This window comes from Lissotriton helveticus, chromosome 3_1 (genome assembly GCF_964261635.1).
Source record: "Lissotriton helveticus chromosome 3_1, aLisHel1.1, whole genome shotgun sequence".
In the NCBI taxonomy this organism is placed as follows: domain Eukaryota; kingdom Metazoa; phylum Chordata; class Amphibia; order Caudata; family Salamandridae; genus Lissotriton; species Lissotriton helveticus.
This window is the reverse complement of record NC_136061.1, coordinates 979,394,618-980,548,050: the sequence shown is the minus strand read 5'-3', so window position 1 is coordinate 980,548,050 and position 1,153,433 is coordinate 979,394,618. Positions and strand designations below refer to the sequence as shown.

The 1,153,433-nt window shown below is 47.5% G+C and overlaps 2 protein-coding genes, 2 long non-coding RNA genes and 1 pseudogene across 10 annotated transcripts in view; 3 read left to right on the top strand and 2 right to left on the bottom strand.

The window, feature by feature from the left end:
• Positions 1 to 83,752, top strand: part of PCNT (pericentrin) — a 1,333,356-nt gene extending 1,249,604 nt beyond the window's left edge. For all 6 annotated transcript variants that reach the window (XM_078681435.1, XM_078681433.1, XM_078681434.1 and 3 more), the window contains 3 exons: positions 60,605 to 60,746; positions 82,139 to 82,266; positions 83,357 to 83,752. In XM_078681435.1, coding sequence (XP_078537561.1) covers positions 60,605 to 60,746; positions 82,139 to 82,266; positions 83,357 to 83,379 — 293 coding nt within the window. In that variant the 3' untranslated portion in view covers positions 83,380 to 83,752. The remainder of the gene's footprint in view (positions 1 to 60,604; positions 60,747 to 82,138; positions 82,267 to 83,356) is intronic.
• A 222,323-nt stretch (positions 83,753 to 306,075) lies between these two features.
• DIP2A (DIP2 acetate--CoA ligase A) lies at positions 306,076 to 1,091,019 on the top strand. 2 transcript variants are annotated; one of them, XM_078681429.1, is made up of 38 exons: positions 306,076 to 306,251; positions 441,688 to 441,759; positions 566,359 to 566,484; positions 595,294 to 595,413; positions 603,512 to 603,763; positions 615,132 to 615,260; positions 637,965 to 638,084; positions 638,670 to 638,867; positions 639,811 to 639,902; positions 677,924 to 678,034; positions 729,747 to 729,870; positions 731,487 to 731,596; positions 754,686 to 754,788; positions 755,887 to 755,951; positions 789,356 to 789,449; positions 809,473 to 809,592; positions 827,760 to 827,874; positions 848,714 to 848,853; positions 851,034 to 851,170; positions 874,338 to 874,418; positions 876,211 to 876,338; positions 877,457 to 877,571; positions 883,567 to 883,768; positions 884,788 to 884,888; positions 885,733 to 885,813; positions 886,266 to 886,389; positions 890,497 to 890,618; positions 912,382 to 912,493; positions 925,005 to 925,114; positions 969,023 to 969,153; positions 979,129 to 979,297; positions 1,005,788 to 1,005,958; positions 1,028,047 to 1,028,108; positions 1,042,287 to 1,042,344; positions 1,043,180 to 1,043,254; positions 1,057,968 to 1,058,142; positions 1,059,646 to 1,059,769; positions 1,085,033 to 1,091,019. In XM_078681429.1, exons 1-38 carry the CDS (start codon positions 306,161 to 306,163, stop codon positions 1,085,283 to 1,085,285), a joined length of 4,713 nt encoding a protein of 1,570 aa, XP_078537555.1. In that variant the 5' UTR covers positions 306,076 to 306,160; the 3' UTR covers positions 1,085,286 to 1,091,019. The 2 variants fall into 2 exon arrangements, with proteins under 2 accessions (XP_078537555.1, XP_078537556.1); XM_078681430.1 differs by lacking the exon at positions 603,512 to 603,763.
• On the top strand, positions 435,816 to 436,500 carry LOC144825313 (large ribosomal subunit protein uL16-like; annotated as a pseudogene).
• Positions 852,330 to 853,276, bottom strand: LOC144823160 (uncharacterized). Its single transcript, XR_013608746.1, has 5 exons — positions 853,209 to 853,276; positions 853,015 to 853,119; positions 852,859 to 852,935; positions 852,713 to 852,766; positions 852,330 to 852,461 (listed from the first exon to the last, which is right to left on the bottom strand). It is a non-coding gene; the product is annotated as an uncharacterized LOC144823160 (long non-coding RNA).
• Positions 1,091,020 to 1,102,369: 11,350 nt separating the features above from the next.
• On the bottom strand, positions 1,102,370 to 1,132,214 carry LOC144824828 (uncharacterized). The gene is made up of 3 exons (XR_013609141.1): positions 1,131,803 to 1,132,214; positions 1,128,395 to 1,128,469; positions 1,102,370 to 1,102,957 (listed from the first exon to the last, which is right to left on the bottom strand). It is a non-coding gene; the product is annotated as an uncharacterized LOC144824828 (long non-coding RNA).
• Between the last annotated feature and the right edge of the window lie 21,219 nt (positions 1,132,215 to 1,153,433).

Below are 1,153,433 nucleotides of genomic sequence, written 5' to 3'. Positions count from 1 at the left end.
ATGGGAAGATGCTAATACTATGTTGTACCATCCGAAATACTGTGGCTTGATATCATTGCATTGATGTACCATGCTTTCAATATCCAATAAAGATTTTTTTTTTAAAGTAACACGTCACGAGAAAAGGAAAGGCCTAGGGCCTGGAGAATCGCTGGGGCTACACTATCTGAACCTTAGGATAGGAGTAGGAGGCCCACAGGCGGCGCGTGCAGTGTCTTTACACACACACTTGGATAGTCAATACCCTTGGGAGCACCGAAGTACTCGTGTTACCTCACCCACAGGAAGCGGGTGCATAGGTGTGAAGATGTCGGGTTTCGCCGTTGAAGCCTATGGAGACCTTGAGGAAAGATGCTGCAGGCGACCAGGAGGAAGATGTCCGGGTGGATCCAAGGGTGGATCGAGGATGAAGAAGACCTGAAAACAGAGGGGACAGAGTCTGGGTCACTAGCCAGTGACCGGGTGGAACCAGGAAGGAACCAGACGACGTCGAGGATCAATCAGGTGCTGTATTGAAGCTTGTCTCTTCAGCCACGCGGACCAGGAGGCGTCGAGGACGACCAGATGCTGGAGAGGAGCTGTCCCACGAAGGTTCTCTGTGATGGAGGGGTCGACTGCCGGATTGGAGTCAACAAGCCTTGGCAAAGGCAACCCACGCAGGATTCAAAGAATGCTTCTGATGCAGACCCGCAAGGTCTGAGGTACCTCACCTTTGCAGGGAGGCAAGGGCCAGTCTGGAGCAACCAGACCAGCGAGTTGGTTCAAAAGGATTGTCATCACAGAGGCTACTAGCCTACGGGCCAGCAACCGGACAACGCGTCGAGCAGAACACAAGCAGAAGGGCCCCACGCAGAACTCGTGGAGTGTGGAGGGCTGATCTTCGGTGCAGGTGGAGCTCGGATTCAGAGCTTCTCAATCCCCAGTGCACAGCTGCGAGGATACCTGAGGAGCTGCACAGTTAGCAAGTCGTGGACTTTTCAAGATGTCCGGTCCCACATGTCTCGTCGCCTCCACGGATTTCAGCTATGCTGCAGATGTGAAGAGAGGGTCAGAGAGGTCTGGAAGTCTGGGACTTGTCAGGCTCTGTGCTCGGGTCCCGGCGGGAGCGTCGACAAAGCAAGCCGTTGATTTGCTGGATGGTGCCTGGTTGCCCAGGGTGGTCACTTCTTGGCCACAAGGGAGATTCTTCAGTCTTCAGCTTCAGCAGAACGTCGAAGGTCCAGAGTTTCATTTCAAGTTTCAGTTCAGGATCAAATCTAAAGTCCTGGAGTTCAGCTCCTACCTTTATACAACTAAAAGGGGCTGGATTACTTTCTAGGTCCCTCCTATGGGTGGGACCAGGAAGGGCGGTGGTTACACCCCCTTTCCTTTGTCCAGTTTTGCACCAGAGCTGGGGCTGGATTGCTCCAGCAACCGGTTTGAACCGGGGTATGCATGGAGCACCTATGGTGCCCCAGGCAATGTCTCAATCGATTCAGCCCTCCCTGTCCCAATACACAAAGTCCTTTCTGAGGTGGTGCTCGCACCTCTCCAGGCAGGAAACCTATTGTCCAAACCTCCGTGACTGGAAGGACTCCCAGCAGCAGGAGGTCAGACTTGTCTGTGGCAGCGGCGTCCATTTTGTGACGCTGGGGCTCTGGTTAACTTTACCCGGGATAGTCAGCAACAACATGTCCTCTCCCTCTAGACGGGTGGGATGCTACCCCCGTCGCCAGAATTGGCGAGGGGGTAGTATTCCAAAGCGTATGACACCTTACACGACATGTTTAGATAAAGCCAAACCAAAGTTAGCATTAAACACGAGGATTATAATGCTTTTAAGAGTATATGGTATGGCAATATCATAGAACAGCTATAAGGACATGGTTCCGAAAGCTGCAGACAGGCTCAGCTCATGCTAGAGCACCATCTCGCACATAACCAAGCACTCTGCCTCCAGGATTGTTAAGGCCTGCCATAGGAGTGACTTATAGGTTACTGTGTGTCTATATATAAGGGTAGATATAGCAATACTATACCTAAGCAAGGGGTGATTACACGACCTTGCCCCAGCTGAGTGATCAGCCAGTTGTCAGTTTGAGTGGCCATCCAGGGGTGGCATGATACATGCTGCAGCCCCTGGTAGGCCTTGGTTACACCTATGCCCTGAGTACCTAGGGTACACTTCTATAGGGGCTGACAAGGTGAACCAATTCCCAATTGTGGATGTACCGAGAGTACATGGTGTGAATTTAGAGAGAGTGCATCTGGGCTGTGGGTCTGATTAGCAGGCCCACAGCCACGTCTAAGTCGAAAACCAGTAAAGCGAAACCAAAAAGTGGGGGTGACCATAGGAAGCAGACCCTACTCTCTTACAAGATCTATTCGCCACCGAAGAGAACGTGCAATGTCATCAGTTCTGCACGTTGGAATTTCCAAGGCGGCACTCACTCGGCAATGCTTTTCGTCGCGAGTGGAGTTGCGTTCTTTTGTACGCCTTTCCGCCGATACCACTTCTGCCCAGAGTGCTGAAGAAGATTCGGCGCGACCGGGTCCAAGTCATTTTTGTGGCTCCGGATTGGGCACGAAGATTCTGGTTTCCCGAGCTACTCAGCATGGCGATCGATCCCCAGGTCCGACTGCCTCTTCGGGAGGATCTTCTGTCGCAGCAGCAGGGGACGGTCCTCCACCCGAACCGGTCCAGCCTCCACCTCCATGCGTGGATATTGAGCGACAGTTGACAGCTTTCGATCTTCCTTCCAAAGTCTGTGATGTCATTTTGGCAGCCAGGCGTTCCTCCACTAAAACGGTATACACCTGCAGGTGGAACAAGTTTGTGGCATGATGCACAGCGAAGGCTGTGGATCCCCTCTCTGCCCCTCTTTCCGAGGTTCTTTTGTTCCTTCTTTCTTTCTTTGGCCCAGCAGGGCTCTGCTCTGGGCACTATCAAAGGATATCTTTCGGCCATTTCTGCCATTCTGATCAGCCTTCTCTTTTTAAGTCCCCGGTTGGTAACCGTTTTTTGAAAGGCATTACGCACACGTTCAGTCCCTTGCCGTTCATCATGCCTCAATGGGACTTAAACCTTGTCTTGACGTTTCTGATGTGCGCTTCCTTCGAGCCCCTTCATAACTGCCCTTTGTGTCTTCTCACTCTCTAGACGGCTTTCCTGGTAGCTATCACCTCTGCCAGAAGAGTGAGTGAACTCCAGGCTCTTTCGTCTAAACCTCCTTTCCTTTCTGTTAATCCAGACAAGGTGGTTCTGAGGACCCGTCCTTCTTTCTTGCCAAAGGTTGTCACGCCCTTCCACAACGGGCAGACCATCACTTTGACCACCTTCTTTCCGCCTCTGCATCCTTCCAACCGCTCCACCGTCTGGACTTGAAACGTGCGCTCTCGTTCTATCTGAAACACACACAACAGTTCCGGGTGGATGACCAGCTCTTTGTTGGCTACGTGGGCGCCAAAAAAGGTCAGGCCGTGCACAAATGGACCATCTCTCGGTGGGTCGTTCTCAGCATCAAGGCCTGTTGCTCGTTGGCTAAGAAGGAGCCTCCTGTGGGGCTGCGTGCCCATTACACCAGGGCAACAGCAGCCACTACTGCCTTGGGAGCGGCGTTCTCTTGCAGGACATTTGTCAGGTAGGTATGTGGGCCTCGCTGCACACGTTTACCAAGCATTACTGCCTTGACTGTCCAGTTCGGCGAGACTGCTTCTATGGCCTTGACTTTCTGGTGTAATCTTATTCGCAGACCCACCACCAGGGTTGGTATTGCTGGTGTATCTATTCTAAGGTAAGGAATCTATCACTAACGTGTCTCTTTCAGATGCACAAGTTACTACTTGTGTAACAATACATCTGTAAGAGACATTGGTTAGTGATAGATTCCTTACCGCCCCACCCATCCTCCCCGTTCTGTGAACTGATTACTAGGGTTAAGGACATATTTTCAGGGCCCTAGTTTCATGGCACCAGTAGTCTGTTTCCTGCATGGCTCTACCTACCTGGCACGGACAGTCTTGCACAGAACTGACATTAGCTTGCATGGGTGCCGCCTAAGTAATCTCTGTGACGTCATCTCGGCGCATACGACGCCAGCGACAGACACGGAGCCGCACGACTCCACCTGCTGACGCGCAGGGGTACTGCTAGCAAAACTTTCCGGATCCAGTCAGACGCCTGGGGATATTCTAAGCTAAGGAATCTATCCCTAACTAATGTCTCTTACAGATCTATCATTACACAAGTAGTAGCTTGTGCTTTTCGTCTCGAGTGGAGCTCGGGCCTCCTGTACACCTTTCCACCCATACCATTCCTGCCCGGAGTTTTCTAGCAAATCAAACACGGAAAGATCTTCTGTCGCTGCAGCAGGAGAGGGTTCTCCATCGAACCGGCCCACTCTCCCCTGCTTGCTTGGATATTGAGCAGCTACAGTTGACCGCTTTTGACCTTCTTCCTGAAGTCTATAATGTCATCTGGGCAGCCAGATGTCCCTCCACCAAAATGGTGTGTGTCTGCCGTTGGAAGAAATGTCATGGTGTACAGAAAAATCTGTTGATCCCCTTTCTGCCCCTCTTTCTGAAGCTCTGCTTTTGGTTCTTGCCCAGCAGAGCTATCCTCTGGGCACTATCAAAGATTATCAGCGATTTCCGCCTTGTGGTTGCCTGATAAACCCTCTTTTTTCAAATCCCCTATTGTACATAGGTTTCTTCAAGGGTCTTACTCATCTCTTCCCTCCTTCGCTATTCATTATGCCTCAGTGGGACCTTAATTTGGTTTTGACGTTTTTGATATATGCTCCTTTCGAACCTCCATACAATTGCCCCCTCAGGCTTCTCACCTTGAAGACAGCATTCTTTGTTGCAATTGTATCTGCCCGCAGAGTAAGTGAACTGCAGGCCATATCGTCTAAGCTGCTTACTTCTCAGTCTATTCTGACAATGTGGCGCTTCGTCCAACTGCCTCCTTTCTACCAAAGGAGCTAACCCCTTTTCATGTAGTCCCGTCTATCACCTTGCCTACCTTTTATGCTCCTCCAAATCCCTCTGAAGAAGAGGAGAGAGTCCACCTTCTGGACCCAAAAAAGGCGTTGTTGTTCTACCTTGACCGCACTCAAGAGTTCTGGGTGGACGATCAGCTCTTCGTGGTGTATGTTGGTGCAAAGAAAGGTCGAGCAGTGAAAAAGCGGACCATCTCTAGATCGGTCCTGCGCTGCATCAAAATCTGCTACGCACTGGCCAAGAAGCAGCCTCCTAAAGGTTTGCGGGCTCATTTCACTAGAGCTAAAGTGGCCACCACCACTGCTTTAGCACACACATTTCCGGTTCTAGCTATCTGCCAGGCAACATCGTGGTCTTCCCTGCACATGTTCACTAATCATTACTATCTGGACAGTCAGTTTTGCATGAATGGACACTTATCCCATTCAGTCCAGCAGATTTTTCTTTTTGGAAATCAGTTCCCAGACCCTCCTCCAGGGATTGTATTGCTTGGGTATCTATTCAAAGGTAAGGAATCTGCGGCTTTGAGCCCCTATCAGATGAGCAAGTTACTTACCTTTGGCCTCTGGTAGAGACTATATCTAGCTGCCGATTCTTTGCCAACCCACCCATCCTCCCTGCTCTGCAAACAGTCCTTTCAGAGCTCTAGTTTTACATACCAGTGGTCTGTGTTCTGCATGGCTCTGCTCTTTTGGCATGGAAAGTCGTCAAAAGTAACTGACTTCAGCGTGCCTGGGTGGCACCTATATAGGTACCACAACGTCCCTTCCGTTGCGGACAACACCAGGGATGGAGTCAATCAATTCCACCTGCCGGCATGCAGGAGTACTGCTCACAAAAAATCTTCTGATGCCTGGGGAAATTTAAAAGGTAAGAAATCTGCGGCTAGATATAGTCTCTACCAGATAATGTATTACCGAGGGCAAGTAATGTTGTCCTCTGCACCCTGATGAAGTAATTTCTGACTGCTGCACCCAAAAACCTTTGCTTGATCCACTCTCCCTAACCTCCCTAAACATATATTGTGCTTCTGATAGATACATCTGCCAGTGGTTTCCTCACCTTGTGAATATCCCCCTGCGTCAGCAACGTTAGGAAAATTCTTTTGTAGCACGCCGGCGTGGACGACATCATAGGAGCACGGCAACGTGGCCGACTCCGACTGACGTCACTGACTCCTTATTAGGCCTACGTCGGCGTGATGACATCAGTTCCCTTTTTTCCACGTCGTAGACGCTAACGGTTTCGAGGGATCTTCTGTTGAGTTGATAGTAACTTTGTTACTATTGTGAGTTTTCTGTATCTCTTCGGTGTTGCTGTCTTCTGTAGTGATGTCGTCGAAGAAGATTGGGTTGAAGCCGTGTGATTCCTGCGGAAAGATGATGTCCATTACAGATCCGCATGGTGACTGTCTATGGTGTCTGGGTTCGGATCACGACGTCCAGGGTTGTCGATCCTGTTTGAAGATGAACCCACAGGCTCTTCGAGAACGTGAGGCAAAACTTCTTGTTGCCAAATTGAAGGGTAAGGATGTCGAGATCGAGATGTCCGAAGTCGAGGTCCCGGTCGAGGTAGGCTACTTCGGGACATGCTTCCAGATCATCTAAGAAAAAGCATAAGAGAAGGAAGCGTAGTTCAAGGCACCATTAGTCGGATTCGAAAACAAAGTCGTCTTCTAAAAGGCATCGTAAGGACATGGTATCACCCTCTCCAGTTCAGAGTCCTGGAGGTGTGGCCTCGTCTTTGGAGTCACAGGAGCATTCACCGGCTCCGGTGTTGAATCCGTCTCAGTCTTCGGGACATGAGGAAGAAGAACATAAGTTACTTATCTGTAAACTGTGGTTCTCCAGTATTGGTGTCTTTCATAGATTCACATGCTTGAATATTCCCCGTCGTCGAAGTGGGAGTCCAACGGTACATAAAATAGCAGTAATATATGCATATATACATGAAAATTATAATAATTACATATATACACATATAAAATACAGTAAAATATAAATAGTTTAAAAAAGTACCATAGAGCCAAATAGGCCCATAGAAAGCCTAGGGGAGAACTCACTTTAGTAACATATCAGTGTCATTATGTATTAGTCCATATTCTAGCCAATCAGGCTGTAGCTCCCTCTAGAACCTTCTCCTCAGAAGCCCAAGTCCTCAGATTTTCGTAGCACCAAGTAACCCAAAAGTGCCTGAGGAGAAGAGGAGCCTCTGAGGGGAGGAAGGGAGGGTCGCATGTGAATCTATGAAAGACACCAATACTGGAGAACCACAGTTTACAGGTAAGTAACTTATGTTCTTCTCCAGTATTAGGGGTGTCTTTCATAGATTCACATGCTTGAATAAGAGTAGAAAGCAGTAAATCATCACATAAGTCATAAAGGTAACATAAAACTTCAAGTATATACTCTCAAAACATTTAAAAGCAATATAGACAAATTCAAGAGAAAATACCTTTATGACTGGAGGCGGGTAGCAACAGAGGCTCCTCGTCATTGGAAAATATTCCGCAGCACCGCTTGTCCCACTGCCGCATCCGCGGCGTCTGTTGATTGGAGACAATAGTGCTTTGTAAAAGTATGGCTGCTCGACCACGTAGCAGCTCTGCAAATGTGTCGTAGAGGTACCCCCGCAAAGAGGGCAGTAGAGGTTGACACAGCTCTAGTTGAATGAGCTCGTACTGGAGCAGGAAGGGGCTTGCCAGCCCGTTGATGACAAAAAGTAATGGCGGATAAAATCCACCTAGTAATAGTCTGTTAGGTAACAGGTTGTCCTTTGCAGATCGGACCATAGGCAACGAACAGCTGGTCCGATTTCCTGAATGGTGTAGTACGCTGAATGTAAAACTTAAGACAGCGTTTCACATCCAATGAATGTAATGAACGTTCAGCAGGAGTTTGTGGTTGAGGAAAGAAAGTTTTTAGAATGACAGGTTCATTGAGATGAAAGTCACTGGGAACCTTCGGGATAAATTTTGGATTAGTACGGAGCGTAACTGCCTCATTGGAGAACTGGAGAAAAGGAGGCTGAATCGTGAATGCCTGGATGTCACTAACACGCCTAGAAGATGTCAAGGCGAGTAACAGGGCAACTTTCCAAGTGAGGAATTTTAAGGTTGCGGAGTGGATGGGTTCGAAAGGAGGCAGGAGAAGTTGAGACAAAACCAGATTCAGTCGCCAAGCAGGTGGAGGGCGACGAATGGGTGGAAACATCCGGAAGAGGCCTTTGAAAAACTGTTGGATGACTCTAGAGGAATACAGTGATGTGGAACCATCATGTCGGAAACGGGAAAGTGCTGCCAGAAACACTTTGAGGGTGGAGTGAGAAAGTCCTGATTTTGCAAGGGATAGGAAAAATGGCAGGATTTGTTCCGGTTGGGCTGTCATTGGATCCAAGGCTTTGGTGTGGTACCAAACGCAGAAATGCTTCCACTTAAGCTGATAGGTTTTTATGGTGGATGGAGCGCGAGCGTGCGCCAACACTTCCCTGCAATCTGCGTCGATGTTTAAACGTGCAAATTCATTGTGTTCAGGTTCCAGGCATGTAGCTGGAGAGATGCCGGATCTGGGTGGCAAATCTGCCCCTGCTTCATCGTGAGGAGGTGAGGCAGAGGAGGAAGCGATATTGGCTTGCTCTGGGAAAACAACAGAAGGTCCGAGAACCATGGGCGCCGCGGCCACTTGGGCGCGATCAGGATGACATGACAGGGTTGAAGCCTCATCCTGTGCAACAGGCGCGGAATCAGAGGAAGTGGAGGGAAAGCGTAGATGAATTCGTTCGACCAGTTGATCGAAAATGCATTTTCGCTCGATTCTCTGTGGGGATGACGACTTGCAAAGTGTTGGCATTTCCTGTTCGCGGCAGTCGCAAAGAGCTCCATCTGTGGCTGGCCCCACTGATGGAAAATGAACTCGAGAGTTGGTTGGTTGAGTTCCCACTCGTGATTGTCCGAGAGTGATCTGCTGAGTGAGTCTGCCAGAACATTGGAAACACCCGGCACATGGATGGCCGTAAGATGAACTTGGTGATGAATCGCCCAGTTCCATATCTCCTGTGCTTGTCGGGAAAGCAGAAGGGACCTCGTGCCACCCTGCTTGTTGAGGTAGTGCATGCTGGTGGTGTTGTCTGTTCTCACCAACAGACATTGGCCCTGCACTAACCTCTGGAAAGACTTCAGGGCAAGGAAGATCGCAAGAAGCTCCAGGCGGTTTATGTGCCAAGTGCGCTGGACCGCCGTCCACTTTCCTTTTACGGACATGCTGCCGAGGTGCGCTCCCCAACCCTCCAGGGACGCATCGGTTGTAAGCGTCAGAGTCGGAGTCACGTCTCGAAAAGACCGACCGATGGATATGTTCGGAGGGTGAGACCACCAATCCAGAGCTACCTGAATGCGGGGCGTGAGAACGATCCTGTCGTTGAAAGATCCTGAAATCTGTTTCCACGGTTTGTCTAGTTCCTCTTGAACGACTCTCATATGTAGCCTGCAGTTGGGGATCAACTGTATGCACGAGGAAGCCATGCCCAGGAATGATTTTAACATCCGGACTGAAACGCACAGTTTTGACTGCAGGAATCGCACCATCTTGAGTATGCGGTCCTGCCTTTCCTGGGAGACGAAAACTTTTGCTAGCCGAGAATCTAGCGAGGCTCCTAGAAAATCTCGTTGCTGAGACGGGTGAAAGTGTGACTTCTGGCAATTGATGGAAAAGCCCAAATTTTGGAAAAGAGAGACAAACCTGAGTGTGCTGGTTTGCTAGCTGTAGGGTTGGGGCCTTTATAAGACAGTCGTCCAGGTATGGATAAAACTGAATGCCTTGCAGGCGCAGAAAAGCAGCTACCGGGGCCATGATTTTGGTAAAGACCCTCGGTGCTGAGCGTAGGCCAAACGGCAGAACTCTGAATTGAAAATGGAGGTGTCCGACTGTAAAACGGAGGTACTTTCTGTGCTTGGGGTGGATTGGCACGTGAAAGTACGCGTCCTGGAGGTCGATCGTGGAGAAGAACTCTCCGGGGTTGAGATAATGCAAAATTTGGAGAAAGGTCAACATTAGAAAAGTTTTCGAGGTGATGAATTTGTTTATGGCCCGTAAATCCAAAATGGGGCGCCACTCCCCCGACTTCTTTTTGACTAAAAAGAAGCGGGAGTAAAACCCCTTTCCTCGCTGGCCTTGCGGTACTATCTCGATAGCACCCTTCCTGATCATTAATTTGATTTGCGCCAATAGTTCCTTGAAATGGGGAGGGGGCGGACCAGTAGGAGGACGATTTGGAGGAAATTTTGCAAATTCCAGGGTATGTCCTTTTGAAATCACATCTAGAACCCATTGTACTGAGGTGATGTTCGACCAATTCAAGATGTAGTTGGAGATTCGCCCTCCAAGTTTTACAGTCTGTGGAATGCTGACGATGGGATTGTCACTGTTTCTTTGCATTTGAACCACCTCTGTATGTGGTTTTCCTTTGGTATGGTCTGGAGGAGGTCTGTCGATTTTGGTTTTGGTAAGTATTCCTTTGCCGGTTGTCGTTGTATGAGCGATACTGACTTGAGCCACGAAAAGTGGAAGAGTTGCCGCCTCTCCCACGTGCCCCTCGAAATGGCCGCTTTTTGTATTGTAGGGTTGCTAAAGCTTTGGCCGTATCTGTGTCTTTTTTTGATCGATTCGAGGACATCGTCGACATGTTTGCCGAAGAGAGAATCCCCATCGTATGGTAGATCGAGGACCCTAGCCTGAACCTCCGGGCGAAAAGCTGTAGCCTTCAGCCAGCCTTGACGCCTCAAAACTGCAGCTCCAGCCAATTGTCTAAACCCCGTAGAGGAAATGTCAAGGGCGCAGTCAATAATCTCTGAAGAGATCTTTTCTCCCTCCTGGATGATGGCTTGTGCTTCTGCACGGAAGGCATCCGGAAATTGTGGAATATATGCTGCAATTTCGGACCACATTTGGCGGTCATACCGTCCAAGAATAGCCAATGAATTAGCTGCCCTTACAGTAGTGGCTGCCATGGTGGTAAATTTTTTCCCTACAGAGTCCAGCTTGCGGCCTTCCTGATCAGGAGGAGATTTGAGAGGTGTGGCAGGATTGCGGGACCTCTTTTGAGCTGCCTGAGTGATTACGGAATCCGCCTTGGGCTGAGACACTAGGCATGCCGGAGAATTCGGCGGCGCTTTATATTTCTTATCTAGCCTTGGAAAGACAGCAGGTATTGAATTCGGTTTCTCCATCAATTTGAGGCCTTCCTCCCAAACATGGTCGATGATTGGGATAGTGTGAGCTTGCCGCTGAGGTAAGTCCTTAAAATCGTATAGAAAGCAATCAGTCTGTTGCACTTCCAAAGTGAGGTGAAACCTCTTCGCAGCGCGGACCATCAAGTTATGGAAGCTGCCAATGTCCACAGGGGGCGAAGCTAGAGGCGACGTTGGTGGGGTCGAAGGTGTATGAGCCCTGTAATCGTCCCATTCTTGAAGGCCAGCGTCATCATCATCATCATCCTGATCCGGGTTGTGAGGATCCGGATCCTCATTATCCGTATCCTGTTGGGTACGTACTGGTGACCTGGGAGGAGCTGACGCAGGAATTAGAGGTTGCGAAGGAAGTTGCGGCACTGGAGAAACAGGCCTGGACGGCGGGAATCTTCGATTGTAATCGTCCAGCATGTGCTGCAGATTCATTACCAAAGATAATGGTATCTGTGTTTGTTCCGCCATAGGTGCCGCTGAAGTGTCCACAGGAAATAGATCCGTCCCATCTTCGACGTTTTCTTCCTCATCCTCATCATAATCCTGGCACTTGATGTTTAGCTCGGATGGGCTAGACGCTTGTCCGAAGACATTCTCCACCTCCAAACCATCATTGGAGTCCTCTTCCGCAGATTGAAACTATTGGTCAGGAAGAGTAGAACCACTTTTGATAGGACTCAATTGTATAAGAGGCACCTTTTTAAGCGATGAAGCGGTGACCACTATGAAGGTGTTAGCCGTGGCCAAAGAATGGTGTGACGTCGACGAGCCCGTCGACGAAGTGGTAGTGGTGGAAGATCCAAAAGCCGGTTGTGAAACCGTAACTGGAGACGGACGTGTGTCTTCCTTCGTCGACGAATATTTTTTCGACGTCGACGGGTGCAAAGCCTTGCTCGTGGACGAAGATGATGCCGTCGACGAAGGATGGCCCGTCGACGGTGTGGCAACCGTCGACGATGAAGGTCCCGTCGACGAGCGGCGGCTCGTCGACGGAGTGCTTGTCTTGGTCGACGACGAGGAGTGCATCGACGGGAGTCGCGTCGACGGAAGTTTCTTCGTCGACGGTGTTGACTTGACAGTCGTCGACGTGATCTTAACGATCGAAGTAATGGGCCTCACCTCATGGGTCGTCATCGACGAGGTGGTCGTCGTCGACGTAGTCCTCGAAGACATGGAACATGTCGACGTAGAGACAGCATCCACGGATCTCGTCGTCGCCGAAGTCGTTGACGGACGCGTCGACGAGCCCGTCCCCGCTTTGGTGGACGAAGGCATGGCTTTAGACAGTCACGCCAGAGAGCCAGGTCCCGTAGGCGTAATAGGAGGTAAATCCTGTGGGGAGACAGCCCAAGAGGTTCCTACAAGTCTACTTTTCTTGAGAAAAGGAGAAGGCACCTCAGTCTCCGACCCACGCTTCTGAGAGGTCTTAGACTGGAATGAGGAGACACTCTCAACCTCCGAGAGCACCGTATCTGAAGACTTCAACTTCTGTAGCCACAGAAGGAGACGGGCCTCTCTGTCTCCTAAAGTTTTAGGTGGAAAAGTACGGCAGTACTTACAGTTATTCACCTCATGGTCCGGGTAGAGACAGTAAATGCATTTACTGTGTGGATCCTCATGAAAGAGACTCAATTTACCACAAGATGGACATGGTCTGAACAAAGATTTCCTTGAAGATATTTGAGAAGAAAAAACAGCTATGTATGAAGAAAAACTGAGCAGAGCTCAGGGAGACTCCCTTCACACGACGTGCGGTAGAAAATCTGAGGACTTGGGCTTCTGAGGAGAAGGTTCTAGAGGGAGCTACAGCCTGATTGGCTAGAATATGGACTAATACATAATGACACTGATATGTTTCTAAAGTGAGTTCTCCCTTAGGCTTTTTATGGGCCTATTTGGTTCTATGGTACTTTTTTAAACTATTTATATTTTACTGTGTTTTATATATGTATATATGTAATTATTATACTTTTCATGTATATATGCATATATTACTGCTATTTTATGTACCGTGGGACTCCCACTTCGACGACGGAATATTCAAGCATGTGAATCTATGAAAGACACCCCTAATACTGGAGAAGATGAAGTTCCTGTTGCTCAGGGTTCGACGACTCCGGTTGACCAACCCGAGGAACAAGAGGAGTCGGTTCCGGTGCAGCCTCCTCAGGAGCAGCCGGTGGGTACGTACCCTCCTTTTCCGGGTCCAGGACAGGACCCTTCGCATTTTTTAAACGCCAAGTATGGGGTTTAAGCGAGAGTCATGTACCCCTCTGGAGCACCGGCTGGTCCCATGGGTCAGTTGGCATACAATTTGGGGGTTCCCCAAGCCTATGCTCCTGCGCCGTTTATGCCAGCTCCTGCTCCACCTTGGCATCTCTCGGCGCCGCCGAAGTCATCAACGCCGTTTACGGCTTCACCGGCTCCGGAACGACCTCAAGATCCAACTCGAAGTTCGACGCCTGCTCCAGCTCCATGTTCGACACCTGCTCCAGCTCCATGTTCGACGCCTGCTCCAGCTCCATGTTCGACGCCGGCTCCAGCTCCACATTCGACGCCGGCTCCAGCTCCACATTCGACGCCGGCTCCAGCTCCACATTCGACGCCGGCTCCGGCTCCTTCGGAGTCGATACCGAATCCGACGACGTCGGTTCGAATAGAGTGGTCGAGGTGAAAAGCGCAGTGCCTTTTGGAGGAGAAGAGTTATGGGGAAGCTGAAATTGAAGAAGGTGAGCTTCAAGATCAGGAGGATTATTTTGACTATCTACAAGATGCAAGTGGTCTAGAACTGTCTCCTGACTGGGAGTTGGCCACGGTGTCTGATGCTCCTTCTAAAGATGTGGCTCCCTACCATGAGGTAATTAAAAAGGCTGCGGATCTGTTGAATTTGACTTTGCCATCTGGTGAGTATAAGTCGAACATTCTGACTGAAGTCCTCCATTCTCCTTCATCTTTGGTTGAGCCTTTACTTCCTTTTACTAAGGCTCTAACTGATCCCATCTTGGAGGTATGGAATAGACCACTTACGGCTCCTGCAGTTTCTAAGGTCATTGCAAGGCGTTTTAGAGTGGCTCCTGGCGACCCTGAATTTTTGTCTACTCATCCCTTACCAGAGAGTTTGGTAGTACAAGCTGCCTGCTCTAAAAGATCTGCAGGTGCTTTTCCCCAGGTACCTGGTGATAAGATTCCTAAAAGCAGGACCAAAATGCCAAAAAAGTGTTTCCGTCGGGCAGTATGGCCCTAAAATCTACAAATGCCACTTGTTTGCTGGGTCTATATATCCATGCTTTGATGGATACTGTTAAACAGATGTCTCCTAAGCTTCCTGAGGAGGACAGAAAGAATTTTAATGAGGTGGTTTCTGACACGCAGGCTGCTGCTCGGCAGGTCATACAGAGTGGTATGGACACAGCGGATTTGGTGGCTTGAGTCATGGGGTCTTCGATTGCCTCCAGAAGAGCTGCCTGGCTGAAGACTTCCGCGTTCTCTGCGGATGTTCAGGCTGCTTTAATGGATTTGCCCTTTGATGGCTCAGGCCTTATCTGTAAAAAAGCTGATGCTGCATTGGAGAGGTTCAAGGACAGCAGGGCTACAGCCAGATCTTTAGGTTTGCAAACTAGAGGATCTGTGGGCAAAAGATATTGGGGCTTTGGAAGATCTTCTTTTCATCCCTACAAGCAATCACAGCACCAGCAGCAGCAACAAAATTTGCTGTATAAATCTTACAGGGGAAAACAAAGGGGTCTTCCTCGAGGACGTCAGGTCTCCTCCTCCTCTTCCTCTTCCTCTACCCACCCCCCTCCTACTACAGCAAAGCAGCCCTAGATCCGCCATTCCGGATCATACGGGTCCTGTAGGGGGTCGGCTTACCTATTTTCTATGGGATTGGGAATCGGTCACGTCGGACCTTTGGGTTCTCAATCTCGTAGAGAATGGGTATGCACTTCCCTTTCGGGAATTTCCTTCGAATTACCCTCCTTGCCAAGGTTTTTGCTCGGAGGACCACCTGCTACTTCTGCAGGAGGAAGTCCTGGCATTGTTGAGAAAGGGTGCGATAGAGGTGGTTCCGGAGCAAGAAAGGGGCAGGGATGCTACTCCCGGTATTTCCTGATCCCCAAGAAGGATAGCAGACTTCGTCCAAGCCTGGATCTCAGGATCTTGAACCTTTACCTGAAGCAGGAGAAGTTCAAGATGCTCACCCTTGCGCAGGTTCTTCAAGCGCTGCTGGAAGAAGACTGAATGGTGTCGATCGACTTGCAGGATGCATATTTTCACATCCCAGTCCTGAAGTCGCACAGGAAGTATCTCCGTTTTACAGTGGGATCGCAGCATTACCAGTTTGTGGTCCTTCGTTTGGTCTTACTACTGCGCCTCGAGTCTTCACCAAGGTGATAGCTGTGGTGGCAGCACATCTCAGAAGATCAGGGATTCCAGTATTCCCTTATCTGGACGATTGGCTGATCAAGGCGGAATCTCCAGAGAAAGTGCTCCATCATCTGCAAGTCACAACTCAGTTATTGTACAGGTTGGGTTTTTCGATAAATGTACCCAAATCTCACCTGGTGCCCTCCCAGCACAACCTGTTCATTGGTGCCGTACTAGATACAACTGTATGTCGGGCATTCCCTCCTCCACAACGGATTCGCGACATACAGGAAATGATTCCTTTATTTCACAATGGAGTGGTCGTTCCAGTCTTGAAGGTCCTTCGTCCACTAGAGCAAAGTCTTCTACATCTGCTTTGTCTAGGGGTGTACCTGTAGAGGACATTTGTAGAGCAGCGACTTGGGCTTCCCTCCACACTTTCGCGAAGCATTACTGCTTAGATTCCGAAGTGAGGAGGGACGGCCACTTTGCGCGTTCTGTCCTCCAGGATTTTCTGGTATAGGAGAGTGGACACCCTCCTCCAGGAGTGGGGACTGCTGTGGGACTCTATTCACAAGGAGAGGAATCCACTGGCAGATGTATCCATCAGAAGAACAAGTTACTTAACTTCGGTAACGCTTTTTCTAGTGGAAACAGTATCTGCCTGTGGATTCCTCACATGCCCACCCGCCTCCCCGTTGTCCACTCTTCTACACCTGAGTTCATGACATTATTTAAATATATTTATATGTATATATATATTTGTATATATATATTGTGCTTTTCATACATTGTCTACTCACTATGTGTGTAATTTTGGATATTATGTACTGTGTACACTGTATATGTATATATCTACTGTCATTGGTCCGTCCGGGTGCCTCAAAGGCACGGAAAAAAGGGCGGAACTGATGCCATCACGCCGCGTTGGCCTAATAAGGAGTCAGTGATGTCAGTCTGAGTCGCGCGCGATGCCGTGCTCCTATGACATTGTCCACGCCGGCGTGCTACAAAATAATTTTCTGAACGTTGCTAACGCAGGGGGATATTCACAAGGTGAGGAATCCACAGGCAGATACTATATCCACCAGAAAAAGCGTTACCGAAGGAAGGTAAGTAACTTGTTCTTCTCTGCTATCCTGGATCTTTAGCCTCACTTGACCGAGGGTCCACACCGCTCTGCCTGTGAAGGAACACACAGAGCTGGACAGCAACAGAGGGTGAGCATTTTCGGAGTGGTGAGTGAGGGTGGTGGAGAGCAAAAAGGACAGTTGTAGATCTATGTGTACAAATAGCTTTATTTGTGACTTCATCTGACTCAATAGTTGCAGTGGTGTGAGCCTGAATGAGGGGTGGCAATATCATTTAGTACATAACACATGCAACATATGCAAGTAAGAGTATTGAGTGCTGCACACATGTGAACACAATAAAAGTGCGTAGTGCTATTTTGGGAAAGTAGGTAAACAGTAGCAGGGAAAAGTGGGGAAGTGCAATGGAGGCGAGAGCATCCTTGCAGTTTCAATGCTTTATGCACTGTCATCATGGCTCCTCTATAGTAAATGCCTCAATCAGTAACCAGTGATGTCACAAAAGTAAGTTTTGGGGGCTAATCAGAAACTCAGGTTCAAACATAAAATCTATTCACTTTATCACAGTAAAAGGTATACACACAGGCATGAAACTCAAACGAAAGTTTGTACAGGGCTCATGCCACTGTACCCTCACCTGAGGGCTAATGCACCCTGCTAGAGGGGTGCCTTACCTAGGACGCAGGCAGTGGGTTGTAGGCATGGCACACTGGGATGTTTACCATGTCGACTCTTCACTTTTCTCTGCACCAAAACATGCAGCCTGCAAAGTCAGTGTGTGGGTGTTAAGGTACAGGGACTCTAAGGGTGGCCCAATAGGTGCTGCAGCCCTTAGAGGCCTTCTGTGGTCACAATGTCCTTGGTACCCTTGGTACCTTTTACAAGGAGCTTACCCGTGGACAGATATGTGGCAATGGTGGGTACAAAGATACAGTTTTGGGAAAGATCACAGGCCCTGGGAACCAAATTGTCACGTCAAGGTGCATCCGAAATCTGGCAAAAATCAGGGGAGGGGGTTTCACTGCAACAGAAACCCACTTTCCTATACACTGAAACTGATTTAAGGGAAATAAAGGCATAACACACACATTTTTAAATAAAAACAGAGGTGTATAAAGCACCTTCGGTACTGATTGCATCAGAAGCCAGCAGATAAGATGCATAAAATAGGAATAACCGTATTGATCCTAAATATAGACCAAGGATCTAAAAGTTAATGTATCCCCTTGTGAAAACCTGCAAGAAAATATGCTACTTGAGGGACAGAGTATCACTGCTGTTGAAAAAAGATTTCCAACAACCTATAAGCGAGGCTGACTTACTATTTAAGCTATGCTTTGAATCCAACGATCTAAGCAGAGTAGTAGCAGCAGCAAGAGCAGGAAGAAAATGATTCAAACTCGATCAGCCAGAGAATAGATTTACTTCCTCAAACAGTAAAGTTGAAAATGGATAAAAATCATGTTCTAAAACAGAAGCAATGCTGGGATAAGGCAATCTGAAAAGCATCAATCTAGAAACTGAAAAAGGCCTCCGGAGGCAATAATCTGAACAAAATGGCCAATAAAGAAACCCGAGCTGCAAAACAAAATTCAGCCCAAGAACTAGTTATGTCATATTATGAAGTAAATGGAAGAACAAACTAAACTTTTTTTCAATTAGATGGAAATGGAACTAGTGAAAGTCTGAGTGCAATAGAAAACAGGAAATCACCCTAGAAGTTATGCAAAGATAAATAGGCTAAGGTAAAGGGCTGACGGCTTCAATCCTTTCACTAACTCACGAGGTAAAAAAGTTTGAATTGGAAATTCTAAGCTTCCAGTAAAATATCTGCACATTGCAACTGCCAAATTCAGTTCAATTGTCACAAGGAAACCCAATGTAAGGACCAATAGGGAAATAACATCAAAAGATCTGAAGACAGAATTTGTGACAAGTAAAGGTAAAACAAGACACCCTTCAGTAAACTTATAGACGAAACACACAGAAACACAAATAAATAGCTACAATGCTAAAAAAAAGGAGGAATAAGGGAAAAATAATGAGGATGGCATAATCAAAATCGCTTACAAACGAAAAACTCTTGAAGCAAAGAGGCTGTATATTGAACATATTGGGCCTGTTGCACTGGCCGGAAGGAAGGGCAGACACAGCGATAGATGACCTGAGCCTGATAATAGACAATCCACCTCCCTTTCATACAATACAGTGAAAAAATCATAAGCAGCCCAAGAAATGTTGCAATCTGTAATGTCCCCACAAATCAGAAATTATGCTTCAAAATAAAATCCATCAGTAACTGACCGTCACACAAGGACGAGGTACTGGGAAAACTAATGAACTTCAAATTGTCAGATACCTCAGATAAGAGTACAAACTGGGGACTATATCTTAGTAGGCACGGGGCGTTCAAATCTGATTGAATATAGGAGGATATCACAACCACTTACACCCTTTTCTGAGAGCAAATAAATAATCGAGACTAAATATGGAAATACAAAGGCTGACTGAAATCAAGAAAAAGTAACAAGTGGGAAAAATACACAAATCGGCAAGAATACGGAAATACATCCGGATGCTATTACCACAAGTCGGAGCTGATGTTGAAAAACAACCACCGTAAAAAAGATAGCCTGATGCAAATCATTAAAACACAGTCCATGATCTAAATAACGAGGAAAGTGAGTTGGGAAATATTGACAAAGTTACAATTCTGATGGATACTTCTACCTGTGGATTTCTCAACTTTTGAATACCCTAGGCTTCAGTTTGGTTCTGCAAACATTTGCTGTATACATCTCATGCTGGTAGGGGGTGTCTGGTCCGCTTTTTCCCTAGTCATTCATGCATTCCGAAGTTAATTCTCATCAGGAAAAAAAGAGGGGATCATTATTTGACAATTTCTCTTACTTTAATGCCTGTATAGGAGCAATTCTTATTGTGATCTATCTTCCAAAGCATTCTGGTTTCAAGCTGTGCAAAGCTTGTGAGGGCCATAAATCCATTGAGGACCCTAATGAAATCTGTCTTTGGTGCCTATGTTCGGATCACTCGATCAAGGCATGCTTTTCCTGCCAGAAGATGCATCCTAAATTACTAAAAGAAAGACCAGGATATTTGACTGAGGACGTTGTCGTGGAAGTCGCAAATAAGTTCAAGGTCTCCATCTTCTAAGTAATTCCCGAAGGAAACACAAAAAGAAGAGGCGGCATAGGTTTTGAGAAGTAAGTCACCATCTCTAAGACCTGCAACTTCTAGTCCAGAATCGGATGTTGACTGTCTACCGGAAGAAGGTAATCAAGCAGTGCTGACTCTGACTCTACAGGCACCAGCCTTGAAACTGGTTCCTCCTGTGGCTCAATTTCCAAGGCCCCAGTCAGGAATACATTACCCCCACATGGGTTACAAATCAGTCTGCCTTTCTGTGTTGTGTTTAATCTGGCCAATATCACTACTCTTCTGCCTGCTGGCCTCATCGGTCCTCTGACCTACACTCGGCGCCATTTCAACCAATGCCATTCACTACCTTTTACAAAAATCTAACAGGTCTCTTGGGAGAATCCACTCCATACACCAGCATCTGCGGGATCGGTTCCAAGTATGACGTCACCTCCCTTTACCATGCCTAGTGCTGACTCCTTTGGCGCAGGAGCCCATCACCTCGTTGATGATCAAATCTGATAGAGACGTCTAGTCTCAGATTCCTTTACTTAGAATATCCCCTCCAGACGTCAGACTGGATCCGGCAAATTTTGATTTCCTCATCAGCACCTCTGCGCGCCGGAGGACAGCGCAGCATGGCTCGGCCCTGACGTCGTTCACGGACATGACATCAGTGGAGCCGTATAAGTCCCTCCCGGCGCGCTGATGTCCGTTTTCTTTTCCATGTCACAACGCGGATCCGGTATAGCGGTTACCTCTGACCTGTTCAGGCCTTCTCAACGCCTTTCGGCGTCCATTTATTGTGTGCAATGCCTTAGGGCTTCAAAATGTGTGTGACCTGTACGCAGCAGATGTCGGCGACGGATCCACATGCGATCTGTATGTGGTATCTGAAAGAAACAGGTTAGTATTAGATTCCTTACCTTAGAATATCTCCAGGCGTCAGACTGGATCCGGAATTTTTTTGTGTAGCAGTACCCTTGTGCGTCGGTAGGTGTCGTCTGCGGCTCCGCGTCTGTCGTTGGCTTCCCCCCCCCGCGATGCAGCAGGGGGGGGCTCGGGTGACACCACCCACGCGGCTCCGTTCGAGTCGCGGGCGTCGCGTCGGGCCCCACACCCTCCGGTCATGGCCATGAGGTCTCTCACTTCTCCAGCGGGCTCCGCGGCGCCTTCGGGCCCAGCGGACCCGTCTGGGGGCCCAAGCGGGTCGGGGGCTTCGGCCCCAGCGCAGGGACCGGCGCCGCAGGGCCCCACTGGATCCGCTTCTGGATCCGGGTCGTCGCCGGTTGACATGACGACCTCACCGGCGCCGGTCCCTCAGGTGTCACCTCCGGCGCCGTCTTCGGGCGGCGCCGTCCCCGATGCCTCCCTCGATCCGGTTCCGGTGTTGGAGCGGCGCCGCTGGGCGCCGATTTTGATGCCGTTTGGAGAGTTTTACTTCAATGAACCGGCCAAATCCTTTGACACCCCTGAATATCAGGAGATGGGTGATGAGGAGAATTGGGAGGGGTCTGAGGACCCTCTGACATGGGAGTGTCAGTCCCAGAAGGACTGTACAGGTGGACTTGGGGATGCCAGTGGTCTGGATACCTCGCCAGACACTGGTTTTGTCTCACCTCATACCATGGCTACGGAGGAGGGGGCAACCTACAGCGTGGTGCTGACGCGGGCGGCCAAGGCCTTGGGCCTTGAGCTCCCCGTGAGGACCAACCTCCTCAGTGAGGTCCTTAAACCGCAGTCAAGCTCGGCTGAGCCTCTGCTGCCGTTTAATGAGGCCTTGACCGACGTTCTTTTGGGCACTTGGTCCAGGCCCGCTACGGGTTCACCTGTAGATAGGAACGTGGCCAGACGCCACCGCCCGGCCCCGGGCGACCCTTGTTTCCTGTCCACCCACCCCACCCCCGAGAGCCTGGTTATTCAGGCTTCGAATTCCCAGACCGCATTTCCGTCGGCTCCGCCTGACAGGGAATCCAAGAGGTAGGAGCAATATGGCAAAAAGGTATTCTCCTCCCTGAGTCTGGGACTGCGGTCTTCCAACACCGCATGCCTCTTGGGCTGTTACACCCACTCTGTGGGATACGGTCGCGGACGTGCTGCCAGAATGCCCTTTGAAAATACGGGCTAAACTCGGCCAGGCCATCGTGGAAGGCCGAGATGCGGCACGTTATTATATCCGGTGTGGGCTGGATACCACCGACTCACTGGGCAGAGCGATGGCAATGACGGTCGCCACGCTTGGTTGAGGTCCGCCAACTTCTCGGCTGATGTCCAGAATACACTCATGGACATGCCGTTTGATGGCCGTCGCCTTTTTTTTTTTAGAACAGATTTTATTTAGTTGATAAAGCATTACAAATAGGACACCGTCCCCCATGTATCAAGGGTTCAGTGAGCAAAGAAGACAATCAACACATAATAGCATTGCAATCAACATTTTGGGAAGAAAGGATCCCCACCAACTCCCCTCCCCCCACATCCTCCCTGGCCCTTCTCTCCCGGAACCAACCCCCCCCCCCGCCCCCGGCACAGTGTTCATACGATTCAAATTATAAGTTCTTGGAGTCACAAGCAGTGTATAGCCCTTTTCACCCAGGATCAACCTGCAAATGTTCTACATCAGAGTCCCGTTGCACTGGCGGTTCCAGCCAGAGCCCTCTATATTCTGCCCAACGCTTCCATATTTTAAAGTGTTTTCGGGGGCAACCTCTGGCTTCGAAGACCGGACGTTCCAGGCCCATGGTAAAGTCCAACCCTCTCTTCCACACCTCTGGTAAGGGAGCCCTGGGGTCTTTCCAGGCTCGAGCTACATCTCTCTTGGCCACCGTAAGGCCCAGGAGCAGTAGATGGCGTTTATAAATATTCCCACCAACCTGTTCCATTACGTGAAGGAGGCCCAGTTTCGGGGAGCGGGGGAGGTCCCAGCCCAGCACCTCAGACAGGCAATCCCACACACCTGTCCAGAACCGTGTCAGCCTCACACACGACCATACTGTATGTAAAAACGTGCCTACTGTGCTACCACATCGCAGGCACTCAGGGGAGGCAATCAGACCAGCTCGCCATAATCGTTCTCTGGTATAATATGCACGATGCAAATATTTAAACTGAATGAATCGCAAGCGCACTGCAACAGCCGCCCCTCGTGGAGCCTCTAAGGCCTCCCTCCAGTCATCCTCCTCCAAGGCACCTATATCTTCCTCCGACACCTTACGTAGCTTATCTAGTGAAGAAGAACAGTGCGTGACTAGAGTTTGGTATATATTGGAGATTTTCTTATTACCCAATTCCCCCATAAACACCTTGGCTTCAATGGGGCTAAATTCGGGTAGCGTGTCTAAGCCTATCAAAGAGGGGGACAAGGCATGGCGGAACTGTAAATATTTATAAAATTGGGTCTGTGGCATATCATATTCATCTTGCAGAACCTGGAACGATTTGAGGGTCGTACCTTTCATAACGTGGCCCAACGTCGAGATGCCAATGTCATCCCAGCCTCGGAACCCCTGGAGAGCCGCGAGCTCCGGTAAACGTCCATTGTGCCACAATGGCGTTTCTTTTGTTAATACATTCCACCATCCCATACGGCGTAGGGTTCCACGCCACACTCGGAAAACCACTTGGGTAACCATTGGGAGTTTTTTTCCGTTTGCCTGCCGAGTAAAGGATGGTATGGAGCGTGTCCGGGTCCATCAGGTACCTTTCAAGGGCATAAGCCGGGTCACCCCGGTCCCCATACCACCAGTCATTTAGTACAAGAAGGTGGGATGCCTGGTAATAGGATAGGATGTCCGAAGTCGCCAGACCCCCACAAAACGTGGAGAGGAAACCGGTGCGGAGCACCACTCTGGCCGCCCCGCCAGCAACAGAGTTCACTTGCCTAAACCAGTGCGGCGCAATCGGGTACGGATGATTTTGCAACTGGTATAAAAGGCGCGGGAGAGCCACCATCTTAAAAATGGCAGAGCGGCCATATATATTCAGGGGCATCCTGGACCAGATCTTCATATCGGATCGTACCCGGTCCCAAACCGGCACCACATTGCGGGTCCAGGCAATCCCCGGAATGTCCGTAAGGAATACGCCTAGATATTTGATGCCTCCCGCCGCCTCCTGCAGCGTTGACGCCCAAGGTCCATGTCCTCCACGCTCTCCCAGCACCCACAGCGTGGATTTCCGTGGATTCAGGTGCAGGCCAGATACCTCCCCAAAAACTCGCATTATTTCTAGAACTCTGGGTCCAGATTTATTTATGTCTGTGAGGAAGAAAAGGACATCGTCCGCATACAATGCAATACCCCGCATCTGCGCGTCTATTCTCACCCATGCCGCCAGCGGCTCCTTGGCTAGGGCGAATAAGTATGGCGATAGGGGGCAGCCCTGTCGGGTGCCTCGGCCTATGGGGAAGGGGTCTGAAATCGCTCCCGCTATCCTCACCGACGCCGTCAGGTCCGTGTATAGTAAGTGCAGATACGAGAGGAATCGGGGTCCAAAATTCAGGCGAGCTAGAAGCGCACGAAGATAGACCCAGCTGACTGAATCGAAGGCTCTATCAATGTCAGCCAGAAGAAGCGCTGTCGGGATCTCGGCAGCTCGGGCCGCCTCTATCACCATCTGCGCGCGCCGGATGATGTGCCTTGTTGCCCTATGGGGCATAAAGCCGGCCTGGTCCGGGTGAACCAGATCCGTAATATACGGGAGGAGGCGATTGGCCAGGGCCTTCGCCAGTATTTTCGCTTCAACATTCAGGAGCGAAATCGGTCTATACTATGCGTGTTGCTCCGGGGGCCTTCCCGGTTTACAGAAGACTACAATCTCGGCGTGTCGCCAGTCAGCCGGCAGGCAACCACGGTCTCTGGCCGCCTCCAGCGCCTGTCTATAGCGCGCCCCCAGTTGAACATGGAATGTCTTCAGAAATTCACACGGGAACCCATTAGGCCCAGGGGCCTTACCGGTGTTCAGTTCCCCGAGTGCCGCAATCAATTCTTCCAAGGACAGTGGGTGGTCCAGTTGGTCACGGTCCTCATCAGAGAGAGCCCGTGGCGGGAGATCTGCTAGGAATTTATCCATGTCTGCCTCCGGGATGACCTCTCGCGGGGCATATTGGGCTTCATAGTATCTGACAAAGCTGGCCGCCAGTTCCACTGGGGCCGTCATAGGATCCCCTGCCTCATCGCGAAGTCCCGGCAGGGACTGCGCATGGAAAGTTCCCTGACAGAGCCTGTGTAGCATGGCACTGGATTTGTCCCCCCATTGATAAATTCTACTCTGTGTAGCCAGCCACAGTTGGCGTGCCTCATCCATTAGGAGAGAGTTATACGTCTGCTGCATCAGTAACAACCGCCCAACGGTGTCCACAGGCCCCTCGGCAGTGCTCTCTCCCTCAAGGTCTCGGACCCGTTGCGCAGTCTCCTCTATCTCTCCCCTGCGGGTCTTACGCGCCGCTGCGCACCAGGCGATATCTACCCCCCGGAGCACGGGTTTCAGAGCTTCCCAAAGGGTTATAGCGTCCATTTCGGGCTGATCATTGCTGTCCCAGTATCGAGAGATGGCTTCGCGCATGTGCGACCTGTAGTCGTCTTGTTGTAGCTGCCATGTGGACAAGCGCCACATAAAGGGCTGTCGCATCTTACCAAGGTGCACATCCACTGCAACCGGAGAGTGATCCGACAGGCCACGCGGGAGTATAGACGAAGAGGCTACTCTCCCCATCCAGGTATTAGGAACAAACAAGCAATCAAGTCTGGAGAAGGATTTGTGCACTGCAGAGACGTATGTATATTCTCGGCTATGTGGGTGATGGTATCGCCATGCATCGATCCAACCCATCCCCCGTACCATACCATTCAGTTTAGTGGGAACGTGTGTTATAGGCCCCCCATCTGGTCTGTACCTATCCATGCGTCCATCCATGACATCATTCCAATCTCCACCCACTATTGACATCACACTAGGGATGGCAGCCCAGACATCAAACAACTTCTCAATGAGTGCTTCTTGCAGCGGGGGTGGGGCATACACACTGCCAAAGACCATCGGCTCATCTCCCACCATTCCTTTAATAAAAACAAATCTACCTTGAGCATCCACCCATTGCGTCTCATGCGTATATGCGACGATGTATCAGAATCGCCACTCCCCGTGACCCACTCACAAAGCCTGCGTGGAATACTTGTTGGTAGCCATAGCGTTGTAAGCTAAGTGTTTTGTTGCCTAGAAGGTGAGTTTCTTGCAAGAATAACACATCCGCCCTTACTCTCTTCCCCAACCGCAATACCGCACCCCTCTTTATTTTGTCAAGCATTCCACGGACGTTCCAGCTCACCACTCGTAGCGACGGCCGCGGGGGACTAGTCTCATGTGTATCAACCGCCATCTACAGGTGAATAGATCAAAGTCCTGGGCACTCGGGGCCACACAAACTCCAATGATAGCAACCAGACTTGAACGTGCACTGTGCCGAAAGTAACCATCCCACCTCCCTCCAACCCCCCCCACCCTGCCCCCTGGTCCCGTGAACCCCAACCAACTCTCCAACCCCCTCCATGTCCCCAACTTTGTCTCTGGCTTTCCCCCCTCCCTCCCTCCCTATACCTCAGTAACATTGAAGTATCTGTCGCGGTATAGACAGTCTTCAGCCCCCAACGGGAGCCCCCCAACCCTCTATACCAATGGATCCCCACCAACTGCCCACCCAATCCCAACTAACCCGTAACGCGACTAACTACTCTAGGTTTCGGGGTGATGTCCGCCCACTTATGGGCATCCCCCGACCAACAGCTCGTCCCACACCGCTGTCATGCAGCAATCCACGTGGCGGTGTCCATTAGAGAGCTTCAAGGCGTTCTGTATCATCATGGCTCCGGGGCCTCCGCTGCGTCGTCGCCTCCCGTCACGCCATCTTTGGGAGGTCGGTTCTTCTGAGAGTGTGCCCTCCAATTACTTCTGCTACGCGATCTCCTGGGAGTCCTCGGGGGTCCCGTCGCAGAGGAGGAGTCGGAGTTGCGTCTCGGGGGGGTATGCACCTTAACTCTGACCGTCTCATCTGTCCATGCAAAGACCTCCTCCGGAGTGTTTGAAGAACTGTGTCTTGGACTGAAACACTACACGCAGCCGGGCCGGATAGAGCAGGGCGTATTGGATTTTAAGTTCTCGTAGCCGCGCTTTCGCTGCAGTGAAGGACTGTCGTTGTTGCTGTACCAGTTTCGTGTAATCCGTAAAGATCAGGACTCTGTGGTTCTCATACATCAGGGGCTCCTTGGCTCGTGCCTGACGGAGGATAGTGTCACGGTCGTGATAGTTAAGCAGTTTAGCGATGACCGGACGGGGGCGAGCTCCCAACGGTGGTTTCGGGAGAAGCGCGCGGTGCGCCCGTTCAATGACGAAGCATCGTGAAAGGGTGTCCGGGGGTAGCCACCCCTCCAGCCATTGTGTCAGGAATGTCTCCATATTGCCTTTCTCGCAGTCTTCCGGCAGACCCACGAATCGCAGGTTATTTCTTTGGGCCCGTCCTTCCGCGTCCTCAGCCCTGAGCGCAAGGCCCTTCTGTAGCCCCTCCAGAGTATCCACCTTCTTCTTAAGAATTACCACATCGTCCTCCACCTCCGTGATTCTGGTTTCAGTTTCCGTGATTCTGGCCACAGCATTACGTAGGTCCTGGCGGAGCAGCGTAACATCGGCCCCGACAACCCCAATTTTGGCGTCAAGCATGTCCCTTGACTGCGTTATTGCCGCCATTAGGGCCGCATTATCCGGGCTAGGTCCTGGGCCAGGCTGGCCCCCGGACGCTCCTGCTCCACCGCTCGGCCCTGTAAATTTGTCGATGGGGCCCTGCTTCGTAGTACCTCCACTGTTGCCGCCCCGCGTCATGATGAGTAGCGGGTTCGGAGTCCAAGGACCCTCCGGCCACTGGTAGTCGCCCCTCCGGCTAGGAACCCCCGTGAGCTGATCCTCGCCGCGTCTTGACCTCAGGGGGAAAATAGACACGTGTCCAAGAATGTCTGTGTGGCTGTTTGTGGAGCCGTCCTCCTGCAGTGCACCACAACCCCCTTGCAGCAGCCACAGGAGTATGCCCTCAGCACAGATCGCAAGTTCAGGAATAGGAGACCCCCGACGAGGCCCTGCACCACAAGACCGTCAAGGGCCTCGGCCAATAGGGGGGGAATCCGGCCGCTAGAAGGCGACTGAGGTCTGGTTGCAGCTCGACGTCGGCCCCTGTCAGCAGCCCACTCTAGTCCGGGCAGACCCTCGGTCCGTCCACTTCAGTCGCTGTCACGCAGATCATCGCTAGGGGGGGAGGGGAGAGAGGGGGGGGAGTCCGCAAGAAAGGGCGCCCCCGGGAGAAGGGGCGAAGGCAAGAGCCCCCTAGTACTCCGGGGACCCCTGGCCCCCGCGGTCCGACCTGGCCGCCGAGTGGGTTCGGCCTGTGGCGATGAGTGTCTCCCCCCTCCTCAGTGGCGCCCGTCTCCCCCCGACAGCTTACCCCACAATCGTCCGTGGTCCAGCCCCAGGCTGCCTCCGCAGTGTCTCCGGAGCCCTCGAGTCCTCCGACCTCATGGAGGGATCAGTAGGTCCGGGTAGCCAGCCCAGGCCTCGCGGCCGACCCCGTCGCACTTCCGGCCGGACCTCGTGAAACTCGAGGTCCCGGCCTCAGCACGTCGCGCAGGCCCCACTTCGTCAGGCTCCCAGCGTCGGGTTGCGTGCTCTGCGTGTGTCCAAATCGCAACCGTAGCCCGCCCCTCCACCACCGGCAGTAAAGCGTCTGGTCTGGGAGTCCGCGGGTCGGGGAGATGTAGGATAATTGGCGCGGATAATGTACAGGCGGGACGGAGCTCACTCAAGCTGCGTCCGCCATGCTTGCCGCCTTGGCCAAGCCCCCCGGCCGTCGCCTTTTTGGCGACAAGGCAGACCATGTGCTTGAGCGCTTTAAGGACTCCAGGGCTACGGCCAGGTCCTTGGGCCTCTCGGCCCCGCACCAGCAGATAGGGGCTTTTCGCTCCTTTCGTGGCCAAGGAAGGGGCGCCCCCACACGTGCTACCAGCCACGCACTGCAGAGTAATACCCAACGCGGTAGCGGCCGTAGAAACTACCGTGGCGGCGGTCAGGGACAACGGCGAGGACAGTCCACACCTTCCCCCGCAGCATCCGCTTCAAAACCCTCCTAGTCCGTGCTTTCAGGCCCATGTGACGCCAGCGGGGGGCAGGGTTCGCCATCACCTCCTCCACTGGTGCACTGTCACATCGGACAGGTGAGTGCTGCAAATCGTCCGAAGGGGCTACTCCCTCCCCTTCGAGACGACCCCTCCAGCCATGCCACCGCAAAACCACTGCGTATCGGTGGATCATTTGCGACTTCTGCAGGAAGGGGGCCATCGAGCGCGTTCCTGGGCCATAAGTAGGGTGTGGTTGCTACTCCCACTACTTTCTGGTACCCAAGAATGGCAAAGGGGGCCTACGCCCTATCTTGGATATACGGAACGTCAACGGCTTCCTCCGGAAGGAGAAGTTCAAAATGCTGACACTGGCTCAGGTCTTGACTGCCCTGGACCCAGGAGACTGGATGGTAGCGTTGGACTTGCAGGATGCTTATTTCCACATCCCCGTCCTGCCGGCCCACCGGCGCTACCTGCGGTTCACGGTTGGCCATGAGCACTTTCAGTTTACCGTGCTCCCCTTCGGCCTTACCAGCTCCCCACGGGTGTTCACAAAGGCGATGGCGGTGGTCGCAGCTCATCTGCGCAGGTTAGGGGTTTCAGTCTTCCCCTACTTCGACGACTGGTTGTTGAAGGCGGGCTCGCCCCAGACAGTCGTCAGCCACCTCCAGACGACGGCAGACTTCCTGCACCAGCTGGGGTTCTCCATCAATGTGCCGAAGTCACACCTGTGCCCTGTGCTTGGTATAGCATTATCAAAACATGTAGAGTAAGGTGTCATACGAATTGGAATACTACCCCCTCGCCAATTCTGGCGACGGGGGTAGCATTCCACCCTTCTAGAGGGACACGACATGTATGTAACTGTGAACCCCGGTTAAAGTTAACTTCGAGCCTTGGCATCCCAAAATGGATGCTGCCACCACAGACACAAGTCTGACCTCCTGCTGCTGGGAGTCCTTCCAGCGAGGGAGGCTTGGACAAAGGGTTTCCTGCCTTGGGAGGTGCTTGCACCACCCCAGACAGGATTTTGTGTATTGGGTAGGACAGGCCTGAAAGGAATGAGACATGCCTGGGGCACACAAGGTGTCCTGTGCATACACCGGTTCAAACCAGTTGCTGGGGCATCCCTGCCCCAGCTCTGGCGCGAAACCGGACAAAGGATAGGGGGTGTAACCACCCCTCTTCCCGGTCCCACCCAGGGGAGGGACCTAGTCAGTAGTGCAGCCCCCTTTAGGAGAATAAAGGTAGGAGCTGGTCCCATTCCAGATTAGATTATCCTGAACAACTTTACAAGAAGAAACTTTGGACTTCGACGTACTGCTCCACAGAAGACTGAAGATTCTCCCTTGCTGGGCAAGGGCAAGGAGTGTCCACCCTGTAACTGCAGGCACCATCAAGCGTCCAGCGGCTTCACTTTGTCGTTTTCCCTCAAGGATCCAGACTTCAGAGCCCGACGAGACCCGGATTCCCAGACCTCTCCGACCTCAACCCACATCTGCAGCACAGCTGAGACCCGTGGGTGCGACGAGAAACGTGGGACCGGCCATCTTGAAAGAAACTGCACTGCGCTTCCAGCACGACTCCCGAGGTAAACTCGACTAAGTGCTGTGGGGACTGAGAAGCCCCAGCCCCGAGCAGCTCCTGCACCGAAGATCAGCCCTCCAGCCTCCACGAGATCTGCGTGGGGCCCTTCTGCTTGTTTGCTGCTCGACGCGTTGTCTGGTCACTTGCCGGCTGGCTAGTGGCCTCCTAGACGACGAATTTTGAAAACTACACTGCTGGTCTGGTTGCTAAAGACTGGCCCTTGCTCCCTCCCAAAAGAGGAGCCCCCCGGACTCTCCTAGTCCGCACCAGACGCCTTTTGCACTCACCGCGTGGGTTGCTTTTGCCAAGGCCTGTTGACGCCGAATCCGGAACAGACACCGCCGACAGAGAGAGCCTGCGTGGGACAGCTCGTGCCTCCATCCTGGTCGTCGAAGACACCTCCTGGTCCACGTGGCTGCAGAGTCAAGCGTCCACTCTTCACTTGATCGCGACAACGACATCTGGTTCCTTCCTGGTTCCCCTCCAGTCACTGGCTAGTGACTGTGAACATTGTCCCCTCTGCTTTCAGGTCTTCAAGCATCTCTGATCCACCCTTGGATCACACCGGACATCTTCCTCCTGGTCGCCTGCAGCATCTTTTTCTCTAGGCTCCATAGACTTCAACGCCGGAACCTGACACGACTTTGCACCTATGCACCCGCAGCCTGTGGGTGAGGTAACAAGAGCATTTCGGTGCTCAAGGGTAGATTGACTCTCCTAGTGTCCAGTTCCACAGTCGTTTTAGTCCTAACTAGTCAGGATTGTCCGTACTTACCTTTTTCTTGAACTGTACTGTCCATAGACGTTGTTACGCATCTCACGTGTGAGTTCACACTCTGCACCCGTGTCCCGTGGGCCTCCTATTACTTACCCAAAGTTAGCATAGCGTAGTCCCAGCGATCCTACAGCCTCTGGACAGCTCCATTCCTTCTATCGATTTCCTTATACCATTGTAATTTTTTGCAACTTATCATATTTTTCCTAAGAGATTGTCATGTGCTTAACCCTCTGACCTCATAAAGAGTTCAGAGGTGTTTGTTATTAATAAATATATTGTTTATTTTCATAACAACCTGTGTGGTGTCCTTTCATCTGGTATTTAAGGGGTTATATTGTGGTAAAACCGCTGGCTTCACATGCCAAAAGAGTTTAGCCTAAGACTGCTTTGTCCATGCTACCATTAGGATAGCTGGTCTATAAGGTTGACTTACAACCAATCACCATAAGGGTTGTTTGGACTGATACAAGGTGATCACTAGAACTAGTGAGCATCATATATCAGGCCAACTTCTCACAGACGCGTCCCTCCAGGGCTGGGGGGGGCCACATGAGAGAGGCGGAGATCAGAGGACTCTGGCCTCCGGCGGAGTCCCGGCTCCATATCAATCTTTTGGAGCTGCGGGTGATTCGTCTAGCACTGAAGGCATTACTCCCCTCTGTCCGGGGGAGTGTAGTGCAGGTGTTCACGGACAACACCACCGCCATGTGGTACTGCAACAAACAGGGCTGGGTGGGGTCTCTGCGCCTCTGGCAGTGGCTGGCACATCAGGGCGTGACCCTGGTGGTTCAACACCTGGCAGGTTCTCTGAACGCCAGGGCGGACGAGCTCAGCCGTCGGTGCATGATGGATCACAAATGGCATCTGCACTCGGACGTGGCGCAAGGCCTCTTTCAGCAGTGGGGAGAGCCGTGGTTAGATCTATTCGCCACCGAAGAGAACGCGCAATGTCATCAGTTCTGCGCGTTGGAATTTCCAAGGCGGCACTCGCTCGGAGACGCTTTTCGTCACGTGTGGAGTTGCGGTCTGTTGTACGCCTTTCCGCCTATACCACTTCTGCCCAGAGTGCCGAAGAAGATCAAACGCGACCGGGCCCAAGTCATCCTTGTGGCTCCGGACTGGGCACGAAGGTACTGGTATCCCGAGCTACTCAGTATGTCAGTCGATCCCCCGGTCCATCTGCCTCTTCAGGAGGACCTTCTGTCGCAGCAGCAGGGGACGGTCCTCCACCCGAACCTGTCCAGTCTCCACCTCCATGCTTGGAGATTGAGCGGCGACAGTTGAGGCCATTTGACTTGCCTCCTGAAGTCTGTAATGTCATTCTGGCAGCCAGGCGTCCCTCCACAAAATCGGTATACGCCTACAGGTGGAACACATTTGTGGCATGGTGCACAGCAAAGGCTGTGGATCCACTTTCTGCCCCTCTTTCTGAGGTTCTTCTCTTCCTTCTTTCTCTTGCCCAGCAGGGCTCTGCTCTGGGCACTATCAAGGGCTACCGTTCTTCCCTTTCAGCCTTTCAATGGCTGCCTGATCAACCTTCTTTGTTCAAGTCCCCTATTGTAACTCGTTTTCTAAAGGGCATCACACACATGTTCCCTCCTGTTCAGTTTGTGATGCCTCAGTGGGACTTGAACCTTGTTCTCACCTTTCTGATGTGCGCTCCCTTTGAGCCACTTCATAATTGTCCTCTCCTCCTTCTTACTCTGAAAACTGCTTTCCTGGTTGCCTTCACCTCTGCCAGGAGAGTGAGTGAGCTCCAGGCTCTTTCATCTAAACCCCCTTTCCTTTCTGTCTATCCGGACAAGGTTGTGTTGCGGACTAGGCCATCTTTCCTGCCCAAGGTTGTCACGGCTTTCCACATCGTGCAGTCTATCACCTTGCCCACCTTCTTTCCGCCACCGCATCCCTCTAAAGAGGAAGAGCGGCTCCACCGTCTGGACCCAAAACGTGCGATTTCTTTCTATCTAGATCGCACACGCCAATTCCGGGTGGATGACCAACTCTTTGTTGGTTACATGGGCGCTAAGAAGGGACGGGCTGTGTACAAGAGGACCATCTCTCGGTGGGTCGTCTTGTGTATCAAGGCATGTTACTCCTTGGCGAGGAAGGAGCCTCCTGTTGGGCTGAGGGCCCCTTCCACTCGGGCCACGGCGGCTAGCACTGCCCTGGGCCGGGGAGTCCCCTTGCAGGACATCTGTCAGGCAGCTACGTTGGCATCCCTGCACACGTTTGCAAGACACTACTGCCTGGACAGCCAAGTCCGGAGGGATGGCTTCTTTGGTCGTTCCGTCCTTCAGGACTTTCTGGTGTGATTATTGGTTCGCAGACCCTCCACCGGGGTTGGTATTGCTGGGGTATCTATTCTAAGGTAAGGAATCTAATACTAACCTGTTTCTTTCAGATGAACAAGTTACTTACCTTCGGTAACGATATATCTGTAAGAAACAGTAGTTAGTATTAGATTCCTTACCGCCTCACCCATCCTCCCCGTTCTGCGAACTGATATCTAGGGTTAAGGTCATCCCCTTTCAGGGCCCTAGTTTCAATGGCACCAGTGTTGGTTTTTAACATGGCTCTGCGTTTCTGGCGCGGAAAAACTGTCTAAGAACTGACGTCAGCACGCGGAGGCGGCGGCGAAGTACTCCGACGACATCATCACGGCGCCGACGACGGACGCGAAGACGCAGACGACTCCTACCGACGCGCAAGGGTACTGCTACGCAAAAAAATTCCGCATCCAGTCTGACGCCTGGGGATATTCTAAGGTAAGGAATCTAATACTAACTACTGTTTCTTACAGATATATCGTTACCGAAGGTAAGTAACTTGTTCACTTGGGAGAGCACAACGAATCAAAGGGGTGCAATGCCTGCCGGCAGCTGAAGCCAAAGTCCCTGCTGGAATGTTTTATGAAGTTGTTGTCCGCCGGATGTCCCGTTCGAAGTCCTCACGCCGCAAGTCTCCATCTTATGCTGGGACGTCGGGACAGGTCAGAGTAATTCCCGCAGACGTCGCTCACCTGATGCAGGTAAGTACAGGAAAAAGTCACAGAGAATTCGTTGACCTTGCATAAACGTGACAACGGGGTCCGCTGCTCCTGGTCTCTGCCGTACACTGGCCCTCAGGAGTCAAACCTCACCCCTTCCTCCGCCGGACACAGCCCGGAGGGGCATTCCATTCGTACGTCCAAGCCTGCTATGCCGTCTCCACACAGCCCTGTGAGGCTCCCTGCACCAACGCCAGCTGAGAATCTGTGTCTACTCCGATCCTCTCCGCAGGTTTCAATCTCGGTGGACGTAGAGTCGACGCGGTCCTACGCCAGGTGGACGGGACTCCTTCACGGGTCGTTGACATCGATGGACGCCGGTGTCATCCTCGGTTGGTGGTAGATGAGGAGGCCCCTGTAGGTTCGCCACTCTCAGGTTTGATTCGCTGCCCTTTGGGGCAGTTACCCATGCCTTGACCGGGCCATGGTTGCCCTTGGGCTAGGGTTGCCCTCAGGCTATGGAACCCCCACGGTTTGGTGGACGGATTAGCCTCCTGCCTTCACCTATGGATGACTTGGTGTCGCCACCTAGGATGGCCACTATGGCTAGTGCGGCGTTTGCAAGGGTGGTTCGCATGGCTACGGATATTTTACAGATGCAGCCACCCTCGGTCTCTCTGCCCTCTGATCCCTTGTTGGATGTTTTCCACCATGGCCTTGGAGCCCTTGTTGCCTTTTGGCGAGTTGTTATATGACACTCTACTTGGGCGAGGCCCTCTTCGGAGGGCCCGGTGGATCGTGCTATTGCACATCGACATCGCCCGGCTCCAGATGACCCTGCCCGTTTGTCCCTCCATCCTCTGGTTCAAGGGCTGGTGGTCCAGGCAGCCTCAGTCTTGCTGTCTTCTGCCCCGCCTCCATTACTCCCTCCCACTTGGGAGTCCCTCTGGTTGGAGTTGTGTGGCGGCCATATCTTTGCGTCCACCAGTGCTGGCCTTAGATCCCTGAACACGTCTTGCGTGTTTGCACAGGCTACTTCGGCCCTTTGAGACTCGGTCGACGCCTCTTTCCCTCTCTTCCAGAGGGCCCTTGGACTGACCTGGATCGGTTGATTCGTAATGGCCAGTACATGGGCAGTTTTCCATTCGGCTGGCCATGGACACAACAGTTTCTGTGGGTTGGGCTATGGCCAGGTCAGTTGCTTTGCGTCACCATGCCTGGCTGAACGATGGCTGTTTCCCTGCAAATGTTCAGGAGCGTCTTCGGGACTTGCCGTTTGATGGGGTCGCCCTGTTTGACAGACATGCTGACTCAGCAGTTCAGCCTCTCATGACTCATATGGTTTCTAGTCCTTAACGCGGACTTTGTCTTTTAGTTGCAGTATTGTCACTGCTTTTTCCTGATGTTCGTCTTTGGGTTCAAGGCGTTATTTCCCGGACGGACTGCATGGCTATTTCGCCGTCTTTGTCCTTCTTTTACAGCTGGCCAGCTGTTTCTGCATTTCTTTTTGAGTACCTCTGCCTAAGAGCTCGTCTCAAGAGGTGTCCCTTGCTTTTAAAGGGATGTGCCATACCCCATGTGGGTACTCGTTGGCTATTGTATAGCTGCTCTTCCTTTCATGGGAAGTTTTGAACGCTTCAACAGATCTTCTTAGGTTTCTTCTCTTCTGTCCCTCTGGGGACTCGTTCTATGGGCCGTACTTCGGGCCTTCCATTTCGTCCAGTTCTTCCTGCTTTTATAGGACGTACCCTCTGGTGAGATCCACTGGGTTGGGTTTGTTCCTGGAGTTGTGCATTGTAGTCTACAGTTGATCCTTAGCTCTCTCCCACCTCTATGAAGGCAAGCTTCCCCACAGTGGTGTTGGGTTTCTGCCACGCCTGGCTCTCCCTGGCGTGTTCTTTCAGCTTTCGCTGTGCTTTTCCTGCCTACATGGCCTTCCTTAGATGTCGACAGGTGTCCTTTGGAAGGCATGTTGCTCTGTTCCATCCGGAACTGTTTCTTCAATGTTCTTTGTGGGTTCGACATGTAAGTGCACACAGGATATGTTTGCTTTCATAGGGTGCCGGCAGTTTTCCTTGCGCCCCTGTCTTGGCGGTGTTCTATTTTGGTGGTTTCTCTTTCACTTTCTGGTGGGAGGATTTGCTAGCGTCTTCTATTTACGTACGTGCATACTTGTCCGGGAGTACGATCCCTTTTCGCTTCTCGCCGCACAGGTGTTTAGGTACTTCCATTCCTAGCCTCTGCTGTTGTTTTATGACTCACTGTGGCCTTGTGGTTGAGGTATATGACTCTTATTCCAAAGGTTCTGTGTTCAAGTGTTTCACTGGTTGTGTGTCTCCCTCATGACTAATGGCACTTTTGCTTTCTTTTCCCATTATGTTTATGGAGCTAGTATTCTTCCTCTGAATGCTCATTGTCATTATACAGTGTCTGTATCTAGCTATATACATTTTTCTGACAAAGCTATGTCTTTGTATTTCTCACTTCTTCTTTGTGAGTATAGTGGTTAGTGTCCCCGCCTGTCTAGCGTGAGGCCATGGTTCCTTCCCCTTTGGGTGGGGGGATGTTGTCGCCTTTTCGGCGTCCTTGATCTGAAAGAAACAGGTTAGTATTAGATTCCTTACCTTAGAATATCCCCAGGCGTCAGTCTGGATCCGGAAACTTTTGCGTAGCAGTACCCCTGCGCGTCGGTAGGCGTCGTCTGCAGGCGTCCCCTGCGGCTCCGCGTCGTCGGCGTCGTGCGCCGTGATGACGTCGCTGGAGTATATAGACGCCGCCTCCGCGCGCTGACGTCAGTTCTTCTTTTTTCCGCGCCAGTTAGCGCAGATCCGAAGAGCAGTACTCCGGTCTTTTGACCAAGTTTTTTGTTAACTGATTGATCTTTACGGTGCCGGTAGGATGCCCGGTTTCAAGAGTTGTGACGAGTGCGACCGCATGATGTCGGTCACCGACCACCATCGACTCTGCCTCCGGTGTCTGGGCGCGGACCACGACGTGGAGTCCTGCGTCGACTGTCGGGCCTTGACTGGAAAAGCTAGGCGGGAGCGGTCCCGCAAGCTTCTCGAACTCCGGTTGTCGGCCCCGCGTCGAGAGCGGTCCCGGTCCGGTCGGAGGTCGAGGGAGCGGTCGAGGGAGCGGTCGCGGAGCCGCCATGGGCGCTCCGGGAGTCGCCACCATTCCTCCGGCTCGTCAGGTAAGCACAAGAAGTCGGGGCGTCGCCATCGCACCCCCGACTCCCCCCGACGCCCGCGTGCTGCGGCCGGGGGCTCGGGTGACCCCACCCCCGCGGTCCCGCATGGGTCGCCGACGCCGTCTACCCCACACCTGTCGGTCCCTGGGGAAGGCGCGTCGCGTGAGGAGATCGAGGCCTTCCTCATTGCTATGAGGGCGAGGTCTTCTCCGGCGGGGCCTTCGGCGCCTGCGGGCCCGTCGGTTCCGTCTGGGGGCCCGAGCGGTTCGGGTGCTCCTGCCCCGGCGCCGCCGGTGGCTCCGGCCCCGGCGCCGCTGGTTCCCTCTGGTTCGTCGCCGGCTGGTCTCCCGGCCTCTCCGGCGTCGGTTCCTGTGGGCCAGCCCGTGGTACCGCCCCCGCGTGGTGCAGCGACTCCGCCGTCGGCTCCGGCCGGCGTCGGGTCCCCGGCACCGACGCCGCGCGGCGCCACCCCCCTTTCCTCCCCGACTCCGGACTCGGAGCCGGACCGGCGTCGGCCGACGCCGGACCCGACGCCGATGGGGCCCGTTGACCCCGATGTCTATATCGTCGACCCAGAATATGGGTATGACGAGGAGGAGTATGGAGAGGGTTGGGAGGGGTCTGAGGACCCTCTATCCCGTGCCTGCCAGTACGATGTGGACTGGGTAGGTGATCTGGGTGATGCCAGTGGCCTGGACGAGTCGCCCAACCCTGGGTTTGTCTCTCCGTCCCCTGTGGCGTCCGAGGCGGGTGCTGCCTATTCGGTGGTCCTGATGAGGGCTGCCAAGGCCTTACACCTTGAGCTCCCCGTCGCGAAGGTCAAACCGAATATCCTGACGGAAGTTTTTAAACCGCAGTCATGCCCCCAGGAGCCTCTGCTGCCGTTTAATGAGGCCCTGACGGATGTCCTTCTGGGCACCTGGTCCAGGCCCGCCTCTGGTGCGCCGGTTGACCGGAACGTTGCCAGGCGTCACCGTCCCTGCGCGGACGACCCTGCCTTCCTGTCCACCCATCCCTCCCCGGAGAGTCTGGTGATCCAGGCCTCCACTTCGCAGTCCGCATTTCCGTCGGCTCCGCCCGACCGGGAATCAAAGAGGTACGACCAATTTGGAAAGAAAGTGTTTTCCTCTTTGAGTGCTGGGCTGCGGTCTTGTAACACCGCGTGCCTCTTGGGCCGCTACACCCACTCCCTGTGGGATACGGTCGAGGAGTGTTTGCCGCAATGCCCCCAGGAAGTGCGGGACAAGCTCACCCGGGCCTTTGTTGAAGGCCGGGATGCGGCGCGGTACTCGATCCGTTGTGGTCTGGACACCACGGACTCACTGGGACGGGCCATGTCCACTACGGTGGCGATTCGTCGCCATGCCTGGCTGAGATCTGCCAACTTCTCACCAGACGTCCAAAATACGCTTATGGACATGCCATTTGATGGCAGTCGCCTGTTTGGTGACAAAGCGGACCACGCGCTGGAGCGCTTCAAGGACTCCAGGGTCACGGCCAAGTCCTTGGGTCTCTCGACCCAGACCCAGCGCCAGCAGACGGGTTCGTTTCGGCCCTTTCGTGGCCAAGGGAGAGGAGGTCCCACACGTGCTGCCAGCCACGCGGCGCAGAGCGCTCCCCAGCGCGGTGGCGCCCGTGGTTTCCGCCGTGGTGGCGGTAGAGGCCAGCGTCGTGGTCAGTCCACGCCTCCCTCCGCTGCGGCATCCAAGCCTTCCTAGTCCGAGCTTTCGGGCTCACGTGACGCCAGTGGGTGGCAGGGTTCGCCATCACCACTCCCGCTGGCGCGCGATAACATCGGACAGGTGGGTGCTGCAGCTTGTCCGAAGGGGCTATGCCCTCCCCTTCGAGTCCACTCCTCCAGCCATGCCACCGCAGAACCACCGTGTGTCGGGGGACCACTTGACACTTCTGCAGGAGGAAGTTACGGCCCTCTTGGCCAAGGGGGCCATCGAGCGCGTTCCTGGGCCAGAAGTAGGGTGTGGTTGCTACTCCCACTACTTTCTGGTACCCAAGAAGGACAAGGGAGGCCTGCGTCCTATCTTGGATCTACGGAACGTCAACGGCTTCCTCCGGAAGGAGAAGTTCGAGATGTTGACTTTGGCTCAGGTCTTGGCTGCTCTAGACCCACAAGACTGGATGGTAGCGTTGGACTTGCAGGATGCGTACTTTCACATCCCCGTCCTGCCGGCCCACCGGCGTTACCTGCGGTTCACGGTAGGCCACGAGCATTTTCAGTTTATCGTGCTCCCTTTCGGCCTTACCAGCGCCCCACGGGTGTTCACGAAAGTGATGGCGGTGGTCGCAGCTCATCTGCGCCGGTTAGGGGTTTCAGTCTTCCCCTACCTCGACGACTGGCTGTTGAAGGCGGGCTCGCCCCAGACAGTCGTCCACCACCTTCAGATGACGGCAGACCTCCTGCACGAGTTGGGGTTTTCCATCAATGTGCCGAAATCACACCTGTGTCCCTCTCAAAAGCTCCTTTTCATCGGAGCGGTTCTCGACTCGGCGCAGTTTCGGGTTTATCCCCCGGAACGGCGGGTCCGGGATATTCAGGCTCTGATTCCCATCTTTCAGCCGTTATCCCGGGTTTCGGTCAGGTTGACGCTGCGGCTTCTGGGGCTGATGGCCTCCTGCATCCTTCTGGTGCATCACGCCAGATGGCGGATGCGGGCTCTGCAGTGGGACCTGAAGTTTCAGTGGGCCCAGCATCAGGGCAACCTATCCGACCATGTCCTGATCTCGGAGGGCACTGCGAGACAGTTGCAGTGGTGGCTTACAGACCGCGATTGGGTCAGGGGCAGATCCCTCTCCCTTCCCCAGCCGGAGCACGTGGTTGTGACGGACGCGTCCCTCCAAGGCTGGGGTGGCCACTTGGGAGAGGCGGAGATCAGAGGCCTCTGGTCTCCGGCGGAGTCCCGGCTCCATATCAACATGTTGGAGCTGCGGGCGATTCGCCTGGCACTGAAGGCATTCCTCCCCTTTGTCATCGGGAGTGTAGTGCAGGTGTTCACGGACAACACCACCGCCATGTGGTACTGCAACAAACAGGGCGGTGTGGGGTCGTGGACCCTTTGCCAAGAGGCTCTGCGCCTCTGGCAATGGCTGGAACGTCAGGGCGTGACTCTGACGGTTCAACACCTGGCAGGTTCTCTGAACGCCAGGGCGGACGAACTCAGCCGTCGGTGCTCGGTGGATCACGAATGGCGTCTGAACTCGGATGTGGCGAGAGGCCTCTTTCAGCAATGGGGAGAGCCTTGGTTAGATCTATTCGCCACAGAAGAGAACGCGCAATGTCATCAGTTCTGCGCGTTGGAGTTTCCAAGACGGCACTCGCTCGGCGACGCCTTTCGGCGCGAGTGGAGTTGCGGTCTGTTGTACGCCTTTCCGCCTATACCACTTCTGCCCAGAGTGCTGAAGAAGATCAGGCGCGACCGGGCCCAAGTTATCCTTGTGGCTCCGGACTGGGCTCGAAGGTACTGGTATCCCGAGCTACTCAGCATGACAGTCGGTCCCTCGATCCGCCTGCCCCTTCAGGAGGACCTTCTGTCGCAGCAGCAGGGGACGGTCCTCCACCCGAACCTGTCCAGTCTCCACCTCCATGCGTGGAGATTGAGCGGCGACAGTTGAGGCCATTTGACTTGCCTCCTGAAGTCTGTGATGTCATTCTGGCAGCCAGGCGTCCCTCCACAAAGTCGGTATACGCCTGCCGGTGGAACAGATTTGTGGCATGGTGCACAGCAAAGGCTGTGGATCCCCTTTCTGCCCCTCTGTCTGAGGTTCTCCTCTTCCTCCTTTCCCTTGCCCAGCAGGGCTCTGCTCTGGGCACTATCAAGGGCTATCTTTCTGCCCTTTCCGCCTTCTTGAGGCTACCTGATCAGCCATCTTTGTTCAAGTCCCCTATTGTGTTAAGATTCTTAAAGGGCATCACGCACATGTATCCTCCAACTCCGTTCGTGATGCCTCAGTGGGACTTGAACCTGGTTTTGACTTTCCTGATGTGCGCTCCCTTTGAGCCCCTTCATTCCTGTCCTCTCCGTCTTCTCACCTTAAAGACGGCCTTCCTGGTAGCCATCACCTCTGCCAGGAGAGTGAGTGAGCTCCAGGCTCTTTCTATTCAACCTCCTTTCTTGTCTGTTCATCCTGATAAGGTGGTTCTTCGGACTAGACCTTCTTTCCTGCCCAAGGTAGTCTCTGCTTTTCACATTGGGCAGTCCATCACCTTGCCCTCCTTCTTCCCGCCTCCGCATCCTTCAAAGGATGAAGAGCGGCTCCATCGTCTGGACCCAAAACGTGCGCTTTCATTCTATATGGATCGCACACGCCAGTTCCGGGTGGATGACCAACTGTTTGTTGGCTACGTGGGTGAGAAGAAGGGAAGGGCGGTACAGAAACGGACCATCTCTCGGTGGGTCGTCCTGTGCATCAAAGCATGCTACTCTTTGGCTCGGAAGGAGCCTCCTGTTGGGCTGCGGGCCCATTCCACTCGGGCCACGGCGGCTACTACTGCCCTGGGCCGGGGAGTCCCTTTGCAGGACATTTGCCAGGCGGCCACGTGGGCCTCGCTGCACACCTTTGCGAGGCACTACTGCCTGGACAGTCAAGTCCGGAGGGATGGCTTCTTTGGCCGTTCGGTCCTCCAGGACTTTCTGGTGTAGGTTGTATTGGTTCGCAGACCCACCACCGGGGTTGGTATTGCTGGGGTATCTATTCTAAGGTAAGGAATCTAATACTAACCTGTTTCTTTCAGATGAACAAGTTACTTACCTTCGGTAACGATATATCTGTAAGAAACAGTAGTTAGTATTAGATTCCTTACCGCCCCGCCCGTCCTCCCCGTTCTGCGAACTGATACCTAGGGTTAAGGACATCCCTTTCAGGGCCCTAGTTTCAAATGGCACCAGTGTTGGTTCTCACATGGCTCTGCGTGTTCTGGCGCGGAAAAGCTGTGTGCAAAGAACTGACGTCAGCGCGCGGAGGCGGCGTCTATATACTCCAGCGACGTCATCACGGCGCACGACGCCGACGACGCGGAGCCGCAGGGGACGCCTGCAGACGACGCCTACCGACGCGCAGGGGTACTGCTACGCAAAAGTTTCCGGATCCAGACTGACTCCTGGGGATATTCTAAGGTAAGGAATCTAATACTAACTACTGTTTCTTACAGATATATCGTTACCGAAGGTAAGTAACTTGTTCACCAGGTCTTTCACAATTTGTTCATATATATATATATATATATATATATATATATATATATATATATATATATATAACTGTCTTCCTCTGCATGTAAATGTTATGCGATATCCACATGACGAGGGAGCACGCATACTAGGTTTTTCCTTGCCCTAGTAGTGGGGTGTTTTGCCCCTAGTTCTCAGCTCTCTCTCTCTCTCTCTCTCTCTCTCGGGAGTGAGCTCTCTCTCTCATGGGAGTGAGCTCTCTCTCTCTCTCTCTCTCTCTCTCTCTCGCTCTCTCTCTCATGGGAGTGAGCTCTCTCTCTCTCTCTCTCTCTCTCTCTCATGGGAGTGAGCTCTCTCTCTCTCTCTCATGGGAGTGAGCTCTCTCTCTCTCTCTCTCTCTCTCTCTCATGGGAGTGAGCTCTCTCTCTCATGGGAGTGAGCTCTCTCTCTCTCTCATGGGAGTGAGCTCTCTCTCTTTCTCTCTCTCTCATGGGAGTGAGCTCTCTCTCTCTCTCATGGGAGTGAGCTCTCTCTCTCTCTCTCATGGAAGTGAGCTCTCTCTCTCTCTCTCCCATGGGAGTGAGCTCTCTCTCTCCCATGGGAGTGAGCTCTCTCTCTCCCATGGGAGTGAGCTCTCTCTCTCCCATGGGAGTGAGCTCTCTCTCTCTCTCTCTCTCTCCCATGGGAGTGAGCTCTCTCTCTCTCTCTCTCCCATGGGAGTGAGCTCTCTGTGTGCCGGTTTCCCTTAGCCGTTTGTACCTTTACGTACGTTTGGCTGGTTGACTACCTGGTGATGAGTCTGCCTCTCTTGCCACGCATGTGTGCTGTTGAGGTTCCACTTCCTTGGGCTTTGGCATAGGTGTGGTATGGTTCTCAAGGTACACACTGTTGCCTTGTGTGTATCCTGTTATCCACATAGCTGTATCTCCCGGTAGTCATCGTTCTGTATATCTCTGCATAATTGTCGGTCCACTCACCTTTCCTGTTTTTTGGCATCCACTGTGGTGTTGGTTCCATTAGTATGCTCTGATGCTATCTTGTCCCTTTTTGGGGACTGTGTTTCTTGCGGATCCATGGGATCTGGTGCTCAGTTTAACCTTTTTGTGGAAGTTATGTCCTTACTTCCATTATGCACTGACCTTTCTGGTTCTGTGTTCCCTTCGTTCCTGTATGGACGAGGGAGGTCTTGTACCATCCTCTGACGACTTGTGATGCCTTTGCCTCCCCTTGTTCTTTCTCCCTTGTGGAGTTTCATAGGTCTGGTGTCCGACGCGCTGGCATTGCTCTTCCCACTGTGTTTAGTCACTGTTGTTGATGGATGAGTTCTCCAATGGGGTTTGGCTTTGGTATCTATTCTAAGTTCAGGATTCTGCGGCTTGATGTCTCTAGCAGATGAACAAGTTACTTGCCTTCGGTACCGTTGTATCTGGTAGAGACACCGTCTAGCCGCAGATTCCTTAACACCCACCCATTCTTCCACTCTGCAAGGATCTTTTCAGGTGGGTTTTACCCACTCATCTCGTTTCAGGTGGTTTTTGTCTTCCTGTTGGGTGGCCTCTTTCACCCCCCTCTTGGGCAGGATAGCTCATTGTTTATCCATTATTTCTCCTCCCATTATTGGGTGGTAGGTTCATATATCCTTCTACGCTCCTGCACCCTGGTTTTTCCAGTGTGAGGCTTACTGCTGTTTTCCCCGCCCTTTCTACTTTCCCTTTCTTCTCTCCATTACTTGATTCTGTTGCAGTCGATTGGACCAGGGTCTCTTGACTGTGACTCAGTCAATGGGTCTCTTGTAGGGTGTATGGTTGCACATTCTCTTTTGTTGCTGACCTGTGGTGGATTACCGTGAGTCCTATTGCATCGATCATCGAGCAGGCATCATTTCACTGAAACGAGCCAATCGTCTCGTTTCAGTTTCACTGCCTACGTGCTTGTGGGGCTATTGCAGCCCCCGAGCACAGAGGCAGACGGGAGAGGTATCTTTGGAAAGGGTAGAACCTCTGCTTGGGGATTGTCGTAGGAGGGAGATACCCAAGACTTTTGACCCCCCCCACCAGGGCGGCAAAAGTCCACTAGGCGCTAGGGATTTTTTCTTTATACGTAAGGTTAGGGATGTCCAGTATGGATATGTCAATGCCTGCATCCCTCTCCCCCCTACCTCAAACCCCCCCCCCCGACCCCCCTCTCCAACAGGACAGTCTTTCCGCTTTCCCCTGGGGGGACAAGGGGTTATCTCAGATCTGCTCCCCGGGAGGGGCAGAAAGGCCTCTAGACAATAGGGATTTTTTTGGGGGGGGGGGATAAATGATTGGCTATCCAGAATGGGCTTGGCCATTCCACCACCCCACATAAATGGGGTCCGTAATTGTTCTGGGGGAGGTGTCTAATGCAGAGTTCGCTTTAAAACACCTATAAAAATATATATATCGCTTAGAGCTCGCTGTGCTATCCCCTCAATCCCTAGGGTTTTGGCCCTTCCCAGTTGCAGGCTCTTGGCCCACCCACATAAGTGGGGTATCATTTTACTCGGGAGACAAAGGGGAACGCTGGGTGGTAGGGAATTAGCACCGGTGTGGTTATCCCAGCCAGAAATGTGAGAACATTTTTATTTTTTTGAACTACCTTTTAGGTTTGTAAGGGGGATTCTGGGTAAGAAAATGTTGGGGTGTCTATGGAAGCCAAATGTCCCTGGACTCCTCCGGGTGTCTAGTTTTTAGAAATGTCTGCGATTGGTAGGTTTCCCTAGATGGCCACCGAGCCCAGGATCTAAAACACAGGGGACTCCCTCGCAAAGCAAGGTCTTTCTGTAATCAATAATTTTGAAGTCTCCCCAGTACGCTTTGGGCATTTTCCTGTCGCAGGCACTATGCCTACCCACACAAGTGAGGTACCATTTTTATCAGGAGACTTGGGGAAATGCTGGGTGGGTAGAGGTTTGTGGTTCCCTGCAGATTCCAGAACTTTCCATCAAAGATGTGAGGAAAATAGGCTTTTTACAAAGTTTGAGGTTTGCAAGGGATTCTGGATAACAGAAATTGGTGTGAGCCACACAAGTCACCACATCTTGGATTTCCATGGGTGTCTAGTTTTCAAAAATATACAGGATTGCTAGATTTCCCTAGGTGCCGGGTGAGCCAGGGTCCCAAATCTACAGCTAGGCACATTGCAAATAGTCCGTTTTCTGTGTAAAAAAAGTGATATTCCCATGTTGTGTTTTGGGCTGTTTCCTGTCGTGGGCACTAGGCCTACCCACACAAGTGAGACACCATTTTTATTGGGAGACTTGGTGGAATGCTGGGTGGGTGAAGGTTTGTGGTTCCCCTTAGATTACAGAACTTTCCATCACAGAAATGTGAGGAAAATGTGTTTTTTATTTTTACAAACTTTGAGGTTTGCCAGAGATTCTGGGTAACAGATGCTGGTGAGAGGGCACATAAGTCATCCCATCCTGAAGTCCCCTGGGTGTCAAGTTTAACAAGATGTAAAGGTTTGCTAGGTTCCCTAGGTACCGGCTGAGCTAGGGTCCAAAATCCACAGCTAGGCACATTGCAAAAAAGGGTCGTTTTCAGTGTAAAAATGTGATGTCAACTTTGCGTTTGGGCCGTTTCCTGTCTCGGGCACTAGGCCCACCCACCGAAGTGAGGTACCATTTTTATTGGGAGACTTAGGGGAAATAAAGACTAGTAGAACAAGTGTTATTACCAATTGACTTTCTTTGCATTTCTGCCTTCTAAATGTACGACAATGTGTAAAAAAATGTCATTTTGGAAAATGTCCTCTAATTTAAATTCTTGTGTGGGTACTAACAATTTCAGAGATATGCTAATCAGCACTGCTTCTATACTCTATATTTTGTTCCCAATTCGGAAATGTATAGGTTTCCTTGATACCTATTTTTAACTCTTTATATTTTACAAGATGAACTGCTATATACCCCGTACACAATGAAAAATCATTGAAAGATGCAGATGTTACTGGCTTTGGGTACCTCAAGTTATTGGTGAGCCTACATGTCCTATATATCCCCGCAACCAGAAGAGTCAAGCAGTTGTAATGGCAAATTGCTTTAAAAAATGACATACTTAGAAGAAGTTACAGTGTAAAACTTTGGCACAAAAGGCTATATTATTGTTTCCAACCCAATTAAAAAAAAAAATTTTTATATTTGTTTTTATTATTTTCAAAACAGAGAAAGAAAGACATATCAGGTTCCATACATTCAGACATAAAATAAGGCGCACAGGCGTAGTAACAGGATTAATTCTTAGCAACGAAAAATGGTTGAGACGGCTACGTCAGTGTTAGAAAACAGGATATGCAACAATACCATATACAATCCACATTACGCGTAAACCCTCAGAGCCTGCCCACCCATAAATCAGGATCATAAAAGTAGCATGAGCACCAGATACTAGAATACAGTCAGTCAGGATATTCCACCAAATATACTTATAAAAGGAAAGTGAAAGAGTGCGAAGAAAAAGAAACCATAGAAACAATAAAGAAGACAAAATAATAAACCCATCCCCCCACCCTGCACCCCTGCATATGGCTTTCGCCTAACCCCAACTAGCAGCGTGCCTGTCGCCCCAACTAACTAAATACTATAAAATTAGAAAAATGGAGGAGGGCATATTCGTACAAGCTCCCGGTCTCCCCTCCCATACCCCCCCCCCCCCCGCCAGATTCAAGAATCCCCGGACTGAGGTCAAGAAATCTATTAGGCAACTTATACGTATCGGAGCAAGGGAAACTTCAAACACCGCCCAGCCTCCAGGAAGCATCATAGTAGCAAACCCCATGTCCAGCAATAATCGAGGTCGAACCCAGTCACTCAGTCTCATCCTTGACCCATCCGATCAGACGTGTGAGCCCCTTCCGGACAAACTGCAGTTTCCGCAGGATAGTCCAAGCACGATGTAGCCGTAGCAAAGTTCAAATCAATATACAGCAGAGAAATGAAAGTGCTGAGAACTCCGTCAGGTCCAGAGACTCCCCTCACCATTATGAACTCCCAACGATGTTTCGTCCGCCATCTTAGCTGCGCAGATGTATAGGGGAGTGACGCAGTTTCAGACCTATAACCGTTCTCATCAAAAGTCTCCGGAAAGGGAACATCAAATAGTCCTTCCATAGTCGGCAACGATCGTAGGCCTGACAATCCATTTGCGGCATCGAGCTTGCTCTCTTCACCCAAAACACTGGTCAGAGGCTCCAACACTTCCCATAGTACGGGGTCTGCTTCCTCCATCGAAGTGGCCATCTTGGGTATCTCGAGTCGTTTCGTTTCTTGTAGTGGAGTAGGGTCCGGTCCAAGCCGTCCAATTTCAGTCAAGCGCGCTATCATTCCCTGAATGCGGGCTTCGACGTAAACATGAAGCGACCCTATGACTGCCAACACAGTTCGTAGCGACGGGTCACTTTCGGTCCGTTTCACCACTCCTCGCTCGGTGTCGGTCATATTCCTGTCCCCCAGAGAGCCCGGTCTCCCCGCGGGGAACAGGCTGATAGGGAACGGACGACTGCGGAGGGGGAATTATCGGTAGTTACAATAATATCCGAATTTCGCCACCGCAGGCGGAGATCCCAACCCAGCGAACACCAGCGGGGGCCGTGACCGGGCCACCGGGCAGGGACCCCCGTCCACCGCTTCAATTGGGGGGGGGGGGTGAGCAATGTTATTTGTGTACTCTTTGAGGTGGTTGCCTTCAGGTCTGAGGTGGTAGAGGCCTGATGGGATTGCGAGAATAGGCTTTCTGCCTTTTCCATGCGCCTTGCCGCCCTTCTTTCCATTTCGTTCTGGTGCATCAACTGGGCCTAGAAGCAGTCGCATACTTTCTCAAACAAAGACCAATTGGGGAACTCAATCATTCAGCAATGCTTTTAGACATGATACAGACGTGTCTAACAAACAATGTGTTCCTCTTCAACAATGGAATATACTCTCAGAATCGTGGAACTGCTATGGGAGTTTCCTTCTCTCCAAGCTATGCTAATCTCACCATGGGATGGTGGGAGAAACACATAGCTTGGAGAGAAGAAAACGATCCATATACCACTAAAGTGTTCTTATGGTTGAGATTTATCGACGATCTCTTCCTTTTATGGAAGGGTACAAGGGAAGAGTTGCTCCAGTATATAATGATTCCGAACACCAATAATGTGGGACTACAAATTACATTTAACATCCAAGAAAAGGAAATTGACTTTCTTGATACTAAGGTATACATAAAAGAGAACAAAATACATACGACCCTTTTCCGAAAAAAGACCTCTACCAACAGTATCCTCCATGGGACTAGTTTTCACCCTGTGTCTCTAAAGCAAAATGTACCCTATGGGGAGTTTTTACGTATGAAACGTAATTGCTCGGAACCCATTGAAATGGAAGCATAATTTGCAGAAACTGCACAACGGTTCTCACAGAGAGGATATAGTATGAAAACCATCAAACTAGGAGAGAAAAGAGCAAGAAAAAAGACAAGAACGGAAACTTTGATTGAAAAGAAGAAAGATCCAACAAAAGACACGGAGGATAAACCACGTCTCATACTGACATACTCCAAGGAAAGTGTACAAATCAGAAAAATGGTCACCAAATACTGGAGTGTGTTAAAAAAGGATCCGGATATTGGCAACACAATTGGAGATGCACCATTAATTTCGTTTAGAAAAGCGGCATCTCTTGGAGACACCTTAGTCAACAGCCACTTCATAGACAAAAAAGAAGAATCATGGTTACAGAAAAGGCAAAAAGGATTCACCAAATGCATATCATGCAAAGCATGTAAGATCGGAAAAAATTTAAAATCCTTGAATGATCCTAAAGGCCAACCATTTGAAATCAAAAACAAGATAACATGTGAATCTCACTATGTTGTGTACCTACTAGAATGTGACTGTGGCAAACAATATATTGGTTCTACTATATGTGCTCTCAAAAAACGGATGTTGGAGCACATCAGAGCAATACAAAACAAAGATCAAACATATGCAATGGCCAAACATCTGATGATTCATAAAAACAAAACCTGGCAGAATGTCAGATACTCAGGAATTGCGATGGTGCCAGAAAATGAAAGAGGAGGGAATCGTTTACAAAAACTAAGACGGTTGGAATCGAAACTGATAATAAGATTCAAGACCAAGGTACCGATCGGTCTGAACGGGGACGAAGAACTGTATGTACATTTATAAACAAATTTATATACCTAAGGGAAAGACAATGCAATGACAAATATGAACTATGTTTTCACAATATATCTTCTATTTATAAAAAACTGTAGTGTAAAATATCCATAAACAGGCGAATAAGGGAGATTGCATAAAATTGATAGAATGACACATGAAATACTGGATAATAGGACTTTTTTGCTTTGACCTTGCACATTTGGATGTTCTTCGGAATACATTTTGGACTGAATTTACAATGAATGATGGGTCAACATTGAGCTAACGTATGCAATATCAATGTTTGAATTTTGGACTGCCCGTAATTTGAAATGTGTATTTCATTATCAATTTCCTATACTAATATACAAGCCACAGAACAGACATAAGTGATCAGCACTCAGCTATCATAAGTATATATATATATATATACATAGTTTAAAAGAATTTAAACCAATTATTTTATCAAATGGGGCACTTAGCCCATCATTAAAGCCCTATTTATGCTTTAAGAATGTCAAGTACAAACAAAACTTGTGGCCTGATAACATATAGAAGGAAAATGATAAATGGTTTTAATAGAACTAAGCACAAACTACCCCCCCCCCCACAATGCATCCTAATTGTTAAAGTGGGCAGGAGGGTATAAATAACAGAAAGTAAAAACGGACTTGTTACTACCGTGATCGGGAACATTTATTGTTCGAAACGCGTAGGTGAAGGAAGTTTTACTGAGCTGGATTAAATTGCTTTAATCATCCGAGAAGAGTGCGGTGTATTTTTGAATTGCTTGAAAATATATATATATATATATATATATAAAGGCTCGTAGTCCCCTTCACCCTTCAGGAAAGAAGAACTTAAGCACTCCGGGTACGGTAACAGAAAAGTTTATTCCAAGTCTACGGCAAAGATGACAGACGCGTTTCCGACAATAGTCCTTCCTCAGTGTCAGCACCATGCTGCTTGCGACTCGCTTAAGTAAACGCCCTCGTAGAGATTGAGGGCGGACATGATTTCAATGTTTATACATTTTGTGCGAAACGCTGGTAAAACGTGGCGGCCATATTTACATATTTACAAATGCAGTCATTCAAATAACCTCTCGTCATAAAGCAAAATGCATTAAATTCATGACTACATATTATATGAACTACCAGCCACTGCCAGAGAATGAAAAAATACCGCCGTGTATCGGCATTGTACTGGCTAAATTTACCAAAAAGAATCATTATTCTACAAATGTCAAATCCATAACTCTTTGCACCATAAACTTAACCGGAAGTACTATACAATCTAGCCGTGTATCGGCTTAGCTCCGGAAAGACAAAACATTCTGTCTTCCGGAGACAGATTTTCAACAGAAAATTCATACAATCCACTTCTGGAGTGATTCCATTTGAGAAAAAGCATACTCACAATTATATCCCGACATGACATACAATACAAGTTTTCATCATTCTATCTACAGTAAACAGTATTCATACTGTTGATGACATATCAGCATCAAAAATTAATTTATAATGCAAATAAGATCAATAGAAAAATTGAAAAATTGATTGAAAAAACTGGAAGAAAAATTGATTAATTTAGCATGTCATTTCTAGTGAACACAGATTCAGAATCACATTTGGACATTTCATTATATCAGGGACTTTTCGGACATAGGTTATAGGTTATTGCTGAAAGCATGGTCACAGTATTTGATTGAAAGCATGATCAGAATGTATTCAAAATGTATTATTATTGAGTGATCATCTCCCCAAGTGTACTGTTAATTCTTCTCCTATATTGAGTCCAGATGGATTCCTAGTTTGCAAGTCTATTATGAATCTTGACTCTAGTCTACGGAGACTCAACAGTCTGTCTCCCCCTCTTGGATGTAGGGGCACATGATCAATGCCATAGTACCGTAGCAGTTTTCTGTTGCTACCATGTGCTTTGGCAAAATGCCGGGCAACCGGATAGGTTGCATCCTTATTAGTGATTGCCCTTTGGTGTTCCAATATACGGAGCTTTACATTGTTGATTGTGCTACCGATATATTGTAATCCGCAGGGGCAGACCAGACAGTACACAACATAGGGGGTCGTACAAGTTATACATTTATTGATCAATCTAGGTTTGCTGAGACCTGGAACATTGTAATTCAATGTCCGCCTGCTATTCTCACAGGCACGGCATTTCCCGCAGGGAAAGAACCCCCTCATGTCTTTTAGGGTCCCCGTAGATTTAGGGCGTGGTGACATGAGGTGACTTTGTACAAGATTGTCCCTTATTGACTTGCATTTCCTGAACGTCAACAAAGGTTTTTCTGGGACATCGGCCCCTATTTTGGGTCCGTGCGGAGTATATGCCAATTCTTTGTGAGAATTTGTCTTAATTTATATGCTTCATCAGAGTAGGTGGTGATCATTCGAAATTTAGTGTTAGACTCTGGGGCATCATTGGTTTTAGACGCTTGTGCTAGTAAATGTTTCCTAGGAATTCTCAGCACTCTCTTAAAGGTATCATCCAGTAAAGATCGATCATATCCTCTTACTAGAAATCTAGCTATACATTCCTTGGCAGCTAAGATGAAATCAGCTTCCAAAGAACAATTGCGTCTTAACCTCAGTAGTTCCCCGTACGGGATACTACGAATCAGACTGGGGGGATGGCTGCTTCCAGCATGTAGTATGCTGTTGCCAGCTGTTGGCTTTCTGTATAGAGAAGTCTCTAGCCTGCCTTCATGGACAAACACCCTCAGGTCTAGATAGTGCACCTCCCTCTCATTGATGTCAGACGTAAACCTTAGATTTAATTCATTCTGGTTGAGATCCCTGATAAATTCCTCAGCCTGTGTGGAGGAGCCCCTCCACACCAGGAAGAGGTCGTCGATATATCGACGCCAGACAACAATGTACTTTGCCCACCGTTGATTCTTGCCAGCTAGGGCAACCTGCTCCTCCCACCAGCCCACGAAAAGATTCGCGTAGCTGGGGGCGAAGCAGGTTCCCATCGCCGTACCACTGGTTTGTCTAAATAGATCATTTTGGAAAAGAAAGATGTTATTCCTTAGACAGAAATTCAAACATTCTATCAACATCTTCCCATGAACCGCATATTTGGCTGATCTTTTATCCAAAAAATACTTAGTGGCCTCCATACCATCGTTGTGTTGTATACTGGTATAGAGGCTAGCTATGTCCAAAGTGATCAAAATATATGATGGATCCCAAACAATTTGATCGATTTGTCCGATAAAGTCCTTAGTGTCCTTAACATAAGATTTTAAATCAGAAACAAAACCCGAGAGAAAAGAGTCAATGTATATGGACAAGTTTTCCGTTAGACTTCCTTTCGAAGATACGATCGGTCGTCCCGGTGGGTACTGAGGGTCTTTATGGACCTTTGGTAGCTGGTAGAAGGTCGGAGTCACAGGTTCTACATTTCTTAGAAAAAGAAATTCATCCAAATCTAGCATTGATTTATTGCGCCACTTGGTCAGGAGATCATGATAGGCTTTGATACTGTCTATGTATTCTTCTTTCGCAATCTTCTGATAGTTGTTTGAATCTTGTAGCTGTCTCAGCGATTCTTGACAGTATTGGTCACGGGTTAGGAGAACCACATTGCCCCCTTTATCCGAAGGTTTTATAATCATCTCCTTGTTGTTATTGAGATCCAAGAGGGCTTTAGTTTGTGCAGTGATCAAGTTTTTCTTTTTCTGTATTCTCTTATTACTAGAGAGTCTGTGATTTATGAGATCTTGTGTTACAGCCTCTGCGAAGGTATCTATAGCATCGTACGGCATCTGTGGATTAAACTGGGATGGAGCCTTGAAATTTGTTAAAGGCGATTGTTGCTCGATATTGGCTACATTTGGTGTTAAAGCAACTTCAACATTCTCCACTGATTGTTCAGTTCTCATTTCCTCCATTGCTTGTGCTGTACGTAGATCCTTGATAGATAAAATATCTGTAGAGCTTACTGTGATTCTCTTTCTGATTTTCTTAATATCCTCAGTGTGGGGTTTCATCTTATGAAACTTGTGTAATTTGATCTTTCGGGTTAATTTGAACAGATCAAAACGAGTTTGGGTGTATTCAAGTCCTTTGTTTGGGCAGAAGCTTAGCCCCAGTTGCAAAGTACTTTCCTCATCCTGTGTTAACACTTTATCGGTAAGGTTAACAACCGTCAGGTTTGAATCTACCATTTCTTCCCTCTCTTCTTGCGGATGGTTTGAGCTGCTGCTCTGCCCCTTCCTCTTCCTCTGCCAGCCACCTCGTCGAGTTCTCCGTCGTTTTCTGGTGGTTTCAATTTGCCCCCTCTGAGCCACGCTCTGCGGATTAGGTCGAATTCCAAATGAAAAGGTGTCTTTCTTCCTTCATTGCTTGTTGTTGGCCTCTCATCTCCTGATAACTCTTCTTCCGTGGCTGACGATTCGGAAGTGGGGGGTGGTCCCGTAGATCCAATATTTGTCGTTTTGTTGAGGGCTTTGCGAGGACCATCGAATTTCTTTGAATTCTTCCTTGAGCGTGGTCACGCTCATCCCTCTCAAATTTTTCTTGTTTTCGCTGTCGTATCTTAAGTTCATATTTGACTAGACGTTTCTTCATATCCTCTCTAAGTTGTGTTAGTGTTGCTGAATCGGTTTCCTTGGCAATTTCGAGTTCTAGGGAGGCTATCCCATATATATATCTGAAAGAGACACGTTAGTATTAGATTCCTTACCTTAGAAATATCCCCAGGCGTCAGACTGGATCCGGAAATTTTTGCTTAGCAGTACCCTTGCGCGTCGGTAGGCGTCGTCTGCGGCTCCGCGTCCGTCGTGGGCGCCGTGATGACGTCGTCGGAGTACTTAGACGCCGCCTCCGCGTGCTGACGTCAGTTCTTCTTTTTTCCGCGCCAGCAAGCGCAGATCTGGAAAAAGCAGTAACCCTAGTCATTTTTTGACTAACCTTTTTGATCATTTTTGATCCTTTCTCGAGTCTTCGACTCAGACGGTGCCGTAGGGATGCCCGGCTTTAAGCACTGTGAGGATTGCGACCGTCTGATGTCGGTCACGGATCCTCACCGACTGTGTTTAACTTGTCTCGGCGTCGATCACGACGACAAGGCCTGCTCCGACTGCCGGGCCCTCTCTTCGAAAGCCAGGCGGGAGCGGTCTCGCAGGCGACTCGAACTCCGGCAGTCGGTCCCGCGCCGCGAGAGGTCTCGGTCCCATGGGAGGTCGAGGGACAGGTCGCGGGCTCGGAGCCACCACAGCTCCGAGAGTAGGCCGCACTCCTCCGGGTCGAAGTCGTCGTCAGGTAAGAGGCACAAGAAGTCCAAGCGGCGTCACCGCTCTTCGGACTCCCCCCGACGCTCGCGCGATGCGGCCGGGGGTTCGGGTGACACCACCCACGCGGCTCCAACGGAGTCGCAGGCGCCACGTCCAGCCCCATACCCTAGGTCCCTGGGCTTAACGCGACGCCGGAGGAAGTTGAGCGCTTCCTCATGGCCATGAGGAAACTCTCTCCTCCGACAGGCTCCGCGGTGCCTTCGGGCCCAGCGGACCCGTCTGGGAACCCTGGCGGGTCGGGGGGTTCGGCCCTTACGCCGTCGGGTGCATACGGCTCCAACGCCGCCGACGCCTTCGGGCCCGGCGCTGCAGGTTCCCGCTATCCCGGCGCCGAGGGGTTCAGTTGTTCCGGCGCCTTCGGGCCCGGCGCCGCGGGACGCCGCTGGACCTCCTTCGGGATCTGGTTCGTCGCCGGTGGACCTTACGACCTCCCCTGCGTCGGACCCTCAGGTGTCGCCTCCGGCGCCGTCCTCGGGCGGCGCCATCCCCGGTCCTACCTTCGTTCCTGTTCCGGCGTCGGGACGGCCCCGATGGGCGCCGCTCCAGACGCCGTTTGGAGAGTTTAACTTCTATGAACAGGCCCCATTGGTTGAGGACCCTGAGTTTCAGGAGATGGGTGCTGAAGAGGACTGGGAGGGGTCTGAGGATCCTCTGACCAGAGAGTGTCAGTCTCATGAGGACTGGACAGGAGACCTTGGGGAGGCCAGTGGCCTGGACACCTCTCCAGACACTGGTTTTGTCTCCCCCCCCCCCCCCCCCCCCCTACCGTGGCTACGGAGGAGGGGGCAGCCTACAGTGTGGTGCTGATGAGGGCTGCCAAGGCCTTGGGCCTTGAGCTCCCCGTCGCGCCGTGAGGACTAATCTCCTCACTGAGGTCCTTAAACCGCAGTCAAGCTCGGCCGAGCCTCTGCTGCCCTTTAATGAGGCCTTGACCGACGTTCTTCTGGGCACTTGGTCCAAGCCCGCTACGGGTTTTCCCGTAGATAGGAACGTCACCGCCCAGCCCCGGGCGACCCATGTTTCCTGTCCACCCACCCTACCCCCGAGAGCCTGGTCATCCAGGCCTTCAATTCCCAGACCGCATTCCCGTCGGCCCCGCCGGACAGGGAATCCAAGAGGTATGACCAGTATGGGAAAAAATCTTCTCATCCCTTAGTCTGGGCCTGCGGCCTTCCAACACCGCCTGCCTCTTGGGACGTTACACCCACTCTGTGTGGGATAAGGTCGCGGAGGTGCTGCCAGAGTGTCCGTTGGAGGTACGGGCCAAACTCGGCCAAGCCCTTGTGGAGGGCCGAGATGCAGCCAAATATTCCCTCAGGTGTGGGCTGGATACCACCGACTCGCTAGGTAGAGCGATGGCAACGACGGTGGCGGTCAGACGCCACGCCTGGCTGAGGTCCGCCAACTTTTCGGCAGATGTCCAGAACACACTCATGGACATGCCGTTCGATGGCCGTCGCCTCTTTGGCGACAAAGCAGACCATGCGCTTGAGCGCTTTAAGGACTCCAGGGCTACGGCCAAGTCCTTGGGCCTCTCGGGCCCGCGGCAGATATCGGCTGCTTTTCACTCCTTTCGTGGCCACGGAAGGGGTGCGCCCACACGCGCCGCCAGCCACGCTCCGCAGGGCAATACCCAACGCGGTGGCGGCCGTGGGAACCGCCGTCCGGGCGGTCGGGGGCAACGGTGAGGTCAGTCCACACCTTCCCCCGCAGCATCCGCCTCAAAACCCTCCTTGTCCGTGCTTTCAGGCCCATGTGATGCCAGTGGGGGGCAGGGTTCGCCATCACCACCTCCACTGGCGCACTGTCACATCGGACAGGTGGGTGCTGCAAATCGTCCGAAGGGGCTACTCCCTCCCCTTCGAGGCGACTCCTCCAGCCATGCCACCGCAGAACCACCGTGTATCGGGGGATCATTTGCGACTTCTGCAGGAGGAAGTTACGGCCCTCTTGGCCAAGGGGGCCATCAAGCGCGTTCCTGGGCCAGAAGTAGGGTGTGGTTGCTACTCCCACTACTTTCTGGTACCCAAGAAGGGAAAAGGGGGCCTACGCCCTATCTTGGACCTAAGGAACGTCAACGGCTTCCTCCGGAAGGAGAAGTTCAAGATGCTGACACTGGCTCAGGTCCTAGCTGCCCTGGACCCAGGAGACTGGATGGTAGCGTTGGACTTGCAGGACGCTTATTTTCATATCCCCGTCCTGCCTGCCCACCGGCGCTACCTGCGGTTCATGGTTGGCCACTAGCACTTTCAGTTTACTGTGCTCCCCTTCAGCCTTACCAGCGCTCCACGGGTGTTCACGAAGGTGATGGCGGTGGTCGCAGCTCATCTGCGCAGGTTAGGGGTTTCAGTCTTCCCCTACCTCGACGACTGGTTGTTGAAGGCGGGCTCGCCCCAGACAGTCGTCAGCCACCTCCAGACTACGGCAGATCTCCTGCACCAGCTGGGGTTCTCCATCAATGTGCCGAAGTCACACCTGTGCCCCTCTCAGAAGCTCCTCTTCATCGGAGCGGTTCTGGACTGGGCGCGGTTTTGGGTTTCTCCACCCGAACAGCGGGTCCGGGATAGTCAGGCTCTGATTCCCATCTTTCAGCTCTTATCCCGGGTTTCGGTCAGGTTGATGCTGCGGCTTCTGAGGCTGATTGCCTCCTGCATCCTACTGGTGCATCACGCCAGGTGGCGGATGCGGGCTCTGCAGTGGGACCTGAAGTTTCAGTGGGCCCAGCATCAGGAATGGCTGGAACGCCAGGGCGTGACCCTGGTGGCTCAACACCTGGCAGGTTCTCTGAACGCCAGGGCGACGAGCTCAGCCGTCGGTGCATGATGGATCACGAATGGCGTCTGAACTCTGACGTGGCGCAAGGCCTCTTTCAGCGATGGGGAGAGCCTTGGTTAGATCTATTCGCCACCGAAGAGAACGCGCAATGTCATCAGTTCTGCGCGTTGGAATTTCCAAGGCGGCACTCGCTCAAAGGCGCTTTTCGTCGCGAGTGGAGTTGCGGTCTGTTGTACGCCTTTCCGCCTATACCACTTCTGCCCAGAGACTGAAGAAGATCCAGCGCGCCCGGACCCAAGTCATCCTTGTGGCTCCGGACTGGGCAAGAAGGTACTGGTATCCAGAGCTACTCAGTCTGTCAGTCGATCCCCCGGTTCGTTTGCCTCTTCAGGAGGACCTTCTGTCGCAGCAGCAGGGGACGGTCTCCACCCGAACCTGTCCAGTCTCCACCTCCATGCTTGGAGATTGAGCGGCGACAGTTGAGGCCATTTGACTTGCCTCCTGAAGTTTGTAACATCATTCTGGCAGCCAGGCGTCCCTCCACGAAGTCAGTATACGCCTGCAGGTGGAACAGATTTGTGGCATGGTGCACAGCAAAGGCTGTGGATCCCCTCAATGCCCCTCTTTCTGAAGTCCTTCTCTTCCTTCTTTCTCTTGCCCAGCAGGGCTCTGCTCTGGGCACTATCAAGGGCTACCTTTCTGCCTTTTCAGCCTTTCTCAGGCTGCCTGATCAACCTACTTTATTCAAGTCCCCTATTGGAAATAGATTTCTTAAGGGCATCACACACACGTTTCCTCCTGTTCCGTTTGTGATGCCTCAGTGGGACTTGAACCTGGTTCTTACGTTTCTGATGTGCGCTCCCTTTGAGCCACTTCACAACTGTCCTCTTCGCCTTCTGACTTTGAAGACTGCTTTTCTGGTTGCCATCACCTCTGCCAGGAGAGTGAGTGAGCTCCAGGCCCTTTCTTGTACTCCACCTTTCCTTTCTGTCTGTCCGTCCGGACAAAGTGGCGCTGCGTACCAAACCTTCTTTCCTGCCCAAGGTTGTCACGGCCTTCCACATCGGGCAGTCTGTCACCTTGCCAACCGTCTTTCCGCCACCGCATCCCTCTAAAGAGGAAGAGCGCTCCACCGTCTGGACCCAAAACGTGCGCTCTCATTCTACTTGGATCGCACACGCCAGTTCCGGGTGGATGACCAACTCTTTGTTGGTTAGGTGGGCGCTAAGAAGGGGAAAGCGGTGTACAAGAGGACCATCTCCCGGTGGATCATCCTGTGTATCCAGGCATGCTACTCCTTGGCTAGGAAGGAGCCCCCGGTTGGACTGCGGGCTCATTCTACCCGAGCAACGGCGGCTACCACTGCCCTGGGCAGGGGTGTGCCCTTATAAGACATCTGTCAGGCAGCTACGTGGGCATCGCTGCACACGTTTGCAAGACACTACTGCCTGGACAGCCAAGTCCGGAGGGATGGCTTCTTTGGCCGTTCCGTCCTCCAGGACTTTCTGGTGTGATTATTGGTTCGCAGACCCACCACCGGGGTTGGTATTGCTGGGGTATCTATTCCAAGGTAAGGAATCTAATACTAACGTGTCTCTTTCAGATGCACAAGTTACTACTTGTGTAACGATATATCTGTAAGAGACATTAGTTAGTATTAGATTCCTTACCGACCCACCCATCCTCTCCGTTCTGCGAACCAATATCTAGGGTTAGGGTTACCCCCTTTCAGGGCCCTAGTTTCAATGGCACCAGTGTTGGTTTTTAACATGGCTCTGCGTTTCTGGCGCAGAAAAGCTGTGTCTAAGAACTGACGTTAGCACGCGGAGGCGGCGTCTAAGTACTCCGACGACGTCATCACGGCGCCCACGACGCCGACGACGGACGCGGAGCCGCAGACGACCCCTACCGACGCGCAAGGGTACTGCTACGCAAAAATTTCCGGATCCAGTCTGACGCCTTGGGATATTTCTAAGGTAAGGAATCTAATACTAACTAATGTCTCTTACAGATATATCGTTACACAAGTAGTACCTTGTGCATATATCCTGAAACCGGTGTAGTAAAGACAATGAGCATCTCTAAGAGAGAGACTTCTAAGGATAACATCTGGCAGAAGCTATGAGAAGAGCGACCTGAGCCCTTGTCTGGGAAGTGTGTAAAGTACATAAAGTACAGCAATCTTCGTCGCCCTCCACCAAATTACTGTGAACCAACACATGCTTACTGTAGGAGGGCGGTGTCTTTTCTGACGCGCTGCCAGGAGGTTAGGAATCTAAAGGTAAGCAGAGTATGCACCAAAAAGATTGTTGCTAAAGTTATGTGACTTGTTTTTCCTAGTCCACAGATCAGTGTTGATATTATTTTAATTCCTCCCTGTGACATACAGTAGTATGCTGCATATGTAAGGTTTGAGGTTTAAAAACTCAATATCGGATCTAGTAATATAGCTAGCCATTACTCTAGTTTTGAGGTTGCAAAAAGTGCTTCAACTACCTCTTAGCGAGCAGTGTTTGCACTTCTGTTATCGAAGATGAACTGATCAATATAATTTGGTAGATCTTTGTTTAACATTGTAGCGAATTCCATTGATTTTGTGTCTCTCTTGAATGTGTTTTCTTTAGTGTTTGGGATCAGGCCAGAGGTACTGAGACACAGTGTCATTCTAAACTCTCCACCAACCAAGGAAATAGCTTCGTGCCACAGGAGTAACTCTGCCACAATTCTTGGCCATTCTCCAAAGTCCCCGTACTTCTTACACAGCAAGTAAGTATAGAAACCAATTCTGTATGAATAAGAGGTGTAGTAATGAATCATATATTCACTGTGTAACTCCATCATATGCATGTCAGGTGAGTTTGCAAGTGATGTTTTTAATATACAGTTGAACACTGAAGATCATTGATGTAGTTGAAAACTGGATGCAGTTCTCTAGGCATTGCAAGTAGTATATGGCTTTTCCCTGTACTCTTCTAAGCATGGCCTTAAGCCATTCCTGGTAGGCACTGGTTTTGGTGGAAAAGGCTGTTAAAATATGTAATTAAAATGTACAAATAATACAGAAGAAGACTATTATAATTATCCACTAAGATAATAAGTCCTGATTTAAATCTGTTACAAAACCTTGAAAGGACAAATGCAGTTAATATCCAAAGCCAACAACCCTTGAAATTACTTGTATACGATGAGCAATGCTGCTCCCTTCTGTGGACATGGCTGAAACGGGGCATATCCGTGGTGGTTCAACACCTGGCAGGTTACTTTGAATTCCAGGGCGGACAAACTCGGCTATCAATGCCTAGTGGATCGCGAATGGCAACTCCGTCCGAGGTGGCACAAGGTCTGTTTCAGAAGCGGGAGAGCCTTGGTTAGATCTGTTCACCACCACCGAGAACTTGCAATGTCAGCAGTTTTGCACTGGAGTTTCCAAGGCAGCACTCTCTAATGCCGCTTTTCGTCTCAAGTGGAATTCAGGCCTCCTGTACCCCTTTCCACCAATACCACTCCTGTCCAGAGTGCTCCAGAAGATCAGGAGCTTCCGGGCTCAAGTCATTCTTGTGGCTCCAGACTGGGCACCGAGAGTCTGGTATCCCCAGCTTCTCCAACTGAGCATCGATCCTCTGATCAGACTTCTGTCGCAGCAACAGGGGATGGTCCACCACCAAAACAGGTCAACTCTATGCCTTCTTGCATGAGATTGAGCGGTGACAGTTGGCAGCATTCAACCTTCCTCCAGAAGTCTGTGATGTTATTCTGACAGCCAGGTATCCCTCTACCAAGACCATGCACGCCTGTCGGTGGCAGAAATTTGTAAAACATTGTACAGAACATCTTTCTGCTTCCCTCTCTCAAGTCCTTCTCTTTATTTGGACCCTTGCCCAGCAGTGCTCTGCTCTGGGCACCTTTAAAGGGTACCTTGCCTGCCTTTTGAGGCTGCCAGACCAACCCTCTTTATTTAAACCCCCTATTATAAACTGATTTCTTAAGTGGCTTATACATATATTCCCACCTGCTCCATTCATCATGCCTCAGTGGGACTTACATTTGCTTCTCACCTTCCTGATCTCTGCTCCATTCGAACCTCTGCACAACTGCCCCCTCCAGCTGCTTACCATCAAAACAGCCTTTTGTAGTGGCAATAACTTCTGCCGGGAGGGTGAGCAAAATGCAGGCTCTGTCATCCAAGCCTTCTCCCCTGACCATCTTCCCTGATAAGTTAGTGCTTCGCACTAGGGACTCTTTCTTACCGAAAGTGGCAACACCATTCCCCGAGGAGCAATCAGTCACCTTGCCCACTTTCTGTGCTCCTTCATACCCCTCTAAAGAGGAGGAACAACTCCGCTGTCTGGACCCAAAAAGAGCATTGTCGTTCTGCTTTGACCACACTAAAGAGTTCCAGGTGGATGACCAACTCTTCATGAGGTGTGTTGGATCAAAGAAATGTTGTGCGATGCAGAAGAGAACTATCCCAATGGGCTGTACTCTGGCCTAAAAACAGCCTCCTGATGACTTAAGGGCTCATTCCACCAGAGCTAAGGCTGTTGCCACAGCATTGTAACATGGCATTCCAGACCTTGACATTTGTCAGGCAGCAATGTGGGCTTCTCTGCACACGTTCACCAAGCACTATTGTCTGGACAGTCAAGTCTGCAGAGCCTGCCTTTTTGGCCGCTCTGTCCTGCAGGACTTCCTGGTCTAAACTTGTCCACAGTCTATCCTCCGGGGATGGTATTGCTTGGGTATCTATTCGAAGGTATGGAATTAGCAGCTAGATGTCTGTCAGATGGACAAGTTACTGTCCTTCGGCAACCTCTTAACTGGTGAAGACGTAATTTAGCCGCAAATTCCTTACCGACCCACCCATCCTTCCTGCACTTAGGACAGGTTCTTAGACTCAGGGCTGTTCCCTTTCGTGGCACTAGTTCAGAAACACACCACTGTCTGTGCACTTCATGGCTCTGCGCTATTGGCGTGGAAAGCTATGAAAAGTAACTGACGTCAGCGTGCCAAGGTGGTGCCTAGATAGGTGACTTGGACATCACTTCCGGCGTGGACGACGCTTAGTAAATCACCCGAAGCAGACCAACACTACCTACTGGCGTGTAAGGGTATTGCTCGAGCAAAAGTCTTCCGGATCCATTCTGGCGCCTGGGAAATACTACGGTAAGGAATTTGTGGCTAAATTACATCTCTACCAGATAAGGTGTTATCAAAGGTAAGTAACTTGTCCAAACATGCCAAAAGAAACATGCACCTTGGATGAATGCAGAACTAAAAAGGATAATATAAATTGCAAAGCTGCAATGCACCTGGCTCAAAACAAACACTCAAGACCAACTTTGCCTACACAAATACAATAGAACATACAAACCATCTATCAAATAATAATAAAAATAATTTAGAATACAAAATGTGCAAATGAAGAATTTTATAAAATTCTCACACACTTTATAAACCTAAATTCATCGAAAGAAACCATCCCTTTTCTCAAGGTTTTACTGGCAAATCACTATACAACCAAAACAAGCCTGTTGGATTCCTATTTAAAACAAAATAAAAGCACCAGCCCTTTACCAACCGTCCAAACCCCCCCCCCCCCCCCCCCCCCCTCAAAGGGTAGATTAACCCAGCCCCTGCATTCCTTCAAACAACTGTTAGATCAAGCAGGTCAGGTAGCTGCCCCTCTGACCAGTTGCCCACCAGAAACCTTCAAGAACATCCTTTTAACAACCTCTGCTGCCACCCCAGTCATGACAACCAATCATTCCTTGACCACAGTTTTTCCTGAAGACTTAGAAAAGACATACAAATGCCCATTACTAAAGAGAACAAACCTGGACCCCCAAGACACAAACTACAGACCTATTGCAAACGCACCATTCCTCTGCTAACTAATGGAAAGAGCCCAGATGTCTCAATTCATTGAAGATAACTTCATACTTTCTGACTTACAAATAAGATTCCATAAAGGAAGAGGCACAGAAAATGCTGTAATCGCATCTGGGATAACCTTAGAAACACAGTAGACCACAACTGGGTTATTAAAGGCTGACTTTTCTCTTGGACCGTTCAGCTGCTTTCGACACAGTTGATCATGACACTTTCATCCAAAGACTCTGCATAGATGGCATGGGGGGGGCTGCTCTCATTTGGATCATAACCTACCTTCAAACAGAAAAAGAGCAATTCGTACTCCTCCTTTTTCCTCCAACCCCTACATCATAAAAGTAGGGGTGCCCCAAGACTTTATCATCCCACCCATGCTTTTCAGCATCTACGTGAAGTCATTACCTGCAGTGATCGATGAATTTCAGATCACCAGCTATAACTACACAGATAATTCAAAAGACCTTCGAATCTCAAAAATCTTCCTTTGCTTCTGAGTGGTTGATCAGTAGATGGCACTGAGCCATCTCAAATTGAATGTGTGCATACCTGAATTATAGATTAACAACTTTTTAAGGATGCCTCACGTACTTATCACACCAAAATAAAGACTGCACACAGACAACATATTGTTCATAATATAGATCAGGAAGGCAACTCCTCAAAGGAACTATTCAAAATCATAAAAAACTTTGAGAAACCAACAAGCATGTTCCTCTGAAACCCAAGTCTTCCAAACATTCTGCGACATCTTGGCTACACACTTGGAAACCAAAATTGATACCATCTAAAATAGTTTCCAACCCACTACCAACTCATCCATAGCTACACCACATCATCTCAATTCAGCTATACTAGACAGTTTCATGCCTATCTCACTATCACAGATGCTGGACTCACGAGCCAAAATAGAATCTGGATCCCCTGTTGATCTCTGCCCCCCAAAAATAATCACCTTTCTTATCCCATTTCTTGCTCTTACCATCACTGCATTATGCAACAAATCACTGACCCTAGCTACGGTCCTGAAACAATCGAAAGTAGCCCAGGTAACACCCATTTTGAAGAAACCAACTGCAGACCCTAACGATCCGACAAATTACTGTCCCATATCTCTCCTCCCAATGCTGGGAAAGATCCTGTAGACCCATGTTAACAAACCGCTCACAGCGTACCTAGAGTGCAACAGCTTGTGAAACATTTCTCAGTCAGGCTTCAGACCCTCTCATAGTTCTGAGACTGCTCTACTTGCAGTTGTCAATACCATAAGACTATATTTGAGTGATCAACAACCAGCTATGCTGGTCTTGCTGGATCTATCAGCCGCATTCAATACCATCTCACACTCAATTCTGGTACAATTCCTCCAACTGATAGGCATCCAGAATTTTGCCCTTGTTTGGCTGATAGATTTCCTCAATGACATGGTCCAAACAGTCCAAAAGGTACATTCCATTCCGTGACCATTCTCCTGAACAAAGTAGTTCCCCAAGGCTCCTCCGTGAGCTCTACAATGTTTAGTGTCTATGTTGCCCTTACCCACCCAAGCTCAACTAATTAAATCCTTTCAATTGAAGACCTTAATGACACCCAATTGGTCATTTCGTTTTAGTTTGGCAAAGAGTAGAGCCTTTGGATAAAGGAATGGTGGTCAGGGGAGCTAGCCGCTGCTCCACTACCTACCAGATCCACAAAAATGTAAGCATAATTCTAAACAATTGTCTATCTATGCAAGATCAGATCGCCGCCACCTGTGGCACCTGTTTTGGCACTATGCGTCTGCTTAAAAAAAAATCTTCGGATGACTTCCACTAAACTCACGTAAAACTCTCACCCAAGCATTAGTTATCGGTTGCCTTGATTATGGTAACGCCTTATATTTGGCCTCCAATGAATCCCTCTTATCAAAACTACAAGTAGCCCAAAACACCACCGCACGGATGGTAAATAACTTGCTGCCATGATCTTCATCAGTCTGTACTCTCAGAGCACCACACTGGCTCCCAATTCGTAAAAGAACACTGTTTAAACTACTCTGCCTAACACACTAATCGCTCTCAGGGCTAGGCCCAAAGTAACTTGAGCACAGACTTATTCCGTATACGCCAAGCAGGAACCTACACTCTAGGAATCAGTCTCATCTTTGCCCCAGATAGAACCCCACCGCCAAATAGGTGGCTGAGCCGTCTAATGCCTAGCTCTTCTCCACTGGAACACACTCCCTCTGTTCATGCGCGCATGCCCTAGCCTTGTAGAATAAAAAAAAAAAAAAACGTGGATGTTTTAAATACTGACTCTTTCACACCTACCTGCCAACTAAGTGCCGCGATGTCACTCTGGGGATGAGTTGTGCGCTATATCAAAGCCAAAATAACATAACATAACAAAATACTCACCTTTCGTAGTTGGAAAAATTGTGACCCACTCTCCGCCTGGCCTGACGATCTGGGACCACCTCCTGAAGTATGCAAGAAAGTAAGAAACATTGGAATTACTGTGGACTGTAAGCTATCAATGAATGATCAAGTGGATAAGTTAGCAAGATCAAGTTTCATTACTATGAAAACTCTGATATTCATCTTTCCCTCACCTAGGATTTCCACTTCCGGTCCAAACTACTAGCTCTCTTGTACTGTCTAAACTTGATTATGCCAATGGCCTTTGCCATGGATGACCTCTATTAACTATGAAAAGAACTACAACCAGGGCTTTAAGTGGGACAAAAAAACGGGGGGTGGGGCAAAGGTCTCTCAAAGGGGCGTGGTCAATGTAATTAGGGATGTGGCTTAAAATACTTATGCTAAAAATCCGTTTCTTACATTACATCCAGATATATAATGCAACAAGTAACAAGACATCTACAACAAGCCTGGGCTATTGCCTTTGTCAGTGGTTATTTGCATAAGATAAATAAGCAACATCTATGGCTTTGTATATAATATTGAAAATGCTTTAGTTCTCGTTTGAGAGGTTGTGTAATTATGGCTGGCTCTGGAGCTGGGAAAGCAGGTTTGCGTCTTGGTGTCGGCTCAACATCCTGTGATTGTAGGCAAATCAATGAAACACCTGGGGCCTAGCAAAAAAAAAATATGTAATGATTATGTAACTGTTGCTCATGTAAAGTGCTTCCGTAAAGCGACCTTCAACGAGTTTACGCAATCTAAAACTGCAGCAACAAAAAAAAGTTACATCAAAAGCAGTGAACTGCTACACAGTTAAGATGGTGAGGTGAGGTAAAAAATGGAGAGCTCACTTGCCCATCTTGCTTTTTAGAGCTGTCAGTGTGGAAGCCCTGACTACAACAAATGCAAAACTCTGCTTCCAGGCTACTCCTAAATATGAAGACACATGTCCAGACCTCTCCTACCTTAAGGGCCCTACGTTAGTTACGAGTTGCCAGAAGATCCGCCTTCGAGCTGTTTTGTATCACCACAAAAACAAAATGAACAAATGATGGACAGATTGCCCAATAATGCAAACATTTTCCCCCTGTCACAAAGATCTGGGTTTAATCCATCGTTCTTTTGCTCACCATGCTCCCCCAGCCATAGCCATTGACCCTGCTCTATATATGTATGTAGATCAATATATTAGTAAAGTAAATGTAAGGTGAGGAATGTATGTTTATGGGTTTATTTCCCTACAATAACGCATCTGCCAGTGTGTAAATATTATAGCAATTGTATCTATAAGTGCTTCTCTAACAAAATATTGGCTGGCAAATATAATTCTTTTTTTAATTATTAAAGGCTGACTTTTTTTTTAGCAATATATGTGCACATGAGACTTTATCCAGTACAATTAGTCTGAAAGAGACACGTTAGTGATAGATGCCTTACCTGAGAATATCCCCAGGCATCAGGCTGGATTCGGAAAGTGTTTCTGCTTTGCAGTACCTTGTCCCACACTGCTGGCACGCAGTACCTCTGCGTGCCAGTAGGTGGCGTCCTGCGGCTCTGGGTCCGTCACTGGCATCGCAGGCGCAGAGATGACATCACGGAGAGTACTTAGGCGCCACCCATGCGTGCTGACGTCAGTTCTTTCTTTTTCGCGCCAAAAGCGCAGATCCGGATTGAGCACGTACCACGGTCATTTTTTTTACCACTTTTTCGAGACCTTTGTCTCCTTTTCTTGTCTCTTGGTGCACGCAGAGATGCCCGTCTTTAAGTCTTGCAGGTCGTGCCACCGTAATATGTCGGTGGCGGACCCCCATGATGTCTGCCTCTACTGCCTGGAGCATGGCCATGACTCCCGGGATTGTCGGGACTGCCGTGCTATGGCCTCGAAGGCCTTGCAGGAGAAGCGTCGGAAGTTGCTGGAGGTCCGGCATTCCTCTCACCGCCGCTCCGGGTCTAGGGGCCGTTCGCGGGAACGGAACCCTCTCTCCTCGTATTCTAAGTCTTCCCCCTTAAGATTCCGGTAAGCGACGCCATAAAACGAAGCCGAAGAAGCGCATTCGCTCTCCGACGTCCCCCGTTGCTCCCCGGAGGCGGACGTGGGGGACAGGGGCTCCGCCCCTGCGGCTCCTGCAGAACCTGGGAGTCCCGCGGCCTACCCACTATACCCGGGTCCGTCTGCCACTCCCGATAAGGTGCAAGAGTTCCTTGCTGCCTTGGACCGCCTTTACAGGCCCTGGGCTCCCGCCGACGCACCTTAGGGCCCGCGGTCCCGTGTACAGATCCTGTTCACCCGCCGGCACTGCCTCTGGCGCCAGCCCTGGAGCCACTGGATCCAGCGGCCTCTGCTCCGACCCGGCGCCACAAGGTGCAGTGCCGCTGGCTCAAGCCCCGGTGCCGCCCTTGGGCCCGACCCCAGCGCCGCCACAGGCGCCGCCCTGGATGCAGTTTATCCCACCCCGGTTCCCGGACCATTTTGTCCCGACCTGGGATCCACGTTGGGATGCAGCTCCGGCACAGCCCCGGCTGGTGCTGGACCCGGCGCCGCTGACCCAGTCTCCGGGTCTGACCCTGCTGACGCGGCTGGCTCTTTCTACTCCAGAGCTAGACGACGACTGGGACAGCTCGGAGGACCCCCTTGCGCGGCAGTGTGACTCCGAGCAGGACTGGGTGGATGACCTTCAAGATGCGGGTGAACTTGATGTCTTCTGACCTGGGGTGTGCCTCGCCTCCGCCCACTATGGAGGACGGCGCTTCTTATATTATGGTGCTGCAGCGTGCTGCGGAGGCCCTCCATCTCGACCTCCCTACGGTGGCCCTTAAGACCAACCTCCTTACAGAGGTGCTCCAGACGGCGTCTACGTCGTCGCAGCCGCTGCTCCCTTTCAATAAGGCCCTTACTGAAGTCCTCTTGGGCACTTGGTTACGGCTGACCTCGGGGGCACCAGTGAATAAGAACGTCGCTAGGCGTCATCGTCTGGTGCCTGGTGATCCCGCCTTCTTGACCACTCCCCCCCCCACGCCTGAGAGTCTGGTCATTCAGGCCTCGACCTCGGAGTGCTTTTCCCTCAGCTCTGCTGGATAAGGACTCGAGAGGCTGGACCAATATGGCAAGAGGTTGTTCTTCTCAGCCAGTTTGGGGTTGAGATCGGGTAGTACCGCCTGCTTATTGGGCCGTTACTCACACGAAGTGTGGGACAAGGTGGCGGAGGTTCTGCCTCAGTGCTCTGAGGAGGTTCAGGCTGTCCTTTCCCAGGCGATTGCGGAGGGCAAGGATGCGGCGAAGTTTGCCATCAGGTGTGGTTTGGACACCGCTGATTCGTTGGGCAGGGCAATTTCCACGACGGTGGTGTTGCGGCGCTACGCCTGGTTGCGTTCCACTGGGATCTCACCCGATGTCCAGAGCTCGCTCATGGACATGCCCTTTGATGGCTCCCGTCTATTTGGCGACAAGGCAGACAATGCCCTGGAGCGCTTTAAAGGCTTGCGCGCCACGGCCAAGTCTTTGGGTCTTTAAACGAATGTCCCCTGCCACGTCTGGGTTTCGTTACTTTCATGGCCATGGTAAAGGAACGCAAGCACGCTCCTCTGCTAGGCCTGTGCAGAACCAGCCCCAGCTTTCGCAGGGGCGGGTCTGGTAACCAGCGAGCGGATCCGTCCACCCCCGCTGCTTCCGCCTCTAAGCCTTCCTAATCCGAGCTTCAGGGAGCACCTCATGCCGGTGGGTGGCAGGGTACGTCACCACCTCCGCCACTGGCGGGAAATTACCTCGGACAAGTGATTGCTGCAGATAATCTGTCACAGTTACTCACTCCCCTTTCTGTCCTCCCCTTCGGCAATGCCACCTCGGTACCACCGCATGTCGGGTGATCATTTGGCTCTTCTCAGTAAGGAAGTCACGGCCCTCTTGACTGAGGGGGCCATCGAGCGCGTTCCCGGTCAGGAAGTAGGGAGTGGTTGTTATTCCCACTACTTTCTGGTCCCCAAGAAGGACAACGGTGGCCTACACCCCATCTTGGACCTCCGGGACTTCAATCGATTCCTTCGGAAGGAGAAGTTCAAGTTGCAAACTCTGGCTCAGGTCCTGACTGCCCTGGACCCTGGAGACTGGATGGTGGCGTTGAACTTGCAGGACGCCTATTTCCACTTCCTGTCTTACCGGCGCTACCTGCGGTTCACGTTAGCCAGGAGCATTTTCATTTTGCCATGCTCCACTTGAGCCTTACCAGTTCCCCTCGGGTGTTCACGAAGGTGATTGTGGTGGTCGCAGCTCATCTGCGCAGGTCAGGGGTGTCAGTCTTTCCCTACCTCGACGACTGGCTGTTGAAGGCTAGCTCGCCCCAGGCAGTCGTCACCCACCTCAAGACTAAGGCCGACCTCCTGCACTTGCTGGGGTTCTCCATCAATGTGCCAAAGTCGAACCTGAGCTACCCTTCATCGGAGCGGTTCTGGATTCGACGCTGTTTCGGGGTTATCCTCCCGAGCAGCGATTCTGGGATATTCAGGCTGTGATACTGCTCTTACAGCTTCTATCCCAGGTTTCAGTCAGAATGACCCTCCGGCTTCTGGGTCTGATGGCCTTCCACATCCTGCTAGTGATGCAGGCCAGTTGGCGAATGCTCACTCTGCAGTGGGACCTGAAGTTCCAGTGGGCACAGCATCAGGGCAACCTGTCGGATCACGTCCAGATCCCGGAAGGTGCTGCACGATAGTTGCAGTGGTGGCTCACAAATGGCGATTAGGTCAGTGGCAGATCCCTCTCCCTTCCCCCAACCGGAGCACACAGTGGTGACGGATGCATCCCTCCTGGGATGGGGAGGCCACATGGGAGAGGCGGAGATCAGAGGCCTCTGGTCTCCGGCGGAGTCCCGGCTCCGTATCAACCTTCTGGAGCTGCGGGCGATCCGGCTTGCACTGAAGGCATTCCTTCCCTCTGTCCGGGGAAGTGTAGTGCAGGAGTTCACGGACAACACCACCGCCATGTGGTATTGCAACAAACAGGGCAGGTGGGGTTCGGGACCCTTTGTCAGGAGGCTCTGCGCCTCTGGACAGGGCTCGAACATCGAGGCATTACCTTGGTGGTTCAACACCTGGCAGGTTCCCTGAATGCCAGGGCAGACAAACTCAGTCTGAACTCGGACGTGACGCAAGGTCCCTTTCAGCAGTGCGGAGAGCCTTGGTTAGATATATTCGCCACCGAAGAGAACGCGCAATGTCATCAGTTCTGCGCATTGGAATTTCCAAGGCGGCACTCACTCAGAGACGCTTTCGTCGCGAGTGGGGTTGCGGTCTGTTGTATGCCTTTCCGCCTATACCACTTCTGCCCAGAGTGCAGAAGAAGATCAAGCGCGACCAGCCCCAAGTCATTCTTGTGGCTCCGGACTGGGCTCGAAGAGTTTGGTATCCCGAGCCACTCACTATGAGCATCGATCGCCCGATCCGTCTGCCTCTTCGGGAGGATCTTCTGTTGCAGCAGCAGGGGACGGTCCTCCACCCGAACCTGTCCAGCCTCCACCTCCATGCTTGGAGATTGAGCGGTGACAGTTGACACATTTCGATCTTCCTCCCAAAGTCTGTGATGTCATTCTGGCAGCCAGGCGTCCCTCCACCAAAACGGTATACGCCTGCAAGTGGAACAGATTTGTGGCATGGTGCACAGCGGCTGTAGATCCCCTTTCTGCCCCTCTTTCTGAGGTTCTTCTGTTTCTTCTCTTAGTGCCCAGAGCAAAGGTTATCTTTCGGCCATCTCTTCCTTTCTACGGCTTCCAGATCAGCCTTCTCTGTTTAAGTTCCCGGTTGTTAACCGTATTCTTAAAGGCATTACGCATATATTTCTACCGGTACACTTCATAATGTCTCAGTGGGACTTGAATCTTGTCTTGACTTTTCTGATGTGTGCTCCCTTTGAGCCCCTTCATAACTGTCCCTTACGTCTTCTTACTCTCAAGACGGCTTTCCTGGTAGCTATCACCTCTGCCAGAAGAGTGAGTGAGCTCCAGGCTATTTCTTCTAAACCTCCTTTCCGTTCATCCGGACAAGGTGGTTCTCAGGACTCGTCCTTCTTTCTTGCCAAAGGTTATCACGCCCTTCCACATCGGGCAGACCATCACTTTGCCCACCTTCTTTCCGCCTCCTCATCCTTCAAGGAAAGAGGAGAGGCTCCACCGTCTGGACCCAAAATGTGCACTCACATTCTATCTGCTGCGTACACAGCAATTCCAGGGTGGATGATCAACTCTTTATTGGCTACATGGGCGCCAGAAAGGGTCGGGCAGTGCACAAACGGACCATCTCCCGGTGGGACGTTCTGTGCAGCAAAGCATGTTACTCCTTGGCCAAGAAGGAGCCTCCTGTGGGGCTGCGTGCCCATTCCACCAGAGCAACAGCAGCCACTACTGCCTTGGGACGCGTGTCCCCCTGCAGTATTTTTGTCAGGGAGCTACGTGGGCCTCGCAGCGCACGTTTACCAAGCACTGCTGCCTTGACAGTCGGGACCGGAGAGACCGCTTCTTTGGCTGTTCTGTGCTTTGTGACTTTCTGGTGTAATCCTGTTCGCAGAATCTCCACCGGGGTTGGTATTGCTGGGGTATCTATTCTAAGGTAAGGAATCTATCACTAACGTGTCTCTTTCAGATGCACAAGTTACTTACTTGTGTAACGATATATCTGTATGAGACATTAGTTAGTGATAGATTCCTTACCGCCCCACCCATTCTGCCCTTTCTGCGAACTGATTACTAGGGTTAAGATTATCCCCTTTTAGGGCCCTAGTTGTATGCACCAATGGTCAGTCTCTTGCATGGCTCTGTATTTTCGGCGCGGAATAGTTGTGTACAGAACTGACAGCGCGCATGCGTGGCGCCTAAGTAGTCTCCGTGACGTCATCTAGGCGCTTACGACGCCAGTGACGGACGCGGAGCTGCAGGACACCACCTACTGACGCGCATGGGTACTGCTAAGCAAAACTTTCCGGATCCAGCCTAACGCCTTGGGATATTCTAAGGTAAGGAATCTATCACTAACTAATGCCTTTTACAGATATATCGTTACACAAGTAAGTAACTTGTGCTTTAACTCCTGATTATTTTACATATATATGTATCTTGTTAAAACCTCTGTTTACCTTTGTGTGGTTATATATTTTCATCTCACAGCAATTAAAAAGAAATTACAGCAATAATGGAAAGTTTGTTTGTAAATCGTTATCCAAGCTTGTACATATGGGACTTTATCTTGTACATTTCTTTATCTCCTGATTATTCTGCATATGTGTATCATGCTAAAATCTGTCTATATATGTATACCTTTTATGTGTGGTTATACATCTACATATTTATATATTTTACTGCAACTGCAGAGAGAAACCATATTACTATTCTCCTCAAATCTCCCCTAACACCTATTCTGATATTTATACTCTTTCAAAATATCCTTTTAATAAATAATTTATCCCAAACCTCTTTTGCTACTATGAACACCCTTCCCAAAGTCCACCCTAATCTATCTTTAATTCATATTATCCAACTAACAGGCACTCTCATCCCAAACCTCTTTTACTACAGCAGACTCCCTAATAACCCTTCCTAAACTCTTCTCTCCTGTATCCATCAATGATCCTATTCATCCAGCTAACTGGCTCACATGTACACCACTCCCAGTAACAACTTACATTTCCCTCTACTAAACCACCAATCCATTTTGGGTTCTGGAGTAGCATGGTACTTGCCAAAAGCACTTCTCCTCATCATGGGTAGTAAGTACTATATAAATAAAATTACTCTTTCGCTGAAAGCTCTAGCTTATACACTATTATTCCTTGTTTGCCCGGAAGAGTGTGTGGTACTCTATGAAATGAAGTGTGGGGGGAGGGGGCAGGTGGGAAGTGTCCTTTTTTATCTTATTCAAATGAAATGCGCACTTTCATATGTGTGGCCCCTTGAGCTACAGTGTAGTGGGACACAGCCTTAGCACAAAAGGTATCTGGCGAATGCTAAACCTATCTCTGCAGCCAAATCACATATCTTTTTTTTTTCTTAAAGTTATTTTTATTGAGGTTGTATAAATCAATACAGCTCATATAGTTATACATACATACAATACTACATGGTCTGCATATGAGCTCCAACCGTTCATAGGATCAGATATCTATAAGAGAACCAACAGAACAAGGTCCGGTCCAGACCTCCACTCCAGCCATCACAGTGATAACAGAGGAATACAAATTAGAATTAGAAAGCAGTAAAGCAGGTAACGGCAAAGGTCACACACCTTGAGTGATACATCGGACGCTAGCAAATTAAACAATCGAGGCATCAACAATAGTAAGGGTTATATACTCTAAGACAGTTTGCCTCCTCAGGGATGAACAACACAGGCAAATTTTACATCATAGTAGGTATCAATCAAGTATCATACATACAGTAGTGAAGCACAAGCGGAGTACAGACGCAGCGCGTTGGCACAACTACCTGTGCATCTCTTAGCGCCCAATATCGTATCCATACAGATTTTATGGCGGTCCCATAGATCTCACAGTAGTAGGGGAGCCCACCCTGGCTCTTGCCCAAGATAGAAATGGCTCCCAAATATCCCTGGGTCTAGAGGTGGCTGGCATTAGTTCCCAGTATGTTTCTAGTTGTACCTGACCATAAGCCACATCCGCTAGCCACGCTTTAAATGTTGGAGCCTTTTTCTTCCCCCAGCATAATGCTATCTGTCTCTTAGCATACAATAACAGAAGTGCATGTAGCTTCCTCATATTGGGTGCAGTGTCCCACACATAACCTAATAGCCCTTGATGCGGGGCGGGGGTGTCTGCTCTGCCCAGTATCTGATTGGCAGCTTCAAAAATGGCATGCCAGTACTTCTGCAGCTGGGGGCAGTTCCATCCCATGTGTATAAAATTAGCAGGTTCGTACCCACATCGCCAACATCGTGCGTCAGGTCTCAATTTCATGCGGTGTAGACTAGTCGGTGTCCTATAATATCTATGTAAGAACTTGAAATGCACTAGTCGCAATCTATAATTTGGGGATAGCTCACGTAATTGTTTGCAACAGAACTCCCACTGTTTATCCGAAAGCTGGGGGTCTAAATCTACATTCCACAATTGAAACGATCTAGGTGTCACAACTGGAGCCTGCTCTTGCATAGCCGTGTACAATCTAGTGACCAGTTTCCGTGGCGACGCCCTTGCCAGTATGTCTTGCAGTGCAGCTAACGTCGGAGGGGCCTCTGGGAAATTCTCTTACAGTGCAGTACAGGCCAGTTTCAATCTGTGGTACTCAAACCTTTCTGTAAAGGACACTTCACCATCTCCGTCTCCCGCAGGTGGAGGGCGGAATTTCCCTTCTGGATACAAATCCGCAAATGTTTTCAGTTGTGATCCACTCAGTTCCAACACCCCCCCTCATCCCCCCCCACCATCTTCCAAGCAGGCCAGCATTGGGTTTCCCCTCAAGGGGATTGCAGGAGCAAACAACAGTGTCAGATGGGCTCTATTTTGCAACTCTCTCCAAGTCCACCTTAGCATGTCAGCAGTGTCCACATCCGCTCTAGGGCGCTTTGATTTTTTATAAAGGGCGACTTCCAAGGAAGTTGGGGCGACTGAATCTATTTCCACCGCCACATGCGGTTGGTATGGCGTACGGTGTACCCAAAAATGTAAGAATTGAGCCTGTGCACAGAGCGCGTATAGCCGCATGTCCGGGGCACCTAGACCTCCCTGTCGCAATGGCAATGTCAAGAGGGCCCATGACACTCTGGCCGGCCCACCCGACCACACCAAGGTCAGTAGCAGTGTGCAGAGGCATTTAAAAAAATGTTGTGTGAGGGGGATCGGGATATTCACGAACAGATATAAAAATGTTGGTAATACCATCATCTTAGATAGTACCACCCTAGCCGCCACCGAAAGAGGCAGCCGGGACCAGATCTCCACCTTACCTTCAAGCCAGTTCACTGCCCTCCCAAAGTTCATGCCCCAAATGTCCTGTCGATTTCTGCAGATCCATATGCCTAAGTATTTGACCTCTTCTGGCTCCCAACGTAATGGATATTCCGATTTCACCTCAGGTGTGCCTTCTGTCAAGGGAAAAATGACTGATTTCATCCAGTTAATGGATACACCCGATAGTCCTCCGAATTTGATGAATTCCCTGAGAACAGGGTCAAGGTTTTCAGAGGGGTTCGAAATATACAAAGTTACATCGTCAGCATACATTGAAATAAGTTAACTTCTCGAGCTGAATCCTATACCTCTATCAGTGTGGTGCTGGCGAATCCTGGCAGCCAGTGGTTCCATGGCAATGGCAAATAATAGGGGAGAGAGCGGGCACCACTGCCTTGTGCCACGGGTAATGGGAAAGGATTCCGATATCATGCCATTGACTCGTACTCTCGCCTTCGGGGCGGTATAAAGGAGTCGAATCTGGTTGATGAACATGTGGCTGAACCCCATTTGTGCGAGCACCATGAATAGATAGGGCCATTCAAGGGTGTCTAAGGCTTTTGTTGCATCTAGGAAGATGGCGGCAGCTTTTACACTAGGATGGAGATAGTGCAGGACCGCAAATATCGTTCTAATGTTATGCATAGTACATCTACCAGGTATAAATCCGGATTGGTCCGGCAGCGCCACCATTGGGAGAAGCGGTTGTAATCTATTTGCCACCAGTTTTGCATAAATTTTCACGTCTACATTAATAAGTGACAAAGGACGATAAGAATCTAAGAGCATCTCGTCCTTTTCGGGTTTCAATAAAGTGATTATTAGGGCTTCTCTCATGGATTCTGGAAGTACACCGGCTTCCAGCGCCTCGCCATGCACTTCATGCAACCTAGGCGCAAGTTCCTCAGCATACGTTTTGTAGAATGCTGTGGTGAGACCGTCTGGGCCTGGGGCTTTATTTAGCGGGAGGCTCTTGATGACCTGTTTTATGTCCTCAACTGAAACAGAGAGGTCCATATATCTACGGTGAGCATCGTTGAACCACACCAGTGCAATCGTGTCCAAGAAGGCTTGAAGGCCCTCAGGACTCCCTGTGTGTTTGGCTGTGTATATTTGCGCATAGAAGTCCCGAAATTCATTCAGCACTTCAGCCTGACCCACTACTGCGTCTCCATCCTGATTAGTGATCGTGTGTATGAATGGTGGTGATGTAGTCTTGCGAATCATGTTTGCTAGCATTTTCCCTGGCCTATCTCCTTCACCATACAGCTGGGCTTCGGCATGTTTCCCCAAAAATGTTACCTCACGATGGGCTTCTTCCGAATCTTCTATAAGTTTGTCTTTCAGTTCAGCCGCAACTTGGGGGGTCTGGTCGGCACAGAACCATTTCTCCAGTTCTCTAATCTGACCTTCTATGCGGGTGAGGGTGCCTCTCACCGCCTTTAATACCCCGGCCTGTCTAGCTATGCATTTACCTCGGATTACCACCTTAGAGGCATCCCATAAAGTGGCCTCAGTAGAGACCGATCCAGCGTTAAGAGTAAAATAGTCCACAATGTCAGTGCGAATTTCTTCTTTAAATGCCTCATCTAGTAAGGCATGTGGTGGAAGCCTCAAACTAAAGGCCCGGGGTGGTGAGTCAGGAAGAGAGACAACCAACAGAAAGGGTGCATGATCTGACAAGGACCGTGCCATATGATCCACCTCAAGCGTCCATGCAGCAATGGTAGGGGTGACAAGCCAAAAATCTAACCTAGACCAGGCAGCATGCACATTTGATATACATGTCCCCTCTAGCCCACCGGGGTGTCGAATCCGCCAAATATCTAACAGGGCGCCCTCTGACATCAGGTCATGCAATGCTGCACCCGCTCGTGGGTGTAATGGCCTAGCAGTTCCCTTCCTATCTATTGTATCGTTCAGCCCAGCGTTGAAGTCCCCTCCCCATATGATATTGTCGCAATTCATTGTCGCAATCTTTGCCCAAACTTCGCGGAAGAACTCCGGGGAGTCAACATTCAGACCATATAACGCAGCTAAGACCACTTTTTAACTCCCAGCGTCCCCTGTAAGAGGACATAGCGACCCTCCGGGTCTAAATGTACCTCGTTTTCTTTCCAATCCTCTCCGCAGCATTATGGCAACTCCGCGTGCATAGCTGGAGTATATCGCTGAGTGGATGTGTGCCCATCTACTGTGCTTAAGTCTTGGGGAGGGGTTGGTATTCAGGTGCTTTTCCTGAAGAAAGCAGATGTCAATGCTATGCCTCGCTAAGTATGCATGCACCAAACGCGCCTTTCTACAGTCAATCATCCCTCTTACATTCCAAGTAAGGATTTTAATTGCTGCCATGGGGAGGTTTAGTGAGGTGTGCAATGGCTCTCCAGGGTGAACCATGTATCAGTAGTGGTGACCTAAGTATACACCATAATGTGCTAGGACAACAGCGAAGACCGGACCAGTAAAACCAAACATTCCCCTCCCTCCCACCCCCCACCCGCTCCAACCCCCCAATTGGGCGGAGACATACCCTTACGAAAACCACTCCAGAGTGGTGGAACCAAAACATATGGGACTTCCCCGTGGAGGTGTGGAAGCTCCAGCATACACCCCTGTTTCCACAGGGTGGCTGGGGTCAGTGTAGTGGACTCAACTCAGGCACCATGCAATAATGAAACATATTGAAATCGTGCACTGCCATTACATACTGCCAATCGTTCAACTTCGGCAATGACTGTAGCGAGTAACTAAAGTAAAATCGTGCCTGGCCAGTTGTAAGTGACAATGTACACTTCAGCAATTAGTAGTGACAACAAGATAATGTAGCACATGGCCACCACAGTCTAGTCCATGAAGATATCTTTAAGCGACACAGCATCAAGAGTAATACACGTGTGTCCCATCATGGCGGGGTGAGAGCAGTCCATGCACGCGGCCCGTACCCTAGCCAGAGCAGGGAGCTATAAAACCAGCTAATCAAATACTGTAACAAAACATCAACAACGAGGTATATCACGTGATAGTTTTGGTTTCCTGGAGCAAAACACATTAGACAGTCTGCTGAAGGGCAATATGTCAATCATTGTCACTGAGTTGGCCATCAGTATTTTCCCGCCCTGCATTAGATTTCTTATTTTTGGAGCCACAAACATGTTTAGCAAATTTAAGGGCTGATTTGGCATCATTGAAGAAGTGTAACTGGCCATCATATGACACCTTGAGCTTAGCTGGGTACAATAGTGAATAGGGGATTTCAGCTTCCATCAGCAGCTTCTTTGCTGGCAAGAATTCACGTTGTGCAGTTTGCACTGTGGGTGTAAAGTCAGGGTAGAACGAAATATGATTACCTTTATGTGTGATTTTACCTTTCTCCCTTGCCAGCTTCAGCACTGTATCTCGGTCTTGAAAGTTCAGCAGTTTGGCCAAAATCGGCCGAGGTGTACCCCCCACCGGTGGTTTTGGGCCCAGTGCTCGGTGGGCTCGCTCCACGACGAAGACAGGTGAAAGATGAGGGTCAAATAGCTCATGTAGGAGATCTGAGATGTACACCTCCATTTTGCAGTTGTCTCCGGAATGCCCGTAACGCGGACGTTGCTTCTTCGAGAGCGTGCCTCCAAATCGCCGTTTTTCGCTTGTATAACAGCCAGCAGCTTACCCATACTGGAAATATGCGCTCGTGTTTCTTGCTGGAATTCATGTTGCTCCGTATGACGATTTTCCAGGCAATCCAGCCGGGTTTCATGTGCGGAGACCTGGGATTTCACTGTCTCCATTTGCGATGTCAGGTTGTCCAGCTTGGCATCAATGCTTGACAGACTTGAACGCATTTCTAACATCAATTGCCTGAGGTCAGCACCATTATCGCCATCCGTCTGACCCCCACTTGCCTCATCCACGTCCCCCTGCTCTGGCCCGGTCTGCTTCACCCCCTTCCGATTTTCAAAGTTGATCTTGGGCTGTCGAGTGTCTGGCTTTCCCATCTTTGCTGCCAACGCGTGGATCCACCCAGGCAAGTCCCCCACAGCCCGGGCCGCCTGTGAGTAGTAGTAGCGTTCCAGACAAGGCGTGCGTAGCTTGGGTCAAGGCGGGTGAATGTCTCCCAGTCGATTCCCGACAAAGCGTACCAGCCAGTCTTATTGTCGGAGTGCTTAAAATGGATTTTCAGCCGCTCAAAATGGCAGCAGCACCACCAGCAAGGAGCAGGTCTATTCTGGCAGGCAGTCTGGAACGAGGGAGGACCGGGGGGTCAGGCACCGCGCCGCCGCCTGCGGATCTCCCGGTATGCAGCTTGCCAAGGCGGAGAGCGTCCGCAGCAGAGGCACAGCGTATGGCGCAGTTCGCGCCACACCACACAAAATGGTGCCCTTTCACCTCAGATTCTCGGTCTCTGCCAGTGATTGAGTCGGCTCTGCACCCTCTACGTCCGCATCTGCGCCTCCCGCCGCGTCCTCCACGGCGCCTCCACACCGCCTGGCTCGCAACGAGCATGTCTCTCTCTAGGGTAAGGCCTTTTCTAGATTTCCGGCAGCGCGAGACGTTCTTCTGACCTCAGAGATAGGAAGGGGTGCAGTCGATATCTCCCCGCCTCAGCCGCCTCGGCCACCGCCTTGTGCCTGCTCCACGCGGTCCGCCCCCCGGCCTCAGCCTCCACCACCAGCGATCTCCTCCATGTCTTCTCCACTACCACACAGCCCAGGCCTCCACCGCAGTCAATGACAGCACCCCGATCACTTGCCACGTTAACGTCAATCACTCTCCAAATGTGGGCCGTGTAGCTCTAGCGACAAGTCTTAGTGCTGACCTGCGAACGCGAGCGGGCTCCGCATCCCCGTTCTAAAGTGAGGATCTTGGCCGGTCTCTGTGATCACAAGGGCGGGCGCCCGCTTCAGCCAGGTCAGGTCAACTGCTCATCCGGCGGCGGAGTACTTCAGCAGAAATCCCGGCCGCCGGAATTTGGTCTGATGGTGCCGCAGTTCAAGCACACCACAAGGCAGGTATGTTGGTGCCCTGAGGTCCGTCCGATGCAGGATTAGTTTAGGATAAAGGCCACAGCCGGCGGAGCTCGCTCATAGAGCGGCCATTTCGCTGCCTAGCTAGCCACGCCCCCCCCCCCGCCAAATCTCACATCTTCATAGTAGACACAGTATCCCTAAATATTGGAAATGTAAAGTATAGTTCAATGTGATAGGCAGGAGGCAGTTTTTCTCCGCCTTGCCTTGCAATGCCCAGCACCGTACGACTACTAGAGCAAGTGTGCAAAATTCAAGAGGCGGTGTCTTGTTCAAACATACCATTTACACCACTACTAATGGTATATATAAAGGTATATATGGAGGTTAATAATTGGATTATGAGATTTGTTGCATTGTCATTCCTGCTAGCGAAATGTAAGAAGACTGTGCTTTGTCTATAGGAATCCACTCCCACAATACAAGCCTCAGCCTCATCTAATTTATGGTATTGACATGTCGATGACTTATAAATAGCTCTACTCCGCACCCAAACTTAAATATTTGGGAGCCTTGTAGATACTACCTTATGGCAGACATGCCAATGAATAACAAAAAGCCTGGCTAACAATTAGGTACAATAGCATCCATAGAGGATTAGGTTCTTCTAACCCTTTAGACTGCACTTCTATCTCGGTAAGTGTGAAACTAGTAACTGTGTGAAATGTGCTGTCAAATGGAAAGATATTGAAATTACTGCATGGTATGGATGCAAAAACCTTGCATGCCTAGTATATTGGAATATAGATGTGTTTATGCCAGTTTAATTACAGTGTTTATACTTGTTTGAACTAAGGTAATATAGAAATAAAAAATAAATAAAATAATGGTATGTGATGATGAATGTGTTCAGTGTTAAGGACTCTTAAAGTGTGAAGAAAATGTTAAAGGATAACAGTAACTTTGTTTTGCTCCTAGATCACATACGGTATCAACATCATCTCCAAACAGGTCTCGCACGTCCTCAGATGAACCAGAGCACTCCCTTTTGGATTATATTCGTCATTTAGAGGTTGTTCAGCAGAGATTAGGAGGACTGCAACAAGGTGTGTGTTCTTTAATCTCATATTGTTCCTCTCTGGCGCACTAGTGTAAACTGAATTGATCATGTCTAGCCATATACGAGAACTTACCCTTATGCTTCTGACCATGAGCTGACATTTTCCGTCCCTCCCTGAATGGGGATTTCTTGTCTGCACTTGACTATGACCAGGCATTCCATTCTAAGAAGGGATTTTAGTCACTGTGCCTAGACTAGAACAAGTTTTCCACTGCTGCAATTGAGTAGATGTTATTTATTCTGCCTAGTCCTCAGCAGAGATATTCCACCTTTCTGCAATGCTTAAACCTACATCTCCCACCTTGTGTCCTTCCCTCGACAAAAGCTAACTCTGTTGACCTATCTTGCATTGAAGTGCCTCTGTGCAATTGAAACAAAACAGTCATTTGACTTCAACGGAAATACCCAATTGCGCAGGACTGGGAACGGATGCTGCGTGATTTGGAAGAAACGGAGCTGCTGCCGTCACAGGCAGACAATTCGTAGATGCGAATTATATAGAGGAGGGCTGTGAGGGTATCGGATAGGGAATGGGCCCAGAAGGGCGGACAGGTTAGTCAATAAAGTACGAGCGCAATATCCCATGTGAGATAGTTTACGCGCCAGGAAATGTTGCCCTCTAAACAGAGAGACCAGGAGACGTGCAAAATGGGGTGGGGGGAGTTGGGAGGGATGGGAAATTGTTGAGACTTAGCTTTCCTAGGCTCTGCTATACACCGTGAATGTAACGTGTTACGGTACAGTGGAGGGATCACCTCATAACTGATTGTCGCACTTTCTATATGCTGATTGTAATTCAATGATCTTCGAATGTTGCAGAAGCAGTATTGTGAAATAGGTTTCACCTAAGTCTGGTTAAGTCCATTGTGGGAGAAAAGACAAAAGACTGCATCCTGTTGGAAGGCACAATTGTATACTGTGATATATTATGCAGTCGCAAATAAAGAGTTTTAAAAAAAAAGTCATTTGACTTGTATTAACACTTCATGGACACATAGCAGGCTTAAGTATGTTGTTTTACTGCTGCTTGAAGGTCTCATTGGTCATTGTTGTTGCATTTTGTTCCATACCTTTAGGAGCATCCCAAGGACACTTATGAAAGAGTAACATGAAGAAGTAATCTGAAACCCTAGCTATGGACTGATAAACTGAATCTGAGTGGATCTCCCAAATAGAGAAAATCATGTGGCAAAAACCGTCGAAAGAGCACCCAGTGTGCATTTTGAGTACAAGCTATGGAGTTTGTCTCCGTGCAGAGCCAGCTTTCGAGATCCAATTGAATACCTTGGTTGCTTTTGCACATGCACCTTGAAGGATCTATGAAGCATGGTTAGCTGTAGCTTGGGGATGAACTGGAGTCCAGATCTGTGTATAACAAGAAACAGTTTTTTTTTTTACTTGTATTTTTTTTAAAACTGTATAGCTGGATTCTTTGTACAAAGGAAATAAAAATATTTTATGAGTTTCTTTTATTCCTGTTTCAACGTAGTCTCTATATATTAAAGTGACATCAGCTAAGTGCTTGTGAACGCTATAATGTCAGAGGAAAAGCTTTTGATAATCTGAGTGCAGTTATGACATATTAATATGTACTGTGCTAACTGCTCAACTAAAGTCACACGTAACGTGAACTAATTGAGGTGCTGTCAATCTGTGTGTAGAACCACCACGGCGAAAGGTTCAGACCTCTTCTTAGTCCCTTCCATTGTTCTTAGAATGGTTTTATATGTATTTTAGTCTTAATTATTGTCACGTTCATTTTTTTAAACATTATTTTTGCTGTCTTATTTTGTTTATTGCGTTTTTTATTAGTTCTTGGGTCTCAATTGACAGGGCAGCTATCTGCCAGAACTTGTCATGTGTATTGTGATTGTGTGTATGTATATATATAAGTGTGTGTGTGTGTGATCTGAAAGAAACAGGTTAGTATTAGATTCCTTACCTTAGAATATCCCCAGGCGTCAGACTAGATCCGGAAAGTTTTGCGTAGTAGTACCCCTGCGCATCGGTAGGCGTCGTCCGTGGCTCCGCGTTCGGCGTCGTTGGCGCAGTGATAACGTCGTCGGAGTACTTAGACGTCGCCATCGCGCGCTGACGTCAGTTCTTCTTTTTTTCCGCGCCAGCAATCGCCGATCTGGAAAAAGTGGTACCCAAGTGGTACCCATAGTCATTTTTTGACTAAACTTTTTCGATCTGTTTTTGAAGTCGAACGACTCCATCGGTGCCGGTAGGGATGCCCGGGTTCAAGCCCTGTGCCGACTGCGACCGACTGATGTCGGTTACCGACATCGCCGGTGCCTACATTGTTTGGGGTTCAACCACGATGACAAGTCGTGCCCCTACTGCCGGGCCTTGACGTCGAAGGCTAGACAGGAGCGGTCCTGTAAGCCCCTCGAGCTCCGGCAGTCGGCCCCGCGCCGCTCGAGGTATCGGTCCAGGAGGAGGTCGAGGGACCGGTCGCGGGGCCGGAGTCATCACAGTTCGTCGAGTCGACACCACTCGTCCAAGTCCTCAGGTAAGAGGCACAAGAAGTCAAAGCAGCGACACCGCTCTTCTGACTCCCCCCCCCCCCCTCCCCCCGACGCTCGCGTGATGCGGCCGGGGATTCGGGCGAAACCGCCCACGTGGCTCTGCCGGAGCCGCAGGCGTCACAGCCAGCCCCACACCCGCCGGTCCCTGGGCTTAATGCGACGCCGGAGGAGATTCGTGACTTCCTTCGTGGCCATGAGGACTCACTTCCCTCCATCAAGGGTCGTCGGCGCGCCTTCAGGCCCCACAGCCCCGACTGGGGGCCTTAGCAGGCCGGCGGCTTGTGCCCCGGCGCCATCGGCGACTTCGGTCCCGACGCCGCAAGGGCCCCACTGGATCCGGGTCCGGGTCGCCGCTGGTCGACCTCACGACCCCTCCACCAGCGCCGACCCCCAGGGTGTCGCCCCCGACGCCGTCCCCGATCCCTCCCTCGGTCCGAATCCGGCTTTGGACCAGCGTCGCTCCACGCCACATTCGACGCCGGCCGAAGAACTTTTCTTCTTTGATCTGGCTCCATCCTTTGACCCTGAGGAGGGTTGGGAGGAGTCTGAGGACCCTCTGGCACGTGAGTGTCAGTCCTTTCAGCACTGGACAGAGGAGCTAGGGGAGGCCAGTGGTCTAGACACCTCACCTGACACTGATTTTGTCTCCCCTCCTACCGTGGCTACGGAGGAGGGGGCTACTTATAGCGTGGTGCTGACACGGGCAGCCAAGGCCGTTTAATGAGGCTCTCATGGACGTCCTATTGGGCACTTGGTCCAGGACCGCTACAGGTCCCCCTGTAGATAGGCACGTCGCCAGGCGCCACCGCCCAGCTCCGGGCGACCCTAGCTTCCTTTCCTCCTACCCCACCCCCGAGAGTCTAGGCCTCCACTTCCCAATCTGCATTCCCGACTGCACCCCCAGATCTGGAATCCAAGAGGTACGAACAGTTTGGTAAGAAACTGTTCTCGTCCCTTAGGTGCGGACTGCGGTCAGTCAACACCGCTTGCCTCTTGGGCTGTTCTACCCACTCTCTGTGGGATACGGTTGCAGCCGTGCTGCTAAAGTGCCCGGAAGGGGCCAGGGCGAAGCTCGCTCAAGCCCTCGCGGAGAGACGAGACGAGACGCAGCGCGGTATTCTATTCGATGTGGGCTGGATACCATGGACTCACTGGGCAGGGCGATGTCCACGACGGTGGCAGTTCGCCGCTACACCTGGTTGAGGTCCGCCAACTTTTCGGCTGATGTCCAGAGCACCCTCATTGACATGCCGTTTGATGGCAGCCACCTCTTTGGTGGCAAGGCAGATCATGCGCTTGAACACTTCAAGGGCTCCAGGGCTACGGCCAAGTCCTTGGGCCTGTCGGCCCCGCGTTAGCAGCAGTCTGCCTTTCGCTCCTTTCGTGGCCAAGGAAGGGGCACCCCCACACGTCCTGCCAGCCACGGGCGGCAGACTAACATTCAGCGCGCGGTGGCGAACGTGGTTACCATTGCGGCGGGAACCGGGGACAGCGATGCGGCCAGTCCACATCCACCCTCGCAGCATCCGCCTCAAAGCCTTCATAGTCCGAGCTTTCAGTCCCATTTGACGCCAGTGGGGGGCAGGGTTCACCATCACCTCCACTGGCGCTCCATCACATTTGACAGGTTATGTGCTGCAAATCGTCCGAAGGGGCTACTCCCTCCCCTTCGAGGCGACCCCTCCAGCCATGCCACCGCAGTACCACCGCGTGTCGGGGGATCACTTGCAACTTCTGCAAGAGGAAGTTACGGCCCTCTTTGCCAAGGGGGCCATCGAGTGCGTTCCTGGGCCAGAAGTAGGGTGTGGTTGTTACTCCCACTACTTTCTGGTTCCCAAGAAGGGCAAAGGGGGCCTACACCCTATCTTGGTCCTACGGAACGTCAACGGCTTCCTTCGGAAGGAGAAGTTCAAGATGCTCACTTTGGCTTAGGTCTTAGATGCCCTAGACCCAGGAGACTGGATGGTAGCGTTGGACTTGCAGGACACCTATTTCCACATCGCCGTTCTGCCGGCCCACCGGCTCTACCTGCGGTTGACGGTAGGCCACAAGCTTTTTCAGTTTACCGTGCTCCCCTTCGGCCTTACCAGCGCCCCACGGGTGTTCACGAAAGTGATGGCGGTGGTCACAGCTCATCTGCGCAGGTTAGGGGTTTCAGTCTTCCCCTACCTCGATGACTGGTTGTTGAAGGTGGGCTCGCCCCAGACAGTCGTCAGCCACCTCCAGACTACAGCCGACCTCCTGCACCTGCTGGGGTTCTCCATCAATGTGCCGAATTCACACCTGTGTCCCTCTCAGAAGCTCCTCTTCATCATCATGTCTCGTCACCTCCACGGATCTCAGCTATGCTGCAGACGTGAAGAGAGGGTCAGAGAGGTCTGGAAGTCTGGGTCTTGTCGGGCTCTGTGCTCGGGTCCCGGCGGGAGCGTCGACAAAGCAAGCAGTGGATTTGCTGGATGGTGCCTGGTTGCCCAGGGTGGTCACTCCTTGGCCACAAGGGAGATTCTTCCGTCTTCAGCAGAATGTCGAAGGTCCAGAGTTTCGTTTCAAGTTTCAGTTCAGGATCAAATCTAAAGTCCTGGGGCTCAGCTCCTACCTTTATACAACTAAAAGGGGCTGGATTACTTTCTAGGTCCCTCCTATAGGTGGGACCAGGAAGGGGGGTGGTTACACCTCCTCTCCTTTGTCCAGTTTCGCGCCAGAGCTGGGGCTGGAGCACCTAGTGTGCCCCAGGCAATGTCTCAATCTATTCAGCCCTCCCTGTCCCAATACACAAAGTCCTTTCTGGGGTGGTGCTCGCACCTCTCCAGGCAGGAAACCTATTGTCCAAACCTCCGTGACTGGAAGGACTCCCAGCAGCAGGAGGTCAGACTTGTCTGTGGCAGCAGCCCCTGACACAGCGTTTCACTCTAATTAGAGCTCTTCAGAAGAGCTCTCTGAAGAGCTCTAATTAGAGCGAAACACTGTGTCAGGGGTTGCTTTTACTCATTTCAGGTTGGCTTGAGTTGGTATTTTACCAATTCAAAGCTGTAATATTGTGCCTGGAGTGATAAATGGCTTTTGTTATTTTACAGCTCGGCAAGGACTGCAGTGTACTAGTCCTATGCTTAAAGACTTTGCTGTTTAAATGGCAAAAGACTTTGTCATTTTCTATCTCGGCGTGGATAGCACTGTGCTAATCCTATGCTTAAAAACTTTGATAGAAAAACAGACATTTGAGGTGAGCAGATCTAGAGTGTCGCTGGTGTTGAGAGTGCTCTAACAGGAGCTGCTTTCCACCTAAACTGAGACCTACCCAGAGTTCTCTCCTTCTTTTTTGCATATATATATATAGGAAAATGTGGCGCACTCGCAAGCTCTCTTTTCAGTGCTTTATTTAATAACCACCATTGCTGGCAAACACTTTTTGGCCAATGCAGCCTTTGTCAATGTCAGTCTCTTTAATATTCACCATCAATTTAACCTTGCAAAACTTTTTACTTTTGGCGCAGAGTATTTCATACAGTTTGTGAATTTTAAGTTAAAATGATTCCGATACAACTCAGTTATGTATTCTTCCGCATCTTTTTGTGACCCTAGCCAAACAATAAAAATGTTGTCAATATATCTGAAAGAAACCGTTAGTTATAGATTCCTTACCTTAGATTTATCCCCTGCTGTCAAACTGGATCCGGAAACTTTTTCGTCAGCAGTAGCTCTGCGCGTCGGAAGGTGGCGTCGGTCGGCTCAGCATCAATCATTGGCATCGTGGTCACTGGGATGATGTTGCGGTTGTTACTTAGACGACGCCCTCGCGTGCTGACATCTGAAAGAAACAGGTTAGTGTTAGATTCCTTACCTTAGAATATCCCCAGGCGTCAGACTGGATCCGGAAAGCTTTCGTCCACGCCCGTCATTGTCGTGATCACCAGGATGACGTCGTCGGAGTACTTAGACGCCGCCTTGCGCGCTGACATCAGTTCTTTTTTCCGCGCCAGCAAGCGCAGATCCGGGAAGAGCAGTACTCTAACATTTTTTGACTAACTTTTTTGATCACTTTTCGAGTCGATTTCGACTCGCGGTGCAAATAGGGATGCCTGGTTTTAAACCTTGCGATGCCTGTCACCGCCTGATGTCGGTGACGGACCCCCGCCGTCGGTGCCTTTACTGCCTCGGGGTCGACCACGATGACAAGTCGAGCCCCGACTGCCGGGCCTTGACCTCGAAGGCTAGATAGCTGGAGCGGTCCCGTAAGCTGCTCGAGCTCCGGTAGTCTGCTCCGCTTCTCTCGAGGTCCCGGTCGAGGAGGAAGTAGAAGGACCGGTCGCGGAGCCGCAGTCATCACCTCTCGTCGACTCACCATCACTCGTCGGGCTCCAAGTCCTCCGGTAAGTCGAGGCATTCAAAAAAGAAGTCGAAGAGGCGTCATCCCTCTTCTGACTCCCCCCGACGCTCGTGTGATGCGGCTGGGGGTTCGGGTGACACAGCCCGCGTGGCTATATCGGAGCCGCAGGCACCGCGTCTAGCTCCACACCCACCGGTCCCTGGGCTGCACGCGACGCCGGAGGAGATACATGACTTCCTTGTGGCCATGAGGATTCAATTCCCTCCGTCGGAACCCGTCGTGGCGCCTTTGGGCCCCGCGGGTCTGACTGGGAGCCCTAGCGGCCCGGCGGCTCCGGCCCCGGCGCCGTCGTCGACTCCGGTCCCGATGCCCCAGGATCCAGGCCTGGAACCGGGTCGTCTCAAGTCGACCTCACAACTCCGCCGCTGGCGCCGACCCAGAGTGTGACGCTCCCGGTGCCGTCTTCAGACGACACCTTCCCCGGTTTCAGTCTGGGTGCGACGCCGGAGTGGCGCCACTCGGCGCCGTCTCCAACGCCGATGGGTGACCAATTCACCTACGACCCGCCTCCATCATTTTTGCCTGGTTTCCAGGAGATGGATGATGAGGAGGACTGGGAGGTGTCTGAGGACCCTCTGACACAGCAGTGCCAGTAAAGCCAGGACTGGGCAGATGAGCTGGGGGAGGCCAGTGGTCTAGACACTTGGCCTGACACTGGATTCATCTCTCCTCCCTCCATGGCTTCAGAGGAGGGTGCAACTTATAGCGTGGTGTTAAACAGGGTGGCCAAAGCCTTGGCTCTTGAGCTCCCTGTCGTGGCCGTGAGGCCTCACCTCCTCACTGAGGTGCTCAAACCGCAGTCAAGCTCCTTGGAGCCTCTACTACCGTTTAACGAAGCCCTCACCGACGTTCACTCAATCATATCATTTGTAAAGCGCACTACTCACCCGTGAGGGTCTCAAGGCGCTGGGGTGGGGAATGCTGCTGCTGCTCGAAAAGCCAGGTCTTGAGGAGTTTTCTGAAGGTCAGCAGGTCTTGGGTCTGCCGTAGGTGGATGGGGAGGGTGTTCCAGGTCTTGGAGGCGAGGTGGGAGAACGATCTGCCGCCTGAGGTCGCTCTTCTGAAGCGGGGGACTGTAGCGAGGGCGAGGTCGGTGGAACGGAGCTGGCGGGTGGGGGTGTAGAAGCTGAGTCGTTTGTTGAGGTACGTTGGCCCGGTGTTGTGGAGTGCCTTGTGTGCGTGGGTGAGGAGCTTGAAGGTTATCCTCTTGTTGACCGGGAGCCAGTGCAGGTCTTCCAGGTGGGGTGTGATGTGGCTGTGGCGAGGGATGTTGAGGATCAGGCGTGCAGAGGCGTTCTGGATGCGTTGGAGCTGTCTCAGGAGTTTGGCCGAGGCTCCTGCGTAGAGGGCGTTTCCATAGTCCAACCTGCTGCTGACAAGGGCCTGGGTGACTGTGCTTCTCGTTTAAGTGGGGATCCACTTGTAGATCCTACGGAGCATGCGGAGGGTGTTGAAACAGGAGGAGGAGACGGCGTTGACCTGTTTAGTCATGGAGAGGGTGAAGTCGAGGATGACCCCTACGTTGCGTGCGTGGTCGGTGGGTGTTGGAGAGGTTCCCAGTGCGGTCGGCCACCAGGAGTCGTCCCAGGCCGAAGGGTTGGATCCGAGGATGAGGACCTCCGTCTTGTCAGAGTTCAGCTTCAGTCGGCTGTTCCTCATCCATTCAGCAACGGCTTTCATTCCTTCGTGAAGGTTGGTTTTGGCGGTGTGGGGTTCCTTGGTGAGGGAGAGTATCAGCTGGGTGTCATCGGCGTAGGAGAGGATGTTGAGGTCGTGCCGACGGGCGACGTGGGCGAGCGATGCCATGTAGATGTTAAACAGGGTTGAGCTGAGGGATGAGCCCTGGGGTACGCCGCAGATGATCTTGGTGGCTTCGGAGCGGAAGGGGGGAAGGCGGACGCTCTGTTCTGCCGGAGAGGAAGGAGGTGGTCCAGTCCAGGGCCTTCTCTTGGATCCCAGCGTTGTGGAGGCGTGTTCGTAGTGTGTGGTGACAGACCGTGTCGAAGGCGGCTGACGGGTCCAGGAGGATGAGGGCCCCCGTTTCTCCGTTGTCCAGCAGGGACTTGATGTCATCGGTGGCGGCGATGAGGGCAGTCTCGGTGCTGTGGTTGCTGCGGAACCCGAACTGGGAAGGTTCCAGGATGTTGTTCTCCTCGAGGTACCGGGTCAGTTGTTTGTTGACGGTCTTCTCGATGACCTTTGCCGGGAACGTTCTGATGGGCACCTGGTCCAAGCCCTCTACAGACCTCCCTGTGGATCGGAACGTAGCCCGACGCCACCGCCCGGTTCCGGGCGACCCCTGCTTTCTGTCCGTTCACCCCACCCCGAGAGCCTGGTAATTCAGGCCCCTACGTCCCAGACCGCATTCCCGACCGCTCATCCGGATTGGGAATCCAAAAGGTATGATTAGTTTGGGAAGAAACTGTTCTCTCTGAGTTTGGGGCTGCGGTCTGTCAACACCGCCTGCCTTTTGGGCCCTTACACCCACTCTTTGTGGGATACGGTTGCGGAGGTGCTGCCACAGTGTCCGGAGAAGGCCCGGACACGGCTCGCCCAAGCCCTGGCGGAGGGGCGGTATGCAGCACGATACTCGATTCGATGTGGACTTGACACCAAGGACTCGCTGAGCAGAGCGATTGCCACGACGGTGCCGGTTCGCCGCCACGCCTGGCTGAGGTCTGCCAATTTCTTGGGGGATGTCCAGGCCACGCTCATGGACATGCCCTTCGATGGCTGTCGCCTCTTTGGCGACAAAGCGGATAGTGCGCTAGAGCCTTTTAAGGACTCCAGGGCTACGGCCAAATCCTTGGGCCTAGGCCAACGCCAGCAAACTTCCGTTTTTCGCCCCTTTTGAGCACAAGGAAGGGGCGCCCCCACACGTCCTGCCAGCCACAGGCTGCAGAACCTGTCTCAATGCGGTCGAGGACGTGATTACCGCCGTGGCTGTATCGGGGGACTACGGCAGGTTCAGTCCACATCCGCCCTGCAGCATCTGCCTCTAAACCTTCCTAGTCCGACATTTCAGGCCCATTCGACCCCAGTGGGGGGCAGGGTTCGCCATCACCTCCTCCACTGGCGTACCATCACGTCTGACAGATGGGTGCTGCAAATAGTCCGAAGGGGCTACTCCCTCCCCTTCGAGGCAACCCCTCCAGCCATGCCACCGCAGTACCACCGCATATCGGGGGATCACTTGCAACTTCTACAGGAGGAAGTTACGGCCCTCTTGGCCAAGGGGGCCATCGAGCGCGTTCCTGGGGCAGAAGTAGGACGTGGTTGCTATTCCCACTCCTTTCTGGTACCCAAGAAGGGCAAAGGAGGCCTAAGCCCTTTCTTGGACCTACGGAGCGTCAACGGCTTCTTCCAGAAGGAGAAGTTGAAGATGCTAACTTTGGCTCAGGTCCCAGCCGCCTTGGACCCCGGAGACTGGATGCTGGTGTTGGACTTGCAGGACGCATATTTCCACATCCCCATCCTGCCGGCCCACTGGCGCTACCTGCGGTTCACGGTAGGCCACGAGCACTTTCAGTTTACCATGCTCCCCTTCGGCCTTACCAGCGCCCCACGGGTGTTCACAAAAGTGATGGCGGTGGTCGCATCTCATCTGCGCAGATCAAGGGTTTGTCTTCCCCTTTCTCGACGATTATTTGTTGAAGGCGGGCTCGCCCCATACAGTCGTCTCCCACCTCCAGACTACGGCCGACCTCCTGTACTCGCTGGGGTTCTCCATCAGCGTGCCGAAGGCACACCTGTGCCCCTCTCAGAAGCTCCTATTCATCGGAGCGGTTCTGGACTCTGCGTAGTTTCGGGTTTATCTCCCCCCTCCAAACAGCGGATTTGGGCTATTCAGGCTCTGATTCCGATCTTTTAGCCTTTTATCCCGAGTTTCGGTCAGGTTGACGCTGCGGCTCCTGGGGCTGGTGGCGGATGCGGGCTCTGCAGTGGGACCTGAAGTTTCAGTGGGCATAACATCAGGGCAACCTGTCCGACCACGTCCTGATCTCGGAGGGCACTGCGAGTCAGTTGCAGTGGTGGCTCACGAACCGCGATTGGGTCAGCGGCAGATCTCTCTCCCGACGCCAACCGGAGCATGTAGGGGTGACGGATGCGTCCCTCATGGAATGGGTGGGCCACATGGGAGAGAGGGAGATCAGAGGCTTCTGGTCTCCGGCGGAGTCCTGGCTCCATGCCAACCTTCTGGAGCTGCGGGCGATCCGACTTGCACTGAAGGCATTCCTTCCCTCTGTCTGGGGAAAGTGTAGTGCAGGTGTTCATGGACAACACCACCGCCATGTGGTACTGCAACAAACAGGGCGGGGTGCGGTCCTGGACCCTTTGTTAGGAGGCTCTGCGCCTCTGGCAATGGCTGGAACACCAGGGCATCGCCCTGGTGGTTCAACACCTGGCAGGTTCCCTGAACGCCAGGGCCGACGAACTTAGCCGCCTGTGCATGATGGATCAAGAATGGCGTCTGAACTCTGGCGTGGTGCAAGGTCTCTTTCAGTAGTGGGTGAAGACTTGGTTAGATCTATTCGACACCGAAGAGAACAAGCAATGTCATCAGTTTTGCGTGTTGAAATTTCCAAGGCCGCACTCGCTCAGCGACGCTTTTCGGCGCGAGTGGAGCTGCGGTCTGTTGTACGCCTTTCCGCCTATACCACTTCTGCCCAGAGTGCTGAAGAAGATCAGGCGAGACTGGGCCCTAGTGAACCTTGTGGCTCCGGACTGGGCACGAAGATACTGGTGTCCCGAGCTACTCAGCATGTCAGTCGATCCTCTTCCTCTTCAGGAGGACCTTCTGTCACAGCAGCAGAGGATGGTGCTCCACCTGAACCTGTCCAGTCTCCACCTCCATGCGTGGAGATTGAACGGCGACAGTTGAGGCCATTTGACTTGCCTCCTGAAGTCTGTGATGTGATTCAGGTGGAACAAATTTGTGCATGGTGCACAGCAAAGGCTGTGGATCCACTCTCTTCCCTCCTTTCAGAGTTACTCCTCTTCCTTCTTTCTCTTGCCCAGCAGGCCTCTGCTCTGGGCACTATCAAGGGCTGCCTCTCGGCCATTTCAGCCTTTTTAAGGCTTCCTGATCAGCCTTCTCTTTTCAAGTCCCCTGTTGTAAATAGATTCTTGAAAGGCATCACTCACATGTTTCCTCCTGTTCCCTTCGTGATGCCTCAGTGGGACTTGAATCTTTTTCTGACGTACCTGATGTGCGCTCCCTTTGAGGCACTTCATAACTGTCCTCTTTGACTTCTGACTCTTAAAACTGCATTCCTGGTTGCCATCACCTCTGCCAGGAGAGTGAGTGAGCTCCAGGCTCTATCTTCTAAACCTCCTTTCCTCTGTCCATCCAGACATGGTTGTTCTGAGGACTCGGTTGTTAGTTACGTGGACGCTAAGAAGGGACGGGCGGTGCACAAACAGACCATCTCTCGGTGGGTCGTCTTGTGCATCAAGGTTTGCTACTCTTTGGCGAAAAAAGAGCCTCCTGTTGGGCTGCACGCCCATTCCACTCTGGCCACGGCGGCTACTACTGCCCTGGGTCCGGGAGTCCCCTTGTGGAGAAGCGTGGCTCAGTGGTTAGAGGCGGCAGACCCGGAAGCTGAGATCGACCGTGGACCAGGGTTCGATTCCCCGCCTCGGCGGGTCTCGGGCTCAAAAAAATTCCACGGCCTCGATAATTCTCGCCCCGGCGCCTACTCGACTCACGGGGTCACACTCTGCGACTCTGGGCAATAGCTTGCTTAATCTCCACTACGGCCCCTCGCGGTGGGATGCCTGGCTTTCACCTTGTGGACACCCTGCCGGGGTTTCTCACAGGGGAATACCAGGACTAGTTCCCTAAGCAAGCGCTTAGATACCGTGTCGGTGATTTGCGCTATATAAATACATGTACATATATAAATACATGTACAGGACATCTGTCAGGCAGCTACATGGGCCTCGCTGCACAAGTTTGTTCAACACTACTGTCTGGACAGGCAAGTCCGGAGAGATGGCATTTTCGGCCCATCTGTTCTCCAGGACTTTCTGGTGTGATCTTGGTTCGCAGACCCACCACCGGGGTTGGTATTGCTGGGGTATCCATTCTAAGGTAAGGAATCTAACACTAACCTGTTTCTTTCAGATACACAAGTTATTTACCTTCAGTAACAATATATCTGTAAGAAACAGTAGTTAGTGTTAGATTCCTTACCGCCCCACCCATCCTCCACCTTCTGCGAACGATATCAAGGGTTAAGGACATCCTTTTCAGGGCCCTAGTTTCATGGCACCAGTATCGGTTTCTATCATGGCTCTGCGTTCCTGGCTCAGAAAGCTATGTACAGAACTGACGTCCACACGCAAGGGCGGCGTCTAAGTACTCCGACGTCATCCTGGCGATCACAACGGCGGACGCTTAGCCGCAGACGACGCCTACCGACGTGCAGGGGTACTGCTGACTAAAACTTGCGGGATCCAGTCTGACGCCTGGGGATATTCTAAGGTAAGGAATCTAACACTAACTACTGTTTCTTAAAGATATATCGTTACCGAAGGTAAGTAACTTGTGCATCAGTTCTTTCTTTCTCTGCACCTTTCAGCGCAGATCTGGAAATAGCTGTACCTCCAGTCACTTTTTGACTGAACTTTTTGGGCAACTTTTGTCGACGTCTTTTTGAGTCCTAATGACTCCTGGTGTACGTAGGGATGCCCGGCTTCAAGGCTTGTGGTTCCTGTACCCGACTGATGTCAGTGACTGATCCGCACCGCGTGTGCCTTTTCTGCCTGGAGCGCGACCACGACCCCAAGTAGTGCTCCGACTGCATGTCCATGGCTCAGATCTTTCCGGGAGCAGTCCCGAAAGCTTCTTGAGTGCAAGCAGTCTGCTCCACGCCGTTTGATGTCCCGGTTGCGAAGGAGGTCGAGGGACCGTTCGCTGAGCCATCACCACTCGAACTCTTAGTCCTCACACTCGAGGTCAGGTCGAAGTCGAAGCATAAGAAGAAGTTGGAGAAGCATCATCGCTCTTAGACTTCTTCCCGTCTTTCGGCTGACGCGACGAAGGATGTGGGCAGTGCCCCTCCCGTGGCTCCGCATGCGGAGCCTGAAGGGCCGACTCTGACTTTCCCTCCCTTCCCGGGACCCGGAGCAACCCCTGCCCAGCTTCATCAGTTTTACGAGGCAATGCATACCATCTTTGAGCAGCCCGACCTCCTCCGGCGGTTCCAGGCCCGGCGCCCCAGGGCCCCGTGGATTCAGGCCTGGATCCGGAACAGCGCAGGTTGACCTCATTACGCCTTCACCGGTGCCGCTTCCTTCAGCACCGCTCCCGCATTCAACGCTGGTCATGCCCCCGGCCGGCGTCTACCTCTGCCTCCATCCTGATGTGGAGCCGGACCGGCGTTGCCCGTTGCCGGATCCAGCACAGAGTGTTTTTTTTTTTGCCCCTGTTAACTCCTGGGGTCAGCCCCCTGTCTGCAGCAGCCTCCAAACCTTCCTAGTCTGACATTTCAGGCCCATCAAACGCCAGTGGGCAGCAGGATCCACCGTCACCTCCCCTACTGGTGCACCATCACGTTGTACAGGTGGGTACTGCAGATAGTCCGAAGGGGCTACTCACTTCCCTTCGAAGCTACATCTCCAGCCATGCCACCTCAGCACCATCATATGTCGGAGGATCATCTGGGCCTTCTCCAACAGGAAGTCACAGCTCTCTTGGCCAAGGGAGTCATCAAGCGCGTTTCTGCCCCAGAAGTAGGTCATGGTTGTTATTCCCACTACTTTCTGGTACCCAAGAAGGACAAGGGCCTGCGTCCTATCTTTGATCTCAAGAACATCAACCGCTGCCTCCGGAAAGAGAAGCTCAATATGTTGACGCTCGCTCAGGTCTGGTCTGCCCTCGACCCTGGAGACTGGTTCATAGTGTTGGACTTGCAGGACGCTTATTTCCACATCCCAGTCCTGTGGTTCATAGTAGAACATAAGCACTTTGTTTACCGTACTCCCCTTTGGCCTTACCAGCTTCCCTCAGGGGTTCACGAAAGTGATGGCGGTGGTCTCAGCTCATCTGCGCAGATCAGGGGTTCCAGTCTTCCCCTATCTCGATGACTGGCTGTTGAAGATGGGCTCGCCCCAGCCTGTCGTCTCCCACCTCCAGAGTACAGCCGACCTCCTGCATTCACTGGGGTTCTCCATCAACGTGCCTAAGTCACACCTGACCCCTCCGAAGCTCCTTTTCATTGGAGTGGTTCTGGACACAACGTAGTTTCAGGTTTATTCTCCCGAACAGCGAGTCCGGGATATTTGGGCTATTATTCCAATTTTTTAGCCTCTATCCCGGGTTTCGGTCAGGATGACCCTGAGGCTGCTGGGCCTCATGGCCTCCTGCATCCTGCTGGTCGTTCATGCCAGGTGGCATACGCGGGCTCTGCAGTGGGACCTGAAGTTCCAGTGGGTGCAGCATATGGGGAATCTGTCCAATTACGTCCAGATCCTGGAAGGCACAGCACACCAATTGCAGTGGTGGCTCATGAACCAGGATTGGGTCAACGGCAGATCCCTCTCCCTTCTCCAACCAGAACACACAGTGGTGATGGACGCATCCCTTTTGGGTTGGGACGGCCACATGGGAGAGCCGGAGATCAGAGGCTTCTGGTCTCAGGTGGAGTACGGGCTCCACATCAACCTTCCGGCAGCAGGGGATTCGGCTTGCACTGAAAGCATTCCTTCCCTCTGTCCGGGGGAAAAGAAGTGCAGGTGTTCACGGACAACACCACGTGAACCCTATGTCAAGGGGCCTCTGGACATTGCTGGAACATCAGAGCATTTCCCTGGTGGTTCAACACCGGGCAGGTTCTCTGAACGCCAGGGCGGACAAACTCAGCCGCAGGTGCATGGTGGATCACAAATGGCGTCTTCACTCGGAGGTGGTGCAAGGTCTCTTTCAGCAGTGGGGCGAGCCTTGGTTAAATCTATTCACCACTGAAGAGAACGCGCAATGTCAGCAATACCGTGAGCTGGAATTTCCAATATGACACTTGCTAGGCGGCACTTGCTAGGCGACACTTTCGTTGCGAGTGGAGTTGTGGTCTGTTGTACGCCTTTCCACCTATACCACTTCTACCCAGAGTGCTGAAGATCAATTGCAGCCGTGCCCAAGTCATTCTAGTGGCTCCGGATTGGGTGCGAAGAGTCTGGTATCCTGAGCTGCTCAACATGGCCCTCCATCCTCCTATTCGACTGCCTCTTCAGGAGGATCTTCTGTTGCAGCAGCAGGTGACGGTCCTTCACCCGAACCTGTCCACCCTCCACCTCCTTGCGTGGAGATTGAGCGGCGGCACTTGACATCATTCGACTTGCCTCCCGAAGTTTGTGATGTAATCTTGGTAGCCAGGCTTCCCTCCACTAAGATGGTATATGCCTGCCGGTGGAATACATTTGTGGCATGGTGCACAGCAAAGGCTGTGGATCCCCTTTCTGCCCCTCTTTCGGAGGTTCTTTTGTTCCTCCTTTCTTTGGCCCAGCAGGGCTCTGCTCAGGGCACTATCTTTCGACCATTTCTGCATTTCTTCGGCTTCATGATCAGCCTTCTGTCCCCGGTTGTTAATCGTTTCTTAAAAGGCATAGCTCATTTCTTCCCTCCTATCCCCTTCGTTATGCCTCAGTGGTCTTGACCTATTTGATGTGTGCTCCCTTTGAGCCGCTTCACAACTGTCCTTGAAGACTCTTAACTCTTAAGACTGCATTCCTGGTGGCCATCACTTCTGCTAGAAGAGTGAAGTGAGCCCCAGGCTCTTTCATCCAAACCTTTTCTGGCTCTACATCCGGACAAGTTTGTCCTTCACGACTCGTCCTTCCTTTCTTACCAAAGTGGTCACCTCCTTTCACATCGGGCAAACAATCACTTTGCCTACCTTCTTTCCACCTCGGCATCCCTCTAAAGAGGAACAGAGGCTCCACCGTCTGGACCCAAAACATGCTCTTGCCTTTGAACTGGATTGCACCAAACCGTTCCGGGTGAATGACCAACTCTTTGTTGGCTACGTCGGCACCAAGAAAGGTCGGGCCGTACACTAATGGACCATTTCTAGATGTGTCGTTTTGTGTATTAAAGCATGCTATTCTCTGGCTAAAAAGGAGCCTCTAATGGGGCTACTCGTCCATTCCACCAGGGCAACGGCAGCCACTACTTCTTTGGGATGAGGAGTTCTTCTGCATGACATCTGTCAGGCATCTACGTGGGCATCACTGCACACGTTTGCAAAACACTATTGTCTGGACAGTCAAGTCCGGAGAGACTGCTTCTTCGGCCGTTCTGTTCTCCAGGTCTTTTTGGTGTGATCTTGGTTCACAGACACACCTCCGGAGTTGGTATTACTGGGGTATCTATTCCAAGGTAAGGAATCGATAACTAACGTGTTTCTTTCAGATGAATAAGTTACTTGTCTTCGGTAACGATGTATCTGTAAGAAACATAGGTTAGTTATAGATTCCTTACCGCCCCACCAATCCTCCCCGTTCTCCAAACTGATTTCTAGGGTTAAGGACAGCCTTTCAGGGCCCTAGTTTTGTGCACCAGTGGTCAGTGTCTTGCTTGGCTCTGTGTTTCTGGCGCGGAAAGTTGTGTACAGAACTGACGTAAGCACGCGAGGACGACAGACCAGGACGCCAACGACTGACGTGGAGCCAACCGATACCACCTTCTGACGCGGAGAGGTACTTCAGACGAAAAACTTTACCAAATCCAGTTTGACGCCTTGGGGTAATTCCAAGGTAAGGATTCTATAAGTAACCTATGTTCCTTACAGATGTTACCTTAACAAAGGTAAGTATCTGAAAGAAACAGGTTAGTATTAGATTCATTACCTTAGAATATCCCCAGGCGTCAGTCTGGATCCGGAAACTTTTGCGTAGCAGTACCCCTGCGCGTCGGTAGGCGTCGTCTGCAGGCGTCCCCTGCGGCTCCGCGTCTTCGGCGTCGTGCGCCGTGATGACGTCGCTGGAGTATATAGACGCCGCCTCCGCCCGCTCAGTTCTTCTTTTTTCCGCGCCAGTTGGCGCAGATCCGAAGAGCAGTACTCCGGTCTTTTGACCAAAGTTTTTTGATTCTTTCTAACTCTACGGTGCCGATAGGATGCCCGGGTTTAAGAATTGTGACGGGTGTGACCGCACGATGTCGGTCACGGACCACCACCGACTCTGCCTCCGGTGCCTGGGCGCGGACCACGACGTGGAGTCCTGCGTCGACTGCCGGGCCTTGACGAGTAAGACTAGACGGGAGCGGTCCCGCAAGCTGCTCGAGCTCTGGGTGTCGGCCCCGCGTCAGGAGTGGTCCCGGTCCGGCCGGAGGTCGAGGGAGCGGTCGAGGGAGCGGTCGCGGAGCCACCACGAGCGCTCCGGAAGTCGTCACCATTCCTCTGGTTCCTCAGGTAAGAGGCACAAGAAGTCGGGGCGTCGTCATCGTACCCCCGACTCCCCCCGACGCTCGCGCGATGCGGCCGGGGGTTCGGGTGGCCCCAACCCCGCGGCTCCGCGTGGGTCGCCGGCGCTGCCTGCTCCATACCCGACGGTCCCTGGGCAAGGCGCGTCGCGCGAGGAGATAGAGGAGTTCCTCATGGCCATGAGGGCGCTGTCTCCTCCGACGGGGCCTGCGGGCCCGGTGGTCCCGTCCGGGGGCCCGAACGGTTCAGGTGCTCCTGCCCCGACGCCGTCGGGTGCTCCGGCCCCGACGCCGCCGGCGGCTCCGGCCCCGGCGCCGCTGGGCCCTTCAGGGTCGACGCCGGCTGGTCCACCGGCCTCTCCGGCGCCGATTCCATCGGGGCAACCCATGGTGCTGCCTCCGCGCGGCGCTGGGACTCCGACGCCGGCTCCGGCCGGCGTCGGGGCTCCGGCGCCGGCTCCGGGCGGCGCCACCCCCATTCCCTCTCCTACTCCGGACGCGGAGTCGGACCGGCGTCGTCCGGCGCCGATGGGGCCCATTGACCCCGAGGAGCCGGTCTACATCATTGACTCAGAATATGGTGAGGATGCAGATTATGGAGAGGGTTGGGAGGGGTCTGAGGACCCTCTGTCACGCGAGTGTCAGTACGACGTGGACTGGACAGGTGACTTGGGTGATGCCAGTGGTCTGGACGAATCTCCTAACCCTGGTTTTGTCTCGCCTCCCACTGTGGCGTCGGAGGCTGGGGCTGCCTACTCTGTGGTGCTGATGAGGGCTGCCAAGGCCTTGAGCCTTGAGCTCCCCGTCGCAAAAGTGAAGCCTAACATCCTCACCGAGGTCTTCAAACCGCAGTCATGCCCACAGGAGCCTCTGCTGCCGTTTAATGAAGCCTTGACGGACGTTCTGTTGGGCACGTGGTCCAGGCCCGCTTCTGGTTCGCCTGTTGATAGGAACGTTGCCAGGCGCCACCGTCCGTGTCCGGACGACCCTAAGTTCCTGTCCGCCCATCCCACCCCTGAGAGTCTGGTGATCCAGGCCTCAACATCCCAATCCGCATTCCCGTCGGCCCCGCCCGACCGGGAATCTAAGAGGTACGACCAGTATGGCAAGAAGGTCTTCTCGTCCCTGAGTGCGGGACTGCGGTCTTGCAATACCGCATGCCTCTTGGGCCGCTACACCCACTCTCTGTGGGATACGGTCGCGGAGTGTCTGCCGCAATGCCCGCAGGAGGTACGGGACAAGCTCGGCCAGGCTATGGTTGAAGGCCGAGACGCGGCGAGGTATTCCATCAGGTGTGGTCTTGATACGACCGACTCGCTGGGCAGAGCGATGTCCACGACGGTGGCGATTCGTCGCCACGCCTGGCTGAGATCCGCCAATTTTTCGACGGATGTCCAAAATGCCTTGATGGACATGCCGTTCGATGGCAGTCGCCTGTTTGGCGACAAAGCGGACCACGCGCTTGAGCGCTTCAAGGACTCCAGGGTCACGGCCAAGTCCTTGGGTCTCTCGACCCAGCGCCAGCAAACGGGTTCGTTTCGCTCCTTTCGTGGCCACGGAAGGGGCGGTCCCACACGTGCTGCCAGCCACGCACCGCAGAACACTTCTCAACGCGGTGGCGGCCGTGGATTCCGCCGTGGAGGCGGTCGGGGACAACGGCGAGATCAGACCACACCTCCCCCCCGCAGCAGCCTCCAAATCCTCCTAGTCCGAGCTTTCAGGCCCATGTGACGCCAGTGGGTGGCAGGGTTTGCCATCACCACTCCCGCTGGCGCACTATCACATCGGACAGGTGGGTGCTGCAGCTCGTCCGAAGGGGCTACTCCCTCCCCTTCGAGACCACTCCTCCAGCCATGCCACCGCAGAACCACCGTGTGTCGGGGGACCACTTGACACTTCTGCAGGAGGAAGTTACGGCCCTCTTGGCCAAGGGGGCCATTGAGCGCGTTTCTGGGCCAGAAGTAGGGTGTGGTTGCTATTCCCACTACTTTCTGGTACCCAAGAAGGACAAGGGGGGCCTGCGTCCTATCTTGGATCTACGGAACGTCAACGGCTTCCTCCGGAAGGAGAAGTTCAAGATGTTGACTTTGGCTCAGGTCTTGGCTGCTCTAGACCCACTAGACTGGATGGTAGCGTTGGACTTGCAGGATGCGTATTTTCACATCCCCGTCCTGCCGGCCCACCGGCGTTACCTGCGGTTCACGGTAGGCCACGAGCACTTTCAGTTTATCGTGCTCCCATTCGGCCTTACTAGCGCCCCACGGGTGTTCACGAAGGTGATGGCGGTGGTCGCAGCTCATCTGCGCCGGTTAGGGGTTTCAGTCTTCCCCTATCTCGACGACTGGTTGTTGAAGGCGGGCTCGCCCCAGACAGTCGTCCACCACCTCCGGATGACGGCAGACCTCCTGCACGAGCTGGGGTTTTCCATCAACGTGCCGAAATCACACCTGTGCCCCTCTCAAAAGCTCCTTTTCATCGGAGCGGTTCTCGACTCGGCGCAGTTTCGGGTTTATCCTCCGGAACGGCGGGTCCGGGATATTCAGGCTTTGATTCCCATCTTTCAGCCGTTATCCCGGGTCTCGGTCAGGTTGACGCTGCGGCTTCTGGGACTGATGGCCTCCTGCATCCTTCTGGTGCATCACGCCAGGTGGCGGATGCGGGCTCTGCAGTGGGACCTGAAGTTTCAGTGGGCCCAGCATCAGGGCAACCTATCCGACCACGTCCTGATCTCGGAGGGCACTGCGAGACAGTTGCAGTGGTGGCTTACGGACCGCGATTGGGTCAGGGGCAGATCCCTCTCCCTTTCCCGACCGGAGCACGTAGTTGTGACGGACGCGTCCCTCCAGGGCTGGGGAGGCCACTTGGGAGAGGCGGAGATCAGAGGCATCTGGTCTCCGGCGGAGTCCCGGCTCCATATCAACATGTTGGAGCTGCGGGCGATTCGCCTAGCACTGAAGGCATTCCTCCCCCTTTGTCAACGGGAGTGTGGTGCAGGTGTTCACGGACAACACAACCGCCATGTGGTACTGCAACAAGCAGGGCGGAGTGGGGTCGTGGACCCTTTGCCAGGAGGCTCTGCGCCTCTGGCAATGGCTGGAACGTCAGGGCGTGACTCTGACGGTTCAACACCTGGCAGGTTCTCTGAACGCCAGGGCGGACGAACTCAGCCGTCGGTGCTCGGTGGATCACGAATGGCATCTGAACTCGGACGTGGCGAAAGGCCTCTTTCTGCAATGGGGAGAGCCTTGGTTAGATCTATTCGCCACAGAAGAGAACGCGCAATGTCATCAGTTTTGCGCGTTGGAGTTTCCAAGACGGCACTCGCTCGGCGACGCCTTTCGGCGCGAGTGGCGCTGCGGTCTGTTGTACGCCTTTCCGCCTATACCACTTCTGCCCAGAGTGCTGAAGAAGATCAGGCGCGACCGGGCTCAAGTTATCCTTGTGGCTCCGGACTGGGCTCGAAGGTACTGGTATCCCGAGCTACTCAGCATGTCAGTCGGTCCCTCGATCCGCCTGCCCCTTCAGGAGGACCTTCTGTCGCAGCAGCAGGGGACGGTCCTCCACCCGAACCTGTCCAGTCTCCACCTCCATGCTTGGAGATTGAGCGGCGACAGTTGAGGCCATTTGACTTGCCTCCTGAAGTCTGTGATGTGATTCTGGCAGCCAGGCGTCCCTCCACAAAGTCGGTATACGCCTGCCGGTGGAACAGATTTGTGGCATGGTGCACAGCAAAGGCTGTGGATCCCCTTTCTGCCCCTCTCTCCGAGGTTCTCCTCTTTCTTCTCTCTCTTGCCCAGCAGGGCTCTGCTCTGGGCACTATCAAGGGCTACCTTTCTGCCCTTTCCGCCTTCTTACGGCTACCTGATCAGCCATCTTTGTTCAAGTCCCCTATTGTACTGAGATTCTTGAAGGGCATCACGCACATGTATCCTCCTGTTCCGTTCGTGATGCCTCAGTGGGACTTGAACCTGGTTCTGACTTTTTTGATGTGCGCTCCCTTTGAGCCGCTTCATTCCTGTGCTCTCCGTCTTCTCACTTTAAAGACGGCCTTCCTGGTTGCCATCACCTCTGCCAGGAGAGTGAGTGAGCTCCAGGCTCTTTCTGTGAAACCTCCTTTCTTGTCCGTTCATCCTGACAAGGTGGTTCTTAGAACTAGACCTTCTTTCCTGCCCAAAGTAGTTTCTGCTTTTCACATCGGGCAGTCCATCACCTTGCCCTCCTTCTTCCCGCCTCCGCATCCTTCAAAAGATGAAGAGCGGCTCCATCGTCTGGACCCAAAACGTGCGCTTTCATTTTATATGGATCGCACACGCCAGTTCCGGGTGGATGACCAACTATTTGTTGGCTACGTGGGTGAGAAGAAGGGAAGGGCGGTACAGAAACGAACCATCTCTCGGTGGGTCGTCCTGTGCATCAAAGCATGCTACTCTTTGGCTCGGAAGGAGCCTCCTGTTGGGCTGAGGGCCCATTCCACTCGGGCCACGGCGGCTACTACCGCCCTGGGCCGGGGAGTCCCTTTGCAGGACATTTGCCAGGCGGCTACGTGGACCTCGCTGCACACCTTTGCGAGGCATTACTGCCTGGACAGTCAAGTCCGGAGGGACGGCTTCTTTGGCCGTTCGGTCCTCCAGGATTTTCTGGTGTAGGATTGTATTGGTTCGCAGACCCACCACCGGGGTTGGTATTGCTGGGGTATCTATTCTAAGGTAAGGAATCTAATACTAACCTGTTTCTTTCAGATGAACAAGTTACTTACCTTCGGTAACGATATATCTGTAAGAAACAGTAGTTAGTATTAGATTCCTTACCGCCCCACCCATCCTCCCCGTTCTGCGAACTGATACCTAGGATTAAGGACATCCCTTTCAGGGCCCTAGTTTCACATGGCACCAGTGTTAGTTCTCACATGGCTCTGCGTGTTCTGGCGCGGAAAAGCTGTGTGCAAAGAACTGACGTCAGCGCGCGGAGGCGGCGTCTATATACTCCAGCGACGTCATCACGGCGCACGACGCCGACGACGCGGAGCCGCAGGGGACGCCTGCAGACGACGCCTACCGACGCGCAGGGGTACTGCTACGCAAAAGTTTCCGGATCCAGACTGACGCCTTGGGATATTCTAAGGTAAGGAATCTAATACTAACTACTGTTTCTTACAGATATATCGTTACCGAAGGTAAGTAACTTGTTCTACATGTTCATCTTGCCCAACCCAACAGTCATTGTGTTCAGCCCAGGCCACGTGCTTCTCCCACCAGCCCACAAAAAGATTTGCGTAACTGGGGGAAAAGCAATCCCATTGCGATCCCTTGCTTTTGTAAGTATACTTGACCTTCCAAGTAAGAACATTTTGTTATTTAGATAGAATTTTATATGTTGAGAAATCATCATGTTATGTTCTGGGGAAATTGTTGACTGCCTGTAATCCTTGATGTATATAGACTATTCTGAGCAGAAAAGTATCTTCCCATATGATGTTCTGTACATTTCTTATAAAATCTATAGTATCTTTCACATAGGAACTTCTGACAAATGGGGATAAAACTGAGTGTACAAAAATAGATACATTTTCTAGTAGGCTTCCTTTGGAAGATACCATTAGACAGCCTGGTGGTCTTTGACTGGTCCTATATATTTTAGATATGTGGTAGAATGTTGGAATAACTGGATAGTCTACTTTCAAAAATTGATATTCTTCATAGTCCAAGGTCCCTTTATCCCTCCATTTCGTGATCAGATTGAACGCTTCCATTGTATTCCCTTCTCGTAATGCTTTGATAACATTTCTCTTCACATAACTATTTTAATGCCTCTTCTTGATACATTGTCTTATTTTGTAAGACAATATTTTCTCCTTTATTTGCGGGTTTGATTACAAGTGACTGATCTTCCTATAGTGACTGCACTGCTTGCCACTGTTCTTTAGATAGATTGTATTGTCTCTTGATCCCTTATGGCTAAGCTTTTCTAGATCTTTGATTACTTCGTAAGGTAAGCTGTCAAACTGTGTTCTTGGACTGTATCTTGACTTCACTTTAAATTGGCTCTTGTCACTGTTGTTTTATATCGCCTTGTTCTCATAATAATATGGTCCTTTCTGAATCCTCTATTGTTGGTGTAAATCCTTGCAATTCATGCAAGGTATCCAGCACTTCTAGATCCTTTACTGTCAAGATATCTGTAGGTTGCTGAGTATCTTTGAAATCCACCGACTTCTGCTTGGGATTGCTCATATGAATTTTCTTTAGCTTCAATTTTCTGATAAAATGGTATAAATCTATTTGAGTATATGTATATTACCATCCAAATACAGGACAAAGTCGAGCCTTACTGCAATATCTCTATTTCCTTAAATGATAATGATTGATGTGATTGATTATGGCAAGATCTTCCTGTTCTATTTCCTATAGCTCCCTCTCTTTTTCTTGGTTATTCTTTGCTGGACTGGTTGTTTGGCTCCTTTTTGTACCTCGTCTGATCTTTCTTTGCTTATTCTGAAGGTTTGGGCATCTGTGGGAACTTGCGCCACGATTCTTGGATAATCTAATATTCCTGTGGAAAATGTACCCCGCCTGCCATTTCTCTCCTTTAGGATCCACGTGCTCCCTCTGCTTGGTCCATCTCCACTTCAGATTCTGTAGTTTCACTTGTTGTAATTGTTTAATTACTCGGTACCTGTATTGTTTTTCTTGGACCATCGAATTTCCTAGCAAAAGTCAAAACTCGGCCGGACTAATAATCTTGTTGATCCCTGGCAAATTCGTTATGCTTGCGTTGTTTAATTCCCTCTTCATATTTGATGAGGTGTGCCTTCATTTGTTGCCTTAGAACTTCTGCTGATCTGTTGCTGAATCTTGTTCTATCTGAAAGAAACACATAGTGATAGATTCCTTACCTTAGAATTACAACCAGGCGTCAGACTGGATCCGGAAAGTTTTTATCAGCAGTAGCCCTGCACGTCGGAAGGTGGTGTTGTGCGGCTCCGCGTTCGTCCTTTGCGTTGTGGTCGCTGAGATGATGTCGCGCCAGCTACTTAGACGCCGCCCTCGCACGCTGACTACGGTTCTTTCTTTTTCCGTGCCAGCAAGCGCAGATCTGGAGAGAACGGTAACCCTAGTCACTTTTGAAGTCCATTTTCTCTTCCTTTCGAGTCGATCGACTCCTGGTGCCGAAGGGATGCCTGGTTTCAAGTCCTGCGCTGATTATCATCGAATGATGTCGGTGACGGACCTGCACCGCGTGTGTCTCTACTGCCTGGGGTGCAACCACGACCCCAAGTCATGCCCAGACTGCCGGGCCATGGCGCCGAAGACTTTGCAGGAGCGGTGTGAGAAGTTGGCCTGATATATAATGTTCACTACTCTAGTGAACACTTTGTATCAGTCCAAACAACCCTTATTGATGTTTGGTTGTAAGTCAACCTGATAGACCAGCTATCCTAGTAGCATGGACACGTGCAGTCTTTAGGCTAAACTCTAGAGGGCGTGTTAAGCCAGCTGTTTTACCATCACATTTACCCCTTGAACACCAAGTGAAAGGACACCACACAAGTTGTTATGAAAATAAAGTATATTTATTTATAGCAAGACTACCCTGAACTCTTTATGCGTCAGGGAGCTAAGCACAATACAAAACTCTTAAAGAAATACTTAAAGTCGCACAATTTACACAAATGCCCGAGGGGCACGAAAAACCATATACTACAAAAGTGGAATGCGAATTACTAGCAGGTAAGTAACTATTCTCATAGGCTTTGGGATCGCTAGGACTGGACTACTGAACCTTTAGATTACGAGCAGGAGGCCTAGGGACATCGTGTGCAGAGTGGGAACTCTCACGCGTAAGGCGGGAAAAAGTCTATGGAGGCTAGTAAAAGCAAAGTTAGTGTTCTCGGGCGAACCCGACTAGGTAGAGCTGAAACGACAAAGGATCCTGACACTTAGATAGTTAAGCTATGCTGGAGCACCGAAATGCTTAGGTTACCTAGTCCAGGGGCTGCGGCTGCATCGGTCTGAAAAGACGTCGGGAATCCTCGTTGCAGTCTATGGAGCCTGAAAGAAGTTGTTGCTGGCAGGCGACCAGTGAAGAAGTTCGTGGTGATCCAAGCCTGGATCGATGAAGAAGGAGACCTGTAAGCAGAGGGGACCAAGTTCTGAATCACTAGCCAGTGATTAGGTGGGCACCAGGATGGCACCGGACGAAGTCACCTCGACCAGGTGAGTGGGCGACGCTGGGCTCTGCAGTCTCTCGGACCAGGAGGCGTTGTCGGCGACCAGGATGGAGGTGCGAGCTGTCCCACGGTGGTATCTGCTATCGACGTCGCTGGACCCGGGATTGGGGCAACAACTCTTGGCAAATGCAAGCCCACGCTGTGGACTCAAGATAGCGTCTGGAGTGGACCAGGAGCGTCCGGGGTGCTCCTCTGTTGGAGGGGAGCAAGGGCCAGTCTGGAGCAACCAGACCAGCGGTGTTGTCGTCGTAGTTCGTCGTCAGAAGGGTCACTAGCCAACGGGCAAGTGACCTGGACAACGCGGTGAGCATCAAAGAGCAGAAGGGCCCCACGCAGATCTCGTGGATGCAAGGGGGCTGTACTTCGGTGCTGGAGCTGCTCAGGGTTGGGGCTTCTCGGTCCCCAAAGCACTTAGGCGAGGGTCACTCGGTGGTCGTGCTGGGCAAGCGTCGTGCAGTCGTGAAGATGGCCGGTCCCTCGGTCTCGTCACACCCACGAATCTCAGCGTAGCTGACGATGTAGGTAGAGGTCAGAGGTGCCAGGGAAGCCGGTTCTCGTCGAGCTGGGCAGTCTTGATCCGGAGGAGAGACTTACAGCAGACCGCGATGCTTGGATGGTGCCTGCTGCTGCAGGGTGACTACTCCTTAGTCACAAGGGAGAAATCTTGAGAAGAGTCTTGAGTTCCTTTCGTGGAAAGTAGTTTCAGGATTCAAAGATGATCTAGTTTGGAAGGGGGCCTGCTCCTACCTTTATCCTGAGAAAGGGGGCTGGCACGCGACTAAGTCCTGCCCTTTGGGTGGGACTAGGAGGGGGGTGGTTACACCACTCTCCTTTGCCGGGCTTTTCCCCAGATCAGGGGCTGGAGTGCCCCTGGAACTGGTTCAAGCCGGCCTATGCATAGTGAGCACCGGGGTGCCACTTGCAGTCACCTTCCTCTAAAGCCCTGCCTACCTGGGATACACAAAATCCTGTCTGGGATGGTGCTGGCACCGCCCCTGACAGGAAACCCTTTGTCCAGGCCTCCGTTGCTGGAAGGACTCCCAGCAGCAGGAGTTCAGACTTGTGTCTGTGGTGGCAGCATCCATTTTGTGATGCTGAGGCTTGAGTTAACTTTAACCGGGGTTCACAGTTACATACATGTCGTGTCCCTCTAGAAGGGTGGAATGCTAACCCCGTCGCCAGAATTGGCGAGGGGTTAGTATTCCAATTCGTATGACACCTTACTCGACATGTTTTGATAATGTTATACCAAAGTTAGCATTTGACCGCGAGGTACATAATGCACTTAAGAGTATATGGTATAGCGTTATCATGGAACAGCTATTAGGACTTGGTTCCGCAAGCTGCAAACTGGCTCAGCTCATGCCAGAGCACCATTTCACATTATTCCAAGCACTCTGCCTTCAGGATTGATAAGGCCTGTCATAGGAGTGACTGATAGGAATATATGTGTCCATTTTAGGGTTAGATATAGGAATACTATATCTAAAGCAAAGGGTGTGTACACCACCTTGCCCCAGCTGTCAAGCAGCCAGTTGTGTCTGTTTTAGTTAGTCAGCCCAGGGGTGGCATAATACATGCTGCAGCCCCTGGGAGACCTCTGGGTACACCTCTGCCCTGGTTACAGGGACACAAGAGAGGGCCCAGTGCCAATTCAGTACCTGGGTACAATTTGGAATAGAGAGAACAGCTAGGCTGTGGGTCTGATTGGCAGGCCCACAGCCAGGGAAAGTCGTAAACCAGTGAAGCAAAAAGCAAAAATCTGGGTGATCATAGGATTGCAGACCCTACTCTCCTACATGACCCCCCCCCCCCAAAAACTTTGGGACAATAAGCTAACATTGACCAGGTGAGTCTTCTTGCTCTAAGTGGAAATACCTGGAGAGCCCATCAGCATTGCCATGATCAGTACCAGGTCTATGCTCCACTGTAAAATCCATCCCCTGTAGGGAAATGGACCACCTAAGTAGTTTGGGGTTTTCACCCTTCATCTGATTTAGCCATAAGAGGGGCTTATGGTCGGTCTGAATCTTGAAGTGAGTGCCAAACAAGTATGACCTCAGCTTCTTCAGGGCCCAAACCACAGCAAAGGCCTCCCTCTCAATAGCTGACCAATTTTTCTCTCTGGGGGTCAGCCTTCTGCTAATAAAAGCAATGGGCTGGTCGTTACCATAAAAATTCAGCTGAGATAGAACAGCTCCCACACCCAACTCAGAAGCATCTGTTTGGACAATGAATGTTTTGGAGTAGTCTGGACTCTTTAGGATAGGTGCTGTGCACATGGCCTGCTTTAGGTCATCAAATGCTTTCTGACAGCTTGCTGACCACTGAACTTTCTTTGGCATCTTTTTACTTGTCAGGTCATTAAGTGGAGTCACAATGGACCCATAATTCTTGACAAATTTTCTATAGTAACCAGTCAGGCCCAGGAAAGCTCGAACCTGAGTCTGGGTGGTTGGAGGAGCCCAGTCCTGGATGGCCTGTATCTTGCTCTCCAATGGCTGAACCTGGCCTCCACCTACAAGGTGGCCCAGGTATACAACCTGTGTCTGCCCTATCTGGCACTTGGTGGCCTTGATAGTGAGGCATGCCTTTTGCAGAGCCTCTAACACTTTCCTCAGGTGGACCAGGTGATCCTCCCAGGTGGAGCTAAAGACAGCTATATCATCAAGAGATGCTGCACAGAAGTCATCCAACCCAGTGACAACTTGATTCACCAGCCTTTGGAAGGTGGCAGGTGCATTTTTCAAACCAAAGGGCATTACCACAAATTGATAATGCCCACCAGGGGTAGAAAATGCTGTCTTGGGCTTGGCCTCCTCAGCTAACCTGATTTGCCAATACCCAGCTGTCAGGTCAAATGTACTTAAGTAGTTGGCAGAAGCCAATCTATCTATAAGTTCATCTGCTCTTGGTATTGGGTGGGCATCAGTCTTAGTGACTGCATTGAGTCCTCTGTAGTCTACGCAAAACCTCATCTTTTTCTTACCACCCTGGGTGTGAGGCTTTGGCACTAGAACTACTGGGCTAGCCCAAGGGCTATCTGAGGGCTCAATGACTCCCAGCTCCAACATTTTCTGCACTTCTGTCTTGATGCAGTCTCTGACATGATCAGGCTGTCTGTAGATTTTACTCTTGACAGGCAGGCTGTCTCCAGTGTCAACCTCATGGGTACACCAATCAGTTTGACTGGGGGCCAGATGTAGGTAAATCTCATTTACCGATTCTAAAATACCGAGTCATACCGAATCGGTATTTCAGAATCGGAAAATGAGATGTAGATAAAAAATCGGTAACAATTACCGAATCGGAATCAGTCGGTATCCGAAATCGGTATTTTCCGAGTCGGAATATACCTACTCGGTAAAATCCGAATCGGTAAAACCCAAACATACGAACGGTTCCATGGCCCATAGGAATGAATGGGTAGTACCGAATCGGTAAATACCGAGTCGGAAAAATAAATCCAAATCGGATATTTGAAACTGACAAACATGTGAGCCTGTGAACCAATCAGGAACTCCAACCACACCCAAATCCAAAGCCACTGGGGAACTAACCAATCAGATGCAAGCACCCCACCCTTGTACCTGGGACAGGCCACGCCCATGCAGGTGCAGAAACCAACAGTCAGAAGAGCAGGAGGACAGAGTGTGGAGCAGGCTTCCCTGAGCAAACCAACACAGTGCCATGGAGAGTCAGGAGGCACAGAGGGATGCTGCAGAGCGCAAAAGGAAGCAGAAGTTCAGCCAGGAAGAATTGCAGGTGCTAATATCAGAGGTTGTAAGACATTACAGCAAAATATTCGGGAAACAATCTTTGCATGTAGCAGAATCCATCAAACGCAGCACCTGGTTGGAAATACAAGGCAAGGTAAATGACATTGGTGTCACCCACCGTGACCTTGAAGATCTTAAAAAACGGTGGTATGACATCCGCATTATCACCAAGAAAAAACTTGCAGCCCACCGCAAGGAAAGTGCTGCAACAGGGGGAGGAAGAAACCGAGCCCCAAGACTCAGCGACATCGAGGAGATGGTGGCATCCACCCTTGAGCAGGAATGCATCCACGGCATCGGGGACGCTGACAGCTCAGCAAGAGGCGCTAAGAAACAAGGTAAGATGCAAGTACATTGTCATTTACCCATTTACCTATTCCCCTCACACACTCCGTGTGGCCAAATCAGACTCCAGAACAGGTTTAACTAATGTCCTGCCATGCATCCTGGGAAATGTAGTCATGTGTAGATACCTCAGAGCAGTCAGCATGCATTGCAGCAAGGGGAGCAACAGACAACTAGCATAAGCAAATGAGAGGCAGGCAAAAGTGCAATAGAAGTGTGTTTTATCATGACACAGGTGAACAACTCCACTGACACAATGTCCATGTGAGTCAATGCGCAGCACAGCAGATGAAAGAGAGAAGAGGAGGGAAGGAGCAGGACCAAGCACTACACACGGAGGGAAGGACCAAGAGCAGGCAGCCCTTATACCTGAGGAGCCAACAGCACAAAATCCACAGTCCCCTCTCCTATTTGGTAGTCAGGAGACAGGAGCGCCTGAACAATCACCCACCCCCACAACACCATCCCCAGTGCTGGGAAGGGTAAGGTGCCATGATGTGCCCCCTCGCAGAATACTAGAAACATCTGAGGAGGAGGAGGAGGTGGAGGGTGACACACAGGAAACAGGCAACACCGAGCAGCTGCCCACTCCCAGAGTCACGCGGGCCAGTGTCCGAGGGCGAAGGCCACGGGAGGCAGAGGATGTGCGTCAGGTCCAGGGTGTCTTCTGCGGACTGGAGGCCACCATGGTCAAAGTTCAGCGCCTGCAGGCAAAAGCGATGATGGGGGTTCAGAGGCAGGCACGCACAACAAATAAGCTGGATGCAGTAGGCAAGGGCATAGGGGAAATGGCAGAAAGCATGCAGTCTATGGCGTCTGGCATATCGGACATTACACAGTGCATGACTGTCCTGTGTGACAAGTTGGACAGGGACCATTTAGGGAGACGCAAGGCCCGTGTGGATGTACGGCAGCAGACGAAGGCCCTCAACAGGTTTGCCACTGCTACCACCGTGCTGTGCAGACGGTCAGTGACGATGCAGGATGCCATAGTGCAGTGCTGCAACAATTTATCAGAAGGAATGGCCAGGATGACCTCTGCTATGGAGCTCGTGCTCGCTCAACAGACTGGCACTGGAGGCGACACTTGTGTTTTGGAAAGTGAGGGGTCCACCAGCAGGAGTGGTGCAAGCACTCCTGTGCAAGACCTACGTAGGAGTGGCAGGCGTCGGGGAAGTGTGACAGGCCACACTGAGAACATTGATTCACAGCCACTGCAGTCCCGCCCTGTGGTCCGTGGCCACAAACAATGACTTTGCCCTCCACCCGAGGCTGTAGTCACGGCGGTGTTAACCGTGACAACACAGTCATGGTGTGTTTGATATTGTGTGGCCAATGTGTGCTATCAATGCAGAAGCGTAGTGAAAATTAAACTACTTACACAAAGTAACATTCCTGCCTGTGTCTCATTACTCACTCAGAAATATTGCAGTGTAACCTCTTCCCGTCTCAGTCTCCCATCTGTAGCTGCTGCTGCCACCGTACCATGGGGCTCTGCCTCCCCTGTGTCGCCATCAATGTCCTCATGATATGTGATCTCCACCTCTGTGCCTTCCTTGGTGGCGAGATTATGTAACATAGCACAGGTCGCTATTATTTTGCAGCAGATGATTGGGGTGTACTGCCGTGCCCCTCCACTCTTGTGGAGGCAGCGAAACCTGCTCTTAAGGAGTCCAAATGTGCGCTCCACAACGTTTCGTGTAGATCTGTGAGCCACATTGTATCGCCTTTCACTCCTGGTGGATGGGTTGAGGTAGGGAGTGAGCACAAAGGACCGCAGGGCATATGCACTGTCGCCTAGGGGGGAGAAAGATAGACATTAATTGCAAGTACATGAGACGTAGATCTGATGTGAGTGTCATGGTGTGACAATGTGATTTACCTAGCAGGTATCCATTTCCAAATTCTCCGGCAAGTAGGCGTGTGTATATTCCACTATTCTGGAATATATAAGAATCATGGGTGCTTCCGGGGAACTTGGCTACAATGACTGTGATGAGGTTCCCTGCATTACATATGACCTGGACGTTGATGGAGTGCGTCGATTTGCGATTCCTGTAAATGTGCTCTGTGGCTGCAGGTGGGCAGAGTGGGACGTGGGTACCATCGATGCAGCCTATCACGTGAGGTAAGTGTGCCAGTTGATAGAAGTCTGTCTTGGTTTTTGCTAATTCTGCTGGTGTAGCAGGGAATGAAATGTAATGCCCCATCCTCTGCATCATGGCGTCAAGAAACCTCCTGAAGAAGCGGGACAGGCAGCCCTGGGACACAGCACCGACTGCAGCTATCACACTCTAGTAGCTCCCAGAGGCCAGCAGGTGTAAGCTACATAGCACCTGCACATGAGGTGGGATGGCATGGGCCCTGGGTGTTGGGTGGTCCAGGAGTGGGTGTAGGTCCCTGATCAAGTCCTTGATGGTCTCTGGGTGTAGCCTATACCTCTGGAGTATTTCAGGCTCTGGCAGTTGGAACAGTGTTATCCTTTGCCTGTAGACTTGTTCCTCCCTTAGCCATTCTCTCTCTCCTGCTGCCTGTAGTCTTTGCCGTCTTGCTATGAGGTAAAAAGCCGCCATTATGGGTCCAGAGGTGCATTTTGGGACTCTTTTTATAGCCCTCCCCTGGTTACCACCTGCATTCAATCCATGGTAAATACCGACTCATAAATACCGATTTTCTGCAAAATCGGTATTTTTGGGCTTACCTACATCTCCATGGCCTTTTTTTACCGTTTCTTATTTACCGAATCGGAAAATATGAATTCGGTATATATGAAATCGGTAGATTCCGCCACGGTAATTTTACCGTTTCATATTTACCGAGTCGGTAAAAGTCCGACTCATATTTACCGAGTCGGTAAAATTCCGACTCGTGATTTCCGATTCGGAATTTTGTGGCCTCCTACATCTCATTTCATGGATTCCGGTCGGTAACGGCCGATTTTACCGGTAATAGGCGACCTACATCTGGCCCTGGGTGTCAGAGAGAACATATGTCTAAAGGATTGCAGAACCTGTCTACAATCCTGTTGCTGATGTTCAGAGAGGCTGCCACAAAAGACAACACCATCTACTGACCCATCATCAGGATTCTGAGTGAGCAGGTCTGGGAGAGGGTCACTCTCTTCCTTCTGTCCCTCATCTGTGGCCATGAGCAAGCCCATGTCCTTCCTGTCGACATATGCCTTGAGCCTGTTTACATGGAGCACCCTGAGGGGGCTCCTGGGAGTTCCAAGGTCCACCAGGTAGGTGACCTCTCCCTTTTGCTCAATGATTGTGTGGGGCCCAGACCATTTGTCTTTAAGTGCTGCTGGGGCCACTGGCTCCAGCACCCACACATTCTGTCCAGGCTTGTACACAGTCAGGATAGCCTTTTGGTCATGCCAAGCTTTTTGGAGTTCTTGGTATGCCTCAAGGTTTTTAGATGCCTTTTCCATATACTCAGCCATCCTGGAGCGGAGACCAAGTACATAGTCCACAATGTTTGTTCCAGGCTTTTTGAGAGGTCTCTCCCATCCTTCCTTTACCAAACAAAGGGGTCCTCTTACAGGATGCCCAAACAGAAGCTCAAAAGGGCTGTAGCCAACCCCCTTCTGTGGGACCTCTCTGTTATCAAACAAGAGGCAGGGTATCAGGACATCCCATCTCCTCCTGAGAGGTTCAGGTAGTCCATGAATCGTCCCTTTAAGGGTCCTGTTGAATCTCTCAACAAGCCCATTGCACTGTGTGTGATAGGGTGTGGTGAACTTATAGTTGACACCACATTCCTTCCACATTGCAGTCAGATATCCTGACATGAAATTTGCACCTCTGTCAGAGACAACCTCCTTAGGGAAGCCCACTCTGGAGAACACTCCAATTAGGGCTCTTGCCACAACAGGTGCTGTAGTGGTCCTAAGGGGTATAGCTTCAGGATACCTGGTGGCATGATCCACTACCACCAGTATAAACTTGTGCCCTGATGCTGTCTGGGGTTCCATTGGACCAACAATGTCAATCCCCACTCTCTCAAAGGGTACCCCCACCACATGTAGTGGTATGAGGGGGGCCTTTGTTGTGCCACCTGACTTACCACTGGCTTGGCAAGTGACACAGGAGCGACAAAACTCCTTGGTATCTTCATTCATGTGGGGCCAGTGAAAGTGTGTGACAAGCCTGTCCCACGTCTTGTTCTGGCCTAAGTGACCTGCAAGGGGAATTTCATGGGCCAAGGTAAGAAGGAAACCTCTCTGAGACAAGGGGATGACCAGCCTCCTGGTTGCACCAGGCTTGGGGTCTCTTGACTCAGAGTACAGGAGTCCATCATCCCAGTATACCTTGTGGGTACCTGTGGCATTCCCTGCAGCCTCAGCAGCAGCCTGCTGTCTGAGGGGTTCAAGTGAGGGTCAGTCTAACTGTGCCTTCCCCAGGTCTGCTCTGGAGGGTCCCCCTGAGCCCAGAAACTCAACCTGATCAGGTTCAAGCTCTTTAGGCTCAGTTTCCCTCAGTTCCTTGAGATCAGCCTCCTCAGAGACTTGATCCACAACCTGGGGCAAGGGGGAAGGCAATGCCTTAACCCTACTGCTCCTCTTCTTGGGAGGTGTCTGGTCCATTGTTCCAGGATCCAGCACCTGTTCAGTGGGGCATCTTTTGGCCTGTGACCTAGTCACAGCAAGGACATGTGCTGGCAAGCCTAACATTTCCATGTGAGTCCTCTGCTCCACTTCTGACCATAGGGATGTTTCCAAATCATTGCCCAACAGACATTCTACTGGGAGGTCTGAACTAACCACAACCTTCTTTGGGCCACTTACCCCTCCCCAGGAGAAATCAACAATTGCCATACTGTGATTGGTAGTAACATTGCTGGTATTGGCCACCAGGTAATCTGCACCTGGCATGATCTGTCCAGGGAACACAAAGTTAGGTGTCACCATTGTGACACTGGCACAAGTGTCCCTGTAGGCCTGAGCCATCTTTCCATTAATTAAAGGTGTCTGCCTGTATTTGCCCAATGTATTGGGACTGGCATCAGGGGATATATCCACATCCCCTGTACAGACAAGGACAGCCTGAGTGAGTGTGCCAACTAAGTTGTCAGACCTCTCAGTTCCCAAGGTTAACCCAACTATTCCCTTGGGAGGTGCACTCACTGTACTAGGGGGTGCAGTTGCCTTAGGGACTGTAGTGGTAGGAGTTTGCCCTCTTCTTTTGGTGCATTCACTAAACCAGTGAGACTTACTTTTACAGTATTGGCACCACCTTTTTGACTGGCCTTCTTGAGTCTTCTTTTTCTGCTGTGAAGCCTGACCCCCACCCTCTTTGGTTTGTTGGGGACCTGTTGAAGACTTCTGGTCATTTTGTTCACTCTTGTTACTACCCTTTTGGTCTGCTTTCTTCTGACCACCCTGGTTCTGAGTCTGGTTCTGCTTGACCCTTGTTCTGACCCTTCTGTCTGCCTTCTTTCCCAATTCTTGGGGAGAGGTCAGATCTGAATCAACAAGGTGCTGATTCAACAACTGGTTCTGACAGTTATTTAAAATCTGCTCTCTCATGATCAGATTGTACAACCCTGTATAATCAGTAACCTTACTGCCCAGCAACCAGCCTTCCAAAGCCTTAGTGGCACAATCCACAAAGTCAGACCAATCCTGAGACTGAGTTTTCTGGGTGTCCCTGAACAGCAACCTGTACTGCTCAGTGGTTAGGCCAAACCCATCAACCAGTGTATTTTTCAGGACTTGGTAATTGTTAGCATCCTCAACTCTAGTAGTGAGGAGCTTATCTCTACCTTTGCCTTCAAAGGAGAGCCACAGTATAGCTGCCCACTGACTCTGGGGGATGCACTGGACAGTGCAGGCCCTCTCCAAAGCAGCCATCCATTTGTGGATGTCATCCCCTTGTTTAAAGGGGGGCACTATCTTACTCAGGTGTTTAGTATCTAAACTCCTTTCTTTATCTCTAGGGAGATTGCTGCCACCAGTGGGAACTATCCCACTCATCTGCTGTTCTCTTGCAAAGGCAAGCTTCTCTTTGGCCAGGGCAAGTTCTTCCCTTTCAATCCTTAGATTAGCCTGTTTCATCCTTGCTTCATGCTCTCTTCTCTGAGGGGAAGTCAATCTCCTCTGGGGAGAAATCCTTCTCCTCTGAGAAGAGGCATTAGAGTGCAGAGATCTATTGGAGTCCCTAGAAGTAGACCTATCCCTTCTAACTCCAAGGTTAGGCCTTATTAGGGTCAGTACTGGGGGTCCCCCAGATCCTTCCCTAAGTAGGTCTAAGTTGGCCCTAGTAAGTCTGCTGACTAACTCAGACCTGTTGTCTGCCTCATCCCCAGAGAGTTCCTCTTCTTCCTCCTCCTCAACTGCATTTTCAGTGTCAAGGAGGTCTGGATCACCGATGGTACCCTCTAAGGCTGGCATCTTCCCATCTGTATGTGAAGCTTTCTTAGCATCATATGTCTCTAAGAGACCTATCAGAAAGGGAATGGTGGGGTTAGACCCCTGTTTCAGTTTCCTGGTGGTACACACGTGTCTCATCTCCTGGAAACTAGGAGCTGCATATCTTGATTTGACCTGTGGAGGGTCATCAACCACTAGGGGAGTCTCTGAAGACTCTCCATGGGTAGACATGCTTTTCTAGTGAGGTGTAAGTGGTGCACTTACCTACACTATTCGTTTGCCTACTGATCCCTTGCTAAGAGTTGTAGTTTAGGGTGTGCTAAGCCCTAGGAGCTACAACAGCTGGTTCAGTAGAACTCCGAGTATTCTAAGCTAAGTTGTATGTACCTTAGTACTTATGTGATCTTTCAAATGATATTCTTAGGATATGTGTGGTGAAACAACAGCAAGCTCAAATCCCACCGCTGCCACCAATGTGAGAAGTTGGCCTGATATATAATGTTCACTATTCTAGTGAACACTTTGTATCAGTCCAAACAACCCTTATTGACGTTTGGTTGTAAGTCAACCTGATAGACCAGCTATCCTAGTAGCATGGACACGTGCAGTCTTTAGGCTAAACTCTAGAGGGCGTGTTAAGCCAGCTGTTTTACCATCACATTTACCCCTTGAACACCAAGTGAAAGGACACCACACAAGTTATGAAAATAAAGTATATTTATTTATAACAAGACTACCCTGAACTCTTTATGAGTCAGGGAGCTAAGCACAATACAAAACTCTTAAAGAAATACTTAAAGTCGCACTATTTACACAAATGCCCGAGGGGCACGAAAAACCATATACTACAAAAGTGGAATGCGAATTACTAGCAGGTAAGTAACTATTCTCATAGGCTTTGGGATCGCTAGGACTGGACTACTGAACCTTTAGATTACGAGCAGGAGGCCTAGGGACGTCGTGTGCAGAGTGGGAACTCTCACGTGTAAGGCGGGAAAAAGTCTATGGAGGCTAGTAAAAGCAAAGTTAGTGTTCTCGGGCGAACCCGACTAGGTAGAGCTGAAACGACAAAGGATCCTGACACTTAGATAGTTAAGCTATGCCGGAGCACCGAAATGCTTAGGTTACCTAGCCCAGGGGCTGCGGCTGCATAGGTCTGAAAAGACGTCGGGAATCCTCGTTGCAGTCTATGGAGCCTGAAAGAAGAAGTTGCTGGCAGGCGACCAGTGAAGAAGTTCGTGGTGATCCAAGACCTGTAAGCAGAGGGGACCAAGTTCTGAATCACTAGCCAGTGATTAGGTGGGCACCAGGATGGCACCGGACGAAGTCACCTCGACCAGGTGAGTGGGCGACGCTGGGCTCTGCAGTCTCTCGGACCAGGAGGCGTTGTCTGCGACCAGGATGGAGGTGCGAGCTGTCCCTCGGTGGTATCTGCTGTCGACGTCGCTGGACCCGGGATTGGGGCAACAACTCTTGGCAAATGCAAGCCCACGCGGTGGACTCAAGATGGCGTCTGGAGTGGACCAGGAGGGTCCGGGGTGCTCCTCTGTTGGAGGGGAGCAAGGGCCAGTCTGGAGCAACCAGACCAGCGGTGTTGTCGTCGTAGTTCGTCGTCAGAAGGGTCACTAGCCAACGGGCAAGTGACCTGGCCAACGCGGTGAGCAGCAAAGAGCAGAAGGGCCCCACGCAGATCTCGTGGATGCAAGGGGGCTGTACTTCGGTGCTGGAGCTGCTCAGGGTTGGGGCTTCTCGGTCCCCAAAGCACTTAGGCGAGGGTCACTCGGTGGTCGTGCTGGGCAAGCGTCGTGCAGTCGTGAAGATGGCCGGTCCCTCGAGGTCTCGTCACACCCACGAATCTCAGCGTAGCTGACGATGTAGGTAGAGGTCAGAGGTGCCAGGGAAGCCGGTTCTCGTCGAGCTGGGCAGTCTTGATCCAGAGGAGAGACTTACAGCAGACCGCGATGCTTGGATGGTGCCTGCTGCTGCTATTAGGACTTGGTTCCGCAAGCTGCAAACGGGCTCAGCTCATGCCAGAGCACCATTTCACATTATTCCAAGCACTCTGCCTTCAGGATTGATAAGGCCTGCCATAGGAGTGACTGATAGGAATATATGTGTCCATTTTAGGGTTAGATATAGGAATACTATATCTAAAGCAAAGGGTGTGTACACCACCTTGCCCCAGCTGTCAAGCAGCCAGTTGTGTCTGTTTTAGTTAGTCAGCCCAGGGGTGGCATAATACATGCTGCAGCCCCTGGGAGACCTCTGGGTACACCTCTGTCCTGGTTACAGGGACACAAGAGAGGGCCCAGTGCCAATTCAGTACCTGGGTATAATTTGGAATAGAGAGAACAGCTAGGCTGTGGGTCTGATTGGCAGGCCAACAGCCAGGGAAAGTCGTAAACCAGTGAAGCAAAAAGCAAAAATCTGGGTGATCATAGGATTGCAGACCCTACTCTCCTACAAGCGGTCCCGAAAGTTGCTTGAAGTCCGGCAGTACGCTCCGCGCCGCTCAAGGTCCCTGTCCCATGGGAGGTCGAGGAGCCATCACCATCGTTCAAGATTGAAGTCTTCGAAATCTGGGTCAGGTAAGGCGAAGCGTTACAAAAAGTTGAAGAAGCGCCATCGTTCACCGACTTACCCTCACCCGTCGTGGCTGAGCTGAGCCACAATATAACCCCTTGAATACCAGATGAAAAGACACCACACAGGTTGTTATGAAAATAATCAGTATATTTATTAATAACAACTCCTCTGAACTCTTTATGAGGTCAGAGAGCTAAGCACATGACAATCTCTTAAGAAAAATACGATGGAAGGAATGGAGCTGTCCAGAGGCTGTAGGATCGATGGGACCACACTACACTAACTCTAGGTAAGTAATAGGAGGCCCACGGGACGCGTGTGCATGCAGAGTGTGAACTCACACGCGAGATGCGTAACAACGTCTATGGACAGTACAGTTCAAGTTAAAGGTGAGTACGGACAATCCTGACTGGTTAGGATAACAACGACTGTGGAACTGGACACTAGGACAGTTAGACTACCCTTGAGCACCGAAATGCTCTTGTTACCTCACCCACGGGCTGCGGGTGCATAGGTGCCAAAGTGTGTCTGGTTCTCGCGTTGAAGTCAATGGAGCCTGAAAGAAAAAATGCTGCAGGCGACCAGGAGGAAGATGTCCGGTGCGATCCAAGGGTGGATCGGTGAAGAAGAGGACCTGAAAGCAGAGGAGACAGTGTTCAAAGTCACTAGCCAGTGACCGGTGTGGAACCAGGTGCTGTCGTCGCGATCAGGTGAAGAGTGGACGCTTGAATCTGCAGCCACGTGGACCAGGAGGTGTCTTCGACTACCAGGATGGAGGCACGAGCTGTCCCACGCAGGCTCTCGCTGTCGGCGGTGTCGGATCCGGAATTGGAGTCAACAGGCCTTGACAATGGCAACCCACGCGGTGAGTGGAAAAGACGTCTGGTGCGGACTAGGAGAGTCCGAGGTGCCCCTCTTTTGGAAGGAAGCAAGGGCCAGTCTGGAGCAACCAGACCAGCAGCAAAGATTCAAAGGTTCGTCGTCTAGGAGGCCACTAGCCAGCCAGCAAGTGACCAGACAACGCGTCGAGCAGCAGACAAGCAGAAGCGCCCCACGCGGATCTCGTGGATGCTGGAGGGCTGATCTTCGGTGCAGGGGCTGCTCGGGGCTGGGGCTTCTCAGTCCCCAAAGCACTTGGTCGAGTTTACCTCGGGAGTCGTGCTGGAAGCGAAGTGCAGTTTCTTTCAAGATGGCCGGTCCCACGTGTCTCGTCGCACCCACGGATCTCAGCTGTGCTGCAGATGTAGGTTGAGGTCGGAGAGGTCTGGGAATCCGGGTCTCGTCGGGCTCTGAAGTCTGGATCCTCGAGGAAAGACGACAAAGTGAAGCCGCTGGACGCTTGATGGTGCCTGCAGTTGCAGGGTGGACACTCCTTGCCCACAAGGGAGATTTCTTCAGTCTTCTGTGGAGCAGAACGTCAAAGTCCAGAGTTTCTTCTTGTAGAGTAGTTCAGGATTAATCTAATTTGGAATGGGACCAGCTCCTACCTTTATCCTGCTAAAGGGGGCTGCACTACTGACTAGGTCCCTCCCCTGGGTGGGACCAGGAAGGGGGGTGGTTACACCCCCTATCCTTTGTCCGGTTTCCCGCCAGAGCTGGGGCTGGAGTGCCCCAGCAACTGGTTTGAACCGGTGTATGCACAGGGCACCTTGTGTGCCCCAGGCATGTCTCATTCCTTTCAGGCCTCCCTCCCTCAATACACAAAATCCTGTCTGGGGTGGTGCTAGCACCTCCCAAGGCAGGAAACCCTTTGTCCAAGCCTCCCTCGCTGGAAGGACTCCCAGCAGCAGGAGGTCAGACTTGTGTCTGTGGTGGCAGCATCCATTTTGTGATGCCAAGGCTCGAGTCAACTTTAACCGGGGTTCACAGTTACATACATGTCGTGTCCCTCTAGAAGGGTGGAATGCTACCCCCGTCGCCAGAATTGGCGAGGGGGTAGTATTCCAATTCGTATGACACCTTACTCGACATGTTTTGATAATGTTATACCAAAGTTAGCATTTAACCGCGAGGTTGATAATGCACTTAAGAGTATATGGTATAGCGTTATCATGGAACAGCTATTAGGACTCTGTTCCGCAAGCTGCAGACGGGCTCAGCTCATGCCAGAGCACCATCTCACATAATTCCAAGCACTCTGCCTACAGGATTGATAAGGCCTTCCATAGGAGTGACTGATAGGGATATATGTGTCCATTTTAGGGTTAGATATAGGTATACTATATCTACAGCAAAGGGTGTTTACACCACCTTGCCCCAGCTGTCATGCAGACAGTTGTGTCAGTTTTAGATGGCCAGCCAGGGGTGGCATAATACATGCTTCAGCCCCTGGTAGGCCCTGTGTACACCTATGCCCTGTATACCTAAGGTACACTGTTACAGGGACTGATAAGGTGGCCCAGTACCAATTGGTAAATGCACCTAAAGTACATGGTTGCAAATTTAGAGAGAGAACAGCTAGGCTGTGGGTCTGATTAGCAGGCCCACAGCCAGGGAAAGTCGTAAACCAGTGAAGCAAAAAGCAAAAATCTGGGGTGACCATAGGATTGCAGACCCCACTCTCCTACATAACCCCCCCCCAAACTTAGGGACATTAAACTAACCTTGACCAGGTGAGTCTTCCTGTTCTAAGTGGAAATACCTGGAGAGACATCTGCATTGCGATGGTCAGTCCCTGGTCAATGCTCCACTGTAAAGTCCATCCCCTGTAGGGAAATTTACCACCTAAGAAGTTTGGGGTTTTCACCCTTCATCTGATTTAGCCATAAGAGGGGCTTATGGTCAGTCTGAATCTTGAAGTGAGTTCCAAACAAGTGTGGCCTCAACTTCTTCAGAGCCCAAACCACAGCAAAGGCCTCCCTCTCTATAGCTGACCAACGTTTCTCTCTAGGGGTCAGCCTTCTGCTTATAAAAGCAATGGGCTGGTCATGACCATCAATATTCAGTTGAGATAGAACGGCTCCCACGCCCAACTCAGATGCATCGGTTTGGACAATGAAGGTTTTGGAGTAGTCAGGACTCTTTAGGATAGGTGCAGTACACATGGCCTGCTTTAGGTCATCAAATGCCTTCTGACAGCTAACTGTCCACTGAACTTTCTTTGGCATTTTCTTGCTTGTCAAGTCATTAAGTGGTGTCACAATGGACCCATAATTTTGGACAAACTTGCTATAGTAACCAGACAGGCCCAAGAAAGCTCTGACCTGTGTCCGGGTGGTTGGAGGAGCCCAGTCCTTTATGGCCTGTATCTTGCTCTCCAATGGTTGAACCTGGCCTCCACCCACAAGGTGGCCCAGGTACACAACCTGACTCTGCCCTATCTGGCACTTAGTAGCCTTGATAGTGAGGCCTGCCTTTTGCAGGGCCTCCAAAACTTTCCTCAGGTGGATCAGGTGATCCTCCCAGGTGGAGCTAAAGACAGCAATATCATCTAGATATGCTGCACAGAAGTCATCCAACCCAGTGAGAACTTGGTTCACCAACCTTTGAAAAGTGGCAGGTGCATTTTTCAAACCAAAGGGCATCACCACAAACTGGTAATGACCTCCTGGGGCAGAAAATGCTGTTTTGGCCTTGGCATCCTCAGCTAACCTGATCTGCCAATAACCAGCTGTTAGGTCAAATGTACTTAAGAAAGTTGCAGAAGCCAACTTGTCTATCAGTTCATCTGCCCTAGGTATTGGATGGGCATCTGTCTTAGTGACAGCATTGAGACCCCTGTAGTCTACACAAAATCTCATCTCTCTCTTACCATCCTGGGTGTGAGGTTTTGGCACTAGGACTACAGGACTAGCCCAAGGGCTCTCTGAGGGTTCAATGACTCCCAATTCCAACATCTTTTGGACTTCTTTCTATATGCAGTCCCTGACGTGGTCAGGTTGCCTGTAGATTTTACTCTTGACAGGCAGACTATCACCAGTGTCCACCTCATGGGTGCACCAGTTTGTCTGACTGGCGGTCAGTGAGAACATTTGTCTAAAGGATTGAAGAACCTGTTTACAATCCTCTTGTTGATGTTCAGAGAGGCTGTCAGAAAAGACTACACCATCTACTGCCCCATCAGGGTTCTGAGTGAGCAGGTCTGGGAGAGGGTCACTCTCTTCCTCCTGCCCCTCATCTGTGGCCATGAGCAAGCCCATGTCCTCCCTGTTGACAAATGCCTTGAGCCTGTTTACATGAAGCACCCTGTGGGGGCTCCTGGGAGTTCCCATGTCTACCAAGTAGGTGACTTCTCACTTTTGCTCAATGATGGTATGGGGTCCAGACCACTTGCCTTGGAAGGCTGCTGAGGCCACTGGCTCCAACACCCATACCTTCTGTCCTGCATGATACACAGTTAGGACAGCCTTTTGGTCATGCCAAGCTTTTTGGAGTTCTTGGCTGGCCTCAAGGTTTTTGGATGCCTTCTCCATGTACTCTGCCATCCTGGAGCGGAGACCAAGTACATAGTCCACTATGTCAAGATCTGAAAGAAACAGGTTAGTATTAGATTCCTTACCTTAGAATATCCCCAGGCGTCAGTCTGGATCCGGAAACTTTTGCGTAGCAGTACCCCTGCGCGTCGGTAGGCGTCGTCTGCAGGCGTCCCCTGCGGCTCCACGTCCGTCGTCGGCGTCGTGCGCCGTGATGACGTCGCTGGAGTATATAGACGCCGCCTCCGCGCGCTGACGTCAGTTCTTCTTTTTTCCGCGCCAGTTAGCGCAGATCCGAAGAGCAGTACTCCGGTCTTTTGACCAAAGTTTTTTGATTCTTTCTAACTCTAAGGTGCCGATAGGATGCCCGGGTTTAAGAATTGTGATGGGTGTGATCGCACGATGTCGGTCACGGACCACCACCGACTCTGCCTCCGGTGCCTGGGCGTGGACCACGACGTGGAGTCCTGCGTCGACTGCCGGGCCTTGACGAGTAAGGCTAGACGGGAGCGGTCCCGCAAGCTACTCGAGCTCCGGGTGTCGGCCCCGCGTCAGGAGCGGTCCCGGTCCGGCCGGAGGTCGAGGGAGCGGTCGAGGGAGCGGTCGCGGAGCCACCACGAGCGCTCCGGAAGTTGTCACCATTCCTCTGGTTCCTCAGGTAAGAGGCACAAGAAGTCGGGGCGTCGTCATCGTACCCCCGACTCCCCCCGACGCTCGCGCGATGCGGCCGGGGGTTCGGGTGGCCCCACCCGCGCGGCTCCGCATGGGTCGCCGGCGCTGCCTGCTCCATACCCGACGGTCCCTGGGCAAGGCGCGTCGCGCGAGGAGATAGAGGAGTTCCTCATGGCCATGAGGGCGCTGTCTCCTCCGACGGGGCCTACGGCGCCTGCGGGCCCGGTGGTCCCGTCCGGGGGCCCGAGCGGTTCGGGTGCTCCTGCCCCGACGCCGTCGGGTGCTCCGGCCCCGACGCCGCTGGCGGCTCCGGCCCCGGCGCCGCTGGGCCCTTCAGGGTCGACGCCGGCTGGTCCACCGGCCTCTCCGGCGCCGATTCCATCGGGGCAACCCATGGTGCCGCCTCCGCGCGGCGCCGGGACTCCGACGCCGGCTCCGGCCGGCGTCGGGGCTCCGGCGCGGGCTCCGGGCGGCGCCACCCCCATTCCCTCTCCTACTCCGGACGCGGAGTCGGACCGGCATCGTCCGACGCCGAGTCCGGAGCCGATGGGGCCCATTGACCCCGAGGAGCTGGTCTACATCATTGACTCAGAATATGGTGAGGATGCAGATTATGGAGAGGGTTGGGAGGGGTCTGAGGACCCTCTGTCACGCGAGTGTCAGTACGACGTGGACTGGACAGGTGACTTGGGTGATGCCAGTGGTCTGGACGATTCTCCTAACCCTGGTTTTGTCTCGCCTCCTACTGTGGCCTCGGAGGCTGGGGCTGCTTATTCAGTGGTGTTGATGAGGGCTGCCAAGGCCTTGCGCCTTGAGCTCCCCGTCGCGGTCGTGAGGCCTAACATCCTCACTGAGGTCTTCAAACCGCAGTCATGCCCACAGGAGCCTCTGCTGCTGTTCAACGAAGCCTTGACAGACGTTCTTTTGGGCACGTGGTCCAGGCCCGCTTCAGGTTCGCCTGTTGATAGGAACGTGGCCAGACGCCACCGTCCGTGTCCGGATGACCCCAAGTTCCTGTCCACCCATCCCACCCCTGAGAGTCTGGTGATCCAGGCCTCGACTTCCCAAACCGCATTCCCGTCGGCCCCGCCCGACCGGGAATCTAAGAGGTACGACCAGTATGGGAAGAAGGTCTTCTCGTCCCTGAGTCTGGGACTGCGGTCTTGCAACACCGCATGCCTCTTGGGCCGCTACACCCACTCTCTGTGGGATACGGTCGCGGAGTGTCTGCCACAATGCCCGCAGGAGGTACGGGCAAAGCTCGGTCAGGCTATGATTGAAGGCCGAGACGCAGCACGATATTCCATCAGGTGTGGTCTCGATACGGCCGACTCGCTAGGCAGGGCGATGTCCACGACGGTGGCGATTCGTCGCCACGCCTGGCTGAGATCCGCCAACTTTTCGCCGGATGTCCAAAATACTTTGATGGACATGCCGTTCGATGGCAGTCGCCTGTTTGGCGACAAAGCGGACCACGCGCTGGAGCGCTTCAAGGACTCCAGGGTCACGGCCAAGTCCTTGGGTCTCTCGACCCAGCGCCAGCAAACGGGTTCGTTTCGCTCCTTTCGTGGCCACGGAAGGGGCGGTCCCACACGTGCTGCCAGCCACGCACCGCAGAACACTTCTCAACGCGGTGGCGGCCGTGGATTCCGCCGTGGAGGCGGTCGGGGACAGCGGCGAGGTCAGGCCACACCTCCCCCCGCAGCATCAGCCTCCAAATCCTCCTAGTCCGAGCTTTCAGGCCCATGTGACGCCAGTGGGTGGCAGGGTTTGCCATCACCACTCCCGCTGGCGCACCATCACATCGGACAGGTGGGTGCTGCAGCTCGTCCGAAGGGGCTACTCCCTCCCCTTCGAGAGCACTCCTCCAGCCATGCCACCGCAGAACCACCGTGTGTCGGGGGACCACTTGACACTTCTGCAGGAGGAAGTTACGGCCCTCTTGGCCAAGGGGGCCATCGAGCGCGTTCCTGGGCCAGAAGTAGGGTGTGGTTGCTATTCCCACTACTTTCTGGTACCCAAGAAGGACAAGGGGGGGCCTACGTCCTATCTTGGACCTACGGAACGTCAACGGCTTCCTCCGGAAGGAGAAGTTCAAGATGTTGACTTTGGCTCAGGTCTTGGCTGCTCTGGACCCACAAGACTGGATGGTGGCGTTGGACTTGCAGGACGCGTATTTTCACATCCCCGTCCTGCCGGCCCACCGACGTTACCTGCGGTTCACGGTAGGCCACGAGCACTTTCAGTTTATCGTGCTCCCATTCGGCCTTACCAGCGCCCCACGGGTGTTCACGAAAGTGATGGCGGTGGTCGCAGCTCATCTGCGCCGGTTAGGGGTTTCAGTCTTCCCCTACCTCGACGACTGGTTGTTGAAGGCGGGCTCGCCCCAGACAGTCGTCCACCACTTTCAGATGACGGCAGACCTCCTGCACGAGCTGGGGTTTTCCATCAATGTGCCGAAATCACACCTGTGTCCCTCTCAAAAGCTCCTTTTCATCGGAGCGGTTCTCGACTCGGCGCAGTTTCGGGTTTATCCTCCGGAACGGCGGGTCCGGGATATTCAGGCTCTGATTCCAATCTTTCAGCCGTTATCCCGGGTTTCGGTCAGGTTGACGCTGCGGCTGCTGGGGCTGATGGCTTCCTGCATCCTTCTGGTGCATCACGCCCGGCGGCGGATGCGGGCTCTGCAGTGGGACCTGAAGTTTCAGTGGGCCCAGCATCAAGGCAACCTATCTGACCATGTCCTGATCTCGGAGGGCACTGCGAGACAGTTGCAGTGGTGGCTTACGGACCGCGATTGGGTCAGAGGCAGATCCCTCTCCCTTCCCCAACCGGAGCACGTAGTTGTGACGAACGCGTCCCTCCAGGGCTGGGGAGGCCACTTGGGAGAGGCGGAGATCAGAGGCATCTGGTCTCCGGCGGAGTCCCGGCTCCATATCAATATGTTGGAGCTGCGGGCGATTCGCCTAGCACTGAAGGCATTCCTCCCCTTTGTCAACGGGAGTGTAGTGCAGGTGTTCACGGACAACACCACCGCCATGTGGTACTGCAACAAGCAGGGCGGAGTGGGGTCGTGGACCCTTTGCCAGGAGGCTCTGCGCCTCTGGCAATGGCTGGAACGTCAGGGCGTGACTCTGACGGTTCAACACCTGGCAGGTTCTCTGAACGCCAGGGCGGACGAACTCAGCCGTCGGTGCTCGGTGGATCACGAATGGCGTCTGAACTCGGACGTGGCGAAAGGCCTCTTTCTGCAATGGGGAGAGCCTTGGTTAGATCTATTCGCCACAGAAGAGAACGCGCAATGTCATCAGTTCTGCGCGTTGGAGTTTCCAAGACGGCACTCGCTCGGCGACGCCTTTCGGCGCGAGTGGAGATGCGGTCTATTGTACGCCTTTCCGCCTATACCACTTCTGCCCAGAGTGCTGAAGAATGTCAGGCGCGACCGGGCCCAAGTTATCCTTGTGGCTCCGGACTGGGCTCGAAGGTACTGGTATCCCGAGCTACTCAGCATGTCAGTCGGTCCCTCGATCCGCCTGCCCCTTCAGGAGGACCTTCTGTCGCAGCAGCAGGGGACGGTCCTCCACCCGAAGCTGTCCAGTCTCCACCTCCATGCGTGGAGATTGAGCGGCGACAGTTGAGGCCATTTGACTTGCCTCCTGAGGTTTGTGATGTGATTCTGGCAGCCCGGCGTCCCTCCACAAAGTCGGTATACGCCTGCCGGTGGAACAGATTTGTGGCATGGTGCACAGCAAAGGCTGTGGACCCTCTCTCTGCCCCTCTTTCCGAGGTTCTCCTCTTTCTTCTCTCTCTTGCCCAGCAGGGCTCTGCTCTGGGCACTATCAAGGGCTACCTTTCTGCCCTTTCGGCCTTTCTACGGCTGCCTGATCAACCTTCTTTGTTCAGGTCCCCTATTGTAACAAGATTCTTGAAGGGCATCACGCACATGTATCCACCTGTTCCGTTCGTGATGCCTCAGTGGGACTTGAACCTGGTTCTGACTTTCTTGATGTGCGCTCCCTTTGAGCCGCTTCATTCCTGTCCTCTCCGTCTCCTGACTTTAAAGACGGCCTTCCTGGTTGCCATCACCTCTGCCAGGAGGGTGAGTGAGCTCCAGGCTCTTTCTGTCAAACCTCCTTTCCTGTCAATTCATCCAGACAAGGTGGTTCTGAGAACTAGACCTTCTTTCCTGCCCAAAGTAGTCTCTGCTTTTCACATCGGGCAGTCCATCACCTTACCCTCCTTCTTCCCGCTTCCGCACCCTTCAAAGGATGAAGAGCGGCTCCATCGTCTGGACCCAAAACGTGCGCTTTCATTTTATATGGATCGCACACGCCAGTTCCGGGTGGATGACCAACAGTTTGTTGGCTACGTGGGTGCGAAGAAGGGAAGGGTGGTACATAAACGGACCATCTCTCAGTGGGTCGTTCTGTGCATCAAAGCGTGCTACTCTTTGGCTCGGAAGGAGCCTCCGGTTGGGCTGAGGGCCCATTCCACTCGGGCCACGGCGGCTACTACTGCCCTGGGCCGGGGAGTCCCTTTGCAGGACATTTGCCAGGCGGCTACATGGGCCTCGCTGCACACCTTTGCGAGGCACTACTGCCTGGACAGTCAAGTCCGGAGGGATGGCTTCTTTGGCCGTTCGGTCCTCCAGGACTTTCTGGTGTAGGATTGTATTGGTTCGCAGACCCACCACCGTGGTTGGTATTGCTGGGGTATCTATTCTAAGGTAAGGAATCTAATACTAACCTGTTTCTTTCAGATGAACAAGTTACTTACCTTCGGTAACGATATATCTGTAAGAAACAGTAGTTAGTATTAGATTCCTTACCGCCCCACCCATCCTCCCCGTTCTGCGAACTGATACCTAGGGTTAAGGACATCCCTTTCAGGGCCCTAGTTTCAAATGGCACCAGTGTTGGTTCTCACATGGCTCTGCGTGTTCTGGCGCGGAAAAGCTGTGTACAAAGAACTGACGTCAGCGCGCGGAGGCGGCGTCTATATACTCCAGCGACGTCATCACGGCGCACGACGCCGACGACGGACGCGGAGCCGCTGGGGACGCCTGCAGACGACGCCTACCGACGCGCAGGGGTACTGCTACGCAAAGGTTTCCGGATCCAGACTGACGCCTGGGGATATTCTAAGGTAAGGAATCTAATACTAACTACTGTTTCTTACAGATATATCGTTACCGAAGGTAAGTAACTTGTTCTTTAGGCTTTTTGAGAGGTAACTCCCATCCTTCCTTCACAAGACTTAGGGGTCCTCTTACAGGGTGCCCAAACAGAAGCTCAAAAGGGCTGTAACCAACCCCCTTCTGTGGGACCTCTCTGTAAGCAAACAGGAGGCAGGGTAAAAGGATGTCCCATCTTCGCCTAAGCTTTTCAGGTAACCCTTTTATCATCCCTTTGAGGGTCTTGTTGAATCTCTCAACAAGCCCATTGCACTGTGGGTGATAGGGTGTGGTAAATTTGTAATTTACTCCACACTCCTTCCACACTCCTTCCACATTGCAGTCAAGTATCCTGACATGAAGTTTGCACCTCTGTCAGAGACAACCTCCTTAGGAAACCCCACTCTGGAGAAAACTCCAAGTAGGGCCCTGGCCACAACAGGAGCTGTAGTGGTCCTAAGGGGAATCGCTTCTGGATACCTGGTGGCATGATCCACTACCACCAGTATAAATCTGCGCCCAGATGCTGTTGGGGGGTCCATTGGTCCAACAATGTCAATCCCCACTCTTTCAAAGTATACCCCCACCACAGGTAGTGGTATGAGGGGGGGGCCTTTGTTGTGCCACCTGATTTGCCACTGGCTTGGCAGGTGACACATGAGCGACAAAAATCTTTAGTGTCTTCAGACATATGAGGCCAGTGAAAGTGTGGGGCAAGCCTGTCCCAAGTCTTGTTCTGGCCTAAGTGACCTGCAAGGCGAATCTCATGGGCTAAGGTGAGAAGGAAACCTCTAAGAGACAAAGGGATGACCAGCCTCCTGGTAGCACCAGGCTTGGGGTCTCTTGCCTCAGAGTATAGGAGTCCATCTTCCCAATATACTTTATGGGCACCTGTAGCATTCCCTGCAGCCTCAGCAGCAGCCTGCTGCCTGAGGGGTTCAAGAGAGGAACAGTCTAATTGGGCCTGCCTCAAGTCTGCCCTGGAAGGTCCCCCTGTCCCAAGAAACTCAACCTGATCAGGTTCAAGCTCTTCTAGGACAGTTCCTTCTGGGGTCTCTGGGTCAGTCTCCTGAGAGGGCTGATCCTCAACCTGAGGCAGGGGGAAGGCTCTGCCTTAACCCTACCATTCCTTCTCTTGGGTAGTGTCTGGTCCATTCTTCCAGGATCCAGCACTTGTTCAGCTGGGCATTTCTTGGCCTGTGACCTAGTCAGGTAGCGTTCTTGGCATGCCCCTGAACCTGTCAGTAACGCGCTGCGTTACATTGTACTCCAAAACTCCTTGAAAAAGGGCATTGCCCGAAATGCATCGGAGTTGTTAATTTTGATCGTTCCTCATTTGGAAATATATATGAACTTTTTGATATGAACACAATATCAATCCATTTTGATGAATAACTTCATTCAACAAATAAATACATATTGGATGAATAATTTGAAGTATCGCTTCATCTGGTGTGCCGTTTGTGGGGATGTATTAGCATTGCTTATGCATACACGACTCAGGACTAGTCACAGCAAGGACATGTGAGGAGAGACCTAGCATTTCTACATGAGTCATGTTATCCACATCTGACCACAGTGAGGATTCCAAATCATTGCCCAAAAGACAATCTACTGGGAGGTCTGAACTAACTACAACCCTTTTGAGGCCAGTTACCCCTCCTCAGGAGAAATTAACAACTGCCATACTGTGATTGGTAGTGACATTGCTAGCATTGGTCACTAGGTAATCTGAACCTAGCATGATCTGGTCAGGGTCCACAAATGTTGGTGTCACCATGGTGACACTGGCACATGTGTCCCTGTAGGCCTGAGCCATTTTTCCATTGATTAAAGGAGTTTGTCTGTATTTGCCCAGAGTACTAGGACTTACAGTAGGGGTCATATCCATGTCCTCAGTACAAACCAGAACTGCCTGAGTAGGAATTCTGACTAAGTCAGAACCCACCTCAGTTCCCAGGGTTAACCCAACTATAGCCTTGGGAGGTACAGTACCACTACTAACTGTACTAGGGGGTGCAGGTGTCTTAGGGACAGTAGTGGTAGGAGTTTGGCCTTTCTAGGTGCACTCACTAAACCAGTGAGTCTTACTTTTACAGTATTGGCACCATGGTTTCTTAGGACCATCATTTTTCTTCTTTTGGGAATTTTGGGACCCACCCTCCTTAGGTTGTTGGGGCCCTGTTGAAGACTTCTGGTCAGTTTGCTTATTCTCATTACCCTTCTGGTCTGCTTTCTTCTGGCCACCACCCTGGTTCTGGTTCTGCTGCTTGACCCTTGTGCTGACCCATCTGTCTGCCTTCTTTCCCAATTCTTGGGGAGAGGTCAGATCTGAGTCAATCAAGTGCTGATGCAACAGCTGGTTCTTACAATTATTTAAGATTTGCTCTCATAATTAGATTATACAATCCTGTGTAATCAGTAACCTTACTTCCCAGTAACCAGCCTTCCAAAGCCTTAGTGGCACAATCAACAAAGTCAGTCCAATCTTGAGCCTGAGTTTTCTTGTGTATCCCTGAACATTAACCTGTACTGTTCAGTGGTTAAGCCAAACCCATCAATCAGTGCATTTTTCAAGACTTGGTAATCATTAGCATCCTCATCTCTAACAGTGAGAAGCTCATCTCTACCTTTACCTTCAAAGGAGAGCCACAATATAGCTGCCCACTGACTCTGGGGTACCTGCTGTACTTTGCAGGCTCTCTCCAAAGCAGTTATCCACTTGTGGATATCATCTCCTGTCTTATAGGAGGGCACTATTTTACTCAGGTTTCTAGTATCAAAACCCCTTTCTCTATCCCTAGGGATATTGCTGCCACCAGTGGGGACTACCCCACTCAACTGTTGCTCCCTAGCAAAGGCAAGCTTCTCTTTGGCCAGGGCAAGTTCTTCCCTTTGGATCCTCAGATTAGCTTCCTTCATCGTTGCCTCATGCTCTCTCCTCTGAGGGGAAGTCATCCTCCTCTGAAAAGATGCATGAGAGGCACGAGAGTGCACAGATCTATTGGAGTCCCTAGAATGAGACCTATCTCTTCTAACTCCATGGTTAGGCCTGCCTAGGGTCAGCACTGGGGGTCCCCCAGTTCCTTCCCTATGTAGGTCTAAGTTGGCCCTTGTGAGTCTGCTGACTATCACAGAACCTTTGTCTGCCTCATCCCCAGAGAGTTCCTCATCCTCCTCCTCCTCATCTACATCTTCTGTTTCAGGGAGATCTGGATCACCACGAGTACCTTCTAAGGGGGGCCTGCTTCTATCTGGATTAGAGGGGTCTGTGTTAGCAGCCCTTCTGGCATCATATGTCTCTAAGAGACCTAACAGAAAAGGAGTGGTAGGGTTAGAACCCTGTTTCAATTTCCTGGAGGTACACAATTGTCTCATCTCCTGGAAACTGAGAGCTGCATATCTGGAAAGGACCTGTGGAGGGTCACTAACCACTAGGGGAGTCTCTGAAGACTCTCCATGGGTAGACATGCTTTCTAGTGAGGTGTAAGTGATGCACCTACCTACACTATGGGTTTTCCTACTGATCCCTTGCTAAGAGTTTTAGTCAGGGTGTGCTAGGCCCTTTCTACTACAACAGCTGGTTCAGTAGAACTCAGAGTATTTCTAAGCTCGTTATATGTACCTAGAGTACCTCATGTGATCTTTCAAATGATATTTCAAGATTATATGTGGTAAAAACAACAGCAAGCTCAAATCCCAACCGCTGCACACCAATGTGAGAAGTTGGCCTGATATATGATGCTCACTAGTTCTAGTGATCAACTTGTATCAGTCCAAACAACCCTTATGGTGATTGGTTGTAAGTCAACCTTATAGACCAGCTATCCTAATGGTAGCATGGACAAAGCAGTCTTAGGCTAAACTCTTTTGGCATGTGAAGCCAGCTGTTTTACCACAATATAACCCCTTGAATACCAGATGAAAGGACACCACACAGGTTGTTATGAAAATAAACAGTATATTTATTAATAACACCTCTGAACTCTTTATGAGGTCAGAGGGCTAAGCACATGACAAGCTCTTAAGAAAAATACGATAGAAGGAATGGAGCTGTCCAGAGGCTGTAGGATCGATGGGACCACACTACACTAACTCTAGGTAAGTAATAGGAGGCCCACGGGACGCGTGTGCAGAGTGTGAACTCACACGCGAGATGCGTAACAACGTCTATGGACAGTACAGTTCAAGTTAAAGGTGAGTACGGACAATCCTGACTAGTTAGGACAACAACGACTGTGGAAATGGACACTAGGACAGTTAGACTACCCTTGAGCACCGAAATGCTCTCGTTACCACACCCACGGGCTGCGGGTGCATAGGTGCCTAAGTGTGTCGGGTTCTCGCGTTGAAGTCAATGGAGCCTGAAAGAAAAGATGCTGCAGGCGACCAGGAGGAAGATGTCCGGTGCGATCCAAGGGTGGATCAGTGAAGAAGAGGACCTGAAAGCAGAGGGGACAGTGTTCAAAGTCACTAGCCAGTGACTGGTGTGGAACCAGGAAGGAACCAGGTGCTGTCGTCGCGATCAGGTGAAGAGTGGACGCTTGACTCTGCAGCCACGTGAACCAGGAGGTGTCTTCGACGACCAGGATGGAGGCACGAGCTGTCCCACGCATGCTCTCGCTGTCGGCGGTGTCGGATCCAGAATTGTAGTCAACGGGCCTTGGCAAAGGCAACCCACGCGGTGAGTGGAAAAGACGTCTGGTGCGGACTAGGGGAGTCCGTGGTGCCCCTCTTTTGGAAGGGAGCAAGGGCCAGTCTGGAGCAACCAGACCAGCAGCAAAGATTCAAAGGTTCGTCGTCTAGGAGGCCACTAGCCAGCCGGCAAGTGACCAGACAACGCGTCGAGCAGCAGACAAGAAGAAGGGCCCCACGCGGATCTCGTGGATGCTGGAGGGCTGATCTTCGGTGCAGTGGCTGCTCGGGGCTGGGGCTTCTCAGTCCCCAAAGCACTTGGTCGAGTTTACCTCGGGAGTCGTGTTGGAAGCGAAGTGCAGTTTCTTTCAAGATGGCCGGTCCCACGTGTCTCGTCGCACCCACGGATCTCAGCTGTGCTGCAGATGTAGGTTGAGGTCGGAGAGGTCTGGGAATCCGGGTCTCGTCGGGCTCTGAAGTCTGGATCCTCGAGGGAAGACGACAAAGTGAAGCCGCTGGACGCTTGATGGTGCCTGCAGTTGCAGGGTGGACACTCCTTGCCCACAAGGGAGATTTCTTCAGTCTTCTGTGGAGCAGAACGTCGAAGTCCAGAGTTTCTTCTTGTAGAGTAGTTCAGGATTAATCTAATTTGGAATGGGACCAGCTCCTACCTTTATCCTGCTAAAGGGGGCTGCACTACTGACTAGGTGCCTCCCCTGGGTGGGACCAGTAAGGGGGGTGGTTACACCCCCTATCCTTTGTCCGGTTTCCTGCCAGAGCTGGGGCTGGAGTGCCCCAGCAACTGGTTTGAACCGGTGTATGCACAGGGCACCTTGTGTGCCCCAGGCATGTCTCATTCCTTTCAGGCCTCCCTCCCTCAATACACAAAATCCTGTCTGGGGTGGTGCTAGCACCTCCCAAAGCAGGAAACCCTTTGTCCAAGCCTCCCTCGCTGGAAGGACTCCCAGCAGCAGGAGGTCAGACCTGTGTCTGTGGTGGCAGCATCCATTTTGTGATGCCAAGGCTCGAGTTAACTTTAACCGGGGTTCACAATTACATACATGTCGTGTCCCTCTAGAAGGGTGGAATGCTACCCCCGTCGCCAGAATTGGCGAGGGGTTAGTATTCCAATTCGTATGACACCTTACTCGACATGTTTTGATAATGTTATACCAAAGTTAGCATTTAACCGCGAGGTTGATAATGCACTTGAGTATATGGTATAGCGTTATCATGGAACAGCTATTAGGACTTGGTTCCGCAAGCTGCAGACGGGCTCAGCTCATGCCAGAGCACCATCTCACATAATTCCAAGCACTCTGCCTTCAGGATTGATAAGGCCTTCCATAGGAGTGACTGATAGGGATATATGTGTCCATTTTAGGGTTAGATATAGGTATACTATATCTACAGCAAAGGGTGTTTACACCACCTTGCCCCAGCTATCATGCAGCCAGTTGTGTCAGTTTTAGATGGCCAGCCAGGGGTGGCATAATACATGCTTCAGCCCCTGGTAGGCCCTGGGTACACCTATGCCCTGGATACCTAAGGTACACTGTTACAGGGACTGATAAGGTGGCCCAGTACCAATTGGTAAATGCAACTAAAGTACATGGTTGCAAATTTAGAGAGAACAGCTAGGCTGTGGGTCTGATTAGCAGGCCCACAGCCAGGGAAAGTCGTAAACCAGTGAAGCAAAAAGCAAAAATCTGGGGTGACCATAGGATTGCAGACCCCACTCTCCTACAAATGGTGCCTTTCTATCCCTATGTCCATCAGCCACCATATTTTCAGCCTATTCCACAGCCTTCAGAGGAAGGGGAGGACTGGGAGGGGTCTGAGGATCCTCTCATTGCTGGGTTAATGATGTGGGGGGATGCCAGCAGTCTTCACACTTCTCCTGACCTTGGCATGCTAACTCCTCCTACTGTGGCTACGGAGGAGGGTGCGAGTTACGCAGTGGAGTTGCATAGGGTGGCCGAGGCCCTCCACCTTGAACTCCCTACAGTGGCCGTCAGGACTAACCTACTGACAGAAGTGCTTTAGCCGGCGGCTACCTCTGCGGAGCCACTGCTGCCCTTTAATGATGCACTTTCAGACGTTCTTTTGGGCTCCAGGCCCAAAACAGGGGCTCCTGTGGATAGGAACGTGGCCCGACGCCATAGTCTGGCCCCGGGCAAGCCCCTCTTTCTCTCCCAACACCCCACCCCTGAGAGCTTGGTTGTCCAAGCCTCTACATCCCAAAGCGCCTGAATAAGGAATCCAAGACACTGGAACAGTTTGGGAAGAAGATTTTATCTTCTGGCAGTTCAGGGCTGTGGGCTGAGAACACTGCATGCCTCTTGGACCGTTATTCCCACTCTGTGTGGGATACAGTGGCGCAGGTGCTTCTTCAGTGTCCGGACGAGGACCGGGCAGAGCTCTCCAGAGCTATTGCTGAAGGGAGAGATGTTGCAAAGTTCACAATACGATGTGGCCTTGACACCGCCGACTCGCTGGGCAGGGCGATTTTCACAACAGTGGCGTTCCGCCCCTACGCCTCGCTGAGGACTACTGGCTTCTCAGGGGATGTCCAGAACACCCTGATAGACATGCCCTTTGATGGCATTCGCCTTTTTGGCAACAAGGCAGATAGTGCGTTGGAGCATTTTAAGGACTCGCGGGCTACAACCAAGTTCTTGGGCTTTTCGGCCACTCGCCCTCATCCGCCTTCTGCTTTTCGCCCCTTTCGTGGCCACGGAAGGGGCGCCCCAACACGTTCGCTTCAGAGCCACAGGCCGCTGCAGTCTCAGTGCGGTCGATCATGCCAGATGGCCTATGCTGGCTCTGCAGTGGGACCTGAAGTTCCAGAGTCGCAGCATCAGTGGAACCTGTCCGAATCGTCCTGATCTCGGAGGGCACTACAAGACAGTTGCAGTGGTGGCTCACAAACTGGCATTGTGTCAATGGCAGATCTCTCTCCCTTCCCCAACTGGAGCACGCAGAGGCAGGTCAGGGGGCCAGCTGGCATGTCAGTCCACACCCACCCCGGCCGCCACTGCCTCCAAACCTTCCTAGTCTGATTTTTCAGGCCTATCAAACACCAGTGGGCGGCAGGATTCGCCATCACCTCCCCCACTGGTGCATCATCACTACCGACAGGTGGGTTTTACAGATAGTCCGAAGGGTTTACTCCCTCCCCTTCAAAACTACCCCTCCAGCCATGCCACCCCGGTACCACCGCATGTCGGGGATCACTTGGCACTTCTTCAACAGGAAGTTGTGGCCCTCTTGGCCAAGGGGTCCATCGAGCGCGTTTCTGCGCTAGAAGTACGTCGTGGTTGTTAATCCCACTACTTTCTGGTGCCCAAGAAGGACAAAGGCCTGCATCCTATTATTATTATTTATTTATTTATTTTAGTGTTTTATAGAGCGCGAACTTGACCCGTTAGGGTATCAGAGCTCTTTACAGAGTCAGTCATACAAGAGGCATGATATCACAAGAGTATACTGTACATTAGGGATGGGGTGCTGAATGCTGAGAGGGAGTATACAAGGATAGTCAATATTGCAGTTACTGAAGACTGGCCCCCGGTTTCTTGGTGGGGCGAGGTCGAAGGATGAAGGCAATAGTCTCTGAGGTGGTTGTGGGACGGGGTTTAGCAGAGGAATTTACCCATGAGGAAGGATTTAACCTCCTTTTTGAAGCTTGCCAGAGAGGGGATTCTTCTGATGGCGGATGGGAAGGAATTCCATATTCTTGGTGCAGCCCCAGTGAACGCCTGATTATAGTTTTTTCCCGAAAGCGTGCAGGCTGGAGTAGAAGGGCACTGGCCGATCGTGAGTTTCTGCTTCCTCCGGATATCACAAGTCTCTGTGTAAGATACGCAGGGGAGTTTGAGTGTAGGGCCTTGTGCGTGATGCATGCCAGCTTGAGTTGAATTCTGGCCTCAAGAGGAAGCCAGTTCAACGCTTTCAGGTGAGGAGTGATGTGATAAAATGTCCTTGTGCCAGTAAGTAGTCTGGCGGCTGCATTGAGGCAGGCTTTTAAGGGTGCTATGGAGATCTTGGGTAAACAAGAGAGGGTGGAACAGCCATATTCCAGCCTAGAGATGACTAGTGCTTGGACTGCAAGTTTTAGGTCGGGAGTATCAAGAAAGTGTTTCAGTTTCCATAGGTAGCTCAGATGGAATCTGAAAGATTTGACCATTGAGTTGATGTGGACTCTCATGTTTAGGTTGTAATCCAAGGTTATTCCCAGAGATTTGGCAGAGTTCACAATGGTCGGGGGCGGTTTAAGGCTGTGATGACCTTAATTCATGTCTGGATCTCAGAGTTGCTTTTTGGCTGGGAAATTAGAAGGAACTCAGTTTTCTTTGCATTGAGTTTGAGTTGGTTGGAGGACAGCCATTGGACGGTCAGCTTGAGGGCCTCATTCAGGGAGAGAATCTCCTTGAGAGATGAGATTTTTATGTAGATCTGAGTGTCGTCAGCGTGCATATGATAGGAGATATTTGCGGTGCGAAGGACTTCGGTAAGGGGTTCTAAATAAAGGTTGAAAAGGGTGGGGAACAACGTTGATCCTTGAGGGACTCCAACCGTGACCAAGGAAGGAGCGGACAGGTTACCGTTGATTAGGAATCTCTGAGATTGGTTTTGGAGGAAGGATCTAAACCAGTCAAGGACAGGGCCATCTAATCCCATCCTAAGTTTGAGGCGTTCAAGTAGCTTCCCGTGGTTGACAGTGTCGAAGGCGAGGATAGATTTAGGAGGATTAGGAGACAGGTTTTGTTTTCATCAAGGGCTTGTAGGGCATCATCGACGATGTGGAGCATGGTGGTTTCAGATTGGCATTCATCGAGTACGTGTAAGTTGTTGATGTGGTGACTGCAGTTGCACACACTTCTCCAGAACTTTAGCTAAGAGAGGAATGTTGGAAATCGGTCTGAAATTGTCTGGGGAGGCTGGATCCAGCGACTGCTTTTTCAGAATGGGAAGGACTTGGCCCACTTTCAGAGAGTACGGGATTGATCCCTCCCGGAGAGAGGTGTTAATTATCGCAGTCCAGCTAGGAATAATGGATTGGGCGGCAGTCACAAGACAGTTAGAAGGGAGCGGGTCGTTGAAACGGTTGTTTGGGTTTAAGGTGGAAAGGATTTTGGCGACAGAGTCTTCGTCGTAGAGTGAGAAGTCGGTCCAGTGTGCTTGATTCTTAGGTGAGGACTGCAGAGGCAGAGGGGGAGTAGGCGGAAGGTCAGGGGTCGGTAGAGAGAGTGAGGCAGAACTAAGTTCGTCACCTAAGGTTTTGATTTTGTTTGCGGAAAACGAGGAGAATTCCTCAGATGAGATGAGACTTGAGGTTTTCTTTCGATGTTTTGGCCAATTTGTTCAATTGGTGTTTGGCCAGCTCAGAGTTTGCGTGGTCTGTTCTGGGCATTACCTAGTTCATCTCTGAAGAATTTTTTTTTGGATTGAGGATGTTCTTGTTGTATGTATTTCTGGCCTGGAGGAAAAGTTTTAGGTGAGCGGCCGAGGGGTGCTGTCTCCAGATTCTTTCGGCTTGTCGGAGGGATCTCCTCTCATTGTTGAGGGAACAAGTGAACCATGGGTTTCTATCTTTGACTTAAGTTCTTTTTAGTTTAAGTTCCAGAATGTTCGACATAGTTGCAGAGTAGTGATCATTGAGGTCACTGACCGATGTGTTATGTGGGGGGCGAGAGGTCAGATTTGCAGCAGACCTCAAGTTCCTTGCGGTCCAGGTTCTTGATGTCTCTGAGCCAGCGTTTGGGAAGCACCGGTTGTGGTGTCCTTATCTTGTGGGTTCCAGGTAGAAGGAAGGCAATGGCGTGGTGGTCAGACCAGTCACAGGGGTCTACAGAGATAAGCTTGACGGTTGCCTCCTTAGAGATGATCCAGTCAGGAGTGGCCCCTTTCGAATGGGTTGGGAGGGAACAAGCTTGGGTCACGGCTTGATCGGCCAGGAGGTCTTTGATGGCGTTGACATAAGGATCCTTAGGATCGTTCCAGTGCAGGTTGAAATCTCCAAGGAAAATGTTTTTGGCATTGGAGGAACTCTTTGCTGTGAGAATTTCCATGAGGTGATCAGTGAAGGAGTATTTTATGCCTGGGGTGTGGTAAAAGATGTGCCGGTTGCACAGTTGGGTGGTGTTACTGCAAATTGAGAGGGCTAGGTATTCGCAGGAATCAGTAGTATCCGCCAGAAGCTCTGTGACAAGGAGGTTAGAGCGATAGATGCAGGCGATGCCACCACCTTTCTTGTAATGTTGTCTGTCTAGCCTAGCAATGTTATAGTTGGGGGGGACTAAGAGGTCCAAGCATGGGGATAAGGAATCAATAAGCTATGATTCTGTCAGAATAGCCAAGTCTGAGTTATTGATCTGAAAGAAACAGGTTAGTGTAGAAGAGTGGGGTCTGCAATCCTATGGTCACCCCAGATTTTTGCTTTTTGCTTCACTGGTTTACGACTTTCCCTGGCTGTGGGCCTGCTAATCAGACCCACAGCCTAGCTGTTCTCTCTCTAAATTGACATCCATGTACTTTAGGTGCATTTACCAATTGGTACTGGGCCACCTTATCAGTCCTTGTACTGTGTACCTTAGGTACCCAGAGCATAGGTGTACCCAAGGCCTACCAGGGGCTGAAGCATGTATTATGCCACCCCTGGCTGGCCATCTAAACAGACACAACTGGTTGGTAAGACAGCTGGGGCAAGGTGGTGTAACCACCCTTTGCTGTAGATATAGTTACCTATATCTAACCCCAAAATGGACACATATATTCCTATCAGTCACTCCTATGGCAGGCCTTATCAATCCTGAAGGCAGAGTGCTTGGAATTATGTGAGATGGTGCTCTGACATGAGCTGAGCCTGTCTGCAGCTTGCGGAACCAAGTCCTAATAGCTGTTCCATGATAACGCTATACCATATACTCTTAAGTGCATTATCAACCTCGCGGTTAAATGCTAACTCTGGTATAACATTATCAAAACATGTCGAGTAAGGTGTCATACGAATTGGAATACTACCCCTTGCCAATTCTGGCGATGGGGGTAGCATTCCACCCTTCTAGAGGGACACGACATGTATGTAACTGTGAACCCCGGTTAAAGTTAACTCGAGCCTTGGCATCAAAAAATGGATGCTGCCACCACAGACACAAGTCTGACCTCCTGCTGCTGGGAGTCCTTCCAGCGAGGGAGGCTTGGACAAAGGGTTTCCTGCCTTGGGAGGTGCTAGCACCACCCCAGACAGGATTTTGTGTATTGGGTAGGACAGGCCTGAAAGGTATGAGACATGCCCGGGGCACACAAGGTGTCCTGTGCATACACCGGTTCAAACCAGTTGCTGGGGCATCCCTGCCCCAGCTCTGGCGCGAAACTGGACAAAGGATAGGGGGTGTAACCACCCCCCTTCCTGGTCTCACCCATAGGAGGGACCTAGTCGTAGTACAGCCCCCTTTAGCAGGATAAAGGTAGGAGCTGGTCCCATTCCAAATTAGATTAATCCTGAACTGAAACTCTACAAGAAGAAACTCTGGACTTTGACTTTCTACAACAGAAGACTGAAGAAATCTCCCTTGTGGGCAAGGAGTGTCCACCCTGCAACTGCAGGCACCATCAAGCATCCAGCGGCTTCACTTTGTCGTCTTCCCTCGAGGATCCAGACTTCAGAGCCCGACGAGACCAGGATTCCCAGACCTCTCCGACCTCAACTCACATCTGCAGCACAGCTGAGATCCGTGGGTGCGACGAGACGTGGGATCGGCCATCTTGGAGAAACTGCACTTCGCTTCCAGCACGCCTTCTGAGGTAAACTCGACCAAGTGCTTTGGGGATTGAGAAGCCCCAGCCCCGAGCAGCTCCTGCACCGAAGATCAGCCCTCCAGCATCCACGAGATCTGCGTGGGGCCCTTCTGCCTGTTTGCTGCTCGACGCGTTGTCTGGTCACTTGCCGGCTGGCTAGTGACCTCCTAGACGACGATCTTTGAAAGCTACACTACTGGTCTGGTTGCTCCAGACTGGCCCTTGCTCCCTTCCAAAAGAGGAGCACCCTGGACCCTCCTGGTCCACTCCAGACGCCGTTTCCACTCACCGCGTGGGTTACCTTTGCCAAGGCCTGTTGACTCCAACTCCGGATCCGACACCGCCGACAGCGAGAGCCTGCGTGGGACAGCTCGTGCCTCCATCCTGGTCGTCGAAGACACCTCCTAGTCCACGTGGCTGCAGAGACAAGCGTCCACTCTTCACCTGATCGCGACAACGACATCTGGTTCCTTCCTGGTTCCACTCCAGTCACTGGCTAGTGACTTTGAACATTGTCCCCTCTGCTTTCAGGTCTTCAGCATCTCTGATCCACCCTTGGATCACACCGGACATCTTCTTCCTGGTCGCCTGCAGCATCTTTTCTTTCAGGCTCCATAGACTTCAACGCAGAAACCCGACACGACTTCGCACCTATGCATCCGCAGCCCGTGGGTGAGGTAACAAGAGCATTTCGGTGCTCAAGGGTAGCTTGACTCTCCTAGTGTCCAGATTCACAGTCGTTTTAGTCCTAACTAGTCAGGATTGTCCGTACTCACCTTTTTCTTGAACTGTACTGTCCATAGACGTTGTTACGCATCTCGCGTGTGAGTTCACACTCTGCACATGCGTCCCGTGGGCCTCCTATTACTTACCTTAAGTTAGGGTAGTGTAGTCCCAGCGTTCCTACAGCCTCTGGACAGCTCCATTCCTTCTATCGATTTCCTTATACCATTTACTTAGTATATGGTTTGCCGTGCCCCTAGGGCACCATTGTAATTTTGGGCAACTTATCGTATTTTTCCTAAGAGATTGTCATGTGCTTAGCCCTCTGATCTCATAAAGAGTTCAGAGGTGTTTGTTATTAATAAATATATTGTTTATTTTCATAACAACCTGTGTGGTGTCCTTTCATCTGGTATTCAAGGGGTTATATTGTGGTAAAACAGCTGGCTTCACATGCCAAAAGAGTTTAGCATAAGACTGCTTTGTCCATGCTACCATTAGGATAGCTGGTCTATAAGGTTGACTTACAACCAATCACCATAAGGGTTGTTTGGACTGATACAAGGTGATCACTAGAACTAGTGAGCATCATATATCAGGCCAACTTCTCACAGTTAGTGTTAGATTCCTTACCTTAGAATATCCCCAGGAGTCAGACTGGATCCGGAAAGTTTTGCGTAGCAGTACCCCTGCGCGTCGATAGGCGTCGTCTGCGGCTCCGCGTCAGAGGCTACTAGCCAACGGGCCAGCAACCGGACAACGCTTCGAGCAGAACACAAGCAGAAGGGCCCGACGCAGAACTCGTGGGGTGTGGAGGGCTGATCTTCGGTGCAGGTGGAGCTCGGATACGGGGCTTCTCAATCCCCAGTGCACAGCTTCGAGGATACCTCAGGAGCTGCACAGTTAGCAAGTTGTAGACTTTTCAAGATGTCCGGTCCCACGTGTCTCGTCGCCTCCACGAATCTCAGCTATGCTGCAGATGTGAAGAGAGGGTCAGAGAGGTCTGGAAGTCTAGTTCTTGTCAGGCTCTGTGCTCAGGTCCCGACGGGAGCGTCGATAAAGGAAGCCGTTGATTTGCTGGATGGTGCCTGGTTGCCCAGGGTGGTCACTCCTTGGCCACAAGAGAGAGTCTTCAGTCTTCAGCTTCAGCAGAACGTCGAAGGTCCAGAGTTTCGTGTCAAGTTTCGATTCCAGGATTAATCTAAAGTCTCAGGACTCAGCTCCTACCTTTATACAACTAAAAGGGGCTGGATTGCTTTCTAGGTCCCTCCTATTAGTGGGACCATGAGGGGGGTGGTTACACCCCTCTCCTTTGTTCAGTTTTGCGCCAGAGCTGGGGCTGGAGTGCCCCAGCAACCGGTTTGAACTAGGGTATGCATGGAGCACCTAGTGTGCCCCAGGCAGTGTCTCAATCTATTCAGCCCTCCCTGTCCCAATAGACAAAATCCTGTCTGGGGTGGTGCTCGCACCTCTCCAGGCAGGAAACCTATTGTCCAAACCTCCGTGACTGGAAGGACTCCCAGCAGCAGGAGGTTAGACTTGTGTCTGTGGCAGCAGCGTCCATTTTGTGACGCTGGGGCTCTGGTTAACTTTAACCAGCATAGTCAGCAATAACATGTCTTCTCCCTCTAGAAGGGTGGAATGCTACCCTCGTCGCTAGAATTGGCGAGGGGGTAGTATTCCAAAGTGTATGACACCTTACACGACATGTTTGGATAAAGCCAAACCAAAGTTAGCATTCAACCGCGAGGATTATAATGCACTTAGGAGTATATGGTATGACGATATCATAGAACAGCTATAAGGACATGGTTCCGAAAGCTGCAGACAGGCTCAGCTCATGCTAGAGCACCATCTCACACATAACCAAGCACTCTGCCTCCAGGATTGTTAAGGCCTGCCATAGGAGTGACTTATAGGTTACTGTGTGTCTATATATAAGGTTAGATATAGAAATACTATACCTAAGCAAGGGGTGATTACACGACCTTGCCCCAGCTGAGTGATCAGCCAGTTGTGTCTATTTGTGTGGCCAGCCAGGGGTGGCATAATACATGCTGCAGCCCCTGTAGGCCTTGGTTACACCTATGCCCTGAGTACCTAGGGTACACTTCTACAGGGGCTGACAAGGTGAACCAATTCCCAATTGTGGATGTACCTAGAGAACATGGTGTGAATTTAGAGAGAGTGCATCTGGGCTGTGAGTCTGATTAGCAGGCCCACAGCCACATCGAAGTCGAAAACCAGTAAAGCAAAAGCAAAAAGTGGGGGTGACCATAGGAAGCAGACCCTACTCTCCTACAACTTACCTTCGGTAACGATATATCTGTAAGAAACAGTAGTTAGTGTTAGATTCCTTACCGCCCCCACCCATCCTCCCCGTACTGCGAACCGATATCTAGGGTTAAGGACATCCCTTTCAGGGCCCTAGTTTCATGGCACCAGTGTCGGTATTTGGCATGGCTCTGCGTTCCTGGCGCGGAAAGCTATGTACAAGAACTGACGTCAGCACACGAGGGCGACGTCTAAGTACTCCGTCATTCCGGCGATCACGACGCCGACAACGGACGCAGAGCCGCAGACGACGCCTACCGACGCGCAGTGGTACTGCTACGCAAGACTTTCCAGATCCAGTCTGACGCCTGGGGATATTCTAAGGTAAGGAATCTAGCACTAACTACTGTTTCTTACAGATATATCATTACCGAAGGGAAGTAACTTGTGCTTCAGGATGAGAGCAGCGACATCGGCGGCATGCTTTACTGCCAATCTGCAGTTAATTAAGAGACCAGTCAGGGAGGGGAGGGAGGTGGTGTTGGGAGTCGGGGCAGACAGGTGTACAGGCGCTAGATTGCTTCTGATCACCCTTCTGTTACAGAAGGGGCTGATCTGCAGGGGTTGATAGCGACCATGCGGATGGGATGTTCAGCACTCACGTCTGATAGACAAGGAGTGACTGGGGCTGCATTATGATCCTGGAGAATGTCAAGGATTTCCTTTTCAGTGAAGTCTAGGGGATTTGTTGTGACGAGGGAAGGGTTGTAGGAGAGGGCGAGGGCTAGGGTTTCCTCCTCCGATAGTTGGCTAGGGTGCTTACAAGGGTGAAAATGCCTCAAGGATGTCGGTAGTGGGTGTTTGGGGAGCTCTGGGATAGGAGGGGAAGTGGGGTTCAGCTGAGGCTTGAGGCTAACGAAGGAGAGTTCGGCAAGGTGAAGGAGGTTCGTTAGATCTAGGATGGAGAAGTGGATGCTCTGAATTATTTTGGTGGCTCTGGAGTGCAGAGTATCGATATCCGTGTAAGGGGGGGTGCGGTAGAGGTGCTGGGAGGGTTAGGATGGACTGTGTTGGGGGTCATAGAAGGGGTGGATTGTGTGTTAGCGGGGCTAGCTTGACCAGCATCAACAAAAGTCATTGGAGGCGGTACTGGTCTTAGAGTCTGAGTGGGGAGCAAGAAGGGCGGAGACCAAGGGTCTCGGGTCGATTGTGTTGGGGAGGCTGGTATCTTAGACCCCCGGAACGTCAATCGCTTCCTCCGGAAGGCGAAGTTTAATATGTTAAATCTGGCTCAGGTCTGGTCTGCCCTCGACCCTAGAGACTGGATGGTAGCGTTGGATCTGCAGGATGCATTTTCCATATTCCTGTCCTGACAGCCCACATGTGTTACCTGTGGTTTACGATATGCCACAAGCCCTTTCAGTTTACCGTGCTCCCCTTTGGCCTTACTAGCGTCCCTCAGGTGTTCACGAAAGTGATGGCGGTGGTTGCAGCTCATCTGCGCAGATCAGGGTTTTCAGTAGTCCCCTATCTTGACGACTGGCTGTTGAAGGCGGGCCTGCCCCAGACAGTCGTCTCCCACCTCCAGACTACGGCCAACCTCCTGCATTTGCTGGGGTTCTCCATCGATGAGCCGAAGTTGCTCCTGATTCCCTCTCAAAAGCTCCTCTTCATCTGAGTGGTTCTGGATACGACGCTCTTTTGGGTCTATTTTCCTGTTTGATGAGTCGAGGATATTCGGGCTCTGATTCCGATCTTCCGGCCTCTATTCTGGGTTTCGTTCAGGCTGACCCTGAGGCTGCTGGGTCTCATGGCCTCCTGCTGGTCAATCATGCCAGATGGCATATGCAGGCTCTGCAGTGTGACCTGAAGTTCCAGTGGGCGCAGCATCAGGGCAACCTGTCCGAGTCCGTCCAGATCTCGGAGGGCACTGCAAGACAGTATTGTGTCAATGGCAGATCCCTCTCCCTTCCCTAACCGGAACACACAGTGGTGACGGATGCGTCCCTCATGGGATGGGGTGGTCAAATGGGAGAGGCGGAGATCGGAGACCTCTGGTCTCCAGCGGAGTCCCGGCTCCATATCAACCTTCTAGAGCTTCGGGCGATCCATCTTGCACTGAAGGCATTCCTTCCCTCTGTCAAGGGGAGAGTAGTGCAGGTAGCAATGTTGCAGTACCACCGCCATGTGGTACTGCAACAAACAGGGCGGGGTATGGTCATGGACCCTATGTCAGGACGCTCTGCGCCTCTGGACATGGCTAGAACATCAGGGCATTTCCCTGGTGGTTCAACACCTGGCAGGTTCACTGAACGCCAGGGCTGACGAACTCAGCCGCAGGTGCATGATGGATCACGAATTGCGTCTTCACTCGGACGTGGTGCAAGGTCACTTTCAGCAGTGGGGAGAGCCTTGGTTAGATCTATTCGCCACCGAAGAGAACACGCAATGTCAGCAGTTCTGCATGTTGGAATTTCCAAGGCGGCACTCGCTTGGCAATGCTTTTCATCATGAGTGGCATTGCGGTCTGTTGTACGCCTTTCCACCTATACCCATTCTGCCCAGAGTGCTGAAGAAGATCAGGCGCGACCAGGCCCAAGTCATTATTGTGGCTCCGGACTGGGCTCAAAGAATATGGTATCCCGAGCTACTCGGTATGACCATTGATCCCCCGATCAGACTGCCTCTTCGGGAGGAACTTCTGCCGCAGCAGCAGGGGACAGTCTTCCACCTGAACCTGTCGAGTCTCCACCTCCTTGTATGGAGATTGAGCAGCGGCAGTTAATTTCTTCTGACTTGCCTCCTGAAGTTTGTAATGTTATTCTGGCAGCCAGCAGCCCTCCACTAAATTGGTATACACCTGCAGGTGTAACAGATTTGTGGCATGGTGCACAGCAAAGGCTGTGGATCCCCTTTCTGCCCCTCTCTCAGAAGTTCTTTTGTTCCTTCTTTCTTTGGCCCAGCAGGGCTCTGCTCTGGGCACTATCAAGGGCTACCTTTCTGCTATTTCGGCCTTTCTCAGGCTCCCTGATCAGCCCTGTCTCTTCAAGTCCCCTGTTGTAAATAGATTCCTCAAAGGTATTACTCACCTTTTCCCTCCTATTCCTTATGTGATGACACAGTGGGACTTGAATCTGGTTCTTACTTGATGTACACTCCCTTTGAGCCTCTTCACAACTGTCTTGTGACTCTAAAGACCGCTTTCCTGGTTGCCATCACCTCTGCTATGCGAGTGAGTGAGCTCCATGTTCTTTCTTATAAACCTCCTATTCTGTCTGTCCATCCGGACATGGTTGTGCTCAGAACACGTCCATCTTTTCTGCCAAAAGTTGTCACTGCTTTTCACATCGGGCAGACCATCAGTTTGTACACCTCTGCATCCTTCTAGAGAGGAAGAGAGGCTCCATCGTCCGGACCCAAAACGTGCGCTCTCCTTTTACCTCAATCGCACACAACAGTTCCGGGTGGATGACCAACTCTTTGTTGGCGCCAAGAAAGGTCGTGCCGTGCACAAGCGAACTATTTTTCGGTGGGCCGTCTTGTATATTAATGAACAAACAGAATGCCAGTGCTGTCACCACTACTTATTTTTAGTTTGTCAGACCATAAGAATTGTGCAATATGGTCAAATAACACGTAAAAGTTATGAATGAATCCACTATTTTATTTTTGAATTTTTCAAAGCAAGGATATTGGTTATTATTTCACCAATTCATTATACATTAAGCAACCTCTTCTCAATATACATATATTTACAAAATATTCACAAGAAAAACATTTACAATATTCACAATAACATTATTGTTAAAACAATCATACCCTCATACATTCACATCCATACATAACAAAAAGTGTTATCACAAAACCTGGAATCCCAAATATTCACAGTGCGCCATATACAGTAAATTTTCAATATTCAAAAATTTTTGGGAGGATTTTCTTTCTATTACTCCTATGTTTTAGATGGCGAAAAAGATTGTCTACGGGTTTCGAACTCACACAAGTCGCGGAGTTCTCATCAGGACAAATAAGCTGTGGAGAAAGGAGAACAAAAAGGCCTTCCTTTAGGGTCATATCAAAAGATGATGTCAACCTTGCTTACGTCCCCTATTACTCAAGCCACCGTGTCTTACCTCTAAAGTTAAATAGAACGGTCTGCGGTTGCGTAGGTCACCCGTCGAAACACACCAGTAATCCAAATGACACCATCTGTGTTCAAAAAAACACTTCGTCATTCACCCAATTCCATACCAGTTTTCTTTCGTACCAGACAGAGTGGCAGTGCACTTACTTTAGTTTGGAGGTTGCTTGTGAAGCCTGGAGTGTGGCCAATCCTGAAAGGGAAATTTATAGTTTTGGGTGATTTTGCTAAGTGAGCGTTTCAAATGCTGACAGTGCTTACTACCAGGGAGATGGACCGTTGTTACTACCGGACCATTTGGGAGGGAGCGATCATATGTACATTGTGCTCGTGTGTCCAGGTTCTTACCTAGTTCGGGGGATGGGTGGGTGTCCCCGTGCGCTGCAAGGCTCAGCGCTATGGTCAATGTCCGCGCGCTTTCGTGGTGAGGAGTTGCTGTCCCCGTTGCCCGCAGGGTGAGTCACATGGGGTTCGTAGTTCCTGAAATGTTGATGCACGAGCTGTTACTATACAAACTCTTTCTTCCACTTCTAAGGTGCCCCCTCCGTTGTACTAGGATCGCGCTTACCCGTGTGTAGTAGTATCTTAGTGTCAACAGTCGCGCAAACTGGAATCACTCTCGGCCGCACTTCCGGTTCCGGGAAGGAATCCTGGGAGTTGTGGTTCCACTCCAATCCAGCGCTCTTATACTTGAAGTCATGTTATGTTATTACATTTTCGGTGTCTTTTCCAGGCGTTCTGTTGATATGACGTTAGCGGTTATACTATTGACAGTCGCGAGTCAAACCTCATTTTGTGGTGATGTGTTTGACACATTTGGCAATTCTTATCGTGTGCTCGAAAGAAGCTACTGGGGTGGCCATATTGGAGTGGATTTCAAAGTAGCATCCCTGTGGACTCATATATATTGGCAAGACGAATCAAGAAGTTCGAGTTCGGATCCAACAACACAAATCAAGAATCAAGAACAATGTGTTGACTGCCCCATTGGTGAATCACTGGCGCATAAATAATCATAAAGAATCAGACGTGATGTGGACTGTGATCTCTAAGATAGAGAAAGATATAAGAAGAGGGGACCAGGACCTGAAATTATCAAAGCAGGAGGCTATGTTAATTGTGAAATTTAACACCGCCACGCATGGCCTCAATGAGCTCTCTGAAATATATAAATTAGGTTGAAATACAACCCCCGTCATGAGGCACAACGCATGGAAATTAGCTGATCGGTCCAAATCTGGTATCTGGATGCTACTTTGAAATCCACTCCAATATGGCCACCCCAGTAGCTTCTTTCGAGCACACGATAAGAATTGCCAAATGTGTCAAACACATCACCACAAAATGAGGTTTGACTCGCGACTGTTAATAGTATAACCGCTAACGTCATATCAACAGAACGCCCGGAAAAGACACCGAAAATGTAATAACATAACATGACTTCAAGCATAAGAGCGCTGGATTGGAGTGGAACCACAACTCCCAGGATTCCTTCCCGGAACCGGAAGTGCGGCCGAGAGTGATTCCAGTTTGCGCGACTGTTGACACTAAGATACTACTACACACGGGTAAGCGCGATCCTAGTACAACGGAGGGGGCACCTTAGAAGTGGAAGAAAGAGTTTGTATAGTAACAGCTCGTGCATCAACATTTCAGGAACTACGAACCCCATGTGACTCACCCTGCGGGCAACGGGGACAGCAACTCCTCACCACGGAAGCGCGCGGACATTGACCATAGCGCTGAGCCTTGCAGCGCAACGGGGACACCCACCCATCCCCCGAACTAGGTAAGAACCTGGACACACGAGCACAATGTCCATATGATCGCTCCCTCCCAAATGGTCCGGTAGTAACAACGGTCCATTTCCCTGGTAGTAAGCACTGTCAGCATTTGAAACGCTCACTTAGCAAAATCACCCAAAACTATAAATTTCCCTTTCAGGATTGGCCACACTCCAGGCTTCACAAGCAACCTCCAAACTAAAGTAAGTGCACTGCCACTCTGTCTGGTACGAAAGAAAACTGGTATGGAATTGGGTGAATGACGAAGTGTTTTTTTGAACACAGATGTTGTCATTTGGATTACTGGTGTGTTTCGACGGGTGACCTACGCAACCGCAGACCGTTCTATTTAACTTTAGAGGTAAGACACGGTGGCTTGAGTAATAGGGGACGTAAGCAAGGTTGACATCATCTTTTGATATGACCCTAAAGGAAGGCCTTTTTGTTCTCCTTTCTCCACAGCTTATTTGTCCTGATGAGAACTCCGCGACTTGTGTGAGTTCAAAACGCGTAGACCATCTTTTTCGCCATCTAAAACATAGGAGTAATAGAAAGAAAATCCTCCCAAAAATTTTTGAATATTGAAAATTTACTGTATATGGCGCACTGTGAATATTTGGGATTCCAGGTTTTGTGATAACACTTTTTGTTATGTATGGATGTGAATGTATGAGGGTATGATTGTTTTAACAATAATGTTATTGTGAATATTGTAAATGTTTTTCTTGTGAATATTTTGTAAATATATGTATATTGAGAAGAGGTTGCTTAATGTATAATGAATTGGTGAAGTAATAACCAATATCCTTGCTTTGAAAAATTCAAAAATAAAATAGTGGATTCATTCATAACTTTTACGTGTTATTTGACCATATTGCACAATTCTTATGGTCTGACAAACTAAAAATAAGTAGTGGTGACAGCACTGGCATTCTGTTTGTTCATTGATATTTTGTGGCTTAGCCTTGCTGTTGGGGGCCCAGACCCAGTGGTGGTTTTTTGGTCTTGTATATTAAAGCCTGTTACTCTTTGGCTAAAAATGAGACCCTGCTGGGGCTGCGCACCCATTCTACCAGGGCGACGGCTGCCACTACGGCTTAGGGATGTGGTGTCCCCTTACAAGACATCTGTCAGGCAGGTACATGGGCCTTGCTGCACACTTTCACTAAGCATTCCTGCCTGGACAGCCAAGTCCGGAGAGACGGTATTACTATAAAACATGCAACTGGGATTTGATTCACCCGGGGTCTTTTTTTTTTGTTTCAATTTTGTCACAAATCCACCTGTAAATTTGCAGCAAATTAAAAAATAAAATGCTTTTAACCCCTCATGTCGCATGGGGTTCCTAGCCTGCCCCCTTTTTTAAGCAGTCTCACGATGGCTGCCAAGACTGCCTAGTTGAAGTGTTGGCAGCCAATCAAACTTCAGTAGGCTTTTCCTTTCCCAAATATCTATATTAAAAATACCTCTAAAACTACACAATCGATTTACACTAATGCACGCTTTGTGGACTAACATCTAGCTTTCTGCCAGATTCGGTGTCATTCCGTTCAACTGTTCAGGCTGTAGTTGTGTTAAAAAAAATGCTAAATGTTCATAGACGTAAAATGGGGAAAATGCGTTTTGGTACGCCCCCTTTTTTCCCTGTCCCGCTTGACGGATTACCCCAAAACTTTCAACACAACGGCTGAACCAACAAGCATTTACAATGCAATGGTCTCTGCATTATTTAAGGTTGAGCTATTGCCATTGCCCATGACATTTTTTTAAATTTTTTTTAAAAACATAAATAAATGGTATTGTCATTTACAATGGCAATAGGTGAGCATTAGAGAGTAGTAGAGAGTATTCGCGGACACAGAGACACACACAGCGAGCCACACACACACACACAGCGAGCCACACACACAGAGCCACACACACACACACAGAGCCCCACACACACACACACACACACACACAGAGCTCCACACACACACACACACGGAGCCGCACACACACAGAGAACCACACACACACAGCGAGCCACTCGCACACACACAGAGCCCCACACACACACACACAGAGCCCCACACACACACACAGCCCCACACACACACAGAGCCCCACACACACAGAGCCCCACACACACACACACAGAGCCACACACACACACACAGAGCCACACACACACACACAGAGCCACACACACACACAGAGCCACACACACACACACAGAGACCCACACACACACACAGAGACCCACACATACACACAGAGCCCCTCCATACACACAGAGACCCCCGCACACACAGAGCCCCACACACACACACAGCCCCACACACACACAGAGCCCCCCCCACACACACACACAGAGCCCCCCACACACACACACAGAGCCCCCCACACACACACAGAGCCCCCCACACACACACAGAGCCCTCCACACATACACAGAGCCCCACACACACACAGAGCCCCCCCCACACACACACAGAGCACCACCCACACACACACACAGAGCCCCCCACACACACAGAGCCCCCCCACACACACACAGAGCCCCCCACACACACAGAGCCCCCCACACACACACACAGAGCCCCACACACACACACACACAGAGCCCCACACACACACAGCGAGCCGCACACACACACACATAGCGAGCCACACACACACACACATAGCGAGCCACACACACACACAAACACAGCGAGCCGCACACACACACACACACAGAGCCCCCCACACACACACACAGAGCCCCACACACACACACACACAGAGCCCCACACACACACAGCGAGCCGCACACACACACACATAGCGAGCCACACACACACACAAACACAGCGAGCCGCACACACACACACATAGCGAGCCACACACACACACAAACACAGCGAGACACACACACACACACACACACCGGTGGCGACTAGGACAACGCAGGCCCCTGTCACAAATCAGAACCAGATAACAGAAAGCAAATGGCATTGGTTGGTTAGAAGCACAAGTTCAAAGTCAAATTCAAATGTCGGAGTCTAAAGGGTAAAAAACATAGGTCAAAGGTCAGGACAAATGAACATAAACGTATACCACAGATAAAATAGAACGTGGGAGGCCCAAACCGAAAGAATCAAAATCCAAAAATGTTCCCAAACAAAGGTGACTGCTGAAACATTGGTAAAGGCAGCGAGTGTGGTGGGAGAGACATGGGAGGGGCGCGTCTGGGAGCCCGGGAGGGGCCGGCACAGTGCTAAAGTCATGGTCATGTCGGAGCTGCGCGGACAGCCGCTGCCGCCACCTCAGACACCAGGAAGATGTGGAGAGGGCATTATTGGCAACTGCATGCATCTTTTTCTGCATCCATGCCCCAGCCTTCTAGCTGCATGTATCTTTTCCTGCATCCATGCCCCCCTGCCTACTAGCTGCATGTATCTTTTCCTGCATTCATGCCCCCCTGCCTACTAGCTGCATGCATCTTTTCCGTCATCTATGCCTCCCTGCACTCCTAGCTGCATGCATCTTTTCCTGCATCCATGCATCCCTGCACTCCTGCCTTCTTGCATACTGCTTCTTCTCTGTATCCTGACACGGATTCCTGCCTGCTGCATCCGTGCAAGCCTCCCAGCTTCCATCTCTGCGCCCACCCGCGCCTCCATCCTAGCCCTGGTGCCTCGATACATGCCTGTCTGCATCCTCACACTAGTGCCTGCACTATCTCTGCCTGCCAGCAGTGCAGCCTCCCTGCACACATGAACCCTGCATGCTGCTTCCCTGCCTCAGCCCAGCCTGCCTCCGTCCCTTCTCACTGCATGCCTCCGTCCCTTCTCACTGCATGCCCCGGTCCCTTCTCACTGCCTGCCATAGTCCCTTCTCCCTGCCTGCCCCGGTCCCTTCTCCCGGCCTGCCCCGGTCCCTTCTCCCTGCCTGCCCCGGTCCCTTCTCCCTGCCTGCCTGTCCTTCGTTGCCCTCTCCTCACTGTGAACCCAGGAACCCGAAAACTGCTCCTGGTTAGTCCGACAGCAAACTGTGTGATCCGGGGCAAGTCTTTTTATTTCTCACGGCTTTGATCCTCTCGTTTATTGCACTGGGAGCGCCTAGAAGCGGTGCGAGCGCTGTGGAGCTCTCTGGTCGGAGCACAGCGCACAAAGTGAAATTAACCGATATGTCATCATGTTCGGATTTGGGTCAGACGTGGCCCTGCCTACGAGACGACCCCTAAAGGTTGTGGGTGCGCTAGCAGTGATTCCCCACATTTATATCAGAGACATCTTTAGGATTTGGGGGGCCATGGGACGGACGTATTTAGGGGGGCCTGTTCCGAACACCGTTGAATTTAGTATCATATTGTAGCTTTTTCATGCCCTATTTGGACCGGGTCACAGACCGTGGACAGGCACACGTGTTCAAATGTTTACATCTAATATTCAGGGATGGCGACGTGTGTTTTCATTATTGTAACACAGCAGCCGCTCACATATATTACTGCAAATAATGTCTGTGATGCCCTCCCATTTCTCAGAGGTCAATCCCTGTTTTGAGCTTAAAAAAACGGTTTATGGATGTTGCATGAAACATAAACATTCAAAATCAATGAAAGTAAACGGTATTTATAAAACATCTGTTTACGAATTATTCAAGGTCATCAGGGCAAGACTCTGCAGAGCAGAGCTGGCTCTATCAGGGGGCCCCCTGAAATTCTGGGGCCCAGGCATCTGATTTCTATGCATCTTCCATTTCATTATTTAGAAGTCAGCAAAAGAACACACTTTACGTGACAACGAGGAGAAATACATGCCTTTGAAAGGCTTTGTTTATCCGACGCTGGTGTTAACTTACATTTATCATTTAATTTCTATAAGAAAGTACACATTGAACTGCTTCTTGGCGCTGCTTAATAAAATCTGTTAGTATTATCCGACGTAAGGGCTTCCATTATACATCGAAAAGACGAAATACTGACGTGGCCCGGGAGTTCTTCAAACCCGTCACACGTGAGTTACATTCAAACCTCTGCGGTAGTTAGCGCATTATTACACCGAGCTACCTTAGAAACATGATTGCCTAGTCACTGCTGTTGGTATAACTGTCAGAAACGCAGCGGTGAGTTTATGTTCGTTAAAAGGCGGAGTCGAAGCACGCGCTTCGGACCCGCAGCGTGACAGATCCAGGCGCCGCAGCAGGCGCGTTCACTCACTGAGGGTCCCGGGTCTCCACAACCCGCCTGCCGCTTCAGCCCCGCGATCTGTGTTTTCAGGAGGAAGCAGGGCTCGAGTCGGTGTACCACGCGGGTGGACGGCATCCCCCCCACTTATTTTACCGGGTGGACGCCGTCCCCCCTGCCAAACAGCTGGACTTTACTCTTTGGCCTCTCTGGGACGAGATCAGAGCGCACCTTTCGTGACGTCACTTCCTGTCGTGATGTCACTTCCGGTGACAGCGTCCCCCCACTTCTCTTTTTAGGACTCGTGCCCTGGGAGGAAGGGTCGACAAAACACAGCAAAACCACCGCATTTTATAGAAGCGAGCAAAAGGAAATATCTCTTGAATCATACAAAAATACAGAAAATGCAATGAAATAAACGCCAGGATCTGTGGTTGCATCTTTACCTTCGTGGCACACGGAGGTTTCAGTTTCTCATTATATACTCTTATTTTCTCTCGCAGGCTGTGGTTTGTTGCCGCTCTGTATGTGTTTATTTTGTTTTTGATGGCACTTTGTGGCGTTGAAACTGATTATTACACTTGTTGGTGCCTGGGTGAACGCAGTCTAATTCAGCTTGGCTGTTCTGTTTTTTTATTTTTATGTTTTACACTATTGCCCTGTTTATCGACATCTTGCTTTCCCGTGTGCCTCGTTCTCTGTAGCAGGTAACCGCCGTCTTTCGGGGAGGAAGCGCAGTGCAGAGGACATTTTTGTTTCTCAGACTGTCGTTGTCTCCCATCGGAGAGAACCAAATATAATAAAACATAAACTTCCACCTGCCTTTCTTTCCCTGCTCCTACAACCTCCTGGCTGCCATTCGCGATATGTGGCTTCGAACGCAAGGCGATAGATGTACAAGCATCTTCATTCTTATCTTTAGAAAATTAAAAAGAAAAATTCATAAAGGCCGCTCAACAGAAAGAAATATTTGTGGTTACGCCAGCTCAGCGGGTGAATGCGGCTGAAAAACAAACCCGTGTCTAATGTGAAGGGCACGAGGACGGAATGCAAGGAGGGCGGCTCAGCATTTCACCTTTCTGTGGTTGATGAAAAGAGCGCCCTGGTGGTCGGCGTTGTGTAAAATAAACCGCTTGTTATTGGGAGTCTGTGTCTTGCACGTGTCCGCGGGGGCCGAACCAGACCCCCTGGTCCGGCCGAACCCGAGGGAGGGGGTCTCTGAGACTGCCCGAGTGATTGTCCATTCCTCGGCGTCATTTGGACTGAAATATATCCCTGTATGCTCTGTCGGCATTTTATTATCAGAGTACGCACCCACACACACATCGAGGGGCGCACACCCTTTTGTTTTCACGTCGAACCATTTTGCAGTTCAAGATCTATTATGAAACCATCTTCCAGGGGTAGCCGTCAATTTTTTATATAACACGTCACTATTGCATATGATATCCGTTCAGTACAGAAAGAAAATAGGACCCGGGCTGGAAAACGATTGCCCGGGATCACACCTGTTCACAAGTAGAGAAGTGTGGAGTGTGGCTCAATGGTTAGAGCGGCAGACCCTGATGCAGTAGTCTGGCCGGGACCAGGGTTCAATTCCCGCCTCGGCGGGTCTCAGTCTCAATTTCCTCGGACCTTATAATTCTCGCCTCGGTACCTATTCTAATCATGAGTCCCACTCTGCACCTCTGGGCAATAGCTTGCTTAATCTCTACAACGGCCTCAACCACGCTGAGGATGCCTGACTTCAGCTTGGGGGTGCCCAGGAGTGGGCTCCTCACAGGGAAAGGCCAGGAAGGGTTCCTCTGCGGTATTCGTACAAGCGCCGAGATGCCTACGGGTAGTCGTGCGCTATACAAGTGCGTAATCATTTCATTTCATGTTCGCTCGTAGAAGCCGTGACTCGATGTCTGCCGCCTTTGCTGACAAGACACCAGCTCCATCAGATAACTACTGGCGACTTCCGCCCAAAATGGACAGACATGTTCTGTGCACCAGTGATGGAAAAATCTTCATATGGAAACATCATCCGCCAGAGACAAGCACGAGGCGATAATGATGAAATCAGGAGCAGTGGCAGGACGGATGCAAACATCACGAGGCAAGTGATAAAATGCGGGGCAGATTGCGCCCCCACCCCTTCCTGCACGTGACAGTCCGGGCACACTGTTTAGATACATTGGGATGGTAGCGCCTGTCTGCGGGGCTGCAGGTCGCAAGCGCTTCAAACGAAGCTGAGCTTTGCCCCGGATTCGGGGGCGTGTTTTTTGCGTAGTGACGGATGACGTCACAGATAGAACGCAAAAAACACGCCACCGAATCCGAAAAAGATGGGGCTTGAACCGAGTGATGCCCCTCTCCTCCAATGGCTGGCCTCCGTTTAGGAAGCCAGCCAATGGAGAAGAGGGGCGGATTCAAGCCCCCTCAATAAACCACATAAAATCTTCGGCTCCTCCCACTGCTACGCAGTGCGACGGTCCTCGACCTTAAAAGGGGAAGTTCTTGAACAATGTGAAGATTCGTGATGCGGCACCAAAGTTATTGGAAAAATAAAAAATGCTTATCCTATGGAAACTCTGGTCCTAACTATAACTCTACAACTACTTACTGCCTTTCACCAGTAGAATATATATATATATATATATATATATATATATATATATTTATTTATTTATTTAATAGGAGGAGGCTCGCTTAGTATATAGTGCACCTTGCACAAATCCAGACAACCCTTATGGTGATTTTAGTGGTCTTGGACCGCCATAGAAAGCTCTTTAAGTGGTAGCTTTGGAGAGCATCCTTCAGGCTTAGTCCAGAAGGAGTGTTAAGAAGCTTGTTTTACCGGAACTAAGCATATAGTGTAGGTTAAACAAAAAAAGAACCACGCAGTGTCGTTATAAAAATAGTTACTTTTATTATGCACACTCACTAACAGGTAAGAAAGCACAAATTCACAGTGGTATCCAAGGGGAGACCAAATCTTATACTAAGGAAGTGGAATGCGAACTGCGACTGAAGTCGGGCATTGGACCAGAAGACTCAGAAGAGCTGGGGACACAACTAACCACCCAAGGTAAGTACCCAGGAGCCCCACGGAGGATGTGTGCAGAGTGAAAACACAGCCTCATACTCAATGCAAGTCAACGGGAAAGTTGTGTTTGCAGTTTTTACGAAGGACCCAGTGGAACCTGAATAAAACCCTGTGGAAGATGCAAGGTTGGAGAATCACCCCACTCGTGGATACCCTAGGAACCTGGATACCTACACCAGGGAAGCTGTAGACCACAATGGGGGACTTCAGCAAAGATGCTGCTGGCAAAGAAGGTGAAAGAGTCCAGTGGAATCCAAGGATGGATTCTTGAAGAGGAGTACCTGCAGGCAGAGGGGACAGAGTCTATGCCACTCGGAAGTGACTAGAGGCACGGAGGACCAATGACCACCGATGACAAAAGATGCAGGAGAGATGACCGTGACCTTGTCCCTGCAGCTTTGAGGGCTAGGTGGCACTGTGGAAGACCAGGAGCCGTTCATGAGCTGTCCAACGTTGGAAGTCAAGTGCCAGGGGGTCAGTGTGCAGCAGGAGCACCAACAAGCCTTGGCTGACGTGGTAAGCTTAAAAGGTGTAGTGTTTGGCCCAGCAAGGTCAGGGGGACTCACCAAGTGTAGGAGAGTCAGAGCAGGCCCCGAGCAAGCAGGGGAGCCCACTGAAGCCAAAGACGACCCACAGGCCGAAGGCACAGGATTCCCAAGAAGACATCGAGCAGCTCACCAAAGATGCAGGCCCACGGTGCAAAGGATGTGGTGAGGATGAAGATCTTGGCAGGAAGCTGTGCTGGAGCTTCTTGTAGCCCGAAGATCTCTGGAGGATAGTCAACAAGCCTTGGCAACGGCAAGTCAACACAGTGCACAGTGGTTCTGTTCCAGTGTTTCTGACAAGGGATACTGGCATCAAACTTTCTGAGAAGACAGTGCAGGCCTCGAGGGAGTTGCAGAACCACCACCTGTGTTGCTGAACCTTTTGGAGCCTGTAGGGCGTCAGGAGCAGGAGACCGGTCAGCTAGGTTTCGGTGCCTGCAGATGCAGGGGAGTGACTTCTTCACTTCAAGGGAGAGTACTTCAGGTATCTCTGATGCTCGAAGGACGAGTGAAGAACCTGGGTGAAGCACAGGCATGGACAATACAAACGACTGGCAGGATGATGAGACCAGGAGCAGCACTAGTCTTTCTTGATGCAGTCTCTGTTCCAGGCGAACTCCAACAAAGTCCAAGGTGCCCAGACGGTTAAAGCGGTTTTGGATTTGAATCTTGTCACACGACGAATCTGAAGAGCCACCAACAGGTAAGCCCTTAAGTACCCTAGAGAATGGGTTGAGACCATCCAAGGAACCCTCCCAGAGGAGGTACTGGACTAAGGGGACGATACTTCCATATCCTTTGTCCAGTTTCGAACCAGAGTGGGAGCCAACGGATCCCTGAACTGGCTCAAACTTGAGTATGCAAGTGGGGCACCAAATGTACCCTTCAGAACTGTCTGGTGGCTCTGGCAAGAGCTTCCACCCCAGCCCAATACACTAAGTCCTGTCTGGAAGGTGGTCACACCTCCCTGTGACCGGAAATATATTGTTCGAGCACCGCATGCTCGAGCTCCGCAGCAAGAGTGCAGAATAGTGTTTATGGTCGGCAGCAGCATTTGCTTGCTGTAAGACCCTAAAATGCTGGTATCAGGAATACAGGGGACATATGGGATCCTACATCCAACACTGTAATCGGTGTTGGGATAGGATTCCAACATGTTTGGTACCAAACATGCCTGGATTCGGTGCAGCCAGTATGTAGACATCTCATATTTGACTTGATGTTCACTATATGTATTAACTGACTGACTGCTGTCTGGAGAATAGACTCTGAGGTTTGTAAAGTGTGTCCTGCTCATGCAGGGGCACCCTCACACTTGTAATCAAGCACCCTGCCCTCAGGACTGAAGAGCCATCTATAGGAGTGACTTAAAGGTTTCAAGTGTAGTGACCTCAGATATAAGGAAACTTATATCTGTTGTACGTGGTGCTAGCACCAACTTACACAGGCTCCCATGGCAGGTCTGTAGTCACACCTTGAGTGGTCTCTTATGGGTGACATAAAACATGCTGCTGCCCATGGGAGACAACTGGTGTACCTATGCATCGGGCACCTTAGTGCCATATACTAGGGACTTACAGGGAACCACCAGTAGCCAATTGGGAAGGTACCAAAGTGCTTTACTATTGTCAAATGTACGGAGGACGTACAGTGAATTGGGGTCCTGATTAGCAGGATCCTAGTCAGAAAACAGAACACCACCAATAAAAATTGGGGGTAACCATGCTAGAAGGATCCTACCTGCCCACAATGGCTTAGTATATTGTGTACACTCTAAGGAGTGATGGACCTTGCACTAATCTAGGCAACCCTTATGGTGATTTTTGTGCTCTTTGATATCCATAGAAAGCTCTGAAAGCAGTAGCTGTGGAGAGCAGTCTTCAGGCTACTCTTTAAAGTGTGTAAAGCAGTTTGTTTTACCACATTTAATCAAAGGTGTAGATTAGATGAAAAAGTGTCTATTTATTATGCAACACAATCACTAACACATTGGTATATCTCCTACCTGGAGATATCAGTACACACAAGAATTCTTCAAAATAATCCAGTAAGTAGCACAAATATACACTGGCCTCCAGGGGGGAGACCAAACCATATACTAAGAAAGTGTAATGTGAACTGCAAAGGAGAACGGGACTTGGACCAGAAGACTAAGAGGAGCTGGGGACACAAGGAACTATCAGAGGTAAGTTCCCAGGAACCCCATGGAGGCTGTGTTCAGAGTGGAAACACAGCCACATAACCAATACAAGTCGATGGAGAAGTCGCGGTTGCATTTTTAAAGAAAGACCCTTCCCAGAGGACCCCGAAGATACCCTTGGAAGACAAAGTTGGAGAACTACTCTACCCATGGATGCCCCCGGAACCAGGTTACCTACGCCGGGAAAGCTGGGTGCTTAGGGGTGAAGTGATGTCAGAACATGCCGTAGACAACAATAGAAGACTTCAAAGAAGATGCCTCTGGAAAAGCCTGTGAAAGAGTCCGGTGGAATCCAAGGGTAGATTCTTGAAGAGGAGAATGTGCAAGCAGAGAGGACAGTCAATACCACTGAGAGGTGACCAGAAGGCACGGATGCACAATGCCCACCGATGTCGAGAGGTTCAGGAGTGAAGACGGTGACCTTGTTGCTGCAACTGTGAGGACCCGGCGACGCTGAGGAAGATGAGGAGCCATGCACGAGCTGTCCTACGTCGGATGACGGTGTCCAGGTGGTTGGTGTCCAGCAGGAGCACCAACAAGCCTTGGTAGATGCAACTGGTGTAAAGAGAGAAAAGATACAAGCTTTGGGACCAGTAAGGTTCACGGGACTCACTAACAGCTGGAGAGTCAGAGCAGACCCCAAGCAAGCAAGGGAGCCCACTGAAGCAAAGGAAGACCCCTGACCTACAGGCCAAAGGTACAGGAGTCGCAAGAGGACCTCTGGCAGCTCACCCAAGAAGGAGGCCCACGGTGCAAGGGATGCAGTGAAGACGCTGATCTTCGAGGGATGAGTTGCTGGAGGCTGGAGCTTCCTGTTGCCCGAAGATCTCTGGAGTGCAGAGCCAAAAAGCCTAAGCAATGGTAAGTCAACGCAGTGCCCGGGAGTTTGGATCCAGCGACTCAGACGAGGGATACTGTCCACTATATGGCAGCGAAGACAGGTCAGGCCTCCAGGGAGCTGCTGAACCACCACCTGTGTTGCTGGGCCTCAGGAAGCCTGTAGGACAACAATAGCAGCAGACCAGTCAACTTCGTTGGGGTGCCTGCGATGCAGGGGAGTGACTCCTTCACTCCAAGGGAGATCACTTTGGAAGTCCTTGATGCCCACCGACCTTCTAGGGAACCTGGATTAAGCACAAGACTTAAAGAACAGCAAGACCATGAGCAGCAGGAGTCTTCCTTTTTTTAAAATTTAGAACACATTTTACTTGTCATTTCAAATAATATCTTTACAAGCGAATACATTTACATAACTTGGTTGATCACATCAACTGTCACATTTTAGAATGTTTCGCTTATTTTGCGGAATACATTTTTGCATAATCTACAAGGTACATTGTAAGTAGTATCTGTCCACAGTGCAGGTGGCTGCTATTGACCTAGCGATTGATAGTTGGAAAAAACATTTATTAAAACATTGGCAATTGGTAAACCCCCGTCCCCTTGCTGACGGGTGCGTGGATGGTCACAGGGTTGTTAGTGGACCTATTCACTCTGAATGTTCCCTGTGATGAATGATACGGATTTCAATGCGGTTGAAGACCTGAAGCAATGGGTTTTGGGAAAGTGTGACTCCGGCTCAGTGCAGGTATGCATATATCCAAATTTGTTAAGAGGGTAGAGGGATCTATAGCTAGGGTAAGGCTAGTGAAAAGGTCCCGAGTAAGGTGGGCTATGACTGGTGTTATCTGATGAGGTTATCCCAGAGTATTGAATATATCTGATGTTTTGAATGATTCTAGCAGAAATTCCCAGCTCATTCCTATGGGCTTCTTCCGGAGACCCCTATGTTCTTCCCTGTGAATAGCACTGCTCTGAGAGTCCCTATTGCTCGACTTCCTCTTTCCATGACCGTATCCTGGGGGGGAGGGTGTGGATTTCCACCTCCTAGTGGTACATCGCTTAGCTAAAATAAGAGCCAAGTCTGCAAATCTAATCTGAACTTCCTGTCCCAATATGCAAGTTTCTGCTGAATGCCAACCGGTTCCTTCCGCCACCTCCCGGTGGGTTGTTATGACTAGGCCCCAAACGTTTCGCAAACCAGTGTAGGTCCAGATCATGTGGAATAAATCTGCATCCTGCTCAGGACATCTGGTGCAAGCCACCATGGTGTTGGGGAAGATGGAGTGTAATTTGTGCGGTGTTAACTAAGCGTGCTGTGTTATCCTGTTTTGTATCAATTTAAAACGTGTTTCGGGGGTTCTCCTTTAGGGTATTCCAGTATTATCTTCCACTTCTTATTCGTGAGCGCCCGTTTGTCTTTTTCCCCAATTGTGACACACCTGTAGTAAGAGTGATGGCATGTGAATTTGAATGCCTAGGTAAAACCAACAAATCAAGTGTCTTTCTGTTCCCATTAACTACAGTAAGTGCATTAGTTCGTTTGTATCCCGCTCCGTTCCCTGAAGTGCCTAATGTCGTTTGATATAACATACCAGGTTGGGGTGTTTCAGGAAAAGCACCCCTGTGGCTCCCTGCTCATGCATAAAGTCGACATGTTAGTAGCATCCCATCCCTAAACAGTGCCCCCATTTCAGACACTTCCGCCAGTGTCCATGGAGTGAATTTACTTTTTGTAAGAGCTCCCGTGGCGGTTGGTATGCCAAGAAGTGGTAAATTAGGGGCATAAGCGGGAGTATGTGTGGTTTATTTAATTGCCTGTTTCCTGTAAGTGAGTGCGGTCTTGAGCAGCAACAGAGCCGGTAGGATTGTGGCACCCGAGCAGAACAATTTGTGTAATGCGCCCTGGTTGATCATCTGATGCGTATAAGTTGTCTCATGCAGGTTCCGTCCCACCAACCAGTATGAGAGCCATTGTAATTGTCCTGCCAGGCAATAGGCACAAAAGTCAGGTGACCCCATTCCTCCGGCTCTCGAAGGGAGCTGTAGTTTCGCGAGACTGAGGCATTGGCGGCCTGTGCCCCAAATTAAGTCGATCAGTAATGTGTTTAAAGCTTTAAAAATTGATCTGGTAATCACCACAGGTAGATTTATAAAGAAATAAAGATTCCGCAGAAGCATCACTATTTTAGAACTTGCTAGGCGGCCTTCAATTGAGAGGGGGAGGGATGTCCAAAAAGCAACCTGCGTACACAAGGAGCCTCTTGCTTTTTAGATCTCGCCTGAGTTTGTGTGCATGCGCTGCTCTGCGAGGCTTTTGTAAGGGCTTCCAAATGGACTTCCAACTCCCACAGCTTTGTGTGTGTTTTTTTGTTTTTTTTTTAGTGCCAAGCATTTGAATGGGCATTTGCGTAAGGCTCCCATAAAAGAAAGCACCCAAATGGCCAAAGGCTCGGGTATGTCCCACCTTCTCTTTAAATGTTCCCTCCCATCGCCTATGGGTCTCGGGAGCGAGCAGGGTCGCACAGACTGCCAGCTGGGATGCCAGCTGTGTGTCACATGACACTTCTGCGGTCGCTGCTGCTCGCTCGGGCTCCCTAGGACTGCACTCCTCCCCGGTTTTATATGACTAGATCACTAGTTGTTCTGACACCATTTCAGTGTTTCTGTCAAGGACCTTCGTGCCTAGCAATGTAGTGACCAAGAACGCTTCCTAGTTCGTTTTTCCATTGTTAAATATACATACATTTTGAGTCTGGAACACAAACAGGTCCAATTTTCACGTACGAAACAGAATTTCTTTAAAGAGGATCCTATAAAAACTATATGCATCAACAAAACCCATATTTCGGGGAGAGTTCCAACCCGGAGTTTCTTACTGATGGTGTCGCAGAATGCTGTTTCCGTATTTAGGGCAGGGGTGAGTGGGGCAGCACGGTAAAGGGCGCCTGCGCGTCCCTTGCAGCACGCAAGTCACGCCACAGCTCTGCTAGCAGCCTTATCCTCTTATTTATATGTGCCGAGGCTGCTAAAACATCATGCTTCTCACCGCCAACGCTTCCGACCCGGGAGGTGAGTAGGGTGTTAGAGCAAGCTGCAGGTGCAGTATTTCGGATACAAGGGGGTTATGTTCAGGAACCCACAGTGTCAAGTAAGGTTTATTATTCCCCAGCGCCCCGTATCGCCAGTGAGAAGCGGACGTGCAAGGTCCTTTGCTTTGGAATGGACAATGCGGCGCTGCAGGCGAATTTGAGAGCTTGAGTAATGACCGCCAGGCGATGCATATGCAGCCCGAACGTATTATCTGATGGGGACTACTAGCCTCTGTTTCCTTCACATAGAATTATCCCCAGGCGTGAGACTGGATCCTGAAACTTTTTTTGCGACAGCAACCCCTGCGCGCCGGGCGACATCACGCGACTCCGCCCAGGCGTCATCCTCGTAGGTCACATAAGACCTGCCCAGGCACGCCTACGTCAGTTTTTTCCTTTTCGGGCCTGTTTGGGGCCCCCTTTTTTTCCCCATTTCTCTTGGTGGAACAGTGTGCGAATGCCTTCGGGCTTCAAAACTTGCTCTTTTTGTGGGCTTCTTATGTCGGCGACGGACCCTCACCTCATTTGTATGTGGTGTTTGTGGGAGGATCACAGCGCCATTGATTGGCCAGAGTGTCGACAGTTGGAGCTGTAATCGCGGCTGTAGCACCGGATGAAACTTCTCTCGGCGCCCTCCCCTCGGTCTGCTTTGGCGGACGGCTTCAGATACGGCCGTGGTCGTCGTCCTCGCCCTTCTTCAATCTTGTGTGAATGGCGCTCCCCAATGGGTAAGTGTCACAGTTTGTCGTCGGGGTTGGTCTCCGGCCTGCCAGGGGCTTGGACTCTCCGCGGGTGATGCGACCCCGTGTGCCGTCCTATCCACCGTTTCCCTCGCTGGCGTCTCTTCCCCTCCCGGGGGAAGGCGGATCCCGCGCCTTGCGCGGGGAACTCCACGGCGCTGCCGGCGGCTCCGGCCCTGGCTCCGACTGATTCGGATCCAGACTTGGAGGATGTGGTGCTGTTGTGGTGCGGCTCATCTGGGGCACCTCTTTCGCTCCACGGCGTCTCTGCCTCTCCACAAACTCCTGCGGGAGTCCCTGTGGTGTCGTGGTAGGTCGCCGGGGGTTCGGGTCGCATCCCCGAGTCCCTCTCGGTCCTTTGACAAGGTGGTCCTGTCTAAAGCCGAGGTGACGCCGTAGCTGGCAGCAGCTGGTCCGTGCGGAGCCACAGAGGTTGGCGGCCCCTTCTCGTCCCGCTCCAGGTCGAGGCCGGAAGAGGACCCCGCGTCCCTCTCCGGGCCCCTCTGGCACCGCTACATGGATTGCAGACCGATCTCCGCCTCATTTTGGGCCGCGGCTGCCGGGGGTCTCTGTGTCACTCCCGGGGCCGTCTTGTTCCCCCACGCAGTTGTCTGCCTCGGCGGGGGTCGGGTCGGCGTTGTTTCAGGGCCGGTATGACTCCGGTACGGAATGACTTGGTGGACTCTTTCCTGTGATGCCAGATGGTGGCGCCTTGCCTCAGGCAGCGGACTCTACGGATCCTTGCAGGGGTCACACCACGGATTCGTCTTTGGATGCTCCCTCTTCCCCGGAGGCAGGCTGTATTTTGGTGTCATCCTCTCCTTTGACTAGCCGACGTATGGTGTCTTTTTCACCAGTGTTGAAGGGAGGCTCCCCGCCCTTCACGAGGCAAAGGTGTTCATCGGAAGAGCGGAAGGTCCCTCATTCTTTGGTTCCCCCTGGCTTCCAGGTCTGGCCCCTACCTGTGCCGCTTGGCCTCGGGGAGGGCTGCCTTAGTTTGCAGCCGTCGCCCACGGAGGAGCTGCTTTCTCCGCCGTTGAGCCCTACGGAGGCAGGTGCGGCCTTTGCTCATGCGGTGTCCATGGATGTGGGCATCCTCCGCTGGGGCGACCCGCTGGCTCACCTTCTGGGGGACCACCTCTTGGAGATCCTCCACCAGGGCTCTGGTGGGTGGGAGATCTTACTCCCCTTTGAAAGTTCCCTTCTTTCTGCTTTGACGGGGGCTTGGAGGCGTCCTGCCTCAGGGGACCCAGTGCCTCAGCAGCTTCTGCACCAGCACCGCCCGGCGCCGTGTGACCCAGAGTGTCTGTCCCTTCACCCCTCGGCTGCCAGCCCTCTTTTACGGACCGCTTTTCCCTCCCTACCGCCGCTGTTGACTCTGCCATCCCAGGAGGCCCGCTGGCTGGACTTTTGGAGGCGCAACATGTTTGCCTCGACCAGGGCTGCCCTGTGTGCCCTTAACACGTTGTGTGTTCTGGCTAGGGCCTCCTCATGATTGTGGGACTCGGCTGAGTCTCTGGGATCTGCAGCGTCCCAGGAGCCTGGTCAGGTGGACTTCCAGCATCATGCGTCGGATAGCCGGGAGCTTGCAGCATTTATTCTCCACTCTGGACATCTCAGAGGTGCTGGGCTGGGCTATGGCTTCCTCAGTCGCTCTCAGTCACCATGCTTGGCTTCGGGACGGGGTATTCCCTGAGAATATCCGGGAGTGTCTCACTGACCTGCCATTTGACAGTACTGTGTTGTTCCATGCCCCGGCCGACTCAGCCATCTAAAGACTCTTGGCGGGGAGTGGCAGCTGTTATATGGCTTGTGCCTTGCTGGGGGGTCTGGTCGTCTTCGGTTGCCCGTTCTCCATGGCGCTGTGTGGTTGTACTGGCTGCTTGAGGTCATCTGCGCGGCCGCTCGTAGTGGTGTGCCCGGCCTCCTCCTCCTCTCCAGACTCCTCTCTTGAGGTCTGGGATGCTCAGTAGTTCTCCCTTGCCAGGCACTGCCTACTCTGCCTTCGGGGGCCTCCGGCTGCTCCTCTTGCTTCTGGCGGCTTTGGCTGCTGGCTCGGTCCTAGCTGGCAGGTTGATCTCCGTCCGGAGTGAGTTCGCCTTTTGTGCGCTTGGTTCCTCTGTTGTGGGTGTGCAGGGCTCTTCCGCCTACTCCTTCTTATTATTATTATTCTCTCCCTCCTACCTCCCTTGGGTTGGTGGGGTTCTGCTTGTGGGGCTTCCCATTGCCTGGCAGGGGCAAGTTTCTCCATGGTTCTGGTCCCCTGTAAGGCCTCTGGTCGGTATTGGCTGGTGGGGTCCTTTCGCAGTCCCTCCTTCCCAGGGGGTATTGCTAGGGTGTCTGTGAGAAGTTGGCCTGATGTGCAGTGTTCACTATTCTAGTGATCACTATATATCAGTCCAAACAACCCTTATTGATGATTGGTTGTAAGTCAACCTTATAGACCAGCTATCCTAGTAGCATGGATACGAGCAGTCTAAGGCTAAGACTCTAGAGGGCGTGTTAAGCCAGCTGTTTTACCATCACATTACCCCTTGAACACCCAGTGAAAGGACACCACACAAGTGTTATGAAAATAAACAGTGTATTTATTAGAATCACAACAACCCTGTACTCTTTATGAGGACAGGGTGCTAGGCACACAACAAAACTCTTACGAAAATACTTAAGTTAGCACGTTATACACAAATGCCCGAGGGGCACGAAAAACCATATACTCTAAAAGTGGAATGCGAAATTACTAGCAGGTAAGTACAGTACTAGTAGGCTTTGGAATCGCTAGGACTTGACTAGGGAATCGTTAGATTACTTCTAGGAGACCTAGGGGACTCGGGTGCAGAGTGTGCACTCTCACGCGGGATGCGGGACAAAGTCTATGGAGGCTAGTAAAGGCAAAGTTAGTGTTCACGGGCGAACCCGACCTGGTAGGAAGAAAACGACAGTGGATCCTGACCCTAGGATAGTGAGGCTATGCTGGGACACCGAAGTGCCGAAGTTACCTAGCCCAGGGGCTGCAGCTGCATAGGTCTGAAAAGACGTCGGGGATCTCGTTGCCGGACCAGGAGCCTGGAAGGAAGAAGTTGCTGGCAGGCGACCAGTGAAGAAAAGTTCGATGGATCCAAGCCTGGATCAAGGAAGAAGGAAACCTGAAAGCAGAGGGGACCAAGTTCTTGAATCACTAGCCAGTGATTAAGTGGGCACCAGGATGGCACCGGGCGAAGTCACCGCAGTCAGGTGAGTGGGCGCTGCTGGGCTCTGCAGTCTCTCGGACCAGGAGGCGTTGTCGGCGACCAGGATGGAGGTGCGAGCTGTCCCACGAAGGTTCTTGCTGTCGACGTCGCTGGATCCAGGATTGGGCAACAAGTCTTGGCAAATGCAAGGCCCACGCGGTGGACCTAAAATGGCGTCTTGGGCGGACCAGGAGGGTCCAGGGTACTTCTCTGATGGAGGGAAGCAAGGGCCAGTCTGGAGCAACCAGACCAGCAGCAGAAATGTCGTCGGGCGTCGTCAGGAAGGCCACAAGCCAGCGGGCTAGTAGCCAAACAACGCGGTGAGCAGCAAAAAGCAGAAGGGCCCCACGCAGATCGTGGAGATGCTGGGGGGCTGCACTTCGGTGCTGGAGCTGCTCAGGGTGGGGGCTTCTCGGACCCCAAAGCACTCACCAGGAATTCACTCGGCGGGCTTGCTGGAAAGAAGTCGTGCAGTCTTGAAGATGGCCGGTCCCTCGAGGTCTCGTCACACCCACGAATCTCAGCGTGACTGATGATGCAGGTAGAGGTCAGAGGTGCCAGGGAAGCCGGTTCTCGTCGAGCTGGGCAGTCTTGATCCGGAGGAGAGACTTGCAGCAGACCGCAGTGTTCTTAAGATGGTGCCTGCGGATGCAGGGTGACTACTCCTTAGTCACAAGGGAGAAATCTTAGGAAGAAGTCTTGAGTTCCTTTCGTGGAAAGTAGTTTCAGGATTCAAAGATGATCTGATTTGGAAGGGGGCCAGTTCCTACCTTTATCCTGTAAAAAGGGGCTGGCACGCGACTAAGTCCTGCCCTATGGGTGGGACTAGGAGGGGGGTGGTTACACCCACTTCCTTGGCGGGCTTTTCCCCAGCACAGGGTCTGGAGTGACCCTGGAACTGGTTCCAGCCAGCCTATGCACAGTGAGCACCGGGGTGCCACGTGCAGTCACCTTCCTCTAAAGCCCTGCCTACCTACAATACACAAAACCCTGTCTGGGACGGTGCTGGCACCGCCCCTGGCAGGAAACCCTTTGTCCTTATCTCCTGCTCTGGGAGGACTCCCAGCAGCAGGAGGGCAGACTTGTGTCTCGGTGGCAGCATCCATTTTGTGGAGCTGAGGCTCTGTTTGACTTTAACCGGGGTTAGGGGTTACATACATGTCGTGTCCCTCTAGAAGGGTGGAATGCTAACCCCGTCGCCAGAATTGGCGAGGGGTTAGTATTCCAATTCGTATGACACCTTACTCGACATGTTTTGATAAAGCGATACCAGAGTTGGCATATAACCGCGAGGATTATAATGCACTTAAGAGTATATGGTATGCGATATCATGGAAACGGCTAAGGGATGGATCCCGAAAGCCGCAGACAGGCTCAGCTCATGCCAGAGCACCATCTCACACGATTCCAAGCACTCTGCCTTCAGGATTGTTAAGGCCTGCCATAGGAGTGACTGATAGGAGATCTGTGTGTCCATTTTAGGGTTAGATATAGGTATACTATATCTAAAGCAAAGGGTGAGTACACCACCTTGCCCCAGCTGTCGTGCAGCCAGTTGTGTCAGTTTAGTTAGTCAGCCCAGGGGTGGCATAATACATGCTTCAGCCCCTGGGAGACTTCTGGGTACACCTCAGCCCTGGGTACAGGGACTTGGAGAGGGCCCAGTGCCAATTCAGTACCTGAGTACAATTTGGATAGAGAGAACAGCTAGGCTGTGGGTCTGATTAGCAGGCCCACAGCCAGGGAAAGTCGTAAACCAGTGCAGCAAAAAGCAAAAATCTGGGTGATCATAGGATTGCAGACCCTACTCTCCTACATGACCCCCCCCAAACTTTGGGACAATAAACTAACCTTGACCAGGTGAGTCTTCTTGCTCTAAGTGGAAATACCTGGAGAGCCCATCAGCATTGCTGTGATCAGTCCCAGGTCTATGCTCCACTGTAAAATCCATCCCCTGTAGGGAAATGGACCACCTAAGCAGTTTGGGGTTTTCACCCTTCATCTGATTTAGCCACAAGAGGGGCTTATGGTCTGTCTGAATGGTGAAGTGAGTGCCAAACAAGTAGGCCCTCAGCTTCTTCAGGGCCCAGACCACAGCAAAGGCCTCCCTCTCAATAGCTGACCAATTTTTCTCTCTGGGTGTCAACCTCCTACTAATGAAAGCAATAGGCTGATCATTACCATCAAAATTCAGTTGAGACAGAACAGCTCCCACACCCAACTCAGAAGCATCTGTTTGGACAATGAATGGCTTGGAGTAATCTGGACTCTTGAGGATAGGTGCTGTGCACATGGCCTGCTTTAGGTCATTGAATGCTTTCTGACAGCTTGCTGTCCACTGAACTTTCTTTGGCATCTTTTTGCTTGTCAGGTCATTAAGAGGGGTCACTATGGACCCATAATTTCTGACAAACTTCCTATAGTACCCAGTCAGGCCCAAGAAAGCTCGAACCTGAGTCTGGGTGATTGGAGGAGTCCAGTCCTTGATGGCCTGTATCTTACTCTCCAGTGGCTGAACCTGGCCTCCACCTACAAGGTGGCCCAGGTATACAACCTGTGTCTGCCCTATCTGGCACTTTGTGGCCTTGATAGTGAGGCCTGCCTTTTGCAGGGCCTCTAACACTTTCCTCAGGTGGACCAGGTGATCCTCCTAGGTGGAGCTAAAGACAGCAATATCGTCAAGATAAGCTGCACAGAAGTCATCCAGCCCAGTGAGGACTTGATTCACCAACCTTTGGAAGGTGGCAGGTGCATTTTTCAGTCCAAAGGGCATTACCACAAATTGATAATGCCCTCCAGGGGTAGAAAATGCTGTCTTAGGTTTGGCTTCCTCAGCTAACCTGATTTGCCAATACCCAGCTGTCAAATCAAATGTGCTTAAGAAGTTGGCAGAAGCCAATCTATCTATAAGCTCATCTGCTCTTGGTATTGGGTGGGCATCAGTCTTAGTGACTGCATTGAGGCCTCTGTAGTCTACGCAAAATCTCATCTCTCTCTTACCACCCTGGGTGTGAGGCTTTGGCACTAGAACTACTGGGCTAGCCCAAGGGCTATCTGAGGGCTCAATGACTCCCAGCTCCAACATTTTCTGCACTTCAGTTTTGATGCAGTCTCTAACATGATCAGGCTGTCTGTAGATTTTACTCTTGACAGGCAGACTGTCTCCAGTGTCAACATCATGGGTACACCAATCAGTTTGGCTGGGTGTCAGAGAGAACATATGTCTGAAGGATTGCAGAACTTGCCTGCAATCCTGTTGCTGATGTTCAGTGAGGCTGCCACAAAAGACAACACCATCAACTGACTCATCATCAGGATTCTGAGTGAGCAGGTCTGGGAGAGGGTCACTCTCTTCCTCCTGTCCCTCATCTGTGGCCATGAGCAAGCTCATGTCCTTCCTGTCAACATATGCCTTGAGCCTGTTAACATGGAGCACTCTGAGAGGGCTCCTGGGAGTTCCAAGGTCCACCAAGTAGGTAACCTCTCCCTTTTGCTCAATGATGGTGTGGGGCCCAGACCATTTGTCTTTCAGAGCTGCTGGGGCCACTGGCTCCAGCACCCACACCTTCTGTCCTGGCTGGTACACAGTCAGTACAGCCTTTTGGTCATGCCAAGCTTTTTGAAGTTCCTGGCTGGCCTCAAGGTTTTTAGATGCCTTTTCCATATACTCAGCCATCCTGGAGCGGAGACCAAGTACATAGTCCACTATGTTGGTTGCAGGCTTTTTGAGAGGTCTCTCCCATCCTTCCTTCACCAAACACAGGGGTCCTCTTACAGGATGCCCATACAGAAGCTCAAAAGGGCTGTAGCCAACCCCCTTCTGTGGGACCTCTCTGTAAGCAAACAAGAGGCAGGGGATCAGGACATCCCATCTTCTCCTAAGAGTTTCAGGTAGTCCATGAATCATCCCTTTGAGGGTCCTGTTGAATCTCTCAACAAGCCCATTGCATTGTGGGTGGTAGGGTGTGGTGAACTTGTAGTTCACACCACACTCCTTCCACATTGCAGTCAGATATCCTGACATGAAGTTTGTACCTCTGTCAGAAACGACCTCCTTAGGGAAACCCACTCTGGAGAACACTCCAACTAGGGCTCTTGCCACTACAGGGGCTGTAGTGGTCCTAAGGGGAATAGCCTCAGGATACCTGGTGGCATGGTCCACCACCACCAGTATAAACTTGTGTCCTGATGCTGTCTGGGGTTCCATTGGACCAACAATGTCAATCCCCACTCTTTCAAAGGGAACCCCCACCACAGGTAGTGGTATGAGGGGGGCCTTTGTTATGCCACCTGACTTACCACTGGCTTGGCAAGTGACACATGAGCGACAAAACTCCTTGGTATTCTCATTCATATGGGGCCAGTGAAAGTGTGAGACAAGCCTGTCCCAAGTCTTTGTCTGACCTAAATGACCTGCAAGGGGAATCTCATGGGCCAAGGTGAGAAGGAAACCTCTCAGAGACAAGGGGATGACCAGCCTCCTGGTTGCACCAGGCTTGGGGTCTCTTGACTCAGAGTACAGGAGTCCATCTTCCCAGTATACCCTGTGGGCACCTGTGGCATTCCCTGCAGCCTCAGCAGCAGCCTGCTGTCTGAGGGGTTCAAGGGAAGGGCAGCCCAACTGTTCCTTCCCCAGGTCTGCTCTGGAGGGTCCCCCTGAGCCCAGAAACTCAACTTGATGAAGTTCAAGCTCTTTAGGCTCAGTTTCCCTCAGCTCTTCTAGATCAGCCTCCTCAGAGACTTGATCCTCAACCTGGGGCAAGGGGGAAGGCAAAGCCTTACCCTTACTGCTCTTCTTCTTGGAAGGTGTCTGGTCCATACTTTCAGGATCCAGCACCTGTTCAGTGGGGCATTTTCTGGCCTGTGACCTGGTCACAGCAAGCACATGTGCTGGCAAGCCTAACATCTCCATGTGAGTCCTCTGCTCCACTTCTGACCATTGTGATGACTCCAAATCATTGCCCAACAAACAATCAACTGGGAGGTCTGAACTGACTACAACTTTCTTTTGTCCCTTCACTCCACCCCAGGAGAAAGCCACAATTGCCACACTATGACTAGTAGTGACATTGCTGGCATTGGTCACCAGGAAATCAGTACCTGGCATGATCTGTCCAGGGTCCACAAAGTTAGGTGTCACCATGGTGACACTGGCACAAGTGTCCCTATAGGCCTGAGCCATCTTGCCATTAATCAAAGGTGTCTGCCTGTATTTGCCCAAAGTATTGGGACTTATTTCAGGGGACATATCCATATCCCCTGTACAGACAAGGACAGCCTGAGTGAGTGTGCCAACTAAGTTGTCAGACCCCTCAGTACCCAAGGTTAACCCAACTAATGCCTTGGGAGGGACACTACCACTACTGACTGTACTAGGGGGTGCAGTTGCTTTAGGAGCTGTAGTTGCAGGAGTTTGTCCTCCTCTTTTGGTGCACTCACTAAACCAGTGAGATTTACTTTTGCAGTACTGGCACCACCTCTTTGACTGGCCTTCTTGAGTCTTCTTCTTCTGGGAAGCCTGACCCCCACCCTCTTTGGTTTGTTGGGGACCCGGTGAAGACTTCTGGTCATTTTGCTCATTCTTAACATTACCCTTCTGGTCTGCTTTCTACTGACCACCCTGGTTCTGGTTCTGGTTCTGCTTGATCCTTGTCCTGACCCATTTGTCTGCCTTCTTTCCCAATTCTTGGGGAGAGGTCAGATCTGAATCAACAAGGTGCTGGTGCAACAACTGGTTCTGACAATTGTTCAAAATTTGTTCTCTCATCATTAGATTATACAATCCTGTGTAATCTGTAACCTTGCTACCCAGCAACCAGCCCTCCAAAGCCTTAGTGGCACAATCCACAAAATCAGACCAGTCCTGAGACTGAGTTTTCTGGGTGTCTCTGAACAGCAACCTGTACTGCTCAGTGGTTAAACCAAACCCATCAACCAGTGTATTCTTCAGGACCTGGTAATTGTTAGCATCCTCCACTCTTGTAGTGAGGAGCTTATCTCTACCTTTACCATCAAAGGAGAGCCACAGTATAGCTGCCCACTGACTCTGGGGAATGCCCTGCACAGTGCAGGCCCTCTCCAGAGCAGCCATCCATTTCTGGATATCATCCCCTTGCTTAAAGGGGGGCACTATTTTAGTCAGGTGTTTAGTATCTAAACCCTTCTCTCTATCTCTTGGGAGATTGCTGCCACCAGTGGGAGCTAGCCCACTCATCTGCTGCTCTCTTGCCAGGGCAAGCTTCTCTTTGGCCAGGGCAATTTCTTCCCTTTCAATCCTCAGTTCAGCTTGTCTCATCCTAGCTTCATGCTCCCTTCTCTGAGGGGAAGTAAATCTCCTCTGTGGAGGATTCCTTCTCCCCTGAGAAGAGGCATTAGAGTGCAGAGATCTATTGGAGTCCCTAGAAAGAGATCTATCTCTCCTAACTCCAAGGTTAGGCCCACTTCGGGTTAGTACTGGGGGGCCCCCAGATCCTAGCCCAAGTAAGTCTAAGTTGGCCCTGGTTAGCCTTCTGACTACCTCAAGACCTTTGTCTACCTCATCCCCAGAGAGTTCCTCTTGATCCTCCTCCTCAACTGCAGTAGCAATGTTGGGGAGATCTGGATCCCCAGAGGTTCCCTCTAAGGCTGGTATGTTCTCATGTAACTGAGAAAGCTTTCTGGCATCATATGTCTCTAAGAGACCTATCAGAAAGGGAATGGTGGGGTTAGACCCCTGCTTCAGTTTTCTGGAGACACAGATCTGTCTCATCTCCTGGAAACTGAGAGCTGCATATCTTGAAGTGACCTGTGGAGGGTCAACACTGACCAGGGGAGTCTCAGTAGATTCTCCCTAGGTAGACATGCTTTTCTAGTGAGGTAAGTGGTGCACTTACCTACACTATATGTTTGCCTACTGATCCCTTGCTAGAGTTGTAGTTTAGGGTGTGCTAGGCCCTAGGAGCTACAACAGCTGGTTCAGTAGAACTCAGAGTATTCTAAGCTAAGTTATATGTACCTTTAGTACTTATGTGATCTTTCACAAGATATTCTTAGGGCATGTGTGGTAAAACAACAGCAAGCTCAAATCCCAACCGCTGCTCACCAATGTGAGAAGTTGGCCTGATGTGCAGTGTTCACTATTCTAGTGATCACTATATATCAGTCCAAACAACCCTTATTGATGATTGGTTGTAAGTCAACCTTATAGACCAGCTATCCTAGTAGCATGGATACGAGCAGTCTAAGGCTAAGACTCTAGAGGGCGTGTTAAGCCAGCTGTTTTACCATCACATTACCCCTTGAACACCCAGTGAAAGGACACCACACAAGTGTTATGAAAATAAACAGTGTATTTATTAGAATCACAACAACCCTGTACTCTTTATGAGGACAGGGTGCTAGGCACACAACAAAACTCTTACGAAAATACTTAAGTTAGCACGTTATACACAAATGCCCGAGGGGCACGAAAAACCATATACTCTAAAAGTGGAATGCGAAATTACTAGCAGGTAAGTACAGTACTAGTAGGCTTTGGAATCGCTAGGACTTGACTAGGGAATCGTTAGATTACTTCTAGGAGACCTAGGGGACTCGGGTGCAGAGTGTGCACTCTCACGCGGGATGCGGGACAAAGTCTATGGAGGCTAGTAAAGGCAAAGTTAGTGTTCACGGGCGAACCCGACCTGGTAGGAAGAAAACGACAGTGGATCCTGACCCTAGGATAGTGAGGCTATGCTGGGACACCGAAGTGCCGAAGTTACCTAGCCCAGGGGCTGCAGCTGCATAGGTCTGAAAAGACGTCGGGGATCTCGTTGCCGGACCAGGAGCCTGGAAGGAAGAAGTTGCTGGCAGGCGACCAGTGAAGAAAAGTTCGATGGATCCAAGCCTGGATCAAGGAAGAAGGAAACCTGAAAGCAGAGGGGACCAAGTTCTTGAATCACTAGCCAGTGATTAAGTGGGCACCAGGATGGCACCGGGCGAAGTCACCGCAGTCAGGTGAGTGGGCGCTGCTGGGCTCTGCAGTCTCTCGGACCAGGAGGCGTTGTCGGCGACCAGGATGGAGGTGCGAGCTGTCCCACGAAGGTTCTTGCTGTCGACGTCGCTGGACCCAGGATTGGGCAACAAGTCTTGGCAAATGCAAGGCCCACGCGGTGGACCTAAAATGGCGTCTTGGGCGGACCAGGAGGGTCCAGGGTACTTCTCTGATGGAGGGAAGCAAGGGCCAGTCTGGAGCAACCAGACCAGCAGCAGAAATGTCGTCGGGCGTCGTCAGGAAGGCCACAAGCCAGCGGGCTAGTAGCCAAACAACGCGGTGAGCAGCAAAAAGCAGAAGGGCCCCACGCAGATCGTGGAGATGCTGGGGGGCTGCACTTCGGTGCTGGAGCTGCTCAGGGTGGGGGCTTCTCGGACCCCAAAGCACTCACCAGGAATTCACTCGGCGGGCTTGCTGGAAAGAAGTCGTGCAGTCTTGAAGATGGCCGGTCCCGCGAGGTCTCGTCGCACTCACGGTTCTCAGCTTGGCTGTAGAGGTGAGTAGAGGTCGGAGGTGCCAGGGAAGCCGGATCTTGTCGAGCTGGGCAGTCGGATTCCGGAGGAAGGACTTGCAGCAGACCGCAGTGTTCTTGCGTTGGTGCCTGCAGATGCAGGGTGACTACTCCTTAGTCACAAGGGAGAATCTTGAAGAAGAAATCTTGAAGTCCTTTCGCAGAAAGTCGTGTCTTGATTCCAAAGATGATCTAATTTGGAAGGGGGCCTGCTCCTACCTTTATCTGGGAAAAGGGGGCTGGCACGCGACTAAGTCCTGCCCTATGGGTGGGACCAGGAGGGGGATGGTTACACCCACTTCCTTGGCGGGCTTTTCCCCAGCTCAGGGTCTGGAGTGTCCCTGGAACTGGTTCAAGCCGACCTATGCATAGTGAGCACCGGGGTGCCACTTGCAGTCTCCTTCCTCTGAAGCCCTGCCTACCTAGGATACACAAAATCCTGTCTGGGACGGTGCTGGCACCGCCCCTGGCAGGAAACCCTTTGTCCTTATCTCCTGCTCTGGGAGGACTCCCAGCAGCAGGAGGGCAGACTTGTGTCTCGGTGGCAGCATCCATTTTGTGGAGCTGAGGCTCTGTTTGACTTTAACCGGGGTTAGGGGTTACATACATGTCGTGTCCCTCTAGAAGGGTGGAATGCTAACCCCGTCGCCAGAATTGGCGAGGGGTTAGTATTCCAATTCGTATGACACCTTACTCGACATGTTTTGATAAAGCGATACCAGAGTTGGCATATAACCGCGAGGATTATAATGCACTTAAGAGTATATGGTATGCGATATCATGGAAACGGCTAAGGGATTGATCCCGAAAGCCGCAGACAGGCTCAGCTCATGCCAGAGCACCATCTCACACGATTCCAAGCACTCTGCCTTCAGGATTGTTAAGGCCTGCCATAGGAGTGACTGATAGGAGATCTGTGTGTCCATTTTAGGGTTAGATATAGGTATACTATATCTAAAGCAAAGGGTGAGTACACCACCTTGCCCCAGCTGTCGTGCAGCCAGTTGTGTCAGTTTAGTTAGTCAGTCCAGGGGTGGCACAATACATGCTTCAGCCCCTGGGAGACTTCTGGGTGCACCTCAGCCCTGGGTACAGGGACTTGGAGAGGGCCCAGTGCCAATTCAGTACCTGAGTACAATTTGGATAGAGAGAACTGCTAGGCTGTGGGTCTGATTAGCAGGCCCACAGCCAGGGAAAGTGCAGCAAAAAGCAAAAATCTGGGTGATCATAGGATTGCAGACCCTACTCTCCTACAGTGTCTATTCTACATGAAGGAATCTGCGGGTAGTAGTCTATCAGATGTACGAGTTACTTACCTTTGGTAACCATGTATCTGATAGAGATGATTCTAGCGCAGATTCCTTCACGGCCCACCCTTCCTCCCCTGTTCTGCGAGGACCCTTGGGTTTGTCCTCGGTACTCGCCTCCTGTGGGGGGGGGGGGGGGTCTGTGTCTCCTGTGAGTGCATCCTTGTTCTTTCCTGGTTCATTCCTCCTTGGTTCTTGGGTGGATGGTGTTCCGGTGCCTTGATGCCCTGCTGCTCTGGCTCCTCCAGGTCTAGGGGTGATTGCTTCTATCCCTACCCTTCCACCCCCCCTCCTTCCTTCCATTGCTATCCTCTGACCTGACGTGGGTCGCCTGGCCATGTGTTGCCCTTGCCCCTTGGGAGTGTTGCCATCTATATTGGGGTGGCTTGGAGGTTCTTGTCCCTATCTGTCTTAGACCTGGTCCCCTTCCTTGTTCAGGTTGGGGGTGGTGGTTTACTAGGTATACCATGACTTTTACGCATGTTTCCAGATCCAGATCCAGCCTGATGCCTGGGGATATTCTAAGGTAAGGAATCTATCACTAACGTGTCTCTTTCAGATAATACTACTAACCAGCCGCAGCGCAGAGTACGACACCACCTCCACCACTGGCGTGAAATTACCTCGGACAAGTGGGTGCTGCAGATAATCTGCCAAGGTTACTCACTTTCCTTTCTGTCTTCCCCTCCAGCCATGCCACCTCGGTACCGCCGCATGTCAGGGGATCATTTGGATCTTCTCCGTCAGGAAGTCACGGCCCTTCTGGCCAAGGGGGCCATCAAGTGCGTTCCCGGTCAGGAAGTAGGGAGTGGTTGTTATTCCCACTACTTCCTGGTCCCCAAGAAGGACAAGGGGGGGCCTACGCCCCATCTTGGACCTCCTGGACGTAAATCGCTTCCTCCGGAAGGAGAAGTTCAAGATGCTGACTCTGGCTCAGGTCCTGGCTGCCCTGGACCCTGGAGACTGGATGGCAGCGTTGGACTTGCAGGACGCCTATTTTCACATCCCCATCGTGCCGGCCCACCGGTGCTACCTGCGATTCACTGTATGCCAGGAGCATTTTCAGTTTGCCGTGCTCCCCTTCAGCCTTAACAGTGCCCTTCGGGTGTTCACGAAGGTGATGGCGGTTGTCGCAGCTCATCTGCGCAGGTCAGGGGTGTCAGTCTTCCCCTACCTCGACGACTGGCTGTTTAGGACAGGCTCGCCCCAGACAGTCGTTACCCACCTCCAGACTATGGCCGACCTGCATTTGCTGGGTTCTCCATCAACGTGCCGAATGCGCACCTGAGCCCCTCTCAGAAGCTCACTTTCATCAGAGCAGTTCTGGATTCTACACTGTTTCGGGGTTATCCTCCCAAGCAGCGAGTCTGGGATATTCAGGCTATGATTCCACTCTTTAAGCCTCTATCCCGGGTTTCAGTCAGGATGACCCTCCGGCTCATCCTGATGCAAGGTGGCATATGCGGGTGCTGCAGTGGGACCTGAAGTTCCAGTGGGCACAGCATCAGGGCAACCTGTCCGATCACGCCCAGGTCTCAGAGGGCGCTGCACGAGAGTTGCAGTGGTGGCTCACGAATCATGATTGGGTCAGCGGCAGATCCCTCTCCCTTCCCCAACCGGAGCACCCAGTGGTGACGGATGCGTCCCTCCTGGGATGGGGAGGCCACATGGGAGAGGCAGAGATCAGAGCCCCGGCTCCATATCAACCTTCTTGAGCTGTGGGCGATCCGACTTGCACTGAAGGCATTCCTTCCCTCTGTCCGGGGAAGTGTGGTGCCGTTGTTAACGGACATCACCACCACGCCATGTGGTATTGCAACAAGCAGGACGGGGTGGGGTCCTGGACCCTTTGTCAGGAGGCTCTGCGCCTCTGGACATGGCTGGAATGTCAAGGCATTACCTTGGTGGTTCAACACTTGGCAGGTTCCCTGAACGCCAGGGCGGACGAACTCAGCCGCCGGTGCTTGATGTATCACGAATGGCGTCTGAACTCTGAAGTGAATGAAAGGGTAAAGATGCCTTCAAGGGGATTCGTTTAGAAAAACATTTGTGATTTTAAATATGATTTGTGCAAGAATTAATTAATAATCCTCATCGGAATACTATTCCACAAAATTCAATTTAAACCAAACAAACAACATGTATGACAAACATAACCACAAGCCAGGTGTATGAAAAAAGGAATTTATCAAAAAATTATTTTAAAAACAGTTTATCTGATATACAGAAAATAATATAGGACTGCAGGTTGACACTTAGTATATGTACAAACAACTCAACAGAACCTATAAACGCCTATCCCAAAAGTATAATGAAAAAACAAGCAGGATGAAGCGGAGGTCGACGTTTCGGTCTCCTACAGAATACTTGATGAGACCATCTTCAGGACTGGTAATATTTTCAATCTGTATATATACAATGTAATCTGAAACAGAAATATTTTCAATTACAAAAATTATCTAATTATTCTATTTATCAACACCTTGGCATATGTACCTACATTTATCACAACATACAACACCTTACATAAAGGGCTTTACAACACACAAAATTGGACATACAATGAAAAAATGATGTTTGCAAATACATTCTCGTTAAACATTCTCAATTATGATAGCTTGGATCGACCTGTCCATCAATTCATTACTAGGACATTATTCAGGTATGACATCATTTCGAAAACATTCATAGCGTTATTCTCAGGTTCAGTGAAAGAGGTAATTTAACTGGCATTTTTAACAATGTCTGCCCATCGGGACCCATATCATCTAATGGATGTTCCAAAAGGACTCTCAATTATGATGGCCTAGATAGACACTCTATCAGTTCAATACTAAGACATTATTAAGATGTAACGTCCTTACGCCAACAATGATGACGTTCTTCTTAGGTTCAATAGTTCAAGATGGCACACCAACTAACATTTATATCCATGTCTACACATCGAGAACCATCCCATTTAATAGATGTTTCAAAAGAGCCTCTGCAAGAGTAAAATTAGTTCAAAGCACTAGCAGGGGCCAAGTTACATATCAGATAGAAAAATGACTTACATAGAGTATTAAATCTTGTTGTCAATCTAGTTTCAGCAACATAGGACCCGTCACATCATTTAAAGGTGGACAAGGGTACTCAAGAGAAATTGTTTTCAGGTATCCACCAATCTAAGGGAATACAAAACACCCTGTTAATAGCGATAAATAATCTTGCTCTATGACCATTGGTTTAAACCTCAAAAGGATTACCTTTCGTATTGGTGAGCTACGGGAGAGCAAAATATCACTGTCACGCAGTATGTCAGAGAGGCAGTTTCACTTTATACGTCAGTCAGACCAATGAATCTAAACGGTGGCACAAGAATATTTTATTTATTATAATGTGGCCTAAGGAGAGTCTCACTCAAATAAATAGATAGTACAAAGGCGCTTACCAGACAAAATAACGTTGTCTTGCTTCAATTTCAAAAAATGAGCTCACGTCGATACTGAAGAGAAAAATTGTGAATACTCAGTGTTAGAGTTCACAGATCTTACAGCGTAGTCCTAAAAAGGAACGAACTCTCAATGGAATCCTCAAACTTACCAATAAATTAATACCGGAGGTCCCAAGGCAAACGTCCTATTACCTTCAAACGGCGGAGCAAGCTGACAACTGCAGTGCTCGGTGTACTTAGTGCATCAGTCGGCAGTGGTTTAGACGAATCGATCTATATGGTAACATCAGAGTGTTTTAGTTATATTGTGGCCTAAAGGGGTCTCACTCAAATAAATAAATAACGTGAGACGCTTACCTCACAAAATGAATCTGACGTAGCCTGGCTTGAACTTTGAAAGACTCTCTCGCTTTCGGAAAAACTCTCTTCGATACTAAAGAAGAAAATAATGTGTAAACTCAGTTATAGCGCTAAACGCAGATGTTATGTCGTAGTCCTACATAGGGGCAAACCTTCACTAGATTCCTCAACTTACCGATAGCCTGATACCGGAGGTCCACAAGGCGCAAGTCCTGTTATCATACGATAGGCGGAACCGACTGAGGTCTAAGACGCTTTCATTTAAAGGAGCGTTTGGAGCTCGAAATAGGACTACGCAAGCGGGCGCCATGTTAGAATGTGTCAATCCCAAACTGAATGGGTAGTGGCTGAGACTTACACGGTAAAATTAACCTTCAATGGCCACTTCAATAATGTAATCAATTCAAGGTGCCCACAATAAAATTTGCTGTGACTGAATACTTATGAAGAGGTGGAATTGAAACATCTCGTTTTTTATATATACACCTGCTCATTACATTTCGTTTGCGTGGTAAGATGTTACCACAGAATGTCAAACAATATAATTATTTACACAATACTCCAGCAATTTTAATATGAAACAAAATAGAGGGCGCTAAATTCAAGTTTAATATATACATTCCTTAACCTATGGGTACAGCAGTTCTGCACATACTATTGCTACAGAGTTACCCTGAGAGCTATTACAAACAGTTAACCCTATACGCCATTTTAAGGAAGACTGATCAGGATTAATTTCAGAAACTGGCTTTACACTAGACACGCTAATGCATGCCATTCAGTAGCTGAATTCAGTCCTTTTTTGACAGTGTCGGTCAAACAGATAAGTTTGCCTTCCCTTAGAGATAGAACTTTATCGATGTTATTCTGTCTTTTATTGGGTTTAATCACTTCTAGGACCCACCAGATCATGTCTGTTTCTTTATGGCCCATATGCAGATAGTGTTCCACCAATGGCGCATTCTCTTTTTTACACCTGATTCTGGACTGGTGCTGTAGGATCCGTTTTTTGATGGGTTGGATGGTTTTACCCAGGTAGTGTAAAAGACAGGGGCATTGGATACAATATACAACGTTAGACGTGTTGCAGTTGGAAAAAGTTTTGGACTGGAACTCAATGCCATTAATTTTACAGTTCTTGACTGTTTTTGTTGTTGCACATGCCACACAGTTATTACATTTATGATGACCCACCAGTGGAACGATTTGTCTCATATTATCAACGGTATCATTGGATGGAGTATTATCATACGCATGTATTAACCTATTATGGCATTGAGTTTCAGTCCAAAACTTTTTCCAACTGCAACACGTCTAACGTTGTATATTGTATCCAATGCCCCTGTCTTTTACACTACCTGGGTAAAACCATCCAACCCATCAAAAAACGGATCCTACAGCACCAGTCAAGAATCAGGTGTAAAAAAGAGAATGCGCCATTGGTGGAACACTATCTGCATATGGGCCATAAAGAAACAGACATGATCTGGTGGGTCCTAGAAGTGATTAAACCCAATAAAAGACAGAATAACATCGATAAAGTTCTATCTCTAAGGGAAGGCAAACTTATCTGTTTGACCGACACTGTCAAAAAAGGACTGAATTCAGCTACTGAATGGCATGCATTAGCGTGTCTAGTGTAAAGCCAGTTTCTGAAATTAATCCTGATCAGTCTTCCTTAAAATGGCGTATAGGGTTAACTGTTTGTAATAGCTCTCAGGGTAACTCTGTAGCAATAGTATGTGCAGAACTGCTGTACCCATAGGTTAAGGAATGTATATATTAAACTTGAATTTAGCGCCCTCTATTTTGTTTCATATTAAAATTGCTGGAGTATTGTGTAAATAATTATATTGTTTGACATTCTGTGGTAACATCTTACCACGCAAACGAAATGTAATGAGCAGGTGTATATATAAAAAACGAGATGTTTCAATTCCACCTCTTCATAAGTATTCAGTCACAGCAAATTTTATTGTGGGCACCTTGAATTGATTACATTATTGAAGTGGCCATTGAAGGTTAATTTTACCGTGTAAGTCTCAGCCACTACCCATTCAGTTTGGGATTGACACATTCTAACATGGCGCCCGCTTGCGTAGTCCTATTTCGAGCTCCAAACGCTCCTTTAAATGAAAGCGTCTTAGACCTCAGTCGGTTCCGCCTATCGTATGATAACAGGACTTGCGCCTTGTGGACCTCCGGTATCAGGCTATCGGTAAGTTGAGGAATCTAGTGAAGGTTTGCCCCTATGTAGGACTACGACATAACATCTGCGTTTAGCGCTATAACTGAGTTTACACATTATTTTCTTGTTTAGTATCGAAGAGAGTTTTTCTGAAAGCGAGAGAGTCTTTCAAAGTTCAAGCCAGGCTACGTCAGATTCATTTTGTGAGGTAAGCGTCTCACGTTATTTATTTATTTGAGTGAGACCCCTTTAGGCCACAATATAACTAAAACACTCTGATGTTACCATATAGATCGATTCGTCTAAACCACTGCCGACTGATGCACTAAGTACACCGAGCACTGCAGTTGTCAGCTTGCTCCGCCGTTTGAAGGTAATAGGACGTTTGCCTTGGGACCTCCGGTATTAATTTATCGGTAAGTTTGAGGATTCCATTGAGAGTTCGTTCCTTTTTAGGACTACGCTGTAAGATCTGTGAACTCTAACACTGAGTATTCACAATTTTTCTCTTCAGTATCGACGTGAGCTCATTTTTTGAAATTGAAGCAAGACAACGTTTTTTTGTCTGGTAAGCGCCTTTGTACTATCTATTTATTTGAGTGAGACTCTCCTTAGGCCACATTATAATAAATAAAATATTCTTGTGCCGCCGTTTAGATTCATTGGTCTGACTGACGTATAAAGTGAAACTGCCTCTCTGACATACTGCGTGACAGTGATATTTTGCTCTCCCGTAGCTCACCAATACGAAAGGTAATCCTTTTGAGGTTTAAACCAATGGTCATAGAGCAAGATTATTTATCGCTATTAACAGGGTGTTTTGTATTCCCTTAGATTGGTGGATACCTGAAAACAATTTCTCTTGAGTACCCTTGTCCACCTTTAAATGATGTGACGGGTCCTATGTTGCTGAAACTAGATTGACAACAAGATTTAATACTCTATGTAAGTCATTTTTCTATCTGATATGTAACTTGGCCCCTGCTAGTGCTTTGAACTAATTTTACTCTTGCAGAGGCTCTTTTGAAACATCTATTAAATGGGATGGTTCTCGATGTGTAGACATGGATATAAATGTTAGTTGGTTTGCCATCTTGAATTATTGAACCTAAGAAGAACGTCATCATTGTTGGCGTAAGGACGTTACATCTTAATAATGTCTTAGTATTGAACTGATAGAGTGTCTATCTAGGCCATCATAATTGAGAGTCCTTTTGGAACATCCATTAGATGATATGGGTCCCGATGGGCAGACATTGTTAAAAATGCCAGTTAAATTACCTCTTTCACTGAACCTGAGAATAACGCTATGAATGTTTTCGAAATGATGTCATACCTGAATAATGTCCTAGTAATGAATTGATGGACAGGTCGATCCAAGCTATCATAATTGAGAATGTTTAACGAGAATGTATTTGCAAACATCATTTTTTCATTGTATGTCCAATTTTGTGTGTTGTAAAGCCCTTTATGTAAGGTGTTGTATGTTGTGATAAATGTAGGTACATATGCCAAGGTGTTGATAAATAGAATAATTAGATAATTTTTGTAATTGAAAATATTTCTGTTTCAGATTACATTGTATATATACAGATTGAAAATATTACCAGTCCTGAAGATGGTCTCATCAAGTATTCTGTAGGAGACCGAAACGTCGACCTCCGCTTCATCCTGCTTGTTTTTTCATTATACTTTTGGGATAGGCGTTTATAGGTTCTGTTGAGTTGTTTGTACATATACTAAGTGTCAACCTGCAGTCCTATATTATTTTCTGTATATCAGATAAACTGTTTTCAAAATAATTTTTTGATAAATTCCTTTTTTCATACACCTGGCTTGTGGTTATGTTTGTCATACATGTTGTTTGTTTGGTTTAAATTGAATTTTGTGGAATAGTATTCCGATGAGGATTATTAATTAATTCTTGCACAAATCATATTTAAAATCACAAATGTTTTTCTAAACGAATCCCCTTGAAGGCATCTTTACCCTTTCATTTAATTACCCAAGCCCTCAAGGGTAATTTGGGTCGCTCACTTTCTGTATCAATGAACTCTGACGTGGCGCAAGGTCCCTTTCAGCAGTGGGGAGAGCCTTGGTTAGATCTATACGCCACTGAAGAGAACGCGCAATGTCATCAGTTCTGCGCGTTGGAATTTCCAAGGCGCCACTCGCTCGGAGATGCTTTTCGTCGCGAGTGGAGCTGCAGTCTGTTGTATGCCTTTCCGCCTATACCACTTCTGCCCAGAGTGCTGAAGAAGATCAGGCGCGACCGGGCCCAAGTGATTCTTGTGGCTTCGGACTGAGCTCGAAGAGTTTTGTGTCCCGAGCTACTCAGTATGCGCATCGATCCCCCGATCCGTCTGCCTCTTCGGGAGGATCTTCTGTCACAGCAGCAGGGGACGGTCCTCCACCAGAACCTGTCCAGCCTCCACCTCCATGCGTGGAGATTGAGCGGCGACAGTTGACACCTTTCGATCATCCTCCCGAAGTCCGTGATGTCATTCTGGCAGCCAGGCATCCCTCCACCAAAACGGTATACGCCTGTCGGTGGAACAGATTTGTGGCATGGTGTACAGCTAAGACTGTGGATCCCCTTTCTGCCCCTCTTTCTGAGGTCCTTCTGTTCCTTCTATCTTTGGCCCAGCTGGGCTCTGCTCTGGGCACTATCAAAGGTTATCTTTCGACCATCTTTGCCTTTCTACGGATTCCAGATCAGCCTTCTTTTTTTAAGTCCCCGGTTGTTAACCGTTTCTTTAAAGGCATTACGCATACGTTTCCACTCGTGCCCTTCATAGTGCCTCAGTGGGACTGAATCTTGTCTTGACTTTTCTGATGTGCACTCCCTTTGACCCCCTTCATAACTGTCCCTTACACCTTCTTACTCTCAAGACTGATTTCCTGGTAGCTATCACCTCTGCCAGAAGAGTGAGTGAGTTTCAGGCTTTCTACCAAACCTCCTTTCCTTTCAGTTCATCCAGGCAAGATGGTTTTCAGAACCCGTCCTTCGTTCTTGCCAAAGGTTTTCACGCCCTTCCACATCGGGCAGACCATCACTTTGCCAACCTTCTTTCCACCTCTGCATCCTTCAAGGGAAGAGGAGAGGCTCCACCATCTTAACCCAAAAAAAGTGCGCTCGCATTCTATCTGCAGCATACACCACAGTTCCTGGTGGATGATTGTGAGAAAGTGCCATCTTTCTTGCATTGGTATGCCCCCACTTTTTGCTGAATTGCTGATGTGCTTTGACTGAGCGTGCCATGGGCTCCTGCCAACCAGGTGCCCATGGCCTGTGTTACTTCCCTAAAACGGTGTTGAAACTAAAACCTGTGAGAGAGTGGCTCTATATATACTGGGAAGATTGTTATCCTAAGCACTCTGTTACTCTGGAGTTTATCCGTTTTTATGATTCTGAAGGTTGGTGCCTCAGTCGTCGCACGTAGTCAAAAAACGTGCCCAATATAACAAATGAATGTGGAGGTTAGTGGACTAGCCTCGAGACTTGGCTCCAAATTTACAACGAAAACGCTGTTTTCTCATTGATTTAATTCAATTTATTTAATTTATTTATGTTCATTTTGAAACAAATTTCTTGGTGAAATAATCCATGATGTTTATAACAGACATAATAACCTTCTTATGTCGTGCGTACAATCAATGTATAATCCATTTTTCATACACCCAATGCATTTCGGGTCAAACCAACAAACGTGACCCTTCGTCAGGGGTCTGTAAGGGAAAATCAGACAGGACCGGATTAGTCACTCTCTATCGTATAGGACTATACAATGTTCACTGTAAGTCTACCTCACTTTGCTGTGGCTCTATTCCACTACAAACATGGTCTGTGAAATTATATTACCAATCCACTCAAAGACTCTTAATGATCAAGCTTAAATGCACATGAGAACAAGATAGTCCATCACATAAAGCTACTAAACTCTAACTTCATGGCATGTTTCATCAGTTTCAAGGACTTACGTGAAGTAGGACGCCAAACGCGTCTCGAAGGGATTCTGAATGAAATTGACCGCGAACGATCGACGGTCCTGATAGGCAAATGGCTCAGTCACGTGCCCGCGGTCGCATCCAATCATGATGCGGCAAGCAGACCACGTGAGATGAGTAGACTGGCTTCACAACAAAGCGGATCACGGAACCACAATTATATAAAATCCTATGTAGACAACAACATTTATAATTGCTAGAGCATAGTTTAAATACAATGCGAATACGATGAAAAATAAAAGATTACATTTGTGAGTGAAATGAAAAAAACTCAACATTGCAGATATACGTTACCACTTGAATACGGGGTACAGGATGTTGCAAAAGTCAATGCATGAAAATCAGTCCCATTATAGAACCCAAGAATGTTCAATCCTATCGTTCAACCCCCATGGGTGGGCAGAGTTCAGTCTTTTGATCCAATAATATTCCGCTCTCAATCGTTGTTTTATTGGATCCATGTCGGGGCGCTGTTGGATTACCTCGATCACCGTGAATTTTAACTGAGAGATTTGGTGATTCATCTCTTTCCAGTGTGTTGCCACTGATGATTTAAGATTATTGAGTCTGATGTTGCTCTTGTGTTCCGTGATACGGATCTTGACCTTGCGCTCTGTTTGCCCTATGTATATTTTGCCACAAGAAACTGATGAAACATGCCATGAAGTTAGAGTTTAGTAGCTTTATGTGATGGACTATCTTGTTCTCATGTGTATTTAAGCTTGATCATTAAGAGTCTTTGAGTGGATTGGTAATATAATTTCACAGACCATGTTTGTAGTGGAATAGAGCCACAGCAAAGTGAGGTAGACTTACAGTGAACATTGTATAGTCCTATACGATAGAGAGTGACTAATCCGGTCCTGTCTGATTTTCCCTTACAGACCCCTGACGAAGGGTCACGTTTGTTGGTTTGACCCGAAATGCATTGGGTGTATGAAAAATGGATTATACATTGATTGTACGCACGACATAAGAAGGTTATTATGTCTGTTATAAACATCATGGATTATTTCACCAAGAAATTTGTTTCAAAATGAACATAAATAAATTAAATAAATTGAATTAAATCAATGAGAAAACAGCGTTTTCGTTGTAAATTTGGAGCCAAGTCTCGAGGCTAGTCCACTAACCTCCACATTCTATATATACTGGACCAGAATGTAGTTCAGTGTGTATAGAGTCCACAAACCCCAGAGGTATAACAGAGGTTAAAGTCAGGACTGACCTTACTCTCAAAAGTGGTAGCTTGGTCGAGCAGTAAGGCAGTACCAGAGGACAGTGTAAAGCATTTGATGTACACACTCAGTCAGCAAAGGATTTCACACACTCAAGGACTGACCTCCAGGCCAATTGTTTTTATATCAAAATATATAGTTTTATTTTTGGAACCAACAGGTATCAAAATATACTTTTCTCAATACGAGTACTCTCATGTAATTACTTTGCAAGGAAGCAATGAAGTTTGTGAACACAATAGATGCAGTAGGCAACACAATTCTAAACACACTTTAGCATTGAGCTCAATGGATTGTCATCATATAAGTACAGTTGATTATAATACAGATTACTTTAGTAGTTCCAGGACTAGATCCTAGATTCAGTCCTGGGATCTAAGCTGAAACCAGATTAGCAAAAACGTTTTCGTTACTGTAGTGAATTTTCATGAATGTAAAGCTGTTTTAAAAGTTCACACTTAGAAACTTTTCAATTAAAATCTGGCAATGTTATCCAATGGGGCAAAATTCAGGTTGCAGGTAAAGTACGATTGCGTTACTTTTGTAATCCAGTACTGGGCTCCTAGGGCCAGCACTGGGGTCTTAACTCAAAACAGGCAGGTAATTGCGTTTCAGTATTTTGTATGATTTTTAAAGAATATTTCAAGTTTTCAAAAATAGACACTTAGAAGAAATTTCATAGAAAAGCACACAATGGTTTCCTACGGAGCAAATACAGATTACTAGTAAACCCGGTAAGGATTACTTTGGAGGTTCAATACTGGGCTACAAGGTACAGTACTGGCTTCTCCCCTGATCACGGGTGAGTACTTCAGAATTCGGGTGATTTTATATGAATATTTTTAGTTTCCAAAACTTCACACTTAGAAGATTTTTCGAGTCAAACCAGTCAATGTTATCCAATGGCAGGTAAGTGAGTTATCGGTTTCCAGGTGAGTACTTGGCTGGTGAAGTTAGGGTTCTGGGCATAGACTCAGGGGTCCCCCAGGGTCAGGTAAGTACAGTTGGTTCACCCCCAGCGGCTCAGGGGAGGCCAGGTGCAGAGGTAGTTAGGCCCAATGTTATGCAATGAGAGAAAGGGAGCCTCCAGTTGGTGGCTGCTGGCAAGCAGGCCACGCGGCTGTGGGAGCTGGGCTACTGGTCATTTGCGAAGGGCAAATGGGGAAGTAGGATAGGGCACAGGTTGCACTGCCAGGAGCACTAGGGCGGCTGGGTGCTTTTGAGCTGTCGGGCGCTCAATGTTATTCAATGAGGAACTTGAAAAGGGAACAAGGGCTGCAGGCTCGGGGACGAAGAATCTTCTGGAGCGACAAACACTTCGAGGGGTAAGTTGGGATCTTGGAGGATAGGTAGGCTTCGAGGAGTTGGGCACAGGGGGCCGTGGGGCGCCCGGGTGCAGGGTGTCTTTTGAGGTTGGGAAATCTTACCCCCTGCTTGTCGCGGTCGGAGGGGTCCTCTGTCCTGAGGCTGCAGGCGTCGTCGGGGTCGCCGAGGAGGGTCTTTGGGCACTGAACTTCGGGTCCCAGTTGCCGGGGGGACGTCCTCGTGGTCCTGGATCACTCAGGCACGGGCCGGGCTCGGCGGGTGAAGAGTGGGTTGGTCCGGAGTTTCCTGGCTGGCACCAGGGGTGTTGTTGCAGCAGAGCCTGCCTGCCTACCCAGCCTGTTGGTTCTAAAATAAAACAACTATATCTTTTGATATAAAAACAATTGGCCTAAAGTTCAGTTCTTGAGTCTGTGAAACCTTTTGCTGACTGAGTGTGTACAACAAATGCTTTACACTGTCCTCTGATACTGCCTTACTGCCCGACCAAGCTACCACTTTAGAGAGTAAGGTCATATCTGACTTTAACCTCTGTTATACCTCTGGAGATTTGGGACTCTATACACACTTTACCTTGTATATATAGAGCCATTCTTACAATGATCAACTATTTGTTGGTTACGTAGGTGCCAAAAAGGGTGGGGCGGTACACAAACGGACCATCTCCCGGTGGTTCGTTCTGTGCATCAAAGCATGTGACTCCTTGGCTAAGAGGGAGCCTCATGTGGAGCTGCGTGTCCATTCGACCAGGGCAATAGCAGCCACTCCTTGGGAGGCGGTGTCCCCCTGCAGGATATTTGTGAGGCAGCTACGTGGGCCTCGCAGCACACGTTTACCAAGCACTACTGCCTTGACAGTCCAGTCCGGAGAGATGGCTTCTTTGGCAGTTCTGTGCTCCGTGACTTTCTGATGTAATCCTGTTTGCAAACCCACCACCGGGGTTAGTATTGCTGGGCTATCTATTCTAAGGTAAGGAATCTATCACTAACGTATCTCTTTCAGGTGCATAAGTTACTTACATGTGTAATGATATATCTGTAAGAAACATTAGTTAGTGATAGATTCCTTACCACCCCGCCCATCCTCCCCGTTCTGCGAACTGGTTACTAGGGTTAAGGTCGCGCTCTAGCTCTGGCTGTAGTAATAGTAGTTTTGTGTTTGCGCCCACTGTACTTTGACAGCAGTGCTAGTAATTTACAGCGTGCATACTATGGCTGTAAAGTAGACATTGTGTACACTGCTGGGGGGGGAGGGGGTCTGTGTGACCATCCCATGTGCCTGACACCTACATACTAAGCAAAGTGTGTGCACATGACAGAACATGTCCAATCTTCACTTAATGTTTGGAAATAAGGGTGGATGAAACGTTTGAAAGGTGAAACGTGTGCATCTTCAGGGCTCTATAGGAGTCTGTAACAGACACATTATGTATTTGGGGGCATATGGCACGGACATATTTGGGGGTCCACTTTTGGAACATTGTGACTTAATTAGTGTGGACCCTGCTTTAAATGGGGAGGTGCCATCTGGTACTGATATCCTCCACTTCTTTAATGTAAAAACCAGAGTATCTGCACTTCTCAGTAAAGCTGAAATACATTTAATGGAAGAGTACTGGCACTACCCAGGGGCAAACGGGTACTCTAAAGAGTGAGTACCTGCACTTTTAGATTTCCATTTAAAGCACTGGTGTAGAAATGATGAATTTACATAAACTCATAGTCCATCCACACATCGTCTGTGCCATGTAATCTCTGGGAACCCACTAAGATGAACACTTTACTTTCAATCTGTTTACTGACATTTAAGATATGCAACAAGTACAACAAGAATTGGCATAGCCTATAGGTCTCGCATTTGGGACCTTATAAGTATTTAATTATGCAGCACAATATCCTTGGTGCAACAACATCATCTGTTGCATGGCTAAACACTTATAAGATCCCAAAGGCGAGACCTATTGGCTATGCCAATGCTTGTTGCGTATTCCCTTCGATTAGGTCATGTGGATGTCTATATATTTGATTTCCTAGGTAACCGAAAGTATTAGGAGTAACTGTTCTACCTTGTTCTTCAAAGGGTATTGTTTGCATGTTCTTTAAACAGCAGCCAATTTAACAAACAAACTACATTTCCCATGAAACTTTAGGAAAAATGTAGTAAAGAAAATTGTCCAATCAGGAACCGTCTGAGGCCTCCCATCAGGGCTCTCCAACACCAACATAGTTCATCCTCACTGGTCCTTCATCCTCTTTCGTCGCTCAAAGTGAGCCGTAGATCCCTTTTCCAAGAGTCCTGTTTATTTATATCAGAACCTAGGAGGACAAAGGAACATTTCAGGCTTAACAAACTACATTTGTTAAGTGAGAAACAAAACGCAATGAGACAGAATATTCCACACAAGAAATAACATCATCCAATAATCCCACCCTAGGGTTTACAATTCAAGGGACCCTCCCCGTATTGCAGTAAGTCAGTCAGTTTGATCTTCTACACAGTTGAGATTATTGGATGATGATCTTTCTTATGTGGAATATTCTGTCTCACTGCGTTTTGTTTGCAGGCTTAACAAACTACATTCGTTAAGTGACAATGTTCCTTTGTCCTCCTAGGTTCTAATACGAATAAACAGGACTCTTGAAAAGGGATCCACGGCTGACTTTGCGCGACGAAAGAGAATGAAGGGCCAGTGAGGACAGACAATATTGGTGTTGGAGAGCCCTGATTGGTCTTTGGAGTAAAGTGTGATGTCTTCTGCATATAATGACAGTGCGTGTCGTGTATGATTAATAGTGATACCCCAATTTACAGATTTGGCACGGAGTCTGTGCAAGGTGTTCTAGTGCAAGTACAAACAACATGGGTGAGAGGGGGCAATGCTGCCTACTGCCCCTTTGTATCTGATACATCTATGATATCTGTGAACCTGTGCATACACGGGCTGTTTGGGAATGAGATAGTAATTTGACCCACTGTATAAATCCGAGAGGGATCCCAGATCTCTGTTATGTGGTCAACATATGTTCCTAATCCAGTGTGTCAAAGGCTTGGCAGATGTCCAGTGATAAGCACTCCGGTCCAACAACCATGGCCTCTGGTCAGGCCGACATAACATTACATAGTCTGCGTATGTTTAAGGATGTGTTTTGTGCCGGTACAAACCCACATTGGTTGGTATGTATTAGTTTTGTCAAAGAGGCAGGAGACGGCTGGCTAATATGTTACTGTGTATTTTGTATTCTGTGTTTAGTAGAGAAAGTGTTCTATATGAGGAGAGGTTAGTATGGTCCCTCTGTGGTTTAGGCAGTGAAGTTATTAGGGCCTGCACTGTAGTGGGAAGGTAACAATCTAGCTGTGAGTGATTCTTGGTATAGTGTCTTTAGTCTGGGAGCCAGCCAGGGAATAAGAGGCATAAAACTCCTTTGGTATGCCATCTATGCCAGGGGTCTTATTTTTAGGGAGATCTTTAATTGCTGCCCCTATTTCAATAGCAGTTATCTGTGCAGCTAGTGTCTCCTGTGTATCTGCAGTTATTTGAGGTAAGCTAACTGAGTTCAAGAAGTTTTTGATTGCCTGCAAGGCTACTCTCCATGGGGTTGTGTTCAATGACCTATAGTAGTCATTGCAGGACTCTTTATTTCAACTTGGGTAGTGATTCCGGTCAGTTGCAGGGTGATTATCTCTAGTATCGGTATTGGTGGTGGTGGGGGGGGGGCATTCCTAATTAGCTGTGCTAAAAGCGTGCCTGGTCTATCTGCTTCGGTATGGACTTTTTGTGTATATGCTCTGTAATCTATGACCCACAGTTGTTCTAGGAGTTCTGCGTATTTTATGCGGGCTTCTTGGAAATCCTTTGTATTAACTATGCTTTGAGCTGCTTCACGTTCGATTGCCCAAGGTGTCTTCCACCTGTTTTAGCTCCCTATTAACGTTTGAGGAGCACCCACCTCAGTGCTAATTGTAGTGCCGCGTATGATCACTTTAAACGCCCCCTTTCTATCCTCACCGAAGAGGCCGTTCTTTCATTTTCTGTAAAATCAGTATCAATGGTTGATGCCATAGTGGCTTGGGAAACGCCATCCTCGAGTAGGCGAGGGTCTAGCCTCCAAGTGGGCACTGGTGTGGGGACACATCACTAGGAAATGATTGCTTCTAAAGAGTTTTGGTCCGATATTATTTTACCAACATATGTTGTATGGGTGATTTGCATTAAAAGTAACAGGCCGCAGAATATGTGATCTATTTGAGTATGTAACTGGTGGGTAGGTGACTAATAACAGTATTCCCTCATTGTGGCTGCGCCATATGCGTCTCAGTGACCATCCTTGTGACCAGGTCTGTAAGGATTTGGCCTGTTGTATTGACGCTGCTTCTGGGAGTGGGGGGTGTAACTGGTCTAGTGTGATATCTAAGACTGCATTGAAATCTCCCCCCCAATATCCAGGGGAATTGGGTCCAGTCCGCAAGTACCGTTCCCTCCGGAGTATAAAAGGCATCCTGGGGGGTGGCCAAGATGGCGGACTGGTGAGTCGCATTTCCCGGCTGCTCCCTGCTCCTGGCTGTTTCGCCCGGTCATTTTCGCGCTTTGGACCCCGTGAGCGCTTACATTGCTGGCGGAAACGTGAGAGACAGCCGCGGGGTAGCCTCGGAGGTGTTCATTATGGGGCTGGGTGCCCGATTGGCGACTATAGACTAGGAGCAGCAGAGAGAGAAAATGGCGCCGGGATTCAGCAGGGCCTACTTGGTGGCCTGGCCTTGCAAGTCGTTTGCACACCAGGCGGACGCAGAGTGACAGCGGCCGGGCGAGCTGGGGAGCCCGGCGACACCAAAGCGGCTGGCAGGTCAGGCAGAGAGCCTTGAGTGCCTGCGGTCATTGGAGCCGCATTTGCAGCAGGGAGCCCCGAGGTGAGGCAGCGGGAGGCGGAGTCACCTGGCAGAGGCACGGAGGAGCCTTCAAGGGGGGCGCAGAGGGCCATGCTTCACCTTTTAGCCTATAGGTTGTGGGTGAGGGGCTCGTCCCTAGTGGTGGGATCTATCTATGCGCCCAATTCGGGCCAAGAGAGGTGACTGACCACATCTCTCTCCGAGGTCCTGGGCTCACAAGAGAGGCGGCTATTGGGAGGTGGGGATCGGAATCTCATCATGGACGCTGCAATGGCCAGAAGCTCAGGATACCAGCCTTTCTGTGCCTAGTCCGGAGCCACAGAACGACTTGATCTTTTTGAGCACGACGGGCAGGAGTGATATGGGTGCGAAGGCGTATAGGAGGCTTGAGTTCCACTCACAATGAAAAACATCGCTGAGTGAGATCCACCTTGGAAACTTCAAAGCGCAAAACTGCTGACCTTGCGCGTTCTCTTAGAAGGCGCCTGGGAGCATCTGACTGTTTAATTCACCACAGTAGCGTCCCTGACTCCTCCTGAGAGGTGGGTCCCCGCAGGAGTCATCCTACCCTCTTTCTGGGTTACTTAAGGGCTCCCCTGAGGGTGGATATTTCGATTCATCCTGGGCACTGCCAAGATTTGTCAAGAGCTGTCAGAAGACACTTCTGCTGTGGAATACTGGAACTCTGCTGCTGGATCGAGCCAGGAACCAAGGCAAGACTGCTCTAGGTAGGAAGACTCCCACTGCAACTTCATCTGCATGCTCTTCAGAGTGTCTGCAACTCCCTTGCCATGTATCCCCGGAGTCTCCCATGACTCTGCATGCATCCAAGGAAGAAGGAATCTCCCTTGGAGTGAAGGAGTCACTCCCCTGTGTCTGCAGTCACCTCGACGACCGGTCTGCTGTCCTACAGACACCTCCCGGCTCTGCATCACTGACGGTGGTTTGTTGGCTCCCCAGAGGGCTGACCCAGTCTTCCCTACAACTTGGGAGACTGTAATCCCTCTCCAGCCGACTTGGACCTCATCCCTGTGCTCTGCGGCTGATTTTCATAGCCAAGGCTTGTTGACTCTCCTGACTGAAGATCTTCGAGCGCCAAGAAGCCCCAGCCTCAAGCATCACAGAGCTCCAAGAGTGTTGCCCTCCCTGCATCTCCATTGACGTGGGTGTCGATCTTCAGCTGAGGCCTCATTGCTACTCACTGTGCCTGCTGCCAGAGGATCCTCCTGGGGCCATTGATTCCTTCTAGCTCTCCTGTGTGCGGAGGGTTGGCCCTGACTTAACCTTGCTGGGTTAGTCTCACAGACCTTGCTGGTCTGCAACCAAGCATTGTTTCTAGCAACCCGACTTTTGTCTTTGCCAAAGCTTGTCGGTGCCACCGCTAGCCACTGACCCTCCTGTTGTCTAAAAGCATTGTGGGACAGCTTGTGAACTTCTCCTGTGCCCCTGCATCATCGCCTAGGCTCCACTGCTGCTTCATCAATGCTTCATCAAGAACTGCATGCTACAGCAAGCACCTCTGACAAGGGGTGGCATTGTGCTTTTGCTCCTCCTGGACATCTCTGGGTGGTTTGGACTGTGTCCCCTCTGCTTTCAGGTACTTCTTGTGCAGAATCCATGTTTGGTTTCCACCAAACTGCTCAATGAGACGCTGTAGCTGCTGGACTTCCAAGATCCTCCATTGACATCAGCGGGTGGTTCCGACACCACTTCGTATCTATGCACCTGGGCTCCCTAGTGTAGGTATCCTGGTTCCTGGTATACCACAGGTATCCACGGGTGGGGTGGTTCTGCAACCTTCCTTGATCCAACTGGGGTCCTTGGGGTCCTTTGGGAAGGGTCCAGAAACCTTAAAATACCAATTGCGCATTACCCATGTTATTCGATCGACGTTTGACCCAGTTTAACACCTCTGCACCCTGGTGCCAGGGTATCACCGGCTACTTACATTTGGTGGTTCTATGCTTCTATGCTTCCTCTGGTTTCTTCATCATTGTTTATCAGTTCTGGTTTGGTACTCAGCTTGCATTCCATTTTCTAGGTATATGGTTAGCCCTACCACCCCTCCCCACCACCATAGGGGCACATGTATTTTCTATGCTTTACTTACCTTTTTTGAAGGATATTCCTATGTGTATTGATATCTCTGTGTAGGAGATATACCAAGGTTGTGTTAGTGTTGTGTTTAATAAATACAGATGTATTTTTTTAAACTCTGGTGTGGTTCTCTTGCGTGTAATCTTCACTGACTGGCTATGTGGTAGTGTACCCACTTTACAGATCCCTGAATAATCCTTAGTTGCTGTCCACAGCTACCTCTTGAGAGCTTTGGTTATCAGGGACCACTACTACTATCACTAAGCGTTGCCTGGACTCACGGTGCATCAGCAATAGATGTACACCATATTCTGAGCCAGCCTCCTACAGATAGTCTGTAGCAGAAAGTGCATTACTATAGGTAAGGAACTTGTTTTTCTATAAATTCCCAAAAAAGTCATTAACCAGGCACCCTCCATCTGGGCTTCCTACTGTATCCAGCATTGGTTCAGCATTAGAACCACTATCAACTTTCTGTTACTGGTTCTTGAGAAACTTAGTCACCACTTTATTATCAAACCTAAAGGACACTATGGATATGTTGAATCTCAATAAAGACTTCAGATGTGATACCCATACTAAATTGTTGATTGGCTTGGACACTGAATCATAACCTTTCAGGGTATTAAAAACCTCCTCCATAGCAGTGATTAGCAATCTATGACACCAATACAGTTTACTTTCAGCTGTACTTGGATGGCCTTCACTAACAACTATTTTGAATTTAATTTAAATTAAATTAGATTTAAGTTTGATTTACTCGACAGGGAGAATTGGCTGCTCTGATCCTTCTAAACTTCTCTTCACCACACACTCATGATCATGCACAGCTGGCTGTCGTGCCTGGGGACGTGTTTATGTACATCAGGTACAGGCATTAAGATAGAGAATAGGGAGCCCAGTGATGAAGAGACAGAAGTCAGCTACTAGGTAAAAGGTCACCTGTGTAGGACTGTTATGTCATGTGGATGGGGCAAAATGTATGGAATTGGTATGTACATGATGGGACTATCCTAAAGGACATGACACCTATTCCTCATCAAAAGGTCAACATGGTCAGCTAGGTAATGATAGTCTATTCCTAAAAAAGGCATAAAATCATGTGTACTAAAACATACTAAGAAGCACTTTAAAAGTCTTAAAAAATGTACATAAAAGCAAGGTCTATAGTAAAAGCATTCTTCCCTAAAAAAAAAGTGTTCAAAAAAAGGTCTATTATATGTTTGAAAATATTGTCATTATTTTTCTGAGCTCCTTGAAAGCCACTATGTTCAGATAGAGCAGAATAAAATAAAGGCAGTTCGACCTTTAATTTGGTACATGTTTAAAAAAATCACCAAACTGTTCCCTGCACAGCAGAGGCCAGATTGCTTAAGAATCCTGCGCTGAAGACTAAGCATCACTGAACATGGCATCTGCAGGAGGCAGTCCCTCCAGTACTTCCAGTATGATATCAAGTGAGCAGAGGTGGTCATCTCTGGTTCCCAAGGCAGCCGTTGTGGAAGAATTAGATGCCTGTGCGCCTGAGTCTAATGCCTGCACATCCATGGTGTAGCCGATCTCCATTCCGACAGGAGCTGAAGCTTCCCGCGGAGTCTCTAGGAACGTCATCATCAACATCAGAATACACTGTGGACAACTGTGCACATGTGCGCGCAAAGGTGCCAGGAGCATGTCTATGTCTGGCGGAGCAACTGATCAAAGTGTCAGACAGAGGTCCAACATGCTTCCGAATCCGCACAAGAGGCAGCGGAATACTGGCAGGATGAAGTCTAGCCAGGCCGGTCTGAAAGACAGGAAGCAATGCTCACTCAGCTCTCGAAGCCGAGGTATGGCCATGAAGAACACCAATCGCTCATGACAACGTCACTCCAGCAGTGTCCTCTCCATGTCTCGAGTGATGCTGACATCCATTGCGAAGCAATATAATTAAAACCAGGATGCCCGCCACTGAAAGCTCGACCAAAGGAAGCCCTCCAAAAACGCTTCCAAGTACGGAATGTATGAATGATGGAATCACTCCAAAAATGGTTTGAAAGGTGGTTAACAGACCTGATCCCAAGCTCTTAAATAAGTGTACTATCCTTCGCGTATCTGACATGTTAAAGATATGATGGACCGTTTCTTCGAAATGGAGCGGGAAGTTCGTATGAACCAGAGCCAGAGTTGTATCTTTGCTGAAAACCTTGCAACTTGGATCTGCTGAAAACCTTGCAACTTGGAGATCAAAGATCTCTCGGGCTAAAGTTAAGGTCACATTTTGCGGAAACAGCATGGCTTTCAGTCGACTCAGAGAATCAATTACTATATTGGAAACCTTCAGTGAAGGCCACAGTGGTGCCTCCCTAACTGTGCGAGCTGGGGGAAACAATACTTTCTTACAACAAATAACCCTGAAGTTCACAGTCACTAGATAAGTGGTGCCTGCGTCATTCCACAGCAGCCTTGGTCATTCAGCATCAAGTTATTCCCATTGGAACTCAAAAACTGGATGAATTACAGCAGCTGGGGAACCCTTCAGGTAGCAGGACAAGTTCGCTATTGACGCATTACACGCTACGTGAAGCGATACCTCTTTACACACTAAAGACCCACCCAAGGCCTTTTCACTGTTTGAACCACTCAAGAAAACGTCCTTGTCCTTGTTCTTGCACCTACATGTGTATGGCAACTCCCAGGTTTCTCGTATGTACCCTTCGTCCAATGCTTGATACCTGCCTTCTGGGTAATATTTCAGGCAATACTGAAATTGGAATGTCGTGATTGGCAGTATGATATAGCCATGGATTAACCATTTCGTAGATGGTGAGACTGCTACAGTAAAAGGTAACCTCTCTGGTTTTTCAATGAGCAGCATGGTTTACTTCACATCTCTGCGTGCCATGTTTATTTGTCTGTCGGTTAGATTGTAAGCCGAAAACAGATTTGTGTCTTCATTGTATCGCCATGGAACGAGGTCAGAACGCAATGATTGAAGCGTCCAGCTTAAAAGCATAATATCGCGTAGCTGGTTTTGCCCATGTTGTAGAATGGACAAATCTTGTTCCATTATGTCGATAGCTGAGGACACAATGTTGCCCAGTAAATAAATACGAGACAAGTGTGGCCATGCCGTTGTCTACCACAGGTAAAGGCCCTTTCTAAGTTAATTCTATCGATTTCACAAAGTCTCTCAGCAGCTTCCTTTTTGGAGACTTTGCAGACTTCATTGTAGATGGCATATAGGAAGCATGTTCTGCGTAGTTTCTTGGGTTCTAACTAGAAATCCCTAAGATCCATGTTGTCTGACCGAAGGGACAAGTGTTGTTTCACCTGCGATAGTGTTGAGGTCTTTAGCCAATCTAGGCTCAACTTCCCGAAGCTATAGGAAGTCACTACCCCTAGGTCACCTGTGTGTACATAGCGTGGGTCAGACCTATAGATACTAAACCCTTCGGTGGTACCCTTGAATCTTGAGTTACACATATGTGTCTACAGGCCAAACCAACCAACCCTTCCAATCGGGACATGATGAATTGTATGTACTTATACCATTTGTCCCCCCACTTTTTAGTGTGTTATTTGAGATCCCCTTGATAGGTGTGGGTGAGGGGATGCTCGGTGTTCTCAAGACTTTAATTTTAACAAACCTGTAACACGTAGTCTGTTGCACTGTTCTGTTCAGGAAAATCATCTGTAATGGTATAAGGCAAGCTCTGAATAAAGCCTCAATTCCCTGAACCTGCCACTCTTTTGTCCCCCAGATAGATTTTGTGTCTATGGTGTCTTTCCTGTAGTCAAAACCCTGTATAGACAGTTGGGAGATACACATTGCTGAATATATCCACTTAGTATTAGTCAGCATAATCTTATTCGTTGTTGCATTAGTCTGTGCAAGTTTGTAGTAAAACGATTCTGGGTCTGATGTATTGAACCCTGAAAAGTATGCAAATTTCTGTGCAAATGTGGCAGAACTACCCTTTGGTGGTGTCGGGCAATGTTTCCATCGATGGTAACAGTTAGCACTTGCTCTATGCAGAAAATGATGACCATAACGCTGGTAACAAAACATGGTATCGTAATCAGTTGAATCTTCATACAATTCCCTGGAAGAACATGCAGCAGACTGTTCTGAATCTGAAAGCCTAGTATTTACAGTTTCAATGTCCTAATCATCCGAGATTGTACTAGGGGTAATGAAATCATTTAAAGAAATTTAAACACATATGGAATTTTTAAATGCTCGGTGCGGCCAAATACAGCATATGAAACTTCATCTCAAACTATACCATCAGGTACTGGAATTGCTGTAATGTTCACCAGGGACAAGTCTCTTTGTTCACGGTGTGATGAGGTATGTGGTTTCAGGACGAAGTTTACATATTGTTCTGCAGATCATTCTGTCTGGGAGTTCATGTCTGTTCAGAAGCAGAAGAAAAATAGTCACTGTGCCAATCGAAATTAACAGGTATACTACCTCTATTGCAAACCAAATATGCAACCAAGGTGACACTAAGTAAGTCTTTTTGAGCAAAAGATAGAATTGTAGAAATATCTCTTTCTTTTAAATGGGTAGCGTTTGATCAGGTTCACTGGGATCTGAGGAGAAATCATCGGAATTGATGAAGTAGACAGACATAGTTCAATCTATCTTTTGTAGCCCAGTAGGTTTTGTAGATCTGGCAGATGTCATTTGCAGGCACATTAATGTAGACCTCATTATTGGGCCAAATTGCAACTTGCATTGTTGTTTCTTCTTGATGTTTATCAATTTCAACTGGAATGATTTGTGCTCCATTATTTGGTACTCCTTCACTTTGTGTTGTGGAGTCTTGAAAGGTCATTATTCTTTGAATCTGAACTTCCTGTATAGTAGCAAGAGGAGATCTGGGGCTACTCAGGACCCCATGCGGCCTACTGTCAAGAATCAGCCACATGATGCACTTTGATCAGATCAATGGAGACAAATCTTTTCTCTGCGTTTGCCGGCAAGAGGTGGAACAATGACTGTTCTTGTTCCCACAACCGCCAGGACAGGTGCTCTATCAGATGGCCTAAACTGTCTACTGTCCAATATCTTTTTCCTGACCAGGTCCCCAATCTGCAGGACCCAGCAGATCTTGCCAGAACTGTTTTTACTTTCCCAGTGGCGGTGCGTTTGACTTGTACATTGCTCTGTAACACCCCAAATTCATTGAGATCCTGTAAAACAGCCAAACGGTCATTCAGTTCAAATGGTTTTGCATCCACCACTGTGCTGCCACAATCTAGATCAGTTACCCACATTCTTGCTCCAAACAGGATTTCATAAGGGGTACGGCCTACCAAGGATTGCTTAAGGTCCTGTTTTTTTCCTCTCCGCCACCGAATTGCCCTCGGGATGGTAGGGGGAGGAGTACCGCAAGGCCACACTCCTACTTTCCATGGCTTCCTTGTAAGCCCAAGAGGTAAACGCAGGGCCAATGTCGGAATGTAACATGCCAGTTGCGTAGGTCCTGATGAAGACTCGCAAATCCTTTATACAGTTTGAGAGTCAGCCAAGCGCTGGGGCTAAACCCACAAGGATCTAGAGCATGAATCCATTGCCACCAAGATGTACTTGTTAACCCCGTCTGAATTTAAGGGGCCGCAGTGGTCCAAATAGACGCATGCGAGAGGTCTGTCTGAAATCAGTAATGGTGTTTGTGGTGGCCCGTGAATGGTGGAACCCTTCAACTGCTGGCAAATATTGCACTTCAGGACATTGTCCTTCATTTGTTTTGTCCCGGCCACCCGTAACGCTGCTTCAATAATGAAATTGTTGCAGTGACTCCTGCATCTGCAGAGTCCAGACCCTTGTGTGCAGCTAGAATTAAACCTAACCTGCGATCTTTGTTTGGTATTACTCTATCCCCCACTCCTGGAATTTTAGCATACAGTGTGTTTTGTGCATCTAACTTGTAGGAGTACTTCAGTGGAAAGCCTTTCTGCAGTACGGCATAGCCATTCTTTGTGGCATTGATAGCTACTAGTATGTCTCCATCTATTCTCCTGTGTGAACGAATGATTGCATCAACGGCAGCAGTTCACACTGTCGCCTTGGCGGCTTCATCAGCCAGTGAATTTCCTTCCACATGTATGCCAACACGCTGATGGCTCAAGGGTCGAATAACTTGAGTCTGTGGCAGGCATGCTTTCAGCTTGCCACTTGTTCCCATAACAATTTATGTTTTATCATGTCACCCTTGGCATCTTTAAACCCATTCTGGCCCCAGTAGTGAAGATATGCATTGTAAGATTGCACACAGTAAAATCACACACAGTGTGGGGAATTCCTGATCCGTGTACTCAGTTCTGCCAGTTGCGCTGTACAATCTCCCAGAGATTGCGTAGTCGTATTCCTGGGATGGAACTTACTATCCCGCATACGACCTTTCACTATAGCACACGCAGCGCTACATTGCTGTTTAATTCCAATGGCAGGTTGAGCAGAACCGTCAGTGTAAATGATGTATTCATACTGATCTAGAGGCAAGATTTCATTCAGGAGAGGGTATTCTTGTTCGTACTACAGAAATGCTTGTGTTCTGTGTAGGATTGTATCTATATTCTACATCTGTTGCAGGGAGAGAATTAGCCCATTGTATCCGACGTGCAATGCCTTTGCATTTGGAATGCTGGCTTTGGTTACCGCTTCTAGAGTCGGTATCAGGGTTACAACAGTGCTGCGTTTCCCCTTTGCTAGTGCTCTTTCTCTCCCTATAACAGTCTACTGCAGTCAGTATTTTTTTCTGTAGCTGAAAATCGATTTTCAGCATTCATGTACAAATGAGATTTGTCTGCGATTGGAACGGTCTCACCTTCATTGAACGTGATGTAGGTATGTGAGAAAGTGCCATCTTTCTTGCATGGTATGCCCCTACTTTCTGCTGAATTGCTGATGTACTTTGACTGAGTGTGCCCTGGGCTCCTGCCAACCAGGTGCCCAGGGCCTGTGTTCCTTCCCTAAAACTGTATTGAAGCTAAAAACCCAATTGGCATCTCTGGCCACATGTCAGCCCCTGGTAAATGGTACCATAGGTACCTAGGGCATTGTGACCAGAGAAGACCCCTAAGGGCTGCAGCACTTATTGTGCCACACTTAGGGGCCCTGAACCCTGACATACACACACTGCCTTGCAGGCTGAGTGTCCAGGTGCAGAACTAAACAAAGAGTCGACATGGCACACATCCCTGTGTGCCATGCCCACAAACCCACTGCCTGGCATACATCAGCCACCCCTCTAGCTGGGTGCCCTATGCCAGTGGTGTGGGCACAGGTGCATGAGCCCTGTGCCCCTACAGTACCCAGGGCAATTCCTGGGCACTGTAAGTGCAGTGATGCCATTAAGAGTATATGGTGCTGGGAGGTTGTAATTACGAACTCCACAGCACCATAATGGCTACACTGAAGACTGACAAGTTTAATATCAAACTTCTCAGCACATTAAACCCACACTCATGCCAGTGTGGGATTTAATGTAAAATGCACTACAGAGGGCATCTTAGAGATGCCCCCTGAAACCTAACCTACAATCCACGTCTTGTCTGAGAGGCTGCCTCGGCTGCCACACAGAAGACCTGTTGCTGGGCCCCTCGCTGGGCAAGGTGCTAGGTCTCCTCCCCCCAGGATGGGCAGGGGGAAGCTTCAAAGGCATGCCGCCTTTGTGAGCTTCTCCAGGCCACTTGCTGTACTCAGCAACTGGCCCCCACCATTTCTGACCCCACTCTGGCGGGAAGACTGGCGGGAAACCCTACGTCAGGAAAGGGGGTGTGCCAGCCTGTGCCAACTCCACCCCTCTGGTGGGAGAGGAGAGGTGAAGCACGACTCTGGGCTACCACCATCTTGAGGGCGGGGAGCCCTACCCACTCACAGCTAGGCTCCTACCCCCTCCCACAGGAGAGGAGCAGGATAAGGGGTGTACCCACCCCAGGGCAGGGACCCATTGGTTCCTGCTCTCACGCTACCTGTAATGCCCCTAAATTTAGTATTTAGGGTCATCATGAACCTTCCTTCCTCAGATCCCGATTTTGAAACAAGAAAGAAGACCAAGAAGAAGACCTGCCGTGCAGCTGCTCACAAGAGGACAACACCAACTGACTTGGCCCCAGTCCTACAGGCCTTTTGATCCTTGAACCTGCTCCTGCTAAATCCCGGCGTCTACTGCGGACAGCAACTTTGAGAAACCTGGAGGACCTGCCTGCCTTGACCCTCTTAGAGACTGGGACTCCCATGAGCAGTGGTTCTGCTAAAACAACAATACCCCTGGTGCCAGCCAGAAACCGCAAATCCAGCCCACTCTGCACCCGCAAAGCCCGGCCTGTGCCCGAGTGGACAAAGACCCTGAGCACGTCCCACCAGCGATTCTGACCTGGAATCCAGTGCACAAGGACCCTTCTCGGCGACCCAGACGACGCCTGCAACCTCAGAACCAGGGACCCCCCCAACCAGCAGAGGGTAAGGTTTCCCGACACCAAAAGACACCCCTGCACCCGGCGCCCCCCGGCCCCTTGTGCCCAACTCCGGGGTGCCTACCTACACACTAAGATCCCAACTTACCCCTTGAAGTATTGGTCGCTCCAGAAGATCCTCTGCCCCCGAGCTTGCAGCCTTTGTTCCCTTTTCAAGATCTCAATTGAATAACATTGAGCGCCGACGGCTCAAAAGCACCCAGCACCCAGCTGCCCGAGTGCCCTTGGCAGTGCCACCTTTGTCCTATCCTACTTCCCCATTTGCCCTGAGCAAGTGATCAGGAGCCCAGCTCCCACAGCTGCGTGGCCTGCTTGCCAGCAGCCACCAACCGAAGGCCCCCTACCTCTCATTGGATAACATTGGCCCTAACTACCTCTGCACCCGGCTGCCCCTGTGCCACTGGGGGTGTATCAACTGTACCTACCTGACCCTGGGAGACCCCTGAGTCTATGCCCAGAACCTTAACTCTGCCAGTCGAGTACTTACCTAAAAGCCGATAACTCACTTTTCTTCCATAGGCTAACATTGACAGGTTTCACTTGGAAATTCTTCTAAGTGTGGAGTTTTGGAACTTTAAAATATTCATCTAAAATCAGCCGAACTACGAATTCTGATTTACTCACCTGTTATCAGGAGAGACCTCAGTGCTGAATCTTTGAGCCCAGTACTGACCCTGAAAAGTAATTCTAACCGTACTTACCCATAACTTGAATTTCCTTCTATAGGATATAATTGTCTGCTTTTTGCTGAAGAAGTTTCTAATTGTCAATTTTTGAAACTTACAAATATTCTTTAAAAATCGTGCCAATGATAAAAACGTAATTATTTGCCTGTTTTAGATAATGTCCCAGTGCTGAACCTAGGAGCCCAGCACTGGATTACAAAGCTAAAGAAAACATACTTTACCTGCAAATTGAATTTCCTTCCATAGGATAACATCGGTAATTTCACCTGAAAAAGTTTGTCAAGTTTTAAAATACAATAATATTCCTTAAAAATCACTACTGTAACCAAAACACTTTTACTTAACTGTTTACAGCTCATGTCCCGGACTGAATCTAGGATCCAGTCCTGTGGTTAGAAAAGTAATCTACAAAGTAACTAATTTCATTTAACTAAAAATTCCCATTGAGCTCAATATTGCATTGTGTTTGAAATTGTGTTGCCTATTGCAACAAACTGTAACTATTGTATTCAAAGAGTCTATTGCCTATTTGAAAAGTATTTAACTAAAGATATCCATTCTGAGAAAGTATATTTTGACACCTTATTGGTTCTAAAATAAAAAAACGATATCTTTTGATACAAAACAATTGGCCTAGAGTTCAGTTCTTGAGTGTGTGAGACCATTTTCTGACTGAGTGTGTACAACAAATGCTTTACACTGTCCTCCGATACTGCCTTACTGCTCGACCAAGCTACCACTTTAGAGAGTAAGGTTATATCTAACTTTAGCCTCTGCCAAACCTCTGGGGACTGTGGTCTCTGTACACACTGTACCTTACTTTGGTCCAGTATATACAGAGTCAATTTCTTGCAAGGTATACCCTGATAATCCGGGTACGACCCGTATTACCCGGTTGCAGGCGTTTACTCATGTCTGTAAGTGTTTTTTATTTTATTAAAAATTGTTTATTGTGATTTTCAATGACAATTCAGAATGAAGATATATGCACAAAGAATGCCACGACCAGGAGATGTATCCACCCTCCTGCACCCCGTCGCTCTCCCCCTCCCCCAGCTGGTCCAGTTCTCTTAACAAGAGGTCAGCTCTTCTACTGACATGAAGAAAGCATTACCCATGACATCAAAAAACAATTTAATTGCTCACAATGATATCATCATTGCATAGCCCTGTACAACGCAAATCATTATATTTATGAGGACAGAAATGCCCTTCAGTAGACATCCCGACTAGTATCCAGAAAGGAGAATACTCCCTTGAATCCTTCTAATACCATACACAATTTATCTTAAATAACTGCTTTACTTATTGCCTGACTCTTCGCCCTCGCAAGACCATCTTCTCAGATGAGCTCAGATTTCCATCCCTTTTTTCTTTGCTCTGGCACCCTCCTTGCATTGACTGCAGTTTCCAGTTTATACTCCCCCAAGAATTTATCTAGCCAATGTTGACAGGTTGGTGGGACTGGATTTAGCCAATGGGTGGCCCGACAGAGTCTAAATACCCCCGTGGCTATGTAAAGGAATGCCTGCACCTGCCCTGAAAGTAGAGCGCTACCCACCCAGCTGTAGAGACATATCTACTTTCTGCCCCAGTTGAGATTCTAGAATGGTACCTACATTTCTTTTAACTGTATCCAAATCGGGGCAGGAAGTGAACTTATGCACACTGTCAGCAGCTTGAAAGCCGCAGCGCGGGCAGGAGGAGCCTGCCACTCTTCCTCATTTTGCAATCTTAGCTGGGGTGATATAAAAATTAAACCATGTTGTGGCGGTTCAGAAGGAGGGACTCGGACAACAGAGCTGGATAGTTGTAGTTTTATTTTTATGAAGGTTTTCTTCTTTCTTTGAGATTGTCTTTCGCGGGCCAAAGTAGCAGGGTCCAATGTGTCCGCTAGGGCACGGAATCTGCGAGGGCTAGTCCGTCGTCTTCCTTCCTCCTCGGGGACTTCCAGACTTCGGTCTCGGGCCGGGTCCCAACGCCACATGCGGGAGATAAAGAAAGGCTTTTTTTAGCGCTCTGCTTTGTAAGATGTTCTTCCCCTTGGGACCCTTCGGGAAGTGAGGACACCGGTGACTTTGGTGCTCTAATTTAGACTGTGCACGGATAGTGTGGCAAGGAAGTGTCATGCCCCGAGATCCCCGAGGTGCTGTCCCTTTAAGTGAATTCCCTACATAAGCTTCCTGAACCCTTGGAGCGACGCTTTACGTTCTTGCGTCAAGCTCCGTGTTCTCAGTTCCGCCTTGTTTTCGAGTTCCAGGTTTCCTGTTGTTCTTCACCCGCCTGTTACATCGTGAGCGGAGTCCCCTGATCTTTGAGGATCCCGCCATTGAGCAAATCTTCCGCTCTGTTACTTTGCAGGCGCCGTTGCGCCTTCTCCTTCGGCTCCGCCCGCTGGCCGAGATTGTTTTCTCTGCCGGCCGGCCGGGCATTGTGCTTCTGACTCCCGTCCTGTCCTTTGCTCCGCTAGACGGCCGGGATTGGTTCTCCGCCGTCCAGCCGGGCGCTGCCTTCTTTGTACCCCGTTCTGTCCTTTTGCTCCGCTAGACGGCCGGGATTGGTTCTCCGCCGTCCAGCCGGGCGCTACCTTCTTTGTACCCCGTTCTGTCCTTTGCTCCGCTAGACGGCCGGGATTGGTTCTCCGCCGTCCAGCCGGGCAGTGTGGGGCTCCCTTCCTTTTTTTAGGTATTTAGGTTTTTTATTTCTTCTTGGTGTGACACATATCATTGGGCTGATCTTGTTCTCCTCCTTTAACATTAAGCCCATTGCCGCCATTGTTTTTCCCTCAATTGACTTGGCTGTATATCGGCTGGCCCTTTCACCATCCTTTGTTGGGGCCAGTATCCACACGTGTTTGGGGATACTTGCGTGGACGCCATCCAGGGTACAGGATTCCAGTTCCACCACTTGAAGAAATACGGTAACAGCGCTGTGCGCTGTCTATTTGTTTATCTCTTGAAGTGTAAAAAGCATAGATTTCTAATTCATGTGTTTTCGTATTATAGATGTTAATACACAGCATTGGAGTTGGCAATTGAAATACAATCAAGTGTGTTTTGATTTCTACAGTCTATGGAACATCTTGTATAGCTTTCCAAGTAAGAACATTGTGATTAGGTGTTTTCATCACAGGGGTATAGGTGAGGGCGAGCTGTCATTAATCTTGTTCTATCCATCCATTTATAGTTCAAGAAGAATTCCCTACCTCTTATACATCCGTTCAGAAGCTTAGACAAAACATTGATGGTATGTAACAGTAAGACAGGAAGCATAGAGACACATGATTACAAGACACTGTTGTTTCATAACGTGCATCTTTATTTCAGCTCTACATCCACCAAAATAAACCCATACAGCGTGTACAACTACCAAGTGGAAGATTACAAGTCAAGATTTCGTTTTTGTTCCTTCCCAACCTTTCCTTGTTTTGTCTCCCTGTTTTCCCCTGGCGAGCCTTTCGATACTCTAGTGTTTGATAGAGTCGGAAGGCCGCAGGGGAGGACTGTGGAATTATCTTCGGATTCTTGGCGCTCCTGCAGAACCTTCCTGGAAACCATTACAGGAAGGTGAGGGTAGTGGACAGGGGGGAGGGGTATGGAAGGAGAAGGGACGGAAAGGGTGAACGCTTTCTACAGTATTTACACGGCGTTCCTACGCCGACCCAGCCAACCCGATACTCGGTCACGCACCTGTGTGAGCCACACTCCTCCGTGGGTGTGGCTGGGCGGTGCATGGCTACGTTGGCCTCCAGGCACAGCTACTCCCGGTCTCCGCTCCTCCGTGACGTCCTCGCTCGGTACTTCTCTTTCCTCGGCAATCTCTCTCCGAGCTCCCTCCAGGTGTCGAGACACACCTTCCTGTTTTCTTCCGACCTTTTGTTTCTGCCTACAGAGAACACGTCACTCGAGGGCGTGCATACCTCTTCCAATCGGCTTGCTTGGCTGAAGAGTGCGTCATACGGGGGAGTGCTTTCGTCATCCGCCTTGGCTTTCTTAAAGGCCCAGTCTTCCGTGGGCGCTTGTACCTGACTCCACCACGCTTCGGACTCCGTTTCCCAGGTGTCCTGAAGCGACGAAAGAGAAGGGTTACTATTGGCAAAGGTCCACCAGTCTTTCTTAGCCTCGGTCCCCGCCAACCCGCTACACATGTTTTGAAGCACTGCAGTTGGAGGTTAGCCACAATAAATGTCTGGGCCAAATGCAGTGAGTCTTCAACTTCACCCAATCTCACCTGTAATAGTTCCTGCCAGGGATCACAATGTTTGGTTAAGTCATCCGGCATAGTCTCATTCAGTATTTTATACATCCCACCACGTGTGGTTGGCCCCTGGAGCAATACCTCGACAAGCGTCACCCTGGAGAAGCTGCATCTGCCCATGTCTTTCTTGCTATGAAATCTCTTATCTGTAGATATTTGAAATACTGTCTAGTCTCCACCCAAAATTTATTCTTGATCCTATCAAACCGGATTACCCTTGTCTCATCCATAACATCACCAATCATCCTTACGCCTTTCTTGTGCCTGTTTTTCATATGCATGTGTTTGAAAATACAAGGGTGTGACCCATTACTCTATATTGGGGTATACGCACTAATAAGTCCCAGACCAAGGCTTTTCCGGACTGAAGTCCAAACTTTAAATGCACAGGTCAGGGTGTTAAACTTCACCCTTTTGTAGTAATTGAATTCCATATGCCGCAAAAGACACCGCTGACCTTTTCTTCTAATAACAGCACATAAATTGATGTGGGGCCACCACCTGTAAATAAGCACTAAGTTGAACATTACTTAGTGTCCCCCTGTTGCACTCCTATGTGGTTATTAATAATCATTTTCAATTTTGAAAAAATCCACAAAAATTTGTAGTTTCTTTGTATCGATGAGTTGCTGTTTATTGCATTTTCATGACATCATATTGATAATTCTCATAGATGCATGTATTTGATTTACATCAAGTTCTTGATAACTCGGACTGTTCAACAAGTCGTGTCAATCATCCCTTATCCCTCATCCCTATGCATTTCAGCCACCGGTAACATATCTATTTCTCCATTGAGTAAGATGCCCATTTTATATAATATTGAAGCCCAGTGATGTAGCTGGAAATTGCCACAGCCCACCCACCTTTATCTCTTGGCAGCATAACAAATGTAAGCACTCTTTGAGGTAATCAACCCTTATCCCGCATTTTTTATCCCGCATACTATTAGGCCGCATACTTTTAAAACGCAATGTCATTGATCCCGCATACCATTATCCCGCATTTTTTTTAAACGCATGTGCTTTTATCACGCATGCCTTTACAACGAAATACGTTGTAAAGGCATGTCTGGTAAATGCATTTGCGTTGTTAACGAGAGAGGTAAGGGGGTTTGGGTTTATTTTTTAGGGGTGGGGGTCGTGCTGGGGTAGTGTTTGTGTAGTGTAATGTTGTGTTAGTGTAGAGTTGAGGTGGGGGTAGTGATTGTGTAGTGTAGTGTAGTGTTGTGTTAGTGTAGTGTAGAGTTGTGGTGGTTGTTTAGTGTAGGGTCGTGCTGGGGGCAGTGTAATAGGGGTTAGGGTAGTGTTGTAGTGTTTGTGGTAGTTTAGGGTAGTGTTTGTGTAGTGTAGGGTCATGCTGGGGTGTAGTGTTTTATGGTTTAGGGTAGTGTTGTAGTGTTTGTGTAGTGTGGGGTCATGCTGGGGTGTAGTATTTTAGGGTTTATGGTAGTGTTGTAGTGTTTGTGTAGTGTAGGGTCATGCTGGGGTGTAGTGGTTTAGGGTTTTGGGTAGTGTTGTAGTGTAGGGTCATGCTGGGGGTAGTGTTTTAGGGTTTAGGGTAGTGTTGTAGTGTTTGTGTAGTGTAGGGTCATGCTGGGGTGTAGTGTTTTAGGGTTTAGGGTAGTGTTGTAGTGTTTGTGTAGTGTAGGGTCATGCTGGGGTGTAGTATTTTAGGGTTTAGGGTAGTGTTGTAGTGTTTGTGTAGTGTAGGGTCATTCTGGGGTGTAGTGGTTTAGGGTTTTGGGTAGTGTTGTAGTGTAGGGTCATGTTGGGGGTAGTGTTTTAGGGTTTAGGGTAGTGTTGTAGTGTTTGTGTAGTGTAGGGTCATGCTGGGGTGTAGTGTTTTAGGGTTTAGGGTAGTGTTGTAGTGTTTGTGTAGTGTAGGGTCATGCTGGGGTGTAGTGTTTTAGGGTTTAGGGTAGTGTTGTAGTGTTTGTGTAGTGTAGGGTCATGCTGGGGTGTAGTGGTTTAGTGTTGTATTGTAGTGTTGTGTAGGGTCATGCTGGGGGTAGTGTATTAAGGTACTGTTGTAGTGTTTGTGTAGGGAAGTAAAGTGCTTAATGGTAGTGTTGGGGGGGTCGTGCTGGGTAGTGTAAATGTAGTAAAAGGACTGTAGTGTAGGGTAATGTAGGGTAGTGTTTGGTAGTGTATGGTAGGGTAGTGTACTTTCACTTACCTTTAAAACTTTTACAATGAGTATACCTTTAACATGCATGCTTTTACGTTGTAAAGGCATGCGTGGTAAAGGCATATTCGTTCTAAAAGTTTTAGTTCTTTTAGCTTGCGGCCTAATAGTATATGCGGGATGAAAAATGCGGGATGATGGTATGCGGGACGATTGTATGCGGAATAACGTCATATATTCCTCTTAGAGGATGGCAATTAGCCCAAAAGAACCAAGAGAGCATCTGATTCAGGGATTTAAACCACAAACTATTATTAGGAGGCAAGATGGCGCTGTGTAAGGGCTGCGGAAGCCACCCATCTGCTGCTCCATGGCTAATCTATAGTTTTGTTTAAACCCACTTCAATGATCACCCCTCAGAGAACAGACAGCTGGAGGTGGCAGCAAGGAAAGAGAACATAGGCTAAAACCACCGAATTTGCTCACCTGGTGATCCGCGCTGTGCTGACGGCGCTGAATGGCTGGTGTAACGGTGGATGCCAGCTTTGGCTCAACATTATGCCTCCCAAACAACTGAAGCCCCCTCGAGACCGTGCAGAGAGAGGTGCCACAGGAGCTGGGGCTGCAGGGAACCTATGTGGCCCCCTTGCAGCTCAGAAGATACCGGTCGGGAGGAAGGCAGACGACGCTACTCCAGCAGCAGGAAGCAAGGAGGTGGAGGAGGGGAAACCGAAAGTCAAAGACCAGCATCTCAGTGAGGAGGCGGGTCCCACCATGCAGCAAGTAATCCCAGGGATGTACACTGGCCGTGGAAGAACGGATGGGAAGAGAGATGCTGTAGTTGGCAAGACCCCGCTTGTACTGGCTGCCGATAACAGCAACCTTCCCCCTGTGGTCAGTGTGAGTATGGGACTAGCAATTTCGGGTCAAGGGGAGCTAATGCAGGGGAGAGCCAATGGTTTAGATAGCATTACCATGACAGATAAGCAAGGAAATGAGGAGGGGGATCTTAATGGTGGCTTAACAATTGACCCTAAGCTCTTTAAGATTCAGCGTAAGACCGGGGGAGACCCGTGAAGGTGGGGAAAAAATGTTCACCCTTTATGAAGACGCTGAGCTATCCAATGCCAGTGAAGATAAGGCATCAGATCTAGATAACTCAGAGATGGACTCGGACAGTTCATTTTCCAACCCTAATACTCAAAAACGGCTTTCCTCCCAAACAAGAAGAAAGAGAAATAAAGGTGGAGGGAGCTTGAGGCTAGACAATCCGAATCGGACCATATCTTTACTAGCCAACTAAAATGGGATTATTCAACCACTCATTTCTTTACTGAGGATGGGGGACCTGAAGGAGATGGCACCGTGCAGGGGTGTAAATAAGCTGCTTTCTGAGCCAAAGACTACGATGGCGTCACCGCCTTCAATGGGTCTGACATAATCCACTCTCAAGCAAATGCAGGTGTAGCTTGACAGGAGCACAAGAGGGCCCACCTTGCAACGAAGAAGCTGCAGGTAGCTATTAGAAAAGTAAACAAGACGTGCACCAAAATTACAGAAAGAACTACGGCACTGAAAGGGCGAGTGGTAGCATTAGAGGCTGGAGCTGAGACTACTGTTCGGCAAGCCACAGAAAAGCAATAATGAATGATGGACGTCATGTAGAACTTAGAAGACTTTGAAAACCGAAAACAGCATAATATTCTGAGACTTTTGGGTATACCGGAAAATGCAGAAGGAGAGGATCTAGGGGATTCGTGCTGTGCCTGCTGAAAGGCGGTCTTCCCGAACTAGCACACTGGGACTGGGATATAGAGGTCCAGCGTGTGCACCGCTTTCCACTTATGCTAAAAAAGAGGAAGGGGCAGAATGATGTGAATGAAAAGCCTAGAGCAATTTTAATATTTTGGGGGAATTTTCTCCTGAGACAAGCAGTGTTTGATAAGGCGCGGCCCGAAGCAATACATTCTGCCAAGAGGCACACCACCTTTCTCAGGCCGGCATTCTGCCAAACCACTGTGGAAAGAAGGTGGAGGCTCCGGCAAGTAATTATGCCTTTTCAAAAGATAGGGTGCGAGTCTTATCTAGTGAGTCCGACTCAGTTCAAAGTAATTCATAGGGGACCACAGGGGTATTCTCCTCTGAAATATAGGCACAAGACTTCCTATGAGAAATTTCGGAAACCAGGAAGCAGAAAGAACCTAAGCGGTGATGAACTTGGCTAAATTGCATGATCTCGAATTATGATGAATAAGTGGGCTTTTCACATTTTTTTGTGTGGAGCCAGATGGGTGATGGCAGGAAGCAGGATTGCAAGGGTCTTCAGACCTTTTATGCCTAGGAATGGGGGAGGGAGGAGGTTGGAGTTTTGGGGGAGAGGGGTTGGGGTAGATCTGGCAGGGGGGCTGTCCAGCTGGTTGAATCTGATTAGATGGCATCATTAGTGATTAGGCATAACCTGAAATCTCTGAATACCACAAATGGGAATGGGTAAATTAAGAATTGCCTCTGTCAATATTTGTGGACTAAATAACCCACACAAAAAGGATAGGGCAACGAAGATATTCAATATCTGTAGGCAGACATAGTATGTCAGCAAGAGAGACACACAAGCTGTCAGACACGAGATGGCAAAACTGTCAGGATACCAGTTGGTTTCCACTACAACTCAGGGAACACGCACAAGAGGGGTCGCTATTATGGCTCATAAAAAAGCATTTAGATTCCCACGTTCTAAGTCGGATCAATTGGCCAGGTGGGTCATTACTCAATGCTATGCGGATAATTACTCTTTTAAGCTATGCTCAGTGTATGGTCCAGTATTTGATGATCTTGCCTTGTTCAGCTGGCTAAATACGGAGTGAGTTGGCTGCCCGCTGCGTCTAATAGTTTGTGGGGACTTTAATATCAATATGAGTGTTAACAATATTAAGCTAGGGGAAAGTTCTTACCATGGCCGTCAAAACCTAAAGTCTTCAATTCGCTAGCTAATTTACGTATGACACGTGTGATGTCTGATCACAATCCGGTAGTCCTAGAACCTAGAAATTTTAATACATGCAGCGAAGCTCCCGATATCATGTTGGACATTTGATAGAGCACTTCTTTATGATGAAGAGTATATTGTACACATGAGGAATTGGATCCCTTTGTTCATAGCTGAGAATAGGGGCAGTATGCAGTTGGAGGTAGTATGGGATGCTTTAAAAGCTGGGATAAGAGGCAAAACATCAAGGTATGGGTGGACATCTCAGATGAAGGAAAAACATCACATGCAAGAACTTTATAGAAAGGTGCCTGAAACAGAAACTCCGCTGGTGGAAGTGATCACGAATAAAGGCGACGTAGGGCAAGCACGAATAAAAGTGGCTTTAGCAAAGTCTACAATATTGGACGTCTCGGAGAGGAAAGCGGCAGGAAAATATGTCACCTGGCGGTCTAAAATGCATGAATGTAGTGAGAGAGTGGGACACCTGCTTGCGCTGTGCACTAGACAGCGAGCGACACAGGGGGGACTACAGGAAATTGAAGATCCTCTGGCTAGCTTAGTCTTTGAACTCTCAGTCATATGGGCTGCCTTCCAACAATTCTATCAGCAGCTCTATACTGAAGAAAACAACTGTTCGGAAAAAGAAATTGAGGATTAAATAGCTGTGCTATCAGGGGAGAAGCTATCGACAGAAGAAAGGGAGGCGCTGGAGGCACCCTTCACAGTAGAGGAAGTTGGTGGTGCGATTAGATCCCTGGTAAATGGAAAGGCGGTGGGAACAGATTCCATTCCGGGGGAATTTTATAAAATACTTGCTCCCTGCCTACAGGAACTGATGATGGATTTCTTTTTAGAGGCTCAATTCGGCCAGGGGCACCCGATTTTCAGAGATTGGACAATATTGTGGTTTTTCCCAAGAAAGGCAAGCCGGTCAAGGAGCTTGGGTGTTATCTCCCTATTCGTTAATAAATAGTGACGTTAAAATATATGCCACGATCTTGGCTAACCAACTTGCAGAAGTTATAAAGAAATTGGTTCCCCAACCCAACATGGATTTGTTCCCGGCCTTAGCACCATTGACCATGTTCAATGGGCAATTGCTCTTTTCGATGCCGCGGGGATCGCCGGAGACCCTATAGGGGCTAATTCTGCTGGACACAGAGAAAGCCTTAGATAGTGTCTCCTGGCCTTTTTTATTGGCAACCCTAAAGAGTAGAGGGTTAAGGTAAGGCTTTATCAAGGCCATCGCAATAATGTATAGCAACTCTGTGGCCAAAGTAGCCATAATGGGGGAGTTGTCGGATCCACTTTTGATCAGTAGGGGGACTCGCCAGAGCTGTCTGTGCACCCCCCTATTGTTTGCTTTGTATATACATCCGCTAGATATCCCCTTCTATTTGGAGATTAATTTTGTGTAGAGTGTGTAGGACACTCACTCTTGTATTATGTGTTTCCACTGTGATGTATTCATTCAATACTGCTGTCACCAGATATTCCTTCAGGTTCTGGTGAGCTATTGTTACTTCTGCCGCGTTGTCTAGCATCGTCTGAGCCCATTCCCCGTTCAGAAGCCGAGTCCTCAGTAACCTGGACATGTCTGATTTTTAATCCAGCTACTTTCTTTTTTTTTTTAATTGAGCCTTTGCTTTAGGTGGCTCTTCCTGTTTGATAATGAAATCTGAATTGCAATGTGTTTCCCTTTTTCCCTTTGGTCAATCTTGAGTCTTTTGTTTTGACCGTCCTTCCCTCGCCAAGTTTTTTGATGAACCCTGAAAGGAACAAAAGGAACGTGTATCAGTATCCTGATACCTGTCAGGTTTCCTAATGTGATAATGATTCCTAAGGTTATACCTCTTTTCAGAGGACTCCCGTTGGGGAGACCCTCCCCTTGATAATGAAGTGTTTCTTTTACTATTATTTTTTTTGAATGATTACTATCCCATATCTTTTTTAAAGAAGTGGGTGCTTGCTTTGAGTTATTGTAAGAAAGTGGCTCTGTATATACTGGACCAAAGTAAGGTACAGTGTGCACAGAGTCCACAGTCCCCAGAGGTTTGGCAGAGGCTAAAGTTAGATATAACCTTACTCTCTAAAGTGGTAGCTTGGTCGAGCAGTAAGGCTGTATCAGAGGGCAGTGTAAAGCATTTGTTGTACACACTCAGTCAGCAAATGGTCTCACACACTCAAGAACTGAACTGTAGGCCAATTGTTTTATATGAAAATATATAATTGTTTTATTTTAGAACCAGCAAGGTATCAAAATATACTTTCGCAGAATTAATTACTTTAGTTGAATACTTTTCAAATAGGCAATAGACTTTTTGATTACAATAGCTACAGTTGTTGTAATAGGCAACACAATTTCAAACGCAATGCAACATTGAGCTCAATGGGAATTTCTAGTTAAATGCAATTAATTACTTTGTAGATTACTTTTCTAACCACAGGACTGGATCCTAGATTCAGTCCTGTGACATACACTGTGAACAGTTAAGTAAAAGCGTTTTGGTTACAGTAGTGATTTTTAAGGAATATTATTGTATTTTAAAAGTTGACACAAAAACTTTTCTAGGTGAAAGTAGCAATGTTATCCTATGGAAGGAAATTCAGTTTGCAGGTAAAGTATGTTTGCACTACTTTTGTAATCCAGTGCTGGGCTCCTAGGTTCAGCACTGGGACATCTATCTAAAACAGGCAAGTAATTAAGTTTTTATCGTTAGCACGATTTTTAAAGAATATGTGTAAGTTTAAAAATTTAACACTTAGAACCTTTTTCACTAAAAAGCAGGCAATGATATCCTATGGAAGGAAATTCAAGTTACTGGTAAGTACGGTTAAAATTACTTTTCAGGGTCAGTATTGGCCTAAAAGATGCAGCACTTAGGTCTCTCCTGATAACAGGTGAGTAAATCGGAATTTGTTGTTTGGCTGATTTTAGATGAATATTTTAAAGTTCAAAACCTCTACACTTAGAAGAATTTCCAAGTGAAACCAGTCAATGTTAGCCTATGGAACAAAAGTGAGTTATCGGCTTTTAGGTAAGTACTCGACTGGCAGAGTTAAGATTCTTGGCATAGACTCGGGGGTCTCCCAGGGTCGTGTAGGTACAGTCGGTACATTCTCAGCAGCACAGGGGTAGCCGGGTGCAGAGGTAGATAGGCCCAATGTTATCCGATGAGAGGCAGGGGGCCTTCGGTTGGTGGCTGCTGGCAAGCAGGCCACGTGGCTGTGGGAGCTGGGCTCCTGGTCACTTGCTCAGGGCAAATGGGGAAGTAGTTTAAGACAAAGGTTGCACTGCCAGGGGCACTCGGGCGGCTGGGTGCTGGGTGCATTTGAGCCGTGGGGTGCTCAATGTTATTCAATGGAGGTCTTGGAAAGTGAACAATGGCTGCAGGCTAGGGACAGAGGATCTTCTGGAGCGACCAACACTTCGTGGGGTAAGTTGGGATCTTGGAGGATAGGTAGGCACCCAATTCAATTCAATTAGTTTATTTGTTACGGAACTCCAACGGAGGTCCACAAAAATACACCAATACAATAAAAAAAGACATACTTTATAACAAATTAAATTCTAATAAATATCCAGGAATGTTTTAAAAAATTGAAATATTCTATAACAAGTCATTTCATTTGGAGGGGACAACACAAAAGATCGTGCCTCCTGAGCAGAACGAATATTACATTTAATAAATAAGGGTCTCAAAAACATTCGCCTTGCCCTTAGAAGTTCTGGGCACACAAATAACACATGATTAAGATCCTGTATTTGGGAACAACAAAGTTCACAGATTCTCTCCTCTCTAGGAGTATTTTCCCAAATGCCCGTTACTTCTCTCAGGGGCAGCAAGTTAGTTCTTAAAAGTAGTATTAGCCGTCTGATTCCGTGTGGGATATTCCATGAGAGATAGGGCTGGGGTCTGCTCCCCATCGCACTCGCACAGATCACCCCGTTACGGGCTTTAGGGTGACTTAAAGCCATATCTCTTGCCGTACTAATCGTGCTTATTAACTTCTTTAGAAATAACTTCAATACAGGCTTTGGCTTGGGTAAATCACAGTTTAAATTAAGCCCAAATAAATGGTTTGCATTGGCAAATGAACTAAAAAAAGCTGATTTATCTTTTAATTTTGCAAAAATTTCCAGCTTCAAGGCGCCCCTTAGCGTGCCCTCATCCCCCAAAAAAAGGGAGTTCCCCCACCTCAGAACCGCTGCCAAGGACAAAATATAAGAAGAAACTAAATGGAATTCCAGACGAAGAACATGTGGGACAGCCGAAGAATTTAAATTACAAATTTGACGGAAAAAACGGCCTTCAGCCTTATCGAAAGAGAGCCAGTAATTCCTATCCAAAACTTCTGCAGCATAAGTTAATGTCGGGGGGATTTTAACCTTAAATACTGACAGAACATGATTAAAATGACGTCTCCCACAGGTCTTATAAAATCTATTTAGAGCTCCGGCCTGGGAGGCGGCCTTGCCAACACACCTTTTGATGTGCTCTGAGTCACGCCCATTTTTTGAGAAAACCTTCCCCAGATACAGATATGTATTGACCAATTCAAGAATTTCGTGCCCCAACAGCCACTTATACCCTTTCTTTATTGGAAAACCTTTCTTGCGAAAGACTAAAATTTTGCTTTTAGCGATATTGATTTTCAAACATTGGTCCTCCACATATTTAGTTAAAACATCCAGACGACGCTGCAAACCAATGGGAGTTAAATGAAAAATTGCAACGTCATCTGCATATAGTAGGGAGCCAATGGACATTGTACCAATTTTAGGGGCATCCCCCTTCACTGAATTTAATTTCTCGGGGAGGTCAAAAATATAAAGAGAAAACAAAAGGGGGGCCCAACAGGCAACCCTGCTTGAGACCGTTATGTGTATTAATCCTGCAGGAAAGCCCCTGCGAGCCACCCATCGTCACTTGGCACCAAGTGTCTGTGTGTAATTCAATTATAAGGGCCAGAAGATGGTATCGCATACCAAGATGAGAGAGCTTTCTCCACAGCGTCTGACGATCCACTTTGTTAAACGCTGTGGAGAAATCAATAAAAGCTGTATAGGCTGACATATTTTTGGAGAAAACATATTTCTCCACAATGGTCTGGACGACCGCGATGTTATCCAGCGTTCCGTGGTTCTTTCGAAAACCAGCCTGTTCTGGCGGTAAGATGTTCTGGTCTTGGGCCAATTGCTGCACATGCTGAAGTATGCTTTTTGGGAATAATTTGCACGCAGCGTCCAGCAGCGTGATCTGTCTAAAACTAGTAGGTGACCTTTTTGAGCCCTTTTTGTACAGCGGGACTAAAATGCTCCCCTTCCAAGATGAGGGAATACTAATCGATTGAAAGCAGTAGTTGAATAGTGGCACCAGGAGGGCTCCCCATGCAGCTGGATCCTTTTTAATTAGCATAATTGGTATACCATCCGGTCCTTGTGCACCGGAGGTTCTAGCGTTCTTTATATAACCCATCACTTCAGCCCTTGACGGGGACCATACTCAGCACAGACAGCCTCCTCTATTACAGGCATCTGAAAAGGCACTGAGCTGTTAGATTTATATAGTAGTGAAATGTAGTCCACCCACTCCCTTTCTGGGATCGGAATGGGGAGTGCCCTCTGTCTGGAGTCACAATACTCTGCAATCAGGTGCCAATACTTTTTTGTATCTTTAGCTCTCGCTGCTTCTCTCAACCTTATCCATTTTGCATCCATCTCATCTCTCTTTACTCTTAATTTATACCGGCCTCTGACTCGCTTTAGGCGATTAATTTCCCGTTGCACACATATTGAAAATTGTTTATATTGCTTCCGAACTAAATTGTTAATTTCGTAATTTAAAGTCTTTAGGATAGAGGAATCCTGATTTATTCTACGTCGGCCAGAGGGTACTGAGCTTAACTTTTTTATCTCCCTCATTTGTGCCTCAAAGAATTGCATAATATTAGCGGAAAGGCTACCATACAGTTCTGGAAGACTTTTTTTCAATATCGCGCCTACCTCAACGATATTTTTATGTGTCCAAAATGAACGACCATTAGATTTATTAAAAACAATCGAGCCCTGGCACAAGTGCCCTTGATTCAGTGCGGATAGGTTAAAGGCCAAAGTCAAGCATATTACACTGTGATCACTCCATACTGATGGAATAACCTCTAGATTTTCACAGGCCCCAAACATTTGATACGAAATAGCTACATAGTCCAATAGGCTTTTTGTACGGGAAGACTGAAAGGTAAATTGGGCTGTTTATTCAACTGGTATCCTCCCATTTAGGATGACCACGTCTGTACTTCTAATGCTATCGAGCAGGAGGAGTCCCCGCTTGTCCGTTTTTATTTTATCCGGTAAAAACGACTCGGGAATGTGCCAAATTTCTTCCTTATCTGGGTTAGCATATAAAACCTGCGACGAATTAGACATTTTTGCATTTAAATCTCCCACTAATATCACTAGAGGGCATTCTTTCATGGTGGCTATCTCATTGATATATAAAAAAAGTGAACTCAACAGATGGTTTTAATTTTTCCCCGGGGGATATAGAGATTTGCCACCAGGAAGAAGGAGGGCCTATCGGACTCTCCCAGGCATGCCAATTTCAGGCAAATACAGAGATTAGATGGATGGTAAAAAACTTTCTGATTCCAATTAATACTGTTCTTAAGCAAAATGGCGATCCCCCACTAGCATGTCCCCTTTCAGAGTGCTTGGCGTAACAAGAGAGAGTAAAAAACCCATTACAATCGAGATCTTTGCACGCCCAAGTCGCTTGTAGGCATATAATCACAGGGTTTAAAGATTTTAAATAATTCAATTTTTCTTCATCGTGCCCCAGACCAGCCATGTTCCAGGACAGAAGTAGCCCCCCCTGGCTACCTCAGAGGAGCACTTCTTTCTACCTCTGGACGGTTGGTATTCAGGATATTTGCTACCCAACTCCACTGGGCTAAGTCATCTTCTTTATTTGGGGGATGACACGCAACTACAGAATCAGGCACCAAGTTTATTGAACGGCCCTTTTTATTTAATGAGACCATAATATTTTTAGCATTGCCCATAGGAGACTCGAAGTCGGGGCCCATGGCGTTCAACACCACGGGATTACCCGGCCTCAGATCTTGAGGGTGTGTGATTGTTCTACAACTAGTAGAACAATCCTCAAAATTTGCTACAGAAGTTATATCTAACCCTCGTTTTAAAAAGTGCTCGCTGTTCTGTATGGCTAAGTTGGCCACTAACAGGGAACAAAAGGTGACTCTAGAAAAGGTAGGCACCCAGGAGTTGGGCACAGGGGGCCGTGGGGTGCCAGGTGCAGGGGTGTTTTTTGAGGTTAGGAAATCTTATCCCCTGCTGGTCGCGGTTGGAGGGGTCCCTTGTCCTGAGGCTGCAGGCGTCGTTGGGGTCGTTGAGGAGGGTCCTTGGGCACTGGATTCCAGGTCAGAATCACCGGGGGGACGTCCTCAGGGACTTTGCTCACTCAGGCACAGGCTGGGCTCGGCGGGTGCAGAGTGTGCTGGATTCGCCGTTCCTGGCTGACACCAGGGGTATTGTTGTTTGAGCAGAACCACTGCTTGTGGGAGTTGCAGTCTTGGTAGAGTCACAAGGCAGTCAGGTCCTCCGGGGTTTTGGAGGTTGCTGACCACAGAAGGAGCCGGGGTTTTGCAGGAGCAGGTTCAAGGGTCGACAGGCCTGTAGGGCTGGGGCCAAGTCCGTTGGTGTTGTCCTCTTCTTAGCAGCTGCACAGCAGGTCTTCTTGTTTCTTGATCTTCTTGCTTATTTCGGTATCGGGAACTGAGGAAGGAAGGTTTAGGGTGCCCATAAATACTAAATTTAGGGGCGTTACAGATAGTGGAAGGGCAGGGACCAATAGGTCCCTGTCCTGGGGTCCCAATTCCTGCTCCTCTCCTGTGGGAGGGGGCAGGAGCCTATCTCTGATTGGACAGGGCTCTCCATCCTCAAGATGGCCGGAGCCCGGAGTTGTGCTTCACCTCGCCCCTCCCACCTGAGGGGTGGAGTTAGCACAGGCTGGCACACCCCCTTTCCTCGCGTAGGGTTTCCCGCCAGAGTGGGGGTCAGAACCGGTGGGGGCCAGTTGCTGAGTACAGCAAGTGGCTTGGAGAAGCTCACAAAGGCGGCACGCCTTTGAAGCTTCCCCCTGCCCATCCTGGGGAGAAGACCTAGCACCTCGCCCAGGATGTGCATTGTTGCAGGCCCAGTGGAGCGGGCACTCTCCACCCTTGGGTCCAACAACATGTCTGCTGTGTGGCAGCCTAAGCGGTACAAAAGGGGGTGGTGATGGACGGAGCATCTGAACCAATCAAACACTCACACCCAGTCAAAAGATCTGGGTTTGATCCATCACCGTTCTTTAGCCCACTCTGCCACCCCACTTCAGACATGGCTATATGCAAATCAGTCTGACCCTGTGCCTCATGGGAACAGTCCAGCCCGAACTGCCAGCCATGCCTTCCCTGGACCGGAAACAAGCATCCTGGGACCAGTTTTGGATTCATAATCCTCATCGGCCAGGCTATCTTGAATCCAGTGGCCAAGTGAGCAAGGGACTCACGTCTGAGCATACCCTGCCACACTTATGACAAACAAAGCGATACAAAAGGGGATGATGAACGGAGCGTTTGAGCAAATCAAACACTCACCCCCAGTCAACTGATCTGGGTTTAATCCATCACCATTCTTTAGCCCACTCAGCCCCCCTAGTTCAATCATGGCCATATGCAAATTAACATTGTGTTTTTTCTGCGGACCCGTATGGGGAAATACTGCTTCCAACTGTCCTATTTTTTTAGCGATCCAGAATGGTACTTGATCCCTCTTCGATGGGAACGCACCCATTATTGCTTTTAATGTCTGTGGACTAATTGTTGGTATGTGTTTCTGGACTGTTCCAGGTGGAGCAGATCTTGCAGGTTGTAATGTGACTGTTCACATTATGAATTGGACAATATATCTGTATAGCCTGACTACTTCTTTGAAAAGTATATGCACTTCCCCTTCTGGGAGTGTGTCTATCTCAGGATGTGGAATGTAAATCGCTAAGACCGGCCATGTCGCTCTTCCTATGCCGAGCAGACCGAGTCTTAAGACTGAAGTTGTGTGATTTAGGGCGCCTTTAAACCAGTATTTATGCTGCCGGTAAGTTAACAGGACTTCAATGTCCTCGTATGGGATGTATTCTTACGGTTGATCCACTTCAATGTATTCGTGGAATAAATGTGTCTGAGGATCTGCAGGTAGGAATTTCAGCCAGGAATAGAATACCTCTTATCCGAACACCTTATGTGCCTCAATCACAAAAGTAACATGGTCACCTGTTACAGGTACGCCATGTTCAAACAATCTCAGAGTTACTGCCTGTCTGCAGTTCTCTGTGATATTTAGAGCGTTAGCAAATTCGCCTCCTTCCGCACTTCCACTGCTACTCTCAGATTCAGAAATTTTGAAAGGAGGAGAAAGTAAAGGTTTAAGAGGTAGGTTTTAGCACAATATAGGAGCCTTTAATCATTACAAGCTTGTCTAAACCTTTAGCCAATACACAGGGTGTACCTGCTCAGCTGAGGATGATATTCCTTCCTACTTCAGACGTCTCTGAAAAAGTGTGAGTAGGGCTGTCTGAGAAAGCATTACTGAACTACTCAGTCTTTACTGTTTAATATGAGAACCAAACCAACATTGGGCGCCATGCCCTTTATTTGGGCATTAATAAAGGCATGGTGCAACGTCTGCAGTTGGTGCAGAATCCTGCGGCCAGGCTGGTGATGAACTTACCAAAATTTCATTCAGTCACAGCCTCCATTAGGACGCTGCACTGGCTTCCTTTGGACCGTAGGATCCTTTTCAAAACACTGTGCCTGACTCATGATGCCTATTATGGCTCAGGCCCAGATGGGATTAAGGCAATTCTCCATCGTTATGTTCCCACCAGACAGCTCCGGTCCTCAGATAAAAATCTGTTAACAGTACCGAGGATTAAAAAGGCAAAATGGGGAGGTAGAGCCTTCACCACTGCTGCTGCTAAGCTGTGGAACTCTCTCCCGGAAGAGCTCTCTAGTCAGGTGTCCCATTCTCTCTTCCGTAAAGCCTTAAAAACCTGGCTTTTCTCACAGACTTTAGTGTGAGCATGCCATTTTGTCTGCATTTTCAGTTCTGCATTAGCGCCTTGAAGCACTTGGGCTAAGTTTGCGCTCTATAAGTTCGATATTCATTCATTGGAGATATCCTAATGAATTCCCTGGGGAGGTACTAACCCCTTACCTGATGGTTCTGAATGAAGGACCTGTCTCTGCGTCGAGGATGGCACCCTGCAAGGGATGTCAGGTCTCTGTCTGTCAAAGGATAAGCCTGCAGAGCCTCAGTCCAGCCTGGAAGGAATTCTCTTCTTCTTTGTAAGGGGGGGTGAGGGTCTTTTATACTAAAGTGGTCACTCCAGGGTTTCTTTTAGGATCGATATGTTTTGAAAACATTCATTAATCCTTTGCTAATCCTTTTCTAATCAAAAATTATCATGCACAGCTGGCTGTTGGCCATAGGTAGGAAAAAGTGGTGACCCTTATACAAAATAAAGCTGCCGTGCCTGGCATAATGTTTATGTTCATCAGGTACAGGGATTAAGATAGGGTACCTAGAGCCTGGTGTCGAACAGACAGAAGTAGGCTACTAGGTAAACGGTCACCTGTGTAGGACCGTTAAGTTGTGTGGATGGTGCAAAATGTATGTAATTGGTATGTACATGATGGGACTATCCTAAAGGACATAACACTATGTTGGCAGGAAAGGTGCCTGTCCTTGATATCCAGGAATATCCCTCCACAACTTGACAAAGAAGCAGTTCAGTTTCATCCTGGCCCGGACAGCAAATCAACTTCAGCGGCAGCTGAACAAATACGTGGTATTTATGGATTCACTGGGACTCAAAGTCAATATCCAAAAAACATTCACAATGACCATTGGTCCAAAGCACGGACGTTCAAGATCCATGTATATTAACAAAAAGCGACTGGAAAAAACATCGGTATACCCATATTTGGGTATACTTGTGGACGATGCAATGACCTGGCGCAAGGCTATTGAAACTAGAAATCTCAACTTCCGTCGATCAGTTTCAGCACTAAGTGCCTTCTCCAGAAAACTTGGCAAACCAGCTCCATCGGAATTGCTAACAATATATTACGCAAAATGCCATAGTGTGGCCACCTATGGAGCAGGCATCTGGGGCTACGGAAGCATCGACCAGCTCCAGGTAACAGAGAACGCTTTTATCAAATACGTTTTAGCCCTCCCCCAAAGCTCCCCAATCTTTGTGTCCCATCGGGAGTTAGGAATGGACTATGTGACAGACACCATACGTTGCCAGCCCATTATACTCTGGCACCGTATATGGTGCAACTCTGAAAGCCACATCACGCGATCCATCATCACCGAATGCCTTGGCCTAGTCCACTGGAGGAAAATACCCTGGCTCAATTATATTCATAAATTCCTCCAAGACATTGACCGGGAGCAATACTTTCTCGAACCCCCGTCAATAGAGGACATTTCGAAGAAACAATTGAAAAAACTATGTATGGACCATCTAAGAGAACTTCGCAATCAGGCCGAGATTGCCAAAACACAAAATGGAAAAATCTGCTCCTTACAGTCAGGTAGGTCACTGCAGCCCTACCTGACATTCTTTCTCTCGAACCACGAAAAGTTTTTACTGACAAGACTGCGGTTCGACCTCTTTTTCCGATTGGTCTCATTCCCAGAACCGAACAACTGGTCCAGGAGCCTACCACGCTGTCCTTGTGACGGGGTTTCCAACCAATCAACGGTCCATGTTGTTCTGTTCTGTAAGTACTATATAGCAGCCAGGAAAAAATGGATCCTTCTCCTTCTCCGTCTAAGCGGACTTAGATGTACATACCCAGCTCTCGCCTATCTCCAGTCACCGAAGAACCCGCATGAAGCTAAAATGACAGCGATCTTTTTAAAACTAGTAACAAAAGCCCGACATGAAATCGTTTTTTAAACTAACATATGTGTATTAATGTATCAACTTTTGAATTTTTATAAAACTGTACTTTTTATGATTATGTAACATTATAATCGAATAAAAGTTTATGAATGAATGAATAATCCTTTGCTAATCCTTTTCTAATCAAAAATTATCATGCACAGCTGGCTGTTGGCCATAGGTAGGAAAAAGTGGTGACCCTTATACAAAATAAAGCTGCCGTGCCTGGCATAATGTTTATGTTCATCAGGTACAGGGATTAAGATAGGGTACCTAGAGCCTGGTGTCGAACAGACAGAAGTAGGCTACTAGGTAAACGGTCACCTGTGTAGGACCGTTAAGTTGTGTGGATGGTGCAAAATGTATGTAATTGGTATGTACATGATGGGACTATCCTAAAGGACATAACACTATGTTGGCAGGAAAGGTGCCTGTCCTTGATATCCAGGAATATCCCTCCACAACTTGACAAAGAAGCAGTTCTGTCTACGTCAGGGTCAAAAAATAATGAGTTGGTGCCTTTTTTAGAAAGAGGCCAGAGAATAAACGTCAACCAGGAGATCAAAACGTAAGAAATCGAGATTTAACCATAGCAAAATCTACAAGGAGCAAGACAAGTTAGTTATCAACATTTCTCAAAAAATATTGACATCAGAACAGATTCAAACTCTCCAAAAGGGAACATCTTTTGTGCCTTCATATAGAACTAACAAATTGGAAACGAAAGTATGTCTTTTCAAGTTTATGCGACTGGCACGTCTGAAACATTTTTTTACCAATGTTACTGAACCTTCTTCTGGCCAGGTGACAGGTACATTACTGGACTTAAGACCTAAAAGTAAATTCATGGCTCCATGTAGCCATAAAGTTTTGGACACTTTTGAAAGCATGGTAAGCAAAGAAATTAGCGAGCTTTTCAGAACCAAGGAGCATTGCAAATCCAAGTTGTCATTGAAGGAACGAAACATTATCAAACTATTGGCTTCTGATCATGATATAATGTTTTGTAACACAGATAAAGGCGGTGCTCTTGTAGTACTTGGCACAAGTTTTTATGTTGAGAATGTGACCATGCATGTTTCAGATCAAAATGTATATATGAACCTAGATTCTGATCCAAGAGAACAACTCGCTAAAGTTTTGCTGACCATTTGTAATAACCTTTTGCATTTTTCTAGCTTACACCAAAAATAGCTCAAAAAACATTTACCCTATTCACAGTTGTTACGGATCAAACTAATATCATCCACAGAAGAAAAGTATGATGAAAATCGTGTACAGCTGATCAACAAATTCAGACAACGAGCTTATCCCGAGCCCCTCCTACAAGAAGCCGTGAATCATGAACAAGCTAAAAGCAGGATGGATTTTCTTCAACTCAAAGCTAAACCTGATTCTAAGGAAACTAGAATGGTGCTCGTATCCAAGTATTCTCCTTTGCGGTCGCTCTCCGTAGCAACTGATCCTGAGCAATAATCTGGGCCCCCGGTGCTGAAATCCGTGGCGGAATACCTGGTGCCTGTTTTGAGGGACGATTGGGACATTAATGTGAGCGGCCGAGCGGAGGAATGAGGTTTTTCTTCAGAGCAGAAGCCCGCCGAATTGAGACCTAAAATGGCGGCCCCCTTCGGCAGGACAGTCGCCTGACTGAGAGGTCGACTGCTGTGGACTGTGGATATCCTGAGAGCATCCCTGCCTGTAGGTGACTCTGCCTGGACATCTGCGGTGAAGAGGCGTCGAGGGGCAGCGGGAGTGAGCAGATATCTCCTGGCTGACTGGCAGTGGATGCCTGACTTCAAGATGGCGGCGCCCGAGACACGGTCTGCGCCGCAATGAAGCCTGCTACATTTGAATCCTGCCATCAACTGCGCTATATTGGGGTGTGATATTTGGCCTGAGCTGCTGAGCAGGAGACAACCTGTAGTATTGCTGGAGTGGAGTGGAGGGCTGGCCCGGCCAGCGATACGCGGTTGCCTGTGAGTGCCTAAGACCTGGGGCGAAGCAGAAGAGCAAAACGCGCGAAAAGCTGAGGGGCAGTTGAGACGGTCCTGGTTGAAGTGACACTGCCTGGCATCAGATTGGGCGACTGTGGCGTAGACACCCGATGGCTGGAGGTGACCACGGCGAGCTGAGTGGACTACCGTCGGGGGCTGCCCTTAGGGATTGAGCAGGTGGCCCCTGAGCTCATCTGGTCACTGAGTAGAGTGGAGGAGGGGACTGGCGTCGACACGTGGACAGCTATACTGGGGCTGCTGCTGGTGTGGAAGGCCTGCGATTTGGAGTAGGACAGACTGGTACTGAAGGCGTGGGAAGCACATCTCCTAGAAACCTGGGGTGCACCTGGATACTGACGCAGGACATACACCGCACCATCACCAAAGGCAAGGAGAAGTGACTGAGGCTGAGGGGACGAAGCCGACCTTCCTCAGTACTGATTATAACTGGAGATAGGGGCTGTACGGCTGGAGAGTCCACTGCCGAGCCTCAAAATGGCGGCCATGTGTGGCGAAGGAGAGGCCTGACCGGGAGACGGTCGCAGACGCAGGGGGCACCTTGGGAGTGCCCTGATTTTCCCTACAGACGCTGAAGCGTAGGTGGAGGCGCTCCCTGACCATCAGCAGTAAGAAGGCAACGGGAGTGGGCAGTTGTTCCTGGTTTGCTGGTGGGCCGCATTTGCCTGACCCTAAGATGGCGGCGCCCGTGATGTAGGTTGGCGCCATTCCCTCGGTTGTCTGCGCGGATTTCGGCGCAGTTGTTGGAGCAGAGTATCAGACACACGTCCTAGCGGAGCCCTGGGGACTGACCGGAGCGCAGCGCCTCCTGGACGGTGGCCCGAGTGGACGGGGGTGCACTGAGGAATACCCCGAGATTGAAGAGGAGGGCCACAGTGTCGCTTCCCAGGTGGCAAGGTGGGAAGCTCACGCTTGCTTGAGTCAACCCACTTGACCGTGACTCCGCATGGTGGCCCACCAAGAACGATTAGACACCTGGTGAAGGGGACAGTCCTAGGGACAAGTCGAGCAGTCACCGGATCAGCGTGTAGACAAAGCTGCAACTTCCTTGGGCCCCAGATGAGAAGTGAAGGCCAGGGGCGGCACGAAAAGAAGGCACCGCAGGTCGGAAGCGAGGGCAGCCGTCGACTGAACTCCCCCGGGAGGACTTGGCTGCAGAGCACTGCGAGGGCAACGGATCTGGCACGACCCGGGGAGCATTGATGGACGCTCTTCGGTCCCTTCTGAACCTGAACCAAGCTACAGGTCTGCGCGTTGAGCCTGTAGTGGAGACTGCTGCTACAGGTAGCCTAGGAGTGCGGGGCAGCTGCTTACGAGACTGAGGTGCGCGCTGGGTCACTGCGCTGCTTATTTCCTGGCCACGAGGTGCTTGGGGCACACTGCCAGCTGGCACACTTCGACTGCGGTATCGACTGAGCGGAGGTTTGGCGCGAGGTGCGCCCCGCTGACAGGAGAGTCCACTAGGCCAGTAACTCATTGGAATGACCCGTGCGGCCTTGTCCGAGCACGAGGAGAGACACCGAACCCTTGGACGAGGGGGGTGAGAATATAGACTCTGCTGTTCTTACTCACTATTGTAGCCTGCGGGTATCAAGATGGGCAGGGTGACCAAGAGAAAGGGGTTCGAGGTATTGCAGATAGAGGAGATGGACCGGCACATGGATGAAGAGGATGCTTCCACTGTGCGCGGTGCACCCAAACAGCCCAGGGACCCTTCCCTGGGAGAAATCATGCAGGCCATCATAGCCTCGAGGGAGGCACTGGAGAAGAGGATGGATGCCATTGGCTCGGATCTTTCCCTGTTAAAGGACGACCACCGGAAACTCAAAGAGTGGGTGGGGACCAGTGAAACCACCATGAAAGACATTCCTGATATGGTTACTGCCTTGCAAACGTCACTGAATGAGGTGGTACATAGAGTTAAAGTGGTAGAGGTGAGGGGGGAGGACAGTGAAGGGCATTCAAGGCGCAACAACCTCGGCATAGTAGGAGTCCCGGAGCAAGAGGAGGGAGCAGATGCGGTACAGTTCTTGGAGGCATGGTTGAAAGTGGAGGTGGCGCCGGAGGGCCTCTCCCCGTTTTACGCGCTAGAGCAGGCGCACAGGGTCCCAGCTCGCCCCCCTAAACCTGGAGATCCTCCCCGCCCAATGGTGGTGAGACTGTTACACTACCGAGACCGTGATCTCATACTGCAGAGGGCCCGGGAGCAACAGAATTTACGGATTGGGAACAGCAAAGTAATGATATTCCGAGACTATACTAGGGAGGTACAGCGCCAGAGAACCTCCTTCCTGGCTGTCAAGCGGAAGCTGCGCCAACTTCACCTCCCCTATGCCATGCTGTTCCCGGCCCGGCTATGAGTGACTGCAGAGGGGGACACACACTTTTTTCTCACACCGCAGGCCGCTTGGGACTGGTTGGAAGCCCGAGGAGGACCCGGTAAACGTTCGTCACAGAATGCTTTGACGCGGGGACACCTGCTCACCGCATCACCGACACAGAAGCCAGTATCTCCCACGGATTGGCGCCAGGAGTGAGACAGGGTGGTTTTAGCAGTGGCGGCCATCAGCCAGGGAGCTGTTAATCTGACCAGCAGCAACTCAGAGCACGTGAAGAGTGGAACGAAGAGCCCAAGTTTGAGTAGTGCTCAGGGGCACTCGGATGCAGATCTTCCTTTCGTTACTCCGCAAACGGCGCATGGGATGTTTGAGTGATGGAGCAGCGGGGGTGGCGTGAGGAGGTTGATAAGGTCACTGCTCTGACTGTTGGGACTCGAGACTCCTTTGCCAGGTGGTGACGGGCTGCGGTGACTCTCCGCAAGGACAGTGGGGGGCCCGGATGGATGTATTAACTCGAATGGGGGGGTCGGGTGGGGGGGTTCTGGGGGCATCACTGTAGAGTTCTGAGTCGCCTTCTCTTGATAGATCTTTGTATGCACATTTCCATAGTTTGGATGGGGTTGCCTCGTTGGGTGCCTGTCCCGGGGAAGGGGAGTTAAGGATGTTTTACTTCTTTTCTTTTTTTAAGGGGACCTAGGCATGTCACGGGGATGAGTGTTGCTGAACGTCTTAAATGTCACTACTTGCAATGGGACCCTCATTAGATTACGCATGTCTCACATGGAATGTACGGGGCATTCATACTATGGTGAGGCGCCACACGATACATTCATATCTGATCCGTATGGGCATACAAATTGCATTTCTTCAGGAAACCCACCTCCTGGCGAAAGAGGGGAAAGCACTGCAGCGCCGCTGGAGGGGTCAGGTTTATTACACTACATATTCTGCATACACGAGGGGGGTTCTGATTTGGGTAAGGGCCGGAGTTCCATTCCAATGCACAACACAGTTGGTTGACCCAGAGGGCAGATATGTGGTGGTACAGGGGAAGTTAGATGGTAGGGACCTTAGTCTGGGATGTGTATATGCACCTAATGCTGGCCAGCCTGCCATCTCCTCCCTGCTATCGCGTAAGCTAGCGACCACCCTCACGGGACCACTATTACTAGGGGGTGATTTTAATTGTGTCACGGATGTCACCTTGGATCGCTCCCACCCCCCTCTCCCGAATGCGCCGGCACATAAGCTAGCAGAAGTGAGTGGTAGCTGGCAGCAGAAATGGGAATTAGTTGACACCTGGCAGGCCCAACATCCATTGACCAGAGATTACTCCTTTTTCTCTGCCCTACATGAATTGCATATTCGCCTCGACGCCTTCTTGTGCTCCCCGGACGTTCACGGGGGGGGGGGGATCCGCAGTAGCGAATACCTCACTCGGATGATTTCTGACCATAATCCGGTGTTAGCCCAGTTGGGATGGTCGTGAGTGTGCCCCAAAATCCCCACCTGGAGATTGAGGCCGGGAGCACTTGATGATCAGGTTTTCCGCACCCCCATTGCAGCGGCTATTACAGAATACTTCCAGTTTAATGAGGGAACAGCTGGGGCAGTGACTGTGGAGTGGGACGCCTATAAGACGGTTATTAGGGGGAGATGTATTTCTGCTGTAGCTGGGACCAGAAAGGCCCTCTTGCACGACATCCAAAGGGATGACGAGCGGTTGCGCACCCGGGAGAGGGAACGCCCTGAAAATCCGACCAAGCAAGAGGAACTGTTAGAAGCCAGAGTCGCAGTAGCAGCTAATGTACAGCGCCTGCGGTGCTTTGATTATAAAAAATATATCACACTGGCACATTCGGAGTGGGATAAGTTGGGGACCCTCCTAGCTTGGTTGGCCAATCCGGCTCGTCGCGGCTCAGTCATACTGGAGCTGCGGGATCAGATGGGGATCGCCCGCTTTGATCAGCAGGGGATAAATGATATGTTCTTTGATTACTACACGGAGCTTTATCGCAGCTGGGTAGTTCCCTCTGAGGCAGAACTACAGGAGTTCACTGAGGGTGTTACCCTGCTGACGTTGGATGAACAGGAGGCGAAATTGTTGGGACAGAACATTGACGTGCGGGAGGTGCGAGTGGCCATCAAAACCATGGCCCGTAATAAAATTCCGGGCTCGGATAGCTTCCCAGTGGAATTGTATCTCACTTACATTGATCTGCTTGCCCCCCATCTCACGTGCCTATACAATGAGGCTAGAAGGAAAGGCAGATTGCCGGATTCCACTAGGGAGGCAATCATTATTCCCTTACTAAAACCGGGCAAACAACCTTGGGACAGAACGGCATATAGAACATTATACATGCTCAACCTTGATTACAAAATCCTAATATACGAAGGCTCCTACATGTTTTGGAGGCGGATTCCTACAATGTAGACTCCGCCGCGATATTTGCTGTAGACATAGAGAAAGCCTTCGACAGCTTAGAGTGGGAGTACCTATTCCATGTGATGGGACAAATGGGTCTCGGCCCCGATTTTGTAAGATGGACGGCCCTATTGTATACAGACTCGACCGCCAGGATCAAAACAGGAGGGGTGATCTCGGAGGCCTGCAGGGTGGGGAGGGGCACGCAACAAGGGTGTCCCCTCTCCCCATTATTATTTGCTATGGCAGTGGAGCCCCTGGCGGCACACCCTCGTTCGGGGCGGGCATACCGGGGCCTTGACGTCTATGGCCAGATCCACCATATCGCACTATATGGGGATGACCTCTTGTTGTTCCTGGCAGACACAGGCGAAGCATTGCTGGGGGCGAAGTCCCTGCTGCGGGCTCTGAGTACAGTGGCTGGCTTAAAAGTCCATTGGGCGAAATCGTGTCTCTTCCCGGTGAGCAAGGGCAGACTAGGCCCCCAGACCACTGAAGGGGTGAAATGGGAGGAGAGATGTTTGCCCTACTTAGGCACGCTTATTTATCACGAGAAGGAGGATATTCTTGAGGGGAACGTTGGGAAGGCGATCAGGGGGGGCAGGGCTAACTTCGAATTCTGGGGTACCTTGCCTTTATCAGTGGCAGGACATGTGGCGCTTCTTAAAATGGTGACCCTTCTGCGATTACTGTACTTCTTCAGGGCCCTACCGATCTGGGTTCCGACAGCCTATTTTAAACGGCTCAGAGTGATGGTCATCTCTTTTCTGTGGGGTAAGGGCAGACGCAGAGTAGCCCTAAACACACTCATGAGGCCCCGGACGGAGGGCGGGCTAGCGGTCCCGGATTATGAAATGTATTATCTAGCAGCCCAGCTCCAATGGCTCACACAATGAGTGGCGAGGGCCACTAGGGAAGAAGGTGGACCCGGTGAGCTGTTGGGTCCCCTGATGGTCCTATCCCACATAGTGTTACGGCTCCCGCTCGGGACCATACACCTTACCCTTGAATTTGCCACAGCCCGGAAATGCTGGAACAGATACCTGCAGAGACTGACTATAGAGACCCCTTACGCCTCTGACATACCGCTGAAGATGTACAGGGCTCTGCCACATGGGGGCACCTGGAGACCTAGGAACAGCAGGGATTACTGACAATGGTGGAACTTTACGAGGGAGGAGCCCTTCTACCTTTTGAAGATCTACGAGCCCGATATGACCTACCAGGTGGCGACTTTCTGCAATACACTGCACTCACAGCAGCTATTAGAAAACACTAGAAAACGGGCCATACAGAGCTGCCCCTTCCATGGGGTGCCATTCTGTAGTGGTGGCGGCGGGCACCATAAAGGCGGTGACATGTCTATATAGGCGCATGACACTAGAGTCCCTGTCCCCAATGGCTGCCCTGAAGCTTAAGTGGGAAATGGACATAGGGAAGGACATCCCAGAAGCAGCATGGAGTGGGATAGTAGAGAGGGCCTGGAAAATCACAAGAAATGCGCGATTTCAGTTAGTGCACTTTTACATCCTACATAGAGCATACTTAACACCAGCCTGCTTGCATAAATATTTCCGGACCCAGTCAGCGTCCTGTCCGAGGTGCGCTATGGCTGAAGCGGATTTCAAACACATGTTGTGGGACTGTCCATTTCTTGACCTCTTTTGGAGAGAGGTGACGGCTCTGTTGATGGATGTAACCGAGAGAAACGTACAACCCTCCATGGCACACTGTATCCTACATTGGTTTCCCCACACCTCAAAGAACAAAATCACTAGCAAATTCATCGATTTGGGATTCCTATTGGCCAAAAGAACTATAACCTCCCATTGGAAAGCGAAAAAGAGCCCTACTATAGATAATTGGAAGGCGGGATTCCGAAAGGGGGCTGAGTGTGAGGGCACTGTCCAGTTACAAATTGCACGTAGAACCGACAATGAGAAGGCGTTGGAGAGAGCGAGAGCCTGGGAGAGGCTAGTTACGGAACTTACAGCCCCTGAAGATGCAGATGATGGAGCCCGAGCAGATAGCCCCGAGACACACACTGCATAACACACCACAATAGTCGGTAGGGTTCCACTATGAGTTATCGGCGAAGTGCTGCACTCGACCCACATGTGAGACGCTTTATACCACAGTGCCTTCATTGATCCCGTTGCATAGAACGCACATGGTTTTGGCCCATCAGGGCAGCAGCGAATGGTTCACTATGACACGCCTGGGAGGTGAGGAGGGAGGGTGAGAGGTGGTTGGGGATGACTGAGTTGGGATGGGGGTTGGGGGGCAGTTGAGAATGAATACTAGCACGGCACCCTCTCACAAACTGCGCCAGTACCGGAGGGTCGAGGCGTCTGCAGACAAAGCAATAGACTTTGCTCTTTAAATGATTCTGTTTCTTACTACGTGCATTGGGGAATGCTGATATACAAATTTGTTATGACACTCACTAGTACTGCATTGTAAGTTGGCAACAAAACAATCAAAATTATGTTAAAAAAAATGGTGCTAGAACGGATTATTGATAAAGAAGGAAGAGACAATCTGAACTTTTTGCTACAACATGAATTGTTCTGGATTAATCAACTTGATTCTGTGTACCCTAAAGGGTTAAACGAACGGTTAGAATTTAGTTGTTATTTATAACATATTGCATTTTCATACACTAATTTTTAGCTTCTAGTTTCCTTTTTTGCCTGTTTTTGTATCATCATGACACTTCAATACAGAAGGGTTCATTCCATGCTCACTAGAGGATGCACGTATTTCTAGAATAGTTCTGTATTCAAACTATTTGAGCTATATTATCGTGAGTGCTTTGTACACATCGCGCTTGTTTATGTCAGTTTCCATAGTGACACCTGCGTAAACGGAAACACGCATGTGTGTATCACCCAATCACCTCTGTTTCTATTCGAGATTTGGAATCGCTCAGGTTTTTGTTTGTTCAATGGTTTCTTTCAATTGTTTGCCTTCGCTTACACTTTTCGGCAATGAGCACCTGCAATTACATTGGTAGTCTGTCTTTGCCGTCATTTGCGGGATTAGGTACGGCACGAGTTTAGTTCCGGTTTTTACATACTTAACTTCTGTGTCTCTGTACACGAGACACCATTCACCAAATGCATGCCGTATGTTTCATGGTAACAGGTAAGCATTGCTGAGCACTGTAATTTACACGTTTTCTTTCACCACTGAACTATGCCTTTCACTCTTCGTGGGAGCCTTTTGGTTTACTTGTCTTAAGCGGTTACACAATGCATGAGTCCGTTGAGCCGCTCGCGTTCACTTCTATCGTTTCACCATATGACTAGCGAAGAAGCATCCGGTTTTTATGCCTTGAGAACTTGCGAGCACCAGAACACTTTTATGCATCCCCGTAATTCCCAATTATATTAGTTTTACGTTACTAACAGAGCACAATAGTCTTCTGTCTGCATTGCCATAGTTTTAGTTACATGTTTTTTCTTGGATGTGATACAGTGTAATAATTGGGCACATGTGAGTAATTTTATAGTACAGTGGAAACATTCCTAATCAGGAGCAAGTTTACAGTTATCATCATCATGATTTTTCTAGGTACTCTTTGTTGTTTTAAGGTGACTTAGTCACCATGTGTTGCATTGTGTGTGCTCCTGGGTACGGCGTTTTTTCTTTTTTATTTGTAGGAAATTCCCCCTGACAAAGGGCAGGACCCGAAATGCATCGGGGAGATAATGTTACTGGAAGGTATACACGTTAATAAGAAGTTGTTTTTCTCAATATGAGGATGATCATATAAAGGAGCGTCAGTTGTTTGAAGAACTTTACTAAATCTGCTAATGAAAGCCAAATGACAAACGAGTTATTGAACTTCTTTTTGACCCCAAAAATTTTAAAGCGCCATGGGCGCCAACACAGAGTGCTGGCATGAGATTGTCTTTTCCTTGTAGAGGGCGTTTTTGTTACTTGTCCTTGATATCTGCCAGGCTACCAAGTGGACATCAGTGCATTTGCTCACAAAGTACTACTGCCTTGATAGTCGGGTCAGGCAGAAAGGACTCTTTGTCCAATTAGTTCTCCAAGACTTTTTGGTCTAAATCCTCTCCACAGATCCTGCTCTTTGGTTAGAGGAATCTGTATTTAAAAGTACCATCAAAAGAACAAGTTATTTACCTTCTGTAATGCTCTTTATTGTGGATACTCTATATAACTGCAGAGTCTTAACTGCTGTCTTGCCTGCTTGTTCTGTGAAGTGTCCTCTTTTGAACATCTAAAAATATCTACATTTTGTATTCAGTACCCTTTTACCAACAACTATTCATCCTCTGCGTCTGAGTTGAAAGTCGAAAGACATGAAACGGGGGTGCGCTTGACTGCTTCTCTGTTGTGTAATTTCGGGGCAGTATGGTGGAGCCGCACAATGCCAGCTGGTGGCATGCAGGCGCACAGATGGGAAAAATCTCTAAATCTGGTTTGGCACATGGGGCTATTCTAATGTGAGCAATCTGTGGTAAGACAGAGGATCCATCAGAAAGAGTGTTACCAAATGTAAGTAACATTTTTATTAGGTTCAGCAAAATTCTATTCTACCTTCTTTCCAATTATGTAACCTCATGCTGTTTTGTCACTTTGCATTCTGGTGCATTTTTTACTAGCTCCCATGGAGATGACGTTGCGTCTATTTTACTATTCATAAGAGACGCCTGATTGATGATTGTTTCTGTCACAAAGATTCCCAGGTCTGTCTTGCTTTTGAAATAGGTACACACGAGTATCAAATAACATTTGCTTCTGATGGATACTTCTAACGGCAGATTCCTCACTTTGTGAGTATTCCCCAGGTGTCAGACTGGATCCAGAAAATGCAAAGTAGTACTCTAGTGCTCCAGTAGGTGGCATTGTACGATTCTATGCTGATATTGTTCTGCACTGAAAGTGACAAGCAATGCCTCATTTAACTGCCACCCATACGCGCTGTCATAGTTTCTTTCTCATGCGGATCAGGAGGCGACAGGGTTCAAACCACGTATCAAATACTACAAACAGATGTCTGTAACTGGCCCTCACTAGGTATGTTTATGGGGTCTGGAGTTGAAGCTCGACTCAAAGGCATGTAATAACTGAACCCAGAAGAACCCATACTGCACTATGAAGACAAATGTTACTGCGCCAAACACAAGAAATCTCAGCAACATAACCTGCCATAGTAAAAAGAAAGGTCCCGTTCCCGCTCCCAAAGTCGTTTCCCTGGCAGATCTTCATCATGGTTGACATTTTCAGGTAAGCCCAAGAAAAAGCATAATTAGTTGTAGTAGAAAACAGCTCTTTCTTGTCACTCTAGGACTCCAGAGGGGGTGCTTGGGTGTCAACGTGCCTCTCGGTCTCACTCCTAATCCCCATTGGAGCTGATTCTGAGTCTGATCCTGGTGCACCCCAAATTTGAAGGTGTAGCGACTGGATGACTGGGCACAAGGACCCTGCAGGTCATTGAGTGGATACGGGGTAACCGGTCAGGGATGTGGGGAAGGGCATTCTGGCCTGGACTATCAGCATGAGCAGTTGTGTGTGGGCATGGGTGCAACGATATGTAATAAATAAAGGAACAGCAATCACTGCCTGTCTCCTGTCCCTCTCTGATGTAAGGACATGATAGAAGGCCCGTCTGCAACGTTGCAGCTACTAGAGGCTTTCACAGATTCCACGCTGAACACTTTTGGCACTTTATTGGCTCCTTCTGGAGCACCTTTGGGCCCCAAATATCTGCAGAGGCCTCCAATCAGAGATCCATTGGCAAGTCTGCACTCAGCACCTTTTGTGCCTCATGTACCTTTATCAGGTTCAGCACTGACTCTGACTTCATTCCACGCTCCATACCCTGCACTGGTCTATTCGCACTGATGCAAGAGGAGGATCTAAGGCCGCTTGCAACCAAAATCGTGCCTGACTCTGACCTGCACACAACCTAGAAGCAGTCCTTCAGATTCTGATACTTTGCCCTTAACACGTGGGAGGTCCCAAATTTCACACAATCTTTTTGGCTTTGACTCGGACTGTGACAATTATAGGGGAGACTATGATTACCAATATAATGATGAAAACTGGTATGAGGACATTCAAGATGTTGGTGATTTGGATACTTCTCCAGATACAGGCCTTTTCTCCCTAGGTCCTGCCACAGAGGGAAGCACCTCACTTGCAGTTGTGAGGGGCAGCAGATGTTGTAGACTTACAGCTCGCCAATATGGAGATGAAGATTAAAGTCTTAACTGAGGTACTTTAACAAGTCTAGCCCCCTAAAGAGCCCCTGTGGGTATTTAACCCCTTCGCTGCTAGGCCTTTTCCCCTCCTGTGCTAAGCCTTTTTTTGGCGTTTTGGGGTAGTGCGCGCTTAGGCCCTTGTAACTTTTTGACCACATAAGGTATCCACGCCAAATTTGCGTCCTTTTCTTCCAATATCATGTGGATTCTAAAGGCGCCCAGGGTTTGTGGATTCCCTTGGAGGGGCCCCAGAAATTAATCAAAATATAGTGACATTTTTGGTTTTTTTCAGAAACATGGGAAAAATGGGCTGCAAATGAAAGCCTCTGGGTTTTTCCCTGAAAATGTTATCAAAAAAGGGTTTGTGGGGCTGAAATCTCCATTTTCTCAGCTTTTAGGGAATGACAGTCTTTTGTCAGAGAACCGACATTTTTCACACAGTTTTGGCATTTTTCTGGGACATAGCCTATTTTTGCTATTTTTAGAGCTTTCCACCTCCTTCCAGTTAATGGTTGAAATGAGTTTGAAAGCAATAATGGATCCTGGAAAGCTGTACATTTTCGGAAAGTAGACAAAATTCTGAATTCAGGAAGGGGTCATTTGTCTAAATCCATGAAGGTTTCTTTATAGAAACTAACAGTTAAATATTGGAATAATTGAAAAATTGTTGAAAAAAACAGCCTTTTGTCTCAACGTTTTCACCTATAACTTTTTCTAATTTTGACAGCTCTTGGAAAGCAATATACTGTTACATCCGTTAGACCTTCCTGGCTGTGGGGTATATAGGACTTGTAGTTTCACCAAGAACCGACGAACCCAGATCCAAAAACTGAGCAGCAACTTGCAATGGTATTTTTTCATTTACTGGGTATAGAGCACTTTGTCTTGGAAAATGTATACACGGAAAAATCTGTATGAAAGACACCTATGTATTTCTGAATTTGGTACAAATTATAGAGTTCAGAAACAGTATATAATTGCACATTTTCAAAATTGGGAATACTCATACTAGCATGAAAATTATTGGTCATTTTTCAAAAAGATTTTTTTTTACACAATGTCTTTCATTGAAAGGGAGAAATGCATGAAAGCTCAATTGGTAATAACAGTTGATTTACAAATCTGAATTACCCCAAGTCTCCCGATAAAAACGGTACCTCACTTGTGTGGGTCGGCCTTGTGCCTGTGACAGGAAACGGCGCAAAATGCAACGTGGTCACACCTAAATTTTGCAGTTACAAATTGACCCTTTTTTGGCAAAGTGCCTACCTGTAGTTTTTGCACCCTAGCTCTGCCGGCACCTAGGGAAACCTAGCAAAACTATACATTTATGAAAATTAGACACCCAGGGGAATTCAGGATGGGGTGACTCGACTGCCTGCCACCAGGTTTTGTTACCCAGAATCCCTTGCAAAGCTAAGAAATTGTAAAATAAAACACATTTTCCTCACATTTCTGTGGTGGAAAGTTCTGGAATCTGCGTGGATCAACAAATTTCCACCCACCCAGCGTTCCCCCAGGTCTCCCAAAAAAAATGGTACCTCACTTGCGTGGGTAGGCATAGTGGCTGCGACACGAAACAGCGCAAAACGCAACGTGGTCGCACCTCAATTTCCCAGTGAAATCTTGTGCTTTTTGGACAAAGAGACTACCTTTTGTTTCTGAGCCCTAGCTCTGCCAGCACCTAGGGAAACCTAGCAAACCTATACATTTTTGAAAACTAGACACCCAGGGAAATTCAGGATGGGGTGACTCGTCTGCCTACCCCCAGGTTTTGTTACCTAGAATCCCTTGCAAAGCTAAGAATTTGACAAAAAAAACACATTTTCCTCACATTTCTGTGGTGGAAAGTTCTGGAATCTGCGTGGATCAACAAATTTCCACCCACCCATCGTTCCCCCAGGTCTCCTGAAAAAAATGGTACCTCACTTGCGTGGGTAGGCATAGTGGCTGCGACATGAAACAGCGCAAAACGCAACGTGGTCGCACCTCAATTTCCCAGTGAAATCTTGCGCTTTTTGGACAAAGAGACTACCTTTTGTTTTTGAGCCCTAGCTCTGCCAGCACCTAGGGAAACCTAGCAAACCTATACATTTTTTAAAACTAGACACCCAGGGGAATTCAGGATGGGGTGACTCCTCTGCCTACCCCCAGGTTTTGTTACCCAGAATCCCTTGCAAAGCTAAGAATTCGACAACAAAAACAAATTTTCCTCACATTTCTGTGGTGGAAAGTTCTGGAATCTGCGTGGATCAACAAATTTCCACCCACCCAGAGCTCCCCCAGGTCTCCCGAAAGAAATGGTACCTCACTTGCGTGGGTAGGCATAGTGGCTGCGACATGAAACAGCGCAAAACGCAACATGGTCGCACCTCAATTTCCCAGTGAAATCTTGCGCTTTTTGGACAAAGAGACTACTTTTTGTTTCTGAGCCCTAGTTCTGCCAGCACCTAGAGAAACCTAGCAAACCTATACATTTTTTAAAACTAGACACCCAGGGGAAATCAGGATGGGGTGACTCGTCTGCCTACCCCCAGGTTTTGTTACCCAGAATCCCTTGCAAAGCTAAGAATAAAAAAAAAAACACATTTTCCTCACATTTCTGTGGAGGAAAGTTCTGGAATCTGCGTGGATCAACAAATTTCCACCCACCCAGCGTTCCCCCAGGTCTCCCGAAAAAAATGGTACCTCACTTGCGTGGGTAGGCATAGTGGCTGCAACAGGAAACGGTTCAAATCGTACGGTGGTGAATTTACAATACCCTATTGCACAACTACTTCACAAAAGCTGGTGGATTAGACAATGGTGACAATGTCAAGTCCACCAGCTTTTGCAAGAGGGGCTACCTGGGTTTTTGGCCCCGTGCTAGATGGCCATCTAGGGAAACCTACCAAACCCACACATTTCTGAAAAGTAGACACCCGGGGGCTTCCAAGGAGGTATGGCTTGCGTGGATCCTCCAACGTTCCTTTACCCAGAATCCCTTGCAAATCTCGATTATAGCTCAAAAAAATCTGATTTTTCACACATTTTTGTGTGGGAAAGCGTGGCATTACTGGGCTCACACAAATTTCCTCCCACCCAGCGTTACCCAAGGTCTCCCGATAAAAATGGTACCTCACTTGCGAGGGTAGGCATAGTGGCTGCAACAGGAAAAGGTCCAAATCGTACGGTGGTGAATTTAAAATACCCTATAGCTACATAACCTTGATTTTTGGGGGGGGGCACCTGAGTTTTTGGCCCGGGGCTCGGTGGCCATCTTTGGAAACTACCAAACCCGAACAGCCCACCCACACAAGTGAGGTATCATTTTACTCGGGAGAAGAAGGGGAACGCTGGGTGGTAGGACATTTGTGCCGGCAGCGAGATCCCACCCAAAAATGTATGGAAAAGTGGGTTTTTTAACCTAAATTTAGGGTTTGCAGGGATTTCTGGGTAGGAAACATTGGGGGACCCACGCATGCCATACCTCCCTGGACTCCCCCGGGTGTCTAGTTCTTAGAACTGTTTGGGTTTGGTAGTTTCCAAAGATGCCCGCCAATCCCCGGGCCAAAAACTCATGGGATCCCCTTGCAAAACCAAATTGTTTTGAATGAATTAAGTTTTCAGTTGGAGAACGTGCGATTCAGGGGACAATATCGCATGAAAATTGTGACAGACAATTTCAAGTTTGCAAGAGATTGTGGACAAAAAACAACAATAGAATTCACCAGAAAGACATGACCATATACTACCATGAATTACCAATAATATCTAAATTTAGAAAGTTATTTATAGCTATAATATACACCATAACTGAGTAACTCAAAAGACAAAGAATCAAGCACGGCTATCTATTCCTCAAAGACACACGCATACAGGTTGGATTTGGCACGAGGGCGAGTGATGGTTCAGTACATAAAATTTTATTAACATGATATTTCAAAAAAATGAAATGCTCTGTTAATAAATAAATGCATAAAAACCGAACCAGTGACTCGCAACTCGTGAGCTGTAAAGCCACGACAAGGCACCAACCGTTTTACAGGCCATTCACGTACCTTTCATACCTGATACAAACCAGACCACTGACACCATCTGGAAGGAAAAGCAACACATTACAACAATCACAATAAGGGACAAGGTACACCCTACTGCAGAAAGAGAAAAAAACCAAATTTTACTGCACAGCCATCTAATCCGCAAGCACACACACATACTGGTTGGATTTGGCACGAGGGTGAGTGATGATTCAGTACATACAATTGTATTCGCAAGTAATTTCACAAAAAATGAAATACACTGCGTATAATTGAAAGTATGATTAACTGAACCACTGACTCACAGCTCGTGAGCTGTAAAGCCACGTCAAGGCACCAACCTCTTTACAGGCCATTCATACACCTTTCGTACGTGTGACACATTCAAAACATTCACACCGCCAGCCGCGGACTCATCACATTTCAACACTCACACCAGCAAACAGCGCCATTCAAGGGCCCATCACTTTCACACGCCCACATTTCTGACACTACAAATACACAAAATGATGGACTGCGTGGAGTGTCACTCAACTAGCAGTATGTGTAGTGACCAACAGAAAGTAACTACTCACACACCGCCAGCCGAGCGCCAGTCCACCCACACCACCATCCAAGCACCAGACCATGCACACCACCAGCCAAACACCACTCAGCGCACACCGACAGCCAAGCACAACTCCGTGCACAGACAGCCAAGTACCACTCCACACACACCACCAGCCAAGCACCACTCCACACACACCGCCAGCCAAGCACCACTACGTGCACAGACAGCCAAGCACCGCTCCACGCACACCATCCAGCCAAGTACCACTCCACACACACCGCCAGCCAAACACCACTCCACACACACCACCAGCCAAACACCACTCCATGCACAGACAGCCAAGTACCACTCCACGAACACCACCAGCCAAGCGCCACTCCACACACACCGCCAGCCAAGCACCACTCCGTGCACAGACAGCCAAGCACCACTCCACAAACACCACCAGCCAAGCACAACTCCACACACACCGCCAGCCAAGCACCACTCCGTGCACAGACAGCCAAGTACCACTCCACACACACCACCAGCCAAGCGCCACTCCACACACACCGCCAGCCAAGCACCAGCCGGCACACACCACAAACACATTTAGAATTCTTTTTTTCAAAATAACACTAAACAATGGGAAATACCTACAAATCAGCTAACACAAATTCTTAAACTAAACACTTTGCACTAATGCCAAACCTTGAAACAAACTAAACATTTTTACAGAATGCAGACCAGGCAATTCACTTTACAGCTCATTAAAACTCCCAAAACTTCTTTTGCTTGTGGTACGATTTAAAACAAGCTGACAGACACAATCCAGGCTTAGAAGGACAGTCAGGACAGTATATACGAGACTCCTTCCGCACGCCTCTTCGCCAACAGACTCTGCATCTTCTAGTCGGAAAGTCTCTTGCGGTAGTGGAAGGAATAGATTCAGGAAAGTGGCGATCTTTCAATCTAGCCACTTCCTCCACCACTCCAAATCTAGGAACACTTGCCTGCTCCACAAGTACAAGGCTGCCTATTATAGACTCCTGAAACTTAACAAAAGGCATCTTCTTCTCAGGACAAGACTTCTGGTACACAACAAAAGCATTAAAGGATGCCAAGTGGAACAGATGGATAGCCAACTTCTTGTACCAAACGTAAGCCTTTCGAAGAGCAGCATAAGGTTCCAACCTTTGATCTACTCTGTCAACACCACCCATGAACTTATTGTAAGCTAAAATGCACACAGGTTTGCGCACTTCAGCACCCTGACCCCAAACAGGCACAGGTTCTGTATTTTCATCGTGGATAGTAGTCAGCATGTACACATCTCTCTTGTCTGAAAACTTCACAGCTAGAAGCTCCCCACATCGCAATGCCGTAGACTGTCCCCGCACAAGCCTTTTGCAAACAAGTTCCTTTGGGAAACCTTTACGGTTACTGCGCACTGTGCCACAAGCAACAGTGCCCACTTTGGCCAACTCCTTGAACAACCGCACACCAGTATAGAAGTTATCTACATATAAATGATGGCCTTTGTTAAATAATCCTCTACCTAGTTCCCACACAATTTTCTCAGTCACTCCAAAAGTAGAAGGACAACCAGGAGGGTTAATGCTGGACTCCTTACCAGTGTACACCCTGAAATTGTAGACATATCCAGTCTCACTGTCACACAGCATATACAGTTTGATTCCATAGCGTGCCCTCTTACTAGGAATGTATTGCCTAAAAACCAAGCGGCCCTTGAACCACAGCAAAGACTCATCCACTGCAATTTCTTTACCAGGGGCAAAGATCTCAGAAAAACGATCAACAAAGTGATCAAGGACAGGCCGAATTTTAAACAAACGGTCACAATCAGGGTGATCGCGTGACAACGCTAAACTATTATCAACAAAATGCATCATCCGAAGAAGAAGCATATACCGATCACGACTTATGACTGCTGGAAATATAGCTGTTGCCATCAAGGGACTAGTGGACCAATATGAAGTCATTGATGGCTTCCTTAGCAAGCCCATCAAAAAAGTTAATCCCAAAAATTTCTTCATCTCTTCAACATTTGTGGGAGTCCACCGAATTGCTCTAGAATAGGGCTTAAGGCTGCATACAAATTACTTTGATCAACAATCTCTTGCAAAAACACATCGTCAAAAAACAACTGAAAAAGATTTATTGGCAGAAAATTCTCAGTATTCACTCTACATCCAGGAACACCAGTGAACTCTGGCAATGCCGGCTGCACCATGCCAGGGGGAACCCAGAGGCCATCCCTATCAACGGGGGGGAGCAGCCACCCCAGCCTGCAGCCCAGAAGCCTCTTGCTGCTGTTCACCAACGGGAAGCCTAACAGCCACAGATACTTCTGGCTGCACAACACCAACAGAAGACATAGCATCCCCAGAGGGCTCTTCCTACACTACACCAACGGGAAGCCCAGCAGCCTGAGATGCTTCTTACTGCACTACACCACCGGGAAACCAAGCAGGCCCAGATGCCTCTTGCCGCTCTACACCAATGGGAAGCCTAACAGCCCCAGATGCCTCTTGCTGCACTACACCAGCAGGAAGACGAAAAGCACCAGATGCCTCTTGGCGCACCACAGCAATGTGAAACCTTTTGGGTGCAGGCTCCGGCCCACATGCCTCTTGCCGACGTAAAAAGAAAGGAAACCTTGCGGCCCTAGGCAGCAGCACAGATGCCTCTTGGCCCACTACCGGCACATCAATGTCCTCCTCTACCATATGATGATGATTCCATGCGAAGAGAAAACTCACAGCCTGAATCTTCTGCCCCTACCTGGGAGTCCGAATCGGACTCAGTCTCTGAACCATGGTCAGAGGAAGACTCAAAAAGCAAACCAAGAACCTGCTGAGCAGTAATCCTGCGACTAGCCATTATCCTTACAAAGCAAGAAGACTGCACACACAAGTAAACAACAACCTACACTGTGCAAAGTAAGAGGTAAACAAGGTAAGGCTTTCACAAAAAGATAAATACAATCCAAAACAATTTCACTCTTACCAAATATAGCTACACTCACCAGCACCTACTCTGTTGAGACACAGCAAAAAGAAATGATATCCCACTAGAAAGAAAAAAAAGAAATGACAGATTAGAAAACAAAGTGCACATCAAACACTAATGCTGAAAAAAAAAAACCACAGAGCCACACAAACTGCTAGAAGTACAACCTTTTTCAAAAAGACAAACATCAAGGGAAAGTAGTACAAAATACATTCACTTGCCAAGCACAAGCAACTACACAAGCTGCAAACAGACACGCAACATACAACAATCCAAACAGCAAAAGCCTGGAACAAGACAAAAATAGAGCAGAAATAAAAATTACTACCACATTTCACAAACAATATAACAATTAAAAACACAACAAACAAATTTGCCCCCCAAATTTAAATTCGGCCAGATGGGCCATCAAATAGGGCTTAGACCAATTGGGATTAGATGAGGTTTAACATCAAGACACTGGTTAATTTTTTGAATTTTTTTTACTGCCTGACCCCTTTGGTGGCAGTCAGTCTTTTGCTCCTACCAGTACCCCATCACACAGGGGCAGTAAGGACATTCATACACCTTTTGTACGTTTGACACATACAAAACATTCACACCGCCAGCGCCATTCAAGGGCCCATCACTTTTACACGCCCACATATCTGACACAGCAACTACAGAAAATGATGGACTGCGTAGAGTGTCACTCAACTAGCAGTGTGTGTAGTGACCAACAGAAAGTAACTACTCACACACCGCCAGCCGAGTGCCAGTCTACCCACACCACCATCCAAGCACCAGACCATGCACACCGCCAGCCAAACACCACTCAGCGCACACCGACAGCCAAGTACCACTCCACGCACACCATCCAGCTAAGCGCCACTCCACACACACCGCCAGCCAAGCACCACTCCGTGCACAGACAGCCAAGTACCACTCCACGCACACCACCAGCCACGCGCCACTCCACGCACACCGCCAGCCAAGCAGCACTCCGTGCACAGACAGCAAAGTACCACTCCACACACACCACCAGCCAAGCGCCACTCCACACACACCGCCAGCCAAGCACCACTCCGTGCATAGATAGCCAAGTACCCCTCCACGCACACCGCCAGCCAAACACCACTCAGCGCACACCAACAGCCAAGTACCACTCCACACACACCGCCAGGCAAGCACCACTCCACACACACCGCCAGCCAAGCGCCACTCACCGCCAGCCAAGCACCGCTCCACGCACACCATCCAGCCAAGTACCACTCCACACACACCGCCAGCCAAACACCACTCCACACACACCACCAGCCAAACACCACTCCGTGCACAGACAACTAAGTACCACTCCACGCACACCACCAGCCAAGCGCCACTCCACACACACCGCCAGCCAAGCAGCACTCCGTGCACAGACAGCAAAGTACCACTCCACGCACACCACCAGCCAAGCGCCACTCGACACACACCGCCAGCCAAGCACCACTCCGTGCACAGACAGCAAAGTAGCACTCCACGCACACCACCAGCCAAGCGCCACTCCACAAACACTACCAGCCAAGCACCACTCCGTGCACAGACAGCCAAGTACCACTCCACACACACCACCAGCCAAGCACCACTCCACACACACCGCCAGCCAAGCACCACTCCGTGCATAGATAGCCAAGTACCCCTCCACGCACACCGCCAGCCAAACACCACTCAGCGCACACCGACAGCCAAGTACCACTCCACACACACCGCCAGCCAAGCACCACTCCACGCACACCGCAAGCCAAGCGCCACTCACCGCCAGCCAAGCACCGCTCCACGCACACCATCCAGCCAAGTACCACTCCACACACACCGCCAGCCAAACACCCCTCCACACACACCACCAGCCAAACACCACTCCGTGCACAGACAACCAAGTACCACTCCACGCACACCACCAGCCAAGCGCCACTCCACACACACCGCCAGCCAAGCAGCACTCCGTGCACAGACAGCAAAGTACCACTCCACGCACACCACCAGCCAAGCGCCACTCCACACACACCGCCAGCCAAGCACCACTCTCTGCACAGACAGCAAAGTAGCACTCCACGCACACCACCAGCCAAGCGCCACTCCACAAACACCACCAGCCAAGCACCACTCCGTGCACAAACAGCCAAGTACCACTCCACACGTACCACCAGCCAAGCGCCACTCCACACACACCGCCAGCCAAGCACCACTCCGTGCATAGATAGCCAAGTACCCCTCCACGCACACCGCCAGCCAAACACCACTCAGCGCACACCGACAGCCAAGTACCACTCCACACACACCGCCAGCCAAGCACCACTCCACGCACACCGCAAGCCAAGCGCCACTCGACACACACCGCCAGCCAAGCACCACTCCGTGCATAGATAGCCAAGTACCCCTCCACGCACACCGACAGCCAAGTACCACTCCACACACACCACCAGCCAAACGACACTCCGTGCACAGACAACCAAGTACCACTCCACGCACACCATCCAGCCAAGCACCACTCCACACACACCGCCAGCAAAGCAGCACTCCGTGCACAGACAGCCAAGTACCACTGCACGCACACCATCCAGCCAAGCGCCACTCCACACACACCGCCAGCCAAGCACCACTCCACAAACACCGCCAGCCAAGGCAGTAAGGACAAAAAAAGACCAACCGGCACCAAGGGAGGCGGACAGTAAAAACAACCAAAATGAAAACCAACATTGGAACAAAACTCAAATCCTAGGGCCTAGTGGGCCAAAAAACAGGAGGCAAAACGTAAATAAAAATGGGCCGATTTGCCCCAAGGGCGGGCAGAAATTCAAAAACATAATTACTTGTCACCAGGAAGCGACCCTTGCCCAAGGGGTCGCTTCCTAAAAACTAAATTTAAATTCCCTGGTGCTAGTGGGCATTTTCTGCCCCCCCTGGGGGCAAAACGGCAAAAAGAACGGGCCGATTTGCCCCCAGGGTGGACAGAAAAACAAAAACACAATCATGGCCACCTGGAAGCGACCCTTACCCAAGGGGTCGCTTCCCAAAACAAACACATTGCCCCAACAAAAATCCCTGGTGCTAGTGGGAAATTTCTGCCCCCCCTGGGGGCAAAACGGCCGAAAAACGGGCCGATTTGCCCCCAGGGGGGGCAGAAAAACAAAAAGTTACTTGTGAGGCCACCTGGAAGCGACCCTTGCCCAAGGGGTCGCTTCCTAAAAGCTAAAAACAAAATCCCTGGTGCTAGTGGGCATTTTCTGTCCCCCCTGGGGGCAAAACGGCAAAAATAAATGGGCCGATTTGCCCCCAGGGGGGACAGAAAAACGTAAACAAAAAACATGGCCGCCATATTGCCACCAAAAAACAACCCTGGTGCTAGTGGGGAATTTCTGCCCCCCCTGGGGGCAAAACGGCCAAAAAAACAGGCTGATTTGCCCCCGGGGGGTCAGAAAAACGAAAACATTATCAGACCCCGCCTGGAAGCGACCCTTGCCCAAGGGGTCGCTTCCTATAAACTAAAATTAAATCCCTGGTGCTAGTGGGGGCATTTCCGCCGCACAATCGCGACGCTGTGCGCGATCGTGAGGCAGAAATGCCCTGCAAAGAGACATCAGGGGAGAGGAAAATCTCTTTCCTCTCCCCTGATGCCTCTTCGCTGCCCCAAACCCCCGCCAGACACGAGAAACCTACCTTCATCTCCGGCGCTCAGGAAGCAAATGGCTTCCAGAGCGCTGGGAATCCCTGATGATGTCAGCGCGCGCTGACGTCATCAGGTATTCCCATGAGGGGGGGGGCGCGGGGCGGCAGCGGAAACTCTTCTGCTGCCGCCCCCAGCAAAACAACCAAGATCGGAGACCCTCGGGGGGAGCGCCAGCGCTTCCCCCGAGGGTGGGGCTGATGACGAGCTGGCCTTGTCATCAGCGCACGACCGGTGTGCGCCATGACGAGCCCAGCTCGTCATCAGCCCAGAAGGGGTTAATAAAGCTTCTAATGAATATGTGCTCCCCCAGGTAGTTCTCAATTTCGTCAATCAAACACAAACTACTGAACAATCAGTCTGTCATCAACCTCATACATCAACTGCCTGGGTCTTGTGCAAAGACTATACTATTTGCATATATAAAAAAAATGTAATTTATTTTCTATAAAACATTTATTTTAAAAAGCTTTTATAAAAAATAATACATGTATTAATCAACATTACAAAGCCTTAATTATGCAGGTTTGTGGAAGAAATAAACCAGAAAGGTCCATTAGTCTTTAAAACATCAGATCTGACAAATTATGTGTAGGAAAGTAGAATCCGCTTGCATGGTTACCCCCACTTTTTGGTTGGTGTCAATGTGTTTTTTTTATTTCAACATCTGTTTTATTAAACCCCCAGACGGGGATACGCAAAGAAAAAGGTGACACTTACACAGCGATAAGCCTACAACCCCCAAGGGGCCGGCCGCGACACATAACTTGATGCGCAATAGCTTTCCGTTCGTGTATGATCTGCAATTCCTTCAGTCTCATATTCTGTGTTCTGCCTACAACCCAATCGGGCCGGCCATATGAAAGAGCGTTATGTGCAGTCCACCACGCCCAAGTGTCACCACGCATAAGGTCCAGCCCTGAAGGTCGGGCAGCAACTAGTGGGCTAAACGTAAACCAACATCGGACCATAGCGGTCCAACACACAACCAGGGGCCTAGAGGAAGGCAACAAAAAAATATAGACAGTGTCAAGGGAGAGCAGAGAGAAAGGTAGGAAAGAAGCAGTCAGAAAAGGGGGAGTGAGAGGATCCGGAGAGGAGCAGTCGTCGAGGCACACTTCCGCAGCTCCATGCCGGATTCGCGGGCCATTATCTCAGGGTACTACGGGGGGCAAAGGGGATCACAGCATCATCCACTAAATGCAGCGCCCGCAGCTTAGGGGGCATGTGTCTCGCATGTTCACTTTTGCACAGATAAGTCACCAGGGGCTGCCAAACTTTCTCAAAGCGTGTAGTGCGAGACTGTAGTCTCGCTGAAAGCATTTCCATAGTGATGACCTGCCAGAGTCTCCCAAACCATGCAGCAAGGGGGGGAGTCTCCGCCTTCTTCCAATACAGGGCAATAAGTTGTCTGGCAGCACCCAGCATTTGCAACAATATATTCCATTCACTACGGGTCTGGGCAAGTAAATTGGCAGGTTTGATTCCCAGCAATACTGTGCTAGCGGCATCAGGCAAAGGGAACCCCAGAATCCCCCTTATGTGGCTCAGAACCTCCTTCCAAAAGATAGCGATCAGGGGACAGGTCCACCAGATGTGTAGAAAGTCCCCAGGCACATGATGGCACCTCCAACAACCGGGAGAGGAAGAGGAGAACATTCTGTGTAAGCGCTGTGGTGTGTAATACCATTGTGTCATTACTTTGTACGTGTTTTCTTGCTGTGGTATGCTGCGGTATACTTTGGGAATATCTCCCCAGAGGCGGGCCCATTGCGTCGACGCGATATCTGCACCCAGCATCGCATGCCATTTTTGCTGGTACGGCTGCAAGGGGGGAGCTTGGGGGTGTTGCAAAATTCGATATATCTGAGAGATTAGGCCCTTCGTGTCAGTGCAGGAGCGGGCCAGACGCTCAAACGGGGTAAAGGCCCGGGTGGCCCCTGGGTATACCGCGTCCGACAAGGCCCAATGACGCAATTGGAGAAATTGCAACTCAGCTTCAGGCGGAAGACAGAATTCCTCTTTACAATGGGCAAAAGTCTTAAGGGTGCCTCCATCAAAGAGATCTGTAAGGACTCTGCAGTCGCCTTGCGTCCATTTGCAAAAGGCACTAGTGCGGTTAGCCGGTGGAAACTACGGGTTGTCTTCAATAGGGGTGTGCGGGGAGGGGAAGGTCGTGAGGCCTCTCCGTACCGCTATCTTGTCCCACACATTCAGGACTGTCTTCGTGGGCACCGCCAAATATGCACTAGGGGACCGCCCCGCTTTATGAATCCAAGCCAGATTCCAGATGGTGCGGCTCGTGACCGCCCTGTCCATATGGAGCCACCCCTTCTCGCTCCGCCTGGTGCCCCATTCAATCACAAAGAGCAAGTGAGCGGCCCAGTAATAATCCACCAGGTTAGGGCATGCAAGCCCTCCGCGATCTCGCGGGGCCATAAGAAGTGCCTGAGAGAAGCGGGGTCTCCTACCCCCCCATATAAAGTTAGTGCAGTCTTTTTGCAGGGCTCGGATGTTCGGCAAGGGAATAGGTGTAGGAAGGCACTGGAACAGATAAAGGAGTTTAGGCAGGATAGACATTTTAATTGCGTTTAGCCGTCCCAGCCACGAGGGGATAAGTGGTTTCCAGCGTCTCAGGTCCTCAAGGATGGATTTGCGGCAATCCGCCCAGTTGAGTGCCGACCAATCCTCCAGGGCGGGGGTCAGGGATAGGCCGAGGTATCTAATATGGCGAGCAGTCCAGCGATAGGGGCATAACTGTTCCAGCGAGGGGACATCAGCCGGAGGGATCGTAAGGTTAAGTACCCATGATTTATCGTGGTTGATTTTCAGGCCGGAGGCGCCCTCGAAGGAACAGAGCGCTGCATGGAGCGCCGGTAAAGACTGTCGGGGCTCCGTAAGGGTAAGGATAAGGTCGTCCGCGTAAAGCGCTACTTTATGGACTTGTCCACCCATCGTAATGCCGCGGATGCCCGGATCTCGCCTGATCAAATCCGCCAGAGGCTCGATCGCCAAGGCGAACAATAGGGGCGAGAGAGGGCAGCCCTGTCTAGTCCCTCTCCCGATGGCGATCGGGTCTGTCAACCTCCCATTCACGCGGATCCTAGCCTTCGGCGCAGCATAAGGCGCCATGATCCTGGCAACCATCTTTGGACCGAGCCCTACCTTACAAAGGACCGCTCGGAGAAATGACCAGTCCACGCGGTCGAACGCTTTCTCAGCGTCCAACGAGAGGAGGCACGCCGGAATACGCCAATGATGCGCCTTCTCCACCAAATGTGCAACTTTCCGCACATTATCGGCCCCTTGGCGGCCACGAATGAAGCCCACCTGGTCCGGGTCAACGAGGTCAGGCATGTGGGGGTCCAATCGCTTAGCCAGCACCTTGGTGTATATTTTAAAGTCGGTATTGAGCAGCGCAATCGGACGATACGACGAGTAGAGCGCGGGGTCCTTCCCAGGTTTCGGAATTAAGGCTATTTCCGCCATCCCCATGTCCGGGGAAGGGCCCTGACCGCCATCGAAAGAGGCGAAGAGCCGAAGGAGGTATGGACTCAGCTGAGATTGGAATAGACGATAGAAGGAGAGCGGCAAGCCATCAGGGCCTGGCGTTTTCCCCAGATTTAGTTCTTTAATAGCCGAAGTTACCTCATCCAGCGTTATCGACTCTTCCAAACGTTCAGCCGTAAGGGGGTGCAGCTGCGTCCCGCTATATTGCTCCAGAACTGCTTCCGACAGGGCGGGGGCCGGTGGGTCCGCCGTGTAGAGCGAGGCGTAATCGTCCCGGAACGCTCCCAGCTTGTCCCCTGCCGCAGTCGCTCGAGACCCATCAGGAAGCACCACGTTCGCTATATGGGATCTGGCCGCTTTGACCCTCAGCCGTCTCGCCAAGAGTTTCCCCACCTTATCCCCTCCGTCAAAGTGCAGTTGCTTCAGAGCCAAAAGGGAGCCCTCAGCTCTGTTCGCACGCAGCAGTCGCAGCTGGCCCCGAAGATTAGCCAGGCGTTGCCGTGTCCCCAAGGTGGATCCCTCCTGATCCTGCGTCTCCGCCACCCTCAGGTCCCTCACCAGGCCGTCCTCCACCTCCCTCCTCTCTCGTGCCCTCGCGATCGCAAGGGACGTAATGTGGCCCCGTATCGTGGCCTTAAAGGTGTCCCAGACCACCGGAAAAGGCGTCTCCGGCAGGTCATTGAATTCAAAATAGGAGGTAATGGCTGTGCGAATGTCCTCAACAGACGCTGCATCTCTAAGGAGGTACGGTGGTAAATGCCATTTCCGTTCTCTGGGGGGACCGTCCCGCGAGTCCCGGAGAAGCAGCTCCACATGTGCATGGTCCGAGATGGATATGTCCGACATCCCAGCATCCACCACATCTTGAAGTAGGTCATGGGACAGGAAGACATGATCAATGCGAGAATAAGAGCGGTGGGCACTCGAATAAAAAGAGTACTCTCTCTTATCCGGGGAGAAGTATCGCCATGTGTCAAACAAACCTAGGTCGCCGATCTGCTTGCGAAGCGCCAGAGACATCGCCCCCGCCCCGTGAAAGGAGCCCTCACTCCGGTCCATCCTCGGACACCACACCAAATTAAAATCTCCCCCGAGGACAATAGAGGGCCCACCCATAAGTACCTGTTCGCGCAAGAGGTCTCGGAGGAAACGATCCTGTGCCAGATTAGGGGCATACACATTGCACAGTGTAAGACGGCGAAGTCCCACCTCAACAGTCACCTTGAGGAAACGGCCATCACCACTTCGGAAGAGCCTATCGTTCCCTCACCTGATGCCAGCTTTGCACAAAATCGCCACCCCTGCCGTTTTCGTGTCCGCCGCCGCCCAGTATTGGAGAGGGTATCTAGGATGTGCCATGCGCCCAGTATCAGCCTGAAGAAGGTGGGTCTCTTGCATGAAAACGATATCCGGGTCATGCCGCATAAAGTAATGCCATATCTGCTTGCGCTTATTGGGCGAATTAAGGCCCTTAACGTTGAGGGACAAGATCTTGAGGGGTCTATTCACATTACTTGCCATGGCAGGGAACACTAGGATGCGCAATCAGAGCCATCCTCATCAAATCACACACCATCCATACACCCCAGACAAGGGTCCCTCCCTTCCCGACCCCATCCGCCACTCCACCCACCCTCCCAGGTCCCGCACAGAAGGTAAGAGAAGGAAGAACAGAGAAAAAGAGGAAGAGAGAGATAGTCAAGTACAAAAACCAAACATTCATCAGCCGGTGAGGCTGGAGGCATGAACCGTAAAAGTGCGGCCAACAGGGCCAGAGTTCACTGTCCCCAGAATAGGGCATCCTACACCCTCGGGTTCGAATGTCCTTCGGGATGTCACTCCCCAGGGGGCAGTTCCAGAGGGACATGGCTGGCAGAAAGCACTAGGAGGTATGGAGCCCCCACCCGCCCAGGCCCAGCACAGAGGGATCAGGAGCCCATCCGACCCCCCCCTCGTCATTCAACCCCTTGCTTGCTGAGGGAGTTTGTGGGAACAGTACCTCGAGAGGAGTGCAGCAAGTGTGATGCCATCTTCACGGTGTAGGAGGACGCTCCTTGGGAGAGCGCTCCCCAGGGTCGGTCTCCGCTTCCTCCAGAGCTCTAATGTGGGCTATAACATCCTGCCGAGCTTGGCTGTGTGTGGGTACGTCAACAGGTGGTGCGCGCCGCCTCCGTGGCACCGTGGTCCAATCCGGTCCAGTCGGCGTTCTCTTACGGGATGGATGTCTAGAAGGACTCTCCGGGGGGAACACATGATATTGAGGAGCCGCGCCGCCTCGTCGTACGATCGCAAAGCTTTGCGCCTACCCTCCCACTGGAAGATAAGCGCGAAGGGATGGCCCCACTGGTATGGGATGTTCATGCTCCGCAACTTCTCCGTCACTGGGCGGAAAGCACGTCTCCGCTTCAGGGTATTGGGCGCCAAGTCCTGGAAAATTTGGATCTTATGGCCCTTGTATTGTAGATCAGGCTTGTCCCTTGCGCACTTCCAGATCTCCTCCTTCTCTACAAAGAAATGCACCCTTGTGAGAATGTCCGGCAGAAGGCCCGACCTCCTCGCAGGGGCCGCCACCCGGTGCGCCCGGTCAAGAGTGGGGGGTGATACGTCCTCATCACCCCGCACTTCGTGGAGGAGCTGCGCCATGTAGTCCATCACGTCCTTCCCTTCTTCGCCGAGCGGCACGCCGCGAATACGGAGGTTGTTGCGCCGGCCCCGGTTCTCCAAGTCTTCCTGCTTGATCTGGAGCTCAATGTGTTGTTCCTCAAGGGCCGTCAAGCGCTGCCATAGATGTTCCTGGTCCTCCGTGCGCGTGTCCATGGTCCTCTCCAAGCTATCCACGCGATCTCCCAGCTCCGTGACCTCTCGCTTGAGCTCGGTGACGCATGAATGTACCTCAGTTCTCAGGGAGCCGATCTCTGCCTTGAGGTCAGACATAAAGGCGGCCATGAACGCCTGTGGGACCGGCGGGGAGTCCGTCGTCCCTCTGGATGGGCCCTCTCCGGCCGCCGGTGCCCCCGCCTTGCCCCACATGGCTGTCACAGGGTTATACTTAGGGGCCGTCGCTGGTTCGGCCCTGGCGCCCCTATTCGTGCGCGTCATCGTCCGCCTTGGCCAGGGGAGGTTGCTGCAGGCCGCTGAACGTCGCTGTAGCCTGGGGCCCCCACCCGAAATAGCACGTGAGAGCAAGGCCAGGAGGGAGGGGGAGGAACACAGGCGTGGAGCCCCGAGGGTCAGCCCACACCGCGGGTACTCGAGGGCCCAACGTTCCGATCACTCACCCCCTGCAACAGCGGGCCCCAGCACTCCCACCGCAGCAAATCAGGCAGACCGGGACCCACCGGGCAACAGTACCTTGTGGCCGAACACACCGGCGCAGGGTGTTCCTTCCGGTCCAGCCCCTCAGTCCGGGGTCAACACTGTGGGGGTAGCCCTTGCCAACAGTACGCCACTCAAGCAGAGTATCGGGCCCTCCACACCGCCAGGGCCCCGTGCACCGCCTCTTCTTGCCCCTTGCCGGTGACGGCGAGGGGAGCTCGCCGAGGTCCGGTCCGCTCGAGCGCCAGCGGGAGGTTGCAGAGGGAAAGACTGCCCCAGGACGTTACCAAGATCAGCAGTCCACCTCCGCGTTTCTCCGCCGTGCAAATCTGCCGTATCTCTGCACATCCAATGCACCACTGCGCGGGCCGGGAAGATGGCGGGCGCCGTCTGCTCCGAAATGTGCCCCGGGGGCACCGCCCACGCCGGAGCACTGTCCGGTCTCCGTCCGCAGCTCTGCCCCTTCACTTCGGAGTGCGGCGGGGAACGGGATCGCCCAGAAGTCAGTTTCCGGCCCGGACAGCGAGACCTGAGCCTCCGCTTCGGTGCCCCAAAAAGGCGGGCGCCGATCGCGCCAGTCGCTCAAGTCGTCAGGGAGGCGCCGCCAGGGTGTTCCCCCCTACGGCGAGTCCGTGTGTATGTAGACCGGTCAGCCTCACTTGGCCGTATGGGCAAAAAAGGGGTCGGCAGATGTCCGCTGGCGCTCCCTGTGTCCGTCCGGAGCCGGCAGCAAGTCGCCTCCGCAGTGTCCCAAGATGGCGGAGAGGCAGGCTCCGTCCGCGCCAAGCCGTCCGCTCGTACCACGGGTCTCTCAAGGCACTTCCGTGGAGCCACTGCCCGTGGAAACTCGACCACAGCCTGCTAGCACACAGGGGTGTCGTGGGGAGGGCCTGGGTACCCCAAAATCCGCCTTGATAGCTTATGAGTAGGCCAACGGCGGCGGGAGCTCCGCAAGAGCACGTCTGCTCACATCGCCGTTCAAGCCACGCCCCGGTCAATGTGTTTTTGACCTAGTCTGACTGGGATCCTGCTAATCAGGACCCCACTATCTGTGCTTTCTCCCTAAATTGACCATGGTAATTACTTTTGTCCATCCACAGTTGGCTATTGGTGTACCCTTGTAAGTCCCTAGTAGACAGTAATAAGGTACCCACGGCATAGATACACCAGGGGTCTCCCATGGGCTGCAGCATGTATCGTGCTACCCATGGGAGTTCACTCAAACTGTGACTACAGGTCTGCCATTGCAGCTTGTGCGAGTTGATGATTGCACCCCTCATGACAGATATACATTTCCTTAAATCTGGGTTACTAGACTTAAAGCCTCTAAGTCACCACTATTGCAGTCCTGAGGGCAGGGTACTTGGTTATAAATGTGAGGGCGCACCTGCGGGAGCCAAAAATCAACATTAGTTACGAAAAGTAGAAACAAGACTAAGTCGATAGTCGTCAAGATCATCCTACAAAGGCTCATTGTAGGAAGCTTGCTCTGTATATACTATACCAAAGTAAGGTATAGTGTGGACAGAGTCCCGGCAATCCCCAGATGTATAGCAGAGGCAAAATTAGGTAAGTACTAACACCTCTCTTTGTGGTAGTTTCGGCGAGCAGTTAGGCTTATCCAGAGTGTGCTAAGCATTCATTGTATTCACTCGAGCAAGACTGATACACTCAGAGACTGCGCCCAGTCCAATTGGGTAACTATAACAAAGGTATACTTGTATTTTATTTCTAGAACCAAACAGGGCTTGGTACAGGTAGGTAAATATACTTGCAATGGTAAACCTGTTACATGGAAATGGAGTTGAGGATGGATTTGCAGTGGTTACAGGTTTGTTTCACTTTAAATTACAGTTTGAATTACACAGTAATTACTTTCAGATTACTTTTTAGTTACTTTTGGATTCGTTTAAGTACTAGGGGTGGTATGCCTAGATACCAAACCTTAGGACCTCAACATACACGATAAGTAAGACTTTTTATACTTTGCAGGCCCTTCAACTTGCAGGGCCTGTAAAACCTTCCCCATGTGGACCAGGTGATCCTGCCAGGAAGAGCTACACACAGCAGTATCATTAAGATAAGCTGCACTAAAGCCTTCCAACCCAGCAAGGACTTGATGCACCAACCTTTGTAAGGCCATCACACTAAACTGGAAATGCCCATCAGGTGTGGAGAATGCTGTATTTTCTTTTGCCCTAGGGGCCATGGCAATCTGCCAGCACCCTGCAGTTAAGTCAAAGGTGCTTAAGTATTTGGCAGCCCCCAACATATCTATCAATCAAAACATTTATAGAGCGCACTACTCACCCGTGAGGGTCCCAAAGCGCTGGGGGGTGCTGCTACTGCTCGAAGAGAGCCAGGTCTTGAGGTGCCTCCTGAAGCTGAGATGGTCCTGGGTCAGTCGTAGGTGAGTGGGGAGGGAGTTCCAGGTCTTCGCTGCCAGGTAGGAGAATGATCTTCCTCCGGAGGTGGTCCTGCGAATGCGCTGGAGCCTAGTCTGAAGTTTGGCAGTGGTTCCTGCGTATAGGGCGTTCCCGTAGTCCAGTAGGCTGGTGACGAGGGCCTGTGTAACTGTTCTTCTGGTTTCTGTGGAGATCCATCAGAAGATCTTTCGAAGCATTCGCAGGGTGTTGAAGCATGAGGATGAGACGGCGTTGACTTGTTTGGCCATCGTGAGGGAGGAGTCCAGGATGAAACCCAGGTTGCGTGCGTGGTCCGTCGCTGTCGGTGCGGTTCCCAGCACCGACGATGTACGATGTTCTCTTGGTGGTCCGGATCTGCTGATGGTATTCGCGGGTGGTGGCTTTGAGGGCTGTCATGTTTTCTGTCGTCCGTTCTTGGCGCCAGGTCTTTTCGAGTGTTCGGCAGGTTCTCTTTGCGGTTTTGAGGGCGTCTGTGAACCATGAGGGTTTTGTGGTGGTGGTCTTGCTGTGGGGGTTTTTCAGTGGAGCGAGGTCGTTGGCGCAGTTGGTGATCCACTGTGCGAAGTTGAGGGCTGAACCGTTGGTGTCAGGTATGTTGGTGTCGGCAGGTGGGTTCTGGCTCAGTGGCGTGGTAAGCTGGTCAGTGGTGACTTTGCTCCAGCATTTGCGGGGGATCCGATGCGTGTGGTGGTGAGATGTAGTCTTCTTCAATGTGAAATGTATACAGCTGTGGTCGGTCCAGTGTAGTCCTGCGGAGTGGTTGAAGGCGACGTGGTTACTGGCGGAGAAGATGGCGTCAAGGGTGTGGCCAGCAAGGTGGGTGGGGGTGTCCACCAGTTGCTTGAGTCCGAGGTTGGCGAGATTGTCGAGCAGGGTGGTGGTGGTGGTGTTGTTGTTTTCCAGGTGAAAGTTCAGGTCTCCTAGGAGGATGTATTCTGGTGAGGCTAGGGCGTGCGGGCTGATGGCGTCGGCGATGGTTTAGCTGAATTGTGTGCGTGGGCCCGGGGGTCTGTAGATGAGTGTTCCTCTGAGGGTGGTCGGTGTGGATCTGGAAATGTAGGTGTTCGGCGGAGGAGATGGTGTCTTCGGCGTTGGTCGTGACGCTGATGGTGTTCCTGTAGATGATTGCGATCCCTCCTCCTGTTTGGCTGACGCGGTCCTTGCGGGTGATTTTGTAGCCGTCCAGGATGGCTATGGCGATGTCGGGGGCTGAGGAGGCGTTCATCCAGGTTTCCGTGAGGAAGACGACGTCAGGTGCTGTTGTGACGAGGATGTCCCAGAGTTCGATGGCGAGCTTGTCAATGGAGCGTGTGTTGAGGAGGATGCACTTGAGGTGGTTGTTGTTGCTGTTTGCTTTGGCGGGCGGGGTACGGGATCTGAGGCTGGTGAATTTGCAGGCTTGACAGGTGAAGGGTCCGTGGGTGCGTCTAGGGGTGGCTTGATAGCAGGCGGACGCTCGTCCGGTGTTGAGTGCGTTGAGGGTGGCAGTGTCGTATATCATTCGGTTGGTCTGGGTCCGACGAGGTCTAGGGGTTCTGGCGCTGGGCACGATCCAGGCGTGGATGGCGTAGACGGGCTTGCCTTTGGCACGCCTTCGGCGCACAATTGGCACGCCCGCTGCGCATCCGCGTGGTCTCCTCCATATAAGGCGAAGTGGGAGGAAGGAGCAGCTGGGAGGTGGGAGCGGGTCGGCGAATGGGCGTCAGGGAAGTGGGTACAGAAAGCAAAAGTGGCGGGGACGCCGGGGAGCAGCGGCGGGGAGCGGGGGGGCACAAGCGGAAAATAAACAATCACGGGGAGAGCAGAAAAGGAGCAAAGATCAGGCAATACACCAGTGGCACAGGCAAATACACAAGGGCACAGTCAAGGAAAAAAAAACAGATACTCAAGCGCAGGAGCAGCGTCGAACTCGCGGCAGCAGCGGTGAAAGTCCTGGGATCACACGGGGAGCCGCGCGGTGCGTGGAACGACCGGCCCTACGAGCGGGGTCAAGGGTCAATCTATCAATGCATCAGCCCTGGGTATGGGGTGTGCATCTGTCTTGGTGACAGCAGCGAAGCATCTGCAGTCCACACAAAACCTAATTTCTCTCTTTCTACCCTTGGGTGAGGTTTTGGGACTAGGACCACTGGGCTGGCCCAGGGACTCTCAGAAGGCTGAATGACCCTCACTCCAGCATCTTGCTGACTTCAGCTTTGATGCTTCACTTGATTTGGTCAGACTTGTGATAGATTTTTGTTTTTACTGCCAGGCTGGAATCCATAGTCCACATCCTGGATACACCATGGTGTCTGACCAGGGGTCAAGGAAAAGAGCTGTGCATACTGTTGCAGAACCTGTCTGCAATTAGCTTGCTGTTGGGCAGAGAGGGTGTCCGAGTATACCACTCCATCCACTGACCCATCTTAGGGGCTATAAGAGGGGAGGTCAGGGAGAGGTTCAGTCTCTGTTTCCTGATCCTCATCAGTAACCATCAGCATGGTTACATCAGTCCTGTCACAGTAGTCTTTGAGGCGGTTCACATGTATCACCCTTTTGGGAGACCTGCTAGTGCCCAGGTCTACCAAGTAGATGACCGTACTCTTTTTCTCCAGGATAGGGTAGGAGCCACGTCATTTGTCCTTGAGGGCCCTTGGTGCCACTTTTTCCAAAAACCAACACACTGTTGCCCTTGTTGGAATACTACCAGTGCAACTTTCTGGTCATACCAGAGCTTCTAGAGCTCATGGCTGGCCTTAAGGTGTTTGGATGCTTTCTGCATGTACTCGGCCATCCTGGAACGAAGGCCTAGTTCTTAGCCCACCACATCTTGCTTTGGTACATGATGGGGTCTCTCCCATCCTTCCCTTTCAAGTGAGAGTGGTCCCCTTACAGGGTGGCCAAACAGAAGTTCAGAGGGCGAAAGCTCTACTCCCTTCTGAGGCACCTCTCTGTAGACAAAAAGCAGGCACTGTAACAGAACATCCCATCTCCTTTTGAGTTTTTCAGGGAGTCCCATTATCATGCCTTTCAAGGTCTTGTTAAATCTTTGAACAAGGCCATTGGTTTGTGGGCGATTAGGTATTGTGAACTTGTAGATCACTCCGCACTCATCCCACATGTGTTTTAAGTATGCAGACATGAAGTCGCACCCCAGTCTGATACTACCGCCATAGGAAACCCCAACCTGGTGAAGACCACAGGGGCTGCAATCGTCCTAAGGGGAATGGCTTCAGGATACATAGTAGCATGATCTACTACTACTAGTATGTACTTGTTTCCTGAGGCTGTAGGAGGTTCAAGTGGACCCACTATATCCACTTCTACCCTCTGAAAGGATACCCCAACCACAGGTAGTGGAATTAAAGGGGCCTTTAGGTGTACTCCTGTCTTGCCACTGGCTTGACAGTTGACACAAGAGTTTGAAAACTCCTTCCCGTTTTGGGACATATGGGGCTGATAAAAGTGGGTGACCAATCTTTCTCACGTTTTGATCTGGCCCAGATAGGGGGATGTCATGAGTTAAAGTGAATAGAAACTCCCTATACAACTGAGGCACTACCACTCTCCTAGTGGATCCAGGTTTAGGGTCTCTGGCCTCAGTTTACAGGAGTCTTTCCTCCCAATGGACTTTGTGGGAGCAACTGACATCTCCCTGCTCCTGTGCAGCAGCTTGCTGCTTCAGAGGTTCAAGAGTGGGGCAGACCTGCTGCCCAAGGCACAGCTGTTCCCTAGAGGGTCCCCCTGGTCCCAAGAGCTCTACCTCATAAGGTTCAAGCTCCTCGGGCTCAGTTCCCTATGGGGCTGACAAGTCCTCTCCCTGAGGACCTACCATTCCTCTTGGGGGGGATTGGGGCATCATTTCAGGCACCAGTCCTCTCTTTTCACCCTGTGCTAAGGGGATTTGCAGCATGGCTGCATGTGTATATGGCTGCCTGTGTCTTTCTTTCTACCCCAGCCCATGCTGAGGTTTCCAGATCATTTTCAAGCAGACAGGTGGCTGTGAGCTTTGGAGATTCCACTACCTGTTTCATGCCTGCAACCCCCCCATCTAATTTCACCATAGCCATGGCATGGTTAGTGATGACACTGTCAGCGTTGGTAACTGGATAGGTTCTTCCAGTCTGGTATTTCTGTGGATAAACAAGAGTATCTCTCACCATAGTGACACTGGCACCTGTATCCCTCAGGACTTCTATCTTGGTCCCATTCACTAAGGGGTACTGCAGGTATTTCTTTAAAGTAGGGCGCCAGATAGCAAAGTGGCTAACCCTAACTTCCCTTCAGAGACTAAAAGAGTCTGAGTGTTATTCCTGATTTGCTCTGGGCACACTACTGATCCCATCGGCAGATTTGCCATACCAGTAGAAACTGGTAGAGTACTAGGAGCTGGTTTGCTGGGACAGGCAGCATCTCTAGTTCGGTGTCCCCTCTTGTGACAGTGGAAACACCAGGCCTTTGCAGGATCAAAATCTTTCTCCTTGTACCCAACAATGGGCTGGGAAGAGTTCTTATGCCCACCCCCCTGAACAGGATTTTGGGGGCCTTTAGAATACTCTTGTGTCTTATCTTTGGGTTTCTCACCCTCTTTCCCCTGGGAAGACTTAGTGGCCCTTTACTTTTGGTCACCCTCAGTGGTTATCTTGGTTACCCTTGTCTTGACCCAGTGGTCCCCCTTCTTTCCTAATTCTTGGGGTGAATTTAGACCTAGATCTACCAGATGCTGATGCAACTTTTCATTGGTGTAGTTACTTAAAATGTGTTCCTTTATAAACAAATTATAAAGTCTTTTATAATCCTGCACTCTACTTCCACCAGCCACCTAGCATCTTTACTGAGTAGTCTATAAATTCTCCCCAGGACTGACTCTGGGATTTATGATCCCTCCTGAATGTAATTCTATACTCTTCAGTAGTGAGTTTGAATCCCTCAATCAGGGTTCCCTTCATGAGTTCATAGGACTCTGCTTCTGCCCCACTAAGGGTCAGAAGTCTGTCTTCACATACGAGAGACCAGTTCCCAAAGGCATGCTCCCTGTGAGATTTCCTCACTTTTCTGGTTTCACAAGCCCGCTCAAAGGCTATGAACCACTTGGTGATATCATCATCCTCAAATTTAGGGACAATCCGTTTGGAGATTTTAGGATCATAGGATCCTTTTTTTTCTAGACATTTTAAATTGCTGCCACCATTGGCCCATTTCTGCTCTTTCTTTTCTAGAGCTAGGAGCATATGTATCAAGCCCTTTTCCCGTTCGCAAACTGGCCGATTCTCAGAATCGGCCCATTTGCAAACAGGAAAAGGCCTTTGGGATGTATCATCCCAAAAGGGCATCTCAGATTTAAAGAATCGCAAAATTTGCGATTCTCTATTTTGCATTGCATTTAAGGAATCGCAAATTGCGATTCCTTAAATGCGATGTAGAAAGCACCTAAGCTGTGCGAATTTGGCATAAGAAAAAAAATAACTTTTGCTATTTACAAAGTGCCATGTGGCACACATACAATCCCTTAGGGCATGTATGTGTGCCGGATGTGCACACATGCTCATTTTAGGGTTGCGTTCATTCCGCAAAATACTTGTGAATTGTTTTATTACATCTTGTTTTGCGATTCTCAAATAGCAATTTGCAAAAATCGCAATTTGAGAATCGCAAATACTGTATTTGATACATATGCCCTTTAGTCTCTAGGTCTAGTCTTTTGTTCATCCTTACTAACAGGATATCCTCCTCAGTGAAGTTGTCCTCACTATCTGGTATGGCGTTGGCCATACCTCTGTAGGAACGAGACCCTGTACCTCTTGGATGTGGAGGGTAGGACAAAAAGCTCCCTTCCTCTCCAAGTAGTTGAGGTGGTTGGTCTAAGACCTCTTCATCCTCACTACTTTCCCAATTTTCCTGAAGGTCTTCACCTTCTCCTGTGGGGTGGGCCCTCGCATGCCCTACCAGGAACTCCTGGAGTTGTATCCTGGTAGGGTTGGACCCATATCTTTTTCTATTTAGCCTTACAGAGAAGTCTTAACTTTCTAACCTGTTGGTTGGAGTGAGGTCGAGCTCCTCAGCCCTATTCCCTGCGTTGCTCATTAAATTTCTAAAGTGGGGTTATTTTTAGATGACCTACACTTATAGCTCTAGATACTTCCCCCCTAACTTTAGTGACTTTGACTTTTAAAAAAAAAAGGCTACAGGGACTTAACACAAGGCCCTTACAAGACTTTTAGAAATTTGGAAAAAGTCAATTGAAAAGATTTGTTGTCTGAAGACAATTTTTTGATTCTTGTCATGTGATCAGAGGTTGACTAAGTTAGTCCAATAAATGCAAGGCTTTACATGCCACGCTGATCCACCAATGTAGGAAGCTGGCTCTGTATATACTACAACAAAGAAAGGTATAGTGTGCACAGAGTCAAAGGAGTCACCAGAGATATAGCATAGGCTAAATTAGGTAAGCACGAATCAATCAATCAATCAATCAGTGACACTTATAAAGCGCGCTACATACCCGTAGGGTCTCAAGGCGCTGGGGGGGGGGGTGCCGCTACTGCTCGAACAGCCAGGTCTTCAGCTTCTTCCTGAAGGAGAGGTGGTCTTGGGTCAGGCGCAGGTCGGTCGGGAGGGAGTTCCAGGTCTTGGCGGCCAGGTAGGAGAAGGACCTTTCTCCTGTAGTCGCTCTTCGGATGCGGGGGACGGCGGCGAGGGCGTGGTTGGCTGATCGGAGGTGGCGTTTGGGAGCGTAGAAGTTGACTCGGCTGTTGAGGTAGCTCGGGCCTCGATCGTGTAGAGCTTTGTGTGCGTGGGTGAGGAGGCGGAAGGTGATTCTTTTGTTGACGGGGAGCCAGTGAAGGTCTCTCAGATGTCCGGAGATGTGGCTGGTTCGTGGGATGTCGAGGATGAGTCTGGCTGAGGCGTTCTGGATCCGCTGGAGTCTCTTCTGGAGCTTGGCGGTGGTACCGGCGTATAGGGCGTTGCCGTAGTCCAGACGGCTGGTGACGAGGGCCTGGGTGACGGTCTTCCTGGTCTCGGTGGGGATCCACCAGAAGATCTTTCGTAGCATGCGCAGGATGTTGAAGCACGACGAGGAGACGGCGTTGACTTGTCTGGTCATGGAGAGGGAGGAGTCCAGGATGAATCCCAGGTTGCGTGCGTGGTCTGTCGGTTTGGGTGCGGTGCCCAGGGCGGGTGGCCACCAGGAGTCGTCCCAGGCGGAGGGTGAAGAGCCCAGGATGAGGACCTCCGTCTTGTCTGAGTTCAGTTTCAGGCGGCTGGTCGTCATCCACTCGGCTACCTCTTTCATCCCTTCGTGCAGGTTGGCTCTGGCGGCGGCGGGGTCGTTGGTCAGGGAGAGGATCAGCTGGGTGTCGTCGGCGTAGGAGATTATGCTGAGGTTGTGTTTGCGTACGATGGCCGCGAGGGGGCTCATGTAGACGTTGAAGAGGGTGGGGCTCGGAGATGATCCTTGGGGGACGCCGCAGATGACTTCGGAGGCCTCTGACTTGTACGGTGGCAGGCGGACTCTTTGTGTTCTTCCGTCGAGGAAGGAGATGATCTATTCCAGTGCCTTCTCCTGAATTCCGACGTCGCTGAGGCGCTGCACTAGGGTGCGGTGGCAGACAGTGTCGAATGCCGCGGAGAGGTCTAGGAGGATGAGGGCCGCTGTTTCTCCATTGTCCATCAGGGCTCGGATGTCATCGGTGGCGGCGATGAGGGCGGTCTCGGTGCTGTGGTTGGCTCGGAAGCCGGACTGTGAGGGGTCGAGGGATCCGTTCGTCTCGAGGAAGGCGGCCATCTGCTTGTTGACGGTCTTCTCGATGACTTTGGCTGGAAACGGGAGGAGCGAGATGGGGCGGTAATTCTTGAGGTCGGTGGGGTCCGCTGTTGGTTTCTTGAGTAGGGCGCTGAGTTCGGCGTGCTTCCAGCTCTCAGGGAAGGTGGCGGTGTCGAAGGATGTGTTGATGATGTCTCGCAGGTGGGGTGCGATGACAGCGTCGGCCTTGTTGAAGACGTGGTGAGGGCAGGGGTCGGCCGGTGATCCGGAGTGGATGGAGTTCATCGTGCGGATGGTGTCTTCGGTGCTGATCGGGGTCCAGGCGTGGAGGGTGGTGGTGGGGGGTGGTTGTTCGGTCATGGTGTGCGTTGGTTGGTTGTTGAAGCTGCTGTGTATGTCCGTGATCTTGTTGTGGAAGTATGAAGCGAGGGAGTTGCAGAGGTCTTGCGATGGGGTGATGTCGTTGTTTCCTGCGCTGGGGTTGGAAAGCTCTTTCACGATGTTGAAGAGTTCCTTGCAGTTGTGTGCGTTGATGTCCAGCCGGTCCTTGAATGCTGTTTTCTTGGCGGCGCGGATCAGCTGGTGGTGTTTCCGGGTGGCAAGTTTGTAGGAGGTCCTGTTGTTCGGTGTCGGTTCCCTTTTCCAGACTTTCTCCAGGGCTCGGCAGTTCTTCTTGGAGCTCTTGAGTTCGTCTGTGAACCATGGGGCCTTCTTGCTGCCGTGTCTGCTAGGCGGGGTCCTCAGTGGGGCGAGTTCGTCCGCGCAGTTGCTGATCCACTTCGTGAGGTAGTCGGCGGCCTGGCTGGGGTTCGCTGAGCTGGCAGGGGGGTGCTGGCTCAGGGAGGTGGCGAGCTGGTCTGCTGTGATCTTGTTCCAGCTTCTGCGGGCGGCCTGTTGCTGGTGTTGGTGGGTCGTCGTTCTCTTGAAGGTGAAGTGGACGCAGCTGTGGTCCGTCCATTGAAGCTCTGTGGTGTGGCTGAAGTCGATGTCTGTGCTGGATGAGAAGACGGCGTCGAGTGTGTGTCCGGCGCGGTGGGTGGGGGTGGACACCAGTTGCTTGAGTCCCAGGTTGGCGAGGTTGTCGAGCAGGGTGCTGGTGTTGCGGTCGTTGTTGTTCTCCAGATGGAAGTTGAGGTCTCCCAGGAGGATGTAGTCAGCGGAGGGGAGGGCATGCGGGCTGACGAAGTCGGCGATGTCCTCGCTGAATTGCGTGCGTGGTCCAGGGGGTCGGTAGATCAGGGTGCCTCTGAGGGTGGTGTTCGGGTTGGTGTGGATCTGGAAATGCAGGTGTTCGGCGCTGGTCAGGGTGTTGTCGGTGCTGGTCGTGAGACGGATGGTGCTTCTGTGGATGATGGCGATGCCTCCTCCCATCTGGTTGGCGTTTCGGTCCCTCCGGACGATCTTGTAGCCCTCTGGGATGGCGATGGCGATGTCTGGAGCTGAGGAGGCGTTCATCCAGGTCTCCGTGAGGAAGGCAACGTCAGGGGCTGTGGCGTCTAGGAGGTTCCAGAGTTCCACGGCGTGTCTGTGGACGGAGCGGGTGTTGAGCAGGATGCACTTGAGGTGGGTGCTGCTGGTGTTCGACTTGGCGGGTGCTGGTGCGGGGCAGGTCCGGATGCAGGAGAACTTGCAGGCGTGGCAGCTGAAGGGTCCGTGGGTACGTCTTGGGGTGGCTTGATGGCATTCTGGGAGTCGGCCGGAGTTGAGAGCGATGAGGGTGGCGGCGGAGTACGTCAGGCGGGTCGGTCGGGGTCTTCGGGGGCCAGGGGTCCTGGCGCTGGTCGCGATCCGGTCGCGGACGGGCGCAGACGGGCTTACCTTTGGCGCGCCTTCGGCGCACAATCGGCGCGCCCGCTGCGCGTTCGCACGGTCGCCATATAAAGGCGAAGTGCGCGGGTGGGCGGAGCAGCTGGGAGGCGGGAGCGGGGAGGGAACAGAAAGAAAAAAGGGGCGGGGCTTGCGGTGGTGGCGGGAAGCGGGGCGGGAAGACGGAGGGCGGCGAGGGTAGGCGGGCAATCAGGAAGGACACAGGCTGAGAAAAAGAAAAATACAGAAAAAACAGAAGAAAACGCTAACACGGGCAAGGAAACAAGGAAACAATTTAGCAAGCACAAATGACGGTCAAAACAAAAACAAAACAAATGACAACCGAGTCGGCCGGCAGCGAGGCTGGGACGGGCTGAGGGGCACACGCAGCAGCTGGTGGCCGTGCGGCGCAGGGGTGTCCCACAAGTGGGTCACACTCACCTGTGTCGCACGGTCGCCATATAAAGGCCAAATGCGCGGGTGGGCGGAGCAGCTGGGAGGCGGGAGCGGGGAGGGAACAGAAAGAAAAAAGGGGCGGGGCTTGCGGTGGTGGCGGGAAGCGGGGCGGGAAGACGGAGGGCGGCGAGGGTAGGCGGGCAATCAGGAAGGACACAGGCTGAGAAAAAGAAAAATACAGAAAAAACAGAAGAAAACGCTAACACGGGCAAGGAAACAAGGAAACAATTTAGCAAGCACAAATGACGGTCAAAACAAAAACAAAACAAATGACAACCGAGTCGGCTGGCAGCGAGGCAGGCAGCGAGGCTGGGACGGGCTGAGGGGCACACGCAGCAGCTGGTGGCCGTGCGGCGCAGGGGTGTCCCACAAGTGGGTCACACTCACCTGTGTCGCACGGTCGCCATATAAAGGCCAAGTGCGCGGGTGGGCGGAGCAGCTGGGAGGCGGGAGCGGGGAGGGAACAGAAAGAAAAAAGGGGCGGGGCTTGCGGTGGTGGCGGGAAGCGGGGCGGGAAGACGGAGGGCGGCGAGGGTAGGCGGGCAATCAGGAAGGACACAGGCTGAGAAAAAGAAAAATACAGAAAAAACAGAAGAAAACGCTAACACGGGCAAGGAAACAAGGAAACAATTTAGCAAGCACAAATGACGGTCAAAACAAAAACAAAACAAATGACAACCGAGTCGGCCGGCAGCGAGGCAGGCAGCGAGGCTGGGACGGGCTGAGGGGCACACGCAGCAGCTGGTGGCCGTGCGGCGCAGGGGTGTCCCACAAGTGGGTCACACTCACCTGTGTCGCACGGTCGCCATATAAAGGCCAAGTGCGCGGGTGGGCGGAGCAGCTGGGAGGCGGGAGCGGGGAGGGAACAGAAAGAAAAAAGGGGCGGGGCTTGCGGTGGTGGCGGGAAGCGGGGCGGGAAGACGGAGGGCGGCGAGGGTAGGCGGGCAATCAGGAAGGACACAGGCTGAGAAAAAGAAAAATACAGAAAAAACAGAAGAAAACGCTAACACGGGCAAGGAAACAAGGAAACAATTTAGCAAGCACAAATGACGGTCAAAACAAAAACAAAACAAATGACAACCGAGTCGGCCGGCAGCGAGGCAGGCAGCGAGGCTGGGACGGGCTGAGGGGCACACGCAGCAGCTGGTGGCCGTGCGGCGCAGGGGTGTCCCACAAGTGGGACAACTCTCTTTGTGGTAGTGTGGGCAAGCAGTTAGGCATTTATTGTATACACTCAATCAAGACTGACACACACATCCAGGGCCTGAATCCAGATGAATTGGGGAAGTATAAAAAAGGTATACTTGTATTTTATTTCTAGAACCAAACAGGGCTTGGTACTGGCAGATACATATACTTTCAATTGTAAACCTTTACAAAGAAATTGCAATTGAGGATGCATTTGCAGTGGTTTCAGGTTTGTATCACTTAAAGATGCAGTTTAAATTACACAGTAATTACTGTCAGATTACTTTTAAGTTACTTTTGGATTACTTTAAGTACTGGGGTGGTATGCCTAGATACCATACCATAGGATCTCAACACAGACGGTAAGTACGACTTTTTATACTTTGCAGTTTTGTTCTCTTTTCTGCATACAAACACCATACACTTAGAACATTTTAGGCCACAAAAAACTCTTAACATGGGTTCCTATCGGATAAACATTTTAGCGGTTTCTCAGGTAAATACACAACTTATGAGTGGGAGTGTTGGGGGTTAGGACCAAGGTTCCCCAGGGTCTAGATGGGCACTCGAGTAGCACCACCTGCGGCACTGGGGCAGCCGGGTAGTGCAGGGACCCAATGTTATCCAATGGAGCTACGGTGCCTGCTGGTAGGGACTGCTGAGGAGCAGGCCACTCGGGTGTGGGAGCAAAGCTCCTAGGGTTAAAGTCAACACTGCAGGGGCCAAAAACCAGCACAGGAGCTGCACCACCAGCATCACTTGGGCGGCAGGGTGCAAAAAAGACGTTGGGCCCCTGTGCTTTACAATGGAGACACTTGGTTCGGCAAAGTTGCTGCAGGTTAGGGCAGGGAGACTTCCTGAAGGGAACCACCAGCCGGAGAGATAAGTTTGGTTCTTGGGGGATTCCTGGACGCCATCAGTTGTGTCACCCAAGGCCTTGGGGTGTCAGGGGTGTCTTCTGCCATCGGGTTACCTTACCAGCTCTGGTCGCAGTGGTGGGGACCCTTCAGGTTGAGGCTGCAGGCGTCATCTCGAAGCTTGAGGGAGGTTGGGGATCACCAGATCCCAGGTCAGGATCACTGGGGAGAACTCCTTGTGGTGTTGGGCCGCTGGAGTGCGGGCCATGGGCATCGGGTGCAGAGTCGCCAGAATCCGGATTCTGTGGGCGTGTCTTCGCTTGAGCAAATCTGATGATCACAGGATACAGAGTCTGTAAGATGGTTGCAGAGTAGGTCCTCCCGGCTCTGGGGGCTACTGGCTGCTGGACTCACTGGATTTGCTGCTGCAGGCAGGTTGTAGACGGGTCAGGCTGGGTGGGCTAGGGCCAAAGCATTTGATGACCTCGTCTTCCTGGGTCAACACAGCTCTTCTATCCTTCTTCTATCTTCCTTGAATCCTAGGAAGCAAGGTTCAGGGTTAACTCTAAATACTAGATTTAGGATTGTTAAAGGGGTGTGCAGGTAGGGACCAATGGGTCAATTCCTTGGGGTGGGTACACCCCCTATTATGCTATCCTCCAGTGGGAGTTGGTATGATCCTCTCCCTAATTGGCTGAGTCCCCTCATCTTCAAGATTGAGGGGACCGAGATGTGTACTTCACCTCACCTCCCCCACCTGACTAGTGGGTTGGCAAAGGTGGGCACACATCTCTTCCTAGCTCAGTTTTACCACTGTGTCACAATATCCTAGTCCAGGACTGGGAGGAGGAGTAGAATGATGACCTGTTTCCCCCTTACGTTTCTCCTGTACTTTATTTGCAGTCACCCACAGGACTGTCGGTGGAGGACGGTAGCGGTCCCTTTAATTTTCCAAGCTTCCGAGAGGACGGGCCGTTCCATGTGACACTGTCACATGATCCAATGAGCAATGAGGAAGACGAAAAGGAGGACTTCTTAACCACGTATGGGACGAAAGAAGGAGAGTTCCAGGTGTTTGAGGAAGACGAGGGGCCAAGAACAGCACGCGAGGAGCGGAAGGAACCTCCCTCACTCCCCTCCCTCTAAACAATAGTGCCAGAATCCAAGCACTCTGTCTATAAAGAGCATTCTTTTTGTTTTGCTTTCATGCTCCATGAGTGCCTGCTGCCCGAATGGGGACGAGGTCCGTTTCTACAGCCTTCTTCTGGAAGAAAGACGGGAGGAGCCCAGCGTCCTCTTATATTGTCAATACTGCAAAGACAGTGAATAAACTCCTTTGTTTACATCGCATAACCTCTCTGCCTCTCCTTGCCCATTCACCTACCGATTCTCCTGCCCAAAGTGGGGGCCAGAACCAGTGGGAGACAGTTGCTAGGGGCAGCAAAAGGCAGGGTCAGCTTCCAAAGGAAGCAGGCCTTTGAAGCTTCCCCTTTCGTAGACCAAGCCCATACTGGGGAAGGAGGCATGACACCACTGCAAGGATGGGCTTTGTTTTTGGACCAAGTGAGCGGAGGCGCTCTACCCAGGGATCCAGAAACCTGTAAGGTAGTGGCAAATGGTGGGCAGCCATTCACGAACCACAGCAGAGCTGGTCGATTTTCAGGGGGCATCTCTAAGATGCCTTCTGATTGCATTTTGCATTAAATCCAACTCTGGCATCAGTGTAGGTTTAATGTGTTGAGATGTTTGCTACCAAACTTCCCAGTTTTTAGAAAAGCTATTATGGAGCTGTAGAGTTTGTAATGATCAACTACCAGATCATATACTCTTTATGGCTTTACTACACTTACAATGTCTAAGAATGGGCTTAGACACTGTAGGGGTACAGTTCACATGCCACTGTACCCTCACCTTAGGGCCAGTGCACCCTGCTAGAAGGGTGACTTACCTAGGCCTTAGGCAGTGGATTGCAGGCATGGCACACAGGGGTGCGTGAAATGAAAATGAATGGGGCCTCATCAGGTCCCACAACCCAGGGTGCACAGCCAAGGAAGTATCAAACATCCAATTCAATCAGACAATGCAGTCTGGTTTTGCCAGTTTTGTTTCATTAGTGTTCCAAAAGTAATCTAATCTTATTGCAAACTTTCAAGTATTCTGTCTTTTTATAGTTCCAACGTCCGCTTTGCTCATAGACACAAGAATTTCACAGTCCATATATTTCAACATAACCGTGATGGTCCATGTAATTCAACATACAGATTGTATACCCAATAAATTTCAGGCGCATTCGCCCTTCCTCAGGGGTAACTACAGGGAAAAGACATACACATAAGAACCATGTATCATCCAGCCATATCAAGGTCATATATCAACTGCAAAACTATCATCTTTACTTAATGTTAAACTAAAAATATTTAAATAACATAACCAAACCGATTCTAAATTGTGTGACCAATAGGTTTCAATAATACTCCTCAAGTTCAACCAAAAAAATACTACTATAAATAACCCTGCTTATGTACACTAACATGACATCCATGATCAAACAAACCTACTCATTTCAAGAGTGCCATCCCAAACACCACGTGCTCTGACCTAACTCTTTAACAACAGTGCTCAATATCTGTAGTGTATGCCCATTGTTCTTAATCATTCCAGAAACGCCTTCCCAAAAAAACAAAGTGCAATTGGTGTTAAGGTACAGGGCCTCTAAGGGTAGCACAATAGGTGTAGCAGCCCTTAGAGGCCTTTCCTGGTCACAGTGCCCTTGGTATTCAGGGTTCCTTTTACAATGGGCCTACCTGTAGCCAGAAATGTGCCAATGATGGGTACAAAGGTACAGTCTTGGGAACAAACACAGGCCCTGGGAATATGATTGGCAGGGACCCAGGGCACATCAAGTCATGTGACATCAGGTGTCAGGCAAAAAGAGAAGGGTAACCATGCAAATAGAGGCACTTTCCTACACTCATCAATGCCATTATCGAGCGCTAGTGAAGAAGAATATGCAATAATGATATCGACCGAGGAATGACCGGCACAAGTAGACTTGGCTACTTGCAAAGATGAAAAAAAGACAAAGGCGAATCACCACACAAACAACGGAATTCATTTGGATGCTGCCCCAAAATGACATTTAGCATAAATAGCGGTGCATTGATTAACACCATACTGGTTGGAAATTTCAACAGCCTATCTATCACCTGTGCCACACCAACCCGTCAAACAGAAAAGTATATGTGTGGGCTGCTTCTAACCCACTGCAGAGTCCAGCATCATTCATAGAGACAATGAGACATAAAACAGTCTCAATGCAAGCACCAATTCACGTTCTTCTAGGAACTTCGTCCAGTGCATTCCTACTCAGTTTTTCCATCGCTGGGGACATGGGACTGATATCTCTCAATTACAACCTCAACACCCAACTGAAGTTGTGAGTCAATTTCTGTTGTTATTTCATGGTCTAGGCAGCCTCAAAACAATGAAAGTACGACTTCACATTAATGAGGACATTTGACCTGCTGCCCAGCGGTACCGGAGAGTCGCTTTCCCCTTGCAAAAAGCTGTTGAGTAAGAACTAGAAACACTATTGAAGCATGATATCATTGAGCGCTCCACTGGTCCTACGCTATGGGTCTTGCCCATAGTAATGGTGCTAAAAAAGAACAGTGGTGGTACAATGAGCATTTGTGTTGATATGCGTTGGGCCAACAAAGCAATCAAAAGAGAGAGGCGTCCTGGTCCACACATTGCAGAAATGATCATGCAACTGAACAGTGCCAAAGTCTTTGCCCGTCTTGACCTGAATAAGGGATACCATCAGCTCGAGTTGGAAGAAAACTGCAGGTACATTACTACTTTTTTGACTGATGTTGGTTTGTTCAGTAAAAAAAGAGTGCTGTCTGCTGCAGAAATATTTCAGATTATTATACGTCAAATAATTCAACCTGTCACACATGCCTTTAATTACAGTGATGACATACTGGGGCAACGAAAAAGGACCATGACAAGGCTCTTACACAAGTTTGCCAGTTACTTGCTGATGCAGGTCTTACTCTAAATGCAGCAAAGTGTGAGCTTGACTAGTACAAACTCAAATTCTTTGGGCACATGTACTCTGATGAGGGAATTACTACTGACCCAGATAAAGTGCAAGTACTATTGGCAACCTGCCCCCCACAAGATGTCGCAATGCTGCAATCCTTCTTAGGCATGGCCAGTTATTGCTCAAGGTACTTTTTTTTTTTTTAAACCTCTATTAGCGTCAAAAGGATATACAAGTCTAGGCCTACAACCAAGTCGGCCGGCCTCAATACGGAAAGCAATCAGAAGTTCCAAGGCAAACATTACAGAGTCAATCAGCAAGAAGCAGAGGCAATACAGTCGTAAAAAGGGAGAATATACCTAGGAACCAAAGGGCCAAGACACAGGAGCAAAAAAGGTTAATTTTATAATATGGGGATAAGGCGTACGACAGGCTCACTTTCAATATAGAGACGTCCGAAGTCCCAGAACCAGCCTCAGCGACAATAAGGGGGTATGGGGCCGCAATAAAGGAGAGGCAACACAATTCACACAGGAAGATCGGGATAATTTAGACATAATCGACACTTGAACATTATCATCGTTACATGCCCACCACCCAAACCACAGCTAAGCCAGAACAGAGGGATCGGAGAAACATTACATCAAAACTAACCCGTCATAGTGACCTCTAGGAAAAAGGAGGGAGGGGGACGGGGGCGAGGAAAAGAGGGGGAAGAGGGGGGAAAGAGGGGGAGGGGAGGAGGACAAGACGGAACAATGAGAAAAAGAAATGAAATACAAAAACTAAAGAAAGAAGACACGCCGACACAGGCGTCCCGTGGTGGGAGTACAGGAGAAAACAGGAGTATCAGCACCAGTGAGGGTACAGCAATCGAGAAGAAAAGCAACCGAACCATAAAAGGAGGGTTAACGACGCCACACACCCCACCCCGAACACACCACGGGAGGCAGGGACAGACGCGGCATTACTATAAAGAGATACAAAAGGGCCATAGAACCATAAAACAAACAACAAATAGAACCCAACCCACCCATCCCACCCTGCACCCCTGTAGAAGGCTATGGCCTACCCTTCAGACAGCGTGCCTGTCGCCCTAAACCAGAACCCGAAATATAGCAAGAAAGAAAGAGAGAAGAACGAGACAAAAAGAAACAGAAATAAAGAAAACAGGAGGGAGGAGCATAAGAACAGAAATCAATATGGTCGGCCGCCGCCCTCCGCCCAACCAGACAATCGCAACAAAAACAGATCAGGACGACACCCCATCAAGCGCCATAAAACTTACAGAGGAGGGGACCACCCACCGCTCTATGGGAACAAACAACTGCGCCACTAAGTCGTATACCAATAATCAACCAGGAGTCGTGCATATCACCCCCATCCCTTCCGAACCACAAATCCCACCCACCACATGACAGTGTAAAATGAGATACTCAATACATGACCAGCACACAATCGGAAAAAAAGGTGACTACCATGTAGACATGGGGGGTAAATCGGTCCGCAAGTGAGCAAACGTCCGAGCAGAGAGTTTAAATGCAGCAGCAATCGCAGCACGGGTGATGAAGAACAGGAGTTCAGTTTCGCCGCTTGGGAGGGCGAGAGGGTCTCTGTAGTAGATAAAGGCGAAGCCATCGGAGCAGGTGCAGGCGGCAGTCCACCAATATTTCTAGGCATCCGAGCCGAACAGGGCCGCGGCACAATGTCCACGAACCTAAGACCTCGAAAAACAGGGAGCTCCAAAGTCACCGGCACACAAAATGATCTTCGATCAGCGGCAGCAACACTTGCAGCAATCGAGGGGGGCGAGGCAATGGAGTCACTGAAACAAGAGGGCGGCAAGAAGAAACGGCTGCCCAAAATGGCGGCAGATCGTGGCGGACTCACAGGGACATCGGGGGCCAGGGATGTGCGCAGGGATCTCAGAGCTTCCAGGATATCTCTGACCGTAAGCTCACGCTCACCAGACCAGACCCCCGCGCAATTAGGCAACCCAAGCCCGCCGCCACAAGGCGCTTCATGTTTCAGAGGGTCGGCCGCCATTTCGCGAAGTCAGCCCAGTCGCCGCCCTCCGCAACCCCCAAAAAACAGTTCAAAAATGTAGGACTTCACAGAGCTCCGGGGGGTTCCCAGCAATGGCAGCCTTGGTGCCGAAAGGATGTCCGCCCAATGCGGGTCTCCGCCTACACCAACACCGGCGCCCCCAACAAGCAGAGTCCGGGCGCAGAGGTCCAGGGCCGCCGGTCAAAGCAGCGGCGGGAGGAGGACCCCTTCACAGAATCAGTCCCCGGTGCATCTCACCCACATCAGCCGCGCGGTCACCAGGGCAGGCCCGGATCAGGATCGCCGGGATTTTCGCACCACGGCTCTCATCATTGGTTCACTCTCTCGACCGGGGCCGACAGTCGTCGGATCCCACAGGCTAGGTCCCGGTCTAGGTTCCACGGAGGCCCCGGTCTTGCGGAGGGCATAACTTCGGAGCCGCTACACGTCGAAACCTCCGGGCCAAATGGTGAGTACAAGCGAGGTGTTCCGTTTCCGATTCTCCGATAATGTGTCATCTCCGGACAGGATATTATACAGGATACATGATCAGGCCGGAGGGCTGCGGGAGCCGAGCTAAAAGGCGACCATTACGCTCGCGAGCTTGGCTCCTCTCCGCTCAAGGTACTTTTGTGACTTTGCTACTGCAAGTGACCGATTGAGAGACATGACAAAACGAGATGTCCCTTTCCAGTGGTCTGCTGATTGTGATCTAAGCTTCAAAAGAATAAAACATGCGATTGAAAATGGAACCAAAATGGCCTATTTTGACCCACTTTACATACTGCCATCACAGTTGATGTAAGCCTGGCAGGGCTGGGGGCAATCCTTGCGCAACATAATGGTCATCTGAATGCTCAGAGACTCATTGTGGCCTATGCCAGTCAAAGCCTGCCTGACGTAGAATGTGCCTTTTCGCAGCTGCAGTCTGGCTGTGGTGTGGGCCCGCAAACATTTTCATGAGTTTCTATACAGAAAACGTTTAACTTTCATTACAGACCACCAAGTGCTGCTCACTAGTTTTGGAAAGCTGAAAGCCTAGATGCACCCTTGCATTGAGAGGTGAGGGTTTCAACTGCAAGAGTATGATTATGTAATTGTACAAAATTACTGATTACTTTTCAAGAGTACCGTTACAGCGGCACAGTTCAAAATCTAAAACGGCTGAGGATTACATTAACTTCACTGTGAGGCCCAGCATGCCAGCAGCCCTATCCATTGAACAGATCATTGCTGCTACTGATGCTGATCAGAACATGCTTATCCTCAAAGATATAATTTCAACTCAATTGTGGAAAAAAGCATGCATAACCTTTTGCTGACTACGTTGAATTTAAAAAAATGTACAGGATGAACAGCCCTTTACTAAGGAAGGTATTGTATTGTGAGGCTCACAAATCGTCATTTATACACACTATAAGGAGTAGGGAGTGAACGCACGTGGTGTTGTGAAATAGTGTGGAAACGTGCTGTGTACGGAACTGTATACTATTTACCATATTAGGTTTATGAGAGTCAAACATACACCTTACATTCAACCACACGTAACGGAATAACACTCAATCATGGCACAGGATCAGGGATTATCCTATGGAGAAGATATAGTGTCACAGATACTAGAGGGTCCATCATTACTGGGTGATACAGCATTGAACCAGGCCCTTACACAGGGAGAGGGGTGGGATACCCTGTTGGAAATGAAAAGGACACATGTAAAAACTATACTCCACGGGGCAATTCTAACCGAATACTTGCGAGGGAATCCAGCACCACAGGGTCTCCTCGTTACGAATGAGCCTCTGATTTTTCTGTTAGATGCGCTCATCGTGCGGAAATGTACCAGGGATTGGTTAATCTTAATAATCTGCACAGCAAGAAGATTGGCAGACACCTTGGTAATAAAAATTCAAGAAAGCGAGGAAGGTTTGAAAACAGAAGTAGTACTGACTGCTTTTAACCAAAAATGTAATGAGGTCAATTCGGAATTGGGGGAGTACAGGGACTACTCAATTCCACCAACCACAGGTTCCACCTTTTTAAGGCAGAGGCAGGAGCAAAGGTCAAGACAAACAGAAGGGCCAACAGAGTAACCTGGGAAGAAAAAGACCAAGAGTTGAACCAACGGGTGACCCGGAGTATGGCTCAGAGTATGCCACCAGGGACCAGCGGGGATCTTCTTTAGTTGTGAACCTCTCCTCCAAAACCCTGACCCCAGCCCAGGAGAATCTGCTACAGGAAGCATTGGGTTATGTTCCAACGAATCAGCCAGACCATTTCCAACTACGACAGGAACTGGCTACATTTTTCAGAACAGTGAGATTGAGGGTGTTTTTTGAAGACACAGAAACAACCAACACCAGGGAAGGAGATACACCTTTACGCCCTAAATCCACATTCACCCCCAGATCACAATGTTGCCAGGAGAGGTGGGCACATTTGAACAGGCAGTGATTTATGATCTGGAGACTTGAAAATGCGAAAAGGGCGAACATTCTCCAATTTAAGTAACACCGAAAAAGTGGCTCTCCGTGAACAGCAGGAGGACACCTCCATCATCCTGAAACCGGCAGACAAAGGGAAAATAATTGTTATATTGGGCAAAACCACACGCAATGAGGAATGCCTACGCTTCCTATTAGATAGGAGGAATTACGAAGTGCTGAGAATAGACCCAACTCCAGATCTGACAAAGGACATTGCCGCCTTAGTGGAGGAGGGAGTATCCAATGATTGGATCTCTAGACATGTGGTGGAATATCTCACTAACAACCATCCCAAAAGCCGTATTTCTATTTACTGGCAAAAATTCACAAGGAGACCCGGCCACGGCCAGGCAGGCCAGTCATGTCTGGGATCGGTTCGATTTTGTAACCTTTGTCACAATTTTGGGACTTTTATCTGAAACCATTAATACAGAGATTACCATCATACTTACAGGATACCTCGGACATCCTGACCTGCTTGAAAGAAATGCCTTTTGATCCTACAAGAGAATTTCTACTGGGCCTGGATATTGAGGTGTTCTATACCAACATCCCCCAGAGGGAAACCCTCAGGGTGTTGGAGGATATCCTTTTCGAGGAAGACTGGAGATACCAGTCACCTCAAGCCTTCGTGTTGAGTCTAGCAGAACTAGCCCTGACCAGGAACTTCTTTGAATATGAGGGGACACTCTACTTGCAGACCCACGGGACCTCAATGGGCAGTACCTTTGCTTCAAGCCTGGCGGGTCTGTATGTGGGAGCACTGGAGAAGAAGAAGATCTATGACCTAGGATGTATCTGGTCGGGAAACATAAGACTGTGGAGGCACTACATAAACAATGTGTTGGTGATTTGGAAGGGCAATGAGGAGTCAGTGGAGCAATTGCTGGTCTGGCTGAACCAAAGGAATCCTTTGCTCCATTTCACGTCCACCGTGACCAGCATAGGACTCCTGTTTCTGGACCTAGTCATCGAACCCAAGGAGGGAATACTACATACCCGGGTCTTTCATAAACCCACAGATAAGAATGCCCTGCTGGCCTATGACAGCTTTCACACGAGGTACTTGAGGGAGAACCTACCCGTAGGCCAATTTTTCGGTTGCGCCACAACTGCACAGAGAGAACTACCTTCAAAAGAGGAAGCAACTCGTCTCTTAAAGAAGCTGTGCCAACGGGGATACCCGGAACGTACCATCACGAGAGCCCGCAAAAGAGCAATGAATGCCAACAGAGACACCCTTCTGGAAAAAAGATTAAGACCAGAGACAAACAAACCGGTTTGTGTCACCACCTTTAATACAGCCTCCCACCAAATTCGACAGATGATTCTGAAACATTTGAGTATACTCAAATCCCAGGGATTGAATATTGAGAAACCTCTGATTTCTTTCAAAAGGAGCACCAACTTGAAGGACGTACTTGTACACACAAGACCAGGAGGAACACCACAAAGCATAATGTGTGATTCCTCCCTCAAACTGAACGGGTCGAAAACCGAAATCATGTTACTAGGTCACAAGGTGACCTCAATACCCACCACCATCTGGCCTGCTTGTCTGGGGAATCTTCCCAGCCCAAAAAAAGAAATTAAAAGCTTAGGGGTCTGGTTGGAACAGGATCTCTCGTTCAAAACACAAGAAAAAAACCCGCAGAAATCTGTTTTGGGCTGCTTCGGTCTGCCCGGAAAGTCCTTCCCCTCCTCCCGCAGCAATGTAGGAAGCTGCTAGTACAAGGACTGGTTTTGTCCAGATTAGATTATAGCAATGCTATTTTTTGGGGGCCCCTGTAGCCATAATTAATAAACTACAACAGACTCAAATGCCGCAGCTAGGCTATTGATGGGTACCTCAGCTAGGACGTCGGCAAAACCAGCACTCAAATCTCTCCACTGGCTCCCCATACATGAAAGGATTAAGTTTAAATCTTTATGTATCGCCCATAAACTTCTTCATGGTAAGGGACCCTCTATTATGAAGAGTCTAGTTACGCCCTACAAGGCTAATAGGCCCCTGCGCTCCGATAACGAGTGCCTGGCGAGAGTGCCAAGATTTAAGAAGGCACGCACAGGAGGCCGCCACTTCTCCGTGAATTCGGCCTCACTGTGGAACTCCCTCCCCTCAAAACTGCGTGTGGAACCCTGCCATTCGCGTTTCCGGAAGCTCCTGAAAACCTTCCTTTTCCCCAAGTGACCTTCTGTTTTCCTTTCTCCCTCTCGAGCCTGATTCTAGTGCAGCGCTGGGATGCCTCCGGGTAACCATGCGCTTTATAAAACCGGTTACATTACATTACATTACATAACGGGAGGACAAGATCTCCTACCACCAGTACAAGGACATTCTCGCTGCGTATCTTGTAATGTATGGCACCTAACAAACAACACAAGAACTATCGACATAGGATTGACTTACCCCTGTGAACAAAGAACACAGACAAACTGTAATACAGAGAACGTGATCTATCTACTCACCTGTCCCCGTTGAAAACAGTATGTAGAGATGACTTCCAGGAAAGTGAAAACACGCATTATGGAACACCGAAGCACGATAAGATGTATGAGATCCAATACAAAACTAACAACCCACTATCTGGAGAAATACCGTACTCCGGAAGATATGACCTGGACTGTTACAGAGAAACCAACCAAGGTACTATTCCGGAGAGAGCAGAGATGGGCGTACAGGCTCAAAAGTCACTTTTGCCGCAACAAAGAAATACCATGGCACTCTCTGAATAAATAAGAGCCTTAGGGATTTGCACTGAAGTCTGCTCACAGAAACTTTGTTGTAATCTGTTCTCAGAGACTGCATATCCATTAAGTACAGATTGGATACTGAAGAGTGGATATTAGACAAACTCCAGGTCATCTTACTAACAGGGATCTTTTGGGAATACTAGGCCAATGGAGAGAGGAGTTTGGAATTTCTCCCCTACTGTTCGTTGAATTATATGTTCTATCAATAAGGTGGTCTATTCACGTCTATCCCTCATAGAAAGATAAACTGGTTAATCACAGACTCTTTCAATAGAACGGGATTAGTTCCAGTGCATAATCTGCACTCAGAAGTATTCAGCAAGTAAAACACTGTGGCACGTGTTTTCCCTTCTTTTTATCATATTTTTTTTTAAACGATCCTGTGGAAAGCTTGACAGTCTCAATGACAACGGAGAGACTGACGTACATGGAAGGTGCGGGCGCCTCCTCATGCCGACCCACTAGATTTTTTTTGATAAACAATTTTTTTATTGATTTAAAGATTTGACAAAAGACACCAGCCAATCATCACGACACAATAAAAGTTCAGAAGTACAGACGAGGTTTTGTGGGACCCAGTATACAGACATTAATAAGTATAAAGCAGCATGGATTTGGACATTCCCTTTGGGACTAAACCATACCCCCCAACGATTTCCCCCAGACCATACGATATTTCTTGGGACACCCACGTGCCTCATACGTGATTTTTTCTTGCGTGGCACACCAATCCACCCCAGTCCGCCAGCGTCCCACACTCCTGGGTTCGGGGCATTTCCAGGAGGTTGCTATGTCCCTTTTGGATGCCACCATTGCCGTAGTGAAAAACAACTTCTCGTCCTGAGACCCATCCAACCCGTCAGTAATACCCAGGAGCGTGTGTTTTGGTTTGTGAGGAACCTCCCACCCTAGTGTCTCTGTAAGTTCTTCCTCTGTATCCCCCCCAGAACCGCGTCAGGCGGGGGCATGCCCAAAACATGTGGAGAAAATCAGCTGGATCATGACCGCACGTAGGACAAGCAGAGGCCGACCCAAGTGATTATGCACGGACCCACATGATCATGCGCCTGACAGGGACACGCCCTACATGTACCCGGAGGCATTCCATGATGCAGCAACAACAGACACAGTTATAAGGAGCTCGTCGCTCGATCTCCCCGCACTTCTACACGACGGAGGAGGCAAGCACCGACGACAAGGAGGAGCACCACATTTGATGTAGTAAGGAGGAATTTTAAAAAACAATTACTCAAGCCACCGGCAGCTATGGGATATTGATATTGGGCATGACTTTTTAACTTAAGGGGCACAGTTTCGTTCTAGCCCACCCTGCTTATTTTCTAAATGGGCTACTAACACCTGTTCCATACATGATTACAAAGGGGCAAAATTCAGAGTTGACATAGTATCACCACCGCGATTATGGCAGCTAGTCTTGTCTTGAAATACCACCCAGTCCCATTACTTATGTGTAGGGGGGATCGATTAGGATATTATAAGACATAAAAGTAAAAGACCAACTCCACCTAGTAAAGTTAAAATCAACTCGACCTAGCCATGCAAAGAATCACCTATTCTAGTTAAGAGATCAAAGACTGGCAGTACCATAAATACAACGGAATGGGAAATATTAATAATGAGTATGCTGGTTGTTTTTCTCCAGTTTTTCCACTACCCTCCTAGAGTGCGACTACAAGGGGTCTCTCCTGGCCCACCGCAATTTTGAGCTTGCCTTAGGGGTAAACCCAGTGAGTACACCACACCCTATTGGCCCTTCTGAGTGATGAATTCAAGAAGTGTGGTATGCTTGATGAGTGTATGTAACTTGTTTGAAGTCATGCAGAAATACATGGTTTTGTCACCAAAGATAGAAGAAGGAAATACAAATGTTTTAACCTGCTAACGGTAATCCTTGGCGCGCAAGGTTGTTGGGCCTGGCCTTTTGGAGTCTGGAATACGTATGTTAAACACGCTATGGAAGATGTTTGTAATATACAATATTGTAACATATAGAATACCTCAATGTAAATACTTAGCCTAACTTTGGGACTACTTATTTTTTTTTATCTTTGCAGTAAAACACAAGGAATCTCTTGTTGGAAATTCCTTAGAGTAAGACCTAGGGTACACACACCTACGACCTCGATTGGAGAATTGGGTGTGACTACATGTACTGTCACCGTGAGTGTCCTGAAGAAGGCCGACGTGACCATAAGATTGGGCACATTGTAAAGACCGAAACATGTTCACCCCCAGGCAGTAAGGAGGGGTGTAAGGGGCACGTCGTAACTCCCTGGCACCATCAGCCTTCACGTTTTTAATCCGAACGGAGGATCCAGGAATAAAATAATATAATTAACAAGAAAGGGACCCTGAACCTAAGAAAACGATAAAGGGGAACAACTCACCAGGGAGTTCAATATTAATAAGAACATGAACGGGAGGTTCCCAAGATTATTGAGGACTAGAGCATTCAAATAATTACAATTGCCCACAAAAACGCTGTGCAGTATCAACTCATTTTATTTTTTATATATTTCTTAATAAAAAAGCATTCATTTATTCAAATAAATTATTTCAAAAACATAGAAAGTATATTATTATCTTTACCAATACAATATAAGCCCAGCACAAAAGACAGTAAGCCATTAAATACAAAAGACATTCATACTCTCAGACATTCACACATTCAGCCATCATCATATACATCCAAAAAGAAAACTGAAAACACATTAGAGACCAAAAGACAAGGAAAGCGCCCAGGAATAAAATAGACTTAGGGATACCTCAGAGTTAGTTTTAACACACACCACACTGCACCTTCACCTCCATTGTTCCCAGTCACAACTTGGAAATATTGTTTTCTTCTTTTCTGTATATTGTGTTTGTCTTCTCCAACCCTATTTCTCTACCCCAGGCGTTGACTGCGCCGGGTGTTTTGTAAGCAGCCCTAAGATGAAGCATGTCACACTTTGGTGTGTGTGATCACAGTATTAAAACACACAGCACGTTTCCACACTATTTCACAACACCATGTGCGTTCACTCCCTACTCCTTATAGTGTGTATAAGCATTTGATTGGGGGTTCGGAGTAGGTGAGCACTGTACCCTCTCCCCTTTTTTGTGTGTGTGACTAACAAATCGTCATCCCTGGGAACCTAAGACAGCAAGTCACTGAACTAGCCTATGAAGGGCCTTCTGGCACTATAGCCACCCTAAGAGACCGAATGTAGTTTCAGAGCCTAGATGAGCGAGTGGAGAGGGAACTAAAAGAGAGCCATTTTGACTCTGCCTTTCTCCTTAAGTGATGCAGCACCCATTGACAATGTCTGACCTTCCTGCACATGCATAAGAAAGAATAGCAGTTGATTTCTTTGGACCTTTAGAAAACGGACATCACCTTATAGTAGTCATCGATGAGTATTCACGTTTTCAATTAGTAGTAGCAGAGGAGTTCTAGACAACTTCTCATGACAAGATCATCGAACAGCTAGATGATATCCTTGCAGCAAAACACACAAAATGATGGATGGAATGTTGTGCAATGGCAAAACATTCACCCCCAGTCACAGATCTGGGTTTAATCCATTGTTATTTTGCTCACCAAGCCACACCTTGCAGCATTGGGTATCCCTTCCATTCTCAAATCTGACAATACTTCGCTTTTTAATAGCAAAGAATTCAAGTAATTTCTGGTCAGACTAACTCTCAAACATCAAAATAGCACAGCACTGTGGCCCCAAGCTAATGGTGTTGTGGAATGCTTCATCAGTACCATCTAACGGGTAATTCAGCAAGTATTGATGGAGGGAAATAAGGTAAACCAAGCCCTGCGTGCCTATTGTTCAACTTCTTACTCCACAACTGGTGAGTCCTGCTACCTTGATATTTGGGAGAGCCATTGTAACTAAACAGCCCCAGTGGACAGTAGAACGATCCTTGAATGCGGATAATGTTTGTGTCGTGGACACTTCTCGGAAGTGCCAGATGAAAGCATATGCCGATCATTATCGACGAGCTCAGTGAACAGTCTTGAAGGTGACTGGGGTATAGTCAAGCAGAAATTAAAGCGGAAAACAGACACTCCATTTGCAATCGATCGTTTGAGGGTTGTGACGGGCAAAGGACATATGGTGATGGGTATTGTCAGGGCCGGACTGGGAACTGAAAGCAGCCCTGGCAACTTTTGCTAAAGCAGCCCCCATCCGGCGTGTAGCGAGCGAGCGAGCCTGACCGGTAGGGGGGTTTGGGGAAATTTTTGGAAAAAGACAGACCAAAATGGTGAATTTTACAGCACATTTTTCATTACATATTCAATTGTATTAACTTTCAAAGCACAGTAAATAGTGGATGGTGACCTTAAAGAGCACCAGGTTACCCACCCAGACATATGTACCCATAGACATGCTTTCAGAGAGCACCAAAAATAGACACAAGTAGTGAATCAGAAAGAACAAAGTACAAGTGAGACCAGCCCCCACATGGTGTGTAGCGAGCAAGCGCAGTGAGCAACCCCTACTAAGGGGAGTTTGCGGGGTTGTCCCCCCAAGACAATTTTGGAGACAGAAAGGCCAAAACAAAGCATTTTTCGACACATCTTTCATTACATATTAGATTATATTAACTTTTAAAGCATAGTAAGGGTCGCAGTGGTGGGCATAAGGGCATTTACTGTGGCATGGTAAATCTGGTCCCATTGTTGGACATGTAGGAGTACCGTCCTAAACCTTTCAGGAATTTAACAGAAACACTCAAGGGCCGCAAGTGTTAAAACAAATGTGAGGGGGCGGGGTCATTTTTGAAGCTCCCACACCACAATAAAATATGAATGGCGTAGAGGATGTTGATACGTACAAGGAAGGGCGTCTAAGCCTCCCCTTTTGAGGGTTCCCTGTCCAGTCGTCAACAAAACATTTTTTTATCTAGGCCACATAATTAATTACTCAAATGTTACCAAGAAAACATGCCAAACAGAATACCATTAATCAATATGTTCAAACTCAATGTACTCCTTCGGTTTAACACGGTCATAATATAAGGAGACACTGGGTTCAACACATCCTGTGTGTGCTGCTCAAAACACTGCAAAATACAGTAATTAGTGAAAGAGGCCAATTTGAAGACTGCTCAACAAAATACCCTCAAACTGAAACAAGCCGCCCTGTCCCACTCTGCCAGGTCTGCATTCTGCCCAGTACCAGATCTCTGTGCAAACAAACAACTGCGCTAATTGAGTACAAACAGAGCAGCATCATCGGGTCCCACTCCCAGAGCTCTATCAGTGTTAAAAGGCCTCATATGGCACTGGGTCCTTCTTGCTAGAATCTGAGCCACCACCAGAAGGACAACTTTGATATAAAGGAATCAGGCCAACACACTAACACCAGTCATTGAGTACCAGCTACTAAATACGTTGTGAAAGACTCAGTGTATAACATTAAGAGATTTATCGAAACATCACCCTTTTATTAGGCGTTACTAGCTTGTGTCTAAACAATACACTGCTGGCCGCTGCAGGACTGAAGACTACTGATTTCTAAGGTGCACATTTGCTAAAAACACACTTCTGTCTGTGCTGCCAACATATTTATTAGTACAGTGAGTCCTGCCATCGACAACAGCTATGATCTGCAGTGCTCGGGACAAAATTTAGGCCAACTCGCAACTCAAGTCCTAAAAGAAATAGTAGAGGACTAATAAGAAGTGTGCAATGACGTCAAGTGGAGTGACGTCACAGAAAGCAATATAACCGCCTTACAGCTCACATTTCAAGAAAATAGATGTATCTTACATTTAAAAGTAAGAAACAGAGTGGCCAAGTAGGATCTTTTAATGTAAATGTACACACACACATAGAGTACTTGCTAGTTGCATGTAAAAACTGCAGTTTTGTAAACAAAATAAAAAAGTGCAGTGTATTTTCAGAGATGTTTGGTGTTCTTGCATTTCTTTTCCTGCAGTTGTGTTTAACCAACATGAAAGCACAAATACGTCTCCTTTTTACATTATTAAGAAACACATTTGTAAACAGTGGGTAGTTAGCAACTTAAAACAACTTTCTAGGCCAGGCTCATGACTCTGCCGGCGAAGTCACAGCTCAGCTGGTGCAGTGCCAGGACTGGGACTGCAGGGCCTGCTGTGGTGAGGCATAGATCTCCTGGCTAATGTCTTTGTGAACCTGTAAATCATGTCCTACGTGCACCCGAGGGCACAGCTGTACTAGCTAAAACCTATGAAATCTGCTTAGCTAGTAAGACCTGACCTCGTTGACAGCCAGGTAGCAGAGCAAGTCATTTATTAAACATGTTAGCCTGAGTGAGATGTGCCCAGATGGGTCCCAAACTCCCTCCCACTCAAACGAGTCAATTACAACTAATCGGATAACTTAAAAGTGGGTTTAAAATGGGCCACACTTTTAAGAAAGCACTGTGCCATGTTTTTCAACACCTTAGAATTTCTTTTGCACACATAATAATGGCATATATAAAATGTTATTACAAATTATTTGCAATAGTGTCAGAAAGAGAATGGGGTTTAAATTCTATGCATTCGCACTGAGTGAAACTGCATGCCTACTCATGGGGATGATCCCGGGCCACCGCCCGACTAGGCTTGAGTCCTCCCAGTCCTGCTTTCCTGCCCCTGTCATCAAGTGATCATAAAGTACTTTCCATCATTCCATGCACAAGGGTGACCGGGCCAGTGACAGTCACATCCTTTGCATCATTCTAAGTGGTGCAATAGCATCATGTTTCAGAAACAATCAACTCCACTCTGGCGCAGGCAGGGAATGGCTGACCAGGGATATCTGCATTTAGAGCCATCTACGAATAAAAAAGCGCCTTTGCTCAAGTTGGCTGATGCCAGTTCGGCCACCAGCCCAGGAGTCACTCTCCCCCGTGTGTGTGTATCTGTCTCAGCGAGTCAGGGCCGGCCAGGCCCGCAGCGAGGGCAGAGCCGAGATGGAGCGCAACTCAACTCAAGCCAGGCAGGCAGCACCAACACCCACCACCTCGCTCCGGCAGCCGGCTCGGCCTCCCTGGCCCCTGCTCACCAACAGCAGGTCTGCCCTGCTCACAGTGTTACAATTTTAAATCCACACTCAGGGGCCCCAGGGGCGCTGCTTAAACAAAGGTGTAGGCCAAGGCCCTTGCCCCTGGTCCGGGGGATGGGGGCAGGGCTGGCTTTAGCACTGGTGGCGCCCAGTGCAACAATGATTTTTTGGCGCCCCCCATGACCACCTGCGCAATGAATTCCCGCACTACCACCCCCGTAAAAGTCTCCATAACGACTCTCACTCAGATGCATTTAATTTGTTTTATAGTGTAACTCATAAAAGTGAAGGGTGTCAGAGCACTTTACATTGCACACACATTACTCAACCATAGGTGTGTAAATCAATGTACAGGAAAAGTTACATGAGACAGAATGGTAGGATTTATATGTCATCCATTCTGGTAGGCAGTAAAGTTTAGGGGGGCTTGATCTGGAGAAGCACAAACTCAGGATTTAAAACGTAAGACCATGATTGGGGATTATCTTTAATAATTGGAATTGATTTCTACCCAAATCAACACTTTGTACAACATTAGAATATTGAAAGTCTGGGGAAAAAATTAATATGCTCTAAACTATACTTGAAGTCAACATTTCAGTTCTTTGATAACAGTTGATAGCTCACTGATTTGTATAAGTATTTTAACTAATAATCTACAAGTAACAAAACAAAGTCTCTGACACAGCAGTAACCCCCTGACCTATTTACGGTATGTTCACTTCGGGATTTGCATGATGCACATTTTTTGCAGCAGGCATATTGAACCTCTGTGCTAACTTATGATGAATCAAAAAATCTCCAAGTCAAAACTCTAACTAGACAAAACTTCTTTCTCTCTCCATGAACATCATCACATCAATCACCGGAGTAGGCTTGACATTTTTATTGTTGGCTGAAAATTGCTGGAGGTCAAACACTGCTACGGATGTTTTTAAAAACAATATAGTATAGCAAACAGGCGCCCCCATGCAAAGTCAGCACCCGTGGCACGCCCTAGAGCCGGCCCTGGGTGGGGAGGGTCGGAGGGCCGCTACCTTTGTTTAATCCCGTCCCGGTCCACAAACGCCTGGAAGCCGGACACGGTTATTACACGGACAGACAAAAAAGGCACTAATGAGTGACTCATCGGAGGGCGGCACTGCAGTCGGCAGCAGGTAGTGGAACAGGCAGAGGCAGGGGCTAGAAATAATTAAATTATGGGCAGCTCTCTCACCAGGTGTCGACGTCATCTTAGTCTCTGCTGGCTTACTTCAGGAGTGCTCCTCGAGACCTTGACCTGGCCTCACCATCGGTCACCCGCACTTTTTAATGCACATGATCACCACCGGCCGCCCCACCCTAAGTGGGTGAACTGAAGAGACCGCCCGTGTCGCGCAGACGCGGCGGCAGTCGCAGAGACACCTGCGCGCGACCCACCCTCACAGTGCTCCAATGCAAATGCATGCTATTATTTATGCAGATTGCATCTGAATGACTCAGTCAGAGATAGAGTTGTGCCTACTTTTTTTCCCGGAGCGAGGAAAGACTTATGCAGAGTGTGAGTGAGTCATCACTGACTCGTGTGAAGTTCTCTGATTTCTTGTTCTGACTAACGCCGCCGGCCGGACCAAAAATCAGCCTCAGCACCAAAACCGCCCCCCTGCCAAAAAACTGGCCCCACCCAATCCAGCCTACAGGGGGATTGCCCGGCATTGCCAGTCCGGCCCTGCGTGGGCATCCTCAGCACACATAATGTCTCCCGTTTGTGATCATGCACTTCAGCCTCCCACTGGCTCCCCTGTAACCTAGGTGATAAAAGCAGATTTCACCCCATTCATTCTACACCCTGTGTGCCTTCATTCACTGGTATCGAGGTACCACTTCTCCTTTTCTGCCATGCCATCACTGTGCAAAAAGACATTCGACCAGGGGCCACACTCCCCATGCTGCAACAGGTACAGGCTCCCCCTCCCCCAACACCCAGGCCTCAGGGCCATGTGCATCACATGCAGAGCATGACAACAAGTCCTCAAAAGTCATTCCCTACCAAATAATTTCTGAAAACAGAGATGATCAGAAAACAACAAGGAGTAGAGCATCATGTTTTGGGGAAGTAGCAAAGTAAGAAGAAGAGCATGCGCCTGGCCAAGCAGGGCGAGTGATGCCAAACACGCGCCCTGTTCCCAGAATGATCACAAACGCCAAAACCTCTCGGTCTTTATAGACAAGAAATTGGAAAGAAATGCACACATCAAGGCTAAAACACAGTCAGCCCACCATCAGCTCCAAATACTCAGAAAAGGCCAAATTTAAAACCCCAAAATCTGTACAAGTGCTGTACATATGGTGTCTAGAATACAGGCGCATTCATCACAGGCCTTCCAGTCAGACTCCTCGCTCTTCCAACGCCAGGAAAAGTGAACACGTCCCCCCAGGCCCCAGGGCACTTTGCTGACTCCTTTAGCAGCCAGGTCTGTATCAAGCGTCTTGCCTCACATGATGCCTAAAGAATAAATTAATACCAAACAAGTGAAATACGAGACAAAAGTATATCCGACTCGACTCTATGACACGAAACCCTCTCTTAATACTGCTGCACCCTCAATCAATCAATCATATCATTTGTAAAGCGCACTACTCACCCATGAGGGTCTCAAGGCGCTGGGGTGGGGAATGCTGCTACTGCTCGAAAAGCCAGTTCTTGAGGAGTTTTCTGAAGGTCAGCAGGTCTTGGGTCTGCCGTAGGTGGATGGGGAGGGTGTTCCAGGTCTTGGCGGCGAGGTGGGAGAACGATCTGCCCCCTGAGGTCGCTCTTTGGAAGCGGGGGACTGTAGCGAGGGCAAGGTCGGCGGAGCGGAGCTGTCGGGTGGGGGTGTAGAAGCTGAGTCGTCTGTTGAGGTACGTTGGTCCAGTGTTGTGGAGTGCCTTGTGTGCGTGGGTGAGAAGCTTGAAGGTTATCCTCTTGTTGACCGGGAGCCAGTGCAGGTCTCTCAGGTAGGGTGTGATGTGGCTGTGGCGAGGGATGTCGAGGATCAGGCGTGCAGAGGCATTCTGGATGCGTTGGAGCCGTCTCAGGAGTTTGGCAGAGACTCCTGCGTAGAGGGCATTTCCATAGTCCAACCTGCTGCTGACAAGGGCCTGGGTGACTGTTCTTCTTGTTTCAGTGGGGATCCACCTGTAGATCCTACGGAGCATACGGAGGGTGTTGAAGCAGGAGGAGGAGGAGACGGCGTTGACCTGTTTAGTCATGGAGAGGGTGGAGTCGAGGATGACCCCTAGGTTGCGTGCGTGGTCGGTGGGTGTTGGAGCGGTTCCCAGTGCGGTCGGCCACCAGGAGTCGTCCCAGGCCGAAGGGTTGGATTCGAGGATGAGGACCTCCGTCTTGTCGGAGTTCAGCTTCAGTCGGCTGTTCCTCATCCATTCAGCAACTGCCTTTATTCCTTCGTGAAGGTTGGTTTTGGCAGTGTGAGGGTCCTTGGTGAGGGAGAGTATCAGCTGGGTGTCATCGGCGTAGGAGAGGATGTTGAGGTTGTGCCGATGGGCGACGTGGGCGAGCGGTGCCATGTAGATGTTAAACAGAGTTGGGCTGAGGGATGAGCCCTGGGGTACGCAACAGATGATCTCGGTGGCTTCGGAGCAGAAGGGGGGAAGGCGGACGCTCGGTGTTCTGCCGGAGAGGAAAGAGGTGGTCCAGTCCAGGGCCTTCTCTTGGATCCCAGCATTGTGGAGGCGTGTTCGTAGTGTGTGGTGACAGACCGTGTCGAAGGCAGCTGACCGGTCCAGGAGGATCAGGGCCGCTGTTTCTCCGTTGTCCAGCAGGGACTTGATGTCATAGGTGGCGGCGATGAGGGCAGTCTCGGTGCTGTGGTTGCTGCGGAACCCGGACTGGGAAGGGTCCAGGATGTTGTTCTCCTCGAGGTAGAGGGTCAGTTGTTTGTTGACGGTCTTCTCTATGACCTTTGCCGGGAATGGGAGCAGAGAGATGGGCCGCAAGTTCTTGAGGTCCTTAGGGTCTGCCTTGGGTTTCTTGAGTAAGGCGTTGATCTTGGCGTGCTTCCAGCTCTCCGGGAAGGCTGCTGTCTCGAAGGAGGTGTTGATGACTTTCCGGAGATGGGGTGCGATGGATGTGCTGGCTTTGTTGAAGATGTGGTGTGGGCATGGATCTGACGGAGATCCGGAGTGGATGGTGTTCATTATCTTGATGGTGTCATCGTCGTTGATGTTGGTCCAGTAGAGCAGGCGGTTGGTGCGGATTGTGGTCGTGGGGGTGGAAGTCTCAATGGTTGTCGGGGCGGTCGTGGCGTTGAAACTGTTGTGGATGTCTGTGATCTTGCGGTGGAAGAAGGTGGACAGCAAGTCGCACAGGTCTTGCGAGGGTGGGACGTCGGTGTTGGAGCTGGGGTTGGAGAGTTCCTTCACGATGTTCAAGAGCTCTTTGCTGTTGTGCGCGTTGTTGTCTAGGCGGTCTTTGAAGGAGGCCCTTTTGGCTGATCTGATGAGGTGATGGTGTCTGCGGATGGCATTCTTGTGGGCGGCGTGGCTGTCCGATGTTCGTTCACGGAGCCATATCTTCTCCAGCTTTCGGCAGGTTTGCTTGGAGGCCCGGCGGTCTTCAGTGAACTAGCTGGCTTTCTTGTTGGTATGATTGTTGGAGGGTTTCTTGATCGGGGCGAGGGTGTTGGCGCAGTCGTTGATCCACTGTCTGAGGTTGCGGGCGGCGGTGTTGGGGTCGGTATGGTCGGCGGGTGGGCTCTGGGCGAGGGTGGTGGTTAGCTGGTCTTCGGTGACTTTGCTCCAGCAGCGGCGAGGCATCTGTTGGGTGCGGTGGTGCGTGGTGGGTTTCTTGAAGGTGAAGTGGATGCAGCGGTGGTTGGTCCAGTGGAGTTTGGTGGTATGGTTGAAGGAGACGTGGGGGCTTGTGGAGAAGATGGGGTCAAGCGTGCGACTGGCGGAGTGGGTGGGTGTTGTGACGAGTTGTCTGAGTCCGAGGTTGGCTAGGTTGTCGATCAGGGTGGTGGAGTTGGTGTCGTCATTGTTCTCGAGGTGGAAGTTCAGGTCCCCGAGGAGGATGTAGTCCGTGGAGGCGAGGGCATGTGTGCTGACGAAGTCGGCGATGGGGTCGCTGAACTATGGTCGGGGTCCGGGCGGTCTGTAGATGAGGGTTCCTCTGAGGGTGGTGTTGGGGTCGGTGTGGATCTGGAAGTGCCGGTGTTCGGCGGTGCTGAGGGTGTCGTCGGTTTTGGTCGAGACTCTGAGAGTGTTCCTGCGGATGATGGCGATTCCTCCTCCCGCTCTGTTGGTGTGGTCCTTGCGGGTGATCTTGTAGCCTTCCGGAACGGCTATGGCTATGTCGGGTGCCCAGGCGGGGTTCAGCCAGGTCACCGTCAGGAAGGCGACATCTGGGGAGGTTGAGTTGAGTAGGTCCCAGAGTTCAACGGCATGTTTTCGGGCGGAGCGAATGTTGAGAAGGATGCATCTAAGGTGGTTGGGTTCTTTCCTGGTCGGCAGCATGGTGGGGCGGATGCTTGTGAAGCTGCAGTTCCGGCAGGTGAAAGCTCCGTGGGTGCGCTTCGGGGCGGCCAGGAAGCAGGTGTGTGATCGTCCGGTGTTGAGTGCGTGGAGGGTTCTGGCATCGTAGCGGTGTTGGGCGTCGTGGCGTTCGTGGTGTCCAGGGGTCCTGGCGCTGGGCGTGGTCCAGGCACGGACGGGCACAGATGGGCTTGCCGTAGGTGCGTAGCGGCTTCCATATGAGGGGATGTGGGGGGAGGAGCAGCTGGGAGGCGGGAGCGGGCGGCGAATGGGATTGCAGGTGGGCGGGGCCGCAGGGACGCAGCGGCGGGAAAAATGGGCAGGGGCCGCGGGAGAACTGGGCACAGGAAGGAAAAACAAGTTTAGGCAAGAAAACAAGTACAGGCACAGAGGAATAAAAACAAGTCTGAGCAAGAAAGCAAGTTAGGCAAAGGGGAATAAGAACAAGTCTGGGCAAGAAAGCAAGTACAGGCACAGGGGAATAAAAACAAGTCTGGGCAAGAAAGCAAGTACAGGCACAGGGGAATAAAAACAAGTCTGGGCAAGAAAGCAAGTTAGGCACAGGGGAATAAAAACAAGTCTGGGCAAGAAAGCAAGTTAGGCACAGGGGAAAAATACAAGATTAGGCAAAAACAGTGCAGGCAGAGCCGTGCAGCAGCGTGGGGAGCGACCTGCCTGCGAGCAGGGTCATAGGTCGCTCAGGCAGGGTCATCTCAGCCTTCTAAGCCTTCTGCCAGGGCCTCTCACTCTGCAGCTGTCCATTGATCCCCCAACTAACAAACCTCTGCTTTCTTCCTGCTCAGCCTCCCCCTTTCATGCAAGCGCCTTCTCTAATCTCCGTCTATGTAATATCCCGACCCTGCAATGCCATGTAATAATACACTAACCTCTGCTCTGCTATGCAGCAGGATTGCATGCCAACCTTTTTACTCTGCTCAGTCTTTAGATCGATGTCGAAGTCGTCTCAGTCTCTGCTGGCTGCTTACTTCAGGAATGCTCCTCGAGACCTCGACCTGGCCTCACCACCGGTCACACGCACTTTTTAATGCGCATGATCACCACCGCCCGCCCACTCTAAGGTGGGTGAACTGAAGAGACTGCGCGCGCCGCGCAGACGCAGCGGCGGCCACAGAGACATCTGCGCGCTGCCTGCCATTATTTATGCAGATTGAATCTAAATGACTCAGACAGAGATAGAGTTGGAACTTGTGCCTGCTTTTTTTTCACGGACAGAGCGCTGAGCGAGGAGAGACTCATGCAGAGTGTAAGTGAGCTGTCACTGACTCGTGTGAACTTCTCTGATTTCTTTTTGTGATCAACGCCGCCGGCAGGACCAAAAATCGGCCCCACCACCAAAACCGGCCCCCACCCCATCCAGCCCAGCGGGGGATTGCCCGGTGCCCGGCATTGCCAGTCCGGCCCTGGGTATTGTCCCGGAAAATCCATCACACAGGTTTTGTTACACTGTAAGCACCTACCTCGACTACAGTCAGCTCCAGCAATCATGAATGAGATGACCCTGCCTGACAGTCCAGATCAAGCAGCAGAACCTGTGACATTGATGCACAATCAGAATGCATCTCAACCATCTTATACCACTTGATCTGGCCAATTAGTGTGAACGCCTCGATGAAGAAATATGATGTGACTATTGTTTGTACTTTTATTCAACAAGGGGGGGAGATGTAGTGTTGTGAGATTATGTGCGCTAGGACCCTTCCGGTTCTGGGCAGACTAAACAAGGAATTACATAACTTGTGGAGAGGATGTGGTCTGACAGCGAGAGCTGTCGTCTTTGGTGCTGGAAACCAAGGTTCGAGCCTCTGGGTTGCGTCCACATCCTGTCATTCTGGGCAAATCACTTAATCTCCCCGTGCCTACCAAAAAAATAAAAAATAATGAGTTCTTGTGTAACGTAACCGGTGCTCATGTAAAGCGTTCCAATACCCTCAGGTCGAGTTCGCGCTATATCTGCAAAAAAACAAGCATTTGCAATGCAATAAGTCTTGCATTTGTGAGAGTTTAAGCCATTGGCATTGTAAATGACGATGCCTTTTATTTATGTTTTAAAAACCAATACGTAAATAAAAGACATTGTCCTTTACAATGCCAATTGCTCAAATTCTCGCAGATGCAAGACCAATTTCTTTGCTTGTTTTTGCTTCTGGTGACATCAATTTCCAAGCGAATACTTTATTTTCTCCTGCATAACCCCCAGACCACGAAGTTACTTAAACTCACGATGCCTGGCTAACGTTATCTGCGTCACACCCCGTTGCCAATGTCTATAAATACTTTTCCAGCCTGGGATTCTGAGAGGCTAAGTGCAATATTTTCCAGAATGTTCTGGAAAGCCTCCACGTCCAGTGAAATGTTGCGCTTCCATCACTGCATTATATCAGTTTATACATAAGCCATTCAGGGGTCTTCAGAGGTGGTATTTGTGTCATAGCAACTAAATTATCGTTCGTGTCACTGGAGGACTCAAATCCCAATCCCAGCATTCGCACTTGCTTGAGCCGTGTGATCTTCGGCAAAACTTTTCACTTCCAGAGGTTTAGGTAACAAAAAGTAGAAGCGTCAGGCCGTCTACATAACAAAAATGTGGTCAGATATATCGCTTGAACGATAGTTAATCAGAGCACAGAGGCAGCACATGCCATGGTGCACAGAAAGACAGCACAATCCATGGTGCACAGAGAGGCAGCACCATCAGCAGTGCACAGAGAGGCAGCACCACTTACAGAGAGGCAGCATAAGCCACAGTCCACATAGAGGTAGAGTAAGCCGCAGCACACTAAGTTAGTACAAGACACAGTGCAGAATAAACAGTGGCGTTGTGAACCCCCCCACTTTGTCAGCTGGAGCGGGGCAGTGTTACTGGGCTCCACTGGGTCGAGAACAGTGAGCAGCAAAAATGCTAACTTAATGCACTGCTGCATCATGGAGGTTGTTGGCAGTCCACAGCCATTCCTCTCACTGGAGATCGGCCATTTTCGGGATACACCTCCTAGAGAGCATTTCAACAAGCACATGATGCAGGGCCATAACCAATGCCTATCCGCTCGCTGCAGCTGGTCAGCTACTCTAAACCATTTGATAACAAGCGTGTTCCTCGCGCTAAAAGGAGGCAGCAGGGCAAGGGGCGAGTGAAAGCGTTTCACTTGCGAGAGCGAGCAGCACCAGGAGCGATAATTGCTACCATATGGCGCTGCGTGCTCCCGCAAATGAATCGCCACACATACATGCGTTGCCATTGAAGGCAATGGAACGTGTGCACATTTTTGGCTGAAAAGCCAAAGCGATGGAAAAAGGTATTTTTGCGTATGCAGCGCATGCGCACTCTAAAAAACGTGTTGGGAGTTTGTACGGTGTGGTTATCAACAGCTATGACAGGGAAGTGTGTAATAATAATAATAAAGATGGACATTTCACATCTTCATGAGAGCGTAATCATTGTGTATGCACCTGGGGTGCTGAGCCCTAGAGCAGCCACGTGTTCTGCAATACCGCTGTAACCGGTCCTCGCTGTGAAAACCTTGTTTTCACTCATCAGCATACTCCAGAAAACCAGTTTCTTCTGAGTACTAAATTACATATAAACAAAACAGTTCACAGGCAGCCGCCATAGTTAAGGGCGGGCCTTCCGGTTACGGAACAGCCATCTTGACGTCGGACGCGAAAATTACGCGGCGATTCACAATACATATCTGGTGTCGAGGAAACGAGGCCACACTGTGTGCGAAAAAACACAATAACGAGTAGGTAAAGGGGGCGTGTCAGCCGGATTCCGCCCCCCTCAAAAGTGAGTTTTACGGACTCGGCTCGTAGCTTCCGGCTTCATGGGCTGTCCTGAAGCTCCGTTAGGCGTGTCTTGTTAACAGCACCTGGTAGATACAGGATCTCGACGTGCTTCGGCAATCATTGCTCAGACGTTCGGCGTATGCGTGCGTGAAATTCAAATAAAACTTTATTGGCCTGATAATGTATTCTACTGACGTGACGTGACGTTCGGTCGGTCGGTAAGCGTGGCTCTAGCAATGGTGGGCGTTACGTCGCGGTGGGCGTTACGTCGCGGTGGGCGTGACTCTGATGCTACTCTGGGCGTGATGTCAGGCTCTTAGTAGGCGGGCTCTCTGGGTGCCGTGTAGGCGTGACCCGAAAGTGTCTTTGGGCGTGGCTTCCATGCCGCGGTGGGCGTGGCAGGCTCCCAGGATCTGAGGTGCTCAGCCGGGTAGGGGCGTGTCTATCACCAACCCCCTCGTGGGCGTCGTTTTGACGCTACGGGGGCGTGTGGTTCTGGGCTGCAGTGGCCGGTGCTGCTGGAGAGCCGGTGATGGCGGATCGGTGCGGGGGGCCCCTGCAGGGAGCCCTGCCCCCCGAGGTGCGTGAGAGCCTGGCCGAGCTTGAACTGGAGCTGTCCGAGGGTGAGAGCCGAAACGGGGCCGCCTGGCGGGGAAGGATGGATGGGGTTAAGATCACTGACTGGCGGCGGGGAGTCGTGTCTTAGATCCGCACAATCTCTACAGTCAGCTCCTTAAGCGTTGCTTTTTGGAACCTACTCCTCTTTACCCTGTGCCAATATTCCCCATTCAGAAATCTAGCCCTCCGCAATCTCTGCTCTAATCGACCTCTGCAACAGTCGCCACCTGTACCCACGTAACAGTCCTCAGTCCTTTGCTCCTTCCATTTTATGGGTCCCCATCACCATCAACCGTTTGTATCCCCAATCTCCCTCAGTTCAACTGTTTTCCTGTCCACCCTGCACCAACTATATCGATCTGTTCATCCAGGAAGGGCCAAGTCGTCCTGACTTCTATCCTCGTTATTATTTCCACGGAAAGGTCACTGGCCTGCCCATATTGACCTCTCAGAGGGTAGCCATACCACTAGCATTGCGTTTTCAAATGCTACTGATACAGTTCCTTGATTCTAAGCAGTGCGTGACCCGTTATTGTTGATTGCCTTTCTATGTGGCTTGCAATGTAATGCGCGATCACGAATGTTGTCGCAAAAGACGAATGCCATGACCCCTACCCGCTATAGATCCTTGTTGCATGGTTTAGAATTCTCTCTCATTGATTTACTACATGACGTAGTATTGCTGTTTCTTTGGGATATCTCTCAGGGTTAGAGTGTCAAATTTGGGATTTTGTGTGTTTCACTATGCTCCATCAAACATGACAGTATGGCCTATTACATTTAGCCTTTCCATATGGCACAGCGCCCTGTCAGGAATTACTTCTTACTGGCCAGGTTCCCTAGAGTGAGGCACATAGCCTGAAATTGTATGATCAAGGTGTATGCAATGGTCCTTTAATTTTGGGTCGCTAATAATCACCGAGCATGGCCAGGGAATTGTGCATATCATGGAGCAGCAGCATGACCAGTGTTAGAGGTTTTCCGCTTCCAGTAGATGCCACCCAATATAACCCTTCCTCTAAGACTTGAAACATTTACATATATGCCTTGTACAACTATAACATTCTCACGAGTCAATGTGTACCACCACTCCCCACCCACCCAGGTTTCCACTTCTTCTCAGTTGAACTGGGCTGGTTATCTTGGCAGCCGCCAACTTGAAATTGTATTCCCTTTCACGAGTGGCAAGGTCGGTAAGCCCTTATTGTAATGTGTAAGCCGTTTGCCAGCACTCTAATGGAAACTAGCACATACAGACACTGGAGTAATCAGATTTTTTAAGCACGTACATTATGACCTAGTCGTAAACATATAACGAACAACGTCTTTTAGTTGTGTAGCAGAGCTCCTTCTTTAGCAGCAAAATCTTCAGAGTCACATCTTGTGCATAAGGGCATGGGCCAACACATGTTTCACCTCTTCTGGCATCTTCACCTGGGGCTTTCTCAAGGTTAAACCTTCCTTTGGGAATATATTCATGGACACCTTGTGATATTACTTAATCTTCGTTTTTAAAAACCTCTCACATGTAGCAGCTTGGTCTACAGTGAAAAAACGGTGAACACCTAAATAAACTAGCTGTCTTTCAGTTTGGGCAAAAGTGGATAAGTCTCATCTTTTCTGTAAGGGACTGGTCATTGAAGTATTTATACAGAAGTATTTTACAGGAATGCTTGTTTATTGTATACAATATTGCCAGATGAAAAGGAAATAAAGTATTTCTATTAGGCTACGGCATATTGAGAGGCAGCCCGAAGCGTCGAGTAGCCATAAGTCTAGAGGTACTGCAAATCTTTTATGGTAAAAATGGTAACCTTGGACAGGAATTTGAGAAATGTATATAATTCCCAAATTATAAATTAGGTGGTTATTATCAAGGTCCATAGAATGCTAATCTCTTCTGAGAGAGGGTAGTTCTCTTTGGTCAGCCAGGCCTAGTGTGCTTCCTAGTTGTCTGACGTTGTAACCTCATTGGTTAACAGCTAACAAGCAAATCACAGTGCATCTTTTTTTGTCTGATTACATTTTTCATTTAATTTGATTGGCCACGGTAATTGTATTTCTAAAGAATTTACTACTCCTGACGAGGCGTTGAAGCGCTTTATGACTAGCAGCACGCTGCTCTGAAACTCAAGGTTAGTGTAATGTTATTGTCAGTTACTGCTATTAACACAGTGCACTTATGCTGACCATTCAATGCATTTATTCTGGTCTTAGTGGTAGATTAATTTAATATGCGTTTGATGTGATCGTTGGGTGGGGAAGGGTTGGTCTGTGAGTTCATGCATATGTTTTTTTGGCGGATAGGTGAGATAGAAGAGTTTGTATTTTTGAATTGCAGAACTGTGACGTTCAAAGAAGGAACGTTTGCGATATTTGAAATGAGCTGTCAGCAGTTTGCAGAAATACAATAATAGTGATTAGTAAAAACATGCATGCGACCTAAAATAGGTTATGGTCAGAGAGAGGAGACATGCAGAGGATAAAGAGTCATTTGAAGTGGAAAAAAAGAGGCAACAATCAGAAGCTTTAAGTAACGGTCATTGTTTCATGCACAGTTTTCGGGATATAGAGCATGCTGTTTGAGATGGCATGCCACATGAAGATACAAAACTGCAAAAAGAAAATGTATTATTTGCATATGCGTAGTGCCATATTAGTTCATATTTTATTGGTAAATAGACCCCATAATCAGGCGAGTAACGTCCTCTGCTGGACACAACGAGACCTCTGCCCCATCAAGGTCAACTGATCAGCTCAGGATGTTTAGCATGAAGTAATTGCTTGCCTCGGATACAGGAGTTTTACTATGCTCAAAAGACTAGGTAATCCCATATCACAGCACTGTGAGACAATATCTGGGTAAACATTGAAAACTCTAGAGTGGATGTTTTGTGATGTTCATCCTATGGTTTGGCTCACTGTATTAATTACAAAAGCAAAGTGAGATTCATTTGGGCACCCCTTAATTGGTATGGCACAAGGTGGAGGGTGATGACTGCTTACTCAAATAGCAGAACTGGATTGACTGCATTTCTGTGGCTGAGTGGAGATACATACGCTGAGATAAGGAGAATGGTGAATGGGCTCCCCGGTGCCTCTTTTGGAGGCTTGTAGTGTCTGGATGTTTTTAAAGAGACTACCGTAGATGTATTATATAGAGCGTTTTGATTGGAAGGGAGCAGTGTTTTTGGCAGAATAAAAGTGTGTTCCATAAGTGGCACAACAGAGATGCTATGAGCACAAGGGAAATTATGGATTTGCCTCTGCACATCAAAACACCATGGTGCCCTTATTTCCCTCTACCTGGCTCAATGTTGTTTTCCCTCTCATTCTTACCTGTCAACTGACAAGGACTACAGGAGTATCGAAAAGTATTGCAGATTGTCTGGTGGTTCCAGCTTTCTCCTTTCCCATTTCTTTTTCGCTGTGTGCTTCTGCCCCCTCCCAAGCTCTGTGTTGCTCGCTAGCCCGTCCCTTTGCTTCCCGTTGCTTCCCTCCCTTCTATTTCTTCTTTAGCCGCGCGCTTTACAAGTCCAATACATTTACATTTACACAGTGTGATCTGGCTATTTCCCTGAAACCGTTCAGGGGCCCCTGCATGGCATTCGCGTCACCATCAAAAATGCAGGCAAACCAATGGTCGAAATGGGGGGGGGGGGATCTGAGGGGCACGGCGTGCCCTTACATGTAAAATTTTTGGAAAACAGTTCCCCTACTTCTTGTCAAAAGTCGACCGTCCCAGGACGGTTAACTCTGGGAGCTGAAAAGCTTCAGCAAAAGTGTCATTCAGGTAGCCTCCTGAGCTGTGAAATCGAGGGAGGTGAAGATAGCTAAACAAGCCTTCTTGGCAAGTTGGCAGGGTGCCTGATTGCCTGAAAGAAGTGTAAATGTGCCAAATGCTGAATCTGCAAATGTAAAGGGCGCCTGGAAGCCGGTATTGGCTTTAACTGATGGAATCCCTTGAAACTTCCTGGTGATACACATTTATTCAGTTTGAGAGGTACTGTAAGGTAGCTACCTGCTAATGTGATGTGTGTTCTTTTAAAAGACAGTTACCACAAAAAATTGCCTCCTGATGACACACATTTATTCTTTTTGAGGGGTATGGTAAGGGAGTAACACGCTAAGCTGTGAATGTTGTCCTTTTAAAAGACAACTATATATAAAAGAACAAAAATGCACTATGTACACCCTGCAAAAAATCTATATTTTGGAAACACTTTTTATTGTAAACCTTTTTGCGGAGTCTGGAGCAGTCTATCTTATACTATGTGTAAAGTAAGTTGGCAGGGTATGTTCAGACGTGAGTCCCTTGCTCACTTTGCCATTGGAGTCAAGCAAGCCCGGCTGAAGACGGCTGTAATGCCAGAAACCGGTCCTGGGAAGCTTGATTCCGGTCCAGGGAAGACATGGCTTGGCAGTTCGGGCTGGACTGTTCCCATGAGGCACATGGTCAGACTGATTTGCATATGGCCATGTCTGAACTGGGGTGGCGGAGTGAGCTAAAGAACGGTGATGGATTAAACCCAGATCAGTTGACTGGGGGTGAGTGTTTGTATTGTCAACGCTCCGTGCATCACCACCTTTGGTTTTTCTTTGATCGCCCTAAGTTGGCAGGGTATGTTCAGACGTGAGTCCCTTGCTCACTTTGCCACTGGAGTCAAGCAAGCCCGGCTGAAGACGGCTGTAATGCCAGAAACCGGTCCTGGGAAGCTTGATTCCGGTCCAGGGAAGACATGGCTTGGCAGTTCAGGCTGGACTGTTCCCATGAGGCACAGGGTCAGACTGATTTGCATATGGCCATGTCTGAACTGGGGTGGCGGAGTGAGCTAAATAACGGTGATGGATTAAACCCAGATCAGTTGACTGGGGGTGAGTGTTTGTATTGTCAACGCTCCGTCCATCACCACCTTTGGTTTTTCCCCGTCCTGCATATGTCACATTCGGAAATCCAGATAACTCCTGCAGGTGCAGAATAACACCGTCTAAAAATTTAAAAGTTTGAGTTATGTCACAATTAAAAGTGTGCACTATTTATATCTAAGTAGGTTCGATGTATAAAAAAAAATAACGTATCTCTGTGAATTAAGGTTTCGGCTACTCTAAAACTTTTCTTTTTCTGGACTCTAAAAGAGTGGTGCCAGTCAGTCAATGATAACTTTATTTGATCATTTTCAGTAACCTAAAAGTGCGCTACAGATTAGATTAAAAGCATAAATAATAAAAAACAACTCTTCATATATACAAATAGTTTATGAACGGTCTAGAGAATAATCAATTAAGAAACAAACTGATTTCATCAACTCGAATAGCTCATTCTAAAAAATGTTCAGAATAAAAAATTATGTTACGCAATTGTATCGTGCAACAGTTAACATGTAAAGTACTATAGGATAGGATGAGGATTTATAAAGTGCACTAATACCCGTAAGTGCAGAGGCGCTGGGCGGTAGAGAAGAGAGAGGAGAGTGCAGAGCTGATGACTAAAATGAAAAAAGCCAATTTTTCAGTAGCTAATTGAACACCAGGAGCGATTTTGCATGGGAGATTGAAGAAGGTGGGGTATTCCAGAGTTTTGCGTCTACCACAGAGAAGGAGCGACCGCCCCATCTGGCTTTGTGGACTCTAGGGGTGATAAGTTTTTTCTGGGAGGAAGATCTCCAGGCCCTCCCAGGTATATACCATTGAAACATGGTTTTCTGCTTCTGCGAGCCTTTCTTACGTAAAGCCTTGTGAACGTACACAGGACTTTGAAAGAGATTCGCTTCTTAATCGGAAGCCAATTCAGAGTACGAATCCCCTCCTTTGCTGACTGCCGTTTAGGGATATTAAGGATCAGCCTGGCAGCTGCGTTTGGTACAACGTGAAGCCTGTTCAGGGAAGCTGTGCTGATATTCAAATACAATGCATTGCAATAGTCAAGCTAGGAGGTGACTAGTGCAATGATGGTGGGTTGATGCAGTGCTGCTGGAATATACAGGAGCACATTTCTGAGAATTTTGAAATATAGGAGCAAGTGCTGACAGTGCGGCTGACCTGAGACTCGAAGGTCAGACCCACGTCAAAAATGACCCCCAGGTTTTTGATTGTCTTAGCTGTAGCAGGAAAGGGACTGCATTCTACGGCCACCAGGCATTCGACCAGATTGAGGTCTGTGGACCAAAAACGAGGACCTCCGTTTTCTCTGCATTGATCTTAAGGGAGTTATTCTGCATCCATCTGATAATGCTGGCCATACACTGGTTAAATTTCCCTACTACCGACTGCAGATCATGGGAGATAAAAACACTGATCTGCATGTCATCAGCGTAGGCAATCACTTGGAACCTAAAGGATCTAAACAGCTAAAAACCTTAAAAAGGGTAGGGCTCAGAGATGAGCCCTGGAGAATGCCACAGGGTAGGCTGAATGCCTTCAATCTAAAACCCCCACAGCTAACAATATTAGTTCTCTCTGTCAGGAAGGAGTGGAGGATTTGCAAGGCCTTACCCGAAATTCCCACCTCTTGCAGACGTTAGACCATCCGAGTAGAGGAGATGGTGTCAAAAGCAGCAGACAGATTGAGCACAATCAGCACTACCGAGCCACCCTGGTCTTCCTGCATGCAGATGTGATCAGTGGCACAATCAAGGCGGACTCGGTGCTGTGGTCGGCACGTAAACCATTTTGAGACTGATCTAAAATATCATGGAAATCCAAATAGTTAATCAACTCAATGCTGATGAACTTCTCTAGGATTTTTACGGGGGCTGGGAGAAGTGAGATAAGGCGAAGATTCTTCAATTCAGAGGGGTCAGCATTGGGTTTCTTAAGTAGAGGTGTAACAATAGCCTCTTTCCACGTGTCCGGATAGCAGCCGGACCGGAGGATGTTATTAAAAACCTTGCATAGAAAATCTGCAATCGGGTTGGGGACCAGCTTGAGAGTGAGTGGCGTGTAGGGGTACAAGGGAGAGCCAGACTTAAGGCCCCTGAGAAGAACCAGAATTTGTTGAACAGTAATCTGGGGAAAAGTTGCAAGAGTAGCGGGGCACTCCCCATCATTTGGTTCTGAGCAACCTCTTCAACCTTAGTTATGGGGATACCTCCAGTAGGGTTTTCCTTATTTTCAGTACTTGCCATAAGTAAGAAGACATTACACAGCACACGTATGGTATATGTAATTGTTGCAAAAATAAGAGCTGGCCTGCACTGTCAAAAATTAAATGTTTTAAATACGGGTAAAATATATCTCTTCCTAGCAATTTCATAAAATGTACAAAATAAAATGATGTGCAAATTGATGATAGGCGACACACTGTCACACGGGCACAATGCTAGCTCTGAAAAAGTGACAATTATTTGGGAACCCTACCATCAGCTGCAGCATGTTTGCCCTGAATAGAGTCAAAATAAACATTTGCTGGTCATTGTGTACCAATATCAAATATGGTTTCAAGCCCTCTTGGGGGGGCCATTCTGTTATAAGCGAGTATAGATAGTTTTACTTCTTCACCCACCCATTTATTTTAATTTTATTTTATATTCTTATATAGCGCAAGAATCGACCCCTTGCGGGGTATCTCCGCGCTTTGCTCGCACGTGGCATGGCAGGTGTTACCAGAGGTTTTGATTATCAGCTGACAGTTGATTATTTATTCTTCCAGGAATAGGCACGTTTTTAATTTTTTTCTGAAGGAAGAATGGTTAGAGGTTAGTCTTAGGTCAGGAGAAAGGTTGTTCCAGAGATTGGGTCCTACCAGAGAGAAGGCTCTGCCACCTTGTCTGGTTTTTTTAACCAGAGGAGTTTTTATCAGCAGTTGATTGCTTGACCGTAGTGCTCTGTCAGGTTTGTAGAGGGGCAACTTTTGAGTCAGATAGTTGGGGGCTTTCCCGAACAGGCATTTATGAACCATGCAACAGATTTTGAATTTAATACGTTGCCGTATGGGCAACCAGTGAAGTTCTCGCAGCAGAGGCTTGGAGGGGGTTCTAGGGGGGGCATTCAAAACCAGTCTTGCCGCTGTGTTTTGGACTACCTGAAGGCGATTTATGGCACTCTCGTTGGCTTGTATCAGGAGTCCATTGCAATAGTCAATTTTACTTATCACCATAGTCTGCACTAGTGTCTTGCGGTAGTTATCTGATAAGTATGGGAAGACTCGCTTTAGCAAACCAATTGTATAGAAACATGCCCCAGCGACTGTACTCACGTGTTCCATCAAGGTTAGATTTTGATCCAACTTTACCCCCAGATTTTTTACTGTTAGTTTTGGGATTGGTACTGGTCCCAGGTCTAAGGGCCACCAGTCGGGGGACCACAGTATGGACGCTTTTCCGAAGAGCATTAGCTCCGTTTTTCCAACGTTGCATTGGAGACGGTTGATCGCCATCCAGTTGGATATGGCCCTCATACCTTCCGCAAAATTATCCCTAACATTAGTGTTTAGGGAATGGAAAGGGTAGAGAAGTTGGGTGTCGTCAGCGTAGGACACCGGGGTGAATCCATATTTTCTCACAATCTCAGCAAGGGGGGCCACGTACACATTGAATAATGTGGGGCTTAGGCATGAGCCCTGTGGCACCCCCTTCGTGAGCATCCTAGAGGAGGAGTGATATGGTCCCAGGCTGACGGATTGTGAGCGCCCGGACAGAAAGCTCTCCAGCCAAGAAAGGGCCTGTCCTCCTATGCCTACTCCCTGCAAACGGCTCACGAGGATCTTGTGGGACACAGTATCAAAGGCGGCCGACAGGTCTAACAGCACCAGAATCATTGAGCCTCCTCTATCCTGTGACATCTTGATGTTATCAGTCACGGAGAGGAGAGCTGATTCGGTGCTGTAGTTGGGCCTGAACCCAGATTGGGAGTGGTCCAGGCCCCCTGTCTCCTCTATGAAACTGGACAGGTGGGTATTAAGATGCTTCTCGGCCAGTTTACTCAGGAGGGGCAGCAGAGAGATAGGACGAAGGTTGGAGAGCTCTGTCCAAGGGGAGTTTGCATTTTTCCGAATAGGATTCACCACTGCCTCTTTCCATTGCTGTGGAAGTTTACCTTCTTTGTAGGATAGGTTCAAAACTTTTTGGATAGTGGGGCAGAGAGCAGTGCTAAGCATGTTCATCACTCTGGGAGGAAGCAGGTCAAGGGGGGACCCAGTTTTAATTGTGTTTAATAGAGATTGTATATCACCTTCTGAAATTTCGGGGATATCGGTGAAAGTCTCCGAATTAGATTTTAAACAGAGAGTGTCAGCCATCTCTGTGTTGTTGGGATGTTTGGCCAGTATTTTATTGTAGATGATATCAATTTTATCTTCAAAGAATTGTGAGATCTGATCACACAAATCCTGAGAGAAGGTGTCCGGACTTTGACATGCTATGGGATTAGTGAAACATCTTACGATTTTGTATAATTCTCTGGGAGAATTGTCTGCTTCATCTATTTGGGATTGAAGGCTGGTTTTCCTTGCCTTTTTTATGTTTTTATAATAAGAGGAGGCAGCTTGTTGGTAAAGCTCTTTGCTTTTACTAGAGTGGTCCTTCCTCCATTGTTTTTCTAGTTTTCTGCACTTTTGTTTTTCAGTTTTTAAAGCTTCCGTATACCATATTTCCTTTTTGTTGTTGGTCGATGGTAATTTGACCAGTTTTTGAGGGGCTAGAAGGTTAATTGTGTCGAGGAGGGTGGTGTTTAGTTTGATAAGGGCCAAATCAGAGTTGTCAGAGCTGGAAAGAGTAGGTTTCTTCCAGGTTTCTACAAATGCTTCCGGAGTAATCTTATGCCAAGGTCTGCGTTTAATACTCATGGTGGTAGGAGGCTCGGGGGATTTGGTCAGTTGCGTGAAGGAAAATTCCAGCATGCTGTGGTCGGACCAGTGTACTGATTTGGGGGGGAGACAGTTTATTGATGGATCATTAGAGAAGATGAGATCCAGGGTGTGGCCGCCTCTATGGGTAGGACCACTGTTCTGTAAATGTAGGCCTAGGAGGACGAGGTCTGATAGTAGGAGCTTGGTGTTAGGGTCATCTGGTATGTCGGCATGGAAATTAAAATCTCCGAGTAAGATGAAATGCTCTCTTGCTTTCATATGAGGAGCAAGTGTTTCTGTGAGAGTTAAGGAGAAACTTGTGTCGGCGCCAGGGGGCCGGTAGACTAAGGCGCCCTTCCAGTGGTTTTTATTATTCCCGGTGTTTATTTTGAAGATCATTATTTCCATAGAAGGAAGTACGACTTGTTCTAGTACTGTAATGCGGAGACTGTCTTTGTGTATTATGGCAGTACCGCCACCAGTTTTTATTGGTCGGTCTTGTCTCAGGATTTTGTATCCTGTGGGGATTCCTGTCATAACAGATGGAGTAGTGTGGGGTTTTAACCAGGTTTCCGTTAGGAAGCATATTTCCGGTTTGAGGCAGAAAATGGTGTCCCATATTTCAGTACTGTGGCGCGGAAGAGAGCGCACATTAAGCAGGAAACTTTGCCAGCCTTTCTTTACTGACTCGCGAGTGGGTAAGGACCCGGGTATGATAGTGTTAGGGGTGGCTTGGAAGCCACACTGGCAACAGGAGATGAGTCCTTCAGAGTTGGGCCAGCCACTGCCTACACATCGGTAGTGATCCTGGGGGCGGAGGGAGCGTAGGAATTGGGAAGAGTACCTGATGGGAGCATCCTCAGATAAGGCCAGGGCACAGGAGAGGTGGGGGGACATGGGAACAGGGTGGGTGGCCCCTGGTCCCGTCCTGTCGCGGACGGGCGCAGACGGGCCACTCTTTGGCTACTCTTCGGCGTAGCTTCGGCTCCACTGCGCGCGATCGCTGCGCGCTCACGGTCAGGCGAGGGCTAAGTAGCCCCCAGAGACCCAGCTGCTAGAGCGCTAACCGCCCAGCAGTTTGGAGACAGGAAGTGGTGTCCTCCCTCTAGCAATCAGAGGGAAGGCGGATCAGAAGGCGTCTCCTATGACGGCGCTTGCACCAGTCATTAGGGTGTAGTGATGGTGAGTGTGGGCAATGCGAGCAATTTTACTATTTTAAAAGTTCTCTCTCCCATGGCCTTATTCTGGACATACAGTTTACATTTTTCTTTATCTAATAGTTTACAGGAATCTGGGTTAATAAAAAGATGCTCTAGGCCAATCTTCTCGCATACAGATTTGGCATATCTCCGCTATGAGATCTACATCGCATAATCTAAATTCATTACGTCCCTGAGAATTAATTTATTAAATCCCATTGGGGCCAGCTTTAATCTATCAGAGATGTACGGGGTTCCTATTTTAGCGTGGGCTATAAAGTGCGAGCAAATTGAGGGGAGTGATAGAATGTGTTTAATGAATGAATCCTCGACCCTTTGGATACTTTGTGTTGACCATTCCCCAAATCCCTGTGCCCTATGAGGCCACTGCCACTGTCTTACTTGCGTACATGGTGAGGAGTTCACTTATTGCCGTAAAACCCAATTTCTTTGTGAACGTGGAAATCCCATTGATGGATTCCTCCATTCGCGCACACCAGTTAATTATCATTGGGGCCCATGAGTTCTTACTGTCAAGGAGTATCCCTAGATAGCAGAAGGTGGGTGATTCGCTCCGTTTATGCCCTTCAGCATAAAAAAACGGTCTTATCCTGGATTTGGCGCCATAGGTCATGGTGTAGGTTTTGGAGCCATTTACTTTTAGATCCAGGCCCACCATAAAGGCATGTAGTCATCCACTAGACCCTTTAACCTCCCAGTTCTAGCGATTTATTACAGTGTCATCTGCGTAGAGAAGAATTGGAAGGGGGCACAAACCCAACATCACTGTGTCCCTGGTGGATAAACTTAGGGCTGGCTCTATCCGATTAGTGTAGAGGGAGAACAGAAAGGGGGCTAGAACACACCCCTGCCTGACCCCTCTTTTCACGTTAAAGCCAGCCGACTATTCACCATCCCTTCCAAAAAGCACACAGGCGTTTGCGTCCTTGTACAGTTGCCTGCTATAGTTGGTAATTCCTGCCTCGATCCTCCATGATTTTTCACAGCCTTGAGTGCGAAATGCAGTCAAAAGCTGCAGACAAATCCCTGAAGGATAGATATACCTTCCCTTTTTTTCCTACTGTATACATTCCTACAATGGTACTTGGATTCAGGCATTGATAACCTGTGCTCAATCCGTTTTTAAAACCGAATTGGGTGTCCATCATTTTATTATTTGTTGCTGTCCATTCTTCCAGTCTGTTGAGCAGAATGCGCCCCATAACCTTTGCGGTGGCATCCAACAATTATATTGGCCAATAATTTTGGAGCAGGGATGAATCATCTTTTTTATAGATCGAAATGATGATTGAGGTTTTCCATGAAAGGGGAGGGCCTACCACTGTGGTAGCATTATAAACGTTTGTAAGCAGCGGAGCCCAGAATTCTTGCTGCTCTCAAGGCATGTCCAAAGGTGTCCCATCTAGGTCTGGGACCTTCCCTTTACTACTTTCGTCTATGGCTCTTGTGACCTCAGCCAGAGTCACAAGCTCAAGAGGATACTGTAAAGTGTCTCTGCCATGAGTCTCTGGGTTCCGAGGGCTTTTATGTGGCACTTGTTCTACGCTTATGGGGGGATGGTCTTCATATATGGCTGAGACATGATTCACCCAGACATCTTTAGTGATATGCACCTCAGTTGACGGCTCATGGGACCCCTTAAAATAATGATTATTACCTTCCTAAAGGATTTGCTGTCTTTTAGTATGCTCGCCAGTACCAGTTGCTCCCATGCCGGTTCCATAATACGTTTCTTTCTCAGAGCGATGGTCTGTTTGAAGTGCACACAAGCCAGCCTAATTGATGTCGGGTCCTTCGGTTGCTGCTTAGCGCTATATAAAGCTGCTTTCTTGCTAGTGTGCACTCAGTCAAACCAGCCCCTCTCTCTAGCTTTGATTGGCTGTATCCTACGACTCAGTGCTTGTTTGACACAGCGTGTGATAGCAGTAAAGGAAGAGATTGTTTGTACTGGGTCAGCTTCAGGGTCTGAACATCGTTCAATCTCTGGCATGGTATGGCGAATAATAGATGGGAAAAAACTGAATGGTCTACTAGACAACCCATTTGTCGATGCCATTACTGGGTCAAATCCCAACTTTGTTCTACCTTTATTAATCATGGGGAAAGTCACCTTGATCTCTAGCATTGCGTGGTCTCTATAGCCTGTAAAAGTAGCTTCAAAACCTTTGATACCTGGGCCTAGAGCTTTGGAAGTCATAATGAAGTATATAGTAGACTCATCCTTTCTAGAGAAAGTAGTTGCTAAGCTATCACTCTCATTCAACACTCTGTTTTGAATCCTCAGGCTTAACTTCGCCGTAAGACTGTTCAGGGTTAATCCATATGTATCCTGTTTAAAATGGGTGAGGGCCACACCTTGCGTATCTCTGTGTAGCAGGGTCTGAAGGAATGCGTAAAAAGCTATGTCTGGGTAAAGAAGGTTTTATTTTTAAGTAATCACGTCTCCTGTGAGTTGCCAGTTTTGCATCACACTGAACAGAGGTTTGGGGGGAAGAAAGCAAATGTAAATCAAACAGGTAAACAACGAAGAGTCCTCCTCTTCTACCGGGCTGTTGCAGTCCTCTAGGGTTGCTTTTTCTGTCCTCCCTTAATCATCAGGCCGAGGCAAAGGAATGTGCTCCAGAATCCCCAAAAGAAACCAAAAAATAAACACGGGTCAATATCACGTCCGAGGGCTGAGCAGACGAGGAAAGGGGGTGAGAGGAAGCACACTGGTGCACAGGTGATCAAGGCAACAAGAGTGCGAGGTTGTGAGGTGTGGTAGTGAGGGAAGGGTTATTTACAAATATACGGAGGCGGTGAGCGGCAATGCTGTTAACCCTCTGACTTCTCCCGCCTACCGACCCAGCCAGAGAATCTTGCTCGTACCTGGGTCAGCCACGCTTCTCCGGGGGCGTGGCTCGGTGATACGTGATCCCGGTGGCCTCCTGGCTCCAGCTCCCAGTCTCCGCTCTTGTTCTCTTCCTCTGGGCTGGTTGGCTGCTCCGGGCGTCTGGGGTTCTCCTCGGTGTCTCTGCTCCACGATCCTTCGTCCTCCGTCCACTCGAACCTCTCTCCGGTGTCCACACATGCCTCGTTCCGCTTCCTGGGGCTCCATATTGGGCTCCAGTCCACGACGTCACTTGAGGGGGCGGGCCTTCCCAGTTAAAGCGACCTCCATCGTAATCGGACTGATTAGTTTTTGATGACGGCCACGAGTCCTCCTGGTGAGAAGAAAGCATAGGTGTTGAGAGTTCCCGGGCTTCCCACCAGTCACCCCATTGGCCTGCTGCTTCCCTGCTGACCTCGTGACACATTCTGATACTGCAGATTTGTTTAACTATATATGGACAGTAATATATATTAAAACCGCCTATTCAGATGATGCTCCCAGGGTTGTGGTGCAAAACCGAGACTTTCTGGATAGCGGGATCCAGGTCCATTACTACTTGGGTTCTTGAACTATCAAAGCAGTTGTTATAAAAATTAATTAGAAGAATATCCTGGGCCTTGCCCGCTTCACATAATGATAGGTGAAAGTAAGAAGATTCATTAAAAAAATGCAGCATTTTCTGTGGAATAGTATTCCAGATGTAAGTCGCAAGTCTCCCTTTTGCCCTAACCCTCTCTGAGTATTCAGCCAGGGTGAAGAAGCTTAGGTATCTGTCAATATGGTGGCCCATCGTCTCCCATCTTTACTGCAGACAGAGGATATGGGCATCTGATATCAATCTATGCCAATCAGGTATACTAATCTTGCTTTAGAGATCTGAGCCTTTCCATGATCTAAGCCCACCCCTGGGTCTGAGTGCTTGCACGCCTTTAATTTGACCTGCGGTTACCTTCGCCTCTAGGCCAACAACAATCTTCTTTTTTATTTTTGGGTGTAAACTTTTTTTAATTGGATTTCACCAATTCAGTCATGTGATATAATGGAAACATAACAGTAATATAACATTTATTTTACAATATACAATCAAAGTCTGCATATTATAAATTGTGGTCAAAAGCTTGTCCCGACAAGTTCACATTATCCGCTCTTCTAGCATCCATCCGGCATAACTTTATATTTTTGGTATTGCCAGGGCACACTCCTGACCCCTATGTGCATTCCATCTACTCCAGATTTGCTCCTATTTTTGAGGGCAGCCTCTATTCTCATTGATGGTCTTTTCTGCTAACATCGACCAGTCCATGTCTTTTTCACATTCCGACAATGTGGGGGACACACCTACTCCTCATTTCGGTGCTATGTTCCGTTTAGCGATGTAAAAAACTAGTGTTACCCAGATTTGTTCCTTTCTGTTGAGGTCTGCCCGTCCCCATATATTTAGAAGACATAATTTGGGTGAGTGTTGGCGTTCCTTCCTGCTGACCAAGTGAAGTTGTGTTGCCACCACTCCCCAGTATTTCTGAATAGCATGACACTCCCATATTATATGGTAGAATGTTCCCTCTTGTTTACACTGTCTGTTACACATGGAGTCTTCTTCTTTTCTTCATTTTTGTCATAGTGGTACAGGAAAAATACGTTCTGTGGAGGATCTTAAATTGGATTAATCTTAATCTGGAGGTTATGGCCACTTCCCTGGGGGACCCTAACGCTTCCTGCCAATCTTCTTCTTCCAGCTCTCCTCTATTATTTTGTCATTTCTCTTCAAGTTTCTGTAGGATACCTGGCATGTTATTGAGTAATTTCCTATATACCTCATGGAGATCACTTTGCTGTCTATACAATCATTTAGTAGTCTGTCCGACAGGTGTAGATTCTGGGAGATCTGTACCCTGTGGGATGGCCGCTCTTAGAGCATGTTTGATTTGTAGGTATATATATTTCTCTGAATCTGCCATCTCATATTTAGTTTGTATGTTGACAAATGGTTTCACATTGCCTCTTGACCACAGGTTCCCCACTCTTGAGATGCCGATCATATCCCATTTATCAAAACCAGGACGTTTGATCAGTGTACATAACCTCTCAGCATCCCACAATGGCGTGGATTGGATCACTTTATTGCGCCACCCTAGCCTTTTTGTCACTGTGTGTCATAAAGCGACAGTTTGTTGTGTTGGGGCTGTTAGAAGCTGCTTTGCCGGGTTTGTGTACAATGCAGGTCTGTAGCTTCTGGGGCCCATAAGTATTTTTTTCATCTGGTAGGCGAGGTCGGTTTGCGAGCCATATATCCACTGGTTGATTACCACCAGTTGGCTGGTCCAGTAGTACGTTCGGATATTTGGAAGGGCTATTCCTCTGTCATGCCACCCCTTTACCAGTTTGTGTGGAGCAATTTGTGGGGGGTTTCCACCCCACAGTCATGCTCGTATCTCACTTTCAATGTCAATAAAGTAAGTGTCTGGAACCGGGTAAGGTGTATTTGGTTAGACATACAGGAATCTCGATAGTGCCATCAATTTAAAGAGAACTGCACGTTCTAATAGGAATAATGGTAGATTCCTCCAATGTGGAGTGTCCTTTTGCAGTTGTTTCAGGGGGCCTAGCAAATTATGCGTATAGAAAAGGGCGGGTTCGCTTGTGAAGTAGATTCCTAGATAACATAAGCCATCCTCGGCCACCGTTACTGTTTAGCCGGGTGATAGTTTGGGTATAGGTCCATGAAGGATAAACAGTTCCGACTTGGACCAATTGATTATGTATCCGGAGTATTGCTGAAAATGATTGAAAATGTGCATGATCCTGTTTATGAATGAATTTGGTGACATCACATGAAGCAGAATATCATCTGCGCATAATGAGATTCTGTCCTCCCCCTTCCTAGTCTACTGCAATCCCCAGATTAAGGGATCTCCTCTTATCCAGGTAGCCAGCGGCTCTAGCATTAGTGAATAAATCAAGGGTGATAGAGGACATCCCTGCTGTGTTCCTCTTTTGAGGGGAAAGTTATGTGAAGTGTGCCAATTTACTACTACTTGTGCTAATGGGGTAAGCGTATAGCAACTTGACCCACGAGGTGTACTTGATCCAAAACCCAATTATTCCAGTACTGTGCAGAGGTATAGCCATTTGATGGTATCGAACACCATATGTGCATCCGGTAATAGTATCGCTGCCTCTTCCTTGATGGTCTCTCTTCTACCTAGTATGCTGTGTAGGCGTCGTAGGTTTAAGGCCATGTTTCTCCCCGGCATGATGCCAGATTAACCTGGGTATACTAAATTTGTGATGACCGGTAAGAGTCTATTTTCTAGTAGTTTTGCCAGTATTTTAGCTTTCGTGTTAAGCAGCGATATGGGGTGGTATGAGGTGCATAATTCTGACGGTTTCCCCTGTTTGTGAATGACCACGATAGTGGCCAATCTCTGGTCCATAGGAAGGCTCCCCTGTCGTCTGCTGTTCATACATTTGTCGTAGGTAGGGTGCAATTTTCGAAGCTGTGAGTTTGCATAGTTCTATTGGGAGACTACTTGGTTCCATTGCTTTCCCAGATTGTATGCTATTTAGTGCACTAACGATTTCATCGTTGGTGATGTGGCTATTCAGTGCGGCCGCTTCCTCTGTGGTTAGTGATGGGAGGAGCATGTCTGTCAGTAATTCTTTAGAATAATCGGTCATCGTTGTGGCTGAAGGAATGTAGAGACACGTGTAGTGTAGAGCGAATAACTGCTATATCTTGTGGGTCTCTTACTGTCTCTTCGGTCTCAGTCCTAAGAAATGCCACCCATTTATTTGCCTTTTCGCATCTGTCTACCCATGCTAATAGTTTCCCGGCTTTGTCTCCTGTCTAATATATTCTGTGGTGTACTGCTAAACGGCTACTCTTGGCTGCCTTTGTGACTAGATTTTTGCATTCCTGTCACTTGATATCTGGTGTGAGGTTTGTCCCCTCACTCCATTCATCTGTTATCTGTGCTTCTTTCTCCAGGATCTTTTTTTCTATTTTGTGAGTGAGATCTGCTTATCCTTTTTGTATCCCGACACTAATGATAGTGCTTGTCCTTTGATGACTGTCTTATATACTTCCCATAGGGTTTGCGGGGATTTTACGGAACCTTAGGTTTTGTTAAAGTGGTGTTCTGTGGTAGGTGATAGGTCTTCGCATATGTGGGGGATTTTGAGGTATCTAGGATGTAAAGTTATCCTCATCTGGATCAGTGTTGTGTTGCATGTATAGAGGGCTGATAACTGTGAGTGGTCCGATATTCCACGTGCAAGATTTCGGATGTCTTTAAAAAGGGCCCTTGGTCAGTTTGTGGTCCTCAATTGTTCCTGACTAATCTTTGGCTCTGGCATTTCATTCCCTGCCTTTATGGTTGTTTCAATGGACTTGCCTAGATCGGGGTCTAGTGAGTCCTGTTCATTTACCTCAGAGAGAGACTCAAACCTATTGCCCGCTCTCCAGGGCTCCCTTGAAATTCTAAGAGCCTCTAGCTGTGGTCCCTTCTGGATTTTTCTCCTGCTTTTGACTGATTTCCAGGGGTTCTGCGAGTCTATATCTGGCTTTGCAGGTCTATAGAAAAAACTGAGCAGGACAGCGGAGATATTATTAGTCACCAGAGCAGCTGAACTGCATGCATGAAGGACTCTCTTGGGTATGGCGGGGGAGCGAAAGTTCATAATCGCCTGCAATGGTTTCCGATCTTCTGCCCGCCCAGCTCACTTGCCTGACTATTAATATAAACTTTGCTAACCCCCTTCGATCTAACCGTTCCCCCTATCCGGTGTGCACATTTATTTATTTCTTTATTTTAAACAAATTTTATTGCCAATTTGCACTGAAGTCGCAGGGCTCTGTACCTCAGAAGCCAATGCAGCAGCAATGTTACAAGCACAGAAGAGCAATTTACATTTTTGTAAACAACCAAGCAACCAAAATAATTGACCCAAAGGGGCCAGAAGGAATTAGGCCCCACCCACCCCAACTACCCCCCCCCCCCGCGTTGCGCAAAATCCACTGAGTCCAGTTCATACGTGGATTCAAGACCGCTGAAAAGGAAAGGTATAAATGCAAACAGAAAAACAGCCAGCCCTAACCCCCACACAGCCCCAAGTCCCCCCCCCCCCACCAGCTCGCCCCAGACCCGAACAACCAACCCCCACCTTTAGTCCCCAGGGAGATCGTCTGCGGCAAACGGAGGATCTAGCCACAACCCCCCTGTAGTCCGCCCATCGCTTCCATATTTTATAGTGCTTATGTGGGCAACCCCGGGCCACAAATATAGGCTGTTCCAACTCCATACAAAAGTCAAGGCCATTTTTCCAGGCGGCCAGAGGGGGGGGCTGTACATCCTTCCACCTCCTGGCTATATCCCGTTTTGCCAAGGTGTGAGGCCCAGCAGCAGAAGATGGCGTTTGTAGGTATTGCCCCCAATCCCCTCCATCACATGCAATAAGGCGAACTGTGGTGTGCGTGGGAGTGTCCACCCCAAGACCTCCGATAGGCATGAAAACACCCCCCTCCAGAATCGATCCAATGTGGTAAAACACCACACAGTATGCAAGAATGTGCCTTCCTCTCGGCAACACTGGATGCACTCCGGGGAGGCAACCCAACCCGCCCGCCACAGCCGGACCCGGGTAAAGTTGACTTGGTGGAGGTATTTGAATTGGATGAGGCGGAGGCGCATAGCTATGGCCGCCCCTCGTGGAGCGGCCAGGGCCTCCCTCCAGTCCTCCTCCTCCAGGGCACCCACTTCCTCTTCCCACAACCCCACAACTTCTCCAGTGTTGGGGCACTATGGGTGACCAGGGACTGATATATCCTTGAGATCTTCTTGGTGTCCAAATCCCCCATGAAGACTTTCGCTTCCAATGGGCTGAACTCTGGGAGAGAGTCAAGGCCCTCCAGGCTGGGGGACAGCGCATGGCAGAGCTGTAAGTAGCGAAAGAACTGGGACCGAGGCATGGTAAATGCCCTCCGCCAATCCGTGAAGGACTTAAGGGTCCCGTCCCACACGACGTCCCCCAGGGTTGAGATATCGATTGCATCCTATCCCCGAAACCCCTGCAAGGCCGCAAGTTCCAGCAGATGCCCATTGTGCCATAACAGAGTTTCCCCTGTCAGGGTATTCCACCACCCCATGCGTCTAAGGGACTGTGTCCAAATTTGAAATACTAGCTTTGTCACAGGTGGTAACGCACCTCGCAGCGACGCTGAGTACAGGGTTGTGTGGAGTGTGTGAGGCTCCATCAGATGCCGCTCCAGTGCGTAAGCCGGGTCCCCCCTGGCCCCATACCAGCATTCATTAAGGACGGTGTGCGCATTTATTTTTTAATGCACCCCAGGTTTCCTCCTTGTCTTTGAGCATTGGGGACACACCTAAAAGGGCAACCACGTATGGTAGTCAGTCAGACGGCAGGTCTTTAGTCCTTAGGGAAGGTGGGCTACTTCCCGGGCCTTGCTGTTGTTGGGACTAATGCATAATTATTCACTTTATTTGTATTAACAATCTCCTTGTGGCTCTCAGGGTCAGCAATAACTCTGGTGCTGGTGCTCTCCAAGCCATTCTCTAGTTCATTCCCACTTTTAGTCTGTGGGACTGTTCGGTTTAGGTCCATTTTGTAATAGGCAAAACTCTTTATGGACTGATCCAGGACTCCAATATAGGACTGAACTAGTCTCAACCATAATCAGTGATAGGATCAAAGAGGACATTCTCTGTTCCATGGCAATCAGTGTATCCTTAATATCTCTGTGGGTTAGCACAGGTTCATGTCCCCCTTGCACATCTTCACTGGGGAGATTCTTTCTGTCCGTACCACCAGCCTGTCTTTTTTCCACTGTAATGCCCGTTTGCAGGGGAGGGAGCATAGGGGCACATGCATCAAGCATACATTTTGCGATTCTAAAATAGCGATTTTTACCAAATTGTTATTTTGAAAATCGCAAAATGCAATACATGTAGGCTTCGCAAAATATTTTGCGATTTCTTAACATTACCTAATAGCGATTTGGTAAATAGCAAATCGCTATTAGGTAATATGATTCCATTCATTGGAATGAATGGTTTTGCATTTTCTAATTTGCGATTACTAAATTGGTAATCGCAATTAGCGAATGCAAAACCATGGGTGCTTGGGGGCCAAAGGCCCTTCCTGAATCACCCCCCAAAGAAGAAAGTGTGCTCATGTAAAGCACATACATGCCCTAGGGGCATGTATGTGCTACATGGTTCTTTGAAAAATGCATTTATGTGCGTTTTTCAAAGTATGCACATGGTTACCATCAACTTGAAGTTGATGGTTATTAGCATTTCCTAAATGCACAGTTCGCATTCAGGAAAGGCGGTTCCTGCATGTGCATTAGGGAATCGCAAATGCGATTCCCTATTTGAATTCGCAATTTAGGTAATCAAAAAAAATTGCGATTAGCTAAATTGCAAAATGTCAAGCCTTTGATGCATCAGAAATTGCATTTTTTCATTCGCTAAGAGGCTGATTCTGCGAATCGGCCGGTTTGTGAATGGAAAATTGCTTGATACATCTGGCCCTTAGAGTGGCCCATTGTCTGCCTTTTTTATTCAGTTTCTTCTTTGGGGGGATGTTGTACTTATCCCTGGGGATGAAACTTTTGTTTGGGCTGAGTGTGGGGAATCCACTAGTTTTGGAAGTAGAGTAGTGTCTGTTGCTATTGGTGCACCTTTATATGCCATAGGGGCTGGCAGTTATGCTATTATGGCGGATGTTTTTAAAGGAGCTTTTAGAGTTGCCTCCAGTTTAGCCTCAGTGTGTTTTATTTCATTGTTCAAAGCCCCCATTGCGCCCGTTAGAAATGTTTCTAATTGGTCAGTCGTAGCATCCTCTACCACATTAAGTTTCCGTTTCCCCATAATAAATCAGTTTGCCTGTGCTCACCTCTTTCATTCCGTGGGGAGTGAATATAGTTTAACTGCGACGCTGCCTTATTATAGATGGACAAAACCAAAGAGGGGTGGTCCAGCGCAGCCTCTTCCCATCAATGACGGGCAAGGAAGGGCCCTCCCTTAGCCTGGGCGCGTCCTACGTTGTGGGAGAGAGCACAGCACTTTGTAGCGCCCTGGTGACAGCGCTCCTCCCCCTCCACTGGTATCAGTCCTGGTGTGTGTGGTTTTCTGGGACCTGTAGTCCCACTGCGCTGATTTCCAGCCTAATGAGCCATCGCCTGGTGCATTGCTACGTATTCCCTCATGAGTGCAGTTGCTGTGTGGGAGTGTGCACACTTGCTTTTTTTACAGCGAGCGGAAAAGCGGCTGCCGAGCAGTCTGCTAACTTTCTGCTCATCCACCCTCACAAAAGTCTTGGAACCCGCAGTGCCAGTCCTTTCAACGCAGCCTTGTGTTTCTCGAGAATCACATGGGCTCCCAGTTCCAGATGATACATGAGCTATTGGCTTTGGCAATATGTTTTAGCAATGTTGTACACCAGAGAGGCTGCTGTTCAACATGGCTAAACATTAGTAGGTTAAAGAAGAGTGGATTGGAGAGGAGGGTTGGAAAGTGGAGTATTATGGAGTGGCGTGTAGAGGAGTGAAGTGTCACAGAGTAGCATACAGTGTTATGGAGTGGTATGGAGGGAGTAAAATGTTGTGCAGTGGAATGGCGTGGAGCTGAGTGGCATAGAGTAGAGTGTCAGAGTTGAGTAGAGTGAAGTGGCATAGAATGTTGTGGAGTGGTGTAGAGCAGAGTGGAGTGGCGTAGAGGGTGTTGTGTAGAGGGGTGTTGTAGAGGAGAGTGGTATACAGCTGATTATATTGTCATGGAGTAAAGTGGACTAGTGTGTCAGAGTAGAGTGGAGGAGTAGTGTCAGTGGAGCAGAGTTTAATGGAGTAGAGCATCATAGACTGGAGTGTCGTAGAGTGGAGCAGAGTGGCCTAGATTTCAGTGGTACAAAGAACAGTGGTGCGGAGTAGATTGGCGTACAGTGGGGCAGAATGCATTGGTTTTGAGTAGTGGTATATAGTGCTTTGGCACAGAGTAGCGTGCAGTGGCATACAGTAGAGAGGTGCAGAGTAGATTACAGTGGCATAGGGTGGTGCAGGGCCGGAGAGTGGTGCAGAGTGCATTGGTGTAGAGTATAGTGGCGTACAATACAGTTGTGCTGAGTAGATTGGTATAAAGTGCAGTGGAGTAGAGTGTATTGGTTTTGAGTAAAGTGGTATACAGATCTTTAGTGCAGAGGTATAAAATTGTGGTGCAGAGTAGAGTGGCATAGACTGCAGTGGCACAGAGTAAAATGTTTCAGAGCAGAGTGAAGTGGTGTAGAGTGAAGTGGTGTAGAGTGAAGTGGTGTAGAGTGAAGTGGTGTAGAGTGAAGTGGTGTAGAGTGAAGTGGTGTAGAGTGAAGTGGTGTAGAGTGAAGTGGTGTAGAGTGAAGTGGTGTAGAGTGAAGTGGTGTAGAGTGAAGTGTCTTAGAGTGCAGACTAGATTAGATTGGCATAGAGTACAGTTGCGTAGAGTGGAGTGATGCAGAGAAGAGTGACGTAGAGTTCCATGGCTGAGAGAGCAGTGTTGCAGAGTGGAGCGGTGCAGGGTACAGTGCAGTGGCATTGTAGAGTGGTGTAGAGTAGAGTAGCTCAGAGAGCAGTGACATAGAGTACAGTGGTGCAGAGTAGAATAGTGTAGAGTGCAATGGTGTAGAGTGATATAGCGTGTAGTGGCATAGAGCAGAATGTTGTAGAGTATAGTGGCGTAAAGTGCAGTGGTGCCTAAGTAGTTGGCATAGGTACAGTGGAGTAGGGTGCACTGGTTTTGAGTAAAGTGGTGTAGAGTTAATTGGCGTAGAGTGCAGTGGTGTAGAATAGTGTAGATTGCTTCAGAGTGGAGAGCCAAAAGTAAATAAAGCCAGCAAATAGAAAGCCAGAAAATGTGACTTACAAACCATAAAGCTAACGGTTATCACCGGGTGGTATGCATTCCTAGGTCAACTTTCTGAAAGTCCCCAAGAGGTCTTTAGCAAACTAGAGGGCTGTGATGTCTGTTTTAGGTTGCGGGCTAAAAAAGTAGTATTGGCAGGATACAGTAAGCCAGGGATGCTCTTGGGAGGGACAAACTGAGCCTGGAGAGCCTAAAGCAAAGAAAGCCAGCAGATAGAAAGGCGGAAAATGTGAGTTACAAAGCCAATGGTAATCACCAGGTGGAATGCATTCCTGGGTCAACTTTCTGAAAGTCCCCATGATGTCTTTTACATGCGCCCCCTGGCAGATATTGAGCTGAGGTAAATATGAGCCCAGGGGTGCCCTGGACTGCTAGAAGCACAGCTACTAGGCGTTAAGCCTTTAAAAGCTCAAACAAGTGTTTAACCTTATTTCCTCTGCATAAAACATGCAATTTATTGGTCAATAGATAACTTCATCATCAAAAACACATAGTATAAAAGTACATCATTATACATTTATGTTCAGTGTTAGCAAAAGTAGCAGAAAATATTAAATCATCATATTTTCAATTCACTTGCTGTATAGTATCAACAGCATAAGTATTATTGCACCAAATTAATGTCTGAAGTCCCAATGCATTTCGGTTTGCAAAATGAACCCTTCGTCAGGGGATCAATAGTGTGAAATCAAAAGTACAAAATTCGTGGAATGTCGACTTCTTGTAGTGCAGATTCAACAGGATCTATAAAACAGCAACAAAAGAAACTGTATCGAATTCTCACATAAGTACAGCAATGTACTACTAAATACTCGGGAGTGCCACCGAGAGAAAGAACCCTGTGATTAAGAAGAGATACCTCTTAATGTGAATGTAAAGACAGCCTTATCACAGTGGTGTGTCTGCTCAATATCTAAAAGGTGCAAAGTCAAGTGATCGTATGAAAGGTCATGCAGGTGAAAAGTGTCCAAAACGAGAATGTTCACTATGTTATAATTAAAGACTGTCACCAAAATAAAAGTCTGAAAAGAAGACTGCATGCTAAAAAAAAAGAGATTCGTACTGCGGTAAAAAAACGCCCTGATGACGTCACCGAGACCAATACTCCAACGAGGATACTGCTACCAGTCTCAGGTCCTACAAACATACGGACGGGAATTATTTTAGACTAAAGAGTGGGATTAATTACGAAAAAGAACCGAAAGTGCATGATAGACGAAAGCTTACCGCCAATGATGGCCAAAAGTGCCCGATCCGCTAATCTCAGCTTGAGGACAAACTATCTACAATAAAAGTAGAAACGCACATTAAGTAAATAAACCTAAGTACCAAAAGCCTAGTGAAGTTAATCATGTCGGGTTAAATAAATACACCGACCGCCAACGCCGACACCCTGTATGAATCCAGAGATGCGAGTCCGCCCATCTAGTCACGTGGTGCGGAACTCGCCGGATGTAAATAGACATGCTGAACACTAAAAGCGGACTACTGAAAATATCAGTGATTCACTACCTCCATGCACCAAATTCCTAATGCGCGGAGAGTAAAGTATTTTACAAGTTAAAACGTGAAAGAAACGTTGAGGGAAACCTCTAAGTAAGGACTGTTACTGAAGCAAAAATAAACGTGGAAAATAACGAATCGATAAAAATATAATGTAATAAATCCAAGAAATAAAATAAGGCTAGAAAATAAAAGAATCTCAAGAAATCCTACTGAAAAAGGATACATATTTAAAGTATTCGCAAAGGAACAACCAGTGTATGTGCAGAAGAGAAGATATTAGTGTGATTGAAGATATGTGCAGTGAATCTCAGTGTACTCCCTTACAATCTAGTAAGCATACATATGTTATTTAAAGAAAACATAATAATTCGTAATGGTCATTTAAACCTCCCGGGATCACAGTTCCTAAAAACTTTATCCAATGAGTTTCCCTCCTGGTTAGGAGGGTGTTCAGGTCCATTCCTGGAGTATGCACAATGCGTTCTAAAACTGTATACCTAAGCTGGGGGATAGTATGTTTAGCTTCTACCCAATGTTTGGCTAGTGAGGAGTTTGTATTGCGATTCCTAATGCAATGTGATCCTGTCCCGCGTCCAACCCCGCCAGGACTACCCGCCCCTCACGACTCACCGGTATCCAGGGACCCCCACAGCAGTCCGCGCCGCCGAAACCCCGTAACACACCACCATGACAGAGCGGCAACAGTGACTCGAAGTATCCCGCCCCTCTCTTCCATGCAGGAACCAATCCCCGAACGCCGCCAACAGGAAGCACTTGAATGCGACCCCGGAAGTCCCGCCCCTACAACAGTGAAAAGCAACCCCAGCGCCCAGGACCCCGTCGGAGTATCGTGGCAGGATTCTAAGGCAGACGGAGAGGACGACGGAGCAGAGAGAGCGGAAGAAGACGTATGGTCGGAAGATTGGTGGAGTCCCTGAGGAGGTGGCTGAAGAGCGGCCGTAGTCCATCGGAGGGCTACGGCGGACCGCGTGAGTACCTAGTACCCCTTTCTGAACACCCTAGGTGCTCAGTGTACATAGTGTAAAGTCTCTCCTATTTAGGCACGGAGCACGGTAAAGAACCTCTCACTGTATATTTTGTACAGCACGCTCACTGCATTGGCCCTCTCCCCTCACTCACCCTTCGGACACCCTTCCTACTCCCTTCCTCCTCCTCCGCCCTCCTTCCTCCCCTTTTCCGCACTTATCTTCGTTTCTTGGTCCCACACGTATCCGGTGTTGGTGTCGGGTGGACTGCTGTCCCACAGTGCTGGTCTAACGGTCCCTTCTTTCTCTTATTGCCCTCCGAGGTACCTCCCCGACATCTGATCCGACCCGAAGACCAACAAGACGGGATCCGGGACAAAGAAAGAAGGACCGGACGAAGACCCTCCTCACGGAAGGACAAGACCCGACGCCCCGGGAGTCACACCACCTGTTGTTCTCTGACTTTCTTGTGTACTTTAATAAACCAGCATAGCCCACTATATACGGCCTCCTTGCCTGCTATTTCAGCCCGCGACAACCGCCCCTTCACATGCGACTATTATGTTCCACTATTCGTGTCTTTATTTTCCTACTGGTACGGCCTACGTAAACCAGTCCGCAGGGACATTTGATCGCATATATCACTCCTTCCGTGTTACAGTCTGCGTTGTGTCTTAATTTAATACTTACACCCGTGTGTCGATGCATGAATTGATCTCCTGTGATGACATTGCCACATTGTCCACAGTTGTAGCATTTCAACATTCCTTTTTCTTTTTGTCTTACATTATTTTTAGGGGATTTCAAAAATTCCCTTAGATTTTTGGTCCTGGTATGTGCGAATAGTGGACAACCATGAAACACTGTTGCAAAGTCTGGTTCGTTCTCAATAAGTTCCCAACGGTTCCTGATTACAGTCTTAATTTGTGTGGTTTGGATTGAATTTTTGATAACAAATACTTCACGTTTCGTAGGTATCTTTTCTTTCGGTGTCAATAGTTCTTCACGAGATTTTCCTGACAAGGTATGGACCGCTTCTCTAAGTATTTGGTCTGGGTAACCTCGCTCCTTGTATTCTTGAGTCTGTTTTTGAATATCTTCCTTACATTGATCTTCGTCTGATGTAATCCTCTTAATTCGCATCATCTGTGAGATGGGGAGGTGTTTTTTCAGACTGTACGGATGAGCGCTTGTGAAGAGGAGCGCGTTATTAACGTCTGTCGGTTTTCTGTATACAGATGTGGCTAAGCCAGTTGTTGTTTTCCTTATCTCAATATCCAAAAAATGGATTTTCTCCTTATCAATACTGTGTGTAAACCGAATTCTGGGGTTCAGCTCATTCAATTTGGAAATACTATCCTCCAATAGTTCTCTGGTACCTGTCCAGGGGACAAGTATATCATCAATGTACCTCAAAAATACAGCTGCATGATTTTTCCACACCGAATTAGATATTATATGTTGATCCTCAAAGTGAGCCATGTAGGTATTTGCATATGACGGTGCTCCTGGAAATCCCATCGCTGTTCCAGTGCGCTGAATGTAAAACTTGGCCTGCCATGTGAAATAGTTATGGTAAAGTGCAAAGTGTAATAATTCTAGAAGAAAGATTGCCTTATCATGATCAATTCCAGAGTGTAACAGTCGCCATTCTATTGCCTCCAATCCTTCCTTATGTGCAATTGATGTATATAGTGCGACCACGTCAATGGTGCAAAGCCAAATATCTTGGGTAAAAAGATGTTTCTGTGTGTCCAATTTTTTTAGACAGTCAGTTGTGTCTTTGACATATGTGATCCAGGATTGAACCAACGGTTGTAGATAGAAATCAAGATAATATCCCAGTGACTCGTGGATGGATCCGCACCCTGCTACGATAGGTCGAAATGGTGGGTGGGTTCTGTGCTTGTGCACCTTTGGTAGCATATATAGGATAGGTACTTTAGGTGTAGAGTTGAAAAGAAACTTCTTGGTGTTCTCATCTATGATGCCCAATTCAAGAGAACTAGATAGAAAATCCTCTAATAACCTCAATAATTCATTCGTTGGGTCATGTTCCAAGGGAAGATAAGTGTCTGCGTCCTGTATGTGTTCAAGCACACTTTTATTGTAAAAATCGGTGTCAAGTACCACCAAGGCTCCTCCCTTATCTGCCGGATGAAATGTGATCGAGGGGTCCTGTCTCAGCTTATTTAAGATGCGTCGCTCCTTGGGACTGAGATTCTGATGCTGTTTTGATCCATATTTGATTCCTTCCAAATCCTTTTTAACAAGTGTTTCAAAAGTGTCGAGTGTCTTGTGAGAGACTGGTGATAGAAATCTGCTCTTAGGTCTGAATTTTTTTTGTTCTAGTGTTAATTCATCTTTATTGGGATTAATGGTGAAAAACCACCTCAATCTCAACTTGCGCATGAATTTGAAGAGCGCTACCTCTGTCTCTAGTGCATTTGACATGTAGGATGGAACAAAAGACGTTCCTTTATTGAGTACCTTTATCTCTTCCAAGGTTAGATGTTTTGATGAAATATTTATAACCAAGGAATTCACTTCTTCACACTCCTCTGCGGCCTTCCTTGCTCTTTTGTTACTTTGGGTTTTTCCACACCTGATGTTTCGTCTGGGGATACCAATGTTTTGTCGGGTGGGATTCTGGTCAAGGGGCCCTCCCCTAAAAAAGGACCACTACGTGTGGAGGTGGTGGCTATTATATCTGCAGTTGGTGCTGTGACTTGTGTCAGGATAGCAGCTGGCCTCTGTAGTGAAAGGTCCTCATCCGGTACTATACTCTCTTCAGACGACGTGGCTCCGGGTTTCTTAAAAACCCTCCTTTGTGCGTATTTTTCGGCCCATATGTAAACCTCATCCAGTTTGTAATCAATCGTGTCCCGTCGGAACTTGCGGAACATGCACCTCCTTAGCGTGAGTGTCCACGTTTTTATTGATCTTATCTAGGACTTGATTCCAGTCCTCCTGTTCCATACGGTGACTGATTTCATCCTTCAGTTTGTTAATGTCAAACAGTAATTCTCCCAAAAGAGACGATATCTCTTCAATAATAAGCAAAATAAGATATTGAGCTGAGACATGGAGTGAAACTGCTGTCATATGCTGATGACACTCACTTGATTGTTACCCTGGAGCGAAAGGGGGCAGGAACGGCATCTGATGTCAAGGTCTGCTTGGGTGAGATTGCTAAGTGGATGAAGTTCATCTGACTGCAGCTGAATGCAGGAAAGACGAAGGTGATGGTATTTGGCAAGCAGCCCTCTATATGGTCACATTTGTGGTGGCCGAAGGAGTTGGGACCTACTCCGACCCCCAAGGCCAAGGTCAAGAATTAGGGAGTATGGTTCGATGACACCCTCTCTTATTCAGAGCAGATATCAGCTGTGGCAAGAACCTGCTTTGGTATTCTTAAAAAGTTGCAAAAAATCCTGGACCTACTCCCACTAGACGCCAAAAGAACCATTGTATAGGAAGGTTCAGAATACTACAGCTCAGCTAACTCTTAATATCCCTAGGCGGGCCTCTGTGGGGGCGGCCTTGAGGGAATTACACTGACTCCCTATACAGGCTAGAGTCACTTTAAGGCCTTGTGTTTTGGCCATAGGATCCTCATTGAAAAAGGGCCAAGATTTCTGTGCCCCCTTCTCACTGCATACAGACCTGCTCGGAACCTGAGGTCATTGGGCACGGCGAAAATGATTGTGCCTAAGGTGCGGAAGGTACAGGCAGGAGGCAGCTCCTTTGGCTTCCTCGCGGCTAAGGCCTGACCTACCTGTGGATTTGAGGACTTGCCAATTAGAGACATTGTTCTGGGAAAAACTAAAACCCTGGTTCTTCCAGCACCCCCTGGGAAGTTGAAAGTAGGCCTTTTACTTCTTAGGGCCATAGACTAGGGGGATGGGGATGGGTCTGGTCCAGCTGCTGTGGTTTATTGGTGTTCTAGCGCGGGGTCAATCCGTTGGAGTAAGCAGGCGCTCTACAAGCTTAATAATAATAATAATAGCTGTGCTGTCTGGTAGGCTGCTACCTAATAGGGGTAATTCCAACCATGAATTATGGGCAAGAAAGCACACGTTTTCCCACTCCATTACATACTGCGGCAAGGAAAGGAGTTAGGAAAGGGTATTTGCTAACGAACCTTGGATGGGACAGATGGTAGAAACACATGAAATCTTCTATAACACCACTTTCCACTGAAGAGGACTGACAGACTGCAAATACCAGAAATAAAAGATGCAGCCATTTTTGTAATACAAGTTTTTTTTGTAAAAAATGCAAGAGTACACAAATGCTAGGGCTTGTAAGACGTCAGGACAGCTCACTGAGTTAAACACTCACCATTGAAATATGCAGCAAGTCCTACTGTGTGCCCCCTGGCCCTTCAAGTCGTTAAATTCTGTTAAATTAAATTGGCTAGTAGTAATATGTTATTTATAGTGCCACGAAATGGGAGAAGTGCGGAATGACACTATTTACAAAATGTTCCATTATTAAAACAAGCATTGATAAAGTCAATAGGTCTCGCCTGCAAAAGCTGTTTTTTTAAGCTATGTTGTACAGCAGCACGGCTTAGAGTTGGGTAAATAAGCTGCTTATCAGCACTTTTTTTTCTAACTTTGAACCATGGTGCACAGCGGCCACTTTATTGTACAATATGCTAAATATATATTTGGAAAGCCAATAGTTCTTCTATGCGAGACCTATTGACTTTACTAATGCTTGTTGCATAATTTGTTTATATGTGCTTTACTGCTTGGGTGTAAAGGGTCAAGCTACCTCCCCCCCCCCCTTTAATTTGTTACCAAAATGGACCACTTTGGTACTAAAGTGTACTCCAGCTGAAAACCTGGGTTAACACCTTCAGCGCTGATGACAAAGCCAGTTCGTCATGGGCGTTACCTGCGCTACGCGCATGACGAGCTGGCTTTGTCATGAATAATGGGATTCTAGGAGGTCAGCGCCCAGCGGGAATTGCCTTAGCAGGCACGGTGTTAATAAATATTGCACTTTTGCAATTCTGAATATGGTGTTTCCCATACTGTCTTTCACCCACACCCTGCACTTATTCAAAGTGGTAACTTGTATGTCTTCATTGTTTTGTACAATGCTACAAGCGCAACCCTTGAATGAACCCATGGAAACCTGGGTATAAAATCACACTTGTGTAACAATAGTTCTCATGGTATCATTTGAAAAAGAGAATGATCAATTAAGAGGTTAAGTAACCTAATGCAATAAATGTCATATGAAAAAGGAAACTCATCAAATCACCATAATCACAAATGCAAATCGACCTTTATCTCTTATATCTAGAAAGGTCCACAAAGTACATACAAACAAAACACAGTACGATGTGTCCCCAATGCCAAAGCCAAAACAGCATAACTACAAAAAGAGTTCTTTAAAAATGAAGACCATCTAGTGGCTTTGTAACCAGCAAATTCATAGAATAAGTCAAGTTGATATGGATAAAGGTTCAGCAGCCCTTAGTGGCTTAGTAAATACTAAAGGGTTAAATTCCTATGGTTTATGTAAACCTCTCTGAAACTTTAACTGAACAATAATGGGGTTTAGTGTGTTCTATCGCCTGAGCCAGCACATGCGCTGCTCTGGCGAGACATTTAGTTAAGTGGCTTTTCTAAGTGCTACCAAAGCGGCCACAAGCTTGCGGTCATTCGCACAAGCTCCGCCTCTCCAATAACGGCTGCGCGCGCATCTCTCGTGTGCTTTAGAGTGTCCTCACGATCACTTTCGCGGCCGCGCGGCGTTACTTTTATGCCCGCCGGTAGGGACAGTTTACTGGCACCTGAGCGACATGAAACATTAAACCTACTTTCCAGTAGGGAGTTGTTCACACAGCAACATGCCCCTAATTAATACTAATTGTCTTACTAAAGGCTTGTCAATTACACGGACTGCTTGTAAATGGATCCCGGGTCTCTCCCACAGCTCATACTTCTCGTGCTGATAATCCTGCACTCCTCACTCATTTAGACAATGCATTACTCATAACTGTGTCATGAATAAATGAAGAGCGACAACCATGGCGCTCAGTGCAGCATTTCTCATACACACTAAATTCTTTATGCGCACTGCACTTAACAAAAGCAATTGATCTGGACAAATATTTGAAATAAATGGAAAATCGCAGCATGAGTAATCGTCATCCTCGAGAGCTGTGCGTGAGTGATACCATCCGTCGCAGAAAGCGAACTGTTTTAACAGGATTACTGGTATCATGGCAGGCTGGTGTGGCTGAATGGTGCCGGAGTGTGGCGTCCCTCTGCGGCTGCCAAGCCAAATATATTCCGCAAATACCACAATCGGCATGACTCACCCACGCAAGAGTGTAATGACTGAAATGGGTGCCACATCCGCACTCAGCATTCCTGCTCCTCTTAAGAGCGAGGAAATCACTTGTATGAATAATCACTCGTATAAACCTCCCCAATCCATGTTCCTTCGTCTCCTTTGAAATACTCACGCAGAGCTGTGCTTTCGCATTCTCAAGAACCAGTGCGAGGCAGTGTAAACCACAATCTAGAGCGACAGTTCACTTTAGTCAAGTCATTGCTGATTAAAAGTTATTTATTTCATATAAGGTGTTCCTAATAAAATGAGGCTGCAGGGTCAGCCCATGTCTCCTAGCTGCACGGGGGTTCGCATTTTCCTTGCATCTACCTTTCTGGCTTTACTCAGCTGCAGCCAGGAAGGATTGTCAGTGCCACCGTCAATGTTGCCTTTTTTGTCTGTGGTAACCTTCCTCCATTCCTAAAATGTTAATTTATGGGCTGCAGTACGCCTACGGTGCACTGTGCTGCTCCTTCTAATGATGCCCTGTGGCTTTGGTCTGTCGGCCATCCACCTTCAAGAATCCACCGAGCAGTCTAATGGTGGGGACAATGTGGGGAAATCCATTTTTCCCAGACACCGTCATTGGCCTCCCAACCCATCTGGTATCTGGTTGTCTTGGGGTGGGGCACAGGACGCGTCACCTTCCATCAATAACCACAGTCAGCCCTACCAGCTCACCTTTGCACTGCCTTCTTACTTAAGCCTTACAGCCTTCCTTTCTACCATTATTAGTCACCTAGGACCAAACACCATCTTGACAAGGAGCTTAACTTTAAGGGTAGGAGTGCTCTTATGAGGTAGAAATGAACAATGGTCTGTCTTTATATTTGTGGCCTGCAACAGCACCATATAGAGTTGTTGCCTAGTGTATGCCCATCGGGCAAGGAAATAAACATACGTTTTATAGGGTGTTTCTCCACTACTATGTTGTATATTGCTGAATTATATTATTGCTCAAAGTATTTGGCAGAAGTCAGATTGTGTTATATCTACTACTGCAAAAGGCATGTCATGTTCCAACTAGATCTGTTGGCCATCTCACTCTTAAGTACACAGGCGAGGCCCATTCCTTTCCCCTACATTATTTTTTCAAACAGGAGGGTGAGAAACCTTGGACAGACTCTCCGGGAGGCACTTGCATGAGACCTTCTGCCAGGCCCCCTACCCCCGGTGAACTAGCTACCCAGAAAGGAGACTGTAGAAAGCTTCTGCTCACACCAGAGTTCATCCAGATACTTCAAACTATCTGCTACAATGAGAAGTGTTCAAAGTAAGAAAGAGACAGGAAATGCACCTGAGATGCGCGTCCTGAGATCATCCTGTTAGCAACAGGAATCTAAATGTAACAAACACCTTCTAGACTAGAGTCCCTGCTTTATGTATTGGCCAAAATTTCAACAACAAAAAAAAAAAGATTCCAAAAAGTCCATGAAAGGGAAACTAGATTGCTCAGTGATTTAGCACATATACATTGCTTTACATGCAGGCAGGGCTCCGGTGCGAATCTCACCCAAATCGACAATAATTACAATATAATGTCATTTGGTTGTCATCATTACCTACAAATCCTCATTAAATAGGGGCCCTTTTTGGAAGCCTAATTTAAATGGCTAAAGGAAGAAGCAAGGTCAAATGTGGGTTGATCTCCATCGCTCTTCAGCACACATGACGTATAGAGCTTGATCTATGTATTGCCTTGGACTATTGGTGGAAACATGCACTGCTAAAGAAGAAACACCAATCACTTGTGCCTTTGTAGAAACATCTATTTGTTCGTCCATCATGTTCCCTCCATTAAACTTAACATAGTAACTGTGCTGCTTCATATACTTTACAACAAAATGTACCAAAGTTAGAAATAATAAGAAAATGAACATCTCTGCCACGTGTCCTCAGTACCCCCACCCACACACTGTACTGTCAAATCTCAATGACATAATCTATCATGGCCCCGATTTCATGTCTGAATGCACCAGTTTGGACAATGGACTCCTGTAGTCAGGTTCTTTAGGCACAGTGCCTGCAGAGCGAGGCTCTTTCCCGTTTTCAAATGCCTTCTTGCAACTTGTGGTAAAATCAACCACCGATGTTTATTTCCTGAAGATTAGTTTAGTCGATGGTGCCACATTGTTCAATGTAAATGCAGTTCCTATTTACCCAGGGATACCAGTCTTTTTCCGTGATCTGGGTTTTGGAGATTCCTAGTATTCAACACACTTTAAAATGGCCTGAATGGCTTGTATCTTCCCAATAGGCATTTGATCGCCTAGGCAAGCACCAGGTACATGCCCTATCAGACACTCGCCAGCCTAGATACAGTATATATTTTTTTGGAGTGCCTAAGACACTTTCTTGAGGTGTACAAGGAGAGATTTCCATGTGCTACTAAGGACATGACTGGCTTCAAAGTAAGCATTTAGGGATCTGAAACTCAAAGAATGTCCTGGCCTTAGGAATTTTGCACTGACCAGGAACAACATGATTTCGCCCAGGAGCATCTGTGTCTTCAGGATGAGGTTTCATAAATGTGTTAAGCGTTGTACTTTTAAATGGATAGATTAAAATACAATGAGCTTCAACAGGCTTAGAGAAACCAAACAGAAGACGACTGAATAAGAAGGTCCGTCTTTAGAGTATTACATCACCCTGATTTTGGCATCGCCTCTTACCTCTGCTGGTCCGAATTTGGTACAGCTGACCACATACGTTTTTAAACAATCTATGTTAAACTGCTATTCAAATCCTTAATTCTTTGCCTGTTTGTCCCTTTTCATTCCTTTTCGATCTGTTATTTCTATTTTTTCTAACATCTGCCTCCATTTTGCCGAACAGACTGTCTTTCTTCTCCTCTGATTATTCTTTTTATCATCATCTCGGCTCTACGTCACCTATTGCTGCTTCTTTCGTTTTTGTACCCTCACTTTCATCTCTTTCCAAATTTATTTTTCTTTATTCTATCACCAGCCTCGCCTGACCTCCCTCTCGTTCTTCTGCTACTTTGCGTCTTTGTAGCTCTTTCCTCCCAAGCCGGCCTTTCACTTCGAGTGACCACCTTAACTACCACATTTGGTAATGAGTCTAAATGTCTGTCATGTCCTAATAATGTGCGCCCATAATGTGCCAAGTGGAAGGGCCTTTGCTAGTGCATAGAAAAAAACCAAAAATCCCCCAAATTACACTAAATTCAAGCCGAATTGATAATTGTTCTCCCTTTCTTTATCCGAGTTGCAATTAGAGGCCCCGGACAATGAAACACCTTAACATCTTTAACTATCACCGCCATTCATTTTACTAGATTCATATTTTGGAAGATGGGTCAGAATCAATATTGCCCACTCTTTTAACCACTGTTTTAACCGGAGCTGTGCACTGGGTACTTTGGCATTTCACAGCAGGAAACTGGCCAGAGTAGACTGCGAAGGATTACTATTTTGGAAACCTGCTGCCATTTATTTTACAAAAAAACACAACGTAAAGGTAGGGCCGCTTAGAGACGTATATAGTATTTAAATGTAAGTGATCATACGTTGCTGGTCAGGCTTAACAATAATACAACACTTTTTAACGCATAGAAAATAATTGCAGGAAACTGTTGACTGCACTGGTCAATATTTTGGAAGGTTATTGCAGACAATGGAGTATAAAACAAAGAAATCTGAGAGTTGAGTGATTCAACGCCCTTAAAAGGTGATGATAAATCGGTATCCTTGACTGACATGCTGGTGAAACATATTTTTACTATTTATACAAACATATTGTGACAGCAGGAACTGGACTATTAAGAGAGATATAGCACAGGCCTCCATGTTAAAAAATATGCAATCTGGCTGAATAGTTTGTAAGTGCAATAAGAAGGCTGCCAGCTGCTAAGTTATAGAAGAATATTGCACCTTACAATGGAGTCTAAGCTTCTCCCTCGATAGAAGCAGCTCTATTTGTGAGGTAACCTATGAGGACTCTTCTGGATGCAGGTCAGTGCTCTAAATACTGTTTGCACTGAGCAAGCTGCTTGAGACCTCAAAATGTGTCTTTTTTTCGTTCCCTTGATAGACACTTCAGATTAGGGGCCTTTAGCAGAACTCTCCTTGTGGATGCCAGTGCAAGTCGGGCATTCGTCGCACTCTACAAAAATAAAAATAAAATGAAATCAAATGGCTAGCTCCATGGTAAGGTACACCATCTGGTTATTAGGAGTATGGTGGGGAGTGTCCTCATGTTCTCCTTGTTGGGTGCAGACCATCATGAGTGCCCGGGTGAACAGCTTTTCCAGGTCGTCTGTACATGAGAAAAGTGCACTACAGGAGACACATGCCACCTTACACCTCAGCAGCCGACAGTAGCCCAGATATCCCCTTCACCATGGTCACTCTAAGCAACAATAGGTGATCTTATTAAAGGAAACCGTTTGGGGACTCGCATGCTGGGCTCCTTTCCATCTGGCTACCCTTGCCGTTCTCTGCCTGCCTTCAACAATGGACTACCCCATGAGAAATGCTACTCTGACCAAACATTAAAGAAAGCAGCGCTCTGCTGCTGCCTAGCAGCCATTTTTAGCACAACACTTACTCTGCACTGTTACAGTACTTTCAAATGAGGGGCAAATGCCCTCGGAAGGCTTACTAATTTTTAGGTCTTGCCTACACAGCGCGCATGCGCTGCATAGGAGACCTTTATCCGTTGTGCAGCTCTTTTTCAAAGCACATACTTGTACTTGTGGCGGCATACGCCTTGCGGGAGTGCGCAGTGGCGCGCCACAAGCACTAGTATGTGCTTTGAAAAAGAGCACACTGCGCGCGCACGCATACATGCACGCATTGCATTGCTTTTAAATATCAGCCTTATATCCGCGTTGTTTTAAAATATTAGCACCACTCCCATTAACTTTGTTGAATTTTCTTGCTCTGAGTAGTTGTCCCACTGCATGAAAAGCTACGGCAATACTTAGAAACTGGACGTGTTAGTATTTGCTTGTCTAAGTAGTTCAATTTTTTTAATTTTGTGTTCTTGTGATCGCTATTTTTGAAGTACTTAGGCAGTCTGATAGAAGTCTCCTTAAGGAATGAATTTTGACTACTTTTTTTTAAAAAACCATCCAGTCCTTACATCACGAGGTCTGCCTCGATGCGAGACATGATGTGCCAATCCTGTACTACAAAGTGTTCATTTTCGGCACATTGTCCTACTCTTCCTCTGTTCATTCTTCTTCCCTCTATGTCACCCTACACTCCGCCTCTCTTCATTCTCTTAGCCGGTGTTCACCCACTCTGTTTTCAATACCGTGGCTCCTCCATGTATTTTTCATTCTCCCCTGTCTCCTTGGAAACAGTAAGTAGCTCTCCGTCCTGACGCAGAGCACTTACAGACGTCATGATCGCACACAATTTCAGAAACACCATCTTTGTGAATTGATTTCTTCAAGGGGAAACTTGAAGTGAGGCTCACACTCGGTAATCAAAACTGTGGTTTAGATTTTGCATCACGCATCCCGTTAGTGAGGCTGTACCACTTTCCATCGCCTTCCCCATCCCCTCCCTGCTGCCTGCCATCCCTCGTCCCATCGCTTGGGCATGTTGCCCAAACGTAGGTACAGTTTTGCACTGTGCCCACTCCTCGCCTGGCCCCGCCTATAGTTTTAATTCTGACCAAATTCTACTACCGGGCGAAGCATTGCAGGACACAGGGCATTATGTTCGCAAGCACCGCTGCCTTACATTCAGGGGTGTAACGGATTCCGGCATACCCCCCACAGTAGAGTGGGGGCACCCACACAGTACATTTCAGAGGGGATCACGCGGACCCTGCTGCCTGCCTGCAAAGAATTTAATGACAAATGCAACTTAGAAGTTGAAGCCAGCTGGCCAGCCACAGGTCAACTGCGGGTTATTTTAACGCATTTGTGCCCTATGCCCACATAATCACGAACCAGATGATGACGGACGCATTATTGTAATGGTATTTTTTGTTTTTCTGAATCTGCAGCCCAGAAGAAGGTGCTTTGCAGTCACCCTGTGTCCCATGGTACCATGAAAACGTGTTCTTTGCACTTTCGAAGGAAATAGGTTGGAGCAGTTCCCCTCACAGCCGACTCTGCTGTGACAGGCTCCAGGCAGTACACGAACAGTAGCAGTAGTGGCAGCAAAGCGGCATGGACACAGCATTGACATCTGCCTTCTGTGTGGGAGGGATACAACTGCTTGAGTCCACTAACTAGCACCCAGGGCAGAAACGTAATGTCAGACTGGAGTCAACAATTTTCACATTTTATTTAAGTAGATGAGTTGTCTGCTTCTATTTTCATATAGCTTACTTTGATAAGACAGAGGCACAGACCACCTAGGACTGGGTTTGTTTGCGTTATTGGGGGTAGAAAGTCATGGGCCTTGATCGACTGGGAGAAAGTAAAGCAGCAATTTACCTTTTCTTTGCTCTGTCAACAAGCATTGGCATAACCAATAGGTCTCGCCTTTGGGACCTTATAAGTGTTTAGCCATGCAACAGTTGATGTTGTTGCACCAAGGATATTGTGCTGCATAACTAAATACTTATAAGGTCCCAAAAGCGAGACCTATTGGCTATGCCAATGCTTGTTATTCTAACTGCAGATACTTCATTACACCTATTGCTAACACTGGCAGCCATGTTGTGAAGACAAACTGGGACAGTATGAGCAAGGTGCGAACAGTACATTCCATCTTAGTGAGCTTTGACCTACCAATCTGTGGCCTCGCCAGAAGGTAGTACACTACGGGACAGCATCTCCTGCAAGGTAGACCTTGCATCATTCTATTCTAGAGAAGCTTATTATGATTTGGACTCTTTACAGCCCAAAGTGTGTGGAGTAATATTTAGACATGTTAATGCATTTTTCCAAGTCAGAAAATGCCAAAACCCACCCAAATTCCTAAATCCCAGAGTTGTTTTCCCTTGGAGGAACTCTCTAGATTTACATTTAAAACTAAAAATAATTAGGGTTTTTGGTAAAAGATTAATAATCTGATGTGCTTGGCATTATGTTGTTTAGCACTACTAACTTTGTACCACTTTAGTGTCATTTCCGCGCATCTTTAAAGCCCCCATTTGATACCCTGGTTCTACGTATGTTATGATTGTTTTCACTGCATTATTTTCATAGTGGTTTATCATCAACACTATGCCCTACAGTAAACATTGTGATATCGCTTGCATTGCTTTGTGACAGGATGACATACAAAGTTCACTTTTCTCTGGTATTTAGCGAAATTAAAGTGGTACGATATTGTGACTAAATGTACACATTTGATCACACCGGTGCTGTTTTATGTACAAGTCTGGTGGCTATTAGGAACTTTGAGAAAATAGAGGTATGCGCCGTATACGACATACCATTCATTGTAATATTTCCCTAGCAGGGTTCCTCCAAAAACCTTGAAATGTGTAAAATATGTAACCACCTGTTGATTATACATTTGAGTGGGGCAGGGAGTGGTGTGTTTCTTGCCAAAGACAGTAGCGTTTTCTGACCGCTTTTAAAAATGAAAGATAAATGAGCACTTCGGATGCTGAGCAAATCGTCCCTCTGGCGTTGTAAGGGTGCCGTGAACCCCAATGCAAGGACGGCATTGGGTCAAATTATCTGATGGTTTGGGAGTAAAATACACTATAATTGCGGTGCAGAGGTCTCGTTACGCCCTGTGCCGCTGCACCTTCTGAACTATTAAGTTACCTCCCTGGAAGCCACTTCCTTTGTGTGAATGTGACCTAGAGTGAGGCTTTTAATGCGAATTCAAATTCTTTGTCTCTTTAAAATTGGGTTAATAGTGTGAGATATGTGCCCGCTGTGACAGCAGACACCCAGGGTGAAAGTCGCCAGATGGCAATAGACCGTTGGAAGGCAGTTATTTAGGTGACTTCTACAGGCGGACGTCAATAACCCCTCCTCCTCCCCAGCGCCTCAGGCACAGCGCCTTTTAGGCAGTCTGTAGTGTAAATGCATCCTGATCATCATTTGCTTTCCTTGGTGTCAGTTCTCGTTTAGGCTGATCACATAAGGTCAGGGGACAGCTGCTCCGTCAAGTCAGACCTAAAAAAAACAATTTTGGCTGTAATAATGCATGTTGTGATGAAAGCTGAGGCAGAGACTCGCCTCCTGTCCATTCACATGGCCCTTCCCTTAATGACAGGGACTCGCTCTCCCCAGCGTTTTCGACGCTCATTGATATTACAGGCCGTGGCTCTGTTGCCCTGTATGGTTAAAAAAAAAACATTCATTTGAAACCGAACCGTTCATAGAATGCATCAACACCATGTTCGAATAATATATGAAATGTCAGCTTCACTCTCCACGTTGCATTTAGGAAGAAACGCTGTTGTGTTCAATGTCCTGAAAAAGGTAAGCGAAGGATGGCACTGTTATGAATTATGGTATATGAATTAACAACGTGGAACTATTCATTTCTTCAGGAGCGGGATTTGTTTGCTTTTGGTGTTTTGAAGCTCATGTTTGTTTGAGGAAATCAGAGTTTAAAAACGAAAGGCACTAATCTCTTGCTCTTAACGTTCTAAACATAGTCGGTTTTTTATGTTTAAATCACAAGACCTTTTGGCATGCTTGAGATACTGTAAAGAAACATAAGAGTCCAACACAAAAACACATTTTACAATGATATTGAAGGTCCTAGTGGTACCCAGTATGGTGCCCACCTCACTCTGGGTCATTACAGACACTGTCTCCAGTCCGCTGCTGTTGGCCTACAAATCAGTCTACTTGGTTTCGTGAAATCTTTACAGGACTAAAACACCCAGAATGCTTTGGACTAGCACGCAAAAGTCCAGGACTGGAAACAGTGTGTGTAACGACCTCGAGGGAGGTGGTCTGTTCAGTAGCCACACACGGACTCAAGATAGCGTTGAGGGCTATCTATAACACAAGTAAGTTTGACTTGCGTTGGGAGGTTGTTGAGTGATAGTACATAGATTTATGTTATTCTACTGTTAATGTTAAGGTACAACACACGTGATAAAGAGAGGTGTTTTCAGCAGTCCTGTGATAAACCAGCACAAGCTAAAGAGTGTGAACAGGCGGACGGTTGTGTGGAAGTCATAGGGCCAGATATCTGCTTCCCGCTGCATTATTCAAAGGGCTGCCAAATTATTTTCTTGCCCCATCTCTGTAATTTGAACTTGATTAGAAGGATGTGGCCTCATCTTGTGTCATTTTTGGGTAGAAGTGGCTAGTGTGGGATAATGACAAGCAGGGATTCGGAGAGAACAGTCCACCATGGGGATTCCACTGTGGTTTCTGAAGGTTACTGTTGGTGGCTTTAAGCTGAGGGATGAGGTGCAATAAACGATCTCACTGCCTTGCATACCCTTGTGTAAGTGTATATTGTTTGTATGGGACAGGACACTACAGCTAGATCGTGTTTGTTTTACTTGAGGACTAACCTCTGCCATGCAAGTAGTGAGTAATTGACCTTTTCGGTTGGTTGCGAGATCTGTTGTTGACCAATACCCATTTCAACCACAGCTTTACCGGGAGACACCATGGTTGATATTTAGGAGAACTTGACCCAAAGAGATTGGATCTACAAACCACAGCAGAAAAGACTGTGACGGATTCCTCTAGTGCACATGCTCTCCATCACTCACTTGTTAGACCGGGTTGTGGATTTAAAAACAAGTTTTTACTGGAAAGCCCTTGTACTGTGAGGGGAGGGCGTCCAGTAAACAGCAGTGCACAGTGTTTTAGCACGGATGTATGACGTTACAACGCATACTTTTACATAGCATGCCTTTACAACGCGGTTTTTACATCGCATACCATTACAACGCATAATGCTTTTAGGCGCTGGATAGTGATTTATTTAATTTACTATTCCAACTCCAGTCCCCGTGGATAGTAGGGAAGGTGTTGGATAGTATATTAAATACATTCCCTATCCTAGAGCGCCCCCCAGCGCTATGCGTTGTAATGGTTTGCGTTGTAAAAGTTGCGTCGTAATGGTAGTGCGTTGTAAAAGTTTCGTTGTAAAGGATGTTTCCCTTTTAGCACTGGTACTGCTCATGGGTCTGCCTTGGTGGATGAGTGGTGTCCGGGTCTTTCCCGTTTCTTCTGTGCCCTGCATTGCAGCCATCCCTTGAATCCCTAGGAGGGTGCTGACTCAGCTGGCTTCTTATTGTTCGGCCCAAATGCCGCTTGCTCGCTCGGGCGTTTGTCTACACCCTTTGGCAGGGCACACTACTCTCTGCAGTGGGAAAACTGTTTGAAGCTCTGTAGTCGCCGCTTCATACTGAACAAAAAATAGCCAAACACGAAGAGTGATTTGTATTTTGTTTTCTGGGGTGTTGGTCTCATTTAAATGGAGACTGGAGCCTGTGATTAGCTCCTTTCTACTGTGATAGGGTTTATTTTCATGCCTCAGCCACCTTATGTTTTCATGAGAGAGGCATGCGTGCAGTCTCTTCTGTTTGCCAGTGGTAACTTTAAGCAAGTCAGTCGAGGGCAGTCTTGTAGTAAAATGATATTGCAAGTTTCTAATATACTCCAGTGTTTTATAGAAAGCCTAATTAAAAATAGTTAAGTAAATAGGACAGAATTGTACATATAATTTAGAGGTTGAGCACAGGAATAGGGATGTCAAAATGGATTTGTTTTTATTCCGTGAGTTGTGCAGTTTCCATGATTAACTTTGTGCTTTGCTAAGTTTTTTTGGTGTATTGCATTATTCAAACTGTGTGCAGAATATTCTTTGCACGTTTACCTTTTTCAGAGTTTTCCATGTTCAATGCCAAAAGTATGCAGTTTTTTTCTCTGCACGTTTGCCTTTTTTCGTTATAGGCAACTTCTTTTTTATTCTGATGGAAAATGTAGCTAATCATAAAACGTTGCCACCCACACAGACTTGCGTAGAACCTAGTAAAGGTTGGAAAAAACAATGCACACTTGTACGAGATGTCTGAACATATGTATGGAAGAGGAAGTGCTTGCAGTACTCCAAGTGCTACTCTAAAATATAGTACAGAAATACTTAGACTGCACCAGTCTAAAGATTGTTCGAAGTAACCTGAACCAAGAATGGATTCTCATCAAATAATACATTATAAACTCCTGCAAGGGGGGCAAAGGCGACTTTAGTGAAAATAGAAGAGTATCTTTGAAAACCAATTGAAATGTATATAGAGGTTGGTGAGGGTTAGCCCTCACCAACCTCTATATGCTATGGTAGTTGTACAATTCCTGTGAAGGGTTAGAAGCGCCACTTCAAGTAGCTACATGTAGCAAAAACACGAAGGTAACCCCTTAAATCATGGATTATAAAACACCAACTCCACTTTCTCATAAAGATGCCAAACCTCCTTAGGTTAGCCATAGAAAACAGTTTGTAGCTGAGCTCCCTGTGCTAGTAAAGACCCTGCTTGCTAGGACTCTATGTCTGACAGTGCCTACTCCGAAGAATACAAAAAGAACAATTGTTGGACGGAATGCTGAACAATGGCACTCGCCCCAGTACACCCGCCAGTACACCCCCAGTACCGAGATCTGAGCCTAAAACCATCGTTTATTTGCTTGCCATGGCTTTCCTGTTTGGACCCAGCCATATGCAAATCAGTCTTGACCTTGCTCCCCATGGCAACAGTCCAGCTCGAACTGCCAGGCCAGGTCCTCCCTGGGACCGGTTTCAGGGTATCAACTAGGCTAGCTTGTCAAGTGCCATTGCGAGCACTCGGAAGAATCCAGCTGCTATCCTGTTTAAAGCTTTTATGTTTACATCGTTTTTATCAATAACCACAAAGGCCAATTAGAAATTGAAGTTTCCACTAATGCACAAAAATAAAAGAAAGTTAGGTGTACATTCTTGATATGTACCCACCGTATTTTATCGAGATTAACTAAAATGCAGTATGTGAATTGCATCAACCTACACGTCTCGTAAAGCGGAGGGGAGAGGAAGAGAAAAACCGAAGGGAATGGTAAAAAAGAATGAGCATAGACTGGAAGAAGAGGAAAACATGCATTGAAAATGCAATAGGTCTCGCCTTTTATTAACTTAAAGCCATTTGCTTTGCTATACAATACCATTAGCAAAGCAAATGGCTTTAACATAAAGGGGAGACCTATTGCATTTTCAATGCTTGTTCTGAGATACAGCCATTGTCAGCCAGCCAATAGCAACATGAGCAATCCCGCTCATTATTTGTGTGTAAAAATGAGTGCCAATACAAGGCACAGATGCAAGGACGTAAGTAGCACCTCTCGGCTGTTCCAATGTTTTAAACGAACACAGAGTAGCATTCTGGGACTTTTAGTCCCATATCACAGGACCATTAACGTACAAGATCAAAAAGTGACCAAAAAGATGACTGGCTGATGAGGAGCCACGTGACAGAGCCAAATTGTAGAATTTAGAAGGTCAAGGTTGATAGATAATCATGCCAAAAATAAACATAAATAAAATAATTACATGTTGCGCACTTTCTTGCTTAAAGCTTTTGCATCAGTGTGTGAACCTAGGCATGCTTTCGCTGTGTACTGTGAAAACCAACGCTTCGGTATCATTTTTTTTCAGACGTCCCCGTGCACCGTGTGCATTTGCAGCACTGTACTATGCCCAGACACTCTAATTTAAGAGCATACTAGTGACAGCAGCCCCAACCTGCCCCCTGTGAATGCAACTCGACCTCTACACGTTTGTCACATATGTCTGAAGGTGGATGCATTAAATAGACACGACTGTGTTAACTTAACAACTGGAAAGCCGTGGGGATGCTAACATCTGAAGTAATATTTGGCAGCTCATTTCTACGTTTTTACGCCAAAATTGCAGACCAGCGAATGTCTGGGATCTGCTGTTAAACCCACGAATTCTCTGTTACGTCAGTAATCACAATGGTGCCAGGCACACCTGTTGCAGTAATTGGAAGAGATAGTGCGGTTGTACGCATAGAATAGTTTCCATTTGTAGAAGCCGCAAAGAACTATTAAAACTTTGACGTTTTCTTTGAGACATTGCCACAAATTATATTCACCACGGCGATACATAACTCACTTTCCCTATTAAATTAATGTTTTTTTTGTAACACAGGGCGTGTTTTACTGTATGCAGAATGCCAGCCTTACAAACTTTTAGACCAACTTTTGCGATCACACTTTTTCCTGACATCTTCTGACGCTAAACAAGTTGTTATGGTACATGATGACCTATAGAGGACATATAATAAAATAGAACATTGGCGATTATACTGCAGAGACCACCAGTTACATGTCACAGGCACGTTAAAAAGTATCTTCCCCATTACTAGACTCTAAAATAAATCTAAACAACAGAACACTCGGCGTACTTTTGAAGAATTCCAGTCTTTGCATTTATTTTTTATATAGACTTAGGGAAGCATGCAGAAAGAGTGCACCGGGTGTGTAATCGGGTTCTAGAAGGGCAGATTTTCGGTAGAGAATTATCCTATCACTTACCAGCAATGTCCCACAGCTGCAGTCACACCACGGTTTCTGTGTTCCAGTTCCGCACCTTCAAGGCGAAGTCGACCCCGATGGTGGCCAGGTAGTGCGGGGAGAAGTTCTGGTGCACAAAGCGCTTGATGATGCTGGTTTTCCCCACCCCGAGGTCCCCAATCACCAGGATCTTGTAGAGGTGCTCTTTATCCTGGCCCTGCATCTTAGCTCCTGGTCGTTCTGCAGACTGAGTTTGGTGGAATCCTGCCAGGGTCAGAAAGAATTACTGAGGGGGAGGGCAGAGAAGGGTAAAGGGAGAGTATGGCTAAGGAGAGAGCAGACCTGTCAATATTCATAGGAGAAGCAAACACGGGTGGGAGAGAGAGCATCGGGGATGCTTCCGCCTGAGACGGAGGAAGGGAGGTGAGAAAAGCATTAAATCGGTCTCTAGGCGAAATTTGGTTAGGCTGCGAAACTGCTCCAATCTCATCTTTATTACATTTACAGCGATTACAGGACAGGCTGCCGACGAAGATTATCGAGCAGCCCTTCCTCGCGAGCAGCCATGCCTGCACTGGGCAGGGGGAGGGGCTGTGCCGCTCCGCCAGAGACAGCAGTGATACCCCCACTCACCACTGTCCAGCGAATTACCAGCAAAACAACCCAACAGTAGAATGCCCTGCACTAGGCTGCTTCCTCGTTGTACCGCTCCTCTGATAAAGGCAGCCACCCTTCACCGGTAGGGTCTCGTTCTTATCCCTTTGCCATAATTACTTGGTGCCCTCTAAGGCCCATGTAATTTAACCCAACAACCTCAGACAGTGCCTGGTACTCACCTGAACCGGCCCCCGCAGTGCTGGTACTGATCCCCGACCCAGTCGGCCTGGCACTAACATTGCCCGCTCGCCTGCTTACCGGCCCCATTCACGCAGGGCTTGTAGCACTCCTTGGGTAGCAAGGCGCCAAGCACAGCGGCGCTGGATCCAGATCCCCCCGCCGCTGCGGCCCGGGCACCAGGCCCCACAGCCAACAGGAGGCAGAGCAGGAACGCGCAAGGCCACCCAGGGGTCTCCGTGGCACTGAGCCGTTGGAGGCGTCCATGCTGCACCGCTCTGCTACAGCCGCCAAAGGGGATACGTCTCCTTACATGGGCGCCTCGGATTGGAGGGTTGACATGGAGGTGGCAGGTGCGGGCACGAGGGGGCAGCTCCAGTATGCCCATCACCTAAGACTCCATCAGAAGCTTCAAAGTCCACATTATGAAACCGGCACCGCCGCCAGGCCGAGCATGATGACATCACTGTACGTCGGCCACATGCTGAGGTCACTCCACGATGGGTTCTCACTGACGTCGTCACTTACGAGTGGAGAGGGAAACAAGCAATGTTCGCGGGAAACCTCGCACCAGCTCCCTCAGCACTGTCTGGGAAATCGAAAGCACGCCGCCATGCAAGCGTAGGGACATAAAAATGAGCACCCGTGTGCACAAAGATGGCGTTGGGCTGTCCACGTGCGCGTGCATTTTTTAGTCCCTACGCGTGCATGTTTAGCTTTGCGGGCGGCGAGAGCAGCCATGTTTGTCCATCTGGACCCGCGTGCATTCAGCTTTGGCTGAATCGATTACAAAAGGTCCTCTCCATGGTGAGACAGCGTATGCGCTGCTTTCGCCAGGCGAGACCTAAAAAGGAGGGAACTTGAGGAGTGACAAAGTAGAAGCCTAATACCTCCTTAAAACAGCCGACAACGGGGCAAAAATTGGCTTTGCGCCGTTAAATGGCCACTGTATTCAATGGAAACTTGTTTCCTCACAGCTATTATAGCATCTATGAAGGTAACACTCCACATAAAGATGTTGTTCTTGATTAAATGTGGCCATCTTTATCCAATCTGGTCTTCCTCCATGTTTCCTCCCTCAAGGTCCTCACAAGTGGCTCCAAATAACTCCGTTTGTGCTGGTCAAGCATGGCTACCACCAGACGCACAGTATGAGATTTCAAAGCACCTAGCTAGATTGGCAGTGCTCTGGAGCCCACGTTTCATTCTACTCCATGCATCCCCATTTGAATAATGTTCAAAAACCGCCTCAGTAAAAGGTTCTTCAGAGGTTTTTAAAAATGCAATGTTTTTAAATCTGTAAAAACAAGACCATACTTTACCCATAGGAGATAATGACTGAGAAAAACGTTAAAGAAAAACACCCTTAACAAATCGAACTCTTGTTAAAACATGAAGACATCTTATCAAGTTTTAAATGTATTGCTTCAAACACAGGCATAGCTAAATCACTAAATTATATCACTACATAACACAATCGTATACACTTTAGATCTAATAAAGTTACATCCACAGATTTTCCGAGAGGAATAAAAATAGACTTATCTGTTTACAAGCTGCAATAAAGAGATGCGTTTCTTTTCATTTGGCTTATTGCTGCCGTTTAAAGGATAAGCAAAAAAGACAACACACAATAAACGGCTCCAGTCTTGACATTACATTAGTGTTATCATGTACTTTTATTGTTATGTTTCTGTTAACTGACTGTTCTGTTTGTGGGATGTAGATTGCAAAACAGGGCTCTCCTGACTAGTGTTCTTTCTTTGTTACTTTCCTGTGAAAGCTGTTTGTGAAGGTGCTTTGATTGAAGCTGCCAACTATTTGTATAAAGCCAGCTTGTTTATTGCAGCTAGCCTCTTCTCACTGGCGACAGTTCTATCAAACCAGCTCATGGGTAGCAGCTTGTATGCCAACATGGTGCAAGCTGGGAAACCACTTGGTTTACCTGCTTTGCTCACTAAAAGGTACATTCGTGCCTTACGCCTATCCTGTTTGACCTCCATTGTCAAGTTGCAGCACCATCCGCTCCAGCCCGTCCTGCATTGTCAGTTTGCTGCCCCATTCCCTCCTGCGCTCTGTTGTTAGCTTGCTTACACAGCCCCCCCCCTCCCCCGGCCTGCCATTAGAATCTTGTTGCCTTAGGCCCTCACACTCACTCATCATTGTCAGATTGCTGCCCCAGACCCTCTCACCCACCCTCCCGTTGTCTGCTTGCTCCCCATGCCCTCCCACTCGCTGTTCATTATCACTTGCTCCCTGTCAGGGCTGATTTTTGTTATGTTGTTGTGTACAGAGACAATGAATCATACCTATGTATATCAGTCTATAGGAATGTTACAGAAGGCAATGAGCATTACAAGGTGTAAGTATCACCTGCCATCCATACTTGTAAGCAGTATATTTTAAATGTGTTTCGTCTGGAGAAGCACACACTCGGCATCTAAAACGTACCGCAGTGCTTGAGGTTGGCTGTACTAATAATATATTTCTACCCATACAGACCCTTTTTAGGAACATTTGTATAAAGAAAGACAGGGGAAAACACATTAGGTTCTAAGCTATACCATGCAGTTTGCATGCAACTATTTGATTACAGTTCATAGGGCATTGTGCTATATCGGGATTCTGACTCTGATCTCTGTGACAAAAGCAGTAACCTTCTGAGCTTTCCACATAAAATACAATTTGTGATCTGCATGGTACACATTCTTTGCAGCAAGCATAGTAACCTTCCTAGCCACTCCTGTCCATCCTCTCTTGTCCATTTGCATCCCCATGCTGTACAGCATGGCTAAAATCATTATGAAAGTCTAAATCTCTCATGGGCAAGACCTATTGCCTTTGCCAATGCTTGTTGACCCAGTCAACAGCTGCAGTATAATGAGAGACCAGAACAGCAGTCAATCTCTGAAGGGTTTGTTGCTGGAATAAACCTTTACATGAAAGAAGTGGTGTTTAGCAATACAGGAACAGTTGGTTTAATGAAATGCTTTGGCCGGGAAACATCCACAGAAACGGGTCTGATGACTGTCTCATACATACATTTGTTCTGAGTACCATTATATACAGTCTTTGGAGCATAGTAAAACAATTTAGATCTTATTTTAGAGAAAGGAATGCATGCATTGTCATGGCGTTGTAAATCAGGCCACCTGATGGTGAATGCAGGTGGGTCTCGACCTTGCATGGACACAATGAGGGCCAGTGGGTTACGTATCCAGATGTCCGGTATGGGCAGCACGTGATCGCTGCTTCTGCAGTGTGTGCTGTGCTCTGATTGGCTGAGTGTTCCTAACTTCAAGTAGCATCCAACTTTGATGGTGTTTTGGAAACGTGTGCACCCCTCTGGGGTCAATCTCCTGGTACCATTGTGGCGTTACTGCCTATCTGTGGGACTAATGTGGGTTTTTCCTTTTCACGTGTTTGTCCGGCTGGTTACGTGCCACCCCACCTGTGGAACGTCAATCAGTAGCCTCAGGCCCAGGTCTCAGGGCCTGCCTGGCTACGTATTTCTGACTCTGGCTTGATGGAGAGGTAGATTTCAACAACAGTCACTTGATGTCGTTTTTGTTTTTGTCAAACATATTTTTATTAAGATTTTTGACAGAGTACATCGTATTACATTACAGTCGCATTCTTCAAATGAGTGATGTTAAAGGATGTTTACAAAAGTTGATACCATGAAGAGTCATACATATCGCTAGGGCCAGTCCCCAGCCCAAACATAGTGGATGGCAGATTTAAGGGTTACAGCTTCTAACATAACAGGGCTTAGGGTAAGTCCCCGCTCTCTGCACAGTGGGGCAAGTAATGTTAGAAATTTCCCATCGACCTTTGTGGTAGCTCTCTCTGGAGTCCTTCTGAACCGAGGGTGTTATATAGGAAGTACAACAGTGGAATAAAAACGGCTTCTAACCATGGGGCAATGAAAAGAAAGTAAATAACCAACCCTTTTCCACCCCTCACACCCCACCCCTCTCCCGTACTATGGTGGCGGCACATAAAAGAAAAGAAACAACACATAATGCAGATTGCGTGGCAGGTTGCACTTCATATCTGGAAGAGGTGGAGCGCCCTAATGGAGGAAGGACAGACAGCGGATGGGAGACCACTGGAAAGGAAGGTGACCAGGGGGCCCCATTTAAATTCAAAGTTTTTTAAATCATCCCTGAAGATGTCCAACATGCGCTCCTGACTAAGGAGCTTCCATAATCTAGAGTACCAGAGGGAAATTGCCGGGGCTTCTCTCCTTTTCCATGCCACTGCTAATGTAATCTTCGCCGCCCCTATACAGAGCCACATAATCTTTTTGTCCGCCCGAATCTGGTGTTCCAAGGATGGGTCCCGAAGTCACAACAGGGCCTCTGCCATGTTGGTTGGGATAGGTTATCCCAGCATGTCTTTGATATGGGCGAGGATTTCTTCCCATAAAGGCCTTATGCGCGGAAAATCCCACCAGATATGCTGGAAGTCTCCCAGAAGTCCACATCCCCTCCAGCACCTATCAGAAGACCCGGGAAAAATCTGTTGGAGTTTGGAGGGGTGAAGGTACCAGTCCATCATGGTCTTAAGGTGTGCCTTCCTGAGATCGCTGGAGTGGTTGAACTTCGTGATGTCTGACCATAGGTGGGACCACTCCTCGCCTGTAATATCTCGTAAGATACCCTCCCACATTGACATGTAGCGTGGAGAGAGTGTAGTGGTGAGGAGAAACTTGTATATAAAGGAAATCGTGCCTTTCATGGAGTTCGCCTTAGTGAGGAAGGATTCAAATGTTGTCAGGGGACAGATAGCTGCCTCCAGGACTTGTGGTGTGAGGTCCCAGTGTAGTAACTGGTTGTAGCGGTATCTCTCTGTGTTCTGTAGGTTGTACTACCTTTTGCAACTATCAAAGGTAAGGGGGTCAGATTTGGGGAAAAGGTGTGTTAGGGCTAGGCATCCCCCCTCTCGCCAAGCATCAAATGGGCAAGTCTGTAGTCCTTGGGGGAATGCTGGATTAAAGTGTAATGATGTGAAGGGGGAGGGGAAGGAGGTCCATCTCTCGTCACCTGACACCGAGTCCCATACTTTAAGTGTTGCGCGTGTAGGAGTGCTGATATAAGTATTCTTAGGTCTATCTTGTTTGGGGGCGCCAAATCAGATCCCATATGGTCCATCCTGTCACACTTCGATCCATATGCAGCCAGTGTTTGTCTGATTCGTATTTTGTCCATTCTGTCAGTACGCGTAACTGGGCAGCCTTATAATATAAGTGTATCTCTGGAAGTCCAACACCACCCTCCTCTCTGGAGCGGCGAAGTATCGTAAAAGAAAAGCGTCTCCCTTGCCATATAAAGTTCAAGATCATAGTCTTGACACGCTGAAAGAAGTCTTTCTCCAGGTCAGTGGGTATGGCTTGAAATAGGTACAGAAGCTTGGGGAGAGGAGTAATTTTATGGCATAAATGTGACCCATCCAATATAGGAAGAGGGGTTTCCATTGGTTGAGATCTCATTGGATACGCGTGAGCATAGGAGGGAAGTTAGCAGAGTAGAGTCCCCCCACTTTTGATGTAATCTGGACTCCCAAGTACTGAATAGAGGATGTGGTCCACTGGAGGGGTGTGAGAGGTTGGAGACCCTGCATCTCTGCTGGCGGGAGTGTGAGGTTGAGAATAAATGACTTACCTAAATTTACTTTGAAGCCTGCTACTGCCTCAAATCGGGCTTATTCCAATTGTAGGGGTGGGAGTGATGTCGCCGGATCTGCGAGGGATAATAGGACAACATCAGCGAATAGGAAAATTTTATGTTGTTCACCCGTGAAGGGGATCCCTTGGATTGTAGGGTTTGCTCTAATTGCAGCTGCAAGGGGTTTGATACTAAGGGCGAAAAGTAGGGGGGAGAAGGGGGCACCCCTGTCTGGTACCTCTGGAATGGAAGAATGAGGGTGATTGCACACCATTGACCAACACCCGAGAATGGGGTTGAAGGTAGTTAGCTCGGACCATGGTGAGAAATTTGGATGCAAAATCGAAAATCGACAGGGTATTGAACAATAATTCCCAATCCACAATATTGAAAGCCTTCTCCGCGTCTAGACCGACAAGGACGGTGGGAAAATGGCGTCTATGAGCCTTCTCGATTAGGTGCACAATGCGACGGGTGTTGTCATGCGTTTGGCGCCCCTTGATAAAACCTGATTGGTCCGAGTGTATATGGTCAGGCATAAAATCGTTCAACCGTTTAGTTAAGATGGAGGAGTAAAGCTTCGCGTCGAGGTTGAGCAGGGCGATGGGTCTGTAGGAGGCGCAAGCCTCAGGGTCTTTCCCCGGCTTGGGAGTAACAGTGATCACTGCTTCCGATAAAGAGCCGGTGGTGGAACCTTCCTCCGCCATCTTGTTAAAGAGTTGAGTAAGATGTGGGGTGATGTCGGGAGCAAAGGTTTTGTAGAATGGAGCAGTGTACCCATCCGGGCCAGGGGCTTTATGTAGTTTGAGAGCCTTAATAGCCGCAGTAACGTCTTCGTAGGAGATAGGGGCAGTTAGTAGCTCATTCCACTCTGGGGAAACCTGTGAGAGCCGAAGGGAATGCAGATAATCCCGTTGGCCTTCTGGATCTAAGTGATCGCCAGTGTAGAGGGCTTTATAAAAGGACCCAAAGAGTTCTGCTTTTTCCTCGTCGCTATGGGTGAGTTCTCCCTGTGGTCCCCGGATACTGCCAATTTATTCCCGTACCCGTTTATCCTTGAGGTGCCTAGCAAGATGTTTACACTGGGAGTAAGACAGATTGCGTAGTTTCAATAACGTAAATTCTGCCCTATTGTTGTAAATGGCTCGAAGTTTACCCCGCAGAGCTGTTAAACTACAGAGAGTTTGCCTAGTTGGGGTTCAGTTTATGAGCTTGTTCTGTGGAGGCCAGTTCTGACTCCAACATTTCCCTTTCCGTAGTGCGTTGTGAATTTAATGTGGAGTTAAGGGAAATACATTTCCCCTGGAAGACCGACTTAAAGGCATCCCGGGTGGTAAATTCCGATGTATCTTCAGGTTTGTTAATATCACTGAATTCGGTGATAGCCTCCCTTAGTTTAGTGCTGGAGTCCTTATCTCGTGTAAGAGCAGTCTGGAAGACCCACCTAGGAGAGGCAGGATTGCTTACCTCCAGAACAGAGAGATTGCTAGAAGACTGTGATCAGAGATGGAAAGAGGGAATATTTTAGTTTCTTGAAGGTCGCCTAGGAGTGCTTGGCTGGTAAAAATGTAGTCCAGTCACGAGTAAGTGCGGTGCAGGTGGGAGTAGAATGTGAAATCTCGGGAAGTAGGGTATAGAGTATGCCAAGACTGTTGGAGTCTCATGTTGTGGAATCTTTTTCGGATGTCTACGGAGAAGGAACCAGTGTCTGAGCGCTGTGGGTGAGTGCTATTCAAATCCTTATGCCAAGTTAAATTGAAAATCGCCCATGAGAATTAACTGTTCTTCTGAAAAGTCTATTATTTTCCCCAGTAAGGTGTGTAGAAAAGCCGTCTGGCCTGTGTTTGGGGCTACACCGCTACACAAGTACTAAGTTTCCCCATCATACGACCCTTCACCATAACCCAGCGTCCTTCCCTATTGTGCTGGACATCCAGGGGTTGGAATTTGGTGGAGGAACGGAATATAAGCGCAACCCCCCTGTGTTTCATTAATATGGAAGATCTGTAAATCAGTGGGTAGTGTTTGTGGCGAAGCCTTGTGTCCTCGGACCTAGTGAGGTGAGTTTCTTGGAGGGCCACCACATCTAGGTGGTGATCTACAATATACTTCCAAACCTTCTAGCGTTTCTGAAGTGAATTAAGACCCTTGACGTTCCATGTACCTATGGTAAGTGTCATAATGTTAGTAGAAAAAGCAGCATTGCAATAAGAGCCCCGCCAGGCCTGTCAGGACCCAAGCGAACAGTTGGCCATGAAAAGTAGTCCACCCCCCTCTGATGTGATAAAAAGTTATTGTGCAATCCGTAAGTTGTTCTGTACAGAACGTTAAAAAGGCTGCCACCATAACCCACCGACCCTTCCCTACAAACCCCAACAAAAGAACAATATCTGAACCATTGAGAAAACAATATGGAATACCCAATCAATATCCCATTAGGGGTAATAAAACTACACAGGAGAACGGGGAGTCGGAGGACCGAGGTCCCCGTCTGCGCCCATCCCTGCGCGGTGCCTAAGGAATCTGCAGCAAAACGTCTGTGAGGCGTCAGCGGGATATTGCTAAGGTGAGCCCCATTTGTCAGTCTAGTCCTGTTCCCCTCCATCTACCTCGAGACAGTACGGACTGACCTTAGGGAAAAAGAGATATTCGGAGTGTACGTACGGAGCCGAGCACCGCACAGCCCCAGCTGCATCAAGGAGTCACTCCACAATGTCCTGTCGCCGTCGTAAGGCTGGATGCAGGTTACTCTAAGATGTGGTTGCTGACATAGGTTCTAGAAGGACAAGGGGGTGAGTAGAAGTGAAGCCGCTCCATCCTCTCCCATCATGTCAGAGGGGCTTTCAAAGCAGCAACCGAGGGATATGATGCAGCCAGACGCATGGTCCATAAGCCGGAGTGGTGACATCTGTCTATGAGCGCACATTAAGGAGTCACTTGCGGTCCCTACTGGAACTCTCTGACCATGCAGATGCAGTGGACGCAACTTTGAGAAGGTCGTTGTCTTGTGCCGGGTCATTGTCTTCAGTGGAGATGCCAAGGAGAGCCAAGCCTTCCTGTAGATCAGAAATGTGTCGCTGTTTATTATGGAACTCGAAACTCAATCCAAATGGGAAGATCCAACGATATCTGATCTTATCGTCTCTTAACTTGGCTGTGATTGGTCGGAATAGCTGTCTCCCCGCTAGAGTAGCGGGTGCCAGGTCTTGGTAGATCGAACAGGAATGGTTTTGAAATGAGATGGATCCCTTCGACCTGGCTTCCATCAGAACTGCCTCCTTCACTTTAAAGGAGTGACATTTTCCTAATATGTCTCGAGGTCTTCTCTTTTCGCTGTGTTGTAATGCCCCCACTCTGTGTACTCGTTCGAGTTTTATCTTGAGAGTTTGAGGACTCAAGATTTCCGCAGAGAGTCCTTCCAAGAAGGACCCCAGGTCGGGCCCCTCCGCTCCCTCCTCCATGTCGTTGATTTGTATGTTCTCTCTCCGGGCCCTATTTTCAAGGTCTTCTGACTTGAGTTGAGACTGCAGTACTGAGCCCATTGTTCATCATTTTCAGCAGCTCCCACCTGGTTATTTGTAACCAGCGGGCGTTTGCCTTTGTCTGCACGGCGAAAAACGGTACAGACCCTCCTGCATTTAGTTGTGTTTTTTTCCAGAGTGTCCTTGTACTGAACCCAACCAAACTAATAGTCAGTTCTTTTTTCTCTATCCTGATGCAATACCGTTGTTTTCTTCTGTAGCGGATATTGGTACAAATCGGACAGATCATCTCCAGGGATGACCAGGGTCAGGTGTGTATGGTGACAAGGGAGTAAAGGCCACACCGTCATGGGACAAACTGAGCGTATGCAAATCTCCCACACTACCACTACAAATCCATCAGCGTAGAGATGCCCCATTGCATGTCCAGTATGTGCAGTATTGCTCCACAGTTCTCGTTCGTGCTGAGTGGAATCGTTCCTTTGCCTTTGAAACACAAGGAATACAGTGTATGTTCCGTACTGTTGTGGGGCTGCCCCCTTCCATTGTAACCATGCCTACCTATCCATCTCAGTATTCCATATTTCCTGATAGGGGTTATCTATGCTGGAATGTAACCCTCCCCTACACAACTCATTTCCCTTCATACGATCGAGGTAGATGGCCCTACACTGGAACTCCATGTCTGGCATCCTTAATGAAGACTGCACCAGACAGGCTAAGGGCCACCCTGGGACCACAGACGGAAGCGGAAGCAGACGTGTTTGTACACTGGTGTGGTGGCTTTGCTACCTCCAAGAATCTCTATTCGTGAAAGTCTTGGGGCCAACCAGTATTCTCCCCTATGGTGCCCCGCCTGCACATCCTATCTATCTCTGTTTGAATCTCGCTAGGCTCAGTATAAAGGTATAGTGTTATGAGATTGGTCTTGTGTCTAGTCAAGTTTACTACTACTCTATGGGGTTCTACTCTGTTGGGTTGTATCTTGGCTATAAGCCTACATAAGTACTGGTGGAGAAGGCATTTTGCTCTTTCAGGTGCTACCTCTTGAGGTAAATAAAGCCTGTCTGCGCCTACTGCGTGTGATATCAGTGAGCATAGATAACATGACCGGGCGGATGTCTAGGTGCCCACGGCGGTCATGTACTGATACCAGGTGTTGTGTAAGATTGTACGTGTAGAATACAAGCATTCGGTTCAGTGTAATTGTAAGTGGTATGGGAGAGGCCCGTGCGCTAGCGCTGTAGACATTTCTGGATGGCTCCAAATGACTAGGCAGAGATCTGGTTACAGGTGGATGTGGCCCACCCTAAACAGAGGGTATACAACAGTGCTATAATACATAACTTTAGAAACATTGTAGGTCTTGTGATGGTTTCAGGAAGAGACATTTATAGTCTTAAGTTCTGGCGATCAGGGGTTTCTTTTGCTTTGGTGAAAGTGCTAAAAAGAGTTATTTTGCAAATGTCCGTAAAAAAACAGTCTGTGGTCTTTGGCTTGAACACTAGGGCCTGGTTGGGGTTCTCAAAGTAGTCTCTGTAGAGGTTGTGGGCTGCTGTAAAGGTGGTGCACTTGTGGCTCGTCTGTAGACCTGTTGGATAAGAGCTGTTGTTTGTAGGATAGTTTAGAAAAACATGCGCCCTTTTGTTTCCTCCTAAATCAACCTTGGGGTTTCCTTTTTGGGGTTTTGCTCTCTCATTTTATTTGCGCAATTTTAGTGGTGTACCGAAAGGTGGCCCCAATTGTGGTATTTAATTAGAAATTCAGTGGGGAAACATTCATAAGGGGTAACCTGGGTCTTTTACTTATGAGTCATCTCTTTCCCTAGTGAGAAGGAACCCTTCAGTTAGCGGTGATCTTGTCTATTTAGCTGCTATTTATGGGCGTCGTTGGTCTTGCCTCCTACCTTCCATAATATGCGCAGAGGCAATTTTGATGCGAGCGGTGTCTTTTGACCTATGCATTACCTGGGCGATGTAGAAGAGGGAGTGGATCACAATTGGGTGTTTCTTAATGCATGCATCGTGCTCTGAGGTCACATGTCTGTCCCTCTAGCTTTGTCACACGGCGTGCAGTGTGATTCTCCCTAGTGGAGCCAGGTGTCTTGATCACACCTTATTTCTGGAGAAATGTTTTGGTTTCTTCTTTGCAGTTCTTTTGGTGTGTTTCCCTAGGTTCTCATGTGATTTGGTTATTTCCATTGTCGTTTACCGGAGGCGGGTCTGAGAGCTGTCATGGAGCCCCCATGTGATTCTGCTGTGGCGGTGATAGGGATTGGATTTACTTGCTCCCCTACACATTGTGTGGAAGGCCTTGTGTGCTGTCAGTTGGTCGATAGGCCGGGTACAGTGGTGAGCCTATTTCTTCATTCCTCATCCAGAGCTGAGATGGATTTTTGCAGACATTCCCGGTTGCGGCACCCCCTTTGCCATAGATTATGCCACCGGATATTTTTGGACCTGCTATCCTCGGTTGTGGCCAAAACTCCCAATCCTGGAACACGCTCCCTTCGAAGTTTAGGAGGGACATGACCCTATGAGCAGGCTTTGGGTGTTTTGGAGATCTTTGAGGGAAAGGTGGTGGCTGGATGTTGCTCAATGGAGAGTCTGGTGCAGGACCCTTATTTTGTCATATTTCGCCTGATGCGGGTGACTGACTGGGGTGATTGTTCTGATAAGCTCCCTACTGACTCAGCACCATGCAGTGGTTTGTGAATGGTTGGAGTTTTATAGGGGGGTGGGGTGGGCACCATTATCCCAAGTGTGTTGGGAAATCTGCCTCCCGATACTGGAACATCGCCTCGTTTTGGAACCAAAAGGGGACTTTCATTGGCCTGGAAGCAGTTGAAGGATGAGGTCCTTTCAACTTAGGCCCCTTTCTAGTGACTTGGGTGAGGGGACCTGGGTGCCTGTTTTTATGCGCTGGTTGGGGAAGCCACCTTGCCCCCTCACCAGACTGTCCTTCCCCCAGGGCATGGCCAACCAACCCCTTTCCGAGGGATCAGCAGCATAGTGGGGTCTAGGTTCCTGTGGGCACCGAATAGTGGACTCTAGTGTGGCTTTCCAATCAACGTATGGCAGCCCTGAGTTTCTTGAATGCAAGTAAGTAAAGAGTTGACATTTCTAATGTTGTCTTACTAGTCTTTATTCTGAAATGTGTATTGAGGTGTGCATGAAAGTGTATGTTCTGCATTGGGGATTCAAATCTACTGCGTATGTGAGTTTTGTGTTGGTGTGAAGGTACTGCCTCACCAGATAGTTAATCTTCCCTGCTGTGGTTGCGGCCACTATCTTTGTATAGCTGGGTTTCCTGTCAGCTGCTGTGGCCATGTGTTCGGCCAATTACCTGGTCCTTGTTGCGGTGGTGTGGTTGCTAATTGATTTTGCTGCAGCTGTATGTTTGGTGCGTTCGGGTTGGTCTGGGCTTGATTTTGTGGATTGGGATTTTGTGGGAACTGGCCTATGCTTATCAATCTTTACTCATGCTATGTCTTTAACAGGCATTGGTCAGCCATATGGCTCGTTCTGTGGCTATAGAAACATGCTCGGAGGTCTGGCTGCTGCCAGCCCCCCTGACCCCTGCCGTTAGGACTAAGTGGGACCTCTGGGGTTCTGAGGCAGAGCTCCCTTCAAGACTGGTGCCATTTGCAGCCAACGCTGCCCCCTTGAGGGTGGTCTTTTTCAATTTGTGTTTGACCTGCTTAGCGGTGTCTTCGGCTTGTTCTTACCGCTGCCCATTGGGCTGTTGTGTGGGGGTTCCGTGTGACTGACTACCCTTCCCAGGTTCAGAGTCCCTTCCCATGTGCTTAACAGGGACACTTCCTTGGGGTGGTCTCCGTTTGCTCTACATGCTGAATTTCCTAGGGTGGTTATGTGCCTAGGTACGGCATTTGGCAGTAGGAAAGGGGCTCCAGGCGTCTGGAAAGCACAACATAGTGCCAGGCAGCCACGTCTGCACCACCTCTCTACTTATTGAAGGCCGTGGTGTCGATAGGGGCTCCTACTAAGTGATCTCATGGCGCTCTGCCTGTCGCCGCCATTGCCCCCATGCCCCTTGGCCTTGCTTCCCACCCAGTCTTGTGTTACCCAGCAGTCATGTGTGTAGCGGTCCCAGCTCCCTTCCTGCATACCCAGTTGGTTATCAGGTTTCTTGTTCATTTGGCTGCTTCAACTTGGAGGTGGTGTGGTTACATGCCCACTGCCGGGCTGAGCTGCATAGCTCAGAGAAACTTCCTATATATTCAGGGACTGCCTCAGTGAAGGGGTCTGGTTCGCTGTAACTGTCCTTGCCTGTATACATGCAATGCGAGAGTACTTTGTTAGTCTGAGTTCTAGAGAAGGAGCTCCAAGGGAGGAGCAGGTTATGGACATTTGTAGCTTGGTCATTACATCTTGTCATAAGATATTAGTTGGAGTTGAGGGATAGTATGGTACCTGTTCCCTGATCCTATTTTATCCTGTCTCCAACTCGAGGTGTTCTGTGATGGAGACTTCAGGCACTGTCCCTGCGCCTCTCTGTATGGTTGCACTGTACTCTGATAAGGGGACTGCCCCTTCCCGTAGGTACGAGGTTGTCGCCCCTGTCTCTTTTAGGCATTTGTAAGGCTTTTGTTCACTAGCATCATGACCACGGGGTCGCCTGACAAGCTTGGATTAGGTAATATGATGTGCATGTTCTCAGGCGTGTTGGTGGACTCTGGCATAGGTCTTTTATCTCCCCACCCCCCATGGTCTGTTGGGCTGACCCTGTAGCCCCACTTATGCTCTCGGTTCCTGGGGACCTCGCTAGTCGTGTCGCTATCCAGAATCGCCAATGGAGGGGGGGTGATGTGGGGGGGTTTGAACTTTGGGAAATCCTAGCACTGAGCTGGAGTGGGGCTGGAATCGTTTGAACTTTGGGAAATCCTAGCACTGAGCTGGAGTGGGGCTGGAATCGCCTGGGCTTGCCAGTCCGCTAGCCTCCCAGGCCTAGATCTAGAGGCTTTTTGCCTTATTTGGGGGGGGGCGGGCGTGGTGTATTCTATTTCAGGTGCGGCTGGGATGGCATGCATTAAAGAGAGTACCTCTGCTCCAGTATATGGTGGGGAAGGAGCGGATTCCTTACTTACATGCTCTGAGATGGGATTGTCGGTCTGGGCCACCTTGAAGATGGCCCACAGTACTAGCAGTGCTTCTCTTCTAGATTTCTTTTGTCCTACATATTTAGTCTGAATGTGTGTCCTTGTGTGTCCTATTATGTTGGTATTGAATCGCCCCCCACTTCCCCAGGCAGGGGAACACGTATGCCTTAGACTGAGCATTCCATTCACGGCAAAAGGTATCTAGTTTTTTTAGCCGGTGTGGGGAACCTAGTCTGCATGTGGGTTAAAGGCGACTCCATGAAATATGTTTATGGGATTATACCTGCAGTAACTACTTTCCTACAAGCTCTGCTTTAGACAAAGATGCATCGAAAACAGATTTTTCACAAATAGCAAAACAACAATGCAAAGGAAGGGTCACAACCTGAAAAAGTGCAGTGGTTAAATTCAATACACTGAATTTTTAGCAGCAGGAATGGTAACTTCTCCATATGTACATTGTCATTAACAAGGCACAACAACGTTCAATATAAAACACAGTTGCAACAATTTACCAGCACCACAACATCAAGAATATTCAAAACATTGTGAATGTAACATCTGAACACTGCAATGACGAGCGAGAGAGAGAGACCGAGATAAAAAACGGACATAAAAATTGGAGATGCCGTCAAAATAAGCCTTATCTTGCTCCTAGTGCATGCTGCTGATGACTAGGGGATGCTCTGCAAGGTACACAGGACTAAGTGAGCCAGATAGTCTGTTAATTTCGGCTCTGGAACAAAGATAGGAACAATTTACACTGAGAAGAAAGAACAACCTGACAATTGCAGGCCCTTCTTGGCCCAGTACAAGCTACACCTAGTCTGCAAGATCCACATTTTCCCTAACACCCAAATTATACCCTTTGTCACACCCAGGGCTCCCGTGTACCGGCTGTGTCACGCCCAGTGATCCAAGCAAATAACACCTCTCGTTTCTTTCAGAGACTACCAGTGTCAAGAAACCCTTTATACTAAAAAATAAGATTGAGGTGTTGGCCATATATATGACACCTGGGGCCTATGCGTACCGTCTATGTCACGCCCAGTGGTCCAGGGGGTAATGCTTCGCCCCTGTATCACACCAAGGGAACAAGCGTACCGTCTGTGTCATGCACAGTGCTCCAGTTGACTAAGCAACGTTCACCTTTCTAGGGTGCTGACTATTGAAACAAGTATTAGAAATGCAAGAGGTCTTGCATTTTTGTGAGTTGGAGCTATTGGCATAGCTCAACAGCTACCGGACAGAAATTGCCACTTTGCGGGTGCCGAACAGAGCATTGCTCCGTGAATCGGCCTGAAAGCCTAAAACTATGTTGATAACCTACAAATTAAAAAGGCAGATCAGGATGACCAGGAGGAACCGCGAACATATTGGGATGGCCAACGCAAGCAAATAATGAGTGAACGCCTGGGCGTGACCCAAGCACGCAAAGGCGGGAGAATCAGACCCAATGCACCAATAAAAACCCTGTAATTCTACATGGCACAACATCGAACAAATGGCAATTCATGGGCATGCCAAAAGCCAATAGAGGAGATAACCGGTGTTGCAGACAGCGCTGCCTAGGCTCCTCCTAAAATGGTGACCTATTCAGGATCGCCACCGAGGCCGTCTTATGACTACTCAGTTCGGACATATAAAATAGGCAATATGTCAGATTTCTGTTGGTGGCAGGGCGCTCAGGTGGAAATGTTGTGCTTCTTCCTAGTTTTCTGTACGCCAAATGCTGGGACAAAGGATCAGATATAGTCTCTTACCTACTGACAGCAGCTTCAGAATGGACCTCTGCCCCGCGGATTCAGCAGAACTTTCAATGAATGCGGCGTCTGCTCACCTTCCTTGTTGCGATGATGTGAATCTGTTCGGACGAGGTCATTTTCCTTCCGCTGCAGTCATGATTGGAGAACCAGTCTCTCCTGGCTGGCTCCACAAAATGTTGCTGGAATTAGAATTTACCTTGAAAAAATAAAAGGCATGAGGCATTTGGCAAAACAGGGACAGTTGGTTTAATTAAACGCTTTGGCCAGAAACAGCCACAGAAACGTGTCTGAGGACTGTCTCAAAATACATTTGTGCAAAATGCATTATATACATTCTTTGGAGCATCATAAAACGATGATGGTGAATGCAGGTGGGTTTCGACCTCGCGTAGACACATTGAGGGCCAGTGGGTGAAGTGTCCAGATGTTCAGTATGGGAAGCATGTGATCGCTGTGTGTACTGTGTGTTCTGTGCTCTAATTGGCTGAGTGTTCCTAACTCCATGTGGCATCTAACTTTTAACTTTATGGTGCTTTGGGAATGTGTGTACCCCTCTGGCTATATGTGCATTATTAGGGCAATCTTCTGGTACCATTGTGGCGTTGCTGCCTATCTGTGAGACTAATCTGGGATTTTCCTGTTCACATGTTTGGCTGGTTAAGTGCCACTCCACCTGTGTTCTGACGATCAGTAGCCTCAGGTCTAGGTTGCAGGGCCTTCCCCACCACCTATTTCTTACTCGGGGTTGATACAGAGGTCATCGTGGAAGATTTCGACAACAGTGACTTAATCTCGTTTTTGAATATACATGTATTGTTGTGTAAATTGACAACCAATATTAACAGGTTAGTAACCGAGACCGCATGTAATCTCTGAAGGTTTAGTAATAAGCACTTGTTAAAAAGATGTATGAGAACATGTTTTTTTCCCACTATTAACAATAAGTAAAACTATTGTTTCAAAGTTCCTATCTAAACCTTGAGAGCTATTAGGTGAGCTTCTACAGACATACATAAAAAGGGTTTTTTCAAAAGGCTGACAGGTCAGAGAAGAGCTTGACTAAGACTGAACAAAATTATACCTACCAAATTTGTGACATACTACTGTCCTACTAGAAACAATGGAAGCAGTATAGCTCTCCTTTTACCACATTGTCTCGTTTTTACCCTGAAATATCACTAACTACTAATGATGAAGGTGCAAGTTATCTGGAGGAAAATCTAGAAGGTCAGGAAGGATCCCTCCTTATGTAAATTCGAAAGAGTAAGGCTCCAAGAAAAGTACTAGACTTGCATGGAGGGTTGAGGATAGAAGGGTAACATGAGGCAGGGCAATTTGCTCTTTGTCTTTCAGGGCAGCAACTGACCAAGCCCTGTGTCTCTCACACTCCTGTGCAGATTGCCAATCTGGCTAGGGTCGGAGCTACGACCCGGCAACGGTTCACCCGAGGGGCGCTTTTCAGCGTTTTGGAGCCTTTGGGATCTTTGATCGGGATTTCTGGCATGACCCCTTTACTCGAAATGTTGGCTTCCTTCAACATAGCAGGAGTAAGGGAAATCTGGGCCTTTGAAGCATTGTGTAGTTTTTGCTCCCATTCCCAGCCTTGATGGCTTTTCCACCACCTTCCTCTTATATGGAGTGTATTTGAGTCCAGTTCTCGTTGACATAATCTCTGCCTGGTGCGTGTTGCCATAGAGGGGCTTTTTTTGATTCCCCCCTCTTTTTTTGTCTACATACTCTGAGCATCTCTCTGCCCTTATGGCCAGAGTAATGCTGTGTAGTGCATATACGTTTTAGTCCTTATTCCATTTATAATTTGCACATTTACTTCTCACATACCCTCACCCATCACACGCTGATAGACTGTTAGGGAGACTGCATAGGTACCATGATCTATCACTAGCAACTTGTTCAACGACTGGATAGCACTGGCAAAAAGTATTGACAAGTTGACTTTGCCCATGCCTGTTAACTGTTTTCAGCAAAGAAAGCAGCCCCCTCTCTCTAGGACAAAAAAGAAATGCCATGGTTCAATCTATGGTTCAAAAGGTACATTTTTGTTGAGAATTGAAATACTAGCCTACAAGATATTGGAAAGAGATCAACAGTATCAGAAACTATGGGGCCCAGTACATCAATTTTTGGTATAGGACTTCCTTAGCATAACTCCCTCAGAGACTTCAAACATTAAGTTTTGTTGACACTGTGAAGCCAGGGAGACAAGATAAGAATTCAAAGGGCTTTTCGTAATCCTGATGATCCCGAAAACAATTGAATGATGATAATGCACTACAGAAATACATGTGGCAGTTCCATGGGGAGGTGGCTGGGCTTGTCTTATTGTTATCGAGGAAGACATTTGAATTCTAAATATCTATAAAAATGATTGAAACTAAAGTTAGAAATCTTCCTCTTGGTGTATAAGATGGATGGTAGTAACAAGTAACCAGGAGATCATATTGGATCAGCTCCTCAAAAAGATGGGCCTGCTGGTAACCTCCCGGCAGTCCTTTATTAGAGCTACATCCAGAGAGGACACCAGCTGGTCCATGGCTAGATAGATGGGCTTGTGGCATTGTGTGTTTAAGAGTGTTAAAGAACATAGTCATTGCTCTCCAGCCTATGCTCAACTCGCGTGTTCAAAATGAGAAACCATGCTCCCATATTAATGAAAATATGATCATTGTAGCTTTGTGTGTCTCCATTTCAATTAGTACTACTTGCCAGCTTGTCAAGAGCGTGTTTGTTTGATAAGGAAATGAAAGCTGTCCATGCACATTGAGGTTAGTTGTGCCGCCATTCTGGTATTCCTACTCTTTGGAACGTTTGCCTCTTGAATCCCCCAGGTAGCCTCGTCCTCAATGTTTTCATTACTTACCGATGTTTTAAGAGTGCGATGTTGAAGTCGCCGCTCACCATTATAGAGTGTTCATCACTCATGCTAAAATGCTGTCTTAACTGCACTATTTAGCCCTCTAAGAAACCTAGAACACATCCACTTTCTCCACCAGTTTTAGGTTTCCCTTGGAGGATTATGGTTATATACCTTGAAAATATGCAGCAGTGCTTTATTGCTGTTACTTTTTTCAGTGTAGTGTGTGGCAAATTATGACCTGGATATATAAAATATCTATACACAGAGCAGTTGAGATCCACATTGAAAGTCTCCCACTCCCCCCTAGACTTTATCATTTTACTTTTCAGTGCTGGCTTGTGTTGGGGCATATAGCAATCAGCTGTGATTTCGTTGAGGACCCATTTCTCTTCAGTCTGTTCTGTTGTACCTTCAATATTCCAGCTCATAATGCCAATTAGCTTTATCTGTTGGACTGTTAATCCTGAGGGCATAAAGTCTCTGTTCTGCCGCATTAGGGACGCCCCCAGCCTCTGCTGTGAAGTGCGCCTACCACCTTCCAGAGTTGTTGCCATCTAGTCCCATTCCTTCAGATCACCCAGAGCCCTTCTGTATTTGTTGTCCCGGTGGGGGGGTCATCTTTTTTCCTGTTGCACAGTCCATTTCTACTTGCAGATTCCTGCTGTTATCGTAAATGTGTTCAGAGTTAAGAAGGACCCTTCCGATTCCAAAGGCTACTTTGCTGGACCTTTTAGTTACATGCTTAGATTGATGCCTGCTGAGACTAAAATGGCTGGGTTTATAGTCCTCCTGGTGGGAATCACCTCAGCACCCCATTTTTTAAGCACATATGTCCAGCTCAAGCTTTGGTTTGCGGCATAAGGTGATGGCCTGGTTACAAGAGATGGTCAGCCTATTTTTTCCTTGCTTTTTGACGGACTACATGCTGACAATATGTTAAATGAGGAAAGCATTAAAGGGAGTCAGAATGTTACCCATGTTTAAGATCTTGTGTTCATTTCTTGACCTATACATGGATTTCAAGGTAATGTATTTGTTGTGATCATGGTCACCCTTCTGTTTTTGTGTGAGACCTCCTCTAGCATTTGCCTCTTCTTCTCGGCTTCAGATAATGTATTTGTTGCTTGGGGGGGCTTCACCAGATTGTGTGATGCTGGGTAGATGCCATTGTGCATCTTTGGTATTTATTGAGTCCTTGTTGGCAGCATGGGTTATGGTGTCTGTGATGGTGGTTGCCACTGTGCGATATGCTTGTTTCTGGTTTGAGGTAAAGTACTGTTCAAACTCAATAGCTTCAGGTCTCAACAGGCCCCATTGTACAACCAGGGCTTGTGCTTGCCAGTAGCGGATTCAGGGTCGGGATGCTGCACTGCTCCATTTGTTATACATTCACCTTGGTTATTTTTCTTGATCCCATGGTTGGTCACAAAGCCAATTGTCCCCTATTAACACATGACCCTGCAGTGCAGAATCTGTGTTATAATTATCTTACATAGTCTGTGCTGCTTTGGGTAGTTTTCAGTTGCCTGAGTGGAGTTTGCAGGGATCTTATGTGTTTTGCTAAGCAGTGTTAATTTCCCTGAAATCTTTAGTTCTAGTACTTTCTTGCTCATCTTTCTTTTCTTGGATGGATATCCTTGGAATGACTGGCTGCTCAATGTGTTAACCATGGTTTCGTGCAATATTTTTTCTACCGGATCAGAGCTTGATTTCCCCTCCATTTTGAGGTGAGGGGATATCCCTCCATCTGGATCACTTACTGTTACTTTATTGCCTTTAGTCCTAGTGCACTGTCCTGACTCATTAGCTAATATTCTGCAGTTCAAACTGCTGGCCTTAGTCTGCTATCATTGAGTGCTCGACCATGGGACTTTGCTGAGTTTATTTAATACGGCTGAACAATTACACAAGTCCAGTTGAGGCTGTTATTTTGGTAGTGAATTTGTTATAAACTCATCCATAATCTTCAACTTTCTGTCAGTCACTGTAATATTCAACTGAGAAAACATGGAACGCTCCGTTTCAACACACAGCGCTCTGCTGAAAGTCCCGAAGGTTTTCTCTTTAGAATTTCAACATTTTCAGAAACATATACATTACAAGATCAACTCCATACACATTTCAAATATTTTTTTTAATTCTTCATTTGTTATATCATTTGTATTCGTTTTTATGAGACCATGAATAAGTCAACTCAACAGTGTCAAAAGTTCAAAACTGAAACATTTTCAAATGCCTGAGACAATATGCACATTGAACAATAAACTTTTACAGTTTGTTAAAGAGGACCCAATGCATTTCGGGTTTTTAAAACCCTTCGTCAGGGGCAAAACGAGTTCAATTATGAAGATTACGGAGCTGTGGCCTCCTGTCGGAACATGAAAAACATACAACAGAGAATTCACAAAGAAAGATAGAACAAAGAAAAACAACAGTACTGTATCAATTGTGTTTCTTTGTACAATCTTGATACGAAGATTCAAAATATCTGCACTTGCAGGCACTGTGCGCCATTGTGTCCATAAAAAACATGCTGCCCATGAGTAGCGATGTGCGGTAGGTGCACCGAAGGTGAACAAGCGGTTAAAGCTCCCAGATTATGTAACTCCCTCTAATATTAAGACAAGACAGTGCCGCCTGATCTGTGTAAAAAACGTAACCCATTCAACTCGCGGAGTGAAACATGTTGATATGCGGTTTGGTGATGGCGTGTGAAATGATCAAGCATATAAGCGGAGTACGTAACGTGATGCTATTATGTAACGACAAGTGAATTCTGTTACCTACTAATATAAACTGTCACAGTGGAAGAACCAGTAGGGACTTCCAACGTCACTCGTGTCAGAAAAACGAAAACCAAATGTCAAAGGTAAACAAGCATTGGCATAGCCAATAGGTCTCAGGTTTGGGACCTTATAAGTGCTTAATTATCCAGCACAATATCCTTGGTGCAACAACATCAACTGTTGCATGGCTAAACACTTATAAGGTCCCAAAGGCGAGACCTATTGGCTATGCCAATGCTTGTTTTTTTGTTGTTTCTACCACAACCCACAGGATCAGTACACCCACAACAAAACCACATTACAGCAGTTAAGTGGGCGTTTGCTACCATGCTGCACACCAGCCAAGCTCCCAGGATATTTGGATGAACTAAAATGAACTGAATTAAACAACCATAAACGATTAACTAGCTGGCTTAAAACCATTCTCACACACTCATTCAACAGAAACATGCACATATGGTAGCAGTATAGCAAAGTGCGCAATTTAGAAGTAGCATACTAAAGCATGTAAAGGCAGGTTCCATTGTGAGTGCCATTGTTTCCTGCTCAGTGTTATTTGCTGTGTGTTATAGCGCTGCTTTGGCCCCGCTAATAGAGACAACATCGCTCAGGGCAAAACTCTAAAGCAACCTAGCCTGGGCTCGATCACCTGTCCTGCCCGCCCCGGTCCGACTCGGCAACCAGTGCCGTTGAGCGGAGGGCGGGTCAGGCAGAGCCAGGCCACTTCCTGCATCGAGCGGTCAGCGCTCTAGTTGATGCGCGCTGAGGAGTACTTAGCCCCCTCGTCACAGAAAGCGCGCAGCGGTCGCGCGCAGCGAAGCGCCTGAGACGCGCCAGAGAGAAGCCCGTCTGCGCCCGTCCGCGACAGGACGGGACCAGGGGCCATGGCAGACCTTGCTAGTACACATAAGGTAAATAGATTAAGTTATACCTCACGGGCTTTAACAACTGTGCGTGATAACCTATGTGTCTCAATCTGTCCTAATCTCCATTGCTGTAGTCCTGAAGGACCTTTTACATGTAGACATTGCCACCATCAGTTTACGCTATACATAGATACTTCCTCCATACAACATATCACTAAACACCATCCTGTTGTACTCCAAGGAGGAAATAACTTATTATATAATGTACGGTCTTTGGCCAAGCACTACATTGAAGTCTGGGCTCTTATTTCTACTTATAGGCCAGACATGTGTTTTTTAACGGAGACATGGCTCAAACCCCACTCTACTCCGGCTATTACGCTTGGTATACCGGATGGCTATAAAATAGCAAGATTAGATAGACCCTTAAAAACCGGTGGTGGTATAGCAATTGTATTTAAGGACAGTATTTTAGTATCTGTTCTTGATGAAATTTGTAATATAGATTTTGAAATGCTGATTTTTAGGTTCGGCTCATTGGCCAAACACTGTAGGAAAGGTGCTCTGGTCTATCGCCCCCCTGGCCCCATGAAGAACATATCTAAACAGTTAATGGAAGCACTAGCTCCCCATGTATGTTCAGATAAAGATTTTCTGCTGGTTGGAGACTTCAATATTCATAGCGAAGATACCAACAACAGTGAGGTACAATCCTTTTTGGCCGATTTATCCATAATGGGATTAAAACAGTGTAATTCTGGACCGACTCACCAAGCAGGACACACTTTAGACATGATTATATCTAACTTTTCTGGAATCGAATGTCAGCCTCCCTTGCCATGCCTATGGACAGACCATTATTTGCTCGAATTCTTTATGCCTGTGAGGGCTATTTGTTCCATTCCCACGGTGCAGATTCCATCTAAACGGAGGCAATGGCATAAAATTTCTAATACCAATTTTCAAAGGGAATATTGCCCCCCTGTTATTCAGCCCACATATGATATAGATTCTGCTCTCACACAGTGGAACTCAGCCATTAAAACCACAGTACACCTAATAGCCCCGTTAAAAACCTTTAAACAACATTTAGCGAGGAAACAAGAGGTCTGGTTCTCGGAAGAACTACGTAACCTCAAACAGAGGGCTCGAAAGATAGAAAAAACATGGAGGAAGTCCCATCTGGACACTGATAAAATTAATTATCAACAGGCTCTGAGGGCATATCACAAAGCTATAAGATCTGCACGCAAGAATCATGTGACCACCCAGTTAGAGGCAGCTGGTAACGACCCCAAAGTTTTATATCAGATTGTTAATACTTTCTTAAAACCTTCAGCATGTGAGAGCACAGATATGGCGTCCCAACATCTTTGTGACAGTATATCACACTTTTTCACTGAAAAAATTGACGCCATTTATGATAAAATAAAGGCACACACTCTTGTTAGGACTGATCCAGGAAACACAGCCTCGGTGCCTATTACGCCTACCAGATTGCATTCATTTATGGATTTCCCTGAAATTACTCTACAAGAGGTCCTGAAACTGTCCACGGACATCAAAAGTGGGAGTCCGGTAGATCTTCTTCCAGCTAGGCTCATGGGGCTTCTGGGGACAACCCTCGGTTCTGATATCCAGAAACTTGTAAATCTCTCACTTAACACTGCTAAAGTCCCCCAGGAATGGAAAATGGCCTTGGTTAGACCGATCCGGAAAAATACATCACTTCCTTGGACCAATATGTCCAATCTGAGACCAATTTCCTTGTTACCTTTTTTGGGGAAAATTATTGAGAAACATACAAACAAACATCTCTCAACTTATTTGGAACATTCCAACAGCCTCGATCCATCACAGTCAGGTTTCAGGCCAAAATACAGCACTGAAACGGCCTTGCTGTCGATAACGGACGATCTACGTATGTACCAGGACAATGGTTTTTCAGTTGTCCTGGTGCTACTTGATTTATCGGCAGCGTTCGACACTATATCTCATAACATCTTGATCGAACGCCTGTCTGAGAATGGAATTGGTGGTAAGGCACTGGACTGGATCAAAAGCTTCCTCTTGAATCGCACCCAACGTGTCACCATGGGTGATTTTAGATCTGAAGAGGTTAAAATCACCAAGGGGGTTCCACAAGGATCATGCCTAAGTCCGACCCTATTCAACACCTACGTGGCCCCCTTGGCAGAAATAACTAGAGCTTTTGGTTTCAGTCCAGTGTCATATGCTGATGATACGCAGCTACTTTTCCCTTTTAAACATCTTACCCCTGAGATCATACAATCTTTCTCAGATGGGATGAAGGCAGTAGCACGTTGGATGTCCTGTAATTTTCTACAATGTAATGTTGGGAAAACAGAGGTGATGCTCTTTGGGAAAGCCCATTGGTGGCCTCTGGACCTAGGCCCAGTCCCTGAACCCAAATCTATAATTAAGAATTTGGGAGTACGGCTGGAACCTGAGCTGACTATGAAACAGAATATTAATGTAACAGTGGGATCATGTTTCCACATGATAGGTCTCCTCCGTAGGATATTTCCTTTTCTGCCTGATTCTTATAGAAGAACCTTAGTCCAGGCTCTGGTGATCAGTCGTCTAGATTACTGCAACGGTCTTTTAGCAGGAGCTAATGAAGAGGTTCTTGACCGTTTGCAGGTAATACAGAATACTGCAGCCAGATTGGTGCTTAACGCACCCCCAAGATCCCCATCTAAGCCTTTATTATGCAAACTCCATTGGCTGCCCATACGTCTGCGAGTCAAGTTTAAGACTTGTTGTATCATTCATAAAAGTCTCCATGATTTAGGACCTGAATATCTGTCTACCAAATTTGCTCCATATAACCCCATTCGCACCCTCAGATCCAGCCAACAGCTGTTGCTAAAAGTACCTAAAATCAACAAGACCAGACTGGGCGGCAGGGCCTTGTCGGTAGTGGGTCCTACATATTGGAACATGCTCCCACTATCATTAAGGCAATGTTCTGACCATCTGAATTTCAGAAAAAATCTGAAAACTTTCCTGTTTAGTTTAATTAGCTAATTTAGCTTATTGTTCTCTAGATCCACAGTTTTATTCTACTGCTATTGCTATTGCTCCATCAGATTTGACGTCAGAAGCGCGGAGATACTCCTCCGGGAGTCGATTCATAGCGCTATACAAACCTGCAATAAAATAAATAAATAAACGCGAAATGATAGGTTGAAGAGAATTTCTGCCACTTCCATTTTTGGAAAACCGTAAGATGATATCATTCTTTTCTTACATGCGTTTTTAGGTCTCGCCTGACTACACAGATGTCTGAAAGACCAATTCATACCAATTCTGTAAAATATACATAAAGTGGATTTGCCTCAGCCCTGAGCAGAATTGCATTATCACCTTGTGGATTGTCTGTTTTGTTTATCATTTACCTATTACAGAGCGGGTGCACCAATGGACTATTTTACATCTCAAAAGGGCAATGACTCATTAGACATGGCGGTGCAGGGAGGCTGGGAAAACTTTCTTGGTAGTTCTTTATCAGGATATCTAGTTGAACAGGATTAAGATCATAACGTTTTACCATTACTTGTCGCCCAATTTCTGGTAAGGTACAAATCTTATGTTAGTGTATATAAGAAAACAAAAACACATTTAAAAAAAGACATTAAATTGTGCCATACATGTATTGTTTAGAAGAAAACAATCCTTTGCCGTTTTCAGGGTGTTTTTTTCTGCACTGTATCAGTCTTTTAAAAAAATATTTGTGTTAGAACGAGTAGAATGACTGCAGGAGTGTTCAACAGACACTAATAAACGAGCCCCGGCAATGCTAATAGGTCTGGTTTTAATATGCTATCACAGGGATCAAATGCTGTATGTTATATACAGAAATGCTCAACACTGCCCTCACACTTGACAACCATCCTCGCGACTCAAACCGAACAAAGATGGGGACGGGGCATTTTCCAGAGCTGATTGGCTCATGTCCACGTGGGTGACCCGCCTTTAAGAACAAACAGCGCACTGGCACTTGAGGGCCCATTTGGCCTGCAGCTGTGCCTCCGTTAGAATGTTGCGGACACACTGACCCCCGAGGTATGTGCTCTGGTCACGACACTGCCCGGGAAGAGGAACCAGGAAGTGATCATTTCATTACCACATGCATTTCATTACCTCGTGCCTTTCATTACCTCGTGCATTTCATTACCTCGTGCACGCCAAGCACCACGTGGCTCAGTGCCGCAGAACGTAGCATGAGTCCCTATAAGAGGCTCAGATCTTTAAGTAGACTACATGGACTGGGATTTCATAGCTTCACAAGGCGCTCTAATGGTAGCTTACTTGATTCCCATACTAGTTTAGGGCACTAAAATTCACCATCTGCACTGGGCTCAACCAAATCATGAGCCAGCATCATGCTTTGGAATCCTCTCTGGTCCAGAGTATTCCTTAGGTCTTCAGTGCCCTATGCCGATGACCACCACAGTTTAATGGCGGCAGCAGCAGGCCAATAAATCAGCAAGACTTTAAAATAAAGTTAATATTCATGCCGAGTAGTGCGCGACAAAGAAAAAGCGTGTAAAAAGCTATCTTTACTTGACTTCCTCATCTAATCCCACTCTTCTGTTGCCTTTAAAGTGCTGCAGGAGGATTTTGTGCTTAGGTTTTGAAGACGGATGTGGATTATCCCTTGAGTGTGCCTCGCTATTTTACTACAGATGAACCAGATTTCAATATGATGATTTCATGATCTGACAATGCAGAGCTGAAAAGACTGAACTATGACATGCCTCATCTTTGTTAATGGATTAGTACTCTGTTTTTCAATGATTTTATTTTACCAGCACATTTCATTTTTATGGTCGCTCTGGGAGATCGAAATAAACAAACGTCAACTTCACGGATAATGAGTTACAATTAAGATATGACTCATACTCTCTAAAAGAACAAAGAGAAAGATCCCCAGTCTATGGCAAGACAAACAAGATGGCAATCTAATCTTGAGCACTGTGGCAGCGGAGACCTAAAGGAAGGACTCGATGAACCCCTGGCGCCACATAGGTAATGTTAGCATCAGATTTTCTCGCCATGAGTTCAGGTCACCGATATATCTAAGAATTTGAATTAAGGTGCTCAACATGCCACATAATAGAAGTGCAGTGCCACAGATATGACGTGGCACAGAAGTGTCAGTGTGGGTAATATTCCAACATGCTACAAATCAAAATAAAATGGACATACCAAGAGCAAGGGTGAGCAGCTGGGCTCGTGATAGGCTATTGTCCTGGGGGAAGACTTGGCCTGCAACGGAACCTCTCGCTGCTCTAGGGAGAGCATGTTGCTGGGCAGAGGCCGCAGTCAAAGATAACTTTACAAGCGCAGCTGGCTGCTGGCAGCAGAGGGAGGAGAGCGTGCGCCTCACGCGGCAGCAGGGGGGAGGAGGGGGCTGCGCGATTCCCTTGCGAGAGCGAGAATTGCTACGATATGGTGGCTCTCGCTCCTGCAAGGGAATCGCCACACGTGCACGCGTTGCCATTGAAGGCAATGGAACGCGTGCACGTTTTAGCCTGAAAAAGGCAATCGATGGCTACCGGTCTCTTTCCAATGCAGCGCATGTGCGTTGGGTAGGCGAGACCTAAAAACGATTTCGACTGCGAGGGTGTGTTCAGTGCTTTCTGAAACTGCTGTAATCTCAGATTAAACAGTCTTTCGCGGCTTCAACAAATCCATTATTTCAACTGCTACCAGAGGGTCAAGTTTTTTACACCGATCAGACTGCACGGTCTTCTCTTAATATTAAAGGGAGTTACATAATCTTAGCGCTTTAACCGCTTGTTCACTTTTTGTGCACTTACCGCACATCGCTACTCATGGGCAGCATGTTTTTATGGACACAATGGCCCACAGTGCTTGCAAACACAGATATTTAGAATCTTCTTATCAAGATTGTACAAAGAAACACGATTGATACAGTACTGTTGTTTTTTTTCTTTGTTCTGTCTTTCTTTGTGAATTCTCTGTTGTATGTTTTTCATGTTCCGACAGGAAGCCACAGCTCAGGAATCTTCATAATTGAACTCGTTTTACCCCTGACGAAGGGTTTTAAAAACCTGAAATGCATTGGGTCCTCTTTAACAAACTTTTAAAGTTTTTTGTTTAATGAGCATATTGTCTCAGGCATTTGAAAGGGTTTTAGTTTTGAACTTTTGACACTGTTGAGTCGACTATTTCATGGTCTCCTAAAAACGAATACAAATGATATAACAAAAGAAGAAGTTAAAAAAAAATTAAATGTGTACTGTTGATCTTGTAATGTATATGTTTCTGAAAATGTTGAAATTCTAAAGAGAAACCTTCGGGACTTTCAGCAGTGCACTGTGTGTTGAAACAGAGCGTTCTCTGTTTTCTCAGTTGAGTAGTTTTGTCACAGGTCCGTGAGGCGGGTCCCCAAGCGCACAGCTGCACGCATCGGTTCAATGATATTACCTTATTAAACTGTGAATACACGCCCTCAAACAGGTGTGCAGGTTGGAACTTTATAAAGTGACTGTAATATGCCATGCCATTTATTACTCTGTAGTGATCTGATCGTCTAATTTAGGGGATTGCCAGTTTAATTCCCCCACAGGAGCATCCAAGGATCTACTTTTTGTTCGCATCAGGGAGGGGACCAACTTTGTGGATGGTATCTTATAGGGTAGGGTATATTCTCCTTGCTGACGTTTTTGGAAGTGGGCCCCATTGCTGCCCCAGTGGCCTTCCCTATATTCTCTGGATAAATTTGGATAGTGAATGGCAGAATTCAGTTCCAGGCAGTTTTTGGGGTTCAAGGTTTCACAACAAACCTTACTCTGGAAAGTAGCAAGCATTAGAAGAAATAGATGATGGTTACTGGAACAAAAGATCTTATTCCTGGGTCTATTAGTCTGCAGGAAGACGATGCCCAAGACTTATAGGTGGGCGGAAGGGTCTATTGCTTCCTATCACAATGAGAGAAGTCTACGTCAGACCTATGAGTCTTGAACATTGTCCACAACATGTGCAGGATAGAGTTCAATTCCAGTGCACTGGAATCTGGCATCATAGATATGCCCTATCCAAAAATTTCAAAAAAGAGAAAACATTTGATATGAGGAGCAGAAGAACCCTTGGCTACCAAAGAAGTAATAGTTCCTCTCCTGGAAAATGTGATAAGTCAAGAAATGTACTTGATTATGTTCCTGGTACCAAAGTGAATGGGGCCTGTCCGATAGTGATGGACTTGATGAGAAGTGAACAAGTATGTCAAAGATATCCCCTTTTAGATGGGGAACTCTCCAAAGTATTATTTCTTTAATTCCACCGGTGTCTTCCATGTGTACTGTAGACTGAATGGATGCATACTTTCATATTCCTATTGCACTAAGCATCATAAACTCCTGGATTTTTTAATTCAGAACAATCACTGGCAATTTCAAGTACTCCCCTTTAGACTGAAACCGCATGAACAGTATTTATGAAGGTAGTCATTCCTGTGGTTGCTTATTTACATCTACTGGGAATCTCAGCCATCCCATCCCTTGATGATTGGTTGATTTCATCAGCTTCAAAGGGAATTTTACTTTGACTGCTGGAGACGGAGGTCAACTCTGAGCCGGCACAGGTTTCTCCTCCATCTTTATAAATGCCATTTGATATCGTCAAAGGACATAACATTAATTGGAGTGTGGTTCAGGACTGACCTAGATGGTGATTCTTTTAGAGGACTGAGCAGTTTGTCTTTGCAATCATCTAATCAATCTGCTATTGTGCCAGAAAGCTTCAGCAGCACAAAGGTGGTTGCAAGTCTAAGGGTACATGGTGTTGTGTGTCTTTATGGGTCACAGTGCAAAGTAGCATTTCCATCCCATCCTTTGACATCTTCTAGAGAACTGTTCACGGAGGTTTCGGTTAGTGGATGTATTGGTACCAGTGGTAGAGCAGAACAGATCTAAGCTTTAGTGGCAACTGCCTGGAAAACCTCTCCAAATGAATGATAATGGAGACATTTTAGCAGATGCCAGTATGATTAGCAGATGCCAGTATGGTTGTGTGAGGAGCAAGACTAAGTTATCTGACAGTTCAAGCCAAATCAACCAAACCAGTCTTAAAACTGGAGCGGACAGCTGTCCTCAGAGACTTTGTATCATTTTCAACTAAGTCTGTCAAAGTAATGTCCCAGTGAGACTGGACAATACAGTGACAGCGGCCTGAATAAACCATCAGGGCAGCATTCACACAATGCTCCTGGATGAGGTTGCAGAGGCTATGCTGAAGGGAGGAAAGAGTAATTTACTCTGTCTCAGCAGTTGACGTCATGGACCTGAACAATGTGAAAACGGACAGGATGAGTTGGGTTTTTTCTACTTCACAAGAGATGTCTTTGTACAAGGTAATCTTCCTTTAGGTGTGCAAGAGATTTTGTACCTCTTTTCTGGATTTCTTTTCATGCAATAGCAATTCCCTGCTCCCCAATGTTGCTCATGCTTATTAAATGGATGCAGTTGTGATCAGCTTGCCAAGAAAACTTCTAAGCATTTCCTCCATTATTGTTAGTTCCAAAAACGCTTCTAAAAGTTCATAAGGAGAGGGCCCAAGTCATTCTAGTTGTTTTTTATTGGGAGTCTGCCTGTCCTGGATTCTTTGTCTTGATTATTCTCCTCTGGAACCATCTATCCTTCCTCTTCATTTCCGGTTGTGTATGTCAGTTTAGAAGTTGAAAAGTTAAAATTACAAAGGAAACACCTACCTTCTCTCCTAACTGAAGCAGTTCAGAGTTCAAGGAGGCAGTCAACATTGAAGACCCACTATCAAAACTTAATGGTTCGCAATTATGACCTTTCATGAGTTTCATTACACCTTCCAAGAGGTGACTCTTTGGTAGTTTGTCCATTTAAGAGTTTTTCAATTCCTCAGCCACTCTTCTTCTAGAGCACCTCCTTGGGATCTGGGATCCTCTTTTGGTTCTTCAGGCATTATAATTTTCTTTCTTTGAACTATACTTTGTAGATTTGAAATTTCTATCCTATACGGTTGTTTTTGATGGCAATTATTTCTGCTCGTAGGTTGGGCGAGCTTTCTTTTTCCCATGTGCCCTCTTGTTTTTTCTTTTCTTCGATGATGGTGTCATTTTGAAGTCTGTTCCTTATTTTCTTCCCAAAATGTACTTTTTTTATACTTCCCAAGAAATTATTCTGTCTATTTTCCTTTTCCTTCTTCTAATGAGGAAAGGTTGTAGCATTGAATGGATGTTAAATTAGCTTTGTCTATTTAGCTCGACAGATCCAGCTTATACGAAGCGTCAGACTGTTGGTTTTTCATCTGGGAGAGGTAAGAAAGCTTCAAAATTAAGCCTGAGCAGTTAAATCAAAGAGACTATATTGATCTCCTAAACTGTAATAAAGGAGCTGGCCCAAGACAAAATTCAGGGAACATCAACACGTGGAGTGCCTGCTTGGGCAGAGGGACAAGGTAGTCCTCTGAATGAGAGATGTAGAGCTGTAATTTTTTCCACAAAGCACACATTGATTATGTATATTATATCCGGAGTATTAACAATACGAATGAATAATTTGGATCTGGTGTTTCATGTTCCTCAACAATATAATTCAACACTCCAACATTTATCTTGAATTTTTTTCAGATGTTTCACTAATCTTTTATACATCAGATACTTTGGGTGTTGCATTACATGGTATTTGACTTCTTGAGATCAAAGGCCTTCCTGGCTTTGGTATACCTCATTTACTAATATGTGGAATGTAGAGGGAATGGTCTAATTACTTCTCAGTCATCATCATTACTCTTAGTTGTACTTGGCCCAATCATTTTCCTCACCAACCTCCCTTGTTACCATGCCTTTGCTTGGGGATACTGGAAGGATCTGGAAATGCTACTTCTTCATATTGCTTCCATCTGGGGTGGGCAGAGTTTTCAGTTAACCATTCCTGTTTTTAGAGGAGGTGCTCACCATATGAGATCACCACTAAGTAATCTGTTTAATCTGGCACGAAATGTACATGCAACAACAACCTCGAATTTTTAAACCTTTTGTGCCACAGCCTTACAATATACACCAAATAGTCTTCTTGCTACCCACGTAGGTTTTTCACAATAAAAGAATATCACCTTGGCTTTGCAAATGCCTGCTTTTCTTTGTTCATTTACAATAAACAAGGACACTAGATGCCTCAAGGTTTGACAGAATAGTTGATGATGTATACTAGGATGAAATCAAATTTACGTAATTTGGGTGGGCTCTTTTTGTGTGCGCTCCGCTCAATCTTTCCTCTTTTCTGCAGTTTGTATTGCAAGAGTTCCAAGGTTTAAGGGGAGGTAGATGGAATGTATAGTCCCATCATCTGTCCTGCAGTTATCGTTAAGCATAACATAATGTATGTGTTCTTCTAGTTCTTTGGCTTTAATATGTTCCTGATGTTCCTTGGATTCTTTACATTTAGGAGCTCCTGAGATTCTGTAATAAATACTTGTTAAGGGAAGGACTGATTGTTAAAAGAAATGATTAAATGTACATTTGTAAGTTTATGACTTCGCATGGGTGTGGATTTATGCATTTTTGGAATTCAGAATCATTCCCCCATTTATTTCAGGAAATCTTCTGACACTTGTACGGTACCAGGCGGTCTCCTTGGAAAACCTTTGGCAAATTCACAATTGTGGCTATGCAGAAGGATTTTCACATGCACGGCTGTACATAGTGTACCATTGTGCATATGCGTTAAGGCACTACTTTTTTTTTTCTTCACGAGGGTGTGTTATTTCTGCTTGGTTCTGAAACCTCATCCTTTAATGCCCCCCCTTTTTTTCCATGCACACCCTGGAATGGGATTTACTCCTGTTTTTATATCCCACTGTAGGGTAACGTTTCAGGTACAGAGGTATTTAGGGCATGTTTGTAATAAGTGTGGCTTTGTGGTGTAAACAGAGAGCGCCTCCGGTTATCCCTTTCTTCCTACCTTTAAAGTCCGCAATATCCTGTGTTCACGTTAAAAGCCGAGTTGTAATTATTCCTGTGTTTTTCTAGAGGATTTCGATTTCATAGGATCTCTCAGTTGGGTGCTGGGTGGTTCTTTCACTTTTCGGATTTCCACCTGCTCCTTCTGTTTGCCACATCCGTTTTTAAAGCCGTCGGTCCTCGATTGTTTACTTTTGGAAAGTGTTTTGGTTTCCTGCCTATTTTAACAATTGTCTTGGCTGAGAGGGAAATGGTGCCAGAGGCCTGGAGGGCTGCCTGTCGTGGCCTGCATATCCGGGTTCAGTCCTCCGCCGAGCTGTAGAGGTGCCAGGAGACTTTGCCTGGCTTGCATGGCGAACTAGCCTTTTATGGGACCAGGATTGACTGAAACATGCGCCTGTTGTCATGGCATTTTACCAGCCTCGCTATGCTCAGAAACCAATTCTGTTGAGAAAAAGAAGTAACACGATTGACCCCACGTTGAAATGCCACTGTTTGCTGTGAGGTTTCTCCTCAAACCGAATAAATATTTTGCCTTTTGCTAAAGATTTCCTTGAAATGTCAATGTGCTTCGGGGTAGGCTGAACACACGACACGTCCCGGTTTGCTAAAGTTTTGTCCTACCTTTTATATCTACGACTTGAACCGGTTTTTGGTTTTCAAAACCTGGTCACACTTATGGCTCAGCTTGAAGGTGGGGACACTGGCCCTTGGCCAGCCGCTCCCTGTGGTCGTAGGATATGCCCTGGCCAGAAGAAAGGGGCCTTCGGTAGCCCTCACCTTCTGGAATGGTTGCTGTGCCCCTCAGATATGCCGAGGCTGGCCTGCAAGAAGCTTTCCGAAAGGTCACTCTCTCTTAAAATGTCACAGCGCCTCAGGGTCATGCCCTGGTCTATGGAAAGACGCCCCCTGTCTGGATGTGGGGCCTTTCGACCTGATCCAGTGGACTTTCTTATAACGTGACCATCCGGAGCGATAAATATTATTAGCCGGGCGAGGCAGCGTGAGGGTAGGAGGGGCTTCTTCTCCGTGCCTAGCACAAGAGGTCATTGTGTGCGCAGAAGAAAGGCACCTTGTGCACCAGTGACAGCCCTTGACCTCTCCCTGCGACCGCCAGCACCAAACGAGATGACTCAACCTGCACCAGGGCTTGGCAAACCATCTTCAAATGCCGCCGAGGGACACAGTGCGCCTTTTGTAAAGAGACAGCACTTTACTGGATTTTTTTCTCTTTACGTGATGTTTTTTCTTTGCTTTAAAATGTATTGACTGCTGAGACCTCGAATACCTTTCCCGGCAGATGCGTAATGCAGATAATATTTGAATATGCACGGTACAGTAAGTGGCTAGGCTCTTGTGGGAATGAATAGGCGTGAGACCATCGTTTTAACGGGTTCGAATCCCGGCATATCTGTAAAATAAAACGAGTGGATTCCAAAGACTCCCGCTCAATCGGCCACACAACATAAAGAGCACCGTTTTATTCTACTATTTTTCCCAGCCATGAAACCCCCTGGCTCAGCGACGCAAGACCACCTCTGTATCACTCACACAACACTTTCCACTTAAGCACACTACAGCTCGACACCCTTCCAGGCAAACAGAGCCTCAAGGTGTAACTTGGGGTGCTATTGCTATCAATCCGTGACTACACTTGAGCAGCTCGAGATCTGCGCGAAGGTCTTTTGTAAGTGCAGTTACCATACAGTGATTGAGTTTGGTAACAAAAACAAGCTGTTGTCTGGCTCCAAGAAGTCCCATGGGCTAAACATACACTTTAAAGATGCACGTGAGGTGTGGTGTGGCCTACTTGTCTGAGAGGCGACTTTACCATAACCTAATTAGAAAGTCCAAAACAGCATATTATACGTTCAGAATCAGTGAAGCTGGTAACTCAGTGAAAGAGCTGTTTTTGCTTTACAAAACTCTTTCGAGCGGAAAACCTGCAACTATCCCAGATGATTGCTCGTCTGAATCGTGCGATAAGATCGCTGACTTCTTTGCAGAAAAAATATCCAAAATCTACCTGGCTTTTCCAACTCAGCCCATAAATGGGACAGAATTTGTGGAAAGCACAAGGGATTGGGGGGATAGACATAGACTGACCAACTTTGTTACCCCGCCCCCAGAAGATCTCCTAAAAATCTGCAGATCTGTGAGGTCGGGCTCTCCACGGGACCCTACCACACCAAAACGTCTGGCAGATAGTCTGGTGGTATTGGAACCATACATCAGACATCTATTAGACATGTCTTTTACCACCAAGACCGTACCCAAAGATTGGAAAAAGGCGGTGGTTCTACCCCTAAGGAAGAAACCCACTATCAGTTTTGAGAAACTAGAGAACCTCCGTCCAATCTCACTTCTACCTTACCTGGCTAAAGTAGCCGAAAAAACGGTCAATATGCAATTGATGGACTTCGTGGAAAAGGCTGCCTTACTACATGATACCCATTTCGGCTTCCGTCCCCGCCATTCAACGGAGTCTGCGCTCCTAACGGCGGTGGAGACCCTACGTCAGGGGGTGGATGAGGGTCACACCATGGCCCTCATCCTATTGGACCTGAGTGCAGCATTCGACACTGTAGCTCACGCCACCTTGCTACAGTGTCTGAATAACGGAGGAATATCTGAAGCTGCACTCCAATGGATCCAATCCTTCCTGACTGGGAGAAGCTTTCAAGTCCGCCAGGGTGATTACTACTCCAGAGACATAGGACTGGGCCAGGGCGTTCCCCAGGGATCGTCCCTGAGCCCAACCCTGTTTAATCTCTATGTCTCTCCAGTGGCTCCGATTGCCGTGAGCCATGGATTGAACATTGTGTCATACGCCGATGACACGCAGCTGGTTATCTCCCTCTCACGTGCACCCGGACTTGCCATGGACAGCTTCAGGGCTTGCATGCAAGATCTTGCAACCTGGATGTCCATTAACTGCCTTAAATTAAACGGCAACAAGACCGAGGTGCTCGTGGTGGGGAGGAATCCATCTGTCTGGTCGTCGGCGTGGTGGCCCCCATGCCTAGGTGAGGCTCCCGTGCCTCGTCAGGAAGTCAAAAACCTTGGTGTCTGGCTCGATGCTGACCTGTCTTTTGGACCCCAAATAGATCGGGTGGCGGGTGTCTGTTTCAGCGTTTTATAAACCCTACGGAAGGTCCTTGTCCTCCTTCCCATGTCCGCCCGGAGAACGCTGGTACATGCCCTCGTCACATCGCGCCTAGACTACGGCAACCTACTGTACCTCGGAGCAACCTGCAAGGCAATAAACCGCCTCCAGGTATTACAGAATGCGGCAGCCTGCCTCATCTTAAAAATCCCAAAAAGATCGGATTCCAAAGCTGCCCTTCAGACCCTCCATTGGTTGCCAGTGAGAAGCAGAGTGGAATTTAAAGCCCTCTGTACTTGTCACCGTATCCTTGCTAAGAAAGCACCAACACCACTTCAGAGCCTAGTTACTAGGTATGTACCATCACGCGCTCTGCGCTCTTCACACGGAGGCCTATTAAAGGTCCCTAGGGTTAAAAGGGCCCGCATGGGAGGACGCTCTTTTCGCCATTTGGTAGCGAAGAGCTGGAATGCCCTGCCTCCTAATCTCCGCCTGGACTCATCCGAATCCAGCTTTCGGAAGAACTTAAAAACATACCTATTTTCAAGATAATCGAGCTCTCTTCTTGCTTCTGCTCTGAGTTTTTCTTCAGTTGTAGCGCGGGGACACGCTTTCAGCGTAACCAAGCGCTTTACAAGCTTCCCTTATTATTATTATTATTATTATTATGGTAGCTAATCAGCGGCAGTATAATTAATGTAAGCGTCCTATGTATTGCCATTCCTCATTGATTTTATTCAGTTTCTCACGAAAAATGTAGTTTAAATGTTTTCTGTCATTTTGTAACATAAGTTATTATATGTTTTTTGAGGCAGGTATTTACTACCCAGTGACCACTTTGTTCCTTATAAAATGTAAGGGTTTAAAAGAAAATGAGTACTCGCAAAATGTGAAGACTTTTTAAAATGTATTGTTTAATGGGAATGGGAATGGGAATAGGAATTTCATGTACATTACCGATAAAATTGATGGGAGCAATGTTTATTGGTTTTCATAAGTTGTATTTGGAGGACAGTGATCTTCCAGTTTTAAAAATGTTTATGTAGCAAATTCTATATCTGATAGAGACTTCTAGCTGCAGATTACTTACCTTTGAATTTCCCAGGTGTCAGAATGGATCTGGAAACTTTTGCGGGAGCAGTACCCCTACGCGCTCTTGGGTGGCTCCGTTCGGCTCAGCGTGGCATCGTCTGCATCGTTGGCACCCAATGTGATGTCTGGGTCACCTGTATAGGCGCCACCCAGACACGCGGATGTCAGTTCTTTTCTTTCTGCGCCAGTTAGTGCTGATACGGAGAAGAGCTACCCCTCTGCCTCTTTTTGACAGAATTTGTTCGGTGTTTTGTTGAGGATTTTTTTTCATTGTGTGTTGAGGGAAAGTTAGAATTTAAACCGTGTGTCACCTGTCACCATGCCATGTTAGTTACGACCAGCACCTTGTGTGTGATGGTGTCTCCCACATGACTACGACTCGAAGTCATGTTCAGACTGCCAGGCCAGGGCTCCGAAGGCTTTGAGGGAGTCTTCCTTAAACCTGCTTGCGGCCCAGCAGTCGACGACATTGATCATGACTCCTTGGAGGTCCCAATACCGATCGAGGAAGAGAAAGTCGAGGGACCACTGCAGGGGCCCCAATCCTCTTCGTCACACTCAAGGTACTCGGGTAAGAGGCATAAGAAGAAGTAGTCTAAGCAGACTTCGACTTCATCTCGTCCATTGCAGATTGACAAGACGAGTGAGGATCATCGACGTTCCAGGCACAGTTCTGCAGAGGTGGAGCCAGTTTCGACTCCGTGCCTACCCCACCCCCTTTTCGGGAGCCAGAGCGACCCCCTCTCAGATAATAGTTTTACAAGGCCAGACCCTTCTGGTGCGCATTTGGGCCTCGTGGAGTCTGAGGTGGCCCCATCTGTTTCTTTGCCGATGGCTCTGGTGGGGTCTCGTGTATCCGAATCCAGGTCAGTGCCGTTCGTGCCAACATGACCTTCCTCGGCGCTGGTGTTGATGCTCCCGGCCAGTCCAATTCTGATTCGCGATGACTCAAAGTCATATTGGTGTCGTTCGACGCCCATTCCAGTGCTGATGGAGCCCAGAGGCTGTAGGTGGTTACCCGCTTACTTTGAAGAAGTTGTAGATATGGGAGAGGAGTGGGATTGGTCCCTGGACCATTTAGAACAGCGGTTAGACATTTCTGGTGAGATTTTTGGCTAATATGAGGAGCTTGTGGAGGCCAGTGGGCTGGACACCTCTCCAGATGCTGGTATGCTTTTTCCACCTACTGTGGCTACCGAGGAGGGAGCTTCTTATGCTATGATGGTAAAGATGCAAAAAAAACAATTGATCGACAGAATACAGAACAATGTCATAAATTCACCCCAGTACAGCGATCTGGGCCTAAATCCATCGTTTTTTTGCTCACCATCTGAGTTTCTTGGTCTGGAGTCCAGGCTATTCTCTTGACTGAAGTGCTTCAGTCTGGGGCTTCATCATCTGAGCCCCTTTTGCCCTTTAATGAGGCACTAACTGATGTTCTTCTAGGTTCATGGTCCAAGCCAAGCCTAGCACAGGGGCTCCTGTAAACAGGACTACAGCATGCTGCCATTGCCCTGCTCTGGGTGATCCAGTTTTCTCAACCAACATCTTACCCCTGGGTGCTTGGTGGTCCAAGCCTCAATGTCCCATGGCACGTTCCCTTCCGATTCACCAGATAGGGAATCCAAGAGCCTGGACGCAGTTGGAAAGATGATGTTTTCTACTGTCAGCCAGGCATTGCGGTCGGTGAACACTGCATGCCTCTTTGGCCTATTCTCATATACCCTTTTGGAAACAGTTGCGCAAGTGCTGCCACAGGTTCCAGAGGAGGCCCGGGCTGTGCTCTCCCAGGCAGTGAAAGCAGGGAGAGATGCAGCAAAGTTATCCATTAGGTGTGGTCTGGATGCGACTGACTCGCTGGGTAGAGTGATTTTGTCCATAGTGGCCTTGCTGCGCCACGCCTGGCTATGAACATCTGACTTCTCGAGGGTGTTCAGGACAACCAAATGGACATGCCCTTCGATGAGACTTGTCTCTTCGGAGACGAGGCAGACTCGTCGCTGGAGCACTTCAAGGATTTGTGAGCTATGCCAGATCCATCAGCCTCTCATTGGCCCATCATCCCCAATCTGCCTTTCGCCCCTTTTGTGGCAATGGTAGGGGCTTTCAACCACATCAGCCATACCCCTAACCACAGTCCTGCACAGATTTCTCAAGTTTTGTGAGGGTGTGGTGCATTGGAACCTTGTGGGAATGGTAGCTAGAAGTCGTCCGCCACCCACCCTACCGCAGCTGCAGTCTCAAAGACTTCCTAATTTGGTTCTGCAAGACCATGGGTGTCCAGTTGGCAGGAGAATCCAACATAATCTCCTCCACTGGCGGTCCATGACATTGGACAAATGGGTCTTACAGATCATTCAGGATGGTTACTCCCTCCCTTTTCTGTCTTTTCCTCCTCCTTTACGGTCATCCCAAGAACGGCTGGCGGAGGATCATCTTGTTTTCCTCAGAGAGGAGGTTACAGCTCTCCTTGCCTAGGAGGCTATACAGAAGGTTCTGATTTAAGAATAGGTAGTGGTTGTCATTCCTGCTACTTTCTGATACCCAAAAAGAACAAAGGTCTTCATCCTATTCTAGACCTTTGGACTGTCAATCTCTGCCTCAAAAATGAGAAATTCAAGATGCTCAAGTTGGCTTAGGTCTTGTCTGCCCTAGACCAAGGAGTCTGGTCACAACCCCATCTTGCTGGCCCACAGGTGTTACCTGTGGGTCAAGGTAGGCCACAAACACTTTCAGATCACTGTGCTACTCTTTGGCCTTACCAGCACCCTTTGATGTTCACCAAGGTAATTGCGGTGGTCACAGCTCCTCTGCGCAGGTTAGGTTCCCAGTCTTCACCTTCCTCGAAGACTGGCTGTGGAAGATGTCCTTCCCCCCCAGACTGTCATTTTCCACCTCCATACTACGATGGACCTTCTGCATTTACTGGGGTTTACTATAAACATGCCGAAGTCACACCTGACTCCTTCTCAGATGCTCCCTTTTATCGGAGCTGTTCTGGATACAGTGCATTTTCGGGCTTATCCTCCGAGCAGCGAGTCCAGGATATTCAGATTATTTTTAATTTTTTTGTAAACAAACATTATTAGACATTTACGATACATATACCAGTACAGTATAAACTTTGGAATGAGCATGTGAACCAATGCGGATCCTCTGTTAATAGGCATGTAGTTTATCACTACTGTATAGACAGTCATAGTTCTCCAATAGGTTCATTTACAACAAAGTTCACATCTCACTTTGACAAGTAGTGAAAATTAACAACAAAAAACGACCCCCCCCCCCCACTCTCTACCAATTGGCAGCCCCACCCGCTCTATCCTCCTCCCAGGCTCGACATGGATTCCAGGATTTTCAGATTATGATACCGATGTTTTAGCCTATATCCTAGATTTCGGTGAGAGTGACTCTAAGGCTGCTGGGAATCATGGCCTCCTGCAGCCTGTTGGTAAATCATGCAAGATGGTGTATGCGGGCTCTGCAGTGGGATCTGAAGTTCCAATGGGCGCAGCATCAGGGGAATCTCTCCGACGTGGTCCAGATATCCGAGGAAACTGCAAAGGACCTGCAGTGGTGGCTAACGAACCGCGATTGGGTCAGGGGCAGACCCCTTTCCCTTACCCACCTAGATCTAATAGTGGTGGGAGATGTGCTCCTCCTGGGATTTGGCAGCCATCTAGGAGAGGTGGAGATCAGAGGACTCTCCTCTCTGGCAGAGTCAGGCTCCACATCAACTTGTTGGATCTCCGGGCGATCAGATTAACATTAAAAACATTTCTTCTCTCTGTCAAAGGGAAGTTGGTAGAAGTGTTCACGGACAACACAACTGCTATGTGGTACTGCAACAAGCAGGGCATTGGAGATTGTGGGCCCTTTGTCAAGAGACCTTGCACCTCTGTACATGGCTGGAACAGCAGGACATATTCCTGATGGTTCATCACCTGGCATGTTCTCTGGATGCCAGGGTAGACAAACTCCGCCGTCGATGCCTAGCGGAGCACAAATGGTGTCACCGGCTGGAGGTGGAATTAGGTCTCTTTCAACAGTGGGGAGAGCCTTTGTTAGATCTGTTCGCCTCAGAAGAGAATGCATAATGCCAGCAGTTTTGAGTGTTGGAGTTTTTAAGGCGGCTATCGCTCAATGACTTTTTGTCGCGAGTGGAGCTTAGGCCTCCTGTACGCCTTTCTGCTCATGCCACTTCTGCCCAGAGTTCTCAAGAAGATCAAGAACGACTGAGCCCAAATCATTCTTGTGGCTCTGGACTGGGCATGAAGAAAGCGTCTGGTATTCCTAGGTTCTGCGAATGAGTGTTGATCCTCTGATCTGGCTGCCCCTTTGGAGGATCTTCTTTCGCAGCAACAGGAGAGGGTCCTCAATCCGAACCTGTCAACTCTCCACCTACTTGCTTGGAGATTGAGTGGCAACAGTTGATAGCTTTTGATCTTCCTCTCAATGTGTGTACGGTTATCTTGGTGCCCAGGTGGCCCTCCCCCAAGACGGTATAAGCCTGCAGTTGTCAAAATGTTTGTAAAATATTGTACAGAAAAGTCTATCAGCCCCATTTCTGAGCCTCTTTCTGATATTATCTTTATTCTTTTTTTGAAGAACTTACTTTATTAAATTTTTATAACAAATATAGTGTGTATGGGTACAATCAATTTCAACATATAATCAGTACATATGTTTTCCATTTAGAGATATCAGAGACACATGGCATTATCAACTTTTGTTAGTGAGTTTACAGGTTCTGTATTTGTATTCATGCACAAGTAACATTTTCCATATAGGCTCAGTTCCAGCTGTACTCGGGCATCACTCAGGCTATAACATTTGACTTGCTGTCACTTGTGTTAGTTGCGCTAAGCAGGTCTACATCCTCAGTTTGATTGAGTAGTTCCCTACACAGTTCTCTCCATTCACTAACCTCTTCCTCTAACTTTTCATCCTTTCTACTGAAGGAAGTGACCCAATTAGGGCCACTCTGGTAACTCGCGACCATCTCTCAGCCTTCCATAAAAATGAAGAGTAGGTCAGACAGTAGAGAATACAAACCAAGGATATTTTATTCAGGTACACTCAATCTGAGTCCAGTCCGATCAGCCTCCTAGGATTGCTGCAGAGGAACTGACTTTAGCAAACATTTTGTACGGTTCTGAACCAAAAATGTCCCGCCCATAATAGAAATCTACTAGCAGGTGCAGCTAAAACAAAGAAGTACAGTAAGTCGAGTCACGACTCTGAGACCGGGCACACATTACCTTATTGCCAAGGTCATTCTGCTCGCGTCTATTGCTAGGCTAGAGGGAGAAAGCTTATTTTTATGAGTAAGAAATGCGTTAATAAGAAAAGTGTATTCATTAGCGGAGCAAGGCCTAACCTTGGAGAAATTAACATTTCCACAGTCTACTTCTCGAGTCGGGGAATATGTAGCTGACAACATGATTCAAAATGGCAGCTGAACCTAAAATGGTGCAGAGAATGCTAACTTAACACAAGAACAAAGCACAAACGAAATAGCAAAACTTTTTTTTTAATCACTATACATATTCGCTTGATTCTTAACCTTGCCCAGCAGGGCTCTGCTCTAGACACTCTCATGGGTTATCTTTCTGTTCTGTTTGCTTTCCTGCAGCTGCCTGACCAAACCTCCTTTATTTAAGTCTCCTATTGTAAATAGGTTCCTGAAAGGGCTTGTACACAGGTTTCCTCCTACCCCATTCATTTTTCCTCTGTGGTATCCTAACCTAGTTCTCACTTTCCTCATGTGCGCTCCCTTTGAGCTGCTACATAATTGCCCCCTCAGATTGCTCACCGTCAAAACAACATTGCTAGTGGCAATATCATCTCTCCGGAGGATGATTAAGCTGCAGACTTGATCATCCAAACCTCCCTATCTCATGATATTCCCAGACAAGGTGGTGCTCACACCTAAATATACAGTAACACTCTAATCTTTAGCCATGTATTTTAATGTAATCTTCTACACAGCACTACAAATGTAAATCTCAAACAAGCTGTCCATAGCAACAAATATGTATAACTTTATGCTGTTGTAGAATATGACGGAGACCATACAATAATGAATGTATAAAATATATTGGTCCCTCCCTTTTCTCCCCTTTTTTTGGATATATGATTGTCTAATAAAAAGATATGAAACCTAACTGCACCGCACACTTTTTTGTTGATTTAGTGTTCCTTTTCTCTTGTCAGTAATCATCCGCCCTTTTATCTTGTTCCTAATTATTGTATTGACACACGGTGCTCACACCTAAGCCTCTTTCCTTCCTAGGGGGGTGACCCCATTCCATCTGGTGGTGACCCCATTCCATCTGGGTCAGTTGGTCACACTGCCCACCTTTTATGCTCCTCCACATCACTCTAAGGAAGAAGAGTGTCTCCATCATCTGGACTCAAAAAGAGCATTGTCGTTTTATCTTGACTGTACAATAGAGATCTGGGTGGACAACTAACTCTTCGTGGGTTATGTGGGAGCCAAAAAAGGTCCGGCAGTGCAGCAACAAACCATTTTGTGCTGGGTCGTTATATGTAATAAGATCTACTTTGCCTTGGCTAAGAAATTAGCCTTCTGAGGTCTTACGAGCCCACTCCACCGGGGGGAAGGCTGCAACCACAGCATTGGCTCGTGGAGTGCCAGTCTTGGAAATCTGCCAGGCTGCAACGTGGGCTTCACTGCACATGTTTGCTAAACACTACTGCCTGGACAGTCATGGCCGCCGGGATAGGCATTTCACCAGTTCGGTCCTGCAGGACTTTTTAGTCTAGTAATTGGTCAGCAGCCCACCACCAGGATGTATGGCTTGGGTATCTATTCAAAGATCAGCAATCTGGCGCTAGAATACTCTATCGGATGAACAAGTTACTTACCGTCGGTAACTGATTATCTGGTAGAGACAATATCTAGCTGCAGATTACTTACAGACCCACTCATGCCTTCCTGCTCTGCAGACTCATTTATAGGGCTATGGTTGTTACCTTTTCAGGGCCCTATTTGGACAAACACTAGTCAGTTCACTTCATGGCTTGGCGCTTCTGGCGTGGAAAGCGGCTGACGTCCGTTCGCCTGGGTGGCGCCTATATAGGTGACTGCAACGTCACATCCGGCCCCAACAACACCACGCGGAGCCGAATTGAGCCACTCGACTGCGTGCTGGGGTACTGTTCACACAAACGTGTCCGGATCCAGTCTGATGCCTGGGAAATTCAAAGGTAAGGAATCTGCAGCTAGATATTGTCTCTACCAGATATTGCCTTACCGAAGGTAAGTAACTTGTTCATTATTTCCTGGATTTGCTTTTTGATCTTCCTTATGAAATCATGATTGGATTTCAAAATAAATAAAAATTGATCAAAAAAATTGTGATCATACAGGGAGTGGAGAAACTTGGGGAACTACTGTAGAGAACCCCCTATATCTTGTTTGGTGATTGTAGTGCATGAACCCCTTCACAAATATTAGTATAACAGGTAACCATTTAAACAAGCAAGCCGAAATGTATGGCCTAATGTGCTAATAATGATTGCAAGCACCTGCTTCCACAAATTGAGGCCATCTATGCCTTGTCACAGTATAACCTGCTGCGTAGGATCCACACATTGGTGGATTTAAAAAGAGGTCACATACCTAGTAGACACGGCTGGAGGCCTTTTTAAAGAGACACCGCCCACTTAGTCTGGACACATTTGTGGATGCGAGACGTAGTGGCTTTGCCAATATTTGTTTTTCTCAGTTAGACGCCCTAAGTGCAAAACGTATATCCGTTTTATGGTTTCCCATGCTCTGTGTACGATAGGACTTCTTGACCTGTGCATAAGCGACGATGCCCAAAAAGACAGAAACAGTCTGGGGCTGCTTTTTTTCATCTTCAAAAGGGGGGAAACTGGTTGCATTTTTGGTGGGACGGTCCCTGTTGAAGCAGAACCAAGGCTGATTTGCATATACAGGGCTCGAAAAATCCACTCAACCGCTCGCATAGGCGAGCTATATTTAACGAGGGCGAGCTGTTTTTAGGTCCTACTCGCCAGAACTAATTTTTGTCCTCGGTCTGTGTAAATGGAGCAGATGTGACCAGATAACATCATTTAAAGGCATTTTTATTGCTCACAAAGTTAATGAGCAATAAAGAGGCCTTTAAATCTTGATATCTTGTCACATTTGCTTCACTTTCAGAGACGGAGGTCAAGTAGGTTTCAGTTAGGTCGAGGAGATTTTTCTGCAGGACTAGTACCATTTTTTGGCGATTTTTCGAGCCCTGATATAGTTCCCTGTCTGTGGAGTGTGACTCTACAATGAGCGAAAACAATAGGATGGAATGCTGCTCATAGTAATTATAACAGGCTGAAATTGATTTAGGCATTCCACTCCTAACTTTTTGTTGTTTCTCGGTGGTTACAACTGTGGGCATTGTTGTTCGTCGTCTTTTGCAGTCCTTGCTGTGGTGGTAGATTTTGTTGTTGCATTGGTTACAGTAGTTGTAAATGCAGTTGTCCCTGCTTTGATGCCAGACGGTTGTTTCTGTTGTTCCCATCATGTTGCAGGTGAGGTCACTGCAGTTGCGGCGACTTGTTGCTACTGCGGTCCCGAATATGATTCCTGCTGTTTCTCATGCTGTGAAGGACTACGAGGGTCACAGGGCCCATTGGGTAAACCATTTTTTTCAGGAAGGTTCCATAATAGGATTATGGAAAGAGACTACCTTTTAAGCCACCTCACCAATGCAAACACTCTGTGACGGCTTTAAAATTGCTGCTGAGAGACCCTCTCTTCATTCTCGTTTTTGCTATTCCAGGGTCTTGATAGACAAATAAAGCTGCTGTTAGCCAGACCTAAAAATGTGCAAATTGAGGAATTTTGAAGTTCAGGTCTAAAATAGAATTGGAATGCGTTGGATGAAACAGAACAATTCAAGGCAGTGATTGTATACAAAATAGTGCGATTTTACGATAGAGACCGGAAGCTGCGTCATAGAACTACAAACGCTGAGAGTGGTGAGACACTGCACTTGCTTTGAACCCCGTTCAGTACCATTATCTGCTTGTCATCTGTGCTACGCCAGTTCCAAGGCAGGAAAGAACGGCCCTTGGATCAGTGCCGAATCTCCATTGTGTCAGATGCGAATGTCATCCGCCATTCGCTTTTAACCTTGTGATAACTCGAAGAAAAACAAAACATGAAGTTTAACCTTCTTGTGCAGTATTTTAGTTCAGTCGACACTCTTGTTGGTGAACAGCGTGTCTGTCAGAGAGGAGAGAATCAGAGAAAGGGTATGTGCTTAGCAGGCAGACGCTCCCAGTGGACCATTGTCTACTGGAGTGGACTCTGTGATGACAGCATAATGTGGGTGAGATTCTTGCATCTTTTAAAAGCGAGACCTTAACCTAAATGAAAGGTGCCCAAAATATGTAAAAAGACCGAATTACATGGCAGAGTTTTGTGATTAGAACTAGCCTGCTCTAGGTAGTTTAATTTTACGGCTGGTAGGCCGCGCCCCATTGCTTCTTTTGCATAAAGATCCTTCTTCTCCCTCCACATGTGTGTACGACGACTGCATTGTTTGGCGCCTGGTGTTCTCAGTGGAAGGTCCTAGCTCAGGGATGAATATTCAGACTTTAACGCGCTAGTTTTAAAAAGGCTGCAAACATGTACCCTGTAGCTCTACCAGGTGTTGTGGGTCTTTCATGCCTGCCCTGCACTTATGACCAGCAAATGCACCGTTCTTTTTTCAGAACAGAGTGCACCTGCAGCTATCGACAGATTAGTGGTAGTGCAATAAGGTTTGTCACCTTCTTTGATCCTAAAAACAGACCACTGCATTTTTCGTGTAGTACAGGCCACAGATGTATCACTATGGGTTAATTTATCAGCAGGGCCGCTGGAATTATGTGGCAGGGGAGGGCCGAATGATTTGGCTGGGTTGACTAAATTATACGGCAAGAAAAGGCCAATCATGCAGCGTAATGCTAGGCATTTTGTGACAGTAATACTTAGGTATTTTGTCATTGTTACTCAATTCCACTGTCTGCACATGGCCTTCACCTAATTTAGTACCAGTTTAACACCCAAATATAGCAATAAGCAAGAAAAGGATGAACAGTTACCCTTGTAGAGGGCCTTCTACTGCGCACCAAACACGTGTTGCTATGTTTTTAGTAACTTTTGAAACATTTTAACTAGAATCAATTTTTGTTTGTTAAAATCTGCAGATTATGCAGCAGTTGTGGCATTATGTGGGCAATGCGGCAATTCTAGAATTACACGAAAAATGCCACAGCTGTTCGATCCCATAATTCCACTGGCTCTGGTCATAAAGTAGAAAGAGCAAAAGGTGTTGGTTATTCACTCCTATCCTTTTGTCTGCTGTACTCATATTTCCACAACTCTCTATAAACACCACTGCTAACCATCTTCGGCAATGGCAGTAGCTTTGGGGTGTCTTTTGTGTATGTTATAATGTAATGGGTTAAAACTCATTAACATAAAATTCACACAGGGGCACCCAAATAACTGGTCAGGTGACACACTTTGTCAAGCATTGGATTCTAGCTCAAATGTTTAGACCCTGTCCTAAAACATTGGCCACGCCACTTGTAACATAATTACATTGGCCACACCTCTTGTAAAGGATTTCTAGCTACCATTCTTTGCCACTTTCTTTTTAGAGACCCCTACCTTTTCTATTTCCCTAAAATTCTAGACTAACTAAAGCCACTTTTCTAAATGCGGTGTGATTTATTGAGAACGGTGTGTATGCTAAAACTTTATCTCACTGGAGGCAGAGATTGTAGACTGTCTTGGAAACACAGATCTCTTGCTGGTTGAGTTTTTTTTTTGTTTCGTTTGCACCCCGTGCCAATTCTTTAAAAAGGCAACCTGTACTGTTCGTTATCCATCATTCGCAATTGGACATTTTTCGTTGGTTCTATGGCTCCTCACATTTACTCTGTTAAGTCATGCACCCCGAAGAACTTGTTTGATGGAAATGCCTTGTGTGCAGCTTATGTTTTTGTAATCGAATCCGGAATCAAATAACTCGTGGCTTCTCCCGAGTTTCCAGTTGAAGTTGGCGTGGAGTAGAGGAAAAGCACATTATCCACGAGTATGTATGTATGTCTGCTGTGTGTGTGACTGGAGTGAACCCTTCTTGCCTGCCCGTCAACGTCGGGTAATGGGGGGGGAGTTTCTGGCGAGGGGTGTGTGCGATTTGGAAAGCTCGAACAACCCCTCATGATTGGGTGACCAGTATTTGCTCGGATAATGCAGGTTTTTTTTTTCACCATCTGGGCTGTCGATTTTTTTCAAATTTAGCAAATGTTACGTTTTCAGAGAGTAGATAGAGACACATTCTGATGTTTCAGTGCACAATTGCGTGGTAATCCCAATGCAGAACGCAATTTAGTTAACATAGATGGTACTGTGTATAAACGTAACATTTCATTTACTTTAGTGCCACAATGTCTGTGCTTTCTATATTGATGAATGCTGTCAGTTAGGCCATTCTTCGATCCTAGGTCATACAAATTGTAGTCCTACTTCTGTGTTTTTGGAATGTCTCAGGGTTTGTCACCCTTTCTCAAGGCCACGAGGGTTTTTGCCTGTGGGTATTGGGCAGTTAGGAACAATACTTGCTGGCTCGGAGCACCACTTCTCTTGGTACCTCGAATGTGCCCTCCCTGGGCAGTTGAACAAAATTCTTCCTGGAAAATGGTAAGCATGCTGCTAGAATGGATCCTTAGCCAGGAACGTGCTCGCTATGGGCAGCGCGAAGGGATCCTTCTAGTCAGGACTGTGCTTGATTTGTGTGGCAAGGTTTTTTGCATGAGTTGACTGGCAGAAACAATTCCTAGCTTGGAATGCACCCTCTTTTGGCCTGGCCAGGAGTTTTGTTGTGTTTTCTGAGCTCTGCTGAGCTCTGCTGTGGACCCTGGAAGGCACCCTGCCTAGCCTGAATCGCCCCCCACTGTGGGCGGCGGCAGTGAGCCTTTCCTGGCCTCGCAGCGGCCTTCTTCCTGCCAGGAGCGCTCACTTGGCAGTCAAGACCCTCATTTTCCAGGCGCTCGCCTGCCATCAGCTGCAACAATTCATAGAAACAGGATACCGCGGACAGGATGTGCAGAGCAGGCGATAAAGAGCTCGCATTGTGTTGGTGGATGTGCAGAAGGTCTGGACCGCAAACGTGATGGTCCGGGGGAGCACTTAGGGAGTGCCGCATACACTACTCCCAGATAGTACTGGAATCCACCCAGCGCGAGGGCTCATCTGGCCGGTTAGTTCTATGTACATGTATTTTTATTGAAGGGGTTTCTGTTGTACTTGTGAGATCCACATGTATGTCCATTTGGCTTCTGTGCGCTGCTTATACCTCATCCTCTCTCCTCCGTCTTCTCATATCTGCCCCAGTGCTTCCCGCCTTATCCTCTGCGTTACATTTTGCCGTTTTGACACCCCTCTTGTTTCCCCTCGCTCGCCCCTTCCTACCTGCGTGCCACCAGCAGGCGGTAGTTTTTCCCCGTTTCATGGAAACGAAAGGTGGGCAGTAGTGAAGCTCACTTGCTTTCAATGCGGTCCTCTTTCTTCCCTATATCAAATGAAGGCCTGATTGCAAGAAAGCCTTAATTAAAGTACTTCCTTTCTTTCTGTGTCATATAAACCAAAGAAGGACCCTTGCCATCCTATCAGAAACAAAAACAGGACTGTATCAAAGGCAAGGTGCTTTCCTTAATAATCCAGCCTTTGTGTCTGTCTGGCTTTACTGTGCTTGTGCTGCATGCCTTAGATCACACATTAAACCCAGACCTGTTAGTTTTGCCATCGTTTTATAGTATTTATTGTTACCAGTTTTGTATTTTTTTTATTTACTATGTACTTAAAGTTGCCTTTGGTTCCAACCAGAGGATTAGTACAGTGTAACCTCATGCGCTTAGCCGCGTGGTATGTCATTCTGCTTCCTATGGGGTGCTTGCATTAATGTGCACGAGGGACTGTTATGCATATGAAAAATACAGTCACCAAGCGTTCAGCTTTTTATCTCACACATGCATTAAATATGTAAAGCAATCTTTTGTATTAGTTTTTACAGCAGTAGTTTTTTTTACTGTTTTTGTCCAGTCTCAAGTGCAAGCCATTCTCTCACTATCTTTAGTACAATCATCACTTTCATTACCACCTCCATTGCGAACATCACTAGTACCATTAGAGCACAGCATTACCACCACCACAGACAGCATTGTGCAAGTCTGTATTTTCATGTTTTACCACATGAAAGCAAGACCCATGTGCTTTGACAATGCTCCATGTTAACTATGTGTTGTCCCTGGGCCTTTTCTACTTTTGTGGATTGCTTAGCTTTATATTGTATCCTCTATTCTGATGGATAAGTCTATCTGCAGACTCCTTACCTGTAGACAATCACCAGGCGGCAGACTAGGTCCAGAAAACTTCAAAGACACAATGACGCCGGCAGAGGGCGCTGAACTCAATCCGTGCTAGAAGTGATGTTAGGCAAATTCTCCAAAGCCATAAAGCCCCGGCATCAGTTCCCTTTTTTTCAAACCTTTGATGCGGATCTGGAGCTTTGATATCTGAGAATTTCTCACATAAAAAATCAACTGCAGTGGCAAAATGTTTCCTCCCAAAAGATCGTGTTTTAAACCCTGTCACGATTGCGGGGGACAGATTTCCATCACAGACCCCATCCCAGTTTGTTTGTGTTGTTTGGGGTCTGACCATGACTCCAAGACCTGTTACCCATGCCTCAAGTATGAACCCCAAGGCTATAAAGGAGCGGGAGGCCCAAACTCTTTATGGCTAGGTCAAAGGACCTCCGCTGGTGCCAGAAGTGGTTCCAGCGGTACACCGTCTTCCTCATCCACCAAGCAGTGGAAACACTACAAAAAGTCGAAGAAGCATTTACGAGGTAAGTCGTCCAGAAATTCTTCAACTCTCACAGGACGTTTGTCCTTGGAATCAGAGTTAGTCAAAATTCTGTCTGTGGCTCCTCTGTGCAGTCCTGCTCCTCCTTAGAGCCTGGCTATGGATCGATGATACTGGCTATAGCTCCTCCTCCTGAGCCTCAGTTCTCAGAATTCACGGCTCCTGGCTCGGATCTGGTGGCGTTCCTGAGCTCCATGTATGTATATTTGCCAAGACATCAACACCCTATGGTCCCCCTTTGGGCTCATAGCTTGTCCTCCGATCTGCCTACAGTTGAGGCCAGAGCTTCTCTCTGTCAGGGGGAATGATCCTGCAGCCCAATGTCAGAGGCCTCCAACTACATGCCTGGAGATTGAGTGGGGACAACTGACTTCCTTTCAGCTGCTACTCGTGGTGGTAGATGTTAATTCTATCTGCACTTCAGCCTAGTCAGGCACATTGAGCAACTTTGTGGGGAGGTGTGCAGACAATGGTGTGGATCCCGTGCATGCCAATTTATCCCAAGTTCTGCAATTTGTGCTTTCCCTTGCCCAGAGGGAATGTGCCAATTGCACTGTGAAGAGCTATTCAGCGACCATGTCTGCTTTTCTCCAGGACCGGACTGGGAACCAAAACCGGCCCTGGAAAAGTGCTCGGCCGGCCCCCCTCTTCCCCTGGGGCGGGGGGGGGGAGGGTTGGGGATGCGACCGCGCTCTTTGCCAGGGCCGGTTTTCGGCCGATTTTGTTACAGGGCCGTTTTTGCAGCAACACTCCAAAAACGGCCCTGTAACAAAAACGGCCCCCAGGGGCCCAAAACCGGCCTCCACCCTTGCTGGCGCACCGGGGGATTGCCCGGTGCCCGCAACGGCCAGTCCGGGCCTGCTTTTCTCTATCTACCAGATTAGCCAACCCTGTTTAAGTACACTGTTGTTATACATTCCCTTAAGAGCCCAACTAATCTCTCTCCTCCCTCTCCCTTCATGGTGCCTTAGTGGGACCTAACTCTGGTTCTTAGTTTTTTGATGGGGGCTATGCTTAAAGCCTCTACCCAGTTGAAACCTTTGTATGTTGACTCTCAAGACAGTGTTTTAAAGTTGCTATCAAGTCTGCTAAAGGGGTCAATGAGTTGCAAGCCCTTAGCTGTCACTCTCTGTTCATTTCCTTTTTTTCCAGACAAGTTGTTGCTGTGAACCAGGGCTGCTTTCCTTCCTAAGGTGGTCGCTCCCTTACACCATGCACAATCTATTACCACTCTGACATTTTACCCTCTACCTCATCCTACGAAGGAGGAGGAACAGCTGCATCGGTTGGATCCTCGACGGCCGGTTAATTATTACCTGGACCCCCATCAACGAATACCAGTCAGATGATCAGCTCTTCATGGCTATTGATCCAGTAAGGGAAAGGCATTCCAGAAAAGGATCTTATCCTGTTGCATCATCCTCTGATTTAAGACCTGCTACACCCTAGCCCAGAAGGAGCACTTGAAGGGATCAGGACCCATTCCACCAGGGCCAAGTCCACCACTTCTGCTGTAGCTCGGGGTGTCCCTATTACTGGGATTTGTAACCCGTCAATGTAGGCTTCCTTGCATACTTGTGTCCTAAGCATTATTGTCTTGATGCAGAGGTATGCAGGGATCGACTCTTCGCTAGATCCATCTTGCAGATTTTTTTGGGTCTAAAATCATCCATCGACCCTCTTCCTAGTCAGGGTATTGCTGAGAAATTTGTCCTAGAGTTGCAGAATCTGTAAGTAGAAATATCCATCAGAAGAAAATGTTACTTACATTCGGTAACTAACTTTCTGGTAGATACTCTACCTGCCGATTGCTCATCGACCCGACACACCCTCCCCCTGCTTGATGGAAGACTTATAGGGAAAGTTAATTAAGATACCAGTTACAATTATATTGGTGCTGCAATTTCTTGAGATTTTAATCTCCCTCTCGCTTTGATGCCTTGAAAAAAAGGAGAGAAACTGACATCCATGCACCTGAGCGGTGCTTTATGGCCTCTGATACGTCGCCTGATGTCACTTCCGGGGTCGACTGAGTCCAGCGCCCTCTATAGGCGTCATCATGTCTTTGATGTTTTCTGGACCAGTCTAATACATGGGATTGTTCTACAGGTTAAGAATCAGCAGGTAGATGGAGTATCCACCAGAAAGATTGCTACCACCGGTAAGTAGCTTTTTTTTCCAGCATATCTAATTGTATGCATTGGAGGTACATTAGCAAAGGTGAGCGTTCTAGTGACTACTCCAGCTCCTTCGTTCTGTAATAAAATAAAAATAGCAAAACGTCCACGTTTAGAGTGTACTTTGCCCACGTCATTTGTAAAGAAATTGAACAAAATCAGTGCAAGCACACAACCGTGGCTAGCTCCAGTATTTTCCAGAATTCAGGTGTGGCTTCACCTTTTGGACCAAATCTCAGCTTTTTAGGGTTCCAATCAAGTGGGTAAAGGGGACCCTTTGATGTCCCCCATGTTCCCCTTGCAGTCAGGGTGTGCTCACCCTGTCCCTTTGTATTTTTTAAATTCATGTTCAGGAGGCTGGGACCAAGTCCTGAGTCTTCTAATGGCTGCCCCAACTCATTGGTCAGGTTGTGGCCAGCCAATCAGGATTTACTAGTCGCCTTTAAAGTGGCCAATCGAAGCATATCTGGACACTAGTTTTCCAGATAGTAAGCATTTATTGCAAGACCCAACTGTACCAACCCCCCACTGTAAATGGCTGTTGATCGGCCACCCCCCACAACCCCAGAAGACGCTTACCACCCCACCCCTTCCCACCCTCCGCTTTATAATTGTTTTCCCGATCCCACAGGAGTCCTGCAGGAATCCAGGGTGCTGCACTGGCTCCTGTGGCATCACTGTGCACCAGAAAAAACTTTTTTTGTAATTTGACCCTGGCCCATCCACAGGGTTCAGGAAGGCATGGTGTCCCTTGTGTAGGTTGAAGCCTACTAGTCTGATTTGCTAACAACTTCTTGTGGGCAATCTAAAAGCTTCCCCAGGAATGCATTCAGGCCATTGCTTACCATTGGCGTTGTGGTTTGTAACTCACAGTTGCTTACTTTCTATTTGCTAGCTTTATTTGTTTTAGGCTGCTCATCTTGAGTTCCTTTCCGTCCATGGAGCATACCCTGTTAACTATATTCTTTCACAAACTCGCTTTTTATAAACAGTCCTTTAACTCTTGTTCTCATATTGTCACATATACTGTGCTTTTAAAGACAGAGGTCAAAATTCAGGCTCTCTCTTTCAAGTGAGCCTGGCGTTTACTTTTCTTTATCTGACTTCAAAGTGAGAGGATTTATGTGACTATCTTGCTGTGAAAGAAATTATTTTTTATAGCACACAAGAAAACTTAAATATCTGTGCTGATATTTCAATATATATATCCAAATTAGTAAAGTTACAAATGAAGCACTTTTTTGTAGTAATTCTGAAGTGTGCTGGAAACAAATATTTGAATACAATCAAAACACATCAGTACACTGTGTGATGGCATTTCCTCACATTATCGTTTGTGTACAGTAAAACTGTATGTCTGCAAATTTAATGGTAATTTCAATTAACAATGTGTTGTCTGTAATGGCAGTGCGATACCACACCATGCACACTCCTCTCTACACCATGCCACTCTACACCATTCCAAAACACTGTAATCCACTCCCTGCCTCTCCACTCTATTCCTTGCTATGCCATTCTACGACACGGCGCCCTACTCTACAACAAGCCACTCCACTCTAGGCCCCCCCACTCCAATCTACTCCATCCAATATACCCCACTCCACTAAGGTCCACTTCAGTCTACCCCACTTCACCCAACTGCATTCCATTGTACTCCACTCAATTCCAAACTACCCCACTACAGTTTAATACACACCACCCCAGTCGACTGAAATCTACCCCACTTCAGTCTGCCCCGTTGCTCTCCAATCTGCCCTGTTCCACTCCAGTCTACTCCTCTCTTCTCAACTCCACCCCAATCTAATCCTCTTCACTCCAATCTAATCCTCTTCACTCCAATCTAATCCTCTGCACCCCAATCTACCCCACTCAACTGCAATCTACCCCACTCTGCTTCAATCTACCCCAGTCTACTTCAGTTTAATCGTCTCCACACCAATCCTCCACTCAACTGCACTCCAATCTACCCAACTCCAGTCTACTCCAATCCATACCAATCCAGTCTACCCCACTCCACCCCCACTTTTACCCATGCTGAACAGCAACTACACTGGTGTACAACATGGCTAAAGCACATTGCCAAAGCCAATAGCTCTTGCATTGGCGAGGCCTACAGGCTTTGCCAAAGTCTGTTCTTTTCAGGACATATGGACAGGGTCCTGAGTCCTATAATGGTGGCCCCTTACTTTATTTGGGGCGGGGGGGTCGGTCTCTGACTTGCAGTGTTTCTGTATGGTTGGGGTTTTCTCAGCTTTGCCTGGGTTTTATTGGGCTCGTTGGTTCACATTTTTTCCTTTTTGGGTATGGATCTGATGCACCTTCCCATGCTCTCGGTTTCATGGGGGTGGTTGTGCTTCCATTCGTTATCTCGCCCGCATTGTTTAATTGGTTGCTTTGTTTTGCACAAGTCGTTCATGCTGTACGTGGGTCTTTCTGTATGTTCCATAAACTCTACATGTAAAGATCTACCGGCATGTGCACCCTCCAGCCGAAGGCTGATGGCTGTAAGGCCCCCTCCGACATGAGGCCTCGGCCCTGGCAGGGCATCCCCTGCAGCAGTGTGGGACTCGTACCCCCTCCGACCTCCAGAGCTGCTGGACGAGGGGGCGCCAGAATGCTTTTGTGTCTGTAACATTCAGAGGAAAGTCGGGCAGGAGACAGCAGCTGTGACCATGAGCGGGGTGTGGGTCCCTTTGTGGGCGGGAGGGGGAGGGCTATCTCTCACAAAGGGATGGGAGATGAGTAATTGTTCATCCCACTGTGGCTTTGTTAGTGGGAGTTGAGATATGTGCAGAGCCGGTGGATTGTGCACAGGAAATTGAGCCAAGGTTTTCACAGAGGACAAAGCGGCTGGACGTTTGCAGTGTGCGCTGCCCGTCCCTGCTTCAGGGCCCGAACCCGTAGCGCACGTCGGAACCTGCTGGTCGGCGGTCCAGCTCCCTTCGCCCCACAGCAGCTCCGTCGTCAGCGCGCGGCGGTGCGCGTGGAAGCGCGCGTGGCAGCGGGGCTGCTGACGTGCTGACATGGTGACGCAGTATCCCTCGGCGGTCTATTCTGCGGCTCTCGAGGGCGCTCTCAGCTGGTCCTGTGATAGGCTCCTGTGGTGCCGCCGATGCGCCCTGTCGATGGATTGTGCAGGGATTGGGCGACGCAGACGTGTGTTGTGATTGGGTTCGAGTCGGGGTACCACGCAGGTGGACGGCGTCCCCCCACTTATTTTACCTGGAGCTCGATAACTATAAACTGCAACTGAGAGCAAGTCCCCTTTCGTGAAGTCACTTACTGTCGTGAAGTCAGCGTCCCCCCCACTTCTTTTTTTAGGTTTTGCCTAGCGAAAGCTGCGCTCTGCGCAGCTTTTCGCGCAGGCGAAATCCTGTTGAGAACTGTAGGGTGCTTTGGGTCGGCCCTCGTCATTGATTGGCTGGCTCCGTAAACGGAGCCTTGCCATTGGACGAGGGGCCTGTCCGTCAATGCCGGACCAGACACGGGGGCGTTCCTGACATTCTTTGCCTTTTGCCGACGTCACGCGACGCCGGGAACGCCCCCGAGTCTGGTCCGGCATTGCCGGCACCTCCCTTGCTCTACTGTCATCACCACAACACTGCGCCCATTTTATCCCAAGCTAAACACTCGGAGAGGCGCAGTGACCGGGTCTTTGAAGGCCGCTCTCCCAATGAAAACAAGTTTTCTCTCCGAGTCAGCACGAGCAGGAAGACGAGCAGCGCGCCTCCCAGCTGGCCTCTCGCATCAGCATCCAGAGCTGCCCTGCGCGGTGTGTAGCTTCAGTGGAGCTTCAGAGTGCAGAGTGGAGCTTCAGAGTGCAGATTCAGAGTGGAGCTTCAGAGTGGAGCTTCAGAGTGGAGCTTCAGAGTGGAGCTTCAGAGTGGAGCTTCAGAGTGGAGCTTCAGAGTGGAGCTTCAGAGTGGAGCTTCAGAGTGGAGCTTCAGAGTGGAGCTTCAGAGTGGAGCTTCAGAGTGGAGCTTCAGAGTGGAGCTTCAGAGTGCAGAGTGGAGCTTCAGAGTGGAGCTTCAGAGTGCAGAGTGGAGCTTCAGAGTGCAGATTCAGAGTGGAGCTTCAGAGTGCAGAGTGGAGCTTCAGAGTGCAGAGTGGAGCTTCAGAGTGCAGATTCAGAGTGGAGCTTCAGAGTGCAGAGTGGAGCTTCAGAGTGCAGATTCAGAGTGGAGCTTCAGAGTGCAGATTCAGAGTGGAGCTTCAGAGTGGAGCTTCAGAGTGGAGCTTCAGAGTGGAGCTTCAGAGTGGAGCTTCAGAGTGCAGCTTCAGAGTGCAGAGTGGAGCTTCAGAGTGCAGATTCAGAGTGCAGAGTGGAGCTTCAGAGTGCAGATTCAGAGTGGAGCTTCAGAGTGCAGAGTGGAGCTTCAGAGTGCAGAGTGGAGCTTCAGAGTGCAGAGTGGAGCTTCAGAGTGCAGAGTGGAGCTTCAGAGTGCAGAGTGGAGCTTCAGAGTGCAGAGTGGAGCTTCAGAGTGCAGAGTGGAGCTTCAGAGTGCAGAGTGGAGCTTCAGAGTGCAGAGTGGAGCTTCAGAGTGCAGAGTGGAGCTTCAGAGTGCAGAGTGGAGCTTCAGAGTGGAGCTTCAGAGTGGAGCTTCAGAGTGGAGCTTCAGAGTGGAGCTTCAGAGTGGAGGAGTGGAGCTTCAGAGTGGAGCTTCAGAGTGGAGGAGTGGAGCTTCAGAGTGGAGCTTCAGAGTGGAGGAGTGGAGCTTCAGAGTGGAGCTTCAGAGTGGAGCTTCAGAGTGGAGGAGTGGAGCTTCAGAGTGGAGCTTCAGAGTGGAGCTTCAGAGTGGAGCTTCAGAGTGGAGCTTCAGAGTGGAGCTTCAGAGTGGAGCTTCAGAGTGGAGCTTCAGAGTGGAGCTTCAGAGTGCAGAGTGGAGCTTCAGAGTGGAGCTTCAGAGTGGAGCTTCAGAGTGGAGCTTCAGAGTGGAGCTTCAGAGTGGAGCTTCAGAGTGGAGCTTCAGAGTGCAGAGTGGAGCTTCAGAGTGGAGCTTCAGAGTGGAGCTTCAGAGTGGAGCTTCAGAGTGGAGCTTCAGAGTGGAGCTTCAGAGTGCAGAGTGGAGCTTCAGAGTGGAGCTTCAGAGTGGAGCTTCAGAGTGGAGCTTCAGAGTGCAGAGTGGAGCTTCAGAGTGCAGATTCAGAGTGGAGCTTCAGAGTGCAGATTCAGAGTGGAGCTTCAGAGTGCAGAGTGGAGCTTCAGAGTGGAGCTTCAGAGTGGAGCTTCAGAGTGGAGCTTCAGAGTGGAGCTTCAGAGTGGAGCTTCAGAGTGGAGCTTCAGAGTGGAGCTTCAGAGTGGAGCTTCAGAGTGCAGAGTGGAGCTTCAGAGTGCAGAGTGGAGCTTCAGAGTGCAGAGTGGAGCTTCAGAGTGGAGCTTCAGAGTGGAGCTTCAGAGTGGAGCTTCAGAGTGGAGCTTCAGAGTGGAGCTTCAGAGTGCAGCTTCAGAGTGCAGAGTGGAGCTTCAGAGTGCAGATTCAGAGTGGAGCTTCAGAGTGCAGAGTGGAGCTTCAGAGTGCAGAGTGGAGCTTCAGAGTGCAGAGTGGAGCTTCAGAGTGCAGAGTGGAGCTTCAGAGTGCAGAGTGGAGCTTCAGAGTGCAGAGTGGAGCTTCAGAGTGCAGAGTGGAGCTTCAGAGTGCAGAGTGGAGCTTCAGAGTGGAGCTTCAGAGTGGAGCTTCAGAGTGGAGCTTCAGAGTGGAGCTTCAGAGTGGAGCTTCAGAGTGGAGCTTCAGAGTGGAGCTTCAGAGTGGAGCTTCAGAGTGCAGATTCAGAGTGCAGATTCAGAGTGGAGCTTCAGAGTGCAGAGTGGAGCTTCAGAGTGGAGCTTCAGAGTGGAGCTTCAGAGTGGAGCTTCAGAGTGGAGCTTCAGAGTGGAGCTTCAGAGTGGAGCTTCAGAGTGGAGCTTCAGAGTGGAGCTTCAGAGTGGAGCTTCAGAGTGGAGCTTCAGAGTGGAGCTTCAGAGTGGAGCTTCAGAGTGGAGCTTCAGAGTGGAGCTTCAGAGTGGAGCTTCAGAGTGGAGCTTCAGAGTGCAGAGTGGAGCTTCAGAGTGGAGCTTCAGAGTGGAGCTTCAGAGTGGAGCTTCAGAGTGGAGCTTCAGAGTGGAGCTTCAGAGTGGAGCTTCAGAGTGGAGCTTCAGAGTGGAGCTTCAGAGTGGAGCTTCAGAGTGGAGCTTCAGAGTGGAGCTTCAGAGTGGAGCTTCAGAGTGGAGATTCAGAGTGGAGCTTCAGAGTGGAGCTTCAGAGTGGAGCTTCAGAGTGGAGCTTCAGAGTGCAGATTCAGAGTGGAGCTTCAGAGTGCAGATTCAGAGTGGAGATTCAGAGTGGAGATTCAGAGTGGAGCTTCAGAGTGGAGCTTCAGAGTGGAGCTTCAGAGTGCAGATTCAGAGTGGAGATTCAGAGTGGAGCTTCAGAGTGCAGAGTGGAGCTGCAGATTCAGAGTGGAGCTGCAGATTCAGAGTGGAGCTGCAGAGTGCAGATTCAGAGTGCAGAGTGGAGCTTCAGAGTGGAGCTTCAGAGTGGAGCTTCAGAGTGGAGCTTCAGAGTGGAGCTTCAGAGTGGAGCTTCAGAGTGGAGCTTCAGAGTGCAGATTCAGAGTGGAGATTCAGAGTGGAGATTCAGAGTGGAGCTTCAGAGTGCAGATTCAGAGTGGAGATTCAGAGTGGAGCTTCAGAGTGCAGAGTGGAGCTGCAGATTCAGAGTGGAGCTGCAGAGTGCAGATTCAGAGTGCAGAGTGGAGCTTCAGAGTGGAGCTTCAGAGTGGAGCTTCAGAGTGGAGCTTCAGAGTGGAGCTTCAGAGTGGAGCTTCAGAGTGGAGCTTCAGAGTGGAGCTTCAGAGTGGAGCTTCAGAGTGGAGCTTCAGAGTGGAGCTTCAGAGTGGAGCTTCAGAGTGGAGCTTCAGAGTGGAGCTTCAGAGTGGAGCTTCAGAGTGGAGCTTCAGAGTGGAGCTTCAGAGTGGAGCTTCAGAGTGGAGCTTCAGAGTGGAGCTTCAGAGTGGAGCTTCAGAGTGCAGATTCAGAGTGGAGCTTCAGAGTGCAGAGTGGAGCTGCAGATTCAGAGTGGAGCTGCAGATTCAGAGTGGAGCTGCAGAGTGCAGATTCAGAGTGCAGAGTGGAGCTTCAGAGTGGAGCTTCAGAGTGGAGCTTCAGAGTGGAGCTTCAGAGTGGAGCTTCAGAGTGGAGCTTCAGAGTGGAGCTTCAGAGTGGAGCTTCAGAGTGGAGCTTCAGAGTGGAGCTTCAGAGTGGAGCTTCAGAGTGCAGATTCAGAGTGCAGATTCAGAGTGCAGATTCAGAGTGCAGATTCAGAGTGCAGATTCAGAGTGCAGAGTGGAGCTTCAGAGTGGAGCTTCAGAGTGGAGCTTCAGAGTGGAGCTTCAGAGTGGAGCTTCAGAGTGGAGCTTCAGAGTGGAGCTTCAGAGTGGAGCTTCAGAGTGGAGCTTCAGAGTGGAGCTTCAGAGTGGAGCTTCAGAGTGGAGCTTCAGAGTGCAGATTCAGAGTGGAGATTCAGAGTGGAGATTCAGAGTGGAGATTCAGAGTGCAGATTCAGAGTGCAGAGTGGAGCTGCAGATTCAGAGTGGAGCTGCAGATTCAGAGTGGAGCTGCAGAGTGCAGATTCAGAGTGCAGAGTGGAGCTTCAGAGTGCAGATTCAGAGTGGAGCATCAGAGTGCAGATTCAGAGTGGAGCATCAGAGTGCAGATTCAGAGTGGAGCTTCAGAGTGCAGAGTGGAGCTTCAGAGTGGAGCTTCAGAGTGGAGCTTCAGAGTGGAGCTTCAGAGTGGAGCTTCAGAGTGGAGCTTCAGAGTGGAGCTTCAGAGTGGAGCTTCAGAGTGGAGCTTCAGAGTGGAGCTTCAGAGTGGAGCTTCAGAGTGCAGAGTGGAGCTTCAGAGTGCAGAGTGGAGCTTCAGAGTGCAGAGTGGAGCTTCAGAGTGGAGCTTCAGAGTGCAGAGTGGAGCTTCAGAGTGCAGAGTGGAGCTTCAGAGTGCAGATTCAGAGTGGAGCTTCAGAGTGCAGAGTGGAGCTTCAGAGTGCAGATTCAGAGTGGAGCTTCAGAGTGCAGAGTGGAGCTTCAGAGTGGAGCTTCAGAGTGGAGCTTCAGAGTGGAGCTTCAGAGTGGAGCTTCAGAGTGGAGATTCAGAGTGGAGATTCAGAGTGGAGATTCAGAGTGGAGCTTCAGAGTGCAGAGTGGAGCTTCAGAGTGCAGAGTGGAGCTTCAGAGTGCTGATTCAGAGTGGAGCTTCAGAGTGCAGAGTGGAGCTTCAGAGTGCAGATTCAGAGTGCAGAGTGGAGCTTCAGAGTGGAGCTTCAGAGTGGAGCTTCAGAGTGGAGCTTCAGAGTGGAGCTTCAGAGTGGAGCTTCAGAGTGGAGCTTCAGAGTGGAGCTGCAGAGTGCAGATTCAGAGTGCAGAGTGGAGCTTCAGAGTGCAGATTCAGAGTGGAGCATCAGAGTGCAGATTCAGAGTGGAGCTTCAGAGTGCAGAGTGGAGCTTCAGAGTGCAGAGTGGAGCTTCAGAGTGGAGCTTAGTGGAGCTGCAGAGTGCAGATTCAGAGTGCAGAGTGGAGCTTCAGAGTGCAGATTCAGAGTGGAGATTCAGAGTGGAGCTTCAGAGTGCAGAGTGGAGCTGCAGATTCAGAGTGGAGCTGCAGATTCAGAGTGGAGCTGCAGAGTGCAGATTCAGAGTGCAGAGTGGAGCTTCAGAGTGGAGCTTCAGAGTGGAGCTTCAGAGTGGAGCTTCAGAGTGGAGCTTCAGAGTGGAGCTTCAGAGTGGAGCTTCAGAGTGGAGCTTCAGAGTGCAGATTCAGAGTGGAGATTCAGAGTGGAGCTTCAGAGTGCAGAGTGGAGCTGCAGATTCAGAGTGGAGCTGCAGATTCAGAGTGGAGCTGCAGATTCAGAGTGGAGCTGCAGAGTGCAGATTCAGAGTGCAGAGTGGAGCTTCAGAGTGGAGCTTCAGAGTGGAGCTTCAGAGTGGAGCTTCAGAGTGGAGCTTCAGAGTGGAGCTTCAGAGTGGAGCTTCAGAGTGGAGCTTCAGAGTGGAGCTTCAGAGTGGAGCTTCAGAGTGGAGCTTCAGAGTGGAGCTTCAGAGTGGAGCTTCAGAGTGGAGCTTCAGAGTGGAGCTTCAGAGTGGAGCTTCAGAGTGGAGCTTCAGAGTGGAGCTTCAGAGTGCAGAGTGGAGCTTCAGAGTGCAGATTCAGAGTGGAGCTTCAGAGTGCAGAGTGGAGCTTCAGAGTGCAGAGTGGAGCTTCAGAGTGCAGATTCAGAGTGGAGCTTCAGAGTGCAGAGTGGAGCTTCAGAGTGCAGATTCAGAGTGGAGCTTCAGAGTGCAGAGTGGAGCTTCAGAGTGGAGCTTCAGAGTGCAGAGTGGAGCTTCAGAGTGGAGCTTCAGAGTGCAGAGTGGAGCTTCAGAGTGGAGCTTCAGAGTGCAGAGTGGAGCTTCAGAGTGGAGCTTCAGAGTGGAGCTTCAGAGTGGAGCTTCAGAGTGGAGCTTCAGAGTGGAGCTTCAGAGTGGAGCTTCAGAGTGGAGCTTCAGAGTGCAGCTTCAGAGTGCAGAGTGGAGCTTCAGAGTGCAGAGTGGAGCTTCAGAGTGCAGCTTCAGAGTGCAGAGTGCAGCTTCAGAGTGCAGAGTGGAGCTTCAGAGTGCAGAGTGGAGCTTCAGAGTGCAGAGTGGAGCTTCAGAGTGCAGAGTGGAGCTTCAGAGTGCAGAGTGGAGCTTCAGAGTGCAGAGTGGAGCTTCAGAGTGGAGCTTCAGAGTGTCAAGAGCAATGCCAATAGCTCTAACTTTAACAAAGGCAAAACCATTGCATTGTAAATGCTTGTTAGGACTTGTGCCCCGTTTATTTGCAGCACGCAGAGTTTGTGGTAGATCGACCTCTGGGTGTGGAGAAGTTCACTGCAGAGCATCGCTTTTTTTCGAACCTCAGTGGCCCTGGAGAGTCCGCTCAAGGTATGGAACCTTTTCAAATTAGGTCTTACAGAATGTTTCTACTCGTTGGTCTCCTTAGTGGCACAGAAATATTCTTCATATATGCCGTGAGATGCCGAACCTCTGTCCTGGTGCATGTTTTGTCTGAATAGCTTGCTTTTACCACGGAAAGTTACAATTCCCCTATCGCGGCTACCTACCAGTGCAAGGTGATTGCTTTGCACACAGTGGTTAGGTTGCATCTTTAAATGGTAGTTTATTTTTGACTTCTATTGTTTATTCATGTTTCTCGAGTTCCTTAACTTAACTATGATGGTTTACCTGTCAAACTTCCCTTTCGTCATCTCTGGTTATTTTGTCATTGCACATACTAGCACGTTGTCTACTGTACTTTGCAAATGTAAATCGTATTTACGTAGAGCTTATTATCCCTGATGAGGCGTTGAGGCGTTAAAGCGCTTTGCGGTGAGTAGCACTTTATCCATGACCCAAGGTTAGATAGAGGTAAATAGGTTGTTTCATCTACGAATTTTTTCCTTTGCATTTTCACTGGATACTTCGTTTTTCTTTGCTCTGAATAGTTCGTATTTCTCCCTTACTTTAGTTTTGGATGATAATTGTCGTCCCTATGTGACAGATGCTGAAAACTGAACTTCTTAACGATGCTTGAGAATGAAATAATCTGATTAGAAGTAAAGTAACTAGCCTTTATACGTGGCTTGTTTTAGTAGTTGGCCTGTTCTCAATCACTCCTTACTGTGCATCAAGAGCACGTTTTCAGCACGTAGTATTAAAAAGTACAATAGGTTAAGGGTCATATAATGCTTCTTGGAGTGAACAAGCTTAAAATCTAGTTGGATGAGCGGGCACTGGGAATATTCTCATAGGACACGGTAACGTTTCAGAGATGCTTTAAAGGACGCAGGAGCTACATCGCCCAGCTCTAGAAGAACCTGGTGGGGTCTGCACCGCGAGTTCAAATATGGCACAGGACTATTATCTTAAAGCAGGGCAAAGAAGTTGAACAGGAAGATGAGGTGCGTCTGGAGAGGTTTGGAGGTTGGACAACACTTTTGGGCTTAAGGGAAGATTAAGTGGTTGCCAGCTGTAGAAAACTACAAAGGTGAAGCTGTCAGCAAAAAGCAGTGATTGGATCAAGACGGGAAAGCATCCTGGCACCTTAGTTTATTCTGTGCCTTGCAGAATCCCCGGACCAGCGATATAAGAGTTGTCTAAAGCGTCAGTGTTGTATGCGGCTGACTGAATGCTGTGATAAGTTTGCAGTGAATTTGTGCAGCATATTAAAACAATTTTTTCTACTCCTGGAAAGCATGTAATTTTAATACCATTCATTTATCTTGGCTTATTCAGTCAGCAGTTCTTTGGGGATTTGGTCCTCTTTGAAACTGCAAAAAAAAAAATCAAATACTTCACTTAAGGTCGGAAATAATAGAAATTCAGGGAGGATGTGTAATCGTTGGTTCTATAAAAATGTGTAAAAGCTAAATAAATTCCTTGGTCCATTTCTTAATTAGAAATAAGGAACATACTAAAGCAGAAATTACATTGACGAGTTATGCATTTGTAATAGAAGAAAACGTTTTTTATAACGGTGAGTGGCTACAAATGATGCACAGAGCAGAGGGATCATGGTTTTAAGTACAGCTAGGGTTCCCCTAGGTTGCAGAAGAGATAGGGTTTGTGTAGTAATACGCAAACCTAGAAGGTAACTTGTCTTTATTCACCATTCCTCTTCCACCATCAACTCTTTCTCTGCCAGATAGGATCCTCCCGAAATTCTAAGTTGAACCTCCACATTGACTGTAAAGAAGTACTGTTATGCTACAGGGGTGGGGGAAGGGCAGTATGAACTAGGATAGGTGGCATAAACATATTGATAGATACATTTCGTTAGTACATTTAAGAAAAGGGGAATCCTATTACAACAGTTGGCTATAATTGCTAACCATACAACTGAGTGGAAGTCTAGCGTTTTGGTGAATTTAATATTTGCATGCAGAATGGTGCGCTACCAGACCAATGTTCAGAGGAGGGGGGCGGGAATGGTCATGATACATAAACTAGAAATTATGTGGGTGAATTATCAAATCAACTGGGGCAAACAGTTCTGCCCTTTTCTAGAGTGACCACGAGTGTGGCTTTTGCGGAGTAAACTTTAAATGGCTATCAAGTCACTTGAAGTAGCTAGATATATTGGTTGACAGGTGCCTCATGTGAGTAGTTGTAGACTACTTAGAGCTTTTAACGGTTAGAATTACTAATGACTAGACCAGATGTTTTGACTTACACCTCACTCTCTGGGGGCAGAATCAGGTGATAACTTTGGGGTATAACGTCCTTCTGTAATTACCTACTAAGTATTTAACCCTGCCAATCCTGATATATATTGCCCAGGAGGCAGATTAATGAATCAAGTCTGTTATATGGGCCCGAACGAAAGCACAACTTAAACCTCCCAAATTCAACAGGACTACTAAATCAGATGATCTAAAATTGCGGAATATGGAATTGTATCACTTAGCACACACCACTTACAACGGATATGACTGAACCATCACATTTTTCCACTCACTTTGAGCTAAAATTGAGAGTTTCTATCTGGGAAATTCACCTGGCCTAGATGTACTGTATTTTAAGAATATCAAACACACAAAAGGTGATGGGAGGAATCGTTGCACTAAGTGTAACCACTTGGGCAGCATTCCAACTCATTTGTTCTTTTTCCCACTTTCCTATACTGCAAGAAGACCTTGCTCCATAAGGAGTTGTCAGCATTTATATATTTAGAAAGTTTTATATAGCGCAAACATGACCACCGAGGGTATCGGAACACTTTACAGTTTATGCCTCAAGGAGGGTAACAGCAAACAAAACAGAATCAACAAAGCAAAAAATTCACAGTTCTATAATGTCCGACATTCTCGTGCAGCAGGCAGCTGGAGCACCAATTAACGTCTTTGGCCTCTGTGTCCAATAGAGAAGCCTGACTGAGGCATAAATGTCTTGATCAAGAGCCCTTTGACTTATTTTTTGAAGAGGACAGTGGAAGGGTTCATCTTGACTTCGGAAGAGAAGGGAGTTCCCAGATCCTCTGAGCCATATCTGAGAAGGCTCGATTGTAGGTCTTTTTTTCTTGAATTTTTGTGGTTTGAGCAATAGGCTGCTGGTGCTTCTGTAGGCTCTCGAACCACATGAGAGCTCCAGCTTCTGAGCGAGGTAAAGCGGGGTCTTGAAGTGGATGGCTTTGTGTGTCATGCATGCAATTTTTAACTGTATCCGAGCTTCATATGGAAGCCAATTCAGGGCCAGCAAGTCCAGAGAAATATGGTTGTATTTTTTGGTGCCAGTTATAAGCATAGCAGCCGAATTGAGGGCAACCCTAAGAGGAGCTGTCTTCACTCTGGGCAAGCCGCACAGCGTTGCGCTACCATAGTCCAGCTTTGAGATCAGTAATGCTTGCGCTGCAACCTTTAGGTCATGAGCAGGGAGATAGGGTTTGAGTTTTCTTAGGATGCTGATTTGGAAATTCGCTCCTTTGGTGAGGGAACTAATGTGCTTTTGCGTGTTCAGACTTTTGTCTAATATAATACCCAGAGAGTATGCTGAATCAACGAGGTGAGGTCTACAATTAAAAGCAGTATGCTGATTCAACCATTGTTCCATGACCTGCGATTGTTTGAGGGGTGAGATTAGGAGGAATTCCGTTTTTAGAGCATTTAGCTTCAGGTCGTTACGTGTCAGCCAGCTTTGTGTTTCCAGCAGGACTGAGTTGAGGGTCAAAGTCCGAGTCAACAAAAACTTTATTTGGTTTGTTACAACCATGAAAGTATACACTTTACATTTTATAAACCTTTTTAAAAGCACATGACATAATACATTATTAAAAACAGAAGCGGTTCATGGACATAGCACGAGAGATAACTCCTTTAGGTACCAATCGGGTTTCTTCCTAAAATTGTTAAAATCACAATGGATTCATCATATATATACAATCCCTCCAAAATACCTACATTACTATTCACCCTTAAAAATACACTCATATTTTATACTGGGTGAACTGCTACGCCTGTTCCTCTATACACTGGAGAAACATCCTAATTTTGCTAATAAATTTCCCCACACACAGGCTACATCTAACGTTGTCATTTACACTAGAAAATTAGCAGCTTGCATCCTATTCCTATATTTTTTGAATATCGGACATAAAAACTATTGTTGTATATCTAAAATCGACCTACAGTTTAATAAAATATGTACCATATCGCAGGGGGTACCTAACATACAAGTACATTTACCATCGCTATTTATCATGTAATTCTTCACCCTATTATTTACGTAGCAGGGATTTATTCCCATTCTCACTTTTAGTACCTCACGTCTTAGACGGTAGTTCGGTAACCTGTCTAAATAGGGAGACTGTTGTACTTATGATTCCCACACCTGGGTCATGTGGGCCACCGATGTTTTCCGCAGGAGGTACTCCCGGTCACCTATACGGGACATGTCGGCTCCCAGGGACCATAGTTCTTTTTTTACCTAATATTGCATGTCCTAGCTGCGGGCATAACTTTAAACCCAGCATCCCATACACTTCTCTTAAAGAGGCTCTTGTTTCTTTTGTCCATGACAGCTCACTAAAGGCAATTTCACCTCTACCCCACTGGGAGATTTTTTGAAACTCCCCTGACCCTACGCTAGACTGAGTTGAGGGACTGAATGTCCTCGGGGGAGGCGATCGTCTGGTATAGTTGAATATCATCCGCATATATGTGATAGTGAATGCTGGATGATTTCAGAATTTCTGTCAGAGGCTCCATTAACAGGTTAAAGAGCGTGGGGGAAAGTGCTGAACCTCTGAGAACCCCCAGAGTGACCGGTGCAGGATGGGACAGGGCTTGGTTCACCTTGAAGCTTTGGGATCTGTTCTGAAGGAAGAAAGAGAATCAGTTTAGTACAGGCCCAGACAACCTCATTCTGTGTTCCAGGCGGTCAATTTGGTTATCCTGTTTGACAGTATCGGATGCTGACGAAAGGTCAAGGAGGATCAATAGGCATGACTCGTTATGGTCCAACATTCTTAGCGCATCATCGATAATGTGCATTAGCGCAGACTCTGTACTATGGCCCGGGCGGAATCCAGATTGGCATTGGTCCAGGAGTTGGAAATGGTCGATGGGGTTACAGAGTTGGGCGAGCCCCCATTTCTCCGGGAGCTTTGCCAATGTGGGATAAGCAGATGGTTTCTTCAGAATCGGGGTAACTTGACCCGATTTTAGGCAATCCGGAATAGCACCTTGTCAAAGTGATGCATTGACGATCGTAGTCCAAGGTGTTAGTAAGGAGGATCTAACTTCCGGGAAAAGGTAAGATGGCAGAGGGTCGTTGTAGTGATTGGAAGGTTTTAAAGACGACAGCATTTTGCTTATAGTGTATTCATCCACGGTTTGGAACAGACTCCAGGATGCATTGTTTTTGGGGAGGTAGGGCAGCGCAGGGTCAGTGATGTCCTATCCTGGGGGAAGGAGGGTGTTCAGTGGACTGATTGACAGGAGATTAAGGGCAGATCGTAAATCAGTTTTAATCTTAATAGTCTTATCCGTGAAGAAATCAGCAAATTCTTCACAGTTTGGCAATGTCCCTTGACCCAGTGACAAGAGATTAAGATGATTGGTAACTTGGGACATGATGAGTTCGAACTGTTTTTTTGGACATTTTTTTGCTTGCTCCAGTTGAGTTCTGAAAAAGGTGGCCTTCGGGCATCTGATGCGTTTATTATATATGCTTCTCGGGGATCTCAAATGGTAGAGATGTTCCAGGGAGGGATGGGATCCCCACGACCTTTCCGCAAGTCTTGAATTTCTTTTTTTGGAATTAAGACTATCATTGAACCTCTGTTTGGAGAGTTTAGAGGACATTCTTTTAAGCAGTGATATTGATGTCTTGGATATCCAGGCACAAGAAGCTAAGGGTGCCAGGTTTACAAATATGTTGCGCCCGTATGGCATCATGTGGGCTTACAAATTGGCAATGCCCCATTCCACTGTAAATAATAGCACTCCACTGTAATTCCAATGCTGGTAATCCATTTAAGAATTGTAAAAACTTGTAATGCTTTGTGTTCTGAGGTATGTCTCCCACTTACTCATTCATTGCATCCTAGGCAGCAATTAGACTGCAACGAGGGCCCCCTATTCATTCTCACTAAGTCATACGTATATTATATAATAGGGAAAGACAAGGGGACAATAGGTGTCATATTGGCATGTGTGTGTGTGTGTTTCTGGGTGTATGTATTTAGAGATGTTTGTATATATAATATATTTTGTCATTGGAAATATTTTCAAGGCCTTCAGAAATGTATTTGCACTTATATTGGAGTTTGCAACTATCACATGACTATTGCGAGAGTAAATGGTCCTCTCTAGTGTGTACATACCATCAAGGGTATGAGAGAATACAGGCTCAGACTCGCGTATTTGAATGTGCTTTTTATTTGAATTTGGCCCTTCACAAAGCTTAAGACAGCGGATCAGCTCCCTGGCACTTTAGTTGTCTGGTGCCAAACTGCGACCTATTGCATGTACTCTATTCCTTCCCTGCTCTGGCTCAATACTGGTTGGAGATTTCTGACAGTCTCTTATGGTCGTGTCATCTTATCTTGAGCCAGGCCTTAACTTTGACTTGGCATTGCAGACATAAAAGGGCCACCTGGCACTTACATGGATCGCTAGCCACTGCTTTGGTGGTAGTGAAGGTCTGCATTCTGATGCACTAGAGATCCAAGCATATACTTACTCAGGGTGAATGGTTGTCCTAACTTTTCCATAGGACCTTATTCTATCAAATCCTATGGGCACAAAATCAAATGTCAGTTTTCAAACTAGCATGATGGGCTAATTCTGATCCTCTGCATCATCTTGACTCCAAAACCTGAGGTGTGCCCTTAGTTATTGGCATTGCTGCAATTTTTGTTTTTTATTGCCTTCCACGTTATACATTTGGTATATATGCTCAAACCGTTCTGGGCATATTCCTCACCTGATATTTGCTTGAACTGTGCTCATTTTCTCTGTTCAGCTTTTCGATCCCATTCTGTTGAGTTATAATTTGTTTCTAATGCCATTGTCATTTGTAATTAACTTAAAACTGCTTGCTGTGCACTTTGTTGCACCATACCTCATGTTTCCTCACACCCTCCTACTTCTCCCATCCCAGTTCCTGTTTTCCACTTAGTGCCCAAAATTCAAATGTATGTATCTGAGTCTCATTGGCAGTCTTCCTTCTTAATTTCTTTTGAGTTCAGTGCAATGTGTGTTATCCGCTGCGGGTGCGCTGTGCTGATGACGGAGCGGTTCCGTCATGGCCCGCTCGCCGCTCATGCGCGGCGGGCGAATTCCGCACCTGCGCTGAGCGTTCTATTGAGCGGGGCGGGCCAAGACGGAACCACTCCGTCACAAGCACAGCCCAACCGCGGCTGGTGACGGAGCGGTTCCGTCACCAGCATGCGGCGGCCGCCCCGCCCCCTTAGCACTGCGGCGGAATAGCCGCCGCAGTGAAGGGGTTAAACTTTGGTGATGTGTTTGGTTACCTCTATATGGCAATACATTTTATTTCTAAAAACGAACTATTGGTGCAGCAGCAATTATGACTATGATCTTTGGAGCTAAGCGTATTCAGTTAAACTGCAAATGGTCTATAGAGTTCAAATTATTTGGAAAGAGTCCATACGTCTATCTCAGATACCATGTTTGAACTGGAACTTGCATTTGTAGACCCCAAGTGGTTGCTGTGGAACTTTTAAAAATGTTCAGAAATTAATTTGATAGAGCAATTTAAGAGTATGTCCCACAAGACCCGGTATCCCTTACATAGCCAAATTAGTGATGCTAGTGTATTGGGTTTGTGGATGCTTCCCACTTGCGTGTGGGGGCAATCTTTCCCGCAGTAAAGTATGCATGGATAAATGGGATGAAAAACACATCATTACATGTCCTAGATAGTGGGATGGTCCTCTGATCTACCTCTAATTCATTCAAGGAAAGATGAGAGAGTATACCCAAATCTTTTGACCAATGGAACAAGAGTCAACAGTAGCACCATCAATAAGCAGAACCTTTGGTGCATACATCAGTACAGCCCAATGAGATTGTGCATTAAATTCACAAGCCTCATTCTCTTTAATATTTACCTTAGTCACTCAGGCACTCCTTAAAGCCATTTTGTTAATAGTGATAATGTCGTTCAATATTTCTTAAACTGTCCATCTCCAATATTTTTGTAGAATCCTATCTAGCAATAAAGTTACATACAGAGTTAAACAGTAACCAATTTTTATTTCTTTAGTTGTTTTAATCAGGCACTTCCTTCCGACTTTAACTTCACTTTTAAAGACAAACGTCTACAGTAAAGCAAACATTTTATTGGCAATGTTAACTAATAAAATTGTGTCAGGAGCCGGCCTGTAGAGGCAGCTACAATCAGGGCATCGGGGGAAGCTGGCATCAGGCGCCAATTGGCACCATGCACGTGGAAGAGCTGGTGGCACTTCTTGGGCTGTTTTGCATGCTCACATCTGATTCTGCTCAGGAGTATTCCATACATGCAGGGCCGATGACCTTACCAGGGATAGTTAGGAACAATTGACCAGAACTGCCTACAGATGTTATGTTATTAAAATACTTATTGAGCGCGCTATCACCGATTGGTTTCTTGGTGCTAAGACCGACAGTAACATAACGAGGATGAGGAATAGAGGATTATTGCAGTGCTTGTCTGAAGAGCCAGGTCTTCAAGGCTTTCCGGAAAGAAAGGAGGCCTTGGCAGTTCCGAATCTCCAGAGGGAAGGTGTTCCATAAGCAAGGGGCAAGTGTTGCAAACCTACGGCCTCCAGCGCGCTTGAGTTTAAAAGAAGGCGTCTGGAGGAGGCCCTGGTGGAGTGAACGATTGCGGGGTGGTATGTATCTGGTAATTAGTAGGTTGATGAATTTGGGGCTTTTACAGTGTAAGGACTTAAATATCATACACCTGATTTTGAATGCACAGCGCTGGGTGACTGGAAGCCAATGCAATTTCCTAAGTAAGGGAGTAGCTGCCTGTCGCCTCGGTTGATTCAAAATTAGCCGCGCGGCATAGTTCTGTACCATCTGGAGACGTTTAGATAGGTAGTTGGGAAGACCTAGGTAGATGGCATTCGCATAGTCCAGATGTGACAGAACAGTGGCGATCATGACCTGGGTGATTGCCTCGGGCGTGAGTAGACGCCGAACCTTCCGGATTTTTTTTAACTGGAAAACTGGTACTAGTAGCATGAACATGTACATCACATTTGTAAAGGTTTGATTTAATCTTCCATTAATTATTTCCCAAACCAATTTTGTTAAGTATTTGTGTATTCAGCATGTCTGATAAAATGCATTTCTTATCCCTATGCAGGGATTGCTAATTTAGCCTAAAGTGCTTATGTAAATGTAATTACACGATTGGCTGACAAGAAATCTTGGAACGATTGAACCTTTAATATATTCTTTTACACCCTTCATAAAAAAGAGAATTGCATACATGTAGACCAGCTGGTTCCACTTGAACCATTCTTGAAGCAAGCTATGTACGTTTGTAGATCCTTTATTCCTTCTTTGGAAGTCAGACGGCTCCTCATGGGTGATATTCATTTGCTCGAACGTAGCCTTTAATTGTAAATGGAATTCAGTGTATTTGTTCACCCACCAAATAACTAAACAGAAACTAAAGGGTTAAAACATGGTTGACACTTTCAGTTGTATTGCTAACCATAAACCCTGCCCTAGCTCTCGAAAATGGTAAAGTTATGTACATTATATATGTTTTGTAAACGTTTGCTTCATTTAACACCATCTTTCAGATGAGCAAACCTCTTGCCCTGCTGTTGCATATAAGGGTCTGTTTTTCTTCCTTAAGCTTACATTTGGGCCTTAGTTCCAAAAGCTCACCTCCACGATTGCGTGCTCGGCTGCCAATACGAAGATCCATAATCTTGGTATAGGCATTGGAATGCATTTCTGGCTGGCATCTTTTAAACTGTTTTTGTGTTGAGCAAAAGGATCTCATTGGGCAGTCTGAATGAAGATGAGGCTTGTTGAGCAGTCGCTCCCAAGAGTAGCTTTTGTGTTTACCGAGGGAGGCTCTGTTAAAGTCCCTACAGTGGTTTCAAATTGTGTCATCAGTACAGTTTGCCTTTACTATGGACCGTTTTTGGTATAATTTGTTTACTTTAGCCTATGGTAGGTAGTTAGTTTTTGCTGAGACTTGTTGTTAGAAGTTAGCCTGGCATATGATGTCCACTAGTTATAGTGGGCACCTTTTACCAGTCTAATCGACCCTTATTGATGGTGGTTGTAAAGTCAACCTTATAGAAAGCTATCCTAGTGGTAGCATGAACCAACAGTCTTCAGGCTAAGACTTCAGTAGGCGAGTTAAGTTGTTTTACCATATATAATCCCTTGAATACCAAATGAAAGGCCACCACACAAGGTATATATCAAATATATATGTATTTAATCTAAACACAACCCCTCTGCACTCTTTGAGGTCAGAGGTAAAAATACAATGCAAGTCACACAGTTAATATACGATAAGTTGCACAGTATACGTTATGCCCTAGGGGCCTCACAAACCATATACTAAGAAAGTGGTATAAGTACCACGTGAGAGTTAGAAAGCAGCAGGCCTAGGGCCTGTAGAATCGCTGGGGCTACACTAAGCAACCAAAGGGTAGGAAGTAGGAGACCCACGGGAGCCGCGTGCAGTGTCTAAACACAGGCGCGGGTCCCCACTTTGACTTTCTTTGGAGTTCATAAAAGTTACAAAGTTACAGTTTAAGGATACTTCCGGATGGACTAGGACGGAACCTTTTTAGACTTAGACACTAGGAGGGCCAATACCCTCGAGACTACCAGAGTACTCGTGTTACCTCGCCCACGGAAGCCGGGTGCATAGGTGTCTTTTGATGTTGGGTTTCCTCATCATTTTCTATGGAGAGCTGCAAAGAAGTGCTGCAGGCGACCAGAGGAAAAGTGTCCGGGTGGATCGGAGATGTGAAGAACCTGAAAGCAGAGGGGACAGAATCTGGGTCACTAGCCAGTGACCAGGAAGGAACCAGGCGATGTCGGGTGCTTTAAGGTGAAGAAGGTGAGTTTGTCTCTTAAGCCACGAGGTCCAGGAGGCATCGACGATGACCAGGAGCTGGATTTGAGCTGGCTCACGATGGATCTAGATGACTGCAGCGTCGGTATCCGGATTGGACCCAACAAGCCTTGGCAACCGCAACCCACACAGGATGTCAAGATTGGCTCTGTTGCAGACCTGCAAGGTCTGTGTCGCTTCTCCTTTTTAGGGAAGCTGGAGCAAGCCTGGAGCAACCAGGATCGCAAGTTCGATTCAAGATGGCATCTTCAGGGGGCTCACTAGCCAACGGGCAAGGAACTGGGAAGACACTTGAGCTTCGGTTCAAATGATGCTCGGGGCTGGTGCTTCTCGTACCCCAATGCACAACTTACTGAGGCTTCAGGAAAGGAGTGCAGGTAGCAAAATGCAGGATGTCTAAGATGTCCGGTCCCTCCTCTCTCGTGGCCGCCACAGGTCTCAGCTTTGCTGTGGATGTGGATCGGGGTCAGAGAGGTCTGGAAGTCCAGTTTTTGAGTCGCAGAGTCTTCGGGTTCTGACGGGAGCCTTGAAACTGCAGACCTGCGAAGTTGCTGTTGGTGCCTGTTTGCACAGGGTGGTCACTCCTTGACCACAAGGGACATGTCTTCCGTCTTCCAGTCAGAATGGAATGTCGAAGGTCCAAGATATGTCTTACAAAGATTAATCAAGGATAATCTAAAGTCCTGGGGACACAGCTCCTATACTTATACTAAGGATGGGGGCTGGATTACCTGACTAGGTCCCTCCTATGGGTGGACCTGAGAAGGGGGTGGTAACACCCCTTTCCCTTTGTCCAGTTTCGTGCCAGAGCTGGGGCTGGAGTGCCCCAGCAACTGGTTTGAACCGGGCTATGCATGGAGCACCTTGTGTGCCCCAGGCAGTGTCGAGATGCATTCACTGAATGCAGCCCTCCCTGCCCCAATACACAAAACCCATGTCTGCGGAGGTTCTGGCACCTCCCTGGACAGGAAACCTATTGTCCAGGCCGCCCTTGCTGGAGTTTCCCCCAGCCACAGGAGGTCAGACTCCTGTCTGTGGCAGCAGCATCCATTTTGTGATGCTGAGGCTCTGTTTAACTTTAACCAGGTAAAGCAGTAACTTACACGTCTTTTCCCTCTAGAAGGGTGGAATGCTACCCCTGCCACCAGAATTGGCGAGGGGGGGGGGTAGTATTCCAAAGTGTTTGGCACCTTACACGATATGTTTTCATAAAGCCAAACCAAAGTTAGCATTAACCGCGAGGATTATAATGAACTTAATAGTATATGGTATGGCTATCTCATAGAACAGCTATAAGGAGATGGTTCTGAAAGCTGCAGAGGGGCTCAGCTCATGCTAGGGCACCCTCTCACATAAAATCAAGCACTCTGTGTGAGAAAGTGGCTCTATATATACTGGACTAGAATGAAGTACAGTGGGTATAGAGTCCACCAACCCCAGAGGTATAACAGAGGTTAAAGTCAGACCTGACCTTACTCTCCAAAGTGGTAGCTTGGTCGAGCAGTAAGGCAGTACCAGAGGTTAGTGTAAGGCATTTGTTGTACACACTGTCAGCCAAAGGTTTCACACACTCAAGGACTGAACTCCAGGCCAATTGTTTTTATATCCAAAAATATAGGTGTTTTATTTTTAGAACCAATAGTTATAAAGATATACTTTTCTTGTTATGAGTTCTCTCATGTAATTACTTTACAAAGGAGCAGTAAAGTTCGTGCACACAATTAATACAGTATTGACAGTAAGCAACACAATCCTAAAGCACACTATAGCATTGAGCTCAATGGGTTTTCCACATGTAAGTACAGTTGATTACTATATAGATTACTTTAGTAATCCCAGGACTAGATCTTAGATTCAGTCCTGGGGTCTAAGCTGAAACCAGATTAGCAAAAACGTTTTAGTTACTGTAGTGAATTTTCATTAATATAAAGCTGATTTAAAAGTTCACACTTAGAAACTTTTCAATGTAAATCTGACAATGTTATTCAATGGGAGAAAATTCAGGTTGCAGGTAAAGTACGATCTCGTTACTTTTGTAACCCAGCACTGGTCTCCTAGGGCCAGCACTGGGGTCTTAACTCAACACAGGTGGGTAATTGCGTTTCAGTATTTTGTGTGATTTTTAAAGAATATTTCAAGTTTTCAAAAGTAGACACTTAAAAGAAATTTCATAGAAAAGCAGACAATGGGTTCTATCAAGAAAATACAGATTACTAGTAACCCCGCTAGGGATTACTTTTGCGGTTCAGTACTGGGCTGAAGGGTACAGTACTGGCTTCTCCCCTGATCACAGGTGAGTACTTCTGAATTCGGACTTTGGCGGATTTAAAGTGAATATTTTCAGATTTAAAAACTTCACACTTAGAAAATTTTCGAGTCAAAATGAGTCGATGATATCCAATGGCAGGTAAGTAAATTACCGGTTTCCAGGTGAGTACTTGGTTGGTGAAGTTGCGGTTCTGGGCATAGACTCTGTGGTCCCCCAGGGTCAGGTAAGTACAGTTAGTTCACTCCCAGCGGCACAGGGGCAGCCGGGTGCAGAGGTAGGTAGGCGCAATGATATCCAATGAGGGAAGGGGGGGCCTTTGGTTGGTGGCTGCTGGCTAGCAGGCCACGCGGCTGTGGGAGCTGGGCTCCTGGTCACTTGCTCAGGGCAAGGGGGGAAGTAGGATAGGACACAGGGGTCACAGCCAGCGGCACTCGGGCGGCTGGGTGCAGGGTGCTTTTGAGCTGTCGGGCGCTCAATGTTATCCACTGGGAAAGGTCAAAAAGGAACAAAGGCTGCAGGCTCAGGGACGGAGATTCTCCAGGGGTGACCAGCACTTCGAGAGGTAAGTTGGGATCTTGGAGCACAGGTAGGTACCCCAAAGGGAGGCACAGGGGGCTGTAGGGCACCGGGGGGCAGGGGTGTCTTTGGGTGTTGGAAAAGCTTGCCCTCGGCTGGTCGCGGTTGGGGTGGCCCCTGGTTCTGAGTCTGCAGGTGTTGGCTGGTTCGTCGAGGAGGGTCTTGGTTCGGTTAGGCCCGGCCCAGGCTCGGTGGGTGCAGAGTGGGCTGGTCCGGAGCTTCCTGGTTGGCACCAGGTGGGTTGTTGCAGCAGAGCCTCTGCTGATGGGAGTCCCAGTCTTCAAGAGGGTCAAGGCAGGCAGGTCCTCCGGGTGTCCCAAGGTTGCTGTCCGCAGGAGTCGCCGGGATTAAGCAGGAGCAGGTTCCAGGATTGACCGGCCGGTAGGGCTGGGGCCAAGTCAGTTGTTGTCAACCTGTTAGCAGCTGCACGGTGGGTCTTCTTCCTGATCTTCTTTCTTCTTTTTGTATCGGGATCTGAGGAAGGAAGGTTCAGGGAGCCCCTAAATACTGAATTTAGGGGCGTTACAGGTAGGGCAAGGACAGGGACAAATGGGTCCCTGCCCTGGGGTGAGTACACCCCCTAGCCTGCTCCTCTCCTGTGGGAGGGGGGCAGAAGCCTAGCTGTGATTGGGCAGGGCTCCCCATCTTCAAGGTGGCCGGAGCCCGGGGTCGTGCTTCACCTCGTCTCTCCCACCTGAGGGGTGGGGTTGGCACAGGCTGGCACCCCCCTTCCTGACGTAGTTTTTTCCGCCAGTCTTCCTGCCAGAGTGGGGGTCAGGACTGGTGGGGGCTGGTTGCTGGGTACAGCAAATGGTCTGGAGAAGCTCACAGAGGCGGCATGCCTTTGAAGCTTCCCCCTGCCCATCCTGGGGGAGGAGACCTAGCACCTCGCCCAGGATGTGCATTGTTGCAGGCCCAGGAGAGCGGGGGCTCTCCTACCCAGGGGTCCAGCAACATGTCTGTTGTGTGGCAGCCTCTGCAGCCACTCAGCCAGACGTGGATTGTAGGTTAGGTATTAAGGGGGCATCTCTAAGATGCCCTCTGGTGCATTTTACATCAAATCTCACACTGGCATCAGTGCGGGTTTAGTGTGTTGAGAAATTTGGTACCAAACTTGTCAGTCTTCAGTGTAGCCATTATGGTACTGTGGAGTTCGTAATGACAACCTCCCAGCACCATATACTCTTAATGGCATCACAGCACTTACAGTGCCCAGGAATGGCCCTGGGTACTGTAGGGGCACAGGGCTCATGCACCTGGGCCCACACCACTGGCATAGGGCACCCAGCTAGAGGGGTGACTGATGTATGCCAGGGCAGTGGGTTTGTGGGCATGGCATACAGGGATGTGTGCCATGTCGACTTTGTTTAGTTCTGTTCCTAGGCACTCACCCTGCCAAAGGCAGTGTGTGGGTACCCAGGTACAGGGCCCCTAAGGGTGACACAATAAGTGCTGCAGCCCTTAGGGGTCTTCTCTGGTCACCATGCCCTGGGTACCTAGGGTACCATTTACTAGGGGCTGATAGGTGGCCAGAGATGCCAATTGGGTTTTGTTTCAACACAGTTTTTAGGGAAGGAACACAGGCCCTGGGTACCTGGTTGGCAGGAGCCCAGGGCACACTCACTCAAAGCACATCAGCAGTCAGAAAAAAGTGGGGGCATACCAATGCAAGAAAGATGGCACTTTCTCACACTCTGCCTCCAGGATTGTCGATGCCTACCATAGGAGTGGCTTATAGTTGTATATGTGTCTATATATAAAGGTAGATATAGGTATACTGTATCTAAGTATGGGGTGATTACAGCACCTTACCCAGGCTGTGTGAACAGACCTGTGGTGTCAGTTTGGAAGGCAAACCGGGGGTGGCATAATACATGCTGCAGCCCCTGGTAGGCCTAGGGTACACCTCTGCCCTGGGTACCTATGGTACACTATACAGGGGCTCACAAGAGTGACCCAGTAACCAATCTGGTATGTACCTAAAGTACATGGAGTCCATTTTATAGAGAAAGCAGATAGTCTGGGGCCCTGAATAGCAGGGTCCCAGGCCAACTAAGTCGAAAACCAGCAAAACACCAGGAAAAAAAGTTGGGGTAACCATATAGTCAGATTCCACCTTCCTACACTTGTTTTGCGTTTGCCCAAGATGACTAGTTTTGCTTTGTTTATGCACAGGATAGTTAATTTATGTCTACCTAGGACTTATGACTTGTGCTCCTCATGACAGTTTGTTTTTTCCCTGGATACTTTGCGTGTCCATAAGACAATTACCTTTCCTTTTCCATGATAGTGTGCTTACCTGAGGTAGTTAGTGTTTGGCCATAGTAGTCGTTTGCCTAAGATAGTTTGCTTTTTTCCCCTGAACAACAGTATATATATGCTCAATAAAGTTACTTGGCTTTTTCTTAAACCAGCGATTGGGGTTTCCTTATAACAACCGCTTTCATTTTTTTAACCCCCTTTTTTAGGTCGAGCGACCTATCTCAATGCGCATGCGCATTGAGCGGGAGCGAGATATATAGGGGCTTATCGAGAGTTTACCTAACTGGCGATTCCACTGGCGATTTGATGCTGTGCCCGTGCGCTTTTAGGTCAATGCGCAAGCGCATTGACCTAAAATGCGCGTGCACATCATCAAATCGCCAGTCAATCACCAGCAGCACTCCTCCCACACCTTTGAAGTGAAGCTTAGCTTCACTTCAAAGGCCCCTGCTGCTTCACACCCTCATGCCGCTCTCCCCGCTCCGCCCCTCCCCTGCCCGCCGTGTTGCATTTCTCCTCCCCCCTCCCCACAGCAATGCCCTTCGCTGGCCGTACTTTCACTTTGACGGCCGCAGGCCGTCTCTCGTGTTTCTCCTTGTTTCCCTTAGATGCTTACATTGCTGTACGTAAAGTAACTTTGTGGCATGTGTAAGTGTCTCTTTCTTTCCGTGTTTCATTTACACACGAACATCGATTACTTCTGTTCTTATATAGTGGAGAGTCCCAATATCTGCATCACCAGATATTTAGGTTCGACATTAAAAAATCGTCTGCCCTTACTTCATCAGCCGTGCTTTCATAGCAGTTTCCATTTCCCACCTTTTGGATATTTCTTTCCTCTGTAGCTTTTCCAACTGTCTCATTGAATCTTTATCCTCAGCGAGCTGATCACTTCTTCTCCGTGAGGCTTGGTTGCCTGTGCCATCAGGCACCTTCTTTGTGCTGAATACATTTTCAGCGGAAGCCTCCCTTTCTATCAGCTGATCCATGATTCTTGATGCCACAACACCTCAAGCGTTCTCCGTGTCCCGATCTGCAGGACATTTCTGCTCTGCTCTCTCCCCACTGCCTCCACTAATGCGGCACAGTTTCCGTAATTCTGAGCGCTCTCCGACATCCAGCTGATGGCTGCTCAGCTGATCTTTGTGATTTTTTTTTTGCTAGGGGGGCTCTGTGACATGTAACACTGTACACTTCTCAAATGCCAGTGACCGTGGTGCCCCTAATTGAGAGAGCATGCCGGATTCCAGTGCCAGCAATTTGAACAACTATACTACAATGCCTGTCCCATTCATCTGAAATAGGCTCCAGCATTGCATTATTTTTATTATTACTGAGGCTTTTTAAAGCGTGTTCCAGCTCTCCTTCAGCGCCTCCTCTCCGCCTCCTTCCCTGCTGCTATTTTACACCAGGTTTTCACTCTGCCTTCAATTACAGCTTTGTTTCCTTCTCTTCAGACAGCTTCTCACAGCTTTGATGTTCTCAGTGGGCTGTGTCTCGACAATTGGCTAACTCCAGCTTGTTTCTCTTTCTTCTTCATTCTCTGCCATTTGGCGCTTAACATCCAACCGCCCTACCCTTTTAGCCTATGGCGCCTGCACCCGCCCCTGCCTCCCCTGTGCCGAGTGACTGCTAGAGAATTTCTAAGCTCTGGAATCTCGGCAAAAGCTGGAAACACGCAACAAGCATTAAAGAAATATTTTTTTAATCTATCTTTTAGTTTGTTTCCGATGCCTGGAGACATGCAAGTTAGAAGCTGACCAGTTGACTAATTTTGTTTATTTTCCTGCCATGCATAATCCACATGCCTAGCATGACACACAGCTAGCTGTATGATGGGGAACATTATCATGTATCGGAAATGTATGTTGCTATTCAATGGTTATTCATTAACATTAAATCGGCCAACACATTGGTTAAGACTTTGGTTATGAGTGACTTTTATTGACGAGTGCAGAACAGGAGCTAGTCTCAAGGCTTTATTGTTAACTACTGCAATACATTGTTTGTTCTTGTTTGTATGTTCTTTTTCATCCGTACTTCACCCCTATGCCACTGTTTCCCCTCCATCCTTATTTTTTTAGGGGACTTGTTTGCATGTTTTGACGTGGCTGCATTTTCGTCACAATAAAATACACTGCACATATTCTTCACAAAAGTTATTTACAATAGTTTAGGCTATTGCTATTATAAATTACAAGAACTTTTATTTAACTATTAATTATTTAAAAAAATAAAAGCTGTTTGTATTTGTTATATGAATACATGTAAGTCACGTACATACAAAACATGTGGCATTACAAATGCTATAGGTGTCACATTTGAAAAAGTTAAAAGTATTGGCATTGTAAATGACAAAGCAATTAATTTTGCTATTTTCAAGACCAACACATAAAAAAAAAGTTGTCATTTACAAAACCAAAGCTCCAACTTTTCTAATGCGAGACCTATTGCATTTCCAATGCTTGTTTGTTTATCTATTAATGCTAGTTTGTTTGCCATGTTCCCTAAATTTGTCGTCCCCCCCTTCTTTCCCCTCGGCGTGGTGGGCAGCAGCAGCAGTAGCTGCTATGGGTCGCCGCCCCGCGCGATGTTACAGATACTGCAAAAGCAAACCCTACCCCAAATCCTGTTTCTGCAGAGGTGTCCCTGATCCCAAGATTAGGATTTTCGATTTGGGCAGAAAGAAGGCAAAGGTGGACAGGTTCCCACTATGCGGCCACATGGTGTTTGATCAATGTGAGCAGCTGTCCTCTGACGCACTGGAAGCTGCCTGTATTTGTTGCAACAAGTACATGGTGAAGAGCTGTGGCAAGGATGGTTTCCACATTAAAGTGCGCCTGCATCCGTTTCACGTCATGCGCATCAACAAAATGTTGTCCTGTGCCGGTGCTGATAGACTTCGGACTGGAATGCGTAGAGCCTTTGGCAAACCCCAGGGCACTTTAGCCCATCTGAACTTTGGGCAGGCGATTGTTTGTCCGCACCAAGGCTTCCAGCAAGGAACATGTGATTGAAGCTCTGCATAGAGCCAAGTTCAAGTTTCCTGGCCATTAAAAGATTCACATCTCCAATAAATGGGGTTTCACCAAATTCAACGCGGATGAGTTTGAGAACATGTGTGCACAGAAGCGCCTTGTGCCGGATGGCTGTGCTGTGACGTACAGCTCACCAAGGGCTCCTCGAACGGATCGTGTGCCTTTCATGCTGCCTAAATATGAAGTGGGTACACTCCCTCGACAGTGCCGTTGGTAAACCAGAATAAACATCATGAATCTTTAAAAAAAAAAAAAGTTTTTGTTTCCCAATGTGGATTGCCTAAATGGTTAGTTTGTCTTCGCCCTTGCTTAGTTTGTCCGTGCTCAGGGAGGTTAGTTTGTCTCCTCCAACAATAGCTATTATTGTTTGCTCGTTACAGTTTTTATTTTCCCGGGACAGTTGATTTGGGTTTACCCAGAATTATACCAGGGTACTTCGGTGCTGTATTGCCCAAATAGTTTGTTGTATTTGCTCAAGGTATTTGCAAGGTGAATTAACGTGTGGTCCTCATCATAGCCGGTTTGGGTCTGCCAGGGATATTTACTATTGTGTTTGCTAAGGCTTATTTTAATTTACAGAGCATGTATTAGGATGATTACATTGGGTAGTAGGTTAGATATAGTGTGTATGCTGAGACGTTTTTTTTTTTTCAGGATAGTTAATGTTTGCCGTGGCATTCAGTTTGTGTTTGCCTTAACAGTCAATATCTGTTTTCCATGACTGTTTGTCTGCTTTTGTCAGACCCGGTAGTTTTCCTTTGCCAGGACTCTTATTTGTCTTTGCCAGTTTTCTTTGTCTTTACCACTTTTCTTTGTCTTTTCAAGTTTTGTTTGTCGTTGTCCGTTTTCTTTGTCCGTTTTCCTTGTCTTTGCCAGTTTTCCTTGCCTTCGCCAGTTTTCCTTGTCTTCGCCAGTTTTCCTTGTCTTTGCCAGTTATCCTTGTCTTTGCCAGTTATCCTTGTCTTTGCCAGTTATCCTTGTCTTTGCCAGTTATCCTTGTCTTTGCCAGTTATCCTTGTCTTTGCCAGTTTTTTTTGTCTTTGCCAGTTAACTTTTATTTGCCAAGACAGGTGATTTGCGTTTGCCTGGAATGTTGGAGGGCCGTGTTTATCAGAATAGGTAGATTTTGAGTGTGGCCGGATATTTACAGTATGAATTTGTCTAAGATAGTCTGCATTTAAAGAGAACTAAAGGTTTACCCTATATCATAAGTTGTTTTGCCCAAATACATTTGTTGAACTCATTTTTTAAATTTAAATTTGTTGAGAAAAGAAGTACAAAGGGCAACTTTCATACGAAAGCAAAAAAGGGTGGAAAACAGTTTACAGAGCATGTGATGCTGCTTCAAACTTATTGTAAAGGTTATTCTGCCTGACTTCAAATATTAAGCTTTCATCGTGTAGATAATCACCCCTGTCTGACGCTCCTGGGAGTGATCTCAGGCTTGAGAGCAGGGAATTGCTACTGCCTCAAAGTTTTTCTGCATGCATGCCTTTCAGCCTACATTGAGGTGGGAGATGGGATTCAGTTGCAAATAGTCTCCCCAACTAACGGGCCAGAAGAAGACTGCAAGGAGGACCCAACAATGATTTCCTACCACATCTTGCCTCAGCAGACTCAAGGATGTGCTTTGACATCGAGCCGGGCTAGACAGTGCAGCCATCTTGGTCAAGCTGCAAACCAAAATAAGGAAAAGTGTGGTGGGCATGCCCTGGTGAGCTTGAGGAGGCATCAATTAGAGCACAGGGAACTTTTGATGTTGTGCACAATAGGCCTTTATGTAAGACCTCAAAGAAAGCAATTAATCTTATTGATGTACCGGAAAAAGTTTGTTTGTTCAAGGTGGGCCAAACATCACAATGTTAGGCGAGGTACTGGAGAAGTACTAGTCTACCTGGGACTCAGTAAATGGGGCCCCATGTGTATGGAATGGCACGGCACAGACTCTGATTAGAAGTGTCCGGGACTACAAGCACAATGCTAGTTACTTTGGCCATGGAACTAGATCTTGTGGACTTTGAGCGAGGTTATATGGACTCTGCATGGTGCTGAAGGTAGGCAAAGGTGTAGCAGGGAAAATATAGACTCAAATAGGGCAGAGCGATTTGATAGGAAGGCCGGTTGTGTGGTGGCTACATTTCTACTTTCAAAATTGAAAAGAGGCAATAAAAAAAGGGATGTAAAAGACTTGGCACACTTATATTATAAATACTTATTTTGATATTTCTGGAAAATGTCTTTTGCGTTTTGCTTTGTGCTGGCTGACACCAGTTCCGAACACTTTGGAAAGAGACATTTCCTTGCTGTATAAGAAGGGGGAATGTTATTCTGGAGTTTGCTGCTGTAAACTGATTAGACACTTTTAACCGCAAGTGTAACCGCTCCGGACAGTTTTATATTGCATGCTATGTTATTTTATGTTAGCTTACCAATCATGGCCCATCTGTATTCTGTAAAAATGTAAGGAGATACCCTCAAATCCAGTCAGGGACAGGGTGCATACTTAGAAAAAATCCACAAAAGTCCCTCAAACAAGCTACGTATCGGAGAATCACTGATACACTACTCCTGCCTGCCACAGTAACACTATGGGAGGTAAGGAGCTACTTTAGTTCAAGACACAACGTTCTATTCAAAGCCAGTAACTCAACAGTCCCCTTTGGGTCAAAAGTAAAAACAAAAGCATACAATGAAAGAAACGTCATAAGAGCTCTGGTTACACGATACACAATGGAAATGTGAGTTAAAAATGATGACAATTTATTCATAAAAACAAGGTATAGCAATATACATTTAAAATTACACAGGTATACAATTAATACAAAAAAAAACATAAAAAGTCGACGCAGCGTTTCGGTGCTTCTATTGACGATATTACAGACCCCAGGGAGGACATATCCTACGATCCAAGACCTGGAATACAATCGGGTCCCCTATTTTAATTAAATACAGGTGTTGAACCTTGCATGCTCACCAGGTCTTCAACTTCCTAAAGAAACTTAAAGCACGAGTTTGAGAACTTTTAAGTGTTAGATTGCAAATCTCCTTGGCTATATATCCAGCAGGGAGGAGAATTCCACTAATACAGTTTCCAGAATATCCAAGATCATTACTCATAAAGGGATTACAAATATTGACCCACATCGGGAATCAACTACAGCGCAATTGATTAAACGACTGTTGGTTCTTGAAGTACTTATACTAGTTCTTCTGAACTAGAGAAAAAACCGTCCTGATGAAGGTGTAATATCGTCAATGTAAGCACCGAAACGCTGCGTCAACTTTTTATGTTTTTTTTGTATTAATTGTATACTGTTGAGTTACTGGCTTTGAATAGAACACTGTGTCTTGAACTAAAGTAGCTCCTTACCTCCCATAGTGTTACTGTGGCAGGCAGGAGTAGTGTATCAGTGATTCTCCGATACGTAGCTTGTTTGAGGGACTTTTGTGGATCCCATCTGTATTCTGGAAAGCCTTCTTACGTTTCGAAATCTCACAAATGTTTGCTTCCTGGATCATTTTCTCCACACTTGGGTACCTCTCGTCAAAGTGAAAGCCATCAAGTTTTAGTGTCATTCGCCTTTTGCTTCCAACCACCACAGCATGCGTCACAGGATCGGCCCACTTTAGCTAAATTCTGACCTAACTGTGAGTGAGGGCAGTGTGCTCAGGCGCGCGAGCGCACTCCCCCGATAACCCCCCCCCAATACTGTGCGTACAACCCCCCCTACTCTGCGCGCGCACACCTGTGTGTTGTGGAAGCTGCATTGTCAAAAGGTAACAAGCATTGGCATAGCCATTAGGTCTTGCCTTTGGGACCTTACAAGTGTTTAGCCATGTAACAGTTGATGTTGTTGCACCAAGGATATTGTGCTGCATAACTAAATACTTATAAGGTCCCAAAGGCGAGACCTCTTGGCTATGCCAACTGCATTCTTAACCCCTTCAGCGCGGCGCAGATTCCTGCGCTGTGCTGAAGGTTCTAATGAACCTACCGGCTCATGACGGAACCGTTCCGTCATGAGCGTCGAAGGGGTAAAAAGGTAAAAAGGTGGGTGGTCCAGAATGCTGGCGCCTATGTGGGGATTGCCTATGCAGTTATTGAGGCTACAGGTTTATGGCAGACGCTATTGTTGCTATATCGTGGTGTACAGCAGCTGAAGTTGTAGGTGTACTCAGGAATTTAAGTGGGCCTGGTCTCACCCGTGCTGAGCACCGACAGTTTTTTAAAGGAGGCCTCGAAACGGGTCTCTATTTTGTGCCCTGGCACAGGCGGTCCTTTTGTTTCTGGACTGCAGTGACCGCAGACCCATAATGTGCCCATGCTCACCTTTCTCACTAGTGGAGAAGGTACTGCATGACATCATGCCACATGAGTTGTAGGGGAAGGGAAATCATTTAACGAGAGTCCCTTTCTCTCTGGGTTTCCGTTCTCTCTTTGAAACGTAGCACAAGCAACATTGTCATGAACTCACCAGGGCTTTGAGTGGAAGCTTTTTCAATATTATTTTGAAGCCATAGTTGCTGCTTACTTATCTTATGCAACTAATAAACACTGGCAAAGCCAATAGTGCTGACTTGTTGTAGGTATGATGTTACTTGGTGTATCATATATCTGGGTGCATTCGCAGAACCAATAAAATACAAGTCAGGTGGCACACTATGCTAAGTACAGATTTTTCGCTTATGTGTTTTAAAGCCACGCCCTTAATTACATTGGCCACGTTCCTGTTAGAGACCCCCGCAGTTTTTTTTTATCCCACTTAAAGCCCTGGGTGTACTCCTGGGAATCTGGGTCGTTTGCTACCTCTGAAGGTAAAGGTTTGATACCGGCTCTGTAACGGCTGTTTCTCCCAGTGCAGGGCTGAGGCCGCCGGGGCTGCTTGGCAGGTGTAATACCCAGTGCTGCATGCTCTTGGTTGAGGCTGTGAACGTTTGCTGGCACGTGGGTGTGTCTGCAGATCGGTAGCTCTGATTTCACAGCTGAGGATCTCAGAGCTTGCAAGTGCGTGATCAGAGCGTCAGGTGTGCGAGAAGGCGACAGACTCTTCCTGGTTGCAAGAATGCAGGTCAGAAAGCAGGATGGGCTCAGCTGAGCCCGGCAGGTGTGCAGCCTCCTTTCCCTGTCGCGAGTAATTCTGTTCAGCTCCTGTCCCCGCCTTTGCTTTTTAAATTGTGTCGGGACACTGCCTCAATAGGTTCAGATTTGAAGCATGTTTTTGTATTACTAAATGTTCTCATTGTTCAATACTAGACTTGACCTTTATTCACAAAGGCTGCTTATGTATATGTATGCATAATTAAAGAATATGTATATACAGACGTTGCACAATAAATTAACTTCTAATCATTTTGCACCTGTTAGTGTCGTAATGAAACGATTTGTATATTTGTTTTTTTTTAGGAGACATCACACAGAAGGGCTATGAGAAGAAAAGAGCAAAGCTGCTTGCAAGATACATTCCTCTAATTCAAGGTAAGAAAGGCTTAATGCGAGACCGGGCACTAAGCAAGGGCAGTCTCAGCTGAAAATCCTTGCGAGGATGCATTGCATAGCATTGCAGTTTACGGTGTTGGTAAAACGTTTTGAGCTATATAAAAAATCCTTGCACGCGAGAGCGGCCTTATACCTTGACTCGCAGTTGATTTGAGGAAAAGATTCCTACTACTGCCTATTTCTTACGCAGATATGGGGGGGGGGGGGTGTCTATCTAGACCATTGTGCTCTGTACAACCAGAGGTGGTACTGCTGCTGCAGGTTGGAACAGTCGATACCATCACGTGATGCACTTACTCTGAGGAAGCGTGCATGTGGAGCATGGGGCTAGTTAATCATTTCTCTTCTGTGCACAGAGATGACTGTTTTGCCATGCATCTGGGCTGGCCACGCCCACGCACACTTGAATATTCAGCTTTTTGGCGAGTCACCCCACATCTTTACTCTGTTCTCTACCCATTTCCCATTGTTTTTCTTTTGAACTGAGGCTCAGCTTTGCCCTCCTTTTATGGCCCGGAAATGGCCCTAGCTCCATTGGCTGCATGCTCATCCATTTGGCTCTCAGGTCACCATCGTCTTGCCTTCTTTAAAACGTTGAGCTGGTCCATGGTTGAAAGCTATACAGACAATCGGAAGCTGCAACCTATAAAACAACTAAAAGGTTGCATACTTCCCGAAAGACAGCAAAGAGTCCCTCTTTCTCTGTAGCCTATGAAGTGGTGCTTCCTCAAAGGCAACACAATCTCATTTCTTATAGGTAGAGGTGGCCGCAATAAATCCCTTGTTTAACTTAGTTTGGCAAAAGGAGCAAGGCTTTTATCAGAGAAATGTCCATGTGTACAAAAACAGCAATATCAAAATATCACAGTTTTGTAATAAGTAAAATTTCCCAATCCGATTTAGTTAAAAACAACAACACTTATGATCAAAATAACACATAAATTAAGTAAATGTGATCTAGAGTTCAGGAGGTTTGAAGACAAGAATTGAAGTGCTTTTAGAATCAAAAGCAGTGTTTGGAAATATTAAAGTAACACCACCAACAGCTTGGCAGAGGTTCTCAAATGCGCTCTTTAGGGCAGTTTACATTCATTGTTGGCACATGGATAACGCATTGCTCTACGTTTTAATAGTGAAATACAGCCACTTACAACCATCGTTTCACTCACATGTAGGTTTAAATGTTCTTTAAAAATATCTGATGAATAAATGTCCTTGGGACTGATTCTTTAGAACCGAACCCAAAGTTTCCAGTTGTAGGGACCACTTCCTACGTTCCTGGTTCGTCAACGTCTCTGCCTCTTCAGGGTAGCCTTATGTTATACATTGATTCTTCATGTAATATGGTTGTCTTTTGTCTTAGTCCTTTCTTTGTGTTTTCTTGTTCTCTCTCTACCACAATGCCTATGTATGTTCTGACTTCTACCTGGAGAATTCCACTAGTGTCAGTTAGTGGTCTGGTCAGCTAGCGAGACTTGTGCTCGGCTGTGTCCTGCATTAAACCTATTAGTAACCAACACGAAGTATCCTGTCATCTGTTCGCATCATCATTACAACATTTTGGCGACACCTTACCGAACCCAAGCAATACGTTTTTCCTCATTTTCATGTAGGTTTCATTCCAAGGCCAAAAGTCCAGTCCCCACTGCTCTTGATGGATTTCTTCAGGCATAAGCAGCTGGCCCTGGCTGTAGAATCTTTAACAGTTTCCCCATCTTAGGAAAGAGGCACTGCAACGGGTAGGCCTCTTTCAGTCAGGACCTTCAAGTGCCTTCTTTTCTGTTAGGCAGCAAGCGACTACCATCCCTAACCGTCAGAGAAACCTTTCTGAAACAGAAATGTAAGTCAAAGCAGGAGTCCCCACTCATCAGGAAGTGGAACCTATTTCAATGGTTGATTTCTTCTGTCATAATTGCCTGTCGCCTTGAGCCTGGTTGCATGACTTCTTACAGGATGTACTCAGCTGTGATTGGTGAAACACCCTGAGTGATTTCAGCTACAACCCCGGTACATTCTCCTGTCTTTAACAGCACTGTGATCAAAATCCTGTTTCCCCGAAGCTGACTTACTACTAAAGCGAGCCACAATGCTTTGCTCTCAGGTTTTTCTAAAGGGCACAACTGAGCCTTTCATACAGTTTCCTCTCTCTTCCTCCTAACTCCTTGAAAACCCAGCCCACTCCAGCACCCGCAGGGGTTGGGCACATCTGCGCCCACCACCTATGGTCAGTGGCTTATGGTCAGTGGCTTATGGTCAATGCCTTTTCTAGAGTGTGTCTGAGAACCCATTGCCAGGCAAATGTCATCCCAGAGGGGGAACTGAATATGAAAGACCTTGGTCCGGGAAGGCTTTGATCGGTTCTATTTGGTCTTCCCTCACATTAGGGTCAAAGATGTGAATGAATACATTTATTGTACGTTTCTATTTTTATTTATATTGCATATTGCACAGAATTAGAATAACATTTTAGTAGATAAAAAGGATTTAATAAATGTATACAGATGGTAGCGTATATTAACTGAGTTGGGTAAATCAAACAATGCCGTTGCGTCGAACCATGTATCAATAGCATGTTTAAATAACATTGGCATTAAATAGTGCTGATGTGCGACAGATAAATGTGGGCAAATAAACAAAAAATGCACTAAGTCTGGTGGAGGACAGGTACATAAGTTACGTTTAGATGAGAAATTATCAGTGATCCTCCTGTTTAAACATTTATATTACAGTCAATGGCAAAGCCAATAGGTCAGGCTTTCGTTGTTGTGTGATATGTCAGTATGCAATAAAAGAAAACTCACCGAAAGGACCTAAATACTGGTCAGGTGGTACACTGTTTAAAGCGTCAGATGGTATGCTGTGTAAAGCGCAGGAGCTTAGTTCACATGTTTTAAACTGCACCTTTAATTACTTAAGCCATCCCTCTTTAGCAGGATTCCCATTGATTCTTCATTGGCCACACCCCTTTTAAAGGTCCACCTGACCTTTTCCATCCAACTTAACAGCCCTGCTGTACACCATAACAAACAAAGTGGTCATAAACTTGCTACCATCCTGCATTTAGTTCTAGCATTACACATATGTGCAAATTTACAGCTGTGAAGGCAATATAAAACAAACCTCTCAGAAAGGGCTAACGAGGATTATCACAGTGAATGCAGTCTACCACCAAGGTTTGTTAGAGGAGGTGACTAATACCAAAATCCCTGGCCTTCTGTGGTAATATCTGCAATTTCATGTACAAAATACTTGTCTTCAACCAGCAGCACAATGCAAGAACAGTCCTCCCTTGTTGAAGGCCTGTTGTCTTTAAGAAATGCTTCTCACAATAAATCAGCCAGGTCTATTGCCTTTGTCACGACCTGTCATAATAGACAGATCAGAGCCATGGCATCAGACTTAACCTTTTACAATGAAGGAGTCAGGCCTGTAGCCTTTAATGCTGGCATGTCATCAATACCAACTCCAGTTTACTAGATTTAACATAAGCTTTTCCGCAAGGGAACCATCAGGCATATAGTCCTACAACTACAAATGGATGCAAAATTAGAGTGGCAAACAAAAATACTATCTGTCTCAAGAGGGTCTAACCAGGATGATCACAGTGTAAATCTTGTATCTCCACGGTTTGATTGAGAGCGTAACCAGTGTCAAAACCCTTGCCTTCTATGGTGCTGTGTGAAATTCCATGTAACAAAATACATCTCTGCATGCTTTAACCCCTTTGCTGCGGCCGCGATGTTTCTGCTGTGCGGTAAACAAAAGAACAGGGCGGGGCCGTGACGAACCCCACCCGTCATCAGCACATGCCCACCGCAGGGCGTGACGGCTGGGGTTCGTCACCAGCATGGGAGGGGTTAATACAGAGTTATAACATATCACATGTAAATGCCCATTGACCTTAACATATGATTTTGGCAAAAACTCCGTCAGCCCTACTGCCTTTATTATAGCTTTTCCTAATGAACAAATCAGGCCTGTAGCCTTGATCATTGACTTGCCACCAAAATCAACTCAGTAGGTTGTATAAAGCATAAGCTTTCACAGAACTCAAAACGTGCAACACAAGTACTATTTTTCAGAGGAAACACAACTTCTGCCCAATCAAATGCTTTAGTATTCAGTTGATCCACCTTGTGGACTGCGGCTAAGCCCCTTTCGGTAGTACTTCTGATAGTTCTTTTCTGTTGATTGCATGTTTGGCGACTACTGCATTGCCAAGCCAGGCCTAAAAACAAGTACTATACATATCTAGACTGCCTTTAAGATGAAATTGCGTCCCTTCAGCATTCAAATATTTATGTGTCGTATCCAGCCTCTTTATCTTTATACAGTCATTATCAGGATCTGAACGACTCTACTCCAATCATTTTCCTTATCCGGTTCCTCAATACAGTCTTGTACATATAATCTATGCAGTTAAGGTCTGCTGCCAAGTGTTTAATAGCATTCTTTGCACAGACCCCGAGGATACTGTGGCTTGGACTAAGACATTTTGCAGAACATTATTATTTTTCTTGCAGCACCTTATTTTAGTGACATGCCTTAATTATCGTCTAATATATAAGGAGTCTGGAGGGGGAAAAACAGGCGTATGCCCGTCTAATCACAACAGCATAGGGCTCCTCTTCACACAGATAGTTTTTGGGATGACTGTGTTGGGTACAGCCCTCGTGGAAGGGAACTCTTGAGGTATAACATGATTGTAAGACCTATATGAAAAATGGTGTGGGTGTCTAAATAGGTGGAATCTGCAGACGGCCAAAGAAATGGAAACTGCTGTATCTACATCCTTTGTTCTTGTCCGCAGTGGCTGTAAGAGGAACATCCCTATGATGAATCATGCCACTTTTGGGTGGGTGAGGGCTCTAGTCCTTAAAACATAATAAGTCCATACATTTGAGACTAATGTTATGATTTGAGTCAGATTACCTGGAGTATTCTTTGTAGTGCTATTCAGTAGATATGCAACTTTTTAGCTGGTGATTGGTGGAGGACTATGGAGATGATACCTCTAATGTTAACATTTTTTTTATAGCATGGTGAACTGGAAAAATGGGATGGATAGTGATTTCTTGATGGTTGTCTGGGGAGATGGTAGTGCTACATTTGTCCTTTACCAACACTCACTTCCTATTACAAGCTTTTATAACATATAAAATCTATAAGCAGAATGAATGCCAACTAATTAACTTTACCAAAGTATCATGCATTAATATACAATGTATCACAACACTTAGTTCATATTTTTTGTATACTTGCATCCTGTAATAAGCGGTTTTCTTGTGTCTGTACTTTATACAAACAACGTTAACAGATGACGATGCAATCTGGGGCACTGTCTGGTCCAACTGATTCCACTGAAATTGTATTGTAGTTGCAATTACATAGCACTTATTACCACAACAATACAACTCGCACAATGCATTAGGATGTAGTAAAGCCCACCACTGGAAACTGGTGTTCCTGATGACCTGGCGCCATCATGTAATCTCATGAAACATGCATTACACACTTTTTTACTCTAATTTTGTTACTTGGCCCTAAGTATTCTAAGGATGTAGAAATGGTTCAATGTGTCCTATTTTGATAGTGAGGGACCCCCATTGGGATCTTTAACTATGTTCCATTGTTCATATAAAGAAATGCCTATTTTTGAATAAACACTGCTAAGTTTTTAGGTTGATGCTGCTGGTTTTTCGATTCTGAGCGTGCACTAAGGCCTGCTAACCAGACCTCAGTGCCTTTGCCCTTCCCCTTAAAACTGGTATGTTCAATTGGCTCATACTTCAGTGGCTCAGCTAACTTGTCTCCAAGTGCCTAAAAATGGGACTCAAGGCATGAAATTAGAGGGTCACTCCAGGGCAGTAGCGTTGGATGTGCCACCATGGGTGTGACATGAGTAAAATGAGACTCCCAGCCCGTCCTTTGCAGGCTGGGAGAGCAGTTTTAACTGCTGGGCCGACTTTGCTTCTTAAAGCAAAGACAAAGCCAGACTGTCCCTGGGTGTATGTGTAAGCCACCCTATGGCAGGCCTATTGAGCCCTAAGGCAGGGTGCCACATTTCCCACAGGCAGACATGTAATTTTACCTGGTCCGATAGTAAAAACGCGAAACTGATTTTTTTTTACTGTGGAAAAGCTTGGTCACCCAATTGGCGAGTGCAAATTTACATGCTGACCCCTCAGCTGCTCTGTTAACTCTGGAATGGTGCAATCATCCAGGGTATCAAACGACTTGTTACATTAGGCCCGACTTGATTCTCAGGTCGAAAGTAATATAACAAGTTGCAGTGTGCAACTATATTAAAGTTTCTACTTTATTGCCTTTAGTACCCTGTGTTCGTTGCACATGGGTGTCCGGTCTCTGAGTCTGCTTTCTGCCCTCCTGGGGAGACGTGCTAACCGTTCCCAGTAAAGATTACAGTAGGGACATGCTCTGGAAGGAGGTGTTGCCTCCCTTTGGCAAGAACCCACACAGGTTTTGGCCCTAAAGGTGACCCTCAAAGGAGAAGCCACCTTTGAAGGGCAAGTTGGTAAACACTTGGGAGAGGGGCTGTTTCATTGTTCAGGCAGACAGGCTGGCGCTTGGGACAGGAGAGGGGTAACTAGTTGCCAAAACGGTTTTCCAGAGGCGTGTAGCCCACTTGATAGCCACCCCTCTGGGTAGGGGTAGGGCGCTTCACACACTAGGAGAGGGGTCGTACCATATTGGATGTGGGCGGAATGGTGCATCCTGCCCAGCTGCCACACTGAACAGGAAGTGGTCCTCTGGTGCGAGGGAACCTGGTAGCCCATTGGCTGCCACCCGCATCCTACTTTGAAGGCACCTCTGGCACCCAAACTCAGATGTTGACTGTACTGGAAGAAGGACTGAAGGACTGCCCTGTCGCACTGTTGAACCTGTAAAGAGAGTCTGGATTGCACCTTTTGAACCTGGTGGCTAGCAAATGGGAGTGACGATTCCTACTGTGTCCTGCTCTAGGAGAAGTCTTAATAGACCAGCCAAAGCCAGGAAATTGTAAACTGCCTTCCTGTTTACAGGGACACAACAGCTGAAAAGCCTGCTGGGGCACGTTGTTAGCCCAAAGTCTTCAAAGTAGCGCGGTGCAGCACTAGGGAGCAGGACCAAACGCACAAGGTTGCACCTGAGGATGTCATTGAAGTGCACCTTGGACCTCCAGAAGATGAGTTATCGACCCAAGAAGGATTGGCCCCTGACCACAATACTGGGCGACTGGTAATCCAGTAGCGACTGGACTTCTGCCAGCACTGAGAGGACAATTGAAGGATGTAGATCCTGTGACCAGCACCTCCTCACCCCCTTTGTGGACTGAGGAGTGGTCGCAGTGAGAAGCCAGTCTTCTGAGCATCTTCTGCAGCCTTCATCCCTTGCATCGGAACTACTTCCATAGGAAAACCCTGTAAAGAATAAAAGTGCCTGGAACAGCCTTAAGAACGCTTCACCTGCTGAGGTAACTGTTTCCGATGACCTTGCTGGTCCCCCGATTGGCTCCCCACTTTAGTTGATCCCCTAAAGTGACTCCAAGTGATTGCCAGTGCTTTAAATGGGAAACAAATAGTGCAGGTACTCATTTAAATGGGGCGAGTGGGCGTGCCTAAGGGCGGGACTAAGAGCAAGACATATTGACTTAAGTGCTAGTTGTAGCACGTACCAAAACACACGAGAAATGCGTTTCTATAAACAAAATAGGTTAACTCCTAACGAAAGCCAAACGCTGTGATGTTTTAACATTTTCTTCTTTTCTATTTGAAGTTTCCATACTGTTATTTGGTGTTGCTTGGCACAATACTATATGTACTCGAATGTACACACACACACACACACACACACACACACACACACACACACACACACACCACACCACACCACACCACACCACACCACACCACACCACACCACACCACACCACACCACACCACACCACACCACACCACACCACACCACACCACACCACACCACACCACACCACACCACACCACACCACACCACACCACACCACACCACACACCACACCCCCCGTAGGGTCTCAAGGCGCTTGAAAAGGGTGGGGAATTACTTGTCGAATATCCAAGTTTTAAGTTGCTTTCTGAATGCTAGGTGGTTCTGAGTGAGGCGAAGGTGAGTGGGGAGTGAGTTCCAGGTTTTAGCTGCGAGGTAGGAGAAGGATCTACCTCCCATGGTGGTTTTGTTGATGCGAGGTACGGTAGCAAGGGCTTGGTTGGAGGATCGAAGCTGGCGGGAGGGGGTGTAGAAGGAAAGTCGTGTGTTGAGGCATTCGGGTCCAAGTTCGTAAAGTGCTTTGTGTGCGTGGGTTAGGAGGCGGAAAGTGATCCTCTTATTGACGGGAAGCCAGTGAAGGTTTTTCAGGTGACTAGAGATGTGGTCTTTGCGCGGAATGTCTAGAGTGAGTCTGGCTGATGCGTTCTGGATGCGTTGGAGTTTTTTCTGGAGTTTTGCGGTGATACCGGCGTAAAGGGTGTTTCCGTAGTCTAGGCGGCTTGTAACCAGTGCATGGGTGACCGTTTTTCTGGTTTCGGTGGGGATCCAGCGAAATGTTTTTTTGAGCATGCGGAGAACGTTGAAGCAAGATGATGAAACGGCGTTGACTTGTCTGTTCATAGAGAGTGAGGAGTCGAGGATGACGCCCAGGTTCCGTGCGTGGTCCGTCGGGATGGGTGCTTTTCCAAGGGTCTCTGGCCACCAAGAGTCATCCCAGGAGGAGGGGGAGGTACCTAAGATAAGGACTTCTGTTTTGTCTGAGTTTAGTTTCAGACGGCTGTGCTTCATCCACTCGGCCACTTCCTTCATTCCTTCATGTAGGTTGGTTTTGGCGGTGTTAGGATCTTTGGTGAGAGAGAGGATCAGTTGAGTGTCGTCAGCGTAGGAGATGATGTTGAGGTTGTGTTGGCGTGCGATGGTCGCGAGGGGGCTCATGTATACGTTGAAGAGGGTGGGGCTGAGTGAGGATCCTTGTGGTACGCCGCAGATGACTTCTGTGGCCTCTGACTTGAATGGTGGGAGGCGGACTCTCTGGGTTCTTCCGGTGAGGAACGAGGTGATCCATTCCAGTGCTTTTCCTTGGATTCCGATGTTTCTGAGGCGCTGTAGAAGGGTGCTATGGCAGACTGTGTCGAAGGCTGCGGAGAGGTCGAGGAGGATGAAGGCGACTGTGTCTCCATTGTCCAGTAGAGTTCGAATGTCGTCTGTTGCTGCGATGAGGGCGGTCTCCGTGCTGTGTTTTGCTCGGAAGCCGGACTGTGAGGAGTCGAGGGATTTGTTGGTTTCGAGGAAGGCGGCGAGCTGGTTGTTGACAGCTTTCTCGATGACTTTGGCCGGGAATGGAAGGAGCGAGATGGGGCGGTAGTTTTTGAGTTCGGTGGGGTCCGCTGTGGGTTTTTTCAGAAGGGCGCTGAGTTCAGCGTGTTTCCAGCTTTCCGGGAAGGTGGCGGAGTTGAGGGAGCAGTTGATGACGTCTCGGAGGTGCGGTGCTATGATGGAGTCTGCTTTGTTGAAGATGTGGTGAGGGCAGGGGTCTGTGGGGGATCCTGAGTGGATGGAGTTCATCAGGCGGATGGTGTCCTCAGTGGAGATTGGGTTCCAGTCATTAAGGATGTTCAAGGGGGGTGAAGGTCCTGCAGATGGTTGGGTGGGTTGGTCTCCGGGTCGGTTGTCGAAGCTGTTGTGGATGTCTGCGATTTTGTTGTGGAAGAATGAAGCTAGGGAGTCGCAGAGGGCTTGAGAGGGGGTGATGTCGTTGGAGTTGGCTGAGGGGTTGGTAAACTCTTTGACGATGTTGAATAATTCCTTGCTGTTGTGGGCGTTGTTGTCTAGTCGGTCTTTGAGTGCAGCTTTCTTGGCAGACCGGATTAGTTGATGGTGTATGCGGGTGGCGTTTTTGAAGGCGTCTCTGGTGCTGGTGTTTGGGTCTTTTTTCCAGGCCTTCGAGGGTGCGACAGAGTTTTTTCGATTACTTAAGATCATCGTGGAACCAGGAGGCGTTTTTGCTGCCTAGTTTGATTTGATGTTTTTTCAACGGTGCTAGGATATCGGCGCTGTTGGATAGCCATTGGGTGAGGTTGGTAGCTGCTTGGTCAGGGTTTGAGGAGTGGGCAGGGGGGTTTTGAAGAAGCGATGAGGAAATCTGGTCGATGGTGATTTTGTTCCAGTTTCTTCGCAGAGTAGGTTGAGGATGGTTGTGAGTTGTGGTCTTATTGTAGATAAAGTGTACGCAGCTGTGGTCCGTCCAATGGAGAGCTGTGGTGTGGCTGAAGGAGACATGTTTGCTGGAGGTGAAGATGGGGTCGAGTGTGTGACCTGCGATGTGGGTGGGAGTAGTGACAAGTTGTTTGAGTCCGAGGTTGGTGAGATTGTCCAGAAGGGCGGTGGCGTTGCTGTCATTGCTCTTTTCCAGGTGAAAGTTGAGGTCTCCCAGAAGAATGTATTCCTCGGAGGGAAGGGCATGTGGAGTGATAAAGTCCGTGATATCGTCGCTGAATTGTGCACGGGGTCCAGGTGGTCTGTAGAGGAGGGTGCCTCTGAGTGTGGTCTTGGGGTCGGTGTGGATCTGGAAGTGAAGGTGTTCGGCGTTGGCAAGGTTGGCGTCTTGAGCTGGTTGAGATGCGGATGGAATTCTTGTGGACGATAGCGATGCCTCCTCCTGTATGGTCGCGCGGTCCTTACGAATGATCTTGAATCCTTCCGGGATGGCAATGGTGATGTCTGGGGCTGAGGAGGCGTTCATCCATGTTTCTGTTAGGAAGGCGACGTCCGGGGAAATGGTGTCTAGTAAGTTCCAGAGGTCGATGGCGTGTCTGTGGACTGAGCGGGTGTTGAGCAGGATGCATTTTAGGTGGTTGGAGTCAGATATCTGTTTAGTGTTAGTGGATGAGGAGTTTTTCTTGGTGCCGTCGAACTTGCAGGAGTAGCATGTGAAGGGTCCATGGGTGTGTCCAGGAGCGGCTTGGGCGCAGTTGGAGAGTCGGCCGGGGTTGAGTGCTAGGAGGGTGGAGGGGTCATAAGTAATGCGGGGGGGATGGGTGGGACGGGGGCCAGGGGGTCTAGCGCTGGGCGCGGTCCAGGCGCGGACGGGCGTAGACGGGCTTACCTTTGGCGCACCTTCGGCGTGGACGCTGCGCGTTGGGGCATCAGACATAAATGGAGAGTGGAGGGGGCGGAGCGTGGGAGGGGGAGCTGGGAGGCGTGGGCGTAGGGGGAGGGACGGGCTGCAGGCACAACAAAATGGTGTCCAAACAACAACAAGGACAGCACTACGCTATGGGCGCAATCAGGCAGCAATTGACCTCAGGGGGCAGTGCGGGAAAAGCGGACTAGTGGTGTAACACAAGATAAGAATAACAATACTTGAAATCACCAGACAAAGCGATGCGGAGCACTACGCCACCGATCGGGTTCTAATTCTATGTCCTTAAAGCTATGGCAGAGGAGAGGAGCAGCGCTACGCACACAGCCACAATATTAATGGAATATGCAAAGTAAGCAGTGCGGAGCGCTACGTTACAGATCGGATGTAGAAGCAATTTAGATAAAATATAAGGCAATGCGGGGCGCTACGTTACAGCTCGAATGCTAAAGCAATTTAGATAAAATATAAGGCAATGTGGAGCGCTACGTTACAGCTCGAATGCAAAAGCAATTTAGATAAAATATAAAGCAATGTGGAGAAGCAGCGCTACGATACCACAGCAGCGCTATGAGGTCGGGAGGAAGGCTGGAGCGACCGCTTTCCAAGGAGTCAAGCTAGTCACACACCCACCCTTTAATATTCCTCCCAAGAGTGTCTCGAATCTTCCCCCCCTTATCTCACTTTTTTCCTCACACAAAACCGCCCACAGACAAACATAAGCAGACACTCCAGCAAAATAATCAGGAATGATTAAAGCCATTATAACCTCTTTACCTTTTTTGGACTTCTTAATTGCGCCGTCACCGGGCTGCCTCAATCCTGTGTTTGCAACACAGCAGGATGGTGAACATCAGTTATGCAAATGAGCCCACGCTGGATAGTTCATCCGGGGGCTCAGCTCACCAGTCACTGCAACAGAAGTGCTTTGGCTGTCAGACTGGTCACCAGCACTAACAGCCAAGGCGCCTACCGTTTATGAGTACCGGTACTCTCCTAGACAGCAGAGAAGTGCTGGTACTCAGAGTGGTAAAAATACGAAGTGCCGGTACTCAGTACCTGTGAGTACCGGCCCATTTAAAGCACTGTTGGTGATTGCATTACATCTAGCTCGATAGTTTTAGTGGAAAAGTTTTTAAGTTTCAAATTTGTTGAGTTTGCCAATTCTTATTGGTGGTTGAGTGAAAATCTCTTGTAAATTCTAGATCTCTGGAACCCTCTGGTGGATCTTTTACATTGCGGTGCCTAAAAACAAATGAAAATAGTCTATTTTTATAAATTGGTTTCTGATTCCCTTCGTTTCTTGTCGGTTTCTTCAATTGTTTTGCTGCTGCTCAAATGCTATACATATGTTCCTTTGTGTAAGCCTTTCTGCTGTGAGGCACAGCTACCCAGGGTTGAGTTGAAGGTATGACCAACAAAACCAAAGGGTCCTAAATGAATTGGTAAGTGTATTACAGTGAGATCGTACAACCACACCATATAATACACTCAATTTCCTCACAGGTCACAAGGTTTATTGAAAAAAATTCAAGAACACACTGTAGGTGGAATGATCTTGTGAAACATATGGAAACTGTATAGGAAATGTTTAATTGCCCACATGCAGTGCTTAATCCTTATTTTTCGGGACTGGCACTGGCACTTGTTTTTCGCATCAGCTTGTTACAAAGTGCAAGAGAGGGAGAAACACATAGATTAGAAAGACCGAGGAAGAGAAAGACTGCAAAACCGTCCAGGAGGGAGAAAGTAGGGCCCTGCAAGAGTGCGATAAAGGGGCAGGCAGTGTCTGGTAGTGGATAAAAGAAGCATGAGGTGGATTTAAGACTGCAGCTTTGGTATTCCACCTGCCGGCTTTTCTTAGCACCGGCACGGGCTTCTGAGCAGACTTTGGCACCGGCACTCCTACTTTTACAATGTAAGCACTCCGCATATGTTTATATTGTGCTGTAATTGCGTTGATTTAGTGCTTACTGCTGCTGGCGCGAAATTGAAGTGCTTTATGTTTGTTGTTGGTGATTGTTATTAGTCTTGTGCTCGCAGGGAAATCATTCCAGGCGCTTTCTTCAGCTCGGACCGCTATGGGTAACCGTGTCTCTTGCACCCACTAACTATCGCTCTCACTGGAAGCAGAACTGTTCCCTGTAGTTTCTGTGCATGCCGCAGGTGCATTAGTTTAATGGTTCCTCGTACAACCTGTAGGTAGTTGCGTTTTATCATTGTGGAGAGGTGTGGCGCCGCGGCCAGGGCGACTGACGCTGGAATCTCGGGATGAGGGTTCGATCCCCGGCTCCGGCGGCAGGTTAGCCCAGCACCATGTGACTCTGGGCAATAGCCTGCTTAATCTTCCCAACGGCCCCCAGCGCCTAGAGACCCTTACGGGTGATTGTGCGCTTTACAAATGTGGATTAATATTTATTATTATTATCGTATGCATGACTACCCGAGCTGCCCCTGCAGCTCAGACTCACCTGAAGACGTTGTCTAGGGCCTCTCAGCTGTGTAGGTTGTTTCCCTATATAAGGATGTACAGGAGAGCCCTTCCCCACCACGGTGCACAAATGGGGTTTCCCAACTTCCACAGGGCGCGTATCGTGGCCTTATCCTATGTGGCCAGGTTTGTATGCTCATCAGCTCTTCAAAATTGATAGGAGGGCAAAAGCTCTGTGCCTCTGTACACCGACATTACCGTTTCAGTGTGCGAGGAAGCGTCGAGCCATCATCGCCTCTCCCAACAGACGGCAGGGTAAATAACCAAGGAAGGGCTCCACGGTGGCTCTGCAGTATGAGGGACAGCAGAGAGCCACCAGCCAGTGACAGGAAAGAATCAAGGCAATTCATGTGTGTACAGGCAGAGAAAGCAAACGCGTGTCCTTCACTTCCGACCGGGTTTGAAGCTCATAATCCTGCTGCTCCCACAGCCACAGCAGCTGACGGGCCCTAGCCTGGTTCGACGTCACTTACTTTAATGGTCAAAGAGCGGGCAGAGGGATGGGCGAAGAAATCTAGCAGCGCGCGCTGCAGGGGAAAAGCGTGTGCGCGTCTAATGGCAATTCTATTAAGAAAATACAGATCCAGGCCGAGCCTCCTTGGGAGGGAGGGGTGGGGGGGAGTGAGCAGACCAAGAGACCAAGTAGAGTGTGAAAAAGGCCGCTTTAATGAAACAGGTGCACATTTACACAACGAATCCTCGGCAAACGCCTAACAATCTAAAACCTTACCAATTGTTTGAATTGTTTTTCCAACCCCCAAAATACCCACCCCCGCCCCTCACCCTCAGTCAAACCCGCCCCCACCCGTACATACCCCATCACATATTAAAACCATATAACAGCCCCATTACAACATTATAACTTCAACAGGCCCCAAAACCATATCTCCAAACCCCACTTACAGCCAAAGCCCGACCAGATCCCCCAGCCTATGCCTCCAAACCCGAATTCCACCTGTACAACTTCCCCTGACAAAATCCACGTTCCAAAATCTCAACTCCCCTCGTGCCCAAAATTTGGCAAATCAAAATATTCCGCACCGCACCTGTTCCAAGCGACAATAAAAGAACAATAACAAATAACCCCCATGTCCACCTGTACCAAAAAGCTGCGCCAAACAAAAAGAAAAAAGGAAGGGGCAAAATAGCAAGCGTCAGAAAAACCCATGAGATGAAACCAAAGAAAAGGAAGAAAAAACCATGAGGGAGGGAGGGAGGGACAAAAAACTCGCTATGCAACACACCCGGCCACCAGGTCACCTAAGCCTAAAATGGTGGCCGGGAGGAGGAGCCCAAGCCCCTTATAGGCTGGGCTCCTCCACAACCAAAAAATAGCCCAAAACTAGCCCAAACCCCTGGCCTGCTTCAAAATGGCCCCCACCCGACCCTCCCAAACAGCCCGGGGGGGGGGACCTCCCAGGGGTCGGCTGCCCCCCCCCAAGCCCCCCTTGGGAGGGAGGGGTGGGGGGGAGTGAGCAGACCAAGAGACCAAGTAGAGTGTGAAAAAGGCCGCTTTAATGAAACAGGTGCACATTTACACAACGAATCCTCGGCAAACGCCTAACAATCTAAAACCTTACCAATTGTTTGAATTGTTTTTCCAACCCCCAAAATACCCACCCCCGCCCCTCACCCTCAGTCAAACCCGCCCCCACCCGTACATACCCCATCACATATTAAAACCATATAACAGCCCCATTACAACATTATAACTTCAACAGGCCCCAAAACCATATCTCCAAACCCCACTTACAGCCAAAGCCCGACCAGATCCCCCAGCCTATGCCTCCAAACCCGAATTCCACCTGTACAACTTCCCCTGACAAAATCCACGTTCCAAAATCTCAACTCCCCTCGTGCCCAAAATTTGGCAAATCAAAATATTCCGCCACCCAGAAAGCAGTGGGAGAGGACAACGAAAACACCTTTCTGCCCCCCCAAACAGACAACAAATCCCGTGAAAACAAGGGGCAAAAGATTACACTAAACCAACGCATTTCTGACCGTCAAACAGCGGGACAAAACCTCCCGAATCTCCAAAAGATACAAGTCCATCCCCATCCGGGATAAATGAACCCCGTCACTGTGGAAAAACGGCACAGCATCATACCGGATGTCACTATGAACAATCCGGCCAAACCCCAAGTCCCTACAAAACCGAGACACCTCAAGATTAACTTTCCTGCGGGACTTGTCAATAGCTTTAGGCTTTACAGCATTACGCCAGCACCTCCTCGGGATCAATTCAGTCCACAGGACGTGGCACCCAGCCCATTGCTGATGTAACAAAGAAAGATCCTTTTTCATGGTCCGAAGAAGAACAACACCCTTAACTGAACACAGGTCATTCTCACCCAGATGTAAAACCAAAATATCCGGACACACCCCTCCCACCAACCACGAATTAAGAGCTGGAATAAGATCCTTCCACAACATACCCCCCCGACCCTTCCAAACAACATTAAATAGACGTTCATTAAAGCCCAGCATAGCACCAAAGTAACTCAAACGGGCTTGAAGCTGAGCTCTTTTAACGAAGGAGTGGCCCACAATCCATATCGTCAGGACAGCGGAACGAGGACCAGCCACAGAACCTGCAAGAAAAAGAAGTATCAGAAAGGCAAAACAGGAGAAGACGCAGGCGCATCCCCAACCGCACCTCGGACATAGCGCTGAAAGCAGTTTGAAGTCCAGCGCCCCAAATGCATAATGTCCTCCCGTGACCAACCCCTGTGATAGGCCTCAGTGGCAGCCCCAATTCGAAAAGAATGAGTGCCATAACTAGACTCATCCAAGCCAAGATGACGCAGCGCTTTTCGCAACACCATGCGCAGTTGGTATGTAGTGACCACAGAACCATCTAAGTGCTGAAAAACATTATGTTCTAAAACACCACCCGAAAGATCCCACCAGCAGCGCGCCCAGCGCAAAGGGCAAGTCTCCACGGAAGAAACAGCTTCCAGCCAAATACCCTTGCCTTTCTGTCTCTGATCCGTTTTGGAATGAGAAAGCCAAAGATGAACTCCTCTACCAGACAAACGAACATCACCCCACAGAACTCCCTTGGAACACCGATTACCCAACAACTCGGACACCCTAAAGGCGCCAAAAAACATCCAAACCATCAAGGTGGCAAACAGGCAAGCTTCCGCCCTGTCCCTACACACTTCCGGCAAGATCGACACCACACTAGCCAACCTCTGCCATGACAAAGGAGACCTCACCGCCGGAACACCACCCCGCTCCCGAGCCCACCCTTCCAACATTCTCCTGCCCAATTCCCCCGCAGATGGTGAGTAACCCCAAAACAACTTACCCATAAAGGAAACGCCCGCCAACTTCCCAGCAATAGTAACTCTAGATAAACCCCTGTCCATTAAACCCAACATAAACTGAACCACATCCTCTGATCTTTGCCACGACAGGTCCCTTTTGACAGCTCCAGAAGCCAAAAATTCTTTCCACGCCAGCTCATACGCCGTTCTCGTGGAAGTCGCCAAGGACCCTACCACCAGCTGAAAGACCCTGTGTTGCCTACCGTCCACAGATGTTCCGGCATGGGAGTCGGCGTCTCGTCTGCCTCCAAAGCTAGCCCACGGAATCTCTCCCACTGTGAACGAGACAAAGCATCCGCAATGTCATTGTCCACACCAGGAATGTGTAGGGCCCTAAAGCAAATATCAAATCTAAGGCATCCTAACACAAAGACCCTGAGCAGCTTCAGAACTTGGACGTCCTTGGCAGATTGTCTATTGATCACCTGAACCACAGCCAAATTGTCAATCCTGAAAAGAACCTTCTTGTGAGCCAAATCCTGGCCCCACAACGTTACTGCCACAACAACCGGGAACAGTTCCAAAAAGGCAATGCTCCGGCCACCATTCCTCCAAGCCTCGGGCCACCGCTGAGCACACCATTTTCCTTGCCAATACAGGCCAAAACCATCACTACCAGCTGCATCAGAAAAGATCTGCACATCCCACATCCAATCCACTTCCCTATGTAGAGGAACTCCATTGAAAGAATGTAGAAAGGTGACCCACATACGCAAATCCTCTTTGACACCCGCCGACAGCCGAACCCGATGATGTGGCAAGTAACGACCAGACAGAGCCCTGCCTAGTCGCCTACAGAAAGTCCTGCCCGCCCTGACCACCCGACATGCAAAATTAAGGTGACCCAGTAAGACTTGCACTTCCCGCACCATGACTTTCTTTTTAGGCAACATTTGTTCAACCAACTCCAACATGTTCCTTTTCTTATCAAGGGGTAAACGAGCCTGCATGGACTGAGAGTCAAGTTCAATGCCCAAAAAAGACATGGTCGCGCAAGGACCCATGGTCTTCTCCGGAGCCAAAGGAACACCCAAATGAACCATAAGGGACTGGAACTGAACCAAAGCATTCTGGCAGTCTAAAGAATCAGCAGCACCCACAAAAAAGAAATCGTCCAGATAGTGAGTGACCAAAGTGTGACCAGATTGCTGTGTGAAGAACCATTGTAAGAACGTACTGAACGTTTCAAACAACGCACATGACATGGAACAGCCCATTGGCAGTGCTTTGTCCACGTACCACTTCCCAAGGAATTGGATACCCAGAAGAGGCCAATCTTCAGGATGGACTGGAAGCAGTCGAAATGCGGATTTAATATCGCATTTTGCCATTAGAGCCGAAGGGCCTGCAGCCACTACCAAAGACATGGCCACATCGACGGAAGAGTATGAAACAGAAGCTGCTTCATCATCAATAAAGTCATTCACAGAACTACCCTCAGGCCACGACAAGTGTTGGATAAGCCGAAATTGCCCCGGGTCTTTCTTGGGAACCACCCCAATTGGTGAAATAATTAACTCTTCCAGAGGCCAATCATCAAAAGGACCCGCCATTCTGCCTTCACACACCTCCTTGTTCAACTTCTCCTGGACTATATCCTTGTGTTCCTCCGCTGACTTAAGATTCTTTGACCACCTCCTCACACGAGGTCCCACATAACCCAGATGAAAACCATCTCTGAAACCAGACACCAAAAACTCTCTCAACTCAGGAGACCCATACCCGTGTAGCGCCTCAGACAAATGTAGCACATTAACCGGCGTATGAGCCTTTGGGCCCAACACCCGATGAACCTCTCCCTCCCCTGGAAGCCGGAGGTGGCTGTGAAATGGCCTGATGTGTGGAACCCTGCTGTGACCACTGTTGCCCACCCGGAGGTCTGAGTCCCCAACATCTAGAAAGCGGGTGGCTCTTTTTCCCACACTGTGAACATTCGTGTCGGAACTTACAAAACTCTCTAGTGCAAGTCCCTCTATTGAAGTCCCAGCAGGTCCCAACATTAGCCTGTGCTGATGTACCTGACCCCACCCCTCCCCGGGTGGGTCGCGCTTGAAAGGGGCGGTAAAGTAAAGGCAAACCACTGGCCGTAAAGATCGTTTTACCACTAGAAGCCGCTCCCATGGTGTGTTGCCAAAGGTCTGTGTCTAATTCCCCCCATTTCGCCTCAGGATCCCAAGCCATACGGGCCCTAAACTCCTCATCATACTGCGCCCAAGCAAAGTCATTTCTAGTGATTTGAGCTTTACGAATCACATCCATGTATTTGAACAACGAAACGCAGCGCTCAGGAAACTTCTCACAGTAGACACTGGCGTATATTAAAAACGCTGCCGTCCAATTTTCGATGGTCAGGGGGACTTTAGGCCGCTTAGCCAATTCGTATTCCTCTTCCTTGGAACCCTCCTTGGCACGTACTTCCCTATGTAACAACTTTAGGAGTTCCACAAACTCACCATTCCAAATTTTCTCCTTAGTGCTCAACATTAGATGAGCTCCCAATGGTTTAGTGACGCCCATATAGGGCAACTTCTTGATTTTCAACTCCTTACTATGTACAACCTTACCTGTATCCGTTCCGACAGTAGAAGTCCCACTGTCAACCTTAGCCTCCACCCCCTTGTCAACCCCATCGGTACCAACACCCTGATCTTTAACATAGCGACCCTTGTGTAACCTACCCCCAGACCCCGTGGAGACTAAATCTTCCCCAGACCCCACAGACACCATTTTAACCTGAGGCTGCACAGTCTCACCTGGGCGTAACAAAGGAGGCTGGCTTGGCTCCGTTCTCCACTCCACATGGGAAACATCATCCGCCGTCCGAGGAGCCCTCACTGAGGGGCCGAGCGCTCGTGGCCTGGACCGTTCAGCTCTCCCACGCACCACCGGTGCCTGTAAAGAACTAAAAGACACATGAGACTGCCCCCCCTTAGGCACATTATCCCGCACTTCGCCCTCCTCAGGGCTATCCTCATCATAGTCAAGAATTAACGATTCCTCCAACTGAGAGGGGGCAGGCAACACCACTTCCTTCCGGACCCCTTCAAGGGTCAGTGAACGATCACGGGCCTTACCAACCCTGACATGAGAGCGAGGCGGGGAGGCAGACTGTACCCGCCTGTATGCCCCACCATCATTACCACTCCCAACACCTGTCACCGGCAAAAAATCGTGAAGACCTTGCGGAGCAAAAGCAGTCGCGCCGGACCTGCTCTTGGAAACTGCGCTGTAATCCCTCGGTGGAGCCAGTGAGATCGCACGTGACCTGCTAAAACCAGCTGCGCCGACATCCCTCGTTGGGGCCACTGAGGTCGCGCTTAACCTGCTTGTAGTGGCCACGACGGGATCCCTCGTTGTGACGGGACGTGCCGCGCAAGGCTCCACCCTCTTTTCACCTTGGCGCAAATGGGCTGCCTTCCGCCCTACCAAGTCCGCTGCTCCCGACTGCTCCCTATCCTGAAAAGAAAAAGGCCGGACTGATGTGCCAGGGTCCAAACTACCAAAAGAACCAGCAGCTGGGAACACGTCCCCTGTTGCCCTACCAAAAACCTGTCTGCCCCCTTGAAAATCAACTGGAACCGGCCGCTTACTCTTAAGAGCCGCGCTCAAACGAAGCGGAGGGGGAGAAGGGGCACAAACTTCTTCATCACTGCTGCATTCAAACATTGCCAAAATTGTCTCTGACGCCGTACCCTGGACCTGAGAACCCAAAGCCACGCTGTCCTGGTGCACCCCCTCCGAAAAGCCAGACGCCCTATTCTGCCCACCAACCTGTAAACCCGGAAAATGCACCACACCAGACCCCAAACCCACCTCACCTCGAGCTACACTAGAACCAATCTGAGCAGCATCACGCAGCCCCTCAGCCCAAGAAGGGAAAACATCCAGACCCCCAAAAGACCGAACCCTAACCCCCGAGGGAGCCCCACCCAAATCGGCCCCCCCTGTGGAAGATCCCACCATCCCCCTATCTGTAGACACAGAAAAAGAAGAAACCTGAGGAAAAACAAATTCCCCACCACCTACCCTTGATCGCAAATTGGGAGAAACATCATGCCCCCCAGTCTGCGCCCACTCACCTTCCCCTACAGAACCACTACACACAGAAAAAACTTCTCCCCCAACAGATAAAGGAGGGGAAAACAACAGGGGGCTAACAGGCACCTCAGGGGCCACTGCTACACCAACACCCTCTGACCTAGAACCAACCCCATGTACAGATGAAAAGGAAACTCCATGTGGCCGGGAAGGAATGAAAAGACACCCTCCCTTTGCCTCCCCCGGAGCTTGAAAAACATATTGAGCAGGAACATCCTGAAAGGAAACCACAGAAGCATGCCCCTGTTCATCACCCCCGCTCTGAAAGGGCACAGTAGGCAGCGCCTCGCGCTCCAAAAATGCCTCCGCCCCTCCCCCCACAGCGACGTCACCAACCGCCACTGCAGAGGTCGAGGCAGAGCGCCGTGCACCTCCACGCTGAATAGAAGCCCTACGACCTTGCTGCGAAGGGGCCGAAGCGGCCCTCTCCCTAAAAGCCGACACATTCAATTCCTCTGGCGCATCCCGCATTGGTGCACCATCCAACGGCCCACCCACGATGCTCCCGCCCAAACCAACAGCCGACGAGGGCCCAGAACCCCTCCCCCGCTGTGCCTTCACCGCCGGGGCCGCTCTGCGAGAACGAGAGCGGCCCCGCTCACTTACCGCGTCATTTCGCCTCCGCTTCGGCGACAAACAAGCCGCCACCACCGCTGACACTCCCGCCGACGCACGGCGCTGGGGCCTCGACTGTTCGGCCTGCCGGTCCCCAATCACCAAGTCAAGGCGGCCTGCTTCGCTAAGGAGGCGAATCGCCTCTAAAACGCGATAATCCTCAGCTGCCATCTGAGATTAACGACGTCTGACGGAAAACAAGCAATTACTGACAGATTTACTACACAAAAACTCGCTAATCTAACCACACAAAAAACTCGCTATGCAACACACCCGGCCACCAGGTCACCTAAGCCTAAAATGGTGGCCGGGAGGAGGAGCCCAAGCCCCTTATAGGCTGGGCTCCTCCACAACCAAAAAATAGCCCAAAACTAGCCCAAACCCCTGGCCTGCTTCAAAATGGCCCCCACCCGACCCTCCCAAACAGCCCGGGGGGGGGGACCTCCCAGGGGTCGGCTGCCCCCCCCCCCAAGCCCCCCTCGCGCTCTCCACTCCCCGAAGCAGACTCCGTAACGGGGTAGGAAGTGATGCATTATTTGGAGCATGTCTCTGGAGGGTGGGCAGCCGGCAAAAAAAGACGCCATTCTGCCGCCTTTCCATCACGCAGAGGCACGTCATAGGTGCTATATTCAGGGCCTACAGGCTGCATCACAGCAACAAATAAATCATGGAAGCAGCACTTCTGTTTTTTTTTCGCTGCACCCATTCATGAAATTACGGGCTTTGCACACCCCCTGCCAGTTTTGCAGTAAATTCACGATTTGCAAAATCACGAAAAGCTGGTGGGAGGGTCTGTTGAAGGCATGTGTTTACAGCTCAATAAACTGTTGAGTTATGGTGCAACATGGTTAATTCCTTATACACAGGGTGCTTTAATGAGTTCTGATCTCTAGGTTTTTTTAGGCATTGCCACAGCCAGACAATTTTTCCAATACCGTGAAATAGGATACTAACTGTTGGACCCGGGTTCTCCAGTCCACTTAGGGTAGCTTGGCACAAGTGATAAGGCCTAACTCCAAAGCAATATGTTGTGCTTGCTTCACACTCAAACAGTAACCCAACGTATTTCCCACTTAAAAATGACACCACACCATCTTTAGAAAAATATGGAAATGCTTTATCTCTTGTTAATAGTTCAACTTCAGTTCTTAGCAGTGAAAAACTTACATCACAAGCATTTCCATGTATGATTAATTCAACATTAAAGTATCACATTCCTTTGGTTTGCAATTCAATCACCAACATATGTAATGAGTTATGCAGCTCCTTATCTCAGGCAGTTACTTTACAACTTTAATACATCCAGCAGCAAGATACACTTTATAAATAAGAAGAGCAGATAATCTCATAGGTTTGCGAAAGAAGTGTCACATATACCAGGGGGTTGTTGAGCAGATTTTGTATTCCGACTAGGCAGCAATCCAGATCATATCAATTAGGGCTATTGGCATAACTACCCCAGTGGGGAATTATTCTTTTTATTCCACAGTTATTCATCTGCCTCTATGTCTTCAAGTTTTCCCTCAAGTCCTGGAGCACAAACCATGTGAGGATATGAGTCTGAATACCCCCACAGGCCCCACTTCAAAGGGGCTGAGGCGATCAGTCTTTCCTTTCTGTCCCCTACTCCCTATGTCTCTAGACCGCTACCTATTTTGTCTGGATAATTCTGACTCCATCTTTAGCACCTCGATTTATCCCTCATAAGTATACAACAGAGGGGGAACCCTAAAACAACACTTGGAACTGTTGCCTCACTCGTGGCTCTTACCGGCTCTTCAGTCAGACGGAGACGGCAATCCCTTCCAGCCCAGGCCCAATCTTCAGTCTCTACTTGGGGCCAGGAATGGAAGGCAAATGCGGTGAGAATCACCGGACAAATCTCAAGGCCTGTTCCCCCTCACCTTCCCTCACGATTCTGAAGAAAGCGTCCGGCGCCCTTCCAACGCGTCACCTCGTCAACTGAGCCAGCCGCCTCCCAACTCAAGCGCCGGCCCCGAACTTTCAGGTAGGCGGAGCTGAAGACGCCCACACGGGGCGGTTCTTTTCCTATGCCGGACCCGCCCTGATCAGCTTCCACGCCTTTCGCTGGGGAACAGGCCGGCAACTCCGCTTGACAGGAGCTTAGCGGTACCACAGAAAAACAAAGGCTCTCGCTAGAGGAATTTTGGGGAAATCAAGGTATTGATAGAATTCTCCCCCTTCCTCTTCCTTCTTATCTGCGGCAGCAGGGGGTAGGACGCATATCCCTACGTTTATTGAAGGTGTCTCCCTGCCCCCTCCTCACTCTTACTTACACTGCGCAGACATCCAGGGGGGGGGGGGTCTCTCTCTCTTTAGACAGCTGCTAGTCCGACGGCTCCCCCAATACTCTAATGACGTGGGGCTAGTTTCTAAGAAGGTCGTAGGAATCCCACAGTCTGACCTCTCTCCTTTAAGAAGAAAAGCAGCAGCGCAGGTCCCCTCAGGTTTTACACTCACCACCTTTTACTCAGGTGAAATGATGTACCTCTATGACCTGGCGATCTCACGTTCAAGGGGGCGTCGGGGGGGGAATGGAGATCTTTAACCACTCCTTTACATGGATACTGGACCCCCTCGGTCCCTCTCACAGCTGGGTCACTTCACCAGGTATGGAGGCAGATTCACCACACCTGTCAGCAGCTCTTCAGAACCATCAACCAGATGTCCCTCTATGACCTGGCGATCTCACGTTCAAGGGGGGGTTGGGGGGGAATGGAGATCTTTAACCACTCCTTTACATGGATACTGGACCCCCTCGGTCCCTCTCACAGCTGGGTCAGTTCAGCAGGTATGGAGGCAGATTCACCACACCTGTCAGCAGCTCTTCAGAACCATCAACCAGATGTCCCTCTATGACCTGGCGATCTCACGTTCAAGGGGGGGTCGGGGGGGAATGGAGATCTTTAACCACTCCTTTACATGGATACTGGACCCCCTCGGTCCCTCTCACAGCTGGGTCAGTTCAGCAGGTAAGGAGGCAGATTCACCACACCTGTCAGCAGCTCTTCAGAACCATCAACCTGGTCAGGATCACCCTTCCTCATACACAGCAGTCTGCACTCCAGTCAGTTCTTTAGTGTGGACAAAATGGCCGACCAGTGCGCTCACTTATATAACCTAGGCCCAGGTCACTAGAAGGGACCAGAAGGTTCTAGATCCCCCTAATGCTAACCTATGGACCATGGCTCTGAGGTAACTCCTGACAGGGCAACCATTTTGAAGTACTCAATAGGCCACCATTTTGAATAAGGCACACCTGCGCCTCAGCACTGATTAGCAGTGAGGAGACGCCCGGAGGTTTAAAAAGTCAACACCAATAAAAAATTTAGTGGACACACAAAAAAAAAAAATAGAAGGCAAAAAGGGGATAAAAATGATGAGAGACCACCCAAAGGGCTGACAGGTCTAACACGCGCCCCCCCCAGCTGAAAGTGGGGAGAGCTACCCAACCCCTTGGGAGTTCTCGTCACTAAGGCGGAAATACCTTGAGAGACCGTCTGCGTTGGCGTGGTCCACTCCAGGCCGATGTTCCACCCGGAAGTCCATTCCCTGTAGGGAGATGGACCACCTTAGCAGTTTAGGATTCTCGCCCCTCATTTGCATCAGCCAACGAAGGGGCCGGTGGTCAGTCTGAACAAGGAAGTGCGAGCCAAAGAGGTATGGCTGCAACTTCTTCAGAGCCCATACCACCGCAAAAGCTTCCCGCTCAATCGCACTCCACCTCTGTTCCCGGGGAAGCAGTCTCCTTGATAGGAAAACTACAGGTTGGTCCAGACCCTCCTCATTGAGTTGCGATAACACTGCCCCCATGCCATGCTCCGATGCATCAGTTTGGACGATAAAGTCCTTGGAAAAGTCAGGTGCCTTTAAGACAGGAGCCGCACACATTGCTTGCTTTCGGGTGTCAAAAGCTCGCTGACACGCCTCCGTCCAGACTACTCGTCGAGGATGTTTCTTGGATGTAAGCTCAGTCAAGGGGGCACAATTGTGCCATATCCCTTGACAAAGCGACGGTAGTATCCTGTTAGGCCCAGAAAAGCTCGGACCTTGGTTTGGGTCTTGGGGGGGCTCCCAGGCCATGATAGTCTCAATCTTAGCCTGGAGGGGCTGCACCTTCCCCCTGCTTACCAAATGCCTGAGGTACACTACCGACCCCTGCCCGATCTGGCATTTGCTGGCCTTGATTGTCAAGCCAGCCTGCTTCAAGGCTTGAAGGACAGCCTGAAGGTGACACAAATGGTCCTCCCAACTGCTGCTGAAGACAGCGATATCGTCAAGATAGGCAGCATAGAAGGCCTCCATACCAGAGAGGACCTTGTTCACCAGCCGCTAAAAAGTGGCAGGGGCGTTCTTGAGCCCAAAGGGCATCACACAGAACTGGTAGTGGCCCTCAGTAGTGGAGAAGGCTGACCTTTCCTTTGCTCCATCTGTAAGGGAGATCTGCCAGTACCCTGATGTGAGGTCAAAGGTACTTCGGTATTGGGCAGCTCCCAACCGGTCAATGATCTCATCCGCCCTTGGGATCGGGTGGGCATCAGTCTTTGTCACATAATTCAGTCCCCTGTAATCCACACAGAACCTGTGTTCTGGAGTGGTGCCCGGTGGGGCAGCTTTTTGTACCAGAACCACCGTACTGGACATGGGGCTGCTTGAAGGTTCGATCACTCCCAGCTCCAGCATCTTAGTGACTTCACTGTGTATGCTGGCCTTCACCTTGTCTGACAGCCGGTAGGTCCCGGACTTCACAGGTGGGCTGTCCCCTGTGTCCACGTCATGGGTACACAGGTGGGTCCTTCCCGGAATAAGGGAGAACAACAAGGAATACTGCTCCAGAACTTGACGGCAGTCCCTCCGCTGTTCGGGATTTAGGGATGATGAGAGGATCACCCCTTCCACTGACCCATCCTTCTCTTCGGACGCAAATAGATCAGGGAGAGGCTCACTTTCCTCTAACTCTGTCCCATCAGTCACCATCATCAAGATGACTTCGGCCTCTCATAGTGGGGTTTGAGGCGGTTGACATGGAGCACCCGATGGGGCTGCCTGGGTGTCTTAAGATCCACTAAGTAAGTGACCTTGCCCTTCTTCTCAACCACTTCAAAGGGGCCTGTCCAGCGATCCTGGAGGGCATTAAGCTCCCCAGGCTCCATGACCCACACCTTCTGGCCAGGCTCCAACTCCACAGGGTGAGCATTGTGGTCATACCACTCTTTCATGACTGCCTGGCTGGCTTCAAGGTTGTCAGAAGCTTGCTTCCACAACTTGGCCATTTGGCTACGGAAAGCCAGCATGTAACTCACCATATCCTGGGGACACTTCCTGGGAGTCTGTTCCCATCCATCTTTCACCAGGCTGAGGGGTCCTCTGACAGGGTGCCCATACAGAAGTTCAAAGGGGCTGAAGCCAACTCCTCTCTGTGGCACTTCCCTGTATGAGAACAACAGACCGGGCAGGAGGACGTCCCATTTCCTCCGCAGGCTCTCAGGCAGACTTCTGATCATGCCCTTCAACCAGACCATTGGTCTGGGGTGGTAAGGTGTGGAGAACCTATAAGTAACTCCACATTCCTTCCACATGGCCCGCATGTATGCTGACATGAAGTTGCCCCCCCTGTCGGACACAACTTCCTTGGGGAAACCCACCCGGGTAAAAATCCCCATCAGGGCCCGAGCCACCGCAGGTGCAGTAACATTCCTCGAAGGAATAGCCTCAGGGTACCGGGTGGCATGATCCACCAGAACCAGGATAAACCTGTGACCGGCTAAAGTCGGTGGATCCAATGGCCCAACAGTGTCGATGCCCACCCTTTCAAAGGGGGTGCTAACGACAGGTAGTGGTTCCAGGGGAGCCTTCAGCTTAACCCCTGTTTTCCCACTAGCTTGACAGGACACACACGTCCTACAAAAAGTGTAGGACGCAATCCTCATCTGAGGCCAATAGAAATGGGGGACAAGCCGGGCAAAGGTCTTGTCCTGACCCAGTTGTCCTGCCAAGGGAATCTCGTGAGCCAACTCCAAGAGGAAGGCTCGGTAACGCTGGGGAACTACCAAGACCCGTGACGAACCGTGCACCGGAGCCTTGGGTTCACTGTAGAGAAGGCCATCCTCCCAGTAGATGTGAAAGTTCCCTATAATATTACCTGCTGCCTGGGCTTTGGCCTGACGCCTCAGTCCCTCAAGGGTAGGGCACTCCTTCTGCCCCTGACAAAACTCTTCCCTGGTAGGTCCTCCCTCCACATGCCATTCTACAGGGATAGGAAAGTCCTCCAGGGAGACAACATCCCCCTCCGTGGACTCCAGGACCACCACCTCAGGTGTCCCATCCTTCTCACGGGGTGTGGACGCCGAGGCAGGGTCTTCCCCTTTTTGGCAGCTGGCTGTGCCTTTGTTCCAGTCTCCAGCCCTTGCGAACTCCCCCTCTGGGCAGTCGCAGACCGTGTGTTTGCACAGGTCCAATCAGGTGTACCCAGCATCTCTGAATGAGTCCGGAATTCCACCTCTTTCCAAGCATTGTGCTCTAGGTCGTTCCCCAACAGACAATCGACTGGCACGGCAGGGCTCACCGCAACTCGAAGGAGACCTGCGGCCCCTCCCCACTCAAAGGGAACCTCGGCCACAGGATAGTGACCTATTCTGCCGTCAGCCATCGCGGCGGGGTGGAGTACGTTTGGGATCACCTGCTCTTTTGTCCACCTACAGACCAAACGAAATTCCCATACTTCACCAGCTGACTCCTTACCATAGTCATACTGGCACCTGTGTCCCTCAGAGCTTCCCCTCTCTGGCCGTTGATGGTGACCCGCTGCCCATACTTGGTGGTATTTGGGGGCATCTGGATCTTAGGAACCATCTTGCTGTCTCCCAGAGACACTAAGGTTATTCCCGCCCACTCACCTCCCTTATCTAGAGGCAATTCCTCCCCGAGCACTACAGTAGCCACTCCCGGGGTTTTCCCTCCAGTGGGAGGGGGTGGTCTCTTTGGGCACTTGACATCGCCTTTATAGTGCCCAACCCCACCACATTCATAACAGCGGACAACCCTTGGCGAAGCTCAATTCCCAGGTGGCCTGTTTCAAAGTGGCTTTTAATTGATATGGCGATAGGGTGAAAAGTACGGATTCATCCAGTTGTAGGAAGTCAACCGCAGCTCTAAAAATTTTAACAATTAATGACTGCTCATTTAAACCTCCTAATAATTCTTTCCGGATAAAAGATCGTAATGTAACCGGATCACCCTTTACAAGGCTTGTAACCCATCACACTATCCCCGCAAGTCCCTGTATCCAGGTACTTCTTAGACCAAATTCCAACCTTAGTGCAAGCCAAGGGACAAGCAGAGTTAACTGAGGCTAGGCTCCGTAAAATGTTGCCTTCTGTTGTATTTAAAAAGCCCCATTTTCCTAAGTCAAGTAATTCAATACCATACAACAGGGAGGCAGGAATTTTAGCACGAAATACCTCTAATAAAAGTGCAAAATTTCTCCTTCCAGTTGATCTATAGAGGGAACCCAAACTTTTCCCTTGTGTAATTGCTTTATGAATATTATTTTCTATGTGGGCTTTATCACTTAAATTGCTACACACCGTTTTTCCCAAGAAAACATATGATTTTATAAGTTCGTTTTTGTCCACCTACAGACCAAACGAAATTCCCATACTTCAACTTTTTTCTTCCGTGCATGCACATTACTTTACTTTTAGATACATTTATCTTTAAATAGTGGGCCTCTGCATATTCATGTAGCATCTGAAGACGACTATTTAATCCCCTCGGCATCAAATCCAATATTAATATGTTGTCCGCATAAAGTAAACAAACAATCGGTCCCCCCCCCCCCCCAGTAATGATATATATATATATATATATATATATATATATATATATAGTGTAGAGGGGCCAATAAACATCCTTGTTTTAGGCCATTTACAGTGGGGATTGTTTGGGAGAGAACTCTTTCCCCTCCCATTAAGACTCTACACCAAGTATCTGTATAGACAGCACGGACTAACTCCAAGAGGATGGCTGGCATACCCAGGTCCGACAGTTTTCTCCACAGCAAAAGATGATCTACTTCATCAAATGCTGTGGAGAAGTCTATAAACGCCTCTAACTTTAACATATTTTTTGTTTATTACCTGTAGAGCCGTTAGGTTATCGATAGTTCCATGTTTTGACCTAAACCCGGTTTGTTCAAAAGGTAAGATTTTACCCACGTCCACCCAGTCATTTATTTGCATCAAGAGGCATTTAGCAAAAACTTTACCTACTGCGTCTAAACAATTTGACAATAGTTATTTGGGACATCTCGGTCTCCCTTCTTGAATAGAGGGACTAATATACTCCTCTTTCAGGATGGGTGGACCGTTTTATTTGCATAGCAATAATTGAACACTGGATAAAGGATTTTACTCCACATTGTACTGTTTTGTTTTAAAACCGTAATTGGTAGCTCATCCGGGCCCATCGCCCCGGAGGATCGCATCCCCTTGATCGCCATTTCAATATCTTTTTCAGATGGCGAGCCATACGATGAAGGGTCTTCCTTTAGTCCAATACGGACAGGTGCGGTTGCATTACTTGCATATAAGTCCTGAATATAGCGAACCCATTTGTGCTCCTCAATGGCAACTCGGAGTGGTCTTGATCTAGCTCCACATCCCTCCCCGATGAGAGACCAATACGTTCTTACTTGTCTTTTCAACACTGCTTCTCTCCGTTTAATCCAGATGTTATCTTCCCTCTCTTTTCTTAACTTAACCTTTGCCCTAGTCCTCCTCCTCTTTAATAGTAATATTATACGATATCTATCAGAGGAGTAGTACAAGTTTTGTTCTCTAATCAATTTGTTTATTTAAAGATTAAACGGGTGTAGGGATCTGGGGACTACTTTAGTACTTCTTTTTTGATTTGACTTATTTGCAATATCTATCAGCTTAATTATAAAAGCATTAAAACTGGAAATTTCTGATCCATTCCAGTTAGACAAATTCTCTACAGTGACCTCTAAGAAACTGTCCAGGCCCAAGATGGCCTTGGTACCCCAATGACGTTTCCCTGATTTCTTAGCAAAACCAACAGCTTCACCGTTTAGTGCCCATGGATCACTCAAGAGTAAATTTAAATTTACAGTGAGAGTTAATACTTTGTGGTCACTGTAGAGAGAATTGGAAACCTTAAGATCTTTCAATAAGAAGAAGGAGGTACTTCCCACTGCCACATAGTCTAGAATAGATTCTCTGCTAGTAGACTTAAAAGTAAAGTTTGCCGGTGTATTAGAGGGGAATCTTCCATTTACTATAATGCCATCAACTTTCGTTAGTTCATCAAGGAGCGTTTTCCCCCTCTTATTTGTCCTAATATTTGTGGAAAGAGCGCTTGTGGGATCTGTAGGGATTCTTCTTTTTCCTTATTTCGGAATATGTCCAAAGTAAAATGAGAGATTTTACAATTCAGATCCCCTACCAATACTATATGAGGAGAGAGTTCTACTTCATTAACTTTCTTAATGTTTGAGAAAACCTTCTTCAAGAGTACATCGTGACAGGCGTCCGGTGGAATATAAGCGTTTATCCTCGTCAATGGTTTGCATTTTAAATTATTGTCAGGATTATACAATGTTATTGCCAAAAAAAGGTTACTAGGATCTTTATAGTAGTCATAATTCCATTTTATCTTATTTGACAGCAGGCATGCCACCCCTCCCTTTGCATGTCCTCTCCTGGATGGAATTGCTTTACAATCTAAAGTAAAATAATCCTTACATAATAGTTCCTCTGTACACCAGATCTCTTGAAGACAAATCATGTTTGCATCTAGTACACATAAGTATTGTAACTTCTCCCTACTATTCTTTATTCCTACAGCATTCCATGATATTATTTTTAATTCATTGCTAGAAGGATGGCTGTTGTGGAAGTTTATTATTAGATCTGCTCGATAGAACACCAGGTAACCAGTTCCATTTTGGACTCTCTTCTTTGGAGTTCCATTAAAAGGAAAGTGGGATGGAATCTTTAAATTTCACTTGTCTGCCATTTTTTGTAATACAGATTTTTAATTCTTCTGTTTCATACAGACGATCTCTACTGCATGAATCTAAATGTGTTAACAAAGACTTATTATCAAGGGCTCTATTTCGGGGTTTCTCAGAAAATGGGATAACATCAATCCCCCTACTTTGTAGGCCTTCTGGCCCTTGTAATATAGGGTTTGCAATATTTTTGGAATTAAACCTTACCCTCGATTTATAGCCAACTTCTGTTTTTAAGATGGAGACTAAGCTTATGTAACTGCTTTGAATAAGTTTCAAACTTTCAATCTCCAGAAGACATTTGAGAAGCGAAGTCCAATTTAATATTAAATCCGTATCAAACAGAGGCATGAAATCTAACTGGAGTGTGTCTGTACTTTCTCTGATGCGTTCAACATCAGTTATCTCAGACTTGCCTCTAATTTTTACAATGTCAGAGAAGGGGACAGCCAAAGGATTAAGTACTGAAGAAAATAGGCTAACAGACCTTGGCTGCTCCGCTGTTATAAGTGATGGAAACCCCTTAATTGTGGTATTATCAAGAACTGTTATGGGGTATGCAATATTCAAGGGGGGAGCTTCATAGGCCAACATTGGCCCTATTGCTAAATCTTTGATCTCCGGATTCACAAGATCAGCTTCACATTCTGGATCATATCTTGTGATACCTTTTGCGGTGTTTCGGGGGGAAATTCCTTACTAACTGAGGCCTCAATGTTTTCTTTAAAACAAATTCTCCTTTGCTTCTTTTTTGAGAATCTTCGTATTGATTTAATCTTTTTCCCTCTATTCTTTTCATTTTTCCCCTTTCTCTCATTTTTTTCCAAGTGTAAAGCTTCTAAGGCATCTTCTTTCTCGTCACTTAACTGGGTTTTAAAAATAGGGGAATACTTCCCTATCTATCCTTTTTGCTGAGTCCACCCAGTCTTTTAGTTCTTGAGCTGAATCATAATTAACCTGTATAGATTTTGATGAGGGTTCAAAGGTCTTCTCTAACATCACCATTTTATTCATTTGCTTATCAGTTTGAGGATTGCGATCATGATTAATATTGGTTAGATGACTATTAGCATTCTCAACTATATTCTCTATAGCCTCTTCTACTTTTACTTCCGCTTCTACTTGTTTAGTATCAGTTTTTAAACTCACCTTCTTCTCCTGATTACTTTTTAACAATACCTCTAATATTTGAGTTACAGTTTCCAACACGCAGTCTGAACCTCCTACGAATTTTTCAAGTAGCTTTAAATAGAGGATAATAGATGTTCTAGGGATAATAGTGAGTCCGAGACTAATATATCCTTCCTGAGTATTTGACTGGGTTGGGTATCGTTGATATTTAAATCAGGGCTCATAGAGGTGAGGGAATACAAAAAAGAGTTATTTGATTTATTAGATGGAGTACTGCTGAATAATTTTAGTCCTTTAGGAACTGTTATTGCTGGAGTATTTGCTAGTTCTATAATCTTGCTAGTATCACAGGAAACATACCTCCTGCAGAGTTCTAAATCTAGATCCGGGAGAGTAACCTCTTTGCTTTGAACATCCTCAACTGAATAGGGACCAAAGGGCTCTTCTATGATTCCATGGGGAGCGTGTGGGGTTCTGTGTAGAATCACATCTACTGTTTTAAGAGCAGGTCCCAAGGATACTTGGGGGATTGGAGAGCCAATTAGATCCTCAGGACTCCGTGCTGGGTGTCTCTGGGTGTCTCTGGGGTTCTTGGGATTCTCTGGATTCTCGGGATTCTCCTCCTCTATATTTACTACCAGTAGTATGTGATTCTACAGCCTCAACAGTATTTACCATTTCAACATCTTTTCTATTCCCACTCGCATTTTCCCCTCTGTCTCCAGTAATTACGGTATTTGATCCAACTTGGGGATTTTTATCCTTTTCCCTTTCCCATAGACTAAATAGTTGACTTTTTCCTTTCGACAGCATGCCAGAAACATCCTTGTTTCGTAAGGGATTTGATTTAGTTTTTGCACAAGTCCTACCCACCAATAATCGCCCAGACCTTAGTTTTTTTGCTGTCATACAAAGGGGTGTACTAAAGACAAGGACAAGGACAAATATAATAAAGAAACCAAAAAAATCAAGGGTGGACAAAAAGCACTGCAAAGAACGCTGCTGAAATAGGTATACAAGTAAATAATTTTTCCTTTCCTTTCAGACAGTGTTTCAAACAGTTCAATCAGTGGTCAAATAGTGTTCCTCCAAAGAGGTGGCAGCTGCTGTTAGTTACTAGTTTCTAGTCGTGGACCACTGCTGCTACTAACTTTTTCAGGGCATGCATTACAGAGATATTATGGGGTAAACATACAATTCATACAGTTCACACAGTGGCCATAGAGGACATAAGATGGAAAAATATGTCTGGTTGCTTCGACCTCAGATCCCAGGCCTCCAGGTCTCAAGACAGCCTCTATTCAAATAGGAGCTCTTTCACCACTGACACAAGATATAGCCCAGGACCGAGCCCACCTAACTTCTTAAAAGATTTTTTTTTGGGTAATGAATGACTATGAATGACATGGCCGTTTGTATAATCCCTGCGGCACAATTTCTATCTCTGACCCAGCTTTATCGTCACGTAGAAAAGGTGGTAATGCACTAGATGGGTGTGGATTTACCTCTGCTCCTCTTGCATAGGCACACAGCAGGCAGCAATACTCCCCCCTCTAGAACCCCCTGCCTTGACTCAAACATTACCGGGCTAACACTAACACCGGGCTGACATGGAGAGGCAAGGGAGGCAAACGGTGGTAACGAGCTACCTGCAAACGGCTTTTCTGAAACTCTCCTTAAGCACTCTGCACCTCAGGTGGGAGCGGGGGGAGCAACGTTCTCAATCCCAGCCCGTTGTGTGAGTCACGGCACCTGCTCCAGTTCTGCTCCGCTCCGCTGCTCTGCTTTGTGTGGTTCCGCTCAGGGCTCAGGCCCGATTTTACACCTTACTCGCTTGCTCTCGCTCCCGTGCTCTGCTCTATGTCCAAGATATTTCCTGCAGCCACACGCTGACCGCTCATGAAAGCGGGGGTGTAACAAGCCAAGCCGAGCCAGGACAAAACAGGCGCCGATGGCTACTAAGGCGCAGGAACTGTAGCTGTCGGAGCTAAACACGTACTGGATCACCTGGGCTTTCTCCTTCTCTCTCTCTGAACTCAAGTGGCAGTCAAAAAGGGGGAATCAATTGGAGAAAAATTGGAAATTAATTGATTAAAATCCCCCAAATCAATCAAGTCAAAACAAGAGCTTTTACCGGCGCTGAGGCAACTTTTCTGGAATATGCCAATAAACTTTATCAATATGCGGGTCCTACCGCGTTGAGCTCCGCTCCGCTGCGCTGACAAACTGGTGCCAAGTGCCTCGCCCCCTGGTGAGGAGGGGTTCAGTCCCTGTTAATTCCCGCCTCCTGTCTCTGCGGTTATGGTGATTGCGTCGATTATGGCTCGATGGCGGCACCGGTTTCCCCTGCCTGCTCACAACTGCTCCAAACTCCGAGCTCTTTCTCGGCTCTGCTCACGCGAAAACGTGGAGTGGACTCCTCACATCAGTAGTGTGGCCTGTTTTTTACTCTTTTGTGGAGCCCAAGAGGACCTTGACATATGCTTTAATATGTAATTGCTCCAGTTTCAGTAGTAGAACTGGGGAAATATTGCATTGTCGCACTTTAAGCCACAGATTTGCTAGAGCCAAAGTGGAATTAAGATCAATAAATACAACAGATACATTAATTTTCCCATGTAATGTGTATTTTTCTTTTTTGTGTTCAGGGCTAGAAAGGTGTCAATACTTGAACTACCCAAATGAAAAAACAATTGTCAAAGGGGATTAAGCTTGTATCTTCCATTCAGTGTAATAGCCGTACCAGGCGGATTTTCAAAAACAATTTCCATGCAGCATCTAGCAAAGCTGTAGGTTAAAAAAAAAAAAAGCCTTTTTCATTGGTGTTCACAAAAAAAACAACCCCCTGGAAATGGTAGCCATTGTACACTGTATGTCATGAACAACAATGCACAGTTAACAGAGTGTACAATAGTGTGAAGGCCATCATACTGGCCACAGTTTACCCCTTCCAACAAACTCCCCCATCCCACCCCCTTGGTTTCCCTCTAGGTTCAATTGCAGGCGTTCAATACTCTACCCTATGTCATCACAGTTATCCTTTAGGAATTTTTGTGGGCAGCCTCGGGCTTTATATACTGCTTCCCCCTGCCGCATACACCAATCTACCAATTTTGCCCAGTTGACCAGGGTTGGCAGATGTGTGCTACCCCACACCCTGGCTATGTCTTGTTAGGCCACTATTATGGGTGTGTTACAGAAAACAATGAATATGGGCTGAACCTTATCGCACTCAGAGTTACTTGTTTTGGTAAAACAGTGCTAGAAGTGGTTAGGACGGTGCTACCTGAGTTCCTCCTTCTGAGTCTTGGAGGGTGGAGTAATACTTATGATAGCGTCATTCCAGTCGGGAATGACGTCCTCAGATGCACACAGTGTGGAAAAATTTCCTTTGTAGGCTTAATGCTTTCAAAATAAAGTTTTATTGAAACATTCAACTTCTCTGATTGTAATCCTTAATTTTTTACATGATTCATAAGTCAAAATTATATTTGGCCCAATGCATTTCGGGCAATAGTGCCCTTCATCAGGGGCATTGATTATCTTCCAAACTTGTCGGAAGTTTTTGAAAATATGTTTAAATGAGTCAATTCAATTCGCGTAAACCCAAGAAAATTAACCTGGAAGTGTAAAATGCCTCCATCAGGCTAGAAACGTGGACGGTGTCATTCGGGTTCACAGACCGCTTTCTAGTATTTGGTGTTTCGTCGGGCGGTTAAGGGATCTTGCCGTAAGTTCGAAAGGGTGTTTTTACAGAAAAGCAACATATATAATTCGGAACTGTTTGTTTTCCCCAAATGCCCAAGCTCACGACCTGTGGGGGGTAAGAGTAATTTCCTCTCCAGTGATCTCTCTAAGTTTGCTTTGTATGCCCCCCTCTACACAGTTCACAAGTTGCGGGTTCTGTCACAGCATATGAAGCAGGGTGCCTGTCATATTGCGACCCCAGAGACATTTGTTGTTTGCGCTTCTATCCATTATTTATAATCTCTTCCTAGAGAAGTATGGCCTGCAGAGGATTTTAAATTGCACCAGTCGAAATTCCACACCAATGGCCACCTCTCAATGGTATCTGCAGACCCCCCCACCCCAATCATTATCCTCCATGATTCCCAAATCCTCTTTCCACCAATCGTGAGACGTACCAGAGGGCGTCCAAAATTGTTTTGGAGCGTGTGGTAGTTCTGAGATGTGGCATGCTGCCATAGGGGTTCCACCAGCACCTGGTATTCAAGGGAGGACGACTCCTTGTCATCCCATAGAGAATGGGAACAAGCACTCAATGCATGTTTCATTTGCAAGTATTTGAATTGTTGGGCTTTTGTCGGTTGGTATTGTTGTTGCAGGTCAGGAAGGGACAGCAAAACCTCCGGGCCCCACACATCTCCCATTTTGGAGATACCAATGAGATCCCATTGGTGGAATCCCTTAAATGCCCCCACCTCCTTCGGCAGATCGGAGTCCCACAGAGGGGACTCTAGTTTCAGTGTATCCCGCCAGCCTATTGCTTTCGTGGCTGTCCTCCAGATCTGGACCACCATGGTCATTGGTTGGTCCCGGGACCTCACCTGTTGGTTATAGATTGCCCTCATGAAACCCCCTAGATCCATTTCTCTTCTATCTGCTCTTAGAGAAGGTTCTTGCAGTAGCGAAAACACCCAGTCATTCACCACCACCAACTGGTAAGTCCAATATTAGAGCACAGCTATAAGTTGGTACATTTTTTGACATTCTCTTTATTGCCCCTCTTGTATAAAGGTAGATTCTGTATATTAAATATTCTACAAGTGCATTATCAGTTGAGTGAATTACTCTTAATGTAGGAATTGCAGTTTCACGAACATGTGCTCGATTCAAGGCATGGCTGCTGTCACCATCGGGAAATAAGATTTAGGATTTCAGTTGAGTTGTATCAGCTGAATTTGGTAGTCATGTTCTGTTTAATTTGCAGAAGCTAGCCTGATAAGCTGTCTTGAATAGATCAATGTAATCTACGTCCGTCTGTGACATGACAAATTCTTGATCAGTAATTGTTTCCTCAAATGATATGAAGGATGTGGCTAATTCATAAAGATCTTTAGCCTAGGGGTTCACTGGAGAATTATGTAATTGAGCCAGATCCTCATAAAATTTAGAATTTCATCAGAACCTTTTTTGGAGATTCTATGTATTTTGTATCTTTTTAGGAAATATTGATTATAGATTGTATTGATAATGATTTGTTTTATCAACTTTGTTGCTTTATCAGTTTTTCGTCATTTTTTTTTTAGATGACACTGTTGTAACTTTTATTGAACCAGTTAAACTAGCATTATATGAAATATGCCGGTCACAATTAAGGTTTTAATTTTTCACCATTAATTAAATCTTCTGGAATACACTGCAACATTATTGAAGTGACTTAAATCCGACTTAATTGAGTGCTGTATAAAAAAAAAACTATCCTTCGTCTGTTAAACTAATCCTCATATGCTTGTTGATCTGCTTCTAATCCATATGCTTTTTTAAGGAGATAAATCATTAACAATTGAGGTTGGCATTTTAACTCTTGGTTAGTGAGTTGTATTGCCATGAATTTTCCAATGTAAGCTAATACATTTTAAATTGCAAGCATCAAGGTAGAAATGGGAGTGTCGAACATTTCTGTTTGGAGAACATTTGGAGCTGGAGAGCTCAATAGTTCTTCGTTTATTTGTGGATGCAAATATAGAAGCCAATCTGATGCTTAAGTTGGAATCCAATGCTTTAAGGTCTAAATTTTTCCAAGAACTGCTTGATGTATTTGGTTCATCTCGTTTTCATATGATAAAAAGTGTTAATGTACCGCAGGCATTAGACTGGTACCTGAGGACTGCAGTTGTTTTCAAAATCTGGGTTTCTCACTTAAGTCCATCAGGTACTCTTAGCCCATTTACAGAAGGGTAATCCGTATTATTTGGTGTAGTAATTAATTTCACTTAAGAGTTACTACAATTTTTATTTTATTTAATTTTTAGAGGCCACTCGTATGCATAAAGCAGCTGTAGTAGGTTTAGGAACTAGACACAACTCCGATATTTAGCTGGAGCATCATAAATAATTACACTGTGCCTTTATGGTCTTCCTTTATAGGGGCATGTATTCATGATACTATAAAGGACATAGAAGGTGGGGTATTAAAATGTATTCCCCTCTGATCTTCACAAAAGGACAACTCGGGTCTGTACTGGTGGGAGGAAACCCAGGTTCCCAGACACATCAGTAGTCCGCCCTCAACCCCCCCCCCCCCCCCCCCCCCCCCAAAAAAAAAACTGGCCAAATATTGTAGACCACACGAGTGCTTGATAATTTTGGCTCGAGACTCTCAGATGCTGAAAACTGCATGACTGCCTCCTTAGCTGCAGCACTTCTTTCCCTGCTCCTGTGGAAGAGTCCTGGAAACCGATTAAGGGCCCCCAGTTGAAGGTCTCACACACTTCTGTTATTGAAACGTTCCCATAGTGAGTTGTAGACATGAAAACTGTGTCTGCTGCAACTTTGTCTCCACATTGTACCGCTCACTACAACAAAGGTGAAGAAATGAAAAGAATGGTGCAGTTTCTGTGAGGTCAAGGCAAGGGACAGAAATCCACCCTTGCCGGGGTACCTTACATGCCCAAGCATATGAGGATGCTCTCGTCCCGCACCCGACCACCACCACCACCACCTCCTGTACTCTGTACCACCAGTCACAGTATCAGAGACCCGAGGCTTAAAGTTCCCATCTGCTCGATATCTCATGACACGATCACTGAGGATCTTTACAGTGAAATCGACGAGAACAGAGTGGGCCAAGACTGGCTTCTGGAGGTAGGGCCAAAACGAAGCAGATTCCAAAAATGCAGAGAGATCTCCACTGGATTCGAAAATGCATCCAACCAGCAGAAAGAGTGGGTCTGTACCAAAACACACCTAGTCTAGATGGAGCAGGGAAGCACAGAGCATTGGCAGCGACCATCAACGAGCACAGTAGCTCCTAGTGAGGGCAGGAACACTCTGGTCATTTTCCGTGGATTGTTACAGTGGGGAGAACAACCACCTCATTTATTATAGAGTAACTGAAAGCCTTTGCAACAAGGTGAAACTCAGTTTATTCTTAGCTTTTATAACCCATCACACTATCTCTTGCACTTAAAATTGAATATCTTAGAGATATATATTTGATGTCCCTAATATATAAAGAACATTATAGTAAATGTATATATCACATTCATGGGGTATCTATATTGGGTAAATTAACACTGGGAAAGTCAGAAGCAGGATATTGGCTTTATGAAACTGGGGGGGAATAGGGGCACAATAGGATGGACCCTAACAGGCGTTAATAATGTGTTAATGATGCACAAGTGAGTGTCTATAGGGAATTTTGGAAACTGTCAGGATCAGTCTGTCACCTGTAGCAAAAGGACTCAGTGCCGTCACACACTCAAAGTTGACATGCTTCGTTATCTGACCCTCCTCATGAAGAACTCCAGTCCTGACCGACCTATTCAGGTGCTTGAGCCCGGTCTATATGTGATCTAAAGATTCCTCTGTGTCACTGGAGCTATGTAAAATCAATATGTTGTAGTTGGAGGTAAATTCCTAGTATTTTAATACTTTCAGTCAGCAAATTTAAAAGCGATCAGTGAGGGCTGATCAAAGCCACGTTTCTGCCATCATGTCCTGACTCTGGATGTATACAATTGTAGTATGTCCAGCATGATTTCCAGTCCTACAGTGCACTGAGCGAGATTTACACCAAGTCTCTGGATGTTTGCTTGCTTTAATTTACTCACCACACTGATGTAAGAGCTGCTGAAAGGCCCTCACTCAATCTTACATGGCTTGAAACGTTGTTAGCCATTTCATAATGACTATAAGGCATTTTATATTGCGACTACAAAAATAAACTCCTAAAAATGTGTCTTATAGAGTGACCTGCTCTAAAGCTGCATGGCACAACAATGGTGTACTTTGTGCACTTTGTAAGGAAAAGTACACGTTGCCATGACTTCGCTCTGGCGTGTGCTGCCCTTTTGTGTTGGAATTATCCATGCAGAGCTTGCTTCACTCCCTCTGCATGAGCACCCGAGACACAATCTTCACTGCTTTGCTCTTTTCGTCCCTGGCCTAGGCAGACGTACAAGAGTGGGCTTAGAGGCTGTCATAAAGTGCAACGGGAAAGGAAAACACAAGGTTTTCAGCATCATGTCTCTGCAGAATTAACATAAATTTGCCACTCTTATGTTTGTAGTATTTTTGTGCTGGGTTTGTCCAGTCAGAACTCCACACTCTCTGTGGACTGCTCTCTTTACGCATTCTTCACCACCTGGATGTTTAGCTTTATAACATAGGTGAACTTACTGCAAGAGTCTCGGGACAGTGGTAAGGGGCTTAGTGCAACATCGAACATCCGATCTCTTGAGAATTTAGAGAGGTGAACACAGCCCTCTAACTTTGAGCCAAATGGACCCCCTCTCTAGAATCGAATTAAGGTTACCAGTACAGTCAGAAAATACAACTTTTAAGTCCCCCCTAATAGTTTATTTTTTTTAAAAATATGTCCGCTCTGCTATTCAAGAATGAAGTCTCTCTGCATTTTCCAACTGGAGTTAACAAAAAATAGATTTTAGCTAACTGTCCACTATTAAAATTGTGGAGCTGCTCCCTTGTAACAGAGCTTGTGTTGCTGTTTTTAAAGGCATGTGTGATTCAGATTTTTTGGTTCTACGCTCTAGTCTGCTGAACCTCTCCTTTCCAAGGCACATTTACAAAAGTCTTGTATGGTGCTCATGCTGGACTTCTAAATGTTAAACCAGACCTAGCCTTTAGGCAGTATTGTTCTAAAACTCATGTTCCAGGGTTTATTCCAAACGTGAGAAGCAACAGCTTTCTATGGAGACTCACATTTGGATCAGTCATTTGCGGAATCCGTGCCATTTATTCCATTTGATATATTATTATCATGTGAAATCTGAAAATGAAATATAAATGGTTTCTGGGTTTAATTAAGGGCATACTCAGTTTAGATTTTGTGCAGTTAAAAAAAATATATTATTTATTGTATTTTTTCAATAAATGACAAACGAGACAATAAATAAAATACGGGAATAGATGTAAATCAAACAAGCAAAAAGGAACAACGAGGAAGATTAACGGCACAGGGATGAACACAGAGGAAAAGGGTTGTAATGCAATGTCGGCCATTGGTCTTGTGTAGTCTGAAATATCTTCTGAGCACTCCAAAGGGGCTTACAGTATAATCAAAAGGCATTAAGCAGGCAGTAAAAACAGGCAGTCCGAGTCCATAAAGAAGGAGGCACTGAGACAATATCCTCCCATCATAAAGTGTCACACAATCACGCTTCATAGCTGTAAGCCCCATATTTCTGTTTAGTTCAGGCATATGAGTTAACCAGAAGGGTCGGGAATGTTCCAGCTCAGTCAGTCTTCGCAGGGTGGAGTAGTAGAGAGGAGCGGAGTGGTTGCCAAATATTTTTGGGTCTGGAGGAGGGAGGTTGTACTGTCGCATATATGTCACAAGTGGTATCACAATATAATACATCTCTCATCCAGGCCTTTAGTGATGGGGCTGTGGAACTATTCAATGTTTGGATATTTGCCTCTTTGCCAGGAGTAAGGTAATGGCAGGAAATAATCGAACTTCAGGGCTCAGGGTTTTGACATATCCTAACAGTGGGGAGGGGGTTAGGTCTGAACCAACCATTTGAGCAAGGCGCTGAAAGGCTGTCACCCAGTATGTTAAAATTTGGTTGCCAATTCCAGGCTAAGTGTATGAAGCCTGGACGTTCCTCCACTCACCTTTGGCTGGCAGCAAAGGTATTTAGAGGGGTCAATCTTGGCCAGTAACTTTGGAGTAATGTAAGCTCTATGCAGGTATTTAAAGTGGAGGAGTTTGTCTGTAGTTGTAAGATACAAAGCGTGTTTACTCACAACAAAGGGCCCATACCTCGTCAGTTAGAGGGTGGCCCAAGTCTCTTTCCCTTGCCACTCACTCTCCCTGTCCCACAGGTGGACGAAGTGTCTTGCCTAAATGGTACAGACAAGAGACTAAGTGATCGCTAGTGGCAGATGTAATAGGGGAAAGTGCGGTGTATAGAGAGATGCTTGTTCTATGAAGGAGGAATCTGCCCATCGAGGACACGCTGTGTTCACCTGCAAGGTCTGACACGGAGCACAGTTGGGAGCCGTGAAACAAGTCTCCTATTGTAGAAATCTCACAGCGGGAAAGAGTACGTTTAGTCAGTGTTCAGTAGTTCGGGATAACCATGAGTTGTCTAGAAGTTGCAAATGAGGGGAATAAAGGCGTTGTAGTGATACATCACGCAGGAAATTTGGATAATTCTTCTTTATTTCCAAAGTAAAGTTGTACAGAGAAAAATAAGGTGCTGCCAGCTTGAAGAAGAACTCTGGACTGCACATACACTCTAACACATTCACTGTGACATACATACATTCTAATACTGACATGCATTAATTCTGGATGGAACATAACTAGGTCACATACTATAAAATGTAATATGATGCAAGCATCACTACACATCCTCCTCCTTAAATAAAAAACAAAATAAACTAAAGAAAAACTAAAAACTTATTTACACACAAAATCATCTAAAAATTTAGGAGTAACAACATTTCTTCCACTTCTGGTACATGTTTGAGGTTGTACATTTTTTGAAGCAGATGGATTGACTTCGCATGAATTCTGAGGTGTACCAGAACTAATCTCTTTAGGATTATCAGACAGAGATGATGAAGATAAAGAACATGATTCTTCATTAAACAATTCTTCATTATCATTCTGAAACTCTTCAACTAACAATTCAGATCCAACTAGAGGAATTGAAGGTTGGGAGGCACCACTGTGACTGTCAAACGAACTTGTATTGGGATCTGAAGATTCAACTGGAGTTAACCACCAAAAATCACCAACATTACCCATCTCCCTTTCCTTATTTTTTGAAAAACTAGATCCTCTGGCTAAAGCAATCTTGCTCATGTGATGAATGGAACCATCGTCTAGCAACACGGTATTGCGCATCACTTTGGTAATGGTTTTTGGATCAGAGAAGCGAGGTTGTAACTTACCAATTTTCTTGGAAGACTTAACTCTAACTAATTGACCAACCTCAACTTGTGTATCCCTGGTGCCATGTTTTTTATCATAATACACTTTATTTTTGTCTTGAGATTTGCAAATATTATCACTGACACTGACAGCATTCCAAACATATGCTTTACTTCTGCCCAACCATGTGGGATTTAACTTGGAATAAGGGAACCTGCCTCTCATAAGACCAAACGGACTTTCACCATTAGTTTCATGAACCGTGATTCTGTATGACCACAACATCTTGTTAAGTTCAACAAACCAATTCTTCCTGTTCTTATTGGCCAGCTGTAGCGTGCCTTTAATGATTCTGTTAACTCTTTCAACAACTGAATTGCCTTGAGGATGATAAACAGCAGCAAATCTTTGTTTGATACCTGAGGATTCCATAAAGACCTTCATGGCATCAGACTTGAACTGAACACCATTATCCGTCAAAATGGACGCAGGCAGACCTTCTCTGATGAAACATTCATCTAAAAATGCTATAACTGTGTCAGTGCTTATTTTGTCAACCACTTTCAATTCAATCCATCTGGAAAATAGATCTACTACTACTAGTATAAATTTGATGGACTCGTCTTGCCATATGATAGGTCCCATAATATCTAAAGCTAACTCTTCCCATGGTAATTTGGGACACTTAAGTGAGGACATAGGAGGATTGAGGGTTTTTTGGCTCTTATCAGAACATTCACATTGCACACAATCACGTACAGATCTTTCTATCTCTAAATCGATACCGGGCCACCAGTACAAAGCTTTTATTACTCTTTTAGTTCTGGATATACCCGGATGTCCCTCATGTCCTAATGAAATAATTTTTTGACGTACACCAGATGGTGGTATAAGTTTGTCACCACGACATAGGAAATCATCATCCACACTAAGTTCATCCTTAATCTCCCAAAAGGGCTTAAGTTGAGTGTCAGATTTTGCTAAAACAAACCAACCTAGATTGATTTTTTTCTTGATTGCATCCAGTACTCCATCCTTGACAGATGCTGAATTCCACTCATCTTTTGATAATCCATTTGGATCAGAAAATATACCAGCAACACAAAAATCATTCCACGAGTTTTCATCAATTTCCTTCATGGGTAAGGGTAACCTACTTAAAAAATCCGCAACTACATTTTTAGCTCCAGGTACGTATTGTATGGTGTACATATAATCTTGAAGTCTCATGGATAAGCGAGCAATCCTGGCTGAAGCTTTGTACAAACCCTCAGTAGTGAGAAGTTTGGTCAGGGGTTTGTGGTCTGAACGTAATATAAATTGTTTGCCCCATATAAATTTACGAAAATGTTCCATAGACCATACCACAGCCAGAGTTTCGCGCTCAATTACAGAGTATTTCTCTTCACAAGGTGACAAAGAGCGTGAAGCAAAAGCAATAACAACTTCAACACCCTGCTCAGAAATTTGTGAGAGAACACAACCTAAACCAACACCGCTAGCGTCAGTGGTCAAATACGTTATAGCAGAAGGGTCAAAACCTTGTAACATTGGTGCATTAACTATTGCATATTTGATTTCCCTGAAGGCAGCTTTACATTTCTCATCCCAAACAAAAGGTGATTTATTCTTCATGAGAACACGCATGTGAAACGTTTTCTGTGAAAATTGATTGACAAACTTAGAGTAGAACTCAGCTAAACCCAGAAATGATCTGAGTTCGTCCTTTGACTTAGGTTCAGGAGAGTTTACAATAGCTTCCACTAGTTTCGTTTTAGGTTTTATGCCTCCATCACAGATCTCATGACCTAAATAAGTAACGGAATTTTGCGAAAATTTACATTTACTGAGTTCTCCAACTAAACCATTTTTAGCTAGGATACTAAGAACTTTTCTTAAGAGATTGTCATGGTGATCTTTATCTTTCCCCATGATTAGGATATCATCTTGGAAGAAAATTACCCCTTTTACATGTCCAAACAAGTTTGTCATTAATCTCTGAAATACTGCTGCCGCAGATGCTAAGCCAAATGGCATTCTTTTAAATCTAAAGCATCCAAATGGGGTAGCAAAAGATGTCAAGTGTCTGCTTTCAGGATCAAGAACAACTTGATGATAAGCTGCTGATAGGTCAAGAGTAGAAAATACTTTTGCATCTTTGGTCAAAGACAACATTTCATCAATGCGTGGAAGTGGATACTGGTCAACCAAAATTTGACTGTTCAGATACCTCAAATCCACACACAAACGGGCTTTGCCATTGGTCTTGCGTGCGACGACCAATGGCGAAACCCATTCAGCTGCTTCTACAGTCTCAATAATATTAGAGCTCAATAATTTATCTAACTCAGCTTTGACTTCATCCTTGATAATCATAGGAATGTTCCTAGCTTTGTGGATTTTTGGGACTGCATTATCTTTGAGTCTAATTTGGTGTGCAAAACCTTTTAGTTTACCAATGTTACCAGTAAAAACAGAAGGAAACTCATTAATGACCCATTTTTTGGTGTCTTCACTTATACATGAAACCAAGACTTGTTCCTTACTGTTAGGATCTAGAATTATATGTAGGCTTTTTTGGTCCCTCCAACCTAAAACCGAAGGGCCCTCTTTGGAAACATACAGTTTGCAAGTGGCATGCATTCCTTTGAATTTGAAAATTAAAAGCCTGAACCCTAAAATCACAATTGTGTTGTCAGTATAGCTTACAGGTGAAATATCAGAGGGTTCCAACCAATTACCAATTTGGTTAACAAACTTCTGATCCCAAACACTCTTATTTACAATAGTATATGGTGATCCAGAGTCTGCAGCTAGTTGTGTCATGACTCCACCTAACGATACTTGACATAACGGTTTACTGGAATCAATATCAGAAATATTCAAGACTACTTTTTTTTTTACAACATTTTGCACAAGTAATACTTCTTCATCGGACGATGAGGTGCAATCTTGTGCTACTTCTTGGATGCATGCAATTTTACTTTTGGAATTTTTAAATACCTTCCTCTTACACGCATTAGCAAAATGCCCCATAACCCCACAATTCAAACATTTAGTGTTTTTGGCTGGACACTTAGGATAATGGGCAAGGTGAGAATGACTACCACATCTATAACACGCTGGTTCAGAAGTTTTCTTATAGTCAGAGCTCTCTTTTTTAGAATTGCCAGGTCTGTAGTCTTTGTTAGTTTTAATAAAGGATTTCCCTTCAGAAATTTTGTTTACCATATCAGGTTCCTTTTTGTCACTGGAAAGAGAAGCTTTTGCACAACGCTCTGAAAGTTCTGCTTTTTTGACCATAGCAATAATTTCTTTCAAAGTTCCATCACCTTCAACCCATAACTTATTTTGAATGGTTTTAGTTTTGGTATACATGACAATTTGATCACGAATAAAGTCATCATGGAGTTGAGCAAATTTGCACTTAACAGCTAATTTTCTAAGTGCTGAAACGTAGTCCTCTACTGATTCGGATTTTTCTTGCTTGCGTTGGAAAAAAGAATGTCTGGTGACAGCAATGCAAACACATGGAGAGAAATAATCATCAATATCCAATAGCGCCGAATTGAATACATCAATGTCACCTCCAGATCTATCAGTTTTGTCTAATTGATTGAAGATTCTCAATCCTTCAGGACCAAGACCTAATAATAAAATCCTTTTTTTTCTTTCAGGAGTGAAAGGTCCACTTACATCTTCCATGTTTGCAACATAGTTCAAAAAATATTCTTTCCAATCCAACCAAGCAACAGGAGGATCACCTGGAACAACTAAAAATTCCCTTGGAGCATTTAAGTTTAAACCAAGTAAAGGCTTTTCACTAGAAGTTGTAGCACTGTTAGTGTCAGGCATATTGATTGAAGTAAGATAATATATATATTATATTTGTAATTGTTTTTGTTCAAGTAATATATATTATATTTGTAATTGTTTTTTTTTTTTTTAAGTAAAAACAAATTAATTGCAGGCAGCACCTTAAATTAAGTAATCTGTACGTAACGTTCGTAATTGTAATTACTAACAGTGAAAATTAAGATAAAATGTAAATACCAGAAGATTTGTCAGTGTCCGGACCCAAAGCTGACTGAATTGCGGTGAAAATGTAAATAAACACCTGAAAAGCGATTTAAAATGGCCGCCAACGTGACCTTGCGTGGGGTCGTACCCACAATGCACTGCAATGTTTGCTGACGTAGTGAGCAGTGACGGGGCTTCAGAGAGAAGACGCCGCGACGTTTGAATTCGCTGAGCACCAAGCCAAGATGCTGCAGCAGTTAGTCCAACGGCAAGAATCAAAAGATGCACAGCGCTGGTTAAGTCATTTGCCTGAAGTAAGAATCGCTTTCTACTTTCTTATAAATAAAATCTCACCGCAATGCCCTGAAGTAGGTCCGATGAACAATGAGGAGATTTCCTTAAAAAAAAAAACGGGTTTTTCTTGAACACGTAGAAACGCGATGGAAATCACACTGAAGCAGGATCACGAAGCAGGGTCATAGGATCACAGCAATCTTCATTATATTAATAGTTTCCCTCGTCGCCAAATTTGTAGTGATACATCACGCAGGAAATTTGGATAATTCTTCTTTATTTCCAAAGTAAAGTTGTACAGAGAAAAATAAGGTGCTGCCAGCTTGAAGAAGAACTCTGGACTGCACATACACTCTAACACATTCACTGTGACATACATACATTCTAATACTGACATGCATTAATTCTGGATGGAACATAACTAGGTCACATACTATAAAATGTAATATGATGCAAGCATCACTACAGGCGTTCAGCATGCAGATAACAATGCAGTTTCATCCAGGCCCAATATGTGGTATGTTGTGTTTGAATCTCTGTGGGTGACCTCGTAAGGCCGTTGGGGATGATTGTTGGAAGAGAGTAAGGGCAGGCTTGTGACCACTCCGGTATCAGGTGCTGTAGCTCGCATCCGGATGGCACCAATAATAAGCATAGTTTGCCTGTGCGACTAAATAATACATGTAGAAGTCGGGGGCCCAAATCCTTCACAGAGAAAGGGCATTATCATCGTCTGTCTGCTAACACGTGCCTGGCGGCCAGCCCAGATCAGCTTAGTGAGCATGCTCCGAAGCAAAAAAAAATAAATAGTTGTGAGTGGAATGGGGATGTTAAGGAAAAGGTATAAAAAGCAGGGCAATACTACCATTTTACTAATGGCCATCCTACCGGCAAGTGATAGCGGAAATTTTATCCATCTGTCAATTTGGCTTGAGAGCAGATCCATGGCGGGGCCGTAATTGAGGCGGATGACATCTGATGCATTTCGATGTAGAACAAAACCAAGGTAGCGGGGTGGGTCAGCACACCATTGCAAGGGAAAGTCTAGGGTAAAGGGGATTATGGCGTCGTTCAGTGGAAATATTTCGGATTTAGTCCAATTAATAGTCAGTCCAGAGAAGGCTCTGAATTGCACAACTTCCAGACGAGTGGAGGAAGGCTAGAGTCAGGCTTGTGGACAAACAATAGATTATCATCTGCATATAGCGAGGCTAGCAGAGGGCCGCTGTTAAATCTAAGTCCCCGCTGCAAGAGGCGTTCTTGAAGATGGCGCACAAGGGGGACCATGGCAATGATGAACAGTAGAGGTGAGAGGGGACAGCCCTATCTGGTGCCTCGTGATGAGGCAAATTGGTCCGTGAGTTCGCCATTCACTCGGAGCCCAGCCACTGGGTTTGTGTAGAGAAGTGTAGAGGAGGCAGACAATGTCGCAGAAACCCTGAGGAAAGCCTTGCTTTCCCAGTGTAGCATAGAGGAAAGGTCACTCTAGTGAATAAAACGGCTTCTCTGCATCCAGTAGTGTAGCTGCAGCAGAGAGGCTGGGATCTATTTGGTTGAGGACAGTAAATCCTGGGTTATGTTTCATATCGGCTCAGGTAGTAACCAGACCTTTCATCTAGATTTCCCCTGCCATTACACTACATAACGGTTCTTGGGACTGACATTTTGTCTAGTTATGGTACTACTTGCAGGAATTGGGGTTTTCTCCAAAAACAAACCTCATTCATTATGCATGAGGATTCTTGGAATCTCAGCAGGACTACCATCTCCTATATAATAACTATGTATAAGGGTCATCCTAAGGCCGACATGATACAGCAAGGTAGATCCCCTGAGGGTACCACTTTGGGTAAATAAACACCATATATTTGCTGAGGCAGGGAAAGGAGAACAAGCATTGAAAATGCAATAGGTCTCGCAATAGAAGAGTTTGACATTTTTCGTTTTTCAAATGGATGAGTGGCGTTGCGTGGATGAGTGGCGTTGCGTGGATGAGTGGCGTTGCGTGGATGAGTGGCGTTGCGTGTGTGAGTGGCGTTGCGTGTGTGAGTGGCGTTGCGTGTGTGAGTGGCGTTGCGTGTGTGAGTGGCGTTGCGTGTGTGAGTGGCGTTGCGTGTGTGAGTGGCGTTGCGTGTGTGAGTGGCGTTGCGTGTGTGAGTGGCGTTGCGTGTGTGAGTGGCGTTGCGTGTGTGAGATGCGTGTGCGACAGATGTGTGTGTTGGTGTGTGCGGTTGTGTGTGTAGTTGTTTGAGTGGTTGTATGTGTGAGTGGTTGTTGTGTGGGTGGTTTATGTGTGGGTGGTTGTATGTGTGGGTGGTTGTATGTGTGGGTGGTTGTATGTGTGGGTGGTTGTATGTGTGGGTGGTTGTATGTGTGGGTGGTTGTATGTGTGAGTGGTTGTATGTGTGGGTGGTTGTATGTGTGGGTGGTTGTATGTGTGGGTGGTTGTATGTGTGGGTGGTTGTATGTGTGGGTGGTTGTATGTGTGAGTGGTTGTATGTGTGAGTGGTTGTATGTGTGAGTGGTTGTATGTGTGAGTGGTTGTATGTGTGAGTGGTTGTATGCGTGTATGGTGGTGGGGTAGGAAATTAAACAGCAATCGAGTTTTGCATGCGGTGACTGTTGCCATGTTTTCGCCGTGCCCTTGTTTATCCCCTTACCACATTTGCCCTGGAGTTTCGTTGGCTGTGCAATTTAAGGATATCCCTGCCTGTCTTGGCCCCCGGTAGCAGGGAGGAGAGCGCGCCAGACCGGTCGTGTGGCACTGCTATGGACCCCCGTGTTATTCTTCGAGAGCAGCGCTGCTGATTGCCTCAGCAGACGTCCGGGTAATTATCTGCAGGTGGCGTTGCCTAAAGCGCTGCCATTATTATAAAAATATAGACCCATGACAACAGATGAAAAAGCCAACACACAGCACGGTACTAATAAAACATAGTTGAAACGCACTCACATGTGTGCGAGAGGCAGGCGATCATGTGGAGAAGCGTCCTCGGTTACAAACACCTCGTGTAACTAACAGCGGCAGCATTTTAAAACATTGTTTGCACTTTAAAACAAAGAGATTACGACAAACATATGTTTAGTTTAGAAGAAAGTGCCTGTATTTTAGCCCACCTTAACAGTACTACAACAGTGCGTTATAGAAGCCAAAGGAGGGTAGGGCTGGGGGAGAGTCAATGGCTGTAGCGCTACCCAGCATGAACCCAAACATCCCATGTACATTATAAACGCACCAAAGAAGACGCAGCCTTGGTTACAAACACCTCGTTTGACTAAGGCGAGAGGGGGAGGTGGGGGTGCAACTCTGTGTGGCTTGTGCTCTCCTGGCGCCTCTGGTCTGTTTACTGTTAACACATGGAATTCCAAAGCAATCATTAAGCCGGATGGCTCCGTCTATGTTGTGCACCACTGGCGCCTTTTGTCTGTTTCCAGCAGAGAGGAAGGAGCTGGAGAAGCAGGAAACTGAAAGTACGGCCGGCCACCGGCCAGCCATGAATGAACCCCTCGGTTGCCTGCACAAAAATACGGGCATCAGAAGCAAAAAAAAGACGCTGCGAGGCAAAGAGAGAAAGGGACGCGGGCTCATGTTTGTTTGAGGAAATCAGAGTTTAAAAACGAAAGGCACTAATCTCTTGCTCTTTAAGTTCTAGACATGGTCGTTTTTTATGTTTAAATCAAAAGAACTTTTGGCATGCTTGAGATACTGAAAAGAAACATACGGGCATCAGAAGCAAAAAAAAAAGACGCTGCGAGGCAAAGAGAGAAAGGGACGCGGGACAGATAGAGAAAAGAAGAAACGGGTAAAACAAGACGGAGGGCATTGCTGTGGGGAGGGGGGAGGAGAAATGCGACATGGCGGGCAGGGGAGGGGGCGGAGCGGGGAGAGCGGCATGAGGGTGTGAAAGCAGCAGGGGCCTGGAGTGCGGCTAAGGGAACTGAAGAAACGCGACACGGCAGGCAGGGGAGGGGGCGGAGCGGGGGTGTGGGAGGAGTGCGGCTGAGGGAAAATACATGCAAGCAGGCGGCTGGGGGCATGTGCACGCGCTTTTAAGCTCAATGCACATGCGCATTAAGCTTGAATTTCACGGGCACTGCAAGGAATCGCCACGATTCCTTGCAAGTTGGTTAAAGACTGTTTAAGCCCCAATAGTCTCGCAAGCTCGATGCGCATGCGCATCGACAGGCGAGACCTAAAAAGGATATCCATGCTGACACACTGACACGAGATGCTGAGGTTCCTGCTCGCAGACAGTCCAGCTTGCAGTGGTCTGACATTCCTCACTGGGTGCCCATCTAAAGACCAAGACTGGGTCCCACAGTCTTTCACTTCAGGTAATGGGGTTGACTTTATCCTAGAGGGATTATTGGCTCTACACCTACATACATCCTAGGTACACTTAGGTACATCTAGTTAGGGTTGCCTCGTAGGATTACGCATCATTAATGTCATGTGTTTTATATACCTGCCTGTATTAATTGTTTTAGCACTATGATAGGTATCTACCATCCTTTTACTTTGTTTGTGCTTATAATCATCTAGATCTGTTCCTCTCTTATGGTTGTTTCAGCACACCTATTTTACACTAGAATGACGCTGGTTCTGTAAATACTTATTGAAAACGTCTCCACCGTTTATTCTGTGTATCTCTCTGAGACAAACTGAGAACGACTGACTGGGCAAATAGTGCGGCACTGTTTCCACGATCCCTGATGGGACAGAGTTGTCCTGTTCGATAGTTGCCAAGAACTATTTTCTCCTTGGTAAGAGGAGTTTACAGTGGCACTGTGAGCTAGCAGGTATACAGGTGAACATACCCGGTGGGGGTGTCTGGAAACAGTCTGGACACCGATCCCACAGTCTGTTGTCTAAACTACACAACAATAGTACAGAGATTTACAGATGTAGATCAATTCGGGGCAAACCCAGTTTGTAATGGAGATATGATTTGACCTACTAGGAGTGAAATGCATGTTGCAAGGACCTTGGCCAGAATTTTGTAGTTCTGATTCAGCAGAGGAAGGGGCCTATAAGGGACACATCGGTAGGGGGGTTCACCCGGTTTGAGGAGCAGGGAGATAACAGCCTTGCACATTGTGGGAGGATTCAACACGTACTCAAGAGATTCCACGTATACTTCTAGGAGATGTGGCACTAGTGATGTTTTATATATTTTGTAAAATGTGCCAGTAAGGTCATCCATACTGGGGGCACGGGATCCATCAAGGTTGTCTCTAGCCTGTGAGATTTTGTCTGTCGTAATGGGAGAGGCCAGAACTTGTCGTTGACCCTCTTCTATGCAGACCATCACCACTTTGGCCAAGTAGTCAGTGAAAGCGGTATCGGAGGGAGGAAAAAGAGTGGCATATAGGTGAGAGTAGTTAGAGAGAAAGGCGGATGTTATGTCGGAGCTCTGGGTGACTAACGTTTTATCGGCCAGTTGCAACTGGGTAAGGAAGGAGGATTGATATCAGGGGCGCAGTAGTCTGGCCAATGTTCGACCCGGCCTCTTACTCTTCCCCGTAAGTCCTTGCACATGCATATTTACCAAGGTAGTTGGCTTCGCGAGTTGCAAACTGTTGGAACTCTGTGAGGAGTCTCTCCCTTTGATGGAGAGGAGAAGGGGGGCCACTTGTCATGGCTAGTTCCCTCAGTGCCCTCTCGGTCTGTTCAAGCTCCCGGCGTATAGATCAAAGTACTCCCGACTGTTTCGCAATACATATACCTCATATGTAGACTTTTAAAACTTCCCATAAAGTGGCTTAGTGAGATACAGAGTCGGAGCTTTACTGGAAGTAGTCTACTATGGAATATTTAATTTCACTCCTAAACACGCTGTCAGGGAGGGCTTCCGAAGGGAAGCGCCAGGTGTATATGGTTGTTTGATGTTTGGGATAGTGAGGGACAGAAGTACCGTGGAGTGATCTGATAGGGTATGGGCAAGGTATTCCACAGAGTGTATGGATCAGAAGTTTCCGGGATAAGTACCAGTGATCTATGTGGGACCAAGTGCCATCTGGTGCTGAGAAGAAAGAAAACCCTTTATCGCTGGAGTGCTTATGTCGCCAAGCATCTGTCAGTAGAAAAGACTGTAACAGGGCAGTGAGTGCTTTAGTGGAGTGCGGTTTGGTGATCTGTCCCAGGCCCGTTGTATCAAGGGTCGAGTGTAACATGAGATTAAAGTCGCCCCCAGCAGAATAGTGTCAATGGAGAGGTTTGCGATATGTGTGGAGATGCTGGGAAAATAGTCTGGCACATCTATATTAGGGGCATATACACTGACCAGGAGCAATCACTGCGTGCCAAGGGACCCGGCCACTAGTAGATATGGGCCCTCTGGATCCTTAACTACTTTGTGTCTGAAACGAGAGTGTCTTATTAATTAAAATACAAACCCCTCTGGAATAGGGGCTATAATTAGCAAAAAAGTGATTATTCCCTCAGTTGGAGGTAAAACGGTTGTCTGAAATTGGGTCATAATCAGTGGTCGAAGTGGGATAAAAAAAGTAGGGGAACTGTGGGCGGAGAATCAGGGGGGAGTCAGAGGTGTGGCTAGAAACATACCAATTTTTTGTACGTTTGGCATTTCACTGGTTTAATGTAGTAGGTATTTACATTGAAATACATTTACAATGTGGGACTTGTTTCCTATCACAGAATACACTTATAAGTGGAATCATATGCCATTTGTCTCCGAGCCATGCAGTTTCTTTCTTCAGCACTTCTACTCCCTTCTTCTAACAATTTCTGAACAAAAAATGTGGGTTTAAATTCTATGACAGGAGGCCCCACAATGTTATGAACATTATAGAAGACAGACGATTGATTGATATTCTGTTCCACAGTGGTGTGAGCACATCATTCATTACACTCCTCTGGGCACCCGTCTCCAACAGAGGAGGAGGAGAGAGCATGGAGAGAGCATGGTGGGGGGTGCATTCCTCCAGAGGGCTCTTCCGTCAGATTATGCCTTACCTAGTCCTGTAAGTATAATACACTTTTTACCCAACTCTGTGGTGCTCGTTTTATCACCCTAGGAAGGATGAAAGGGTGAGTGGCGCTGTCGGAGATTTGAACCTGTGACTGTGAGGCCCACAAGGGTCCCTGGAAAGGATGCATTAACCCACTGAGCCACCAGACCGCGTTTCAAGTATATTTCTTTAAGAGAACCAATGTTTTAAGCTTCTGCACCCCACCTCCTTCCTTTAGCCAGAGTTTTTACAGCTAATGGTAATTAGCAGAGCTCTCTCTCGTTAACAAAATTCACCTCGGACCGGAGGGAATTGTGGCATGGAAGCCATAGGCAGCCACCAGTTCGCTGCCAGGAACCAAGGGTTTGTTTATTGATGCAAATTAAAGCGTTGCCTCTCTTAGGAGAGATTGGAGCTGATAGAAGCATTTACAGAAAAGTTCTCATGTTAGTATTACACGGATGCAGAACAGGCAATTACTGCTGGACATCCAGATAAGACCTATAGTAAAGATAACTTGTCTTTAGGTAGCACTTCAAACCGCACTTCCGCATTTCTAAGCACTGAATATCACAGGTGTTATTTTTTATGCAATTTTATGTTTGTTCAATTTTCCGCCGCAGAAAAAAACAGAACTTAATAGAAAATACATTTGTTTTCGTTGGCGAGTGTTTAACTTGCTGAGCTATCTGGTCGGATCCAAAGTGATTGTGTATGCATTCATGGCTTGTTGCGCAAAGATTCCTTTCCTTTTTTTTCTATTTTAGTTAATTCATACAGAGCTCGGGATGATGTGAGGACACTTTACCAAAATAAGATTGATTGAGACAAGATACATGATTTGGAGGATAAATGGTCCGGCATTATTATTGAACATTATTATTGTTGTTGTGGGTGTTTCGCTGTTTGCTGCTGCACAGACTGGGTGGGGGGTGTCTCTGGTGTGTTCTGATGGGTGTTAGTATGTGCGTATCATGGGGCGGGTGCTATTGTGCGCACAGATATAGAAAAATAGGGGCCTAATCAAGACTTTCACTGTTATGGTGGGGGGAGGCCAACCCCTCCTGAAATTACAGTTACAGCTTGTATCACCTGTGACTTCTGTGCATATACCGTTTTTTGGCTCACAATGGGGAATAACATACTGAGTTCGAAATTACAGCACTCCTTGCTGCTGTTTTCCCACCATTACTTGGTCAAATGCCTGCTTTTGGCAAGTGGATCTGTGTCTTTTGGCAAGTGGATCTGTCTGGGTTTGACTGTACTCAGTACTAAAACATGTAAAGTAAAATCCTGTGCTCGGCATACTACCACCACACCAGTTTTTTGGTGCTTCTCTTTAAGCTTTTGTCAAGAGCCTATCACGCAGTAACAGACATGCCCCTAAACCAAGCCAAACCTATTGGCTTTGCCAGTGCTTGCAACCAGTATTGGATATTTCATTTTGTTGTGAATAGTCAGAACTGAAAAATTGTTCAGGTTTGAAAATATGAGTGAATTAAACATTTGAAGATCTGCGGACGGGGTGGTAGTCTTCAGAGTGTCTCAAACATTCCCTTTCTTCCAGTCACATTACTTTACTCTGCAGTCTGTCTGCTACACACCTACACCCAGGGCTTTAAGTGGGATGAAAAAATTAGGTGGGGGGGGTCCCTGAAATGTCAGAGCCTAAATGAATTAAGGGCGTTGCTTAAACATATACACTAAAATTCCTCTACAGTACTCCGAACCACTATCCCACACATTTTCATAGAATCACAACGGCAACCGGCATACCGGAATATTGCTCTGTGTGCCTTGCAGCAGCGTTGAAGACTGAACAACCACAATTTCAGAACACCGTTTTGCCCCTTCTAGGAAATGCACACTACCTTCAGCCACAATTCAATGTTGCCCGTTATAAACACTTGGATGCAACTCAGTTCGAATTATGCACTACACAAAAAAGTTTACACAACATCCTTGAACAAGCATTAAAAATGCAATATGTTCGCCTTTTATTAAGTTAAAGCCATTGACTTTGCTGTACATTACCATTAGCAAGGTAAATGGCTTTAACTTAATCAAAGGCGCGAACTATTGCATTTTCAATGCTTGTCTTCTTTTCCAGTAGGCGTCCCTCAGTCTGCGTGAGCCCGAAAATAAAGGGCAGAGGTGTTCAAGGGCGGGGGCCACCAAAGCATCCTGATGTGACCATTGTATTGGTCACAGTGAGGGGAAGGCAGGTAGCCTTGGCAGTAATGAGCTGTAAATCACTGCACAGCAGGGCCATCAGAGGTAGCCATTTTTGCGTGCTAAACCAAGACTGATGGCCCTTTCAGCTTGCTTTGCACATCCCTGCCTCCAGATACAGAGGGGAAGGGGGAGGAGGCCGTGGGCACTGCAGAGGCTTTGCTCGATGTGCACCACTCAGAGGACACGGCTGAATGCTAAAGTTATCATTTTTAATTAGGAACATTCCTGCCGTCCTAGGACGCTTTTTAAAGGACGCTTTTTAAAAATAAAGAAGTAGGGGAATGGACTGTAAAAAAATTTCAAAGTAGGGGCACGCTGTGCCCTGCCGTTCCGGCCCACTTCTACCACTGGTCATAATGGGTCTCTTGCAGAAATGCTACTTGAGTGGCCTGCCTGGTGAGGTAAGATAACAGTTGTCTACCCATGCGGGGGTTAGCAAGGCCTCTCACGTTTCACAACATGCATTTTAATTTCAGTGACCCGGGGTCCCTATTTGATGTTCATCTCTGCCATGCATGGATATATGTGTGTGCATCACTGTACATGAGTATGTAGGGCCGACCATTTGTGTGAACAATACCCTGTACATGACAAACAGTTGAATGAGATATTCAACAACCCACAACCCCCCACCCACATCGGATAGCACCCAACCAGTATTCAGTGAATCTCATTTTTCCGTTCAAACAGTAGAAGAGCTCCTATGTCTAGAAATTTGTGACGTACCTCTTAATCCAGAACCAGAGGGGGGAATCCAGAAAGAAAGAGCAACATGCCCTGATATTGCATGTCCCCTTTGGCATGGGCCATGCGAAGAATAGTATCTCGTTCGTGGTAGTTCAGAAGCAGGGCTATGATCAATCGCGGTGGGGCACCAGGGACTGATCTAGGAGTGACTGTTCTGTAAGCCCGCTCGATAGCAAATGCTTGTGTAAAAGCGTCTTTACCAAAAATTGCCACTTATAGTCGCTCCACATATTTGGCCATTGGGCCTGTGTTGGTGGATTCTGCCACTCTTCCTCCCCCCCCATACAGATGTTGTTGCGGCGCGATCGAGCCTCTAAATCCTCCTCCTTGTCTCCTGTAGTCTTCAGTAGTTTCTCAGTGTGCTCCAGCCTTTTAACAATAGTTCATTGGGTGTCATCTATCTCAGACATGAGTTGTTCAGTGGCATCAATGTGGGTTTTGTGGTGTTTGATGCGGTTCTGAATCTCGTCAAGGTGGGCATCTATTGCATTGAAACGTGCGTCAATGGCTTTGAAACAGATCCTTCATTCTGACATGATGGTCGCAGTTCATCAGTGGGGGGAGGTGCTAGTTCAGGGGGACTGGATGGTCCAGAGGGGTCTTCACGTGCAGGACCCTCACTCTCTTCGTGCCTGGGGTTCTTGGTTGTATCAAAAGAGCTGATGTTATTTAGGGTCCCAACGCCCCATGATGTAGGGAATTAGTAGAGTGGAGGAAGAAAAGGAAGCCAGCACCTCGATTTGTATGGAGAAAAAGGGTTGCAGACGAGAGTCAGGGGCGGAGTCCCCGATATATTGATGAAGTTGTGCTGTACCACTGATAATGATGGCACAGGTTCTTATATGCAACGCAGACCTCTGCTTCCATTCAATATTCAAAGCCGTTCAAAATACTGGTGGAGTCCGATAAGGGAGCTTTGCAGCGGCTCCCAGTAGGCTATGAATGCTCACATTTTGTGCTACCAATGAAGTCCTGGGGGGTGGGGAGAGCGATTTATCGCATAGTGCGCCACTTGTTACAATCCCATATCCCATAGAAAACACAAGACAGACTGCAGGTGCAGCTCAGGCCAGGGCCGACCGGGAACGTCCCGAGTTTGTTGTGCAACCGTATAGTACTGGAGGAGAAGGGGAAGGCACTCCTCGCCAAAGGCGGCCTGCATGTGTTGTTGCGTGATGATGATTTGCGTCCTGTTCCGTTCTGAGCCAGGGAGGCTTCTTGCCAGCGGCCTCGATTCGTGCGCGGCCGTTCAACACGGCTGCATCCCCGCCCTCAGGCTCATCAGAGCCCCCTGTCGCGGGGCCTCAGAGGGCCGCATCAGGCTGCGGGCGATGCGAGTCTGCACGACATCCATGAGTTGCCGAATCTCGCAGCTGAAGACCCAGGTCTTACCGCAGATCAGTGCAGGTCAGCAGGTGTGTCCTCTAGTCCCAGGGGCATCAATAAAATGGTGCATGGCAGCAGCTGATGAGTTGCGGCTCCAGAATTTCACGGACGAGCAGCTATCTTGGTGCGCGGCCAGGCCATGCCCCCTCGATATTGTGTAGTTGACCCAAATTACCCAGAGGTCATAATACCTGCTAACCAGATTCCAAAAACGTTTAAATATTTAAGATAAAACACAATGACAAAATGGATTTTCTACACTCGTCAGGGTGAAAATCTCCACATACACTACTTGGTTTAGCATAGCAGGAAACTTTAAGCATACTAAAGCTCCATCATGATCGCAGCTTCAGCAGAGGTGGCATGATTGTGAGTTTATGGTATTTAAACTGCTTGTATGGCTTTTTGGTCATTGGGAATGATATACCCTCAGACTGATTCTTTTACAATTTCTCCAGTGCTTTCGGATGGTGTGCCACAAATGCAATTTGGTGATAACTCCATCTTAAAACAAAAACCTGCATTCGATTACCGTTAGTGTGCATCATTGCCCTCAAAGCTAGCAGTCTCCAAATGCTGGTGATTATACTCAAGGTAGAAAATGACCAAGTTGCTAAAAATGAAACCTGATCTGAATATTCTACTACACATATTTAAAAACTGGGATGATCTCACTTGAAGTCACCCATAGCCCAACTGTGATTATGGACAATAGTTTCTCAGTAGTAGAAAGAAGAGCAACTAACATGGAGAAGAATATCAGTGCTCAAGACAGCCTTTGTGTGAAGATCTGGAACTAATTAATGGAAATGGACGAACAAAGAGAGAATATGATGAATGAGAAGATGTAGAAAACCATTCAAGGAGGAATGTTGTACTGCTGGGGGGTATCTTAATCAGAAATCATTCTCGCGACCTCAAGCTATAATTCCAAGACCACTTGCAAGAGATCCTCCCCCATCATTCTCCATACAAAAGAAAAAGCCTAGTACATACATGTTCAGTATGAAATAAAATACCTTGTGTATAGCGAGGCAACAAAATGTTAAGTGTTTTCTCTGTACAAAAGAATCCCACAGATGCAAGATGCTTGGTGCAATTCTCCGAAAGCAAAGGGAACTGAGTACGGCCATTGCAAGCTTGACAAAGGAAGGAATTCCCTACAGATATGAATGTCACTTTAAAGTAACCTTCAAACACAATGGTACCTTGATGTCTGTCTACTGAAAGTTGAAGCCATAAACATACTCTACATTAGACTCTTAAACCCAGAGACCGACTGAAATGAAATTCCATACATGTCTTCAACAGTCGATAAAGTGCAAGCAGAGGAAATATAACGCTCAGTTCAGTTATAGGAGGAAACAAAAGAAAATAGGGGACACATGGGACTTCATACAGCTGGAGTAATTGTTATTTATAGAGCGCCTTATCACCTACAGATCTCTAAGCGCTAACCGGAGCACCTATCTAAGCATAGAGGAGATGTCAACAGTTAAATGCTACCCCAGGCTTCCAAGAACAGAATCGTCTTCAGCTTCTTCCTAAATGGGAGCAGGGCTCGTTCCTTGCGAACATTCGCTGACAGAGTGTTCCAGATTTGGGGGATAGATGTTGAAAAGGCTTTGCCTCCGACAGAGGACAGTTTAAAGCGAGGGCAGTCCAGTAGGTTAGCTTTCGCCGACCGAAGCACTCTACTAGGGATGTAGTTAGCTAAACGGTCTTTGATGTATCTCGGAGCTTGGCCATAAATGGCTTTGTGTGCAATACAGAGACCTTTAAACTTGGTTCGTTGCCTGACCGGAAGCCATTGCAACTGACGCAATGGAGAGGTGGCATGAGATCGTCTGGGCACTCTGTAAACGACTATAGGAGTCTATATAATACCTCAAATCCTTTCCCCCGGCTATTGAAGGAGTGATCTTTCCTCAATTATTGAATGGTTAGTTCAAGGAGTGAGCATGCTCATTTTCTCTCTTAAGATTTTTAATAATGAATGGATATTCCTGATTAAGTCTGGCTTCCAGGCTTTGGTCAAAGTTGGGGAAATTGCTGAGAATCTGGGCTGTCCTGGACTGTCTCTGAGGGTATCGCAGAAGCAAAAAACCTCATAAGACAAATATGTGGAAAACAGGAAGGGGAAGAGAAAACATAGGGAGTGCCTTTTGTGCTGCAGCACAGTTGTGAACGTACAGTCTGGATTGGGGACTGGTGCGCTACTTGACTGTCAGGCAGGATGTGATTTGAGTTCTAGGTAGAGATAGTAAGTGCCAGAAAGTGAGTACGAGTACAGTATAAAATAGGATATTATGTAGTGGAACATTTCTTTCCATTAGGGTGAGTGTTTTAACCCAGTCAAGGGTTCGAGACATGTGATAAACAAGACTTCAACCAGGATACCATCTCTTATTTCCAGGAAACCAAAGAGCAGGGAACTTTTCGAACAACTGCTAGATGGTAGACAAACCACCTCTAAACAATAAAGGCACACACAAAAAAGGCGGAATTGAACCTGAAAGGGGAAACGGGAAGGGAAAAAACAAAAAAGCTGCTGGACACCGGTTCTGTTAAACAAAATGAACAGGAGCGCAGTTCGTGAAACTATGAATCACTGCCAGGCAGAGAGTTACGAGCGCAGTATGGTTAAATATGCTTTCCCATTATTGACCCAGAATTGGAATTCTGTGATCGGAAGTTCCCACGTGTGCAGTAGTTAGTTGTCTAGTGGTTCCCAGATGCAGTTGCCCCATCATCCAGAATTTCCAGCCCCTCCCCAGTCTAAATCAGGCGATTGTATGATTCCGTGGGTGGTGATGCTGCAATAGTGATGTTGTTTATGTCCGGTCTGGACCAATCGTACTTTGAGCAGCTGAATTAGTGACCCCATTCCTGATTCACTACTAAATTGAAATATTGGCAATATTCTGTAGCTCACCCACGAAAATAATATTCGTGGGGGAGTTTGCAGGACTGTATTTTTTTTTAATACTCCCTCTACGCCGGAACCACAGCCAAACTTCAGAAAATACTCCAGCGCATTCAGAACGCTTCAGCACGACTCATCCTGGACATCCCCCGACACAGCCACATCTCCGGACATCTGAGAGACCTGCACTGGTTCCCATCAGCAAGAGAATCACGTTCCGACTCCTCACCCACGCACACAAAGCTCTCCACAACCAAGGCCCCAGATACCTCAACGACCGCCTGACCTTCTACACTCCCACCCGCCAGCTACGATCGACCAGCCACGCCCTCGTCGCCGTTCCCCGCATCAGAAGAGCCACAACGGGAGGAAGATCCTTCTCCTACCTGGCAGCCAAGATGTGGAACTCCCTCCCTATCCACCTCCGCCTGACCCAAGACCACCTCTCCTTCAGGAAGCAACTCAAGACCTGGCTGTTCGAGCAGTAGCGGACCCCCCCCCCCCCCCGCCCCCCAAGCGCCTTGAGACCCTCCGGGTGAGTAGCACGCTATACAAATGCTTGATTGATTGATTGATTGATTGAAGTTCTTGAAAGGGGAAAACCAAACTAAGTGCATGCACAAAAGAAGCTGATTCCAATGAACTCTCAGAAATGTAATTTCCTATCCAGCAACCAGGTTTTGCAGCTGCACATTACATACCCTAGACTCTACAATATTTTCAACTTAATACTGGAGTGTACTATCAGTTAATGTAGTAGGTGGAAGATCTTCTCTCAGAAGTGCCAGATTTTATAGGAAACATATGTTCAATAGGGTGTATTTGCCATCTAATTTGCAGTAATATTCTAATGGATGCCGTTCCCACTAATCCTATGATCTTGAAGGGCTACAATTCTGGTTATAAACTTTGAATGTGACCCTGGAATTGTGAGAAATGTAATGGATAGCCACACTTTATTCCCCAGGTGGTAGTCCACACTCTCTCGGTCTGTCCATCAGCGTGGGATGGTAATTGGTTTATTCGAAAAGTAGAGTTCCTAACTTTTTCATTAGTTCAGTACAAAGTGTTATGTGAATTAACAGTCTCTGTCAGTAACCAATAATATCTGGATGGCCGTGTAAATGGAAAATATGATTCATGAAAACTTAAGCCAGTTCACTGTTGTCGGGACTTTCTTTAAAGAAATCAAATGTCCTAAATTAGAAAAGTAGGCGAACTACTAACAGAGATGTGCATCCTTGTGACTTTGGCAGTTCAACAATACAATCCAAATAAATATTCAACTAGGGTTGTTGTGGTATGGCCAGGAGGTTGGAGGTCTGGTATGAGAAGCTTTAGTGTTGCACATATTTCTTGACTGTATGACTTGCTCCTTGCCACCACAAAAGATAACTAACAATAGCATGTGATGTCTGTTGACCTGCAAAACTGGCTGGCGTCATGACACAAACTTAGCACTTCAGCTTGTCACTCTGTGCAAGGGAGATTCAAGACCTCACCCCAAAAAAGCAGGGCCCCTTTTTGCTGCTTCCGAGGTTCATGATGCAATCAGTGTGTCTCATTCACAGTTTTCTGGGTTCCAGCTAGATTCTTCTCAAAATAGATCCCATTTAACCTTTGGTATGACCGTGATTGCTACGATTCTCTGAGGCTGGTGTGACTTTTCTTCTTTAACTCTTCCTTGACAAGACCTCATGTTTTCCCATGCAGCTAAGTAACGTCATAGTGAAAACAATAAAAGAAGAGAGGCCAGTGGGCATAATGACCCCTGACAGACTGCATTAATGCTACATATAATGTATTGATATCTGTCTACACAGTGACCTTCTAGTTGGCTCCTTTCAGCTAATGATGTCAATGTGCGAAGGTTTGCTTGGGTGAACAGTTCCTTGTCGTAGCTAGTGTTATTTAGTTCTTTAATTGTAATAGTCAGGGTAAGGGAATAATAGACCACTGGATGCAGAGCTTCATTCTGAAGATTTTTGTGACAACACTACTTCTAGCACAAAGGAGGAGGCATCAGTTTTGACTTAGAGAGGAAGCAAAGTGTCTGGACGGCACAGAATAGAGCTGTTTTAAAGACGTTAGATACGGCTCAATAGGTTGCTTCTTCTTCAACCCATCCCTTTTTTGTTGTTGATCAAACTAACAACGGGTTAAATAATTATGGCAAGTAGCCTTTAAGGCACTTTGTAAAGCTCACAAATCCTTGCACTACATAGGTCCAGAGTTCCTAAAGTCGAAATTCCTATGGTGCACACCTAAGAGAACTCTTCGATCTGCCTCATCCAAAATGGTCATAATCGCCAAATGTAACAAATTCTCATGGCGTGGCAGAAACTTTATTTTCTCTACTTGTAAACTCTTGAACAAAATGCCTTTGCATCTTAAAAATCTGCCCTATCTGTCCTCTTCCAGGAAACAAGTTAAATCCTGTTTTTTTGCACTTCCCTATTAGTCTCACTCTGCCGTGATTCTTGCATACACTACCGCCAAGACGCCCTTGGGCATTTGTGCGCTTAATAAATGTCATCATCTCCTGACCTGCTGTCTTAGCTACTCTGCAATGGACCACTAGTAGAAATCCTGCAGCCAGTTAATCAAAGCAGTTGCCTCGCTGCATTTGTGATGTTGCTCAGTGCGGTCCCGACAGAACTTACTTTGAGGAATTGGCATAATCAATCAATCAAGAAATTTGTAAAGCGCACTACTCACCCGAGAGGGTCTCAAGGCGCTGGGGGGAGGGGTGCTGCTACTGTTTGAATAGCCAGGTCTTGAGAAGCCTCCTGAAGGTAAGTAGGTCCTAGGTCTGCCATAGGAGGATGGGGAAGGGTGTTCCAGGTCTTGGCGGCGAGGTGGGAGAACGATCTGCCGCCGGTGACATAATGACTTCTTTCCAGCTTGATTTTGGGCTGAACTCCTGACAGTTGCCTAGAGATAGTGTTCGCTGTCTCCTAAACATTTTAAAAATAATACCAAATAAAATAGTTCTTAAAGGGGCTTTTGGTCAGCTCCTTTCAGCCATTACTTAGTTGAAATGTCATATTCTGGATCAGCGTATATAGTAAATAGATGGGTTCGCCCCTTCAGGAATTGCTTTGTTAGCAGTGTTAGGCAGTGTGATAGATGGCAGTCTGCCCCTATTCAACTGACAGTGCATGAGGATAGGATAGCAACAATTAGTTAAATAGTCCTTCTCTAACCACCACTGCTACGTAGTGCATCTCTGGCCTACAGACAGCTTTTCCATGTGCTACAAGGTGAGACTAGAGCCAGTTGCTTTTTTTGGGAACTGCAGCAGCATTTATGGTGCTCAGGCTGGAGCAGCTTCTGGGGTACCTTCTTGTGCTGAGCACCATATAGCTGTAATTGCGTTGCTACAAAATCTAGAATAAGTCTTTTTCATGCTCCAGCTACTCCTGCTTTTCATCCTCTAAGCAGTTGAGTTACAACCCGGCTTCCTTTGACCTGCTCACTCTTCTCTCTCCTTCTTGGTTCCCCCCTCTTTCTGCAACCTAGAATCTTCTTCTCTTCCAATTAGTAGCTCAATTTCGTGGTTACTTGGTACAATGTAGGCTGAGATAGGATTGCACCTTCTTGTAAACCAAGCTGCTGTCTGTTCACTGGCCTTCCCTTGGTAACATTGTCATTTTTCGCTATATCTAGATACTATTTGGTGTGAACAGCGGAAGCATAATTTGGCTACCTAACGGATGACGGTTGAATTGCCATTAGTCATCAATGACATCGCACACAACTCCTGACTTCCGCAATGCCTCAGTATTGATTGTATGCTAACGAATAGTAGGGCACCGTGTCTCCACTCTAGCTGCCATGTGATGCCCCAGTCTGATGTTGCAAAGAATTCTGCAATGAGTACAGGTGCTATTCATCCATTCTGTGGGAATGAGGGGGGAGTGTACCAACACTGGCAGATGTCCAGAGACTGGGAGCCTTGCCCCTTGGCAAGCAAACTGCACCCTGTGGCTACGGTATGCCTGTGCATGCTTGGAATGCTCTTCAGAGGTAAGAGGTTAATGGATGCAGATGCTCTGTGTGCTGCAGTACCTTTGCTTGGATGAGATGTGGCTGTGCTACTTGAAACACTACAACTGTAAAGCCTGCAGTTTCAGGGAAGCTGCATGTGCTGCGTAAAGTGGAGGTCTTTGGCTATAGGAGAGTTTTCTGATGCTTGAGGTCTCGGTTATTCAGGTGACTAGTTCCTACACTGGTGTCTTTGTGCCTGCATATTTTGTAAGCTGCAGGATATATCTGCCTGTGTGTGGAAGACGTTCTCCTTGGTGAATGGCTCATGTGGCTGCAGGGGTTTACACTTCTTGCCCATTTCTAAAATGAGTTTGTTATCTGTAGGTACTTAGCCCTCTACTGCCGGATCCTTTCAGCTGCAGAAGGTATTTAACTGATATGGTTTGTGTCTGTAAATGGTGACTAGCGTCTGAGAGGACAGATTCTTACTTGATTGTTTATGTGCATATAATGGAACATCTCACAAGAGGTGTATATGGCTGGCCTCCTGTGTACCCTCCCTCCAGTGTTCCTCTGCTTTTCTTTCATCGCTCATTCTATTTTCTTTTACACAAAAGCAAATGGATGAAATTATGCTGATGTTATGTTAAGCTTGTCTCTACAGTCGGGTGTTTTTAGGTTGCAGCCTACCAGACAGCACAGTTGTCTGGTTTGCTAAAGATATTTTGGGGGATTTCAGAAAGTTGACCTAGAAATACATCCCACCCGTTGATTACCATTGGCTTTGTGGTTTGTAATTCACAGTTTCTGGCTTTCTATTTGCTGGCTTTATTTGCTTTAGGCTCTCTAGGTTCAGTCGTCCCTCCTGATGCCTAAACCGTGTTTACTATGTTCTTCCACAAACTCCCTTTCTGTAAACAGGCATTTAAATCTTGTTCTTATCTTTTCACATTTGCTGTGCATTCAAAGACCGAGGTCAAGTGTCAGGCACTGTCTTCCTGTTTACTTTTCTTTCTCTGACTTCAAAGTGAGAGGATTTATGTGACATTCTTGCCGGATACTGGGGGTAGAAAACAGGGTTTTTTCTAGCACCCAACATTTCAATAAACAGTGTAAGTATTTCAGATTGTATCCGAATTAGGAACACAAATGAAGCACATTTTGTTATTTCTGAAGTGTGTTGGAGACAAACACTTTAATATGATCAAAACAAATCATTAGAGTAGGTGATGCAATTTCCACACATTTTTTTTGTGCACTGTATAGTTTTATTTGTAAAACTGTGTCTTTGCAATTGTATTGGTCATTTCAGTTGAAAATGTGTTGTCTGTAATGGCAGTGCGCTAATATACCATGCATACTCCGCTCTGTGCCCACTCAGCACTACTGCACTCTACGCCACTACACTCTACGCCACTACACTCTACACCAGTACCCCATATGCCCCTACACTCTATGCCACTATAGTCTAGGCCACACCAATCCAGTCTTCCAACTCCACTCTACGCCACTGTACTCTATGCTACTCTGCAACACTGCACTCTGTGCCAATACACTTTACTCTGTAACATTCAACTATGTGCCTCTGCACTTTACACCAATCTACTGTACGCCACTCTAATCTGCACCACTGCACTCTGCCACTGCACTCTACACTACTTTACTCTATGCCATTATACTCTGTGCCACGCTACGCAACTGCACTCTACCCTGCACCACTCCACTCAGCACCACTCCACTCTGCACGACTCCACTCTATGCCACTTCACTCTACTCTGAAACAATGTACTCTATGCCACTGCACTCTGCCACTCTATTCTGTGCCACTCCATTCTGTGCCACTCCACTGTACTATATGCCACTCTGCTGTTAACCACTGCACTCTACGCCAATTACTCTACACAACTGCTTTCTGTCGCTGCACTCTGCCACTGCACTCTACTCTGCATTACTGTACTCTATGCCAATGCGCCACTGTTCGCCACTGCACTTGAACACTCTACTCTGCAACACTGCACTCTTAGCCACTGAACCCTCTGCTACTCTACTCTGCACTACTCCACTCTACACCACTGCACTTTACTTTCACTATACTTTGCACTACTCTGTGCTACTCTACGCTGCACCACTCCAGGTCACTATACTCTATGCCACTTGACTCAACTCTACGCCCCTCTACTCTGCACCACTCTGCTTACTCTGCACCCCTCCACGCTACTATGCACCACTCTAATCTACGTCACTGCATTCTATGATGCTGCATAGTATGCTGCTGAATTCAGTGCTACTGTGCTCTGTGCCACTATATTCTGCAACACTCTACGACCGTGCATTTTACACCAGTACACTCTACTGCATGCCACTCAGAGTATGCCACGCTATGCAACTCCGCACGATGCCACTCGAATACATGACACTCTGCCATTCTACTGAACACTCTACTCTTCGCTATTCCACTCTGACACTCGGCGCAAGTCTCCTTTACACCACTAACCTTTAGCCATGCTGAACAACAGCCTCACAGGTGTACAACAGGGCTAAAACACGTTGGCAAAGCTAATAGTTCTTGCATAGGCAAGACCTATTGGGTTTGCCAATGCTTGTTTTTTTATGTACTGGCAAGGTAAGCTACTTGATTTTTTGCACAGTTGAAAACTCTCTTCTGAACATGCTTGTCCTTAAGAGGTGACTTTTTCAAGTGTCAAATTTCAGTGTCTTCACGTGTTCCTTTTACTTTAGCATATGACTCTTTTCTGTTGCCAGTGGGAGAGGAAACTCTTCAGACTGCCTATTTCACAAAGTACATTGGCATTCGCTTTCTGCAGAAGGGCTAATTAATGTGTTTTTTGTTGATCTGGATTCTTTTTTTACTTACAATAATGTACTTACGAGCATTTCAGCCAGCCCTTGTCTGTTGTCATTCACTTTTTAGGTCTCGCGCCTGCGATGCATATGGCGAAGCCATATGCATCGCGCCAGGCGCGATACTATAGTTGTGGAGTCTGCTTCCCAGGAGACAGAGACTGGCGCGCGCACGCTCAGGAAAGCGATCGGAGCCGGCCGCGCGCGCGCGTTCCCAATCTCCTGTCTCTCTGGGAAGCACACAAGCAAGCCCAGCAAGCCCCGCCAAGGCATCACGAGCACGTCCCAGCCCGGGGTGCCAGCCAGAGCCAACCCGCGCGAGGACACCCCCTTTTCTTTTCCCAGCTGCCGTCATGGGAGTGGAGATCGAGACCATTTCACCCGGGGACGGTAAGCCGCCAGGCGGGAGGGGGTTACGCGTGCGCATGGGTGCCGAGCAGGGAGGATCCCCGGGGCTGGCTGGTTCCATACAGCGAGGACAAAAGTCATTCGTAACTAGGTTGGTGAGCTGGTTTTTACAGGTCGGAATCGACCTTACACTGAAATTCAAAGTGCATCTTGATGCGTTCATTACCTCTCAATCGGCAAACATTACCCTTTGTTTTTTATCACAGCCTCAGTTGTCTTGGCGCTCCTTATTGCAAGGACAGATCTGGCTGCTGAGCCTTTAAATCTTCTGACCTACAGAACTCGCATCAGTCCTTCATGGATGGCCCACAGTGTCACGCATTTCACCCTCGGGTCGACATAGAATGAGCAGTTTTCTCACGTGACTCTTCAGCGCGTTAGCCAGTGCGGCCGTCAGATGTGTTTCAAGGTTCCCAGGTGTATCAAGGTCAAAGCAGAGCGCTTACATCATTCTCATTAGCTGCAATTATAGCCTATTAAGATGTCTTCTGCTGACTGCAGGCGCACATGATTGATCTGACCGCGCAATCCTGGTGCTTTCCGGAACCTGCGCTCTCAGTCGTACATCTTAAGTGATCTTGATGTGGATGGCTTGAATCCACACCTTCACTCACTCACCCCAGTTCAGCCGCAGCCGCTCGACGGTAGAGTGGCAGCAATCGTTGTGTTTGTCAAAGGGGTGGGGTTTCTATTGCTCCCGTGTCAGTGTCTCAGCCTCTGTGTTCTTTCCTGTGCAGTGTTTTTGGTTCTGCCTACCTCTGTGTGTGGCAGCATGGGGGAGAAGTTACTTCAGCTGCATCGGGGGCCTGGGTCTGCCTCGGCCAGAGGATCCCGATGAAGGGTGCTTTGCATGCTGTGTTCTGGGCAGTACCAGTCCTGTCACAGGCGTCATCGTTTCCTGGGCCCCATGGGCACAGGCGTGCCCTGCAGTCTGTTCCGAGTCTGCTGCAGTGGTCTGCCCCTGTAAATCTGCCACAGTGGAGGTAGATCCTGCTTCCAAACGTCTACTGCACCTCTGCAATAATATATAAAGGGAAGGGCGTGGGCTGCTGCAAGGCTTAAAATAGCCTTAATTCGCACGAGCATTAGCTGTATAATTAATACATTTAAGCCGCTTGCTGGTGTGTATACAGTCTGATCGCTATTACGACTTGACCCCAGGCAATGGACTTGCTTGTCCTAAATTATCCTTGTTCTGTAGTAACACTGGAATTATGCAGTTGATGAATTAGAAATATGCATCTTTTGTCTATGTACTGCACCTTTTAAGGGTTTGTCCCCTCCGAATTGCTAGTTTTGGACCTATTGAAGGGCCACAGCTAAGAGATTTACCACATCCAATGAATGTCAGAGGCATTCAAACATGTTGAGGCTTAGGATTACTTTTGTTCAATGCTTCCCAGATCAAATTTCTCCTTTTACACGGCAGTTGCTCACAAATGTTGAGTGTCTACTCTTCTGCACGCCTGTCTTCCTCCACCCCACCCTTTCTTTGTTTTCTCTACATTTGTCTCTTCCCTCTTTCTCTCTCACCCACCTTTCTGTCTCCCGCCAACATGTTCTGTGTGGCTCCTGTAGTGGCCACGGCAGCAAGACTAATAACATCCAGGGCCGTATTGCCATGCACGGTCGAGGAGTTCAATCAACTTTATTCGGCCGAAAGGCCATAACAGTAAAACGTAAAAACACATACCGGCTTAATAATAAATATATATATATTCAGCAGCTCGATGGGAATGCTACAGAATGCGTTAACGTTGTAATTAAAGCAAGAGCAAAAGGAGCTCCCATATGCATATGCAACATAGCCTCCCGAACAATTAAGTGCAAGCAGTCTAAGACTATACATCGTGAAGTGCATTTTAACTTAGCAAAGGCTTATTGCAGCTAAAATAATTTAAGAGCATGTTGAAAATGGCCTGGAACAGGGATAGATTCTATTACAATACAACAAACAGCTGGCCAAAAAACATTAAGATTAAATAGCCTATAAAAGTGGAGCTCAAAGATGTAAAGAAAAACAAAGCAAAACATAAGAGGACAAAAACCTAATTTAGGTCGTCTTCACCTAGATAAACACTGTTCTATTAATCGAGGTCAGTCAATACAATTACAAAAGATAATTGTCAAGTGCAAAAGCTACAATAAAACATAAGGTCCTCCAAACTCCATGTTCATAGGTAATCAGTCCTAAAAATTAAAAAGGATTTTTTTGACATCTGATACCTTAATGATAAAAAAAACTCTCTGCCGAGGACCCTTTGAGCACGTTGGGTTGCGTGTTCTTGTAAATTGCACCTACTTCTCGCGGAACCCGCTTCGCGGGTCCCGCATCGTTGGCTTGCCTGTTGACCTCACGGACTGCTTGGGAGGTGTGCTGCTGGACGAGCAGGGCTGCGAGCGGAGTGCGAGCGCTGGCAAGGAACACCAGCCACTGCTTCACATGTCGTGGCCAATCCTCGTTTTCTTCTGTTATTAGGAGGAACCATTTGGGCTCTAGTTGGACTTCCATGCCCAGTACTACTGACATTGCCCTAGCACACCCCCTCACCCTCACACCCCCTCACCCTCACACCCCCTCACCCTCACACCCCCTCACCCTCACCCTCACACCCCCTCACCCTCACCCTAACACCCCCTCACCCTCCCACACCCCCACACCCCCTCACCCCCACACCCCCTCACACACCCTCACCCTCACACCCCCTCACCCTCACATCCCCTCACCCCCACATCCCCTCACCCTCACATCCCCTCACCCTCACATCCCCTCACCCTCACATCCCCTCACCCTCACATCCCCTCACCCTCACACAACCTCACACCCCCTCACCCTCTCACCCTCACACCCCCTCACCCCCTCACGCCCTCACACCCCCTCACACACCCTCACGCCCTCACGCCCTCACACACACTCACTCCCTCACACACCCTCACACCCCCTCACCCTCACACCCCCTCACCCTCACCCTCACATCCCCTCACCCTCACACACCCTCACGCCCTCACACCCCCTCACACCCCCTCACCCTCACACACCCTCTCACCCCCTCTCACCCCCTCTCACCCTCACACACCCTCTCACCCACTCTCACCCTCTTGCCCCCTCTCACACACCCTCACCCTCCCACCCTCACACCCCCTCACCCACACTCACCCCCCTCACCCTCACACACTTTCCAACCCTTCTCACATTCACACCCCCTCACCCTCACACCCCCTCACCCACCCTCACCCTCACCCTCACATCTTCTCACCCTCACATCCTCTCACCCTCACAACCCTCTCACCCTCACATACCCTTGCCCTCACACCCACTCACCCTCACTCACCCTCACTCACCCTCACACACACTCACACACCTTCACCAGCATAGCATAGCATAACAAAACACAACAAAACATAGCATAGCATAATAAAAACATAGCATAACAAAGCATAGTATAACAAAACATAGCATAGTATAACAAAACGCAACAAAACATAGCAGAACAAAACATAGCATAACAAAACATAGCATAACATAATCTAAAACAAAGCATAACAAAACATTGTATAACAAAACATAGCAAAATACAAAAAAACATAACAAAACACAACAAAACAGCATACATAACAAAACATAGCATTGCAAAGCATAGCAAAACATAGCATAGCATAGCATAACAAAACACAACAAAACGTGTAGCATAGCATAACAAAACACAACATAGCATAGCATAACAAAACACAACATAGCATGGCATAACAAAACAAAGCTTAGAATAGGATAACAAAGCATAGCATAACAAAGCATAGCATAACAAAACATAGCATAGCAAAACATTGCATAGCATAATAAAACACAACAAAACATAGCATAGCATAACAAAACAGCATAGCATAACATAGCATAGCATAGAAAAGCATAGCATAGAAAAACATAGCATAACAAAACATAGCATAGCATAAAAAAACAGCATAGCATAACAAATCAAATCATAAGATAGTAAAGCATAGCATAGCATAACAGAACAAAACATAGGATAGCAAAACATAGCATAGCATACAGCATCACTCCGCACCTCCACAGCATCACTCAGGGGCAACACAACATCACTATGCGCTACCACAGCATCACTGAACGCCACAACATCACTCGTTCGTCATCACAACATCGCTCAGCGCCACCACAGCTTCAATCTGTGCAACCATTCAACAACACCTGGTTCAAATATGTTCTCTCAATGTTTCAAGGTTTATTACAAATGTAACAAAATGATGTTAATATTTCGCTTCTGTTCTTGGATTTTCATCACAATCAAAAACACTGAACATTCTCTTCACAAAAGTTATTTACAAAACTTTAAGCTATTGCCATTATAAATTACAATAACTTTTATTTAAGTATTAATTACGGAAAAAATTAAAAGCCAATGTTATTTGTAATATCAATACATGTAAATACAACACATATTGCATTACAAATGCTATAGGTGTCACATTGGCGAAAGTTATAACTATTGGCATTGTAAATGACAAAGCTATTCATTTCGCTATTTTCAAAAACAAAACATAAATAAAAAAATTGTCATTTACAATACTAATAGCTCAAACTTTCCTAATGCGAGACCTATTGCATTGCAAATGCTTGTTTTGCTTCTGCTCACCACAGCATAAGCACGAGGCATTTGGATATTGACGGTATTCTGCTAGTCCACAGCAGCCACTAATATAGTCTCCTTAGGCCCCAGGTGCTGTTGTGCATGTTTAACAGTTTATTGTAATTTCTTCATTTTTCGGGGGTCTTTCGTGGAGACGGCTTTAGCTGTTTAATAACCCTCATGTTTCCCCACAAAACCATACTAAAAATACATACATTTTTAGGGGCTTTCCCAGCAGCTCTCTCCAACCATTGGGACATTTAATATGTCATTATCATGTTACTTCCGCCCACCACAGCCCAAAGCATGGAACACTCTGGCAACCCATTTCAGCCATTTATTTTCTTCACTGTCTTGCACATGCGCACATATGCCTAGAAAGTAGTCTCCTTCAGTGTAAGGGTTAACAGGCCAATCTCTGCTTTTATGTCTGCTTTCCTTGAATTTTTGTTTCAATTTAGTTTTAAGATGACACTGGCATTTGTAATGAAAGCAATATTGGACTATATATGACAACATGCACTATGGATTACAATGTACTCAATTGAGGAGAATGATGGCTAATGTGGGTATTTATTGACACCACCTTAGTGATGCTTATGTTTCTCGCAATGCCGTTTGCCCATGATCAAGGATACAAGATATCTGAAACGCGTTGAGCTATTGACTAAACCATGGAACACGCTGAACCTGGTTTGCTGCAATTTCATTTTTGACCTGATAAGAGTGCGCTTTAGTTTGCGGACAAATGTGGAACTTGATACAATATATATATATATATATATATATCTATATATCTATATATCTATATATATATATAGATATATATATATATATATTACGCACACACATATTACACAGTGGGGCTTCGTTGTTACAGTTAGGACATATTTGCTACTGGAATCTTTTGGTTTACTACTAACTTTGACACTGTTTAACTAATCTTCGCAAACCTTAAAAAAAAAGTTCATCAACCTCAGCTCCTTCCTGGAAAGTTTCGGGTGATCTATCCAAAGAGGAGGGTGTGGGTGTTCCCTTAATGCAATTTCGGACAGCGCTACAGCCAAAACGGCTGAGCAGCATTACACTAACTTTGGGAGAAAGCTACATCTTTACCCAGAAAGTGTACTTTTTGTGATCTGGTGTAAATCTGTTAAGTAGTTTTTAGATATTCAGGTTCAAAATGTATACATGTTTGGACAGTTGATATGCCGGAGTCCTACGGGTATACAACTTCAAATAAAGCGATCTGATTTGTTTTTTGTTTAAATCTGTTTTTATTGACTTTTAGCTTACATGTTCATGAAAGGCAACATGCTCCGAGAGCTATCTATACATTGGATCACCTCTCAACAGTGGAAGCATACAGCTGTTACATAAAGTTTGAGCATTTCAAGGATACATATGGTGTCTGTTGCACAAGAACGGGTTTTGTCTCCAGTATTCAGCTAATTTCTTAAATGATACAGGTTACAATTCAGTGATAGCGTGTTTCCATTAGTCCAACGCATAAAGTCTTTCAATTTGAACCGTGTGGACTTCTGAACAGATGTTGTGTAATTAAAAAACAATCAAAGCCAACAACTATAACATATACCGGTGCTATCATAAGTATCCTCACCTCCCCCCGCCCCAGCACCCCCAACAGCCCATCACAGTTCTTCAGTCTGACAGTTGTCCCACGACATTGGCATTGCTTGCGCCCACCCTTGGTGTCAATTAGTATGTTTGTACACTGCGGTTGCATACAAACATAGCCTTCGGCACCTACTCTGGGCCCACATCCCTCCCCTCTGGTTGTCCCCTTGTGTACGTTTCCTCAGTTTGCTGAAGTGCCTGGAGGAGCCCCTTTCACTGAGCAGCCATTGGCTCCTTCCTCAATCCCAGTGTTTCTTCCCGTTGGATGGCAATTCCCTCTGCTCTAGCCCATGTGGAGAGCGAGTGTCTCCATGCTTGTATATGAGGTGGTTCCTGCGCCTTCCACTTCTTGGTGAGAAGTAGCTTGGCGACCCCTAGCCCTAGGTCAAGAGGCCGGGATGTTACTTTTGTGGCTGGGGTTCTACGGAAGTGGTGCAGCAGGTAAACAGTCCAGTCAAAGGGTATGTCGCGGCTTGTGCATGCGTGCAGTAACTCACTGATTGTGTGCCAATATGTATGCAGTCTGTGGCAACTCCACAGCATATGGACTAACCCAGCCCCGGGCTCGGCACATCTAGGGCACACTGCGTCCGTACGGCGGAAATACTTATTGATCATCTCAGGTGTAAGGTATGCCCTGTGTACAATGAACAATTGTATTTGTCGGAATCTCAAGTTTCTGGGTATACCTACTGGGCTCTTCAGTACCCTTTCCCATTCCCTGTCCTCTAGTTGCCTCTCCAGGTCTAGTTCCCATTTGCGTCGAAGGGGGACCTAGAGTAATCGCTGCATGTAAACGGAGTGACGCCGCAAACCAACGGACCAGGTGTCAGCCTCGCCCCATGACGTGGAGGTATTGTATGGTAAGGTGTTGGCTTAGCTCAGTGGACATGTCCCCCCATTTAGCGGTCAGGGTCGCAATCAGTGAGCGGTGCATTAGGATTTGCCCCGGTGGTAGTCCCTCATCTACAACCAGGGATTCATACAAGATAAGTGTGCCATAACGGTATAGATCACCTAGTGTCTGTATATCAGCGTCTCGCCAGCCTGTGAGTTCCGGACCCGGTAGGGGAAGCCTTCCAACGGCATTGCCGGTGCATAGGGAACTAAAGCCCTGGTGAGATATATGCATCTGCGATAGCATTTGTACGCCACCGACAGGGGAAGCGGTGTCGGTGTCGCAGTTTTGGTGGTGGGTGGAAGAGTTGGGGTATCTGTTCCAGGGAGCGTGGGGGCATTGTAGACTCCGTGTCCTCCTGACCTTTATCCGCAAGCTAGCTGGCTATCCACTGCAGTTGTGCAGCTAAATAGCAGTGTTCAAAACAAGGCGCAGCTAGCCCCCCTTGGTCTGTAGGGAGGTAGAGTTTCGTTGGTGCCATCCTGTATAGGCTGCTCCCCCAGAGGAAGTCCCTGAGTAGTTTAGAGAGTGTGGCAGAGAAGGTCGCAGGGACATATATAGGCAAGTTAGCAAAGTAATACAGTAGCCTGGGGAGAATCACCATCTTAGATAGCGTGACCCTGCCAGTGACCGTTAGCGGTAGCGCGTTCCAGAATTGTACTTGCGACTTGAAGGCTGTGAAGGCCCTTCCGAGGTTACCGTCGAAGAGTTCTGCCGGTTGGCGGTATATCTGGATTCCCAGGTATCGGAAGGTTTCCCCTCTCCATTATACCCTTGTACCATTGAGGGTGTATCCCGGATACTGCCTCCCCTCCCCAAATGCATAGACACAGAACTTACTGGTGTTTACCCGAAGTCGCGAGATGGCTGCAAAGTCTTGCAAAGTGCGAGCCAACTGGGCCGGAAAGTCGTCGATGTCTCTCACGTATACCAGCAAGTCATCCGCATATAACGACACTTTGTGTACTGCATCACCTAGCGGTATTCTGTCTCCCAATGTTGCACGCATTGCCGCTGCTAGGGGCTCAATCGCCAACGCGAACAGGAGTGGCTATAGCGGGCACCCCTGTCTGGTACCCCTGCATATTGGTATGACGCCAGATATGTATGGACCCAGCCCTACCCGAATTGTTGGGTTCTTGTATAAGAGGCCCACCATTTGCAGAAATCCCAATCCCAGATCGTATCGCTGCAACAATGCAGACAAGTAACTCCACGCCAAGCAATCAATCAAATGCTTTTTCCAGGTCCAACATTAGGCATCCCGCCCTGGACCACTCCTGTATACTGTCCGCCGCCGCCCTGAAAAACCGCCTCAGGTTCAGTGACGCGCTCCGCTTCGGCACTAATCCATTTTGGTCACTATGGACTAAGTCCGGCACTACTGGCGCCAAGCGTTCAGCTAGCACTTTGGCAAGTATCTTATAATCCATGTTAAGAAGCGCCAGTGGCCTATAAGAACACAAGGCTGTGGGGTCCTGGTCTGGCTTGAGCAGAGACACTAGGCACGCCTCGCACTACGAGGGGGGCAGTGTGTCTTCCTACGTTGTTGTGTAAAGCGTGTGTAAGTGTGGCACCAAAGACTCCCAGGAAGCCTTGTAGAATTCGGTAGGTAGACAGTCTGGGCCTGGCGTTTTCCCAGATGCCATGGATGAAATCGTCTCCCCGATCTCCTCCAACGTGAGGGGACAATTAAGTGCCTCCTGATGCACCTCTGAGGCTATGGGAAGCTGGACCTGCTCTAGAAATCTCTCCAGCTCCTGGCCTAAGCAACGGACCCTTGATTGGTACAACTGTGAATAGTGATCTACCATGACCCTGTGAATCTCGCGCTGTGTACACTAGGTCTCCCTCTTGTGTGCGTATAGCTGCAATTGGGGCATGGTTACTCTCTTGTTTTAGTAGCCAGGCGAGCAGGCTGCCCACCCTATCCGCTGAGGCGTGTGTGCGAGCTGTGTGACCTGTATAGTTGTGACACCGCAAGCGCTCAAGGAGTCCCGCATGCTGTGTCCGAAGGGCTTCCAGACGGTTCGAGTGTCTGCCTCCTCCCTCGCGCTAATATTGTAACGATTGGGATTCAAAGTGGGTGATTGATCCGGCTAGCTGCTTCCTTATGTTCCATGTGGCCGCTAAGCAGTAACCCCGGAGTGTTGATTTGAGGGCATCCCATTCCTCCAGTGCATTACTCGCTGTGCCTTCGTTAAGGTCAAAATATGAGGACAGCTGTCCCTAGTGAGGAGCGGAATTCGGGGTCTTCCAGCGCAGATGGTTGAAGATGCCATGTGGGTATAGGGGGCCGATCAGCTTCCCAACTAAGCTGAAACCACAGGTGGTTCTGATCGGAGAGTGTCCACCCTAGGTATTCCGATTTCTCAACCAATGGTAGCAGAGACTGGGATCCTACCAATCTATCTTGACATACATGCAGGTCATGCGTCGCCGAATAATAGGAGTAAATATGTTCAGTGGGGTTGAGGACCCGCCATATATCTAACAATGCCCAGTGTGAGAGCCAATCTGTGAGCGTCTGCGCATTTAACACAGCAGCTGTTTTGCAGAGAGGAGGGTAGGATCTGTCTACGTCAACTCTAAGTTGAAATTCCTACCCAGCAACCAGGGGAGCCCAGTGTAAGGGGTCAGCACCAGCGACAACCGCGTCAGGAATGATGCCTGGTCTACATTCAGAGCATAGATCAAGGCCAGCAACATGGATTCACCATTAAGTGTCCCACGTCTTAGAGTGTATCTGCCGTCTGGGTCTATTACCACTTTTGTACAAACGAATTGGAACGCCCGCTCTCACCCAGATGAGTGTGCCCTTCGCATGGGCCGAATACACAGTACCATACACCTGCCCTCTCCAGCGCCTGCGCAATCGGTCTAGTTCCAGCTGCGTCATGCGTGTTTCCTGCAATAGGGCGATTCTGACCGAGTGTCTCTGGAGATAAGCGAATATGGAATAGCGTTGTGTGGGAGTGTGCATGCCGCGTATGTTCCATGTGAGTATGTTAACTCGTGCCATTACTAGTGTGGATAGTCACCTGGGAAGCCAGGGGTGGGGTATGTCTTGGTGAGCGCGGAACATGGTCGGGTGTGAGTGCACCGGTCTGCTACAACAATAACAACGCTTGAACTGTGAATAACATAACAACTGTGGCGAACTTTGCTTGATTGTCCGTCCAAACTTCTGTGACCATGTAAAGGTAGAAACTAGGTCAGTGTGTTGCCTGATGGGGTGCGTGCGCAGGTGACATTCTGCCGTGGATGTCCCCTCATTACCCCTAAGTGTGTGGTGTGTAGTTGAGAAACCCCGCTAGTTGAGTCTGCGGGCCAGGTGGATTCAGGGTTAAGAGTTAAGCAATGTCACTCGTATGTTAACTTCCCGTTGTAAGACTCATGAGGTACTTAGCCATAAGCCTAGTAATACCTAGGTAGCATCTAACGGGCATGTATGGTCGTTAGTATTGCTGACCTGCCCACGCGACCGCATAGCATTAACAGAACCATTGTAACAAGCAGTTTACTACTTGCGTGGGTGGTCTGCTATAGATTTCAACACAATAGTGTTCTCATCCTAGGATACCATCAGCAGTCTGTGGAGTTACCACCGGTAGGCAAAGGTCATCAGATATTTCAGTTGATGGTGATGAGCCGCTCGCCACCACCATGAACTGCATGGAAGATTCCTAATTTCTTTAGCGCACAGGATTTCAAGTGTTGTGACCGCTTCCAGAACATTCTGACGCTCCATTTGCATTTTCTCCGGGCTTTGGGCTACTGTTCTTGGTGCATCTTTTATGCGGAGGCTTCTTCATCTGAAACTGTCGGTCTTGTTCCCATCCACAGCCTGGACTTTTCCAGCCATTCCCATGTCTCCGCAGGGGAATCGAAGAAGCGGGTCTTACCCTTCACAACCACTCAGCCTGGCAGGGAACAACAGCGAGTACGGTAGCTGTAGTTACCGGAGCTGTCGTTTAACCACCATGTTGTTGTTTCTACGGTGTTGCACAAGAGCGGTTTAGTCGGGGGGAAAATCATAACTCGGCTGCCGCTTACTGTGAGGTTGTCCAGTGTCTGTGTCTCTCGCAGCACCGCATCTCTATTTCTGTAGTTGAGGAGCTTAAAAAGGAATGGGCGCGGCCTGGCTCCTGGCTGAGGCCTCTGTGCTGACACCTGATGAGCTCTCTCTACTGCAAACGTCTTCGACAGTGTTCCCTGGGGATAAGGTCATGCAGCCAGTTCTCAACATATTGTTCTGGGCTTCTACCGTCCTCTCCTTCTGGCAAGCCCACAGCCTGAATGTTGTTGCATCGGGAATGTACTTCCGCATCTTCTGCTCTATCCTCCAGGGCATTTATACGATCCATCATATCTTGCAGCGCGGCAGCATGACTACGAGTGACCGGCTGGAGTTCTTTAAGCGTTTGACCTTGGGTGGTAACTTTTTCGGCTAGTTTGCGGTGATCCGCATGCAGGAGCGTGAAGTCTGAGGTAACCTTATCAATCGGGTTTCCAGGGATGCCCTGGTATGTTCTAGTGCGTCTCCTATTTTCTCCACTGCTGTGAGGACAGAGTCCATTTTGGCTGCCAGTGCTGTGGACGTCAGCTCTGTCTCTCCCTCGTTTCTCAAACGTGGAGGATCAAGGTTACCTGCGCGCAACGGTCCTTGCTGCATCTTGGCGCGCATACGGCCCATCACAAGTTGTTGCGCCATGGGCATTCGCATCCAGCACCTGGCGGGACAGTTTGTAGGTGGTTAGGAGTGTTAGGAGCCATGGGTAGAGGTCTACTTTTGTCTAGGCTTGTGCTACTTGAATGATGTGTTCAGGTTGAGTCGCTTATTACGGTCCTATCATGCGTGGCTGTCTTTGCTCAGAGGCATGTGTCGCGGTCTTTGGGTCCCACTAGTAGTTTCTGTTCTATCAGTCTCGTGGCAGTTTGGAATATCTGGGCCTCCAACAGATGAGACTGCAGCGACCCTCAGCACCAGGCCCCCAATCATGGCTGCACTTCCGCAAAACGTGTCAGTTGTAGAATGCTCCCCTCCTCAAGATTGACTTGTTCTAGTGGAGGTACCTCCAACGCTTCGCCCGCGTCCGACTTCTCCCAGCTAGCTCGTTATGTGATGAGAGATTATTATCTTCCGGCAGTTGTGGCGTACATGTCAGGTTTGGAGGTTCTACGTGTGTGGCCGTAGCTTGCCCGGACACAATTTAGGAGTTGGAACTTATGGCGCAAGCTGTGCATTCAGGGCGGCGTGTCCTATTGTGTGGTGGCTCACCTTCGAGGATGGGGTTGCGTCTCAACGGCTCTTCATCTGCTGATGAGCAATGGCAAGGCCCACCCAAGCGTTCCGCAGTCTATCAGCCTGTGATGCTTCTCAATGGCAAGGGGGTGCTTCCGTAAAGGGTGTCCGGTTTGTTTGCGGTCTACAGAGGCCTTGTTCCCAATGGGGCACAACGCCCCCGCATATGGGCTCCCCACAAGGTATTGCACTCACCGGGTGACCGCCTATGTGGAGTCGGCGTTACCTAGGCCACAGTACCTGCACCCCCCTGATCGCAGATTACTTTTTAATTTATATTGACCCGCATCCACTGTTAGAACAGTCCCCTTTCCTGTAGTCGTCCACCTCACCAGCTCGGCTGTGCCAGGAGTCTCAGGCTCCGTCACGAGGACACCCGTTTACCAGTTCGTGGCCACCATTTTATATTTCTAACAGGAGGCCTCCGCTTTCATGTACAGCGGGCGTTCCAGCGCTGCCCGGGCCTCCCCAGCACGTGCCGTCCCTCTTCACTCCAGGCCTCCACCCGCACGCAGCCTTCAGCTTCCACAGCTGGTCGCCCTCACTCACCCTCGTTGTAACCTGCGCTGCCGTGTCTCACTCACCGGGAGCCGCAAGCTTTAAGGACCGGTGCCGGTCGCACACACTTCAGGCGCTCCAGGTATTGCGCAACGGTTCCGATGCACAGTGCGGCAGCAACACCACTTTTCCCAGCAGCTACCCGACGCCCCCACTAGGGAGAGCGCTACGGGACACAGCCGGGCAGGTCTCCAGTGCCGCGTAGGCCCGTCTTTTCTGTAGCTGGTAGACCCGCTAACCTCCGTCACACAGCTGGGGTTACGCCATCCCCATCCTCTACAGCCATCTCTTCAGGGTTTGGGTATTTCCCCGCTGTGGCGACCCCCCGTTCCAGCCGCAGCCACCCTCCCAGCACAGGCGGCCACATTCCGTTCGTGGGCTCCTCCACGCGGCCTCACAGCTCGCAGGCCTTGCGACTTCCCATGGCGACCCTCGCTGCCGTGTATGTCGAAACAGTTCGCAGAAGGTCTCCCTGGCTGTCGCTGCTCACAGGCTGCCTGTTAGCATCTATCTCCGGGGTGGATGGCACACTGCAAGGATATTTTTGCCGGATTAGTGGGGTGATCAGCCGTAGTGCTAGAAGTTCGCGTCCGCCATGTTAGCCGGCTAGCCACGCCCCATAAAGCGATCTGATTTGTTGATGGTGCTGTTTTCCCCCTTTGGCCACATTGCTCTTGATGGAGCTCATGCTCTAATTGGCTGGCCACAACAAATATGTTGCGGCGGCGATTATAGGCACATGCTCTGAAAATGAAAAAATAAGCTATAAAGGGACAAGGTTGGGGTAGTAATTTAATCCCCTGGGCCTTGTAGGGATCCCTGGGCCTTGTAGGGATCCCTGGGCCAATTGTTTTGAGATTGCTGCGATCCTCCGGAAGCCAGCTTGAACCCCCCCCCCTACACACACACACACACACACACACACACACACCTGTGAGAGTCCTGTGGGAACGAAAAACAGACCTGTGGAAGGCCGTGCAAGGCTCTGAGTCAGAGTTGAATGCAGGGCCTGGACGCAACCCATGGCAGGAGGTTGGCTGGTCGTAGGTGGTGGGCTCAGGGTGTGGGGGATTGACATAGCTTCGCCTGGTAATAAAATCTTAATTTACTTTAACAAAACCCTAGAAAATCACTGAAAAGAAACAAAGGTTAAAGTGACGTTCTAGTTAGGCATGGTAATAATATGTTACTTTACATAAAAATAATAACAGAAAAAAAATTACAGAAAAGACTGAAGGCTAATGTGAAGTTAAAATTAGGTGAATTGTCCGTTTAATCGTAGCATTTTAAACAAAAAAAATCTGAAATTCACCAGTTATAATTAACTGAAGTAACTATAACTTGCACTCTCTCTCCATACACTTCTTATAACCTGTACTGCTTTCCCCCTCCACACATTCCCCATTACTTCCAATTTCACCCGCTCCTCCATAGTCCTCAATGCCCACTCTCTCTTTAGGTCTCGCCTGTCGTTGCAGTGCATGCGCGCTGCTCGCTCTGCGACTGCTTTTTGGAATCAATTCAGTTTCCGAAGTTGTCTTTCAGCTCCGCCCCTTATTCTGGTTGGTTAGCGTCATAACGTATGCTAAATGGAGTGTGATGATTGTAAGTGAGGCTTTTTAGCTCCTCTTGGTTGCCACTCTGTCCTCTTTTGGCCCGCCCATCCGAACTGGATGTTTTGCTGGCAGCGTTAGACTGTGGCCTTTAATTACTGGGAAAGCACTTTTTGTTTCCCCTTCTCTTCTGTCTCTCTCCAACTGCTGCTTGTTTTTTTGCTGCGCGTGAACTTGCCAGCACATAATCCACTGTGTCTTTTGCTTTATTATTGCCAGTTTATTTGAACTCACCAGCACATAATCTGCCGTATCTTTTGCTTAATTATTGCCATTTTTTTGTTGCATGAACTCGCCAGCATATAAGCCGCTCCTGAATCGGAGCTTGTTCCTTCCTGCGCTTTTTTCCTATAGGCGTTCGATGCTGATGCTTTCTGCTGTGGTTTGTTTTGCATTTCGGATGGGCATGTCTTTCCATTTTTGTGGGTGCGGGAGAGCCGATGGCAGGTCCACTTCCGCAGTTCCAAGATCGGCGCTCTAGATGTTGCCACATCACCTCGCCTCACTGGAACAGTCGCCCTCTTTTTGTTTTGGTCTTATTTTGCACGCCCCATGTGTGCACACGTACTGGCGGTCTGCTTAAGTTTGGTTGCAGGTGGAAGATATTTCAACGGTTTACAGAAGGACGTATTCATCTTGTGTAAGCACACATTTGAGTCACAGGATATTGAGCCAGCTTGCACAAGCGGGTCCGCTTCGGCAGCACTTGTTTATTTATTTAATTACTTAGTTGCACAAGCGCAGTCCGCTTCGCTCTCTTATCTCTTTCCTGCTCTCTCTCTCTCTCTTTCGTGGTTCTGTTTACTATCCGTCTCATTAAGTCTTGCTCCCCCCTCTCTTTCTCGCTTCTTTCAGTCTCTCATCCAGTCTTGCCGTTCTCTCTCTGTCGCTTGCTGTTCTCTCTCTCTTGCTCTCCTCTTTCAGCCTCGCACTTCTCGCTTTCATTTTTGCTCTTCTCTTTTATTCTCGCCCTGCTCTTTCATTCTCACTCTTCTCTCTTTCATTCTCGATTTTCTTTCATTCTCGCTTTTCTTTCTTTCATTCTCGCTTTTCTTTCTTTCATTCTCGCTTTTCTCTTTTCATTCTCGCTTTTCTCTTTTCATTCTCGCTTTTCTCTTTTTCATTCTCGCTCTTCTCTCTTTCATTTTTGCTCTTCTTTCATTTTTGCTCTTCTCTCTCTCTCTTCCGCTCTTTTCTGTCTCTCTCTCTCTCTCTTTCAGCCTCCCTCTTCCGGCACTCACTTTGGTTGCAGGTGGAGGATATTTCAACGGTTTACAGAAGGACGTATTCATCTTGTGTAAGCACACATTTGAGTCACAGGATATTGAGCCAGCTTGCACAAGCGCGGTCCGCTTAGGCAGCGCTTGTTTATTTATTTAATTACTTAGTTGCACAAGTGCAGTCCGCTTCGCTCTCTTATCTCTTTCCTTCTCTCTCTCTCTCTTTCGTGGTTCTGTTTACTATCCGTCTCCTCAAGTCTTGCTCCCTCCTCTCTTTCTCACTTCTTTCAGTCTCTCATCCAGTCTTGCCGTTCTCTCTCTGTCGCTTACTGTTCTCTCTCTCTCTTGCTGTTCTCTCTCTCTCTCTCTTGCTGTTCTCTCTCTCTCTTGCTCTCCTCTTTCATCCTCGCTCTTCTCTCCTTCATTTTTGCTCTTCTCTTGTATTCTCACCCTGCTCTTTCATTCTTGCTCTTCTCTGTCATTCTCGCTCTTCTCTTTCATTCTCGATTTTCTTTCTTTCATTCTCGCTTTTCTTTCTTTCATTCTCGCTTTTCTTTCTTTCATTCTCGCTTTTCTTTCATTCTCGCTTTTCTCTTTTTCATTCTCGCTCTTCTCTCTTTCATTGTTGCTCTTTTCTCTCTCTCTCTCTCTCTCCCGCTCTTTTCTCTCTCTCTCTCTCTCTCTCTCTCTCCCTCTCCCTCTCCCTCTCCCTCTCCCTCTCCCTCTCCCTCTCCCTCTCCCTCTCTCTCTCTCTCTCTCTCTCTCTCTCTCTCTCTCCCGCACTCTTTCAGCCTCCCTCTTCCGGCACTCACTTGATCTCTTAAACACACAGACGAGCGCTGTCTCCAGCCCATGCCTTTAATGGGCGAGTGGGGGGGTGGGGGTGGGGGGGGGGCGACGTGCCCCAGCGGGCTGTAACCACCAGTGCCTCCACCGAGCGGCACCGCCTCCTTAGTAGCGTATATCATCTACGGCCGATGTGATGACTGGTTCATGCTGGCTTTTATTTTACAAAAGCTGAAACTCAGCACAATGACATAATGAGTGAAACATTGAAGTGCATTTGTTTTCAAGTTTAGCCCCCTTTACACTGAGGCAGATTGGCCGAGGCTGCTCATTCAATCATAATTTCTCCTGTGTTCCAGAGCGAGCCCAGCACGCAGGCAGCTGTTCTGCTTATAACCGAAGGGTGTACTTCTGGCACAGGGTAACTAAAACAGTTGCCAATCGCTTGGGCTATCAACTTAATTCAGGATCATCTTGGGTTGAGGTCCCTTCATTTTCCAGAATTAAGGACATGAGCAGGGTGCCTTCTGATAAATTGAAAGTGTAATTTTTGTACAGGTGTGTGCACCAAATTATTAGTAGCCCACTTAGTGGCTTTGTTGTAATGCTGTGATGGTGTGGAAGTGCAGTGAGTTACACAAAATTAGGGGCCTCACTGCAAAATGTGGTTATTTTGTAAACACTGTGGGTTGTATGTTTTCTAAAGCCCTATACCCCACTTGATTTCGACCCTCTCACCCTCCTGGTTGATCTTGTCTGGTATTTTGTATCCATAGAGACAAAGTTCTTTTAAAACCTACATAAGAACTATGCCCTACCATCATCGGCTTTTCATTGTTATTAAGATTGTTGAACCGGTTTAAGAGAGATCGTTGACCGCCACTTTATAAGTAACTGCCTTTAGGTTGAGCCTCTGAATTTATAGTAATCTAAATTGTAGTGACTCCAGAGCCAGGTGTAGGTTGCAACAAGCAGAGCTTTCCATTGTACATCTATAATGCATGGCTGTATGCAACAGTTCAACTTTTAATGTTAGGATGTTTCTGTATCCCGTGTTTAGGTAATCTTACTATGGCTAAAAGGGCAGTTAAATGAAAACACCTGTGGCTGCAGGAATTCACGTATCAATGCCCATTAAACCAGCATCCAGCCTTTATTTATTTTTTCCCTATATGTCTATCACTGTCTACGCCCTTACGCAGCTTGTCATTAATTTTGTGGCCTGGGAGTAGTGGGTCTTTATGCTAAGCTGCCCTTTGGATGCGTTCCTCTGTTGCAGCATCCTTCTTTTGTCATGTTTCTTATTTATGCAGTGTCCTCAACAGCAAATGTGGCTAAACGCATTGAAGTATTTTACACGAGCACATATTACATTACAGAAGGTCAGATCCTGTGTATCTTTTTTATTTACTTATGCTGGAAAGTGCATTGCTAAACACTTATAAGGTCCCAAAGGCCACTGCAAATCAACACACATAGGTAACAAATAAAATTCTGACAACATAAAATCACAACATATCACATACATACACTCAATAATACATAGCTATATTACAATACCATTAGCAAAGCAAATGGCTTTAACTTAAACAAAGGCAAGACCTATTGCATTTCCAATGCTTGTTATCAAAGGAAGGACCAGGCAGCAAATTGCTTCTGCCCTCTCTGCCTAAACAAAAGCATTTTCACACTACTTCCTTTTGTTTTCTGTTTTGTATAAATACATTTACCATCTCAGTAAATAATAAGAAAGTTGGCGCCCCATAATTTTGCAGGCACGCTTGCATAATGTTCCATTGGTTTGCACATGTCATCCTCATGCATGCATGTGCCTACAAAATTATTTGACCTCTTTATTCTTTTTTTGTTGTACTTTTTTGACCATGTTGCAGAACATCGTGTGCTGATGACAAGACATGATGGCTTTACCAGTGCTAGCTTTAATTCGCTTTAATGGGTTGGTTATAAACATTTTAAAATGATTAAGAAGAGTAAGCATTGGCATAGTCAATAGGCCGTCATCCAACAGAACACTAATTGGCCATTTCCAAAACCTGTTTTGCTGTTCATTCCTTTATTTTGTTAAAGCTCCAGAATGGCAAAGTTTATTTTCACAGACCGATTCAAATAATACAAGTTTCACTAAGTCTCCCAGATTGCTAAACTTTGAAGATGAATGAATTCCTTCTTTTTTCCACGTTAATAATAATACCCGTTACTAGGAACTGAAAAGCACAGAGAGGTCAAATGCTATGGGTCTAGAATTTGAGCAAATAATGAATCTAAGATACCTCAGTGCTATGCATCATCTGCGTAGATTTGTTTGACTCGAACACCTTTTGTTAGTTTGGCCTTTCATTTTTAGGTTTCGACTGGCCGAAAGCTGCGCACTGCGCAGCTTTTCGGCGCCGCCGAAATCTTATGTCTACAGTATGTGGCTTGGGAATCCGCCCTCTGTTCCATTGGCTAGCTCCATAAATGGAGGCTAGCCATTGGAACAGAGATCTGTCCGTCAATTGCGGAGCAGATTCGGGGTCGTTCCAGAGAATTTTAGGCTTTCTGCTCACGTCATGCGGCGGTGGGCGGATCTTTTTTTTTTTTCTCGTCCTGTTTTGGTCAGTTTCAAAGTGTCCTTTGCAGGAGTGGGCTGCGAGATTGAAGTTGCCAGGATGCGGTGGGCTGCGCGATTTCTTTCCTTGCAGGTAAGCGGCATTTTAAAATATTTTTTTTATCCAGTTTTCGCCCCCCTCCCGCTGTCCGTGTGCCCGTTCTCGCCCCCCCTCCCGCTGTCCGTGTGCCCGTTATCCCGCCCCCCTCCCGCTGTCCGTGTGCCCGTTAACCCGCCCCCTCCCACTGTCCGTGTGCCCGTGCTTCTTGTTAAACAGAGCCTGAGGCCCATACGCCGTCCTTTCCACTAATCGAATAGCGTCCTTTAAACAGCGCCAACAACATACCTACTTTCGTCCTGCTCCTAATCCTTAGGTGCTTTAATCCCCCATCTCAGTTACGTCATTCTGTATTTTGTTGAATCCTCCGATTGTTATCGTACTCCAGAAGTTTCCAATCCATTAACCTGGTAAAACATCCTTACTGTGCATGTCAAAATCCTTACTGGGGTTTGCTGTCTAGCAACTAGAGGAAGTTTGTTTTGCACTGGGAGCCATGTAAGTGTAATCACTTCCTTTCATCCCCCTTGCATCACTCTCACTGTCTCCAAAGGGGCTCCATTTTCCCCCCAGAAGGGGCCACTTCAGTGCCCCACACGCATCGCTGCCATCTGGTTGGAAGCCTGGGCACGTGCTTCTACTTGGCAGCAGAGTGTGTTCTGGGGTTTGTAGTCCTCGTGCATTTCCAAGCGGAGGGACACACCCGACTGTGTGAAAGGGGTTCCCCGCCATGTTAAAGGGCGCCCTAATACAAGCCTGCGAGTCTAGTTGACGCTTGTGGTCTGGAAGTCCACCCTTCAGAAAAGGAGGGGGCGATGCCGAACCAATCCACAAATGCATCTGTGCATACACAATACACACTGTTGACTGTCTGGGGCGGGTGCTTGTGACTGAGGTGCTGATTGGTAATTCAATAAACTAGGTGGTGAAGTTATCTACACATTTGCATCAGAACCACTTCCAGGCGGGAGGTGGTGTTCAAAGGCTTGGGACGCGCCTCCCCGCTCCTTGACCCCCCTCTCCGCCACCGCATCAGAACACGGAGTCATTTATATAGCACTGATATAGCGCGTACTACCTCCGAGGAGGCATTGCAATCGCAAAACACTAGAAATAACAAATGAAATCTGTTTGCGAAGTCAGATGGGATAAATCGCGTACGTGTTTGTAACACGTGGATATTACAATGGTTTCCTTGAAAGCACAAAACTAATGTGGTAAATAAATAAATAATACCCTATTTTTGAATGCATAAATGAATAACAGATAGCTCAATAAGTAAGAGTCAAGATTCGAGGTAGTAGGAGTTTTGCAGGTTTAATACAGCATAAGGACAGGAACGGGACGACCTGCACGGGAATAGGATGGCAGCTGCCGGGGGCAGGATCTGGACAAGACTAGCTAGCTTTTAATAACAGTACATGAGCATATATACATAACGCAAACACATAGCATTACATTGCAATAGGCGTAGCAGTGGGTGGAGCAGAAAGCGTGACGCGTAGCAGTCGCGAAAGATAAGGGTGAAAGTAGGTGTAACAGGGCGTATACATAGACATGTGATGCAAACGTAACAGAATATGTCATGAATGGGGCGGAACCCATGGAGGGGGCTACCTAAGGAGCCGGGACCTCTAACCTGATGGTGCGCGCAAACTGGCAATGACGTGTTACTAGGAGAAGCTGGGGGCTATGAACTCTGTGCTAGGAGCAGAGACTGAAGTCTAGAGAGTCAGGGCGACATGTACCTAAGCAGTATCTAGTATCTGATGTTTAGAGAACATGTTGATATAAACTAGAAGTCAGGAGGGGAAAGGCTAACAGACTCTAAGACTGGAGCATGCCTTATTCTACATGTAGTGCGTGATGAAGAATATTAAATGACCACTAAATGCAGTATTTCTCTTACATGGAGACGTAGAGGCTAGACAATGACGGAAACTATTGATGCGATTCAGTAGCTTAGGAATGCAGAGAAGGAGGACTGAACTGATAACTGGAATCATAACATACTCTTGGCAGACTCAGAGGCAGAGCCAGCCTGAACCGGGCACTGTGAGGCAGGAAGTAAGTGAAGGGTCGAGGATACAGGTGGGGGCTGTATCGCTCCTCAGCGAGGGCTTCAGGAGACAGGAGCTGAATCTGGTGTCCGGGCCCTTTTGAGGCCTAGAAACGGAGATTTTACAATGCATTAACGTGCACACTGAGAAACGTGGCAACGTAGCTTTACATAGGCCTGATATTCGTATTATTCACGAGAACTGGAAACTGGCATACTAGAGGTGGACACAACTATAATTGCGTCTTTAATCAAACATGGGGAATAACATATGCATATTAATCATGCACAGATAACATATGATGGAGGACGCGTAGGGACACAGAACATAGCAAAATTTACTTTTCCACATTCCCTCCTTGTCACTACGTTTCCTTCAGGAAACATCAATATTCATGATACCATCTATCATTTCATACAGTATCATTTGCTCGTCTCGAATTTTCTTGGAACGGGATTTAGAACGGGGCTTGGGACTAGGAATACAAGAGGTAGCACAAATGCCGCAAATCGCAGGGCCACATTGTATACAGAGGCAGCAGCTGAATATAATCGCTACTGCAATACCTAGAAATGACAAGACTTTCCATCCCCAAGCGGAAATTATACTCCAGAACCAACCGGACCATGTCCAAGTGCCTGGATTTTGGTGTAACAGATGGGCAATTTTATGAAGTCTGGTTATAGCTGAATAAACAGACGGCGCGTTATTTGGAATGAAAATGCAGCAACTAGATCCGATGACTCTACAGGCCCCGCCCCTATCGGCCAGTATGACGTCAAGGACGAGACGATTTTGGAGCACGACAATTCTCATAAAGGATTGTTCTTCCTTTAAATTACTTAGAGCAGAAGTAGTCTCAATTACTACTGCTTCGAGGGTTCTGGTTAATCTACGTATCAGTTTACTATTCACAACTGTACCTAAATAAGGAAAGACACCTTTATTGATATCTATATATTGTTCTAGAGCAGTTTCAGTATAATCGACAATCGGGAGGTTTCTCTTGTGTCTAGTATGTACTAGGTGGGAATTCCTATGGTAATCGGGTGGGGCTAGAAAAACCGGTGGCAGTAGGAAGGCAATGTCACAGGTTCCCTCCCAATCGAGGGGCAGATGAACATATGCGGTCTGACCACAAATAAAATAAAAATGACGTGAAGCTTTGAAAATAGATTTCCTACTGTCACTATACTTGACAATAGTAGTACAATCACTATGTCCTACATGTACGGAACCATTATTTCGGACACATAATTTGCCTTTGACTGGTAGTACTGAAATAGCAGGTAAGTCTGGAGTAGTATCAGACTGAACATTCAGGACCATGAAATTCGAAGAATAATTACCTAAATTATATACTTCATTTTCTAGATCTAAACCTGTTCTGTGGGGAAGACCTTGCTTGTCTGGAAAACATGTACTGTTAAGAAAAGACATATCTGTTGAGGACGACGTTAACGTGGACCATGCTCCACACGAACCATTATGTGAAAACGGATAAGGAAAGAGTGGCAGAACTCCCTTCGGCGTCTGGAAAGGGGGGAGTCGACCACACACCCAACAATTTGTAGCATTGCTGGTCTGGTGTGAATAATGTAACATGCGGATGAAAGAATTATTTCGCATAGCGAGGCGGTAAGAGAGTTCATGAGGAGGCAGATCACTAAACGTGTGCTCCACCGTAACATTAGCAGACTTATTTACATGAGAAACTGGAAAACACAGGTAAAAGGCATAACTGGTGCAGGAAATCATAATGCTGAGAAATAATATGAAACATAGAAAAACGATACATCGGATTGAGTTTTGACTAACTCTCTCACTATGGGGGTCTATTTTATACATGTCAGAAACAGTCTAACCGTTTCACCTAGGGGAGGACTTAGACAATCAAACTGGCTGACTTATTTTACTAGACCGGAGTTTCAACTTATACTCCTGTTGCGGAGTTTTCTCTAACAGGGAGGGTGCAGTAACAGTGTCTTTTGCGGGACAGTCCTTAAGAATAGTACTTTGGCAGTCTTTAGAATCCTGGGAAATGTTCTTTGAGACGGGTTTCAGTCCATAAAACTTCTTCACGTGCGAAAGGTGCACCCAGCCTTTGCGACCCTCCAACTTCACGGCTGTGCGGGTGGCGAGGAGGACCTGTCGGGGCTCCTTCCAGCGTGGCTCCAGCGGACTTGAGCGGTCAAAATTGCGAATTAAGACCATGGATCCGGGAACGATTTCATGCGGTGCCACCTCGGTATTGTCTGGAAATGCGGCGGCAACCTGTGAACGACAAGAGTTGAGGGCAGACATCAAGGAAGCTAGGTAATCTGTCAGCATATTACTTGAAACATCGGTAATACTTCGGGGTCTAGGAGTACCCCACATGTTAGGGGGGCGGCCGAAAACGACCTCATACGGGGACAGACCTGATCTGGAATGTGCGACCATGCGCATATAGAATAAAGCGACTGGCAGAGCTACTAGCCAGTCCACACCTTTCTCTTTACACACTTTGGCGATGCGGATTTTCAGGGTCTGGTTATGTCTCTCTACGAGACCTGCTGCTTCTGGATGGCGTACACAATGGAACTTCCACTGGTATCCTAACAAAAGGGAAACGTGCTTCATTAACTCTGAGGAGAATGGCTGGCCGTTATCAGAATATACGACCCTAGGGAGTCCATAACGGGGGAAGAACTCACGAACCAACTGCTTGGCAGTGGTCGCGGCTGTGTAATCTGGGACTGGATATGCCTCTGTCCACCTGGACAAAGCGCATACAACTACAAGGACATACTTGAAACCTCGACATCGCTCCATCTGAATATAATCCATCTGGAGGACTTCAAAAGGGTGGTCAGGAGGCTGGAATCCCCCTTGTTCCACCGGGACACTTTTACCTGGATTAAACTGACAACATATCATACAGGTACGGACTTTCTGCTTGGCTGCAGCTCGTAAATGCTTGTTGAACCAAATGTTCTGGATACTGTCTAACATAGCTTTTTCTCTTAAATGTGCTGGACTATGTGCGGTATTGATAATGACTTGAACCATAGAGTCGGGGAGAAACCATGTGGCTCTACCCTTCGTCACCCATCCTTGATCTGTCTGGACCCCTCCTTGTTCGGACCATTTCTTGATTTCATCGGGAGTAGCATGTAGCTGGATATCTATGACATCTTGAGTAGGGTCCTTAACTGTCATACATGTAGTCGGATCTGGAATGTGTGTCAGTGTCGTGTTGACTGGAATGTCTGGAGTCTGAGCTGTAAGCTTGGCTGTGCGATCGGCTAGATCGTTACCCTGGGAAATAGTGTCAGTAACTTTCGTATGTGCTTTGCATTTCATGATAGCAATGGATGTCGGTAAATGTATGGCATCTAACAGAGCTTGAATAAGGAGACCATGCTGAATCTTGGTTCCATGAGAAGTCATGAAACCTCTCTCCTGCCAGAGCACTCCAAAGTCGTGTACGACTCCAAATGCGTAGCGTGAATCTGTGTAAACATTAACTTTCCGGTTCTTAGCGTGTATGCAGGCTTGTGTCAGAGCAACTAGCTCTGCTGCTTGAGCGGACAGGGTGTCAATACGGTGTGTCTTAATAACTTCGGTGTCGGTAGTCACTGCATACGCGGCGACTAGTTCTCCTGTACTTGTTCTCATACATGAACCATCCACATAAAGTGTCAGGTCGGGATCTGGTAACGGAATATCTGTCAGATCTTGTCTTGGCTTTGTCGTAATATTAACTACTTCCACACAGTCGTGTGTGTCCGGACTTAAAGTAACTGATGGTAACAGTGTAGCAGGGTTCAGGATGTTGCAGCGTCTGATTTCTATGTGTGGCTGGAACAGTGTCAATTCATAACCTGTTAAACGTGCAATTGTCAAGTGCTGAGTCTGTGTTCGGTTTAAAAGAACTTCCACGGAGTGTGGAACTTGTACTGTCAGGGAGTGTCCTAATACTATGGAATCACTTTGTCTGATAGCTAGTGCTGTGGCTGCAACTGACTTGAGGCACGCAGGCAGAGCCTGGGCTACAGGATCTAATGTGCTCGAAAAATAAGCACAAGGCTTGTGTTGTCCTGCTTGATCTTGTGTGAGAACAGATAATGCTGTACCTTCACGTTCTGTGACGAAAAGTGTAAAAGGCTTACTGTAGTTCGGTGTGGCTAGAACTGGAGCTTGACATAGGGCTTTCTTTAACTCATTGAAACTGAGTGTATGTTCAGATGTCCAAGGGAGGACAGACGATACGGCTGTCTCCTGTGTCGTTAACTGTATCAGTGGCTTGGCTAGAAATGCATACTGAGGAATCCATTGTCGGCAGTAAGAAGTGAGGCCGATAAAAGCACGTACCTCCTTCTGGGTCTTGGGCTGAGGAAGACTCGCTATTAACTGGATACGGTCAGGTGTCAACTGCCTACCCCTCTTGGACAGTAAGTGTCCTAAGTATACCACTTGCTGGACACAGAATTGAAGCTTCGAAGGGGACACCTTGTGCCCCATCTCGGCTAGGAAATACAGAACCGTCAGTGACGCTCGCTCGCAGTCACGTTCAGAACGGGCTGTGATCAGTAGATCATCGACATACTGGAGCAGGGCAGTGTCAGTTGGCATGTGAACATTATCAAGCTGTCTCTTGAGTGCTTGACTGTAAATACTAGGACTTTCTGTGAAACCTTGAGGAGCTCGTGTGAACATATAGCTCCTTCCATTTAAACAAAATCCGAAAAGAAACTGGCTGTCTGGATGAATGGGAACACTGAAAAATGCGTTCTTGAGGTCGATTACAGTAAAGAACGTGGCTTCGGAATCAATGGCTGTCAATAAGGAAGAGATATCTGGGACAACTGGGTACTGAGGAATAATACATTTGTTAAGTTCTCGTAAGTCAATCACTAATCGATATACTGGGGGTGCATTTGGATCAGTACGTTTCATGACTGGAATGATCGGAGAATTGCATACATTGGAGTCAGTTTCTACAACTACTCCTTGAGTCATAAGCTCGTCAATAATTTTGGATAAGGCTGCTACAGCCTCAGGTGGCAATCTGTACTGTCTGATTCGTGGTAACACTACACCTGGCTTGAGAGTCACACGATGGGGTGTGATTTGCATGTAACCTACATCAGTTGGACCTTGCGCCCATAAATGCTGCGGAACATTAGACAATCTCGGATCAAAATCTCGTAATACATAGTGACCCTTAAAGTCACGTAGGAACAGACGTATTCCCTCTGGGGAACAGCATATAACTGCACCTAACTCTTTCAGTGTTTTAATGCCTAATAAATTCTCTGGACATGACTTAGTAAGTAACAGGTCAGTAGTACGGGACAATGGACCTACTTCTAGAGTAACTGGCTTTGATATTTCATTTACGATGGGTTTTCCTGAAAATCCAAGGGAAACATTTCTAGAGCCTGAGAGCGGAGCCCCTGGAACTTCGGCGTGACTAATTGTGGTCCTACTTGCCCCTGTATCAATCAAAAACTTTCTGTCTTTCCCTAATACTTGACTGTGAACATAGGGACCTTCTTGATCTACAGGTATCTCGATGAGAGGCAAGCCTACCTCCCTCTCTAGGCTGTTTCATGAATACTGCTGGTACTCTGGATACTCGGACTGTGCATACTGATACATTTGCTGTGTAACATGCTGTGTTGCAGCGATGGGCTGCGGTGCTGTAACTGTCTGTGGTGCATTCTGTGGCTGAGGAATCTGTAAAACTTGTTCTTGTCTAGGCGGACGTGGTCTTTCTTTAGTCTTACCAGTAGCTATGTTGTGTTTCAGAACTGCACACTCGTTTATAAAATGACCTGGCTGTTTACAATAATTGCAGTTCCCTTTAACGGGAGCTGCAGGATGACTGGCTTGATTCGGACCCCTCTTCTGACTGTCTTGAGGAACAGATTGTGCAACTAGTACTTTCATTTTCGTGTCTTTCATACGCTTCCTTTCGTGGTCCTGTTCTTCTCTGATTCTATTCTGGTGGTATTGGAGCATCTGTAACATCTGGGACGGGGTATTAGCTTGCCAGGTACTTTCGACTTTCAAAACTCGATTCTTAATTGGTGGACTTAAATTCTCGACTAATTTAGTAACAAAAAGGTGAGGGTATGACTCACTACTTGTCTTGAGGCCACTGTTGATGCTAAAACATTTCTCAAATCTAGAATAAAAATCACTAATATCCTCGTCTTGTTTCTGTTTACAGGCTGAGATTGCATCCCAGTCTTCCTTTTTCGTTGTTAACAATCTGGGTAAAACTTGAATCAATAATTCAGGTAATTCTTTACATTTCGCTCCAAGACCGGTACCTGGTACTCGTGCCTTATCTTCAGCTTCTAGAACTGCCCAATCGATCTTTTTCTCTCCCACCTCCCATTCTTTTTCCTTGAGCTTTTCATACACCCCTGCGGGCAACAGAACCTTTAACATTTTAATTATATCTGGATACGTGTATTCTCCCATACGGAGCATGTCTTTTAATTCTCGATGGAACCCTGCTGGATCTTTATCATGACAGGGAATTAATTTTTTCATCTCTAAGAGTTCCATCTTTGTAATCGGAGTGTAAACAAACACTCGTTCTAGTTCGCCACCCGTTCCTCTAACTGGGTGGACTTCTCGTAACGGATTCTGTCTTTCTATGTAAAATGGTTTACTTTCTGGGGGTGAGACATGAACAAAATGCGGGTTCAAAAACGTTCTATATTTGTGACGCTGTTCTAGAATGACACTAATTAAATCGGTACCTAGACCTTTCCATCTATACTGGAGTAACTCGTTCAGGATATCATGTAACGGGCCTGGATCAGAGTGCTGACCCTCATATAATGTAATGAGGTGCTGAATCATATACATACCCGCCAGTCGTTGCTCGGCTGGGGGCAGTTTCAGAAACATTTGTGCCACTATTTCGTCTGGAAAAGTGGTAGAATCAGTAGTCCATCGGACTGCTGATCGGGCTAGTTCTTGTTCATGCATAGTACTTAACTCACTGTAACCGATTCGTGATTTCAGAATGTGATCGGTAGCTTGAAACACTTGTTCTAGAGAACCTTGTTCTGGTGCTGGATGATGGAAAGTAGACTTGTGTTCTAGGCGTAAATGGCGATCTGGAAATCTAGATTTTCCTACATACGCTATTCTGGCGGAATTTTCGTCGTCTACCTCTTCAGTATCAGAGTTACTTTCTTTCTCGCTTACTTGTGCTGCTTTACGCTGTTCGTGTAACTTTATTATTTCTTTACGGATTTTTCTTGTACATACTCTCCATAGCACCGACGGTCTTGTGCTTACCCTCGGCTATATTATCACTCCACCTTGTCAGGATTTTCATTTCGGCCGGATCTTTAGACGGGTAATCTTGTTCTCTTATTAGACAGGTAATCAGAAACTTTAATATCATGAGCTGGATCTCGGCTTTCCTTTGAGACATGGCCTCGCTAATGCTTTCTGGATCATCCCCTGTACGGATGAAACGATATATTCTGTCTAGGTCTTCTTTCATATTCGGTAGGGTGACTAGATACTCGGCCACCTTTCTTACGCGAAATGAATATAAAACCATATTATCCTCGCCTGGGACTGGATCATAGCCGCATTCATTAAGGGCTTTTCTTATTTCTGCTACAGTCTGATGTCTGGGCGTACGCTGTGACGCTTGTGCATGTAATTCGGCTGACGTTAAACGCTTATGTGGCGGCGGGGTCTGAGGAGGACCTCCTCCTGCGGCCCCTAAACTAGAATCGTCGACTGATCCTCTTCGTACTAGTGTGGCAGGAAATTGAAATGCGGGCTGAACTGGTATGGCGGGCTGGACCAGGGGGGCCGTAGCAGGTACTGCAAGGGGTACCCCGGTGTCTGGAGGAACGGGAAGTGCCTGATTTACAGGGACTGGCGGAGCGCGAACAGGATTTGCATATTCTGGGACTGTGTCGTCCAAATAGGACGAAATGAAAATATCAGCTGCGGTCTGTTTGTGACGTAGCTTGGTCGGAACTAATGGTGGCGGAAAGTTACTGGATGCCTCCGGGGTCGCTTTTGGCAGGCCCTCGGCAAGAAGAGGATACATACCCTTAATAAGAGCATGCCTCTGTCTGTCTGACTGTTCGGTTTTAACTTGTTCACCAATCTCGATTAATTCCCTTTCTTGGGCTCGTTCTAAGGATTCTCTACTTAATTCTGACTTTCTGATTTCTTTTTCGGTTCTTTTATGAGCTTCTTTGCGCCATAACTCGATGGCATCTTTCTGTGACTGTCTGGCTTTCTTTTTCCATAATGCCTCTTCTACTCTCATGATGCACTCGGCATCCCATGTGCCTGACACAGGTCATCTATACTTTTCCTCTAACTGTTTGGTATACTCGACCCATAAATCTAGATACAATATGGCGCTTATGCCATGCTTCTGATACATAAAATGACCTGGACTGTCCCTAGGCGGGACTGGAACTGCTGCTTCCAGCAGACCCTTTCTAGTTTTTAACTGACGTAACTTGGAAAACAAGGGCATGACTGAACTGTAATCTAGACACAATACAATACACAATGAACACGATACTTATTCCCCATTCATACCACGACATTAAAATACATGAAGAACATTTAAAATAACAGTTCGAACAGAAATACCACCTGGAATACGGAACACAGAATACATGAATTTTCTCGAGAACAGAACTGACTAGAACAGAAACTAGATGCACTGCTGAAACAGTACGAAACTTACCGGTCTCATCAAGAGACACGTCAGGACCCGCATCCACCGAAGTGGACACTTCGTTTGTGGGCTTGTGTACCACCAACCCACGGACCAGAGTCAATTAAATTGACCCTGTCTAGATACTACCCCAGTAACGGTACTCACCGGGCAGCAAGATCGGAAGGCCTCGGACTGGACTGGACTGCTACGACGACGGACGACGAACTTCGGACTTCAGTTACGGGTGGACCTCCGGATACCTCGGACCTTGGACTCTCGGCTTGGGCTCTGGTCGGGACTCGCCGCGTTCCTCCACCGTCTCGTCTGGATGCTGGACCGCCTCCTCCGTCTCCTCCGTGGGCCTGAGGGATACTTGAAGCAGAAATATCTGCCGGTGCGCAGAAGAGTTCCGTCACGACTGCAGAGGGTCAGGGGGTCGGCGTGGCTTCACCGACGCGTGGGGAAAGGGCAAGTCCCTGTTCGGGCGCCATTATGTGGTAAATAAATAAATAATACCCTATTTTTGAATGCATAAATGAATAACAGATAGCTCAATAAATAAGAGTCAAGATTCGAGGTAGTAGGAGTTTTGCAGGTTTAATACAGCATAAGGACAGGAACGGGACGACCTGCACGGGAATAGGATGGCAGCTGCCGGGGGCAGGATCTGGACAAGACTAGCTAGCTTTTAATAACAGTACATGAGCATATATACATAACGCAAACACATAGCATTACATTGCAATAGGCGTAGCAGTGGGTGGAGCAGAAAGCGTGACGCGTAGCAGTCGCGAAAGATAAGGGTGAAAGTAGGTGTAACAGGGCGTATACATAGACATGTGATGCAAACGTAACAGAATATGTCATGAATGGGGCGGAACCCATGGAGGGGGCTACCTAAGGAGCCGGGACCTCTAACCTGATGGTGCGCGCAAACTGGCAATGACGTGTTACTAGGAGAAGCTGGGGGCTATGAACTCTGTGCTAGGAGCAGAGACTGAAGTCTAGAGAGTCAGGGCGACATGTACCTAAGCAGTATCTAGTATCTGATGTTTAGAGAACATGTTGATATAAACTAGAAGTCAGGAGGGGAAAGGCTAACAGACTCTAAGACTGGAGCATGCCTTATTCTACATGTAGTGCGTGATGAAGAATATTAAATGACCACTAAATGCAGTATTTCTCTTACATGGAGACGTAGAGGCTAGACAATGACGGAAACTATTGATGCGATTCAGTAGCTTAGGAATGCAGAGAAGGAGGACTGAACTGATAACTGGAATCATAACATACTCTTGGCAGACTCAGAGGCAGAGCCAGCCTGAACCGGGCACTGTGAGGCAGGAAGTAAGTGAAGGGTCGAGGATACAGGTGGGGGCTGTATCGCTCCTCAGCGAGGGCTTCAGGAGACAGGAGCTGAATCTGGTGTCCGGGCCCTTTTGAGGCCTAGAAACGGAGATTTTACAATGCATTAACGTGCACACTGAGAAACGTGGCAACGTAGCTTTACATAGGCCTGATATTCGTATTATTCACGAGAACTGGAAACTGGCATACTAGAGGTGGACACAACTATAATTGCGTCTTTAATCAAACATGGGGAATAACATATGCATATTAATCATGCACAGATAACATATGATGGAGGACGCGTAGGGACACAGAACATAGCAAAATTTACTTTTCCACATTAACCTAACTAAAACCACTGGATTACCCACTAACCGTGTGTTCCGGAGCAGCTAAATTATTTAGCGCCTCGTTAGGGTAGAACGCGCTCTACTGATGCAATTACAGTACAATAAATAACTCCACATAGCCAGCTAGCGTAAAAACGTGCTCTGCTAATAGCAGCTCGAATGACTTGGCTGTCATAGGGACCAAGGCACCCGCGGGTTGAACACATGAATTTAATTTTACCAACAAAATATTACTCATGTCATTTTTCTATATATTTCCAAATATCGTTATGTTTTGGAGTTGCAGATTATTTCCCGTAGCTGGAGCTTTTGGAAAGTATCCTTCCAAACGAAAATAGGCAAATGGAAGTGAGCACTCGTTTACTAACCATTTCCTTTCAGAAAGCAGGACTCGGGCCGTCTGCACATCCGCCGCATCCCTGGAGATAATGCGAATAAAGACAGGGGCGCCCCCACCTGCCTCGGGGCGGTTTCAATTTCAATCCATCACCATCGGAAATCTGCTAAAGGGGCCGACCTGTCCCCTCCAGGGTGTGAACACTGTGAGGGGTGGACATAACGTGCTCCTGGGGGTGACGTACTAGGGCTGGGCAAATATCGTCCTAATGGGCGTGACGCACCAGGGCTGGGCATATATCGCCCTCGTGGGTGTGACACACCAGGGCTGGGCAAATATCGTCCTAGTGGGAGAGACTAGGGCTGGACATATATCGTCCGCATGGGTGTGACACAGCAGGGCTGGGCAAATATCGTCCTCGCGGGCGTGACACACCAGGGGTGAACATATATCGTCCTCGTAGGCGTGACACACCAGGGCTGGACATATATCGTCCTCGTAGGCGTGACACACCAGGGCTTGGATATATATCGTCCTCATGGGTGTGACACACCAGGGCTGGACATATATCGGCCTCATGGGTGTAACACACCAGGGCTGGACATATATCGTCCTCGTAGGCGTGACACACCAGGGCTGGACATATATCGTCCTCGTAGGCGTGACACACCAGGGCTGGGCATATATCTTCCTCGTAGGCGTGACGCACCAGGGCTTAGCATATAACGTCCTCCTGTGTGTGACACACTAGGGCTGGGCAAATTTCGTCCGCGTGGGTGTGACACACCAGGGCTGGGCATATATCGTCCTCGTAGGCGTGACACACCAGGGCTGGGCATATATCGCCCTCGTGGGTGTGCTAGGGAGTGCAGAGTGACTAGGGAGTGCAGAGTGACTGCAGAGTGCTAGGGAGTGCTAGGGAGTGCAGAGTGACTGCAGAGTGCTAGGGAGTGCTAGGGAGTGCAGAGTGCTAGGGAGTGCTAGGGAGTGCAGAGTGACTGCAGAGTGGCCAGGGAGTGCAGAGTGGCCAGGGAGTGCAGAGTGGCCAGGGAGTGCAGAGTGGCCAGGGAGTGCAGAGTGGCCAGGGAGTGCAGAGTGGCCAGGGAGTGCAGAGTGGCCAGGGAGTGCAGAGTGGCCAGGGAGTGCAGAGTGGCCAGGGAGTGCAGAGTGGCCAGGGAGTGCAGAGTGGCCAGGGAGTGCAGAGTGGCTAGGGAGTGCAGAGTGGCTAGGGAGTGCAGAGTGCTAGGGAGTGCCGAGTGACTAGGGAGTGCTAGGGAGTGCAGAGTGGCTAGGGAGTACAGAGTGACTAGGGAGTGCTAGGGACAGCAGAGTGGCTAGGGAGTGCTAGGGACTGCAGAGTGACTGCAGAGGCTAATGGCAATGTAAATGACAATGCCATTTATTTATCTGTTTTCAAAACCAACACATAAATACAAATGTTGTCATTTACAATGCCAATAGCTCTAACTTTTCCAAAGGCGAAACCATTGCATTGTAAATGCTTGTTTATATGTCATTCTCGTAATTCTCATTGACTTGACTATTTGTTACGCCTTTGGCTGCTGTGCTTCAAAACTGGAGTAAGACTCCATATAAAAATGCTTTAAACACATGAGTTGTGTTAACATGTTTCACTACATGTTCAAATGGTGGCATATTATAAGCAATTATAATTATAAGAATGAATGAAGGAAGACTAAAATCCAGATGCTTTCTGGTATACATCTTTCTCCTCTCATAGCTCATAAACGGGAGGGCGGTGGGAAGGAAGCGATGTGGGGGAACATTGTTTTAAATTTTTGTGCGATTTAAGGCCGGAAATGTTTGAAACTCTTGGTTCAATAATTGCACTATTCTCAAATAATACGGTGAAAGAGTCACAGGAGAAGTTTTACTTTGAGATTTTACCTCTACCTTTTGAACTCTAGGGGATTTTTTAGATGGTGACCTCTCTGTGACTTGCAATTGTTTGGGGAACACCAATCCTAACTTACTTGTTCTCTTTGAATTCCCCGAATCTTTAGTGCATCTATTAATCTAATAGAAATTTAGCATAATCAGCCTAAATGGTAGAGGGTTTACTCTTTTTACTCAAAGCTCAGAAGACCTATTCTGGAATACTTATCTTCTTTGCATTTAAAACCTGTTTAAAAAAATCTGAATTTGAATTCATAATGCATCCAGGTAATCCCCTGTTTAATTCAAAACACAACCCGACACCACATTTGGTGCCCAAAAGCCACATCACTCTTGGCAGTTTCATAATGCACTTTTGTAAGATTCTGTTTTCTATAAAAAACATTTTAAGCACTGTTTGCTATTGCATCATAGAGAATCTCCAGAAAAGGACCACCAGGAAAACTACATGGAAAGCAGTGAAGTTATCAGGGGTGAAATATTAATGCTGAGCAGTTCTGCTCTTAGCAAAAAGTAGACGAAAACCCTAGATTCAGTCTAGAAAATGAAGCATCAACTCTACCAAATGCAAACAGCGAGACTGGGTTCTACAGAGTGTATCACAAATCGAGAGCCACAGGCGAGCTTGAGTTCCTGCCACATAAAAGAATAGGGAAACTAATTGTCAGAGCCGTACAACTGAATTATGAATGTGAATAAAACTTACAGATTACTAGCTCATAAACTTACATTTAAACAAAACTTGAATTACACCTTGAGCATCAAATCTTCAAAATGATTGTGCTGACCAAAGTTTGATCATTTTAGTCAAATTCATCAAATTGGACCCGGTGCATCAGTAATCCCCATTAATCTGTGGTACTGAGAAAGGGCCATTTGTAAATGAAAGACCACCATCGTCACTATCTCACTATCATTTTGGCAGACTTTGCTTGGACTGCCATAGGTCTCATTTTGTCAGGGATTCACAGATGCAGGTGGTGCTGTTAGTCAGTTGTATAGTAGGATGTGTTCCTAAACCGTAAAGAATGTAAGACAGAAATTAAGGTACCAAACAAAATAGGTATCAGCACATACAAGTTGAGGCTTTGAATTGCACAATACCTGATTAGGCAAAGGGGTTTCCCAAAACACCTGCTCTAGCATCCGTGCATAATTTAAATGCTGTTAATTGACGTCCATAATTGAAGAGTATGGAACAGGTCTCCACTGAGTACTGGGATGGCGGGAGAGTACATTATATTCTCGGTCTCATTCAGTTGACTTGCTGTCTAGGTGCTAGAACAAAGCTGCCACGAATTGGGAAGCTGCTACAGATCTATCTATACATCTTTAGAGGTTGATTTAAGAAGAAATCTGCTATCTGTAGAAGTAGTTTATGTTCGAAATTAATTAAAATTATGTCTTGCTCACAGTATTATTTCACTCTGTTTGTCAACAGGAAAACTAATTACGTATAGGATTTTCATTTCATGTGTTTATAGATACCAGATGCCCTAATAATGGAAACCAGTCTTACTAGTTGACCTTTAGGAGAAATCGCCATTTACCTAAAACTAGGACTCTGAAGGATATTTCAGCTGAAACATGGAAGATTTATGGCAACGAGCCACTAATTTACCCCCTTGTAACCAGACCATGGAAAAAGTTTACGAAACTTGTTTTAGGTGGACTCCATTTAAATTGAACCAGATGTTCTCCATACTTTCTGAGGGGGTGGAACTTTATGTGGAATCTGTTACCTTTTTGTTTAAAATGTTATGAAGAAATTGAGCCAGACTAGAAAATCACCAGACCAACTTCTCATGTTTTTTGGGGACAAGTTTGGAAAATTAAGTTTTACCAGGGGCAGCTGCCTCAGAACAGGGGTGGGTAGGGGGGGGAGTAAAAGGAAATAAACTTACCTGTGAACTCAGTCGCCACCTCTCCTCTGTCCTCTTCGCTTGGCACTGGCAGCACAGAACAGAAGCGCCTAGCCAACCGCAACACTGCTTTTACCAGCATGACAGCAGCATCGTGATTGGTCTGAGTGGCCTGCTTAACTGCTCAGGCAGTGCCTGGGACAGTTCTCCACCCGGCGTGCAACGCTGCTAGGTGGAGAACATTGTAAGTGCGCATGACGGTTTGGCCGACCCAAGAGGACTGGCCACACCGTTATGTGCACTTAGAGAATGCAAACCACTCCTCCTTCTGTTCTGGCCAACCCAGCCCCGCCCTAACCTGGATCCGAGTCCGCACTAAAACAAAATGATAATAATGTCTTGTATTATCATTTTAGTTTGTTTTTTGCACTGCTCAAAGAGCAGTGGGGCGACACTCCTCCGCTTTAATGGAAGAGCTGCAACTGAGGTTTACCCTGAAATTCTTCCATTATTCATCCAATTTCCACATCCTGGTAACTAATTATTGTGGCACAAAAATTACAATTTGTCATTACCTTTCTATAAATACTTGTCACGCGCTGTGGCATAAGGGATAGGGTAAACTTAAATATGAAAGATGAACATAACCAGTTAAATTCTTGGTTGTCCTTTTCCAACATTCAAATTACTGCTGGATCATCCACCCAGCATCCAGTGTTCTTCTGGACTAAAAAAGAATGAATTTTCATCACTGTATCCAACTTACTTAAATTTCAGAGTGGTTCCAATGACAATATCCCAATGTAGCAATGGATGTTACTTGGCTCCTGTAATTAACTTGCAGTTCCTTTTGACATTACAGACAAAGGGTTACATAAAATGGAGATGTAGTGCTTTATTTCTAGAAAAAAAAGAAAAAACAACTTAGTTGCGTTGGAACATGTTTCAGATAGTTCTTCGGTCCACAACTTGACCATCACTAGGTAGAGTTGAGGAAAGGAAGGTAGAAACCCAAGATAGGCTTCTGCCTTTTGAAGGCTTTCCTTCGTAGTTTGAGGGCTAATGCTTTTTCCTATTATTAGGCTGATGAACACAATAATCCTCACAGCCATTGTATTGCATTATATAAATTACTTACAAAAACAATAACATTTGTCTTATGAAGGAACTGGCACTCCCATCTTTCTGGACCTGAAGTGTGTGTCTTAGCACAGCCCTGATTGTTTAATAGAAACTTGGCTTTCATCTGCTGGTGGCATTCTAACCAAATATTTGCTGCTACAATAAATGCATATTTTTGTGTTAAAAAGTATACTGCCTATCTCTGAAAATTGCAAAAGACACAGTTGATGGACAGAATGTAGAACAATGTCATACATTCACCCCAGTACAAGGATCTGGGCCTAAATCCATCGTTTTTTTGCATTCCACACCACCCTGGGTTAGACACTGGCTATATGCAAATCAGCTCCGACCCTGTGCCTCATGGGAACAGTCCAGTCCGAACTACCAAGCCATGTCTTTCCCAGACCGGAATCAAGCACCCAAGGGCCGGTTTCTGGCTATCAGCCTTCATTCAGCCTGGATAGCTTGACTCCAGTGGTGTGGAGAGCCTGGGACTCACGTCTGAGCATCCCCAGCCCACTCAGGGTGAAAATTGCAAAATACACAGTTGATGGACAGAATGTAGAACAATGTCATACATTCACCCCAGTACAAGGATCTGGGCCTAAATCCATCGTTTTTTTGCACTCCACACCACCCTGGGTTAGACACTGGCTATATGCAAATCAGCTCTGACCCTATGCCTCATGGGAACAGTCCAGTCCGAACTACCAAGCCATGTCTTTCCCAGACCGGAATCAAGTACCCAAGGACCGGTTTCTGGCTATCAGCCTTCATTCAGCCTGGATAGCTTGACTCCAGTTGTGTGGAGAGCCTGGGACTCACGTCTGAGCATCCCCAGCCCACTCAGGGTGAAAATTGCAAAATACACAGTTGATGGACAGAATGTAGAACAATGTCATACATTCACCCCAGTACAAGGATCTGGGCCTAAATCCATCGTTTTTTTGCACTCCACACCACCCTGGGTTAGACACTGGCTATATGCAAATCAGCTCTGACCCTGTGCCTCATGGGAACAGTCCAGTCCGAACTACCAAGCCATGTCTTTCCCAGACCGGAATCAAGCACCCAAGGACCGGTTTCTGGCTATCAGCCTTCATTCAGCCTGGATAGCTTCACTCCAGTGGTGTGGAGAGCCTGGGACTCACGTCTGAGCATCCCCAGCCCACTCAGGGTGAAAATTGCAAAAGACACAGTTGATGGACAGAATGTAGAACAATGTCATACATTCACCCCAGGAAAAGGATCTGGGCCTAAATCCATCGTTTTTTTGCACTCCACACCACCCTGGGTTAGACACTGGCTATATGCAAATCAGCTCTGACCCTGTGCCTCATGGGAACAGTCCAGTCCGAACTACCAAGCCATGTCTTTCCCAGACCGGAATCAAGCACCCAAGGGTGTGGATTGCAAAAAAACGATGGATTTAGGCCCAGATCCTTGTACTGGGGTGAATGTATGACATTGTTCTACATTCTGTCCATCAACTGTGTTTTTTGCAATTTTCACCCCGAGTGGGCTGGGTATGCTCAGACGTGAGTCCCAGGCTGTCCACACCACTGGAGTCAAGCTATCCAGGCTGATGAAGGCTGATAGCCAGAAACCTGTCCTTGAATGCTTGATTCCGGTCTGGGAAAGATATGGCTTGGTAGTTCGGACTGGACTGTTCCCATGAGGCACAGGGTCAGAGCTGATTTGCATATAGCCAGTGTCTAGCCCAGGGTTGTGTGGAGTGCAAAAAAACGATGGATTTAGGCCCAGATCCTTGTACTGGGGTGAATGTATGACATTGTTCTACATTCTGTTCATCAAGTGTGTTTTTTGCAATTTTCACCCCGAGTGGTCTGGGTATGCTCAGACGTGAATCCCAGGCTCTCCACACCACTGGAGTCAAGCTATCCAGGCTGATGAAGGCTGATAGCCAGACACCGATCCTTGGATGCTTGATTCCGGTCTGGGAAAGACATGGCTTGGTAGTTCGGACTGGACTGTTCTCATGAGGCACAGGGTCAGAGCTGATTTGCATATAGCAAGTGTCTAACCCAGGGTGGTGTGGAGTGCAAACAAACGATGGATTTAGGCCCAGATCCTTGTACTGGGGTGAATGTATGACATTGTTCTACATTCTGTCCATCAACTGTGTTTTTTGCAATTTTCACCCCGAGTGGGCTGGGTATGCTCAGACGTGAGTCCCAGGCTCTCCACACCACTGGAGTCAAGCTATCCAGGCTGATAAAGGCTGATAGCCAGAAACCGGTCCTTGGATGCTTGTTTCCGGTCTGGGAAAGACATGGCTTGGTAGTTCGGACTGGACTGTTCCCATGAGGCACAGGGTCAGAGCTGATTTGCATATAGCCAGTGTCTAACCCAAGGTGGTGTGGAGTGCAAAAAAACGATGGATTTAGGCCCAGATCCTTGTACTGGGGTGAATGTATGACATCGTTCTACATTCTGTCCATCTGTGTTTTTTGCAATTTTCACCCCGAGTGGGCTGGGTATGCTCAGACGTGAGTCCCAGGCTCTCCACACCACTGGAGTCAAGCTATCCAGGCTGATAGCCAGAAACCGGTCCTTGGATGCTTGATTCCGGTCTGGGAAAGACATGGCTTGGTAGTTCGGACTGGACTGTTCCCATGAGGCACAGGGTCAGAGCTGATTTGCATATAGCCAGTGTCTAACCCAGGGTGGTGTGGAGTGCAAAAAAATGATGGATTTAGGCCCAGATCCTTGTACTGGGGTGAATGTATGACATTGTTCTACATTCTGTCCATCAACTGTGTTTTTTGCAATTTTCACCCCGAGTGGGCTGGGTATGCTCAGACGTGAGTCCCAGGCTCTCCACACCACTGGAGTCAAGCTATCCAGGCTGATGAAGGCTGATAGCCAGAAACCGGTCCTTTGGATGCTTGATTCCGGTCTGGGAAAGACATGGCTTGGTAGTTCGGACTGGACTGTCCCTATGAGGCACAGGGTCAGAGCTGATTTGCATATAGCCAGTGTCTAACCCAGGGTGGTGTGGAGTGCAAAAAAACGATGGATTTAGGCCCAGATCCTTGTACTGGGGTGAATGTATGACATTGTTCTACATTCTGTCCATCAACTGTGTTTTTTGCAATTTTCACCCCGAGTGGGCTGGGTATGCTCAGACGTGAGTCCCAGGCTCTCCACACCACTGGAGTCAAGCTATCCAGGCTGATGAAGGCTGATAGCCAGAAACCGGTCCTTGGATGCTTGATTGCGGTCTGGGAAAGACATGGCTTGGTAGTTCGGACTGGACTGTTCCCATGAGGCACAGGGTCAGAGCTGATTTGCATATAGCCAGTGTCTAACCCAGGGTGGTGTGGAGTGCAAAAAAACGATGGATTTAGGCCCAGATCCTTGTACTGGGGTGAATGTATGACATTGTTCTACATTCTGTCCATCAACTGTGTTTTTCGCCTATCTCTGAAAAGACAGACATTGTCACAGCTTATGAACACAGATGAAACCTATGCTGCTGACCGATCTCAAATTGAATATTGAGAGCAGAAAAGAATATATAACAGCCTCACATATGGTGACTATGCCTTTTCTGTCCCAACCGTCAACCTCTGGAACAACTACATTCTAGCATATACAGCATCGGCTTCCATCTTGCACTCAAGAAGTCAAGAAGGCCCCTATTCACAGCATTGAGGCTATAACCTTGTCTCTAACAAGAAGTCTTTTTGCACTCTAACAAATAAGGAAGGTGCAGTCAGTCAAAGCCAAAAGTAGTTTCCATTTATCTTCTTTTATGCCCAAAAATCGTAAAGAGAACGGCAAACAGCCATCGCGTTTCATCCCTTATTGCCAAGGAACTTCTTCAGGGCTATGAATCAAGTGAGCCGAACAGTATTGAAACGACAAATATACGGTATCCACGATATCCAAAGCTAGATTACTGGAGAGTGTTGAAGACAGATGCACTTTAATGAAACATCGAGGTTCAATCTATAATTTATCCATCATATAAATGTTACTTCCATAATGAGATAAAGGGGAGGAACACAGAATATGGTTCCAACAGTAGATAAGCAACTATTTATATGTACAGTTAAAATCCGGATGTGTGTAATTCAGTTGTGCCCAACAGCATAGTAACTGGCAGCAACTATGCTCTCTCCAGTAATCTAGCTTTGGATATCGTGGATACCGTATATTTGTTGTTTCAATACTGTTCGGCTCACTTGATTCATAGCCCAGAAGAAGTTCCTTTATGATTTTTCGGAATAAAAGAAGATAAATGGAAACTACTTTTGGCTTTGACTGACTTTTGCTGAGTGCACCTTCCTTATTTGTTAAATTCTTTGAACCCTGTAGCATCAAACAACAGCGGATGCTGGAAGTGGTTGCACCTAATCCGACTACATATACTTGGGAATTTAAGTGCTTAAGTTTGGTCTGTCGTTCATGGCTTCTAGTGTTTATGTAAATATTTTTGCACTCTTTTCACTCCCTGTCATCTTCACTCTTTTCCAACTCTCAACAGGCTGCCCCAGGAGTGAATAAAGCTTTTACACTTTATTTTTACATCAAATAAATACAGGTGTGTGTGTGCTTGGCATATGTGATCTCAGCAATGCTTGGGGACCTAATCAGAAGTTTAGAAGCTGTCACAAACCCTTTTGTCCACTTACCCTTAAATGTTAAAGCAATACTGTTTAAGAAACTGTCTATGGTAAAAGCAGGTTTGCCATAACCTTGTTAAAGAATTTTGCAGGCCACATTTGTTGCCATCCGAAATTCTGGGTGATGAGAACGAACCTTGCGTTGCTGTAGCAGGGCGATGTTGATTGATCTTTTGGGCCTATCGCTGAAGTAAAATAACTGAGAGACAGGGACAATTTTTTTAATAGTGCGATGTTCACAATTTACACAGCTTTTTTTGCCTTCAACCCTGGGGCCGGCAGCGTATGACTTGATGATTTTTTCCCCCATAGAACACAGCTCATACACCGACATCCCAGGGGACCGGCAGCGATTTCAGGAGTTGTGACATTTAGATATGATGATGTGAATAGGACAATAGTCCTAAGTCCATACAGTTTGTTGTGGAAATTGTTAATGAAGAACAAATAAACCCCCCCACCATACTCATAAAGTACCAGACCAAGAAGTAACACTATCCTAGTCACCTTACATGTGTTTGCTATACACCTCGCCCACTACTGTTCATACGCATTTGCAACACCATATTGCCCGATGCACCACCGTAGCCATCGCCCACAATACTGTACAATGGAACAGATCTCCAATCCGGAGTCCGACCCAGGATTTTCACTTGCTCCGGTCGCCCCGGAGGTCAGAACCACCCAGTTCCAGCCAGCCCACAAATGGCCCCATATATCAAGATGTCTAGATTCTCAAGGCATCAATTCCCATTATGTTGATAATTGATCTTTACAATACACGGCCACATGTATCCACTCTGCTATTGTAGGAAGATGCTGTTTCTTCCAGTGTATGGCCACCTGACGCGTTGCCAGCAGCAGCAACATAGACGTGAGTTTTCGAGAACCCTTTGGGATGTCTAGCACAAAGCTCAGCAGTGCCATCAGTGGTGTAATCTGTAATTGAGTGTTAGTAATGTCACCAATATGTCTAAATATTTCCAACCAAAACTGTGCTATTGGTGTGCAATACCATGCCAAATGTAGGAAAGTAGTGGTTTGGGCTCCACACCTCCAACACCCCGTGTCTGGCTGTATACCCATGCGATGTAGTTGAAGCGGTGTACGATAAACTCTATGCAGAAAATTAAAATGTATAAGTCGTAACCTATAATTCTGTGAGAGTTGTTCAAGTTGGAACAGCAGAATTGCCATTGTTTATCTGTGATTGGAGTATGAGTCTCTCTCCCAATCCGCTTTCGATGTACTTGAGATAATAGGAAATGTTTCTTGTGTTATGCTATAGATACGTGTTATCAATTTGCGTGGGGATGGATTTGACAATACATTCTCCAATGCAGGCAATGTAGGAGGTGCTTGAGGGAAGTCTGCATATCTTTCCTTACATGCCGGCCTAAGCTGGTAATACAGCAACATATCTGAGGCTGATGGCATTTGTGGATTGCACATCTGCTGAAGAGACGGGAATGTATCGTCAGGGTACAAATCGCCACCTGTTATTAGATTATGAGCCCTCGCCCTTAATATGGTAGCCTTATCCGTTAGTGGACCTATAAGCGGATTTCCCCCCAGTGGCATAGATGGAGCATACATCTCTTTGTGACCTGCCCTCTTTGCTTTATTTCTCCATGCCCATCGTGTTGTTTCTACAGTATCTATTTCCAAGTGAGGTTGTTTATAAGGATGATACACTGCCGTGTTAAGTGGGGTGGGTGCAACTTTATCTATTTCTATCGCTACGCGGGGTTGGTATGGAACTGGGTGCTGCCAGTAGTGTAGGTATTGTGCCTGTGCACTATATGCGTAGAGCTCGAAATCTGGGGCTCCCAGACCACCCTGAATAAACGGAATAGTTGATAAGTTCCACGAAACAAGAGGTTGTCTGCCCGCCCAAACCAACTCAAGGATGCTCGTGCGGAGTCGCTTGAAGAAGTGAGTGTTCAGTGGCATTGGTATGTTTACAAACAAATATAACAGTTTGGGTAGTATCACCATTTTCGTGATTGCAATACGTCCCGTCAGGAAGAGCTGCAGTTGTTTCCATCGCTGTATCTTACTTTCTATCCAGTCAATCACTTTGCCATAGTTGGCGGACCATATTTCTTATGTACACCTACTTATCCATATACCCAGATAACGTATTTCGGCCTCTGCCCACTGGATGGGAAACTAATTCTCATATTGGGTAGCGTTATCTGTACGTGGTAACATCACAGATTTCACCCAGTTAATCTGTATCCCTGTTAATCTGTATCCCTGTTAGCCCTCCATATCGTATCAGTTCCCTCATAACTATGTCAAAATTATCTCTATTATTCACTAAGTAGATTGTCCTGTAATCTGCGTACATTGATATCAGTAGGCCTCTAGATGTAAAACCAATACTCTGCTGTGTATGATGTTGTCGAAGTCTGGCCGCCAGTGGTTCAGTAGCAATTGCAAACAGTAATGGTGACAGAGGACAACCTTGCCTTGTCCCTCTCATGAGGTTAAATGGTTCCGATATCTGCCCGTTCACCCTTACCCTCGCTGTCGGGTTTGTATATATTATTTGTATTTGTTTAATAAATATGGGGCTAAGTCCCATTCGGGACAGTAGTGTGAAAAGGAACTTCCACTCCAGAGAGTCAAATGCTTTTGTAGCGCGGCCCCTGCCTGAAAATGGGGGGCAGATAGTGCAGAAGGCCGAATATCGTTTTTAGATTATGTCCCGTCGACCGACCTGGTATAAACCCAGATTGATCTGGTAGCGCTATCTGCTGGAGCATCGGCTGCAATCTATTGGCAAGTAGTTTGGCATACATTTTGGCGTCCAGATTAACGACAGTGGTCGATAAGAATCTGGTTTAGTGGGGTCCTTGTCCGGTTGTAGTAAGGTAATTATTGTAGCCTCTCTAAGAGTAGGAGGGAGGACGCCCATGTCCATCACCTCCAAATCTACCTGTAACAGACGGGGAGCGATAATATCCATGTATTCCTTATCAGAGGCAGCAGTAAGCCCATCTGCCCCAGGGGACTTGTCAGCTGGCATGCCATTTATCACTTGTCTAACGTCTTCTATTGTGATTGGTAATTCCATATATTCTCTAGCACCTCTCTTAAATCATGCCACGCCACTGTATCAAGGTAGTCAGTAATGTCTAGCTGAGCTGGATTTGTATGAGGGTGTACAGTAATTGATAAAATTGAGTCATTGTTTGTAGTATGTCCCGTGAAGTCCTGGCCACCTCCCCAGCATCTGTGTGTAATTTGGTGATGTAATAAGATCCCATGGGAGACCGGAGCAGACCTGCCAGCGTTTTTCGGGCAAGGTCACGCTCTCCATATTGTCTCACCTGTGTATATTTATGTAGATACTTCATTTCCCTCTCCGCCTCTTTCTGGAATTCTGTCAGTTTTGACCTAAGTTGGGCCGTAGCAGCAGTGGACAGATTTAATAGGATTGATCTTTCTAGTTCCCTGATATCACGTTCCAATTGGTATAGTGTGTTTCGGCTGTCCTTAAGGACACCCTCCCTGAGTGCCATGCAATGTCCCCTAGTTACCACTTTGAATGCCTCCCTTAGCGTCTCCGGTGAATCTACAGTTCCCTCGTTTAACGTAAAATACTCGACATTGTTTCCCTTGGTTCTTCCCGAAAGGCCTGATCCAACAGTGCTCTTGATGGAAATCTCCAACTAAAAGGTTGTATGTATGGCGGTGGGATTTGCAATTGTATCTGAGTGGGCGTGTGATCGGAAAAGGTGCGTGTCTGGCTTCTTTGACCCAGTTGTGTACGTCCCTGGAGACCAACCAATAGTCCAGTCTGGACCAAGCATTACGATGATGTTACGCATGTACCTTCCCTAGCTGTCGGATGTAACGTTCTCCACAAATCTACCAAATGTAGATCCTCTATAATGCACAACAACATCTCAGCCGCCTTCGGGTAGTGATCGCGAGACGTTCCCTGCCTGTCTGCCATAGGTGAAAGAACATTAAAATCACCTCCCCACAATACCGCCTCGTCGCCTAGTGCCTGAATTTTCTGCCAGATGTGCTGAAAGAAGGCCGGACTGTCCGTGTTTGGGCCGTAAATGTATACAATCACCATTGGGGTGTTGTACAGTGTACCTTGTGCAGAATATACCTGCCCTCCCTGTCCCTTATTGTGTGATGTGTTTTCCATTGCAGTCCTCTACGTATTAGGATTGCTACACCCCTTGAGTAATTAGAGTAGCCGGCCTCAACCATCTCCCCCCATCTGTTATGTCTGAGTGTATTTGCAGCACTGGAAGTTCAATGGGTCTCTTGTAGCAAACAGATGTCTACTTCATGTCTCAAGAAATAAGAGTGAATCAGTCTTGCCTTCCTACGGTCATTGAGGCCTGTATGGACAACAACTCTACCTAGTGCGACTGATGTGTGGGCTACAGTGTGCGAAGCAATGTTAGCGCTCAGTGAGACGGTCTCCGTGATATGGTCGGCCAATAAGAATGAGCAGGTGCACACCAGACATGTCTGTCCCGTGAGTTCTGGTACTAGATATGACAGGTCAATTAAACAGAACATATCCCCAACCCACCAACCACCCAATCAGGTTGTGAAACAGCCTCCCCCTTCCCCATTAACTGCAAACATATGGTCTACAGTAGTGAACTCAAGGGAATCATCCCATGGGGGTACTACGTGAGGCCACCGGCAAAACTCCCCTGCACTCTTGGCAGGGTGGCCGAGATTACAACACACATCCATGGACCATGTATTCAGCCATTATTACATCTCTAAATTTACCAGTCCAGATATTCTATTCAACTAACAACTGGGAATCAAGTTTCTCTATTCTAGTCCAGCATAACACCTTCTACAGAAGATCAACAATGTACAGAACTAGATTGATCCGTAGATAACACTTATCTGCTCTTCCAGAGTTCGGTCCCAGGCCATCAATCGTTATCACTCAGATTATTCATAGCCTGTGAGTCACTTGTCGTCGCTTGTTGTTTCTGCTCCTTCGCCATCTGTTTCACGTATGAAAGAGCAGCCTACGCATCAGTGAGGAAGGTGGGTTTACCATGACCTTGAACTCTTAGTTTAGCGGTGTATATAGGCGTATTTGGTACCGATTTGTTGGAATTTTATTTTGCGGGAATAAACTCTCTTTGGGCCGCCTGAAACCATTAGTGTGAAGTCTGGGTATAGAGCGATGTTAGTACCTTTGTACTGTATGTCACCTTTCTCCCTTGCCAGCCGGAGTATCGTGTCTCGATCTCTATAGTTAAGTGCTCTTGCCAAAATTGGTCTCGCCGACGCACCCTGTCTTGGCCGTGGGGCCAGAGTGCGATGTGCTCGCTCAATTAGAAATATTGAGGTCAGGTCCGGTCCGAAAAGGTCTGTCATCATCGTCTCAATGTATTTCTCCATATTTTGGATATCTGTTGTTTCCGCTATCGTATGTTACTTCTCCTTGACCTGGCCTCCAATTCCTCATTCTTCTGTTTTATCACTTGCAGTATTCCATCCATGCCCCGCAGTTTCTTGTCCATATCTGTTTGTCCTTCTTCCGTTTCCGTTACTCTAGTCTCCAGTACGCTCATGCTGCCCTCCTGTTTCTCCACATGCTGCGTTATCCTGTCCATTCTCTCTGACAAGGAGTCCATTTTAGAGTTATTACACTGGAGACTGGATTTCAGATCTTAAACATTGCCCGAATGTCGTCTGCAGGTGGTTGGCTAGAGGCATTGTTCCTGTTGGCCGGTGTCACTATTCGCCCCCTTATTGGCCTTACTGTTGAAGGTTATCTTTGGCTGATGCTTGTCTGGTTTCCCCATTTCAGCCCTCCGCACCGGCTTAAATGTATGTCGCAATGTCAATAGTTCTGTCCAGGCCTCTTCGCACCTGTATCGGGTGCCGGAAACAGTACGTCTCTTACCCAGTTATCGTCACCCAGAAGTACGCCTCCGGTAACTTTCGGAATTTGCTTAAGCGTGACTCTGCTTGTGCACACTAGCAGTACAGGGGGGGGGGGATGCACCACAGCGATTTCCTTCCAGACTCCCGTCCCTCTATCCTTCTAGCGGTAGGATTGTGCGCCTCTTCTCCTTGGCACCGCCCGTGCAGCCACAACCTGCGCTACGACTGCCACCAAATGGCAGGGTTGCACTCCTATAATGGCAATACGCTCCTGTTCTTCGTGGACAAAACAGTGGGTCCCGCTCTAGTTGCCACACCGACCATCTAGTGTGGGCTGCCGTCCACTGCACCCAGTCCTGCTTACACTAATCTGACTCAGTGCCAGTGCGGCAATTATGAAGTAATTCGCAATATTTATAGTCCCATACAGACTGTCCCACACAAGCACGTCTCAATCACCACTGTTCTTCACTGCAAGTGCCCGATCCTGCCTCACAAACCAGGAGGTCATCCTTTCACTTTAGCTTGTCAATGTTCAGTCACAGCACAATTAATTCTCCAAAACAGCGATAAGTACCTTACTTCAGGTCTTCTATGATACGGCCATCTGGCGATCTTCTAAGCCCATGTGGTGTGAGTTTTTGTGATGCCAAAGTCCAGTGTACAGCAGACTTAGTACTCCTCTGTCCTGCTTTCACTCAACTGACACGATGCAAGCTCGGCAGTTACACGGTAATGTCCAGAATATATAGCCCCATATAGGCTGTCCCACACCAGCGAGTTCCAACTCCCACTGTTATTTCCTGCAGGTTCCCGATCTTGCCTCATAAGCCAGGAGGCCGCTTTTTCACTTTAGCTTGACAATGTTCAGCCTCAGCACACTCCGCCCTCCAAATAGGTGGACAATACCTCACATCAGGCCCCTGTGGAGCGGCCATCTGGCGATCTTCGATGTCTGGGTGGTATGAATTTGCATGCTGCCAAAGTCCGATGTTCAGCAGGCAAAGTGCGCCTCTGCTAGGATTCGCAGTTGTGCACCAGCTATTCGGAACAGGTAGCACCCTCCCGTGAGAGTCGGCGTGAGTCCAGATCCCTAGCCGTCCGTCTGCAGAAACCTCCGCCGTAACCCACAAGATGGCGGCCTTGCAGGCGCAATATCCTTTGTGCCCCTACACAGTCAGGGGCCGGGCAACCGTTCACCTTCTTTCACCACACCGGGCAGTGCTAGTGTTTTCCCCTCAGTGCCACCGTTCGCCAGCAGTGTTCCACGCAGCAGCCGGGCCCTTGCACCTCGTCGGATCTCCCTGCTACTCGTCTCCCCACCTCTCCGGCCACCACATGCTCCGTACAGCACCAGGGCACTCCAGCCCCCGTGCTGGCAGATACACACCTTCACTCTGGGGGGTCAGATGATTAGTTTGCCGCCACACCTCCACGCCGCATTTCTTGCCTCCGTCGCTATTCCCCCAGCGACCCTGCTCCGTGCACAGGGGCAGCTCCAAACTTTAGGCCCCGGCGTTACTCAGCGCCCACACGGGTAGGCCTCTCTCCAGCTCAGCACCTTCGCTTGCCTGTATCTCCACCACAGACAACAAAATCGTGTCTTCGGATTCCTGGCTCGATCTGGTACCGGTCTCCTACAAATGGACCACGGTCTTGCGTATTATGTACGGATTTTATGTGGATTAATCGATCTCGGCCGGCGGAGCCACTCTAATGTGCGGCCATTCCGCTGCACAGCAAAGCCACGCCCCCAGAGTCAGGGACAGTTAACTTGTTTTATGCCATTATTATTATAACGTTGAAGTCATGACTCTACTTTCCTGACCACTATTGGTTATAACATGGTGTGACTGCATTAATTTAAGGTGATTCAGACTGGTTTTGATTTGCATAATGGAAAGGCTGGGGCTGTCCACCGCCACATTCCTATCTCCACATTGTTCTAATTGGAAGGCTTTGTTTATTATTTTGCTGCTGTCCTTTATTGGGTAGAACAAGGGATTCTCAGTTCAGTTGCTTAGGTTGCGGGTATCGCCTGTCCCCACAACCTCAGAGGACACGAAGCCCTAGCGGACCTCCTTCTGCCATGCTCCAAATTCAGATTCAGAATGATCTCTGCCCAGTAAACAGTAACTTACTAATGCTACTGAGCAGCTCCCTTTCTGGTAGGTGGACCGAGCACAGAGCTTTTACTGGAAAAAAAAAGAATACATGTAAAAACATCTGTACGTAGAAACATAATATAGGATAGCAATATCATTATAGATTGGAAAAATGTGAGTTTATTAAGCAGCAAGTGCTTGACAAAGACATATGGGCTGCCAGGTTGGGATGGAAGGACACAAATAATAAAGTATTCAAGTACACAGTACATGCAGAGAAAAGTAGTTCTAATTTTCGAAAGATGACAGTTTTTTCTTAAATGAACAATGCAGCCAGTTAGTTTTAGTTTGTCAAACCATGCTCATAAGTGCCACTATGAAAGTCTTAGACTTGAGTATCCCGACCAAAGGAGGTCCCTTGAGAAAGAACAGCTACGGCAGGGTCCTACAGTCAATATCTTTATTTTGAAAGCACCGAAAAAAAAGTGACCGTGGATCTTCTTCCTAGAAAGTCAGAAGATTGTGATCTTTGCTGAAGGTTGGAATTCCTTTTGATATAACAGAAATGGGTTTCACAAAATGGCGTTTCTGTGCTTTGCTGCTACAAAAAAAACCATGGTTGAGCTGTAACACTTTTCAGATAGCTCTTCAGTCCACAGCTTGACCATTGTGCTAAAGATAGAGTTGAGGGAAGAAAGATGGAAGCCCAAGGTGGGTAATTTGTCCTATAATCTGGGTTTAACATTAAATATAATCTACTGCTGCTCTTTGGAAGCCTAAACCCAGTTGCTGCTCAAGGTTAGACTCGAAAGAAGCACAGAGTGTCAATAGGCCGAGTGCTTTCTTGAACTAAGCAGTCTACAGAACCTTCTCAAGGGTGATATACTTCCTTTGGTATCACAGTACTATATTAACAAAGTTACTGAACCACAGTGCCTGCACACAGATGATTTTCTTAATTTGACCTGGGCCACGGCAAATTACTGCTTCAACTAGAGGGCTTTTTTTCAGGGATGTAGTGGGGTAGTACTTTCAGCTTCTTTACACAGCTACACCCACAACCTGTAAAAGGGATAAGTAATTTCTTTCATCCTAGGTCTTTGATAAAATAGAACAACCAGTTCCACCTTTGGGTTTAAAAATGAGAAATTTAACCATATTGCTTTTGTTTTTCCTTTACATGTCAAGTGCAATTTTCTTTCCCTGCATTCAACTGTCTCAGTCTCTTTCCATCCACCCTCCCTTTTGAGTTCCTTAGGTATGAAAAGCTTGCATCATAGAATTGGTAAGGTATGCAAGCAGTTAACTTGGATTTCAATTAGCAGGAAACTACTTGCTCCCCTAGCAATTTTCTTGGAGACATAAAGGAGACGCATTTTATCAGCTTTTCTAGTAAACTGGGGGTATTTAAACAAAATTAAATGGAAAGAAGTGTTCTATTAGGAAACTTTGTATGCTAAACAAAATGGCTTCACAGAGGTTGGTTGAATAGTAAGTAGAACTTGTCGGAGGAAAGGAAAGGGTTCAAACTAGGTATTGTGTCTTTGTGTCCCGAGAGGGATACACAAGTTCTCTGTTATGCACACCCACTTGCACAGATCTCCAATTCTCTAGGTCGTCGTATAATGTGACATAGGTTCTGGGTCGTGTGCATTGTTGCCTTGGCCCATTTTTCCCGTTCCTGAGCACACAGTAGGGAGGTAAATGCTGCAAGGTATGCAGCATTCAGGACACCCATTGTAATTAAATCTAAACCCTGGTTGCCCAGTTGGTTTACTAGCAAGCTAAATAATTAGGAACAGCATAGAAGAGCTGTTGTCTAATTAGACAAATTAAAAATGGATGTACAGAAGCCTAAATATCTGTGTACATGAGAGAAAATGGATTCCTCACAAACATTAACGGTGATAGTTTGATTATTTATTTTGGGTCATCCATGAAAGAATCTCAGGGAGGTCTAGGTCTGTATTGTTATAACAAAAAGGCTTTGATAGTTGGACCCTGCGTTTATGGTTGCCTTGGAAAAGGAGGACTACAGAAAAATGTTAGCACAAGCAGATCACAAAAACGACAGCCTCACATATGGTGGTATCCTAACTTGTCACACTTCTCTACTGTTTCCAGTCGCAGGACTATGGAGATTTTTCTATTTGAGCAGTGTTTTAGGTCTTTGCTGGTCACTGGTTCACGAAAATGGCAAGTAAGAAAGGATCTAGCCCATAGAAATTCACTTAATTTAATTCCAGTCTTTTCTTAGCTAAGGCTTACATATTTATTTATATCTTTTTACCATGATTTGCTAACTAATAATGAGTGCAATATTCTGCAAAGCGTTACTAAGAAACAAGTGTGAGGTAAATCTAGTACCAAAAAGCTAGCGTCCCATGCAATATGCATGAGATATTCATTATCAGCAAATGCATGAACAGGTGTCAGAGGATGGTCTCGCTCAGGTCATACATTAGGCACAGGAGCTCTAAATATATCAACAGTTGATAAGATTTAGGCTGAGGATCCCTGTAACAAAAATCCCTGTATGTGTAGTAATGCAACAACATCATTCCCCCCTCTTTTCTCCAGCAGTTGGGATCTAGGCCTACAAGTAGTGCACCACAAACTGCATGATGTACAGTGAGGCTGAGTGCGAAAGGATAAGGAAGGTGAAGCAGGGAGACAAAAACTAGACTCAATGGCAATAGATCTTGTCCGAAGGAATTGTCACAGGAGAGGCGGAGAGAAATCACCACCATCCAGTATATTACCGTATTCTAAAGGCAACAAATGATAGCGTACTGCCCAATTTATATTAGCAGGGGGTGGGGGGGCATTGCCTCACATTGGCTGTCTCCTACAATCATGAATAATGAGTACGTTTTGAATGCCTGTTGGTTTGCAGGGAATATGTTAGTAGTTGAGCTAAGATCTCCGACTGGAGTGTAATCACCAACTATTCGTGTTAGAGTTGTGTTATGGGCTATAATAGATGACAACTGAGGCTGCAGATAGAGAACTGACAGCGAGACCACTCTTTTGGCAATGATTTCTAATGGGCCAACAGTCAGCCAGGACCTTTTGTCACTTTAAAAATGATAAAACAGAGCAAAGATTTACAATACGTATTCTTTAAAAAAAATTAAAATAAAAAAACTGGTCTTGTGGGGTATCATTTCAGAAATTAAGTGTTCCTTTTAAATTAGAACTATCTTTCATAGCAGCTTTATTGAGTATGAAATTTACATATCAATAAAGCAAGGAAAGTTTGATAAAACGCACGCTAATAAGCGCGCTCCTAATCACCCAATCGATTGGCAGGAGCTATACAGATCCGTACTCTAAGATCACACATATAATGTGCTATACATTGGATGAATACTTAGCTATCAGAGGAGCAGCGGTCAAAAGGGAGTAGGATCGTTTAGCGTTCATGTGAACGTTCGTCACTGGCCTTGGTTTGCATTTTGCTTTGTATTACTAAGTTTGCATTAAAAGTACATGTATATTGCTTGCCTCCCATCTTGACATAAAATGCTTAGTTCAAGTTGATAATGTCCTGTTTAGTTCATACACTGTAAGGCTATTTGGAGAGTGAACTTACAACCATAGACGTCATGGCGCTAGGAATGCTGAAAAGGATATAGGGACGAGAGCAGAGAAAGTAACTAACTAAACTGATGTTTTCAAACTCTCTTTAAATTAGGAACAATTGGACATACATTATCTCGATACTAGGAGAGCACTCCAATGCTCCAGCCAAACACACAAATGTCCCTACCTCCAGACCTCACCTTCTTAACTAACCCACGATACCGTCAGTACAGCGAATTAGCTTATATGTATAAATACTATGGGTGGATGTTAGTGTGACTTAAGTAGTGTTAACGGTTAACTTGTTTAGGTGATGCCTCTCAGTCGCTAGCATTTCTTCATTCGATCGCTAACTGATCTCCATAGTGTCATACTACATTCCCTGCCATTCTATCAGCAACGATTCTTTCTGGAGTTATGATTTTTGCTAATAAAGTTAAACTGTATCTGATGTTCCTCAAAAAAGGATATATATGTAAAAACTGATAAGTTAAGCATTTGGCAAATAATTGACCCTCTCACTAGAGAGCTTGGGCTATCTGACTTTAGAGTGGAAGGTGCCTGCCATGAGACAAGACAAGCTCCATCCGGGCCCCCTGTGGGTTTTTTGGTGATTAGTAACTCCCCTTGCAGGTATGGAAGTTTGTGATGAGGGGACCCTGCTTATTGTGTTGAAAGTCATAGTGATCAGCAGCAGCTCCATTAGGGGAGGTTCAGGGCTAGCAGTGGTGCTTCCTGTTGATGTGTAAAACTTAGCACAGTTTTACAGGGATTGTGTTGAAGATGTGGTGTGCTGTTGTAGAAAAAAAGTGCACAATGATCAGTGTCTCCATCTCCTAATGCGAAGAACACTGAAGCTCAGTGGTTCCTCATAGATGGGTAGCTGGAAGAGTAAAAGTAAAATATATTAATGGGTCCCTTCTTAGGGTATAAAAGGTTGAATGTGGTGAATAGTGCCAATTCCCTATTCCCTTTAAAGGTTACAGTGATCGGCTGATCTTCTTAATGTGTATAGGTCATCATCTGTAGTGCTCCAAGTGGAAGGCTGTGGTAATCACTAGTGAATATAAGGTTGTAGGAAGACCACAGTGATTAGCATTTCCCATGCGATTGTGGATGGTGTATGTTCAGCCCACAAAAACCGCTCTAACCAAAAGCCATGTTTTCTAGAACGTTGCTAATGAAGTGAGTTTTAATCATTGTGCATGCCCTTTCTATTATATAAGTGAGCAAATGGTCTATTAAGACAAAGGAAATATTCTTAATATAAACTGTAGCAAGACTAATAAGACTTACTTCTGTCCGACCAGGACTCATCATTATTCATGGATGGTCCTTGACAAACACAGTTCAACAGATTATTTGTGTGGCCACACTGTGTCAAAGTCTGAGTTTTTCTGTAGCATGGAGAAAAAAAAAATAAACTGAAACAAGTGCCACTTTTTCAAACGTGACTGCAAGTGTTCTGGATCTCTTTGTTTAGGTGTAGATCCTTCCCTGCAAGCTGAGAACAGAATCCCAGGATCGACAGAAGTCACTACCAGCACCGCAGTTTCCAAGCACCAAAAGTCCCGGTCTACCAATTCAAGGGATGAGCGCTTCCGATCAGGTAAGAAACGAACCTAAACTCAAAGCAAAACCCAGTGGTGTGCTGTCTGGCTGTACTTTTGAGGAGTCGAACTAATGGTTCACGTTTACAAAGAAAGATGACCTCAGTGGAACAGCCTCAGGTGGAGTGTGTTAGTTCATCACCGACTTTGTCAAGCTAAATATATATGAGTTAACCTTGTCTCTAGAAATGATATGATTTTTCCAGTGCTGGAAGTCTGTCAGAATACCCAGGTGAAATCAGAAGAGTGGTATGTTTCCAGGCATCACATCGCCATCATTATTTCTAGATTAAAACATGAAAAATCTCTATCTTCATAACATTTTCTAGAACCATTCAGAAAGGTAATTGCAGTGTTCTATATTGAATATCTGGGCTTCTTGTGGGGCACCCCTTGAGAGCTACTGTATGCACACTTTGAGGTGATCGTGTTGCCTAGCAGCTTGACTTCTGGACTTGCTGCTCATGAAGGCCAGAAGTAGTAACCTGGTATTGCTTGTTTCCTCTGTAATAGCTATTCCTCCCTTTTAATTCTGTAAATTATATTTCTAAGTTTCCCCCTTTATACATTTGACCCTCTCAGGTTGAAGAAGTTGGTTTATCTATTTTAAGACAGTTAATTTAAATGGGCTTACTATAAGTCATCAGGTACACCAACATTTTAGTGAGATGGAGACAAAAAGAAAAGGAGGTAAACCCCAAAAACCCTGCTGAATCATCATTTTGAAATGCCTGGCCAAAATATTGACTGATAATAGACGTTTAGAGGGGTAAATAAAGATCCTCTTGTTAAGTCATCAGGCTCTGATCTCATCCAAATTGGGCTTACGGTTGCATTTCAAAAATTGTGTTTTGTGTAAAACTTTGTACATGTTTTCAAGTCTGAATACATTTTCATGCCCTTGTCCATAAACACTGGTCTATTCTAGCTAATCTTGATTTCTATTCCATGGCAACCCAACTCCCACATATATCATGGATGCTTCTGGTTTCCTGTTACATGTTGAAGTTTCAAGATGACATTTCTTCTGAGAAGAAAGATGATAGTTCCAGCCGTATATCTCCTATCCTACTCCTTTTCGTCTCCAATGTGTAACTTGATGTGCACTGTCACTTAGGATGCAGTCAAAATAATGTTTTCATCTGCCATTCATTGGCTCGTGGTGGGAACTTGAAAAGACTAACCATGCCTACTCTAAACTTTACTTGTAGGAAGAGGAGATTAGAAAATTGTTTCCTAGCATTATCTTGATTCCTGATGCATTTCAGTATCCCCAGGTCTTACCAAGCATGTGGGCTTTCCTGATAATGTTACCATTACCTCCACAATTACGTCCACTCATGCACACTCTTGTATACCATTTTAAAAATAAAAGTTCTTAAGTGCGTATATCCAGGGCAACCCTCCATTTGGGTTGAGTCTGTCTTCTAATTTTCTTTTGGTTATGTTCTGTGTAATACGTTGACATCTTTAAATTCTCATAGTTCTGATGGCATCTTTATGTGTATACAAGTTTATTCTTTAACAGTGAGTGCCTCCCTTAGCTCTTTGCACGTGTTCCACATTTGAGCATTAAAGCTCTCTTAATTTCCTTCAGTATTGAATGCAGAAGGGTTGTGCCTTTCATTTCATATTGTCTGAAGTAGGGATCTAAGAGTTTCTTCAGGAGTTCATACCAGCTTCACTTGGCACCTTGATTTTTTTGTGAATCTGTTTTATTGGGTTTTATGATTAGTACAGTACAAGTCATATGAAATAGCAACAATGTTGGGTGTTACAATTAGCATATAAGACACAGCAGTATTACATAGCACTTTTACAGCTCACGCTTGGGGCTATATACAAAGCTGTCTAGCTGTGACTGATAGGTGCATGTACAGCTTACACAGGAAGACAAGCATAGAGAGTGTGGAACCTGACACTGTCAGACCTCAATAGTGATTCTCCACAACATTAATAACACCTAACAAAAGGTTCAGGTATACAGATTCAATAACAATTACAAGTTCATGCGAAAAAATTCGTTAAAGAAAGAGAAAAAGAGAAGCCTGTATTTCCACACTAATTTCGAAAAATACTCATAATTTATTAAACATACAAATTCAGGTAAAACACACTTCAAGTAAAACAAACGCTCAAAGAAAAGGGTTGGCAAAACAAAAACAACCAATTCATATTACCAGACGCGTGGCTAACATACAAACATTACATGTACAGAAAGAACAATAAAAACAAATATAATGTGTCCTTCACAAATTATGGCCACAGAATGCGTCGACGGCGTTTCAACCGCTGGTTAACGGTGCGGTCATCATCAGGACAAACAGTGATTTGAGCGTTTTCAGTAACTGTTTAAAAAGGAAATTGCAATGAATAATTACATTCGGAGGGGTAGGCTTCTTTAGAGGAAAAAACTGAACTAAGAAATGAGAAAGACACCAATAGTGACGTGGGAGAAAGAAATAAAGAGTCAATAGGAAACTAACACCACACCAAGGGTGATAATGTCTTCCCAAGAGTAATAAATTGATAATCACCAGCATTAAAGGCAAACCATTCAGAGTTTGACCGGCAGGTGCAGTACGTTAAAATCTGCAATTAAAAAAAAAATTATTTATCATAATGATAAATAGGTCCGCTCGACTAGCTATATTAAATGGCGAATGGCAATGCATAGATCACATAGGCCAAACGGGTATTTACTTAATAAATAAGTCAAATATCCTCATAGCAAAAGTCGCGGACTGATATAAAGCTTGCATTAGAGTATATCTTCAGCAAGAACAGAAAGTCCGTGGAGAGCATTTAATTATGGCCCAGCATTAGCCCAATCAATCGGCACTGAAAATATAAAGGGAAATGGACAGAGAATGTCAATTTGTACTGATCGTGTGCCAAAAACTCATCAGGTATATAAGCTACAGAATTGTTTACTTCCCCCAAGGCAACAGAATATAAGGGGAAAGAGACAGAGAATATCAATCTGTATTAATCGCCTGCCGAAACTCAACAGACATGGTAGCTCCAAAATTATTTACTTACTCCAGGACTTCCCTAAATTATAGTCCCGCTTGTAGATCAGGCGACAAGCCATTAATCACAACAATTATTTTATAATAGAGTTTCATAAAATAAACCTCACAGATGGTAAACATTCAGCCTTATTGAACAAAGGGAACTAGCAGAAAACAAGTTAGATGGAACCCGGTTTAAAAAGTGATCCATACAGAGACAGCCACCCGCAGTTATTACGCCTGGGTGTAGTCAAAAACTAGATTCTGTTGTGCTGAAGTTTGTGATGTTACGTATAACAGAAGCCGTACGCATATAGCGTTTAGTAAGTGACACGGCCAATACAGGATAAAGTGTGCAAAAACAGCATGCAAGTACTAATTATGATTCAATCCTGTAACTAGACCTTTTTAAAGGAAAAAAATCTGTTTCCTCTGATTTCTTTTCTGTACTTATCCTAATATATTGGGGACTCTTATCTAGATCTATTTAGCCCTTAATATAAATACCACAGTTCCTTAGACAGTTCTACATTATGACGTTTTTTGCTTATCAACGTATGACATGTGTGCTATTAAGAAATGTTTTCTACATTTCCTTTTTTTTCTATGTACTGATTATGTGCACACAATTTCCTTGAATTTCCTATGGTTGAATTATGCCTATTTTATCTCGGCATGACAGAGAGCACCCTTGTTCTTGTGGGTGCCTCCTTTTTGACATTTTTTTCCTTGTTTAAAAACGTGGAATATTATGCCTGAACGTTCTTAGTCACGAAGCTTGATATATCTTACATCCTAAAAGATTGAGGTATTACTCGCTATTTTTTGATAATTTTTGTTTCTTTTAACTAATGATAGCAATGCTAGCGCGCCACGTTTATCGATGGTGCCGTTTTTTGCATTGTTTACCGTTCTAAGATGTCTCCTGACTTTGAGAGGTTTTTCCTCCTTTTTTAGGTCTCGCCTGTCGATGCGCATGCGCATCGAGCAAGCGAGACTATGGGGGCTTATCCACTCTTTGTCCAACTTGCAAGGAATCGTGGCGATTCCTTGCAGTGCCCGTGACTTTTAAGCTCAATGCGCATGCGCATTGAGCTTAAAAGCGCGTGCACATGCCCCCAGCCGCCTGCCTTGCCTACTCTCCCGCCCCCTCACTGCTTGATTGCACGGCCGCTAGGCCGTGCCTCCCCTACTCCTCCTCCTACTCTCCTCCCCTCGCCGTCTGTTCCCGCACTCCTCCCACACCCCCGCTCCGTGTGTCACTTAAACCGCCAGAGTTCCCTTCGAGTTGTGGTTGGTGCAAGCAGTCTTCAAGTCCCTCCTTTTGGAGATTGTTTTTCGGAACAGATACGGTATCATTGGAGGACTTTCTTTTAGGCTTTGTTCTGTCCCCGATAGAGCATTTCCTGTGGCATGTGTTTTTTAACGCGTTTTAGGGTTTGTTTTGTCTTCGATAGCAGAGCATTTCCTGTAGCATGCGTTTTCTAACTCGTTTTAAGCTTTAGTTTGTTTCTGATACTTTTGTGTCCGATAGCAGAGCATTTCTTGTGGCATGTGTTTTCGAATGCATTTTAGGCTTTGGTTTCTCTTTCATAGCAGAGCATTTCCCGTACTAGGTTTTTTTTCTAAAGCGCTAGCCTTTTTTTCATCTCTGATGGCAAAGCATTTCTCCTGTTGTTCGTAAACATATTCTATTCCGTTTTCGTAAGCGCTCGGCTTTCTTTCATTTACGATAGCAGCGCATGTTTTTGCGTGTTTTTAACGAGCACATAATTTCACTGCACAGCAAGCGTTATTTTTTTTTGCTGGAGCGGCTCTTATTTACTGCGCTTATTAATTTACGGACCCAGTACTTGTGCTTTCTAGTTGCCGGCATGTTAGCTTTTTCCCTAACTGGCTCTTTATTGTTACTCCGTGGTAACAGATTTATTAGTGGACGCTGTGTGTGCGTCCTCTTACCGCTTTAGGGATACTTTGCTGCACCTTCTTCTGTTTACTATGGTTATTTTCCTTTTTAACTGTCTCCCCATTGCTTATTTTCACACACAAGTCAGTGCGTCACAGTTTTACCGGAGAGGGCACAGCTCTCTCCAAGACACAGCTCTTCCGCTGCTCTCAACACTTGGGCCCAGTGCGAGGAAGGGGGTAGTGTTATTCCTTAAAAAAACCCTGTCCGTTCTCATAATCAAACTCACTTACTTCACACAGCACTCCAGGCCCCTGCTGCTTTCACACCCCCTCCCCGCTCCGCCCCCTCCCCTGCCCGCCGTCTGTTCCCTCAGCCGTCTGTACCCTGCTGCTTAACACCCTCTCCCCCGCTCCGCCCCCTCCCCGCCATGTCGCATGCAATCGTTTCGTATTTTTGTACCACTTACTCCCAACCGGCTAAAGACACCAACGTCAAAAGAAAAGAAAATGTTCCACAGTGTCTCATCAATAACTTACTGAGTCTGTCATTTCTTACATACTAGATATCCGGAGCAGAAAACATTTAAAAATCAACCCTCTCCCCTGCTCCGCCCCCTCCCCGCCATGTCGCATGCAATCGTTTCGTATTTTTGTACCACTTACTCCCAACCGGCTAAAGACACCAACGTCAAAAGAAAAGAAAATGTTCCACAGTGTCTCATCAATAACTTACTCGGCGGGCGTCTGTATCGAGTAAACCCCACATCGAGAGAGGTACTTTCCCTGTTTTAACGTGTCCCTGCTGCTTTTTTGCCTCAGCCATTCATGCTCACCCCTCTCAGCACTATACAGCTGTACCCCTATCTCTAAGCCTTACCTGTGCTCCGTTTCGTTGATCTTCCGGGTCATCTCATCCTACTATTTTCATTGGCAGTTCATGTTTCATTTATTTCTAGTTCTGTTGGATTCCGCCTGCGGGGACACCTGGTATGTACCCGGTTACTGCGCTCTACTTCCCCTGTAGTTTGTAAGCTCCACCCTTTCTGCAGTTCATGAGTTTCTCTACAGTTCCTAATACTTCCATACGGCTCATTCTTTCCCTTATAGACTGTTTCCCACTCGTGCAGTTGTTACTCATTGCCCCTGCAATTATTGCATTCAGCTCTAAATGTTCTCGTTGAACATTCCTGCTATTTTACTAATTTTATTGTCTTGGGCCGCTCCTGGCCCTCTCTGCGCAACAGTCTTCCGTCACACTGCTGCCTTTCTTGTGTGTTCACAGTTCGTGGTGTCCTAAGAACGCACTCACCTTTGCCAAGTGCGCACCCTATTGCACCTGTGTCTTTGTAATGTCTCGCCCGAGGCCTGGAAACAGCCAAGCCAAGCCTCTGTTCTACGAAGGCGGATTGTGCCACGTCATGATCACCCTCACCCTCACTCACCCTCAACCCCTCACCCTCACTCACCCTCAACCCCTCACTCACCCTCACTCTCACTCATCCTCACCCTCACTCACCCTCAACCCCTCACCCTCACTCACCCTCAACCCCTCACTCTCACCCTCACCCCCCCACCCTCACCCCCTCACCCTCCACCCTTACTCACCCTCAACCCCTCACCCTCACCCTCACACCCTCAACCCTTCACCCTCAACCTCTCACTCACCCTCACTCACCCTCAACACCTCAGCCTCACCCTCACTCAGCCTCACCCTCACCCTCACTCAGCCTCACCCTCACCCTCACTCACCCTCAACCCCTCACACTCACTCACCTCACCCTCAACTCCTCACCCTCACCCTCACTCACCCTCACCCTCACTCACCCTCACTCTCACTCACCCTCACCCTCACTCACCCTCAACCCCTCACCCTCACTCACCCTCAACCCCTCACCCTCACCCTCAAACCTTCACCCTCACCCTCAAACCTTCACCCTCAACCCCTCAAACCTTCACCCTCAACCCCTCACTCACCCTCACTCTCACTCAGCCTCAACTACTCCCCCTCAACCTCACTCACCCTCAACCCCTCACCCTAACTCACCCTCACTCACCCTCAACACCTCACTCGTCCTCACCCTCACTCACCCTCAACACCTCACCCTCAACCTCAACCCCTCACCCTCACTCACCCTCACCCTCACTCACCCTCACTCTCACTCACCCTCAACCCCTCACCCTCACTCACCCTCAACCCCTCACCCTCACTCACCCTCACCCAGTGCAATAGGTCTCAGACCATTTCAGTTAGAGCTTTTAGAAATGTTTATGGCTTTTTTTATTTGTAATTCTTTAGCATTGGCTACAGGAAACAAAAATGCTAAACATTTACAAAAAAAACCCATAACCAATTCTAAAAGCACTAACTCTAATGGTGCGAGACCTATTGCATTTCCAATGCTTGTCTATTTCTACAACTCACGCCGGCTCAAGCGCGAGCAAGGTGTGTCGAGTGTAGCAGTGCCGCGAACTGTCCCGCCTGACCCACGGATTTAGTAAGTACTTGCACGCTGTTTTTGCACACTTTATACTGTGTTGTCCGTGTCACTTACTAAACGCTATATGCGTACAGCTTCTGTTATACGTAACATCAGGCTTCAGCACAACAGAATCTAGTTTTTGACTACACCCAGGCGTAATAACTGCGGGTGGCTGTCTCTGTATGGATCACTTTTTAAACCGTGTTCCATCTAACTTGTTTTCTGCTAGTTCCCTTTGTTCAATAAGGCTGAATTTTTACCATCTGTGAGGTTTATTTTATGAAACTCTATTATAAAATAATTGTTGTGATTCATGGCTTGTCGCCTGATCTACAAGCGGGACTATAATTTAGGGAAGTCCTGGAGTAAGTAAATAATTTTGGAGCTACCATGTCTGTTGAGTTTCGGCAGGCGATTAATACAGATTGATATTCTGTCTTTTTCCCCTTATATTCTCATGGCTTGTTGTTTGAACTATAACCAGGATTATAATTTAAGGAAGCCTTGGGGGAAGTAAATAATTCTGTAGCTAATATACCTGATGAGTTTTTGGCACACGATCAGTACAAATTGACATTCTCTGTCCATTTCCCTTTATATTTTCAGTGCCGATTGATTGGGCTAATGCTGGGCCATAATTAAATGCTCTCCACAGACTTTCTGTTCTTGCTGAAGATATACTCGAATGCAAGCTTTATATCAGTCCACGGCTTTTGCTATGAGGATATTTGACTTATTTATTAAGTAAGTACCCGTTTGGCCTATGTGATGTATGCATTGCCATTCGCCATTTAATATGGCTAGTCGAGCGGACCTATTTATCATTATGATAATTTTTTTTTTAATTGCAGATTTTAACGTACTACACCTGCCGTTCAAACTCTGAATGGTTTGCCTTTAATGCTGGTGATTATCAATTTATTACTCTTGGGAAGACATTATCACCCTTGGTGTGGTGTTAGTTTCCTATTGACTCTTTATTTCTTTCTCCCTCGTCACTATTGGTGTCTTTCTCATTTCTTAGTTCAGTTTTTTCCTCTAAAGAAGCCTACCCCTCCGAATGTAATTATTCATTGCAATTTCCTTTTTAAACAGTTACTGAAAACGCTCAAATCACCGTTTGTCCTGATGATGACTGCATAGTTAACCAGCGGTTGAAACGCCGTCGACGCATTCTGTGGCCATAATTTGTGAAGGACACATTATATTTGTTTTTGTTGTTCTTTCGGTACATGTAATGTTTGTATGTTAGCCACGTGTCTGGTAATATGAATTGGTTGTTTTTGTTTTGCCAACACTTTTCTTTGAGCGTTTGTTTTACTTGAAGTGTGTTTTATCTGAATTTGTATGTTTAATAAATTATGAGTATTTTTCGAAATTAGTGTGGAAATACAGGCTTCTCTTTTTCTCTTTCTTTATTTCTTTTTCTTTAACAAATTTTTTCGCATGAACTTGTAATTGTTATTGAATCTGTGTACCTGAACCTTTTGTTAGGTGTTATTATTAACTGTCCCTGGTTTAGGGGTGTTGGACAGCCTCTGTTGTTGTTAATGATCTCCACAACATTTGCCATAGATGGAAACAATATGAAATAGTGTACCTTTGCTGTCTTTAAATGATATTGCCTAGGGTCTGTTCACCATGCTGCTATGAAATCCCAATTTCATGCATGGATTTTCTTTCTCGTAAATACATAGAAGCAGCAGTTTTGCGGTGCGCACTTCAGAATCAAAATAATCCTAAGCATCATATACTGCTTAGCATCCCAGAGTGGAGCTACGCAGCAGTATGTGCATTTCCTTTTCCTCATATGTAAAGATCTTACCGTATTTACTCTGAACCACTCACTAACTTGGGAGAAGGCTTCTCGAGGTCCGTAAACAAGGTAGCTACAGATCATGGGTTTTTCTGCTGTTCTCTTTTAATCCAACTCTCGGGTATCCAACTCAGGTTTTCATTACTGAGCATGCTAAAGCTGCTTCATGACATAGTACAACTGAAAGGATGTGCCATTATCTCTTTGTCATTGACCGTGATCTACCAGGCCGCCATTTTACATTGCTAACATTTATTCAGAGTTTTGAAAGGAATTAATTTTACAAAGAGTGGTGCAGCTTGAACTGACTGTACCTTAGAATCCTCACTAGTGTGTGGAAATAAACATTGGAAATTCAAAAACATGTCTGCAAAATTTACACTGATCTACATTGTACTTTATTTTCTTTTTACATATATATCTTGTTAAACCTGCTCTTTAGTGCCAGGGTATAAAAAAAAAACACATTTTGGATTACTTGTTTTACATTTCCGTACAATGTGCTTTGCATTTAAAATGTAACTTATAATAATACACTATCATCAGTTCTACAAGTACTTACTTGCACCCACTGGGGTGAACCACTCAAGAACTCCATGTACCAGATTCCGTAGGGGCGACCCGGAGGAGGGGCTAGCGGTGTGCGCTCCATTGCGATTGCTTCTGCAAATTGGCTCCCTTGAGCTTTGAGCCGACGGGCTCCTGGACGACGCACCTGCGTGCCGGTTCTGGCATCGAGGCCTTTGACTGTTGTTTGGCGGCCTTCTCTTCCACCCCTAACTATTTTCTCTACTGATGAGGGAAGTTATCCCGAAACCCGAGCCATGTCTCGGGCGATATCCAAAAACCCGGGACATGTATCGGGTCTAGAGATCATCAGTTCTACAAGTACTTACTTGCACCCACTGGGGTGAACCACTCAAGAACTCCATGTACCAGATTCCCTAGGGGCGACCCGGAGGAGGGCCTAGCGGTGTGCGCTCCATTGCGATTGCTTCTACAAATTGGCTCCCTTAAGCTTTGAGCCGACGGGCTCCTGGACGACGCACCTGCGTGCCGGTTCTGGCATCGAGGCCTTTGACGGTTGTTTGGCGGCCTTCTCTTCCACCCCTAACTATTTTCTCTACTGATGAGGGAAGTTATCCCGAAACCCGAGCCATGTCTCGGGCGATATCCAAAAACCCGGGACATGTATCGGGTCTAGAGATAATCAGTTCTACAAGTACTTATTTGCACCCACTGGGGTGAACCACTCAAGAACTCCATGTACCAGATTCCCTAGGGGCGACCCGGAGGAGGGGCTAGCGGTGTGCGCTCCATTGCGATTGCTTCTACAAATTGGCTCCCTTGAGCTTTGAGCCGACGGGCTCCTGGACGACGCACCTGCGTGCCGGTTCTGGCATCGAGGCCTTTGACGGTTGTTTGGCGGCCTTCTCTTCCACCCCTAACTATTTTCTCTACTGATGAGGGAAGTTATCCCGAAACCCGAGCCATGTCTCGGGCGATATCCAAAAACCCGGGACATGTATCGGGTCTAGAGATCATCAGTTCTACAAGTACTTACTTGCACCCACTGGGGTGAACCACTCAAGAACTCCATGTACCAGATTCCCTAGGGGCGACCCGGAGGAGGGGCTAGCGGTGTGCGCTCCATTGCGATTGCTTCTACAAATTGGCTCCCTTGAGCTTTGAGCCGACGGGCTCCTGGACGACGCACCTGCGTGCCGGTTCTGGCATCGAGGCCGTTGACGGTTGTTTGGCGGCCTTCTCTTCCACCCCTAACTATTTTCTCTACTGATGAGGGAAGTTATCCCGAAACCCGAGCCATGTCTCGGGCGATATCCAAAAACCCGGGACATGTATCGGGTCTAGAGATCATCAGTTCTACAAGTACTTACTTGCACCCACTGGGGTGAACCACTCAAGAACTCCATGTACCAGATTCCCTAGGGGCGACCCGGAGGAGGGGCTAGCGGTGTGCGCTCCATTGCGATTGCTTCTACAAATTGGCTCCCTTGAGCTTTAAGCCGACGGGCTCCTGGACGACGCACCTGCGTGCCGGTTCTGGCATCGAGGCCTTTGACGGTTGTTTGGCGGCCTTCTCTTCCACCCCTAACTATTTTCTCTACTGATGAGGGAAGTTATCCCGAAACCCGAGCCATGTCTCGGGCGATATCCAAAAACCCGGGACATGTATCGGGTCTAGAGATCATCAGTTCTACAAGTACTTACTTGCACCCACTGGGGTGAACCACTCAAGAACTCCATGTACCAGATTCCCTAGGGGCGACCCGGAGGAGGGGCTAGCGGTGTGCGCTCCATTGCGATTGCTTCTACAAATTGGCTCCCTTGAGCTTTGAGCCGACGGGCTCCTGGACAACGCACCTGCGTGCCGGTTCTGGCATCGAGGCCTTTGACGGTTGTTTGGCGGCCTTCTATTCCACCCCTAACTATTTTCTCTACTGATGAGGGAAGTTATCCCGAAACCCGAGCCATGTCTCGGGCGATATCCAAAAACCCGGGACATGTATCGGGTCTAGAGATCATCAGTTCTACAAGTACTTACTTGCACCCACTGGGGTGAACCACTCAAGAACTCCATGTACCAGATTCCCTAGGGGCGACCCGGAGGAGGGGCTAGCGGTGTGCGCTCCATTGCGATTGCTTCTACAAATTGGCTCCCTTGAGCTTTGAGCCGACGGGCTCCTGGACGACGCACCTGCCTGCCGGTTCTGGCATCGAGGCCGTTGACGGTTGTTTGGCGGTCTTCTCTTCCACCCCTAACTATTTTCTCTATTGATGAGGGAAGTTATCCCGAAACCCGAGCCATGTCTCGGGCGATATCCAAAAACCCGGGACATGTATCGGGTCTAGAGATCATCAGTTCTACAAGTACTTACTTGAACCCACTGGGGTGAACCACTCAAGAACTCCATGTACCAGATTCCCTAGGGGCGACCCGGAGGAGGGGCTAAAATATTTGCACATTATCACCAACAAAACAAGCATTGGAAATGCAATAGGTCTCGCAATAACGCGAGTCTGAACTATTAGCATTGTAAATGATAATGCCCTTTATTTTTGCGTTCTGGTTTTTGGAACATAAATAAAAGGCTTTGTCATTTACAAGGCCTATAGCTTAAATTTGCGTTAAAACGAGACTTATTGCATTGCAATGGTGGTGGTGCTGCTGAGTTTTTTCTGAATCTGCACTCTGAATCTGCACTCTGAATCTGCACCCACAATCTGCACCCACAATCTGCACCCACAATCTGCACCCACAATCTGCACCCACAATCTGCACCCACAATCTGCACCCTGAATCTGCACCCTGAATCTGCACCCACAATCTGCACCCACAATCTGCACCCACAATCTGCACCCACAATCTGCACCCACAATCTGCACCCTGAATCTGCACTCACAATCTGCACTCACAATCTGCACTCACAATCTGCACTCACAATCTGCACCCACAATCTGCACCCTGAATCTGCACCCACAATCTGCACCCACAATCTGCACCCACAATCTGCACTCTGAATCTGCACCCACAATCTGCACCCACAATCTGCACCCACAATCTGCACCCACAATCTGCACCCACAATCTGCATCCACAATCTGCACCCTGAATCTGCACCCTGAATCTGCACCCACAATCTGCACCCACAATCTGCACCCACAATCTGCACCCACAATCTGCACCCACAATCTGCACCCACAATCTGCACCCACAATCTGCACCCACAATCTGCACCCATAATGTGTGAGTGGCGTTGCTTGGGTGAGTGGCGTTGCTTGGGTGAGTGGCGTTGCTTGGGTGAGTGGCGTTGCTTGGGTGAGTGGCGTTGCGTGGGTGAGTTGCGTGGCGTTGCGTGGCTGAGTGGCGTTGCGTGGCTGAGTGGCGTTGCGTGGCTGAGTGGCGTTGCGTTGCGTGGCTGAGTGGCGTTGCGTGGCTGAGTGGCGTTGCGTGTGTGAGTGGCGTTGCGCGTGTGAGTGGCGTTGCACTTGTGAGTGGCGTTGCGTGTGTGAGTGGCGTTGCGCGTGTGAGTGGCGTTGCGCGTGTGAGTGGCGTTGCGCGTGTGAGTGGCGTTGCGTGGCTGAGTGGCGTTGCGTGGCTGAGTGGCGTTGCGTGGCTGAGTGGCGTTGCGTGTGTGAGTGGCGTTGCGTGTGTGAGTGGCGTTGCGTGTGTGAGTGGCGTTGCGCGTGTGAGTGGCGTTGCGTGTGTGAGTGGCGTTGCGTGGGTGAGTTGTGTTGCGTGTGTGAGTGGTGTTGCTTGGGTGAGTGGCGTTGCGTGGGTGAGTGGGGTTGCGTGTGTGAGTGGGGTTGCGTGGATGAGTGGCGTTGCGTGGGTGAGTGGTGTTGCTTGGGTGAGTGGCGTTGCGTGGGTGAGTGTGGTGTTGTGTGGATGATAGTGGGCTTGCGTGGGTGTGAGTGGCGTTGCGTGTCTGTAAGTGTTGCTGTGTGGGTGAAAGTGGCACAGAGCCTTTGATGTGGCCTTGCGCAGGAGAAATGCTGCTGCTGCTAATTAAATACAAGAGTGGCCGGGAAACACAAGTACGGCCGGCCACATAATTAGGGGAGGAGAAGCCGCACAGCACACGCTGGGAGAAGCCCTTTGATGTGCTGTGCGGCCGCGATGCGCGCTCTGTGCTGGGGGAGGGCCATTAGCCTGAACTCGCGGCAAGATCAAACGAAGGGTGGGAGGGACATTGAGGAACAGATGTCCATGAAAGTGTATGGGCCAAATGCGCGTGCCTGTACGTGCACTCGAAGAAAACGCCACGGAAAAAAGCGGTGGTTTGACAATCAGTTCGAGCACTTGAATTCTCCCCCATTTTCCATTGCTTCGCAATGGTAAGGGACGAGACCTAAAAACACATTTCTCAAAACATTGAAAAAATCTTTTATAGCCACATTTTATTGTTTTTTTTTAGAAAGGCAGGTATATTAGTAAAACATTCACAGATTTGTCTGCAATCTCTGTCAAAGAATGAATACTAAACTGATGACATTCAAATGGTCCAAACTTTCTAAAGTGTACTAATTCAATTAATCATGTAATATAAAAAATACATGACAAGTAATAGGGCCCTACATTGCCATCTTGGGGTTAAGGTGCCATTTATAAACAAGCCGGCCTTGGACCTTCTCGTTTATAAGTGTCACCAAATCCCCTCGATGAGGATGGGGGGAAAGGAGAACAGGCTCATGAACAATAAGAAAATATTGAAGAACTTAAAATATAATGTAGATTTACATTCTTAAATTGATGGATATAGATAGTGTATTTTTTGATTATGGAATTGAACACTTGTCCCAGTATGAGCACTGGGGCAGATATCCTACAACTTGTTTTTCAGTTGATAACAGAGATTCATGAGTAACTGGTGCTGTTGGGTGAATGATTTGTGCGCCTTTGAACTCTCATTGACTCAAACTTTTGTGGCTTCTGTTGCTGTCCCCTATCATCCCAGCTGTACTTATGACTGTTCTTTCAGCACCAACATTACCTATTCAGAGCTGGAGAGCAGTTGGAGGGGTCCAGCTCCCCCATGTAAGCTGTGTATCTTCCATCCATCCTCATCACTCTGCCCTGGCTTAACATGTGTTGAAAAGTTTAGCGGAACGCACCCTTTCCTCAGCTAGGTGGTCCTTATCTGCCATGTCAGGTTTTTATGGATTTAAATTATTCACTGTAAGACTGGCAAGTCTGCACCCAGCTGCTAACATCAATGCCCACTCTACTCTTAACTTAATTTTAATATTTATACTACAGTACAGAATATTTTGGCAAATCTGTGGGTCAGAGCTGCAGTGTAGCTGGACGTTTGTGATGGAGTCACCGGTAGGAGTCCGGCAAATCAATAAGAAGTCCTAAACAGTGAGGGTGTGGCCATAAAGACCAAGGTGGAGGTCCTTTAAATTTGCTGCTCTGCCACCGATCCTTTTTTAAGAAAAAGAAACTTTATTGTTCGGGGCATATGAGCTGTAGATCATATGCTGTGCATAGATCGCCATCTTGTGCTGGGTCTGGATGTTTGCACTTTGTTTTTGTTCGAAGAAGTCTTTCCAGACACGAGGTAGGTGACTCCTCCTTTTGGTGATAGTGCGCATGGGTATTGACTCCATCTTTAGATTGTTTTTTTTTTTCCGCCATTGGTTTTGGATGTGTATTGCTGCGCTCCGGTTCGGCACTGTGTCCCGGACCCCTACGATGCGCAATCCACTACCCTCGAAGGTATTGTTATCTATCGCGGACCCAAATACAGACAATGACCCTGATTTGTATCCCTCCAGACATTCCCCACCTGATGATAACATTGGGTACAATGAGCTCTTTAACAGGGCTGCTCAATATCATGGGGTGGAGCTCCATAAAGAGCCTTTAGAAGAGGATTTCCTCTTTGAAACACTTCTCAAAGAGCCATGCATACCTTACCAATGCTAAAAGGCTTGTTAAAACACACAAATGAGGTATTTAAAGATCCTGTACGGGCAGGAATAATTACACCTAGGGTGGACAAAAACATGAACCCACACCAACACATTAAAGGCCAGTTGCCCTTAGACTCTCTTGTAGTCACCATGACTCACAAGAGAGCCAACTCTCAAACCACAGATGAGCTTATTGATGCCTCTGGCAAAAGAGTGGCTTCACAGGCAGAAAATCACTGGAGCATTGCCAACGCTTAAGCTCTACTGGCTCGTTATGCTAGGGCTCATTACGATGAGTTAGAAAAACTCATACACTATTTACCTCACAAACACAAATCTAAGGCTACTGACCTTATCCAGGAAGGTAAACTTATCACTAATACATCCATCAGGTGTCCCCTAGAAGCAGCAGACACAGCAGCTCGTGCAGTGAACAGCAGTTTACTCTTACACAGGCATGGTTGGTTGAGAATATCAGGCTTCAAGCCAGAGGTGCAACCTCCACCCTCAACCAACAATTCGACAAGAAGCATCTCTTTGGCCCAGCGGTTGATACCTCGCTGGAAAAAATGAAAAAAGGCATGGAGGTTGCAAAGTCCATGGGGGCTTTGCAGTTACCTGCCACTTGGGGTTCCTTTCGCCGCTCCTTTTACAGGGGTGGTTCCAAAACTGTATCCACCTAAAATTCTCCTCTTACAAGGACAACAACCAATCCCCCACTTCAAGAGGTTATTTCAGAGAAGGTTTTAGAGGAAACAATGGTAAGGTAAGAGGCAGAAGCAAGTCCACACGCACTTCCCCCACAAACAAACAGTGACTTCCTTCCGCTATCCCCCGATCATTCCACCCCTGTCGTGACACGTCTCTCTCAATTCCTACCTGTCTGGAATTCAATCACCTCAGTCAAGTGGGTACTACAAATTATCCAATATGGTTACTGCCTGAACCTTAAAGACACTCGCCCAAATATTCTTCCAAGATCACATGCGATGTCACGAGAGCATCTTACCCTTCTAAGGCAAGAGGTTCTTTCTCTTTTGGACAAACACGCTATAGAGCCAGTCCCATTACAATACCAGGGGACTGGGGTATACTCCCTGTACTTTTTAATTCTCAAAAAGGACGGCTCTCTCAGGCCTATACTAGACCTCAGAGAACTAAATCTGTACATTTGGTCAGGACCACTTAAACATGGTTACACTCCAACAGGTGCTCCCACTCCTTCAACAAGGCGACTTTCTGTCCACTGTGGACCTAAAGGACTCCTACTTTCATATTCCCATTCACCCTGCTCAACGGAAAGTCCTCGGGTTTGTGGTGGAAGGCCAACATTATCAATTCAAAGTTCTCCCATTTGAAGTAACTACTGCACCAGGGTTTTTGCAAAATGTCTGGCAGTAGTTGCGGCTCATCTAAGAAGATAGCACATTCACATCTTCCCTTACTTAGACGACTGGCTAATAAAAGCCAGCAGCAAAGCTGCCTACGCCACACTCAAAAAACAGCCCATCTGCTTTTCAACCTTGGGTTCACTGTAAACCTCACCAAATCTCATCTCCAACCATCCAACACATAAGTTTATCTAGGAGCTACAATAGATACCCAAAGAGTTCTAGCGTGTCCCAACCCAGTCAGAATCCGCAACATGCAGACTCTAATTCTCAGTTTCAGCCTCAACACTCGTTACCAGCTCGAGTGTTCTTGGAATTGCTAGGAATGATGGCGTCTTGCATTTTAATCATTCCTTACGCATGACTACAAATGCTCCCCTACAGGAATGCTTAGCACGTCAGTGGAACCAGGCTCAAGGTCAGCTATCCGGTCTAATGTTAATGGACAGCCACACCCATCACTCTCTGCAATGGTGGAACATACAAAACCTTTCCAAGGGGCGGCCATTCGTCGACCTGGAACCACAGATAGTGTTAAGAGCAGAAGCATCGCTCACTGGTTGGGGAGCTCATCTCCAAAAACATATCATTCAGGGCATGTGGACTCTGCAACAGAAACAACTCCACATAAACCATCTAGAACTGCTAGCAATTTTTCTAGCATTGAAAGCATTTCAACTTCATCTGGTAGGCAAAGCTCTCCTGATTCGCACAGACAACATGACAGCAATGTACTACATACAAAAACAGGGGGGGACACTCTCCAACTCTCACAGCTAGACCATAGCATCTGGAGATGGGCCATACCTCACAAAATATATCTTCTTGCAGAACACATTCCAGGAGTAAACAACCAGATTGCAGATCTGCTCAGTCATCGACAACCGATCCACGAATGGGAACTCCACCCTCAGGTTCTCCAAATGTGGGGCTTTCTAGAGATAGATCTGTTTGCCACCCACCTAAACGCAAAATGCCCAAACTTCACATCCAGGTATCCACACCCATTGTCCAAAGGCAATGCACTATGGATGAACTGGTCAGGGATATTTGCTTACGCTTTTCTGCCTCTCCCACTCATTCCATCAGTGGTTTGGAAGCTCAGACAACAGTCCCTGATACTAATCCTGGTTGCTCCCACATGGGCCCATCAACCCTGGTTCACAGCCCTGTTAGAGCTGTCCGTAGTTCCTCACTAAAAACGTCACCTTACTCCCAGTCTCCTCACTCAAAACCATGGAGGGATAAGACATCCAGATTCCAGTCATCTCAACCTTGCGATCTGGCACCTGAAATCCTAGAGTTTGGCTATCTTAATCTTCCACCAGACTGCATGAATATCATCAAAGAGGCTAGGCGCCCTACCACAAGAGCATGCCATGCAGCAGAGTGGTAGCGGTTTGTGATTTATTGTGACAACAATCTTATCAATCCACTCGACGCTTCAATACAAAACATCATTTGTTATCTATTACATCTATAGTGCTCTAATTTAGCGTACACATCCATATGCTTACATCCTGCTGCAATAGCTGCATATCTGCAAAACAGACAGCATTTGAGTCTTTTTAGAGTGGCTGTTATTAAAGGATTTATGGAAGGACTTAAAAGAGTCATTCTCCCCAGACGTTCACCTGCTCCAGTGTGGACTCTCAACATCGTTCTTACAAGACTAATGGGTCCACCCTTTGAGCCATTGCTCAAATGTGAAGTACAATTTCTCACTTGGAAGGTAGCCTTACTCATAGCCATCACATCTCTGAGAAGAGTGGGCACTAACCATAGAAGAACCATTTTTACAAATACATCAAAACTAAGTGGATCTTAGGACTAACCCCTAATTTTTACCTAAAGTCTTTTCTGCCTTTCAAGTCAACCAATCTGTTGAGTTACCTGTCTTCTTCCCTCAGCGAGATCCTGTGGCAGAACATGCTCTTCACACCTTAGATGTCAAAAGAGCCTTACTATACTACGTTGAAAGGACAGAACCTTTCAGGAAGACCAAGCAACTTTTTGTTGCTTTTGCTTCACCACATAAAGACAATCCAATATCAAAATCAGGTATTGCAAGGTGGATAGTTGAGTGCATTCAAATATGCTATGCAAAAGCAAAACACACAATAACAATTCCCCCTAGAGCGCACTCATAATGGGGGCTTCTATGGCATTCTTAGGAAGTATACCTCTAGATGACATCTGCCAAGTTGCAACATGGTCTACACCACACACATTCACAAAACATTACAGTGTAGATGTGTTAGCAAGACAGCAAGTTAGTGTGGGCCAGGCAGTTTTACGGACACTATTTCAGACCACTGCAACAGCTACAGGTTAGCCACCGCTTTGGAGATAACTGCTTTATAGTCTATGCACAGCATGTGATCTACAGCTCATATGCCTCGAACGGCAAATGGTACTGACCCAGTATGCATCTGTTCTTTGCATATAGAGCTGTAGTCATGCGCCCACCTGCCTCCCCGGGTAACTTTACCTGTTGCAGTAACATCTTACTTAGATACAATATACATGGACATCTCTCTTTAGTACTCTTACTAACTCCATCATCACCATTCTGTGGCAAAACAATCTAAAGATGGAGTCAATGCCCATGCACACTAACACCAAAAGGAGGAGTCACCTACCTCGTGACTGGAAACCTCAGGTCAGCCATCTGTTGAGCCGGGGGTGGGAGTGTGTGCATCAAGTGTATTGCTATGCAGCATTTGGCCAGGACTAGGCTTAGAAGGGCAAACCTATGTCTTAGGTGCACACCTTTTTTCGGTGTTGGGAGTACCCCTAGGAGGCATTGTTTGACTGGCTCTTCAAGCTGTACGCCTGTGGCCGTTCGGAGTCTCTGTATTACTTGCTGCCAGTATGGTTGCAATCTGGCGCAGGTCCCAGTCATGTGGCAGGGTCTGACCCACAGCATGGGCATGCAGGGGATCAGCTTGTTTTGAAGTGTGCCAGTCTTTTTGCTGTTAAGTAGGTGCGGTGTAAGGAGTAAAACTGGTTTAGCTTAAATCCTGCATTACTGGCTACCTCGCGGATCTGTGCAAATGCTCTCTTCAATTCACCATCTGTGAGAGAGGAGGGTAAATCCACCTCCCATCGGTCTTTGATTGTGGAAATTGCAAGTGTGCGGTCTTCTTTCATGACTTTATATATCAGTGAGGTCAGTCCTCTGGTGGACCACTGATACAGCATTGGTCGTAATGTGTGTGACTCTTGTGGTTTGTCTGGATAAACGGGGTAGATCTCGCAGACCGTGTGCATTATTTTGGCATACTGTAGGAAACGCCCTCTCGGCACCTGGTACCATTCCCCTGCTTCTTCCAGAGTCCGGAAGGTCCCATTCATGAATAGGTCTCCCACTGTCTCGCACCCCTTCGTACCAGATGGTGATGTCCATTACCGATTGAATCCGGCGAAATCCCTGCAGATATTGAAGGGGGAGTGTGGCCGCCTATGGGACCCTGCAGACAACCTGCGCGACAGCTTGTTCCCATGCCTCTGTCACCAGTTGTGCTGTATGTGGGCAAGCACTCTGTGCTCGCGAGTCCATCATAAGCCATCTTGGTAGGTCCTCTCCTCTAGCCAAGTCGGCTAGTAGCGCCTTTTCTGTTATGACAGTCAGTGCACCATAGTGCTGCATACTGTAGTAGCCGTGCATAGTAGTAGAGTCTGAAGTCCTAGCCCTCCCTGCTCCTTGTCCAACTTCAACAATTCAAGTTTTACCCTGCTGTGACCCCCGGCCCACATAAGCGACACCAGGAGGCTATACTTCAAAAATAGATGCCGGGATATTGTAGAAGGATTTCTGCATGACATATAGGCATTGGGGCAACATAACCATTCGTGCCATGGCCACCCGTCCAATGACCGATATGGGGAGTTTGTTCCAGAACCGGACCAATTCCTTTAGGCCCGTGATCACCGCCCCCATGTTAAGGGTGTATTGTGCTTCCGGTGAGTGTGCCACGTGTATGCCCAGGTATCGGAAACGGTCCCTCCTCCAGCCAAGCCCCACGTCCAACAGTGCTGTAGGATTACCCCCTGCCAGTGCGGCCAACGGGAATACAACCGTTTTTTGACTATTTATTTGTAGGCCTGATACAGTCCCAAAGGAGGTTAAGGAATCTAGGAGTGCTGGTACAGGCTCCTCCGGCTGCTGGACATAGAGGAGTACATCGTCCGCATACAGGGAGATGACGTGTGCGCGGCCATCGACTGGATGCCCCACCTGTTTAGGTTGTGTGAGTGGAATCACCAGTTGCTCTACTGCCAGGGTGAAAAGAAGCAGAGATAATGGGCATCCCTGCCTCGTGCCACTTTCGATGGATATAATATCTGAGGCTTGGCCTCCACTGCATACCCGGGCACTGGGCTACTAGTAGAACAGTTGGACCCGTTATATATATTCGCCGCTGATCCTTTTATCATGCAGTAACCTGACTCAGTGTAACATCTACCCTTCCTGCAATCCCTTACCTGCTGTAGCGGCTGCCTGGAGCAGTGTTGGCTTACTGTATATTGTGGGTTCTGCTTTCTGCAGGATCTGCGGTGTGTTGCTGCCTTTGCGGACAGGGCATTGCGAATGCCGGTGGGTGGACACGGTTGTGACTCTGACGACCCGCCCTCGACTGCCCCATTACCCTATGAGGGAGAGCCTTATGATGCTTCCTTGCTTGCTGGCCATCCCTGGCACCGCAGTGGCTGCTCGTGACCTGGACGGCGCTCACATTAAACTCACTGGAGAGGGGCTTGCAGCTCCTCACTGGTTAGGAAAGGCGGCACTGGATCATTGACTATCAGAGGAGTCTAACACCTTGCAGGGTGTCCCATTTACTGGGCCTGGATATTGCATAAGTATGCTATATGACTTCCTCAAAAGGGTCTCCTTAACTTGGCTCTTCCACATCTATGCTCCATTCCAAGTGGAGCACACGTGTCAAAGCTATCTGTAGACACGGTTCTTCAGTATCTAATTGTTGTGGGCCGTGAAGGAAGACTCATTAGATGATTGACCAAGGGCCTTGGAAAACACAGCAGGGTTCCTCTGACTGACCTGAGGGAAAAATGGGAGGCAGACTTTAGGAGGGCCCTCAGTGACAAAGAATGTGAGAGATAAATAATGTAACCTGCTATGGTGTCAAACACCAGGTTCAAGCTCATCCAATACTTCCTCTTACATAGAGCATATATCACTCCTTTGAAAATAAAGAACTATTTCTCTGACACAAACTCCTGCTGCCCACAATGTAATTTACTTGATACTCGCATGATCCACAAGCTATGGTCCTGTCCCTCCCTTTGACCATATTGGAGTGTGTGCGTGTGTGTCTGTGGGGGGTCATTTCACATCTCTATCACATCACAGGTTAGTGGCTTGCGCATTAGGGATGTTTGGTGCTCTCCAGAGAACAAACTTTCAACCGTTTTATTGACCTTGATCTGCTGCTTGCATAATGCATAGTGACTTGGCCCTGGAAGGCAAGCACTTCACCACAGCTTTCTATATGGTATCAATCGATGTGGTATGTGCAGAGGCAGAAAATTGTGCATTCTAAAACTAAGAGGCCAGGGGCTTGAGAAAATATCTTCTTTCACTGGGGTAGGAGGTGCTGCTCTGTGCCTTCCAGACTCAAAGCATACATGACCCTCACCTTGAGTACATGCTTCGTGGACAGGTAACTTTGCTGGCCGCTGTGACTGTCCTTGACTGGGGATTGGGAAGGGGGTTGGTCCAGAAACTCATCGAAGACTCACACCACCTGTGTATTGCTCCATTGCCCCTGTATTGTACGTTCCGCACACATACACACTCCGGTTGAATACACCATTCCAACTGTACTTCCTGCCTCCATTGTGCAACTCAACTATTGCTCATGGTACTACATGTGGCCCTTGTCAGTGTTTCACAGGGTTTTGTTTTGTTAATTTTTTTTAATATGTTGTGTAGTGCCTCCCATGTCAGATTTATGTTGGCAAACATTCATAACAAACAGAACTTTTGTCCTCATTGTCTACCCAACTTGCTCCAATCTACCCCGAAGGCATCTGCACACTGACTCAGCATACTGGATATGTAGGCATATGGAAGTGGGGGCTCTTGTCTACCAGTGTTAAAAGATACTTGAGGGCCTATATGGAGCATTCCGGGGTGCCTCTTTACCGGACTTATCAAGCCTAGTCGCACTCCACAATACACTACCACAGGGGCGCAGCCTGATGGCGCCGGGAGTGTCTACAGAGTAGCAGGGCAGCAGAATCATAGGACAATTTCAGAGAAAACAAAAAAAAATCATGCCGCCACTAACTCTGAGTCGTCCCCCACTTCAAAAGATTCCAGAAGGCTCGCTTGTTTTGGCTGCCTGTTCTCATGAGATCTAAGCTAGAGACTTTTAACACCGATGACTGCCAATCCGAGAAGGAGGGAGGTGAGGGTTCAGTTAATTTTTTACAAATTTCTTTTCTGGCCAACAGGATGTCATAAAAAAGAAGTTGTTTAGCGGGGCCCATCACACCGTCCACATGGCCGAAAATAATCTGTGATAGATTGATAGTGATAGGGCACCCAAGGGATATTGTCAGTGTTTTACCAATAGAGTCCCAAAAAATGGTGAGGGCAGGCCATTCAAAAAACATGTGAATGTCAGAGGCAGCTTTCGTCCTACACCTCATGCAGCACACCGGGGGGCCCTTTGAGAGTCTTGATAGTCTCTGGGGTGAAAAATAGGCCCTGTGAATAGTAAACAGGTGATTTCTTTGGAACATGCTGGTTTAACTACCTCCCACAGAGTCTTACAGGTGTTTAGCCACAGATGTTAACTGTCATGATCCAGAAGGAAGGGAACTACCCCAGAGATTGTTGGCCAGTTCAAATTCGTGATCTACCTCTTCCAATATAGCTTGATACCAAAAAGAAGCTTCCTTCCTTTCTGGAACCTTGTTAACAAGCTGATGTTCCAAATAGTTGCCCCCTCGGATTTGGTATTTGCTCTGGGTAGATTTCTGTGACTGAGCCCAACTGTCCATCTGTAAGTATTTAAACCTGGAGAGGCCTATACCCACTCTGACTCTGACTCTAAGTCAGAAACTAAAGTCCCTTCCACAAACAGATCTCCCCAGATCTCAATCCCAGCTTCTCTCAGGGATAGGACCAGCCTATCTTTAAGCCATCCCGGGCCTCTCGGCGTATCCCACAAAGGGCCCATGCTAGAAAAATACCCTAGCGCTTCTGAGCATCTCAACTTAGCCCATGTTTTAGCTAAACCCTGTAAAACCTTTAGCTTGATTTTTTTGTAAAATTTAGGATTTAGGATCGCCAAATTTAAACAAAAATCCCTCCTCTGGTAACCTAGCACCTCTAAGCATAGCCAAGAATATGTCGCCGGCCCCAGTGTTAGTAGGCATTTTCAATAGCATGCGAGAATGAGAGAGTTGGAAAGCCCAGGCGTACATCTGAAGATCTGGAGCAGCTAGGCCTCCCTTTTCCCTCCGCCGCCTTAATTTTTCCAGGCGATCCTAGGCGAGTGATAGGCCCAAATAAATGAATTAATGTCACTCTGCAGCTTAACTGAGGTGTTCTCAAAGTAAAGGGGAATGGTATTGAAAAAAAACTTAATTTTAGGCAAAATTGACATTTTGTCTAAATTCACCCGTCCCAAAATAGACTGGGTTGTAGAGCCCATACTCGCATACGTTTTCGGCACTCCCTCGCCACATCTGAGAAATTGGTTTCAACAATCTTGGTAACAACCTGAAGGATGCTGATTCCAGGATATCTAATTTTAGAGCTAAGCTGCAGCCCTTGCTGAATCTCACCCATATTCCAAGCCATAATATCTGTTTTGGCGGCATTTATTTCATACCTGGAAACCGCTCCGAATTCCTGGGCTAAATTGACAACCGAGGGAAGAGCTGTATGCAGATCAGAAGAAAAAAACAGAATGTCGTCTGCATACAGGGCTACCTTCCTCTCCCACTCCCCATACCTAAAGGGCTTGATGTTAAAATAATTTCTTAAACGTTGGGCAAAGGGCTCGATATGCAAGTCGAATAGGAGAGGGCAGCCATGACGAGTACCCCTTGTAATCTTAAAGGGGTCAGAAAGAGTTCCGTTCACCAGAAGGCTTGTGGAAGGATTCTGATATATCAGCCCAACAGCTCGGCAAAATTTTTCCCCGATCTTGAACTTACCCAGGACCCCCGACAGGTATAACCAATTTACCCTGTTGAAGGCCTTGGTAGCATCAAGAGTCAGTACTGCCAGTGGGAGAGATTGAGTAGATGCAATATCAATAGCACCGATCAAGTCGTACGTTAAGTCTGAAAGCTGTCGACCCCTCACAAAGCCCCTCTGATCCTGATGCAAGATGTCTCCAGCTACTCGCCCCAGTCTTGTGGCCATAACAAAAGCAAAGATTTTATAATCAGCATTCAGGATAGATATTGGCATGTAGGACCCACAACTAGATGCAGCTTTGCCAGGTTTTAAAATCAGAGTTATAGATGCATTGTCCCACGAGGCTTGAGGGGCTACCCCCTCCTGAAGTATCCGATTGAAAAGAGCAGTCAAAATAGGAACAATTTCCTTGCCTAGAATTCTATAAATTTCCGAGGGAATGCCGTCAGGACCTGCCGCCTTCCCCTTTTTACAGCCCACAAAAGCTTTATTGACCTCTTCCTGTGTAATGGGTTGGTTGAGATAACCTTGTTGTTCTGTGGTTAAGGAAGGCAATATGACCTAATTCAGCCAGATCTCAATACTAGAATGGTCAATGCATTTATCCTCATTATAGAGGTCTTGAAAGAAAGACTGAAAAAACCTACTTATATTTTCATCTTGTGTGAAGGTTAGGTTATCTTGCGTGATTGACCCAATATAGTTTCTAGCTTGATCGGACTTTGTTTTTCAGGCGAGGAGCTTGCCTGCCCCTTCGCCATACTCAGAATGAGCAATTTTACTCGCCTCCCACCTGCGAAATAACTGTGTATTTAAAACTGTTTCCAGCTGTCCTTTCAAACTTATCCACTTGTTTTGTTGCTCTTGAGATGTTCCAGAGGAGGTACCATTGGATCGATCTAATTCCGATTGCAACCCTTTTATTCCAGCCTCAATAGTTGAAACCTCTTTTCTGTATCTTTTTTCCCTGTAACTAGCCCTGCTGGTAATTTGGCCACGTAGAAAGGCTTTATAGGTCTCCCATACACACGCTATTGAGGCAGAAGCTATGTTCACTTTCATGAACCATTCTGTCTCCAAAATCAAAGATGAGATCATTTCGTCCTCCAAAAGTAGTGAGTGATCAAAGGACCATGTCCTAGGAAAACAAGGAACTGTGCCCTCCACTTCCAGCCAAACTGCAGAATGATCAGATAAATGAGAGGGGAGATATGAGATGTTCTTGACTATACCTTTCAATGAGTGACTAACCAATATAAAATCGATCTTAGACTGATGCCGATATTTGTAGTTACGAAATGAAAATCCAGATTTTTGGCCTGATCTTAACCTACAAATGTCAGAATAAGCATATTGCCTCATAGCTTCAAGTAAAAAGACCCGGGTTTTAGAGGGGACCAAAGCGCGGCTGTTAGGTGATTTATCTAGGAATGGATCCAAGACAATATTGAAGTCCCCTGCTAGGATAGTAGTTTGTTCTGGAAACTTTAGTAGATGAGAAAAGATAGTTTTAAGAGAAGAAGGGTCATCTTGGTTAGGACCATAGTACCCGACAATGGTAGTCTGCGCCCCCAAAATGTTGAGGTTCCCAATGACCCATCTGCCACCTGGGTCAACCAATTGTGATAGGAGCCGGGCCTTTGCTGTTTTCTTAAAAAGGATCGCGACCCCCCTAATATTCACAGTCTGAGTTGTACTAACTATGAAATCAATCCACCGATTCTTCCTGGAAAGAGAGATCATCTCTGGTTCCAATAAATGGGTCTCCTGGAGGACAATAACCTGCGCACTAGAATCTCGCAAATATTGTAAAATCTTATCTCTTCTAGGTCTAGTACGCAGGCCATTGACGTTCCAGGAGAGAATCTGTAGTCTAGTCATAACCAAAGTAGCCTCCACTCCATCGTATCGAGTTTTGGCTAAGAATCCACATCGGCCTATTCAGTCGAAACAGATTAGAACCATAAGTCATTCTGAAAAAAAAGAAGATTGCTATGAGGAGAATGAGGAATTAAAAAAAAAAAATCCCTGCAACACCCACCCCTGTTCCCCGTTCCCTTGCCTACCCAAGCCCCCCCACCCCCATGTTATTAATGATTCACATTATGTTAAAGTCCTAAACAATTTAGTAATGTTGAAAGGGAGGGGCAGGGTCACATCACTATTAAACATACGTTAGTAAAGGAGAATAGTGTAATATAAAGTGAACTCTGAGAAACCCTACATTATATGATCAACCCAGTACAGTAGGACAAGAATTTCAACTTCTCCATCAACTTGTCCAAAGTGGTATTGTTACATTTTGGGTAGCCATGTATAAAATAGAAGTTAACAGGATGGTAGAGTAGTGGCTGAACGGAAGCCTTGTGAGCATACACTTGTGTTGACTGAATCAGTTGAAGATCTAAGATGTTTCAAAGGTTAGGAATTATTTCAAAAGAGAAATATGCTATCACAAAACTTCTGTTTGGGGTTTGTTTTGTCTTTGGTAACTGTCAGATCTGGATATAGATGGCTTTTGTTTTAACCCTGTAATGAAGTACTTGTGTGCTAGTTCTAGATATTGAAAACAGGATTGCTCAACAAAGCTTCACTGTTTTCTGAATTAGGAGTCTCATATCTCACATCAGATATTTCATAGAGCTTTAAGAGGTTGCAACCTATCGGGAGGCATTTGCCTGCAAAGAGATTAATTATAGTCTTGAAAACTAAGATAGAATCTTCTTTAAAAGTGTAATTGCTTTTCTGTTGATTATATTAGTGCTAAGGATTGCCACAGAGCTTTTGTCTTATTTTGATCCTGTGCGTGCTTTTCCAGAATGATGGAATGATCATTAGAGTAGCACACAATTTACCCTAAAGGTTAACCGATTCCTCCCTTAAAATACTTTATATTTGTCCATTGCTTTCTATAGAAAGAAAGCTCAATGAATTGGATGTCATGAGAGCTTTATTTTTTCTTCGATAATATGAGACCCATAGGGTAAGTTTTTACGGATTTTGGATAGGGTCTCTCACTTAACTCAGTTCTTGCTGCCCTAGAATAGGTGGTTGTTAATTCCTCAAGACTTTTCACATGTATAGACTTCTGTAGGTAGATTCACAGCAGATCTTCCAAAATAAAATCCTTTTGTATGGAAATAAAAAAATGAGGGCTGCTATATTTGTTATAGCCTTCTTTAATGAGGGGAATAGTTTAAAGTATGTATTTTAAGCTACTGTTGCTTCTGTAGTGAGTTTTACCATATAGTCCTGGTAGATTTGAATCATTTGTTTCATTTGTTTTGAGAAAATATTTTTTTCAAGATACTTTTTATAGGACAGCAATTGTGTGTGTGTGTTTTTTAATAGCAATTTTCACCCTGTGGGTGGTGTCTAAGGCTTCCAACATGGTCTCAGGGATGTTCTGTATGTTGTAGTTTGTTGTTGGTCTTGAACTTGTGCTTTGCTGTGCTTTGTTGATGCTCCTGACTGCACTAACACCTTTACATTCTTAATACCTCTTGAATTTATTGATGACTGAAGTTAATATTTCTGTGTAATAAAACATTTGTCCTATCTTCTTGCTCTTCAGATGTCCACACTGAAGCAGTGCAGGCAGCATTGGCCAAATACAAAGAGAGGAAAATGCCCATGCCTTCAAAACGACGAACGACCTCTGGGCATCCTTCAGTAGAAACTTACACACCTCCAGGTTTGTAATCAATGGCCTCCACTGATGTGGTAAAAGAATATGTTCTGCAATGTTATACTTGACTTAACCACCATTGTCAGCATTGCCAAATATGTAATACCTACCTAGAGCTCATGCTGTTATGATATTTGAAAGTGGTTAAGACTGCAAGGCCATTTCAGTCTTCCAATTTCCTACATGTTTGTTGCAAATTGAGCCCAATTGGCCTCCATCTTTACCCCTGCTTCGTCACTAAGGGTGATCCCCTTCTTCAGATCCAGAGGTTTTCTTAAACTAATTTGATGGTTTTGTTCCCATTACGTCATTTCTTACATACTGAGAAAATACTGTTTTATGTTACTCCTGTGTTTTACTTTTGCTGCGTCCCCATCCATCAGTCTTGTGTATTTGCAGTTTGTTTCATCATATCCCCTGTTCCATTTGCCTCTGGTTTGAACATATTTAAATACATCTGACATGCATCCAATAAAGCACTTCCATCCACGTATCCCTGCATAACTGTTGAGAATTGTTGGCAGTCTCATGCAGGACTAAAAAATAATGTTTAAGAGGCCTTGCAGTAAGAGCACCAAGTTACCTTTGTTTAACATGTTGTCATCACACCAAGATGAGCTTCTCTTGGCACTTGCCTTTTTGGGCAGGTATTTTTCTCTGTTTCTCCACCTTTCATGGAGTTTTATTGAATATTTCCCATTGAAGGGAATGCCAAATTTTTTTTTAATTGCATCCTTCCACTGCGCTCGATTGCTAAGAACAGAATTTAACCAATGCATTGGATGCGGAAGACTGTTTTCTTCCGCATCAAACCCACACAAAGCCAGTATTTCATGTCTTGGCATCCATTTTAACCATTCCTTATAGTTTAGTTAAAGGCCATTCGAGTTTAAGGCCCACTCTTTCTACTAATCCTACTTTATCAAACTCCACCAGCTAAACTTGTTGATATGGACTCTCCTTGTTCTTTGTTAAGGATCAGTATTTGTCTACCTGAAACAGGCCACACTGAATACCTTGGCTTTCTAAAGTACTTTACTCAAAATCTGAATAAGCTGTAGCCATGCTATTCTTTCCTGATCACTTAGTGGTAATTTTACGATTGCTTGAGGAAACAGCAAAGGTTACTTCTCTTCACCCTTCCACATCAAAGTGCATAGAAAGGAAGACTTGTTCATCAGTCTTCACAATGTGGATGATTTAAATAGCCCTGATGAATTCCTTCCATTCTATGCAGCTAAAGGATTTCTGTCCCAGCCCCCTAAAGGTAAAGAAGCTGCTTTGCAGAAAATACATGTGTATATCAAAGACATCATGAATAACTCCGTTGGATGGGGATATGGTCAGCTCCCTGTGGAATAGGAATCAATCTCCATTGCTCCAGTCTGGCGTCCCCGAATCCTTCAAATATCTGTTACATTTTAATACAGTTCAGCCTTCACACTTAGGCATTAGAACTCTGGATCCTGAATAGTGTTGGGAGGCACTCAGTTAACAGTGTGATCATGGGGGAAAAAAGTCGGAAAGTTTTACCTGTGACCCTGGTAGGCAAACAGATCCCAGGATCGCAGCTGCGAGTCCCTTTGGACGAGGTGGTGGACTGACACGGGTGCTGCATTTGGAGAGAGAGGTTAATCTGGGATACCCCAGTGGGGTCCCAACCGGGTGGTGAGACACAGAGAGATGCACACTGGGAGCACGTGGCTCAGAAGAGAGCTTGCTTATGGCAAACTCCTTGAGGCAATACCATCTCTGATGCAGGATAAGGATGTGGAGCAACTAGATGATTGTTTTGGGAGCAACCTTGTGAGACCGCCCTGGACTACAAGCCTGTCCCGGGCCTGGGCGTGGAAGCTATAACAGGTGTGTGCACAAGCTGCGGGATTCTGGCCAGGAAAGAAGAACCCTGCCATTTGGTGCTGGGGGACTTCCGGCCACCGAGAATGAACCATATTCACATTAGAGGATTGAGCTGAATCAGCCTAACGTGCCTGGGGTAATGATCTTGGTAGAAACACTACTGCCAGTCTGTGAACTGCAAAACCCCCCACTGGGAGCTATCACCTAAAGGTTTCTTAGTGACATTACTCTAGGGGCGGTTGTGATAGGATCTCAGGACATAGTCGAGTGAATGGTCTTGCAGTAACACTTGTGTTCTGTTGGGCTCCCTGCTTTTCTGTCCCTTATAGCATCAGCACCCCAAATCAGAATTTGCAGGTGACCCACACCCACCATGAAACTAGACTTGGACACAAAAGACTCTACATACTACAAGGGGGCCAGCCTCCAACTCCAGGTCACCGTGTTCCTAAATCAGTATCTAGCAACAATGGAATGGACATCCGACTTCTGGAAGCCCTTCATTAACTGAACAGGGATGTTGTAATCAAAGGGCATGAAGGTTGGGACAGATGAAAGTTGTAAACTGTATGGTATACATTTTCCCGGACTTTTTGCATCTGTTCCCCACAAATCTTAAGGTTGTGCCTGGTGAACAAACTTAGTTCTTCTCTGGATCCTAAGAAATGTGGGGCTGGCTCAAATCCTATGAATAAAATCTAGGTTGCTCGACTAGTTCGCAACTAATGAAACATAGGAATGGAGGAGGGCAAGAATCACAACGTAGTGCCAGGCCATGGTCAGAAGAGCCTCAGCTTTGGAGGCTGCAGGCATCCTCCAGGACTCGGACAATTACACTAATCTGAAACTCTAATTCTTACTCTGATCTCTCCATGAATGGTGAGACGGAACTCCCTGTTGTAATCCCGAGAACAACTGATGACTTGTGAGGATCCTACCTTTCCATGGTGCTTGTCTGGTTGAGACTGTGAATCACCCGTTACCATGGAACTCATAAGCCAATGTTACTGTAATGGGATTAGGGCAGAAGGGAAAGTACTGAGAGTGCCAACGTGGCCCCTCTAGACTTTCTTTTCGGCCTTGAGGATGAACTATTCAGTTTACTATGTTTTAATTGCATGGAGTAAGTTTATTTCTCTGCCTCAAGATGTGAAAGATGGGTGTTAATGCAATTTCTGAGTGATCACGCATCTTAGTCATGCTGGGTGTGCAATGCGGGCTAGAACGGTACCTAGTGGAGTGGCAGTCAGGCCGGAAGGGGGGGGGGGTGAATAATAATTTGTGGTGGCTACTAGACATGGGGCGAGTATCCATAATATGTACAGTTGGCGGAGTTGAGTAGGTGCCACTGTCTTATGTGGAACATTCAGAGTTTCGGTTCTGTGATGCAACATTTTCAGATACACTCATATCTTAATTTCAGGGGAACCCTTTTCCTGCAAGAGATTCTCTTAAAAAAGCAGGACGTTTGTTAGTTGCAACTACAAGTCTAGGCCAAGTATTTGCCACTGGATGCGCTAACATTTTGAGTGATGTCCTACTATGGATGATGCATGGGACACTGTTCACTGCCACAGAAATGCACCTTGATGGGGAGAGGCGTTTTTTCCTTCTAAGAGGCAAATTAGATAGTAAAAAAATATTAGGTATCATTTATGCCTAAATACTTAACAACTTTGTTTCTACACACATTGTCAGGTGGGTTGACACAATAGCTCCAACTTCTCTTGGTACTTTGGGGAGGGTTGGAAGTGGAGGGTGTAGAGGGAAGGCCTTTACAACAGCATACTAGATCTGGATTGATCTCACCCGCCACTTTTAGGTGCACCATTGAGGACAGCTGAAGGATTCGTTTTTTGGATGGGACACAGGGACCTCACTGATGGCTGGAGGCTGTTACATTCCGGGAAAAGGGAATGTTCTTTCTACTCCCTGGTACATGATCTCCATGTCAGGCGCACTCCTATGTTATGCTCATACCCATTACAATCCATGATTAAACACTGAATACTTATGCACAACGCTTTCTGAGGTAAAAAACACATCTAAGTTACCGTTTGTGGATCCATCATGAAGTGCTTTTCAATGGAGAACAGTTTTGACAGACCCACTTTTATGGAAATTGCATATAATGAATGTCTTTTTTTGTCAAAAACTGTTTGTTGCAATTTCAAAGAATTAATAACTTGTGGTACTCAATTCAGCAGTACAGTAAGCCAAGAGTGATAAGTAGCTAAAGTTAGGACACATCTTTCTCACAAGTACTCGTCAAGGTCTAAAGAGTTCACGGATACAAATGTCCTCTTAAACAGTTAGTTCAACGAACCTTCGCCATAATACTGGATGCATCGGCGCTACATTTACACAAGTTCACAGTATAACAGAAAAACGAAATAACCAAATAAAATAAAAACAAAGCTGTGACGTGTATTGTATGTATGCTAAGAAACAGAGGGGTCCAATGGGTATGCAGAGGCGGACCGGGCAGGGAGAAAGGGCAACGGGGCCAACATCCCACACACCCCAGGACCCGGCAGGCGGAGACGCCCAGATAGGGGGCCTGGGTATCTCAAAGGTCCCAGGGCCAACATCATAGGGTATGGGGTTTAAGGTTTGGAAGAAGTGCAGCGCACACAGTCTGGGACTACAGGCAAAAAGCGTAAACCCCTCCGACTGGTAGGCTACCAAGGCACTCCAAATGTAGTCTAACCCTGTAAGGGCATCTGCCGTTATATATACCATGCGTTCGAGTGCCAAAGATCGCCACAACCGGGCATGCCATTGTGAAAGCGAGGGGGCTCCGCCTTCCCCCTTGCCTCTGCCATCGCCATTTTGGATGCCCCTAAGCATAGCCACAAAATGGACTGGTCCCCCTCTCCCCCGTTTGGTGCTTCAGACCGGGATCGCGCACCCCTAAAAGGACATGTTCCAGGGAATCTGAGATTGGGTAGCCTATTATCTTCCTGATCTGGGCATGGATTTCTTTCCAAAAGGGTTGAATGGCAGGGCAACCAGATATGGCTGAATTCGCCCAGTAGCCCACAGCCCCTCCAACACCTCTCTGAAGCATCTGGTAAGAGGGTATGGAGCTTTTAGGGGTATATTATGAATGTATTTTGAAACAAAATGTCTTGATCAGTCATAAAGAATCATGAAGGGTATGTTCCTCAGTAGGTCATGTAGCAGATATTAAGAATCTTAACCAGGATCTATGCACACTGCCCAAAACATGGAGGGGTGATACCTCATGCATATGTGATCCACGGCCAGAAGCGATGCAGCTCATTCTGCAACTGAAATAAGTGCAGAGGTCGGATTGTGGCCTCTTGTTGCTGTTGGGTTGGGTTACCACAGATGAGTTATTTATAGTCTAGACTGCAAAATAAATGTATGCTACACACATTTAAATTTTTAGTTATGTTTCATGATTCTTTGCAACCAAATCGAAAGTTATCTGTAAATACTCAGTACCTGACAATTAGCTTTAACTTCATCCTAGTTGACTTTGTAATATTTCTCTGATGTAAAGCGCACACCTGAAACAGTCAACTTCACTAACCACTTCGAATGAGTACATTGTAAGGAAGGTATTATACTTGTCTCCTAGTCTCCTAGACTAGTCTCCTAGACTTGTCTCCTAGACATTCTATCATGCATCTCTGATCAATATTTACAATTCTATATCTCTTTGTATTTAGATTGTATTACACATTGTTGCCACCTTGTTTCAGTCCATGTCCTGGATTAGTTTCCACTCTTAATTATCACTACATGCATACGTTATTATTTACCTGCATGTCTCACCAGAGTACTAAGGAATAGGTCTGAAAGTCCTTCTTCTTTCAATTGTATGGGACCACACTGAAAAGAACACCACAGGTATATAAATGATCTCTTACTCTCGCCCATTTAAGATACCACTATGCACCAAGAGATATAAAAAATGAACAACCCTTACCATCATCTTATTGCAGTAAGGATCGAGTCATACCCTCAATTGCCACTGATGTGTTGATATTGTATGTTCTCCGAGAGTATCCCCTTTAATTGGAATCAGCTCTGGAACTGATGAAAGTGCAATGCCATTTCTCACTCAAGTTGATCTTAACATAAAGCTATCAATTGAGTTAATTCTCTTGTACCTGAATTATAACCAGTGTCTGCGTGGGTGGGTGAGTAGTGCGCGTTACAAATGTCTTGATTGACTTGTGACTGTATCCCCATTGAATATTAATATGCAAAAATATCTCACCTATGAGGCCACATCTCCCTGTGTTACAAAAAGCTGAAAGAACACATAGATTAATGCTGGCTTCCCATGGTAACCTTGTGAAAACACAAACTGCGATCTCCTGCTTAGGCCTTGCACTGGTTTGATAACTGGATCTTGTCTCCTCTGTATCAGAACAAGCAAACAAAATTCCTCCAGTGCTCTCCGCCCCTATGGGCATACAAACATCTCTCAAAGGAACACCCAGCATTCTTCCTCTCTGACCTTGGCTGTAGTTCAACATCCAGCATCACATCCAACGTGGACTCAGTGATAAAACAGGAAATAGAGAATTCCTCCATCTTACCCCTTTTGTATAATCACAGTTAGTTATTCTCACCTATAATGTGCCTATCCTTTAGTTACCGCACCATTCCATTCCACATTTTCACAATGTTGACACCAAATGACCAAAATCCAATAAGGAGATCTGGAAATAGATTTTAAATGTTATTAGAATTGTTAGAGTTTTGAGTATATTCATAAATTTTGCTATACAAAGTGAATAATTGTGATGTATGAATATTTTATACTTTAATGCACAGCATTTAGAACTTATCTCATAATTAGGAAGTAGTGCGTGACTTGGAATAACTTTATGCTTGTGTACCCAATAGGGCATATTGCCTTTCTCATTGGCTTGTCACGATAACCAGCTCAGACCTGTTGTATTGAGCATAAAGTTTCAAACAAAGCAACCTGCAGGTATACCATCATAAAATTACAATTATATACACAATTGCATTTGGCAAAGCAAAATGCTGTCCTTCCCTAAGAGAGCCTAACCAGGATTATCTCAGTGCAAATCTACTATCTCCACGGTTTGTCAGAGGGCGTAACCAACACCAAAAACGTTGTCTACTACTTTGTTTTGTGAGATTCCTTGTAACAAAATATCTTTTGGCAGACTTTAATATAGAGTAATAACAATACACCAGCAAGTGCCTATTGACTTTAACATATGCTTTTTACAATAAATACGCCAGGCCTACTGTCTTAACTGTAACCTTTCATAATAAACAGGCCTGGCTTGTAGCCATGACAATTGGCTTGCCACCATAGCCAACACAGTCCTACTGTATTGAGCATTACATTTCCCACAAATCAAAAAGTACAAAACAAGCTTTTATTTGTGTGGGAGCACATAACTTCTGCCCAAGCAAATGCTGTACTCAAATCAACCAACATGTGGACAGAGCCTAAGTCTTTCTCTCAGTAATACTTCTGAATGCTCTATTTCTGTTAAGCCTACAATGTCTGTGCTGCCAAGTCTGACCTTAAACGGCATTTGCCCTGGAGGTATCTATGAAATAATAACAGATTACATTTGTAGGCCCAAAAGAGTTTTGATCGTGATCCTAAACAAACCAAGGGTTTCTGTCAGGGACTTGAAACATCTACATGGCTTAGCTAGTTATTTGTCTGGGTGCTTAATTTTTCAGATATTCATATCCGTGGCTTTTTAGTTATTAGTCTAGCTGGTGAATTGGTCATCATTTGAATCAATCAAGCATGTTAAAATTGAAATACAATAGAATGTTAGTTTTGTTGGTATTTCTTATTTCTGATTGTTCACAAAGGTTCTTCTGTCCAAGTGGTTCAAGGTGTTCTCAAAGTGAGAAAACAATTTATGCTTTTGAGAGTGCTCTCGGTCAGAGGGAAAATATGAACTCTGGCCTCCATTTCCTACAGATATGATGACAAGTACAAAACTGTTCAGGCACCAGCCTAGGAAAGTGAATCAGTATATTACAATTGAATACGTTGTTTGTTCTTTCACTGATTTTAAAGAAAAAGTTTTATACAGAAGAGATAACACTGAATTATGTGCATCTAATGCTACATTGCATGCGTGTTTCATGTTCATTCCACATGCTGCATAGGGACAAAGACCTGCTGATGTTCATGGCTTGCTTGCTTTTCGTCACTGATCATTCCTGCATCACATGGCTTTCATCATTATTTTAATCGCAGACACGTCATCCGCATCTGAAGATGAGGGCTCTTTACGTCTCCAAGGAAGGATCACCTCCACTCCCCTGCAGAGCCATTGCAACGTAGATCCTTGGCTTAGCCGCGTAATCCAAGGCTCTTCCACCTCATCTTCTGCATCCTCCACTTCATCTCACCCTGGAGTGAAACCAGCTGCCACCTCTGACATCAGCATCACCACCAACAGTGCAGCTGCTACCATGCTGGCCGATCTCATGGCTCATACTCAGATAGGTTAGTAAAAGCAAAAGAAGCAGAGAACTCCTGTCCAGCTGCTGGGCAGTTGCTTTAAACCTGTTTGAGCATTGACATAGAGTTGGGCAAATGAGATAGTACTGCCCCCTTTTGCACGTGTTTGAACCATTCCATCTGTTTCGTAAAAATTTGGTTAATTTGCACCTATGTTTATAAGGAAGCTTATATTCAGGTAAGGAAAACGGCCCTGACTGTTATGGTAAGTTAAAAATTCATAGATTCAATCTGAGCAGAGAGGAAGCTTGCAGCCAGCCAGAAGTAACATGTCTCTGGTAGTCCCTGCGCAGCTAAGATCCACTCAAGCAGGTGGGTCACGAAAAGCCATTGACTGTCCCCTTCACGGGTATGGTAGCTCTAGTCGTCCCCAAACTGTTGAGCAGCAAACCCCCTTGCAAGACTTTGCATGCAAGCATATATTATTATTTAACTGAAGCCCAGTTGTTCATCTTTAGTCCAATTGACACTTTCTTTCATAGCCATTCAAATTTGTGTATCTCTTTCCATCTTTGCCCCACTTTGACCAATTAGCGCTGTATTTGGAGGGGAAAAAGTATTTTAGTGGAGATCTTAGAGCTTGCCAAATTTGGTGCAGATGGGACAAACGTTTATAATGTACATAAGTGGTCCCTAAACATTTTTCTTAGATGCCAACGGATTTGGTTTTTCCATAAGAAATCTTTGTGTGTTACAGAACTCTGAAACTGATTGACATAGGTACCCAAACGTTTATGGCAAAGCGTCCTCTCTGTTATTTGGATTTGTCTCCCTTCATTGAGTTAGTAAAAATCTGTTAGCCAAAATGTCATTTGGATACTTCGAACCGCAGATATATCACCTTATGAATCTCATCTCACCAGACACCTTACTGGATATAGAAACTCTTGCAATAGCTCATGCAAACCAACATATGGACCATCACTGGTGCGACCGGTGATGGACCAGACATGACACAGAGACACATGAAGGTACCACGTCTCTGCGCCAATATCACTTCCTCTTTATCTGAGACCCAAGATGTAAATCGGAGCTCACGCTACCAATGTAATTTTTTTTCACCAAATTAGTGATTGTGGCAGTGTGCACGAATGTCGCCCTCAAAGATGACAGTTTTCAAGAGGTACCACATGTGTGGGAAGCAGATGCCTGTGATGGCCTTACATGACATCTGTGCTAATGGTGTCTCTGGATCATGCATGAGCCCAAGCTAACCGATAAGTGTTTCTTGACGCATCAGAGGACCAGGAAAAGAGAGACCACCCTCTACGTTGTAGAAAAGAAGGAGTGAATTTGCCTTTGTTTGGTCAATCCAAGTTGAAGTCAAAAGACAAGAAGCCAAAAAAGGTTCACAAGTGGTACACTTAAAGCTTTTCAATGCCGGGATGTCCCCAGTCCAATGGAAGGTCAGGAATTAGACCCTATGCTGAACTTGAAACCGATCTAGCCAGAATTGCCCAGTCTATGGTAGACTCCAAGGCAAGTTGGGACCTTTGGGATGGCCATGCTACACATTTGTACTTTCATTCTGGTCCCCTATGGGGCACCTTTCTGCCTCTTGGACCCGTCAGCCCTACAGTAAAACATAACCGAGCGGGTCATTCCACTGCCCCAACTTGTACCAGATAAAGTCAGCCTGTTCCACCTACAGCACAGGACTGTACATCCACCCATATGCTACAGCTTCCACTTCTTCGTCCCTGGTCAACTCCAACTCCAACAGTGCCGGCTCCAGATCCAATACCGGCCACAGATCGGGACCTGTCTTGAGCTAGAGCCCACACATTGTTGATTTACACGATTGGCAAAGTAAATAGTGATGATGACGAGGGCTACCCTCCAGTTCATCAGTCTCATTAAGGGTTTCCTTAGGATGCAGGACATTTTAGGTCAGATTTGGATGTCATTCAGGATCTCCAACATGTCTCCAATGAAGAACATGTCGATGACGAGGCAGTTAATTTGTTCCAACCATATTATATGCTGACCTTTATCGTCGTTTGCAAAATGCCTCTGATGCACATACCTTTAGGGCCTCTTACAGAGAAAAGAGCCTCCTTTGTTGCAGTGATTTGCAGGGTGGCGGATATCCTGGAATTTCTGGTCCCCTCGAAGAGAATAAGATTAACCTAATCACAGAAATGTTGCAACATTTTGATCTCTGAACCGTTACTGACTCTCAAGTATGCCTTGATTTACTTTGTGATGGCTGCTTAGCTGTAATCCTCCCCCTCCCTCCCCACACCCTGCGAGGTGCTGCAGGCCAGCATCAGGGGATCTGATGCTATGCACCAAAATCCTTTTCTTTTATTAAATTGACATTACACTTCCTGAATGCAGTTTCTCTCTTGTGGGTGTTCAGGCTGAACCAGAAAGTATAGCATAAAGTGCAAGTCTTTCCTCCTTGTACACAGTATGCACATCTATAGTAGACGTAAGATAATAGTTTAGTTAGAAGTAGCGATTTCTGTTTAGAGGTCACTTGTGACCCATCTCCGAAGCCCATAATTCACCAGGATTTAGACTACTGTGGATTGTGTTTTTCTGCCTTTGGGTTCACACTTAAGTTTTGGAGCTCTGGGACCGCCACAGTGCATAAGCAAAGATGTCAACATCTGATAAACAAATAGCCTACCACAGTACTTGAAGACATCTTGTAACCATTGGTGCTTCGGAACTGATTTGGATCAAACAATAGAGGCCAGGTCCTACGAGAATTACTTATTGGGGGATGGGTTATGGAGAATACTCTATTCCAGTTCTACCCTAAGTGCAACAGCATGTTCCCGTGGTCACATCATCATAGGATCTGTAACCTCTGACTTTTGATTCACCACAAGGAATCGAGCTGGTTGGCCTGCCGGGATCAAAAACAATAAAACCATCCATTAGTGAAAGGAACGGCAGGGGGCATGTTACAGAACGCACTGCCAATGTTTTCCAGAGCCAACCACCCTGGTATGCCAGGGTTCAAGTGCAATGTAGATCAGGGTACGTTTCTTTTGTTGACTACTTCAGAGTCCTTTTTCAGGGCATACAGATGAACCCACACCCAGGACAAAGACTATGCCTTGGGTTTCGTGGCCATCATTTGCTGATCTTCTCTTTCGTAGGTTGCCATTGAGCAGAGCCTCCACGTTATGCCAAGACGCCACCTTGAAAGGGCCATGCCTTGAGTGTCAAACCACCACCGAAATGCCTCAACAACCGCAATCACTAGTCCAAAGCCAGCTCAGCACCTAAAGCCAGTTCCAACTCCAAAAAGGCCTGTAAAACATGGCATTGAGCTTTGCCATTGAGAGACTTAATCTCGTCAATAAGAGCATGGCCAACTCACTTGTGAGCTGAGTTCGACCTCCTAACCTGCACCGGGTATGGCTCTGAGCTATCCACAACTGCCAGAAGATCAGCGCAAACAGCCTGATGATAGGTTAAAGAGAATCTGTATAGATCCAGTCACCAAGCATATCATAACTCAAACACAACAAGCTACACCATTGGGACAACCCCAGAATAATAAAATATGCTTCACATTTGAGGAGGTGATTTTAGAGAAGCTTAGAACTTTACCAATTCCCAAATAGATTGGGCATATGGGGCACAGGCAACCACCAGCACAGTCCTCTCCACATTCTATATCCACGTCACACTCTGTCCACACAGATTTAACCCATAATCCTGCTGCAGATCTTCCCGATTCCTATGTAGAGCCCATCCTTGTAGACTATGGAGCTGACCCCTTATTGTAGATCCCAAAGATGACCTATCCTTAGAATATTTGCCACTAAAGTGATTGTCACCTCAATACCCCACCTCATGTCACATAGTAATCCAGCATGTAGTGGACTATCAGAATTACAAATGTTATGAAGGAAGGGGAGGACTTTGTCATCGAAATACTTCACCAAGACTCAAGAAAAAGTACCAGGTGGTGGTGGCACAGGACGCAATATACATCAGGGGAAGTGTGTCACCTGATTCATTCTATTGCATATGGCTCAAAAAAGGCCTTTCGTACAGGGGCCATACACCACCTCCGTCTGACAAAGCACATAAATAGTGCTGGCAAATGAGTAGCTGTGGGTGCTGCTACTCCTTGGTGAGTTGCCAGCTAAGTAGAGCTCCTGTCATGATGCAACAGGTTTCACTGGGAGGAAATAGAGCAGCTGGTTAAAGAAAACACCTTTGGGAGGCTTACAGAAAGTACAACACAGAGCTTGTCCAGGTGGGAAAATCTTGCAAACACTACCATTAGGTGTGCCCTGAATGCAGCTGATACTGCCTCCTGTCAAATGAACACTACTGTTCTTCTTTGTCAATGTGCCAGAGTAAGAGCTTCCAAATTCCGATCAGAAGTCCAGCAATGCCTCCTACATGTACCTTTTGAGGAGAGCACCATGTCTGCCGTCAGGTGAACACAATACTGGGAAAAAATAAAATGAAAGATATGAACACAACTAAAGCTTTGGCACACTACAGATGTAGCCTACTTTAAGGAGTTAACAAACATGAGTTGAAGTCAAGTCAGCCATCTGAACGCCTGAGGCACCAACCACAGCAGTATTGTTAGGAGATTAAGGAAAACAAATTGGAGGCTTCTGGAGGTTGAGGCCCCAAAGGAACAGCACGTTGACCTGCATAGCAGTGACCTTCTGCACATTTCCTCCGATCACAGAACACTTGTGGGTAGATAAATAAGGTTATATTTTCCGTATAAATAGATACTTTCCATTATCACCTACAGTTACTGCCTGGAGCTTCTTATCATTCACCCTTTTTTACCACAACGCCACAGTATCAGTCTAGACTATGTAAGCCTGCTGCAAAAGGAAGTGTAGACATTGATTCAGAAAGGAGAGATAAAACCAGCATGGACAATGCATTTACTCCCTAGATCGTTGAATGCTTAATTGCTACATCATATAAGAGCACTTCAGAATAACCACAACTCAAGATGTCCTTCTGCTGTTCTGCATTAGGGACTACCTGCAGCCCTCGATTTCAAGGACTCCTACTTCTGTATCCCCACCCACTCAGCATACCCCTGGTACCTCAGGTTTGTTGCAAATGGAAATCCTGATCAGTCCAGAATACTACAGTCTGCGGTGATAACAGCCCCAAAGATATTCACACCATGTCTGTCATTGGAAGAAGCACATCTTGGCCACAGCAACATTTATGGATTTCTTTACCTGGGTAACTCACTGCTAAGGAGCAGCACCTGAAAGCAGTGCCTCTCTCCCGCTCAACGAGCAGTGTCTCACATCCACGCATCAAGGTTCACAGTTGGTGGAAAAATATGTCAACCCTCTGTTCAATAAATGTAACCCTTCTTAGTAGGCGTAGTGTTTTTAGCACCAGGCAAAGCCTTCCCCCAACCTCGAAAGAACATTTCAGAGGAGTCTTAACCTTTTCGTAATGTGTCCACACAAAATTATAATAAATATGTCTGGCTGGTGATGTCTTGTATTACAATAGTACCTCATGCTTCTGGCATACGCGCCTTCTGCTTGAGTGCCTAGCCAAAAATTGGTCACAAGTGACTGGTCAGTGGAAGGATCTAGTTCAGCACAAACTGTTATGGTGGAATAACTAGAATTTGTTACTGGGTAGTTTGTTTCCTGCTCCCTAGCTGCGGGTGACCTCAAATCAGGCGCCTCCCTCTCAGGGTGGGGAGCTCATCTTGGCCAACTAACAATCCAGGGCCAATGGTCTCCTCAGCACAAAGTCTATACATCACTGTGCTGGAATTAATAACAGTTCTATTAGCACTTAGAGCATCATTCGAGCAAACAGGCACATGGCCATTCATTCAGCATCATTTGCTTCTTCTGGTGGAACAATTCCCACTAGTAGTTAATGACTTTGCGGACCTGCTCAGCAGGATACGTCAGTAAACACACAATTGAGAGAGAAACAGCCAGGTACTGCAGCGGTACTTCCACTACTGGGGGACACACATCATGGACCTCTTCGTCACTCCCACAAAAGCAAAATGTCAAATCTTATCCTACAGTTATCCACAGTCCATGGACAATGCTTTATGGATGAACTCTTCAGGAATATTTGCGCACTCTTTTCCACCAGTACCACTCAGACCATTCGTAGTAAGAAACATGAGGCAGGCTCCCATGCTGCTTATCCTCTTAACACCCACCTGGGAGAGACAGCTGTTATACTTGATACTTCTAGAAATATTTCTACTTCTACTCAAGAGACTGCATTCACGAGTAGACCTCCTCAAAATCATAGTCCACTGCAAAACCCTAACCTCAGGGTTCTGAATCTTGCAGTTTGTCACCTAAAGTCTAAGAGTTTGGGTATCTTCAGCTCCAAAATGAATACATGTTCATTCTTATGGAGTCACCTAAACCCTGCAACAAAGGCGTGTTCTGCAGCCACATAGAAAACTTTTGTTCACTTCTTTTATACTCTAAATAAGCAGCCCCTACATGCCTTGTTACAAAATATCTGCTATTTGTTGTGCCTACAGGAGGCAGAGTTAGTGTATACTCTGTCAAGGTTCGGTTAGCAACCCGGGCAGCTTACTTAAAAAAACACCACCACCAGTCAGTAATCAAGCTACTGGTTGGCAAAACCTTTGTGGAAGGCCTTAGAAAAGGATGACCCCCTCACCTCCAGAGTTCCACTGTGGCCTGGATGAGACCTCAACGCTGGTTTTATTCTGCACATTGGGCTGCCATTTGAGCTTTTACACTGTAGCACACTTGTCATGGATGGTAGCGATCCTCATTACAATTTCTTCCTTTTGTAGGGTTAACAAACTAGTTCTAACTGTGGACCAGGTCTTTATTAAAGACCACAAAGATGGGGTTGCCCGTAGAATTTATTTTGTTTTATGCCAAACTTCATTTCCCTTTTCAGTGTCCATCATACCATTGATATGCCTAATTTTCTGTTATAGGCCTCTTCTAGGCAGGACGCGCAACATTCCATGAGTGACTCAGGATAAAGGGAGTGAGAGTGAGCCTCTTAGCTGTTTCGGAAGGTCACCTTTCTGATTCTTGTTCCGCACAGCCACTCAGGCAGACTGCAGTCAGCTGGGTACCCAACAGCACTCCTTCTTGCATGGTACCCCAAGCCACCACAGTCAACTCGATTTCCCGCCCAGACATTGGCCACTGCTCCAGGTTTCCCACGTAAATGCAGGGACCCCCAGGTGCCTCAAAAAGCTCGGTACGCCAGTTTCAATGGGTGCCCATACCACACAGGGCATGCCTGAGCCACTGTATGCTTAGGGTGATCTGAGAGGGGTAGGACCCATCAGAGCACTAGCAAAGCAAGGCCTTATTGGTCCGCGTTCAACCCACACTTATTATTTCTTTCTTACACCTCAGTCTTTGCAGTCTGATGTCACCTCTTTCTTCGCAGTCTGATTGTGTCCTGGCTGCAGGAATGCAGACAACCACCAGACATGGTGAGCTTGTCTGCAAGATATGCAGGTGTGTTGGTTGTGATGGCTTCATAAAAGATGGGGCTTGTTTTGAAGGTGCTGAAGCCTGACAAAGGAAGCCAATGTATTTCCATCAGAATGTGGGTGATGTGATCATATTTTTTCATCTTCTGATTGAGACGTTCTGAGGTGTGTAGGATGCCCCTACGTGGTGCCAGTGTGAAGTCTGCTAGCCCACTGAGCAGGGTGTTGCCACCATCCAGGTGGAAAATTACAGGGGCTTCGAGAGTGGTCCTGAAGTTGCTTTCTCAAAGGGACTGTTTCTCTTTCTTTAGAAGAGAGACCTGGTACCAGGCTGTCTTTTCTTTCTGTGGTAGAGAATGAGTATGAGGTTGGTGTCTAGGGTGAATCCAAGTGACTTGGCAGTTGGGGTTCAAAGCTTTCAAGGTTCATGTCATTGAATCTGGATTGTACTTTTTCTTATTTTTCGTAGTTGGCAGATAACAGGAATCCTGTTGTGATAGAGTTAAGCTTCAGGTCAGCACTGGACATCCAGGTCTGGATGTTGTGCATGCAGTGTTTGAGTCATTGGATGTCTGAATCAGAGGAGGTTTTTAAATATAATATTTTTTATCATCTACATTTTGGTGAATCTTATTGCTGTTATCTAGGAGATAAGCACCAAGCGGCTCCATGTAGATGTTGAACATGACAATAGACAGGATGGAATCTAGGCATCTTTTGGGACTAGAGATGTCCTCTCTTGGCTAGCATTCGTTGACAGATTATTCTGTGTTATGCCTATTTTTGTAATCTGCCTGTCCAGTATGTATAGGGTGGTTGATTGCAGAGAGCCGTTCTGACCCTGAAGGTGTTTGTCTCATGCTAATTTATCAGTGCTGGGATTGGGATCCCTGGGATCCCATTGGGAAATGGGATTGGTGCTGGGCAAGTTGTGGCTACAATTGGCTATGAGATCCCATGGTGGAGAAGCGTGGCTCAATGGTTAGAGCGGCAGACCCTGATGCAGAGGCCTGGCCCGGGACCAGGGTTCAAATCTCGCCTCGGCGGCTCTTGACTCAATTTCCCCAGACCTTATAATTCTCGCCTCGGTGCCTAGTCTAATCATGGGTCCCACTCTGTGACTCTGGGCAATAGCTTGCTTAATCTCCACAACGGCCCCAGCAGCGCTTGGATGCCTGGCTTCACCTTGGGGGTGCCCAGGAGTGGACATTTCACATGGAAAAGCCAGGAAGGGTTCCACAGCGGTATGAGTGCAGCGCCGGGACGCCCCGTCGCGTGGGCAGCCGTGCGCTTTACAAATACAACACATTTACATTTAATAAAGCAGCATGCCAGAAATAAAATTAGACGTGCTGGGGTGACCAGCCCATTTTTAGAAAAGATTGGCTGAAGGCTGTAGCCAATAGCAGCTGTTATCTACTGGATTGTGATGTTCCAGGGTGTTTGGTTTTGTGATCTGGAGTGGCTATCCCAAGAACAACCAGGTTTTCACCTCTCTCCTGAAATTTTTATTCTTGGATGCCATGGATCTTGGCCGAAAGAGAGTTCACAATTTTGGCTGCTTGGACTGAAAGAAAATCCTCCTATGGATTTTTTTCATTAAGCTTTCTTTTTAATACTATTGATTCTTTATTGTAACGTGATATGATGATCTGAGGGCTGATCTGAAGTAGAGTCATCTGTTTTGTTTGTACAGTTTACCTTTTATTTGAGGGTATAGTGGCAATTATCCTTGGATGGCTATTAGTACTATGCTTTGAACATTGATGTTTTCACCACCTGTAGCTAGTGGAGTCCTTGTTTGATTGGTATAATGTATTTCTGGAGTGTAAGTAGAGGAGTAGTTTTGCTGCAGCCTTCTGAATTCATGAATTCTTGATAGTTTATATATAATTAATCTGTTGGCTCCAAGGTAGATGCCATTTGCATTGTCAAATATGCATATCTCTAATTTGACCTGCAGCTTTTGTTGGCATGGAAAGTATGGGAAGATCCTGCATAAGGTTTCATGGAATTAATGGTGTTTCTCGCAATCTTAATAATATCGAGGATAGGTTTGAGTCCATGATCACTTCTAAGCTCCTCACATCTCTTGATGTGGTTGGAGGTGCGTCAGGTTTCACAGGCCATATGCCAATAGGTTGATGTTTATGCCATTGTCTGCAGGTAATGATCTCAGGCTTTGAGGCATTAAGCTCCATTGATTTTTCATCATTCCTGTATCTATAGCATCTAGGACTAATCCAGTCCTCCTCCTTGTATGTCATCTAGGCTGTCTGTGGTGATTTGAATATCATCTGTATAGCTATAGCAAGAGAAACTTTCGGATTTGGTTAGGAAGTGAGATGTGTGTTCAATGAGAGACGGGAAGGGATTGATCCTTGGGTAACTCCACATTGTTTTTTGTGAAGAGCTGATGTGAATGGTGGTATAAAAACGAGGCTATTCCTGTCCTTGAGTTATGATGTAATCTATTTTACTTTATTTTCACGTTTTGAAATATGTTTGGAGACTCCCTGCACAAGTTGTTTGAATGATATCTTTAAAGATCTTTGGAAGAACATGGTCTGATGGTGATGGTCTGTTTGTGTTGATGAGGTCATGGAATTCCTTCTCTGAAAAGGTGATGAAAGTTGCTAGGGATGGCAAACTGGCGTCCATCACATGTAAATTCTGTCAGGTATTGGTGGTGTGTTGGCGGGTTCTCTATTGTTGATCTGAATTCAGTGGCAGTTGTGTCAGAGAAGGCTTGTCTCTGAGTTTTGGCACTCACAGTTGTAGGATTCTGCAAGGATCAAGTGAAGTTCCTTTAATGGGCAGTCTTCTCACAGATTGTGAGTAGAGTAGTGATGTCTTTTTGTGGTCCACATGGCTGCTTTGTATCAGTGCAGAAGAATCTTGTCTTTTTTTTATACCTCAGTTTCCCCCATTTGCTTTGTAGAGCACTGAATTGTGTATTCCTTTGTTTAATATTATCACTGCTTAGGTGTTTTTTTCCTTGGTGTTAGTCCAGGAAGGGAGGGGGGTGGCTTAATGGTATCTTGTAGTCCAGTCCTGATCAAATCCATTTGTAATAGTTGGCTGCATCTTATGGACTCATGTTGACTGGAGTTCTGTCGAGATGGTTGTTCAGTGCTAGTATATTCAGTTTCTTCTATTGTCTGTATGTGTTGCTGTCACCTTTGAACTGTTGTGATTAGTATTCAAATTTTGAAAGAGATGGTATGCTGGTCAGTCAAGATAACTGGGGGGTTGTCAGTCACTTATGCCTGTTCCTTAGGGGCAAATATGATATTCAGAGTGTGACCAGTGGTGTGGGTGGGGCCAGCTTGTATTTGCTCAAGGTAAGGACTAGACTAAAAGTAATAGTTGTGGTTGATGCTACATCATTGTCAAACCAGATATTGAGGTATCAAAGGATGTAGAGGTTGGAGTAATTTAGTTGTGACTTGCTCATTGTGTCCAGTTTAGCGACCCTACATTTCCCACAGAGGGATTCACTCTGTAGATCAAGAGGGAAGGAGCAGGCGAAATTTGGGATGAGATAACCTCTCTCTGAGGTATTCACGGTCTGTAATGTTGAGATCGTTGATGCAGGATATTTTATTTATTTATTGTGGTTGCTTGCCCAGTCTGCTTCAGTGTTGCTAGTGCAAATCTTGATGAAAATGCTGTATCCATGTGAGGCGGTATTGTGTCATGTGGGTGTGAAGGTGTTGCTGAGTCGTATGTGTCAGATGAATGTGATGACTGAGAGAAAATCAAATAGTGCTTATATTCATACTGCACAGTTACTTCTGTGCTTCGTCTGAAAAGCAGTTGCGATACAGAGGGCCTACACATTTAGCAATGTTGCCTTTTTAGGATACAAGAGGATGGATGGTCCATTCAATCTTTTTTCCTTTTTTTCTTTAGATGTTCACTCCGCACCCCCTGATGTGACCACAGGCCTTATACAACACTCCTACCATGAGCGTCCACAAGTTGCATCAGTACGGGGAATCCCCAAGGGGTTCAACAGCAGCGTTCTGGAAACTGCAGATGGTGAGAACCAGTGTGCCATTAAGTGAAGCAATCCTAATATCTCAATAAATTGCACTCCATCAAGAGAGAGATGGCCATGTTTCTACATCACTGAGAATTTTGTGTTGCTTCTGTAATCAAGTTCCACAATCCTTACTCAGTGGTTTAATTTTTGCATCCTAAATTTCATTTATAAGCCAGCAGCTGTTTCACATGCCATCCTTTGCTTGGCATCATGAGTTCTCAGCTCTGACAATAGTCTTTAAGTGGTGTATTGACAACTAAAGTTCAGCTATAGATTCCTCAGCGGTTGTTGACTAGAATATAGCCTGTGCCCCTGTCAGGCTACAGCTTGCAAATAAAAAACAAAAGCAACCTTTCTTCTACATCTCCCTGTTGATCAGGAAGGCCGAAGGAGATTAGTTGACTTGAATAGTCTTAGAATCATTATTTTAGACCCAAAACAAGGCTACTATTGTTCAGTGTGAAAGGCTAGAAAGGGAGAATGTTTCAGAACTCTTGAGGTCCAATTGACAATGCTATTTGCACAGCAAAGTAGCATTTAGGTGCACATTAGCTTAATTTTTGAGTGCAGAATACGTTTGTGACTCACAAAACATACATTTACATTCATACATGCATGTTTGCACCACCTGTATTTGATATGCATGTTGTGCTCTCTTCTACAAACTAAATACCATTAGAATATTGCCATGCAACTAACTTTTCTTTGAAGACTTGTTTACGTTTTTAGGTTTGCATCACCCGCCTCATGGTCATTATCCATAAAACCCACAATGCAGAGGGACACAGCCTCCGCTTCACATTTAATATTCCTCCATCAGCTTATGCGTTGGTTAATTGCTTCATAGAAAAACTGAGAGCAGTTGTGGAACAGTAGCAATTCTCAGTGAAAATATTTTTGACACAAACAGATTTAAAGCCTGAGCCTCCATGTTATAAAAGAATGACTAGTGTGGGGTTGGGAGAATGGAAAGTGCAGGCATACCTGCTATCCCTAGAAAAAGACCATTATGAGGTCTGTGTTTACTACAGAATGATGCTGAAAATATTTCAGAAGTGTTTTGGTGCACAAATGCTTTGACTTCGGAAAGAAAGGCTCTTCACATAATACACTATGAAGGCCCCGATGGTCTGTACTGTTTTGCCTTGTGGGATTCTGAGAGTCTGAAAGACAAGTTTGATGAAGGCACCAAAACAGATGGGGAGGAGTTCTATTGAAAGCTTTCCATTCAAATTGATCTGGATGTAGATAATGTGGAAACTGTCCTCCTTCACAGTTGAAGGCTCTGGTTTGACGATGACTTCATTTGGCAAAACAAACAGAAATATATATTGCCTAGGACCGAAAGAGCACCTAAGACTTCTACAAAATAGATAATTCCCACGTTGTCATCTTCGAAGTTCTCAGCACACAGGTTCATTGGGTTATAATTATATGTCAGTAAATGAGTAAATTGGACCAAAATGTGCTTTAGATTAAAAAAAAAACCTTATTCCAAGGGTTTGACTTCAGAGCACAGATTGGCCACAAAAAAAGAATTGATTTTGTGTCCAAGATGCACCTCAAAAAAGCATTCACTTTGAAGCATCTTAAACAAGCATTGGCAGAGCCAATAGGTGTCACTTATGCAAAATGTATTGGCTTTATCAATTTTTTTTTTTACATGTTGCACATCAGTTGGGCTGCTGTGCGACATATCTTAAAGTAAAAAATACAAAAAAAGCTCAGCATTGACCGCGCCATAGTGCTATTTTTTGGTTTAAGCCATACTGCACAGCAGTACAACTGATGTGCAACATGTCGAAAACATCGACAAAGCCAATAGGTATTGCATTTGTGCAAATTGGCTTTGCCAATGCTTGTTATATAAATTGTTTTCGGATTTCTTGAGCGCCGGATCGTTCTTTCCCATTGTTTTGGTACTGTTTAAATGCTTATCACTTGTTACTAATCTAAGGATCCTAGACGGGGTGGTAAGTGTATTATGCAATGAGGTTGCACAAACACACCATATAATACACCCCATTTCCTCACACACCCCCATATGTGCATACATGTAATATCTACATAGCCAGACGACTTAATTAACAAATATATATATTTATACTTAAAAACATAAAACCATTTACTTACATACATGTAAATAGACCCCTCCCCCCACATACACATACATACATATTCTGATCATGTTTTGAGATGTGTACATGTGTGTGTATATATAATACACATATATATATATATATATATATCATAAAATGTAAGGTTTAATAGTCTATAAAATGACTTGCCATACAACAATATATGATAACAATACAGTACACTTTGACATCTTGGGTTCACTCAAGACAGTACACTGGAGGGGGAGGAAATGCAAGTTTATATGTCACATATAACTGTCAATGCTGCTTATAATTTAATGTACTAAAGTGAAACACACGTGAAACAATTATCTTTGTCTCTCTTGTACTTTAACTGCATCATTTACTTTGAGTATTCTGATGCCTTGGCGTGTGGTTTGCCTCTTAGAGGGAATCGAATTTGCCTAGCATAGTAACGATAAGTTTCAATTCTATTAAGGACACGGAGGCGAGGATTATGCTTTTCTTTCTCAGCTTTAATTAATAAACAAATTTCACAGCAGCCAGAAAAGCAATATAAATGACTAACCCAATAACATAGGAAAAAAGTTCATTTAGGTCCAAGAAAACGAACAAAAGTTTGACTCCAGACTGCAAAACCCATAAGTCCATCGGCTATGCTACATTTATTTAATGTATTTTTTATTTTAGAGGTTTTCTATAGCGCTGGCCAGACCCGAGGGTATCTGAGCACTTTACAACATGATGTAGAGAAGACAAATACAGGATAGTGGCAAGGTAGACCGATACAAAAGTGTTCAAAAATTACAATTCTGCTGAACGTCAGAGGTGCGTCGTAGAGGTAGAGAGGTTGAGGGATCCGAGGTGTAACATAGAGGTAGAGGGGTCAAGAGGTAGTCTCAAAGCCTAGGGATAGCAAGTCTTATGCTGGAGTTTTCTCTTAGCGGTGCCGACCCAATAACTGAGAGTGATCGGGGAGAGGGCATGAGGCAGGTAGTGGGTGTGCGTTGTCTGATGGCTGCCGGTGGGATCGCGATGTCAGGTGGCTGCCTGGTGTCCATGCTGGATAGATAGGTCCTCCATTTTGAGTGTCCTTCTTTCTTGGCGCGGGTCAAGCCACATTGCTACTGTTCCTGTTTTGAACCGTCATTCCTTAAAATACAAAGAGACAACGTAAGATTTCCTGAGATCCAATCATCTTAGTCAGAGTTCAAGCATATCATTGCTTATGAGATAACGTAAACACCGCATTTGACCAATGGTATTATCCATTGAGAAATTGAAAAAACTTGCTACTTACTTACATACGGGTGCGTTCGCACGAGAGCGTCCCCTGGGAGGGATAATCCTCGCATCTGTGTCCTTAATAGAATTGAAACTTACATTAACTATGCTAGGCAAATTTCGATTCTATGTCCGGACCGGATGCTTGGAATATGTTAGCTTACTTACCACCAAATGTGCGTCATTCACAACCGGTTTGAAATAAAACCACTTAAAGGTGGAATCCGAGGACCAATCCACGGCGCGCATTAAGTCCTCCAAACGGGCTCCCCGGGAAAAAGCCTTAGAAGCTATTGCACCCCTGTCTGAAAGAGCTCTGAACTGTTTTGTGTCAATGCCCGCCTCTTGCATGACCCATCGCACCCACCTGGCCATAGTAGGTGAGGCGACTGCTTTGTGCGGTTTTCTTAAGGCAATAAGAAGTTGGCGTTCGCTTGGAGGGCGGAATTCTAGAGTCATATCCTTGTATGCCTTGAGACAATTCACAACACATAGCTTGGGGACATCAGAAAAAGCAGGGTACGAAATCGTTCTAGACGAAGACTTAGTACAGCGACCCACCATGAATGTAACACCCTCTGGAGAGAAAACTCTCGCCGAGATGTCCAGTGCGCGAATATCCGAAACTCTGCGGCACAAGAGTATGGCCAATTTGGCTGAGATTTCCTACAAAGAAAGGTACTTATTGGGCTGCCAAGAGAGGAAGAGATTCAAGACTAGATTGATGTCCCACAGGACAGAACAGCGTGGTTCCGGAGGTAAAGAAAGGCGAATACCTCTCGGGAGTCTACAGACGGAGGGTTGCTCCCCAAACGGAGCTCCCTCCACTGGGCAATGAGCCGCCTAAATCGCAGAACGCACCGGGTTAATAGAACGGTACTCTAGGCCATCTGTTGCCAACTCTGCTAGAAATTTCAAAATGGGAACGACGCCTGCGACCATGGGATCCAAACCCTATCGAAGACACAAACGCATCCACTTCATCCAGGCGGAACGATAACGCTTTGAAGTACTGTCTGCCCAGGCTTTGAATAAAAGGACTTCAGCCGATCTGGAAAGTCCTGGGAGCGATCAACGTCGCATGAAAGCCACCATGCCATGAGGCTGAGAGAACCCTGGATGATCAGATGATGCTGCTCCTCATCCGGATTCAGAAGGAGATGAGAAAACAGGGGGAGTAGGATTAGAGAATCCCAAGAAAGTTTCAGAAGAACCGGAAAACAAATTTGGGACCTCCAATACGGCGTCACCACTACCACTTCTGCCTTCTGGCGGCGGACCTGGGCCACCGTCTGCACCACCATCGAGAATGGAGGGAAGGCATAACCCTTCTCCTGACTCCACTCCTGGAGGAACGCATCCGTTGCCACCGCAAGGGGATCTGGTCTCCAGCTGAAAAAGTGCGGGAGCTGGTAATCCTGGCGGGACGTAAAGAGATCTACCGGGAAAGGCCCCCAGAGGGCGGCCAACCTCTTGAAAATGCAAATGTCCAGTTGGAGTCCCTCAGATGCCTGGAGTGCCAATCTGCCACTTGGTTGGCTTGGCACGACAGATACTCTGCTGTCACAGATATGTGAAGGGCTAGGCAATAGTCCCAAAACTCCTTTGCCAGAGTCACCAGGGCTCGTGAACGAGGACCTCCCAAGTGGTTGACGTACCGGACCGCGGAGACGTTGTCCATCTTTAACAGGACAAATGAACTCACTCTGTCCCTGGTCCAGCATCGAACGGTGAAAGACCCCTCTAGGAGCTCCAAACAATTGATGTGTAACGCCTGTTCATCTAACGACCAGGCACCTCCGGTGGAGAACTCCCCGCAGCGGGCGCCCCACCCCGACCTGCTGGCGTCTGATTCTATAACTAGGTCTGGGACCGACCCAAAGATCTCCCGGCCGTTCCATCCCTCCATGTGTGTGAGCCAACATGACATTTCCTCCTTTACCTCCGTCGAGAGGGGAACCGTCTGATCGTGTGACAGGCCTCTTCTGAGATGGCGTTGTAGGCCTCGATAGTGGAGGGACCAGGAAAGATTGCGTGTATGGATGAGGAGAGAAGGCCCACCTCCCTGGCAATCTGACGGAGAGAGGCATGAGTTTTAGAGATAGTCTGCCTCAACTTGTGCCGGATATTTGCCATTTTCCGAGACGGCAGGCTTAAGGAAGAACGAAGTGAATCTACAACAAATCCGATAAACACTATGCTTTGAGCAGGGTTGAGGACTGACTTGTCTCCATTGATGACCAAGCCCAACCCCTGCTGTAACTGCACAGCTATCTTCCTGGGACATTGTGCCATAAGTAGGATGTCGTCCAGGTAAACAATCATACGTATGCCCTGGCTCCGAAGGAACTCCAACGCTGGGCATCTTTGAGGTCCAGACGGAACATCCAATCGCCTGGGAGAAGGACGACCCGGAGGAGATGAATCCCCTCCATTTTGAAATGTTGCTAAATCAAGCACCCATTGAATTCCTTGAGGTTGATTACCTGATGCCACCCCTCCCCCCCTTGGCGCCCCCCCCCCCCCCCATTGGTTTTGTCTACCAAAAAGATGTTGGTGAGAAACCCATGGGGATGCAGAGCTGAGCAAAAAATGGCCCTTTTGGTGAGCAGCTCTGATACCTCCTCATCAACCAGCTGTGCAATGGAGAAGCTGATGGAACGTGGAAAGCCCTCTTGGCGAGGGAGATCAAAAAATTCGATGTGAAACCATTTGATAGTCTGCAACACCCAAGCGTCTGTTGTAATAGCCACCAAAGCACCATGAAAGGCCGCTAGTCGACCCTCGATACGGACCTGCGCTGCAGGCAAGACACTTACCATTGGAACCACTGCCGCTGGCGTTGTTCTTAAAGCTACCACGGCCTCGGAATCGTTGTCCCCTGGTGGGGTAAAAGTTGGTGTAATTTGCGGTGGAGTTATACTGCCCCTGCCCAGAGCTTTGACCCTTGATGGGATTCTGCTGGCCACCGCGGCCGGTCGAGCGACCCCTGCCAACGACCGGCCCTTTGGGGAAAAATGGGGTTGGAATACCCTCTTTATGTTGGACTAGGCCTTATCCAACGAGGCAAATGCGACCACAAATTTGGCCAGCTCTTTGACAAAGGGGTCCCCCAAGAGGCTCCCTTGTGCAACTGCCCCCACCTCCGAGGAGGCTAAGTCACCCAATTAGTGATCCAACTTGATCAGTAGAGATCGACAACGTTCTCTCGATAGGGCACAATTGGCGTTACCCAAAAAGATAACCACCCGTTGCGCCCAATTTGACAGAACCTCGGTGGAGATGGCGGAACTTGTCATTTTCGCCTTTTCCTCCATGTCCAATATTTTCGGAAGGGGCCCTATCGCATCCAGAAGCTTATCTTGACAGGAGCGCCAAGAGCGAACTTTTTCCTAATGGGGGTCTTTCATGTATTTGGCCAAGAAAGTGGCCATTTTGGAGTCCAGCTCTGGGGTGAAGGCTACTTTCCCCTCCAAAGTGGGTCGCGGACACTCCGCTCTCATGCATCCCCTAGCCTCCTTCTCCAGGGCCTTGCGGAGGCGGCCGGCCACGAACTTGGCCTTCTTGTCCCCAAATGTCCAAGCTGCTGACCGAGGATGAATAATTTCATCTGGGTCCAGCATGCCTGCACTATTCTGCGATAACATGGTGGAAGCACTGACCGGGCACCAAGACCGCGAAGACCCCTCATCCTCATCTGTATCTCCTGGTGAGTCCCCGTCATGAGGCGGGAAAGTCTGTGCGGGAGACTCAATGGGCTCCGGGGCAGGAAGAGGCCCTGGGGAAAACAACCGCCTTAGCTAGGACAGCGCTTCTGACGCACTTGAATGCATCTTTATCCACCCCCTGCACCTCTTCAGGATCACCCCCATGCAACACTTCTTAGGTGGCAGGGGACACTCCCCAGGTGTCATGTTACTAGCAGGGACTGGGAGCCCTAAGTGGGCTTGCACCACTTTGGCGAACACCCATACAATGCGGTTCGAAAGGCGCTGCTCCATGGGACCCACAACTTCATTTACACACCTGTAAATGGAGCTGTCCACAGCTTCAAAAAAATCGTCATCATAAGGGCGGTGTTTCTGGACCTCCTCCTCCTCCTCCTCCTCATAAACATCCCCTTGTTCCATGGTGGTAAAACCAATGAATCCAACAACTGAATACTCGTCAGGTCCAGAGGTAACAGTAGGGGACATCACAATATATCTAGAGGTGGCAGCCTCAGGTGTTTGAAAAGTCTGGTAAAACCAGAAGCCAATGTGGGCAGACCAAAAGGCTGCAAGAATTTAATGTGCAGAGTAAAATCTCAATCGAGGCTGCACTTGCCTCAGGAGCACGCAGGCCCTCTGCAGGCTAACTGGGCCCAAACCGCCACCCAGCGCACTCAAAGAAGTAAACGTGCAAAACTCGCCTGAAGGTGATAAACGCGGCTGAGCCGCAATAACGACCCACGCCAGGGCATTAATGAGCATGCAATCGGAAGGATACAGACCCCAAAGGGTGTTTAGGTGTGGCAGCAGGGACAAGGCTCACGGTGGTGCAGCTCACGCAGCGCGGTTCCTCATCTGAGGAGACCGCACTGCGGGGGCAGCGAGACGTGTGAGACCCCCTAGCGAGCTTGTGAAGCACCGCCGGAAAAATGGAGGTGGCCACGTGAGGAGCGCAAACGCTCCCGCGGTCGCAAGGAATCTGCAACGTCAGACAGTAATAAGTCCATAAAATCTCCCTAGGCACTGTTCGTTACAGACATAGTGCTCCTGGATCACAAATAACCGCAATGAGGCAAATACAAGCAAACCCAAGTAAGACATAGGAAAAATTACTTAACTGGCTGCGAAGCAGCGAAGAAAGAGGAGGGACACTCTAAAAATGGAGGACCTATCTATCCAGCATGAACACTGTGGAAGGACTTGTTATGTGGCATACCAGATGGACTTATGGGTTTTGTAGTCTGGGTTCAGACTTTTCTTCGTTTTCTTGGACCTAAATTAACCTTTTTCCTATGTTATTGGGTTAAAGTAATTTATATTGCTTTTCTGGCTGCTGTGAAATTTGTGTACTAATTAAAGCGGAGAAAGAAAAGCATAATCAGAGCCTCTGGTCCTGACATAGAATCCATGTTCCTGGCCGAGTTCTGGGCCAGCTTTCCACATGAAGTTCCTAGTTTGCCCACCTGTTAATATATATTCTTCCCTGAGCAAACGGTGTATATACCCCTTTATAGCTACTGATTTATTAGCGGAGGCCTTCTTGTTGCTACAAAGAGGCCTTGAAATTAACATGTGATAACTTGCAAAACAAGTACTTCCTTAAGATTTTAAGTAATTCTGCTTTGTACCCTTGACATGATTGTATTACTAATTTGTTAATAAATAACACCTTTTACAGCATTATGTGGTTTCTGTATGCTATAAAAACAACCCAATTTAGCATCACTCAATTTACCGACATCCGAAGGGACCTGCAGATTACTGCGTATTTCGTTGGTGAATTCGGAACTATTTTGCCAGCATTGTTCCTTTACATTTTATCCGCAGAATAAATGTAATAAATAGGTCATGTACTTACCTCAGTAGGAGAAAGGGATAACACAGGAGTCCTTCACGCTGCCAGTGCTGTTTGGTGCAAATGTCAAATCTAAAGAAGGAAAACATGCACCAACTGTTATATTGCACTAATCTGCTTAAGAAGGCATGAGCTAGTTAAAAAGGCAGTTTGGTACAATATTTTTAATTCACAACGTTTCTGAAAAATGTGAAGCACGAAAATACTGATCTGCATAAATATATGGTATTATGCAATGTTTTAATGCCTCTGTCTCGTTGACTTCCATGATGAGTTTAGGCAGCCATAGAAAGATGCAAACGCACAGCCAATGGGATGTCGCGCTATTTTACGCTTCCGTTAGACTTCTGAGAACAAAATAAATGCAATGGAACATTGACTGTCATGACTACGCTTAACGTTTTCTGGTCGAACCATGACTAACTCACCTTAAGTCACTCTTTAATGGGATAGAACTTTACCTGCTCTAAACTGCATGTACCTCATCATGGCCATTGACAGTCACCCTTCCAGCCCTGAGCAGGGTCCCACAATGTTTCTATACGACCAGAGGCACGTGTAAACTTCACCACCAATAAGCTCTGTGAATTTTTGCGAAGCGCTCTTAGATTGGCTGAATTACTGCATGTGCTCCAATCTTAGATCACTTTACACAAGTCAAACCAAAACACAACTCATAGGTTATGTGTTGAACCATGGGATTGGCTATCTTGGGACCTGGAAGTACTACCACCACAGACTAAAACATGCAGTTTGTCAAAAGATAAATAACTGTCAACAGACATTAAGCTGAATTTGCAAACTGTCCGTATAAGTAGGGCATTTGTGGTCACCTTACAACGCATTTAAGTAAAGAAAACCTATTATAGGACTTTCTTGCTTATGATTTTCATTGTATCCAGGTCTGCCACGAAACGTCTTTATTGCCTTATCTGGGGCTCACTGGATCTTAAAAGATTTTTTGTTTTTAAAGTGCTATGACATGGCGAGCATTTACCGCTTCATAGCGCTTTTCTGCCTTTTTGGGACAATAAAACAGACCAAAGGGGTTCTAAAGCAGGCACTCACAGCGGGCGGAGAACGGGGGTGGGAAAGCAGCAGCGAAGGGCAGAGGTCAAGGAGCAGGACAAGTTGGGAAAGAAAGAGTACCTGCCAGATCCTGCAGTGGAAGGACGCTGGTCGCTGGAAGTAGTACTTGTTCTAGGCTCCACAGCAGGAAGCAGACTGGAAGACTCGAAACCCAGGAATAAGACAGAGGCGAACAGGTGCTGACCAATAGAAAGCAAGTTAATGAGTGATGTCAGAGCCACGTGGGAGCCAGCCTGTGGTAAGCAAAGTATGTGTATAATGTATAAATTGTTTTATAGCGCGCTCTATTACTTGAGAGTATCCTGGCGCGATGTGATGTGAGAGCCACATGGGAGCCAGCAAACATAAGTAAAAGTGATGTGGGAGCCAGTCAATGGTAAGGAAAGGTAAGTAATGAGTGGGCTCTAAGCCCATTTTAAGATTTAAAAAAAAAAAATCATATGAGATTTTGCAAGCACAGTGCAAGCGAAATCTGACAAAGGTTCAGCCCTGTCTCAAAGATTGAACTTGAAAAGAGGATTTATCCTGGGCTGAATTTAAACCTCAAAGTGGGATTGATTCATAGAAGATGCTCTGTCTGGAAAACCAGTTCAAACTTTAGAAAAGACTCAACTTTGAAAATAGCCTTCAGCTGGGGAACAGCCTCTTGTGCAGACTCCCTTCGCAGATCCAGCCTGAAAGAAAAAGTACAACTGAAAAAAATATATATTTCTTTGGAGCTTCCATCACTCAAAAAAAGAACATGCGAGGCAAGATATGAGGCAGATTAGAATTCTCAAAGACAAACATCTATTTTTCAGGCACAACGGCAAAAGAAACCTAAATAGACTTTTGAAAGATTCATTTGAGATGAGTTTAACAGTTAATCTGTTACAAAAAATAGTAAGAAATTGGTCACAGCTCTATGTTCAGTATTTCTGATGCCTCAGTCACCATAAGGTTCTGCAAACTACATTCAGAAGTGGAGGAGGAAGCTGAGCGTTATTTTCAAACTGAGGGTGAAGAACAAGATGACAGCATATACAATGGATTCCAAATAATATTTAGATACGTATCCTGTTAATGTTTCATCTCCAGAAGAACCACCCTCCTGTCATATGGTTTCTCAAATGGCAGCTTTCTGTGATGGTGTTCCCATGCAAGAGAAAGAGAATTTTGTGATAGAAATGTTTTTTTGACAGAAAAAGAGGAATCTATATCATCCACTGTCAGAAGCTGTCTTAAAATCAGCACAGAAATGTACTGTGACTTTGGGGAAAATGTAGCATTGCTCAGCAAGGCCCTATTCTGTGGTTATATACGTGACGTGGGAGTGGTACATAGATCTTGGAAATGCTCACTCTCCTGACAGTGGGAGTAGCAACATGTGATGCAGTAAATCGTTGTATTGCCAGTTTGTAGGCATTGTTGAGTTAGTACAACAGGCAACAACACCATGGAATGGAGAATGTTCTGCAGTGCATTCCCGACCCACGAAAAAAGTGGGCCTGGTAGTTTATATGGAAAGGAAAAATTATTTCGAATGCGTGAATATGCTACATGGCTCGCTCTAGGTGCAACAAAAGCCAGGGGATTTATATCATCTCCCAGGTATACCTTTTGATGGTGATCATCTTTTTGGGCCAAGATGGATGAGGTGTTTAAAAATATAAAGAAAGACAAGAAATTGGGAAAGTCAATCGGAGCACTGCAACATCACCCAAAATATAAAAGCAATCAGGCAGGCCAAAAACCATCTTTCCAATCCCATCAGACCTTCAAGCAAGAGGGGCAGCAGCCATTTCAAGATCCTCAGCAGTACTTCAGAGGTAAGTTTTCAGTCAGCGCTAGATTTAGAGCCAGGGATGCTCATGGCAGAGCCTCCTTTTCATCCAAATAGTTCCTCCATTTTCTTACTGAATACACAGCCACGGTCAGACAACACCAAAGGTCTCCTCCTCAAAAGTGGGAGGAAATTACCTCTGATCATTGGGTCCACTCCACAATTAGTGGGTGTTAGGGCATCAAGGTTAAATATTATACCACCCACCTAAGAGCTACATAGCCAATAAGGGCCATCTGCCTCTATTTCTGGACGAGGTTGAACTGTTGGGCTTCAGGTGGCAATAGAAAAGGTTCAAAGCTCCAAACCAGGAAAGTGCTGATACATTATCTGAGGCTTTTGAACAGATTATGTACACACAGTACGAAATGACATTAAAGGAAGCCATCTCACTTCTATAAAAAGGGAGACACACAACCACACTAGGGGGCTCATTAGGATCGCGGATTTCCTGCATCCTCCGGGCCGGCGAAAGCCACCGCCGGCCCGGAGGATGCGGGAAAACCGCCGCGGATGCTTTAAAGACCCACCGCCAAATTGGGATGGCTGGTGGGTCTTTGAATCTGTCCGCCGCTTTTCTGCCGCGGTCGCCATCCGACAGCGGCGGAAAAGCATTAACATGGCTGGCGGTGTCTATCAGACACCGCCAGCCATATTATGATAGAGTAAAAAGTATGCTTTTCCACGGCGGCTTTTCCGCCGTGGAAAAGCATACGGACCTTCACTTCAGGGGCCCGTTGCGGGCCCCCTGGGTGAAGGTGGGGTGGGGGGTGCACATGGGGGGTACCTATGGTACCCCCCTGCATTTGCGTGTACAAAGCGGCAGGCACCGCGCGGTGCCTGCTGCTTTGAGCACGCAAATGCCGTGCATGCATTGTTAACATTGCGGCGGGTGCAGCTTGAAGCCTGAAACCTGGCGGTCACATCCTAATCTGCACGGAGGGACCGCCGCTGCCCCTGCGGACGGTCCCTCCTACTCTATGGTGGCGGACGGACTCGGGTCCGTCCGCCATCATAATCGGCCCCTAGGTGTGAAAGATTTATATTTTGACATCTCAGCATCCAGCACATTGCCAATACCTACAGTCTGTGGTGAGTGACAACCACTACAAGTTCAGATGCCATAGTTATGCATAAACTTGGTGCCAGAAGTATGCCAAGTGTGTAGGTAGCTTCTGGCAACAATCTGCATTGTCATTTTTATTCAGTTTATCCTTACTTAGCTTCAGTTACAGGAGCAGACGGAAGGTCTCCACTATTACGGTGAGCGTAATCCCATAATGTGTCATCACATAGCTGCCATCTTCAGTATCTATTTTCCGCCATTGGTTATCCTGTTTCTTTCTACTCCAAATTCAAAACGTTGTGGGATGCACCCTAATTTCAGCAGTAGCCAAAGCTTATTCAACTGCAGAGAGAATTCAGGTGTTTCTGAAACTGATTCCTCTTTACCATACTTCATAACCAATGTCAGTAAGAAAAATTATAAAAAATTGCAAATGATTGCATAATGCGTATTGTTTATTACAAATACAGCTTTACAATTGTATTCTCTACTAGAATGCTTAGCAAGTCAATAATTTCGATAACCTGGGCTTGGGAGGATCTAGTATTGATGTTGCCCAGGGTATAACATTGGCTACTGTGGTTAGTGAACGAACCATTTCCTGGTACTTTCCAGCAAATGGCGATTACAACTGATAGATTCCAGAAGGGATGATGGTACACATGTCTGCATTTTTTAATTTTTTTTATGAACAATATTTTATTGCTTTTATTGACACGACATAAAGCAATACAGACATAGGCATTAGAACATTTGCAGGTTATCCCTTCCACTGTTTCCTGAGTTTCAAAACAGATCTCCTCTACGAATCAATAGAGGCCTGTGGAATCCCAAATTAATCTAATTAACCAGATTGTGTCATACTTCTCTGGGCACCTTTGAGCTTTACAAATGGACACCTCCAGCTAAGTGCACTTATCATGTGGCTCCGGCAGTGAAGGAGGAATTTTATCTAACTAATGCTTGGCTGTGCCCCTCTTTGAAATTATGATGCCCTAATTTACCACCAAGCTTGCACATCTTCTCCTACCAGCCTTTCCAATATTCCCAATAGGACCATTTTTGGAGATCTGTCAAGGGTCTGTTCCGGATCCTGGGAAGGGAATGTTAAGATTAACCCCCAATAGGTCTCTACCACGGGATAGGACCAAACAAGAATCTGTCTCTCCTCATCACACTGAGCACAACAAATATCAAGAAACTTTTCTGCCCATTACAACCTCTTGGGCAGAAGAGAAGTTGTGTGGAGCTAATTAAGTTCTATAAGCCGTAACTTGGAGGAGATTGCAATTTCTCTGGGTGCTCTTCCGACCTTCCTCCAGTCGCTGTTGTCTATTTCTCCCGGAGAGCTGCATATTGGTTGTGGGTGTTTATTACTAGACTATCTGAGATATTTTCCCCTCCCCCTTCCCTATTGGTCCCAGAGCGACTTTTGCCTCCAGTGAGTTGTTTTCACAGACAGGGGGGTCCGTGAGATCTGCCTTTTGGGCAGGCAGCGCATGCTGCATCATTTGGAATTATTTGTAAAAATTGGATTTTTGCAAGTCAAACTCGCATAATACAGCAAAATATTTAATTTGTGCCCCTGGCCAAACATCACCCAGTCTGGATATCCTTATTATGTCTCTCATGCCAAAGTGTAAAAGCAGAGCACTGTGCCAGATTCCACACCGCAAGAGTGTCTACACGAATGATTTACCCTAGCTCCTAATGCATCACAGAGCCCCACTTAAGCCATGCCTGACTACCCTTGTTATCTTAGGTAAGTAATGTGGAACTAGATTCCCATACTTTTAGCCCAGGACATACTTATCTTCTATCAGCTTAAGGTCTATTCTATACCCAGAATCCTTATTTGGGCTTTAGCGCTAGCCATTGAGCACGAGGATCTGTGTGGCTCAATAGTATAGGCCAATGTCTGCCATATCTATGCCCTATCTAAAGGTGGACTGGAAACACTGCTTAAAATACCACGGGTGGCATCTGATTCGTACATTTGAAGCAGTAGGCAGTGCCCCTCCTTTTTTGAAACATGACTGAGGAATTCCTGAGGGAAATGTTTGAGTTTGTAGAGAAGTTTGGGAAGCACCAGCATTTTATGTAGGGCTACCCTACCCAAGATGTTTAAGAGGAGATTCTGCCATTTAGTCTTGTTGTTCCTGAGTTTGGCAGTGAGTGTAGATAGGTTGAGACCCTATGCTACTTGCGGGTATTTGTTAATATGTATCCCACGGTGTTTGAAACTTTGTGACTGAACTTTCAATTTTTGCTTCCAGGATACTGCAGTGAATTGCTCTTTCTCCTGTACCATCAAAGACTTACCCCGTTTACTCACAACCCGGCTGCTTCTCCCTACAACCGGAATATTTGTAGTAATCTGGGTCCAGTCTCTGGGGGCATAAACAGCAGCATATTGTCTACGTTTAATGTGATGTGATCTTCGTGTCCCACGTCCCATTGGAACCCATCTACTTGTGCGCCACCGGTTTTTCAGGCAGCCGGGAGCTTCATTGTCAGATTGCCTCTTACCCTACTCAGTGGAAAAGGGAGCTGAGAGTGCCCTGTTGACACTCACTTGGGTCCGCGGACGGGAGTAAAGGATTTGAACATATGATTGGAAGTGATGCTTACACCCCAGTACCTAGAAGAGGAAGGCTCATTTGTCAAACTCCTTCTGAAAATGTATTAGGAGAAGTGTGCTTGAGTCCCTCACCTGGTCGGCATACACCAGAACAAGCTGGACTTTTCGAATACTATCCCGTGTGACACCGTTCTGCATTTACCTCCAGTGCTATCAAATTTGGCCAGGTACCATACGAGGATGTTTGCAGAAATATTTAATTGCCCTTTAATTAAGGATATAGAGGGTTAGAACGTTCAGCCGTCCATCTAACGTTCATCTTTGGGAAGTACCACAGTCATTGCTAGGTGCAGATCCTTGGGAAGGCCCCCTTGCCCCACAGCCCTCTCATACAGTCCTAGCAGCTACTTCAATAGCAAAGACTTGAATAGTTGGTAACATTCTAGATGATGGCAGTCAGGACCTGGTGTTTTGCTTGATTACATGTTAACACTTCTGCAATCTCCTACACCGAGAAGGGGCTGCCTCACATTTCCCTTTCGTTGTCTTTGATTGTTTGGAGAGGTTTGTTCATTATCAACAAATTGGCTATCTCTCATTCAGTAATATCCCTCGTCATATTGTATATATTTGCCGGTAAAATAGGTCAGATGATGCCGCTATGCCCTCCGCTTTATTTATTTATTCATTAGAGTTTTGTATAGCGCTAGCTGGACCCGAGGGTATCAGAGCGCTTCACAACAAGTACAAATAGGCATCAGAAAGACAGTGAGGACGGAGAACAGGTCAGGGAGCATATGGGCGAAGTAAAAGTCTGTACAATAGCAACAAGAGCGCAAAACAGGGCGGAGAATCGAAAGCAAGTCATCCGGCTCTGGGATCGCAGAGATAATGGTCTTTCAAAGTCAAACGTGGAGTTCTTAATACGATCCAGAACGCTCAAGGAAGAGGGCTTTGAGTAACATCTTGAATTTCGGGAAGGAGGCGGTCATTCTGATATGTGGGGGATGGCGTTCCATATCTTGGGAGCATTACCCGCAAAGGATTTACTGGATGTTTTGTGTTTCTGGGATTTCAGAGGAATGAGTAGAAGTGTGTTGGAGCTTCTGAGGTTCCTTGACTGATCGGCCCTTTTGAGCTTGTTGGCCAGATATTCTGGTTTGCCTGTATGCAGGGCTTTGTGTGTGAGGCAGGCTGTACGGAAGCTGGCTCGTTGGTCAATGGGGAGCTACTTCAGATCCTTAAGAGCCGGGGAGATGTGTTCGTATTTCTTAGTTCCCATGACCATTCTTGCTGCGGCGTTTAGAGTAGAGGTCAGAGGTCCCAGGTGCGATTTGGCTGTTCCAGTCAGAGTAGCAATGCCATAGTCCATTCTGGAGAGTACCAGAGCCTGAGTGGCCTATTTCAGGTCTTTCGTGGGAAGGAAGGGTTTCAGTTTGTAGAGAAGATTCAGGTTAAGGAAAGCACTTTTGGCAGTTTTTGAGATGTGTTCTTTCATGTCCACTTTAGGGTCAAGGGTGATCCCTAGGGATTTTACGGAGTTTGTACGAACAAGAGGAACATTCAGGGCGCTTAAGGCTTTGAGCCATTCTAGTATTTGGGGGTTTTCATCTTTGTTCGAGATGAGGAGCACAGTATGGACATCTGCTAGTACTGGATAGGGAACAAGCCGGTTGGCCACCTGTCTGGTCGCCAGCCTTTTCAACAGTTTAACAGAATTGGCACCTGTGTCTGGGATGCCACCCAAAACCACCAGGATTCATCTAGTTATAACTATTTTAATGTGGTCCTCACTATGTCTAATCAATGCTGCAGGTCATCGTTATACTATGCCTGAAGTCACTTATTAATTTTGAGAATTTTTGCTTTGATGTCAGCTACTGTTCCATCCTTCGCCAGGCGTTTGCCATTCAGGAAGGCCCTAACTCTCCTGCTAATTGCAGGCTTCACAGCCTCCCAGAGTGTTCACTGGAATTACAAGTACAGTATTCTCTTACTTGTGACCCTAAATATTTGGGGGTCTTCTTGTTCATGAGCCACCAGGCATCCCCACCTGTGTGACCACCCCCATTCTTGACACCCCCTCCCCCATTGCAGGCATAAACAAATTATCTATTCTCGATTTCGACTTGTAGGCTGCGGAGAGTTGAAAATAAACTCTGCTGCCGGAGGTTCAGATCCTCCACGCATCGCACAGCCCCATCAAAGTAATCCAGTCTTCCAATATGTGTAGACCTGTAAACCTAGGGCCAGAAGAGTCCATCTCTTTGTTAATGACTATTTTGAAGTCCTCTCCTATATGGTTAACCCATTGGGGAGTTCCTGAATTAAGTGGCCCAGTCAGTCAAGGACCCTCATGGTCAGTTAGGAGGACACATTTTTTCCCCATTAGGTATCCCTTGGAGCATGAACTTGAGTTTTAAACCTCTTCATTTCTATTTCACTTCCTCAAATTATTTCTTCTGTTTCTGGAACTGGTTAGTGTTATCCGGGAAGATGAGTATCGGTGAAGACAGGAACCTTGGGTCTCCCAAGTGTTCTAAATGCATTAAGTATAGCGTCTGTGTCCCTATAATTGAAGACTTTGCTTTGAAGGGCTTGGGACATGCCCCTGGGAGTGGGCACTGGGTTAGGCTTCTGTGCTCTCTTTTCAAGATACAAGAGGGGAAGAAGACTTTCTGCTGGCATCCAGGATGTTCTCCATTCCTCAATATACTTCTCTGGGCATGAGCCCTCCACACCCTTCAGAAGCACTCTGGCCATAGGTTGTTGCGTTTGGCTTTGCCCTCTGAATCTTCTGCCCTGACCTCTGAAGCTTTAGCTTTAGTAGACAAGTGAGAGTGGGGAGAGGATGTGGCATTACGTCCCGAGCTGCCAACTGTGGAACTGGGGAGCCAGGTGTTTGTTTCGTTGCCGGCTAAATTATCTGTGATTTTCTGCAAAATCTATTAATCTTTTGTGTTTAAAATATATAAATATATGTGTACTTGTGTAATATAACTGGTGTTTTTGTAAAGTGCTCCATACGTTCGGGTCAAATTTGCGCTATATAAAACTGCAAAAAATAAAAGTGAGCAACCATGTTCCTGAGGTCCAGGACAGTGTCCTTCAGTTCCCCAGTTCGCACCTTAGCCTCCGACACTATGTCACTGCGTTGCGCACATCCTGTCTGAGCATCTAACATTCATATCCACTTCACCTATCTTAGCCTCTCGGGTAGTCTGGAAGGCTTGCATTGCCTGTAGGATAATGTAGGATAATGTCTGTGTAGAATGCCCTCCCAAGAGGCCTTTGCCCCCCCCCCCTTCCTTGTCTCCAGAAAGTCTTGTTCCCATAGTTGGCTTGGTATACCATGCGTTTGAGGTTGTGACATGGTCACTTCCCCTTATGTCAATTTTTGTGATGTGGGGTGTCCCTCACACGTGGGCGGATTCCCTGCTGTTAACAAGCAGTTTCACATCTCCCCTCAGGGTCAACACCCGACCCCTCCAGGATCCACTCCTACTGAATGAACAAAACAATTCTTCCAGGAGCGCCCTATCCAGTCGTCCACCCCAGATTAGGCATGGGGTCTTCATGCAGGGTCATAAGAAGCTCAACCAATCCTGGATAGAGGTTTTGCATGTCAGACATACACGCTATGTCAAACACCTGAGTAAAGAAAGGTATTACATGCCTAATGGGGTTGGCGGACTCTCATGAGACTTGTAAATGGTGGTGGCCATCTTGATTGCTTAGAGTATACTTTTCTTGTGGCCTATGGCATCTTTGGTAGGCAATCGGGATATGTAATTGCTGTAACTGGGATTTGTTATTCAGAAGTTTGGGATTCTAAAAATCTGTCATTCTTGAAAGTTTACTAAATAAATTACTGAAGTTCGAGAAGTATTCTAACACCACAATCGTGTAAAAAACCCAGACTTTGCTGCTTGACCATTATTTTAAATGTTCTTCGTTAAGGATTATAACCTCTTTTTCACAAGGATTTATCCATTAGGGCTGCAAGCTCTATTTTACAAGACATCATGTATAAGGATTTGAAACTCCTTTGAATTTGAATTATTTCTGTAAGAGGAGTTATAAGACCCTTATTTTTCACAGATTTTATATCCATATTACAACACGTGTGGTATTAAGGTTTAGCTTTGAAATGGCATATTTTGTTGATTGTTTTAGGTGAACTGTGATATTAATTAATGCTTTCATCTTAAATTTATTAACCAATTACTTTGAACGTAATCGGAACCACAGAATCATATCACATAACCTTGAGGGTACATTTCTTTAGCAAACAACTCTTTGTTGCGCAGAGTGTAACTTTTGAATGTTATTCCAACATGGAGGGTTGAAAATAGAGAGATTCTCAGCATATTATATGCAATTTCAGAAGTTGCGTTTAATAACTGGTGCCATAACAATACTAAAAGACGTAGCTATAGATATCAAAATGCTAGCAGTGCAAATTAAGCTCAGGTGTACAAATAGGCAGTCCTGGGATCTTTAGTGGCTGTGTTTCTCTCACTTTTCACCTCCTATGCATCTAATTCAAACCTACTTGATTTAACTTTGTGGTTGAGAGTGGGTCCAGAGAAGTGTGGGAACAAGCATTTTTCCAGTGTAATTTGGATTGAAAGATTTATTACATCTTGACAGACATCAGTTTTGAATGTTAACATTTGAATTATCCAACTAATGGAACCATATTTCAAAACACTACTTTCATGCACACTGCTTTCTACACAAGTTGACCTGGAAGATTGTATTCATAGTATTGATTACTTTATTGTGCAGTGAGTTCAAAGTTTTATCAGTGGAAATGCCTACTTAGAAGTTCATTTTCTGGCTGTGTTGTTTCCTTTCCATATCTATCATTCCACTCAGCCAGCATTTGTCTACTACTGCACGCATGAGCCGGAAAAGATTTTGCCGACACATGATGATAGGATAGAATGTATGTGCTACATAGATCGTACTAAACCCCTCAGAAAATCAAAACGACATTTGTGTTGTTTTTTCACAACTCCATCTGGGCAATTTCTAAAGCTGGAACTATACATGCACTCGCATATGTTATCCATTAGCGAAAAAAACACTTTGAAGGAACACCACATGCACAGTACACTTTAAAAAAAGAACCACAGTGGAGATGTTAGTAAGCATTCCATTGGCTAACATTTGCAAGGTAGCGACATGGATATCACTTTACACATTCATAAGACACTATTGTGTGGATAATGAAGCTAGAATGGAAGCACACGTTGGTCAAACATTTCTTAAGGGCTCTTGTTTGCATTGTCTTTCCATGCAGCACTCCATTAAAGGAAGCCGGTATTGCTTTGAAAGCTAGAGACAGTATGTTTATCCACATGCATATTTTGTAGACTTAAGCCGGTACATAACGGTAAACAGGATTTGGAGCTTTTTTCTTCAGAAAAGCAGGAGAACGCAAAATTAGAAATTTCGACTCACACAGATACCTTTTCAGATGGGGAGAAGTATACATATCTGAGGTACTACCTGTGTCCTTGAGGGCTTCAAGAAGTTCGCTCCCAAATAATTTTAAGAAGGCCTAAACCTGAAACAATTGGAAGAAAAACAAGCTGTAATATTTTTCACCCAAAACTAGATGGTGTTGACTGCACGGCATTTGAATTGAAAACCCAAGGTGCAAATATTCTCATGAAAATCAATAATGTACTTTTGTATATTTATTTTAGACCTCAGTAACTGGGAAAACACAACTCCAGAATAGATCTCTTAGGTGAATGACAAGCCCCTGAAGCAGATCAGAGACAAGAGCCTGTGCCAGTGCCCTAACAGACCCCCAGTACTTACACTGTGCAAAGGACCTGCTTGCCATGCTAAGCTGCCTGTGCGATCTGATGAGAAGATTTAGGTGCACCAAAAGATCACTGCGAGACAAAACCTTTAGTAGAACTCCTAAAAACTGTGTCCACATTACACTTCCTTGTCGATCTGGTCATTATTAATGAGCACCTTTCACCCCATCAATTTGGAGCAAAAACACGTTCTGGAAGCCTCTTGCTCCAAATATTTTGCTTTTTTTTGTGTTGTTTTTTATTTTCTAAACTATTGTTTGTCATTTAACTCAAAACAAACTTAGCCGTAGTGTGGAAAGGGCCTTTGACTTCATAGTGGTAGTGGTAGCGGTAGCTGTAGTGTGTGGATTGCAGGGGCACTGGTGCATTTGTTTATAAGGGCTGCTTCAGACAGCTTACAAAAGATCAGAGTGCCATACTGTAGACCTGTGCGGTAAATTCCGTTCCGCTCACGGAATTTGGATAATTTCACGTTCCGCGGAGAACGCAGAATTGCCAAAAATTCCACTGCTTTGCTGAATTTTTTGCTTGTTGGCGCTTTCAAAATGCGTGTGCGCAAGATATTGCTCCCCGAGCACGCAAACAGCGTTTGCAAACAGGAAAAAAGCATTGCGAATGGGCAGAACAAGCAATTCGGTGTGCTCGTGGAACTCTGCGTGCTCGTGGAGATTTTTTACCGTTTCGCTGAGTTTTGCGTAGCGCGACTACTCAAGTTCCGCCCACCCCTACCATGCTGTGAAGTAGGGTTACAGTATCATATTTTTTAACTTGTTTAATCTTATGTATACTATTGACTTTCTGCCTTATTTTTTTGCATCATGTGAAATGAAATATCTGTCTTTCTCAGCATCATAGATGTGTAAGATTATTAATCTGTGATAAACTAGCCTCTTTGCCTTCATGCTCTTGCCCCATTAGCATTATCATAGGTTTATGTATTGTAGTTTTGTTTAACAACCTCTTTTCAATTCTTCTGTCTGTTTACTTGTGACTTGTGTCTGTCAGTACATTAGGATCAGAGATGCATGGGCTGTGCAGCAAGGAATTACTGCCATTAGAACAACAATGTGTTAAATCATATTTGATATCATATAACTGTGTTAACGTGATGTAATCCCAGATTTCATGTATTAAGCTTTTCTTCCGAGTTTTACAAAGATAATTTATAGACGTTATGTGAAGGGTTTCTAGATGTGGTTGATGATGGTGGTGAAAACTGTAAATGTGGTAGGGGGTTGAAGTTCAGCTGTTCAGAGAGGCTGAGAGAGGTGTGACAGTGATGTTTTTATTGTGAAAGTGATTTTGCTTCTTGATGTTTACATGTGTGCTACTGTATTCTGTGTGTCACTAACAGGGGTTCCCATCAATAGTCGGGTGTCTTCCAAAATCCAGCAGCTTCTGAACACTTTGAAGAGGCCAAAGCGTCCGCCCCTCAAAGAATTCTTTGTGGATGATTTTGAAGAACTGTTAGAAGGTAAAATCTTTGTGCTCCTGAAATAAGCACACATCACGCCTTTTTGATATCTGTCTCCATTTCTTCCCAAAACCTTGTAGGCTGTCTTCCTTCTGAACACTTTGATGCAAACAGTGGCCATTGTGTGCAGCAGTCTTGTTTCAGTGCATCATTTTTCACAGCACAGAACACTGAACTAACTCTGAGTTAGAGTGACAATCACATAGCATGCCCTGCAAGTCTGTTTCCAAGCGTTCCACCTCAAGGTATTTTTTTTTGCAAATAAGGTTGCATTTCTCTGAGTACTAGCAGATTCAAATATAGTAAATGGCCTATGCTGCAGAACGAAGAAATGTATTCACAACCAACATTTGAGAAAGTAGCCCTCTCCATTTTCCCTTTTGAGCTGTCCGGTTCTATCCAGTTCCACAGTTAAAGGGAAACAGCACACAAGTTGGATAGAACAGATGAAAACAGCTGCACCTGGTCTCTGAAGCCTCTGAAATCAATTGAGCTGCAAGAGTGCTGATTTCTATATTCAAGTTTTTGTTCAACAGTGCTTAATTTTGATCGATTTAACAAGTCTTGCACCTGTCTTGTCTTCAGTTCAGCAGCCTGATCCTAACCAGCCCAAAGCAGAGGGGAATGAAACCACCCCGCTAAGAGGTGAGCCACTGGGTGTGGTTACAAACTGGCCCCCCTCTCTCCTGGCGGCACTGCAGCGTTGGGGTACTACGCAGCCGAAAACTCCCTGTTTGACAGCACTGGATACCACAGGAAAAGCCATCTATACCCTGACTTATGGTGAGCTTTATGTAGTTGATATCTATCTTTAACATGCAAATGTTTGAGTTAGCTGCACTCTGAACAGTCAGCTTTACAACACAAAGTTTATATGGTTTACAGAGGTATATGGCCAGAGTAAAACCTACATTCGGCTATCTTGTTAGACTTTCTATATGCAGGCAGTGCTTCTCTGGACAGTTGTTGGATTGTGTTAGTGCTTTCTGTGTGCAGTTGTCAAGTTTTGTCTGTACGTTCATTGGTTGCTTGTATGGAATATGCTTGTATTCTGTTCTTATTCAACTGTGCAGTATTTGATTGCACCTTTGTTTCCCATCTCCTTTTGTGTGTGTATTCCTGTATTCAGTTCTTAGGTACGTGTTACTGGGCTATCTTTGTGTAGCTGCTTGGTCAGCATTGGTTTCCTTTTTGCGTTTGTCTCATTGTGTCTATTGTTGCTGTGTACAAACGTTGCATCACGCATTTACGTCTGTGTTCATTTTTCTGTGCCTGGGCACCCGGAATTTGACTGTCAGAATGTCTTGCATAGGCTTACAACCCACAGTTGTGATGTTGCGCTTGTACTTCCGCTGTTCGTTTGCTGGGTTTGGCTAGGCAGTCTGTTGTTTGTGTGCAGGTTTCCTATTGCTCGAGTTTTTTAATTAGTTACTTTATTTTGCCTGGACTTCTTCTGTACAGTTTCTGGTTGTACTTGTGCTTTCTGTCTGCAGTTGTTTGGGATGAGATATTTTTTCAATCTGTTGATCTGGGCTTAGATTATGCGTTTCTTCCCTGCAGTTGTGAAGTTGTATCTGGATTTTCTGAATTCAGTTATTGGGTTTGATGCCACTCCTTCCTTTCTGCAGTTTTCTAGTTTTGTCTGATCATCTAGGTTCATGTTAGTGATATGTTCTTTCTGATTGCACTTTTTTTGCTTTCTTATTTTTTGTTTCTTACCTTTTAGGCAAGCTGTGGAGTCGGAGCATGAAGTTGGCCTACACCCTACTCAACAAGCTCAGCACTAAGAACGAGCCCTTACTCAAACCAGGAGATCGGGTATGTTGATCTTCCTCATGTGCTCAGATTATGGGGATGTAGTTGGGAGATGAGCGCAAAGGCTTTCATTAATGGGAAATGAGACAAGATAGGGAGGTGCAATTACAGTCAAAGGAAAACCGAAGCAAAGAATAGGAACATTATCACTCCCAATCATAAGACAATGGAAAACCGAAGTAAACAATGGGCACATAGCAATAGTCACATGGGCCTTAATACAAAATGTAAAGATTTCATAAGGTTTTGTGCCTAAGAATACATCTGAGATTCTGGTGTGCGCTTGGAAGCCAACATGGGACTTTGGAACTACAGCTGTTCATCTAGCATGTACTCAATAAAATGTTGTACTTGAACTGTATCTTTAAAACTGAATGCAGCTGAATGCGGTGTCGCTCTGCTGGGAAAACAACGAGGGAGAACTGTTCCTGTCCATCAGGATAGCTGGATTATCGGACCCGTTTTACAAGGATTTTATTGACTTCTCGCGGCCCCCACTTCGCGGGAGCCGCTCGTGTGTGTGGACCTTCAGTGGCGGTCATTGTAGCAGGAGGAACTAACTGACTGGCAAATCGCGGCAGGACTGCGAGGACCAGCCTGCAGTGCGGCGACCAATCTGCCGCAGCTGGTCCTCTTCCCGCCCCCACCTCCTCCTACATAACTTCCTCTACCCACGCGCACACGGAACGCGCGCGGGCGGGCGCCGGGCCAAGCCCAGGCAAAGGGCGGGCCGTCTAGGGCCGTCCCAGGTCGCTCAAGGACGGGCCGGGCTCCCCCTCCTTTATTTGGCATCCTATTCGTTATCTGTAGATATCTGTACTTCCTGAAAAAGTTTTATGGTACACAGGTACGATTGTGATTTATACCTAAAAGTGTGGGTTAGCTCCCCCTCCTTTATTTGGCATACTATTAGTTTTCTGTAGATATCTATACTTCCTGAAAAAGTTTTATGGTACACAGGTACGATTGTGATTTATACCTAAAAGTGTGGATTAGTTGTGGTTAAAGTTATCATGTCTTTGCGGTCTGGAAAAAATCGCAATGCTGCAATTCCTACTTCTGCCGGGGTGGTTACAGGTACCCTAGATCACTTCTTTAAGAGAGCTTCCACCATTCTTGAAAAGGAGATTGCCTTTGCAGAAAAGCATCTCTCTCTGGATTTAATAACGGGAAAACGATCTTCCCTAGGTTGCATAGGGTCGACGCTTTCTCCGGCGCATACTAATGTTGCGGGGGAAGAAATTAGGTTGGTGGATGTTGGGGATGTTTCAGATAGTTCGAGTACAAACTTATTTTCCCCGAGCTTGTCCCCTAGTAGTGGTAACGCTGGTTTGCATAATTCCCCAGGGTTAGTTATTTTATCTTCCCCCACTTTGATCCAGGGGTCCCCAGTTAGGACGAAACCCAACAGTAAGAAAAGAAGGGGTAGCTCTCTGAAGGGCCGTCATGCCAAACAACAAAAGAAGATCTTAAACCCGGCCCGACAGTTGCTGCTCAACTCTCTACTTCTTCAAGGGCAGATACAGAAGTTATTAGCCCCCCTGATTGTCCTTCTTTTGTTGAGGGTGACCTCCTGGGGAAAATCGAATTTTTGATGAAATCTCTGATGCTGCCGCTCCTAGAGAAAACTAGGATGATTAATTCCAAGTTAGATCAGATTGAAAAGCAGGTCTGAGAAAATTCACTTTTATTAGCTGACCTTGCAAAGGGTAATGTCCCTATTAACCCCCCCGGACATCACCATAAAGGAAACGGGTCACAGTACTACTGCTAGGGTGGTTGCTGAGGACTCTAGAAAAAACCCAGAAAATAAACCAAACATATTACCGCCAAAATCCTACCCGAGGAAACAAGTAGGCATACTGAGGCTTGGTGGGAAGGCGACGGACTCGGCATCTGCACCGCAGCCTGTATCGAGTGGCCGACCAGCAGATAGAAGGTCTCATAGGCAATTGCACCAGGATAAGGAGGTTCGTAAAGACCAACTCCTCAGTTTAAACCTTCCCCCAGAGGCAGCACCCTACACAATTGTCTTAGTGGGGGTACGAACCCTAGGGGCAGGAAAAGCAGAATCTTATAGGGAACTGAATAATAAGGTGGTTTTCTGGTTAAATAGGAATAGAACTCTCCCCCCTTCACTGAACACAGAGATTTTGGGTGTTAGAAGGGTCCACTGGGTGGGTAACAACCACAAAGATCTCGAAGAGGACTGTATTCTAGTGAATTTTAGGGACACAAGGGTGGTAGACCATATTCGAAGAGAACCTAGATTTGGCGCCTGGGCCTTGATTATTTTTACCCAGGGGTTATGAATAATGGATGTCATAATTCTCATTCTATCCCCCGACAGAGAGGACTTTGGGGAGCTAATCCATCTCACAGGTTAATGCACCCTTTCCCAGTGTATAATAGGTTTCATCCCCTAACAGATCTGGAGGGTGTAGATTGACTCTCCAAACTAATTGGTGAAACTAATGATGACGACAGTCAAGTAGGAGTATTGGACTGTCCCCCGGATAGCAACAGTGAGGATACTAAACATCTAAGTGGATCTAGTAGCCCAATTACAACCCAGGCACTACCATCTCGAGCTCTAAACGGGGCAAAGAGTAATAGCCAAAGAGTAAATGGAGAACTAGGTCCCCTGTCAATTGTTTCCTGGAATCTGGCAGGGATATTAAATAAACTTGCCTTGCCTGAATGGGGGTCATTTATTGACATGCAAGATGTGTGCCTATTCCAGGAAACTTGGGCCAGGGAGGATTATTGGCGCACTGGTTTTGCCTCATTTTCAATCCAGGCAAAATGGGGCGGGAAGGGACGCCCGTCTGGCGGACTTCTCATTTGGGTGGGTACACACTTAGGATGTTCTGCAAGGACACTTGAGACAAACTCTGCGGATATCCAAAGTGTGGTATTGGAATGGCCAAATGCGGCTAAACTAGTATTAGTCAATGTATATTCAAGACCAACGGGCGTAACTAATGTCTCAGGAACAATTGAGGATTTATCCCTCTTCCTTGGTACCATCCCCTGAGGCACTCCATATCTGGTTACTTTAATTGTCAATTCGAGCCGCTGCCAGCCTTTCTGGAGGGCACCACATTGGAAGAGGATGATCAATGAGATATACCACCTGTAGGGGGCCCAACAGTGAAGTCCTGGACGCCGCTGGCTACCCAAAGTATGGCCCTGACTCTTAATAACTCTATAAGGGCCTGCAATGGCCGGGTCAGTGGGGATATCCCACCGAAACCCACTTTTAACAAACTGGGGCAGGAGTCACGCTTAGATTATATCTTTGTGGAGATGCGTGACTGGGCCAAGGTAAGGAGCTTTCAGGTAACCCCACGTGATGAAAGCGACCACAATGCGCTGACCCTGAAATTCCTGGTGCCCGGCACTATCACTGAGAACCAGACGGCTAATACCTCCCCGGACCCTAGAGCAATCCTGTCTAGCGATAGACGTAGAATTAGATGGGCTAAAGTCATAGGGAATCCAGAAGCCATTTCCCGGCTTTATGCCACAATAGTCCCGGTTTTAGAAAGAGTGGAAGAACTTACTTCACTATGCCCGTCTGTGGAGAAACACAATAAACTCGGGGACCTTCACTTGGAGCTTACCAGTGCATTAGCGGAGGTATTGAACCCGCAAGTATTGAAAAAGAATGCCAAGCCGTTGAAAGCCTCATGGTACAATACAGCCTGTAGGAAGGCCAAAGCCGAACTCCTCGAGGCCATGAAGCAAAGGGGTAACACCGTGCTGATTAGGGCTGAGAGGAATGAATATAAATACGTAATTCAAACCGCCAAGATTGAGTGGGATAATGAAAACTGGTCTGAAATGGTGGGTGCCCTTAACTTTAGAGATGCCCGGAAATTTTGGCAGATCGTTAAAAATGGTTCTGTGGATCCAACACCAGCAGTAGAAGCTAATATTGCTCCTAGTGTCTGGGAGGCTCACTTCCGTACCCTATATTCACAGGCTAGCACAGATCACGTAGAAGACACAGGTAATCCAGTGATAGGCCCTAGCCCTTTAGTGGCCCAAGTAGAATTTACTGTGGCGGAGGTTGGTGCCGCAATTGCCAAACTCGCAGCGGAGAAAGCTCCGGGTTTGGACAAGCTTCCGGGAGACTTGTTCAGACATGAACCAACTGTCTGAGCCCCATATCTACAGGTCGCATTTAACTCAATCTTGGGTGGGATGGAGGTTCCTAGTACTTGGCTGGGGGCAGAGATTGTACCTATCTTCAAGAAGGGCTCTCCTCTGCTCCCAGCCAACTACAGGCCTATCAGCCTCATAGGCGTCCCACAAAAGGTCTTTGCAAGGCTGATCTTGGACCGTTTACTAGAGTGGATGCTTGATCATTCAGTCCTGAGCCCCTATCAAGCAGGGTTCAGGAAGAAAGTCTCTACCATAGATCAAATTTTTCGCTTGGCCCTTTTATATTGGAAAACGGTAAAGTTGGAGGGTGGCAGCCTCTATACTGTTTTCGTAGACCTACGGGCGGCTTTTGATCTCGTACCCCGCAGAAAACTCTGGTCTGTCTTATCTAATATGGGGGTACTGCAACACCTTCTAAATATGATTGTTCGTTTACATACGAATAATTATGCGCAGGTTAGATGCGGCCGGGATGGTTCTCTATCTAATAGATTCCCCGTTGACAGGGGGGTTAGACAGGGCTGTGTGCTGGCACCGACCCTGTTTTGCCTCTATGTCAACGGGGTAATCGCCCATTTAAATGGGGTAGAGGACGGCGATGCCCCCAGACTTGCTGGCAGCAGGGTGCCGGCGATTATGTTCGCGGACGACACCCTGCTGCTGTCTAAATCACCTATGGGGATTCAACGAGTTCTCAAGGGATTCGAGGCATTCTGTGGAAATCTTGGCCTTGAGATTAATACTCTCAAGACCAAATACATGCTTTTTAATCCCCCATCAAAACCACGTCCTAACCCATGTATTGGTGCAAATAGGCTGGAAAGGGTAAAAACCTTTGAATATCTAGGGGTGACTCTAAATGAGAATATGTCTTGGGGTCACCATCAAATAAAGTCTCAGCTTAAACTGGCCCAACTGGCGAGAGGTGTTGTCAGCCTTATAAATAAAAACAAATCTTCTATCAAGGCGATTGGTCCCCCATTAGAGATATATAGAGTACAGGCCAGGGGAGCGGTTATGTACGGTAGTGAACTCTGGGGCCACATGTGCAAACGCGAGTTGGTGGCAACTGAGAACAAATTCATCAGGCAGCTTTTATCACTCCCCCCCTAGTACCCCTCTGTTGCCGATGAGGCTTGATCTGGGATTAAGGCCACTTGATGAAGATCTGGGTGCTAGGCCCCTAACCTTTTGGCGCAGAGTATGGACTAAACCAGAGTTGGCAAATTATATGTCCGAGCTGCAGGAAATCCTGACTACTCGATTGTAGGGAATATCCCCTGGTTTCTATACATAAAAAATGAGCTTGTGCGCCTGGGACTAGCTAATTTATGGTTTGATCCTGCGATTGCTTGCCCCATGGTTTCCCGGAAGCAGTTGCTTTCACTGTACCATGAAAGTAAAATCATGGCATATAGACAGGGCATACAGTCTGGTACTTTGACCGATTCCTTCTTGAAGATCAAGGACACCTATAAATTGGAGGTAATCCTAGATGTCATATTTCCAACTAATACCAGGAAACTGTACCTACAGTGGAGGTACGGAAGTCTACCAATCCGTGCCTTCACTAGTAAATGGACTGAGCCCTCCCTGAGTCATTGCCCTGGGTGCAACCATGAGCAGGAAACTGAACTGCACATATTGTTTTTTTGTCAAACTTATGCGCAGGCAAGAAGGCACTGGATTGTACCGGCCTGTAAAAACCTGGGCTTCACCCACTGTCTCCAGGCATATAGGGTTCTTAAAACTGATCTTTCTGGCATGGTTGTGTTTGCGGTAGCCAAATATCTGGAAACCTTCTGGCAGAAGAGAAGATGTTTACTATCCAGGGCTCCAGAATAAGTGTTTAATTTTAATAAATATCAACATCCAATTAGCTTTTCTATATTTTTATTGCTTTAATGGACTAACCAAGACTGCTTGTATGATGGTATGATGTTATGTATTAGGAATCATGCTGCTGCTTTTATGATCTCTGATTAACTGTCCATGATGTAATTAACCGTTTTATTTGTATAATAGTTGTTGTAGGAAGGTTGATCCCTGACTATGGTTGCCCCCAACTTTTTGCCTGGTGTTTTGCTGGTTTTCTGACTTAGTTGACCTGGGGCCCTGCTATTCAGGACCCCAGGCCTACTGCTCTCTCTGTAAAATGGATTCCATGTACCTTAGGTACATATCTAAATTGGATACTGAGCCACCTTATCAGTCCCTGTACAGTGTACCTTAGGTACCCAGGGCATAGGTGTACCCAGGGCCTACCAGGGGCTGCAGCATGTATTATGCCACCCCTGGCTGGCCATCCAAATCTGACACAACTGGCTGCTTGACAGCTGGGGCAAGGTGGTGTAATCACCCTTTGCTGTAGATATAGTATACCTATATCTAACCCTAAAATGGACACACAGATCTCCTATCAGTCACTCCTATGGCAGGCCTTAACAATCCTGAAGGCAGAGTGCTTGGAATCGTGTGAGATGGTGCTCTGGCATGAGCTGAGCCTGTCTGCGGCTTTCGGGATCCATCCCTTAGCCGTTTCCATGATATCGCATACCATATACTCTTAAGTGCATTATAATCCTCGCGGTTATGTGCCAACTCTGGTATCGCTTTATCAAAACATGTCGAGTAAGGTGTCATACGAATTGGAATACTAACCCCTCGCCAATTCTGGCGACGGGGTTAGCATTCCACCCTTCTAGAGGGACACGACATGCCTGTAACCTATAACCCGGTTAAAAGTCAGACAGAGCCTTAGCATCCACAAAATGGATGCTGCCACCGAGACACAAGTCTGCCCTCCTGCTGCTGGGAGTCCTCCCAGAGCAGGAGATAAGGACAAAGGGTTTCCTGCCAGGGGCGGTGCCAGCACCGTCCCAGACAGGGTTTTGTGTATTGTAGGTAGGCAGGGCTTTAGAGGAAGGTGACTGCAAGTGGCACCCCGGTGCTCACTGTGCATAGGCTGGCTGGAACCAGTTCCAGGGTCACTCCAGACCCTGTGCTGGGGAAAAGCCCGCCAAGGAAGTGGGTGTAACCACCCCCCTCCTAGTCCCACCCATAGGGCAGGACTTAGTCGCGTGCCAGCCCCTTTTTTCAGGATAAAGGTAGAGACTGGCCCCCTTCCAGATCAGATCATCTTTGAATCCTGAAACTACTTTCCACGAAAGGAACTCAAGACTTCTTCCTAAGATTTCTCCCTTGTGACTAAGGAGTAGTCACCCTGCATCCGCAGGCACCATCCAAGAACACTGCGGTCTGCTGTAAGTCCTTCCTCCGGAATCCGACTGCCCAGCTCGACGAGAACCGGCTTCCCTGGCACCTCTGACCTCTACCCACCTCTACAGCCCAGCTGAGAACCGTGGGTGCGACGAGACCTCAAGGGACCGGCCATCTGCAAGACTGCACGACTTCTTTCCAGCAAGCCCGCCGAGTAATCTACTGGTGAGTGCTTTGGGGTCCGAGAAGCCCCGACTCTGAGCAGCTCCAGCTCCGAGGTGCAGCCCCCCAGCATCTCCACGATCTGCGTGGGGCCCTTCTGCTTTCCGCTGCTCACCGCGTTGTTTGGCTACTAGCCCGTTGGCTTGTGGCCTTCCTGACGACGCCCGACGACATTTCTGCTGCTGGTCTGGTTGCTCCAGACTGGCCCTTGCTCCCTTCCAGAAGAGGAGCACCCTGGACCCTCCTGGTCCACTCAAGACGCCATTTTGAGTCCACCGCGTGGGCTTGAATTAGCCAAGGCTTGTTGCCCAATCCTGGGTAACTTCGACGCCAACGACTTCATCCTTCGTGGGACAGCTCGCACCTCCATCCTGGTCGCCGACAACGCCTCCTGGTCCGAGAGACTGCAGAGCCCAGCAGTGCCCACTCACCTGGCTGCGGTGACTTCGCCCGGTGCCATCCTGGTGCCCACTTAATCACTGGCTAGTGATTCAAGAACTTGGTCCCCTCTGCTTTCAGGTTTTCTTCTTCCTTGATCCAGGCTTGGATCCATCGAACTTTTCTTCACTGGTCGCCTGCCAGCAACTTCTTCCTTCCAGGCTCCTGGTCCGGCAACGAGATCCCCGACGTCTTTTCAGACCTATGCAGCTGCAGCCCCTGGGCTAGGTAACTTCGGCACTCCGGTGTCCCAGCATAGCCTCACTATCCAAGGGTCAGGATCCACTGTCGTTTTCTCCCTACCAGGTCGGGTTCGCCCGTGAACACTAACTTTGTGAATTCTAGCTTCCATAGACTTTGTCCCGCATCCCGCGTGAGAGTGCACACTCTGCACCCGAGTCCCCTAGGTCTCCTAGAAGTAATCTAACGATTCCCTAGTCCAGTCCTAGCGATTCCAAAGCCTATTAGAACTGTTACTTACCTGCTAGTAATTCGCATTCCACTTTTAGCGTATATGGTTTTTCGTGCCCCTCGGGCATTTGTGTAACGTGCTAACTTAAAAGTATTTTCGTAAGAGTTTTGTTGTGTGCTTAGCTCCCTGTCTCATAAAGAGCCAGGGTAGTCTTGTTATAAATAAATACACTGTTTATTTTCATAACAACTTGTGTGGTGTCCTTTCACTGGGTGTTCAAGGGGTAATGTGATGGTAAAACAGCTGGCTTAACACGCCCTCTAGAGTCTTAGCCTTAGACTGCTCGTATCCATGCTACTAGGATAGCTGGTCTATAAGGTTGACTTACAACCAATCATCAATAAGGGTTGTTTGGACTGATATATAGTGATCACTAGAATAGTGAGCACTGCACATCAGGCCAACTTCTCACATTGGTGAGCAGCGGTTGGGATTTGAGCTTGCTGTTGTTTTACCACACATGCCCTAAGAATATCTTGTGAAAGATCACATAAGTACTAAAGGTACATATAACTTAGCTTAGAATACTCTGAGTTCTACTGAACCAGCTGTTGTAGCTCCTAGGGCCTAGCACACCCTAAACTACAACTCTAGCAAGGGATCAGTAGGCAAACATATAGTGTAGGTAAGTGCACCACTTACACCTCACTAGAAAAGCATGTCGACTCAGGGGGACTCTACTGAGACTCCCCTGGTCAGTGTTGACCCTCCACAGGTCACTTCAAGATATGCAGCTCTCAGTTTTCAGGAGATGAGACAAATCTGTGTCTCCAGGAAACTGAAGCAGGGGTCTAACCCCACCATTCCCTTTCTGATAGGTCTCTTAGAGACATATGATGCCAGAAAGCTCTCTCAGTTACATGAGAGCATGCCAGCCTTAGAGGGAACCTCTGGGGATCCAGACCTCCCCAACACTGATTCAGCAGTTGAGGAGGAGGATCAGGAGGTACTCTCTGGGGATGAGGTAGACAAGGGTCTTGAGGTAGTCAGAAGGCTAACTAGGACCAACTTAGACTTACTTGGGCTAGGATCTGGGGGCCCCCCAGTACTAACCCGAAGTGGGCCTAACCTTGGAGTTAGGAGAGATAGATCTCTTTCTAGGGACTCCAATAGATCTCTGCACTCTAATGCCTCTTCTCAGGGGAGAAGGAATCCTCCACAGAGGAGATTTACTTCCCCTCAGAGAAAGGCGCATGAGGCTAGGATGAGACAAGCTGAACTGAGGATTGAAAGGGAAGAAATTGCCCTGGCCAAAGAAAAGCTTGCCCTGGCAAGAGAGCAGCAGATAAGTGGGCTAGCTCCCACTGGTGGCAGCAATCTCCCAAGAGATAGAGAGAAGGGTTTAGATACTAAACACCTGACTAAAATAGTGCCCCCCTTTAAGCAAGGGGATGACATCCAGAAATGGATGGCTGCTCTGGAGAGGGCCTGCACTGTGCAGGGCATTCCCCAGAGTCAGTGGGCAGCTATACTGTGGCTCTCCTTTGATGGTAAAGGTAGAGATAAGCTCCTCACTACAAGAGTGGAGGATGCTAACAATTACCAGGTCCTGAAAAATGCACTGGTTGATGGGTTTGGTTTAACCACTGAGCAGTACAGGTTGCTGTTCAGAGACACCCAGAAAACTCAGTCTCAGGACTGGTCAGACTTTGTTGATTGTGCCACTAAGGCTTTGGAAGGCTGGCTACTGGGTAGTAAGGTTACTGATTTCAAAGGATTGTATAATCTAATTATGAGAGAGCAAGTCTTAAATAATTGTCAGAACCAGTTATTACACCAGCACCTGGTAGACTCTGATCTGACCTCTCCACAAGAATTGGGTAAGAGGGCAGACAAATGGGTCAGAACCAGGATTAGGCCCAAGAACCAAGGTGGTGACCAGAAAAAGGAATCAACCAAGCCTCAAGAGAAGGGTGGGAATAAATCTACAGATCAAACCACATCAGGGCCCCAAAAATCCTCTGAGGGGGGTGGGTCCCAGAATCCTTCCAACAACCAGAAGAAACCTTATTGTTATCCCTGTAAACAGGTGGGTCATTTAAAAACTGACAGCAGTTGCCCAAAGAATAACAATAAGGAAAACATACCCCCAAGTAACATTCCCAAACCTCCTGTTACTACTAGTAGTAATCCCCCAGGTGGTGGGAGTGCCCCCAAGAATTTGGGTGCATTTACTTTGGGAGTTCCTGGGGACTCTGGCCTAACCAGGTCCCCAAACTTAGATACTCTTGTCTGTGAGACTGGCATGGGGTTTGCCAACTTCACAACTTGTCCCAACACTTTGGGCAAGTACAGACAGGAGCCCCTCATCAATGGTATAAAAGTTGAGGCCTATAGAGATACAGGGGCTAGCATCACAATGGTGACTGAGAGTCTAGTCCCCTCAAGGCAACTTTTACCTGGTGCCACATACCAGGTGACCAATATTGATGGAGTACAGAGAGATCATCCCATGGCAGTGGTCAATCTCAGCTGGGGAGGTGTCACTGGCCACAAGAGAGTGGCAGTGTCACCAAACTTGCCTGTAGATTGCCTACTGGGGAATGATTTAGAGCTCTCAGCCTGGGCTGAAGTAGAGCAAGAGACCCATTCTAGAATGGTGAACATCCATGGTAAGGTTAGTGGGGCAGTGGTAGCCACAGCCCCAGTCCAAGATATCCTCCCTGAACAGGTCAGGAGGGTTGTGCCAGTCACAACCCAATCTCAGACAACTTCCTTCCCAGAACAGGTTGTCAAGGCTGTGATGGTCACAGCCCACACCCAAACTGAGCCCCCTCCTGAGAAGGTTGGGAGAGTTGTGATGGCCACAGCTCAAACTCAGACAGATGACAGTGTTGTGAAGCCTGAAACTATGGATCACTCCACTCAGACAGAGAGTATTGAGGAGGAAGAGAAATCTCCCTCCCACCAGACTTTAGGAAAGGATCAGCCTCCTCAGGGAACTGATCTGACCCCTTGTGAAGAAACTGCCACAGAGGTAGTCAGGCCTAGCCTGGCAGAACCCCTGATGTCAGTGGACCCTTCCAAGGTGGGACCCAGTCTGGAGCAGGTAACCTGCCCCTCTCTACCCTGCCTCAGTCAGCCCAGGGCTGCTGGGAGTCCTCCCAGAGCAGGAGATAAGGACAAAGGGTTTCCTGCCAGGGGCGGTGCCAGCACCGTCCCAGACAGGGTTTTGTGTATTGTAGGTAGGCAGGGCTTTAGAGGAAGGTGACTGCAAGTGGCACCCCGGTGCTCACTGTGCATAGGCTGGCTGGAACCAGTTCCAGGGTCACTCCAGACCCTGTGCTGGGGAAAAGCCCGCCAAGGAAGTGGGTGTAACCACCCCCCTCCTAGTCCCACCCATAGGGCAGGACTTAGTCGCGTGCCAGCCCCTTTTTTCAGGATAAAGGTAGAGACTGGCCCCCTTCCAGATCAGATCATCTTTGAATCCTGAAACTACTTTCCACGAAAGGAACTCAAGACTTCTTCCTAAGATTTCTCCCTTGTGACTAAGGAGTAGTCACCCTGCATCCGCAGGCACCATCCAAGAACACTGCGGTCTGCTGTAAGTCCTTCCTCCGGAATCCGACTGCCCAGCTCGACGAGAACCGGCTTCCCTGGCACCTCTGACCTCTACCCACCTCTACAGCCCAGCTGAGAACCGTGGGTGCGACGAGACCTCAAGGGACCGGCCATCTGCAAGACTGCACGACTTCTTTCCAGCAAGCCCGCCGAGTAATCTACTGGTGAGTGCTTTGGGGTCCGAGAAGCCCCGACTCTGAGCAGCTCCAGCTCCGAGGTGCAGCCCCCCAGCATCTCCACGATCTGCGTGGGGCCCTTCTGCTTTCCGCTGCTCACCGCGTTGTTTGGCTACTAGCCCGTTGGCTTGTGGCCTTCCTGACGACGCCCGACGACATTTCTGCTGCTGGTCTGGTTGCTCCAGACTGGCCCTTGCTCCCTTCCAGAAGAGGAGCACCCTGGACCCTCCTGGTCCACTCAAGACGCCATTTTGAGTCCACCGCGTGGGCTTGAATTAGCCAAGGCTTGTTGCCCAATCCTGGGTAACTTCGACGCCAACGACTTCATCCTTCGTGGGACAGCTCGCACCTCCATCCTGGTCGCCGACAACGCCTCCTGGTCCGAGAGACTGCAGAGCCCAGCAGTGCCCACTCACCTGGCTGCGGTGACTTCGCCCGGTGCCATCCTGGTGCCCACTTAATCACTGGCTAGTGATTCAAGAACTTGGTCCCCTCTGCTTTCAGGTTTTCTTCTTCCTTGATCCAGGCTTGGATCCATCGAACTTTTCTTCACTGGTCGCCTGCCAGCAACTTCTTCCTTCCAGGCTCCTGGTCCGGCAACGAGATCCCCGACGTCTTTTCAGACCTATGCAGCTGCAGCCCCTGGGCTAGGTAACTTCGGCACTCCGGTGTCCCAGCATAGCCTCACTATCCAAGGGTCAGGATCCACTGTCGTTTTCTCCCTACCAGGTCGGGTTCGCCCGTGAACACTAACTTTGTGAATTCTAGCTTCCATAGACTTTGTCCCGCATCCCGCGTGAGAGTGCACACTCTGCACCCGAGTCCCCTAGGTCTCCTAGAAGTAATCTAACGATTCCCTAGTCCAGTCCTAGCGATTCCAAAGCCTATTAGAACTGTTACTTACCTGCTAGTAATTCGCATTCCACTTTTAGCGTATATGGTTTTTCGTGCCCCTCGGGCATTTGTGTAACGTGCTAACTTAAAAGTATTTTCGTAAGAGTTTTGTTGTGTGCTTAGCTCCCTGTCTCATAAAGAGCCAGGGTAGTCTTGTTATAAATAAATACACTGTTTATTTTCATAACAACTTGTGTGGTGTCCTTTCACTGGGTGTTCAAGGGGTAATGTGATGGTAAAACAGCTGGCTTAACACGCCCTCTAGAGTCTTCGCCTTAGACTGCTCGTATCCATGCTACTAGGATAGCTGGTCTATAAGGTTGACTTACAACCAATCATCAATAAGGGTTGTTTGGACTGATATATAGTGATCACTAGAATAGTGAGCACTGCACATCAGGCCAACTTCTCACAGTTGTGTTTTATCTTTTATGGCAAATGTTGCCGAAATAAAGATGTTGATGATGATGATGATGAATGCAGCTGTATTGTGATGAGAAATAATAAATACTTGTTATTCAGTGACTGGCACAGCTGATGAAACTCCTAGCATAGTGATGGTTTACTAAATGGTTACTGCATGGGGTGATTGGAAACAGCAGTTTCTGTAAAGAAAACAAAATATCACAATAGTTTATTATTGTTTAGAAAGAGGCGCTCAAGTGCAGTAACTAATTCACAATTAAGATAACTTATAAAAGAACAAAAACTATTAAGATGCACAAGTGCAACTGATATTTAGCAGCTTAGAGCAAATTCAAATGTGAACTTTCAGAACCTACAGGGAAAGCTAAAACCCAACTCATTGTGCAGGTGGCTGTAAAGAAGAGCCTGAAGATTCTGGGACTATCTCTAAACTGAATGGTGAACATAGAGCTTATTGATTATATTATGCAACTGAATGCTGAAATGTGCAAAACAGAAGTGCACAAAAATGTATGTTTTTGAGTGTCCCCCAAACCTCTATTTGTTTTAGTAGCTTCTGCTGCCATTTTTGGCTCGGAGAGTACTGGGAGACTACAAGGCATCCTCCCAAGGCCTGTGCTCTAATCCTAAAGTTTGTGAGAGATTGGATAAGCCCAATTGGCTTGCCTCTCATTTAGGCAAGACCACAACGGAAATAGCACCAGTTGCATAAAGAGATGCTATGCATTGGCTGCAGTTTGGATTTACACCATCTTCATTAGCTACTTTTAAGGCAGCTCTGAACGTCTGTGATGAAAGCTGCTACAAAAACATCAAAGGAAACTATTTAACATGTATAAAAGCATGTTTGTAGCATGTGTGGCCATAGTTACACATGCTCTGTATACTCCTTCCATTTAGTGTTGGGCCCAGACATTTGCAACTTGTTTTTCTTTTCTTTGTTCGTCTATTGTAACTCCACCCTAGGTCAACAGTAGACCTGTACTCTGGTTTCACTTCAGTTTGATTTCTTCCATCTTCAGGAGAACGGTGGGAGCAACATAGTAAAACTGGTCCAGCATTCATCTGCGACAAAACCAACGCTACTGCAAGAATCTAGCTATTCTCAATGCTAGTACTTTACGTCTGATGGTCATGGTCCACTATGCTTTGGTGCACTGTGGCTTCGAGCCACCATTCCTGAATAGTTTCAAGTCCTCATCGACAATCTTGGGGAATAAACCTAAGGAAAGGGGATAGAATGAGCACCTTTCCTCTTGTGCCCTAGATGTAAGGCAAAATACTCCTAGAATAATCATTATGAGGTGTGTAACCCCTGTCATTCCCCAGATCACACTGAGTTTTCCTGTGAAGTCTGCCCCTCCTTATGCTGTGAAAAAAACCTTGAAGAAATGGAAGTAGAAGAAGTGGGTGCGTCACAGGATGCAGAGATATGCTTTGTCTGAACCGTCCAACATTGTTGGAATCAAAAACATGCCGTACACATAGGAAGAAGAAGTCAGGCACTCCAGCATTCTGGCAGGTCAAGCAGAGGAGGTCCTAAAGGCTGTCTTCTTCAAAGCCTCTGACATCAAGGAGAAAGGAGGTCGAGATCCTCTAACCAGCCATGCAACACACACCAGCCTCTGATTAACGACCAACTGTACAACTTACAGTTCCAGTCTTCGGGTTTCAGGTCAACACCAGGCAAGGTTCAGATTTGACTTAAACAAAACAAGGGACAAGAGAGTGAGCCTTCCCTAGCTCTCCAAACTCAGACTGAAGATCACACACAAAGAGATGGAGAGAGAACAGCGGTCTATAAGGGACAGCTAACAAAAGGATGTTATACAGATAGGTATAAAACATGTGCATGAGAATGAAGTCACCAAAAAAGAAGAGAAATGATTAAAAACAGCAAAAGCCTTACGGGAAAGCTGCAGGGATTTCTTAAGACTGCCCTCACCCGCTAGATAGTGGCATGCTTCATCATAAGAGAGAACAAAAGGAGAAAGTGCTCCAAAGGAGGGATCCCTTAAGCAGAAGAGTTCTAATATAAAAGTGCCTAAGTTGGTCCTGATATACTTATTTATTAATGGTCCACCTTGACTGGATTAAAAGTAAGTAATGGGTATATAGGAGGAGTTAAATTTCGATTGCTCCATCTGCTTGTACCGACATGTTTCAACCAATCTCACATGCCCCTAGGGGTCACTGGCCTTCTTCAGGATACTGATCCCTCATAGATAATCAAAAATCTAACCGGTTATTTAACCAGAAGTAAAATATTAGGCCTTACTTTATGTTTGTAAGTAACCACACTCTCATTCTGTACCTTAGTAACGTCACAGAGAAAAAGGGAACGGAGGTTATCCAGTATTATGGGTATCTTTCATAGATTCACATGCCTGAATCATTCCCCGTCGTCGGGGTGGGAGTCACCGGTGTATAAAAACAGTAATGTCATATAGACATATACATACTAATCGGCCAGAGGCCTCACATTAGTAACCTATCCAAGTCCTTTTGTAAAAAGGACCAAACTTTGGCCAGGAGCCAATCAGCTACTACCACCCTCTAGAACCTTCCTGGAAGGAGCCCTAGTCCCTCAGATTTTCTACCGCACGTCGTGCTAGGGGAGTCTCCACTGAGCTCTGCTCAGTTGTCTGGTATTTTTGGATTATTTCCATATTTTTCTCTTCAAAATTATTCTTGTGGAGGGGTGCTAGAGCAGCTATGTCTACCACTCCTAAAAAAGGGCTCTTTAGACCCTGTGCCTCGTGTAGTAAGCTGAGACTGCACGTGGATGACAAACATGAAGACTGCCTCTACTGTCTCTATCCTGAACATTCTGCTAAGGATTATAAGGTCTGCCGCACTTTCTCTGTCAAGACTTTAAAAGACAGAGAAGGTCGCCTGCTCCTGTGGCTTCAGAGACTAAAGGACAAGGATCAAACAGTCTCCTCAGGTGAGAGCGAGGGTTCCTTCAGGAGATCACACTCCTCAGCCAAAAGGCCAAGACAGACATCTCCAGGTCTGTCTGATGTGCCACCTCAAAAGAAGACGCCAAAGTCTTCAGAGGGTCCTTCAAGGGCAATGACAGTTAAGACTTCTCTTCAGGAAACCACCTTTAAGAAGCCTGTGCTTGTGTCTTCTGCCTTGCCTGTGACAACGTCGACAGTAACCATCTCTACGACGACAGCTTCAACCTTCACCACCTTGTCGACTACCTCAGCATCGTCGTTGACGGGTAGGTCGATTTCCTCAATAATTCCTGTCAAAAAAGTGTCGACGACGCTTCCGTCGACGGTAGTTTCAGCGTCGACTAAGTCGAAACCATTGTCGTCGACGAAGGTCCCATCAACGTCGACGAAGGTCCCATCGACGTCGACGACAACTTCCTCGATGATGTCATCGTCGACGAAGCCGTCGACGTCGACTCCAGCGTCGACGAAGCCGTCGAGGAAGCGACCGTCGACGAAGCCGTCGCAGAAGCCGTCGACGCCAGCACCAGCGTCGACGAAGCCGTCGACGAAGAAGCCATCGTCGACGACGCTACCGTCGTCGACGAAGACTACAGAGATGTTTGCTGTGGTTGACGGCATCCCACCGGTGATGACCACCCCGTTGACGGGCCCGTCGACCGAAGGATCTCCTAAGCTGAAGTGTATTTATACACACTTCAAGATGTCAACGCTGACGCCAGAGACTACATCTCCTAGCAAGGTCCAGCCACTGCTGCCGGTCCACTTTCTGGAGGCTGAGGATTCTGATGATGGTGCCTTGTTCCACACTGCAACAAGTCCTTCAAAACTCAATGTAAAGGTCCAAGAGATTTCGGACTATGAAGACCTTGGTTAGGCAGAAATGCCATGCCAGGAGGAATAACAACCGCCTCCGCAGCCTATGGTGTGCCTCCCGGCCTCAATAGTCACGGACCTTCAATTCCTCATAACGGACTACAAGCAGCAGTTTCCGCCTACTCCGCCTCCTTCAGTGGTGCCTCAAACTCTTGTGGCACCAGCTCCTCTTCCTCGCCCTAGACCGCCACCACTGGTCATTCGCCAGGACCCTGTGACTTTGCCTCCTCTACCGTCTTCTGATGAAGAGGAGGAGGAAGCAGTAGGAGAAGATGAAGAAGGTCAACAGGAGGAGGGTGAAATACAGGATGACGAGTGGGACGAATATGTCATTGAACGTCCGGCTTCCCCAGACCAAGCTCAGGCGGATTCACCCCCAGAAGATATCGGGGGATTTCATAATGTCGTAGAGAGAGCAGCAGCAACGTTCAAAATAGAGATGACCACACAGCCTCAGGATTGCTTCCTATATGACTTCAAAGAGCCATTCAAGAAGACGGTTCGGTCAATCCCTATTATCGATTACATCTGGGACCAGGGGGTAAAGATAATGAAAAACCCCTCATCTTTGCAACCAGTGCCGATTAGGCTTGATAAAAAGTATAAGGCCCCAGACTCAGCTCCGGCATGCCTTACAGGCCATACCAAACCGGACTCTGTTATCACCCAAGCCGCGCAGCGGAAATCCAACAACCCAGCTGCTACGCTGACTGCGCCTCCGGACAAGGAAGGCCGTAAACTGGATAACATCGGGAAGAGATTCTCGTCGATGTCGGCCCTTACGGTCAGGGCGACAAACTCGCTAGCGCTTCTAGGGCGTTACAATCGCCAGATGTGGGCGGATGTTGCCCCATATCTAGGCACACTGCCAGAAGAGCAGAAAGAAGAGGTAAAGAAGATCCTCCTTGAGGGAGAGTTGTCCGCCTCGGAAATGATTGACGTGGCGATGGATATCGCCTCAACAGGATTTCGGCAGCTAGCGGGGGCAGCGGTCCTTAGACGCCAGGGATGGCTTAAGTCTACATCCTTCCGGCCTGAGGTACAGTCCAAAGTACTGGACATGCCGTTTAACGGACACCTGCTCTTTGGGGAGCATATTGATGAGATGCTACAGGGTATCAAGAAAGATACGGAGACCGCAAAAGCCTTGGGTACCCTCCAGTACAGAAATACTTCCTTTGGGGCTCCAGAGGGAGAGGCCAGCAGACAAGAGGTGGCTATCAGGGATACAAATCCTCCTACGGCTCGTCCCAGCAATACAAGCCTCAATACCAACAGAGGCAGCAACAAGGCCAGTCCTCGTACAATAAGTCTTCCTTTCGAGGGAGAGGAGGAAAGAAGGATACCAGAAGACAATGACTTCTTTCTCCTACAGGCCTCCACTTCTTCTCCACATTACGTAGTTGGAGGAAAGATTTCCAACTTTCTACACAATTGGCAAAAAATAACGACGGATCGTTGGATCCCGCAACTTGTTCGGTTCGGCCATACTTTGGAGTTCGTGGAAACTCCTCCTTCGAACCCCCCAGGTCCCATGCAGCACAAGAATCTGCATCTCCTTCAAGCGGAACTCTCACTAATGCTCCAGAAAAGAGCCATAGAAAGAGTTCCCAGAGGTCAGAGGGGGAAAGGATTCTATTATCGATTCTTCCTAATACGGAAAAAGGAGATGAAATGGAGACCTATATTGGATCTAAGAAACCTCAACGGATACCTCAAGAAACAATCGTTCCGTATGGTTTCCATTCAGGAGGTGTTACAGCTACTCAATTCCAAAGATTTCATGGTGTCCTTAGACCTCCAGGACGCCTATTTTCACATACTCATCCACAAAAGTCACCGCCAATACCTAAGGTTTGTAGTGGCGGGCAGACACTACCAATTCAGAGTGTTACCATTTGGCCTAAAGTCGGCGCCACGCATCTTTACAAAATGCCTGTCTCCAGTGGCAGCGTACCTTCGACAGCACCATCACCAGGTATTCCCTTACCTGGACGATTGGCTCATCAAGTCTCCTACTCTAGAAGGCGTAAGAGGATCTTCCAACGCTTGTCTTCAGCTCTTCGATAGCCTGGGGCTTACGCTCAACCAGGAAAAGTCAGTATTGCAGCCCTCTCAACGCCTCCCTTTCCTGGGAGCAACTCTAGACACGTATCAGGAGAAGACCTTCCCGTCAGAAGAGCGTCGGGTCAAACTAAGGTCTCTTGCAGCCCACATTCAGGTCAAGAAGACCAGCAAGGTGCGACTCTTCAAGTCATTACTAGGAATGATGTCCTCTAATATCCTCCTAATACCACACTGCCGCCTCCGTATGCGTCCCTTACAGGAGGCGTTATCCTCTCAGTGGATCCAGTGTACGGGATCCTTTGACGATCTTATCAGGATCACTCAGTCTATGGTGAAGGCCCTGCACTGGTGGCTTCAAACAAAAAACCTAAACCAGGGCCTTCCATTCTTGCTTCCAATCCCCCCACATGTGATAACAACGGATGCATCATTGGAAGGATGGGGTGCGTTCCTGCAGGAACTTCAAATTCATGGTCAGTGGTCGCTGGCAGAAAAACAGCTCCACATCAACCTGCTAGAGCTGAGGGCAGTATACCTGGCACTTCGAGCATTCCTGCCTCGGATCTGGAACTCCCCAGTGCTTGTGAGGACGGACAACACCACCACAATGCACTATTTAAACAAGCAAGGGGGAACTCGATCCATGACATTATCTCAAGAATCACAGCGAATTTGGGAGTGGCTACTCCAACACAACATTTCGCTGAGAGCGGAGTGTGTCCCAGGAGCGGACAACACCCTGGCGGACTCACTAAGCAGGCAACGCTCCATTTGTCACGAATGGGAGCTCGACCAACATGCTCTCGACACAGTGTTCTCCCGATGGGGCAGACCTCAACTGGATCTATTTGCGACGAAGATCAACGCAAAATGCCAACATTATGCAAGTTGGCATCCCCAGAAAGGATCTCTCGGGGATGCATTTTCGATGGCATGGTGCAACGTCTTTGCTTACGCTTTTCCTCCATTTCCCCTGATCCCCAGGGTCATCCGGAAACTGAAAGCGGAGCGTTGCACCCTGATCCTGGTAGCCCCAGCGTGGCCGCACCAACACTGGTTTACAGAACTAAACATTCTGTCACTGGAGCCACCGATTCCATTCAAGCCTTACCCGCATCTCCTCAGGGGCAAGTCCAACAACCAGATCCAACATCTCTCAGATTATCGGCTTGGCTCCTGAGTTCAGAGAGTTCCAGGACTTAGATATTCCTTAGGACTGCAGAGTTGTCTTAGCCCGGGCCCGGGCTGACAGTACCATCAAAACGTAGTCCCTTAAGTGGAAGAGATTCTGTTTGTGGTGTAAAGCTAACAACCTGCACCCATTCTCGTCATCTCCGGCTCAACTTCTGCCTTACCTGCTTCACCTGGCCAACTCGGGATTGGCCCATGCCTCAATCAAAGTCCACCTGGCAGCCATATCTCGGTTCAGGCGCTCTTCGTCTGGAATTTCCCTATGGTCCAATAGGCTGGTCAAGCAGTTTCTGAAAGCCTTATTCAGGACTTACCCTCCAATAAAACCTTTACCACCTACATGGCAACTCAATGTAGTCTTGGCTCAATTGATGAAACACCCCTTTGAGCCAATGCATAAAGCAGATCTCAAATACTTGTCATGGAAAACAGCTCTTTTGCTGGCTCTCACGTCGGCAAGAAGAGTGAGTGAACTGCAGGCGTTCTCTATTCAAGGCCCGTTTCTTCAGTTCAAACAGGACACGGTCATTCTACGGACTAACCCCAAATTCATACCAAAGGTTCCGTCTACTTTCATGAACCTATTGTCCTGAGATCCTTCTTCCCGAATCCATCTTCAGCAGCGGAGAGATCTCTGCATTCCTTAGATCTGAAAAGATGTCTAAAATTCTACATTCATAGAACGGAACAATTTCGCAAGTCCAACCAATTGTTTATTGCCTTCAGCAGGCCCAGGAAGGGCCTACCACTGTCAAAGCAGAGCATTTCAAGATGGATCTCTGCAGCCATTGCCTTCTGCCATCAGCAGGCGGGACATCCTCTGCCCTCCAAGGTTCGGGCTCATTCCACTAGAGCGGTTTCCACCTCCATGGCGCTCTTTTCTGGGGTGCCCATTGTCGACATTTGCAGAGCGGCCACATGGAAGACACCACATACGTTCACCAAGCACTACTGCTTGGATTCAGAACTTGTGAAGGATGCAGCAGTGGGTCAGGCGGTGCTCCGTCATCTATTTTATTAGAAGTGAGCCTTCTTCCTTTCATCCCACCTTTCCTATTACCTAATTGCACATTTCTATCCTGCTACTGGTTGCAGTTTATTGCTTTGCACTATTGATAAGTTGTTATCAAGTGTCTTACATGCTATATTATGCGAAATGTGCTGCCTATTGCTTGCTACTCTGATTCAGGCATGTGAATCTATGAAAGATACCCATAATACTGGATGAGAAATGCGTTACTTACCTGTAACTGCAGTTATCCAGTATTGGTATCTTTCATAGATTCACATGCAACCCACCCGCCTCCCCTGGAAGGGCTCACCTTAGTTCTCTCAGTAGGTACTACTTAGCACTGTGCTTACGAAAATCTGAGGGACTAGGGCTCCTTCCAGGAAGGTTCTGGAGGGTGGTAGTAGCTGATTGGCTCCTGGCCAAAGTTTGGTCCTTTTTACAAAAGGACTTGGATAGGTTACTAATGTGAGGCCTCTGGCCTATTAGTATGTATATGTCTATATGACATTACTGTTTTTATATACCGGTGACTCCCACCCCGACGACGGGGAATGATTCAGGCATGTGAATCTATGAAAGATACCAATACTGGATAACTGCAGTTACAGGTAAGTAACGCATTTCTTGTTGGACGTGGCATGTCCCGGATTATAACCTGCTTGATCCAGCAGGATCAGTGAATCCATGAGAAGGCTCAGCCGGTTGGACAGCACCTTAGCCAGGATTTTGGCATCGCAATTGATTAAAGAGGGACGTCTGTACGGCTTGCATTTTTTTGCTGGCATTCCAGGTTTGAGCAGGGAGGTAATCACTGCCTCTCTTATGGTTGGGCAGAGAATTGCGGCATCCTCAGCTTCAACGTACACCTTTTTTAGTATGGGGACTAAGTGTTCCACATATGTTTTTATAAAATTCGGCTGGAAGACCATTGGCCCCTGGTGCTCAACCCGATCTCATTTGCATTACCGCTGTTCGGATCTCATCCTGCTCCAATGCAGCAGAAAGAAATTCTCTCTGTGCCTCCCCTAGACACCCAAGGGCTATGTACTCTAGGAATGGGGTCAACCCAATTGGTTGCTGCCTCCATGTGGTGTATAAGTAGGAGTATTATGTCATGAATATTTTGAGCAGGTCGGGTGTCTCTCTTTGGATCTCACCATTGGGCTCCTGGATCTCCTGGATCTCCAAAACTTAGTTGGAGAAGCAAGGTTTGCAGATTTGTTTTGCTAATGCTCTCCCGGTTCTATCACCTTCGTCATGTCTGTGAGCCCTAAAGTACTTGCCCCGAAACACTCTCCCGATCCGCAGTGTCTTTGTATTTGGTCATTTTATCTCGGACGATCGCCTGCGTATCCCCGTAAGAGGGGTGTGGGGGGTGACAAGCTCCTGCTCCAATCGTTTGAGGTCTGTCTCCAGTCGAGCACAGTGCGTTTGTCTCACAGACAGTACTCCACCCCCTTTAGCAATGCAGAGCCTCCTCACAGTAACTTTGAATGCCTCCCATACCGTCGTCACTTGCGTAACTGATCCAATATTACATTGGAAAAAGTCATGTATTTCCTGCCCTATATCCGCTCTGAATCTAGCGTCTATACTGTCATCGAGACAAGTCACCAAGTCCCGTAAGGCATGCTATTGTTCAGAGGAGCTAATACCAGCTTCACCGGGGAGCGGTCAGAGTACGATCACGCAAGATGCTCAACGTGAGTAACCCAGGGGCCCAATCCCTTGGAAACAATCCAATAATCGAACCTCGACCACGTCGAGTGCACTGCCGTATAATGGGTACCTTCCTCCATAGTCAGGTGAAGATGTCTCCATGCGTCTAGGAGACCATGTTCTGGAATAATACTTTGTACTGGATGCTGAGTGGCACTTTAGTGATGTGACTGGGGGGTGTGACTTGTCCTGTAAGGGCTCTAGCGCTGTGTCGAAATCTTACCCCCATATCTCATATGTGGGCCCGATTCTCAGCACCTTTCCCCATAATGTGGCAAAGAACATGGGATCATCGGTGTTAGGACTGTAACAACTCACTAAGGTAACGGAATATGAACATAATGCTGAAGCGGCCCTGCGTGACTTGAAGGGATCCCATGGCTACATATGGTGTGTGTTTCTTAATCCGTATCGCTGTGCTGCTGACGTAGGTGGAATAGGATGCGAAGCAACGATATTCTGCAATAGATCAAACATTGAGCCTGTTTAAGTAGGCAAGGACATGTCTGCATTTGCATTGATTGCCCAGCGCACAGACATTCCAGGTCAAAGAATGAAGTTTTGAGCGTTCCAGAGACCTGTTATGGTATCAGGAAGATGTGCATTAGGATTTCCAAGCAGCAATGTCGTTTTAGTGGTTCTTTGGATATGAGCAACTGCAATCAACTTCAAAATTTAACACATACTATGTACTCTGAACGATACAGCTCCATATCCCCCCTCCCACAGCGACAACTCAAACTTGTCGGATTCAAATCTCACTCCCTCCCTCCCCTAACAACAAGAACAACAAGCATTTGCAATGCAATAGGTCTCGCATTAGGAAAGTTTGAGCCATTGGTATTGTGAATTACATTTTTTTTATTTATGTGTTGGTTGTGAAAATAGCTATAGTAATAGCTAAAGTAATAGCTTTGTCATTTACAATGCCAATAGTTTTAACTTTCACAAATGTGACACCTATAGCATTTGTAATGCAATATGTGTTGTACTTTCACGAAAATCCAAGAACAGAAGTGAAATATTAAAAAAATTTTGTGACATTTATAAGACAGACGTCATTGTTGTTCGAGTACTTTACGCTGGTGTTTGGATTCCTGTAAATCCCCAGTGTTGCAGGGTGCTTAAGAATTTTGTGATCACAGTGGTACTGTATTCCTGGCTGGGGGGAGGGGAGGAGAGAGAGAGAGAGAGGGAAGGGAGGGAGGAGAGAGAGAGCGAGAGAGAGAGAGGGGAGAGAGGGAAGGGAGGGGAGGAGAGAGAGAGAGAGAGAGAGAGACACAGGGGAGGAGAGAGAGAGAGAGGGGAGGAGAGAGAGAGAGAGAGAGAGAGAGAGAGAGGGGAGAAGAGAGAGAGAGAGAGAGAGAAAAGGTGGGGAAGAGAGAGAGAGAGAGAGAGAGAGAGAGAGAGAGAGCGCGCGCGCTTGGGCTATAGTATGCGGCAGCGTTGGGTATAAAAAATAAAAATAAAAAAGAGGCCAAATTATGTGGTAACAAATGTATAAAAATCACAAAGTTGTATAAAACAATTATCAGTTATTGTATGGAAAGGCGAGGTGGGATGGCGCGACTTGAAAGCAGTAAACCTATTGGAAACCAATGAAGAAGAGGTTAATTGGGGCTAGACGGGCCCACGGTGCTACCAGGGACGTACCAATATGCTGGCTTTACTGTAAAGGTCCTTGGTAGGTCTGCGCGGGCCATTCACAATGTTGAAAACCTGCTGCACACACTTGTAGAAAAGGACTGCGAACGCTTCAACACACACCATTCAGCAAGTGAAATGTGACGAGGGGGAGGAAACGATACGAACTGACTCACCCGAGCTAGTTCAGTCAGACCAATTATAGTTAATTATGCGGTCAAAGCGCCAGACAGGCGAGCGGCGTAACTTGAGCTTCAGATGAAATCCTATTAGTCTGTCCCGCTTTTAATTCTAAGCTTTGTGCCATTTAATTGGGTAATAATACATGAAGTGCAATCTTGAAATTACAGGAGCGTGAAGGGAAGTGCTACATAGGCAGCATTTTATTTTAATGTCAAAACGTCACCTATCCGTAAACATTAAGTGGAACAGCAGCTGTCTAAGAACGACTTTATTCTGTGACAGACAGCTGTGCCCACAAATGAACAGTGAGGCATTAACCGCCCTATTTCAAGTCAGTCGAATATAGGTGCAGGAATGAAGGTGTCTCTTTTCAGTCGTCATCTGCATGACGTCACGAGCTGTCAGCAAAACCAAGCGCTGCTGAGTTTCGGAGCAGAGACAGAGGGTCCGAAGCGCTAGAAGCGGGTCCGAGGCGCTAGAAGCGCATCCGAAACCAGACATCCAGGAACACAAACCAACCGGCAGCATCGAAAGAGAAGCTGAACACTCGTCAGAGGTTACAGCTGCCAGTGAACACTGCAGGGCACGGGAGCTCTCCAGAGACACCGGGACCTTCCTGAGACAAGCATTGTGCACCCCGAGGTGTGTACATTTCCATGCATAACCTGTTCTTCAAAAGGGACCTCAAAGTTCTCCTCCTCCAGAGACACCTCCAAAAGTAATTCACGTCCTCTTGCTATTGTGAGGAAGACTTCCCACTACTGATAATTTCTACTTTCCATGACCGTGGAAGTGCCTTCCCAGTGTATGCCTGTGATTGGAGGGTCTGCCTTTTTGCAGTATTTTCCATGTACTGGTGTTCGGTGCCCTTTTGTAACATGCACACACCACTCTGCCCTTGCAACACACGGCTGCTACCTCTCACATGTCTTTACCTTTGATACTTGCACAAGTGCCACCTTGCCCATGTAACGCTTGTTCCTGAGCCTGAGTGTCTAGCACTTATTGCAGGACTATACCTCTAATCATACTCTGTTTTCTCTTATAACTGCACACTTGTCACTTTCATTTCCTCTTGTGCACTTTTGACTACCTCATGTATTTTGGTTGCTCACAATTGTCACTATTACCTTATGTAAGTAACGTATGTTTTTGCAACCTGTTCTTTTGTAATGTTTCTCATTATGTTTCATTTCTATTCCTGTTGTGAAGCCTCCGACGCCTTCGGGTAAAGTCTGCGCTATATAAAAATGCATAAATACATGAATAAATAAATACCGCCTTCGGGTAAAGTCTGCGCTATATAAAAATGCATAAATATATGAATAAATAAATACCGCCTTCGGGTAAAGTCCGCGCTATATAAAAATGCATAAATAACTAAATAAATAAATACCGCAAATCCAACATCCTCGTCACTCTGCCGGCCTGCGACCAGGAAGTCAGGCAGGCCGGCGCGACAACCGGAAACAGGAAGTAGGAGGGCGGGAGCCTACCCCGCCACCCACGGAAGAGCCGCGATTGGAGCCGTGTTGGGAGCACCGGAGCAGGCAGGAGCCTACCCTGCGCCCCGGTGCCGAAGGAGGGAAGAAGAGTCCTGTTGCCGCCTTGCAGCTGAGGAGAGGAAGCCGGTGAGTGCGTTGCTGAGCTGCGGGCGGGCGAAGGGGCGGGGAAGCGTGTGTGTGCGCGCGCGGGCGGCCTGTGTATGTGTGTGTGTGTGCGTGCGTGTGTGTGTGTATGTGTCTTGGAGTGCGTGTGTGTGACTGTGGGGGAGGGGGTGTGTGTGTGTGAGCGAGTGTCTGACAAAAACGAACGAAAGCATTCAGTCTACAAAAACGAAAGAATTCAATTAAAGCGATCGCGCTCGAGAAAACGAAACTGACATCACGCTTACACAGCCAAAGCGCGTGCACGCAGTCAAATCCAGGAGAAGGAAAGCTCGTACACCTTCTCGTCCGTCCTTCCCTCGAGACAGATAACTATAAGTCTCCAACCTGGACGCTTCCTTCGGAAGCTATTCCAGGCGAGACCTAAAAAGCTGTAGATAGATAACTCATTTGTGAGAGCAGCTTGCCTACTAATACTTTGTAATGTAGGGCCATAGGGTTTGGACCACAGAGTCGCTCCTCTAGGGTATTTACCAGGGGTGTTCCCCTTTCACATTCCTAACCCATGGTAGATCAGTTGGGTGAGTGGAAAAGAGAGATACAAATGAATAGTTGTACCAGCTTAAAAGTGAGCTTAGAACAAAGAAAGAGGAAACCAAAGAAAAGTGAGAGGGTTCTCCTTATGTGGCAACACTAGTGGCCACTGCAACTCTCAAGCCCCCCCCCACCCCCCATTAAAAGTAGACAAAGGGGAACTCTCCCCCCCCCCCCTTAAAAGTACAGACAAAGGGGAGGGAGGGGTACAGTAATTACGGCAGTCCCAATGAGCCAGCACAAGTTCTTGTTCTTCAGAAATGTATAATTGATCTGTACGGCTTCACATATAGCATTTTATATCTCCGTGGGAAGCCTGTAAACCAGACCCCCCAGGATATAGCGGCATGGATTAGCAAATTTAGCGGCACAAAAATGGAAATTTAGCGGCACAAAAATGGAAATTTAGCGGCAATTTTGCGGCATTTTATTTGGCCCTGGACCTTGATAAAGCGGCCTCCAGTGACCCCATTTGTCACCCGTCCTTCCTTACACTCTTTCTGCCTCCCATTTCTCCCTCTCTTAGTTGTGTTTTGCCGCTTTTAGCTCCTCTAGCTTCCTTCCTGTTACACTCTTTCCACTGTCCCATTCAGCTTTCTGTTTCTCATGCCCCTTCCTTTCTGTGCCTCATTCACTCATCCTCTCTCACACACACACATCTTTCTCTCCTTATCGATATCTCTCTCATCAGCCCAGTCTCTTATCCCCTGTCCCTCTCTCTTTCCATCTTCGGATCTCTCTAGCACCCTGCCTCTCTAGTTCTCTCTTGTCTCCCTCTCTCCCTTCCTCGCCCTCTCTTCTCTCTCTAACTCTCATACTTTCGTTCTTCCAGACACTGTCTTTCTTCCCCTTCCTCTCTCGCCCTCTTTCTCGCGCATTCACCCTCCCTCTTTCTCTCCTGCTCACTCCTCTCTACTTTTCTCCACCTTTCAGTTTCATTCGCCCAGTTTCTCTCACCCCATACTACCCTTTCCTTCTTTCCCACCTCTATGACTTCTTTGCTCACCCCCCTCTCTTTCACCCCTTCTTTCTCGTCTCACCTGCCCCATACCCTCAGTTTTCATTCTTGCTCCTCCTCTTTACCTTTGCGCTCCACCTTTCACCTTCATCCTCCCAGTTTCTCTCACCCCTACCCTTTCCTTCTTTCTCCATCTCTGTGACCTCTTTTACTCACTCCCCCTTGGACCCCTTCTTTCTCTTCTCACCTGCCCCATACCCTCAGTTTTCATTCTGGCTCACCCTCTTTACCTAGCGCTCCACCTTTCACCTTCATCCTCCCAGTTTCTCTCACCCCTACCCTTTCCTTCTTTCTACATCTCTCTGACCTCTTTTACTCACTCCCCCTCTCTTTCACCCCTTCTTTCTCGTCTCACCTGCCCCATACCCTCAGTTTTCATTCTTGCTCCTCCTCTTTACCTTTGCGCTCCACCTTTCACCTTCATCCTCCCAGTTTCTCTCACCCCTACCCTTTCCTTCTTTCTCCATCTCTGTGACCTCTTTTACTCACTCCCCCTTGGACCCCTTCTTTCTCTTCTCACCTGCCCCATACCCTCAGTTTTCATTCTGGCTCACCCTCTTTACCTAGCGCTCCACCTTTCACCTTCATCCTCCCAGTTTCTCTCACCCCTACCCTTTCCTTCTTTCTCCATCTCTCTGACCTCTTTTACTCACTCCCCCTCTCTTTCACCCCTTCTTTCTCGTCTCACCTGCCCCATACCCTCAGTTTTCATTCTTGCCCCCCTCTTTACCTTTGCGCTCCACCTTTCACCTTTATCCTCCCATTTTCTTTTACCCCTTCCCTTTCCTTCTAAACGCCCCACTCTCCCTTGCTTTCACCCCTTTCCTCACACATGTGCCCCCAGCCACTCCTCCTTTCTTTCACCCCTTTCTTCTCCTCACACGTACCTCCAACCCCTCTTTCTCTCTCCCTCCGGTCTGTGATCCTCCGTGCAGGAAGCCGACTGTCTGATGAAAGCTTGCACCACCGCAATCCCCTGACACCTGCCAGAGCCAACAGGCGGGGGCGTGAAAAACTAAGCCTCATTAACAAGTGAAAGGTCTTTAAATGACCTGTGAAGTACTCGGGTGCGGCTGGCAGTTTTGAACTGCCAGCCGCACCCGAGTACTTCACAGGTCATTTAAAGACCTTTCACTTGTTGATGAGGCTTAGTCTGACTCTCTGTGTGTGTCCCGGGAAGCTGCTGACACACACGAGTGGGGGGGGGGGGGGGGGGGCGGCGTGCACAGCCAGGCATTCTTTGTTTTGCTGTCTCACTTGTTAATATCGCGGCCAATATGGTTTTTATCGCGGCCATCGCGGTAATCTGACAATTTCGCGATTTTTTCGTGAATCGCGAAATCGCGATAAACTGGAGGGTCTGGTAAACTTGTCCATTATGAGTTTACAGCATACGGATGCCATTATGGTCCGCATGGGAGCCAAGACCTCTTCTTTCTCATCAATCCGTTGGCCTTAACTATCCCTGTTCTGACATCAGCGATGGTGGGCGGGTTAACCCTCTTCCAGACATATTACAGTGCGAGCGTTTTAGGAAGTCTTCCACCCGCTGCGGATTAGTAAAGAAATGTTATTTTCCCTAGTGGGTAACTCTAAGGTGTGCTAGGTACTTCATTGCATAGTCAATTTGAGCCTGCTGAAATTTCCTTTTCAATGGTACAAACTTCCTCCTGCACTGCAATGGCGAAGTCTAGGTAGAACGTGATTGCGTTTCCTTCAAATAGAAGTAGTCGCTTCTCCCTGGCTAGGCGGAGGGCCACATCCGGATCGCCATAGTTAAGAAGTCTGGCAATTATGGGTCTGGGATTGGCACCAGAGGGAGGTTGGGCCCCAGTGATCGATGCGCTCTTTCGATCACAATCTGAAAGGAGAAAGCGTCAGCTCCAAAGACTGTTTTTAGCATGCGTTCTACATGTTCTTCCATTCGCCCAGTATTTGCGCTCTCGGGCACACCTAGAATTCGTATATTGTTGCGCCTTGAGCTCGCTTCTAAGTCCTCATTTTCTGCTGTGATAACACTGGATTCAAGTTATTCTGCCTGAGGAGGACCTTTAGCCCGAAACGGTTCCCAGGATGCTTGTTTCCGGTCCAGGGAAGACATGGCTCGGCAGTTCGGGCAGGACTGTTCCCATGAGGCACTGGGTCAAGACTGATTTGCTTATAGCTGTGTCTGAACTGGGGTGGCGGAGTGAGTAAAGAACGATGATGGATTTTACTCAGATCTGTGACTAGGGGTGATTGTTTGAAAAGTTTCAGCACTCCGTCCATCATCTCCTTGTGTTTGCTTTGTTTGCCCTAAGTTGGCAGGGTATGCCCGGACGTGGGTCTCTTGCTCACTTTGCCACTGGATTCAGGCTATTCTGGCTGATGAGGGCTGTTAGCCTGAAACCGGTCCCAGGATGGTTGTTTCCGGTCCAGGAAAGACATGGCTTGGCAGTTGGGGCTGGATCATTCCCATGAGGCAAAGGGTCAAGACTGATTTGCATATAGCTGTGTCTGAACTGGGGTGGCGGAGTGAGCTAAAGAACGATGATGGATTCAACCCAGATCTGTGACTAGGGGTGATTGTTTGAAAAGTTTCAGCACTCCGTCCATCATCTCCTTGTGTTTGCTTTGTGTATTTGTTTTGGTCTTTGCTGCTCTTGTGGTACCCTATGGAAAACAATTCAAGAACTCGCTGCTGAGCACTGATTGGTATCTAGTAAACTCTGGTGTTGTCACATCTGTAGAGTTGCGGCGGAAACCATTCAGTGTCACCTGATTTTGCTGAAGAGATAACTCAGAGGGAAATCTTTTCTAGACCAGTAAGAATAATTCATAAGGTGAGTAATCTGCTGGAGATTATGTATCCATCAGGAGTATTGTTACCAAAGGTTGATATCTTTTTCTTCTGGTCAGGTAGAACAGGCTTTGAAGTTTATAAGTATCAAGTAAGCTTCTGACCTTTTATTCTTTATCACTGTTTTCAAGCATTTGGGAATTAACCCTTTGTGATACATTTTAAATTACTGATGAGTATCAAAGGCAATACTTAAACAGTGGCCACATCTTAGTGGAGATTTGGAGGACTATGTGGTCAGCCACTAGATTGAGCACATTCTCATTTGTGTTCTGTCCAAGGATCTCACTTGCAGCATCCTACTACCTCTCAATCATACACTTTTGGTAGGCTACCACGCATTTTTACCTGGAACAAACAATGGAGGGGGGGCGGGGTCAGGGAAAGTGTTTGTATTTTGTCAGCTTACTGGCTGGTTTCCCTTTGTAAAATAATATAGTATTGCTGAGTGTTGCACAAATGTGTGTTGTTCTTCGATTTCCAGTATATTTTAAGTTGTTGGCTAGAAGCAGGGATGAGATATGCACATGCAGAAGGAAAGTGAATAACTGAAGGATGAATTTTTCTTTAGAGGGGATTCACCCAGTGTTGATGTTTCCTATGTTCGTGGCAAAATATTGTTCAATAATTGAGTTCACTCATTCCAGCAACCCATCAGTTTGCAAGTAAATTCCTTGTTAAATTTGGATGCTCTTCCCTGCTCTGGACATAAACTAGCGTCACTAATCAGAGTAAAGTATTGTTGGAAGTCCTTCTAAACAGACTTTATTGGAAAAAATTCCATTCTGAGGCTATGTCATGTCGTGGTATCATTTTGTGAGAATGGAAAATACTGCCATTAAGCAATCCTGATCATGAGCTTTTGTAAATCAAGGGAAACTGCATGCCATTCTTGTGGAGGCAATGGTAAGGGCATCATCATCAATACCTGTGGTGAAGCATAATGGTTTGTGCCTCAGGTGTCTGGGACAGAAGTCTAAACATACTTACTGTAGGAAAGTAGATAGTTAAGTGATGTAGGTGTACTAATGAGTTCTCACCATGTAATGTCACAATCTATATTGTGTCAAGTTGGGTTTCTTTAATAATAACCCTTAGCTCAGTCCTGGGTATGTGTGGTACTTAGCAGTCATACTTAATCAAAGGAACATATTTAGAAATACCAAAACAGTTAATAAGTTAGAAATATAACACAATAAAAATACAGCACCAATTTATAAAAATAGAGCACATTTTTACCTTTGAGACACCTAAGCCACAAAAATCTATTGAGGAAAACGAGAGATATCTTTCAAAGGTAAGTACATTTTTTGTAAAGGTGCAATAAATTCTTGTAATAAGTTGAGCGGTTCCTCTCCAACACGCTAGTGCGACTACTTCTCTAAGCTTGGATTGGCCACAATGGTGTGAGGGCCAGTCACAGGGACATTTACCTGTCACCTCCGGTAGTCCTAGGGTCCTCAGTGTATTTTACTACTTTTATGTGGTTTAGCCAAGTAGTGGTCCTGATGTCTAGGATTCAGAATGCTGAGCATCCTTAGGTGCTGACGAGATTCAGTGAGTTTTCATGTGGCCACCCAGGCATCCATGAACGTTAGGGGTTGTCTCCGGCCTCAGGACTTGATCTTCCACAATGCATTTAAGGACTAAAGTGAAAGTCCAGTCGCCACTGGTCAACTGATCTCCCAGTTAAAGCAAGTCCTCTCTCTATGGGGCCCAAGCTCAACTTCGACTTCGGTTATGGGCCCCATGGGCTTAGTGACACCTCAGGAAGGTTTAGGATTCTATTGCGCAGCAAGCACTGCTGCATCCAGCGGTGAGTAGCGTTCCTGGGCAGTTGGGCTCTTGAAGTGCAGACTTCTTCAGCTGTTGGTGATCCTGAAGCTTAACAGGTGGCTAGCCAAGTAGCCCTTGAATTCCCTTTTCTGTCCTGGCATAGGTGGAGCTCTTTTTCATGAGTGGGCACACCAGTCCTCTTTGCCGATCTTTTGGGTGCAGTAGGTGCAGGAGTCTTGTGCATCCTTGCTTTACTGGACCCAGGGCTTCTGTCTACTTTCCCGTCCAGTAGTGATCTCAGGACTGTGGGTCTGGAGTGACACTTGTATATCCTCTTCTCATTTGTGGAAGCGGAGGGCTCTCTATTTATTCTATTTCTGAAATTATTTTATTTATTACTTTCAATATTGAACATAAAACTGAAGTTTGTAAGTGCACAGGAAAAAAAGAATAAATAGTTTTTAAAGCTATCAAGCAAATGCGTACAATAAAAAGTTATAAATAATACTTTAAAATGTAGCATTCAAATACATATGATAAGTAATTCATAATATATAAATTAAGCTTTAAATTTGACAAGTGCATAAATACAAATAATAGTTTTGAAAGCTAGTACACACAATAAATACAATCAGACATATTGCAACATCCCTTTAAACAATCTCAGCTTCCAACTAGCAGTCAATAACAACTAATACCGCTACCTAAAGTTATCCCCTGTCAAGCGTCCAAATATAGAATGCTCTAATGACCCAGTACACTGCATAGGTTCAATGTCCCATTCCAGACAACTCATGCAAGATCAGTTATTACCACCCTCTAAATCCTCCTGAGATATCAGGGAGTTAATGGTGTACTTATATCAGCATCCGGTGTCAACAAACAGTCCACAGGGTGTTCCCGTGCTCGTACATTTTCAGTCTTTCTCCGCCCTTTCTTCAATTCCTATTGTTTTTCATGTGAACCCACACAGAGTAGACACAAAAAGCCTCGCAGAGCAGCGCATGCGCGCTGCTAGGCTCGCCATAAAGAATAGTCACGTGTCCCAGGGTGCAATAGTCTCTGTAGGAAGGTGGATATCTGACTATGGTTACCCCCAACTTTTTGCCTAGTGTTTTGCTGGTTTTTGACTTTGTTGGCCTGGGATCCTGCTATTCAGGACCCCAGGCTTCCTGCTCTCTCTGTTAAAATTGACATCCATGTACTTTAGGTGCATTTACCAATTGGTATTGGGACCCCTTATCAGCCCCTGTACAATGTACCTTAGGTACCCAGGGCATGGGTGAACCCAAGGCCGACCAGGGGCTGAAGCATGTATTATGCCACCCCTGGCTGGCCATCTAAACAGACACAACTGGCTGGTAAGACAGCTGGGGCAAGGTGGTGTAATCATCCTTTGCTGTAGATATAGTATACCTATATCTAACCTCAAAATGGACACATATATTCCTATCAGTCACTCCTATGGCAGGCCTTATCAATCCTGAAGGCAGAGTGCTTGGAATTATGTGAGATGGTGCTCTAGCATGAGCTGAGCCTGTCGGCAGCTTGCGGAACCAAGTCCTTATAGCTGTTCCATGATAACGATGTACTATATACTCTTAAGTGCATTATAATCCTCGCGGTTATTGCTAACTTTGGTATAGCATTATCAAAACATGTTGAGTAAGGTGTCATACAAATTGGAATACTACCCCCTCGCCAGTTCTGGCGACGGGGGTAGCATTCCACCCTTTTAGAGGGACACGACATGGATGTAACTGTGAACCCTGGTTAAAGTTAACTCGAGCCTCAGCATCACAAAATGGATGCTGCCACCACAGACACAAGTCTGACCTCCTGCTGCTGGGAGTCCTTCCAGCGAGGGAGGCCTGGACAAAGGGTTTCCTGCCTTGGGAGGTGCTAGCACCACCCCAGACAGGATTTTGTGTATTGAGGTAGGGAGGCCTGAAAGGAATGAGACATGCCTGGGGCACACGAGGTGTCCCTGTGCATACACCGGTTCAAACCAGTTGCTGGGGCACCCCAGCCCCAGCTCTGGCGCGAAACCGGACAAAGGATAGGGGGTGTAACCACCCCCCTTCCTGGTCCCACCCATAGGAGGGACCTAGTCGTAGTACAGCACCCTTTAGCAGGATAAAGGTAGGAGCTGGTCCCATTCCAAATTAGATTATCCTGAACAACTTTACAAGAAGAAACTCTGGACTTCGACGTTCTGCTCCACAGAAGACTGAAGAATCTCCCTTGTGGGCAAGGAGTGTCCACCCTGCAACTGCAGGCACCATCAAGCGTCCTAGCGGTCCACTTTGTCTTCCTTCCTGCCGGATCCAGACTTGAGAGCCCGACGAGACCCGGACTCCCAGACCTCTCCGACCGCTACCTACATCTGCAGCACAGCTGAGACCCGTGGGTGCGACGAGACACGTGGGACCGGCCATCTTGAAGAGACTGCACTTTGCTTTCAGCACGACTTCTGAGGCATCCTCGAGAAAGTGCTTTGGGGATTGAGAAGCCCCAGCCCCGAGCAGCTCCTGCATCAAAGACCAGCCCTCCAGCGTCCACGAGATCTGCGTGGTGCCCTTTTGCTTGATTGCTGCTCGACGCGTTGTCTGGTCACTTGTCGGCTGGCTAGTGACCTCCTAGATGACGATCCAAGAAATCTACACTGCTGATCTGGTTGCTCTAGATTGGCCCTTGCTCCCTTCCAAAAGAGGAGCACCCTGGACCCTCCTGGTCCACTCCAGACGCCGTTTCCACTCACCGCGTGGGTTGCTTTTGCCAAGGCCTGTTGACTCCAAATCCGGATCCGACACCGCCGACAGCGAGAGCCTGCGTGGGACAGCTCGTGCCTCCATCCTGGTCGTCGAAGACACCTCCTGGTCCACGTGGCTGCAGAGACAAGCGTCCACTCTCACCTGATCGCGACGACAGCATCTGGTTCCCTCCTGGTTCCACACCGGTCACTGGCTAGTGACTTTGAACACTGTCCCCTCTGCTTTCAGGTCCTCTTCTTCCTCGATCCACCCGTGGATCGCACCGGACATCTTCCTCCTGGTCGCCTGCAGCATCTTTCTCCAAGGCTCCATTGACTTCGACGCGGAAACCCGACACACTTTCACACCTATGCACCCGCAGCCCGTGTGTGAGGTAACAAGAGCATTTCAGTGCTCAAGGGTAGATTGACTCTCCTAGTGTCCAGGTATCCTGTCGTTTTAGTCGTAACTAGTAGGAACTGTCTTTTACTTCCCTTTTCGTAACTTGTTCTGCCCATTGACTTTGTTCCGCATCCCGCGTTTGAGTTCACACAATGCACACACGTCCCGTGGGCCTCCTTTTACTTACCTAAGGTTAGGATAGGGTAGCCCCAGCGAACCTACAGCCTCTGGGCATCTTCATTTTCTAAATCGTTCTACTTAACCCATTTACTTAGTATATGGTTTGCCGTGCCCCTAGGGCACCATTGTAATTTTGTGCAACTTATCGTATTTTTCCTAAGAGATTGTCATGTGCTTAGCCCTCTGATCTCATAAAGAGTTCAGAGGTGTTTTGTTATTAATAAATATACTGTTTATTTTTATAACAACCTGTGTGGTGTCCTTTCATCTGGTATTCAAGGGGTTATATGTGGTAAAACAGCTGGCTTCACATGCCAAATGAGTTTAGCCTAAGACTGCTTTGTCCATGCTACCATTAGGATAGCTGGTCTATAAGGTTGACTTACAACCAATCACCATAAGGGTTGTTTGGACTGATACAAGGTGATCACTAGAACTAGTGAGCATCATATATCAGGCCAACTTCTCACAGTCTCCACAAATCTACAACCCCCACTCCTGCTGCAATTCAGAAAAAGTACGAGCTGTTTGGGATACCGGGGAATCTCCCGGGGCGGATGTGAACGTTCAAGTGTAGGATTTTCAACACAGTTAAAATCTCTCCCTAGTAATATAGTCTGAGTTAGATAATGTCCCAAAGATTCAGAGAGAAATTATTTTTGATTTACATTAGGTACAAAAATACTGACAGTAGCTAAGTCGTTACCAGCTATCTTGCCAGAGATGGCCACATACCTTCCCTCCAGATCTACAAATTCAGTAGTTTTCTGAAAGGGGAGTGCTCTTTTTTCCCTATTTCTGGGAGCACTTCATGCTTCCTAGCAGGGGGCAGCATGTTGTCTTGGTGACAGCTGCTGCAGATAGAAAGATCACTAGAGGATTAGGCAACAAAGTAGTGACTTTTGAAACTCATCTTACTTTAAAAGTTACCTAAAATCTGATCTCGGCAATAAGTCGAGTTTTAGTGTGATGATTAATGTGATACCTTGGAGTAATATCTTTGGTGGTCCCATATGGAAGTTGGCATTCAGCGTGGTGGCTAGTGAAACTCCAAATCAGCCAAGGGACTGCCGGCCTTGATTCAGTGAAAACAGTAGTTTTGTGTTTTCACGGTCAGGGCATGTTAAATGCAAAAGGGACATGCACTTCTTGTTAATAGTAAGTACCATGCCCGGTGGGCTACCAAGGCCTTTCCTAGGGGTGGTTTATTGAGATTAGAAAAGAAGGACCTGGCTTGGCTAAAAGGTTTATTCTGCCGTGTGCAGTTGGCATTTGTAATGCTCATCAACAGGCTGCAGTGGCAGGCCTAGTCTTGTTGTCACCTTTCACCGTTTCAACAGTCGCTGATTCTTTTACATTGGAAACAAGTCTTTAATTTGAAGAATCACCTTGGTATTATGAGCAGAGAAATAGTCTCTGTTCTTCTGTAAAATGCAGACAGTTGAAGGTTATTGTTGCATGATAGCCCTTTGATCCACTTTATATTTTTTCAGTTATAACTCCAGTTTGAATAGGTGGAATGCAAGAATGTTTTCTGTCCTCTTTTCTCCATCCTAGTGATTTGTCCTGAACACAACTTGCTATTGTCTTAACAGTGATGCTTTGTTTTCTTGTTATTGCAGGTGGCACTTGTGTTCCCAAACAGTGACCCAGTAATGTTTGTGGTGGCGTTTTATGGATGCCTCCTTGCAGATCTAATTCCTGTCCCAATAGAAGTGCCTCTGACTCGGAAGGTAAGGTTCCCCTGAGCCTCCATTGAATTGGCTGTACTTTCTCACACTCCATGCCTTGACATTGGCACTTGTCCCTCAGCGTCTAGATGCATGCTTTTTTTTTGTTGCAAGTCTGTTTGTTTGTTCAAAATAAAAGCTTGTATACACCTAAATAGCTTGACAGCTGTCAGTTGTTGATATCCAATTAAATATTTGATACCATAGTGCTAATAGGCACTCTGAAACATCCAGATAAGGAATTGAGGGCATGCATAGACGATATTGTATAAAAGATAGTGGCACATATGCCTAAAAGGGCAGTGAGGAACTCAAAAAGAAATCCAACATCAAATCATCTGAAACAACTAAGCCTGATATCACTATACGCGCATGCTTCCACCCACCCCGCCATATCAACAGTCACGCAAAAAGCCATTTCCTAGAAGTGCAATGATCCACCAGGATCAGCTTCTTTTGTGTCAGGGACTACCCAAAACACTGACTTTAGGGGCGTTATGGAAATGAAGGGTACTAGCCAATGGGCTACTGACCCTTGAGGTCACTACGCCCCTAGCCCTGTCCCAGAATTCTTAGGTTTGCCATCACAAAGATGGCTACCACTGAAAATTCATGTGTACCTCCCACCATATTGTTACCAGCCTGAGGTGTTACTAGCCTAGGGGTGGCATGCCTGACCTAGCAAATGTTCCCGCTTGTCCTGGTGCCAAGCGGGCCATGGACAGGCAGGGGCAGCTTCCTCTCCAGTGAGGGGAGCCAGATTCGCATTCCAAAGGCGGTGGCTCTTTTGAAGCTCACCAGCCCTGTGGAGGCTAATTAGAAGGTCATCCTGTGGGAGGGGGTGTTACACCCTCTACCCAGACAGGTTTTTGTTCTGACCTCCTGAGAAAAAAAGGCCATCACCCTAGGAGGTCAGAGACCTGTTTCTGGTGGCAGGCTGTCAGAATCCAGTCTGCAAGCACACCAGAGGCTGGTAGGTTTACAGGGGACACATTAAGGTGCCCTGTGAGCGCATGGTTTAATCCATCACTGACATCAATGTAGGTGTGTCAAGACAAGATGTTTGGTACCAAACACCTCTATTTTCAGTGTAGCCATTGTGTATCTGGGGAACTCCATTTCACTAGTGTCCAGTACATGGTCTAAGATGGCTTTCCTCATCAGTTGCACTGGCAACAAAAGGACTGACTCATGCAGATATGTCCTCGCATATAATAGTAAGCAACCTGCCTTAGGGCTGTCAGGCCTACTGGTAAGGGTGATTGACAAATAGCCTATGCAGTGGTAGGGGACATGGCACACAGGGATGTGTGACATGTGTTTTCACTTTTGACTGCACAAAGAAAGGTGTAAAACACGCAAATATCCGCGTGCATAACCAGATGACCACATAAAGGACGGGACGCGGATATTTGCGGTTTAACACTTTTCTTTGTGAAACTTACCTCTGAACTTAAAACGCCACTGGAATACGTAGACTATTGTTCTTTGAAATTAATTGACCTTCATCAATGTGTGAGGATTTTGAGAAAGGGATACTATAAGGAAGTCTAAAAAGCCCTGAAGAAGTCCGGTAACGAACGAAACGTGCTGGCTATCCATTTTTAAAGAACTTTGAATAAAGAATCCATTTTAAACTGAAGAGACCTTACTTGAACTTCTTGGGAAAACAATTGGAACTGTTAATGAGATGAATAATGTTATACATTTTATCAAACATTGTAAAAATATTGGAAGGGTGCAGGGCCATTTTTGTGCATGTTTCTGTTGACAAGGTAGGGTTTCTTACTTCTCTCAACCAATGGGACATAGGGGATTGTGTTCCAGGCCGCTTGCACCTTCAACGTAGCGGATACTCATACTAGGGACTTCAGTACCGGTGCAGGCATATTTGCCTTGATCCCTCTTTGTTACTTTTATACCATATAATACACCCTAAGAAGGATTATGAAACAGTGGCATACAAGGCAGACACCTGATTTGGTCGGGATCATCAGCTAGTCCACGAACCTCACACGCTATATCTATCATTTTCACTCTGAATACATTTTCCACTCCTTTGGAGGTGCCCTAGTCCTCCCTGGGGTTGTATTTACTTGTCCTTCCCTCTTACATCATGATGTTTATAACCCCTTCCATGCTCATGACGAGCTCAGCTCGTCATAAGGCACACTGGAGCTGTGCTAATGACGAGCTGACCTTGTCATGAACAGTGGGAAATCTGGGCATGCAGCACAGGAGGGGAATTGCCTTAGCATTGAAGGTGTTAAAGTGAGATCTGTGACCTCCAAATATCTACCCTAGCCAGAATGTACTTCTCCTGGCATGCTGATTGGCTACCTGCTCAGATTTTATTATTGTCCACTATCTAGTGAACCAAACCTGACTTTATATTGGTGGATGGGTGGTTGTGTGTGTGATTGTGTTTGTTTGTTTTCGAGGCATGTGTGCTGTAGATTACATGCTTTGCACAAGCCTGCCATCTAGTGTTGGGTCCGGATGTTTGCAAGTTGTTTTTCTTCTAAGAAGTCTTTCCTAGTCATGAGGTAAGGTGTCTCCTCCTTTCGGTGATTGTGTGCATGGGCATCAACTCCATTGTTAGATTGTTTTTTTCCGCCATCGGGTTCAAATGTGAATTGCAAAACTCTGGTTCAAAACCGTTCTCTGGGTTCCCCATGGTGCGTAATCCACTCTACCCTGTACGGTATTGTTATAGTACGCGTTTTCCTCTCTCGCCGTATCCATTATATTGTAAAAGTCTCGTCTTTGATCAAAAACATTGTGGACAGCATTTGGGCCTAACTGTCTTGATCCATTCGTCTGCCAATGGAACGGACCCCATTTCAATACTGTCCTCTGTGCCACACCAAATACCCTCACTCCGATCTATACTAAGTCTGCAACTTGTGCCTCTCACCGGAGCACAAGAAAGAAGATTGCGAGGCCTGTCGATCGTGCCGATAGAAAAAGACTCTTCAAGATCGTCGGGCTTGACGACGATAAATGCAGTGCCGAAGCACTCCACATACTCCAGATGTCTTCTGGGAAGGATCAGAACTTGAAGCCAAAGCTGCCTTCTTGGTCGCAGAATCCGATTCTTACCTAGAGATCGATTTAGAGTCCGAAGACTTTCTAGCGACCACTGCGCCTTCGGCCTGGTCGCCCCCACGCTCCTCGCTTCTCCTGCCCTGAGCCTCCTGCTGCCTGCGCCTGAGCCTCCTGCTGCCTGCTCGCCATTCCCGGCGCCCCAGCCGCCGCAGGGGCGCCCGCCAAGCCCGCACAGACTTTCCCGCCGCTACCTGCCTGCGGCCCCGCCCCCGCGAGCCGATTGGCTCACACGCTCCCGCCTCCCAGCGAACCCCCCCTCCCGGCTCCCTTCTTATGACGCCCCCTGAGCGACCGCGCAGCGGGAGCCCAGAATGAGCGCCGAAGGTGCGCCAAAGGTAAGCCCGTCTGCGCCCGTCCGCCCCAGGCCCGCGCCCAGTGCCAGGACCCCTGGCCTTCACCGACGGAAGCCGACCCGACGGACCTACGACGCCACCGAACTCAACGCACTCAACGCCGGTAGAATCCCGGGCTGCTATTGAGCCGCCCCGAGACGCACCCACGGACCCTTCTGCTGCCACTCCTGCAAGTTCACCTGCACTCGGACCTGCACCACACCAGCACCGACCAAGCCGAACCCCTGCAGCAACCACCTCAAGTGCATCCTGCTCAACACCCGCTCCGTCCACAGACACGCCGTCGAGCTCTGGAACCTGCTCGACACCACAGCCCCAGACGTCGCTTTCCTCACGGAAACCTGGATGAACGCCTCCTCAGCGCCCGACATCGCCATCCCAGACGGCTACAAGATTATCCGGAGGGACCGCATCAACCAGACTGGAGGAGGCATCGCCATCAACCACAGGAACACCATCCGCATCACGACCAACACCGACGACACCCTCACACCCGCCGAGCACCTGCACTTCCAGATTCACACCGACCCCAAGACCACCCTCAGAGGCACCCTAATCTACAGACCCCCGGGACCACGCACACAATTCAGCGAGGACATCGCCGACTTCGTCAGCCCGCACTCCCTCTCCTCCGCTGACTACATCCTCCTCGGGGACCTCAACTTCCACCTGGAGAACAACAACGACCGCAACACCACCACCCTGCTGGACAACCTCGCCAACCTCGGACTCAAGCAACTGGTGACCACCCCCACCCACTACGCCGGACATACACTCGACCCGGTCTTCTCATCCAGCAAGGACATCGCCTTCAGCCACGCCACCGGACTCCACTGGACGGACCACAGCTGCTTCCACTTCAGCTTCAGAAGGACCACGATCCACCATCACCAGCAACAGGCTGCACGCAGAAGCTGGAACAAGATCACTGCCGACCGGCTCGCTACTTCCCTGAGCAAGAACCCTCCCACCAGCACAACAAACCCCAGCCAAGCGGCCACCAACCTCACGAAATGGATCAGCGACTGCGCAGACGACCTCACCCCTCTGAAGGCCTCGCCGAGCCGCCCTGGCAGCAAGAAAGCCCCATGGTTTAACGACGAACTCAAGAGCTCCAAGAAGAACTGCAGAGCACTCGAGAAAAACTGGCGCAGAGACCCAACACCGGACAACATGACTGCCCTCAAGCTCGCCACCCGAAAACGCCACCAACTGATCCACGCCACCAAGAAAACCGCATTCAAGGAACGACTGGACAACAACGCACACAATAGCAAGGAGCTCTTCAACATCGTTAAAGAGCTCTCCAACCCCAACGCCGGAAACAACGACATCACCCCTTCGCAAGACCTCTGCAACTCCCTCGCCTCCTACTTCCACAACAAGATCGCGGACATACACAACAGCTTCTGCACTCAACCGGCGCACGCCACGATCGAACCACCGCCCCACACCACCACCCTCCACGCCTGGACCCCGATCAGCACCGAAGAGACCGTCCACACGATGAACTCCATCCACTCCGGATCTCCGACCGACCCCTGCCCTCACCACGTCTTCAACAAGGCCGACGCTGTCATCGCACCCCACCTACGGGACATAATCAACACCTCCTTCGACACCGCCACCTTCCCGGAGAGCTGGAAGCACGCCGAACTCAGCGCTCTACTAAAGAAGCCATCAGCCGACCCCACCGACCTCAAGAATTACCGCCCCATCTCGCTGCTCCCGTTTCCAGCTAAAGTCATCGAGAAGACCGTCAACAAGCAGCTGGCCGCCTTCCTCGAGACGAACGGATCCCTCGACTCATCGCAGTCTGGCTTCCGGGCCAACCACAGCACCGAGACCGCCCTGATCGCAGTGACCGATGACATCCGAGCCCTGCTCGACAACGGAGAAACAGCGGCCCTCATCCTCCTAGACCTCTCCGCGGCCTTCGACACTGTCTGCCACCGCACCCTAGTGCAGCGCCTCAGCAACGTCGGAATCCAGGAGAAGGCACTGGAGTGGATCATCTCCTTCCTCGCTGGAAGGACACAGAGTCCGCCTCCCCCCGTTCAGATCAGTAGCCACCGAAGTCATCTGCGGTGTCCCTCAAGGCTCCTCGCTCAGCCCAACCCTCTTCAACGTCTACATGAGCCCCCTCGCAGCCATCGCACGCCAGCACAACCTCAACATCATCTCCTACGCCGACGACACCCAGCTGATCCTCTCCCTCACCAACGACCCCGCCACCGCCAGAGCCAACCTTCACGAAGGGATGAAAGAGGTAGCCGAATGGATGAAGAACAGCCGCCTGAAACTGAACTCGGACAAGACGGAAGTCCTCATCCTGGGATCTTAACCCTCCGCCTGGGACGACTCCTGGTGGCCCTCCGCCCTAGGCAACGCACCGCAACCAACAGACCACGCACGCAACCTGGGCTTCGTCCTGGACTCCTCCCTCTCCATGACCGGACAAGTCAACGCCGTCTCCTCGTCGTGCTTCAACATCCTGCGTATGCTACGTAAGATCTTCCTGTGGATCCCCACCGAGACAAGGAAGACGTTCACCCAGGCCCTCGTCACCAGCCGTCTGGACTATGGCAACGCCCTCTACGCCGGAACCACCGCCAAACTCCAGAAGAGACTCCAGCGGATCCAGAACGCCTCAGCCCGACTCATCCTGGACATCCCCCGTCGCAACCACATCTCCAGACACCTGAAAGACCTGCACTGGCTCCCGGTCAACAAGAGAATCACCTTCCGCCTCCTCACCCACGCACACAAAGCCCTACACAACGAAGGCCCAGGATACCTCAACAACCGCCTCAACTTCTACGCTCCCAAACGCCAGCTTCGATCGACCGGCCACGCCCTCGCCACAGTCCCCTGCATCCGAAGAGCCACCACAGGGGGAAGGTCCTTCTCCTACCTCGCCGCCAAGGCCTGGAACTCCCTCCCGACCCACCTCCGCCTGACCCAGGACCACCTCGCCTTCAGGAAGCAGCTCAAGACCTGGCTGTTCGAGCAGTAGCGGACCCCCCCCCCTGCCCCCCCCCCCCCCCCCCCCCCTAGCGCCTTGAGACCACCCGGGTGAGTAGTGCGCTATATAAATGCTTTGATTGATTGATTGATTAGCGGGAGAGGTGGTCGTGAGAACTGAAACCCCCGTACCCCATAAGATAACTTCGACTAAACATAAGGCTTCGGCACCACCTCTGCCTTCGGGCCTTGGTCGTTTTGCATTAAAAGCTAATCTCTATTCCGGTCTTCTCATGCAGAACCAAGCAGAAGTCAGACATCTAAATCACAAGGAGCTTAACCTAGCGATTTGGCTCCTGAAGTCATAGAGTTTGGATATCTTAACTTGACACCAGAATGCATGTCCATTCTTAAAGAAGCAAGAAAGCCTACTACCAGAGTATGCTATGCAGCTAAATGGAAACGTTTTGTTATGTATTGTACTAATAACAATATTGATCCTCTAAATGCATTTATTCAAAATATCATCTGTTACCTACTGCATTTACAACTGCTGGGTTGGCCTGCACTTCCATTCGTTTCTATCTTGCAGCAATAGCTGCATATTTGCAAAACAGACAACATCTATCTCTGTTCAAGGTTCCAGTAATTAAATCCTTTATGGAGGGCCTTACGAGAATAATACCACCCAGGGTACCTCCAGCACCAGTTTGAAATCTGAACATTGTGCTTACATGGCTCCATGGGTCCACCTTTAGAGCCATTACACAGCTGTCCGCTACAGTTTCTTTCATGGAAAGTGGCCTTCCTCATTGCGATCACTTCATTGAGGAGAGTTGATGAGACACAGGCTTTAACCATAGAAGAACCCTTCTTTCAACGTCATAGAGACAGGGTAGTTCTTCGCACTATCCGAAAGTGGTTTCTGGTTTCCAAATCAGCCAATCAGTTGACTTGCCTGTGTTCTTTCCTCAGCCTGATTTAGTAGCAGAATGAGCTCTTCATACTCTTGATGTCAGAAGAGCGCTATTGTGCTACATTGAAAGAACAAAAGATTTTCGCAAAACAAAAATGTTCTTTGCATTTGCTGCACCTTACAGAGGCAATCCCATTTCTAAATGTGGTATTGTTAAGTGCATTAGCACGTCAGCAAGCCAATGTAGGCCAAGCAGTGCTAAAAATACTTTTTCAAACAGCTGCAACATCTACTGGTTAGACACCACTTTGGGCGAGTACTGCTATATAGTCTAGGCAAACATGTGTATCTACAGCACACATGCCTCGAACGGATTATGCTACTTACCCATTAAGCATCTGTTCTTGGTATGTGGACCTCCCACATCCCCGGGCACCTGTAGCTGTTTTGCATTATTGAAATTGCATAAGCATGGACATCTCTGTATTTAACTTACTTACTCCATTCTCACCCTCTTACAGGAAAACAATCTAACAATGGAATATGTGCCCATGCGCACTATCACCGAAAGGAGGAGTCACCTTACCTTGTCTCTTACTTCGCCTTTCAGATAATGCAGAATTTCCCACTGAAAGACTGCAAGATTACAAGAAAGAAACCTTTAAGAGAAACTAGGCATATGTAGGACGTCGTACATTCGAACTAGGGTATAATAACACACCAAAGTGAATTAAAATAATGGTAGTCAAAGGTCATCATAGGGTGTCAGACCACAAGAGTGCCGCTAGCACAACATTCCACCCCATTACCTTTGAGTAGCCTAACTTGCATATATCACAAAACTGAACCTCTTAACTCAAAGCACAACTATGATTGAAGCATACACTAAAACTGTAAAATCATGAAAGCATCATTTCAAAGCATTTTAAATAGCTCATGCATATCACAAGAACTCCATCCTATCTGCTAAGGCAGCCTTCTTTTCCGAAAAAATTTCGAACGTCCAAAATAAATCCAGAGAAATTTTCAGGGTTGTGAATGACCTACGTAATGATGTTAGAACTTCCCCCTCTCAAACTTCCACCCAAAAGCTGTGCAATCAGCTTAATAATTTCTTGAAGGACAAGATCACCATTATAAAAGAAAGTATCCCGGTCAGCTCCACCATGGCGGATAAAGAGGTCATCTGCAGAAACTCGTCCGAATTTGAGGTTTTCCCTCCGATTGACCAATCAAGGTTAACAGAACTGATGAATCGTGTGAAGTCCGGTTCTCCCAACGACCCCTGCCCTCCGCATGTACTGAAGGAAGTTTATTCAGTACTTCCGCTAGGCATACTCTCTCTCCTGAATGAGTCCCTAGCGCAGGGAATAGTCCCCAATTCTTTTAAAAACGCAACGTTGGTCCCATTAATAAACAAAACGGGCGCCGACTCATCCAATCTGTCGAACTACCGGCCCATATCCCTCCTCCCTTTTGGTGCAAAGATTCTGGAAGCCCATGTAGCCAGTTGCATTTCTAACTTCATCAAAACATCTGATTACCTGGAGCCCAACCAAGCCGGCTTCCGCCAGGCGCACTCAACCGAGGCAGTGATCCTCGCGGTCCTGGACACCATGAGGTCTAATGCCGATAGGGGCATACACCAGGCCATGGTGCTCCTGGACCTGTCGGCAGCGTTCGACACGGTGGACCATACCATCTTATTACACCGTGTTGAACAAGCCGGACTGCGAGGCCCGGTCCTCGGCTGGGTGAAGTCCTTCCTGAGCGACCGATCCCAAGCAGTTAAGCTCGAGAACTTCACAGCGCCCAAATTGTCTACCTCCTGCGGTGTCCTGCGAGGTTCATCATTGTCCCCCCTCCTGTTTAATCTGTACCTCAAACCCCTATTACACTCCTTAAAAAACAGGAGGGTTACGGTCTATAACTATGTGGACGACCTACAGCTCATTTTCCCACTAGACTTAACAGACTCCGCTGAGGAATTTCAGGCTACCATGCTGCACATTCAAGGGTGGATGGAGCTGAACCATTTAAAACTCAACCCCGGGAAGACCGAGCTGGTACTCCCGGGTAAAAGCTCAATCAGCTGGGGCCCTCACTTCTGGCCGTCATCAATGGGATCCCCTCCGTCTCCATCTCTCTCGGTGAAAAGCCTCGGGATCACCATCAACTCCGATCTCTCTTTGAAAAGCCAGGTGGGAGCGGTGATCTCGTCTAGCTTTCTTCAGCTACGTAAGATCAAGAAGATTGCCCATCTACTCACGCACCCTGCCCTCATTCAGGTGGTTATCGCCTTGGTCCTCTCCCGATTAGATTTTTCTAACTCTATCTATTTAGGTCTCCCCCTGTTTCTGTCCAAGCATTTGCAAATCGTGCATAATCAGGCGGCTAGACTAATCTTCAAAAGCAACGGAAGGAGCTCGGCGAAACCACTGCTGGCCACTCTTCACTGGCTACCCATAGCACAACGGGTAACATTCAAGGTAGGCTGCTTGGCCTTTAAGGCTCTCCACGGGAAAAGCCCTAAGTTCATTAATAACCTTATAACTAAATATGAGCCGACCCGCAATCTCCGCTCTGCCCATCTGTCCCTCCTCTCCCTGCCCTCCTTTAAAAGGAAACGTCTTGGCGGGTGTCGTTTCGCTTATTTGGCTCCAAAGGTCTGGAACTCTTTCCCCGTGTCACTTAGGAGATGCACTGATCTCATGGAATTCAGGGGCACACTGAAGAGCTGGTTATTCAAGCAAGCGTCCGGTTAGGTAACTGTTTTGTCATCCCTCGTCATCATTAGCGCCATGAAACCTCTGGGTGCCCGCGCGCTTAACAAATTTAGAATAACATTAACATTAACATATCTGAATACTCAACAAGAATAAATGTATGATGAATACACAAAATGAATGCACAAATAGAATCAAGCATATGAACTCAGTAATGCTCCTAATGTCACAAATGACTAATTCTGGAACTTCTACTGTTGAAGCGGCCTAACATATATTTTGTGCTTAGAAAATAAAGGCAACATCATCATCTTCTTTTCATCTTTAAACTGAAAAACTTCTTCTCCAGAACAAATAATGTACTTCTATGTCAAAGACACACAGCCTTCTTGCATTTAAAATTATAACTGTGAACATTTTACTTCATGTTTACAATATCAGTTTGTTACTGGTGTGGTAAGTTCATATGGTTTGATCAGCCAAAGGATGTCAGCTTGCTTTGTCCAGTGATCACTCCAGGGTTGGGCGGAGGAGGGGGTAGGGGTCCCACACCCTCACGGGTCCACTCAAAGGCACCCACTCGCAGGACATGGACATCAGGTACACCAACACGTTGCTGTATGATCTGGAAAAGAAACCAGCATCACTCTTCTTGTGAAAAATATTTTTCAAAAAGCGCAAGTTCTCCTTTATCTGTTTAGGGTCTGAAGGCACAATATTATCATTCCAGTCTGCACGGTTCTCTGCTGGCTCTGGGAATTATCTGAGAATTCTACCCACATTATAGCCTCTGAATTGTTGGTATTGGAGTGAAACTCTCCTTCCCCCTGCACAATAAGAAGGGCTGGAGCAGTCTCCTTCATGGCTATTTTTCCATACACTGCTTAATATGTGCACCCTTTATCATTTGGTATGAGCCCAAGGCAATCCATATGCTCTATTTACTCTGGTAGTTTTCCTTTCTTCAACTGTCACCTTCTGTGAGACTGGTCTGCACTGTGCATACTGACACATACAAATCACAGATCTAAGTCTAGGGGGATATGCATCCCTTCATTCTCTGCCCACCTTTTTGTATGATCTTTCTCTCCTAGGTGCTCGCACTTATTCATGCACACCAAATCAGAATCGTGTGTCACCACCTCTGCCTCCAAGATTTGAGCCTTTTCATCTGTAAGGGAATTAAAGGTTCTGTCTAGTGAATGTATAGGACCATGAGCATACACAGTAGCTGTGCTTTGAAGTAAAATGTGCCACTTCAACGGGGAATCCTGGGTTTCATGCACCCCAAACACCACCCCTGGACTTTCTATTGGGACCTGCACCAATTGTTCATGGAAACCTGCAGTTTCTGTCTGTATGTACCACTTGATCACATTTGCTTCATGCCATTCATGCCATTGCATTTGAGAAAATTCAAAAGTCAAAATCATATTATCTCTTATTTTCCTCTGCCCAGTGCCTGTCAGCGTGCAAAAGTACAAAAGCATCTGTATCTGTCCTGTCTGTTACAGCACAAAATCACACAGATAATTGAGTGTCTGTCAGAACACAACTCAAATTCAACAGTGTCTGTCCTGTATTTATCCGTGCACAAGTCAAAATCAGCTTTTTGCCCTGTATCTGTCACGGTGCAAGCAAAATATTCTGTAGCATTTGAAAATGTTTCAGTGCACAAGTCTAAAAGCATTCTCTTCTTTCCTTGTTTTTCACAATTACTAAAAGTAGCACACTGCTCCTGAACTGTCACACAAAATTCAATGTCACCTTTCTGTATTGACCACACGTTTAAAACACATTTCACAGTATCTTTTGCAGATTCAAAAGCACATTGCTGCATTTCTTTTTTCAAAATAGCGTGTATCCATGTAAAGTGTCTGAATTATAACTGTACCAACAATCGCTAATTCTAACAGGCAGGTTTGTTTATCTTCCTGCACGTTTACATTTTCTCGGTTCAAATTAATTCCTGGCGGAGCAACGTCCTCAAAAGAATTAATTACAACCTCTTGTGAAACCTGTCGATAAACGGACAGCATCTCTACGTCCACATTTTTCACGAATGAATCACTGGCTATCTGAACAGCCTGGCAAAAAACACAGCTTTGGAGGCTGGTACATTTTCAACCTTCCTTTCAAGGTTTTATTTCCAAACTGAGTGTCCGCTGTCTTTGTAACTCACCGTTCTTTGTCCAATTGTTCACATTTTCGATGCATGCTAAGCAATGCATTCAAAATGACACCACTATTTCTGTCTGAAATACCAAGGTGTTTTCCCTCTTTAAGAGAGGCAATCTCCCACTCAAATAACTCAGTTGGCATCTTGGACTCTGTAACTGAAAACATAGGCATTTTAGGGAGCATCTACGCTTTTAAAATTGCACTTTGTAGAATCCTGTGTGTGAGACGCAAAATATCTTGCTTCGCCTTTCAGATAATACAGAATCTCCCACTGAAAGACTGCAAGATTACAAGAAAGAAACCTTTAGGAGAAACCAGGCGTAGGCAGGAAGTCATATATTCAGGCTAGGCTATAACAACACACCAAAGTAAATTGTAATAATGGTCGTCAACGGTCATCACAGAGTGTCAGACCACCAGAGTGCCTCTAGTACTACACCTCGTGACTAGGAAAGACTTCTTCGAAAGAAAAACAATTTCAAACATCTGGACACAACGCTAGATGGCAGAAGTATGCAAAGCATGTGAATCTACAGCTCTGCCTAACAAGAACAGATGACGGATGCTTTCTGGTTAAGTAGCATAATATATATATGTGTATATATATATATATATATATACATATATATATATATATATATATATATGTATATATATATATATATATATATATATATATATATATATATATATATATATATATATATATATATATATAGCTTTATTTATTTAGCAGTCCAATAGGAATCTAAAGTTAGGACCTAGTTTCCGTAGGAAAAGCATTTTTTGTTTTGCTAAGAACTTTAGCGCTGTTTGCCGAATCTTCATGACATTTTCAAAACTAGATTGCCACTTGCTTCAACTGCTGTCTGGAAAGTATTGTAAACCGGGGGCCGGGAAAAAGGGGGATCCTAAAGCGATTTCCCCCCCATGCATTTTCACATAACTACAGCCCGAACCTCTGAACGGAATTACACCAGATTTAGCAGGAAGCGAGATCTTGGCCTAGAAAGTGCTTTTTGTAATTTGGTGCAAATCCATTCAGTAGTTTTTAAATAATGAAAATAAACAATAAAAAAAGTATGTATGTATATCTAGGTACGCAAATCCTCTGTGGATCCGATAGATCTCATTGTGAGATCTGATTGGATGCCACCACTTCAACCAGGAAGTGGTGGCAGCTATGTTCCGAGAAAAAACTTGGAATAAAAAGAAAGTGAGGCAGGGTAAGAATACCCTGACCCCTAAGGCCTGGTGGTGGGGTCCGACAGGGGGCCAAACACTTTTTTTATTTTTAAAATGTTGGCAAAAATTCACAGAGGATCCAGGGCAAATTTTGTAAAATAAAAAAAAAACTGTGGTCTTTATTTTTTCTTTTTTTTGCACCTTGGGTGTGCCAGGTCCAGGGTGGGAATTTGAAATGTTATTTTGGGGAATGGGCGCTTGTGGCTCCCTCCCCAGGCTGAATTTGACCGCCACCTCCGAGACCCAGCAGATATTCAGAAGGCGAACCCAACCCCAGTGACCTTTGTAATAGTGAGAGGGATATATGCACCCCCCTTCTGGGCTGATTTCGGCCCGGGGACCTCCATCCCCGGAGCCTGGCCATGAAAAGCGAGGGGGAGCGGGGCCCTTCCCAGGCTAATTTTGATCCGGGGACTCAACCTCTGGGATCCAGCTGTGCCAAAAATAGGGGAGGGGGGCCGCACGTCCTCTCTCCCTGGACCGTTTTTGGCTCTTGGGCCCCCAACACCTAGGGCTCGGCCACGCCGACAAATGAGAGGGGGGAACACATGGCATCACCTTCCCGAGCCAATAATGGCCCTGGGTATCCATCTCCCAGGGCCGGCTCTAGCTATGCCCCCCTCCGGACTTAGTGGTTTTACTGCCCTCACTGGTGTGGGTAGCGAAACTGGTGTTTGCTCTTGCTTAGCATGAGCAATATCAAAGCTCCCGCCAAGCAATAGCAAACACAAAGTCTGCCCCCAGCTGGTGGGAGCTTATAACTGCTCCCATCACCTGGGAGGGGTCCTCAGATCTGTTTCCCTACCCTCAGTGATGTGGGCAGGGAACAGATCTGAAGATTTCACCCACACGCAGGGAGCAGCTTTTTTAGCTGCTCCCTGTGGGCGGGACAATGCCATCTCCCACTGGATGCTGGGAGACAGCTGGGGCCATGGGGTCTTGAGGCGCTCCCCGTAGCCTCAATCGATGTTGCATTGGGTGCTCTGGGTGGGCTCCAGGCCAATCACCATTCTTGGCTGGGCCCAGGGGATGGGGGCTGGGGCCAAATTGGCCTGGGAAGGGGGGCTTTGTGCTCTCTTCCCCCTTTAAACAGTTGAAGGACCTTGGGATATGGGGTCCCCAAGGCCAAAATCGCCCCAGCCAGGCAGGGAGCCTTGTGCCCTGCCTCACCATTTACAATACGGCCAGGCCCCAGGAGATGGGGTCCCTGGGGCCAATAATGGCACTGGGAGGGAGGCTCGTGTGCCCCCCTCCTGGGTTGGCTGCCTTTGGGTTTTGGCCACAGGCCAGGATCTGCGGCCACCCCCATGCCGTGCACGGCCTAACGCCTTGCGTGGCGGTGGTTTGATTAACGTATGATAATTAAATATTACTTTAGATTGAAAAAAAAAATTCACTGAAAAAAACCAAGGTTACAGGAACGTTATAGTTCAGAAATAGCATTAAAAAACCATAACGTTATAGTTCGGGTCAGAAGCCATAGAAATTACGCAGTTATAGTTCGTTATTTCATGTAACTTTTACTTGTCCCCTAAGATAACTAGAACTCGTGCCATTGCCATGCACTACAAGTTAACCCACATATTACATCGCTCATGACCTCTTCTATGACATCATTGATAATATCACTGTAACATTTGCTGTAAAATTATTAACAAGAAAAGTGTGCAGCGTTATGCCCCAATGCGACGTTAATTTGTTTTTAACCTTTTTGATATGTTCACCCTTTGAACCCATTTATAGTTGCACTCTAAGACCATGGACATTTAAGACAGTCTTCTTGGCGGTCATCTCATCAGCCAGGAGGATCAGTGAGCTTTCTGTTCACCCTCTGTACATCAGCTTCTTCCTAGACAAGCTGGTCCTCCGCACCTATGCCTCTTTTTTGACGAAGGTGGTGACTGACACCTTCCCATGTCAGCCAAAGCAGCACACTGCCAACCTTTCCTCTGCCTCACACCTTCAAGGAGTAGTAGAGACTCCATCGCCGCAACCCGAAAAGAGCGTTGTCGTTCTAGATTGATTGCACTAGAGAATACTGGAGGTGCAATCAGCTCTTTGTTGGGTTAGCTGGAACTGAGGGCTTGCAGGCTCACTCAACCAGAGCCAAAGCAGCGATCACTGTGTTAGCTCACGGAGCCCTCATCCTAGACTTTTGTGAGGCTGCTACATGGGCAACCCTGCACAGGTTTCCAAAAAACGACTGCCTTGACAGGTCCATCATGAATGGCATATGCCTGTTCGGTCCTCTTGGATTTTTTGTTCTGAGCCAGTTCGCAGACCTACCTCCGGGGACACATTGCTTTGGTATTTATTCTAAGCCAAGGAATCTGCGGCCAGAAGTATCTATCAGATGAGCAAGTTACTTACCTTCGGTAGCACTTTATCTTGTATGGTGCCACATGTGAGAAAATGGGGTGTGTTATGTGGTGTGGCTTTGCAACCGCACTGTGTAATACACTTACCAACCCCTTTAGGATCAGTAGGTTTGATTTGTTAAACTTTAACTCGAACGTTGGCAGCTGTGGCTCTTGAGCATTCAAGCGTTTAAACAGCACCAAAACGTTTCATAAATAAAGTTTTTAAAAAAACAACACTAAAACAACTGAAGAATTCAACAACACACAAGAAATCTGACACCAATTTATAATTCCAAACATATAAAATTAACAAGGTATAGTAAATCATCTCCAGTGGAGAGTCAGTCAGGAGGACCAGCAAGGTCCTGAGAATCAGTTACCTTTGCTGGTGAAGCAGTCTTCAGGCAGTTCCAGGCACGTTATCCCTTTTCCAATGGATTCTTATGGCAGTGGTCCTGATGCAAGGAATGAAGGATGCTGTAGATGTGATGCAGCCCACAGGGGTCTTCCTATGGCTACTCCTCGGTCCACGAAGGGGAAGAGGCGATCCTGGTCACAGGGTGGACGTCCCTCACAATCCTCTCGGTGCTAGTAGAAGTCCAGTTGCTACCTACTTAGGTGATAACTCAGCTTCTGGGTGACTAATCTGCACTCAGACGACTGTCCTGGGCTCCGCGAACTCAGGTGCATTTTTAAGCATTGGGTCCTGGTCTCTGGTGCTGCATGGCAGTGGTTGATGGTGGTCTGAAGATTTTGGGCTTCCAACTTGCCCAGAACTCTTCCAAGCTGTTGTGTCCCTGTGCTGTGAACACGAGGTCAGCTAACTTACCCTTGGAGTCTCTTTGCTTTGGCTGGGCTCTAGAGATTACTTCTCCTCGAGCAGGACACAACAGGCACAGCCCCTCTCTTTTGCTAGCCATCAGGTTCAGCAATTGCAGTCGATGCCAGTGCAACCTATCTTTGCTGGTTCCACGTTGCAGCAGAACAGTTTTCCTTCGGTTCTTCCAGTCCAGAAGAGTTCTGGAGGCACGGGGTACCCTGTTTATGCTCCAAAAATACCTGCAGGGTAAAATGCTAGTGGTAGCTAAAGGCCTACCAAGCTCCCTCCCTCCTGATAAATCACTTCCTGCAAAGTGTGGCATCTGGCTATCCCAGGATGCACCATTCTGCTCACTTCCAAGATGGCGGAACCCCTCTCTCGGGGTCCGGAGCTCCTTAGCCCAACCCAGAGGTGTTGCTACCACGGGGCTACACAACGGTTTCTTCTCTCCTTTCCTGATGCAAGCTGGTCTCCCTAAACAATGGGGATGCCCCTCTCCCAAGTATTCCCCATTTGGTCTTCAAAGGCGGCTTCAGTTTGAAGCACGCCTTTGTGCCAACACCTATGTGTCTTCCTGCAGGAGGGAGGTAACACTTCTTTCCAGTGCAGGCCCTTATTGTCTTTTTTCCTGGGAGTCGTTAACATATCTCCCTAGGAGGGCAAAAAGATGTCTCTGGTTCAAGCTCCATGTGCAGCCGTTAAGGGTCCAGGAAATTCAAGACAACCAAGTGTGAACTTTGAAAAAGTTGTATACTGTAACTTGTTAAATTAATTTTGACTTGAGAACTTGAATCCGGCTTAATGAAACGAGTTAGTTGATACCTTGGAGTATCGACTTGGGTCACAACGGTCAGGAGTTTAACACAGCTGAACGGTCACCGTGTAACCCTGAACTCGCCAATGAATGCTTTTTTTACAGTTAAAGCATGTAAAATGCATATTCTGCCCATGAAATGCGCTGCTCCCTGCCTTAGGGCTTGAAATGGCTGCCATTGAAGTGACTAATACAGGGTTCAGGGGGACATGTGACTTTGCCATGGCTTTAAATGTAAAAGTCGGATTAGCAGTTTGAAAAACTGCTCTTCCTGTCTGCAGTGGGAGACCGGGAGTCTTGTTTTACTCTAGTCACACAGAGGGTGGCACAACAAGTACTGCAATCCCTGGGGTGACTTTTTAACTTGCAGATCCTTGGTACTGTATAACAGGGACATACTAGTAAATTAGCCTATGCCAATTGGGTTTAGCCAATGTATAGACTATCCTGTTTTAGGTTTAAACCTATAATAACTGATAAAACCCCACCGAAAGAGAAATAGCCCTCACCAGTGTAAACATATAAACACTGAAAAAACACCTGCACAAACACAAACTAAATGGAACTAAAAGAAAGGAAAAGGAGAGTGGACGTCATTTTCTCCATACAATTCAACTTTGTTGTAGAAGGTACTAGCAAGGAAGACTGGGCTAACATTATTCTGCTTGAGTTTTGTTGATTAGGGATGTCACTAAAATATTGTTTCTTCTTCCTTTTCCCAGTTTTGTGGTCTTTGGTCTGAAAATGCATGGTTTAGAAGCATGTTTTAAATCTTATTTAATTATTGTATATAAACTGTAGATAATCAGGAAATATCAAAATCATATTTGATATTTTGGCTATGTTTGATTCTTTCACTGATAGGTAAAATGGCTGGTTTCATACGAATCTTTCCCAACATATACCATTGCATTAACCCACAGAGAATTGGTTAAACCCATTGATACATCAGCCCCCTTTTCTAGTGGGTCAGTATTGATAGAAGGTGGATCGCCAAACACCCCAATCTATAAACATTCAATGCAAGTTTGTAGTGACAGGTATATATGAAAAGAGTGCTGTCACCAGGCATCTGGGATAGTGGTGAGAACATTACTCCAGACTTTTGAAAAACATGTAATGCCGTGTCTCTTGGAATGCTGCAGCAAAAGGTTTTTACTAAGTTCAACAAAGATTGGAGTGATATTGTTTGTGTAAGTAGTAATTCAGCTACATATATGAAAACGTGTGAGGACCTGTCAAAATTGATACCTGAGCTAAAGTGCTTCCTTGTAAGAGATACTTGCCACTTGCTAGATGGTACGCTAAAAGCATCTTTACAAACTTCAGAGTTAATGAAGAATGTCATTGACTTTTTAGTCCATTCTTGTGCACTTTTTTGTTATGCGCGGGAACTCAAACGCAAATATTTCAAATTTCGTGATGTGTGGCATCAAAGAAAGAGTCTTCTTAACTGTGCCATTTAGCTAATGGTTCGCAGCCCTAGAGGCCATGCATGCTAAATTATCCATTTGGCACAGTTTGCAGAAGTTTTGCTGAGTGATGATGCCAAAGGCAGGACATGTGAGGATCTTCGGTCACTTATTGATAGTGATGTGAAAAAGTACACTCTACTGCATTCTTAGATTTTTACAGGAAAACATGACTGCAGTTCTGGACATAATAAAAAAAACTAGAGTCTGAAAACAGCTGTGTCTCCCAAGTTCTCAGCATAATTGGTTTAGATATGAAACATTTCCTTGAGACTATGCTGGGTAACACTTTTAGTGACTTTCGCACTGCAAATGTTCTATGTTAGAGTGCTTGTCACTTGGTGAACAAAGAAATGTTGAGGCGCAATTCAGGAAATTTTATTTTACAATGTATGAGAATTGGCTGACAATGATGCATAGAAATGTCCCTTCAACAACCATGGCATTTAAAGTAATTGAAGCCTCACTGTGGTACACTACACAAGTTCTAGATCCCTTCCTAAAGGGGAATTTTCTCCTGACTTTCAATAGTGCTGCTTCATTTTTGATTGCTTCAATAACTCTAAGGGCATATGTGCCCAGTTCAACTCACTTTTTGCAGAACCTGTCCCAGAGAATCTCAATCTTCAGGTGCGCCAGTATTGGCATGGAAAGCTATGTCAGTAGCTACAGTTAGCAAATTGTGTTCTGACTGTTTTGGCTTTGCCTGTCTCACATGGCAATGTTGAGAGTACCCTTTCACAGATAAAAGTTTACATGAGAAGGAAAGAGTGATTGTGCATGACCAAAGACTCACGTACTACAATACGTTTGAGTTGTAAAAATGTATTTGGACCTCATATACACTACATACACTGTCTATATATCACGCACTATCAGTGCAGAAAGCAAGCAATAAAAGCGAAACATTCCCTAAACACCAGAAAAACACTATTTCTGTTGTTTTTAATGACGCAAAAATGTGTAACCACTGATTACCACTGTTTTTTTAAAGTATTGAAATCACTTGAAAACACTGAAAACCCCCACCAGAATTGACCAAAAATAGAAACTGAAAACAGGAAAGCCTACCAGCGTAATATACACATTTTGTGGTCAGGGCACTGGCACCGAGGTCTGGTTAGCAGGCCTCAGTGCGCTCTGAGTTGAAAAACCAGCAGCTTCAGTCAAGAAACCTGGGGGTGACCATACAAAAGGAGGCATTTCCTTACATGTACCAATTTGCTTTTGGGGCTCTGTGTCTGGGCCCACAGACAGTCTCAGAAGCAACTGACGTCAGTATGCGGGAGTGCTGCCTAAATAGGCCCGCATGTAATTTCCAGAGTGGAACAGTGTTAATGGGAACCGTACAGGGCGCACAGAGGTACTACTAAAAAGTTTATGAATCCATTCTGACACTTGGGGGATATTCAAATGGCGAGGAAACGGGAGATAGATAGGGTTTCTACCAGAAAGAGTGTTACAGAATGTAAGTAACTTTTTCATTCCATTTGTAACATAGTGCTTTTTTGGTTCGTGTTTACTGATTTATAGGATGTCATGACATGATTAAAATGTTTAGGCAAAAAAGACGGTGTTTTTAAATTGATTTATGTTACCACAATTACCTCCTGGATAGACTGTTTTAGCATGAAAATAACATTATTACCAAACCATACCATATAGTGGCAAGCCATGCCATTCTGAACAATGACATGACCATACTCTACAATAACACCCAGTGCCATACCATTCTATACCATACAACGACAGACCATATTATATTGTAGAACGACAGCCCATGCTATACCATTCTATACGTCCGGCCATATAATACTATACAATACTATATACATTGACATACTACACCATACCATACAGTAAGAGACCACACCATGCAATGCTGTATATTAAAAGCCCATACAATAATATACATGCACAGACCATACCATACTGTACAATGACAGGCCATGCAATACCAAACTATACAATAATAGAGCATACCAGACTAGCAAATAAGAGGCCATACAATACCATAAACTGGCATGCCATATATGATATCATATCATACTATACAATGACAGACCATAACCTACTATACATTAACAGGCCATACCACATAATATATGCCGTAATGTACCATAAACAATAGACCATGCCACACTGTACAAGACAGTCCATAATAATATAACCTATCATCCTCTTCCAGGGGATACTCATTAATAGTCATAAGCACTGAATAATCTCCGCCCAAGAGCGGGAACCCGGAACATATAATTATATATATATATATATATATATATATATATATATATATATATATATATATATATATATATATATATATTCAAACAAAGAGTTTAGCCCTCAGTGGAAGAAGCCACAAGAATGGTAAAATTTGGATCCATTTCTTTAAGGAGCAGCTGCAACAGGAGACGCAGAGAGAACAGTCACCATCTGTTCGTGTACAGCCAGACCGGTTTCGGGAGTCTATCCCTTCTTCAATGGCTCCTGCTTGGCAATGATGATGCAGTATGCACTCGTGATATTAAAGCCTGCCTTCAAGGGCGTGGTCAGATGAAATGGCCTTCTGGGTCCTGTAGTGCATACACCATGTACCTCGTGTGAGTTCATCATTGTGGCAGTTAATAAAATTACGATTAAAACCCATGTGGGCTGGTGAGCCTGTGGCTCTGGGTGTCCTCTTGTCTGTGGTCAGCTGCTTCTGGACACCACTCCCCCGTGTAATGATCGCACCGTTGGGCGCAATCACGGGTCCGCAGCAAGCGGCGGGCTTTGCTTCCGCGACTGGGCTCAGCCGCAAAATATTCAAACAAAGAGTTTAGCCCTCAGTGGAAGAAGCCACAAGAATGGTAAAATTTGGATCCATTTCTTTAAGGAGCAGCTGCAACAGGAGACGCAGAGAGAACAGTCACCATCTGTTCGTGTACAGCCAGACCGGTTTCGGGAGTCTATCCCTTCTTCAATGGCTCCTGCTTGGCAATGATGATGCAGTATGCACTCGTGATATTAAAGCCTGCCTTCAAGGGCGTGGTCAGATGAAATGGCCTTCTGGGTCCTGTAGTGCATACACCATGTACCTCGTGTGAGTTCATCATTGTGGCAGTTAATAAAATTACGATTAAAACCCATGTGGGCTGGTGAGCCTGTGGCTCTGGGTGTCCTCTTGTCTGTGGTCAGCTGCTTCTGGACACCACTCCCCCGTGTAATGATCGCACCGTTGGGCGCAATCACGGGTCCGCAGCAAGCGGCGGGCTTTGCTTCCGCGACTGGGCTCAGCCGCAAAATATTCAAACAAAGAGTTTAGCCCTCAGTGGAAGAAGCCACAAGAATGGTAAAATTTGGATCCATTTCTTTAAGGAGCAGCTGCAACAGGAGACGCAGAGAGAACAGTCACCATCTGTTCGTGTACAGCCAGACTGGTTTCGGGAGTCTATCCCTTCTTCAATGGCTCCTGCTTGGCAATGATGATGCAGTATGCACTCGTGATATTAAAGCCTGCCTTCAAGGGCGTGGTCAGATGAAATGGCCTTCTGGGTCCTGTAGTGCATACACCATGTACCTCGTGTGAGTTCATCATTGTGGCAGTTAATAAAATTACGATTAAAACCCATGTGGGCTGGTGAGCCTGTGGCTCTGGGTGTCCTCTTGTCTGTGGTCAGCTGCTTCTGGACACCACTCCCCCGTGTAATGATCGCACCGTTGGGCGCAATCACGGGTCCGCAGCAAGCGGCGGGCTTTGCTTCCGCGACTGGGCTCAGCCGCAAAATATTCAAACAAAGAGTTTAGCCCTCAGTGGAAGAAGCCACAAGAATGGTAAAATTTGGATCCATTTCTTTAAGGAGCAGCTGCAACAGGAGACGCAGAGAGAACAGTCACCATCTGTTCGTGTACAGCCAGACCGGTTTCGGGAGTCTATCCCTTCTTCAATGGCTCCTGCTTGGCAATGATGATGCAGTATGCACTCGTGATATTAAAGCCTGCCTTCAAGGGCGTGGTCAGATGAAATGGCCTTCTGGGTCCTGTAGTGCATACACCATGTACCTCGTGTGAGTTCATCATTGTGGCAGTTAATAAAATTACGATTAAAACCCATGTGGGCTGGTGAGCCTGTGGCTCTGGGTGTCCTCTTGTCTGTGGTCAGCTGCTTCTGGACACCACTCCCCCGTGTAATGATCGCACCGTTGGGCGCAATCACGGGTCCGCAGCAAGCGGCGGGCTTTGCTTCCGCGACTGGGCTCAGCCGCAAAATATTCAAACAAAGAGTTTAGCCCTCAGTGGAAGAAGCCACAAGAATGGTAAAATTTGGATCCATTTCTTTAAGGAGCAGCTGCAACAGGAGACGCAGAGAGAACAGTCACCATCTGTTCGTGTACAGCCAGACCGGTTTCGGGAGTCTATCCCTTCTGTGGTATATAAATAAATAATACCGGATCTAGGTTTGACTAGGCATAGCAATAACAGATAGCTCAATAAATAAGAGTCAAGATTCGAGGTAGTAGGAGTTTGCAGGTTTATTACAGCATAAAGGACAGGAACAGGACAACCTGCATAGGAATAGGATGGCAGGGCCCGGCAGCTGCCGGGGCTGGATCTGGGATGAGCGCGCTCTGGGGAAAGGACTGGCGTAACATTTAATAACAATACACACATATATATATATTAAAACAGTTGCATTACAGTACATATGATAGGCGGAGCGGTGGGTGGAGCAAAGGGTGTGACGCGTAGCAGTCGCGAAAGATAAGGGTGAAAGTAGGTGTAACAGGGCGTATACATAGACATGTGATGCAAACGTAACAGAATATGTCATAAATGGGGCGGAAACATGGAGGGGGCTACCTAAGGAGCCGGGACCTCTAACCTGATGGTGCGCGCAAACTGGCAATGACGTGTTACTAGGAGACGCTGGGGGCTACGAACTCTGTGCTAGGAGCAGAGACTGAAGTCTGGAGAGTCAGGGCGACATGTACCTAAACAGTATCTAGTATCTGATGTTTAGAGAACATGTTGATATAAACTAGAAGTCAGGAGGGGAAAGGCTAACAGAATCTAAGACTGGTGCATGCATTATTCTACATGTAGTGCGTGATGAAGAATATTAAATGACCATAAATACAGTATTTCTCTTACATGGAGACGTAGAGGCTAGACAATGACGGAAACTATTGATGCGGTTCAGTAGCTTAGGAATGCAGAGAAGGAGGGCTGGACTGATAACTAGAATCATAACATACTCTTGGCAGACTCAGAGGCAGAGCCAGGCTGGGCCAGGCACTGCGAGGCAGGAAGTGAGTGAAGGGTCAGGGATACAGGTGGGGGCTGTATCGCTCCTCAGCGAAGCTCAGGAGACAGGAGCTGAATCTGGTGTCCGGGCCCTTTTGAGGCCTAGAAACGGGGACTTTATAATGAAATAACGTGCACACTGAGAAACGTGGCAACGTAGCTTTACATAGGCCTGATATTCGTAGTATTCACGAGAACTGGAAACTGGCATACTAGAGATGGACACAACTGTAATTGCGTCTTTAATCGAACATGGGGAATACATATGCATATTAATCATGCACACATAACATATGATGGAGAACGCGTAGGGACACAGAACATGGCAGAATTTACTTTTCCACATTCCCTCCTTGTCACTACGTTTCCATCAGGAAACATCAATATTCATGATACCATCTATCATTTCATGCAGTATCATTTGCTCGTCTCGAATTTTCTGGGAACGGGTTTTAGAACGGGACTTGGGACTAGGAATACAAGAGGTAGCACAAATGCCGCAAATCGCAGGGCCACATTGTAAACAGAGGCAGCAACTGAATATGATCGCTACTGCAATACCTAGAAAGGACAAGATTTTCCATCCCCAAACGGAAATTATATTCCAGAACCAACCGGACCATGTCCAGGTGCCTGGATCTTGGTGTAACAGATGGGCAATTTTATGGAGTCTGGTTATAGCTGAATAAACAGACGGCGCGTTATTTGGAATGAAAATGCAGCAACTAGATCCGATGACTCTACAGGCCCCGCCCCTATCGGCCAGTATGACGTCAAGGACGAGACGATTCTGGAGCACGACAATTCTCATAAAGGATTGTTCTTCGGTTAAGTTACCTAGAGCAGAAGTAGTCTCAATCACTACTGCTTCAAGTGTTCTGGTTAATCTACGTATCAGTTTACTATTTACAACAGTACCTAAGTAGGGGAAGACACCTTTATTGATATCTATGTATTGTTCTAGAGTAGTTTCAGTATAATCGACAATCGGGAAATTTCTCTTGTGTCTAGTATGTACTAGGTGGGAATTCCTATGATAGTCAGGTGGGGCGAGGAAAACAGGTGGCAGTAGGAAGGCAATGTAACAGGTTCCCTCCCAATCGAGGGGCAGACGAACATATGCGGTTTGACCACAAACAAAATAAGAATGACGTGAAGCTTTGAAAATAGATTTCCTACTGTCACTATACTTGACAATAGTAGTACAATCACTATGGCCTACATGTACGGAACCATTATTTCGGACACATAATTCGCCTTTGACTGGTAGTACTGAAATAGCAGGTAAGTCTGGAGTAGAATCAGACTGAACATTCAGGACCATGAAATTCGAAGAATAATTACCTAAATTGTAAACTTCATTCTCTAGATCTAACCCTGTTCTGTGGGGAAGACCTTGCTTGTCTGGGAAACATGTACTGTTAAGGAAAGACATATCTGTTGAGGATGACGTTAACGTGGACCATGCTCCACACGAACCATTATGTGAAAATGGATAAGGGAAGAGTGGCAGAACTCCCTTCGGTGTCTGGAAAGGGGGGAGTCGACCACACACCCAACAATTAGTGGCATTGCTGGTCTGGTGTGAATAATGTAACATGCGGATAAAAGAATTGTTACGCATAGCGAGGCGGTAAGAGAGTTCATGAGGAGGCAGATCACTAAACGTGTGCTCTACTGTAACATTAGAAGACTTATTTACATGAGAAACTGGAAAATACAGGAAAAATGCATAACTGGTGCAGGAAATCATAATGCTGAGAAATAAAACGAAACTTAGAAAAACGATACATCGGATTGAGTTTTGACTAACTCTCTCACTATGGGGGTCTATTTTATACATGTCAGAAACCGGTCTAACCGTTTCACCTAGGGGAGTACTTAGACAATCAAACTGGCTGACTTATTTTACTAGACCTTAACTTTTTCTTATACTCCTGTTGCGGAGTTGTCTCTAACAGGGAGGGTTCAGTAACAGTGTCTTTTGCGGGACAGTCCTTAAGAATAGTACTTTGGCAGTCCTTTAAATCCTCGGAAATGTTCTTTGAAACTGGTTTCAATCCATAAAATTTCTTGATATGCGAAAGATGCACCCAGCCTTTGCGTCCCTCCAACTTCACGGCTGTACGGGTGGCCAGGAGGACCTGTCGGGGCTCCTTCCAGCGAGGCTCCAGCGGACTTGAACGATCGAAATTTCGCACTAGGACCATGGATCCGGGAACGATTTCATGCGGTGCCACCTCGGTATTGTCTGGAAATGCGGCGGCAACCTGTGAACGACAAGAGTGTAGGGCAGACATCAAGGAAGCTAGGTAATCTGTCAGCATATTACTTGAAACATCTGTAATACTTCGGGGTCTAGGAGTACCCCACATGTTAGGGGGGCGGCCGAAAACGACCTCATACGGGGACAGACCTGATCTGGAATGTGCGACCATGCGCATATAGAACAGGGCAACTGGCAGAGCTACTAGCCAGTCTACACCTTTCTCTTGACATACTTTGGCAATGCGAATTTTCAGGGTCTGATTATGTCTCTCTACGAGACCGGCTGCTTCAGGATGGCGTACACAATGGAACTTCCACTGGTACCCTAACAACAGGGAAACATGTTTCATCAACTCAGATGAGAATGGCTGGCCGTTATCAGAATATACGACTCTAGGGAGTCCGTAACGGGGGAAGAACTCACGAACCAACTGCTTGGCAGTAGTCGTGGCTGTGTAATCTGGGACTGGATATGCTTCTGTCCACCTGGACAAAGCGCATACAACTACAAGGACATACTTGAAACCTCGACATCGCTCCATCTGAATGTAATCCATCTGGAGGACTTCAAAAGGGTGGTCAGGGGGCTGGAATCCACCTTGTTCCACCGGGACACTTTTACCTGGATTAAACTGGCAACATATCATACAGGTACGGACTTTCTGCTTGGCTGCAGCTCGTAAATGCTTGTTAAACCAAATGTTCTGGATACTGTCTAACATAGCTTTTTCTCCTAAATGTGCTGGACTATGTGCGGTATTGATAATGACTTGAACCATGGAGTCGGGGAGAAACCATGTGGTTTTACCCTTCGTTACCCATCCCTGATCTGTCTGGACCCCTCCTTGTTCGGACCATTTCTTGATTTCATCGGGAGTAGCATGTAACTGGATATCTATGACATCTTGAGTAGGGTCCTTAACTGTCATACATGTAGTCGGATCTGGAGTATGTGTCTGTGTTGGCTTAACTGAAATGTCTGGAGCCTGTGCTGTAAGTTTAGCTGTGCGATCCGCTAGATCATTACCCTGGGAAATAATGTCAGTAACCTTCGTATGTGCTTTGCATTTCATGATAGCAATGGATGTCGGTAAGTGTATGGCATCTAACAGAGCTTGAATAAGGAGACCATGCTGAATCTTGGTTCCATGAGAAGTCATGAAACCTCTCTCCTGCCAGAGTACTCCGAAGTCGTGTACGACTCCAAATGCGTAGCGTGAATCTGTGTAAACATTGACTTTCAGGTTCTTGGCGTGTATGCAGGCTTGAGTCAGAGCAACTAGCTCTGCTGCTTGAGCAGACAGGGTGTCAATACGGTGTGTTTCAATAACTTCAGTGTCGGTAGTCACTGCATACGCGGCTACTAGTTCTCCTGTACTTGTTCTCATGCATGAACCATCCACATAAAGTGTCAGGTCGGGATTTGGTAATGGAATATCTGTCAGATCTTGTCTTGGCTTAGTCATAATATTAACTACTTCCACACAGTCGTGTGTGGCAGGATTTGGATTAACTGATGGTAACAGTGTAGCAGGATTTAAAACGTTGCAGCGTCTGATTTCTATGTGTGGCTGGAACAGTGTCAATTCATAACCTGTTAAACGTGCAATTGTCAAGTGCTGAGTCTGTGTTCGGTTTAAAAGAACTTCCACGGAGTGTGGGACTTGTACTGTCAAGGAATGTCCTAATACTATGGAATCACTTTGTCTGATAGCTAGTGCTGTGGCTGCAACTGACTTGAGGCACGCAGGCAGAGCCTGGGCTACAGGATCTAATGTGCTCGAAAAATAAGCACAGGGCTTGTATTGTCCTGCTTGATCTTGTGTGAGAACAGATAATGCTGTACCTTCGCGCTCAGTGACGAAAAGTGTAAAAGGCTTACTGTAGTTCGGTGTTGCTAGAACTGGAGCTTGGCATAGAGCTTTCTTTAACTCATTAAAACTAAATGTATGTTCAGATGTCCAAGGGAGGACAGTCGATACGGCTGCCTCCTGTGTCGTTAACTGTATCAGTGGTTTAGCTAGAAATGCATACTGAGGAATCCATTGTCTGCAGTAAGAAGTGAGGCCAATAAAAGCACGTACCTCCTTCTGGGTCTTGGGCTGAGGAAGACTCGCTATTAACTGGATACGGTCGGGTGTCAACTGCCTACCCCTCTTGGACAGTAAGTGGCCTAAATAGATCACTTGCTGGACACAGAATTGAAGCTTAGAAGGGGACACCTTGTGCCCCATCTCGGCTAGGAAATACAAGACTGTAAGTGATGCTCGTTCGCAAGCATGTTCAGAACGGGCTGTGATCAGTAGATCATCGACATACTGGAGCAGGGCAGTGTCAGTTGGCATGTGAATGTTGTCTAGTTGTCTCTTGAGTGCTTGACTGTAAATACTAGGATTTTCCGTGAAACCTTGAGGAGCGCGTGTGAACATATAGCTCCTTCCATTTAAACAAAATCCGAAAAGAAACTGGCTTTCCGGATGAATGGGGACACTGAAAAACGCGTTCTTGAGGTCTATGACCGTAAAAAAAGAGGCTTCGGAATCAATGGCTGTCAATAGGGAAGAGATATCTGGGACAACTGGATACTGGGGAATAATGCATTTATTAAGTTCTCGAAGGTCAATCACTAATCGATATACTGGGGGTGCATTTGGATCAGTACGTTTCATGACAGGAATAATCGGAGAATTACATACATTGGAGTCAGTTTCTACAACTACTCCTTGAGCGATGAGCTCGTCAATAATTTTGGATAAGGCTGCTACAGCCTCAGGTGGCAATCTGTACTGTCTTATTCGTGGCAGGACTACACCTGGTTTGAGAGTCACACGATGGGGTGTGATTTGCATAAAGCCAACATCAGTTGGACCTTGCGCCCATAGATGCTGCGGAACATTAGACAATCTTGGATCAAAATCTCGTAATACATAGTGACCCTTGAAGTCACGTAGGAACAATCGTATTCCCTCGGGGGAGCAGCATATGACTGCACCTAATTCTTTCAGTGTCTTAATGCCTAACAGATTTTCTGGACATGACTTCGTAAGTAACAGATCAGTAGTGCGGGACAATGGACCTACTTCTAGAGTAACTGGCTGAGATATCTCATTCACAATAGGCTTTCCTGAAAATCCAAGGGAAACATTTCTTGAGCCTGAGAGCGGAGCCCCTGGAACTTCGGCGTGACTGATGGTGGTCCTACTTGCCCCTGTATCAATCAGGAACTTTCTGTCTTTCCCTAGTACTTGACTGTGAACATAGGGACCTTCTTGATCTACAGGTATCTCGATGAGAGGCAAGCCTACCTCCCTCTCTAGGCTGTTTCATGAATATGGCTGATACTCCGGATACTCAGACTGCGCATACTGGTACATCTGTTGTGTAACATGCTGTGTTGCAGCAATAGGCTGCGGTACTGGAACTGTCTGTTGTGCATTCTGTGGCTGAGAAGTCTGTGAAACTTGTTCTTGTCTAGGCGGACGTGGTCTTTCTTTAGTTTTACCGGTAGCTATGTTGTGTTTCAGAACTGCACACTCGTTTATAAAATGACCTGGCTGTTTACAATAATTGCAGTTCCCTTTAACGGGAGCTGCAGGATGACTGGCTTGATTTGGTCCCCTCTTCTGACTGTCTTGAGGAACAGATTGTGCAACTAGTACTTTCATTTTCGTGTCTTTCATACGCTTTCTCTCGTGTTCTTGCTCTTCTCTAATTCTATTCTGGTGGTATTGAAGCATCTGTAACATCTGGGACGGGGTATTAGCTTGCCAGGTACTTTCGACTTTCAAAACTCGATTCTTAACTTGTGGACTTGAATTCTCGACTAATTTAGTAAAAAAAGATGAGGGTATGACTCGCTACTTGTCTTGAGGCCACTGTTTATGGTAAAACATTTCTCAAATCTAGAATAAAAATCACTAATGTCTTCGTCTTGTTTCTGTTTACAGGCTGAGATTGCATCCCAGTCTTCCTTTTTAGTGGTTAATAATCTGGGCAAAACTTGTATTAATAATTCTGGTAATTCTTTACATTTGTCTCCAAGACCGGTACCTGGTACTCGTATCTTGTCTTCAGCTTCTAGAACTGCCCAATCGATCTTTTTCTCTCCCACCTCCCATTCTTTTTCCTTGAGTTTCTCATATACCCCTGCGGGCAACAGGACCTTTAACATTTTAATAATATCTGGATACGTGTATTCTCCCATACGGAGCATGTCTTTTAATTCTCGGTGGAACCCTGCTGGATCTTTATCATGACAGGGAATTAACTTTTTCATCTCTAAGAGTTCCATCTTTGTGATCGGGGTGTAAACAAACACTCGTTGCATTTCACCACCCTCTGTCTTAACTGGATGCACTTCTCGTAACGGATTTTGTCGGTCTATGTAAAAGGGTTTACTTTCTGGGGGTGAGACATGAACAAAATGTGGGTTCAGAAACATACTATATTTGTGGCGCTGTTCTAGAATGACACTAATTAAATCGGTACCTAGACCTTTCCATCTATACTGGAGTAACTCGTTCAGGACATCGTGTAACGGACCTGGATCAGAATGTTGACCCTCATACAAAGTAATGAGGTGCTGGATCATATACATACCCGCCAGTCGTTGCTCGGCTGGGGGCAATTTCAGAAACATTTGTGCCACTATTTCGTCTGGAAAAGTGGTAGAATCAGTAATCCATCGGACTGCTGATCGGGCTAGTTCTTGTTCATGCATAGTACTTAATTCACTGTAACCGATTCGTGATTTCAGAATGTGATCGGTAGCTTGAAATACTAGTTCTAGAGAACCTTGTTCTGGTGCCGGGTGATGGAAAGTTGACTTGTGTTCTAGGCGTAAATGGCGATCTGGAAATCTAGATTTCCTACATACGCAATTCTGGCGGGATTCTCGTCCTCTACCTCTTCCGCAGAGTCATTTTCTTTTTCGCTTACTTGTGCTGCCTTACGTTGATCATGTAACCTTATTATTTCCTTACGAATTTTCTTATACATACTCTCTATACTGCTGATGGTCTTATGCTTACCCTCGGCTATATTATCACTCCACTTTGTCAGGACTTTCATTTCGGCTTGATTTTTGGTCGGATAATCTTGTTCTCTTATTAGACAATTAATCAGAAACTTTAATATCATGAGCTGGACTTCAACTTTTCTTTGGCACATGACGTCACTAATACTTTCTGGATCATCCCCTGTACGGATGAAACGGTATATTCTGTCTAGATCTCCTTTCATATCTGGTAGGGTGACTAGATACTCGGTCACCTTTCTTACGCGTAATGAATATAAAACCATATTATCCTCGCCTGGGACTGGATCATAGCCACATTCGTTAAGGGCTTTTCTTATTTCTGCAACACTGATACCTGGGCGTACGTTGTGACGCTTGTGCATGTAATTCGACTAACGTTAAACGCTTGTGTGGCGGCGGGGTTCCTGGAGGACCTCCCCCTGCGGCCCCTAAACTAGAGTCGTCTACTGATGCTCTTCGTCCTGGCAGAGTGGGAAATGGAAATGCAGGCTGGACTTGTATGGCGGGCTGGACCGGGGGTACCGTAACAGGTACTCCGGTGTCTGGAGGAGCGGGAAATGCCTGATTTACAGGGACTGGCGTAGCAGGAACAGGATTTGCATATTCCGGGACTGTGTCGTCCAAATAGGACGAAATGAAAATATCAGCTGCGGTCGGTTTGTGACGTAGCTTGGTCGGAACTAAGGGTGGCGGAAAATTACTGAATGCCTCCGGGGTCGCTTTCGGCAAGCCCTCGGCAAGAAGAGGATACATACCCTTAATAAGAGCATGCCTCTGTCTGTCTGACTGTTCGGCTTTAACTCGTTCACCTATCTCGATTAATTCTTTTTCTTGTGCTCGCTCTAAGGATTCTCTACTTAATTCAGACTTTCTGATTTCTTTTTCGGTTCTTTTATGAGATTCTTTGCGCCATAACTCAATGGCATCTTTCTGTGACTGTCTGGCTTTCTTTTTCCATAATGCTTCTTCTACTCTCATGATGCACTCGGCATCCCACGTACCTGATACGGGCCATCTATACTTTTCCTCTAACTGTTTGGTATACTCTACCCATAAATCTAGATACAATATGGCGCTTATGCCATGTTTCTGATACATAAAATGACCTGGACTGTCCCTAGGCGGGACAGGAACTGCTTCTTCTAGCAGACCCTTTCTAGTTTTTAACTGACGTAATCTCGAAAAGAGGGACATTGCAAACTTGAATCTGAACACAATACAATACACGAGGAACAATAACAATTAAGAAAACAATTCAGGCATACCACGACATTGAACATACATTGAATAACATTATGAAGCAACAGTTCGGACAGAATACTACCTGGAACACTGAGAACAGAAACACATGAATTTCTCGAGAACGGAACAGGCTAGAATTACTGGATGCGCTGCTGAAACAGCACGGAACATACCGGTCCCATAAAGGGACGCATCAAGACCCGTATCCACCTAGGTGGACACTTCGTTTCAGATCTGCGTACCCAGACCCATCGGACCAGAGACAATTTAGATTGACCCTGTCTAGATACTACCCCAGCAACGGTACTCACCGGGCAGCAAGAACGGAAGGCCTCAGACTGGACGGGACTGCTTCGACGCCGGACGGACGAACTTCGGACTTCTGTTACGGGTGGGCCTCCGGATACCTCGGACCTTGGACTCTCGGCTTGGGCTCTGGTCGGGACTCGCCGCGTTCCTCCACCGCCTCGTCTGGATGCTGGACCGCCACCTCCGTCTCCTCCGTGGGCCTGAGGGATACTTGAAGCAGAAATATCTGCCGGTGCACGGTATGGTTCCGTCACGGCTGCAGAGGGTCAGGGGGCCGGCGTGGCTTCACCGGCGCGTGGGGAAAGGGCAAGTTCCTATTCGGGCGCCATTATGTGGTATATAAATAAATAATACCGGATCTAGGTTTGACTAGGCATAGCAATAACAGATAGCTCAATAAATAAGAGTCAAGATTCGAGGTAGTAGGAGTTTGCAGGTTTATTACAGCATAAAGGACAGGAACAGGACAACCTGCATAGGAATAGGATGGCAGGGCCCGGCAGCTGCCGGGGCTGGATCTGGGATGAGCGCGCTCTGGGGAAAGGACTGGCGTAACATTTAATAACAATATACACATATATATATATTAAAACAGTTGCATTACAGTACATATGATAGGCGGAGCGGTGGGTGGAGCAAAGGGTGTGACGCGTAGCAGTCGCGAAAGATAAGGGTGAAAGTAGGTGTAACAGGGCGTATACATAGACATGTGATGCAAACGTAACAGAATATGTCATAAATGGGGCGGAAACATGGAGGGGGCTACCTAAGGAGCCGGGACCTCTAACCTGATGGTGCGCGCAAACTGGCAATGACGTGTTACTAGGAGACGCTGGGGGCTACGAACTCTGTGCTAGGAGCAGAGACTGAAGTCTGGAGAGTCAGGGCGACATGTACCTAAACAGTATCTAGTATCTGATGTTTAGAGAACATGTTGATATAAACTAGAAGTCAGGAGGGGAAAGGCTAACAGAATCTAAGACTGGTGCATGCATTATTCTACATGTAGTGCGTGATGAAGAATATTAAATGACCATAAATACAGTATTTCTCTTACATGGAGACGTAGAGGCTAGACAATGACGGAAACTATTGATGCGGTTCAGTAGCTTAGGAATGCAGAGAAGGAGGGCTGGACTGATAACTAGAATCATAACATACTCTTGGCAGACTCAGAGGCAGAGCCAGGCTGGGCCAGGCACTGCGAGGCAGGAAGTGAGTGAAGGGTCAGGGATACAGGTGGGGGCTGTATCGCTCCTCAGCGAAGCTCAGGAGACAGGAGCTGAATCTGGTGTCCGGGCCCTTTTGAGGCCTAGAAACGGGGACTTTATAATGAAATAACGTGCACACTGAGAAACGTGGCAACGTAGCTTTACATAGGCCTGATATTCGTAGTATTCACGAGAACTGGAAACTGGCATACTAGAGATGGACACAACTGTAATTGCGTCTTTAATCGAACATGGGGAATACATATGCATATTAATCATGCACACATAACATATGATGGAGAACGCGTAGGGACACAGAACATGGCAGAATTTACTTTTCCACACTTCTTCAATGGCTCCTGCTTGGCAATGATGATGCAGTATGCACTCGTGATATTAAAGCCTGCCTTCAAGGGCGTGGTCAGATGAAATGGCCTTCTGGGTCCTGTAGTGCATACACCATGTTCCTCGTGTGAGTTCATCATTGTGGCAGTTAATAAAATTACGATTAAAACCCATGTGGGCTGGTGAGCCTGTGGCTCTGGGTGTCCTCTTGTCTGTGGTCAGCTGCTTCTGGACACCACTCCCCCGTGTAATGATCGCACAAACAAAGAATTTTACCATTCTTGTGGCTTCTTCCACTGAGGTCAAAACTCTTTGTTTGAATATTTTGCGGCTGAGCCCAGTCACGGAAGCAAAGCCCGCCGCTTGCTGCGGACCCGTGATTGCGCCCAACGGTGCGATCAGTACACGGGGGAGTGGTGTCCAGAAGCAGCTGACCACAGACCAGAGGACACCCAGAGTCACAGGCTCACCAGCCCACATGGGTTTTAATCGTAATTTTATTAACTGCCACAATGATGAACTCACACGAGGAACATGGTGTATGCACTACAGGACCCAGAAGGCCATTTCATCTGACCACGCCCTTGAAGGCAGGCTTTAATATCACGAGTGCATACTGCATCATCATTGCCAAGCAGTAGCCATTGAAGAAGGGATAGACTCCCGAAACAGGTCTGGCTGTACACAAACAGATGGTGACTGTTCTCTCTGCGTCTCCTGTTGCAGCTGCTCCTTAAAGAAATGGATCCAAATTTTACCATTCTTGTGGCTTCTTCCACTGAGGGCAAAACTCTTTGTTTGAATATTTTGCGGCTGAGCCCAGTCGCGGAAGCAAAGCCCGCCGCTTGCTGCGGACCCGTGATTGCGCCCAACGGTGCGATCAGTACACGGGGGAGTGGTGTCCAGAAGCAGCTGACCACAGACCAGAGGACACCCAGAGTCACAGGCTCACCAGCCCACATGGGTTTTAATCGTAATTTTATTAACTGCCACAATGATGAACTCACACGAGGAACATGGTGTATGCACTACAGGACCCAGAAGGCCATTTCATCTGACCACGCCCTTGAAGGCAGGCTTTAATATCACGAGTGCATACTGCATCATCATTGCCAAGCAGTAGCCATTGAAGAAGGGATAGACTCCCGAAACCGGTCACGAACAGATGGTGACTGTTCTCTCTGCGTCTCCTGTTGCAGCTGCTTCTTAAAGAAATGGATCCAAATTTTACCATTCTTGTGGCTTCTTCCACTGAGGGCAAAACTCTTTGTTTGAATATTTTGCGGCTGAGCCCAGTCGCGGAAGCAAAGCCCGCCGCTTGCTGCGGACCCGTGATAGCACCCAACGGTGCGATCAGTACACGGGGGAGTGGTGTCCAGAAGCAGCTGACCACAGACCAGAGGACACCCAGAGTCACAGGCTCACCAGCCCACATGGGTTTTAATCGTAATTTTATTAACTGCCACAATGATGAACTCACACGAGGAACATGGTGTATGCACTACAGGACCCAGAAGGCCATTTCATCTGACCACGCCCTTGAAGGCAGGCTTTAATATCACGAGTGCATACTGCATCATCATTGCCAAGCAGTAGCCATTGAAGAAGGGATAGACTCCCGAAACCGGTCTGGCTGTACACGAACAGATGGTGACTGTTCTCTCTGCGTCTCCTGTTGCAGCTGCTCCTTAAAGAAATGGATCCAAATTTTACCATTCTTGTGGCTTCTTCCACTGAGGGCAAAACTCTTTGTTTGAATATTTTGCGGCTGAGCCCAGTCGCGGAAGCAAAGCCCGCCGCTTGCTGCGGACCCGTGATTGCGCCCAACGGTGCGATCAGTACACGGGGGAGTGGTGTCCAGAAGCAGCTGACCACAGACCAGAGGACACCCAGAGTCACAGGCTCACCAGCCCACATGGGTTTTAATCGTAATTTTATTAACTGCCACAATGATGAACTCACACGAGGAACATGGTGTATGCACTACAGGACCCAGAAGGCCATTTCATCTGACCACGCCCTTGAAGGCAGGCTTTAATATCACAAGTGCATACTGCATCATCATTGCCAAGCAGTAGCCATTGAAGAAGGGATAGACTCCCGAAACCGGTCTGGCTGTACACGAACAGATGGTGACTGTTTTCTCTGCGTCTCCTGTTGCAGCTGCTCCTTAAAGAAATGGATCCAAATTTTACCATTCTTGTGGCTTCTTCCACTGAGGGCAAAACTCTTTGTTTGAATATTTTGCGGTGGTGACTGTTCTCTCTGCGTCTCCTGTTGCAGCTGCTTCTTAAAGAAATGGATCCAAATTTTACCATTCTTGTGGCTTCTTCCACTGAGGGCAAAACTCTTTGTTTGAATATTTTGCGGCTGAGCCCAGTCGCGGAAGCAAAGCCCGCCGCTTGCTGCGGACCCGTGATAGCACCCAACGGTGCGATCAGTACACGGGGGAGTGGTGTCCAGAAGCAGCTGACCACAGACCAGAGGACACCCAGAGTCACAGGCTCACCAGCCCACATGGGTTTTAATCGTAATTTTATTAACTGCCACAATGATGAACTCACACGAGGAACATGGTGTATGCACTACAGGACCCAGAAGGCCATTTCATCTGACCACGCCCTTGAAGGCAGGCTTTAATATCACGATTGCATACTGCATCATCATTGCCAAGCAGTAGCCATTGAAGAAGGGATAGACTCCCGAAACCGGTCTGGCTGTACACGAACAGATGGTGACTGTTCTCTCTGCGTCTCCTGTTGCAGCTGCTCCTTAAAGAAATGGATCCAAATTTTACCATTCTTGTGGCTTCTTCCACTGAGGGCAAAACTCTTTGTTTGAATATTTTGCGGCTGAGCCCAGTCGCGGAAGCAAAGCCCGCCGCTTGCTGCGGACCCGTGATTGCGCCCAACGGTGCGATCAGTACACGGGGGAGTGGTGTCCAGAAGCAGCTGACCACAGACCAGAGGACACCCAGAGTCACAGGCTCACCAGCCCACATGGGTTTTAATCGTAATTTTATTAACTGCCACAATGATGAACTCACACGAGGAACATGGTGTATGCACTACAGGACCCAGAAGGCCATTTCATCTGACCACGCCCTTGAAGGCAGGCTTTAATATCACGAGTGCATACTGCATCATCATTGCCAAGCAGTAGCCATTGAAGAAGGGATAGACTCCCGAAACCGGTCTGGCTGTACACGAACAGATGGTGACTGTTCTCTCTGCGTCTCCTGTTGCAGCTGCTCCTTAAAGAAATGGATCCAAATTTTACCATTCTTGTGGCTTCTTCCACTGAGGGCAAAACTCTTTGTTTGAATATTTTGCGGCTGAGCCCAGTCGCGGAAGCAAAGCCCGCCGCTTGCTGCGGACCCGTGATTGCGCCCAACGGTGCGATCAGTACACGGGGGAGTGGTGTCCAGAAGCAGCTGACCACAGACCAGAGGACACCCAGAGTCACAGGCTCACCAGCCCACATGGGTTTTAATCGTAATTTTATTAACTGCCACAATGATGAACTCACACGTGGAACATGGTGTATGCACTACAGGACCCAGAAGGCCATTTCATCTGACCACGCCCTTGAAGGCAGGCTTTAATATCACGAGTGCATACTGCATCATCATTGCCAAGCAGTAGCCATTGCAGAAGGGATAGACTCCCGAAACCGGTCTGGCTGTACACGAACAGATGGTGACTGTTCTCTCTGCGTCTCCTGTTGCAGCTGCTCCTTAAAGAAATGGATCCAAATTTTACCATTCTTGTGGCTTCTTCCACTGAGGGCAAAACTCTTTGTTTGAATATTTTGCGGCTGAGCCCAGTCACGGAAGCAAAGCCCGCCGCTTGCTGCGGACCCGTGATTGCGCCCAACGGTGCGATCAGTACACGGGGGAGTGGTGTCCAAAAGCAGCTGACCACAGACCAGAGGACACCCAGAGTCACAGGCTCACCAGCCCACATGGGTTTTAATCGTAATTTTATTAACTGCCACAATGATGAACTCACACGAGGAACATGGTGTATGCACTACAGGACCCAGAAGGCCATTTCATCTGACCACGCCCTTGAAGGCAGGCTTTAATATCACGAGTGCATACTGCATCATCATTGCCAAGCAGTAGCCATTGAAGAAGGGATAGACTCCCGAAACCGGTCTGGCTGTACACGAACAGATGGTGACTGTTCTCTCTGCGTCTCCTGTTGCAGCTGCTCCTTAAAGAAATGGATCCAAATTTTACCATTCTTGTGGCTTCTTCCACTGAGGGCAAAACTCTTTGTTTGAATATTTTGCGGCTGAGCCCAGTCGCGGAAGCAAAGCCCGCCGCTTGCTGCGGACCCGTGATTGCGCCCAACGGTGCGATCAGTACACGGGGGAGTGGTGTCCAGAAGCAGCTGACCACAGACCAGAGGACACCCAGAGTCACAGGCTCACCAGCCCACATGGGTTTTAATCGTAATTTTATTAACTGCCACAATGATGAACTCACACGAGGAACATGGTGTATGCACTACAGGACCCAGAAGGCCATTTCATCTGACCACGCCCTTGAAGGCAGGCTTTAATATCACGAGTGCATACTGCATCATCATTGCCAAGCAGTAGCCATTGAAGAAGGGATAGACTCCCGAAACCGGTCTGGCTGTACACGAACAGATGGTGACTGTTCTCTCTGCGTCTCCTGTTGCAGCTGCTCCTTAAAGAAATGGATCCAAATTTTACCATTCTTGTGGCTTCTTCCACTGAGGGCAAAACTCTTTGAATATTTTGCGGCTGAGCCCAGTCGCGGAAGCAAAGCCCGCCGCTTGCTGCGGACCCGTGATTGCGCCCAACGGTGCGATCAGTACACGGGGGAGTGGTGTCCAGAAGCAGCTGACCACAGACCAGAGGACACCCAGAGTCACAGGCTCACCAGCCCACATGGGTTTTAATCGTAATTTTATTAACTGCCACAATGATGAACTCACACGAGGAACATGGTGTATGCACTACAGGACCCAGAAGGCCATTTCATTTGACCACGCCCTTGAAGGCAGGCTTTAATATCACGAGTGCATACTGCATCATCATTGCCAAGCAGTAGCCATTGAAGAAGGGATAGACTCCCGAAACCGGTCTGGCTGTACACGAACAGATGGTGACTGTTCTCTCTGCGTCTCCTGTTGCAGCTGCTCCTTAAAGAAATGGATCCAAATTTTACCATTCTTGTGGCTTCTTCCACTGAGGGCAAAACTCTTTGTTTGAATATTTTGCGGCTGAGCCCAGTCGCGGAAGCAAAGCCCGCCGCTTGCTGCGGACCCGTGATTGCGCCCAACGGTGCGATCAGTACACGGGGGAGTGGTGTCCAGAAGCAGCTGACCACAGACCAGAGGACACCCAGAGTCACAGGCTCACCAGCCCACATGGGTTTTAATCGTAATTTTATTAACTGCCACAATGATGAACTCACACGAGGAACATGGTGTATGCACTACAGGACCCAGAAGGCCATTTCATCTGACCACGCCCTTGAAGGCAGGCTTTAATATCACGAGTGCATACTGCATCATCATTGCCAAGCAGTAGCCATTGAAGAAGGGATAGACTCCCGAAACCGGTCTGGCTGTACACGAACAGATGGTGACTGTTCTCTCTGCGTCTCCTGTTGCAGCTGCTCCTTAAAGAAATGGATCCAAATTTTACCATTCTTGTGGCTTCTTCCACTGAGGGCAAAACTCTTTGTTTGAATATTTTGCGGCTGAGCCCAGTCGCGGAAGCAAAGCCCGCCGCTTGCTGCGGACCCGTGATTGCGCCCAACGGTGCGATCAGTACACGGGGGAGTGGTGTCCAGAAGCAGCTGACCACAGACCAGAGGACACCCAGAGTCACAGGCTCACCAGCCCACATGGGTTTTAATCGTAATTTTATTAACTGCCACAATGATGAACTCACACGAGGAACATGGTGTATGCACTACAGGACCCAGAAGGCCATTTCATCTGACCACGCCCTTGAAGGCAGGCTTTAATATCACGAGTGCATACTGCATCATCATTGCCAAGCAGTAGCCATTGCAGAAGGGATAGACTCCCGAAACCGGTCTGGCTGTACACGAACAGATGGTGACTGTTCTCTCTGCGTCTCCTGTTGCAGCTGCTCCTTAAAGAAATGGATCCAAATTTTACCATTCTTGTGGCTTCTTCCACTGAGGGCAAAACTCTTTGTTTGAATATTTTGCGGCTGAGCCCAGTCACGGAAGCAAAGCCCGCCGCTTGCTGCGGACCCGTGATTGCGCCCAACGGTGCGATCAGTACACGGGGGAGTGGTGTCCAAAAGCAGCTGACCACAGACCAGAGGACACCCAGAGTCACAGGCTCACCAGCCCACATGGGTTTTAATCGTAATTTTATTAACTGCCACAATGATGAACTCACACGAGGAACATGGTGTATGCACTACAGGACCCAGAAGGCCATTTCATCTGACCACGCCCTTGAAGGCAGGCTTTAATATCACGAGTGCATACTGCATCATCATTGCCAAGCAGTAGCCATTGAAGAAGGGATAGACTCCCGAAACCGGTCTGGCTGTACACGAACAGATGGTGACTGTTCTCTCTGCGTCTCCTGTTGCAGCTGCTCCTTAAAGAAATGGATCCAAATTTTACCATTCTTGTGGCTTCTTCCACTGAGGGCAAAACTCTTTGTTTGAATATTTTGCGGCTGAGCCCAGTCGCGGAAGCAAAGCCCGCCGCTTGCTGCGGACCCGTGATTGCGCCCAACGGTGCGATCAGTACACGGGGGAGTGGTGTCCAGAAGCAGCTGACCACAGACCAGAGGACACCCAGAGTCACAGGCTCACCAGCCCACATGGGTTTTAATCGTAATTTTATTAACTGCCACAATGATGAACTCACACGAGGAACATGGTGTATGCACTACAGGACCCAGAAGGCCATTTCATCTGACCACGCCCTTGAAGGCAGGCTTTAATATCACGAGTGCATACTGCATCATCATTGCCAAGCAGTAGCCATTGAAGAAGGGATAGACTCCCGAAACCGGTCTGGCTGTACACGAACAGATGGTGACTGTTCTCTCTGCGTCTCCTGTTGCAGCTGCTCCTTAAAGAAATGGATCCAAATTTTACCATTCTTGTGGCTTCTTCCACTGAGGGCAAAACTCTTTGAATATTTTGCGGCTGAGCCCAGTCGCGGAAGCAAAGCCCGCCGCTTGCTGCGGACCCGTGATTGCGCCCAACGGTGCGATCAGTACACGGGGGAGTGGTGTCCAGAAGCAGCTGACCACAGACCAGAGGACACCCAGAGTCACAGGCTCACCAGCCCACATGGGTTTTAATCGTAATTTTATTAACTGCCACAATGATGAACTCACACGAGGAACATGGTGTATGCACTACAGGACCCAGAAGGCCATTTCATTTGACCACGCCCTTGAAGGCAGGCTTTAATATCACGAGTGCATACTGCATCATCATTGCCAAGCAGTAGCCATTGAAGAAGGGATAGACTCCCGAAACCGGTCTGGCTGTACACGAACAGATGGTGACTGTTCTCTCTGCGTCTCCTGTTGCAGCTGCTCCTTAAAGAAATGGATCCAAATTTTACCATTCTTGTGGCTTCTTCCACTGAGGGCAAAACTCTTTGTTTGAATATTTTGCGGCTGAGCCCAGTCGCGGAAGCAAAGCCCGCCGCTTGCTGCGGACCCGTGATTGCGCCCAACGGTGCGATCAGTACACGGGGGAGTGGTGTCCAGAAGCAGCTGACCACAGACCAGAGGACACCCAGAGTCACAGGCTCACCAGCCCACATGGGTTTTAATCGTAATTATATTAACTGCCACAATGATGAACTCACACGAGGAACATGGTGTATGCACTACAGGACCCAGAAGGCCATTTCATCTGACCACGCCCTTGAAGGCAGGCTTTAATATCACAAGTGCATACTGCATCATCATTGCCAAGCAGTAGCCATTGAAGAAGGGATAGACTCCCGAAACCGGTCTGGCTGTACACGAACAGATGGTGACTGTTTTCTCTGCGTCTCCTGTTGCAGCTGCTCCTTAAAGAAATGGATCCAAATTTTACCATTCTTGTGGCTTCTTCCACTGAGGGCAAAACTCTTTGTTTGAATATTTTGCGGCTGAGCCCAGTCGCGGAAGCAAAGCCCGCCGCTTGCTGCGGACCCGTGATTGCGCCCAACGGTGCGATCAGTACACGGGGGAGTGGTGTCCAAAAGCAGCTGACCACAGACCAGAGGACACCCAGAGTCACAGGCTCACCAGCCCACATGGGTTTTAATCGTAATTTTATTAACTGCCACAATGATGAACTCACACGAGGAACATGGTGTATGCACTACAGGACCCAGAAGGCCATTTCATCTGACCACGCCCTTGAAGGCAGGCTTTAATATCACGAGTGCATACTGCATCATCATTGCCAAGCAGTAGCCATTGAAGAAGGGATAGACTCCCGAAACCGGTCTGGCTGTACACGAACAGATGGTGACTGTTCTCTCTGCGTCTCCTGTTGCAGCTGCTCCTTAAAGAAATGGATCCAAATTTTACCATTCTTGTGGCTTCTTCCACTGAGGGCAAAACTCTTTGTTTGAATATTTTGCGGCTGAGCCCAGTCGCGGAAGCAAAGCCCGCCGCTTGCTGCGGACCCGTGATTGCGCCCAACGGTGCGATCAGTACACGGGGGAGTGGTGTCCAGAAGCAGCTGACCACAGACCAGAGGACACCCAGAGTCACAGGCTCACCAGCCCACATGGGTTTTAATCGTAATTTTATTAACTGCCACAATGATGAACTCACACGAGGAACATGGTGTATGCACTACAGGACCCAGAAGGCCATTTCATCTGACCATACATATAAAAGTAGTACATAGTACTAAATAAATTATACACATATATATGTATAACCAATAAAATGCTGCCCAACATAACCCATAGGCTAATAAAGCCATAATTACATATTTTCTGCAGTATGAAAATAAATCATATCAATAATGCATTAAAAAGGCATGAGCCTCAAAAGCATTCCATAAACAGCAGAAAAACCTTTATTTTTATCAAATAATTTGTAATAAAAGGCAATTAGCCTAAGAAGGCTGCATACAGAAAAACTATCCCTGTATAGAAAATCAGACTGACACCTCGCCTTTAAGGCATCAGTGAATCTGAACACTTTGCCTTTAAGGCCTCCAGGGGAACTCTGTTCCCATCATGCACCACAGGTGACAGTTAGATCAGTTCTTTTTTCTGGCTTGTTCTGTGAGGAACCTGGAACTTGAGCTCGGCTGAATTTGACTGTTTTCAGTCAGAATTTGGTAGTTTATTGTCTTTTTTGACAGAATTGGCTTTTGGTGGTGTTTTTCTACCTTTTCTGACTAAGTCTTTAGAAAAATGTTAGTCAGTTATGCCACCTTTATTCTACAAGTGTTCTTCCTGTGGGAAGAAGATGTCCAAAACAGATCCTCATTCTGTTTGTGTGGTTTGTCTACCTTCCACACATGATGTGGAAATATGTTACCATTGCCTCAATCTTTCTAGCAGAACTTTGAAAGAAAGAGAAAAGGTTCGGCTTTTGGGGCTTATGGAGAGAGATGGACGTCGTGAAAAGGGGGCAAGGAGTGTTTTGTCATCTGGAAAGTCCCCTTCTCACTCAAAACGTCAAAGATCTGCTTCTCCTGTCGGTAAAAGCAAGAAAAAACGACATCAGGAAGCGTCGACGTCGTAGAAAGTAAGTGCGGCGTCGAAATCAAGATCACCGTCGACGTCGAGACCGCAGAAAACTGCATCGACGTCGAAGACATCGCCGGTGAGGCATAAGTTGGCGTCGAAGCGGAGATCGAGGTCGCCGTCGAGAAGTGTATCGACGTCGAGACATCTGGTGTCGATTGCTTGGAAGACAACGTCGAGAGCAATGCGTTCGACGTCGAGAGAGAGAAAACGAGCGATGTCGAGAGGAAGAGTTCGATCGGCGTCGAGAGAGAAGTTCAGATCGGCGCCGAGAGGCGAAGGTACGACGTCGAGACCTGAAAAGAGAAGACGATCCAGATCGCCATTAAGACCTGGTTCGACGTCGAGGCATGCCTCGGGCTCGAGGCTTGAGATCCAGTCGGCGTCGAGAAAATGTCCGACGTCGAGGAAGTCGACGCCGAGATCGCCGTTGCGCATCTCACGGTCGACGTCGAGACATTCTAGATCAGCCTCTCGGACCTCTCATAGGTCTTTGTCGAGGTCTGAATCAGTGTCGAGGGTGTTGGATAACCCTCCAAGGTCTGTTTCACACGACCTGCAGTCAAGAGCATCGGTGAACAGATCTCCTGTGGTCGGAGCTTCTCCACACCAAGGTTCTTCAGTGGTGGCTCATTCTGACTTGAGGTCAAGGAAGTCAGCGTCAGGAGAAAGACAGGTGGTCACCAGAGAGGTGCAGGCTCCAGCTTCTGGGTCTCCACATTCAGTTGGGAGTGCTTCCTCATCTGCTTCTTCTTCTTCGTTGTGAATGCAGATTGTGCAGGTTTCCCCGGAGGGCTCTCAGGTGCGTAAAACACCACCTGCAGGTATGTCTCCAAGATGGCTAGAAAACATCCGTCATTGGGAGATGCAGCCAAGACCTAATCAAAGACCACTGACTATGGGGGCTTCGAGACCAGCGGCTGGTGGTTCTCCAAGGAGATCCAGATCTCCAGTGCAAAGGCGTTCACGCTCTAGGGAACGCAGTAGGCATCTGTCTACTACTCCTGAGAGAAGACATGGATCTCCTGCTTCTTCATATTCAACAAGGTCTTCTTACAGAGACTATTCGCCCACGATCTCATCAACACCGCCCTCCAGGGTTTCGCCTGTAGATGATTTGGGAACCTTCAATGAGGTTTTGTGTTGTGGGGCGAGTAAATTCAATATTACTATGACAGTGCCTCAGGTGAAATCTTCTGTCATTTTTGAGACTCTACATCAAAAGTCCTCTGCTAGGCCTCTTCTTCCACTGGTGCCTGGTTTGTTGGAACCGGCAATGAAGACTTTTTTGACGCCAGCAACTGTTGGATCAGGCCCTTCAAGGATTGCGAAAAAGTATAAGGCACCTGATCAAGACCCCATGTTCCTGCGCACAGATCCGCCACCAGATTCTCTCATAGTGGCTGCAGCCAGGAAGGCCCATTCGGCTACGTCTGTCTTGTCTGCTCCACCTGAGAAAGACAGTAAAAATATGGATTCCTTGGGCCGAAGGATGTGTAACACAGCTGGTTCGGTCATGAGAGTGGCTACTGCTTCGGCTTTGCTGGGTCGCTATGATCGCCTCTTATGGGACTCTATGGGGAGGTTTGCAGACAAACTTCCAAAGGAAGATCAGAAAGATTTCCTGGAGATTGTGGAAGAAGGTGGTTTGGTGGCTGATCTGGCAGCTCACGGTTATGCCCACGGCATTTGCTCCAGAAGATCGGCTTGGCTTCGTCTCACAGGTCTAAAGCCGGATGCCCAAAGAAAGATAGTTAACCTACCTTTCAACGGATCGCCATTGTTTGGATCTCATGCTGGTGATGAGATGACCAAGATGAAATCTGAGCTGGACACTCTGAAGGCAGTGGGCCTGGAGAAGAAGAAAGACTTCCGCCGGCGTAATTTTCGTCCTTATGACAAAAGGTCGTTCCAGCAACGTGGGCAATCGTCAAACTGGTCTTCGCAAAATCAAGGCCAGAACCAACAGAGGTCTCAATTTCAACAGCGCAGACCTGGGTGAGGCAGAGGAGGAAATAGACAGCAGTCTTCTGCTGCAAAACAGCCTCAGAAGCAATGAAAAGAGACTTCCTCCGCAGCTGTTGTCCACTCCGGTAGGAGGAAGCATTGCTTTATACTTGGACAAGTGGAGAAGATTAACAAAGGACAGGTGGGTTATCAGCATTATTCAAAATGGTTACCTTCTAAAGTTCAAGAAACCTCCTCCCATTATCAATCCGAAGGTACTTTTTCATCACAATCTAAAGCTGTTGCAGCAAGAAGCAAACATCCTTCTGTGCAAGAAAGCAATAGAGAAAGTCCCTCGTCTACAGCGAAACCAAGGTCTGTACTCCCGGTTTTTCCTGGTGAAAAAGAGAGGTCCCAAGGCAGAATTCCGGCCCATACTGGATCTGAGACTGTTGAACAGGTTCATTCGAAAAGAAAAGTTTCGAATGTTAGCGCTCCATCAAATATTCCCTCAGTTACATCAAGGGGACTGGATGTGTTCCATCGACCTGAAGGATGCATATTTTCATGTTCCAATCTCCAAAAGGCATCGCAGATTTCTCAGGTTTCGAGTGTCTGTTCATCACTACCAGTATGCAGTACTTCCATTCGGGCTGAAGTCCGCTCCCCGAAAGTTTTCCAAGTGTATGGCGGTGGTTGCTGCCTTCCTTCGAAAGCGGAGAATTTTCATTTATCCTTACTTGGACGACTGGCTCCTGAAGAGTTCGTCCCCGTCTCTGTTGGAAGATCATCCGTCCATATGTCTTCATCTCATGTACAGGTTGGGTCTCCAGGTCAACTTCAAAAAATCAATTCGGAATCCTACTCCGCGGATCCATTACCTGGGAGCTCTTCTGGACACAGAAAGAGAAAACGTGTGTCCTTCGGAGGAGAGGTGGTTATCAATCAGGTCGAAGTGTCAACTGCTTCGTCAATCCACTTATCCAACAGTTCGTCAAGTATCTTCTCTTCTGGGATCCATGGCATCGTGCATCTTCATAGTTCCAAACGCAAGGTTGCACATGCGTCCTCTACAACAGTGTCTAGAAGACCAGTGGAGTCAGAGGACGGGATGTTGGGAGGATCGAGTTCTTCTTCATCAGTCCGCCAAGGATTCCATCAGGTGGTGGATGAAGAGATCACACTTGATGAGAGGTGTTCCGTTTCATCAAGACCCTTCGGTGCAGACTCTGATCACGGACGCTTCACTCCAGGGTTGGGGTGCTCATATGGGCCCTCTGCAAGTACAAGGGCTATGGTCCGACTCAGAGAAGGGCTATCACATCAACCTGCTGGAGCTGCGGGCTGTTCATCTAGCCCTCAAGTCCCTGTTTCCATCATTCCAGTCTCGGTCCCTGCTGGTCCAAACAGACAATACAACGACAATGTATTATTTAAACAAGCAGGGGGGTACTCGGTCCAGGACTCTGTCCATAGAAGCCCAGACCATCTGGAACTGGTTACTGGCGAGAGACTTGTCGATAACAGCTGTACACCTGCCGGGAGTTCTCAATTCTCAGGCGGATTTTCTAAGCAGAGACTTCGTCGAGGCTCACGATTGGGTCCTCAACGAGGAAGTCACAAACCGTATCTTTCAGGCATGGGGAACACCAGATATGATTTGTTCGCAGACGCGGAAAACGCAAAATGCCCCGTCTTCGCGTCCAGGTTTCCCCAGAGCGGGTCTCAGGGGAATGCCCTTTTGATAGACTGGTGTCAGAACTTACTGTACACTTTTCCACCGACCCCGTTGATACCAACAGTAATCAACAGGATGTACAGAGCCAACTCCAGGATGATTTTGATTGCCCCAGAGTGGCCACGCCAATGGTGGTTTCCAGATCTCCTTCAGTTGTCGGAAGTACCACACAGGAGATTGCCGTTTCGCCCGGATCTTCTGTCCAAGCAGAAGGGCAGAGTGTTCCACCCCAATCTGTCCTCCCTGCGCCTGGCAGCATGGCTCCTGAAGTCATCCAGTATGGACACTTGCAGTTGAATCCTGACTGTATGAACATCCTTAAGGAGGCGAAACAGCCTTCTACAAGGAAATCCTTTGGATTTAAGTGGAAACGTTTTTACCTGTGGTGTGAGAGTAATGGGTTTGATCCTATCCATGGTCAGGAACAGGTGATTTTGCCCTACCTCTTGCATTTAGCAAGATCTGGTCTTCAATTTAATTCTATTAAAGTCCATCTTGCTGCGATCACAGCCTACAGAAAACACCTACCCAGGCCTCCTTTTTTAGGATGCCTGTAGTAAAGGATTTTCTGGAAGGTTTGAGAAAGGTGTATCCACCAGTCAGGTCTCCTTCTCCACCGTGGGAGCTGAATGTGGTGTTAACTAAGTTAATGGGTGCTCCTTTTGAACCTATACATAAGTCTTCTTTGCAACACTTAACTTGGAAAGTAGCATTTCTGTTGGCTATTACTTCTGCTCGTAGAGTGAGCGAGATTCAAGCTCTGTGTTGCAAAGAACCGTTTACTGTGTTACATTCCAATAGAGTGGTACTCGGCACGCATCCTTCTTTTCTGCCCGGTAGTGTCAGATTTTCATATTAATCAAGTCATAACCTTGCCTACCTTTTTTCCAGATCCTGCTAGTCCTGCTGAAAGGGCTCTTCATTCCTTAGATCTGAAGAGAGTCCTTAAGTTTTATTTAGATAGAACAAAGACTTTGAGACATTCAGACCGTTTGTTCATTAACTATGGTCCTGTTAATACAAGCTGGGCAGCTTCTAAGAGGTCCATTGCTAGATGGATTGTGTCTTGTATTCTTCTAACTTATCAGTTGTCAAATAGGTCTTTGTCAGGAAGACCAAAAGCACATTCTACAAGAGGGAAAGCTTCTACCATAGCTCTCCTTAGAAATGTTTCTATGGCAGAAATTTGTAAGGCAGCTACTTGGCGTTTAGTGCATACTTTTACTCGCCATTATTGTCTTGACTCAGACACACAGGCAGATGCTCAGGTTGGGCAAGCATCTCTTAGAAATGTATTTGCTAATGCTACCTGAGGGCTGTGTGTTTTGAGTTGTTGTTGTAGTTATTTTTTCTGTTCGCCCGCGTTTTGTGGGTATGAGCTTGCTACTCTATTCAGTGCTTATGACTATTAATGAGTATCCCCTGGAAGAGAAGGATTAGTTACTTACCTGTAATCCTAGTTCTCTTCCAGGGGTATACTCATTAAAGTCATAAGCACCCTCCCGCCTCCCCGGGCGAGCAGTAGCTTTATGATGGTACTATGGTGTGTCTAGATGCAGATTCCTGCTAAGTTTACTGTACCGTACAAAAGAACTGACCTAACTGTCACCTGTGGTGCATGATGGGAACAGAGTTCCCCTGGAGGCCTTAAAGGCAAAGTGTTCAGATTCTCTGATGCCTTAAAGGCGAGGTGTCAGTCTGATTTTCTATACAGGGATAGTTTTTCTGTATGCAGCCTTCTTAGGCTAATTGCCTTTTATTACAAATTCTTTGATGAAAATAAAGGTTTTTCTGCTGTTTATGGAATGCTTTTAAGGCTCATGCCTTTTTATTGCATTATTGATATGATTTATTTTCATACTGCAGAAAATATGTAATTATGGCTGTATTAGCCTATGGGTTATGTTGGGCTGCATTTTATTGGTTATACATATATATGTGTATAATTTGTTTAGTACTATGTACTACTTTTATATGTATTTACACATATATATTTATTTTATTTATTTTGAAAGTTTTATATAGCGCGGACAAGATCTTTGCAGATATCAGAGCGCTTTACACAGAAAGGGTACATGAGGGAGCATAGTCAAAACAATTAAGTCAGGGGAGCATACAATACAAATACATGAGGGCACAGCCAACATGTAAATCAGTGAATCACTAATACAAATAATGCATATGTGCAACGGGGGTCAGACAAATGATACAGATCGGTGCCTTTTCTTACGGTGACCTACTTAACAGTTCAGGTGTATTTTGCCATGAGGATAGCTTTTACTTCTTATAATTATATGTTCCGGGTTCCCGCTCATGGGCGGAGATTATTCAGTGCTTATGACTTTGATGAGTATACCCCTGGAAGAGAACTAGGATTACAGGTAAGTAACTAATCCTACCATACTATATAACGACAGATCATACCATACAGACATGCCATTCCATTTTATACAATGACACACCATCCCATACTAGACAGTGACAAACTATACATCCATACTATACCATACCATGACACATCATACCATACTATACAATAAGCCATGCCATAGTATAGGATGATCGATTATATCATATTATACGACAGGCCTTATCATACCACACTATACAATGACAGACCATGCCATCCTATACAGTGACAGGCCACACATCCCATTCAATACAATGATGCATCATTGACAGACCATATCGTACTATACAATGACAAGCCGTACCATAGTATACCATACTATATAATGACAGGCCTTACCATACTGTACTATACAATGACCGGCTACACCATACTCATACTATAAAGTGACTGGCCATACATCCCATACTATACAGTGACAAACCATACCATAGTATAGAATGATGGACTTTTTTTGTAAAAGTGCGCCATGCTGCGCTTTCATATTCATGGCGGCCGCGCCCCTTTCTTAAGGCATGGCTCTTCGAAAGAAAGGGGCACAGCCGCCATTTTAAAATAAAAAAATTAAAGCTTTCCATGAGAGCGTGTCTTGTCTGCATCAGCAGGCAGGTGAAAACCATTTAGCAAAATAGTGCTTAGATGCTGGTTTTAAAGCCTACAGAGTAACAACGCATGTATCAGCGGGTCGTCATGGGAGGTTACAAAATGAGACAAGGCGGTACTGAGGAGGGACTACTAAGCCTATTGACCAATGAAAAGCCTCAGTTTAGAAAGCACAGTGACACAAGCCAATGAAAAATATGGGCGGAGTGTGGGCTGAGCTTCAGGTCCATACCGCAATACAGTATGCCTCACAGAGCAGCGCATGCGCTTCCCAGGCTTAACCTAAAAAATAAAAAGCACTTGAAGCGGGCATCTTTGGCTGCGTTATAAGATTATTATTATTATTTTTACTTTCAGCTGCGTTGCTCTATACTGAATGGCTAAAAAATGCATGACCAAATCAATAAGTCTTGCATAAGCAAGACCTATTGGCTTTGCAAATGCTTTTTAAGGTTTCATTATTAAAATGATCTTGTTAGTCCAAGGTGGGTAGTTGCACTGTACGTGAAATTCTCAGTCCATATCAACCACTGAGTAAAGTGCCACTTTATTGGAGTTGGCAGTTTTTTTATTATGTATCTTGGATCTTCTGTTTTCTTTTTCTCCAGGATGCTGGCAGCCAGCAAATTGGTTTCCTTTTGGGTAGCTGTAATGTGACGCTGGCTCTAACCACTGATGCCTGTCAGAAAGGACTACCAAAATCGCACACCGGTGATATAGTGACATTCAAAGGTAAACGTATCCCTCCCCCCCTTGTCCAGATGGGACCTGAGGCTTACCACACTGCTTGCATCCTGTGCCTTCGCCGCATATTTCATGAAAATGGGTTTAAGATGTGACTGTTGATAGCAGTGTTTGAGTGAATGGAATCTTTGTTCAGTGTTTGCGCCAAAGTTGTTTAGTGTGTGTGACTTATGATTGTTCATATTTGCCATTTGATCAGTTTTTATTCAAGACCTGTGATTATTAGCTGTTTGTGAAAAGAATGTAAATGTTTTCTGTTTTATGAGAAATTAGATTGTTAAATAGTCATGCCAAATTGACCCAGGAGCAAAGCTGAAATAAAATGAATATGGAACGAAGTTGCCGACTGTTTTTTTATTTTTTTTTGCCATAAGAAAAAGGAAAGATCCCCACACAAAATACAACCCCGACAAAATGGCCACAGACAAATGGACACCTTAAGTATCATTCCTATTTGTATTCACGGTGCACAGTTATGAACAATTCCAGTACAAAGTCTTGTATTGCTTTTACTTTGCAGAAATTAGATTAGCATGAGAGTCAGATACTATCCAACCAAACTGCCACCTTTTATTGAGATTTTAAATGCATGGACGTAAACAAAATGAACAGTGCACTAGTGAAAATGCATCCTCATGGGAAAGGAATATCAATCTTTTCATTAAGAACACATAGTCATTTACAGCTGTTTGCTGTTAACCAGTAGAAGGAGGGAAAGAAATAGACTACAAACATTTGCCATGCGACTTGTTCAGCAAACTACCCATCAACTCTGAAGTTCTTAGACCAGCCTGTATTTGCAGTATGTTTGCACTTGCCTGACTATTGTCTCGGCTTGAAAGTGTCCGCTTACTCCCTTTCCCTGCAAAGCTCCCAGCCCTTAAAAGAAAGGCCCAAACTTTTTAATTTTACTCTGGGACTTTTTTCTCTCCCTTTCTTGCCCCTCTCCGTTGCAGATTTCTTATCTGCTTCTTTTTCTTCACTTGATACATTTTGGGATGATCATACAATCTGTAGAAGAAAAATAATGTTCTCTGTGCTTAATTCAGCTTTTAACAAAGTATTCTCCCACTGTGCCCTCTGAAGTAAATCAACCCATACCGGTTGCTACATCAGAAAGTGTCTGACGTGAGAATTAAAAAAACAGCTGTTTCTGAGTTTTCTTACATCTGTTTTTCAAAGGTTTTTGTCTATTTCTGTCCTAAAAACCAAAATATTCAAGCAGCACAATCCATCTTTGTTCTACCACAAATTTAAAAAGTAGTCCTCTTCCTATGGGATAATTGGGGATGTATTATTCACACTTAAAATTATATCTTGTTGAGGTTTCCACAATTAAGGTGCTTGAATTAGGTTTCTTTGTATATATTTGCGGGTTGTACAACTGTAAATGTCTTCCACGTTTTTGTCACTGTGCTTGCCTAGGGTTTTAATCAATGAATGTGTGTTTAAAGTTTGCATTCTTATGGATGTCTGAGATTTTCATTCATCCTATAATTGTATGTTTCCTGTGATTGGAAACATTTGTGTGAAGCATTTCTGTTTGTCCTTATGTTTCAGGTTGGCCCTGTGTGGTGTGTCTTATTGTTCTTTTTTGTTATAAGGTTGGCCCCGTCTCGTTTGGTTTGTGATTGATGGAAAACACCTCGCAAAGCCCCCCAAGGACTGGTACCCCCCGATTCGAGATGCCAGCAATGACATCGCATACATCGAGGTGAGCACAGAGCTGGCTGTGCTGCGTGTGAGATCCTTTCCCTGTAGCAGCATCGTAACTCTGTCCTGAACGGGTTAGAATTTAGCAATCAAATGCATCAATCCACCCTTTTCTTCAGCTCATCTTTTTGCAGGCTTTTTCAAAGAATAAACTCACTTATCATACCATCAAACAGTTCAAAGCCACCATGTTCTAGGAACAAATCTATTAAATATGGATATAGCCATGCTGCCTGTTCAGAATTTACCCACATATGTTTTAAATGCTTCCAAAATAATGCATCATACCTTGCTCATTGATATCACTTCACACAATTTCCAGTGAACATTCTCTCAAATGAATCTCCCTTATTGCATTCACAGAGATCCTATACATTTTTCTTGTGAAACATGTTTCCAGATTTATCCCAAAACATTCCCACAGAGGTCGCCGTGAACCTTTCTGCTACAATAACATTTTTTTTTAGTACTAGCATACAAGAAAGCCTACATTTTCTTAAATACGTGGAGGAAAAGTAATCGTCTGTGTCTTTACTACACCTTTTAGTACCAGAAATCGTTTACACACTGGCTACAACTCTCATCAAACAAGTGTGTCTGTAAACTTAGTCATTTAACAGTTCCAGCTTGTCTCTTTAGTTTGTCCTTCTGTGACCAGGATCTGCCTGTGCCCCCTTCATCCATTTTTTTCTCTTGTTTTGCAAACTTTGAAATGAACTGATGATTTGAACTGTATGTGCTGGTTTCCCAAAAGCCCTTTGCTTTATGAAAAAAAAAAAAATACTCTAACCCTTTGCTCTTTCAATTCTTGACAGATTATCTATAGAACCGGCAATCAAATAAAATCCTGGGTGGGTTCAGACAAATGCCGTCCTGTCATCATACTTTGACTCATATCCTAGAATCACTTCATGCCATTTGTGTTTTCTTCATACTATAACTTTCTCGGATGATAGTGGAGAAAAACGTTATCCTTTTTATCCAGTATTATAGGTGTCTTTCATAGATCCACATGCCTGAATCATTCCCCGTCGTCGAGATGGGAGTCCCCGGTACATAAATAAATAATGTCCCATAGACATATAGAGAACAGTAGGCCATAGGGCCTCACTTTTGTAAGATATCTAGGTCCTTTTGTAAAAAGGACCAAACTCTAGAATAGAGCCAATCAGCTGTCACCTCCCTCTAGAACCTTCCTGGCAGGAGCCTCAGTCCCTCAGATTTTCTACTGCACGTTGTGCTAAGGGAGTCTCCCCTGAGCTCTGCTCAGGTTTGTTGCTTAGCAGCATTTTCAGCAGTTTAGGATATTGTTTCCTGTTTTTCTCTTCAAAGAAAATTAATATGGCTGATGCCCCAAAGAAGGGTCTCTTCAGAGCTTGTACCTCTTGTGGAAAAAAGAGGTGACACATTGATGACCAACATAAGGACTGCCTGTACTGTCTATACCCAGATCACATGACTAAGGACTGCTAGGTATGTCAAACCTTTTCTACAAAGACTCTAAAAGACAGAGAGGGACGTCTTTTGATCTGGCTCCAAAGGCTTAAGGATAGAGACAGTCTGGATTCCTCTGAGGGAAGTGAGGGTTCTTCAATCTCCTCACAATTGTCTCTCAAAAGACCTAGGGTAGCTTCCCCTGGCCCCTTGGATACTCCTCAAAAGAAGGCAGCTAAAAAGTCTCCAGAGGTCAAGGCAAAAACAGCTTCAGAAAAGGAAGTTCACACCTTTAAGAAGCCTGCACCGTCGACGACGATGACGGTATCGTCGACGACATCATCAGGGATGAAGAAAGCAGTATCTCCTGTTTATGTATCTACGTCGACGGCGTCGTCGTCATTATCATCGACGACGACGACAACTCCATCGTCGACGGCGGGTAAGGCTGTATCGTCGACGATTGTAATTAAAAGATCGTCGTCGACGACCAAGATTCTGTCGACAATAGCCTCGTCGACGACAATGTCGACGACGAGACTATCACCGTCGACTTCGTCGACGAAGACACCGTCTACGACGGAAACATCTATACCGTCGACGGCAACATCATCGATGACGACGGCTGTCGTCGCTACTCCGTCGACGAACTCACCGTCGACGGTGATTGATTCTGGTTTTTAGTCAGCTTCGGTGTGTCTGAAGATTACCAGAAAGACGCTGACGCCAGAGCTAACTTCCTCTAGCCGTGTGCAGCTATTACCACCAGCACGTCTACTTCAGGATGAAGATTCTGACGATGGGGATATGTTCCAATTGGCGACTAGCCCATCAGAGCTAAATGTCAAATGCCAAAGCTCTGTTGAGGAGGAAATTGAGGAGCAGGTGATCCATCCGCCACCTACACCTTTGGTCTGCCTGCCAGCTTCCCTGGTTACAGATCTAAGATACCTTATAGAAGACTACAAGCAGAGGTTGCCAGAATCTCCGGCACCTCAAGCTCCTGCAACGTCTCCATCGCCGAGACCAAGACCCCCGCCCCTAATCATTCAGAAGGAACGGGTGGATATACCAGGTCCTCAATCTTCGGGGGCGAAGATGAGGAAGAAGAGCAGGAGGAACAGCAAGAAGAAGGGGAGCTGCAGGATGATCAATCCGTCAATAATGACTGGGAGGATTATGTCGCAGCCTCACCAGCATCTCCGGAACCTGCTTCATCAAATTCGCCACCATTTGATATAGGTGGTTTCCATAATGTGGTGGAGAGGGCCGGTAGGCGGTTCCAGATTACAATGGAGTCTCAGGAACAGGAATGTTTCCTGTATGATTTTAAGGAGCCATTAAAGAAGTCAACGAGAACAATTCCTATGATTGATTATCTCTGGAAACAGGGGGAGCAGATCATGCAGAATCCCGCCTCAGTTTCTCCTGTAATCCCTAGATTGGACAAAAAATACAAGGCTCCAAATTCGGCACCGGCCTGTCTGACAGGTCATCCTAAACCAGATACTGTGGTCCCGCAGGCGGCCCAGAAAAATTCTAGAAATCCTTCTTCTCCTGTATCGGCTCCTCCGGTTAAGGACGGAAGAAAGCTGGACAACATAGGAAAGCGTTTTTCAACAGTGTCGGCAATGACTGTCAAGGCTGCAAATGCCTTAGCACTTCTCGGACGCTATAATAGACAGCTGTGGGGAGACATAGCCCCATACCTGTCTGAGTTACCTGACGCATCCAAAGAAGAGGTGAAGAAAATACTCATAGAAGGGGAAACATCAGCATCAGAGATTATAGACTGTGCTATGGATGTTGCAATGACAGGATTTCGACAGCTGGCTGGTGCAGCAGTTTTAAGACGTCAAGGATGGTTAAAAGCGACCTCATTCCGTCCAGAAGTGCAGTCAAAAATCTTGGACATGCCATATGATGGCCAGCTACTATTTGGCCTCAAAATTGATGAGGCGTTACAAAGCATTAAAAAGGATACGGACACTGCAAGGGCCTTAGGCACACTTCAGTATAAAAATCAGTCCTTTCGAGGAAATAGAGGAAGAGTACAATCTTCCTACAAAGGAGATTTCCAGTACAGATCCTCTTATTCGTCCAACCAGAATAGGCCGCAATACCAACAGCGCCAGCAAAAACAACAAGGCCAACAGTCCTCATACGGAAAGTCGTCCTTTCGAGGCAGAGGACAGAGAAGAAACAACGGGCGAAGACAATGACCTCTTACTTCGGCCAGTCCACACTTCATATCCCTTATTAAAAATTGGAGGAAAAATTAACTATTTCCTACAGAATTGGAAAAAGATTACTTCAATTAATACAATTCGGCCACTCCATGGAATTCATGAGCCTCCCTCTACGAACCCCGCCTCGCCCAATGCATCACAAAAACCTACAACTGCTTCTGCAAGAAATCTCTGTTATGTTGCAGAAAGGAGCGATAGAGAGAGTTCCACCATCCCAAAGAGGGAAAAGATTTTATTCCCGTTTCTTTTTAAACCAAAAGAAGGAAAAGAAATGGAGACAAATCCTAGATCTCAGGGCTCTCAACAAGTTTCTGAAGAAACAGTTGTTTCGCATGGTAACGATTCAGGAAGTTTTGCATCTTCTGGAGAAAGGGGATTTTATGGCGTCATTGGACTTACAAGGCGCTTACTTCCATATACCAATTCACAAAAATCACAAAAAACACTTGAGATTTGCAGTAGCGGGCAGGCATTTCCAATTCTGTGTCCTGCCCTTTGGACTCAAGTCTGCGCCCCGCATCTTCACCAAATGTCTCTCCCCAGTGGCGGCATATCTCAGGCAATGCCGTCATCAAGTCTTTCCCTATCTGGACGACTGACTAATCAAGGCACCATCCTTCGAAGACGCGTCCAGGTCTTCCAACGCCTGTCTGAATCTCTTCAATTGCCTGGGTCTCATGATCAATCAGGAAAAATCAATCCTGCGACCATCTCAAACTATCAACTTTTTGGGAGCAACCTTGAATACGACCTCCGCAAGAGCGTTCCCCTCTCAGGAGAGGCAAACTAAGCTTCTCGGGCTAGCGTCTACAGTAGCCTCAAAAAGAGTGTTGAAGGTCCGACTCTTCAAGTCCCTTTTAGGGATGATGTCATCGTGCATCCTGTTGATCCCTCACTGTCGCCTACGGATGCGTCCTCTGCAGGAGGCACTCTCGAGACAGTGGGTCCAGTGCACGGGGTCATTCGACGACCACGCAAGAGTGACTTCTCAGATGGTCAAGGCCCTAAGATGGTGGATGTCTTCACAGAACCTGTCCCGAGGTTTGACATTCCTACTTCCAGCGGCTCCTCATGTAATAACGACAGACGCTTCCAAAGAAGGTTGGGGAGCTTTCCTGCAAGAACTGCAAATAAGCGGAAAGTGGTCAATCACAGAGAGAGAGCTCCACATCAATCTGCTCGAGTTGAGAGCGGTATTCTTGACTCTACAGTCGTTCCTACCAAGAATCAAAAACTCCCTAGTGCTTGTCAGGACGGACAACACCACGACAATGCACTGTCTCAACAAGCAGGGAGGGACGCGCTCGCTGACACTCTCGCGCAAGTCGCAAAAAATCTGGAACTGGTTGATAATGAACAATGTAGCCCTAAAGGCGGAATACGTTCCAGGTATGGACAATGTGCTCGCAGACTCGTTGAGCAGACAAAAATCATCGTCTCACGAGTGGGAGTTAGACCAGAAGATTCTCAACCAAATCTTCTCGAGATGGGGCACACCACAGATAGATCTCTTCGCTACGAGGATCAACGCCAAATGCCCACACTTCGCAAGTTGGCATCCCCAATCAGGGTCTCTAGGGAATGCATTTTCCATCGCATGTCGCAACGTCTTTGCGTACGCCTTTCCGCCATTTCCGATGCTTCCTAGAGTCCTCAGGAAGATGAAGGTGGAGCCGTGTCCTCTCATTTTAATAGCCCCAACTTGGCCAAGAGCGCATTGGTTCACAGAGCTACACAGTCTATCCCTGGAACAGCCAGTCTGTCTGAGGCAGAGTCCATCTCTACTCACTATGCACAGCCGGCAAATTCAACAGCCGGATCTGAAGTCTCTCAAGTTAGCCGCCTGGCTCCTGAGTTCCGAGAGTTCCAGGATTTAAACATTCCGCAGGATTGTAGAGACATCCTAGCCAAGGCACGAGTAGATAGCACCACCAAAACGTACTCCCTGAAGTGGAAGACGTTTTGTGTTTGGTGTGCAGATCAAGGGATACATCCCTTCTCTTCTTCGCCGGAACAAATCCTGCCTTACCTGTTACATCTGGCGAAGGCAGGCCTAGCCCACTCTTCAATTAAAGTACACTTGGCTGCGATATCCAGTTATAAAAGAACTGCAGCGGGACCTTCCCTTTGGTCAAGCAGATTAATCAAACAATTCTTGAAGGGACTATACAGATCTTTCCCTCCAGTGAGGATGTTGCCACCTACATGGCATCTGAATGTAGTCCTTAATCAACTTATGAAGCATCCATTCGAGCCGGTGCACAGAGCTGACTTGAAATACATCTCTTGGAAAACAGCACTACTTCTTGCGCTCCCTTCCGCAAGGAGAGTGAGTGAGTTGCAGGCACTTTCAATTCAGGATCCCTTTATGCAATTTAAAAATGACAGGGTGATCCTTAGAACCAATCCGCAGTTCATCCCAAAGGTTCCATTGGATTTCCACCTGAATGAGCCTGTGATTTTGCGTTCCTTCTTCCCAAATCCCAGTACAGCAGCGGAGAGGGCATTACATTCTCTGGATCTCAAGCGATGCTTGCAATTTTACATCGACAAGACAAGGGAGTTTAGGAAATCGAATCAGCTTTTTGTGGCCTACAGCAGACCTAGAAAGGGTCTCCCACTTACAAAACAAAGCATCTCACGCTGGATTTCGGCAGCCATCTCCTTCTGTCATGAACAAGCAGGACTGCCTCTGTGATCTAAGGTGCGAGCCCACTCCACGAGAGCTATATCCACTTCTATGGCACTCTTTGCGGGGGTGCCAGTGATTGACATCTGCAGGGCGGCAACATGGAAGTCGCCTCATACCTTCACTAGGCATTATTGCCTGGACACAGAGCTGATGAAGGATGCAGCAGTGGGACAAGCAGTGCTTCACCATCGATTTCATTGAGGTGAGCCTTCTTTCATCCCTCCATCCTTCTGTTATATGCACATTTCTTTGCTGATGGTATTGATTGCATCTATGGGCTGTTACTAGTTGCAGGTTATGTTATTGTCTAATAACTTGCATATACTGTGCTATGCGAAATGTGCTTTCTGTATTGCTTGCTACTCTGATTCAGGCATGTGAATCTATGAAAGACACCTATAATACTGGATAAGAAATGCGTTACTTACCTGTAACTGCAGTTATCCAGTATTGGTGTCTTTTATAGATTCACATGCAACCCTCCCGCCTCCCCTGGAAGGACTCTCCTAATTCTCTCAGTAACACGCCTACTTAGCTTAGTGCGTACAAAAATCTGAGGGACTGAGGCTCCTGCCAGGCAGGTTCTAGAGGGAGGTGACAGCTGATTGGCTCTTTTCTAGAGTTTGGTCCATTTTACAAAAGGACCTAGATATCTTACAAAAGTGAGGCCCTATGGCCTACTGTTCTCTATATGTCTATGGGACATTACCTATTTATGTACCGGGGACTCCCATCTCGACGACGGGGAATGATTCAGGCATGTGAATCTATGAAAGACACCAATACTGGATAACTGCATTTCTTCAAAAACATAAGTGCATAATGCTGGATCAATGCTAAATCAGGGCTACCAAGACCATCTGTCAATCTATTTAAAAAATATAGTCAGAAAATGTGGTACCTTGAAATGTTTTCCTGTTAAGTCCTCTCTTAGGTCTCACATATCTGAGGTCATTGCTTTCATTGGTGAGGGAATTCCAAAGCTTCACACATCAGTGCCTGCTTGTTGCATTGTCCATCTGAACCCACTGGGCCAGGGTAAAGGACAAAACTGGCATGTATAGGTGCCTGATTAAAAACAGTGACTCGCTCCTCTGAAGGCGTATCTCCATCAGTCTGACCTTGGGTCACTGAACTAGACAGATGCTCAGGGTCACCCAAAAATGATCTTTCTTCTGTGGTGTTTGCCTGTGCCCTACAGAAAAGTGCACATAACACACTTTGGGCTGATAAAGACCTGGCTGAAATATCCAGTGATCTGATGTCTAAAACTCTTACACAACATTGTGAACTTAATAGGTAGCAGATTGCTTTTGTGTGATCCTTCCATAGAATTGAAAGCATACTGGTCATTTCTTGAGTATTTAAGTTGCATGATTAGTCTTTTTACTTCACAAGAGCCTACACAGCCTCGGGGCAGGCCCTTATTGATGTATTTCAGGGTGATGAAATAGCTGACCTGTAGCTATAATTTTCCCACTGAGCCATTCCACCCTTTGTCTGCTCTGCAGATAAATGTATCTTGTTCGCTACAGTGACCAAAGTGAAATGCATTGCTTGTTCCAGATGCAAGCAATGCATTTGAGCCCATGCTGGCCATGCACTCTGACTTCTCTAGGCCCCTGCATTCCCTGATGAGGGTCTGAGCCTCCAGTGAAAGACATAGAGTTCCTCATAGAGACATGAAACCAAACAGACTATTAATGAATGCAGTGGCTACCTGGGATTCTGCAGAAAGTTCGCTTTGTAGTGTATATAGCCCTGAAAATCTATCGAAATTTCTAAAATAGTCCGAAGTCATGCTCTTAATAGCTCCTATCAAAGTTCACCTCTTTCATTGGATCCAAGACTGTATTAAAAAACAACTGCCCACTGGAATCAGGTGAGGCTGTTTTCAGATGTCACCACCATGAGCGTTCCGTACATCTACACTGCCATAATCCAATGATCCTTTCACCTGATGAGCCAGCCTCTCTTGCTGTTGAGATAGTCCCAACCTAGTCCTTCCGGTAGACTGTGCCAACTAACATTTCATTTCAAATAAAATCCTCCCAGACTGCCATGCAGACCATATCACCTAATGAAGCCCCCAGAACCCTTTTGATATCATTGTTACTAGTCCCTGGCATTATCCCTAGCAATTTTGAGGGGGTAGGGAAAACACTTCAAGCATACAGCTCAAGATCAACATAAGTACCTTACATTATCGGACTGCTGGACTGCAGTCTATCATTTTTGATTCCGCAGCAGCTCTCTTCATCACCAGACTGGGCTGTAATTGAATAAGAGTAAACGCAGGAAATAGTACTTTTACATAAAGACATTCAAAGCCCCCAATTCTGATTTTGTACACCAAGGGCGTAAACAGTAGACTTTTAATGAAAATAAAACAGTGAAACAAACAAATGAAATATTGGAAATAGGACACATGAAAGTAAATTTATACAAATTGCAATTCATGGCTGAACATTTGAAAAGTTCCAGTGACTCAGGGCCTCATTATTTATAACTGAGTACCAGTCCACCATTTAATTAAGAGAAAGCATTGAGAACCAGAAAATACAACCACTTTGGTCAAAAGCGCCACCTAGGAAACACAAGACAGCCTCCCTGGTCCAACAGTCATACACCTATGGTTTCGGGCTCTGAATACCAGATGTCTGGCCACATGGCATTTTACTTCCTGAGAATATAGTGCTTATGCATGAAGCGAGAGCCTTGTGACAGCCCAGATCGGCCAGAGCGTCCGCAACCACTTCCAAAGCTCAATAAAGCTCTTGTACAAGTCAAAACTCTGGTATACCAAAAGAAGTCATTCAAGACCAATATTAAATCCACAAATCATTATCCCTACAACTTGACTAGGCATGGCCAAAAATTAGAAGGGTATATAGAGTATTAAAGCTGTTTAAGTGCTATAGATAAAACCGCCCTATCTCTGTAATAGAGCTGCAAAGAAAGCGGATAGTCATTGGGTTACTTCTGTCATGCAGTAATGGACTGTGAAGAGAATGTCTGGGATGGGTGCATGCTTTCGTTTAAACCTGCTCTCCATATTTGACGTGGTTTGCATTCATTTTGGTAAAAAGGATTTGCTGCCGAAAGATATATTAATGAAAGGAAAACATATTGCCACAAGGGTGACCCATATATTATGAGCCAGGTTTGCATACAAATTTGCACACTATGTCCAGAGATTTCCACTGTTACTTGTCTGCATAACCACCCCTTTGCTTGCACTGTGGAGTTAGTCGGATTTAAGTCTTACTTTACGCCTCCATTGAATGCATCACTTCAAGGTACTAGATGATTCCAAAGCCTTATTAGTCCTACAAGGTTAACTAAGAACCGTTTCAGAAAATCAAACAAAACTCCTCTTATAAAACTCAGAAAGAGGCTAAGAGTCCTTTTTGTCGCTTGAGAAGACATTATTCAACACTCTACTTTCTGTTTTGTTATGCTCATCCTACTTTGGCAAGTAGTAGGCTAATATTGTAGAGTCTCTTCATCAGATTATGTCTTTGTCCACATATACTGTTTCTGTCCCCATATTACTCTTGTACCAAGAGCTATGCTTTTCACTTTTGATCGTACCCTCTAGTGACTGGTTGCATGTAAATGTAAATGTACAGGAATTTATATAGCGCAAATCACCGAGCGGTTTCTAAGCGCTTGCTTAGGGAACCCGTCCTGGTATTCCCCTGTGAGATCACCCCGGCAGGGTATCCGCAAGGTGAAAGCCAGGCATCCCGCCGCGAGGGGCCGTTGTGGAGATTAAGCAAGCTATTGCCCAGAGTTGCAGAGTGTGAACCCGTGAATCGAGTAGGCACCGGAGCAAGAATTGTCGAGTCCATGGACATTTTTTTTAGGACTCAAGACCCCGCCGAGCCGGGAATTGAACCCTGGTCCCGGGCTGACCTCTGCCTCCAGGTCTGCCTCCTCTAACCAGTGAGCCAAGTGATAGCAAGTTTGTTTTTATATTCATGAACTGTTGCTTGTCATTTCGGTTTGGTAATGTTTGGCCTTCGTAAGAGCTAGCTGAAACTGACTACTCTTTCAGGAGCTAGTCAAACTTGACTCTACTTGCCTCCCATCACTGGTCTTTGACATTGTTCTTTAAATTCATGGAGATAAACTTCAGATGTATACCTTGCTCACATCTGCTCTGAACCCTGTTTTACACTTTGTCGCATTTGTGGCATTTTTGTATCCCGAAAATGTGCATCAAAAGCATACAAGACCCTGAGCTTTGTTTCTGTCACTTCAGTGAACATCTGTTGCTATTTTGTTTCCCTTTGAAATTTCTCTTATGTTTTATTACTCTTCTTTGTCTTTTGATGTAAGTAATAGTGGACACATATCGTTACCTGACTCAAGTAGTTTATCAGTTGGAACAAGATCAGAGTAGGGATTTTCCCTGTGCAGTGGTCATTGCTCCATTTAAAAGTTAGCATGTTGTGCTTAGATCACTTTCGTGGTTCAGTTGTTCAGCTGGCATTGCATCTTGTGGGAGGACAAGCTCCACCAAAATGAGGTGTGTGGTTAAGCGGTTAAGAAGACTGCTCACTTGAAGCCAGTACCTACAGTACCCATGGTGGTGTAACCAGGTTGTGCTACATAATTCATATACTAAATACACATGGTCTTTCATTTCCTTCAAGTAGACTAGTAGTCTGCTAAGATTATTTCTAGCAAATGGGAGTCTGATGGTTTCAGTACATTTTGATTTGTCTGGCTGAATTTTCCTCTTTAGTTGTTTTATTCTTGCTGTATGGTAAATATATTTTTACAGCTGTGGGAGCTCCAGTATAGTTCATTCCATTACAGTACATTTTTCTGTATATGTTATACTCTCCTTGTTCCATTGGTAATGAGCATGACGCGCAAGATCCTTAAATTTGAGATATCTTCTAATTTTCAAAGACTCCTTTATCAAGTAGAGTTCCAAAAGAAGGAATTTTGAATTCAGCTTTTGTCTTTGATCCATGGTAGACGCTTTTCTTAGGGCATTCCTGTTTTTTTATATACTTCATCAACTCTCACACAATCAGGCTTTCGTGTTTGTCATTCAGTTGAACAGTGACTGATTCTCACATGTGTTTGTGTCATTGGACCTTTATGGTGTTCAGCTTGATTGGTACATGGATTGTCCAAGGAGTGACAGTGATTATGTCAAGTTAATACTGTAAGCCTCAAAGGCCAATTTGTCCGTGAAGAAAAAACAGTATTCACCTCTGTTGATGTAGATGATGAGTGAGAATGAATATGAATCTCATTCTAGATTAGCATTTTTTATCAGTTTGGAATAATACAATTACGCTTCATGATGAATGATGCTTCAGCTTGTTTGAAATTCTCCCAGTTTTTTTGTTTTCCCTGTTGGAGTAGACAGATATTTGACAACCGTAAATGGCAAATTTGGTGGAGTGGTTGGCCTGTCTCTTGCAGTTAAGAACATTTCTTACAACTTTTGAGCTCTTTTCCAGGCCAGTTTGTATTTGTGCTGTAACATTTTTAGTTGCAGTCTTAGAACCTTGAAACTACAGATCCTCTGGGTGTTAGTCAGTGTTGAGTTCCAGAGAATAGTGTATGTTTTCCATAGGTTAAGGGTTGATATTATAGTATTCCTAATACTCCACTACTGTAGAGTCTTTCAGGTGTCTTCAAGACTGAAGATAGTCTCTTATTTCTTGTTCCTAGTGTCCAGTTGTGAGGTCTGATTAAGAGCTTTGTGATTTTGAAAGTTCGAAAGTTAATGATGCTCAAGATCTTATTATGATAGCACCACAACTTTCACCGAGAAAAGAAAATGCTGATATCCCCCCTGTAAGAGGGACAGGACGAAAGGGATTGATTCATTGTATCTTGCATAATCATAATTTAGCCTACAGGAGTCAGTACTGTCCCCAGGCATATGCGTGACTAGCAAAGGTTGTGGTATGTATCACACCTGCTGTTTTCAAGTACTACTTTGGGAATGTGAATCCTAGTCATGATTATCAAGTTGTGCCTTGAAGTATGTCCCGAACGTCTGCATTATTTGTATTTTTTGACACTTTTTAGTGGTCCACATTCTCGTGGTTCTATATTCACAAACATTTACCTGCTGCAGGGAATGCAAAGCTGAAGAAAACATGTAAATAATTTTAGTCTTAATGCTAACTCCCTGCACATAAATCAAACCCCTGCGCCCTTGTCTCCTTTTAGCTAGTAAAAAAGAGTCAGTGATGTTTGTCATGAGTTAACTCCTATTTTTAAATTGCAAGGGCTTTCAACCACCATATATAAAGTTCTTTCCACTTCAATATGTGCTCCTCTGCCATGGTGTGATGATTTTGAGGGTCCCAGCATGTAAAAGATAGCCTTTGTCTGTATCTGGATGAAGGCTACCAAACTTCATCTTTCCCAAATGCAGAATCTGGAGGCAAACAAAAATAAAGAAATGCCTTAGTTCACAGTGAATGAACAATTACTCCTCTGTAACGTATGTGAAAAGATTCAGTATCAGTGGTGGTTTGGATACCTTTGGCAAGAGATGGATGATATTGTTTTTCATTTGTTTAAGTTGACTGTTTTATCTTTTTCTATTTAATGTTCAAGAACCATGGGCTTGTAATGTATTAACATTGCATTGTACAGTGGTAATACTGATGTAAAATGTACAAATTCACCAATGTATATGTAAGAGAATGACTCTCCCTATCTAATACTAGCTTTCACACCCCTCATTTACACGTTTCTACATATATTTATATGTGTACATATATATAATGCACCTTTGGTAGGAACAGGAAAAGAAGAATAGATTTATTTTGAAAACGTCTAATATTGGTAAATGAGGGAAAGGAGAATCAGGGCGAGCCTGTTAGAAATAAGCCCTGGGTCTTCCCATTTCATTCATTCTAACTTTCTGCCGTTCGTATTGTTAGACCAATAGAACCATATGATTTTCACAAATCTTATGACTCCTGCTTTGTGTTCCTCCTCTTAACATTGCCCTTCCTACTTTTCTTAAAAACCTTCTTTGTATTTCCTCTTTTTTTATTGTTGCCCCTTCTTGTGCCTTTTTGTGTCACCTTTTATGTCTGTGGCCTCAATTATGATTTTACACCCCCTTCTCAACTTTAAAATTCCCTTTTTAATTTTTCTTTTTTTTTTTAATACTTCTCTGACCTGACCTCTTCTAGTTTATTATGATATAATCCCCCAATTTCTCTGTATGCTTCTCCCCAGCTCCTATGTGGTCTACTCCCCTAGGTCCTCTGTTCTTGATCCCCTGCCTCCTCCTCATTGCTCTGGCACCTCTCTACTGCCCTGATTTCTTGCTGATCTGATCTGCTTCTCCACTCATTTTATTCTTTTCTTATATCGTTTGCTGTTGGTCTGCTTCCTGTGCCCCTTTCTGTCTTTTCTTCCACACTACCCTTCCTGACCTTCTTTTATGAACACCACCATGGTCTTCTCCCCAGAACCCCCTTGATCTTCTCCAATGTGCCCCTTCTTAGTTTTCTCATCTGCGCCCCTCCTTGGTCATCTCCCCCTCACCCCACCTTTGTCATCTCCCCCACACCCCTCCTTTATCATCTCACCCACACCCTTCCTTGGTCTCCTTCCCTAAATCTCCTCCTTGGTCTTCTTCCCCTCACCTGTTATTGGTCTTTTCCCTTTCTTGGACTTTTCCTGATGCCCATACTTGCTCTTGCCCCACACCTATTCTTGCTCTTCTCTCACAACCCTTATGGTTTTGCTTAATACACTTACTAAGACTACTCTCCGTTGTGCCTTTTCCATTGTCTAACCTATGCCCTTTTTCGACTTTTTATGCCCCATCCCGTTTCTTGGCTTACTCTACCCCACACCATTTCTGAGTTTTCTCTCTCACATGCCTTTTCAATCGTTTCTTTCCTTCACTATTCTCGATCAGTTCTACCCTCGCTCCCTTTGCAGGCCTGTTGTCCGCTGTGCACTCTGTTGGTTTGTTTAATCCTGTATCCTTTATCTGTTCTCTCCTTAATCAATCTTTTCTCCATTGCAGTTTTCAACAGGGTGTTTTCCCTGCACCCTGTGTCAGAATACTCCCCCATAGCACTTAGTGTGGTTCTTCTCCGCACTGAGTGTGAGACTGTACTTGGCCATTACAGCACCTTGTGTTGCCTTCTCCCACGCACAGTGCTTCGGCCTTCTTCTGTTCATTACACTACTTCCTAGTCCCCTGTCTCCATCGTGATTCATTTCTGAAAACCATTTGTTCTTCATGGTTATTGCTTGCCTTAGCCTTTCCCTACCCTTTGGCCTTCTACTTCTATGGCTAATGCTTCTTTTCCTCTTTACTTGCTGCTTCATTGATCTTCACCTTAACTTCTCCCTTTGACCTTCACTTTCCCCTTAGCTTCTTCCTATCTGCAGCTCATTTTGTCTCCTACTTCTACCCTTTTTTCTTGGTATTTTCCTGCTGTTCTTCTTAGGTTTCTTTTCTTCTTTGTTGGTTACTTGATCTTTCTTCTTCCTCGCTTCATTTACTCATCGTTGATTTTCTTTTCCTCTCATCCCTTGCCTCTTAATTGATATCTTCCTTTGCATCTCTCCCATTATAGTGTAGCCGTTTGACATTGTAATGCTCTATTTTGCCTTTCCTATCGTTCTTCTAACCAGTTCTGTCTCTTACCAGTTGAATTCCTTCCCCTCACTTTCAATACCTCCCAACGCTTTTTTGATCCAAAATATTGTCATGTCTTCACTACTAAAGGTAATTTGCTCAGTACCTTCTGTCTTTCCATTTCATTCCTCTACTTTCCAATATGTATTTATATATATATATATATATATATATATATATATATATATATATATATATATATAATCGTATTTTGTGATCCCTTCTGCGCATTCATATATTCATATTTTTTCAAGACATTGAGGTCAACTACAGCTCATGCATGCTCATCCAAATATTTCTCTAATGCATTTTCACAAGCTGTATTCATTAGGTCTCTTGATAAATGCTGTTGTCTTCACTTATTTGCTTCACAGATGGCTCAATAGCTTTCCCCTCATAGGGAAGCTACTACAGGCACTCGGTTTGTATCCCTCCCTTTTTGTGCCATTTTATCTGAGTTTGCAGATGATGCACTATACTTCTGGTTCGAGGCATATGGGCTGCAGATGGTACATTTATGAATAGATCGCCATCTGGTGTTGGGCTCGGATGATTGCACTTTGTTTTTCTTCTGGAGAAGTCTTTGTCGTCATAGGTGACTCCTCCTCTCGGTGTTAGTGCGCATGGGCATCGGCTCCATCCTTAGATTGTTTTTTTCCGCCATCGGGTTCGGATGAGGATCGAAGCGCTCCGGACCGACTTCAACAAAGAAGGTTATAACCGGCGCGTATTCCTTTCCAAATCGACGGTATCGTTATCGAACGCGACTTCACTCCATACCGACGCGATTCGAAGGACGACGACTACGGGAAACTCGACGTAGTCCAGCCCGGGGTCCATGGAAAGGACTCCATTCAAAAAATGTCCAACGTGTGGTGCTAAGTTCCCACACAAGGACCTACACGAAGTGTGCAACCTCTGCTTGTCCCCTGAACACGAATCCAGGGACTGTGAGGCCTGTGCAGCGTTCTCGTCAAAGTCGACGATTAGAAACCGTCGAGCCCGAAGACACGAGGTATCGAGAATGCAGTCACAAGCAATCCCGGAGCTGTTCGAGGACCAGCAACCAGAAGAGGAGGAAGAAGAGGCCGACGAGGCGGGGTCAGAAGCGGACGAGTCCGACGTCGAGGAAATCGACGTCCAACAAACCGTGAGTGACGACGTCCCTTTACCGAAAAACAGACCCCGCACGGTGTCGACCCCGCCCTCGAGCCCGGTCAGACAACCGAAAAAAGTTTCCAACGCCCCGCCTTCGAGCCCGGCAACGAAACAGAAACCGAAACACTCGGTTCCCCATCATAGTGGTTCCGGTTCCGATAAACCAACCACATCGACACCGAAGCACCAAGTCAAGGAAAGCTCGAAGTCGAAGCAGTCCATGTCGACACCGAAGCACGCTTCGGCGCCGAAAACACCCTCGACACCGGGGACATCTTCGATACCGAAGAAGTCGGATCCGAACAAAACTTCGGCACCGAAAATACAAATGGACATTTCAAAGAAAAGACACCTTTCGGAACCGAAAACTGCGGTACCGACACAGGAACACGGAACGGATCCTAAACAAAAGACTTTGTTTATTGACCCAAAGACTGGCAAGGTAGTCACAGAGCTACCTAAAAAGAGGAAACATGAACATTTGGACGACAAGGCTCATCCAAAGAAGAGAACAATGGGGACGAATACAACTCCTCCCCCTTCTCCCAAACCTCACACACCATCTCCGCCTATTCCTCACAATAGGCCAGATATTCCTCCCACACGTCCATCTACACCTACAACAGATGGAGAAAGTGACACAGGGGAGGGGGGGACACCCTGGGGATGATGAGGACACAATCCCAGAGGAGGCAGACCCATGGGAGGAGTATAATGTGGGATCAGGTAATGATACCGACCTTGAGTCATATCCCTCAAAACCTTCACCTCCTGATGACAATACTGGGTTTGCACAACTCATTACTAGAGCAGCAACATTTAATAAGGTAGACCTACATACAGAACCTCTAGTACAGGACTTCTTATTAGAGACACTACCTACTGCACAAAGAACATCAGGAACACTACCAATGCTAAAAGGCCTTCTCAGTCATATATCAGAGATATTCAAAGACCCAGTGAGGGCTAGGGTATTGAACCCAAGAATTGATAAAAAATATAGGGCAGCTCCAAAAGACCCAATATACATTAAGGGACAAATTCCTCTAGACTCACTAGTGGTCACAAACGCTCGCAAGAGAGCAAACTCTTTATCTACGGGAGAAGCGCCACCTCCTGACAAGGAGTCTAAACTAATAGATGCCTCTGGCAAGAGAGTAGCATCTCAAGCGGCAAACAGTTGGCGCATAGCTAATACGCAAGCACTACTTGCAAGGTATGACAGAGCGCATTATGATGAGTTAGAAACACTCATCAAACATCTCCCTAAAGAACATCAAAAGAGAGCTGATCAACTTATACAAGAAGGGAAGTTAATTACTAACACTTCAATAAAGTGCGCCCTAGACGCGGCAGAAACTGCGGCAAGGTCGACAAATACAAGCATCATGCTAAGGAGACATGCATGGCTCAGAGTGTCAGGATTCAAACAAGAGGTACAAACCTCGTTACTTAATCAACCTTTTGATGGGAAAACACTTTTTGGCACAGGGACAGATGAGGCCCTAGAAAAAATGAAAAAGGATACAGAAACGGCTAAATCAATGGGAGCATTGCAGCAGCCGACACAAAGAGGTTCCTTTCGTAGATCCACCTATAGAGGAGGATCCAAAAGTACAGGTACAAACCAACAGCAAACCTCTTTTACACCTACATCACCCAGAGGTAATTCTAGAGGTGGATACAGGGGTAACAACAACAAGGGTAGAGGTCGCGGAAACAACAACAACCGCAACTCTCCAACCCCAAAACAGTGACTTCATAGAGCTTCCCCCAGACCATATAACACCGGTAGGGGGACGCCTATCACAGTTCCTACCTGTCTGGGAAAACATCACATCAGACAAGTGGGTAAGACAAATTATCCAACATGGTTATTGCCTAGAACTCACAGCTACCCCACCAAACATCCCCCCCAAACAGCGTCCAATGAAACAAGATCACCTGACACTGTTAAAACAGGAAGTAATATCACTGCTAGAAAAGCATGCCATAGAGAAGGTTCCACAGCACCAACAGGGAACAGGAGTATACTCACTATACTTCCTAATCCCCAAAAAGGACGGGTCTCTAAGGCCAATACTGGACCTAAGACCTCTCAACGCATACATAAATTCGGAACATTTCCACATGGTCACGCTCCAACAAGTACTTCCTTTACTGAAGAAAGGGGACTTTCTTTCTACACTGGATCTAAAAGACGCTTACTTTCATATCCCTATTCACAAAGCCCACAGGAAATACCTCAGGTTTGTGGTAGAAGGACAACATTATCAGTTCAAAGTCCTCCCATTTGGTGTCACGACGGCACCAAGAGTGTTCACAAAATGCCTGGCAGTGGTAGCAGCTCACCTAAGAAGACAACAAATTCATGTCTTCCCATACTTGGACGACTGGCTAATAAAAGCCAGGTCGCAAGAGGAGTGTCTGCAACACACACAAAAGACAATTCAGCTACTACACCAGCTAGGGTTCACGGTGAACTACACAAAGTCACACCTACAACCAAACAAAGTTCAACAATATCTGGGGGCTACCATAGACACAGAAAAAGCCAAAGTGTACCCCAACCCAATAAGAGTCCAAGCAATGCTTACAATCATTCAGAGATTTCAGCCACAACACTCACTAACAGCAAGAGTGTTCATGCAGCTACTAGGCATGATGTCATCCTGCATACTGCTAATACCATATGCAAAACTACAAATGCGTCCACTACAAGAATGCTTAGCGACACAGTGGAATCAGGCTCAAGGACAGATTACGGATCTGGTGTTGGTAGACGACCGCACACACTGCTCTCTGAAGTGGTGGAACACAACAAACATTACCAAGGGGCGGTCGTTCCTAGAGCCAATTCCACAGGTGACAATAACAGCAGACGCATCGCTCACCGGATGGGGAGCACATATGGACAAATACACAGTACAAGGAAGGTGGAGTGTGCAGGAAAAAACACTGCACATCAACTATCTAGAACTACTGGCAGTGTTTCTAGCATTGAAAGCCTTTCAGATACATGTTATCCACAAAGCAGTCCTGATCAGAACAGACAACATGACAGCAATGTATTATATTCAAAAACAGGGGGGGACGCACTCTCTCCAATTATCCAGACTAGCACAGGAGATTTGGAGATGGGCCATTCCTCAAAACATCTATCTGTTAGCCGAACACCTACCAGGAGTTCAAAACCAGATAGCAGACATCTTAAGCAGACAGTCGGAACAAATACACGAATGGGAACTGCACCAACAAATACTGCAGCCATTCTTCCAAAGATGGGGACAACCAGAGATAGACCTATTTGCCACTCATCAGAACGCAAAATGCCAAAGCTTCGCGTCCAGGTACCCACATCACCTGTCGCAGGGCAATGCGTTATGGATAAATTGGTCCAACAAATTTGCATACGCTTTTCCCCCTCTCCCACTAATCCCATTAGTGGTCAGGAAACTGCAACAACATTCAATGACCATGATACTAGTAGCACCCACGTGGGCAAGACAGCCGTGGTTCACCACGCTCCTGCAACTCTCACAAGTGCCACATCAAAAGCTACGAATTCTACCCATGCACCTTACACAGAACCATGGAGAGATAATGCACCCAGATCCAACTCAATTGAACTTAGCGATCTGGCTCCTGAAATCCTAGAATTTGGGTACTTAGATCTCCCCCCAAATTGCATGGAAATAATTAAACAAGCGAGACGTCCAACCACCAGAGCATGCTATGCAGCTAAGTGGAAGAGGTTTGCTATACACTGCACTAATAACAATATCAACCCTCTAGACGTATCAACAAGGGAGATTATTTGCTACTTGTTACACTTACAGCAATGTAATCTAGCGTACACATCTATCAGAGTACATCTAGCAGCTATAGCAGCATACCTACAAAACAGGCAGCGCATATCACTGTTCAGAGTACCAGCGATAAAAGCATTTATGGAAGGTCTTAAAAGAGTCATTCCACCAAGATTACCACCTGCCCCAGTCTGGAACCTCAACGTAGTACTCACCAGACTAATGGGGCCACCCTTCGAACCTATGCATAGGTGCGAAATACAATTCCTTACATGGAAGGTGGCATTCCTTATAGCCATTACCTCACTCAGAAGAGTAAGCGAGTTACAGGCATTAACAATACAAGAACCATTCCTACAGATACACCAGAATAAAGTGGTTCTTAGAACAAACCCAAAGTTCTTGCCTGAAGTAATTTCAGCATTCCACATCAATCAGCCAGTGGAATTACCAGTCTTCTTTCCAAAGCCACAGACGGTGGCAGAAAGGGCTCTACATACACTAGATGTTAAAAGAGCCATTTCATACTACATAGAAAGAACACAAGGCTTCAGGAAAACTAAACAACTATTTGTAGCATTTTCCCCAACACATAAGGGCAATCCTATCTCTAAAGCAGGCATCGCAAGATGGATTGTAAGATGCATACAAATATGTTACATTAAAGCAAAGAGAACATTAACTGTTACTCCTAGAGCTCATTCCACAAGAAAACTAGGAGCATCTATGGCATTCTTAGGGAACATTCCCCTAGATGACATATGTAGAGCAGCAACTTGGTCTACACCACATACATTCACAAAGCACTACTGTGTTGATGTACAGGCTGCACAACAAGCCAGAGTGGGCCAAGCTGTATTAAAAACTCTATTTCAGACAGTTGCGACAGACACTGGTGACCACCGCTAGGGAGGTAACTGCTGTACAATCTATTCATAAATGTACCATCTGCAGCCCATATGCCTCGAACGGAATATGCTACTTACCAGTATGCATCTGTTCTTGGCATAGAGGGCTGCAGAGTGGTACATGCCCTCCCTGCCTCCCCGGAAACCTGTGTCTGTCCCAACATTATCTTATTTAGATACATTTACATGGGCATATCTTTATGTACTACACTACACTACTCCATCTAACCCTACTATGGCAAAACAATCTAAGGATGGAGCCGATGCCCATGCGCACTAACACCGAGAGGAGGAGTCACCTATGACGACAAAGACTTCTCCAGAAGAAAAACAAAGTGCAATCATCCGAGCCCAACACCAGATGGCGATCTATTCATAAATGTACCACTCTGCAGCCCTCTATGCCAAGAACAGATGCATACTGGTAAGTAGCATATTCCTGCTTTGACATAGCTTATTCTTTGTGTGTACACACCACCCCTATCAAAATTCATGTCTTGATATTTTGTTTTACCCAAGTCTCCCCAAAAACGAGTGCCAACTTTTCAAGACATGTCAGCCTTTTGTTCTGAGATGGAAGATCTGTCTCTTAAATGCTGATTGAAACCACAGTATTAGAAGATTTGACAATCGGTTTATCACAAGAAATGTTTAGTGTCCCACTATCTCAAAAGTAGATGGGTAAAAATAATTGAATTATAGTCTAAGATCCACACAATCTTGAAGCTAGAAGTATATCCTGTTAAAACTTTGAATTCTGCAGGTAAAATGTTAGCATCGAAATTAGCTTGTAGCACTACTCGTGTTGCTCACTTGGAGAGTCCATGTAGTGACTCTTGCCCACTGCGTATGCTGCTGCTAGAGTCACTACTATTACCCAAAGAAAGAGACTCATAAACTCCTATCGAGCTTTTCTGCTGCTAAATAGCAATAGTGAGCCTGCAGAATAATGGATGTACATAGCTTATTCAGCTGTAGCGAGTGAAGAGGACGACCATGGATTCAGTCAGGCGCTGAACCATCTGCACCAAGTCCATCTTGTGTTCAACCTTAAGCCATGGTGGAAAAAAGTTTCATTATTGGCAGCCTGGTAGCAAAGTTCAGGTAATGCCTTTGGTGCACATGCCAACCTGCTCATTTTTGTGTATAGCCCATGCCTCAGATAAGAAGTAGTCTCTTTTAAAAGTGGGGTTATGTCCGATAATGTGGCCGGGTAGGACAATATTCAAGTAGAAAAAAGAAGAGGACCCGGTCACTGATTTTTCTTCTGCTATCTTTTTTATTTAGAGCAGAGTCATACACTAAGGTATTTAATCCTTAGATATGTATTTTTATTTTAAATAGATGAAAAAGAAAGATTGCATCAATTTACATAATTCTGACAGTCCGAAGATTTACTCACTGTCCTACACACAGACACATATATTTACAAGTGACTACAAACATACATTACTATAAAAAACAGAAAAAATTAAACAATTGTTATAAATGTTTAATTTTTCTGTTTTTTATAGTAATGTATGTTTGTAGTCACTTGTAAATATATGTGTCTGTGTGTAGGACAGTGAGTAAATCTTCGGACTGTCAGAATTATGTAAATTGATGCAATCTTTCTTTTTCATCTATTTAAAATAAAAATACATATCTAAGGATTAAATACCTTAGTGTATGACTCTGCTCTAAATAAAAAAAGATAGCAGAAGAAAAATCAGTGACCGGGTCCTCTTCTTTTTTCTACTCAGATAAGAAGTAGGACATCACATTCTTCTTCAAGAGCACAATGTGAGCAGTAGGCACTGTATGCAATCTTGAGCAGGTTAGTAATCCATTGTATCTGTATTAACCTCAACTAGTCCCAAAGTCATGATAATGGATTAAAAGGAAGTGAAGTCATTGTGCTTTCTACTATCCCAACAATCTTATTTGTGCTACAGGCCAGTGTCACTCCTCCTTACTGCTGAGTTTTTTGTTCTGCCCACATTCTTTGTCGCCTCTCCTCAACCACAAATATTTGCATGTCCTTGGAGTCCATTGAAAAACCTCTTACATTGTTTTGTCTCGTTTAATGTTACTGTGGGTAGCTCTATCCGGTTCTGCTGTAAGATTAAGAAGGGCTTGATATATAAAAGTTATGTTTGGAAAGTTGCCTGTTTTCTTCATGTATTTCTCTTTCCTTGCTTGCAGTATAAGACGAGTAAAGAAGGCAGCACCGTTGGTATCACCGTGTCCCATGCTTCCATGCTGGCACACTGCCACGCCCTAACTCAGGCATGTGGATATTCTGAAGGTATGTGATATTTCTATTGTTCAGGAAACCCTAGAATGGTAGATTACATTTGTCTAAAGTAACAGGAATCCTTTGCTATTTTAGGGGAAGGGTGGGGGACTGATGATTCATTACTATTTTTGCTGTTTGGGGGAAGGTCATAACCAGAGAGCTAGTGGCAACAGAGTATATGTGAGACTCTGAGAAACTAACTGGCTTCTTTGAAGCGGGAGAGGCCAGCATATGTGCTATATATAAAGGAACAACTCTCTTATGAGAATATGTGGCATTGTCCTAAAGGAAGTAGTATTAGCCCTAACTTTGGGTGAGGGAGGTTGGGTTGGAGATAAGTGTGTTGAAAATACTGTACCCCTGTTAAGAAAATGTGACAAAATAATGTTCACAACAATCTGCCAAGAATTGATGTGAATTGGGACATTTATAGTTTTGAAGGGCACCCGCCTTACCTTTTGAGAAGTATTTCCAAAGCATTACAACAGATTTCTAAAATGGGAAGGAATCTCCTCTGGCAAGACAGGGTTCTGCAACCTAGATAAGAAGGATTAGTGTTTCTGTTCTTTTTTTTTTTTTTTTAAACAGATTTTATTAGTTGCATGACAGAAATACATCGCGGAATTCTCTGAGCACCAGAGACAATCACTAGAGCAAATGATCAATAATACAGCATGCAAACATTTTCATAGGCGGTGAATCAGGAGAAGAGTGTAATCAAAGAAATGTCCAATAGTACCAGAAACCCCTCCGCCCTCGTCCACCCACCCTCAACTCCTCCCCCCCACCCCCCAAGTGTTTCTGTTCTTTTGTTATGTAACCACTAACTCTGGCATATGTGAAGTTCCACTCTGGCCGGGAAGGGTAGAAACTACCCATTTCCGATTAGAGACTTTGCAACTCTGTATAGCAGGCACATATGTATTGTGTGGTCAAACTCTGACTCACAGTTGCTGTGACTGAGTGAGACATTGCTTTAGAGAAAGGTTTACTTGTAGTTTGCGGGGCCACAGCTTTGATGTGGCATTAAGCGTCTGGACAGAACATTTTATACTATTAATGTGCATATTTTGTTCAGCCCTGTAGTTCAAGTTTCTCTGCTTTCAGCTGAAACATTAACGAACGTTCTGGACTTCAAGAGAGATGCTGGTCTTTGGCATGGTGTCTTAACCGTAAGTATTCAACAGCATGTGCCAGTGCAAATGAATGACTGTTGTGTCCCTTGATGCACCACATTATCAGTGGATGAGGTAGTGTGATGAGCTTGGAGCAATTGTATTTTCTTGTATCAATATTGCGTCTGTAGTATGAAATTCTCAGGACAGAGCCCTGCATCACGTTTAGGTATTTGGGGCATTCCTTGCAGCTAGTCATTTGGAAGTGGATGGTTTTTCTGAGAGGGAGAGGTCTGCAGCATCCAATCTATTTACTGTAAATACAAATTATAAGCACAAATTGTGTATCTAAAATATGTTCAGAAACCCACGACTGCGTAATTCAGTTTACTGTGCTACTTTCCATAGTGAACTGGGATTTCCTTGTTCGTGTTATCTGTAGGAAGATGTAGCATTTAGCTTCTGATAACATAAACCTGCCTCTAAATTTGACTAATGCAAAATTTCTCCTCTCTACCCTGTTTCATGATATGTATGTTTGTAAGAGAAGGTCTCCCAATTGTAGGATTAATGCCACTTCCCTGGTCTCTAATTAAGCTTGCAAAACATAGTGGACATTGCTTTTTATGGGCTGAAAATATGAACTTCATGATGTTTCCTAATCCAGCCTGAACATATCCAGCAAATTAGTAGATGCCATCAATTCCTCAAATAACTGCCTGTGGTAGACTTTCCCACCTCGTAAACTGGAGCATATGATTAGTATGAGAGGAGAAACCCATAGTGAAACAAATTACTCACTCCTATACGCACTGAGCTGTAAACCGAAAGCAGATACATGTTGTTTATAACCTTCAGCGGTTAGAAAATTGAGATTACACATTTCACTCACTTTTGATGCTGTTGAGGTTGTGGTTAGTAGTGCGACTATGCATGCCTAGATGCTTAATCCCAAGGAGTATCAATTTTGTACAATATCCCCAGATTTCAGTCTGTAGCTAAAAAATACATTTCCCATTAAAGTACCGACTGACACTCGAGAGACCACACATGCTTGATTAGTGTATCATACGTCACTTGAAGTGGTGACTTCTACCTTACCAAAGGTTTTGCCATTGTTCCTGAAATTAGCTTCTTTTAGGCACAAGAAGCTCAAATGTCCCCGATTCTTTGTTATTTGCAGTAAATTGGTATTCTGTTTCACTTGATGACGCTAATTTGTGGGCTGTGCAATCAATGCACATGTGTACTTAAGTAGTCCTTAGGATTGCTGCATTTGTGTGTGGGAGTCTGCCCCACCTCTGTCTTGCAAATAGTTTAGAACTTATGTCCTGGTAAGTTCAGGCTGTCAGTTGTCTTGAGGAGTATTGGTGTCAGCAGCTACTCTGCTATATTGCCGAAGATGGAGGCTAAAAATCCTTACTTGGCTTAGTCTCTTATAGACTGTCGATTTTGAGAAGAATAATGAACGAGTAAGCACAGGTCACACTCCGCAGTCATACCAGCTTCCAGGAATCTAGTGCCACTTTAGGGTGGATTTGTCTCTTCCCTCCTATACTTGACTGACTGCAAAGTTACCCACATGCTAAGTCAGTACCCATCCTTCACTTTCTGCACGCACCTCTGTCAGTATCTTTGCTACCTTCGTGTACCATTACTGCCCAGCTGGACGAGTTTAGACCGCCACCTCCTGGTTGCAGCTCCCTTTAGTTGCTGCTGACAGTCTCTATTACTGCAGTTCATCCGTGCCCTTGCAAGGCCACATAAGAGTGCATAGTTGGAGTTTTCTTATTTGGTACAAGATTTATGTTACAATTTTACCACCCTACCTCTCACATATACCTTTTTTTGAAGTAGGCATAGTACTTCCAGTCTGCTTTTAGACAGACTGTCCCCAAACATGAAGGGTTCCTAATGGTGGTTCCTGTCCATCTTAATGTAATTTCACCATACATGAAAACACTGTGAGGTGTATTATCTCTTCTTTCTCTATGTGAATTGTAGAAGTTCTCTAGAGGTATGGAGTTGTCAATTGTCAGGCATTTCTCACTCTCAATCATACATTTTTACTTTTTGCTCAGAGATTCACAGATGTGTTGAAGCATTAATCATTAAGTTATGCTTTTGGTGTACCTTTTTTTTATGAGAACAAGCATTGACTGCTGTTCTACTCCATGCTGTTTCTGTTGCTTGGAGCCCAGGAAGGCCCATTCCATCTGAAATGGTGCTTCAATCTCTACTACTCATTTCTTCCCATTCCCCTGGAGTTGTCTTCTGTAGACGCTGTGTCAGGACCAGGGATGGCAAGTTGTCACCACAGACAAGCTATGTAGGAAGCTGGGTTTCTGTTGGAGTAACCCCCCACTTTTTGTCAAACTACTGAGGTACTTTGACTCTATGTGCCCTTAGTCCCTACCAAACAGGTTCCCAGGGCCTGTGTTATTTCCCAAAGGTGTACATTGTACCCCCAATTGGCACCTCTGGCCACATGCCAGTCTCTGTAAAAGGTACCATGGGTGCCAAGGGCACTGTGGCCAGGGAAGGCCTCTAAGGGCTTGCACACTTATTGTGCCACCCTTAGAGGCCCTGAACCTTTACACACACGCACTGCTATTGCAGGCTGCGTGTTTTGGTGAAGAACAAAGTAAAGAGTCAACATGGCACACATCCCGTGTGCCATGCCTACAACCCACTGCACTGGCATACATCAGCCACCCCGCTAGCTGGGTGCCCTTTACCAGTGGTGAGAGTACAGGTGCATGAGCCCTGTACCCCTACAGTGTCTAAGCCAATTCTTAGTCATTGTAAGTGCAGTAAGAGTATATGGTGCTGGGAGTTTGTCATTACGAACTCTACAGCACCGTAATGGCTTTACTGAAAGCTTAGAAGTTTGGTATCAAACTTCACAGCACATTAAACCCATACGGTTGCCAGTGTGGGATTTAATAAAACATGCACACAGAGGGCACAGAGGGCATCTTAGAGATGCCCCCTGAAAAACGACCTAACACTAGTGTCCAGGCTGAGTGGCTGCTCGCCAGCTGCCACCACCAGACATGTTTCTGGACCAGAGCCTGCTGCACTCATGGGTCTGAAACAATGCACATCCTTGGACGAGGTGCCATGCTTCCTCCCTCAGGATGGGCGCGGTCCACAAAGGGGAAGATTCAAAGGCTTGCCACTTTTGTGAACTTCTCCAGGTCCTTTGCTGCTTCCAGCAACTGGCCCCCACTGGTTCTAACTCCCACTTTCGACGGGAGAATCGGCGGGAAACCCAAGTGAGGAAAGGAGGTGTGCCCGCCTTTGCCAACTCACCCCTCAGGTGGGGAGGCTAGGTGACGCACAACTCTAAGTTCCCGCTATCTTTCAGATGGGGGGGGACCCAGCCAACCAGAGTGAGGCATATGCCCCCATCCCACTGGAGGGTGGCATAATATGGGGTGTACCCACCTCAAGGAAGGTACTCATTGGTCCCAACCTTTACTTACCTGTAATGTCCCTAAGTCTAGTATTTAGGGGCACCCTTGAACCTTGCCTCCTCAGACAAGAATCGACTAAGAAGAAAAGAAGGAGGACCGAGGAAGCCGTGCCAAAACTAAGAAGAGGAGGACGCCCACTGACTTGGCCCCAGCCCTCCGGCCGGTCCCCACCTCGAACCTGCAGAAGCGAAACTCCGTTATGTCCTGCAGCCAGCAACCTCAAGAACCCTGAGGATCTGCCCTGCCTTCCACAGAAAAGACTCCGTCTCCCGTGAGCACCGGATTTGCTCACCAACAGACTCTGGCTCTTCCAAATCCACAAATCCGTGCCACTCTGCGCCTGTTGCCCACAGCCCGAGTTCGAGGGGCCCAACACCATGAGGAGGTCTCCCCGGCGATTCTGACTCGAGATCTGGTGATCTCTGACCTTTTCTCGAATGTCCCAGCAACGCCTGCAGCCTTTTTCTGGAGGGTCCCCCGACCACGACAGGAGCTGATAATGAAAACCTGACGCCTAAAGACACACCTGCACCCGAAGTCCCACGGCCTTGGGTGGCCCAACCGACGGTGTTCCAGCATCCCCAGGCATCCCAACTTACCTCTCCAACCGGTGGTCACATCCAGAAGATCTTAGTTACCGAGCCTGCCGTCTTTGTTGAAACCAGAGAATATCCCATTGAAATCAACAGGGCACCCAGCCCCCAACCAGCACCCTGCACCCAGACACCCCAGCGTCGCTGCAGGTGCACTTTGTGTGCTAAACAGGATCTCCCTTTGCCCTGAGCCTAACACCAGGAGCTTTGATCCCACAACCCAGTGGCCTGCTTGCTAGCAGCCGCCAACCGAGGCCCCCTTGGCTAACATATGGCCTCAGCACTCTGCACCTGGCCACCTTAGTGCCGCTGAGGTTGCTTTTAGAATGCATCCTTGACCCTGGGGGGACTCTTGTTCAAACCCCAAAGACGGAGTACTTACCTGGTAAGCGACAACTTAATTTCTCTCCATAGGAATGCATTGAATGTTTTTCCTTGAAAAATGTGCTAAGTGTGGAGTTGATTTGTATGAAAACCTGAAAAACTACAACTGTACAAAACTGATTTTGCTTACCCTTTCTCTAGAAATGTCCCTGTGTGATTTTTATTTTTTTTATTTCTTTATTGCAAGTTTCTTGACATACTTTACAACTGAAAATAGTTACATCACATGTACCACTCCATACAGTGAGCAAGACATTCCCCGGTCTGGGGTTAATGAATCAATACGAGTGTCCACTGAAGCGTCCATTAAACCTTCAATCAGCGAAAGCATCATCAACATGTATCACGTTGGTAATTTAATAACTTGTAAACAAACTCCCCCCATACTTAACCATCCCCGCCCACACCAAGTCCACCCATCCTAAGGCCTAGTGAGCAGACATTCAGGTCGGGTATCCTCCCGCCTCACCTGTTGTCTGTGGGACTCTGTTCCATCCGGACTATCTCCCATGGCCGTCGCCTGTGTAGAGCTGGGGGCGACCCCGTCTATCTCCTGGACCATTAACCCCCATGCCTGTAACACCTCCTGGGGTTTAGCGTCCCTCCTAGTACTACGCATGTGCCCCATCTCCGCCAGTGCCCATTTCTTCAGATCCGCTTTCCAGCGTGCTGGTAGTGGCCTCTGCTGGGTCAACAAGTGGATTGCTATTCGTCGTCTGGCCGTCACCAGTCCTAATACTAGGAATTTTCTACTGGTTTTGCGTTTGGGGTCTCGGGGGGGGGGGAGTCAGTCCCAGGATACAGGTGCGTACCTCCAGAGCCACTCTCCAACCTGTGATCCTGGGCAGGTCCTCTAGGGTTGTTACCCAGAATCCCTGGATCGTCGGACAGGACCATACCATAAGTGTGAAATCTGCCGAGTCATAGTGGCATCTGGGACAACAGGAGGCCCGCGAACTGTCAATGGTGTGTAAGCGTTTGGGAGATAGATACGTCATGTGGATCATATTGTATTGGATCTGCTTAATTCTATTGGAGACTCCCACCTTTCGGATTCCCTCATGAATCTTCTCCCAGTCCCATGGTGTTATCTCCTGTTGGCTCACGTCCTGCCATCTAGTCTCCACCCTAAGAGGTGCACCTTTCCTGTCATCCCTAAGAGCCCTTTACAGATGCGTGATCAGCTTCCGCCCGCCCGCCATGGTAATCAACGTGACCAGGATATGTGTGTGCTCTGGGGCGTCCGGGAACGTAGGCCATAGCTGCCGTGCCATTGCTGCTATCTTGGCGTACTGTAGGAATTGCCCTGGGCCTAACTCAAAGGATTCCACTGCTTCCTGGTACGTAATGAACCGCTGTTCTGGGTAGAGATCCATCAGCATAAGACAGCCTCCTGCCTTCCATTTGTCTACGGACATTACGCGTTCCATACACGCGAAAGGTGGCATCAACCAAAAATCCGCCTCCGGAGCGAAGGGTTTCACTTTGATAGTTTGTTTAATCACCCTGGCCCAGACGGCCGCCACTAGGGGGGCCTTGCTTCTGGTGACCAGCCGAGTGCCACAAAAGTGCGCCCAGCTGTCGGACCCCGTAAGTGTCGGCTAGGAGTGAACGCTCCCATGAGGGGTCTGTGTTCAACCAAGCCACTGCATGCTGTAATTGGGACGCAAAATAATAAAGTTCCAGATCCTGGATTTCTAAGCCACCTTTACCCCAAGTGCGTTTCATGAAGTAAGCGTAGGAGCAACGAATCAAGGTCTTTGGAAACCTGGTGCGGGATTTCGAAGAAGGAGCCTTGCATTGTGTAAAAACATTGTGGCAGTACCACCATTTTAATAAGGGCAATCATCCATCAGCAAAAGTGGAAGTGTGTTCCAGAACTCAATACTGCCCCGGAGACCTCTGAGGATCCTCCCCATATTATGTTGATAAAAAATGCGCAACACATCGGGCACCCAGGGGATCCCTATCTCGGGGAGCTGTACTCCGCCCTGCTCAGTCGCAGACCCCACCAAGTATAGTTGGGATTTGGTGTTGTTGACATACAGTCCAGAGATCTCGGCAAATTGGCCTAACGCCGTCATCAGTAGCGGAAACGAATGTGTTGGCTCCCGCAGGTATACCAGCGCGTCATCCGCGTACAGTGATATTACATGTTCCATAGCCCCCACCCGAATACTACTCCCCTGTAGAAACCCACAAAGATGGCACGCCAACGGCTCCATGGCGAGGGCGAACAGCAAGGGGGACAGTGGACACCCCTGCCGCGTCCCTCTAGCTATAGAATAGCCATCCGAGACATAACGCCCCGTGCGGACCCTAGCCGTCGGCTCAGTATAAAGGAGTTTCACCCAGTTAACAAAACTCTCGCCCAGCCCCATTTTTAACAGCACCTGCCATAGATGTTTCCACCGGAGTGAATCGAATGCCTGTTCAATGTCAAGAAATACCAGGGTGCTCTGCCCGACCCCCTCTTCAAGGGACTGCATGACGTGGGCCATGCAATGGATATTCCGAAGCGTGTTCCTGCCTGGGATAAAACCAGACTGGTCGTCATGCACCAGTTGTCGAAGATACGGAAGCAGTCTGTTCACTAAAACCTGGCTAATAATCTTCAGGTCGACATTAAGCATAGATATCAGCCTATAAGAGGCCGGGAGCAAGGGATCCTTCCCCGGCTTGGGGATTATTACAGTCAATGCTTCACGCATGGAGGCGGGCAGCATACCTGTCTCCTCTGCCTCCAGGACTACTTCCAGGAGCCGGGGAGCCAGGGTCCCCCCAAACTCCTTATTAAGTTCCGCCGCTAGGCCGTCTGCGCCAGGGGACTTAGCTGTTTTCAAGTGTGCGATCGCCGCCTTCACCTCTTTGCCCCGGAAAGGCACCCCTAAGGACTCCTGGCTTTCCGGGTCTAGGCAGGGCAGGTCTACTTCGGTAAGATGGTTTTCCAGAGATGGCAGGGCGGTAGCGGGCTCGGAATATATTTTCTTGAGGTGTGCAGCAAAGACCGTGTTTGTCTCCTGTTGGGTGTAGACCACATAAACCCTGAGCAGACCTAAGGGCTATTATTGGGGTGGGCTGAGTCTCCTCCCTAATCAGGCGTGCCAGTAGGTGCCCTGCTTTGTCCCCCTCAGTGTACCACCGACGTCTGCTAGTGGATCTGTTTTATTTGCCCAATGCCTCCCATAGCTCCCCTACCTTCTGTCTTTGCTCCGTCCACTTAGTCGGTCCCTCTGGGTCTGTGGGGAGGGCCGCCTCCAGAACCTTCAAGTGGTCCTCCTGATGTGCTAGGTCCCGCTCCAAAACTCTCCTCACTCCCACCTCCATGTCCACACATATTCCCCGCAACACCACTTTCATTGCGTCTCATTCAAATGCCCTCAAACTAGCTGTGTTCCAGTTTTCCTCAAAGTAGCCGTCCAACTCTGTTGTGTGCGTTTCCTTAAAAACCGGGTCTGTCAACGCTTTTGTATTAAGTCTCCACAAAGGTATTTTTGAGTGTGGGCGGCCCAAAGTATAGGCCACCAGCAGAGGGGAGTGGTCAGACAGATAGCGGGCCAGGTACTGCGTTTCTAAAATCCGACCGGCCCCTGCTTCTGGTACGAAACAATAATCTAATCCTGCGGTAAGTATTAGCCGCCGGGGTAAAACAAGAATACACCCGGCTATCCGGGTGGCGGTGGCGCCATATGTCCAGCAAGTGATAATTATTAAGCATTTGCTGCATGGCCGCGCGAGTCTTGGGTTTAGCGTCTGGTCTTGGAGGGTGTCTGTCCCAATCCCCATCAATAGCACAGTTAAAGTCTCCAGCCACAATCAGTTCTACATCATGTGCCAAATCCAGGTTCCCCAGGACCTTCCCCAGAAATTCCCCATCATCTGCGTTTGGGGCATAAACATTCACTAGGCACATGTGTCCCCCATCCAATGTCCCTTCCACCACCACATAACGTCCATCTGACTCCGGATAGCAGTTCAACATTTTGAAGGGGGACCCCCGGTGCCACCCACACCAGTGCCCCCTGGCGAACCCGAATAGGAGGTCAAAAAAAAAGGGGCCCCTCCACCTCCTCTGAACATACTTCAGGCAATCCCCCCAGAGATGTGTCTCCTGTAAAAAGGCCACACTTATCTTGAATCTCTGTAGATAGGTCGCAATCCGAATCCTCTTAATTCTATTGTTAAGCCCCCTAACATTCCATGTTATAAGCTTGTAAGCCTGCTGATCGCCTGCCATAAATAGTGATTACTAGACACCCATGGCCCCCGGGGGAGACGGGGAATGGACTGGAAGGGGTATCTTCGGGGGTCCTCGGCCTCCCTCTGAAAGCTCTCCTGATCTCTGGTGACCCGGCATAAAAACATCCCCAACAAAGAACAATAACAATAATACAGAACAGTGGATACAATCCCTCCCCCCCACCCCTAAGCAGTAGAACTTCATTCTCAAAGTCCAACCGTGGTCTGTAGACCCAGGACTCCGCCCCATAGCCACCACCCTCCCCTGAAACCCCCCACAACCCTGTAGGCAACACTAACAGTCAGTCGAATGTACTACCCCGTCTACGTCGTACAGCCAAACTGCCTGGTGCCGCGCGGCCCCGCCTGACCAGCGACCTAGCCAGGCTGACACAGCACACTGCAGTCGGAGTGTCTAGACTGCTTAGTGGCGGATTAGCATCTCACTCCCCGTCCGCCCTCCCCGATGGTCTCACCCCCATACATTCCCCACAGATGAGGATCTCCTCCTGCCATTGCACAACAAGTTTGGGCCAATCCTCCGATGGGGTCCATACTCACAGTGGCCTACATAGACTCGTCGACCCACCATCCCACAGTTGGCCGACCACATCAACAGACGTAGGCGGCTCAGGAACCACCTGCATTCGGTTCAGCAGTGCCCTCTGGTTCTGACTGAGTTTCTTGGACGAGGCAAAGTGGGGAGAGCTGATTCGGAGTTGGTATGCACCCCAACTCCTCCCTTAGGGTGCCAACCAGCCCCACCAGGATGGGACCACGATCCGACTCCCCCTACGACTCAAGACGGTGTTCTCCAGTGCGACGATTCCGATTCTGTTGTCTGCCGCTCCGCCTCCTCTGCTCTTACCATCCGTGCTGTATATCTCCCCCCCCAGACCTAACGAGTCCATCCATTCCACGGCCTCCTGCGGGGTATTGAAAAAGTGGACCTTGTCAGTATATTGTACTCGGAGCCGAGCCGGGAACATTAGGCTATATTTGATATTCAGCTCTTGCAGCCTCCGCTTAACGCCCAGAAAGTCGTTTTGTAAGTCTTGGACTCTTTTGGTGTAATCCGGGTAGGTGTGAATCTCCTGGTTTTCGAACCACGGGGGGCCATTCTTGCGGATGAACTGCAGGATCACATCCCGATCCCTGAAATTGAACAAGCCTGCGATCAGGGTTCTAGGCGGCGCCCCAGGTTTCGGGGTGGTGGGGGACCCAGGGATCGGTGGGCCCGTTCTATCGCTAAAATCTTGGAGAGTTGTAGGCCCGGGAGAGCGGTGCCGATCCACTCCTCCAGAAATAAGTCCGCTGCCGGTCCCTCCGCCTTCTCCGGAAAACCCAAGAAGCGGAGGTTGTTCCACCGTGAGCGTCCATCCGCATCTTCTGCCCTATCCTCAAGAAGGGAGTTATGTTCTTGCAGTGCGGACACCGTCGCTTTTAGGTGTTGGACCTCCATCCGCAGGGAGGTCAGGTCTCCCTCCGTGGTAGTGACCCGGTCTGCCACCTTTCGCAGATCCAGGCGTAGGTGGTTGATGTCCATCGCCATGCCATCCATTTTCGATTCTAGTGCCACTCGCGAGTCCCTGATGGCCTCCAGGATGTCTTATCTTGGGCTGCGGCTCCCCGCGGCAGTCCCTGCTTAGGGTCTGGCCTGTTGCGCTCCATTGATGATGGTCCTGGTACTGTGTATTGCATAATTTTATTTGTTTGCGCTCCACGAAGGGGTCTGTCCCTCCTCATTGTCAGCGCTGGTCTGTCGGAAGCCGTCACCAGAGTTATTTTGCACCGCTGCTACTGGCAATGCGCTCCGCCGCGTGCCGGGCCAGAACCGGGAAGTCTTCGTGTAGGCCGCTCACCATTTTCAACCCCCCAGGCAATCTGTCAGTGTCCAACGAAGAAATATCCACGGGGCCCGTCCTCTGAGGCCTCTAGGCCACCCAGGGCCGCCGCAAAAGTCGCCGTCCCGCAGGGGGACGAACTATCTCTTTCTTGTGCCCCTATAGCGATCCTCACCGCAGCCTCCAAGGCAGGGTCCGCCCGCCCCGGCTATCCCAGGAGTCCAGGATCAGCCCTTTCCAGCAGCTCCTCCACCCTCCGAGGGCCACTGCCTGTCAACCAGTAGCCAGGCCACTTGTAGCACCTGGGGTCGCCTGCCGTCCTCCCTCAGCGAGCCTTCCAACAGCGTCGGCCAGAGGCAGCGTGCTCAAGCCTCCCGACCTCAATTAGCGCGTCCCCGGGCACCGTCAGTCTCAAACACCCTCTGCGCCGTTACCTCCGTCTGGGCCCGATTCGGAGGGCCTCCAGGCACAAGGTCGTCGCATCTCCCTGCCGAGGTCTCTCACCAGGGAGCCGCCAAGAGTGCAATCCGGTCTGGGAAGCGCCTCGCCACGGGTCCTGATGCCGCCAGAAAGGATTTTCACAACACGGGGCTCCCGCGTCCCACTGACGCCCTGGGGTCACGCAGAATCCGGCCCCGGGGGCTGCTCCAGGCCTCTATTTCCAGGCTCCCTCAGGATCCGACCTCCACCTACGTGGTCCCAGAAGGCCCAGTGTAGCAATCCAGGATCGTCAGGCCGCCGGTAGCCCCACTGCACGGACCGCACAGCTGGGGCCGACCCAGCACAGGCGGCCAACAGCCGAGAGTCAGGCTGATCTCGTCAGCGCCGCCATGCTGTCCGCAGCGTGACCGCCAGCTCCTCCAGGAAGAAAGACCGGTGTTCAGGTCCGCTGAGAGTGCACTCCACACGGACCCAAGGCACGGGACCAGGCGGGGCTCCTACCCCCTTCTGTGGGGCAATAATCAGCAGTCTGCCTGGATTAGGAAGGAATTCAACTCGTGTGGGCAGGAGCTGCTCTACTCCGCATCTAGCTGGCCATGCTTCCAAGCCACGCCCATGTCCCAGTGTTATATCTAGGCATATCACACGGAGTAGAAAAAGTAATTTAAAAAGTAACTGAAAAGTAATCTGAAAAGTAATTTCGACATTTTGACTCATCTGTGTTTCAATCAACTGGTTGTGAACCTGCATTCGATTGTAAAACACTGCATAAGATTTTGCAAAGCATTTATTTAACTTATCTGTGCCAGGCTTGGCTTGGTTTTAGAAAACAAATAATATTTGTATACAAAACAAATTGGTATGAGTTCGGTCTTTGAGTGTGTGACACATTACCACAAATGGAGAGTATCGTGCTATCTACTTTTACCTCTGCCTACCTTTGGGGTTCCACTGGACTCTGTGCACACCTCATTTTGGTATAGTATATACTGAGCCAGCTTTCTACAAGCAGGACATCCAAATGGTCCATTGGGACTATGCCCTGACCTTTCTTCTACCCAGCTGTACCTTACACCACCAACAGGGTGGCTAACGGAGGAATATATGTCTATTTTGTGGCTGAAAGTGCAAGTCCTATTAGGCAGAGGGGCCGTAAGGAGCGTTCCAGCATCCGAAGTGTGACCTGGATGCTACTTCCTTTTGCCAAAGAAGGACGGGAGACTTTTTTGTACTTTAGATCTTCGCCCTTTCAGTGCTTTCTGTGGAAGGGCAAATTCAGGATGCTTGTTCCTCCTAGAGCTCATTCTACACGCAAGCTAGGAGCATCTATGGCATTCTTAGGAAACATTCCCCTAGATGACATATGCAGAGCAGCAACTTGGTCTACACCACACACCTTCACAAACACTACTGTGTTGATGTGCAGGCTACACAACAAGCCAGAGTGGGCCAAGCTGTATTAAAAACTTTATTTCAAACGGTTGCGACAGACACGGGTGACCACCGCTAAGGAGGTAACTGCTGTATAATCTATTCATAAATGTACCATCTGCAGCCCATATGCCTCGAACGGAATATGCTACTTACCAGTATGCATCTGTTCTTGGCATAGAGGGCTGCAGAGTGGTACATGCCTTCCCTGCCTCCCCGAAAACCTGTGTCTGTCCCAACATTATCTTATTTAGATACACTTACATGGGCATCTCTTTCTGTATTCTATTACACTACTCTATCTAACCCTACTATGGCAAAACAATCTAAGGATGGAGCCGATGCCCATGCGCACTAACACCCAGAGGAGGAGTCATCGATCCCGTGACGACAAAGACTTCTCTAAGAGAAAAACAAGTGCAATCATCCGAGCCCAACACCAGATGGCGATCTATTCATAAATGTACCACTCTGCAGCCCTCTATGCCAAGAACAGATGCATACTGGTAAGTAGCATATTCCTACCAGATCACTTTTCTGGAATGCCACAAGTGGTGTCTGTGGTTCACAGTGGGCCAGGGGCATTGTTTGCGGCGCTCCCTTTTGGCCTCAATAGTGCTCCTCTGGTATTTACGAAAGTGATGGCTGAGGTCTTAGCACACCTTCGAAGGTTTGGGGTTCGTCTTCCCCATCTTCATTGACAGGATGTTGAAAGCGGGTTTGCACCTGGCAGTCATTCCTAGGTCACCTCCAGATGACAGTGAATCCCAACAGTGTTAGGAGGTTCACCATCAACATGCCACAGCCATACCTGACTCCGTAGATGTTCCAGTACTGTTTCATGCCTTTTCTCGGAATGGAGTGTTCAGGGCATTCAGGCTATGATCCCAATGTTTTAGCCTTAAGTCTGAAGCTCAGTGAGAATGAATATGATGAATCTGAGGCTGCTAGGCCTGCTCATCTTTGAGTTCCTGCTGGCATATGTAGGGGGGATCTGCATTCTCATTGGGCCCATCACCAGGTGCATCTGTCTGATTGTATCCAAATTTCACATCAGACTGCAAAGAATGTCAGGATGTGGTTTCTAGACTGTGACATGGAGAGGTGGGGATCAGAAAGCCCAGTTCCACTTCAGTTTGTTGGAGTTTAGGGCAATTTGCTTGGTGTGTATAGCCAGCCATCCTAGGAAAGCTGGTGCAGCTGTTCACGGACAACACTACCGCCATGTGGTACTACAACAAAAAGGGTGGAGTCTGGAAATGGCTGGACTGTCTCGGAAATTCTCTGGTGCTGGAACACTTTTACCCCAATTTTGAATACTAGTTACTGATGTCCTGTCTCAGAAGAGCCCTGCTAATGTTCTCTGACCCTCAGAACGGTTTATTTTTAATTGGCATATACCCAATTGGCATCATCGGACTTACTTTTAAGTCCTTAGTATATGGGACCCAGGGCTTGCAGGTTAGAGTGTCCCCTCAGGGACTGCAGCATTTGTCGTGCCACTCTGAGTGGGACAAGTTAAAACATGGCTCCCAGACTGGATCAACAGGTTTAAACTTCAATCTTAACTTTGCCATTTAAGGTAATGGTAAAGCCCAATTCTGCCCTTTTATTATATATGTCACCCCTAAGGTACAATTGTCAAGTCCTAAAGGCAGAGTGCTGTATATTAAAAGTTGGAATGTGTACGTTTTAGCAGTAAAAACCCTAAATTGCCTTTTTACATTGGAAAGTCTTGTAGCCTCATTGGCAAATTCATGCTGATTTCTCACCCCTTCTAACTTCTGATTGGAACTACTAGAGTTGGTACTATAAGGTATCAAGAGTCCGTTAATTGAATCTGCTTCAATGGGTAAATCGAATTTAATGTCGCTAGTGGACAAAGTGCAACTTGAGAAGTTGTCTCTTTGGTTGCCCAGGATTTCCACTGACCATTTACGGTTGCACACTAGGACTGTCCCCTGAGACCGCTTTCTGCCCTCTTGGGGAGACTTGTGAACAACTCCCAGGAAAGGTCGCAATAAAGTCCTACTGTAGGAAAGTGGCCCTTTTTGACATGGTCACCCACACTTATTGCCTGGTATTTAGTGCAATGTTGACTGGAAATGCACTGGGTGCCTACTGTCCAGGTCCCCAGTGCTAGATCTCTTTCACAAAACTGTACAATTGTTCCCCCAATTGGCAATACCTTTGCACCCCTGTTAGTTCCCAGTAAATGGTACCCCAGGTATCTAGGACATTGGTACCAAAAAGGTCCCTAAGAACTGCAACATGTATTTTGGCACCCTAAGGGACTCCTTACCTAGCTCATACAGACTGCCATTGCAGGCTGCGTGTCTAGATACAGACAAAAGTGAAAATACCAACATGAAACACAGCCCGCTGTGCTATGCCTACAGACACTGCATGCGGTATATGTAAGTCACTCCTACAGTTGTCCTTACAGCCCTATGCCAGGGTGCCCTATACTGCCTGTGTGGACATATCTACATTCCAGTTCAATTACTGCCAGTACAAGTGACCAGGTAAGCCATTTTACATACATGTGCTAGACACAGGTTCCTCAGCTACATGATGGCTTCACTGAAACAAAAAATATTAGGTATCACACATCTTGTATTAATGAACCCACAGTAATTTCAGTGATTGGTTTATTAATACATGCACCCAAAAGGCACCTTAGCGGAGCCCCCTGAAATCCTACCAACTACTAGTGTGATGGCTGACTAGTCCTGACCATCTTACCACCAGAGACGAGTTTTGACCCCCAGGGGTGAGGGCAAACACTCTCAGTAGGTCCGGAACGTAGCCTGCTCTGGCAGTGGGTGTTTTACACCCCCTTTCAGCAGGATGACCTGTACATTTTCATTTTAAGGCAGGGGGCTTCAAGGAGCCTGCCGCTTTTGGTATGCAAATTTGGCTTCCCTCAGAAGGATGCCACTCTCCAAGCTCCTCCCTCCCCCGACCAGGGCACATTTGGCACCTGGACAGGTAGGAAAATTAGTAGTCAGAGAGGCATGTTCACCCTCAAGCTAATTCCAACCCCAAGGTGGGCTACCTGATGTGGTCATGAAATTTCAGAGTTTGCCATCTTTACAATGGCAGAATTAGGAACTATGGACAGGGGATGCCCACTTCCTAAAGGAAGTGGTCATCTAGAGGGCATAGTGACCCCAGGGGTAAGTAGCCCATTGGCTACTACCCTACCCTCCCCTAAGACCCTTAAATTTAGTATTTAGGGGAGCTCCTGGCTCCAGGAAATCAGACCCTGCCGACCTGAAAGAAGTAGACGTACACTGAAGAGTGGCAAGAACAGAAGACAGGAACTGATTTGGTGCCCACCCTGCGGCCTATCTGCTGTCCTTGACTGTTGTGCCAAAGACGACTTGTCCTGCTGCCTGAGCCTCCAAAAACCTGGGAGGGTTTCCAGTCTTCAACTGAGACCCAGGAACTCCAGTAGAGTAGCGGATCTGCTCCCCTTCATCCTGCAGTCACCTCCTCCAGCTGGAAGACCCATGAAATATCATTCCAAGGCAGGGAGCTTCAAAGAGCGCACCACCTTTGGTATGTGAATCCGGTGTGCCTCTGAGTTGAGGGGATGTCAACCCTCCTGACCAGGGCACATTTGAAGCCTAAACGGGTGGGAAAATTAGTAGTCAAAGAAGTATGCTCCCTCAGGCTGGTTCCACCCCTAATGTGGACACGAAAATCAGAAGTCTGCCATCTTGGTGATGGCAGAATTAGGGACGCTGGGATAGGGGTATGCCCACTTCCCACAGCAAGTGGTCATATAGGGGGCATAGTGACCCCAGGAGTAAGTTGCCCATTGACTACTGCCCTACACACCCCTAACGCCCCTAACTCTAGTATTTACGGGAGCCCCTTGCACCAGGAAAGCAGATCCTGCTAACCTGAAAGAATAACCCTGAAGAGCTGCAAAAGCAAGAACAGAGGACCAGAAACTGACTTGGTACCAACCCTGCCAGCTTGACCGCTGTCCCTGACAATTGCGCCAAAGACTACTCATCCTGGAGCTGTTTTGCCTCCAAAAGCCTGAGAAGACTGCCAGCCCTTCTCCCAAGGCCCAGAAACACCTGTGGAGTAGTGGAGCTGCTCTCCTGCATCCTGCAGGCACCCCAGAAGAGCTGCAAGGACTCCAGACTGCCAAAAACCTGACATTGAAAGCACCACTGCACCTGTGCCCCCTAGCCCAAATTGAAGTGGGCCAGTGGTTCCAGCATGGTCCCCAGACCCTCCAGACTCAGCCCACCTTGGATCACCCAGATGTGGACTTCACAGCGCTCCCTGTAGCCACATTGTGCATGCCCACTCTTCCGCAAGTGTCTCCGGTGACACAAACCCGATGTCTCAGGACTCCTCTGCACCCAGACGCGCCAACCTGAGGAGAAGATTACCAAAGGTGTCCCCATGTCCCTGAGCATCATGAGACCTGAGCCCATTGTTGGTTCAGCCAGACTGGCCCCAGTCCAAACCTGCAGCCTCTTTGTTTCTGGACTGATCCCCATTGACTGCAACAGGCACCCAACACTGTATTACACCTCTGCACCCGCCGCCCCAGTGCTGCCCGAGGGGACCAGTGTGTGCTGCCTTGGACCTTGCCCCATACTCAGAAGCTCCAGCACGCTGCTGCTCAAGCCCAAGAAATTAAAGAAGCTTAAAACGTACAATCGTACATTCTCTGGCATCGCCCCGAGAATCTGGAACTCCCTTCCAGTGGATACAAGACTTATTCCTTCTACTCTTGCCTTCAAAAGGGAAGTCAAAACTCTACTTTTGAACAAACTGATCTAATGATCTATTCCCTGAACATCATGCCTTGCTCCTAGTGCCTCTAAGTTACTGATTGTGTACGGTTTTCTCTTGATGTATACGGTTTGTTCTTGATGTATATTGCCCTTCCACCTTCCTTTGCCCACCCCAGTCTCTGCCTTATCCTCTTGTCCACTGCCTCACTGTGTCCATGTTTTCTCTCACCTACCTCTTTTCCTTTGTCTACTTATAACTATGTAAAGCGCTCTGATACCCTCCGGGGTCATGTTCGCGCTATACAAAACTTTTCAAACAAACAAACCTTAAGTCCAGGAGATTGGTCTCGTAAGTCACTGTAAAGAACTTGTATGCAGTATTTGTTTTTCTTCCATAGGATAACATTGCCCCCTCTGAACTATGTTTTGTCTTTTGGAAATAAAATCAAAACGTTTCCAGCTATTCAGGATGGAGTTAAAGGTTTGACAAACCTATTGGTCCTAAAGCGGTTGGTAATTGTATTACACTGTGAAGTCGCACAAACATCATATAACACACCCCATTTTCTCAGTATCTGTAAACTATGAATTCAGCAGATGAATTCATCGGCCGACATCTAGCGAACTATGGATTGCATTTCACTTGGAGGTGGTGCAGAGCATCATCAAGCAATGTGAGAACCCTGGATTAATCTATTTGCTAACACTGAGAACAAGCAATATCAGCACTTTTGTGTGCTGGAGTTGCCAAGAATGTTCTCCCTTGAAGACTCATTCCACACGGAATGGAGCATGGGACTCCTGTTTGCCTTGTTCTGAAAAAGATCAGGAACAACCGGGCCCAAGTCATCCTAGTGGTGTCGGATTGAGCCCGAAGAGTGTGGTACCCTAAACTGCCTGGACGTGAGCATCTGTCCTCTGATCAGGTTTCCTCTTCAGGAGCACCTTTTTTTTTTTTTAAATAAGGAAACCATAGGAAACCGTGTTTATTCAAAGAGTACAGCATAGGATTACATGTGTGCAGTGTGCAACATCATGACTGGAGGGAATATTGCCAGATCTCTTAATCCCCATATAAGTAGACCGCAAGATGCTAATGATATTCTGCAGAATTAACTCAACTGACGTCCCCTTCAGAATGGAGCTGAACGTACCTTCCGGTTTCCTAAAACATCACCTGCCATTGAGAATTCTATGAATGAGGCAATAGATAGCCATGCTTTTTTTTTCCTTTTAAAGTTTATATACATTTTTAATGCGCAGCAGCTTCATATGTTTTGTCTTGCTCAACTGATCGCAAGTATTGCGTCAAAGGGTCCCAACTGTGGCAGGGAGCTCATCTGTGTACCACCCCAAATTTTTCCTGCAATATACCAGGTCACGGAGCCATTTATCAGGAGATGGGCCTGTTCTGCTCTCCTATGACATCGCTACTCGCCTTTTTGCAAGGAGTAATGCTATTCTCACCAATTTTCCCATGCTACCTTTCAGGGAAGGCACTAGACCCAGCAGACATACATGTGGAGAACATTGCATCGCCACCTGAGTCATGTCTATCAATCTGTGTATTACAGCAGACCAGAACCCTGCCACACATTCGCACTCCCAGGATAAATGCCAGAAGTCAGCTCCCAGTTGCCCACATTGTTTACATTTGTCATTATCCCTGAGCCCAAATGTAAACACTTTTTGTGGTGTGTAATATACCTGATGTATATATTTGAAATGAATTATGCGTAGATTCCCATTGGAGGTGAGAGCGCTGGTTAGTTGGCAACAGTGTTCCCATTCCTTCAGAGTGATTTGTGGGGTGAGTCGCTCGTTCCACTGCTCCAGGCTTTTATTAAGGGGCAGAAATTTCTCATCTCTAGCTGCTTGATAGGGCTTAGGGATCAATTTGCACCTTGTCGGGCTTGTCCGCACAATGTGAAGTGCCTGTAGGGTTGGGGGTTCGTCCGGAAGCGTGGTATATTGAGCTTGTAGCGCTCTATTCAGTCTATAGAAGCTGAAGAGGAACAATGAGGTCTTATTGTGTATGTAATTTAAATAATCTAGCATAAGCAATGTGCCGTTGGGGAAGAGATCCTGGATCCTGCATTTTGTCGATTCACACCAGTGCAAGGTCACGTATGGCTCCGCTTTCCTGCGTTACTGACATGTCCGCGTGGTATGCGATGGGCGTATATAGGTAGCTTCGCAGCCATAAGGCCGAGTACCTGCCAATCCGCTATCGTGGTATCAATTGTATTGATTTCGTGTCTGGGGATACCCCTGCGTGTGTAGGTTAGTATGGATCGAAGGGGGATAGGGTGCGCATCTCCATCCTCTACTGCAACGTGCGGTATAAAGTCGTGAGAATTGTACCAGTAGTAGGCATAGTGTGTGTGAGCGCATAGATAATATAGGTGTATGTCAGGCAAGCCTAAACCCCCTTTCTTATAATCTAGGGTGAGGGTCTCCCAGCTTACTCAAGCTTGTTTTCCTGCCCTGACTAGTCTGAGAAGCAATGATCGTTCTTGCTTAAAGATTTTTGTCAATGAAATGGGTATGTTGCTGAACAAGTATAAAAATTTAGCAAGTACAACCATCTTAATAAGGGCTATGCGATCAGCCAGCGATAGTGGTAATCTCAGCCATCTATCTTTCTTCAGTAGGGTGATAATTAGTGCTCCTCTGAGCGTGGGCGGCAGGCAGCCCGGCTCGTAGGCTTCAGAATACATTTCGAGCAGATAAGGCATCGATTCTTCAGCAAATTCTTTATAGAATTCTCACATGAGGCCATCAGGCCCGGAGCTTTTTCGTTCGTAAGGGCTTTTATCATTGATCGGATTTCCTTCGCCGTGATTGGCTGACCCAGATAGTCCCTATGATTATCAGACAACCATTCAATGGACACATATGCTAGATATTCATGAAGCTCTGTATGGTTCAATTCACCCCGTGTTGTGTACATGCTTGCATAGGTATCTCTGAATTGCGTTACAATGTCCTGTGTATTGTAATGATCTACACCAGCGCCATCTGTGATTTTGGTTATGATGTGTCTTTATGCACAAATTGATTTTATTAGCGAGGTTATGTCCCCGGTCTTACGCCCTCCCCATATGCCAGGGCTATATGACTCCTGGACAAATAATGAATCTTGTCGACTGTCAGTTTGTCATATTCTATTAGAGCTTCTTTGACTTTAGCTAATGTCTGTGCATCAGGTGAGCTGTCATAGTCCCGTTCGAGCCCGGCCAGAGTGGTTTCAACTTAAGATAGTTGACCCCTATTATCTTTTAATATGCCCACTGAGGCGCAGCTACATGTGTCCTGTATGGTAGCTTCGAATGGCTCCCAGAGTGTTGCTGCACTATCAACCGATTCCTTGTTCAAATCAAAGTATTGAGCAATAGCTTTGCGGATTGTGTGCACGTACAGCGGATCTAGGAGCGCTTCAGAATGAAAGTGACAGGTAAATTGACGGTGGGTGGTTTGTGGAATGTGCAGGCTGACAGTGTTCGCGATAGTCCTTCAACTGTGGATACCCAGACTTTGCACTCTCACTGATCAAGCTGCAACCTGCTGCCATGTGCTGTTGCAACATGTGTGCCCTCCACCCTCTCAACATTGTGCATGCATCTAGTAGACCCAATTCATCCATTCCCTCATTGAGTACCCGGGCCGCTTTTGGCGAGTACCCTCTCGTACCGCTTGATTTAACCTTATTGGGGTCTAGCTGCATGTTGAAGTCGCCGCCCCACAGTATAACCGCCTCAGGCCAGTCTCGTAATGTGGACCTGATACGCTCAAACAGTTCTGGGTCGTCTACGTTGTGACCATAAACATTCACAATTGTCAACAGGATACCAGGTAATTTACCCTGTGTTCTAGCATACCGTCCGGCATCATCAATACAGCATCTGGTCATCGCGAAAGGAAGATTTTATGAGTGTGAGTACCCCTCTAGCATAGGCAGAGTAGGAGGAAGCCAGTCTGTATCCTACCCCTTATGTCCCTATGTTCGCTTCTGTATACTTCGTGAGATGCGTTTCCTGTTCACATCATGGTGATCTAGATATGTGACTATTTTCCGTATTTTTGGGTGAGTTGAGTCCCCTTACGTTCCACGTTAAGAAAGTAATCTTTACGCTAGCTAGTTGCGGCATTCAAGTACATTGTATGACATTTATGGCATTCTAGTGTTATACGGCATGTACATAAAAAAATTCCGTTAACTGAGTCACCTTTAGCCATTTTGTTCAAACCCCCCATCCCCACACTTCCCAAATCACCCGCTCCCACTTCAGCGTCCCCAACTTGCTAAAGCCATCCCTTACTACCCATAACATGTCCCTCATACAACAAATGAGAATCAACAAACTGTGGGGAACACCCATGTGGGAGGTCTGGAGCGCAAATCCCCCTCCGACTGTCGCACTAGAGGAGTCCCTGCGATCATCGTCTGCCGTACTAGGCAAATCTCAGCTCCGCTGCTTGAGAGATTTGACGTAGTCCATCGCAGCTTTTGGTGTGGTGAGGATTTTTGGTTTCCATGTGCAGTCGCGCCGGGTATAGCATGGCATACTTGTCGGCAATAAGGATTTTTTTTGACAGCTTGATATTCCTTTTGTGCTTCCTGCACAGCTATTGTAATGTCTGAATAAAACGCCTTCACAAGTTATGGTGCCTTTCTCTCTTGCCATTCGGAGGACAGCGTCCCGATCTCCATAATTGAGTAGGTGTGCAATTATAGGTCGCGGAGGGGCGCCCTGGGTAGGACAACTAGCCAGTGAGCGGTGCGCTCGTTCTACTATCAGGACTGAGGAAAAGTGCTCTGCTGAAAATCTGTTGCAGCAATGCCTCTACATAAGACGCCAAACGACCAGTGTTGGGTGATTCTGGTAGGCCCGTGATCCGCAGTTTATTTAGTCTACATCTGGCCTCCAGGTCTTCATTCTTGGCCTGTATAACTGCGAGCACCTTTTCCATGGCTAGTGTCTTAGAGTTCATTTGTTGTAGACCGTCCTCGGTGTTTCTAAATGTGCGTTTCTGCTTCCCCCAGGCGGAGTGGCGTGCTTATCCAGCTTTGTGGACATGTATTCCATCCGCAAATTTAGATGGTCTATTTTACCATCTATTGACTGCGAATTGGCTTGTACCGCTTGAAGTATTTTTTCAATGGCGGTAAGGCTTTCATTAGGAGTATCCAGTTCTGAGTCTGATGCTGCCTGTTGCTGTGTTTTGCAATTTTGAGGTTCAAATGTGAGGCGGGACTGGCTTCGCTCTGTTTTTCACATGGTTCTGGTATGGCAGATCTCCACACAGGGGCTCACTCCGCCCTCCGCTCAGCAGCGCACACGCCTGAATGGGAGAGGATAAACTGAACGTGATCAATTCTGTCAAGTGCATCAGTAGAGCGAGAAGGTAACGAAGCCCACCAAGTGTTGCTGCTTAAACAATATGCTGTGTTGCGCCAATCTCACCAATTAGAGATCAAATAGTATAGGTTTAGTGTTGTAATGCAGTTACCCTCCGACTGGCTCCTGGCCCGGGGCTCCATGAAGAGCAACTGACTATATTGTGAGTGCTGGGTCCTCTTGATGAGCTTCTGGATCAATTGAGCTGCGCTCTTCTCTTTGCCAACACCTGTCTAGTCCAGCTTCTCACAACAGGTGCATCCTGGTAAGCGTTGTTAATGCAGCTGGGCTCAGGGTTTCCTGGCTGATCAAAGCGTTGCATTAGCTTTATTAGACACCTCGGGCGCACCTAATTTTGCCGCAATGTTCCAGGTTGTCGTTACCTGAAGGCCGAATTCTGTCACACTGTGCAATGTGGTGACGTGGCGCTTCTGGAATGGGGGCAGCCACTGTTATGACGTAAAGAGTATTTTCCGCTCTTGTACCAATGACTGTGTGATTTTCGCACCCACTTTGGACCAAACTTTGCCACTGGGTGGTTTCTCGCGGCACCGCTGCTTTGTGAGGGCCGCCAGAGACAATAATGCTGGGCCCAGTAAAGATCAACGTTCGTGCCGGTCGCCGCTATAAGCTGGCACCACTCACCGTACCCACTTCGCAGACTACAGCGATCAGGAGAGAAGACTATTCCTCGACGATTGGGGCTGAGTACGGATCTCTAAATTGATCATGTGGTGGGGGCCCGACTCCTTCAGCGCCTCCTGCTGACTGCGCACCTCGGGCCTGGATCAAGATGAGGCCCACAATGTTGATAGATGCACTCACACTGCCAGATCGCCTGCTCTTTTTCCGTTGGGCTCTCCCGCACAGTCAATCGCCAGGCGAGAGCTCCACTGTACCCCGGTCGTGGGTGCTGATTTCCAATGCAGTATTTTTCCTACTGTTTATTTGCAGCGGACTGTTAGTCCGCCATGATGGTGCCGCAGCCTCGAAACCTTAAACCTTTCTCGACATTCCGGAATGCTCTTTTTTCTATTTATCCACTTCTAAGGAAGCAGGAGCTGGTGCGCTATTGTGCGCTGTTATTTTCAGGTTTGTAAGCTGATGGGAACTCCAGGATTGTTGGTGAAGTTTTTCTTCGGCAGGCGGAGCTGCTCTACAGAGCAGCCATCTTGCGGCGCGCCCTCTAGCACACCTCCCCCACCCCTCCTTTCAGGAGGATTTTCTGTTGCAGAGGTGTAGCAGGGTCTTTTTCCGGCCCGGGTCTGCGCAATCTGCATTTCCATGCATGGAGATTGAGTGGCAGCAGTAGATTTCTTTTGACCATCCTTGTGAGGTTATTGTTGTAATTTTTGCAGCTATTTGTCCCCCTTCTAAATCTGTGTACACTGGTCATTGGGACAAATTCTAATTTCTGGCTTGGTGCGGCACCAGCCTCGTTGAGCCCCACTTCAAGCCTAGTTGCCTTGAAGGACTGTCATTTGTTTTGTACCTGGCCCAGCAAAGACTTACTTTGGGCACTGTTGAAGGTTATTTGTTGGCCTGTACAACTGTTTTGTGGTTGCTGAATCAGGTTTCTCTATTTAAATCACCCGTTATGATGTGGTTTTTCAAAAGTTCACCACACTTATTTCCACCAAAACCCTTTGCCATAGTAGGGCTTGAATTTTGTTCTTACTTTTTGATGTGTAAAACCTATGAGCTGATGCACACTTTATTATGTCTTCTAACCCTGAAAATGATCTTTCTGATTCCCATATTATCCACTCTGTGTATGAGCTAGCTTCAGGCTCTTTCCGACTGACTTTTCATATTGGGAAGGCTATTCACCCTTCAGGCTTTCTTTACTCTGCCTTGTCTCTCGAACCTGGAAGAGAGACTCCCAAGAAAGTGCTGTGCTTTTACACACATTGCCCCAGGGAATAACGGTTGGGCAATTAGCTTTTTGTAGAATTCTCTGGTGCAAAGAAGTGCAAGGCAATGCATAATGGACTACCTCTCAATGGTTTGTTCTCTGCATTAAAATCTGCTACACATTGGCTAAGAAACAATCTAGGGATTTGCCCTAACGATCCAACAAGTACCTGGGCTCAGGGTACAAAAAACAGAAAACTGGTATCATGTGGGAACAAATGGTTTTGCATCTACCACAGTGAAACTATCAATTGATCACAGGTACAGTATATATATTCACAGAAACTTAATATATTCTAACTTTGTCACTAGCAAAAACCAGGGAGGTCCTGAATAGGCCCAACTAAACGGGTCGGAACGCATTGACTTTCTTGTATTGGAGTAGTCCAATTGTTAAAAATTTGGACAGGACTTTCCCTTGTGTGCTTCCTAAATGGACTACCTTTGATGAACAGGAATCGCAGCCATATCCAGTTATATATTTCTTGGAAAATAGATGATGTATAGATGTGATGTACAGTGAATGTGTTTCTATGTTATGTGTAAGATAATGTTTTTCTTTGTCAGTGTCCAAATTTCACCACTGTACTCTTAAAAACCATGAGTTTTGGTTTTTGCACGTGACAAAGTTAGAAGAAATTACTTTTGTGTAAATATCTATACCATACCAGTGATAAATTTATATTTGCCTGGAGGTAGTTGCGAAACCATTTGTTCCCATATGATACCAGTTTTCTGTATTTTGTACACATTGGCTAAGAAGCAACCTCCAGCAGGCATACATGGTCTTCCTACGACAGCTAAAGCTGCTACCACCGCTTTGGCATGTGGAGTGCCTTTTCTGGATATTTTTCAGGCGGCTAGATGAGTGTCGTATCACATGTTTGCGAAGTACTACCTCGACAGTCCGATCCATCGAGAGGGGTATTTTGATCTCACAGTTCTGCAGAACATTTCCGTCTGAGCCAGTTCACAGAGCCAGGACCTGAGGAGGTACTGCTATTGTATCTATTCACAAAGGGTGTAATCAGCTGTTAGATGTATCCATCAGAAAATAAGTAATATACCTTTGGTAAAGCTGTTTCTGGTGCTCGGTTTATCACTTGAATGAGGTTGGTTCGTAACTGCATGCAGCCACATACCTGCGTTTGTTGCTTGATGCACCAAAGAGGAGGTTGAGCTTCCAAAGGTATGGTTAGCAGATGTGTTGCGCTTAGCACTATCACCTGCACAGCAAGACTTGGCTGTGGGCACTGTTAAAAGTTATTTGATAGCCTTTTGGCCTCCCTTTGTCTACCTGATCAACCCTTACTATTTAAGCCTCCTATTGTTTTTTGATGTCTGAAGGGATTCAACCATTTGTTGCCCCCTTCACTGTTCACAATGGACACTTAATTTATTAGTGACTTTCTAAAGCGTTATACTACTCTTGTGGACATCCTTGGTGCTCGCTCAATGTCATGCTCACTTTCCTGATGTTAATCTTTTTAGCACATGCATAGTTGTCCCTTGAATTTGCACACTCTGATAATTGTCTCTTTCATCGCCATTACTTCAAATTGGTGTGTGTTATCGAGCTGCAGAATTTTCTTTTTTTGTTTTAACGTTTTTATTTAGCATTTTAAAGAAAAGAACATATGACACAATACATTTCCAAATAAAGCGTTGTGAAGAAGGAATAATGGAAGGCATGGCTCATGCCCCAGTCAACTGGTAATGTCGAAACACAATCTCGCTCAGAGTACATAGAAAATCCTCAAACGAACCCAATAAATCATAGTCAACCAGTTGGAAGGTCAGTTCCTGATGAGACCCCCCTCTGTGTCTGGTGGAGACATGATTTGAATGTCAGATGCCCTCAAACTTTTGGCCATTGCCATGTGCCGCCCTCCCACCCGTTGTAGGCGCTATATTTAAGTATTATCGGGGCACCATATGACATTGAACTTGGCTACTCGATCTTGTATTATGCGTTTTTGGTGCAGCCTCCTGTCACTTCATTCTTCCTGACAAACTGGTCTTGCAGTTGAAGGCTTCCTGCATTCCAAAGGTAGTTCCTCCCTTTCTTTGTAGGTCTGTTGATCCTCCTGCTATCTTCTACTCACCTCATCTGTTCAAGCAGGAGGAATGATTAGGTTGTCTGGAACTTTATACCGATCTCAATTTTTATGTTGTCCGGACCCACTAGTTTAAGGTGAGTGACCAACTTTTCCTGTGCTATGCTGGCTCCAGAAAGGCAGAGACGATTAAGAAGCAGACAGTTTCCAGCAGGATCATCCTGTTCGTCTTTGCCAAGAAACTGCCTCCAGGAAAGCATTGGAGTTCATTCCACTAGGCTAAAGGCTGCCTCTTCACAGTTGTAGGTCGTTCTTGTGTTTTACATTTGACGTGCCACAGCATGGGCTTCGGTCTATATTTCTTCCATGTATTGCTTGTAGGAAACTGGCTCTATATATACTACACCAAAATGAGGTATAGTGTGTATAAAGTTCAGGTGACCCCAGAGGTAGGCAGAGGTTAACGGTAGATAGAACCTTACTCTCTATTTGTGGTAGAGTGGTCGAGCAGTAAGGCAGTATCAGATGACAATGTTAAGCATTTGATGTACACACTCAGTCAGCAAATGAATTCACACACTCAAGAACTGAACTCTAGGCCAATTGTGTTTGTATAAAAATATATACTGTTGTTTTACTTTTAGAACCAAGCAAGCCTGGCACAGGTAAGCATTAAATGCTTTACAGTAATAAGTAGCTAATTGTAGAACAGTTTGAAAATGCAATAGAACTTGTTGTTTGATTTACAGAGGATGCAGTAGGTTGCAACACTTAGCAAATACAATACATTGGAAAGAATAGGCTTTTTCAGTAAATTGCAGTAAAGTTATTTTTACGTTACTTTTCTAACTCAGTGCTGGATACCTAGATTCAGCACTGGGACATTTCCTGTAAACAGGTAAGTAATTCCGTTTTGGTTATTCGCATGATTTTTAAAGAATATCTTTACATTTCAAAACTCCACACCAGTCGTTTTTTGGAAGAAAAACAGTGCATTGAAATGAATATGCTTTTTCAGTAAATTACAGGTAAGTTACTTTGTACGTTACTTTTCTAACTCAGTGCTGGATACCTAGATCCAACACTGGGACATTTCTTGTAAATAGGTAAGTAAATAAGTTTTGGTTATTTGTGCGATTTTTAAAGAATATTTTTAAATTTCAAAACTCCACACTTTTTGGAAGAAAATTGTAAATATCCTATGGAGGAAAACGAGGTTATCAGTTCACAGGTAAGTAATCGACTATGGGAGTTAAGGTTCTGGGGTTAGACTCAGGGGTCCCCCAGGGTCAGTGATGCACTGTTGTTGCACCTTCAGCGGCACTAGGGCGGCCGGGTGCAGAGTGTTGAGCCCTAATGTTATCCAATGGGGGATAGGGAGCCTCTGGTTGGTGACTGCTGGCAAGCAGATCACTGGGTTGTGGGAGCAAAGCTCCTAGGGTTTAGGTCAGGGCAAATGGGGAAACAAAGTAGCACAAAAGGTGCACCCTCAGCGGCACTGGGGCGGCCGCTTGCAGAGTGCAGTTTTGACGTCGGGTGCCCTATTGTTTTCTATGGAGAACCTCTGGTTTGCAAAAACACTGCAGGCAGGGAGACGAAGAAGTCTAACCCCAGAACCTTAACTCCCATAGTAAGTTGGAAAGTTAAGGGTTGGTTAGGCACCGTCGGTTTGGGCACACAGGGGCCGTCGGTTGCAGGGGTGCCTTTTGGGGTTGGATCTTCTTTGCAGCTCCTAGTCGCGGTTAGGGGGGGCTTCTGGATTTTGCCTGCCGCCGTCTGCTTGAGGCAGGTAAGGGGTCGCCGGATCTCGGGTCAGGATCGCCGGGGTGAACTCATCGTGGTGTTTTTCCACTCGAGCTCGGGCCGGGTTCAGCGGTTGCAGAGCGGGCTGGATTCGGGGTCTCTGGCTGCTGCTAGAGGTTGCAGTTGAACAAATCCGGTGTTTACGGGAGAAGCAGTCTTTGGAAGTGAAGGCAGGTAGGTCCTCCAGGGTTTTCGAGGTTGCTGGTTGCAGGACACACTGGGATTTCGCAGGAGCAGGTTTGAGGGGCCTGTAGGGCTGGGGGCAAGTCAGTGGGTGTCTTCCTCTTGTTAGATGGCTGCACAGCTGTTCGGTCCTTCTTCTTTTCTTCTTGTTGTCAGGCTTTATCTGAGGAAGCAAGGTTCAGGGTGCCCCCTAAATACTAGATTTAGGGGCCTTACAGGTATGTGAAGGGCAGGGACCAATGGGTCCCTTTCCTGGGGTGGGTACACCCCCTATCGTTCGATCCTCCAGTGGGAGGGGGGCAGGAGCATGTCCCTGGTTGGTTGGGTCGCCCGATCCTCAAGATGGCGGGGATTTAGAGTGTTCTTCTCCTCACCTCCCCCACCTGAGGGGTGGAGTTGGCAGAGCGGGGCACACCTCTTTCCCTCACTTGTTTCCCCCCCCCCCGCCCCCCCCGGCTCTCCCGCCCAAAGTGGGGGGTAGAACCAGTGGGGACCAGTTGCTGAAAGCAGCAAATGGTCTAGGGAGGCTCACAAAGGCGACATGCCATTAAAGCTTCTCCTTCGTGAACCCTGCCCATCCTGAGGGAAGAGACTTGGCACCTCGTCCCAGGATGTGCATTGTTTCAGGCCCCAGAGAGCAGCAGACTCTCGACCCAGGGGTCCAGACACATGTTTGGTGGTGGCAGCTGAACGCAGCCACTCAGCCTGGACACTAGTGGTGGGTTAGTTTCTAGGAAGCATCTCCGAGATGCCCTCTGGGTGCATTTTTCATTAAATCCCACACTGGCATCAGTGTGGGTTTAATGTGCTGAGTAGTTTGATACCAAACTTCTCAGTTTCCAGTGTAGCCATTATGGTGCTGAGGAGTTCATAATGACAAGCTCCCAGCACCATATACTCTTAATGGCAGCACTGCACTTACAATGTCTAAGAATGGACTTAGGCACTGTAGGGCTACAGGGCTCATGCACCTGTACCCTCACCACTGGCATAGGGCACCCAACTAGAGGGGTGACTTATCTGTGCCAGGGCAGTGGGTTGTAGGCATGGCACACAGGGATGTATGCCATGTCGACTCTTTACTTTGTTCTGCACCAGAACACGCAGCCTGCAAAAAAAGTGTGTGTGTGTGTGTACACTGTGTGTGTGTACACTGTGCGTGTGTACAGGGCCCCTAAGATTGGCCCAATAAGTGCTGCTACCCTTAGAGGTCTTCCCTGGTCACAGTGCCCTGAGTACCGGTGGTACCATTTACCAGGGACTGATCTGTGGCCAGAGATGCCAATTGGGTTACTTTTGGGGGGAAGAACACAGGCCCTGGGAACCTGATTGGCAGGGACCCAGGGCACACCAAGAAATAGTGCATCAGTAGTCTGGCAAAAAGTGGGGGGGTTACTGCAACATAAACCCACTATCCTACATTGCTTTCTTGACTTCGAAGTCTGCAGAAATAGCAATTTTACCATATAAGAGTTACAGGACTTTCTAGATTGGACACCTTATTTTAGACTCACCACCTGGGAGGTAGTGCTTTGGTAGAGATTCAACAGGAGAGGAATCTTCAGGTAGAAGTATCCATCAGAAGAACAAGTTATGTACATTCTGTAACGATCTTCCTGGTGGATACTCAACATTCCGGACAGAATGGATGTATGACATTACAACGCATGCTTTTACCACGCATGCCTTTACAACGCGGTTTTTACAACGCAAACCTTTACAACGCATAGAGCTTTGGGGTGCTGGATAGTGAATAGTTTAATTTACTATTCCAACTCCAGTCCCTGTGGACACTAGGGAAGGTGTTGGATAGTAAATTAAACGTATTCCCTATCCTAGAGCGCCCCCCAGTGCAATGCGTGGTAATGGATTGCGTTGTAAAAGTTGCGTCGTAAAGGCACTGCGTGGTAAAAGTTGCGTTGTAAAGGATGTTTCCCATTCTGTTCACCTACTGCCTCTCAGGAGTGAACTTGCAACTGTCAATAAGGTCCCAAGTTACGTTTAGAACACTGTAACTTCTGTCAGTCTATTTAACCTCATCTCTGCTTTGGAGGATGTAGAAACATGGACTGGAATTTGTCATCGGCATACCTTACATTTCTCCTTGATGCAACTTCCCGGGTAGAACCTGAGACGGGGCAGAGGCAACACCTATTGCCATTTACAGTTTACACATACAGTCTGATACCTTAAAGGATTCTAATGGTGAGCCATCTTCAGAAAAATGTATCCGTCAGAAGGATTCTGTAAATAACTTGTTCTTCAGGGCATACTCTGCACTTGGCATGTGGCTTTGTTACCGGCATGTAACTTTGTTACCAACATGAGTTTCAGGCTCTACCGTACATATCTCAGCAGAGTGTCTTGTGTGATGAAATTAGGAAATTGTCCTAGTTAATGTGTTTTCATGATGCATTCCTATCTTAGTTTTCCAGTTTGTCTACGAGTTTGATGACTAAATTGTATTATTGATAATGGTTTATTTTTATACTGTTCTTAATACCATCATTTTGTGTTTCCTACATGGTTTAAAAATAGATATTATTACCTGATGTAATTGTACTTTGCCAGAAAGAAGGACTCACATTCCCTTGCCAGTTTTACATCTCGTAACCTGTAGGCCAAATGTCCACAAGGAGCATAGTATTCTCCAATCTTACATCCTACAAGTTTTTGTCTTTTCGTGTATGGGTTTTTCACACCAAGGTTATATTGATAGTGAACATTGCTCTTTGTTAATGCCTTTAATGACATTATTGAATTTGCTGCGCCATCAAGTTGGCTGAGAGTTGACACTCATGGGTGCTTGTATGGAGTAATGAGTCAACTGTCTTTGCCTGCAGTGCTTCCTGTATGTTTGCCTTATGTCTGAAGCTGTATGCCATCTGGACTTTTCATGCAATGCTTGTTGTATGTTTCTGTTGTGTGTGCTATTGAACATTGCATGAAGTGGTTAGTGTTTTCACTAGAACGATGCCTGTGCTAGCTAGCTGGCTTTGCCATGCAACTCATGTGTTGTGCTTTTCTTGGGTCTAGATAGTGTGCTTCTAGAACTCTGCTTGCAGTACTGACTGTGCTTTCCTGTGTGTAGCTGTGTGTAGCTCGTGTGTTTCAAAAATTGTTTTGTTTGCATTCATCTTGCACCTGCAGTAGTGTTCATTAATTCTCACTATGTTCTTCTCTAGCCAAAGCAGTGCATGCAGTGCTCTGTGTTGTCTGTGTCCTAAACTGCGTGAATTGGCTGGCAGTAGTGTCTCCAAAAGTGAAGTTTAGTGGGGCATACATTGGGCTACAGATAAAACTAGTGGGGCTGCCTGCAACGTTTATATACAATATGCAATTAAAGTGCTTACATCTGACTTAATGTATGGGTGCATATATCTGCATATTTAAATTTAGATGAAGTTATCCAATCACATAGACGAGACTCCAATGTTTACTGGGTGTTGCAAGGTTTGTAATGCGCTTGCTGTGTGACTCGAGCAGTATTCCAATTCAGGTTTACCTTGAAGTGTTGTGGAAAAGGCAAAACAAATGGCGGAAAAACGAGCAGAAAAGGTCAAACAGAGGGCAGAAAAGGCAAAACAGATGGCTGGAAAACGTGCAGAAAAGGCAAAACAGAGGGCAGAAAAACAAGCAGAAGAGGCATAACCGGACAGAAATGCAAGCAGAAAAGGCAAAGCGTGACCCGGACTCTGAGGGGGAGGAAGAGTAGCGGATGGAGTTGAGGGTGATTGCTTGAGCAAACCTAATGCAGCACCATGACGCAGTAGCTCGCCTATGTATTGTCTAAAGGGCACGGAGACTTGCTGATGAGAGGAGAAATGTGGAAATGTAAATAAAAAGTGATGACAGATGTTTGAGGGGAGGGGGGGGTTTGTATTGTATTTATAGGATAATTACACTTCTTAGATAACTCATAATGGGAGAAACTAGACGAACTATGATAACTGAAGCAAAGTTACATGGGAGAGCGGAAACAAACTTTGGATAGGTGATCTGAGATGCAAATGCAGAATGGACTATGCAAATTAATACTACAGGAGATGTATCGGGCGATTACAGATGTCACAATATGAGCGCATCATAAGAAATGTGTAATATGCCTTCAAAATAATAAAGATTTTCAAAAAAAAGAAAAGGCAAAGCGTGGCAGAAAAGGGCAAAGCAGGGCTAGAAGCAAGCAGAGGAGGCACAAACACAGCAAGAAACAAGCAGAGGAAGGACAAACAAAGGGTAGCAGGTAGACAGGGAACAGAGAGTAGTGGACTGCGGACAAGCTGGACAGGAAAACTGTTGCAGGTTGAGCTGGTGCAGGACCTAATCATGAAGTTATTCTCTGTCAATAGCCCTGTTTCATTCTTTTAGGCATCGTCACTTTGAACTTGATTTGTTTCCTGGACAGTTTGTTGGTCGGGCTATGTATGCTGTAGTCAACATGTGAGCGCCTGCTCCTCAGAGGGGCACACTAATGGATGAGCTTTTGCATGCATTGGTTGCGGCTTGATTGCTCTCATGAAGGTGTTGTCTTGCAGTGTCCCCAGTGCATTTGTCTACCTAGGGCAGTGTGCTGGTTGAGTTTAGCATGCTCTGCTCACTGTGTGTTTGCTCTTTCATCAGAGCAGTGAGTAGGTTGTATTTTGTCTGCAGTGATTTCTGTTTGCTTCTCTATATGAAACAGTATGGCAGCCAGGTTTGGTATGTGCCTGTATTGAAAGCGGTGTTCAGGTTTCTGTTTCCCTGTGTCCTGAGGTTGGTTGATTTAGCAATTGGTGCTTGCTGTGTTTTTCAGCCATACATACAGTAGTGTGAATGGCATGTGATGCCTGCCCATGGCTGCCTGGAGCACACTGCTAGCTAGGTTTGGTACTGCAAGTTATGTGCTTGTCTCTTGTACTATGTTCACTAATGGCATTATTTTGCAGAGCGTCATGAACAGGATGCATGTGCTGAGTGTCCCATATGCACTGATGAAGGTGAACCCCTTGTCCTGGATCCAGAAAGTCCACGCTTACAAAGGTATATATAGCCCGTAGCTTTGAAAGTTGTTACAGAAGTGGAAGGGACATTTTGTCTGGCAGTTGATGTGTAGGGAAGGTTTAGAAAGCTAATGGGGAATCCATTTGCCAACAGCTGATCAATAGCTATGGCTTGACTTGAGTTTTTTACAAGTATATTGCACTCCAACCCATGGCAAGATACACTTTTTCCGGGATCTTAACCTGTACTCTTGGTCTAAGTTGAATATGATTTGTGGACATAGAGTCTCACTCTATTCTGAATGAACGTATCAACCCAGTATTACATATGCTAAATTTTGCATCACAAAAACCTTGTCCAAATAACAATTGTAACTTTATTTAGGTGAAATAAATGTTATGGTTGGGTAACATTGAAATGTTTGTGGCATGCCGCTCAATAACTTTAATAACATTGATATAACTACAGGTATAGAATATGGAAACTGTGTCTACAAGGGTTGCTTTGTGCAACAAGTGTGGTATGTTTCGGCAGCAGCAGTGTTATATGACAATTATGTCAGTATGCACTGTGATGAAAGGGACTAGTGGTGGTTTGGCACTACAAACAAAAACATAACACACTCAAGTGGTGTTAGTTGAGAATGGAGCTTTTGGAGTTTACAATTGTTTGTCACCATGCGTTCCATGAAATGAATGCTACAGAACCCTCTGTTCAAGGCATGTGTGGCTGTAAAAACACATGCTTTGCATACTCCTGCCATCTAGTGTTTGGTCCAGATATTTGCAAGTTGCTTTTCTTCGAAGAAGTCTTTCAAGTAACGAGGTAATGTCACACCTCTGCTTGGTTATAATGCACATGGGCATTGACTCCATTGTTAAATTGTTTACTTCTTCCATCAGGTTCGGACATGTATTACAACGCTCTGGTTCGAGACCGTTTTAGGGATCCTCTTAATGCGTAGTCCACTCTACTGTTGTCAGTGTTGTTTTCAAACCTGTTTTACATCCCAGCGTATCGAAATACAGAAAATGTTCATTTGTCGGAACACTCCATTCCCTGCCTTTTGGCCTTGCCTATCCAGGCTACCTTTCATTCAACTCCATCGATGAGACTCTGCTGATGGAATGGACTCCCTTTCAATTCTGTCCTCTGTGCCGTTCCTAGTACCGACCTTCACAAGGTCTGAAATCTGTGATTCTCCCCCTAGCACAATGAAGAATATTGTGAGGCCTGTTGGTCGCTTCGATCCTAAAAGACCTTGTGGGACCATCGGGCATGACGCAGAGATGTGACATAAAAAACATGCCGGATATCTTTGGTCCACAAGATTTCGAGCCAGAAGAGGAAGATCTGGAAGGTTCAGCTGCTGAAGAGGAACGGGCCTTTTCGGTTCTAGATTCGGGGTTAAAGATAGATTTGGAATCACTCGATCTTCCGCCGGGTCAAGGTGCTGTGAGTACTCAAAGCCTTCACCTGCCCACACAAAACCTTCGGTTCCCATCAGACAAAAGGCTTCTGGGCCATCAATGCTATCTGGCCATAGTATGCACTGAGAATCTGCTTTGTCCTCCAGCTCAGCACCGAATTCATATATAAAGCCTCCCAGTTCTGCCCAGATCTGAGATAAGCACTGCACCTCTCCGGTTCTGAAAGTGAAACCAGGTTCTGTTCCAAAACCTTCGGCACCAAAACAGAAATTGGCTCCTACAACACTCCCAGAGACTATTTCTGAGACAATGCAAGAAAGACTTGATCCAAATCAAAAGCAGATCCACATACTCCCAGAGAATAGCTGCATTGTCGCGGTAACTGCATCAGTGCATTCTTCTAAGAGGGAGATCTCTTTCCATCAGGACATGGGTCTCCGAATACCTTTAAAAAAGAAGGAAATGGACAAAGCTACTAGTCCCCTGCACCCTGTTGCTCCTTTTTCTCATTCTCATATACCACCACCTCCATCACCTGTACCTCCTGTACTTCATTCACTACATAATCTTTTAAACGTTACGCCTCTGGCTTCTCTACACACAGACCCAGATGTAGGAGGAGATGACCATCATGGGGCACTGCCACCACCAGACCCATCGCAGGATTATGATGTTGACCCTACAGGTGACACAGATCAAGCCCTACAGCCTACCAAACCCTCACCTCCAGTCCATATTTCGTCATTTCAGGAGCTCATAGCTAGGGCAGCAGCTTACCATGGGGTACACTACTTAAAGAGTCTATGGAAGAAGATTTTTTATTTGAGACATGATGGAATACACTCGGAACATCTCAAACTCTTCCAATGTTAAATGGCATGATGTGCCATACAGATGATTTTTTTAAAGACCCTACACATGCTTGCATCATTTCCCCTAGGGTAGATAACAAATATAGAGCTGCACCATCTGACCCAGTTTTTATTAGAGGCCAGTTTCCACCAGACTCCCTAGTTGTTTACAAACTACAGCAGACGCACCACACGCACCACCTCCTGATAAAGAATCCAAACTTATAGATGCATCAGGCGGGTGAGTTGCTGCACAATCTGCCAATCATCGGCGAATTGCAAATGCACAAGGATTGTTGGCCTGGCAATATCTCCTGGAGGAGTATAAAAAGAAGGGACAAGAATTAGTACAGGAAGGAAGAATAATTTCCCACTCCTCAATTAGCTGTGAACTGGACTTCGCTGATACTGCCACCAGAGGCATCAATACAGGCATCCTCCTACGGCGGCATGCCTGGCTGCATATCCCTGGATGTAAGCCAGAAGTTCAACAAACTTTATTAAATATCCCTTTTGATAAGGAGCATCTCTTCGTCCCACAATTAGATGAGGCCTTAGAGAAAATTTAAAAAAAGATACTGAAGTTGCCAAATCCATGGGAGCGCTTCAAACACCAAATGATCGAGGCTCCTTTTGCAGCTCCTCTTATAGAGCAGGTTCCAAAACCACTTTCACAGATGCATCCACATCTTCCTACATGCTACAAACTCAACCCTTTCCCTCTAGAGGATATTTCAGAGGCAATTACAGGGGTAACCGCTCCAAAGATTGGGGCAAATGTATATACTCCCAACAACCCGTAATGCCCTATCTGGCAACAAACAGTGACTCACTTATTATTACCCCCGATCACATTACAGCTGTCGGGGGTCAACTACAGCAGTGCCTTCCCACCTGACAGTCAATAACTTCAGACAGGTGGGTGTTGGACAGTAACCCACATGGTTATAGCCTGGAGCTCATCAGCAATCCTCCAAATATTCCTCCTCGCACCCACAAACTCTCTCTGGAACATCAATAACTGCTCAAACAGTAAGTTAAAGCTCTATTACTCAAAGGGGCTATAGAGCCAATTCCTATACAACACCAAGCGTCGGGGTACTTCCTGTACTTTCTAATTCCCAAAAAGTATGGTTCCCACATGGCCTATTTTAGATCAAAGGAGGGGGGGGGGCTAGGGAGGGACACTATCTAAAGCTGTCACGCCTCTGCCAGACTGCTTAGGGCAGTACATCACAAAAAACATCTGTTAACGGAACACCTCCCAGTAACAGACAACAACTTTGCCTACCTCCTCAGCAGGATGTGACAACAAGTCCATAAGTGGGAACTCCACCCTCAAATTCTTCTCCCATACTTTCACAAATGAGGGTTGCCACAAATAAACCACTTTGCGACAGCAGAGAACGCAAAATGCCCAAACTTCGACTCCAGGTTCTGTAGTAGGGGATCTCTGTGTATAGACATAATCTAGTGAATAGTCCCGCCCATGTGAAGGGACCCCGGAGCAATCAAAAATAATCTCTTAAGCCGTCTTCTTTGCAGTCCTGCATAGACACTTAGGAGAAAATCAAAGACAAATAATGCAGCCTATAATTACAAGTCTACTCTGGCCATTACTCCAACTTAAAGTGAAAAGGATAGCCAAATAAAATCAAATTTAACACATATTGCCAAGTTTCACTCATAGAGAAACTTCCCTTCACCAAAATCCTTGAAATGATAGAGAGGAAGGGTTGGACAGACAAGCCCCCATAGGCTGCCATTATGTGTCTGGAAAAGGGATACCGTGCCTTTAAGGAACTCTCCAGAGACCCTCGGTATCCCAGGATGCTCAGCCAAAGTCCTTTTACTTGCAGTTCTTTTTCCGGCTCCTGCTAGCAGGACCCTGGAGCATTGAGCTCTCCCTTTTTGGGTATTTCTTCAATTTTTGGCACTTTTCCATTGTTGTGAGTGTTTCACTCGATGTCTGGGGTCTTCCTCTTCCATTTGCTGTGTTTTTTAACCATTTTTACCACCTCTTTCTGTCGGAAATGCCAGCTTTTATCGACAAGTACCCTGAGGGTGGTAGGAAGAAGGCTAAATCTGACCCACACAGAGTATGCATACTCTGTCTCCCTTCCACCCATGTCCCCGACTCCTGTGATATCTGTCACTCTTTCTCCAAGAGGACCCTGCGTGACAGGGAGAAGATGAGTCTCCAAGGCCTGGAGTAGGGGAGACATGAAGAACCAGGTGGGACTTCTGGGCATGGAGGGACTCAGTCATCATCCTCTGCCTGTGCTTCGGCCTATGGGGGTCTCCCCAGTCAAGTAAAGGCCCAGAAAAGGCACAGATCCCGGTCGATGTCGATAGCTTTGACGTCGAGAGGTATGACCACCATCTGCTCTCCGTCGACCCAGGGCTCTGGGTCCAAGGGGCGTCGCCGCTCGACGTCAAGGGGCAGGACGTCGAGACCTCGGACGAGGTCGACATCGACGACTTCAACGGCGTCGACACACCATCGAAGTCGAGATGAGTCCAGGAGGCGACAGCGTTCGCCGTCGAGGCTGTATCACTGTTCGCCGTCGACACGACGGTCGATGTCAAGAAGAGGCAAGTCGACTTCAAAGAGAAGATGTTCGACATCGAGGAGTGCGTTGACGTCTAGAAGATCGACGTTGAGAAGTAGAAAGTTGAAGAGGTCGACGTCAAGGAAGGAAAAATCGACGTTGAGGTGACGATCAAGGACCAGGACAGTGTCCCCGGCCTCAGTGGTCAGTCTGTCGTCTTCATCGGCGAGATCCCGGTCGCGCCGGCGCTCAGCCAAAAAGAGGTCTGCCTCCAGAACATCTTCTTTGAGGCCTGCTCAGAAGAAGAGGAGAGTGGTGAGGTCATCAGAATCGGAGTATTCACGGACCTACTCACCTTCTAGGCCCAGGACGCCTCCACCTCCACCGCTGCCTCCGAGGATGCCTCCTCCGCAGCTTCCTCCTCCTCCAGCAACGATTCCTCCTCCTCCTCCTCCTCCACTTCCACCGCCTCCTACACCGCCCCTGCCTCCTCTTCCACCACTTCCCCGACCTCCACAACCTCAGCCTGAGGTTCCGACTCCTCCGCTTCCGCCTCCTCTAAGATCGGCGGCTCCGGCGAAGCCCAGGAGATCTAGATCAAGATCTAGAGGAAGGGATCGCACTCGCTTTAGACACCGCTCCTCCACAAGGTCTCGTCACTGCCATCGGAGAGCCAGGCCGCGGTCCCGGTACACGGGCTCTTCGAGTGACCGGAGGTATTCTCCAACATTATCGGATTCCCCTCCTACGAGGGTGTCACCTGTGGACGACATTGTGACATTTCAGGAGTTGCTGCTGAGGGGGGCAGCGAAGTTAGAGATCACATTGACGGTACGCACGCCATCTACTTCTGTGACTTTGCACAAATGGCATCTCTCTCGCCCGTTGTTGCCCTTGGTGCCAGGACTGGAGGAACCGGCCATGAAGCTGTTTCTGACCCCAGCTTCGGTGAAGTCGGCTCCATCTCGGCTGCAAAAGAAGTACAGGCCCCCTGATACTGAGCCGGCGTTCTTGAGGTCAGATCCTGTACCGGATTCTGTCATCGTGACAGCAGCCAAGAAACAGCATGCTACTGCTCCGTCTTCTAAGGTGCCTCCGGACAAGGAGAGCCGTCAGATGGATTCAGCCGGACGTAAGGTTTGCGGTATGGCTGCCACATCAATGAAAGCTGCGAGTGCCTCTGCGCTCTTGGGTCACTATGACCGCGCTTTGTGGGAGTCTCTGCAACAGTTTATCGAGCTCCTCCCGAGGGATAGGAGGGAAGACTTCCAGGAGATATTGAACGAGTGCATGATGGTCTCCAATCAAGTCATCAGCTCTGCGGCGGACGCCTCTCTTCTGGCGGCTCATGGTTATTGCCATGGTATTAATTTAAGACGCCATTACTGGTTTCGCCTTACCTCTCTCAAATCGGAGGCGCAGCAGAGATTCGCAAATTTGCCATTCTCGGGATCGACGCTCTTCGGGACGCATGCGGATGAGGAGATGGCCCGCATGAAGGCGGAAGTAGAGACATTAAAGGCCGTTGGTTTGGAGAAACCAAAGGAACAACGGAAGTCCTTCCGTCCGTTCCAGAGGAGATATGGTTCCCAGAAGCGAGGACAAGGTGGTCAGGCTGGCCAGCAGCAACAACAGCAGCAGTAGTACCAGCGGCAGCCTTTCCAGAAGCGTCAGAGGGGCAGAGGCAGCCAGCTGTCCTCCTCGGCGAACAAGGGCCCGGCTGGGTCTAAGCCCTGAGGTGCTACTTCCCCCTCGTCCGTTACCCGCTCCGGTGGGGGGGAAGCATACAAAATTACCTGGCAGAGTGGAGAAAAATTACTCCGAACAAGTGGGTGCTGAATATTGTTTGCAATGGATACAGTCTTCATTTTGTCAGCCCTCCTCCAGCAATTCCACCGGTTCGCTCGCAGTTTCAGCTGCGCGAGCTCCAAGCGGAGGCCGATACCCTGTTAAGAAAAAGGCCGATAGAAGACGTCCCTCTGTCTCAAAGGGGAAAGGGTCTTTACTCACGGTTCTTCCTGGTGCGCAAGAAGGACAAGAACGAGTTCAGGCCCATTCTGGATTTGCGACAAGCAAACAAATGGATTAGAAGGGAGAAATTTTGCATGCTGTCTTTGCACCAGATCTATCCTCAGCTACAAAGAGGAGACTGGCTTTGCGCAATAGATCTACAGGATGCGTACTTTCATGTGCCCATTGCACAGAAACACCGGAAGTTCCTGCACTTTCTAGTCGGCACCAATCACTATCAGTACACCGTACTACCGTTTGGACTGAAGTCTACACCCAGGACTTTTTCAAAGGTCATGGCGATGGTGGCAGCGCACCTGAGAAAGAACAAAGTGTTTGTCCACCCGTACCTGGACGACTGGTTGATCAAAGCCTCCACCTTCCAGGAAGCGCAATTGCACTTCAACACCACGGCCGTTCTGTTGAACCAACTGGGGTTACACATAAACTTGTCCAAGTCTGTTCCGACTCCTGTCCAGTGCCTACAGTACTTTGGAGCCTCCATCGATACTCTTTCAGCAAGCGTGTCTCCTTCGGAGGAGCGACGCTTATCGATCCGTCGGAAGGCTCAGGCTCTCATAGCTGTTCCATCTACGACAGTGAGGACGGTGTATTCTCTACTGGGGTCGATGGCCTCTTGCATCTTCCTCACGCCACACGCATGCCTCCACATGAGGCCGCTGCAGCAATGTCTGGAGGATCAGTGGGACCAGAAGCGGGGGAGCTGGGACGAAAGGATCCGTCCATCCCCTCACGCTCAACAGCCCCTGAGATGGTGGTGCTCAGCAGAGAATCTCCTCAAAGTGGTTCCATTCCACAAGGACATTCCCATTCAGACTATCGTCACGGATGCTTATCTCCACGGCTAGGGAGCGCATTCTGACCATCTACAGAGCCAGGGAATGTGGTCCCCCGCGGAATCCACGTATCGCATCAATTTCCTGGAACTCAGAGCTGTTCACTTGGCACTGAAGGCCTTTCATCCGTCCTTCCAGACCAACTCCTTGCTTGTACAGACGGACAATACGACCACAATGTATTACCTCAGCAAGCAGGGGGGCTCGACAAGAAGCGCAGGCGATCTGGCACTAGTTGCTAGCCAGAGGACTGACTATCACGGCTACCCATCTGCCAGGTGTGCAGAATGCTCAGGCGGACGCATTCAGCAGGCTGGTGCAAGAAAAACACGAGTGGGTTCTAAACGACAAAGTGCTAGGAAACATCTTCGACAGGTGCGGCCCTCCGGACTTAGATCTGTTCGCCACCGCCGAAAACAGAAAATGCCGAGACTTCGCCTCCAGTTATTATCAACCGGGGACTCTGGGGAACGCCCTATGGATCAGCTGGTCGAACAGCTTTCTGTACGCTTTTCCACCCATTCCCCTAATTCCGGCGGTACTCATCAAGCTGTCTCAGTCCAAAGCACGGATGATCCTCATTGCTCCGGAGTGGCCCCAACAGTGGTGGTTCACGGACCTACTTCACCGGTCTCTCCTACCCCACCTGCGGCTGCCATGTCAGCCGGACTTTCTCACGAAGTTCGGGGGGGCAGATGGTACACCCCAACCTCTCATCGTTGAGTTCGGCGGCATGGCTCCTTAGATAGTGCAATATGGACACCTGAATCTGCCTGACGATTGCATGAATATACTCAAGGAGGCTAAGCGATCTTCCACAAGGACTTCCTATGCCTACAAGTGGAAGAGGTTCTGCATCTGGTGCACTTCCAAGAACTATGATCCGACAACCTGCCAGGAAGATGTCATTCTTCCATACCTTTTGCATTTGACTCAGTCTGGCCTTAATTTTCGTTCTATTAAGGTTCACCTCGCAGCATTAACTGCGTATAGGAAATGCCCTTCACAGACATCCTTCATCTAGATCCCTGTGATAAAAGATTTTTTGGAAGTATTGAAAAAAGTGTTTCCTCCTGTTCGGCGTCCTTCGCCTTCATGGGAGCTGAATGTGGTGCTGTCCAGGTTGATGAAGTAACGTTTTGAGCCTAGTCATAAGGCTTCACTGCAGCACTTATCGTGGAAGGCGGCTTTCCTCGCGGCCATTACATCGGCCCGCATGGTGAGTGAAATTCAGGCATTGTGTTGCCAAGAACCTTATACTGTATTTCATGCTGCTAAGGTTGTGATGCGTACTCAGCCTAAGTTCCTTCCTAAGGTGATTTCTGATTTCCATGTTAATCCGACTATAACTTTACCTACGTTTTTCCAGAATCCTTCCACTCCAGCGGAAAGGTCTCTGCATTGCCTGGAAGTCAGAAGGGTGTTAAAAATCTACTTGGATAAGACCAAGGACATTCGTAGGTCAGACCAATTGTTTGTCAATTATGGGTCGGTCAGGACTGGTCTTGACACCTCAAAACAGTCCATCTCGAGGTGGATTGTGTCCTGTATCCAGTTATGCTATCAGAAAGCTAACAGGACCTTAGGGGGTAAACCTAAGGCTTATTCTACCAGGGGCAAAGCAGCAACAACGGCTTTGCTACGTAATGTTCCCATTGCAGATATCTGCAGGGCTGCCACTTGAAAGTCGGTCCATACCTTTGCTAAGCACTACTGTCTGGACTCTGATGCCAGGGCAGATGCTCAGGTTGGGCAGGCTTCGTTGAGAAATCTGTTTGCACAGTAGTGGTTTTGTCTTTTTCCTCCACCGCCGGATTGGTTTGTTGGGATGGGCTTGCCATTCTATTCACTAGATTATGACTATACACAGAGATCCCCTACTACAGAAGGAGTAGTTTCTTACCTGTAACTCCAGTTCTGTAGTAGGGGTATCTCTGTTATAGTCATAAGCGCCCGCCCTCATCCCCGGTGGAAAAAATGATAATGTACTGTTTGCTACAGGCCTTGCTTTATACACCTTCAAAAAGAACTGAAAGTAAAAGGACTTTGGCTGTGCATCCTGGGATACCGAGGGTCTCTGAAGAGTTCCTTAAAGGCAGGGTATCCCTTTTCCAGACACATATTGGCAGCCTATGGGGGCTTGTCTGCCAACCCTTCCTCTCTATCATTTCAAGGATTTTGGTGAAGGGAAGTTTCTCTATGAGTGAAACTTGGCAATATGTGTAAAATTTGATTTGATTTGGCTATCCTTTTCACTTTAAGTTGAAGTACTGGCCAGTGTAGCCTTGTAATTATAGGCTGCATTATTTGTCTTTGATTTTCTCTTAAGTGTCTATGCAGGACTGCAAAGAAGACAGCTTAAGAGATTACTTTTTATTGCTCCGGGGTCCCCGCACATCGACGGGACTATTCACTAGATTATGACTATAACAGAGATACCCCTACTACAGAACTGGAGTTACATGTAAGAAACTACTCCTTCCCACACTCTCTATCCAAGGGCAATACCTTATGGATGAATTGGTCAGGAACATTTGCATATGCTTTTCTGCCTCTCCCTCTTCTTCCATTTCTGGTACGCAAGCTCAGGCAGATGTCTCTAACCTTATTGTAGTAGCTCCCACATGGGCTTATCAACCATGGTTCGCCACAATACTTGAACTTTCAATAGTTCCTCACGAAGAGGTTTACCTCGACTCAAACCTTCTCACTCAGAACCATGGCAATATCTGACAACCAAACCAGCTAAACCTGCAGATTTGGCTCCTGAAGTCATAGAATTTGGAAATCTAAATATCCAGCAGAATCCATGACCATTCTTAAGGAAACCTGTAAACCTACCACTAGAGTCTGCTTTGCAGCAAAGTGGAAAAGATGTCTTATTTACTGTAATATCCAAAAGATGTATTCACTCAATGCATATATACAAAGCATTATTTGTTTTCTCTTGCATTTACAATGTTCAGGCCTTGCTTACACTACTATATGTCTACATCTTGTGGCAGTGGCTGAATATCTTCAAAACAGACAGTCTCTAACGTGTTCGACTTACATTTCTATCCATCACCTTCTGCTGACTTAGACTTGTAACAAAACGCGTTAAGACCTCATTGTGCGCAGAAATGTCCCAGAGGTTTAAAATCTGCGGCTGCCTGCGAACCGTGGAAACCCCTCCGTGTGACCACACGTTTGGAAATGCTGCTGACCCTGAAGGCAGTCTGGGCATTACTGCATTGTTGCATTGCCCTCATTGAATTAGCCTGGTGCTCGAACAGGGGGTCAGTCAATGGCCTGCCTTGCTTTTGCCCTGTAGACCCCCCTCCTGATTTGGGAGGCAGGCGCGTGGGGTGTAGTGTGTTGTGGCACAGCAGTGAACAGGGCGCGCTCCTCCTTGCACACAGCCTGGCTCTGCGGGTGAATAATTTTCTCCATTCTGCTCTTCACGAGTGACGCGATCTTACCCTGGCATAGACGGAGGCCTGTTCCCGGGCACCCTGGCACAGCCCATCACAGCTCTTTGGGCGGCATGCACACCGTGTGCGGAGAGCGGGGGGACTGGAGGCATGTGTCCGGTGGGAGCTCCGACTAGACGCCGCTCAGGGAACCAGCTAGTACAAGCTTGCACGGGCAGGCCTCCCTGGCGCAGAACGGAAGTCGGAACTGATGCATCGCGGCATGTGCACGACGGTGTGTTAGTGTACACATCCGTCCGCCTAGGAAGAGGGAGAGAGGCGCTAGACAACGGAGCAGGCCTCCTTGAAGATGTGTGCGGAGATCGGTACCAACTGTGAGGTGGTGGCCGTGTGCGGCACACGGCGGAGGTAATGGGCCACGGGTTACAGGTGGTGGCGGGCGTCGCACAGACCAGGAGAGTCTGTGTAGACAGGGCCGGCGCTAGGCATGGGCAGTGTGGGCAGCCGCCCAGGGCCTCGCGCTCAGCAAAACACAGGGGGCCTCGCGCCCCTGTGAAAGGTCACACTTTCACAGCTCACTTCAGGGCCCCCGGCAGCGCCTCGGGCGCCTTGGTTAAGTACCGGCCATTCTCGGCTCTGTTTGGGCATTTTGTATCCAAGCAACAGAGGCCCCTTTGTTTCTTTCGAGCACCAGCCGGACACAGGTAAGAGAAGGTGGGTGAGGGGAGGAGGGAGCAGCCAGATCAACTGGCTTTTGTTATACTTCGAATCTTGGTAGGGCAGTGTCTTGTATCTTAAAATGTATGCATAAGCAATATTTGACTTGTACTGATCTGACAGGGGGGGCAATATTACATACACATCGAAAATATATTTACTGTTGCCATCTAAGCTAGGTACAGCTACAATTGAAGCACACCCCTTCAGCTGACGTTTTTTTTTTTTTTTTTTTTTTGCTCTCTGATGAGCTCTCTGCAGTGTCTTGGGAAGTGCCTTGTTACGGTTTGAAGGCCCAGGGGAGGGGGGCCCCCTCCCAGGGCCTCATAGCACTGTGTCGAGCTGGAAGGTCATGGTGTGGGGGCCCCCTTCCCTGGGCCTTGTAGCCTTCGGTGTCTGTTTCAGAAAGCGCAGAAAGAGTGTAGGTTTTAAGCAGGACTCATTTATATATTGGTGATACATTTGGCAAGTTAGTGAAGGTGGCAATGTATGCCTCCAATGAGCCTGTCCTGGACTACAAAATTATCATCTTTGTAATGTGGGCATTGTAGCCATCGGTGGCTATTGGGCAGGAAGCAGAGACGTGAAAAAGTAAGTGAAGCAAAATCAGTTGCAGTGGAAACCACGTTCATAAATTACTAGTAGAACAGCACCTTGCCGTTTAAGTATAGTGGACCTTTTAAACAAGCATTTGCAATGCAATAGGTCTCGCATTAGGAAAGTTTGAGCTATTGGTCTTGTAAATGACAATTTTATTATTTATGTCTTGGTTTTGAAAATAGCTAAATTAATAGCTTTGTCATTTACAATGCCAATAGTTATAACTTTCGTAAATGTGACACCTTTAGCATTTGTAAAGCAACATGTTTTGTATTTACGTGACTTAGATGTATTGATATTACAAATAACAATGGCTTTTAATTTTTTAATTAATTAATACTTAAATAAAAGTGATTGTAATTTATAATGGCAACAGCTTAAACTTTTGTAAATAACTTTTGTGAAGATTATGTTCAGTGTATTTTATTGTGAAGAAAATCCAAGAACAGAAGTGAAATATTAACATCGTTTTGTGACATTTGTAATAAAGCTTGAAACATTGAGAGAATGTATTTGAACCAGTTGTTGTTGAATGGTTGCACATATTGATGCTGTGATGGCGCGGAGTGATGTGGTGGCGACGAGTGATGCTGTGGCGGCGACGAGTGATGCTGTGGCTTTCAGTGATGCTATGGTAGCGCATAGTGATGTTGTGGTGCCCCTGAGTGATGCTGTGGTGGCCGTGAGTGATGCTGTGGTGGCCGTGAGTGATGCTGTGGAGGCCGTGAGTGATGCTGTGGTGGTGCTGAGTGGTGCTGTGGTGGTGCTGAGTGGTGCTGTGGTGGTGCTGAGTGATAATGTGATGGCGCTGAGTGATGCTGGGGTGGCGCTGAGTGATGCTGTGGTGGTGCTGAGGGATGCTGGGGTGGCACTGAGTGATGCTGTGGTGGTGCTGAGTGATGCTGTGGTGGTGCTGAGTGGTGCTGTGGTGGTGCTGAGTGATGCTGAGGTGGCGCTGAGTGATGCTGTGGTGGTGCTGAGTGGTGCTGTGGTGGTGCTGAGTGACTTCTTGCAGTGATCATTTCGATGGCCATGCTATCAACTTCTCAACCATATTGCTTCAAAATGCATTTTATCCTCTAGTCCTGAAGTACGGCATGGACCAGAAGATGCTCTTTATGCGTTACTGGCAAGATGTGTCAGTAAATCAGATGCTCACTCCTGACCTGCGGTTCCTACACGTAAATCGTGCCTAGGCAAGCTAACACTTTTAACCTTCCAAGGTCGGTATATTACACACCCTTAAAGATTACGTAATAGTAACGCTCGCCACTGCACAAAAAGTCTGCTCTACATTGCTGTTCACTACCGGTAGGTGAGGTGGCCTCCTCTAGAATTCTCTGCGCTTCAACACTCGCCAGTCCTCTTATAGCTCCTTACTCATCTCAAGCACCTATGACCTAGGATACTAAGATTAAATGTTACTAAGTTATGTTACGTCATGATGGTACCTTGACTCTACAACTTGATAGCAAAGCATGCTGTTCCGTCTCACAGTCCTCATACCCCACTATGCGATTGCTCCTCTTTCTTCTATACTGTGCCTGTACTCTTTGTTTGAAAAATCTCAATTAAAAAGATGCTGAAGCCCTTTGAGCCCAATGGGCAACGTGCCTGATCCTGAGTAATCACTGTTGTAGGTGCTAAGCTTCCTGGTGCAAGGTCGGCGATCTTTGGACCAATCTATGTAATTTTCACTTTCAAACTAAAACCAGCAGAATCAAAAAGTTTTAACTTGTCAGCTAGAAGAGCCATGGGCCAGATGTTCAAACATTTTTGTGGTTACAAGCGATCTGGTTTGGAGTTTGTGACCTCACTGCATTTTGCAACAAGCATTGTGTTCATTCTCTCAACCTTGTTTCATTGCAATATTTAATTTTATCTACTTTTTATAATAAATTGATATTTGCTCACGTGTTTTCAATCCCCTCTACTTTTTGTCCATGTTACTGATATCCACATTAGTTAGCTTCAGTGATGCCAAATAAGATCAATAGTACTGCGATGTCGCTTTCTGTGATGTCACTTCTTGTGACGCAATATGCAACAAGGGGGGCCTCGCATCTTCCCTTTCGCCCGGGGCCTCAGAAGGCCTAGGACCGGCCCTGTGTGTAGAGCCTGTGTTTGTACTCTGCAGACGTGCAGTAAAGTGCCTTCCGAGTTTTTAAGGCTCCGGGGGAGGATTAGCGCGTGATAAATGTCGCAATCAGCCGCGGTATTTACAGCCACAAGAACGGGGTCCTCCAACTGGGGTGCGTGCAAGGAATGACATGGAAGGCACGGGACCAGGAGTAAAGGGGGCTCCTGCACCCCTACTACACCAAGCACAGATCCCCGCGCACAGCAGTGTGTTGTGCTCCTGCACCGGTCACGCGCTGTACCTACAAAACATTACACAGCAACACTTCACCCACCACACAACAGAGGCTTCCGGCCCTCTGGTCTCCTAACTCCTCACCCCTGGCCTTGTGATCCCTCCACTACACCCAGCGCAGATCCCCGTGCACACAACAGAGGCTCCTGGCCCTCTGGTGTCCCAACGCCTCACCCCAGCCCTCGTGAGTACCCCACTACACCCAGCGCAGAGCCCCTCGCACAGCAATGTGTTGTGCTCCTGCACGGGTCATGCGCTGTACCTACCAAAACATTACACACCAACACTTCACCCACCACACAACAGAGGCTCTCGGCCCTCTGGAGTCCTAATGCCTCACCCCAGATGTTTATGTCATTAAGAGTGGCTGATAGCTGGCATACAGCTACTCTATAACAATATTTAATAAATGTGTTTTGCAGGCATACGTGCATGAGTTAGAGGCCCAGTTATTCCCTATGTTTTTCAGAGGAGTGCTGCTCGTGAACAGATATAAGCACACTTGCCCGAGTCACTATGCAGTTACAACCAACACCTCCAGAGGACACAGTAATTCACATTGATTTTGAGACGACCCTTGCAAAATGTTCCTCTTGGGGGTTTTATTCACTGAAGAGGCCTTGCAAATATCGACGCTAATTTCAAAGGTGCAATCTGTATGCATCCATTGTTTTGTTTTTTGTCATTCATCTACTTTGATTGACAGAATTGTGCCTCGCTTCTTTTGTGCCTTTTTTACTAGACACCAAAGAGCAGCTTCTTGGTGTGGTCTCGAGTGAACTATGTTTATTTAGTGTACCCAAAAAGTAAAATCACAACTTGGCACCTCTATAAATTTAGCACTATCTAGTTTTATATAGACAAAGTTTGCTTTAGAGGTCTTGTAACCACTAAATGGGTAACAACCATACAAGAAAATGTTAAAAAATGTAAACGAAACAAACCCATATTATAGCAGATTCAGTCACATGTGTTCCCTTACTGTCAAGCTAATGAACTGTTTGTGAACCCATACCCCCTTTTTAGGTCTCGCCTGTCGATGCGCATGCGCATCGAGCAAGGCGAGAGTATTGGGACTTATCCGCTCTTTATCCACACTGCAAGGAATCGTGGCGATTCCTTGCAGTGCCCGTGACTTTTAAGCTCAATGCGCATGCGCATTGAGCTTAAAAGCGCGTGCACGTCCGTCTTTGTTTACCCGCTCCGCCCCCTCCCCTTCCCGCCGTCTCGCATTTCCCCTGTCGCACTTCTCCTCCCCCCTCTTCCCTCCGTCTTGTTTATTGTACCCGCTCCGCCCCCTCCCCTTCCCGCCGTGTCGCATTTCTCTTCCCCCCCTCCCCTCTCTTCCCTCCGTCTTGTATGCCACTCGCAACGCTCCCTGTCTCACACAGATCCGACATTAGTTCATGTTAACTTTGTATGTGGTCATCGATTCTTTAGGATGTTAAAGTTCACAAACTGTTCTCCTGCTTGCAATTGACAATGTACATAACATGTACTGTATTGCGCAAAACACATCCTGCTGACAAATTAGTTAATCCCTAAGCTATAACACGCAATTCTCTGGACTACAAGTTTTTACCCGCTCCGCCCCCTCCCCTTCCCGCCGTCTCGCATTTCCCCTGTCGCACTTCTCCTCCCCCCTCCCCTCTCTTCCCTCCGTCTTGTTTATTGTACCCGCTCCGCCCCCTCCCCTTCCCGCCGTGTCGCATTTCTCCTCCCCCCTCCCCTCTCTTCCCTCCGTCTTGTATGCCACTCGCAACGCTCCCTGTTGCTGTCTCACACAGATCCGACATTAGTTCATGTTAACTTTGTATGTGGTCATCGATTCTTTAGGATGTTAAAGTTCACAAACTGTTCTCCTGCTTGCAATTGACAATGTACATAACATGTACTGTATTGCGCAAAACACATCCTGCTGACAAATTAGTTAATCCCTAAGCTATAACACGCAATTCTCTGGACTACAAGTTAATTTCAACAGGTATGCTCGAGAAAACCTCCAGTTCCAGGTTTTAAACTCAGCGCCATACACAGGTTAGAACGTGCATGCTAGCACGTTGGCCACGCCACGCAGTATTTAAACAGGACCTCACACGCGGCACTTCACGCATCACCAGCCACATCAAGAAGGAGATAGACCCTTGCAGCTCTGCTCGAAAGTAAGTCTGCCCCACTTTTGCTCTCGCTAGACGGCAGAAATCACCATTTTAAACAAGACACCTTACCGGCACAAGTCCACGAAAGACCCGTATTAACAGCTCACGGTTTTTTTTAACTGATTGCACCCAATGTTTATGAGGATAACAATTACCGTTGGTCCTCTCTTTAGACACTTCCTGAATCACGCTAGGTAAAAAGAACTCCGCCCGCGCCTACTATAATGACGCTTATTCTGCATGTTTATTGTTTTCAACGAGTGGCACATATGGCCGACCAACTGCATTATGAGCTACCTGAGACATTCTGATGTTAGGTTTTCCTATTCTTTATCCCCGCAGGTAATCGCTTTCGCTGCACTTAACCCCCACCCCCCCCATTTGCAGCAGCCCTACTGTCCTGTACCTGTACTCACAGTGCAAGCACCCAGTGCAGCCCAATCCAGACTTGCAGCAGCCGTACTGCCGCTGTACTCGTACTCACACTGAGATCAAGCAGTGCATCTTCTTAATCCCTACTTGCACAACTCCCTACTTTTTCATTACCAGGACACCAAGCAGTTGTCCAGCCTTGCAACCTGACCTGCAGCGCCCCCTTATGTCCCAGTACCGAAGCACACACACATACAGTCCCGTCACTACCCTAACTGTCGGACGCGTCCCAGCATCACTAGTTTGTGGCACTCACCCTAGACCCCCCGAAAACAGCAGCGCCGTGTCCCGCTGCTCGCATTCTTCCCTGACAGCACCGCGCATCTTGCCCGCCTTCGGCTCGAAGGAGATTATCCCCCACAGCTGCCCCGGAGCGTGGCGGGAGGAGGGGCAGGGACCAGATAGACTCGCCGCCTCCCTCCGTCCAATCGCATCGTCTGCAATCTGGTATCAATAATTTAATTTATAGGCACGATAAACGCTCCCAGCTCTGGCCGGTGGGGGGATTTGCTCAGCGTTTTTGCATCTGTCTAATTTGATGTGGTGTAATTGGTTATTTAGATCCGCTCACCCACACTCACCCTCACTCACCCTCACTCACCCTCACTCACCCTCAACCCCTCACCCTCACTCACCCTCACCCACACTCACTCACCCTCAACGCCTCACCCTCACTCACCCTCAACCCCTCACTCACCCTCAACCCCTCACCCTCACTCACCCTCACTCACCCTCACTTACCCTCAACCCTTCACCCTCAACCCCTCACTCACCCTCACTCTCACTCACCCTCACTCACCCTCAACCCCTCAGCATCACCCTCACTCACCCTCACCCTCACTCACCCTCAACCCCTCACCTACCCTCACCCCCTCACCCTCACCCTCAAACCCTCACCCTCACTCACCCTCAACACCTCACTCGCCCTCACCCTCACTCACCCTCAACACCTCACCCTCACCCTCACTCACCCTCACCCACCCTCACTCACCCTCAACCCCTCACCCTCACTCACCCTCACTCACCCTCAACCCCTCACCCTCACCCACCCTCAACCCCTCACCCTAACTCACACTCACCCTCACCCTCACTCACCCTCACTCACCCTCACCCTCACTCACCCTCAACCCCTCACCCTCACACAGTGCAATAGGTCTCGGAGCATTTGAGTTAGAGCTTTTAGAAATGTTTATGGCTTTTTTTTTTATTCTTTAGCATTGGCTACAGGAAACAAAAATGCTAAAGATTTACAAAAAAACCCATAAACAATCCTAAAAGCACTAACTCTAATGCTGCGAGACCTATTGCATTTCCAATGCTTGTTACAATGAGCCTACTAGTCAGCACATGCACAGTCTGTTGTACGGCAGACTGTTGCTTACCAAGAACATAGAGATGCTTGGAAGCCCGCCCATTGCTTGAAATTAGTTGGCTATGTCCCTCCTACTTAGATTGACAACTAAAAAGAAACAAGCATTTGCAATGCAATAGGTCTCGCATTAATGAATGTTTGAGCTAATAATAATGCAACACCAATGGCTCAAACTTTCAGTAATGCGAGACCTATTGCATCATAAATGCTTGTTTAAGAAGAGTGGTCAAAAAGGTGGTCAATCTTGTTGAATGCACTTGTATAGTGCACTATCTGCGAAGTGAGCTCTACAAAGAAATTGGTTAGCAGAACAGTTGTTATGCGATTGCAGATATGTAAGGCACAGTGAATAGTGATATGGCACTGTGATGAAAGTAGATAAATTGGTTGTAGTGTCTTATTGTGGTGAGCCATACGTGTCTAATTAGCTAACAAATATATAGATGCACAACAAAATAGGAATAATCCTTTAAACAAGATGGATTCATACTTTAGATGGTCTGAGAAAGAGTTTATTTTTTAATTCATCCAGCTCAGGGTATTTTCCCTTTGGTTAAAGAGCAGAACATACCAACATATTGGGTTAAATAGGTAAAGGCAGAGGGTGGTACTGTGGAATGAAGTGGTTAGACTAGCCAGACCGTGAATTAAAGTGATTGTATCTTTCGAAAATAAGTACTAGAGAATCCGTTCAACTATAACAAGGAATGGTTAGGGTGGGAGCAGTATGTGGGAAGGAGCAGTATCACAATATACTGTTAGGAAAGAAGCCATAACATAGAGGAGTCATGAGATAAGGCAATCATAATGTATGTGATCAGAGAAGGGTTGCATGTAGTGGAGCCGTACAGTAGCTTAAGCTGCACTCTTTCCTACCCCTCGAATTTGGAATTTGGCACTCTCACCATTGCTGTTTGAGATAACTATCAAGTGAGAAATTCATGCAGTGATGAATGACGAATGAAATAGCCTTTTCCCCATTATATTAGTTTGGCCTTTCAGCTTTCATTTTTGGTCCTTATTTACCAAATGCATGATTTTACATCAGTGACCGTGTGATTCTCCAGAGCATTGCATACCCTTTTCCCTTTATGTTTAGGTTGAGGGTACAGATAATTTGGTTTGCCTTGAAACTCCCTTCAACAAGAAGTAGGATACAGGATGCAAGTCCTGCAATGACAAAGCTTTAATCTTCCTTTCTCAGACACAGCTACTTAAACCGATTTTATTGTTAAATGCCTTTCTCTTGTGTTTCCCCTTCCCATATTTCTCAACTTTTGATTCCTTCCTTTTAGCACGTGTTGCTGTGGTGAAGTCTCGGGACATGCACTGGTCACTCCTTGCACAACGTGATCAGAGGGATGTGAGTCTGGCCTCTTTGCGGATGTTGATTGTCGCAGATGGAGCTAATCCTTGTACGTATGACTGAAGCACGAGCCGAGTAGCCCACTGTGCTTTATATTTTTCTGCTGCCTTCCTGCCCACTATACATTGTTAGGTTGAGTTCCATGTCAATTAACTGGCACTAAAAGATAATTGTAAGTGTGTCTCCCTGTTTTCTTATTGACTTACTGTTTAAGGTTTTTTTTCTGATGATGGAGAAGTAATTGTTACCCATAGAGACCATGTTTGTCATGTAACTCTGCACGTGTAATATTGTTTGTGATTACATTGTTTCTTGATAATTTTTTTACTCTGTCATCCTACTCTCCATCTGTCCAGTCTGTATGCAAACGAGTTCCATATGTTCCTCCATGTACCTGGCCTTGTCACCGAGGCCCCTGATAAATCTTAACCTTGCCAACTGTCATGTCCTTTCCTCTATTTTCGGTCTAGATTTGAGAGAGTGAAAAGCTCTCTTGCACTATCTTCTTGTGAGGAAAGATTGTAGTTCTCATTTTTCGTATTCCCCAGTCCTACTTTTTTATACTTAACAGGAGATTCTTATGCCTGCTTTTTTTGTGAAAAGCTTAATGAACTCCTCAGTCACCTTCCTTACCTACGAAGTATGTGACAGGATTTAAGGCATGCATACAATTGGAGTAGCTGAACTGCACTAAGCTAGAGTTGTATGTTTTGGGGATATTTTATTTTATACATTTTCGAGTTTTATATAGCTGGCACTTGACCTGAAGGTATCCGAGCTCCTTACAGAGTTTGCAGGGAGCACCTTTACAAGGAGTACACAAGAAAAATATTAGGCATACAAGGTAATAATATAACTTCGAGAAGAGTTTAGATGGTTGAAAAAGTTTGGAGGTAGCAATGGAGGGTTGTTTCGGAGATTGGAGGAATAGAGGAATAGATATTTCCTGAGGTAGTGAGGATCGGGCTCTTTGATGGTTGGAGGGGAAGTGCAACAGAGCAAGTCGATTTTTTTTAGGATGGTAGGTTCAGGTTTTTGTTGTGGACAAATGATTCAAGTTTTTTGTTTTTAAAGTTTAGGAATGATTGATTGTCACTTAGATCTTGTGGCAGAGCATTCAGATTCTAGGTGCATTTCCAGAAAAGGAATGGGTGAGTAACACTGTTCGCCCCAAGTGGGATATGTATGCCCAGACGTGAGTCCCTTGCTCACTGTGCCACTGGATTCAAGCTAGCCTGGCTGAAGAAGGGTGACATACCCTGAAACCGGTCCCAGGATGCTTGTTTCCGGTCCAGGGAGGGCCTGTCAGTTCGGTCTGGACTGTTCCCATGGTGCACAGGGTCAAGACTGATTTGCGTATGGCTGGGTCCAAACTGGGGTGGCGTAGTGGGCAAAAGAACAATGGATTTAACCCAGATCTTTTGACTGGGGGAGAATGTTTGCATTGTCAGCATTCCCTCCATCATTTGTTTGCTGTAACACAGGATTTTAAGGCATGCATAAAGTTGGAGTAGCTGAACTGCACTAAGCTAGAATTGAATGCTTTGGGGATATTTTCTTTATTTAATTTTCGAGTTTTATATAGCTGGCACTTGACCTGTGGGTTTCCGAGCGCCTTACACAGTTAGCAGAGAGCACATTTACAAGTAGTACACAAGAAAAATATTAGTCATACAAGGTAATAATATAACTTCGAGAAGAGTACAGAGGGTTGAAAAAGTTTGGAGGTAGCAATGGAGAGTTTTTTCAGAGATTGGAGGAATCGATATTTCCTGAGGTAGTGAGGATCGGCTCTTTGATGGTTGGAGGGGAAGTGCAACAGAGCAAGTCGATTATTTTAGGATGGTAGGTTCAGGTTTTTGTTGAAATCATTCAAGTTTTTTGTTAAAAGTTTAGGAATGATTGATTGTCACTTGGATCTTGTGGCAGAGCATTTCAGATTCTAGGTGCATTTCCAGAAAAAGAATGGGCGAGTGTTTTTTTTCTTAAATTTAGGCATGATCAGAAGAAGAGTGTTTGAGCTATGCAGAGGCGTCTTTTGGCCAGCTTTTGACAGTTTGATTGCAATATAGTTTGGTGTTCCAGTGTAGATGGCTTTATGGGTTATGTAAGCTGTTTTGAATATACTTCTCTCTTCAATTGGTAGTTAATTGAGTGTTCGAGGCATATGAGCTGCAGATCACACACTGTGCATAGATCGCCATCTGGTGTTGGGCCCGGATGTTTGCACTTTATTGTTCTGGAAAAGTCTTTGAAAGTCACGAGATAGGTGACTCCTCCTTTGGACCATAGTGCGCATGGGCATCGGCTCCATCTTCAGATTGTTTTTTTCCGCCATCGAGGTCTCGGATGTGTTTCTCGCGCTCCAGTTCGGAACCGTTACCGATTCTGCTTTCGACGCGCAATCCTTCACCCGTTCGACGCTATTGTTCTCGATACGCAAATCCTAGTTGTCACGCATCTCTCCAACTTCGAAGTCTGCGAATCCGGACTTCGACGAGGGCCTTCGAGACTACTTGGGCCTTCGTATCTGGATCATGGAAAGGACTCCATTCAAAAAGTGTCCTCAATGTGGGTCGAAGTTTCCCCACACCGATCTGCATGAGGTGTGTAAGCTCTGCCTTTCTCCGGAGCACAAGGCCAGAGACTGCGCAGCTCGTGCATCCTTCCGCTCCAAGCAGACCATTCGAGATCGCCGAGCTCGGAGGGAAATGGCTCGCTCCTGGACTTCCATCCCCGACGAGGCTCTGTCTCTGGCGATGCCATGAAACTCATCTTGCCTCAACCTAAGAAGATGAAGTCCCTCAGGGGAGACCGCCCGGGCTAGTTCCTATTCTGACGTAATCACATCCTCCTCTGCTCTTTCAAGATCAGCCTGCCTCTCCTTCTTTTTCCCGGCTATCGGGGAGAGCATTTCACCTCGAATTACTGTTTTATACGCCTCCCAAACAATCTGTGCAGAGTCCACCAATTCTATATTTTCCTGGAAGTAGTGATCCGCGACTTTTACCATACTGCTCCGGGTGTGTGGATCTTTTAGGTACCATGGATTAATGGGTGCCACTCTACCTGCACATTCCCTCTCCAGTCTCAGCCACACGGGGGAGTGATCTGAAATGCCCCATCCCAAATGACGTATTTCTCGGATGGTATGGACTTGCGCTGCCGGTAACAGGTCGGTTGGGAGGACAACAGGTCGCTGTGATGTCGGTCTAGGTCCCCGGACATCACAGCGTTAAAAGTCTCCTCCCAACACCAAGATACCCAGCGGAAGAGTGAGAAATATTGCGCCTAGGTCTTTAAACGTTTCCAATTGCAGGCCGGGAGGGACATATACTGAGACCAAAGTGTCCGTCTTCCCCTCCCATTGGCCCGAGACCCCTACATACCTGCCCTGTTTATCTGTCCACGTGGCTCGTAATGCAAAAGGAAACACATTTTTAACAAGTATACCCACTCCCCGCGACCCTGAAGTGAATCCCGCATGTGCCACCAGTTTATCCCCCCTCCTGTGCAAGGCCATACATTTATTTCCTATCAGATGGGTTTCCTGTAAAAGGATCACTTCTGGTGCATGTCGTCTGATGAATTGGTTCACCATCCTCTGCTTTATTTTTTCCCCTAGCCCTTTGACATTCCATCTAAGCACTTTAATCCCTGATCTGCGTCTATCGCTTGACATCTAGCCTCTGTAGTAGTCTTGGTAGCCCTGCTCCGCTTTTTGATGTTGTCGAAGAAATCAATACTGCGAACCACAAAATTCCAACACTGAAAAACAAACCCATCCCCTCCCCACTTCCCCCCTCCCTGCACCCCTGCTCCTGGCTTTTGCTCATCCCAACTGGCAGAGTGCCTGTCGCCCTACACACTAAAACTAACAGATAACTAAAGGGGAAAGGAAGCTAGTCACCTGCGATTCAGAAAAGGGGGTGGTGATGAACAGAGTGTCTGAATTAAGCAGACCACTCTTACCCAGTCCAAAGATCAGGGCTTGATCCATCACCGTTATTTAGCTCACTGCCCCATCCCAGCTCAGAACCTGGCTATATGCAAATTAGTCTGTCCCTGGCCCAGTGCATCATGGGAACAGGGCAGACCAAACTACCAAGCCAATTCTTCACCAGAAAGGAGACAAGCTTCCTGGGACCGGTTTCTGCCATTTCAGGCGTCGTCGGCCCGGCTTGCTTGAATCCTGATGGAGCAGTGAGCAAGGGACTCATGTCTGAGTATACCCTGCCACACCTATAGTGGCCAAAAACGATTCAGAAAAGGGGGTGGTGATGAACAGAGTGTCTGAATTAAGCAGACAACTCTTACCCAGTCCAAAGATCAGGGCTTGATCCATCACCGTTATTTAGCTCACTGCCCCATCCCAGCTCAGAACCTGGCTATATGCAAATTAGTCTGTCCCTGGCCCAGTGCATCATGGGTAAACCCTTCCACGCTTAGGGTGGACAAAATATTTAACAACAAGGGGTGGTGATGGACAGAGTTTCTGAATTAAGCAGAATACTCTCACCCAGTCAAGAGATCAGGGCTAGATCCAACACCGTTTTTTTAGCTCACTGCACCATCCCAGTTCAGAACCTGGCTATATGCAAATTAGTCTGTTCCTGTCCCAGTGCATGATGGGAACAGGGCAGACCAAACTACCAAGCCAATTCTTCACCAGAAAGGAGACAAGCTTCCAGGGACCGGTTTCTGCCATTTCAGGCGTCGTCGGCCCGGCTTGCTTGAATCCTGATGGAGCAGTGAGCAAGGGACTCATGTCTGAGTATACCCTGCCACACCTATAGTGCCAGAAACCGGTCCCCGGAAGCTTGTTTCCTTCCCAGTGTAAGAATTGGCTTGGTAGTTTGGTTTGCCCTGTTCCCATCATGCACTGGGACAGGAACAGACTAATTTGCATATAGCCAGGTTCTGAACTGGGATGGTGCAGTGAGCTAAAAAACGGTGTTGGATCTAGCCCTGATCTCTTGACTGGGTGAGAGTATTCTGCTTAATTCAGAAACTCTGTCCATCACCACCCCTTGTTGTTAAATATTTTGTCCACCCTAAGCGTGGATGGGTATACTCAGATGTGAGTCCCTTGCTCATTGCACCATCAGGATTCAAGCAAGCCGGGCCGACGACGGCTGAAATGCCAGAAACCGGTCCCCGGAAGCTTGTTTCCTTCCCAGTGTAAGAATTGGCTTGGTAGTTTGGTTTGCCCTGTTCCCATCATGTACTGGGACAGGAACAGACTAATTTGCATATAGCCAGGTTCTGAACTGGGATGGTGCAGTGAGCTAAAAAACGGTGTTGGATCTAGCCCTGATCTCTTGACTGGGTGAGAGTATTCTGCTTAATTCAGAAACTCTGTCCATCACCACCCCTTGTTGTTAAATACTTCTCCACGTGGGCTGGTAGAGCATCCACCGGTCGGCCACTTGCAGCTTTGCGGGAGCTGCAGCCGCCAACTAAGGCTTTATCTATAGATGCCCCCCCCTCCGAGGAGGGGGGGACAGCAGCCACTCTCCCACCGTCCCGTGAAGGGCAGTCAGGCGCCCATATCCGATGAAGTTGGTGCCAGGCACCGACACAGTTGCGTTGCGGGGCCTCAGTACACCCCGATCCCAGCCAGGAGCGGGCTCCGGGGGGGGGGGGGAGGCCCCCACCAGCAAAGACTGCCACTCGCTCCAGGTGATATCGGCTTGACCGGCGATTTCCGGCCCGAGCCCCTGCTGTTTTCACACTCCGCGCCGGCCACCTCACCACTCCAGACCCCGGCTTCGAATCCCCGGGAGGCCTTAGCTTACGGAGCTCAGTGCTCCGGTTTCCTAGATCGTCGGGAGGTCGGGATTTCAGCGGCCAGCTCCGCTTTCCGTCCTCTTTCGATCTCAAAGCTTCTAGGGCAGGATTACTGGCAGGATGGTGGCCTTAGGGGGAAACGGCAGCGGAGCCGAGGTCTCACACGGACATCTTGGTCCAGCGCGTGGCTCCTCCCCCTCCGGGGCTTTATTTAAATATGCAGGGTGGTCCTCGGCAGTCCTAGGCAGTGCCTTATTTGTTTGGAATCACATGGGCACTACTTATGGTGTTGTACAACTGCAAGAGTTCTAAGAGTGTATCATTTTATAATTACCCAGGCTTCATTTGACTAATAGTCAGTTAGATTATGTTTGGTAGGTGCACTCTAATATTAGATAAGTTTGTCCTTAAAACCTCCTATAAACAGATGATTTTCACAATAATTATTAGACAAGTGTTGTCAGAAAAAGAAGACCTATACAAAAAAGTAACCTTTATTAAAACATAAATAAATAGAAACGTAACTTTAATAGAAGAAACAGTATAATAAAAAAAACGTGGGTTTGACTCCAGTGGAAGCAGCGTAGGAAACCTGCAAGACAAAAATGAAACATAAGTATGTGTGCTATGTGGAAGAGGTAACGAAAGGTAGTCCGAATGAAAGGACGATAGTGAGAATGGAAGGAAGGGGGAGTGGGTGGAAGGGAGAAGGGGAGGGAGAGTCAAAAGAAGAGAGGGTGGAGGAGACAGAGCGTCGGCCTACTGCACCCAGCTCTTAGTGTTTACCCTCCCGTCACCCGTTTGTCTAGGACGCTGGGGTCAGCGAGAAAGAGTGTGGTTCAGCAAGTCATTAAAATGAAACACATGAGGCCAAAGATTATGGGCCATATTATCAAGGGCTTTAGCGGCAGGAAACTGTCGCTAACGCAGCGATAAGGGGTTGATAAAATGCCCTTGTGAATCCCCATAGAAGGCCAGGTTCTCGTGTGAACCTGGGCTTCTATCAAAGAACGGTGATAATGTTATCGCCGTTCTTTGATAATATAGTCGTACATTATTAGCTACGTGAAAATCGCTTGCATGCACCTGTGCACCCAGTGTGCTGCACCCCAGCCCCTTCCCCCGCACTATGCTCTATTGTAGGTCTTGCACACCGAGGCTTCACTGCTCACCTGCCACCACCGGTGTGTCCCACGACGTGTTCGTGCAAGCTCCGAGTCTGTGGTAGGTTTGTACAGTACACCAGGTCTCCAGTCGGGGACGGTGTCTTGATACCACGATGGAAGGTATCAGAATGCCCAGGGCATCATTGCGGGGTCAGCTCTCGCTTCGCCCTTCTTGAGGCAATTAATGGAATGTCTGAAAAGGGAGAAATAATTAATGGTGGAAACATCTGGCAGTAAATGAAGGTTTATTTCAAGATAGAAAATAGGAGTTAAGTGCATCCTTCGTTTTTGAAGTACGATCTACCAACTGTTAGTGGTAATCGTGGTTCAACGAGGAGATGGAGTGCTCGAGAATTCACAAAGTTAAATATTTATACGTTATACGAAGGTTTATATAGAAAGGAACAGAGCGCATGCTAGAAGCATAATGTGCGTGTGTAATGCAGTGGCGGAAGCCTGTGTGCATGTACGCTTAGTAACGAGCTCACTACAGTGTCCTAAAAGCAAACGCCACGTGTCTGTAGGGCAGCGCTATCTGCTAGTTCAGGCCTACAGTACTATCCAGTTGGTCCTTAAAATGAGACAGATGTGACTGAATTAGGTCAGAGATCACATCATTACGCACGGCAACATCGCTTTTTCGCATGTGCGCCCTCAGGGTGATGCACCCCTACCTCCCGCAGCATTCCGCTCAACAGTAGTCAGCATTTTATAATGGGTGTATCAAAGTTTATATTACAGCATCAGTATGTGCATCAGATTGTCACGTGGATGATGTCATCAGTAATGTCATCAGTGATGTCATTTGAGATGTCATCAGTGATGTCATCAGTGGTGTCACTGACCATGTCATGGGTGATGTAATAGGTGACATCATGAGCAGTGGATTGCGGGCGTGCAAGTTAGTTAGCTCATCTAACTATAACAGGTGAATTTCTCTGGTTTTATAGAAGTCAAGTGTTCAACTAACTATAACGTCCCTAAAACCTATGTTTTTTTAGTGAATATATATATATATATATATATACCAATGGTTAGAGGGACGTTATAGTTAGTCTGACATTTCACTCATACAAAACCAAAGAAATTCAGCCATTATAGTTAGCTGAGCTAACCTTAACTCGCGTCCCTGCAGTGCATTGTGGGGGTCACGAGTTATAGTTAGCTCAGTTAACTAGAACAGTGGAATTTCTCTGGTTTTGAATGAGTGAACTATAACGTCCCTCTAACCTTTGTTGTTTTCCATGAATTTCGAAGGTTTTTAAAATGCTAATGCCGAACTATAACGTCCCTGTAACCTGTGTTTTTTTCAGTGAATATATATGTTCGAGGCATATGCGCTGCAGATCACACACTAGTGCACAGATCGCCATCTGGTGGTGGGCCTGGATGATTACACTTTGTTGTTGTCCTGGAAGAGTCTTTGTATGGTCGATGACTCCTCTTCAGATAGTTTTTTTCTGCCATCAGGCTCGGATGTGTTGTTGCTCGGACTCGTTACTGATCTCCTTTCGACACCCTTTCTTTGATTTCTACCATCGGTATCGTTTTCTATCACGCCTTCCTTCATACTCACGTCGAAAAAAGCCTGCACTTCTCGATTCCGATGACCGTCGTGCCGTTGGGCCCAACTGCGCCATTGGGCGTTAGGCTCATGGAAAAAAACACCCTTCAAGAAGTGCCCTCAGTGTGGACACAAATTCCCCCACACTGATCTACATGAGGTGGTCAATCTGTGCTTGTCCCCAGAGCACGAGAGCCGATTGCCATTCCTGCGCTTCGTTCCGGTCCAAGCAAACTGTCCGGGACCGACGAGCGCGAAGAGTCATGGCACAATCCTCTTCATCAGCACCAGACTTCATCGTCGAAGAGACTCCAATCGATCTAGAGTCCGAAGAAGAACAGCAGGAAGAAGTTGTTGTTTCCGGAGCAGAGGATTCATCTTCTGTAGCCGAAGAGCAAGCAGACAATGACGATCCCGTTCCAGCTGGTCAACAGGACGTGAGTACAAATGTCGACCCTGTTCACACCCCCACACTAGGCCAGGCTTCGGTTCCACCTCCACCTCCAGGTGCACACCGATCACAAACTTCAGACGCTCCGCCTTCCGGCTCGGCAACGAAGACTACCAAAAAGCCTCTCGGCGACTCAGGCTCGAGTCAGCCTGTCGGTCCCGAAAAACGAAAAGTACTTAAAACAAAACTAACTCCGGCACTGAAACTAACAACGGTACCCAGATTGCTCGAGCCAAAAACAAGCTTGGCATTGAAACCAAGTTCCACACCGAACACTATCAAACCGAGCCAACTCGGGTACCGAAACGATTCAAACCAAAGTCCACTTCGGCACCGAAACACACTTCGGCACCTAAAGCTGTCGACCCGAAACGAGCTTTGGAACCAAAAACTCCGGATCCGAAAACATCCGATCCGAATAAAAAGCAACAGCCAAGGAAAGCTTCCGACCTCAAGTCTTCGGAACCGAAACTGAAATCTGCTCCAAAGACTGTAATAGACCCTGCTGAAACTTCTAAACAACTCTGCTCCAAGCAAGAAAAGTCGGTGCCGTTGAAGGACGCTTCCACAGAAGAGCTTTTCCGTCCAGATCCAAAACAAACGAGACTTCTGATTCATCCAAAAACTGGACATGTCATTACTGCGCCTGCTAAAAGGAAGCAGGACTTTCCCACCACACCTCCAGTCCCCCTCAAAAAGCATGCTCAAACTTCTCCTATAAGGGTACTTTTACCACTTCCAGAAGAACCAGACCTTGATATTTCCCCTGTACATTCACCATTGATCCCACACAGCCCTGCACCAGCAGATGATGATGAGGATGATTACTCAGGGGGGGATAGAAGATGACCAACCACTAGATGACCCAGATAATATTCCAGAACCACCATATGATCCTTGGGAAGATTATAATGCACCAGATGCTCCAGATCTCCCACAAGATGACGCATACCCTTCTAGGCCATCTCCTCCATATGACACTATAGTGTTTACACAACTCATTCATAGAGCAGCAACCTTTCATGGGGTTGAGCTACACACTGATCCAGTAGATGACGACTTCCTTATGGACAGATTATTACCATCGCATAAAACCACAACCATCCTACCAATGCTTAAAGGGGTTGTAAAGCACGCACCTGAGGTATTTAAAGACCCTGTCAGGGCCAGGGTAATTAATCCCAGGTTGGAAAAAAAGTACAAAGCAGCTCCAAATGACCCAGCATATATCAAAGGTCAGCTGCCACTAGACTCTTTAGTAGTCTCAAACGCCAGGAAAAGAGCTAATTCACAGAGAACAGGGGATGCTCCACTCCCTGATAGTCAAAACTTCTAGATGCTTCCGGTAAACACATCAACTCTCAGGCAGCCAACCTCTGGAGAATTGCCAACACCCAAGCTCTATTAGCAAGGTATGAGAGGGCTCGCTACGATGAGCTTGAAACCCTTATGCAACATTTGCCAGACAAATATAAGACCAGGGCCTCTGATTTAATACAAGAAGGTAAGGTCATTACTAATACTTCCATCTGTTGTGCTTTGGATACTGCTGATACAGCCTCAAGAGCAATAAATACCGGCATACTATTACGTAGGCATGTCTGGCTGCGCATCTCTGGTTTCAAACCAGAGGTACAAACCAGTATTCTTAATCAACCTTTTGACCAGCAACATCTTTTTGGTCCTACAGTTGATATAGCACTAGAAAAAATGAAAAAGGATACTGACTAGGGGCTGACAGGGGGCCAGAGATGCCAATTAGGTATTTTGTTTCAGCATAGTTTTTAGGGAAGGAACACAGGCCCTGGGTACCTGATTGGCAGGGACCCAGGGCACACTCAGTCTAAGCACTTCAGCAGTTCAGAAAAAAGTGGGGGCATACCTGCCACCCACCGGCAACTGGTAGCCCTGAAAGGTCGGACTAGGAAGACTTAGAAGCCGATGCAGAGGGGACACTGGTGGACTGGCCTGCCCGCTTGCCCCCAGACCCACAGCGCTGGGTACCACGTCCCCTGCCGCACAGAGGTTGTGTAGCTTGTGTCGGCGTGTGGCACTGGGTAGAAGATGGTGGGGCATCCCTTCCGTAGCCACGAAAGGAGCTCTGATAAGGCTCGTGTTTAGAGTATAAAGCCAGTGGGATCCGCCGGAGGTCAGTGTGAAGGATGGTAGAGCGGGTGCGGGATCTCGCCTTACACGGAAGCAGTCTACTCTGCGCTTCTTTACCCTGACCGGCTGGAGTGACTTCTGACAAGAGCGCACCCGATCTACCATCCTTCACTCTGACCTCCGGCAGATCCCACTGGCTTTATACTCTAAACACGAGCATTATCAGAGCTCCTTCCTAAGCCAGCTTTTAACACCATTATCCCGTCATATCTACACTCTGGATCTGACCTGCGATTACCTTCCCAGGCTTCATACTACGTGCTTTATACCGGACCTAAAGTCTACCCACGCTTCCTATGGTCCTAAGCCTGGCCGGGTTGGAAATATCACCGGCTAAGCGACCTCCTTTTCATTCACTTGAAAGTTACAGCCCTGATGAGTCGCATTGCTATGCGATGAAACATGTGTCGGCTGGATACACAAGAAATTAAAGAAGATTGTCTTTGATATGATGTTTTCTCTGACAGCTTATTTTTCAATTATGTGTTCACTTCCTGCTCATGTATAATATGCTTTAGAATTTTTTTGAATAATATTTACTCTCTGGTTGTGTGCAATGGGCACTTGTTTTGATGTTTGTAAAGTTTGTTCAGTGAACAGACGCACCACGGGGGGTAATAGGGCTTATCCCCTCGCTCATTCGCACCAACACCCAATACTGCAAAAATTGGAATAACCTAGCGTTTACTTTGCAGAGCGCCCTTTCCCTTAACCCCTTAAAAACCCTGTTCTCCTGTTACATCTTTGGATTTGTAACTCGTTTGAGTTTTATTGTAAACGTAGTTTCTGCTGCAAGGTTAAAGTCTGTCTGATTTATCCGTGCTCAACTTGCAGGTACTTTTGTAATCTGTGTTTGTGACATAGTTAAGATTTTTGTACAATTATGCTGTGTATCACTGTAGTAGTTTTGGTGGTTGCTTGAGACTGTTCAGATAGTGATCTAAATGTTTGTTTTATATTCATTGTTTGTCAAAGATCTGTGTTTGTTTAAAAATGTATCGGCTGCACTGTCGCTGTTTTGTTATAGTTAGACTGTGAGCTATATGGTGTAGAACTTTTAACGTGGTTTGATGTGTAGTAGCCTTGTCCTATATATTTAATTTCTTAAATATTACTAAGACTTTGATTTATGTTGGATTTGAATAAAGCTCATCTGCTCTCACTTAGATATATACTTTGTTTATGCTGAGCTCCTCTACACTCGTCTCTTGAATTGTACGGGAAACACCCATTACAAAGTGGCTGTAACCATGCAGTACCTTTACCACGCATGCATAACAATGTATGCACTGCTACTAGGTATAGCTATTACCAGACATTTTTTTACAACGCAGCGTACGTAGTAATAGCTTTGTGAGCAACTGACGTGCTTTCGGGGTTGTTGTGGTAAAGGTACTGGCGCGGTGGTGTCATTGGAGGAAATGGATCCGAAATATACCAGCTAGACAGCTGCACTGCCACGTTAATGGTTAGGAACTCAGTTGGTCACATTTGTACACACATAGTTAGTTTTCCTTCACTCTCTCACCTCATAAGACAGGACTAATAATCCATGCTTTCTTCTCTTTGCTTCTTTGCTGGTTTGTTTGTGTATCTTTGCCATCTAATGTTTCTCAAACTGGTAAACATAACTGCTTCTGTTTTCCTTCTTGTTTCATCTTTTTGATGCAGGTCTTCTAACCTGTATATTCAGTTTGTTAAAAGTTATAGAATTCAGGCAGCACCAGTATGCAGGACGGAATTACTGTGGCTGCCCAAGACAGATAGCATTCATTGTTTGGAATATCTTTTGTTTCCGATCCCTCTGTAAAGTCTTTGGTAATAGGGCACCTGAGAATGTGTTAAATTTGCAAAAGAGCTCGACTAGTACTACCTGCGTCTTTTTCTGCACAGTGTGTCGCATACATTTGATTGAACAGCCTGCTATTGAATGTTTTAATATTTCAAGATCCTACGTAGATCTAGAGCTGACTTTAACCGCATGCGCGCTAGCGAAATTCCGCTCCTGTGCTGAGTTTTTTAAAACCGCACTTTACATGACGAGCTGGGCTCGTCATGAGCGTGCGAGGAGGCTACCTCATGACGAGCCCAGCTCGTCATCGGCGTCGAAGGGGTTAATGACAAGAATCTTTGAGAATACTTGCCATTTGGATGTTATGGTTCTCTTTTTTGACATCATGGTGTCTCTTCATGCAGAAGAGCCTTTTCTCCAGCTGAGGGAGCAAAAGCTAGTGCACTCTGAATCTTTCAGTTCTGCCTCCGGTTTGTCCCTGCTGGAGGATAGATTTAAGTTGACTTTCTTTCAAGGTGTAATTTGAAAACTGCTTTTGTAGAACATATGTAGCTCAGATCTCCTAGTACGTCATTGAGTTTCCCTTAACTGCTAGACAGTTGTGTTGTCTGTGGTATGCTGGACATACTATCTTCCGAGATGTAAGATCTGTACTTCCCATACCTGCTTTTATAAGTTGCAACCTGCTCCTTCACTCGCTTATCATGGTTAGCTTATAAAGTCCTACTCTGATGCGCTGATATACCTCCGCTATTTCTGTTGTCCGTTTTGGTCATTGTGACTGCATTTTCCATATTTGACAGATGATTCCATGACTGTTCTTGTCATCTATTATATCCCTGCTCTGTGAGCTTGTCGGCTTACTTGGACTCCTTCCTTTGCCTGTCTTGATGGATCTGTTTTTACTGGTCAGTTTATTAAACCTCTTCTTCACTCCTCCTTAGACTACTATTATTGCCCAGAAATGTCTTCTCAACAACAAAGAGTGTGTGTAGTGAAGAGCATTTTCCCTAATCGGTTGCTCAAGATATTTGACATAATCATGGGCTATCCAAGTTTGACAGTCCTTTTTTAGGTCTCACCCTGCGATTGCAGGCCAAAGGCCTGCTGTCGCAGAGCGAGACTATTGCAATCATTCTCGCTTTCAAGGACTGAAAGGGAGAGGACAAGAGACTGGCACGCGCACTCAGCAGCAGCCTGCCGGGATCAGGTCGCGCGCGCGCTCCGATTCCGGCAGGCTGTTCACAATACGTGCAAACACACATACCGCCCCCCCCAACCCCGCCGAGCATACACACACACACGCACGCACACACACACATACATACATACATACATACACAGAGAACCCCCCCCTACACACACATCCCCTACCTTGTCTCGGCGTCTTCGAGCTCCCTTACCCCGCTCCTCTGGTGCGCGCGCACCACTGGTTTCGATTCCCGCGTCGGCTCCTCTGTGGTGCGCGCGCACCACAGATTTCTATTCATTGTTTATTTCAACAGCCAATCAGGAGGCAGAACTCCTTGAAGCCATGCTCCCTCTCTGGTCCGCCATCATTTGAACTGCACGGTGCGTCGTGCACCCCTGCAAAAACGGCAGCATGGGCCAATCACCTTGTTAAATTAGCATCGGGCCTTTAAGTAACAATGAAGAGTTTCTCTTTGAACACGCGCGTTTTCAGGCACGTCCCTGATTTCATCTTCTCGAAGGTGGCAACCCCAGCGGCTGGCATTTACCAGACCGATTACAAGAACCAGGAAATAAAAATCCGCAGCACTTTGCAATTAACTCAACATAATTATTGTTAGATTAGAGTGGAATGATATTTTCCATCTACATTTTCACCAAGGGTGTTTGTCGTGACTAATGTGTTATTAAAATGAATGCCAAAGCAATTAATAGTGCTATTTTTTTTTCGGAGTGTTGCCAAATAGAGGATGTACTATTTTCCGTCCTAGAGAGAGCGAGCTTCCACGGCGGTAATAGGAACTTCACGGGGAGCCTTTACGAGGCTGGAATGGAACAGTGGGGCCAGTTTTCTGCTCTTCAGTTCCACTGCGAGAACACGGCCCTATTCACAACACGGTTTGCGCTTGTACGTTTGACTAGTGTGCGCAAAGATGTTATTTACGAGTGTAAAGCGGGTTTGCAATTTACAGAAGCCAGTTTCACACTGTAAAAGGATTTACTCGTGTGGAAATGTGCGTGTATCTTCTCCCGTGGTTGAGAAAGGGGTTGTTACAGAGCGAAAACGCCCTGGAAGTTTGTGACACCCCTAAACTTACATGTTTGTGTGCTTTTACGCCATTTTCTGATTCCTTACAAAAAGCCTTTGCAAGGTTGGGAGGGGGAGAGAACCCCCCATCACCTCGTAAAAAAAACAAAAGATGCAAAAAATGTGTTCCTTCTAGAAACAAACAGACAAGAAATCATGGGAGGCGGGAAACCAGCAGTAGTTTCAAACTTCAAACCCATTGTCTCAGGGATCGCTTCTCAGTTCTTCAATGGTATCCCAGAAGATTATTTCATCTTAGTTATATTCTATTTTTTGTGTATTGTACATAGCACCTCAGCAAGCTAACTTTGGTCTTTGTGTTTGATTTGAGAGTGGAAGTCCTCTGTGTTCATGGGGTTTGAAGGACCAACTTTGACCTATAGTGCTGCCCTGAGGGGATGGAAGAGTCTTGCGACACTCTCACCCTATGTGCACGCTACGTGTGCCATGGTTTGTATGGGCCTCCCCTTAACACAGGCACGCTATGCTTGTTAGGTACAACTGTGATTCTAATTCTGTTTCAGATGAAAGCTCCCAAACCCCTCCCCTCCCCTCCTCCCCCTCAGCGACGTGACTTCCATTCATACAGCAGGTGCAGTGGCACCGGGACCCAGAGGGGCCCGTTGAGCCCTGATTATTGCTGTATTTTATAATTCAAACAGCAATCAGGGTGGCCCATTACTTGCACTAGGCCCATGACACGCTGGCTACGCCACTGCCACTCACAATTTAGGGTGCAAATCACATCTTAAATATTTGCTCCCAGGATTTGCTGCAAGAAAACCTGCCACAAATCGCGGGAGTAAATTGCGCGAAATTTCATTTTATTGCACCCTCCATTAGAAGAAATATTGCCTGAATGGTTTATATGTAGGTTTATCTAATTGTTTTGACTACCAACATGTTGCACTTTATCCTCTGCAGAGGGTTTAAGACACTGTAAGCAGACGGAATTTCAGAAAATAAATGTCATAGACCAGACCAGCACAGCACCACCATATCAGCTTGACTCAGTACCACCTCAGCATCACTGATCACGGCACCATTTTAACACCACAGCATCAACACAGCACCACCTCCGCATCAGTACAACACTTGCAGCACCTCCCCAGCATCTGCACAGCATCACTTCAGCACCAGTCAGCGTCACTCATCACCACTGCAGCAACACCACCTGAGCTTCACTCACCAGTACTTGGGCACAACCACAACCACAGCACCACCTCCGCATCACTCAGGCCCAGCGCAGCACCACCCCAGCACAGTACCACCTCAGTATCACTCCGCCCCAGGTCAGCACCACCTGAGCACCACCGCAACACCAATGCATCAGTGCAGCAATACCTCAGCACGTTTCTGCATCTGTGCAGCACCACTTCAACACCAGGCACGGTCACTCAGGACCACTTCAGCAGCACCACCTGAATGTCACTCAGCAGCAGCTGAGCACTACTACAACCATCAGCACAACACCTCAACATTATTCAGCCCCAGTGCAGCACTAGCACAACACTACCTCAGCACCACCTGACTAGTAACACAGCACAGCCTCAACATTAGTGCAGCACCAGCACAGCATCACTCAGCACCAGCACAGCATCACTCAGCACCAGCATCTCCTCCGCATCACTCAACACCATCTCCTCAGCATCACTCAACACCACCACCTCAGCATCACTGCACCACCTCAGCATCATTGAACAACACCTCAGTATCACTCAGCACCACATGAGCACCACCTCCGCACAAGCACACCACCACTTAAGCACTACTTCAGTTTAACTGATCTGAGCACCAGCACAGCAGTACCTTGGCATTAGTGCAGCACTGCCACCTCTGCATCAGCATAGCACCAGCACAGCATCACTCCGCACCAGCGCAGAATCTCCTCTGCATCACTCACCACCACAGCACCACCTCTGTATCAGCACAGCACCTCCTCCGCATCAGTGCACCACCAGCAAAGCACCAACTCAGTACCAGCGCAGCCCCATCACAGCATCAGCGTTGCACCACCTCAGCACAACTTCAGTATTAGCGCATCACTCAGCACCACTTCTGCACAAGCACACGACCACCTCAGCACCATGTCAGTATAACTCAGCATCACCTGAGCATCAGCATTGCATTATCTCAGCAACAGGAAAGACAAACTGGAAGACAGTGTATATATTAATTTTCTTTTAATAGGGTTGTTCGTTTGTACATAATGTTAACTTGTTTACTGTATGTATGTAAAGCGCTCTGATACCTACGGGTCAAGCTAGCGTTATATAAAACTTTTTAAATAAAAAAATAAATAAAAATTGTAAATGACAGAGCTATTAATTTCGCTATTCTCAAAACCAACACATAAATAAAAAAATTGTCATTTACAATACCAATAGCTCAAACTTTACTAATGCGAGACCTATTGCATTGCAAATGCTTGTTCCTGCTGTCCAGCATTTGGTAAAGGAGATGAAGTTCATAAAATGTTTGAGGTAATAATAACCAGCTTTTCTCGTATGACCTGCCAAGTGAATTTAGCCAATTCATTTTCTAAATTGCGCTTTCCTTCGACTGTTCATTCAGCTGCTTTCATCCAACATATTGTAGGTTCATAGGATGAACCAGGATGTCTGCATGGTAGGTGAACATATATGCTGTTCTTCTCTGTCCTATATTTTGGGAAGTGTGTGTGTTAAGGGCAGGTTCCAAGAAAATCACCTGCTGCAGATTCACAGGTCTCGAGCATTCTGTTTGCATGGCAACTTTTCCCTACTCTGCCCTTGACTCACGGCATCAGAAACATTACAGGCCTATGGTCCACCATTCATCTCACTTTGTGCACCACAGCTTCACTCAGACCCATTGTACAGCTCTTCACTCAAGGATGCACATTCTGTGTCTTTGAGGTTCATAATCTGTTTATTAACCCTAACAGGTTCACATGTACTTATATATTCTCGGGGCAAAACAAGATGTAAGTGGGTAATATGTTCTCCTTTTGTGTTTTCTTTAATTTAGGGTCCATTTCCTCATGTGATGCATTTCTCAACGTGTTCCAGGCCAGAGGATTAAGACCTGAAGTCATCTGTCCATGTGCGAGCTCATCTGAAGCCTTAACAGTTGCTATTCGCAGGTACCTGTACTTCTGATGCATGGAAATGTGCTTTTCGCCAGGATCATTTATTCCTGCAGTATGGCAAACCAGACTCTTGCAGAGGAAATTTGCATTCCTTAAAGGGAAATACACATTATCTGATGGAGAATGAGCATGACATATGGAATGTTTTGCATGTTCTAGTGGTGAAATGTGTATTAGTCGAAAGAATGACGAAAGGTTGGTTGGCAAAACTTTCAGAGTGGGTTAAAAAAAAAAAAGCATTGTTCTCCGTGGGATTTAAGTATGTGGTGATCAGCAACCCTCACTCGCAATTGACATCAAACTTTTATTAATGTACTGGTCTGACTTTATTATTAGGTTGGTCTGAATAAGGAGAGAGACTGACTCGGCTGAAAGTTACAGCTGCTCTGGCTTTTTAGAAATTGTTGGTTTGGAGTCTTGGTGTGCCTGTCTCAGCTGAAGTAAGTTGAAGGGAGACATCAGTAGGGTAGAGTTGGCTACTTGCTCTTGCTAGTAATTGGTGTAACAGTAGGCAGCGTATCAAATCCTGCAGTAAAAATGAACTATTGGCAAGGAGTGAAGAGATCGAAGGATGACTGGGAAGATAAACATCCCTTTTCAAAAATCAAACTTAGAGTAAAAATCTAAATCCGTTCTTGGGCTCCCCTCTCCCACTGCCCTTTGCAGAGTAAATAAGGCTACAGTTCCTAGATAGATTTTTAAATGCTGTTGAACGTACCTTTGTGCTACATGCACAGTGCCACCAGCACAGATTTAACAGATTGTGTTGGACTCTCACTAGTCATGTGCAAAGTGCCTTACTAAGTTAATTTTTTATGTGGGTGCAAACCATGAATACTTGCAAAGTGCTGCCAATACTTGCTGAATATTTGATTACAGTTGGTTGCCTCTCTGACATATGTTTTGTGCCTTTTGGGTATAAATATGTTCAAGGCATGTATGACTGTAGATGCACATGCTTTGCATAAGTCCACGGTCTAGTGTTGGTCTCGGATGATTACAAGTAGTTTTTTTTTCTTCGAAGAAGCTTTTCGAATCACGAGGCTGTGACACTCCTTCTTTTGGTAATACTGTGCATGGACATCGACTATATTGTTACATTGTTTCTTTCTGCCGACAGGTTCGGATGTACTCCCTCGTGCTCTGGTTCGCCAGTAGATCCCTTTCTAGGCGGTATTGCCTCGATCGCATAGTTTTTTTTTTTTTAATAATATTTTTATTTGCATTTTCAACCAACATAAGCATAGCTGGATAAGTCACAGGTAGTTAACCTCACACCCAGGCGCTCCCCCTCCACCTCCCCACCATCCACAAGAATGACATCATGAGCATCAATTCTACAATAACCGGCCACTTCATGAAGTACATAGTTATACAATACTCCGCTACCCCCCACAATTCACCATGCATTTCGGTCCCACTGCCGGTATTACGACAGCTTGAAGGATAGCTTCATCCTTTAGGACTCTTACTGCATCAATCTGGTCCCAGACTCCCATCGAGACCATGGTACCTGCTCCATTTACCCCACACTGAAAATTTAGGGGACAACCTCTAGCTTTGTAGGTGATCCACTCAGCCGCCATGTACATATCCATCCCCCTCCTCCATTCTCCCACCTGGGGAGGCGCTGGTGCTCCCCATGCTCGTGCCACGTCTCGTTTTGCCACCACCAGGGCCAATATTACAAAGATTAAATGTGGGCGGCTCAAATCTATATCTGTAGTTATCCCAAGTAAAACCATTTTTGGGTCCAATGGGAGCGCCACCTCTAGCACCTCACTCAGCTCCCCCAATATCTGTGTCCAGTAGGTGTGGATTATAGGGCCGTCCCAGATGATATGGTAGAAGGTCCCTTGTGGGTGTCTACACCTGAGGCAGGAGGAGTCCCCAGCGCGACCCATGCGGTGCAGGCCGGCCCTGATCGTAACACACTCTGTGCAGTATCTTATATTGTATGAGCCGTAGTCGGGATTTAATCGCGACCTCTCTGTGATGCATAAAGGCTGCCTCCCAGTCTATTGTGTCCATCTCGCCCAGGTCCTGTTCCCATGTTGCTCTCAGCTTCCCCAATCTGTCCAGTGTGTTATTATTCAGGGTCCTGTACGTCACTGATACTAACTTATTGGGTTCCCGTTCTTGCAACAGACAACCCTCCAGTGGGGCATATTCTGGCAATGCAGAGGTGAGCACCCTCTTAGCCCCGATGCATGGCGCAGTTGCGCATATTTGAGGAACTTAGTTGGGCCCAGTCCATATTCTGCCGCCAGGGTCCCTTAGGGTTTACATTTCCCCTTTGCTACCAGGTCCCCCAACATGGAGATGCCGATATCGTCCCATCTCCTAAAACCTGTGAATTTTTGGAGCTCCTTTAACCAGGTGCAGGTCCATATTGGAGTCTGTTTGGTAGGTTTATTTGACCACCCCATCATCTTTGTTGCCCTGTCCCAGACCTCTATTGTTATTTGCGTAGCCTGGAGTAATTGCCTCTTACCCGTCCCTCCATACACATAATGGAGACTATTGCGGCGATCCATGGTGTCTCTTTCTAGCTTATATGCGGGTGATACGCAGGTGCGTGAAGCCAGTCATTGATCGGTGCCAAGTGTTCAGCCCAGTAATGTGCCAAGTGTTCAGCCCAGTAATATGCCTCCACATCTGGTAAGGAAATCCCTCCATTGTACTGATTTCCCTGTAATGTGTCTAGGGCTATTCTCAGTTGTTTCCCTAATCACAGCAATGAGCGTAGTTCCGCATTTATTACCTTGAACGTCAGCCTGGGGAGGGGGAAGTACTCGTTCTGTAAGGCATACAGGAAGCCAGGCAATATGATCATCTTTAACATTGCAGCCCGGCCTAAGATCGTGAGAGGAAAGGCCTTCCACCTAAGAGCATCCTCTGCAAAGTTCCTAATCACTCGTTGAATGTTCGTTTGATAGGAGATGTCGGTCTGTTGTCAGATAGATCCCTAGGTATGTGAACCCTGTCCGGGTAATCTGGATGGCGGGAGGCAGAGGGGGCCACTCCCCCCCCCATCGCATGGGCTATACAGTATCGATTTATGCTAGTTTATCGTGTATCCCGAGAAGGAGCCATACCGGCCCAGGAACTTAAACAGTGTAGGGTCTGTCGTGGCTGGTTGGGCCACATACAGAAGAATATCATCCGCATATAGCGACATTTTTCCTCCTGTATGTCGGCCTGTGATATATGAAATCCCTGTATCTCGTCTGTCTGCCGGACCTCACAGGCCACTACTTCAATGGTGAGGGCGAATGGTTGTGGGGACAAGGGTCAACCCTGTTGTGTCCCCCTGCTGATAGGGAAATCTTCAGATATGATCCCGTTCACTTTCACCCGGGCTCTAGAGTCTGGCTATAGCAGTCCCACCCATTTCCTAAAATTGGGGCTGATGCCGAACTTGACCATAGTCACCTCCAAAAAGGGCCAGTGTACAGCGTTGAACGCTTTTTCTGAGTCCAGAGAGAGAAACATATGTGGTTCCTCTCGACCCTTTACCTCCATGAGCCAGTAATGTGTTCTTGTCAAGTTTTGCCTAGTCGCCCTGTCTGGCAGGAATCCCGACTGGTCCTGGTGAACCAGGCCTGAAATCACCAGGCATAGACAAAGGGCCAGGACCGTCGCCAAGAGCTTAGTCTCCACGTTCAGGAGGGAGATTGGTCTATATGACGCACAGTCCTCAGGAGGTCTGCCCTCATTATATATAGGTACAATCGTAGCCATCCTTAGGTCCGATGGGAGGAGACCCTCCTGGGCCGCGTCCCTAAAGAGCTCTAGGAGGTGGGGCGTCAGCAGATCCACACCTTTTTAAATAAATTCCGCCGGGAGTCCATTCAGACCCAGCGACTTCCCTGGTCGTAGCCTGGCTATCGCCTCCCTAATTTCATTGGCCGTTATGTCAGTTTCAAGGGTCTCCTTATCCTCGTCCGACCGAGGTTTGGACGGTAGACTGGTAGTCCATGATTTCTTCTGACCCACCCAATTCCCTAGCTTCATAAAAGTCCCGGAAGTAAGTGGCAAACGTCCGAACAATCTGGGCATCTTCTCTCTGTAGCTGACCCTGACCATCTACCACCCCTTTAATCCACCTGGCGTCCCTTTCCTTACGGCTTAGCCAGGCCAACAGTTTCCCGGACTTGTCCTCAACGTCCTACAACCTGTGCAGGGTTGCAAGAGCCTGCGCTTTGGCTTCATCCGTCGCCAAGGCTTTGTACTGCTGTTGGGTGTCCGTCAGGCACCGAAGCACCTGAGGGTCTCTCCCCGACAAATACCGCCGCTCTAAGTCAAGAATGTGGGTTTCCAGGGTATTAAGCTCCTCCTGGGCTTTCCGTTTCCTCAGGATATTCGGTTTTGGGCCCTATCGCGGAGTACAGTCTTGTAAGCCTCGCATACCGTCACCCCAGACTGTACCGAGCCCACGATTTCTACAAAGTACACTTTTGTGTCAGCCCTAAGGCCCTGTACTATCTCATTATTCTGTAGGTCCCAAGGCATCAGTCTCGCACCCAGCCGAACCAAAAGAGGCGAATGATCCGAGAGACCCCTCGCCAGATACTCTGCTTCGTCTTCAGCCCCAAGTTCAGGTCTAGGGAGGAAGACATAGTCCAGTCTGGAATGTACCCGATGCGTCCCGAGTAATATGAGTAGCTTCTGGTAGTCGGGTGCAGCCGTCGCCATACGTCTGTCAGGCCTAGTGTGGTCATAACCCTGGCCATGGGCGTAGTCTTGGAGCCGTCCCCGCCTGTCCCCGAGCGATCCATGGGAGTGGACAAAAAGTCATTAAAGTCCCCACCTATGATGTGTAACGTGCCTGGTGTGTCCAGCGGGACATCAGCGACTCAGGAGAGAGTCCTAGATTGGTGTTTCGGGGGAGCGTAGATCAAGGCTATCGTGACCCTCTGTCTCCCCCATGTTCCCGTCCCTCCTACGTAAGTCCCCTGTGGGTCTGTCCAGGTCCGGGTACCCGTGAAAGGCGGGGACTTTTTAGTCAAGATAGCTACCCCCCGGGAGCCTGTTGTATAACCCGCATGTGCCTGTACCTTATAAGCTCCCCTTGCCAGAAACCCGCACTTCGTCCCTTTAAGGTGGGTCTCCTGGAGGAGGACTATATCCAGGTGTAATCGCTTAATATGTGTCGTCACCAGTCCTCTCTTAATCTTGTCCCTCAGACCATTCACATTCCACGTGAGGACCTTGTGGGGTTGTAGGGGCCAACCACTAGCCCACCCTCGGGGGTTCCATCCACTGTCACAGGGCCATGGAGTAATGTGTATCCAGTTTCTCTCTGGCGGGGGGTGGGTGATATGTCTGCATATCAGTGCGATCCTGCGGTCAGTGTGCCAATCAAACCTTATACAAAACATAACCCAAAACATTCCCAACCAGAAAACAAACGCAGCCCCCCTCCCCGTCCACCCCACCTCCCCATGACTGATCCCCGGCAATATGTCGGGGAGTGGACTTTTAGGGCAGGCAGAGGTCTGTCGCCCTCCGCTCCCAACCTTTACCACAAGCTCAAACTCATGCAGCAGTCCCAGACCCATCAAATCAAAGTCCAGAAAGATAAGGTCAAAGACGTCAGTGCAAGAAAGGAAAGAAAGACAGGTAGAAAGAGTCAAGAACAGCAGAGATAGATTAGAAAGAAGAGGGCATGCGTCCAGCTTGCCTGCTCCAGTATCTCTTAGTCCAAACCACGGTCATCCCTGTAGGCCCCTATTCAAGAGTTGGAATCCGGGGGTTCACGCCAAGGAGTGCATCGAGGGGCCCACCAACTCCTCCACTCCGGAGGAAGAGTGTTCGCTCTCAGTTCCAACATCCTTCTCAGTGTCATTGGCCATCTGAATCTGTCCAGAGGAGCGGAGCGCATTAGCTCTCGCTGAGAGTACGGGGCATACTTGGCTGTGTCTTTTCCACTTTAACAGCTATAACTGGAAAATGACCTGCTGATGGAACGCACTCTGTTGCGTTTATATCCGAATTGCCATTCCAAATGCACATACACCAACCAGCATTTGGTCTGTAATTTGTCTCTCGCCCGAACATTGGGTGAATACTTGTGAGGCCTGTAGATCATTCCGATCTAAGAAAACGCTTCAGGACTAGTGTACAAGGTGACGAGAGATGCAGCGCAGACAAGCTAGCGACACACCTGGCATATCTGAAAGAAAACAGTTAGTATTAGATTCCTTACCTTAGAATATCCCCAGGCATCAGACTGGATCCGGAAACTTTTGCGTAGCAGTACCCTTGCGCGTCGGTAGGCGTCGTCTGCGGCTCCGCGTCCGTCGTCAGTCATTGTTCCCGGGAAGACGTCGCCGGAGTACTTAGACGCCGCCCTCGCCCGCTGACGTCAGTTCTTTTTTCCGCGCCAGCAATCGCCGATCCGGAAAAAGTTGTACCCTAGTCAATTTTTGGCTAACTTTTTCGATCCTTTTGATCATCTTTTCGAGTCTCTCGACACCGACGGTGCCGATAGAGATGCCCGGGTTCAAACCCTGCGTCGATTGCAACCGACTGATGTCGGTTACCGACCACCATCTCCGGTGTCTTCACTGTCTGGGCCCAGATCACGACGACAAGTCCTGCTCCGACTGCCGGGCCCTGACGTCCAAAGCTAGACGGGAGCGTTCCCGCAAGCGACTCGAGCTCCGGCAGTCAGCCCCGCGCCGCTCGAGGTCCCGGTCCGGAAGGAGGTCGAGAGACCGGTCGCGGGGCCGGAGTCACCACACCGGGAGTCGTCATCGGTCTTCGGGCTCGAAGTCCTCAGGTAAGAGGCACAAGAAGTCGCAGAGGCGACATAGCTCTTCTGAAACAACCCCCCCCCCCCCCCCCCCCCCGACGCTAGCGCGACGCGGCCGGGGGTTCGGGCGACACCGCCCCGCGGCTCCGCCAGAGCCGCAGGCGTCGCGGCCTGCTCCATACCAGCCGGTCCCTGGGCAGCACGCAACGCCGGAGGAGATCGAGGCCTTCCTCACGGCCACCGTCCCCCCCCCCCCCGACGCTAGCGCGACGCGGCCGGGGGTTCGGGCGACACGGCCCGCGGCTCCGCCAGAGCCGCAGGCGTTGCGGCCTGCTCCATACCAGCCGGTCCCTGGGCAGCACGCAACGCCGGAGGAGATCGAGGCCTTCCTTACGGCCATGAGGTCGCTCACTCTTCTGTCAGGTTCCGCGGCGGAGCGGCCCCAACTGGGTCCCCACGCGGGCCGGGTGCTTCGGCCCCGACACCGTCGGCGACTCGGTCTCAACGCCGCAGGGCCCTGCCGGATCCGGGTCGCCGCCGGTCGACCTCACGACCTCGCCGGGGCTGGCCCCCAGGGTGTCGCCCCCGGCACCGTCCCAGGACGCCGCCGTCCCCGGTCCTACCCTCGATTCGGGTCCGCCGCCGCTCTCGACGCCGATGGGAGAATTTTACTTCTACGACCCGGCCCGTCCTTTGAGCCTGAGTACCAGGCGATGGGTGACGAGGTGGATTGGGAGGGGTCCAAGGACCCTCTGACACGTGAGTTTCAGTGTTTTCAGGACTGGACAGGTGAGCTTAGGTAGGCCAGTGGTCTGGACACTTCGCCCGACACTGGTTTTGTCTCCCCTCCTAGAGTGGCTATGGAGGAGGGGGCTGCCTATAGTGTGGTGCTGATGCGGGCTGCCAAGGCCTTGGGCCTTGAGCTCCCCGTCGCGGCCGTGAGGACTAACCTCCTCACCGAGGTCCTTAAACTGCAGACAAGCTCGGCCGAGCCTCTGCTGCCTTTTAATGAGGCCTTGTCAGACGTTCTTCTGGGCACGTGGTCCAAGCCCGCTACAGGTCTGCCTGTAGATAGGAACGTGGCCAGATGCCACCGCCCGGCTCCGGGCGACCCTCGCTTCCTGTCCACCCACCCCACCCCCGAGAGCCTGGTCATCCAGGCCTCTAACTCCCAGACCTCATTCCCGTCGGCTCCCCCCGATCGGGAATCCAAGAGGTATGAGCAATACTGGAAGACTGTATTCTCCTCCCTGAGTTTGGGATTGCGGTCTGTCAACTCCGCATGCCTCTTGTGCCGTTACACCCACTCTCTGCGGGACACGGTCGTGGACGTGCTGCCACCATGTCCGGAGGAGGCCCGGACTAAACTCGCCCAAGCCCTTGCGGAGGCTCGAGATGCAGCACGGTATTCCATCCGGTGTGGGCTGGATACCACGGACTCACTGGGCAGAGCGATGGCAACGACGGTGGCGATTCGTCGCCACGCCTGGTTGAGGTCCGCCAACTTTTCGGCTGATGTCCAAAACACCCTTATGGACATGCCGTTTGATGGCCGTCGCCTCTTTGGCGACAAGGCAGACCATGCGCTTGAGCGCTTTAAGGACTCCAGGGCTACGGCCAAGTTCTTGGGTCTCTCGGCCCCGCGCCAGCAAACGGCTGCTTTTCGCCCCTTTCGTGGCCAAGGAAGGGGCGCCCCCACACGTCATGCCAGCCACGGGCCACAGACTACCATCCAGCCCGGTGAGTGACGTGTAAACCACTGTGGCGGCGGTCGGGGACAACGGCGAAGCCAGTCCACACCTGCCCCTGCAGCATCCGCCTCAAAACCCTCCTAGTCTGTGCTTTCAGGCCCATGTCATGCCAGTGGGGGGCAGGGTCCACCATCACCACCACCACTGGCGCACTGTCACATCGGACAGGTGGGTGCTGCAAATCGTCCGAAGGGGCTACTCCCTCCCCTTAGAGGCGTCCCCTCCAGCCATGCCACCACAGTATCACCGCGTGTCGGGGGATCACTTGAAACTTCTACAAGAGGAAGTTACGGCCCTCTTGGCCAAGGGGGCCATCGAGTGCGTTCCAGGGCCAGAAGTAGGGTGTGGTTGTTACTCCCACTACTTTCTGGTACCCAAGAAGGGCAAAGGGTGCCTACGCCCTATCTTGGACCTACGGAACGTCAACGGCTTCCTCCGGAAGGAGAAGTTCAAGATGCTGACACTGGCTCAGGTCCCTGCCCTGGACCCTGGAGACTGGATGGTAGCGTTGGACTTATTTTCACATACCTGTCCTGCCGGCCCACCGACGGTTCACGGTAGGCCACGAGCACTTTCAGTTTACCGTGCTCCCCTTCGGCCTTACCAGCGCCCAACGGGTGTTCACGAAAGTGATGGCGGTGGTCGCAGCTCATCTGCGCAGGTTAGGGGTTTCAGTCTTCCCCTACCTCGACGACTGGTTGTTGAAGGCGGACTCGCCGCAGACAGTCGTCCGCCACCTCCAGACTACGGCCGACCTCCTGCATCTGCTTGGGTTCTCCATCAATGTGCCGAAGTCACACCTGTGTCCCTCTCAGAAGCTCCTCTTCATCGGAGCGATTCTAGACTCGGCGCAGTTTTGGGTTTATCCTCCCGAACAGCAGGTGTCGGATATTCAGGCTCTGATCCCGATCTTTCAGCTGTTATCCCGAGTCTCAGTTAGGTTGACGCTGCGGCTAATGGGGCTGATGGCCTCCTGCATCCTTCTGGTGCATCACGCCCGGTGGAGGATGCGGGCTCTGCAGTGGGACCTGAAGTTTCAGTGGGCCCAGCATCAGGGCAACTTTTCCGACCATGTCTTGATCTCGGAGGCACTGCAAGACAGTTGCATTGGTGGCTCACGGACCGCGATTGGGTCAGTGGCAGATCCCCCTCCCTACCCCAACCGGAGCACGTTGTTGTGACGGACGCGTCCCTCCAGGGCTGGGGAGGCCACATGGGAGAGGCGGAGATCAGAGGCCTATGGTCTCTGGCGGAGTTCCAGCTCCATATCAACCTTCTGGAGCTGCGGGCGATCCGGCTTGCACTGAAGGCATTCCTCCCCTCTGTCTGGGGGAGTGTAGTGCAGGTGTTCACGGATAACACCACCGTTATGTGGTACTGCAACAAACAGGGCGGTGTGGGGTTGTGGTCCCTATGCCAGGAGGCTCTGCGCCTCTGGCAGTGGCTGGAACATCAGGGCGTGTCCCTGGTGGTTCAACACCTGGCAGGTTCCCTGAACGCCAGGGCGGATGAACTCAGCCGTCGGTGCATGATGGATCACGAATGGCGTCTGAACCCGGACGTGGCGCAAGGCCTCTTTCAGCAGTGGGGAGAGCCTTGGTTAGATCTATTCGCCACAGAAGAGAACGGGCAATGTCATCAGTTCTGCGTGTTGGAATTTCCAAGGCGGCACTTGCTCGGAGACGCTTTTCGTCGCGAGTGGAGCTGCGGTCTGTTGTACGCCTTTCCGCCTATACCACTTCTGCCCAGAGTGCTGAAGATCAGGCGCGACCGGGCCCAAGTTATCCTTGTGCCTCCGGACTGGGCCCGAAGATATTGGTATCCAGAGCTACTCAGCATGTCTGCCTATCCCCCGATTTGTCTGCCTCTTCAGGAGGACCTTCTGTCGCAGCAGCAGGGGACGGTCCTCCAGCCGAACCTGTCCAGTCTCCACCTCTTTGCTTGGAGATTGAGCGGCGGCAGTTGAGGCCATTTGACTTGCCTCCTGAAGTTTGTACTGTGATTCTGGCAGCCAGGCGTCCCTCCACAAAGTCGGTGTACGCCTGCAGGTGGAACAGATTTGTGGCATGGTGCACAGCAAAGGCTGTGGATCCACTCTCTGCCCCCCTTTCTGAGCTTCTCCTCTCCCTTCTTTCTCTTGCCCAGCAGGGCTCTGCTCTGGGCGTAATCAAGGGCTACCTTTCTGCCCTTTCCGCCTTCTTGAGGCTACCTGATCAGCCTTCTTTGTTCAAGTCCCCGATTGTTAACAGATTCTTGAAGGGCATCACTCATATGTTTCCCCCCTGTTCCTTTCGTGATGCCCCAGTGGGACTTGAATCTGGTTCTAACTTACCTGATGTGCGCTCCTTTTGAGCCGCTTCATAACTGTCCTGTCCGTCTTCTTACACTTAGACTGCTTTCCTGGTTGCCATCACCTCTGCCAGGAGAGTGAGTGAGCTCCAGGCTCTTTCCTCTAAACCTCCTTTCCTTTCTGTCCATCCGGACAAGGTTGTGTTGCGGACAAGACCCTCTTTCCTGCCTAAGGTAGTCACAGCCTTCCACATCGGGCAGTCCATCACCTTGCCCACCTTCTTTCCACCTCCGCATCCCTCTAAAGAGGAAGAGCGGCTCCACCGTCTGGACCCAAAACGTGCGCTGTTATATTATCTGGATCGCACACGCCAGTTCCGGGTGGATGACCAACTCTTTGTTGGTTACGTGGGCGCTAAGAAGGGGCGGGCGGTGTACAAACGGACCATCTCTCGGTGGGTCGTGTTGTGCATCAAGGCATGCTATTCTTTGGCTAAGAAGGAGCCTCCTGTTGGGCTGAGGGCCCATTCCACTCGGGCCATGGCGGCTACTACTGCCCTGGGCCGGGGAGTCCCCTTGCAGGACATATGTCAGGCAGCTACGTGGGCCTGGCTGCACACGTTCGCAAGACACTACTGCCTGGACAGCCAAGTCCGGAGTGATGGCTTCTTTGGCTGTTCCATCCTCCAGGACTTTCTGGTGTGATCATTGGTTCGCAGACCCACCACCGGGGTTGGTATTGCTGCGGTATCTATTCTAAGGTAAGGAATCTAATACTAACCTGTTTCTTTCAGATGCACAAGTTACTTACCTTCGGTAACGATATATCTGTAAGAAACAGTAGTTAGTATTAAATTCCTAACCGCCCCACCCATCCTCCCCATTCTGCGAACCGATATCTAGGGTTAAGGTCATCCCCTTTCAGGGCCCTAGTTTCATGGCACCAGTGTTGGTTTTTATCATGGCTCTGCGGAAAAGCTGTGTATAAGAACTGATGTCAGCGCGTGAGGGCGGCGTCTAAGTACTCCGGCGACGTCATCCCGGCGCCGACGACGGACGCGGAGCCGCAGACGACGCCTACCGACGTTCAAGGGTACTGCTACGCAAAAGTTTCCGGATCCAGTCCGACGCCTGGGGATATTCTAAGGTAAGGAATCTAATACTAACTACTGTTTCTTACAGATATATCGTTACCAAAAGTAAGTAACTTGTGCATTTGGTTGATAGGAAGGAGAGGAAGCTTCAGCAGCTCTAGAGGAATCCCTATCCATCCACAGATTCTGAATTGGAGGACGAACAAATTTCAGTCATCCTGGGGTATTCCAAGAAGCGTTGGACCGTGAGTACACCTGCCCCATCTCTGGATCCAAAAAGTCAGCATCGACCGATAAAACTGCTCCCGTGCTGCCACTGCACAAAAGCCCGTGAGCACTGAATAACCTACTTGGACACCCTGCCCTTTGGCTCGGTGCCGAAACATTGTCCAACAGCAGGTGCCTCTACCAAATTAGATTAGACACTGACGCATAAGACACTCGGTTCGTTCCCAAAAGACAAAGGGCACAGCACTTCAGCTCCAGCCACTCTGGCATCGAAAACAAAACCTCTTCCGGCACAGAAATGCTATACTTTTGGTCCGAAAACACAACCGGAGCCGATTCTCGAAAGCATACACAAACGGCTTGACTTATAACGAAAAACTTTGCAAATACAACCCTGAACAACGAAGATTAGTCTTCAACCCGCAACACCTCAACCTTGTAAAAGACAATTCTTTCGAAGACAATTGATGCTCCACAACTACCTCCCCAAAAGACACAAGCATTTGCAAGGCAATAAGTCTCGCAGTTTTTAAACCTTGACCTATTGGTATTGTAATTGACAATGTTTTTTATTATTGCAGTTTTTTCAACACATAAATGAAAGCCATTGTCATTTACAATGCCAATGGCTCAAAATCTCGCAAATGCGAGACCGATTGCATTGCAAAAGCGTGTTTATTTTCTCTTGAGTGCTCCTGCACTTCTTTACACAAGCTGCCAACTGGCATCTGCTTGATTAAATGAGCAGTAGCAGCCCACAGCCTGCATCCTTTTGACATTTCCACTGCCTGCTGCCGAAAAATGGAAAAAGGCTGGATAGCGAGGTGAAGGTAGCAAAATGAAATATGTAGGAGGTTGATTGATTTGTCGAGAATGACACAACCTCTAGTGCGAAGCCGGGCTTGGAATCCAGGCTTTAAAGTCTGCCCCAAAGTCCCTAGAAGCATCTGCTACAATCCGAAAGAAAGATACTAATGAAACTGTTAGGATTTTTCATTTGATATATAACATCTAACACTACAAGAATATGCAAGATAGGACTGGGACTTGTTTGACTGAAATATGTTATGTTATGTTAATCTGGGTCTTGTAGAGCGCTCAGCTACTCAAACAGAGTGTCCCGGCGCTATCAGACCCAACAAGGCACAAAACAGGGAGAGATGGACTTTATTGACAGAATAGCCAAGTAAGTTTTGAGCTCCTTTCTAAAAGACAGCAGATTGTCAATCTTCCTTAGTGCTAGTGGCAAAGCATTCCAAGCCTTGGGCGCAAGATATCTGAAGGATCGACCTCCAGTGCGAGCACGCCTAATAGCCGGGATCGTGGCCAGCGATAGTGAAGCTGAGCGCAAGGCTCTGGCCGGATGGTGAAAACTGATCCTGTGCCTTAAATAGCGGGTACCCATGCCATGCAAGGCCTTGTGCGCAATTTTAAGGCTCTTAAAAGCGATGCGTTTTCTAATGGGCAGCCAGTGAAGAGATTTCAGAAGCCTCGCGGCGTGGGATCTCCGGTTAAGACCAAAAATTGCCCGGGCTGCAGAGTTCAGCACCACCTGCAAGCGAGACAGAAGATATTCAGGCAGGCCAAGAAACAGCACATTTGCATAATCCAACCTGGATCCAATCAGGGCTTGCACAATCGTCCTCCTATGGGCAATAGATAGAAGTGGGAGGAATTTCCTCATCATTTTTAGGAGACCAAAACACTGACCCACCAAGCTCAGAATCTGCGGTTTAGAAGTAAGACCATTGTCCATCTTTACTCCGAGATTCTTAGCAACCGCGGTATCTGTGGCAGGTGGAAACATGGCTGCCGGCCACCAGGACTTCCAGCCGGGATCAGGAGGACAACCAAAGAAAAGGACCTCCGATTTATCAGAGTTGCACTATATGCAAATGAAATATAGTCTCCTACTTCAATGGAAGAATGATGCTCATGTCTCCACATCAGTATGCACAGCTGGCCGTGACACGGTGGAAAATGATATGGACACTTTAATGACTGTGAAATAATGCCTCTGAATGTGAAAAGGTGACACAACAGGGAGTGCAGAAGTGTAAACAGTTTGCAGCATAGGTGGCCCTTTCACCTCATACTTCACTCCATCCACACTGTAATCACCCTGCCTCCAGGAGACACAACACCCTTTTAAATGAGGTCATTAACCGAATAATGTTCACATCAAAAGTGAAAGAACAATGTTGCAAGTCAACAAATTTCTCATTTCACCAGTGCGATCAAATGTGCACATTACACACATATTATACAACACCGCTATCAACTTGAATTCTTTTTAAACCGTAATTATTTGCGAGAACCTGTGTGCGTACCTTTTTTGTGTGTTCCCGCCAGGCATCAAATCCAAAGCAAGCAGGAATAGCCCTGGAAAGATGCCCAAACATGCTCAAGTCCTACCAAAAGAAGCTCAACGCTAGATAAAGGCAAGGACAATAAATGCAAGCTGCGGCAGAAAGTAACAATCAAAAACAAGCTAAAGAAATGCTTCTTTACGAGCACATGCTGCATTGCCGTATCTGCCATCGTGCCCCCGGCTTCTTTGAAATTGAGCTACCACGCTCGTACTCAAGCGGATCCAGATACTTAATTTCATGATCTGGACACGGCTCGATTGAAAGCATATCCAGCCACAATTTTATAAGAACTGCTGAGCCCGCAAGAAAATACCCACTAATGCGATAAAAGGCATAGTGTAAATAATTGATGTGTAAGACAACAATGATGATATTTCTTGTCCTGATGATGATGCCCTATACCTAAAAAAGGCATCGAAACGTCGTCGACCACAAAACCCCATATGCAATATGATAATGCTATATTGTTAAATGCGATGGTGTGTTTATAAGATTTTGAGTCTGTAACACTGACTACAAGTATACAGACAGATTTCTGCTTTGCCCTTTTGGCCATTTTTTCGTTGTCTTGAATGTTGTGGGTCACGGCTGTACCCACTTGTTATTTATTGGTTCTCACATCGTACTTTATTTACCAGAATGCTAAAAATAAATTTCTTGTCCGGCTGGACAAAAGACATATCACTTATTAGGTGTATGATTATTGTTTCTGTACATTATTCTGTCCATAAATAGGGACCACCGTCCTGTGAAAAATGATACTGCCCAAGGTCCCTATGGCATACCTTTTGGGTTCCCTTGTCTTCTTGTAAACGGATTTAAAAGGCATTTAGATATTTCCCTTGCTAGTGACCTTGCTGCTGCCGATCGCTATGGTGTTTGTGACCAGTGGCACCACTGCTTCTGATTAGTGGAGGCGGGGTCAGTGGGTATCATGTGAGTCCGGGGACGCAGCAGTATCGGAGGGCACAGACCAATATAATGAAAGTGAAAGCGCGGTATGCAGTGCTGTTAAAAATCATTCAATCAATCTTTGTAAAGTCGAAAATAAAATTTGCAGCCACCACTTTACATATTTAGCGCAGTTAGCAATCTATTATGAAAGTGAAAGCGGGCATGGAATGCTGTAAAAAAAAAAAAAATACAATGAACAAAAGAAAAGCACGTCTGCCATTATCCCAGCTCAGGCGGCCATGCTGCTTAAATACAACACGTTGTGGGAGAGAGAGAGAGAGCGTGTCCTACCTGCAACAGCTAGCAGAAGAAAGACAATTAAGAAAATAGTGCTCCCAGGTTCTCATTAAAGCATATGCGTAACAACCTAAGTAAAAGGGACAGTCTTCATGGGAGGTTACAAATGAAGACAAGGCGGTACTAAGGAGGGACTAACAAGCCTATTAACCAATCAGAAGCCAGCATTTATGAGGGACAATGACACAAGCCTATGAAAAATATGGGCGGAGGGTGGGCTGGGCTCAACTACATACTCCAATACTGGATGCCTCGCAGTGCAGTGCATACACGCTGCCCAGGCTTGACCTAAAAAAGAACTTGACACAGGCTCTTTACACATTCCTGTCCCTTCCTCTTCAATTCCACCAACACTACCCCAACCCTCCTCTCCACCACCTTCACCGAAACATTCTGATGAAGACGATTTCTCACCACATTCACCCATAATAGATGATGACAATAATACAGGCGAGGACACGCAGCCTGGGGACCCCAGGGACACTAATGACTTTGAGCCACCAGGGGATACAGATCCAGACCTCTATCCTGCACAACAACCCCCTCCAGATGTAGCTTCTGCTTATCAGGTTTTAATAGCTAGGGCTGCAATATGCCACAAGGTAGCCCTACATAGGGACCCCATAGAGGATGACTTCATCTTCGAGACCCTCACTACTGCTCAACGAGGAACCAAATATTTACCAATGCTCAAAGGGGTGTTACGTCATCCAGATTAGCTTTTTAAAGACCCCGTAAAATTACGAATAATCACACCAAGGGTTGACAAAAAATAAAAGACAGTTAAGACCAGACTCCTTGGTATTAGCCAATGCTAGAAAAAGGGCTAACTCACAAACAACTGGAGATGCACTTCCCCAGACAAGAGTCAAATCTTATTTACACCTCCGGAAAACGAGTTGCAGCCCAATCTGTTAAACATTGGAGAATTGCCTATAGCCAAGCCCCTTTAGCACAATATGTCGGGCCCCCTGGGATGAAATGGAGGAGCTCTTTCAACACCTCCAAGAGGAATACAACAAATGGGTCATGAAATAGTCAATGAGGGGAAGTTAATTGCTAATAACTCCATCAAGTGTGTGCTAGATTCTGCAGACACTGCAGCGAGAGACATTAATACCAGCCTTCTCCTCCTTAGGCTTGCTTGGCTGCATCTCTCAGGTCTTAAACCTGAGGTACAACAAACAATACTGAACCTTCCCTTTGACCGGAAACAACTGTTCGGCCCTTGAAAAAATGGAAAAAAAGACAGCGGTCGCAAAATCTATGGGGACCCTGCAAACTCCCGCATTTCTTGGGTCCTTTTGACGATCAACTTTCAAACAGGCTGCCAGATCTGCGTCTACAGACATCACAGGGTCCTCCTACAAAAATCAAGGACAGTCATCCACCTCTATAACCTTTTACTGAGGCTCATACAGACAACAATTACAGAGGCCGCGGTTACGGAAATGCTACCTATACCGCAAATACAAACGCTAAACAATGATATACTCATTCGCCCCCCCCCTCCCACTGGCCCCCCGTGGCCGACCCCCCCCCCCCCCCCCCCCCAGACCTTCTAACACCTGTCGAGGGATATCTTCAAAATGTTTACACAGCATGGAAAAACATTACAACATCAATGGGTGTTGGATATTATCCAACATGGCTACTGTCTGGAACTCTTTGCCACACCTCTAATTATAACGCCTTAGAAGGACAAAATGTCAATACAACACCAAGCTCTCCTCAAACAAGAGATTTCAGACCTCTTACTCAAAGGAGCCATAAAGCCTGTCCAATTTCAACATCAGGGAACAGGAGTATATTAAAAAAACTTCCACATTCCCAAATAGGACGGCTCACTTTGACCCATTCTTGACCTCAGTCCCCTAAATCACTACATCCTATCAGAACATTTCCACATGGTCACCCTTCAGGAAATGATACCATTGCTACAGCAGGAAGACTTCATGTCTGCATTAGACCTTAAAGAAACCTGCTTCCATATACCCATGTATCCCTCGCACCGCAAAAACCTGCGGTTTGCCTTCCACGGAAGACACTATCAATTCAAAGTGCTTCCCTTTGCAGTCACCACCTCTCCATGGGTAGTCACAAAATACTTCGCAATACTGGCAGCACATCTGTGCAGAGAAAAAATTAACACCTTGGCTGCTTGTCAGATCCATCCCCTGTGCTGGACCTTAATGTAAATGGGTGTGGTCATGACAAGCTCAGCTCGTCATGAGCACCCTAGAGGTATACCTCATGACGAGCTGAGCTCGTCATGAGCAGGAAGGGGTTAATGTATTTCTTTATGTGGACGATTGGCTTATAAAAGCAAACCGCTCTTACCTTTGGAGCCAGCATACCCATGAAGCATCCTATTACACCAACTAGGGTTTAACATCAACCTGCAAAAATCCCACCTACAACCATCCCAAATACAAACGTATTTAGGGGCAATGCTCGATGCACAGTTGGGGGTTAGCTTTCCCAAATACAGCCAGAATACAAAACATTCTAACACTAGTCCATCAGTTTCAAACTCGCCTTAGTTACAGTCAGAACACCAATGCGCCTTTTATGCATGATTGCATCTTGCATCGCAATAGTCCCTCATGCACGTTAACAAATGAGATAGCTGCAAGAGTGTCTCTCACGTTAATTACCACTCACAAGGTCAGCTTCATGCTGTAGTGATGGTAGACAGCCTCACACATCACTCTCTGCGGTGATTGAACTCACAGAACCTATCAAAAGGGCAGCTGTTTCTAGACCCAGTTCCCCAAGCCATTCTTACCGCAGATGATTCACTGAAAGGATTTGGAGCTCACCTTCAACATGTAACAAGTCAAGGTGTATGGGACTCCAAATACCAGGGTCTTCATATAAATTACCTGGACCATCAAGCTGTCCACCTGTCATTGAAAGCGTTCATACCTCACTTAAAAACAAGGTTGTCTTAATCCAAATGGACAATGAGAACCATGTATTATCTACAGAAAGAAGGGGGGGCTCACTCCCTACAATTATTGCGCCTAGCTCAGACTATATGGCGCTTAGCAATACATCACAATATTATTCTCCTAGCAGAACACGCTCCAGGGACAAGCAATCAAGTTTCAAATCTTCTCAGCAGGACGCAGCAACAAGTCCACTCAAGGAAAGTCCACCCCAGAGTCCTCCTACCATACTTTCACAAGTGGGGGTTTCCACAAACAGACCGGTTTGCAACCCTAATAAACGCAAAATGCCCAAACGTCTCATCCAGTTTCCCACAGCCGCAATCCAAGGGCAATGCTCTATTGAAGAACTTGTCCGGGATATTTACCTATGCTTTTCCACCTCTCCTACTACTTCCATCTATGGTCAGAAAGCTAGGGTAGACATCCCTCACCCTAATTCTCATAGCTCGAACTGGGGCTCATCAGCCAACGTTCACCACTCTACTGGAACTCTCGCAAGTTACCCACGGGAAACTTCCCCCTCAACCTGGACCTTCTCCCTCAGAACCATGGCAAAATCAGACTTCCCAATTCCAAGGAAATGAACCTGCCATTTTGCTCCTGAGGTCATAGTATTTGGATACCTAAACCTATTACAACAAAGTATGGATATTCTTAAAGAAGCACTTAGGCCTACAACTCAAAAATGTCACGCTGCCAAATGGAAATGATTTGTGCTATACTGCCTACGTCAAAAAGTAAACCCTTTATACAAGTACAAGTACAGACAATCATGTGTTACCTGTTGCATTTTCAAACCTAAAGTTTAGCATACACTTCAATACGCCTACAACTGGCTGCCATTGCAGCCTATCCAAAATAGGCAACATATTTCTTTATTTAAGATACCAGTCATTAAAGCTTTCATTGAGGGACTTAAAAGGGTAATTCCCCCTACACTTCCACCTGCGCCAGCTTGGAATCTCAACATTGTACTAGCAAGGCTCAATGGGTCTCCATTTGAGCCACTGCATTCCTGCCTACTTCAATATTTATCTTGGAAGGTAGCATTTTTAATAGCTTTCACTTCACTCAGACGTATCAGTGAGCTCCAGGCGCTAACCTTAGAAGAGCCGTTCTTTCAACTCCACCGAGACAAGGTAGTGCTTAGAACAATCCCCAAGTTTCTTCCCAAAGTAGTCTCTCCTTTCCATATTAATTAATCAGTCGAATTACTTTTCTTCTTTCCACAACCCGATTCTGTTGCAGAAAGAGCTCTCCATGCACTTGATGTTAAAAGAGCTTTAATGTATTATATTGCCAGAACAAAAACTTTTCGGAAAACTAAGCAATTATTTGTTGCCTTCTCATCTCCTCATACTGGAAACCCAATTACCATGAATTGAATTTCCAGGGGTATAGTCAAATGTATTTAAACTTGTTACACTAATGCTATAAGACTTTTACCAGTTCCCCCTAGGGCTCTCTCAACTCTTAAAATAGGAGCCTTTATGGCATTCTTAGGGAACTTCTGCATTGCTAACATTTGATAAGCAGGAACATGATCCACCCCACACACCTTCACAAAACATTACTGTGTCTTTGCACGCCAACAATCCAACGTTGGACAAGCAGTACTTCGTACTCTCTGTCAAACAACTGCAACCTCCGCAGGCAAGCCACAACTTTGGGAGAGGGACTGCTTTACAGTCCATGCAAAGCATGTGTATCTACAGCCACACATGCCTCGAATGGAGTATGTTACTTACCCTGTAAGCATCTGTTCCTGAGATGTAGTCCTCTAGATGTACATGCGCCCACCCTCCTCCCCGGATCCCTAGTAGGTCACAGTTTACTGCTTTATTTGACCTTACATCACATTCCTAGCATTGACATCACATTACTAACATTCTAAATCCGCATTATCACTAAAAGGGAGGAGTAGCACAGCCTTGTGACTTGAAAAACGTTTTCGTACAAACACAACTTGTAATTATTCGAGCCCATCACTATATGGGGAACTTATTCAAAGCATGTGAATCTACAGCACTACATGCCAAGAACAGATGCTTACAGGGTAAGTAACCTAATCCTTCTGCTTTGTATTGCATATATTGCCCACATCCCTTGATCTTTCTCTTGTCTGTATTTTTAGACCACCAGACTTGGCTGGGCCACCTCCAGGGAAAGCAGTTTTATCTATGAATGCGCTTAGTCACAGTGTCATCCGAGTTGACACAGAGGAGAAGCTTTCTGTTCTCACAGTTCAGGATGTTGGGCAGATCATGCCAGGAGGTACGTAGGATCCGTATGACATGTTTTTTCCTGTTCAAGTTGCAAAACTCCCAGTTGAACACAGGCTAAAGAAAGCTTTCATTGTTTAAATATATGCAAGCAACAGGGCTAGTCATGTTATAGTTACATTCTGGGTATGTAACTTAGCGTTGCAATTTCCACCAATTGATTAGAAACACGCTTCACACCACAATGTTGTCAGTCATATGATAAGCAAATCAAACACAAGATGTTAACTTGTGGCATGGTACCTCCTGTATCTGGATGCCATAGTGGCATCACAAGAGGTGTCTGTGTGTACCCCTGGGCCAACCTTAAAGTTGATAGATAACAGGATACATGCCGAGTGATAACACTCGTCACCTGCCTATTGATCTATGATGAATATACAGGACACACACATTCAAAAGCAAAGATGGAGCGCATGCATCCATTGATACACAAAGCTATTGATGGCAACATAATGACCAGCAATACAAGGCAACAATTCAGAGGTGGAGACACAAGGCACATGGCCATTGTTGGGGATACATGGTAAATGATCAGTGAGATGGAATCGGTTTGTGCTGTCATTGAGGAGAAATCGTGGCACACAGTCAGTAAGGAGTAGATGGGACACAAGTACAATGAGGTGGGAATGAGGTAAGTGATCAGAGAGGGAAGCACGTCAAGTGATCAGTGAGGGGGAAATGAGGCCGTTGGTCAGTGGAAGAAACCGTGCCAGCAGTCAATGAAAGGTAAACCGGGCAATCAGTTGAGAGGGGAGAAACTAGACAAGCAGTCATTGAGGGGGAGAAGGAGCAAGCGGTAAGTGAGAGGGAAATGGCAAGCTGTCATTGAGGAGGAAATGAGGCAAGGAGTCAGGGAGGGATGGATGGATAAGTAGTACTGAGGGGGAACCTGGTCAAGCAGTCAGTGAGGTGGAAACTGGGCAGACAGTCAGTGAGGGAAAAACTGGGCAGAATGTCAGTGAGGGAAAAGCTGGGCAAACGGTCAGTGAAGGGTAAACTGGGCAAACCATCACCATGGAAGACAAAAGGCATGCAGCCAGCACTGAGGAAATAGGACAAGCAATCAATGAGGTGGAAACCTAACATGTGGTCAGTGAGGAGGAAGTAGAAACCAGGCATGGGGGCAGTGATGGAGAAGTAGGACAAATATTCAGTGATGGGGAAATGGCAACTTTTAGCATGTGGAGAGGAAAATGTTCTTACGGCCTGTGAGTGTGAAACTGGGAAGATGGTCAGGGTTGCACAGACAGGGCACCAGGCCAGTGATCGAGATACAGGGCACACAACCAGTGATGGAGATAAAAGGTGATTGGCCCACTAATGCAAGATGGAGGACAAACGCCTAGAAAAGCACACAACATTGAGAGGCCACACCCAGTTTTAGAAAACAAAGTGACAAAGGCTACCCTGACATTCACTTACACTGAGTGTAACAGGTAGTGAACATAAATACGATCCACACTATGTGATTTAGATATGTAGGACATCCTGTGACCCACAACCAGTGATAGTTCAGTCAAGCATCCAAGACTATAGGTATCAATGGCATCTTGATGGTCACTGCTAACAGGGATACATATGGGACATGCCTTGAACACCAGATGATTAAGATAATGGGTGCACAGATAATACGCACATCCATGCGTTGGATGAAACATGGTTTATGTTTACCACTTTTCTGCAGTAAGTGATTTACAGCTCATACTTTGTCAGTGGCTGAAAGAAACAAATGGCTTCCTTGGCACACACCCACAACCCACATTGCTAATGGATATGCGCCACCCCTAGCAATGTTACACGCTTAATCGTGCAGAGGTGCCTGTGTCATCCATAACATTCACACCTAGTGTTAAAGGGGGAGATTCATACGTCCTTGGCATACAAACTCTGCAGAACAGATCCCTGAATAGCTACTACTATGATGAATAGAGCAAAAGGTGCATTGACAAGCAAAGGAAACATTTGATGACTCGTATGAGGTTTCCCAAGAGACTGGTTTTTAGAAGAAAAAAAGATCTCTGAGCACTAGACTGTTTACATGGGTTTGAGGCCTCAATGGGTGCTGTGGTCTCCTACCTGCTGGTTTTCGCTATGTTAGTTCGAGCTGAAATAGAAATGTGCCACATGAGACAGTGAATTTGTTTTTACTCTACAACTTGTCCCTTGCAGCCAGCGTGTGTGTTGTGAAGGTGGATGGGCCTCCATATCTATGTAGAAATGATGAGGTTGGTGAGATCTGCGTCCGCTCCACTGCCACTGGGACATCTTATTATGGACTGCTGGGAATCACAAAGAATGTGTTTGAGGTTAGTCACATAACTTTCCCACCATCAGTTGTTTTGTTGACATGAGAGGCTGCTTAATCTGTCTGGGGCGGGGCCAGTGCATGTCTTTAAAGGTGAATTCTGGTAATCTAATTTAACAACATACATGTTTACCATTGTTTTATTTACAAACATAGAAGCTTTCCAAAATTGGACATTTATGAAGACAGAGGTTATCTAGTAAGAATTCACAACAATTTAAGTATAGAAGTCGTTACTAGACTAACCAGCTGAGGTGTCTTTATTAGAAGATGAGAAAAAGTATTGATCTTTGCAGCATATTGGTTAGTTTGAGTACTTTCTAAATGTGATACAACTGATACAGTGCCGCATGAACGGTGAACGGTTACTTTATAAATTACAAAAATGGAGATTCAAACTGATTAATTATTGTAAGATGTGCTTCTGAGGCCAGCCATCAGTGACCGTTTCTGATTCCATCTTTCCTGCTAGAAGGCTAGAAAATACAGATTAGGGCACTGCTGTTACAAATGGACACCATCTAAATGCATCCAAGCTAAAATTGCATACATTGGTTAATGAGCAAAATAACATATTTAGTCTATAATTATATGCACCAAGTTATCATTGGGTCTGTTTAACCCCAAGCTGATCATGACTGCACGTAGAAACACTGTGACTTTTTAAAACATATTTATTTTAATCTTTTTGTTAATAAATGCAGAAAGCATTAATGTCAAATGAGGATGTGTAGTAGTATTCATTTTCCTAAACGTTGTAACAAATACGATAGAGGTATAAATGAAAACTACTATTTATGGTTGGGTAAAATTAAGGTTTGGAAGAAGGGAACTGGCAAAAAGCTGGATCACTAACTGTTTTCAACTGTCTGGGTATTTTACTGCCTTCGTTACATCTTGATCACTTCACCTCATGGTTTTGATTTAACATTGAAAGTGGCCAAACCCCTAGCGGCGGTTTGGACTCACACAGGCACTGCTCAATGGGTTAATACTGAATAAGTTATCAATAGTACTCAATTGTAACTCGATTTTAAACAATCTCGTTTATGACAAAATACATCATGTTATTTGTAATCACTTTTTTCAAATCAATCTAATCGCATGCATCACAACATTATTTTTGTGAAACGAGCTTTGATTATACAAACAATGCGATGAACAGCCTAAACATTCACTACGTATGACTTAATCATCAAACTCATAATTACGAACAAAGCATAAATCCAAATAAAAAACACAGCCCGCCCGATGCATTTCGGGACTCCCGTCCCTTCGTCAGGGGCCACAATCTGAAAAAAACATTCAACAAAACTTTAATCAGACTCTCTTTTTGTACTCCGCACAATTGAAACAATTACCATTAGAAACAGTTGTATACAAGACCCAAAATCACGCCCAAGCGTATTCAAAACACGGGCAAATGCCCATGGAACATAAACCATTATCTTGACAATATTCCATCATGTCCTGTGTGAAAAATCCATTTCTGTCTCTATGGAAACACTACACTCGAAAACATAGTTTAATGACAAATAGGTACCTTGATTTCTTCTCCTTCCTTTTGTGAAAAAGAATTATCCTGCTTACTTCACTTCTGCAAAAGCAACAATAATACAACCTGTCACTCTTATCTTAATTGAATGGTTTCCCCTCCTGGTTGCAATATCTGGGCTCCTTACCACCTACCTCTAGTATGAGAACGGGGCGCTACTGTCTGGTTGATGATTTCTCTTGTGTGCAGGTTGAACGTTGATCTAGCCTTCCTGCAACATTAGAATACTAGGTTGAGTTCTACATTCAGCCCCATTTCGCTCTCTATCCCCGCAATCTATTATCTCTTACCTTCAATCAAAGTCTAAGTTCGTTACGCCTTTGTGTTTATCTTCCTTGTGGATTTCAACTTTCCTTAACTGACGGAGCTTTCATCTGTTAAACCACGGTTCAAGCCTAAAAGCGAGAAACCGAATTTTACACACGCCGTTCCTCCACATTCTCAATAAATGCTAAACTAAATACACTGCGATAACTGCCCTTACCTTCACGCTCCCCCTCTCCGATAGTGAGAATCACTGATCAACATGAACCGCCCAGCTATCCTTCCGGTATACAAACCAAACGACCTAAAAGTAGGACTACTCCCGTTTGTAATCCACCAGTGCCGCCATGTTGGAAAAGTATTCTGTACACTGCCGAGATACTGGTTTATACTAACTCGGATCCCCCTATGTGGTACATTCGTAATCACCACTCACTGATGGACAATCAGCTCAGGTTTACTCCCGTTTCTAATCAGCCAGTGCCGCCATAGTGGAAAAGTATTCTGTAAACCGCCGAGATACTGGTTTATGTTAACTCGGATCACTCACTGATTTACAATCCGCTCGGATTTAAAAGCTTCACTTATACACCAGAGTTGAAGCAACGTGTGGCTTCTTCATCTTGATAACATGTAAATAAAACACTTATTCTCACTACAGTGATATCTGCATGTATACCTGCTAGAACACTATAATTCACGGTGTGGAGACTACTATTCTGATTTTTTAGCTAAGTTTAAATTCCAGCTGTTATTTTGTTCCATGAACATTCTGCCCGCCCCCTTCACACGCCAGTGCCTGATCCCGCATCTCCACTGTATCCATGGCAACCGTGTCAACCAACCCATCTTTATGCTCTGAACTGAAACCTGTTGATATCTCCTGCTCTGCTGATTATGTATAAACAGGATTAAAAAAAGGGAAAAATGTGTCAATGCAATGTTGCTTAGTGAGTGTAACTGAGAGTTCCTCATTATAATTAAAACAAATGAATTCCATAGTAGATCTTATAGAAAGCATCCCATGTCAAGTTTATCATTGAGGGCGAACGGCGTCAGTGTGCTCAGTGTTTTGATCCAAAAGATCTCTCTTTGTAATAGTCTCTTTACATTATCTGAACCTTGTTGTAGTTTTATTTGTTCTATGATCTGGAATTGTAGTTGAGCGATAGTGTGTTTTGCTTCATCCCAATGTACTGCCAGACTAGAACTGCTGCTTTTGTTTCTAATTCTGCTTTTGGGTTCAGATAATCGTGTTTTCATTTTTCTATCTGTTTTTCCAACATAAAGCAAGCAGCATGGGCATTTGATGGAGTATACTATGTGGGATGAATTGCAGTCGAAAGCTTGTTTTATCCGGAATTTCTTTCCTGTTCTTGGATGTGAAATGATATCTCCTTTAATCACATTATTACAATGTATGCAATACCTCAAACCGAAGTCACGGTGGGAGCGCCAGATGAAACTGCTGTTGGCCCGTGTCTCCAGGTCGGTGTCGTCCCAGCGTCTGTCCCCTGCCACGGAAGCCAGGAGCCGCCCATGCCGCCTATTCCGCCTGCCACATCGCCCTTCGCCATGACCCCAAGGTCTCGCCCTTCGCGCCGACCCCGCCCCATTCCCCTAGGGAGCACATGGTGGTGGAGGTCGACCCGGCGCCGCCTGTGTCCACTCCGGGGCCGATCGACGTCGAATCGGTGCCTATGGTGGACATCACGGCGCTGTGACCGGCCTCGGGTCCTTGATTAGTCTCCAGAAGTTCCTTCCTCTTCGGAGGTTTGTCATCTCCTGGTCTCTTCTTCTCTGGAGACAGGGCGCTGCATTGCTGCTTTTTCATCAGCGTCTTCTAGGGAGGGGCTCTTCGCCGTCCCCGCAGCCTCAGTCCTCGGACCCTCTTTTCCGCAGTTCGTGGTTGGTTCCTCCACCGGCTTCTCCGCCTTCCCCACGGGTTCTACAGGTCACCACTCGTTAGTGGATCCCCCACCTTTCAGGGGCTGGCTGCTTTCCCCTCTAGCTGGACTTGGGGACGGACGGCTCAGTTTGCAGCTGTCACCCACGGAGGAATTGCCTTCTCCCCCACGACGGCCTACGGAGGCCAGTGTTGCCTTCGTTCAAGCTATTTCCACGGCCGCTGGCATTTTGCGAATGGGTGACCCCGTCACCCCATTCCCTACAGATAATCTCTTGGAAGTTCTCCACCAGGGCTCTGGTGGACGGGAACTCTTCTTCCTTTCGAAGCATCGCTCCACAACTCAATTTTGGGGGTGTCCTGCCATGGGTGATCCGGTGCCTCAGCCGCTCCTGCATCGCCACCGTCGGGCTCCGCACGACCTAGTCTGCCTTTCCTTCCACCCTTCTACTCAGTGCTCTCTTTTCCGTCCTTGCCTGTGGTGTTGTTTCCTCTCTCTCGGGGGGGGGCCCGTTGGTTGGATTCATGGGGGCGTAACATCTTCGCCTCATCCAGTGCTGCTTTGCGGGTGCTCAACACTTTTTGTGTGTTGATCAGGGCTACCTCCAGCCTGTGGAATACCGTGAAGTCCCTTCTCTCTCATGTCTCCCATGAGGGTGCCCGTGCTAATCTACGGCACCATGTGTTGGATGGTTGACGGTTGGCTGCGTTTATTCTTCATGCGGCTTTGGATGTTGCTGTTGCTCTCAGCCGTGCTATGGCCACTTCTGTAGCCCTCCGTCGCCACGCTTGGCTTCAGGATGCTGTTTTTCCTGGGAACATTAGGGAGCGTCTGGTTGACCTTCCCTTTGATGGGGTCCTTTTGATTAACACTCATGGGGACTCCGCCATTCAGCGTCTCCTTGCGGGGCTCCCTCCTCCTCTGGGGCTTAATGGGAGGTGTTATCCCACCTGCTTCCGGGAATCTGGTTTTTTGAGTGGCCCGTTAGTATGTTCTGTGTGATTAGACGTGCCTCTGGGGTCCCTTCGTTGGCCCCTCTCTTTTGTTGGCTGCTGGTTCAGCCCTTTTGGCAATTGTGTATTTTTTTGCTGATTACTAAGCCGTCTGTGGTTCCTACAGCAGGTGTTCTGTTCTTGTTCTCTGATGCAGGATTTCTTCCCTATGAGTGGTTCCAATGTTTTCTTTTGAACGTGTCTTATCCTATGTGGGGTACTTGTAGCTATTGTATAGCTCTGTTCTACGCTGGAAGGGTGTGGACTCCCCCCTTGCGGGTTCCTCACCTTTCCTGTTGTTGCTGTATACCGCTGGTGCGGTTTCTTGCTCTTGTCTGGACGTAGCTTGCACTTCTCCAGGTTCTGTCCTTTTCAGTATCCGCTGCATCGCTGGACCGGCTTGGCATGCCATCTGCGGCGTTGCGTAGTGGGTTTCCGCCCTTTTTTTCGGCGTTTCGGCCTGGTCCTCTGTCTGGTGTTCCAGGCGGGATTGGATTCCTAATTTTTTCTCGTGTTCAGGTGGACGGCCTTGTCTGTCCTCCATACTTCTCCTCCTTTCTTCTGGCTGGTTCCATTTCTTCGTGGGTTAGTTTTGTCTGGAACGGTATCCCTTTATGGGTGGTTCTGGATTTCCCTGACCTTGCCTTCATCTTGCGCTCGGTCTGGTCTGGGCGTGCGGCTTCTTGGTGCTTGCCGGCTGCGTGATCCTGCTCTTTCTGGTCCTCAGCCGGGGGCCTTGGCGTGTGCTCGTTTGCTCCTGCCTCTTGTTCTGCTGGAGCCTTACGAGGCTCTTGGCTGTGGAGACGTTCCTGCCTTGTCTGCTGGCTCGAGGCTGGGGCCGGTTAAGCGGTCCCCTTCACCGTGTGTGTGTTCTCCGGTGGAGGGCTTTACCTCCATTTCTACGTCTTCTTCTTGGAGTTTGGGGTGCTTCCTTTCTTCCTCGGTATTCCTCTGCCATTGTCTGTCACTCCGGGGCTTTCTGGCGGATGTACCTGGTACCTTGGATGGGCTAGGGGTATCCTGGCCTCCCTTCGCCTCGTCCTTTTTTCCTTCTGCTTGGTGGGGCTGGGCCGCCCTTCTTGTCCCCATTACACATCCCCTGCTGGGGCCCTGTGTTTCTTCCTACTGGGAGGCTCTCTCGCAGGCCCTCCTCCCTTCTGGGTATGGCTAGGGTATCTATTGTACGTTAAGGAATCTGCGGCTAGTAGTCTCTATCAGATGTACGAGTTACTAACCTTCGGTAACGATGTAGCTGGTAGAGACGATTCCAGCCACTGATTCCTCCCTAGTGGGATGCTCATTCTGTTTGTTTGATCCACTCCTTCCTTTCTGGTGATTGGTTGGTGGGTTCATGGGCACTTCTGCGTCCCTGCACCCTGATCTTTCAGTGTGGGGCCTACTCATGCTCTTCTCCCTTTTTCAATGCTTAACATTTCTGACTCTGCAGTCCTCTGAGTTGGGGTCTTGGCTGTGCCTCGACCCTTAGCTCTGGACAGGGAATGCGCTTCTCCTTGCTGGTGTTGTCTTGGGGTAAATTGTCGTTACTCTTCTGTTCACGGTCTATAGACTGGGGTTGCAGGCCTCTTTTTGTCTGCTGTGACGTTTTTCACATGCTTTTCTGCCCCCAGGCAGGATGTTGTGTTTCCTTGCAGGGTTGCTTTGCAGTAGCTGTGCTCTGCTCTTCCCTTCTGTGACTTTCGGTGCCATAGTGCCTGGCGCTCTCCCGGATGGTGCTGTTCCTCACCATTCGTTTCTTCCCTTTCTGTTTGTCTGATTTTTTTGCGCACTGTTCCCATATTGTGATAGTTTTTTATTTATGATGGCTCCGCGTTGTGGTGCGTAAAAGTTCTCAGAAGAAAACGGCGGAGTCACGTGGTACGCAGAGATGCTGTGGCAAAGAACATTTTCTGGATCCAGTCTTACGTGGATAATTCCACGTTAAGGAATCTGCAGCTAGAATCTTCTCTACCAGATACATCGTTACCAAAGGTAAGTAACTCGTACGTTGAAGCATGTGCTTAGGTTTCTTTGTAATCCACCATTAGTTATTGTTCATATCCTGCTATTGATCAGTTAACTAATGCTGAGAAATCCTCACATTTCTCTTTTTTGTCATTGTATGCACAGCTGTGACCATTTATGTGGTTTGTTTCCTTCTCTACGTCTGTCATTCAAGTGAAGAGAGCCTTTGGTTCTCCTTCCAGTGTTGAAAAGGTAGTCTTTGTGATATTTTACTTCTTATGTAGTTTTTAAAGTGAATACACATCCAGTTCCCTCACTTTTATAACTCCAAGTTGTTACATGGCCATGCTTGGGTCAGATGTCTGCCTAACTAGGTAGGGAAGTGATGACTAAACGTTTTCAGCTTCTTATTGGTTGTTTGCCCCTAAGTCTCACTGTGACAGACTTCCTTATTTTGTTGGTCACCAGAGAGGGCTATTGTTTTATAATGGCTCTTGTAATGAGGTATGTTGAAGTCTGTTTCTCTTGTTTGACAGTTCTTGCCTAGTGAAGTGTAGGGTCTTAATTAAAAGATTTTGCAGATGTGTTTGCTGTGGAATTGTCATCAGTGTGGGATTCAGAGTTGCTGTCCTGGCTGAAAGATTTCTTCTCAGATTTGTGTGCCTGCCCAGCACGTACTTCTGTCAGAGTCTGGTCCTCTGACTGAATTGTACCCCCTGAGCTCAGTTAGACCGGGCTATATATCTATCTCTGAAAAATACTGTCTTTTTGAGTTACTGAAATGTGTTTCTGACTCCCCAGAGGACCCCTGTCCTCAATTTTTTAAACTGACTGCCTTATTGTAAATCCCTTCCTAAGCAGGATGTGGAAAGCCTCTTTGAAATCTGGCATTTTTCCTGCTTTATGCTGCCGCTGCCAAAGAAGTCTAATGCAGACCCTGGGGTGCTCTGCAATTTTAGACCCCTTTCATTGCTACCAGTACCTGCAAAGATCTTGAAAAAAGTGGCTTATCGCTAACTGCCTTCCTTTGCTGAAGCTAATGATTTGCTTTGCAACACTCAATCTGGCTTCCGCACAGGCTATAGCACAGAGAACGCACTACTGGAAGTGTCCGAGACTGTCATAGAAGCTCTGGGTGGCGGTCCCTCCGCTATGAAAGCGATTCTAGACCCATCTGCACCATTCAACCCAGTAGCACATGCTGCCTTGTTTTGGCTTTCAGGGCACTGCTGTCATGGATACGATTTTTTTTTTAGAAGATCGATCTCAATGGGTCTTCCTTTGCCCATTCTCATCTTCACCTAAACTTTTGGTTTGTGGGGTGCCACAGGGCTCTGCCCTCAGTCTGCTGCTTTGCAACCAGCCTCTTTGGCCACCCTTATGGAGAGCAGGCGAGGGAAGGTCACTTCATATGCAGAACACAACTTGTGTTTTAATTTAGAGAACATTCAGAAGCAGCCTTTCGCAATTTCAAAGAGTGTTTAAAAGGCATTGATTAATGGATGGATGTAGGAAGCGCTGGCTCTGTGTATACTATACCAAAGTAAGGTATGGTGTGCACAGAGTCCAGTGGATCCCCAAAGGTATAGCAGAGGCTAAAGTAGATAATACCTTACTCTCTTTTTTGGTAGAGTGGTTGAGCAGTCAGGCTTATCAAGAGGGCGGTGTTAAGCATTTGTTGTACCCACTCAGGAAAGAAAAGATGTGTCACACTCGAAGATTGAATCCAGACCAATAGGTATTTTGTTGTTTTATTTCTAGAACCAAGATTTACTTAGTAGTGGGTAAATTAAACCATTCATACAATTTTATTTTTCAAAAACAGTGAACACTGCAGTTTAGGAAACAATTTGTAAAATGTTAAAAAGGCTCGTAATTACTTTTAGATTGCTTTTGGATTACTTTGTGATTACTTTTGTAGTTTAGCATGAAACACACTCCTAACACAGTTTAAGCAACATAGGGCATTAAAAAACAGGTTAACTCTTGTGAAGACACTAAGTTACTTTATGTTGCAGTACAAGACACTCTGGCACTAACAGCTGCACTAGGCAGCGGGGGCAGAGTGAAGGGTGCCAGTGTTAGCCAATAGGGTTAGAGGGCACCTCGGTTGGGGGCTGCTCATGGGCAGGTCACTTGGGAGCCAACCTCCTAGGGTTAAGGTAAAGGCAAAGGGGTCCACAACACCAGCGGCACAGGGACTGCCAGGTGCAGGGTTCTCAGGAGGTGTCTGGAGCCAGATGCTTCTCTATGGAGGATGTCAGTCACGGAAAAAGATTGCAGGTTGGAGCCAGAAGACAGGATGGAAGGAACCAACGACTGGAGGATGAAATTGAAGAGTAGCTGAATACCAGGACACAGTCAGTCGGGAACCTCAGGACTCGGGGGCTAGGGGTGCCCTTTTGTGTCAGGTTCTTCTCACCGGTTCCAGATGCGGTCGGGGGCGGGCCATTTTTGGTGAGGCTGCAGGCGTCAATGCTGGATCACAGGTCAGGATCACCGGTGGACCTCGCTGGGTTATTGGGCCACACAGACTCGGGCTGTGGGCTTTGGGTGCAGAGTGGTGATGGCTTGCAGATCCGGCTGGATCTGTAGTCCTAGTTTAGGTTGGTGTTGGAAAAATTCATTGTCCACAGGAGGTCAGCGTTCTTTGGGAAGGCAGGGCAGGTCTCTGGTTTTCTTGGAGGCTGCTGGCTGCAGGACCTGCCGGGTTCAGCTTGTAGGGGTCTGAAGCAGGAGAAGGGCTGGTAGAGCTGGGCCAAAGCATTTGTCTTCCTCCTCTTATGCAGCACGGCTCTTCTGTCCTTCTTCTTGTCACGTCTAATCTGCCGTCTGGCTTCAGTGCTACTCCCTTAATACTGTATTTAGGGGTGTTTTAGGAGTCTTGCGGTCAATAGCCAATGGGCTACTGACCATAGAGTGACTATACCCTTGGTGTGCTCACCCCTTGTGAGGGAGTGGTCACAATCCCCAACCCTGATTTGCGGGTGCCTGCCATCTGCAAGATGACATGCACTGAAGGGAGGGCTTCACCTCGCCTCCCTCACCAGAGTGGTGGGTTTGGCAAAGGTGGGCACACCACCTTGGTTTTTAAAAATGTTCCTTCTCATCTTCCAAGTGGGGGGTGACAGGAGAGGGTCTGCTCCTGATAGCAGGAGAGGCTGGTGTCACATTGCAAAGCCAGCAAGGTTTTTGAAGCTCCCCTTCCACAGATGGCTCTCGCCCTGCCCTGGAAAGGCTTTGTTTTTGTGCTAATTGTGGAAAGAATGGCACAGGTTTTAGGGATTTGATTGGCAGGGACTCAGGGCACACTCCGTCAAAGTGCCTCAGAAATCCTGGCAAAAATGGGGTCAGGGGTTACTGTAACAGAATCTTACATTTGACATCAACTTTTTTAAATTGAACACAAACAAAATAGAGGTGCTTTGTTGCACTCAGATGGCTCCCCCTCCATCTAGCCTCTGGTGGCCCATTGAATTGAATCTTCCACCAGCACCGGCCACTTCAGATAGAAATTTAGGGATCGTGTTTTACTCTGACCTTTCCTTTGCTACCCAAATTCAGCAGATTTCATAGTCCTTCTTTCTGAAGTTAAGATCATACAGGAAGCTATTGCATCTTCGTCCAAAAGAGACCCAAAAGATTGTAATCCACGCCCTTGTGACATCGTGTTTGGAATACGCTAACAGCTTATATCTGGATATTCCGTCTTTCTTGACTCTTAGACTCAAAATGATACAGAATGTGGCGGCCAGGTCGATTTGATGGGTACCATTTCGTTATCACATCTCCCCCCATTTGAAACAGCTTCATTGGCTTCCGATAGCCAAGAGGGTTGAGTTCAAAGCCCTGAGATAGGCATTCCGAGCCATTAGGGGCAAAGGTCCATAATACCTGAGAAATAGACTTTGACAGTACCTTCAGGAGAGAGCCTTGAAATCTAATCACCTGTGACTCATGCGCATCGCTAAGTTTGCTAAAGTTTCTAATCGCGTGGTGTACTGCTTTCATAGAAGGACATCTCGCACACCCTTGAGTTACTCAACGGAGTTGTCCGTTAACCGCCGGTCCATTCTGACTGCTCCGACCATGTTTTTCTCCTAGAATTGCAATCTTGTTATAACACATATGTTCAGGAAACTTCAAGAACGCTCACATCTGCCTTTGCCACTATTCCTCCATTGTCTAAGGAGCTCGCTAGCTTCCATCGGCATCTCTCTAAGGCATTAATTGATATGTCCTGAAGATGATTCCAGTCCATTTGGACAAATAAATATAGACATCCTTGTATTTCTATATCTATGTTGATTAAATCTTACCGTGTTGTGAGGGACCGTTGTTTTTGTAAAATAACTTGCACCCAAGGTCCCTGACCATCTATTGGTTCTCTTGTTAATGTAAAACCAAGGTTCACCGAGGTGGTAGGTCTTTCTCGGTACTGATGGGCAGGCTTTGGTACACCTTGACTATCCATCTTCGCATGGCCGTGTCCGAACACTGTTTCAGTAAAGATGAAAAACCTGGCACATTAATCAAGTGTAGATATGAGTGGGTGAGCCTGTTCTTCAGTCTTGCTTTTGAGCACCTGGAAACTTCTGCTGAGGCAGCCGTGCACTGTGCAAATGACTGATTGAATGACCAAGACGTTTGTGATGATCTGACTGAAGTCCAAAGTTTCTCCTATCTGTGTATTTTATTTTCCTATATTAGCAATTGGGGTTGTCCGATAAACCACCAAGACTCAAACTTAATCCGAACTATTTTTTGTGCAGTGCAACCTTTGTCCTATCCTACTTCCCCATTTGCCCTGAGCAAGTGACCATGAGCCCAGCTCCCACAGCCGCTTGGCCTGCTAGCCAGGAGCCACCAACCGAAGGCCCCCTGCCTCTCATTGGATAACATTGGGTCTAACTACCTCTGCACCCGGCTGCCCAGGTGCCGCTGAGGGTGTACCAACTGTACCTACCTGACCCTGGGAGACCCCATAGTCTATGCCCAGAACCTTAACTCTGCGATACCAAAGGGGATGATGGACGGAGCGTTTGAGCAAATCAAACATTCACCCCCAGTCAACTGATCTGGGTTTAATCCATCACCATTCTTTAGCTCACTCCACCAACCCAGTTCAGACATGGCCATATGCAAATCAGTCTGACCCTGTGCCTCATGGGAACAGTCCAGCCTGAACTACCAAGGCATGTCTTCCCTGGACCGGAAACAAGCATCCTGGGTCTGGTCAAGAGATATATTATTTGACTAGGCTATGATTGGGCATAATCCATGAACTGGTGACATTCCCAAAATATCGAAAATGGCAGAAAATAATTTATAGTTGTCCATGTGATGGGAAATCCACTCCTTCCACGATGCACTTTGTAGTTCTGCAAGTTTTATCGCGATATTCGGCGAACATTTTTACGACCAATTTTTATGGAAAATAAACTAGAAGGATGCCATGCACTTTATGTGTACCTTTGATAATGAATTAGCATGTTGAGCTGTTGCAGGATACATCATTTGGGCTATAAAAAGGAGGAAATCCCTTTTATCTCTGTGAAAAAGTGGCTCTAGATGTACTGGACCAAAGTAAGTTACAGTGTGTATAGAGTCCACAAACCCCAGAGGTATAACGGGGGTATAAAGTCAGGGCTGACCTTACTTTCAAAAGTGGTAGCTTCGTCGAGCAGTAAGGCAGTACCAGAGTACAGTGTAAAGCATTTGTTGTACACAGTCAGCAAAGGTTTTCACACACTCAAGGACTGAACTCCAGGCCAATTGTTTTTATATCAACAGATATAGTTGTTTTATTTTAAAAACCAACAGGTGTAAAAATATACTTTTCTCAATATGAGTGATCTCAGAAGAGTACTTTGCAGAAAGGCAACAAACGGTGTAATCACTATAGGTACAGGGGTTGCAGTAGGCAACACAATTCTAAACACAATTTAGCATTGAGCTCAATGGGTTTTTCTACATAAATGCAGGTAATTACTTAATAGATTACTTTTGTAATCCCAGGACTGGATCCTAGATTTAGTCTTGGGGTCTAAGCTGGAAACAGTTTAGTAAAAACGTTTTAGTTACTGCAGTGATTTTTAAGGAATAAAAAGAAATTTCAAAAGTTCACACAAACTTTTCAAGGGAAATCTGGCAATGTTATCCAAGGGGAGAAAATTCAGGTTGCAGGTAAAGTATGATCTTGTTACTTTTGTAATCCAGTACTGGGCTCCTAGGTCTAGCACTGGGGTCGCAACCTCAAACAGGTAAGTAATTACGTTTCAGTATTTCGTATGATTTTTAAAGAATATTTCAAGTTTTCAAAAGTAGACAGAAGAAATTTCATAGAAAAGCAGACAATGGATTCTTACGGAGAAAATACAGGTTACTAGTAAACTCGGTTAGGATTACTTTTGCGATTCAGTACTGGGCTACAAGGTACAGTACTAGCTTCTCTCCTGATCCCAGGTGAGTACTTCGGAATTCGGTTGATTTTATATGAATATTTTAAGTTTTTAAAACTTCACACTTGGAAGATTTTTCAAGTCAAACCAGTCAATGTTATCCAGTGGCAGGTAAGTGAGTTACCGGTTACCAGGTGAGTACTCAACTGGTGAATTTAAGGTTCTGGGCATAGACTCGGGTCCCCCAGGGTCAGGTAGGTACAGTTGGTTCACCCTCAGCGACGCAGGGGCGCCGGGTGCAGAGGTAGTTAGGCCCAATATTATCCAATGGGGGGCAGGGGGCCTCCGGTTGGTGGCTGCAGGCTCGGGGACGGAGGATCTTCTGGAGCTATCAACACTTCGAGGGGTAAGTTGGGATCTTGGAGGATAGGTAGGCACCCAGGAGTTGGGCACAGGGGCCGGGGTGTCTTTTGAGGTCGGGAAATCTTACCCCCTGCTGGTCGCGGTCGGAGGGGTCCTCTGTCCTGAGGCTGCAGGCGTCGTTGAGGTTATCGAGGAGGGTCTTTGGACACTGGACTTAGGGTTCCAGTCTCCGGGGGGACGTCCTCGTGGTCCTGGATCACTCGGGCACGGGCCGGGCTTGGCGGGTGCAGAGTGGGTTGGTCCGGAGCTTTCTGGCTGGCACCAGGTGGGTTGTTGCAGCATAGCCTCTGCTGATGGGAGTCCCAGGCTTTAAGAGGGTCAAGGCAGGCAGGTCCTCTGGGTGTCCTAAAGTTGCTGTCCGCAGGAGTCGCCAGGATTAGGCAGGAGCAGGTTCCAGGAACGACAGGCCGGTAGGGCTGGGGCCAAGTCAGTTGTTGTTGTCTTGTTGTTAGCAGCTGCACGGCGGGTCTTCTTCTTGATCTTCTTTTCTTATCGGGATCTGAGGAAGGAAGGTTCAGCGAGCCCCTAAATACTGAATTTAGGGTCGTTACAGGTAGGGCAAGTGCGGGGACCAATAGGTCTCTCTCCTGGAGTGGGTACACCCACTAGCCTGCTCCTCTCCTGTGGGAGGGGGGCAGGAGCCTAGCTGTGATTGGGCAGGGCTCCCCATCTTCAAGATGGCCGGAGCCCGGGGTCATGCTTCACCTCGTCTCCCCACCTGAGGGGTGGGGTTGGCACAGGCTGGCACCCCCCCTCCTTCCTGACGTAGTTTTTCCCGCAAGTCTTCCCACCAGAGTGAGGGTCAGGACTGGTGGGGGCCAGTTGCTGGGTACAGCAAATGGTCTGGAGAAGCTCACAGAGGCGGCAGGCCTTTGAAGCTTCCCCCTGCCCATCCTGGGGGAGGAGACCTAGCACCTAGCCCAGGATGTGCATTGTTGCAGGCCCAGGAGAGCGGGGGCTCTCCATCCAGGGGTCCAGCAACATGTCTGCTGTGTGGCAGCCTCTCAGTCCGGACGTGGATTGGGGTTAGGTGTCAGGGGGCATCTCTAAGATACCCTCTGTGGTGCATTTTTCATTAAATCCCACACTGGCATCAGTGTGGATTTAATGTGCTGAAAAGTTTGATATCAAACTTGTCAGTCTTCAGTGTAGCCATTAAAGTGTTGTGGAGTTCGTAATGTCGAACACCCAACACCATATACTCTTAATGGCATCTCTGCACTTACAGTGCCCAGTAATAGCCCTGGCACTGTAGGGGCACAGGGCCTATGCACCTGTGCTCACACCACTGGCATAGGGCACCCAGCTAGAGGGGGGACTGATGTATGCCAGGGCAGTGGGTTTGTGGGCATGGCACACAGGGATGTGTGCCATGTCGACTCTTTGTTTAGTTCTGTACTTAGGCACTCAGCCTGCAAAGGCAGTGTGTGGGTGCCAGGGTACAGGGCCCCTAAGGGTGGCACAATAAGTGCTGCAGCCCTTAGGGGTCTTCTTTGGTCACCATGCCCTGGGTACCTAGGGTACCATTTACTACGGGCTGACAGGTGGCCAGAGATGCCAATTGGATTTTAGTTTCAACACAGTTTTAGGGAAGGAACACAGGCCCCTGGGTACCTGGTTGGCAGTAGCCCAGAGCACACTCAGTCAAAACACATCAGCAGTCAGAAAAAAGTGGGGGCATACCAATGCAAGAAAGATGGCACTTTCTCACAATCTCTGCATAATTTAGTTTATGAAGATGACTAAAAGGCAGAGATCTTCAAACTGTGGGGCGCGACCCCCAGGGGGGCCGTGGAGTCCTGGGAAGGAGGTTGCGCATTTCCAGGCCTAATTCTGCCTGGAATACAAAACATGTGGTCTTTATTTTGGACAAAGACAACCGTGATCGTTAAAATGCTTCAGCTGATGTAAATTGAGTCTTGTGCTGTAAAACGAAGAGGCCCAGCAGAAAGGACAATCCTTCAAACAAGCCTTCATGCCTCGGTACCTGCTTGCCTGAATGAAATGCAAATCTGGGCTAGGAGTTAATCTGCAAATGTAAAGGATGCTTGGGAGGGGTTCTGGCTTTAATTGCTTTAATCACTCCAAGCATTGTGTTTACGCAGAGCCGTGTTTATTTTTTTGCATGGTGGTTAACAACTGTGATATGTAGTGTTTGCTTTTTTTAATCATAACTGTATTTACCCAGCTCCTAGGACTCCTGGGGAGGAGTTGAGGGACAGTTATGCAATCCAAATGCATTACTTATGGTCTGATACAACTCAAATCTACATTTTGGAAGCACCATTTTATCCTTAAACAATTTGCACAGTTTGTAGTATAGTCTACCTTCTAATGTGTGTAATGCAGGTATGCAATAATGACTTACACATTCACAGTGCTTTCTGTCACAGGCTGTGACCTCATAGCACTAAAAATACACAAGTCACTATACTCCAATACTCCAACCAAATTGAATTATGTGTCTCTCTGGTTACACACATATCTCTGCAGTGCAATAAATAAAAGGTTTCATAATGTAATAAGACCCCTGACCTCCTGGTCAGAGACCTGCTCTCCTACCGCAGCTCTGCTCCTAAGTGCCTTTCACTGCGCAGGTAGGTGTTGAGGCCCTCCTCCACCCACAGGCTCCTGCCTACGCCTCATCCCTGGTGGTCCATGCTCTTATGCGGGCCGCTGCTGTCTGTGTCCGTCTTTGGGTAATTTGTCTGCCTCTGTACCCGTGTCTGTCTTTGTGCCATTTCACCGTCTTTCTGTCTCTGTGCTCATGTCTGTCTTTGTGCCATTTCCTGTCTTTGTGCCATTTCCTCTCTTTCTTCTTTCTGTGCCTGTTTTCTATCTTCTTCTTCTTTTCTGCTAGTAATTGTGTCCTCTGTGCCCTTCCTGTCCCCATGCCCCCTGCCCTTCGTTTTCCCACCGCTGGTGCCCCCGCGGCTCCTCCCCTGCCAGTTTTCCACCTTCCGCTTCCCGCCACCCAGCTGCGCTTCCGTCCCCCTCCCCTACTTAATGGCGGCAGTTATAGTGCCGCTAAAGGCAATCCCGTCCGCCCCAGCGCCTGGGACCTTGGTTCTCAATTGCCACAGATCAGTACCGGACACCACCCACGGCCTGTTCTCCTGCTGAATATCCTTCGCCATCAACAGCCCCCCACGGCCGCTGAACCCACAGCAGACGCCCGCACCACGAAAGCCCTGACGTGCATACTCCTCAACGCACGCTCCCTCCACAGACACGCCACGGTTATCTGGGTCTCTACTCGATACCCTCTCGCCAGACGTCGCCTTCTTCATGGAACCATGGTCCAACGTCACCTCCGCCCGACATCGTCACTGCCATCCCTGACAGATACAAGATCCAAAGACAGCCCCCACCACCCAGGAGGAGGATTCGCCATCGCACCCAAGAGATCCCTCCAACTCGGCACCTACAGCACTAGCGACCCACTCTCCAACACAGAGCACCTCCACTTCCAGATCCAAACCAGCCCTAGGACCACGCTGCGCGGGACCCTTGTCTACAGACCCCGGAGCCTCGCTCCTCCACCACCACCTGTGCAGACATCGTCGCACCCTACGCCATCGCCTCCACGGACTACATCTTCATCGGAGACCTGAACTTCCAGCTCGAAAACCGCAGTGACCCTGACTCCACCACCCTCCTCGACAACCTCAGACTGAAGCAGCTTGTCACCACCCCCACCCACGGAACCGGACACACCCTCAACCCCATCTTCACAGGAGGGACTAACATCCACTTAAGCCACACCATGCAGCCCCTCTGGACAGACCACCAATGCTTACACTTCACCTTCAACACCAACACCGCACCCAAACCTGCCCCGAAGGAACTGGAGCAAGATCACAGAGAAACACCTCCGCACCACCCTCCTCCATACCCCCCCCTCCACCACTACTGACGCCAACTCTGCTGTCAAAGAACTACTCCGCTGCATCTCCAGCTGCGCTGACAACTCCCACCCCTCCGCCACCTGGTCAATCAAAACCCCCTGGAGGCCGCCTGGTTCACCACGACCTCCAAAAATCCAGGCGTTCCTGCTGACGCCTCTAGAAACTCTGGCTGAACAAGAAAACCACCAAAGACCTGAACAACTACAGGAACGCCATGAATGAATACCACCAGCACATAAGAGCTACTATGGGGACCTTCGTCAATAACATAATCACCTCCAGCGCAAGTAACGCAAAAGAACTCTTCAACGTCATACAGCAATTCACCAAACCCCCCAGTGAAGCCACAGACGTCATTCCATCCCAGGACCTATGCAACAAGCTTATCTCCTACTTCCACTTGAATATCAAGGCCATCTACAACAACTTCAGCGAACAGACTCTAGACACAACCCCCATTTCCACTAACAACAACCGGTCGATCATCACCACCTGGAAAACTGCCACCACTGAAGACACCACCAAGACCATGAAGAACACCCACTCAGGAGCCCCCTTGCACCCCTGCCCACCGCACATCTACCACAGAGCTGCTGCCACCATAGCTCCCAAACTTGGCCGGTCCATCAATGCCTCCCTCGAATCCGGCATCTTCCCCGACAACTGGAAGCAGGCAGAAGTCAAGCTCCTGCTCAAGAAACGCTTGGCCGACCCGACGGACCGGTATCCTACGCCGGCGACACCCAGCTCCTCCTCTCTCTCACTAAGAACCCCGAAGACACCAGACTCCGCTTCCAAGAATGAATGAAAGAAGTTGCAGCCTGGATGAGCGACAGCTGCCTAAAAATGAACTCGGAGAAAACCGAGGTCCTCGTCCTTAGACCCTCCCCCATGGCATGGGACAGTTCCTGGTGGCCCCCTGCCCTCCGAAACCCCCCCACCCCGATGGACCATGCCCGGAACCTCTGCATCATTCAAGACTCTTGCCTCACCATGACCCACCAGATCAACGCCGTCGCCTCAACCTGCTTCAACTCCCTCTACAAGACCTTCAAGTGGATCCCCCACGAATGCAGGAAGACCGTCACCCACGCACTCGTAACTAGCAGACTGGACTACAGCAACGCCTTCTAGGCCTGAATCCGCAAAACCCTGCTATACAAGCTCCAAACCATCCAGAAATCCGCAGCCAGACTCGTCCTCGAAACCCCACAACACGAACACACGACCCCGCACCTACGAGTCCTCCACTGGCACCCCATCAATAAGAGGATAACCTTCAAGCTACTCACCCACGCCTACAAAGCCCTCCACAACATCGGACCCAAATACCTCAACGAAAGAGTCTCCTTCCACGTACCCAAAGCAACCTCCGCCGTCATCTCCCTGGCAGAGACCCCACGCATCCACAGAACTAGTGCAGGCGGAAAAGCCTTCTCCTACGTCGCAGCAAAGGCCTGGAATGAGCTCCCAGTCAACCTCCGACGCTCCCCCACTCTGCACACCTTCAGGAGGAGCCTCAAGAAATGGCTTTTCAATTAATCCGGAGCTGCCCCGACCCAATACCCCCCCCCTGCGCTTTGAGACCCGCACGGTGAGCAGTGCGCTTTATAAACCCCTGATTGATTAATTGAACAACTTTTTAATTTATTTTTCATTTAAGCTACCAATTATTCTATATGTAGCTGCCTGATAATGAAAGACCTAAAAACTAACCTAGTATTTTGGGGCTGATTTATGAGAGGCTTGCGCCGCCAAAGCGTCACATTGGTTGAAGCTTCGGCGGCACAAGCGTCTCGATCATATCTATGAGGCGAGGCAAAGTCACCCTGTGTGGCTTTGCATGGCCTCATAGATGTGGAGTAAGACAAAGCAGCACAAGTTGACGCATTGCCTTACTCTATCTAGTTGGCATTCCATAGACATTGCGTGGGTGTTCCCATGCCACACCCATGGTTTTTGACGCTGCACCAGATTTGAAAACCATGTTAACCTGGGGCAGCACCAAAATCTTATGCCTCCCCACAGCAGGTGTAACGAGGAGAAATGTTTTCATTTCTTCTGGTTTTTTTCTCTTTCCATGTGTGCTGCACACATGGAAAGAGGAAACCCCCTCTCAGGATTGTTTTTGTGCAGGTAGCGCTAACCTGAGCCGGCCACCGCTGGATAGTTGGCAATGCTGAGCAGGACCAAGTTCTCGAAAAAAAATTCGGAGGGGGGGGCGGGTTGTTGGGGGTACTTACGCCTAATATTTTCTGACAGGGGGGTCTCCGCATCAAAAAGTTTGAAGACCTCTGCTCTAGGGTGATCATTTTAATTCTGAGAAAAGTAGGATGTTTTTACTAATTGAGTTTTAACAACATATTAAATGCGTTTTAGAACTGTTAATGTATGGTATCATGTTTTATTATATGATGTTTTGTCTTTTTTTTCCTCTTAATTTATGTACTTTTATGGATCGACAAAAAGATTCAGAATGAAGTTATTTGATTGATTGATATCTACAGTCAGTCACTGGTTCCAAAAAGCCTAAGCATTGTAGGGCCATTGCGAAGTCATGACGAGAATGCACAGTTATTAAACGTAATTTGAAGCCTGAACCAATCAGTAGATTGTAGATTTTAAGTGCACTTGTAAAGAGCAGATATGCACATTGATGAACATGCAAATTGATGTTATAGAACATTGAACCAGACTGAGGCCCAAATAATAGTGAAAGAAAGTTTTTAAATGATCATGTAGGGAAGCCAGGTTTTAGTGCATCTCTTGAAGTTAGATGATTAGTAATATGTCTGAGTTGCAGGGGCAGAGAGTTACAACCCTTTACAGCCTGAACCCCACATTAGCGGCTGCTTTATTTGGCATATTTCGAATTCGGAGTCACAAGAATATTGCTTACAGAGAAGGGCAGTGATCTCAGAGGAACATAATGCCAAAATCAATCTGAGGAAAAAGTAGGGAGAGTCATAAAGTATTTCCAGTGGAGGAATCATACAATTTTAAATCAAATCCTCTTCCTAACTGAGAGTAGGTAGACCAGGATATACTGAGTTACAGAAGTCAATCTGGTACTAAATTAGAGCACTCATTGCTATGATTTTGTGTGGAAAGCTCCTGGAAGGAAGTTAATTCTGTGAATGACTCTCCAATAAATAGAAATAATTTTTAGACTCAGAGAACTGATACGCTAATGTCAGTTTTGTGTCAAATAAAACGCAGACATTTCGAACTACTTTAACTGGCCATGCTCCCACATAGCAAGGTAGTCCACTCCTGATATATGCTATTGAAGCTATATGGGTCATAAAAATCTGTTTTGTTCTGGTTGAACTTCAAGCAGTTCACACAAGAAATGTTTTCAAGGAAACCGTCCCTCCCTTTGATGTCCAACAGTGTCCCCGTCATCTTTGTACATGGAGAAGGAAAATAAATTTCCCTATAGAAGATCAGCCACAGGTATTCTCTAAGTGTTAAACAGCAGTGGAGAGAGAACAAAATCCGAGTCACTCTACATATTACTAACCTGAATGTGGAATCAAAGCTATGCAGTTGCACTGTTGGCTACCTGTTTTCAATAAATAGGGATACCCACTTAACTGTTTCCTCCTATATTCTTATCTGCCAGCCTTTTTAGATGTGACAGATCTAACAATATCAGGGTCTGACACGAACCAGCATCAATCAGCATCCTAAGTTCGTCCAGCAGAGAGGTAATAACAAGCTCTGTGGCCATTCCTGGATGAATCTCAATTTTCTGAAGGCTGGCAGAGTCCTCTGACCTCCCATAAAATGTGTAGGTGTCTAGACACAGCCTTTTCCTGAGTTCTCCGAATAATGAAGTCTTATTTTTCCATTTGGGCAGACTATTTCTGATTTTAGTTCTCTAGGATCTGACCTAGAGTCCAGTGAACTTTTACTAAAGCTACAATTGGTCCAAAAATGGTATACTTCACTATAACTATAACTTTACTGATATAAATGTCCAGAGAAGAAGCCTAGACGGCCAGATGTTCATTTGTTATACCTAGGGTTCCATCTCTCTTGAAAACAAATCAGAATCTAACATTTGGGACGCACTGTATCACATAGGTGCTAGTGCTGAAAAAGGAAATCACAGGGTCACCTGCATATCTATAATGTAACAGGTTTCCTATTACATGGGAAGAGGAGGATGGGTTCAAAGCCTTCCCATTAGTACTTTGGCTCAACCGATTTATCATCTCATCCTGGCAGTGGTTATGAAACAGACTTTTTCCAATACATTGTGCTGTTTGGCTAGTTAAACCACCAGTTAATCATCTGGTAGAGACAAATATCATCCGGACCCACAGGAGTCCTTCTACATAAGAAGATGGCACACACAGACAGGTTCTGATATTGTCATTATGGCTGGAAGGAAGCTTTTTCACTTTTGGCCTACCACGGATGGCCTGTGAAAAGGATAGAGAATAATCGAGATACCCTAGCTAGAATAGGTCGTTCCACTGCAGTTTACAACATGAAGACTGACCACTCTACAGTGGTGTTGGTTAAACATGATAGCAGTCATTGGGATGAATCTGAGGTAACAAGAAAAGGGGAAATGTATTCTTGCTGGTAGAGCGGACCATTGTAAACATCACTATTAATAAACAGGATTTGACATGCCAAAAACAACTGTTAGGCAGCTGGCCATGTGAACAGAACTCAAGGGCCCGTTCCATATAAGGGTTTCTGAATTTCTTCCTGCATTACATGCCCACTGTTGTGGTATATTTGGCACAGTCTTCCATTGGTAGTGAAACCTTTTTTGATAAAAAGTACAATGATGCTCTTAAGGAAATTATGTAACAGATTCATAAAGTCCCATGGTGAGAACTTCCTGATCAGTACTCAAAGGTCATCCAACAGAACGGACATCCTTCAGAAGCAGTCCTTTCTGTCACAAGGGTTACATTGCAGCAGATAAATGCTACTTTGTGGAGGTAGATATGGAACAATAGTATTGCGGGAGAGATAGTACTAGAACCAAAATCTTCAACCCCAAACTACAACAGTATAGAATGTCCTTAAACGTTGTACCTCATTTGACAGGTAGGTTTGGGTTCTTCCCAAGCAAAAGACTGTAGCTTCAACCTGGCCTTTGCTCACCTGCTAATTAACAGACTCACTTCAAAATGCTTTAAGATTTTACATTAAACCTAAAAATAATTGGCATGTGCTCCGTTTCCAACTAGTCTCATATCATTCACTTAACAATACTCCCTCCTTCTCGGCTCTTAGACACTAAAATCCTTGTGACATAATTTCCATATGTGATACCATATTACACAACCCCTCTCACTGTCTTTTTCTTGCCTGCTCAACATGTGCTCATACGTGTGTTAGTAAACATTCCCACATCATCTGCACCAGAAAATGATTCCCCTGTCCCTTCAAAAAGAAAGTGTACAGTCATCTCCACTCCTGCTTCCCTCAACCAGGCTCATACCAGCATGGCCCTATTTCACTTTAGCGCTCATTCCCACAAAACTGACAGCTTTTCATACACTCAACCGATCCAAGTAGTCGCGCTACCAGGACCTGTCCCTCGCCAGACCCTCGCTGAGCAATGATAACATAGTTATATTGCTTACTCTGTGTGATAACATTTCTTTGAGCTTGGGTGTAGTCAGTGATTATGGGGTAGTATCCTGTGTGAATGCTCTAGGCTTGGGCCTGATCACTGTTTGTGGGAAGGATTAATTTCTTAATCTTGTAATTTTTTTTTTTTGTAGACCATTCCAGTAACTGCTGAAGGACTCCCTGTGTCAGACTTCCAGTTTACAAGAACAGGATTGTTAGGCTTCATCGGACCAGTAAGCAAATATTGTTTTTCCATTGTTGACAGCAAGTGTACAGCTTCCAGGGCAGTCTCGGTTTGTGGTAACTTAAACATGTGTCCAGAAAACATGTGATCCTTAGAGTTAGACACTCACTGCTTTGTAGATATCTTATAAAAAAATCTTCTACCCTGTTTGAACTAATCTTTACAGTGTTTGTTCACCCAATAAGTGCTGTCAACTGGAGCAGCCATTGGTTGTTGGGATACAACAGTGCATTTAGGGTGTCTGAATTTTGTTCTTTTTGTGATTGGATGCCATGTTCAAAGGTGAATATTTATATGCTGAAGTTGGTGGTGTTAACTTTTTTAAGTGAACTCTGCTGGGAGTTGAGTTTTCTGTGTTCTTTGTCGTTGAGTGTGAAGGACTGCTCATGAATGTTACTTACTATTTGGATTCTGAAGGTTGTTTCATTTTGTCTGAGCTCTGCTGTGCGTCACATGGTTTTGCTTTCAGAATCATGACCGTCCAATTTGTGTGTGCTATGTCACTGGGTGTTGATCTTCTCCCTTGCATTGTATTGGGTGCATCCAACAAAACTCTCTCAAGCATTGCTTTGTTGTTGTTCTATCCATTAAGCAGTTATTCAACTGCATGGGGTGTTAAACAAAGTAAAATAACATATTGAGTCTTTAAGCTACACTTTGTCATGTTCTTTACATTATGCCATTGGGTTTTAGCTTCTGTGCCAGATCTTCAACATACAGTTGTTGTGCTGCCCATTTTTGAGTGTGTTTTCATGTCAAGCACTCACTGTAGCTTATTCAGCTTTGACCATTTGGAGTTTTGTGAATTTTCTTTTAAACATGTGCTAGAAATTATGCTCTGTTCTAAATCATGGGCTTTCTCATAATGTGCATCTTTGAGACCAAAGCCTTCTTGGTGAGAAAGGATGGTGATGTACAGGCACTCTGCCAAGAACAGAGTAGTGAAAGCCACACCTCCTTTTCCCCGAACTATTTGCACTCAAGCATCCCTGTGACAAGTCATTCATTATTGAAGTTGTGTGCAACCTGTAAATGTTGTTTGGGTTTCTTGGCATCAGTATGTTAAGTATTCACGTTCTGTGTTGGATACAGCTGGGCACCAAAAGTTTCATTCTAGTGAGAGTCAGTCTCTTTTGCTTTGTCATTGTGTATGTAAGTCTACTTTTTAGTGTCCAGGTTCTCTATAGAATATTATTGGCGGCATGCCCTGTACATGGTACATCATTTTTGAGAGTGTTCGTAGGTTTTGTTAGGTGTTGTTGGACTGGTTCTATGTTGGATACTATAGAAATGTATCAATTCTGTGACACATGTTTAGATTATGTGTTGGATTTTGTTTGATGTCAGAATGACCTTGTGTATATCAAGATTCTTTGTTGAAATTTGTCTTTCAAATTTCTGTTTTGATGGTGTTTGGTGAAAAGGTTCTTTGTTGAATGTTGTTGGTGTGCAACATATTAACCTGCTGTGGTGCGTTGAGGTGCTTCATCGGATGAACATGTTGTTTTTTGGTTCACACTGTTTTGGATGATCTCTTTTGAAAATCATGGGGTTTCAAGAACCTATGTTGCTATCATTTTCTTTTGCTTTATTCCTTGAATATTGTTTCCTTTACTTTTGTGTTGCACGAAGAGATTCTCTCTGGACTGTTGGTGGTGTCGGTGTTCAGGGTTTTTGTTACTTGTAACATTTTTTATGCTATCAGGTGTCACTGTTCTCTTATGTATCAAGGGTTCCATATTGGATGATATTGTTCTAACATTCTTAGTCTTTGTGTTCAGGACCATTTGGTATTCGTCGTGGGGAAGATTGATGGTCTGATGCTAGTAAATGGGCGCAAACACAATGCTGACGATGTCGTGGCCACTGCACTCGCGGTGGAACCTATGAAGTTTGTCTACCGGGGAAGGTGAGCTATTTGCAGATTTATTGTTTTTACCTTTTTTAAGTGCATATTAATCAAACCTTTCACAGTGCCTTGAAATGTGGTCAACTCCTGTTTTGGCTTACTTCCTGTGAAATCACTTTGGCATTGAGTGCCTCACATATGACATTAATTACATGCGTTGGCATGAGAGATCTATAGCACTGAAAGGAACACTAAAACTGTGTCCCATGTTCTCAGAGTTCTGTTTTATGATTAACTGGTATAAAAGAGCCTTTTATTTTGGTCATTTGGAAAGGGGATGACCAGCATAGTGTTGGACCCCTGAAGCTGGAACTACCATGTATACTCTGCCCTTTCTTGGTGCAGTTTCTCACCACCAAAAAGTTAAGAATTGTTTTTAATTCTACTTTATTTCCTGAATCACCAGTCTCCCTTATACACTCTGTTACCTTGTCCTCTGAACTTAGCTGTAAGAAATTCAAATGAACCATTTATAAATAGTGTACATGTTGGTTGTCTGTTGCCCAATGAGTGTGTGTGCTTCCTTCTTTTAGAAGATTGTTATTTGTGCATAGAGATTGCATGCATGTGAGTGCGTTCGCACATAGTGGGTTGTTGCTTTGTACCACTGTCCGCTTAGTCATGGAGTCTTTCTCGAGCTAGGACTTCTCAGATTACCAGATATTACATTAACACTTTGCAGGTGCCTCACTGATGGGACCGCATGCTAAGATGCACTCGCTAAAAGTGAAGGTGCAAAGAAAGACAGAACCCCGCAGTGACCTGCAAGAAAACAAAAGGACAAATTAAAAAGGCTCATATCTAACAACCCTCCTGTTCCCTGGAAACATTTTGATGACTAAAAGCAAACTGGCTCGCCAAACAGTTGCTCCTGGGGCATAGAAAAGTGGTGGAAATGAGAGTTGCAACTGTGGTGACCATGGAATCTGACAGGATTTGTGCCTTTCATGTTGACTCTATTTATATGAAATTCATGCAAGGTCTGCTTCTAATTTCTGCTGTGAAAAAATACTTTCAAGCAGACAACAATACATTGATATAGTGTCACTTCATTTAGATACATTAGGGAAAAAGACTATCTTTAGATTATTTTCTAACATCTTCTATTTTTGTTGCAGAATAGCTGTATTTTCTGTGTCTGTGCTACATGATGAGAGGATTGTGCTGGTGGCAGAGCAACGGCCTGATGCCTCGGAGGAGGACAGCTTCCAGTGGATGAGCAGAGTCCTACAGGTAGCATGCATTACTTCACATCTGGCTTATAATGGGCTTCTGATAGTTGTGCTTTCGTTGAATAATGTAATGTGCAGTATTTTTTTACAATTTAACTTTTCCTCTGTCCCGTAATACCACCTCGTCCTGACAGTGTCTTCTCCCATTGTGTGTGTTGTGTATACATCTGTTTGTCTATTCTGCCTTTTTCTTTTCAAAACTTTATTTAGCATGACTTGAACTTAGCATTGTACAGAGTAATAAGAGCATGAAGCAAGTAACGGCCATCGGTCAACATTTACATCTAATTCGTATTAATTTTCTGTACAAGCGATGTCCTCTCCGCTCTCTCTCTTGCTTTGAGTCATGCCCTTTTTAACCTATGAACCCAAAACAAGTAAAAAAAGAAACCCCTCCCAACTGTAATATAAACACATCCCCCTCACCTTACCCTCCCCTGGTGGTGGAACGTCTCTCTAAAAGTCTTTGGGTAGTGGGTCTTGCAGTATAGCATAGGGCCTTGCCCCCTGTTGGACTTGCCGGGCCATCAGGTCTTATTTTGTATATGGGAGTTCACCCAGGGAGAGATCTCCACTTAGGGCTGGAAAATATGTGGTGCTCTTATGGAAGGTGGGCAGACCGCTAATGGAAGACCACTCGAGAGGAAGGAAACCGGCGGGCCCCATCGATACTCAAGATTTTTATAATCATCCCTAAAAATGTCTGCTAATCTTTCCATTGTGATGATTCTCCAAAGCTGAGAGTGCCATAGTGACACTGCTGGAGTTTCCCTTTTTTTCCCAGGCTGCCGCTATCGTTGTTTTGGCCCCCCCTATGCAAGCCCATGGGATTGCCTTATCCGCTCGTGACTGATGCTCTAATCCCGGATCTCTGATGCCTACAAGGGCTTCCCGGATCTCTGATGGCTAGAAGGGCTTCCTCGATGGAAGTCGGTATGGGGTAATTAAGGATCGTCTTGATGTGAGAGAGGATCACCTCCCAGAAAGGGCGGATAGTCAGGCAGTCCCACCATATGTGAGGAAAATCTCCAAGAAGTCCGCAATCGCGCCAACAGAGATCAGAAGAGTTTGGGAATATCTTTTTAAGTTTAGTGGGGTAAAGGTACCAATCAAATAGGGTCTTGTAATGGACCTCTCTGAGACTCACTGAATGATTGAATTTGGTTATATCTGACCAAAAAATGCCTCCACTCCTCTTCTGAGACCTCTAATTATTTGTTCCCAGAAGGACATGTAGTGGGCTTGTGGTGCCGACAAGAGTAGGCCATACAGAAAAGAGATCGCTCCCTTCATGGAGCTAGCCTTCTGGACCCAACGCTCTATCAGGGTGTGTTCTCTAGTAGCAGCCACCCGTATCCGGGGCTGGAAGACCCAATCAATGTTTGAGTTGGAGATAATGAAAGTGCTTGCTGCTTGGACCTGGAAGTCTCTTTGGCAACTTTCGAACGTGACTACATTGAAGTTGTGGAACAGGTCTGACACCATCAAACATCCTCCCTCACGCCAGGTGCCAAATGGACCATCTTGCAAAGCTGGTGGAAAGTCGGGGTTGAAGTGGATAAAGGTATATGGTGAAGGAAAGGATGCCAACCCTCCTTCCCTCATGATGTCCCAAACACTGAGCGTCGTGCGCGTAGGGGTGCTAATGTATTGACGGTCTATCTTTTTTTGATCTCCAAGGAATATCCCAAATCGTCCTGCCCATTATCGCCCTATCCATCTTAAAACTTGGAACGCCAAGCGTGCTCTCTCCCCTTGCCATATGAATTTGGTGATTAGGGACCGCAGCTTAGGGAGTAGCTCTCTGTCTAGGTCTACGGGAGGGCCTGGAACAAGTAGAGTAATTTTGGGAGCAGCTTCATTTTAACAGTGTTTATCTGTCCTAACCAAGAGATGAATAGTGGCTTCCAGCATTTGAGGTCTTGTTGTAGTTGGGTCAGCATCGAGGGATAGTTGGACTTGTAGAGGTCCTCCTCCCTCGGGGTAAGGGGAATCCCTAGATACTGGATAGGGCATTTGACCCATTGAAAGGCGGACTGACCCTGAAGTTGCCGGACTTCCCCGTCTGGAACCGTAAGATTCACTATGAAGGATTTGGACGTGTTTACCTTAAAGCCCACCACTTCTTTAAATTTATCTTATTCTGTCCGTAGAGCCTGTAATATTGGGCATGGGGCAGTAAGCGTCATTAAAATATCACTGCACTGCCAGAGACTCAATGCTCAAAGCTAACAATAAAGAGAACAGTGGGCACCCCTGTCGCATACCCCTGCTCAATGTGAATTGGGGCGACTGCGACCCATTGACCTGTACACTCGATTGTGGATGCCTATAGTTCGGCCGAACCATGTTAATGAAGCTTTTCCCCAAATCCAACTCTCTGCATGGTTAGAAATAGGAAAGACCAATCCATCCTGTCAAAGGCCTTCTCTGCGTCGAGGCCCACCAATAGCGCCGGGATTTTGAATTTGGTCGTTTTTTCGATCAAATGAATGGTCCTACGGATGTTATCGTGCATTTGCTTACCTTTTATGAAGCCAGATTGATCAGGGTGGATTAGTTAGGGCATTAATGTGTCTAGTCTCGCAGCTAGTATGGCAGAGTACGGTTTAGCATCAAGGTTTAATAATGCAATAGGACGGTAAGACGCATAGTTATGTGGATCCTTCCCTGGTTTGGGAATCACCGAGATCAACCTCAGCCATGGAGTTAGAGACTGTTACTACTTCCACTATTGCATTGAATAACCGGGTGAGGTGTGGTGTAATTTCCGCTGCAAATATTTTATAAAATTGAGCCATGAGCCTGTCAGGCCCTGGTGATTTGTGTAGCTTGAGTTTAGAAATGGCTGTCCTCACTTCCTCCTCAGTGATAAGTCCATTTAGCCTATAAGTATTGTTGTTGTTGAATAATATCCGGTTGAGTGCCTGTGTATAAGTCCCTATAGAACCCCTCAAAAATGTGCGCTTTGATGTCATCTTCATGGGTTACAGTGCCGTCCCTATCCTGAATACCTCCTATGTACTCGTGTTCCATTTTCTCGTGCAGTTGCCTTGCTAGATGAGTTCCTACTTTACCTCCCTGCGAATAGGATGCTTGCTGGAGCCTTAGCAGTGTGTATTCTGCCCTGTTTGTGTAAATAGCTTAATTTTCCCCTTCAATGCTGCGAGTTGCCACTTCAGGATTTGTGAAGGTGTTTTCTTATGGTCCCTTTCCACTTTCTCCAGTACCTCCTCCAATGTTAGTCTTTCCGCAGCCCTCCGCTTGTTAAGGGTGGAGTTTAGTTCTATACATTTACCCCTGAGGACTGCTTTGAATGCATTCCAATTATTCTGAGCTGAAGTAGGCTGGGGAAGATTAAGCTCAAAGAATTCCGAGATGAAGTTTCGCAACTCGTCTCTTATGAGCCTGATCCTTGTCACTGAAACTGGGAAGTACCATCTACGAGAGGGCGCCTTGCCATGTCCCCATGACAGACTGATAGTTACCAAACTGTGGTCTGAAATCGTGATGGGGAGTATCTTCGCAGCTTCTAAAGAGCCTTTAAGGGATTGGCTTTTAAAAATATGATCCAGCCTAGAGTAAGTCGCATTTACTTTTGAGAAGAAGGTATAATCTTTGGTAATGAGAGAGATTGCTTGCCATGCATCCTGTAGGCCCAGTGCTTGCATTTTCTGCTTGTTCCCTTTAGAAAAGAGGCTTGTAGTCGCCCTCTGAGTGTGTGTACTATCCATGTCAGCTTGCCAAGTCAAGTTAAAGTCGCTCATGAGTATCGCTGGATCCTCCGCAAACCCGCCTATTCGATCGAGAAGTGAGGTAAACAATACATTTTGACCTGTATTGGGGACATATACGGATCTGAACGTACAGAGTCTGCCTCTGATTCCCCTTTACCTTGATCTATCTGCCCTCCCGATCTGATTTACTAGCCTCAGTTTGAAACTTCGTCGAGCTGTGAAACAAAAAGGCAACACCCTTTTGTTTGGAATTAGCAGATTATCAATATACTAGTGGATAGCTTTTGTGGCGGAGACGCATCTCTTCTGTTTTTTTTAGGTGAGTTTCCTGCAGCGCGACCACTTCAAACTGGTGGTCTGAAAGGTATTTCCAAACTTTTTGCCTTTTAAGGGGCGAATTCATGCCTTTTATATTCCAGGAGGCTATTGAGACCATTTTACCAGTCTCCACACCCCATCCGCCCCGCGCTCCCATGCAAACCACTGTGCCTCCACTGACCTTCACTGATAATTGTGTACATTCACCTGTTCTAACAGTGAAAAGTGCCCCAGCAATATCCACATTTAGCGACCTACCAACCTTCTTCCGATCCCACCACCTACCTACCCCCACCCCCCCCTTTAGAAAAGGAAAGAAAAAGATAAGCCCATCATAAACCCTCCGCTGAACAGCCAACGGGCTCTCGTATTTCCTCCCATACTCTTGATTCCTTGGGTCTTGAGGAAGCTATACCAGGATAAAGCCCACACTGTTGGCATTGTTGTTGTCTAGCTAAGGAATTTGTGGTACATAGACCACACTTAATTTGAGCTGGGGCTTGCCAGTGATGGCCACCAGCACTTATTTTTGGTAACTCCCACTTATTTTTCTGCATAATACAAAACAAATGCAAGAGAAGGGAAAAACACACAAAGCGGAAAGACGCCATAAGAGAAGGATTGAAAAACCATCAAAAGGAAGAGAACAGGAACCTTCAAGAGTGAGATAAAGGGGTAGGGAGTGTCTGATAGTGGAGTAAAGAGGCATGAGGTGTGATTTACGACTACCCAGCCTTGGTATTCGGCTCACTGACATTCAATTGCATGTCTGCTAACTTCTGAGCAGAGCCCTGAGCATTAACACTCATTATTTTACATGTTACGCACTGTATGTAGACCTTTTTCAACTCTCTCTGTGTTCCTGGTCCTGAGGACTTTAGTGGCTTTTCTGCCCAAGGTGGGGACCCCTTTCCATCTGGTGCAATCTTGTGTATCAAAATATGTTATGCCCTACCTAAAAGGACCAGCGGGAGAATATGCGCTCACTTCTCCATAGCGAAGTGTTCAACATCAGCATTTGCCAGGAGGGTCTCTGTGGCTTAAATTTGTCCTGCATGGGCATATCTTGACATTTTCGGTAAGCATTATTTCTTGGATTCAGAATAGAGAAGAGATGACATGTTCTGTGCTGAAGGATTGCATTTACTGACCATTTTTTCAAGCCCACCACCTGAGCATAACCAGTGTGATGATATACCTAGGTAATCCTCCAACTCCCACAATAAGTTATTGATCCACCATGATGTTTCTCCAGTAAGTGCAAGGAGGCTAGATGTTTTTTGCATGACCACAAGTGAAACCATGTAATCACTGAAATATGTGCCTTGCAGGTAGCAAAATTATTAGGGCATTGTTTGTAAACCATTAAGCGTGTTGCCTCTATTAATACCATGTTATCATAAAATACAGTTGACAACTGAAACTGACAAATTTGTGCATTTACTATTTGTAGTTGCATGCAACATTACATGCATGGCAATATATAGTTTGCATTTCTCTATATCTAAATTCAAGATAAAATGCTCTATGGTTTTCCAAATAGATGTCTGTATGAAGAAAGCAAAAATAAAATAATAACTAAAACTTGTGTGTATAGATATTAAACGTGTTCATCGCAGTCATTGAAAGGAATAGTTGATAGGCTCATGAGTTTGGCCATGTCTTAACTGATTGGAGATGACTGCGTGATGTTGGAGGGGAAAGATTGGGAGAGGGTAAATTGGGGGAAGGGAGCAAGGTTGAGAAAGATGATGTGGGCAAGGGTCAAAGGAGTGAAAGCTTCCAGGGAGTAATGAAGTGTGTGGGGGTAGGACTGGAGAAAATTTCATAGTTCGGATAATTGAAGAATATTAAAGTGGTGATGATTAAGGAGGTGATGAATGCTGGTTACTAATTTGTGAACGTTACATTGGTGATGACTAATAGTCTTCTATTCGGCAGGCTATAGACAGCATTCACCAGGTGGGTGTGTACTGCCTGGCTCTGGTACCTGCCAACACCCTGCCAAAGGCTCCCCTTGGTGGCATCCATATCTCTGAAACTAAACAGCGCTTCCTGGATGGGGCGCTTCATCCCTGCAACGTCCTCATGTGCCCCCACACCTGCGTAGGCAATCTTCCCAAACCCCGTCAAAAACAACCAGGCAAGTGCTTCCTTTTTTCTGTTGTATGTGTTGTAATCCACCTATTACTCGGTCACCTAGCTCTAAAGGCACACATTTTAGGAATACATTAAACCCTAGCATAGCCACATCAATTTTACCCAATGCCTACTAGAGGTCAGCCTCTCTTATCCCAGCACCTTAAAGATTTGATCCTTTCTCCCATAAGATTGTTGCCCTGTCAGATATTTGCTGCGCCATTGGTTTCATTCTTTTTCCCTTACTGAAACCTTCTTTCGGACTTAGTTATTGGCTTTCGGGTTTGGCTTGGGTTATATATCAATCGGGCTGTGGTTGAGGGTCGTTTTATAGTTCATTCACTGATTTGTTTTTTTCTTAGTGTGTGGAGTCTTAGTGTTTACTCATTTTTTCTCTCCACTTTCTCCATCATTGAGATTTTTTTGGACTGCACTTCTCTTGCTGGGAATTGTGAGCTTATTTTGCTTCTAATTTAAGCAGTGGTTAATTTGCAAATAGTAATAATAAGTGCTGGGCTCTTGTCAGGAGGCAGCTTGCACCATCCCATTTCTCCTGTTAACACCGCCTACAACGGAACCAACTACTAACCATGAATAGGGAGAGGATGTGGCCAGACCTGCTGACTTCAGGTCTGGGGAACCAGAATCAAATCTCGGTGTCCACTCAGCATCCCGTGATTCTTGGAAAATCACTTAATATCCTGTGCCTGCAAAAAATGAGTGTGTCCTTAACTGGTGCTCACAAAAAAGCCTCCAATTAGATAGAGTTTGCGCTATAAACACCAGTGTTGATGATTAGGTGCCGGTGCTGAGCACCGGAAACCACCGGCTCAAATTAAGCACTGCATTTAAGCATAACACTATTTTTTTTGTATGTTTTTTTTTTGGTGGATCATGCTGAGACCCTCCAAAAATTCTTCCACAGTCAATACTCATTGCCACACTAAGTGCAGATGAGTCTTGACTTATGTATGAGGATTTGTTTTAAGCATAACACTTTATGCATTTCTGACTCTCTTGTAGATGTTGGTCCGGCTTCCATGATAGTCGGGAATCTCGTTGCTGGAAAGCGAATTGCTCAGGCTTGCGGGAGAGATGTGACTCAGCTGGAAGATAATGAGCAGGTAATGTTCTGCTTTCCCACATTCAACCTGCATTCTGTGTATAGTTCACAGATCTCTCTAACATCAGAGCCAAGATATGAACCAGAGCACAGTTTGGATAGCTGAACAATATAATGGTATATGCTCACACCCATTGAACTGTCCTCTGGAGGCTGTGGTCCCCATTTGTTAGATAACCTGTTTCAGTATATTGTGTCCTCTATTGCCTGTATCAGCCCAAGCAGAAATATTACCAAGCTTGTTATTGTTGTCTTATGTCATTGTATCACACACAGACTATAATATTTTGTATCTCAGGCTTTACCAACTCTGTCCAACTTCTACCTTTGAATAGTTCTAGTATGGCAAACACATGGAAAGGGAGCCCTTTTTATGGCCAATAACTATCCTTGTGTCTGTTAACAAGCCTGAGTAGTCAGTGCCAGAGCCTCAGAATGTCTGTCGGAGTGCAGGCTGAATGTGCCACATCTCTGAATTCATCTGTTGTTTACATTCTCTTCCACAGTTTCTGCACGCTCTCATTAGCATGTGGCTTTAAGTGCAGAAAGGATGGTGATCTGTTTTAAGATTTGTTTTTGTGTCTTATAGAAAATGCCTTTCTATATCTAGCCATTAATCTCACAACCGGATAATAATTGTTATACCAGCCTTTGGGTCCATTAGAGGTGATGCCAATCTAATATATGCTCAAGTTCTCCATAGACCATTGTTCCAAATTGAGCATGCAGAGAATCTCCTGCCTTTAAAGCATTAAAACAATGTGGGTGGAATGAAATTCTTCGATTATGTACTATGCACTTAAGAGATTTACCAGACACTTGCCTTCTTCATTCACATTATGCAGTTCCTATACCTGGCTGATGTGTTGCAATGGAGAGCACAGACGACCCCTGATCATCCACTATTCCTGCTGCTTAATTCCAAGGTGAGAGCTTCATATGTCAAGTGTAGGGTCACCATAAAAGATACCGTGGTTGGATATTTTTTTTTTGGGGGGGAGAGGCTGGAGTGGGATGCCATGCGATGAGATGGGAGGGGAGGGAGGGTGTGTGTGTGTGTGTGTGTGTGTGTATGTATGCGTGTGTGTGTTTTTTGTTCTGTGTGTTTCTTTGTATGTATGTGTTTTTTTGTGTGTGTTTTGTGTTTGTTTTCCTTCATCTGCAGTGCTGATAGATTACCCCACCAGGATATATTCAGAGCAGGGCAGTACTGAAGGGTGTTTAGAAATTGACAGTATATCTACAACTCAGGGTCCAAAGATATGAGAGGCACAAACAGCAGGAATGTACGTTGGGTTACATAGTTCTAATATGCTGAGATTTTGACAACAGGTCTATGCAACTGTTTTATTTACTTTGTCGTCTCTCCAACACACAGGGCACTGTGGCCAGCACATCAACATGCATGCAGCTGCATAAGAAAGCGGAGCGAGTAGCAGCTGGTCTTTTAGAAAAGGCTAGGGTCAGTGTGGGGGACCACGTGGCACTGGTGTACCCTCCAGGTAAGGACATAGATCTCAGTCTTTGTAGTCAGGGGCACAAAATTGCTCTGATATTGCCTTCATGTAATGACAATAACTCAAGTTCTCAGTGTGCGGGCCCCTGAGGCACAGTTCATGGTGTGAGCCTGATTCGATTTGTTGAATCTACTTAACGGCGGTGACGCCCGAAAAGCACTTGTGGTGTTGGGTTGACACAGTCTGTCTCTGGTTCAGTACTTTTCCCAATATTAATTTCGAACAGTGGTGGATTTCTGCCTGTAAATGGATTCATTTCATCTCTGCATGTGTGCTTTAAATTTAGATTGATGGCTATTGAAGGTAGGCCACGTTGACTTTGTAACAATGCTGGCTTAGTCAGGTAAGAAAGAAGCTCACAATGATTACAAATAATACTCATCACTTCGTGTGTCTCGTGAGGGATAAGTTCTATCCTAAATCTAATGTCAATCATCAGCCTTGCTCAAGAGGGACCAGAATGCCAGAAATTAACTGTGACGATTTTACCAGACATTTTTTTTTTATGCACCAGAAATTTTGTGGCAGTCCCTGAATTTGTTAAAATTATGCTTGTGCTCCAGTTATCTCATTCTTACTTGGATCATGCCTGAGTTCCACATACAACATGCTCAGTTACTGCATGAAAGACTTTTTTGTATCCTCTTATCACTGTTGTTTATCTTGGAGGACTGCATGAAATGCTGCAAATGCCCTCCCAGGATTACCCAAAAATAGAGAGGGGGCTAAGTTATGGATCTCTGTTAAAATTATGAATACACTGGCTTATTTACAATGGCATGACAAGGGTCAATTGTCATACATTCTTCACAGTGTTGAGAAATTTTCGTCTTCCACTGATCTGGATGCTCAAGCCCTTGTGTAAACCAACGCACACCTTTATATGAGGGTTCACAGTAAGAAACCAATATTACAAAAACATGGCAAGGGTTGAGGATTAGGTCACACTTTGAGTTTGTGATGAGAGAGTATACAAGGAGGAGTCACTAATATTGGTTCTCTTGAATGTAGATGACTGACTCTTCAGTTGAGCTTACAGTTCTGTTTTTATTAACAACTATGACAGGGCTAGTTAGGTTTAAGCTAATTCTAGTAAGCTCCAACTCTTACCGTAACCCCTTTGTCCCTCTATTTGTAGGTGACATCTTGATTTAATGCTGACAGATGTGATAAAGAATACTACACAAGCAATCTTAATCTCTTTGATATCTTTCCACTGCAGTAAATCATCCAACAGCAGCATGGATGCAGGATAGTTGTTTTTCATTGTAGGAAGGTGGATATCTGACTATATGGTTACCCCAAGTTTTTGCCTTGTGTTTTGCTGGTTTTCGACTTAGTTGGCCTGGGATCCTGCTATTCAGGGCCCCAGGCTATCTGCTCTCTCTATAAAATGGACTCCATGTACTTTAGGTACATACCAAATTGGATATTGGGTCACCTCTGTGAGCCCCTGTATAGTGTACCATAGGTACCCAGGGCATAGGTGCATCCAAGGCCTACCAGGGGCTGAAGCATGTATTATGCCACAGGCTGATCACTCAGCTTGGGTAAGGTGGTGTAATCACCCCTTACTTAGATATAGTATTCCTATATGTTCGAGGCATGTGGGCTGCTAAATTCATATCTTTTGCATTAGATTGCCGCTATATTTACCCACATATATAGACACATATACACACCTATAAGTCACTCCTGTGGTAGGCCTCGACAATCCTGGAGGCAGAGTGCTTGGTTTTATGTGAGGGGGTGCCCTAGCATGAGCTGAGCCCCTCTGCAGCTTTCGGAACCTTCTCCTTATAGCTGTTCCATGATATAGCCATACCATATACTCTTAAGTGCATTATAATCCTCGCGGTTAATGCTAACTTTGGTTTGGCTTTATCAAAACAGGTCGTGTAAGGTGCCAAACACTTTGGAATACTACCCCCCCCCCCCCCCTGCCACAGACACGAGTCTGACCTCCTGTAGCTGGGGGAAACTCCAGCAAGGGAGGCCTGGACAATAGGTTTCCTGTCGAGGGAGGTGCTAGCACCTCCGTACTGTAGTGTATTGGGGCAGGGTGGGTTGAATAGAAAGATGCTTTTCCAGACACTGCCTGGGGCACACGAGGTGCTCCATGTATAGCCCGGTTCGAACCAGTTGCTGGGGCACTCCAGCCCTGCTCTGGCGCGAAACTGGACAAAGGGAAAGCGGTGTAACCACCCCCTTCTAAAGGTCCACCCATATGAGGGACCTAGCAGGTAATCCAGCCCCTAAAATCATTATAAAGAAAGGAGCTGTGTCTAGAGACATTAGATTATCCTGGACTGAAACTTTGAAACTGAACTCTTGGACCTTCGACGTTCTATACCGACTAGAAGACTGAAGACATCTCCCTTGTGGTCAAGGAGTGACCACCCTGTGCAAACAGGCACCACCAGTAACTTGCCGGTTTGCTTTGTCGACGCTCCTGCCGGAACCTGAAGACTCAGCGACTCAGGAACTGGACTCCCACACTTCTCCGACTCCGATCTACATCCACAGCAAAGCTGAGACGCGTGGCGGAAAAAGTGGCGTAGGACCGGACACCCTGGACATCCTGCATTTTGCTAACTGCTCGACTCCCGAGGTACCCTCGCAGTTGTGCATTGGGGTATGAGAAGCCACAGACCCGAGCGCCATTTGCACCGAAGCTCAGCCCTCCACACTCCACGAGTGCCGCGTGGGGCCTGCTCTTGCCTTTCAGCTCGACGCGTCTTCCCGGTTGCTAGCCCGCTGGCTTGTTAGCCCTCCGAAGACTTTCTTTTGAAACTACACCGCTTTCCTGGTTGCTCCAGGCTTGCTCCAGCTTCCCTGCAAAGGAGAAGCTCCCCAGACCTTGCTGGTCTGAACAGAAGCCAATCTTCACTTCCTTCGTGGATCGCGTTTGCCAAGGCTTGTTGGGTCCAATCCGGATACCGACACCGCAGTCAACTAGATCCTTCGTGGGACAGCTCGAATCCAGCTCCTGGTCGTCGTCGACGCCTCCTGGTCCTCGTGGCTGCAGAGACAAGCTTCACCTCCTCACCTGAGATCATTGCGACATCGCCTGGTTCCTTCCTGGTTCCTTCCTGGTCACTGGCTAGTGACCCAAACTCTGTCCCCTCTGCTTTCAGGTTCTTCACTTCTTCGATCCACTCTTGGATCCACTTGGACACTCTTCCACTGGCCGCCTGCAACACTTCTTTTGCAGATCTCCATTGAAAGCATCGACGAAACCCGACACGAAACGACACCTATGCACCCGGCTTCCCTGGGTGAGGTAACTCAAGTACTCCAGTGCTCCCCTGGGTATTGACTCTTCAAGTGTCCTAGTTAAAAGGGGTTTCACCGTAGTCCACCCGGAAGTGTCCATAATCGGTAACTTTGTAACTTCTTCATTCTCCATTATAAGTCAATGGTAACTCGCGACTGTGTTTAGACACTGCATGCATCTCCCGTGGGTCTCCTACTTCCTAACCTTTGGTTGTCTAGGGTAGCCCCAGCGATTCCCCAGGCCCTAGGCCTATTCACTAAATCTGAAGTGGTTCTTATACCACTTACTTAGTATATGGTTTGTGAGGCCCCTAGGGCAAACTGTATTTGTGTAACCCATCGTATGCTAATTGAGTAACTTGTGATGTACTGCGATCTCTGACCTCATAAAGAGTGCAGAGGGGTTGTGTTAGAAATAAATACATTTGATATATACCTTGTGTGGTGTCCTTTCATTTGGTATTCAAGGGATTATAATTGGTAAAACAGCTTGCTTCACATGCTCTCTGAAGTATTAGCCTATGACTGCTGGTCCATGCTACCACTAGGATAGCTTGTCTATAAGGTTGACTTTACAACCACCATCACTAAGGGTCGTTTAGACTGGTGCAAGGTGCCCACTAGAATAGTGGACATCATATGCCAGGCTAACTTCTCACATTCATGAGTGACATTTGGTGACATATGTACGCTAATGCATAATTAAGAATATGAAAGTTATGAAGTATTGTCTTGTTCTGTTATCCTGATCCAGCAAATATAAATTGTGTGTGTTTAAATAGTCATTACCATTGAGTCTTTCTTTCCTATTAACAGGCATAGACCTCATTGCAACATTCTATGGGTGTCTCTATGCAGGCTGTGTTCCCATTACCGTTCGGCCACCTCACCCACAGAATCTGGCTACCACTCTGCCCACTGTCAAGATGATTGTAGAGGTAAAGACTGTCTCTTTTTGATACACTGTGCGAAAATGGGGGAATATTCAGTCCATGTAAGAAGAGAATTTCATTAAGTGGTGACATTTCACCAAAATCAAAGTGGATGTATATAGTATCTGTGGGCAAGCTAAGCCTTTTCAAGTGTATGATAATTATTTTAAAAGTAGGCTTTACGTTTAACCACACTTACCAAATGCTCTGAGGCAAAAAGCCATAGAAGGTTAGTTGATCAGTGATGCGCTGAAGTACCCTACTGTGAACCGTGCTGTGTGACCAAAAGGCGACTTTTCTGTTGTATGTTTAAAAGCCATTTACAATGAGTAAAGCTCATTTTGGGGGGTCTAGCCTGCATATAGCTTGCCCCATTCCCAGTGGTCAAAGTGAGCACTGCTAACGCAAAGGGATCCCTAGATATTGCCAAAGGTCTAATGGGCAGCTACATTGTTCTTCCAACTCTTTCCATTTGTATTACTCACAGGGATAACAAAAGGAATAGAGTTTGAGGTCCACAAGTGTTTTATGAAATCAGTGATGCAGCGCAATCAAGTGTTCGATGAAAACACATCCCTGTATTTTTTGAAAGGAAACAAATAATATTTATGTATTAAAAAACAGATGTTATAGACATGTTAAAAGATAACGAATGTGTATGGCATGTGTAGCTTTAGAAGCTCTCCCCGGTGATTGCAACTGGGGCTGCGAGCTAATCGCGTGTTTACCAGTGATTTACAACTGAGACTGCATTTTAATAGCGTTTTTATCAGGATTTGACAATACTTGCACATTGATTGATAAATTCTATTTGGGGGCTCTTAAAACTGAGAAATAACTGGGGAATTATACTAGGCACTCTGACACCCTTGACACGCTTCTTTTAATCTTTTCCTACCACTGTTTGGGGCGATCTGCTCACGCGTCTGGCAGCGGTGGGCGCCATCTTGGGGTAGCGGGGTCAGCGCTCTAGTCGCGCAGGACTCCCGCCCTCCCAGCATACTTAAGGTAGGCTCCCGGTGGCCGCTTTGCCTTAGAAGCTCTCCCCGGTGATTGCAACTGGGGCTGCGAGCTAATCGCGTGTTTACCAGTGATTTACAACTGAGACTGCATTTTAATAGCGTTTTTATCAGGATTTGACAATACTTGCACATTGATTGATAAATTCTATTTGGGGGCTCTTAAAACTGAGAAATAACTGGGGAATTATACTAGGCACTCTGACACCCTTGACACGCTTCTTTTAATCTTTTCCTACCACTGTTTCGGGCGATCTGCTCACGCGTCTGGCAGCGGTGGGCGCCATCTTGGGGTAGCGGGGTCAGCGCTCTAGTCGCGCAGGACTCCCGCCCTCCTCACCCGGTTATAAAATGTGCGTTATCACCAGACGGCGCAGCGGGCTGGCGCAGCGGGCACGCCGGGCGCGCGCCGAAGCCGCGCCTAAGCCAAGCCCGTCTGCGCCCGTCCGAGCCTGGACCGAGCCCAGGGCCTCCTCCCTTACATCTTCGCCGTCAACAAGGTTAGTTTATACTGCTAATGAACTTCACAATTAAAACAACACTTTACTGAAGGTGCATGCTCCCCCGACATGCTTATTAGCTGACCCCATTGGAGGGCCATTTCTATGTACTTTGTGCACTAATAAGAATTCGATAACCCTAACCCCAAAACCCCAGAAACTGATACATGCTGCACTAATTAACGCCCGCTCGCTTCCTTGTCACAAAATTGACATATTGGAGTTGCTTAACACCTATGCTATTGACCTCCTATTTCTGACCGAAACTTGGGGAGACAACGCATCAGGGCCGGATTTTAAGGCTGCCGTGCCAGAAGATTACTGTGTCCATAGGCAGGACCGTATCTCTGCCCATAAAGGCGGGGGGATTGCAATAATATACCGCAATTGTCTCCGCGTTAAAGCCATTGATCTAAAACACAGGAGCTGTGAGGCGCTTGCCTTTACGATCACTCTTACTTCCAACCAAACATTCACAGGTACTCTTCTGTATCGACCTCCAGGCTCTCGTTCGAATTTTCTCTCACAACTCCATCAACTGAGTGAGCTAGCTGCAGACCACAAATACTTCACTGTTCTGGGAGATTTTAATTTTCACCTTGAATCTTTGTTAGATAAAGATACCGATCAGCTTATCAATGATCTTCTCTCTGTAGATCTCGAACAACTGATTACAGCTCCAACACACGAAGCAGGACATACGCTTGATGGCATATTTACTAACAATCCCCACATTATCAAGAATAAAATACTTCCCTTAACGTGGTCTGACCACTTTGCCATTTTATTTGATATCCAAATTAAAACCACAGCTCCCAAAAATACATTTCAGAACCCTCATTTAATCACGAGAGACTGGAAAAATCTAGACTATAATCAACTTGCACAGACTCTTACTGATGCCTTCTTGGGTATTGATAATGTAACTGACCCCAACATTGCAGCTACCACATACACTTCTATTCTAGAAGGGGCTTTTTCCACTTTAGCCCCATCTAGAACATTCAAACACAACAGGAAGACTCCTTCGGCCCCATGGTTTACTGAAAATCTTAGACTTCAACGACAACATTGTCGTAATACAGAGCGCCATTGGCGCAAATACTACAACCCATCAGATAAGACAATTTATAAAGCTGCACTTCATAGCTATAAGCAGAGCATAGTAATAGAGAAAAACATCTACTATACCACTCAAATAGATCAAGCTAGATGCAGCATGAAGAAATTGTTTGAAGTTGTAAACCACCTTGCCGAGCCACCTAACCCTCCTACTGAAACATCTCAAAATCTTTGTAATGTATTGGCTGATTTCTTTTCTGAAAAGGTCACCTCTATATTCAAAGACTTTAACCCACATGTCAATACTACTGATTCTTCTAATATTCAGATAAATGCGAACCCGATAGTTTTTACTGAATTCACCAGGATAAATCCACAATACATTCACAAATTAATTCAGTCAATCAAATCTGGCTCTCCTCTGGACCCCTGCCACCCTTCCATACTCAATAATATTTCTAATATTATTACCATACCATTGACACACATCTGCAACATTGTTTTCTACAGGTTCTTACCCCACCATCTGGAAAAACACCATAATCAGGCCACTCCTTAAGAACCCTTCCCTGGACCCCTTATTACCTTCCAGCTACCGTCCTATTGCTTCTCTGCCATTTCCAGCAAAGATTTTCGAATCGGTCATGAATAAACAACTGTCTGACTATATTCAAACTAACGACCTGTTAGATGACACCCAGTTCGGCTTCCGACAAGGTCACGGAACAGAGACTGCCCTAATTAAGGCGGCAGATGAAATAAGGGCCACAATGGATAAGGGTGGACAGGCTGTCCTGATTTTGTTGGACTTGTCGGCGGCTTTCGACACGGTCGATCACTCTACACTGATCGGCCGTGTCGAGGCCATCGGTATTAAACACAGAGCCAGAGACCTTATCACATCCTTCCTGGCTGACCGCAAGCAGGCAGTTAAGTTAGGTACTTTCACTTCACCTACCTTCAGCCTTCCATGTGGAGTCCCTCAGGGTTCCTCGCTAAGTCCGACCCTTTTCAATATCTATGTTTCGGACTTAGCGAGGGTAATAAAAGAGTATAACATCAACTTAACAACATACGCCGACGATACCCAGTTGGTACTTTCCATACATAAAAATGGACCCAATGTTGCAGCAAACTTCAAGAACGGTATGAGGGCCATTAGTAGTTGGATGGCTTCCAACTGCTTAACACTTAATTCATCTAAGACGGAGGTCATGCTCTTTGGAAGTATTCAACCTCTGTGGTCCCCCTCATGGTGGCCTGAGGAACTGGGAACTCCACCTCAACCAGTCAGTAAAGTCAGAAATCTGGGAGTAATATTCGATGACAAACTCCTTTTCCACCATCACGTGAACGCTGTAGTATCATCATCCTTTAACATCCTTAGGAAAATAAAGAAACTTTTACCATATCTTCCCATAGCTACAGGAAAAACACTTATATCCACACTGGTGTTTTCACGTACTGACTACTGCAACGCCCTCTTCCTCAACGCACAAAAAAAGGTAATTTCCAAATTGCAATTGATACAAAACGCTTCCGCCAGAGTTTTACTGGGCATCCCTAAATATAGCTCTGTCTCTGGATATCTGGACCAACTGCACTGGCTTCCAGTCAGAAGTCGCACGAAGTTCAAGGCCCTTTGCATTGTCTACAAGGCAATAAACAATATGGGACCCAAATTTCTTAGAAGTTCCTTTAAGCCTTTGGCAACCCCCAGAACGCTGCGTTCCAATACGGCTCATATGCTTCAGATTCCCAGAACTAGGAAAGTTAACTGGGGAGACAGATGTTTTGCCATAGCAGCGGCAAAATTATGGAACTCCCTCCCTTTTAATATAAAAACCAGTCCATCTCTGATTGTCTTCAGAAAACAATTAAAGACTTGGCTGTTCTCTCAACGATATGATCTATAAATCATTCTAACCTCAGTCCAGAAGTTCTAATTACTGGTATCAGCTTTTAGCCTTTAGCGCCGAGACACCCAAGGGTAATTGGAGCGCTTTAAAAATTGCAATAAATAAATAAATAAATAAATTCTGCTGCCATTCAGTGTTGTGCTCGGACATATGCAACTTGTTTTTCTTCAAATTCTTTCGAGTCACTCAGTATAGTGAGTGACTCTTCATGCAGTTGGTAATAGGCGTTAGCATCAGCTCCATTGTTAGTTTGTTTTCTTCTGTTATCTGGTTCGGATGTGCATCACTTAAGCTCTGGTGCAACGCCACGTGGTGATCATTATGGGATCATTTCAGTTATTCCATTGGCAAGAGACAATTGTTTTTTGCATTCGGTTCACCTTTGTTGTAGCTCCGATCGGTTGTGCAGCAGAGGACTCCTCGTTGTCCCCATCACAGGGCCTCACCCCTCTAGGCTGGCTCACCAGATTCCGTCCTTGCGAATGCAGACACTGTGATGGACTCTCTTTCAGTACTGTCCACAGTGTCATTCAAAGTACCTGTGGACAGACCACACACAGGTTCGCAATCCCTGTCTATTGCCAGAGTATGAACCAACCGCCTGCCTCGCCTTCTGGTCCAAGAAGAGTCTCCGGTACCAGCGCAACTGGCGACTGGTTCGACACACAAAGGCTCGTCAATAGAACAATGACACTCTAGACCTCTTTGGTGAGGATGTTCAAGAGGAGCCGGAGGCCAGCCTTTTAGATGACCAGCCGCTTCACTTGAGCCGAGAGTCGAGTTCTCCCTTGGCTGCTGAGACCGATGACCTGCCTCAGCTGGGTCAACCCCAGAAGATGTTGAGCATGAGTACAGTTTCCTAACTGGCTACCCATCGTCCTCGTTCACAGGCCGAACTCTGCTCCCTTGGGGACCAGGTGTCGAGCCTACAACCCCCGCAACAGCCATGTGGTCTACCACTGCATTCTAGTCACGGCCGGCACCGACACAGAGCTTTGGAGCCGACTTTGCTCCCAGCACCGAAACAGCCTCACTTGACCTCTCCTTCCTAGGTGCCATCAGCTCCCTCAACGGCTACAGGTCGCTCGATGCCAGCTCCAAAATCTCTTTGGAGCAGAAATACTGCTCTGCGCCGAAATCTCCATTATTGCAAAACTCACTCGTTGTTGACTCGACCAGCCAAAGCTCCTCTTAGGAGCACGAGCAGCCTATTCTTTTGCGTCTTGAGGAGGAGTTAGATGCTCGGCAGAATATAATTTTCATTCACCCACAGAAGGGCAGACGTTCAGCAGAACCTCCACCAAAGGTAAAAGACACCCCTCCCCCACCCCACTAAGAGAAAGCTAATCTTTGAAGAGCAATTTGCCCTGGAGCCGTGATCAACTCCAAAGCTGAAGAAGCACCAGGACCGGGGCACCAGTCCTCTTCTTTCTTGTCCTCCTCCTAGTCTCCCTCAATCTCCTCCTCCTCCTTTCCCCACGTCCCCTCTTCCTCTGTTATCACAGCCTCCTCCATCCCACCACCAGCACATAGACAACCTCCGCAACTTTCACCAGAGGCCTTTCCACATTCATCTAGTGTGGGGGGGGGGGTAGCCCTCAAATCCTTTGGTTCTCTTCCAGGGGATCCTCATCAATAGTCTATTAGAATATTCCCGCCCATGCGCGGGACCCCGGAAACACTATATTATATGTGCCCCACATATATATACTCATATATATATACATATATATATATATATATAAAACAAGCAATTGCAGCCAAAATAACCATAGAGCTGGATTATGCTGTAAAGAATTTCCACCATACATGAAACATATGCATTAGAAACATGAGAAACAACATCAAAGATTGCTTTGAAACTGTTTTAATGCTGAAAAAGCAGTAGAAATTCTTACTATATCCTGAAAGCATAGAAAGCTCCCAGGCTGCATTGGAAACACACAGTCTAAAAGACTGAAAAGCTAACCTGTAGCGGCATGCTACAAAAAACTGACACCGTGCCTTTAAGGCACTCATGACCCCCAGTATCCCATCATGCCTCAGGGGTGACAGTTGGGTCAGTTGTTCTTTCCGGCTCCTTCAGGAAGGATCCTGGATTCACAGCTCCACTATTTTTCTGATTTCTGACAGAAAATTCTCTCAGACTTCTACTTTTTCGACCCTACTTCGACGTTTTTCATCTAGTCAAGTAGGGTTTTCTCTTGTTGGTAAGCTTTTTCTTTTGAAAATGCCTGCCCTTTTTGACAAATGCCCTTCTTGTGGCAAGAAGAAGGCCAAGACAGACAGCCATGAGGTATGCATCCAGTGCTTACCTGAAGACCATGACCCAAGGACCTGCCCTCACTGTGGGTCTCTGTCATCAAGAACTTTAAAAGACAGAGAGAGGATTCGTGTCTATGTGCTAGCCCATAGGTCTTCTAGAGGGAGGTCCCCAGCCAAGAAGAGCTCCAAGAGGTCAAGAGAACCTTCAACGGGCGAGTCTTCTCGTCCTGCAGCTTCAGCGCCGGGCTCGGCGCTGAGAAAGGAGCAACCGGTGGGTCATTCGTCGAAAAAACGACATTTATCACCGTCGACGGCGGGCTCGCCGTCAAGAAGATCAGGTATGTCGTCGTCGAGATGTCAAGACCCTCCGCCATCGTCAACTCGGCGACGATTGGCGTCGAGAGATAAGACCCCTCCGCCGTCGTCAACCAGGCGGCGACCGGCGTCGAGGGGCGTTACACCTCTGCCGTCGTCAAGCAGACGACGACAGGCGTCGAGAAGTGTGACCCCTCCGCCGACGTCAACCAGGCGACGTTCGGCGTCGAGGGGTAAGGAGCCTCCGCCTTCGTCGTCATCACGACGTTCGGCGTCGAGAGCTGGCTCACCTCCGTCGTCGCAGGCTAAGCGACCGACGTCGAGAGCCCTGAGTCCTCCGTCGAGAAGGACATCTTCGCCGTCGCGTCATCGTTCGGCGTCGAGGGCGACCAATACCACTCCGCCGACGTCACGTAGACATTCGAAGTCAAAGACAACTCCGTCGTCGGCAACACCACGCCGGTCGACGTCGAGAGACCATTCCTCACGTCGTAGGCATACGACGTCGAGATCGCCCGATCCACCGGCGCCACAGAAACAGTTGCCGCCAAGGGAAAGGACTCCGTCGACGGTGGGACAACACCGGTCGACGTCGAGGGATCATCATCGCTCGGAGTCGAGGCATGAACGATCCAGATCGATGTCGAGACACCTTGAACGAGGATCCAGGGAGGTTTCTGTGATACTAGTGACTGAATCAGCCTCCCGTCATTCTTCTGGTTCTCCCAGATCAAGATCCAGAAGTCCTCGCAGATCTAGAAGTCCTTCCCGCAGACCTCCCAATGAGGTTGTGCAGTTGTCTCCCAGATGGAATAGGCCTCTGCACCATTGGCGAGACTCGGGGGCCACAAGACGGCTGCAGGAATATGTCAGCCCAGTGCACAGATCTCCACTGCAAAGACTTGTCGACGAAGTGGATAGACGCAGCCCTCCCAGGCGCAGAGAAGGATCGCCTGCGAGACAAGCTGCATCTCGTTCCCCTGCACGAAAAGACCGTTCAGGAAGGTCTCACGAAAGGAGACGCGACCGTTCCCCTAGACAGGTTGTACCAGCCAGAAGATCACGAGAAAGAAGAGCTTGAACACCAGCTACTTCTTCTACCTCTTCCATCCGCTCTTCCACATGGGATTACTCTCCTACCTTAGTGGATAGCCCTATCTCTAGGATTTCCCCGGTGGACGATATTAACACCTACCATGATGTCCTACAGAGGGGTGCTCTGAAGTTAAACATCGAGATGTCTGTGCCACAGGTCTCCACGACAGTGATCTTTGAAACCCTTCACCAAAAGTCGGGTTCTCGTCCAGTGTTACCGTTGGTCCCAGGGATCATGGACCCTGTCAATGATGTGTTCTTGGCCCCAGCATCAGTAAGAGCGGTTCCGGCTTGCATTCAGAAGAAGTATAAAGCCGCACCCTCTAAACCAACTTTTGTGAAAACAGATCCTCCCGCCGACTCAGTAGTAGTGGCGGCGGCATGAAAGACCCACTCAGTCTCTTTCTCCTCCTCAACTCCTCCTGATAAGGACAGCAAGTTGCAAGACTCGTGGGGCCGCAAGGTCTGTAGTTCTGCCGCTTCGACGCTTAAAGTTTCTAGCGCGGCTGCACTTTTGGGAAGATACGACAGAGCCTTATGGGACTCAATGGAACGTTTTAAATCCAAATTACCTAAGGAGGACCAGCAAGACTTCGAGGAGACCCTAACAGAAGGAAGTCTTGTTGCTAATCAGATGATTAGCACTGCTGCAGATGGAGCGATACTGGCGGGGCATACCTATGTCCATGGGGTATGTGCCAGACGTTCTTCGTGGCTGCGCCTGACAAGCCTCAAGCCTGATGCGCAACAACGCATTCTGAACCTCCCGTTTACCGGCACATCTCTTTGGCCAGCACACGGATGACGAAATGAGTCGGATGAAAGCCGAGCTCGACACCGTCAAGGCAGTCGGCCTAGAAAAAAAGAAAGTTCAAACGCCGTTTCAAGTCCAACAGAGGCAGAGGGGCTCAACAGAGGGTTCAAACCCCTCAGTGGTCCCAGAACAAACCCCAGGGCAAGACCCAGTTTCGGGGTGGTAAAGCCAACCGAGGTAGAGGAGGTCACCAGCAGTCCTCTACTTCGACTAGAGGAGGAAAACAATGAGCTCTGGCTCCCTCTGGCGCCGTTGTCCACTCCGGTGGAAGGAAGTGTTTCAAAACATCTGGAAGAGTGGAACAGCATCACGAACGACCGGTGGGTGCTGAATACACTGCGCAATGGATATGCTCTTCGTTTCCGTGCGCCTCAGCAGGACATTCCCCCAAAGAAATCTCGTCCGCACCAACTCGATCTGCTCCGAAAAGAGGTGAAGGCTCTTCTACAAAAACGAGCTATAGAAGAAGTGCCTCCCTCTCAAAGGGGAAAAGGAGTCTACTTCAGATACTTTCTTGTCCCCAAAAAGGATCAGGAAAACAAGTTCCGGCCCAACCTGGATCTTCGTGTTCTGAACAAGAACATAGTCAAGGAGAAGTTCCGCATGCTTGCTCTTCACCAAATATGTCTACATCTGCAAGTAGGAGATTGGATGTGTTCGATGGACTTGCAAGATGCCTACTTCCACATTCCAATTGACATGCGACATCGGAAGTTCCTAAGGTTTCTGATAGGCAACAAGCACTACCAGTACAGGGTCCTGCCTTTCGGGCTAAAGTCAGCGCCGAGAGTCTTCACCAAATGCATGGCAGTGGTGGCAGCCTTCCTGCACAAAAAAGGGTTTTTCGTCTATCCCTACCTAGACGACTGGCTCCTAAAAGGCCCATCTCCTCAGCAGGTAGAGAACAACTTACACCTTTGCCTGCTACAATTGCGCAGACTCGGCCTCCACGTCAACATGGAGAAGTCAGTAGCGCTACCGACCCAATCCTTACACTACCTGGGCTCCGTTCTGGATACAAAACTGGGAAAAGCGTATCCTTCGGAGGAGAGACTGTTTTCTATGCAGCAGAAGTGCAGAGTTCTACTTCAATCCCAGAATCCAACAGCGCGTCAAGTGGCGTCTCTGCTGGGTTCCATGGCGTCCTGCATCTTCCTAATTCCTCACGCCCGGCTGAGGATGCGACCTTTGCAGCAGGCTCTAAAGGATCAATGGGATCAGTCGACCGGGCTCTGGGAAGACCGGATCTATCTTTCCCAGGTGACGAAGACCTCCATCAAATGGTGGACTCAACCCTCGCAACATTCTGGTGGGAGTGCCTTTTCACCAATCTCTCACAACACAGTCTATAGTCACAGACGCGTCTCTCCAGGGCTGGGGAGCGCACATGGGGTGTCTGCAGATTCAAGGAAGGTGGTCAGAAAAGGAACAGACCTACCATATCAACATGCTAGAGCTTCGAGCAGTCCATCTGGCTCTGAAGTCCTTCCTTCCTGCACTCGAATCACACTCAGTTCTGATTCAAACGGACAAGATGACGACCATGTTCTACTTGAACAAGCAGGGCGGAACTCGGTCGCGTCCTCTCTCCCTGGAGGCACAAGCCATATGGCACTGGCTGCTTGCACGGAACCTCACAGTAGTGGCGGTGCACCTCCCAGGAGAGCTAAATGTCAAGGCTGACGCACTCAGCAGGCACTTCGAAGATCAGCCAGACTGGGTGCTGCACGACGAGGTGGTGGCAGACCTTTTCCATCGCCTGGTCATCCAGAAATAGACCTGTTCGCGGACGACGAAAACTCAAAATGCCACGCCTTCGCGTCCAGATTCCACCGTCCAGGGACAAGGGGGAATGCCCTTTTGATGGACTGGTCAGAGACATTTGCTTACGCATTTCCTCCTCTGCCCCTGATTCCGAAGGTGGTGTCCAAACTCATCAGATCCAGCATGACCATGATCCTAATAGCACCGGACTGGGCTCGGCAGTGGTGGTACCCGGACCTTCTACAGCTGTCGGTGTTTCCACCCAGGAGACTGCCCTGCAGGCCGGACCTGTTGACCAAGATGGGGGGGAAGATTCTTCATCCCGACCTTCCCTCACTGCACTTAACAGCATGGCTCCTGAGATCATACAATACGGACATTTAAATTTGCCATCTGATTGTATGCACATTTTAAAGGAAGCAAAACGACCCTCCACTAGAACGTCTTATGCGTTTAAGTGGAAGAGGTTTTTTCTTTGGTGCAGAGAACGTCACTTTGATCCCTCTTCAGCACAGGAGGAGGTGATTCTGCCTTACTTGTGGTACCAAGCGAGATCTGGTCTTAAGTATGCTTCAATCAGGGTGCACCTCTCGGCCATTACGGCTTATAGGAAATCTCTTACTCAGCCCTCCTTCTTCCAGATGGAGGTGGTCAAGGACTTCTTACAGGGGTTGAAGAAAGTGTACCCCCCTGTTAGAAACCCTTCTCCTCCGTGGGAATTAAACCTAGTGTTGTCTAAGTTGATGGGCCCCCCCTTTGAACCCATCCACAGATCTTCCTTGCAACACCTCTCGTGGAAGGCGGCTTTTCTAATCGCAATTACTTCAGCGCGCAGAGTCAGTGAGATACAGGCGCTGAGTACAAAAGAACCCTACACTGTTTTCCATCACAACAGAGTAGTCTTGAGGGCGCATCCATCCTTTTTACCTAAGGTTGTCTCTGATTTTCATATAAATCAGTCTATTTCTCTTCCTTCCTTTTTTCCAAACCCTACGACCCCAGCTGAGCGGTCGCTGCACTCTTTAGATCTCAAAAGGGGAGAGGTGTGGCGCCGTGGCCAGGGCGACTGACGCTTGAATCTGGGGATCACGGTTCGATCCCCGGCTCTGGCGGCAGGTTAGCCCAGCACCATGTGACTCTGGGCAATAGCTTGCTTAATCTTCCCGACGGCCCCCAGCGCCTAGAGACCCTTACGGGTGATTGTGCGCTTTACAAATGTGGATTATTATTATTATTATTATTATTATTATTATTATTAATAAAGAGTCCTTAAATTTTATTTGGAAAAGACCAAGGAGAGTAGAAAGACGGACCAATTGTTTATCAACTACGGTCCACTGAGGACGGGCTTCCCAGCTGCCAAAAGATCCATCTCCAGATGGATCGTCTCCTGTATTAAATTGGCTTATCAGCTTGCAGGCAAGCCCTTGCTTTTGTCACCTAAAGCTCACTCTACTAGGGGGAAAGCGGCAACAGTAGCTTTCCTACATGATGTCCCTATGTCAGAGATATGCAAGGCTGCAATCTGGAGATCAGTTCATACCTTTACAAGGCATTACTGCCTAGAATCTGATTCCAGGACTGATACTCAAGTAGGACAAGCCTCTTTGAGGAATCTATTTGGGTAGTCTGCGGCCTGTACAAGCTTAGTTTTTCTAGGCTTAGTAATGCTATTACTGTATTGTTACTCCTTTGCCCGCAGGGAGATGAGGTGAGGCTCGCTATTCTATTCTAATGCTTATGACTATTGATGAGGATCCCCTGGAAGAGAAGGATTAGTTACTTACCTGTAATCCTAGTTCTCTTCCAGGGGTATCCTCATCAAAGTCATAAGCAACCTACCCGCCTCCCCGGGCAAAGGATCTTTATTACTTTAGAGATATTGTTAACCTATTTGTTTCCATGGTTTTTCAGTCTCCGAAAAGAACAAATGACCCAACTGTCACCCCTGAGGCATGATGGGATACTGGGGGTCATGAGTGCCTGAAAGGCACGGTGTCAGTTTTTTGTAGCATGCTGCTACAGGTTAGCTTTTCAGTCTTTTAGACTGTGTGTTTGCAATGCAGCGTGGGAGCTTTCTATGCTTTCAGGATATAGTAAGAATTTCTACTGCTTTTTCAGCATTAAAACAGTTTCAAAGCAATCTTTGATGTTGTTTCTCATGTTGCTAATGCATATGTTTCACGTATGGTGGAAATTCTTTACAGCATAATCGAGCTCTATTGATATTTTGGCTGCAATTGCTTGTTTTATATATATATATATATATATATATACATATATATATGAGTATATATATGTGAGGCACATATAATATAGTGTTTCCGGGGTCCCGCGCATGGGCGGGAATTTTCTAATGCTTATGACTTTGATGAGGATACCCCTGGAAGAGAACTAGGATTACAGGTAAGTAACTAATCCATCCTTATGAGGCTCCATATGACTCTGAACCTCGGGGTAATCTGTGGGATGACTATAATGTTGTCCTGCCACGGGACATTGACCCTCATCTGTACCCTGCCAAGCCATACTCTCCCGATGACACCACCTCGTGTCATGAGGTTATTCACAGGGCGGAATCCTTTCACATGGTTGCATTTACAAACAATCCCTGTTGAGGAGAATGTTCTCCTTGAAATGCTTTCTAATACCCAGCATTCCACCCAGTATCTCCCCATGCTCAAGAGCATGTTAAAATCCACTCTGGACATCTTCAAAGACATGGTGAAGGACAGAGTAGATACTCTGCGGGTAGATAAAGCCTGTGCACATAGTGCCCCTCAACCACAACTGCTCCGGTAAGAAAAAACCCGACACCTGAAGACATCACGCACCCGTTACCCCTCGGCCTTGGAGAATTGGATCAAAGGTGTCCCTCCGTCTTGAGCATCACAAGGCTTGAGCTCACTTGCTGGTTCAGCCCAACTGGCCACCTGGCCAGAGTCTGCAGCCTCTCTCGCAGTGACCAATCTCCTTTAAAATACATTGGGCTCCCGACACTGACTTGCACCCGGCCGCCCCTGTACGGCTGGTGGTGTACGGCTGGGGTCGGATCTTGCCCACCACTCATCTTAACTCCTGGAGATTGGTCTTGTAAGTCACTGTTCTCTACCTGTTTACAGAACTTGTTCTTCCTTCCATAGGATAACATTGCAGAACTCCGATATTGCAGTTTCACTTTCTAAAGTGAAAAGAAATTATATTTAAAAACATACGTACCTGAACGATTTCCCTCTGGTGCCTAAACGTATATAAAGATCCTTGCTGTTTTTATAAAGTGATGTGGATCTCCCTCTTAAGTCGTGTGTGTCATTTATTGATCATTGTGTGTGTTTCCAAACATCTTGCACTACTGTTTATTAAGCCTAAAGCTGCTCGATACACTACCCTCTAATAGAGCACTTTGGAATTGCATTGCAAGCTTCTGTCCGCTTGTAAGGGAACCCTTGAACTCTTTACAATGTATGTCAGATTTTTGATGTAGCACATAAAGAGACGGCTTCCTACACCATTTACCTGCTAAACCTTCTGATGCCCTTTTGTTTGATCTTTTGCTAGCCCAGCAAGGCCTTCAAGTGGGCACAGTGAAAAGTTTATTTGTCGTCTCTTTCAGCCTACTTGTGCTTACCTGATCAATCCTCATTGTTTAAATCACCAGTTGCAATGCATTCTCTAAAAGAGTTAACACGTTTGTCCTCAAACAACTTATGATGCCTCAGTGGGACATTAATCTGGTTTTGACATTTCCTATGTGCACACCTTTTAAGTCAATGACAGTTGTTCCTTGAAACTCCTCACACTGATAATCATATGCCCCGTGAGTGAACTGCAGACACTGTCAATACAGCTTGTTTACCTCAGTATTTTCCCAGACAAGTTGTGAATACTGGCAAGCATTCCTTCCGAATGTTTCAGTCTGCCAGCATTCTTTACTCTGCCTCATCCCTCAAAGAAGGAAGAGAGACTCCCATCCCATACTAAAGAATATCAAGTTGACGTTCAGCTCTTTATTGGATTTTCAGGTGTGAAAGAAAACAAGGCATTGTAAAAGAAGACCCTGTCAAGGGGGGTAGTCTTCTGCTTAAAAATATTCTATGCACTGGCCAAGAAACAACCTCTTGGAATGCCTGCGGTCCCTTCCACCAGGGTCAGGTGGCATTGGCAAGGGGGCGCCTGTTCTAGATAATCTGCCAGGCTGCGACGTGGACATCGGTGTATACGTTTATGAAACACTACTGCCTTGAGAACCATCAGGAAGGTCACTTCACCTGCTTGTTTCTGTAGGACTTTTTGGTCTATGTCCACACCCCAGATACTTCACTTCTGAGTGGTACTCCTATGGCATCTATTCTAAAGGTGAGGAATCTGCGTAAAAAATTATTCTACGCTCAGCGTCTGGGGGCACTTAAAGAGAAAGATACAGGAAACGGACATCAGTGTACAGGGATGGGGCTTACACATAGTTTTGCAGCGGGAATCTTTCTGGATTCACTATGCTGTGCATTATTCCGCGGTCTTGTGGTTGGGTCCGGATTCGTAGTCTTTTCTTTGTTTTTTTGTAGCCCAGGTGGGCGTCGGCGTCACACCCCCTTGGGTGTATTTCCGATGACGTCGGCATGCTTCCTGCGGAAGCTCCCACTCTTGGGTGCCATCTTCAGATTCTTTTTTTCCGCGGTCGGGTCTGGATCGTTCCCGTTTGGGCTCCAGACATTTTTGGAGAAAGAAGAAAGGAAAAGACAGAAAACACAAGGAGAAGTCATCTGAAGACTCCAGGAGACTTCATCGACGAACAATCAGCAAGGAGAAGGCGTTTTTCATCGAGATCCTCGACGACCGTCGACGAACACGCGACCAGGGAGGCCCTGGACGCTCGATGATGGACAACACGCCGTTCAAGTTCTGCCGTAACTGCCACCACAAGTACGCGCAGAAGGACCAGCACCCGGTATGCAACCTTTGCCTACCGGTGGATCACGAAAGCGGGGACTGCAACGCCTGCTCCGCCTTCGCCCCGAAGACCCTTCGTGTGAGAGAGAGACAGAGGGTAGCGCACGCCACCCTGCAAGGGAAGGCCCCGACTCCGTCCCTCTACGAGCTGGGGATGTCCTCCGAGGAAGAAGACAACGCTGCCGCCGAAGACGACAGCTACACGGTCGTAGAGACCAATTACACGAAGACTTCTGATAAGGTAGGAGACTCTTCGGCCCCCAAGAACCCGAGAGACTCTGAGTCTCGAAAAATCGAGGGCAAGACCCCGAAAGCGCCGACGCCAAAAAAGGCGGCGTCCGCGACTACTCACAGGCCCAGCGGATCCTCCGAGAAGGAGTCCCCGGCGCCGAGAGCTGCTGATCAGCAGAAAACGTCGAAAATCGTCCCCGAAAAGGATCGATCGACGCCGAGGGAGAAAGACCCTAAACTAACGACGACGACCAGAGACCCAAAATCCGGTTCGAAGTCGACGTCGAAAACTGCGACACCGAAAAGCACGGCACCGAGCCAACCGCCGAAAAGAACGGCTGATCCATCGGACGCGGAACACGCGGCCGAGATGGAGAAGAAGAGAAGGCGCCTCGAGGCCGAAATGGAGAACATCATGCAGCGGAAGAAAGATTTCGACGCTAAGATAAAAGCCTTCACGATCCCTCACAAGACCAAGCCACCGGTGGTGGAGGTGGTCGAGGAGGAAGACGAGATCGCAGAGGAACAAGACCAGGACGTCGAGGTGGTCGACGACCAAGAAGGGTACGAGAATCCCTACGATAGTTACAACTATGGGGAGGAAGAGGACAGCAGGACGGACGCAGAGTCGCCACCCTCTGACCTACAGGAGGTAGATTACATAGATGTCGACACCGACAGCCCGGAGGAGGCGGTCGACACATACCCCTCGAGGCCCTCCCCGCCGGACGACATCGGGGCCTACACTCTGTGATAAAATCTGCCGCAGCAGCATTCAAGCTCAAGCTCGACGAAGAGAAGCAGAAAGCAGACTTCCTTCTAGAGACATTGCTCCCAACACAAACAAGGAGCCAGTACCTTCCAATGCTCGACAGCGTCTTGGCTCAGGGGAAGGAAGCATTCAGGGAACCCGCGACATGCAAGGCAGTAACTCCCAGAACATAGAAAAAGTACAAACATTCCTCAAAGGACCCAGCCTACATTCAGGGCACGGTCTCCGCAGACTCCATTATCACGGCCACAGCAAGGAAGAGGGCTAACGTACCCACTACCTCGGGTCCACCACCGGATAAGGAGAGCAAGAGGATGGATCTGGTGGGCAGAAGGATCGAACGGAATGCCGTGACCCACTGGCGCATGGCTAATTCCAACGCCCTGATAAACAGGCACATGTACCAGATCATGGAGGAGCTGGGGCAGTTGGTGAAGGACCTGTCCCAGGATGCCAGGCAGAAGGCCGAAAAACTGGTTGAAGAAGGGAAGAACGCGGCAAATTCTTGCCTTAAGACGGCCCTAGATGGGGCAGACACCGCCAGCAGGCTCATGATGATGGGTGTCACGGAAAGGAGATACGCCTGGCTCAGGATCTCAGGTTTTAAACCGGAGGTGCAACACAACATCCTGAGCACACCGTTCAACGGCGACACGCTTTTCGGAACAACAGTTGATGAAAAGCTCAGTCAACTGAAAAAAGATAACGAAACAGCAAGATCCATGGGAGCATTGCAGTTCATAGGCATCAAAAGGGGCACCCCGTCACGGAGGCCCGGCGGGAGAGGTGGAAACCAGCCAGGTACATCACACCAGGCTTTCCAACAAGCGCACCAGGCAGACTCGCAGGCTCAACAGGGGCAGCGTAGCAGTCCTGGCAGTACCAACAAAGAGGCCAGTCCTTTCGTGGGAGAGGAAATGGACGTGGACAGAACAGAAGAGGGGGACAGCAGCCCGCCTCTAAGTGACTTCAAAAAACTCTGTGTGCCCGCCCACAGAAAAGATCCCAGGGGGCAGCACGTACAGAGGGGTCAAGACAAACTAGACACCTACGACCACATGACACCAGTGGGAGGAAGATTAAGATTTTACCTCCGAGAATGGAGAGAAATCACATCAGACAAATGGATCCTCAACATTATCCAATTCGGATACTGCATAGAGTTGGAGGGGAGGCCAACAAGCAGAAAACCAAAAAGAAAAACACTAGCAAGCAAGCAGCTGCAGTGTCTTCAGGAGGAGGCAAAGGAACTCCTGCGAAAGCAAGCCATAGAACGGGTACCCTTCAAGGAAAGAAACACAGGAATATACTCAACGTACGTCCTAGTACCAAAGGTAGACGAGACAATGAGACCCATTCTGGACTTACGGTTCCTGAACAAATTCATAAGAACGCAAAAATTCAAAATGACCTCCCTGCAAGAGGTGCTCCCACAATTGCAGATCGGGGACTTCATGGTCACAATAGACCTCAAGGACGCCTACCTGCACATCCCAATGAACAGAAAGCACAAAAACATGCTCAGGTTCACCATTGGAGAAAGCCACTACCAGTTCAGGACACTGGCCTTCGGACTAAAATCAGCACCAAGAGTTTTCACAAAGTGCCTCGCAGCAGTCGCAGCGCACCTACGAAGGCAGGGAATACACGTATACCCTTACCTGGACGACTGGCTGGTGAAAGCAAACTCATACCAGAAATGCAAGCAGCACGCACATACAGTGACGAGCACGCTCATAAGCCTGGGGTTCTCCATCCATTGAAAGAAATCATCAATGGAGCCGGAACAAGTGAAGATCTTCCTGGGAGCACAGATCAACACCTTACAGGGCAAGGTGTTCCCCAGCGAGAAGAGGGCGAGGGCGCTGGTGAAGGAAACTCGCCTCTACCGGAAGGGACAAGCTCGGACAGTGAGGACTGCGAGCAAGATCATGGGCATGATGGCATCATGCGTCCACCTGGTACCAAATGTACGACTCCACATGAGACCCATTCAAGAATGGCTACAGGAGCAATGGTCACAAGCTACAGGCGGTTGGGAGGATCTAGTGGTTGTAACGCACGCAGTGCAGAAGGAGATGGCATGGTGGACCATGGAGAACATAACAAGGGGAAAGCCTCTAACGCCCCCAACGCCAACGGTGACCATCACCACAGACGCATCCCTGAAGGGATGGGGCGCTCACATGGAGGAGCTCAAGGTGAGGGGACTGTGGACGCCAACAGATGCGGCAAAGCACATCAATGACCTAGAATTGAAGACAATCTTCCTTGCACTCAAAGCCTTTCAAACAAGACTGTACAAACACAAGGTGTTGATACAAACAGACAACACCACTGCGATGTTCTACATCAACAAGCAGGGGGGCACACAGTCAGCCCCGCTTTCAACGCTGGCGCAGGAGATATGGAGATGGGCCATCCCTCTCAAGATAGACCTGCTAGCCATACACCTACCAGGGAAGGACAACATACAAGCAGATTGGCTCAGCAGACAGACATCGGCATCCCACGAGTGGGAGCTCAATGATCAGGAGACAAGGTGCCTGTTCGACAGATGGGGGACACCATCGGTGGACCTGTTTGCCACACGCCAGAATGCAAAATGCCAAAACTTCGCATCCAGGCAGCCCGAGGAGGGGTCACTGGGGAATGCCCTATGGGTAGATTGGTCAAGGACATTTGCTTACGCCTTTCCCCCCGATACCACTGATGCACAGAGTGCTGAGCAAGTGCAGAGCGAGCAACATGACACTGATACTGGTCGCACCACAGTGGGCGAGGCAGACATGGTACTCGCAGATCATGGAGATGACACAGTGTGCACCCCACAGATGCAGCAGGAGGAAAGACCTACTCTCCATGCAGAACGGAGAGAGGCTACATCCAGAGCCAGAGAGCCTGAGCCTAGTAGCGTGGCTCCTGAGGACATAGAGTTCGCACATTTGAGACTGCCAGAAAGCACCCTGAGGGTCCTTCGGGAGGCAAGAAGGCCCAGCACTCGGAAGTGCTACGTTGCGAAATGGAAAAGATTCACAATATGGTGCAGACAAGAAAGACTTCACAATAAAATGAAGAGGGACTCCACAGTGCTAAAGTACCTGACGCACTTGCTGGAGAAGAACCTTAGCTCATCCTCTTTAAGAGTTCACTTGGCAGCGATAGTCTCCTACACAAGGGGAGAAACTGGCAGGAGTTTCTTCACATCACAGGTGGTGAAGAGATTCCTAGAGGGAGCGAAAAGGATCGCACCACCCAAGCGGGTGCCGCCACCTGCATGGAACTTGAACATAGTCCTAACGGAACTCATGAAAGAGCCCTTTGAACCACTTCACAAGGCCTCCCTAAAAATGCTAACTATGAAAACAGCTTTCCTGGTTGCAATAACGTCCTTACGCAGAGTAAGCGAGCTTCAAGCGCTGACGCTACAAGAACCCTACATACAAATACACAATGATAGGGTTGTGATGAGGACTGACCCACACTTCATGCCGAAGGTGGTATCCAAATTCCACATGAACCAGTCTATACAGATACCGAGTTTTTTCCAAAAACCAACAACTAGCGCAGAGCAAGCTCTGCACACCCTGGACGCCAGAAGGGCAGTCATGCACTACATTTAGAGGACGAAGGGACACAGGAAAACAAAACAGTTCTTTGTGTCATTCGCCAACAGCTTCATGGGGAAAGCAGTAACCAAAAAGACCATTGCACGATGGATCGCACAGACAATTGAACTTTGCCACAAGCGTGCAGGACAAGAGCTGGCAGAGGGGACACGTGCCCACTCCACTAGGAAGAAGGGCGCTACAATAGCCTTCCTGGCTAACACACCCATACAAGACATATGCCTGGCGGCAACATGGGCCTTCGGTGCACACGTTCACGAAGCACTACTGTGTGGATATACAAATGAACAAGGAAGCTCAAGTTGAACAGAAGGTGCTACAGCACATATTCAATACCCAACGCTCATCTTCCACCCAGCCGCCACAGAGATGAGAAACCGCTACAAAATCTATGCACAGCATAGTGAATCCAGAAAGATTCACGCTGCAAAACAAATAGTTGTGTTACCTGTCGGTGTAGTTTTGCAGCTTGAAGATCTTTCTGGATTCACTAGCGAACCCACCCACCTCCGCCAGAAAGATGAGGCTGGAGAGAGAAGAGGTGGATATAAAAAAAAAAAAAAAAGGAGATATAAGGACTTAAAGTACGAAAGCGGTAAAATATCACCTTCATAGAACATTGCCATTACTTCGGAAACGGAAGAAACACGGAAAAAAAGAACCCGAAGATGGCGCCCAAGAGTGGGAGCTTCCGCAGGAAGCATGCTGACGTCACCGGAAATATACCCAAGGGGGTGTGACGCCGACGCCCACCTGGGCTACAAAAAAAAAAAGAAAAGACTACGAATCCGGACCCAACCACAAGACCGCGGAATAATGCACAGCATAGTGAATCCAGAAAGAACTTCAAGCTGCAAAACTACACCGACAGGTAAGAAAACTATTCGCTCCACTCCATCACATCCAGGATGGCACAGAGTCATCGTGGAGCAATATGGCACTACCTGCTGGGGCTCTGGAGCATTGCTAAAGAATTCTCTTTATCCATTTTGCAGCTGGGGATTCTCTAAAGTTGAGGAGCCCATTGTTTGATAAGATATCCACCAGGATTAGAATTACTGACATTAAGTAACTTGTCTTTTTTTCGCCTTGTGCTTCCTGTTTTGGATGTTTTTATTTGTGCTTCACATTGTTTTATATATTTTACATGGTTTGTATAGTATTCTTTGTGTGCTAACAATGTTGGGTATAATTCTTTTGTACATAATTTTTGTTTGTGCTTCTTCTATGTAGTGCATTTTCCTTTGTTTTTTCACCTGTATTGTATATTGGCCCTGCACTTTGCCACTACTGTAAAATTTCGTTTGGGCTTCATCCATATGGTATGTTTGCATTTCTCTGTTTCTATGCACTTCTCTTATGCTTCTGTGATTGGGACAACACTGCAATATAGACAGCACTGCAATGTAATTTAATATCGAACCTTATCTTCCGCAGGTTAGTAAATCTACATGTATCCTCACCACACAAGCAATAACTAGACTGTTACGATCCAAGGAAGCGGCTGCAGCTGTGGACATTAAGTCTTGGCCTACCATTCTGGACACAGGTAATGATCTACTCGCCCGAGTCACTGGTGAGGTTAGATTATCCAAGAGCCAGCCATGAGTCTACTCCTGCATTGTGCCATAATACCCTTTTATGTTTCTGTCTGTTGCTGTATGTCTTCCCTCAGTGAGCTTGACAGTAATGCTACGCCCCAGAAAGTACTCCGTTAACTGTCTGAGAAATTAGAACTAGACTTGCGAGGGTGACTTCTGTAGTAGGGGATCTCATAATCATGTGAATAGTCCCCCCCCCCCATGTGCGTGGACCCCGGAGCACTCGAAATAGTATCTTAAGTTGTCTTCTTCTGCAATCCTTTGTGAGAAAGTGCCATCTTTCTTGCCTTTTTTCTGAACTGCTGATGTGCTTTGACTGAGTGTGCCCTTGGTTCCTGCCAACCAGGTACCCAGGGCCTGTGCTCCTTCCCTAAATCTGAAACTAAAACCCCCATTGGCATCTCTGGCCACCTGTCAGCCCCTATTAAATGGTACCCTAGGTACCCAGGGCATGGTGACCAGAGGAGACCCCTGAGGGCTGCAGCACTTGTTGTGCCACCCTCAGGGGCCCTGTACCCTGGCACCCACACACTGCCTTTGCAGGCTGAGGGCCTAAGTACAGAACTAAACCAAGAGTCGACATGGCACACATCCCTGTGTGCCATGCCCACAGAACCCACTGCCCTAGCATACTTCAGTCACCCCTCTAGCTGGGTGCCCTGTGCCAGAGGTGTGGGCTCAGGTGCATGAGCCCTGTGCCCCTACAGTACCCAGGGCCATTCCTGGGCACTGTAAGTGCAGTGATGCCATTAAGAGTATATGGTGCTGGGAGGTTGTCATTACGTACTCCACAGCACCATAATGGCTACACTGAAGACTGACAAGTTTGGTACCAAACTTCTCCGCACATTAAACCCGCACTGATGCCAGTGTGGGATTTAATGTAAAATGCACCAGAGGGCATTTTAGAGATGCCCTCTGAAATCCTAACCTACAATCCACGTCTTGGCTGAGTGGCTGCAGAGGCTGCCACACAGCAGACATGTTGCTGGACCCCTGTTTGGAGAGCCTCCCGCTCTCCTGGGCCTGCAACAATGCACATCCTGGGTGAGGTGCTAGGTCTCCTCCCCCAGGATGGGCAGGGGGAAGCTTCAAATGCATGCCGCCTCTGTGAGCTTCTCCAGACCATTTGCTGTACCCAGCAACTGGCCCCCACCAGTTCCAACCCCCACTCTGGCGGGAAGACTGGCGAGAAAAACTACGTCACGAAGGGGGGTGGGGGGGTGCCAGCCTGTGCCAACCCCACCCCTCAGGTGGGGGAGACGAGGTGAAGCACGACCCCGGGCTCGGCCATCTTGTAGATGGGGAGCCCTGCCCAATCCCAGCCAGGCTCCTGCCCCCCTCCCACGGGAGAGGAGCAAGCTAGGGGTGTACTCACCCCAGGACAGGGACCCATTGGTCCCTGTCCTTGGCCTACCTGTAACGCCCCCAAAATCAGTATTTAGGGGCTCCCTGAACCTTCCCTCCTCCCGATACGAAAAGAAGAAAGAAGATCAAGAAGAAGATGACCCGCCGTGCAGCTGCTAACAGAAGGACGACAACAATTGACTTGGTTCCAGCCCTACCAGCCTGTCGATCCTGGAACCTGCTCCTGCCTAATCCCGGCGACTCCTGCGGACAGCAACCTTGGGACACCCAGAGAGACCTGCCTGCCTTGACCCTCTTAAAGACTGGGACTCCCATCAACAGAGGCTGTGCTGCAACAACCCACCTGGTGCCAACCAGGAAGCTCCGGACCAGCCCACTCTGCCCCCGCCGAGCCCGGGACGGGGCCAACCGAACCAAGACCACGAGGACGTCCCCCTGGCAACTGGGACCCGAAGTCCAGTGCCCAAAGACCCTCCTCGACGAACCAGCCGACGCCTGCAGACTCAGAACCAGGGGCCACCCCAACCGCGACCAGCCGAGGGTAAGCTTTTCCGACACTCAAAGACACCCCTGCACCCGTCTCCCTACATCCCCCTGTGCCTCCCTTTGGGGTACCTACCTGTGCTCCATGATCCCAACTTACCTCTCAAAGTGCTGGTCGCCCCTGGAGAGTCTCCGTCCCCGAGCCTGCAGCCTTTGTTTCTTTTTGACCTTTCCCATTGGATAACACTGAGCGCCCGACGGCTCAAGAGCACCCTGCACCCAGCCGCTCGAGTGCCGCAGGCTGTGCCACCTTTGTCCTACCCTACTTCCCCCTTGCCCTGAGCAAGTGAACAGGAGCCCAGCTCCCACAGCCGCTTGACCTGCTAGCCAGCAGCCATCAACTAAAGGCCCCCTTTCCCTCATTGGATATTATTGGGCGTACCTACCTCTGCACCCGGCCGGCCCTGCGCTGCTGGGGCGGAACCGACTGTACTTACCTGACCCTGGTGGACCCCTGAGTCTATACCTGGAATTTTAACTTCACCAACCAAGTATTCACCTGGAAACTGGTAACTCACTTACCTGCCATTGGATAACATTGGCCCATTTTGACTCGAAAATGTTTTAAGTGTGAAGTTTTGAAAACTGCAAATTTTCATATAAAATCAGCCGAAGTCCGAATTCTGAAGTTCTCACCTGCAAGCAGGCGAGAAGCCAGTACTGTACCTTGCAGCCCAGTATTGACCCGCAAAAGTAATCCTTAACGGGTTTACTAGTAATCTGTATTTTCTCCTCAGGAACCCATTGTCTGCTTTTCTATGAAATTTCTTCTAAGTGCCTACTTTTGAAAACTTGAAATATTCTTTAAAAAGCATACGAAATACTGAAACGCAATTACCTACCTGTTTTAAGTTCAGACTCCAGTGCTGGCCCTAGACGCCCAGTACTGGATTACAAAAGTAACGCGATCATACTTTACCTGCAACCTGAATTTTCTCCCATTGAATAACATTGCCAGATTGTCATTGAAAAGTTTCTAAGTGTGAACTTCTAAAACCGCTTTATATTCATGAAAACTCACCACAGTAACTAAAACGTTTTTGCTAATCTGGTTCCAGCTTAGACCCCAGGACTGAATCTAGGATCTAGTCCTGGAACTACTAAAGTAATCTGTACTGTAATCAACTGTATTTTTAAGTTAACAATCCATTGAGTTCAATGCTAAAGTGTGTCTAGACTTGAGTTGCCTTCAACAACTCCTGTACCTATTGTGCTCCCCAACTTTTTTGCTTCCTTGCAAAGTAATTACATGAGAGTTCTCATAATCTAGTAAAGTATAGTTTTATGCCTGTTGCTTCTAAAAATAAAACAACTATATCTTTGGATATAAAACCTATTGGCCTGGAGTTCAGTCTTTGAGTGTGTGAAATCCTTTGCTGACTGAGTGTGTACAACAAATGCTTTGCACTGCCCTCTAGGACTGCCTTACTGCTCGACCAGGCTACCACTTTTGAGAGTAAGGTCAGTCCTGACTTTAACCTCTGTTATACCTTTGGGGTTTGTGGACTCTATACACACTGTACTTCCTTATTGTCCAGTATATATAGAGCCACTTTCTCACATCCTGCATAGACACTTAAGAGAAAATCAAAGACAAATAATGCAGCCTGAAGTTAACAAGGCTACACTGGCCAGTACTTCATCCTGAAGTGAAAAGGATAGCCAGAAATATCAAAATTTAAAATTTTGGTAAGTTTCACACCCAGAGAAACTCCCCTTCTCAAAAATCCTTCGTCATGATAGAGAGAAAGGGTTGGACAGACAAGCCCCATAGGCTGCCATTATGTGTCTGTAAATGGGTGCAGTGCCTTTAAGGAACTCTCCAGAGACCGTCGGTATCCCATGATGCACAGCCAAAGGCAAGTTACTTTCAGTTCTTTTTTCTGGCTCCTGCTAGCAGGACCCTGGAGTATTGAGCTCTACCTTTATTGGTATTTCTTCAAATATTTGAGCTTTTTTGTAAGTTTAAGAGTTTCATTCGACGTCTATGGCCTTTCTCTTCCCTTTGCTGGCTTTTTTGGGCAGTTAGGCCACTGCTTTCTTGTCAAAATGCCAGCTTTATTTGACAAGTGCCCTCAATGTGGCAGGAAGAAGGCCAAGTCGGATTCTCACAGGGTGTGTATACTCTGTCTTCCATCTTCTCATGTTCCTGACTCCTGTGTTATCTGCAAGTCATTCTCCAGGAGGACCCTGCGTGACAGGGAGAAGATCTGTCTTCAAGGCCTGGAGCAGAGGAGACAACGGGTTGCAGGTGCGACCTCTGGGCATGGAGAGAGTTTTTCTTCTACCACAACCCATGCATCGGCCTCTGGGGGACTCCCCAGTCAGAAGAAGGCCCAGAAACGGCACCGGTCCCGGTCGACGTCGATGGCTACGACGTTGAAACCAGGTATGCCGACGATATGCTCCCCTTCGACCCAGGGCTCTGGGTCTAAACAACGTCGAAGATCTACGTCGAGGGGTAGGACGTCAAGACATCACAGTCGACATCGACACATCATCGTCGATCTGGGTCCCGAAGGCATCGGCGCTCGCCGTCGAGGCGACACCACCGTTCGCCGTCGACGTGCAAGTCGCTGTCGCGTCGACGCCACCGAGAAAGTAGACGTCGAGAGGAGATACGACGTCTAGAAAGTCAACGACTGGAAGGAAGTCGATGTCGAGAAGGAAGTTGACGTCGAGACGCCGTCTGAGCTCGTCTTCAAGGGGCTTGTCACCCTCTGTGGTCAGCATATCCACGTCTGACAGCACTAGGTCACGGCGGCACCAACGTTCGCCATCACGGTACACTGCCTCTAGAGCTACCTCTTCGAGGCCTGCCCGCAAAAGGAGGAGAGTGATTCCTACATCGGACTCTGAGTACTCAACGACCTATTCACCATCTAGGTCGCCAGTGCCAGACCAGCCTGTGGCTCCTTTTAGGACGCCTACACCTCCTCCTCCTCCTCCTCTACCTCCTCCACCGCCTCCTCCACGCTTGCCGACGCCTCTGCCACTTCAGCCTGTGCCGTTGGTCCCGGACTTGCCTAGAAGGCCGAGATCTCGGTCCCGGCCGAGACATCGCTCTCGCAGCCGGCGCAGATCCTCTACCAGGTCTCACCGTCGTCATCGCCACTAGAGGTCACGGTCCAGGTACACTAGGAACACGGATTCCTCGAGTGGTGGAAGGTACTCACCGACCTTGTCAGATTCTCCGCCTACGAGGGTGTCACCTATCGATGACGTTGCCACGTTCCAGGAGGTGCTGTTAAGGGGTGCAGCGAAGCTGGGTATCAAGCTGTCTGTACCTTCCCCTTTCACGTCTGTGATTTTTGAGATGCTACAACGGAAGCAACTCTCTCATCCGCTGCTTTCTTTAGTGCCTGGTTGGGAGGAACCAGCTATGGAACTGTTTCTGGCACCTGCCACAGTGTAGTTGGCTCCATCAAGACTTCAAAAGAAGTACAGACCTCCGGAATCTCGGACCTGGCATTCCTGAGGGTGGATCCTTCTCCGGATTCGGTCATCGTGGTGGCGGCGAAGAAGCAACACTCGACAGCCCCATCGTCCACCGTACCACTGGACAAAGAGAGCCACAGACTGGATTCTGCAGGGAGAAAAGTCTGCAGCACTGCGGCCACTTCAACGAAGGCAGCAAGCTCGACTGCTCTCTTGGGCCGATATGACCGCTTCTTGTGGGAGTCTCTTCAACAGTTTGTTGAACTCCTTAGGGACAAGCATGAAGACTTTCAGGAAGTCCTCAAAGAAGGGATGATGGTTACAAACCAGATCATCAGTGCGGCTGCGGACACCTCCCTGCTGGCAGCCCATGAGTATTGTCATGGTGTGACTCAGTGGCGTCACTCATGGTTGCGGCTTACCTCCCTGGAGCCGGAGGCCCAGCAAAGGATTGCTAACCTGCCCTTTTCGGGTTCCACTCTCTTTGATGCCCATGCAGACGAGGAAATGGCTCGCATGAAGGCGGAAGTGGAGACACTCAAGGCTGTTGGCTTGGAGAAGCCTAAAGAACAGCACAAGACTTTCCGTCCCTACCAACAACGCTATTCACAGCGTTTCCAACGAAGGCTGGGTCGTCCGGCTGGACAGCAGCAACAACAGCAGTTTCACCGGCAGCCCTTTCAGAGGCGTCAAAGGGGCAGAGGCAACCAACAGTCCACATCAGGGAATAAGGGCCCGGCGGGTCTAAGCTCTGAGGGATTAGTTCCTCCTCGTCTGTTACCCACTCCGGTGGGGGGAAGCATTCAGAACTACCTGTTGAACCTTGCTTACATTAGGGGGTTAGGGGTTTTCCCCTGTCAAGGGCATGAACCAAAAAATACAATCTACGCTCATATGCCGGTCAGTAAGGGATTGGGACTCTTTTACCCCTATCTCAACAAACATTGTGATGGATGCATCTCTCCACGGCTGGGGAGCGCATTCGGACCATCTTCAGATACAAGGTACGTGGTCCCAGACGGAGTCCACGTATCACATCAATTTTCTAGAACTCAGAGCTGTTCATCTAGCGCTGAAGTCCTTCCACCCGTCCTTTCGGACCATGTACAGATGGACAACCCCACCACAATAATGTATTGCCTCAACAAGCAAGGGGGCTCGAGATCGCGCACACTGTTTCAGGAAGCACAAGCGATTTGGTACTGGCTGTTGGCCCGGGGACTGACGATAACGGCGACCCATCTGCCAGGTGTGCAGAATGCTCAGGCAGACGTGCTCAGCAGGCTCGTTCAAGAAAATCACGAATGGGTCTTAAACGACGAGGTGTTGAGAGACATTTTCGCAAGGTGGGGCACTCAGACATCCACCTGTTTGCCACCGCAGAAACCAGCAAATGCCGAGACTTCGCCTCCAGGGTTTACCATCCAGGGACGCTGGGGAATGCACTGTTGCTCAATTGGTCGAACAGCTTTCTCTACGCTTTTCCGCCCATTCCCCTTATCCCAGCAGTGTTGATCAAGCTGTTCCAGTCCAGGGCCAGGATGATCCTCATTGCTCCGGAATGGCCTCGGCAGTGGTGGTTCACCAATCTCCTACACCGGTCTCTCCTGCCTCATCTTCGACTTCCGTGTCGGCCGGACCTTCTCACGAAGTTCGGAGGGCAGATGGTGCACCCCAAACTCTCGTCACTGAATTTGGCAGCATGGCTCCTGAGCTAGTGCAGTATGGACATTTAAATCTTCCTCAGAACTGCATGGAGATCTTAAAAGGAAGCTAAGAGGCCATCTACAAGGACGTCCTATGCATATAAATGGAAGAAGTTTTGCATTTGGTGCGCCTCTAAAGATGCAGACCCTACATTCTGCAAGGATGACATTCTACCGTATTTACTGCATTTGGCTCAATCTGGCCTTAATTTTCATTCTATTAAGATTCACTGAGCAGCTTTAACTGCGTATAGGAAATGCCCTTCACAAAATTCCTTTTTCCAAATCACAGTCATCAAAGATTTTCTGGAAGGTTTGACGAAGGTGTTTCCTCCTCAGGCGTCCTTCGCCTCCGTGGGAGCTGAATGTGGTGCTGTCTAGACTAATGAAGGAGCCTTTTGAACCTATGCATAAGGCTTCTCTCCAGCATCTATCCTGGAAGGCGGCTTTCCTTGTGGCCATAACGTCGGCTCGCAGGGCGAGTGAGATTCAAGCTCTCTGTTGCGAAGAGCCCTATACTGTTTTTCATGCTTCTAAAGTGGTCATAAGAACTCACCTTAAGTTCCTACCTAAGGTAGTGTCAGATTTCCATGTGAACCAAACAGTCACTTTGCCCATGTTTTTTCGGCATCCTTCCTCTCCGGCGGAGAGGTCCCTTCATTCTCTTGATGTGAGAAGGGGGTTGACGTTTTACTTAGATAAAACTAAAGAGATTCTTAGGTCGGATCAATTATTTGTTAATTATGGATCAGTCAGGACGGGGCTTGCTACCGCTGAACACTCCATTTCTAGGTGGATTGTGTCTTGTATACAACTGTGTTACCAGAAAGCTAACTAGACTCTAGGGGGTAAGCCTAAGGCTCACTTGACCAGATGCAAAGCTGCTACAACGGCTTTGCTGCGTAATGTTCCCATTGCAGACATCTATAGGGTTGCCACTTGGAAGTCCATCCATACCTTTGCTAAGCATTACTGCCTGGACTCGGATGCCAGGGCAGATGCTCAGGTTGGGCAGGCTTCGCTGAGAAATGTATTTGCACAGTAGTGGATCTTTTTGTTTCCTCCACCGCTGGGTTTGATTTGTTTAGGATGGGCTTGCCATTCTATTCACATGATTATGACTATACATAGAGATCCCCTACTACAGAAGGAGTAGTTTCTTACCTGTAACTCAAGTTCTGTAGTAGGGGTATCTGTTATAGTCATAAGCAACCCGGCCTCTTCCCCGGTGAATGAAACAATAATATCCTGAATGCTACAGGCCTGACTTTATACACCTTCAAAAAGAACTGATAGTAACTTGCCTTTGGCTGTGCATCATGGGACACCGAGGGTCTCTGGAGAGTTCCTTAAAGGCACGTACCCATTTACAGACATATAATGGCAGCCTATGGGGCTTGTCTGTCCAACCCTTCCTCTATATCATAACAAATGATTTTTGTGAAGGGGAGTTTCTCTAGGTGTGAAACATACCAAAATGTAAAATTTTGAGATTTCTGGCTATCCTTTTCACTTCAGGATGAAGTACTGGCCAGTGTAGCCTTGTTAACTTCAGGCTGCATTATTTGTCTTTGATTTTCTTTTAAGTGTCTATGTAGGTCTGCAGGAGAGGTCAACTTAAGAGACTATTTCGATTGCTTTGGGGTCCACGCACATGGGCAGGACTATTCGCATGATTATGACTATAACAGAGATACCCCTACTACAGAACTGAAGTTACAGGTAAGAAACTACTCCTTTCTCACTTCCCTGCCCAAACCCACCTGCCAACCCACACACATCTGCAAAAGCCCTACTTTGTGAGGAAGCGATCAGCTATAACCTCCATGTGACTGTCATTCTGTAGCCCGCTGCCCTCCCACCCCCCTCGCACCCCAGGGCACTTCCATTGCCCTTCCTGGGTGTATGAGCTCAGTGAACAGGGCTTCAAACTGCTCAGAAGCTAGATCTTCTTTGCGAACTGAGCGAAACAAGGTCACACAGAATTGAGTCGTGTCTTCCCCCTCGTCAGTCTCTTGGACACTGTGGATTTGGATACTGGATAAGATTGCAGGGCCTGTTTCGTCAGGGCCGAACTCTCTACCCATTTTTTCAGGACATCGTGGCCTGTGGTAGTGTGTCCGATGGTGGGTGTCTCCAACTGCCCTCAATTTGTTTTGCTGCCTCAAACCTCCTGTTCATATATAGGCTTATATAGCTCTGCCATAGGTCGATGCGCTCCCAACAAGAGCTCACATAGAGGAAGGAAAGGAGCTCCATCCAGTGCCTACACTTTGGAAGGAAGTGATTCCTCTATAGTTTGCTGTTGCACCAATGCATGTGGGATCTATAGGGCTGGTATGCAGGACGAGGTGGGCAAGGCTCGAATTAATTGACGCTCTCCCCCGGTATAAGACGAGCCAATGCTTCAAGCAGCCTTTATGATTGTAGGAGTGGGTGTGAATGCTGAATGCCACCGGGAGGAAGTTTGTAACTAGTGGAGGTGAGTGGTAGAGCCACGCTGAATGCAGCAGATAATGCAGTAAGTCTTTACTGTACTGTTACTCCTCCAGACAAACACTGCAAAAAGATCAGCTGCTAGTTGAACCTACAAGCTCTTACGGAGCAGCTCTTCCTTCCGGCGGGCACGCATAGCACTTCATGGCGACCACTTTTTCAGTGTTCTGGGGAGCGCTCAGGCCCAAGATGGCCACCACCATTCGCCCCTGAAATGGCAATCTGTAAGAAACAGTTGTTAGTAATAGATTCCTTACATTAGAATATCCCCAGGCGTCAGACTGGATCCGGAAAGTTTTGCGTAGCAGTACTCCTGCTCGTCGGTAGGCGTCGTCCGCGGCTGTCGTCGGCGCCGTGATGAAGTCGTCGGAGTACTTAGACGCCGCCCTCGCGCGCTGACGTCAGTTCTTATACACAGCTTTTCTGCGCCAGAAACGCAGAGCCATGATAAAAACCAACACTGGTGCCATGAAACTAGGGCCCTGAAAGGAGATGACTTTAACCCTAGATATCGGTTCGCAGAACGGGGAGGAAGGGTGGGGCGGTAAGGAATCTAATACTAACTACTGTTTCTTACAGATATATCGTTACCGAAGGTAAGTAACTTGTGCATCTGAAAGAAACAGGTTAGTATTAGATCCCTTACCTTAGAATAGATACCCCAGCAATACCAACCCCGGAGGTGGGTTTGCAAACCAATAATCACACCAGAAAGTCGAGGAGAACGGAACGGCCGAAAAAGCCATCTCTCCGGACTCTGCTGTCCAGGCAGTAGTGTCTTGCGTACGTGTGCAGCGAGGCCCACGTACCTGCCTGACATATGTCCTGCAAGGGGACTCCCCGGCCCAGGGCAGTAGTAGCCGCCGTGGCCTGAGTGGAATGGGCCCTCAGCCCAACAGGAGGTTCCTTCTTAGCCAAAGAGTAGCATGCCTTGATGCACAACACGACCCACCGAGAGATGGTCCGTTTGTGCACTGCCCGTCCCTTCGTAGCGCCCATGTAACCGACAAAGAGTTGGTCATACACCCGGAACTGGCGTGTGCGATCCAGATAGTATGAGAGCGCACGTTTTGGGTCCAGACGGTGGAGCCGCTCTTCCTCTTTAGAGGGAGGCGGAAAGAAAGTGGGCAAGGTGATTGACTGCCCGATGTGGAAGGCTGTGACTACCTTGGGCAGGAAAGAGGGTCTTGTCCGCAACGCTACCTTGTCCGGATAGACAGAAAGGAAAGGAGGTTTAGAGGAAAGAGACTGGAGCTCACTCACTCTCCTGGCAGATATATTGTTTCTTACAGATATATTGTTTCTTACAGATATATTGTTACCGAAGGTAGGTAACTTGTGCGTCATGGGCAGTTCTCCTGTTCGTTCCTGCTGTACTTTTTAGTTTAGAATTTTTTCGCAGCCCACCACTGGGGATGTATATTTATTGAAATGTAAGGAATATGCGTCTAGATGTCTCTATCAGATGAACAAGTTACTTAACTTTGGTAACACATTATCTGGTAGGGACTAGATGTAGTTACAGATTCCTAAACAACCCATCCATCTCCCCGCCCTGCAGACAGATTTCTAGGGTTAACGTGACTCCCTTTCAGGGCCCTAGTTTGGACACACCAGTGTGAGTGCACTTCATAGCTCTGCGCTCCTGACGTGGAAAGTCAGGAAAAGTTACTCACGTCAGTGTGCCAAGGTGGCACCTATGTAGGTGACGCAGATGTCATTTCTGGTGCAAACAAATGCGACAACGCCACGCTGAGCTGACCGATGCAATCTACTGGTGCGCAGATGTATTGCTCGAAGAAATATCTTCCATATCCAGTCTGACACCTGGGAAATGCAAAGGTAAGGACTCTGCGGCTAGATCTTGTCTCTTCCAGATCAATGCGTTACCAAAAGTAAGTACCTCGTTCTTGTCAAAAGCAAAAAACTGCCTGAATGTTCTAGTTATTAACTTTTATTGTAAGTGTCATATTGCTTCTGAATTTGTGACTGCACATCACCTCAAGGAGTAAGCCCAGCTTGCTCAGTCCTGCTACCCTAAGAGAATCGAGCACTAAAAGAGTACTTGGTCTTTAATTTTTAGAGCAACAGTATTTGAGACCAAGGATACCAGTAGCAAACAACAGTAACAGTTAATTTCCCTGCATATCCTGACAGCCCACGTATACCAAGAAAAGCCTTCCATAAATTAAGACAACATTTTCAAAAATGTGCTTCCTTTCTGGCACTCTTAACTCTTATCTTGTGTTAGACTCTTCCCATTTCTGTCACATATAATCCTTGGTTAAAAATCTCCTATACCAGTCTTCTAACCTCTTCACAGTCCCCCTTGTTTTACCTGTTGCATTGTTGGAAATTCCCTTTGTCTTACATGACATTTTCTAAGCATGCTCTCTGTTGTATGGAACTGCTTAACATCAGCCACATCCACCTCTTATCCAGGTTTCTCTTCTCCCTATTCCGACCTCATGTGAGGATTTTTTTCATTTTGTCCTCATTCACTACTCTGTTTGATCTAACTCATGAAAGTAATAGTTTTCTCTGTCACCTTTTCGGCGGTCTCCCCCTCTCAGAGATGCTATTTGTCAGCCGTCTTTCTGTCAAAATATGACCCTCTAAAAAGCCCTCCCCTTTTTGTTGCATCGTTTACCATCTCTGCTCAATGCACTTTCACTGCGCAAATTCAACTTATAAATCTTGTTTAATGATACTTCTGTAACAGTTGCCTGCTTCACAGAGAAGGTGTTTTGATGCAGTGCAATCTGCTGTCTCCCCTTTCAAACTCTGTCGTTAAATCCTTGTGCAATGATGACATTCAAACCTTCTAGTCTGTGAGATAGTGTTGAATTTTACAGCTCCTTTATCTTTTTGCACTTACCAAACTGTAGTCTTTGTTTTATTTTAACAGATGACCTAGCCAAAAAGAAGGTGCTGAATATTTATTGCCCTCCCTCTCCGGAGACCTTGGCCTACCTGGATTTCAGTGTTTCTACCACAGGGATCTTAGCTGGAGTCAAGGTAGGAGCACTTGCCTGTTCTCTGTCTGACATTTCTGAAAGTTTAATCTTAAGGATAATTTACTTACATGTGTGCTTTTTGTTTGTTCCAAGTAAACTTTCCTCACTGTCTGTTCTACAGATGTAGGGACGGAAGCCCATTGCACAGCTTTGAACAATGGTACCAGGGGTGAAATACAGGCCCCTGCAGCTCCTGCAATGCAGGTGGGCCCCAATACTTGAGTGAGCCCCCAAATCTTAAGTTGACCCCCTTTAAGCTCAAAGCGAGTCAATATATATGTGATATATGGGAGACGGAGAAGCCCCTCAACACATTATGCAGGGGGGACCCATCATTTTCTGTTACGCCTCTGAGCAGTACTGATCTGCCCTTGCACACTTTTTTCCATCGTTCTGAGTTTTGCCTATAGTTAGCTGCAGTCAGCTGCAGTCGTGTTGGCAGAGGCAAGCTGTTCAATGTTATTTTGGTTTTTGGTTTCAGTCCGTATCAGAACCACACTCTGCTTTAGGGAGAAGCAAATGTTGCCCCCATTCTGAGTGAGAAGTTGCTACGACTGTCTCAACAAGGCTGTTTGGTGACTTTCTGTGAGGGTAGTGGTATTCTAGTCCGGTGCAACTCTAGTGTATCCTTGACAAATCAGAACTGTCTTGACCCAGGCCTTTAGCCAATTAAGCCACTGAAATGCAGCCACTAACAATGACAGGATGCTCTTCAAAGATTGAAGTGTCACACAAACTTTCAAATTTTGCATATCCACTAGTTGGTCCTGGCATAACCCCTTGAACATAACAGTGGCATAAGTACTGGGCCCTTCAACCAATCTGGCAGTGCAGACGCCTATAAACAAGTGTATGAGAGAGCACACTGGCCCAAGAGTGGAATCTGCTGGAATGATATGCTTCCTTCAAACTGGGCCTAAGTGTTGGGAAACCTGCTTGATCCGTTTTGCTCCTGTGACACGGGAAAAAGGAGGGAGACTTACCTACCTGGATAAGGAACCGGAGACTGATCCTTGGGGAAACCTGCACAATGCTGAGATGCTTAAAGTAATTGCCTGAAGACCATTAGAAAGAATGAGCATGCCCAGAAGCCAAGATGGTGCCATTCCTGTATAGCTGCCTTTTTTTTAGCTAGAGATGGATCCTGGAAGTTAATAAATCTCAAACCCCTAACATAGGGTCGTGTTTGCTGACTAAAGGAGCAATGTAGAAACAGTATGCGATACCTTAACTTCAACTTGTTTCAGAAATACAGCCTTAATGCTTTTAAACTTGTGTTGCTCAAAAAACAATTTTGACATAACTTAATTTCAGGAATAGATAGGAATTTATGTAGCACAAATGCAGTGAAGGCAAGTAAAATCAATTGTTATATTGGATTTTTATTATTTTTATGTCACAAAAGGGGCTTTTATAAAATTGTTGCATTTCTAATAAGCTAATCAAGCTCCTGGTGGCCTTAATAACCTTTCCAGCGGTTAAACCCGTAGAAATCTAGGTAGTTGGCCTCCTAAACTAGCTTTGAGGCGGTGTTTTGAAAGAGAAGATTCCAGTTGGGATCAGATCTGTCATTTTGGATGTCATAATGGCCTCCCAGAGAAGGTCACAGTGAGTAAAAAACAGGAGGACAATGTGCAGCATGTTTCTATGGATTCTCCCAGAAAGATTCATCAATCACAGCTGAGTACTACATTCAATACTTGTTGAACAAAACTTTCCATTTGGAGAGCTGGCTGGAGCAAAAGATGGAAGATGAACTGCTCAAATACTTCTCAACATCCTTGATAAAAGAATGAGAGATGTCTCCTTCTTCGCTTTGAAACCCCTTAACAGTAAAACTACTCTTAGCATTAGGGAATCCAGACTCCTGCTGCCCTACATGACTAAAGAAGGTCCAGGTCTTTCAGGAAAGAGAACCTAGCTACTGTGGAGCCTCTTCTACTGTAGTTGTGAAGCGTGGAACAGCTAAGAAACAGAAATTTTGTCCACCTGGAAGAAAATCAGAAAACTTGGACTTTTGGTTGAGGGCCTAAAGGAAGTGGAGAAAAGCCTCCCCTCACTCCCTCCCATTTGATCATATGGCCTACTGTCTAAGAGCTATTTATTGGCACTTTTAGAACTTGTGGAGCACCAGGAGGAAAGGTGCAGGATTTTTGAAACTGCAAACTGTTGTTTGCAGAACCAATTTGAAAATGTGAACATTTGCTTTCAGCAACGTGTTTTTGAAATAATGACATTTGCAGCACGTGAGTAATGCTGTTTTTGGGTAGAAAGCTTTTGTTCTGAAAAAGGAACTATCCTGAAAACTATTATCTGTGGGCATTGTTTGTTTTCAGTGTCAAAAATGAATGCACTTCTGGACCCTGAGTGCCTGTTTTAAAAATCCTAGCCAGGCCGCTAGTGTTTTTTGAAAATTATTTCACTGTCGGAAACTGCTTTAAATGCACAGAAATCCAACTTATTTTTTTTTATATATCCTGATCTCTTGATCAGATTTGCTTCGTTTGGCTGCCATCATACACATTACATTGGCTTGTTGGTGCACAAATTAGTTTCAGAATTTTTTCAGTTAATCTTTTCCCTTTAATGATGGTTTAATGTTACTTTTCAGACATCACATGAAAAGCCTACTTTTAGATTGTTGAACTTTGAGTGCTTAGCCACAGCTCACTTCAAGATTGATAAAACACATAAACGGTGATCGGAGAAATGCTTGCAATAAACCTATCCATTGACAGCTGCTCGGGGTAGCATTTTAACCCAGCATTCTTTTGTGCACCCTACCACCTCCGTTTGAACCCAGCCATATGCAAATCAGCCGTGACCCTGCGCCATTTGGAACAGTCCAGCCCGAACTGCCAGGCCAGGTCTTCCCTGAACCAGAATACAAGCAACCCAAGGCCGGTACCTATGCTCTATATTAAGCAATCTGGTTTCCTACAACACTTTCTTTTGGGAGTCAATTGTGGGAGCTGGCTCACTGTTTCCATCTAACTCCTTAAGAGATCAGCTTGGTCCTTAAGTAGACTTTGTAACCCAGTTACCTATAGATTTTGCTCCTACCCAAAGTCCAGTGACTGAACACCATTTTATCCATAGACGTCGATTCACCAAAATGTCTGGGGTAGCAGAAGTGATATTACATGTACTTTGACCCCAGTAACATCGCAGGAAGTGACATCATATGGACTGTGATGTCTTCCCAGCAGTGATGCAATGTGACTTTTAACCCTGGTGATGTTACAGGAAGTACATCACTAAAGGTATAAATTCTACAATCTGATAGAGATGTCTTGCCGCAGATTCTTTAACTTAAAATATCCCCAGGCGTCAGACTGGTCCGTAAAATTTTGCGCAGCAGCACCTCTGCGCGCCGGGGGTCGGCGCCGCATGGCTCAGCATGACTCCGCCCTGATGTCGTCCATGGACGTGACGTAAGCGGAGCCATATGTGATCCGCCGACATCCGTTTTCTTCTTTTCTGAATCACGATGCAGATACTGGAAACCAGCAGTTCCTGGCCTAGTTTTGGGCCTTCTCGACAACGTTGGTATCATACCGGAACAGTGTGCAATGCCCTCCGGGTTCAAAGCCTGTGAGGCCTGTGCACGTCAGATGTCTGGCAATGATACGCACCTTATTTGCATGTGGTGCCTTGGTGTGCACCACGATTCCAAGCAATGCGGCGACTGTCAACCGATGAAGCCGAAGTCCCTTCGGGAACGCATTATGAAGCTGTTGGCCGCACGGCGGTCCGGCCCAGCCTCTTCTCATCGCCGCTCTCTTCAGAGGGGGTTCGTTCCCGAGGCCGCTCCCACAACAGACGCCCTAAAAATGGTAAGCAGAGCCACAATTGTCCACTGAGGTCCACCTTCTGTAGGCGTGCCGCTGGCGCCCATTCCTCTCTTACAGGGTCAGCTACGGGAGCTCGGAGGTCACCACCTCCATACCCTCCTTTTCCAGGAGTTGGAGTGACGCTCGCCCAAATGGAGGCCTACTCCCGGACTCTTCAGGCTTACTTTGAGTCCCCCTCTCTCCCTAGCGCACCTTCGGGCCCCACAGAGGCGGAGGGTACTTGGGCTGGGCCCTCATCGGCGGATCCTTCCCCGACCAGGGTTGTGTGCACCGACTCCGGAGCCGAGGCGACGATGTTGGGCCGCGGTCCAGATCGTCCTGGTCGCTCTAGCACACTCTGCCAGTCAACGCATAGCCCTGTGCGGCTTCCTGCGCGGACGGCGGAAGCAGCGACGCCGGGCTCTGCGCCAGGCTCACACCGCCAGTCAACGCATAGCCCTGTGCAGCTTCCTGCGCGGACGGTGGAAGCGGCGTCAGCATGCCGGGCTCGGAGCTGGGCTCCACGTCGGACACGGAGCCGGGCTCGATGTCCTAACCCACACCCAGCTCTAAGCCTGATCCCACGTCTGGGGCAACGCATCATCCGACGCCGGTCGACGTCGAGGTAGCGTCCCTTGTGGCGGCCGTCAACATCCATTCGACTCCGACACGGCTCCCACCGACTCTGCTGTCGACGCATCCATCGCCGCCGGTGTCCATCTGTTCATCGATGCCGGCGTCCATGCCTAGGGTTGACCTTCCTCCGGATTCCTCGCTTCTGTCTCCTCAGCGGGGTCGGACGACACCGGTATCTGCTGCGGCCCTTTCGGAAGCTGCTGCTTTCCCTGGTTGGGAGCCGCTGGTGCAGGTCCCTAGTGTGGCATGGCCTTCGGGTCGTTCCGAGCCCCGCTCTTTATGGCAACTGGGAGGATTAGTCTCCAACTGTCTCCCTCAGACGGCCTCTTATCCCCTCCTAGAGTGACTAATGAGTTATGCGCGGACTGTCAACCGGGCGGCTGCTATCCTCTGCTTTCAGCCTCCTGTGGTACCCCTCATGCCCGATCCCTTAATGGATCTGCTTCATCTCGAGCCCATTACCGTGGAGCCCTTGCTACCCCTTAGGGGTGCTTTATTGGGAGTCCTGCGTGGCGCATGGGCACAGCCCTCTTCCGGAGCCCCAGTTGATCGGGCCATTGCTGGTAGGCACTGTCCTGCCCCGGGGGATCCACTTTGCTTGTCCCTCCACCCTACCGCTCAGGGCCTGGTAATTCAGACGGCTTTTGGGCTACAGGACTCCTCCACTTTGCCCTTGTTTCCTCCCACCCATGAATCCCAGTGGCTGGATATATGTGGAAGACTGCTTTTGCTTCTTCTAGCACGGCCATCCGCGCTTTAAACACTACATGTGTGTTTGCACATGCGTCCTCCGCACTCTGGAACTCCATGGCTAACCTTCTTCCTTCCCTTCCGGAGGAGTTGCGTCCAGAGCTTTTCCGTCTTGTTCTTCACGGCAAAGAGATGGCACATTTTTCAATACGTTCCTCCCTAGATACCACAGACTCTGTGGGGCGTGCTCTTGCACGTTCTGTGGCTGGATGCGCGACAGTCGATTGCCTGATAATATTCGGGAGTGCCTCCAAGACATGCCGTTTAACAGAATAGACCTTTTTGGGTCCCATGCGGATTCGGTGATTTGCAGGCTTCTGTCGGTGCTACCGTAATTCTGCCGTATCACTGGCTGACTTTCTTTTTCGGTTGCGGGTCTTCCTTTACGGCCTGGGTTTTATCAGAGACAGGTTGGTGTCTCTGTATGGTGTGTATTGCTGATTGTTTTCGTTTTCAGTCGTCTGTCTGTCTGTTTTGCCAAGAGGACACCCCTTCTTGCCAGGGGTTGACCCTTGCCCTATGTGCGGTATTGGTTGGTGGCAGATGTTTGCATGTGCCTTTGTTCACTCCTGTGGAGTTTTCATTATGGGTATCCCTCTGGGATACATATACCCCATTACTGCGTCCCGCCGGGTTGCATCGCTCTGTTGTCTGTGGTGTTCCTACTCCTAGTCTAGGTCTATGCTGTGTAGTATCTACCTTGCATGGCCTGGTATCATGCTTTTTGTCACATTGTCCGTCTTTTGGCGCCTGCCCCTTCTGGGTTGTTCTCGCCAGTAAGGAGTTGCCGTGGGCCTCTCTGTTTCGGCTTATCCCCCAGCAGTTATCTCCACATCTGCACTGCTTCCACGCAGGGATTTCTACGTTTTGCTGGCATTCTTACTGTGGCAGACTCGTGGAGCTGGTTCTCCTTGAACTCTGCTCTCCCTGGCGTCTAGGACCCGTGAGTTGGTCCTGAGTACTCCCTTGTTAGGCTAGTCTTTTCTTCTAATTGTCCTGCGAGGGGACTGTTCTCTCTTCCGGAAGCAGAAGCTGCTTATAGCCTGGACTAGTTCCACTTTCTGTATCAATGCGGGTACTTTCGAGCGTACCCTAGTCCCTGGGTTGGGCCGGGTTTTGGCATCCTCTTAAGGCTGTTTCTCCACCATGATCTTTCTAATGGCTTGTGCGGGCTTTCCTGCCTTTGTCTTGGCCCTGTCTTCTGACATCACCAGATCTTCTCTGGTTTTTGTGGCCCGTTGCCTTTTTGCTATTGTGCGCATGTCAGCTGTTCCTGCTGTCTTACTTCCTGGTGCTTTTCTGTTCTGGTACTTCAGGCACCCTCTGGCCGTGTATAAGCGTCCTTTTGGTTGTGTATGGGCATCCTTTCACTGCTCTTACACATGTCTGGCTGGCGAGGGTCTCAGCAGTTCTCTTCCTCTGTGGTACATGCCATACCACTTACCAGTCTTTTGGGCCCATAAGTTCAGTTCTACTTCTTGTTAGGTGCTGAACTCCCTTTTCACACCAGTTTCTTTACTGAGTGTGTTTTTGTTCCATATCTGTCCTTGCTGGGCAGGGGTCAGTATCCTGCTGCCTTCGTATCTTTACAGGAGCAGGTTCAACAGTGTTTTATGCTGTTCGAGTTGTTTAGCTGGGGCTAGCTCTGACTTCTTGTCGACACCTTGGATCATGCGGATCCTTCATGCCCCTTGGCTTGTCTTCTTTCGAAGTTCGGCATTTTTTCGCAGCAGCGTTCTGGCTTGTTGTTTTCCTTCTCTCATCCCCTCTACATATAGGCGTCGTCGTGTTATTCTGGATGGGCTGTGGTGCCCTAGCCTCCCCTTGATTCCCGCTCTCTTCAGAGCATAGGGGTCTGGTGGTTGGCTGTGCTGTCATTTTTGTCCCCACTGTGTTTCGCCCTTTGGTTGGCGACACTCTTTTGGTCATCTCATTGATGGCTAGTTTATCTTTGAACCTTAGTGGAGTTCAGTACAGTCCTGCCTCCTCTAGGGGTATGGCTTTGGTATCTATTCTAAGTTAAGGAATCTGTGGCTAGACGTCTATCAGATGAACAAGTTACTTACCTTCGGTAACAATGTATCTGGTAGAGACATAGTCTAGCTACAGATTCTTTAACGCCTCCCTGTCCTGCGACAAATTTTTCAGGTTGGGCTTCTTGCTTTCGCCTCCCTTTGGGTGGCTTTATTCCTCTGCGGGGTGACGTCTTCTCTTCAGTCCGACTCACGAGGCTACATTCTGTTTTGTGGCTCTTCTCTACCCATCCTTGCGAGTAGACGGTAGGCCCAAATGCCATGTGTACTTTACAACCCTTACCCTGGGTTACCCGATGTGGGTCTAAATCCTTCTACCCCCCTCACCTCCCCCCCCCCCCCCGTCCTTCCCCTCTATCTTCTTCAACTGCTTGAGGTCTTTTGTCTCCCCTGCACTCTAGCAGTTGCAGTCTCTGACAATGCTGCACTCGGTAGGTCCCTTATTCGGATCTGATGTCTCCTTTTGGGTGATGCCTTATGGTAAATTGTCCTTACTCCTGGGCTCTGGACTGGTTGTCCTTCACTGTCATATATTTTGGTTGCAGCTTATCTGTCGGCTGCTGTGACGGTTCACCAAGGAGCTATGGCTGAATGGTAAGTCTTGTGCCTCTGGTGGCACAGGCTCACACAGGCCAAGGGTTCGAATCCTGCCTCTGCTCTGCATCTTCTTCTACCTCCGGGGGAGGTTTTGGACTTAACAATTGTGGGGGCCCCTCCCAGAGTGGTGCTTTGTTCTTTTCTCTCCTTCAGTGTACAATATACGGTGCATGGCTCTGTCCTTCTATGGTGATGTTTTCCACCATACCTTGTTTTTCTTTTTCTGCACACTGTTCCCATAGTTCACAGTTTTTGGTGGTGGCTTCGCTTTTTGACGCGGAAAAGTCTTCTGACGAAAACTGATGTCAGGGCGGAGCCGTGCTGCGCCGCCCGTCCTCCCGCGCGCAGAGGTGCTGCTGCACATTTTCCGGACCAGTCTGGCGCCTGGGGATATTCTAAGTTAAGGAATCTGCGGCTAGACTATGTCTCTACCAGGTACATTGTTACCTAAGGCAAGTAACTTGTTCATTAGTGCAACATTAATAAAATAGATATATCATTCATACCTTTATCATATCATGCCATGCCTCGGTCAGGATCCCTTTCACCTCCATATCTGCTATCTTCTTATCGCCTTCCTTCCCCATCTTCCTCTAACCTTCAACTTTTTATGTCATACTCATTACTTTAACAGTTTTTCTACCTGTGATGTGTTCTCCTCTCTCATTTCACCTCTTAACTACACTTTTATAAACTACTCTCTCTTATTATCATAGTTCTATTGCCTGTTTCCTCCCACTACCAAGTCTCATTCCTGTTGTTCACATATTTCTCATCATATCTCCCTCTTATTATCTCACCTCTGTATCAGAGGGGCACCCTTCACTTAACTTTGGGTTCAGATTTTGCCTCTTACTTCCAATTTCAGCACTCTTATTTTCTTAGACTTCTATCTCCATATTTCACATTCACCTTCATCTTTTCCTTTTTCCCTCCCAACTCCACCTCTTTCATTATCACCACCATTCCCTTCACTGTTAGACCAGCTGTCCTGAGTTCTCTGTTAGCTCCCTTAAAATCTTCACCCTTGTCTTCGGCAACTAACTGTAGCTTTATCTTGATTCGCCCTCTCTCTATTTGTCTGTTATACCTCCCCTACCACCCCACCTACCTCAAACATTCTCAGATGGTTGAATTACTTAAGGCATGCATTTACTACACATGTCTTTGCCATGCATCCATTCCACGCGTTGCCTTTACAACACAAGCGTTTACTATACATATGCCTTTACCATGCATGCTTTACAACGCAAGGTAAGTATGCAGAAGGTAAGTGGAATCCCTGTGTACTCTATAGATGTGTGTGTGTACATAATATGCGTGTGTGTGTTTTTAATTGGCAGGAACCTACCCCCATTTTTTAATTACTTCACCATCCCACACCCCTACCCACCCCTAAACCCTAAAAACACCCTCATCCCCCAATATCCCTATCCACCCATAAAAACACCATTACCACCCAATACTCCTAACCACCACTTAACCCTAAATATATAATATATATATGTGAACAAGGCTCCGGGTAGAGCCGAAACGTTATGGCGACTAGCACGCAACTTTACAAATAAAGATAAGCACTGGAATCAAGGTCTGTGTCTGTGCTGTTTGGGCGGGCGCTGGAAGCGAGCAAGCCTCGATGCAGAAACAGAATTTGTGAATATATATATATATATATATATCTAACACACTTAGCTTACATATACTTACCTTGTGATGTAAAGGCATATTTGTTGTAAAGGCTTGCATTGTGAAGGCATTGCATGGTAATGGATGCGTGGTAAAGGCATTACGTTATAATGACCGCGTTGTAAAGACTGTTTCCCTTCTCTGACATCAATCTTCCATATTCCATCTTACTCTGTCAGGTCTTTTGTTCAATAACTTTTCTCTTACCTCCACCTTTCCTAGTTTTCATCTCTGCTCATTCTTGCTCCTGTTTCATCTCCCACTATTCTAGGAAAAAAAGCTTGACATCCACAGAAAGCACTGTGGTCTTGGGAAAGATGCCATCCAGGATGCCTTACCATCTCATGGACAGCCTGTTGAACAGGAGCGGCTGTTACGCAACGGCAGAGGAGCTTGGCCCCACTCACTGCAGAAGAAAAATAAAACGCTAATAAAAGAATTTTAATATCGTTTTATTTTTCTCAGACCACTAATGCTGCCAAGACGAGGGCGGGGCAGGCCGGGCATCCTGAGTGGCAGCCACCAGGGGGAAGAGGACTTGTTTTTATTAGAAGCGCATATGATGGTTTGGCCGGCCAAACCATCATGCACACTTTGATTTCTCCAACCAAGCTGTATTGTACATCCAGATGGAGAAACACCAAAGGGTACGAGTCGCTCACTGCGCGACTAACCAGGCCGCTCAGACCAATCCTGGCGCTGCTCTCATGCTGAGAACAGCATCTGGATTAGATGGGAGTGGCCTATGGTCTGCCTCATACTTCTTCACCGAGGTGGCTGGCAGCAGGAGCGGCAACTTGAGGTAAGTGTTTTTTTAATTATTATTTGACCCCCTCCTCCACTCGGGCTGCCACACCAGTTTATTTTGACAGTAGCCGCTCCTATTGCTGGGTGATCTGGGTTTGTTGCACTTCATGCATCCACACTCACATCAACGACAAGCCAAAGATTCAGGACATTATGGTCCCTTGTCCTCAGAATTACGCATACCCCGTGCACGGATACATCCTTGTGGTGAGGTGGGCTGGGTGCAATTACTGGGTATTACGGAGTGAAGACTGAGGATACCTTTAGAAAATAGGAATTACGCAAGAAATCAGAAATATCACACCCTATTATTCCCCTTGTTATTCCCTATTTCAATTCAAAATTTCACCCACAAATTTCAGCTATTATCTGTGGCTGAAATGTCCAAGTCAAATGCACCAGAGTCAGTTTCAGCTGTGAGCTCTTCAGAATTTTAGAACCCTATTTTGTTAAACTTCACCTCACCATTCTAGGGGATCTAAATTTTCATTTGGATGATCTGGGGGCTAAAGACACTTCCACGCTGGTTGACTCATTGGAAGCATGTGAGTTTACCCAATTGGTGAACAGCCCAACCCATCGGGCTGGCCACATCCTGGATGGTGTGTTCACCAACGAACCTAGACTCTCAGCCGGTCCCCCCGTGCCTTTGGTCTGGTCAGACCATTTGGCAGTGCCTCTTGAACTAGCATCTTTCCCTGCAGAGACGCCTATGCCGGGTGTTACTAATAGAGGTCCCAAAAGGAGCTACAGGAATATTACTAACGAAGCCCTTGCTCCCTACATAAGACTTAGTGGTTACTCCTCTTCGAGAGAAGCTGGTGAGGCGGCTCGAGAGCTTGCTAATTCCATCACTAAAGCTGTTGATGAGCTAGCCCCCGCATCTCTTCGATACTCGGCGCGGCGTAAACCTTCAGCTCCCTGGTTCACGGAGCCGTTAAGACTTCTGAGACAGAGCTGCAGGAGACAGGAGAAAAGATGGCGAAAATCCTGGGATCCCACCGAAAGAGAGGCACATAAACGCCTGCTGCGAGAATATAAGGCCAGAGTAATTAAGGAGAAACAGGAGTTCTTCTCTAATCTCACTACATCCCTTACCTCGCCTAGGGAACTCTTTAAGATTGTGGACTCTCTATGTTCCCTTCAAGTGCCTGATCCAGTTGTGGGCTCACAGGAGTTGTGCAACAAAATCTCAGAGTTTTTCCATAAAAAAATCGAGGACATCTATCTTGCTCTGGAAACTCAGAGAAGCACTTTGGGGGATCATTCCTCCCTAGCCCTTGCCAACTTAGAGTCCTGGTCGAGAGATCCCACCAAGACCCTCACTCACTTCCCGCCGCTCTCCCTGGACGGGCTTGATCTCCTGCTGGACAGGACAAAGTCGGCTTCCCCTCTGGACCCCTGTCCTTTGAAAGTTTTGAAGGTATGTAGGGACACCCTTCTGCCGCCTCTTCTCGAAGTGATGAATGGTGCCATGGCTCAGGGTACCTTTCCTTCGGCCTGGAAAAAGGCGATAGTGAAGCCCCTTCTCAAAAAGCCCACCCTGGACCCCGGACAGCTTAAAAACTTTAGACCCATATCTCTGCTACCTGCCCCGGCAAAAATGCTTGAATCACACCTGAATTTTCATCTATCCACTTTCCTGGATTTTTCGGGGTTCCTGGATAGCTCCCAGCATGGATTCAGGAAATCCCATAGTACTGAATCGGCACTTACTATGGTGGTGAATAACATTCGCCTGAAGGTGGATCTGGGTCAAACCACCGTGTTGGTCCTACTCGACCTTACAGCAGCATTTGATACCCTGTCTCCCTCGACTTGAATATCTCGTCTGAGGGAGGCAGGGGTAGCGGGGCCGGCCTTGAGCCTTCTGGACTCTTTTTTACATCTAAGAGAGCAGAGGGTCATGCTCGTAGAATTCCTCTCCCCTGCCAAATCCTTGCAATATGGGGTGCCACAGGGGTCGGCTCTGAGTCCGACCCTATTCAACATCTATGCTACCCTCTTGCTAGGCTAGTAAAATCGCAGGGGATGGAGGTGGTGTCATACGCCGATGACACCCAGATCATGGTGTCCCTGGCTCACTCTGTTACTACATCCGCGGACAACTTTAGGACATGCATGCAGACAGTCGTGGAGTGGATGATCCAAAACTCCCTAAAGTTGAACGGCGATAAAACAGAGGTCCTGGTCTTTGGCAAAGACCAGGATATTTGGTCTAGCGAGTGGTGGCCTCCTTCTTTGGGAACCTGCCCCACTCCCTCCTAATCGGCCAGGAATCTCGGCGTTATATTTGACACCTCGCTGTCCATGACCCTCCAGGTCAACAGAACGGTGGCCACTTGCTGGGGGGTCATCAAGATCCTTAAAAGAATCCTTCACTATCTGTCCCCCCAGGCACATAAGCAGATTGTGGTGGCATTGGTGGGTTCCAGGTTGGACTACTGCAATGTACTTTATGCAGATTCTAACAAGGGCCTCATCCAGCGCCTTCAGGTTGTGCAGAACGCGGCCGCGAGATTCGTTCTGGCACTACCTAATGCATCCTCTGCTACAATGGCTAGGAAGAGCCTGCATTGGCTTCCCATACAACAGAGGATCTCATTTAAGCTCCTGTGCCTGGCCTATAGAGCTCTCTTGGCTGGCCCCTTGGATCCCTTCTAACCCGCCATGTCCCTAGTAGGGCTCTCCGATCCGCTGAGAGGAATCTGCTTGTAGTTCCCTGCGCGAGGAAGGCCAGATGAGGTAGTAGAGCATTTTCCATCGTTGCCCCTTGGTTATGGAATGCCCTCCCTTGGAGATTAAGGCCCAACCGCCCCTGGCCCTTTTTAAAAAAGCGCTCAAAACTTGGTGCTTTATCAAGGCCTACCAGTAAGGATTCATATCTGTTCCATCTAGCATTCTTTTTTGGTTAGGCGCCTTGACGCCCATTGGGCTTAGTAGCGCGCTATAAATCGGATTTCAATTCAATTCAATTCAATTCAATTCAGCTCTGTGCAGTTACCACGGATCTTGTAACCCAAGTTATGCTGGTTACAGCAGCTACTTGCCCCATAAGGATTACAGTGAGACTTACAAGGAGGCCCTCAGAGACTTTTCTTGCTGGAATTTCGTTCATCTCCAGGCAGCACAGAAAGTTAAAATACACTTTTCATGCAAGTGGGTTATTGGCCACACCTGAGAGGAGCTCTATACCTTCCTTGTAAGGACATGCATAGCATGGGGGTTTATTCAGCACTCCCTGTCTCCTACGTATGAAAGTGTTCTTTGCTTATGCAGCAAAAGGGCAACACACTGTGGTAACCAGAACCTTGGGGGCAGCTGTGGAGATGTCAATTACACCTTTGCATGACAGCATCATTTTAATTTATTAGTGTGTGGTTTGCGTTTCAGATTGTCTATTTTACAGAGTAATTATTTTTTTAAGTTTGTTGGACAGTCTAATATATTAAAATTTTCCAGTTTGGATGGTGCAATCGAAAGTAAACAGGACTCGTTAGCGCCCTCTTTCTTTCTGTTTCTGGCACTACTTTTATTTCTAAGGGGTTACAATGGACATCCTTGGATTCGCTATGGTACCTTTAAGGACATCCATGGAAAGTCTTCCTGACCTCACAGTTTTCCCCCATATTGCTTTGGCATTTCTCTTTTGGACTTGCAATTAAGTGATAAAAATTAAATCAACCCTTATGCGGTAAAAGGAAATTCTGCTCAAAAGTAGATCAATTGATATTACAGGTCACCAAAAGGCCTGTCCCTCAAGGGTGGGATTTCCACTTGCTGGAAAACAGGAGCATTGTTTTGCCATCATGAAGCCCTAAGGCATACACTTTGCGCTATACAAATATTTTACAAACGTATTGAGTGCGTGGTGGCTGAGGACTGTAGGCTGCCATGGAGGCCACAAGAAAGTCCCCCGCTGTGGTGAAGGTTCTGTTTTTCCTCCCACCTTCATTTAAAAAAAAAAAAAATCCTTACCAGCTTTTCAATTCATGAAGCAGTCACAGTTTTAAAAACAAAGATTAGAGCCTCCTTACAACTTTTCACAACTGAGTATTTAATAGCCAGTAAAAGCCCCTGATTATGGGTTGAGTTGAAGAGATTTCCTGTAAGGAATTCACTCTACTCAATCATGAGCAGGCTGTTGTTCCTACACCTGGATATACCATGTGCTGGGACATCAGGTCATATTTTACCGGATGGAAATTCCTGTTGGTAAAATAACTTTAGGAAGGGGCTGCATTGCAGTCTGGCCTATTGCCCAGCCTCACTCTCAAGCAAAGGAAGCATGTAATGGTCTTCCACAAGTCGACATCTCCCTTTTCCCCTCCCACCCTTCCCATCACCTTATAGTCCCACACTGAAGCCCCTGCACATATTTACCATCTGCTCAGAGCAGGTGTTAAATGTGTGTGTTGCACTTCTCGGATTAGGAAATACTGTGCAAAATTCTGCCCCGTAATTTTGGGTCTGCACAATTATTCTTAATTCCAAGAGGTTTAACTGAGAACTTCTTGGTACTGATGAGGTGTTACCCCAGGAAACTGGAATTTACAGATGCAGTATTTGCGCCCCAACAGTACCAAGTTTGGGCTAAAGGTACATAAATTAGGCATTGAAATATCACACAAATATACAATCAAGCTAACAGATCACTTGGCAGCAAGGCCAGAATGGCCATATCGGGCATTTCCGTGGGAGACTGGAAGGGTGGGGTGCCGGTTTTGTTACTGGGGGCCAGTTTTGTTACTGAGGGATGATAAAGTAGCAGTGCAGCAGTCCTAAAAGCACCCGCTGCAGAGTTCTGTGAATATTTAGCAGTTTGCAGGCAACAATAAAAGTGTCAAGATAACTCTGGAAATTAATGTACCTGCTAGAGAGAGATCTGAGTTCTGTCTAGTGGCAATTTTGACTCATCTAAGGTAGCGCAGAGGGTTGATATGCCTGCTGCAAAGGACATGTACCATGCATTTCACAGAACATTATTTTATTTGCTTAGCTCAATGGCTTATTTTTTTTCCCCACAGAGACCCCTTTGTTACTGTGCCTTTAATAAATTACAATCGTAACTAGTAGAGTGAACTATGAACTGCCATCAAAAAGCTGCATATAATCTGTATGGCACAAGTTAGAAAGTTATGTTTATTCCCAGTCTTTCATTATCTTTATGTTGCTAAAAAGGGTGTGTTTGAGTAGAAATATATTCTTAGTAAATTCAACCCTAACCACTGTGTTACTTTCTGAATCCTGAGTTTGTGCTTCTCAACTAACAAACACTCTTTAAAAACAATGCATGCCAGTATGGATGGGATGTGAATTCTACACATTCTGTAGTGCCCTTTGTGTTAAGTAACATTTTCTATACACTGATTTACACTCCTATGATTCATTGTATGAATGTATGTGATGTAAAGTACTCCGACACACTACAGTGGTATGAGAGGCACTATGAAACAAATTAAATACTTGTAAGAGAGGGGCAATGGAGAGGTGAGAGGCACTGTTGGAGACTGATAGTGAGAGAATCATTGAAGAGTCCCAAAGAAGATTGCTGTAGCCTGGTGCATTGTAAGGTCATCATTTACTATGTTTTAAAAGCTAATATCGTTAAATACATACTGAAAAATGTGCTGTAGAATGCACCATTTTTGCCCTTTGTTCCCTAAATGTCTTGGGGTAGAACCTCTCAAAACCCCTTGTAGTGGTCAGGATCGCTCGCTATGCACCGTACGGGGGCCGGTCTGACAAAATTTGCCAAGGCTTCTTTGGGTCTCCAGTGCAGCCCTGCTTGGCAGGTATGTAATGCTGTAGGAGGAAGATAATCACACATTAGCTTGCAAATATAAAACAAGCATTTACAATGCAATAGGTCTCACATTTACGAGACTTTGAGCTATTGGCATTGTAAATGACAATGCATTTTATTTATGTGTTGTCTTTAAAACAGATAAAAGGCATTGTCATTTACAATGCCAATAGCTTAAAAGCTCTCAAATGCAAGATCTATTGCATTACAAATGCCTTTGGCTCCTGTGCTATAAAAATGCAAAAACAACACTTGATGGACAGAATGCAGAACAATTTCATACATTCATCCCAGTACAGAAATCTGGGCCTAAATCCATCGTTTGTTTGCTCACCACACCACCCCAGTTCAAGACATGGTCATATGCAAATCAGCTTTGACCCTGTGCCTCATGGGAACAGTCCAGCCCAGCCCGAACTGCCAAACCATGTTTTCCCTGGACCGGAATCAAGCATCCTAGGACCGGTTTCTGGCTATCAGCCGTCATCAGCCATTTTGCATTTGTCACCCCGAGTGGGACGGGTATGCTCAGACGTGAGTCCCGTGCTCTCCACGCCACTGGAATCAAGCTATCCTGGCTGAAGATGGCTGATAGCCAGAAACCGGTCCTAGGATGCTTGATTCCGGTCCGGGGAAGACATGGCTTGGTAGTTCGGGCAGGACTGTTCCCATGAGGCACAGGGTCAAGGCTGATTTGCATATGGCCATGTCTGAACTGGGGTCCTGTGGTGAGCAAAAAAACGATAGCTTTAGGCCCAGATCTCTGTACTGGGGTAAATGTATGACATTGTTCTGCATTCTGTCCATTAACTGATGTTTTTGCAAAGTCTTTGTGGGAGCGGTCCCGAAAGCTGCTGGAGGCCCGGCAGTCGGCTCCGCGCCGTTCGAGGTCCCAGTCCCGTGGGAGGTCGAGGGACTGTATACAAAGTCATCATCATCGATCCTAGGGCTCCAAGTCTTCACACTCAGGGTCAGGTAGGGCGAAGCACAAGAAGTTGAAGAAACGTCATCATTCTCAGGACTTTCCCCCGCGGCTTTGGCGGAGCCTGTGGTGGTGTCGCCGCTGGCCTACCCACCCTTTACGGGTCCGTCGGCGACTCTGGGCCAGAAACAGGAGTTCCCGTCGGCCATGGCTCGCCTCTTTGGGCCATCGGCTCCCGCTGGTGCGCCTTCGGGCCCCTCGGTCCCGACTAATTGTCCTCGTGTTCCTTCTCCTGCGGCTCCGGCGTCGCTGCCGGCTTCGGCCCCAGCGCCGCGGGACTCCCATGGATCCAGGCCTGGATCCCGGTTGACCTCATAACACCTCCACCGACATCGACCCAACTGACATCGACCCCACCAGCACCACTTCCAACGTCGCCCGCTCCTCGGGACGAGGTCGCCCCCGTTTCAGCCCCGAAGGGGAGGTTGCGTCGGGCCGGCGCCGGTCGCTGCCGTTCTCGACGTTGCTCCGGGATTTCTATCCCCATGTCCCTGCTCCTTATTTTAGGCCTTTGGAACGGCCTGAGGAAGTAGGGGAGGACTGGGAGAGGTCTGAGGACCCTCTTGCAGCTGATTGCGAGGAAGATCAGGACTGGGCAGAGGAGTTTGGGGAAGCCAGTGGTCTGGATACCTCACCAGACCTTGCTATGCTGTCTCTTCCTACTGTGGCTACAGAGGAGGGCGCTAGTTATGCCGTGGTGTTGCGTAGGGCGGCCGAGGTACTACACCTCGTTCTCCCTACTGTGGCCGTCAGGACAAACCTCCTGACAGAAGTGCTTCAGCTAGCGGCTACTTCTGCGGAGCCGTTGTTCCCCTTCAACGAAGCACTTTCCGACGTTCTTTTGGGCACCTGGTCCGGGCCCACCATAGTGGCTCCTGTGGATAGGAACATGGCCCGACGACATCGCCTGGCTCCGGGTGACCCCATTTTCCTCTCCCAACACCCCACTTTCTTCTCCCAACACCCCACCACAGAGAGATTGGTTGTCCAAGCCTCTGCTTCCCCGACTGCCTTCCCTTCCCACCATTGGATAGGGAATCCAAGAAACTGGATCAGTTCGGAAAGAAAATGTTCTCTTCCGCCAGTTCTGCACTGCGATCCGTGAACACTGCATGCCTCATGGGCCGTTATTCTTACTTTCTGTGGGATACAGTGGCGAACGTGCTGCCTCAGTGTCTGGAGGAGGCCCGGACAGCTCTCTTCCAGGCTGCTGCAGAAGGGAGAGACGCAGCTAAGTTCATGATACATTGTGACCTTGACACCGTCGACTCATTGGGCAGATCGATTGCGACAACAGTAGCGGTTCGACGCCACGCCTGGTTGAGGACAACTGGATTTTTTGGGGATGTCCAAAACGCACTTATTGACATGCACTTAGATGGCAGTCGCCTCTTCGGCGACAAAGCAGACAGTGCGTTGGAGCGGTTTAAGGACTCGCAGGGTACGGCCAAGTCCTTGGGGCTGTCTGCAGTCCGCCCTCCTCCGCCTTCTGCTTCTCGCTCCTTTCTTGGCACCGAAAGGGACGCCCGCAGCGTTCGCAACAGAGCCACAAACCTGCGCAGCAACAATCTCAGCGTAGCCACGGATTCCGCCATGGCGGACCTAGGGGCCAGCGGACAGGTCAGTCCACCTCCACCCCGGCTCCTCTGCCTCCAAACCTTCCTAGTCTGAACTTTCAGACCCACAATACGCCAGTGGGTGGCAAGCTCCGCCATCACCTCCCCCACTGGCGGACCATCACATCAGACAGGTGGGTTTTAAGGATGATGGGGAGGGAGTAGCCCCTCCACACTGAGACTACCCCTCCAGCCATGCCACCTCGGTATCACCGCATGTCGGGGGATCACTTGGTGCTTCTTCAGCAGGAAGTTGCGGCCCTCTTGGCCAAGGGGGCCATCGAGCGCGTTCCGACGCCAGAAGTAGGTCGTGGTTGCTATTCCCACTACTTTCTGGTGCCCAAGAAGGACAAGGGCCTGCGTCCTATTTTAGACCTCCGGAACGTCAATCGCTTCCTCCGCAAAGGGAAGTTCAAGATGCTCACTATGGCTCAGGTCTTGTCTGCTCTCGATCCACAAGACTAGATGGTAGCGCTGGACTTGCAGGATGCTTATTTCCACATCCCTGTCCTGCGGGCCCACAGGCGTTACCTGCGGTTCACGGTAGGCCACGAGCATATTCAGGTCACTGTGCTCCCTTTTGGCCTTACCAGTGCACCTCTGGTGTTCACGAAAGTGATGGCGGTGGTTGCAGCTCATCTGCACAGATCAGGGGTTTCAGTCTTCCTCTATATCGATGACTGGTTGTTAATGGCGGGCTCGCCCCAGGCAGTCGTCTCCCACCTCCAGACTACGGCTGACCTCCTGCATTCGCTGGGGTTCTCCATCAACGTGCCGAAGTTGCACCTGGTTCCCTCTCAGAAGCTCCTCTTTATCGGAGCGGTTCTAGACACGGCGCAGTTTCAGGTTTATCCTCCCGAACAGCGAGTCTGGGATATTAGGACTCTGATTCCAATCTTTCAGCCCTTTTCCCGGGTTTCGGTTAAAGTGGCTTTGAGGCTGCTGGGCCTCATGGCCTCCTGTATCCTGCTGATCGATCATGCCAGATGGCATATGCGGGCTCTGCAGTGGGACTTGAAGTTCCAGTGGGCGCAACATCAAGGGAACCTGTCCGATCACGTCTAGGTCTCGCAGGACACTGCACGACAGTTGCAGTGGTGGCTCACGAACCGGCATTAGGTCAACGGCAGATCCCTCTCCCTTCTCCAACCGGAGCTTACAGTGGTGACGGATGCGTCCCTCGAGGGATGGGGTGGCCTTATGGGAGAAGCGGAGATCAGAGGCTTCTGGTCTCTGGCGGAGTCCAAGCTCCATATCAACCTTCTGGAGCTTCGGGCGTTCCGGCTTTCACTGAAAGCATTCCTTCCCTCTGTCAAGGGGAGAGTAGTGCAAGTGTTCACGGACAACACCACCGCCATGTGTTACTGCAACAAACAGGGCGGGGTGGGGTCGTGGACCCTATGTCAGGAGGCTCTGCGTCTCTGGACATGGCTGGAACATCAGGGCGTTTTCCTGGTGGTTCAACACCTGGCAGGTTCTCGAACTCCAGGGCCGACAAACTCAGCCGCAGGTGCATGGTGGACCACGAATGGCGTCTTCACTCAGAGGTGGTGCAAGGTCTCTTTCAGCAGTAGGGAGAGCCTTGGTTAGACCATTTAAGTACATTTGACTGGGTGGTGCAATCATAGGGGGTGCCAAGTTGTGCCGGCATGACCTATTTTCATGGTGGTTCTTACAGGCGCGGCTCGCTGTTATATGCAAAAGGGCTACGCCCCCTTTACTTTCCCCCTAATTATTTTAACAATACCTTTAGTAAAATCCAGTTTAAAAAATGCCAATAAGCCTGCTGGCTGTGCGAGCCTCATCTGCTTCGTTTGCACTTCATTCATTATCTAGAGCGTCTGCGCAGCCTCCTTACCAGGCTGCCAATCAAAAACTGCTGGGCTGAGGAGCTCACAGGCAAGTGGAATATGGCTGTATAAGTAGTAGCCATATTCACTTTTTTAATTTATGCAATCAGCACGAAAGAACAAGAATAAAGTTTGTGTGTCCGTGCTGTATGCATATTTTTTATGTTGTGTGACACTAATTCGTGTGTTTTGTTTGTTTTTTCCACTGCACTTACTTTTGTAAACACATATTTGTTTTCACTTGAACACTTTTCTTTGAGCTTGATGGCACCAATGATGATAATAGGGCTATTCTGGTGAGTTCCTGCCAGGTGCCCCATTGGTGGTGCGCCTGTGAGGTGCCATCTCGCTTTCACACATTTTTTTCACAGTGGTATATGGTTTCACATCTGTCTGTTTTAAAGGGACGGGCTTTTTTAAGTTGGGCACGAGATTGATATACCCCCTACCCCATAATCATTAAAAGAGGGGAGGTAGTTGTAATTGATTGCAACGTGAGGGATATCATTTCTAAACAGTTTAAGAGAAGAGTGCCTGTGACCTAGGTCATAATTGGTTTTGTGACCTGAGGAGCTCACAGACCTGGAGTCTGTGAGGTCATCAGTCTGATTAAGCAACAGTCATCAGCACTGCGCTCCTCCCACTGAAGACGTGCTCGAGAATTTAGTCCTGGGCGCTTCAGGTTTACGCCCTGAAGCGCCAGGGGCTACATGTCATTCAGTAAGTGAAATCAAGTCACCCCACCCTTTCACATGTCGTCACAATGTGGCGACATGTGAAGGGTGGGACGAAGGCTTGAAACAGGAAGTTGAAGACTTCGTGCTGGTGTACTGAGTACTGTTCTGGCGCAAATTATTCTGGACTCACTGTACACGCACCAGCTCTCAGATTCCAAAATTCCTATCTGTTCCAACAGTTAAGCCATTTCTGCAATGTTTATGTACAAGACTTGGTGCAGGAGACTGCCAGCTGATAAGAGAGGTAAGAAAGGGAAAGAAGGCAAGAAAAGTTATTGAAAGGAAAGTGTGGCAATAAGAGAATCTTTAAACGTTATTTACATTCCTGATTTGTGTAGCTCACACCACTTTAAATGTATGCAAATATGTTGAGGAAGAAAGTCTTAGAGGAAAACCGAGCACAGTGTGTGATTTGAGCAATGGAGTTATAAGTAGAAAAGTCTTACGTTAGACACGGGAGAACATTGACATTTGGATTCATGAGGGGGAGAAAGATGGAAATTTGAGCAAATTAACTAGAGAGATGGTAGCATTGCATATGTAGCAGGGTGGCGCATATTTTTGCTTGTAGTGGCAGGGATATTGCTTCCATTCCCAGATTTCAGTCTTGACCCCTAGTGTAACCCTGGGCAAGCTTTCACTTGTGCCTGATTCTGCGCAAGCTTCTCACTGTGTGGCAGCTTCTTTTAGACCTGAAATAAGGAAGGTTAACTAGTTTACCCTCAAGTACCAAGGGAAATCTATGAGCCTACATGTATCCATGTGTACCAGTATGTTATCAGGAAAGCATTCTGCTGTTTAAAAACAAGTTTGGCAGAGGTAAAATTCATACATATAAGTATTGTGAATGGTTAGAGCAGCACAATAAATATGTTTGATTGGAGAGAACTTATAAATCACTTTTTGCTTTCGTTTGTAGTGTGAAGGATAACAAAGTTTGCATTTTTTTAAAGCCAAGTTCGCAACCTTTGTTTGCCCACTGGCTGTATTTAGTGGCAGGTACCTATGTGTGATAGTTTTCATTATATTTACTTGCATATCAGTTTTAATAACGTTCAACGTGCCTGGCTACAGATATGCAGCACTGAAGTGCTGTTAACATTCCAATATATTTCAGTTTTTTAACAGTCAGTCTTTAAGTTAAGGGTTGAGCTCTTAGTTTCCATTTCAGTGCTTCCACAGTTGAGATTCAACTGATAAAATAGTCTTGTGGGTTAATCTGTTCACTTGAGTGTGAATCAGAGTCGATTTATCATCACACTAGGCTGCACCTTTCCAGAACTTGCGAGTTTTTCATAGTAACACCATGACCGTGATACTTATTATGTGGAGTACTGTAGAACACATTTCGGTTTGCCCAGTCTTTATCTGCAACTACAGTTAAGGCACCTTATGGGAACTAGTATCCAAAAAACTGAGCAACGGATTCTCACAGATAAACCTGAAGTCTAAGTTAGATCTAAATTATATCTTTAAACCAGAGGTCTAAACTTACCTTTGTGAATCGGCCCTAGATTAAGCAGGTAATCTTTCAAATTACCTCTGAAAAGATGTTGTGTGCCTTTGGCTATTTTTCAAACTCCTCCATGTTTTATTTACAATGGGGCTGATGCTTTTAATTCTCATACATTCCTTCAGTTTTCGTTTTATACTTTTGTTTATTTGATGTTTTCAGCTTTTTCTCAGAGTTATATTTAATTAATTACCTCAAGTGGCTGTTTACCTATTATCACTAAATGTTAATAAACCTAAACAACAATTTATAGGTGGACCTTTTGGCGTTTGTTAACCCTGATCCAGGCCTGCTCTATGAAGCCACAGAGGAGACACCAAATTTAAATTTTTTACATCAAGGTCTCTTACTTGGTTCCTGCAGCTCTGGAGCAGTCAGGCTTTCTTGGCAAAACTTTAGATATGTCTGTAAAACATATTTTTATTAAAGAAATTGTGCTGGGAAATTCACCATTATCCCCATTTTTTTTAAAGGAAATTCTTTTGGGGAGATCCCCCACCTTTATTACTTTTCCTCTCACTCAGAAAAATGTATGATTTTATCTTGCGCCCCACTGCTTTCAGACTTCACCAGACGCCACTGGGTTCATAAGAGTCTAGGTACGTGTCAAGAGATTTCTACTTCTTTCTGGATGCCGGTTTCCAGGGTGAGTTCTGTAGTGCAATATTGTCCACGCCTCTGAGATGGGTGAACCAGTTGATCCAGCCTTTGTGAGACGTCTTACTTGTGTCTTTCCAATTGGCGAAGGGCATTTTCACTGCTGTTGTCAGTAGTAGGCCTAGTAGGTCTTTATCGGGTTCAGATCTCAAGTCTGTGCACATAAATGCCATGTTAAGGGTGGAAAATTATTTTGTTAGCGTCCAATCAAACAAACCACTTATAAAACCAAATATTTTCTCCCAGAATGTTTTAAGTATTGGGCAATGAAGGATAAGATGTGCTAAATCCCCTTTTTCCTTGTTACAGTTCCAGCATACCGCGTCATCCTTGAGGCCCAATGAGAATAAACGGGCCGGGGCCCAAAAATCCTTGAGTTGCAGCCAAAATGTTTGTGAGAGCACCGGGGAGATCTTATTACGTCAGGCCGAGCTCCGTAGTGTGGACCATTTTTGTTCGTTATGTGTGGCTTTTGTTTGTTTATCCCGATAGGCAACAGTCTTATCATTCAGTTTAGAGGATTTTGGGCAGAGGAGTTTGTAGAGCTGTGAGACCTGGTGCCCCAATTTATTAATATTTGACACAAACCGATTGATGGTTGTGAAGCGGATAGTTTGGCTTTTGACAAGGCTGTTCTCATTTTCAAAAAGTTATAGAATTCAATGTCAGCTAGGTTATATCTTAACTTGAGGTCTGTGAATGTAATAGGGTATGTTTCGTTTTCTAGTTGGTAAAGGTAGTGGATACCTTTCTCAATCCATGTATCGAAGGTTAGGCTTTTCCCTTTATACAAAATCTTGCTAATGGCCCAGAGCGACTCCATTTTCGAACCTTTGATGCTATTCTCCGGCTTCTTTTCTACTTTTAGTAGTGCGATTTTTGTATTTTTAAAGATGGACTTGGAGGTGTGGGGTTATCTATTTGCTGTTAGTAGAGCCAGGGGGCTTAGGTTATTCAGGATGGCCCTCTCTACATGTAGCCATACCGGTGTGTAGTCGGTAGGCGGTGATATCCAAAATGAGCCTTGTTTTGCCAGAAAGGCTAGCTGGAATATTCTGAAGTCTGCTAGATTTACCCCTCCTTGACTTTTATCCAGTCTTAATTTTTTTATACTCATCCGTGCTTTTTTCCCTCGCCAGAGGAATTTAGAGATCAGGATGTCAACTTTGCGGTGGAAATCATCTGTGAGGAGCGGGAGCATACTGATCCGATAGTTGATCGTTGGGGTGATCCTCATTGTAATAGTTTCGATTCTACCTCACCACGTTCTAAATTTTGGAGACCAGGACTCCAGAAGTCTCTTAATCTTTTCTAGAAGTAGTTTCTCATTCTGATGTAGCATGTCCATTAAGTCTCTGCCAAAGTTTATACTTAGGTATTTGATATATCCTATTTGCCAGGCTGAGCCCGACACACTCAGGGTGCAGTGAATATTTAGTGGTTTGCATTCTGACTTGTCTCTTTTTTTTTTTTTTTTTTTTTGCAGAGTTTTATATAGCGCGAACTAGAACCGAACCGAATCTGTTATCAGAGCGCTTTACATAGCACCAGTTACGTTACATGAGGACACACTTTCATTTTAGGCACGGGGAGATTAAGTGATTTGCCCAGAATCACAGGGGGTTATTGGCGTCGTTACCGAGACTCGAACCAAGTTCCCCAGGTCCGAGGTCGAGCGCCTTAGCTGTTAGGCCAACCCCTCTCCCCTAAATAGGGGAGAGGGGTTGGTCTCTGTTTAGTTTATACCCTGAGAACCTGGAATATTTTGCTATTGTCTCCATCAGGACCTCAATTGATGTCTTTGGTTGTTCAATTACTAATATGTCGACCCCATAGGTGGCTAACTTTACTACAACTCCATTGATATCGATCCCCTTTATTTTCGTATTTAATTTTATATCTTGGATAAGGGGTTCAAGTGCAAGTAAGAATAATGAAGGGGATAGAGGATATCCCTGTCTAGTACCTTGTTGCAGTGTAAAAGGCTCAGAGAGTGACCCATTAATGACAATACAGGTTAATGGTTCCCCGTGCAGAGCCATAAACATCCGTATATATCCCGCCCCGAAGTGGAACGATTGCATGCAGCGTTCCAGGAAAACCCAAGAGACTCTATGAAAGGAATTCCCGCCATCTAATGTGATAGCTACTGCCAGTTCATATTTAGTGGTCACATGCTCTAATATGTGGCAGAGAAGTCCGGTGTTGTCATTAGACATTCGAGTGCACAGGAATCCGACCTGGGAGTTGCGTATTAGTTTGGGGAGAAAAGAGTTGAGTCTGATTGCCAGTATCTTAACGTATATTTTGCAGTCCATGTTGATAAGGGATATGGGTCTGTAGTTTTTTGGTAACAGTTGGTCTTCACCTCCTTTGGGATGACTATTATGTTAGCTTCTGACAGGGTTTGTGATACTGCCCCCATAGAGGCTGAGTGGTTAAAAACTTTTTTCATGGTTGGTTTCAACTAATCTACGAAGGTCTTGCAGAACATGGCTGTAAACCCGTCCTGCCCAGGGGCTTTATTTTCTTTCAGTGATTTGACTGCCATATCAATTTCGGTATAGTTAATTTCTTGACCTAGCCTAAGTGTATCCTCGGTGCTTAGCTGCGGTAACCCGAGTCTATCGAGGTAGTTTGTGCACTCCTCTAAGTTAAGGTTCTGATCGTTTTTGTAAAGTTCTTGCTAGAACTCCTGAAAGTTCTTGAGGATGTCTTTGTGTCTTGTGTGGGTTTGGTTGTTAGAGAGCCTGTGATGGAAGAGATGGCAAACTGGTTGCGTTTGTGTTTGAGGTAGGAGACAAGGAGTTTCCCTGCTTTATTGGCTTCACAAGGGTTAAGGGCTTTGTATTTATTACTCCACAGTCCCGCCCTCTCACTCAGGATTTTGTTGTATTCGTACTTATTTTCTGTTCATTTTGCGAGGATCTTGCTATCATGTAAGGACCTTGCATGGTCCATTTCTAAACTCTTGATCTCCTGCTCAAGCTGTGTTAGTCTCAGGTTTGTACTTCTGTTTATTTTTGTCTTTATTTCAATTATTGTGCCTCTGATGGTCGCCTTCAGGCCGTCAGTGTGGTGGTGCTAGTCCCTGGGGTGTCGTTGTGTTTTAGGTAGTCTATTATGGCCTCCTCAATCTTTTTTTTGTTCGCGGGCTCTGAAAGTACATCACTATTAAAACACCATCCACCGCTCAGTTTTAGGCTAATACATGAGAGTTCTAATACTATTCTTCCAGCTGTCTGAGTGTTCGATTAGATCTGTGTGAGCCCCAGAGATTAGTGTATAGTCTATCCTGGTGTAATCTCTAGTGTCCGGATGTTGGAGGCGCCATGCATCCTTCAGGTTAAATTTGGAGCAGATATTCTGGAGTACAGCATGCACGTTCGTAGGGGATATTGACAGGAGGATTGTCTGTCTGTTATGTGGTTCAATGGGATGTTGCAATCCCCTGCTACCACCATGAGGTCGCTTTGGGGGAAGCTATCTAGCGTTCTTGACACTTAAGACCAAAAGGACGGGTCGTCCACGTTGGGGCCGTATATGTTTGCTACATGGATTAGCTCCTCCCCCCTTCTCAAGTGTGTCACCAGAAGTCTGCCCTCACTATCGTGGGACTGTGAGTCTAGTGTAATGTTGGATCTTTTGGATATCAGTGTCATTACCCCTCGCTTCTTTTTGACGGCGAGCAAGCTATCTGTGAGATCCAGTTACCTCTCACTAGTTTGGCATCCTTCAGGGATAGTTTGGTCTCTTGTAGTAGGATTATATTACCTTTAGTTTTAGCTAGGTAGTCTATAATCTTTCCGTGCTTAATAGGGTGGTTAAGACCTTTGACATTGAAGGACACTATGTTGTTGTCAGTTGCCAGGGTGAGTGTGTTATTGCAGGCCATCAACTAGGGTGTAGTGTGGTAGGAGCCTCCGTTCTATGATCATAATTCTCAAAATCGCGATCTCGGAATTTGAAGTTGAGGGGTGGCAATATTTCCTCTACCACCCTTCTCCCAAGGTACAGTACGTCTACATCCCCCAGGCGTTCTGCAAGCAATGTAAATGTCATCTCTGGGTACTCATGAATGCCAGGGCTCTCAAAGACGTAGATTACCAAGGCATGCTGTATACTTTATGTATAGTAAATAGAGGACAAAGAGAAAAGGAAGATAGAGAATATAGAAAGCCAAGATCTTAGAAACCCTAGTGCGGATTGCCCCACTCCCGCGCGCCCCTCCCCCCCCCACTGAAAAAACACGTATGTCGGAGGTGCGACAGCAGGGTCGTTGTCCCGCATCTCGGAGAATAGCTGTTGGGTAGTATGTTTCGCTGTAATCCCAATGAGTTCCTATTAGGTGTGCAGTCTCTCTACGTGTTTAGGCTCATACCTTGATACAACACACAAATACAGCGTGTTGGAGCAGAGTGGCCATACAGTATAGTCGGCTATAAAGGATACGATGCTATGCCCTTAGGTTGTGCTTCGGTTTCTGTTGTCGTCGGGCCGACGTCGCAGCATTGGCCTGAGATCACTACCGAGTTAGCTATTGCGTGAGTTAGTGAGGTATGCAGTGGTTGCAGATCCCATCTTGTCATACTGTACAAGGTGAGGTAGTTAGTGAGGTAGATAATGGTTATGTTATTGATTCCTTCTTAAGAGTAGATACAAGTACTTGGCTCTGCCGTGAGGTAGAGCTTCAAACAGTATTCAGTTCCGGCGACGATCTCCTTTTGCTGGAGCCGGCTTGTGACGTTTCCATGTCTTGAGATGTTGGTCTGTCCAGGAATGCAGCCAGGTCCTTGAGGTCACTGAAATGGTGATGTCTACCTTTGTCGATTATCCTGAATTTGGCGGGTGCAACAAATGAGAACTGGATGTTTTTGCTCCTGAGTTTATCGTGTAAGGCAAGGAATCCCTACCTGGTATCGACCGTGGGTTTAGAATAGTCTTGTGTAAGAAGGATTTTCTGACCTTTTCATAGAATCTAATGATTTTTACGTGCATAGTTAAAGATCTCAGAAGCTTACAGATGATAGGCTGGGCTGCTTGGTTTGTTGTAGATTTAAACGTGGGAACTCTGGATGCCCTGTCCAGTTCAAATGCCTATCGAACTTGTAAGTTTGGGGATCAAGTCCTCGGGAAAGGCAGAGCAAGAGCCCTCTGTGTCTTCTGAGCCCTCTGGGACGTCAAGTACTCAAATGTTCTCCCGTCGGTTACGGTCTTCAATCTCCGCTGTCTGTTTCTGAAGTGACAAGGTAATTTTGGATTGCGCTTTCATCTCCTGGCTTGAGCTGTAGGTGGCATCTTCACTGTATTCAGGTCAGCTCTGACAGCTGCGATCTCAAGTTGGATCGCGTCCGTGGTGTTTTTTGTGGTTTTCGCCAAGTTGTGGACATCAGCTAGTTTTTTTTAGGATCATGTCTGGGGTGCTATTAATGTCTGGTTTCTGTTTTAGCTGTTGTTGCAGCCTCGACTCTCTCTGCCATGATTGTTTCTGTGATTTTGTCTTTGGAGTTTCTCTGTACTCTCGATGTATTTGTTGTTCCTGCTCCTGTTTCAGTGTCCTTGTGTCCGACCAACTAGTGGTAGCTATCCCGAAGCCTTTGCAGTCTCTTATGGCCCCTGTTGTTTGGTAGCTTCCTGTGGGTTCTATTGGGCGCCTCCCTGTTGGGTCGACTGTCTTCCGTGGTGTGTACTTTTGTTTAGAGGGTGTCTGGTTGTGGTATCTGAAAGAAACAGGTTAGTATTAGATTCCTTACCTTAGAATATCCCCAGGCGTCAGTCTGGATCCGGAAACTTTTGCGTAGCAGTACCCCTGCGCGTCGGTAGGCGTCGTCTGCAGGCGTCCCCTGCGGCTCCGCGTCGTCGGCGTCGTGCGCCGTGATGACGTCGCTGGAGTATATAGACGCCGCCTCCGCGCGCTGACGTCAGTTCTTCTTTTTTCCGCGCCAGTTAGCGCAGATCCGAAGAGCAGTACTCCGGTCTTTTGACCAAGTTTTTTGTTAACTCTAACTCTTTCTTCAGGTGCCGGTAGGATGCCCGGTTTTAAAAGTTGCGACGGGTGCGACCGCCTGATGTCGGTCACCGACCACCATCGACTCTGCCTCCGGTGTCTGGGCGCGGACCACGACGTGGAGTCCTGCGTCGACTGCCGGGCCTTGACAAGTAAAGCTAGACGGGAGCGGTCCCGCAAGCTGCTCGAGCTCCGAGTGTCGGCCCCGTGTCGAGAGCGGTCCTGGTCCGGTCGGAGGTCGAGGGAGCGGTCGAGAGAACGATCGCGGAGCCGCCATGAGCGCTCCGGGAGTCGCCACCATTCCTCCGGTTCCTCAGGTAAGCGACACAAGAAGTCGGGGCGTCGTCATCGTACCCCCGACTCACCCCGACGCCCGCGTGATGCGGCCGGGGGTTCGGGTGGCCCCACCCCCGCGTGGGTCGCCGACGCCGTCTGCCCCATACCCGTCGGTCCCTGGGGAAGGCGCGTCGCGCGAGGAGATTGAGGAGTTCCTCATGGCTATGAGGGCGATGTCTCCTCCGGCGGGGCCTACGGCGCCTGCGGGCCCGTCGGTCCCGTCTGGGGGCCCGAGCGGTTCGGGTGCACCTGCCCCGACGCCGCCGGGTGCTCCGGCCACGGCGCCGCCGGCGGCTCCGGCCCCGGCGCCGCTAGGCCCTTCAGGGTCGTCGCCGGCTGGTCCACCGGCCTCTCCGGCGCCGATTCCATTGGGGCAACCCGTGGTGCCGCCTCCGTGCGGCGCCGTGACTCCGCCGTCGGTTCCGGCCGGCGTCGGGGCGCCGGCACCGCGCGGCGCCACCCCCGTTCCCTCTCTGACTCCTGATGCGGAGTCGGACCGGCATCGTCCGGCGCCGAGTCCGGCGCCGTTGGGGCCCATTGGCTCCGAGGAGCCGGTCTATATCGTCGACTCGAACTATGGCGATGAGGACGATTATGGAGAGGGTTGGGAGGGGTCTGAGGACCCTTTGTCACGAGCCTGCCAGTATGACGTGGACTGGGTAGGTGACTTAGGTGATGCCAGTGGTCTGGACGAGTCGCCCAACCCTGGGTTTGTCTCGCCTTCCCCTGTGGCGTCGGAGGCTGGGGCTGCCTATTCGGTGGTACTGATGAGGGCTGCCAAGGCCTTGAGCCTTGAGCTCCCCGTCGCTAAGGTGAAGCCTAACATCCTCACCGAGGTATTTAAACCGCAGTCATGCCCACAGGAGCCTCTGCTGCCGTTTAATGAGGCCCTGACGGATGTCCTTTTGGGCACCTGGTCCAGGCCCGCTTCCGGTTCACCGGTTGACTGAAACGTTGCCAGGCGTCACCGTCCGTGTTCGGACGACCCTGCCTTCCTCTCCACCCATCCCTCCCCGGAGAGTCTGGTGATCCAAGCCTCCACTTCCCAGTCCGCATTCCCGTCGGCCCCGCCCGATCGGGAATCTAAGCGATATGACCAATTTGGCAAGAAGGTCTTTTCGTCTTTGAGTGCTGGACTGCGGTCTTGCAATACCGCATGCCTCTTGGGCCGCTACACCCACTCTCTGTGGGATACGGTCGCGGAGTGTCTGCCGCAATGCCCGCAGGAGGTGCGGGACAAGCTCAACCAGGCCTTGGTTGAAGGCCGGGACGCGGCGAGGTATTCCATACGGTGTGGTCTTGACACGACCGACTCGCTGGGACGGGCTATGTCCACGACGGTGGCGATTCGTCGCCATGCTTGGCTGAGATCCGCCAACTTCTCGCCGGATGTCCAGAATGCCCTCATGGACATGCCTTTCGATGGCAGTCGCCTGTTCGGTGACAAGGCGGACAACGCGCTTGAGCGCTTCAAGGACTCCAGGGTCACGGCCAAGTCCTTGGGTCTTTCGACCCAGCGCCAGCAGACGGGTTCGTTTCGCCCCTTTCGTGGCCAAGGAAGGGGCGGTCCCACACGTGCTGCCAGCCACGCGCCGCAGAACGCTCCTCAGCGCGGTGGCGGCCGTGGATTCCGCCGGGGTGGCGGTAGAGGGCAGCTGCGAGGTCAGTCCACACCTCCCCCCGCAGCAGCCTCCAAATCTTCCTAGTCCGAGCTTTCGGGCCCATGTGACGCCAGTGGGTGGCAGGGTTCGCCATCACCAACTCCCGCTGGCGCACGATTACGTCGGACAGGTGGGTGCTGCAGCTCGTCCGAAGGGGCTACTCCCTCCCCTTCGAGTCCACTCCTCCAGCCATGCCACCGCAGAACCACCGTGTGTCGGGGGACCACTTGACACTTCTGCAGGAGGAAGTTACGGCCCTCTTGGCCAAGGGGGCCATCGAGCGCGTTCCTGGGCCAGAAGTAGGGTGTGGTTGCTACTCCCACTACTTTCTGGTACCCAAGAAGGACAAAGGGGGCCTACGTCCTATCTTGGACCTACGGAACGTCAACGGCTTCCTCCGGAAGGAGAAGTTCAAGATGTTGACTTTGGCTCAGGTCTTGGCTGCTCTAGACCCACAAGACTGGATGGTAGCGTTGGACTTGCAGGATGCGTATTTTCACATCCCCGTCCTGCCGGCCCACCGGCGTTACCTGCGGTTCACGGTAGGCCACGAGCACTTTGTTTATCGTGCTCCCATTCGGCCTTACCAGCGCCCCACGGGTGTTCACGAAAGTGATGGCGGTGGTCGCAGCTCATCTGCGCCGGTTAGGGGTTTCAGTTTTCCCCTACCTCGACGACTGGTTGTTGAAGGCGGGCTCGCCCCAGACAGTCGTCCACCACCTTCAGATGACGGCAGACCTCCTGCACGAGCTGGGGTTTTCCATCAATGTGCCGAAATCACACCTGTATCCCTCTCAAAAGCTCCTTTTCATCGGAGCGGTTCTCGACTCGGCGCAGTTTCGGGTTTATCCTCCGGAACGGCGGGTCCGGGATATTCAGGCTCTGATTCCCATCTTTCAGCCGTTGTCCCGGGTTTCGGTCAGGTTGACGCTGCGGCTTCTGGGGCTGATGGCCTCCTGCATCCTTCTGGTGCATCACGCCAGATGGCGGATGCGGGCTCTGCAGTGGGACCTGAAGTTTCAGTGGGCCCAGCATCAGGGCAACCTGTCCGACCATGTCCTGATCTCGGAGGGCACTGCGAGACAGTTGCAGTGGTGGCTTACGGACCGCGATTGGGTCAGAGGCAGATCCCTCTCCCTTCCCCAACCGGAGCACGTAGTTGTGACGGACGCGTCCCTCCAGGGCTGGGGAGGCCACTTGGGAGAGGCGGAGATCAGAGGCATCTGGTCTCCGGCGGAGTCCCGGCTCCATATCAACATGTTGGAGCTGCGGGCGATTCGCCTAGCACTGAAGGCATTCCTCCCCTTTGTCAACGGGAGTGTAGTGCAGGTGTTCACAGACAACACCACCGCCATGTGGTACTGCAACAAACAGGACGGTGTGGGGTCGTGGACCCTTTGCCAGGAGGCTCTGCGCCTCTGGCAATGGCTGGAACGTCAGGGCGTGACTCTGACGGTTCAACACCTGGCAGGTTCTCTGAACGCCAGGGCGGACAAACTCAGCCGTCGGTGCTCGGTGGATCACGAATGGCGTCTGACCTCGGACGTGGCGAACGGCCTCTTTCAGCAATGGGGAGAGCCTTGGTTAGATCTATTCGCCACAGAAGAGAACGCGCAATGTCATCAGTTCTGCGCGTTGGAGTTTCCAAGACGGCACTCGCTCGGCGACGCCTTTCGGCGCGAGTGGAGTTGCGGTCTGTTGTACGCCTTTCCGCCTATACCACTTCTGCCCAGAGTGCTGAAGAAGATCAGGCGCGACCGGGCCCAAGTTATCCTTGTGGCTCCGGACTGGGCTCGAAGATACTGGTATCCCGAGCTACTCAGCATGTCAGTCGGTCCCTCGATCCGCCTGCCCCTTCAGGAGGACCTTCTGTCGCAGCAGCAGGGGACGGTCCTCCACCCGAACCTGTCCAGCCTCCACCTCCATGCGTGGAGATTGAGCGGCGACAGTTGAGGCCATTTGACTTGCCTCCTGAAGTCTGTGATGTGATTCTGGCAGCCAGGCGTCCCTCCACAAAGTCGGTATAAGCCTGCCGGTGGAACAGATTTGTGGCATGGTGCACAGCAAAGGCTGTGGATCCCCTTTCTGCCCCTCTTTCCGAGGTTCTCCTCTTCCTTCTTTCTCTTGCCCAGCAGGGCTCTGCTCTGGGCACTATCAAGGGCTACCTTTCTGCCCTTTCCGCCTTCTTAAGGCTACCTGATCAGCCATCTTTATTCAAGTCCCCTATTGTACTGAGATTCTTGAAAGGCATCACGCACATGTATCCTCCTGTTCCATTCGTGATGCCTCAGTGGGACTTGAACCTGGTTCTGACATTCTTGATGTGTGCTCCCTTTGAGCCGCTTCATTCCTGTCCTCTCCGTCTTCTCACTTTAAAGACGGCCTTCCTGGTTGCCATCACCTCTGCCAGGAGAGTGAGTGAGCTCCAGGCTCTTTCTGTTAAACCTCCTTTCTTGTCCGTCCATCCTGACAAGGTGGTTCTTAGGACTAGGCCTTCTTTCCTGCCCAAAGTAGTTTCTGCTTTTCACATCGGGCAGTCCATCACCTTACCCTCCTTCTTCCCGCCTCCGCATCCTTCAAAAGATGAAGAGCGGCTCCATCGTCTGGACCCAAAACGTGCGCTTTCATATTATATGGATCGCACACGCCAGTTCCGGGTGGATACCAACTGTTTGTTGGCTACGTGGGTGAGAAGAAGGGAAGGGCGGTACAGAAACGAACCATCTCTCGGTGGGTCGTCCTGTGCATCAAAGCATGCTACTCTTTGGCTCGGAAGGAGCCTCCTGTTGGGCTGAGGGCCCATTCCACTTGGGCCACGGCGGCTACTACTGCCCTGGGCCGGGGAGTCCCTTTGCAGGACATTTGCCAGGCGGCTACATGGGCCTCGCTGCACACCTTTGCGAGGCATTACTGCCTGGACAGTCAAGTCCGGAGGGACGGCTTCTTTGGCCGTTCGGTCCTCCAGGATTTTCTGGTGTAGGATTGTATTGGTTTGCAGACCCACCACCGGGGTTGGTATTGCTGGGGTATCTATTCTAAGGTAAGGAATCTAATACTAACCTGTTTCTTTCAGATGAACAAGTTACTTACCTTCGGTAACGATATATCTGTAAGAAACAGTAGTTAGTATTAGATTCCTTACCGCCCCACCCGTCCTCCCCGTTCTGCGAACTGATACCTAGGGTTAAGGACATCCCTTTCAGGGCCCTAGTTTCAAATGGCACCAGTGTTAGTTCTCACATGGCTCTGCGTGTTCTGGCGCGGAAAAGCTGTGTGCAAAGAACTGACGTCAGCGCGCGGAGGCGGCGTCTATATACTCCAGCGACGTCATCACGGCGCACGACGCCGACGACGCGGAGCCGCAGGGGACGCCTGCAGACGACGCCTACCGACGCGCAGGGGTACTGCTACGCAAAAGTTTCCGGATCCAGACTAACGCCTGGGGATATTCTAAGGTAAGGAATCTAATACTAACTACTGTTTCTTACAGATATATCGTTACCGAAGGTAAGTAACTTGTTCGTTAGCTCTAGCTGTGGGCTGCCAGCGGTAACGGTTCCTTCTCTATGTCTATGTCTATGTTGTGTTTTTGTTTTGGAGAGCGTCAATGTTTGGTATCCACAGCTCTGTGTTGCCTCCAGTTACATTTTTGGTCTGCCCTCCATGTTGCACCTCTATAGAAGGTCCCTGCTGTCAAGGTTGATTTTCGTCGCCCGGGTTAGCGGTTAGCAGCAGCCTGATTGACTTAATTAGGGCCCACTTTGCGCAGATGGATGAGCCAGGGTTGTTGATGTGGTGTCACTGCTTTCTTATGGTGCTGTTTTGGAGATCCACACTAGTGTGTTGCTCTACGGTTTCGTTTATTTGGTTTGTTAGGACCGTAAGTGCCCGCATGACTCTTGCCTTACGTGATCCATCCTTAGCGCTGCAATTCTGATATCTAACACAGCACTGCTTAAGAACCGGGGATAATGTCAGATTCCCTGCATCCTTCTCTCATCACAATTTAATGATTTTGCCGGTCTCTTTGACACACAACTCTCTGCATCCCTAGGCCAATTAACAATGTTACGTCATCGTATTTAGTGAACTGCTACACCATATCTTGTTTTTAATGGATACACATTTGTGTTTCTTTGCTTGTTTTATTTGAACTTTTACTTACATGTTTTGTTAGTGTTCCTCTGAATGAAAACTGCAACTTAATAAAATTAAAAGAAATAACGATTTTGCAAGAACTTTAGTCTGACTAAAAACTAGAAAATCAAGGACTTCTGAAGTTTGAGTCGTTCCAAACCATGCCCCATAGGCTAACCCTGACCAGAGGGCTAATGTTTGTAGAAATCCTGGTCCTAGAGGTAAGGAGCAATGGCATAGGGGGTTCTATCTCTTCCCTTAAGTTGTTCAGTCCTGTATATCTTTTAACTGTTCTTTTCACTCATCTGCTAAATAGTCTCCTTCTTTTTCTAAAGTAAAGCACTAACTTGACATTTATGATACTGAGGGTAATATACTGTGGCCTACTGAATCTGCGATTCTATTTCTCCAGTATTTGGGGTGTCTTTCATAGATTCACATGCCTGAATCATTCCCCGTCGTCGGAGTAGGAGTCCCACGGTATATAAAAAAGCAGTAATAAGCCATTTGTACATAGCAAATAACAGTTACAATAAACCAGGAAGTGAAGTAGCCTCAGCTACCAATGAAAAAACTTCCACATTAGTGACCATCCAAGTCATTATGTTAGACCAAACTGCAGCCAATCAGGCCACAGCTCCCACCTAGGTATTCTCCCCAGAGACCCAGGCTGTCAGATTTTTTACCGCACGTCGTGTGATAGGGAGTCTCTCTGAGCTCTGCTCAGTTTATTCTTCTACTTTGAAAGTTTCTTCTTTCCAACATGTCCACATCTAAGTCCCTTTTCAGGGCTTGTGACTCTTGTGGCAAGGCAAGGCTCTTCAAGGAAGACCCTCATTCTCTCTGCATTTACTGCTTGTATCCAGACCATCAGGCTAAGGAATGCAAGATTTGTCGCACTTTTCCAACAAAAACCCTCAGGGACAGAGAGGGTCGCCTCCTACTATGGATACAACGGAATAAGGACAAGGATTTGCCACTCTCTGAGGTAGGAAGTTTGGCCTCTATGTCTTCTATGGGATCTAGGAAGAGAATAGCTGAGGGTACAGTAATTACCCCTAAGGCTAAGGTGGCGAAACAGGCCCAGCACGCTGCTGAGGAACCTTCAACTTCTAAAGTGAAGAAAGCCTGTCAAAAATCTGTCAAACAGCCTGTCATTAAAAAGACTGTCCCTTTATTGTCACCTCAGAGGCCTACAACCAAGGCAGCAGCTTCTCTGCCGGTTTCCTGTCAGACTGCCACTACAGTGACTTCTACTGTGACCTATTCCTCACCAAAACCCTCTTTGGTGGTGTCCTCGGTGTCCTCACCTACTTATGTGCATGTTCAAATTCGTCCCATCTCGTTGACGAAGAAAGTTTCACCTACCGTCGACGAGCCTCCGTCGACGAAGCCCTCCTCAGTGTCGAAAAATCCCTTCCCGTCGACGACGACACTACCGTCGACGAAGAAAGCCTTGCCGTCGACGGCTTCACCGTCGCCGAAGCACCCGTCGACGGACTCCTCGTCGACGAGGAAGACTCCGTCGACGATCCAACCGTCGACGAAGAAGACACCGTCGACGGCCCCGTCGACGAAGTCGTCGACGACGGCCTCGTCGACGAAGAAGATCACGCCGTCGACGGCCCCGTCGACGACCCCGTCGACGGCCCCGTCGACGAAGAAAAATGTTCCGTCGACGACGAAAGGTGTTCCGTCGACGACGACGACGTCGTCGACATCGAAAAATGGATCGTCGACGAGACCTCTCCAGCCACAGTCGTCGACGACGGCGAGTTCGTCCCTCACGGCCAAGTCAATGCCACAGGACTTCTCGGTGGCCCAAGGGAATCCAATGACGCCAAAACTGTCAACTTGCACAGATCTTCAAGTATGGTCTGCAAAGAGCAACCCCATATCGTTGCCTTCTCCAGCCACCACTGCGGCGATTTTACAACGCCCATCACAGTCTGCATGTATGTCACCACTCACGATGCCAGACAGGCTTTTGGATTCCGACGAGGACTCTGGTGGAGACTTATTTCCGGCAGCTACGAGTCCATCTGACTTGCTCATACACGTTAAGGAACAAGAGGAAGAGGAGCAGGTGACGCAACACACAGGGTTGGATCCTGCACCCCCGTCAGGGACACAAATGCCCATGGAATTATTTAGAAATTTGATGTCCATGTTGGATGACTATTATCAACGATTCCCGCCTTCGGAATCGGGCGAATCGCACATCACTTCCCCCCCGCCTAGAGGAGCTCCGCATTCAGTCCCTCCTAACATGGAAGGATCGGTACATGCCCCATCCATGCCGGTACCATCTACTCAACCGGTGGATGACAACTCTGAAGAGGAGGCTCATGAAGAAGGAGAATTGGATGACTCGGATTCGTCGGAGTATGAGGATTATCAGGCTGACTCCCCTGCTCCAGATGAACAGCCGAAGGCTGAATCACCACCGGTGGATATTGCAAATTTCCATAGGATTATGGATAACGCTACCAAACGATTTCTCATTACCATGGAGACAAAACAGGATGATTGTTTCCTGTATGATTTCAAGAATCTCTCCCAAAGACAGAGCTGGTCGATACCGATCATAGAGTTTATTTGGAAAGAAGGTCTGAAGATCATGGCCACTCCAAACTCTTTACCTCCAGTTTTGCCACGAGTGGATAAAAAATACAGAGCGCCTGCTTCTTCACCGGCTTGCCTGATTGGACAGGCCAAGACAGACTCAGTCATTGCTCAAGCAGCTCAAAAAAGGGCGAAAAACCCATCATCTCAAATCTCCACGCCTACAGACAGAGACGGAAGACGACTCGATACCATTGGCAAAAAAGTTTCCACGATTGCAGCAACCACAGTAAGGGTTGCTAATTCTATGGCGATTCTTGGCCGATACGATAGGCAAATGTGGTCTGATATTTCGCCTTATATTAAGAAACTGCCTGAACCGGACCGGTCTGAGGCGATCAAAATTTTACAAGAAGGGGAGTGTGCATCGTCAGAGATCATTGACGCCGCAGTGGATGTAGCAGCTACAGGCTTCAGACAATTGGCAGGAGCCGCAGTCCTTCGGAGAGAGGGATGGTTGAAATCTACATCCTTTAGACATGAAGTACAGTCCAAGGTCTTAAATATGCCTTATGATGGCGAGTTCCTATTCGGCTCGCACGTGGATGAGGCTTTGCAGGCCATCAAAAAGGATACTGAAACTGCACGATCTTTGGGCACTCTGCAGTTTTGTAAATCTTCCTTTCGTGGCGCAAGAGGAAGGGGAAATTTCTCCAATAGGGGAGGATATTACCAACAGCGCAACTACACCACTTCTCAAAACACACAGAGGTACCAGCCATATAAGCAACAGCCTTATGGCCAAAGACGTAACTCTTACACACAGCCCCGAGGAAAACCAACATATCGCGGAAGAGATAACACCAACAAGAAGTGAAGTTCACTTCCTGCCGCCAAAGTGTCCCCGCCAAAAACAAATTGGAGGAAGAATATCCCAACATTACTCAAAATGGTCCAAGATTACTACAGACAAATGGGTGCTGGATGTGGTATCCAAGGGACACATTTTAGAATTTGTAAAAACCCCTCCAAATTCTCCTCCAAAAGGGCCGCCCCCAGCACATCTCAAGGAGCTCTTCATCCAAATCAATTCCATGATTCGAAAAGGGGCAATCGAGAGAGTACCTCGACACCAGAGAGGGACAGGTTTCTACTCTCGTTTTTTCTTGATACGCAAAAAATCAGGGGAATGGCGCCCAATCCTCGATTTGCGTGCCCTGAACAAATTCATCAAAAAATTGACGTTCAGAATGTTAACACTCCAGGAGATCCTACAGTTTTTGGCAGAAGGGGACCACTTGGCAACACTCGACCTTCAGGATGCCTACTTCCACGTCCCTATCTTCCCCAGACACAGGAAGTTCCTAAGGTTCAGAGTGTCTGGCAGGGATTTCCAATTCAAGGTGCTTCCCTTTGGACTACGTTCAGCCCCGAGGGTATTCACGAAAATGCTAGCACCCGTAGCGGCGCACCTACGATTGCAGGGAATTCAAATATACCCTTATCTGGACGATTGCCTTATCAAGGCCAATTCCTACGCCACTGCAAGCGACCATGTCCAACAATGCCTTTGCCTGTTTCAAAGCCTGGGGTTTTCAGTGAACTTCGAGAAGTCAGATCTAATTCCATCTCAAAGAAAGTCCTTCTTAGGAGCAACGCTGGATTCCAAGCTCGCCCAGGTCTTCATGAAAGGCAGAAAAAAATCAGAACGATGGCAACCACACTCCTCAGAAAAGAGTACGTTTCTGTTCGGAGATTCAAATCTTTCCTAGGGATGATCTCTTCGTGCATCCCTCTCACTCCAAACTGTCGTCTGAGGATGAGACCATTACAAGAGGAACTCAGTCACCAATGGGTGCAGATATCGGGGTCCTTCGAGGATCTCATTACACTGACGCCTCGAATGAAGGACACAATCCTGTGGTGGTGGAGTCAGGCACGCAACCTACAAATCGGCTGTGCCTTCCTCGCAGAAGTCCCAAGGTTCATCTTGACCACGGATGCCTCCCTAGAAGGTTGGGGCGCTCACCTTCAAGGGATGACGATCAGCGGCAAATGGGACGCTCAACAGAAGAAATGGCACATCAATCTGCTGGAGTTACGAGCCATTTTCCTCGCCCTAAAATCCTTTCTGGCAATCCTACAAGGCTCCACAGTGTTGATTCGAACAGACAACACAACGAGCATGCATTACCTGAACAAGCAGGGGGGCACAAGATCAGCCCGGTTGTCTCAACAGGCTCAAGAGATCTGGACTTGGGCTCTGGATCACGACATCAACTTGTCAGCGGTGCATGTTCCGGGAGTAGCCAATGTACTGGCAGATTTGCTGAGCAGATCCAAGAACAGCACTCACGAATGGGAACTGCATCAGCCGGCGCTGGATCGGATCTTCCAGAGGTGGGGTCTCCCCGATCTGGACCTGTTTGCAACTTATCAGAACAAGAAATGTACTCACTTTGCGAGCTGGATTCCCCACAGGGACTCTTGCGGGGACGCTCTTTCACTCAATTGGGAACGGATCTTTGCCTACGCCTTCCCGCCAATTCCGCTAATACCCAAAGTCATCAAGAAAATGAGAAAGCAACCGTGTCGAATTATCCTGATTGCTCCACGGTGGCCACGACAATATTGGTTCACGCAGCTTCTCCTTCTATCAGAATGCGAGCCAATTCAACTGCCCCGAATTCCACACCTTCTAACAATCCAAGAAGGCAAGGTGTTTCATCCAGACCCTCAATCTCTGAAATTATCGGCTTGGCTCCTCAACACCACGAGTTTGCGCACTTGAACATTCCACAAGACTGTCAGGAAGTCCTGGCCAATGCTAGGGCGCCTTCCACAAACAAAACTTACAAACTAAAGTGGAAACGTTTCTGTGTTTGGTGCCAAACTATGAATTTGCATCCAATGACTGCGAAGCCAGAAGCGATATTGCCCTTCTTTTTGCAGCTCGCTAAATCAGGTTTGGCGCACTCAACACTTAAAGTGTTCTTAGCCGCCATATCACGATACCGTCAGGACGGTAAGACTTCTCTATACTCCTCAAGGATAATACAACAATTCTTTAAAGGCTTATTTCGTATGTTTCCACCTGTGCGCCGGCCACCTCCATCTTGGCATTTAAATATAGTCCTAGCACAGCTTCTTCGCCATCCCTTTGAGCCTATTCATAAGGTCGATCTCAAGTTCATCACTTGGAAGGTTGCATTACTGCTGGCACTAACATCAGCCAGACGAGTGAGTGACATGCAAGCATTCACCACTAAGCCACCATTCTTGCAATTCACACCTGACTCTGTGATACTACGCACCAACCCGAAGTACATGCCCAAAGTACCATCGGATTTTCATCTCAATGAGCCTGTGATACTTAAGACATTTTTTCCCAATCCGCAGTCACCAGCTGAGCGGACTTTACACACATTAGACATTAAGAGATGCCTTAAATTTTATCTTTCAAGAACAGCTGCCATCAGGAAGACGGATCAGCTATTTGTGGCATATGGCAGACCAAGACAAGGCTGTGCTGTTTCAAAACAGACTATCGCCAGGTGGGTCTCATCCACGATAGGGTTATGCCATCAACAAGCAGGTAAACCCTTACAGACCTTACCTAGAGCCCATTCTACAAGAGCAGTCTCCTCTTCAACTGCGTTATTTGCTGGTGTGCCTCTCCCGCATATTTGCAGAGCAGCAACATGGTCCAGCAGGCACACATTCACGAGGCATTACTGTCTGGATTCTTCAAGCGACACCGATGCCTCGGTGGGGAGAGCAGTCCTGCGAAATCTGTTTCAGTAAGGTGAGCCTCTGGTGTTCTCTCCCACCTCCTTTCCACTCTTTACGCTTTCTTATGATGTTGCATTGCTTTCTGTTTATGCATGATAACTATGTTTTGGCGTATAAGAGCGAGATATTGTATTACTGCTAACTACTCGGATTCAGGCATGTGAATCTATGAAAGACACCCCAAATACTGGAGAAGAACAATAGTTACTTACCTGTAATCTGTGGTTCTCCAGTATTGGTGTCTTTCATAGATTCACATGCACCCACCCACCTCCCCTCAGAGTCTCACCCAGACTGTTATGATATAGCTGTATATACTCTGGTACACTCCAGTGCTACAAAAATCTGACAGCCTGGGTCTCTGGGGAGAATACCTAGGTGGGAGCTGTGGCCTGATTGGCTGCAGTTTGGTCTAACATAATGACTTGGATGGTCACTAATGTGGAAGTTTTTTCATTGGTAGCTGAGGCTACTTCACTTCCTGGTTTATTGTAACTGTTATTTGCTATGTACAAATGGCTTATTACTGCTTTTTTATATACCGTGGGACTCCTACTCCGACGACGGGGAATGATTCAGGCATGTGAATCTATGAAAGACACCAATACTGGAGAACCACAGATTACAGGTAAGTAACTATTGTTCTTCTCTTCTGCAGTAAATCTTGACTGCTTAACCCCACTTTTCTAAGACAGACAAATGCCTCTAGGGAATAAGTTTGCCACCTAGAGCTCACAGTACTGCTTGTTAACCGCTGACTTTAGGAGGACATCAAGAATTCACAGTGCAGATGATGTCTAAAGACGCTGGGGTCTAGCATTGATGAATTCTAAAGCTGAGACTTGCGGGCTTTAGTTTTAGTGGCGGGATGGGTGGGTGGTAAGTGGGTGGATAGATCAATGGGTCTGTCGGCTGGGGATTTGGTAGTTGGATGGTGAGTGAATTGGGAAGGATTGGTTGTCATATTCATTGTTAAGATAATAGGAGTGATGAGGAATTAGTGGATTAGAAAGGGGTAGGTCAGTAGTGAATAGACTGTCAAAGTTAAATGTGGATTGAGAATGGGTCAATGCTTGGTGACTTGGGATATGAATGCAGCAGTGAAAGGCAGTTTCTAATATGTTCGGAAAATGGGATGCCAACAATTTACTGCCTCTGCGCCTGTGTTGATATCTATAGTAGACCGAACCTTGATTTGATATAAATGGTATGCCCTGGATCCCCAGTAACATGGTAATCTTAGAATCCTAAGTACATGAATGGTGAAAGTAGAGGAACAGAGATGCATGAATGGCACAACTTTAGGATAAGGTTAATGTGGTGGCCCAACAATCCCAGATGCATGAATTAGAACTACTTGGGTTCTCAGGTTAATTACTGACATGGGCTCATATACACTTGTGTATGGATGAGGTTGCTGGATCCTGCAGGGAACTGCACATTTTCCTTTGTGCTCAAATGTGAGTTAAGAACATAAGCACTAACCTAAATGCACTAACCCAAATATACCTTTCAGATAAGTCTGCCCTCCCCATTCCTCAGTGGAGACCTCTTCTACTACCTCAGTGAGACATTGTGGCACATTTTTGTTATCCATATTAATTTTCAGGTTTGTTTGTTAGGTCATTAGTCTTTTGTGAACTCCTTTAAAGGGTTCTTGCTAGCATGGCACTGTCTGCACAAAGGCACCGTCTGCACAAAGGCACCCAGACACTTGTAAAGTTTTCAGCAGACTTGACGTTCTTTAGAATAAATTACAGGAGAGCATTTTGAGGACTGGCTGAGAATCCCATCATGCCTCCTGAGCTGTATTTCTTGAGTGAAGTTCTATGAAGGGACATGATTTGAACATGATGAATAGGCTGGCACTTAGTATTAATTCGTTCTTTCTCCTCCCCTCATTTGCAGATGTCGCATGCAGCCACCAGTGCCTTATGCCGATCCATCAAGCTGCAGTGTGAACTCTACCCTTCCCGACAGATTGCCATCTGCCTTGATCCCTACTGTGGCTTGGGCTTTGCGCTTTGGTGTCTTTGCAGGTGAGCTCTTTGTGATTTTAAGTATGTTTTCCTGTCTGACATTTCCTGTACATATGCATACATTCAGAGACTACCAAAGTGAGGCATTATTTCCCTACCAGCGGCAGCACTTGGCGACCCTGCTTTATCTTTGAGAATTACCCTTACTTTAACTGGATTTTGTTAATTCTAGGTATCTAGAGTAAGTAATATTTTATATCACAATTATTTACAATCTTTGCAAATAAATACAAGCACAAAGACTACTATCATTGACATAATGCAAAATTATAAAAGGATTGTAAAAGGTGGCCTTGAGATTACTCTGTGATGACATTACCAGACACCAAGACTATTGTTGCTATCACCTATGTGATCTTATGTCACAAGATACTAGGAGTGTAGGTATCTGCTCACAGCAGGCATGTAGTGATCAAGAGACATGATCATAAAGAATACGTTATCTAAAAATGTTTTAAGAAATAATTAGTTAGTTGAGAATCAACACTGCTTAACATGGTTTTATAGCTTCTGGGCAAGTTTGGATGTTTAACTTAAAGAGAGGTTACCCTACAAATTTCCTCCTTGGTGCTGTGATTTCTTGCCAAATGCAGGCTGTGTGGATCAATGTCTCCTTGTGGACTTTACACAGTTGCATACTATGTATGTCTCACACCGGAGGTGGATTTAATTAAGTCCTTTTCTCTCTATAGAGAGAAGTAGATTCCAATACGGTTGTGTTAGCTGGTTATAAACTCATATTAAAAAAATAATTTTTTAACAGATTAATCATTAGGAAAATAATATACATTTTGTTTGTCTCAATGCTAGATTTTGTTTGTGGCGGAGGAATAGGCATGGCCTAGATGGTTCTAAATAACAACATTTCTAAAGAGGCTTCAAGGAATAATCTCCATGGGTTCTTAGTTTCAGATTTATTTATGACCTGGTACAGTAGGTACTTTAGTGAACCTTCTGGGGCCTCGCTAAGTCTAGTGCAGTAGGCAGTGTAAAAATCCTTCAAAATGTGTGCTTATTTATCCAAATTGAACACCAGTCATATTTCAGCTTGTGAAGAAAAATCCGGAAGCCCAAAGAGTAACCTGTATGTATGACATTGGGCAGTGTCTAGCTATTTTGCACATTTCCTATTAAAGATGTCTTGCCAAAAAGCTAGTGTAGGCATAGGTTTGCTTCAAATTGCTCGCAAGAGTGAGTTCAGTTTTGTGCTAGATAGCTTTTCAATGAATGCTAGAAAGAAGTATCTGAAAGAGACACGTTAGTGATAGATTCCTTACCTTAGAATATCCCCAGGCGTCAGACTGGATCCGGAAAGTTTTGCTTAGCAGTACCCCTGCGCGTCAGTAGGTGGCGTCCTGCGGCTCCGCATCTGTCACGGGCGTCGTAAGCACCGAGATGATGTCACGGAGACTACTTAGGCGCCACCCATGCACGCTGACGTCAGTTCTTTCTTTTTTCCTCACCAGCGAGCGTGGATCCGGATTGAGCAAGTACCTTAGTTACTTTTTGACTACTTTTGAGACTTTTTGTCTCCCCCTCTTTTTTCTCTGGTGCACGTATGGATGCCTGGCTTTAAGTCCTGTGGGGCCTGCCTCCGTAATATGTCGGGGGCGGACCCCCACGATGTTTGCCTCTAATGCCTGGAGACTGATCACGACTCCCGGGACTGTCGATCCATGGCCTGAAGTCCTTGAGGGAGCGGCGCCGGAAATTGCTGGAGGTCCGGCATTCGTCCCACCGTCGCTCCGGGTCTAGGGGGCGTTCGCGGGAGCGGAGCCGCCCCTCCTTGGGCTCCAAGTCTTCACCTTCGGGTTCTGGTAAGCGAGGTCAAAGAAGTCAAAAAAGCGTGTTTGTTCTCCGTCATCCCCAGTCGCTCCTCGCAGGCGGATGAGGGGGACAGGGGCTCCGCCCCTGCAGCTCCTCTGGAGCCTGGGAGTCCCACGGTCTACCCACCCTACCCGGGTCCGTCGGCGACTCCCCAACAGGTGCAAGAGTTTCTTGCTGCCATGGACCGCCTTTTCAGGCTCAGGCTCCTGCCGGCACGCCTTCGGGCCCTGCGGTCCAGAGTCCAGACCCTGTCAACCCGGCGGGTCTGCCAGCAGATCCAGCGCCGGCGCCACAGCCCTGTTCATAGCGCCGGGATGCCCCAGGGTAGCTGTGCGCTATATAAGTTTTTTAATAATAATAATAATCCTATGCCGTTGGCTCCGGCACCACAAGATGCAGTGTTTCCGGCGCTGCCCTCGGCTCCACCCCCGGCTCCGCATTGGGTGCCGTTTCTTCCGCCCTTGCCCCATTTCCAGGACCATTTTGTTCCTGCCTGGGATCTGCATTGGGAGCTGGCACCGGTCCGGCCCCGGCCGGTGCCGTTCTCTGCGCCGTTTCTGATGCCGTTTGTCCTTTCCCTGGCCCTGCCGCCACGACTGGCCCCTCAGGTACCAGAGGCAGAGGAGGACTGGGAAGGATCCGAGGACTCACTGGCCCCGGAGTCACACCGTTTGTCCTTTCCCTGGCCCTGCCGCCACGACTGGCCCCTCAGGTACCAGAGGCGGAGGAGGACTGGGAAGGATCCGAGGACCCACTGGCCCGGCAGTGTGACTCCGAGCAGGATTGGGTGGAGGACGCCGGTGACCTTGATGTCCCTATTGACCCGGGGTTTGCCTCTCCTCTACCTATGATGGAGGAGGGCGCTTCCTACACGATGGTGCTCCGTCGGGCTGGTGAGGCCCTCAACCTTGACCTCCCCACAGTGGCCCTCAAAACCAACCTCCTCACTGAGGTGATTTAGACTAAGTTGGGTTTGCACAGCACACAAAGTCCAGGAAGCCAAAGTTATATGAAAAAAGTTGCTTCTTTATTGAAAAATTATTTTGTATTTTAAGACCATTCAGATCAAGATATCAACTAACTCGTTTTGCTCCCACATTGGGAGCTTCCTCAGGGCGAAATAAATAACAGACGGTACAGTCACAATTCCCAAGTGTATTGGTCAGTACGGCGATATCGTTGATTCAGTAGAAAACAGAACAATATTAATTTGGGCTGCACTCATCCATGTATTCCTGTAAATCTCCAGTATCCAATTCTGTCCAGAAGCTCATGAAGATGGCGATCAGGCAGGAGGATGATATATCACCGGTCCCTAGCTCTAAAGTCGGTTGCAAACCAAGCAGAAAGAGAAAGGTTTCTGAGATTCAGGCTAGTAGTGTCCAGCGGAAAGGATCAACTCCATTTTGTAAGAGAACGATTAAAAAAAGAGAGAATGCCCAATAGGGTCTAGAACAGGTACATTTGATGTAATCCAAACGATGACTTTCAGATTCAGAAACCGTATACGTCACGTTGAGGTGCACGGGAGATGGAAACTTTAGTAGATGAATTCAGAAGATATCGCTGGAGACTGCAGTTCAGGAAAATCCGCATGTATTGCATAGCGTCACCCATCATCCAGGGCCTTGTATTCCGTAAAATCGTGGCGTGCCGATCCCATGCGCGAAAAAAAGACCTCCCAACCGGGGCCCTCAAATCAACCTCCTCACTGAGCTGCTCCAAACAGCATCTACTTCGTCGGAGCCGTTGCTTCTCTTCAATGACGCCCCATACCGACGTCCTCTTGGGCACTTGGTTACGGCCAGCCACCTCCCCTACCTCGACGACTGGTTGTTGAAGGCGGGCTCGCCCTAAACAGTCGTCACCCACCTTCAGACTACGACTGACCTCCTGCACCTGCTGGGGTTCTCCATCAATGTGCTGAAGTCGCACCTGAGTCCTTCTCAGAAGCTCCCCTTCATCGGAGCGGTTCTGGCTTCAACACTGTTTCGGGTTTATCCTCCCGAACAGCGAGTCCAGGATATTCAGGCTTTGATTCCGATCTTTCGGCCTCTATCCCGGGTTTCAGTCAAGTTGACCCTCCGGCTTCTGGGCCTGAAGGCCTCCTGCATCCTGCTGGTGTCACATGCCAGATGGCATATGCAGGCTCTGCAGTGGGACCTGAAGTTCCAGTGGGCACAGCATCAGGGCAACCTGTCCGATTGTGTCCAGATCTCGGAGGGCACTGCTCAACAGTTGCAGTGGTGGCTCACGAATCGAGATTGGGTCAGTGGCAGAACCTCTCCCTTCCCCAACCGGAGCACACATTGGTGACAGATGCGTCCCTCCTGGGATGGGGAGGTCACTTGGGGAGGCGGAGATCAGAGGCCTCTGGTCTCTGGTGGAGTCCCGGCTCCATATCAACCTTTGGAGCTGGGGGCGATCCGACATGCACTGAAGGCATTTGTTCCCTCTGTCCGGGGAAGTGTGGTGCACGTGTTCACGGACCACACCACCGCCATGTGGAATTGCAACAAACAGGGCGGGGTGGTGTCCTGGACCCTATGTCAGGAGGCTCTGCGCCTCTGGACATGGCTGGAACATCAAGGCATTACCTTGGTAGTTCAACACCTGGCAGGTTCTCTGAACGCCAGGGCAGACGAACTCAGCCGCCGGTGCTTGATGGATCACGAAGGGCGTCTGAACTCGGACATGGTGCAAGGTCTTTTTCAGCAGTGGGGAGAGCCTTGGTTAGATCGATTCACCACCGAAGAGAACGCGCAATGTCATCACGTCGCGAGTGGAGTGGCGGTCTGTTGTACGCCTTTCCGCCTATACCTCTTCTGCCCAGAGTGCTGAAGAAGATCAGGCGTGACCGGGCCCAAATCATCTTTGTGGCTCCAGATTGGGCACGATGATACTGGTATCCCGAGCTACTCAGCATGGCGGTCGATCCCCCAATCCGTCTGCCTCTCCGGGATGATCTTCTATCGCAGCAGCAGGGGACAGTACTCCCCCCGAACCTGTCCAGCCTCCACCTCCATGCGTGGAGATTGAGCGACGGCAGTTGACAGCTTTCGACCTTCCTCCCGAAGTCTGTAACGTTATCTTGGCTGCCAGGCATCCCTCCACTAAAACGGTATACGCCTGCACGTGGAACAAATTTGTGGCATGGTGCACAGCAAAGGCTGTGGATCCCCTTTCTGCCCCTCTTTCTGAGGTCCTTCTGTTCCTTCTCTCTCTGGCCCGGCAGGGCTCTGCTCTGGGCACTGTCAAAGGTTATCTTTCGGCCATCTCTGCCTTTCTACGGCTTCCAGATCAGCCTTCTCTTTTTAAGTCCCCGGTTGGTAACTGCTTCCTCAAAGGCATTACGCATACGTTTCCACCCGTGCCTTTTTATAATGCCGCTGTGGGACTTGAATCTTGTCTTGACCTTTCTGATGTGCGCTCCCTTTGAGCCCCTTCATAACTGTCCCTTACGTCTTCTCACTCTCAAGACTGCTTTCCTGGTAGCTATCACCTCTGCCTTAAGGGTGAGTGAGCTCCAGGCTCTCTCTTCTAAACCTCCTTTCCTCCCTGTTTATCTGGACAAGGTGTTTCTGAGGACCCGTCATATTCTTTCTTGTAAAAGGTTGTCACGCACTTCCACATCGGGCAGACGATCACTTTGCCCACCTTCTTTCCGCCTCCGCATCCCTCTAGGGAGGAGGAGAGGCTCCACCGTCTGGACCCAAAACGGGTGCTTGTTCTCTATCTGCAGCGTACGCAGCAGTTCCAGGTGGATGACCAGCTCTTTGTTGGGTACGTGGGCGCCAAAAAAAGTCGGGCCGTGTATAAGCGGACCATCTCCCGGTGGGTCGTTCTGTGCATCAAAGCATGTTACTCCTTGGTTAAGAAGAAGCCTCCTCTGGGGCTGTGTGCCCATTCCACCAGGGCAACGACAGCCACTACTGCCTTGGGACTCCGCATTCCCTTGCAGGACATTTGTCAGGCAGCTACGTGGGCCTCGCTGCACACTTTTACCGAGCATTACGGCCTTGACAGTCAAGTCCGGAGAAACGGCTTCTTTGGCCGTTCTGTTCTCCAGGACTTTCTGGTGCAATCTTGTTCGCAGACCCACCACCGGGGGTTGGTATTACTGGGGTATCCATTCTAAGGTAAGGAATCTATCACGAATGTGTCTCTTTCAGATGCACAAGTTACTACTTGTGTAACGATATGTCTGTAAGAGACATTAGTTAGTGATAGATTCCTTCACGCCCCACCCATCCTCCCTGTTCTGGGAACTGATTACTAGGGTTAAGGTCATCCCTTTCAGGGCCCTAGTTTTATGGACCAATGGTCCGTATCTCTCATGGATCTGCGTTCCTGACGCGAAAGTCGTTTACAGAACTGACAGGGCGCATGAGTGGTGCCTAAGTGGTCTCCGTGACGTCATCTCGGCACTTACGACGCCAGTGACGAACGTGGAGCCGCAGGATGCCACCTACTGACGCGCAGGGGAACTGCTAAGCAAAACTTTCCTGATCCAGTCTGACGCCTGGGGATATTCTAAGGTAAGGAATCTATCTTTAACTAATGTCTCTTACAGATATATCGTTACACAAGTAGTAACTTGTGCATTCTGTACTATCGGCGTAATTTTCATGGCCGCCACTTGCCTTTTTGTACTGCTTATTCATCCAGCCAAATACCTAAATATTTAAATCCACTGATGTTTCCAGCTTATTCTGATTTGATTGCCAGCTTCCTTTCTTGTGGATCTTGCAACAGAAAATTACAACTTTTATCTTGTCATTATTATTTTCTAGACTGTCATCTGCCTCCCTTTCCCCCTCCCTCGGCTATCAGGGACTTCATTGGTTTTCGGGCAATGAGCATATAATAGGGTTAATGCCCATAAATCCATGTTGACCTTGAATAGTGAGGCTGGTAGTTCCTTAGGGCCACGGGTCCCATCTTTTCTAGTGAACCTTATATAGATTTTACTTTTGACATAGAAATGTTTACCACCTGTTGTTTGAGTACTGGGGTAGCGATCAAATCTTCCTGGGCACGGTCTGAGATTGAAAATGGAGAACCTTATCTGCTCCGTAGGATTCTTTATATATATATGTGATGCTGTCTTGTGGAGGAAGTCCAGTTTGGGCAAACCCAAGCGTGGGCTTGGTTCTTGTGGGTCTGATGACCCCGCTGGCACCGTCACCTCCCTTGAACCCGGGCTTGGAGCAGGGGTGCATAGGTGGTTTGAGGTTTCAGGTGGCAGCGGTCACAGACACATGTCTTAGTCTTTGTTTTTCAAAAGAGGGGCAAACGGGACAGCTGGGCATCTCACAAAGTGGGTCTCACTGTCCCTTAAGTTCCTCGAAGTGCAGGTCTGTCTTCCTCGATGTTGGTGTCCGGACTGGACACAATAAGCCTTGGCTGCTGCAAGACTTCCGATACCCGGCTATTTTTCATGTGTGGCTCCAGTTTGACCTGGTGTCCTCCTACTCAGTGGAGAGACAGATATGACCTTCAGGGGCACAGATCCTCTTTCTTGGAGGCTGCTGCATCGGGCTGGCCGGGGAGCAGCAACTCAGTGGACTGCAGTTTGCCTCTTTGGTACCCGCGGCTGCAGGGGATTACCTCTTCTAGTCCAAGGGAGTTTCTTCAGGCAATTGGTAAAGCACTGGCAACCCTCCGGATTTCTTGGACACTGCACAGCAGCAGGGCTAGTCTGCTTCTTCCATAATTGTTGGGGGCAGTAGTCAGGCAGGCAGGGTTGTTGCCAAGTCAGTTGGTGCTCCTCAGTTCTCGTGACAGGATTCTTCTTTGTCCACTTCTTCTCTTGATCAATCTGAATCTAAATACTCAATTTAGGGGCGTTCAGGGCTCTGGAGCATCGTAGAAACCAACAAGATACCCACACCCACACCCTGGGTCACTACACCCCTAGATGACCACTTCCTATGGGGAGTGGTTATCACCCTGTCCCAGAATTCCTAAGTTTGCCATCATCAAGATGGCCAACTCTGAAAAATTGTGTCCACTTCAGGTAGCCCTCCCTAGGGGTGGTTCTGGCCTCCGTGGGCATGCCTCCCTGACTAGCTAATGTTCCCACCTGTCCAGATGCCAAAGGGCTCTGGAAAAGGGAGGTCGGCTTTTTCTCCTATGAGGGCAGTCAGACCCGCATATCAAAGACAGAGGCTTCTGTGAAGCTCCAGTGCCTTGCAATTCTAATTAGCAGGTTCTGACCTCATGAGAGTGGATGCCCTCACACATCCGCTCATCTTAATCTTCACCAGAAAACCCGGGTGGTACAGGAGTCATTTTTCTGGAAGTAAAATCCAGATGCATTCCCGACCGCCCCGCTCAATAAGCTTCGAAAAATGTGAGACAGTCTGAAAAAATGTGTTTCCGGCCAGCAGCTTTGTCCTAAAACCAATGAATGCAAAATGGCTGCTTGTAAGGTCCACTCACACTGTCAAACGTGGTGGTTCCAAGTCTTCTGAATTACCTCATTGACCACTTCACTGAGGTGGTGTGGGAGGGCCAAAGTGCCTCACTTCAGATTATCGGGGCTGGCCTGGACACAGTGGACTCTGTGAACAGGACTATGAGTTCCTTAGTCGCCCCGAAGAGGTACCCTTAGTTTATTCCCTTCCAGGTTCCCCATGGATGTCCATGGATGGACTGCACCCTATTCTCCAGAGCCTCCACCTTCATACCTGGTGATTGAACCAGGGCACCTTAGCTACTTTCTTTGGACTTTGCAATGTTGTTCTGTCAGCTCTTCGTCCCGCCACAAAATCGGTCTGTTGTGGTAAGTGGAACAGATGTATTGCTTGGTGTGTGGAGCAGAACTTGACCCTTTGAAGGCACACCTGATGGGGGGTCTTCAGTTTTGCATTGTCTTTGGCTATGAAGGTTGTGCAGTGGGTACGGTCAAGGAATTTTTTGCTGCCTTCTCAGCATATCTCTGCCTTACAGACCAGCCATCCCTTTTCTAGTCACCAATTATAATGACGTTTTTGAAGGGATTGACAAACCTTTTCCCTTTATGAAGCCTCACTGGGACTTGAACCTTTTCTTGGCATTTTTGATGGGGGGTAGGGGAGGGGGTCCTTTGAGTTGCTAGTTAAGGTTATTCATATTTATGACAGTTTTTCTTGTATCCAATACCTAAGCAAGGTGCATAGGTGATTTGCAAGCACTGCCTTACACATGTTTATTCCTGGACAAATCGGTCCTCTGAACTATAGCAGCTTCCTTTCCCAAGATGGTGACCACTTTCCCTCTAGGGCAATTGATTACGTCTCACACCTCTTTCAAGGTGACTATCCCTTGCCCCTCCCCAAACCCCCTCCCCACCAAGTCTATTGTCCGCTTATTCCTAATATGCTTGGGCTATGAAATCTGAAGAATTGTGGCCTCTGTAGATGTGTAGAACAAATGCACCTTACTCGCTGCAGTGGATGGGATGCTTATCAAGAAAGTCCAAATGCTGTATTATATGCACACATGTTAATACAACTATCTTGAAATGTTACTTAGGATTTCCAGTGATTGAGAACTATCGTTACAATGTTTGAGGCCCGCGATTTAAAGATTTTCAGAGCAGGGAGTAGTTGGCTTTGGTGGACTGGTGAGGCTCTGCAGTCAGTATGACATCAGGGAGGATCTATGGGGGAAGGGTTTCCAGATCTGGCCATTTGCGAAAGAAGTTGAAGGTTTGGACTTAAACCTTCAGATTACTATACGTTTAGTAAAAGATGGAGCACCTCTGTAATGTCTATCCTTCTACTTGTAGCTTCTGGGTGTGAGTTACATGCAGTTTGCAATGCTCTTGAGAGATGATGTATAGAAAGATAAAGAAGTGAGGGCAGTGCCAATTTTAATCATAAAACAATTACATGCACTCCATAGGTATCTATCACAACTCAACTTCCTATTGCACTCAGAATGAGCACATAAAGAACAACATTAACCATGCATTTATCTTTATCAGTTATATAAAATATAGTGTACTTACTTTCTAGCAACAGTCATCATTTAGTACAGGATCAGCTGCTTTCCTGATGGAACCCCTACACTACACTTAGGGTCCCCATCTGGCCCGTGAAATGATTGAGAGAGATTTAGAGCTTAATATGTATGGCTAAAATGTTGTCTGTTCTCTTTCAGCGTGTACTCTGGACACCAGTCCATCCTGGTGCCTCCCCTCGAGTTGGAGAGCAATGTGTCGCTTTGGCTGGCCGCTGTCAGTCAGTATAAAGTCCGTGTCACCTTCTGCTCTTATTCCGTTATGGAGATGTGCACCAAAGGTGTGGGTACTCAGACTGACACTCTGCGGGTGAGTCTCAAACTGGCAATCTCTACATTGATGTGCATTATGCCTCTGAATAAGGCTCTGCTGTTGAGTGCTATTTTTCACCAACTGATAATCTATGTATGCCTTTTAGTCTCAGGCTGATGATGTGCATATGAATGTAAATAAAAAATGCATTCTGTACTGATACAATTCCAGATAAGTATTAGAGCTGTTATGCAAGGGAATATGCCCTGCATTTCTGAAGGCTGCTGTCAATCAATCAGGGGTTTATATAGCGCGCTACTCACCCGTGAGGGTCTCAAGGCGCGGGGGAGTGTCTCCGGGTCAGTTGAAGAGCCAGGTCTTGAGATCCTTCCTGAATGTGTACAGGGTCAATGATTGGCTGATGTTCACAGTGAGCTTGTTCCAGGTCTTGGCTGCAATGTAGGAGAAGGCTCTCCCGCCCATTCTGATTCTGCGGATGCGTGGGACTTCTGCCCGGGCGAGGTCGGCGGAGCGGAGGTTCCTCTTGGGTACGTGGAAGGATACTCTCTCGTTGAGGTATTTGGGTCCGATGTTTTGGAGTGATTTATAGGCGTGACTGAGCAGTTTGAAGGTTATTCTCTTCTCGACAGGGAGCCAGTGGAGGTCTCGTATGTTTTGGGTCATGTGTTCATGCCGAGGTGTTCCGAGGACCAGTCTGGCTGCTGCGTTCTGGATGGTTTGGAGTTTGTGTAGCAGAGTTCTGTTGATTCCGGCGTAGATGGTGTTGCCATAGTCCAGTCTGCTGGTTATGAGGGCGTGGGTGACGGTCCTTCTGCAGTTGGGGGGGGGGAATCCATTTGAAGGTCTTACGGAGGATTCGAAGGCGGTTGAAACTGGTGGAAGTGACAGCGTAGATCTAGCGGTTCATGGAGAGGGAGGAGTCAAGGGCGGTGCTGAGGTTCCGAGCGTGGTCTGTAGGGGTGGGAGGGTTCCAGAGGGCAGAGGGCCACCAGGTGTTGTCCCAGGCGGAGGTGCAAGGTCCGAGGATGAGGACCTCGTTCTTCTCTGAGTTGAGCTTCAGACAGCAGTTTTTCAACCATGCTGCCACGTTATTCATTCCTTCTTGGAAGCAGAGGCTGGTGTCTTTGGGATTCTTCGTGAGCGAGAGGATGAGCTGGGTGTCGTCGGCGTAGGATACGATGCTGAGCCCATGCTGTCTGACGATGGCGGCGAGGGGGCCATGTAGATGTTGAAGAGCGTAGGGCTGAGTGATGATCCCTGGGGTACTCCGCAGTTAATTTCTGTGGGATCGGAGAGGAAGAGAGGGAGTCTAATACTCTGGATTCTGCCTGAGGAAGGATTGGATCCAATCGAGGGTGGCTCCTTGTATCCCAGCGTCGTGAAGTCTGGCTGCGAGCGTGCAATGTGAAAAGATGTTGAAGGCTGCGGCGAGGTTTCGAAGGATGAGGGCTGCAGTGTGTCCCTGGTCGAGCAGTATGCATATGTCGTTAGTGGCGGTGAGGAGGGCAGTCTCAGTGTTTTGGTTGCTGCAGAATCCAGACTGAGGGGAGTCTAGGATGGAGTTTTCTTCGATGAAGGGGGTCAGTTGGGCATTTACGAGTGTCAGCTGGGCATTTACGAGTCTCTCAGTGACTTTGGCCACAAAGGGGAGGAGAGAGATGGGCGGTGTCTGGCACTGGTTCGCTCAAGTTGTCGTAAAGGACCTTGATCTTCAGGTGGATGTAGGAGCTACGCTTGTTGCAGGGTTCCTGGGAGGGTGTGATGTCGTGGCTTCGCTGGTGGGTTTTGCGAACGTCTGTATGACTTTGAACAGTTCCTTGGCGTTGGTTTGGACTTTGTCTCTTATGAAGGTCCGTTTGGTGGCTCTAATGCCCCGGTGGTATTCCTGCAGGGCGCTCCTATGGTTGTTGCGTACTTCAGCGGTTTTCTGGTTTCACCAGGTCTTCTATACGTATCTGCCGGAGCGTCTGGCTTCTTGAAGTTCTGTGATGAACCAGGTAGCCTTCAGAGGGTGTAGTTTGGCGGGGTGGCGGAGGGGTGCAAGCTTGTCGGCGCAGCAGGAGAGCCAGCGGTGAAATTCCATGGCTGCGGAGATGGTGTCGATCATGGCGCTGGGGGGGTTTTGAAGGAGGGTGGTGTTATGGTGTTCCTCTGTGACCTTGCTCCAGTCCCGTCATGATGGGCGTGGGGCTGGCTTGGGTGCCGTGGTGGTGTTGAAGGTGAAATGGGCGTAGTGGTGGTCCGTCTAGAGGGGCTGGATGGTGTGGCTGAAGCGGATGTTTGTTCTACCCGCGAAGATGGGGTCGAGGGTGTGTCTAGCTCTGTGCGTGGGCGTGTTGACCAGCTGCTTCAGTCCGAGGTTGTCGAGGAGAGTGGTGGAGTCGGGGTTGTTGCAGGTTGTCGAGGTGGAAGTTCAGGTCCCCCGAGTAGAATGTAGTCCATGGAGGTGATGGTGTGGGCTGCGGCGAGCTCGGCGATGGTGTTATCGGGCTGGGTGCGAGATCCTGGTGGTCTGTAGATGAGGGTACCGTGTAGAGTCAGCCTGGGGCTGGTCTGGATCTGGAAGTAGAGGTGTTCTGTGTTGGAGTGGGGGTCACTCATGCTTCATGTGGAGAGTCGGAGGGGGGTCTTGTGTGTGAAGGCGAGACCTCTTCCTGGGCGGTGCGGCAGTCCATTCTCTGGATCTTGTAGCAGTCGAGAATGGCATTGGCGATGTTGGGACCAGAGGTGGCGTTGGTCCAGGTTTCCGCGAAGAAGGCGACGTTGTGTGAGAGGCTGTCGATCAGGTCCCAGATTTCTACGGCATGTCGGTGCAGGGAGCGCACGTTGAGTCAGGGGGCAGGGCCGCAGGGGCAGCAGCTGCGGGAACAAGTTCAAATGTACACAGTAAAAACACTGTAAACAACACACAATGGATCATGAAATAAAGAAAAAGAGAATAAAGGGGGATAACTATACAAAACGGAACGGAAGGCAGAAGAGAAAAGACCCAAGGTGTGCTGCCGGCGCAAGATCTGCGAGTGGAGGGGCTTTGAGTCGGAGCGGTGCGACTGCGGGCTGGAGCTGCTGGGGTGTGCTGGCCTGGACCAGAGGTCGAGGCATTACACACGCTCCCCCACAGCGATCGGCATTAAGTAGGGGAGGGGGGTGTGAGTGGGGCTGTGTCGGGGACGGGCCGCAGGGGCAGCAGCTGCGGGAACAAGTACAACAGTACACAGTAAAAAACATTGTAAACAACACACAATGGACCTGGCAATTAAATAATAAGAGAGTAAAGGGGGAATTACTATACAAAACGGAACGGCAGGAAGAAGTGTAAACACCTGAGGCGCGCTGCCGGCGCAAACTCTGCTTGTGGAGGGGCTCCGAGCCGGAGCGGTGTGACTGCGAGCCAGAGCTGCTGGGGAGTGCTGGCCTGGACCAGAGGTCAAGGCATTACAGGTGAGCTCCTACTACAACTCAGACTGTTGCTCTGTGGGCGAGTGTAAACTGTGTGCTGCTGTCTACTACAATCTAACTTACATGCTGGCATGCTGCATGTGTAATGCTGCACAAGTGTATGCGTTGTCCCGTATTTTTTTTTTGCTGGTATGTGCATCTTGGTTTGCGAACGGGTACTTTGTACGTGAACGGTTTCATTTAAAAATGACATATTGCTGGTGGATGTGTTCTGTCTATGTTCGAGGCATGTGGGCTGCTGAATTCATATCTATAGCATAGATCGCCGCCTAGTGTTGGGTCCGGATGATTGCACATTGTCGTCCTGGAAGAGTCTTCGAAGTATCACGAGATAGGTGGCTCCTCCCCTGGACTACAGTGCGCATGGGCATCGACTCCATCCTCAGATTGTTTTTTTCCGCCATTGGGTTCGGATGTAATTTCGTTATCTCCAGTTCGGAGTCAACATAAACTTTTCGAGGCCCGAAGGCCTTTTTCATACCGTCGGTATTGTTTGCGTTCGGTGCCCGGTTCTATTCCGACTCAGTTCCCGAGTTGGATATCCAGGGAGTCGCGTGACTCTTCGGTGATCGAGGCCCGGTCGACGCAGCAAGACCCTCGACAACATGGAACAAAGCCCGTTCAAGAATTGTCCTGTGTGTGGATCCAAGTATCCCCACATCGACGTCCACCCGGTGTGCAACAAGTGCCTGTCGACGGACCACGATGAAGCCAACTGTATGGCTTGTTCCAGGTTTCGTTCGAAGAAGACGATTCGGCTTCGGCGCGCGGCGCGCATGGAGGCCCGGCAGTCGGCCCCGGCACCAGTGGACATCTTCGACTGCGAAGAAGCAGACGAACACGAAGTTCAGATGCAGATTTCACCTCCAACGGAGGACATCGACTACGACTATGATGCGGATGTCGAAGGCCTAGACGTAGAAGAAGTCGTCGACGAGGTAGGAGACGACAATGAGGCCTATGGGGCCATGGAAGATAGCTCAGAGGAAGAGCTATGCCCCGTTCGAACAATTACAAAGGCTCAGGTCAAGGGATCGCCACGCGGCCTTACCCAAGACCTTCTACCAGGATCCACGGCCCCGCCTTCAGGCCCGGCTACGGACACTTCGGTGGAGCCGCCATTGTCGAAAACGAAACCAAAAGTGAAACCTTCGGTGTCGACAAAACTGAAAGTGGTTGAAACGCCATCGAAACCGAAGACGTCGGCACCCTCGTCTTCCGAGGTGTAGGGGCAACCCAAGCCAAAGAAAGTGGTCGACCCGGTGAAGTCGGGCAAAGGCGTCGAGCCGAAGTTGGTCAAGGGCGTTGAGCCGAAGTCCAAGAAGGGCGTCGAGCCGGAGTTAAGCAAGGGCGTCGAGCCGAAGTTGGTCAAGGGCGTCGAGCCGAAGTCCAAGAAGGGCGTCGAGCCGGAGTTAAGCAAGGGCGTCGAGCCGAAGTCCAAGAAGGGCTTCGAGCCGAAGTCCAGCAAGGGCATCGAGCCGAAAACTGGGGACCCGAAACAGGTTACCCAGGCCGCCGATCCGAAACAGTCGGCGTCGATGTCTGCTGTCACGGAAGGGGGGGCGTAGCGCCCCTAAGAAGGATGCTCCTACGCCTCGTCTGGAAAAGACCAAGTCATCGACGCTCGAGTCTTCACATGTTAGTGAGCCGAGGTCGTCTGTCGGGTCGACGAAACCGTCCGCTTCCTTTACGAAGCAGGTCTCGGACTCCCTGAAACGTATCAGGGACAAGGCTTCGACGGAAGAACCAAAGACACCTTCCGCCCCGAAGCAATCTGTCCCATCGTCTAAGTCTTCGACGCCAATCCTCTTCACGCTGCCGCCGAAGGTGGCACTGAAGGCCTTCGCACCACGGTCGGTGCCCGAAGCGCACTTGCAGTGTTCTGCGGGGTCGAAGCCTACTCACCCGGCTGGGGGCTTGACGCATCGACCACCATTGGTTGAGGAGCAGTCTGAGCGTTTCATCGATGCCGACACCGGGAAGCTTACGCTTTCCAAGAGGAAGATTACGGCGACACAGCCTTTGGAGTCATACACAATTCCTCTAAAGCGCAAAAAGCCTGCTTCAGATTCACCAGTCTTGGTCGAGCCACTGGTTCCTCGGACTCCAAGAATTGCCACACCCTCACCAACTTATTCGGATGTAGAGGATGCTGGGGATGATGACGAGGAGTACAACTTTCCTGCCAACACAGATCCTGATGAACAACAGGACTCATGGGCAGGGACAGGAGACCAGGGGGAATCAGCAACCCGCCCATGACCCTCAGGTCTACAACGTCAAGACCTCTCCCACTGAGGATTCTGCAGCATTTAATGCCTTAATCGAGAGGGCAGCAAAAAAAACACGACGTTCAGCTGCATGCTGACCCTGTTGAGGTGGACTTCCTCTTTGTCACTTTTTCAACAGCTGAAAAGACTGTAAAGACTCTCCCAATTTAAAGGGGGTCCTGAAACATGCTGCAGACATTTTTAAGGAGCCCACGCGGTCCAGGGTTGTCAACCCTAGAATTGAGAAAAAATACAGACCGGCACCTAGCAATCCTACCTACATCAAGGGCCAGTTGCCATTGGACTCTCTGGTTGTTTCTAATGCCCGCAAAAGGGCGAATTCGCAGACCACTGGTGAAGCTCCTCCCCCGGACAAAGAATCCAAAGTGCTGGAGGCATCAGGAAAGAGAGTGGCAGCTCAGGCGGCCAATATCTGGCGTATCTCTAACACGCATGCACTCTTGGCTAGATACGACAGGGCGCACTACGACACACTAGAGACCCTGTTGCAACATCTACCAGACCAATATACAGAGGCAGCGGAGATGCTTATCCAGGAAGGGAAGCTCATCTCCAACGCTTCCATTAAGTGTGCACTAGACGTTGCGGACACTGCAGCCAGGGCAATCAATACGAGTGTGATGTTGAGACGTCAGGCATGGCTTCGAATCTCCGGGTTTAAGCCGGAGATACAAACTACCATCCTGTACCAGCCGGTAAACCCTGACAGATTATTTGGTCCTGAGGTGGATACCACCCTGGAAAAAATAAAAAATGATACCGAGACTGCTAAGTCCATGGGAGCTCTACAGTCCCAACAGTTTCGAGGGAGCACTTTTCGTCGCTCAGGCAATAGGGGTGTTACCAGAGGCCAGATGTCCCAGCAAACACAATTCAATAAAGGTGGGGCGCAATCCTCTTACACCAAGCAGAGTAGAGGAGGTTACCGGGGCAACAGCTCCAAGGGCAGAGGCAGGGGCAACAACAACTCCCGTTCCTCCGCCTCCAACAAACAGTGACGCCCTGTCACTGCCCCCGACCATTCCACACCTGTCGGGGGGAGACTCCAGCAGTTCCTGCCAGTCTGGAAATCCATCACCACAGAGAGGTGGTTCAGGAAACTTATCCAGTTTGGTTATTGTTTGGAGCTCACATCCACTCCACCCAACATACCACCAAAACACCGTCCTATGTCCACGGAGCATTTGCACTTATTGCAGCAGGAGGTTCTTGTCATGCTGCAAAAGGGCGCAATAGAGCTCGTGCCAGTGGAGGAAGAAGGCACAGGAGTGTACTCCCTGTACTTCTTGATCCCAAAGAAGGACGGGTCCCTCAGACCTATTCTGGACCTCAGGCCCCTGAACCAGTATATTCTCTCCGAACACTTCCACATGCTGACGCTGCAGCAAGTTCTTCAGTTGCTCAATCAGGGAGACTTCCTCGCAACCTTGGACCTCAAGGATGCTTACTTCCACATTTCGCTCCATCCATCACACAAGAAATACCTCAGATTCACCGTTCTAAATCGGCATTACCAATTCAAGGTCCTTCCTTTCGGAGTGACCACGGCACCCAGAGTGTTCACAATGTGTCTGGCGACAGTGGCTGCGCACCTCAGAAGACACAACTTACATGTCTACCCTTACCTGGACGACTGGCCGGTTCAGGCAAAGTCAGCCCAGCAGTGCGCCGCCAACATGTCCCACACCATTCACCTTCTTCGCGGTCTGGGCTTCTCACTGAACTATCCGAAGTCGCACCTTCAGCCGGCCCATGTGCGGCAGTATCTGGGCGCGACGATAGATACTCTGGCGGCCACGGCTCAGCCAAATTCAGTGAGGATCGACAACATCCAGTCGCTAATCTGAAAGTTCAGACCGCAACACTCCCTTCCAGCGAGAGTGTTCATGCAGTTGATAGGCATGATGGCCTCCTGCATCTTCATAGTCCCGCACGCGAGGTTACATATGCGTCCGCTCCAAGAATGCTTGGCGCATCAATGGACTCAGGCTCAAGGGCGGTTGAACGACCTAGTGTTGGTGACTGGTCGGGCATACAACTCTCTGCATTGGTGGACTCCACACAACCTTTGCAAGGGCCGACCGTTCCAGGAGCCTGTGCCACAGATTATCCTGACGACGGACGCATCTCTCCAGGGATGGGGAGCTCATGTACTCCACTACACGGTGCAGGGACTATGGACGCAGCAGCAAAGGAAGATGCACATCAACTACCTAAAACTGATGGCAATCTTCATGGCGCTGAATGCATTCAAAGTACATCTGTGCAACAAGGTCGTGTTGATCCGGACGGACAACATGACGGCCATGTACTTCATCCAAAAGCAGGGAGGTACACACTCTCCACAGTTGTCTCATCTGGCTCAGAGCATGTGGAAGTGGGCCATTCAGAGGAACATCTTGCTCATGGCGGAACACCTCCCAGGCAAGGACAATCAGATGGCGGACCTGCTCAGCAGGTACAGCCACCAAATGCACGAGTGGGTGATACATCCATCAGTACTCCGCCCGTACTTCCAGCAGTGGGGTCATCCAGAGATAGACCTGTTCGCCACAAGGGAAAACGCAAAATGCCAAAGCTTTGCCGCCAGGTTCCCTCACCCACAGTCGCAGGGCAATGCGATATGGATGAACTGGTCAGGCAGATTTGCGTACGCTTTTCCCCCAGCGCCTCTCATACCGCTAGTGGCAAAAAAGCTAAAGCAACACTCGATGACACTCATCCTGGTTGCTCCAACGTGGGCACGCCAACCATGGTACACCACGTTTCTAGAACTGTCTGTGGTACCGCATCAACGGCTGCACCTCACACCCAGGCTTTTGACGCAGAACCATGGCGACATTCAGCATCCAGATCCGCAACCGCTCAATCTGGCGATCTGGCTCCTGAGGTCTTAGAGTTTGGCTACCTTGACTTGCCTCCAGAATGCATGGATATCATTCGGGAGGCGAGAAAGCCCACCACTAGAGCCTGCTATGCAGCGAAATGGAAGCGGTTTGTCGTTTACTGTACTGAACACCACATCAACCCGCTAGATGCATCCATTCCCAACATCATCTGTTATTTGTTACATCTTTACAAATGCAATCTGGCATATGCTTCCATTCGGATACACTTATCCGCCATAGCGGCTTATCTCCAAAACAGGCAGCATCTCTCCATTTTCAGAGTGCCCGCCATTAAAGCCTTCCTAGAAGCACTAAAGCGGGTCATCCCTCCAAGGACCCCGCCAGCTCCCGTATGGAACCTCAATGTGGTCCTCACCAGGTTGATGGGCCCACCTTTTGAGCCTCTACTTTCATGTGAGATTCAGTTCTTAACGTGGAAAGTGGCTTTTCTCATTGCCATTACGTCTCTACGACGTGTTAGTGAGCTGCAGGCGCTCACTGTACAAGAGCCATTCATTCAAATTCACTCTAACAGGGTGGTGCTGCGCACTAACCCTAAATTTCTTCCTAAAGTGGTTTCGCAGTTCCATGTCAATCAGACCATTGAACTGCCCACGTTCTTTCAAAACCCAGAGACGGTGGCCGAAAGAATGCTCCACACTCTGGATGTCAAACGAGCTTTAATGTACTACATCGATAGGACCAAAGCATTTAGGAAGACACAACAACTCTTTGTTGCCTTTTCGGCCCAGCACAAAGGCAACCCCATTTCCAAAGCAGGTATAGCCAGGTGGATCGTTAAGTGTATGCAGATTTGCTATCACAAGGCTAAGCGCACTTTAACGGTCCCTCCCAGAGCCCACTCCACCCGCAAGTTGGGGGCCTCTATGGCTTTCCTTGGTAATATCCCTTTGGAAGATATTTGTAGAGCAGCCACATGGTCTACACCACATACATTTACTAAACATTACTGTGTAGATGTGCACTCCAAGCAGCAGGCAGCTGTAGGGCAGGCTGTTCTTAAGACACTATTTCAGACTTCTGCAGCTGGCACAGGCGGCCGCCGTTAATGGAGGGACTGCTATGTATTCTATGCTATAGATATGAATTCAGAAGCCCACATGCCTCGAACTGAATATGCTACTTACCAGTATGCATCTGTTCTTGGCATGTAGGGCTGCTGACATTCATATCACCGGCCCTCCTCCCCGGCGCCTGTAGCGGCTGCAGACTTATTTACACTTCCTCTTAGCATGGCCATCGCTTACACTGTTACACTCCATCTTTGCCACAATGGCTAAAAACAATCTGAGGATGGAGTCGATGCCCATGCGCACTGTAGTCCAGGGGAGGAGCCACCTATCTCGTGATACTTCGAAGACTCTTCCAGGACAACAATGTGCAATCATCCGGACCCAACACTAGGCGGCGATCTATGCTATAGATATGAATGTCAGCAGCCCTACATGCCAAGAACAGATGCATACTGGTAAGTAGCATATTCATTTTGACACGTCCTCCACCTATGCTGCTGTGTCAATGTTACTCAAGAACAGAATAGCTTGGAAAACTGCTATCTTTTGTGGGGTACAATCAAGGGTGAGGCAGGGCACAGACAATCTGAGAGCAACAATATATTACTTAAAGGTTGATGTTCATTTATGTAGGACTGCACACTTTGAGGATTGCCCCTTGCAGACAAACAACCAAGTTACAGGATGAAACATGAGGTTGAACATTTGGAGGTCGAGTTTGCAATTTGTTCAGTATAATGCGCACAGTAACTACAAGGGCATCACTGGCTCCCTGAACATCCAGCAGGAACTCACTCCCTGTGGAAAAGCTCTGGAGCAGAGATGGCATGCAGCATTTGGAGTGTTAGAGATACACTGCCAAAAAAACAAAAACAGGAGGCCATTGTGCCACTAATCCTAAACCTGAGAAAGCCTGTGAGGTCCCAGGAAAGCGAAATCAGTACTAGAGTCAGCAAATGTAGATAAGTGAATTTAATGAAGAGCATATGGTGTAGGTCCATTATTACAAGAGCGTAACATATATCTGAAAGAGAAACGTTAGTGATAGATTCCTTGCCTTAGAATATCCCCAGGCGTCGGACTGGATCCGGAAAGTTTTGATAGCACTACCCCTGAGCGTCAGTAGGTGGCGTTGTGCGGCTCTGCGTCCCTCTCTGCCGTCGTATGCGCCGAGATGACGTCACGGAGACTACTTAGGTGCCACCCATGCGCACTGACATCAGTTCTTTCTTTTTCCACGCCAGTAAGCACAGATTCGGTTAGAGCACGTACCCTAGTCACTTTTTGACTATCTTTTTTTGGGACTTTTTGTCTCTTGTTGGTCTTCTCTGGTGCGTACGGATGCCTGGTTTTAAGTCCTGTGGGGCCTGCCGTCGCAATATGTTTGTGGCGGACCCCCACGACGTCTGTCTCTACTGCCTGGAGCACGACCACGACTCCTGGTCCTGTCTGAGCTGTCTGTCCATGGCCCCGAAGCCCTTGAGGGAGCGGCGCCAGAAGTTGCTTACATTTCGGGACTCGTCCCAGCGCCATTTGCGGTCTAGGGGCCGTTCTCGTGATCGCTCGCTGGGCCACCATCACCGCTCCTCGGTCTCCAAGTCTTCACCCTAGGATTCGGGTAAGAGACAACACAAAAAGAAGTCGAAGAAGCGTTGTCGCTCTCCGACATCCCCCCCGTTGGTCCTCGGATGCAGACGAGGGGGACAGGAGTTCCGCCCCTGCGGCTCCTTCCACGGCCTACCCGCCTTACCTGGGTCCATCGGCGACTCCCGCACAGGTGCAAGAGTTTCTTGCTGCCATAGACTGCCTGTTTAGGCCTCGGACTCCCGCCGGTGCGCCTTTGGACCCTGCGGTCCCCTGTCAGGATCTGTGAGAAAGTGCCATCTTTCTTGCATGGTATGCCACCACTTTTTGCTGAATTGCTGATGTGCTTTGACTGAGTGTGCCCTGGGCTCCTGCCAACGAGGCCTGTGTTCCTTCCCTAAAACTGTGTTGAAACTAAAACCCAATTGGCATCTCTGGCCACCTGTCAGCACCGGATAAATGGTACCCTGGGTACCCAGGGCATTGTGACCAGAGAAGACCCTAAGGTCTGCAGCACTTATTGTGCCACCCTAAGGGGCCCTGTACCCTGACACACACACACACACTGCCTTTGCAGGCTGAGTGTCTTGGTGCAGAACTAAACAAAGAGTCGACATGGCACACATCCCTCTGTGCCATGCTCACAAACACACTGCCCTGGCATCCATCAGTCACCCCTCTAGCTGGGTGCACTATGCCAGTGGTGTAGGCACAGGTGCATGACCCCTGTGCCCGTACAGTACCCAGGGGCCATTCCTGGGCACTGTAAGTGCAGTGCTGTCATTAAGAGTATAAAGTGCTGGGAGGTTGTCATTACGAACTCCACAGCACTATGATGGCTTCACTAAAGACTGAGAAGTTTGATATCAAACTTCTCAGCACATTAAACCCACACTGATGCCAGTGTGAGATTTAATGCTAAATGCACGACATAGGGCAACTTAGTGTTGTCCCTGAACCTAACCTACAATCCACATCTTGTCTGAGAGGCTGCCACACCGCAGACATGTTGTTGGACACCTGGGTAGAGAGTCCTCCGCTCTCCTGGGCCTGCAACAATGCACATCCTGGGCAAGGTGCTAGGTCTCCTTCCCCAGGATGGGCAGGGGAAGCTTCAAAGTCATGCCGCCTTTGTGAGCTTCTCCAGGCCACTTTCTGTACTCAGCAACTGGCCCCCACCGGTTCTGACTCCCACTCTGGCGGGAAGACTGGCCGGAAACCCTACGTGAGGAAAGGTGGTGTGCCAGCCTGTGCCAACTCCACCCCTCAGGTGGGAGAGGCGAGGTGAAGCACAACTCCGGGCTCCAGCCATCTTAAGGACGGGGAGCCCTGCCCAATCACAGATGGGCTCCTGCCCCCCTCCCACATGAGAGAAGCAGGATAGGGGGTAGTGCCCAGCCCAGGGACTGTAAGAAAGTGGCTTTGTATATACTGGACCAAAGTAAGGTACAGTGTGTACAGAGTCCACCGTCCCCAAAGGTTTGTCAGAGGCTAAAGTTAGATATAACCTTACTCTCTAAAGTTTTAGCTTGGTCGAGAAGTAAGGCAGTATCAGAGGACAGTGTAAAGCATTTGTTGTACACACTCAGTCAGCAAAAGGTTTCACACACTCAAGAAAAATTGTTTTGTATCAAAATTTATTTTAGAACCAACAAGGTATCAAAATATACTTTCTCAGAATGAATTACTTTAGTTTAAATACTTTGCTAGTAGGCAATAGACTTTTTAAGTGCAGTAGTTAGAGTTGTTGCAATGGGCAACACAATGCAACATTGAGCTCAATTTCTAGTTAAATGCTATCGGTTAATTTATGGATTACTTTTCTAACCACAGGACTGGATCCTAGATTCAGTCCTGGGGCATCTCCTGTAAACAGTTGAGTAAAATTGCGTTTTGGTTTCAGCAGTGATTTTTAAGGAATATTATTGTATTTTAAAAGTTGACACATAGAATCACCAATGTTATCCTATGGGAGGAAATTCACTTAGCAGGTAAGTAGTGTTGTTGTTACTTTTTCTTACTCAGTGTTGGTCCTGGATCCAGCACTGGTGCATCTCCTGCAAACACCTGAAAGAATGCGTTTAAGTCATACAGGTGGTTTTTAAGGAATATTTGTAGTTTTTGAAAATCGACACTTGGAAACTTTTCTGGTGAAAAACCAGACAATGGACTCCTATGGAAGGAAATACAAGTTACTGGTAAGTACGGTTAAAATTACTTTTCAGGTTCAGTGCTGGGTTAAAAGATGCAGCACTGGGTTCTCTCCTGATGACAGGTGAGTAAATTGGGATTCGTTGTTTAGCTGATTTTAGGTGAATATTTCAAAGTTTCAAAACTCCACACTTAATAGAATTTCCAAGTGAAACCAGTCAATGTAACCCTATGGAAGAAAAGTGAGTTATCGTCTTTTGGGTTAGTACTCGACTGGCACAGTTAAGGTTCTGGGCATAGACTCAGGGGTCTCCCATGGTCAGGTAGGTACAGTTGGTACACCCTCAGCGGCACAGGGGGAGCCGGGTGCCGAGGTATTTAGGCCCAATGTTATCCTATGAGAGGCAGGGGGCCTGCCGTTGGTGGCTGCTGGCTAGCAGGCCACGCGGCTGTGGTAGCTAGGCTCCTGGTCGGTCACTTTTTCAGGGCAAATAGGGAAGTAGATTAGGGCAAAGGTTGCACTGCCAACGTCCACTCAGGCGGCTAGGTGCAGGGTGCTTTTGACCCGTTGGGCGCTCAATGTTAATCAATGGAGATCTTGGAAGGTGAACAAAGGCTGTAGGCTCTGGGACGGAGATTCTTCCTATGCAGAACCAAACTCAGCGTGGCCCTGGAGGCCGCCATGGCGTCTCCGGGTCCGGGGGCCGGCGTGAGCGCCAGTCCACCTCCGCGACATCTGCCTCAAAGCCTTTCTAGTCTGAGCTTCGGGGAGCACCCCACGCCAGTGGGTGGCAGGATTCGTCATCACCTTCCCCATTGGCTTTCTGTCACTTCCGACCGGTGGGTGCTGCAACTTGTCCGGAGAGATTACTCCCTCCCCTTCGAGTCTACCCCCCTCCCCCCAGCCATGCCACCTCAGTTCCACCACATGTCAGGGGTCACTTTGCGCTTCTCCAGCAGGAAGTCAAAAAAGGTCGGGCAATGCACAAACGGATCATCTCTCGGTGGGTCGTTCTCTGCATCAAGGCCTGTTACTCGTTGGCTAAGAAGGACCCTCTTCTGGGGCTGCGTGCCCATTCTACCATGGCAACCGCAGCAACTACTGCCTTGGGACGCGGCGTTCCCTTGCAGGACATTTGTCAGGCAGCTATGTGGGCCTCGCTGCACACGTTTACCAAGCATTACTACCTTGACAGTCAAGTCCGGAGAAACAGCTTTTTTGGCCGTTCTGTTCTTCGTGACTTTCTGGTGTAATCTTATTCGCAGACCCACCACCGGGGTTGGTATTGCTGGGGTATCTATTCTGAGGTAAGGAATCTATCACTAACGTGTCTCTTTCAGATGCACAAGTTACTACTTGTGTAATGATATATCTGTAAGAGACATTAGTTAGTGATAGATTCCTTACACCCCACCCATCCTCCCCGTCCTGTGAACTGATTACTAGGGTTAAGGACATCCCTTTCAGGGCCCTAGTTTCATGGCACCAGTGGTCAGTTTCTTGCATGGCTCTGCGTTCCTGGCGCGGAAAGTCGTGTACAGAACTGAAGTCCGCGCGCGAAGTCTCCGTGACGTCATCTCGGCACATACGACACCAGCGAGGGACGCGGAGCCGCGCGACGCACCTACTGACGCGCAGGGTTACTGCTAGCAAATCTTTCCGTATCCAGTCTGACGCCTGGGGATATTCTAAGGTTAGGAATCTCATACAGATATATCTTTACACAAGTAGTAACTTGGCTTTAGTTCCTGCGTGGATCACAAACCCCAACCTTTATCCTGCCTGCCCATCCCTCTCGCCAGATGACACCACCTCTTACCATGAAGTCCTCAACAGGGAGGCCTCTTTCCACAAGGTGGAAATGGATAAGGATGCCATGGAGGAGGATTTTCTGATGGAAACCCTCTTGTCCTCTCAGCATTCTATACAGTACCTCCCAATGCTGAAGGGGTTGCTCAAACCAGCTCCTGATATTTTCAATGTACCCGTTAAAGCCCGGTGGTCACTCCTTTAAGAAAAGTAAGAAGATTGATGCTGCTGGCATATGTGTCGCTGCTCAGTTGGGTACCCATTGGTAGATTGTTAATACATTTGGATTACTTTCCAGGTATGACAGAGTACACTAGGGTTAAATGAAGGGCCTCGGATGCTGCTGACACTGCCGCAAGCTATATAAACGAACAAGGCTTGGGTCCTGTCACTACCTGGCCTGGACCATTACAATACCATCAAACAAACAAAGTGACCAGGTATGTTGTTATAATCCAATTAAATAGAACCCTAGACAATCAATTCTAAAGTCTGCGTGCTGCAACAATTGTGTTTTAACATGTTATGTGCATTTAATGTTAATGTTTATTCACTTACAATGTCCATCCAAATGATGTGTCGCCCTTCTCATGACATTAAATGATTGGGTGAATTTTGCTCTTCAAAAAGTTGGAAGTCAAAGTGAAGTAAAGCACGCAGACCTTAGAATTGATTGTCTAGGTTTCTATTCAATTCGATTATAACAACCTACCTTGTCACCTTGTTTGATGACACTGCGGCACGTGGCAGTAATTCCAGCATCCTCACCTGTATGAATGCTTAGCTCCGTGTCTCTGGCTTCACGCCAGATGTCCAGCAGCATCAACTTGCCCTTCGACAGAAAACACCTCTTCAGACCGCAGGTTGATCAGATGCTGGAGAAAATCAAGGACACGACAGCCAAGGCAACAGGTGCCCTTCAAACGCCCTCCCCTTGTGGGTCATTTTGGCACCCTGCCTACCGAGGTGGCTCTAAGGACACTCCCTCAGAGGCTTCCACCTCCTTCTAACTCCAGCAGCCTTAACATCCCTCCACCAGGGGTTATATTCGTGGTACATAAGGTGCTCCAAAGGTAGAGGTAGGGTGGTTTCGCAAGGGAACTGCCCCCACCAAACAGTGATTTACCCCTACTTTCCCTGATCACATGACATCTTTCGGGGATTGCCTTCAAGGGGTCTGAACCACATGCAAGCATATCACCTCAGACCAGTGGGTGCTAGACACGTCATGGTTAATATTGATGCTCGCTTCCTCTCCTCCCAACAACCCACTCGCAGACACATCCTCTCCCAACAGCACAAACTCCTACATCGGAAAGAGATGCATGCTGCACTCTTCAAGGGTGCTACAGAGACAGTGCCACCACACCTACAAGGCACAGGGATGTATTCCCTCTACAAGGACAGTTCCAGCAGGCCCATTCTAGAATTCAGGTTACTAGACGAGTACATCCTGTCAGAACACTTCCCCGTGCTCACTTTAGAGGATGTCTTATCACTACTGCAACAAGACGACTTCATGACTGCCCTCGACCTCAAAGATGCCTACTTCTACATTACAATTTCCCCAGCTCACTTATGCTACCTGCTGTTTGTGGTAAGTGGCAAATATTATCAATTCATGGTGCTGCTGTTCGGTGTCACCATCGCCCCCAGAGTTTTTTCAAAGTATTTAGCAGTGATAGCCACATACCTACAGCGCAAGGGCAGCCACATGTTACCTTACCTGGATGACTGGCTGATCAAGAGTGCAAATCATCAGCAGTTCTCGCACATACTCAGGCCACTATAAACTTTCTACACGACTTGGGCTTTACCATCAAGGACACCAAGTTCCACCTCCAACCCCTTCAGATTCAGCCCTATCTAGGGGCTGTCCTCAACCCATTGATGGACAGGGTCTATCCCAGTCCTGCAAGGGGGGAAGCCTTCCAGGCGTTGCTTCGTTTTTTTCAGCCAGACCACTGGGTCACCGTCAAAACAATAGTACTCCACTTCAGGTTATACATGAGCCCGTTGCAAGAATGCTGAGCGCAACAGTTGTCTGAAGCAGAGGGTCATTGGGAAGATCTAGTGTTGGTTGGAAGCAGCACTTATTGCTCTTTACAGTGGTGGAACAGATGCAACCTGTTGCAGGGGTGGCCCTTTCTCGCCCTCATTCTGCACACCACCATCACAACCGACTCCTCCTTGATGGGGTGGGGGATGCATTTACAGGCACTCACTGTCCAAGGTCAGTGGCCACCCTTTTCACCTGGGTAGTCCCATCAATTGCCTAGAACTTTTGGCTTTTCAACTAGTGATCATTCGTACAGGCAACAGTACTGCCATGACTATCTACAAAGGCAAGACGACACTCTCTCTCTCCTGAGTGGACTGCGTTAGCTATGAGCATTTGATGGTGGGCGTTCTGCCACGTAGTTCATCTGCTGATGAAGTACCTTCTGGAAGTGGACAACAAATCTGTAGACCTCAGCAGGATGCAGCAACAAGACCACAAGTGGGAACTACATTTGCCTGTACTCTCAAGTACTTCTGGCGGTTTCTCAAAATGGACCTTCACCACCCCAGAAAATGAAAAATACCCAAGCTTCTCCTTCAGGTACCCATAGTCCATGGGCAATGCATTATGGATGATCTGGTCCGGGACATTTGCCTATGCTTTTTCGTCTCTCCCACTTCTTCTGTCCATGGTTCGGAAACTTCAGCAGACCTCTCTCACCTCATCCTGGTGGGTCCCACATGGGCCAGTCAGCCCTGGTTCACCAGCCTTCTCAAACTCTGTGGTTCCACATGAGTGGCTCCCCGATAGACCAGACCTTCTCACGCATAACCATCGAGAAATCAGATTCCCCGACCCCTAAACCCTCAACCTTGCGATTTGGCTCTTGAGGTCATAGAGTTTGGATATCTAAACCTTCCTTTGGAATGCATGGACATTCTTAGGGAAGCATGCAGATCACCACCCATGCCTGCTATGTTGAAACGATTCATCCATTGCAGCCTATCATGGCACATTGACCCTTGGCAGCAAGTGTCCAGGACAATGTTACCTTCCACACTTGCAGGCATGTGGCCTCACCTACACTTCCATTCGGCTCCACTTAGCTACAGTGAGTGCCTATCTTTAGTATAGGGAACACATATCCCTCTTGGCAATCCCTGTTATCAAAGCTTTTATGGAAGGTCTTAAATTAATTATTCCTCCAAGGGTGGCCCGGACCTGTTTGGAAGTTAGGCCAGTTTTCTTTCCCTAACCGGATTCAGCTGTAGAAAGGACTCTCCATAATCTGGATATGAAGCAAACTCTTATGTTCTATGTAGATAGAACAAAACCCTTTTGCAAGACTCAATAACTTTTTTTGCCTTCCGAAATCTGCACAAGGCACAGGCTCTTTATTAATCAGGCATGGCCAGGTGGATTGTTAAGTGTATTCAAACATGCTATGCAGAAGCCAAGAGACCTTTGCGTATCCCCCCCTCCCCCTCCCAAAGCCCACTCTACCTATAAAAAGTGGGGCCTCTAATGGCCTTTTTAGGGAACATTCCTATAGCTGTTATTTGCAAAGCAGCTTAATGTCACACTGCACACTATCACTAAACCTTTTTGTGTGGATATTCTGGGGCACCACCAAGCAAATGTTCGGCAGGCTGTACTCTGTACACTTTTTTCAGTAATCTGCAACCTCCTCAAGCTAGCCACCGCTTAGCACTGCTTAACAGTCTATGTGCAACATGTGTATCTACAGCCACACATGCTTTGAAGGGAAAATGTTATCCTGTAAGCATCTGTTTGTGGTATGTAGTGATGTAGATTCGCATTTACCCTCCCTCCTCCCCGGAAGCCTTTAGTTGTTGCAGGTATCTTTTATCCTACAACTTTTCTCTGCCTGGTCATCTCTCTTCTGTATTGCTGTGCTCCATTTCCATTCTAACCAGCCGTGCGGAAAGCAATTCCACAGTGGAGCCACCTCCTATGCTCACTGCCAGCAAAAATGGCATCATAGTACCTCGTGACTCGAGAAGACTTCTTTGAAGAAAAACAACTTGCACACATCCGGGCCCAACACTAGATGGCAGGAGTATGCCCAGCCTGTGAATCTATAGCACTACATGCCACAAACAGATGCTTACAGGGTAAGTTATATTAATGTGGTAGAGCTGGGACAGCAAGCTCTCTAGCAGCCCTGTAGGCTCTTCCGCAGTGGTGTCAATAGAGGAATCTGATGAAAGGTGTTCCTTTTACTCTTGCACACAGTAGCGATGGGCTCCTCCCTGATGGGATGGGGATAGAACTGTGTCTTAGAAGGATGGTCAGGTCTTTTCACCTGATCCAGACAACACAACCAGCATGCATTTTCCAAGCGCAAACAAGGTAGAAATTCTTTGGTTCAAATTCCATACTATCTAGCAGTGACTGATGGCACAAAAGTTCTTGGTAACAGGGTGTCACCATCCAGGTGTTAGAAATGTGGAGGCATACACTTCTAGCACATGAGTTCAAGGATACGAATAATGGCTCTGGAACAAAAACCATTAATGTTCCACAAATTGGGCTTGAATGGCATGCCCTTTTGGTTTCACTGGATACACCCTGATATACTCAGTTTCTGAAATGGCAAATCAGGTGTAGAAAACATATGGCAAATAAAAGGGAAACAAGTTCGCAAGTTTTTATTGTTTGAGACTTTGTTTTGTTAAAGTGTCTCATGGTTAGTGACAGCAAACAAATATAACCATAATCATTTTAATTTGATCATATTTATCAATTTGTGTATATTTCATTGGTGTTTTAAATAACATTTGGTTATTACAATGTTTCACTTCAGGAATGAAAAAAAGATTTCAATTCAATTTGAAGCCTGTAACTCCTTCAGGAACATGTTCCCATTCTATAATCCTATTTGTCATGGAGAGTACAATATGTATTGCATCCGTAATCCCATAAAATAATTGACACTATCATTTGTGTCAATAGAAAAACTGAGCAACCTTACCTGGTCCTGTCAATACATATCCCCTTGACTTAAGAGATATCAAAGCTTTATTCTCATTAAACTGCAAAAACACCATGCACCGCCCTACCTACCTGCCGTGAGGGCAACGGCTTGACCAGCACAGTCCAGCGCCGTGAGGGGAACGGCAGCCACGCACAGCAGTCCATCTCCACCGGGTCACAGAACTCCAACCCCCAGGTGCCCCGGCGGCCGAGTCGCGTCCCTGACGCTACCTTCGCGCCTGGAGGCGCCTGAAAAACAAGGAGCGCCGAGCGCTCAGGGTCCCCCTGCACCGCCCTACCTACCTGCCGTGAGGGCAACGGCTTGACCAGCACAGTCCAGCGCCGTGAGGGGAACGTCAGCCACGCACAGCAGTCCATCTCCACCGGGTCACAGAACTCCAACCCCCAGGTGCCCCGGCGGCCGAGTCGCGTCCCTGACGCTACCTTCGCGCCTGGAGGCGCCTGAAAAACAAGGAGCGCCGAGCGCTCAGGGTCCCCCTGCACCGCCCTACCTACCTGCCGTGAGGGCAACGGCTTGACCAGCACAGTCCAGCGCCGTGAGGGGAACGGCAGCCACGCACAGCAGTCCATCTCCACCGGGTCACAGAACTCCAACCCCCAGGTGCCCCGGCGGCCGAGTCGCGTCCCTGGCGCTACCTTCGCGCCTGGAGGCGCCTGAAAAACAAGGAGCGCCGAGCGCTCAGGGTCCCCCTGCACCGCCCTACCTACCTGCCGTGAGGGCAACGGCTTGACCAGCACAGTCCAGCGCCGTGAGGGGAACGGCAGCCACGCACAGCAGTCCATCTCCACCGGGTCACAGAACTCCAACCCCCAGGTGCCCCGGCGGCCGAGTCGCGTCCCTGACGCTACCTTCGCGCCTGGAGGCGCCTGAAAAACAAGGAGCGCCGAGCGCTCAGGGTCCCCCTGCACCGCCCTACCTACCTGCCGTGAGGGCAACGGCTTGACCAGCACAGTCCAGCGCCGTGAGGGGAACGGCAGCCACGCACAGCAGTCCATCTCCACCGGGTCACAGAACTCCAACCCCCAGGTGCCCCGGCGGCCGAGTCGCGTCCCTGACGCTACCTTCGCGCCTGGAGGCGCCTGAAAAACAAGGAGCGCCGAGCGCTCAGGGTCCCCCTGCACCGCCCTACCTACCTGCCGTGAGGGCAACGGCTTGACCAGCACAGTCCAGCGCCGTGAGGGGAACGGCAGCCACGCACAGCAGTCCATCTCCACCGGGTCACAGAACTCCAACCCCCAGGTGCCCCGGCGGCCGAGTCGCGTCCCTGACGCTACCTTCGCGCCTGGAGGCGCCTGAAAAACAAGGAGCGCCGAGCGCTCAGGGTCCCCCTGCACCGCCCTACCTACCTGCCGTGAGGGCAACGGCTTGACCAGCACAGTCCAGCGCCGTGAGGGGAACGGCAGCCACGCACAGCAGTCCATCTCCACCGGGTCACAGAACTCCAACCCCCAGGTGCCCCGGCGGCCGAGTCGCGTCCCTGACGCTACCTTCGCGCCTGGAGGCGCCTGAAAAACAAGGAGCGCCGAGCGCTCAGGGTCCCCCTGCACCGCCCTACCTACCTGCCGTGAGGGCAACGGCTTGACCAGCACAGTCCAGCGCCGTGAGGGGAACGGCAGCCACGCACAGCAGTCCATCTCCACCGGGTCACAGAACTCCAACCCCCAGGTGCCCCGGCGGCCGAGTCGCGTCCCTGACGCTACCTTCGCGCCTGGAGGCGCCTGAAAAACAAGGAGCGCCGAGCGCTCAGGGTCCCCCTGCACCGCCCTACCTACCTGCCGTGAGGGCAACGGCTTGACCAGCACAGTCCAGCGCCGTGAGGGGAACGGCAGCCACGCACAGCAGTCCATCTCCACCGGGTCACAGAACTCCAACCCCCAGGTGCCCCGGCGGCCGAGTCGCGTCCCTGACGCTACCTTCGCGCCTGGAGGCGCCTGAAAAACAAGTAACACCTCTCGCAACGCGAGACGCGCGCGGGAGCGCCCGGGGCTAAGCCCGGGCAAAGGGCGGGCCCTCTACGGCCCTCTAAGGCCGGATAAGGACGGGACGGGCCACCCCCCTTGGTAGTCACACTTGATTGCCCAATTTCACGAAGGTAAATACCATCTCGTATTGATATTTTGTCATAATTCGCTCTATAATCTTTTATCGCCATGACTTCCAAGGGGGATCATTCAATTAGTGAAGCTTGCAATAGGCAAACGTTCTCTTTATTAGAGGAGTTAAACCTCCTATGCCAAACAACCTACGCTACATTGTTAACCCCCCCTCCGCCCAAAAGCGTTGGTGTACTTCCAGACAAGGCTACAATCCTAGATCCCTACATACTATATAACAAAGCCTGCAGCCCGATCGCTCCATGTCTTGAACCCTCCAAAGCCCAAGCTGTGAAAAGGAAAGAAAATGGCGTAAATCAAGGAGGAAATGATCCCACAATTCACAAAATGTGCTTAAGTCCACTCATTTCTAACTTTTCACTGAACCCACCGACTCCTGAGCACCCAGAGCCCATGGCATCTCCTCCTTGTTCGCACATATTGCCCCTTATTGAACAACTGTTTAGCTCAATGATTACCCCCCTGTTAGAAAAAATTAACATGCTAGGGGATAGGCTCTCTGGTATAGAGAAAACCATTAAGTTAAATCCGCTGGGGGGTGAAGGTAGTGACATACTTAATTGCCCTAAATCAACTGCTATCCAACCAGGCTCTAAACCATCTGTGCAGGGCAAAGGACATCAAACACAACCTGCTGGCCCTAGTGTACCAGGGCAAAAAATAGCTAAACACTCTGCTACAGTCTCCCTCTCCCAGCCGACTGTACCTAGAGTAGGTCACAAGAAGGCTAATTCTATTCACTTACCACCGGAAGCGGCCCCATATGTGTGCATCCTTGCGGGTGTACCTGCTCTCCCACGTGGAAAGCCTGAGAGACAACATGATCTAGTTAATAAAACTAAATTCTGGCTGTCAAAAAATAGGCCTCTCCCTTGTAACTTATACGGAGCAATTAGGAGCGTCAGAAGGGTGAGCTGGTTGGGCTCCCTCCCCAAAGACCTGCCTGGGGACTTGGTACTTGTGAGATTCAGAGACAGTAACATTGTCCCTTACTTGAAAACTAGGCCGCCCCAAATAAGAGACGGCCCAATATCCATATGGGACTTACATGATTTTTATCCCAACATCGTGTGTTCTCTTCCTTTTCCGAGATGGACATGTAAAAATGACTAACCACGAACTCTGTTGATACTGCCTCAACTCTGGAGCAGAAAAGAAATTTTAGGACTGGGACACTACTGTACTATATTTTGGTTTAGAATGGTCTGTGTGTTAGTGATGCAGTTTTTTTTATATTGACTTTTGTCCTCTTTTACTTCTGATTTTGAAACTTTTTTTACAATGTAATTGATGATTTTAAACCGAAATTTTATTTCTATCTTTATAACAGTTATAATTATGTATGCTTATATGATATTTCTTTCTGAATATCGAATAAAGCTTATTTTGAACCTTTGAACCACCATCATTTATCTTTAAAAGGTAATAATCTAATAATATCTGAATTTTGTAAAACTTCATATTTTGTAATATCCTTTAAATGCCCATGCTGCTGATTCCAAAGGTCAACATCACCCTGAAACAGTCCAAAGAATGATCCTGATCATCCCGATTGCTGTAGAATTGCCTCAGTGTTACAGATTACCACATCTGCTCCAGATGTCTGAGAGGCCAAACATGAAAGCCTGCTCTCTCCCCCAGGTTCTAATCCAATTTACTCCAGCACAACGTTCCTTTTCTTAGTTTAACAGTCTCACTCTAGAATTCCTCCGAATGGCCATCAGAATCTGCCACGTGGATGCATGATAATGTTAATAGAATTAAAACGTCCATCTACCAGTCTCATCATATGTCTTCTGCATCTGATTCCTGCGGGCAACCAGAAGGAAGAGCTAATTTTTTTTCTTTCTGTACATTCTCCACTTAGCTCAATCAGGCTTTCAGTTCTTTTCTGTAAGGTATACCAGGCAACTATTGTAGCTGTCGAAAGTGTGCCTCTTTGGTCTCATTTTAATGGTTTGTGTAATAAATATTACTGAAGGTTTTTAAATGTTCTAGGTAGGAGACCTTCTATTCCATAGAAGTTTTTAATTTTTTTCGCACATTGAGGAGTTCCACCTCTTTCTATCTCTACTGAATCTTCCTTCAAAAAACACTAAAATGTGGCTTTCTGTCCAGAGCCAGTGAGTTTTAAGCGTTATGTTTTTTGGAACCACATGCTGTGCTGCATAGAAATAAGGCACCTTTAAGGATACAGCCATCCTTTCTCCCTAAAGTGGTCGCGTATTTCCATGTCAATCCAATCTTATTTATTTCCACCTTTCAAAATCCTTAGAAGGGTGGTTCTTTGATCACAATTACTCAAGCAGAATTGTGGATGGATGCTGTTATGTGTGGCCTGTGCTCAGAGCCTTGTGATGTTATTGCCAATTTCAAGAGTTAACAGAATGAGAGGAGTCTACGCTCAGGTTATGTGGCCCAGCGTTTGGAGGGGAGCTGATGCCCAGTGGATCGTTCCCATTTAGTGTTGTTCATGTAGAGACCACACATTACCTGATACATGCATTGGAACAGGATGGCAGCAGTAATCTGGATTACAGCAATGGAGTCCGACCTCAGATCTGTTTCTCTTCCTCCAGTTAGCAATGGGGAAACTGGCCAGTTGAGTGAATGGTCAGTGCATTCTTTGGGCCAGAGGAGAGGACCATGTCTCTTTGAAATAAAGGGTTGTTGTGAAGCACCCTATAAACAGTATGCAGGTTGTTTCAGGAAGCCTTCTTACAAATGGCTTATGGGTGGAGGGGTTTTGAACAGCATGCCCTGTAAACTTTTGTAGAGGCTTCCAAAAGAGCACACAGTTGAATACAATTAAATTAAAATGTGTTCTTAAAGTCATCACTATTAAAAAGGAGATCAGATATAAAGACAAAGGTTCATTTTTATTGATAACATTGTGCCTTGGTTCTTGGGACTCTAAGATGTTTGCAGGCCCTTGTGTGACTTGAAATTTGAGGCATCAGATTAGTGTTCAGCTAAATGTTGGTTCCAATATTCCAATCTGAGGGGATTGTGTTTAATAAAGTGGGGGAAGCCAAGGAGTTTTAACCTAGTTTAGGAATGAGGCCAAGCCAATGTAACTACAAAAAAGATGGTGGGGGGTATCAGTGTGTGTGTCAGCCCCTAGCCTGTACCCTATGAGTGTTGTGGAATTAAGATGCTGTTAGTTAGTGGAGGTCCTGGAAACACTATTGTGGGATTAACCAGCCCCTTCCCCTGCCTGTGGCTAATACTCTGATTTGTCAATGGGATAGGTTTGGCGTCTTGGATGTTCCATACATTGTCCACGACCCTCCCATTCTGTTGTGGTTTTAACCGCTTAAATTGTTCCTAACATATGATTTTCTGGGAGCCATATGAGGCTTTCTTAGCAGAATTGCTTCTTTTTTCCAGTAGCAGTTTTTCAGCCACAGACTGCTTCAAGAATGGGGAATAACAGCCTAACTGTTCCATGCCGGCGTAGGAAAGTGTCTGGCAGAGTTGGGGCCACAACTGCCTGTGTACTCAAAATCATTCTGGTCGGTCTTTCTTTGCTTTCTCACAGAGTGCTGGCTCTGCAAGCTATCTGCGTGGAATTGCTGGGCCTTCAAAGAAGGGCATTAGAGCTTGCATGTACAAGCTGCATGACTGTGTTGTCACGCCCACAAAGGCAACACGAAGGTGAACCAACAACTTGTGCTTCACAACTTGTGTTCTACCCATAAAGCACCGGGACACATCGGCTTATAACGGAACACCATAATCACACTGTATACAGGCCACATCTCACAACCCACCCCTGTTATGGAGGAAGAAGTGAAGGTCTCCCATTCCAGATGGGATTTTACACAGAGTGGTTCGGTGGACACGAGTCTGAGTTACAGGTGAAAAAACCTGTGCCCCATACTAGAGCCCACAATCACCATCTTCTCCATATGCGAGTGAGGTGGCAGTAGCCAGCAGCCACTATGCATCAGTGTGTAATTCCATGCCCAGAAAAGACTTGTGTTTTTCTATTTCAGCAACAGAAACATGGAGCACCCTTAGTGGACCCTCACCGTCAAATCCATTGAAGTTTAACAGGGCAAATCAAAAAATGTCACATTGGGCCAGGATAGTACATAGTTCTTTTCCATGTGAGGATAGTCTGTTTCTGCAGCTATTAATAATGTGCTGTTTTCTTTCTTTCATTGCCTAGGTGAAAGGAGTGAACCTTTCATGTGTGAGGACATGCATGGTGGTAGCAGAGGAGCGGCCGAGAATTGTACTGACTCAGTCATTCTCCAAAATCTTCAAGGATCTAGGCCTGTCAACTCGTGCTGTGAGCACCACCTTTGGATGCCGGGTGAATGTGGCCCTTTGTTTGCAGGTGAGAATTAACTCCACGGGTCAGTTGTCCTCAGTAGGGCATGCAACTGGTGAATAAATCAAACAAAATTGTGCCTTGATATATATAGCACATGGAGGATTGTAGTTCCAACCTCCTCTCTTAGTTCCTGAACCATAACACTACTTAGTGTGGGGGAATTGGGGAGTATTCCTTATGTTAAACCGAGTATTCTCATATCAGCCTCTGCTTCCACTGCTCTTATTGTAATGCTAAGAGCCCATCACTGCATTCATTCCCAATATATTCTGGGAAATATGCATTCTGTTAACCTGTGGTTTACCTGCATTAGTTATACTATTACTATACACTCTTTCTTAATAGCAAAATGTAGGTACCTTGCCACCTAATGGTTTAAAAAAAAAAATGTTTTGCATGAAGATATCATTTATTCCTATACCATGTCATACACAAGCTGCTCACAAACCTGGCATTCATACAAGCCCTTCACCAGTTCATCAAATTCCTTACTCATTTTGCCTCTGTGCGGCAGCACTGAGGCAAAGCCTATTGGAGTTAAAGATATAAAATGGCTGTCAGTATGTTGCTAAGCAGACAACACACTACTTTGTTGTGTAAGCTGTAAAGTGTATCCTTCTGCTCATAAAACACGGAATTCGGTGCAGCAATCCCTTGCCAACCTCACCCTGTACATGGGGACGTACTAGTGGAGAGAAGTGAATCTGTTTACCAATGCCTCCGTTGTGCCTGCACTGCCCCTTCCCACATTCTCCTTGTTCCTTGTTATTCCAAGCTGCACCAGGTACCTGAATCGGATAAATCCCCTGCACACCTGCCAGTTGTTAAGGCCATGGACTGCCAAGTATGAAGCCATGCACATTATACCAACGTGTTTGGGCCCAGCACCTTCCTCTCCTCAGACACGAGCATGAAACATGCTGTTCTTTTATGCAGCGGCTGCCCTTCTTTAAGGCGGAGGAACGCCGCCCCACTACCACCGTAAAATTAAACAAGTTTTATTATCCTTTTATTTGCATCTCCCTGGACCCGCCCCCATTACTCTGATGAGTCTTGGGGGCGGGTCCAGGGGATGACGTTGCTGGTGGGGGAGTGGCGGGCACTCCTTTCACTGCACATGAGGTGTTTGGCTGATCGTCTCAGGCCGGCCAAACCCTCATGCACAGTGATGCCCTCTCCAGCCCCAACTGGGTTGCTGGGGCTGGAGAAAGCAGGCACAGGCTTCCAGTCTGCCTAGGAGAGCAAGTTCCCAGCTCTCCGGCCAATACGAACGTTGCTTTCATGCAGCGTCAGGATTTGCCGCAGTGCAGTCTGGGAACCTGTGTCCAGAAAAAAGAAGAGCGCGATGCGGCTGACAGCAGCGGCGTTCAAGGTAAGTTTTTTTTTTTGCCCCCTCCCCCCCCCCCCCCCCCCCCCCCATTTAGGCTGTGTAGGTTTCTTTCCTCGCCTATTTCCAGCAATTCACCTGCCTAAATGTCATCTCTTGCCTAGCGAGCAGTCATCTGATGCACACCTGCACTCTATGGGCTGCTATCAGTAGAGTTCCCTATTGGCCCTTTTTGGTTCAATGCACCGTCAGAGTGCATCTTAGCGTAGAACGTCTTAAAATGTAGGAGTATAAAGTGAACTGTACTTCCAGCCAGTGGCATAACAAGATATCCAATAACAAGATATCCTACCCATGGCCACTCCACTTTCAAGGTAGAGGTCATCACTTTCCTTTGGCCAGTGGTGCCAGATACCCTGGCAAAGTGAAAGCAACTGGTTACATAACCACTTTTCACCATTGCCAGACAAACCTATTCATCATGATGTAGCCGGGGGTACAAGGAAGGCACACCCACTTGGGATCTAACCTTTTTCAACCATGGTGACTGTATTACATAGGCAGGTTGAACTCAGATCCTTGTTTAGGCACAGAGGTTTCACGCTGGCATTGCACTGTAGGATTGAGCACATCCTTCTTTATGGACATGGTGGTGCAGTCCCATTGCTCTGAGGGAACAAGCAAGTCTTGCGCCTGAGCTTGGCCCTAGCACCAAGTCTCTGTTTGCATGGTGAATAGAGCTCTTCTCCTGTGGGTTTCTTCAGACACATTCTAACCAAGTCAATCTAGCTTCTAACTCCTCTGTTGAGGAATGGAGGACAAGCCTGGCTGGAAAGAGTTTGCACAAAATGTTCCCCTCTCTATGACACAAAAAACACAAGCATTTGCACGGTCATCCAATGGAGTCTTAATGGGAGGTTGCTGCTATAATGTAGGTACAGTAGCCTCGAGGACATGGACTGTCCTCGCCCTGTCACTCGAGATTTTGGGAGAGCAGAACTTTGCACCAGACTCCCAGTGCAGCCACAGATTGAGGTAGTACTCATTCTGTTTTAGGGAATGTGGACTGTATTTGAACAAGTAAAACAGGTTTGATCATTTAGTTGGGGAGCAGCTGAACCTTGACCTGACTCTGTCAGCTCATCTAACCTTGGACCTAAGTGCAAGCTTTTGGTCTGTTTTCTATACTTGTATCACATTCCTTGTTAAATTAAGTGCCGGTCAAGGAGACTACTACAATCCATCCTCTCCTTAGTTTCCAGGCTCACATAGCTGTTCCTAACTTACTTGTGACATCTCCCACCACTTGAACACCAGTCCTAGGCTCCAGCCCATCTTCCTGTAAACTGGCCGCACCCCATTTTCTTGTCTCTGATCCTTTCATGACTGCTCCATCCCAGACAACTTGTAGCAGCAAGATTCCCACAAATCCTTCTCTTTATTAAGAGGCTTCACTTGGCGGATCCAGTCACTGACCCAGATACGGATTCCCATAGTGTAATCCAGGAAGATCTGCTTGCCAAGACCTTAGAAGCTCAGTCCATTCACACCATGTCAATCTCACAGAGATTAAGGGTATCTATGCTGTCGTGGCAGCTTTGACCCTCCCATTAAAGCCATTTCTAGCCATTGAGTCCTATGTCCTTTTACATGTCTTGTTGCAGTAGACCTTTCGTGGGCTATACCAAGAACTTAAAGTGGTTTTATAGTCAGCCCACTGCTTTTAGTGGCTGGCTTTGTTGTCACTCTCAATTGCTTTCTTCTTATTCAGTACCTTTCCTTCATCTTCTTGTGTTTTTCCTCCACTTGAGCCTAGGCTCTTTACCATCTTTTTGATTGGTTGATTTGGATCCATCTACTTCTCATTTTTTGAGAAATATGTTTTCTTTTTCGTTAAGCATTCCATGAGCGCGCAAGTGTTTCCTTGCTCTCTCTCCCTCTTCTGTGGTTCCTTTATGCCAAATACCCACCCCTGCACTACATGTTGCTCTATCGCCATTGTGTGCTGCTCTCTCTCTCTCGTAGTTCTCCCTCTACCAATCCCATCTCCCGTGCAGCGTATGGCTCTCTCCCAGTGTGCTGCTTTTCTCCTCCTTTAACCCTACTCCCCCGCCAGCCTAATTTTTATTTTATCACCTTGCCCACACCCCGTTGCTTCCCCCACCCGCTCCTACATTGTGCGTCAACCCATTCAAGTCCTTTTTAGGTCTCGCCTAAGCAGCACGTGTGCTATCTCTTCTAGACATGCTGTATTCAGGATATGGGCATAAAGCCCCGCTGTGAGAAGTTGGCCTGATGTGCAGTGCTCACTATTCTAGTGATCACTATATATCAGTCCAAACAACCCTTATTGATGATTGGTTGTAAGTCAACCTTATAGACCAGCTATCCTAGTAGCATGGATACGAGCAGTCTAAGGCTAAGACTCTAGAGAGCGTGTTAAGCCAGCTGTTTTACCATCACATTACCCCTTGAACACCCAGTGAAAGGACACCACACAAGTTGTTATGAAAATAAACAGTGTATTTATTTATAACAAGACTACCCTGGCTCTTTATGAGACAGGGAGCTAAGCACACAACAAAACTCTTACGAAAATACTTTTAAGTTAGCACGTTACACAAATGCCCGAGGGGCACGAAAAACCATATACGCTAAAAGTGGAATGCGAATTACTAGCAGGTAAGTAACAGTTCTAATAGGCTTTGGAATCGCTAGGACTGGACTAGGGAATCATTAGATTACTACTAGGAGGCCCAGGGGACTCGGGTGCAGAGTGTGCACTCTCACGCGGGATGCGGGACAAAGTCTATGGAAGCTAGAATTCACAAAGTTAGTGTTCACGGGCGAACCCGACCTGGTAGGGAGAAAACGACAGTGGATCCTGACCCTTGGATAGTGAGGCTATGCTGGGACACCGGAGTGCCGAAGTTACCTAGCCCAGGGGCTGCAGCTGCATAGGTCTGAAAAGACGTCGGGGATCTCGTTGCCGGACCAGGAGCCTGGAAGGAAGAAGTTGCTGGCAGGCGACCAGTGAAGGAAAGTTCGATGGATCCAAGCCTGGATCAAGGAAGAAGAAAACCTGAAAGCAGAGGGGACCAAGTTCTTGAATCACTAGCCAGTGATTAAGTGGGCACCAGGATGGCACCGGGCGAAGTCACCGCAGTCAGGTGAGTGGGCGCTGCTGGGCTCTGCAGTCTCTCGGACCAGGAGGCGTTGTCGGCGACCAGGATGGAGGTGCGAGCTGTCCCACGAAGGATGAAGTCGTCGGCGTCGAAGTTACCCAGGAGTGGGCAACAAGCCTTGGCTAATTCAAGCCCACGCGGTGGACTCAAAATGGCGTCTTGAGTGGACCAGGAGGGTCCGGGGTGCTCCTCTTCTGGAAGGGAGCAAGGGCCAGTCTGGAGCAACCAGACCAGCAGCAGAAATGTCGTCGGGCGTCGTCAGGAAGGCCACAAGCCAGCGGGCTAGTAGCCAAACAACGCGGTGAGCAGCAAAAAGCAGAAGGGCCCCACGCAGATCGTGGAGATGCTGGGGGGCTGCTCTTCGGTGCTGGAGCTGCTCAGGGTGGGGGCTTCTCGGGCCCCAAAGCACTCACCAGGAATTCACTCGGCGGGCTTGCTGTTCAGAAGTCGTGCAGTCTTGAAGATGGCCGGTCCCTCGAGGTCTCGTCACACCCACGAATCTCAGCGTGACTGATGATGCAGGTAGAGGTCAGAGGTGCCAGGGAAGCCGGTTCTCGTCGAGCTGGGCAGTCGGATTCCGGAGGAAGGACTTGCAGCAGACCGCAGTGTTCTGTAGATGGTGCCTGCGGATGCAGGGTGACTACTCCTTAGTCACAAGGGAGAAATCTTAGGAAGAAGTCTTGAATTCCTTTCGTGGAAAGTAGTTTCAGGATTCAAAGATGATCTGATTTGGAAGGGGGCCAGTCTCTACCTTTATCCTGTAAAAGGGGGCTGGCACGCGACTAAGTCCTGCCCTATGGGTGGGACTAGGAGGGGGGTGGTTACACCCACTTCCTTGGCGGGCTTTTCCCCAGCACAGGGTCTGGAGTGACCCTGGAACTGGTTCCAGCCAGCCTATGCACAGTGAGCACCGGGGTGCCACGTGCAGTCACCTTCCTCTAAAGCCCTGCCTACCTACAATACACAAAACCCTGTCTGGGACGGTGCTGGCACCGCCCCTGGCAGGAAACCCTTTGTCCTTATCTCCTGCTCTGGGAGGACTCCCAGCAGCAGGAGGGCAGACTTGTGTCTCGGTGGCAGCATCCATTTTGTGGATGCTAAGGCTCTGTCTGACTTTTAACCGGGTTATAGGTTACAGGCATGTCGTGTCCCTCTAGAAGGGTGGAATGCTAACCCCGTCGCCAGAATTGGCGAGGGGTTAGTATTCCAATTCGTATGACACCTTACTCGACATGTTTTGATAAAGCGATACCAGAGTTGGCACATAACCGCGAGGATTATAATGCACTTAAGAGTATATGGTATGCGATATCATGGAAACGGCTAAGGGATGGATCCCGAAAGCCGCAGACAGGCTCAGCTCATGCCAGAGCACCATCTCACACGATTCCAAGCACTCTGCCTTCAGGATTGTTAAGGCCTGCCATAGGAGTGACTGATAGGAGATCTGTGTGTCCATTTTAGGGTTAGATATAGGTATACTATATCTAAAGCAAAGGGTGAGTACACCACCTTGCCCCAGCTGTCGTGCAGCCAGTTGTGTCAGTTTTAGTTAGTCAATCCAGGGGTGGCACAATACATGCTTCAGCCCCTGGGAGACTTCTGGGTGCACCTCAGCCCTGGGTACAGGGACTTGGAGAGGGCCCAGGGCCAATTCAGTACCTGAGTACAATTTGGATAGAGAGAACAGCTAGGCTGTGGGTCTGATTAGCAGGCCCACAGCCAGGGAAAGTCGTAAACCAGTGCAGCAAAAAGCAAAAATCTGGGTGATCATAGGATTGCAGACCCTACTCTCCTACATGACCCCCCCCCAAACTTTGGGACAATAAACTAACCTTGACCAGGTGAGTCTTCTTGCTCTAAGTGGAAATACCTGGAGAGCCCATCAGCATTGCTGTGATCAGTCCCAGGTCTATGCTCCACTGTAAAATCCATCCCCTGTAGGGAAATGGACCACCTAAGCAGTTTGGGGTTTTCACCCTTCATCTGATTTAGCCACAAGAGGGGCTTATGGTCTGTCTGAATGGTGAAGTGAGTGCCAAACAAGTAGGCCCTCAGCTTCTTCAGGGCCCAGACCACAGCAAAGGCCTCCCTCTCAATAGCTGACCAATTTTTCTCTCTGGGTGTCAACCTTCTACTAATGAAAGCAATAGGCTGATCATTACCATCAAAATTCAGTTGAGACAGAACAGCTCCCACACCCAACTCAGAAGCATCTGTTTGGACAATGAATGGCTTGGAGTAATCTGGACTCTTGAGGATAGGTGCTGTGCACATGGCCTGCTTTAGGTCATTGAATGCTTTCTGACAGCTTGCTGTCCACTGAACTTTCTTTGGCATCTTCTTGCTTGTCAGGTCATTAAGGGGGGTCACTATGGACCCATAATTTCTGACAAACTTCCTATAGTACCCAGTCAGGCCCAAGAAAGCTCGAACCTGAGTCTGGGTGATTGGAGGAGTCCAGTCCTTGATGGCCTGTATCTTACTCTCCAGTGGCTGAACCTGGCCTCCACCTACAAGGTGGCCCAGGTATACAACCTGTGACTGCCCTATCTGGCACTTTGTGGCCTTGATAGTGAGGCCTGCCTTTTGCAGGGCCTCTAACACTTTCCTCAGGTGGACCAGGTGATCCTCCCAGGTGGAGCTAAAGACAGCAATATCGTCAAGATAAGCTGCACAGAAGTCATCCAGCCCAGTGAGGACTTGATTCACCAACCTTTGGAAGGTGGCAGGTGCATTTTTCAGTCCAAAGGGCATTACCACAAATTGATAATGCCCTCCAGGGGTAGAAAATGCTGTCTTAGGTTTGGCTTCCTCAGCTAACCTGATTTGCCAATACCCAGCTGTCAAATCAAATGTGCTTAAGAAGTTGGCAGAAGCCAATCTATCTATAAGCTCATCTGCTCTTGGTATTGGGTGGGCATCAGTCTTAGTGACTGCATTGAGGCCTCTGTAGTCTACGCAAAACCTCATCTCTCTCTTACCACCCTGGGTGTGAGGTTTTGGCACTAGAACTACTGGGCTAGCCCAAGGGCTATCTGAGGGCTCAATGACTCCCAGTTCCAACATTTTCTGCACTTCAGTTTTGATGCAGTCTCTAACATGATCAGGCTGTCTGTAGATTTTACTCTTGACAGGCAGACTGTCTCCAGTGTCAACATCATGGGTACACCAATCAGTTTGGCTGGGTGTCAGAGAGAACATATGTCGAAAGGATTGCAGAACTTGCCTGCAATCCTGTTGCTGATGTTCAGTGAGGCTGCCACAAAAGACAACACCATCAACTGACCCATCATCAGGATTCTGAGTGAGCAGGTCTGGGAGAGGGTCACTCTCTTCCTCCTGTCCCTCATCTGTGGCCATGAGCAAGCTCATGTCCTTCCTGTCAACATATGCCTTGAGCCTGTTAACATGGAGCACTCTGAGAGGGCTCCTGGGAGTTCCAAGGTCCACCAAGTAGGTAACCTCTCCCTTTTGCTCAATGATGGTGTGGGGCCCAGACCATTTGTCTTTCAGAGCTGCTGGGGCCACTGGCTCCAGCACCCACACCTTCTGTCCTGGCTGGTACACAGTCAGTACAGCCTTTTGGTCATGCCAAGCTTTTTGCAGTTCCTGGCTGGCCTCAAGGTTTTTAGATGCCTTTTCCATATACTCAGCCATCCTGGAGCGGAGACCAAGTACATAGTCCACTATGTTGGTTGCAGGCTTTTTGAGAGGTCTCTCCCATCCTTCCTTCACCAAACACAGGGGTCCCCTTACAGGATGCCCATACAGAAGCTCAAAAGGGCTGTAGCCAACCCCCTTCTGTGGGACCTCTCTGTAAGCAAACAAGAGGCAGGGGATCAGGATATCCCATCTTCTCCTAAGAGGTTCAGGTAGTCCATGAATTATCCCTTTCAGGGTCCTGTTGAATCTCTCAACAAGCCCATTGCATTGTGGATGATAGGGTGTGGTGAACTTGTAGTTCACACCACACTCTTTCCACATGGCAGTCAGATATCCTGACATGAAGTTTGTACCTCTGTCAGAAACGACCTCCTTAGGGAAACCCACTCTGGAGAACACTCCAACTAGGGCTCTTGCCACTACAGGGGCTGTAGTGGTCCTAAGGGGAATAGCCTCAGGATACCTGGTGGCATGGTCCACCACCACCAGTATAAACTTGTGTCCTGATGCTGTCTGGGGTTCCATTGGACCAACAATGTCAATCCCCACTCTTTCAAAGGGAACCCCCACCACAGGTAGTGGTATGAGGGGGGCCTTTGTTGTGCCACCTGACTTACCACTGGCTTGGCAAGTGACACATGAGCGACAAAACTCCTTGGTATTCTCATTCATATGGGGCCAGTGAAAGTGTGAGACAAGCCTGTCCCAAGTCTTTGTCTGACCTAAATGACCTGCAAGGGGAATCTCATGGGCCAAGGTGAGAAGGAAACCTCTCAGAGACAAGGGGATGACCAGCCTCCTGGTTGCACCAGGCTTGGGGTCTCTTGACTCAGAGTACAGGAGTCCATCTTCCCAGTATACCCTGTGGGCACCTGTGGCATTCCCTGCAGCCTCAGCAGCAGCCTGCTGTCTGAGGGGTTCAAGGGAAGGGCAGCTCAACTGTTCCTTCCCCAGGTCTGCTCTGGAGGGTCCCCCTGAGCCCAGAAACTCAACTTGATCAAGTTCAAGCTCTTTAGGCTCAGTTTCCCTCAGCTCTTCTAGATCAGCCTCCTCAGAGACTTGATCCTCAACCTGGGGCAAGGGGGAAGGCAAAGCCTTACCCTTACTGCTCTTCTTCTTGGGAGGTGTCTGGTCCATAATTTCAGGATCCAGCACCTGTTCAGTGGGGCATCTTCTGGCCTGTGACCTAGTCACAGCAAGTACATGTGCTGGCAAGCCTAACATCTCCATGTGAGTCCTCTGCTCCACTTCTGACCATTGTGATGACTCCAAATCATTGCCCAACAAACAATCAACTGGGAGGTCTGAACTGACTACAACTTTCTTTTGTCCCTTCACTCCACCCCAGGAGAAAGCCACAATTGCCACACTATGACTAGTAGTGACATTGCTGGCATTGGTCACCAGGAAATCAGTACCTGGCATGATCTGTCCAGGGTCCACAAAGTTAGGTGTCACCATGGTGACACTGGCACAAGTGTCCCTATAGGCCTGAGCCATCTTGCCATTAATCAAAGGTGTCTGCCTGTATTTGCCCAAAGTATTGGGACTTATTTCAGGGGACATATCCATGTCCCCTGTACAGACAAGGACAGCCTGAGTGAGTGTGCCAACTAAGTTGTCAGACCCCTCAGTACCCAAGGTTAACCCAACTAATGCCTTGGGAGTGACACTACCACTACTGACTGTACTAGGGGGTGCAGTTGCTTTAGGAGCTGTAGTGGCAGGAGTTTGTCCTCCTCCTCTTTTGGTGCACTCACTAAACCAGTGAGATTTACTTTTGCAGTACTGGCACCACCTTTTTGACTGGCCTTCTTGAGTCTTCTTCTTCTGGGAAGCCTGACCCCCACCCTCTTTGGTTTGTTGGGGACCTGGTGAAGACTTCTGGTCATTTTGCTCATTCTTAACATTACCCTTCTGGTCTGCTTTCTTCTGACCACCCTGGTTCTGGTTCTGGTTCTGCTTGATCCTTGTCCTGACCCATTTGTCTGCCTTCTTTCCCAATTCTTGGGGAGAGGTCAGATCTGAATCAACAATGTGCTGGTGCAGCAACTGGTTCTGACAATTGTTTAAAATTTGTTCTCTCATCATTAGATTATACAATCCTGTGTAATCTGTAACCTTGCTACCCAGCAACCAGCCCTCCAAAGCCTTAGTGGCACAATCCACAAAATCAGACCAGTCCTGAGACTGAGTTTTCTGGGTGTCTCTGAACAGCAACCTGTACTGCTCAGTGGTTAAACCAAACCCATCAACCAGTGTATTCTTCAGGACCTGGTAATTGTTAGCATCCTCCACTCTTGTAGTGAGGAGCTTATCTCTACCTTTACCATCAAAGGAGAGCCACAGTATAGCTGCCCACTGACTCTGGGGAATGCCCTGCACAGTGCAGGCCCTCTCCAGAGCAGCCATCCATTTCTGGATATCATCCCCTTGCTTAAAGGGGGGCACTATTTTAGTCAGGTGTTTAGTATCTAAACCCTTCTCTCTATCTCTTGGGAGATTGCTGCCACCAGTGGGAGCTAGCCCACTCATCTGCTGCTCTCTTGCCAGGGCAAGCTTCTCTTTGGCCAGGGCAATTTCTTCCCTTTCAATCCTCAGTTCAGCTTGTCTCATCCTAGCTTCATGCTCCTTTCTCTGAGGGGAAGTAAATCTCCTCTGTGGAGGATTCCTTCTCCCCTGAGAAGAGGCATTAGAGTGCAGAGATCTATTGGAGTCCCTAGAAAGAGATCTATCTCTCCTAACTCCAAGGTTAGGCCCACTTCGGGTTAGTACTGGGGGGCCCCCAGATCCTAGCCCAAGTAAGTCTAAGTTGGTCCTAGTTAGCCTTCTGACTACCTCAAGACCCTTGTCTACCTCATCCCCAGAGAGTACCTCCTGATCCTCCTCCTCAACTGCTGAATCAGTGTTGTGGAGATCTGGATCCCCAGAGGTTCCCTCTAAGGCTGGCATGTTCTCATGTAACTGAGAAAGCTTTCTGGCATCATATGTCTCTAAGAGACCTATCAGAAAGGAAGTGGTGGGGTTAGACCCCTGCTTCAGTTTTCTGGAGACACAGATCTGTCTCATCTCATGAAAGCTGAGAGCTGCATATCTTGAAGTGACCTGTGGAGGGTCAACACTGACCAGGGGAGTCTCAGTAGAGTCCTCCTGAGTCGACATGCTTTTCTAGTGAGGTGTAAGTGGTGCACTTACCTACACTATATGTTTGCCTACTGATCCCTTGCTAGAGTTGTAGTTTAGGGTGTGCTAAGCCCTAGGAGCTACAACAGCTGGTTCAGTAGAACTCAGAGTATTCTAAGCTAAGTTATATGTACCTTTAGTACTTATGTGATCTTTCACAAGATATTCTTAGGGCATGTGTGGTAAAACAACAGCAAGCTCAAATCCCAACCGCTGCTCACCAATGTGAGAAGTTGGCCTGATGTGCAGTGCTCACTATTCTAGTGATCACTATATATCAGTCCAAACAACCCTTATTGATGATTGGTTGTAAGTCAACCTTATAGACCAGCTATCCTAGTAGCATGGATACGAGCAGTCTAAGGCTAAGACTCTAGAGGGCGTGTTAAGCCAGCTGTTTTACCATCACATTACCCCTTGAACACCCAGTGAAAGGACACCACACAAGTTGTTATGAAAATAAACAGTGTATTTATTTATAACAAGACTACCCTGGCTCTTTATGAGACAGGGAGCTAAGCACACAACAAAACTCTTACGAAAATACTTTTAAGTTAGCACGTTACACAAATGCCCGAGGGGCACGAAAAACCATATACGCTAAAAGTGGAATGCGAATTACTAGCAGGTAAGTAACAGTTCTAATAGGCTTTGGAATCGCTAGGACTGGACTAGGGAATCGTTAGATTACTACTAGGAGGCCCAGGGGACTCGGGTGCAGAGTGTGCACTCTCACGCGGGATGCGGGACAAAGTCTATGGAAGCTAGAATTCACAAAGTTAGTGTTCACGGGCGAACCCGACCTGGTAGGGAGAAAACGACAGTGGATCCTGACCCTTGGATAGTGAGGCTATGCTGGGACACCGGAGTGCCGAAGTTACCTAGCCCAGGGGCTGCAGCTGCATAGGTCTGAAAAGACGTCGGGGATCTCGTTGCCGGACCAGGAGCCTGGAAGGAAGAAGTTGCTGGCAGGCGACCAGTGAAGGAAAGTTCGATGGATCCAAGCCTGGATCAAGGAAGAAGAAAACCTGAAAGCAGAGGGGACCAAGTTCTTGAATCACTAGCCAGTGATTAAGTGGGCACCAGGATGGCACCGGGCGAAGTCACCGCAGTCAGGTGAGTGGGCGCTGCTGGGCTCTGCAGTCTCTCGGACCAGGAGGCGTTGTCGGCGACCAGGATGGAGGTGCGAGCTGTCCCACGAAGGATGAAGTCGTCGGCGTCGAAGTTACCCAGGAGTGGGCAACAAGCCTTGGCTAATTCAAGCCCACGCGGTGGACTCAAAATGGCGTCTTGAGTGGACCAGGAGGGTCCGGGGTGCTCCTCTTCTGGAAGGGAGCAAGGGCCAGTCTGGAGCAACCAGACCAGCAGCAGAAATGTCGTCGGGCGTCGTCAGGAAGGCCACAAGCCAGCGGGCTAGTAGCCAAACAACGCGGTGAGCAGCAAAAAGCAGAAGGGCCCCACGCAGATCGTGGAGATGCTGGGGGGCTGCTCTTCGGTGCTGGAGCTGCTCAGGGTGGGGGCTTCTCGGGCCCCAAAGCACTCACCAGGAATTCACTCGGCGGGCTTGCTGTTCAGAAGTCGTGCAGTCTTGAAGATGGCCGGTCCCTCGAGGTCTCGTCACACCCACGAATCTCAGCGTGACTGATGATGCAGGTAGAGGTCAGAGGTGCCAGGGAAGCCGGTTCTCGTCGAGCTGGGCAGTCGGATTCCGGAGGAAGGACTTGCAGCAGACCGCAGTGTTCTGTAGATGGTGCCTGCGGATGCAGGGTGACTACTCCTTAGTCACAAGGGAGAAATCTTAGGAAGAAGTCTTGAGTTCCTTTCGTGGAAAGTAGTTTCAGGATTCAAAGATGATCTGATTTGGAAGGGGGCCAGTCTCTACCTTTATCCTGTAAAAGGGGGCTGGCACGCGACTAAGTCCTGCCCTATGGGTGGGACTAGGAGGGGGGTGGTTACACCCACTTCCTTGGCGGGCTTTTCCCCAGCACAGGGTCTGGAGTGACCCTGGAACTGGTTCCAGCCAGCCTATGCACAGTGAGCACCGGGGTGCCACGTGCAGTCACCTTCCTCTAAAGCCCTGCCTACCTACAATACACAAAACCCTGTCTGGGACGGTGCTGGCACCGCCCCTGGCAGGAAACCCTTTGTCCTTATCTCCTGCTCTGGGAGGACTCCCAGCAGCAGGAGGGCAGACTTGTGTCTCGGTGGCAGCATCCATTTTGTGGATGCTAAGGCTCTGTCTGACTTTTAACCGGGTTATAGGTTACAGGCATGTCGTGTCCCTCTAGAAGGGTGGAATGCTAACCCCGTCGCCAGAATTGGCGAGGGGTTAGTATTCCAATTCGTATGACACCTTACTCGACATGTTTTGATAAAGCGATACCAGAGTTGGCACATAACCGCGAGGATTATAATGCACTTAAGAGTATATGGTATGCGATATCATGGAAACGGCTAAGGGATGGATCCCGAAAGCCGCAGACAGGCTCAGCTCATGCCAGAGCACCATCTCACACGATTCCAAGCACTCTGCCTTCAGGATTGTTAAGGCCTGCCATAGGAGTGACTGATAGGAGATCTGTGTGTCCATTTTAGGGTTAGATATAGGTATACTATATCTAAAGCAAAGGGTGAGTACACCACCTTGCCCCAGCTGTCGTGCAGCCAGTTGTGTCAGTTTTAGTTAGTCAATCCAGGGGTGGCACAATACATGCTTCAGCCCCTGGGAGACTTCTGGGTGCACCTCAGCCCTGGGTACAGGGACTTGGAGAGGGCCCAGGGCCAATTCAGTACCTGAGTACAATTTGGATAGAGAGAACAGCTAGGCTGTGGGTCTGATTAGCAGGCCCACAGCCAGGGAAAGTCGTAAACCAGTGCAGCAAAAAGCAAAAATCTGGGTGATCATAGGATTGCAGACCCTACTCTCCTACACGCCCACTTTCCGCTCATCTTTTTAATTGGCTTTTGTCCCTGTACTTTGTAAATGGTGGCTTTCCATTAGTCAGTAGGCTTAGTAGTCTCTCTTTAGTGCCGCCTTGTTTCTTCTTGTAACCTCCCATGAGGACACCCCCTGTTACATGTGTTGTTACTCCCTAGATTTTAATGACAGCCTCAGGGCATTATTTTCTTAAAGGGCTTCAGGCAGGACACACACTTGCTCATAAGCAAGGCTGGCAGTGGTTACTTTACTCACTAGCACTTCTTACATATATATGAGACCTTCTTTAAATGTAACTTCAACAGCTCCACACAGAGTACAACCTAATCCCGAATTAATGTAATAATTATTTTGTCACATTTAAAAGCTACTAATTTTATATATGGATATAGCTATTTGAATGTACCTGTGGTACTATCTTGTACGTAAAGCATTATGGGTAGGGTGGATTTACCATATCTTCTGCAGGATGCAGTACCATCTGTGGACAAAAGAGGTCCCTTAGGACCTTTTTTGTCCACATATGGTATTGCACCCTGCAACATAGCTAGTTAAACAAGCACTGGCGTTGCCAATAGGTCTCGCATTAGGAAAGTTTAACCTATTGGTATTGTAAATGACAAATTTTGTATCTGTGTTGGTTTTGAAAATAGCAAAATTAATAGCTTTGTCATTTACAATGCCAATAGTTTTAACTTTTGCAAATGTGACACCTATAGCATTTGTTATGCAATATGTGTCGTATTTACGTTACTTACATAGTTTTGCAATCAGTCATCCCCTCTGGTAACCTAATTCTCCGACCAGCACATTCCTGCTTACAGTTCAACAGGATTTTACAATATGCGCATTCAGACGTTTTTATTCCATTCCCTCACTGCCTGGACGAGCCCAGAAGTGCTGGGGCTGAGGGCAGACGGGGTCAACCGACTGGCAGACTGAAGCGACGTGAGACTAGAGCTGAAAACAGAAACAAGGAGTGTGGCAAATGGCCGGAGGGAAGCCGGATGGGGGCAGGAGAGCTGAGATACTGGCAAATGGCCGGAGGGAAGCCGGATGGGGGCAGGAGAGCTGAGATAGCGTGTTAGGGGAGGAGAAGCCGCAGAGCGCACGCTGGGCGAAGCCCTTTGATGTGCTGTGCGGCCGTGAATGCGCGTGCTTGTTTGCTCACGTGATTCACGTGAACTTAATGAAAACCGCACGAACGAAACCCTTGGTTTCACAAGTTTTTTGAGCACTTGAATTCTCGCTCCCTCAATGCGCTTGCGCGCATTGATAGGTCGCGAGACCTAAAGCATGGACATTTAAAATGCCAATAACTCCAACGTTGCAGGGTGCAGTACACTATGTGGCCAAAAGAAGTCCCATGGAACCTCTTTTCGCCACATAGTGTACTGCACCCTGCAACATGGCTAGGTAAAAAACATTGGCATTTATAATGCCAATAACTTCAACTAATGCGAGACCGATTGCATTTCCAATGCAATATGTCTCTCATTTGTTAAAGTTAGAGCAGTTGGCGTTGAAAATTACAGTATTTTTTACTTTTACTTTTTTATACTATTGGCAATAGTGCTATGCAAATATAATAACTCCACTGCAAATAACAAAACATAAGTAAAAAACATTGTTATTTTCAACGGCTCTAACTTTAACAAGACCTATTGCATGGCTTCCGGCCTGCTCCGCTTGTTGAAACATACTTTAGCGCAAATCAAAATGTATTTCTTATTCACCTTGCAAGTGGTGTCTGCCATTATGAATCAGGAAATTAAGAAAATGGTGCCCATGCCATTCAGTGGAAGGGAGGTGCCTCCTGAATGACGTGGGTACCAGTAACACCATGGCACATGTGTGTGTGCGCCGGCATTACACTTTTTTTTTGTTTTGCTGATGCTTCACAACATTGCCAGAAAGCATTGGCCAAGCCAGTAGCTCCCAAAGGTGAGACTTGTTGACTTTGTCACTGCTTCTTGATAAAGAGAATGCGCCTTCGGATTAGATGTAGGAAATTCCCTAAATGTTACTTATGTTATACTTTGGTAAATTTAAATCAAACTTTCTTTTTCGTGAGCTTATTCAGTTGAAACTGTCATGTGGGTTATACCATTCGATATATACTACGTGTGCATGCATCTATGATGCAAAGACTGTATTTTTCAGAGAGAAGAACTTGTCAACGGACCCATACTAAACTCTACACGTTGAGCAATATAACGGACTTACTGGAAACCTAATATCTCATTTAACTGCTTATCTAAACAAGGTTTTTAAATCCTGATGTGGAACCTATTGTTGTAGCCGAGTCTGTCCTGTGAATTTGTGTTTCAAATCAAAGCATAGTTTTTGGGATGAAAGTTGACCTATGCGGGTGTTGGGTTATTATTTAGCTGTAGTATCGTTGCCAAAGCGTAGAAGGGGTCCCTGCTCTTTGGTTTGACAGCTGTCATCTGTTGTGGGAAGAGTGCGGGAAAACGTCCTCCCTCCTCTTTGAAAAGAGACCCTATTATTTCTTTAACACATTCACTGTGTGCTCTGTGCTCACTGAAGAAAGTATTTTTTACCAGCATGCAAGGAATGGTGTTTTTTTTTTTACTATTGTGTATTTTTTTGTGTCATGCACAATAAAAAAGTAAGCCTCTTGTTTGTAAATAATGTTTTTTTAGAGTACTTTAATTGTTCTTAGCCCCAAGCAGAAGTAAGTTTTAAGCTTGCACATTTGGAGCTACTGTATGTTTTCAATTACAGGATATGAATGTCCGACTAAATGAAGTGGTTTATCTTATTAAAGATGTGCACCAGGCACATGAATAACTGCTGCATCCTTTTTGAATGAGCAAATTGTGCTATTAGTTTGATCTAAGTTGAGTTCAGTTTGGTTCATGGTTCTCACGATGGTATCGGGTGACGTGTTTAAGCTGTAAAGTGGATAAGACAATTCCATCAAATATAATAATTGGAAAGCCTTGGTGCCACCACGCAGTGCTTGCTCATTTTAGGTGTCGGTGTGTGTAGGACAGTTACAGTTTTGCACTGCAGCGCTTTCGTTTGCACGTGAAAGTCACTACAAGCACTGTAAATAAGCGCTACATGTAAATGCAATTCAAATCCTTCACTGCTTGGGGTGGTCAATGACATGAGTGAGATCCAAGAGCAGATCATAGGTTTTGGGGAAGAATATAGTTTTCAGGCAAGAAAAGCACATTTCTGTTGATTGTGGAAATAATGCCTTTGCAAACAATGGCGTTGCAAATGGCATGCGATCCTTGTCATTGAATACTTTTTCTGTCCTAAGATCAATAACTTTGACATTTGTGCTTATAGCTACTCTACTGTGTGCTTCTTTTATATCAGTTCCTCCTTTCAAAATACGTGGCTAATTAAAAAAAAATTGGGCATGAAAGGGGGGCACTCTGTGGCTAATCACATATTCCCTCTTATCCATCGTAACATCAATTTATAACATGCTCTATCAGAGCAAGGGAGAGGCATAAGAGAAAATAACTTGCACCATTCTTTCAGGACACATTATTGTTTACTAGCCACTTTCTCACCTCTGAGAAGATCAAAAAACAATGCTCACACACAGGTTGTATGGAGTGTTCAAAGACAATGATGGAAAAAACAGATCAGACTGTCCAGTGTGTGTCTTGGACTTGTTTGTAGACAGGGCCATTTCTACGTGTTTTGCCGCCCTAGGCGAGAATTGAAAACTGCCGCCCCCTCCCTTTTATTACCATCACTTTCTCCCCCTGTCATCCAGGCTAGGGAGGCACCCCCTCTACTGCTGAACCCTTCTATGTTACTCTCATTTACTATCGGGAAACACGATCACAACAGGCCGGCATGCAAACAACCTCAACGAAAGTCCCAGGCCAGACCTTTACGGTAGCCATACACTCACAGAACTATGTACACGGATGCCCATTAGAGCCTTGTGTTTAAATACCACCAAGGCTTTAAGTGCACCTTGTTTTAAAAACCAGAAACAACAAAAATAGTAACTTGCATTGCTCACTCACCCAGTACCTGTCCTCAGTACCCATCAGTGAACACAGACATCAGGGCTCACTTGATCATTACCTGCCCTCAGTACCCCACAGTGAACACAGTCTTCCGTGCTCGCTCGGCCAGTACCTGTCCTCAGTACCCCTCGATGAACATAGTTTTCAAAGCTCACTCGGCCAGTACCTGTCCTCAGTACCCCACAGTGAACAAAGTTGTCAATGCTCCCTCGGTAGGTACCTATTTTCAATACCCCTCAGTGAACACAGTCTTCAATGCTCACTCGGTCAGTACCTGCCCTTAGTACCCCTTAGTGAACACAGTCTTCAGGGTCACTTGGTCAGTACCTGTCCTCTGTACCCCTCACTCAACATAGTCTTCAATGCTCAATTGGTCCGTATCAGTCCTAAGAGACCCTCGGTGAGTACCAATTCTGAGCGCCAGTCCTTAATACCCTTCCCTATTGTGCCACTCCTCGTGCGCCTCTCCTCCCTCGGGTCTTTCTCTTCACCCCTCACGTCTCCTGCACGTTTCCCTCAGCTCTTTTCACGCCTCAGTTTGTAGTTGTTCCTCTGCACCTCTCCCCTCTCTCTCCCTTTGGTCCTCCTCTGCACCTCTCCTCTCTAAACTTCCCAGTCTTATCACCTCCTATCCTCTCCCGGGTCCTCTCTTCTCATTAAACTCACAGTGATAATTAGTTTAACAGGGAAGGTTCTACTCTACCCAAAACCCCTCTCTTTCCCTTTATGGCTTTAGAGAGGTCATCCTCTCTTTGTAGTTAGAGTGTTGAAATGCAGGTTTATACACACACCTTCGACTATGTGCATGGCATGTCCTGTTCTTTGTGCTACAAGCACAATTCCCAATGTTCTGCTGTTTTTTGTTAGCTCATGATAGTGGACACGGTCCCTCCTGATCGGGTTTTTTGATTTTTGCTGATGTCTGTGTTATACATACACTTCTCTGTCCCCGGCTGCTTCCGTGATTTTTTCTGTCTGTGATGTACACACAGTTCCTTTGTTCTGTTGTTTTTTAGTTCTGTGTATTTGTGTTACGTACACGATTTCTTCTGCCTGGTTTTGTTTGTTTATTTGTTGATGTGTGTTTAATATATGCTGATTTGTTGGGTCTTTTGTGCTTCCTATTATCTGGTGTCTGTGGCACACACACGGTTCCCCTGCCCGCTTTTGTATACTCAAGGAGTTCCCTGTGCCAGAGTGTGTTTTTGGTAGTCCGTGAGTTCGGTTTTGTACAGAGAATCCCTGCGCTGTCTTGTTTTCGGTAAACCCTGTTTTCTTCACCATACAATCTGTTTTCGCAGTGTTATTTGTGCTAAGTACACTTGTCCTTGTGTATTTCGTAGGTAATTCGAAACCGTGTGCATTTTTTTGCGAACGTGTGTGTCCTCATGCGCTCTTAAATGTGTTTATCTCCACGGGCACCTTTAACTGACCGACACATTACTTTTCTTTGGATATTTTTCTTAACCGCCTCTCAATGCAGTTATTTTCAAATGCCTTCGGTAGCTTTATGTGCCAAACCGTGTGATTTCTGTCTCCTGGCCGCGCAAGCTCGGTTTTGCTTTTGGTTATTTCCAGGGCCGTTTCTACCATTAGGTAAGACAGCCGCTTACCTCTACCTCCGTAGCCTCAAATAAAAAAAAATCCCCCTTTTGCCGCCTAGTGTTGCCTAATGGTAGAAACTGCCCTGTTTGTAGAATAGCTGAGGGCCACCATACAGCGCAGAAGACTGGCATTTAGAATGGTGCTGTGGTAGAATTTGAGGTGGAGAATAGTGTTTACCTTTGAAGGAGGAAGAGGGCCTTTAGAAATAAATTGCGGTGCTATCTGTTAGGGGAGAACAGGGTGCTTGTCTTTGAGAGCAGGGATGGTATTTTTTGGGAAAGAACAAGCGTAGTGACATTTTGGGGTGGGGTGAAATTGTGTGCCTTCGTAACTTAGTACAAGACATTCTTTTAAACAACACTCTTTTTTTGAGGGCAGGGATTCTTTTTTAATATTTTGGGTGGGCTGGTCAAACTACATTGACCCGCACTTTTACCCCAGTCTTAAGACTTGACTTTGATTTCAATGAGACCGCTATATAGCGAATAAAGGAGCTGAGCTGTCCTTAAAATAGCTGTATATAGGAACTTAGGTTGATTTTGATGTTTAGCAGTGCGTGGTCTTGTGTTTCATGTCTGACCATTTCTGTGCACCTTTCTCCATGCTGGCCTCTCACTGCCATCTACATAGTTGGCTAGTCGAACAGGCTGGGCAAATTAGCTGATGAGGTACTGTGCTGAGCTCCTTGATTTCATACTTACCTGCTTTTCTTTAGAAGTATTTTAGGTAGCAGGGAGCGGTCTTGTGTCTGTTTGCTCTTTATGCACCTCACTTCCCTATATTCGACCATCCTCATGAATAATTGCTCAGTGACAGTGATACTTGAATAGCCAAGTAGATGCTGCATAGCGTTCTGTTTTAGTTGTTTGGCAGTGTCACTGGTCCCTGCCTAATAATGTGGTAGTCCTTGTACAACTAAGGCATTTCTGTGTTCTGCTAAAACTTTCCTTCTATTCATATGCAAAGTCTCCAGTCTCCAGAGGTGTGAATGTATATTAGAATCATATCCTTCTTCCAAAATGAAGTTCTTCACAGGAATACCACCATTTGAAAAGAGCTTATGAATTACTGCATTATCAAGAATCTAAGGTATGAACCCCACAATGCAAGAAGGACTACCTCTCCTATCTCCTCCTTCAGTTTCTCTCTAATACTACACATAGATTTGCCTTTTGAGACATGTAATTCCAGAGGCAGGCAGAGCACCAGATTTCACCAAGACTGTATAGCCTGCATTTCTCAGCTCAATACAATTTCACTATTTTCGTGGTGGTCACATTAGATGATGTTCATGAAGAAAAGTAATAATACTGGTGGAATTATAAAGTGCTAAAGTAGTAAACCTGCAAAATATTAGCATTGATGGGGCCTCCACATCTTTCATTTGTAGGTTGAGCAAAAAAGGTTAAGTGTGCTAACAGCTGAATCATGTCTACTATTAAGAGGTGGAGTTCCAGGAGAATTTGGGCCTATACCCTATACCCATGACATCTTTCAGGGCTGCCAGATTTGCCACTATATAGGTCCTCCAAACTCTCCTTGGAGGGGGCCTGGCTGTACTCGGATCTATTCTACATCTCACTAGCACATCTGCCCTTCTCACAATTAACTTACCACTCTGTCTGTGCACCATACTTCTGCCTGCCCAGATAATTGGAAACATCTTTTTTTATTACAACTTTTCCCAGGTGTAGAGTTCTAATGCCTCTCTTTTTCTCTAATTCTCAAGGTTTCTCGCTCTCCTCTATCCGTCCTCTCTCCTTGCTGCCTCTTTCTGCTACACACACACACACACACACACACACACAATCACCCAGAATCACCCAGCTGCAGTATCCAGTACTACACCGATTCACCTGATCTTCTGACTTAAAGAGAGCATGAGCAGAGAGTGATGAGAGGGCCTCATCAGTTAATGTGGGTCCTAAAGCTCTCTTTTACCTTAACTTTTGTGGCAATACTTGTTGTGTGACCTTGCTTAACCTTTATCACTTCATGTCCTATTCATGCTAGGCTTGGTTTGGCTGCTGAAAAGTTCACGTGTGCTATTGTTATGATGCATCCAGGTGGCTTTTTTGATGCTACTTTATTTATTGTTTTATCAGATAATGTGTTACTTGTCTAAAAGATTCTACTGAATTGCTTTTCCGAACATTTTCTAGGGAACGTCAGGCCCTGATCCAACCACTGTGTACGTGGATATGAGAGCTCTTCGCCATGACAGGTACAATTGACATTGAATATTGTTATACAATCAGTAGTTCCTGATTCACAGTTACAGAGTTTCCTGGAGTTAGATCATGCATGTGTGAAACGTATTGTAGATCTCAGCTTGTGCACTAACCGGCCATCTAGTGTTTGGTTTGGAATATTAAAGAGTTTAAGTTTCAGTTTAGATAATGACTGGATACATGTATAGAGTAGAAAACAAATATAAATAAAGCTATACCTTATAATCTTCTTTACATTCGATATGACGTCTCTCCTGATTTAGTAACTCACACCGCCGAAAAAGAGCCACAAAACAAGGTGCCACTGAAGGGCCATCTCCATCAGAGAAAGCAGAGGTTTTGATTATGTGGGGAAGAGAGTTGTAGTGGGTGTAACAATCTTGTTGCATAGCAAACTCTAATACATTGATCTGTTTATATGACTGTTCCCAATGTAAGCGAAAGGTAGATCTCTCCGAAAAAGTTTGAAATAAGGGTGATGAAACTGTTGCTGATGGGAAGGTAATGTTCATAGCATGTATGGCTGTAGATACACATGCTTAGTGCTCCTATACCCACCAGCGATGCTCATCCTTTAGACAAAGATAGCAAAAAGATTGATGCAGCAGACAAAAGGGTGGCAGTCAGAGCAGCGACTCTGTGACAGATAGCTAATTTGGTGTTATTCCCATCACTTTTTGATAGGATGCAGTTGGAGGATATTCAAGTGCTCCTTAAACATCTCCCAGAGCAGTATAGAAAATGTGAGAATGAGATTGTGTCTGAGATCAAAGTCATCTCTAACACCAGCATTCACTGTGCATTAGATTCCTCAGACACAATCTAGGGGCATCAATGCCAACATTCTTAGAGGTCATCCCTGGCTCTGTTCCTCCGGGTTCATGTCTAAAGTCCCACAGCATCTCTTCAGCCACCTGTTTGACAAACTGCTTAACGTCATCCTGCCTTGTAATGTTGGGCTTGGATGTTTGCAAATTGTTTTTCATTGTAGAAGTTGCACATGGTTACTGAATCCATATTAGATTGTTTTATTCCCCCATCTGATTTGGATGTGCACTCTGAGTTCGTGTCCTGAACCCGTTTTTCGTTGGGCCCATTTAGTTGCTTTTTGGATTCCATTGTGTCAGATTCACCTGGAACTTTCATTTAATGGCACCTGTGTACTTTCTGCTGCACTAAAGACTAACATCAAAGTTCTGGGGTGTCGAGGGCTTTGTGACAATTGGGATTTGAGAACCTCCTGAGACCTTCTTCACCAAAGAATGCTGCATGTGTGATAGAACTGACTTTTTCAGAATTGCCCTCGATGCCATTCAAAATATTCGTGGTCAGACCACCATAATGTGTGCAACGTGTGTATGTCTTACGTCCACAACGACGCCTCCTATCTGTCCTGCCTTACCTTCAGATTCAAGAAAACCCTCTGGTATCGAAGGGACTGGGACTGAGCACACAGAAAGATGTATCAGCAGAGCACTTCTGACACCACAGACCTCTTTGGGAAAGAAGATCCCCTCAGTGTTGAAGAGCAAAACATGGCTTATCTGGTCAGACTGCGTGATCAACACTCCGTCCAGAAACAGTGTCCTTCAATGAGTTTTACACCAAGGAGATGAAGGACATAGACCTGGTGTCAATGACCAGCCCTCGCTGCAACACCACGCTCAGGGTTGTGAGTATGCTTTTGGCCCCTGCAGCCCATATTAACAGACATAGGGCCCAGCAGAAGTCTCACACTGAAGTGGAGTACCATTGCAGATGGTATCTAGCTCCAAGCACAGAAGCAAAAAAAAGCAAAGCCGCAGAACCACGCTTCCTTCAGGTTCTGGCCAGCACAGGCAAAAAGCTTCAGGCCAAGCAAACCTCCACACAAAGTTGTCAACCTCCATCAGCTGTCAAGTCCAAGCCCTTCCAAGGGCACAGAGCAGCACCAGTCCCATCCGAAGCTGGCACCAGAGGCTACATCTGCACCGGTGCTCAAGTCTCAGTTAGTGCCAAAACTCTCCTCAACGCCAAAGCCTTGAGGCCTCCGAGGCTCCAATCCTATGACTGCTCCAATAAGAACTGGATGAAAAACAGAAGAACTAGTTTATTTGCCCAGTTACAGGCAAAATCTTGGTGAAAACATCTCCACCTCCGGAATCTCTTCCTCGGAAGAGGAGACTGGCATTTGGGGGGTGGGGGGGGCAGTCTTCTGCAGAGTCACCTACAATAGAAATGAAAGAAGAGTCACCAGTCCTCTTCCTCAGCCACACAGCCCACCCCTATCACCACCACTAACCCCCCCAACTTCCCCCACCACCATGACACCCATGCACACCACTTTGCAGACCTGCTCAGCTGGATGCATCCACAAGTGAGAATGTCCCCCCAGGTCCTACACAGGTACTTCCAACCTTGGGGCTCCCATCAGGTACACCTGTTTGCTACCACAGAAAATGCAAAATGCTTGCTCAACCTTTGCTGACACATACCGATTCCCAGAGCCCATTGGCAATGAACTATGGATGATTGGTCAGTGATATATGCCTATGGTTTTCCACCTGTCCCACTGCTTCCCTTTGTGACAAGGAAGCTCAGGCAATCATCAGTAACTTTCATATCTGATAGAGACTACTAGCCACAGATTGCTTAACGTAGAAATATCCCCAGGCGTGAGACTGGATTCAGAATTTGTTTTGCCCCAGCATCCGTGCGCGCCGGCATCAACCGACTCCGCCCAGGCGTTGTCAGCGTACGAGACGTCAGCAAGGTCACAAGTCCCACCCCGGCGCGCCTACGTCAGTTTTTTTCCTTTTCCGCGTGCAACGCGGAACCGGTTCGTTCTCCGGGCCTGTTTAGGCCTTTCCCTTTCGCTATTGAGCATGTTTGTGGGAACAGTGTGTGGATGCCTTCGGGCTTTAAGACGTGCTCGTCTTGTGGCCGCCTGATGTCGGCGACGGACTCTCACCTCATTTGCATGTGGTGCTTGGGGAAAGATCACGGCTCCACTGATTGCGAGGCATGCCAACAGTTGAAGTCGTGGCGGGAGCGCCGGATGAAACTTCTCTCGGCTCGCATGTCCAGATCGACTCGGTTAACTCGATCAGCTTCTGCGGAAGGTTTTTGAAACAGCTGTTGTTGTCGTCATCGTCCTCATCCCTCTCCTAAGCCGCAAGAGTGACGCTCCCCTGTTGGTAAGTGTCGCAGTGTGTCCCCGAGGGCTGGTTTCCGGCCTGTTGGGGGTGTGGGCTCTCTGCGGATGATGCTGCCCTCCGTATCGCCCCCCTAACCACCGTTTCCCGGTGAGGGGGCATCGAGAACCCAGATGGAGACTATGCGGCGGCTTTGCGGGCCTCGCTGGCTTCTCCTCCTCCTCCTTCCCCTCATGGGACGTCGGTGGATCCTTTGCGTTGTGCGGGGCCCTCCGTGGCGTCGCCAGCGGCTCCGTCGCCGACTGGCTCGGCTCCAAGCTTGGAGGATGTGGTGCCATTGGGGTGTGGCCCTTTGGGGGTCCCTCCTTCGGACCATGGCGCCTCTGCTTCTCCGCAAACGCCCGCGGGAGTCCCTGTGGTGTCACGGGAGGTCGCCGGGGATCGGGTCGCATCCCGAGCCCATCTGGGCCCTATGGGCAGGCGGCGAACTTGTCTGAGGCCGAGGTGACGGCGCTGGCGGCTGTTGGCCCTGGCAACGCCACAGGGGTCGGTGGACCCGCCTCGTCCCATCATGGATCGAGGCTGGCGGGGGACCCCTCGTCCCTCCCCGGGCCCCTCTCGTCCCTCCACGCAGGTGGCTGCCTCGTCGGAGGTCGAGTCGGCGCCGTGCCTTCGCCGCCTCGGCTCTGGCCCAGCCCTGGACTCCTGCACCGTGTGGTGTGGAGGAGGCCTGTCTGGCGTCTCCTTTGGCGCCAGATGGTAACATGTGCAGATGTTATGCTAACTCTTTTATGACAGAGTTACATTATGCCAAGTGAGCTAAATTACAGTTGGATCAGCAATCAAAGTTGATTATTTGAGCAGAACCAAGTCATCTTTTTTTAAAGGTAAGAGTAGTGCCTACTGTTACACATTAATGCCAGATGAGTGTGCTGGTAATTTGAAAAAACAGCCAAAGTTGACCACTTGAGCAGTCCAAGATTTTTCCTAGCATTCTTAAGCAAAAAGAGGTCTAAATCTTTGTCATTGTGTTGCAGTCCAAATGCTACTCATTTTCCTGAAGGCCTTGATTGCGAGTTGGGCAAATATTAATCGAATCATTTCGAAAACCCAAGGCAGAATTTAACCCTGTGCAAGCCATGGTGAAACACAAAATGGTGAACAGGGTACTACAGTCAGAACAAGAGTGATGCGAGCTGTTTCATATCACCCTAATGCCCTCGCCTCTTGAGGCAAGTCCATGCTGGTTTTAGATAAGGCCCTTGTAATGCCAAGCTAGAATAATTTAGGATTTTCCTTCTCTTATTTACCACCCTCCAAGACATTTTCACTTTAATTTTAATAAGGAATTGCATTTCATGGGACTAAAACAAATGGACAGGCCACTTTAACAAGCCCACCATCAACTTAGTATTCAGCAGAAGCAAACTGCTGGTGAAGGCCGTCAAGCAGTGTATCAGCCGCATCCCACAATCCGCTACCCCACCTTCAGTCATCATATGCAATGAAATTAACCTCTTCTTCACAGTCTAACATCACCAGTTCATCATCGTCATCCACACTGTCTTCTATACCTAGCCGTCATAACAGTCTGAATAAACCCTAATTAAGGCAAAATCGTTTTTTGTGGTCCGGTTCAGAGAGGTCCAAGCCTGAGAGTTTGGGCATGAATGTTTCAGTTGGAGCAGGGTCAAGACTTGTTTGCATATGGCTGGGTCCGATGGACTGGGATACAGCCCTGAGTAATTATCAGTGGCTGAAATAAATTCAAGCATTCCATCCATCAAATTTGTATGCATTTCAGTGCAATGCTCTAATTGGAATGGGTTTGTTCTGTTTGCACAGTGTGCCACTGGAACCAAGCTATTTGATAAGGGTGAAACTAATCTTGTGTTCCGGTTCAGGGAGGACCTAGTCTGGCAGTTCGGGCTGGATTGTCCTATGGGGCAGGGTCAAGATTGATTTGCATATATCTGGGCCTACACTGAGGTGGCATTGTGTGCAAAATAACAGTGGATTGGGATACGGCCCAAGTAACCACCAGACATGAAGATTAATTCAAGCATTTCATCATCACTTTTTGTGTACTTCAGTGTGACTCCCTAAATGAGACTGGTATGCCAAGACCTAGGTCCTTTGCACACTGTGCCACTGGAAACCAGCTATACTTGAATAATTAGCCCTAATAAGGGCGTAATTGGTGTTGCGTTGTTTATGTTCTGGTTGAACAAGTTACATATCTATGGTAACCATCTTTCTGGTAGATACTCTTATATGCCTGCAGATTCCTCCACTATAGAACAAACCCAGGAACCAGACTAGATCCAGAACACTTCAAAGTTATTAATTTGCCGGTAGAGGATGCTGCACCCAGTCGACGCCAGATCAGTCTTCACCAAATCAGTCTTGATTCTGCTCCAATAGGAGCAGTCCAGCCATACTACCATGCAGGTTCTTCCTGACTCGGAACACAAGCAAACCGAGACCCGTTTCACTTTTATTATGGCTCATTTGTCAAGTGTAAATTGGATCCAGTGGCACGGCGTGCAACTCGCCTTTCAACAAACCAACCCCACTTAACTTACTTACTTACTTACTCTGAAGTATACAAAAATGTGATGATGAATGATCAAATTTATCTCAGTTACTGATAATTACTCCGCTACATCCCAGTCTATTGGTATTTAGCACGCCATGCCACCTCAGATTGCAAATCTTTTTTGCCCCTACTTTAATAGGAACAGTCCAGTCCGAACAGCCAGGCCCTGTCCTCCCTGACCCGGACCACAACGATGGATTGGGCTACAGCTCAAATAATTACCCATGGTTGAGATTAATACAGGCATTCTATCCATCACTTTTTGCATGCTTTACCATACTAACTGGTCATTCTTCACCAGAATCTCCCACACAGACCACTCCAACATTCTTAACTCACTCAAATCCACCTCCTACAAAAATGACCTGCTTTGCTCCTTCATCAGCAAGCTCTCTGCAGGGAAAAGCCCTCAAACCGTTCTCCACATTGTCAACATCGTGCTAACCCAGAACACCTTCCCAGACACCCTCAAGACAGGACACATCTTCTACATGCTGAAAAAGCTACACTGGATCCATCCGTCCATGCCAACTTCTGTCCTATTACCCACCTCGAATTTATTGGAAAAATCACTATGAAGGTCGTTGCCACCCAGCTATAGGAGCACAACGGCACACATAACCTACTCCAAAGTTCTTCTTCGAGATTATACCATGCTCCAAGTAGTCAACAACACCTTCTTCTTCAACAACAAGAAAAACCTTACCTTCTGGCCTTGCTTGATTGCTTGATCAGTCTGCAGCTTTCAACACTGTCGACCAGGCAGCATTGATTCACACCCTGAAAACTTGCATGGGCTTCATTGGCACAATCCTAAACTGGATTACACCCTCTCCTCAAACTCGCCAACCAACAGCAACTCATTCAGATAGGAACTACCAGATCCTGTACGCACTCCCTGTCACCTGTTTATTTGGATGGGAGTTAACCCCCCCCCCCCCCGATCTGTGGCCTTGCATATAATTATCATACACAGGATTGGTAGGAGGGTGGTGATGTTTCTTCAGAGGGCTATGTTGAGGATCTACAGAATAAATTAGCGTTGGTGACAGGCCTCAAGATATCTGAAAAACACTGGAGGTGGTGTTTGAAATACACAGCTAAGGTGTCCAGGATCCCACGCTTCAAATTAACTCACTTCATTTATTTACATCACACATACCTTTCTCCAGAGCAGTTAGGGAAAATATATTGGGGGCTTGATACTTGGTATCCCAGATATATTGTACTGAATGCAAAATGTTATCACAAGGTGTGGGAATGCTCAATAATTGAAAGATTTTAGGAGACTGTCTTACCTACAAAATTACTGGCAATAAAGTAACATTGGCACCGATGTTGTGTTTGCTGTATCATTTCCCATGGTTCAAACGTTAAATACAATCTGGGGTTTCTGAATCTAGCGTTTGTTTTGGCAAAGAGGCAGCAAGCCATGTCTTGGAAGGCCACATTGGCACTATGCATTAGAATATGTTTGAAGAATGTATGTAGATGGACACAGGGCGAAGTTGCCACCTGAATAGTAATATATAAACAAACGGCCAGGGGCATGTTACACACAGTGATGGATTCATTCATGATTATGATAGAAGAGCTGTGAGATAAATAAACACTGTGAGGTACTTAGGATCTGGAGGGATTTGGGGTGGCGGAGGGTATTAGCCCCCTAAATGCTCTGCCTTTCTTTGACACTCAGTGCTGAGCCCTTTTTTGGCTATTTGGGGTAGTTCGCGCGTAGGGCTACATTGCTTTTTTCCCCACTCCAGATTTTTATCCTTTTTTCCCCAATGTCCAAGGGGGTTTCTAAAGGTACCCAAGGTTTGTGAATTCTCCCTGGAGGGGACTGAGAAAATAAGCTAAATATTTCGGAAAAGAGTGATCTGGATAAAAAAAAGTGTGTGTTTTTTCTCCTAAAATTGGCATAAATGAGCAGTTGGTTTGCAGTGCTAAAGTCGCCATCTTCCCAGTTGTCAGGGACACGAAGAGCTGAATCAAAAAAACTATTTTATTTACCACTGTATTTGCTTTTTTTTCAAAGAGGTAGCCCATTTTTAATTTTTGTGCTCTCAACCTACTTCCGGCTTGTGGCGTACACCACACCAGTGTAAATCCCATGGGTGATCCAGGAAAGCTATAGATTTCTGAAAAGTAGACAAAAATCAGAATTCAACATGGGGTAACGTGTATATCCCTCAAGGTTTTCCACCAAAAACTAACTTAAAATGAAGAAATATTGAAAAACAGTAGGAAAAGAGGGTAATTTGTAATGTTTTCATCTGTAACTTTTTTTACCGATGGCCGATTTACAAAATCAGGGTAACATTGTGTCCACTAGATCCTTTTGGTTGTGGGGGATATAAAGGTTCTCCAAAAACCCAAGGTACCTAGAGCCAGCAACTGAACTGAACGGTACAATGGTTTTCATTGTGTACCTGAGTATAGACCAATGCATATGGTGAAATATGTTGAGCGAAAAATGTTTATCAAGGAAACCTATGTATTTCTGAAATTGGCACAAGATATAATTAGGAGCAGTGGTTATTAGTACAACCCTCAATTTGTGGACCTGTACTAGCTTATGATTTAGAGGGATATTTTCATAATGTCTTCTTTCTTACAACTGGCTCACATTTGGAATGCGCAAATGCACCGAAACACAATTGGTAATAACAAATGTTCTACTATTCTATGCTCTCACATTACTTCCAATAAAAATGTTTTCTCACTTGTGTGGTAGGCCTTGTGCCCGCGACAGGAAACGAAACAAAAAACAACATGAAAGCATCATGTTTCCACACTGAAAATGGAACCTTTTTTCACAATGTGGAGAAGTGTGGCTCACTGGTTAGAGGAGGCAGACCTGGAAGCAGAGGTCAGCCCGGGACCAGGGTTCAATTCTCGGCTCGGCGGGGTCTTGAGTCCTAAAATGTCCATGGACTCGACAATTCTCGCTCCGGTGCCTACTCGATTCACGGGTTCACACTCTGCGACTCTGGGCAATAGCTTGCTTAATCTCCACAACGGCCCCTCGCGGCAGGATGCCTGGCTTTCACCTTGCGGATACCCTGCTGGGGTTATCTCACAGGGGAATACCAGGACGGGTTCCCTAAGCAAGCGCTTAGAAACCGCTCGGTGATTTGCGCTATATAAATTCCTGTACATTTACATTTACAGTGTGGGTAGCTGTGGATTTTGGGCCCTAGTACAGCTGGCACCTAGGGAAACCTAGAAGACTTGCACCTGGGGTAATCCAAGGTCAGGTGACTTGCGTGGCTCTCACCAGGTTTTATTTTTCCTTCCCAGTATTGGAACTTTCATAGATTCCCATGCTTGTGTATCATTCCCCGTCGTCGGAATGGGAGTCTCGGTAACAAAATAACATAGCAGTAGGTACAAAAGAGAAAGAAAAAGGCCTAGGCCTCATTCCCGTTTATAGCATATCCGCCTCTTTTTGTAAAAGAGACCAAACTAAGCATCAGCCAATCAGAAGAGCCTAACCCCATAGAACCCTCCTGAAGGAACATCAGAGTATTTCGGTACTCCTGTGGGTATTGACTATCCTAGTGTCCTAGTTTCAAGTAGCTTTTCCCTAGTCCATCCGGAAGTGTCCTAAAAGAATTAGTTTCCATTTCTTTCGTTCCCATTCTAACTCTATGGTAACTTGCGTGCTTGTAAAGACACTGCACGCGCATCCCGTGGGCCTCCTGCTCTCTATCCATTGGTAGTATAGTGTAGCCCCAGCGATTCTCCAGGCCCTAGGCCTTTCCTTTGTTCGTGACGTGGTTCTTATACCACTATTTTAGTATATGGTTCGAAGTGCCCTTAGGGCATTACTGTATTTTGTGCAACTTATTGTATTTTAATTAAGTATCTTGTATTCTGCTGGTGCCTCTGACCTCATAAAGAGTTCAGAGGATTGTGTTAGAAATAAATACATATATATTTTGATATACAACCTGTGTGGTGTGCTTTCACTTGGTATTAAGGGGATTGCATATGGTAAAACAGCTGGCTTCACAATACCTCTTGAGTTTAGCCTAAGACTGCTTTGTCCATGCTACCACTAGGATAGCTGGTCTATAAGGTTGACTTTACAACCATCACCATAAGGGTTGTTTGGACTGGTGCAAGGTGCTCACTAGAATAGTAAACATCATATACCAGACCAACTTCTCACACTCACCCTTCCACACCAGCGGAGAGGTCACTGCATTCTCTGGATATACAACGGTGCTTAAAATTTTATTTGGATCGCACCAAAGGATTCTGTAAATCTTCCCAAATGTTCTTTGCTTTTGGTGGTCCTCGCAAGGGCCTTCCTCTTTCAAAACAAAGTATTGCGAGATGGATTTCCAGTGCCGTTCTCCATTGCCATTCGACAGCGGGTAAGCCGCTGACCGGCAGGATTAGAGTGCATTCCAGAAGATCGGTGGCTTCTTCGACAGCTCTCTTCGCGGGAGTGCACATCAACGACATTTGCAGGGCTGCGACTTGGAGCAGTGTGCACACCTTTACAAAGCATTACTGCTTGGAATCCTTGACACAGGAGGACACGGTTGTGGGCCAGGCAGTTCTGAGGAACCTCTTCCACTAATTGGTGAGCTTTCCTTTCTATCCCACCTTCCTTTTTTACAGCACATTTTGTATCTTCATGTAATGATGGCTATTGCAATGTATGTTTATGCCACAAAATGTGTTTATTGCTGACTGCTTGCTACTCTGATACAAAAGCATGGCAATCTATGAAAGTTCCAATACTGGGGCAAGAAAACAAGTTACTTACCTGTAACTTTGGTTCCCCAGTATTGGTAACTTTCATAGATTCCCATGCGCCCACCCACCTCCCCGAGGAAAGCTCAGCCTTCAGCAGATATGATGACTGTTACGCACCAGCTATGAAAATCTGAGGCTCTGAGGTTCCTGCAGGAGGGTTCTATGGGGTGAGGCTCTTCTGATTGACTGATGCTTAGTTTGGTCTCTTTTACAAAAAGAGGCGGATATGCTACAAAAGGGAATGAGGCCTAGGCCTTTTTCTTTCTCTTTTGTACCTACTTCTATGTTATTTTGTTACCGAGACTCCCATTCCGACGACGGGGAATGATACAAAAGCATGGGAATCTATGAAAGTTACCAATACGGGGGAACCAAAGTTACAGGTACGTAACTTGTTTTCTTCTTACCCAGAATCTTTTGCGACCCTCAAACTTTGGCTAAAATAACACATTTTCACCACATTTCTGTGATGAAAATTTCTGGAATCTGCGAAGATCCACAAACTTCCTTCCATAAAGCATTCCCCCATATCTCCTGATAAAAATGGTACCTCACTTGTGTGGGTAGGCTGAGTGCCGCGACAGGAAACGGCCCAAAATGCAACACGGATGCATTACATTTTTCCACTAAAAATTGTCATTTTTTTTGCAAAATGGGTAATTGTGGATTTTAGGCCCTGGCTCAGCCACACCTAGAATAACCTAGCATACCTACACATCTTGGAAAACTAGACGTACAGTGGAGTCCAGGAGTGTGTGACTTGCATGCCTTTCACAAGGTCATTTTACCCAGAAGCCCTTGCAAAAGTCAAACGTTAGTCAACACACATTTTCCTCATGTTTCTGTGATGGAAATTCTGGAATCTGCAGGTAGCCACTAATTTCCTACCACCCTGAGTTACCAAATGTCCCACGGTAAGAGCAGTACCCTACATGTGTGGGTGGGCCAAGTGACCATGACATAAAAGGCCCTACGTTGATAAATAAGCAATAGGGCGATCTACTGTATTGAGGGCCATGCTGTGGCGCCACCCAGGCAAGCCTACGACCCACAGACCTTTTTTAAAACTAGACAACCAGCGGATTCCATGGTGGTGTAACTTGTGTGGAACCCATGAGGTTTTTTAACCCACAATGCCAAGCAAACCTCAAGCTTTGCCTGAAATAACTTATTTACTTATGTTTTTGTGCTGGAAACTTAAGGAAACCACAAAATTCCTACCATCCAGCGTTATCCCACTTGTACTGATAAAAATGCTTGTCCACTTGTGTAGCTGGCCCTAGTGCCCGCCACAGAAACTGATCTAATCAAGGACAATGTAAACCCTTGTGAGGGGACTACCATTGACCTCAAATTAGCGGTCTACCTATGGAAATCGTTAGGAAGCTGGGTTTTCGTTGCAGTAACCGCCCCACTTTTTTGCCACACTACTGATACACTTTGACTGGATGTGCCCTGGGTCCCTGCCAATCAGGTTCCCAGGGTCTGTCTTCTTTCCCAGAAACTGTATCTTGTACCCTCAATTGGCACCTCTTTTGCCACATGTCAGTCCCTTGTAAAAGGGACCACGGGTACAAAGGATACTGTGGCCAGGGAAGGCCTCTAAGGGCTGCAGCACTTATTGTGCCACCCTTAGAGGCCCTGCACACACAATCACACACACAATCACACACACAATCACACACACAATCACACACACAATCACACACAAACACACACACACACACACACACACACACACACACACACACACACACACACACACACACACACACACACACACACACACACACACACACACACACACACACACACACACACACACACACACACACACACACACACACACACACACACACACACACACACACACACACACACACACACACACACACACACACACACACACACACACACACACACACACACACACACCCCCCCCCCCCCCCCACACACCCCCCCCCCCACACACCCCCACACACACACACCCCCCCCACCCCCACACACCCCCACACCCCATGCAGCCTGCAATGGCAAAGTGAAGAGTCAACATAATGCACATTCCTGTGTGCCATGCCTACGATCCACTGCCCTGGCATAGGTCAGTCACCCCTCTAGCTGGGTGCACTATACCAGTGGTGAGGGTACAGGTGCATGAGCCCTGTACCCCTACAGGCTCAGGAGCTCCAAACGGGGCCGCTTAATTTGCAATTTCAAATTGTTACTGAAAATAATTATTTTTTAAAGCAACAGCCTTCCTACAATTTAAAATAAACTGAGAAAATGTCATCAGATAGGTTAACTTCTGACACTTTCACTAGCTCTAGCTCCTCCTTATATCACCACTCTCACATGTATCCCCACAAGGGCTTTTCGCTGCTCAATTTCTAGAGCTACCCAGCACTTCGGTTCTAGCCAGCTCAGTTCCCTCTTTAGAAAAGCCAAAATATACAAAAGTAGATAAGGGACATCTTGTGGTGTAGTTTGCTTACGAAGCTTCCATATGTTTGGCTAGGTCACCAGGATTGCATGCATTCAGTAGACCAAATTTAGCAGGCTGTTCCCTGAAAGATTCAAACTTGATCCTTAAAAGAAAACAGATTTTATGTTTTTTAGGGATAACAACCCTCCCACATTTTACTGCTCTTTTTGCTTACCTTTAAATAAGTACTATTTTGGTTTGAAGTTATAGTTCTTCTCAGTGGCAGCTCCTCCGATAAGGCAGAGGAGCGCCGCCTCACTGCTATTCGAGCAGTGCAAAAAATAAAATGATAAGCTTTTACCATTTTATTTTTTAGCGAGGAATTGGAGCCTGGGCACGGCTGAGCACACTGAGGAGTGGTTTTTGCACTTTCAAAGTGCGCATGTCCAGCCCTATTGGGCTGCCCAAATAGTCATGCGCACTTAGCATGTTCTCCATCTGGCTGTGTTGCACAGCCCGGTGGAGAACATGCCCAGGCTCCCACGCACTGCCTGAGCGGTCAAACAGGCCGCTCTGCCTTCCGGTGCCGCCGAGTGAGGATGGTGGAGAGGCGTGCAGCAGCGAAGAATGTACGTTTTTTTGATGAAAAAAAATTCTCCAATACCCCTGACCACCCTCATTCCAAAGCAGCCGCCACTGGTTCTTCCGGATAATTGAGTTTTTCATGTCCTATTTAGACATGGTGATTTGAGTTCCTAACCTGAACCATCTAGTACAGTAAGCTCGACTTCGCCACCCCAGGACAATCAAGCTCCAGAAGGGAGATGCTAGATTATGAATTGGAGATCAGCACTATTGGTGTTATAGGACCGCTGTAGTGAACAGGTATCACACACAATATTGCAAAGTAACGCCGACTGCCACTGGGCCACAACAAAAAGGCCTCACACCTGCTCCTTCAGAATACTTTTATATAGGTTTGCTAGCACCTCATTAGCTCCACAAATAATTAAACAGCACCCAACACCACTGAATTTCAAGCACCAAGTAAAGGCAATCACATGAATTGTTGAGAGTATACACACTCTTAGAGGAATGTAATACTTGCTCTTGGGAGAAAGTCATAACGTGGCCTGCGAGAGGCAGTGAGAGCACAAGAAACTGGTTTTGACATCTGATTATTTTTAATGCTGCAGTGTGTGATAACATTTTTAGACAGTTTATTTTGAACTCTAACTTGCAGAGTGCGTTTGGTAGAACGAGGGTCCCCGCATAGCTTACCACTAATGGAGTCAGGAAAGGTAAGTTTGTATCTCTGTATCTGCATTCTGAACTCTGCCCTTTGACATTGTATCATACCCCTCTATTATCGTCCTGTTAAGGATCATACCCTAGTTAATCCATTCTGGCATCACTCATTGCACCCATTATTTTGTCATACCAATCCATTATCATGTCCTCCAGTCACCTCCATTGTTCTCTTAACTCAGCCTATCCTCTTGTGATTCTTTTTTAGCTTTATTATACCATGCATCACTAATTTCATCTCCAGCCACAATTTATATCATCTCAGCTTCAGTACTGAAATGCTGTATTACTTCTCTATCGTCCTTTATATTGCAGCCATATCATTTGCTTAGCTTGCACCTATACTTTTTCTGATTACATCAAGAATGGCTGCATTGTTTTCGTATTATATTAAAATAATATTATCCATATTACACATCAGAAACACCCTCCTATTGTACAGTCAAATCATTCTCTTTGATTACCCACACACGGTTGTTATATTGTATGCCGCTATTGTTCTGTTCTTATGTAACACCGGTATTGTCGCATCTGTCTATGAATCCCTTATGACATCAGTGCCTGTTATTTTCATCATCTCACACTTGCATCCTTTGCTTATCACATGTACTCTTGATTTATTTATATATTGTCTTATCATTCTTATGATGCTGCAAACACACAGGGGTATATTTTTCATAGTTTTGATATATGTGTGGGATAAAAATTTAACCAAACCCTAGACATGATTTATCATAGCACACCCTTTATCTTTTCATTCTTATTCCATGCATTATTATTTGTTTTAAAGGCAAGATTTTTTTTACTTTTCTTATATTTCATTTGCAGATTCTTCCTGGAGTCAAAGTGATCATTGCACACACAGAAACAAAGGGACCGCTAGGAGATGCTCATCTCGGAGAGGTAGGTACTGATTGGCAAGAACGAAATGCAGTTAGTGCTAGTGGGTAGGCTTGCCGTACATAAATCTTTTCAAGCTGCATAACTATGTTTCCGTGTTAGTAGTGTATTTTTCTCATTACCTTCCTTACCCTAGAATAACCCCCAGGCGTCCGACTGGATCTGGAAAGTTTTCGTCAGCAGTACCCCTGCGTGTCAGAAGGCGGCCTCGTGCAGCTCCGCACCCGTCATAGGCGGCGTGATCGCCGGCATGACATTGCGGCAGCTACTTAGACGCCGCCCTCGCGCGCTGACGTCAGTTCTTTTTTTTTTCCGCACCAGCAAGAGCAGATCCGGAGAGAGGGGTACCCGCAGTCAATTTTTGACTGAGTTTTTTGAGACTTTTGTCTCTGTTTTTTAAGTCTTTGACTCCTGGTGTTGAGGGGTGCCCGGTTTCAAGTCTTGCAAGGTTTGTCCCCGCATGATGTCGGTGACGGACCCGCACCGCGAGTGTGTCTACTGCCTGGGGCGCTACCACAACCCCGCGTCGTGCCCCAGCTGCCGGGCCATGGCTCCGAAACCTTTGCGGTAGCGGTCCTGAAAGTTGCGTGAGGTCCGGGAGTCAGTTCCACGCTGTTCAAGGTCCCGGTCCGTGGGAGGTCGAGGGATCGGTCGAGGAGCCGCCACCATCGTTCGACGAAGTCTTCGCACTTGGGGTCAGGTAAGACGAATCACAAGAAGTCGAAGAAGCAACGCCGCTCTTCGCCTTCTCCTAGCCTGTCCTGTGACACGGCACAGGGTGCGGGTGATGCCCCCCCACGGCTCCGGCAGAGCCTTCGCCGTTGCCGTCGGCCTACCCGCCCTTCCAGGGCCTGTCGGCGACTCCGGACAAGCTGCAGGAATTTCTGTCAGCCATGGCCCCCCTTTTTTGCCGGTCGGGCCCTGCCGCCACTCCTTTGGGCCCCGCGGGTCTTCGTCGGCGGCTCCGGCCTCATTGCCGCAAGAACACCGTGGATCCATGCAAGGATCCGGGCCGATGTGAGTTGACCTCGTATGACCTCCACCGACATAGACTTCTACGGCACCGCCACCGGCGTCGGCCAGCTACCTGGCCGATGTCGTCCCCTGCTTCCACCCCGATGTAGAGACTGTGCTGGACTGGTGTCGATCGACACCGATTCCGACGCCAATTGGGAATTTGTATCCCTATCTCCATCCTCCTCCATATTTCTCACCTGCCCAGCAGGTTATGGAGGACGGGGAGGACTGGGAGGGAGGGTCTGAAGACCCTCTCGCAGCCCAATGCGGATTAGACCCGGACTGGGCAGAGGATTTGGGGGACGCGGGTGATCTGGATTTCTCACCAGAACCTGGTGCACTGTCTCCTTCTACCGTGACTACGGAGGAGGGAGGTACTTATTCAGCGGTGTTACGTAGGGCAGCAGAGGCTCGCCACCTCGAGCTCCCTACAGTGGCCATCAGGACTAACCTCCTGACAGAAGTGCTACGGCCGGCGGCTTCCTCTGCGGAGCCGTTGCTGCCCTTAAATGATGCACTTTAAGGCGTTCTTTTGGTCACCTGGTCCAGGCCCAACACAGGGGCTCCTGTGGATAGGAACGTGGCCCGACGCCATTGCCCAGCCCCGGGTGACCCCATTTTCCTCTCCCAACAACCTACCCCTTAGAGCTTGGTTGGCCAAGCCTCTGCGTCCCCAAGCGCATTCCCTTCCGCACCTCCGGACAGGGAATCCAAGAAACTGGAGCAGTTTGGGAAGAAGATTTTCTCTTCCGCCAGTTCAGGGCTGCGGTCTGTGAACACTGCATGCCTCTTGGGCCGTTATTCCCACTCTGTGTGGGATACTGTGGCGCAGGTGCTGCCTCAGTGTCCGGAGGAGGCCCGGACGGTGCTATCGCTGAGGGGAGAGATGCAGCCAAGTTTACGATTCATTGTGGCCTTGACACTGCCGACTCGTTGGGCAGAGCGATTTCCACGACAGTGGCTCTATGCTGTCACGCCTGGCTGAGAACCACTGGTTTTTCAGGGGATGTCCAGAACACCCTGATGGACATGCCTTTTGATGGCACTCGCCTTTTTGGCGACAAGGCAGATAGTGCGTTGGAACACTTTAAGGACTCCCGGGCTACGGCCAAGTCCTTGGGCCTTTCGCCCACATCTGCTTATCGCTCCTTTCTTGGCCAAGGGAGGGGAGCCCAAACACATTTGTTTTAAAGCCACAGGCCTGCGCAGCAACAGTCTCAGCGCAGCCACGCATGTGGGACCTGCCGGGGTGGGTCATGGGTCCAGTGGGCGGGTCAGTCCACCACCTCCCCTACCACAACTGCCTCCAAACCTTCCTAGTCCAATGTTTCAGGCCCACCAAACGCCAGTGGGCGGCAGGATTCGCCATCACCTCCCCCACTGGCGCACCATCACTACGGACGGGTGGGTTTTACAGATTGTCTGAAAGGGCTACTCCCTCCCCTTCGAGACCACCCCTCCAGCCATGCCACCTCAGTACCACCGCATGTCGGGGGATCACTTGACACTTCTCCAGCAGGAAGTGGCGACCCTCTTGGCCAAGGTGGCCATCGAGCGCGTTCCTATGCCAGAAGTAGGTCATAGTTATTACTCCCACTACTTCCTGGTTCCAAAGAAGGGCAAGGCTCTGCGTCCTATTTTAGACCTTCGGAACGTCAATCGCTTCCTCCGGAAGGACAAGTTCAAGATGCACTTGCTCAGGTCTTGTCTGCCCTAGACCCGCAAGACTTGATGGTAGTGTTGGACTTGCAGGACGCTTATTTTCACCATAGGCCACAATCACTTTCATTTCACCGTGCTCCCTTTTGGCCTTACCAGCGCACCTCGGGTGTTCACGTAAGTGATGGCAGTGGTCGCAGCTCATCTGCGCAGATCAGGGGTTTCAGTCTTCCGCTATCTCGACGACTGGTTGTTGAAGGCAGGCTCGCCCCAGGCAGTCGTCTCCCACCTCCAGACTACGGGCGGGCTCGCCCCAGGCAGTCGTCTCCCACCTCGAGACTATGGCCGACCTGCATTTGCCAAAGTCGCACCAGATTCCCTCTCAGAAGCTCCTCTTCATCGGAGCAGTTCTGGACACTGCGCAGTTCCAGGTTTATCTTCCCGAACAGCGAGTCCGGGACATTCAGGCTATGATTCAGATCTTTCGGCCCTTGTCCTGGGTTTCGGTCAGGATGACCTTGAGGCTGCTGGGCCTCATGGCCTCCTGCATCCTGCTGACCAATTATGCCAGATGGCATATGTGGGCTCTGAAGTTCCAGTGGGCGCAGCATCAAGGAGAGCTGTCCGAACACGTCCAGATCACAGAGGGCACTGCACAACTGTTGCAGTGGTGGCTCACGAACCGGCATTGGGTCAGCAGCAGATCACTCTCCCTTCTCTAACCGGAGCACACAGTGGTGACGGATGCGTCCCTCCTGGGATGGGGCGGCCACATGGAAGAGGCGGAGACCAGAGGCCTCTGGTCTATGGTGGAGCCTAGGCTCTATATCAACCTTCTGGAGCTCCGAGCGATCCTACTCTGTCAACAGGAGAGTAGTGCAGGTGTTCACAGACAACACCACCGCCATGTGGTACTGCAACAAGCAAGGCGAGGTGGGGTCGTGGACCCTATGTCAAGAGGCTCTGTGTCTCTGGACATGGCTGGAACATCAAGGCATTTCCTTGGTGGATCAACACTTGGCAGGTTCTTTGAACGCCATGGTGGACAAACTCAGCCGCAGGTGCATGATGGATTACGAATGGCGTCTTCACTCGGAGGTGGCGCTAGGTCTCTTTCAACAGCGGGGAGAGCCTTGGTTAGATCTATTTGCCACCGAAGAGAACGCGCAATGTCGGCAGTTCTGCGCGTTGGAATTTCCAAGGCGGCACTCGCTCTACAGCGCTTTTAGTCACGAGTGGAGTTGCGGTCTATTGTATGCCTTTCCACCTATACCACTTCTACCCAGAGTGCTGAAGAAGATCAGGCGCGACCGGGCCCAAGTCATTCTTGTGGCCCTGGACTGGTCTCGAAGAGGTTGGTATCCCAAGCTACTCTGTATGAGCGTGGATGTTAGTAATTCTGCGCGTTGAGATTTTCAAGGCAGCACTCGCTAGGCGATGCTTTTCGTCGCGAGTGGAGTTGCGGTCTTCTATAGGCCTTTCCACCTATACCACTTCTGTTCCAAGTACTGAAGACGATCAAGCGTGATCAGTCCCAAGTCATTCTTGTAGCTCCGGACTGGGCACAAAGAGTCTGGTACCCTGAGCTTCTGCACATGGCCATCGATCCTCGGATCTTCTGTCGCAGCAGCAAAGGACGGTCCTCCACCCGAACCTGTCCAGCCTCCACCTCCTTGCGCGGAGATTGAGCGGCGACAGTTGACCGCTTTTGACCTTCCTCCCAAAGTCTGTAACGTTATCTTGGCAGCCAGGCATCCCTCCACCAAAACGGTGTACGCCTGTAGATGATACAAATTTGTGGCATGGTGTGCTGCAAAGGCCGTGGATCCCCTTTCTGCCTCTCTTTCAGGTTCTCCTGATCCTCCTTTCTTCGTCCCAGAAGGGCTCTGCTCTGGGCACCTTGAAAGGCTATCTTTCGGCTATCTCAGCCTTTCTTCGGCTTCCTGATCAGCCATCTCTTTTCAAGTCCCCTATTGTAAATCGCTTCCTTAAGGGCATTACTCACTTGTTTCGTCCAATTCCTTTCGTAATGCCTCAGTGCGACTTGAACTTGGTTCTGACCTACCTTTCCAGCCGCTGCATAACTGTCCTCCATCACCTCTTCCTGCAGGGTGAATGAGCTTCAGACCCTTTCTACAAAACCTCCTTGCCTGGCTGTTCATCCGGACAAAGTTGTCCTTCGCACTAGGCCTTCTTTTCTTCCCAAAGTGGTTACCTCTATCCACATAGGACAGACCATCACATTGCCCACCTTCTTTCCTCCTCCGCATCCTTCTAAAGAGGAGGAGAGGCTCCACCGTCTGGATCCAAAACGTGCGCTTTCATTCTATCTGGATCGCACAAAACTATTCCGGGTGGATGATTAGCTCTTTGTTGGCTACTTGGGTGCCAAGAAAGGTTGGGCTGTGCAAAAACGAACCAACGCTCGATGGGTCGTTCTTTGCATAAAAATCTGCTACTCCTTAGCGAAAAAGGAGCCTCCAGTGGGGTTGCCTGCCCATTCCACCAGGGCGACGGCAGCCACTACTGCTTTGGGACGTGAAGTCCGCCTCAATAACATCTGCCAGGCAGCTACGTGGGCTTCATTGCACACGTTTACCAAATACTAGTGCCTGGATAGCCAAGTCCGGCGAGACAGCTTCTTTGGCTGTACAGTTCTCCAGGACTTTCTGGTGTAAACTTGGTTCGCAGACCCATCTCCAGGGTTGGCATTGCTGGGGTATCTATTCTAAGGTGAGGAATCCATAACTAATTGTCTCTTTCAGATGAACAAGTTACTTACCTTCGGTAACAATATATCTGTAAGAGACATAGATTAGTTATGGATTCCTCACCGCCCCACCCATCCTCCCCGATCTCCGAACTGACTTCTTGGGTAAGGGACTTCCTTTCAGGGCCCTAGTTTTGTGCACTAGTGGTCAGTGTCTTGCATCGCTCACGCTTCTGGCGTGGAATGTAGTGTAAAGAACTGACTGCAGCGTGCAGGGTCGGCGTCTAAGTAGATACCGTAATGTCATTCCGGCGACCACAACGCCAACGAAGAATGCAGAGTCGACAGATGCCACCCACCAACGCGCAGGGTTACTGCTGGAGAAAAATTCTCCGGATTCAGTCTGACGCCTAGGGGTAATTCTAAGGTGAGAAATGCATAACTAATCTATGTCTCTTACAGATATATCATTACCGAAGGTAAGTAACTTATTCTTCATTACTATATAGCTTGCTTAACTGTGTTTACTGGCTTAGTTGCAGAAATTACAAAATGGTGACCGAAGCTCTGCACTTAACCAAAATCATTGTCATTCAATGCAATCTCTTTATTTGACTATACCCCAAGCTTTGCATATTTGTAACCCAAAACACTGTTCTGCCCTAATGGCACTTTCCCACCCTATCACTAACTCACCTGGGTTTTCTTTTATAACAGGGTTTCAACATAATTCCACACATTATTCTATACTGTATGGCACTTCTTGTTTGAAATTTTCGTGGCGCAGTGAATAATAATGTTTGTTTAGAGCTCTGCTGCTCATTGGGAATAGCTCAGCGGGTGTGCTAGTGAGCCGGGAATAAAGATGGCTGTGTAATTGGGGTGCTCTGCAACCGCTGTCGGACGAGTGAGCACACACACACACAGGTGGCCCTGTGGCCTGGTTGTTGTCCTGCGCACAATACTTAAGAGTGCAATACGCTCCCTTACTAACAGCAAGCTACCAGGCGGCAATGGCCTGCCCGTGGTGTTTTATAAAGAGCATTATTTATGGGGCACTGGCCTATTGTGCCACCCTTAGAGGTTCTTAACCTTAACACATTCACACACTGCCATTGCAGGCTGCATGTTTTGGTGCAGAGAAAAGTGAAGAGTCGACATGGCACACATTCCTGTGTGCCATGCCTGCAGTCCTCTGCCTACGGTATAGGTAAGACTCCCCTCTAGCTGGGTGCACTATACCACTGGTGAGGGTACAGTTGCATGAGCATTGTACACCTACAGTGTCTATGTCCATTCATAGACATTGTAAGAGCAGTAAAGCCATAAAGAGTATATGGTCTGGGAGTTTGTCATTACGAAGTGCACTGCACCATAATGGTGTTACTGAATTCTGGGAAGTTTGGTAGCAAACTTCTCAGCATAATAAACCCACACTGATGCCACTGGGGGATTTATTCTACAATGCACTCAGAGGGCATCTTAGAGATGCCTCCTGAAAACGACCAACCTCTATTGGGTTCCCTGACTGGTACACACCAGCCTGCCACCACGAGACATGTTTCTTGACCCCTGGGGTGGGATCCAAAGCCTTTCCTGTGAGGAGGTGGTCACACCTCCCCCAGGCCACGAAGAGCCATCTGTAGCAGAGGTGCTTCAAAGGCCTTGCTGCCTTTGTAACCCAACCCCTAGCTTCTCCTGCTATCAGGAGCAGGCCCCCCTTCCTGTGTCCCCTCTTTTTCGGCGGGAAGACCAGCGGAAAAAATTAGCACAACCCACTTATGCCAACCCCACTCTTAAGTGGCAATTCGCCAATCAGGATTAGGGATTGTGCCCACTCCCCCACGAGCACCCTAAGGTCAGTAGCCCATTGGCTACTGACCTCGAGACCCCTAAAACACCCCCTAAATACAGTATTAGGGGGCTGCCCTGAACCAAGAAGACAGATTCCTGCAACCTACAAAGAAGGACAAAAGAAGACGCCCATCAGAGGAGACTGAAGAGAAGAACTGACTTACCTCCAGAACCCATGGGAGAACTGACTGACTGCCTGCAACAAAGACTGGATCTCCTGTGAACTGCAGCTCTGTTCAAAAGAAACTCCCAAGACAAACTCTGAGCCTGCTGAGGACAAAGAAACCTGATGCCTGGAACCACCACTGCACCTGATGCCTAAGGCCCGAATACGGGTGGCCCTCTGGTCCCAGCAAGGTCTCCCAGCGCTCTAGAGCCTGAGTCTACCATTGGTTGATCCCTCCAGGACTCCCCAACGTTGCCTGCAGTCTCTGCATGGAGCCCCCCCACCACGAGTCGCCGGGTATGGGGAAATCCGACTTCAAAAGACACCCCTGTATCCAGCCATCCTGCGCCCCCTGTAGAAATGAACCCAAGGTGCCCCTACGTCCCCGAGCCCTCCAACTTACCTGCCCGGGTGTTGGTTTTTACCGGACGTCTTCCTGGACCGAGCCTGCAGTCAAAATCCAAAACCGGAAACTTCCATTGAAAACAACAGGGCACCCAACGCCAAATCAGCACTCTGCACTCGCCCACCCTTGTGCCGCTGTGGGAGCACATTGTGTGCTAACTCGGATCCCCCTTTACCCTGAGCTAAACCCTAGGAGCTTTGCTCCCACAACCTTGTGGCTTCGCGTGAGGAACCACCAACCAGAGGCTCCCTATCCCCATTGGTTAACATAAGGGCCTCAGCACTCTGCACCCAGCCGCCCTAGTGCTGATGAGGGTGCTTTGAGTGTGCTTCCTTGAAACGGGGGGAACCCTGGTTCTAACCCCAGAAAGCCAGCTCCCTCAATCAAGTACTTACCTGTAAGCTGATAACTTAATGTTCGAGGCATATGAGCTGCAGATTGCACACTATGCATAGATGGCCACCTAGTGTTGGGCCCGGATGTTTGCAGTTTGTTTTTGTTGTAGAAAGTCTTTGGAAGTCACGGGATAGGTGACTCCTCCTTTGGGTGATACTGCGCATGGGCATCGGCTCCATCCCCAGATTGTTTTTTTCCAACACCGGGCTCGGATGTGGTTCCAGCGCTCCGTGTTGGAACCGATTACCGTCAGCACGCAATCCTCATCGGCTTCAAGAAACTACTCTAGAAAGAGTTTTCCTGTCGACACTACTCTTCGAGACCAAGAACGTCCATTCCGGTCATCGACTACGGCCTTCGGGCCCAACTTGGCCTCGACTTCAGCTAATGGAAAGGACGCCATTTAAAAGGTGTCCTCAATGTGGGTCGAAGTTTCCCCACACCGACCTCCACGAGGTCTGTAACCTCTGCCTCTCTCCGGAGCACGAGGCCAAGGACTGTTCAGCCTGTGCCTCCTTCCGCTCCAAAAAGACTATCCGGGACCGGAGAGCCAGACGAACAATGGCTCAAAGATCTTCAGCTTAGATTCCGGACGACATTTTCCATGAAGGCGTCGACATCCCGGAAGAACACGACGTCAACAGCAATTCGGAGGAAGAGGATTCTGATGTTGAGGATGTAACTCCAGCGCAGCGGGTTGTAAGTAAGACCGTCGACCCCAGCCCTCCCTCGACACACACAAAAAAGGCTACGGTCACACCCTCGCCCTCGTGTGCACACCGAGACTCTACTTCCACGGCCCCACCTTCGGGCTCGGCCAAGAAGTCAATAAGGCCTTCGGGCGACTCTGGCTCGAGTCGACCCCCACTCGGTGCCGATACACACTCACCGGCACCGAAAAAAACACCTGGTACCGCTCCGAAGCCATCGGCGCCGAAGCACTCAGTCCCCTCGGCACCCAAACCAACTTCGGAGCTGACGAAAGCTTCCGGCACCAAAAAAGCACCGGAGCCGAAGCACGCACCGGAAACGAAAAAAGTATCGGACCCGAAAAAACACCCAGAACCGAAAAAGACTTCGGAACCGAAAAAGACCCCGGCTTCCCCCTTTAAAGATAAAAAGTCGAAAGAAGCCGCTGCGGCGCCAAAACAGCCTTCCACGCCAAAAAGTCACACTCCTGAAAGAGACTTATTTGCTCCGGACCCAAAGCAAAAGACTCTCATAAAGGATCCCAAAACTGGTTGATTAACATTATCAAAAAAACGACCAGCAGAGGCACCAGCACCAGTACCGGCCCCAAAGAAGAAAAAGGACATGGCTACTCACCTATGCATGTACCTTCCCTGCCTCCTGCACCCAATCCCCCCCCCATATTTCACCACCTCTCTCCCCTACACCATCTAGCACACATAATGATAATGGTGACGACATATCAGATCCAGGGGCAGATCCACAGGACCCATATTATCCTCCAGCCTCACCAGACCCATGGGAAGACTATACTACACCAGATGTCCCAAATGTTCCACAAGATGATATATACCCCTCTAGGCCCTCACCACCAGAAGACACAATGGGGTTCAACCAGTTACTGACTAGAGCAGCACAATGCCATGGGGTAGACATGCACTCCGGTGCAATAGAGGAGGACTTCCTGCTAGACACATGTGACACCGCACAAAGGTCTTCAGCAATTTTGCCTATGCTCTTTAAAGACCCAGTCAGGACACAGGTTATAAACCCAAGGGTGGAGAAAAAGTATAAAGCTGCGCCATCTGACCCAGCATATATAAAGGGACCAGTTCCCCTGGACTCTCTACTCGTATCTAACGCACGTAAGAGAGCTAACTCTCAAACATCAGGAGAAGCTCCCCCACCAGACAAGGAATCTAAGCTCCTTGATGCGTCGGGGGAAAAGAACGGCCTTACAAGCGGCAAACATGTGGCGCATTGCTAACACCCAAGCCTTACTAGCACGCTATGATAGGGCACATTATGATGAGCTCGAGCAAATAATGCAACCTCTTCCTGACAAATTTAAAGATAGAGCTAGTGAGCTAATTCAGGAGGGAAAAGTTATCGCTAACACATCTATCCGCTGCGCGCTAGACGCAGCAGACACAGCTTTCAGAGCCGTCCTGCTACGAAGGCATGCTTGGCTACGTATATCTGGATTCAAGCCAGAGGTCCAAAGTGCTATACTCAATCAACCATTCGATGAACAACACTTATTTGGACCAGAGGTTGAAGTCTCCCTCGAAAAAATGAAAAAAGACACAGACACGGCAACATTTATGGGAGCCCTGCAGTCGCAGGCTCCCAGACGTTCATTTCGTCGCTCCACATATAGAGGTGCAAACAGAGGATATTCATCCGATACACCTTCCACAACATACAAAAGCCCCACTCAGTCTACCTACAGTAAGGGCTACCAAAGGGCAGGTTACCACGGTAACAATAACAAAGGCAGAGGCAAGAATACCAACACACGATCTGCCTCCACCCCTACCCAATGACTCCCCTACCCTTCCCCCGCCCCATTCCACTCCTGTCGGGGGAAAGATACAGCAATACCTGTCAGCCTGGGAAGACCTCACATCAGACAAGTAGGTGCTTCAAATAATTCAGTCAGGTTACTGTCTAGAACTAACATCTACCCCCCCAAACATACCACCCAAACAGCGCCCAATGTCACAAGAACATTTAACGCTGCTCAAACAACAAGTACTTTCTCTCCTGCAGAAAAATGCAATAGAGATAGTTCCAAAACATCAAAGGAACAAAGGAGTATATTCCCTGTACTTCTTAGTTCCAAAGAAGGACGGATATCTGAGACCTATTCTAGACCTCCGACCTCTAAACGCCTACATACAATCGGATCATTTCCATATGGTCACACTTCAGCAAGTCCTTCCACTCCTGTTGCAGAACGACTTTCTTGTCACACTAGATCTCAAAGACGCCTACTTCCACATTCCAATTAACCAGGTGCACAGAAAGTATCTAAGATTTGTGCTAGAAGGACAGCACTACCAATTCAAGGTACTCCCATTCGGAGTAACAACAGCGCCAAGAGTGTTCACCAAATGTCTAGCAGTGGTAGCAGCACACTTAAGAAGACAGTACATCCACGTCTTCCCATATCTAGAAGACTGGCTCATAAAAGCACAATCGTACAACCAGTGTGTACAACACACTCACAATTCAATGCTGTTACTCCACGACTTAGGCTTCACAGTAAATTACACCAAGTCACATCTGCTACCATCGCACACACAACAGTACCTGGGAGCCACAATCAATACTCAACTAGCACGAGCTTATTCCTCTACAGCAAGGATAACAAGTGTGCAAACGCTCCTAACAAAATTCAAATCACAACACTCGCTTCCAGCTCGAGTGTTTATGCAACTCATAGGGATGATGGCATCTTGCATATTCATAGTACCTCACGCAAGGCTGCAAATGCGTCCACTTCAAGAATGTCTAGCACGCCAATGGAACCAGGCTCAAGGTCAGTTAACAGACCTAGTGTTGGTAGACTCATCGCTCTCTGCAATGGTGGAACACAAAAAACATGTCAAAAGGCCGACTATTCCTAGAGCCAGTCCACAAATCATACTAACAGCAGACGTATCGCTCTCCGGCTAGGGAGCCCACCTACTGCACTACACCACGCAGGGAAGGTGGACCCCAATGCAAAAACTACTCCACATCAACCATCTGGAGCTATTAGCTGTGTTCCTAGCTCTGAAAGCATTCCAAACACAAGTGGCAAACAAAACTGTCTTAGTCCGCACAGACAATATGACAGCCATGTATTACTTAAACAAACAGGGAGGGACACACTCTCTGCAGCTCTCTCAACTAGCTCAGCAGATATGGAGGTGGGCTATACCTCAGAACATCTTCCTAATAGCCCAGCACATCCCAGGGATTCAAAACACCATGGCAGATCTGCTGAGTCGGCAGACTCAGCAGATGCACAAGTGGATACTTCATCCACAAGTTCTTCACCCGTTCTTTCAAATGTGGGGACAACCTCAAATAGACCTCTTCGCCACCCACGAAAACGCAAAATGCCCACACTTCACCGCCCGATACCCACACCCATTGGCCAAAGGCAATGCGATATGGATGAACTGGTCAATGATTCCTTTACTAGTACGAAAAATACAACACTCGCTGACGCTTATACTAGTAGCTCCAACGTGGGCCAGACAAGCATGGTACACCACACTGCTACAGCTATCTGTGGAACCACATCAAAAACTAAACCTATCTCCCCATCTTTTGACTCAGAACCATGGAGAGATCAGACACCCGAACCCAGCTCAGCTGAACCTTGCGATCTGGCTCCTAAAGTCATAGAGTTTGGTTGTCTTAAACTCCCTCAAGAATGCATGAATGTTATCAAGGAGGCAAGGCGTCCCACCACTAGAGCATGCTAGCTGCTAAGTGGAAACGTTTTGTAATATACCGTCAAAACAACAATATAAATCCACTAGATGTATCCATCCAACACATTATAGGCTATTTACTGAACCTTCAAAAGTTTCATTTAGCCTACACATCTATCAGGTTGCACCTAGCTGCCATTGCAGTTTACTTACAAAATAGACAGCATCTGTCTCTTTTTAGAGTGCCAGCCATTAAAGCTTTTATGGAGAGTCTCAAAAGAATAATACCTCAAAGGTTGCCACCTTAACCTGTGTGGAACTTAAACATAGTGCTCACACGTCTCATGGTACCTCCATTTGAACCTTTACATAAATGCGTATTGCAAATTCTCACATGGAAAGTGGCTTTCCTAGTAGCCATTACTTCGTTAAGAAGAGTTAGTGAAATGCAAGCATTTACCATTCAAGAACCTTTTCTGCAAATGCACCACAATAAAGTTGTTCTTCGTACAAACCCTAAATTCCTGCCAAAGGTAGTTTCTCCTTTCCATCTAAACCAGTCTGTGGAACTGACAGTTTTCTTCTCGCAGCCACAGACAGTAGCAGAAAGAGCTCTGCACACCTTAGATGTCAAAAGAGCATTACTATATTACATAGAGAGAACGCAAAGCTTTAGAAAAACAAAACAGCTTTTTGTATCCTTTTCACCACCGCATAAAGGCAACCCAATATCAAAATCTGGTATTGCCAGGTGGATTGTTAAGTGTATCCAGATATCTTACCATAAAGCTAAGCGTACACTAACAATTCCTCCAAAAGCCCATTCTACAAGGAAAATAGGGGCTTCCATGGCATTCTTAGGGAACATTCCCTTAGAAGACATCTGCAAAGCAGCTACATGGTCTACACCACACACATTCACAAAACACTATTGTGTAGATGTGCAAACAAATCAACAAGCCACTGTAGGCCAGGCTGTACTTAAATCACTATTTCAAACAACTGCAACAGATACTAGTGTGGGGACTGCTATACAATCTGTGCATAGTGTGCAATCTGCTGCTCATATGCCTCGAACGGAAAATGCTACTTACCAGTATGCATCTGTTCTTGGCATGTAGAGCTGCAGGGTTGCACACGCCCACCCGCCTCCCCGGCTACCTTTATCTGTTCCAGTATTATTCTCATTAGATACAAACACACATGGTCATCACTATCTCTTAGCTCCATCACTTCCCTAATGGCGAAAAACAATCTGGGGATGGAGCCGATGCCCATGCGCAGTATCACCCAAAGGAGGAGTCACCTATCCCATGACTTCCAAAGACTTTCTACAACAAAAACAAACTGCAAACATCCGGGCCCAACACTAGGTGGCCATCTATGCATAGTGTGCAACTCTGCAGCTCTACATGCCAAGAACAGATGCATACTGGTAAGTAGCATTTTCCTTCCTCCCAAGGGATTGCATTGATTGCTTTTCTTTGTAGTTGGTTTGTACAAAACCTTGAAAAACTGCAAATGTACAAAAACTTAATTACTTACCTTTTGTCCAGGAAATGTCCCAGTGTGATATCTAGGCATATCACACTGAGTAGCAAAAGTAACTTAAAAAGTAATCCAAAAAGTACAGTGTACTCTAATCTACAAAGTAACTGACAAGTAATTTTGATTATTGACTTGCTTGTAAATCAACCAACTGCATTTGAACCTGTATTCAACTGTATTTCACTGCATAAATCTTGCAAAGTGTTATTTCACTTACCTTAACCATGCTTGGACTTGTTCTAGAAATAATATAACTAAATAATATTTTTATACAAACAAAATTGGTCTCAGTTCATTCTTGGAGTGTGTGACATCATTTCTTGCCTGAGTGTGTACAATAAATGCTTAACACTACCCTCTGATAAAGCTTTACTGCTCACCCACACTACCACAAATAGAGAGAAAGTTAGTATATACTTTTACCTCTGCCTATCTGTGGTTCCACTTGACTCTGTGCACACGATACCTTACTTTGGTTGGGTATATACAGAGTCAGAATCCTAGAAGATTATACTGATGTTATATTCCTGTCGACTCAAGTAGAGTTCTTCCTTTTTCAGATTTGGGTGAGTAGCCCTCACAATGCTACAGGATACCATACCGTGTATGGAGAAGAGGCACTACATGCAGACCACTTCAATGCCAGGCTGAGCTTTGGGGACACACAGACAGTCTGGGCCCGCACAGGTTACCTGGGCTTTCTCCGCAGGACAGAACTGACTGATGCCAGTGGAGGTAAGAAGCTTTTGAAGTCCACTAAACTGCAAATCAGAATTGTATGGAACTTAAATGGGTTCATGTGACAAGCAGTGGGAACGATCACTGTACAGATCACAAGACCTATGGTAGCAATCACTGTCTGGAACACCACAGCAATAAGATCAATCAGTGTCAGAACTTCTTTGGCACAGAAGCTTGTACCAGCCACCACAATGAACACAACAGAGCTTTGGCATCAACTGGTGTGCAGACCAGAACAGGGATGAGTGCGAAATCGATATACAAAGCAAACTAGAGCCATTTTATGAATCGCTGTGCAGACTACTAGAGATGCCATGGCATTAATTGCTAGACCTTTGATCCACCAGAAGCATAGGATTAATCACCATGCAGAAAACACACTAGGGTAATGTGATCAATTAATGTGCTGGACCCAAACCCAGAGCATATATCATTACAGATCAAGGGTCAACCACTGTAAAGAAGAAACCCACCAGATCTCAGGGGTTGATCATTCTGAACAGTCACTGTGTAGAACATGTACAGCCATGCGATAAATCACATGATGGTGCACACTAGATCTGTGGCATTAATCCCTACAGAACCAGATCTACTGCATAAATCTCTGAATGGAACACCAGAGAAGAGGAATCCGCAATATATAGAAAACACACCAGAGCTAAGGGGTCAGACATCGTATAAAAGACAAACTGCAGCTTTTGAATTATTCACTGTACAGGAGACAAGCTGAGGCTGTTGGTTCAATCACTACAGAACATGTACCCAGGACCAAATACACCAGTTATATGATCACTTTCTGTCCACAGTACATCCCAGAGACTTGGGATCAGTCACTGTATAGAACAGTTCCAAGAAATCAGTCACTGCACAGTAAACACATGCCGGTTGAATCACTCTGGTCAGAATACTTGATCGACCATTGTACAGAAAACAGATCAGAGCTATGGGCTTGATCACAGATAAAATTGAAACCCCGTAGAGAAAATCTACAGTAATGCAGTCAGTGTAGAGAAAACTCAATAGAGAAACACTTTCTGTACAGAATAAAACCGAGATCAGAAACCCATCAGTGTACAGAACACACACTAGAGTTATTAAATCAATCACTGTACTAAAAAGCACATGCACACTATGTGATCAGTCACTCCACGGAACACTAGAGACGAGATCAATGGCTGTATAGAATATACAGAAGATGGTCATTCCGTCTCTGTACTGGGTTCTCACCAGACCTGTGGGACCAGTAACTGCAGAGAACAAACAGCAGAGCCCTGAGATCCATCAGTGTGCAGAACAGATGCTGGAGCTTTGTGATCAGTTACACCACCTATCAGACTGTAAACACATCCGCAATTACTATAGAATGAAGCACAGGCAGTACACTGGAAGAAGTACATCATCTTGCTGACATTTATTGCCGTGTACCATTAATATATATTATCTCAGTGTACCATTAGTATGTATGTGGAGACTGGCAATGTATATACTTCTTTCCAGAGAGACATGATGCCTTGTATGTGGTGGGATCATTGGATGAAACACTGGAGCTGAGAGGCATGCGTTATCACCCCATCGACATTGAGACATCAGTGATCCGCTCGCACAAGAGCATTGCAGAATGGTGAGTGCCCCGCATTTAACCATGGTTTATTCAAGACAGCTTTCCACATTGTTCATCTCAAACATTCCTATGAATTTGAATCTAGCTCAGCACAGTATTCTTATTCTGTATACTGCAGGCTTACTCTCTCTCACTGCTCTTTTTGTTGTGCCTGAATGGATTCTGCAACTGTGTATCCCTCTTTTCTTGAATCTGTTTTCCAAGTTACTTGAAGACATACATTTTCCATGTTATTTCTTTTGCCGATGCAAAGGTTTTGTTTGAATGTTCTTCAGGTTTGCAGTAGTCAGCCCCAGAAAATCTTTATGTAGCAGCACACTTTAGTAGTACATCCATACTTGGGCCCTATTACACTACAGCAACACTAAATGAGCACTGTCTGCTCCAGCCTTTGTAGCTAAGTCAGATTTTCAGCACATCAGTTTGAAATGCTCTTGCCAGGATCATCGTTTCTCTGTTCATTTTCACTTTTCTTCACAACTGCTGTACATCGTTTTTGCCTCGCTAAACACGATATTGCTTTTTCATTTGTGCGCACTGTCAGACACTGCTGGCACCCACGGTATTCCTGGCCTACTGCCACTGGCATAATTCTGAGACCTGATGCTTATCTGCTTAATGTCCTCACTGTAAAATGAAAAAGCTGCAGAGAAATACTAACTGCACATTTCTGAAATGCTGCTGTTTCTTGGGCTGCTAGAAGGAAAGTTACTTGCCTGTAGCAATATTCTTTTTTTCACATTGAAACACGTCCATAATGTCTGTTTATTTTTTGTACCAGTTCACTGGTCCAGATTTAGAGCTGCCCCACATTGTTAGCCATTGTATTCTCAACAAAGTGTTTTGAATTTTGGACTTTCATGCGCCTACATCCCTCATTATCTCATTTAGAGTTTGGAGGGAACTGAACATCCTCAAATTTCTGGAGTAAACTCTAAATGTGGAGCAGAATCCACCACCAACCATAGGATAGTATTGTAGAATTAAATTTAGCCAATGGATTTTACTCTGTATTTAGTGTTTGTTCAAGAATTTGGAAGATTTTTGGTTCCCTCCCAAATCTAAATGAGGCTCAGAATCATCTTTTTTTCAAGCTATTAATTAAGATAGTAGTTTATTCTAAACCTTCCTTTGGTTTTCGGCAGCAATGTTTTTGACACTAAAAAGTTTCAGCATATTGGTGCTATGGAATTAACAGTGTTCGATATTTAGTTTTTTGATAAAGGTGTACTTCTTTATAGTCAACTAAAAAGATTCAATCTGGGTCTGTCCCCAGTCACTCCTGATTGCTTACGACTGTGGCACCTTTCGTGCTGAAATATTCAACATTATTTCACTTATACATTCTGTGCAAGGTTTAGGCATGCTAATATCTAATTTATTACTCTTTTGTATTTAATTGGTCACGAGTGATGAATTCCCTGGTTTTTTTTTATATTTTAATTTTGCTGTCTCTTCTTAATGATAGGGATATGTCCATGTCTGTCACTCTCCAAAGAAGCTTTCTGTATTTGTTTCTTTACTTTTGAGTGGCGTAATGTGGATTTAGTGCCAGCATTTGTATAACAGGCTTTTACCATTGAAAAGGAAAGGCACATGTAAACTACTATCATAGTAAATAACAATATAGAAATTGAAAATAAAAACTGATTAAAAACAGTGCAATAGAAAAATATGAGTCAAAAAATCATTTAATCTTAATCTAAAAGCGTGATCTGAAAGAGACACGTTAGTGATAGATTCCTTACCTTAGAATATCCCCAGGCGTCAGACTGGATCCGGAACTTTTTGCATAGCACTACCCTTGCGCGTCGGTAGGCGTCGTCTGCGGATCCGCGTCCGTCGTCGGCGCCGTGATGACGTAGTCGGAGTACTTAGACGCCGCCTCCGCGTGCTGACGTCCGTTCTTCTTTTTTCCGCGCCAGCAAGCGCAGATCCGGAAAAAGTGGTACCTCAGTCATTTTTTGACTAAACTTTTTACGATCTTTTTTGATCATTATTAAGTCTTCGACTCCGGACGGTGCCGGTAGGGATGCCAGGTTTTAAGCCCTGTGAGGATTGCGACCGACTGATGTCGGTCACCGACCCCCACCGCCGGTGCCTTCACTGTCTCGGCGTCGGCCATGACGACAAGACCTGCTCCGACTGCCGGGCTCTGACTTCGAAAGCTAGGCGGGAGCGGTCCCGCAAAAGACTTGAGCTCCGGCAGTCGGCCCCGCGCCGCGAACGGTCCCGGTCCGGACGGAGGTCGAGGGACAGGTCGCAGGAGAGGAGCCATCATAGCTTCATGAGTCGACATCACTCCTCAGGGTCGAAGTCGTCAGGTAAGCACAAGAAGTCGAAGAGACGTCATCGCTCTTCTGACTTACACCCCCCCCCCCCCCCTATGCTCGCGCGCCACGGCCGGGGGTTCCGGTGACCCCACCCACGCGGCTCCGCCACTGAGGTCCTTAAACCGCAGTCAAGCTCAGCTGAGCCTCTGCTGCCGTTTAATGAGGCCTTGACCGACGTTCTTTTGGGCACTTGGTCCAGGCCCGCTACAGTTTCGCCTGTAGATAGGAACGTGGCCACCGCTCGGCCCCGGGCGACCCTTGTTTCCTGTCCACCCACCCCACTCCTGAGAGCCTGGTTATCCAGGCCTCAAATTCCCAGACCGCATTCTGGTCGGCTCCGACTGACAGGGAATCCAAGAGGTATGAGCAGTACGGCAAAAAGGTATTCTCCTCCCTAAGTCTGGGACTGCGGTCTTCCAACACCGCCTGCCTCTTGGGCCGCTACACCCACTCTCTGTGGGATACGGTCGCGGACGTGCTGCCAGAATGCCCGTTGGAGGTACGGGCTAAACTCGGCCAAGCCCTTGTGGAGGGCCGAGATGCGGCACGGTATTCTATCCGGTGTGGGCTGGATACCACCGACTCACTGGGCAGAGCGATGGCAATGACGGTGGCGATTCGTCGCCACGCCTGGTTGAGGTCCGCCAACTTCTTGCCCGATGTCCAGAATACACTCATGGACATGCCGTTTGATGGCCGTCGCCTTTTTGGCGACCAGGCAGACCATGCGCTTGAGCGCTTTAAGGACTCCAGGGCTACGGCCAGGTCCTTGGGCCTCTCGGCCCCGCGCCAGCAAACTGGTGCCTTTTGCTCTTTTCGTGGCCAAGGAAGGGGCGCCCCCACACGTGCTGCCAGCCAAGCACCGCACACTAACATCCAACGCGGTGGCGGCCGTGGGAACCGCCGTGGAGGCGGTCGGGGACAACGGCGAGGCCAGTCCACACCCTCCCCCGCAGCATCCACCTCAAAACCCTGCTAGTCCGTGCTTTCAGGCCCATGTGACGCCAGTGGGGGGCAGGGTTTTCCATCACCTCCTCCTCTGGCGCACTGTCACATCGGACATGTGGGTGCTGCAAATCCTCTTCGAGGCGACCCCTCCAGCCATGCCACCGCAATACCACCGCATGTCGGGGGATCATTTGCGACTTCTGCAGGAGGAAGTTACGGCCCTCTTGGCCAAGGGGGCCATCGAGCACGTTCCTGGGCCAGAAGTAGGGTGCGGTTGCTACTCCCACTACTTTCTGGTACCCAAGAAGGGCAAAGGGGGCCTACGCCCTATCTTGGACTTACGGAACGTCAATGGGTTCCTACGGAAGGAGAAGTTCAAAATGCTGACACTGGCTCAGGTTTTAGCTGCCCTGGACCCAGAAGACTGGATGGTAGCGTTGGACTTGCAGGACGCTTATTTCCACATCCCCGTCCTGCCGGCCCACCGGCGCTACCTACCGTTCACGGTTGGTCACGAGCACTTTCAGTTTACCGTGATCCCCTTCGGCCTTACCAGCGCCCCACGGGTGTTCACAAAGGTGATGGCGGTGGTCGCAGCTCATCTGCACAGGTTGGGGGTTTCAGTCTTCCCCTACCTCGACGACTGGTTGTTGAAGGCGGGCTCGCCCCAGGCAGTCGTCAGCCACCTCCAGACTACGGCAGACCTCCTGCATCAGCGGGGTTTTACATCAATGTGCCGAAGTCACACCTGTGCCCCTCTCAGAAGCTCCTCTTCATCGGAGCGGTTCTCGACTCGGCGCAGTTTCGGGTTTATCCTCCCGAACAGCGGGTCCGAGATATTCAGGCTCTGATTCCACTCTTTCGGCCTTTATCCCGGGTCTCGGTCAGGTTGACGCTGCGGCTTCTGGGGCTGATGGCCTACTGCATCCTTCTGGTGCATCACGCCCGGTGGCGGATGCAGGCTCTGCAGTGGGACCTGAAGTTTCAGTGGGCCCAGTATCAGGGCAACCTGTCCGACCATGTCCTGATCTCGGAGGGCACTGCGAGACAGCTGCAGTGGTGGCTCACGGAACGCGATTGGGTCAGCGGCAGATCCCTCTCCCTTCCCCAACCAGAGCACGTAGTTGTGACGGACGCGTCCCTCCAGGGCTGGGGAGGCCACATGGGAGAGGCGGAGATCAGAGGCCTCTGGTCTCCGGCGGAGTCCCGGCTCCATATCAACCTTTTGGAGCTGCGGGCGATTCGTCTAGCACTGAAGGCATTACTCCCCTCTGTCCGGGGGAGTGTAGTGCAGGTGTTCACGGACAACACCACCGCCATGTGGTACTGCAACAAACAGGGCGGGGTGGGGTCGTGGACCCTTTGCCAGGAGGCTCTGCGCCTCTGGCTGTGGCTGGAACATCAGGGCGTGACCCTGGTGGTTCAACACCTGGCAGGTTCTCTGAACGCCAGGGCGGACAAACTCAGCCGTCGGTGCATGATGGATCACAAATGGTGTCTGAACTCGGACGTGGCACAAGGTCTCTTTCAGCAGTGGGGAGAGCCTTGGTTAGATCTATTCGCCACCGAAGAGATTGCGCAATGTCATCAGTTCTGCGTGTTGGAATTTCCAAGGCGGCACTCGCTCGGCGACGCTTTTCGTCGCGAGTGGAGTTGTGGTCCATTGTACGCCTTTCCGCCTATACCACTTCTGCCCAGAGTGCTGAAGAAGATCAAACGCGACCGGGCCCAAGTCATCCTTGTGGCTCCGGACTGGGCACGTAGGTACTGGTGTCCCGAGCTACTCAGTATGTCAGTCGATCCCCCGGTTCGTCTGCCTCTATAGGAGGACCTTCTGTCGCAGCAGCAGGGAACGGTCCTCCACCCGAACCTGTCCAGTCTCCACCTCCATGCTTGGAGATTGAGCGGCGACAGTTGAGGCCATTTGACTTGCCTCCTGAAGTCTGTAATGTCATTCTGGCAGCCAGGCATCCCTCCACAAAATCGGTATACGCCTGCAGGTGGAATAAGTTTGTGGCATGGTGCACAGCAAAGGCTGTGGATCCACTTTCTGCCCCTCTGTCTGAGGTTCTTCTCTTCCTTCTTTCTCTTGCCCAGCAGGGCTCTGCTCTGGGCACTATCAAGGGATACCTTTCTGCCCTTTCAGCCTTTCTAGGGCTGCCTGATCAACCTTCTTTGTTCAAGTCCCCTATTGTAACTCGTTTTCTGAAGGGCATCACACACATGTTCCCTCCTGTTCCATTTGTGATGCCCCGGTGGGACTTGAACCTTGTACTTACTTACCTGATGTGCGCTCCCTTTGAGCCACTTCATAACTGTCCTCTCCGCCTTCTTACTCTGAAGACTGCTTTCCTGGTTGCCATCACCTCTGCCAGGAGAGTGAGTGAGCTCCAGGCTCTTTCTTCCAAACCTCCTTTCCTTTCTGTCCATCCGGACAAGGTTGTGTTGCGGACAAGGCCCTCTTTCCTGCCCAAGGTAATCACGGCCTTCCACATTGGGCAGTCCATCACCTTGCCCACCTTCTTTCCGCCTCCGCATCCCTTGAAAGCGGAAGAGAGGCTCCACCGTCTGGACCCAAAAGGTGCACTCTCATTCTATCTGAATCGCACACGCCAGTTCCGGGTGGACGACCAAGTCTTTGTTGGTTACGCGGGCGCTAAGAAGGGACGGGCGGTGCACAAACGGACCATCTCTCGGTGGATCGTGTTGTGCATCCAGGCATGCTACTCCTTAGCTAAAAAGGAACCTCCTGTTGGGCTGAGGGCCCATTCCACTCGGGCCACGGCGGCTACTACTGCCCTGGGCCGGGGAGTCCCCTTGCAGGACATATGTTAGGCAGCTAGGTGGGCCTCGCTGCACACGTTTGCAAGACACTGCTGCCTGGACAGCCAAGTGCTGAGGGATGGCTTCTTTGGCCATTCCGTCCTCCAGGACTTTCTGGTGTGGTTATTGGTTCGCAGACCCACCACCGGGGTTGGTATTGCTTGGGTATCTATTCTAAGGTAAGGAATCTATCACTAACGTCTCTCTTTCAGATGCACAAGTTACTACTTGTGTAACGATATATTTGTAAGAGACATTAGTTAGTGATAGATTCCTTACCGATCCACCCATCCTCCCCGTTCTGCGAACCGATATCTAGGGTTAAGGTCATCCCCTTTCAGGGCCCTAGTTTCATGGCACCAGTGTTGGTTCTATCATGGCTCTGCGTATCTGGCACGGAAAAACTGTGTATAAGAAATGACGTCAGCTCGCGGAGGCGGCGTCTAAGTACTCCGACGACGTCATCACGGCGCCGACGACGGACGCGGAGCCGCAGACAAACCCTACCGACGCGCAAGGGTACTGCTACGCAAAAATTTCCGGATCCAGTCTGACGCCTGGGGATATTCTAAGGTAAGGAATCTATCACTAACTAATATATCGTTACACAAGTAGTAACTTGTGCTTCTGGACTAGACACTTTTTCTGAACCTCGCACGTACCTTTCTTTCTCGAACAATGCGTCTCAGACCAAGTTCTTGTTCTGGCTCAGCCAACAGAAGATTTTGGCTAGGAGAACCTGCATCCCCCTGCTACTCACTAACTTAGAATGAAAAAACCATAGGATCTCGCTTTTTTCCTACCAATTTCTTTTTACCATTATTCACTCTCACCACTCTTTTACTGTTCCACCACTAGCCACCTTTCACTCTCTCACTACTCCCATTCACTTTCAAGCCTGTGACAAGAACACACAACCTGGTTCTCCCTTTGGAGACATGAATAGGTGTACACTCACATACCATATCATTACCCTTGAAATTTGACATCCTGTTTCTATCATCACAATATTTTTTTTGTTTTTGTTGCATTCTGGAAACTTGTTCTTGTTCTTTGACGTCATCTGACATTTTTTCTTGTCCAGACCGTACCCATTTATTCATCCATGCAGGTCAAAAACATGTGGTAGCCCTTCTCCCAAGAAACAATTCAATTAAATACCAATTTCTTTCCCAAGGTCCAGTGGGTAATTAGATTGGACACAAGGAAGGAGTTCTTAATTTCATTGGCTTGTCACAGCTGGAACAGATCACGCATTTTTTGACCACTTGAGCTATTTCACGATCCATAGCAGGACACCAGAAAGACAACCTCACACACCTTTTAGTCATAGTAGCCTTTAAGTGATCTTCATTGGTACCCACAATGATGGTATTTCTCAAAGCAATGGGCGGAACAAACAATAGTAGACCATCCTCCACTGATATCTCCTCTGCTACCTTGACAAACGTCTCCATGTCAAAATCAAGATTTCTCTTATTTGGCCAACCTGTCCCAATATATTTAATGACCAGACCTAAAGCTGCTTCCACCAATCCTGCTCCATAAAAGCTCCAGCTAAGGGTAAATCAACAGGTGCCGCAATGCAATTCTCTATCGTCCTCACAACTCAATTCCTTGTCATCCTCTACCCAATCTGATAAACGTGATAAGAAATCAGCACAACCATTTTTCACACCTGGAATGTATTCCGGTGCAAAGTCAAATTGCAACAACTTAGTCGAGAGTTGTGTGATGCTTGGTGTAAAACATTTGGAATTCTTCCTACTCCGGATGTAGATCAAGGGTTTATGATCGGTCTGAATCACAAAGTGTTTGCCCAACACTTATTTCCCAGCCACCAGGCAAATAACTCCTTCTCAGTCACAGAGTATTGTTTTCTGTGTCCGACAACACTCGAGATGCAAAGTCCATTATTCTGAATTTGAGAATCTTTTAGCTGGCTGAGCCCTGCACCCAACCCCACATTGCTTGCATCAGCAGTAAGGACACACTGGAGCACTGGATCATAATTCTTTGAGACTCCAGGTGATGTCAATTGCTCTTTCACCCACTCAAACACTTCTTGACGCTCTGTGTGCCACTCAAACGCAACATCTCTCCGGAATATATTCGACAATAGCCTCCATTTTGTTGCATAATTTCGTATAAACCTAGAATAAACTCGCATTAGCCAAGAATTGACTTAAAACTATGCTTGTCAATTAGTGATTTAGCCTGATTAATACTCTCCACTAGGCCGGGTTTAGCCTCAAATCCCTGACTGGCAATTAAGTGTTTCACATCTTCCACTTTGTCTGGGGAAACCACATTTATCTATCCTGAGTACAACCCCTCGTGTTTGAAATCTTTTCAGCGCCTTGTCTGTTTTGGGCATAGATCATGACATCATCCTGGAATATAGATATTCCATGTATACCTTTGTGCATCTTAACCGTAACTCTCTGAAATACAGAGGCTGCCGAAGCCAACCCAAATGGCAAGCAGCATTACTGGTAAATTCCCAAAGGGGACACACATGCTGTAAGATGCTTAGACTCATCAGCCAATTCTATCAAGGCTGATGGTAAGTCCAGCTTTAAAAAAACGTTGGCCTCTTTCAATCCTGCCAACAGTACTGAGATGTTGGACAATGGATGTGAGTCTACCCGTATCTCTCTATTTAAAAAGCGCAGGTCCACACGCACCCTCAACTCCCCATTGTGCTTGCGAACCACTACCATGGGTGTCAACCACAGTGAAGACTCAATTGGTTTGATTATACTCCTTTTGCACAGCATGTCTAGCTCCTTCTCTAGATCTTTGGAAATATTAAAAGACACCCTTTCAAGCTTATTCTTAACAGGCCTGACTCCCACCTACATATAATGATCTTGTGTTTGAACCCCAATATCCTCACCAACTCACCAGAGAAAACATATAGGTATCTGTTCATAATATTTTCTAGTTATGAATCATTTCTAATGGCTAATACCTGCTCTTTAGTTCTATGTTTCCAAATCATGCCAAGCCCCTGGTGGAACACCCCCCTCTCCTCCAAGATAGTACACCTGCCGTTTGGGATACATTTGTGTCTTGATGTTCCATGCGCCAGGTGGATCCCCTTTCTGTGTCCTTGTCAGATGTGTTACTGTTTGTTCTTTTGTTAGTCAGGCAAAGCCTTGGTCTGGGCACTGTTAAATATTATGTATCTGCTTTTCTGCAACTGCCGGACCAACCCTCTTTGTTCAAGTCACCTGTTTCTGAAGGGTTTACAGCAGTGATTCGCAAACTTTTCACTCCTGAGGACCCCCATTGAGTCACAACTGGAAGCCAGGGACCCCCAAGCAATTTGTATGATTTAAATTTCAAACATTAAAACTGTAATTCGGAAAAAATAAACACACTTGTGTGCACATCAAACAACAAGTAGACTTGAATTACTAAAGTTGTTAGTATTTTTATTTTAAAAATATTTTTAAAAATCTTAATGAGAAGGTTAGTGCTCCATCTCGTGGCTAACTGTTCATTGTTTGGTTGTATTTTGCTGCCCGATGCTCCTCCTCCTGCCAAGGATGGGCTGCAAACCTAAAGCGGCCCTGGCAAATGTTGTCAGACCAGTCCCTGTACAGTGCACACTAAGTGCAGCGAGTGAGCCTGGCCAATACAAAGGTGGCTTTGGGGGACTCTCCCCCATGAAAATTGGGGGATAATGGTGCTTTTACAACACATTTGACATAATATATTGAATTGTATTAGCTTTTAAAGCATAGTAAATAATGACCTTACTATGCACCAGGATACAACAATCTTTTGTCAATCTTCAATGATTGACAATCTTCAACGACTCTCTCACTACTACCCTCCAACAGTGCCTCTCTTCTCTCCATAGCCCCACTGTCACATGTATTTAATTTATTTCATAGCACCTCTCATACCACTGTAGGGTGTCAGAGCACTTTACATCACACACCTACAGAGACAATGAATCATACATGTGTAGATCAGTAAATACAAAATGTTACATAAGGCAAAGGGGACTACAAGGTGTAGGATTCACATGTCATCCATACTTGTAGGCATTTTTAAGAGGGCTTGGTCTGGAGAAGCACAAACTCGGGATTCAGAATATAACACAGGGGTTAGCGTTTACCCCTGTGGATTTATTTCTACCAAACAAACCTTTTCTGCAGCATAGGGATCCATGCAGTTCGCTTGCAGCTCTTTGATGACAGTTTATACCTCACTGTGCTAGATTACGATTGGAACTTTTGAACTGCACAATAACAAAATATTCTCTGTGGCAAAAGCAGAAACCCACTGAGCTATGCACAAAACAAAATACTTTTTTTTAATGCATGTTAGACATTCTTTGCAGCAGGCATATTAACCATCTGCACTTCCTTAGATGAGTCAAAGCTGCCACTGGACAAAACCCCCATCTCTCCCCAGCATGTACATCAATCACCGGAGTAATCTTGACACTTTTATTGCTGCCCAAAAACTGCTGATTATAAACGGAACTTTGCAGTGCTTTTAGAACTGCTGCCTACGGACCCCCCTGGGAATGTGTCACAGACCCCTGGGGGTCCACGGACCCCAGTTTGGGAATCACTGGTTTACAGCATTTCTTTCCTCACTCTCCATTTGTTATGCCACAGTGCGATCTCAATTTAGTCTAGTAAACTCCTTTCTTTGTTCTATGTAATGCTTTGTGCATGTAATACAAATTGTCCTTTCATTTATACCTTTTGGGATATTGTTTTTTCTTTATAACTCAATTTAGTCTAGACATTGTTGAAGAGTGCTTGCACAGTTAACCTTTGTGGCTGTTCACTCTAAAAAAAAAAACGAGAGAAAAAACGGTCTGTCTTGTAGCCATTACATTGACCAGGAAGGAAAACAAGCTTCAAGCTCTGTCCGTTAGTCCTCCATACACCAGCTTCTACCCAGACAAACTAGTCCTCTGGATACATGCCTCTATTCTGACAGATATGGGCACTCCTTTTCATGAAGGCCTGAACATCACGCTGCCCACCTTTTTGGCTCTACCTTCTATGGATAAGGAGAAATTCCATAATTTGGACCCAGAAAGAACCCTCTTTTTTTTATACTGATCGCACCAAAGATCACCCAGTGAACCATCAACTCCTTATTGTGTTGTGGAGTCAAGTTTCTGTACCTGCCCCCTAAGATTCCAACTCGGGATAATAGATGTCTCCAGTAGACCCAGGACAAAGAAAACAACATGATTTCTTGGACCTGGCTCTAGGGACCGGGAAAACACCCATGGCTGCGAAATAACACACTCCCCTCACACATAGAGGAACTTCCCCCTGGAGATTGACCTTGAAAGGAGCTAGACATCAATGTTGAGGAATGGTCCCTAGAGCGACATGCCTTGCCTAACATGCCGGAGCTGTAAAAAACAGCACTTGGCACTACCAACAGGAGTTGAAGACATTCAACACCAAAAGACAGTTTCAAAATCTGATAAGCCTCGTGGATGAAACCATTGCAGTGAGTCACCTATGCCCTAACTGTCTAAGCCTGCTTTGAAATGGAAAAATAATTTGACCCCGAACATATAATCAGCCGATCCACGTACCTTACTGCAGGCAGATGGGAAGCAGAGGACAATTTACTTTGACACATTTACAGATCACAGTGTTGCTTGAACTCTACAGTCTACACAGCCAGGCCAGAGAAAGTACAGATTTACTTACTTTTGAAGAGCCCAAATTAGAAGAAATTAATGCTATTCTAAATAAGAAAAGGAAGGCTGATGCAGTCCCATCTAGTTGTCCTTCACTGACCTTCCCATCGCACTACATGCATTGTGCACATTTTGACGCAGAATCCACTATAGACCCAATGCCACTATATGAGGACACAGGACCCACTGAGCAGCAACAGGATACATGGGACAATTCTTCTGTGTGTGCAGGATGACTCTTCCCTTGAGCCATATCTAGTCAAAGTTTTGTCACATGTTGATACATCTGCTGATCGTGTAGTAATACCATCGCAGCACCTCATCACAACGTTCAGCTGCACGAAGAGGAGCATGACTTCCTAAAAGACATAACGTATTAGAGAATTTTTGCCAATGATGAAGTGTTCAGTGGAAAATTTCAAAGACCCTGTTAAAGTCAAGGGAGTAACTCCAAGAGTGGGGAGACGATAAAAAAAAACTAGCTCGACATAATCTTATTTTCATTAGTGGTTATGTGCCACCCGATTTATTTGTGGTCCATACTGCAGGAAAAAGTTCACTAATACAGTGAACAGGAGATGCATCCCAACAGACAACTAAAGAAGATTGACATTGCTGGTATGCATGTCAGTAAGGGGCAGCATACCGTGGTGTATTGAGATTCAATGGCCTTCCTCTCAAGTTATAACTGGTATCAATGTAAAAAAGTGAAGATTTAATGCCACATCTCCCACAAACATACAGAGAGTGAACAAAATAATTGATGAGGGCAAGACCTATCCTACACCAACATTTGTTGCAACACCATTGTCTTGCTAAGACAACATTCTAGCTTTGAATTGTTGCAGACAATAAATATACAAACACAGTGAAGGTCATGCATGTCCTCCGACATCAACAAAGTACTGGATTTCATAGACAACAGTCATGAGTAGCACAAAACCTAGGATATAGTTTACTATAGTACTAGTAGGCAGATCAACCAAAATCAATCCTTCCAAGAGGGAGAACAATCAAGCAGACAGCCACAGTACTCAAGATGGACCTTTTATGGCACGTTGGAGGCACCTCCACCTTCAAACAATGGCCACTGTTTCATTTCTCCAGCTCACAAAACATTTAGTGGGGGAAATTGAGGTTATTCCTTCTTCAGTGGAAGGAGATAACCTCCGATCGGTGTTATCCACTGTCACCCGATGGTAATGATTGGAGTTTCACACCATCTATCCAAATCTGCCTGAGCCTCACAGAATACAAAAGGATCATCTCATCCTTTCAGAAGAGGGAGCAGGGTTCTCTTACAAAAAGGGGCTATTGAGATAATGCCAAAACATCAAAAGGGTCAAGTAGAGCACTCTTTCTATTTCCGAATCCACATCACATCAATTGCAATCACTTCAAAATTGTAACTCTCCAAATGTCATCCCTCTACTGACAACCTGAAAGATCCATACTTTCACCTCGCCATTCATCAAGCAAATTTACAGTACTTGAAGTTTGTGGTAAGTGGAGTTCGTTATCAATTCATAGTCCTGGCTTTTGGAGTAGTGACCGCTCAGTGTAGGAAGATGGCTCTTCATATAGTGGGCAAAAAAGAGGTAAACTGTTAAGAATCCAGGCAAACCCCAATCAGTTTACGGGCAAACCCCAATCAGTTTATAGAGGCACAAATGACCCCCCCCAAATGTCTCTTTTATGTTAGTGTGGGTGAGCAGTTAGGCATATCAGAGGGTAGTGCTAAGCATTTATTGCACACACAGACCGTTCATGAGACACACATTCATTAAAGAAATCCGACACCAAGTTATAAGAATAATTCGTACGTTTATATGAATTTAGATACAAAGATCATCAGAATCAGGTAAGTACTTTTCGAGTTATTATTCATACAGTTTTTAAAAGTTGACTATAATTTTTGGCAGCAGTAATGTTATCCTATTGAGGAAAAACATGTACTACATGCAGACACTTAACAGCGACTTACGGGACTGTTCTCAACTTAATGTGAGTATGGGGCAAGGTCTAAAGCCACACCACAGGTCACTTCAGTGTGTACCATCCGGTCAGAAAGAGGCCGCTAGCTGGGACTGGGGGACCCTTGAGATCCTCGGGCACATAAGGACGCAGTTGGTCCACTTCTTCTCAGACTGTTGGGCTCGGTGCAGTGGTGTCTCTTGGCATCAGGTTTGGTGCCAGCCACTTGTGGTTGGAGGGGGCCTCCAGAAAAAGGCAATGACGAAGTCCAGTCTTGGCAAACCTAAGGGTTGTTTTAGCTCCTGTGGGTCTGGGGACCCCGTTGGCACTGTCATCTCCTTTGGACTTGGCCTGTGGAGCGCAGGTGCTTAGGTACCCTGAGGTGTCTCGTAGTGGCGGTCAAAGACTCAATTCTTGTGTTTGGTTTCTGCAGAAGGGGAAAACCGTACAGTTGGGCCTCTCTCGTTGTGGGTCTCACTGTCCGTGAAGTCCCTCAATGAGCAGGTTGGTTTTCCATGGTGTTGGTGTATAGATTGGACACAACAAGCCTTGGTTTATGTAAGGGGTCCAGTACCCCATGAATTGTTGTGCGGCTCTTGTTGGTCCTGGCAATGCCACACTTGGAGGGAGAATGGATCTGACCTGTACGAGCATGGCTACCACTTCCTGGGCAGCTGCTCTGTCGGTAGTCCCCATAGGATGCAGGTCGGTTTACTGAGCATTGCTTCTTTGGTGCCTGCCACCGAAGGGGAATAGCTACTCTGCTTCAAGGGAGTTTCTTTCGAAATTGGCAGAGCACTGGCAGCCTTCTGGATTTCTTGGAGTCTGCACAGTAGCAGGACGAGTCGGTTGTTCCACGAGGGTCGGGTGCAGCAGGCAGACTGGCAGGGTTGGTGCCAAGTCAGTCGCACTCCTCAGTTCTCGGGTCAACAGTCTTCTTTGTGTGCTCCTCTTTTGGTGTCCGTCAAAATCTTTTGTGGTATCAGGGGTCCCCTATATACTCAATGTAGGGTCATTAAGGGGAGTGGGGGCTAGTAGCCAATGGGCTACTTACTCATGGGGTCACTACACCCCCTAGATGATTACTTCGTTTGGGGAATGGGACTCACCCTGTTCCAGAATTCCTAATTTCACCACATACAAGGTGGTGGAATTCCTAACTTTGTGTTCACTTAAAGCAGTTTACCCTAGAGGTGTTTCCAGCCTGACCGTGCAACACGCCTCTTGCATAGCTAATTTTCCCACCTGTCCTGGTGCCAGATGGGCCGAGAGCTGCAGTGGCATTTCCCCTGTTTGGGGAAGCCTGGGTCGCATATCAAAGGCGGTGTGCTCTTTGAAGCTCACTACCTTGACATGCACATTTACGAGCCCTCCTGTATGGATGAGGTGAAAACACCTCCTGCAAGAGAAGGCATTGTTCTAGACCTCCTGGGAGTGTGGGCTCTCCCCCTGGGGGTCAGAAACGCATCTCTGGTGACAGGCTGGACAGAACCAGTCCACCAGCACACTAGCGGACTAGTAGGATACAGGGGGTAACTCTAAGGTACCCTCTGGGTGCATGTATTAATAAAGTCCAACAGTGGAATTAGTATGGGCTTATTAATATGAGGTGTTTGATACCAAACACCATCTGTTTCACTGAAGCCATTTCGTAGCTGGGTAACTTTTTATTTTTTTTTAACCAGTGCCCAGTATGTACCTTAAGATGGCTTCCCTGTTCACTTGGACTGTCAGTAATTGAACTGGCCAGCACAGGGGCATATCTGCTCTTGCAAATATGTGCTTACATGTAATATAATGCACCCTGCCATAAGGCTGTTAGGCCTGCTGTAGGGGCGACTTACAAATATTACGTGCAGTGTTAGGGGATATGGCACACTAGTGTGTGCCATGTCTTGTTTTCACTTTTTGGGGCACATTGTCACGCAGCCTGCAGTGGCAGTCTGTTTGAGTTTGGTGCTGTGTCTCTTAGAGTGGCACACAATATGCTGCAGCTCTTAAGGACCCTCTTTAGTACCTATGCCCTAGGTACCAGAGGTACCACTTACTAGGGACTTACAATGGTGCTAAAGGACTGGTCACTTGAGGATCAAGTGACCAGTTGTCTTGTTCAGGGTAAAAAGCACAGGCATTGGGGACCAGGTTTGCAGGAACCCAGTGCTCTTCAGTCAAAGTTTCATCAAACGCTAGGAAAACAGGTGTGGGACTACTGCAAAAACAAAAAACAGTTTCCTACAAAGAGTGTTTACAAAACGTCTGCCTGTAGTATCTGCACACTTGCGGCACATTTACATTCATGTGTTTCCATATTTGGTATGATTGGCTGGGAAAGGGAACAAGTCAGAAGCACTCTCTTTTTCATGGCCGGCAATATGCTCAACTTCTACACAAAGTAGCCTTCAGAATAAATGCTAAGAAAATCACACCTGAGTCCACAGCAGACCAGCTTTTCTAGGAGCCACACTCAATGCATTTACAGGGAAGGCTTATCCAGCCAACTAGACGGTGATGTCATTTCAAAGGCTTCCTTCGCTTTACCAGCTAGTAAGTCCTCTGACAATGAGAATAAAACTGTTGAGAATAATCGTATCCTGTATTGTCCTAGTCCTCAATGCAATATTACTTGTGCATACTTTGCAGGATTGCCTCACCAGACAATGGTCTCAGATGACAGGGAGGTGGGAAAAACTAGTGTTGATGGAGCCAACTGCAATAGTGAAACAAAAATAATTTATTACCGGGCAAATCTTTTCTTGACCCACAGCCGCAGGTGACCAAAAACAGACTACTCTGTAAATAATTGGGGAGCTTACTAAGGCAACATAACTGTACAAAGTTGGTGATCCCCGCAGGAGAATGCCCTTCATATTAGTGTATTGTAACTAATGGCATTATAATTGGCCCATCAAGCTTTTCTTCCCACACTTCAAAACAATGCGTTACTCATTTGAACAAACAACATGACCACTATTTTCTACGTACAGAATCATGCAAGGGGGGAGGTATAAATACTCTGCACATCTGTGAAAGGTTTCACAAAAGACTTGGCATTGGGCAATCATTCATCAAGTCATCAACAGGCAGAACATCTGCTGTGGTTGGACAACTATTTTGCTGATCTCCTCAGCAAAATGCACTACGGAATTCACAAATGGGAAACCAACTGAAACATACGCTCCTGAGAAAAATGCACTACAGAATTCACAAATGGGAAACCAACTGAAACATACGCTCAGCAGTGGAGAACCCCAGCAGAGTGCTTGTCCGCATCCCACAAAAATTCAAAACTTCCCCTCCCATCTCAGTGCCTGCTGGCTAAGTTGGTCTGGGATATTTGCTTATGCTATTTCCCCACTACCACGGATTGCTTATGTAGTATGGAAAATAAGACACAGTAATACTGCAAATATTCATTTTTCCGACGTGCCACATCAACCTTTTTACAGTTTTAGATGTCCATTCATGCACAGAAAAAGCCACCGCTTTCTCCGCGTTTTATCAACATGAAGGGAAGCTATTGCATTCCACCTCAAGGCTCTGAACCATGTGGTCTGGCACCTGGGGTCTTAGAATTTGGACCCTTGCCTCTTTAAATAGTGTATGAATATTGTAACGGAGACAAGTAAATCTACCAGAGACCTATATGCAATGCTGCAAAATAGAAACTCGTTGTCATTTACTTTCATATTGATCCATTGACTGCAACACTATAGCACACTGTCGCACTTGCAAAAAGTAGGCTTAGCCTACACATCAGTACAGGCTCCCTTATCGGTAGTTGCCCCAGATCTTGAAAATCTTTTTTTATTTTTTATTCTAGTCTTCATAGCATGTAAGGCCTTAAGAGTCCTTCCTCCTAGGCTTGTCCAATCTTTCTAGGAAGCTACATATTGTCAACACTAGACTCAAGGGTGAAATCTTTGAGCCACTACATTCCTCTTCATTACAGTTTCTGTATTTAAAGGTAGCATTTTCCTATGGCTTGTACCTCATTCCAAGGCATTATCAGTTGACAAACCTTTTATACAGATACACAAGGACAGGGTAGTGCTGTTCATTCATCCTCATTTTATAGCAAAGGTTGTGTTGCCATTTCACCTGAACCAGTCCATTGTTTTGCCTTCTTTTTTCCAAGAGCCACAATCAATAGTGGAAAAACTTTGCACACATTAAATATGCAGAAGGCAATCTTGCACTATTAGAACCATGCTTTGTCCATTAGAAAAACCAAAAGAGTTGCTGGCTTTTGCAAAGACATACCTTGGCAACTCAATCTCAAGTGCAGGGTTAGCAAGATGAGTTATTAAATGCTTTCAGCTTTATTATCCAGAAGGAAAACGCACACTAAAAATCATACCCTGCGCACATCTCATTCATAAAAAAAGGCTCAGCAATGGCGCTTTTAGGTAATGTACCTCTAACAGATATTTGTAAGACTGCTGCATGGAGTTCCATCGAAATAATTTCTAAGCGCTTTTGTGTGGACATTCATACCGTTCTGAAGCACCAGTCAACAGAATAGTGCTTAAAACATTGTTTCACGTCTACCACCGCTGCTCGCAAGACATCATTTTAGGGGTTTGGGTACTGCATTTTAGCCTATACACAGCATATGATCTCCGCTTGCACATGCTACAAATGGAAAACATTACCTACCTGTAAACCTTTGGATCTGAAAGAAACAGGTTAGTGTTAGATTCCTTACCTTAGAATATCCCCAGGCGTCAGACTGGATCCGGAAAGTTTTGCGTAGCAGTACCCCTGCGCGTCGGTAGGCTCGTCTGTGGCTCTGCGTCCGTCGTCGGCGCCGGGATGACGTCGTCGGAGCACTTAGACACCGCCCTCATGCGCAGACGTCAGTTCTTCTGTTTTCCGCGCCAGCAAGCACAGATCTGGGAAGAGCAGTACTCTTAGTAATTTTTTGACTAACTTTTTGATCTATTTTGGATCACTTTTCGAGTCGTTCCTCGACTCGTGGTGCCGGTAGGGATGCCCGGGTTCAAACCCTGCGACGTTTGTCACTGCTTGATGTCGGTGACTGACCCCCACTGTCGGTGCCTTTACTGTCTCGGGCCGACAACGATGACAAGTCGTGCCCCGACTTCCGAGCCTTGACCTCGAAGGCTAGGCGGGAGCGGTCCCATAAGCGTCTCGAGCTCCGGCCATCGGCCCCGCGCCGCTCGATGTCAGGAGGAGGTCGAAGGACCGGTCGCGGGGCCGCAGTCATCACCGCTCAATGAGTCAACACCAATCGTCGGGCTCAAGTCCTCAGGTAAGTCGAGGCACTCCAAAAAGAAGTCGAAGAAGCGACATCTCTCTTCCGACTCCCCCCGACGCTCGCTTGACGCGGCCGGGGGTCGGGCGACACCGCCCACGCGGCTCTGCCGGAGCCGCAGGCGACGCGTCCAGCTCCATACCCGCTGGTCCCTGGGCTGCACGCGACTCCGGAGGAGATTAGTGCCTTCCTCACGGCCATGAGGTCACACTTCCCTCCGTCGGAACCCGCTGAGGCGCCTTCGGGCCCCGCGGGTCCGTCTGGGAGCCCTAGCGGGCCGGCGGCTCCGGCCCCGGCGCCGTCGGGTGCTTCGGCCCCGGCACCGCCACCGCAGGGCTCCTCAGGATCCAGGCCTGGATCCGTGACGACGCCGGTCGACCTTACGACCCCTCCGCTGGCGCCGTCACCTGGGGTGACGCCCTGATGCCGTCCCCAGACGACGCCGTCCACAGTTCCAGCCCCTGTCCAGATCCGGCGTCGGACCGGCGCCACCCGGCGCCGTCTTCGACGCCGATCGGTGAGCCCTTCACCGACGACCCGGCTCCATCATATTTTCCTGACTATCAGGAGATGGATGACCAGGAGAACTGGGAGGGGTCTGAGGACCCTCTGGCACTGCAGTGCCAGTTGAGCCAGGACTGGACAGACGAGCAGGGGGAGGCCAGTGGTCTGGGCACTTCGCCCGACACTGAGGTGCTCAAACCGCAGGCAAGCTCCTCTGAGCTTCTCCTGCCGTTTAACGAAGCCCTCACTGACGTTCTGGTGGGCACCTGGTCCAAGCCCTCTACGGGCCTTCCCGTAGATCGGAACGTGGCTCGACGCCAGCGCCCGGCTTTGGGCGACCCCAGCTTCCTGTCCGTTCACCCCACCCCCGAGAGCCTGTTGATCCAGGCCTCTACCTCCCAGACCGCATTCACAACCGCTCCTCCGGATCGCTAATCCAAAAGGTACGATCAGTTTGGGAAGAAACTGTTCTCCTCCCTAAGTTTGGGGTTGCGGTCTGTCAACACCGCCTGCCTTTTGGGCCGTTACACCCACTCTCTGTGGGATACGGTTGCGGAAGTGCTGCCGCAGTGCCCAGTGGATGTCCAGGCACAGCTTACCCAAGCCCTAGCAGAGGGACGGGATGCATCAAACTATTCAGTACGATGTGGACTTGATACCACGGACTCGCTGGGTAGGGCGATTGCAACGACAGTGGCGGTTCGCCGCCACGCCTGGCTGAGGTCTGCCAACTTTTCAGGGGATGTCCAAGCCACCCTTATGGACATGCCCTTTGATGGCCGTCACCTCTTTGGCGACAAGGCTGACAGTGCGCTGGAACGTTTCAAGGACTCCAGGGCTACGGCCAAGTCCTTGGGCCTCGGCCAACGCCAGCAAACTTCCGCCTTTCGCCCCTTTCGTGGCCAAGGAAGGGGCGCCCCTACACGTCCTGCCAGCCAGGGGCCGCAGACTAACATCCAGCCCGGCGGCGGACGTGGTAACCGATGTGGCGGTGCCGGGGGACAACTGCAAGGTCAGTCCACATGCGCCCCCGCAGCATCTGCCTCAAAGTCCTCCTAGTCCGAGCTTTCAGGCCCATTCGACGCCAATGGAAGGGAAGGGTTCGCCATCACCTCCTCCACTGGCATACCATCACATCGGACAGGTGGGTGCTGCAAATCGTCCGAAGGGGCTACTCCCTCCCCTTCGAGGCGACCCCCTCCAGCCATGCCACCGCAGTACCACCGCATATCGGGGAATCACTTGCAACTTCTGCAGGAGGAAGTTACTGCCCTCTTGGCCAAGGGGGCCATCGAGCGCGTTCCTGGGCCAGAAGTAGGACGTGGTTGTTATTCCAACTACTTTCGGGTACCGAAGATGGGCAAAGGAGGCCTACGTCCTATCTTGGACCTACGGAGCGTCAACGGCTTTCTCCGGAAGGAGAAGTTCAAGATGCTGACTTTGGCTCAAGTCCTACCTGCCCTGGACCCAGAAGACTGGATGGTAGCCTTGGACTTGCAGGACGCGTATTTCCACATCCCCGTCCTTGCAGCCCACCGGCGTTACCTGCGGTTCACTGTAGGCCGCGAGCACTTTCGGTTTACCGTGCTCCCCTTCGGCCTTACCAGCGCCCCACGGTGTTCACGAAAGTGATGGCGGTGGTCGCAGCTCATCTGCGTAGGTTAGGGGTTTCAGTCTTCCCCCATCTCGACAATTGGTTGTTGAAGGCAGGCTCGCCCCAGACAGTCGTCTCCCACCTCCAGACTACGGCCGACCTCCTGCACTCGCTGGGGTTCTCCATCAACTTGCCGAAGTCACACCTGTGCCCCTCTCAGAAGCTCCTTTTCATCGGAGCGGTTCTGGACTCTGCGCAGTTTCGGGTTTATCCACCCGAACAGCGGGTTCGGGATATTCAGGCTCTGATTCCGATCTTTCAGCCTTTATCCCGGGTCTCGGTCAGGTTGATGCTACGGCTCCTGAGGCTGATGGCCTCCTGCATCCTTCAGGTGCATCACGCCAGGTGGTGGATGCGGGCTCTGCAGTGAGACCTGAAGTTTCAGTGGGCACAGCATCAGGAAAACCTGTCCGACCACGTCCTGATCTCGGAGGGCACTGCGAGACAGTTGTAGTGGTGGCTCACGGACCGTGATTGGGTCAGCGGCAGATCTCTCTCCCTTCCCCAACCAGGGCACGTAGTAGTGACAGATGCGTCCCTCCTGGGATGGGGAGGCCACATGGGGGAGAGGGAGATCTGAGGCCTCTGGCTCCACATCAACCTTCTGGAGCTGCGGGCGATCCAGCTTGCACTGAAAGCATTCCTTCCCTCTGTCCGGGGAAGTGTAGTGCAGGTGTTCACGGACAACACCACCGCCATGTGGTACTGCAACAAACAGGGCGGGGTGGTGTTGTGGGGCCTTTGTCAGGAGGCTCTGCGCCTCTGGCAATGACTAGAACACCAGGGCGTCACCCTGGTGGTTCAACACCTGGCAGGTTCCCTGAACGCCAGGACGGACGAACTCAGCCGCCGGTGCATAATGGATCACGAATGGCGTCTGAACTCGGGCGTGGCGCGAGGCCTCTTTCAGCAGTGGGGAGAGCCTTGGTTAGATCAATTCGCCTCCGAAGAGAACGCGCAATGTCATCAGTTCTGCGCGTTGGAATTTCCAAGGGGGCACTCGCTTGGAGACGCTTTTCTGCGCGAGTGGAGCTGCGGTCTGTTGTACACCTTTCCGCCTAACCACTTCTGCCCAGAGTGCTGAAGAAGATCAGGTGCGACCGGGCCCAAGTCATCCTTGTGGCTCCGGACTGGGCACGAAGATACTGGATTCCCGAGCTACTTGGCATGTCAGTCGCTAACCCAATTTGTCTGCCTCTTCAGGAGGACCTTCTGTTGCAGCAGCAGGGGACGGTCCTCCACCCGAACCTGTCCAGCCTCCACCTCCATGCGTGGAGATTGAGAGGCGGCAGTTGAGGCCATTTGACTTGCCTCCTGAAGTCTGTGATGTGATTCTGGCAGCTAGGCATCCCTCCACACAATCGGTATACGCCTGCAGGTGGAACAAATTTGTGGCATGGTGCACAGCAAAGGCCGTGGATCCGCTTTCTGCACCCCTTTCAGAGGTTCTCCTCTTTCTTCTTTCTCTTGCCCAGCAGGGCTCTGCTCTAGGCACTATTAAGGGCTACCTCTCTGCCATTTCAGCCTTCTTGAGGCTTCCTGATCAGCCTTCTCTTTTGAAGTCCCCTGTTGTAAATAGATTCTTGAAAGGCATCACGCACATGTTTCCTCCTGTTCCTTTCGTGATGCCTCAGTGGGACTTGAACCTTGTTCTAACCTATTTGGTGTGCGCTCCTTTCGAACCCCTTCCCAATTGCCCTCTTCGTCTTCTGACTCTTAAGACTGCATTCCTGGTTGCCATCGCCTCTGCCAGGAGAGTGAGTGAGCTCCAGGCTCTATCTTCTAAACCTCCTTTCCTTTCTGTCCATCTGAACAAAGTTGTCTTGAAAACTAGTCCTTCTTTCCTGCCCAAGGTGGTTACATCCTTTCATACCGGGCAGTCCATCACCTTGCCCACCTTCTTTCCGCCTCCGCATCCCACGAAAGAGGAAGAGAGGCGCCACCGTCTGGACCCAAAACATACGCTCTCCTTTTAACGAAGACCGCACACGCCAATTCTGGATTGAACGACCAGCTCTTTGTTGGTTACGTGGGCACGAAGAAGGGACGGGCGGTGCACAAGCGGACCATCTCTCGTGGGTCGTGTTGTGCATCAAGGTCTGTTACTATTTGGCGAAAAAGGAGCCTCCTGTTGGGCTGAGGGCCCATTCCACACAGGCCACGGCAGCTACTACTACTCTGGGTCGGGGAGTCCCCTTGCAGGACATCTGTCAGGCAGCTGCGTGGGCTTCGCTACACACGTTTGCTAGACACTACTGCCTGGACAGCCAAGTCCAGAGAGATGGTTTCTTCGGCCGTTCCGTTCTCCAGGACTTTCTGGTGTGATCTTGGTTTGCAGACCCACCACCGGGGTTGGTATTGCTGGGGTTACTATTCTAAGGTAAGGAATCTAACACTAACCTGTTTCTTTTAGATGCACAAGTTACTTACCTTTGATAACGATATATCTGTAAGAAACAGTAGATAGTGTTAGATTCCTTACCGCCCCACCCATCCTCCCCGTTCTGCGAACTGATATCTAGGGTTAAGGTATCTTCCTTTGAGGGCCCTAGTTTCATGGCACCGGTGTCGTTCTCTGGCATGGCTCTGCGTTCCTGGTGCGGAAAGCTATGTACACGAACGGACGTCCGTGCACGAGGGCGGCGTCTAAGTGCTCAGACGACACCATCCCGGCGATCACGACGCCGACGACTGACGCGGAGCCGCAGACGACGCCTACCGACGCGCAGGGTACTGCTACGCAAAACTTTCCGGATCCAGTCTGACGCCTTGGGATATTCTAAGATAAGGAATCTAACACTAACTACTGTTTCTTACAGATATATCGTTACCGAAGGTAAGTAACTTGTGCTTCGTAGCCTCTCATGCTGTAGATTAGCCTGCACCCTTCCCGAAACACCCCATATGCAAGCTTTCATAAACCATTTGAATGATAACATATTGTCCACACCTACAAATACTTCCAGGTCATGAAAATCTTATTCTTTGCACCACCACACTTTTACACTTGCCCTTATGAGAAAACATTATGTGAGATTAAGTTTCTGTCCTGGTGCATTTTGAGTTTCAGGCAGAGGTATCACTAGTCACCTCTAAACTAACACTTCTTCAGCAAATGAGAACATAGTGTAAAGTTTCAAACCCAACAATAGATTGCAGAGTGTGCAAAGCATGTTAATCTACAGCACTACAGGCTGCAAACTGTTACCGGTAAGTAAGGAATTGTGTATTCTTTAAGCGCTATTGCTACGTTATGTGTCCATAGTTGTCCTGACATTTCTCTAGCCTTAGTTTTGTCATTGTTTTCCCCATATTTAATGCGGTATGTTCACCGACCCACTGTTATCATACCCTTTCACTCCTGTATTTAGGTAACTTGTCATTTAGCCTTTGATTCTCTGTTGTCTTGCTCTTTCTCCTCACACTGTCCCGTTATTCTGCCATTCTCCACTGTTAGTCTGCTTTTTTCCTTGTTCTTTGCTAACCTGCGTTACTCATGCGATACAAAGTTATCTTCATCACTATGATCTTACATTTTGTTATACTGTTTTTTGTCTAGAGCTCTTCTCCATCTTTCGTCTCCTGTCGGTTGTTATCCAGACATTTCTTATCCTATACACTGTTAAACTGATTTTTCTCCTTCTATTTACGAATACCCTGCTTATTTTTAGCGTTCCCTTCTTCCTTCTGTCAACTCTGATCCTGCATTTTCTCCACCTCTCCAACATTTTCTCCTCCTCTCCAACATTATACTGCATTTTTACTATTTGTTGTCTGAGAACTTGATCTTCACCCTCTTGTACCCTGTTACCCTTTTTTTCGCCTCTTGCCTCAAATATGCTGCCATTTTTCATTGTGTCTTCTGCTGCATTTTATTATCATTCAGTGTCCTCTCTTGTATACTGAGTCTACCCCTTTCTTGCTCCTTCTTGTCCTCACTTTTTACCCTGCATTTTATTCTCTCACCCTCTTATACTAGCTTTCTCATGGCTCTTTTTGATATGCTTCTCTTATTCTTGTAGCGCATTGCCTCACTACTTTTGCTTTCTCCACACAGTGCTGTGTTTACCTGGACCAATCTCCTTGTGGTCGTGGTGGAGCTGGATGGGTCAGAACAGGAAGCTTTAGACTTGGTTCCACTTGTGACAAATGTAGTTTTAGAAGAACATTACTTGATTGTTGGCGTTGTGGTAATCGTGGATCCTGGTGTCATCCCCATCAACTCCCGAGGCGAGAAGCAGCGCATGCACTTACGGGACGGATTCCTAGCGGACCAGCTTGATCCTATTTATGTTGCTTACAACATGTGAAGCTGAAAGCAGATATATATATAAATGGCCAAGACCAAAACAAACTAAAATAAGGAAATTGCAAATAGCGTCAAATCCAGTTTTGCCGCAGTCACAACCACTAGCAAATAACGAAATCCAATTCAATGTGATGGAATCTCTGAGCATTATGTTCAAGTGCGGAGACCTTGTTTCAAACGTTCGCCAGCGATACTCTGCAGAAATATTTTTTTTAATGAATGTTGGTATTTTAATGAACTGAAAGGAAACACAAAAGCAGATCCACGAGATACAGAAAATTTGAGGAGATGGCTAGAACCACACAGGTGCCTGTGACTCGGAGTTGCTCTCCACAACCTGTTGCGCCCAACTGTTCCATATAGCTACTTGTTCACTGTATCCTGCTGTTTCCTGTACATAGCTTACTCCACAACCAACTGCTACTGTAGCATGGTTGTAGGAACACCTCATCCTTAATAGCACCCTGTTGCAACTAGTTTTTACTCCAAGAACTCGACTGTTCCGTGCTGCACTTAAACAGCTGCCCTCTACTTTTGGCAGGATGCAACATCCAGCTGCTCTCTGCAACCTGCTCTGTCACACCTGCCTGCTTTTTGTACCCACCCAGGTTTTTCCACACAGTTGCGCATTACTCACAGGTGATCATCAGGCCACACCTCACACAAGCCATTTAATCACAGCTTTCACTGAATGGGTTCCTCACTAAAGCTGTTTCTCACACCTCTAGCAAGTCTTCGTTTGCTTCTCCTTGTTCACAGCTTCCTCGCTTTCAGCTATTGCTGCTTTTCACATATGTTCATTCTCCTCTTTCGAAGCTGTACTCTGTATGGGGCACGAGGTTAAAGGTGCTGTGTGTGTTCATGAAAAGTGAGCATTTAATGCAAGTCCCCCTCTAGCTGCTTCACCTCCACAACACCTTCCCCACATCAACTCATACCCTCAACCTATAAACTACATTGTCGTCCTACGTGATGTTCTCTGCAGAGGCACCCGATGGCATCTGTAATGTCATTCAATTATCAAGCTTTTGTCTTTAAAGATCAAACACTGAGCCAAATCCTACACAAAGGGGAATGGCAAAGAGACTGTTACACCGCATAGATGCCATGGTGCTTTATTTTCTTAATAATTTGAAACAGCTGCTGAGAGTGTCTCAAAATGTATACAAACTCCTATTCTGATGTTAGCTATCTTATTTTGTTTCTAACCAAAAAATGTTCTGTCTGGACTATTTTCTACTTACAAAATATCAGTAAGTACATTGTAAGTTGGTGGGTAAATAGGTCACTCTCCAGTTTACAAAAAAACCTGAAAAAACATGTGTTCCAAAATATGGCATTGTATGTGTGAAGTTTCATTTTAAGGAGACAACTGAAACAGTCATCATTGTACACTCCCGCAGACTGCAGTCTTAACAGCTGAGCGCTGTTATGGTAAAATGTCTACTGCTTTGTCATTGAGCCATGCCCAGAGGACTGCTTTAATCATATTGCCTCATAGTGGTCTCTTATTGCTGTGCTGACCAGTGTAAGATGCAGAATACCTAATACAGACTACCTCTTTTTTCCTCTTGCTCCCTTTAGCAAGGACTAGGAGGCTTGCACCTAGAGCAGCTTATAAACGCTGCATGACCATGTGTTCCTTTTTACTGTTCCCCGAGGCTTTGCTCCCCCTTCCCCTATTATATTTGTAGACTTTAATGCAGAGGAATCCCCTTTCAACTGTGCAACTTCAAATTGCATGTTTCCTCCAGCCCTTTTAGGAGGCGGGTTGGGCTCTGCAAGTCCCTCCAGTGCCAGCCCTCACATTCATGAAGGTAGGGTAATATTCTAATAGTCTTCCTCATCCTGGAGGGCTTTTGGACCCCACTAGCCAAATAAGGTTCTGCTAATTACTCTGGGAACACCCAGTTCTGCTAGATTGGTCATGTTTGGGATGGAGTGTGGCCAGTAGCCCTTTACGTTCTTGCAACCTAAGAAACTGACCCTTGCCACATTCCGGTTGCTAGATCTTTGTAAGTAGAAGTTGTCAATGAATCTCTTCGAGACTTCCCCTCTGAGATTTGGACTTAGTGGCTCTGTCACGGGGGGCACTCAACGAAAAGTATTGTTTGTGCATGTAAAGACTCTCGTGTTGAAGGCATCAGAATCTGCAGAAAGAACTAGTTCCTGTTAGTTAAACTGTTTGGGCATACGCTGTCTTGAAAGGAAAGATACAACAGATGCCCAATCAGCTTCCTACTTAAATTATTTTGAGCAAAAATTCTGCATGGTACTCTTACATTAAATCTGAGGCTGTTTCCGACTAAGGGGTTCATTTGCAACTCTCCATCCAGACAGCTCACCCCAATGTTTCTTCTTGAATGTAACATGTCTCCGTTGTCAGTACATGCATTTTAAATCGTAATTATGACCTACCTCCTAGGTGTTCATTGTCCTGAAGGAATCTGAGCCTAGGTGGTTTAATTGTTCATTAGCAGCCTTAACGTTTAATTTGATCCTGGATGTAGTTGTCTCTCACCTTCAGTCTCTGAATGCATGGTTACTGCTTCAATAGTAATGAAATCCCCTGACATCTAGTTCTAAAGAAGAAAAAGTTGCCTCTGTCTTGGGGGTTGCTCATTATTTTGCCTTGATCACCTTCATATACCTCAATAATTACCTCTATGAAGATCCCCTGTTCCTACACAGACCCCCACTTTTACGGCAAAGTCATGCCATTGGTTCATTTTGCATTGGGCCATTTAGTTTGAAAAAGTTAATATTCAGAATTGTAAATTATTCCTGGCCTAACAGTCTACCAATCGGAGTTATGAGCACTATGTATTTCTAAAGGATATCCTAATGTCAGATCTTTCCACACTGGCCTCCAATTGTGGTCCCTACGCCTACGTTCCATCATGTCTTAGCAAGGTTATGAGTTGTAATGGAAATTCTCATTGTGAGTCTTTCCTATAGGATACATTGTTTTGAGGTCTCCACCCTTAAATGACCATTGAGACTTCTCATTTTCCATGGTCGTAATGACCTCTACTAAGAAAACGGTTTATAACCACATAGACAACTTCATGTTCTGTTAGTTAAGACATAAGTTTATATGAAACTCAAACCCAAAAGCAAGTATGAGAGAATTTGAGAATCCTATTTCTTACTGTCATGGAAAGAACTGGGGATGTAAGAGTTGCTATTTCATTTGACATTTTACTATTTCCAGAATTTCCCTTTCTGATAAAAAAGATTTCCCTATTGAGTGTTCCTAGATATTTGCAGATATTGACCTGATCATGTCTGGTGGTGATTGATCCTGTAGTAGCATTTATAGAGGGGTCCGAGATTCACAACTGACTCCCTTTGTGAGTCTGGGGCAGTTTCATTCTCACTTAAATGTGCTAGACCACGTGTCGGCTTCTGCTCTACTGAGAAGTCCCAAAAATCCCACTTTAAAAGAGAAAAGGGAATACCGAGTAAGGATATTACCAGAATAGTTTGAAGCGTAGACTGGATTTCTGAAAATTACACATGCGGGGATAGTTCAGATCCACGGTTGGTTCTTTATCGGTGATTTAAAAAGATTCATTTCATATTCTACCTCTTACTAGTCAACTTCTCCTAATGTCCAATGTGGTGTTCCTTTGTTCATTGTGCTCTAGGAATTATGGTACAGAGAATTGGTCATCATCATACCCTTTCCATCAAAAGGCCTTGTGAAATTAAGACATGAGCTGTAATATAGTGCTGCAAAACAGCACTGTCTGTAGAGGCCATGTGTGGATTAGTGCTCCATAGTGGTGTACCTGTTCTCAAAAATCTGTATTTTCCCCTTCTTGCCTGTAGCTTGCAATCAAAAGTTAAACGAGGATCTGCTTCTTTCCTTTATTTAGAAGTGAATAGAAGAAACAGTCTTTTACACAAGTTGCAAATGTGGAAATAATCTTGTACTCCTTTGTTGTACCAATTATATTCTTTACATGCAGTGCTGTCTTCCAGTCAGCTATCGTTTGAAGACATTTATCAGTAGAATTAACAAGAATTAGGTTCAGACTTCACCACATCCTGACCACTGCACTGAACAGTGTTATCAATGGAAGCGCCTAGATGTGCATGGTATCCCTTCCGATGGGAACTGGTAGGAAAACAATGTGCCAGTCCGACCTCCACAAAACTGCTCCTCTGACATGTATTGCATGTTTAGGGGGACACTGCATCCCTAACCAGTCCCTGAACAATAACCATGTCGACGCTCATTGTATGCAAGTTATGGTCCTGGTTTTCAATTTCTATGCACAAATCCAACCCCTACCCAATTCTCTGGGTGCACGCACTGCCCTGTTGTGAGGAAATGGGTTGATTGTGTGAGATTTCCATGTCTCTTCATTTGTCAACATGTGATAACTCCTAGACACGCAGCATAAGATTGCACACAGTCCAGTTTTGTGGATGTGTGGTGTCAGCTGTTACATATTTGGGAGCTACACTAGGTGCTGCGGCACTGAACGGGAATGCACCATTGGCTGTCACACAGTTGGGGCATGCACGGCCCACTATCTCACTTTTACAGCTTGCACAGTGACATGTTGTACAGGTCTACATGTACCATGGGATGCCTCACAGGTGCAGAATGCAGAGCAAGATGCCAATCTATTGGGATGTACACAGTGAGCTGGCTCATAGTGGGGACATCCACTGTTCGATGTCATACAAGCAGGTATTGTGTAACTTTACAGTGTGATGTGTGCTCTGTGAGATGATGCACAGTCGGTGCATACTTAGTTAATGTTTGGAACATACACTTTTAAACTCATCTTGTCAGTGTGTTGCACAGTATGTACAACGCTCTGACATTTTGCATTCAGGAAATGTACAGTGAGATGTTACCAACACAGTGTCTAGATACATCATGAGATGTCGAACAGTTATAATGTTCACTGTGACAGTAATTTGGGCTAAAACCTTGTCCTCTGTGGAAACGTACACTGCAAGTTATCACACTGTTTCGGCAAAGGTTGAATAGTCCCTATATGTAGCTTTCAATATTTCTTTATCAGTTGGAAAACTGATCGACTTATTGAAATTCCAAACTCATTCCGCTCCTCCAAAGCAGAAGTTCTGGCTCAGTTGAATGTTGTAGTGATCTGAAAACAGTGTGAAACCACTCACAAATGATAATAAAGCACGAGTGTAGGAAATAGACTATTTTTATAAAGTTAAGAAAAAGAAAATTTGTTTTTACCTCATTTATCACTGCATGTATGTGCAAGAAGAAAATCAGGGATTCTTCTAGATGGATCCACTAAGATGGTGCCAGAGAAATCTAGGGATTGAAACGACAGTTAACAGGCCCCTTGGGGCCCTCAGCAATACTGAACTTGATTCCCCGTCTTAAGCAATGGAAATACTTTGCCGAGCTGCCCAGGTCAGCAGCTCAGTAGTCTAGTTCCAGCATAGCTTTAGAAAGTGAGACGTTTAGCTATGTAATGACCTTGTTGTAATTATGTACAGATTTTATGTAACTTATTGTTGGACTGACACATAAGGATCTCCCTGGTGGACTAATGGCATTCCTTCTCTTCGGATAGTTGGCACAAGCAAACTATTTCCGTCTGTTTTAAACTTTTAGTTTTATAGCAAAAGAAGGGCAGAGAGTATTGTATGATTTTTGTATTGAGATCGGTGACAGTTGGACAAGTTGCCTTGAAACAAAATGAAAAAAGCACATTAAATATTTTAAAACGAAATGAGTAGCAATGTTGTTAATCCAGTAATGTAATGTTCTTATCATCAGTTGTCCTCGAGTTGTGGTGGTCTCATATTTAAACAAAACACATGCTTTGTAGTAAAACTCAGTCGCAAGAACACTCTGAAATCCATAACTCTCAGGGTTTCAAGTGATGACCTCCTGCGTGTCCCTCCACATCATGCATTGTGTGAAATTGCCACATATTGAGGTCCAGATATACAAATGGGTCACGCAACCCAACGCAGCAAGTCACCTTGCTGAGTTAAGTGACAGAGAAGGCAGGAATTTGCCACATTTACGAAGATATGGAACATTCCTGCCCTCTCCCTGCGCTGGCGCATTCAGTGCAGGCTAGAACCAATACAGGCACCCAAGGGTGCCAGTGTTACAGGCATGATTGTTTTTGTGCAAGAAGGAACAGTTTCCTGCATAACAAGAATGTTTTCAGCCTTTTCCCTCTTTCCATGTGTGCTTCAGAATGCAGCACACAAGTAGAAAGTGGGGAAAAAAAGAGGAGAAATTACCATTTCTCTTCATTACTCCTTACCTGGGAAGGCATAGAAGTTCGATGCATTCCCAGGTTTACTTGTGTAAGTAAATCTAGGAATTAATCAAAAACCATGGGTGGATGCATAGAAAACCCATGCTTCAGCCATGACTTGCCTTTCCAGGACAGAGTAATGCAAGGCAGTGACTTGCCCTGCCTTACTCCATATTTTGTATGCCACGCAAGGCGATTCTTTGTGGCACAGTAAATCTCACTTATGGGCTTGTATCACCATGCGTGGCCTTGCGCAATGCAGTCACAAGCCGTTCGTAAATCTGGACTTCAGTTTGTAGTTGATTTTTGAGGGAGCCTCAAATTAACTATGACAAATCAGAATCTAGTAATTGGCTCTACTTACCAATGAAAGCAATCTAGACGTCAGCTGCGAAAAAAATCATTTGTACAGAACAAATTCAAAGAATAACACAATTCTGATTCTGAACACGATTTCAGCATCTAAGGATGCATACATTCTAGATCAATTGCACTTCAAGCTGAAATACACAATGAAACATAAGACACAATGGCAGGTGCAGTATATGTGTATGTACACAATAAAGGCGGTAGCAGGGAAAATCCAGATAATACTTGTATATTCAAACATCAAAAGATAAAGGGGATACTAATGAGGTGTAGTTCACATGAATTCACCATCAGTTTCCAACAAAGATTTCCCTGGGTAAGTTAGTACATTAATATTATTGGTTGAAATGTCATGGGAATCCCCATGCATACAAATGTATTCATGTTTTTTAATCTATGTAGACATAGCAGCCATATACAGTACTTCATAATTGGATCATTTAGCATTCAAGTATTTCAGTGTCCTGTTTCTTAATCTCCATGCTTGCAACAAGTATCTAGAAAGTCCGAAAATTATGTATTCTGTACTATCACTTCTTAAAATTCTAATGATCTCAGTTAGTCAATTAGTAGCCAAATCTGACAAATCGTAATTAACCAGGTTCTTCTGATCTGTTTGTTCCTAGAGCAGAGGAATAGAAAGTGTACTTCTGTTTCAGGGTACGGCCTTGCTTGCCGGACTGCTAGACGAGATGTTAGCATCATTCCAGTTACTGCGTAAACTGTTGACTGGAAGGATACTATACTTAAATTTTAGGTATAAGGATTTCGCAAGCGGTGGTTCAATAAGATTCAAAAATTCTTCCTGGTACGTTTTGTCTTTAAAACTCAGGAATCTACTTGTCAACTTTCCTGCAGTTCGCTCACTTAACCAAATGTCATTCACAAAACTCCAGTATCTCTTTTTGAGAAGGTTTATTGACTTTTTTGAATGCTGTCAGGGTTAAGCCAAAGATCGCTCATGCCCAGTTTGACCAACCAACCCTTGATGTAGTTGACCCACTGGACTCACCCTCTGGGATTCAATGATAATACGTCTAAGAGTGATTCTTTAATGGGTAATGGTGAGTTATTTCATCAGATGCGGATTCAAAAAGTAAGTGAATCGACAGTTGTGGCCAGACCTTTTCATCTGTGTCACTGGAGCGGAGGCCTACTGCCCCACTCATGTAAAGTTCCACTTCTATGTTGTTACTCAGATCCTAATACTGCAATCCCAAGTGTATATTGTCCGTGTATGTGGCCTGTGTGCTAAATGCACTGTGTGTGAGTAAGCTAGAGCAATGGAGGCCTGTGGGTTCCATTTTGGAAGCCCCTGGCCTTTCTGTGCACAAGATAGCGGTGTGGTTGTTTTCTCAGACAGTGGAAGTATATTGCTGACATCACTGAAACAAGAGCGAGAATCTAGCTACTGAAATGTGAACAGATAAGACCAGGCTACTTTGGAAATTTAGTTAGGCCTTTCTTTGAGAAGAGCTGCTGATGAGCCTTCCTGTAGCAATGGTAAGTGGTTGAGTGAAGTGAGACTAATCTGTTGTTAAGGAGAAAGTGACCCCAGCCTACGGGAAGTCAGCCTTTTGTCTCTCCATTAATCAGTGCTCAGTGTGTCTATTGATAGTCAGCTGCAGAAAACCTATGCCTCTTTGTGCCTCTTGATTGAGTGCTCCAGGTTGGAAGCTACGATGTTGTGAGGAGTATCACTCTACATAAAGCCTGTCTGGAAAGGAATCTGTATAGGACACTTGAAAGGAGAACCTCCATAAACCGTTCTGAAAGTGCAGGCAATTGATCAACGTTTCCTGTCTGGATTGGCTGTATAAAAGGGGGCGCTGCTGACCCACTAGTTCAAGGTTCTCTTTGACCAAGGAAGGGAGTGCTCTGCAGAGTATTGACATGACTGCTCTGTAACCAGAACTGGTGTCTGCCTGGCAGTGCTATTCCCAGTGGTGGAGGGACAACACCTGATGTCTTGCCTGGAAGAAAGAAGCTGTTTCTCTGACCTAAAGCACCTAGAAGCCAACCTGCATGCTAACAAGGAGAAGGGCTTTGCTAACCCTGTGCAAGGTGTGACTGTCTAGGGACAAGCAGAAGCAGGCCTGATGGTGTGTGGGTCTACCAGAACACGAAGAATGAGGAGAGCGATCTGTGTGCCCTAAAAAGGCGCAGTCATTCTGTATGAGTGACACCAGGTAGGTGAAGAACACTGAAGAATCTGTTACTGTGCTGCTGCATTGAAGAATGTTGCCTTAGTGGAATATGCCACTTCATCAAAGAACTGCCTGATTAGACTGTGCTGCTGCATCGAGGAGCTGTGTCTCAATGCACTGTCCTTGATGAACTGAACCTGAGCTGACTGCCACTGCACCAAAAAAAAGGCTCAAGGCAGATGTGCCACATCAGAGTCTGTATCCTAGTTGGACCGTGCTGCTGTGACCTCTGACCCCTGCTGCTCAATCTCACCTACCCAGAAGCAAATTCTTTGGCAGATAGGACTGCATCTTCACTGAAGCAAATTTTTCAGCAGATAGGACTGCATCTTCACTGGAGCCCTGCACACCTGCAAGGATTCCAGTCTGTTGCCTCCACTACTCGTTTCTACAGCCTGTGCCAAAATATGGGGCGAGCCTCCAGTTTACGCGTCTCCTCCTGGAAGAACAAGCAAGAAGGATCTGTGCTGTGGGTCCACACTGACTGCCAGAAGAAGACTGAAACAACCACTATTTGGTGAGATAACTCAGCATACAAACTATTCAAAGAGGTAATATTTGTGCCGGGACCTTGATACTTTTCCTAGATTGCTGAAACCCTTAAGTAGTGGGGGGGTTGCCTAATTAGTCTAAAGAGGGACACCTGAGAGGGCGACCAAGACCCATGGATCGTAGCCCAAGCAAAAGTAAAGTAACTGTACCTGTAGCCTGTTCTATGAAGTATTATGTTTTACATGTGTATTAAAGTACATTTCTTTATAAAATTAAACACTGGTTTGAAAACAAGCATTGGCATAGCCAATAGGTCTCTCCCTTGGGACCTTATAAGTATTTAGCTATGCAGCAGGTCCCTAAGGCGAGACCTATTGGCTATGCCAAGGCTTGTAATATGAGGGGAATGATGTCCTGTGCTGGGATTTATGTTTACTTTTACCCTCTGTCCATGCTGATGTGTGTGTATGTTCTGTTCTAGAGTTGGAATTCCTGAGGGGTACTTAAGAAAGTGAGGGCGGAGGGGGTGCGATTATCCGCATGCACAGAGGTGACTGTGACTGGCACCAGCACGTGATCCTATAGGTTCGAGGCATGTGGGCTGCTGAATTCATATCTATTGCATAGATTGCTGCCTAGTGTTGGGTCCGGATGATTGCACATTGTTGTCCTGGAAGAGTCTTCGAAGTATCACGAGATAGGTGGCTCCTCCCCTGGACTACAGTGCGGATGGGCATCGACTCCATCCCCAGATTGTTTTTTTCCGCCATTGGGTTCGGATGCATATTTGATCACTCAAGTTCGGAATCATTAGAAACTTTTCTTTTTGGCCCAAAGGCCTTTCCTATATCGTCGGTATTGTCTTGCGATCGGTGCCAGTTCTGTTCCGGCTCAGTTCCAGAGTCGGACATCTAGAGGAGTCGCGTGGCTCTTCGGTGCTCAAGGCCCGGTTGACGCTAGAGGCCTTATTCGACGAAACATCATGGAACAGAGCCCATTCAAAAGGTGCCCCGTGTGCAACTCGAAGTATCCTCACATCGACGTCCACCCGGTGTGCAACAAGTGCCTGTCGCCGGATCACGATGAAGCCAACTGTATGGCTTGTTCTCGTTTCCGCTCTAAGAAGACAATTCGACTTAGGCGCGCAGCGCGTCAGGAGGCCCAGCAGACGGCACCTGACCCGGTGAACATTTTCGATACCGAGGAAGAAGAGGCTGACTAGCAGGAAGATCTAGAGCCGATGTCCAATCCAGCAGCGGAGATCGACTCCAACTACGACGCTGATGTAGAAATGCTCGATGCTGAAGAAGTCGTCGACGAGGTAGGAGACGACGATGGGGCCTATGGGGCCATGGAAGATAGCTCAAGCGAGGAGCTATGCCCCGTTGAAACGATACATACTGCTCAGGTCGAGGGATCGCCACAAGGCCTTACCCAAGATCTTACACTAGGTTCTACAGCCTCGCCTACGGGCCCGGCTACGGACACTTCTAAAGAGCCACAACTGGTGAAAACGAAACCGAAAGAGAAAGCTTCAGTGTCTACACAACCGAAAGGGCTGGAACCGCCGTCGAAACCGAAAGTGCGGGTTGCCTTGGTCGGCTCGAAGTCTTCTGACCTATCGGCGTCGCCACAGCCTAAAAAGGTTATCGACCCGGTGAAGTCGCTCAAGGGTGTCGAGCCGAAGACTGGGACACTGAAAGCACTTGTCAAGGTCGTCGACCCGAAGAAATCGCGCCAAGGGCCGTCGACACAGGCAAAGGACTCGGAACTACAAAAGTTGTCGATCCTGTGCGTCGGCCGGACAAGGCCAGGGGCGCTACAACCCTCGAGTCCGCACCTGGTGGTGGCTCAAAGGAACCTGTTGAGTCGTCGCAACCGTCCGCCTCCTTCTCGAAGCAGGTGTCGGAATCGTTGAAACGCATTAAGGACAAAGTTTCCGCTGTCGATCCGAAGGATACTTCCACGCCGAAGCATGCCACCAAACCGCAAAAGTCGCCAGCGCCCATTCAGTTTACGCTACCACCAAAAATGGCGCCGAAGGCATTCGCGCCTAAGAAGGTCGTCGAGGCCTCCATGAAGGTGTCCACGGGGACGAAGCCTACACCTGCGGTTGTGGCCACGAAGCATCGACAACCCCTGCTTGAGTAGCAGTCGGAGCAATTCATCGATGCCGACACGGGTAGACTTTCTCTTTACAAACGAAAGATCGCCCCGGCACAGCCTATGGAGTCCTACACAATTCCATTGAAAAAGAAGGATTCCACGAATTCACCCGTTCTTGTAGAACTGATAGCTCCACATGGACAGGACACTGCTCCAATCTCGCCCACTTACTCAGGTGGAGGCTGGGGAAGGTGACTATGATGAGTACAACTACCCTGCCGACACTGATCCTGAGGATCAACATGACACATGGGCAGATGCTGCTGACCCAGGGGATCCACAAACTGCCCCAGACACTCAAGTGTATAACGTGAAAACGTCACCTACTGAGGACTCAGCGGCATTTAATGCGCTTATTGAAAGGGCAGCCAAAAATCATGATGTCCAGCTCCATGCTGACCCTATTGAGGTGGATTTTTTGTTTGACACCTTTTCCACCTCTGAGAAGACCGTTAAAACTCTGCCAATGCTCAAGGGTGTCTTAAAACATGCTGGAGACATTTTTAAAGAACCCACAAGGGCCAGGGTTTTAAACCCCAGAATTGAGAAGAAGTACAGGCCGGCGCCTGGGGACCCTACCTACATCAGGGGCCAGTTGCCGTTGGACTCTAGTTGTTTCCAATGCCCGGAAGAGGGTAAACTCACAAACGACTGGTGATGCTCCTCCCCCTGACAAGGAATCTAAAGTGCTAGAAGCATCAGGGAAAAGGGTGGCGGCTCAAGCGGCCAATATCTGGCGCATTTCAAACACTCAGGCACTCTTAGCCAGATATGACAGGGCACATTACGATACACTTGAGACCCTGTTACAGCAAAAATCATGATGTCCGGCTCCATGCTGACCCTATTGAGGTGGATTTTTTGTTTGACACCTTTTCCACCTCTGAGAAGACCGTTAAAACTCTGCCAATGCTCAAGGGTGTCTTAAAACATGCTGGAGACATTTTTAAAGAACCCACAAGGGCCAGGGTTTTAAACCCCAGAATTGAGAAGAAGTACAGGCCGGCGCCTGGGGACCCTACCTACATCAGGGGCCAGTTGCCGTTGGATTCTTTAGTTGTTTCCAATGCCCGGAAGAGGGCAAACTCACAAACTACTGGTGATGCTCCTCCCCCTGACAAGGAATCTAAAGTGCTAGAAGCATCAGGGAAAAGGGTGGCAGCTCAAGCGGCCAATATCTGGCGCATTTCAAACACTCAGGCACTCTTAGCCAGATATGACAGGGCACATTACGATACACTTGAGACCCTGTTACAACACTTGCCAGATGAATATAAAGAGGCAGCAGAGATGCTCATACAAGAAGGGAAACTCATCTCAAATGCTTCTATTAAGTGTGCACTGGACGCAGCAGACACCGCGGCCAGGGCCATTAACACCAGTGTAATGTTACGGCGACAGGCCTGGCTCAGAATCTCCGGGTTCAAGCCGGAGATACAAACCACCATCCTTAATCAGCCTGTAAACCCTGATCACTTATTTGGACCTGAGGTGGACACCACCCTGGAAAAAATCAAAAAGGACACTGAGACTGCAAAGTCTATGGGGGCTCTACAGACCCAGCAGTTCAGGGGTGGTTCTTTTTGTCTCTTACACAATAGAGGAGTTTCCAGAGCCCAGCTGTCCCAGCAAACCCAGTACAATAAGGGTGGCGCGCAGACCACGTACAACAAACAAAGTAAAGCTGGCTATCGCGGAAACAGCGCCAAAGGCAGAGGTCGTGGAAACAACAGCTCCCGATCCTCCGCCGCCAACAAACAGTGACGCCTTGTCACTGCCCCCCGACCATACAACACCGGTCGGGGGGAGACTCCTAGCAGTTCCTGCCAGTCTGGAAATCCATCACCACAGACAGGTGGGTCAGAAAGCTTATCCAGTACGGTTATTGTCTGGAGTTAACATCCACTACACCCAACATACCCCCAAAACACCGTCCTATGTCCACAGAGCATTTGCACTTATTGCAGCAGGAAGTACTCGTCCTGCTGCAAGAAGGGGCAATCGAGCTCGTGCCGGTGGAAGAAAGAGGCACAGGAGTGTACTCCCTGTACTTCTTAATCCCAAAAAAGGACGGGTCCCTCAGACCCATACTGGACCTCAAACCCCTAAAACCAGTACATTCTTTCAGAACACTTTCACAAGCTAACACTGCAGCAGGTTCTTCCGTTGCTCAATCAGGGAGATTTCCTCGCCACTTTAGATCTAAAGGATGCATATTTTCACATTCCGCTACATCCGTCACACAGAAAATACCTCAGATTCACCATTCAGAATCAGCATTACCAATTCAAAGTCCTCCCTTTCGGAGTGACTACAGCGCCCAGGGTATTCACAAAGTGCCTGGCGACAGTGGCTGCACACCTCAGGAGACAAAATGTTCACGTCTACCCTTATCTGGACGACTGGCTTGTCCAAGCAAAGTCGGCCCAGCAGTGCGCCGCCAACATGTCCCACACCATTCACCACCTTCACGATCTGGGATTCTCACTAAATTACCCAAAATCACACCTTCAGCCCACCCATGTACGGCAGTATCTGGGCGCAACAATAAACACTCTGGCAGCCACAGCACAGCCAAATTCAGTGAGGATCAACTGCATTCAATTGCTGATACAGAAATTCAGACCACAACACTCGCTTCCAGCACGAGTGTTCATGCAGTTGATAGGCATGATGGCCTCCTGCATCTTCATAGTCCCGCATGCGAGTCTACATATGCGTCCGCTTCAGGAGTGCTTAGCACATCAGTGGACTCAGGCTCACGGACAGTTGAAAGACCTAGTGTTGGTAACCGGTCGTGCATACAACTCTCTGCATTGGTGGAATCCACACAACCTTTGCAAGGGACGACCGTTCCAAGAGCCTGTGCCACAAATCATCCTAACAACGGACGCATCTCTCCAGGGATGGGGAGCTCATGTACTCCACTACACGGTGCAGGGACTATGGACAAAGCAGCAAAAGAAGATGCACATCAACCTCCTAGAGCTGATGGCAATCTTCATGGCAATGAAGGCATTCAAGGTACATCTGTGCAACAAGGTCGTGTTGATCCGGACGGACAACATGACGGCAATGTACTACATTCAGAAGCAGGGAGGTACACACTCTCCACAGTTGTCTCATCTGGCTCAGAGCATGTGGAAGTGGGCCATTCAAAGGAACATCTTCCTCATGGCGAAACACCTCCCAGGCAAGGACAATCAGATGGCGGATCTGCTCAGCAGGTACAGCCACCAAATGCACGAGTGGGAGCTACAGCCATCAGTACTCCACCCGTACTTCCAGCAGTGGGGTCATCCAGAGATAGACCTGTTCGCCACAAGGGAAAACGCCAAATGCCAAAGCTTTGCTGCCAGGTTCCCACACCCACATTCGCAGGGCAATGCGATATGGATGAACTGGTCAGGCAAATTTGCGTACGCTTTTCCCCCAGCACCTCTAATACCGCTGGTGGCACGCAAGCTGAAGCAACACTCAATGACGCTCATCCTGGTTGCTCCAACGTGGGCACGCCAACCATGGTACACCACGTTTCTAGAACTTTCCGTGGTACCGCATCAAAGGCTGCACCTCACACCCAGACTTTTGACGCAGAGCCATGCCGACATTCAGCACCCAGATCCGCAACAGCTCAACCTGGCGATCTGGCTCCTGAGGTCTTAGAGTTTGGCTACCTCAACTTGCCTCCGGACTGCATGGATATCATACGAGAGGCAAGAAAGCCCACCACCAGAGCATGCTATGCGGCAAAATGGAAGCGGTTTGTCATTTATTGCGTAGACCACAACATAGACCCGCTTGACGCATCTACGCACAACATCATTTGTTATCTGTTACATCTTTACAAATGCAATCTAGCATATGCTTCCATTCGGATACATTTATCCGCCATAGCGGCTTATCTCCAAAACCGGCAGCATCTCTCACTTTTCAGAGTGCCTGCCATTAAAGCCTTTCTGGAAGGACTCAAGTGAGTCATTCCTCCCAGGACCCCACCAGCTCCTGAATGGAACCTTAATGTGGTCCTCACCCGACTGATGGGTCCACCTTTTGAGCCTCTCCATTCATGCGAGATTCAGTTCTTAACATGGAAAGTGGCTTTCCTGATAGCGATTACATCGCTGAGACGTGTTAGTGAACTCCAGGCACTAACCATCCAAGAGCCATTCATACAAATTCATTCCAACCGGGTGGTGCTGCGCACTAACCCTAAATTTCTTCCAAAGGTGGTTTCACAGTTCCATATCAATCAGACTATTGAACTGCCTGTGTTCTTCCAAAATCCTGAGACAGTGGCGGAGAGAATGCTCCACACTCTTGACGTCAAAAGAGCTTTAATGTATTACATTGATAGGACCTAAGATTTTAGGAAGACGAAACAACTCTTTGTTGCCTTTTCAGCACAACACAAAGGCAACCCCATTTCCAGGGCAGGTATAGCCAGGTGGATTGTTAAATGTATTCAAATTTGCTATCTAAAAGCAAAGCGCACATTAACAATCCCCCCGAGGGCACATTCCACCCGCAAGTTGGGGGCCTCCATGGCTTTCCTTGGAAATATTCCCTTAGAAGACATTTGTAGAGCAGCCACATTGTCTACACCACACACATTTACAAAACACTACTGTGTAGATGTGCACTCCAAACAGCAGGCAGCTGTAGGGCAGGCTGTTCTAAAAACACTTTTTCAAACTGCTGCAGCTTGCACAGGCGGCCGCCGCTAATGGAGGGACTGCTATGTATTCTATGCAATAGATATGAATTCAGCAGCCCACATGCCTCGAACCGAATATGCTACTTACCAGTATGCATCTGTTCTTGGCATGTAGGGCTGCTGACATTCATATCGCCCGCCCTCCTCCCTGGCGCCTGTAGCGGCTGCAGCACTTACGCTTACTCTTAGCATGGTCATCACTCACGGTGTTACACTCCATCTTTGCCACAATGGCTAAAAACAATCTGGGGATGGAGTCGATGCCCATGCGCACTGTAGTCCAGGGGAGGAGCCACCTATCTCGTGATACTTCGAAGACTCTTCCAGGACAACAATGTGCAATCATCCGGACCCAACACTAGGCGGCAATCTATGCAATAGATATGAATGTCAGCAGCCCTACATGCCAAGAACAGATGCATACTGGTAAGTAGCATATTCGATACATATAAGCTTATCAGTTGTTTCCACTTGGTTGTGGTGCTTCTTGACTCCACACTAACATAAAAGCACAACATCTTCCACGAGGGGTGCTGCGGAGCTGCAGCACCTTAGAAGTTGTAACTGCGGGGACAGGAAGAGGCAATAAGCGGGTCTTGGTTGTAGCAAGGTTTATTTTGGCTAACAGTGAGTCAGTACAGGTTTTCCGTAAGACTCCTCGACGTGGGGATCTGCTTCTCTTTCTTCGGGACTTCCGCCTCGATTCTTCTCCTTCTTTACTGCTGGGGCTCCGCCTTCGGCTGGGCTCCGGAGGCTCCGTTCTGACCGCTCTCGCCGTCGCCAGGGTACATGCAGGAAAAGAGAGGACACGTAAGGATTGTACTTCACTTTATCCAACCCGTTATTTAAACTAGCCAGGGAGCGGGGAAGTGAGGGATACACACGGTGCTCTGATTGAACGGGGTTAGTGCTGGTGTCTTTTACACTGAAGGGGCGGGTACCACACCGGGCACAGTATGGTTAGCTACTAAGGCGTCCCCCTACCCTTCCGCCTCCACCACCCCAGGAAGCGTTCACGTACCTCGAGGAGCCGTACCCCTCCTGGCGTACGGCTGGGCGACTCGTGGTGTTGGCCTCCGGGCTCAGCTGGTCGTGCAGATCGGCTTCCTGCTTGTGCGATGTTCTCCTCTGAGTCGGTGAATTCCTCCTCGGTTCCCCGTCCTCTGCTCTCGCTCCTCTCGACGTCCGCTGGGCTCACGCCTCCTCTACGCCTTGCTCCTCTCCTCCAGTTCTCCTCGCTGCTTCCCGCCTCTCCGCTCTCTGCCACACTGTCCGCTCCTCCGGTGTAGAAACACACCGCTTGATCGTCCGCTCCTCCCTTATACAGGTGAGACGACTCCTCCTCCATCAAGCTGCTTGTCCATTTAAAGGGCCCCCAGTCGCCGTCGTCTTCCTCATCACACGAGTAGATCTCGGGCCTGGGACTTTCGATGTGTTGTTCAGGCTGCGGAGACAAAAGGGGGGGGTCGGACATCGTTATTGAGGACCCCCCTATGGGGCAAGACAGCCGAACCCGGTTACAGAAGTCAAGGACTGTCAATGACCCCATTTTGTGATTTTCTTCCATATTTTAAAACCGTGACTCTGAAAACTGTCACACCATCATGTCTTGTGGGTCTTACTCATGTTTGACTTGTGAATAATATTCAGCTCCCACACTTTGTTCACGACTGGAAGAAACAGCTTATGTAGTGAACCACAATGATGTCACTTCTAAAGTACCTTCCACTGAGCGTGCAGCATGTGATTCGGGCAGCTCCGGGACCACAAAAGACTGCATGCACCCACAGAGTGAGAGGAGACCAGAGCGAGGACCGAAGAGGTTAACACAGAGAGTGCGCCGCTGCTACAGAGCAGCACCTCCCCTATCAAAATGCCCATCCTCTTACATGGGCGTACTACCATTGGTGCCGCAGGGGTAGTGGCACCGGGACCCAGGTGCCTGAAGGATCCATAGAACCCTGACAAAAAGCAGCAGAAGGGGTCACTTTCCTCCACGCAGCAAGCAAGCACGTCCTGCAAAAGAACTTCTCTAGTAGACATGTCCTCACGTGACGCTCCCTCCTCCCCGCAGAACACCCCACTCTTTCGTCTTACACTAGGAGCTTGTCCTCCAGGGCAGTGCGAAGTACTCTTCCATGTTAAGACGTGCCATGGTGCTGTTGAGGGTCCAGGCCGAAGGTACAGAAGGGCCACGTGTGGGATTCGAGCTGTACAAGGCAGAAGAGCGCTCTGCTTTAGTCACCATGGAGCCGCCGGGCTGCATTCTGTTTCCAGGGCGATGCGTCCTGGATGTGAAGGCAGGGCTAGCGAGGAGAAGGGAGGGAAGGCAGAAAGGGTGTTGAACCAAAAAGTGAAGAGTAGCGAAAAGAAGTAAAGGAGAGTCTGGGAAAGGCGAACGAGAGGAAGGAAACGATGGGAGAAAAAAAGATGAAAGAAGGCAAGCGGGGGCAAAGGGAATAAAACGAAGAAAGGTAGAAGCGAGTGAATTGAGGTAAAATAATGGGAGTCTATGAAATAAGAACGTCAAGCACGCGCGCGTGCCACATCGTGACATCTGGTTTGAATTATCGCGCAAGCTTCTGGGCACGATAATTCAAACCAGAAGGTGCCTGTGCGGGTAACCGCAAGCAATAGGTGGAGTGGGCGGAGCAAAGGCAGGACATGCACCCGCCTTTGCCCAATTACGTGCTGTCTTTCTTAGAAAGACGCACGCAAAAGCCAATAGCCAGTGAGGAAAACAAAACCACACGCATGAGCGTGTGGTCAGCTTTTCAAAGCCCCTTACAAGAAGTCTCACCACATGTGTGCTGCTACAGCCTCGACCTAAAAAAGCCAATAGCCCGTGACAAAAACAAAACAACACACATGAGCATGTGGTGTGCTTTTCAAAGCCCCTTCCAAGAAGTCTCACCAGAGCAGCGCATGTGCGCTGCTACAGGCTCGACCTAAAAAGTTTATTGCAGGATTGGCTGAATATTTAGTTCTGAGCTTATGCCACACACTACCTCCTTGAGAAACCTAAGACGGCCTCCATTATTACCACTGAGAGTCAAGTGCTTAAGGTGTTTCATTTGGCCCAATTTCCATAGATGGCTATGGAGTAGACCTGCTCCAGGACATGTGAGGCAAATGACTCCTGCCCCATAACGAAGGCCCAGTAATTCTTGCTTGCCCAGTTTTATGACACTGAACCATATTTAGGCACCACCCCAGTTCTTTTCTTTCTGTGCCCTTTGATATGGATCCAGAGCTCCGCTATTAAAGTTTTTGGGTGTTTAACTTGGTCCAGCATTGTTTTTCTACGGACAGTGTGCTACGGAAAAATGTTCACTCCCAGAGACCACAGACTTCAAATTATGCCGCAACTGCTGGAAGCAGATGTCAGTCACAGATCCACAAATTGTCTGCCTGTGCTGTCTACGCCCAAATTGAAGTACAGTTACAAATACTCCCTGATGCATCAGAAAGCCATCAGGGAGCAGGAGGCGAAACTGTACATCTATTAATACAATGTGTGAGTTGTGCTCCAAACAGAAAAGCTGATTTTATTCTGTGTCCCAGTAAACTTTCAAGTCAACATGCTAGGGTAAGAAGAATGTTCTAAGCATGTGTTGGAGTAGATACACTTGTTCTACATACTCCTGCCATCTAATTGGGAAGGTGGCCACATCAGAGGATGCAGCAACAAGCCTCCAACGATGCTCGCCACACCTTCAGGGAACATCTCTTGCCTGACACAGGAGGGTGAATATGTTGGTCCTTCGGGTGTCCTGCACATCATCCGTTGCCTAGACCAGAGATTACTTTCTCTTTTGACTCTGACCCAGCAGAAGACCTAGCGACTTCTCTCTACCTCCCACACAGTCCCTAGGCAAATCCCTCATTAAGGACCATGAGTACGATAGGCAATGAAGCACTCACCAGGCCTCTGAAAAGGTCTCAAATTGAGGTATTGAACTGCGCCAAGGTGGGCTGGCATAATGTCCACCATCTAAAACGGAGCCTTTCGAACCTCCACTGCCATCAGGTTCTGGGTGGTACAAAAGGGGGTAGTGATGGACAGAGCATCTGAACCAATCAAACACTCACACCCAGTCAACAGATCTGGGTATAATCCATCACCGTTCTTTAGCCCACTCTGCCATCCCAGTTCAGACATGGCCATATGCAAATCAGTCTGACCCTGTGCCTCATGGGAACAGTCCAGCCCGAACTGCCAAGCCATGCTTTCCCTGGACCGGAAACAAGCTTCGGAGGACCGGTTTCTGGCATTTCAGCCGTCTTCAGCCCGGCTTGCTTGAATCCAGTGGCAAAGAGAGCAAGGGACTCACGTCTGAGCATACCCTGCCAACTTATGGTGAACAAAGTGGTACAAAAGGGGGTGGTGATGGACGGAGCATCTGAACCAATCAAACACTCACACCCAGTCAACAGATCTGGGTTTAATCCATCACCGTTCTTTAGCCCACTCTGCCACCCCAGTTCAGACATGGCCCTATGCAAATCAGTCTGACCCTGTGCCTCATGGGAACAGTCCAGCCCGAACTGCCAAGCCATGCCTTCCCTAGACCGGAAACAAGCTTCCGAGGACTGATTTCTGGCATTTCAGCCGTCTTCAGCCCGGCTTGCTTGAATCCAGTGGCAAAGTGAGCAAGGGACTCACGTCTGAGCATACCCTGCCAACTTATGGCGAACAAAGTGGTACAAAAGGGGGTGGTGATGGACGGAGCATCTGAACCAATCAAACACTCACACCCAGTCAACAGATCTGGGTTTAATCCATCACCGTTCTTTAGCCCCCTCTGCCACCCCAGTTCAGACATGGCCATATGCAAATCAGTCTGAACCTGTGCCTCATGGGAACAGTCCAGCCCGATCTGCCAAGCCATGCTTTCCCTGGACCGGAAACAAGCTTCGGAGGACCGGTTTCTGGCATTTCAGCCGTCTTCAGCCCGGCTTGCTTGAATCCAGTGGCAAAGAGAGCAAGGGACTCACGTCTGAGCATTCCCTGCCAACTTATGGCGAACAAAGTGGTACAAAAGGGGGTGGTGATGGACGGAGCATCTGAACCAATCAAACACTCACACCCAGTCAACAGATCTGGGTTTAATCCATCACCGTTCTTTAGCCCACTCTGCCACCCCAGTTCAGACATGGCCCTATGCAAATCAGTCTGACCCTGTGCCTCATGGGAACAGTCCAGCCCGAACTGCCAAGCCATGCCTTCCCTAGACCGGAAACAAGCTTCCGAGGACTGGTTTCTGGCATTTCAGCCGTCTTCAGCCCGGCTTGCTTGAATCCAGTGGCAAAGTGAGCAAGGGACTCACGTCTGAGCATACCCTGCCAACTTATGGCGAACAAAGTGGTACAAAAGGGGGTGGTGATGGACGGAGCATCTGAACCAATCAAACACTCACACCCAGTCAACAGATCTGGGTTTAATCCATCACCGTTCTTTAGCCCCCTCTGCCACCCCAGTTCAGACATGGCCATATGCAAATCAGTCTGACCCTGTGCCTCATGGGAACAGTCCAGCCCGAACTGCCAAGGCAAGCTCTGGGTGGCAGCGGCCGAAGGCCTCAGAGTCTGTAATGCTCCCACCCACGGGCACTGATCCCTCACAGCTGTTGAGTCTCAAAATACTCCAATGGACTTCTAGGTAAAAACCCTTTAAATGCTGGCAATAAAACCAGACATGGGTCCAAAGCTGCCATCAGTGTTGAAAACCGCTACAGGTCTGAAGGCTCCAGCTGAGTCGCGGACCCCATCGGTGTGGAAGCCCCCTTCAACGGTGGACTCTGACAACTCTGAGCAACTCGTCCTGCAGGAGTTGTCTGCGAGGCAGAAATGACTGTTCACCACCCTCAGATGGAGAAGATCTCCATGAAACCGCCTCCCAAAAGGAAACTGATCTTTGAGAAGAGCTTGATTGGAAGCCTCCACAAGTCCCAAGCCTAAAATAGACAGTTAGGCACCAGCCCCCTCTCACATGTACATCCTCCTTCTGCCTCCTCTCCCACTACCTTCTTACCCATACTCTTCCCACAGGGAAAGCAGCCCCTTCAACCCCCATTTACCCCTATAATGCACCAGTCAATCCAGCGCCCACAGACGACCCGTGGGACCAATATGATGTCACTACCCTAGAAAATCCTGACCTGGATATCTATCCAATGAGAGGTGAATATGCATGTCCTCTATGAGGAAGATGACTTCTTACTTATGCTATAAGGTATGTTAAAGTCAGTCACAGACCCCATTAAGGAACCTCTCATGGCAAGAGTGCGTTTCGAAAAAATATAAACACCTTCAAACTACCCACCTTACATTTGGGGTCATGTCCTCCTCCCCAATTCCCTTGTGGTACTTACTGCGTATAGGCATGTTTATGCTCAGGCCATGGGCAGTGATCCCCTGCCCAATAAAGACAGAAAATTGTTGGGTAGTGGGAGAACCCCCCTTCCTCCCCCCCCCAACCCCCCCCCCCCATTGGAGCCTAGCCAACAGTCTACCTCCTCTCCCTATATAATGGGGCACAATGGAACGAGATGCAGGAATTCGTGAAGCAACTACTGAAGAGTTCAGGAAGAGGGGGAGGAGTAAATAGCAGAGGGAAAGATGATCTCTAATGCCACTATCTGCTGTGCCCTAGATACTAGCGACACTGCTTCTAAAGCGGACAACACCAGCATACTCCTCAGGCATCATGTGTGGTTCTGCATCTCGGGCATTAAACCCAAAGTCCAATAGTTTTCACTGAACCTATGTTTCATTGGTGAACATCTTTTCAGTCTGCAGGTTAACTAGATGTAAGAAAGATGAAGGTGTAATGTTATTTGGTATGGTTTAGAGGTTTATCGCACGGAGGAACGTCATTGCATTGTACTATTGAAATGCGTTTATACTGTATGCTCTCTCAGAATTTTCAATAAACAAATAACAAAAAAAAGATGAAGGTGGACACTGACACCGAAGCATTTGGTGTCCTTCAGACCTCATCCCCAAAGGCTTCTTTCAGCGATACCAGTGGTGCGCTGACTCCAGGCCACCTCCCAAGACCCTACTCCTTCCTATCAGAGGCAACAGCATGTCTACCATCAACAAGCACCGAGATAGGGTGCCTATAGGGATAAGGGAGGTTCCAGCAAGTGGACTTCCACCTCTAAATATGGACTCCCCGTGCCCTAACATAAAACACCTGTCGGTTAGACTGCAAGATTTAATTTATCGTTGGCAGAAAATCACACCAGACAAGTGGCTCTTAGCGTTGGTTCTGCCAGCACTTCTCCCAACCCCTCCCAATATCCCACCCTACCCTCACCAGAGAACATTATACCTTCTGGAGGAAGAGGGCCAAGCACGCCTCCAAAAAGGGGCCATACAACCAGTGCCCACCAGCAATCAGTGGGGCAAATGAGTTTGCCCCCTCTACTTCCTCATTCCGAAGGACGGCTCTCTCAGTCGCATCCTGGACCTCAGGCCCAAGAACCAGTACATCCTCTGAAAACTTCCATATCGTAATGCTGTACAATGTCATCCTTCTGCTTCAACATGTCAACTACATGGTGGGGTAGACCTCAAGAATCCCTACTTTAATATCCCCATTCATCCCACCTACCGGTGCTACCTGCAGTTTGAGATAAGTGGCTGTAATTGTCAGTTCAAAGTACTTCCATTTGGCATCACTATTGCTCTATGAGTCTTCACCACGTACCTTGCAGTAGTCACCGCACACTTGAGCAGGGAGGGTATCCACGTTTTCTCCTACCTAGACATTTGATAATCAAGAGCACAGGCTAGCTCCAGTCCCTCCACACACCTAGGCTACACTCTCCCTCATTTCCAGTCTCTGGTTGACCATAAACACCACCAAGTCTCACCTACAACCCCACAGATTCAGCCCTTCCTCGGAGCAATACTGAACTTAGTCGCAAACAAAGCCTACCCCAGCCCTCATAGAGTCTTCCAAGCAGCTAACGCTTCCTTTTTTTGTTCCGTCAAATCAAATAGGCACCTCGTAGTCTGAACCTTTATGCACCTAATAGGCATGATAGCCTTGTGTGTTGCCATAGTACCCCAGGCTCACCCACTACAACAGTGCCTTTCAGCCCAATGGTCACAATCAAGGCACCCCCTGATGTAGGATCTAGTGTTGGTAAAGGCCTGCACACATTGCCCCCTGTAGTGGTGGAACAATGATAATTTGTTTTATCTATTGCAGTCCTCATCAGGACTAACATGACTGCTATATATTACCTACAGAAACAAGGTGGAGCTCACGTTCTGCCTCTGTCTGTGCTGGCACATAACATTTGGTATTGGGCACTCAGTCACCACATCCACTTAATGGCAGAGTACTTCTGGGGTGGACAATGATACTGAGGAACTTCTCAGCAAGACACACCAACAAGTCCAGAAGTGGGAACTCCATCTGCAAGTCTGCTCCAGTACTTTCGGTGCTGGGGCTCCCAACAGATGAACCTACCTCCAATCTCCCCAAAAAAATGAAGTATGCCCAAACTTCTCCTCAAGGTTCCCACACTCACTGTTCATGGGCATGCTGTTAGGGGTGCTCCCATCGCAACTGGTCAGCCCACGTAATCCTGAGTTGCTTTGGCTCATTTAGTTTCTAGTAGATAAATGTTTTAATTGTAAACAATCTTGTAATTCGCTGTAATTTATTTACTTGTTAGAAACTAGAGCCATTACTGTTCATGTGTTATGCAGAAGTTGATTTGCATTAGTCAATGCTTGTTGGTATGCTGCCTTGTGTCAGTGTCTCAGCGCGTGACAGTGAAGTTATTGAGCCGCGCGCTGCTTCACGTGGACAAAGGCTACTTAAGGAATTCCTGATAACGGCTCTGCGTTTCGTCTGCCGTTGACGTGACGAGGAGCGCTTCTGTTTACGAGCCGCTCGAGAAATTGGATTCTGGAAAACCCTTTCCTTTCCCTTTTAAAATCGATACGAGACTGTTAAGTAGTTCCGTGTTGGAAAACCTGTTCCCCTGAAGAAATAATCCTCTCGCTGAAATACCGGCTTCATTAGCAGAACCGCCTGAAGACTTTTTGAGGTGAAACGTGCGCAGGCGCCTGGGGCTGCTTCCTTTACGTGACGTTTCACATAGATCGGAACTGCATTTTCACCCGACCCGAGTTCATCCAGGAGAAGGACAGTAAGATTTAGAACAATTGACTGATTTAATATCTTTCAGAGACTGCGCAGGGTTTTTTAAGGCGAAACGAACAGAATTGAATTGAAGTCAGATTTAAATTCTAGTTTTTAGTTATGTTGTCAGAAGGAACAAACAAGCCTAGGTAAAATCAAATTGTGCAGACTGTTTAGATCAGTTGTTAAATCTTAAGTAGATTGAAAGATGATTTGACTCAATGTAAAAAACTGTTTTAATTGAGGAGCAAGATAATTAGGAGCAGTTGCAGTTGTCTCTTTCTTCTTTTCTCTTAAATAATCCAGAACCCCAATGAGAAGTTGAAGACTGGGATTTTTCAGGTATGAATTGATGCATGAGTTAAGAGTTCAATTAATTAATTAAATTAACAAGATTAACCAACTAACCTTCAAGTTTAAAAGGCGAACTATTGATTTAATCAAACTTGATTTATTTGAAGGAGTCAGAAAAGTTATTCAGCCAGTTTCTTTGACTCAACTCCCAGAAAAGTGTGAACAAAGGCTGTTAACTGTTATGGTCAGTATTTAAGATGTTCTAAAAAGAAACTCTAGCAAAGGAATGTTTTAAACAAGAATTTATTAGTAAAATTGTTAATTGCAAAACAGGATTACGTGAGTCCAGTTGGCGCTAAGAAAAAACAACGGCCTGGAACACTTCAAGAGAGACTTCAGCAAGAAGTAATTGTTTTGTTGTTGTTGTTAGTTTCTCACTCCACTTCCCCTTTCCCTTGGGGTCTAGTGAACATAGTCAGTGTTACCTTCCTGATTGTGCTGGTTATTCCTTGAGGGAGTTGGGAGTTTGCGTCTTCTTGAGGAAACGTCTGAAGTGATCTTCGTTACATCTCAACACATGCACTATGGATGAACTGGTCAGGGATATTTGCTTACAACTTTCTGCCTTCCACTCCTTCCATTAAAGATACAGAAGATGCAGTAAACCTCTCAGACTCTCATCCTTGTAGCGTATATCTGGGTCAGACAGCCCATGTACTCCGCACTCAAGATGTCAATCCGTTCCCCACGAAAAGCTCCCCAACAGGTCAGACCTTGCCAAGATCAGATCAAGCATCTGGCCTTGAAGCTAGTCAATTCGTACCTAAGGTCCTAGAGTCTAGCTACGTGCATCTCCCAAAGGAACACATGCACATCTTATGGAAATCTCGAAAGCCTACCACATGACCCTGCTACGTAACAAAATTAAAGAGATTTGTCCATTTATGCATCTCCTAACATCTGGACCCCCTTAAAGCAGCAGTCCAGGATACAACATGTTATTTGCTTCATCTACAGAAGTCAGGCCTAGCCTACAGTACAATATGGCTACATTTAGCAGCTATAGCTACCTACATGCAAAATAGGGAACTAGCTTTCTTTTGCTGCATACCTGTCCGAGCATTCATGGAAGGACTAAAAAGAAAGTCATCCCTCCCAGGGTTCCCACTTCTAAAGCATGCAATCTTAACATAGTCCTCACCAGACTTCAGGGACTTCTACCCCACCCCGCCAGGAGCCCTTGCACTCTTGCGCTTGCCTGGAAAGCAGCCTTTTTAGTCACCATAACCTCTCTTAGGCTTATTAGTGAGTTACAGGCCCTCATGCTCCAAGAACCCTTCATTTAGGTTCATAATGATAGGGTGGCACTCATAACTAACCCAAAGTTGGATTTCCCTTTCCATCTCCAAACCAAAGAGCTCCAAATTATTTTCCCCCAACCAGACTTCGTAGCAGAGCGTACTCTACACACTTTAGATGTCAACCGAACACTCATGAGCTACATTGATAAGATCAAGCCCTTTCAGAAAGCGAACTATTGTTTATAATTTTTGCTAAAGCTCCTAAGGGCCACCCTATACCCATGGCAGACATTGTCAAATGGATAGTTCTATGCATCCAGACCTGCATTCACTAAGCAAAAAGAGCCCTCCCTGTTACACGTAGGGCACACCCTACACAGAAGAAGCCTGCAACCATGGCGTTAGGAAATATTTACCTAGCCGACATACATAAAGATGCCACTTGGTCAACACCACACACCTTCATTAAGCATTCTTCTGTTGATAGCCTAGTCATTCAATTGTTGGCCAGATTGTCTTAAGGACCTTATTTCAGACCGCTGCATTGTCCACAAACTAGCCCCCAACTGTAAAGGGGTACAGCTTTGCAGTCTATGCAGAGCATGTGTAACTACAACATCACATGTATGAACTGAAAATTATACTTACCCTGTAAGCATCTGTTTGTTGCATGTAGTACTAAAGATTCATATGCACCCAATGTCAACACGGGAAGTGAGTGGGTCTGATCACAACTTCCTTTTGCAACCTTCATGTGCATCATACTGCATTTATGTTCCACTCCATACTACTCTCGCCCACTGCGAGAAAAAAAATCTAACCTGAAGTCAGAGCACACGTGCATTGCCGACTTGGAGAGGAGTAGCCATATACCTTATGACTCGAAAGACTTCTTTGAAGAAAAACAACCAGCAAACGACTGAGCTCTACAGCCGAGATGGCAGAAGTATGCAGATCATATGAATCTACAGCACTACATGCTACAAACAGATGCTTATAGTGGTACATAACCTTTTTCTTCTGATGGATATTTCTAAGCACAGATTCCTTATCCTTGGAATATGCACCAGGCTCCATTCTTGATCGGTAAGTTTGCAGAACAGTGCTCTAGTACACGGCTTAGTGGTGTCATGTGGCTATATCTTGACTTTGTTCTTCTACAGAAGTGATGAGAGAGGCAGCATCCCTGCACGCTAAGATCGGTTCCTTACCTTCCTGCGCCTTCGAACACTGATCTCGAGCTCCACTGTCTTTATTTCCATTTGTCTATTTTTTTAGGCTGAATTCCAGTGTGCAAAGAAACTATGTCCTCGCCTAAACCTCAGGGTTCAGACCATGTTGTGACTGCAATAAACAGATACCGGTGACAGACCTGCATAGTGTCACTGGGCTTGGGTCACAACTCTTGTCATATAAGGAATGCGCCCTCAGACACCCAAAGGCAATTTAAGACTATGAAGCAAAGCTGTATGTGGCAGAACATCAAAAGAAGACACTAAAATCCCTGCTCTAACTCAAAAGCATTCACCCGTTACTGCTTTCAAGGTCGAGCCCGTAACAGCTCCTAGTCACGGTCAGGGTAATTCGAAGTCTAAATCAAAGCGGAAATGTAAGAAGGTGAAGCAGGACTCCACACCATCCTGCCACTATCTAGCAGAAGAGATCTTGTTCTTCAGTTGAGTAGCCAATCCCACACTTAATCCTTATGTGCCCTGAGTTCCCCAGGCTATCTGCAACACCACAGCAGGTTGAGGGCTAGGGAGGCCATGCTGCATATGTTTGTACCCGGTTTCCGTTCCGTGCTCTCGCTACCACGAAGCTGCCAAGTTGTTCCACCAGCTTTTCTGTTCCAACTTTAACCAGAGATGACAATGGAGATGATGGGGGATCATTCCCTGCCACATTATGATGATGACAGTCTGTATATGGATCTACAAAAGGCCAGTGAGCTTGATACTTCCCCCTGGTGCAGGTCTGATTTCCTTCATAGGGCTGACAATGGAAGAGAGTGCTTCCTGTGCCATAGTTATCAGACATGCTGCTGAGGTCTTGAATGTGTAACTTCCTATGGTGAGGTTAAAACAAATGTGATTATTGAAGTTCTTCTGCTTGGACATATTCAGAACCTTTACTACTGTTCAATTAAGTCCTCACCAACACCCTTTTGGGTACATCGTCAAAACCTTGCTCTTGTCCACCAGCGGAAAGGATGCCAGATGCTGCAAACAGGTGTCTGGCAACCCTGATTTCCTTATGGCGCATCCTATGTCTGAAAGTTTGATAGTCCAAGCTTCCTCCGAGGTGAATACTAATTAATTCCTGATGAAGCCCCCTCTCCCACTTCCTCTGGACAGGGAGTCGGAAATTATTGAATCGTTTGTGGAATAAATGTTCTCTTCAGGCACCCTAGCCCTAAGTCGATCATTTCAGTTTGTCTACTAGGCCATTACACAAACGTACTCTGGAATAAAGCCGACATGCCCTCCGAATGTCAATCCACAGGAAGGCATTCAAAGTGCTAACACTGGCCCTTGATCTGAGCTATGGGATGGTAGCTTTGGAACTACAAGAGGTGTACTTTCTGTGCCTGTCCTGCATTCCCATTACTAATGTTACCTGCAGTTAAACTTAAGCCAGAAGCATTTTCAATTTGGTGTATTCCCCTTCGGCCTTACCAGTGCCCCTCGAGTGTTCACAAAAGTGATGGCTGCCGACATGGCACATCTTCGGCAGTCTGGAGATATCAGTAATCCTATACCTCGATGACTGGCTGTTAAAGGCGAGCCTGCCACAGTCAGTCGTAGATCATCTCCAGATGACAGTAAACCACCTGAGGGCATTTGAGTTATCAATCAACAAGCCAAAGTGACACCTGACTCTTTTGCAGAGACTTCCTTTTTATAGGAGCTGTTGTGGACACTGTGCAGTTCAGGGTCTTTTCTCTGTTGCAACAAGACCAGGACATTCAGGCTATGACCCCGATTTTCAGTCTCAGTCTTGGATCTCGGTGAGAGCCGTTTTGAGGCTTCTTGGCCTGTGGGCTCATGCGTCCTGCTTGTCTACTTCATCAGGTAGCATATGCAGGCTCTGCAGTGGGATCTGAAGTGAGCCCAGCACCAAACGAACCATGAGGCCATCATCCAGGTTTCAGAGATGACTGCAACAGATCTGCAGTGGTGGTTGCTCAACTGCAACCAGACCAGTAGTAATGGCTACATCATTGCTGAGCTGAGGAGGCCACCTGAGAGATGTGGCGATCAGAGGGCTGTGGCATCCAAGAGAAACCCGGTTCCACGTAAATCTATTGGAGCTGCAGGAAATGCGCCTGGCTTGAAGGCCTTTCTACCATCCATTAAAGGGAGACTGGTGCAGGTTTTCACGGACCGCACCACTTCAATGAAGTGCTGCAATAAGCAGGGCTGGATAGGGGTGTGTGATGTCCTGAATCCTGTGCCATGAGGTAATTCGGCTCTGGAGTTGGCTGGAGCAATATGACATTTTCCCTGGTTGTGTAGCACCTGGTAGGATTGTTGAATGCTAGGGTGGACTAGTTGTAGTGTGTTGGATCTTGTTATTATTGGTCTCGTGCTGAGGATTATTCTTATCTCGTGTACACATGCCTGAGCATGTGCATAGAATGTATAAATGTATTCTTTTAAATGTGGAGTCGCTCTCAGAAGTCAGGTGTCCGTTGTGCTTGGGCAGTTGCTACTTGGACTCCTGGCTGATGAGACACTCCTCCTGTGATTGGAAACCGAATCAATAAAACCTCTTTTGGTTTTACTTATCTTCTATTGGATTATTATTCAAGACCTTTTGTCTTCTACATATTGGCGACGATCGGGATTGTTTCCATCACCGACCCACGCAAAAGGATTTTTGACGAATTCGCGTCAAATTTGAACTTTGGCAAAAGATCCTTTGATGACCTTATTCCATGCTGGTTTATTTAATCATCTCAAACGGATCTTCGGATTATTTGGGCCACATTTAAACGAGAGAGGAGCGGATTTAAATTTGTTTCATTGACACTTTTTCCGGATTTAAGTGTCGTCGGTGTTTCCAGAGACGATAAATTTCTTCAAACACGTATGGAAACTTTGTTCTGTCATTGGATTTAAGGGTTGAAACTAAACATTGGATTTAAAGGTTGAAAACAAACTTGCCTCGTTTTACTTTTTAAATTACGCACTTACCGGTCTCTTGGAACTCCGGCATCGCGTCTCGGAACCTTCGGAATCTTCGGAACCCTGAATACGCGTGGAAGTCTGAGATTCCACACTTACGTCACTACACACAGACGTCACGTCGCACGTTTGACGCTACGCAAGGCAGCCATTTTGGTAAAGGGTGAAGGTTCGCACTCGGCGATTCACTCGCCTCACAGACAGTTGAAGCGGCAGGCGATTCAAGCGGCTAGCAAGCGGCAGACAGTTCAAGCGTCAGACACCTTAAGTGACAGACAGCACAAAAGACAGACAGTCCTAGCGACGCTTCAAAATTTATCTCTGCGTGTGTTCCGGCGATTCACACGCCTTACAACCACTTCTAATTTTAACAGTAACTATATTTGGTGCCTTTAACAAAAACGTTTTCCTTCTGCAAATTGTAATTTTCAGGTTTTATTGTTTTTCTCTATGTTATAGGTTTTACATATTTACTTCCTTGTTTTTATCATGGCTTCTGTTAGGGAGGTCACTCAACCCCCTCCTTTCCTTGAAAAACCTGGAAAACCTACGTTATTATGGTCAGAATGGTTTGGCCTGTTTGAGAATCACATTTTAGCAATTGATGCATCTGACTATTCTCCTCCTAGGAAATTTGCTCTTCTTTTTGGCAGTCTTGGGTTGGCCGCACAACGCATTTTTAAGAGTCTAGTTCCCATTCCTCCTCCAGCTGCTGCTGGTTCAGGTAATAGTGAATGGAATATTTATATGGAGGCCATTGCCAGATTAAAGAAACAATTTGAGGAATCTCCTAATATCATGCTGGAGAGACACAATTTCTATAAAAGAAAACAAAAGGAGGATGAAAAAATTGACGAATATATTTCAGCATTGAGGGTGTTAGCTATCACCTGTGATTTTGGTCCTTTGCTGGACAATTTCATTCGTGATCAATTTGTGTTCAATTGTTCTTCTACCAAGGTGAAAGAAAGAATTCTTAGTTGTAAGAACCCTTCATTATCCGAAGTTATCGATCTTAGCCTTAGTATTGAAAGATCCGTAACTTCTACTAAAGCCATGGCTTTAGATTCAGTCACTAAGGTTAACTTCATTTCAGATGATATGTCTGACGATGGTCTATATGCCATTTCTAGTAAAGAAACTAAGGAAAAGTGGCAGACTAAATCTAGTAGTAATACAAATAAGCAAAGTTTTTGTTTTAGATGTGGGTCCAAATTTCACATTGGGAATTTCAAAGGGTGTCCCGCCATGAACAAACGGTGTGTTGGGTGTAAGAAAGTTGGACACTTCCAAAAGGTTTGCAGATTACAAAAGAAATCTGTCAAGGTCAACTATGTGGATTTGGATGAATGTAATGACAACTTTGATAACCTAATGTTAATGGTAGAGTGTGATGATTCTGAACCTATTAAGGGACCTTTGTGTGAAGCCATAATTGACAACATTAAATTACAAGTAATGGCTGATTCTGGTGCTCCCATTACTATCCTAAGGGATTCTACATTTTTTAATAAATGGGGAAAGGACGTGAAATTAAGTCAATCTGATGTTAATTCTAAAGCTTTCGGGGAGAAAGATATTGACATGTTAGGCTTTTTCTTAACAAGTGTAGAAGTCTTAGGAAGGTCCATTATTACAAAAGTCTACGTGGCAATTAAAGGGAAAGATATCATAGGTTGGAAAGACCTCGCTAAAATGGGTCTATATCTTGTTCCAGGAGATGAGAATCCAATTAAAGTACGTGACTTTCCTATTTGCTTTATTGAGGATACAAAAATCGATAGATCTGAATTACTAAGTGAGTTTAAAAATGTGTTTAGTAATAAAATTGGAATGGTGAGTGACGCAGAACACAAAATTAGACTCATTCCCGGAGCATCACCAGTTTGTCATAAGGTTCGCCCTGTTCCCCTTAGTGTCAGGACAGAACTTAAAAAGATGCTTGAAGATCTTGTTAAAGACAAGATTATAAAACCTTCAGAATCCTCCCAATGGGTTGCGCCCATCGTCGTTGCACGCAAGAAAAATAATGAGATCAGACTATGCACAGACCTCAGGGGTCTCAACAAAAACATCAAAATTGATTGTCATCCCCTCCCCAAAATCCAAGAACTGCTAGCAAATCTGGGTGGCGCTAGGTGGTTTTCATTGTTAGACTTAAAGTCTGCTTATCACCAGATTCCCTTGTCCAAGGATTCTCAAGAGTTAACAACCTTTGTGACCCCGTTTGGAGCTTTTAAGTTTCTGAGGCTCCCGTTCGGGTTAGCTTCAGCAGCTAGCGTGTTCCAAAGGTTAATGGACTCTTTATTTGGGGATCTGGTGGGGGTACAAGCATATTTAGATGACATTTTGATTTTCACACAAACAATGGAGGAACATAATGTTTTACTAAAAAAGGTTTTGTCCATTCTAGGTAGTAGGGGCATGACGGTCAGGGAAGACAAATGCAAGTTCGGAGTATCTGAATTAGAGTATTTGGGCCATTCAATTTCGAAGTCTGGTATTAGACCCAAATTTTCTGTAGTTAGGGCTTTAACAGAAGCTAAACCTCCAAATGATAAAGATGCTCTGCGTTCATTTCTGGGTCTAGCCGAGTACTATGCCAGATTTGTTGAAGGTTACGCTCAGGTGGTGGAACCTCTGAGGTTACTCCTTAAGAAAGGACAAAAGTTTATTTGGTCAAAAGATTTGGATGAGACTTTTGCTAAAGTCAAAGATTTAATTGTCTCTGCACGTTCCCTTCAGGCGTTTAGGGATGATTCCATGTGCATTATTGCAGTAGATGCGAGCATGAAAGGTCTTGGAGCTGTACTTTGCCAGCAAGTGGAGGGCAAGGAACACACGGTAGCGTTTGCCTCTAGATCTTTGAAGGAGTTTGAAAAACACTACAGCACAATTGAAAGGGAGGCGTTAGCCTGTGTGTGGGCCGCTCAAAAGTTTAAAATGTACATCTGGGGTCGCAAATTTGTTATGCTATCTGATCACAAACCCCTTTCTTTTATTTTTAGCAAAGTTTCGGGTACCAATAGTCTTTCCCCTAGACTGACTAGACTGGTTTCTAAACTACAAGAATTCAATTTTGAATTAAGACACATCACTGGGGGAAAAAACTTCAGAGCAGATTGTTTGTCCAGAATGTTGATGGACAAAGATGATGAAGATGACTTAGTTGAGGAGGATGTGGAATGTGTCTCTATGGTGGATGCTATTGAGGAGTGGAATTCAGTCATTTCTGAAAAGGATTGGTTGGAGGCTAGTGAAATGGATGGTGTTTTATCACAGGCTTTGGAGTTTTCAACTAAGACTTGGCCAGACATTAGGAATCTGTCGGGGGATCTAAGGAACTTCGCTCAGGTGGCAGAGGAACTATCAGTCAAGGATGGAGTTTTATTAAGAAGTGATAAGTTCGTTCCGCCCAGCGGTTTAAGGAACACTATTATCAAATTAGCCCACGAAGGTCACCTGGGTGTGACCAAGACTTGTATGAGAATCAAAGCTCATTATTGGTGGCCGGGTATTGACGCACAAGTAAGGGCTACTGTGGACAACTGTGAAGAATGTTTGTTGTCTGATAAACATTGGAAGACTCATCAGACTCCTTTACAACCTTCTCAGTTTCCAGAGATGGCCTGGGAGAAGGTTGCCTTAGATTTCTCCGGTCCTTATAAAGTTCTTCCGGAAGGGAAGAAGTACCTTATCTTAGCAATTGATTACTTCTCGAAATGGATGTACTATAGGTTTGTGGAGGCTCCGGATTCGAATAATACCATTACTTTCCTTGAAAGATTATTCTTGTTAGAAGGAGCCCCTCGTACCTTAGTAACTGACAATGGGACCCATTTTGTCTCAGACAAGATGTGTAGATTTCTGAAAGCACATGATGTGAAACAATTGAAGGTGGCACTTTATTCGCCCTCATCTAATGGTCTAGTTGAGCGCGGGAATAAAGTTTTGAAAGAGGGAATTCAAACAGCCATAGCTTCTGGTGTGGACGTTTTCAAATTTTTGGAGAAGAAAATTTGGAATTATAATGTCTCACCCCATTGTACGACGCAAATGTCCCCTTTTCAATTGTTGCGGGGAAGGGATTTCCATTCTCCTTTGTTTCCTGCTTGGTTAAGGAAAGTGGAGGGCATTCAATTTACTCCTGTTAGAGATATCGTTGACTTCTCAGTCAAACAGAAACAAGCAGTAATGAAAGAAAATTATGACAAGTCCAAATGTGTAAAAGACATTCAAATGTTGTTAGGGGATTGGGTTATGATTAAGAAACCCTATAAAGTGGCTAAAGGTTTGTCTATGTTCTCAAGTCCTGTGCAAATCCTTAAAGTCAGTAAAAATGCAGTTTTTTTGGGGGACAAGGGTTGGTGGAACGTGAGACAACTAGCAAAGTTAACGCCAGATCAAGCTGCCCTCATTTCTAAAAGAAAAAATTTATACACGCAGGAGGGTTGTGATTGGTCTCATTGGCTTCAGCCAAAAATATTTCATGCTAACGTAGATTTACCTGCTACGACACCTGTTCCTCCTAACAATACTTCCCCTGCTGTTGTTTCCCTTTCAGTACCGTCTTACAGTCGCAGTGGTCGTCTTAGAAGACCCCCTGCAAGATATAACGAATTTGTTTCATTTTAATTGTTTAATTAATTCTCTTTTCTGCATTTGCATAAGGGGGAAGGTGATGTAGTGTGTTGGATCTTGTTATTATTGGTCTCGTGCTGAGGATTATTCTTATCTCGTGTACACATGCCTGAGCATGTGCATAGAATGTATAAATGTATTCTTTTAAATGTGGAGTCGCTCTCAGAAGCCAGGTGTCCGTTGTGCTTGGGCAGTTGCTACTTGGACTCCTGGCTGATGAGACACTCCTCCTGTGATTGGAAACCGAATCAATAAAACCTCTTTTGGATTACTTATCTTCTATTGGATTATTATTCAAGACCTTTTGTCTTCTACACTAGTTCAGCCAACCACAGAGAATGCACAAGAACAAAACCTTAGCATGCTGTAGTTTCCAAGAAGGCTCTCTTTCAGAGATGCATTCTTGAATAAGTGGACCTCTGGACTCTTGCGTGCTTCTTTGTTGCTACCTCCCCAGAATTCTGAAAAAGATCATGAACAACTGGGCTCAAGTCATCCTTGTGGCTGCGGACTGGTCAAGGCGAGTGTGGTTCCTGTAACTTCTCAGCATGAGTATCTGTCTACCGATCAAGCTACTTCTTTGAGCGGGCCTCCAGTCGCAGCAGCCATGCAGTGTTCCGCACCCAAACCTGCACAGTCTGCAGCTCCATGTGTGAAGATGGACCATTGGCAGTTGATGGCATTAGATCTTCCTTCTGAAGTTATGGATGTCATCCTGGCTCCCAGGCATCTTTCTAATAAGCCTGTCTATGTCATGTGCTGGGATAAGCTTGTAGCCTGGTATGGCTCAAGCAATACTATTGGATGTCCAATTTGTTGTTTTATCTCTTATACAGCAAAACCTTTGTGATGCCACAGTGGTATATTAATTTAGGTATAACTTTCCTCATGTGCATGCCATTCGAATTCATGCACAGCTGTCATTTACATCACCTGACTCTGAAGACTGTTTCTGGTCGCAGTGACATTGGCTCATAGCCTGAGAAAACTTAAAGTTTTCTCAGTGCAGCCAGCTTATGCCGCCTTCATCCAGATAAAGTGATACTGCAAAGGTTTGCCTAAAGTTGTTACAGCTTTTCATGTTGGACAATCCATCGCTCTTTCAACATTCATTTCCCGCCTCAACCCTTGAAAGAACAGATACTCAACCATCTGGAGTCTAAAAGAGCTATGAATTTCTACTTCGCACACACCAAAGACCATCGGGTGGACAATCAGCTCCTTGTAGGGTTCTCTGGGGCAAAGAAAGGCAAGGCAGTGCAGAAAAGGACTGGTCATGGTGGATAGTTCTCTGCATCACCATTTGAAATGCACTGGTTAAAAAGCAGCCTAAAATCTATTTTACTTAGTGGGGATGGCACCAAATGTCAGACTGGCAAAATAGATCCCTATGTGCTGAGCTTCTCACAAGTGCATCTGATGTTATATTTGTAAAGACAAAAATGAGGTCTAGACACATAAATGTGGAGTTAAAATGTTGCTACTTCATTAAATTGATTTTGTTAAACAAGAGCCATTTCAACTTAGAATCCTTTATTTGCTGGATTAAAGGATCCAAAGGAGAACACAATAAACCTTTTAGGAGAGCACGACAAGCCAACACGTTTTGCCACCTAATAAATTTAGTTGTGTTGCTTCATCAAGGCAATAAATTGATGAGGGGTATATTCTAGAGTCAATCACGTAACTGTATGAAATAGAAACCTCTAAATTATCCATAATACTAAAAGACAGTCAAAAGGTAAGAATGGATTGTGTTAAAAATCAAGGATCATGTCGCATATGTGGTTCTGTAAATTTCATATAAACAAATCATTACTATATATATATATATATATATATATATATATATATATATATATATATATATATATTATTCCAACTTTGCCCTGTGCACGGAAGACGCCACTCCACCAGGATTAGGTTAACAAACCTTTAATAAAAGCAAACAGTTTTCCACCAGAAATTGTTCATAGTCGCCCTGACGCGTTTTGAGGCAGCATGCCTCTTCCTCATAGGGCTAAGCAGTGAGTGCGTGGCTTGATGATTTTAAATTCTCCCAAATTGCATGCCGCTCCCACCTGGGTTTCTCAACAGCATGCTGGGTATTGTAGTTTAATTTGATGCCTTCGGTGGCTAACCACGCACTGTCAATAATTTGTGCTTACTTTATCGTCTTTAAGATCCTTTTCAGTAGGACTCCGTTTGGAAAGGCTGTTTAATGAAAAGCAGTCCCAGTGCTTTCATACCGGCAAGATTCCGGCATGCAGACCCATCGTCTCTTTTTCACGGGCGGTGCATCCTCCCACGGCCGGGCTGCCGTGACAAAATTATTCCAACTTTGCCCTGTGCACGGAAGACGCCACTCCACCAGGATTAGGTTAACAAACCTTTAATAAAAGCAAACAGTTTTCCACCAGAAATTGTTCATAGTCGCCCTGACGCGTTTCGAGGCAGCATGCCTCTTCCTCATAGGGCTAAGCAGTGAGTGCGTGGCTTGATGATTTTAAATTCTCCCAAATTGCATGCCGCTCCCACCTGGGTTTCTCAACAGCATGCTGGGTATTGTAGTTTAATTTGATGCCTTCGGTGGCTAACCACGCACTGTCAATAATTTGTGCTTACTTTATCGTCTTTAAGATCCTTTTCAGTAGGACTCCGTTTGGAAAGGCTGTTTAATGAAAAGCAGTCCCAGTGCTTTCATACCGGCAAGATTCCGGCATGCAGACCCATCGTCTCTTTTTCACGGGCGGTGCATCCTCCCACGGCCGGGCTGCCGTGACAAAATTATTCCAACTTTGCCCTGTGCACGGAAGACGCCACTCCACCAGGATTAGGTTAACAAACCTTTAATAAAAGCAAACAGTTTTCCACCAGAAATTGTTCATAGTCGCCCTGACGCGTTTCGAGGCAGCATGCCTCTTCCTCATAGGGCTAAGCAGTGAGTGCGTGGCTTGATGATTTTAAATTCTCCCAAATTGCATGCCGCTCCCACCTGGGTTTCTCAACAGCATGCTGGGTATTGTAGTTTAATTTGATGCCTTCGGTGGCTAACCACGCACTGTCAATAATTTGTGCTTACTTTATCGTCTTTAAGATCCTTTTCAGTAGGACTCCGTTTGGAAAGGCTGTTTAATGAAAAGCAGTCCCAGTGCTTTCATACCGGCAAGATTCCGGCATGCAGACCCATCGTCTCTTTTTCACGGGCGGTGCATCCTCCCACGGCCGGGCTGCCGTGACAAAATTATTCCAACTTTGCCCTGTGCACGGAAGACGCCACTCCACCAGGATTAGGTTAACAAACCTTTAATAAAAGCAAACAGTTTTCCACCAGAAATTGTTCATAGTCGCCCTGACGCGTTTCGAGGCAGCATGCCTCTTCCTCATAGGGCTAAGCAGTGAGTGCGTGGCTTGATGATTTTAAATTCTCCCAAATTGCATGCCGCTCCCACCTGGGTTTCTCAACAGCATGCTGGGTATTGTAGTTTAATTTGATGCCTTCGGTGGCTAACCACGCACTGTCAATAATTTGTGCTTACTTTATCGTCTTTAAGATCCTTTTCAGTAGGACTCCGTTTGGAAAGGCTGTTTAATGAAAAGCAGTCCCAGTGCTTTCATACCGGCAAGATTCCGGCATGCAGACCCATCGTCTCTTTTTCACGGGCGGTGCATCCTCCCACCGAAGGCATCAAATTAAACTACAATACCCAGCATGCTGTGGAGAAACCCAGGTGGGAGCGGCATGCAATTTGGGAGAATTTAAAATCATCAAGCCACGCACTCACTGCTTAGCCCTATGAGGAAGAGGCATGCTGCCTCGAAACGCGTCAGGGCGACTATGAACAATTTCTGGTGGAAAACTGTTTGCTTTTATTAAAGGTTTGTTAACCTAATCCTGGTGGAGTGGCGTCTTCCGTGCACAGGGCAAAGTTGGAATAATATATATATATATATATATATATATATATATATATATATATATATATATGTGTGTGTGTGTTTGTGTATATCTAAAAACAATACCCTTTCAGGCTTAGACTGCTGCATAAATATGCAAACAAACAATAAGCAGAGCACTCTGGGTTGTTCCCACATTACGTTGGAGAGCAGCTCCTGTACGGAGCATCCTACAACACCAGCGACACTCTGAATCTGCTAGCAAAGTTTTTAAGCATAGGATTAGCACATTCTGACATTTCAAATCTTGGCGTGGATGGCACTGTGATAATCCTATGCTTAAAAACGGTGCTACCAGCTTGGGGGGGGGAGCGGGTGAGTGAGTATGTGTGTCCGTATCTATCTCACAATGCCACAAGGTATGTTTTGAGTTCATGCAAGTAAGATCCAAAACAATACAACACATACTGGCAGTCGCCGCATTCACAGACTCGTCCTAAAGGTATTCCCTTCAAGTATCTATTTCATTTTAAGAAACAAAATTTAAATTGAGATCTCTCTTAATAGGCAGGCAGCGGTGAGTACTTTCCCCCCCCCCTTTCTCCAACCCTGGTTGGCTGACGGCACTGACCTGTGTGCTGGCTATCATGGGGGGACGTGGACATCACGTGGTGCAAAGCAACAAGCTGGATAATTATACCTAATATCCCCATTCATCCCACCTACCGGTGCTACCGCAAGTTTGAGGTAAGTGGCTGTAATTGTCAGTTCAAAGTACTTCCATTTGGCATCACTATTGCTCTATGAGTCTTCACCACGTACCTTGCAGTAGTCACCGTACACTTGAGCAGGGAGGGTATCCACGTCTTCTCCTACCTAGACCATTTGATAATCAAGAGCACAGGCTAGCTCCAGTCCCTCCACACACCTAGGCTACACTCTCCCTCATTTCCAATCTCTGGTTGACCATAAACGCCACCAAGTCTCACCTACAACCCCACAGATTCAGCCCTTCCTCGGGGCAATACTGAACTTAGTCACAAACAAAGCCTACCCCAGCCCTCATAGAGTCTTCCAAGCAGCTAACGCTTCCTTTTTTTCTGTCAAATCAAATAGGCACCTCGCAGTCTGAACCTTTATGCACCTAATAGGCATGATAGCCTTGTGTGTTGCCATAGTACCCCAGGCTCACCCACCACAACAGTGCCTTTCAGCCCAATGGTCACAATCAAGGGGTGGGGTCTGATGTAGGATCTAGTGTTGGTAAAGGCATGCACACGTTGCCCCCTGTAGTGGTGGAACAATGATAATTTGTTTTATCTATTGCAGTCCTCATGAGGACTAACATGACTGCTATATATTACCTACAGAAACAAGGTGGAGCTCACGTTCTGCCTCTGTCTGTGCTGGCACAGAACATTTGGTATTGGGCACTCAGTCACCACATCCACTTAATGGCAGAGTACTTCTGGGGTGGACAATGATACTGAGGAACTTCTCAGCAAGACACACCAACAAGTCCAGAAGTGGGAACTCCATCTGCAAGTCTGCTCCAGTACTTTCGGGGCTGGGGCTCCCAACAGATGAACCTATTTCCAATCTCCAAACAAAAATGAAGTATGCCCAAACTTCTCCTCAAGGTTCCCAAACTCACTGTTCATGGGCATGCACTATGGATGAACTGTTCAGGGATATTTGCTTACAACTTTCTGCCTTCCACTCCTTCCATTAAAGATACAGAAGATGCAGTAAACCTCCCAGACTCTCATCCTTGTAGCCTATATCTGGGTCAGACAGCCCATGTACTCCCCACTCAAGATGTCAATCAGTTCCCCACGAGAAGCTCCCCAACAGATCAGACCTTGCCAAGATCAGATCAAGCTTCTGGCCTTGAAGCTAGTCAATTCGTACCTAAGGTCCTAGAGTCTGGCTACGTGCATCTCCCAAAGGAACACATGCACATCTTATGGAAATCTCAAAAGCCTACCACAGGACCCTGCTACGTAACAAAATTAAAGAGATTTGTCCATTAATGCATCTCCTAACATCTGGACCCCCTTAAAGCAGCAGTCCAGGATACAACCTGTTATTTGCTTCATCTACAGAAGTCAGGCCTAGCCTACTGTACAATATGGCTACATCTAGCAGCTATAGCTACCTACATGCAAAATAGGGAACTAGCTTTCCTTTTCTGCATACCTGTCCGAGCATTCATGGAAGGACTAAAAAGAGAGTCATCCCTCCCAGGGTTCCCACTTCTAAAGCATGGAATCTTAACATAGTCCTCACCAGACAGACTTCTGGGACTTCTACCCCACCCCGCCAGGAGCCCTTGCACTCTTGCGCTTGCCTGGAAAGCAGCCTTTTTAGTCACCATAACCTCTCTTAGGTTTTTGTAAAGAGAGAATGTGGTAAAGAGTTTATGTGGTAAAGAGCTTATATGGTAAAGAGCTTATGTGTTAAAGAGCCTACGTGGTAAAGAGCCTATGCGGTAAAGAGCCTATGCGATAAAGAGAGTATGTGGCAAAGAGAGTATGTGGCAAAGAGAGTATGTGGTATAGAGAGTATGTGGTATAGAGAGTATGTGGTGAAGAGAGTATGTGTTAAAGACAGTATTTGGTAAAGAGAGAATGTGCTAGAGAGTTTATGTGGTAAAGAGAGTATGTGTTAAAGACAGTATTTTGTAAAGGGAGAATGTGGTAAAGAGTTTATGTAGTAAAGAGTTTATGTGGTAAAGAGCTTATATGGTAAAGAGCTTATGTGGTAAAGAGCTTATGTGTTAAAGAGCCTATGTGGTAAAGAGCCAATGTGATAAAGAGAGTATGTGGCAAAGAGAGTATGTGGCAAAGAGAGTATGTGGTATAGAGAGTATGTGGTATAGAGAGTATGTGGTATAGAGAGTATGTGGTAAAGAGAGTATGTGGTATAGAGAGTATGTGGTAAAGAGAGTATGTGTTAGACAGTATTTGGTAAAGAGAGAATGTGGTAAAGAGTTTATGTTAAAGAGCTTATGTGGTAAAGAGCTAATGTGGTAAAGAGCATGTAGAAAGCATGTGTGTAAAAGTATGCATATAAAAAGCATGCATGTTGAAAGCATGTGTGTAAAAAGCATGTGTGTAGAAAGCATGTGTGTAAAAGCAGGTGTGCAAAAGATGTGTGTAAAAGCATGTGTGTAAAAGCATGCATATAAAAGCATGTGTGTATTGGTAAATAATGTGTTTGTCATACACAATCTCTACAACATACACTCCTAAAAGTCTCACAATGTGTGTATTAGAGAATGTATAGTACCGACCTTGCATAATAGAGACTTACCTTAAATATGTTAAAGTAAGTAACATACGTTAAAATACAGTGACCCTTACAACAATCCCATTAAATAATAAACTTACTGTGTTTTAGTAACAACGATTAAGATGTATAATAGATGGTGTTCTTTAAAGAAATGACTCGAGTCTTCGTCTTTTCTGTATAAGTAAATAACAATAAACCCAAAATTAGTTTGCAAGTAATAAAAAGGAAACAATACATGAATGTGTACATAAGGGATGGATACACTTGTGCAGGTATTATTCAAAAAAATGTGAGAGGTAGCAAAGAGTGAGTGTAAAGAAGTAATAAGTTTAAAATACAAAAAGTGTTTCGAAAAACACTATTTATTTGCTAATGGTTGCTAGTATGCTTCTTAGGCCTTAACTAGAGGCAGTGAGAGGGTGGGGGTGATACAGGGAGTGAGTTAAGTATAGAGCGTGTGACATTGTTTGCAAAAGACTGAGTGTACGAGCAGATGTTGATGGAGCTGTTTTTTGCTGGACTTTGAAAAACGTCAGACAGGGGACTCCCATAATTTGGGTTCTATTCGGAAGTGTTTACTGCCCCTGGCGGACGCTGTGATAACAATGCAAAGTGTTGTGCTTTGCTGAGAAATATTATTGCAGTTGAAGATGTGAAGATGGGCGAGAGTGATAAGAGCCTAGAAGGGGAGGGTTGCACAGCCAAGAGTGACCATGCCAGTGAGCATAGTAAATAAGGTAACAACTGCAATACAATGAAAAGAGTGACATGTGTGCAAGTTAGGAGAGAAAATCAAAAACACAATTAGAAGTATAGTACTGCAATATATGGCAGACATTTTAAAATGACCAAACGTTTAGAACGTAACTATAGGCAGTGAGGAGGGAGGGAGGCATGCAGAGGGGCATGTAAGCAATGACCGTGTGAAGATGTTGAAATGAGATTGTGCACCTGAGCATATGTTAACGAAGGGGACTGGTGTTTGAGATAAAAGGAAGTTAAACGCGTGCCTTTCATTTTTCTAGGGCCTATTTGAATGGCTCTTCTAGGCCCGATTGGAATTTGTATTTGCTGCTGTGTGATAGGCGCTGTAGAGAAAGTTGTTCGTAGTAGAGAATGTGTGGATCTGTGAATGCGATAGTTGGTGGGGGGAGGAAATAGAGGTGACTGCACAGACAAGAGCGCTAGTACGAGTGAGTTGTTACATGAGGTAGCAAACTGCAATTGTGGCAATGAAAGGCCTGTCTGGAGAGAAGTGTATTAAGTTGTTGTTAGTGAGGATGTGTGAATTACGTGTAAAGTCAATGTGAAGGAGCCATAGTTAAAACACCCCAAAAGCGGCTACAAAATGTCTAGCATTTGATACAAAGCCCTGCAACCATGGAATCTAAAGATTTTTAAACGAAATAAAGCATGCACTTCTAATACAAGCAACTTTAGCAAATTAATAAGCATTCTTACATTAAGGATCTCTTTGCACGGCGTGCTAACCTCTATCTGAAGTATAGAGTAAAATTAAGTAACACAAGCTATATAGTATTTTAATAATAACAATAGGGAAGTCTCAACACAAAAGGCAGCTCGAGGAGACCTGTAAGTGGAAAATAATAAAAGATTAGAAATATACAGAAAATACATTACCTGAGCACAAAACATAAGACACGTTTATCAACTAAGACACTAGCAAGCCGTACACGAGCCACAGGAGACCTAAAGACACGAGCCGGCCACAAGTCAAATAATAGTGGTAAACCAATTAATAAAAAAACATCCTAAGAGCACAGAAGCCAACAGGAGACGTAAAAGATTTACAGATAGGAGGAGACGAGCCAAACACGGATTAAACAGGAACACAGGAGCCGATGCAGAGAGCCTAGGCCACGATACGTGCATGACCCAGACACGAATGAAACACAAACACAGGAGCCAATGCACAGAGCCTAGGCCACAATCCCTGCACGAGGTAAAAACAACATATAAAAACATCCTAAAAACATAATAAGAGGGCATTGTAAGAGGCCAAAAGAGAAGCTACATGCTAAACTTAAAAGACGAGCTGTACACGAGCCACAGGTGACCTAAGAGATGCACAGATACGAGGCGACGAGCCAGACACGAGTCAAACACACACACAGGAGCCAATGCACAGAGACTAGGCCACAATCCCTGCACGAGCTAAAAGCAACATATAAAACCATCCTAAAAATATAGTAAGAGGCCAAAAGAGAAGATGCATGCTAAACTGTAAAGTCGAGCCGTACACGAGCCACAGGTGACCTAAAGACACGAGCCGGCCACAAGCCATATAATAGTGGGAAACCAATTAATAAAAAAACATCCTGAGAGCACAGAAGCCAACAGGAGACGTAAGACATTTACAGATAGGAGGAGACGAGCCAAACACAGATTAAACAAGAACACAGGAGCCGATGCAGAGAGCCTAGGCCACGATACGTGCACGAGCCAGACACGAATGAAAAACAAACACAGGAGCCAATGCACAGAGCCTAGGCCACAATCCCTGCACGAGGTAAAAACAACATATAAAAACATCCTAAAAACATAATAGGAGGGCAAAAGAGAAGCTACATGCTAAACTAAAAAGACGAGCTGTACACGAGCCAGAGGTGACCTAAGAGATGCAGAGATACGAGGCGACGAGCCAAACACGAGTCAAACACACACAGGAGCCACTGCACAGAGACTACGCCACGATCCCTGCACGAGCTAAAACCAACATACAAAAACACCCTAAGAACATTATAAAAAGCCAAAAGAGAAGATAAATGCAAAACTTAAAAGACGAGCCATACACGAGCCGCAGCTGACCCAAGAGATGCACAGATACGAGGCAAGAGCCAGACACGAGTCAAACACGCAGACTTGAGCCGATGCACAGAGACTAGGCCACAATCCCTGCACGAGCTAAAAACATATAAAACCATCCTAAAAACATTATAAGAGGCCAAAAGAGAAGATACATGCTAAACTGTAAAGACGAGCCGTACACGAGCCACAGGTGACCTAAAGACACGAGCCGTAGAAGAGGCATAATAAACATGAAAAAAAAGTAAAAGAACAGGTAACTGAGTGCCAAACCTAAAGAAAATCTCACAAATAAGCCATAAGTCAAAAAAAATCTCGAAGAGCCCTAAATACGCGAGCTGGAACGGACACAAGGTAAAAGAAATGTGAAAATAAAATTTTAAATCACAAAATATTCGGGAAACTTGCGTTTATTTGAATTTTTCTGCGTAGAGTATCATAGATAGTAGAATTCTTTACAACATTTTAGCGGACCTCACATTCTATTAAAATAATGTAACATAAAATGAGTTATTAAATGCAAACGTACACCATTGCTGCAATTCTAAAAGTCTAAGAATACTAGTTAAAAGCTAGAACATTAGTTTCAAGTACGAAAGAGTAAGAATAAAAGTAACGTATCAAATGGAAAAACTATGAACAAAAAGCATATTTTATTTGCAATCGACAAAGTTACTTACTGTTCTGTAGCAGAGAAACGGCAGCTCTGGAAGTGCACCGGATGGAGTCCTTCAAGAAATGCAGAGAAACGGCAGCTCTCGAAGTGCACCGGATGGAGTCCTTCAAGAAATGATCCGAATGATTGCTGTTGAAGTTTAAATCCTGTAAAAAAAAAGGGGCAGTTGCTTAAATTAAATAACAAAAGAAAGCAGCATGTAGTGTCGATGAACAGTATGTAGATGAGAAGTAGTTGTCTAGCCAGGTGCAAATATTTGGGTGCGGTGCTTCCTTGTGGGAATGAAAGGGCCGTCTGGAGAGAAGTGTATTAAGTTGTTGTTAGTAAGGATGTGTGAATTACGCGTTAAGTCAATGTGAAGGCGCCATAGTTAAAACACCCCAAAAGCGGCTCCAAAATGTCTAGCATTTGATACAAAGCCCTGCAACCATGGAATCTAAAGATTTTTAAAATAAGTAAAGCATGCACTTTTAATACAAGCAACTTTAGGAAAAAAATAAGCATTTTACATTAATGATTGCTTTGCACAGCGTACTAACCTCTATTTGAAGTATAGAGTAAAATTAAGTAATACAAGCTAGATAGAATTTTATTAAAAATAGGGAAGTCTCAATACAAAAGGCAGCCAGAGGAGACCTGTAAGTGGAAAATAATAAAAGATTAGAAAGATACAGAAAATGCATTACCTGAGCCCAAAACATAAGATACGTTTACAAATTAAGAGGCGAGCCGTACACAAGCCACAGGTGACCTAAGAGATGCACAGATACGATGCGATGAGCCAAACACGAGTCAAACACACACAGGAGCCAATGCACAGAGACTAGGGCACGATCCCTGCACGAGCTAAAACCAACATATAAAAACACTCTAACAACAATATAAGAAGCCAAAAGAGAAGCTACATGCGAAACTTAAAAGACAAGCCGTACACGAGCCGCAGCTGACCCAAGAGATGCACAGATACGAGGCGACGAGCCAAACACGAGTCAAACACACACAGGAGCCAATGCACAGAGACTAGGGCACGATCCCTGCACGAGCTAAAACCAACATATAAAAACACTCTAACAACAATATAAGAAGCCAAAAGAGAAGATATATGCGAAACTTAAAAAACGAGCTGTACACAAACCACAGGTGACCTAAGAGATGCACAGATACGAGGCGACGAGCCAGACAGGAGTCAAACACACACACAGGAGCCAATGCACAGAGACTAGGCCACGATCCTTGCATGAGGTCAAAATAACCAATAAAAACACCCGACAAACATTATATGAGGCCAAAAAAGAAGATACATGCAAAACTTAAAAGACGAGCCGTACACGAGCCGCAGCTGATCTAAGAGATGCACAGATACGAGGCGAAGAGCCAGACACGAGTCAAACAAACAGACACACACAGGAGCCAATGCACAGAGACTAGGCCACGATCCGTGCATGAGCTAAAAACAACAAATAAAAACATACTAAAAACATTATAAGAGGCCACAAGAGAGGATACATGCAAAACTAAAAAGACGAGCTGTAGACGAGCCACAGGTTACCGAAAGACACGAGCCCTGCAAGAGACAGAAGAAGCATAAGAAATAAAAATAGAAGAATATGTAACTGAGTCCCAAACGTAAAGAAAGTATCACAAAGAAGACAGAAGCAAAATACTATCCCGAGGAGCCCTAAATACACGAGCCGAGGCAGATATGCTAGACACGAATGAAACACAAACACAGGAGACAATGCACAGAGCCTAGGCCACAATCCCTGCACGAGGTAAAAACAACCAATAAAAACACCCGACAAACATTAAATGAGGCCAAAAAAGAAGTTACATGCAAAACTTAAAAGACGAGCCGTACACGAGTCGCAGCTGACCTAAGAGATACACAGATACGAGGCGACGAGCCAGACACCAGTCAAACCCACACACAGGAGCCAATGCACAGAGAGCAAAAAAAAAGTGTAAATCAAATGTAAAACAATACAATGTTCGCAAAACTTGCGCTTATCTTAATTTTTCGGCGTAGGGTATTGTTGCTAGTAGAACTCACTCTAAATTTTGCGGCCCGCACATTCTATTAACATAACGTACCCCCCCTAACGTCCCATAAGATATTTTCCCCAACTGCAGTTTCTGTTTTTTTTCTTTTTTTTCTTTGTCCTCATACGCCACTTCCCACCCCGTCTTATCTTGTAACGCCCTTAGGTGGTTTTCAACTCAACTATGAGAGGTTGTTTCCTACTGCTAATACTGCAGGCTTATAGGCTTAAGGGAGATGGGAGGTACCACAGCCATGCCTGGAACAGCAAAGCATATAGACTACATTGACCTCCAAGAGCATCAAAAGTGACTTAATCATCGGACCGTTTTTCTTCTCACATCATCCAAGTCACAGAATTTTGAACTCCCGTTCCCCTCACCCATAGTGATTTAAAAATAAATTCCAAAACTGGTGCTTCCTGTTATTTTGACCAGCCATGTCCAACTTAGCTATGCCTCTCATAGCTCTAATCCACATTAAGTCTGTCGGAGGCTCTGGCGATACCCATAATTTACATATTTCTCTTCGAGCAATCAAAATGGCATAGAAAAACAACTTAGAATTATCATCAAGGCCCTTACCTTGTGTATCCAATCTGCCCGAGATGATCTGTTCAGGGCTTACCGTAATATTTAGCTCCATCATTTTTGATAGCGTTGTACTTACAGCTGCCCAAAAATCTTGAATCTCTGGGCATGTCACAAACATATGGATGTCATCTTCATTTGGGCTTTTGCACTTAGGGCATAGCACCATGCCCCCATCCTTAAATTTAGCGAGCCTCTTTGGGGTCCAGTATGCCCTGTGGAGAGTGAACAAGTGATTCCTCCTTAAATTTGCAGGTTTTACCACTTTGTAAAGAATCAACATATCTACTTGCCATTGTTCTTCTGTAGCGATCCTCGGCAAGCACTCTCCCCACAGGACCTCTGGTAGTTGAAAAGGGCCATCCTCCATTTCGACTATTTCCCAATACCATGTTGCCACTTCTTTTTTTTATCCGAATGGTTGAAACCAGCTTCTCTTCGAACTCGTTGTATCGTCCAATTAACTTTTCCTTACCTACCGCCCAGCTTTGTATCTGAAGATACTTAAATTTTGCAAAGTTGCGTCCCCAAAGTTGTTCGCAGACCGCCCACGGTAACAAAACTCCTTCACAGAACAGCTTGCCCCAAACCTGTGGGCCTTCTGTTTTTAATGCCCTAGCTAATACATCCTCCGTCCAACTTGGAGCCCCCGGAGCCTCCCAGATTGGTGCAGCCGCACTGAAGTATGGGATTTTTGTCACTCGCCTAATACGGTACCACACCGTAGCTAAATCTCTTAAGACCTTCAATCTAACTTTTTTAAAGTACTTTGGATCTGCAAATTTATACAGAAAACCCCGCAAGTGGCACTTTTCTACTTTCAACATGGCAGCAAAGAGGTCCCCTGTTGCTGAATTATTGGGGATTCTGAGGAGCATTCTATAATTTTTAAGCAAAAAAGCCCAAGAATAAATTTGAAGATCTGGAGCTGCTAGACCTCCCTTAGCATATTTTCTCCTAATTTTTTTCCAAGATAGCCTTGACCCCTTGGAACCCCAGATAAATGAACCAATTTCACTCTGTGATTTAGATACCCCCTCTTTCTCAAACATGAGAGGAATAGAATCAAATAAAAAGGTCAACTTAGGAAGCACCATCATTTTAACTAGATTAACCCGGCCAATCCTAGTTAGTGGTATTAAGCTCCAATTTCTTAATAGTACGGTAATGTCTTTCCTTGTTTTGGCCAAATTTACCAATGCTAATTGTTTTATATCTTGAGTGATTTGTATCCCCAGATATCTGATCGTTTTTTTTGAGATTCCAGGCTCCACCGCCATATTCCAAGCCATAATTTCAGTTTTATCGGAGTTTAATCGATATCCTGAGACTTTTCCAAACTTCTTTGTAATGCTTTCTATTTCGACCAGTGATTTTGTCAAATTCGATGTTAAAACTACAATATCGTCCGCATATAGCCCTATCTTCCTTGACCAGCCCTGAAACGTAAAAGCGGGGATATTCTCTGTCTCTCTTATTTTGCAGGCCAACGGTTCGATATAAAGGTCAAATAAAAGCGGGGACAGAGGGCACCCCTGCCTGGTTCCTCGCATGATTCTGATAGATTTTGTGAGAACTCCATTAACCAAAACCTTGGAATTTGGCGTATGATATAATCGTGACACAGTTTGAAGAAAGTTTTCCCCTAGCTGAAGATGCTCTATTAAAATTTTCAAAAACTCCCAATTTACACGATCAAAAGCTTTAGCAGCGTCTAAAGCCACCACCGCCAGAGGAAACTTCTGCTCGACAGCAACATCTATACTACCTATCAGGGAAAACGTTAGTTCATTTAGGTGCCTGCCTTTCACAAATCCTTTTTGGTCTTCGTGAATAAAATACGGGATCACTTTGCCCAGCCTACCAGCCAGGATCTTGGCAACCAACTTATAGTCACAGTTTAAGAGTGAGATAGGTCTATATGAATCCATATATTTCGGAGACTTGCCAGCTTTAGGTATAACGATTATGTTTGCCTGGTCCCATGATGCAGGAACCTCGCTTTTTTCAGAAAACACCTCATTGAACACCTTTGTTAGTAATGGTGCCAACCCCTGCATCAAACTCTTATAGACTTCTACAGGCAGACCATCGGGGCCAGGTGCTTTGCCTTTTTTTGCCTGCCTAATACCTTCCTCTACCTCTTCCTGCCTGATCTCTCTGTTCAAAACTCTTCGGTGTTCTTCCGTAGAGGGCTTTAGAACTCTGACCCACTCCTCCATCTCCTGCCTGTCCGGATGCAGATCTTCACTATACACTTCCTCAAAGTGATTATAAAATGCTTCCACAATCTCATTTGTGTTTGAGGCTAATTTTCCTTCTACACCAACCTTGATCTCTTTTATCATGTTTCTAACCCGATCTTTCCTAACCTTCCATGCTAGCAGTTTGCCTGGATTTTCCCCGTATTCGAAATGATCCTGCCTAGAAGCCTCCCATCTCTCCTTCACCCTTTTATTAATCACGGCAGTGAGTTGTTCCTTTAACCCTCCCAGCTCTTGAAGAGTCTCCTCCTTAGGAGCTACCCCCGAATTTATAATAATAGTTTCATACTTTCGGATTTCCTGTTCCAAACTCCGTACTTCCTGGTAGTATACTCTCCTTCTCTTTGACCCCAGGGTTCCCAGTCGCCCCCGGAGGAAAGCCTTGGTGGCCTCCCATACAATATCCAATCTAGTTGATCCTATATTATGTTCGATAAAGACCTCAAGCTCCTGTTGAAGGGACTGCATTGCTTCCTGATCGTACAGAACTGTGCGATCTAGCCTCCAGACTGAATCCAAGTCGCAACTCCCAATTTCCAGTTCTAACGAGACCGCTGAGTGATCTGACAGATGAACCCCTACATGTACAACCTCTTTCACTTTATCCGTTATTCTTGCATCTAATAAAAAGAAATCTATTCTAGATCTATGACTGTATTTTGTATTATAGTATGTATATCCAAGCCCAGTCCCGGCCAGCCTCCTCCAGATATCGCATAACCCAAACTGCTCTATTAGATTTTTAACACTGGCTGCCATTTTGCAATTTCCCAAAGCTCTACTGTTCGCAGATCTGTCAAGCTTGGCATCCAATACTGTATTAAAGTCCCCTGCAAGAACTAAGTAACCTGACAGCCCTGTCATCTCTTTTGTTAGTTCTACCAACGGGGTGACATCATCCTGATTGGGGCCATAATATCCAATAATATTATATAATGATCCCGCTATCTTTAAGGTCACGATCAACCACCGGCCTTTCTCATCCGCTATACTACTCTCTACCTGGCAATCTAGCCCTTTTCTAATTATCACAAGTATTCCTCTAGTAACCCTTGTTTGTGGTGAACTATAAAAGTACCTTATCCACCGAAGTCGACCCAGAAATTGTTTGCACTCCTCCTCCGTTAAATGAGTCTCTTGAAGGATCATTATGTTTGCTGAAGTATCTCTTAAGTATTTCAGGATCCTGTCTCTTCTCGCTTTTACCCTTAGACCATTAACATTCCATGACAGCCATCTCACCATCTGTGTTTTTCCCCTCGTGCTCTTACCCTCCACCATCATGTATTGATTTCGAATTTTTTAACCTCAAGGTGGTCCATAGCACATGAGAACATTTTTGTTTTTCACCCCCCCTTCTACCTATCCCACCCCCCCACGCCTGTACCCTAACTGTTCCCCCCCTCCCCTCCATACCCCCCCTCCCTGGGAGAACCCTTCCAGCTTCCTAAGGCCCAAACCTAGGCCCTTTGAGTGCCGGTCGCCAGCAGACGTGCTACCCAAACTTCTGTAAATAACCCATTTTTAAAATGTTTATTTTATTTTATGTTTTTATACTGATTACGCAACCCGTGAGTTCAAACTACATCAACTAACTATGCACCACCACCCTGACAGTGCTCCAGGAAACTATCCACGTCTTCCACAAATCTGAAGGAGTACATTTTATTATTCCACATAACTTTTAAGAAAGCTGGGAATTTTAACTGCACCGTCGCCCCCAATTTCCTTAGGGGCTCAATTCGCTTCCCCAGCTCCCACTGCCTATTTGCGGTAACTACCGACAGGTCCGATCTGATCTCAATTTTTGCTTCCCCCACTATAAGGGAGCCCTTCTTCAAGGCCATGGCGAGGATCTTTTCTTTTAGGCTATAAGTGAGGAAGTTGATCAAGATCCTTCTGGGTTTAGACCGATTTGGCTTCAGTCTGAAGGGATCGCGGTGGATCCTCTGTATATCAGCAGCAATCTCCTCTTCAGACTCTTCTATCTGCAGTTCGGATTTTAATAAATGGACCACAAAACCTTTTAAATCATCTCCCTCCTTTCCCTCTGGAAGCTTCAAGACTTTCAGGTTATTTCTTCGCTGCATGTTTTCCAACCTCTCTAACCGGTCCTCGTAAGCTCTCTCTCTAAATTTAACCTCTTCGAGCTCCTTACAGTTATCTTCCACTGCCGCCTGCATCTCCTTAACCTCCTGTTCAAGTTTTCCTGTCCGTGTATTTAACTCGTCAAACTTAGCCTCCAATAAACCCACTGCCTCCCTAATGCCATCCTGCTTGACTTTAGATTCCTCAAAGCCCCTATGGACATCTAGATCTAATTTTCTTAGAAGGGCAATAACCATGCTATCTGATTGCATCACTCCATCTCCTAAAGTGGCACCCTCCTCTTCAATCCCGTCAATCTTGCCCCCGTTCTCATCAGCTCTCCCTCCCATATGTTTTTCTGATTCTATCGGGCTTTTAAATGGGCCACCTTCTATTGGAGTTACTGTCAGACTGCCACCCTCGGCCTCCATCTCTCCCGCTTCTGCCTCTGGAGCCTCTTCCACCTCCAAAATTTTATAGCGGTTCGGGCTCAAGTGTTCCGCCCAGTCCTCAGATGTTAATCTCCTTGCTTACAACCTCTGGCAAGAACCAATGTCTTGGGAACAGGTTTAAAATAAGAATTTAAAGACGGGTTGGTAGAGATTTTCTTCCCGAGGATTCCTGACCTACTTGTTTGCGTTTTTTTTAAATTCAGCTTGTATGAATTTTTACTCTTCTGCTGTGTGTTATGAGGGCTCCACCCCCCACCCCCCGCAGGCTTCCCTGTACTCCTCAGTGCATAGCCTGAGTTAGGTTTTTGTGGGCATTTTCCTTTCTCCTTTGGCGGGGTACCCACCTCCTTACAGTTATTTAATTCCCCAACTGGGTCATGTGAGAGAATTTCAGAGCCGAGGAGGTCCCTGCTTTTAAGGGGTGAGGAAGCAATTGCCTGAAAGCGACTCCCCTCCTGTGCTGTCCCTCTCCCCACAGTCCCACCTGCAGAAAACTGAAGCCTTGCCGCCGCCCGCCTACCTCTACCTCTTTCTAAAGCTGCACGACTCCAACGCTCGAAGCCCTTCGGCGAAGACACCTCCGTAGAAATTCCTGCTGCTTCCTTCTCAGCTGTTTTCATTGCCGCTAGTGCAGTGCAGCTTGTACTGCCCCCGTCCACGTTCTCCATAAGCCGCCGCCTCTGCCTCCGTTTGCCGACAGAAACCTGCCGGCCTCTCGCTCTCGCTCGATCAAGCTCTGCTATGCCGCTGCTACCGCCTTGAATTATTACACCCTCGCACACCTTAGCTCACACGGGTTAGCGAGCTTAAAAATCGCCGCAATCCATCGCTATTCCGCCGTGATTCCTCTCTTTACTCGCTGCAGCACGCCGCCAAGGACCGGCACTCCCGACCAGTCACTCTAGCTGGCCGCCATGTTCCCCCTAACCACGTCCCCCTAGGGTCCCTCTTCTGATAGTCTTGGAGCAGGTTGAGCTCCACCGCTCCCCAACTGCAGTTTCGTCAAAACACGTTCAAGCGAAATTACATGAAATAAATGTGATTTCCAAAAGTCAATAAACATAAATATTAGAAACATAAGAGACAACAGAATTACATTAGTAGCAAATAATTAGTTAAAAGCATTGGAGTTACCTTAATGTGTTTGCATCATACAGTACACAGGCTTAGTTAGACCTAGAAAAAAATAAAAAAAGGAGATTACATTAGTAACATTAAACATATGGATACTAGGAGCATACATACTGTGAGAAGAATACAGTGCAAAGTTAAACATTTACTACACAGGAAATGTTCCAAGCGTCGCACTTACCTTAATCTTAAGCCAAAGGACACATGAAGGCACGAGCCGAAAACGAGCCCCCAAAAATCAATGCTGAGAAAATTTTTAAAAAAAGCGACAAAATTACAAAACTGAAGTAAGCTTTTACAAAGAACACTCCACCGAAGACGAACTAAAGATACCTAAATACACGAGCCAGACACGAGGCCAAAAAAAAGTAAATATGGAATCTAAAAACAAAATCTAGTCGCAAAACTTGCGCTTACCTTCATCTTGATGCTTACTAACCTATATCAAAACAACAGTGTTAAAGTAACCAACACAAGATAAATAGTATTCTAAAAATTACAAATACCATTTCCAATAACATTGAATAAATAAGCAGTCTTACCTTAATGTTCTCTTTATACTGATTACTGACGTATATCAATACTATCAATAATATCAAAAGAAAGCAACACAAGTTACAGAGTACAAATATTTAACGTTATTTCATTTATCTCCAAACAAATAGCAACAGAAAGTTGATACTAAAAGATGTAATTTTAGTAACTTTGTAAAGTGGCACTCAGCACGTAAGCTGTAGCTTTCCAGCCGTATGCAAATTGTAAGTCAGAGCCTGTCTGTGAAGATGAAAGGCCTGTAGGTGTGAATTCTTCAGATTGTTAGTGTGTGTGTGCGACTTCAGTTTAAAAAATATAACAAAGCATGGTGTTAGATTAACAAAGAAGTGGCTCCAAGTAGTCTGGCTTAAAAAAAAAACAATAACAAGCCACAAATGAGCTAAGAGATGCACAGATACGAGGAGACAAGCCAGGCACGAGTCAAACACGAATGCAGGAGCAGATGCACACAGCCTAGATCACGATCCCTACATGAGCTTAAAAAAAATATAAAAATATATCAAAAACATTATAAGAGGCCAAAAGAGAAGATAGATGCAAAACTTAAGAAACGAGCCGTACAGGGGCAATATGTGACCTAAAAACACGAGCCGTACAGCAGGCAGAAGAAACATAAAAAATTAAAGTCAAAGAACACGTAACTGAGTCCCAAACATAAACAAGTGTGACAAAGTAGAGATAAGCAAAAGACCATTCCGAGGAGCCCTAAATACACGAACCGGGCCGAACACAAGCCAAAAGAAACATAAATCTAAATTAAAAACACTAAAATAGTCACAATGCCTGCGCTTACCTTAGTCTTTCTGCGTAGGGTATCGTTGTTTGTCGAACTCTGTAGAACATTTCACCTACCGCACATTGTATTAGATTAATATGCCCCAAAATAACGTAACAAAATAAGATTTTCTAAAATAGCAGTTTCGAGAAAACACGTACAAGCCATAGTATAGGAAATAAATGTCATTACCAAAAACTAATAAATATTAATAATAGAAACATAAGAGACAACACAATTACATTAGTAGCAAATAAATAGATTAAAACATTTGACTTACCTTAATCTGTTTACATCATACAGGACACGGGCTTAGTTAGACCTAGAAAAAAGATAAAGTAGGTGATCATACAGTACACGGGCTTAGTTAGACCTACAAAAAAGTAAAATAAGTAATTACATTAGTAACACGAAACATATTGATACCAGGAGCATAAATACTGTCTCAAGCATAACGAGCAAAGCTAATCATTCACAACACGGGGCATTTCGCAAGCGTCGGACTTACCTAAAGCTTGAACCAAAGGACACTTGAAGCCACGAGCCAAAGAAGAGCCAAAAGTAATCTTAAATGTAAAAAAAATACAAAAAACACAACAACAGCAGAAAACATAAGTAATTTTTTACAAAGAACACTTGACCACAAGACGAACATGTGCTCCCTAAATACACGAGCCGGACACGAGTTAAAGAAACGTGAAAATCAAATGTAAAAACCAAAATAGTCGCAAAACTTGCGCTTACCTTCACCGCGCTGCCTTCAGTATCTTTGCTGGTAGAACTCTCTAGAAGATGTCACCGAACGCACATTAAATGATAATAACGTGCCCCACCCTAACGTAAGTAATTAAGATAATTCCCCAAACAGCAGTTTCAACAAAAAACATTAGAAACAGTTTCGACAAAAGAGGTACAAGCCATAGGATATATAAAAAGTACATTACGCAAATTTAATAAATATCAATAAGAAAACATAAGACACAATGCAATTACATAACAAAAGCAACTAAATATACAATTGTCGAAAAAATTGCACTTACCTTTCCCGCGCTGCCTTCGGTATCTTTTCTGGTAGAACTCGCTAGAAGATGTCACCGATTGCACATTAAATAATAATAATGACGTGCCCCACCCTAACGTAACTTATTAAAATATTTCCCCAAACAGCAGTGTCAACAAAAAATGAGCAAGTAATATTATATAGGGTAAACAACCTTACAAAATATAAATAAATATAAACAAAAAACCTAATTCACAACAAAATTACCTTAGAAAAAGTTTCGACAAAAGAGGTACAAGCCATAGGATACATAAAAAGTATGTTACGAAAATTACATAAATATCAATAAGAAAACATAAGACACAATGCAATTACATAACAAAAGCAACTAAATATACAATGGTCGAAAAAATTGCACTTACCTTCCCCGCCCTGCCATCGGTATCTTTGCTGGTAGAACTCTCTAGAAGATGTCACCGAACGCACATTAAATAATAATGACATGCCCCACCCTAACGTAACTCATTAAAATATTTCCCCAAACAGCAGTTTCAACAAAAAACGAGCAAGTAATATTATATAGGGAAAACAACCTTACAAAATATAAATAAATATAAACCAAAAAACATAATAGACAACAAAATTACATTAGAAACAGTTTCGACAAAAGAGGTACAAGCCATAGGATACATAAAAAGTACATTACGAAAATTAAATAAATATCAATGAGAAAACATAAGACACAATGCAATTACATAACAACGGCAACTAAATATACAATGGTCGAAAAAATTGCACTTACCTTCACCGCGCTGCCTTCGGTACCTTGAATGGTAGAACTCTCTAGAAGATGTCACCAAACGCACATTAAATAATAATGACGTGCCCCACCCTAACGTAACTCATTAAAATATTTCCCCAAACAGCAGTTTCAACAAAAAACGAGCAAGTAATATTATATAGGGTAAACAACCTTACAAAATATAAATAAATATAAACAAAAAACCTAATTCACAACAAAATTACCTTAGAAAAAGTTTCGACAAAAGAGGTACAAGCCATAGGATACATAAAAAGTATGTTACGAAAATTACATTAATATCAATAAGAAAACATAAGACACAATGCAATTACATAACAAAAGCAACTAAATATACAATGGTCGAAAAAATTGCACTTACCTTCACCGCCCTGCCTTCGGTATCTTTGCTGGTAGAACTCTCTAGAAGATGTCACCGAACGCACATTAAATAATAATGACGTGCCCCACCCTAACGTAACTCATTAAAATACTTCCCCAAACAGCAGTTTCAACAAAAAACGAGCAAGTAATATTATATAGGGAAAACAACCTTACAAAATATAAATAAATATAAACCAAAAAACATAATAGACAACAAAATTACATTAGAAACAGTTTCGACAAAAGAGGTACAAGCCATAGGATACATAAAAAGTACATTACGAAAATTAAATAAATATCAATGAGAAAACATAAGACACAATGCAATTACATAACAACGGCAACTAAATATACAATGGTCGAAAAAATTGCACTTACCTTCACCGCGCTGCCTTCGGTACCTTGAATGGTAGAACTCTCTAGAAGATGTCACCAAACGCACATTAAATAATAATGACGTGCCCCACCCTAACGTAACTCATTAAAATATTTCCCCAAACAGCAGTTTCAACAAAAAACGAGCAAGTAATATTATATAGGGTAAACAACCTTACAAAATATAAATAAATATAAACAAAAAACCTAATTCACAACAAAATTACCTTAGAAAAAGTTTCGACAAAAGAGGTACAAGCCATAGGATACATAAAAAGTATGTTACGAAAATTACATTAATATCAATAAGAAAACATAAGACACAATGCAATTACATAACAAAAGCAACTAAATATACAATGGTCGAAAAAATTGCACTTACCTTCAACGCCCTGCCTTCGGTATCTTTGCTGGTAGAACTCTCTAGAAGATGTCACCGAACGCACATTAAATAATAATGACGTGCCCCACCCTAACGTAACTCATTAAAATACTTCCCCAAACAGCAGTTTCAACAAAAAACGAGCAAGTAATATTATATAGGGAAAACAACCTTACAAAATATAAATAAATATAAACCAAAAAACATAATAGACAACAAAATTACATTAGAAACAGTTTCGACAAAAGAGGTACAAGCCATAGGATACATAAAAAGTACATTACGAAAATTAAATAAATATCAATGAGAAAACATAAGACACAATGCAATTACATAACAACGGCAACTAAATATACAATGGTCGAAAAAATTGCACTTACCTTCACCGCGCTGCCTTCGGTACCTTGAATGGTCGAAAAAATTGCACTTACCTTCACCGCGCTGCCTTCGGTACCTTGAATGGTAGAACTCTCTAGAAGATGTCACCAAACGCACATTAAATAATAATGACGTGCCCCACCCTAACGTAACTCATTAAAATATTTCCCCAAACAGCAGTTTCAACAAAAAACGAGCAAGTAATATTATATAGGGTAAACAACCTTACAAAATATAAATAAATATAAACCAAAAAACATAATAGACAACAAAATTACATTAGAAACAATTTCGACAAAAGAGGTACAAGCCATAGGATACATAAAAAGTACATTACGAAAATTAAATAAATATCAATGAGAAAACATAAGACACAATGCAATTACATAACAACGGCAACTAAATATACAATGGTCGAAAAAATTGCACTTACCTTCATCGCGCTGCCTTTGGTATCTTTGCTGGTAGAACTCTCTACAAGATGTCACCGAACGCACATTAAATAATAATGACGTGCCCCACCCTAAAGTAACTCATTAAAATATTTCCCCAAACAGCAGTTTCAACAAAAAACGAGCAAGTAATATTATATAGGGTAAACAACCGTACAAAATATAAATAAATATAAACAAAAAACCTAATTCACAACAAAATTACCTTAGAAAAAGTTTCGACAAAAGAGGTACAAGCCATAGGATACATAAAAAGTATGTTACAAAAATTACATTAATATCAATAAGAAAACATAAGACACAATGCAATTACATAACAAAAGCAACTAAATATACAATGGTCGAAAAAATTGCACTTACCTTCACCGCCCTGCCTTCGGTATCTTTGCTGGTAGAACTCTCTAGAAGATGTCACCGAACGCACATTAAATAATAATGACGTGCCCCACCCTAACGTAACTCATTAAAATACTTCCCCAAACAGCAGTTTCAACAAAAAACGAGCAAGTAATATTATATAGGGAAAACAACCTTACAAAATATAAATAAATATAAACCAAAAAACCTAATTCACAACAAAATTACCTTAGAAAAAGTTTCGACAAAAGAGGTACAAGCCATAGGATATATAAAAAGTACATTACGCAAATTTAATAAATATCAATAAGAAAACATAAGACACAATGCAATTACATAACAAAAGCAACTAAATATACAATTGTCGAAAAAATTGCACTTACCTTCACCGCGCTGCCTTCGGTATCTTTTCTGGTAGAACTCGCTAGAAGATGTCACCGAACGCACATTAAATAATATTAATGACGTGCCCCACCCTAACGTAACTTATTAAAATATTTCCCCAAACAGCAGTGTCAACAAAAAACGAGCAAGTAATATTATATAGGGTAAACAACCTTACAAAATATAAATAAATATAAACAAAAAACCTAATTCACAACAAAATTACCTTAGAAAAAGTTTCGACAAAAGAGGTACAAGCCATAGGATACATAAAAAGTATGTTACGAAAATTACATAAATATCAATAAGAAAACATAAGACACAATGCAATTACATAACAAAAGCAACTAAATATACAATGGTCGAAAAAATTGCACTTACCTTCACCGCCCTGCCTTCGGTATCTTTGCTGGTAGAACTCTCTAGAAGATGTCACCGAACGCACATTAAATAATAATGACATGCCCCACCCTAACGTAACTCATTAAAATATTTCCCCAAACAGCAGTTTCAACAAAAAACGAGCAAGTAATATTATATAGGGAAAACAACCTTACAAAATATAAATAAATATAAACCAAAAAACATAATAGACAACAAAATTACATTAGAAACAGTTTTGACAAAAGAGGTACAAGCCATAGGATACATAAAAAGTACATTACGAAAATTAAATAAATATCAATGAGAAAACATAAGACACAATGCAAGTACATAACAACGGCAACTAAATATACAATGGTCGAAAAAATTGCACTTACCTTCACCGCGCTGCCTTCGGTACCTTGAATGGTCGAAAAAATTGCACTTACCTTCACCGCGCTGCCTTCGGTACCTTGAATGGTAGAACTCTCTAGAAGATGTCACCAAACGCACATTAAATAATAATGACGTGCCCCACCCTAACGTAACTCATTAAAATATTTCCCCAAACAGCAGTTTCAACAAAAAACGAGCAAGTAATATTATATAGGGTAAACAACCTTACAAAATATAAATAAATATAAACCAAAAAACATAATAGACAACAAAATTACATTAGAAACAATTTCGACAAAAGAGGTACAAGCCATAGGATACATAAAAAGTACATTACGAAAATTAAATAAATATCAATGAGAAAACATAAGACACAATGCAATTACATAACAACGGCAACTAAATATACAATGGTCGAAAAAATTGCACTTACCTTCACCGCGCTGCCTTTGGTATCTTTGCTGGTAGAACTCTCTACAAGATGTCACCGAACGCACATTAAATAATAATGACGTGCCCCACCCTAAAGTAACTCATTAAAATATTTCCCCAAACAGCAGTTTCAACAAAAAACGAGCAAGTAATATTATATAGGGTAAACAACCGTACAAAATATAAATAAATATAAACAAAAAACCTAATTCACAACAAAATTACCTTAGAAAAAGTTTCGACAAAAGAGATACAAGCCATAGGATACATAAAAAGTATGTTACGAAAATTACATTAATATCAATAAGAAAACATAAGACACAATGCAATTACATAACAAAAGCAACTAAATATACAATGGTCGAAAAAATTGCACTTACCTTTACCGCCCTGCCTTCGGTATCTTTGCTGGTAGAACTCTCTAGAAGATGTCACCGAACGCACATTAAATAATAATGACGTGCCCCACCCTAACGTAACTCATTAAAATACTTCCCCAAACAGCAGTTTCAACAAAAAACGAGCAAGTAATATTATATAGGGAAAACAACCTTACAAAATATAAATAAATATAAACCAAAAAACATAATAGACAACAAAATTGCATTAGAAACAGTTTCGACAAAAGAGGTACAAGCCATAGGATACATAAAAAGTACATTACGAAAATTAAATAAATATCAATGAGAAAACATAAGACACAATGCAATTACATAACAACGGCAACTAAATATACAATGGTCGAAAAAATTGCACTTACCTTCACCGCGCTGCCTTCGGTACCTTGAATGGTCGAAAAAATTGCACTTACCTTCACCGCGCTGCTTTCGGTACCTTGAATGGTAGAACTCTCTAGAAGATGTCACCAAACGCACATTAAATAATAATGACGTGCCCCACCCTAACGTAACTCATTAAAATATTTCCCCAAACAGCAGTTTCAACAAAAAACGAGCAAGTAATATTATATAGGGTAAACAACCTTACAAAATATAAATAAATATAAACCAAAAAACATAATAGACAACAAAATTACATTAGAAACAATTTCGACAAAAGAGGTACAAGCCATAGGATACATAAAAAGTACATTACGAAAATTAAATAAATATCAATGAGAAAACATAAGACACAATGCAATTACATAACAACGGCAACTAAATATACAATGGTCGAAAAAATTGCACTTACCTTCACCGCGCTGCCTTTGGTATCTTTGCTGGTAGAACTCTCTACAACATGTCACCAAACGCACATTAAATAATAATGACGTGCCCCACCCTAACGTAACTCATTAAAATATTTCCCCAAACAGCAGTTTCAACAAAAAACTAGCAAGTAATATTATATAGGGTAAACAACCTTACAAAAGATAAATAAATATAAACAAAAAACCTAATTCACAACAAAATTACCTTAGAAAAAGTTTCGACAAAAGAGGTACAAGCCATAGGATACATAAAAAGTATGTTACGAAAATTACATTAATATCAATAAGAAAACATAAGACACAATGCAATTACATAACAAAAGCAACTAAATATACAATGGTCAAAAAATTGCACTTACCTTCACCGCCCTGCCTTCGGTATCTTTGCTGGTAGAACTCTCTAGAAGATGTCACCGAACGCACATTAAATAATAATGACATGCCCCACCCTAACGTAACTCATTAAAATACTTCCCCAAACAGCAGTTTCAACAAAAAACGAGCAAGTAATATTATATAGGGAAAACAACCTTACAAAATATAAATAAATATAAACCAAAAAACATAATAGACAACAAAATTACATTAGAAGGCGTGGCTTGACGGGCGATGATGGCGGTCGCAGCTTTGTAGAGCTCCCGCCGGCCCGACCTTAATTCGTTCACTTATCCTGGTCCCCGAGCCCGATACTGCTTCCCGGCGACTGGCGCGGAGCTGGTGGAGTCCCCCGCCTGCTCCGGAGTACCGATCCTGCACTCTTCTCTCTCCTGTGCCCGTAGGGAGGCGACGGCGCCCTGCGGCCTGGTGACCGGCTGGAGACCGGGGTCCTCGAGTTTCGGGACGCCCGGCGGCGGTCGCGGGCGCGCGGGTGGTGGCGGCTTCAGCTGCGCTGCTACTGGCTCCGTCCTACTGCTGCAGCTGCCCGCGGACCGCGGCGGCGCCCCTCATCCTTGTGCCTTGGGCGGACACCTCTCTCCCCTGCAATCGGGGGGAGGCAACGACGGAGTGCGGCCTGGTGACCGGCTGGAGACCGGGGTCCTCGAGTTTCGGGACGCCCGGCGGAGGTCGCGGGCTCGCGGGTGGTGACGGCTTCAGCTGCACTGCTCCTGGCTCCATCCTATTGCTGCGGCTGCCCGTGGACCGCGGCGGCGCCCCTCATCCTTGTGCCTTGGGCGGACACCTCTCTCCCCTGCAGTCCGGGGGAGGCACCAGCGAGGAGCGGCCTGGTGACCGGCTGGAGACCGGGGCTCCCGAGTTTAGTGACGCCCGGCGGCGGCTGTGGGCCTGCGGGTGGCGGTGGGGTCCGCTGCACCGCTCCTGACTCAGTACCCCTACTGCTACGATTGCCCTCAGACCACGGCAGCGCCTCCCCTTTCCTGCACCTTGGGCGGACATTTGTGGAGATAAACGCCGGGACGGCCTGTCCCGCCTGGGTGAGACCGGTCCTCGGGTTTCGCGGCCTCGGGCCTGGGCTGGCCTCTTGGGACTCTTCCACTGCAGTTCTCTCCAGGGGCCTGGGGCCTCCAACGCTAGTGGCAGTACCTGGGGGGTCCTGAGCCTTGTTGGAAGGAGTGCCGGCCCTGCCCGGCGTGCGGTCCCGGCGAGCCCGTGTTGGGCCATGACCAGAACCGGAGGTGGCGGCCCGCCTAAACATGGCCCTATCGATAAATTCACGGGGCCTAGTGGTGGCTCCGGGGCGGCCGGTGGCAGTGGTGGCCCTGGGCCGGACAATGCGGCGATCCTGGCGGCCATCACCCAATCCCGGGATGCGCTTGATGCCAAAATCGGAGCGGTGGGAGCGGATGTCGCGCTGTTGCGCCAGGACCTCCGGAATGCGGTGGGTCGGATCACCGAGGCCGAGTCCCGGATAACGGTGACCGAAACAGACATTGGCGCCCTGAAGAAGCGGTTGGCGGAAGTGGAGGGAGTCCAGAAGACGTTGGCGGCCCGCGTGGAGGATGCCGAGGGGCGCGCACGGAGGAACAACCTCCGCTTTATTGGCTTTCCGGAGAGGTGCGAGAAGGACGACATGGAGGGGTTCTTGACCCGGTGGCTGGAGAGTTGGCTCCCCAAAGGGGTGCTGTCCACGTGCTTCGTTATCGAGAGGGCGCATAGGGCCCTAACCCAGCGGCCACCGGAGGGTGAGCGTCCCAGGTCAGTCATAGCCCGGCTGTTGAATTATCACGACCGCGATGTCATCCTGCGGGAGGCGAGGACCAAAGGCTCGCTTACCTTTGAAAATCGTACCATCATGATCTTTCCCGACTACACGAAGTTGGTGCAGAAGCAGAGACAAACCTTTGTGGCCGCCAAGGCCAAGTTGAGGGGCTTGAAGCTCCAATACTCTCTCCTATACCCAGCCCGTCTACGAGTGGTGCACCAGTCCAGGACGCATTTCTTTGATTCGCCTGAGGAGGTTTTCCGTTGGACCGACGAGACGGTGCAGCTCTGGCCGCATCCCCAGCCAGGTCTGAATCCGGGCGGGTCCCAGAGGTCATCGCCGGAGCGGACGAACCACCAGAACCGGAGGGGTCGACACCGGAGGTCCCGGTCTCGGAGGCGGGCGGCCTCTGCTGGTGCATCGCAGACGGGTGGTGCGAGGGACTCGGAACACTCTGATGCCGGCAGTTGAACACTGGTGGGACTGGGCCTTGTTGCTGAGTGCTGAGTTGCCCTTCATAGGCTGGTGAGACTGTTCTCTTTTGACTTCCCTATGCCAGTCTGTTCCCGGTTGCTGACTCCTATCGCTTTTAGCGGGAGCACAGTAGGGCTCGGGAGGCACCTTTTGTGGGCCTCTGACCCTCACGGTTGTGAGTGTAGTGGGGGGGGTGGTGTGTGTGTGTTGATTGGGGTGTTGGGATCCATTGGTATGGCGGGCCCTGGGTTCTCTGTTCTGGACCCGGGTCTTTCCATGCCGCGACAGATGCTTCAATGTTCTCTGAGGTATTGGGGTGGGGGGAGTGGGGCGTGGGGGGATGTTCTTTGGTTGCTAATGGTTGGGGGGGCCTGGGTCTGGGGGGGGTTGCTGAGTATTGGGGTGGGTAGGGGGGGACCACACGTGCCTATGATCGTTGATTTTGTTGTTTTGTGGGGTGCGCCGGGGTGGTGTGGAGGGCCGGGTGCTGGTCCCTGTATTGATTATGGCTGATGACGTGACTATGTCTCCTCCTAAGGCCCTGCGTGTTGTGACATGGAATGTGAGAGGAATTTTGGATAAAATCAAGCGTGGGGCTGTGCTACGATGGGGGAAGAGGGAGATGGTAGATGTGCTGCTGCTTCAGGAGACCCACATGCTGGGTTCCAAGGCCCTTAGCCTCCAGAGGTTTGGATTTCAACAAGTGTACCATGCGGGTTTTACAAGGGGCTCGCGGGGGGTGGCTATCTTGGTGCACCGCAGGGTGGCTTATGTGCATGAGAGGCAATGGATAGACCCTCAGGGCCGCTTTGTTTTCATCAAGGGCCAGCTGGGTACCGAACAGGTGGTGTTTGGTAGCGTGTACGCCCCCCCCCTCTCCAATGGGCCCTGTCTGAGCGGCTGTTCGCGCTGTGGGATGAGATTCCGGAGGTGCTGACCATGGTGGGAGGTGACTGGAATGAGGTTATGGATGTGGGCCTGGATCGTCGGAGGCGGGCGCCTGCTGTGGTGGATCCCCCCCCCGCTGCTGCTCCCACCAGATTGAGTGCGACTGCGAGTGGCCTGGGATGGGTTGATGTGTGGCGCCACTTTCATCCTGCTGCGCGTGAATTCACATTTGTGTCGGCGGTGCATGGGTCCTTTTCAAGGCTGGACTATCTGTTTGTGCCGGGTGCCTGTCTGAGTCGAGTCAGGGATGCAATGATACTCCCCAGGGGCCTGTCTGATCACTCCCCGGTCCTGGCAACCATGACCCTCCCTTCCAAACGACAGCCGTTTAGATGGCGGATGTCGTCCTGGCAGCTGCAACGGCCCGAGTACGTGCATCACCTGCGCGAGGCGATTGATCATTATTGGCGTGAGAATCTTGTGGGTGATGTGGATGCAATGGTGGTGCGGAAGGCGCTGAAACCCACGTTGCGGGGTATTGATATTGCTTGGTGCGTGGCTGCTAGGCGGAAGCATCGGGAAGCCATTGTGACCGCTGCCGCCCGTGTAGAGGAGCTGGAACGGCGTGGTAGTCTCGGGAGCGACGAATACATGGTGCGGCGGCTCCTACAGGCCCAACAATCGTATGCCTCCGTCTTACACGATGAAGCCCGGCAGGCGTGGCTCGCCACGCGCAGCAGGGTATACCAGTGGGGCGACAAGTCCTGCACTATGCTACACAGGTTGTGTCAGGCGACTTTCCAGCCTCTTGTGTTGCCGGGTCTTACGGCTGAGGACGGCTCAGTTATGACTGACCCAGCCCTATTGGCGGCTAGCTTTGCCCGCTATTACGAGACGCAGTACGCCCCTTGTGACCACTTGGAGGAGGGTGGGATCTCCGCTTATCTTGATGACCTGCTACCGCGGGCCGTTCCTGATGAGACCAGGACTGCCCTGGACGCCCCGCTCACGGCTGAGGAACTCGGGGAGGCCCTTGGTCAACTGAATGCCGGGAAGGCGCCCGGCCCGAGCGGCTACCCGTGCGAATTCTATAAAAAGTTTCACGTCCAGCTGGGGCCCCACTATCGGCGTGCCCTGGAGGCGGCGCGGGCTCAGGGGGAGATGCCGCCGGACTGGCGCCACGCCGAGATCGTGGTCTTCTTAAAACCGGGCAGGGAGCCGGACAGATACGACTCTTACCGGCCTATTTCCTTGTTAAACATCGAGGCTAAGATCCTGGCTAAGGCCTTAGCGAACCGCCTGCTACC

Excerpts from the sequence above, each read along its gene's own strand:
- DIP2A (XM_078681429.1), top strand. The coding sequence starts at position 306,161 with ATGGCGGATCGGTGCGGGGGGCCCCTGCAGGGAGCCCTGCCCCCCGAG. Across the intron at positions 615,261-637,964 it reads CGTTCTGGAAACTGCAGATG|GGGTTCCCATCAATAGTCGG; the intron begins GTGAGAACCAGT and ends TGTCACTAACAG. Across the intron at positions 884,889-885,732 it reads AGCTGGAAGATAATGAGCAG|TTCCTATACCTGGCTGATGT; the intron begins GTAATGTTCTGC and ends CACATTATGCAG.